Raw genomic sequence first — 1153433 nt, 5'->3', positions numbered from 1 at the left:
GTGGATCTGGCACAAAGTAAAGACTTGATATTAAATGTTAGCATGCAGAAGTGAGGAAGTACTTCAGACTGACTGAAGAAAATTTGTGAGAAGTAGTTCTGGCAAAATTTAATCAAAGCGAAACCAAAAATGGAGTTTGATGGTTATACCATGATGATATTGGTTGGCATTTTTAAAAGCTATAAATGCTGGATTCATAGTTAGTATGTGACTGGGAACCAAGATTCTTGAAATATGAAAATGACATTTTTGGAAGAACATTCAGTATTTGCAAACACGGTTTGCCTAGTAATTGAGAGTTGACTATGTATTAAAAAGACTTACCCAGTTTTACCATGAATTTTAGTAGAAGATACAAGCTGTATGTAAGAAAGTGAAATTGAATTTATTTTCCAAAATGGAATTGTTTGAAATATCGCCTAGTGAATTAATCTCTGAAAAGCATTGTCATGTAATATTTACTTTTTTCCGGACCAGAAAATGTAAATGGTTATGTTTCCTGCCTTTGAGAATCTTTGTGCCTAAAATGGATGACAAAAACAATGAGCATAGAAAAGCAGACAAATGAATCTCCACTATATAGAAATTCTGAGAGACAATTCCTTGAAAGAAGATAAGTTGAAAGAAAATAAATTCAATAAGGAAGGGTTTATATTTTGTAAGTGACCCTATGCAGGAAATTAAATACATATAAGCAGATATGAGACAAGAATTGGAAATGTTCTTTGGGTATTCCTTTCACCATTCCCAGTGTTTGTAATGATATTCATTGTAGAGCACTTTCATATCTATTATCCCTCTTTTTAAATCCTTCAAGTATATTAAAAGTTATTTACATATTATACATATTTACAATCCAACTCCCATGAGCCAGTCCAACAAAGTTTCTACAGAAATTGAATATCAATTACTTAAACCTGGATAACTGTATGCCAAAAGTTTGTTTCCCTTTACCTTTTATATTCTGTTCTGTTTTGTAAGTTAATTAATTTATTTATTTCTGGAACGTTTCTCTCTAGGCATTTTATTGCATGTATATGCTGCTCAGAGTATTTATTCTCAAATTGTAATTAGCATATTCTCATTTTCCTCCTTAAATATTTTTTATTTGTGAGTATAGTTTTTTTTTTCTATTAAAGTAACTAGGTCTAAAGTCTATGTGCTATCACATTCAGAGTTAGAATTGCCTTATCCCCTCTCCCACCCACTCTCTGCAATTTTTCTCTCAAGCTCATGCATTTTTTTTAAACCCAAACTTTAGCAAGATTTTAAGACACCTGGTTTTAGTTTTGATTTCCCTCTTCCTCTTAGATTAGTTTTAAAGATCCACTTCATGACATCCTTCTTTCCTAATTGCCACTAATATACGAATTGTGTCCACTTCTTTCTTCCTTTAACTTCTACTCTGTCGTCTTTACAAAAACCTTTTTACAGTCTGCGCTTCCTTCCATGCTACATTTTCCCTTCAGCAGCGTACTGCCTTCTGCAGTCTCAACATGAGTAGAGAGAATGAGATACTTACCATTTAGCCAATGTTATCTTCCATTTAAATGTTGAAATAGGAAAGGTAATCAACTGTAACAGAAGTCTATTGATAGTGCCTAACCTCATACCTTCAGTGTCAGGCCCACAACTGTACCAGCAGTGTCTAGCACACAATCTTGTCCCTTCAGTGTCAGGCCCACATTCTGTACCTTCGGTGTCAGGCACATAAGCTGCAGCTTGCTTGAATTTCTCCTGCTGTTCCAGAAGGGAGAGTCTGAAAGACTCTGCACGGGGTTGATACTCATCATCTATAACTAATATTCAAGACAATTAATTCTAGTGTGTGTGAACCACAGGCAATGCACCAATTTTAAAAAGCTCAGCATGCTTTTCTTTTCCAATGTACCTGGTAAATCTTTCCTGTCAACATGTAGGACAAGTATTTTTACTGCTCTGTCTTCAACTTTAATAAATCTTATGACTTTAGCGAATTTCTGTATCAAATTTGCATTTTCTTCTGTTGATTCTCATTCAAAATTCTTTGGCATGAGTTTTTTATATATTTTAAATATTTTCTCCTGTCTGTTTTCTTAATTAGACAACTTTAGCACAAAGGCCTATATCATGAACATAACTGGCTTATCATTTCTCTTTTCCATCTTTGCAGTATACTGCTTTCCAATGTGGAATGCATTTCTCTGAGAAGGAGCATTGGATCCATAGTCAGAGGAGAGGCTAAATGGGTGCTTAACCTCACTCCCCTTGTTGCTTTCATTTCTCTCCCTACCCACCCACTCATATGGGGATGCCTGTCACACTGGCAAACAGAGCATTTTAGCATCTGCGACATCATTCAGCAAAACTTTCTATTTTCTGAAGGAGAACATAATTATTTGCTTGCTCAAACATAATAAATAGGGACGCTTGAGTGGCTCAGTCAGTTAAGCATCTGACTCTTGATCTCAGCTCAGGTCTTGATCTGTGTTGTGAGTTCAAGCTTGCCTTGGGCTCCATGCTAAACGTGAAGCCTACTTAAAAAAATAACAATAATAAATAGCCATTCACTGTTCTCCTTTAGAAAACAATTGCATTCTTCATCAGTCGATTGAACAGCTGTATTTTTGTCCTTGAAAGTTGACTACTTCTACTTTAAAAATCCTTTAGTGAAACAGACTAACAGTACCAAGTATAATCAAGGTTTAATGATGCTAAATGAAGCCTTCCAACTCCATGCCTTCCCTTTCTAAACCCTTGAATTTTGGCACAATTTCAAGTATATATCCAATAGGCTTGGGAAAATTGTGCCGGAGCCTTAGATGCCTCCCTAGGGGGCATATGGAGCTGTAATCCCTAGTACCAAGTGTCTGCACCTGCCATCAAGAACTGTGCACCCAGTAAGCCCCAGCTCAAGCAAAGTTTTTATGTTTTCACACCTGAAAGTACTTTCCTCTTCTAATTTCTCTACTTCTGAATTTCTGTACATAAAAATATGAATGTACCATTTCTTAAAAATAGGCAGTGTTCTGCACACTGAAGAAATGATAAAACAATTGTCTTTACATTTGTCAATAGTCAGCCCATTGTTGTTATCCCTGGGAAAAGGAATACCAAAGAGGTGAGTACAATGATAATCTGGGCTATGTTTCTATAGGCACTTTCCGCACTGTAAGGAAGTTTAGGAAGAAAGATCCAATTTTACTTCTATATATTATAAGTAACAATTTGAAAATATAATTTAAAAAACTATTAAATATTAAGGGATGAACTTAACAAAATTTATGTATAAAATAACAAAATATTGCTTGAGGCAATTAAAGACAACAAAGTAAGTGAAGTACTTTGCTAAGTTTCTAAATTAAAACCTTAAACTGTTAGTAAGATTATTGATCCAATTTGTGTATAAATTCAGTGATCTAACACCCAATAGTCACTTTTTATCACCTCCTCAAGAAATTGACAAGATCCTAAAATTTATATAGAAATGTGAAAGACCTGAAATAGTTCAACAATTTAAAATGAAAGAACAAAGTTGAAAGATTTTTGCTACTTAACTTTATTATTATTATAAGGCTATAATAATTAAGACAGTGTGGTATTAGCATAAGGGTGTATATCAATTAAATAGAGATTTCAGAAATAGACCTACATGTAACTGATCAATTTAATTTTGAAAAAGGCAATATTACGGCTTCAGCTAATTCAATGGGAAAAATGATGATAGTCTTTAAAATATTGTGCTCAAAGCTCTGGATATTGCAAAAATAAAAATAAAAACAAATATTGAACCTTAACACTATATGTCAAAAATGATTCAAAAATGATTGTAGATCTACAAGTAAATATATAAAACTATCAAACTCCTACATAGGTAGAAGTTTTCTTAGATTAAACAAAACAAAAAATATAAAAGAAGATTGATAAAATGGATGTTATCAAAACTAAATTTCCTCTGTGAAAGATACCAATACAAAAATGAAAAAACAATAACACCAACAAATAGAAGCAAGCCGCAAACTGAGAGAAAATATTTGCAATATGTATATCTGATGAAAGACTTTTTTCCATGTTTTATAAAGAACTCTTATGTCAGAATAACAAACAAACAAAATAAAGAAGTAGGCAAATGGTTTAGAAAATATTAAGCAAAGAGATGTAGAAATGACCAATTCACATAGCAAAGATTTTCAACACCATTAATCATCAGGGAAATGTAAATTGAAGCCAACATGAAATACTACTATACATCCATTAGAATGGCTGTAATTAAAAAGACTAACCATACAGAATATTAGCAAGGGTCTAGAGGAACTGAAATTCTCATACATTTCTGATGGGACTGGAAAATGGCAGTCACTCTGTAAACTAGCATTTTTTTGTTGTTGGGAAGGCTAGAATATTGTTTTGAAAAGTGAAACCTATACACATAACATAGGACCTAGCCATTCCACTCCTAGGTAATACCTGAGAATAATAAAAACGTCTATCCACACTAAGATTTGTAGACACCAACTTGTATATAGCAAATTCATGCATAATAGCCCCAAACTGCAGACAACCCATACGCTTAACAACAGATTAATGAGTAAGTACTCTGTGGTATATCCACATGGTATACTATATGCCAATAAAAAAAGAATACTACTGCTGCATACTACTGATGTATTCCCAAACATGGGTGAATCTTAAAAAGCATTGTATTGAGTAAAAGCATGTATAAAAAATAATCCTTTGTGATTCCATTTGTATGAAATTTTAGAAAAAGGCAATTTACCCATAGTGAGAGAAAACAGAGAAATAAGGGGGCTTTTGGTGTGATGAAAATATTTTCAATCTTGATTATGATGGTGGTTATACAAGTGAGTCCATTTTATTGTATTTTCCTAATAATGTGAGGAAAAATGTTCCTGCAAATTTCAGGGCAGTCTGTTCACTTTTTGTGGAGCAGGGTGCCTATATTTCAAAGGACTGATACTCAGATTGGATGTATCTTATACAATTTCTCCTTGACTACCTTTCTTCTATCTTCTTTGAAATTTAATAGGTTGCTGATTATTACTACTAGTTTTCAATGGGATTGTAATTTGGCATTTTTTCCTCTCACATACAATTAAAATTTTTTTCTTAAGTTTATTCATTTTTGAGAGAGAGAGAGAGAGAGAGAGAGAGAGAGAGGGATAATGAATAGGGGAGAGGCAAAGGGAAGGAGAGAGAGAATCCCAAGCAGGCTCCATGCTGTCAGTGCACTGCCCAACATGGCCCTCGATCTCACAAATGGTGAGATCATGGCCTGAGCTGAAATCAAGAGTCAGACGCTTAACTAAGCCACCCAGGCACCTCTACAAGTTTTCAAAAATGTTTATTTATTTTGAGAGAGAGACCGACCATAAGCAGAGGAGGGGCAGAGAGAGGCAGAGGGGCAGAGAGACAGAGACAGAGACAGAGAATCCCAAGTAGGATCCACACTGTCAGCACAGAGCCTGATTCAGGGCTCAATCCCATGAACTGCAAGATCATGACCTGAACTGAAATCAAGAGCCAGATGCTAAACTGACTGAGCCACATAGGCACCTCTGCAATATTTAAAAATAACTGAGATTGCTAACTAGTAGCCATACCCACCTGAGTGTAGCCTTCTTCTCTAAAACTCAATGGGATTTCTTTGAATTCACAGGGACAAAGTCTGTCTATTCCATTGCATCATTCTTCTGGAACCTTGATAATAGCCAATTCTACTGCCTTAACAGCATCATTGCTTGCAGTTGGTAAGTTTGCCTTAATATGACTTTTCTACCAAATATTTGCAACAGATTTCTGTTTACCTGAAGCCTTGCTGTGTTCTTGTTTTTCACACATTTTGAATTTTTGAGATGCCTTCACAGCTCTCTATGGATGAATAACTAATTCCAATTGTTATGCTGTATTTTGCCTAAACAGATAGGTCCTTGAGCCTTTTTTAAATCAAACATAAAACTACAAACACCCCAATAGAAAAATTGACAGAACAGGCAAGTTACAATAAACATGAAAGGATTTAACTTCGTAAGTAATCAAAGGAATGCAAATTAAACAGTGAGATTCCATATTTGCCTATTGTCAGAAAAAAATAGAAATACTCATTGTTTTAAAAGCTTCAGAGAAAAGACACTGCTAGTAGGAATATCAATTGCCTTCTTAAAGTGAATTTTGAATAGATACTTTTAAAAACCTTAAAATGTATATTATATCTTGCCTAGAAATTCTACCTAATATCTTTTTCTAAGTAATCAGACAAGGGCACAAGTATGTAGGCACAAGCATATTTATCACAATGCTTTTTTAAATGTTAAAAACTCTACATTTCTAATAGTGGTAGTAACTGATGATATATTACATAAATGATGTCTGTCTATTATTTGGTCGTTCAGAAAACTGTTTAGCATTTCACATTGATGTCATGAATTTTGGTTTAAACTATATATGTATATATAGAAAACAATCTAGAAATTAATATATTGAAATGTCAACCACCAATTTCTATGTTGTGAGATTGACCATATATCTATTTTATTTCTTATGTTTTTCTCTAGTTTTCAAAATGTCTAAAATCCATATGTAATGCTACTCTCATATTCAGATTTTAGACATATGATTAACTCTGTATCCTATAGGTCTATTTCATACCTCTTGGTTTCTTTGCAATCTGTCTGCATTTGGTCTCATTTGCATTCATCCAGACTGTTTAGGATATTCCTTAAGAAGATAAAATATCATGTGACTTTCCCATAGGTTTTTGGTAACTTGTTTGTTCCCAAGTTCAAGCTACTTGCTTAGTGCATAAAATCCATCCTACTCTAGTTGTAATCTGTCTCTTCAACCTCATCTTCAGTCATTGCCTCAATCCTAATTTAGTCTATATTGTAAATTCCCCATCATCACCTTTCTCAGCCTCATGCTTTTGTGCATGTGCTTTCTTATTTCTGAAGCATCATTTCCTTTCAAATTATTATGCCTGGCACACTACCCATCCTATATATCTAGTTAAATTGAAGATTGCTGTGAAAACTTTCCCAGATATTCCAGATCTTTTCCTTCTCTAGCCACCCATAGTATTTTGATTATATTTGAAAATTATCTTTTAGAGTGGTATTTGTCTCAGGGCTAAGATGGGGAGTAGACACCTAGTCTTACAGTTTTGCATCTTCAGAACCCAGCACCTAGAATTTAGTACATCATAAACTTCATTACATGCTTGTGGAAATAAAAGGAGAAGGAGGACTAAAGCTTGTATCAAAATGAAAGTGAAATCCACAGCAACAAAATCATTACTCACAAAGAAGTCTGGTCCAAGATGGTGACAGAGGAGACTTCTGAATTTACTGCTTCCTATGGACACACCAATTCTACAGCTACACATGGAATAGTTCTTTCTGAAAGATACCTAGAAACTATCTCATAAACTACTATGGATTAGGTGAAAGTAGACAGCTTAAAAATAGACTCTTATAGATGCTTTATATAAGCCTTATTGTAACCAAAAAGCAAAAATCTATAATAAATACACAAAAGATAAAAAGAAAAGAATCCAAGCATATCACTACAGAAAATCAAGTCACAAAGGAAGAGAGCCAGATAAGAAGAAAGAAACATAGGAATTATAAAATATATAGAAAATAATTAACAAACTGCAAACAGTACGCATCTATGAAAAATTACTTTAAACGTAAATAGACTAAATTCTTCAATCAAAAGATCCAGAGTGGCTAAATAGATAAGAAGAAGAAGAAGGAGAAGGAGAAGGAGAAGGAGAAGGAGAAGGAGGAGAAAGAGAAGGAGGAGAAAGAGAAGGAGGAGAAGAAGAAGGAGAAGAAGAAGGAGAAGAAGGAGAAGAAGAAGGAGGAGAAGGAGGAGGAGAAGGAGGAGAAGGAGGAGAAGGAGGAGAAGAAGGAGAAGAAGAAGAAGAAAGAAGAAGAAGAAGAAGAAGAAGAAGAAGAAGAAGAAAGAAGAAGAAGAAGAAGAAGAAGAAGAAGAAGAAGAAGAAGAAGAAGAAGACCACCAAACTAACTTCAAGGACATAAACATAGTGAAAGTGAAGGGTTAGAAAAAGATGTTCTCTGCAAATGGAAGCAACAACAACAATAACAACAACAGAAAGGGAAAGCTATACTTATATCAGACAAAATAGAATTAAGCCAAAGAATGTAATAAGAGACAAAGAAGGTTATTGTATAATGATAAAGACATCAAAACAAGAATCTATAACAATTGCTAAATATTTATTCACCTCCACACAGGTGCATCTAAATATATAAAGCAAATATGAACAGATCTGAAGGGAGAAACATACAGCAATACAATACCCCATTTGAACAATGGACAGATTATCCAGATAGAAAATAAATGAAGTGCTTAAATTATACAATAGACCAGGTTAATTTTACAGGTATTTACCGAACATCCCACCCAATAGCAACAGGATACATATTCTTCCCCAGGTGTCCATATAACATTCTCCAAGATAGATCATAGTTGGGCTACAAAACAAGTGTTAATAAATTTAAGAAGATAGGTGCCTGGATGGCTCAGTCAGTTAAGTGTCCAACTTTGGCTCAGTTCATGATCTCATGGTTTGTGAGTCTGAGCTCCATGTCGGGCTCTATGCTGACAGCTCAGAGCCTGGAGCCTGCTTCGGATTCTGTGTCTCCCTCTCTCTCTGCCCCCACCCCCCACTCACTCTCTCTCTCTCAAAAATAAAAACTAAAAACATTTAAAAAATTAAAAAAATAAATACATAAATAAACTTAAGAAGTTTGAAATCATATCAAGCATCTTTTCCAACCAAATTTTATGAAACTAGACATCAATTATATGAAGAAAACTGGACAATTCACAAAATGTAGAGATCAAACAACATGCTACTAAACAATAAAATAAATGAGTGAAATAAAAAATCAAGAGAATTAAAAATAATCTGGAGAAAAATAAAAAATGGAAGCACAACATACCAAAATTGATAGGATGCAGCAAAAGCAGTTTTAATAGGGAAGTTTATATTGATAAATACCTACATTAAGAAAAAAGAAAGAGTTCAAATAACCTAACATTATACCTCAGGGAAATAGAAAAGGAAAAATAAAAAAGCCCAAAATTAGTAGAAGAAAGAAATAATAAAAATTAGAGAAGAAATAAATTAAATTGAAGCTAAAAAGACAATAGAAGAGATCAACGTAACTAGCAACTGGGTTTTTGAAAACACAAAATTGACAAACATTTAGTTAGCCTCACCAGGAAAAAAGAGAGGACTCAAATAAATAAAATTAGAAATGAAAGAGGAGACAGTACAACTGTTACCACACAAATAAAATAATCATAACAGTCTAATATTAACAATTATATGCCAACAATTGGACAACCAAGAATAGATAAATTCCTAAAAACATAAACCCACTAAATCTGAATCATGAAATAGAAAGTCTAAACAGAACAATTACTACTAAGATTGATTCTCTAATAAAAGTCCTCCAACAAAGAAAAGGCCAGAACTAGATGGCTTCCCTGGTGATTTCAAACATTTAAAGAATTAACAACAATTCTTCTCAAACTCTTCCAAAAAATAGAAGAGGAAGGGTGTGCCTGGATGGCTCAGCTGGTTAAGCCTTCGACTGGGTTTCAGCTCAGGTCATGATCCTATGGTTTGTGATACAGAGCCCCACATTAGGCTCTATGCTGATAGCATGGAGCCTGCTAGGAATTCTCTCTCTCCCTCTTTCTGACCCTCTCCTACTAATGCTCTCTCTCTCTCTCTTTCTCTCTCTCTCTCAAAATAAATAAACAAACATTAAAATAATCTTAAAAAATTTTTTTTAAATGGGAGAGAACACTATCAACTGAACAGCCTTATTCTCCTACCAAAACCAGACAAAGACATTAGAAGAAAAAAAAACTTGCATGCCAATATCACTGATGAACATAGATGCAAAAATCCTAAATAAAATATTAACATACTGAATTCAATAATACATTAAAAGGATCAAGTGGTAAGTGGGAATAATTGTAGGGATACAAGCAAGGTTCAAGAAATACGAATCAATGTGATGCACCACATCAACATAATAAAGGTTAAAAATACATGATTATCTTCATAGATGCAAAAAAATTGACAAAAATTAAATATCCACTCACAATATAAACTCTCAATAAACTGGGTATAGAGGGAACTTATGTCAACCTGATAAAGGCTATGTATGACAAGCCCACAGCTAATATATTCAATGGTGAAAAGTTGAAAGTTTTTTCTTTAAGAACAGGAGCAAGATAATGCCCCTCTTGCCACTTTTATTCAACATAGTGTTAGAAATCCCAACCAGAACAATTAGGCAATAAATAGGAATAAAAGATGTCCAAATTGTAAAGGAAGAAGCAAAATTGTCTCTGTTTAAGAATAATTTAATATTATCATATATAAAAAAACCCTAAGAACTTTAAAACTAACAAATTATTTCAGTAAATTGTGGGATACAAAGTCAACACACAAAAAATATGTTTCTATACACTAATAGCAAACTATCAGAAGGAGAAATTAAAGTAATTCCATTTATCATTTCTTAAAAAAATAAATAGGAATAAATTTAACTGAAGAGGTGAAAGATTTCTACACTAAAAAATTATAAGATACCAGTAACAGAAATTGAAGAAGACACCTATAAATGGAAAAATATTTGATGTTCATGTACTGGAAGAATTGAAATGTCTATACTACCCAAGCAATCTCTATCAACATTCCAATAGCATTTTTCACAGAAATGGACAAACAATTCTAAAATTTGTATGGAGCCACAAAAGACCTCAAATAACCAAAGCAATCTTAAGAAAGAACAAACCAGAGGCATCACACTTTCTGGTTTCAAATTGTATCAATAGTAATAAATGCAATAGTAATAAAAACAGTATGGTATTGGCATAAAGGCATACAATGGATTAGTGATATAGGATAGAGAGCACTGTGCTCTCCTGTGAATCAGGAGATCAATGGAACAGAAGAACAGAGGTCAGAAATAAACCTGTGAATATATGGTCAATTAATAGATGACAAAGATCCAAGCATATACAATGAGGAAATGATTGCACCTTAAAAAAATGGTGGTAAGAAAGTTGGACAGCCACATGCCAAGGAATGAAACTGGACCACTATCTTACACCATACACAAAATTAATTCAAAATGGATTAAAGACTTGATGGGGTACCTGGATGGCTCATTTGGTAAGTGGCGACTTTGGTTCAAGTCATGATCTTGCAGTCCATGGGTTCGAGCCCCACATCAGGCTTTGTGCTGAAAGCTCAGAGCCTGGAGCCTGCTTCTGATTCTGTGTCTCCCTCTCTCTCTGCCCCCCCTACACCCACACCCCACTCATGCTCTCGCTCTCAAAAATAAATAAAGATTAAAAAAAATTTTTTTTAAATGACTTGAATGAAAGACCTAAACCATAAGACTCCTAGAAGAAAACAGAGGGGTTAGCTCCTTGACATTGGTGACGTCAATGATTTTTTGGATTTAACACCAAAAGCAAAGACATCAAAAGCCAAAATAAACTGGTGGGTTTGCATCACACTTAAAAGATTCTGTACAACAAGGGAAACCATCAACAAAAAGAAAAGGCAACCTACAGAACGGAAGAAAATATTTGCAAATCATATATATAATAAGGGATTAACACCCAAAATTTATAAAAAGCTTACATAATAACAAAAAAGCATCTGATTAAAAAATAGAAGATCTGAATAGCCATTTTCCCAAAGAGGACATACAAATGGGCAATAAGGGCATAAAAAGATGCTCAACATCACTAATTATGAAGGAAATTCAAATCAAAAGTACAATGAGATGTCACTTAACACCTTTGGAATGGCTATTACCAAAAAGAAGAGATAACAAAAGTGCTGGCAAGGATATGGAGAAAAGTAAACATTTGTGTACCTTTTGTAGGAGTGTTAATTGTTATGGTCATTATGGAAGACACTATGGAAGTTCCTCAAAAATTTAAAAATTTAAAAATAGAACTACCATATGCTCTAGCAATTCTATTTCTGGGTATGTGTGTGTATATATGTGTGTGTGTATATATATATATATATATATATATATATATATATATATATATATTCTTTCATGTATATATGAAAGAAACAAAGTCACTATCTTGAAGAGATATCTATACTACTATGTTACTTACAATAGCCAAGACATGGAAGCAACGTAAATATTCATCAGTGGATGAATGGATAAAGGTGTTGTTGTTGTTATTATTATTATTATTATTATTATTATTATTCAGGCATAAAAAGAAGGAAATCCTGCCATTTTTGACATGGATGAACCTCAAGAGCATCACGTTAAGTGAAATAAGTCAAACAAAGATCAATTCTGTATGATCACACTTATTTGTAGAATCTGAACTCATAAAAACAGAAAACAGATTGGTAGTTGGTAGTTGTCAGAGTTGGAAGGGTGGCCTGTGGGAGACATGGGTGAAGGTCAAAAGGAACAAACTTCCAGTTATAAGATAAGTCTTGGAGATGCCATGTACAGCATGGTAACTATAGTTATTGTGTCGATCATTTCACAGTGTATACATAACTAAATCATTATGTTGTACTCCTTAAATTATTATAATCTTATGTGTCAAGTATATCTCAATACAACTGGAAAGAGTATTAACCACATATTAGAGCTAGTAATTAGAGGAATCAAATATAGTACTTAATGTTCCCTGATCAGTATTGTTTTTCTTTAATCCATCTGTCTTTGTGAAGTGTTTTAATGGCACTACCTGTATTAAAAATCACACAAACTTCTGAATAAGATTTGTAAACTCTAAAGCAATAAATAATCATTTTTAAAAACAAAATTGTACAGAAATCTATTAACTGCCTTTGGGGATAGCTGTTATCCACAACATGGTGTTAGACTATATTTGGTTGATACTTATAAAAGTTCTATAAAAGAGAGTTCTGTTATAATCCTTAAAGCTTGATGACTGAAATTTCTTTCTTTTTTTTTTTTTTTTTTTTTTTTTTTTGTTCTGAGTAAAGACCAGATAAAATATGCTGCTTGGTTTTTATTGAGGAAAATATTCCCTTGTAAGATAATGTAAAATATCCTATGATTTCTAGCAATGTATTCACTAAAGCAAAATGGATCAATTTGCCAAAAATTAAATGAAGCAATATTGAATCTAACCATCTGGGCAGGATGATATTTGTGTACCTAAACTCTTCTTGACATTTTCATTGGTTAAGGAATTACTCTTCACTTCATGACTCAAAGTTGCTTATGCTTCAGTAAAAACATCTGCTTAGTCTCTTTCCTGAAATGACTATTCAAAAATTATAAATAAAGCAGTATTTGAAAGCAATTCATATATTCATTTATAAATTACCTGGAAGTTTTGGATTTAAAAAGTAGGTATTTTATATACATTTTTACAATTCCATATGTTATGTGTACAATTTCTCATCACCACAATGTTAAGAAAATCATCAATGAAAATATTTCCTTTGTAAGAAAAACCACCAATACGTGAACATGCCTTTTGGGGAAAAAAGGATATAATCCCTTTCAATAATCTGAAATCCAATTCTTTTCCCTCAGAAATGAACACAGTTTTTGGTTTGATGACCTCCTCCAAAAACAATTTTGTATACTGATTAAGTGTAAAACATATACCTGTAATTTTAAGTATTAACATAATATGTTTTGTGTCACAATTTGATTTTATTCAATTATTAATCTCTTTCTTTTAAACTGTACATACCAAGAATGTATTGTAGATTTTTTAGTCATTCTTCAATTTGAAAGGGATTTAGGTCATTTATTTACTTATTGTTTTTTATATCTAACACTATTTGAGGCTTTACTCTGTACCCTTACCTTAAGTGGTCTAAATAAATTATGTAATTTATTTTTCACAAAAATTCAATAAATAATTTCTGTTATTGTCCCTACTTTACAGGCAAGGACCAGAGAGAGAAAACAAGGTCACGCTGTTAGTAAGGTGTGGTTTCAGGATTCAACTTCAGTAAATCTAACTCCAAAACTGTGCTCTTTTCTGCTATTTTGTATATTTTGCTACTGCTATTTCAAACATTGGCCTTCAACTCTTAAAAGACCACCAGGAAAATCTGTAACCAGGCAATGGTAGGTTGATTAGATTGACTTTGATAAGAGAGAATATCAAGTTGACATGGTCTTAGGGATGTCTTGGAAAAGGGAATCAGGATTTTAAGATTTGGGCAGGGTGACTTTTTAAGAAAGTCTTACATGGTAAAGAACTGAGTGGGATTGAGCAGAATTTGTAACATAACACTTTCAGATTGGTGGGAACAGAGAGGTAAGGCTCTGGAAGCAAATTTTGACAAGAAATCTGTTACTCTTGATGAGTTAGCCTGTATTATAATTGATTATTAGTCTTATCTTCCTGGAGCGTATATCTAAGTTCTTTTGCCTGTTCTTGATATTATTTAACAATGGGACAGGAAGGTATATTTATCTTCTCACCAATACTGATACAATAAAAAGAGTTTTGCATGACCATTCATGTATGTGCACAATAGTTTTCCACTTCTTTTTTTTTTAAGTTTATTTATTTTGAGAGGGAGAGAAAAAGAGAGGGAGAGCAGGAAAGGGTCAGAGACAGAGGGAGGAAGAGAATTCGAAGCAGGCTCTGCAATATGAATGTGGAACCTGATGTGGAGCTCGATCCCATGAACTGTGAGGTCATGACCTGAGCCAAAATCAAGAGTTGGACACTCAACCAACTGAGTCACCCAGGCACCCCATGCACAATATTTTTCTATGATAGATCTGTAGAAGTTGAAATTCTGAGGCTCTACATTTGTATATTTTTTTAAATTAACAGGTACTGTCAATTGTGTTCAATAATGCTATAATAATTAACATTTCCAACAAAGATATATGATGCTCAAATCCCCATACTCTCACTAACACTATATATGATCAAGCTATTAATTTTACCAAGCTGGTAAGAGGAAAGTGCTGTTTTATTTGATATTTTAATTATAACTCCCTTGATTTTTCCCCTATATTTTCCTAACAAATTTGAGCAACTTTCTTATGGTCCTCATTTGTATTTTGTCTTCTGTGATTGTATTTGGTTGTCTTCTGTGATTGTCTTCTGTGATGTATTTGGTTTTTCCCTTTGTCATTTTTTTTCCTATTGATTTGCAGGACTATTTCATATAATAGAGTTTCTTGCTCATGTGTTTAAGGAATGGCTTGGTCAGCTCTGATAAAAGACTGCCACTGAGTTCAGGTAATTTCACCTGTACCAATTTTGGACTTTGGTTGAAGACAGCTGATACAGGGAACATTTACTTTTCATGGAGGAAATGGAAGTTCCTAGAGAGGTGAGTGGAAATATGTGATTTCTCCTCAGAGTTAATATATCTTCACTTCCATCCATATTTTACTGCTCAAAACAAATCACATGGACCATCTCCAAATCAATAGGGTAGCTGAATTTACTCTTCTAATGGGTGTCACAGGAAGAAGGTAGTAATTATTTGTGAACAAAAATCTAATCTACTCACTTATAGTTAAAGTTCACTCTAGCTTAAGCCCTACCAGAAGATAGTCATGATGCAGACTTTAGTGAATATCATCTCTATATATGTTTTTGTAACTACTCAACAAATATAATACATGTGTGTATGAACTACATTGTATAAATTGTTGTATTCATGATTTATCCATGTTTAAAAAATAATCACTAATAGACATGAACAGATTCTCAATCTGGTAATTAGGGAAACAAATTTAAATAATAGGATATAAAATTTTTGTCTCTTTTATACAAATAAATGTGATAACCCTTAGTGTTGGTGTGTAACTATGAACTGGAGATTTTTATTTATTGGTAATGAAAGTATTTATGGAGAGATAGGGATTTGGTTTTGACTCATCAATCTGAAGTTTCACAAGCCCCTACAATAAAGCAACTTCCCTTGTCTTTCTGGAAAAAATTACATAATGCAGGAACTTTCTATTTTTTCAAATTTTTATAATACTCAGCCACATAAACTTTGGGGACTAATGTATATTTTGTCATAAAACATGGACTACACTTTTTTCCTATGGTTATTATACTATACAGACTTTTTTCTTGATTTGTGAATAAAATTAGATAATTTGTGTTTTTCCATTAGATATTATTATTCAGGGACCCTATTGATATCTATATTTTTTCTGTAGATCTCTCCTTGGTTTCTAGCACTGCTCTGAGGAATTGCCACTTTTTAACGTTTATTTATTTTTGAGACAGAGAGAGAGCATGAATGGGGGAGGGGTAGAGAGAGAGGGAGACACAGAATCGGAAGCAGGCTCCAGGCTCTGAGCCATCAGCCCAGAGCCCGACGCGGGGCTCGAACTCACGGATCGTGAGATCGTGACCTGAGCTGAAGTCGGACGCTCAACTGACTGGGCCACCCAGGCGCCCCGCCACTTTTTAAATCTATAGTTTACATGGCTTGGTTTGGGGATATGAGATAAGCCGGTCTATCTAGGTTATCAGCGTGATTTCCTCTATTCATTAAAGCAGTGAGGCTGGACAGACAACGTGTTAAATGTGTTATCTTTGACATGCCACATCTCCAAATTTTAACACTTAGTATACATACTTCAAATTTCTAATTACTCAAAGGGTAATGCATATAGAAACCCACATGTTTATTTTTTTTAATGTATTTTATTTGAGAGAGAAAGTATGCATATGCACAAGTAGGAAGGGACAGAGAGAGAGGGAGAGAGAGAATCCTAAGCAGGCTCCATGCTGTGAGTGCAGCATCTGACTTGGGGTTCTGTCTCAAGAATCATGAAATCATGACCTGAGCTGAAATCAAGAGTCAGATATTTAACTGACTGAGCCACCCAGGTGGCCCTAGAAATCCAAATGTTTAGGTTTCCAAGAAAATGTAGTAATTTCCAATGAGCCTTGTTATTGCTCTTGACCATGATTATATCAGAGAAAGTCTCATTGATTTGACATCTTTTTTCTCTTTTCTTTCAGCTAGCACTAGGTAAGAAGTCAAAGGTGGTGATGTTATTATTTCTTCCTCAGTTTGCTCTATAGTACATATTCTGTGTTTCACTGTTTTTATGTTCATGAAAATTCTTCATGTTCACATGACTTGGGGAATGTGGCCAATTTTCAAATTGAAATGGGGGATGAAACTTAATGTTATCTGGCCAACTCAGAAAATAATTTTGATTTTGAGATTCATATTTGGACAAATTATAGCTACTTCATTCTGTATAATTAAAGTTTATGTGCACATTTTTATATACATATTTTACACAGGTTTTAGTAAATGTTTATATGGATTACTGCAATGTATTACAGATATTTTAATTAAAAAATTTTTTTTATGTTTATTTCTGAGACAGAGAGAGACAGAGCATGAGTGGGGGAAGGGCAGAGAAAGAGGGAGACACAGAATCAGAAGCAGGCTCCAGGCTCTGAGCTGTCAGCAAGAACCCCACGCGGGGCTTGAACTCACAAACCACGCGATCATGACCTGAGCCGAAGTTGGTTGCTCAACTGACTGAGCCACCCAGGCGCCCCTATAGATATTTTAGAAATTATCTAGTTTTTCTATGCACAAAAAATTATCTGGAGTTTGGAGTCTCACATTTTTTTTGTAAGACAGAGAATTCCAGTTATATTTTATGAACTTAACTGAAGTTGGGAAGACAATAAAGGTAATAATGCAAAAGTTAGAAAGTAGAGTTATTCTAAATTATGAATATAAATAATTGAGTTGTTTGGACAATTTGTAGAGTTGGATCTCTCAGAGTTTGCTCTTGACCACAGAACAAATAAAAATCTGCCTAATTGAAAAAAAAAAAATTTAAGATGGAATTAGTGGCAAAACAATCATCACAACCCACCTGCTCTGCCCAAGCAATCCTCATTGATAACTAATAATTCATCCAAAAACCTTTCCATATTCCTTACATTACAGTTTTACCAAAATATTTCTCCACATAAATATATAATATGGCTGCTACAAATACAACCTTACCTCAAAGTTATTTGGTAAGAGGGTAACTAAATTAAATTTCCTATTATTTATTTTCTCACCAAAGACTTTGGGCTAAGGTTATATTTAGAATATTCATTGAGTAGCCACACCAGTCCCAACCAACTGGCCCATAATGAATTAGCCTGCTGTCTAATATATTTCAAAAATGAGATGAGATACATATTTTAATGTAACCCCAAATGTTCTTTTTATAAATAGACAAAAAAATCTCAGCTTTAAATTCACAGTTTATATATATCAAAATTAAAAGGACATAGTGGGATTTTAACATATTTGAACAAATTTGGAGGTCTCAAGCTGCAATTGTGTTTTAAAACTTCTTTGTATGAACGAAATTGCTATTGGAAATGATAATTGCATTTCTCAAATACCAATATAATTCCAAACATTAAAAAAATTCAACACATTCCCACTCATTATTTGTACTTCAAGCATAGTGCTGTTCATATTCTAATTAATCATTATCATGTAATTTCTAATTACCTCAATTTTAAACCATTAAAAATTAGAAGATCAAAGTTTTAAATGATAGTCGCAATGAATTAGCCACCAAGAGTTGTGAGAGAATTGAATTTAATATAAGAAAAGAAAAATCTATTATTTTCAAATGTCATTTTTTTCATTAAGTGAATTTTACTTTATATTAGCTGAAAATACCATATCCAGTAATTTTAGAAGTAAATTGAAAGACCTAATTATTGAGAGGAAAGATCAACTGATTAACAAGATGGTATTTCAAAAGCTTCTATTTCCTCTAATGATACAAAACTATAACATATTAATATATTTTTGCTGTTGACTCATCCCAGAACAATTTTCAATTTTCCAAATGAGAGAGTACTGCTAAATAATCTATAACATTTTACAGAACAAACTTCACTAAAGTGCATAGTTTCTTTCTATGCCACAGAGGTGATCATAGGAGATCAAAGTGAATTGAAATTTTATGTAAATATCAATTAAAAGAACTTCGGTTCTGACAAAAATAAATCCCATTTCAACAAGCGAATGAGCTCAAGTGACATCACTGTTGGGCTAGTGGAGGAGGGTAACATTCAAAGTGCTGTAGGGGTAAAATAGCAGTTTCTTTTGGAGGTTCAGAGTTCTGATACAGAAAGTAAATATGTCACGTTCACCTAAATAAATACTTTTTAGAATAATAGCTGAAAGTTAATTCCAAATTCAGAGAATGCAAACTCAGAGAAGTTTTATAGTAGAGCAGTGGAAATAAAGAGCTAATTTAGTAGACATAGAAAAATGTAAGACAAGGAAATCCACACAATAATAATATGAGAAGCAATTTAAAATTGGGACAGACCAAAGGGGTCCATGATTCACTGTGAAATTTAAACATGATTAATAGGAAGCGATGAGTTGAAATCATATTTTGCCATTTAAGGCACTGGTGTTAAGGGCAAGTTTAAATGAAGGAGCGGTTCCGAACAAAAGCTAAGAGTTCTGCTAAAGATAATTAGGATCAAGTCTCATTTACATGAACAAACAGTTTTAAATAGTTACAAAGTTTGCTGGTGTCGTTTTGTTGTAGATGGAGTAGAAAATATAAAGGATAAGTTGGAGGGAAAAACAATTCTCTAAGAAAATTGAAAAAAAAAAAAAGAAAGAAACATATCCTGGATTTAAATAGGTGTGTCATAGGAAAAAAAGTAGTATAGCAAAATAATTACACTTTATTTTTCAAAGTACAACCCCGGGCCAGAAAATATAACAGGAATTATGGATTTCCAGATATACAAATATAAAATCTTTTAATACTTATAGGATTAGATCTCAGATCTGAAACATAAAAATATAATTATTTTTAAAAAGCCCTATGTTACCCAAAGAAATATAATCAACTGGAAGTTTGAGGAGGGTGAGAAATTTTAGGCTCTATGGAAATACATAGACCTCATTTGGACAAGACTAAAAGAAGACAAGAGAAGTAATTACATTGTAGTAGTGTACTACTGCCTTCCATGAAGAAAGAGGGTATTGGTATTTCTTTTTTCCAGTAAAGTTTGTTGAGCCATTTCTGTGGGAAATTATAGAGTGGTTATATGTAATACAGAATATATGAAATGTTTCCCTTTTCTAAATTCAAATTTCCATGAAGGCTTAATTTGCCTTGCTGAGCACCAAAAGGATAGAGGAACAATGAGGTGGTGCTTTTTGAGATTTTTTTTCCATATCAACAAGGAAGAGCCAGTTCATAAATTGAAAATGATAAGAATGCAGTGGGAATTGACCCTACATTCCATATGTGTAATGCTGGAGGACATAGTCAACTGCAAACTAAAGATTGAGTTGCTTCCTCCTTTGAGATTCTCCATTGATAAGAACTCAATTACATTGCACTGGCATTAACTATTGATATTCCATTTTCCCAGATAGACTTTGAACCCTTCAAAATCAGCCATAATATTTTATTCATCTTCCTTAATGCATAGCACAATATGTCTTGTTTGGAAATTCAATGCAGTTGATCCTCATTTTTCATAGATTCTGTATTTACAAATTTGCCTACTGACTAAAATTTATTTGTAACCCTCAAATCAATCAATGCTCATGATAGTTTCACAGTAATTTAGAAACATTCATATGTACAGAGAGGTAAGAAATGTGAATCACCCAGCATATGCTTTCCCAGCTAAGATCAAACAAGAAGGTGGTTTGCCTTCTTATTTTGGTTCTCACAGTATAAACAAGTGTACTTTTTGTGGGTTATTTAATTCTATGTTTTTCATATTTCATATTTTAATATTTTATTATTGATGTCACTGTTTAAAAAGGCGACCAAGCAGAGTGTTGGGTGCTATCTACTGTTCCTAATTACAAAAGGCTATGATATGCCTTACTGAGAAACTATGTGTGTTAGACCAGCTGTGTTCAGGCGTGAGTTATAGTGCTGTTGACTGTGGGTTCAATGTTAATGAATTAACAATATGTAAATAAGGTGTCTTTAAGCCAAAGACATGTAAAACAAGGTTATTTATGCAAAAATGTGTGGCCATCTATATGTAAGCATCTAACCCTGCATTTTTTCAAGGAGCAATGATTCAGTATTTGTTAATTCAGTGTTTATAGTAACTTTACAGAACATAACTGCAGTGAATAATGAGAACCAAATGTATATATTTCCTTGAAAAAGTGTTCTTTCAGGTATGTATTTATTATTCATGAAGCTAGTTAGACTTACTTTTTTAAAATAAATGCTACTCATATGTTTTTTTTTTTTAAGTACAGTTAATCTGCAATTAAATAGATTCAGGTTTTTATGTATTGAGTAGCTGAAGTTCTTGGATTTAATTTCTACCTCCACCAGTTGCATTCTGAATGACATGCTATAACTTTACATTGTCTCTAACTTCTTTTCCCTCATGTATATAAATAATTTCCTCAGGCAGTTATCCAGACACAAAGAGCTAGTGTACAACAAAATATTTTCCATACCCTACAATGCTGAAAAAATAATTATCCTGTGATTATATAGATTTGATCTATGGTGAAAATTAAACTTATTTAAATAATTACTACTGGTATAAACATTTTACTCTTTTTTTAATTGACTCAGCAACTACTAGATATTTGGAAGGCATTATATGTGGGGCTGTGAGCATGAGGAATGTAAAACTATAAAGCTCCTATTCTCAAAAGAGCTTATAGTTTAGGTGGAAAAATTTGGCATCCGTTCATTTTTTTAATAACAGAATAAGGTAGTAAATGATAAACACAAAAAAGTCAATTTCCATTAGGGCACTAAGAAGGGTGAGACAATAAACAATACTTCCCTCAAAGAGCCAGTATAAGTGATAGACAGTTCTTTCACATGGAAACAGGAAGAAACAAAGTGAAAAATTTATGTTTGGGGCATTTTATTTTTCTGAATTTTAAAAATTATTTAAAATTTGTGAAGAAAAATATTCCTAAGAAACATTCCTGTGCAATAATTTTTACCTAGATATGAGGTACAATATGTTTGATGTCAAGTTTGTTCCAACAGGCAATTTGGGGATTCATCTAACACACTTTTTTTCTTGCAAAAAATAACACAGGCTTTTCTTGACTTGGTATATGCTTTAATGATGTTTGCTAGTTGTGACATGATCTCTATTTACACTAATTACTAACTGCTGTAATTATATAAATCATACTTATACACGCCAATGTACTTAAGATGTTATTTAAACAAAAACTTATTTTCCCTACCTGCAACAGGGGAGGATGAGGTGCTGAAATGTATTAAATAAGGAGGGTCAAAAACCAGAGATAGCATGAGTTGTGCAAGCAAATTGGTGGGGAGAGGAGACAGGCATTCTTTATTTGTGTTGAGTGGTCCTTGTTTCTAAACCACTTTCTTATCCCTTAGTCATAAGTGCAAAATGCACAAAAGTTGGGATTCATGTAAGAAGGAACAGTCTTATTGGATGATGTAGCAATCCATCCCAAATGCTATTTCTTTGTAACCAGATTCTGTGAATCTATTGCATCCTTTACTTCTATTTTGAGTTTTGCTAAGCATATCAATTAATCAACAGCTAGTGCTATCGGAAGCCACTGATAAGCCTGGTTCTTCTATATATTATTTATTAGAAGAGAAAAGACAAAGAATGTATTAAACACTGATAACATATCTGACATTTGACTTTCAATATTCCACTTGAGTGTCGTGACAATCTGATGAGATTATGATTAGTTCTATTTTGCCTATTGAAAAAAATAAGCTGGTTTTGATGAATAGTTTTCTAAATTTACAGTGAATAAATGGTAAAATTGGTATTAGAACCCTGACTCTAATACCTGCACTGGTACTATATTATATCAATAGCACCTATGGAACCCCTGTTGAAATCCTCTTAAGCCACAGGCATTCACACCCCACCACTCAGACACAGTTTGGCTATAAAATAAGTCTGAAAGAAAAGTTCCTTTTCTCTATGGTAAAAGCTGACAAATGTTTGTTCCATTATTTTTTCCTTTGATTCTGGATCTTGCTTGTCTGAGCCTGCATTTCCCACTAGGATTTGGGTCTCTGGCTCTTTGGGCTCTTGTTGTTCCCTTCCCCATTGCTATTCATATTCCATAAGTACAGGTTAGTGTAGAACAGAGATCAAGGTATCAGTAGTTCTCTGATAAAATCTCAACCTTGGTGTTGGAGTAAATAGTAAAATGTACTTTATCTAGAAGCCGTACAGAGTTCAGTAGGTTTGATTTGGTGGTTGACATCAAAAAGGCAGAAGAGTGTTTTTTTAAGGATTGGAGGTTAGAAATTTAAGAGTAGGAAGAAATGGAGAACTGTGGAATATAGGTTCAGTTTAAAAAAAAAAAAAACAGCTTCTTAATACTATCTCATTTTGTATAGCCCCCAAACTAATTTATTTTTACTTGAGTATAGTTGACATGTAATGTTACATTAGTTGCAGGTGTACAACATAGTGATTTCACCATCTCTATACTTTATGCTGTGCTCATCACAAGTATAGCTACCATCTGTCACATGCAAGTCTATTAAAATATCATTGACTGTATGCCCTGTACCTTCACCCATTTTGCCCATCTCCCCCATCCACCTCCCCTCTTGAAACCACCAGTTTTCTCTCTGTATTTATAGTCTGATTTTACTTTTTGTTTGTTTATTCATTTGTTTTGTTTGTTTTTTATTCATTTGTTTTTAGGTTCCACATATGAGTGAAATTGTTTAGTATTTCTTTTTCTCAGTCTAACTTATTATCACTTAGCATAATACCCTCTAGATGACTCATGTCATCTTACATGGCAAGAGCTCATTCATTTTTATGGCTGCATAGAATTCCAGTGTATATATGAATACCACATCTTCTTTACGCACGCGTCTATCAGCAGACACATTGTTGTCTCCATATCTTTGCTATCGTAAATGATGCTACAGTAAACATAGGGGTGCATATATCTTTTCAAATTAGTATTTTTGCATTCTTCATGTAAATACCTAGAAGTGGGTTTATTGGACATATGGTAGTTCTATTTTTAATTTTTGAGGAACTCCATATTGTTTTGAGTAATGACTGTACCAATTTACATTCCCACCAATAGTTCAGGAGGGCTCCTTTTTCTCCACATCCTTGCGAATACTTTTTACTTCTTGCCTTTTTTATAACAGCCATTCTGACAGGTACAAGCTAATATCTTGTGGTTTTGATTTGCATTTCCCTGAAGATTAGTAATTAGTAATGTTGAGCATCTTTTCATGTCTCTGTTGGCCATCTGTGTATGGAAAAATGTCTATTCAGTTCCTTTGCGTAGTTTTAATCAGTTTTTTTTTTTTTTGATGTTGAGTTGTGTGGATTTCTTATGCATTTTGGATATTAATTCTTTATTGAGTATACAGCTTGCAAATATCTTGACCCATTTAGTAAATTACCTTTTTGTTCTGATGATGGTTTCCTTTGCTGTGTAGAAGCTTTTTTAGATTTGATGTAGTTTCATTTGCTTTCTTTTGTTTCTGTCTCCCTTGACTCTGGAGTCAGATCAACAAATATATCACTAACACTGATGTCAAGGAGTTTCTCACCTATGTTTTTCTCTATGACTTTTATGGTTTCGGGATTCACATTCACATTGATGTTGAACATTCAGGCTTTCATCCATTTTGAGTTAATTTTTGCATATGGTGTAAGATTGTAGTCAAATTTTATTCTTTTGTATGTGGCTGTCCAGTTTTCCCAACATTTATTGAAAAGACTGTCCTTTGTCCATTGTATGTTCTTGGCTTTCTGATGATAGATTAATTGTCCATATATGTGTGAATTTATCTCTGTGTTCTCAATTCTATTCTGTTAATCTGTGTGTCTGTTTTTGTACCCATCCCATACTGTCTTGATTATATAGTTCTGTAGTATAGTTTGAAGTCAGAGAGCATGATATCTCCATCTTTGTTCTTTCTTAGATTACTTTTGCTATTCAGGTTTCATACAAATTTTAGAATTATTTGTTCTAGTTCTGTGAAGTATGCCCCTTGAATTTTGATAGATGTGAGCAATAACTTCATTTGTTTTCTAAGTCAGTCTTCTATTTCATAAATTTGTCTGGTGTGTGTGTGTGTGTGTGTATATACATATATACATAAATGTATACATATTTACATGAGTATATATTGTACACATACCATACACATAGCTTATATTACATTGTTTCAACATACAAAACTAATATTATACGTATTCTTTTGCTTGTGAGATACTTGTTATTAGACTCTTAAATGTTCATGAAAATGGCCTAAAAACTATAAAATCCTATTCTATCAAAGTTATAGATGTAATTATTTTTTTTTTGTTATGGTTTGCTTTAGTTTGCTTTTTTTTTAAATGAATTTTGAACAGCATGATATATACCTGTTACAGTAGATGAGATTTAGGGGAGAATTCCTAATTAAAGTACGTGTGTGTATGTGTGTGTGTGTGTGTGTGTGTATAAAATAGATACAATATATTTATATGTTATATATATATATATGTATATATATAATATATATATAATTAGCCTTTAGAATAAATAGCTTTGTAAGTTGTCACATTTTCTCTGAATGTTGTTAGAAATAAATACTAGTCTTTTAGGCTTAATTTTGCTACATTTGTATTCTGGCTAGGGGGATTGAATGGATAAAATTTTCTGGCATTCTGTTTCTTCAGGCAAGTATTCCAACTCATGAAGAAAGAAATGAAATGTAATTATCTCACATTTCACCTCTATACTGCTGGCATAGAAACCTAAGACATGCATTGTATTTATCAAACACAATTACCACTATTTGTCTGTTTCCTCATTTATGAGCTCTTTGAGAAAAATGACCCCATTTTAATGTCTTTGTTTTTCTAGTACCTGGCATAGTACTTGAACATAGGGGATATTGGAATAGTTTATTTGGAGAACTTTCTATGAGAAGAGGTGGCTAGGCCAAGAACAGGGGACACTTTTTAAAAAGAAGAAAAATGGTCTCTTCACTTCAGCTGTCCCCCTTACCATATCTATCCCTACAAAACACCTGGCCCATGACTCTTAAAATACATTGGTTGCATTTCATCAAACATTAGTTAAGTCTTTATTTCAACAAGTGGGAATATCAGTATCAGTGCCAATATCAACTGTAGGAGTGGGTCAGTTTTTATGTTAATTGCTAACATAGAAACCAAGATGTTAACTTTTTTTTAATGTGTGCCATTGAAAGAATTCTTACCATTTTCTTTATTCCAAATTTGTGAGTGGTTATTTCCTGATATGATGTTGAACCTCATGACAGAGAAATGAGCCTTTTCAACAGCCTTTCAATGAGTCAACAACTGGCCTTTTCCCATATGTGGTAAAATATTAAATATTTTAAGTATTCACATTGATAATTCATTAAGCTGACCTCTAGCAAAATGTGGATTTCTGGAGTTTGGTCTGTTTCCGTGCACAGGCTTCTCCATGATTTATATGTTTTACAATGACTTCTACTTTCCAATCTTCTTGTCACCAATTTTACTCTTTCTGATCAGTCTTTTCTGTTGCTCTCTCTGGAGTCTCATTTCAGTCGGCCTCATAAAAAATATATTAGTTATCATCCTAAAAGACTTGCAGCTTCTGTTTCTGTGCCCGTCTACATGCAGACTGCTCTAACAGGCATCAGTGGGTCTGCTTGCTCGAATATAGTAGGGTCCAGGATTATTATTCAAGGTAGCTTCTCCAGGTCCCAATGATCCCCTGGCCTTGTGCTAATGGGTTTTTCTCCTAAAGATGCAAATAATAGCTGCCTAAAGTCCTGTTTTAATCGTCTCAAAATGAGGCAATCTGGCATCCTTGCAGACCCATAAATAATCCTCTGAAACTACTTGCAGAAATACTGTATCAAGATGTTTTTTTGAAACTTTGTAGTAAAAAATGTGCAATGCCAAATTGCTACCATAAACCAGATCACATCTGTAGGAGGAGGGGGTTTTCTGAAAGAAGCTTCTCTCTGTCTCCCCTTTTACTATAGATATAAAAATCACCTTTATTCATTAATATTGCTGTACCAGTGATGTTAGGATTCAAACACAGTATCCAAAGAGCCAGTGTAAAGTTGGGGCTTTAAGAAAATGAAAAGCGAGGCTTAATTTGTGCTGCAGTCAGATTAATTGTGCTTATTTTTTTAAACCATATTGGTTAAACTACATTCTATCGCTATTTAAATTTATACTTCAAAACTATCCAGAAGTGCATTTTAAGCACTTTGATAATTTGTACCTAGGATTAGGAGAGTAAATAGGTTAAATTAGAGTAGTAAAGAGTTCTTTTTTTTTTTTATTTTTTTTAATGTTTATTTATTTTTGAGACAGAGAGAGACGCAGCATGAGCTGGGAAGGGGCAGAGAGAGAGGGAGACAGAGAATGTGAAGCAGGCTCCAGGCTCTGAGCTGTCAGCACAGAGCCCGACGCGGGGCTCGAACTCACGAACTGTGAGATCATGACCTGAGCTGAAGTCGGACGCTTAACCGACTGAGCCACCCAGGCGCCCCAAGAGTTCTTGATGAAACTTATTAAATAGAATGTAGCCGACCCATATGGAAAATTGAATGCAGAGAGCAAGGGTGTTAATGTTAACCAAGCCTCAATATTTATAATTGGCATTTATATTTACTATTACATACTCAGATGTACAGTCTCTGAAGCATAGTACGTATGCAATAAATATTTATTCAACACATGAATTAATGACTATAACTTTTAATACCATCCTTAGTTTCTGATAAAAACATTGCATATAGTTTCATAGGCATTCACTTCAACAGTAATTAGACATTCATCCAGAAATCTAATTTCCATAATCTTAGCCCTCTGGAAAGGAGTCAAAAGCTCCACACTCTGAATGTGAGAATATTATACAGCTTTTGGTGTTCACAAATGAGTAACTCTGATACCACAGATATCAAGTAGCATTGTGTTTAAGAGTTAAACAGAAAAAAAAAGATGCAAAACACAACTGCTTAACATTTCAGGGTATGGATACAGAGAGATAAGTTTCAGTCATATAGAATATTCATTTTCACTGAAAGTTTATATATTGTTATACCTTGATAAATAAGTGATTTTTTTTTCATTAAGACTTTGATGAAAACGAGATGCCGGAGAAGGAGAGGGTAGGAAGAATATGTGTCATGATTCATCATTATCAGACTGTAGTGGGGACTGGATTATTTAGTGAGCCAGGCACAGTGAAGGCTAATCAGTGAAAATAGAAATTAGCTGATTAAGCAATCTTAAGAGACAATACACGTTACAAAAATAGAGGATTTGGAAAAAAAATTCATTTATCCTGTTCCGCCTTATTATTCTTCCAGAAAAATTTATTTAAAGAATTTATGAAAGAAAAGTTTCTTCCTTAATTTATTTCTAGGAGAAAATAACATTAGAATAACTTTTCTTAGTAGCCTGCATTATCTCTTAGCAATCTCTACTCTCAAAAGGCACTTCATAATATTGAATACAAAATTTTGCCAAGTGACAAACTGATAAATTATCCATGCAAATATTTAAATATTTACCAGCTTATATTTCAACTTTTTATTTCTTTTCATGGTTCTCTATTCAATGTTTAAAATGTTTTGGGGGCACATTTTTTTTCTGCATTCTCTGTATCAATTAGTAAAAATTTCTGGGCCTCTTCAAAATAGTATCTGAATGTATAATCTGTTGAATGTGGAAACAAATCAATCAAAAGATAGTTACTGATTTTAATTTTAGGTCTATATGAAATAAAAAGATTTATGTCCCTGTCTCAAATAACAGGAGGATTGGATAAAATATTAAAAACAACATTTTTTAAGATATTGGGCAACAGGCAGCCAGGATGGTGATTCCTGAGTGAGAGAAAACAGATAAGGTGAACCCTCTGATCACCTCAGCTTCCTGCCTAGAAGCAGGAAGGGGTTGTAGTGCAGGGCGAGAAAACCTGCAGAGAATGTGGTGGTCACTAATATAAGATGATATAGATCAAAGTTCAGGGAGGTCTTAGTGCTTATAATTTGTGGCTCAGTAATGGAGAGGGGTTGTTGCACAGAGGGAAGGGCAAAGAGCTTTGAAGAGGACCCCTCAATTCTTCAGCTGAGTACCCCCTCAATACATGTGTTAAAGGAAGTTACACAGGTTGGGGAAAGGCTTTCCAGAAAAGAGGAAACCTAACAATTTGCAAATCTCACACATGGTTAGGAATAGTTCATATTACCACCAGTCCAAATGGAAAAATCTCAATAAATAAGGCATCATAGTTCTCAGAAAGATACCACCTTAGTAATAGAGCTCAATTGGCCATAGATTAAAGACTGCTCTGCACTGACCTAAAAAAGCTTAAAAGCAAACCTCAGATGTATTAAACAAATCCCAAGTAATGTAAACTACATGCTAAAAAAGTCCAATACTACTTACATGAATGCAATAATATGAGGAACCCAAAAATGTAAAATTCATACTTCAGCATCCAAATTTCCAGACATGCTCAGAAGCAAGGAAATATGACCCATAATGAGGATAAAATTCAAACAATGCAAACAAAATCAAACAATACATGAAGTAAATTTTAAATTGTAAGTTCTAATTATAATTTTATTTAAAGCAGATCCAGAAAAATAAAATGTGCTCCCTATATTCAGAAAAGTGAGGAGAAAACACAAACCTGATAAAGAGAATGAAGTGAATAAAAACAAACAAGAAACACAAATGGAAATTCTAGGGAGATAAATTGTGATACCAAAATTGGAAATAAAATAATGAAATTAGCAATAATTAGGTATTGAAGAAGAAATCAATAGACTTAAAGACCTGGCATTAAAAACTAAAGTGAAGCACATAGAGAAGAAATAGAAGCAAAACAACTAGCAAGTCAGTCACCTGAGGAACGATATTAAATGTACTAAAATATCCATAATTTAGTTCTCAGGAGAGAAAAGAAAGCATACGAAGAAAACTTGAAGAAAGGTAAAAAATAAAAAATAAATTAAAAGAAATTGATGGAAACTATAAAACTAAATACCCTGGAAATTCTAAGAACACAAAGCAGAATAAACAAAGAAAACCATACCAAGGCACACTGAAATTAAACTTTTAAAAACTGATGATAAGGAGGAAATCTAAAAGCAGAAAACAAAAAAGGTAAGAACAGAGAAATCGTGAGTGAAGTGATAAAGTGATATCTTGAGAGTGCTAAAAGAAATAACTGACAAACTCAGATTTGATAGCCAGCAAAAATAATTTTTTAAAACATAAAAGCAAACTAAAGACTTTTCAGACCAAAACAAAACAAACCAACAAACAAAAAACAGACCTGCCTCATAACATATGTTTAAAAGTCTTTTTGGCAGAACAAAAATTTGGAGCACCCCAAACAGTAATTATGCAGTTATCTACAAAAGGCATTGCCTATCTTTAAAATGTTCTTTAAAAAATAGCTGCCCCAGGGCACCTGGGTGACTCAGTTTGTTAAACCTCTGATGACTCAGGTCATAATCTCCTGATTCATGAGTTCGAGCCCTGCACTGGGCTCTGTGCTGACAGCTCAGAGCCTGGAGCCTGCTTCAGATTCTGTGTCTCCCTCTCTCTCTGCCCCTCCCCCACTTGTGCTCTGTCTCTCTCTCTCTCAAAAATAAATAAATATTAAAAGCATTAAAAACATCTTTTCATCAGAAAATACCTAAAAAATAAATAAATAAAATATAACCTCCTCTTTATAGCAAAAATAATAAAATGTATCATAGTGTTTACAACATATGTAAAAGTAAAATACATGACATCTGTAATGCAGAAGCATAGGAGGTGGGAAATAATGGCAAAAACAAATCTCTATAATTTCATTGAATAGTCTTATAACACTCTTCATGAGAACTGTAATGCATGCCACATATGGAATTGAAAATTTTGCAATAGCCACATGAAAAAAGAAACAGGTGAAACTAATTTTAATAATATATTTTATGCAACTCAATATATGCAAAATATCACTTCAACATGTATCCAGTGTAAAAGTTATAGAATATTTTATATGTTCTTGTACTAAATTTTCAAAATCCAGAGTGTATTCTATGCTTACCGCATTTCTTAGTATCAAGTGCTCACTGGCACATGTGGCTGTTGGCTACCATATGGAACAGAATAAATAGATCATGATTGCAGTGCTGGTTATATGAACTATAATACATTTGTCAAAACTTACCTAATTGTATGCTTAAAATTGCTAAGTTTTATTGTATTGCATTATACTCAGCATGTAGATACCACCCAAATCACACTATAGAATATTTCCATCATTCTTGAAAGTTCTCTCATGACCTTTCCAGTCAATCTCAACCTTACCCATAGATGTTAACTCTATTTTGACTTCTATCACTGTGGATTAGTTTTGCCTATTTTTGACCTTCATATATATAAATTAATTTATCATTTATTCTTTTGTGCCTCTCTTATTTTATTTGACATGATCTTTGGAAGACTCATTCATGTTGTATATATAGTTTTTTGTTTTGTTTTGTTTTGCTACTAAGTGGTACTCCATTATATGAATACGATTTTGGTATCCATTGTTCTCTTGGCAGACATTTGGGAAGGTCTCAGTCTCTAACCATTATGAATAAAGACACTATGACAGTGCCTATCACAGCTCTTTGTGTATACATAAAAATATTTTTCTTAATACCTAATAGTGGAATTGCTATGTCATGGACATTGCATAGGTCATTTGTGTTGTTTATTAGGAAATGCCAAATAGTCTTACAAAACAACAGTGTTTTATATTCTCACCAACAATGTATAAGAATTACATTTTCTTCACATCCTTGCCAATATTTAGTATGGCCAATCTTTATAAATTTTAGTGATTTGAAAAGGTATGTAGTCATTTCTCTTTGTGGTTTTAATTTGCATTTCCTTGATAAATGATAATACTGAGAATTTTTCAAATGTGTATTGACCATTATATATCTTATTTGGAAGGTGCCTGTTCATTTATTTTCCCCATTTTGATTTTGGAATGTCTCTGTTTTTATTACTGAGCTCACTTTCCCTCAGTCATATTTCCTTTCAATTATGTCATCTCACCTTTCATCTCTTATTTGATAAAATAGGTAATTCAATACATTGAAAAGGAAAACTTGGTGATTTTAAATTTTATGTGTTTTTGATAACAAACTATTGTTCCAAATGATACTTGTTTTTTTCATCTTGCATCAAAATTATTTAGCAGAATCTTTTTCAAAACCATGTAATTTTCCCCTAATTTTAGGCTGATAAAGCCTCTCAAAGTCTGTGTGACTAATTTTCATTTGATCTTTTCAATCTCCTACATTTCAGACTTTCAGCTGAAGGACACATTGAGGGAAGCAACTGCAGACCAAATTTCTCCTCTCGAATGATGATTCTTTTAGCATGAGGAAAGGGCCTCTATTTCCAAGGACTGATGATCATGGAAAAGAGAATTTATTCTTTAAGGTGTTTTGTTTTGTTTTGTTTTGTTTTGTTTTGTTTTGTTTTGTTTTGTTTGCTAGACACTGTGCTTGAAAAGCTGCCACATAGAGAATACACTACTCCCTTGACTTTTATCTGTATTTGCAGTTTTTCTTGATGACTTCCCAATCTATAATTTTCCTCCATTATTTTGACCCTGATATTTTTTTATTTTATGATATGTGGGCACCAGGTTGATTTTTTAAAAAGCGTAAGATGAGAGGTTATTCACTTGGCTGCCTCAGGAAACAGATCATGGTCAATAGGTAAAGTGGCTCCTGACTGTATACTACATCAAATGGTTTCTATAACACTTATCATATCACATTATAGTTAGCTTTTTTTTTTTTTTAAGTGACTGCTGGCTGAACTCAGAACTCATTCAAAGGCTGCAATAACTATCAGAACACTTTTCGCCAAGCCTTGTATTAAGCATTTCACAAGCAATATTTCTTTTAATTCTCAAGATAATATTTGAGGTAAATACTATTATTACCTCTATTTTAAAGACGAGAAAACTGCTGATGAAAGGTGTTAAGTACATGGGCCAAAGTCACACAGCAAGGTGAAAATAAATGAAAGTAAAAGTCTCAGTAGGTCTTTTAGGGGTATAAAAAGCATATTGATAGAGTCTCTCCCCTTTGTCTTCATCATTTTCTTGCAGACTTGACTCAATATTGATATTGTTCAAGACCAGTTGCCTGAGTAACACTTTCTTATGGTGATTCGTTTTTATCCTATGCTTTCCTGAGCACCGACATTCTGATGGTGACAGTAAGTAATAATGGATAGAGAGGAGCCCACAGATGGTGACACAGATAAAACTCAAATCTCTCCTGTTCTTCCATAGCTCCCAATTTCCATTTTTAACATTTTTTAAATGATTTAATATCATCCCATGTGGTATTTTTCAAAATTCCAAAGTAATAAAGTAGCTTCATATGTAATTAATTACCTCTAAATACTCAAAAGCAAGAGCTAATTGAAAAAAAATCTGCTCTGTGAAATGAATTTTCTTCTACTTTTAAACTTACAATACCTTGATATTCTTGAATAAAATGAACTTCTTTGTTAAAGATATTGTATAGGAAAATAGGGAAAACATAAACCTTTCCATCTTAGAACATTTGTACAAGTAAAATATAATCACTTTTATTAAACTAGACAGACTAACAAAAAAGCAAGTTTAAAAGAACTGTCCTGAAATCTCAGTACCATGCAACTCTTGTCTTACCACATTTTCTTTTGTAAAGACATGACAGGAAGGGCAAAAACAAAATAATTCCAGCAATATTCTGGTTGAGTTGTGTGGGGCGGGAGAGATACAATTCATTCAACCACTCAATAGATCCACCCTCTTTTAATGAATGCTGTAATGTTCTCTAATGCTAGATGTTTTATAGCTTCAAATGCCTTTAACTTTAAGTTCTTATTTATATTCAAGATGTGAATTTTCTGGCAGTTCCTAACACTTTTTCATAAAAAACTTGTGATTTTGTCAGATGACATACTCTGCTAAATGGAAATATTTCAGAGTACATAAAGGGCCTACTAATACCATAGACCAGGGGTTGACAGTTTTTTTCTGTACAGAGCCTGATAGTATATAGTTTAGACCTCGTGGGTCAGACCTTCAAAATTCCTTGCTTTGCAGGGTAGATGGAGAAGGTCCAGAAAAAGATGACTATGGCAAGCTGAAACCATGCAAAGCAATCTCAATAATTAATGGATAAAATTATGATTGTTCCGTAGTTTTAAAACTTTTGTCAAAATATTAAATGGTCACAGCCAATTGTGAGCATACAGGAAAACTTAAAAAATAGTAAAACTAATATTTATATAGTATACTGTGACTTCAAACATTGAAAGTGTGGAGAATTAAAAAAAATTAAACTTATTATTCTGGTTGTGATAGTGTATTATAATTTTGGAAGATGTTTACCATTGGATAAAGGGTCCATGGGAGTTGTCTGGTTGTTTCTTAGCACTGCATGTGAATTTACAATTAAAAGAAAAGATTGATTAAAGAAGTAGTTTGAACAATACTTGCTTTCTTCTTATTGTATAGCTGAATAGATGGAGTGGGCATCTTTTCTGTGCACTGGTGAATTGTCATGCTTCTTTCTAAGGTTGCATCAGCTTCCAATGTTTTATCCTTTGCTCTTTCAATTTCACTAAAATATATTTAAATTTTCCTTTATTGTGAAGATTTTGCAATGTCACTTCCTCTGAGACATCTTCATCTTTTGCATCACAACCACTTTATTACACTTACTATGTTGATAAATTCTCCTTCATCAAATTCCTCAAGCTGTATATCCAGTGTCTCTCTAATGATAGTAGTGTTAACATTCTGATGGTCAGCTATAGCTTCTCTAGCTCCATTTATGTTAGACTCAAATTTCACCTCAATCATTATTACTTTCTATTTCTTCAAAACACTTTTTGAAGTGTTCAAAAGTGGCTAAGTCTCCTTTTGGCTAAGTCTCTTTCTTGATTATTCATTAAAAAAAATACCACTTGGGTTTATCACTAGGAAAGTAGGAGGTAACACAACACCATGCTTTTCCATCTGTGTGTGAACTGAACAGTTGATGCTCAAGGATCATTTGATGATTGGAGACTGAAGAGCTAGCAGCAAAGTTTGTGCTTAATGGAAGTACAGTTAATATAACATGGTGACTGAAACTTGAACCATGTTCTTGGGAGACTAGTGTTATCTAAATAAACTGTGATAACTAAAATTGTAAACATCAGAACCATGCAAAGCAAAGACTGCCTGTGCTCTAACCTGACATTGCAGTATGAAAGCAGCTGTAGTCAATATTTAAATATGTAGTCACTGCTGTGTTCTAACAAAACTTTATTAACAAAAACAGAACCTGGCCAGATTTGTCCCGAAGGTCAAAATTTGAGTCTGCTGTGTTAAGTGACCAAAGTAGCAAGTCTTCTTGCACGGGAGTTTATAATATAGCTTGGACCTGCTACATGCAAGGGTCCTTTCTTGCATTGCCTCTTGTCCAAAGCTGGCATCTGGGTCAGCAGCTTAAATGAGTAAGAGCAGTATTCCCAAGTGTGGAATATGCTGTCTCCATAACCTCAAGATGCCAAATGAGGGCTGTGCTTCCTTCTTAGTGACGGGAGATCCTATTTGCAATACTTTTTTCTTTGTTATAGATGGCATATTTTGGCATATTCCAGTTCACTGGACCCATAAACACCTCACTAATATGGGTAGCTCCTAAGTCTTTATAGGTTTGAAACTCCTATTTCTTGACTACATAGATTTTTTTTACCAAGGTTGCCAGAATGCTACTTCTTACTCATCATGTCCAAGTAACATAATGACCACTGTATTACTATATTCTGCTGAATATCCATAGGATCCTAGTCTCTTTGAACTACAGTATGATAGAGAGAAGGAGACTTAACATAAATATCATAATACATACTCTTTTTCATTCCACATGATTGTTAACTGCCTCTGATTCACCTTCCTAATAAAGATGAAAAAATATTTTCTTCAGATAATGACTATATATCATATACCTACAGTTATGCTAATGTGCTTTAACTACTCCTACCAGGAAAACAGCAATTGGGCCTAGTCCTTGGTTGAATTTTTGATAGTCTATTATTAAACTTCACAATCTGTCTCACTTTTGTAGAGGGTGCCTTAGTAGATTAAATGAGAATATGATAAAGATGATCACTCCTGCATCCTTTAAGACTACAAGGGTGACACTAATCTCTGCCATTCCTAGGATGTAACTTTAGGTTTTAATTTACTACCTTGACCAAGTTGTTGAAGGGAGTGTTCCAGGAACTTGCTTTGGCCTTTCCCATTGTAACTCTTCATAGGAATCGATGGAAGGGCATGGCAATTTGAATCCATTGCTTCAAAAGTCTTTCAAATTCCTCCTATTCTGTCTTTTTAAAATCTTGGTAGTTTGTGACCAATTTGATCACCAAATGCAGTGGAAGTAATAATATATGCCTTTCAGGGCTATGTTGGGAAAGGCCATGCACTCTCTACCTACTACCCATGAAATCTTTGCCTTGGGAAAAAACAGCTATCATGTAAGAACTCCAAATACTCTAGAGACTCAGCATGCACTACTGTAGATGATGTCCTCATCTGAGCTCTTAACCAACAATCAAAGTATCAACTGGTATCCAGGTGAGCAAGTTATCTTGGATATATAATCCAGTTGAGTCTTCAGATGACTGCAACCTCAGCCAACAACTGACAACAGAAACATCAGAAGTCCTAAGTAAGAACTGCTCGACCGAGTTCTTCCTGAATTCTTGATCCACAAAAAATGAGAAAAAATAAAATGTTTATTTTAAGCCATTAAGCTTTGGGATAATTTGTTGTATACAATAGTAACCAGAACAAAGGGTTATACAAACTAACAAGTAAGATGTTCATTTTGATTATATGTTTGAAGACTTGGAAATTTACTAACTTTGTGGAACAAGTGAAACCAGAGTGAAAAGAACCTGGGCCAGATTTATTTATTATCTGCTTATTATCCATTTATTATCTTTCTGCTGTATATTCCCAGGGTATGATTATTGAGTTAATATTCACTGATTCTTTGGGGGAAGAACTGACAGAATCATTACATATTTCCCATGATGTTATAGGGTCTGGAGACCCAGCTTCCCATTCACTCTGTGAGTTCTTGGTTTATAAACTGACTTGAGTCTTGAAACTGGGCTAGGTCTCATGACTTTTACGGGGGCTGCTTCTCTTGACTGCCTTATCAACCAGTATGGATAATGTTTGTTTTATTTTATAAATCAAGCAATGTCATTGTTGGCTGACATATAGCTTTTTCCTAGAAGCATTGTGTTCCACTAACAGTTACCATAGTGATGGTTGACATTGACATATATTTCAATAATTTCATTCATCTTTCTCCTGACAATTAAACCTTACCACCTGGTCTCTATTAATTTGGCATTCTATCACCTTTCTTTGAATCAGATAACATCATCTTTTAAAATCATTCTTAGCCTACACGAGATAGTCATCACAGATATTTACAATACTGTTGTACCCCTCGCTAATACTTTTCTTCCCACTTTGCTAAATAAATTGTACTCAGGGTTCTCATAATGTTTCACAGATATATGTATTATGTGTACTCTAATAGCATATGTTCTTGAACACTTTATCTTTTCTCCACTGTTTACCAGGGTATCTCTGCATTTCTCTTTATTTAGTGAGGGCAATCACTTTTTCCAGCTTTGCACAACCTACCTAGTAGTGATTAGCACCATTTCCCAGGGTCCTTGTCAAAATGTTAACTTTTACGTGACAGGAACATGTTCCCATATGAGGAAACTCTCCCTTATGTAACTGTATAGTTTGTTACCCTAATCCCATATATCCCAAGCTCAGACTTTTTCTGCTGTCTAGCATCAGAAAATAAGAATATTTTTATATATTTCCAAGGAGGCATTGTGACTTTCATATATTGCCTTAAAATAGTCATCAGAGTCTTTCTTTGTCTTTTTCTGATGCATAGTTAGTACCCTGCAAGAGTCACCTAATATCATACATTATAATGACTACTTCTCTTTTACTTCTTAAATGCTTGAGATATTGTATTCTCCAATGCATTTATTTTCACTCATTCACTACTGGTTAAAATTTAATAATTGCATTGCTCTAGTATACCAAGTCTTCTCAGTACTCCCTGTACTATCAAAAATAGGATTCACAATTGCAGCCAGCCAGTGGGTCATCTAGCTCTAATATCCCATTTTATAGTTAACTCTTTAGAATCACTCTTGATACCAATTGGCTTAAGTCACAGTCTTCAGAAATAGTATCTAAGATAGGAATTTGCATGCAAAAACTGTACTGGGGAAGAAATACTGGAACAACAGGTGTAAGAAAGTGAAGGTAGCAGGACTGAACAGAGAAAGAAGTTGAACTGTAATGCAGATGCAACAGAAGGCTCAGGCAGTACCATAGGCATCTTTGGATCACCCGAAGTCAAAGTAACAGAGCCAAGACTTCAGAGATGTGCAAGTACCAGTCACTGAATGTAAGCTGACACCAGCAATGACCATGACCTTGGGAGAGGCAGCTTTCTTAGGCTGAAGGCAATTTCTAAAATGAATCAATCATAGGCCATCTGTAGCCAATAGTCATGACTATTGGAGGAATGAATGTCTCCATCCTGAGGATCTGTGAGATATACAGCAAGATGCACTACAATTGCTAAGTATGTAAATCAGGTCATTCAATTGTTATACGCATATTCTTTGTGGAATCTGTTTTCAGCAAGGAACTCAAAGTTGCAAATGACTGTGTCAAACAACCCTTCACCAGAAGAGATCTTATGGTGATGGTGGCAGGGTGAAAATATGTAGCGATTAGAGTACAGATAGCATGTTTAACTAAATTAGAGGACAGTGACTGCAGGAATAGTAAGTAAAAAAAAAAAAAAAAAAACAACTAAGAGTTTGAAGTTTGTGATACAAAACAAAACTTCTGTAGTTAAAGGTTGTTATTATGAACAAATGCAAATATAAAACCCAAAAGTTGTCTTCAAAAAGGGGCAGGCCTGGAAAAAAGGGAAGTTATCTTTAAGTGGTAATGAGTCTCCTATGTGGCAGCATAAAAGAGTACGGAAACCAGAAAAGAAATAATAGACTTGAGCATTTCAGACAGAAAAGGTAGCCCAACAAAACTTTTATAGAAATGCAACCCTTAGACTTCCTCCCCAATTAGAGGTCTCATCATATATTTTGTGAAAGAGAAATCATAAACAGACCTCACTGAAGGGTATATCCAAAGAGAAACGGTTACAGTCCTCTTCCCCTTGTAGAGTTTGGACAAATATAATTATCAGCCTATACTCCATATTAAACAATCTGCAAGTTAATAAATGACTATAGAATACTTGTGTTTAGCAATCCTGCTAAGCCAACTCTGCCTGGTTGTGGAAACCAGTATTCTATGGTCTCAACAGACAAAATTAGTAGCCTCTACGTATAGCAGTAGCTTTATAAGTAAGTCTTAGACTTAATTCAGCCTAGATTGACTGCCTGTAAAAACCATTGCCCCAGTCACAAGAATTTTGATAGAATTTAACTGTTAACAAGACTAAAAACTCAATTTGGAATGAAATTTTTTAAAATAAAATTTAAAATAAACTACATTGAGAGAATTAGAAATACTTTAATAATATAAAGTTTATAAAACATTTTAATTGGCAAGAAATGGGAGAGAGAAAACGTTAGAGTCCTTCTGCTTCTCTAGATTCTAAGCAGTGTGGGGGCAAGAGATGACTGTATTATGTTCACTCGTGTAGTTGCACTGATTAGCAGGCTTGATACTCATTGATCCATGAGAGGAAAACATGCCTCAGCAATATTTTAATGTAATTGTCTATGGACCTCTAAAGCCTTGTACTTCATGTTTTTTTTGTTTGTTTGTTGTTTTTTTTTTTTTTGAAACTTGTTCTGCTTTGACATTTGGATTTAGGTTTATCATATCCTTCTCTTTCCCTGTTTGTGACCTGTCTTATCCAGATCTGGCCATTTAATGTCATTTCCTACCTCCTAATGCCTGATACAAGTTTTTCTCCAGTGTTCTCCTTCTGTCCTAAATTCAATTAAAGCTTTTCACCATACAATGTTGACCTTCAAATGCATGCAGTAGAGCCCTTTTTCTTCTTACTGACTAAGGTCAGAAGGAAAACATTTCCATCCTGTCAGCTCTTTGCTATCCTTCATGGATTTCCATTGCTTATAACTTTGGCTGTTTAAATTTAAAGTCACACTTTCAACTCTGAAATTCAAAAAGTATAAGTGAATCACCAGAGTCATTTAACTAGTAAGAGGACAGTTTGTTAAGAAAGATCAACTTTTGATGATATAACAAGTAACAATGATGATATAACACGTAACAATTTTATTTATTCAAATATTACTATGTAGTGAGTCTGTTAATATCTTGGAATTTTCAATACATTCATAGTCATTTCTCAGTCATTAAAAGAGTTTCAGTTCAGTATTTAGTATGCCATCTCATTATTTAAGAAACATTCACATTAAATTAGATTCAAACGTTTTTTTCTTCTTTCCAGCATTTCAGACAAAACACTTGTGACTTTAGTGTTTTGAAAAAAGAGCAGGAAAGGGAAATTCTGACAGAATCACTATTTACACACTCCCCTCCTTTCTTTTCTAGGGCTAATTAGAAGGAGGAATAGAGAAGGGGAAAAAGGAGTGTTCCTTGACTTCACTCTGAGAGGTGACTATCTGGCAAGGTTGATTATTGTTGCTTCTCTAGATAACTGAAACTGGCTACTCGTGCTTTTTATGTAGCAGTTACTTAAATGCTGTCTTTCTTAGAAGGACACCTATTGATGTTAAGACTCCCAAAGTGGTGTTCAGTAGCACAATTTCTTAATATCAGAGATAAGGCTCTAGTTAGACCCATACAAATGCCACTTATTTCCGACCAGCATCAATCTACCCAAGAGCTTGTTACTGATGAAGTTCCTTCTGTCTGTTCACAACAGACATTGCCAAATGATGGACAAGGAGCTCCGCTCAGCTCCCTCTTTCTTATCTCTACCATTTCTTTCTAATCCTTTCTTCTACCTGTGTAGTATAGGGGCACAGTTACAAGTGCACTGCCTAAGCACTTAGGGAACACAATTCTTTCTCTTTCTTTGGGCACGCGTTCTTAAGAAGTGATCCCTTGGTTTTGGAAAGGGGAACACTTTTCTCTAATAACTTTTACAGCATTCCCCCAAGACTTGTCTCATTTTAGTTACTTATTATACAGTCTTCTCTGATTGGGTCACACTTCTAGAAAACAAGGAAAATCCTACGTAACTCCATTTGACATTAATAAGAAGTGCAGCCAGCACTATAAGTTTCTTCTACTCCTTCATCCTTCAAGGGAAGCATGGAGGGGAAGACCCACCAGACATGGGTCAGAAGGATTTGAGTTATGATGAAACTGACAGATCTTTTCAAGTCAAGCAAGCCCAAAGTTTTGGCTAAGATCTAGAGAAGTCTGGCCAGATGGTAGTCAAAGCAAGAAAGATAGACGGAGGTAACTTTTGTCAAAGTTTGGATCAGTATATGCTGACTTCTATGAAATGTCAAAAGGAAGTTCATTAGGAAAATTATCTTTGGAGTAAATCTGGGTGTTCATATATAAAAAGCATTTCTTGGGCCACAACAAATTAAGTCTGATATAATTGGAGTACAAGTAACCAGGAACAAATAAACTTAAGATCATGAATAAAGTGTAAACTTTCTGACTTGTCCCCAACTGGAATCTCCATACCTAGGCCTTTCTAAATCTTTCACAGTTGTATATGGTGTGCTGTGGGGATACCTGTATGAGATTTCAACAGCGGGATTGGATTTGTACGACTTGCAGTTATTTGTAGGTGCCATGTTTTGCTACAGCCACTTCTTCTGCAAACCTCATGTACCATATGCGGTAGCATGAATATAGCAGTGGTCTGCCCTGATTTCTAGGAACATTTCCTGCCATTATGGATATGAATATTGTGCATTTCCTTTGTAACCATTACTATAAACATACTTTTCTGTGTTTGGTCATAAAAGCAGTGCTTTGTGCTCTTTGTTTTATTCAGAGATTTTAGCTATATGGTACTTTAAATAAACCAACCTCCTTCCAGATTTCTTTGCCCTGATGTAAAGGTGCTATTGTGTGGGGGGGGACTAATGTGTATGGAGAGGTGATGCTGAGATTGTCTTCATACACATCACACTTTAGACCTTCTTTTCCTTTCTAGAATGCTGCCTGGAGGATGAGGAGTGACCTCTAATGAGGCAGGTTAGGCATCTCAGTCTTGGTGACATAGGAATAGGGATCTACTTAGGTATCATGCATCATCCTAAAACTGATGTTAGGTTATCCAGCCCTATAAACCATATAGACACATCAGACTTTGCAACCCAAAAAGCGTTAGGTCTTCACTCTGAGATCTGTTTCTCACATATATTCATTTTCCTTAAAGTAAGGTACATAGACACACATAAAAAACAATGTATTTCAAAGGCCAAGAGCATACTCAGTAAGGAAAGAGCCTAAAAATAAAAATGAAATAAAGTTCTGAAAAAGAACAACTAGGCTAGCATATTTCAAACGTACTTTTTCTTAGAAAGTGTGCTGTCAAAATAATTCCCTGCTGATATTACAACTTTAAAGCTTTTTTCCTATTGTTTTTCATTATTTTTTTCTGACAGAGCAAAAAACCAATTGGCTTTGTTCATCTATAAAGAGAATTTTGTCCAATTAGCAGAAAAATTTTCTAATTAATTACTATCAATTGGCAATTATCTTATCAAGAGAATTAAGATCATGGAAAATGATTTTTAATCATTTGGTATAATAAAAAAAAAGTATTCTTTCCAAGTCGTCTTTTAAAATATATTTCTTTATATGTGCATATTTTATTGATGTTTTATAGAATATGGCTCCTGTACTTAGTTTATATACATCATTTCCTGATGTGACTTAGTAAGCAACCTGAGACTATGGTGTCTGATGAGGATGGAAGAATATGGAAATCAGTTTTGTGAATAAAAATGCCTATTGAAAAACAAAGAGGGCAATGGTAAGGGAAAATCATTCTATGTTTTGAAACAATGCTTTATTTTTCTCTACCCCTTCCATTTTCTGTTCCCTCTTGAAAAATTGAGTCCACCAATCAAGAAGTGGGGCTGAGAATAATAGATGTCCATGCCAGGGATGGGGGGACAGTGGGGCCAGTGCTCAGTGTGCAGTTTTGGAATCAGTGTGAATGAAAAGGACATTTATAGGGGAGGTGGCCCAATGGAGAGGATCAAAACCCAAGCCTCCTTAGGAATGCCCACTAAGAGGGTAGCTTGATGTGGGATGTCAGAACCAAAACATGGTGAGAAGTGTGTCCACATGATGGTGTGGCTAGTTATAGGATTTCTGATGTAAGTGGGGTAGAAGTGTGTCCATGTGGTGGGTAGAGAGTTGCCCTCTTCAGGATATTGAATCTCAGAAGGGATAAGGTGAATATCCATGGTGGGGGGAGGGGGCGGGGGGAGAGTCTTAGGAGTTCAAGCAAGGTGAGAAAAGCATGTATAAAAGAGAGGATTGCAAGGTGGTCTTGCATAGGGTGTTGGAGCCTGAGGGGACTGTGGAGGAGTTAATTCAGTGCAGTTGTCAATGTTTGAGTGGCCTATGGAGGACATTCCAGTGTGTGTGCAGGGAGGGAAGCTTGACATGGAGAATTAGATTATGAACAGTATGAGGAAGATGTCTCCAGAAGGATTATCTCTTCACTGGGTGTGTGAGCCCAAGTGGGTTGAGAAGGGCATCTGCATAGTATGACTGTCCAATAGAGCTGTCATAACCATAGCCAGGAAAGAGTATGTTCACCTGGGAGACCATATCATCATGAGATATTTAACCCTAGGAAAGAGTATGTTCACCTGGGAGACCATATCATCATGAGATATTTAACCCTAGGTAGGGTAAGGAGTGTAGAGTGATAACATTTTCCATATTATAGGGTAATTCCACCCAGGAAGTTGGAGCAAAAGTAGGGAGAAAAAAGCATTCACATGTTGTGGAGGAGCAGTTCAGCCAGGTGCAAAGTGTTGGAGCCCGACTGGCTCCAGTTTGTACTGGAGAGGTTTGTACATGAAGTTTGTACATGAAGAGGACGGCAACAGTATTGAGAGAGCAGTCACATAGAGGAGCATTGATCACCTAAATAAATATGTCAGGTAGGGATAATGAGAACTGGATTTCTCACCATGAAAGATAGAAATTAAAAATATGGAAAGAGAGGGGCGCCTGGGTGGCTCAGTTGGTTAAACGTCCGACTTCGGTTCAGGTCATGATCTCACGGTCCGTGAGTTCGAGCCCCGCGTCGGGCTCTGTGCTGACAGCTCAGAGCCTGGAGCTTGTTTCAGATTCTGTGTCTCCCTCTCTCTCTGACCCTCCCCCGTTCATACTCTGTCTCTCTCTGTCTCAAAAATAAATAAACATTAAAAAAAATTTTAAAAATATGGAAAGAGAGAAAACTAATTTGAACCCTACAGTATTATATTGAAATTAAAGATTTTAGCGTAAACCTGTGGTTTTCAATATAGAAATAAATATAGAATAGAGACATAAATATATGTGTGTTTACATATATTTTTTGTTGCTTTTCCATTTGGAAAGCCTGGAAACAGGGGCATCCCAAGGATAACATGAGCCTAGAAATCATGTACCAGGAATAATAAAAGTCTCAAACAATGAGGGTGCATGCCAAAAGAACACAGAAGGCAGCAGGAAGGACTTCCGCTGGCCAACTGTGGGACAACTAAGTATCAAAATAAATAATGATGTTAATGGATTACCAGCACACTGAATAAAATAGACAACCATGGTTCATAGTGATACACAAAAATAAATGAATAAACTGAAAGTTTGTATAGTGGAGAAACACAGTAGATACCACCTTCACCAAGTGATCAAAATTAACACTACCAGTAATAGGGCAAAAAGAAAGCTTGGGTAATCTAATAAGATGCAACAGTAACACAATATTACTTCTGTGATCGTCCTAAAATGCACAACCTGAATCTAACTATGAGTAAACATCAGACAAACTCAAATTGAGGTATAGACTATGAAATGTCTAGCCTGTATCTATGAAGGTGCAGTGTGATAAAAGCCAATGAAAGACTGCGAAAAGGTTTAATAATGAAGGGGAAGATTAAATGCCCCATAGAATTCTGAGTTTTATTCTTTTGCAGTTAAGAACATTTCTGGAACACTTGGTAAAACTTAGATGGTAACTTGAATTCAACTTTTTGAGTGGATGGTAGTGATGTGTCAATGTTAATTTCTCTATTTCAATGGTTCTGTTGTGCTCTGTAGAAAAAATGTTCTTGTTTTAAAACTACACAATAAAGTATGTGGGGAGACATCATATAAATATCTCCTTCAAATTATAAAGGGCAAATAATTTATCTGTGCTCTACTTAGAATTTTTTGTAACTGTTTCAAAATAATAAGGAATTAAAAAATAATAAGGAATTAAAGTTTAAAAAAATAAAGCCAAGGCATTTTCAACATATACTAATGTGAGCAAAGGAAAAAGGAATTTGATGTTCTTTCCACTCTGCATATGACAGTGTAATGTAAAGAAGGTATAAAATAAAATAAAAAATCCTGAATTTTGGACCAGATAGCTTTAGGAACTACTCCAATTCTTACTCACTGTGTTGAACTTGAACAAGTCTTCTTCAGGTCTCAGTTTTTTTCATGTAGCATGTGGTATCAATGTGTAAGCATTTACATCAATTCTTATATTTGAGCTGGGCATCTCAAAGGGGGTTGCTCATGATAACATTTTGTAGGCTGTAAAGTGGCATAGAAAGTCAGCTATAGGTAGTAACATGATCAAGCTGGGCTCAATCTGTAGCCTTAGAGTGCACTGCAAAATTCCTGGTGTTTTTGTTCAAAGTCTATCAGTTCAATTCTGATTCCATTGCCCCTTCTGTTGGTCTGACATAGATCACACTCCACATCTGTGCCATCTGGCTCAAGAAGGGGGGCGGCTGTAAGTTTGAATCTATGGTATTCCATCCAGCTCTGTTCAGCCACTGAACTAAAGCCGCCTCACTCTTAACTGTCAGAGGTTTGTGCACCCACTCAGCCAAGCAGAGCTGCATTTCTGTAAGTGTTTGCTTTTGGATCGGTGAGCTAAAGTCAAAACTTTTTCCTGGAAAATTCATCTTAATTTTGAAATTAAGAACATTTATATCTGAAGTCAATAATGGTCAGGGGACATAATTATTTTTAAATTTTTAAACATTATTCATTTTTGAGAGAGAGAGAGAGAGAGAATGGTATGGGACAGAGAGAAATGGAAACACAGAATCCTAAGCAGGCTCCAGGCTCTGAACTGTCAGCATGGAACCCAATGGGGGGCTTGAACCCATGAGCCAGGAGATCATGACCTGAGCCACAGTCAGATGCTTAACCAACTGAGCCACTCAGGCACCCTGATAATTTTGTTTTAATTTCGCAATGCAATAATCCTCTGAAATTGATATAGTGGGAGTTTTTGTTTGTATTTCTTGTTTGTTTGTTTGCATAGTACTATTTCTAACCATGCAAAAGGTTAAGATCCAGAGAGACCATTGGTTGTCTTAAGTAAACTCAGAGTCAGACAAGAATCTGTATCCTCTCTGTTGTTTGTTGTTTATAATCTTACTATAAACACCGATGTGGAATTTATTTCCAACTTGATCCTGCGAAGAGGTAGGGCAGTGAGGGTGTCAAAGGAAGTGGTAACTCTCTCAGCTAAATAGTATACATTAATTTTTTTTTTTTTTACAGAGATCAAGAGAAAGCACAAACTGGGGAGGAGGAGGGGCAGAAGGACAGGGAGAGAGAGAATCTTAAACAGGCTCCAAGTTCAGCATGGAGTCCAAAGACAAGGCTAGATGCTGACTGTGGGATCATAACTGGAGCTATCAAGAGTCAATGCTCAACTGAATCAGTCACCTAGGAGCCCCAACAAGTGTACATTTTAAATGTGCCTTCGACTAAAGGCTGTTAGTACAGCCTTTGTTTGTTTTCTTCTTTCTCCTCCCTTTCCCTCCTTTTCTTCCTTCCTCTTCCTTCCTTCCTTTCTCCTCCTTCCTTCCTTCTCTATGTCCTTCCTTCCTTCTTTTCCTTCCTTTCTTTTTCTTTCTCCCTCCCTCCCTCCTTTTTTTTCTTTTCTTCTTTCTTTTTTTTCTTTCTTTCTTTCTTTCTTTCTTTCTTTCTTTCTTTCTTTCTTTCTTTTTCCTTCCTTCCTTCCTTCCTTCCTTCCTTCCTTCCTTCCTTCCTTCCTTCCTTCTTCCTTTTCTGTTGAATCATAACTCTTAACCAGAACCAATAAAGGCATCATTCTGAGACATATGAGTGACTGAGAAAAAAATCAGTACTAATAATTCTGCTTTTATTTAAAATTTTGATATAATAGTCCATCATGGGTTTTTGCATCAGTTTTTATTTTTTTTAATATTGCCATAAAATATATTTATCTTGATTAATGAGATCTGGGGTGCCTCCTTAAATTTTGTGCTGAGGCAAGTAACCTCATTGCCTCACCCTAGGTCTAGCCTTGGGCCTTAGAATAACCTTGGTTACAAAATAAATAGTGATTGTTACTATTGTTATTATTACATGAAGTCTAATTTTCATAACATCATGGGACCTGGCTACACTCTGACGTTATTGTCTCCATGGTTGCTGAAACCTATGCACATGTTAGCATGTGATTGTGCGTGGAATCCTCCTCTGCAAAAACTGAAGGAACTGTAGGAAAATGTGTCTATTCTCACCCAATCATAAAAGAGATGAAACTCTGAATGGGAGAAGCTTGAGAAAGCATTCTCTATAAGAATTCATCTTTTCCTCTTAAACTAGAATAATCACCCACTAGTCCAGTGGTGCCCATTCTTCAAAGGAATTCCAAGGAAGTTCATTCCAATGTACTGGCTTAGATTTATAATCGAACTTGCTCTCAATTACCATGTCTTTTTTCCTTGCTCTAAGGCTTAAAGAACCCCATTTATCCATCCATCTTCTCATTAATTTAGCAAATATTTTCTGAGAACCTACAGAGTTCATAAAAAAAGCTTGGGAAAGCATTTAAGAAGTGACACTTGACGAGAATGTTTAGAAACAAATAGGTGGTCCTAGATTGCATAAGAGCAGGATATGATGCAGAAGAAATAGACACATGAAACCGTAAAGTTTTCCTGAAAATTTTAGTCATACAGAAAATCTAGACAGTAGAGGTTGCTGTTGTGGCAAATAGGACTCTGGAAAGGAAGTCAGAGGTCACTTTATGAATGGATGTGCAGAAGATGAGAAGGATATAACAACATTCTTGTCACATAGGTCATAGACTGTTTAAGCAATTTGGTTATAATGCATCTTGGAATGGTTTCCTTCATATTTCTTCACTTGGGCTTCAGTGAGCTTTTTGAATATGTAGGTTTGTAGCTTCATCAAATTTAGAAAGATTTTTACCATTATTTCTTCAAATATTTTCTTCCTGCTTCTGCCAGCTCTCCTCTCCTGGGTCTCTAGTTACATAAATATAGGCCACTTGATTCTGTCCCTCAGCTCACTATCCCTCATTCAGTTATTTTAATACAATTTACAGTTTGGAATAGTCTTCAATTTAAAGAAAAGTTGTGAAGATACTACGGAGAATTCTCACATACCCCACAACCAGTTTTTCCTATTATTAATATCTTACGTTATTAGCATGATACATTTGTAAATTATATTTTCTCTCTGTTTTTCATCTTGTACAGTTTCTTTTCATGTGTATTTAACTTCTTGTATCTTTTCTTTGCAGAATACAATCTGCTATAGTCCTATCCAACACATTTTTCATTTTGGGCATTATTTTTTTAAGTCTAGAAGTTCATTTTGGCTATTGTTGTATCATATAAGCCTCTCCTTTTTATACTCATACTCCCTTCTATATTTTCTTGCATTTATGGAGCATATTTGTAATAATAGTTTTAATTTCCTTGTCTATCTTTGTGTTGTCTATCTATCTTATCTATCTATCTATCTATCTGTGTTTCCTTGTCTATCTTGTTATCTTTGTGTCTCCTTTTTTTTTCTTTTGGTTTCTATTGGCTATTTTTTTTTTTTTTATCTCATTATGGGTTGTATTTGCTTGAACTCTTTACATGCCTGACAATTGGTTTGTTTGTTTTTCATGCCACTTGTGAACTTTGTGATTGGAGTGCTATAATTTTTGTATGCCTTTAAATATTTTAAAATCTTATTCTGCATGCAATAGATAGTTGGAAGTAATTTGATTCTTTTGAAGTTTGCTATGCTATGTGGATGTAGAGCAGTAGTGTTTTAATATGACCCGATAACTGAGACAACATCTAAGATTCTATTCAATATTGCATCATTTGAAAATTTCTTTAAAAAAAAGTTTATTTATTTATTTATTCTATCAGAGAGAGGCAGAGAGAGTTGTCACCACAGAGTCTGGCATGGGCTCAAACTCACAAACCTTGAGATCATGACCTGAACTGAAATCAAGAGTTGGATGCTTAACTGACTGAGCCACCCAGGCGCCCCTGAAGATCTGTCTCGTGAGACCAAACTGTCGTCTAATGAGAACAAACTGTTTCTATCCCTGTGTAAACTCTGAGGATGTTCTTTAAGTTCTCTTCCAGTGGTTCTTTTCCTAGCATGTGTTGATTATACTCAGGTGAAGCCTCAAGGGAAAAACCTCTGCATAGTTCCATGTCTCCCTCCCTGTCCCTCTTCCACCATCTTCAGCTCTGTCCTTTATGACGCTCTGTCTTGCAATTCTACCTGACTTGACTGCCTTGAAATCTAAAGGTGTGTCTCTCAACTCACATTTCTAAACATGCAGTCTACATAATATCCTGATGTCATCAAAGAGCTCACTTTTTTTTTCTCTCTCCAAGATTATCATCCTGCTATGCCTGTGGTCTGGTGTCCGTCATTTTATAGATTTTTTTAAATTCTTTAAAGTAGAAGAGTAAATCTTGTTACTATTATTCTATTGTGTCTATTAAGGAAAATATTAAATATAGATTTGAGTTCTTTTCATGCTAACACAAAGAAAACATTTAGATGTGTTTGACCACTGATCCATTTCTTTTACATTTTCTCTCAGTCAATTGATGTCTATTTCTTGTTTAGAAAGGGATCCATTGTGATTTTTTTTCTTAAACTAAAATCCTCAGAGAAAGAAACTGAAGTTGCAGACTGGCCAGGAATGTGCAGGTGTTGTCGATGGGGGAGAAAAGTAGAAAGATAGGACCCTTGTTTGTTTGGGGTAGTTTTAAATCTGCTTTTTCATGCGTCACTATCTGTCTCTATTACTTAAGAATGTTCCACTGAAAGTAACTGATTTTAGAAGCACTTGGGTGCCTCAGTTAGTTAAGCATCTTACTCTTGATTTCAGCTCAGGTCATGATCTCATGGTTCAAGAGGTCTAGCCCCCATCAGGCTCTGTGCTGACAGTGCCAGCCAGGCTTTGGTGGGATTCTCTTTCTCCCTCTCTCTCTGCCCCTCCCCAACTCTATCTCTCTCAAAAATAAATAAATAAACTTAAGAAAAGAAAGTAACTGATTTTGTATCTGTGAACCCTGGTTGTGTTTGGTGAATTAGAAAACAACCACATTCTTTGATTTTAACTCTGGGAACTTCTTTCTTTAATTTGCAATCATTGATCTGAATTATGCTACTAAACTACCACAATTATAATAATTCCTTGACATATGAATCAGTTGATTCATATTGTTTTCTCTCAAATGAGCACTATACATAATCTGAATATATTTTCTGATGCATTTGAAATACAGTCAATAATCAAATGTTTGTATGATGCTGGATAATATAGTAAAGCTGAGATTCTATTTTGGTAAACAATAAAGAACTCACATTTAAAGGTAAATATAGAAAATAACCTCATATTTATAAAGTGATTCTGGAAAGAAAATAATATAATTATTTTGAGAAACTCTATTTTACTATCATACAATATTTTCTGATTTTGTTTGTAAGTTATTATTGAATGATAAATCTGGTGGGCGGTTATGTAATTTTTTCCACAGAAGATAAACCTAATATTGCTTTCTAATTTTTTTGACTAACTTATATGGAAGCCTCAGTTTTGTCAGTGATGATAAGAATGCATTTGTCTTTGTATTAGAAAATGTTTATATCATTCAAAAGGTGAGAAACAAAGGATATTCCAGGAAGCTGACCTTGTAAAGCTAAATGGATTATCAATTAATCTGCCAAGTTTAATTTTTGATCAAGAAAGAAAGGTGACACTTGAGCACATTTTAATTTGCCGATTTTAAATTTTTCCATCATTGCCATTGCAGATCTGCAAGAAGAGATTCGACAAGTGATGCCATTTATTCTCATCTCTCCAAAGACATGATCATTTAGATGATTGTAGTGGATAGCATAATACATCCAGAAGGCATTAGCAAAGCTCTTTCTTTCCCCTGATCTTTGATTTGCTAGAGTCCATATTAAGAACTGCACATTGCATCTTACTTACCCTAAAATCTGTGCTGCCACTTGAAGTATTTCAGAAAGTTTTCTTCTTCTGTTATGCCATCCAGCAAAGTTTTACAAAACAGCATGCTTTCATTCACAGTGTTTTCCAAAATATATCTTACAAATGCCAACAACTGAGCACAACCTGAAACATCTGTGGATTTGACCATTTATGGGGCAAAGTAATCACTTTCCATACTCTTTAAAACCAGCTGTTCACAGGCATTAATTGCCATGTCACTTATACGCCTTAGAACAGCAGCATTTGACAATGGTGCACGTGTTAATTTGTTTACCACATCTGGTTCTTTTTCAGTGAATACCGTCTTTGTGGCAGATGGCAATAGAAGAGTTGTTGCAATTATGTAGTTTAAGAGGGCTCTGAGTTGTGATGGATACAGTATGCATTTAAGTGACTACATTTTTATATTAAAACGCATATGTAAATGCCTTCAAACTTCTGGCTAAAGACTTCCATAACCTAGGTTTTGTTTTATTTTTAGAAATACACATGTTGTCTGTATGATGACAGAATGCAGAATGGTTTTAAAGATTTACTACTTTTATATGTCAGATCTTCAAAATATATACCACGGCTGTCTTAAAGGAGATAACACATGTTGATGTCTTCTTTTCCTCAAATGATCCAAGAACACTAAAGCTTATTTACAGACAGAAAGATTAAACATTGCCAGTTTCAAGCACCAAGGTTCTTTCTCTGTTTCTTCTTCAGTTTGTACACACACACATGCTCGCGCGTGCGCGCGCGCACACACACACACACACACACACACACACACACACACTACCCTGAAGAAGATCCAAGTAGCCTGGAAGAAGAGATTTATGTAAGAATTTTACCAAATATTTAGTTTCATTAAATCCCTCTGGAATAAATATAAATCTCTTATAGCTTCTATCTCTTGGCTCTGCTTTGATTAGGCTTCTTAAAGAATTCTACATTCTTGGGGCACCTGGGTGGCTCAGTCAGTTAGGCATCTGACTTCAGCTTAGGTCATGGTCTCACAGTTCGTGGGTTCTGCGCTGACAGCTCAGAGCCTGGAGTTTGTTTCAGATTCTGTGTCTCCCTCTCTCTATGTCCCTCCCTGCTCGAGCTCTGTCTTTCTCTGTCTCAAAAATAAGTAAACATTAAAAAAAAATAAAAAAAAGAATTCTACATTCTTGATGCTTGATATTGGCAGTCTCCTGTCTTACTCTATGTAGTGGATGATGAATTCTCAGATTTTAATTCTTCATATCCTACCTTTAAATATTAGTGCTCTCAGCAATATCAAAAGACAAACAGAACAATATTTGCAGAATTAATGACAAATGAGGAAGTCTTTAAATATATCTTTTCCATCAACCATGCTGCAACATCTATCATGTCAAAAAAAAATTCTTTCCATGGCCTCACAGCTCCTGTGCTCCTGTGCTATTGTCAGGGCATTTCTCTTCCTGCCTTTAGAGTAAATGTGAGGCCTGTTTTGCAGTGTCCAGTTATTTTCCTGTCATTTCTCTTGACCTTCTCCACTGAGTTCCTCTACCACTGAGCTCTCATTTTGGTGGCCAGTGCCATCTATGTTGCTAAATTTGATGAGGCTTTGAAATCCTCATTGTTCATAATGTATAGACAGCATTTGACATAGTTAATTGTCTTTCTTCAAAGACTTTCCTCACTTTGCTCCTAGGATAAGACTCTGCAGGTTCTCCTCTTCCAACTTAACCTCTCCCACCCCACCCCCAGCATTCTCTTTCTTGGCTTGTCTTCAACTCTAGGATTTCTCGCCTTTGGTGTGTCTCAGAGCTCAGCCCTCAGATGTCTCTGCTTTCCTTTGTACTCCCACTTCCTAGATCATCCCATCATGGCTTAGGTAATAGTGTACTACTTGTATGCTATGTCTGTGGTCTATAGATCTCAATTTCACATTTGCACATATAATTGCCTATTGGAAATCTTCACTTGAAGTGTAATTGGCATCTCAAACTTAAATGGATATTTAAATAAAGAGGTAAATTAAAAAGCCTAAAAACACATATTAAATCACACATAAAATCCCACTCTATCCCCAAATTTGAAGCTACTATAGTGCTCCTCATTTCAGTAACTTTAGGAATTTTGTTTTTCTGTTTGCCTTGATCAAAAGCCTTGCAGATATTCTTGTGTCCTCTCTTTATCTTAATGTTTCACAGACAACCCATCTGCAAATTGGGTCAATTTTGTCTCTAAAAAATACACCCAGAAGCTCACTACTTCTATCCCTTTCACTTTTCGCCTTCACCATCATCTTGGGCATGTGGACGGCAATGACCTCCTAATTGGTTTTCCTGCTTTGCCTCTTTCTATCTACCTTCCAGTGCAGTCTATTCTAAACACAGCAGACAGAGAGATCCTCTGAAAACAAAAGTCAGATCACATCTCTTCTTTCCTCAAAACCCTTCAGTGACTTCCTATCTTTCTGAGAGTAAAAGCTAAAGTCGTTTGAAGGTATACAATACTTTTTATTTTTACCTGTGGATTTCAATTTTGGCTACACACTAAAATATCTTGGCAAGCTTCCAAAATATATGAATTTTGTAGCCCTATTCCAGAGTTTCTGATTTAATTTCTTTTTTTTTTTTTGTCTGATTTAATTTCTATGGGATGAGTTTTAGCTATTGGTATTTTTTAAAGCTTGTGCAGCCCATAGCTACTACTCTGACCGCCTTTTTAGCCACTCTTCCCTTTGCTTGTTCCACTACAGTGTGTCGGCCTTTTGGCTATTCCTCTGACATACCAAGCACATTGCCCCCCTTAGAGCCATTTCATTTGCTATGATGCTCTTCCTGTAATGACTTTCTCCCAGTTACCTCCTAGGTTCCAACTTCTTCACTTCTTTCAAGTCTCTGCTCAAATATTGCTTAATTGATGAAAGTGTATCTCCCTACCCTATGTGAAACAGCAGCTCTACCACCACTACCACTGGCCATTTTTATATTCTTCTTGTATATGAGATATTTATTTATTTACTGCCTGCCCCTTTCCCCCCATTAAATGTAAGCTTAAGTTTGCTAGATTGTTCACACATAGGCTACAGAGCCCAGAACAAAGCCTGACAAGTGCATAATAAATATTTATGTAATAAATCAATGAATACAAGTTATTTTTAAAAATGAAAAAAAGACAAGGTAAATTTTTGAAAATTGAAGGAATATACATGAGCAACTGTCTCAGCCAAGGTAATTAAAACGTTCAAAATGTAACAATACAAAGGCAGTTTCTTTGTGAGGTAGGTAAAACACATGACATAGGTGCAGACCCCAGATTTAGTAAAATTTCAGCTAGTACCAATCCTAGGCTCTAAGGGGGAAAACAGGAATAGTTACCAGAACCTGGAGGGACAGAGAGTTGTGAGAGCCTCATTGCCCTCAAAGACACTTCAGTGACCTTCAGTCCAGGGACAAAGTTGGCTTACAGTGCCTGATGGTGGGGAAAGAGATTAACAGGGAACAAATACTTGGACCTCCTTGGACAGGGAATAAAGAAAGCACCTTCTTGCTTCCTCTTTTTATTCTTTGGGATCCCCATTAGCTGAATCAATTAGAAGCTAGAGACAGTGAGATCCTTGAGGAGCCTAGGTAAAAGCCAAAATCCTTTGTATGATCTTTCAGGCCCAACCATGGGCAATTCTAAAGTCTTTCTCGGGCTCTCATGGGGGGAACGACCCACCTCATACCAGACTTGGTGCATAGCCAGTTGCAATGAAATCTCTGGAGATAATTACATAAAAGGATTTATTCCTCCCTGCTGCCTCCCACTAGCCAGCCAAACATGCTCTTATGTAGATCTGTACTCATACCCCAGGTGCCTGCATTTGGAGACCTCCAAAGCAAGCAAAGACCTTAAGACATTTTCATCTACTCTGACTCAGTACCCAGTACTTTTCCATGTCTAACCTTTCTCCCTTCCCCTCTCTTGGCCCCTAGGTCTATAGAATGACAGGAGCCTTTTGGGCTGGAGGTTCTTTTGGCAATGAGATGATCCCTTTCTTAGCATTGATTCACCTGACCCTCATGCTAGTGCCATTCTGTGGGAAAGAAATGGGAACTCTGGGGGAGCCAGCAATTTCTTTCTAGTCTCCTTCTTCAACTATCTCAGTAAATGAATAAAGACTTGGCTATTACTTTGAGTTTGACTTTTGTCCTAGCTGACTACCTCAACACCTAGCAGTGCTCTCTCTCTCTCTCGCTCTCTCTCTCTCTCTCTCTCTCTCTCTTTCTCTCTCTGACAGTCCCTTTGATGTAGTCTTTATATGTTAACATCTCTGGACAGATAGCAATGTAGAAAAGATGAAACATGGATCTGGAGAATAAATAAAACATCAAGGGGCACCTGGGTGGCTCAGTCAGTTAAGCGTCTGACTCTTGGTTTTGGCTCAGGTCATGATCTCATGGTTCCTGAGCTCAAGCCCCACATGGGCTCTGCACTGACAGCATGGGGCCTGTTTGGGATTCTCTCTCCCCCTCTCTCTCCACATTTCCCTGGCTCATGCTTTTTCTGTCTCTCTCAAAATAAATAAACCTTTAAAAATCTTCAGTAAATTTTGGTACTTTTGCCTCTCAATTACCACTCCTGTCCTGTACATTAGCTTCCATCCTTGTCCTTCATTTAAGTAAACTTTGTGTCCCTAATACGGGGAGTGCATGAAGTTCCATTTTGCAATATTCCTGTAAAGTGTTGCCAAATTAATCCTATTCTAAAACCTAAATTAAACAAAGGATAAAACAGGGAGAATATAAACAATTTAATTCTATAAAACACAGCTGCTACAGCAACTGCTGCTATAGCTGATCACAAGATGTGTATTAAATAACATGGCTGATTTTCTTCAATTCATTCCAGGTCATTTTACCCTCTGCCCCCAGTTTATCTAAATGTGTTTTCTGCCTGGTTGTGTGACCAAATATTTACTCTTATAACATCGGAATCCTTGATGATCTTTATTTCTGTTGAATTGCTGCAGATTTCCATTGATCATAACCATTCATTTATATTTTTTCTTCCAAGTTTTTATTTAAATTTAATTTAGTTAATGTATAGTGTAGTACTTGTTTCAGGAGCAGAATTTAGTTATTTATCATTTACATATAACACTCAGGGCTCATCACAGCAAGTGCCCTCCTTAATGCTCATCACCCAATTAGCACATCCCCTTTACTCCTTCCCCTCCAGCAACCTTCACTTTGTTCTCTATAGTTAAGGGTCTCTTATGGTTTGCCTCCCTCTGTGTTTTCATCTTACTTTATTTTTCCTTCCCTTCCCCTATGTTCATTTATGATTTGTTTCTTAAGTTCCACATTTGAGTAGAATCATATGGTATTTGTCTTTGACTGACTTATTTGGCTTAGCATAATACCATCTACTTCCATCCAGTTTGTCACAAACGGCAAGATTTCATTCTTTTTGATGGCTGAGTATTATTCCATTGTATATGTGTGTATGTATATACACATCTTCTTTATCCATTCATCAGCTGTTGGATATTTGGGCTCTTTCTATGATATGGCTATTGTTGATACTGCTGCTGTAAACATTGGGGTGCATGTGCCCCTTCAAATCACTATTTTTGTATCCTTTGGATAAATACTTAGTAGTGAAATTACTAACTCATAGGGTGGTTCTATTTTTAAATGTTTGAAGAACCTCCATCCTGTTTTCCAGAGTGGCTGCACCGGTTTGCATTCCTACCAGCAGTGCAAAAGAGCTCCCCTTTTTCCACATCGTGGAAACATCGTGTTTCCAATATCGTGTTTGCCAACATCGTGTTTTCTGACTTGTTAATTTAGCATTCTGACAGGTGTGAGGTGGTATCTCATTGTGGGTTTGATTTTGTATTTCCCTGATGATGAGTGATGTTGAGCAGTTTTTCGTGTGTCTGTTAACACTTTGTATGTCTTCTTTGACATGTCTTCTGCCAATTTCTTAACTGGATTGCTTGGTTTTTGGGTGTTGAGTTTGGTAAGTTATTTATAGATTTTGGATACTGGCTTTCTATCTGATATTTAATTTGCATGTATCTTATCCCACTCAGTAAGTTGCCTTTTAGTTTTGATGATTGTTTCCTTCACTGTGCACTTTATCTTGATGAAGTCTCAATAGTTCATGTTTGCCTTTGTTTCCTTTGCCTCCAGAGACATGTCTAGGAAGAAGTTGCTATAGCTGATGTCAAAGAGTTTGCTGCCTGTATTCTCCTCTGATTTTGATGGTTTCCTGTCACACATTTTGGTCTCTTATCCATTTTGAATTTATTTTTGTGTATGGTGAAAGAAAGTGGTCCAATTTCATTCTTCTGCATGCCCCTGTCCAGTTTTCCCAACACAGTTTTCAGAAGAGACTTTTTTCCATTGGATATTCTTTCCTATTTTGTCAAAGATTAGTTGACCACAGAGGTATGAGTCCATTTGGGTTCTCTATTCTGTTCTATTGATCAATGTGCCTGTTTTTGTGCCAATACCATACTGTCTTGATGATTTCTTTGTAATACAGCTTCAAGTCCGGAATTGTTATGCCTCCTGCTTTGCTTTTCCTTTTCAACATTACTTTAGCTATCCGAAGTCTTTTCTGGTTCCATACAAATTTTAGGATTGTTTGCTCTAGTACTGTGAAGATTGCTGATGTAATTTTGATAAGGATTCAATTGAATGTGTAAATTGCTTTGGGTAGTATTGACATTTTAACAATATTTGTTCTTCCAACCCATGAGCATGGAATATTTTTCCATTTCTTTGTAACTTAAATTTCTTTAAATAAGTGTTCTATAGTTTTCAGAGTAGATCTTTTACCTCTTTGGCTAGGTTTATTCCTAGGTATCCTATGGTTTTTGGTGCAATTGTAAATGGTATTGATTCCTTGATTTCTCTTTCTGCTGCTTCATAATTGGTGTGTAGAAATGTAACAGATTTCTGTACTTAGATTTTATATCAGTTCTAGCAATTTGTGTATCAGTTCTAGCAATTTTTTCGTGGAGTCTTTCAGGTTTTCTACATGTCTTTGTCAGATTTTGGAATCAATGTAATGCTGTCATCATAGAATAAGTTTGGAAGTTTCCCTTACATTTCTATTTTGGACACTTTCAGAAGAAGGTCTGTTCAAATTTTCTACTACTTTCTATTTCAGTTTTGGTAGTTTATATGTTTCTAGGAATTTATTCATTTCTTCCAGATTGCTCAATTTGTTGGCATATAATTGCTCATAATATTCCCTATAATTGTTTGTATTTCTGTGGTGTTGGTTGTGATATCTCCTTTTTCATGCCATAATTTTATTTATTTGGGTCTGTTCTCTTTTCTTTTTTATAAGTCTGGCTAGGGGTTTATCAACTTTGTCAATTCTTTCAAAGAACTAGCTCCTAGTTTTGACCTGTTCTATTTTTTTTTTTAATTTTGATATCATTTACTTCTGCTCTAATCTTTATTATTTTCCTTTTTATGCTGGTTTTATGCTTTATTTTCTGTTCTTTCCCCAGCTACTTTAGTGTAAGATTAGGTTGTGTATTTAAGACTTTTCTCCCTTCTTGAGGAAAGCATGTATTGCTATATACTTCCTTTTTAGGACTGCCTTTGCTGCATCTCAAAGGTTTTATTTACACTGTCATGTTTCCATTTTCATTTGCTTGCATGTATTTTTAATTTCTTTTTTAATCTACTGGCTAACTCGATTATTCTTTAGTAGAATATTTCTTTAATCTTCATGTATTTATGGTCTTTCCAAATTTTTTCTCATGGTTGACTTTAGGTTTCATAGCATTGTGTCTGAAAATGTACATGATATGATCAGAATCTTTTTGTCCTGATTGAGGCCTAATCTGTGACCAGTATGTGATCTATTATGGAGAATGGTCCATGTGCATTCGAGAAGAATGTGCATTCTGCTGCTTTAGGGTGCAATGCTGTGAATAATACCTGTTAAGACCATCTGGTCAGTGTGTCGTTCAAAGACAGTGTTTCCTTGTTGATCTTCTTAGATGATCTGTCCATTGCTATAAGTGGGGTGTTAAAGTCCCCTATACTTATGATATTATTATCAATGAATTTCTTCAAGTTGTGATTAATTGATGTATATATTTGAGCACTACCAAGTTAGGGGCATAAATATTTACAATTGTTCTATCTTATTGGATAGACCCTTTATTATGATATACTACCCTTCTTTATTTCTTACTGCAGTCTTTTGTTTAAAATCTAGTTTGTTTGATATAAGAATGGCTACTCCTGCTTTATTTCGACATCTATTAGCATGATAAATGGTTCTCCATCCCCTCACTTTTAATCTGGAGGTGTCTTTGGGTCTAAAATGAGTCTCTTGTAAGCAGTATAAGGATGATATCAATGAGTCTTAGTGTGTGTGTGTGTGTGTGTGTGTGTGTGTGTGTGTGTGTTATCCATTCTGATACCCTATGTCTTTTGATTGGAGCATTTAGTCCATTTACATTCAGAGTAATTATTAATATATATACATTTAGTGTCATTGTATTACCTGTAAAGTCACTGTTCCTGTAGTTTGTCTCCATTCTTTTCTAGTCTTTGTTGCTTTTGGTCTCTCTCCCACTCAAAGGTCCACTTTAATATCTCTTGCAGAACTGATTTAGTGTCCATGAACTCCTTTGTTTTCCTTGTTTTGAAAATTCTATCTCTCCTATTTTGAATGACAGCCTTACTGGATAAAGTATTCTTGGCTGCATATTTTTCCCATTTAGCATGTTGAATATATCATGCCACTCCCTCTGGCCTGCCAAGTTTCTGTGGACAGATCTGCAGCTAACCTGCTGTGTCCATCCTGGTGGGTTAAGGACCTTTAATTTTCTAGTTGCTTTCAGAATTCTCTCTGTACCTTTGTATTTTGCAAGTTTCACTTGTAAAAGTAAAACTTGGTGTTGACCTGTTTTCTTGATTTTGAGGGGAGTTCTCTGTGTCTCTTTGACTTGGATGCCTGTTTCATTTCTCAGATTAGGGATGTTCTCGCTATAATTTGTTCAAATATACCTTCTTCCCCTTTTTCCCATTCATCTTCTTCTGGGATTCCAGAAGACTTAATTATTTTCCATAATTTTATCTTGTATATAACTTATTCATTCCTTTGCTTCTTCCATACTCATTGTGATTACACCAAGTCAGTTTTGCATCTCAGTTACAGCATTTTTTATTTTGGCCTGACTAGTTTTTGGGTCTTTATCTCTGCAGCAAGGGTTTCTCCCCAGCTAGTATTCTTATGACTGTTCTAAATTTTTGTTCAGATATATTACTTATATCTGTTTTTATTAAATCCCTGGCTATGATTTCTTTTCAATCTTTGTTTTGGGGAGAATTCCACTGTTTTTCATTTTGTTTAGGTTTCTGTCTTTTGTGTGTTATGAAAGCTTGTTATGTTTCCTGCTCCTGAGACTAATGCTAGATTAAGAAGGGGTTATACACTGTTCAGGGCCTGGCACTTTAGGAAATGCTTCTAGTGTATTCTGTGTGGATTCTACTATTGTGTTTTAGCTGTTCTTTCCACAGGCCAGTCCTCTGTAGAGTGGGGAGTGTTTGGACCTTTAACTAGGTGTTCTTTGATTTGTTCATTAAAATAAGCCTGGTAAAAACAAACAAATAAACAAAAAACAAAACAAAACAAAAGCCGCCTCGTCCTATTTCTACCAGAACTGAAGCTGATGCTTTGGAGTACTCCATGATCAGTAGGCTTGGTGCATGCAGGCTCACTGTGCTGGTCTTCTGAGAGAGAGGTCCTCTGCACTGGCTCACAGTCAGACCTGCCCTAGTAAGGATGCACTTGTAAGGTGCAGAGGAGTGGGGTTTGGTAGGCAGCTGCAGCCTCCACTCGGGGTGTTGTGTTGCTCACTGAAGTCTGACCATGCTGGTAGGCAGGTGGAAAATGACATTATCCTACTCTCTCATCCCTGGAGAGGGGAGTTCAGGAAGCCCACCTGTCCACTGCTGTTCATGAAGCTGTCACAGAAAAGCCAACAATCTCCCCTATTGTGTCTCAGGCTTCTATTGGATTCCTGCCTCACCCTGTCTGTTCCCAGGCCATTAGCATGCCTGGTGCCACTGTTTTCCTGGGTTTTGTCTCTGGTGCCTAGTTGGGACTCAAAACTCCAGATCTTAAAGGACCCAGCAAGGCATAGACCTACTCCCCTTCTCCAGAGGAGAGCCTCACCATGCTGTGTCTGGTACACTTTCATCCCAGAAAAGCAGTCGCAGGACTGCAAGAGTGCTTGGAGTTTATGGTGAAGCACAGCAAAAATCAACAACCAGGTTATCTGTCTTCTGTGTGTATTTCTGTCCTTTGCTGTTGAATGGCCACTCCTTGGTACCCACTAAGTCTTTTGTCCTTGGAGAGGCAATATACCCTTTTACAAAGGTGCTCTAGAAAGGGTAGCATTCTCTCCCAGTGCAACCCTGGGGATCCCTGCACCCACTCTCTGCTGCGGGTCTCTGCCCTCCTCCCCAGGAGCACAGCTATGCCCGCGTGGCTCCACTCTGGTGAATGGTGTGACTTCCAAAACCTCAGAATTTGAGTTCTGCTGCCTGCAAAAAATTGCAATAATCAGTTGCTCTTGACTCCCCAGTCAATGGTTTTGGTAAATTTTTTTTCTTGTGCAAACCCAATATGCTGCTCTCTCTCCCCGTTTCTCTTTCTTTCTCTCTCTCCTCTCTCCATGGAAAGGGCTCCCTCTCCTATGTGGCATTGTGGCTTTTCTCTCCCCCAAACATCTTCAAACCTCATACCTGCCACATCTCCAAACCTCATACCTGCCATGTTTTCTCCCTCTAATTGGACAGATTGTTCTCTTAACCCTCAGATCAGTTTTCTAGGTGTTCAAAATGATTGGATATTAGTCTAGTTGTGTTTAAGAGACAAGACAAGCCTAGGATCCCCCTACTCTGCCATCTTAACTCCCTACCCCTGACCAGAACTATTTAGCAATGGACTATAAAGATGTACTCCAAATAAATTACTTGAGTTTCAGACATAGTCTTGCAAAAATTTATGTCAGCAACTCATTGCCCAAACTTCTTAGCTAGTAACGTACTTCTCTTCCTAATGGTTCAGAACAAAAATTATCCTTGTTCTATATCATCTAAAGATTGTCCCAAATTCCAATTTATTGAAAGCATCGCCATGTCCCCTTGTAGAAACATTACTTCCTTCAGCATAAGAGCCCCCAAATTCATTGAGCCAGAAGTCATGAAGAAAGGGAAACAAATTCTTCTGGTAGGCCATTTTCACCTGTACCATTTGCTTCCTGGTCCTTACATTTTGGTTAAGGGGAAGAAGGCACAAGATAGTGGTTAGATTATGAGACATATACTCCATTCTGTAGGACTTCACCCAAAATTTGCTGAGATAGATCCTCTACTGGCATGGTAACTAAGCCTTTGATAGTCCATTCAAACTTTCTACCAGACCAGTTGTATATGAATGATGGGACATACCATAAGTGCATACTATAGGACTGAGCCACTGCCACATGCTCTTCACACACACACACACACACACACACACACACACACACGTCCTTTGGTTCATTGTAATGCTGTGTGAAATAGTGTGCTGGAATCCATAATTAGCAGAGGTTTTTTTGAGAAACAGGCAAATCTATATTGAAAATACCTTACCTTATGAAGACAAAATGTGGTATCTGTCATGACAGGTCGGATCCAGTATACTTAACTTCCCTTCAGGGAGCAGACACCACCCACTATCAGGAGATAATGCCATATTGAAGCTCAGCCTCAGCTGAAACCAAATAGAAGCCAGGGTTAATTTATGTAATTCATCCATGCTAGAGTAGGGGAGATAGAATAGAGAAGGGAAGGGAGAAGGTGGATCTGTGAAGCAAACAAGAAAAATACAACACAGCAATAAAATAAAAATAAAAATAAACATATAACAAGATTATCAACTTAATTCATAATTAAAGTACTACTCTTAACAATGGCAAGCTATATTTCATATATATATATATATATATTCATATATATATGTTAGACTGGCAAAAAATTTTTTAACATAATTGAAAATAGACAGTATTGGTGGATAAAGAATGTGGTAGAAGAACTCTCACATGCTATTGGTGAACATGAACATTAACATGCCTTTGGGGAGTAAGTTTTCATTGAAATCCAAATGTACTGAACTAAAATCTACTTCAAGGATTATAGGAGCAACATATGTAGAAAGAGCTCATAAATATTAAGTTATTAATTGCTCCACTATACAATAAACTAAATATAGAAACACTTTCGAAGTCTGTAAACATGGGATAAGAAATAATTTATTGCACAATGAAGTACAATGAAATTTGATTCACGTATTTTAAAAAGGATTAAAAACATCTACCTATACTACCACGGAATGAATTTTGTGACAAAATGACAAAAAGAAGTTACAGAACAATTTGTAGAGTATGCTTCTATGAAAGTAAAAAAAAAGTATATGTATATTACCCAGATATTACTAGGAAATTTTATAAAATTCAGCCATAATCTAATTCTAAATGTCCTCTCCACATTTTCTGTTTCTGATGCTTTCTTCTTATCCCTGTCCAAATATGAAGATAGATTTGGAGCACAAAGTTGCACAGCCTGAAGTTTTGTTTTGTTTTCTTTTGGAACTATTAAAGTTTAAAAGGAAGTCGAAGAGAAACACAAGTAGAAGGTCCCAGAAATTTTGACCATCATCCTTGTTCCCACCTCATTTTTTTTAAACGTATTTCTTATCTCCGGAGAGATAAACACAAATTATTCCTCTTCTTTACTGAAAGTCCTTCTTTATTTTGCTCATACTTCAGTTCTTTCAGTAAGTTCTCTAGTGAAAGATATTTTCCAGACCAAATATCATGCTCTATTTGAAACTCTGGTGAGTGCCATTTTCTCTATTTACTTATTTAAATGATAGGTTTGCATATTCTTAAAATACATATTCAGAGATATTTACACAATTGTTGATAGTGAGGCTATGCAGTACCCCAACTAGTCTTATGGTTGGAACCTTTATTTATTTATTTTTCCAACAAACATGTATTGCTTTTATTTATAAGTTGGAAAAAAAGCTAAAGCTTTTAACAAAAGTATTGGCATGATCCAAGATTAATCTAAGTTCACATTTCCTTCTATTTATTTTCCTCTAGTCATTACATTCTCTCTAAAGGCTTTAATTACTCTCTGTATGGCTATTATTACAAATCCATATTTCCATTTATATATTTTTTCAAGCCACAAATATATGTATTTCCTATTGGATATTCATCCTTTCGTGGAGATATATGTATTGCCTGTGTACTATATGCCAAATGCCACAATAAGTGATGGGCACACAGTAGCTAAAGCCAAGTGGCATAGTCCCTGCATTCATCAAGTTGAAAATCTTTGGAAGTGCTGTATAATAATTAGACAAATAAATAAATGTATTTAACATATTGTAAGCAATGCCCTTCAGAAAAATAAATACAATGCTATAATAAAAAAATTAGATTTCAGGTTAAAAAATTTAGTAGCTGAGGAAATTCTTTCTGAGGAGATGATATTTAAGGTGAGGCCAAATGGAGAATTGTCCAGCTATGTCAAAAGTAGTTTCAAGGAAGATGGACAGCAAGTGGTAAAAGTTGAGCCACAAGTGGGAAAAGAAGGACAGCAAGTTGGGAAAGTGCTTGCTGTGTTTTACAAATGGAAAGAGAGCTATGTGATTTAGGCATAGAAATTGAGGAGGGATGAGGCATAAAATAATCTCAGAGACATAAGCACAGGAACTCAGTCATGGCAATCTTAGACCATATGGAAATTTTGGACTTTATCTTAAAAGCAGTGGGACTCATTGGAGCGATATATGTAGATTAGTGATGTACTTGGTTTGTATTTTTAAAAATTCTCTTTGTTCTATTATTTATGCTATAAAAGTAGGTCAGAGGTAGGGAAGAAGCAGATCATTAAGAACCTATAAGGTATTTAGATTTTTCCCTATTAGCATTTTCCATTTTCCATTTCAAAAATTTGGATATGTTTGACTTCTCTATTCCCTTCACTTGTTCTACCATTCTCAGATCAAGCTTTGTGAATTTTAGATACTTAATAACTCTCATAGGTATAATTTCTTCTTTTTCTCCACATTTACTTCCTTAAATTAGGGCTTCATAATCTTTTATCTGGACCATTAAAATACAATAGTCTTTTTAACACATTTCTTTGGCTACCATCATGCATATTGGCCTTGATTATGCAAACTGATGCCTTAGTCATCTTAATGAAATAAACACTTAAGTATGGCACCCCACTACTTATAACATCATTGGATGTCCAGAATTAAGTGCATATATTTATTTATATAAGAAAATACCATTTATTGAGTGCTTCTGTTGACAAGGGTAGTATATCAAATCTTCATAACAGCCTTATACATTGGGTTTTGTCATTGTCCTTGCTTTACATATGAAGAAGTTGGGACTTGGAGAGATTGCATAATAGTGAAAGTGAGTTATTTATTTGGTCCATTGAAGAGTAAAGGCACTCTTAGAAACTATTTGATAGATTGCAAATCACCTTGACATTATTTTTGGAGGATCTCCTCTGCTCAAATTTATAGGTGAAATGTATCTTCTTTAAGACTTTAAACAGTTTTAGGTTCTTTGGTATGGATCATCTTGCCAGCAATTTGGAATGCTGTCATTGAGAACTTTAAGACCACTTTATAAAATTGTAACAATTTCTGATTAAAACTAGTAAAACATTCTTTCGGGTGATTTATCACAATGTTTTATTTTGTTTTCGTGGGGGGGTTGGCATTAAAATTTATGGCCTACATACTCGTAGGAAATTTCCCAAATTTTGCCTTTTATGATACAATTACTCAATAAATAATTAAGCATAGCAGTTTCAAATGACTGATTTTTAAAATGAGTAGAACTACATCTCATTTTCTTAACACAGGGATAATCTCTATACAATAAGGAGTACAGGTTTCTATCAAGTTGTGAATCATTAGAACTAAAGCTTGTTTTGTCTTCCAGTCAAGGACCTGAGCCTGGTATGCTCAGTATCTGCACTTACTGTTCTCACTCCTCTCTCCCCTATACCATCATCCCTTCAGAATCAGCTTCATCTACTGAAGAAGGTTACCAGCCAGCCCGACCAATATTGGTGCCAGTAGGCCTTAATAAAGCAAGCTTTAATAAAAGAAGATAACATAAAGTGACAACTATAGAATTCCACAGAGAACTAATCTGTTGTCAAAACATACATCAGATTTCTCCTTCTCACCTCAGCCTTTTAATGCTTTCCTTTTCCTCTTATAGTTAAGATGGGAAAGAACTAAAGGCAATTTGTAAGTTTTTGGATCAAGGTTTCTTTTCAACATGAGGATTTGTTTCCATTATGTTGTTGAGGAAACAATTTCATAATCTTTCTGAAGATTCTTGGTTGTTCTGAGATTCCATCCAAACTTGGCTTCTGGGTATGAAGAAAATTGATATTAACAGTAGATGTTAGACACAAATATAGGCAATGAACAAAATATTATAAAATCACATGACTTTCCTACTAGGGTAGAACTTTGCTTTTCCATTGTCAAAAGATAAGACCTAATTTAACAAGCTCCAACCCATCCCTTATTTCTCTCCAAATAAATCAAAATTTTCAAAAAAGGAAAACCTAAATGATATGCAAGTATAAATGAGCCCCTTTCAGAAATTTTCTTCAACTCATTAAGTAATATGGTGTTATGGCCTGAATCGTGTCCCCTCTAAAAATTTATATGTTGGAGTCCAGCAACCTCCAGCACCTCAAATTGTGACTATATTTGAAGACAGCATTTTATAAGTGGTAATTTAAGTTAAAATGAGGTCATTAGGGTGGGCCCTAACCCACTATGACTGGTTTCCTTATAAGAAGGGGAGAGTAGTGCACAGATACACACAGAGGAAAGACCATGTGAAGACATAGGAAGAACATGACCATCTATAAGCCAAGGAGAGATGATTCAGAAGAAACCACCCCTGACAACACTTTAATCTCAGAATTCTAGTCTCCAGAACTTTGAGGAAATAAATTTCTATTTAAGCACTCAGTCTGTAGTTCTTTTTATGACACCTCTAGCAAATGATACATTTACTAATGTACAGGATCCCTAATATGGGCAATGCACATTTGACCACATTTTTCTATAAGTTAACTTCTAGCCCAACAGAGTTGTCCAATAGTCTAGCCATGGAAAGTCAATAAAAAGTGCATACCCCTATAGAATCAGATATTCCTCCACATGTCCAGTAGATAAGATTTAATTTCACTTAAACAATGTGCACTGATCTCTTTTGTCCAATTCTAAGTGTTAGACAATTTTTTATTGACATCTTAAAAACTCATACCCTACACACATCTCCTATCTCATGCATGTAGGCATTGATCACTATATCTCATAATATATAAAAACATTTTCCTTGCATTCAGTAATACTTATAGAAGTAGTTTGCCTAGTAGCATCTACATACATGCCATTCAGGACAGGAGAACATTCTGGGCCCTGGATGAATCTCCTCATCTGTTATTCTGGTCAGGATCTAGTTTTCTACCATTGTCTATCAGCTAATATTCAGAATTTCTCTCATGCCCAGATGAAGCATAAAATCATCATTCTACATATACACAAACATCAGATTCTCATTAAAATAATGAGACTGCTCACACACCTCAATAAAATGGTTGAATCTATCTCCACACATACAAATCTGTTTTGAATTGTATTACTTATTTGAAAGAATTAAATTCAAATGTTTTGTTAATTATTAATTCTTTCAAGTAAACATAAAGATTCTAACAATTGTATAACAGGTGGGAAGTGAGTATTATAGCAGAAAAACAGGATTTAGAAAAGGGAGGGGTGAGACAATTATAAAGTTTTGCCTGCTACACAGGATTTAATAGACCACTCCTGCTCTTAGGCCATATACTCCCTGGCTTCTTTCATTCATATTCTGATTTGTTTTTAACATTACATTGCAATACTTTAAAATTTTTTCAAGACCCCTCTGATAATCAGCTGAAGGTTGAAATATCTTTTAATTGAACATTTGAAGAGATAATTTAACCAAGGTAAACTTTAACACATCTTTATCACAGACATTCTACTTCCTTCTCTCAGCCTATTTTCAGCATTACGGCCTAAAGTCCAATGTTAGGGACACATGGGAAATGCCACATTCTCTAATCCCTCTTTCCCAAAGGTTTGGCTGTCAACTTGGACCTCATTTGCTTTTCCTATTTTAAATCAAATTTTCTCAACAAATTGAAACATTATTTAAGTTACTCCAATGCCCAGTTTAAAAATCAAAGGGAGATGAAAATTTGACTTGGCAATGATTTGTGAATGACAGTAATGAATGTGGGGGAGATGAAGAACATGAACTTTTCAGAGTGCCTTAAAAATGACATTGTTATTTAAAGTGCTGATCACTTAGTGATTTTTTTAAATACAATTTTCTTGCTTCACCAAGAGATTAAGCTGTGCTTTTCATTGCACTCTGCTCCAAAGCACTGGAATTATCCTCTTTGTTCAGTTCATGCCCAGCTGCTGCCCTAGTAAGCCCCATAAACTTGGCTTCACAGCTGTGCTGGCTGTTCCAGATTTTGGAGTCGGAGTTCTCCTCTCAGTAGTCTTGGTGATGTTGTCCCAGATACCAGGTGAATGAATGTTGTCAGAATCCACTTAAAAGTACTTTTTGTGAAAATCACAAAGGGATTTTTTAATTTTATTTTATTTTTTGTTTTGTCTGTTGTTTTGTCTTTTGTTTTGTTTTCTCTATTTTTTTTTTTTTTTGGCTGTACTTTCTTAGTATTGTTGGAGATATTTAAACCAACTTAACCAATTTCTTAAAGAAAATTCAGTGTATTAAAAGGTATTCAATATCACTAATCATCAGGGAAACATGAATCAAAACCACAGTGAGAATACCACTTCACATCTGTTAAGACGACAGTCATTAACAAAGATAACAAATGCCAAGATGTGGAGAAATTAGAAACTCTCTATACTGTTGGTGGGAATGTAAGATGGTACAGCTACTATGGAAAACAGGATGGAAGTAAAAAATTAAAAATAGAATGACCATATGATCCAGCAATCCCATTTCTGGGCATATGCAAAATAATTGAAATCAGGATCTCAGAGAGACATATGCACTCCCATGTTCATTGGAGCATTGTTCACAATAGCCAAGATGTGGAAACAATCGAATTGCCCATTGACAGATGAATGGATAAAGAAAATGTGATGTATACATATAATGTTGAATATTAGCCTCAAAAAAGGAAAATATTGCTGTATGCAACAACATGAATGTATCTGGAGGACCTTATGCTAAATGAAATTTGCCAGTCATAGAAGGACAAATACTGCATGATTCCACTTATAGGAGGTTTCTAAGACTTTCAAACTCATAGGAGCAGAGAGTAGAATGGTGGTTGCCAGGAGCTGAGGGGAGGGGGAAATGGAGAGTTGTTTTCCAACAGGATAAAGTTTCAGTTATGCAATATGAACAGGTTGTAGGCTTCTGCTGTATAACATAGTACCTGTGGTTAACAATACCCTATAACAATACACTTAATTAACATTTTGTTGAGATCTCATGTTCAGTGTTCATACCACACACACACGTACACACAATAAGGCATGAGGAAACTTTTGGAGATGATTGATACATTTATCACCTTACTGAGGTGAGTATATGTCCAAACTCATCAAATTGTATACATTAAATATGTGCAGTTTTCTGTATATCAATTATATTTTGATAAAGCTCTTTAAAAAAGCTTAGGAATGTGAAGATAAATGGCCTAACATTTCCAGTGACCAAGTGAAGCTGAAAATCTGAGTGTTTTCAAATAATTCTATTCCAGCCCTCAACTATCTCCAACTAACTTTGATAGTAGCCAACGGCATGTATATATCAATCTCTATCTTGGGCACATCACCCTGGAATCCAAGGTGTTATCCAGTCTCACTGACATTTCCTTCCTATCCTTTTCCTTCATGAGCTTCTACTCAAACAGAAGAGTCCAATGTACTTTTTCTAATTTCTGTTTTTGTCCTTTCAGAAAACATCTTATGCTTTGAATATTTGCCCAGCCTTTCCTAGAAAGCAAAATATAATTGTCTTTTGTTTTATCCCATTTATGGTCTATTTAGTTCAAGGCCAAGTAATCCTATAAACTTATCTCATAAATTATGAAATTGATGTTTGATAGTTTATGACATTATTCCCTCTATACTAAAGTTATGATTGTGCTCTTTTGTCGTTTACTAGATTGGAATTTCTTGAGGGCAAAATTATGTCTTATTTATTTTTCTGTCACTGAAATTAAGCAACTAGTTACTTGGTAAATGTAAATTCTAACCTGAATTGAACATTTGAACTTCAGGGGGCTTGTGTTGTCTTGAACCAAACTTTAGTATTAAAATAACAGGTAAAAAGAAATTTTAAAAAAGAATTATGAATAATCACAATGGTAGCCCCTTCTCTGCTTTCTAAGAGAGGGAAAAGGTTTTGTTGCTTAGGACCTCAAATTTTATTTTGTTGTGGGTTTGACCAGATTAAGTAGAGCCATGACTGAGAAGACCTGAAATGGGCTATATTCATTCAGTGGCAAGATCTGAGACCTACCAGATAAAGTTAATTATGGGATCTGGAGTAGAGGCTTAATATATAAAAGCAGCAAATTCTGATTTTTAAAGAGATGTTATGTGGAGTCTAAAAGATTAAAAACAATAGTAACAACAACAACAAACCAGAGCAGAAACCTTCTCTGGCATTTATGAGATTTAAGTTAATAATTACATTGCATTTCAAGGTTTCTGTGTGTGTGTGTGTGTGTGTGTGCGTGAGTCTGTGTTCCAATAATTTTTTTTTAATAAAAATAGGAGGTGGACCAGATTTGGCCCAAGGACAATACGTGTGCCAGCCTATGCTCTAGAGGGAATCAAACACTCCTCAGAAAACAGACTAGGTAATCTATCAGCCTACTTCTAATTCAAAGTTTTATGAAGGTATGCTATTGTGACCAAAGACCTACTGGGATAACATGGATAGACCTTGAGAGCATTAGGTAAGTGAGATAAGTCATACAGAGAAAGACAAATACTATATAATATCACTAATATGTGAAATCTAAATTGCTGAACTTGTAGAAACAGAGAATACATGGTTACCAGAATACATGGCTGGCATGAGGGAGGGGTGATTGAGGAGATGTTGTTCAAGGGTAGAAACTTGCACCTAGAAGATGAATAAGTTCTCGAGTTTATTTTCAGTGTTGGTATTCCTTTTGCATACTGTCTCATGCAGTAAACAGACTTTAAGAAAATGCATGTTACGTGGTAACTCAACCTCTGTGGCAAAGCCAATGGAAATGTGGGAATGAGGAAGTGGTGGTTTTGTGACCCTCAAATCATACCACACAATGATGATGTAAACCTGATTTGACTCACCCTAAAGGCCTTCTAAGATATTTTAAACACTTCTCAAGAAATAATTTAGTTCAGAGATATTCATTACATAAATAAAATATTTGTAAACTTTACGTTTACTGTACAGGTATTTCATATGAAAACTGTATTTTGCTAAATAGCAAATTTTATGTTACATTATTTTTCTTTTTATAAAGGTGCCGTATATCTACTGTAACTTAAAAAAAATGATATAGGGTGTGGTATCATAGAAAGATACTCAGTCTTTTCCCTAGTTCCTAGCATAGAGCTCCTAAAACCTTTGGAGTTTCCTGAGTGATAAAGGTGATGGGATCTTTTGTTATGATGAGTTGCACTTGATAGCTCCTATAGCTTCAGGATAGTGGCTGATATCCAGAAAGACCAAATCTTTAATTAGAAATTTGGAACTTTGAGCCTCAACCTCCAGGAATTAGAGAGAAGCTAGAGACTGAGCTAGTCACCATTTGCCAATAATTTAATCAATCACAGCTATATAATGAAACCTTCATAATAATCCCTACTGATGAGGTTCAGAGAGTTTGTCAAATACATTCACATGTCTGGGACATGGCACACCCCAGCTCCATAGCAATAAAAACTCCTATGCTTAGGATCCTTCAAGACTGTGCCCTATATACCTCTGCATTTGACTGCTCATTTGTATGCTTTACAATAAACAAGTAAATGTAAGTAAAGTACTTTTTCTTATAAAACCCGAGGAAGTAGTTGTGAGAATCTCTAAATTATAGCCAGGCAGAAGTATGGTGGCCCATACTTCTGGCATCTGAGGCAGGGGGCAGTTTTGTGGGACTGAGCCCTTGAACATGTGAAGTCTGACTCTAATTGCAGGTAGTTAGTGTAAGAATTGAATTGAATTGTAGGACACTCATTATCAGAATGAATGTTGGTGTCAGGAAGGGAAAAAAACCCTCTCAGAGAGTCAAAATATAAGAAAATAGAAACACAAACTTTCTCACTCCCCAGATAAATAGTTAAGATAGGTAGATAGATATACAAATACATACATATGTACTTACTCTTTCTTCAAACACATTTAAACACAGAGACAAATGGTTTGAGACCATGGCATACAGATTTTTTTCATTGTCAATGCATAGTTATTGAAAATATTTTCTTTAATGGAATAGGAAGTCATTTTATTAATATATATACATATATAATTTATTTAACTAATGTCAATTGTTAAATTTCAAGATAGCATTAGTAGTCATTGTGGTGTCTTAGAAGTGTTAATATCTTGGACAAACTATACTAAGAAAATATCTCACTAAAAGTTGTAGCATAAAGCAGTAGACTATGACTGTCCATAAATCTTTTTGTCTTCTCTCCAACTAAGATGAAACCTGAGATAATGCTAAATTCTATGAAATACATATAATAAGATGAAAACGTATTTATTATCTAAAATCTGAAGTTTCCATGCTCCAAACTAACTTTTAAATATTCTTTTTATTAAACCAAGTTTCATTGGAACAAAACTCTCAATTTATTTGAAATGGAATACACAGGAGGATTTTGGATGACTGAATCTTTGTGTAAGGTGAGATATTAATCAAAAGAGACAAAAGGAGCATAAATCAAATTCCTCATATAAACTAAAATCAATAGGATTCTGTCAGGCTGAATTAAGCAATATTGTATTATTAACTTCAAATATTTTCTAGTGTGGTTAAATGATGTTATTTATTTTTTATATGAGTTCATTTTTCCTTGTACATAGAATCTAGAGTTGTACAATTTTTGAGCATAAGGACACAGTCATACAATACGTGGTTGAAGTGCAAACTCATTTGGGATAAATACTGCATTTTCTTCATCTTCAGTTCAATACAGTGATTGTATTGAAAAATAGGTGTATTGAAAAATAGGTGTACCTATTTTTTTATTTAATTGAATCAAAAATAAGGAAATTATGTCCTAGAATTTAAGTGACTTATCCAGTGAGTAATAGAGACTTAGATATAGCTAGGCTTTAGAGTTTATTTTTTAATCCTAGACAATTAGTAGTAGTATTATACCAGACCTATCTCAACTTAAATTTCTTTAAATATGTGAATGTATTGGATATGGCAGTTTTTGTCTAATGGAATTTTATAGTGGTATGGGTTTATTTATATTTGAGGTTCTATACTGAAATGTCCACAAAGCATAGGATACATAAAGTGAGAAAATATGTCCTGTATTGGGTGTCTGAGTATACATTGAGTAAATGGAAGAGGTTGAGATAAATTGAATAACTCAGGTCTATCTAAATAAGATTTCTCTCTTCCAGCTTCAGGAAATGTTACAAGTTTATTACTGTTGGAGGTGGGTCAAGAAACGGTCTCCTGCTCAATACTCAAAACAGATACAAGGTAGAGTTTTGGCGCCATTAAAGGAAAGACTCAGGGATGCAGATAGACAAAACCCCACCCCAAGGGCCCAGGAACACAAGACACCTAAGATGGAGAATGAGCCAAGAGAGTAGAGAAGCTCTCCCCTGAACACAGATGTTTATAACATCTTAATTCAATATTGCTAAAACATGCAGGCAACCAAGATATCCTTCAGTAGAGAATGAATGAACTGTGGTACATCCAGACAATGGAATATTATTCAGCACTAAAAATAAATGAGCAATCAAGCCATGAAAAGACATGGATAAACCTTAAACGCATATTACAAAATGGAAGAAGCCAATATGAAAAGTCTATATATTGTATGATTCCAATATAAGACTCTGGAAAAGGCAAAACTATGGAGACAGTAAAATGATCAGTAGTTGCCAGGATTGTGGCAGAGGTGGGGGAGGGAGGGATGAATAGGCAGAGTACAGAGGACTTAGGGCAGTAACAGTTCTATGATATCATGACAATGAATATATGTCACTATAAATTTGTCTAAATCCATAATATGGATTCACCAAGAGGAAACAATCATTCAGATTATTGCCTTTGGGTGACTGTGTGTCAAAGTAGGTTCATCATCTATAATGAACACTCTAATATGGGATGTTGATAGTGAGGGACGCTATGCATGTGTGAGGGCAGGGGTACATGCAGAATCTTTGTACCTTTCCCTCAACCTATAACAGCTCTAAAAGTAATAAAAATTTTAAAAACTCAAAAAACTTACTTAATAAGAGAAGTTCCTTAATTAGAAGTATTGTCAAGGAAGCTAATTAGATCTATGCAAAGAAATGAACAGGGCTAGAAAAGACAAAATGCATAAATAATTACAATCAATATATTCTTTAATTGTACTATGAATAATTGATAGAGTACACAAATACTATAAATATGTATTATGGGATTTATACACATGTAAAAATAAAACACATGCCAACAGTACAAGGAATGGATGGCTCTAAAATTTTTATACTGTATGGAAATGATATGGTATTATTCAAAATTGTACTATGATAAACCCAGAACAGTGTTTCTCACATGTATATGATTACTCCTCCACCCCCTCACACACACACACACACACACACACACACACACACGTATATACTCACATACATATACACAGGATACAATCAATAATGTCTGAAGATGTTTTTGGCCATCAAAATTGAAATGTGCTACTGTGTCTACTTATATAGTCCAGGGATGTGTTACACATCTTAGAATGCAGAGGATATACCCTACAACAAAGTGAGAATTGTCTGAGTCAAAAATATTGTTGGTGATTAGGTGACAAATACTGTTTAAGAATTATCCTAATTTTTTTCAAGTGATGTATATAAAGCCAGTAGTGGAGAATAAAATGGAATATGAAATTTTATACCCAATTAGTCCAAAAAGAATCAGGAAAAGAGAACAAAAGGAATAGAGAACGATTGGAAAAATAGGAAACACATTGTAAAATGCTGGATTCAGATACAACTATAATTACATTAAATTACATTAAGATGCAATTTAGTTGACATTAAATGTGAATGATCTAAACACCCTTGATTAAAAGGCAGAGGTTTTCAAACTGCAAAAGACAGCAAGACTCAAATATATGCTATATGAAACTCAATTTAAAGGGTAATGTAGATTGGTTAAAAATATTTTAAATGTGAAAATATGTTCCATATAAGCATTAATTAAAAACAAAGTAGCCTGGTTATAATAATAACAGGCAAAATAGAATTACAACAAAGAATATTACCAGGTATAAAGAGGGGCTTATATAATATAGAATTTAATTAATATAGAAGACCTAGGTTCCTAAATGTGTAACAGACAAAGTTTCAAAATATGGGAAGCAAAACTGATACAGCAAAATAAGAAATAGACAAAACAATTACAGTTGACCAAATCAGTACCATACTCATTAATTGATAGAAAAAGCATACAGAAATTTAGTAAAAACATAGACAACCTGAACAATACTATCAACCAATATCATCTAACTGATATTTATAGACTACTTTCTACCAAGAACTGGATACATATTCTTTTCTTTTTTTTATTACATTGATTTATTTTTGATAGAGAGAGACAGAGCACAAGTGGGGTTGGGGCAGAGAGAGAAGGAGACACAGAATCCGAAGCAGGCTCCAGGCTCTGAGCTGTCAGCACAGAACCCGACGTGGGGCTCGAACTCACGGACCGTGAGATCATGACCTGAGCCTAAGTCAGAGGTTTAACCGACTGAGCCACCCAGGCGCTCCTACATATTCTTTTCAACTGCACATGGAACATTCACTATAATAAGCAGAATTCTAGGGCATTAAAAAAAAAATCAACAAATTAAAAAAGATATAAATCATACAATCAATGAATGGAATTAAAATCAAAATAAATAACTTAAAACCACTTCTAAGTAATGCAAGAATCAAAGAATATATCACAGGGAAAATTAGAAAATAATTCAAATGAAAATAAAATAAAACATTAATACTGGAGGAACTAAGCTAAATTTTGAGGGAAAATTGGTTACACTAAATGCTTATATTAAAAAAGAAAAAGGTCTTAAATCAATAAGCTAAGCTTCTGCATTAGCACAGTAGAATAACAAGGACAGTCTAAGCCCAAGCAAGCAGAGGGACTAAAACAATTAAGATAGGCACAAAAAGCAAGAATATTAACAAGAAACCAATAGAGAAAGTCAGGAAACAAAAGACAGGTTATTTGTAAAAAATCAAGAAAATCGATAAGCCTCTGACTATACTGAGCAGGAAAAAAAGAGAGAGCATACCAATATTACCAATATCGGGGTAAAAGGGAATATCACTACAGATTATACAGACATTTAGCAGACAATAGGGAAATGTTATAAAAAACTATGTTAATAAATGTGATTACTTAGATGAAATACAGACATTTTGGGGAAGTCACAAACTGCCAAAGATTACACAAGGAGAAATAGTGTAATTTGAATTACTTTTGTCTATTAAATAAATTGCATCTATCATGAAACATTTCTGACTTCTCTCTCCTAAAACAATAACAACTCCATACCAACAGCGTTACTGGTGAATTCAACCAAATGTATAAGGAAGAAATCATTTCAATTCAATGGAAACATCTCTCCACTATATATTTAAGGGAAAAAATAACCTGACAGCATTTTAACCAAGTGATTGATTACAAGTTAGCTTTGTCAGTAATAGTATAAATCCACACAATGTGCATCTTGATGTGATGCACCAAGAACAAAGTATCTCTTCTGTAGTATTCCTGAAAAACATACATAACAGAATTAAGTCATATTCTACAAGATGATAGTCCTGTCTTCTACAAAATTATAAATCTCATGAATTACAAAGAAAAACTAAAGAAATCAATACCTCAGTTCAACATGCCTGAAATGAAATTTACTTTTTTCCACCCAAACATATTATTACATCTGATTTTTTAAATTGTAAATAGTGGCAATGCCACACACACCACATTCACAGAGATTAATCAGAGGATGACATTTTATTAACAATCTCATTCATCAACATTCTAAGTTTACAAATTACTAAATTCTGCTAATTTTACCACTGAAATATTATTCAAATCCACTCACTTTTTTTTGTTTATTTTTGAGAGAGAGAGAGGAGAGGGAGAGGCGAGAACACGAGTGCGGGTGAGGCAGAGAGGAGAGAGAGAAACCCAAGCAGGCTGCACCTTGTCAGCACAGAGCCCAACTTGGGGCCCCATCTCAGGAATTGTGAGATCATGACCTGACCCGAAATCAAGATTCGGATGCTTAAATGACTGAGCCACCCAGGTGCTCGTGTTTGCTGCCATTTTTAGGAGTTAAGATTTATGCTAGATACAAAGAGAAGACACAGATAGTTTGTAAGGAAGAAATGGCAATCTGATTTTTGATTTTGGAGGATAGTTCACAGCTACATGATGGATTGATGTGAGAGGGTAGAAACTGAAGACAAGAGTCCATTTGGAAGTCTACAAGACAATTAAGAAATGAGTCCAAAAATAAAAAGGACTTAATTCAAATAGTTACTGTAAGAATAAAAAGAAGTGGGTGGCAAATGGCAAATAATACTATTAAGAAATTAAAAGGTAACCTACAGAACGTAGGTGAATATTTGCAAACCATTAACGTGATAAGGGCCTTGTATTAATAGATAAAGAATAGGGGCACTGGGGTAAACATCCAACTCTTGATTTCAGCTCAGGTCATGATCTCACAGTTCGTGAGTTTGAGCCCTGCATTAGGCTCCATGCTGACAGCACAGAGCCTGCTTGGGATTCTCTCTCCCTTTCTCTCTGCCTCTCCCCTGCTCGCTCTCTCTCTCTCTCTCTCTCTCTCTCAAAATAAATAAATAAACTTTAACAAAATGGCATCAAACACCTTACATATTGGTTCCAACCTTGAATTTTAGCATTATCTCAGATTATCGGTGCCCTTCTATTCTCTAAACATTGAGTTCCCACCACCCTGCCCATTTATTAGGTTATTTACACAATTACTTCCATACCTCTGTAATTTTGCTCATGCCTGAAACATCTCTTCCTCCATCTCCACCACCAAATCTATACTTATTCTTTATGCCATACTTGGAAATCAGCTCCTTCAAAAAGCCTTTTACCAATCACTATGCCCCCAGCATAATCTTAGCATTTCTTTTATTCTCTCTTATGAAAATGGCATGGAAATGATACGAGGGTTAAACATAGGTAATGGTGTGTCTGTTTCACTAGCTGTTAAACTGCTTTCTTACATAGTAGAACTATATATACCATACTCCGTGTCCAAGCATATATTGCATATACCAGGCATGTGTTTGCTTAATTAATATGAAATTCAAAATTTTAAGATCATTTAGAATTTGCTACATTACAAAATAACTATTTACTTTATGAAGAGGTTAACTACAAAGTACTTTTGTTTGTTTACTTATTTGTCTTAAGATTGAAATACCTTGGAGAAAATTTCATCATATTTTAGAACAGACTTTATTTACAATCTACTTTCAGAATATCTGTCAGCCTGATCGGAACATCTATATTACCTGTATACAAATAGGCTTCTGTAATTCATATTACCACCAATGGACCTGATTCCAGAAATAAGGTGGTTTGTTTTATTTCTCTTTTTCCTTAGCAATTTACATCTGTGGGAAAAGCCACATTTTTCATCTTGTGCATTTTTAACCTCAGTTCCCTTATTAGTAAAATAATTTCATTAGATCAGATGATTTCTAATGTTCCATTTAATTTCTAATATGTGTCATGTGCTGGATATTTGCATATGATCTCTGACAGCAGCCACAGATTTGGGGTATTTATTTTCCCCATTTACATTTACCACCAGCATTTAAATTTCTGCTCCTTATTTAGTGGAAATATTGTTAAAATGTTTCAGTTCATCCAAAATGGTGGTGCCTTTCACTTTTCAAGATCTTAACAGGATATGCATGAAATTTCCACAACTGTAAAACTGAGCCAGTGATCCATTCTTAGCCTCTAACTAGTTGTTATAAGAATTTGTGAATATTTTAAATGTGTTCAACTCATATTTTTCCTTCCCCTTGAACTCCCAATGTGATTTTACCTGCTCTGCCTTTACATGGAAAACGAATGCTGATTAGAAAAATTTGATTTGATTCTATAAAATTATACTTATTCTTTGCTTCATCCATTTTAACCAATACCTTTTCTCATTATGTATTCCAATTTTCTCATAACTTTCATCCAGACTAATACAATTAGCTGTAGCTGATTTCTTAGGCTAGATTATTTCCTTTTTATGCCTCGATATTTTTGAAGAGACTTTCTCCTCTTCCTCCTGTTCATCTCTACCATTCTTATCATCATCATCTATCAATAGTAATAATAAAATAATAATAATATATCATTATTAAGTTCCTTTTATGGGTCAGAAATCATTCTAGGTGTTTTGCAATGTTTTTTCTGTCACTATACAATCACTACAATGAATGGCATGATGAGGTGAATATTATTAAATTCAATTTACAGATATGAAAATTGAGAATCAGAAACATAAGGTAATTTATCCAAGGTCTTATTGTTCGTAAATGGAGAAATCTGGATATGTGGAAAGAAAAGTCTGACTTCAAACCACATTTTACAGGTTCATATTTCTACTGAATAGATTTAATTTAAAATAAACAAACAGGGTGACTGTTTGGTGGCTCAGTTGGTTAAGCATCCACTTCTGCTCAGGTCATGATCTCACTGTTCATGAGTTTGAGCCCTACATCCAGTTCTGTCCTGACAGCTCAGAGCCTGGAGCCTGCTTCGAATTCTGTGTCTCCCTCTTTCTCTGCCCCTCCCCCACTTGCACTCTGTCTCTCTCTCTCTCTCAAAAATAAATAAACATTAAAAACTAAAAATAAAATAAACAAGCTCATGCATATTGAGGGTTTCCAAGTGAACATTTTTTTTTTATAAATCTATACAGAATTTTAGAAGGCTGAGACTAAAATCATAAAATTGGAATGTAAAGAAACAGTTTATTAACTATATAGATCTAAATTTGAGTCTCTGTCCATGACAGCACTATCTAGCCTCACACTCCCCTCATTCAGTGGATCTCTCAGGGATTCAGTTTTTCCCTCTTTCAAAAAGGAAAACAGTTTACCTGCATGAGTTTTGTAAAGATGATAGATGTTATTGTTATTTCATATGAACTTAAAAAAAATACTATATGGTTTTGAAACTGGTCAAAATTAAAATTGTTTTTATTTACTTGCCAAAGAAAGTATTTCAACTAGTATTTTACAAGATGATTTTTCTGAATTATTATATATCGATACATACTAAAAGGTCAATTAAGAGACTTCTAATCTGGACAAGATGGTATAGAATTGCTTTTCCCTGCATCTTTCCTCTAAAGACAACTATATACCCTGGAAAGGGTACAAGACACAATCAAAGGACCCTGAAGGGTGGTATGAAGGACACTGGGAATGACACAGCAGCAGCAGGGCATCTTGTGTTTCCCCTTCTGACAGAAGAAGGCCACCCAGACCCAGCATTTCCCAAATCCTAAATTAGCAACAGAAGGAAGGTCATCATTCCTCCCCAAACAGAATTCCCTCTGACAAAAGCAGGGAAGCTGGATACTACTTGAAAAAAGGGTCAGTTGGAAGTCCTACCAGAAATAAACAGCCAGGAGAGGTACTCTTATTTTCCACTAGGCCTGAAAAATTCCACTCCTCTTACCCACTAAGAGATACCCAACTGGTCAGGCAGAGCTGGCAGGAGAGCCAATATACAGTAGGTGGCCTGGTTCAGGAAGCCTCATTGTCCCTGCTGTATCTACACTCACCTCCCCTGCCTAGCAAAGGAGAGTGGGCAGCTGGAACTGGGAAAATGGATGCAGCCACATCAAGCGTCCTGGTCCAAGAGGTCCTTTTGCTTCAGTGAAACCCAGATTCTTCCTGTCTGCCAAGAGTCACTGGGTTGGGCTACTAGGGCAAAGGACCCAGCTACGTAAAGGGGCTTCGTCTGAGAAGCACCTGTATCACTGCAGGCAGCAGACTTTCCTCCCCCATCTGGAAATACAATGCAGAGGAGGAACCCCAGTAGGAGAATCCCCCTATAACCTCCCTGCTGAGAGATACCTGGCAGCCAGGACTAAGGAAACTCCTTCCACACCCCTGATGCAGCACCAGCAGGGAACAGCTGGAGCCACTGTAGCAACAGCTGAATGAGATTGATCAAAATAATACCACAAAGGCTCTGATAATTAAACTGACATTAGTACCATACTCCACAAACATAGGCCAAATGCCGGGTTCTAAATATTTCCACTAAAATAAAAAGAAATGTTAAATAGAACCCAGATTCTCCTAACACAAGAGACAAAAGGTCCAGTACACAATAAAAAATCACCCATCATAGAAAGAACCAAGAAAATACAACTTGAATAAGAAAAGACAATCAACTGATGCCAACACCAAAATAAATCATATGTTGGAATTAGCTGACAAGACTTTTAAGGCAGGTGTCATAAAAATATTTCAACAGATTATAATAAAAACTCGTTAACTTAAAAAATAGGAAATCTCAGCAAAGACATAGAAGTCATAAAAATAAACCAAATTGAAAATATAAAACTGAAAAATACAAAAACAGGGTAAAAAAACTGGGGTGGGCTCAATTGTAGAATGGAGATGACAAATAATAGCATCAGTGAACAATATAATTGATGCAATCTGAACAATAGAAAATAAACAGAAGCAACAGCAACAAAAACATGAGCAGAGATGCAGGGACCTGTGAAACATAAAAATGGTCCAATATTTGTATCATTGGAATGCCAGAAGAAGAAGAGAAAGAAAATGGGACTGAAAGAGTATTTTTAAAAGTGGTGGCTATAAACTTCCCAAATGGGTAAAAGACCAACCTATAGATAAGCTGAGTGAATTTCAAGCAGGCAAATCCAAAGAAATCCATGTCAAGATGCATTATAGTTAAACTTTTGAAAACTAAAGAAAAAAATTAAAAACAGCTAAGATGGATGTCACATTACCCCTAGGGATCACCAGTTTGGACTGGAACGGATTTCTCATCTGAAACTGTGGAAGGCAAAGGGAACTTGGCATAATATTTTCTCAGTGCTGCAAGAAAACAATTGCAGTTCCTAATGCTATAATACCTGGTGAAACTATCCTTTAGGAAGAAAAAGGAAATGTAGACATTCTAAAACAAAACAAAACTAAATTTGTTACTACCAAACTTACCTTACCGATTGGCTAAATGAAGTTCTTCAAACAGAAAGGAAACAATAAAAGAAGGAATCATGGAACATCAGGAAGGAAGAAGGAACAGTGGAAAGAGAGGAAATAGGGATACATACAATAAACAATTCCTTTTTCTTGAGTTTTATAAATCATATATGATGACTGAAACAAAAATTATAATACCATCTCATACTCAAGACAATGATATTTAAATGTGTGACCTAAATGGAAGTTAGATTTCCACACTTCACTTGAACTGGTGAAATGTTGATTCCAGTAGCCTATTGTATCACACACATATATATTTTAATACACAGAGCAACCCCTATGAAAACTCTACCAAAGGATACTCTCAAACACATTTTAAATAAATGAAGATGGAACCTTAAAAAATATGCCTAAAACCCTACAGTAAAGCAGGAAAAGAGTAACCCAGGTATGAGAACCAGAAGAAACAAATAGAAAGCAAATAAAATAGGAGATTGAAACTCTAACATATCAGTATTATCTTAAATGTAAATGCTCTAAGTACAACAATCAAAAGACAGATTGGCAGAATGGATACAAAAAGATAACCTATATGCATGCTTTTTGCAGCAAAGGATTAACAGAGTTGGCTGAGACTATCAGGACTTAAAAGAACCATCTTGTAAGATTGGCCCCTACCTGAAATCTTGGAACTTGGTTTTCTGTGATGAAATTGACTCTTTTTGCCTAAACTATGCAAATAGTATGGTCTATACCAAACACCTGCTTTTTGGGGGAGAATCTGGAATTTTGGTACATGCCCAGCAAAAGATGCCTACATGACCTGTTGCCAATTAAAAAACAAACAAACAAACAAAACAAAAACAAACAAACAACAAAAACAACAAAAAACACCTCTGGGTATTGAGTCTCCAAGGAGCTTTCCTAATGAAAAACATTCCACTCTTGTTATTGCAACACATTGCCTGAAGAATTAAGCACTTACTGTATGACTCCACTGGGAGAGGACTCTTCAAGAGCTGCACCTGGTTTTCTCTGAATTTTACTCCATATGACTTTCCCTTTGCCAGGTAAATCCTTTGCTCTAATACATCGTAGCTCTGAATCTGACTATATGCTAAATCTTGTGAATACTGCTAACAAGTCATCATATAAGGGGATGGTGTTGAGAACCCCCAACACATGCTGCTTATGAAAAATGACTTCAAATTCAGCAATATAATTTGAAAGTAAAAATATATCTCTATATACAAATACATATGTGTATACATATGTGTGCATATGTGTACATATACATATATAATGCAAATATTAAGCAAGAAGAACATAGCAGGAGTGGCTATATTAACATATAATAAAGTAGATTTCAGAGCAAAGAAAAATATTAGAGACAAAGAGGGACATTACTTATTGATAAAAGAATGAATATACCAGGAAGTCATATCATTCTAGGTATAGACACATGTACCATTGAGAGAAACCGGGCAAAGTGTTGAAGGAATCTCTTTGTATCTTTCTTGTACCTGCATGCAAATCTACAATTATCTCCATAAAAGTTTAATTAAAACTAGAAAATAAAAGTCAAGTAATCCATAGGGCTTGTAGTGAAAAATGTTTGAGGTTGAAAATCATTGTTCACTTAGTGACACAAAGAAATAACTTAATTCATTCTTATAAGAACAATGCTACTGGATTCATCTACATAGGTGCTCCTCATTCCTACTCCCACTCAAGAATTTTAGGATTTCCTCAGTGTATCTAAGTTTTGATAATTTTTCATTCACTTGTGTTGGATTCACGCCTCTCTAATGTGAACATATTTAACTCAGAGAAACTTTCTTGTATTAATATAATTGTTATTGATAGCTTTCTCTGACTTTTCCAATAGTTGATACTTTTTATCTCTTATCTTTTCTGTCATATTTTTACTTAAATTTATTTTTATGCCTTATATTCAGGGAGATTTCTTGAAATGTATCTTTTAATCTTTTTTATATTTTGGTTTTAGCTTCCAGGAAACTCTACTTATTTTGTGATTATTTTTTTCATAGTATCTTTTTTAATTAATGCAACACATACATATATATGTATATGTGTATATGTATATGTGTATATAGATCTATATGTTCTCTCTCTCTGAAGATTTTAATTAGAATTTGGGTTTGTGTTATTTAGTTTTACTTATTTTTTTTCTGTTTCCTAACTTCTATCTCCTTCAGAATTGATTTTCTTTTGTTTATCTTGGTCGTTGTCTTTCAATGTTAGGGTCTTTTGTGGGGGCCAACAGTAAATTATTCATATTTAAGTGAACCAAAGAAAGGTTCATTCACAGTTGTGAATATGTGTGAGTTTTATGACCTGGAGGAAGTATCTTCTGGTACAGGGTCATTTTGGTGGGGAACCCTTCAGTGTAAGAAAAGGAATGGAAGCACTAATGCCTACTATTTCTGCCCAAGTAAGTCATCCCTAACATTTTGGTTTTTTAAAGCAATGCAGCCTTATTTTAGATGATCCCATTTGTGGAGTGGAATTGTAGACAGGCAGGGGCAACCACTCCTGTGACCTTGCAATCAACCCTGCTTTACACTCTTCCCTTCTGTAGCCTGGCAGGCAGTTTAGCTAGCTCATCAGTTACAAACCTGTTTGCTTGTCAACTAGACTATGACTTTCTCATGTCATCAGTCGACACTGTGTCTACTGTTTTCTGTATTCTAGAAATTTACTAGCCTTTCTTATTTTTTCATGGCCTCCATTTGATATTCTTTATTGTAGTGGTTTATAGTGCTTACTATTTTACCATTATTTTAATGATGTATCAAGAGAAAGAGGAAATATGCATTTGTGTTGTCTGCAATTTTCAAACATTGGTCACCATTAAAATAGTCTCGACATAAAAATATAACTGTTGTACATTTTACCAATGGTAATTTAAAAATCAATAAAAATTTTTCTTCATCCCCAGAAATATAATCAAAAACTAAAGCCATAATTAGATTTTGCCAAGCTTCCAAGTAATTGAATCATGGATTTCTTTCACTTTACAACTCATGTTTCAAGTGATTTTCAGCTACAAACCTTTCATGATTAAAATAAGTAAATTTGATTTCTTCCAAAGTATTTTAAAATCCTAACTAGAAAGAGTTTTGTTTATCTATAGAAAAATGTTTTCCTATATTATATTTTACTAAGTCAATGCTAGGCACACAGTATTCAATCAATTAATACTTCTTTGTAGAAAACCACAAGTGTAATTTTAATGTGCAGTGATGTGCAGTTTTGTGTTCTGTGAATCTCAGTTGGTTTTCTAACATCATCCCCCCACCCCAAAATCAATCTCCCTTCCAACCTTGTCATAAGTTTCACTGACAGTAAAGTCACTCATCTCAGTGGAGCAGAAAAGTAAAAGCAGAATCATTGTTTGGAACTACTGGCACATTGTACATTTATTTCATTTAGTTCAAGAACCAAAACATCTAAGTCATCTTAACCATGCCAATAATAGCAAAATATGTTCTGAGCCCTTCAATCTCTTAACAGCTACAAAACTTCAATTATATATTTTTTTCCCTTCTTCTTGACATCCTATTTCTCAGTGAGGCCATTTTATGTAACTGTGTTTGTGATTAGAAGACTGGAACAAAGGCAATGATGAAAATAATAACCAAGAAAAACACTTAGAAACACACTCCCAATTTAACCACTTTCTGTGAAGGCTTACGTTAAGGTATAATATTATTTATCATTTGGAGGGCTACTATTAAGATTTAATTAACAGTGAAGAAAGAAGAACAGAAAACTGTGTTAAGGGAGCTTGACTTTGAATAACTAAACATTGACATGGTGGCTTTCTCTTGTTTCTCTTCATAGCTACCAAAAAAAAAAAAAAAAAAAGATGAAGTTTCTCAGGAAGAAAAACAAAAAGCCCAATGCAAAGCAGTAATTCAATATAATCTTGCAGTTATAAAATCATTGTGAAGGTCTAACTCTTTCAAAGTCCAGCTTAAACCAGGGAATGGCTTATTTCCCATGGTGTGAATTATAAAAATATAAAATCCCAATTTAAGTTTTTCTCGCCAGTAGACCTGATAGGTTTGAGGAAGCAGAATTTAGTCTAGGTTGTTCCAGTATTTTTGAAGATTATTCTTATTTATTAACTACAACAACTGAGTAAGCAGTTGTTATTTTTGGCATTACTTCTATTGTCATATCTAGAAATATTATTTCTTGCTCATGTAATAATTAGGCTACACCCTCCAGTTTAGTATAAACTATATTTTATTACGAGGAGCAAACTATTATAATAAACAATCTTACCAGATCAAGGACTTAATATAATGAGAATTTATTTCTAGCTAATATCACAGTCCAAATCAAGGGGCTTTGCTCCACGGTGTCATTCAAAAGATCCATTTTTGGTTTGTTTCTACTTTTTTGTTTTTGTTTTTGTTTTGTTTTTACAAATATATCTTCGAAATTAGTTGAGGGGAAGAAGGGAAGTAGCTATTTTGATCATTAACATCTTTCTTAAAAGGTTTTATTGCTTGTTAAGATCTAATCATCAGGATACCCAGATTCTAGCTCTGTAACTAAATGCCTGTAATTTTAAATATGCTTTTTCTTTTCTTGGCTGTATTTTCAGTATTCCGGAGCCTAAACAAGACATGGTCATGCAGGATTAAGAGTTTTCTCCCTCTACACATTAAGAAAGGAAGGAAAGAGAGAGAGAGAGAGAGAGAGAGAGAGAGAAATAAAATGAAACAAAACGTGTCTAGGCTGCTTTCATAGGCATATGCCCTACATAGATGCAGAAGGCTCCTCAGTCAAAAAGGCACTGTGCTCAGTTCTGCTCTTGACATCTTGAAATTCTTAAACATTTTATCTTTGAACTTGTGTCATGTAAGTTATGTCAAAGGGTCAGTGGAGCAAGTGTCCAAACAGAGGTTTGATGCACAATGTGTGTCTGCATCCTTTCCCTGCAGCACCTTTTCATATGCATGTTGTTCACAGTGCTCAATGAGCACAGAATTCCTGATAGCTCCCCCAGACTAGTGGGCCCAGAAGTTCTTTACACTGGTACATCCTTACTGAATCCTCTAATTCTTGGTGGCAAAGGGAAAAGGAGAACCATGAGAACTGGGATGTTTTAATTTAATTTAATTATTTTGTTTTAGGGTCCTTCCCCAAAGTAGCATAACTCATCTCTGTCAATGTCACTGGACAGACGTCAGTCCTATAGTCTCTATAGTCTACTCTATACTCCTATAGCAGGACCATCTACATAATTTGGGGTCCCAGTAAAAAATGAAAATGAGGGCCCTCTTGGCCAAACATAATTGAGAATTTCGTGATTATAACAACAGAGCATTGAACCAAGCACAGAGCCTTTTTAAGTACAGTTCATAATGTGACTGTGCAGTCCACATGCCCATGTAGATGACCTGAAGTTTCACTTAAATTCCAGGGAATCTGGGAAATGTGGTTCAAATGTGTATCTGGCAGGAAAAGGTAGTGGTGTTTGGTAAGCGTGTTAACAAGCAAAGGCTGCTATAACAAATTGCTACAAACAGTGGTTTCAATAATACAGATTTATTATTTTTTAGTTCTGGAGAACAGAAATATTAAATAAGTCTCCCTGGGCCAAAATCAAGCTGTTGGCAGAGCTTTGCTTTCTGGAAGTTTTAGGGAAAATCTATTTGCTTTTTCCAACTTCTAAAGACCAGCACATTCCTTGGCTCCTAGACCATTCCATTTTCCAACTTTGCATCTTCCTGGTGATCCTTCCCTAGTCATATCTCTGTCTGACTATAGTTGGGAAAGATTGTAAGGACCCACCCATGTTGATTCTATTTGCCCACCTGGATAATCCAGAATAATCTCTTCACTTTAAGATCTTTAATTTAATCACACATGCATGGTCCCCTTTGCCATATAAAGTAACCTATTCACAGGTCCCAGGGATTAGGGTATGGTTATCTTGAGAGCCATTATTCTGCCTTCACAGCAAGCATACAGCCTTGTTTCCACTACAACTTGCTATATCATGAGATTTGGTATAAATGATTTCTTTAATGAATTCTACCCAAAGAAGTTTAGTTTCTAACAGCAATTAGTCCAAAATAAAGTGTTTCATCAGGAAAACTATGGCTCCAGTGATAGCTCTGGTGCTATCCTTTCTTTATATGTTCTCCCTAAAATGTTTTTCTTTTCAAGATCATATGACTGCTATTCTTTGAAGAAAGCCTATTAAATCACTCATTCCTAGATCTCTTTTTCTATCTTTGTTCCTTTGTTGTGCCTAATCTTATTTCTAAAAACAAAACAAACAAAAAAAGCAAAACAAAACAATATAAAGCAAAACCACAGCTATTTGAATTACATGAAGATTGAATTAATAAAGTTGAACCAGGGTGAGAGAAAAAAGAAGGAAAAAAATGTATGTGTATGTACACCTAGTCATAATTAAATCTAGTACCCATAACTATTTTCTTAAAATCATCTCTTTTCTTTATGTTAAATGCAGTTGTTTTGAATTGTGATAAAACATAGACTGCCAACTCAGGCAGAAATTTTTTAAGCAATTCATTGGTACCCCCCAAAAGCAAAAAAAAATCACTAACTTTTCTCTCATTTTTTAATTACTAGCAGCAAAATTGTTTATGAAATGTTTACGGGCATGTTCAGACGATGTAGTGGGGTTCATTGAAAGAAAAATCACATTTTATTCTTCCTTGGGCAACTTTGATTTAGTTCAACTGTTTCCAAAAGAATGAAAATCCCGCTTGAATGCCCTCTGCTTGATTTCCATTATGTTTCATTTCTTGTTTCTTTATTAATAGGAGAATTTAGAGAAAGGATGAGGATTCACATTTGAATAAAGAAAGAGAGTAGATGGGAGGAGCAGTTCTAGACATTTTATTTTCACCTTATCTTACCTTGCCTGTGTCAGAAATAATGATGGGCACTCTGTAAGATGAACTCACCAAATACAGTCTGTGGTAATGGCTAAAATATACCTGTAGGAGAGGAAGAAAGATGACCCTCAGGTGCAAGTGACCTTTTAGATCATGTTTGCTTATCAAGAAATTTTAATAACATCAGATGAAAAAAAGTAAAATTTTCATTGTATACATGGGTACTAGAATAAGTTACTTAAGTATTTTAGTATTAGGCAACTTTCACCAACTTTTGCAATGATGATAAGTAACCATAACATCTTAACAGCACGTAATAACATTTGTTTGGTTCTTGCTTGATATGTCTATGGTTCTCATCTACTTTGCTTCGACTGTATATGCCATCTCCTTAAAGAGCAGAGGCCAAAGGTAGACCCCCATCTGTGATGTGGTATTCTTATGGCAAAGGGAAAAGAACAAGACAGTTTATGGAGACAGACAATAGCACATAAAGCTTCCTCTAAAAATAAGCTTGTACTACTTCTGATTCATTTTATTGGCTGAAGTAAGTCACACTGGCATACCTGACATTGAAGAAAGGAAATACATTTCACCTACAGTAAAGTAATGCAAGATATATTGCAATGTGTCAAGATATGTAAACCTCCAAGACAAAGAGAGAAGCAAATGATTTGGAATCATAATGCAATCAACCACACAAATAGTAGAAGAAAGCTATTTTTTTCTTAAACCACTGAGTTCCTCAAATTATATCTCCTATGTTATAAAAGTTACAGAAATTACCATAGAAAATTAAAGTAGAAACATTGCGATATATTTAGGGTAGTTACAAATTTAAAGAGCCAGTGTAAAATTCAGGGAAAGCGGGAGTATTCATTGGAAAACTACTATTTTTCCCCCTAGGGAGAAAAAGACTTTGTAATCAAAGAATACTAGTTTCCTACTTCAGGTATATTCTGTTTTTCTTAGAAATGAATTACTAGTTTATTGCTCGGCTGTGTGCCCATACTAGCAACTGCGTTTCTCAGGCTCCGTTGCAGCCAAGGTGGTCAATTACATATAAGGGGGAGTTGACAGATGGCACTTCTGAGAAAATTCCTTGAGGGAGGGACAGAGGGCTAATGTGCACCTCTTTGCCATCTCTTTCCTTTCCATTTCCTTCTTCTTGTGTAGAACTAAGACCGAATGGATGAAGATCTGTAGTTATTTTGGACCTTGACAATGAGGATGGAAGCTGAGTGCTAAATTCTTGGGGCTATTAAAGGTGTGTGCCTCTTTGCTGGCAATAGACAGCTTTCCTATCAGTCCTGGAGGGCTGAACTCTGTACTTCTTTTATGACAGGGCAAAATAAACTTCAATTTTATTTTACTTATTTTGATTTTCTTTTTTTTTTTTTTTTAATTTTTTTTCAACATTTTTTATTTATTTTTGGGACAGAGAGAGACAGAGCATGAACGGGGGAGGGGCAGAGAGAGAGGGAGACACAGAATCGGAAACAGGCTCCAGGCTCCGAGCCATCAGCCCAGAGCCTGACACGGGGCTCGAACTCACGGACCGCGAGATCGTGACCTGGCTGAAGTCGGGCGCTTAACCGACTGCGCCACCCAGGCGCCCCACTTATTTTGATTTTCTATTTCTCTTACTGGGCATAATTACTGTATAAGACTTAATTAAGGAATATTGATTTAAAATTGAGGGAAGCTCATTGCAGCTTTTCTCAGAGAGACCTGTATGGGTGTTTAACTGCGAAATAAAATGATGCAGAATAAGATGCCAAAGAGAATAAGGCAAGGTTATAATGTCGAAGGCCAGGAAAAAGATTGAAACAGTGCTAGTATTCAGCCAAATGAGTCAAACAAAAGAAATAGTATTGTATTAAGTAAGATTATGACCACATGAAGCTTAAACATTTAGCTGTAATGATATAGATATATATTTGATCATATATGGATACACACAAATTTACGTACATAAATAAAAATATCACATTTTTTTATAGGTGGGGTCAAATCAAATGGACTCCTCAGATACTTAGGTTGGGACACTATAGAACTATGAGCCCTTCGTTAAGTACATCGATATGAAGTTCTCTCTTTGGGCCACTTGGCACCATTGGCAGTCATTCTGCATACTTCCCAATAATAGCTACCCTCAAACAATGGGAACTCTTCAGATATGGGATTGAGGTTTGTGTACATACAAGTGCCCCTGTTTTTTTAAACCTATTATTCCAACATTTTTTCCTTCTGTTAGTTCCTATTAGATATAAAACCAGGAAAAAAAAATTCATGGAACTTCTCATTCCATTCTGCAGAATCTCTGTTCCAAGTATCCAGGATCCTTACCAGACAGTGGGCTCAGCAGGCACATCTCAGCATTTCTTAACTCCTATGATGTGCTTGTCTTTGTCTATGCCCTGATATTGTCCACTCTCATTTACTCATCATCAGTTGAAGACAGCAAATCTAAGATGCCTCTTAGTTGCTGAAAGTTTTAGTTTTTAAATCTGCCAGAGTAGGTATTTGAATTTTATATGGATTGAGGAAAAGAGCAAGAACAAAATATTCTCAAATGGTATGTCAGGAAATATCATCAATTCACAAGAGTGACTTAATCTAAAGCATGTGTAATCAGTGCATATAAACTGATAGGTCCACAGAGGTTTTCGACAACCAATTATACAAGTAAAAAAAAAGATTTTAAGTAATTATAATTGCAGGAATGGAGGATTCATGGCAAATCCCTGTTTTAGTTTTCATAGAGAAGTGTTTCAGAGTTTTCTTGGAGGAATTAAAAATATTTGATTGGTTAAAGTAAAGAAAGTATTATTAGTATGTGGAGTTGGAACATGAAGAATGAGAAGAAAGAGCAGGAGGAAAAGGAGGTAGAGAAGGAGGAGAAAGAAGAGTGTGTGAAATTGCATTTTAAGCAACTGAGAGGGTAAAATGAACAAATGTTGGAGGTGAGCAAGGGAAAGTTGGCTGAAGACCATAGGGTAATAAAAGAGCTGGACATTCGCAGCTAGCCAGAGTCCTATAAACTAGCATGTTTGGGCTATTTGAATATTTGAAGCAATTTGTACTGACTGAATTGGAAATTCACTTAGATATTTCAGAGAGCATATGAACTGTGCACACTGTTTGAATAATATTTATATCCTGATTATGTGGGGATGTTTAGGTAACGTCTTGATTTTGTAGTGTGCTTTTCTGTTTTTTATTCAAATAACTAAATGCATAATATGTTTGTATAATTGCCAAACAGTGGTAGGTTAAAAATATTAAATAATTCTTGAAATGAATCTCTTGTCAGTCAAGGAAATATTTTAAATCTTTTTAATATAAAGAAGTCAATGTTTTATTTGTACTTACATATTCCTTTTTCTTCTGGGGAAAGAGGAGTAATTATATATATTTTTTCTACTTCAGAATCTGCCTCTTAGAAGTGTATCAATTGCATTCAAGTTCTTACAGTTAAATATGTCCATTTAAAGTTATTTTCTGTATTTACCTTGCTGTTGCTACTTAAGATAGAATAGCAAGCTATCTTGTTGAAATAGAAATGTCCACACTAGACGCTTTTTTCCTTTCAGAAATGATTTCAAGCCTGATAAAGAAAGAAAAAGATAAAGGCAGCAAAGCACTTGTCATTTTTTTTGTAAGTGCTTCACTTGTTTCTTTCAGGCATTTGGGAAAGGGCTGAATATGTATTATTTGATTTGTTTTACTGTCTCTCGAAGTACATTTGGTTTTGTGTATTTTAAACAGAGAGACAGAAATGACTTGATAAACAATATCCATCAAAACAACTTGGAAACCACTTAAGATGTTGGTCTTTGTAAGAAGTCAAGATAGCTTTTCCATCCAAGTAGCTCTGAGTGCTTCTGTTAAAAGTATATAGCAGGAGGGAGATGAGGAGGGCAGTAAAGCAAAGAAGCAGAAAGTTTTAAGTTGGAAATACGACTTTAAATATTGTTAGTGCCTTTCAAAACAGATATCCCAACCGGTAAGCTCCTGTTTGTTAGCAGTTGGTGTCAGTATTTGGTCTGAAGTTAAAGCACTATTGAAAAAGCTCAATTAGGTAAGTATGAAATTCTGTTTACAATAACAGACTTTCAGATGTTCTTATCAATTCAAAGTGTCTAGCTCAAAGAAGATACCCAATGTATGTACATGAGATTGCTTTATTACCTTTCAGAAGACTAACTAGGACTTTCCATTTCAGCTTTAGAATATATCGTGGCAAATATTTAACAGCAAACAACACTGATTAACAAGAGAGGAAAGGAATGGATATTGTTCCAGTAAAATAACAGAGATTCAGGAAGTTGGTAAAGAATTATCCAACTTGAAATTTGGCCAGAAAACAGTGCCTGACATACACCCACACCCTTCTTTGGCAATATGTTCTCTTCTATTTTAAATGGCCATGAACAGCTGTAACATTAGTTTTGTAGCTAAGTGACGAGAAAAGGATTGTTAAACCAGTGCCCTGAATTCTAATCTCAAGCTCCCTATTTATTTTTTTATGAGGATATATCATTTCTTGACATTAGCCTATTTTGTGGAGGTCTAAGGGGCTTAACTGATGCAATATAATTAGTATATTTTCTGCCAAGTCCCAGTACATTAGAATGACTAATCCATATGTAGTAATGATCATGTCTGATAAGAATAATATGGATGATCAGGATTAAATGGGTAAAAAAGTGAAAGGAAATTCCATCTTTTACCTACAATCAGAGTAGAACTTAAAGGCAAACCACCACAGTCTCTGGAACCATCACAAAAAGCCACACAAAAATTCTATTTTCAGTTGCTACAATTCATCTCAGTATGTTCTCTTGCCTAAATCATCTCCCCTCCTGGGCACAGTAATTCTCCAAATTTTCATGTTAAATCCCCACCGAACTTTTGACCATGAGCAGCATGCTAGACAGCAAAGAAGCATGATGGCCACTCAATCACCCACCTGATGGACAGCATGATTTTCTTTGCAAGAGTAAGTGTGGTTCATTTTTGCAAACTGAGAAAATCACATTTTAAATGGCTTGTCTACAGGCTATTTGTAGCTAATTTGAGAATCAGCTCATTTCTCTAAGGCTGAAGATTTAAATAAATGTTAAGAGTATCCAGCTAACTTAGAGCACTGATAGATTCTGCCTTGTTCAAGCCAGTAATCTACACACTTGATCATGTCCTTTTATTCAACCTACCTCTACTTCACCTCTCTTAACAAATACACACAATTCATGGAAAAGAAAAAAAAGAGGAAGAGACAGTGAGAGAGTAGAGGAATAAAAAGTTATTCCAGCAGCTTATCCAAAAAAAGATTACCTGTTATATCTTGGTTGATATTTTCAATGGATATTTTTAACTCTTTCTCTTATTTGAACTCATACTAGTATTAGTATTAATCATTCTCTCTCTCAAAAGTTGCTTTTCCCTTGACTTTCATGAGCAATATACTCATCTGATCTACCATATCTCCTACCTTTCTGACCCATCCGTGTTAATCTGTAGTACTTCTCTTTTTTGTGGGGGAAGGGAGGGTTACATATTTGAAGGCCCCAAGATTTGGTCCTAGACACCTACAAATAGCCCCAGTATAGCCTCTCATGACTCACAATCGCTTCTTCCTATCACAGTTATTACAACTTATAAATATATATGCATCCCAAATTAGATGATGAGTTCCATAAGGTAACATTTATGTCTGATTTTATTCACCTGAATGATAAGACAGTGCATGACATATACATTGTAGACACTCAAGAAATTTTTGTAAATGTCTACAGGAAAGACCTAGTTTCTTCTGTATATCATCAAGGTGAATTGCATCACTTTACTTGCTCCATGTTACCTGTGTTCTCCCAAGTTCATGCATCATAACTTTATTTTAATAGCATCTTTCTCCCAGTGTTGCCTCAATGTCTTCAGTGATCTATAAGGGAGCATAACACAAGGTTAATAATATGTTTTCTAAAGAAGGCTGTATGTTTCCAGTGACTTGTCTCCTTTCCTAGCTTTGAGATACTTGGTAAGCTAATTGCTCTATGTGTTACTTTCGTCATCTGTAGAAATGGGGATTAGCATTGATTTGTAAGGTTATGTGAGGGTTAAATAAAACTATTTAAAGCCCTTAGAATAGCACATAATACATGCTCAGTAAATATCAGCAAATGTTCTCAGTCATATTTTTCATGTATTGGAAAATTTGAAGGGATACACAGGGCAATACTGGGTGCAGATGCTCTGTTTTTGAGTAATTGGTTGGTACAAAGAGTTTTGTAGTAAAAATTTGATATCAATCCAAAAAACTAACTTACAAAGATGTTTGGTTTTTTTCTCAATAATGATGCAGTTTTCACAAATGTTAAGGGGAATACAGGAAAGAGACACTATCCCAGATCTTTAAGCCCTATTAAGGAGAAAAATGACAAAATACTGGTCAGCAATTCATCTTTAATTTTTTTTTTACATTCATTTATTTTTGAGAGACAGAGCACAAGTGGGGGAGGGGCAGAGATAGAAGGAGACACAGAACCCGAAACAGGCTCCAGGCTCTGAGCTGTCACCACAGAGCTCGAAAGAGGGTTCGAACTCAAAAACCATGAGATCATAACCTAAGCAGAAGTCAGACACTTAACCAACTGAAACACCCAGGCACCCCAGCAATTCATCTTTTATATAAATGCTAAAAAGTCTATGCAGATGTTTTAAGTTATAGCCTTGCCTTGGGTATTACTTAATTGGTTTCTATAAAGAACATGTTTATTCTAGACTTGATTTTTAAAAACATATTCATTTTGAGGAGGATTATTACACTTGCAGAATTTTCTAGCTTACATCAATATGTTTCTGAAAAAAAAAAAACTATTACAAAGCTTACATATAACCAGAATAAGAAGCAATTTATATAACAGTTGAACTGTAATAAAAGATGGTGTGTATTTTGCATCTTTTTATCTGATAGTTCTGAAAGTTATTTCTCTTCACAATTATCTTATATTCTTTCTTTTTTGATATATTGTAAATTGGCTTTTATATTTAGTTTGTTCTTGCAAATAATTATGCACTGCAAACCAAAAATAGAGATATATAGGAAAATACTTAATATTTCCCCTGTTCTAAATTTAAATAGCACATAAATCTACTACAGTCATCACTTGGTTGTACAATTTTCCTTCACCTTTTATAGCAGGAATATAGCTGGAAGGCAGCTTCAAGTGTCTTTCCCAGTGGTAGAGACAGTATGAAAAATAAGAGTATATGAACACTCACTGACTCTACTGAGGAGATTTCTGTCTTGTCTTGAAAATACTGCTAGGTACCAAAAAAGTGCAGTTTTAAACCAAGGTATAGGCAAGAACGAAAACAATGTCAACAGTGGAAATATTCTGAATGTTATAATATTCCTGTTAATTCACATACATACATATTAATAATTACAAGTAAATGGATATGAATTGCCAATAAAAAGACAGTCAACCTCATTACTAAAAACATGTTTACAAATTTAAAAAGGAATATAATTTTAATCTAACATGAAAAATTTAATAGGATTATAATATTCTGAGTGGAGACAAAATATGTACTTACAAACTTAGTTCATGTACATAGTACAGTGTAGTAAAGGATAGCTTGAAAATATATTTACAAAGTTTCCAAATGTGAAAATTCTGACCCCAAATTTTTCATTCTTGGAAATTCATACTGAGCATTTTTGAGAGTACAAAATGTTTGTATAAGAAGCCGGTTTTTTTGAAAAGTTACCAAGGTAGAGTTCTCATACATCCCCCCAACATTTTCCCCTACTATTAACATCTTCCTTGGTGTGGTACATTTGTTACAATTAATATTGTATTGTAATTAATATTGGTGCATTGTGATTAACTAAAGTCTGTATTTTATTCAGATGTCCTTGGGTTTTATCAAATGTCTCTTCTTTTCCAAAATCCCTTCCAGGTTATCACATTAGATTTAGTCATCATGTCTCCTTAGGCTGTGTCTCTTGGCTGTGAGTTTATTTTATACAATGGAATAATATGTAGCATATTATATGTCTGTATCACCATATATATGACATGGAAAAATATGTATATCCAAAAAGACAAGATACTTATTCTTAGTACGGTTATATTTTGAAAGAATAAAATAGTGTGAATGAGTATGTGTATATGTGAATGAATTTTTAAAAGTCTGAGATGAAAGAAAAATGTTGAAAGTAATTATATCTAGATGTTGGAATTATGGAAGTCATTTTTAATTTTTTATATTATATAACTTTAAATATTTTTGTTTAGGTATTTTTCATACTGAATGCACATTAGTTTCATCTTTTTTGTCTTTCAATTTTTTCCATGTTGAGTGATGTTTTTATTTATTTATTTAAAAATTTTTTTTTAACGTTTATTTATTTTTGAGACAGGGAGAGACAGCATGAACGGGGGAGGGTCAGAGAGAGAGGGAGACACAGAATCTGAAACAGGCTCCAGGCTCTGAGCTGTCAGCACAGAGCCTGACGGGGCTCGAACTCACGGACTGCGAGATCATGACCTGAGCCAAAGTCGGATGCTTAACCGACTGAGCCACCCAGGCGCCCCTTGAATGATGTTTTTAAATGCACATTATTATTCAACTTTGACTGCAGTTTTACTTTGTTTTTGTGTTATGTATAGTGACAATCAGCTCAGTCCAGTTCTCTTTAACTAAACCTTTCCACCCATGGAATACAAAGACCTGCTATTTGTTACATGTAATGAGTGCTATGTCCTCTGTGTGCACCCTCGGATTTCATGATGCAAACATCTTTCTGTCATTATCATCATCATCATCTTTATCACCACCATTATCATCATCTCCATTACAGAGATGAAATTTCTGAGACAGTTGGTAAAGGGAAGCGCCGAGTTTAAAAAAAGACTTGTTTGTTTGTTTTTAATTTCCTTGTCTTTTTTTTTTAACGTTTATTTATTTTTGAGAGACAGAGCATGAGCAGGGGAGGGGCAGAGAGAGAGAGAGAAAGGAAGACACAGAATCCAAACCAGACTCCAGGCTCTGAGCACAGAGCTTGACACAGGGCTTGAACCCACAAACCCTGAGATCATGACCTGAGCCGAAGTTGAATACTTAACGAACTGAGTCACCCCAGCGCCCCAAACAAAGACATGTTTAAATCCAAAGTTCATGTTCTTAGTCATTATACTACACATAGGAACTCTTGCTTCTGTGTTGTACAAGACTGCCTCCACTCACCTTTTTAATACCACCTGTTTTCTCTTATATCCTCCCTGGCTCTGTTCAATACTTTATCTTTACACCTTAAGTCAAAATTTCTCCTTGAGTTCTCCCTTATTTAATAACTCATCCAAATGAGTCATCATTGTTTTTTCCCTTAAATTTCAAATGTATTAATGGGATGATGCACTATCCTCTGATTCCACATGCCTCTAGTTATGACTTGGATAATATCTCTTACAAATTTGGGAAATATCAGACCCGCATTATTATAAGTTATATTCATAAAAGCAGGATCTGTTGCATTGGTATGCTGTATTTGTGATGCACATAGATTTTTTTCATTAGCTTTTAATATTAATTCCATAGAAAGAGAAAATATAACCCTTGCCCCTTTGAGAAGGACAAACATAATTTTAAAAAATGAGATCCCTTTCAAGAAAGAATTCTGTTTTAATTAAAGGCTAAGTATGAAGTAATCACTCATTCTTTTTCTTTGACCAGGTTTAATAAATCGTCTGTGCACCTGAATATTTTAAATACATTATGATCACAGACCTTGACATCTGGTGCAGTTGTGCCGAGACCAAAAGTCTTAACTGAGGTTACATTCTATAATGACCTGCTATATTTCAGTGAGTTTTTGCATGCTTTTTTTCTGACATCTTAGGCCCTAGGAGGCGTGTATCTTATTAATATTTAAGGATCCTGTGTTCAACTTCTTTGTAAATATAACTTTTAAATTTAAGTTTTAATGTTCTTCAGTTATTGTAACATATGTTTTAGGTTAATCACATGAAGTCATAAAACATGGCTACTGTAGGAGATAGTTAAACTTCAAAAAATGAAAACTGCTGTTAATTATTTAAAATGTGAATGTGTTCTAGGGAAATAGCTAGCTTCTTTTTAAGCTGTCTTCTCTTTTAGCTCCCCCCCACCCCATCACATAACTTGATGTTGCATAGTTCACAAATTACATAATATGAAACTTAATAGATTATATCTAATTTTGAGGTATTTATTCATTTTTCCTAGCTGTAGAGGTTATCAGAATCTTGTATTTTTGAAGATGCTACTTACTATGATGGATTTGCTATCATTTTATAGGAGAGTGGTGGTACTATTAGTTAACCTTTTGTATTATTGATTTACTGTTGATAATAAATATGATTGTTCCTCTCAACCAGTCACCGTCCTTATATTATGTTTTTGGTGTAGACATATGACCAAAGACATCTTCTTTGTGGAGATGGTCTTTGAAAAGTGCTTAATTGCTGTGAACAATAAGGTAACAATTAAGCAAGGTTCAAATTGATCCCACTTAAAAGTTTCTATCAGTTAAGAAAATCTAAATGTGTATTAAATTTGGTAATGGAATACTTATGAATGATGGTCAGTTTAGTAAAGTTTAACAACACAAAAACAAAGCAAAACAATCCCCCCCCCCCCAAGGTATGAAGTCCTTTAGGACAAATGCATAATAACATTGAAATTATAACAATTATCCCTTCAAATTGTGCCTCCAAAATGGCAGAATCCAATCATCCATGTGGAGGCAAGAAGCTGGATAGTTGCATATTTAACATTATACAGAAAGCATGTCAGTAAGTAAGTTACAAACTGGTAAGAGTAGCAGATGGGAAGGTATTCAGCCAACCAGTGTCAAACAATACACTACTGTTGTTCAAAGCTAAGAATTTTGACATTCATCTCATTTAATACTCATGACAATTAAGAGAGGTAACTACTGTTTCCTTCATTTTACAAATGAGAAAACTGAAGCTAAAGGTCATTCTGTGTAAATAAATAGGTCAAAGCATTAAGAAACAGATCTAGGCAGGTGACATTGAGAACAAAGAAAAAGGACCTCTTAGACAAAGATGTCTAAACTTTTGGGGAAAATAGTGTCTTTTGCTTTATTTTTTTTATTTTTATTTTTTGGTAAATGCAAGAGACTTTATCATCAGAAACTTACATAGAAATCAGCAAGTACTAGTGAAAAACAGTTCTTCCAAGGGAGAAAAGTCACAAGCCTCTATAACATCTTATATGATTCTGTCTCCAGTCTTAAGACCATATGTGGCCACAAGATGTTTAAAAACAAATGAGTCACATCACTGAGCAAGAAGTCTCACTGATTACAGTATTTTTAATGCTCCAAAGCATGTCACTTTGGGCCCCTTCCTCTGTACCCACTGTCACATAATTATTCTACTGAAGTTTTTCTATTTGTGCTGTTACTTCAGGGAATGAAAATAAATGAAGTGGAAAGGCATTGATGGCTCTGGTTAGTGAAGAGGTCAGATGAACTCCTGGCTCTGCACTTTGTAGCTACAGAAGGCAATGGTTTCCATGACAAAAAGATCTGCACCATAGGAAGTGAAAAAGTTGGTTCTTTGGGGCTACAATGCCAGAAAGAAATATTACTGTTTTCATCATTTATGTACAAATGATCTTATTGTTAATAATTAATCAGGAGAGATAAGTAGGGAGTGACAGGTCTGGCTAAGACAAACATTTCCTTTAAAAGTGTATGTAGTTTTAAAAGAATTACTATGTTTAGGGATTGCCAGACTTAGCAAATAAAACTACAAGATGCCCAGCTAAATTAGAATTTCAGATAAACAATGAACGATTTTTTAAGTACAAGTATGCCAAAAATATTTCATAGTACATATTATATTTAAAAAAATTATGTATTGTTTCTCTGAAATTCAGGTCATCTAGAGATTCTATATTTTATTTGTCAACACTACTAGAAAATGTATCAACTAGAAGACATTTGGGGAATATGGAAAATAAGATGATGGTTCAATAACACTTCAGGAAGAAGAATGGATATATCAAAATAAAAATCAAATATATTAGCCCATGAGTTAACATATGTCTAGGCCAAAGCACATAAGGCTTAAAAAAAATGACAGTTCCCTGAAATAAGGGCGAGGTGGCTACTCCCTTTCCAGTTCCGTGGAGGTAAATGCAGTGCTTTCCACAAATGATGCTGTTTTACTTGCTAAAGATACAAAGGCTCACATACAACATTCATTGCATCTCCTGGTTTTTCTAATCTTTATTACTAAGATGCATTGGCTGATATTTATTTAGTTTTGACTGCAGACTTAATTTTGATCAGTGTTTTTAGGTATGCATAAGCTTTGTTTTGAAGGACTTCTAGGACTTAGAAACTAAATAGGATTCTTGATTTTCTGTGTATGGCCGTGCCATTTACATTTTGTAATGTTGACAGGTGAGAAAATGAAAAAACAGGGCAAGTTTTCAAAAATCTCAATGAACCTAGTAGCTTTAGACATTTAAGTTTATAAGAATGGGGTTCAAAATATCACCCCAGCTAAAGATGAAATAATAAGGGCTCTCCAGCCTTATCCTTAAGAACATACACTTATTTGTTAAATTTAAGATCAACACACTGCCCTCACCCCCATTTTCTCATTGGTAAACTGGTATGCAGTGTAGAAATAGTGTCAAAGCTTAGTACAGACTGTGACATTCATAGGATTCTCTGAAATATTTGTAAGCACGTGTTTGAGAGAGGCAGGACACAAAGGTGGCTTGTTGTAACAATCCATATAGAAAACTGGGACTTCATGCCTCAGAGATTGGCAAAGCATTCCACAATTGGTCTGGAGAATGAGGTGCTAAGCTGGAACTAAGTTTCCCTGAATCCCTAGCCACATGTATTAATTGTGTGCCCTCTAGCAAGAGTCTCAGAAGATTTCTATCTTTCAGTTTGAGATTTTCACACTTAAATCATCTTCTGCCCTGTTTTTAGGGTACACTTTTATTTATAAATGGTATTAATGCTTGGGTATTGTTTTAAAAGCCACACAAAAACACCATGCCAATTTTCTGTCATTCATCATAAGCAAAGATTGAAAATGTTTTACCTTATAAATATTTTTTCCCTTTGTGGACTTCATATTTATATAGAGATACAGATAAATGGATACACACGCATATATTAAACTCTGAATTTTATATATGTATATTTAACATAATTACATACGCAAATATTTACTTTCAAATGATTTGGTAAATTTCTAAGATGATGTAGGCCATGATTCCATCTTGGAAATATGCTCCCCTTTGGAGGATCCAGAATGCACATTTGTAAATGTGTCACACTTGTGTCACATTTTTGTTTGCCTCATTTGGTCAGTATTTGCCTAGTAAGCTGCAAGTCGCTAGCAAGAGCATGAGGCTTTCCCTGGGCACTGTAGGTGCTCAGTGAATAATTAATCATCAAATGAAGCTGCAGTGGTTACCAGGAGGTTAGCCACCAGGCATCAACTGCTGTTGTGTGCTGGCCTGTGAGGAAAATGGCTGACCTGAAATCAGGTAATTCCTAATGAAATTAGGACCTTCATTTAAGGAAAAAAAGATCTGCTGTTGGAATTATTATTCAATTGTACTATACTATTATTCAATAATAATAACGATAAAGGGAATGAGAAAAAAACAAACAGAATCTCAGCATTGTTTTTCAACTTTCCTACAAGTGAGTTGATAAAAAGCCATCTATTGTGACTCATAAATGCATTTCCAGACTTCATCATTTTTTCAACTTCCCTGACGCTCTTTTGGCAGTTTTCTTCTTTTTCCCCCAATTGTAGCACCTTACTACGCTGCAGCAGTTTTGAGTTACTGTGTCTTCCTGAGACATTAATAATTTCCACCTCATGCATTGTAGTGCTTGCGACTAGGAAAGGAAAATTGTGATGTGTCATCATCTTGTCTTTAAGAGATTTCATTTGCAAAATTCTCTTAGTGCATACCTTGCTATGATATCAAGTTAGACAACTTGAATACCACATTACAACCTGGCAAATCCTAACATATTCTAAATTACTAGCAAGGAGATCAAATAAAGGGTACATAAGTTTGCTAGTCTGTGGGTACCTTGGGGAGAAGGGAGAAGGCAGAAAACATAGAGAACTAATACAGGTTAGAAATTGTGTTCCTTGAATAAAATTGGCATAACTGTTGAAACATTAAAATGCACTGGAGATACAAAAAGGCCAGACAAAGGAAGACAGAAATAAGATAAACTCTTTATCACATAACCAGAAAAAAATGAGGCTGAGATATTGTTAAAAGTATATTGAAGAGTTGTCTGAAACTTTTTATCACCCCAAAACCTATGATTCCTTTGAGTTCTCTGGTCATCAGTTGGTCAATTGTAGGAGTCACATTAAGTCACCTGATTTTCTGTCTTCCAATCAAGTAGATCTTCATTTCTGGTCAGGATAACCAAAACAAAATCTGTATGAATTATTCAAAATTGTCTTCTTTGATACTCTTTTCTTGCTCACCCCCTTCCAATACACTCCCCTGGACATTTTATTTTTTCATGTTTACTGGTCTGAGGTGTCTTTTCCATAGGAAGCCCAAAGGCAAGAGACCCTGGCTTCAGGATCTTTGACCCTCTGAGTGGGCTGGCTTCTCCATTCTCTATAAACTCTGGGTCTCAATCAAAATTGTTTTCATCTGTTATTCTCTTTGTTCACTGTCTAGGCTAATATACATAGAAATGCTTAACTATGAGATTTCACTTTCAGCTTTTAAGTTAAACTCAAAACTTTGTCAGTCATTTGAAAACTGGTTCTTCATTATCCCCTGTTACCCTAAGCATTAACCAAGTGAGAGAGTAGCTAAAGTGATGAGGTATGCAGGAAATTTTCCCTAGAAGTAATTTGTTGTAAGAGCATCAGTCTCTCTCCCTCTCTCTCTTAACAAATATCTGTCTTTAGAGAGACTTAAAAGTCACACATTGTTGTCCTTCAGTAAATGCTAGAAAATATTATAAAATTTAGTGTATATTCATATGTTTAACTATAAAATAAATATCTTACTGAAATGAGGGTTTAGAAGAGATGACTCCAATTTCTCTTTTTTAAGGGCTTTGTTGAGGTACAATTTACCATAAAATTCACATAGTTAAAGTGTATGTATAACTCAAGGATTTTTAATATATTCAGAGTTGTACAACCACCAGCACAATCAATCTAGAACATTTTCATCAACTCAAAAAGAAACTTGATACTCTAGCTGTCATAATTCAATGCTGCCCACCTCAACCCCTACACCTAGGCAACCACCAATCTACTTTCTGACTATGTTGGCCTATTCTAAACATTTCAAACCTTTGTGATTATCCAAGCCATCTTTTTTTTTTTCTTACTGGCCTCCAGTGTTGAGGGTGTGCTAACACCTATTACCGTTCAAGAGTGGAGGATCACAGCACCTGGGGGCAAGCTGATGGTTTTTTGTTTGTTTGTTTGTTTGTTTGTTTTGTCTCCTAACCTCTGTGCTGGGTCTGGGTGCATCTTTAGGGTGGGGGCATGCTCTTGTGTCCATGAATAGTCTTTTTTGTTTGTTGTAGTCCTGTAAGACTTGTGAAAGCAAGTTCCATTGACTGTTAGAGCCAGATGACCTAGAAGCCAGTCCCTTGGGTGGCAGCAACAAAAGCTGGGGTGCTGGTCATGTGTACACATCCCTTCTAGGGAGATATTAGTTATTTGGAGTGGGCTTGAATGAGAAGGCAAAAAAGATGTATGCGGGCTTCCCTGGTTTCCAGGAAGGATCACAATTAGCTCCTAGATGTGTGCTAAATTAGAAGCCTGACCCTCAGGCAGCAGCTTTTAAAATATGTAAATAGTCCTCTTTCAGGGAAAGACTAGGAAATAGGATTGTGCTTGCTCTCTCTGGGCTGAACCCTTGGATGATAGCCACAGTGTCTTTGTGAACCCATTAAGATCTATTTCTTTTGTTTTCTATACTCTGTGGGTCTCTGGATGCAAGTTCTGTTGGCTTTACGAGCTAAATGTTTTAGGGGGGACATTTCTTAGGTGGCAGTCTTAAAAGTTGGAACTTTAGATGTAGTGTTATGCCCAGAATTCATGATCCCCAAAGACCACCAGGGAGCCGAGTCCAATGCAAAAGCAGAAGAGCCTTTATTCGAGCTAGCTCGAGCTCAATCCCCTACCTGCACCGACGCAGCGGTGAGATACCAGGGAGAGAGAGCGAGTTTCAAAAGGACAGAGGTTTTATTGGGGCCTAGGGGCAGTTGGTGAGGTAATGGCTGTGGCCTCAGCCGATTGGCTGGGGAAGGGTCGTGGCCTCGGCCGATTGGCTGGGGAAGGGTCGGAGTCCTGTTATGCAGGTCACTGGGCGTGTTTTGACCAGGAAGTTTGAACGGGTGAGTGGGAGGTTACTCAAGGGGAGGAGGCGTGGTCTAGGTGAAGGACACAGAACAAGATGGAGTCGGCGGCGGAGGCCCGCCCTTTCAGTAAAGTAACCTTCACTCCTTGGAGTGAAGATGGGAGTTGTGAGCTCCCTCCTGATTGAGGAGTGAAGGGATATTGTCTCTAACTATAAACCCTAATTATGAAATACCATGATCATACACACTCCAATTATGAACATCTCATGTATGCTGTTTTCTGGGATTTTTTAAAAAAACGTTATTTGAGGAGCACCTGGCTGGCTCAGTCAGTGGAGCATGAAACTCTTGATCTCAGGGTTGTGAGTTTGAGCCCCATGTAAGGTGTAGAGATTACTTTAAAAAATGAAATCTTTAAAAAAACCACTTTATTTGAACTTCTTATATCAAAGCATTACTGAAAACATAAAACCACAGGCCAAAAAACTGAAGTGTGTGCTTAAAAACAATACAAAAAGAAAAAAAAAGTCAAAGGAGGTTAGTGAAGTATTAAATTGGTAGAAATTAAAATGATAAATAAATGACCAAAGTTATCACTCTTCCAATTAGAATGAGAGCATGGACATTGACTTTTGAGGAGGTGATGAAGATTAATTTACACTAGTGTCAAATGCAGCTATAAGTAGTCTGAGAATACTAAATGAGTGTTTTTGCAATATCAGAAAATTTAAGGGCATTTGTTCTCTTATGCGAAAGAGTTAGAACTAGGGAAAAGCTTCCCTACCAGACATTTGTTTCCCCCGGAAGCTTATTGTACATGTTTCCTGGATTACTTAAAAAGTGTTGCTGCATAGCAGGGACATGATCCTGGTGCCAAATCCATCCTAATGCCTATTTTTGTAAATAAAGTTTTATTCGAACACAAACACACCCATTTTGGCAATTGTCTGCGGAGCTTTTTCCCTATGTTGCAGGGTTGACTAGTTGAGACAGAGACCATATAGCCCACAGAAACCTATTTATTCTCTGGCTTTTTTTAGGTTTATTTTTGAGAGAGAGACAGAGACAGAGACAGAGCAAGAGCAGGGGAGGGGCAGAGAGAGAGGGAGACAGAGAATCCCAAGTAGGCTCAGTGTGTTAGTGCCGAGCCCAATGTGGGGCTGGAATTCATGGACCCTGAGATCATGACCTGAGCTGAAACCAAGAGTCTGACACTCCATGACTGATTTACCCATTCTCTGGCCTCATACAGAAAGTTTGTCAATGTCTGTTGAACAGTAAACTTTTTAAAGTTAGTTCATATCACTATTTTTAAAATTGGATAATTAGGTTTTGTCATCTCAATAAATTTAATTGTATGCATGTTAGCATAGAAATGATGAAGGTAAGGAAGAAAAAGAAATAAAACCTTTATTGCTTTGGGACACCGCTGCTAATGACTAATTTCATGTTTACAATTACAAATCTCTGCAACACTCCACCAGACATGGTCTGCATTGAAATAAGGATACTGCAGTTAGATCAATCCAGAATTATTTTCCCTGAAAGTTTAGGATTTAGCCACAGAAATGAATTTGATGAGACTAAGGGCTCAGCCTAGATAAATTGTTTCTGTTTAATGCCATGTCAGACACCAACGCTGAGTTTTGGCCATTCTCTCTCTCTCTGTTTTGCTCTCTGTTTTTCTCTTTCTTTCAGTCTCTGCTTCAGTCTCTCTTGTTTGTGCGTGTGTGTGTGTGTGTGTGTGTGTGTGTGTGCGTGCGCGCTTGTGTGTGTGTCTTCCTTGAAAGAGCTGCATCTCTTTCATTGCATTGGTTCTCCCAATCTCTTTGCTCCCTCTCTTTTCTTCTCCATTCCTCTATTTCTTGTTGTCCTCTTCTTGATTCCCTAATTCACAAAAGCCACACAAATTCAATAGCTGTGGCTTTGTTTCTACATTGTAACTTTCAATATTTTATTAGAAAACCAAATTGAAAGCTGCCTAATGATCCCAGGAGAAGACTCTCCCAATTTAACATAACCTCTAAACAACATTTGAGAGGCAATTTCAGAGGTCCACAGTGGAGTGGGTATTGCAAAGCCACCGGTGCAGGGGCAGTTTAAAGTAATATGCATTTTGGTTCCTCCTCTTTGCTTTTAGCACAGCCATGGGGTCCTGCAGACATTTGCTCCCGGTACTGCTGGCTTCTCACTTCCATTTTTATTAAAAAACTAACAAGGAGCATTAAGCAGCTCCCTGTTTAATTTCCCATAGAAAAGCAATAGTTTCAAGCAGCCCACTGGTGGAGGGATATTTAAATGCAAAATGCACAGCTGTGCCAAATGTATGCGCCAGAGCAAAAAGGGTTTTTTAATATGACAGGTTAATACCATGGATTTTTATTTCATTTGCCACTGAAACAGCTAATCAGAGAGAATTGGACCAGTGGAAGCAGAGGTGAAATTGGGTAGTTGTTAAGAGACAAAAGATATTGCTTGTCAACCTTCTATGGTTTTAATATTATGCTACTAGATGCTGCAGAATTGACCAAAAGTTACCCCACTGAGGAGATTTGCCCTGACCTACCCTCACTTATCAGAGATTCTAGAAACTTCTTACACAGAGACACTAAGTGAACCTTGTTTTCATCCAGCCACATGCTCGGTCCCTGCCTCTTTCCTACCCACTGGAAAAAATATATATATTAAAGCAAAGGCTAGAAAAGATCACACAGAGGAAATCGTTAAGGCTTCATATCAGTCTGAACACTTGGCTTCCCTTTGGCTCTGGGTAAATAGACACATAGTAATGTGAATGATTGTAGAACACAGAATGCCCTGGGCACAGATTTCATGAAATCTCTGTATAACTCAGGCAACCATGTTAGATGACCAGCTTAGCCCAGCCCAGCTTTATAGGAGAACAATCGTTTAATTACGTTTTTAACAGATGTCACTCTTAAGCCGATCCTGCTTCCTTAGGCCAGGTTTCCACAATGACCCTTCCTTTTCTTTAGTTCATAACATACACATGATAGTGAAAAACCATGTAATGAATAATAATGTTCACTAATAGGAAATTTGGCAAAACTTCTCAATGGCATTTAAGAGTTAGGTCTGTTTTGGGGCGCCTGGGTGACTCAGTTAAGCATCCCACTTCAGCTCAGGTCACAATCTCGCGGTTTGTGGGTTTGAGCCCTGAGTCGGGCTCTGTGCTGACAGCTCAGAGCCTGGAGCCTGCTTTGGATTCTGTGTCTCCCTTTCTTTCTGCCTGTCCCCTTCTCACACTGTCTCTCTCTGTCCCAAAAATAAATAAACATAAAAAAAAAAAAAGAGGTCTGTTTTTCCTCTTAAAGTTCAAGGCTTTGTCAAAAGATAGGTCAAAAAATAACTTTCAATGTCAAAATGAATATTGACAAATATGCTCTGAATTGTCTTTCTTAGAATTTTTCCTTTTGAAATGAATTTTTCTTGGCCCCAGGGCACTTTCTCTAACATCACTATTCAAGTTCTAGCATTCAGCTTCTAAAGTCCAGACCCACTGGCCACCTAGATTCCATTAGAATACATCTATAAAGTTTTGACAAATATGTTCTGGTTTCAAATAGTAGAAAGGTCAAGTGATTAAGGTGTGAAAGAGGCCACAATCCACATACGTGAAAGGAACAAGGTGTTAGAAGGTCCTAAGCAGTAGATAGATTGCCGCAGAGTAAAGTAAGGAAATGTTTTCCATTAATTTGTTTACTGATAGCTCAGGGAACAGTTCCTTTGCTTTCAAATTAAATCATTTCTGCTCTGCTACCCAAGACAAGCATCATGCAGTAACCATCTGAGGATCTGAGTGATGTTTTCAACAATAAATTGAAAACAGCCATTTACAAATGACTGCTTTCATATAGGTCCTTCTTCTGTTAGCTAAGGCAAAAAGAGAAGGGGGGGGTGGGGAGAGGGAGAGAGAAAGAAAGGGAAAAGGAAAATGTATGTGTAGAAATTAATTATTAAAGGATTGAACTGAGGGGAAAGACTATTATATTTCCAGAGGAGGATAGATCACCTGTACTTTTATTAAGTAGGCACCTGTTGTAAGGATAAGTCTGAAATGATGTTTCCATTTATTCTGGTTAAATGGTGGTATGCATGTATGATGTAGCATCTGAACACTGAGGCCAGAATCCACATGGATAACACTATTTGCTGCCATTTGTTAAGTGTCTGTTACATGTCAGGTGTCACATTAAGTGCTTTGTAAAAAAAGAAACTCAAAACCTTGTTAGGTCAACAATGAGAATAGCTGGAGAATGATATTTGGGTGTTAGGCCATATAGCGAAAATCTGATTACCATAAAGCATAATTCTTCCTACTTCCACTCTCTTCTCTCTTAGTTCTTGCTGTTGTCCCATTGGTACCAACTCTCCTTCCATCCCCTCATTCCTAACAGCACACAATCTGCACACTAATGCAATAGCCTTTGGTCTAATTCTAAGTCAGCACAATTGGGTGCCCCCCCAGCTTTATTGGGGTATAACTGACAAATAGAATTGAACGTTTATCTTCTGTTATGCCCAGAATTCGTGATCCCCAAAGACCACCAGGGAGCCGAGTCCGATGCAAAAGCAGAAGAGCCTTTATTCGAGCTAGCTCAAGCTCATTCCCCTACCTGCACCGACGCAGCGGTGAGATACCAGGGAGAGAACGCAAGTTTCAAAAGGACAGAGGTTTTATTGGGGCCTAGGGGCAGTTGGTGAGGTAATGGCTGTGGCCTCAGCTGACTGGCTGGGGAAGGGTCGGACTCCTGTTACCTAGGTCGCTGGGCGTGTTTTGAACAGGAAGTTTGAACGGGTGAGCGAGAGGTTACTCAAGGGGAGGAGGCGTGGTCTAGGTGAAGGACACAGAACAAGATGGAGTCAGCAGGCATAGGCCGGCCCTTTCATTCCCCCCTTGTGATGTAGCTTAGGGACCCAATCATGGGACCGGCTGCATTTACGGTGACAAGGGGAACAGAGTTTGGAGGTTTACGCAAAGTTCTGGGAAGCAAGTGTCCCTGGGGTGGCTCTGGGAGGTCTGATTAAGTATTGTCCCCGAGCTGGTATCTATGATCTGCCAGGTGATGTTTTGGGGGGCGTGGGGACTCCCGGCAGCATGAGCAATGACAAGCAGAGTTAACAGAGTTACCAATATTAGGTGGGTCAAATGCGCTGTAGCTTGAGCTTGAGCGGGTTGTGTTGGTCCCGACTGATGGCCCATCGCGTGACGAAGTCCTTCCGGATCCAGGAGGGGTCCACTGGCCAAACGTGGGTGTGATGGACCCAGGTCTACTTTGAGAGCGGTGGGGGTTGTCAGCACCACGATGTAGGGTCCCTTCCAATGCGGCTCGAGGGTCTCTCGGTGGTGCCTCTTGACATAGACCCAGTCTCCCGGCCTGTACTGATGAGGTATCGGGGTCGGGCCAGCCTCGTAGATGGGATGGAGGCATGGCCAAATGTCCTCGTGCACCCTCTGGAGCCCTCTCAAGGAAAGAAAAAGTTCTTGATCTTTAAACTCAGCAATAAGTTCAGCTCAAAGGCTGGGAATAACAGGGGGTGGCCTGCCAAACATGATCTCGTAGGGAGTAAAACCCAGAGTGTAAGGAGTGCTTCTAACCTGGTAAAGGGCGTATGGTAGGAGAGTCACCCAGTCCCCGCCAGTCTCCATGGTTAATTTGGTAAGGGTCTCTTTTAGGGTTCTATTTATTCTTTCTACCTGTCCTGAGCTCTGGGGCCTATAAGCACAATGTAATTTCCAGTTTTCCCCCACCACCTTGGCTACTGCCTGTGTTACCTACGACATAAAAGCTGGTCCACTGTCTGATCCTACCATGGCAGGAAAACCATACCTGGGTAAGATGTCTTCTAGTATTCTTAGCCACCGTCTGAGCTGTTTCATGCTTGGTTGGGTATGCCTCCACCCAGCCAGAGAAGGTGTCTGTAAATACTGAAAGATATTTATAACCATACTTTCCTCGTTTGACTTCAGTGAAGTCGACTTCCCATTGGGCTCTTGGTCTGGTGCCTCTGAGCCTGGTTCCTTTTTATATTTGATGTGGCTCTCCTCGCGTTGGTGAGTTGGCAGGTCTTGCAGGCAGATACAACTTGCTCTATTTTGGTGTCCTGTTGGTGAATCTTGATTCTGGCATGTCTGTCGGATTAAGTCTTTTAATTTTTGGGCCCCCATGTGAGTAGACTGATGCATGTGCTCTAATATTGAGACTCTGAGCCAGTCTGGCAGCAGGAGCTCCTTGTTAGGTGTATACCACCATCCCTTTATCTCCTGGGCCATGGGGAGTTTCTTGATCTGCTGTAACTCCTCTTGGGAGTATTTGGGCAGGTCTGGTAAAACTGGGTCTCCCAAGTCCGGTAGTTGTTAAGCCATTTTCTAGCTCCCAACGTTAGCACCTTTGTAAGGGCGACGAGCTCTGCTTGCTGGGCTGATGTTCCAGAGGGTAGAGCCTCCACCCATACAGTGTCCGTTTCGGTGACCACCGCTGCACCCGCATACCTGTGTCCATCTCGCACAAAGCTGCTGCCATCAGTGAACCAAGTAGCCTCGGCATCGGGGAGGGGCCGGTCGGTCAGGTCCGTCCAGAATCCATGTACTTCTTCCAGGATTCCCGCACAGTCATGTAGTGGAGCACCCAGGTCAGGGTCGGGCAGCAGGGTTACAGGATTGAGGGCTGCACTGGGGTGGAACCGCACTCATGGAGGGTTGAGTAGGAGGCTCTGGTAATGAGTCACATGTGTGTTGCTCATCCATCTGTCAGGAGGCTGTTTCAGGACCCCTTCAATGGCGTGTGGGGTCGTGATCCAGATCTCCTGTCCTAGGGTCAGTTTGTCTGCATCCTTTACTAGGAGTGCTGTCGCCGCAATAATTCTTAGGCATGGCGGCCAGCCGGCAGCCACTGGGTCTAGTTTCTTAGACAGGTAAGCCACTGGGCGGTTCCAGGGGCCTGAGGCTTGAGTTAGAACCCCTTTTGCTATTCCCTTATGTTCGTCTACAGAGAGGTGGAAGGGCTTTGTAATGTCTGGTAGGCCCAGGGCTGGGGCACTTAGGAGGGCCTTTTTTAACTGATTAAAGGAAATTTCTTCTTTTTCAGTCCATTTAAATGTTTTCCCCTCTTTGGTAGCTTCATATAGGGGCCTGGCGATCTCAGCAAAACCTGGAACCCAGAGGCAGCAGTAGCCGGCTGATCCTAGGAATTCCCTCACTTCTCTTCGGGAGGTGGGAGTAGGGATCTTTAGGACAGTTTCTTTTCTGGCATCTGGTAACCACTGCTTTCCCCCCCAGGATATATCCCAGGTAACTTACTCTCTCACTGCATATCTGAGCCTTCTTCGAGGATGCCCAGTACCCTAAGGCCCCCAGGGTAGCCAGCAGACCCTGGGTCCCTCACTCACAGTCTTTGGCTGTGTCGGCAGCAATCAGGATGTCATCTACGTACTGTAGAAGGGTGAGGCCAGGGTGCTCCCTTCTGTACTCACCCAGGTCCTCATGTAGTGCCTCGTCGAAGATGGCGGGTGAATTTTTGAATCCCTGTGGTAGCCGTGTCCAGGTGAGTTGCCCACTGTAGCCCTCCTCCGGATCATGCCACTCGAAGGCGAATAAGGGTTGGCTCTGGGGTGCCAGCAGCAGACTGAAGAAGGCATCCTTTAAATCTAGTACAGTATACCAGACCCTGGAGGGCGCCAAGGAGCTCAAGAGAGTATATGGGTTGGGAACAGTTGGGTGTATGTCCGCGACCCTCTTATTTACTTCCCGGAGGTCTTGTACCGGTTGGTAGTCATTTGTGTGAGGCTTTTTGACCGGCAGTAGGGAGGTGTTCCAGGCAGACTGGCAAGGAACTAGTACCCCTAGGCTTCGTAGTCTCTCGATGTGTGGCTGGATCCCCTTCCAGGCCTCCTGAGATATGGGGTATTGTTTGATCCTTACCGGACTCTCTCCTCGCTTGAGCTCTACCAGGACTGGGGTCCCGTGAGCGGCTAGTCCCATCCCCCCCATCTCTGCCCAAACCGAGGGGAATTCTTGAAGCCATCTGTCTATATTATCCTCTCTCGGGAGCGCCTCCTAGTGGAGGCGGTATTCATCCTCCAGTTTCATGGTCAGGACCTGGATGGGGTGGCCCTTGCCATCGGAGACCTGAGGCCCCCCTTGTCTGAAAGTTATCTGAGCTCCAATCTTGGTCAGTAAGTCCCGTCCTAACAGCGGGTAGGGGCATTCTGGTATTACCATAAAGGAGTGGGATACCCGGCCTGTTCCCAAATCTACTGTTCTTCAGGTAGTCCATGAATACTGGCTCATACCAGTTGCCCCTTGTACCCAGGACTTCTTGCTGGCTAGTTTTCCTTGTGGGGTGCGGAGGACCGAATGTTATGCTCCGGTGTCGACAAGGAAGTCAACAGGGGTCCCCTCCACTTTAACAGTTACCCTGGGTTCGGGGAGAGGGTCCGAACCCTGACTCCCCTAATCACTTAGTTCATCTAGCTCTAGGACTTTTACTCAATCAGCCTTGCTTCCCTTCCCGCCAGCCCTTTTTGAACAACCTCGGGCCCAATGCCTTATCTCCTTGCAGTATGCGCACTGATCCTTCTGCAGCCTCTGCTTCCCCCCCTTGGTGGTTCCTTTACCTTTTCTTGCGTCGTCTGCCAGCTGCCGGAGACGGCGGTCTCGTTCCTCGGGGAAGTCAGCAGTGGTAGCTAGTAGTATTCTGGCCAGGTCTCGAGTCTGCTTACTGCTGGCAGCTGCCATGGCGCGAGCCTGCTTGTCCTCAGGAGGCTCCCGGTTATTATATACCATTTCAGCTACCACCAGTAAGTCCTGCAGACTTTTTTCTCCTAGTCTATCTATTTTCTGTAATTTTCTCCTAATGTCTATGGCCAATTGGTTTACAAAGGCCATAACAGCTGCCTTGCTTTCCGGAGCCTCTGGATCCGTTGGGGTATAGGTACGGAATGCCTCCATGATCCGTTCTAAAAAGGCAGCCGGAGATTCATCTTTTCCCTGTTGTACATTTCCTACCTTGGCCAAATTGGTTGGCTTTCTAGCAGCCATTCGGAGACCCCCCCATTAGAGTCTGGCGGTAGACCCGTAGCCTCTCCTTACCTTCTGCCATGTTGAAATCCCACTGGGGCCGAGTTAAGGGGAAGGAGGCATCTATCTGAGCCTGGTTGGTGGTGGGATTCCTGTCTGCGCCTGGAACTAGTTTTCGGGCCCCATTGAGGATTCTTTCTCTTTCTTCACTCGTGAACAGGACCTGCAAAAGCTGCTGGCAATCGTCCCACGTGGGCTGATGGGTAAAAAGAACAGAGTCTAATAAATCAATAAGCCCTGCCGGTTTCTCGGAAAACTTAGGATTCTGAGCTTTCCAATTGTAGAGGTCACTAGTGGCGAAAAGCCAATAGTGATGGGGCTGATTCCCCTCCGCATCTGGGGGTCCGGTGGCTCGCAGGGGCAGAATAGTGGAGTTGGCGGCGGAGGCGGATTGCCCCCTCTGAGCCCTTTGTCTGGTAAAGGGCAGGCTTCCCACTGGAGGCTTTCTGCCTCCTGCTCTCGGAACAGCGTCTGCCTCCCCCAGAGGGGGAGGATGGTGTTCTTCCAGCATCCTAGAGGGGTTATACGGGGGAGGAAAAATTAATTCTTCTTCAGTACCCCCCTGTAGGACAGGGTAGAGGGGTGCTGAAGGCTGGGTAAGACTTTTCTTGTTTTCCTTGTCCCCTGCAAAGCAAGAATGGGTTTTGGCTCCAGAGGGAGCGGGGCTAGGAAGGGCTTAATCCAAGAGGGTGGGTAGAGGGGTAGTCTGAGTCTGTCCCATAATGTCCGTCCAGTAAGTCCACAGAACAAAACAGAGAAACACAGAAACAGACAAACAGATGGCCCTTAGAAAGTCTTCCAACTCCACGGAAGCAAAACTGAAAGCTAGCTTAGACCTTTGAGGGGATTCCACGTCCCTCCAAAACTGATGAGGGGATTCCACGTCCCTCCAAAACCGAAAGCTAGATAATGGCCTCACGCCGACCAGCGGAAGCGACCCGCCTCATCTCAGACCTTTGAGGGGATTCCATGTCCCTCCAAAACAGATGAGGGGATTCCACATCCCTCCAGAAGAGAGAATCGGAATGTCTTCCGAAACTCCCGGCCTGTGGTCCTCCAGTGCGTCCACTTAGACCGCATCAGGCACTACCAGAATTCCAGAAATGAGCTCACACAGAAAAGGCAGAACAAACAGACAGACACTAACCATGGCCAGTCAGGCTCTCCGGGTCGGGGGTCCCTCAGGGGTCTTGGGGATCCCGGACGAGCCCCCAAATGTTATGCCCAGAATTCGTGATCCCCAAAGACCACCAGGGAGCCGAGTCCGATGCAAAAGCAGAAGAGCCTTTATTCGAGCTAACTCGAGCTCAATCCCCTACCTGCACCGACGCAGCGGTGAGATACCAGGGAGAGAGAGCGAGTTTCAAAAGGACAAAGGTTTTATTGGGGCCTAGGGGCAGTTAGTGAGGTATTGGCTGGGGAAGGGTCGGAGTCCTGTTACCTAGGTCGCTGGTCGTATTTTGAACAGGAAGTTTGAACAGGTGAGCGGGAGGTTACTCAAGGGGAGGAGACGTGGTCTAGGTGAAGGACACAGAACAAGATGGAGTTGGCAGGCGTAGGCCCGCCCTTTCACTTCATTTCTGAGTATAAAAAGAAAAGTTTACAAATAAACAAACTCCCATGTCTCCTTTCATCTTCTGCTTCCTTCTTTCTCTTTTTGTGTAAATAAATGTAAACAGGCCAATGGTGCCAATTCATATGCCTAAAGTACTCATGTTTTTCTGCTGGTGACCTACTTCAACGAACACTTCAAAAGCTAACCTTGTGCCTTTAATTTATATAATAACTCTAGGAAATAAGTCCTATTCTGATCCCCTTGAGTTAAAAATGGCTCCAGCAGCACAGAGGTCTGTCTGGCCTTTCTCAAAGTTCCTCTCTAGGTCTAAAATAGACTATGAGAATAGCTTTATTCCCTTGAGCACAGTAAAAGGGTGTTCACAATTAAGCCCTACAATTTATTTACTTATAATTATGCTTGTCTCTGCAGATTGCCTTTTCCTTAGCTTTTCAATGCCTGAGTCTAAAGGCATCATGTGCTTTTTATAGGCCAAATATCTTCTAAAACTTTTTAAAAGTGGGTTTAGTTTTTCCACTAACAAGAACTTATTCAGTCAGAGAAAATCAGTAAGACAGAAGTAACCGAACTAGTAGAGTTCTAGGTGATAATGTTAATGAAGTTCTAATTTGGCAAAGTCAAAATGGGGAGTTTCTGTCACTTTATAGTCTGTATTTTTGGTATTTTATTTATTCAATTTTACCCCTTTATACAAAACCCTATAGGGAGAAGGTAACACCTAAGAAGTAAGAGTTGGCATTTAGAAGAATCTAAAGTGATTCATTTATTCTTTAAGAAAAAAAAATCACTGTAATCTGAAATTGGTTGGAATTGATACCAATAATGACAAAGGGAGCATACTGTTTATATTTTGTCTTAACAGAGGAGACAAAAATGAAACTTTGAAAGCTAAACAGAGGCAAAACCTTTATTACCTTTTTGTTCATTGATGAGGGAGCATAAGGCAGGCTAAGATCAAAGTACAGGCTAGCACACCCAGCCCCATCCCCCACGTGGGATAAGCGTGATATTCCTCAGGCACTGCTGGCTGCCCAAGAATGAAGGAAAGGAAAGAAGACAAATGGTTAAGTGGTACAGATCACAGTCATGCAGGACATGAGTCTCCATCAGAGTACAAATGTCTTAGTAAATTATAAGAAAAAAGCAATTCTTATCAATAGCCTAGTCTCTAGAAACCTATAGGTTCAGTTTCCTAGAACCCCAACATCACCCCTCCATAGTGATATGGGGAACAAAGGCAAGAAGGAAATGGCAGATAACATTAAATTTCCTTAAAACCTGCAGCCCATTGACAAATACTTGAGGGTGACAGAGTAGAACATTTCTCCAGGAACTCCCTACTGTTTTAATGTTAATGTTTTGCTAGTGGGAAAAACAACCTTAGCTTGACAATAGCTAGGCCAGGAGCATCTTGTGAATCTTCTTTAGCATATAAAAATCTATTTGGCAACTTCCTATTTGCCTTTATGTCCCCAACTACATGGTATATAACCAGTCACTGCAGCTCTTTATGCCCATGGGTCCTGTCTATGTGCTTTAATAAAATCATCTTTTTGCACCAAAGATGTCTTCAAGAATTCTTTCTTGGCTGTCAGCTCCAAACCCCATGAACCATCACCCCAAAACTTCTTCACTATCCTTTTGATAAATTAACAAAATCATAACCTAAATTCTACTTCAAAAGAGCAGTTTGATTTTAGGTGTACCCATGTTTCATTTTGTCCACCTGACTCTTTTCTTCTACTCCTATTCCTCATTTTCTCCTTCCCCCTCTTTCTGTTGCCCTTCTTTTTATTTCCTTCCAAAGTACACAGTTTGTCAATAAGGATGCACATGTGGATGTTTGTGTATAAGTTAAAGAATATGCCTCTTCAGACATCAGCCTTTGGGAATTTCAGGATTCAGGAGCAGGTCAGAAGCTGGAATTAGTTGAAAAAGACAAAAGAGACTTTATGGCCAGTAAACAACACTTGATCACCCTGGAATGTACAATTCTGCCAAGCATCAAAGTGTGATAGAGGCCCTCCCTAAGGAATGTGGTGGAGGCCTTCTCAGAACAAAGGAAGGCAACATGCAACGTGGCCCAATCAACTCCTATACATGTATGCATAGCTCTGAAACTACTCTGTAACTTGGGCTATGTCCAGTCAGACTATATGTGTCACCATATATGGAGACAAAGAAATAGAAATTGCATGAAAGACTACACCCCACTGCACTCAGGCTCAACCTTTTTGGGGTCTTAGCCTGCTGAGCCTATGCTGGCACAATAAAGCTGCTTCCTGGAAAGAAGAGCCTCAGTGTCCCATATGTCTGTGTGAGAATCCTGCTACAAAAGAACCTATGCTAAACTTGAGGGACAGCTGTTGTTCAGTTCACTATGCCAAAGAATCAGTGTGTGGTTTCGCTGATAAAACTTTTGAAAGATCAGTCTTCTCAACCAAGTGCTATTGAGGGAAAACAGAGCAGAGAGCAAGAAGACAACAGGGTCTGAGTCATACCGTGGATTCATTCCCTTTACATCAGAAAGTGTTCACCTCAAGAACCTAGGAAAGCAGTTAAACCAGCCATCTGAAATAGACATTGTGGACGACCACCACCTACATCAACCTCTTGGTGTTTGTTTTTATTTATGTTTTTATCTCGTTGCTCTTGCCTTCTCTCTTTTAGCAATGTAAGAATTCCATGGATAACTTCTTCATTTCGAATTTTAACATTTTCTCTTTTTTTTCTATAATGAAAGTGCTGTTCATTTCTCATAAAAATGTAGAGAACACCTATAAAAAACAAAAAAAGAAAACAGATTCAAGGTGGGAAATAAAGGCAGAAGGAAATGGCAAATAACACGTTGAGAAATAACTTGAGGCTGGCAGACTAAAACATTTCTCCAGGAACTCCCTACTGTCTTGATGTTAATGCTTTGCTAGAGGGAAAAACAACCTTAACTTGACAATAGCTAGGCCTTTAGTATCCTGTGAATCTTCTTTAGCATATGAAAATCCCTATGGAAACTTGCCCTTAACTTTACCTCCCCCAACTCCCAAGTATATAACCAGTCTCTCCTCATGGTCCCAGGGCAGCTCTTTCTGCCACAGGTCCTGTCCCCAGGCTTTAATAAAATCACCTTTTTGCACCAAACATGTCTCAAGAGTTCTTTCTTGGCCATTGGCTCTGGATGCCCACCACTCCAAAACCTCATCACTATCAAAAGCCACTTTTAAGAAGTGGCCACTTTAAAAAGACAGCCACTTTTAAAAAATATTGATGTTTTGACTTGACCCTTGGTATGACCTGAATATTTCTTTCCCAAAACATTGAGTTCCTTAAGTATTAGTTGACTTCATCTCAGGTAGAAACTTCATCTTATATACATTTCAAAAAATGGAGGGAGAGGCACAGGTCAGGAATTCCTATAACTTATCTATAACTTATCTATAACTTTCTATAACTTACCTATAAACTTTATCAACACCAAATAATACAGGAATAACTAAAGAGAAGCTACAACTAGAAGCAACGAAGGTTTACAGGCTTATTTAGCAGTGAAGAATAAGAGAACTAAAAACAGGGAAGACATATTGATTCAGAAGGGACGTGGTTAGCCATCCAGCTTTCCATGTTGCATACAGCTATGCTTAGCCTAATCACAACGAAGCAGAAGCTAGTCGTAAATTTCCCCTCAAAAGCATAAGTCTTTATAGCTCTGGAGACATAAAATATCTCTATAGCATATGTGAAGAAGATGAGAATAACAACTGCACGTCAGTGTCTACTGAGTATGTGTGCATCCACTTCCTTCCTAGCAAACAAAACAACAATAAGGAAATAGTGGTTCGTCCTAGGTTTGTGGGAGATTGGCAGGGAAGAGGTCATAGGTAAGATGGTGTGACAGCTGCATTAGAATAATATCTCCAATATATCATGATCATATTCATAAAATGTGTTCATGTAAGCTTTCAAATACCTACTCATTTATATTTAGTGTATTCTGTCTTACAGATGTCTAGCACATTTTCCACATTCATAACATCTCTGCTTAAATGTTATCTCCTCAGAGAATTATTTCCTGAATTTTATATATTCAGTAGTCCACCACCACATACTTGTTTACTGTCATGTCACTTGATCTTAATTTCTTCATAGCATTTATCATCTGAAATTATCTTATTTGGTAAATTGTTTATTTGTTTATCTCTCATCTTTCTTCAATAGAATGGAAGCCTAATGTAATCAAGGTAGTTGTCTATGTTCTTGATCATTTTATTACTAAATACAGAGCTGAAAATATTACCTAGAACACAGCAGGTATTTGATAAATATTTATGATAGAAATTTAAGTAAAACAAAAAAACCCAAAACAAACAAATTGAATGCATGTAAGATCCATAGCTTCAGTGATTATTTTGTCTTCTTTTTCTTTTTCATTGTTCTGAAAGCAATTTGTTAAAATTCCCCACTGTTACTGTGGAATTTTCTTTTAGCTCTATACATTTTTTCTAATTAACAATTAAAGACATTTTATTATATGCATACAAATTAAGAATTAGGGAGTGGAGAAAGGTGTCAGAGACTAAACAGGCAACAAGTATTCATAAAACATTTGACCTTAAACCAGTTTACCATTTCCAAGTTCTCTTTCATGTTTCTGTCACCTTTCCTACACTATTGTGTCTTCCTTCTTACACTATATGCAGAGAGTCAGGGCTAAAAATTACTCAAAGAGCACTTGTTTCAGACTTTCATAGCACTCATATATAGCTGGGAGATCAAAACAAAGACATCATACACCGTTCAGCATGAAAAAAAAAAAGCATGAAAAAGTGTCTTTTTTTTGGTTTCCTTCTTTTTTTCACACAAAAAAATAATAATATTTTATTATGCATTCTGCATCTTTTAAATGAGCATTGTACTCTGAGGAGGAAAGCAATGTGTTTTATTTTGACTAACACATGACATAAAATTTCCAGTTGAGTCATGGAAAGAGTGAAAAAAAAAAAAAAAAAAAAAAGAGAAAAATGAGCCAGACAGTGAGACAGTGCTGAATGCACAGATAATAAAGAAATGGTTTCCTTGGCAACAACAGCACTTCGGAAGGTTTCAGACAAGAGTACAACTGGGTACAAAGTATCTGATAAAAATTTATTGCAAGAGAAGGAAATTGTGCAAATTTAACAGTACCAGAATATGCACTGTAAATCTGAATGTGATTGCTGAAAATTTAGATAGATAGATAGATAGATAGATAGATGATAGATAGATAGAGATAGAGATATAATTTTTCTAATTGATTTTATTTTCTCTTTTTTTGGTGTGAAGTATCATTTGGGATGAAGTAGCATTTGGGAGGCCCCATTAAAATAACAAAGAAATTTTAAAGTAATCAAAGGATATTTATGCTTGGAAGAATCAAAATCCATTGACAAAAACATCAAAGTATATCTCCAAAAAAGAAAAAAAAAAAAATCAGACACCTGTTGTGGGACTCCTAATATCTCCTTTAAACTCCATTTCTTCAGAGAAGGGTAATAGTCTTAATTTTCAACCATCAAGAATAAGAATTATTTTGGGTCATTTTCCAGTTCTGTACACTTAAAAATAATTTATGCTTAGCATTTAGTTTTCAAAGGTAAATTGGGAGTACAGGTCATCATGATATTAATCTATTGTATAAACTTTGGATAAACAGAGTCAACTGGTCATTCTGATGGGTATATTCTATTACATATAATAATGACAACTTAGTATTTCATCTTCTTAGGCACTGTCCTGCATCTTGCATCCTTCAGGGATATAAAGAATAAAGGCTATTGGATCTCTAAAATTGCCAATTCTCAGGGATGCCTGGGTAGCTCAGTTGGTTAAGCGTCTGACTTCTGCTCAGGTACATGATCTCACAGTTCATGAGTTTAAGCCCTGTGTCAGGCTCTGTGCTGATAGCTCAGAGCCTGAAGCCTCCTTCGGTTTGTGTCAGCCTCTCTCTCTGCCCTCACCTGCTCACACTCTGTCTCTCTCTCCCTCTTAAAAGTAAAAACAAACATTGAAACAATAATAAATTAATTAATAAAATAAAATATTGCCAATTCTGGGGGGAAAAATTCAAATGTCTTAAGCTAAAATGTGTCAACATTGTAAAAATCCTATTTAATATGCCTACTCGTGCACAAAATAATGTTTTTTATTATAACATAATTTTATAAAGATGATTCTGGGGGCGCCTGGGTGGCTCAGTCGGTTAAGCGTCCGACTTCAGCTCAGGTCACGATCTCGTGGTCCGCGAGTTCGAGCCCCGCGTCGGGCTCTGGGCTGATGGCTCAGAGTCTGGAGCTTGCTTCCGATTCTGTGTCTCCCTCTCTCTCTGCCCCTCCCCCGTTCATGCTGTGTCTCTCTCTGTCTCAAAAATAAATAAACGTTAAAAAAAAAATTAAAAAAAAAAAAAGATGATTCTGTATTCTGAGATGTATTTGATTGGCGTCAATATGTAAGGAAGCTGCACTATTCAATTCTCCTGACTAACTTATATACTAGAGATAATCATAGAAAGTAGTGAGTGAGCTTTAGTTCATTTGTATCTGTGATTACCACTTAAGTTTTTTGAGAACTCAGCATGCCTAAGATGTTAACTCCTAAGGTAGTAAGAAAAGTGGTATTTCTACAAGGAAATTGAAAATAAAGGAACTATTTTAGCTTTTTAATGTTCCAGGTACACTTGGAGTCTTGCTGAAAAAATGTAGAAAGGCAGAGCAATTCTATTTATTAATTTTGTCCTTAATTACAGCTAATATTAAGAAATTTAAATAAAAGAAATATATGCCTATGCTTAATTTTTAATTTTAGTTCTCTAAAAAAATATTCCTGGTCAAAATTTTAGCAAAGGGTCTGTTTTTGACTAATGTAAATGATTCATTTATCTCTAACAATGATGGGCAATTTCTAATAAGTAGAAAGCGGGAAATAAAATTGAAATGTTCTATACAACAGTATATGGATACCCACATTTTTTTTCATTCACTTCTATTTCTGGTAAATTGTATTTAAAATATCATTGTTAAAGGGAGTTTCTAATTCTACCTCTTTTGTAATATATATTGGCAGAGAAAATGTCCTTGCCTTTAGTTCTGAACTTTTAAGATTAATTTTTTAGTTTATTTAAATACTCATGTTAAAGGACTATTATTTTGAGACTGAAAAGTCCTGTACTTGGGTAGAATACAAACTTTTCTTTTCCATTTTATGAGATTGGTACAGTGCACAAATCATTATTACCCATGCTAATTGACTTACCATTGACAATTTGATGATTTTTATGGAGATAATTTCTAATGTGCACATTTCTAGTAATTTTCAGCATGATATCAAATTCATTTTATTGGAGATTTATTTAAAAAAACTTTATAGAGAGCCTACTGTAGCCTTAATATTTGAATGGATACTAAGAATCTGAAAATGAAGACTAGAGCAAGGACTTTGCTCTAAAATAAATTACACACTCCCTAGGGGGAAAGATATGACTGTCAAATTACTTTCACATACTCTATTTGGCCACATCTCTGGGCCTAGATACAAGTTAATAGTGTATCTAGTCATCAAGTTCTATCTGAAATGCCACTAACTTTATACCTGCACTGATTTCACCCTGCTAGATACAGACTCTTGCACTGTAGTTTCTTCCCCCATAGGATTATTCGTGAATTGAATACCATCAGCTCTAAGTTGTGTATTGTTTTCACAGTTATCATAAGATCAGGAAAGGATTCCCATCATGGAGATACACTAAAGTATATATAGGCAGGAGTGAAGCCGGAAAGGTCATCAAAAAGCATTTAAGAATGAAGACTCTCGCAGAGTGGATGGGAGGGGCCTATACCAAGTGGGGATTATAGGATGACTAACATTAGCCATGATTTGAAGGATGGGTAAGTGAGACAGGGAAGTAAAGTCATATGCTGATGAAACCTGTGTGAAGATGGTGACTGTGATGGCACAAGAGAAGTGATGGAATTAAAAAATAAATGAAAACTTAGAGAGCTGTCAGGCCTTGATGAAAGAGTGGATGTTAAGGGAGAAAGACAAATCTAGAGCCAGGATAGAATCAGGAAATAAGAATGCAGTAAAAACCAGTGAGAGATGTTCTGGGTTCAAGTTTTAATCATCCTACTAATTGGTGGATTTTTAGTAATTTTTTTTAACATTTCTTAGCCTCAGTGTTTTAATTGCAAAAGATAAAAATAATACTTCATCCAGTAGTTACCAAGACTAAACAAAGTGATACAATATAAATTCCTTAATCTGGTGTCTGGCAGATAGGGAGAATTGAATAGCTATTACTATATATTTTAATATTAATCTGTTATTACATTAATAATAATAACATATTAACTTATAATTTAATCAAATTGATAAAATTATTATTCTGATTTGAACCTAGGTAACCCCAGCCAAAGATGACAAGTAAAGTGGCATCTAAATGAAAACTGGTTGTAGGAAAGAAAATCTTCTAAATATTTTTATTTAAATAATTATTGAGGATTGTGGAAACTAGGCCAAGGAGTTAGAACAAGGAATGAGAAGAGAGACCTTTCTGTAAATCTTTTTGAGTTGAGCTGAAAGTGGTACCTCATCTACTCCTATGATGTCCTGGGAAGCACAGACTAAAACTAAATAAAATGTTGTAAGCCAAACTGGCCTCTGCCTTTAGTTTGCTACCCCAAATCCAGGTGGTTTCTGCTGAGACTAGTAACCAGCAATGTTATATAATTTGGAAATAGGGTGTATGATCCTAAAAACCAAGGGAATTTCAGAATGTATCAATAAAACATGAGATAAAAATTATAAGAAACATCCACTAGATTGAAAGCCCCATGAGGGCAGAGATTATATCTTGTTCTATTTATAGCTGCACACCCAGTGAGTCTTGTTCTGAACAAGGATATTTTGAGTGAATGAAATATTAAGAGCTAATGCAAATTTTTAAAAAATGTTTATTTATTTTGAGGGACAGAGAGAGAAAGCAGGGGAGGGGCAAAGAAAGAGAAAGAGATGGAGAATCCCAAGCAGGACCCACGCTGTCAGTGCAGAGACTGACTCAGGACTCAATCTCAGAAACCAAACCATATGACATTATGACTTGAGCTGAAATCGAGAGTCCAAGGCTTAACTGACTGAGCCACCCAGGTGCCCGGAGTTAATACGTATATGACTACCATTTATTATGAGCTGTCTCACGACTGCCCATTTTGTGAGAGGTGGCATCAAGAGGTGACTCTACATCTGTTTGATTTCAACATGTATTTTGTCTTTCCACATATGTGTCCGTAACTGAGTTCAATGTTTGGTGACATGCTAGTGCTTTTAGTGATGCACACCAGAGACAATGTGATTGATTAATAAGATTAGTTTTCAGGTTTTTCACTACTAAAGTGTGTTCTTTGCTTTTCAGAAGTAACATTAAAATTTTAAAATAAAAATTTAATTTTTCTACAGACCTTATATTATATAGATGTGCTAATATCATGGGTATCAAGATATAATTTGAAATATGAACCCTCTAACTGAAGGAATTTTACCCTGATTTAACTATACTTTTTCCTAAGCTCTTATTTTTATGTAATTAATTTAAAATATCTTTAGGAGATAGCTGGTGCTTTTTGACCTACATTAAATTCAGAGGTACTTTCTGTTAGTTTTCCAGATAAATAAAACTGTCTGTCTGAAATTCAGTTCTAATGAAACACTCTACTCAAGGGCTTTGTGAAAGTAACTCCATTTATAACATGTCCTTCTGGAAATTGAAAGCAACTTCTGAATGGCACAAAGCTTCAAAAATATTGTTAAGTGCTTCTTTGTCATTGTTAAATAAATATTGGTAGGCATCAGAATTTTCCAAGGAACATTTAGAATTACTATATATAAGTATTAGGAATTCAATCCTAACTACACATTGGATTTAAGGGTGTCTCAAAGTTAATATAGGTAAAATAACTTATTTTATCTTTTATATCTTTGTTTTCTGAAACCAGCATATAAAAGTGGATTGATGTTAATTTTTGGAAGCAACAGAAATGTATGTTTTGGCTTCTCAGTAGGTTCTACAATTTCTTCTAAGTTGATGCTGAAAATAGACCACATATTTTAAATGCATCAATATATAAATCTCACTTTTCTAAAGCAATAGTAGACCTTTTTATTTAGAGTCTTCAATATTAGTTTAATGACCCTTTATTTTCCATAAGTTCACTTTCAGGATCATTTTATACAGTAAAAGCCAAAATAGACATGACATGAAACCACATTTTATACTTTGGATGTTCACTAACTGTTCAGGGTTTTGTTTTGTTTTCTTTTGCTTGTTTTTAAATTTTTCCTCAGTAACTCTATTCTTTAAATTATAGGAACACACAGGGACAACTGAAATTGGAGAGCACAATTCTTTTCCTAAATGTTTTAGTATTCTTACTCATAGTTTTGTTTTACATTATTTTATTGATAAATATACTAAACTTAAGGAATAACTTATCTTTGCAATCTCATCAATTTAAAAGCTACATTTGATTTAATTAATAGGAGGAGTTTATGGGAAAAGCTTTTATCGATGGGCATTGGTTTAAGATATCTTGGCCTTTTGAGAACAATGCACTATAATAATTGGTCTAAGATCATGTTAGAGAGGGCAGGTCACTTTATATTCTCTCCCAACTAATAGAGGAGTCAGGTGAGGTTGCTTCCTGACACGGCTACTATTTCATTATTTTGGCTGATATTACTGACCTGAAGAAGCTATTTCCAGTATTACTTGGACCCAGCAGATAATGGTCACTGACAATCACAGTGTAAACACAGAAAACAAGCCAGTTTCTTTGCATCTGGACCTCAATTTACTGTTAATTTTCCATTCTTGATTACACGATGAATCACACCTATTATGTCCATTGTATTGTGATCTAAAAAAAATGATAGGTAATTGTGGTAGAGTCATCAGAACAAGTAATGTTCTGGATGTAGGGAAGCTGTAGTCTCCCTCAGGTTTTGAAACAGCGAGACTTTGGCCAAATCATTTTATGCAGCGATTCTCAAATTTCTCTGCATGCTGTAGTCATGGGAGCATCTTAAAACAAATCAGAATGCTAACGACTGATTCCCGTTGCTAGAATTTGATTCTTCTATAATTTATTTTTAGAAAATAAAATATCCACCTATAATGTTGGTACATTTGTTTTCTGGTTTTTGTTGATGTTGTTGTTTGTTTTTTGCAAATAGGTAGTAGCACACTTAATCTAAAATTGAAAAGCCAAGAATAAATATTTAACTTACCATATAAGTTTTAATAATGAAATGCACTTCCATTTTTAAGTGATTTTGAAACTGTAGATAGACATTTTCCTTAAAGGCATTTTGTGTCCTCATTTTCTTCTTTAATGCAGTCTGTATAATCTAATCTAAAAATGAATAGAATCAAATCTAATCCTAAATGTGATGTTTTTAGAGGATATAGACTTCTGATTCCTTTACCTTTTCAGTGAAAAATATACTTGGAAGTGAAGATATAAACATGTTTTTTTTTTCAAATCATTACTTATTATTTTAAATTATTTTAAATTATGTGAATAAGGGGCCAAATCTAGAGATTATATTAGATCCAGAAAATGGAAACGAACAGAGGGAAACTGGCATATGAATTTTCCATATCTAACTTAATTTCTCATGCCTTCGAATGTCGGCATGTGAAGCCATATATGTCATTCTTCCCTTGATATTTCTGGCTGTACCATTTTGCCTCCCTGTATCTAGCTATGAGAATTTGCACAGGACATGCATCTCAATCTGTCATTTTGTGGCTCCAAATTCTCTTTAATTCCTACTGAATTTGCAAAAATCATTAAAATTGATCAAAAAAGTTTGGTCAAGAATCATATTTTCACAGTTTATACCAAGAAAATTAAGTTAAAGTTGAAGATAAAGCATATAGGATTGAATTCGCATCATACGCTATTGGACTCCCATCTCCAATGTAGAAGAAAGAGCTGAACATAGACACATTCCATGTTCACCTGATAGAGAAATTAAGACCCTCTGGAGATGAAAATGTTTTTGCGGAAAAGCCTCTTTGCTGTTTGTCTATATCTTTTTGTCCCTTGCTTGTCTAGTAGTTTCATTGTATTGATTACTATCAAGCTATTTCTTAAACTTCTATTTCCATAATTGTAAATTTTTGAGACTCCAGAGTTTCAGTCTTATTTCTTCTTCAGTCCCCAAAATGATTCTCTCTTCAAAATCATAGGCTGCTTTTATGTTTAGAGTATTTCAGTGAAATGCCCCACATATGTCCGTGCCAGGTACTGTCACTCCTTTATCTATAGTCTTTAAGGAAAAATGTCATACTTTTATATCTTCTTGAGAATCTACCTATTTTTGATACAAATTTATTTTGTGCCACATGAACTCACTGATTTATTCCTTGACTTCATTTTGAATCCATTATTTTATTATTTTTTGTTTCATCTTTTTATATATATATTTGCTTCCTACTTCATTTTAATCAGTGTATCCTTAGATTTCCCCTCCTTATGTTGCCCACTAACAACAATATACAAAACTCTTTGTCTATTGCTATTTGAGAATTTAGAGACTACATATTGTCTCAGAATATAAAGGGGCTTAAGGTTAAATTATCTAAATCTACATTATCTATCTTTTCTAAAATTCTATATTTTATACTTTGATTCTAATGTCTTCACTTTTTTTAACTGTTCAATTCAATTAGCACTTATTAATTCTCTGCTAATTGATGACATTGCACTATGGGTTGAAAGCAAAGAACAATTAACCCTCAGGAACTTTACAGTCATGGCCCCAAATGTCAATATGCCACAAGCATCCATCAATTTAATTTGATTTAAAATTGGCTTTTGCTAGTTACTTGAATACACCAACAGTTAATGGTTCCCTTCAGTGAACTAAATGTGAATAGTTATTATCCTGTAAGTATTACTCCTGAGGTGAAAGAAAATGTGAGCTCTTATCATAGATACCCTCACCACCCTTGCCCACAACCTTCTGAAGACCTGACCCTTCACATATTTGAAAGATATTTTACCATCCTTTCTAGTAGATAAGAACTTAAATTTAATTACAGTAAGTCCAAAATTATAGCTTTTGGGAAAGAGTCACATACTAAATCCAGGTTTATAGATAACCATAAAATTGAAAAAGTTGGTACTTAGACCAAAGTTAGAACTGACTTTTAATACCAAGTTATTGAGCAGCCCATTTAGATTAAGGGGAAAAGCAAAACATTTCACTCATGGATTGCTATCTCCTTTTGAAGCTTGGCAGCTTATTATTATTTTTTTTTTGGTCTGTTTTTTTGAAAGCTGTTATAAAATAACTTCATTATAAAATGTGTTAACATATGTAGCTGGCCAAGATAATAAAAATTCTTAAATGCAACTCAGAGTCAGTTTTCAAATGCACTATCCTAATCTAATATATAGGATTTAAATAACATAAGTAACATGTGGTCAGCTAAAATTTCTATTGTTTCCATCATGTGAAATGTGCACATCACAATAATGTCTGTTTTGTTCTTATTTATGTTATTGCAATTTTGTTTTGAATAGGCTTTATTTCTGAGGTGTGAATTCTTTCACTTTCACATGGATATTAATATTCTGTGGGAAACAAACAAGTAGGCAAATCTTAAAACACACTTTACAGTGAACTAAAATTCTGTAGGATAAATCATTTTCCAGAAGAGAAAATAAGGGGGAATATTGAACTTTCCATCAAATAGCTCATTTAAAAATGTTCTATCTTCTGGACCTAGCCTCTTTGAAAACTACATCTTCTTTTCCTTGTTCTTCTACTTTTCTTTCTATTGTCACTTTTTTCGCCTTCATCTAAATCATCATCATAGTCAACACGAATTGTGCTACTTATCATGTGCTGGACACTGTTCTCAATAATTTCATGTATAATCTGATTTACTATTCGTATCTCCACAAGGTGGATACTATTATTACTTTCCTTTGCACAGATTGGAAAAATGAAATATGTAGAGATTTACAGTTTTTCTTCCCATATCTCTATTTCCCGAAAGCCCTTGTCATCTTAGAATAGATGAATTTTGCTCAAGCTTTTCTTGAACACAAAAATTAACTTAGAATTTGAAATGCAAAGTTGTTAATAGGATATGAACACAATTTATGCAACCCTCCCTCCTTACTATTCAAGTATGAATCTGGTCCTCATCTGAGGAAGTTCAAGAACTCAGTATTTCAGAAAATGATCAGACCAGACCCTCTCTGGCATAAAAATTCATTCATGCTAATCAAATATATAAAAAATATCTCTGATACATCGAAGTGTCAATGTATTAATTTTCAATGAGAAATTTAATTTCCTGAGGTACGGTGATATTTGCACAGACTAAAGATGAGGGCTAGGCTAGTCTCATCCTTGAATAGCAAGGAAGGAGGGATGTATAAGTTATATTCATGTCTTATTAACACTAACACCCCTTTTCAGTCTCCCCCAAGACACATTCTAGGCACCCAGCTGCCCTTTTATTAAAGAATTTACTATTTATAATCTCCTCTGGCCCCAGCCTACTTTCCATGTCTATTCACATATTACTTAAAATACATCTATGCCATCATCCCAATTAACTAACACCCTCAAAGTTATATTTCTTTTTCCTTTGTCTCGTTTCTTCCTTACGTCTCTTTTCCCTTCAAGGTAAGACTTACTTTCTATTTTTCTGTAACTGCTGTAACATCCTTTGATTTCCACTCCTAATGTTATCACTTTGGTAAGAAACATCACTGTGTCCTCCCTAGAAAGTTGTAATAGTCCCTGAATTAGAGTATCCAATAAATTGTCTCCTTTACCAGAAGATTCATTTTCTTAAAGTATAGCTCAAATAATATTATTCATTTTCACAGGGTCACCCATTGTCTACTGAATTAATGAATAAATTTTTTTAAAAACCATACTTGAACATTGAAGAACATTCAATACTTCACTAATCTCCTTAATATATCCCTCATGGCTCTCTTAAATAACTCTACACTTTTTTTAAAATTTTCTCATTCCTATCTTTTTCCTAGAATAATTTCCCTTCCAATCTCTTGCCTACTAAAATTTCTATCACTCTACAAGGCTATTTATTTTTACTTATTTATTTTTATTCTATTTTGGAGAGAGAGAGAGAAAGCATGCAAGCAGGGAAGAGGGGCACAAGGAGACAGGCTCCATGCTCAGCAAGGAGCCCAATGCAGGGCTCAATCCCACAACCCGGGAATCATGATCTAAGCCAAAATCAAGAGTCAGTTGCTCAAATGACTGAGCCATCCAGGCATCCATAGAAGGCCATTTAAACATCACCTCCTCAATACAGTCTTCCAGAGCTTCAGTACATAGATATCATTTATCCCTCTGACTTCTCAGAGGACTACATTTTTACTTTCCTCATAACACAATTATTCTTTCTTATGTTAGAAATACTTTATAATCATATGTTTCCAACAGCCCATTAGATCATAACTTCTAAAGATCAAAGACTATGTCTTACTCACTTCTGTTTACCTATAATATCAGCTTGTCCCATTGAAATTTTTTTTAATGTTTTTAATTTATTTTTGACAGAGAGAGAGAGAGAGAGAGAGAGACAGAGACAGAGCATGAGTGGGGGAGGGACAGAGAGAGAGGGAGACACAGAATCCAAAGCAGGCTCCAGGCTCTGAGCTATCAGCACAGAGCCTGATGTGGGGCTCGAACCCACGAACTGCAAGATCATGACCTGAGCCAAAGTCAGATGCTCAACCAACTGAGCCACCCAGATGCCCCCATTTTAAATTATATAGATCAAAATGAAGCCTTTGGAACCCTTGCTTTTAGTTTTATTTCATCCTGAAACTTCTCTGACATTTACCCCCCAAAGATTTCTGTTTCAGCATAATTTCCCATTAAGTGAACAGTTTCAACTTGTATATGAAAAGTTGTAGGCAGCAGTTTGTATCCAGACAGGATTTAATTGTCTTCAATAATATTTGAGTCTAATAGAGTCATCTTTATTAGATGGTTGCTGTAAGAAACGCAGTTTAAATAGAAAATTAATGATTTATTTAATTATATATGGTTGAAGAGTATTATCAGTAATGGTTCTTCTCAGTTTTCCCTTGAAACACCCAATGTATCTCAATGTTCAAATAATTTCAGAATTAAATTTAGTTACCCTTTCATTCAGACACCATGGGCTCTTTGGAGTGATTTTTGTTTATTGATTGTTTTGTTGGGTTTTTGGAGTTTTTTTAAGGTGTTTAGTGTAATGGATGTCCTTTATAGTTCTCCAAGTTAGTATTTGGTAAGGGAACATTGCTGAGAAGACAGCATATGTGAGGAATTGAGATGTGCCAGGTATGGCATTGGGCATTTAATGCTTATGGTTTATGCTCAGATATAGTGTAGTTTCGTCAATGAACTCAGAAAAGCAGACTGGATATTTGGCATATTCCTTTCCAATCTGTTTCAGAGTATTTTATTTATGATATGGACAATCTTTGATTTTTTTTTTTTTTTTTTTTGTTAAAGAGATGAAATCTCACTGTACACAAACAGAGGGAATTATAACATGTTGGCTAATTTAAAAAGATGTCAAACTAATAAGAGCACCCTTTATTACAAGCACATATGGAAAAAATCTTCTTGAAAATGTAATTTCTTCCCGTTCTCTTAAACCAGTGAGACATTTCCTCCTAAAAGAATCTTGATTATATGTGTTGAAACCCTTTAGGACTGCTTCTATATGATATACTTTATTAGGCTAAGTGTTTTCTCTTTATATCTACTAAAATAAAATTGGGGGCTTATATTATACTTTGTTTTCTCCACTTTTTGAAAAGGTAGTTTAAACAGTAAAGCCATGTCCAGTTTTGTTGATATTGTTTTTCAGCTTTCTTTTAACTTAATCAGACATAGAATTCATATGTTTCTCTCTCCCTGTCTCTCTCTCTCTCTCTCTCTCTCTCTCTCTCTTTCTCCTCTCTCTCTCTCTCTCTCTCTTTTTAGGTTTAGGTTTAGGACCTCAAATTAAAATTGTAAGTACTGCTGAAAGTCAAGATAAGTTAGAAAATGACATTAAGTCTCATAGTATCTGGACACTTGCCTCTTTTTCTTGCTTTACTTGACTGTAAGGTAAGCAGTGTACATTAATTTAGATAGATAGATAGATAGATAGATAGATAGATAGATAGATATAGATATAGTTATAGATATAGATAGTACTATAGTCCAGTGAAAAGACATGGGCCAGAAATCAAGAAACTGTCTCCACTTTTATCTCTGGCATAACTAGGTGTATGAGCTAACACACATCATTTCCTCCATGGTCAAATATGTACTCTAATTTACTTGCTTTAAATTTTTATGAGGTTAAACTAAGATATTGGATCCAAAACTATTTTGTTTTAAATAAGCCTGTGTACTGTGCAAATTCAGGTGGAGGTAGCAAGTTGTACTATAAAGTAAAAGAGAAAAAAAAAAGTAAAGTAGTTGAGAAGGAGTAAATAGAACATTCAAGAGCATCTCCAATAAATAATTATCTTCTCACTTAATTAAATTTGCAGTATGATATTTCTAAACAAATCTTACCTATACCTAGTCTCTTTTGGAGGTCAGTGAATGAATACTGATTGCAGCATGTAATTACTGATGATGATACTGATGACGAATGGAGCATATAGTTGACACTCATGTAAGGGCTGGAATATCTAACAGGATGATGGAGACAAAGTAAATATTGTGAATATCTAGGAGGTCCTTCTAGTTCTGAAAACATACCCTAAAACTTTTGAAGTTTATTTTTCTTTAAGCTCTGGCTCTTACAGAGCCTAGAAAAATATTATTAAAAATGTAAAGTCATAATAGCAAATAAAGAGATTATGAAAATTATGTTCAATGGAAAATTCCAAACAGTATATAGCTATATTATAGTATGTATCTCAAGTTAATTTCCCTAATCTTTTAAAATATTTCTAAAACAAGGAGTGACTTCTTTTCATTCTTTTTTAAAAAAAATTTTAATGTTTATTTATTTTGAGAGAGACAGACAGACAGAGCACGAGCCAGGGAGGGGCAGAGAGAGAGGGAGACACAGAATCCGAAGCAGGCTCCAGGCTCTGAGCTGTCAGCACAGAGCTTTACATACATACTTTACATACTTTACATAATATCTAAAAATCGTCTTTAAAAATGAATTGCTGAGTTGTACTTGTTCTGTGGTATTTTACACTTGATCCCTTTGAAGCAGGGATCCCCAAGTCTCCTTTATATCCGCATATTGCTAAAGACTGTTTTTTGGTGCTTTTCCAGATATTGCATGTACCTTTCAGTTTTAAATTTTATTTTGAAAATGTGTGTTTGCTAAATTATAGAATGTCTAAGGAGGCATTTAAATTCAAACTACTGTATTGGGATATTTGGAGCAAAATTATAATTGTATTTTTTATGCTGTCTTTTCCTTTGGCATCTCAGGAAAATCCATGTCTGATGCAGTCTACATACTGCAAGAAAGAATAGTATGTCTTCTCAGTAATTTATCACTTTCTGTATGATGGAAAGCCTCATTTTCTAAAAGAAATATCAGAAAAGTGAAGGAAAGCACTTTGTGCATTATTATATCATTTTATCTAGAACAAAAAGAATGGTTTAATACTTCCTGTAATTCCACTTTTTCCTTCTGCATACAAAGTAAGTAACACAAGTTCAAGATTAACAGATCCTAATTGAAATGCTAAAAGACAAATATACAGTGTAATTATCCAGTTTGAAGTTTAACATTTTTGAAGATATTTCAATGTGAAAAAATCTGTTCAGAGACTTCTTAACACATGTCATATTATAGAAAGAAATGAGCACTGATTTTTCTAGATATTTTCAGTGCCTAACAAAATATGGTATTTTATCTTGACATTGTAACCAAGCACCATATTTTTTAACAGATGCCATTTCTCTTCTGATTACTGTATCCCATTATGAATTACCTCAGTTGGGAAGGTTTTTCATCAAAAAATATATCTATGCACCTGAAATACACTATGTTCTGAAGATAATGTACACATACAATAATCCATCTTTGCCAAATTGAAAAATCATCAAACCTTTAGAGCAGAAATACTGAGGTCTTGGGAGACACCATAAAACCATTAGAGTGGTATATTTGTACTTGGAAAGATAGTATTCTTCTACCCCAATAAAACCTTTTCATATCTCCAAACAATAATGGCAGCAATGTAAATTGAATTATCTATAAAATATTATGTTTTTATTATAGCATTGCTAAAAAGATTTTCCAGGCTACAACGTTGTTAGAAAGTGCTATTATGCCGTACGTACCAAGGCTTCTAATTAGAGTTGTCAATCACTGATTGATTATCACTATAAGATGAAAGAGTAATTGCATCCCAACAATTATATTATCTTAAGGGTACAAAATGCAATGTTCTGCTCTTGGCTGTTAGCAAGATTTCACTGAGTGAAGGTCTGTTCTATCACCACAGGCTGTTCAAAGGCCCTTCTGAGCACCCAAATGGCACATTAAGCTCTAGAAATATTGCCGCTCAAAAGAAAATGCCTACTAGAGTGAAATTGACTAAATTTTAATTGATGAATAAGAAATCACATGGCATTCTAGTTTCACATTCTGTAATTTTAGAAAATATGGTCCATAGAAACATGCAAAATTTCCCTAAGTGTTTCCATACTTCATATGGTTCCCTTCTCATCCCTCCTCACTTCTCTCTCCCTGTTGACTGTTTTTCCACATGTAAATACTTCCACTTCTGTGAGGAGATACATGTGTTTCATATACTGAACTTTGCTTTTTGGCTTTTTAGAATTTTAAAATATGCAGTGGATATTTATATTTCTAAATATATTCTAACAACATAAATATTCTTTTTTCTCCTTTTCCTAAAGATGAAATATTGTCACATCAATCATTATTTAATAATGACTCAAGATGAATTATTAAATATTGTTTTTCATCCCAAAACATACTCTTTGGGGATTATAAACTTTCTAGTAGCATTGTTGTAGGTGTATCTTTCAAATTCCAAAGTCAAGAATATGGTTTAGGAGAAGTATGTGATTTAGGGACTCCTATAAGTGCTGTAGTTGCAAATATTTAGGGGAAAAAACAAATAACTGATTTGGAATATGGAAGAGAGTCTTTAAGTTAGAGACTTATTTTGAACTTAACTTTTTTGTTTTTTATTGTATTATAGATATATTTTTATTATTGTTGTTGTTTTATTATTATTATTTTAGAGAGACAGAGAGTGGGGGAGAGGGGCAGAGGGAGAGAGAATGAGAATCCCAAGCAGGCTCCATGCTCAGCATGAAGCCTCATGTGGAGCTTGATCCCACAACCCTGAGATCATGACCTGAGCTAAAATCAACAGTCAGACACTCAGTTGACTGAGCTACCCAAGCTCCCCTAACCTTTTTTGTTTTCAGCTTTTCCAATAAGGAATATTGGATGACATAGTTACTACTGCTGTGAAACAAACCACTCAAAACTGGGAGTAGAAAATAACACTATTTTATTACACTTCAGGATTCTGTAAGCCAAGAAATAGGACAGAACACTGCTTCACAGTGTCGGGGCTTACCTGGGAATATTTGAACAGCAGGGGACTGGAATCATCTAGAGCTTTCTTCTCAGGCCTTTCTTATACCAGGGATAGGATGACTCAAAGGATAGGCATAACTGGATCTGTCAATTGGAACACCTACAAGAAGCTTTCTATGTGGCTTGATATTCTCATAATATAATGGCTGGGTTCCAAGGAAGAATGTGATATGAATGAGCATGAGAACATGGAAGAAGCCATATGAGTTTTCATAAACTAATCCTAGTCACATAGGACCACTTCTGCTGGACTCTGTTACTTGAAGCAAATGCACACCTCACCCGTAATCATGGCAAGGGGACATAAAATGACCTCTCATGGAAGGAGGCTGAAGTAATTTGCCATGATTTTAAAAAGCCAACAAAATTTCATCTGACCACAAATTATTTATATTTATCACATATGAAAAATAGAATCAGGCTCTGTCAAGACTTTCAAAATGCCTAAACTCTTTATGGGACGAGGTTCAAAATTGAGCCAAGATTCTGTCATCTAAATACAGTCCAGGTATGGATGATGCTCCTCAGTGTGATCCCTCTAGTATAGTCCTTGAGTTTAGTTTTTCCTGGTCTTAAAGCTGGTGAACTAAAGAAATGTGCTATCTTGTTTCACACACCCAAGTACAATAGTAAGGTAGGCATAGGGTAACTGCAAGTGGCACTCCTACTCAGAGATGGACATGAGAAGGACAGGAAGTACACAGCAGTCACTGTCCCATAGCTTTTCTAAGATTCAGCCAGTAGGAGTTGACAATTTCTAGATTACAGCCCAGTCCTATCTCCTGGCCCATGGTTATGGAATTCTCCATGACTATGAGCTCCCTCCAGGTTCTTGTTCTGTCCTCTGTCCTGTGAAAGGCAACCCATACGTGCACCTGTGCAGCTGTTTCAACCTAAGTCCTGCCTGGAAAAATAGGGGAAGAGGGGTTCAGAGCCTTTTTTTTTTTTTTTTGCCCTGTCTCTGTCTCTTTCCATCTAAGCTGCTCTATTTTTTTTTTAATTTTATATGTTTCTTTTCTTGTGTGCTGATTTATCATTTACTGCATTAGACAAAAGCCACACCTACTAATTTTTCTTTCTTGTGCTCCCTGTAAAGGTGCTATGACAAAAATCCCTATGAGTCTTAGAACCCTTGGTGTTCAACAAAACAAGCCTAAGAGAGACTTTTTATACACTGAAAGTGTTTATGCTGCACACCTTAAATCTTTCAGAAGTGTTACAAAGTATGTTATAGTCATCAATTGCTTAATTTTTAGCCTGAAACCATATTTTGCTGATGGTATCCTGGATTTGCCTTGAGGCCTTTCAGTACTTGGAAATACTCAGCTGGCGGTAGTGGGTGTGGTAGCCATAAAAACATGCCACTCAGATGTCTTGCCAGGTGAAGCTCATTGACAGATAATCCCAGCTGTGACACACAGAATCTACTATGTAAGTAATATGGCCATGTTTCCCATGGGCTGTTCTCAGTGACTAAATGTGGCAAGGGTACTAAATTAAGCATATTCCTGTAAGAGGAAATACTCTCCTAATGGGGAACTTTGGCTTGACGACTCCTTATCTGCCCAGCAGAAATTTCTTAGAACTGCACTATAGTTGGGTAATCTGCCTCTCCAATACTTTTTCTCTCTCTCCTTCACAGTGGACAGACCTGCATCACAATCAGATGTTTTTTTTTTTTCCCATCTCCTATGGCTTCCCCACTCTTTCCCCTCACAGTATTTACTTGAGTAAATCTCTTGCATATTTAATCCCTTCTTTCTGTCTGTTTCTTAGAATAACTTACACACATAATACTGAAAGTAAGAATTTCACAGTGGAGGCCAGGTAGAAAACTCTGAAACTACCCCCAACTCCTGACCTTTACGAGAGTAAATCAGAAACAGTATCATATCCTGGAATGAATAGAGTTTAAAACTAAAGACCAAAAGAATGCAAGGGTGATGGTCTTATTATATATAACCTCCATTTAATTCACCAGTATGACCACTCCAAATGACTGTAGACTACTGAAGGCTTAACAAAGGACAGCTGCTGCGCCAGATGTGATATCATTGCATGAACAAATTAGCAAGACTTCAGGTACTCTGCATGTGACCACTAATTTGACAACTGTATTAGTTTCAGATTAGAAAAGGCTATCAAACAGTTTGCATTCATGTCAGTTAGATAACAACATTCATTTACAGTTCGCCTCAGGACTATGTTAATATTCTTACTTTCTGCCATACTATAGTCTGAAGATAATACTTATGCCTAGACATCCCAAAGAATATTACACAGATCATTACATTGATTATGCCATACTGGTGGACAAAATGAGTAAGAGGTGGCTGGCAGCCTACAGGCCAGGTAAAGTCACATGAGCCTCAGAAGCTGAGACATAACAGCTACAGAATTCAGATACCTACCTCTTCAGTGAAATTTTGTCCTCAGAGACATGCCAGGTATTTCCTTCAAAATAAAAGATGCTTTCTTGCATCTTGTGTGCTCTACCACACAGCGTATGGTAATAAGCCCCTTAGAGTTCTGGAGACAACATCTGTTACACTTAAGAATACTTCTTCACCCCATCTACAGAATAACATGGAAGACTAGCTTTTTGTGGGGCCTGCAAGCAAGCATTTTTGTTACTTGTAGTGTGACCAGCTATCTCAGTGTTCCTGGACTGGGACATGAGACTTTCAATGCTAAAACCAAGAAAGCCTTAGAGAAACCAATGTGGCTGGTCACCATAGTTGGAGTATAAAATCTGACAGACACTGTAGTGTTGGAGGCATCAGCAGTGGGAAAAATGTGGGATAAAGCTCATGGTAAGCCTGAGTGAAAGTATAAAATTTCAGACCCCTGGAAGTATGGGAAAAAGTGATGCCATTTCTGGTAGAGAATTATACCCCATGTGAGAAGCAGTTCCTGTTGTATGTGTTACTTATTATGATAGAGATAAAATGCTTGACCTTGGAGCATAAATTGACTGTGAATTTGGAACTTCCTATTATGAGTTGGATTCTATCAGACTCACCAAGTCAGAGGTGGACAGATTCAGAAGCAGAATATCCAGGCTTGGAACAAAACACAAACAGAGGACATGAATAAGCTGCATGAGTGGGAAGTCCACATCCTCATGTCACCCTTCATATTTGCAATAGCACCTTGCTCCAGCTTTCACTATGGCTTCCGTATGGGGGATCTTGTAAGACTAACTGAAAAAGAAAAAAATCCCACTTTAGTTCATGAACAAGTTAGCTCAGTCACAGAATTTGGAGATTTTTATACCACATGTTAATGCTTACCACCATGGAAATGACAATGAAGAAACAAGACACCAAATGAGTTGGCCAGTTGACAACAGCCAACCTTCATCACCATGCACTCTAGAACTACAATGATGTAGTGCTCATGATGTGCTCATGATGGGAATTGTGATGGTAGCAAAGATAAAAACTACATATGGGATCAAAAACACTGATTCCCACTTACCAAGGTAATCTAGCGACTGCTGCCTTCGAACGTCTAATTTATCAGTGATAGAAATCAATGCCTAGTTGCCAATATGGCACTATTCCCTCATGGAGACAAACCATGCACTTGAAAGCAAATGAGCTGCATTAGGCCATTTTGATCCTGAAAAGGCCAATGGTTCATCATCATAGGTATATAGACTTATTATGAATATGGGTTTGCATTTCCTTCTAGAAAAGTGTGAGTTAACAACATTATTCAAATGCTTATGGGATGCCATACAGGGGAACATCTGGCCTGGGGACATACTTCATAGCAATAGAGATGCTAGAGTAGGCTTATGACCATAGGATCCACTGGCTTTGTCACATGTCACACTCTCCAGAATAGATGGATAGGTAGAATGCAGAAGCAGTCTTCTAAAAACACAGTGAAAGCATAGAGTTAGAGCAAACACTTAAAAAGATGGGAGTGTACCATGGGGCATTTGACAACACTTGGGGTATTTTATATCTAGAGACCAGTAGGTAAAAGAGTATTTCTAAGAATAATTGGGTTTTATTCAATAATTACTTTTTATAAGTTTATTTATTTATTTTGAGAGAGAGCGAGAGAGAGCACACACAAGCAGGGGAGGGGCAAAGAGAGAGGGACAGAGAGAACCCCCATAGAGCCCGACTTGGGGCTACAACCCACAAACCATGAGATCATGACCTTAGCCCAAACCAAGAGTCAGATATTTAACCAACTGAGCCACCCAGTCACTGCAATAATTACTTTTTACTCAATGAGGACATGGATATATGCGGAATGCAGGTGATGGACTTGGGTACTTCCTGGCCTTCCCTTGTTCCATCGCAACTGTGAATGGGCATATGTAACCACCTGGATTTGATAAGGATAGGACTACCAAGGGTTCAGCTTCTCAGAAATTAAGGTTTAGTCACTAGTGGGCCACCAAAGCAGCCAAGAAAATTCTGAGAGTGAGAGTTGTTTAGGATGGGTAGTGGAGAAGGGAGAGGACTCCTCTTGATGGCTCCAAGATAGGCTACTATGGTGGGAGCTATAGTTCATCTTCCCTTCTAAGTTTACTCTCAGGAAAAAGAGGTCCCAGGGAACCACAGAGAAGTGCTCCTGGAACATGTAGAGAAGTATACTGTGCAGTGTAAGCAGTGAACTGTGGTTGCTCAGAAAGTGCAAAACCCATATTTCCTGCTGCGGGGATTCTAATTGATAGATGACCGCCATCTGTTGGTACCAGCATTTTTGTACCACAATCTTAATTCGCAGCAACTTTGGCCTGGCTAAAATTTCTTAGAGCTTCACTATAGTCTTAAGATTCTGCTTCTGCATATGCAGTCTTCTTTCCTTTCCTCTCTCCTTTATAGGTGTCATGCCTGCATGACAGTCTACCACCTCTCCCTCCCTCCCTAGGCTCCCTTCTCTTTTTCCCTCACAGCTATTTCCACCACCACCACCCCTCCCCCACCATAAATCTATTGCAGTCTAATCCTATTTTGACATCTGCTTCTTGGAGGATCTGCACTGGGGGTGAGTTCTTATATTTTGAAACCAGAAAAATCCTGATTCTCATATTTTCTCTATGTCCTACCTGAAAAACTAAGTTAAGTTCTCTCTATTTCATCATTCTGTATTCTCGTTTTATGATGCACAGTTTCAGAATATAATTGACTTTGAACATGTTGCCTAAAAATCTCCTTAGCTGGATCTCTCATGTCATTAGTTACTTTGTCTATTTTCCATATTACTGCAGGTGCCAGTTTTGCTTAATTCCTCATCACTATATAACAAGGAATCTGTTTTCCTCCAGGTTCTAATAACAGCTTCCTTACTTAATGTTAAGCCTTCCCAACAGCCTCCTCAAGGCCTATTCAAGCGTCTTCCATGACCCAGTTCCAAGGCTAACAACGTATGTTTTCAATGTTGGCTTTTGTGTTTTTTTTTATTTTATTATTATTTTTATTTATTTTTTGAGAGAGAGAGAGTGCATGCGCGAGTGAACAAAGGACAGAGAGGGAGAAAAAGAGAGAGAGAATCCCACAAGGGACACAGAGAGAGGGAGACAGAGATAATCCCAAAGCAGAGCTGAGCTCACTGGATATGATGAGGGGCTCAAGCTCAACCGGAATGGGGCTGGAGCTCACCCAGTACGGGGCTCAAACTCATGAACCTATGACACCATGACCTGAGCTGAAGTCTCATGCTTAACCGACTGAGCCACCCGGGTGCCCCTTGCTTTATATCCTCGATTTTTGAGTTTGGTTTTTCATTTCTTTTTTGTTTTATGACTTCACCCCTACTTCAAGGTACCACATTCCATTTCAATTAGTATTGCTGTATAAGAACCCATTTCAAACTAAGGATATACAGCAAGTATTGTACTATGTTCATGCATTCACTCTTGCTTTTCCCTCATGTTCACAGTAAATCCAAACCCACTCAATATCAGAGAGAGTGCATAGACCTTACTGCTCAATAGCAAAAGTGACAACAAAAGAGCCCCATTTATTAAAATGTCCATAGATGATATTTATCAACTGATGACCATTTTGAAAATGTGTAACATTAATGAAAGAAAATGCATGATGTTAACAACCTAGGGAAAATTTTCAGACCTACAAAAGTATTCATTAACCCTTCCTACACTTAAGATTCTTCTTTCTATCACTTGCTACTACTTCCCTTTCAGTACTGAAAAGCAAATGTCTTTAAAACTGGTTCTCTACTATCCAGGGACATGTTTTTTTTCTACTAACAATCATACAGTATTTTCTGTTATGTTAACTCAAATCCAAATTTTTCAAACTTCCCTTGTCTCTGCCTTGAAATTTGATTCTTAGCTTCCTCTTAACACCAGTCCTCTGTTTTAGAAAGTTCAGCCTTCCCTATATGCCTTCATAATGCCTAAGTGAAATGGATGTTGTCTTTCTTCTCTATAACTCTAAATCTCATGTTTGCTATGACAAATGGTTAAAAACCTACCTTTTCCCAAAAGATTTTCCTAACTCACTTTCTCACACAGATCTTTCTCTTTGAACTTCTAAGTCTCCATGATACATATGAAAGAGTATGTTTTCTAATCATATATCCTGTTAGTAAATGAGAATAAAACATACATACCTATTAATTTTAATTTATTTAAAATCTATTTCTGGATTAATAAATTAATTTTGTTTTCTTGGGCATTTTTGTACATTTGATTTTTTTTCCTCTAATTCATGGTGTTGATCTTCCTCAGAAGTTTGCTGGTCATTAGTTGTGTGCTTTAGTCTGGGGACAGAATTCTCCCATTTGTCTTCTGGGCTGCCTGATCTCCCTTGTGAGCTATGACATTCTATTTGGGTCCTTAGCTTATTGGTTGTGGTAAATTTCACTTGGATGCCCTTAAAAAATGTTGCACAAATTCAGTGCCTCTGAGCAGTCCTCTTTATTTTGGTCAAGGCTGTATGCTCATTGACCTGTTTTTATGTTTCTTTTAATTTTTTTTAGATTGGAGATGACAAGCAGTGATTTACAATGTTTGAACCATCTGCCATTTTGATAGAGAAATTGTCCACTGTATATACTTTATTTTATCTTCCATATCACTGACAGGGATCATATTGGCATCATCTTGGCTTACACAGTAGCTAAAAGAGTATCTTAAATGTGGCAAATGTTCAATGAATGTTTTTTAGTATATGTGCTGCCGAAGCGAGCATTCAATGAATGTTTTTTGAATGATTTAATTAAACATCTTAGTTCTAATTCATGTTTTAATTCTGACACTATCTTGGGAATATAGTTTTAACCTGAAATGAAACCACAGTATCCCTTTGGATGTAAAATATAAGAAAATATTCATAACCAGAGACAAATTTGGGAATTAGATTTCACTTCAGAGAAAATTACAGTGTTAGATTCAATCTAAATTTCTATAGCATTTCAGCTTAGACTGGTTTTACTACTTTATGCAAAAAAAAAAAAAAAAAAAAGACTTATAAACCAACTAATTTTTTTTAAATATTGTCCTGGATGCTAAATTTATAGAAATAAACAAAATTCAAAAAAAAAATCCCGTCATCAAGGAGTACATTTGCGTTAGAGCACAGAGATGTTTTCAAGGAGGCAAGTGTGGCTGGAACAGGAGTGCCAGCACAATACCAGATGGTGAGGACAGAGAGATCATGAAGGAAAGATTTTGCAGAAACTTTTAGGCCATTGTGAAGATTTTGGATTTTAATCTGAGCTATATGGGGGGACCACAGGAAGGTTTTGATAGGGGAGTGGCATCATTTTATTTAAATTTTAGCAGAATCACGCTAGCTGCTATGTAGATGTCAGCCTGCTGAGTAGATATTATTCTGAAAGATGTAAGAGTGGAAGCCTGAGATACAGTTAGGGTGCCATTGTTGTTAAACAGGTAAGCAATGATGGGTGCTTGGTTTAGGAATAATAGTAATAAAAGAGGACAGAAGTGGGCAGATTCTGGGCTATTAACTGAAACATGAAGGACCAAAGGAGAAATGAGTTGTGGAGAAAGATAAGTACGTATTTTTTTAAATGTCCCAGAAGTAATATGTTTTATTAACTAAAACCATAGGATAAAAAATTCTTCCAACCACAAGAAGATATCTCTCTTCAATTTCAGGAGACATTTCAATTTCCAAGCTTTTCCTAGAATGGAATGATTGTTACAGGGACAAGTGCTTTGAATAATATTGTTCCCTAGTCCTTCTATGCAGTGTTCATCACCTTCATTTACTTTTTTACTGTCCTGTAGCAGTCATTCTCAAACTTTCTGATCTCAGGACACTTTTACCATCTCAGAAATTATTGAGGACTCTGGGTCCAGCAATGAGTCAGAAACCTCTTACAGTAATTTAAATAGTGGAAGTTCAGTGTAAATAATTATTATCAAGCTTTTATACTAGATTAAATATAAAGATAGAGTTAGTTACCTGTCTATCTTTATATGTACTATATAAAGTCTAAGGGTACCTTGGGACTGAGAGAGAGTTCCCCAAAAAGAACAAACTTGAAAAGGGAATCCTGTCCCCAAGGTTGGGACTCAGACCTTGTTGAAGTTCTAAAAAACCAACTAGATAGTAGAATTTTGCTCAGTTGTCTGGAAGAGCTGTTCCAGAGTCACTGGACAAAGTGAAAGATTCCTCTGAGGAGCAGGTGAGCTGAAGCTAGTAGCCAGGCTTGTAGAGGAAGTCAGAGTATCACTGCCAGAACTGCCGAAACCAGGGGCTAGACAGGCCTCCTCTTTACAAACCTAGTAGACTCTGTGCATTCCTGGGCTGTGTGCAATACAGGTAGGGTGATCTGCTCACTAAATAGCAGATTGATGGGACCTCTGGCATGTGTACATGCAGAGCTAAAGCGAGGATGAAAAGAGTAGTGATCTGGGCTGGGCTGCAGATGTTGCGGTGTCTGGGGGTCCTGACTACACCACTGCTGCCTGACATTGAAAGCTACGGAAAGCATGTTCTCCAGAAATCTGGCAATGAAACTCCTCCACCTCTAGTGTCACTCCAGTGTTCTTATAAACCAACCTTAACTTCCCATTGACTGGCAAAGGAGAAATATTTACAAGGAATAACTCTATTATCATAGAGCAGAGTGGATTCAGAGCTGAGAGGCCATAAGTGATAACCGGCACAAAGTCCCAAAGGAACTTTTATTTATGTGGGTTAAATCTAGTATAAATTAAAGCTATAAAATTTTTAAAATATTTTAAGAACTTATTTAAGCTGGTGATGATAAATCCACTGCATGTCTACATGTAAACACTTTTTATGAAAAAAATATTTTAAAAATATTAGAAAAGTGACAGTTTTACATTTTGCAAAGTTCTTTGATGTCTGCTTGAAAAGAAGACAATTGGATTCTTATATCTGCTTCATTCAATCTATTGCAGTATATTGTTTTGGTAGCAGTATTAAAAAAATCAAATTCACTCATAAAAATATATAGTTAGAAAATGGAAGAATATTTTTTGTTTGTTTTTGTTTTGTTTAGAGAGAGAGAGACCATGAGCAGGAAAGAAGGGAAAAGTGAGAGAGAGAAAGAGAGAGAGAGACAGGGAGAGAATCCCACAGAGGCTTCACACTCAGTGCAGAGCCCAATGCAGGGCTTAATTCTACAACCTTGGGATCATGACCTAAACTGAAATCAAGTGTCAGACACTCAACCAACTGAGCCACCCAGGTGCCCCCAAAAATGGAAGAATATTTTAATAGTCTTTTCGTATGATCATCGATAGTCTTCTTTGATATAACACCAAAAACTGATGAGATAGCTTCTTGAATGTTGATTACACTGCAAAGTCTGAAACCATATCGATTAAAATTTATACTGTATTGCACTAATATTCATTGATCAATATTGCAGTCTGAATGAATGTTACCAATGCATGATTTTATAACAATTTGTTGGTCATTTGGAAAATATAGTTCATTGATTTCTAAAAATCTATTAAATATTGACACATTTCATTACATAATATAAAAAAATCACATTCATTAATAGCAACTTTGATCTCATCAAAGCATATTTAAATATTGTGAAGCTGACAAGCTCATAGTGACAGATAAAAGTTTTCCAAAATTTTAATATTCTCTTGAAAACTCAATTTTGTCTCCCTTGTCAGCATATACTATCAGTTACTTTAGTCACTTGTTTATTTTTGAGAAAATCTGACAAATACCCAAGTCAAAATATCCAGAGTTTATCAGTTTGTCATTCTTTTAAGGAAAAATGATGTTTCGTGAAGTTTTTAGTTCAGCTCACAGCCTAATCACACAAGGGCTTTCCTTTAGGTGGCCATCATATTCAGTATGCTGCAGAAGTACTTTATGCATACTTTCCATTTTGTCCCACAGCATATTAGAAATATGTACTCAAAAGCTGAGATTTAATAAAATATGTACTTTTTACAACTTCACTGAGGACATGTATAACTGAAATTATCATTTAATACCTGCCAAGCTGTAGCAGTTACCACTACAATACTACTTGACTGCTAGTATACACCTTGATTCCTGCTAAGGTAACAGCAATTTTGTCCACTGTTGCTTTTAACCATCATTTCTTCTTTTCTTCATCATTTCTTTTCTGTACTCTTGTAGATGTTTTTAGTGCATGTACTTTACTTGTCCTTGAGTTATGACCAGTTATGTTTCTATCTCTGCCATATTTCTAAGCTCCATGACGTCAGGATTTGTATTTCTCAGTGATTTCCATTTAATAGTAATCTAGTAAGTATTGTTTACATGGGTAAATTAACAGATTTTTTTTCTCCTAAACTGGAGATAGTATATTTTATAATCCTGTTGATGATCATTCCCATCAAGTCCTTCTGTACTTAAGCTGTCTACAATGTCATGTTGTAATATATGTGTGCATTGTAATTTATATTTACCAATACATAGGAGTAATCGTTTGCCTCACAGAAATATATACACGTGTGTGATTTTATTTTAATTATTAATTTACTTCTCTGTATATTTTATGATAATGGAGTTCCTATTTTATGATAATGGAGTTCCTTATGGACAAGGAATATGTCTTTTTTCTTTCTTTTTTTTTTTTTTCAACGTTTTTTTTTTATTTATTTTTGGGACAGAGAGAGACAGAGCATGAACGGGGGAGGGGCAGAGAGAGAGGGAGACACAGAATCGGAAACAGGCTCCAGGCTCCGAGCCATCAGCCCAGAGCCTGACGCGGGGCTCGAACTCACGGTCAGCGAGATCGTGACCTGGCTGAAGTCGGACGCTTAACCGACTGCGCCACCCAGGCGCCCCAGTCTTTTTTCTTTCATTTTGAAAGTATAGTGTGTAGTATCTTGTATGTATGAGTGATTCAAAAATTGATTGCTGATGAATAAATAGACATTTTTTGGATAAAAAGCTTATTCACACATAAAAAAGAAAGGCAATAAATGATGCTGGAATAACTAGGATATCACATGAAAAAAAATAAATCTAGACACAAACCTTACACACTTCACTAAAAATTAACTACAAATATTTCACAAGCCTACATGCAAAAGCACAACTATAGAACTCCTAGAAAATCACATAGCAGAAAATATGGATGACCTTGCATTTGGTGATGACTTTTGACATATAACATTAAAGGCAAGATTCATGAAAGAAATGATTGATAAGTTGGACTCCATTAAAATTAAAAAACTTCTCTGTAAAGGACATTTTCAAAAGAATGATAAGACAAAAAACACAGAGAATGAAAAGACAAGCCGCAGATTGGGAGAAAATATTTACAAGACTTGTTTGCTAGAATATTGTTATTCAGAACACACAAAGAATTCTTAAAGCTCAACAGTGAGAAAACAAACAACATGGGCCAAACAAACAACATGTTATTAGAACATGGGCCAAAGGCTTTAACAGACACCTCACCAAAGAAAATGTACAACTGGCAAATAATAGTATGAAAAGATCATTATCATTGGGAAATGCAAAGTAAAACAACAACGAGATACCACTATACACCTATTAAAATGTCCAAACTCTAGAACACTAACAACACCAAATTCTGGTGAGGGTGTGGAGCAAAAGGAACTCTATTCATTGTTGAGGGAAATGCAAACTGGTATAGTCACTTTGGAAAACATTTTTGCAGTTTCTTGTAAAACTAAACATACTCTTTCCATACATTGCACAATTATGTGTGCCTTGGCATATACCCCAAAGTGTTAAAAATTTATGTTCACACAAAAACCTGTTCACATATGTTTATATCAGCCTTATTCATAACTGCCCAAATTTGGATGCAACCAAGATGTAGTTCGGTAGGTGAATGGATAAATAAATTGAGGTGCATCCAGACAATGGGCTGTTATTTAGCACACACATACACACAACGGCTATCAAGCCATGAAAATACATGGAGGATATGTAAGTGTACATAACTAAGTGACAGAAGCCAATTTGAGAAGTTTGTGTACCAAATAATTTCAAGTATATGATATTTATATATGACATTCTGGAAAAGGCAAAGCTGTGGAGATGGTTAAAAAGATCAGTGGCTGCCAGAGGTTAAGGGAGAATGAAGGATGAATAGAGCAGAGAGGATTTTAGGACAGTAAATTACTCTTTATGAAACCATAATGGTGGATACATGTCATTATAAATTTGTCCAATTCCATAGAATGTACAATACCAAGAGTGAATCTTACATTATAACAGTGTGTCAGTGTCAGTGTAAGTTTGTCAATTGGCTTGATTATACCATTCTGGGAAGAATGTTGATAATCAAGGAGGCTGTGCATATATTGGGGCAAGTGGAATATAGAAAATCTCAGTACTTTCTGCACAATTGTTCTTTGAACCTAAAACTACTCTAAAACATAAACTCTATTAAAATAAAAACAAAGAAGAAAGGAACTTTGCTTGTATGCTGGTGTCCACTGAATATAATCCATACTATATAGATAATAAAACATATTCACACAGAAAATTTTATTTTGCCTTATTATAAACCAATTAAGTACAAAATACAGATATTATTAACCATTTCCTTCACTTGTCATAGCTCCACATTCATGCTGTTGTTAACCAGTCCTCCCAATACTGTTAAATGTTATCTTTTGGTAAAGCTTTGGCTGTATAATATATGCAGACAAATGGATGGATTGATAATTAGTTAAACATTTAGATAGCTTAATTGCACTGTTAAAATTATTATAGGAACAATAGTCAACATGTATTGACTATGTACAAAAATTGTGCCAAATGCTCAATATTGTCTCACTTATTTTTCTTAACAACCATGTAAAAAGGTTATATAAGTATATCTATTTTCACATAAGGAAACTGAAGCATAGAAACATCAAGTAAATTTACAGAAAGACTCACAGCCGTTAGAACCAGTGTTTGAGCCCATGTACTCATTCTATTATGCTCTTAAATACTCTAATGTCACCCTTTTAGCAAAAATAGTCATTAAATATTATGTTAAAAACATGTTATTTTGCTAAACATTCTAAATCAGACACTGTCTAACCTTTTAATGGTTTATAGCCCAAGATGCCCATTGTGCAAATGTAAAACTTGTAAGTGGAATTTGCATTGGCCCTAATCATTTGTTTTACATGATAGTATGAAATTAAATAATTGTAATGATTTGAATTCCACTAACCCTGCTATTGTAATAGAATAACAACCTTCAGGGTCCTCTTTTTACTCACCAGTATTTTCAGGAGTCCCCAAGGAATGCTCATTAAACCTATCTTCTCCCATCAGTTGTTGGCAATTGTGATGGTTCACTTTATGTGTCAACTTCGAGAGTGGTTTTGGATGAAATTAACATTTACATTGGTGAACTTTGGGTAAAGTAGAATGCCTTCCATAGTGTAGGTAGGCCTTTTCAGTTGAGGGGCTGAATAGAACAAAAAGACTGATTTCCCCAAGAAGAGAAAGTTCTCCAATAGGCTGCTTTGGATTTCATCTGCACCATCAGATCTCCTAGGTCTTCAGTCTGCTTTCCCATGCTGCAGATTTTGGATTTCAGTCTCCATAATCGTGTGGGCCAATTCCTTACAATAAATTCTTTCCTTTTCTTATGTCTTTTCTTTTCTTCTCTTTTTTCTTTTCTTCTTTTCGTCTTTTCTTTCTTTTCTTTCTTTTCTTTTTTTTCTTTTCTTTTCTTCTCTAGAGAACCCGGACTAATATACCAGGCCCCACAATCAATGACCTAGCCTGTCATGGTGCCCTACTTATATGTGGCAATTTGTGACAAACAGGAAAAAAAAGGCCTCTTGCTCTTTTGCAGTATTCTGCTAGAAAGCTCCCAAATCAGAGCTGTTTATAACCCAGTGTTTTACACAGTTTTTCTGTACACTTTTTCTTTTATAGTCTTTTTTCTCCTTGGTATCTACGAGATTGGGCTGAAAGTACTCATCATGGTGTAATCAGAATCACGATTCCCCTTCTACAATGACTCTAGTTTAAACACTTAACTCTCATGCACAGCTATTCCTTCTCTTGGGATGAATCATCTCCTCCTGTTACTGTCAGGTTGGTCTGTTACACTATTTTTCTATGACATGCTTCAGACATTTCTGTTCCCCAGTAGAGTTCTTTCCTAAGGATGACTTCAGATGTCATGCAAAAGAAATTTTCTTATGGAATGCCTCACCAGGATTCTAAGAATGCCCAAATATGTCTGAATCTCAACAAAGATAACATTACCCAACAAAGTTAACATTTCTGCAGTCTGCTATAATATGCTGCAGAAATATTCCTTACTCTTGTTCTAATTCCAAGGAATTCATATTCTTTGGGAAAATTAACCCTCATGCATCCTACTTCATTTTTTCACTTGACCAAAGGTTCAAAAAGCACCAAACGCTAGAAGTTCCACTAACTTCACATATGGACATGGAAAGCTCTAATTTTACCCAAATCATATTTGTGTAAGAAGAGTTTTATGAATGAAAGATAAGGAAAAATTCTGTTCTTCTATAAGGGAGTGATTTGATATACATGTACAATGTGTCATCTGACCAGTAAGCACATATTTATGAGGGCAGTGGGGTAGAATGTGATATTTGAACTGTCCCCCCAAAAATCTGTCATATATTAATATTAATATTAATTAATAGAATTATAATTCTATTAATTATATAATTAATTTTATAATATGTAATTAATTATATACAAATAATTATAATTAATATTAAATAATATCTGTCATATATTAATCATCACTGCATAAAAAGATGAGATTAGGGAGAAAAAAGCAAGAATACAAGAATATACATTCTAAAAAGAAGTTCTGTTTAATTTTTTGAGACAGTGAACAATGACAGCTAATTAGGGTTTAATGTTTAGGTAAGGTCACAACTGAATTTTTGGTTTTCCTCCTATTATTAAGTCTTCTATAAAAAGGTGGAATTTTAGAACCTATTTGAAGATCAGAGAAGAAAATGAACTTAGAACTCCAGGGGATAAAAAGAAGATTCTCCAGACATTAAGATAACTTCACTACTACCCACTCATTATCTGTCTTATAACAATAGCCACCTAGTCAATGATTCATCCAAACCAAATGTGCAAAGTGTGCAACAAACTCTGAATAAGTCAAAAGACTTATACTCCATTTGCTGGTATTAAGATCAAGGTGTTAAAGTTGAGGAAATAGAAAATAAAAGTTGATGGAGAATTCACTGCAGTTGTTAGCTCTAAGGGGTTTCCAAGTCAGCCAACCTCAGTCATCTGTTGTTCAAACAAATGTACCTCTATTATGCCCCCAGAACTATGTCTACTGGCCAGAAGGATGCCCTCTAGGTGATATCAGGAGGTAGCAATGATGCAGGTCTGATTTGAGCTAAGATACATTTCTACCACATTAATATTGGATGTGTCAGTATTTAACTGATACTATAAAGGGCAAGTTTTCCTGTTACTGAATTCTCTACTTATTTTAAAATCTCAAAGTATTATTGTTATAATTATAAGCACAAATTTTTAGCTAGGGAATCCCTCCTTAAAAAAAAAAAAAGGCTATTAATGATTCTGTATGCTAAAACTTCCACACCTAAAAGTTACAATGTAGTTAATGCCATTATGTTTTCTTAATAACAACTTAGGGATAATATTCTACATTTGAATATCTTCTTAGTGTTAGAGCTAATTTTGAACCAGGATATTTAATACACATTGATAGATTTTTAAGAACAGCATTTGAGTGTAGACTAACAAATAACTTTCTTTTATACTGTAATAGAAACTATTTACTGCCCCAATATGTTAAAACTTTCTTATTCTCTTTAGCTACATCAAGGGTACTCAAGTATGTCCCTTGCTAATACTAGAAAGCATTATTTTTCTTCTCCATATATATTTTCTTTATGTTTATTTATTTTTGAGGCGGGGGGCAGAGGAAGGAGGACAGAGGATCTGAAACAACTAATGACCTGAGCTGAAGTTGGACACTTAACTGACTGAGACACCCAGGCGCCCAATGTATTTTCTAGTCTTTCATGACTATAATGATGTTTCCATTGAAATGCTCAGTCTTAACTATGTATTAATCATACAACAATACTAATCATTGGAAGGATTAGCAAGTTTTAAATAGTGATGATGATTCTGCAAATGGGAAATAGTACCAAAACATCCCATTTTGCCCAACATCACATTCCTCTTAGTGTTTATTTTTAGCTCCTTTGAAATAATGCTTTTGTCCTGTAGAGCAACACTATTGGTTACCTACCTAATATCCACCTAAGACACCAGGTGGCTACCTGCTTTAGAAAAAGGGGCTCCTCCTTAAGACCTACCTAGAGGGTTAATCTTGATTACTGAATATCAGGGCAGTTCACTCCTTTCAAGCCTGATTTAAGAAGAATTTAAGAAGGATTTTTGTTATATAATTTCAGATAAGGACTCCGTTGAGGAAATCTAGGAGCCTCTGAAAAAGATTTCATCCCTCTTAGAGAGGTTCACATCCTCCTTCTTCTTGACATTTAGATGGTTATGTGAGGGTAGGATGCTAAAAGCTCATCAGTAACACCAAAAGGGGTCAAATCTAAGGACATTAGCTGACAGGAAGAGGATGCTTGCGCAGAAAGATTAGAGGAATTGGATGTTTGATGATTTCATTTAGCCGTCAATTTAATGAATTCTGGAACTTCCTCCCTTGGGATCTTGTTACATGAGGTCATGTGTCCCTGTTGTCTAAGCAGTTTTGAGATGGGAGTAGTACTACTTGCAGCTGAAACAATTCTACTTGATTCATTTTAGCATTTAGGACCCACATGTATTTATTATCTGCTTTCACTTTCTTCTAAGATCTTGAATTTTTGAAAGAAAATGTTAAATCCCTGCTCTCAGAAAGACCAAATATTTTCCCAGATAACCACTGGTGAGGTGTTACAGGACACATTCGGAAAGAATATGTAATATTTCTTAGGTTTTAATCTGAAATCAGGAATTCCCATCCAACTTTGGTAACTATATAGTTAAGCAATATATTTTAAAACATAGAAGAGTGAATAATGTTGAAATAATTACATTTTAAATTTGGATATAATTTTAGAAGAGCTAAAATTATCTTTATATATACATATTATTATACATTCTCTATCTTATAAACACTTCAAACTAATCTATAATCTGTGTCAATATTATGCAAATGCTGAGATTTGTAACCTAGATGTCTCACTAAATTTTCAGAGAACAACTAGGAAACTGCAAAATTTCTTGTTAGAACAGATGGTCTTTTGATTAATGCTCTAGTGCATAATTCTACCTCTGTTGAGTCATTTTAACAAGAAAGTGTTTTAAGTGTTCCGCCAGTTGGCTGGTCAAATTAGCAACAGGCACCAGTTAAGGTGTAAACCAGAAGCATAAATCCACCTAGTGATGCATGAGCAAGTGAAAGTATCTCTGCAAGAGTGTTTCTAATAGAGAAGATAGTGAATTAAGATTTTCAGAAAACAGCATGGAAAAAGCTTCTCATCAGTCTAAATTACTAGCCAATGGCAATTATTATATGATACAGGTCTATGTTAAAACTAGTCATTTAAATATTTCAAATAAATCAGAAATAACCAAAGTAATCAAAGTCCTTTGGATTGTGTCTTTAAAATGTTCTGAGGGAAGAAATGAAATGCGTCAATACTGGATTTAAATCAACTCAAATAACTGGAGAAATGGTATTTTCAACTCACATATTGATAGCTCATTAGACTTAAAAATGTGCATTGGCATTATCCACACACAGCCTTCCATTAATAACCAAAAACTTTTGCATTTAAATAATTCTGATAAAAAAAACTTCAAATTTGAAATGTAGTTATGAATCTACTTATTTTTTCTTAGAAAATTTAAAAGTTCTAGGAATTTATCACTCAATTCCAATATAGTTCATTTCAGAGGTCTTTTTGTAAAAATGAAGACTTTTAGATTAAGCTTTTCCCAACTGCTGCTTCCAGTTTTAGCATATTACATAATTTTGCTTAAAAAAAAGGTTTTTGACCTTTTAACTTTGTACTATGGGCTAAGTCATGAGTTATTAGTTATTAGTACTCTTTTATATAAACTGGAAAGAAGTAAAGTCAGTGGATAGGTTTAGACTTCCCTGAGCATGTTGCAGGTTCCTCAGTCTGCTGGTGGATCTGCAGGATTCAAAGTAAAAGGGTATGTGCTCTATACCATTTCCCAGTTTTTATGTTCATCTCCTCATTAGTTTCCTCCAGCATAATTACTTAATGATAATACAATTAATGAGGATTAGTAATGGTCCTCCATTATTGTGGTCTTCCAGAAGCCCTAGTCCCTTTAAGGAACTTATTCATATACACATATATTTTCCTAACTTTTAACTTATCTTAGCCTCCCAGTTGTACTTTGATATATTTACGAGTTGTTTACATGGGCAAAGTAAGTGTCAAGTGATATAGGTTGGAGGCTATAATGTTTATATCTCACATGAGAATTAGTACAGAGCATGTTATATTGTGGTAACAATCACAAGGGTTCTATGGTTTAACAAAACAAAAGTTTATATCTCTCTTGTATGTAACCTGTTAGGGATTAGGGCAACTGTTTAGGACAAGTAGGGCCCCAGCAACTGAGACTGAACTGATCTATGACTTTATCATATCAGCATGAGTCCTTGTCTGCTGTTGCTTTAGGAGAGGAGAGAGCTTGAGAGTTGTTTGTTGGCTTTTCCAAGCTTTGTCTTGAAGTGGCACACATCCCTGCTGCCCAAAGTCTGCAGGCCAGGATGTGTTAGATGGTCAAGGGGAACAGGGATGTGGTGGTGCATATGTAGTATTTGGCAAGTGCAACTGTTGCTGCCATAGTGATAATTTGAAAATATTCATCCTTCTTGATAACAACAGCAACAACAATGAAAATTCTGCTGACATTTCAGAAATGGGGGTGAATGAACAACAGTAGATTAAATTCCACACATGAGTGAAATCATATGGTATTTGTCGTTCCCTAATTGACTTATTTCACTTAGCATTATACCTTCTAACTCCATCCATGTTGTTGCAAAAGGCAAGATTTCATTCTTTTTTATGGGTGAGGAAAATTCCATTCTTTATCCGTTTACCCATTGACAGACACTCAGGCTGCTTCCATTCTTGGCAATTATAAATAATGCTGCAGTAAACATAAGGGTGCATATATCTTTTTGAATTAGTATTTCCATTTTTGGGGGGTAAACATCCATTAATGGAATTGCTGGATCATATGGTAATTCTATTTTTAATTTTTTGAGAACCTCCATACTCTTTTCCAGTGGCTGCACCAGTTTGCATTCCCACCAACAAGTATTCCTTCTTCTCCACACCCTTGCCAACACTTGGTTTCCTGTATTTTTTATTTTAGCCATTCTGAAAGATGTAGGGTGATATCTCATTAGGGTTTTGATTTGTATTTCCCTGATGATTAGTGATGTTGAGCATTTCTTCATGTGTCTTTTGGCCATCTGTATATCTTCTCAATTTCAACAGTTTTTGACAGATATCTGGCATTCATTACTGATGCCACAATTATAAATCCCTAGATATGGTAATTATCCAGGATAAACTACTGATGACAAAAAGACGGGAAACAGAATGGGAGAGACACTGTTCTAGTTCATATAATCTTACATTATATGATGTAATATTCACAACAACTGTACTGACAAATTAGTTAATGGGCTCAGAGAAGTTCAGTAACTTTCCAAAGTCAAGGTTAAAACAGGGATTTGATCTCATGTCTACCTGATTCTAAATGTTGTGTATTACCTCAATCCCATAATGATTTCCCAAAAGAATATTTAGTACTCTAGCAAAGAAAAACATCTTCATGAAAAACTGCATGACCTTCCTTTCCTCTTTCCTTGACATACTGTTTACTTTCATATATGATAGGGATTTCATTCACCCTTGCCAGCAAGAAGCCCACCAGTTGACAGGCTTCGTTAAATATGGTTTCGATGCATAAGAATTACTGTTTAAATATTTCCCCTAGACTTGGTCTCTGCATTTTTCTTCTTTAAGTTGGAAAAAGTTGGACAGGCTAGGTAGACATGTTTTGGGGAAATAATAGGGTTTGTGAGAATGGATATCACTTTTATATGTATATCAAAATATTTTAAAACAATGACTGTTCTAGGATTAAAAAGGGAAGGGTCATCCTGCTGAATCTAGTTACATCATAGTCCCCTTTCCATTCCAGAAGACTATCTATGGAAATTTCTTTGTTTTTATTTTTTTTTAATTTTTTTAAATGTTTATTTATTTTTTTGAGACAGAGAGAGACAGAGCATGAACAGGGGAGGAGCAGAGAGAGAGGGAGACACAGAATCCGAAACAGGCTCCAGGCTCTGAGCTGTCAGCACAGAGCCCGATGCAGGGCTTGAACTCACGGACCGTGAGATCATGACCTGAGCCAAAGTCGGACGCTTAACCGACCAAGCCACCCAGGCGCCCCTCTTTCTTTGTTTTTAAACTGGAGGTCAAGACATTTTTGATGAAAAAGAGATTTCAAATTTTTACTAATTTGTTCAGTAAATATATATTTATTGAATAAATTTTTATTGAATTTTTAAATACTAGGTACCATAAGCATTGTGTACAATTAAACTGTATTTACTGCTTCCTTTCAATTTTCAGTCAAAAAGAGGGGGCAACATGGAAATTGTATGAGGGCAGAGAAAAGAGTAGTCATCCCCTCTCCATCACTGCAAACATAACAAGATGAACAGATTCCAATGTTGTAATAGAATTTTCAATTTAAGGACATGGGGACAAAAGCACTCTCAAAAATTTTAATGTAACAGAGTCTTGGCTTTCATTCAGCTCCTCAAGTCTTGGATCATCCTCTGGGCCAGAGCAATAAGCCAAGTACTTTTCTATTTATTATCCACATTGTTGGTGACAAGTTTGTATGTCAGTCTTTTACATTTGTTGTTTCATTTAAGCAGCATGTTCTTCCAGCCAATAAATTTTGTTACCGATTTTGGAATTTAGGGGTGAAGAAGAGACGAATTTTTAAGTGGATCTTTGTGCTGAAATGGGAAGTGGCTTGTGGCATGTGCTTGACCTACATTGTAGAGATTACTTAAAATTTGATGCAGGTGATCTGATCAGGAAGTCACAGTCTTAATGCAAAGTTCTAACCAACCACTGAGATGTGTTCACACTTACATGTCCACTAATGTCATCAGGTGCAGGTTCAATATTTTGAACCTAGGATAGAGAAGCAGGCAGAAGGTGGTTTAAATTAAGGAAGAAGGAACGACATCACCAAGATGGTGACATAGGTTGTTTCTGACTTCTATCTCATTCAGAATAAGTAACAACTATTCACAAATAAGATACCACTGAGAGATCCTAGAACACAAAAATGAGACTGAAGTAACCCTCTCCCCTGCACCAAAAAGGCCACAAAAAACCCCACAAAAAACCCAAAAAACAAAAACAAACAAAAAACATTAAAAGGGTAAGAGAAGAGGCTACACATTGACCACATTTTCCCTCCCCCAGGCTAGCATGACGTCATGTGGAGAGGTCTCCCCTCTGCCTCCAGTATCCAGTGGGAAAAGAAGACCCAGGGAGTACAACCAGTACCTCAGAATTGGAGTTGCCTTGTGGGCACCCCTAACCTGATCTTGCACTATGGAGATTACAGAGGAATCTGGGGCTCAACCACCCAGAGTCTGACTGTAAAAGAGAAGAGGGAAGGAGCTGGCAACAACCAGCACATGGATATTGGCATACTGAGTTCATACCTGCAGTGCCCAAGTAATTACCCAACCAGGAGATTTGTTCAACTACAGAGCTAAGATGGGGCACACTATGACTAGAGAGCTTGTCAGAGCATAGATCTGCCTCATTTGGATGATGAAGTGAAGAGCTTTAGTGGCTCTAGAGCCCTGCTTGCCCACCTTCAGCCAAGGAGCTGAATCACAACCCAACCCACTGTTGAAAGCATTTTCTAACCCAACTGATCAGAAGGGCTAGTGACAACTCCTGGAAACAGTGCAGCCCAGAAACAATTGAACTGAGAGGAGGACGGGCAGAATTGATTGTCCCCAGAACAAGGCCAATACCAGATATGAAGCATTACCATGCTCTACACAGGCAGGGGACTAATTTATAGCCAAGGCTCAAGGTAGTTCCTGCCCCATCCAGTTGGGAAAATTAAGATATTTTATGTGAGGTTCATGGTAACCAAAAGTGAAATTCCTATAGTAATTAAACAAAAAAAAAAAAAAAAAGAAAAGAAAGAAAGAAAGAAAAAGAAAAAAGAAAAAAAGACATGATAAATAAGTCAAAGCATATTGATGCTATAATACATCAAAACACATGTAAAAGACAAAAGGATAAGAAACAAGGAAGAATGGATCTACAAAATAACTAGAAAACAACAAAATGACAATAGTTAAGTCCTTAACCTATCAATAATTACTTTAAATGTAAATAAATTAAATTCCCCAATTAAAAGACAAAGAATGGCTGAATGGATTAAGCACACACACACACACACACACACACACACACACAAGATCCAAAAACATGTTGCTCATAAAAGAATCACTTTAGCCTGAACGACACACAGATTGACAGTGAAGCAATGTAAAAAGACATTTAAAGCAAATTGTGATGAAATAAAAGGGTGTGTGTGTAACTATACTTATATGAAACAAAATAGATTTCAAACTGAAATTATAAAAAGAGACAAAGAAGGTCATTATATAACAATAAAAGTGTCAATACATAAAGAAGATATAACAACTGTAAATATTTATGCACCCAATATTGTAGCACCTAAATATATAATGCAAAATATAAAAGAGCTAAAGGGAGAAATAGTATTAATACCATAATAATTGGGGACTTTAATACGTTACTCTCAATAATTAATAGATTATATACAGAGAAAGTTTCAGTGGATTTGAACAAAACTATAGACCAGATGGGATTTACATGCATATACAGAACGCTGTATTCAACAATAGCAGAATACACATTCCTCTCAAGTACACATGTAACATTTTATAGGATAAACAATATCTTAGACCATAAAATGAGTCTTAGCAAATTGAAATTGAAATCATGCCAAGTAGATTCTCTAGCCACAATGGCATGAAAATGGAAATCAATAATGAGGAAATCTGGAAAATTTTTGAACACATAAAATATTAAACAAGACTCTTCTGAACAACCAATAGATCAAAGAAGAAATTAAAGTGGAAATAAAAGTTCATTGAGACAACAATAATGTACCAGAACTTGTGGGATGCAACAAAAACAGTTCTAAAAGAGAGTTTTATAACAATAAATACCTACAGTAAGAAGCAAGAAAGATCTCAAGTTAACAACTCAACACTATACCTTAAAGAAAAAGAAAAAAGGAAATAAAATTTAGCACAGAAAATAGATAATAAAGATTACAGTATAAATAAATAAGCAAGGAGAAAAATAATAGAAAAGGTTAGCCAAACTAAAAGTTGGTTCTTTGAAAAAATTAAAAAAAAAAAAAAACTGAAAACCCTTAGCTAGACTAACTAAGGAAAAAAAAAAGAAGGGCCCAAATCAACAAAATTATAAATGAAAAAGACATAACTGATACAACAGAAATTAAAACGGCCATAAGAGGCTACTATGATCAACTATACACCAACAAATTGGACAACCTAGAAGAATGGAAAAACTCTTACAAACATAAACTTACCAACACTAAATCAGGAAGAAATAGAAAATCTGATTAGACCAACTACTAGTAACGATATTTAATCAGTAACCTAAAATCTCCAACGAAGAGAAGCTCAGGACTTAATGGCTTCACTGGTGAATTTTACCAAACTCTAAAGAATTAACACTGATCCTTCTCAAACTCTTCCAAAAGATCAAAGCTTCTGGGAGCACTTCCAGACTCATTGAAAATACTCAATGAAAGATTAAAAGGTTTTCCTTTAAGATCAGGAACAGAGCAAGAGTGCCCATTTTTATCACTCTTACTCAACATAGTAGTAGAAGTCCTAGGCAGAGCAATTGAGCAAGAAAACAAAATAAAAGGTATCAAAACTGGAAAGGAAAAAAATTATGTCTATTTGCAGATGATATGATATTTTTATATATAGAAAATCCTAAAGACTCAACCAAAAACTCTTAGATCTAATTAATAAATTCAGTAAAGTTGAAGGATGCAATAGTAACATACAAAAATCAGTAACGTTTCAATACATTAACAATGAATTTTTTGAAAAGGAAATAAAGAAATCAATCACATTTCCAATAGCACCCAAAACAATAAAATACTTAGGAATAAATTTAACTAAGGAGGTAAAAATCTCTACTCTAAAAACTAAAAGACATTGGTGAATGAAATCAAAGAAGATGCAAATAAATGTAAGGTATCCAATGTTAATGAATTGGAAGGACTAATTTATTAAAATGTCAGTAGTTAAAAAAGATTCAAGCAGTCTCTGTCAAAAGACTCTGATGACTTTTTGTACCAAGTTAAAAGAATAATAATAAAACTCCTAAAATTCATATGGAACCACAAAAGTCCCCAAGTAGTGAAGGAAATCCTGAGAAAAAAGAACAAAGCAGGAAGCAACACCCTTCCTGATTTCAAGGTATACTATAAAGCTATAGTCATCAAAATAGTATGTTACTGTCATAAAAATAGACAAATAGAACAATGGAACAGAATCACAAACCCAGAAATAAATCCATGCATATACAGTTAAGTAATATTGACAAGGGAACCAAAAATATTCAATAAAGAAAAGATAGTCTTCAATATATGGGGCTGGGACTATTGGATATTCACATGTAAAAGAATGAAACTGGACCTTCTATCTTACACCACTAAAAAAAATAACTTAAAATAGAGTAAAGACTTAAATGTAAGATCTGAAACCATGAAACTCCTAGAAGTAAACATAGAAATAAAGCTCCTTGACATTGGCGTTGGTAATGATTTTTGGATATGACACCTAAAGCACAAGCCACAAAACCAGAAATCAACAAGTGGGACCATATCAAACTGAAAAGCTTCTGCACAGCAAAAGAAAGCATCAACAAAGTGAAAAAAATCCCTACAGAACAGGAAAAATATTTTCATGCCATATATCCAATAAGGGATTAATGTCCAAAAAATATAATAAACTTATGCTACTCAACAGAAATGAACAACATCCAATAAAAAAATGGGCAAAGGACCTGAGACGTTTTTTCAAAGAAAATACATGAAAGGCCAACAGGTAAATCAAAAGAGGCTGAACATTAGTAGTCATTTGGGAAATGCAAATTAAAACCACAGGGAGATAATTACCTCACACTTGTTAGAATGGCCTTCATCATAAAGACAACAGAACAAGTGTTGGCATGAAAATGGAGAAAAGGGAACCCTTGTGCATTGTTGGTGGGACTGTAAATTGATAGAGCCACTATGGAAAACAGTATGGAAGATTCTCATATAATTAAAAACAAAACTACCATGTCATCCAGCAATTCTACTTCTGGAAATATATCCAAAGGAAATGAAAACAGTTGAAAAAATGTATTCACTCCCATATTTATAGCAGCATTGTTTAAAATAGTCAAGATAAGGAAACAAATGTTTATCAATAGATAAATGGACAAAAATGTTATATGTAATAATTTACTTGTTTATATATATAATTTATAATATAGAAATACAGGAATATAATATATATTGAAATATATAATATATTAGAATATATAGAAATAATATATATAATGGAATATTATTGAGCCATAAAAAAACAAGGAAATTCTACTATTTGCAATAAGATGGATGGACATGAAAGTCATTATGCTAAGTGAAATAATTCAGAGAAAGACAAACACTACATGATCTCACTTATAAATGAAATCTTAAACTCAGAAAAAGAGATAGACTTGTGGTTATGAGATGGACATTGGTGGGGGAGGGAATTGAAGGTAGATAGTATGAACTTTTAGTTATAAGATAAATAAGTATATAAAACCTTGGTTTGCAAGCATAATTCATTCCAGAAACATGCTTGTAATCCAAAGCACTCCTATATCAAAGTGAATTTCAATAATCACTGGCTTAGTTGTGATCATGTGACACGTGGCCTCACATACTACTTGTATTGCAAGACATTGCTCATTTATCAAGTTAAAATTTATGACAAATGTTTTCTTGTCTAGGGGCACTTGGGTGGCTCAGTTAAGCATCTGACTTTGACTCAGGTTATGATCTCACAGTTTGTGAGTTCAAGTTATGCATCATGCTCCCTGCTAACAGCTCAGAGCCTGGAGCCTGCTTTGGATTCTGTCTTCCTCTCTCTCTGTCCTTCCCCTGCTCATGATCTGTCTCTCAAAATAATAAATATACATTAAAGAAGAAAAAAAAAGGAAAAAAATGTTTGTTCGTCTTGCAGAACACTCACAGAACAAGTTACTTGCAATCCAAGGTTTTACTGTACTGGGGTTATAACATAAGACATGATGAGTAGCTAACTCTGCTATATGATACATAGAAAAGTTAAGAGAGTAAATCATGATTTAACATAACAAGGAGACAATTTTTTTTTCCTTTTTTCTTTCTTTCTTTTTATTGTACCTGTAAGAAAAGGTGAATGTGAGCTGAACTTACTATGGTAATCATTTCTTACTATATGTAAATCTAATCATCATGCTGTACTCATTAAATTTATATAGTGATGTATCTCAATAATTTCTCAGTAAAATTGGAAAAAATTAAGAAATGTTCTATTGTTTCTGGGTAAAATGTGAATGGACTTCCCTGAGTCAGTCAATAATTCCTGTGTGTATTTGGACATTAGCTGATTTTCACCTATCTGGAATGTTGTCAGGGTATTTAGGCTTTATGCAGAGGATTAGACTAGACAACTAAGGAATTCATCCTAATATGTAAAGGAACAGAAAATCAGAGAGTCACAGTACATTACAGATTTAGGAAATATTTTCTCATTCGTATAGAATAAAAAGATTTAATTTTAAATTTGGAAAAAAAAGAAAATCACTATTCATTTGAAGGAAGATATATACTTGTTTGGATTAGGAATCTCAAAGTGTACAAAATGGTAAATTGAATGTATTTATAATTAAAATATGCTGGGTTGATGTTTGTGATTTGGGTAAAGTTGAGGTTTATCTTTGCTTGGAAAATTTGATAAAAGAGCTGTGTTAAAAACGTGATTTTTTTTAACAGTCCTAAATCAGGAGGTAAAATCCATGTCTCCCCTTGAAACTGAATAGACCTTTGTGACAAATAGAACATGATGGAAAGTGATGCTTCATGACTTCCAAGGGTAGTTTAGAAAAGGCCATGCATGTTCTGCTGTCTCTTGGAACACTGGTCTGGAAGCATTAAGCCATCATGTATTAAATTCCAGCTACCCTGAGCTGCCATATGGAGACAGATACCATGTAGTGGGAAAGAGGGAGTTCAATACCAGGTGCTTGAGTAAAACATTCTTCTCTATGCCCCAGCCTGAACCAGTGTCTGCCGCTACCCCATGCGACGAGAAAGAACTGGCCTGAGTCCCATTCCCCAAATTTGTAAACAGATAAACGGCTGCTATTGACTTAAGCCATTGTGCAGTGGCTCGGTACACAAAAATAAACAACCAGAACACACAGATATCTCACTATTATGTTTTCTTTATATAATGCTTAGCCATTGACTTGCAAAGAGGAAAATTCAGTCATCAGTATTTTTGTTTTTCTTAGCTGTAAATATAATTTTCCATTAAGTTCCTAGAGAGAGTACATTTTTGATGTATGAATTTAAATAAATAAGCTTTGCCCTCAATTGTTAGCTTTTAATCAATGATATATTAATATGTATTAATTAATATTAATATGATATATTAATTCCAACCAATAAAACCCCAACTAATAAAAAGAAGATGTAGATAGATGATAGAGATAGAGATATTTGGACAGAGATAAAGATGGATAGAGATTTTTGTCCAAATATTAATCAAATTCCTAGATTAAAGAAATGTTTCATTGTGTAGAACAATAGGGCAAAGCAAGATTTGTAGTGCTGACAAACATAAATGCCTTAGCTGTTAAGACCCTGGAAATGAATAATCATCTTAAGAAGGAATGAATGTCAAAAGAGTGAATAGGGAGCAAGTGCCCAAAACTGTGGGTGGGGATTTAATCAACAAGTCAGGTTAGCGAACAACCTCATTCCCACTGAAGTTCTCCAAACGACAGATCCTTTTCAATATGTCATTGGACTAACAAGAGTTTAAAGAATTAAATTATTAATATTTTCAAACATAACATATTCATATATGCATGAGTTCTATTAGTGTTTACTCATTTCATGCATAGTCAAATATACTATTTTAATCAGTATTATCTATTACCAATTAATTAAAATGTTGATAAAAAGAAAAATTTTAATTGTGTAGCTTGAATGTTATAATAACATCGCTTATAATAAAAACATTAAAATATCCTGTGCAAGAGTAACAGTAAAAAATGTTTACTTCTAATGCATTATTTTGTAGATTCTATCTTCAGATTAAGGTAGAAATGAGGTAAAATTCATATCCTTACTAATGTAACATTCAAGATCTTCCAAATATATTTGAAACCAAGAAAAGTATGAACAATCCATATTCTTCACATGTATAGAAATAATTTTATATAATTTTAAAATAAATTAACTTTATAAAAATGAATAAAAGTAAGAAAATCTCAAATAACATGACTCCATTCCTTATGAACTTTAGTTTTCCTGTGCAAATCAATTTTAAGGTATATTCCTGTACATGCTTCTGTATTCCATTACATATTTTAGTATATGTAATGTAATTTTAATCCTGTTGTCTATATTTTCCATAATTTTTTTCAAATGATTAAAGAGATTGGTTCTCATCAAGAGTGTCTCTGAATTCTCATTGTTGTTCTACTTTGGATAATAGCAAATTGGATAATAGCAAATTTAAATAAACATTAATTTAAAAAAATAGTAAGAATTTCTAATTTGAAAAATAGACATTAATTTGTAAACCAAAATTTATCCTCAAGTAATTCTTTGGTGTTGTCCTAAAATCTTCCATTCCTTACAGGAATGAATGAAATCCGTTTTATTAGATAAAGAGGAGATTATTTACAACAGTAAAAATTACAAGATGATAAATATGAATAATGTGAAAGTTTAAATACCACAACCAGTGTTAATTACCCATCCCCAAGTGATTATTAGAATTAAAAAAGGAAATAAAAACTGAAAGTTTCATTATATGACATCCTGATAGTATAAATCGTACAGTACTACAGTATAAGAGTGCCTCCAAGTGGCATTTGTCAAAACTCCATATAAAAAATTTAAATACAAGAACCAAAAGTTAACCTTTAATAACAGTAGACCCTAAAGGATCACTTTTTTCTTTCTGCTTACTTAGGATCTACTCTTCATATTTACAATTCAGTTTTTAGGAAATTCCTAACTGTCTTTAAATATCCACACTTAAGTCCCATTAATCTTCAGAATTCTAGATTGTTTTCAGTATGTTATTTGTACTGTCTTGATGTAGTGTTTAGTTAGCTGATAATTATTTCATTTCCATTAAATTTGTACAGTAGAATCTTTTGATTAATACATTGCTCCTATTTTCAGTGTTCCTAAAAATGTTGTCTATATTTCCTATATCTTGGATGATAAGAGGGACAAAGGACTTATTTCCTACCTATAGAATACTAGACTTGTTGGATCATCTAATTCTACCTCTACAATTTCACAATTAAATATAAGAGTTTAAGGAATTTATCCAAGATCAATATGGTTGGTGACTTAACTAATATAATTCTGTCTGACCAGACTTGTAATTCAGTACTCTTTCAAATACATTTGCTCTGACACCAAAAATAGAGCTCTTCCACATGCCCTAAACAAATACATGTTTATTTTTCGTACATGATTTTCTTAAAACTCAACCAAACTCTAGAACACCAAATGTAGAAGTTGCCTAAGGCAAAAAGTGCTCAGGAACTGACAAATATACCAATAGGTTCTAAATAGGCCTTAAAAAATTAATGTGTAGTGTTTTGGAATTATTCTAGGTTTATGTCACAAAAATATTTAAATTACCAGAGTAGAAAGGAGTCTGGATAGTAATAAATGGGGCAGTTGAGCTTGTAACATAACTTAGAGACAGATCTGTTTGCTCTAAAAAGATAATCTTTGTAGTGAAAGTTATTTTCAAACTCATTTCATTTGTAAATGCTACTCTTTCCATTATTTTGCCACTCTTCTCCTGATACTTCTTTTAAATTTCATGTTTTACTGTTTATTTCCCTTTTTCTGTTTCATATAAATGATTCCAGGAAGGCATTCTTCTCTGTTTTCCCAAAGGTGTCATTCCAATGCTATTCTTTCCTAATTCTTATTCCTTTTTCCCCCTCTTAATTGCTTTTTATGGGTCTTTTTCTTTCTCTCCTGCCACTTCATCTACAACTTTCTTGGAATGAGTTAGCCAACATCGACAACAAGATTTAAAGTTCAGTCTCTGAGGGGCTATAATGTAGATACATCCAGAGTATTAAGTACAGAAAAATGCCTGTAGGTTTTCAAATAGATATGTGGATATCTGTATGTATAATATAAACTATTAACTTTTTAAACTTTTGAATGCCATGCTATATTATCTATGGAACTATTTTGTGGTGAAATTAGAATAAAATGTTCTAATTTAATATTTCCTGTTATTTAATTCCAAAATACCTTTTAAAGATTGAGCTCACATTGTAGTTTCCATTAATTTCCTCAGTTATCCCATTTAAAAAATTAAATGTGTTTTAACTATCTTGCCAAATTTCTACTTGTTTAAGGTTGTCTCAAACAATGACCATTTTTTAAGTCATGTTTCACTACCTGCCAATCTGAGCTCATCTCAGAATTTCATTAGTACACTATTTACTCTGACTCCCACATCATTAATGAGGTTTCAAATAAAACCAGACTGACATTCATCCCTATGGTACCCGGAAAACATGACATTGTTTACTGTCACTCTGATTCAAGCCCATTGTCCAGATTTTAAACATTACAACAATGCTAAATGCAAAGCCAACTTAAATGAACTCTTCTGAATAAAATTTGTGACTGAAATTTAATGAGACACATCAAAATTGGCTATAATTAATACAAACAATCTTGTACATGTCTGTAGTTGTTAATCCTGCTTATTTCTCCCATGATTAACTATTTATTTGTTTACTTTTCCCTTGGTGAGATCTTCAGATATTTTCTTTGATATCTGCATTCATTTTGTTAGTGATGAAAGATACATGTCAACCTTCATAAATATTTCAATAACTTTTAGTTTGGTAAAGATTACTTAACTTTTCATATAACATGCCAAATAAACCCAGATGGTTATGCATATATCAGAACTAAATACATATAATTACAAAATCCAACTTAATATTTTACCACATTTTTGATGACTTATTCTCAGAATCAGAACAAGGAATAAACTGAAAATGATAAACCACATATTTTCTGGGCTTTATGCTAATTAGATACAGCAATTTAATTCTTTAGAATTCAAAATTCTAAGAATAGAATCATTTTTAAAAGACAAAACAATCTATAGATTAAATCAAGTTATAAGATACTTGATTAAGCCTAATAATAATAATATGTTTATATTTATGGACTATTCACTTTTCAACCAGCTGTCAATATTTTATGCTATGTGTAGGAAAAGATGAAAAATTACCTTTTTGTATATATCCTAAGTGAAAATGGTCAGGGAAAGTAATGTTGAAATAAGGATAATACTCAGCGATGAAAAAGCATGAAATCCTGCTATTTGCAACAACATGGAGAGAACTGATTGTAGGGTATTATGCTAAGTGAAATAAGTCAGTCAGAAAAAGATATATCATATGTTTTTACTCATATGTGGAATTTGAGAAGCTTAACAGAAGACCATTGGGGAAGAGAAGGAAAAATAAGTTACAAGCAGAGAGGGAGGCACACCATAAGAGAAGAGACTCTTAAATACAGAGAACAAACTGAGGGTTGATGGGTGGGTGGGTGGGGGGGATGGGAGGGATTGTAAAAATGGGTGATGGGTATTGAGGAGGGCACTTGTTGGGACAAACACTGGGTAGTCTATGTAAGTAATGAATCATGGGAATCTACTCCTAAAGCCAAGACTACACTGTATGTTAGCTAATTTAAGAATAAATTATTAAAAAAAGAAAGGTAATAATATGTTTTGAAAAATACAGTTGTTAGAAACTACTGAACAAATGCTATTTGATGATTGTTTCACAGATATCCTAAAATTATATGTAATTTTATCTCCCTAAATAAATTGAAGAATACTAAAAGGCAGAAATATATGCTATTGAAACAAATACACTTTTTCACTAAATAAATATTATTTGCTAAGTGACTGATATTAATTAGCTGCATTTCCTATAACAGTGTGGTCCTTGTGTTAATCTGCTTCATAATGACTATATTTGTCAATTATTGAATTAGAATCTCTGAGATGGGGCCAGTTATAAACTTCCCCGATGAGTTGTGAGTCAATAATGTTTGAGAATTATTGTCCTACAAGCAACATACATAATGAGTGAATGAATGAGTGAAAAATATTTAGGTGCTGTCTAAAAGCACATAGTGAATAAACAGCAATGGTATTTCTATTGAGCTAAGACAGAATAACCTCATAGAATGTTTTTGAGTTATTATCAGCACTAATAAAATGTGATGATAGAGAATTATTCAATTTATCTGATTATACTGTCTATGTTGACTGAATATGATATATATTGTAGCTGTTTAAAGACATAATCAAAATGTCAGATTATAAATGATATATCTCAAAATAAAATGACAATGAAAACTAAACAATGATTTAAAACGTATTTATGTTCATTTCCAAAGATTTAAAGATATCTATATTGGTAAAATTAATGTCAACAGTTGACCTGAAAAATAAGTCAAAACATATTCATAAGATATTTCTGAATCCCTTGGCTAACTGTCTCTAGATTACAAGATTAATACTCCAAAATAGAAGTTACCTAATTTCTCCAATTGTCACAATATTATAAGTGAAAAGAATAAGTGCTGTAAGTTAAAAAAGAAAATACCATTATTTCACACTTTATATTTGAGAGGATTTGTGGAGGCAACATGGGTTAGTAAAGAATGTGAGTTTGAAGAACTATGTATTTCTATTTAAATTCTCATTATAAACTTGTTATTGGGGTTACCTAAACCAAGTTATTTAAATTCATCTTCTCTAAAACAGAGTAATAAAACATACCAGTACCAAGAGTGGGGTTGGAGGGTTACTATCCTATAGGATGATTAAATGTAATCATACCACAATGTCTGAAACCTACTAGAAGCTTTGTGAATGTCTGTTATTATTTTAAAACTGTGTGACTTAAAGCAATCACAATGATACAAACCTAAAGATACTACAATTGAGATCCTGGTTCAGAGAACAACAGAGGCTCTTCTCTGTTGTAATTAAGCATACAACTCTTCTTCTGTGGGTAGGATTCAGTGAGTACACAGCTCCTTTATTTGCTTCAATAAAATTTGTACCTCATGATTTTGTTACAGCAGAAATGCTATCCTGAGGAAGAAGCAGAGATCTTCATACATTCTGTGACTTGTAGCTTCTGAAGTGACTACTCAAACAGAAGGAAAGTGGCTTTGGTTAGAGAGTAATGGGGGAAAAGGTCGCTTTTGCACTGATGAAGATAGCCTATCTAATATTTTAATTACTAGATGACAGAAAGTTGGCTGTTTGGCCAATAAGACATCGCTAAGAGGATAGATACTAAAACTTTGTTGTCCATCTTAAACATTATTGTTAACATGTAGGTTGAATCAAAATAACTGATATTATGAGGTTGTAAATTACTTCTGCTTTGGTGCCTCAACCATGGCCGATAGAGGTCAAATTAATGACATATTTTACATAAATTATCTCATTTCATCAATATGCTAAATACTTCAATATACAATCACAAGGTGGTACGCATTTCAAATAATGAAAATACCAAAAACAACCTTAACCATATCTTCAAGGATTGTGTAATTTTATCCAAGGTTATATTAACAATATTAACAATATTAACAATATCTTCAAGGATTGTATAATTTTATCCAAGGTTATAAAACAGTTTGAAGATAATATAGAAAAAATATATGTGGAGAGAAATACTATAGGAATTCAAGGGCAAAGATTCAAGATTTGTAGGGTGTAACTTGGGAAAGTTTTATGAGGAGATGAGACTTTAAATACTTGTAAGTTTTTTTTTGTGAAAGTGAGTGCCGTGTAAAAAAATTCTAAGTCTTAATTTTATTTCCCAACTTTGAACTTATATTCACATTTATAAGGCTTTCACAAATGTACTTGGAGTAGTTTGACTTTGAGGTTCTTAAGTATTACAAAGTGTAAATTGTGAGTCAACAAATTTAATAGAGAAGAAATAATTATTCAAGGTCAGACCAAAAACAGGAGAAAAGAGTAAGTCAACGAATTTAAGTGTAAGAGCATATGGCAGCATAATAGAAGTGAAATTTGTAATTCTAATGCACATCAAATAATATTTAAGAACAAATTCCAATTACAGAAGAAATCAAATACTAAATATGTGAAGAAAGAAGAATGAATAAAATGTAAAAAATGCATTTAAAATATTAATAAAAATATTTTAAAAAGCAAATCTATTTTTTAGACATAATTTTCATTACAAAGAGAAGAAATATGTAGTAAAAGAGTATCTCTGGCAATAAAATATGAAGGGAAGTCTTCACTGTTGTTAGTGAAATTACATAAAATATTCACAGATTGATTATCTAAAGAAGATAAATAAAGCTATTTGTTTCCACAGAAACTTTGATGACTTGATTTTTATTCTATTTTAAAATAACAACCCTGTGTGTATATGAAGAAAAGCCATTTATGCTTGTCAGAATACATTCATGATGAAATAATTCAGATGCAAAAAAAAAATGTTGGGGCACCTGGGTGACTCAGTTGGTTAAGTGCCCGACTTGATTTCGGCTCAGGTCATGATTTCACAGTTTGTGGGTTCGAGCCTGTGTCTTGCTCTGCGCTGACAGCATACAGCCCACTTGGGATCCTTTCTCTCTCTCCCTCTCTTTCTGCCCCTACCCTACTCGTGCGCACACACACACACTCTCTCTCTCTCTCTCTCTCTCTCCCCATCTCTCTCTCTCTCTCTCTCTCTCTCTCAAAATAAATAAATAAATAAACATTAAAAAAACAACATGTTAACATCACTAAATTTGGCAGAATACTGTATATGTTCTACTGAGCCTTCACTTTGTTTTTAGGCTGTTATAAATTCACCCCTGTTCAGTTTAAAAAAAAGAAAGACAGATAACAATAATGGATTCTTCACTGGAAAATTTAATTCATGTTTAAAAAATCTTTAAAATTTAAGGTTAAAATTATTCTGATGAGAAGATATCAAGATAATAAGATCAGAGAAGAAATCTACTTAATATATATAACATAACCAATATTTATAGCACCTAGAATAAAAAGTGAACAATGATGTTTAAAATTATCTGGTTTGGGGGCACCTGGGTGGCTCAGTTGGTTAAGCATCAGACACTTGGTTTCAGCTCAGGTCATGATCCCAGAGTTCGTGAGTTCAAGCCTTGCATCAGGCTCTGCAATGACAGTGCCGAGCCTGCTTGTGATTATCTCTCTCTCCCTCTCTCTCTGCCCCTTTTCCCATGCTCTCTCTCTATGTCTCTCAAAATAACCTTGAAAGAAAATAAAATTATCTGGTTTAATGAGGGAATTAAATAGAAAGATTTTAGCTTGTGTTTATTTAGTCAATAGGAATTTGTGTGTGTGTGTGTGTGTGTGTGTGTGTGTGTGTGTGTGTGTGTAGTAATAAATGTCATGTCTGTGTAATACAAGTTAAAAACTGCCTCAAAATTCTTGTTAAGAAAGATTTATAATCTTCCAGAGCAGATGTAACTTCAATAGGTTTCAGGATTTATGAAAACAGAGTTGTCACAGTTCAATTACCTATAGTCATTTCCAGGACTGAGAATCACAATAATATTTTAAGTTATTCTATAGTGGACAATACATACATGCATTTACATACATGCACTACATATGACTTTAGCAGCAGGCCAGCTAATTGCCTACCTTCTATAAATTAGCAACTAGGAAATTATTTTCACTCCTCATGACATCTATTTCTGTACATTTTAATGAATCATTTCCCAGCTGATCTTATTCTACCTCTTTCTAAATCTATTATTTCCTAAATATAATAATCTTATATTAAGATATATAAATAGTGTGAATATACATTTTAGTGTGAATTCAACAGAAAAAACATTTATTGAAAACATAGCATTGCTTAGAATAGGTGGGATAATGTGGGAACTTGAAAGATTAACCAAGTAAGTTCTTTGCTTTCAAGCACATTAAAAGGGGATAGATACCGATACCTATACCGATACATATATACCACAAATTGTAATTTGTTGTTGACTATCAAAGTGATTTAATTTTGTATAATAAAGAAACAGCTGTGGAACCACAGAGGGAATTGTTTTGAATCCACTGGGTGGGGGGAAATGCTTCAATCATGGCATATGTAGCTTTTGAGAGGATTCTTAATGAATGTGTAGGATTTTAGTTGGTGACACAAAATTCAGTTGGAGAGATGAATAGGAGAGGAAGAACTTTAGAACATATTTTTTAAAGATGTGGAGACAGAGTATGGGATTTATCTTTTGGGGTGGAAAGGAGGAGTCTGAATATAGTTTAGAACAAGAAGCTCTTCCATTGGCCATTGTGTATTGTTCTCCTGTTGGGATTATAGGACTGTTATTCACTCCTCACTTTGAAATACTGCTAACATCTCTACTGTGCCGCTTTCTAATTTGATGAATCTTTCATATATTCGATTCTCATTCAGAAAACTGATTATCAAGTTGGGCAAATTCACTTACATTTCCTTTGATTGTAAGTAATTTTATTTTAGGTAAGGTTCAGAATTTTCTTTGATTGGATTTGACTAGAGAGAAAATTGCAAACCCGGTGTCAACTTCATTTTAGCCGGGCTTCACAATACAGTCGATTGTTCTTCCTTTCCAGTGTAGTCTTTTTGTCTTTTAGCTAATAGCTTTCAGACTTACATAGGCTATCTCAATTAAACACTGTATTTAGCCAGGAAAAGCTGATGAAACTCTTCCTCAAAAATTGGAGAGGCTTTACTTTCTAGAACTTAATATGTACCAAATCTCAAAATGGGTAACAGTGGAATTCTGATGAAATTGCCTAAAAAGCACAAAGTATTTGTGGGGTGTCTGGGTGGCTCAGTCAGTTGCATGTCCTACTCTTGATTTCAGTTCAGGTCGTGATCTCACAATTCATGAGTTAGAGCCCCACATCTGGCTCCATGCTGACAGTGTGGAGCCTGCCAAGTGTCCATCGATAGATGAATGGGTAGAAGGGTGCCTGGGTGGCTCAGTCAGTTAAGCATCTGACTTCAGCTTAGGTCATGATCTCATGGTTCATGAGTTCGAGCCCCACGTCTGTGCTGACAGCTCAGAGCCTGGAACCAGCTTCCCATTCTCTGTCTCCCTCTCTCTCTCTGCCCCTCCCCTGCTCACTCTCTCTCTCTCTCTCAAAATAAATAAATAAACATTAAAAAGAATTAAAGAAATGTGAGTCAAAAAGGGTGATTAATCCATTTTCTGGAGAAAAATATGATGAAAGAAAAGACCAGGAAGATAATTGTTTTGGTCATCTGCATATTATAAAGAATGTCATTTTTTTTTATCTCCAATGTTTCACTTTTTTTTTATTGCTCAGCTATATTTCTTTAAAAATTTTCCTAATATAACTCATTTGGTTCAAATAATCATTTTATTTTCTTTAATTTGTAGTTACTATTCCTTCCTACTATCACCAGGTAAGAACTGTCTATTCAACCCCAAACACTGGACTGGGCAAATTAAAATCTTTAGGCTTCAGTTTTCTCTGCGTAGACTCAAAAGTTCTCATGCTAGTTCAACAGTGACTTAATGATACAGTTAGGAGCAAACTCCAGATTTTAAACTCTCATTTCACTTTTCTCTTCACATTATCACAGTGTTTATTATTTATGGTATTAGAGTGTGATATGAAATCAAAAGACTTGGAACTAGAAGAGCTGGGTTCAAATTCTGGCCTGGGTAACTTTGGGAAATGTAATCTTTCTGAACCTCAGTTACCTCACCTATAAAATAAGAATAACTATAATATCTTATTTCAGAGGGATGGTTTGAAGATGGTATGATAATATTTGGCTATCCATCAATTACTATATAACCCATAAAAGTTATAAATATAAGAGTTGTCATTAAGCAGTTATGATGCTATTATGTAAATAATCCATTGGGGATCACAAATTAATGTTTTTAATGCTATCCTAACATGGTTTTATTACTAATATTTCAAAGCACACCTATCATTAATGAATTTCTAATCCAAATAAAGTTTGTCTATAATTATTTTGTAAAGCATAACAGTATGTATTCCATTCTAGCCATTATAACAACCTCTTTTATGTCAAATATTAATTTTTTGGAAAAGGTTTAACTTACATTTTTAAAACATGTTATCACTCTTTTGTTTCTTTTTGGAAGAGTTCTGCTGGCACATTCATCTAAGGTAGTGCTCTTCCTAATGCTATCCTGCTTCAACCGAAATACTTGTCTCAAAAACCCACAGGTCTAGAGTGACATTAACCATTTTTTTCTGAGGTTTTATAAATAAATATCACCTCTAAAATTTCTTCTCTATAATTAGGCAACAACAGTAATGAGGATGGTTTGATACATAAAGTATTTTAATTTAAAAATAATCAGAAGATTTAAAGTTCCATTTCAAATACATGGTTTCAACAATTATATTGTATTTCTTGAACAGCAATTCAAGTCAACAATCAAATGATTGAATTTTGACATTTTTGAACTATCTCACCAGTATCATATATAGGATTAAGTTTTTACTCGGTAGGAGAAAAAAATCATAAGAGGATCCCAGGATCCTATGCTTGCAAGATTAAATAGAGAAGAGGCAAAGGGAGCTATATAGAGGACAAGTGAATCAGCACTCGCTTTCATTCCTGTTCATGGAAATACAATGGAGAAAAGGAAATTTTTACAAAAAATCTTTCACTCAAAGAAATACACAAGCTGAGATATTTCTAGCTGCGGTTTATTTCTAATGCAGTGAGTTGAAACACAAGCTTCCTCAAATCCTTTCTGCCCCTCTCACCACTCAACCACTGACAACAATGAAATGTTTTAAAGTATTTTAACTCTTTGATTAAAAAGAATAATTTTAACAAAATCTGCTTACCTACAGTCATAAAGGTAATATTTCCAAGAGACCATGGTTAAGGAAAAATTTTCAAGAGCTAATGGTGGATTTCTCTGAAACAATAAAAATAAAAATAAAAGAAGGAAATTTAATGATTACTGTATATCTGCCTTTTTCCCCCCACACAAACCTATGAAGTAGACATTATCAATAAAGAGTAAGTAATGAACTTGAAGCCTGATAGGCTATATAACTTGCCAAATATCACACAGCCAATAAGTGGAAGAACCTTGGATTCTCCAAAAGCAATGTGTTAAAGGTCAGGTCACATTTCTCTTTGTCTCCAGATATGTCATTACCTTTATGATGTCACAAAGTCTTTAATCCTTCTGGACTACAATTTATGCCTCCCTAAAATGAAGCTATTTAAGTAGAATCTTTCATTCTGCTTTGTAACTCTGTGATATCACTAGTCCGGCTAGGGCATACCTTGACAGAATAATTGGCCAATACTACAGGGTCATGGCATCATCTCTGAAGCTTGCCATAAATGACCTGAATAAAGAAAACCCAAATATAATAATGGCCCCATTATAATTCACTCAGTAGTGTTCCTTTGGCCTGAGAGAGTTAACATAGCACCCTGATGCCTAGCCTAATATCAGACAGCAGATGAGGCATCTGGGAGATGGAGATCAATGACATCCCTGCTTGCACATCAATCGTAGAATAATTAACTAAAACCGAAAACCAGGAAGTTCAAAAATTGAAATGTTCCCCATTGCACTTTTCTATCACCAATCATTGTTGTACATTATTATACAGGATGTACTTGTGATTGAGGAGAGAAGCCTTGACAATTTAATGAAGAAAAGATAAAACTCAGTAATCCTATAGAGAAAAGCTAGTCTCCTATTTATCAACAAGTGCATTAGGAATCTTCCATCATTAAAATGTACATCAATAATGGCATGAAATAAATAAGTGCTGAATAAGTTTCCTACTATAATGAAGGTTTTCGAAATTTAAATTTTTATATTCATGTAAAAAGCCTAAAAATCCTACTGATCTGTGACCTAATTGTATAGTGATATTAATAGGAATGGCTCTTTAGTTCTTAATCATGCAATAATTGAAATCTATAAAGAATTTTCCTGATTTACCTGAATAAAAACTACAACCTAATTCCCTACAGACTGCAAATAATATGCAGCATTTTTTAACTTATAAGGGCAAAGTAAAATAACACTGCTGTTGAAATTACTTGGTTCAGCAACAGCAGAAGCAAAATAGCATAACAAACTGAAAAACAATAAAAAACGTATGTATTTTAAATATAGCTTCTTTAACTAAACTTTTGGGAGAAAAACAGAATGGAAAATTTTGAATTTAACTTCAAAGATTATAAGGTAATTGTGTAACAGCTTTCCAAAACATCAGTAGACCAAGAGAGAAGCTGCAGATTTCTTTAACTTCAAATTATCTACATTGTCATCTTTAAATAAAAATAAATGTATTGTAAAATATTTTGCTTTGCTCTGCAAGTATTCAATTTCATCTATGAAGTCATAGCCATGATGATGATCCATATGCAGAACAATGTAATAAAAATATGAAGTTTGACTATAAGTATTTATAGAAAATGTTAAGATTTTTAATTTTTAAGAAAAGCTAGATTTTTGTATTAACATGAATAATACCATTTTATTTTTATAATCTAAAAATTTTCAATGTTTATTTAGTTTTGAGAGAGAGAAAGAGTACGAGTGGGTGAGAAGCAGAGAGAGAGGGAAACAGAGAATCCAAGAAGGCTCCGTACTGTCAGCACAAAAATGGATGTGGGGCTCAAAAGTGTGAACCGTGAGATCATGACCTGAGCCAAAGTTGGACATTCAACCAACTGAGCCACCCAGGCACCCATAAGTAATACCATTTTAAAAGTAATTTTTTCAGTAAATTTTGCACCAATTCTAGAAATAGAACGAATGTTCAAAAGGTTTTGGAACTTTTCTTCACAACTATAACTCAGAACCAAAGGAGAAAAATTATCTGTTTTTATTCATTTTGTTGCTAATAATTGTAATCACCATCCTGATACATTTCATTCATAAATTTGGACCAAACTGGTTGTAGAGTTTTTGAGAGATTATGTTTAATTTCAATGAAGATACAATAGACAGAGCAGCACAGTGTGGAAAAATATCTTCCACTTTCTGGCTAGGTAATATTGGGTAAGACATTTAAATTCTCAGAGACTCTATTTCTTATCTTCTAGATGAAAATAAAATAACTACTGAAATCAAAAATTGTGAGGATTATATAATGGTACAGTTAAGAGAAATGTTATGAGATCTGTAAAGATATATAAATAATTATTAATTTTAAGGAAAAAGTTATTTTTCCCATTTTATGTGTAGATAGTAGGAATACACTTTTTCACTCCAAGAATTTTCTTCTTGCTAAGACTGCTGAATGGACACAACTCCCAGTCTCTTTGTGCTTATATGTCCACTCCTCTCCAGAAATAAACTATCAGTTGAGTTTAGGAGGACTATGTAGATACGGCTGTACCAGTGCTACCTGCTTCTCAGCTGTTGCTGGCACAGAGTGAGTTCTCCCTGTTTCTCCTCTGCTCTGGCCTTTGAGGAGGGGTGTTTAGGAGGGCTAACTGTGTAGGGTAAGTCCTGCCTGGGTCCAGAACAGCTGTATCTAGCTGGAGAGTCTGTATATTTCTGGAATTTTTTGAGAAGATTGAATTGGCACACACACTATGCTCTTTCCTACAAATTAGGCATTATCAGATATAACGTGACAATTTGGCATCCATATTTATATTTTATTTAAAATTTTTTTTAAAGTTTATTTATTTTTGAGAGAGAGAGAGAGAGAGAGAGCATGAGCAGGGGAGGGATAGAAAGGGAAACACAGAATCTGAAGCAGGGTCCAGGCTCTGAGCTGTCAGCACAGAGCCCGATGTGGGGCTCAAACTTGTGAACCACAAGATCGTGACCTGAGCCAAAGTCAGACAATTCACTGACTGAGCCACCCAGGTGCCCCCATATTTACATTTAAAATGTCAATTATACCTCAATGCAAAAAATAAATAGAAAATAATTCTCTTCTTCAGTCTCAGGTGGAAGCTCTCAACATAGATATTGAGTAGAATATGCTCTAAACTTTGAAGGTAATTTGAAATAAAAATCACAAAATGTATAAAGGCAAATTGTTAAAATTTGTTGTAAGCATCTCTTAATGGCTACTGATAAGTTTAAACTTAGATGTCCTAGCGGGAATGTTACAAAATTAATTAAGATTTAAAATGATCTTTTAGGGATGCCTGGGTGGATCACTCAGTGAAGTGTCCAACATCAGCTCAGGAACAGATGCATGTGGACTGATTTACCAGCCATGCAGTCTGAATTCCTATAAACTCAATGTATTTTTTTCCCAAATTTCCAGCAATACAATTAGTCATTTAATGTCAGAGCAGCTGAAAATGTCTCACAGAGATTTGAGTTGGGAATTGAGCACTAAGTTGTTTTTTATCAATATATTGAAGCTTATTGCATTGGTTGCTTCACTAAGATCTGTTCCACAAAATTCTGAGTTTTATTACAAAATGGATATATGCAGAAACTAAAACTACAACTACAACTAGATCAAACTTAGAGACAACATATATCAAACCAAGACTAGGAATCCTTGGGATACAGATGTGTTTGTCATAGTGTTCTTCATTTCCTCACAAGAGTACACAATTTCATGGTCTCTGTGACAGCTTCTACAATCACTTGATCACTTCTATAGTATTTTCTAGGGAAAATGTTCTGGTTTCTCAGAGATACAAAAGTTTTCTCTAACTCAAATCTGAAATCAGACTTCACACTTAATTTGTTTGATATTTTCTTCTAGTTTCATCCACTCATTCCTAAGCAACCCTTCCAAAAGACAGAAAGGGCTGAGGTAAACATTTACTTTTCCTAGGTCAGCCCTGCTCTGAATGTAGCCTTTAAGTCAGAGAAAGGCTCCAGCTGCAGTACTTTCTTAGTGTGAAAAATATTTCTTTCTGAATATTTAAGTGTATGTAAATAATTATATAGCTTTCCAATTCTAACTTCTCTGTAGTTTTCACCACCTTGATGCAAATCTCAAAAACACTTCTAAAACTAAATTTAATTGCTAGATTTTATCTGCTGGAAATAAATCTCAAACTTCAGAAGCTGTGAATAATGGTTTACATATGTTATGATTGCAATTAAGTTAAAAATAAAGGTATGCATATAAAAGTATTAAAAGAAGTCAAATGTTAATAACAGTTGGTGTTTTGTGTTACGGAATATGGTTGTTGTTTCTTGGTTTATTTTGGAATTTGAATTTATTATACAATAAGCATATATTACTTTTTGAATCTTAAACATAAAGTAAAATTAAACACCCATGAATAAGTAGCATCAAATAAGGTATAGTGACTCAGAAATGATAAAAGCATGCACACCTCCAATACAACCTGATGTTAAAACATAAAATTACAGTTTTAACAACTCCCAGAAATTATTTTCCTCCTCAGTGCAGAGCTTTAAAAAATAACACTGTCATTGTGTTGGGTCAAAATACTTAATCCCTATTTCAAATAACCTACCCAGAAGAACTTGTCCGGCTTATCCTCATTCTTTAACTTCCAGGAAAATATTATCTTTCAACTATTATATGTTCTTCTGTTTTCACAGTAATTATGATTAAACTGTAAACCTGAACACAAGAACATAGCTCATGCTAAAAACTAATCATACTAATGTCTAGTCAGTATAGCTACTGAGGGAAATTCTTAATACTTTGCGTGAATTCATTAATTCAGACAGACAGCTAGACAAAGTGTTTATATTTTTGTATTATTAAAGTTATCATTACTATTAAAATGTTTTAAACATACAGACAGAAACAAATAATATTGTGACACATCCATGTTCCCATCATCCAAATTTCACAACTGTTATAATTTTGCCATAGCTGCTTTAAGTCTTTCTATTTATTTAGTTAGTTAGTTTTTATTTAAATTTTAGTTAGTTAACATATAGTGTGATATTAGTTTTAGGAATAGAATTTAGTGATTCATCACTTACATGTAACATCCAGTGCTCATCACAAATGCCCTCCTTAATGCCCACCGCCCAGCTAGCCCATCCCCCCCCACCTGCCCTCCAGCAACCCTGTTTGTTCTCTATATTTAAGAGTCTCCTATGGTTTGTTTCCCTCTCTCCTTTTTTCTTTCCCCCATGTTCATTTGTTTTCTTTCTTAAATTTCACATGGGAGTGAAATCATATGGTATTTGCCTTTTCTGACCTATTTTTTGTTTCGCATAATGAATTTTAGCTCCATCCATGTCATTGCAAATAGCAAGATTTCATTCTGTTTGATAATTGAGTAGTAATATTGCATTATATATAGATAGATATAGATATAGGTGATATAGATGATATAGAGAGATAGAAATGATAGAGATAGAGATAGAGATAGAGATAGAGTTATATCGTATCTTCTTTACCCATTCATTATTCTATGGACATTTAGGTTCTTCCCATAATTTTGCTACTGTGGATAATGCTGCTATAAACATTGTGGTGCAGGTGCTCCTTCAAATGAGCATTTTCATATCCTTTGGATAAACACCTAGTAGTACAATTGCTGTGTCACAAGGTACTTCTATTTTTAACTTTTTTGAGGAACCTCCATACTGTTTTCCAGAGTGGCTGCATCAGTTCATATTCCTACCAAAAGTGTAAGAGTGTTCCCCTTTCTCCACATCCTCGCCAACATCCGTTGTTTTCTGGTTGTTAATTTTTGCCATTCTGACAGGTGTGAGGGGGTATTTCATTGTAGTTTTGATTTGTATTTCCCTGATGATGAGTGATTTTGAACATCTTTTTATGTGTCTGTTAGCTATCAGGATGTCTTCCTTGAAAAAGTGTCTATTCATGTCTTTTGCCCATTTCTTAACTGGAATATTTGTTTTTTGGGTGTTGAGCTGTATACTCTCTTTATAGATTTTGGATACCAACCCTTTCCAAATATCTTCTCCCATTCTGTAGGCTGCCGTTTAGTTCTGTTGAATGTTTCCTTCTCTGTGCAGAATCTTTTTATCTTGATGAAGTCCCAGTAGTTCAAGTTTGCTCTTCTTTCCCTTGCCTCTGGCAACGTGTCTAATAAGAAGTTGCTACAACCAAAGTCAAAGAGGTCGCTGCCTGTGTTCCACATCAAACCCTGTGTTTGATGGTTTCCTGTCTCACGTTTAGGTCTTTCATCCATTTTGAAATATTTTTATATATGTTATAAGAAAGTGGTCCAGTTTCATTCTTCCGCATTTCACTGTCCAGTTTTCCCAACACCATTTGTTGAAGACACTGTCTTTTTCCCATTGGATATTCTTTCCTGCTTTGTCGAAGATTAGTTGACCAAATAGTTGTGGGTCCATTTCTGGGTTTTCTATTCTGTTCATTGATATATGTGTCTGTGTTTGTGCCAGTAACATACTGTCTTGATGGCTCCACCTTTGTAATATAGCTTGAAGCCTGGAATTGTGATGCCTCCAGGCTTGCTTTGCTTTTCCAAGATTGCTTAGGCTATCTGGGGTCTTCTAAGGTTCCATACAAATTTTAGGACTGTTTGTTCTAGCTCTGTGAAAAATGCAGGTGGCATTTTGATAAGAATTGCAATAAATGCATAGATTGCTTTGAGTAGTATAGACATTTTAACGATATTTGTTCTTCCAATCCATGAGCACAGAATGTTTTTCCGTTTCTTTGTGTCCTTTTCAATTTCTTTCATAAGTGTTCTACAGTTTTCAGAGTACAGATCTTTTACCTCTTTGGTTAAGTTTATTCCTTGGTATCTTATGGTTTTTGAAGCAATTGTAAATGGGATCAATTCCTTGATTTCTCTTTCTGCTTCATTATTGATGTATAGACATGCAACAGATTTCTCTATGTTGATTTTGTATCCTGCAACTTTACTGAATTTATACATCAGTGTTAGCAATTTTTCAAGTCTTCATTTTAAAGAAACAAAATGTTTCATAAGGAATTAAAGCTCCTCACTCTTCTATTTTCTCTTTATCCTCTTAATCCAAAGGTAATAACTATTTCAATCTGTGGTATTTTTTTCTTTGCATGTTGTCAAATTTCTAGCATTTTGTGTTTATAAATAATAAATAATATTGTTCTGCATTTTAATTTGCATAAATGGCATGTATCCTTTGGTAATTTATTTTATAGCACATTAGTTTTTTTAGTATTATCCCAGTTAACCTGTTGGATCTAGCTAATTTATTTCAATAACTATTTAATAATTTATTTTCCATTCCCATATTGATAAAATATTTTAGACTTTTTTCAGTTTTTTCCAAAACAAACAATATCATAAGGAATACCACAAACATCCTTACAACGTACATGTGGCAGAGTTTAACTAAGGTAGGCACATTACAAACAGAAATTCTGGGTTATACAAGATGGCCATCATCAGTTATGCTAGATAATGTCAAATAAAAATCCATAATAATTTTATTAATATGCACTCCCTCCAACCATGTATATTATTCCATATCCTCAAATAAATTTGTTGGGATTTTGGCTGGACTGGCAATAAATTCATAAATTAATTGAGGGAAAATTAACATATTTATATGATACAAATGTTCCATTATTATACACATATTTATATATGCCATTTATAGACATGATACATGTTGGGAGGACAGTCCTCCTTGGGCCTCTTGTGTCCCCACTATGCATCTTTTGGGTACGAAAAGAATGCAGGGCCCTGACTGCTCTCCAGTGACTGAAACAGGTCACTTCTCAGTGTTATTTATGTAACCGGCAACTTTGAGAACCTGAAAAACAAAAAGTGTCTTGCTTACTACTTGCGATGAAAGCAATGGATCCTTAAATTCAGTTTTCTTCTCCTATCATTCAGCCTCCTCTGTGTACAGGCATCTACCTGCCATCCCACTCTGTGTCTTGGATGATGAGGGCAAAGGGACCAAAGCAAATATGGCAATATTCATGCTGCCTCCTTAGCTGTAATAGTTTGTCTCTAACTCAAGAGTCTTGTGCCTTCTGCCACAATCTATAAAATAGTATCAAAGTAATTTGGCTGGTTTTAAGTAAGGTAAAGTAAAATCTCAGAGACAACAGCATATATTTTATTTACTGAAGACCCTTGTAATCCTCAATACAGATTTATAATTTTCTGTATAAAGGGCTTACACATCCTCTGTCGGAAGGAAGGAAAGGATGGAGGGAGAGAAGAAGGAGGGAGGGAAAGAGTGAAGAAGGGAAGGAGAGAGGGAAAGAGGGAAGAAAGGAGGGAGGAAAATGGGACAATGTACTGACCAAATAAAACACATCTTTCAATCATATTTGGGATTATGATATGCTAAATTGCCACCACTATGCCAAATGGTCTAATCTATGTGTTACACATGCCTTGTGCAAACCTATATTATTCCCCTTGGCCCATTATATTGCAGTTATTTGATTGGATTTGTTTTTCTTACTGCTATTCAAAAGTAGATATGCTGTATTGAGCTTGACATGATTTATATGCTTGGCATTTGATATGTAGTGTACATATGTTATCTTTCACATATTCATTTAAGATTATCATGTGCTCCCTTTACATTGTTAAGCCTTCAGAAGTCACCTATTACAAGATCTCCTTCATTTCTATCTCACCAGTTGGCATAATACAGAATTCAGTATGTGTATTCATAAAATAAATGCAATTGACTGACTGACAGATTATCCTAGTTGGAAGCATATTTTAAGATGTTCACAGCAGTTACTCTCACTATTTACAATGATTATAATCATAATAATCACATCCATTTGTGTAATGCTTTATATTTTCCAAAACCCTTTTTATATACATTATTTAATCTGATCTCCTAACAAGCATGAGCCTACAATAATCAACATAAATATTATCCATTTGGCAAGATAAATTGATTATATATACTTTTACACATAAGATTAAAATAAGCTAACAGTATGAAAAAGTAAAAAGGCAAAGGACACATTTTCTTGTTATTTTACCTATGGTGAACATTAATCCAAATCATTTATGTTGACTTTGATCAAGCTACATCTGTTCGTAAAAGTGCTTTGATCTGTTTTACAAAGCAAGTTGCCCCTAGGGTAGTCTTAGACTGAGCAGAAGAGGGTAAAATTATCCTTTCTTTTCATTTTGCTTAGCCAAAATGTCTCAGGGCAGAGAATATTACCATTCTCAACTTAATTTATAAATGTGTTCATAAGTGTTTTTTTTTTTCCTTCTTCTCAACCCATTTGTAATATTGCTTACTGCGCTCCAGGTCTGAAATGTTTCTATTCTCAATCATCTTAAAGTGTAAAATTGTCTCTCAATTTGAAGATCACTAAGATGGACTGTGTCTCTGAGAATAATTAATATCTGGAGACCCAATTTAGTTCTTTTTGTTCTAATGTTCAACAAAGATCCTCATTTATCAATGTATGTTTCCCATGTGCCACATTGCTATCTGGAAAGTAGGTCACAGGAAGAACAGTATTGACTTTTAAGGTCTGGTATTCAAAGATGCTGTTCCAGTGAAATTGCATGGTCCCAAAGCAGTGACATCTCAAAGGTCATTGTACGGTCAACCACAACCACCTAATGATGATGACAGAAATCCAAGAAATGTTTCAAAGTGGTAGAAAAACTGTTTTCAACTCAATAATATACTATTAAAAAATATGGAGAATATATATGTATGTATGCATACTAACTTTAAAATAGCTTGATTGGCTTAAAGATAATACTGTAATTCATATAACTATGATGTCTATTAAGATTTTATTTTTTTCATGTTTATTTACTTTTGAGAGAGAGAGAGAGAGAGAGAGAGCAGAGGAGGGGCAGAGAGAGAGGGAGACAGAGGACCTGAAGCATGCTCTGTGCTGTCAGTGTAGAGAGCCAGATGCAGAGCTCGAATTCACAAACCACAAGACCATGACCTAAGCTAGAGTTTGACGCTTAACCAACTGAGCCACCCAAGCACCCCTGATGTCTATTAAGATTTTAGTTTAGAGATTATGTTTTTAGTAATATAGGTAAGGTCATTGAACTACACAGCCAGATCAGCTAATGATAATCTGTCTAAATGTGAAGGCATGGCATAGCAACTTTAAATTACAGGGAAAGAAATACTAGTGAAACACATGAAAGGAACAATGTAAAGAAGCCAAGAAGGAAGGAAGGAAGGAAGGAAGGAAGGAAGGAAGGAAGGAAGGAAGGAAGGAAGGAAGGGGAGAAAGGAAAAGTGGGAGGGAAGGAGGGAAGTGAAAGCCTAATTCATACATACTTTATCAAAATATCAAACAAATGTGTCCTCTAAAGTGGATTTGCTTTGGAATAACCTAAAATTTTATAACATCACAGTAGCTTCCATTTTATAGTTTAAGTAAATGTGTTAATATGATTTAGGGAAATATAAGAAAAATTGATATATAAAATATGGAATCCAATTTGAGACATACTTGCTAAAATTAGCTAAATCAAGATTAAACTAAAAGGTGTCTAAATAATTTATTTAGATGTCTTCATAATAAGTTAAAAAATAAATAAGTCAACATTCTGCTTCCTATAATTTAACTTTTAGTACTACAAGTAATATATGGATAAACATACATACCTTCTGAGATTAAGAATATAATAGGCACTGTGTTTATTGGGTGAAAATGTCACTGCATAACTGTGTTGACTTCTGGGTTCAACTTTTATAATAAGTAAGAGCCATGTTAAAAAAGTAAGAACCAACACAGAAATAACCCCATTAAGACATCACAACCTGTTTATATGTACTTAATGAAAAAGATCTATACAATTTTGTAAAAGATTTACAGTTTAAGACTAACATGTGCTTTTAGTTTTTGTTAATATGAGGTAGAAAATGTTAAGTGTTTTATATGATAAAATAAAATGATAATATGATTGTAATAGAATGAGCATTTCATGATATGATTTGATAAAATAGATTTAAAATATCTGATTATAACACATTCACTGAATCTGGTGGAATCATACAAAATGACGACCTGTGAGTTTTCTCAAACATAACTTGGAATATTTGATGGTCCTTGAAAAATACTCCGATTTTATTTAAAATAATCAATATCATAAGCTCTACTGTTTCTTCTCTTAGAAGATTCTGGCAAATAGCCAGCCCTATGACCAAAGGACTAAAATAACTGATAATAATCTTTTATAATTAAAGACAATGAAAATCACTTTCAAATTCATAATTTTTAAGACCATTGTTGTCTTTGATCTTACCAGATTTTTGCAAGAGTAAGATATATATGGACCATAGACATCATGAAGTCCTTAAATGAAAACTGCCATCAATTTTACCATTCACACAGTGTTAAACATTCAATTTGGAATATCTCTACAAATCTCCCCATTTCTAATATTGCTAATACTTCTGATAGTTCTAATATCTCCCCTTTTCTAAGCAATGCATTATGTAAAAGATATTGAATTTTTAAAACACTAATATAGATTTTTGGACCTTTGATTTGTCATTAAAGGTTTTCTCCAAAATACATTGTTTTAATTGCCGTATGGTTAGGAGCTCTCATTTTTGCTCCAGAACAGGCTATAAAGGACAAAATGTGGGATGAGAAATCCTCTCCTTTTTGTGAAATGGGAGTACTGCTATGAACTCACTAGGGAAAAGAATACATGAAGGTTGAGGATGCAGAAACCATGCCCCTGGGAAGATTTCTGTGTAGCTCCAGGGGTTCACGCATCCCATTTTAAAGACCATTTACTTTAAAATACTCTGAGGGTACTGAGAATAAAAATACAGAGAATACAAAGAATACTGAGTATTCTCAGAGGACTGAGAGTTTTTCTTTGATTGAGGAAGGAAATAGCTGAATGAAATTATTGCACACTCAAAAGTAAATAAAGCAATTACATAAGCCTGTGTTTGGAAATCTCAGTGTCTATCAAAAAAGTTTGCTGGAATGCAAATGGCAACTGGATTGGTTTCAAAAATATATTTCACAGAACAGCTCTCAAGCAGAAGCAATGTGGGGATGATGCGAATATCGGGAAAGAGAAGTTTTGTTTTATTTTTCTTAAAAGAAAGTTTATAATCTTACAGGACAAGCCCCAAGTGAGGTAAGAAATATCAGAGATATGCCTGAGTCTACTGCCACTAACGTGTGATAAGAAAAGGGGGGAGTTATTTTAGGTGTTATTATGTATGAAAAAAATGCATGGGGATCAATATTATAAAACAGAAAAAGAAAGGCAGGCCTCAGTGAGGAGACTCAAGTGAGAGTATAGCCCAGGGTACACATACACAGAACCAACAGGAAAATGGACATGAAGAGATTTTCAGTATGTTAGGTAGAAAGGAGATTATGTCAAGTGATCCTGATAACTATGGTTGCCAAACTACAACTGTTTCAATTTTGTGGAAAGTCAGAAATGTCTCCGCATCTATATGCAGAGAGCAGGTACCATATACAAAGGTGAGCTTTCCCCCAAGGAAACTTTAAATAAGATGAATGTTGTGTCCAATTGTCTCAATTGGAGAGAGAATTAGAATAAAGGACATAGTTTTGGTCTTGGAGTTAATTATATTAATGTCATTTTATGACCTAATTTAAAACTTTCTTGTGATGAGAGGTAAACTGAACACTAGTGTCCCCCACCAGAAAATACAGAACGAAACAAACAAACAAAAGGAACAGCACTGGGTATGGTGGGGAAGCCCACCAAACTGCTGGTCTCTACCCCTGTTCAGACCAGCCATGTTCCCAACTGACTACAAATCTAATTGTTAAGTGTAGTGAGAGACAGGAAACTACTACTACTAGTACAAGTACTATTATAGCACTAATAATTATTTATAATTGGCTTAGACTAGTGGTTTCAAATTGTATTCCCTGAACCAGCAGTATCAGCACCATTTAGGAACTAGTTAAAAATGCAAATTCTTGGGTCCCATCTCAGAACAACTGAATTAGAAAAATTTGAGGGTGGGAGCCAGCAATTTGTATTTTAACAGGTTCCCCGGGTGAATGAATATATGGCATGTTAAAGTTTGAAAAATTTGGATTTAGCTGAATCATGATCCCTAACCGAAAATGCATAGTCATCAAATAAATACTTGAATTAGGTATTTATTAGAGCCAGGTACTATAAAACTAGAACTAATTTTCTAATTGGAAAAAAGAAATGGAGGGAGCAGATATTGGACAGGAAACCAACGATGATTCGGTCATATTCACCCTTTCCTTTGTATCTTTAAAAAATATGCTCCCATCCCCACTTTTAAAATAATATTATCTAAATGGGAGCATGCACTGAGAAATCCAGAAAAGTTGTAAATGGTGGTCACAGAACACATACATTAAAGTGGAAAATTGATACAGCATTGTTGTTAGTTATATCGTATTTGCTTTAAAAAAAAAAACTTGTATTGAAAATAATCATACAAAGACATGGCTCTTTCTCTTGTGATGATTATGTTAAGCTAAAATATGCTAGAGACATTTCAAACAGAAGTGAGTTGATAAATTATCTGATGCTACCAGTAATTATTGAGCACCTGTTATATGCCTGACTCTATGGTATATACTATTTATGTTGCACGTATTGTTAAACCAGTTCAAAAGATCTGTTCAATGTACATGAGTAGGAGAGCAGTTTTATGGTGAGGGAATCTCTTAGGTCCAAAATTATTTGATTCTTTGGGCCCAAGGCTTCTTCTTTGAAGAGAGTTATTGCCTCATCATTGATTTATTATGAAACAAAACAACATTGATAATCTTAGTATGGAATGTTTTAATGTTGAGCACATGTACAGATAACGAATAATATTTTACTAATCTATAATCCCTTCTGTGGTTTCTGTCACCTTTTATGAACTACCAGGAGGGAGTCACTTGTGATAATGTTTCCAGGGTGAGAAACATTTTTAGAAGTTCAGATTTGCACTTCATTGACAATTTCCCTACAGAGATAGGAGGATCACAGTTATTTTCTTTAAAGAGATGTAAGTTAAAGGAAAAAGGCCAATTTTAAAGCTTTCAGGACATCAAACAGAATAATCAAATACTTTATGAAATATATATCTTGATATGTCAGCCAATATGTGTTTTCAACAGAAGAAAAAAGTTGTAAAAATCCTCAAACAACAATGATTTTCATGCATGCAAATTTAAATGTTAACTTTGGGCTTATTTTAATTCTACTGAAATATTTAAACTAGTTTTATCATATTTCTTCTTATTTCCCAAGCTCTTTGACAAATAGTCTTAGCACAAAAAGTGAGACATTTGCAAGTTGATGAATCATTATCAATTCATGAGGTATGAATATGCAGTGAAATTTACAACTAAAGGATATTAATAACTTGCAGTTTTGCAATTATTTGTTATATTTCTTGTACCCAGCAGGTAATAGTGCTTTGAACATTTTGGATTTGACATATATTAATATTAGAATTTACCAGAATTAAACTCAAAATTTCTGGATTAAAAGTTGGGTTAAAAATGTCATATTTACTTACATGTTTCTCCCTCATGTAGTCTTATTCCCATGCTCGATTTTAAGAATTCGATGTTTTGATTCAATTTTTGTGTTTCTGTTAAATTATCTAATTATCTAATATTTTAAAAGTATAAGTCTTTCTAAAGTTTTAGCTAGCACACTTGAATAGCATACAATTATTCTATTTGCAAAAATGTAAGAAATCAGACTTGCAGAGGTATTAAATGGACTCTCTCTAGCCAAACCTCAGAGGCTACACTTGAGTGAAAATTTTGCTCCTGATTGTAGATGCTACATACATCAAAGTTACTCACTGTATATAGCAACTCCACTAAATGGGAGAGAATGTGTTATTTTATATCTTGCCAAAAAAAAGAAATGAAATCTGCAATTAAAGTTGTAAATTGACATTGATTATAAGACTTCCTAATTTTAGAGACATTAAAATGTGTAAATAAGTTGGCTCTAAACTGATGAAATAAACTACATCATATATGCTTCCCTTCCTCTTGGCATTTTTATCAGAAGTAAGAAAGGCTCATGCAATTAAGAGTGCACTACTACTAGAAAGTATATTATGTTGCGTGCAGCACGTGGGTAGCTCAGTTAGTTAAGCGTCAGACTCGATTTCAGCTCAGGTCATGATGTCACGGTTCATCAGTTTGAGCCCCAAATAACTCTGCACCATCAGTGCAGAGCCTGCTTGGGATTCTCTCTCTCCTTCTCTCCCTGCCCCTCCCCAGCTCGTGCACACACTCTCTCTCTCTGGGTCTCTCTCAAAATAAATAAAAAAACAATACAAGAAAGAAAGCATATTATGTGTTTGGAAAATATTTTATTAGAACAATATCAAACTATACATTTCAGATTGTGAATTTATTTTTTTTTATTTTTTTTAACTTTTTTTTATTTATTTTTGAGACAGAGAGAGACAGAGCATGAATGGGGGAGGGGCAGAGAGAGAGGGAGACACAAAATCGGAAGCAGGCTCCAGGCTCCGAGCCACCAGCCCAGAGCCTGACGCAGGGCTCGAACTGACAGACCGTGAGATCGTGACCTGAGCCAAAGTCGGACGCCCAACCGACTGAGCCACCCAGGCGCCCCCAGATTGTGAATTTAATTCATTACTTTATATCGTTAAAACCAATACTAACTATAAAAATGCTTTGTCAAAGAGAGTTATTTTAAGGTTCAGACCTGAAAACACCACAATAGCTCATCAACAACTTAGAATCTGGGACTAAATCAGAGGTCTAAATAAGGAAGGTCTTGATTAATGCTTATCAATGGCTCTCTATTGCCTACAGGAGGAAGTGCAAACCCTCAGCATGACCTACATGCAGGTTAGAGCCAAGTACATACCTCCCCTATGACATCTCTCTGCTGCACTCGATATTGCGAGCATACACAATGACAACTAGTATCCTCAACCTAGCTCATCTGTGGTTTCACGGATGCTCTTCCATTGTAGGCTCCATATAATATTCCTCCTCATTCTTCTCCTGTCCATGTGGCTCTTCCTCTCTAAAGAATTTCCTAACCTATTTATAAAAGAGCATGCCTTTAGCCACTGCTGTTTCTACACTATAAGATTATAGTGTACGTCTGTCTGTCTGCCTGTCAGTCTGTCAGTTCTTAAGGGTAGGATTATATCCTTCATCTCTGTTTCTCCCATAACCATCACAAGGAGATGTATAAAACTGACATTCAATGAAACTATTGAATCAATAATTATTTAATTAAATCAATCTACAGAAGCATTTATACTTCCATCAAACAGATTCACGTTCCTTTTTATCTTCATTGCTTTATTGTAAGAATGATGAAGCATGAGCATTCTTTCTTTTCTACTTGAGAAGGTACTTTAGTGATCCTTTTTTATATGAAGTGAGACCCTTACTTAGGACTTGATTTTGAAAGGAAAGTGAGATGCTTTGTTATTAAATTTTCTTTCTTTTATTTATATAGTATATATGGATGGTAAAGAAATAATTTTTTTAGTGAGATTTTTAAGAGAAGGGACAGAAATTTCTAAGAAATGTCTTAACAAATATAAACAAAAATAACTCCACAAGATTTCTCTTAGGTTGAATTGAAGTTCAGATTTTATTTTCTCCTCCCTTTTAAAAATAGAAATTCAGGGATGCCTGGGTGACTCAGTCAGTTAAGCCTCCGACTCTTGATTTCAGCTAAGGTCATGATCTCACGCTTCATGAGACTGAGCCCAGAGTCAGGCTCGGTGCTGCCAGCACGGACCCTGCTTGGGATTCTCTCCCTCCCTCTCTCTCTCCTCCTCCCCACCCACCTGCCCACCTCTATTTGTTAAAAAAAAAAAAAAAATAGAAATGCAGTTAACCCAGAAAGCCAGGTAGGACTCTCCATTCAATACAGATGTTACCTATTCACAAAACAACAACAACAAAACATGCTTGGCTTGATTGCTTTCCATTGGTGATTGCATTTCTTGTAACTAATGGTCCCAATCAAACATATATCCTCAATCATTGTATAAAAACCACCAACTGTTTATTCACACCAGCTCTCTTTTCTTACATTTTTTTCCCTCCCACAAAGAGAATAAGACTTTGAAAATACTTTTACTTCCTTACATCCCCATTAAGAGATGAAACTTTGGGAAGTACTTTATTTCTCTACTCCATTCCCATTCAGTAAGGTTTGCTGTGATTGTTTAGTACTTTCAGTGTCTTATAGAAGCTTGTTTCTTCTACTTTAGGAAACCACAACTAGAACTGATCATATATTTTTAGTTACCATATCCTAGCCATCACTCACCACCGCATTATTTTATCTTCCTCCCATTGAGATCAGTGATCCGATTCATGTATTATTTGCTAAGAGCTTTGCTTGAATACTAAATATGGGGATAACTATGAAGGCTTATATATTCTCCCAACATTACATTGCCATGTGAAATCTGTCTTACCTAGGTAGAAGATTCTTGGGTGGAAGTCCATTTGTCTCAAGAAACTATATTATCTTGCAATACCTAAGGTCACTGATGAGAAATTATGTTCCTTTGTTTATAACTTCAGTCTTCTTTGTGGCAGACTATAAGATTTTTTTTTTACCTTAGAGTTCAAAAATTTTTCCAAGATATAGCTAGGTCTGTGTTCCACCAATCCTGTCTGGAAGTCAGTGAACTATTTTAATTTGCAGACTCAAATATTTCTTCACACCAGGGAAATTTTCTTCTTTATTGGTTGAATTACTGTCTCTTTTCCATCTGTTTCTTTTTCTCCTTCTGAAACCTCTATTATTCATATCTTATGTCTTTTGTATCTGTTTTCTTTGCCTCTTTTTTTCCACTTCATGATTTTCATCTCTTTATATTTTCGCTCTGTGTTTTGAGGTATTCTTCTATTTGATTTCCCAGACTACTAATTTAAATCTCAACAGTGATAATTTTTCCTGCTTATTCATTCTTTGAAATGTTTGTTTAGAAGCATATTCTCTTACTTCTAGTAAGTTATTATTTTGTGTTGTGTTGATTCTCCAGTGATAGGTAGATAGACAGATATATAGATAGATACACAGATAGATGATAGACCCATAGATACGTAATATATAGATATAAAAATATAAGTATAGATATAAATGTATGATGCCAGAGGTATAATATGCACTTATTTTCTGGATTTCCCCATAGCATTAAATATACTTAAAAATATCTTTTTAATGATTGTTTGTTTTTATTAACTAACTCTTTAGTAAATAGTACTAAAGTTTTGTTACCTATTAGGAATGTCCTGCTGTTTTGCTGTCATAATCTTGCAAGTTGTGCATATTCTAGAAGTCAATATACATGACTTAGTATCTTAGAGTTTAGTAAGATATGGGTGATTTTTTTTTCCTTTGTTTCATCATCTACTTTATGAAAAATTTATTCAATAAATGCATATTACTTTATAATAGAAAAACTTAAAGGTTAATTTAAAAGCTTAAAAAACAAGTCTGTTTATGGAACAAATTTAGCTACTTCAATACTTACTTATTTCTCAACTCACTTCTGACCTGCCACCCTTCTTCTTTGATTACTGTCCTCTATTATTTGTATACACTTATATGATCTCTTTAGAATGGAAATCACTTCCAGGGGAAGGACTATTTTATTCATTTTCACAGATCTCACAGTGTTAAAACATTGCCTTGAAAAATTGCAGATAAACAAAAAAAAGGTGAATTAATAGACAAAAGTTATAAAAGATAAATGAATATCTAAAAAGTATTATTATAAGTTTCATTGTTAATACTGTGTTCAGTTTCCATGCAAATGTTTGTCATTCAACATAGGTGACATTCAATGCTTAGATATTTCTTTTAGCTGAGCATACAAGAAAAGTACATTCATACATGCATTTTTTTTTACATTTCTCACTTGTTCATTCATTCATCAAACATTTATTTAGTGCTAATTATTTACCAGACACTTAGCTTAAGTTCTGTTCTTTTAAAATGAGAAATATTCCAAGGGCATTCTTGGTCTCCCTTCTGCACCTCACTGGCCTGGTCTCCACTAATGATTTCCACATCCCATTCTTCTCATCTAATCCATCTTTCAATTAGCAATTCTCCCACCAATTGTTGAAATACCATTCCATCATCTATTACATGTGCAGATATAACAATTTTGTTGATCTAAAAAGGGGGAGGGTTCTTAACCTGCTACATATTATGCTTGACATTTATTAAGTTGGAAAAAAAAATAAAAAATCTTACCCTTTACCCACTCTTGCCTTCGCCAACCTTTTAAAAAAGATTGATGCTTTTGGGTAATATTAAGTGTTGTGAAATCAGTAGAAAGTTTTGAAAAAAAATCTTTTAGCATCAGAGTTAGAGGCTCTAATCAATTTGGGTGGACTTGATGAGTGTAAAAAGTGGAAAACAGCCTAATTCCTGCCATCAGTTGTGACCTGCAGTGATATTCCGGTGTGCAGACAGACTGAACAAATGCCACAGGGCTGTGAATTGCCTCGAGCATTATAGCAGTGATGCCATCTAATGAGAAGCAATTGTTGCCTTCAGATTATAGGAAAGCAAAAACACACAGATAACTATATTTTAATACTCAATAGTGTTTCACCATTTGCAAGTATATTGCTTTGTATCCTAGTTTTTGGTATTTTCCTGATTAAGAAACAATGAATCAGACCTATGGACAAAATTTCTCTCTAAGGCTATCAAGTCATCAGCTTAAACCTTGGTTTCTTAAAAGTGAAGGCAGGAAAAGTTTACATACGTAGTATTAAGCAATCAATAGGAATAAATTCTAATGATGACTCCTCTCTAAGGGCACTTATTGCTATATCTGCCTTTCTAGGACCAGCAGTCTAAAGGGAAATTCTATGTTGATTTCACCTACACAACTCTCATTTTTCTTGGATGCATTTGAAAAAAAAAAATAAAGAAAAGAAGGAAAACCTCATATATAAAAACATAAAATAATTCTATGACAAAGACTCTCTCCTTGCTATAGATTATCAATCATGTAGTTAACAACTCAAATTATGAAATACTACTAATCCTGTGCAGTGTAATACCAGAAGTGACATGTAATTATGTTTCACTAAAAAGTAAGTAAAATTCTTAACCAGGCTGAAGAAATTTTCTCTGATGGCTCAGTCTGGATTATCTGTTTGATTAGCTCAACATCTCATATTTTTCTAGAGCCAGTGGGTTCTTTTCTTGGAATGGCAGGTGGTGCATTGTATCAGTGCACTATATTATATATATTCGATATATAATTGAAAATAAGTCTTAGACTCTGGGTTGCTCAGAATTTACATTCTAAATGCTGTTATAACCCAATTTAAATATAATAAAGTCCCTTGCTTTCTTTTCACTTTGTAGAATGTTAACTGCCTTTTAGATTTAGGAATTGTGTCCTTGTGTACCACTGTGAGCCTCAGGTATGTCTCTCCTAAGTGTGTGTCTGTGGGCAATTACTTCCATGTTTCATTACCACCTGCTGAAGACGAAAAGTTCTAAAGCCCTTTGCTTTGTTTTTCAGACTGAAAATTTTTCCAAATCAAACAGAAGTTATGATGATATTAATATAAATGTAACTCTATTAAATTATCTCCCTTTAACTCTGCATTTTCCCCCCACCCCCATTTCATATCCATGGCAGCATGTCTGGGCTAAGTTTCTTTGGTCTTCAAGTCACTGGAACCCACTAAAGTTAGCTTTACAAAAAATAGGAAATGTAGGATAAAACTAAAGCTGTAGCTCAGGAACCTCAGGAAAAGTTTGAGTTGTCAGCCTTAGGGGGAGAGAGCTGAAAAGGCATCAGGAATTAAGGCACTTTCTCTGTAGTCCCTCTGGTTGTTTTCGTTCATTTTATTCCCCTCCTTCTCTCCCTCCTCCCTCACTGTTTAGGGCCACAGAGTCTTTCAGATCTGAATCCTTCTGAGTATCTTAAATTCCAGTCTCTCTCTGTGAAGTCTTTCTCTGCTCCTCTTTTATATGGGAAAAATATTTGCACAACTGCTTTGTAGTTTGGGAGTTTCAGTTCAGAAGAGAGCCAAAATTGACTAGTATCTCTGAATTCCCAATTCAAAATTTTTGCTTGATCCAGGTGTCTAAATCAATTGCACATAGCTATGTCCAGGAAAATTAAGTCACTCCCAGCAATCACAGCTGCCAGGACCCCCACTGATAGCTTAGCAGACAATCTAAAAGGTCTGTATTACACCATCCAAAAACAAACCAAAATTTTTTTTTCACAATGTATCAAAAAATAAGCAGTCCTAGGTCGTAATGAAAAAAAAAAAAAAGAAGAAGAAGAAGAAGAAAAAGAAATAGTTTCTAGAACAACTACAGTCAAAAAGAATATTGATGCACATGTTTTCAGACACTGAATTTATAGGACTAGGGCAACTTTGTAGCTTCTTCAGGAAAAGTTCCCAACTAAGCAGCCTAAGGAAATAAAGGGCTAATATGTAAGCTTAGGAATCTTGTAGCTCCTCCCATAGAGAAATAGATGCAGAAGCAGTACCAGGAAAGCGGGCAATAGTGTCTTCTTTTCAAAGATGCTTTCACCATAGTTAGAGTACAACATATTTGATATATCAAGAGAACCTTATTTGCCAGTTTGAAGTCAAATGCTAGGTAGTATGACATGAATTAAGACTACTAGAAACCAGGGACACCGATTATTAAGTTAGGTGGTAAGAATAAGAACAGTGCTGTGTTGAAGACTAGACTTTATCCAGGACTTTCATTTAGGTATAGGATTGGCAATGCCAATTTACCTCAGCTATTACCCCCAGTTTACCTCAGAAAGGGAAAAGAGGTAAAGAAAAACAAGATCAGGATTATAAGGGCAGGAATGAGAATCCTGGGGACAATGACTAAAAGAGATAATTTTCCTTGTCAGGGAAAATGTTGACAGGGCAAGACTCTTGTCAGATATACTGATCACACAATTGTTAATTATTTTTTCCTCTAAAACAGTCAGAAAAAAAAAAAGTAAGTTTTTCTTATCAAGGTTAATGCGACAACTGGTTTTGACATCAAAATGTCATAATCTCATACATAAAATGTTACCAATATTATTTCAGTTATTACCAACAGAAGACTGGGAGTGGCTAAATGTTTTCGTAATTTTCAGAATGGGTCAGTGATATATTAAAGATACGAAAATGGATTCTGTTTTATTATAATCTCCAGAAAAATTATAGGTGTATTTATTTATTAAACAGGGGGTTGGTAAACACTTAGAAAATAGTGATATTCTCATGGAACAAACTAAATTTAACCTTGTGTTTCATAAGATTACTGAAAAAGAAGACAAGTGACATAATGTAATACATCTTGATCACAACGCAAGATTCCATAGCAGCATAACGTTCTTCAGATGAGTATGTCAGTCTTAAGTGTAAATGACAAAATCGAATTCTGGCTGATCAAACAACAAAAACAAAACCATTATAAAGTTTACCCTAAAAATAGCTGATTAGAAAGAAACCACTTTTTCCAAAAGGCTAAGCATAAATCACAATTATTGGGAGAGAGGAACAATCAGGCTTGAAAATCAGGTGTGGGGAAACTTGCCCAAAGCCAAGGCACAGGTGTAGTCTTTGGAAGAAATCACTGTCACCAGCAGCACCTATCTGACCCCACTGATCATGTGATAGGGTCCCCAGCATTTTACTTTAGGAATGCAATTTCGTCTAGTAGCTAAGCACATGAGGTTGAAATGAGCTAGCTCAGCCTTTCTGTCTCCTTGGTAGCTATGGAACCTTGAGCAAACATTGGTTTTCTTGTCTGGATCACATAAATAAAAATAGCTGACTAAGCTGATTGCTATATAAATAAACCAAACTGCTTAACATAGTACCTGACACAAAATAACTGTGCAGGAAGAGGAGGAATGTAGTTGTTAATTTACTCAATTTTGATCAGCAGAGTTGCATGGCTGGGGAACATTGATCTAATATATATTCCTAATCCTTAGAAAATAATAATTCCATTATGTATTACACTTGTTAGGTAATACAGAGTAATGTGTTCAGTTCTGGCTGTTATATTTTAGAAAGAATTTTGAAATATGATATTTACTATTTGACATTTGGAGGAATAGAATAAAATTGTATCTGTATAGTTCCATGCATGAGATAGGAATGAATAAATTGGAATTACAGGGAGATAGACTTCAGATCAATATAGGGAAAAACTCCCTAAAAATTAAGGAAATTTAGGTAATTTTTCATATCCAACAAAGGACAGTGGCTTTCTCGGAAGTAATGAGGACCACAGACATCTTCAAGCAAAAGTTAAATGAGTATTTTTAACAATATTATGGAAGTTCTTACAGTTTATAGGATTTTAAAAGCCCCTAAGATCATTTCCCATGATGAGTGAATTGGTTTAAAAATATTCACCTACCCTTGTGAAACATATTATTCAGGTTCATTTTGAAAAGAATGCGGAGATTGTGCAGCAAATTACCAATAACCCACACACATACTTATACAATATGCAAAAATGTACTTTGTAACACATCAAATACCCTTTCTTTTACTTAGGAATTTCTATTAGTGCTGCAGGAAAAAGAACAACAAAATAAAGTTACCCTAAAAGTCTTTTTACTTTGGTGGCCATCTTTGGAGTTTTTGTGTTAACAGGAGCTAAAGAAATTTTGGTAATATTTTACACGTAGAAAAAGACTGATGAATACTTAGTTGCCTCATAAAAACAGAAAATAATGTCAGAAATTGAATGAAAATACTTGAAGCTTTCAAAAATTAGGAACAATTTATATGTTTCTATTCATACTAAATTTTACTATTCTCAAATAGCAGCATACCTTAAAGAATTTTTGAAAAGTGACTAATAAAGCGGGGGGCAGGGGGTGCACCTGGGTGGCTCAGTCGGTTAAGCATCTGACTTATTTCGGCTCAGGTCATGAACTCGCAGTGGGTGGGATGGAGCCTGCACTGGGCTCTGCATTTACAGTGTAAAGCCTGCTTGGGATTCTCTCCCTCTCTTTCTTCCCCTCCCCTGCTTGTTCCCTCTCTCCCTCTGTCAAAATAAGTGAATTGAAACTTTTTTTTTAATAAAATAAGACAAATCATTCTTCTCATATGGAAAATAATTCTGGTTTCAAAAAAGTGCTGTAAATACTGTTCCCTACTGAAAATATAGGCAAGCTATGGCTAATATGAAATTAGCACTCTAATGATTTTCAAACAATTTTCCTTTCTGTGGAGAAAGCACACATGAAGTTGTTTCAGTGTAAATGATGTCTCATTTTCTTCTAACAGATTTGTAAGGGAATGTGCTGAGATCTAAGAATATTTGGCCTTTTTTTTAAATATAATTTATTGTCAAATTGGCTAAGATACAGTGTATAAAGTGTGCTCTTGGTTTTTGAGGTGGATTCCCATGGTTCATCACTTACATATAACAACACCCAGTGCTCAAATTCTAGAAATAAACATATAAGATTTATTCTACCAACCTACTAATGCAGGAGAAGTTACTTATCTACAAACAGAATTACAGGAGTCCATAAAGAAAGTCATGCAGTAAAGAAAAAAACTAATGAAGTATGGAGTTTGTGTCTTCATTCTCCACTCAAAAACCCTGTGACCATAAATGATTTGTCCTTTCCTCCACCTTTTATCCCCCCAAAAACTATGGATAAGATACCTTCTGATCACATGATATCTCTACAAAGATGTGGGCATATTATGAATCACTATGCAAGAATGAGGGTACTATTTTTTATTGTAGCCCTAAAAATAAAGTCTCCGATGTACATATTGGTTTAGTGGAAAAATTTTCTGAAACTGCTTTCCATGTTAGGACTCAGACACTCAGTTTTTTCTCATTGCCACGTAGTATTCCATTGTGTATATAAACCACAATTTCTTTATCCATTCATCAGTTGATGGACATTTAGGCTCTTTCCATAATTTGGCTATTGTTGAGAGTGCCGCTATAAACATTGGGGTACAGGTGCCCCTATGCATCAGTACTCCTGTATTTTAGGCACACAAATAGTTTAAAGTAAAAAAAAAAAAAAAATCAAACTTGCCAAAGTTAAAGAGGACAGGTTAAATAGGTGATGGGGACTAAGGAACGCACTCGTTGTGATGAATACCTGACTTTGTATGGAAGTGTTGCATCACTGTATTGTACACCTGAAACCAATATTACGCTGTTGTGTTAACTAAACAAATTTTTTTTAAAAGAAGATAAAAAGAAACCTAGCAGTAACTTTTCTGATGTTATTATGTTAGTACATCAAGCATATATTGAGAACATAAAAGAATAAGCATAAACATAAAAATAAGCATCTGACATTCATCAGAGGTATCACACTACTGTCCTTTATCTCGTTTATGTTCTTATCAATAACTATGTATGGTAAATTATGAAAATAAATGAAGGAATTATTTTGATCCTATGATAGATTCCTCATATGCATTTTTTCCTGCTCCTCAACCATCTTAAGGAATTGTACCATTATGTTCATTTTGGGGAGGAGGACACAGGTTTATAGTAGTCAGTAAAGAAAAGCAATGAGCTTTATTTCAAGCCTATGTTACTAGTTTTTTTTTTTTTATTTTTTCCTTACTCCAAGTTTTTTTCAAGATACTATGGTCTCTTCATATCCAGTATATGGATCCTCTTCTCATGACTATATAAAAACCACTGTGGAAAATATTATTTGCTTCTCTGGTCTTTTATGTTCCATGTCTTTCTATTCCTGAAGATACTCTTATTCAGCCTTGGATAAAGCTGCCTGTTTTCCATTCTTTTCCTGATTGCCCAACAGAAAATAGAATGATAAATTTTATTCTAAGACAATATCTACAGTCCCAAATGTTGAGACAGTGAATGTTTTAGTCCCAAAGACAGGTATTAATCGCTAAAAATGTCTATGGATGTGTCTGTCAGGACATTAAGGAAAATAAATTTAAAGAGTAAAGAAAGGGAATATAATCATACAACACAATTATGAGAAGAAAGCCAGAGATATAAAGAGGATATAGACAGTCTGCCTAAGAGAAAAGCAATTTTGGAATGTAGGCCAATAAAAGGGAGAGGAACAGAAAATAAAGAGAGGCATATAGCAAGTAAGTGCCATTAAAGCTTGTTTTAGTGCCATAAATAGCACCACAGATTGCCCTCTCTGTACTGGAATGCACTAAGGATTATATGCAAGGATAGCTGCTTTGTTGTATATTGTATTACATTCCCTAATTGGATTAGGGAGGCTTTTTCTGAACTTAACATGGTTATTATTGCTGTCATGTAACAATTCAAATTGTGTTTGTACATGAGCTATACATCTATCTCCTTTTCTCTATCTATCTATATTTAAAATTGATATATTTATCATGGATTAATTTTTAACAGTTGCTTTGGCTTAAAGGTAAAAAAATTATTACTTACTTATAAAAATAAGATACATGAGCAGGGAAACATTTTTTTGTTTGTTTTTTAGAAATGTGACCTTTGTTCTATAATAAGCAAATATCACTGAGTCCAAGTTAAGTCAGTTTTCCTTCCATCATCACATAAGTTACAAAGACAACCAGAAGCATCTTTCTTTTCTATATTTGGTATCATCAAGATGCTCCAATTGACTGAATATATTATGTCAGCACCAAATCTTACTGGCAAGAGCTTTATCCGACAACCTCCGCATTCCTCATCCAGCCATCTGTTTTTCTTGGTCCTTAGTCATAAGGAAAAACTTCTAATTTTTTGCAACACCCATATCATGCTAACCTAATAACAGATTTCCATTGACTTCAGAGAACACTCAGCACTTGCATTCTTACCCATGGTGTGTGAAGAGAGATGTGAAATGATTCAGAGAGTTATGTAAATGGAATAGTGTTGCCGTTGCGAGCAGACACAGATGCCTTCACTCTTTTATACTCTGGATACCATGAACTAAGGCCAAGCAGCCTCATGTATTGAAACACACTGCAAAATAAGTTATTTTTAAGAAAGGGTTGAAAGTGCAGGCTGGTTCTCAATGATGTACTCCAGTAAATATGTTTTCACATATCATCCACTTGATTTGACAGTAGACACATACTGCAAAATAAGTTTGCCCTTGTAAATCCATCAATCATTAAAATTATTACTGGCCTAGATATCCATGATGTAATTACACAGCATATTGGCCCTCATTCACACCTAATAGCTTCTTTCCGCTAAATCTTTCTAACATTTTCCTTCTCTAAATATATCTTTAATTCTTATATATTCAGTGTTTATGAACCCAGGCTATACAACATGAATAATAAAGTCTCATACAGCTTTTATAATTATTTTAGGTTCATTCAGTCACCAGCCAATTAATGAAGACCTACTATGTCCTCTGGCTATGCTTAGTCTAAGATGTAGCCATGTCACTTAAGCAACTTCTACCCCCTTTAGGGATTATATATAGTGTGTCTATACATTTTTCTCTTCAAATAAGCTAGGATGTCCTCTTCAACAATAGCAGTTGGTGTGTATCAATAAATAGTTTGTTTAGAAACTCAGGCACAATCCCTATGATAATGGTGAAAAGTATAAACTGGCCATGTGAATGGCTGTGTGGAAACGTCTTCTTTTTAGCCAAACCTATGTTATTGTCTTCTTGCTTGTCCACCATGAACTCTCTCCATATTTGAAGTAATTTGAAAATAGCAACCAAATCTATTCATCTTTATTTTCCTCTAGCATCTGATGCAGTGTGTGGCATATAGAACAACATATTCAATAAATGTATTTTCTTGGCTATGAAGGAGAGATATTAACTCAATTAAGCCTCTAAATGGCTGCTCCTTAATCATCCATAGTCTACACTAAATCAGTTTTGTGATTCTGTCATATTTCTATGTCATTACATTGTTCTGCATAGCAACAGCTTTCCTTTTGTTGTTTTTCCTCCTGAGTAGAAGCATTTGATCAAGAGATCTACAATTATAAACAAATATTTATCATCTTGACAAAAGAACATTATTATTCCATTCAGACAGCAACCTTTGTAACTGAGAGTTACAATAGATATCTGCAGAAATAGTCCATGTAAGTTCCAGTCAGGGCATTTGTGGATTTATTGGAAATACTTTCAAAATGGCTCCAGTGGTATATGAGATAGTGATAATTGTTGGACAAAGCATTTATGGTTTTCTGCAGTCTCAACTACTTTAGAGAACTTAGTAATCATCCAAAGTTACTCCTTATGAATGATTACAGCTTTCTTTCAGGCATTCAATGCAAGCCTCATTGATTCTCTTCATGATTTATTAAGCCAGGGCACTTTTGTGGTTAAGCGACAGAATTCAGATTTCACTGTAATATCTTTTGTAATGTTTTTTTTTTAACTTTATGGAAAAATGTGAAGATGTATATTGCCTAAATTAGGTATAGACTTATTCAAACAAATGTGACTTGTTTTCAAACAGTTTCAAAACTGCTCATAGTTAATGCTTACATCAGATATAGAATTATTTAACTTTAAAGTATGATTAAAATATTTATGCAAATGGATTGCCTATAGTATATATTATTTTAACTGTGACTTGGTTGGAAAAAGAATGGTCCCATCAGTAATGACCAAGACCTGGGAAACAAGTGATTAGAATATTCAGGAAGACCATGGAAAATAAGCATTTATCCTCTAAGAGGACACTGTTTAAGGAGTTTGCTAAGAAATTGGCCTCACAGTGAGCTGAAAGCCAGTAGTGAAGACTCTAGCATGGAAAGGAGGAACAAGAAAGAATATATTTCCCTGGAAAAATAAAGGACAAGAGAATGAAGGATTTTGGTTCAATAGAGCTTTAATATTACCTAAAGGACTGATAAACAGTCCCGCTGTATGCTAATACAAAAGTGTTGCACAATTAAAAATGTAGTGTAATGCAAAATCATGGTCATAGTCAATGAAAAGTCCTACTCTTAGTCTTGGTGTGTAACATTCAAGTAAGATCAGAAGCCTGGCTGACTTGATCCTAAGAAAAATAAATAGTAGCCCAGAGATTTTTTTTAACCTACACTAGGGGCTAAGGACAGGCTGCCCCAAGATGGGCCACTTTGGCATGAAGAGAATATTGATTTAAAAAGCAATCAAACCCCAGCAGATTCAGGAAAAGTTCTTTACCCCCATAACTGCTTAAAAGAATTTAGATAGAGGACCTGTTCCAAGAAGAGAGCTCTCACCATAGGTAAATACATTATGACATGAATTAGGTAGGATAGACAAGGAGGAACCTAGCAAGGCCTGTTTGATCAAAATCTTCTATGTCCCAGTTTTTCTCAGTGGCCTAGCAAATATTTGTTTACCAAACATTTATTTCTTTTCATCTTCCTCTGTATTACATTTCTTCTCTTAGAAGTCCTAGAGCACTGCCCTATTTGTTTTAGTTCAGAATGACATATATGCTTCATGTTGCCTGAGAGTTTTTGGAATTTCCATGTCTGTGTGGCTTCCCTATATGTATGAAATTAAATTTGATTTTCTCCTATTAATCTGTCTCATGTCAACTTGATTCTCATTCCACCTAGAAGGACTTTATAAAAGCAAAAAACTCTTGCTCCCCAACACCTACTCAAGAATTTAGATTCTATAGAAGATCTAAATTTACTTAACTAACTTAAATGACACCAACAGCAAGGGTCAGAGGGCTTCAGGAGCTGAAAGCCTGACAGACTCTCCATGCATTTTTTTTACTGCCTCCATGAAGATTATGAAAAGCTAAAGGGATTTAAAACAGAGGAGAAAAAGATTGTAAGACTTTAGTGGCATTCTTGCGTTCCTTGTGTGGAAGTGTGCAAAAAAGAATATACCTTTAGTTTGCAATGTATTTTGTGGGTTTTAGTTTTTTGTTTTTTTAGAAACCATACAAAGGAATCATGAATTTTCTGGCCTTTCCAGCAAGATAGAGTGTTGGATAGAGGAGAGATTTATACTTGAAGTAGAATAATAATGGAAGTGGCATTTTCACTGTCTTGAAATTATCAAGGAAATGAACTCACTATCTGGAGGAAGGACATGAAGGAAAGAGAGAGGGAGAGACAGAGAGTGACAGAGACCCTTGTGGACTCTTTCCTTCCCCTTTAAATACATATCACTATATACCTTGATTACTGTATTATTGTGGGGCACTCCTTCATTTACTGTGATTTTTTTTTTCTTTTAAAGTGTCATTTTTTAGGGGCACCTGGGTAGCTCAGTTGGTTAAGCGTTCAACTTCAGCTCAGGTCATGATCTCACAGTCCGTGGATTCAATCCCCGCTTCTGGCTCTGTGCTGACAGCTTAGAGCCTGGAGCCAGCTTCCCATTCTGTAGCTCCCTCTTTCTCTGCCCCTCCCCCACTCATGCTCTGTCTCTCAAAAATAAACGCTAAAAAACTTTCTTTGAATGTTTTTTAGAATGAAGGGAACAATAAAAAAGATAAAGTAGAAAATAATGCCTTGAAAAGAAGTATCAACAGCTTTATTAATGAGATGACTCCGCTTTTCCTTCTGCATCTTTCCCCACCTCCCTTAACTGTTTAAACCTATAAGATAAATCCATGACTGCACATTGGTTTCCCCCCTCACCCAGGTATGAAGGAATCAGTGTGTGGTATGAACACATAATTTAGAAATAAGATTTCTGAATGAGATCACTGCTTCTATGAAAAGGTTAATGAAACTAGGGCCTGCTGTGAAGAGCACATTACTTTATTCACAATAGATGTAGGGATGCTTCATAATAAATTATAATTAGCCTTTTCATAATGCATTTCACAAATACCATTGATTTTGATAACTGGCTTCTTTGAGATACTCATTATGTTTCACACCTCAAAATATCTAAAACATATAAATAAACAGAATAAATCTGAATTGACCATCAGACCTAGCCTCTGCAAGAAACCATATGTAGAAACAGTAAGAGAAGAACCAGACTGGGAACTCCTGAAATTTTGGGGGAGTTTATAAACATTTTATACTCTGATTAATTTGCTTGTCCTTCTTGCCAGCTGCCATGAGCTTTCTCTCTCCTCTGCAGTCAGAAAGATGCAAATACAGTAGCCTTATTCTGGATGCAAAAAGATGAATCTAGGTCATTAAATAATTTATGCTGTTGGGGCAGATTTACACCCTTCTGAACTCTGTGGGAAGAAACTCAAATCCTTGCTTAGGATTTTGACTTCAGTGTGTGACCCTTTAGCCAGTGTCTTAAACTGCGTAAGTCTATTATATATTCTGTAAAAGAAGAATCAACAAAACCTATTTTGCTACTCTCATGGATGCTGCTGCAAATAACAAGGGTGTATGTAGTATAAGGGTGTATATATGAAATTTTATAAAAATACAAGATAATGGGATTAATCTTGGCATTCCAAATCCCTTACTTCTCAATCATGGAGACCACTTGAGTCTATTCCTGAAATATTATGAGCATTCAGAGGATATGAGTTTCCCCTGCCATCCTAGAAAAGGATCTTAATTATAACAATAAGAATGAAATCTTTATTCATTCAATAATTATTTATTGAGTACCTATTATTAGGTACCAGGCGTTGTATTAGTTGCTAAGTACAATGGTGAGTGAAATAGACATCATCATTACCCTATTAGAGATTATATCTAATGGTGAAGCAAATAATTTTACAAAGATTTCACTTAAATGATCCCCTCATGAGAAATTAGTTTCCCTATGAAAAGCAATTGCATTTTTAATTTAGGCTTATGAACAACTCATAAAACCATAGGAAATCTAGAGTCATTCAATTCTGTTCTTTGGATTAGATCTTTGATGACAATATTTAGAATAGAAATCATAACACTATATATATATATACATACATATATATATATGTATATATATGTATGTATATATGTGTGTGTGTGTGTGTATATATATATATATACAATTTATTTTTTTTGGAATTATTTGAATCTATATTTGGACAACATTTCACAGTTAACTTATTTCTACAGTCTACCAAGACAGATTTAAGGGGAAAAAAGACATCAAGACTGATTTATAGCTCATCAAAATCATCTCACTAGTAGAGATTCATCAAGATCAACTGAGTAATGGTCTGACCGAGTTAGTGAAAGTCAACATAGTGCTGACATGGCACATCTTAAACTCAAGAATGATAACTTTGAATTGGTGGCTAAGAGAATTGATACTACATTTGCCTTAACAAAACCTCAGTTCACTAGACATTAAAGGAAAGAAAGCTATGACAATGTCAGTTCTTCTGATTAGCGAAAAGCTAAGCAGAAAACTTCTAGCAGAAAATTTTCCATTTTCCCTTTTTATGTCAGTATATAAATGATTTAATCTTTCTTGACTCAGGTTCTTGTTTTGCTCCAAGTTCCTCGTTTATCTCTGAAGGGTCATTGAAGAAGCCACTTTATATTAAAGGCAAAAATAATATTTAGGGGTATTTTATACTTTGTGAAAAATATAGTTGATAATTTTGAAACAAAATGTAGATGTAAGAGGTAACATGAATAGTGATTAAGCAAGTGCTATGAGGTTTTTGAGTTCAGTCTAACTCCCTAAATTCTTAAATGTGTAATATTGAGCAATACTTAAGTTTCCTTATTGATAAAATTAGGATTATTATATTACCTGCTTTATGAGGTTGGTATAAGTTCCAAGTAAATGAACATTTTAAAAGGACATTGTCTTAGGACAATGCCTGCATCATTTTAGCATATATAAGTGTTTATTAAATGAATAATACACACAGAGAAACAAATAATTTTCTTAGGTGACTCATAAATGTGTTCTGAGGCTGAATGAAAACAAAACAAAACAAAAAACGGCTTTAAACATATTTTGAATAACAACACTGTCATTAGAATAAGTAACTCACCCCTCCAAAGGTGGCCACTTAGAGTAAAACATCAATTTGAATGTATAAGTAGAAGCATACTTCTTAAAAGCTACTTGATTTCTCTTGAATTCCATCCTACATAATGGCCTAGATCTGTCCGCTAATCATATCAAAAATTTGTCGTTGTTGTTCAACTTCCTCTGGAACAGGAAGGGAGCTTTGAAATCTGATGACAAAAGTGAGATCCAGTACATTAGACACAATAAAGAATTCTCCTTTTTTCAAATTAACAAAATGTCATTTTCTTTGTACCTACAATCAAAAATGATTTATTAGGAATCAGAACTGGAATTCATGAAAAATAAATGGAAATATAAGAAGACTAGAATTACTTAGCTCTTGTAGGGGGGTTTGGTTAATATTCCTCAGAAAGCTGAGTTAGAAAATAGTGGAACTTTTAGTGTCAAGTTAAAGAATTGGAATTTTGGAAGCTTAACTGTAATACTCAGTTCTGAAGAACTGGCAAATTTAGAAATATTTTGCATTTTAATTTCTTACGATATATTTTCCCACTGCCAAGAAGCAACAGGGAAAATAAAAATTTATTCTAATAATTGTCAGGGGGAGCAGAGAAGGGGTGTTAGAGACTTTGTTTTATTATAAAATACAAGATAATCAATTATATTTTACTTTATTTTTATTTTATTTGACATATTAGTCTGTGGTTTTATCATTGTCAGAGCCACATTTAATTGGAGACTCAAAATGTAGAAATGATAGGTATACCTTATCATGTAAAGATATCAACACATGAAGACTATTTAGAATAGTAACAATACAGAGCTAGGAGGATTGAAACTGTTAGTGAATTTAATTATTGTCAGTTTGCTGAATGACCCACCTCCACCCTACAAATAAAAATCTCTGACTGTGAGGCAAAGCTAATAAGGCTGACGTATTCTCCCCTCACTCCCTCTGCCCAAACCACTTGGATTTCATTGTTGTTTTTTGAATTTACCAAATATATATATGTGTGTATATGTATATATATATATTTGTATATATGTGTGTGTGTTTATATATATATATATATATATGTGTGTATATATATATGTGTGTGTGTGTGTGTGTGTGTGTGTGTGTGTGTGTTGTAAGGAATTAGCTCACAGCTGTGGAGGTGCAAGTCAAAAAAATCTCCCAGGTAGATGAGCAGGCTGGAGACCCAGGGAAGAGTTTCAGTTTAAGTTCAAAGGAAATCTGCTGGCAGAATTCCTTCTTTCCGGGGAGGTCAGTCTTTGTTCTATTAAGGCTTTCAACTGATTGGCTGAGGTCAACCACATCATGGGGGACAATATGTTTTACTCAAAGTCCACTGATTTAAATGTTACTCTCATCCAAAAACATCTTCACAGATACATCTAGACTAATGTTTGATCAAATATCGGGGCACCATTACCGGACCAAGTTGACATATACAGTTAACCATTACATCAGTCATAGCCAACTCATGACCTTTGCTATGCTATTCCCCATAACCATAATATTCCTTCCCCAGCCATCTGTGTGACACCCTCCTCTCTCCTCTTCTGGTCTCCTCTATCCTCTACTTGCTCCATGGTGTTTATCAGTACTTCACTAATGATACAGTCACTTTCATTTTGCTTTTTTGTACATTGGTTCTTGTATAGGACCCATATTCTCCTATTAAAATGAAACCAGAGTATTGTCTTTTGTTCACTGTTGTTGACTCCTCACATATTGGCACTCAAGCATTCCTTAAAAAATAATAATAATGAATGAACATATGGACCGTATTGTCTCCACTTAACTCATTTATTACAGGAAAATACCTAATTGCTTCATTAAATAGAACAGCTGTATTTCATACAAATGTTGAGGGATAAATCAGACAACTATCTTCAGTCTACCACAATGTCACCCTGTGCCACTAGGTCCATGGTTTAAGCTATGCAGTGTCTCCCAAGGTGAACCCTATTAGAAGCTCTATATTCCCCTGACAATTCTATGCTTTATCTCAAATACATTATATCAGTTAGAATTAGAGTAATTTGTTGCCAGGGTCACAACTTGAACTGGCTTAAGCAAAAGGAGGATCATACTGGCTCATATAAATGGAAAACAAAAGTTATACTTGATTTAAAAATTACTAGAGCCAGGAACTCAGAAAATGTGGTTAAAATAAGCATTACACTCTGCAAATCTCAGCTCATTTTCTCATTCTGTCCTAAGTCAGTTGCTGCCTTTGTGGTGGCAGGGGGCTCCAGGACCACATGCACACAGCTCATCTGGCAGAAGAGGAAAAAAACAAAAACAAAAACAAAAACAACACCTCTTTTTTTTAGTCCATTCACAAAACACTTCAGGATTTGCTCTGACTGAAGTAATATGGATTATATGTCCATCTTGGAAACTATCTGTGTGTTTTTGTAAGAGGTAATGCTCAACTGAGCCAGTCCTGCTTCACATTCTCTACTGGGGTTCAGCATCAAGCCAGCTGTACTGAAATGGCAATATCTCAGAATGAACAAGTAAATTTTTTAAAATAAACTTTCTATTTTAGAACAATTCCAGATTTAAAGAAAAATTGCAAAAATAATAAAGAGACTTCCCATATATCCTGTACCCAGTTTCCCCTATTATTAACATCTTATATTACTCTGGTACACTTGTTACAATTAATGTGCCAATATTGATATATTATTAACTAGGGTCCAGTTTTATCCAATGTTCTTAAATCCATTCCAGAATCCCATCCAAGATACTACGTTACATTTAGTCATCATGTCTCCTCAGGTTCCTCTTAACTGAGACATTTCCTCAGACTTTGTTTTTAATCACCTTGACAGAATACTGGTAAGATGTTTTGTAAAATATTTCTCAACTGGGATTTATCCCAGTTTATCTGATATTTTCTTGTGATTAGAATGGGGATATGGGTTACTGGGAGGAAGACTACAGAGGTGAATTGCCATTTCAATATATTATATCAAGGGTACATGTTATCAACACGGCTTATCATTATTGATATTAACCTGATCACCCGGCTGAGATAGTGTTTGTTAGGTTTCACCACTATAAAGTTATCATTCCTCCATTTCCATACTGTGCTTTTTGGAAGAAAGTCAACCTGGTCAGCCCAGACTTTAGGAGTAGGAAGTTATGCTCTACCTTTTTGAAGGCAGTGTATCTGTATAAATTATTTGGTATTCTTCTGCATAGGATATTTGTCTATCCCTCCCTCCCCCCCATTCATTTATTTATTCAATTATTTATTCGTATCAGTATAAACTCATGGATATTTATTTTATACTTGGGTTATAGTCCAATGATACATTATTTATTTATTTTTTCAAATTGTTCCAGCTCTCCCCATCTAGAACTCTTTTCAGGGGTGCCTGGGTGGCTCAGTAGGTTAAGCGTCTGACTTCAGCTCAGGTCATGATCTCGCGGTTCATGGATTCGAGCCCCATGTCGGGCTCTGTGCTGACAGCTCAGAGCCTGGAGCCTGTTTCAGATTCTGTGTCTCTTTCTCTCTCTGACCCTTCCCCGTTCATGCTCTGTCTCAAAAATAAATAAACGTTAAAAAAAAAAAAAGACTTTTCATTGGGTCCTATGTCCTTTTGTCGTAATTCCAACATTGTGTGATTTTTTTTTTTTTACTATTAGTATTTTCTTATTTTATGACACTACCTAATGTTGTAGAAGTCGATTGCTAAGGACAGTCTGGGAGTAATGATCAGAGAAATGGTGAATTCATACATGCCCCCTAAAACTGAGTTTGTTGTATCAGATCCTTTATATAATATTAGACTAAGAATTTATATGAAATAAGTTCAGATTCTGTTCTATGATGTACAATATTTTGTTTTCATTCCAGAAAATTCTGAGACTTTCAGCTTATATATGCCAGTGACTAGTACGCAAAAATTGTTTAAGAAATGTCTTTACATAGGGGCGCCTGGGTGGCTCGGTCAGTTAAGCGTCCGACTTCGGCTCAGGTCATGATCTCACGGTCCGTGAGTTTGAGCCCCGCGTCGGGCTCTGTGCTGACAGCTCAGAGCCTGGAGCCTGTTTCAGATTCTGTGTCTCCCTCTCTCTCCACCCCTCCCCTGTTCATGCTCTGTCTCTCTCTGTCTCAAAAATAAATAAACGTTAAAAAAAAAAATTAAAAAAAAAATGTCTTTACATAATTAACATTGAGAGTGACATTCTAGCTCACCTGCTAAAGTCCATATTGATTGGATTTCTTTCAGCTCACATATCCATATTTCAGTATTTCATGTAAATGTTAAAAAAGCTTGATTTTTTAAACCAGTAGACAAAAAATTCTTTCCTATTCATCTTTGCATTTTCCTATGCTTCAAAGTGCTCATTTTTTAGAAAATATTTTATTTCATCACAGATCCACAAATTATGCATTATCACAATTAGATAGCAAAATGCCCATTTTATTGCATCAATGCTGATACTATTGTTTCAGTTCTGGATCTTAGACTGGAACCCAGTCTTCTGTTGTGTTTCTCCATCCAGTCATGCTCTGATTCCTACCAATGATTCAGGCTTTAATATGACTATTTATCCTGCCTTCAGTCCCTCAGTCTGAAGTCACTTTCTCTCATGAGCATATATTTACAGTTTCTGAGCCAAAGACTACTGTCTTTTAGAAAACTTCTAACACCTACAAACAAAGTACTTTCCAGCATAGTGCTATTTGAATGCATTTTTTATGGATTAAAATTGTAATTATTGATTATTATAATTTCCTATTGGTTTCAGAAAGGTCTTAATATTATTTATTACTTTGAAGTCACTTGAAAGAGAAAACAAGGTGCATCTCTGGATTCCTGGCCAACGGAGCTGTTTTCATAGAAATCTGTATGTTCTAAAAGGGGTGTTAAAAGTTCTGTATATAGTATTCCCACAACTACATGATTCTCCAAGGTTGTGTTTTCCCATATCAACAACCTGTGGGCTCATAGGCACATCACAAATTTCATCTCTGTGCCTTTTTTAAAAAATGTTTTAATGTTTATTTTTGAGAGAGAGAGACAGAAAATGAGCAGGGGAGGGGCCGAGAGAGAGGGAGACACAGAATCCAAAGCAAGCTCCAGGTTGCTTTTGTATCAAAAGAATTACAGTCAGCTTGCATAGGAGGCTATAGAAGATTGGTGTGATTTGGCTCTTAAATTCCTTCCTATCTTCACTTCTCACCAAACCTTCCTTGTATTGCTTTGTCTCATAGAACTGCTTGCTGTTCTCAAAACTCACCATGCTATTTCAAAGCTGTCATTTTCTCTCATGCTGTTTCCTCTACTTGGAAAGTATCACTTCTAATATAGCCATTAAAAATCTCCACTTATGATTGCTGCATATTTAGAAACTTCATTATCCCATTATGTTCTGTTTTTTTCATCTATTATGTTTTATTCATTGTTATATCCTAAGTGTCTAGCAAAGTGTATAGCACCTTCCAGACACAAAATAAATGCTTGTTGAATGGGTAATTGAATCCAATCCATAACTGAAAATAAAATAAACTAAGACCAGGCATATGAATATAGGAGATAATTATAATAAAATAATAAAATAAAATAAAATAACAAAAGCAGTACAGCAAATGTAATACTCTGCATACTTAGCTACTGATACAAATATAACACTTGTACCCACAATAGGTTAAATGTTGTCCCTCAAAGCTGTATACCTACTTGAAACCTCAGCATATGACCATATTTGCAGATGTGACTAAACTAAAATGAGATCATACTGGATTAGGTTGGACCCTAGATCCAATGTGCAGTGTCCTTGTAGTAGGACAATGACAGCAAAATAGAGGGAAGAAGCCCAGTTGAAGATGAAGGCAGAGATTGGAATGATGCAGCTGTAAGGCATGGAATGCCTCCAGAAAGTAGAAATAGGAAACTGAAGGATTCTTCCCTACAACTTTCAAAGGGAGTATGGACCAGCTAATATCTTGATTTTGGACTTACAGGCTCCAAGTGTGAGAGAATAAATTTCTGAGTTTTTTTTAAGGTACCCAGTTTGTGGTAAATTTGTGTGGCATCCCTACTAAAACTAATAAAATACCTAATAAGTAATTTAAAGAAATGATTATATCTAATATAGATTTTCATTATTAAACTGAATTTTCTCACAGTTTTGTTCCTACTGGTATAAATAGCATTGTATGATAATTTCCTTGGAAATATGTACAGTTTAGTCCTCAACCCTCATCTGAACCCTGACTTATAAATTCCTTACAAGTGAGATATTTCAGTTCTTCTTCCTAAAAGCCATAATTCCTGAATCCTATGCCTAATCCCACCCATTCCTAATGCCTAGAGAGCCTTATATTTCTCAAATATCTTTATATTTCTTTCCATAGATCCTCAATCCATTCTCTCCTAGGACTCCCCCTCTGGAAAGTCTTTAAAGGTGCTATATGCTTTGTAATTTTTCTCTGAGGTAGCTTACTTTGCAAACTTATTTTTCCTTTCTAAACTTTCTTATTCCCTTTCCTTCCTCCTGCAGCTGACATTGCAGTTAAAACAATTCTATTACCTTTTAACCAATAATACCATGCTGTTCTACACTTGAAAGCTAAAATGCCACCAATGGAAGAAGCAGAGAATAAGAAAAGAAAAAGAAAAAAAGAGAAATGATTAGAAACTGGAAGTTTAATAAAAACTTTGCTGAAAATCACAAGTTTGAAGAGGCCTGCTCTCTTTATTATCAATGTGCTGTGACAAACACAAATGGATAGAATGGAAGTATTGGGGGGTATTGTTACTCTTCAAATATAAAGCTCAGAGAAGGCATGCGAGTGTGAGGAGGCACTCAGTGGATGGCTTGAAAATGGCAGGACCAGACTTCAACTCTGCGAATGGCTGATTAGGCATCCAGACCAATGTTCCTGCTTAGGAGCTCTTAGAAGGTAGGGAAACATAATAAAGATCATCAGACAAACATTAAAGAGTTAATAAGGAAGTGAAGAATTAGAAATCTGAAAACTGAGAGGCAAAAATCACAGAGATGAGCCTAGCATTTGAGGATGCTTAGGGCTGCATTTGGTACTTTGTAAGAAATTGCAGATGTAGGTCTTTATTGTTATTAGTTCAAAGCTTGGAGCTGCCACCTTTTCTTAACCATGTACTTCCAATATGCGGCTAGGCTATGGAAAACAAAAGGCTGAGTGGAGGTCCTTTCTATGCATGGAAATGGCAACATTTTTGCCTTGCAATCTAAAAGTTGTGTATGACCACATAGAATAAAGACACACGCACACACACACACACACACACACACATGAAAGTAGGAATAAACATCTGAAAAATAAAATACAGATTAATAGATTATGTTAAAATTCACTGTCTCATTATTAACTCAAGATACAGAAAGGCCAAATTATGTCTAGTGCTCTTACTTTGATGTAGGTACGAAAATGTGGAATATACTTCTATAAAACCACTCCTACCTAAATGTACTGAATGAATAAAAGAAATACTGTGAATGTATCTGTCGTTTTAGAGCAAACACACCCAAACATAGCACCAGCCTCCACTCATACCAAATAAATATCCATTGAATAGAAAGTAAAATTACATTTTAATGTTTGCAGTTATTTTATAAACCACCAAAAGATGGCATGGATATCATCAAATGCATAGGCCAAGTAGTCTGGGCCCTTTCTCAGAGCCACTTTTGGGGCTCCAGTTGGGGCCCTGTGATGACTTGATGACACTATTTCAAAAATGAACATGGACTCATCAGGAATCCAATTTGTTGAAGGTTAATAACATTTAGCACTAGCCTGCAGAGGCCTGTTAGCATAGGATTGAGAAAATGTGGATAATTTAGACACTGATGAAAGGGAAGCTAAAGAATGCCAAATTCAGGTGTTGCTTCTTCGATGAGCAATTTCTATTCAGAAAAGACTGTAAAGAGGCTCTGAGTATAGTTATTAGGAGAAGGATGAGACCCTGGAACCACCACACCTTCCTATACTGAGAAACTAGACATGGTACATTATTAACATTTTCACATTTTTAAAATGGGGTTTTTATTTATTTCCTGACATTCTATTGAAAATTGAAGTTTAGGTCTTCAATTTTCTCTCCTGTATTATAAACAAAAGGGTACTTTGCACATGCAAAATAGAAGTTGAAACGGGTAAGATTCAGTATTTGTATCTTAACATTGAAGAATTAGCAAGACAGAATACCCCCCGGGGAAAACTGTTGAGAGAATTTATATCATTCTAAGTTGTTCTAAATAAAATACAGGGGAATAGATTTATTTCTATAACTACTCAGATTACTTAATTGCAATTATACAATGATACTGGAAAAAAACATACTAATGCTGTCCTGTATTATTAATGTTTGCAAGCTGACGAAGAAAGAGATACAGAGTTTGACATAGTCACTCTCTTAAATTATTATTCAACACATTGACCAACCACTACCAAAATTTTGCTAAGCAAACGTTATTGAATATCTGTCTTAAAAAATGCTGAAATCAATAAGAAAGACAACGTTTATTTGACTTGTAGTCAGATTCTAATTCTACTTTCACTTTTTCTACAGGCTAAATAATTACAATTAACCACTGATTAATGATGTAGTTAATGAGAAGTTAAAGCATTCTTCAATTTTCTCCCTAAATCGAAAGCAACACTTGGCTCAAATATATCTCATTGTTGACAGAGAAAGCAGAATAGTGAGCAAATATTTGTTTAAAGTTAAATTTTAACTTCAATCACTTTTTTTAGTACAAAAATATATTTTAAGCTCTTAATATGTTTCCAGGAATATGAATATTTTAAAAATGCATTTTAATTTGTGTTATTCTAAAAAAGAAAGTGATTAATTTTTTTTTTAATTATTCGAGATGTTATTTTTTTCCAAATATAAATCCATTTTAATCAAAACAAAATCCTTGGAGAAACTGACACAATCTTTAAAATAACATATTTACCTTCTACTTTATTTTCTTTCTCAAACAACTGATTTAGTTGCATTTTTGCTGAAAAAACATTTTAACTGTTATAAAATTGAAGAAGAAAATGTGGGAGATTTTGAAGATCAAGTTTATCTATAAAAACCATTTTTATTATCACAAGAGGCTTTTGAGTGCTACCTCAATTACTTGGAGAAAGATCATGATCTTGAGAAAGCATCTTCATTGTAACTTTTATTAACTTTGACTGAATTAACTGTTTTCCATGCAAATTAATTACCTAATTTCAGTGACAGGATTAGATGAATGGATAGCTTACAAAACCCATTCTTTAGCACCAAATTCTCTTGTCACTATTAATTCCACTATACCACCTATTTTAACAGAGATCCTATTCATTACGTGGGTTGGGAGAAGAGTTAAAAATAATGTGAGAGGAATAAATTGATCATGTTTTCTTTCCAGTTTCTTTGTTCCCTTTTGAGTTTTCACTACAAGGTGAACAAGGTTGAGGAATGGTAGTATACTTTTAATCTTACGTATTTACATTTATTTTCCAATTTCAGTGGATTATCCAGCCCAATGCTGCCTGGTTTTGATGTGGGAAAGATTCACATTTGACGTCCTTTCATATTCTGATGTCATCTTTATTTCCTATGGTTTATTATCTTATCAAGTGCCTGAGACCTTCATTCTGCTCAGTGACACCCCAGAATTCCCCATTATAACACCCAAGTAGCATTTCCTCTTAAGGTAGAGCTATGCTTTTTAAAAATTGCATACTTCGCCATTATTCTCACAGAAGATAAAATATGGGTCCCAGAGATGTTAAACATCTTGGCAGAGATCACCCTAGATGGAAACTTTTCATGGATTAGTAGATCCCATACTCTGTGTACTTTCTAGTCTTTTACATTCTGTTCTTTGATTAGAAAAAAAGGACAGGTTAGAGAAATGCTTTAAGGAGATGATCCTATTAATAACAACAAAAAAGATTTTATGGATTTCAAACAATAGTAATTAATGACTTAATGCAGAAGACTAGAAAGGAGACATTGAGAATGATTCTAAAACTTTAGTTCTGAAAGACAGTTTTAATTCTAATAACATAAAGGGACATAGGAAAAGTGACAACTGTGGAAAGGACAATTATGCGTTCATTCTTAGATTCTTTGGATTTGAAGTACACAGAATACCTGTAGCTAGAGGTATCCAAAATATAGTTGGAATTACGGTGCTGGGTCTTGAGAGAGAGAATCACTGAAGATTCAGATAATACCCACTGACAGAGAAGTAAAAATTGAAGTCATGATATTGCCTGGAAATATATTAGAGAAAATAGGAGAGGCTCAAGAATGGAACACTGGGAAAAAGATGGTTTGCTGTTCAGAGAAGTGAAAAGGCTGGACTGTAAAGCATTAAAAAATAAGACAAAATGAAAAACTTGGCAACTCAAGGAATGGAACTCAAGGAATGGAAGATCTTTAAAGCAGATGCAAAACCTCTATGAAATGATACCACAAAGAAATAGAGGATAAAATCCAAAAAAATAAATTCTGAAAAAGGAACTCAATTGTGGAAATAATAAAATAAATAAAATAAAATAAAATAAAATAGATTAAAACTACACTGAAATGTGCATACAATCTGCTACACTCACTGATTTAGCTAAGGGATTTCTCTTTGCTATAGTCTCAAAATATACCACCCATTAGCCTGTGCCTCAAACATCATGCAGATTAGATGTATCCATTTAATAAGGATGTTCAAGTTAGTTTGAGTTTGCCAAAATCTAGAAATCAAAAGATCTGTTATATCTAATACTATATAGTTCCAGAGTTGAAAATGACTTGGATTTGACAGGAGGCAGAGAGAAGGAAAGAAAGACACAGTTTCCTTTATTCACCCTCTTGCCCTTTCCTCAGTTATAGGGAAAGCTGAAAAGCAAAGATAATTAAAAAATGCTTTGTTTTTTCTCTTTAACACATCATTATGGAACATACATAAAATTTATTTATCATATTTATTGCCTGTGTCACACGTTAAAATCTAAGCTTCCTGAGGTTAGGAGTTTTTGTTATTTTGTATTTCCAAATCTTGAATTGTACCTGACACCAAGCATAAGTGTTAAATAAGTCTTTGTTCAAAAGTGAGGGTTTTGTTTTGTTTTGTTTTGTTTTGTTTTGTTTTACTTGAACCTTCCAAAGGTCAAAGTCCGAGACATTTAAGGGTGGTTTATTTGATCAAATGTGATTTTTTATCTTATTCACTGTCTATAGAATTTAATCCCTACATAAGCCAGGGCACCATCATTTTGGACAACTGCTTATGTTCAAAATTTGTGTGTATACTCACCTAATATGTCTGTAGCACAACACACAATAGGCATCCATATGATGATGACAGTCATTTGCCATCATATGTGTGGAGTATGAAAGTTGAAACTTTCAACAAACAAAAGCTAAAGGCTAATTAGAAATATCAAAAAAGAAAAAAAAAGGAAAAAAGCTAGTATGAGATTTAACTTCTTTAAATACATGAAAATATGGCCCCAATACTTTTGAGATTTTAGTATTTTTGTGGCTTCACTAAGATTTTTGGTATTTGATGCATTCCATGAAGCCCAGAGTTATTCCATTATGGGCTATCCTCTTAAAACTGCATCTAAAATGTACAGATTTTTCACATAGAAATTGCATATTTTCTGTTTTCCATGAAACAAATCCATAGATTCTTTCAGATTTCAAAAAATAAAGTTAAGACCTCATTGATTAATGAGGATTTTTAAAAATCATGCTTTGTTTTTACTTATACTCAGTCATTTTCATTTATTTAACAAGCACGTATATGCTAGGAATACATATTAGGTGCATGCTATGTGCTCCAAGTAGGCTCTTGAGATAAATATAAACAGCAAATAGATACAAACTATCCATGCCCCTTTAAGTAGAGTCTATTAATTAACTTATGTTAAGTGTTAAAAAGTTTCTCGTTTTGGACCAAATAGTGTTATAAGTGTTTTCATTATTTTTTTCTATTTTACTTTACTAAATTCAAATCAAATCACCTTCCAATGAATTCAAAATTTTTTAGCACAGAGATAAAAGGTATTCAATTTCATGTTTTTGAAAATGTATTTAAAGAACATGAAAACATTCATTTCTTATTATGTGGCATAATATCATAAACTATTGATAGCTCTCTTTTTACTTGTTAAAATATACAGCATTTGATTCTGATGTTTTAAGTGCTCTACACATTTATAAAAATACAATAGTCAGCACTTAAGAGTTGTTATGATCTCCAACCTAATCCTGATTCAAATGTGTAAGTTTCTTTCTTGCAAATTAATAAGAAAAAGGCATAAAAATAAATTAATTTGAAATCTCTCTTACCCTCTTTGCCTATTCACAGGTCTTCTGTATACTTCTATGAGTGTGTTAGGAATGTTAGCTCTCTTCATATACTTAATGTGTTAGGCTTCTTATTCCTCTGTTTACAGAATATTAGTCTTGTGACATAAGACAATATTACTCTTGTAGACAGTTTTAAATTTCATCATTGTTTTTCTGATGTATGAATAATCAGGTCAAAGATCTGTCTAAAGTCCTTATGAGATAATGGCTATGATTTCAGATTTATTTTTTCTCCTTTCCACATTTCTTAATTTCACACAACATGATAGAGATAGGAGTAAATTGTGATTCCATTCCTATTTTTCCTTTTTTTTTTTTTTTTTTCAAAAACTTTTCTACCTAGTTGGGTCCTACATGTCCCATGGTGATAGTGAGCAGTGAAACTCTGTTTTAATGGAAAGAAAGATCTTTATTTGGCTTTTTCAATGGACTCATGTAACTCTTTTTTTTTTTTTTTTCCATGATAATATTGAAGTAAGTGCTGGTCACTTTCATGTAGTTAAAACCAACATCATCTGTTGAAACCTGCATTGCATTTATCACCGAATTTGTATTGTTCCGTTCTCACACCAAATCATTTAACTGGTAGACCTCCAGCTAAATGAGTTTCATTAAATGTATTTGTTATTTCAAACAACATTAAACTAACTGGTGGCTCAGTCAGTTGAGCATCCGACTTCAGCCCAGGTCATAATCCCACGCTTCGTGGGTTTGAGCCCCACATTGGGCTCTGTGCTGACAGCTCAGAGCCTGGAGCCTGCTTCAGTCTCTGTGTCTCCCTCTCTCTCTCTGCCCGCCCCCGCCCCACTCTGTCTCTTTGTCTTGCAAAATAAATAAACATTAAAAGAAATTATTTAAATACTGCTCTTAATCTGCCTTGTAAGCACCAAGACTGCACTTTTCTGCACACATTTATCCTCTTCTTGCACTACGGGTGTACTTTAGCACATTGTAAATCCATTTATTGACTTCTTAACTAACATTTTATAGATCTTAATATTACATACTTTAAATCCCAGAATACTTTTATAATTGCTCTATATCATCAGGGTTCATTTAAATTTATTCCCAAATTCAAATAATTTGCCTTTTTTTTCCTTACTTCATCTCCTACCCAAAGAAGAGTTCTTGTAGTTTCCTTTTGTGTTCGTGTACAGGTAGTGGATTCTTTACTCTTTGTATGCAAATGATTTTATATCTCCTTCATTTTTAAAAATATCCACAGTGGAGAAGTTAAGCTTGTCAGTTGTATCCTTTAGCTACTTGAAGATGTTATACCATCCTCTGGTCACTAATGTTATTCTTTTGAGGTTAATCTCTGGCTACTTTTAATATTTATGCTTTATTTTCTTCATCAGTTATGGGAAGTTCTCAGCCATTACCTCATGAAAAATCTCTCTGTGGCCCATTTTTTTCTCTTCTTTTTTTTTAAAATTTCAGATAAAGGGGATTAGACCTTCTCCTTGTATCCTCTTGCTCCTCTTTACTTCTATATTTTGTCTTTCTTTGCTTCTTTCCAGCTCAGCTGTATTTAACTTGCTATTAAAATCATTCATTGTCTTCTTGGTTTTAGTTATTATATTTTTCAGTGCCATAATTTCCAGTTGATTCCTATTCATATATGCAGTATCACTATTTATAGTTTCCAGTTCCTTTCTCTAAATTTCAAATTCATTTTTATTTCCCTGAACACAGTGGGCATGTGTTACAATTTATATCTAACAATTCCCATAACCAGACTTTGTCTTCACCAACTTCTGTTCAATGTTGTTCTACTAATTCTAGTTTGTGTATTTTCATTCTGCTATTTGCTTTACTGTCTCTGATTGTTCCTTTAAACAATTACATTCAGAAATAATTTGAGTCCTAAGATGTTTCTATATTCATTCGAAGGTGACTTTTTTTTTTTTTTTTTTGCCAAGCAGAAGCATGTGCTAGCCAACCAAACTCAGAGCAAAGGATATTGCACTAGAGTAACTATCTTTAGCAATCACTTAATATTAACTTTCATCTTTCCAACTCAATGACTTTCCTGAGTGATAGATTTTTCTCTCATGTCTCCTCAGGACTGGCAGAATTTTTAAGTACAAAGGTGGTAGTGGTGTTTCAGTTCTTAGAGATGGTCCCTGCTCCTGGTGGTCCCTGACTCTGACCCCTGTTGTCTGCTGCCTCTCACCTGTCTGGTAGGATTGAAAATGTCCCTAAGGAAGAAGTAGCTCATTCTCTCCCTGATTATTATAGGAGGACCTCAGCAGTGTATTAGGATGCTTTCAGGTAAAACTTATTAGGTGAATTTGGCAAGAGGTGCTCTGAATCACCTAGTTCACCCTTTACTGGAAATGGATTTCCTTCAAATGTTAGCTTTTCATAGACTTTATTCATATACACATTACATTTGGAATTTAACAATTTATAAATCTGTCTTGACATATTAAAAATATTAATAACCTCTGTCCTAACAATTCTACCCAGCAGTTTATTTTAAGGAGATACAACCCCTTTTCCCTTGCCCACCACTGATTCCCCCTCCACAATAAATTATGGGGTGGGAACAGTTTATAAAAAAGGATACTGATTATAACACTTTTTAAACTCTAGGAAAAAATGGAAACACATCACATATAAAATAAAAGGAATAGATGTGATAATTATGATTTATCTCTAAAGTGAATTAGTATTTAGCAACTAAAGATAGTATTTGCTATAATCATGCTACCTAATATCAGTATATAAAATTTCATAGATCTTGTGATTAAAATTTTATAAATAGAAGAACCAGGACTATAAATCAAAACACTAAGAGACAAATCACCAGAAACCTGTACAGTTATTCTGAATGCTGATTTATATTTTCATTTATATTTTTATGTATTTTTCTATTTATAAAACCATGTGACTTTTAAAATCAGAAAAATATATTCTAAGTCCCTCTGAAAGGAAATCTAGCAAAATATAATCAGCAATTTTATTTGAGTAATGGGAATTTCAGTAACCCCCCTTCATCAAATTTCTTTGTATGTCATAAATTCTCCTAGAATGGTATGCATAACTCTTTAATGATCAAAATAAGATATAGTCTATTCTTAAACTAAATGTTAAAAAATATCAGAAAAATATCAGCCTTTATTCTTTACTGAAATTAATGTTGTATAAGCTTTTTTTTTTTTACATTACATAAAGCTGTCCCTAAAATAAGTTTAAAATCTATTCGGAAGGATAAGGACAAGTAGTCAAGTTCTGCAAAAGATGTTCTAGGCAAATGGCTGTCTGTTAGTGTTTATAATAGTAGTTCACAAGGGAAATTAACATGAAATGACAGAAATTTATTTTCAAGTTCCTTTTCTTTTTAAAAAACAATTTGGCTATAAAAAAATGCACTTCTGTTTAAGTAAGCAGTTTAAATAGGCCTAAAATAAAGAAAAATTTTACATGGCATTTTTCAGTCATTTCCTCAACATAAAACATAGACAGAAGAAAGGACAGAAGTCTCTGAAGGCTTTACATTAGAAGTAAAATACTACCTGCTATTTTGAAAGCAAACGTTCTAGAGCATATATTTTGTGTAATAAATACCATAATATGAAAGAGTAATATTAATTGATTCCAAAAAGATACGGCCTTGTGGCCCACATCATGTGCTTTTTTCTTTTCCAGAATGGAATTGCTTCTTGCAAAGTATCCTTAAGTACTTTATCCCATTGTGGATGGTGAAAGAAAAAGGATTTCTAATTCTTCTCATTATTGTCCTGGTGTCCAAATCTGATGTCCTAATCAATCAACTCCCATTAATTCTAGCTTTGTTTCCTTAGGCACTCTTGGCAATTACCCATGAAACTGTTTCTGATGCTGCAATTGCTGTTACGTAATATTCATCTTGCATAGTCTTTATAAAACTACAGATGTTAGGTTGTTTGCAATAGTCTTTAGTTACCAAAATAAAACAAACTGTATTACGCCCTTGAATTGTTTCTTGAATGTTCTGCAGGTTAATTGTGACCTCAGTATGAGAAAATAAAGGCTAACTAATAACTAGGTTACTAGTTTGGAAAACAGAATGTGACTTTTTGCAAAATAATCTGGTAAAATTACTTACCACATTTTTACTTACTTCATAAATCAATGACTTTCAAACACGTTTGGTCACCCCTGATATTTATATAAACAAATCAATAAATATTTTTATATTCTGTATTTATCAAGATTTTTAAATCCCGTATTCCTCACAAAGTTTGCTGACCAAATGGACCTATGACAAAACTGAATATGAAAGTTTTAAGCACAAATGCCTTTTTTGATGACTTAATATATTTTATGAAATCAGTCTCTATTTATATCCTTTCATTTATTTGTACCTCATCTTGTCTGAAAGATTTTAAGATACATGTGTATATGTATGTAGCTAGATAAAAATACGAATAAAATTAATGAATAAGAAAAATAAGACAAAAGGAAATAACACAAGGAAAAGTGAGGTCGAATAAACATGGCTGTAATGTATGAAAAACTCACCAACGTGTTCTATGTATTTGTTGGTTGAAGAATACAAATTTGATCCCAAATTAATTAATTCATATGGGTTAAGTCCAGGAACTCAGAAGAAATAAGAAATATGATGAATAACATAATTCAGCAGGAAGAAACAAAGAATTGTTTAAAAGAAGTATCATTCTCCCTGATAATAATATCAGAGAAAAATTACTTCTGTGAATTCTCAAGAAAAGGATGTCATGTTATCCAAACAATATTTTTTTTAGCAATAAAACATCTTGTTCATTGGCACTCTTTCCTATGTAACAGACTTCTGGATGAATGAAAAAAAAGACCACCATTCAATTCGGGACAAACAAGTAGATAAGGGGACTTGAGTGAGACCAAGTATATAGCTCTACTCTGATCTAGTTTACTTCATCTCCTCCAATATTCTTTTCTTTAAATAAAAGTTCTCTTTGCAGAGCCTTTCATTCATATTAAAGAACAGAGATTCCAAGATTTTAATCCTTGACTAGTAGCTATTTTATGTTTCATGTTAAGCAAAAAGCCATAGGCAGCATCAGTCAGTGGAGCTGACATACACATGGCACGTGCTTTTGAGGATAGGGCACCCTAGCAAGGATATACATAAAGAGAAGGCCACCGACCCCTGCCCACTGCACAGAAATGAAGGAATACTAATAGAATGGAAATGATGTCTCTTAGTAAGTAGTTATGAATACAGTCACATCAGGTTCTGTACCTTCCAGCTACATAGGTGGCGCTCTGCTCTTTGCTAGCATATTGCCTGGCAGGATAGCATCTATAGAGATTTGATGGCACCTTCTCTAATTCACGTAAAGTATCCCTAGAACTTAACACTGGTCACGGTAAGATGTTTTAATGGATTACTACAGGCAGTCCTTGCATGGTTCTGAATGCATAAAATTCAGTAACAATGATTTAGTTAAGTAACCCCAGTCTCCCAATAAGACAGTTTAACTTTCAGTTATGGTATTTGACTTGTGGGTAATTACATACAAGTACAAACTTCACTATTAGCTCTTCAGCCCACAGATCACTAGATAAATAATCTATGTGCACCATAATCAGTGACCAACTGTGCCACTTGCTTCAAAGTCTGTTGGTGATTGATTTCTGAGCATCTGTTAACAAGTCTGCATGCAAACAGGAAGGTATGTAATTATATTGATTTCTTGTCTCCCTGTGGTAAATCCAGATGATATTTTACAAAATGGATAATTGGAAGGAAGGACATGGTTAACAAAGATGAAAGTGCAGGAGAAAGGAGGGGAAGGAAGGAAGGAAGGAAGGAAGGAAGGAAGGAAGGAAGGAAGGAAGGAAAGGAAAGGGAAAAGAAAAAGAAAGAAAAGGGATAACATTGGAAGTTAAATTCGAATTAAATGTAAATAGAGTTACAGAAGAAATAGCTGAATGTAGGAATGTTGACACTGGCACCATTCAGAGGGTGAATTTGTTAACGTAAATGAGTAAAGCACTTGTTATAGAAAGGATGAAGACATCTCCGGGGAAGTGATGTCAGCAAGAACTTCACATTAAAGGAACTCTCAGAGATATTTCATAGCATTGAAAGTACAAAGAGTAAAATGTTGAAAACTGATCCAAATTTTGAAAGGAATAAGATAATTCTGAGAGCACAGAAAAGATGTTCACTTCATGTGGTAACATGAAGAGACAAAAGTGCTGCTCAAACTACTCATGATAAACTTTCTTATAAACAAATAAAACGTTATAATTTTCAAGGTCTCTAATGTTCTAGATTACAGTGTTTCATTAATTTTTCATATATCCATACATTTGTAACCAATAGTAAGACAATTTTTAGTGCTTGACAACAAATTTTAAAGCCCCCAACAATCCCATTGATTATTGAAATTGCTTTACACAGTTACAGCTTTCATGGTCATGTACATAGTCACACACTACTATGCAAAGAGAGGATTGCTTGTGTTCAATACTACAAGTATGCCAGTAAGCCAATAGGAAAGCATATAGTATTGGTAAAATACAAATGCATGTTATGTATGGAAAAGCATCTTTAAGTATTATAAGAAAGGCAGAGAAGATAGAAAGTGTATTCATTTTAACAATGTTGATAACTTCTTCAAAAATGACATAAACAAAATTAAAACAACAAACTTCAAACACATATGTATAACAATATATGGAATAAAAGTCTTAATAGCTAAGGATAAGAAATTCAAACCAAAAAAAAAAAAATTGACAAATGCCCAAAGAGATAATAGAATATCAGAGAAGAAAATAAGCTCTAGAAAAGAAGATTTGGTGGCAAGGAACAAAAATGCACTTAAGCTTGCACAAAGCAAAAGGAAGGAAGTAAAGAGCAAGAATTTCATTGAGTCTTCATGAGGATTAAAGCCTGGAGACAGAAAGTCAAGAATGCAGGCTATTTTGTTTTTCTTCTCAAGAATCCTCTAACGTTCTGTGTGTTTTTAAGCCACTCAAAATGTCCACCTCCAGTGAAACCTCATCACCTTTTCACTCAAGGGGCTACTACGTTGATTTTATTTTCTATTATTCAGACATCTATGTTCTCAGTTAGGATTCTTATCAACCATGAATTATTTGACTGGTCTCAGGGCAGGTGTAGTATCAGGAGATAGTTATGCAATTTGTTGGCTATTTACAGGGACTCCGAGCAGGGCAGAAACATTTACTGACATGTGCAATTCAGTTAGTTAACAAAAAAAGGAAATTACAAAAACTGATGAACATTTGAAGATACTTAAAATTGCATTCAAAGACTCAACTGATAAAACAGTGTGACATCAGATTTTAAATGTTTTATCTACTTATTCATATGTAATAAAATATGAGTAGCCGGGAAAAAGCAGACAAGTAAGAGAGAAAAGTGACACACCTATGAGGCACTGCTCGAGAGAGTATAAACTTGTACAGTTGTTTCAGGGAGAAATATCTGGATTTCCAAAGACCTAATTTTGCTTTTAGAAATTTACTTCTAAGAAACAAGTATGGATTTGTGAAAAAGATTATAAGCAGGGATGTTCGCTTTTTTGTATTTATAATAAAGAATGAAATGAAGAATTTCAATACTCTATAAGGAAGAATTACTAAGTAGTAATGTTTCCATATAATGAAATGTCATTGACTCATTACAATTCATAAAAGTCCCCAAATCCACTTTTGTAGACATCAATGTTCATATGCAATAACACGGAGAAAAGTGTAAGTTCTGTATTTACAGAATGTTGTGTAATTTAATTTGTAATGTTGTATGTATTTGGAAGAATCTGATAAAACTTTCATAAGACAAAAGAATAACTACAGATCAGTGCTTCTTAAACTATATGCGGTAAAAGGCCAGTGTTTTCTTTTTAATCCTAAATCACTGTAGACCAATTCTTGAAAATAATAATAATAAAATAAATCAATAGAAAAATGAAATAATATGACATGTAAAATGTGATATTTTTATTAGATTATGTTATATTGCTATACAAGGTTCTAAATGCTTTAAATTTCTGTACTTATCACAGATTGATGACAACCAATTTGCAGACCAACACAACTTGAATAGCACAACTTGAGTGGCAATGCAATTGACCTTTCTGCTATCTCCTAAAAAGGGCGGGATTACTAACTGCAAAGCTTTTGGTTTGTTAAATGAGATGCAAGTTTATTATTGAAATGAGTAATTATTGTAACTAACATATATGGAAGACTTTCTGTGTCAGGCACTATTTTCTATGCAAAAAAACCCCTCAAACCTCAAAATAACAATGTAAGACAAGTAAAATTACTCCATTCATTTTACAGACACACTGAAGTTAAGTAATTTTACCAGGGACACACAACTAGTCAGTAGCAGACCTGAGATTTGAACTGAGGCAATGTGACTGTACTGCACACTTTCTAGAGCACTATCCTGACTACCCCCCTCTGCTGCCCATCTTCGCTGCCTCCCCATTCCCTCTTTACCCCCTCTACCCCCATACCACATTGCCTCTTTGCCAGAAGCTGAACTGCTTGGAACCGTGGAATAGAGGTTGAGCACTAAATCTGGGCTATGGAAAGATGGAGGTCTTCTTTTGGCAGGAAAAAATTCACAGACACAACTGAAGAGGAGAATTAGCAGAGTTTAAGTGAGATGTGTTCTTGGAACTCCTTTATCTATTCTAGCGGTTGCTGATAAATTTGTGTCCCCAGACCCCATAAAATATTGAGTATAATTGCATTTCTGAGAAAAATATAAAAGGGGCTGAGGTGTGTTTCAATGTTGCAGTTGCCACTATTCGCAAAAATTGTGCCATAGATAATGCACCAAAGTTAACTGTGTGAAAGTTTACATTTTTGTTTTAAATTAGGGACTTACTGTTTTACTTATTTATTTTTTTATGTATTTCTCTTTCTGGACCTGAGAAACAGAGAGTTATGTTAATTATATACCTAATTTTTTGACTTGCTTCAATGTGGGTGTCTCCTCTTTTGTTTTATTTTAATTTTGATTCTCTTTTGTCCCAATTCCCTACTCTCGTTTCTCTACCCAGCAAGAAAGGCAACCATTTTAACATGTTATAGACAGGTAGTTGGTAAGGTAAATAGATAGATTAGATAGATAGACTGATAGATATATAGTAAAACAGAGCTATAGTATCACTATTTTTAAAATACATATTTTTATTTATATACATTCTTATAAAATACATATTTTTGTGCATTTTTAATTTTTTTCTCTCAGTACCATGTTTTTAAGGTCTACCTACATCACTACCTGTACATCTCGATCACTGTTTCTGAACGTGCTACCACGTGCATTCAGAATGCATTTTAACTTCAAATACTATTTTCCCCGTGAGGCACTGAACCAAAAAATCCATAATCCACTCACGTAAAATAAGTCAACAAAACAAAAGACCCTTTTGTAAAGTTAAACGAACAAAGCTCTTTTGCGGTCTTCAGCTTCATTATTTAACTGCTAAAATAAGAAATAAAAGTTAAGATTTATTAGTTCTGGCGAATTAAAACAATGTTCAGGTGGTTTTGCACTTCAGTACCTAGGTTTATAAGCCATTATTTTTCTATATGCAAAGTTCTAGGAGGAAAAGACCCTTACATGTGTAATTTTAAGGATGTTTGTGGCATTTCTAGGGAGTTACTTAGAGACTTAAATATGCCGGTTATGACCTGTCTAAACATGCTTAGGATTCTGGGGCAAACAATATAAAAATAGATGTTATGAATTGACTCCATTTGACAATCAGGTCTCAGTGAGAAAAAATTGGATGATTAAATCCACCCTATACATGTTTGATATGGAAATGAAAGAGCCATTAAATTAGTCAAAATTCAAAACTTAAAAGAATTTAATTTCACTTGAGTTTCATGTTCAACATGGTTTTATAATAACTTTTGATAATAATATGACAAATAATGTATGGCTAAGAATACATTCTATGTTTTTGTTTTTGTTTTCTATTACAAAAAGAAAGAAACCTTTAGTGAAATTCACTGTGGATAAATTGAAAATTAGCAGTAATGTCAGGACTAGTTATTGAACCCACTACAGATGGTCCCTGGTTTATGATGCTTTGACTTAGGATTTTTTGATGATGGTGTGAAAGCTATATGATTCAGTAGAGATCGTACTTCGAATTCTGAATTTTGATCTCTTCCCAGATGGTGATACCCATTCCAATGCTTTCTCATGTTGTCGAGCAAGGCAGCGAGCCACAGCTCCCAGTCAGCCACCAGATCATGAGGGTGAACAACTGATACACTTGCAGCCATTCTGTACCCAGAAAATCATTCTGTTTTTTACTTTCATTACAGTACTCGATAAACCATTTGAGAGAATTAACATATTATTATAAAACAGACTTTGTCGTAGATGATTTTTTCCAACTGTAGGCTAATGCAAGTTTTCTGAGCACATTTAAGGTAGGCTGGGCTAAGCTACGGTATTCAGTAAGTTAGGTGTAGTAAGTGCATTTTTGACTTACAATAGCATGAACTTATGAATAATGATGTAATCCCATTATTGGTCAAGAAAAACCTGTAGACCATGAGTTCTTAAGAGGATAAAGATACTTGTCTTTGTCCACTTAGCATCTAGCACCAGGTGAGGCACACTGGGCATACCCAATGAGGTTTGATAATCAAAGAATAATTTAGCCTAGTTAGTAATATTTGTCCATTAGGTGTTTAGGTTTTACAAAGGAAGAAACATGTACAGAACTTGGGGAAAAGAAAGTATGTGATCATTGGGGGTGTAATGTTTAGTGGTAGAGATAACATAAATCAACATACAGAGGTGGCTCACAGGTTTGCAGACCAGGAAATTTGAGGAATTTGGGTGGCAAGGTAATTTGTGCTAATCAATCATCTTAACTGAGGTTTCTCAACTAAGGTTCCACATTTGAGCAACAGAACGTAGGAAATGTTTTGAGTGACTGTTTTCTTGTTTCAGTGCATACCATTTAAATGCAGAAGTGAAAAGATAAAGTCATAACCTTCAGTGGATGCCTTAGGGCAACAGGACCTAAATCTCTCATGATACTCCAGTTGAGAAAGACCTGGAGACTGATATATATGTTTATTTGTGGATATATCTATATTTATCTATATATTTATGTCCATATCTATACAATTCACTATATACATATCTATATCTATCTACATCCTATATATTTGTGTATCTCTAAAGTGTATCCAGCTATCTATCTTTTTCTCTTGAGAGAAAGAGAGAGAAAGAGAAGCTATCTATTTATAATGAGAGATATGACCACTCAGTTTGTCACATACTGATCAGCATTTTCAATCGCTTCAGGCAGACCTTACATATAAAGGCTGATTATTATCAGAAAGATCGTTGTTGCAGTATAAAGTAATAGTACCATTGAGCCATAAGGACCTGATTTATATCTCTTCCAAATAAGACAGACTTGCTGCAAAGACTCTGTGATTACTTGTGGCCCAGAGCACATTCCCTCTTCCCTGAGGCTTAGGCACACTGCCACTGTTTGTTTTTCTAACTGGCTGCCTTTTTACTGCTTTCCTGAAAACCTCTCTTCCAATTGAAGCGTCCTCTTTTTAGATATCTCTTGTATTAGTATGCTGAAAATGTGTTTGATTTAACTTTCTAAGTCATATGGCTTGCATGTTTTAAAGAAAGGGAGCCCTTCCCAGAAGCTTAAAATATAAAATCTCTAATTGCATATCACATTTTAGATGTGATCTTTCCTGCTATATTTCAAGCATTTCATACATTTCTTACTTTGTTCTTGCTCTTCACAACTAAACACACAGTTGACAGGCTTAAGTCTAATGAACATGTATTTGGGTCAAAATATTCTCCACTTTCAATTCTCCTAATGAATTTCAACTTTCACCCCAAGTGTATCTAGGTTATAAGAGCTGTGGTCCTCATCATTAAAACCAATACTTTTATTTGCTGTTTTTAACTCATTCAATAAGATTTAAAAAATGCAAAAAATAGTGTAGTTAAGTTTTTCCTTTTTTCTTTAAAGTTTATTTATTTATTTTGAGAGAGAAAGGGAGAGCAAGCAGTGCAGGAGAGAGAAAGAGGGAACCTCAAGCAGACCAGCGCAGAGCCCGACATGGGGCTTGAACTCATGAACCCATGAGATCATGACCTGAGCAGAAATCAAGAGTCAGGCATTTGACTGACTGAGCCACCTATGCACCCCTAAGTTTTTCCCATTTAAAATTTATTTATTTAAATTCAAGTTAGTTAACATACAATGTAGTATTGGTTTCAGGAGTAGAACCTAGTGATTTATCACTTACCTATAACACCCAGTGCTCATCCCAACAAGTGCCCTCCTTAATGCCCATCACCCATTTACCCATTACCCCCACCCACCACCCCTCCAGCAACCCTCAGTTTGTTCTCTATATTTAAGAGTCTCTTACAGTTTGCCTCCCTCTCTGTTTAGGTATTTATTCAAAGGATACAAAAATGCTGATTCAAAGGGGTACATGTACCCAATGTTTATAGCAGCACTATCAATATTAGCCAAATTATGGAAAGAGCCCAAATATCCATCAACTGCTGAACGGAGAAGGAAGATGTGATATATGGGGCACCTGGGTGGCTTAGTTGGTTGAGCATCTGACTTCGACTCAGGTCATGATCTCACAGCTCGTGAGTCCAAGCCCCACATTGGGCTCTGTGCTGATAGCTCACAGCCTGGAGCCTGCTTTGGATTCTATGTCTCCCTCTCTCTCTGCCTCTCCCCTGCTCGCATTCTGTCTCTGTCTCTGTCTCTGTCTGTCTCAAAAATAAATAAACATTAAAAAGATGTGGCATATATATATATATATATATATATATATATACACACACACACACACACACACACACACACACACACACACACACTGGAAAATTACTTGGCAATCAAAAAGAATGAATCTTGCCATTTGCAACAATGTGGATGGAACTAGAGTGTATCACACTAAGCAAAATAAGTCAGTTAGAGAAAGACAAATTCATATGATTTCATTCGTGTGTGGAATTTAAGAAACAAAATAGATGAACACAGGAGAAGGGAAGGAAAAATAAGTTTTTAGGATTTTCTTGACCAGAATGGTCCATTATTCAAATTATGTAGAAAAGGAGAAGGACTGCTTTTGAAATGCAGTGAGCACCTGAAGGGCCAATTGCTTGCTCCCTCCTTTCTTTCAAAGAATGTCTGAAGCACAAATGTGATGCCATACTGTGAGGTTTCAAAACCACTGCAAGATAGGTGATGGATAGATGATAGATACACATATTTAGATAGAGGGATGAGATAGGTAGATGTCTGGTCTGTAGAGCAGTGTAAGAGTTTCCTTTCACTACTGTATCAAACTGCAACAAAGTGACTTAATGGAACTTTATCGTTTTACAGTTCTGCAGGCTAGAAGTCTACATGGAACTCACAGAACTAAAATCAAGGTGACAGCAGGACTCTGTTTCTTTCTGGAGACATCAGGTTTTGAATCCATTTCTTTGATCATTTGGGTCTTGGCACAATTCAAATTCTTGCAATTGTAATACTGAGATCCCAGTTTGCTTGCTGGCTGTCAACTGACAGCTGTCCCAGCTTCTAGATTCCACCTGGATTCCTTGGCTGGTGGCCCCTTCTTCCATCTTCAAATCCATCAGCCGTGGTCCAGTCCTGTTCATGCTAAAAATCTGTCATTCTTTCCTTTTCATCTTCTAACCCAGCCAGGATAGGTCTCCACTTTTAAAGATTCATGATATGATTGGACCAACTGAATAATACAAAATAATCTCCCCATCTCAGGATAATGTCAAGGTCTGCATTCATAATCAAATCTTAAAACTATGTTTGCCATGGAAAAATAACAGATTCACAGGTGCCAGGGATTAGAGTGTGAACATCTTTGTGAAGCAAGGGTCACTATTCTACTTACCACCTATCGTGTTTGTGTAGTTATTTGCATTTGTTTCTAAAGTGGAGATCATGAGCAATAGGCAAGGCTATTATGAAATGTACTGATAAGTCATTTTGTACCTAAACAGCTTCTTTAGTCAGTTCTTATGTCTTGGATATTATTTTGACTTTGAAGCTTTGCACACCACAGTTTGGTTAATTATGCACTGCTTTTCTGTTAATTCCTACAGGAGAATCTCAGATCTCTATTTCCCATATTTTAACTGAATGTAAGTGTGGGGAACTCACAGTTATGTGATATAGCATCAGCATAACTGATTATAGGCTGTCAAGTTGGTCCATAACAGACTGTTATTCTTTCTGCCAGCAATTCATCCTTAAAACACACACTCACACACACATACATGCATACAGGAATACACACATGCGCACGTATGCACGCACACACACACACACACACACCATGGAGAGTTACTAAAATGATAGAATTGACCCAGAGCCAAGCTGACCACAGTTTTCAATACACTGATGGACCAAATTTTGTCATGCTTATCTGAATGTAATTGGAAATTCAGATCTCTATACAGTCATTTACGCTTAAGTTCTAAGCCATTGCATTTCATCTGTTATTTATGATCTCATTTAGATTTCAGAAAAATTCCAATACTTCATGACACATCTTAATTTATACTTTACCTTTAAGACCTGGTTACTCTTTGAACCAAGAGCACAACATTTATTCATGTGCACAGAAGTTATGAACCACCACCAAAGGTGAATGAATGCACTTCTACAATAAATACAGAGTCATTGGTTCAACCTTGGTTAGAAAGGTGATGAGAATCACACCACTTTTTCTGATAGGTTTCAGGCAGAATCTTGCCATGCGATTATGATTTTTGGCCTGCCACTTCCTAGCATGAGTAGCAGAGGAAGGCAGGATCCTGACAGCCATCTTGGGGTTCCTTTTGTTAGTTCTAGTCGCTGGAGGCAGATGTGTGGATTCAGGAGACAGCTACAAAACCCAGCAGCAGAACACTGAACATACGTAATGTGCTAATAAGAGAGAGAAAATCTTAGTTTCTTTTTCTCTCACTTGGGACACTAAAGGGCAATAGGGCAGCTACCAGCAAAAAGTCCAGTGGCATAAATCTAGCAACACAGAAATCATTCAAAAGGTGCATTTTCACAAATGGTAAACACATGAGATGCTTTTGTTGCATTCTCTAGGGGTAAACTATTTCTTAAAAGCCAATTCCCACTGCGACTGGCACCTTTGGCATTTATGAAATACTAAGTGTTTTGCACTCACCTAAGGAATTTGCGTGTTCAGGAAACAATCACTGAAAGAATGCAAGTGTCCTGGTCAGCTGCTGCCAATCACCGTTTCTCACTCCACAGGGATTTATTCAATGGAGTATACAGCTTCGGGTCTCCCTTTAGGGAAGTTTCCTTGTCATTACCAGAATATGTCCAGGTAGATTCTTGACTGTCCTCTGAAATCCCGACAAACAATGTGGAAGGAAAAGAATAGCACATTTCTGAAAAATGGAAAGTGTGCATAAATAATAGCATTATATGGGGTAAAGATCACAGAACTTATTGAATATAAAATATGAACACTACATGTGTTTGGAAATATCACTGTTGCGATTTTAATGAATCTCACAAATACAATGAGTACATTTACATCACTTGCACCATCGCCTTCAAAGAGTTTGATCCATTTCTGAACAACGAGAATGACAAAACAACTTCCCAGCCCCAAAGAGTCAAGTTCAGGAACATTTTACAAAATCTCTTTCAGATTCATCTCAGACAATTGCATTCTAGGGATGATTAAATCAAAGTGTCATGATGCAAAGAGAAGTAATAACAAGCTCACTGGTAAACCTGTCAGACCTGAGGGAAGAATGAGATGATCTTCTTTGAAACTAAAAAATCTTTTTCACACATTATGGAGGCTACCATCGGCACAGGTTGAGAGTGAGGGAGTAATTATCAAAATTCAACCAGCTCTTCATTTCCATTCACTGGGCAAAAAGTATTTCTCACATTCTTAGGTGGGAAAGCACAATGATTTATTTTTTAAAGATTAGGTGATGAAAGAGGAATTATAAACAGTAGACACCATCAACACTTGGGTCAGTAGATTCTTTTTCTTCCTTTAAGACATGGGACCAAGCACTAGCTATAATACTGTTGAGACAGGCACCTGGAGATGACCATACAAATACTACTCAATTTTATGAGCAGCTGTTAGGCCTGAAATTTCTGTATCCTTGTATTTTTGAATAGACATAACTGCTTACTTTAGTGCACAACCATAGGAAAAAAATGAGACTCTCTTTACTTGTGAAAATGTATCCTGGCTTGTTTGTGAAACCCCAAACTATCCCATACTGAAATAGTTTTAAAAGATCCTTATATCTCTAGAAAATCTATTTGGCTTATAAAATTCAGATGAACCTTGAATACAAATTCTGTATATTTTCATTGCTTCCACAACCTTTTCTCTTCTTCCATTACATTATAGATTAAGAGGACATAGGGGCGCCTGGGTGGCTCAGTCGGTTAAGTGGCCAACTTGGGCTCAAGTCATGATCTCACGATCCGTGAGTTCGAGCCCCGCGTCGGGCTCTGTGCTGACAGCTCAGAGCCTGGAGCCCATCTCAGATTCTGTGTCTCCCTCTCTCTCTGCCCCTCCCCTGTTCATGCTCTGTCTCTCTGTCCCAAAAATAAATAAACGTTAAAAAAAAAAAAAGAGGACATAAGTATGTGTTGGAAGTAAACACTTTCAGCATAATATGTGTTAGCATTCCCTCACAAATAAATATTCCCCTGAAGAGCCAAACGGGGTAGAAAGGACAAGCAGAGTGCATTACACTTATTTAGTTTCATTGCATCATTTTATTTAGAGTCCTAAGATAATCCCCTGAGCATGGCTATAATTTCTTTTGGTCTCACATAGTGTACATTGGGCTACTTAGGTCATCTTGATCTCTATAAGGTATCCTAAACCACTGCCACCTCTTAATTAAACATAACTTTCTGGAGACCAGAGGTAAATAGAGAGTGAATTTATATAAATCAGACTGAAATCTGGGGGCATTCTAGATTTTTCCCTTTTCCTCATGCCCCATATTTAATTTGACAATAAAAATCTCTCTCAGATTGGCTCTCTCTGCTGTGTCTTTTAATGCCCTAGCTTTAGTTCAAGCTATCATTATTTCTCACCAGGATGATGACAATAATCCACCGATCACTCTGCCTCCAGTCTTTCTCTATATTTATTTTGTCGTATACACTGATACTATAGTGATGTTTAAATCTTTTAATTGCGTGGCTAATTCCTTGCTTGTTCACAAAGATAGCAACTCTGTTAGTGGTATTAAATATCCCTTGGGCAAGTAACACCTGAGCACACAAACAGGAGTCAAGTCACATACCCCGAGGTACTGGGACATAGAGCCTTTACAGGAAAGAACTTGAACATGGACACTGGTAGAAATCCATATCTATGCATACATGTCTGATGGAGAAGAAGAACATAGTAACCTGATTTTAGGAAGTACAAACTGAGGGCCTGAGAGAAAATCTCCAAGAAAATGGGGAGCTTACGTGGCTCAGTAGGTTGAGCATCTGACTCTTGGTTTCAGCTCAGGTCATGATCTCACAGTTTGTAGGTTTGAGCCCCACGTCGGGCTCTGCACTGACAGTGCAGAGCCTGTTTTGGATTCTCTCTCTCTCCCTTTCTCTCTACCTTCCCCTACTTGAGCACCCTCTTTTTCTCCCCCTCACAAATAAATAAATAAACTTAAAAAAGGAGGAAAAAAAGAAAAGAAAATATCCAAGAAATGAATGAAGTTATCAATGTAGACTACATCCAACAATAGGGACAAGAGTTGGCTAATAACTCTTAGCTATTTGTTGAGATGCATGCTGAAGCCAAGCCTGAGTCCACTAAATCTAGCTGAGTGCCCCACCCTCAAAGTATCTATGCACTCTGTGAGGATGAGTGCCATGTAGTAAAAACCTATATAATTATGTCAGTATGAATCTCAGAGTCTCTAAACCTAGGCACTTTTTTTTTTATTAGTCAAGCACTTAAAGAAATAAGCCTTTTCAAACTCCCAGTTTTATAATAAATGTTATGGGGATGTAATGTACAGCATGGTGAATGAAGTTAATAATGCTGTATTGTATATTTGAAAGTTGCTAAAGCAGTTGATCTTAAAAGCTCTCATCATAAGACAGAAAATTGTAAGTCTGAATGGTGATTGATATAGCCAGAGATAAATGCACGGGATCACTAGCAGACATATTAATGCCCTGGGATTTATAGGTAAAGAAAGACAAAACCAAAAAGTCACAGTCACTTTGGAAACATGTTTATGTCAGCTTTGGCCATTTTTGAGGATCTCTGAAGACACAACAAAAAGTATGAGGTTCCGGTAGAAATTATTGAGATAGCGACCTGATCTTACATCAGTGAGAATTTTTATTAGTTAGGATGATTTGGCTGAAAGTGGTAAAAAAACATTTTGGTAAGAGACAATATGGCTTAAACAGTGAAGGTATCTGTTATCTCATACCAGGAGTCTAGGAATAGTTTGGCTCTAAGATTGTTAATTCAGTGGCTCAGCAATATCATCAAGGACACAGATTCTGTGAAACTTTCTGCTCCTCCAACTTCAGAATGTCACCTTGATCCTTTGGCTCACACCTTTTATGGGCAAAGCTGTTGCAGACATCACCTTGTCATCTAAAAGTAGAAAAAGTGCTTCTTTAAGATCAGGAAAATTTTTCTCATATATACCCAGTACATCCTTCACATCTCATTGGCTAGACTAGGTTATATGCTTACCTTAAATTACCTAGTAGCAAATGGAATGAGAACATCAGGGTATACACATACAAATTTTGACTTTACCTGAAGGAAACTGGGCTCTCATTAGCCAGAGCGATAGGGCAGAAATTATGGTTAGGTATGCACAAATAGTGTCTGCAAAATCTAGGAGTCACAAATCATTGTGGCACATTTGATGAACACTGGGTGTTATATGTAAGTGATCATCACTAAGTTCTACACCTGAAACCTATTTTACCCTATATGTTAACTAACTAGAATTTAAATAAAAACCTGAAATAAAAAAAGAAAGAAAAGAAGATGAGGATACACCCTTAAAAAACAACAAAATAAACAAACAAAATACCAGATTTTCTCACTACTGATTGAATCTGCGTTGTCTATGAAACATCCAAACGAATTGTTCATTCAGGCAGAGTACAGAAGCATGGATGTATGCAGTAATGGTAAAGTTTCTTGTCAGACAGAGCATGGATTAAATCCCAGTTTTCCCATGTACTAGCTGTGTAATTTGGACCAAATTACTTTAGTGTTTCTAATCTGAGATTCTTTATCTTTATAATGGCCAAGAGTATCACTGTTGAAAGAAGTCATTCAATTAAATAAGATAATGAACATAAAATGTTTAGAACAGTGCCTGAAACACAGTGTGTGATTATTAAAAGAGCTTTATTTACAGTCAAATTGAATTCCCTTTAATGGCCATGATTTTTTTTAAAATCTCATAAATTGCATATTTTTATTCAACTATGGCATAAAATGAAACCACATCTTGAATTTAATGGCCCTTAAAGCAAATCTACTGAAAGATGACCATCTCATGAGGTTTCTGTTGAAGAAATACCATCATGTGGGGAACATTTGTTAACATTTTTAGGACAGTGTTGTCATGGAGTCATACAATTCCTTGCCATCAATACTAGGTTTCTACTCAGAGTTCAGAAACATAATTTTCAGATTTTATAGTAACAGACAAGCCTGGCAGGAGATCAACAATACAATAATTTACTAAAAATTCTTAGATCATTCATTGGAATAAATCATATAGAATATATGAAGCCAGCATACTTCAGTTATACTTATCTTGTATAAGAGGGAGCTGACAACTTGAAGAACTTCAATTTGTATATAGATTCATGTCTTCTCAGTGAAAATATAGCCTGAGCTTAAGTAAGTCATCTAATGTAAGAAAAGGAACCTAATTAAATTTTAAAAAAGGAAAAAGAAAGGGAGTCACTTTAAGACAGTGTATCGTTCTGGCAAGAATACTGGGTAGCCTCTGACATTCAATGTCTATAAGACCATGGATAAATCATGTACTAATTCTAAGCCTATTTTTTTCTCTTTTAAGTAAATGTTTTGAAATAATATCAAACAAGCAATTCCATAAAATATACTCTCTCTTACATAATCACAGTACAATTATAAAATGCAATGTATTTCTTAATCTCAGACACTTTCATTTTCATCCCAAACATTTCTCTAGAAGTTTGATTTGGGTCAATTTTACTTCTACTCATTCTCTATTTAGCTTTTTAAACTTATAAAATATTGTTTTAATACCTTTTATATGACCTTTGCTGCTAATTCAAATATCTTTGTCAGTCTTTGGTCAATTTTGCAAATTAACTCTCCATTTTGAAAGAATTGGACTCACAAGGAGTTGCAAAAAGAGTGCAGAAATTCCCCATGTACTCTTCCTCTAACTTCTTCAGTGATAATAACTTACATAAACACAGTACATTGTCAAAATAAGAGAACTGATGTTGGGACAATACTATTTAATTCAGTTACAAACCTTTATTGAAAGGTCTTCTGTTTTGCATGTACGTGAGTGTGCGTGTGCGTGCAGGCGCTCACTGAGTAGAGATAATGGTTCTATGAAAGTTTGTCACATACATGTATTTGAGTAACAAAACCACATTCAGGATACAGACTGTTCCATTACCATACACAAACAAAACCTCCTTCATATTACCATCTTATGCCTTAAGAATAGAATACCATCTTATTCTAACTCCGATGTCTGGCACACACTATTATGTTTTCCATCACTGTAACTTTGTCGCTTCAAACTTGTCATGGAAATGAAATCGGTTAGTGTAATTCTCTGAGGTTAGATACACACAAATACACATATAATATGTATATATATATATATATATATTTATCTGTCTATATGGGTATATTTCTGTATCTGTCTACCATCTATATCTATACAGAGCCTATTTTTTAAAACATCAAATCTCTCCAAATGACTTAGCTTAAGAATGGCATTGTTCATACTTACAGGTTTGGAGAATATCATGATATTACTGCTTATTTATTTCATATTTATTATTCTAGATGGTTATTTACCCAGTGATATTTTTGTCTTTGTTTTGTTCTAATTGTTGCCTAGTTGGTTGCTTGGTTGGTTAGTTTTGGGAGAAGGCAATTGGAGTTTGACCTAAGGATAGCTTAGTGCAACAGTTTGGAGAAGCTCTCTTAATTATTGTCCAAAAAGATCAATTGTTTAATTGTGTTTGCATAAGATATATCAAATATGAAAGAGGAGACTATTATTTTCATACACTATAGCAATAAAAAAGCCAAAATATTTTCTGTTTAACAGCAAACCCCCTGCTATCTGAATATTATTGAATGATTGACAGAAAGCTGATAAATTCTTTCACAGACATGATTTAGATGAACTAATATATTTCATAATTCACATAGTTTAAATAATTAACTATTAAACTATTATATTTGTAATAGTTTATATTTATAGCAGCCAAACATTTACAAACACCTTTAGGGGACTTAAATAGTTAAATTTTTGCATTTGAAAGAGTGGCAGTCGGCCTGTTAAATTTTTGGAGATTCTTTTTACTTGTAATTAACCATTAATAATTCTCAGAAGATCTGTAGCCAAGGTAACAAAGTATAGAAAATGAATAGTGTAATTATAATAAACCTTGCCCTATCTGGCCCTGTTTACCACAGTATACTGTGTCCGTTGTGCTTCTGTGGGCTCCAGAATATAAACATCCTTTGACCTTCTTTTCTTTATCTTGTTGAGAAATCTAATTTCAATAGAACATTTAAATTCTCTGAGAACAGTTTCACAAATATAGTTGTTAAGTTATGTTTCTACGACTCTGGTCAGTCAAATAATCCATAATCCCTGACTTATTTCTCTGGACAGTCACTTTAAAGCAAAGATAAATGTAGAGTTGATATCAAGAGAGTTGAAACTATAAGAACATTTTTTTTGTGGTATTCCAAAGCTTCTACTGAATCTATTGTGTTGATAAGATTTATGTGATACAGGAATATTTTTGTAATGTTTATTCAGAAGGTGTATGCAGATACTATTATTAATTCATTTTTGAAGGTGCAGTATACAAGTAACATAACAGTGTATTTAAATTGCTTCTATTATTACAGAATTATTTCTTAGAAAATAGACACATAACTGTAAGCACTTTTGCACTGTAAATTTTAACCTGTATGCCGTTCTGCAATTCTAAGGGGAAAACTTGCCAAAGCAAATCTATTTGCTCAACTATATATGACACAACAATATTGGGAAATGATAGCAGATTTGATTTTCTTTCCATGGTTATTTTCTTGCCACCTTGATCTACCCATTAACTTAGTGGCATCCATTGCCTGTTTAAATGGGGATTGGGAGGTGGGGGACACAAGTGAAAGCAAAGTAACCAACTAAGTTTCTTAGGACACTGTTTTAAATACTCATAGTTCATCGTATAGTCTTTTTATTTTGGTTTATCAAACTTTTTGTTTATTTTTTTCTGAAAAAATGAGAACATGTGCAAGTGTGTGAGTGAGAGAGGGATAGAGGAAGAAGGAGAGAGAGAATCTTAAGCAGGTTCCAAGTCCAGTGCAGACCCCCACGTGGAGCTTGATCTCGTAACCGTCAGGTCATGACCTGAGCCAAAATCAGTAGCCATTTGCTTAACCATCAGAGCCACCCAAGAGCCCCAGTTTATCAAACTTTTTAATCTAGGCACTTGGCACAAAATAAAACCACAGCGAATCCTGGCTGACATGAATTAATAATTAGTTGATCATACCACACAACAAATAAAAAGTGGAGGTTAACTCTATAGTAACCAAAGTCATCCTATAGTCTTAAATAAGGCACTTTTGAATTTGAATAGCTGGCCTGTTTGAAAAAAAAGTTTTGATATTTTAACATAATTTTTTACTTTTGTTTTTTCTCCAAAAATCAAAGCACATAGTTAATACCATAAACACACATGAAAAAAATAGATGATACAGTAAGAGTAATTACTTGTTACAAACTAAACAAAGATACATGGTTTGGAATGAAAAGAGAATTGTGAAAGGAAATGAGATAACTTTGAAGTCCACAAAGGAGGGCCTGACCCTTCCCCACTGGTCTTCACTTCCCAAGCTAATGTCAGGAGTAGTTGACCAAAGACCAATAGTTTGTGAGGAACTAATTGCAGAAGGACTGACATCTTACTTTCTTATACTGGAGCCTGTAAGGAGCAAGTTCCAAGAATGAATGTCAGAGGATGACCTGGCAGAAAGAGATCCCTACTGCCCCCCAAACTTTCTTGTACCCAGAGAATCACAAGAATTTTAATGTTCCTCCACCTCCATCCCAAGAAGAGCATAGAGACATCTAAGGGCCATACACCTGAGGTGAGGAATGATCAGGAACCCTAAATGTTCACAATGGTAGAAGGCACAGGACCCAGAACTTGAACAATGGAAGTAAAAGTCCATGATTAAAAATCAGGGATGCCTGGGTGGCTCAGCGGGTTGAGCATCTGACTTCAGCTCAGGTCATGATCTCACGGTTCATAGGTTCGAGCCCCCATCAGGCTCTGTGCTGACAGCTTGGAGCCTGGAGCCTGTTTCCGATTCTGCCCCTCCCCTACTCACACTCTGTCTCTCTGTCTCTCTCAAAAATAAATAAACATTTTAAAAAATCAGTGGGAACTATACACCACAGTAGAAACCAAGAAGACCCTTGTTGATGCAAGGATGAGATATTTTTCCTCAATATGAGAATGATATGTGAGCTTTTGATTGATAGTTCACATTTTTCTCTCCAGATCTATTCATTTCAGTGTTGTTTTGGACCTAGAGGCTTTCTCGCATAGACTCCCTCATTTGGGTAGGCTCTCTTGCCTTTTGGATTATGATTGGATTAGGACAATAAGAAGCACTGGCAAGAGATAAGAGAGAGAGAGGATAAATACATCAAGATATTGACTTATATTCTCCACCCACTCCCTCCATACCTTACCTCACTCCATCTGTTCCTCACAAGACAAATTTTGGCAGTTGACTGCCTCCTTCTCCATGATCTGTGACTGTTCATTTTCACCAGGTTCCAGGTATTTCCTCTCCTGTTGTTCCTTTAGGTATAGGGATAGTGACAACTTCCCCCTCTCTGAATCCCTGAGTGATTCATCATCTCTTATTGATGCCCCTTAACCTTACCCACATCTCTGTAAATATTCCCATATTCTCTTCCTTCACTCCTTTCAGTGTGCCATTTATTACCTGATCTTGAGTTTAGACTACCATCTGGCAAAAATAGGAGGAAAGGTGGAGGTCGAAATTACTGAACTGATTAAATATTTATACAGAAAACAGTAGAAGCCATGAGTTTCTTTTGAATAAGTAGACTATCTTTCTGCCAATGGAGGAAATGCTGTACAAAAGCTAGGCAAAATTCTAATATTTAAAATATTTTAAAAGACTATTTTTAAAAGTCTCAAAATTGAACATTAGTCTCAAATAAAATAGTCACAGGTTAATTTTCTCGACTTCTCTATAACTTATTTGTGAAATCAATATTAGAGCATAACTGTATGTTTAAAGAGTCGTTTGTGATCCAGAAGTAGTACAGAGGCAATTGTTATTTTCACCTTGTACTAGTTTTAAATTTACAGGCCATTAATTTACTGGAGTTTGTTCAACTGTGTAACTTACAAAGATTGAAAATTAAACCCACAGTGTCTTCAAACTCAATATTCTTGAGATACATTCTTCCTTTTCAAGGAGGTATATGAGTACACATACATGTATACATGTGTTTGATCTCTGTGTGTAGTGTGTTGAGCAAATCCTGAATAGGATAAACCCAAAGAAATCCATGACAAGACACACCATAATCTAACTTCTGAAAACTAAAAGACAAGAAAAAAAAATCTTGAAAGCAACAGAAAGAAATGATGCATTGCTTATTTGAGAACACCAATTCGAATGACAGAGGATTTCTCATCTGAAACCTTAAAGGCCAGAAAAAAGCAGCACAACATTTTTCAAATGCTGAACAAAAATAACTGCAAATTCTACATCTGATGAAAATATCCTTCAGGATAAAGTCATTTACAGATGAAGGAAAACTAAGAGGATTTTTCACTGGCAAATCTATCATTAAAAAATAGGTAAAGGAATATCTATAAACAGTATGGAAATCATCATAGAAGAAGGTTTACTATTAAAGAAAAGAAGAAAAAAAAAACCCACTTTGGAATGGGTGAAAATAAGGCTGAATATACCAGACTATCCTTCTCATGAGTCTCACTACATATTTGATGATTAAAAGAAAATTTATATCATCTGATGTGGTGTTTAATATATGTAGAAAAAAATAAGTCTATGTATTGTACAAGTAGGGAATTTAAAGGATTCTAAGGGGAAGTAAAATTTCTACACTTCACTTGCAGTGATAAAGCATCAATACCAGTAGACTCTAAGTCACATAATGTGTTAATATACACTTGAGTGACCACTAAGAAAATATGCAACTACACAACTATGTACTGAAAACACCAGAAATAAATCAAAACAAGCTTTTTTTTTTCTTTTTCAAGTGTTAAAATACACCAAAAGGGTGACATAAAAGGAGGGGTATTTCAATGTTTCCCTGACAAGCAATGAATACAGAGTCTGAGATACCCTAACTAGGGAGCTGCCCATGAGTTTAGGGTTAGATTTGGGACCCACAGGGACAAATTAAAAATGAAAGAAACAGGAAGTTCCCCCCAGGAATCCCATGCGGTGATATACAGTCACTGTAAATTCAATTATGAAAAGTCAGCAAATAAAAAATGGTCACCAAAAAAAGTCAAAATACCAAGGTCAGCAGAAGTACAGAGTCAAACCAAATGAGATCGCAATGAAAGGAGGTCTGCAGAAAGTAGAGAGGTTGGAGGAGGGAAGTCTGGTTCATGACTTGCTGCTTGGGCTGACAATTGTGTGGTGCATTATGGTGAAGGCATCTGACTCATTTGAGGTACAGGGAGCAGGAAGTACAAGGTCCCAGGGGACACATACTAGCAATTAATGGGCTTCTATACCTTTTAGGAGATTTTCCTATAATGTCTTATTCAATCTTCTAAAAAAATTTTTTTTAATGTTTATTCATTATTTTCGAGAGAGAGAGAGGGAGAGAGAGCACGAGCAGGGGAGGGGCAGAGAGAGAGAGAGAGAGAGGAACACATAGAATTTGAAGCAAGCTCCAGGCTGTAAGCTATCAGCACAGAGCCCGACACAGGGCTGGAACTCACAGACTGTGAGATCATGACCTGAGCTAAAGTCGGACGCTTAACCAAACAGCCACCCAGGCACCCCTGTCTTCTTCAATCTTCTGTGTGACAAGAAATTTTAGCCTCATTTAACAAATGACACACCAAAGGCTAAGCAAGTTTAATAACTTGGATAAAATTATTTAGCCACATATGAGTAAACTAAGATACACATCGGGTCTATCTTTTATCTATGTGCTTTGTCTGTGGGCACATACTACAGCTGGTCTGAGCAAATGATCTGGGTTGGTAAGAATGGAATAATCTTTTCACCACATTTTCCCTCCAATATCATGTAGCATGCACTTGTTTAGTTCAAGGCTAAGAAATTGGTTTTTAAAACTTTTTATTTTATTTTAATTTTTAAAATTTTATTTTAGAGAGAGAGAGAGCATGTGCAAGTAGGGGACAGGGGCAGAGAAGGGGTGAGAAGGAGAATCTTAACCGGAGTCAGACATTGGGCTCAATCCCACAACCCTGGGATCATGACCTAAGCTGAGATCAAGAGTTAGACACTCAACTGACACACCCGGGTGCCCCTAAAACTTTTTCTTTTATTATAAAAGAGAAAATTTCTTAAAATAAAACAAAGCAGGGCTTCGGGTGACTAAAATCACAAAGTTTTAAAATAAAAGTCAAAGATGAAAAAAAGAAAAAGAAAGTTATACAATAGAATCTTTTTCTTTTTCTTTTTTGGTTAAAATATTAGTGTGTGTTGTTTGCCTTTATCATTTTTTACATAATGAATCTTATAGAAAAGTGATGCAACTTCACTCTCCATATTTACTCTTCTGAGGAATCAGTGTTGCCCAGCATTTAAAAATACAGGCTCAAAGTCAACTGACACAGATGAATCCAGAATCTGCTACTTCGTAACTATGCAAACTTGGGGTGATATTAACCTCTTTAAGGTTTAGTATGCTCATCTTTAAATTGGTGATAATCAGTGAGGTACTTATAGATTAAATCAATGATATGTATAAAATAATCCAGTATCTTCTTGGCAAAGTATGTTTTGAAAAGCCGTCAACTTTTTAATAAATATCTGCAAACAATGCTTACCTAAAAATATTGATAGAAAATAATGACAAGGTCAAAGTCTTGACCCCTTTGGATATTTACCTCCATTTCTATGTACACATTGAATAAAGAACAGAAGAACCAGTAAATGACTCATCATCATCTCTTGGAACCTTGGTAAAACAGTATAGCAGGAACAAAGAAAATGCAGGCCTGCTTTGAAAGAGTAACTCAAAGTGTATCCCCTACCTAAACTGAGTCAAACCTGCCATTGAACAAAGAGTAGCATATAGGAAATGAGCATATTATATGACCTTAAAAAAAAATGTAGCAAAACATAAAATAGTCTGAAAAATACAGTAGAAATATAATGCTTACTCAGTATTAGGGAGATAAGGAAAAAGGATTACTTAGAAGGAAATGATTGCAAAGAAAAACAAGCAGCAGCTTTTCTCACAGCTGAAGACCATAGAATAAAAGACGAAAGCTAAGCCTCTTAGGTGGAATAGTATGAATTCCAACTGTGTACAGTTAAGGAGTTGACAGAAGACTCATTTCTCAAGAAGAAAGTGTTTTAAAAATTAAGCACCTGAATCAATATGTCATTCTGGTTTAAAAGGAAAAAAAGTGGCATCTGGGGAGTGGATTTTATTTTTTAATCAAATGTAAATATAAAAACAAAGATCCTTTACAACTTTATTTTAAGTGATCGATGTTACCATGAGTGATTACTGTAATTTTATTTTTGTAAGGCACACATCAATGAAAGAATTAACTCTCCGTTTCTGGTAGTTTTATCAACAATATGATATTATTTTAGAATATTCTAAAACCATAGAAACATTTGCCATTGAAGGAAAATCCTATTCATTTCAAGTAACTTACTAAGTATTAACTCTATAATCAGGGCCTAATTTTTATACCTCATTTTATATATATATATATATATATATATATATATATATATATGTATGTATGTATTGTGTGTATATATATGTATGTATGTATATATATATATGTGTACATATATACATATATATGTATAGCTCATTATATATATGTATGTATGTATGTATTTTTTTTGCCTGACATAAAATGATGTCAAACTTTCAAATATAAGTTAAAAAAAAAGAATTTCTATAAGACGTTCTGAAGTCAAATATAAAATGACTCGAATTGGGTCCTAGGTTGTTGCAGGAATTAGAATCCTGCCTTGAAAATTCATGAAGATGAGCTAGCAAAAGGAACATTGATGATCTCATTCTTAATCCCGCCTACTGCAAACCTCTCTCCCCAACAACTAAGTGACCATCTCCCACTATGCTATGTTCTATAACTGGAAAACATGAAAAAAACATGCCTAGTTCTCCAAGGCAGAGCAATAATAAGGCTAACACTAAATTTATAAGTTAATAAAACTTATTTAAGATTTTGGAGATGAGGTGGGAAGTTGGTGACAGCAGCCATAGCATGAAATAGAAAACAACCAAATAGTAGATTCTACCTGAAGAGTAATGCACTATGAACAGATAGAACCACATAGATGAACTCTAAATGCATGATGTCAAGTAAGATAAGCCAGACTCAAAATTTCCTATATTATAGGAAAACTCAATAGAGATAGAAAAGATAGAACTATAGGGACAGGAACAGATCAGTGGTTACCAGGGTGGGGTAAAGGAATAGACCATAAAGGGAAATGAAAATTTATGGAGTGAAGCACCAGGCACGTTGTGGTGATGTTTACTCGACTGTAGACATTCATCACAATCCATACAACTATACTGCTAAGGGGGTAGTTTGCTAAATTATACCTCAATAAACCTCACTTTACAAAACTGAATGTTGTGCTATCTTATTTTTCCTATCCCTTACATACATCTTCAAAGGGCTTCTTAGAAGTCCTCTTTCCACATGGCCCCAGATTACTGATTGACTCTCAAACCAGAAATTCTGGCTCCCCTTACTCTCATTTCCCATTTCCAGGATCCCCAAACTCTTGTCTTCCTAATCCCTCCAAAATATCCAAATGAATCAATTTATTAAAAAAAAAAAAATCACTAGCAGGCATGGACATTTTTGCCACTCATTGATTTGAACCAATTCATAATTTGTTTCTGTTTATAACCAAAGACATTTAAAGTGTTTCTTTTCTCTTTCTTTCTTTTTCTTTCTTTCCTTCTTTCTTTCTCTCTCTCTCTCTCTCTTTTTTTTTTTTTTTTTTTTTTTTACAAATACAAGAACCACCAATCTCAGCAGGGGATTTACTGTCCATCTTTGACATCTCAAAGGACCGTGGAAGCTTTACAGTTAGAGTTTTCCTCACCAGTCTCCTCAGTCCCAGATGTACTTTTTTCAGATGTAAAAAAACAAAAAGTCCTTTTTAACAAGGACTCTGCTGCCAATACCAACGTTTTCCTTCCCTGACCAGCACTTTCCAGAAAAATAAAGGATTAAGTGCTAGAAAACTCATCTCCTACTTGAAATTTCTTTACAAACTCATTTTTGATTGCCCAATCTCTTCAGTTATTAGGCATATTAATTGTTCAAAGGGCAAAAAGAACACACTGTATTAATTTATCCATTTATTTGCTCACTTACCTCCATAGATTACTGTTTAGATTTATTTTATATTTTATGTTCAGAACAGATTCTATGTTAGAGGAAGAAAAATTAGTGTTAATCCAAAGAGATGAAAAATTTAAAAACTGCTTTGCATAGCTGCCTTTATAAGTATTAGATAGTAGTCTTCAGCTTATGGATATAAATGAGAACGTACTAATATCCTCAGCCCTTCCTGACCCTAACTCAGCCAGTCTTGACGTGTCGTGCCTTTTGAGAGACAATTCTCCATGGTGCATGTCTTTGGAGCAAAAGGCCTTGACTTCTATGCTGTCAAATGTCTTATCAAGGATATTTGTATAGCAAAGGGAATTGGAGATAAAGATAGTGTCTCCTTCTAGGGCAGTTACAAATTTGTTTCCTGATCAGGACAATCAAGATAATGTCTCCCTTCAGTTAAAAGGTTGGAAAGGTTGGCTAGGGGCCCCCTTGAAAAGATCAGGGTTGCTAAGCCAGGAGTATTCAGCTGTGACACAAAGCCACCACCTGCACCTCCACACCTGGGCCACTTCAACCTGTGGGATTTAGGGAGCAAAGGGAAACGATGTGACCACAAAGCTCATGATGACCGCTGTGGCAGGAGTAACCAAGCCTTTTGTTTTGGGCCAAGTCCCAGGTCTTCTGCAGCATTCACGAAATTGTAGCCACTTAACTTCTTTTTTTTTTTTTTTTTTTTTTTCAACGTTTTTAATTTATTTTTGGGACAGAGAGAGACAGAGCATGAACGGGGGAGGGGCAGAGAGAGAGGGAGACACAGAATCGGAAACAGGCTCCAGGCTCCGAGCCGTCAGCCCAGAGCCTGACGCGGGCTCGAACTCACGGACTGCGAGATCGTGACCTGGCTGAAGTCGGACGCTTAACCGACTGCGCCACCCAGGCGCCCCTTAACTTCTTAACTGAGAAGCAGTATCAGCTTTCAGACCTTTTAATGGTTCTTGATAATACTATACCCACCAATCAATTCAGTTCACATCTGTGTGACTTTCAGTAGGCTCACATCATCTGCAAACTACTGGGCCAAAAATATTACCCAAGCTATCTGCCTGCTGCTGGGCCAGGACTGCTGTCACAGCTACTTTCATGCAGCTACTCTTTTTGCTATCCTTTCCCAAGACATTCTCACCTTGATTTTTGAAGACTGCTACCCAAAACATTGATCCCATCACCTGTGAGTGCCCAGTTCAAGACTGTCTGAGATGCCCTACACACTGGTAGAGACATAACTTCTCTTTCCCTATGTGGGCTCCTCTGTACATGTTTCACAGTAAGATCAGTTGGCCGTGGAGCTGTTAAAGTTCGTTTGATTTTACAAATACATTGGCTTCTTTCTCCAGGATACATGCCCAGGGCTAGCTGTTAGCTAATCGAGGTGGGTGAATGAAGCCAACATTGTATAACCAGGATGATTCATCCTCTCCAACTCTCCAATCCCGTTGCTGAGTGAAGCCTAATTTGATGCACACTCTCTCCCTTGGCATAGATTCTTTACCAGAGTGCCTACAGTCATTGCTAAGTCACAGTAATTTGGATGCTATTATGGACTGAATTGTGTTCCCCCAATATTCATAAGTTGAAGCCCTAACCACTAATTTGACAGTATTTGGAGTGGAGATGAGGCCTCTAATGAGGTAATTAAGATAAATGAAGTCGTAAGAATGGGGCCCTAATCCAATAGGACTGATGTTTTTAGACAAGAAGCACCAAAGAATCTCTTTCCCCTCCCCTCTCTCTCTCAGTCTCTCTGACTACATGCATGATTTATTTTTCCTCAATGAAGGCAGTCTATAGATACTAGGTAAAATATAGAGGGAACTCCTTATGGCATATATCAAATGTCAGGGACCTTTTTTTCATTGTTATTGGTTTTCTTCTATGTAAGACACCAATGCAAAAAGAATAATTCCTAGAAATATTGAAGGGGTTATTTATCAAATGGTTGAGACAGTTTGTGTATGTACACGCAATACTCTTCCCTCTGGTAAGAGTTCTTCCCCTCCCACTTTGCGTTGAGGAAATACATTTCCCCCATTTCATGTGATTCTAGCGGAACTGCCCTCACATCCATTCCTTGCCCTTCTTGACTTCTGCTATGCTCACAGGTCAAGCCTTGCAGGCTGCATTTCCTAGGATTCACTGGCTTCCATTAATGGAAGATCAGGAGAGGCCAGAGTATATCTCCACTCCCCCTGCCTAAGTACTCCAATAGCTCCCTTCTGCCCCATGGCTCCAGCTCCCACCAGAAAGGCCCAGTGGATTGAAGTCTCTGTCAGACAGTACTGGCCTCTACACTCTAACATTGCCCTCCTCCCTTTGTCTCAACAGCCTACAGGTGGTAACGACTTCCTACTATTGCTGGTATCTGTTACCTCATCATTCTATCTGCATCCCCGCGACCCATACAACCAATTCCTTAGATTAAATCCTCTCTGTTGTAATTTTTTTTTAATTGAAGTCCAGTTGATGCACAGTGTTACATTAGTTTCAGGCATACAAATAGTGATTCAATAACTCTATACCTCATGCTATCCTCACTGCAAATGTAGTGTTTTTCACTATGTAACACTATCACAATACTATTGATTATATTTCTTATGTTGTACTTTTCATCTCATGACATATTCATTCTATAGATGGTAGCCTGTAATTTTAAAGTAGTTTTAAATTTTCTTATTTATATCATAATTGGATTATTTATGTTCTTGTTTATTTATTTGTTTAATTATGCTCTGCTTTATTCCAAAGAAGGCTTAAGACAGTTTTGGGGAAAGTGATGTGAGAAGATATCAAAATTTTGAAGTGGATTTTTTTTATAAATCTGGGAGGGAAGATATTCTAAAATAATTAGATAAAATAATGTCAAAAATAATGCACAAAAGTGACCTATATATTGGCAGTAAATGACCCATAAATTTAGTTCTGTCATTGTAAAACAAAACATAGTTTAAAAATTCAAAGCCTGAGTGGCTCAGTCAGTTGGGCGGCTGACCAGCTCAGGTCTTGATCTTGTGGTTCCTGAGTTTGAACCCCCCATTGGGCTTGCTGCTGTCAAGGTCAAGCCTGCTTCAGATCCTCTGTACCCCGCCCCCACCCTGTCTCTGCCCCTCGCCTACTCTCTTTCTCTCTCTCAAAAAAACAAAAAAACAAAAAAAAAACAAAAAACAAAACAAATAAAAAAAACAAATAAAATATTTTTAAAAAGTTCAAAGGTAGGTGGAGAGGAAAAGTATCTATGGCTTATTTAATTACTAGGATCTGCTGTTATTTGCAACATCTGCTTAAGGTATATAAAAGTGTTTACCTTTTTTTAAATTTTATTTTCAAAAAATGAAAAAATGCAAGCATTACTGTGCCCTGTAGTATTGGTTGGTGTACTCAAACCCAACCATTCTTCAATATTCCTAGAGTTGATTCAGTCCAAGATCCTCCAGGATGCATCTTGGCCACTGCAGAGATTATAACCTTGTTAGTCAAGTTGGATTTTCACTCCTTCAGTGTAAAATTCTGCCAAGGTTGCTTCATGTTTGTACTCCTAGTGGAGCTTCAGATTTTAATTGCACAGGAATGTTTATCCATTTTTTTCAAAGCAAAGAGAGGACTCAATAAAATTAGCCCTTATCCAGTGGTAAAAATATCCAGTGATGAAAAGTAACTCCATATTCATATTCAGTGTCTATCACATTTAAGCACAGCTATACCAGACTACTGGTTCATCTTCACCCCCTTTACTTGTGAGAGTCTTCCTCTTTGGGACTTCATAAGTCTTTCCCTAACAGGGACCTCAGTTAAGGCAACTCTGGCTATCTAAATGTCCTAAAAGCATTGGATATTGTATGCACAACTTTTGTTGTTTTTCACTAATATATAATATTTAGTAGGGCCCATAATAACATCTTATTTATTCATTTTCCCTACATTATTTTCAACAAGGGCACTTCTGTGTACTATACAATAATTTCTTTAGAATATATACTTACAGCTTATTCCAGGGGCATGAGAAAACACATATCTAGGCTCATTAAGTACAGACAGATTACTGTTCAAAATTGTTGCACCAACTTATGTTCCCATCATAATAATTTAAAAGATTTACAAAACTTCTCATTTACTCATACCTTTGTCAATGTTGTTTTTTTTTTTTTTTTTTTTTTTTAGTTTTTCTAGTTTTTACCTATTAAGAATGTAAAGAGATGTTTCATTAATGTTTGGCTTTCTCTGACTAATTGTGAGTTTGAGGGCATTATCATATTCTTTTAAGTCAATGGCAATTCTTTGTGAATCATCTGTTCATCTTCTTTACCAGACCTCCAATCAAGTTTACCTTTTCCCCTTGTTTAGACAATACATATTTTCATTGTGTTCTATTCTAAGTATAAGATGATATCAGTTCCAATTTCTTCTCTTGCCCACGGGTATTCAGTAATTTTTTTCAATTCCAGTGAATGGATTTTTAAACCTTTATAAAGTTAATTATAAGCATACACACACATAAACCCACACACAAATTAAGTGTGTGTGTGTGTGTGTGTGTGTGCATTTAAAATTGACTTATTTGACCTCAGACATCCTACAAGATAAGTATATTGAATATTCCTGCTTTAGAGATGAGGAAACTGAGGCATAGAGAAGTTAAGTAACTTGCTCAGGGTATAAAGCCAGGAGGTGACAAAGTCAAGATTTGAGCCCAATGTTTGAATCTAGAGCTCAAGCTTTTCACTATGATATCCTAACACAAAGTATTGAACAAAATGCATAGAGTTTCTCAAAATAAAACTATGGTAAAACAATAAATAGGTTAACAATAGAGATGAAATGTGATTTCTGAGGGAAATAAAAATATCTTAGACACCTCAAATATAAAACATATAAGCATCCATTTCCAGACTTTTCACAGATACAAAATTAGAAGTTGTGTGAATTATTTAATGAAAATAAGCACCCAGGTGTAATAGACACATTTAATAACCTATAATCAGAAGTCATGTTGACTATTTTTGTGAAGACAAATTTCCAGTAAAATACCCAACAAAGTTGCCATCTAAATGGTAATGCTAATAATTACATTCCGGGTTCACACTTCACTGAATGGCATAATTTATTTATTGCACATTTCCCCTGTGGTTAAAAGAAAATGCTTTTGTTCCTATGAGGGCTATTGATTATCGCTTTCAAAATCTTGCTTAATAACCAGTTTGAATGGAACAACTAACGTCATTTTTTATAGGGGATTTCTGAAGCAAAATATATTTTTTTCTATTATGCAGATATCTATCCTGGGAAGCACTGCATCTTCTAAGTAATACTGTCAGTTAAAAGCGCACAATTCCCAGGGAAGAAGAAATAGAGTGCCATGAGTAACCGTGAAGTATTCTTTCATTGGTGGCTAGACTCCAGTACCTGTGATCCTCACCTAATCTGTCATCTCTGAGGTAAATAAATAAATTTAATGTAAAATTTTATTTGTTGTAGTTTAAAATCCTAAGTATAAAGACCAGAATACACTTGTCCTTGGCAAATGTCAAGAGATTTCAATTTATTTAGGTTAATCACTATGCAAATAAATGAAAAAAACTGCAAAAATATCATATGTAATGGATACAAATTTTATTATAAGAAGTTTATTTTTTTATGTGAATCCAAGATAGCAACATATGAAAATTGAAAGTCAGAAGGTCACAAGCTGCAAGCATTAAACGTAATCAAGAGCTGTCAACACAGAACTTGAAAGACAGCCTTGAAAAGATATCCAATCTCCTAAACAAATAAAAAAGTATTTACTAATTTCTCTAAAAAATGTTTAGCATGGCTTCTCTTTAGCACCCATGATTGTATGCTTGCTGAGGGAAAAAAATATTGGGTAGTTCATTTCACCATGCTTAAAGACCTTTCACTGAGCCAGCACTCCATAAATAAGCCAGACTGAAAGAAAATATTCATAATAAATATATCTGACCAATAGTTTTTACACAGAATATGTGAAGAACTTTTACAAATCTATACCAATAAGAAAACAACCAAATAAAAATGGTGAGATTTATAAAGATACACTGTATAAAAGATTTACAAATGCCAGTAGACTCCACAGACATCTGGAAAATGCACATTTAGCCACATAGATATGACATTTGTTAACCACTAAAATAGTTAGCATATAAAATACTGATAGTACTAAATGCTTGCAACTATATGGAGTAACTGAGCATCCCATACATTGCTCATGGGAGTGTAAAATCATACTACTGCTTTAGAGACCTGTTTGAGAGCTTATTACAAATGTAAACATGTATCTACCCTATGTCTGAACAATTCAACTACCAGATTTTTATCAAAGAAAAAAAATATATATATGCTTACCAAAAGAAGATACAATAGTGTTATAGAGGCCTTCTGCATTATAGTAAGAAACATAAACAGCCCATATGTCCATCAGCAAGAGGAATGGATATATGTACTGAAGTATATTCACACAATGCAGGGTCAGGACTAGGGCGAGGCAAAGCAGGTACACACACACACACACACACACACACACACATATATATATATATATACACACACACACACACACACTTCATAGTGTGTACACACTATGTACCATATAGTAATATATATTACATTAATGTATATTGAATTTTATTTATTATAATTTTAATTAAGTACATTATTTATATATTATAACATATATACAAAAACACACATGACATACATTTATCATTTCCAGGTACATATTTGTAAGCTCTAGTGCAAAATGGAAATGTGGGGATTCATTCAAAAAGCAAGGAAAACAGCGCCATTACTGTTCGTCTTTGTGTTGTAGTTATTTGGTTCAGGTCATGATCCCATGGCTTGTGAGTTCAAGCCCCATGCTGACAGCTCAGAGCCTGGAGCCTGCTTCGGATTCTGTGTCTCCCTCTCTCTTTGCTCCTCCCCCACTCATGCTGTCCAAATAACAGTTTTAAATCCAAATAACAACATTTAATGTATTTGTGGAATCACTGAAATTACATAGTTCATATTTCATGCATTTGTGTTTTGTTCTTACCAGAATGGTGGAAAGGTCACACACTAACTCAATTGGCTTTATTTTACTTCTTGATACAGGTATATTCAACCAATGCCTCTAAATTCAGTTTATTGATTAATAAGGCACTGTTAAAAGGAAAAAAAAAATTATGTATTGCCCAATCTTTTCAATTCTTTCCCATTCAGTGTCATCATTTTCATAAGCGGTTGGCTAATAGAAGGAAGTAACAAGACAAAAGATATGTTAGATTCTTTAGTTGTCTGTGTTTCTTAGAACACTATTACCTTCGTTCTGTAGTAAAAACAAATTCTAGTTTAAATGAAAGCATGGCCTCTCAAGGCTGTTAGCACTCCCACTTGTTATAAGTATAACATGCTTCCCTTACACTTAAAGTCTTCCCTTGTACTTTAAGTCTTAACTGAACTTCCATGCATTGTGATTCCTTCCACCAGAATTCTATGCCCATGGGACATCAAAAAAACTGTTTTAAATGGAGTGACAAGGAATAGCAGCAAACACACATCTAGTGCTTGTCTCCTCTCCTGATACATATGTTTCATTTTCCCACTGGGCTTCATTTACAAAACACAAGTTCAAAGATAAAATTTTGAAGAATTTCAATATCATGGCAGCAGAACATTAAAACAAAAACAGGTCCTTCTGACTTGGGACCATTTGAAATTGTACAGGTCACATATGCAGGAAGCCAACCCTGATTACATAGATAGATGATAGATGATAGTTGATAGGTAGATAGATATATGATAGATAGGTAGGTAGATAGGTAGATAGATCAATTGATCCTAGGAAAGCCCTCTTTAAAAAGGAAAAAAAAATCTCAGAGAAAAAAGTCATGTAGAAGTGTTCAAAATCTGGATACATTTTGAGACAAAGGAGTGTGGATATGTGCTTTACGAAAAAAAGAAATCAAAAGCTACTCAAAGTTTCTGGGCTGAAAAAAGAGAAAGCTGGAGTTACTATTTAATCAAATAGAGACAGACGGAGGTGGTTTGAGAGATGAGAGATATCGGAAGTTCAATTCTGAATATATTAAGTTTAAGTGCCTGTTATACACCCAAGTGTAAATGTCATTTAGGCAGTTGGATACGTGAGTATGGAGCGTAGAGAAGACAGTAGTTAGCACAGTGGTGGCATGATATTTAAATCCAGGAGAAGTGAGAAAGGCTGACGTAAGGAGTAAGTATAAATGGAGAAGAGAGAGGTGGAGGACTCAGCTTTGAAGCATTCCAGTATTTAGAAATCAAAGAAATGGCATGGGACTTACACTGGGAGCTTGAAATTAACTTTGGAAAATGACTTAATCTCTCCAAACTTGTTCACTCATCTGTAAAGTAAGGGTGTTGATACGTACTTCTTGAGATGGCTGGGGAATGAAAGATAAAAATAGTACTACCTAAACTGTCTGTGGAGTACCCAACAAAACTACCTCCTTTTTCCAACTGGTAGGTCTCATTCCTCTGGTTTCCTTCTCTTCTCCATTCCCCATAGAACTAAAAAGAACAGAACAAAAGAAACAAAAACAAGAACCTTAATCCTTTCATTTATTCACTGTTGGCTTTCTTAATACTTTCAATTACTGGTCAATTGCTCAGGATAAGAAACATATCTTACTCATTTTTGTGATTTTACCATTGAACACGCTGTAGAAATAAAAGACAAAAAATAAAAATTATTTGTTTTCAAAGAATGAATATACTCTTTTTTTAAATGTTTATTTATTTTTGAGAGAGGGAGAGACAGAGAGACAGCATGAGTAGGGGAGGAGCAAAGAGAGAGGGAGACACAGAATCCGAAGCAGGCTCCAGGCTCTGAGCTGTCAGCACAGAGCCTGACATGGGGCTCGAACTCACAAGCCATGGGATCATGACCTGAACCAAAGTCGGACACTTAACTGACTGTGTCACCCAAGCACCCCAAGAATGAATATACTCTTAGCAAAGGAGGTCATTTGATTGCCCTAAAGAAGTCTTCACTGTAGGTCCTACTCCTTCTCAGGACAATCAGGAATGTAACCTATAAATAATAATGTTTTACATTTCTCACAGTATGTTCGCTTTAACTTGATGAACTAAAGATGATCTGAGAATAAATTTTTCATATTTTTCCTCCCTCAGTTAAAAGAAATAACCGTAAAATCTTTAAACATGATAACACTTACGGGAAATAAGTAACTCTTCCAACCTACTCTGAGATCTAACTTGAAAACTAAATGTTCTTTGACATTCTGTAGGATTTATGAAATGTCAAGATAGCCTCCACTTTGATTAGTTATTCATGACTTTGAAATGTTTCCATTTATCATTCATGTTCATGAAGTACCTCTCTCGTTTTCAATGGAAAACAGAGCCTTCTACATCAGTGATAACTTATATAATTATGTTAAAGAGCTAGATGCTGAATCTAGAGGAAAAATGTTACATCTACCCCTGTTGAAAGCTGCAAATCTCTGATTTGGGTTGTATACCACCAAGTCAAAAAGCCACATGAATTTTGGCTTTATCTTTTTTCTTTCTTGCATAGCTTTGTTCAGTGGCTAACAATTAAAAACTATACAGAACTTTCTAGAAGCCTAAAGTTAAAAATTGACCCTAATGCTTCTTTTACTCAAGCAAATATCTTTTTGATTAAAAAGAGGTCAGATGCCTGTGACTTCTGGGAACACTGGCCATCCTCCAGGTAGTGTCAAGACACAAACAGGAAAAAATAAAACCATTCTGAATATATAAACCAGAAGGACTGAAATGCAAGCAATTGGCTACACAAATGATGAAATACTCCAAAACAACAACAATAACAACAACCAGGCGACAGGGAGTCCAGATATTCACAGTAAGAAGCCACCACGTTTTCCACCACCAGACTTTAGGGACAAAGTGAGGTGGTGGTTTTACTAGGGTTCAGGGACCAACGTTATTTGATAGAAGCTAGGGTATATTCACACTGACTGGTCAGCACATTCTCTCTACATAAGGCAGTACTTCTCAAATTTCATGTGCATAAAAGTTATATTGCTTAAAATGCAGACTCCTAGAACTCACGTCCAGAGATCATCATGATTCAGTAGAATCTGATTCAGTGGTATTAGGCATAGGAATATGTATTTTTATTAAATAATCTTGGTGATTCTAATATAAGTAGTCCATGAGCCACATTTGTAAATATATCGTTAAGGAGAAATGTTCACATGAGGTCCAACTGTAACAAAACTACTTGTTGAGAAAGAAGTATTGGGTGGGAAGTGATGGAGTTAGAGAATGTTCAGTAGGTATTAATTTCACGCATCCATTAAAGCCTGGATCTTCCATCTCCTTGTCTTAGACCCCTTGCTAACCCCACTCCACCTATCTCAATTTAAACATTTGTATATAAAGGTATATACTAAGGGATTTCTTAGATCACAAGTAATAGAGATAACCTCAGATCACCTCAGAATTAGTATCAAGTGACTGGGGAGGATTAAAGCCAAGAAAAACATTTCAATGGCTGCACAGCTGCTATTGAAAATTGAAATTGCAAATCATTTTTTAGGACGTCATGTCTAACATCAATGTGGTGATCTAATAGAAGATCTGGTGACCTAGTTTTTTAATCCTCTCATATATAGGGGTCTGCACCTCATTTCCTTTGCCATTCTTAGAACTCAGCTTTTCCTATTACCTCCTTTCCATGGGTGTTTGTCTCTTTCCTTCCATGTCTGCATCTTCCTTAAATGATTTATTCACTGCTAACTCTTAATCTAAAGTTATTTACCTAACTTTATATTCAAAGCCTTGCAAAATGCTGTAATCCAGTAAATTAGGTAGCACCCTATATGGAGGCTATATTGAGCAGAGGTCTCAGATTTGTTTAGATTCTTTAGTAAGAATCACATTACATTCCTGCTTTGATTAAGACTGTGTGTCCCCATATTTCTTCATATAATATTAAAGGACAGTTGCTCATGCAATTTTAACAGATAACTACTTTATCATTTTCATTTTCATTTTTTTCAAAATTTCCCTTCAAAATTACAGATACTGTCAAACCCATGTGCTAACCAAACATTCAATACAGACAGTAAGTTAGCTGCTACTCAAAGCCTACAAATGAAGGTGATCTTACTATGCAATCTGTCTGCCTAGTCTATCATTGCAGATCATTCATTGTTCCAAGGATCTTCCTTTGTAAGAAGTTGCAACTGCTTCCCTAAAACTTTAATGAATGGATATCAATGATGTCTGAAAGATAAATAAAATACATAAAATTTATTCTTTCTCCAATAGAATAGCTACTCAAATATTTAAAAGCATTTATTGTGGTTCCCTTAAGGCTTTTTTTTTCTTATCCCTAGACTAAAATCCCCCAGTTCCTTTCATCTTCCTTAATGTGTCAGAGATTTCAGACACTTCAATGTTCTGAACATATGCTAATTCACCAAACTCTGTTTTACATTGTGATGTACACTATTAGAGAAATTATTCCAAGTATGAACTCCATAGTAGATGGGATGAATAACTTTATCTGGAGATGAGATTTTGATTAACACAATTTAATACTATGTTATGATAATATTTTCAGTGACATGATCAGAGTATTGAGTCATGCTGAGCTTGTCATTATCAACAAAAACACAAGAATTTTCTATTCAAAGATGCTATATATCAATTTTTCCTGATCTTTATCCTATCTGGTAAAGACAGATACTAGCATTTTTTCCTTTTAAACTTCACAATATTGATTTGATTCTCTTACTGGTTTTTATAACAATAATTTGAAATATTGAGATCCTTAAATCTTACAACTGAAAAATGGTTTAGTTTTATCTATAGTATCAAAAGAAAACAGAATCGACAAGGTAATCTGTATAGTCCAGAGTTAACAGACCCTCACTATACAACAATTCTGTAATTCCCTAATTCTAAATCCCATCCATGTATGCGCCGTCTGAATATTTGACAACAACAATTAGTGAGGGTTCCCAGTTATCAAGAGATTAAAATAGAAATAATATTGCCTCATCTGATGTTTACAGTATCTCTGATGCTAGTCTAATCCACAGCAGAAAATAGACAGAACTGATGGTTGGACAAAAAGCAGACCTGGAAAGGGATGAAAGGATTACCAAGGGGCATGAGGAGTCTTTTATGATGATGGATATGTGTATTACCTTAACTGTGGTGATGGATTCATATGTGTATTCTCATGTCAGATTCCTCAAATTGTACTTATTTATATGGGCAGATCATTATATACCAGTAATACCTCCATACAGCTGTTAAAATAAGTTAAGAGACTCAAGGCCTTTGTTTGTGTTGATTGTATCTATCAGTATTACTGAATAGGTCATGAACACTGAAAAAAAGTTAAAAATATTTGTTTATTCATTTAAAAACAATGATAATTTCACTATATGCTAACATAACATTTTTTATGAAAACAACTATTTTCCAAGATACAAAAAAAGTTAGTGAAAATAGAGATAGCATTTAACATTTTTTGCAACTCTCTTTTTACATCTGATAATAGAAGACAACTGGACTTGGCCTATGTTTTGACTCTCAATCTATTACTAAATGTTGTATTGATCGAAAATACTGTCTCACACAGATGCATAATCAGAAACGAGAGGAGTATTTTAGTAGCCTTTTCTGATAACTGTGGATATTCTTTGATGGTACACCAAAACTCAACAAGCGGTAATTTCTTAAAGGTGAGTTGCGTTGTCAAATTTCAAATTTTATCAATAAACTTTATATGTTCTGTTACTTTAAAATTTATTGAACTACATTGCACATTGAATAGATTTTACCCATGCATGAATGTGTGTCATATAGTATAAATTTGAAAAATTATTATTTGAGCTCTGCAGTTCTTTCCAAATTATGACCCATTTTGTTTTACAATATCAAAATGACAAATTCCAGTTTCATCTTGAAAACAGAGATTTCTTCTCAGCGTCACTATTGCTTTCTTTCTCTTTTTGGTGATAATTCAGATTCAGTAAGTTAAAAAAACGTAAGGTCATGCCCTTTATGAGTAAATGACTAACTTACGGTATGGTTATCTATCCTTTCGTGGATAGAGATATTTCAGTATAAAATGTACACTCATAACATTCTAGCTGTGGGCCATGAGGCCTTCGAGGTCTGATTCCCTGCATATATTTGCAACCTTTTCAATTCTGTATCTTATACTCAGTTTCCTGAATTCACCTTGCTTGTGCACATTTTATTGACTTCCCACATGTATATGTATTATTCTGGAAAGCTCTTTATCCTTTTGACAAAAGAACTCTGTCTGCAAAGATGAGATTCTTAACCATTACTTGAGGTAAGCCTCCTTGACCATCCCGAACAAGATAGGGGTTACTTTCATGTGCTGATATGCCAAGGATCCTATCACTTTCTTGGTCTTTTTATGAATTAAGGAAAGGCATTTCTTCCAGTAGAATACAGGCAGGCACAATATGGCTTGGCAACATCTTTCTAACAGGCATGTCTTCCTTTGATTAGACACAGCCTCCATGGACAGCTGGGAGGGAAAAATTGGCTTAGATTTTACCTACTGCTCAATGCTCCACCAGGAGCCACTGTAAGAGCACATATATAAAAATTTTTCTAGATGTTCTGACCCTTTCATAGTGCCATTTATTTGAACAGTAAAAAGGCATGTCCCAAGGTAAACTATAAGCACCTTAAGGGAGGAGTCTCTGCTTTACGTGTATCCCTAGGATGCAGCACAACATCTGACACATTACCAGTGCTCACCAAATAGGCATAGCATGAGGGAATATTTGGTAAAACATGTCAAGGTGGAAATCCATATCGTAGAAGAAATGGCACTTGCCAGAGACTTCTCTTTGAGCTTATGTCATGATATGTATTTTCCCTCTACTGCTACATTCATCCCACCATCAATCTTCATAGGATAGATTAGTGTGGGAAGCTAACACACTAAAATATAATTATGTATGGAAAAATGTGGGGTTTTTTCCTTTTCAAAATGAGAGTGTAAAGCATAAAAAACAGACAAGTAAGTATATATTAAAAGAGTATTTTGGCTACTGGCAGAAATAGAGGAAAACAGCAATTTTCAAAACTGTTCAGTTTCAAAACCAAATGAACAAGATTCAGAGGGAGTGGGAATGCCATAGGAGAACAAGGACTATCCTTCACAATCGTGAGTAGAAATCCAGCCTGTCATTTTCTGGCCACATGAATTTAGGTAGATTGCTTAACCACTCTGATCCCAATTTGTCATTTGTAAAATAAATGTATATTTACCTCCATTGTAGAGTTGTTGTGAAGAGGCAAAAAAACAAATAATGCATGTAAAAAACCTAGGACAGTACTTTGTATATTGTAGATAGTAAATATAGTAGTTGTTTATAATTATATATATATATGTATTACTGAAAGTAAAAGACTCCAAGAAAAGAGAAAATAATTTTTATACATGAAGTATAAAAGATGGAGTCTTGCTTTTATTCATGTGTCATTCCTGTTTCAGAGATTTCTTCAAATTTGCAATTTCATATCAGTGACAAATGCATGAAAAAGGATACATTTTAAAATATTTAAATCACTATATATTACTAAAAAATACATAGGAGCACTTACTATTCCATAGGGCATTATATAGGACAAAAACATGACAAAGAACATTTGTAAAATTAGAGATTGTTTCACATAACATGAAATTTTAGGAGGCAGATTAGAGCCGGAGAAGCTTAATATGCCAAGATTGATGTGGATCCTCTCTTCCCCACACTTCTCTGCTTTGTGGCACTCATCTTCATGCTAGTGAATTCAGCACAGGCATAGCTTGTCTATTCCGAGGTAGTGGACAGGAAATTTAATTTTTAGTTTCCCAACATTTACAGTAAATGAGGACAAGTCAAAAGTGGATTAGATAGGTCTCTTAACTGAGACCAATTATGATGTAGGCTATAGCACCTAATCCAACCATATTTACATGTTTTCATATAAATTTTTGTGATTAAATTCAAATGAATTTACCAATATTCTACATTACACCTTCTACTCACATTGCTTTTGTACTTTAACAGTGAAAAATGACAATTGTGAAAAATTCACCCATTATGTCAACAAATAAGCCATTAGAATATTGTGGATTCAACAAATATTTGTCATAAGACTCTCATATATAGTTTGTTGAAATGGATACTAGCTTTATTTTGTTAGACCTAATAATTCAAAGTAGATTTTAGTCTTCTTGAGTTATTTTAGTCATTTCAAAAAATTTATGGCAATTACAAAAGATTTTAGACTTAAACACATTAAATATTTTTTAAAAATCATATAAATGTTTGCTAACCAATTGTTAGCTTATGAGTAATAATACACAGATAATTTCTTTTGGTGTAACCATCATTGTCTGTAACAATATGACCGTTTTTCAAATAGTTGCAGATAAGAGTAGGCAATACATATATTGTGATAAGAAATTAGGTTACAACAGAATTTCATGCCACTAGGAATGGAGTAGATCACTAAATTTCTGAAAGAGTTGTCAGTAGATCAGAGAGCTTTATAAGTGGGTGGTCTTTTGTATTGACATCAAACACTTTGATAACAATTTACAATATTTATGTGTCTTGCATGTGCTTGTGAAAGTGATTTTTGATCACTGTCATATTTGTTGAAACTAATACACCCTGCATGTTGCAATTATAGGAGACAACCAGTTTTGAAATATGACATAACCTTACAAACCTTCAACAGTGTCATATCCTTTATTTAATCAGTTTTTTTTCCTCTCTAATATCCTTAGTATTTGCCTGTTTTCATCACCCATTAATTTAATCCTTATTTTAGTAGAAATCATTATGAAAATATCATAATTACTTTCCCCTTTTTAATTTTAGGGGAAAACTAAACATTTCAAATAGTTTAATTTATCCAACAATTTCTTAAAAACATGTTACATTCACACAATTTCCCTTGTTTCTTTTTTCTTCTTTTTTCTTCTAGGCTACATTTTGAGACTATCTTCTTTTAGTTGTTTATATTAATTTGTAAAATATTTATCCTATTTGTGAGCAATTGTATTCCAAGACAGAAAAAGAAACATAAAATTGTAGTTTTGTGTACATGTCAGGTGGTGACATTGGTGGGGGTCGTGGAATCAAAGGAAGTTGTGCAGAGAAGTGGAAGGGCAAAAAATTGATGGGCTTATTGAGAAAGTATTATAACAGGTAAGTAACATCTAGAGATACAAGACTAACGGATATACTAGTACATACTTTTTGAAAATTTATTGAAGTATAACTGATAAATAAAATTGTAAGATATTTAAAGTATATATCATGGTGATTTGATATACACACACATTGCAAAAGCATTCCTCACTTTTAGTTAATTAACATATCTGTCACCTCACATATTTTACTTATTTTTTTATTTGGGGATACTTAAGCTCTACTTTCTAACAAGATTTCAGTGATGCAATACACAAATGGAAAATTATTCATCCATGAGAAAAAAGTAAATACTGCTGCTTGTAACAGCAGGAATGGAACTTGGGGCAGTTATGCTAAGTGGAATAAACCAGACAAAGACAAATACTTCATGGTATCACTTTTACATGGAAATAAAAAAAAAAACAAAAACAAAAAACCCAAAATCCTGATTATAATTTTGAGAGGAAAAAAAAATCATGGTCAACCCAAATATGTCACCAAATACACTCCCATTAACATGAAACATAAATTTGTGAGACTGATGACCCCACCACAGCCTCGCCCTCACGGTTAGCGTCAGGAGAACTTGTTTCTGGAAAGACTGCTTTTAACGTGAACGTTTCTTTTTGGCCTCTTCCCAAGAAAATGTTAGTACGCTGTTGAACTCCATGTGCCCCTCTCTGATAGGCAAGCAGAGCCTGTTTTCCTCAAGATCTTCGGAAGAACTGGTGTGTTTTCATACCAGTGTGCTGCCACAGAGTCTTTCTTTCCCCTTTAGGATTTTGTTTTTATTGTCTGGTTTTAATTCAGAGTTCACTTTTGCCCCTGAATTCTTGCTGAGCGTGCCTAGGCCGTGGTGCTCCATCTGCACTGTGAAAATAAAACACCTTATTGCCACGTTAAGCGCATGTGCACGCCCTCAGTTTTCATCGTGCTGGGAATGGCGCCTTTGCTGGGAGTGTGAGGCTCCTTCTTGACGCCCCTTACATCTCAGGCATTCACAGGGCCAGTAGACTACAGAGCTTGGTTTTTCAGCTTTAAGCACCCTAGGTTGTATTATGACTTTATTTTCCCTTAAGCGATATTGACCATGTGATTCCATCAAGTTTATACTTTGCTTCTTGTTTTTTTTTGCTGTATGTTGCAGCAAAAAAATTGCGAAGTTCTTTTGTTTTGTTTTGTTTTGTTTTGTTTTGTTTTGTTTTGTTTTCTTGGTGTAAAACTTTACCTCAGGGCTGGTGCAGCTAGAAAACTGTCTGGAAGGTTTGAAATGGTGTATTACTTATGGTGAAATTTGCCCGATTTCTTACAGGGGGTGTTTTTGTACAGTTGTTTTATACTTATACATCCATCATGTAAAGACACGAACTGGAACAAAAGTTGTATTTGTTTCATAAGCATCTTCCTGTAATCTATGATAAAGTTAAAATTAAATGTAAATATTGTTCTAACAATTACAAAAAAACAAAAAAAAATAATATCTAATTATGTTTAAGACTACTTCATGGAGTCAACACATTGCACATCACAAGTATGAGTACTTTACTAATTATCATAGAAAATATATTTCTAAATCGTTCCCAATAAATATGATGTGTTCAATTTATGTGACCTCTCTTGCGTGACTTCTCATATACAAGTCATTAAAATGCTAAATAAAAAATAATACATATTTTTTCAAAGCTTTCTCAAAGTTATAACAAATCACACTATATTTTTCTTCAAGATGTGCAATTTGAATGAGTTTGTTAATCTTTGAAAAATAACAGTTAAGAAGAGGAAAATGCTCTTTCTAGTTATCTGTTTTTTTTTCAATTAACTAAAAATTGGTTACATCAAATGGAGGCTGGTTTCAAACTTATAGACTACAGAAGATATTAGCAAAAGAAGTCAGAAGAGCAATTAATTAATGGAAATATTTTAAGAAAACAAGTGTGTTTAAATTTCTTTAAAATATTAATAAGTGTAATCTTGTCATTATTACCCTTATTTTATTTTTCCTTGTCTTTTAACAACTTTACTGAGATAATTCATATACCAAGAATTTGATGTATTAAAAGTGTATAACAAAGTAGCATTTAGTATATTCAAAGTTGTGTGACATATAGCACAATCTAATTTTAAAACACTTTTTTTTAACCCAAAAAGAAAATCAGTACCCATTAGTGGTAACTCCCTATTCAACAACTCTCCCCTTGGGCTCCAACCCACACACAAGAACATAGCCCTACCTTCTTTTCCATAGACTTGTCTATTCTGCAGTTTTGAAAGATATGGAATCATATAATTTCATTGTTTGTTGCCATATAAACAAAAGCTAATGTTTTCAAGGTTCAACAATACTGTAGCACAAACTAGTGCTTCATTTTTTTAAGATAGATGAGTAATATTCCTTTGTTTGAATATACCATGTTTGTTTTTATTTTTTTAATTTATTTTTTTAAAGTTTATTTATTTGACAGAGAGGTAGCACATGAAAGCAGAGGAGGGGCAGAGATAGAAAGGGAGAGAGAGAATCTCAAACAGGTTCCTTCCATGATGTCAACGCAGAGCCCAGCTCGGGGCTGTATCCCATGAACTGTGAGATGACCTGAATCAAGATCAAGAGTCGGACTCTTAAGCAACTGAGTCCCCTAGGGCTCAATTTGTTTTAAATCAGATTTGTCAGTTGATAGGCATTCAGGTTGCTACTACTTTTAGTTATTATGAATAATTTGGATATGGACATTTGTGTACAGTTTCTTGTTTGAACACCTGTTTTTTAATTCTCTTGGGAATATACCTAGGAGTGGAATTGTTCGAACACCTGTTTTTAATTCTTTTGGGAATATATCCAGGAGTGGAATTGCTGAGTCATACACTAACTTTATGCTTAACATTTCAGCAAATTCCCAAACTGTTTTCCAAAGAGGCTGTAACATTTTAAAATACAGTCAGCAATGTATGAGTTTTCCTATTTCTCCACATTGCTTATCTATCTTATTTTAGCCATCCTAGTGTTGTGAATAGGTATCTCATTGTGGTTTTGATCTTATTCCCCTAGAACTAATGATGTTTGATATCTTTCACTAACTTATTCGCCATTTGTGTATGTTCTTTGGAGGAATATCTATTCAAATCTTTTGCTTATATTTAAAATTGAGACCTAGCACAATATTGCAAATAGTACATACTCAATAAATATACATAGAATAAATAGGAATGACTTTCCCTTTTATAATTATTTTTTGTGAATTAATGGATATTAAATTATAAGTGTTTAATAACACTTAATAACAGGTGGTATGAAAGTTCCATTAAATATTAAAATAAATATTATGGAATGATAGGATGATTATTCATTTTGAAAATCATATAGTGTATAAAAACAAATGAATAAATAATGCTTGATAACATCCCAAATATGATGAGAAACACAAACCCTCAGAATCTTAACAAACCACAAGCAGAAAAAAAAAAAAGAAAAAAATACCACATCTAGGCATATCATAATCAAACTACTGACCAAATACAAAGGTGAAGCCTTAAATCAGCAATGATTACTAATCTAAATAAAAGTAACATGGGGGAAAAACATTTGGGCAAATAGAAAACATAGTATGTTTGTACATTTAAACCTGAATTTATCAGAATCGCATTGCATGTCAACAGTCTAAATACTCAATGAAAAACTGAGTATCAACCTAAATGAAAAAAAAAAAAACACATAAAACTAACTCAGTACTGTTTATAAGAGATAAATTAAAGACACGGGAAAATTGAATATAAAAAGATATAAACATATATTAGAACATTAGCCAAAAGTTGGGGCACCTGGGTGGCTCAGCTGGTTGGGCATCTGACTTTAGCTCAGGTCATGATCTCAGGTCTGTGAGTTTGAGCCCAGCACCGGGATCTCGGAGCCTGGAGCCTGGAGCCTGCTTCAGATTCTGTGTCCCCCTCTCTCTGCCCCTCCCCTGCTCACGGCTCACTCTCTCTCTCTCTCTCTCTCTCTCTCTCTCTCATCTCAAAAAAAAAAAAAAAAAAGTTAGTCAAAAGTAAACTAATAGTTAATATCATACAAAGTACATTTTAAGTCATCATCCAAGTAAATATTAAAGATCAAATTGACTTTATTCAATGATTCATGAATTGATCAGCATCCCATCCAGCAAATAGAAAGCTCAGTTGAACTGCAGGGAAGAAAAAGTTTTGAAAGGCAGGGAGGGAATGGAAAGAAGGAACTTGTTAGCAAAGAATGCACTGTTTTAGGCAAGGTTGCCCTCTTAAGGAGAAAGGATGGGGTCTATCACTAGGTTACCTTCTAGTGCTAACCAGGAAACTCCAGGCTGGTTAAAGGTCACATTCCTAGAGGGGTTAAAACTTCAGTGAGGTTAGGTATTAAGTCTTGGTTTGCTGCTGTGGGGCCTTTACATAAGTGATTACATCTGGGATTTTCTTTTTAACAATTATTAGGAAAAAAGTACATGCTACAATGAAAATAAATCTCAGGAAGATATAACATTCTAAATTATTGCATATATAATCAGAGTCACAAAGTAAGAGACGAAATAACAAAACCACAAACATAGTGCAACAATTTATCAAACTTCAATTCAATGATAGAATAAAACCAAAAATCTCTAAATATATAGAACATTTTAAAACTATGAATAATAGCCAGATCTAACGTGCATATGTATATACACATTTCATATATATATATATATATATATATATATATAATATCTCCAAAATATCCTTAGATTTAACATGTTCCCAAATTCCCAGTAAGTCTTTTTGTTTTTTGTTTGTTTGTGTGTTTAGTATCAACAAGTTGATTTGAAAATTCATACAGAATTAGGAAGGGCCACAAACAGGCAAAATAAAATCTGAAAAAGAAAGAAAAAATATTGGACTTACACTATCACAAATCAAAAATATTGTATAAGAACTAAGAGACTTTAATAGGATTGATAAATAATAGACCAGTGGAATAGAACAGGGTCAAGAAAAACACCCACACATATATAGCTACAAAAATATGACTGCAATCCACTTAGGACAGGTGCACTATCCAAAATATAGTGCTGGGTTGATTGAATCTCCATATATAAAAAATCCCTTCTAGATGTATTATAAATTTTGCCCTGAATTTTTTAAAATAAATAAACTGTGTTATTCATTAGAATAACCACTAGCCAAATGTGGTTATTTAAATTTTAATTAAAAATTCAGTTTAAGACTAGTAATAACTACATTTTAGGAGCTGGATATTCACATGTGGTTAGGAACTACTGTATGAGCACAGATCTAGAACATTTCTATCATCATGGAAAGCTCTGTTTGTTAGCTTGGTTCTAAAAGATAACATAAAATAATATCCTCATAACTTGGGATAACATAGAGCTCTCAAATGCAAATACAAAATGTTAACTATAAAGGCAATTACAAGGATACCTTGAAAAGCCTTAAAATTAAGAACTTCTATTGATCAGAAGATGTCCTTAAGAGAGTGAAAAAGGGAATTCACCAAGCATGAGAAGATATTTTAAATGTATCTGACAATTAAGTTATATTTAAAGAGTATATATGTAAAGAATCCTATAAATCAATATAAAAAAGACAGTCAATCAAATGGAAAAATAAGAAAGACTTGAATGGACACTTCTCAAAAAAATATCAAATGTCCAATCAACATAAAAATATTTCCATCATTAATCATCAGAGAAATTAAAGGATCCACTATTCTCTTTTTCTCTTCCTCTCTCTCTGTACCTCTCTTTCACACACACACACACACACACACACACACACACACACACACACCAGAATGAATACCAATTAAAAGACTGACAGTACCAACTGTTGATGAGAGCAAAGAGTAATAGTAACTCTCATAGTCCGTTAGTAGGACATAAATTCATACTACTACTACAAAAAACTGAAAGTATCTACTAAAGCTGAATATGTTTATTCTATGACCCAGTAGTTTGGGCTATATATATGTGGGGGGGGGGGTATACACACATATACATGCATATGTGTATATATACATATATATGTATTTCATATATATGTATACATATATACATATTTCATATATATTTCACATATATTTCATATATATATCATATATATATTTCATATACATGTTTCATATACATGTTTCATATACATATTTCATATATATATATATATATATATATATATATATATATCCAATTGAAATGCTTACATATATGCACCAAAGGAAATATACTAAAATATTCATAGCAGGACTATTCACTACACCCCCAACCTAAAATGGGTCAAATGTCTGTTAATAGTAAAATAAATAAATGAAGTGTACTATAGTTGTACAATGAAAGGCTAAGCATTAATGAGAATCAATGAACCACTGTTACATGTAACTAAATGGATGAATCTTAACCAACATATGTTGAATGAAATGTGGAAACAAAAAATGTACTATATAATTCTGTTATACAAATTTTTAAAACAGGCAAAGCTAATTTATGGTGTTAGAAGTCAGAGAAGTTAGTTCCCTTTCAACACTGTAATGACTAAGAAGAGTGGCACAAGGCGACCTTCTTTGTTCCAGTTATGTTTGGTCTTTAATTGTGTGTGTATGTGTATGTGGTTAAATGGAATTTATTTAGCTCTGTATTCATGGCTTGGTCAGTTTTCTGTATGTATATTATATTACAACTATTTGTTTTTAAAGCTACATTATGTGTTTGGCTGCTAGTTCCATGTAGAAAATGTTTTGTTTTGTTTTGTTTTCTTCCAAGATTTCACTTAAATTCAAGTTAGTTAATATACAGTGTAGTATTTGTTTCAGGAGTAGAATTTAGTGATTCATCACATACATATAACACCCAGTGCTCATCACAATAAGTGCCCTCCTTAATACCCATCATCCATCCCTGAACCCCATGTAGAAAATGTTTTACTAAAGAAGTTCCACTTGAAGTGAATCTTCAGAATCATACAGAACTAATTTATAACAAAGACCACCAAACTTCCCAACTATGTGACCTGTAGGAAATTAAGAAAGCCCTGTTGGTGGATTTTGGACATATGTTTTTTTTTTTCCAGTGATAACTAGCGACATAAATGTTCCTACACATCACTGTGACCAGATGGATAAATAGATAAACAAAATGTATACATCACAATACCATATTTATATCTATATGATATTTGACATATATAGGACATATCAATATACTATTGTGATATATATATAGGACATTATAGTTACATGTGGTATTATAAATATATATGACATTATATGTAATAATACTAATTTCATTGTATTAGGTACAGCAATATACATAAAAAATACTGGTGATTTTGAAGATTATCCAAGAGATTATTGAAAACCATTGTATACTTTTAAAAAAATCAATTGTTTTAACGAGCATTACAGTACAAAGTTTAATTTCTGAAAAAGCAAAATGTTTATAATGACAAGTAAGTCTTTCTTCTACTTTTTCCTTCTAGACTCCTTCCTGGGAAGTAATTTCTGTGAATACTTTCTTGTTTATTTTTCCATTTTTTGTATTTATTGTTCCCTGTATGGTATTCTACACCTTACTTATTTTCCCCCAAAATGAGTAAATCTAGCAGTCAGTACATTTTGTACATACAGACATGTTTCTTTCATTTTAATGGCTACATAAATTCCATTGCATTAATGTAACAAAATTGATTTAACTAGTCCTTTACTGACAGATATTTAGCTGTTCCCAAATCTTTTCTGCCTCTACTGAATTCAATGTATATTTTTATGCATTCATCATTTTACATGGGTGAATGTAGCTATAAGATGAATTCTTAAAAGTGAAATTGCTTAGTTAAGTGATATGTGGATTTTTAACTTTGATTGATATTGCTTCATAGTTGTCCATTAAGTGCAAGCAATTTACGTTCTCATCAGCCATATATGACTTTAAGCATTTGTGTTTTAGGAAAATAATTCTGTGTTAAGTTGGACCATGGGAAGGAACAGTGATATGTGGGATGCTAATTCAGAAGCTAATAGAGTAATAGTCTATGCAAGTAAGTAGTCAGGGCAAAGGCAATAAGAAGTGAAAGGAAGTAACAATTTCAAAAAGTATTGAAGTAGTTGAGTTAAGAGGATTGAAATAATGACACCGTTGAGTGCTCTATCCATAATGGCCTTAAGTATATCTTTTACTAAATCATCCAAACTGAAGTCCCAATAATTCAAGAGACATCCAGTCCATTACCACCTCAACCTTTGACTTGTCAGCCTTTCAGTTCATTTTGCCAGATTCTCACTTCATTAAAGTGCTACTAAAACGAATTCCTTTTTGTCAGATGTCTCCACTGTTCTCCATTAAGCCATTAATATGGGCTCTTCTCTCTCAAGACCTTTGATCTTAAAGGTTAGCAAACTTGAAGTTCAAGTATTTGGCCTTTATCATTAAAAGCCTGAAAAAAAGCTATTCTTAAACTGTCTCCATGTTTAACCTCCAAATTATATCAGGTCCAGCATTAACAACTCTATATTCCCTAGAGGAATGCTGTCTTCAGAATTTACATGTGGAGAAACATTTGAATTTCCTCTAGAGAAACTGAAGTTTCTCAGTGAGTACAAGCAGCAACTCTTGATTGTCTGTATAAATCCTTCACCATAGACCAACCAGTTTCCAAAATCCTTTTGAGATGCATGAGATACTCTTTCTTCCTGATTATAAGAATGCCATAATCCTTGTCACTCTTTCAAATGTCTTTAACCTATAAATTTGGAAGAAGGTAATGAAAGGTAAAACTATGATGCTGTTTATCCTATTGAAGAAAAGGAAGACTGATTCTGTGATTTTGTAAAACTTTTATTAAACAGTTTTGCTTAGGGGCGCCTGGGTGGCTCAGTCGGTTGAGTGTCTGCCTTTGGCTCAGGTCATGATCTCACAGCTTGTGGGTTTGAGCCCCGCGGCGGGCTCTGTGCTGACAGCTTGGAGCCTGGAGCCTGCTTCAGATTCTGTGTCTCCGTCTCTCTGCCCCTCCTCTGCTAGCACTCTGTCTCTCTCTCTCTCCCTCAAATAAACAAATAAATAAATATTTTAAAAAATTAAACAGTTTTGCTCGGACCTATATTATATTTGAGAATCTCACTTTGGCATGATAGTGCCAAAGATAGTGGTTTTCCCACACTCCCTCTTCAGGTGTCATAACTAGCTGATTACAACATAAGAACAGGTTAGAGGATAGAAAAGGCAGTGTGATCCCTGGAAAGGCTTAACAAGTGCTGAGGTAGATCTTCTCCTGGTAGAGATGTCTGTGGAGATTGGGCGGACCAGCTATTTCACTCCAGCTTAGATGGAAACTTCATGCTAGTATCTTTTGAAATCTGAAGCTGGCATATATAAAGTTGAGAGACCCAAGGAGCAAACAGATAAAAAAAAAAAAAAAAAAAACTAAGCTAAACAAAAATCTGCTTTTGAAGCAGTCAGGATATTTTCTGCTTTCCAATTGTTAGAGACTTATATTCTACTTTCAGAGAGGCTGTTATATTGTCCCAGGAAAATCATGCACTGAAAATGTGCTTTATAATTTTGAAGATGTAAACCAGGGATGTGACTCCAAGGGATTCAATTGCTCTGTAAGAAAATGTAGAGGTTGGCTATGTTGCAAGTAGACTTGCATATCTGCAGATTATGCTTCCCTTAGAGGATTTTTCTTTCCAAGTATGGATTTAGAATGTGCTGTCTCTGACAATTATAGCAAGTCTTTAGGGGAAATCCTTATGAAAACAATGGCCACAAGACATGAGCAATAGAAACCATAGAGGACTTAAAGACAGGAAAGCCCAATTAACTTGGGCTGTATGTTGGAAATGAATTGGGCTAGGCTAAACAATGGACTATTGCACTGAACTGCTGATGCCCCACACTATAATTACTCAAGACAAATAATTTGAGAGGAAAGAGGCTGATGCACAACTGTTGTTTCCAATAAAATATTCTTTTGAAGGCATCCAGCTAGACTACACCTCTGTGGTTGGAGGTAAAATCTTGCTTAAAGAATGTGGAGGGGGTGCCTGGGGGGTTCAGTCGGTTAAGGGTCTGGCTTCAGCTCAGGTTATGATCTCCAGGTTCATGAGTTCAAGCCCTGCTTAAGCTCTGTGCTGACAGCGTGGAGCCTGGAGTTGGCTTTAGATTCTGTGTCTCCTTCTCTCTCTGGCCCTCTCCTACTCACTCTCTGTCTCTGTCTCTCTCTCTCTCTCAAAAATAAATAAACATTAAAAAAATTTGAAGGATGTAGAAATGTTCATGATAACCACTGTGGGAAGAGGTGAAACTGGGAACAGAAATTCAACTTGGTAGATTTTAGATTAGAAAAAAATAAAAGACTTGTTTGTCCTACTCTGGGTAGTAGGATCATCATGCTCAAGAACATTCCTTTAAGTGTATGGGGGGCAGAGGAATTGGGAAGGAAGGAAATTGGCCATCACCACAAAGATTCAGGCTAGAAGGTAAACAGAAGCCATTTTGTTAGGAAGGTCTTAACAGTAAGGATGGCTAGTTTAGGTCATACCTTTGAGCTAACATATCTAATAGTAATTATGAATTACATGTAAGCTTTGTTTCTATTATATTTTAACTTTCAGCATCTTCAGTGGAAGATTAAGGGAAAGTTCATACCCTTGCTTGAGATAAAGGACAAGAAAGAAAACACATTCAGAGACAACATACTTAATTGCTCATTCTGCATGTGTTGGTCATACCTGCTATACACCAGAAACTATTCTGGATGCAGGGAATGAATTGGTGAGCAAAACAGTCTTGATGAATGAGAAAATGTCTCTCATAATACTCAGATTCCAATGTGAAAAGATCAATAAAATATAGACTCATCAGTTTAAAAGTAAACACACAAGTAATATCAACAATTAAATATTAAACAAAACAATAAAATAAAAAAATAAACATTAATGTTCAGATATATATATATATATTCCTATATATATATAGGAATAATCGAATATGTACATATTCTATATTATGTACATTCCATATTCTATATTCTAATATATTCTATATTATGTATATTCTATATATATACATAATAGAATATGTACATATTCTATATAGATATATATATTTTTTTCCACTTCAAAAGTTGAAATCAACCTTCACAACAGGCCCTGATTTCTAATTGGGGATCTATGTTTCCCATGATCTATGACACCATGGTGCTGGGGTAAAACATGTGACCTACTTTAAGACAGTCAGTACATTCTATTCACTAAGATAATAGGTTTGGGGATTGCACTTACTCCAAGATGATTCAATAAAATTGAATCCCTGGAGTTTCCCAAGAATTTTAAGGCTAAGATATGAAGAAGGAAGCATACAGTCCTTTGAGCTGTGAGAAGACTTTATATCAGGAAGAGGAAAAAATCTTAAGATAACTGCCGTAGCATTAAAGGCTTGTATTATCTGAAAACAATGCTACATCAAGTTTTCTAATTGTGCAAGTCAGAAAATTCCTTCTATTGAAGCCAAGTTTTCCATGCTTATTCATTGTTACTTCCAACAGCTGCAAAAAATGATACCCCAAATTTGCCTATAGAATGGAGACTAGCTTATAGTTAACCATCATGCAGTGACTGGCAATGTTTGTTAAATGACCTGGAATCCTTATGGGAAAAAGAGATAGACAAAATCTTTAAATCAGATTAGAAGTATATAGAGTTTAAGATTATAATAATCTAACAATATCACATCTTTTATGCCACAACTGATGCTCAACTATTTTTATATTACCCAAAATATATGTGAAGTTTTTGTTCCAAGAAGCTTGGAACCCCTTGCAAGCAACTCATCAATTTTCCTCATAATATCTTTCTAAAGTATTCAGTTTATAAGGAGCATTATTCATATTTTACATAAGGCAAGAGCAATTTAAAATTCGTACAATCTCATTTATCTAAAAATATGAAACTATTCACCCCGAATAGACTAAATATAGCTTGGCAGGGAGACACCTTGGTCCTGAGCTGCTTTAAAGTTCAAATCAAAGAGCAACTAAATGCTTAAGTCTTTAGGCACTTTTTTTTTAATTCTGCAGTGCTAAATCTGAGAAGGAAAAAACTTATGTGCTAACATATATTTATATTTATGTATTCTTGTTAACCTGTTTTCAAACCATATTATCATCCTGCTAAGATTTAATTAAAGGGGCACCCGGGTGGCTCATTCAGTTGAGCATCCGACATTGATTCAGATCATGGTCTCACAATTTGTGAGTTTGAGCCCTGCATCCAGTTGTCTGCTCTCAGCACAGAGCCCACTTTAGATCCTCTGTCCCCCTCTCTCTGCCTTTCCCTGAGTTCTGCTCTCTCAAAAATAAATAAATATTTAAAAAAAAGAAAATTAATGACATTTTTCCATTAGAAAAAAAAGACAACATAATGTCATCAAATAGAACAAAGTTTTGAGATACTGTTTTAATAATGATATTAATAATAGGGAATTATAGATTTAATATTGATTTATTAAGTTTATCCACCCATTCCAGCTTAGTATTTCTTTGGAGTAATAATGCATACTTTGATATCAGTTTTCTGAGTTGGCAATAGTCTGTGAAAAGAAATTATCTATGTTAACCAGTTGAGACAATTCATTAATTAATGGATTGACAATCACCGCTCTGCTAAAAATGAGCAGATGATTACCAGGACTTCTCATGGTAATTTATGAGTGTTTGTCTCATTTTGTAATATTACACACTGAACACACATTGGGATTACAGCTAGTAAATTTACACTAGGAACAGTATCATCATTGAATTAGTGTATCCTGGCTGTGTAGATTACCACTAAATCAGGTGCTATGGTTTAATGAGCTTAATTTTCAACTATTTCATGACTACTGTCCAAATAGTCAAGTAGTCCTTAAATATCTTTTAAACAAAAAAGAGAAATGGTATATTTTCCATAGACTATTCAAGAAACTAAACACACTTTCAAATTTACTTCTTATAAAATACCATTAAAATGAAGTAGTAATGAATTTTTGTAAAGGTAGATTCTTACACAATTTTACCAGAAAATGAATCAACTTTAACTCTTACATGCATTCTAGATTAATATATATTACTAGGAAATTCATTTTGGTATGCACATATATCACTTTAAGCTCCTAATTGAAATGTCCTGGCCACAAAGAGTCACCTTAGATACTGCAGGGTCATGACGCAGAAAAGCTAAATACTATTTCCAGTAAATTTTTCCCCTGAAATTAATGAAGTCTTAATAATTAGAAGTTTTTGTGATCAGGTAAAAGTCATATTCAATTAAGAGTGGTTTTAATAGAAAGTGAAAGTTAGTATAACTGCTTTTAAAAATTATAAGCTGATTTTAAAATTAAAAATTTTCAAATACACACCAGTTCCTTTCTGAAGTTGCCAAAAATGTTAAGGCAATGATTTATATAGTAGTTTCTTTGGCAAAGATGTAAAATCTAATTTCTAAAGTTAGACAATGTAGAAAATTGACCAAATATTGAAAAGAGCATTATTACCTTAATCTGGATGACACTTAATTAGTGAATTATCTAAAAAATAAAATGTCACTGTCTTTCAATTAATGGCATTAATAGTGTTCATCCTCAAGCTCACTCAGGATTTTTAATTTGAATTTGTGTGTTAACAGCACTAAGTAGTTGAACACACAAAGTGAGTTTGTTAACACATAGTTCAATGGAAACATTCCTAAAGTTGACTTCATAAGGGCATTTCACCATTATCTGCCTAATTTGTGATATGCATAAGTCACACACATTTAACAAAGTAATTTTCATGACAGAGCGCCTTGTTGCATCTTTGACCATGATGTATAGTGCTGAAATGAGAGTCAGGTTTGGGTAGGGATTTGAGGGAATTGTTATTTAGCAGATATAAAGTAAGGCTCAGGTATGGAATATGAATTCAAGGATGAAGTGGGGAATAAGGCAGTTTCAGTAAAATTGTTACAGTAGCCTGTAAAATTTAAGGAAAGTAAATTGATAGAATTTTAGAACAAAATTCATCAACTTTAAGCTCAGCTGAAGTTACATATTTTTAATGCACTCATCTCATTATTGAGAATTGATTCTTATGGAAAATATATAAAAATCATAAGGGATGGGAGATCAACTGTACAGGATGAAGGTGCTCTTTGCAGTGACAATATTTATATAGGCAGATGTTAGAAACCATCTAAAATTCCAGTATTGTGCAATCAGCTTGCTTATTTCAGATGCACCCACTTGATGAAATTTTTGCATTAATTTATGCATTTAGCAAGCATTTATTGGGTGCTTGCTCTATTCAAGAAACTCCTAAGTATTGGAGATAGAGTGGGAAAAAAAATTGCTCATGATTCCTGGCTTGTTGAAATTAACTACTATCAATCATCATAAATTATAATATTCTTCAGTGTTGTACAAGTACATGGAACAATGATTATGAATTATTTAATTATTGACTTTTTAAATAAATTACTTACATAAAATATTTACATAAATTATTTACATAAAATATTTACATAAAAATTTTCAAATATAATGTATAGTATTCTCTTGCATCCTTCGCCCAGCTGCCTTCAAGTATAATATTTTACATAACCAAAGTATAATTGTAAAAACCACAGATTTGAATAAAATACCCAGGAATAAATTTTACCAAAGAGGTGAAAGACCTATACCCTAAAAATTGTAAGACAGTGATGTAAGAAACTGAAATAGACGCAAATAAATGGAAAGATATTTAGTGTTCATGTATTGGAAGAATAAATATTATTAAAATATCCATACTATCCAAGCAATCTATAGATTCAATGAAATCTTTATCAAAATTTCAATGGCATTTTTTGCAGAAATAGAACAAACAATCCTAAAATTTGTATGGAATCACAAAAATATCTGAATACCTAAAGCAATCTTATGAAAGAGAAACAAAGCTGGAGGCATCATGCTCCCTGATTTCAAACTATATTACAAAGCTGTAGTAATCAAAACAGTATGGTATTGGGATAAAAACAGACACATAAATCAGTGGAACAGAATGGACAGCCCAGAAATAAGTCCACACATATATTGTCAATTAATTTATAAAAAAGCAGCCAAAAATATATAATGAGGAAAGGACAGTCTCTTCAACACATAATTGGTTGGGAAAAATGGACAGCCACATGCAAAAGAATGAAACTGGACTGCTATTTTACACTATGCACAAAAATTTATTCAAAATAAAGACTTGAATATACGACTTGAAACCATAAATCTCATAAAAAATAGGTGGAAATCTCTTTGACATCAGTCTTGACACTGATTTTTTTTTATCTGACAACCAAAAACAAAGTCAACAAATGCAAAATTCAACAAATTGGCCTATAACAAACTAAAAAGCTTGTGCAGAGCAAAGGAAACCGTTAACAGAATGAAAAGGCAACCTGCAGAATTGGAGAAAATATTGCAAATCATGTATCTGACAAAGGGTTAACATCCAAAATATATAAAAAGCTCATACAGGGGCGCCTGGGTGGCGCAGTCGGTTAAGCGTCCGACTTCAGCCAGGTCACGATCTCGCGGTCCGTGAGTTCGAGCCCCGCGTCAGGCTCTGGGCTGATGGCTCGGAGCCTGGAGCCTGTTTCCGATTCTGTGTCTCCCTCTCTCTCTGCCCCTCCCCCGTTCATGCTCTGTCTCTCTCTGTCCCAAAAATAAATAAAAAACGTTGAAAAAAAAAAAAAAAAAAAAAAAAAGCTCATACAACTCTACAAAAATTAAACAATATCGTTAAAAATGAGTAGAGATTCTGAATAGACATTTCTCCACAGAAGACATAGAAATGGACAACAGGACATAAAAAAGTGCCCAGCATCACTAATCATCAGGGAAATGCAAATCAAAACCACAATGAGATATGACCTCATACCTGTTGGAATCTCTATTACCAAACACAAGAGATAACAAGTGCCAGCAAGGATGTGGAGAAAAGGGAGCTCTTGTGCAGTGTTGGTGGGAATGTAAATTGGTATAACCACTATGGAAGACAGTATGGGGGATCCGCAAAAAAATTAAAATAGAAATATCATATTATCCAGCAATTGCACTTCTGGGTATTTTTCTGAAGAAAATAAAAACACTAACTTGAAAAGATATATGCACCCTCCCAGCTTATTGCAGCATCGTTTACAATAGCTAAGAAATGAAAACAACCTAAGTGCCCATCAATGGATAAATGGATAAAGAAAATGGATATATGACATATATGATATATATATATGTATATATGTATGTATATATGTATATATATACATATATATGTATGTGCGTATATTCATGTATATATCATAAATATAATATTCCTTTGTGTGTTTACATAAACATACACCTCACAGTGGAATATTATTCAGACATAAGAAAGGATGAAATCTTGTCATTTGCAACAACATGGATGGATCTTGAGATCATTATGTTAAATTAAATAGAGAAAGACAAATACCGTATGATCTCAAAGCCAACAAAACAGCAACTACAAAAAAGCTCATAGATGCAGAGAAGAGAATGGTGGTTCTCAGAGATGAGGGGTAGGGGAGGGGAGCAAAATGAGTAAAGGGTTCAAAAGGTACAAACTTCCAGGTATAAAATAAATAAGTCATGGAGACATAATATGTAGTGCAGCAACTACAGATAATGATATTGCATAGTTGAAGGTTGATAAAAGAATGGGCTTTAAAAATTCTCATCACACACCAAAAATTGTAACTTTGTATGGTGACACATGCTAACTAGATTGTGTTGATCACTTCCCAATACAGTATGTACAAATAGTGAATCATTATTCAATACACCTGAAACTAATACAATGCTATGTATCAATCATACCTCAATAAAAAAAAAAAAACACAGGAAATTGACATTGGCATGACACTATTAACTAAACTACAGACCTTATTTAGATTTCTTTAGGTTTTATACTCATTATGTGTGTGTGTGTGTGTGTGTGTAGCTCTGTACAATTTTATAACGTTTAGATCCATAACCAACACAATCAGAATGCCACAGCATTCTCTCACTCCACACAAAATTCCTCTTGCTGTATTCCTAATGTCACATCTTCCCCACAACTTAACTCTTGACGATCACTGATCTGTTCCTCATCAATATAATTTTATGATTTTCAGAATATTATAGGAGTGGGGTCATGCAACATGTAACCTTTTGAAATTGGCTTTTCTTACTCAGCAACAAGTTGTCGCACATCCCAATACTTTGTTTTTTTTATTGCTGAGTAGTATTCTCTTGTATGGATGCATCACAACTTGTGTATACTTTCCATCATAGAAGAATATTTAATAATTGACATTTGATAATAATAAAGTGACATACAAGTTATGTGTATATGTTTCAAAATTATAAGATTACATGTGCTCCCTTAAAGCATCACTTTTTAGCAGGATGATTAGGCCCATTAGGTTATTAATAAATATGTTCTGGTTGAGTAGATATCCAGAAAAGAAAAATGGAAAAATTATATCAGTTCATTTCAAGAAATGATGTATAATGACTGTCGTCATAATTTTGTTTTTACAAAGCTCTATTTTGAAAGGAGCATGGGCCATGCAACCTAATAATTAAACTTCCAATTCTGTCTCTTTTTGTTTAAAATTTTTTAATGTTTATTTATTTTTGAGGGAGATAAAGAGAGACAGAGTGCAAGCAGGGGAGGGGCAGAGAGAGAGTGAGACAGAATCTGAAGCAGGCTCCAGGCTCTGAGTTGTCAGCACAGAGCCCGACACAGGGCTCGAACTCATAAGTCACAAGATCGTGACCTGAGCTGAAGTCAGAAGCTTAACCAACTCAGCCACCCAGGCGCCCCCCTATCTCTTTTTAACTACAGTACCTTTAAAATTCTACTAATAATTTTATCCACACTGTAGCTTATATTATCTCATTTAATTATCACAATAAAAAATTCTATGAAGTATTATCTTTCCCATATCCCAGATAAGAAAACTGAGGCTTAGGAAACAATGAACTCATGCAAATTAATAAAAAAAAAAAAAGAGAGAGAGAGAGACTAATTCCAACAGAAAAATTAAGAAAAAATTAACAAAATGCCTAATAACTATTTTAAATACTTAACTATCCTAGTAAGCAAATGCATACTTACTGAAAGATCAGTATTATTTTTTAAATATGAATTATCAAAGATTTTCTAAAAAGTGGCAAATATATAATACTTGTGATTTACTATTTATGGGATCAAAAGTTGGCACAAAGTTGCAGAGGACAAACGACTGCAAATGTTTTCACTAAGAGGATGGTAAATTTACTTCAAGTATTTTCTTAAAGAAATAATTATGTGTGTAGTCTGTGTGTATGCACACACATATATGCGCACACACACATACACACATATGTACTTGTTTACAGTTATTCATGCTAATAACAAAAAAGATGTTATTTACATATCTAGAAAAAGAATTATTATATAAAAATGAAATAATATTTAGAGAATTTATAGATGTTTTTCGTAGTAATCCCTATAATTTTTATATGTCTTAGGTTTTATATTATATTGTAATAATAATATATACAGTGATTGTATATTTTACAGTAAGGATATACATGTAAAAATATATAGACTTTACATTGTTAACCCATTTTCTTAAAATTTTTTAATGTTTATTTATTATTGAGAGACAGAGAGACACAGAGGGTGAGCAGGGAGGGGTAAAGAGAAGGGGGAGACACAGAATTCGAAGGAGGCTCCAGGCTCTGAGCTGTCAGCACAGAGCCCAACGCCGGGCTCCAGCTCACGAGCTGCGAGATCATGACCTGAGCCGAAGTCGGTCACCTAACCAACTGAGCCACCCAGGCGCCCCTGTTAAGCCATTTTCTATGCTTAAAAATCACTTCTCACTTATGTCTTATTTGACTTTCACAATAACCATTTAAGAATGTCATTACTGTTCCCATTTTCTTAATAGAATACTGAGACCCAAACTAGTGAAGTGACTTACCAATATCTCACATATAACAAATGTCAAATTTAGTTCTAACAATCATGTTTTCTTTCTCACAGTGTAGTATTCTTTGTATTATATTATGCTGACAGTACATGAAAAATTACTGTTCATAGGTAATAAGTATATCTCACCGTATTTGTGCACTTTAAAACTTACATTTGCATAAGCAGTAGTTTTAAGTACACAGGCTTGAAATGATTATAGCAGGTTTTTAAATTATTCAGTACTTGACAAATGCAAACTGTGACAAACACATTTCTTATCAAAAGAGAGATTGTCAAATAGCTAAACATTGAATGGAATACCACCATCGATATTTCCAATATTTGGTTGTTATGAAGGACATTGAATTTCCCTGTAATACAAGGATAGCCCAGGGGTGCTATATTTAAAACTATATAGGCATTTCTATTAAAATTCCAGCTTTTCAAGGGTTTATGCCAAAGCCATAAAAATTCTATTTGATAGAAAGGCAGAATTGAAAGTCTCTGTGGAGATTGTTTTCTTCCCTTTTCATATAAGATAAGCCTACCTGTTTGTTTTCTTCATGGAATCCAAACACTTTAGCAAAGCACGAATATTGGATAGCTATTAAGCTCTTAATGTATACCAGCACTCTACCAATCTGAGAAAATGTGAGCTGGTTATTCTATCTCAAGATTTGCCTATTCCAAATCTGTTCTTACAAATCTAAAAAAGCTTTTTGTTAATGTTAATAGGCTTCAAACTCAGGACACTGCACCAAAACTTTATATTGAACAGGGAAATGAAATGTTAAGTTTTGCATGTTATTGAGAAAACTCTAAATGATGTATATTTTTATTTTTGGCAGGGTGACACAACTATCACCTGTCAGCTATCAACTAGAAGCATATGAATTTAAAACTTGCTTTTGTAATTCTTCTTCTATTACCCAATTAAATATGCCTTTATTGAGTCCTAGAATTCTTTGCTTTGAATCATGTTATTGCTGTAGGAGATAAAGATAATTATTGGAGATGGTTCTTTCCTCAAAGAGCTAACAACTTCATTAGGGAGATAAGATAAACCCAGGAAGGAGCATGGTTCAAATACATCATTATAATCATTGTGAAACATTTGCTAAGAGCACAGATGAAAAATCTTGTGTGGTTGAATACAATTTAACCAACTATTGCCTCAGTTCTTAAGGACTTTGTGACTGAAAACAATATGATGCAACTATGTGGGTAAGGAGCATTAGGAAATTGGTAGTGTTATCGATCAAACTGAGTCTGAGTTTTCTTAACTAAAAGGTGATAATTAAATATGATCAGTGTCTTTCAAACTTTAAAGGGTCTGTTATACCCCCATTAGTAGTCACGAAATCAGTTAAATGGATCACAGCCAGCACTGTTTGATATATTGAAATAGTATTAAATAGATAAATAGAAAATATCAAAGTGTATTACATAGGGTAAGTGTTGTTTTGTGACACTTTATTTATGTTGTGTGTGTGTATTTGTGTATATATAATCCACCATAAAATATGTTTCCATATGTGGGTCATAATAAATAAAGTTTAGAATAAATGCACTAGTTTCATTCCATTTCTTAAGGTTTGTAGTTTTGTAAATTGTCTCTGATTTCATCAGGCTATAGCAACACTATATACCACATTAAGTATTAATCCCATTGTCTTTAAACTTTCATCAATTTAAGCAAGAAATTCATCCCTTCTAAAATCCCTGTTTTCTCAATCTGTTACCGTAGAGAAGATAAAGTTTGCTGTTATTTTGCTTGGGTCATGACTTTTCTAGTGTAATTTTTTCTGCTCTGGCACTCTTTTCTAGGTGTTGAGCCATATCTATCCTGGGACTCATTGCCAGAGTTTGAAATCTCTGTAAGTGCTGTATTTCATGCACAGTATGATGTGGCCCCTGAAACTCCAAAGCTCATTCCTGGGGTCTCATAGTGCACTGCATGAACTGAATTCTTTCAACTTCTAGCTTAAGGCAGCATTTTTTATTTGTTTTGTGTTTTTAAACAGAAATCATGTCTTGTCCAGCTGACTGGTAGGGCAACAAATGTTGTCCCATCATTTTTCTATTTTTTCACTTCTCCCTCCTCTCCTGAAGTTCCAGAGAAATGTTCCATTTTCCTCCAAACAAAAGGGAACAGTCTCCAAATTCCATCCTTCTTGGATCTGCTATATATTTTAGGGATCCGGAGGTCAGCACATTATGTTTCTCAGGTCCCTTTGACATCTAGCTTTTTGGGGCATCCTTATCACTGGGAGCTCAAACAGGATATCAGAAAGTGGGAGAAAGCTTCTTGCTTCTGGCACTTTTGATTTAGTAGATGTTGAAAATTGCTAGACACATAGAGAAGAGCTGTGATATTGGACTTAAGCAATCTGGCAAAGGCAGCTGCCTCTTCAGTGTCAGTCTTGGTCTAGTTGAAACTTTGGTAGGTAAGACAACAACTACAACAGGTTCTAGCTGAACAGCAGGCATGGACTCCAGCACAAGGACTTTTGTGTTTTTGATCTTTGAGTATCATACCTTTTTTTAAAAAACTTCTCAATATAAAACTACCCTGTGTCTCTTTTATGTTTCATAACCTTCCAATGCTTGTGTAATAAATGCTCCAGATTAAATTCTCTTCTGAATAACTGCAATCGATCTATATCCCTAACTGAATCCTGACTAATATAGTCCTATACATGTTAATTGCGTAATGTAATTGGTAATGGAGACATCACTGAACAACACTTCCCAGAAGAATCTGGGTTCCAGCTCTGGTTTAGTCTGTGAAAGTAACAGAAGAAAATGTTTGCCTTTGGTTTATTAGTAGCAATGCGTTTGTTGCCAAAGATTCTTGAAGTAGATTGGGATGTTTTTCAGCAAAACTTATTCTTCCTGACCTCCCTGCAGAAGGAATATATTTCTCTGCTCCATAGAAGTTGAGTATGGCCATGTGATTTCTTTTGACCTATGAGATGTGACACAAGTAACAGCATTGAAGTAGTGAGCCTAGGCCTTGTGGGGCATCTACACATTTCCGTCGGCCCATTGGGGAGCTTCTGACTACTACCAGAAAAGCATCATGCCCCAGTTGGCTTCTGCTTCTCTGGTCACAGAATGAATATGCATGGAGCAGAACCATGCCAACACATGTGGACCTGTAGCATGAGGTTATGTCTTTGTCAACCCACAGGACTGTGAACATGAGAATAAAAGCTGTCATTTGCCAGTGAGATTTTGCAATTGATTGATATGCAGACAGTGCTGTTAATGCCATAGATTTCCACTATATATATGTGTGTGTGTGTGTGTGTGTGTGTGTGTGTGTGTATTTAATTTTTTTAGTGTTTACTTATTTTTGAGAGAGAGAGAGAGGCAGAGTGTGAGTAGGGGGAGGGCAAAAAGAGTGGGATACATGGAATCCAAAGCAGGCTCCAGGCTCCCAGCTGCCAGCACAGAGCCCAACGTGGGACTCTAACCCACAAGCTCTGAGATCATGACATGAGCCAAAATCAAACACTTAACAGATTGAGCCACCCAAGCACCCCTCTACCATATTTTAGCTTGTCCTACCTTGTTGACTTCTATTTAATTGCTGACATAGATAATCCCTGCAATCAATATCTGTGTAACCCTGACCTGACCATTCTGACCTGTTATGACCTGCTGTATAACATCTGGTGGTTTCACATAAAGCCCTGAGAAAATGAAAATGTGATTAATTTTTCAGGGCTTGAATAACACTAAAAACAACTAATGGGCTTAGCCAACATTTTTAAGGTAACATTTCTTTAAAAAAAGATAATATACTGTGCCTAAACTAAAAATTTGTTATCCTTTATTTATTCACTCATTCATTTATAACTGCTTCAGGTATGGGTAATATGTCAGCAAACCAAATCAAAGTCCTTGTTGTCTTTCTAAAGGTAAAGACAGACTCCAAAATATGAACAAACAAATTTATAATATACTGCCATGAGCTGTTTTAGGTAGGGTGTCCTGTGAAGACATTTGGTCTTCTGACAACTATAAGTAAACACTAGTAGAGATTATGCCTGCTTTACTATTGTGTGTGTGTGTGTGTGTGTGTGTGTGTACATACATATATATATACACACATATATATATACATATATATATATAAATTGTGTACATAATTTTATTTATAAGACTAATCCAGAAAAGTCATAAGTTAGAACACACAAAAAACATACTTTTAATTTTTTTTCTCATATGGATCAGTTTCAAGGACATAGAAAAAGTTTTATTTATATATAGCTTCTCATAAAAAGTGGAGCATTTGAATTTCTTCTATATTGAGTTTTGGATTTTAAAATAATATAAATATTGTTTTTAGGGCAGTTTGATGGCTAAATAACTCCATAGGAATTCTAACACAATATAGTTCATAAATATTGGATAAAGCTATTTGACATTCATAAAGTCTTTTCTCTGACACCCTTACATGCTGTTAGTATTAAATTCATAAAGGAAGCAATGAGATTTAAAAGCATTACTTGTTCAGACTATTTTCCAGTAAAAGTATGAATAGACGCCTTTGTATTTGGGTACCTCACAATAGAAGGAGAGGAGAAAATTCTGGTGACTTAATAACCACTATTTACTCTGAAGTAGTAGGAATCAAAGAAAATTTTCACCACCATAATGTTGTCCCAGGCACTGAACAAAGAAAACTACAAGATCTGCCCTTTGTCCTTCAAGAGATTACCGTCTGAGAACATTTATTTTTCCTTAAAGAAACTGATTTAAGTGACCTAGGGCAAAGCAGAAGTCACACATACAGTTCCCAGGCAGTTACTATGGGGATAGAACAGAAATGGGAGAGACAAGACTCATTTTATGTCAATGGAAATGCAAAGATTCTAAGGGTGGGAACAATTGATCTTTTCACCTGTGTTAAATACTCATAAGGCACAAAATAACTTGATTCCTGTTCAAAATCTTTTCACTGCAGTTTACTTACCTTTGCTTCTCTGTTATTTTTTTTTTCTCAACTATCAACTGCTAAAAGAAATCATAGGAAGCGAGACAAAAATATTTTTTTTTCTGTGAAAAATAGAGGCAAATAAAACACATTACTGCCAGTGTTGCGCAGAAGGCAACAAAGAGATAAGAATGTTCTCATAGTAGAGACAGGAATAAAAATATCAAGAAGACCTTTGACATTATCTTAATGCTGGCGTTAAGGTACATAAAGAAAACAGTGAGAATTAGAAGGCACTTGAAAAACTGAAAACTGAAATGAAGTGCAAGAGTGTCAAGACAGTGAGTTTTTTAAAAAATACTATATAATGTTTAATACACACACACAGAACATGCATTAAGAATCAACTCCTGATGCCATCAAGATAATAACTAGAACATTTAAAAAAATTTTTAATGTTTATTTATTTCTGAGAGACAGAGAGAGACAGAGCATGAGTGGGGAGGGGCAGAGAAAGAGTGAGAGAGACACAGAATCTGAAGCAGGCTCCAGGGTCTGAGCTGTGGGCATAGAGCCCAATGCGGGGATCAAACTCACAAGCCATGAGATCATGACCTGAGCTGAAGTCAGACGCTTAACCAACTGAGCCACCCAGGCACGCCAGAACATTTTATACCCAGATGTTCCCTACTTGATTTTATGCCTATCCTGACTTTTTATCATAATTTATTGCATTATAAACTAGGTTTAACCACATATGCATGCGCCAAAACACTAAAAATATAATATCAGAATTCAAATGTTTTGATTTAAAAATGGTCGAAAAATAATCCTGAAAAATACACTATAGAGGATGAAGCATATTATCTATATATAATTGATAAAACATGAAAATAAAAGTGAAATGCAGAATCAGAAAAGAATATGAATAATCAGTGTGCAGAAGAGGAAACTAAAATGACATATATATAAATATATTAATTCTCAGTTGTAATCTTACCAATTTAAATTTACAGAATAATTATTTTATTACTCATCAGATTAGGAAAAATGAAAAAATACTATTAACATGCTAATAATGCATTGAAAAGTTGTGAGGAAATAGTGTTGTTTTCACTCCTGATGGGAGAGTGAAGCAGTAAAGCAACTTTGGAGAAGAATTTGGCAATATCTGCTAACACTGAAAACATACTTACACTGTGACTCAGCAATTCTAATTTTAAATATCTCAGAAAAAGCAAATTCACATATGCATATGGAGATGAACTAAAGTTCATCTGTTTCCCCAAATTAAAACCTAAAATAACTACAGTTCCCCAAATAGGAAAATAGTTAGGTCTAGTTTGTTCATTTGATGGAATAATATATAGCAGCTGTAAGGACTCAACTAGACCTACATGAGTTAGCACAGACAAGCTGAAAACATATTTGAATGACAAAAACAAATTGCAAAATGTGTACACTGTGGTATTGTTCATGTAAAACTAAAAACCTACACGAAAAATTTTATATGTTTTTTTCTAATGTATTTGAATGTATAAACAGTCTTTTAAGTTTCTGCTGGAAGGATACACCAAATTCCAGTAAGGAGGGGGAGAAAGAAGGATGGTGATCAAAAGAGATTTAAGCTTGGGGCACCTGGGTGGCTTAGTCAGTTAAGCGTCCAACTCTTGATTTTGACTCAGGTCATGATCTCACAGTTTGTGAGTTTGAGCTCTGCACTGACAGTGTGGAGCCTGCTTGAGATTCTCTCTCTCTCTCTCTCTCTCTCTCTCTCTCTGTCTGTCTCTTTCACTCTCCCCTCCCCCCCCTCTCAAAATAAGTAAGTAAACTTAAAAAAAGAGATTAAAGCTTCAAATGGAATATTTATACACTCATATGAAGAGACTAATGCAATAATATGTTACTTGCATAATTAAAATTTTTTAAGCAAAAATGAAATTAAATAAGATAAAAGACGTACTTTCAGGGAAGTGGAAGTCTGAATAACTCACTCAACCTGGACTCTAAATATAATACATATTATATCTCCATGGAAATCGTAACATGAAACATTCAAATAATTGTTCTTCCTTTGAGTCTGTATTCACCTAGTACCTTACAGTTTTGATAATTATCTCAAAGCAAAGAATATACTTCATTTGACAATAAATTCCTTTGTTCACTGAGTTTTGGATGTCTACCATGCACTAGTCATTGTTCTGCATAACGGTCCATAACGGTCAACAAAATAAGCCACAATCCTTGCGCTGTGGAGTTTATTTAGTAGTGTTATATACAAACATGTTAGATGGTAGTAAATTATATGGAGAAAAATAAAGCAAAGAGTAAGCCACAAAATTTGAGGAGGGATTAATTGGGAATGAGAGGTGGGCAATAGGATCATTAGGTTGCTGTAGGTTATCCTCAAGATTTTGAATCTCACTCTGTTAGAAAAAGTTGGTGAGTTTTAACCAAAGGAGACTTTATTAGGATCTGTCTTGGTGCTGTGTTAAGAATACACTAGCACACAGCAAGGGGTGAAATAATAAGACTTTTTAGTAGGTTACTACAATAATCCAGGCAAGAGAAGATGGTGATCTGGACTGGTGTGGTAACAGGGAAATGGAAAGAAATGGCCAAATGGTAGGTGTGTTTTGAATATAAAGTCTACAGGATTTGTTATAGGATGGTTGTAAAGGCTTACAGAATGAGGAAGTCAGAGACGAGTCCAAAGTTTTTGGTTTAAGTTATAAAAATCCAGTGACAATTAAGTTGGTGGGTCTGTAGAAGGAGCAAATTTGGATGGATAAAAAAGGAGCTATGTTGAACATGATAAAACTGAGTTATACATATCTTAATGTATGACTACTTCTCCTCGTAAATTAATAACAAAAAATCTGGTTATTATATCTTTGCTTCTGAGTGTGGTTGGTATCTCTTTTGCTGTAAGATTGCACAACTATCAATGCACAGGTATGATCATGAATGTAAATTATAATGAAGAGAAAAAGACTGGATTCTGAGGAGAATCTCTTGGCAGCCAGAAAGCCAGTCTACCATGTAACGTTTTCTAGGGACACCTATGCTTCAGTATCTACCTGCTTTCAAACATCAAGACAATGATGAGGGAAAAACAAAACAAAATGTGTAACTGTGACTTGACACACCTAATCTACTATTTAGCTTGGAAGAGAAAGGGGGGTGGGCAGGGGAAGGCATGGACTGTACCTTTCAAAGATAATTTATTTAGATGTACTAAGCAGGAAGAGGCAAGTAGCAAAAAAGGAACTGTGTGTTTCAACTTGGATTTGACTGTGGTTAACCACTTTTCACATACATCTCCCTAAGGGTTGAAGCACAAGGGAGTAGTTTAATCAAATTCTGTTGCCTTCATTTTAATTTCCATTCACCCTAGAACACTTCTTTATCTTTCCTGCTTCAAAAGCTTTAAGCAAAAAACAAGCTAGACAAAGTTTTTTTTGCCAAGGAAGCTCATCTCAGATTGAAATGCAGTTAGCTATCACAGTTGCTACTGAGAATTTTGTTTTCTAGAGCTTTCACAGATCTTGAAAAAAAGAAAAAAAAAAGGATAGGGAAGATGCAGATTTCACAAGTTGAGTTTACTCAGGGAATGTGAGTGTATTAGGACAAATCAACAATTTGCTATTTTAGAGATAAGCATTAGGTTAATTTAACTTATGAAACAAGAGGGAAAACGAGCATACTGAAATTTTTACTTTGTTCCTTTTCAACCAGTGATACTTGAATACGCTCACTAGACTACTCTGTTTCATCAGTCATGACACACTGATATCCTCCCCCCATGTTAACATCTTTAATGGATGTGTATTGAAATAAATAATGTCTCAAAGCAACCATCACCCTGGCTGCAGCTTTGCCATCGTTGCCATTAGCTGTGCATGGACAACCATCACAATACCAGAGGAAAAATTGCAGGAAGGTGGCAGTAGCTTGTATGAGAGTCCAGAGGTAATACAGAAAGTGTTTTTCTGAAACTCTTCGACACCATCAGAAAAGACACCGTTTAACAAAAATTCCCGACATGGTTTTCTAAATTAAGCCAGATTTTCATAATGTGAAGTTGGCTCGGAGCCCATTACTAAAGAAGTTTAATTATTCTGTGTAAGATTTTAAGAAATGCTATCTCCTCAGTACCTTTGAAGATATTAACGGCTGAATTGAAAAATTTCTCAGAAAACTTGTAGTCTGTGTAAAGTTTTCAGAAACAATTTACTTTGAATGTTCTTTCCTTATATGAATGCATTAGATTGATAATAGATAAAACTCTATGTCTACTTAAGTCTAAAGGAGCTCTTTCAGGTTAAAGTAAAAATACGAGTCTAAGTGACCATAACCATTCAGTTATAGTTTAATTGACATTTTCTTTTTCAAGATAACAGTGCATCTTATTACACTCAATGATACCTTAAAGTCAAGGAAATACGGTGATGGCTTTTTATGAGAAGTAAGATCAAGTTAGCTTTAGAAACTATGAGATAGCAGGAAATCAAGAGGTCTAGTCATGACACTAACTTGCTGGGAGACATAAGGTGGTAAATATAAAATTTTGCTTTATTTTACCAGTTACTATGGCAAAAATGGAAGCAATTGGTTAGGAAATAAATGATCTCTTAAAAGTAATTGTGCCAATTCACTTAGAACCCCAAAAGTTTATTTATTTATTTATTTATTTATTTTTGGCCTGGCTCCTTGTATACAAAACAGTAATCCACATGTCACATATTTATAGTAATCCTTTTACCAAAAATATGTGAGTGTAGCTCAATAACAACTTCCAACTTATGTATCTATAAAAGCTCAAATATAGCATCAACTGTTAAGTTGGTGAAGTTACCTCTTCAGGGACCAGAAGAACTAAGATGATCCTTTTAGAAAAAAAAAAATGTGTCCATTTGTTTCTTTGATGATAGAAAAATAAAAATTATTACAGTTAAATAGACACTGCATGTCAAGTTGTTTCTCTGACTACCACACGTAAAATAGCATCCTAGTCACTCTCTGTCACCTGCTTCTGCATTATTACATTAGCATTTTATATTATTACTGTATTTTTTATGGTCCTTCTTCTCAAAAGTATAATCTCTAATAAGGGCAAAATACTGGTCAGGCTTCTTTACTGCTATGCCTTTGTCTCCTAGGAAGTGTCTGAAATACAGGAAGTTTTCAATAAATATTTGTGGAATGAAAGGAAATAGTAGATATTTGGAAAGATCTCTGAGCAAAATAACAAGTACTGTGAAAACACAATGTATCATTGAGAATGAGACTAAAGATAGAATGATCCTTACCCTGTATTCTCATAGGTGTTCAACAGTTGTGTTTATTTGGGGGTGAGTCTGTGACACCAGGGAGAGGTGTTTTCAATCTAAAGGATAAGGCAAGGGTTAAGAAAATCAAACTTGATCTTTTCTTTATTCTCTGGTTTCCCTTGTTTCCCATCACATCCTGACATAGTTTAAGAGAAATTTTAATGTCATATGTTCTATGACATGGAACAATTTGGTGATGGCTTTAGAAGAATTTTGAAAGTAATTTTTATATCATACTTACTGAAACTTAAATTACTCTGTTTTCTTTTGAATTGCTATGGTTATATGTTTCTATTATAATCTCTCAGAGTTTTTTACTGCTTTACAGTTTTGCCTTTTGCTTAAATTTGGATTATGTGTTTTAGTTATTAAATTATGAAAATTACTAATCTATTTTCTAAAAAAATTTAATTTGACCAAATTGCTGTTTAACTTTTTTATTTAGATTTAGATCTCTGTATCATCCATTTATGGAATAATTGTTAATAATTTTATATGTTTTTTGTGTTTGTAGTACACATTTGACCTTAAGCTAAATGATTTTGCAAAAATCGGTTAGTGAGTAAATAATATGCACATATGGAGATTTAGAGAAATTTAGTCTTTGAAGTTTGTTTTTCTTGTTTTTTTTTTTTTTTAATACAATAAATACTGGATATATTTCACTTCTGGATATGAACCTAATCACAGTTATAGAAATGATCACATTTTTAAATTGTCAACCAACTATTTCTCATAATTTTGTTCCTGATTGAACAATCTAATGCAGAGGAAACATTAAAGAAGGCCTAAGTTAATCTCTGGAATTTTCAAAATCTAGCATCATCTCAAGATCTAAGATCACTTCTTCTGAGATGAATATTAATAGTCTAAGCATCATCTAAATGATTTAACAAAAGTTAAATGCTCTCTTTCCTGTCTCTGTCTAGATCTAAACTATTCTGGCCATAGTAATAATAATACTAACAACAACTAACATTTTTATGTCCTAACTATTTGTTACTAAGCACTAGTGTGACTATGCATAATTAAAGCACTCAGTAGTCTACACATATTACCTCATTTAATCTCAAAACAAGCCCACAAAGTAGGTAATATTTTAGAGTCTAGGAAAGACAATATGGAGAGGTGAATTGTAAAAACCTGCAGTTCTTATCCTGTGTGTTTCTCCTTTACTTTTACACAGAACACTTTACTACTGACACTTCTTGTCACCAAATGTGTGTAAGTTTTTCCACACACCAAACAATTCTCCATGACACTCACTGGGTCTCCTAAAATTTAATGTAGGTCTGACACTATGGATCTGGAGATAGCATAAGACCCATAAAACTGATCCCCACCCTCTTCAGATGCCAATTGCAAGTAGTAGTTCCCAGTTCTGTCCGATTTGGCTACAAGTTAGATGTTCCTATGACCCCCCTCCTTGGGTTCCAATAATTTGCTAACACTGCTCACAAGAGATACTCCTAGTGTTCATATTATCATTTATTATATATCTTCTATTATCTCACAAGAGATAAAGAGACTCACCTCGTATTAAAGAGCTTTAAACACAGGTCGTTCCAATTCTAGATCCCAGGTCTTGACATGGGAGTATAAAGAACTACTATGTAATAATTAATTGTCTTATATGATAGAGCTTTGTCAGTTATAGAAAACTTTTTATTACAATGGAATGTGGCTGATAAAAACTAATAGTCCCAAGCCTCAAACATCTGACTTGAGAGGATTTAAACTGATCTATAATTGAGAAAATACCAAGATATACTAGCTACTACAATAAACAGATCTCCGAGTTGAATAAGGAGACTGTCAATATATCTTCCTTTGTTATTCTAAGTAACATAGCACATCGTATCTTTAATACAACATATTTTGGCTCAAAACTTTTAGTATAGGTGATTTTTTTGACCCAGATGGGTTGTTTTATAAATTACTATCCATCTGTCTTACAACTTTTCATACTAGCCAAACATATTTGAGTGTAAGTTTATTCAAAGAAGCTGCCGAACATATTCATATCTTTACCTTTAGATTATAACATTTGCCTGTAATAAATACTAAGTAAATATTTTTGATAAATAAACAGCAGTATTAACATAAGTATCAGAAAAATAATTAATCAGAAAAAATAGAAGGCATATGTGCCTATAAAATATTCACTTAATAGCTCTGCAGTTGTCTTAAAACAAATTTGATATGTGTGGTAAACTGAATAATGGCCCCTCAAGGATGCCCTTGTCTTTAATTCCTGCAATCTGTAAATGTGTTTCCTTACAGTGAGACTGACTTAGATCCTATAGAGGGCAGCCTAGAAAGTAATGGAGTGGAGCAGAGGGAAACTAAAGAATAGGTATTGAAGGTCTTCATATTAATCTGCATGGAGACGCAGTCACCCATTTCAAAGGAGATTGCATGATTCTCAGAAAAAAGACACAAACACATTAAGAAGAGTAAGGCAGTGTTAAATATATGCAAGTCTCAGAAAGTGAGATGCCACTTATAAGAGTATTGAGTAGTAAGAACTTCCCTGCTTCCCTTTTCTCCATTCTGTCCACAGTCCACATATGTCTTCCTCCCCTCCGTGCTCCCTCAAGCATCAGAAACCACTTTTAGCCAGCTCAGGGAGGGAGGATGTGAAAGGGCCAGATGGTGAAGCTAGCCACATCCTCTTTCCTATTGTGTCTTTCTGCTGAAATAGATCTCAGCCAGGATGGTGGGAAAAGATCTTAGGTAATTAAAGTCAGTTTCCATTGTTAAATAGAATTGGACTACTTTCTTAGTTGAGATGGTGTTGTTTTCATTCAAAGAAGCCAACAAACTATTTATATTGTATGGAAACATATTGAAACTGGCCAAAATCTCGGATTGATGATCTAGCACCTATGGAATATATATGGAGATGGTGGAAGATGAATTTCTTTATGATTGTACAACATTAATCATCACTTATAAAATATTATGATTCATTTAATAAATAAGAGCTTGCTGATAAATCATTCAAGACACTTAAATTACTTACTTTTTGACATAGAATTTCAGAAATAGCAATATGAATAAGGTCAAGTAGTATACAATTCATCAATTCCATATTTTTATAATCCTTGTAAAAGAGCTTTCAAAATGTTCCCTTGAACACGAAGTCACTGATAATAGAGCTCCTGGTGATAATGGGACTGTGAATGCATTTCTGTGTTTCACCAAGAACCTTGTGTCAGAATGACCTTTGAATATTATGAATATTTATAATAGGAAATGTTATACTTCTTCATAAGTATAATTGAAAAGACTTCAGTTCTTTCCATCTGCAAATAAACACCATGTCTCTGTTGGCAGCTTTATTAGTATTACTCAAGTGATGTTTTTATAAGTGCCCCCCATGAGAACCCTGGACTGGGTACCAGCAACTCTGGATTCTTTCTGCCCCTGTTGCTAGCTTAACACATTACTCCAGAAATACCATCTAACTTCTCCATCCTCTTGTTCCACATGAAGACAACAACAACAACAACAACAGCAACAACGACATATTATAGCTACTTCAGAAAATGATTTTCAAGTACCAGGCATGTATATAAGACATGGTTTTCTCAGTATCTGCAACTGGGCTTTACCTTGTGCACAGTTGAGGCTTATTTGAAGATTTAAAATTGCCTAGAAATAAGCAATCAAAAATGAAGTTTAAAAAATGCCATTTACAATACCTTCAGAGAACAAAAATAAAAAATACATTTAGTGAGAAATGTGCATATTCTCTACATCTATGCAAAAATGCAAAAATTTACAGAGAAAAATTAGAGACGACCTCGGTAAGAGATTTACCCTGTTTATAGATTGGAAGTCTCAGTGCTTTTCAATTATCCTCAAATTGGTCTATAGATTCAATGCCATTTCAGCCAAAAATCCCGACAGGCACCTTTTAGTAAAAATTGGCAAGGTGGAAGGTACTCAAATAACTATTCATATGGGAAAAAAAACAAACCCTGTCTTCTATCTCACATCATACATAAAACATAATTCAATAGGTAAATTCTTAGAGACAGAAAATAGGACAGTGGTTACCAAGGAAAAAGGAATGATGAGTTATTATTTAATGGGTATGGACTTTCCGTTTGGGGTGATGAAAAATTCTGGAGATGGGTAGTAGTGATTGCACAACAATGTGAATGTAGTTAATGCCAATAAACTGTTCCCTTAAAAATGGTCACATTGAATGATCAATTTTATGTTGTGTGTGTGTGTGTGTGTGTGTGTGTGTGTGTGTGTTTTAAAACCACAATTATAAAGAAAAAGTAATAGAATCTTTGAAAAGCAGTGTGGCCCTCATAGCAACCTCTGGTCCTAACTTATTTGTGGCTTAATAAGTAGAATGGGATGAAACCACTTTGCCTCACTCATAGGCTTTGGATAAAAGACCACATAAAATGATGCTTTAAGACTTGAAAGTATACATCATACTGGTGGGATTAAAAAAGGGCATGGCAGGTACATATTGAAAATGTGTGCTTAGAACTCTGAGAAAATGAAATAACATAAATTCCATTAGACTGAAGTGCTAGACTCCCTTGAGATGCCATACCTGGCTTCTTCCATGATATGTGCAGTTAATGTATGCCAATTATGCTTCAATAAAGCTCTGAAGAAAATAGTGCAGGGTGAGTGATGGAAAGAAATGTAAAAGTTACAGATATTAAACTTGTAGCATAAAAGAGAAGAACATCTTTGTAATGTGGGGTAAACAAATATTTCTACAGACCACAGAACACAGAGTTCTAACAATAACAGAAAAGAATCAGTAAGACCAACAGTGACAAAATAATGTCCGCTCATCAAAAGGGATCATTAAGAAAATGAAAAAAGTAAACCACAAACTTGGATATTTGTATTTACAATGCATATATATGACGAACAACTTGTTTCTAGAATATAGATTTTAAAAATTACTAACTCAGTAATATAAAGACAAATACACAAAAAAATGGCAAAAAGAATATCAAATTATAAACACATAAAAGGGATTCAATGTTATTATTCATCATGGAAATGCAAGTAAAGCCACATCAAGAAATCATTTAACTAGGGTCACCTGCATCCCTCAGTGGGTTAAGCGTCTGCCTCTTGATTTCTGCTCAGGTCATGATCTCACGGTTTGTGAGTTTGAGCCAGTGGCACAGGGTTCTGCGCTGGCAGAGTGAGCACACATTCTCTCCCTGTCAAAATACATAAATAAACTTAAATCAAAAAAAAAAAAAATTACTTCACTAGAATGACAAAAACTAAAAAGAATGAGGATACCAAGTATCAGCAGGCATGTGGTACACTAGAACTTCCATATATTGCTGGAAAAAGGGAACTGGTACCATCACTTGAAAATCTGTTTGGCATGGGACACCTTGGTGACTCAGTCAGTTAAGCGTCCAACTTCGGCTCACGTCTGATCTCTCCATCCCTGAGTTCAAGCCCTGCGTCAGGCTCTGTGCTGTGACAGCTCAGAGCCTGGAGCCTGCTTCGGATTCTGTGTGTGTTTCTCTCTCTGACCCTTTCCCACGCACACTCTATCTCTGTCTCTCTCTCAAAAATAAATAAACATCTTTAAAAATTTTTAAAGAAAAGAAAAACTATTTGGCAGTTCACTATAAAGTGTAGTGATCCAGCAAATTCACTCCTAAATATCTTCCCAAGAAAAATCAAAAGCTATGCTCCCCAAAATACTCATACAAGAATGCTTTATACAGTTTAATTTCTAATTCTAAAAATTGGAAACAAAGTAAAATATGAATGAACACTGTGGATATTTTTATAGGGAACGCTGCTCAGAAATTTAAATAAAAGCACGATCAAGGCATGCAAGAGCATGAAGGAGTCTCACAGAAATCATGTTGGGGAAAAAAACAAAAACAAACAAACAAACAAAAAACCACGCAGTTATTTAAAGTTCTATTTACATAGAGCTACAGACCAGGAAAAACTGGTAATAGAACTCAGATCAATATTGCCTGGCCTGGGAAGAGATTGAATGGAGAGTGTGTGAGAAAACATTCCTGTGGTGATGGAAATACTTTCAATGGTGGTGTGATTACCCAGGAGCATATACTTGTCAAAATTCATTGCATTAAACACTTAACATCTTTGCATTTTATTCATATTATACCTTGTGATGGTTAATTTTGTGTCAACACGGAGGGTATTTTGAGATGAGATTAACATTCAACTTGGTGAACTTTGAGTAAAGCTAATTGCTCTCCATAATGTGGGTAGGCCTCATTCAGTCAAGTGAAGGTCTGAATAGAACAAAAAGATTGCCCTCCCCAGCAAGAGAGAATTCTGCAACTGACTATCCTCAGACTTACCTCCTGCACCTTCCTGGGGCTCCAGTCTGCTGGCCTATACAGTAGTTTTGGCCTTGCCAGGTTCCATAACCATGTGAGCCAGATCTTTATAATAAATCTTCTGTACATACACATTCTATTGGTTTTGTTTCTCTGGAAAACACTAATACATACCTCAAATTCAGAAAACAGTACTGAGTAAATTCATTAAGAACAATATACTAGTTCTTCAAGGAAATCCTTCCAAGATTTCATCCCAAGATTCAGAGTACAAACTTCAGAGATAGATAAAAATACTGTGTTTTTGTTTTTGTTTTTGTTTTTGTTTTAATGAAACTTGAATGTTCCTACTATTAGGAAAATCAAATTTGAGATTTGATTCAGTCAATCCCATCAATTTCCTCAATCCAACTTCCTCCTTCTTGAAGGTTCTAAGTCACTATCATCCATGAAGACTATTTCTAAGATGCTATTTAAATTTGTCCCTAATCTTAGACCATAGTCCTATGGCTATACCACTGCCACAGGGTCACAGGGTCTGTTAGGTCTCAGCTGCAGTGCTTACAGTTTAACAAGGCCCCTCCATCTTGGGAGAATCTAAATGTCACCTTGGAATCAATGATCCAAATGAGCACTTATTAGAACCTGAGACCATTCTTTACCAAAGGTTGTTTTGTTTTTCATTAATAGTATATTGCAAGCCAGTTTCCAAAGCAATAAATACACACTAATACAGTGATGTTTAGAGGCTGCATTTAACCATCCCATATGGAGGACATTCCAGGTTGGTTCTAAAATATGACTACTATGACTAAGGGTTCTTGAACACCTGAGAGAGGCATTTTGTACATTCCTCTGATTATTTTTTGAAGACTTGATTCTCAGAAATTGAAATTTCTGATTTAAAGAATATGTACATTTTTGAGGTGCCTGTGTGCCTCAGTCAGTTAAGCATCTGACTTTGGCTCAGGTCATGATCTCACAGTTTGTGTGTTCGAGCCCTGCACTGGGCTCTGTGCTGACAGCTCAAAGCCTGGAACCTGCTTCAGATTCTGGGTCTCCTTCTCTCTCTGCCCCTCCCCTGCTCATGCTCTAGCTCCCTCTCTCAAAAATAAACATTTAAAAAAACATGTTAAAGAATATGTACGTTTTTAAGGTTTAATATTCTTATTGTCAAGATACATGTTTATGCATGTAAGAATATATGAATATTTATTAACTCAGCACATCACACACACCAATACACACGCATGCACACACACACCTGTATCTAGGCATTTTGCACTGCTTCATTGATATATCCATTAACTTTTATAATAGTACTTCTTATTTGTTAAAATACATATTGTATTGGTCATTAAATTTTCACTTGCTATTCGCTTAGTAACCAAATTAAATAATTCACTGTAGTGTATAACATCTCAACTTAACATATCTATTTTAGTATAAGACAAAGCACTATTCATTATTTTTGCTTTCAAAAATTATTTAATGTTTTAGTTTATTTTTTAAATGGTAAAATAATAAATGATTTTCTCTAACCACATTACAAAAATAATCACATTTGATTCAAGAAGAGAGTCATCTAGAGATTGGAATAAATATAGAGAGAAAATGTTTTCTATAGAACTGGGATAAAACTAGATTCCAAGGATTTGCTCAACCCTATTATCATTCATCCAGTGCCTTACTGAGTATACAGAAACCTTTCAGTAAATATTTATTGATTGACTGAAAAACACATTCGAAGGCATTTGAAATGTGAACTATTTGTCCAAGCTGTATAAATAAAATTACACAAATAAAAACTTCCCCTTTACACTTTTATGAGACATGAGTTTGAATCAACAATTAATATGGGTTTATTGGCTAGTTGTAAAAATCTCAATTGTTTTATAGTATATACAACAAAGTAGAAGGTGCAATGAGTCTCAAAGAGTTTGCAGTAAAATCAGATCTAATGTGCATTTAATCATTAGGAGGAAATTAAAGATTCTGATAAGGAAGTTCATAAGGTCTGGAATCTCACAGGTTCCCCTAACAAAGGCTAAAGAATGATGGCCTTTCTCCCGAGGTCCATAACAGTAGGCAGGGAAAAAATGTCAGCACTGCAGAGAATCTCCCCTCCTGTACTCAGGTCTCCTAAGGAGAGAGCTTTGATGACCTATTCCATAGAAGCTACTAGACTCCTAACGTCTATGATAGTTATTGTAGATGGGATCCTTTTTGAAAATATTCACTGGGTTAATATTTTTAATTAATGTGGGTGTGTGCATTTCCTACCTCCCCCACACCGCCTGCCTTTTAAGATTTTTTTTTGCTTTCTCCTCTTTTTAAAATTTCATTTCCAGGTAGGAAACTTAGGTTCATGATAGAGGATATCAACATAAGTATTCATTTCCATAGTCCACAGTTCTTAGCACTGCCCAGCTGTTAAGTTATCTATTTTCTACATATTTATTTTCCTTAAACATAGTAACACTAAAAGCACAGCATATGCTAACAAAAGAAATAAGAATAACCTATTAAACATATTTAAGCTCACTGTGTGTTATGCTTGTAGACGTGATGTCAGGATCTTCATGGGAATATAGAGTTGGAACTTGAATAGGTTTGGCTTTCGGGGCTCAGGACACCTGAGAGAAAAAAACAGAACAGTGAACAACCTGATGAAAAAAGTCTATCAAGATTAAAACCTAAAATTAGATGCAACTTGGTGGTGTTGTTCTCAATGTGCCTGTATCATATATCCTTAAAAATCTCCATAATATTTTATATTTGTTTAGAGAATTGAGTTCAAAATAAAATGCTTCACAACAGATATGTCAACTTGAGCCTTGCATTTCATATTTTATCCTGGGATACTTATGAATTCTCTGCTCCATTAAGTCTTCACTCCAATAACCTTAGAAGGTCCCTTGAGATTCCAATTTTAGTGCCTGCTTGTTGATAGTTGTACCTTTCAGAAACAAATACTTTTATTTTGAAATTACTTATGAAGGGGTTAAAGTAGTTCACCACATGCAGAAAATAAACACATTTTTCCTCATAAAATACCAAGAAAATGAAAATAAATAGATGGATTTATGGATGTATACCAAAACATCACTAAAGCTTAGTGGATTTTGTATACAAAGCCACCTTAATAATCAGTAGAGATCACTGCCAAATCCATCGACAATAACAATTGAAGTCAATAGTAAAGACAGAATCATGCCTCCAACTCCATTGTATCCTAGCTCAGTTATCTAGCCCCAGCAGTCATGGTTCCAGATACTGAACCTTTTGTGTCACTATCATTCTCTTTCATTCTTACTCTTTTATCTACAAATATTCTGTAGAAAATAAATTTATGTGACCCAGTTTTAACTCTAGAGTTTCAGCATAAAAGTGAAATATTCTCTCCCTCCTTCTTTCTTAAACCAATTGAAAAAAGAAAAGGGGATACAGAGGAACACCTGAAGCTCAAGTGTCCTCAGTAACTTCTTTTTGGTTTTGATATGTGGTAGTGACTGAAAATGGCATAACCAGTGAATCTAGCCCCTATTTCCTCTTAGACTCAGGATGAATTGATCAGCAAGGTACATACTTCCCAGGAAGGCCTTGTGCACTAATAGATAATAATTTCCTGGTGCAAATAATTTCACAATAATTTAATTATTGTTATTAGTTGTGCATTGATAATTATTCTTCTGAGCATTTCACAAAGAAGCTCCTGGGAGAATGGGAGGTACAGAGTTATTTTACAACTAATACTGGGTTGTAAAGTCTTAGTTGTAAGACTAAGTTAACCCTTTGGAAAACTGATATTCTAATCCAAGTAGATAATTCACAAGTCTTAGTATTGATAGCAGCTCTTTCCATGATTTTCTTTTCCAGTCTACCCTTGCCTGTAAGCTCTCCTAGAGAATGCTCACCAATAGGAAGTATGATGATCATGATCAACTAATGAGAATTAACTTAATTGTGTTTTATCTATTAATAATGAGTGATGACTCAGCCACAGTTAGACTGCTCTGGTGTTTTTCCCTCTCCAGTCATGATTGGCATGTTAATAACAGTACTAGTTCATAGTACTGGGATCATTAAATGAATTGGTACATTATATTAGAGTAAGCAGTCAATAGACATTAATAGTTTTACTCTTTTGCTTTTTGCTATGGCTGCCATTGCTGTGATTAGCAGTGTTGGACACCAGCCTGCATGACTGCCTCACCCTTCTGCTCCCTCTCCAGGATCCCCTGTACTTCAGCCCATTGCAGCTATGAACTTGAAAGCATGTGGGATGCTTTCCTCAGGAAGGCTCAGACCTCACTTTACCATTTTGGTACCAGAGGTAAATAGGTCCTACCCTAAATTTCCTTCTACAGGAATCACAACTTTTAAAAAGATTTAACTGAAGGTCCATAGTTAACAAGGGAGTTGCAACCAGCAATTATTTACAACTGCTAATCCATATAGTTTATTTCAAAGCTCACTGGCCCAAGATTACCCTCAAGTATTCCCTAACAGTGTAACACTCTAGCTGACAATTTGCTTACAAATGAGCAAAGTCAGTTTACCGCTCATCATCAGAAAACCTGTGGAGCAGTCTCTTCTAGGTTCAATTATTATGAGGCCCACAGAGAAAAACTCTCTCAACCAAGGCTCTTCAATTCTCTTTTTTTTTTTTTTTTGGTCCCATAATCTGCCTTTTCCTCTGAGTCCTTTTCAATAAAAATTCTGATGTCTGCAATATACCAATACAGTTTAATGTAGTCTAATCTGTTCTAAGTATTCTAAAGACAAGAAATATTTCTACCATCTGTCTCTTTCTGCCTTCTCATCCAGTCAAAAAATAACAAAGTCAGCATACATAGAAAGTTCAGCCTCCATCAAATGTACACAATTTTATATTGCAAAGCTGAATATTTAGTTTCTTTATCTAAATCATCTGCATTTAGGTTAATGGACACTTTAGTTCCTCTATAGTACAATATTTAGGTACATTATAATAGCACATTACAACATTTACAGATGCACTCATTAATTTTTTTTTTCCAAAACTGCTTAATTGCCCATGATAATGCTTGGCACTGGTAAATAAAAACAAATAAGCAAATTTAAAAAAAATGAACCTGTTTTCTGAAACTAAAAATATGCTTTTAGAGAAAAAAGTAGTTAAAAACAGAATATTCTGATGGCTTGCTATGTTTTATGACAGACACAGGGAACAGCACAGAATAACAATAGATGACAGTATTGGTGGTGTGGTAGGCATCCTTTTGGTCACTGTGTTGTTTGTCCAGTGATGGTATGTTTTCTGGGTATGATCTTGTTTTTGAGGATATCATTGTCTCCATTATGTTTGAAAAGTGAAGAAGGTAGGTAAGTATTGATAATACTAGCCAAAAAAAATTTCACTACAACAAAACTGAAGTGGTAGTAATAAAAAGAATTAAATATGTAAAGAAAATGGTGAATTTGGCACATGAGTATGGGATGAATCTTTTGAAAACAGTACTGATTTCGAGCAGCATGTAGCAAAGTACACATCATGTGACCAATACTGTGCTTATACAATAGTCAATAATTAGCAAGAGTAGCCTTCTGGCCTCTCTGATCCTCTACCTGCTGTGTTTCTCTAGAGTTTTACCCAACTTCTGCATTTCTGGATATATTTTTTATTTACCACATTTATTTTTCTTTTTTTTTTTAATCCTTATTTATTTTTGAGAGAGAGACCGAGTGTGAGCAGGGGAGGTGCAGGGAGAGAGGAAGACACAGAAGCCAAAGCAGGCTCCAGGCTCTGAGCTGTCAGCACAGAGCCCGATGCAGGGCTTGAACTCACGAACTCTGAGATCATGACCTGAGCCGAAGTCACACGCTCAACTGACTGAGCCACCCAGGCGCCCCTATTTACCACGTTAATTTTTCATTCCCACTAAACCCTAAGTTCTACAGGATCAGGGTTTATTCTTGTCTGAACAATCTTAAGCACTGTAAATAGTACCTTATAATAGCAGGGGCTCACCAAATATTTGTTAAATAAAGGAATATATAAGTAAAAGAGTGAGCAAAAGCACAGAAAAAAAAAGTCTGATCATTTCAACATGAATAATATTAGATGAATTCTAAAAATAACTCACATCTGTGTTTTTTATTTTTTTAATTTTTTTTAATGTTTATTTTTGAGACAGAGAGAGACAGAGCATGAACGGGGGAGGGTCAGAGAGAGAGGGAGACACAGAATCTGCAGCAGGCTCCAGGCTCTGAGCTGTCAGCACAGAGCCCGACACGGGGCTCCTACTCACGGACGGTGAGATCATGACCTGAGCGGAATTGGACCCTTAACCGACTGAGCCACCCAGGCGCCCCACATCTGTGTTTTTTAAAGCACTCTTAAGAAGACCCATTTAATCTTCCCTCTGTTTCCTTCTCATATAGAAGCCTGGTGCGATTTCTACGTATAAGCAGTTTTTATTGATTTTTTTATATTTTTTATTGAGGTATGAGAAAGTAATGTGAAAAAAACCTGAATGAATAATTAATGTGAGCAAATGTAGGTATTTTAAAAATATTCTCATATGATGGTCAACATTCATCCATCAACTCAGCGAATATTTATTGAGCATCTATTATGTGTCAGGCTTTGAAAAAGAAAGACAGTATTACTGACTTCATCACAACACTTGTAAACAAATAAACAAACAGAATCATTTCAGAAAGAGCTAATGTAATGAAAATTTAGGGTCAGGGAGACATTGGGATCTTGCTTTTGGTCAAGGCAAACAGGGAGATAACTGGAATGGAGACGAGAATGGAGAGATTGCACACACTATGAGAAGACTAGAAAGAAAAGTTTTGTGGGCAGAGAGAACAGCAAGTATTAAAGGTGAGCAAAATGAGCAGGTCTGCAGAATGGAATGAAGGTCAAGAGATGGCTTCAGATCACTGAGAAAAGAAGACTATGATATGAGTTGAAGTCAGAAAGGTATCCAGGACTAAACCATGTACTTCTGTGTTTATCATGGGAAGAGTTTCACGTTCGTTTCTTGTGGATCTGTACTTCTCTGGAAGTTTTTCGTGTTTGTAACACAATTTGATTTGCTTTGTACTTTTAAAAATCTCCCAGATGTGAATAGAAAAAGGCCTGCACTAGTGGGAAAAACTATTTTTATCATGAGTAGTTTTCTTTTTCCTATTAAACTTTCAGTGAGAAATTGTAATAAAAAGATAGTATATTGAATTACTATTCTACACGTACATCTTGCCTTTCATGCTTTTAAAAGTTAAAAGTTTATTCATGGACATTGCAAGTACAGTTTTTTAAAAAAAATTTCATTAATTTTTTTTCTAAAATGCATCCATTTCTTCAAAACTAAACTAAGTTCTTCAGGGTGTAGAGGGAAAAAATGACAGTTACTCCAGTCCAAGGATATCACTTTCTGTAGAAATAATCCTAAATATTGGTTTACTTCACTCCTTTTCAGTGAAATTGCACATTAACCCTGGTTGATTGCAATGGATGAAAATCATCAATATTTCACTTCTTACTTCTTCTTAAAAAAACCTAAAATCTGTTGGGCTAGAGTAAACTTAAAATTTAAACCATGATGTTGTATTAAATTCAGTTTTGGCAGTTAGTAGATATTGTTTATCCTACAACAACAAACATAACTAAAAGAATTGATCTTGTTGACATGGTTACCCTTGTATGGATAGAAATCGATATTAACAATATCATCTACCATTGCACATTCTGGCAAGGAAATTTTTACCATTCATAAAGTCAGGTTGAGCTCGTTTTCCATTGTAGTGTCACAGCCTACTTCTGATGGAAAACATTTTTATCTGCTTTTGGCCAAGTCATTTATCTTAGTGAGACAGCATGTGCAGCAGACAGAGCATCAGCAAGTAGGTTATAAGAAAACTGCCATCATTAATTATACTGAGGGCTGAAATTGGGGTCCCTCAGCTTCCAGTAGCCAACTCACAAAGAGGGTAATAAAACTCGTGATTCAAACATAATTAAGTGCAATATATTGTTAATGTCTTTTTAGTCACCCCTTTAAATGCAAGATCGACTCAAACTCTACGTGAAGCTGATTAGAATTCAACCAAATTTTGTGGTGTTTAGTGTGGATTTACTACTGGCATTGCATTTGAGCTTCCTGATAAGTTTCATGACAATCATTCATGTGTTATGGGTAACTGTAGCCAGAATCTACACAAACCAGTAAATTTTCAAGACAAAATTTCAGAGAGAAACCAAGTTTCCATTTAAAAGGATTTTTTCCTGTAAAGGTCATTTAAAATGCAATTATCCATTAGTACCATCATTTTGACAAATAGGACATAATTTCAGAACATCTAATTGAATAAATAAGATCATATGAAAACTTGCTGCACCATTGTCCCTGGTCAAAGATATACAAATCTTGCGGACCCGTGTGACTATTAACATTAATTTAGCATTTGTGCATTTAGTTATTGATCCTTATTTTCTGTTGTAGAATTTTTAATTTCTAAATGCATTTCTGCATATGCTTTTTTGCCTTTAATGCAGTACATTTCTGACTGGACTCTGGTTAGTCTATTTGATGACTTCTACAGCATTTTGCTATGTTATCCTTTGTATTTACACTCATTTATCTCTTTAATATGTTCAGTCTGTTTAGCACTGAACTTTAATTTGGCTGATTATCTATTTTTCTTCTTTTGCACCAGCATTTCTATTAAAATTTACCAGAACGTTCAAAAATCGGTTCATCCATTTTCATCTTTCTTAAATTGGAAAAAAAAATGTCCTTATGCTATGAATTTCTTCCCCATGACCCATTCAGAGAATTTCCTAACTACATAAATCAGTGATCAAAAGGCACATACCTGTTACAAATGCTTCCCACACACATACTCCATTGGATTAAATTTAAAATATTTTGTAATATGTAAGTTTGCTTAAATTTAAGGTTAAAAAAGTGAAATTTATAAACCATTCAGACATGTATATGATTTATAGAAACACTATTTCTGTGTCACCTATCAGTATTCACATTTATAAGTGTATGTGTGTGTGTGTGTGTGTGTGTGTGTGTGTGTTGAGTGGTCAGTGGATCTGGGGGAATTTGTTGGGCTGGCATGATCATGTAAAAGTCATGTTTCACTGAGGAAAATAATGAAAAATGTTCTATGTATCTTTGGTTTCTATTTCTTTCCCTCATTTTGCCATTGACCTAAAAACACAGAGTAGTTTTGAGGTGGTAACATTGTCTACCAATTTTAGCAAAGGTGTTGATGTTTGTTTGCCTTTTTCTGTAAAGTGTACATACCAGTGTGTAGAGATGCAAAGTGACTTGAGCACATTGAACTCTTCTTCTGGCTGTGAGTAGTGTGTGTGTGTGTGTGTGTGTGTGCGCACTATTTAGGTTTCATACATAGTTGAAAAGGCAAGCAGTACAGAAGCACTGGATAAATTGAAGTGCAAGACAGAGAATGAAGGAGGATACCTTTAAAGAGGCTTCTCCATTTTACGAATTCGCCTATATTTGACCTTGCTCATAAATCAAGCGATTATACAAGTTAGAAATAAATAACATCATAAATGTCTTAAAATGTACTAATAACAAGTCCATGCAGGTTTTCAAGGGAGACAGTGGTGGTTTGGGAGCTTTTTTTTTTTTCTTTTTTGACATTTGAGGTCAGCATCAAGTACAACCATGTGTCCCCATAACAATTCTTTGGTGTCCTACTAAGTGACAGGATTCTGATAAGGGCAGCACCCAACTGACTCAGTGTAGCAAATATCATACTTTTGACTCACACACATGGCCTCTACTTTTACAATGCCATCTGCAGACAAATAAATCATCATAAAGTTGACTGAGTGTGTCCTATATTCATCTGCTTGACTGTGTTTGATGTAACTGACTGATGATAATAAAAGAGAATTCGAGAAAAGAGGCATCAGTACTGTCAAGTGGGTGTCATCTGACCCACAACTTCCAAACGATGGTCAAGATATGGATGGCGTGAGAGGAAAGAAGCCATCCAAGGAGAACAGAAACAATACAGAAAGAGCATGACAGTGTGGCATCTGTGTCTATTCTGGGAGGGGGTTGCATGTGGGAAAAAAAAGAGGAGGGGTATTTTACACACTTGAAAGGTTAGCCTGATTGAAATAGATAATTCAGTTGTTAACTAACAGGAAATAATTTTGAAACTGTAGATTCACTGAAGTTACTGGATACCATTATTTGGGTTTATTTTTCTATCACATTTGACATCTCAGCCCAGTAGCACTTACAGCACCCTGAGGAAAAACTAAGTATCTTTAAGAAAGTGTTCTGTGTAGTCTGTGGCTTTCATGTTTTTTCCTCCTCTGTTTACCAGAACACGAACCTAATGGAGAGTCAGTATCTGGTCAGAGCAGGACACTCTATATATAGCAAAAACCTGAGGTGTTTTTAAAACACTGTATAAAGAGAAATAAAGAAAATGTAGAAAATAGCTGAACCCACATCTGCTAAGAGGTTTAAGTACATATTACTCTAAATATTTACACACCATGAGCTATAACATCCACACATTTTTTTATTAGTAAAGAACTAATGGAAATCATTGGCCAGAGTTTTTCTGATGGTCTGATTGGATGTGTTGCCTGCACATCTCGCTCTTGACTCACGATTCTTATTACACCTTGTCATAGACTCTGGGGTCTGGAGTTCTGTCTTGTCCAGCAAGAAAGTGAGATGCAGGATTAAAAATGAGAGAGAGGCTGATGTCGGGGAGAAGACAAGTGCCCCAAGTAAGGTCCTTGTTCCATTTTTTATTAGGATCAGAAGGCTTACAAATGTGGTGATGTGTGTGCACATATAGACAATATAAATCATGAACATTAACTCATGGGCATGAGGGAAAGGGGTTTTGAAGATATGCAGTGTTACGGGTTTGGGTTGATACAAAACAAAATCCTGGTGCCAGGTGGAAGGCTGTTTACAGCAGACATGAGGCCCCACTTCTGTTTACCTAAACTGGCCTAGGGGACAAGAAAGACAGAACATGCTACCTCAGGGTCAACAAGGCACCTTTCTTTGGCTAATTCGTTCCATTTTGGGCAATTTTGCCCCTCAGCAGTCTTTAGCCCTATTTATCTGTTTACTTAATTTGGTCCTTCCTTACTGTGAAAGCAGCTTTCTGCTACAGTACCAAGTTGGGGAGCACTTCCACCCTGAATACCTAATCTTGTTTACTTCATCTTGAGTGTTTTCATCCTGACATTCCCTATTCCTATAGCTTTGTCCTAGACTGGGACCTTTGCCCCACTTTACCTAATCTTGTTTACCCAAACTTGGGTGTGTACAGCCTATGGGTTTCTAATTCTTTATGCCTTGTTAACCAGTCAGTGCTGGCTCAGGGAATTCCTAAGCTTATTCCCCACATACCTCAAATAGTTCCTAATATTTGCTTGCTAATTCCTCCAATTGCTTTTGAAGTTTTAGTCCCGGATGTTCCAACTTGAGTGCTCTGGGTGTGTGATCTTGTCCTTTGGGCAGCAGCCTTCTGAAATGAGAGAAAGGATTTTTTTAAACTTCTTTTGGAGGATTTTATGAGTAGAGTCAATCTAAACTGGGGGGGAAAAGCCTATATGCCACTTATCTATGCTCATGTGTTTATTTCTCACCTTTGAATTATCCCAGTGTTAGAATCTTGGATACTTTGACCTTTGTATTGCAGGTAGGTGCTCCAGGCATAGTATTCAGTCAGTGTAGGCTGGCAGAACATGCCACTGCAAAATACACCACTTTAGCCTGAGGATTATTTTGAGCTGAAGGCAATTGAGAAGGAGCAGAAACGAGAAAAGAACCCCACCCCTCAAATACCCATTTCCCTAAAAGCAGGACATAAATTTACAGAGGCATCCCTCCTCCCCTCTCTACCAGGAAGGACAAAAGTTAATCAGTGGAGACAACTTGAGATGCTATCAGCTTGGAGACAGCACCAGAGGAATCTTCAAAACAAGCTTTACTAACTAGCCTTGATCTACCATTAATTTCCCATATATTTGCCTTTCCACAATTTGCTGCCCCTAGAGACTCAAGGTTATTTTCCTTCATTTTGTCACTTTTCTAAAAATGTGTGATTCCTTTGTTAAGATACCACATAAGCCCAGTTCTAACCAAATCCTTGAGTTACCCATCTCTGGGTACTCCCAAGTGCCACATGGACGTCTATACATATTAATAGACTTCGGTTTCTTTTTCTCTTGTTACTCTGTCTTTGGCCAGTCTAATTTATGAGAAAAGCTAAGATTGGTAGAGCAAGAGATTTTTTTCCTCCCCTACATCACTTAATTCCAAAATCCTGTGGATTTCTCAGCAAATCTTTATGGCTATATCATTTTGTTCCGTGCCTAGACATAATGTCCCATAGAAGAATCTTGAGTGCCAGCTATGTAATGCTGAGAAAATCCTCTGTGCATTCAGCCTCACCATATGGTATAGCTCTGAAGATGGATAGCAGCAACAAACCTAGTGAGCCCCTGTGTAGGGAGTGAAATGGGAATGACAGATAGCATGACAAATAGAAGAAACAGTCAATTAATCAGTCAACTTTGATGCATGGTGCTCCTACAAGAGTCCATGCCAGGCATTAAAGGAGGGATGACGTAGGCCTTGCCTTAGAAGGTCTGATTTGGAGATCAAATATTTATTCCAATATTTCTAAACATTTACCTCTATATTCCAAAATTCCAATACTTATTAAATCATTAATTTTTAAGAGCAAATGGTGACATTAAAAAGAGTTAAGTATTAATATTTTTTGGAATCATTAGTACTGACATGTTTAGGGGAAATTGTTTTTGGTAGGACTTCCATAGCAAGATTTCAGAAACAAACATGAAAGCCATTGTATGAAGTGGGAACCAATGTAGCAGAGAAGCTGAAGCCAGACTAAAGGTCTGAGTTAGTGAGGAGATTTCACTTAAGAGAAGCTATCACCAAGGTAGAGCCTGAAGTAACAGAAAGACCATCTGTTCAGCAATCTGAAATGTAGTGATTACTCAGTATTAGGGCCACAATTCAATGGACAAAGAACAAAATGTGTCAGAAAAAAAGTTCAGCAATTAAAACAGCTTTGAAATCATGTTTCTTACTGATGGTCTGTTGACATTTTGCACATAATAAGTGTCCAAAGAATGCCAGGGAATTATTGTCTGGGCAGAATAAAATATGTCACTTTAAAAGCTAAATTAAGGCTTTTATCTCCTGAATATGTTCTGACTTTGGAGATTTAGAATGATCAATTTCTATCACTGGTAGAGAGCCATACTCTGAATATTGAGTTTAAGATCTATCATTTGCTTGAGCTATATTACAGTAGTTTAATTTTTAAAACAACACTGCTGAAATAGTTTTCATACAGGAGCTAGATAATAGATTGTAGTACAGATTAGAAGAAAATGCGGTACATTTCTTCAGGGTACAAAGCAGGTGCGGTTATGTCTCTGCATGTGCATCTGATGCTTATGTATTTTAAATGTAAATTGTTTTCTTTTAAGAGAAAATACTATATTGAATATTGATGCAAAGGGATTATATATTTGTGTTTTATTTTCCTGAGTTGTAAAACTCATTTTCTACCTCTAATGAGAGTCCATGAGATATTCCACAATGTTTGCAACAAATCTGGCTTTCAGTGAAACAGATTTATATAAACTATAGCTGGGATTTTTCTGTATCTATAGGCAATTTCTTTCTTTGTAATATTTTATGCAGGCTTATTATAATTTTATCTATTTACGTGTTTAAGTATATTTTGAGTAGTATGGAAAAAAATCAAAATTGAAGTTGAACAAAGAATTCAAAATGAGTTATCAAGACAAAGAATTCTCAAATAATGAGTTTGGAAGTAAGATAAAATTCTCCTGAAAAGGCTTCACTATACAAAGCCTATATCTGAACAACTTCGAATTGTGACCTAGTAATCAAGACTTTTCTATAGCACTGCCCACAATTATCATCATTAAGAATAATATGAATGTTATATATAATAAACACTGAAAAGGTCTTATTTGAAACTAATGGCCAATGTAACTAAACTCAGAAACATTTACATGAGCAGTTACGTGAACAACTTTGCAATAAAGAGGAAGCCCGGTAGTATAAGAACATGTTGATTTCAATCTCAATTTGAAGTTAAAGCATAAATTAGGACCACAGTGAGGGTCTGTAATTGCAGAGATGTGCTGTAGAATGGCGTGTGTTCTTTTTCTGAAGCTATTCCTGAAGAAGATAAATGAGGCATGATGGTGTACTTTTTCATTGGTTGGATTTTCAATATATCATTTGTAATGAACCTAAGGTGGCTTGAGAGATGAAAGACTGATACATCTGAAAATGGAGATACCAAAATGGTCTCTCTATGCAATGATAAGCAAAAGTAGTTGAATTCATCAGGATAGCATAACTATGAGAAATAGAAAGACCATATAATAATACTGTTGTAAAAGAGCTAGAACTCCACAAAAATCAAGTAAAAATGTGATAACTCAAAAGAGATTCTGAAAAACATGATACCTGAATGCACATTCCCACCATCCTACCTTCTCAATCCCACTCATATCCTCAACTACTGCTCCTGAATGAAGCATTACTGAGTAGATTGTTAAGGTCTCAGACTGCTGGGTAGGGAGGCAATGAGGGTACAATTAAGTATAGTACTATATCAACTCTAAGTTAGGAACAGTTGCTCTAGTACTCTTACTCTAGTAAGGTTTTTTTTTTTAATGTTTTTATTTATATTTGAGAGGGTGGGAGGCAGAGTGCAACCAGGGGCAGGGCAGAGAGAAAGAGAGACACAGAATCTGAGGTGAGCTCCAGGCTCTAAGATATCAGCACAGAGCTGGACGCTGGGCTTGAATCCACGAACCATGAGATCATGACCTGAGCCAAAGTCCAACGCTTAACCGACTGAGATACCCTGGCACCCCCAAAGCTGTGCCAATTTGCTTCTATCCCTCTGTGATGCATCACACCTTTTCTCCTAATAAAATCATAAGCCTTTGCCCTTTTTGAGGCAGACCCTGTCCTGATAAGCTTACCACACGGGCTAGCCAAACGGAATGCACTGTTTCCACAGATAAGTAGTTCTTAAATAGAAAACACTCAGAAGTAGTTGAAGCAAAACTAACTCAGGCTGAAGTTTTTCCACACGAAAACTTGAGGCCAGAATAACAGAATCCCTTCTCCCCAAGCCCAACTGTAACCTGGAATCTGGGGGAAAAAAAAGAAAGAAAGAAAGAAAGAAAGAAAGAAAGAAAGAAAGAAAGAAAGAAGAGACAGAGGGAGAAAGGAAGGAAGGAAGGAAGGAAGGAAGGAAGGAAGGAAGGAAGGAAGGAAGAGAAAGAAAGAAAGAAAGAAAGAAAGAAAGAAAGAAAGAAAGAAAGAACATGTACGCAGAAAGTTTACCTTCTTTTAGCCAGATGGATGTTTGGGGACTAAGTGTGAAGAGTCCTGGGATGCAAATTAAATACTGAGGTTCCTGGAGAAAGCTCCATCTGCACAAATCCATGAACTGCTGACAAGGGTGGCATCTGTACAAGTGTCTGTTCCTAGGAGTACCCTGGCATTGGGAGAAACGTTGGAACATTGTACCAGTAGACACACCTTAATCTGAGTTTGGGAGAATAACAGATTTTTCAATAAAAGGGACTATGGAGTAAGAAGCATTTTTTCATGGAACTTCAACAGAGGGCAAACATTGCCGGTTCTTACATCACCAACACCCAGCTGTGGATGCCACAGCACATCATGGCACTTGTATCCCTCAAGTTATCACTATAACAGTGATGTAAGTTATAAAGGCTAAAAAAGCCAAGAGTAGGTGTGTGCTTAAGGGAATTTAGCACATAACAACAGTGAAAAAATTCCAAACAGGTAGATTCTTTTAGTGAATTTGAATTTGGATTTGAACTTTGAATCTAGCTTTGAAATTGAATCTCGAGGAAACCATGACAACTATTTTTACAGAAACAAAAAGGGACCCTAAGATTAATTCATATCTTTAACAATAGGCTTTCAGGTACTAAAATATATAATTCTCAAATTTAAGAATTAGAGGAAATAAAGAAGTAGGTGGTGATTGTAAAGAATTAGATTAATATCCCATAATCTTGAAGTGGTAAAAATGCAAAGAAATTGACAAGGGATTTGTAATGCATACCCAGGAAATCTGCCATGTGAAAAATAGAAGTTGAAGAAAATGAAAGTGGTTGGGGAGAGACAATAACTACTGAAATGATAGGTAAGAATTTTCTGCACCTATGAACAGGTGTATGCTATATGTGTGTGCACTTGCTCTGGAAGAACTTCTGTATTCTAATTTTTTTTTTTAACTTAACAAGCTACCTTGTTAACAAAAATAACAAGTTAATTGCAAAAGAAAACCAATTAGACCAGTGTTGAACTTCTCCTTTATAATATCAAAGGAAAGAAATATATGGAGTAACATCTACAGGGGACTAAAAAAATAATAATAAAGGATTGGAATCTACATCTATGCACAACTCAGAATCATTCACCTAATGGAAATGAAGCTTTTGCATTGATATGCAAAAATGCAAAACCTTATTATCCTATACCCATCAGAGGAAGTATTTAAATGGAATTAATACCAAACAACAAACTAATAGAACGGATTTCTTAGGTACCATGATGGAGGACTGTGAGGGAAGAAAGATCCTCCCAGGAAGAAAAGTGAGTTTTGTTATCCTTGTCCTGCAATATTTGTGCATGTTTTACATCAGGAGCATGTTCTCACTTTATGTACATTTGTACTGTCGCTATTGGAATTTTCTTTCACTATTTTAAAATGGGAATGTATGTCTGAGTTAAGTTTTATTATTAGTCATAAATTTTAGAATAGTGAGAAACCATATTCATAATGATAAGAAGGTACATGTACTGAAGTTTCTGCTTTTACATATGGACCTTTAATTTGGGTGGATTTCGAATGATCTCTTTTGGAAATAGGGTGATTGTGTTTCAAATGTACATAAAATAGTTGAATTGAGTCCATCAGGCACAGGTTTTGAATTATGTATTTGTTGGAAAAGATTGTTTTGGGAATGCCAGAAATCAAATTGTGAAATATAGTGAGTACATTGTTTGGTCAGCTCATCTCCTTTCATTAGGGAGCAACCAAAGTCCTGCTCTATATAATTCTCTATTCAATTGTGTTCACCCTGGTGTTATTCTATTTATGGATTTTTTTAGTACCTACTTATTTTATTATCAAGACTTTGAATGATCTTTCTTTTAAATTCATATCATATTGTTTCAATCTGCATATTTTTTTTTAATTTTTTTTAACGTTTTATTTATTTTTGAGACAGGGAGAGACAGAGCATAAACAGGGGAGGTTCAGAGAGAGGGAGACACAGAATCCAAAACAGGCTCCAGGCTCTGAGCTGTCAGCACAGAGCCCGACGCGGGGCTGGAACTCACGGACCGCGAGATCATGACCTGAGCCAAAGTTGGCCGCTTAACCGACTGAGCCACCCAGGCGTCCCTCAATCTGCATATTTTTTAAAAAATTTCTTAAATGATCTAAAACACATTCCTACTATAATTTTATGCGGAGTGAATTTATCATGAGTGGCTAATCAATGTATGTATCTTTCTTAGTGCTATACTAAATATAATTTGGAACTTTAGTTTGTACACATTTTGAGAAAGAAAATCTTGTTATTATTCATATTTGCGTTCTCTCCTTACTTTAATTGCTTATCTAAATCATACCCACCCCTTCACCCCGCCATTTCCCAAAGCAACAACAATCATAGTTCTGCTAGTCCAACTTGTTAGGTACAGTTTTGTCACCTCCAGGACCCAAACATGTTAGTCTTTCTTTTTTTCCACCCAGGTCCAGAACTTTGTAGGTCTATAATGTCAGCCCTACTCACTGTTTCTTTTGTTTTATCTATTTCTTATCCACAGAAATATTTGTCATCTTTTATTTTTGATACCAGCTATGATTATTTTGTTTTCCTCTATTATTATATTATCTATTATTAATTTGGGGGTCTGTATTACATGGAAATCTTCTCTTGTTATGCCCAGAATTCGTGATCCCCAAAGACCACCAGGGAGCTGAGTCCGATGTAAAAGCAAAAGAGCCTTTATTCGAGCTAGCTCGAGCTCAATCCCCTACCTGCACCAACACAGCGGTGAGATACCAGGGAGAGAGAGCGAGTTTCAAAAGCACAAAGTTTTTATTGGGGTCTAGGGGCAGTTGGTGAGGTAATGGCTGTGGCCTCAGCTGATTGGCTAGGGAAGGGTCAGAGTGCTATTACGTAGGCCGCCAGGCGTGTTTTGATCGGGAAGTTTGAAAGGGTAAGCGGGAGGTTACTCAAGGGGAGGAGGCGTGGTCAAGGTGGAGGACGAAACAAGATGGAGTCGCTGGCGCAGGTCCGCCCTTTCACTCTCTCTTTTATACAGATAGACACTTTATTTTATTCCTGTTAACAGATTCCTAATCCCAGTTCCTTCCCCCTGTAAGCACCTATTCTTTTGTTCATAATTTGTATTCTTCTCAAAGGACTATCCATGACTTATTTACATCATATTATATTTATGTATACATATGTATATGTATATTTACATCATACATATTTTGATGTGTTTTATGCTCGTAAATTGCATTATGCAATATATCTTGTTATGTGATCTATCCCAAGAAAATGTTATGATTCTGATTTTTACCGAACATTTTACTTTTGATATCTATCTCTGCTGATATAGGTAAATCTTGTTCTTTCCACCGTTATATAATATTCCTTTGTATGCATATCACATATTTTCCTTAATTTCTTTTCCTTGACAGCATTCTTAAATCTTTGTTCTGCAAAGCATGCTGAAGATGGACATCATCACACATTTATTTCCGTAAGTGTGGGAGCACTTCTGTAAGAGATAATAGGCATGATTTCCAGATGGACAGGGAGAGCTGGATCTTTACCCCTGGGGATGCTTGGATGTCTGGTTTTTTACTTCCCCAAGGTAAGGGCAGTGGAATTTCTAATGTTTGTTTAGAGTTTGAAATCCCCCTGACGACATGCAAGATGAGCTTCTTTACTGATAGTTTGCAACTGAATGAGCCTCACTTAACTACTTAACAAGCCACTGAGAAGTTTTGGAAGGAGCTCTCCCAAAGACAAATTCCTCATGCAGATTTTGGCAGTTCAGGTCTGGGAATCAGACTACTCCCAGGGCACAGAGATTGGGCCCAGAGGGAGTTTCTACTGTGGATATCTCTGAGATCTCTGATGCTTGCTTGTATTCACTAAATAAAAGCCTCAAGTGGGTATATTTTTGGGTCTGGTTAGTTCAAATATCTGAACTGGGAAAAACAATACAGACCTATCCCCAGGAGTAAAATTGCTGAGTCATAGAGTATGTTTCTGTTAAATTTCAATCAATTGCAGAAAATTCTCCTTAATGACTGTACTAGACCAAAATGTCCAGGACTTTCCACTTTTCTTCATTCTCACAAACTCTAGGTGTCACCTGAAATTTTTTAATTTCTATCAACATGATTGATATACAAAGGTATGTTAGCATGCCTTTAATGTACACTTCCCTGATTCCTAAAGTGTTCACATATCTCTTCGAAAATATATTGAACGTTCAGGTTTTCCCTTTGTAAATTGCATATTTTAATCCCTTACCCATTTTTATTGTGTTTTCTGTCATTTTTCTTGAGGAATTCCTTAAATATCCTTGATATTAATCGTTATCTAATTTGCCACTTTTCTGTTAGCTAAATCTATTATAACTGTACTTCAATTCCCTCTTTTATAAAGTAGAAACCGTAATAGTACTTATAACTCTTTTTGTCCTCTAAAGATTAAACAAGATGATACATGTGAAACACTAGGATGACATTTGATACTTAGTGAGAATTCAGTGTATACTAGCTATCTCTTAAGCTTTTTCAAATTGAACTACTACTTTTGTTGGACCTAAATATACACATAAACTTAGATTTAAATTGAATTTTAATCTATATTTAAATTGAATGATTTCTTTTGTACTATATTTAATCCAGGATCAAAGTCTCAGGCTAGACACAGGAAGTTTAGAATATACACAATAGTGACAGATGGAGAAGATATGGCTGGGAAATCTGAAGCCATTATTCTGTACTTGAACTCACATTAGCCTGGCACTCCAGTCTGTGTGGGAAGCTGACTCTGCCCTTAAAGCTGACCTGCCTTTCTTCAGCAAGCACCTGACCTGCTGATGATGGAGGGATTGCATATCTTCATCTGGGCACATTTTTATCCATTGAATCTGTATATTTGTATTTTCAAAACTGCAACACTTTCATCACCATTACTCTTGCCCCTAGTGTGTGATTTATCATCCAACATGTCAAAATATTTTGAAAAAGTTATCATGAAAGACGGAGTCTAAGTTGAATCTGACTTCTTTACTGAAGAAGAACAAACCTAGAAGGGAAAGAATAAAATACACTAGAAAGTCTTGATAGGGAATAGAATCACTCATAAAGTCATGAGGCAAAATGTATTTTCTAAAATGTATAATTGGCAAAGAGAGATAAATTTGAAAAACAATGGGTCAATTGGAATGTGCATGGAGTTTTCTCTTAGTAGAAACTTTTCCTTTTAGTTGCTAAACAAATTCTCTAAACATTGAAAATATTTCAGAAGTTCTCAGGAAATGATCATTAAAGTAAACTGCTAGTGTTTGATAAATTCCCACCCTAGTGTCCTTTCTTGGCTCTTTCAATCAATACCTCTGTTCTTGACCAGATTTTTTACCAGCAAAGAGTTCTGGGAGCATATTATATTCATTTATCTAAATCAGATCAGTCTAAAATGCACACTGTCCTAAATTGTGTATGTTCAATCTAGATTGATAAAGATATTCCATCTCCTAAAAGTAGTTTCTGAAGTACTCTGTTAAGCAGATGAAAGATCACATGTAGGCACAGAGGAAAATAATACGATGTGAGTTCCATTATCAGAGACCTCCACAGGCAAAGGAGAAAGGGAGTAGTTTCATGTGTGTATAGACTCTTCTCTGATGCCTTCTTTGACTTCCCTAAGCAAAATCATAATTACCTCTTCCCAATACCATGGGGATATACTTTCAGAATACCATGAATAATTTAATTATAATTATGTTCTCTGGAGACCTAATAGATTACATGTAAATATGAAATAACTGCTTTCCTTGGAAGCTTTTAGATCACCCATCTATTGGCCTTTATTACATTAATCAATAAATTTCAATTAACTAATCAAGTAGATTACAAAATATTATAGATTTAAGGATTGTGCGTATGCTCAAACTTTCCAAACTGAGCTAACCCTCTTATGTAATTAAATAAGCAATATAGGTGTGCTCTGATGTTTGGATTATTAAGAAGCTCTTACTAGATAACACACTGTTCCATAAACCATATGCAAATACACTCAAGTCTTACAAACATAATGAGGAATGTTCTTTTTATTATATTGTTACAATTGTATCTTAATCAAGATGTAGACCCCAAGAAACAATAGTAATAGACACACTAGTCATATCTCATAAATCATGAATGGGACTCATTAAATAAGCAACGACTTGGGTCAATTCTTAGGCTAAGAGGCAGAGTTGCAAAGAATAAGCTTTTCATAAAATCTTAGCTGAAAATAGAAGAATCATCTTTTGTGAGCTTAAAATGGTAAGGTGTGTGTGTGTGTGTGCGTGTGAGTGTATGTGTGCGTTTCTCCAACCATTCCTACAATTCTTCATAATAGAAGCAATTTCATATTTTAAAGAGTTGACTATGGGTGTATGCGATAATGAAGAAAGTAGATCTGATAAAGCATATTCCTCTTCCTAGTGCTTCCACAGCTAGAGTTTAATACCTGGTGGGTATTTTTTAATCTGATGGTTTCTCAAATGATATGTTTGCCTTATTGGTATTTTTCCTTTATTTTAATTAAAATTGCGTACCTTTGCCATGTTTTCTTATAAACTTTTGCAATGGTATGAAAATATTGACTAAAATAGTCTTTTCAGATCAGTGGCTAAAAACATGGTAGTATTTTAACATACTTTCCTATTTGAAAACCAAAAGTAGATCTTTGAATATTAGAGGAATCTAAATATTAGCTTTTAAAAAATAAACACATGTTATTTATATGGAATAACTTTTTCTTTATTGGTTAGTACCTTCTCATCCTAAAACCCCATGTTCATTTCCAAAAATGCTGAGTCTAAACTGTAAACAGATCCTCAAGCTCAAGTTTTAGAGTTTTGTTTTCTTTTACTTTTCTATTCCATTTCATATTTTTTGTTCTTGATTACAATTGATGATGCTTTAATATATTTAATTTATCAATGTAACTGGTTAATAGATTCTGGTAAAGAGAGACAATGCAGAGGCAATAGAGTTAATTAAATAATCTAACAACCTGAGTTCCAGAAACATTTAATTGCCTATGTAACAGGTAGTAGAGAAAGATAAACCTCATGCTCAAGAAACAAACACTCTAGAAAGGGAGGTAATCATGCCTACAAATAAAGTAAGAATTCAGCCTGTGCTAAGGACTATTAAAGAACAGTACAAAAAGTGCTACAAGCACAAAAATGAGGAGATATATTTTTATGAATAACAAAAGGAAAGGCTGTGAGACCAGAAGAGAAGAGGTAAAGGAGAATGAGAATAAATTAAATCAAGATTTACACTGTAGAAAAAGTGATAGGCACAAGAGTGTGGGGAATAAGTTTAGGAATTCCCTGAGCCTGAACCGATGGTGCACAAGGCATAAAGAATTAGAAAGCCATAGGATCAACACATCCAAGTTTGGGTAAACAAGATTAGATAAATAAGATTAGGTAAACAGGGCAAAGGCCCCCAGTATAGGACAAAGATATATATAGGGGATGAAAGCTTCACAAGTGAGGTAAACAAAACTAGGTATTCAGGGCGGAAAAGCCCCCCAGGGCAAAGTTGCCCAGAGTGGAGCTAACTTACAAAAGAAAGGTGCCTTGTTGATCCTGAGGTAGCATGTTCTGTCCTTCTTGTCCCCTAGGCAAGTTTGGATAAACAGAGGTGGCCCTCATGTCTGCTGTAAACAACCATCTGCCTTGCACCAGGAATTTGGCACCAGAACTTTGTTTTGTATTGACCCAAACCCCTAACACCACATATCTTCACCGCATATCTTCGAACCCTCCTTTCCCTCATGCCAGTGAATTAATGTTCACGCTTTTATTGTCTCTTTGTGCACGCCCATCATCACGCTTGTAAGCCTTCTGGTCCTAATAAAAACGGAGCAAGGGCACTTATTCGGGGTTCTTGACTCCTCCTGGACATTAGCGTTTCTCGCATTTTCAATCCTGCATCTGCTCTCTTGCCAGACAAGAGAGAACTCCAGACCCAGAGTCTACAACAGATGGTGACCCGGACGTGATCGGATGCAAGAGGACTATAGGCTGATGTGGACTGAAATCGATGTGGCCAGTAGGAGGTGCGGCACAAGGGCTGTAGGGTGCTGCAGAAAGACTAGAGCTCCAAGAAAAATGCACTGGGTTACAGTCTCTTCCTGAAGAGGTAAGAGATAAAGCAAAACTATATTAGGATTCACTGCTGCAGAACTTTTGAGAGATTTATTATGGGAGACTCCCTGCCCTCATAACAGTAACAATACATTCGTAATTTACAATCATTGGAAAAGATGGCCTACACTATCCAAAATCAGAAAGCACTCCTTAAATTATTAATGATTACCCAGGAACACTGCCCTTGGTTCCCAAAACAAGGAACTTATGGTCTTGATATTTGGGAACAAGTAGGGGAAATATTTAAAGCTCGGCATTCTAAGGGGGTTAACATCCTCCCTGAGGTAATCCTCACTTGGTCCATTGTCCATACTGCCCTTCTCCCCTTGAGTTCAGACGATGTATATAAAGATTAAAATTACCCAAAGTAGAGGAAAAATCTGAGCTTTTTTATAGTCAGCCTGTGCCTTTGGTGCCTTTATAGCCAAGAGATTCTCCTCCTCCCTGAAAAAGTTGGGATAATATCGAGCCTCTAAAAACCTCACTGACCAGTTCTGATAAAGTCCTCACCCCAGTTCAAAAGTACATTAAGAAAGCCCATAAGGCTGGTAAATTCCAGCTGTTTCCCATTGTCAGACAAAATAGGCAATACATCCATGAAGTCCTGCTCTTTCCAATAGTAAAAGAATTGCAAAACTCAGTTCAACTGTTTGTCCCTCACAGCCCTTTTACAACTGGCATTTTAGAAAATATTTGTGGCACATTTCTATGTGTGCCTGAGACTGAGGTTCTCCTATGAACATCCTTCTGACCTTGTTACAGAACCACGCTGGAACGCTGGTGGAAAAACCAAGCAGCACTCAGAGATCTTGGTGGATTGGAGATTTATTTAACATCGGCGGGCTCAGAGGGAACCATTTCTCCAAAGATCTGAGCGCCGAATGCAAGCGGGAAAGGTAATTTATAGTTGCCCGCCTCCATATTTGTGTGGGAGTTTTCATGCGCGCGCAAACAGGGCAAGAAGAACCCGGAAGAGGGGTTTCTAAGCCAGAGACCAGAGTTTGTTTTAGTCTCGTCGGCCATCTTATGGTGTAAAACTTTATTCATTCTCCCAACATTCCCCCCTTTGATACCATTTTAAAAATTTTTATTAGGCATCACTCTTTAGTTCTAGGGGTTGGTACCCTAGGAGGGTTAAGATACATGCTGCAGTTTGGCAGACAACAGTGTTTTTAGTAAAACGTACCAGGGTATTTAGTATATAGGGGCCAATGGTCACAATTACAATTATGGAAAGGAGGGGCCCTTCCACGGCAGGGAGCCAGGATGCCCAGTCTGTGAGATCCCATTCTCTCCATTGACTGATATTTTCCTGTTGTCTACATTCAGTTCTTTCCTTGAGTCCCTTAATCTTAGTTGTAACTATTTCTGACTGGTTTACAAAATAGCAACATTCCTCCCCCAGAAAGGTACAAGTCCTTCCTTTTTCTGAAGTGAGGAGGTCCAGGGCTCGCCTATTTTGGAGGGACACTGCTGCCAGGGAGTTTATTTGGCTTTGTAAGGTTCCCAGGGAGTCTGCCATCTGTTCCATGTCCTAGTTTGTTGGTGCAGTCTCTATTAGCCCAACAGCAAGGATCAAGATCAGGGCTATGACACCAGTAAGGGACAAGGGCTGGCAGAGTTGCATCCAAACCCCTGGGCTCAGCCCACATGTTGATTCCTCAAGCTTCAGTGATATGCAGGCCAGCCAGCTTCTGGGGTGTGGCTGGAGCAGGGCTGGAGATCTCAGGGGCCAGTGTCTTTTTGAGGGTCAGTTTAAGCAGATTGACTGGATCTGGATCACTTCACCAGCTTGAGGGTTCCTCTGAATTGGTCTTCTTAACTCTGGAGTGATGGACCTGTGGGGTGATACCTGAAACTGAATCCTCTATTTGGTTGTATATCTGTAAAGTCCATCTCCAAGTCTTCGAAAGGGGTGGGTTCCTAGTAATTGTCAGATCAGGTTTAAGGAAGATATGATTTGCATGTTTAGAGATCCATCCTGTTTTCTAGTTGTTTAAATAATCATATGCCCATGGGGTCTTATTATTATACCCATAGAATAACAAGCACAGAAGATTGCCTATACATGAAATACTGTGACAATTTTCTGAAGTTTACCTCAAGTTTAGTTCAGGCAAACAACAAACATTTAAAGGCAATCATAACTAGAATTTAACATCCAAAACGGTGCATTGTTGAAACATAGTTGTTCTCTCTAAACCCCCCCACCCCTTCTCAGAGATAGCCAAATTGAGACCAATGCATTTGTAGAACATATCCAGTCTTAACAAGTCTGGCTTAATTGTTTACATAAGCACAGCAAGAACAGTGATTGATCATGAGGATCTTTTAAAGTTTGCTTTGCTGAAACCTTTTATAAGGAATCTCCAGGTTGAACTTTTAGTAGCATCTCCAGGCCAAAAGCCAAGCCAAATACTTACCATCAGACAGGCCTGCAATACCTGTAGAATTGGGTGGATTCCTCTTCATGAGGTCCCCAAGATATCCTGAGGTTCCCGCACCTGCCAGGAAGTGACCTTCTTTATTCACCTGGTGAGGCTGCTGGGAACTCTGTACGCAAGGCACCAGGCCAACGTTTCCAAGGGGCTTTATGGCTCCATGTTTTATAAAGCCAACCCTAGTTCCTTAAAGCTGTCTGGTCATATCTGAGTCTATGAATGTCATCATCAAATATGACATTCCAGTCAAAGCCTTGGTAAAATAACCAGTATTTCCAATGGTGACCTGTTACAAGATGAACAGATTCTTATTGAACTTAGGCAAACAATGGTAATTTCCATGAAAGAAAGAATACTTATTGAGAGTTTTTGAATTTCAGGGGAATTATGTAGAGAGAAAAGATAAATGCTTCAGTTTACAAATGAATATGAAATTTTTGTATATCATAGATATCTTAAGAGAAAGTTTCCCTTTTTTTTGAAGCTTATGTTGTTTTATTTTTTATTTTTTTTCAATATATGAAATTTATTGTCAAATTGGTTTCCATACAACACCCAGTGCTCATCCCAAAAGGTGCCCTCCTCAATACCCATCACCCACCCTCCCCTCCCTCCCACCCCCCCCATCAACCCTCAGTTTGTTCTCAGTTTTTAAGAGTCTCTTATGCCCTGGCTCTCTCCCACTCTAACCTCTTTTTTTTGTTTGTTTTCCTTCCCCTCCCCCATGGGTTTCTGTTAAGTTTCTCAGGATCCACATAAGAGTGAAAACATATGGTATCTGTCTTAAGAGAAAGTTTCTTTAATCTGGAAGAGGAAACATTAGAGAACCAGCAATATTTTCAACAAGAATCACAAAACTATAATCTTCCTCAGTTCATTTAATCCCATGTTCCTAATTCTTGTTCAATTTGAATGCAGTTTTTTAGTTCTGGAAATTCTTACCCATTTTAGTATTAATCTTAAACATGTAGAATACCAGTATTTGTCCTCAAAGTCCTTTTTATAAATCTCCTTGAAGAAGAAACATGTTTTGTGAGAGAATAAGAATGATTATAAATGACAAAATCTCAGAAATAGACATTGTTAAAGATCTGATGAGAGTTCATTATGATGCAATTGACAAAGAAATTTGGTTATTTCTGTGGCACACAACATTTCAAGTAATCAGAATATTAGATGATGACCTTATATCAAAACATTAAAACTTTAGGAATTGCATATATTTGGGCAGTTACAGCATTTACCTGTGCAATACAACCTAAGGTTTACCCTTGAATGACAATGATTTTCCAAGTAACTTAGCATCCCAAATAAAAGGGCCTAATTGGTCAAGAAGACTTCATTTATCATTTAAATCCTGAGAAATTTGTTAAAACCCCAGGAAGTCATAAGTGCATCCTACATTACAGATCATAACAAATCTTAAAATTTTATTTATTCAACTAAAGTGGCAATAAAAGATCCCACAGGTGAATATATAGCATTGTATAGTTGTTATCAAAACCTAGCTCCTTAAACATTGGGAAGTTTTAACTAAGTAATCAAAGACCTGATAAAGATGAAACTTAAAACTTTGATTTTCCCAGAGGACAGACCTTTGCACTGTCTTATCAAGAGGAGATCAACAGTTCAAGAAAACTTTGTCATTTGAGCAGAGAGAAAAGCAGAATTTCAACCTTACACTAGTGTACTTTTAAAATTCCATTCATCTCAACCTTCTACAACTTTCTTTTTTCTTTCAGATTTTGTCCCAAAGCCATTTCTTTTCAAATAACCAGTCTCATTTAGGACAAAATTATTTTCATCTACCTTCAACAAAATTGTATTTCCACTCCTTATATCTTTCTTATATACCTCCTATTTTCCTACATACAGGGTTTCTTTCCTTATTTTCATCAGTCTTAAGTACACTCAGCAGAATTTTAACTCTTAGGAAACCTTAGTCTCCAATTGAGGACTTAGTAACCAACTGAGAGGTGTTTACACCAGAATTTTTTTAGATGGTAAATTTATGAACCAATTAAGTACAAAACATGTTTTCCAATAGGTCCGAATAGCCTTAATTTCTCAGCAATAAGAAGTTAAAAACACAAACCTATGTTCAATAATCAAGGTTTTAGCCTTCCATCCTATTTGGAAAGTTTCAGGTTACCAAGGATCTTGAAAGTTATCTTAACAATTACCCATGAAAACTTTGAGACAGACAAAATTAACTATCATTAACAAATTGCAACAGAGATAACATGAGCTCATTTGACCTTTGCCGATAATTTAAAGACAGGTCCAATAAACTTAAATTAGTTTAACATCGAATATGTTTCACCTGCATCCACCCAAAAGCCAATCAATTTTTCCCCATTGTCAATTTTCATTTGGGGCACCAGTGGAGATATCTGAAATGGGTGGTCCAAGGGGGTGTGCACTTTGCTTCTTGACTTGGAGGGCGGGAGGAAGAACCAATGGTGCCTGAGACACTGAAGATGGTATATGACCACACCCAAGTTGGTGCAGAAACATGATGGGGACGGGAAGGCAGAAGCAGCAACTGCTTGGGAATATTCCTTAAAGTCCCTGTCCTAAGGTAGACTAACCACAGTTGCCTCCAATTATAGCTGTTAACCTGGGAAATGAGGGATAATCCCTCACATCTGTTGGCAGAGGAACAGGGAGAGAGAGTCAGTGTCCTGAGAGTCAGTGCCCTTTTAGTCTGATTCTATCTTGGCTAGACTATTAAGGTCCCCTTCTTGAGGTTCCTCCTGATATCAGCTGGGTTTTGGGACTTTCCCTGGTTGGAACACTTATTCTTTTTAATGTCCTTTCTCCTTACAGTAGGTTCATTGACCCCTTGCTAAGGAGGTTCTGGGCCTCCCCCATCTTGGTGGCTAGACGTTCCCTGTCCTTTTGTCATGCCTCTGGAGTGTACAGGGTGTAAGCCTCACATAGTCTCTTATAATAATCCCTGAGAGGGGGGGATCCCCTTGCTGCTGGGCATATTTATGGCCTTCTCAGCCCCCTATTCTGGTCCCCAGGAGGAGAGCCTCTTGGTATCGGGACATGTGGACCAGCATCTGGAGAGCACCTGTGCCTGGCCAAGGGTGCCTGTGCCTGGCCAAGGGTGCAATCTGGCCATTGGTCCTTGTGGGGGAGGGTTCTCTGGGCCTGGAAGGGGAGGAGAAATGGGGAGCACACGGGGGAAGAGTTTCAAGCTCAGGGGAGTGGGGAGGGAGCCTAATGAGTCATGAGGAGGTGGAACACTAGGGGAGCACTGGGTTGCTTCTTTGGTCCCCTGGGTGAGTTTCTGGATAAAGTGGCTAAAACCTTTGCCTGGCTCTGCTTACTATGGATGAATTGCACCCAAGGCAGAGGATTTGGGGCAATTTCAAGCCAGGAGTCGATGCATGGGAATTGGTCAGTGTGACCTGGGTCTCTGGAGACAATATGCCAGATGCAGTGGACCACTGGGACATCCAAGGTTCCCCCAGAAGGCCCCCACACACCAAAAGTGGGCCATTCCAACTCACATAGGGTCCCCAACGTGCCAGGGGCTATCCCAATTCCACAGTCTCCCAAAAACCCCCTCCTTGCTCCATCCCGACCCCACAATGCTCCCATGAGGCGAAGTCGCAAAGACTGACAGAGGGACAGGGGCACCCCCTCCAATGAGTAGACCAGCCAGATGCCTGACTGGCCATGTCCTGAAGGAACCCAGGTGACACTCAGCCACAGCGGTCTCAGCCCTGCGAGCCATGATCAGAAACCACTTGATGCCACCACAGACCACACATCATCCATCATGGAATCCCAGATGGGCCCATTCAGACTCTGTGGGCCCCTGGGGACCCCAAGGGCACCCGCCTGTGGAGCCACAGAATCGAACTCAGCAGGCAAGCTAGACAGAGTTGCACATTCACATTCACATACACACCAGAGGTAATTACATTCCCTCCCATAGAATTCCTACCTGTGAGACTTCTGAAGTCTCAGGGAGTGATCAGGTCCCCCTTCTGCTCTTGCAAGTGGGCCTAATTAGATTGGGCCCCAGCCTTACCGGTTCTGACATCAGGTCCAGGTCCTCACCTGCCAAGTCTCCTCGAGTCTGGCAGGAACGGTGGAGCGGGGCCAGCCTGAGGTGACTGAGTAGAAGACTGCCAAAATTCAGGCAGGGCGCACCTTCTCCCTTGTGATCCCTCGTTCCTTCACCGCCTCACCATTCTCCCAAACTGGTGGCAACAATGGGCCAGTGCGGTTGGGTCTCCCAGTCAGGGAACCAAATATGTTACAGAACCAGGCTGGAACGCTGGCAGAAAAACCAAGCGGCACTCGGAGGTCTTGGTGGATCGGAGATTTATTTAACATCGGCAGTCTCAGAGGAGACCATTTCTCCAAAGATCTGAGCGCCGAATGAAAGCGGGAAGGGTAATTTATAGTTGTCCACCTTCATATTTGTGTGTGTGTGTGGGGGGGGGGGGGGGGCGGGGGTTCTGCGTGGCAAACAAGGCAAGAAAAACCCAGAAGAGGGGTTTCTAAGCCAGAGACCAGAGCTTGTTTTAGTCCCGTCAGCCATCTTATGGTGTAAAACTTTATTCATTTTCCCAACAACCTCAGCCCAATATGCTTTCTGTGCCCAAGAGTTTCATAATGCTTGTGCAACTCATCATGTGCAAAACTTGGATGCTGCTATTCCAGTGTCTTTTGAACAACTATCTGGCACAGGGCAATATTCCCAACCAAGGCAGCAAACCCAGCTTCCAATCACTGTCAGTAAAATAATGCACTAAACTGGTGTGATGTATTTTATACAGCGCATCACTAATATAGGGGACTCTTAGCTCTTTCTCTGACTGTTTCTCCCAATACACTCTGGTGACTCTAGCTATATGTGGGGGCTTCTCCCTCACTCATTTTCTGGATTAATAACTATGATGATTACAGCCAATTGTCTCTGGCTAGTCTACCTCGGGATGAAGATTTTAAGGAATATTCCCAAGCAGCTGCTGAAACTCCTTTTGTTTTGGGGAACTTCCCTGTCTTCTCTGGCCCCGACATGGGCTGCCTAATTCCACTAGTGGAAAACAAAACAAAACAAAAGAAAAACAAAAATCTGTATCTGCTCATCTATCTGAGTTGACATGCTTTAGGACTATGAGAACTCTTCCTCTGCCCTCTGCGCCTTTATCTACCTTGAGGCCTCTTGGTGATACCTCACCTTTTCTGCCTTCCCTTCCCCCTCCTCCTGTTTCTGCACCACCTGGGGTGCAGTCTGCACCTCTGGCTCTTCAACGCCTCAGGCAGCATCAGCTCCTCCTCCCCACGCTGTCAAAAGGCAAAAACATCCCCTTAGACTTACACCACCCACTTCAGATTTCCTCACTGGTTCCAGGGGAAAACATTGACTTGTGGTAAACTTTTAAGGGCACACAGAAAAAAATGTAATTAAGATAGACATGTTTTTTAAATTATCAAAATTGAATAATAAAACTATTCTACTCAGGTTTACCTGTTCCAATTTGTTAGCAAAAGGATGACTTAAAGTAATGTTTAACTTTGTCTGTCTCATAGTTTATATGGGTAATTGTCAAAATAGCTTTCAGGGTCTTTGGTAACCTAAAACTTGAACATTTTGCTTAAATGATAAATTAAATTAAGTTCATTGGACATGTAGGCCTCTTCCAAATCAAATGGAATGCTGAAGCATTGTTTACTAAACATAGGTTTATGCTTCTGACTTCTATGGCAAAAAAACCGAGGGATACTTAAATCCATAAAAAAAAAAAAGCTTTATCCTTAATGGATTCATAAGTCTGCCCCCTAGAAACTTTCTGACATAACAGACAGTTCACAATTGGCTACTACTTTTCACTGGAGACTAAGCTTTCTAAGAGTTAAAATTCTGCTAAATGTAGCCAGTAAGGCTAATGGAAATAAGTAACTCTGTATATAAAAAAAAAAAAGAGAGATATGTAAGAAAGATATAAAAAATGAGAATACATTTTTATTAAAGGAAATAAATAAATAAATAAATAAATAAATAAATAAATAAATAAAGTTTTAACAAGAAAGGTAAAACAATAAGACCACACACCTTTTTAAGTTGTTTTGCTCAAGCCTTGGTTGGAATTACCCATTCCTTATAATCCACAAGGCCAAGCAATTGTCAAATGAGCACATAATATGCTCAAAAACATGTTAAAAAAAAAAACAAAAAGGGGGAGATACCCCTGGCTGTCTGCACAACCTCGGCTCCTTCTTGATTGTGCTATGATTACTCTTAACTTTTAAAATATTATTCCTCAAGGACTAACTGCAACTGAGTGACATTCTTCAAAATCAGATAAAAAACCACCGAAGGGGGCCCACATGGACCATGCCCACTGAACTTCTCACCTGGGGTCAAGGATATGCTTGTGTTCTTTCAGATTCTGGACCTCTGTGGATTCCCTCTTGGTTGGTGAAGCCATACCATGGCATGATGGAGACACCCAGGATATCTTCCAATGAACCAGAACTTCCAGAGAATGGCTATGATTGAGCAGCCACCACCCCCCTTTTTCCAGATGGAGAAAGCCTTTTCATTGACTCCTCATCCTGAAGCCACTCTACAAACGCAGGTCTTTTCCCCTGATATAACATGGGGAAGCCTTAAACCACTGTCTAACCAGGCCAGCATCCTCTTACAGCACAATGATATTGCATATACCTCTAATTCGCATCTGATGGCCATGATCTCCATCATTAATTAGAATTTGATATATGTAACCCTGATTCTTCTCCTTGCCCTCATTTGTCCAGGTCAAGCTCAATATTCATATTGGGCTCATATCTTTAACCCACCTATATTTGATAGCTTAACACTCCTAGCCTGGGATATTCCTATTAGCAATAATGACAGAGTTAGGGGGAGGAGCCAATCTTAACCCACCCTTCCAAACTGAACAAAAGAATTGGCTTTATATGCCAAGATCTCAAAGGTGGCTTACTTCAGCACTTCTTATGTGTGTTACCAAACATAACAATTTATCTGCTGGTCTCAAACTAAACATCAGCTGACTTTTTGTGTCTACAGACCAAAGCCTTTACAAGGCCAGACAATTTTACCTTTTTCTCGGCCACAAGCTTTGATACACCTCAAAAAAACAAAACAAAACAAACAAACAAAAAAACCCCCATATATCTCACACTCCTAACGTTACAGTTTACTCTAGTCTCAAATATTCAAACCACCCCTGGAATAATATTCCTTGGACAACCTGTTATGGAGAGACTGTGCATAATATTCACTGGGACAATTGGGCTATTATTGACAAAGGTCCTGGAGGACATCTTGAAACAAAATAACATAGACCATATCCTTTGACCAGTCTAGTAGGGAGAATATTTTTTTTGGAAAGACGGAGACTTGTCTGGCCCTATAATTTCTGTACATAAAGGGAAATTAAAGGACCTTGGCTTGTTAATCCATGGAAGGTAGGCCTTCCCTTCTTCACCGGTACTGTTAGCCATGGTGAAATTTATGTAAATCCTCATATCAACATAACTTGGGGGAACTGTGGGGAATAGTTTAGGAAATCCCTGAGCTTGCACTGATGGGTTAACAATAAAGAATTAGAAAGCAATAGGATGAACACACCCAAGTTTGGGTAAACAAGATTAGGTAAATAAGATTAGGTAAACAGGGCAAAGGCCCCCAGTATAGGACAAAGATATAGGAATAGAAAAGCCTCAGGATGAAAGCATCAAAAATTAGGTAAACAAGGTTAGGTATTCAGGGTGGAAACACCCCCCAACTTAGTAAAATAGCAGAAAACTGCTTTCACAGGAAGGAAACTAAAATAGGTAAACAAGGCAACAGGACTTTAGACCAAAGCAGGGCGAAGTTGCCCAGAGTGGAGCTAATTAGCAAAAGAAAGATGCCTTGTTGACCCTGCGTAACATGCTCTTTCTTTTCCCCGTAGGCAAGTTTAGGTAAACAGAGGTGAGGCCTCATGTCTGCTGTAAACAGTCATCTGCCCTGCACCAGGACTTTGACACCAGGACTTTGTTTTGTATTGACCCAAACCCCTAACCTCATATCTTCAAACCCTGCTTTCTCTCACGCCCGTGAGTTAAAAGTCATGGTTTCATTGTCTGTGCAAGCCCATCAAGCTTGTAAGCCTTGTGATCCTAATAACAACGGAGCAAGGACCCTTATTTGGGGCTCTTGTCTCCTCCCAGACATTAGCCTTTCTTGCATTTTAAATCCTGCATCCAGGGGCGCCTGGATGGCGCAGTCGGTTAAGCGTCCGACTTCAGCCAGGTCACGATCTCGCGGTCCGTGAGTTCAAGCCCCGCGTCAGGCTCTGGGCTGATGGCTCGGAGCCTGGAGCCTGTTTCCGATTCTGTGTCTCCCTCTCTCTCTGCCCCTCCCCCGTTCATGCTCTGTCTCTCTCTGTCCCAAAAATAAATTAAAAAAACGTTGAAAAAAAAAAAAAAAATCCTGCATCCACTCTCTTGCTGGACAAGAGAGAACTCCAGACCCAGAGTCTGTGACATAAGAGTAGTCAATGTAGAGGCTGTCAGCAGAGAAGGAAGTTTGTATTTTCCTAATTGGCAAGTTATTAGAACTTTGCCTCTGAAGAGGTTGATTAATTCAGTAGAAGTAGAAGTAAGTCTTAGGGGTAGCTTGCAGTTAAAGAGGCAAATTAAAGCCACTACTACTCTCCTCTTTTCTTTGAGGTCAAGAGAAAACTTCTTAGTAAATGGAGAAGAAAATTTTCTCTTTAATAAAACAGGTAATAGCTATAATTCCAAACGGGAACTTATGAAGAATAGCTGCTGAATATAGTAATGTTTCAGACCTAAGAAGTCTCAGTGCAGAGAGTACACTCATAGCTCATGTAACCCTGGAAGGAGTTCTTCTGAGGCAGGTGTCCAGTCCTATGGGACACAATAAAGATTATCTTATCCGAGCAATAATTCTGGACAACTGAATAGACTGAGGAGCAACCTCTAAACTCCATTGCATTCTAAATATTGGAAGGAAACATAAGAAGTTATAAGAAGTCACAGCCATTATGGTAGTGTGGAGGAAAGTGCAACAACAATTGGCTTTACACACAATAGAATTAGATAAATCATCTCACAACACAAAAATCTGTCTCCTGGATCTGCACTCTAAGCCACGCTGATTTATTTCTTCAATAGCAACTAGGAGGATTGGACCGCACTGAGCAGATAAATCCCCTACACCTCCTGGCTACCTTAGTCATGCGTCTGAGTTACAGAACATGTTAAACTCTCTTGGAACATAATCAGTCAGTTAAATAAAATATCATGGGAAGCATTTAAGTAGACAATAAAGTCTTACTGGAGTATAAAGGAAGGCCACAGAGTTAAGATGAAAACCTAGGTTGAAATTTGGAAAAGTTCAATCAAAAGAGAAAAGAAGAAAAGTAACTATATAAGGGAAAATACAGAGGTAGATGAGAACTGGGGTGTCAGATTCTCTGAGTCAGTTTAGCATAACTAGCGTAAAACAGCTGTGGAGAAAAAGGGCTAAAATGAAAATCCCAGGTAGACACAGACCAAATTATAAAAAGCCCTTTGTAAATCATGACAGGCAGTGATAGTGGAAGTGGGATGGAAGGAATGAATACACAGTATTTGTTCAAAGTGAGGGCTTCATGCTTTCTGTAAAGCACCAATAGGATGATGATTCTGTGATTTTCATAAAGAGTCACACGGATCAAAGGAAATAATTCTTTCTGCATTTTTCTTCCTGGTGATGATTTTTGTTCTGTATTAGTGTCTTTTTATTTAAATTTTAGGGCCTCTTACTTAACTATCTGTTGGTGTTAGAAAAACACTAACCTGGGGCACCTAGATGACTCAGTTGGTTAAGCATCCAACTTTGGCTCAGGTCATGATCTCGTGGTTAGTGAGTTTGAGCCCCGTATTGGACTATTTGCTGTTAGCACAGAACTTGCTTTGGATCCCTGTCCCCTTCTCTCTCTGCCCCTCCCCCGCTTGTGTGTGCGCTCTCTCTCTCCAAAAATAAATAATTAAATAAACATTTATCAAAGGGAAGAAAGAAAGAAAGAAAGAAAGAAAGAAAGAAAGAAAGAAAGAAAAACATTAACCCAGTATTGTATCCATCCTGTGTCAAGGCAGTGAGTGCAAAAGTCCATTCTTGCAAGCACGATAAATATACAGGGGTCTCATAAGGAGTGAATAATTACAAGAAATTATCTTTGTTCTGGGTCAGATAATTGAAAGAACTCAGACAATATATATACTCTTCTATTGAAAGTAGGTCCTCTGTAAACTGGATAAGAGACATAGCTACTCTACAAACTACTCCCTGGCTGGCTTGGATGCCACAACAAACATCCAGACCATAAAGCCCTCTCATCATGCAAAATAATTTGCAGAGGCTTTGATCAACACAGTGAAGGGTATGGAGATCTGACTTTTCAAAAGCTTCCTACAATGAAGGGTCATGAGGGTGAATATTTTAAACAAATGTTCTGGAGAATACAATATGGAGTCAACAGGTAAGCAGTAAGTAGATTACAGAACAGCATATAAGGGCCAGAGTTGAGAGATGAAGAATTTGTATGGGAGAAAGAATCGGAATTGTATATGTTTATTTGTTTGTTTGTTTGTTTGTTTATCCATTACTAATTAAGCAGGGGGAGGAATTTATAATATATATTAAAATGCAATAGGCCACATATAGATTGAAAAATAAATAAGTAAATTCATTGATGCAGTGGATAAATTATTGTACAGTAAATACAGAAAGAAGTTAGAACCCAATGATGTAAACCAAAGGTACCACAAGGACAACGAAAGGTAGAGCAAAAAGTTGATTTTAACATCTCTTGTACCCAAGGTAAAGAGTAGTACAATTCTGCAGAATTTTCCAAAAGCTAAGGCCTGAATATATTTTCTATGATTTCTCAATGCAGAATCATGTTTTGAGGTAGAATATATATAAAGTAAAATCCATGCTTCTGCTTTTTTTTACCCCTCCCCAATTCACACCAAAGCAGAAAGTCAAGTTGGAGTTCTACAAGAGTGAAATTCATTAACAGCCTGAAGCAGTGGGGTTCAAGTGTGCATCTGATGATCCTGAAAAGTCACCAAGTGCCAGTTGATTTGACCATGTTCCTTTAAATGTCAGTGATATCTGAAGAGATCCATCCTTTCTCCAAGGGTATGTATGTGTGAGTGTGGTGGGGTAAGGAGGATATACGTATCACCTCTATCCTGAGTTCTTCTACAAATTTATTTATTTATTTATTTATTTATTTATTTATAGAAGTGTAATGTGGACAAAAGACTTTCGGTTGGAATTTTAGTTGGAAAATGTTTACAGTGTAGGACAGTACCAGAAACAATCACCAGACTTTGTCTCTCTCACTGTTTTTCCTACTTACCCACCACTTTCCATCTGTAAGAATCTTAACATAGATTCCATTTTAAAATGATAAACAAATTTTGCTTTCTGTCTGTTCCATCTCAACTTAGCTATGTGAACTTTAAAGAATGAACTGTTTAAGAGTAAGTTTGAAGTGTTTGTTTGACCTTTTTCCCTTATGCTCAAAGTATTGAGGGGACAAAAAATTTTGCCTTCTTCTCTTAAAGATGCTAAATTATTTTCCAGTTACTAAATAGTTTTCCTGCCCATCCAGAGGGAAATGATAGGGTCCAGTTGAAAGACTTAGAGTATCTGTCCTTTAAAAAAATGGGTAGAACACTCTATATTTAAGGAATAAGGTATTATCATTCTCTTGTGTTGAATATTTACATGTATATGTATGTACTTAAATACATACATTTATATATATAAACATATACACATGTTTATTATATACACATTTATGCATGTAAATATATTTATCCATATTTAAGGAATAAAGTATTCTCTTGTGTTGAATATTTACATGTATATGTATGTACTTAAATACATATATTTATATATATAAACATATACACGTTTATTTATTATATATGCATTTGTGCATGTAAATATATTTATGTGTATATATTCATATATTTTAAATATTAAAATACTGTTTTAGTTTTAATTGTGAGATTAATATTAAATATTAAAATGTTAAAAATAATATTTTAAGCTTTATTAAAAATTAAAATTAAATCAATAAGAATTGGGAAAATCCTAAAATTAAATATAAACCAAAACAATAAACTGAACTGTATTTTAATAATATAATAAAACCACCCTGAATGGGATAAAGCTGGAACTAATCTAAATAACTTTCAGTACTATGTGACTGGAGGCATTGATACCTGGTAGCAATAGGCTTATCTAGAGACCAGATTTATGTTCTAAATTGTCCCCTCTAAAAAGAACCAAAGCTTTTTGGAGGAATGGCTGATTACAGTGCTGATGCTAGAAAAATCCAGGATTAGCCTGGAACATCTTGTGTTAAAAAGTAAGCAAATGTTCAAAAATAACATGATGGTGACATGTCAAAAAGACATAGGAACCAGGTTGAAAGTGCTCCCACTAGCTAATGTGGGACAATTGGAACACAAAAATTATCATTCCCAACAATGGGAAAAACTGACATCGTGTGCTTCCTAAAGAGATTCACTTAGAAAGTCATAATGTCACTAATGGAGCATTCTTACCAAAAATTCAGAACGTAAGTCAAATCATGTGGAAATATCAGATAATCTTAAAATGAGGAATATTCTATAACATAACTATTTTGTGCACTTCAAAAATATAAGTTTTTTTTAACATTTATTTATTTCTTGTTGAGACAGAGAGAGAGAGCACACAGGGGATAGCAGAGAGAGAGGGAAACAGAGAATTGCAAGCAGGCTCTGCGCTGTCAGTGCAGAACCTGATGCAGGGCTCAGTCTCACGAACAATGATATCATAATCTGAGTCAAAATCAAGAGTCAGACACTTAACCAACTGAGCCACCGAGGTGCTCCAGAAATATTAGTGTTTTAAATTACAAAAACAACCAACATGCATATGGAAAAATGTTTAACATCACTGATCATTAGAGAATGCACATTAAAATGGATGTTTCTTGAGATTTTAGAAACAGAACTACCACATGATCCAGCAAACCCATTCCTGGGTGTATAACCAAAAGAATTAAAAACAGGGTTTGAAGAGATATTTGCACACCATGTTTATAATAACATATTTGCAAAGATCAGAGTCAACATGGTGGAGAAGTAGCAGGACCCGAAGTTCTCTCGTCCCTCAAACACAGCAGTATTGAGGCCAGAAGACTTGGAATCTGGGTTATAGAGTGATAGAAACATCTCCAGAGACCCATGGGGACAACGTGGCGGGCCATGGGTGTGTGACTGTGAATTGGAAGAGATAAAATAGGCAGCACAGGCATGGAGGGGAGGGATTCCCTTCTGTGGACAGAAAAAAAAAAAAGAGAAAGAGAGACTGCTGAAGTGTAGGATTGTATTTGGACAAGAGAAAAACCATGAACTGGAGAATGGAAAAAAATGGAAAAAGAATCAATTTCTAACTCATTCTGGGGTTGTGGGGCTTTCTCCAGACTGGGGCCTGCTATCCTGTTTGCACAACTAAGGAGGAGGGGGAGCCAGGCCGGGGGTCCCTAGTGAGCTCAGGGGCTTAGTGGAGATAGCAGTCCCCTCCCTCGAGTGATATGGGAAGAAAGCATATAGCCACTCCAAGGACAAAAGACCCTGTCGGCACTGGCCAGCCAGAGGCCCTTTGTCAGTGGGTGTGGAGTGACACTACCTGGAACCAGGGCATGTGGAGCAGGATCCATAAGATATCAGGGTTTGGATCCCAACAAAGTGCCTGAGAAGCATGGGAGATTGTGGAGCAGAACAAACCAGCCTGTTTGTGCCTATGTGGCACTGTGAGGATGGCCTAAACAGAATGGTTTGGGTACCTGGTCTGGGGAGGAGAGACTGGGGTGTTGCAATTTTTCTCTCAATCACCAACAAGGTGGGGCTTCAGGGAACAGACAACAGGCCCACAGTGAAGGCAGGACCCGCCTATACCAAAACACACCCCTCCATGCCTGGTACTGCATAGCTAACAGAGCAAGATTGACACTGACTGAACCAGACAGCCTCTCCTCCAGACCAGTGCAGCCACTGGTTCCAAGGCAGCATCAGATATGAGTCCAGCATTTTTGCATTTTCGGACTTGATTTTTGATCAATTCTTATATATATGTATGTATGTATATATATGTGTATATAGAAAGAAAGAAAGAAAGAAAGAAAGAAAGAAAGAAAGAATATATATATATATATATATATATATATATATATATATATACATAGTCCAGCATTTTTGCATTTTCGGACTTGATTTTTGATCAATTCTTATATATATGTATGTATGTATATATATGTGTATATAGAAAGAAAGAAAGAAAGAAAGAAAGAAAGAAAGAATATATATATATATATATATATATATATATACACACACACACACACACACATATATATATGCTGGTTATTCTAGTTATTGGTTTATTTAAGCAGACATTTTTAATCTATTCTTTTTATACCTCTTCTGTATCTCCTTCTTTATTTTCCTCTCTCTCTCACTCTATGGATTAAGCCGTATAGTTTCTCAGATGCTCTGCCTGGTCTGATTTTTTCTTCTTTTCTTTTCCCCTGCCCCTGTCATTTCTCTTTTTGTATGGGATAAGGCTTCTTCCAACACCACCCCCTTTTTAAAAATGTTTCCAAGGTTACGTCAATGAACAAATCAAAGCGCACCTGGCAGAAGGTCCAAACCACCACCATGAGTAGGGACATAAAGCAACTAGGGTCACAACAATAGAAAGCATGCAACAAACTCCAAAAATAGTCTTGAAGACCAGGTCCTGGACAGGGTATGACCCCTTATTAGTATAGTAGTGCTCTCAGGTGCAAGACACATAACAAGTTATTAAAACACGTAAGGGACAGAAAACTAGCCAAAAATATGAAATGGAAGATTTCTCCTCAAAAGAAATTCCAGGAAGAAACAACAGCTAGAGTTTAGTTTTGCTCAAAACAAAAGTAAACAATATATCTGATCAAGAATTTAGAATAATAGTCATAAGATTAATAGCTGGGCTTGAATAAAGCATAGAAGACAGAAGAGAATCTATTGCTAAAAAGATCAAGGAACTAAGTAATAGGATGAATTAAGAAATGTTGTAAATGAGGTGCAAAATAAACTAGATGCAGTGACAGCAAGGATGGAGGAAGCAGAGGGGAGAATAAGTGAAATAGAACATAAAATTATGGAAAATGATGAAGCTGAGAAAAAGAGAAATTAGAAAAGACTAGACCATGAGGGGAGAGTTAGAGAACTAAGTGATTCAATGGAACGTAATAATATCCATGTCATTGGACTTCCAGAAGAGAAAGTGGCAGGTTTACTCAAACAAATTATAGCTGAGAACTTTCCTAATCTGGAGAAGGAAGCATACATCCAAATCCAGGAGGCACAGAGAACTCCCTTCAGATTCAACAAGAATAGGTCTTCACCATGGCATATTATAGTGAAACTGGCAAAATACAAAGATTAAGAGAGAATTCTGAAAGCAGCTAGGGAAAAAAGGGCCTTAACCTACAAGGATAGACACATAAGGGCAGTAGCAGACCTGTCCACTGAAACTTGGCAGGCCAGAAGGGAGTGGCAGGAAATAATCAATGTACTGAATAGGAAAAATATGCAACCAAGAATCTTTATCCAGCAAAGCTGTTATTCAGAGTAGAAGGAGAGATAAAGGCTTTCCCAGACAAACAAAAACTGAAGGAGTTCATGACCACTAAACCAGTCCTGCAAGAGATCTGGAGGGACACTCTGAATGGAATGCTGCAAAGACTACAAAGGACCAGAGACCATCACAACAAACATGAAACCTACAGATAACAGAATAACACTAAATCCATATCTTTCCATAATAACTCTGAATGTAAATGGATTAAGTGCCCCATTCAAAAGACATAGGGATTCAGAATGGATAAAACAAACAAACAAAAAAACACAACCAAGATCCATCTATATGCTGCCTACAAGAGACTTGTTTTAGACCTGAGGACACCTTCAGATTGAAAGTGAGGGGACTGAGAACCATCTATCATGCTACTAGAAGACAAAAAAAAAAAAAAAAAAAAAAGCTGGAGTAGCCATACTTAGATAAGCTAGATTTTAAACTAAAGGCTGTAAAAAGAGATGAAAAAGGACAATATATCATAGTTACGGGGTCTATCCATCAAGAAGAGTTAACAATTGTAAATATTTAGGCCCCCAAATTGGAATGGCCAAATGTATAAATCAATTACTCATAAACATAAGCAATTTTATTTATAAGAACATGGTAATTGCAGGGGACTTTAATACTCCAATTACAGTAATGGACAGATCATCTAGGCAGAAAATCAAAAGAAACAAAGGCCTTGTATGATACACTGGATCAGACGGACTTGACAGATATATTCAGAACTTTTCATCCAAAAGCAGCAGAATACACCTTCTTCTCGAGTGCACATGGAACATTCTCCAAGATAGATCACATGCTGGGTCACAAAACAGCCCTCAATCAATATAAAAGAATTGAGATTATACCATGCATATTTACAGATCACAATGCTATTAAACTTGAAATCAGCCACACACAAAAATTTGGAAAGCCTCCAAATGCATGGAGGTTAAAGAACATACTACTAAAGAATGAATGGGTCAACCAGGCAATTAAAGAAGAAGTTAAAAAATATATGGAAGCAAATGAAATGAAAACAGTCCAAATACTTTGGGATGCAGCAAAGGCAGTCCTAAGAGGAAAATACATTTCAATCCATGCCTATCTCAAGAAACTAGAAAAATCCCAAATACAAAACTAGAAGCAGAACAGCAAAGAAACCCCAAGTCAGCAGAAGAGAAATAATAAAGATTAGAGTATAAATTAACAATATGGAATCAAACAAAAACAAAAACATAAACAGTGGAAATGTCAATGAATCTAAGAGCTGGTTTTTTTTAAATACACCAAATTGATAAACCCCTAGCCAGACTTCTCAAAAAGAAAATAGAGAGAACCCAAATAGATTAAATCATGAACGAAAAAGGAAAAATCACAACCAACACCACAGAAATAAAATTATTAGAGATTACTATGAAAAATTATATGCCAACAAACTGGACAATACCTGGAAGAAATGGGCAAGTTTCTAGACATACACACACTATAAAACTCAAATAGGAAGAAATAGAAAATTTGAACAGACCCATTGCCAGTGAAGAAATTGAATCAGTTATCAAAAATCTCCCAACAATTAAGAGTCTTTGGTCAGATGGCTTCCAGGGGAATTCTACCAGACATTTAAAGCATAGTTAACACCTATCCCTCTCAAGCTTTTCCAAAAGATAGAAATGGAAGGAAGCTTCTGGGCTCATTCTATGAAGCCTGCATTACCTTGATTCCCAAACCAGAAAAAGGCCCCACTAAAAAGGAAGTACAGGCCAATATCCCTGATGAACAGGGATGAAAACATTTTCAACAATATACTAGCAAATTAAATTCAACAGTATATTAAAAGAATTATTCACCGTGATCAAATGGGATTCATTCCTGGGCTGCAGGGTTGGTTCAATATTTGCAAATCAATCAATGTGATACATCACATTAATAAAAGAAAGGATAAGAACCATATGATCCTATCAATAGATGCAGAAAAAGCAATTGACAAAATACAGAATGCTTTCTTAATAAAAACCCTCAAGAAAGTTGGGATAGAAGGAACATGCCTTAACATCATAAAAGCCATATATGAAAAAGCCCATAGCTAATATCATCCTCACTGAAGAAAAACTGACAGCTTTCCCCCTGAGATCAGGAACACGACAGGGATGTCCACTCTCACCACTATTTTTAACATAGTGTCGGAAGTCCTAGCCTTAGCAATCAGACAACAAAAGGAAATCAAAGGCATTCAAATTGGTAAAGAAGTTAAACTTTCACTTTTCACAGATGACATGATACTCTACATGAAAACCCCAAGGACTCCACCAAAAAGCTACTAGAACTGATACATGAATTTAGCAAAGTCACAGGATACGAAATCAATGTACAGAAATTGGTTTGCATTTCTATACATCAATAATGAAACAACAGAAAGAGAAATCAAGAAATCAATCCCATTTACAGTTGCACAAAGAACCATAAAATACCCAGGAATAAACCTAACCAAAGATGTAAAAGATTTGTATGATGAAAACTATTGAAAACTTATGAAAGAAATTGAAGAAGACACGAAGAAATGGAAAAACATTCCATGCTCATGGATTGGAAGAACAAGTATTGTTAAAATGTCAATACTACCCAAAGCAATCTATATTCAATGCAATCCGACTCAAAGTTGCACTGGCATTCTTCCCAAAGCTAGAACAAATAATCCTAAAATTTGTATGGAACCACAGAAGACCCCAAATAGCCAAAGTAATGTTGAAGAAGAAAACCAAAGCAGAAAGAATCACAATCCCGGACTTTAGCCTCTACTACAAAGCTGTAATCATCAAAACAGTATGGTATTGGCACAAATACAGACACATAGACCAATGGAATAGAATAGGGAACCCAGAATTGGACCCACAAATGCATGGCCAATTCATCTTTGACAAAGCATGAAAAAGTATCCAATGGAAAAAAGTCTCTTCAGGAAATGATGGTCGAAGAACTAGACAGTAACATGCAGAAGAATAGAACCAGACCACTTTCTTACACCACACACAAAAATAAACTCAAAATGGATGAAAGACCTAAATTTTGAGACAGTAAATCATCAAAACCCTAGAGGACAAAACAGGCAACCACCTCTTTGACCTCAGCCACAGAAACTTCTTACTTGACATGTCTCCAAAGGCAAGGAAATTAAAAGCAAAAATAAATTATTGGGACCTCATCAAGATAAAAAGCTTCTGCACTGCAAAGGAAAGAACCAACAAAACTAAAAGGCAACCCACAGAATGAGAGAAGATACTTGCAAATGACTTATGAGATAAAGGGTTAGTATCCAAAATCTATAATTACCAAACTCAACACCCAAAAAACAAATAATCCAGTGAAGAAATGGGCAGAAGACATGAATAGACACTTTTCCCAAGAAGACATCCAGATGGCTAACAGATATGACAAGATGCTCAACATCACTCATTATCAGGGAAATATAAAATCAAAACCACACTGAGACCCCACCGCACACCAGTCAGAGTGGCTAAAATTAACAACTCAGGAAACAACAGATGTTGGAGAGAATGTGGAGAAATGGGAACCCTCTTGCACTTCGGTGGGAATTCAAACTGGTACAACCACTCTGGAAAACAGTGTGAAGTTTCCTCACAAAATTAAAAATAGAATTATGCTATGATCCAGTAATAGCAAGCACTATTAGGAATTCATCCATAGGTAAAGGGGTGCTGATCTATAGGGGCACATGTACCCCAATGTTTATAGCAGCACTTTCAACAATAGCCAAATTAGGGAAAGAGCCCAAATATCCATCAACTGATGAATGGATAAAGATGTGGTTTATATATATAATGGAATACTACTTGGCAATGAGTAAGAATTAAATCCTGCAATTTGCAACGACATGGATGGAACTGGAGGGTTTATGCGAAATGAATTAAGTCACTCAGAGAAAGGCAGTTATCATATGTTTTCACTCATATGTGGAACTTGAGAAACTTAACAGAAGACCATGAGGGAAGGAAAGGGGAAAAAATAATTTCAAACAGAGAGGGAGGCAAACCATAAGAGGCTCTTCAATAAAAGAACAAACTGAGGGTTGATGGGGGTGGGCGGGGAAGAGGGGAAATGGGTGATGGGCATTGAGGAGGGCATTTGTTGGGATGAGTGAGCACTATGTGTTGTATGCAAGTGATAAATCCTGAGAGTCTACCCCAGAACACAGAGCACACTGTATACACTGTATGTTAGCTAACTTGACAATAAATTATATTTAAAAAAAAGAGTAATGCACATGACAGTGCTAAAATTCTAGACTTACTGAATCTAAATTCCACTGGGACAGGGGCAATACTTTTTGTATTTCTTGAAAAAAAATGTTTTCAATGAATGGGCAATATATAACATAAAATGGTTAAAATCTGGACATGTATCTTTCAAAACATATTTTGACAAATGAAACTACTTTTGTCATCATTAAAACTACATTCTTCACAAAAAAATAATAATATATTCACAAAGTCAAAAGGTGGATACAACCCCATATCCATCAGTAGATGAATGGATAAACAAAATGTGATGTATACATACAATAGAATATTGTTCAGCCATAGAAAGAAAGGAAATTGTCACATGTTACAACATAGATGAACCTTGTGGACATTATCCTGGGTAAAATAAGCCAGTCAAAAAAAAGGATACTATATGATCCAACTTTTATGAGGTACCTAAAGTAGTCAGATTCATAACAGGAAGTAGAATAGTGGTGGTCAGGTGTTTGGGGGAGATGGAAAAGGGGAGTTGGTCAAGTAGTATGGAGTTTAAAGATTGCAAGATGAAAAAGTTTTGGAGAATTGTTCAACAACAATATGAATATGCTTAACACTGCTGAACTCTACACTTAAAATTAATTAAGACGGTAAATTTTCTGTTATGTGTTTTCACCACACAAACACAAGTAAAAAATGAAAAAGAATAAAAGATACAAAGACAGGCTAAAAAATGTTTCAGATTAAGGTAGACAAGGCAGTTAAATTCAATGCATAATCTTGGATTTGAGGCTGCATTAAAAAGAAGATATCTATAAAGGACATTATTATACCAATTGGAAAAATTTGAATAAAGTTTTTTTTTATTAGCTAATACTATTATATTAATATGGGATATCCTGATATTGATAGCTATAGTGAGGTTATGTAAGTGAATATCCTCATTCTTTGGAAGTCACACTTAGGAAGCTTTAGGAATAAGGGAATATGACATTTCAACTTAGTCTTAAATGGTTCAAGAAAGGACACACAGATGTGTCTTGAGGAGTATATGGCTATGTTTATGAGAGAAAAAAGCAAATATATCAAAATGCTAAAATTGGTAAGTCTTGGTGAAGAATATCCATTTTTTTTTTTTTTTTTTTTTTTTTTTTTTTTTTTTTTTAGTGTTTATTTTTGAGAGAGAGACAGAGCATCATCAGGGGAGGGGCAGAGAGAGAGAGGGAGACACAGAATCCGAAACAGGATCCAGGCTCTGACCTGTCAGAACAGAGCCCAATGCAGAGCTTATACCTTTGAGTAACGAGATCATTACCTGAGCGAAAGTCGGACACTCAAACAAGTGAGCCACCCAGGCACCCTCACATAAAATTCTTTGTAGTATTTTTGCAACTTTTCTACAGGAGTGAAATTATTTCAAAATAAAAATTAAAAATGAAATCAATAAAATGTGATAAAGTGATAAATCTTCAAAGTTTTAAAATTAACATATTTCCAATGTCAACAAAGCAAATAGACCTAATTAATTAGCTACATAGAATATCAAATAACTCAACTAGCAAGACTATATATGGATTGTGTGAAAACCCTTTGTATCTAGCTCAGATTCTTTTATCTGCTCATTACTTAAATACAGAGAAAAATATAATTTGTTAATTCCAGTTCTTAAGGTAAACAATCAGACATTTGGGCAAATTGACATCTGAACACACATAAAAGAGAACTATTAAAATTCCCCTGCCAGAACACCGCATATAGATTGCCTTAAATATCTCTGTGAATTTAATAATGAGGGAGAAATTCTGATTTAGGGAAAAGTGAATGGGTTACAGGAATTTTAGTTTCTAAATGAATTTTAATCATCAACTGGCAAAATGATATTTGCTTATAATGAGCTCTTATATGTTTCTCAGAAAAACTGAAAATACTATGTACAGAGGATAGGAAACTCCCTGTCCATTACTGGAAAATTTTTCTAATAACCAGAATATATACCTCACAGGAAGGAGAGAAGAGCTTATTTAAATACAACCTAGTGATTTACTGGCACATTAATTTGTTTTGCTTTCCTTGCTACAGAAGCACAGGAAGAGGAGAAAGGGGGAGAAAGGAGGGGGAGGAAGAAGAGGTGAGGAGAAGGAGGGAGGCAAGGGGAGAGACACTGGGGAGAGAAGAGGAGAGGAGAAGGGGAGGAGGAATGAGAAAGGGGAGATAGGGGAAATAAAGACAAAGGGAAGGGGGAGAGAAGGAGAGAGTGAAGATAGGAAAAGGAGGAGGAGGGGGAAAAAGAAAGGGGAAGGGAAAGAGCAGAGAAAGAATTTTTTGTGTGTGTACTGTTCTTTATTTATATTTTTCTCTACCCATATAAAGAAGATTCTGCATTTCTTGGCTTCAGGATAGAAATTGCTTAGTGAGAACATCCTGACCTGGCTTTTAAGAAAGCTTATGTTATATTGGTTCACCCTCAGAAGAGAGGGAAAGAGTGTTTGGGAGTGCAGGGTGATGGTATGGGGAAAAGAGAGAGGCAGAAGGGAAGAGAGTCAAGGAAGCTAATAGGCTCATCTCAGAGTATTTTGTTGTGCTTAAAACATGTGGAAAAGGAGAGTCCCAGTAATGACTCAAGACTAATTCTCCCTTTACAGAAGTGACAATTGAGATCCTAAATTGTTTAATTTATATAATTGTTTAATTATATATATATAATAAATATACTGTTTAATTTTATATATATATATATATAATTGTTTAATTTATATAATAGAATAATGAGAGATTTTCTATATACTGTAGGGAAGGAAATTTTAATTCTTCCTCAACCCTTCTGAGTTTTTAGGTGGTAACCCTATAATAAAATATTAACAAGAGGAAAAACAAACAAGTTTATTATCATGAATGTCTCATGTATACATGGGAGATACCCAGGGAAAAATGGGTGACTCCCATTAGATTAGAAGGGGAGGGGAGATGTAGGCCTCTTAAAGGGAGAGTAAATGTTTATTAGGAAAGGGCCCTGAAAAGTATAGGTAAAAGATATGATAGTTAGTGACAAAGTTGGTCAGGGTGTGGACTTCTAGTCCGCTCTCCTGTGATAAGAGTCAATCTTCCCTGGTTGAAGAAACTCCCAGGGAGGGGATTGATAACAACTGACTTCTTTTGGGGGATCCGTTTTCAGGCAGATAAGAGATCAGAGACAGCCTCTCTCCCATTTGCTGTTTTTTAAGTGCCTCCAGCTCAAGATAATCAATATACCACAGAGACATATTTTGTGGTGGCAATTTCTGAACACCTGCAGTCATATTTTTGGGTGACACATTCTGCTATCCTTCAACACGCAAGTTTGAGACTGCAGTTTATCAGTTCTTCCCCAACTGGTCCCTATGGTTGAGGTTTTTCTTCACTTCTACAGAACACTTTTATTAATAGTAGGACCTGAATTAGCTGCTGAGCAGCAGCTCTGTGTTCAATCTCATTACCCATTTCTACTCATGGAACATTTCACACTGGAGTGTCATAGTTGGGTGTGTAGCCTTGGATACTTGCAGACACAATTTGCTGCCCTGAATTTAATTTGGTAAATAATACAGCAAGCACCCAGTGAAGTCTACTATTTCCCTGGCACTGGCTTAGCCATGGTGAATAAGCCCTGAAGAATAGGATAATAATCATCATTATATCCCCTTCATCTATTTTGATAGAAGAAACTGAACCTTTTCTGGAAAAAGTAACTAACATATTTATTTAGCTCCATTTTAAGGGCAAGGTGCTCAGGAAGGTATAATCAAGTCTTTAACATTTTAGAGATTTATCATGTTGTAGGCAAGATGATATATATGGAAATTAATAGACAACTGAATTGGTAACAACAGTTTATCCTGGCAGCATGTTTCTTCTTCCTTTTTCTAAAAAGAAGAAATAGAAGCTCAATCCCTTCCTTGTTTTCCTTCCAGAGCTGATCCTGCAGTGGTCCCTGTTTCCACCACTCCCTCCATGGCTTGATATTTCACAGTTCCTTTATAACTTTAGGGACTTATGTTAATATTATAAAGATTTTCCTCATCATTAATATCCCTGGCATATAATCATGCCTGATGCAAAGAATACGCTTGATACTTCTTTTTTTAAGTGAATGAAGAATTAAAAACAAGATAACAGACCCGTAATGGAGTCACTTATGCTAAGCTCCACATCACCAAACTGAGACTTAATTATAGTTTTGGCTTTCCTAGAAATGACATCTTAAACCAGGAATCAGGAATTACCTGATTAACAGTAATTAGATAATGCACTTGAAAACCCCTGTCATGCCCTAAAGGAAAGTGACTTTGCCATAACCAATCTATCTTTTTTGTCTAATATAACATCTTTGTTCTCTCTTCCTTCTTTCTATGAAAATCTTTCATTTTGTACAGCTCCTAGGAGCGGCTTTCTATCTGCTAAATTGAGCACTTCCCAATTTATGAAGTATTGAATAAAGCCAGTGAGATTAAATTTTGAATTTCTGCATTTTAGTAGAAGGTAACAAACTTTAAAAAAGAGATTTACAAAACATAAGAAATAAGATGTAGCTGGGGCACCTGGGTAGCTCAGTGTATTGAGTATCCAACTTTGGCTCAGGTCATGATCTCAAGGCTGGTGAGTTCTATGCTCACCAGAGTCCTTGAACTCTGTGCTGACAGTGCAGAGCCTGCTTGGGATTCTCTCTCCTTTTGTCTCTGCCCCTCCCCTGCTTCTGCTGTCTCTCTCTCTCCCTTCCTCTTTCTCTCTCTCAAAAAAAAGTAGATAAACATTAAAAAATGGAGATTTTATAGGGAGGCAAGAAAATTACTGGCAAGAGAGAAGATTGTTTCAGACAAGACCACCTTCCTTTATGGGGAAAGAAGGAGATCTTATTATAGGGCAGATTAATATTTTGATGGGATGGTTTCTAACACTACTATGAAAAGACTTTAGAAGAAGCAATGTGAAAGTAAGTCCTGACCTATAAACCTGTAGCTCTATTTCTATTTCAATATCCATAGTCAGTAAAGGATTATGATTCTTTACCAAAAATGACACAGACTCCAGCCCAGGCTCACTTCCTGGATATTAAAACCGGTCAAATCTTCCAAAGTTCTTACATCCCAAGAAATAAACAAAATAGGAAAAAAAATGCAAATTTTGAGATACCCAGACTGGATTCAAAGGTTTACTCTTTCAACTAAATAGTGTAAGGATACAGTACACACATTATAGGATTATTGTAAGGGTAGGAGAGATGAAATGAAATATATTTTATTTTCACTGTTCAATTACTTGTATTAAATTCATTTCATGTGTTTTATCCTCCTCTTTTGGACACTGGAGGGCAATAATTTTTGATTAATTCAGAAAAAAAAAAAGTGTGTCATTTGCTGACTTGTGTGTTTTGGTGTGCTGGCTTTCCACATGCATTGTTTTGTATTTTACTTATCTCGTGAGAAGGTAATTTTGTGTCCATTTGATAGATGGATACTGAGTTTCAGGGCGCATTAGGTAAATTGTCCTGAGTTATATAGTGAACACATGGCAGAGATGATTGAACCAAATAATGTTTTACCTGTTGTGTGTGGGTGCTCAAAAAAGGCATCAACATACATACAAAAGGGATTCAATTATTCAGGCCCAGTCCCTAGCTTTAGTCTTCACTCTAAAACTCTTTACTCTTTGATTTTATGCCTAAAAGTATATTCACCCACTAGACCCAAGCTCAGGGATCAGCATGAAAAGATAACAGAGGTAAATCAATAGACAGACCATAGGCTTAAAGGAAGAATTTGCATTTGTGAAGATTTTGAGGCTAAATTTCCACTTTATCTTCAAACTCTCTTCTTGATTGTCTTGTTAACTAAACTGATAATCTAGAAGTTGTGTGTGTGTGTGTGTGTGTGTGTGTGTGTGTGTGTGTGTGTGTTTTAATGCACCTATTGGGCAATAAAGTATATTCTAGAATTGAGACCTATTTTAAACTTGTGACTAAAAATGTTAATCTGTTAAATGTCAAACTCTACCTTCAGACTAGAAACTCAATGCATTTGATCACCGGGCGTGGCCTCAAAAGCCAAGTTTCCTTTATTTTGAGACTTGGGAAAGAATTTCTCTCCCGTCCTTATTAGTGTATTCCAGAGCCCAAACCAAGAAGAAATGCGAATTTTGGAATTTAGCTCCAGAGCAAACTCATTGGTATGACTTACACACCAACAAGGTTACTCTATTTACTCAGTAGGATCATTATAGGATATAGTTTTTTTGCCCAAAGTTCTAAGGAGTTGGAAGGCAAAGAAGCGTTTAGAGTTTAGTGTTTAGAGCGGCTTAGAGGACAAAGTCCTAAATAAGCCCCTCCTGTTTGAAAGAGAGAGCAAGAGCCGCCTGTTGCTTAGGTGTTTGTCAGTGACTGGAGATTTACTATCAGTTTAGAAAAAGGGGGAGGAACTAAAGTTAGCTCACAAATTCCCCACAGGTTTTTGTCTATGCAGAAGTGCCCGGAGTTTCTCACCCTGAGTTCTGACCTGTAAATCTGCAAGGAAATCTTGAGAGTTTTTCTTTTTCCTTTTCTTTCTTTCTTTCTTTTTTTTTAAAGGAGGCAGGGAGCTGTGGATCCATCCCATCATCGGAATCCTAGCTGGTAAGCACAGAGACACAGATAATACACTCTACACAAATATATAGTCAGTGATTTTTTTCTAAAGGAAAGTTCTTTCTGCTAGAATCCTTGCTACACTGTGTTAGTGGTTTCTTCTGCCAGGCTCTTTCTTCTCTTTTTATTCTCCAAATTATCTTTATAAAAATGACACAGTCCCCTAATGCCCTCCCCTCCTTTAAAATGTTCGCTTAAATAAAGAGATCTTTACCAATGTAGTGAAAAAGAACTGTTGTCAATAGTACTGTGCAATTCATTTACTAAAAGATAATTACATTTGACTAATTAAAGTACTTCTGCAGTTACTTGAGTTGAAGTGGTAAGATCAGATAAAAATTCACATCTTTAAAGAAGCATGAAGTCCTCTGTTTTCTGGTAATTCTAGTTGTCTTGTGGTGCCATTAGTCATATTAAATATTTATTTGGGGAAGTGAAAACGTCTATTTCGTGAGCAAGGTTTCTTCCCCTTTCATTTTATGAAATATTTTCCTAAGAATGGAGAGTTGGTACACTTTTTTTTTTAATAGGTAAGAAAGTTTTGTTTTGTTTCTTTCTTTCCTGCTTTTATTTTGAGAGGGGTGGGGTGTTTTATTAGGTAATAGCATTGGAGCAAATGCATTGATCTTATTAATGTGAAATTCAGCATGTAACTCATATAATCCTTGATATGAAACATGCAGTTGTGACAATGATGTCACTCATTTCTCAAACAATGATATGTTTAAAGAACGTGGCTCTATACACATATGTTAAGTAATACTTTATTTCTTTCTCAATGAAGCGCTATACACTTTCTTTATAATTTGCTTTGTCAGCTTCTAAACTTTGAACTCATGTGTTTAATTGGCTCATTTCAGGCATGAAACATGAAGCTGTATAAAGATTAACCACTGAGTATTCAATAGTCATTTATTTAACTATTTAACCTTAGTCCCATGGGTGACTGGAGGATCCTGAATTCCATGATTCCTTGAAAGCAGTCCATTTTTTTTACTTAAAAAATTTTTAAATGTTTTATTTATTCTTGAAAGCAGAGAGAGACAGAGCATGAGTGGGGAGGGGCAGAGAGAGACCCAGAATCGGAAGCAGGCTCCAGGCTCTGAGCTGTCAGCACAGAGCCCATCGCATGGCTCAAACCCACGGACTTTGAGATCATGACCTGAGCTAAAGTCAGACACCTAACCGACTGAGCCACCGAGAATCCCCAAAACAATCATTTTTTTTTTTTTTTTTTTTTTTTTTTAATTTTTGGGACAGAGAGAGACAGAGCATGAACGGGGGAGGGGCAGAGAGAGAGGGAGACACAGAATCGGAAACAGGCTCCAGGCTCCGAGCCATCAGCCCAGAGCCTGACGCGGGGCTCGAACTCACGGACCGCGAGATCGTGACCTGGCTGAAGTCAGACGCTTAACTGACTGCGCCACCCAGGCGCCCCCCAAAACAATCATTTTTAATAAAAGTTTTAGCCTTAAAGTTGTAGCTGTCCAAATAAAATTGGCAAAATGCAATTTTCAAAATTTCAAAAGCTAAAGTGAGGGTAAAATGGCAATTTTCATCACAGGGTATTAATACTTAAAGATACCATGAGCACATCTTTTATCTCTTTATAAAGAAATTTACCTACTTAATTTCATTCACTCTTAATCATGATCTTCTGAAGAAAGTAGAACTTAAATTAGTTTTATATAGCATTGCAGAACAGAAAAGTTAGGTGACTTGCCCAAGACCAAATGCATATACATCTCCACTTTCTTAATAACATCATTATTTAAAATGTGACATATACAATTTGGGGTTTTTAAGTTGGATTGAATTTTTTTATTTCACAATAAGGGCATGTTAGTTTATTTGAAAATGATAAACCTACACAAGGCATAAAATTATGGCTTGTGAAGCACTAATTGTCTTAGATGGCAGGATGAGTGCAGAATGAAGCAGCAACTGTTATGAGTTAATAAACTGCTTCCTTGGAGTGAGGGCACTGTGGTATTGTGGGCACTGAGGACTGTATTAGCTTCTGGTGGTGGCTGTGCCTGTTGGCAGGGTGAGACCAGGTGTGTTCTCCCAGAAAGATTATTTTGCCAGCAGGTATCTCACTGTCAGTGCAGGTGGGGTTGTGACATTTGGGCTGTGACAGGCCCAGAAGAGGAACCAGCTGCTTTAACCTCTGCCTGGCTGGGACTGGACTGGAAGGACTGATTAAAAAGAGTAGATAGATTCATTGCCTGCAGTATTTTGCAGACTGAGTACAAAGCTGAAAAAAATAATGAAGGGGGGAAAAAAGAATGAGCGAAAGAAACATTTTTTAAAAGTCATAAAACAAGATGAAAGGAAAAATAAATTTAGAGGGTCAGGAATCCTGCTCTGTACATTCTACCTGCATGCCATCCCAAAGATAAGCACGACTGACTAAGTTCCTCAAGTGAAGTACAGTCCCAAACAGTGAACTCTCTTATCCTCATACCTTTTTCTTTCTTCTCTATTGATTCCAGAGTTTGGTCTGGAAATGGGAGAGTTATTCTGATCCCTCAGGATTGTTACAAGGATTAAATAAGAAACAAATATAAACTAGCTAATGAATATGAATATCTTTTTTGTTTTAAACAAAGAAAGTTGGATTTTACTGGGAATATAATGGTAGCAAACTAATCTGTCAGTTTATTTAGGTAACCCAGTTAGAGTTTACAGTCAACTCCAATGAGCCATCAAAGCGTTGACTTACGGAACCTGGGTGGCTCAGTCAGTTAAGCATCCGACTTCGGCTCAGGTCATGGCCTCACAGCTCGTGAGTTTGAACCCTGTGTGGGACTCTGTGCTGACAACTCAGAGCCTGGAGCCTGCTTTAGATTCTGTGTCTCCTTCTCTCTCTGCCCCTCCCCCACTCATGGTCAGTCTCTCTGTCTCTCAAAAAAAAAATCAAAAAAATTTAAAATAAATAAAAATAAAAGAGTGCTGACTCTCCAAAGACATTCTTAAATGTAAGACAAGCTCTCTTGATTCTTAGTCTCATTGAAAATGTTTTTAATTTCCATGTGATTGTAATAAGAATGGTATCCTCTGTGAACAGTCATTAATCATGTGAAATAATTCAAGCTATTTTGTGCATCTTTGTTCAACTGTCGTTTTAGGGGAACACTCTATCTAAAAGCCACTGCTCAGGAATGGAATGGATGCAAAGATGAACAAGATTCAGGCCCCTAGGTAGAATACAGTTCAGTAGTGTAGACTAGCAACTCAATCAAGCCACTGTAAGTAATAGGTTTATAGTAAAGACACCCTTGATAGGCAGAAAATAGCTCGTGGGATTCTCAGAACAGCCAAGTAGGTGGCCTTCCAGGCCTTACACATAATTTGCTGCATGGAAGGATTCAGTGACTCTCCAGACTGGTTTTTCCTGGACCTATCAGGAGACATAGCTATTCCATTACCTGCTGTTGCATAATTAAGTTGATTCTTACTTGCTGCTGAAATCACTTCATGCTTTAGCAACCAGTGGCTCTGTTTAACTTTGAAAAAATGAGTCACTCATGACAAGACTCCTACACCCAACCATTTTATCATTGCTTTCTATGATTTTTTAAAGTTTTTGCTCCTGTTTCTAACCGAATAAATGACTGTATGTCATAGCTATGATTCCTGAAAGAATTTGATTCGATGCTCAGCTAAACACAATCATGAATGACTGTTTGGCTAAGGCATTCACAAGTCTCTTGCAGGTCATTGACACAACAGGTGATTGTCTCAAGTGGGTCGTGTCCATTAGGGGTCTAATCAAGTGTGACCAAGCAGTTGATACTGTCAAGTGGTAGAGGCACAGTCATCTCCATTCAAAAGGCAGGTTATTTCATCAGAAGGTAATAGGTAGGAACCCACGCAAAATCAAGTTGTAGGCACGGCAACTTGTTTAAGCTTTCCCAAACATATATGCATCTAAATAAATATAGTATCTGACAAGATGCATTATTTATCAATTAGGATGTGCTTCTAAGTGTTACAGGTATCCAGAGGAGGAAAACTTACTTTTAGCTGAGGACTTATAGGATAAAAAACGTAACATTTGAGCTAGGGCTTTGAAGGTGACTAGGATGTGAATGTGTATAAAGGGAAATAGGACATTTTAGGCAAAGGGAATGACATGAGAATGACATGAAAAATCACATAGAAAATTTCATGAAAAAGGCAATAATTTAGTGTGGTCACATACTGAAAGAACAATCAACACCAATGTTGAAATCATTGACTTTTGTACAAGCATGGATTGGAGCAATTGGTAATCATTATTGGCATCAAAGCTAAAAACATATTCAGATCAAGATCAGTATCTTTCTTTGAGAATATACAGAACAGCTCATCAAGGAGACCACTGGCAATTGACAAAAGAAGAGCTCAAATAAACAAGCAGAAGAATTTAAGTTTAGAGAATAAGAAGTATGCTTGTTTTACTGGCATTGTACAATATTCAGACATGCAACTGTTTATTGCCTAATACTGGGTGTGTTCGTTGGGGTGGGAGAAGTAAAGGTGATGAATTAAAGACAGATGATTGAATTGAGATTTGAGAGCTTCCTCTCTGTTAGTTTTAGTTAGTTCTTAGGATTTCTAGGCTTTAAGTATAGTCTATGAGTTGAAAAATATCAAGCTTATATCTTGTGATCTAATTTTCTTCTAAGCTATAGAACACAGCATCCAATGGCCAGTTTGATATTTCTACCTCAAACTTTATGTGTCCTACATAGAACTTTGATTTTCCTTCTCAAAATTTTTCTTCCCCGGGTATTTCTTATTTCACCACTTCCAACATATTTGCCCAGATCCCACACCAGAGAAAATCTATTTGCTTTTCCTCCAAAATATATAATGAATTCACACTTTTCTCTATTTTTCTCTTTTTCACATTTAATCCACCATCACTTTTTCTCTGAACTACTAAAATAGCCTTAATTTGCTTCTCTTTTTCAACTCTTCTAATTCATCAGAGAGCAGAAAAAGTGATTTTTATTTCATGCAAAATTACATCATGTCATTTTCCTACTCAAGATTCTCTGACAATTTCCCATTAAACTTAGAAAAATACCCAAACTCCTTTCTAGCTTCAAAGTTCTTCATAATTAACTTCTGCCTCTGCCTCTGTCTCCTTTATCTTATAGTCTCTCCTTCTGACTACCTCCCTTAGTGCATTAGCTGAACAGGCCAAGACCATCTCCACCACAGGATCTGTGTACTTGTTGTCATCTTCTCTGGTTCTTGGTCCTCACATGTTTGACTCCATAAAATGTTCCACATATGCACATATGTCCCTGCCTCAGAGAGATGCACTTACCTGACCCTCTCCCTGAGAAGCCATTCCATACCCCAGTGACTCTCTATCCCATTACTCTGTTCTGTTTACTCGTAGCTGTTGAAACGATCTCAAATTACATTTTTTGAAATTATTTTTTTCATTGTCCACTAATTACTTACTTATACACCATCTTTTACACTGTTATTCTATCAGTGCTTGGAACTACATGGCTGGTATTCAACAAGTACTTGTTGGAAAGTAAATAAATGGAGGAATGTATACGTGAGCCACAAAAGTATAAATTTGTAAATCAAGCTAGCCTGAGAAAATGTTTTTTTCTCTAATACCATAGTTGCTCAATTTCAAAAAAAACTAAAACTTTGTGAAATATGGATAAATAAATATAAAGAAAACTTGGGTAAAGTTTAAGAATACGTAGTTAAATTTCCACTGTTATTTTTTCCCTTCCAGAAAATTGAGCTTTTTTTCCAAAATTGTGCGAAATTTAAATGATGGTTACATAGAGCAGGATATAGTTTCACAAAATACCACAGGGCCCTGTTTCATTCTAAGATGGAACATATAGTTGTGAGAGAAAAGTTTCTCATTATGGCAGCAGAAACAGCTCTTTGGTCTTCCTATGGCAAAAGTCAACATTTCTTAAGGTAAACTTACCTTTTTCATTCACAATAAAGACTTTGTTAAGATTTTATTGTATATATGTCCCTAATTTTAAAATTATGATCCAAGGGGCACCTGGGTGGCTCAGTCAGTTGAGTGTCTGACTTTGGCTCGGGTCATGATCCTACAGTTTGTGAGTTTGAGCCCCATGTCGGGCACTGTGCTGACAACTCGGAGCCTGGAGCCTGCTTTGGGTTCTGTGTCTCCATCTTTCTCTGCCCTTCCCCCTTAATTCATGCTCAGTCTCTCTTTCTCTCACAAATAAGTAAATATTTTAAAAAGGTAAAACAAAATTTTTTTTAATGTCTATTTATTTATTTTGAGAGAGAAGGAGACAGTGTGTGCAGGGGAGGGACAGAGAGAGAGAAGGAGAGAGAGAATCCCAAACAGGCTCTGAGCTGCCAGCACAAAGCCCAATGCAGGGCTTAGTCTTACCAACCATGAGATCATGACCTGACTCCTAATCAAGAGTCCATTGCTTAACTGACTGAGCCACCTTGTTGCCCCACAAAAGCATCTTTACTGTTACCCCAGTAAGACATCTAGAGGAAAAGGTGATAAAATTATGTATGTTTGAAAGCCACTAATTTGGACCATTATCCAGAAAATAAAAATGGAAAGAGCTAACATTTATTGAGAGCATACTCTGTCCTGACCACCATTACCTAATTTATTCCTTTCAACATCCATAAGTTATTATCATTTTCTTTATTTCATACATGAGAAAAACTCAAGCATGAGGTTTAATGCTGTTTGGTTAATAAAGTTATTCTAAGGTTGGAAAAATGAGAATCGTATTTAAGACAAGATTCTTGGGATGCCTGGGTGGCTCAGACGGTTAAGTGACTGACTCTTGATTTCTGCTCAGGTCATGATCTCACAGTTTTGTGGTTTTATGAGTTTGAGCCCAGCATGGGGCTCTGCATGCTGACCGTGCTTGGGACCTGCCTGGGATTCTCTCTCTCCCTCTCTGCCCCACCCCTGCTCACACTCTCTCTGTCTCTCTCAAAAGAAATAAACTTAAAAGAAAAAAAAAGACATGGGGTGCCTGGGTGGCTCAGTTGGTTAAGCATCCGACTTCGGCTCTGGTCATGATCTCATGGTTTGTGGGTTTGAGCCCCACATTGGGCTCTGTGCTGACCGTTCAGAGCCTGGAGCCTCCTTTGGATTCTGTGTCTCCCTCTCTCTATGCCTCTCCCCTGCTCATGCTCTGTCTGTCTGTCTGTCTCTCTCTCTCAAAAATAAATAAACATTAGGGGTGCCTGGGTGGCTCAGTCGGTTGAGCGTCCGACTTGGGCTCAGGTCATGATCTCATAGTTTGTGAGTTTGAGCCCCACGTTGGGCTCTGTGCTGACAGCTCAAAGCCTGGAGCCTGCTTCGGATTCTGTGTCTCCCCCTCTTTCTGCCCCTTCCCTGCTCATGCTCTGTCTCTTTCTCTGTCAAAAATAAACATTAAAAAAATTAAAATAAATAAATATTAAAAATTTTTTTAAAAAGGAAAGACACAACATTCTTTACCTAAAAGGCTCCTTTTCTACAGAAAAAAAATGGTGGTGGCTAAATTATTTTTAATTATTTTTCTTCACTTTTAGAGAAACAACTTGTAATGGAGGCTTCACCTCTTGAGTTACCAGCTGACACACTTCAACGCATCGCATCTGAACTTAGATGTCACCTGACAGATGAGAGGGTTGCCCTCCACCTTGATAAGGAAGATAAGCTGAGGCACTTCAGAGAGAATTTTCATATCCCCAAAATGCAGGATCTACCTGCAGGTAAGAACACTGAAAAGAATTCTATTTTTCTTAATTAATTTATTAATTTATTTTTGCTACTACATGAGTTTATCATAAACCTTTGAAATCGTTGTTCTCTTACATAATAGAGCCATTGTAATTATGTCTGAAAAACAGAAAGTTCCTGGTGCTACTAAATCAGCCTGTCAGCCAACCTTAGCCTCAGATTCTTTATGTTCCTTTTCTTCTTCTGAATAAAATACTTGCAGCATTTTTATACTGTCATCTATTTCTCTGAACAATAGAGTGACTGATTGAAAATTATAGGCAGACGCATTTACTTGTTCTCTAAGCACTTAGAGCTCAAAACAATTTCTTTTCAATACAGTATTAGAATATCTCTTATTTGTGGCACCTAGTTAATGATAGCATGATATTTCTCTTAGAGGAAATATTATTTTGTGATTTGGGCATATTAAGAAGATATTATGTGAATAACCATCTTTGTATGCTGTGAGTAAAGATGGCATGTATAAGAATTACCAAAAATAAGGAAATAATCAGTGACTAAGAAATACATATTGCATTTTTTTTTCTTTTAAATAATATGGTAAGCTGATTCTGTTCTTGGTTTGGGGATGTCCTATTTTAAAAAAATAGGTAGCACAAGTATAAAAATATGAAATTTTTAAAATATTTGACTTTGCTCCATTTTACATCAATGAAAAAAGATTTGTCAAAATAAATATAGGTTTTATTTTCCTTTTCCTAGATGGTTTTTGAGACATTGTTAGAGAAAAGGGTCAAAATTATTTTTACTTAGCTGATGTTGCACTTAATGTTCAATGTTGTTCTAAAGACCATACCCCCAAAATAACACATGCACACATGCATGCACACACACACTCATGCACAAACATATGCACCAAGAAAAAGGAAGAAAGCAAGCAAGGAAGGCATGCAAGACATAAATATTGGAAAGACGTGTCTAAATCTCTCTAAATTATTCCTGTTTGGAACATAATTGTTCCTGAATCTCTGAGAGGATACTGGATAGTTCCATAAGATCCCAACTCTTCTTTTTATTGTATTTTCATATATTGGTTTTTCAGAGATACAAGACAAAGTTTTTATGACCTACCTATCAAAGTACCAAAATGACTTCCACATTTACATTTGTATTTCCTCCAGAAACAAAAGCACTTGTGTCATGGACATCTTTGCTTATTTGATAATCAAAAATTGTTCCTTCCTTGTTTGAATTTGCAAATCTTGGAACAGTGTTTGAAATTTGTATAAACTCCTTGGCCATTTGCTTTTCTTAAAAAGTTGTAATTTTTTCTTCATGTATAAAGTTTATTGCTTCTAGATATTTTATTTTTCAATTGATTTTAATTTTTCAAGTCTTAGTTATATTAACAACTTGTTCTAAGGAGTTTTAAATTAAATTTTTTTTTAATGTTTATTTATTTTTGAGAGAGAGAGAGTGTGAGCGGCGTGGAGGGGGGTAAGACAGAGAGAGAGGGAGACAGCGATCTGAGGCAGGCTCTCAGCTATCCGCACAGAGCCCAATGAGGGGCTCGAACTCACGAACCATGAGATCATGACCTGAGCTGAAGTCAGACGGTTAACCGACTAGGCCACCCAGGCACCCCTGTAAGGAATTTTAAATGAATTTGCCTAGTCCATGTAGTTGGACGATATAACCAGAAATGGATTCCAAATTTTGGGACTCCTTCTCCAGTTGTCTTGACTCAAAGCTATTACTTTTTCGAAGATTACTCTAAGGGAACCTGACTGGCTCAGTCAGTAGAGCATGGGACTTTTGATCTCAGGGTCATGAGCTCAAGCTTCATGTTGGGCATAGAGCTTACTTAAAAAAGAAACTACTCTATTGAGTTGGAATTTATATACCATAGAATCCACTTTGTTTTATGCTCTGCAAGATACCCCCAGGATTTGCTTATCTTATAACTGAGAGTTGGTACCTTTTGAGTGTTTTTACCTATTTTGCCTACCCCACACCTGATGCCTTTGGCAACCACCACCAATCTGTCTCTGTATCTATCAGTTCATTTATATTTATTATTTATTTATTTATTTATTTATTTATTTATTCATTCATTCATTCATTCATTCATTTATTCATTCATTCATTCATTCATTCAATTCTTCATATCAGTGATATCATACAATATTTTCTTTCTTTGTCTGACTTATATCATTTAGTATTTTAAGTGCACAGTTTGGGGCACCTGGGTGGTTCAGTTGGTTAAGTGTCTGCCTTTGGCTCAGGTCATGATCTCATGGTCCATGGGTTCAAGTCCCACATCAGTCTCTATATGCTGACAGCTCAAAGCCTGGAGCCTGCTTCAGATTCTGTGTCTCCCTCTCTCTCTCTGCCCCTCCCTTGCTTCTGTCTCTCTCTCTCATTCTCTCTCTCAAAAAGTAAATAAACATTAAAAAAATGTTTTTAAGTGCATAGTTCAATAGGTGCTTATAGTTTGATGATCATCACCACAACCTGAGTCTTTACTCCCTTTTTACATCCCCAGCTCCAAGTGGCCAGTAATCTACCAAACCTGTTACTATTTTGCTCTGTATAGTTCATTAAATCAGACAATGCCCTTGCAAGTAACTTGTGTTTGAGAGTAGTTTTACACAAAGAGTTGCTTAAAAATGATAACGAAGACAATTTAGATGATATAGACTTTATTTAACACTTCCTGAAACTCACAATTTCCATTCCCTAGGGTCCAGGGAACTGCAAAATGGGGTGGGAGGCAGGAAGCTTTTATAGGACAAAGAATAAAGAACAAGGAAGAGAAAAATAGAAAATGTCTGATTTGGTGGGGCCACATGGTAAAACTTGTTTGGGGCAAGAAGGAATAAGGAAATAAGTATAGAGTCCAGAGTTGGCTTGGCATTAGGATTGGCTGACAGTATGTACTACCTTTCTGGTCAAGCAGAACATTAATAGGGACTAGGAAAGTCACCTAAGTTTCCATGCTGATGTATCATCCTGGGCAGAAGAAGCTCCGTCTTGGACCTAGAAAGTTATTTCAATGGTATTCCTATCACTGTTTCTTTCATCCTCAAATATTCCCCTCTTTCAATTTTATCATATGTTCAGGAAAGATGAGAAAATTGTCATTCAACTTTAATAAGTTAAATTGAATGCTCTCCAAACAAGATCTACCATTACTATGACTTTGTGATATTATCCTGTTAGATACAATTGGCATAGAAAACTGCCATGCTTGAGTTTGTCTCCAGGGGTTCCATGTAATATAATAGAGCCTCTTCAGTTCAACTATTGTTAGGCTCAGAAGTTAGTGACAAGTATGAGGTATCAGTGAATGAAATATGGGAAAGTATGCTTTTTAGCATAAAGTATAATCCTTTATTTAATAGTAGCTAACATGTTAAATAAAGGTTTCATCCAGCTATATTTATGACTATAGGATTCTAATGATTTATATATCTAATTTCTATAAGAAAAAAAGTAAGAATATTTCTTAGTTAAAAATTTGATTTCGTAGACATTTTGAATTTCTCATTGCACTTGCATTATGCAATTTTGTGGACTTGTAATCTTTTTAAAAAATTTTGTAAATGTTTATTTATTTTTACCAGAGAGAGAGAGAGAGAGAATCAGAGCATGAGCAGGGGAGGGGCAGAGAGAGAGGGAGACACAAAATCCTAAGCATGGTCCAGGCTCTGAGCTGTCAGCACAGAGCCTGATGCAGGGCTCGAACTCACCAACCACAAGATCATGACCTGAGGGGAAACCAAGAGTCAGATGCTTTACCGGCTGAGCCACCGGGGCACCCCATGGACCTACTTGTAATTTTGTCTTTCCTTTTGTATTAGACTAATTGTTCCCTGAAAGCAAGGGCTATGTTATTTCTCTTTGTATGAATGGGAGTCCTCTAGGCAGACCCTAAGGTGGAGGTGGCCAGTGAGGTCTTATCCCTCAGAAAGAACAGCATTTGTAAACACACAAGCAAGAGAAAGCATAGTTGCTGAAGAATTAGAAAATTTGCATGCGTGTGTGTGTGTGTGTGTGTGTGTTCGCATGTGGGTCTTTCTTTCTTTCTTTCTTTCTTTCTTTCTTTCTTTCTTTCTTTCTTTCTTTCTTTCTTTTAACTGTCCAGTAATGTTTGAATTTCTGCTGAGTTTATTCATAGCTGTGGAAAATGTTTAAGCTTGGAACCACAAAATTGTATATTAATGTTACTAATGTCATTTCATCAAGACTGCAGACTCATATTGAAGAAGGCAAAAGTAGAATTAAGGAAATGATGTAGAATATTTTTTCAGAAATCCAAAAGGAACTATAGAAATCAAAGTAAATGCATTGGAGGTGAAAAAAGGGAAGAGATTCAAGAAATATTTTAAATACTGATTGAACAAACCTGAGTTAATTATTCAATGAATAAACTGTTAACTGGGAGAAATAACTCTGGTGTTAGATGCATTCACATTTGAGATTGTTATATCTTATTGAATTGATACATTATCATTATGTAATGTTCTACTTTATCCCTGGTAATTTCTTTACTCTGTAGTCTTCCTTGTCTGATATTAATATACTAATCTAGGTTCATTTTGATCAGTGTTTCCTTAGCATATCTTTTTCCACCTACCCATATCATTGCAATTGAAAAATAGACTGTCAACTTATAGATAGAACAGAGTTGGGTCTCTTTTTGAATTCACTCTGGCAATGAATTTTCATTGGCATATTCAGACTCTTTATGTGTAATGTAATTATTGACAGGTGTAGATTTAGATCTACCATTTTATTATTTGTTTTGTGTCAATTTTCCTTTATTTCTTTCCCCCTTTCTTGCCTTTGCTTTGATGATATCTATATTTTTTTGGTATCACATTAAGTTACATATTAAGTTTTGTATTATATCTTTTTGTGTAGTTTTTGTTGGTTTGATTTACTGGTTGCTCTAGAGATTAAAAATATATAATATAAAATATACATTATATATAATATATTAATTAATAGTTATTAATATATATTAAATATCTATTTAAACTCATTACTTGATTTAGAAACAATATTTTATCACTTCAAATAGGATGTAGAAAATTAAAATTATATAATTAGCTCTCTTTCTCATCTTTTTATGTCATAGTTGTTATATATATTACATCTACAAACTCTGAAAACCCAAACAGATACCGTTTTCATTTTTTCTTTTCAATATGTATAACTGTATATCATGTATATTTAAAAATATTAAAGAAGAGTCTTTTACATTTACCTAGATATCTACTACTTATGTTGCTCTTCTTTCATTCCTAACATCCAAACTTCCCTCTAGTATTATTTCTTCTCACCCAAAAGAACTTCCCTTAGTATTTCTTTTAGACAGATCTACAACCAAAGGTTTTTCTTCATTTTCCTTCCCCTGAAAATGTCTTTATTATGCCTCCATTTCTGAAGAATATTTTTGCCAGACATAGAATTCTGTGCTGACAATTATTTTCTTTCAGTCACTTCTTAAAAATTTTGGTCCATTGGTTTCTGTCCTCCATGTTATTTGATGAGAAATTGTCATCATTAGAATTATCGGTACCCAATAGACATAGGACCGATGTCTGTGGTTGCTTTAAAGATTTTTCTTTGTCTTAAATTATCAGCAGTTTGATTATAATGTGTCTGGGCATTTATTTATTTATTATTTTTTTTTAATATATGAAATTTATTGTCAAATTGGTTTCCATACAACACCCAGTGCTCATCCCAAAAGATGCCCTCTTCAATACCCATCACCTACCCTCCCCTCCCTCCCACCCCCCATCAACCCTCAGTTTGTTCTCAGTTTTTAAGAGTCTCTTATTCTAACCTCTAACCTCTTTGGGGCATGCATTTATTTGAGTTTATCCTCCTTGAAGTTCACTGAGATTTTTAAGTATGCAAGTTTAAATTTTTGACCAATTTGAGGAATTTTTAACCATTATTTCTTAAAACATTTTTGCATCCCATTCTTCTTCCTTTTCTTCTGATATTCTAATAATACAAATATTATACCTTTTGGTATTGGCTTACATATTCTTGAGATTGTATTCATTTTCTTACAATTTCTTTTTTTCCCCCCTCTGATGTACAAATTGGATAATTTCTTTGATCTGTCTACAAGTTCAAGGACTCTTTCCTTTGTCATGTTCATTCTGCTCTCGAGTCCATTTTGGAATTTCTCAAAAATTTAGTTTATTGTACTTTGCAGTTCTAAAGTTTCAGTTTGTTTCTTTTTAAAATATTTTACTTCTCTGCTGAAACTTTTTATTTTTTTTATATTCATTTCAAAAGTGCTTTCCCTTACATCTTGGACTATAGTTATAATAGCTACCTTATGGTCTTTGTCTGATAATTCCAATATCTGTGTTGTTTTGGGTTTGATGTCCATTGATTTTCTTTTCCATTAAGGTATGTTGAGACGGTTCTGGTTCATCTTGTGTTGAGTAAATTTATATTGTGTTCTAGACATTTTGGTATTACCCTGTAAGTCTTTGTTATTTTAAATCCTATCAAGAATGTTGATATTGTTCATTTCCTTTGGTTTACTTTAGCAAGCAATCTACTCAGATAAGTTGTTTGCAAGTTCCTACTCACCTTCTGTGGATGGTAGTTCCAATGGTAATTCAGTTTTCAAAGACTTTGCAGTATTATTTGGATCTTTCCTGTATATATGACACTCAAACACCAATTTAGAATCTAGGTTCAATTCTCAAATTTTGTTGAATCACTTAGACTTAGATCCATTCAGGCACAGTACATGGGTGCACTCAAAAGTTCATGTACAAAGGTATATGATCATTTTCTTAAGCTCTCTCTTTTCAATAGGCCTAACAATTTCTTGCTTCCCAGGGTCCATCTTCATTTTCCTCTGGCTAGAAAATGGGCATTTTAATTGATCCTTTTTGTTATGCATATGACTATGCTTGCTTCTGGGCACCAGAAACAAGAGGACAGGGAGAAAACAAAACAACTAGAGTTATCCCACATTCTTAGAACCATCCTTCCTCTAGTTAGAGGGAAGGGTTTCCTTTCTCAGTGATTTGGGTTCCTGTGCAACTACTGTTATTATAACTGCTGCCACTCTCACAGAATTGACTAGTGGTTACTGTGGAAGAGAACAGAAATAAATGAAAGCAAAAAGAGAAAAGCCAATGTTATGCCCAGAATTCGTGATCCCCAAAGACCACCAGGGAACCGAGTCCGATGCAAAAGCAAAAGAGACTTTATTCAAGCTAGCTCGAGCTCAATCCCCTACCTGCACTGACGCAGCGGTGAGATACCAGGGAGAGAGTGAGTTTCAAAAGGACAAAGGTTTTATTGGGGCCTAGGGGCAGTTGGTGAGGTAATGGCTATGGCCTCAGCCGATTGGCTGGGGAAGGGTCCGAGTCCTGTTAGACAGGTGAGGGTGAGGTGGTTACTCAAGGGGAGGAGGTGTGGTCAGGGTGAAGGACACAGAACAAGATGGAGTTGGCCAGGGTGGGCCCGCCCTTTCACCAACAAGATTTCTACCACTCTCACCCTCTCTGTCTCTCTGGCCCTTAGTGATTCTCTTTGTAACTCTTCAGAAATAGGGATAGTGGGCTTCTCTTGGAGTTCTTATAGTTCACACTCACTACAAAACTTGGAGTTTCTGGCTGTCTTTGAAAGCAAACCCTGAGAGATTCCTCAGAAGTAGAAAGAAAATGAGAAACTCAATGCCAATTTGGTGGCATTTCAAATTCTGGTTTTCTTCCCCAGTATACTTACTATCATTTATTTTTCAAACTCCTCAGATTCTAAAATGCTACTCAATGTATTTTACTTACATTCAGTGTGTCAGGATGTACTTTCCCATGTCAAATTGTGTCTTAGATTTTTCTAAAATATAGAAGGCCAGAAGTATTTTTCTGTAGTACAAGAAAAAAAAAAAACATATTAAATCTAAACTATACTTTGAGGAAAAAACATTTATTCTAAAACTTTTTTGAAGATTATGTTAGCAAACTAGTTTTTTTAATGTTTTATTTTATTTTATTTTATTTTATTTTATAAAGGCAGAGAGTGAGTGGGGGAGGGGCAGAGAGAGAGAGGGAGATAACAGAATCTGAAGCAGGTTCCATGCTCCAAGCTGTCAGCACAGAGCCAGATGTGGGACTGGAACCCATGAACCATGAGATCATGACCTGAGCCGAAATCCAAAGCTCAACAAACTGCGCCACCCAGGCACCCTGAGCAAGCTAGTTTTTCATTCTGATGACCAGAACCAGAACTGGTCCTTGGGAATTTTGAGATGCAGTACCCTAGGTGTCATGTAATAAGAAGGATCGGTCTTGGCCCCCCATCGGTTTTCATCTGGAGATTATTTGTTTATTGATAAAATTTTGATCTAGTTCCTCAGAGGACTATCATCTCAGAGACTTATAGACTTAAGCATCAATTTCAGTTCAGCAGTATTCCAAATTGCCAAGATTGGATTCAGTACTGCCAACAACTATAACAACCCGAACCCAGTCATATTACTACCACAAGTATTTAGACTGAGACAATTTTACAATTAGATAGTTCTTATCCAATAAATTCATATCATCTGCTTACAATCTTATCGGTATTACCAGGGTTCGAAATAATCAAAACACGAATGAAACAAACACAGCTTGAATCCCTATGCTTTCCATTAATGATTATAATACAATCAGCAATAATTTCGTGTTCACCAATCTGCAAAAACATTGTATCTCTTTGAGGAGGGTCTTTTTAAAAATTGTTCTTTCTTTCCTTTTTTCTTTTCTTTTTCTTCCTGAATTTGAGAACAGAATTCCTTCTTTAAAATAAATAAAAACTTAGCTCAGATTTGTCAAATAAACACTCATAGTAGGTTAAAGTTTTAGCCTAGGATTTCTAATCAGCACAGCACTGCAGTAATGCCCATAAACCTACCTATCTAATGTCCCTTTGCTGGGTAAAGGGTTTCATTTTTTCATACACATATGGAGGAAACAAACTCTTAAATATAAAGTCTTTCAAAACAAATAAACAAATATATTTCTGGTGGGGGTTAACTTTCACAGAGATGTTTCTTTCTTTTTTTCCCCATTACTGCAGACAAAAAGAAAAATTTATGATGAAAATCTATCAGTCACAGGAGCCAACCCAGGAGTTCAAGAGAAAAGCATCAATTAAAACTAGCTATATTTAAAAAGAGTGAAATTTATTATTTGAAAAAATTAGAGCAGAATATGTTACCAAACTAGTATTTTATTCCAGTCAATAAGTATCTAATAATATTCTGATAATAAACATTAAAATTATACAGAATTAACTAAACAAAATTTGCAATGCTGAAAGGAAATATTTAGATTTACTTCACACACTGACACTCTCAGTTTATGTCGGTTTAAGTGCATATAGTATCCCCTGGCATACATAACAAAGATACACACTGTCACCTTAGAAACAAAACCATTAATGCTTGACTTCCTTTTTATATAAAATTTACTTTAGAAAATATTCTTTACATAAACTAGTCATTTTTTAAATCTTTGGAATTTATTTCTGTTTTTCAGTTACTTCTAGGTTTCCCCTTTATAATAAGGAAAATATTAAAATTACTTTATAATTAACTAACCTTGCTTTAGAATGATTTCACATGTATTTTACTTTAAGTGGACTAATAAAATTGTAAATTATAATAATGACATACTACATTAAGTTAAAAGTTAGGTATCTTCTGTGACCTGAAGAAATCAGTTAAACTTGGGAAATCTCAGTTTTGGTTTTGTTTTGTTTTTAATATGGGGGCTAATGCCAGGACTTTTGAAATGTGGCCATATAATGAATTATTTGGAAAGATTTTAAAATAGTGTCTACCTCCAGGCCCCATACAGACCAATTAAATTGGAGTCTCTGTATCAAGCGTAGGCACTGTATTTTTGTAAAGTTCCTGATGTGATAAATTAGTACATAAATCCAAATAAAATATATAAAGATCATAAATGTCTGGTTTTATATTTGTCTTTTTAAAATTATCATTTCATGAATAGATTATCTTAACTAGTTTAAAAAGTATTATACCTATGTATATATGGTTGTAAGATAATAATACTTCATTTCTTTCAAAGAGAACAGCTAGTACTGTTATCCGACAGTATATTTGCAATTAGATCAATATTTGGCCAACTTTGATAACATTAACTGGATGCTCCAAACATACTGAATATTTGTTGAAAGGCATTGCAATAGGAAATTCATTTATGAATTTCTCCTCTCCAATGCATCCCCCCTCTCTGACCTACCATAGCTACTGTTTCTCATAGTTGGTTACAGGCTAGTGAACAGGGGAGGGCCATGGTTGTACAGTACATATGTATGAAGGTGGGAGGTGGTTCTTCCCAAACTTAGGTCCTAATAGTCCTTCTCACATTGCTAGCTTTATTCTCCCTTTCTCCAAGAATACAAACCATTATGGCAGTGCTGAGAGAGAGAGAGAGAGAGAGAGAGAGAGAGAGAGAAGAAAATGCATCTGTAATACCTACAAGTGTGAGACCTGTAGGAGATATCACACAGGGAGATGAATGCATCTTAAGTAAAACTTTTGAAGGGCAGTGGTGTGAGAAAAATAAAGTGAGTTTATAATTATTCTACAGAATCCAACTAGGAAAATAAGGTAGTTCCGAAGGTTCATTAGACTTAAGAGGAATGAGAGATCACTAGGAGAAGGAGGATCTTTTATTTGGCGCAATTAAAAAGTCATTCTAGGGGGCGCCTGGGTGGCTTAGTCAGTTAAGTGTCCGACTTCAGCTCAGGCCATGATCTCACAGTCCGTGAGTTCAAGCCCCTCATCGGGCTCTGTGCTGACAGCTCCGAGCCTGGAGCCTGCTTCTGATTCTGTATCTCCCTCTCTTTGCCCCTCCCCTGCTCACACTCTGTCTTTGTCTCTCTCTCTCAAAAATAAACAAACATTAAAATTTTTTTTTAAAAAAGTCATTCTTGGAGCACTTAGCTGGTTCAGTCAGTTAAGTGTCCAGCTTGTGATTTTGGCTCATGGTTCATGAGATTGGAATTTGCTCTCTCCCTCTCTCTCTGCCCCTCTTCTGCTTGTACTTTCTCTCTTTCTCTTTGTCTCTCTCTCTCTCTCTGTCTCTCTCTAAATAAGTAAATACATATTTTTTTCCCTAAAAAAAGTCATCCTTATTAATATCCTCCCAATGGTCTGGATTACTGTACTTATTTGAATACTTAGTTGAAATTTGAGCCATGGTACATCAATTAAAATATATAGCAAGGGATATAATTTGCAGTCTCACACTGGAGGTACAAAAATGGTATAGGTTTTCATTTTTGAAAATGGTATAGTTTTTCATTTTTCACTTTTTGAAAATGGAATCAAATTTGACACCTACAAGATTTGATGGAAAATCTTGGTTCCTTTATTTGGGAATTTGCCTTCGCTCTTCCTAGGGGTCCAGAAATTTGTGGAGGCCTCTTGCTATCCCTAGGAACAGGTCTGTGGTGAACTGTCTTCATCCCCCTTGCCCCACATCTGTGGCCATTTGAGAGCAAGTGGCTTCATTGGCAGCAGCCTCTCCTTTCCATCAATCTGGGGACACCTGGGGACTAGACCAGGTTTCTGTCATGCCTGGGATCTTTAGTGGAGCCACTTGCAGGGGATACATTCCTTCCTTCTCTCAGTCTTATGGAAAGCAGTTTCACCAAGTTGGTTCGCCTGCTTTTCCTTCAACCCTTGGAGGCCTTGTGGTTTTCTGTTAGCACCCTATGCTGCTGTAGGGAAGGAAGAATATCTTTTTCCTTTACCCTTTTAAGTTCGAGGCCAAAGCCCTGTAACAAAAGACAAATTAACACAATAAAAGCATACATTTTTTTTTAATTACAAGTTTTACATGACAGAGGAGACTTCAACAGGAAATGCAGATCTGAAGAAGCAGTTAAACCTGAGTTTTTAATGCTAGGTTTGATGAAGACTGAAACATCATGGGGGAATGTGACAAGATAATGAAGTGTATGAGCTAAGAGTAGTAAACTTGGGGAACAGTAAGGCCTATTTCTTTCAATTCCTCTCAGTGTCTTGGAGATAAAGATATATAGGGAGGGCACCTCTCACAGGAGGGTTTTATGACCTCCTTAGGGGAAAGTCAGAAGGTCTTTCCATTTCTCAAATTCTCTCAGCTGAAAATATTTAGTATGCCCAGGTGCCATATTTTGGTGTAAAATGTGCAGTTTTGAATCCCATCACTGCCAAGAACACCAGTGTTTAATAACAAACATATTTAACATTTTTCTGGCACAAGAGAAGCCTAGGCCCCAAGGATTAAAGTTCTGCTTGTCTTTCATGTTGCACAGATTCAATACGACTCAGGTGGAGAGTGGTAGGCAATCTATTGTCGTGGGTTTTTATAAAATATATTTCCTGGATATTCTATTCTGCCATATTACACAATGCCAATTGAATTCTCAAAGCCATTTGATGTGTTTTGAGACTTTTTAAACAACCAACTCAACAAAGATGGGGAAAGGAGATGGGGAAGCCTACTTTTGTCTGGCATGGGACAAGATAATTTCGTTTATAATTCTGTTTTTCTCTCACATTGAGCACACTAAACATGACTGTCTAGATATGAGCAGCCCACTATTTATTTGTGTGTAAAAGCATCAGCAATGAAAGAACAAGACAAGACAATGGGAACAGAGATATGCGTGATTGGCTACTCATGCTGGGTCATTGCTGAGGCTGACCTGCATGGAACACGTTGAGTCTTCAGACATGAATTGGTTTGCTAGTGAAACTGTATTTGTTGCAGTCAAAGGAGAGTTGTAAGATAGACAGATCACTAAAATTCTGTTTTATTTGAATGAGACATAGATACAGAGAACAATCTTTGCATATGTATATATTAATATATGTATATAGATATATAGAGTGACAAAATGTATAAAGCTAATATATCTACTTCAGATATGTAAGTACTCCTTTAATTTTTTTTTTTTTTTATTTGCCTTATCTACAACATCAGTTATTGAAGAGGGTGAGTACTTGCTTAGACTCTGGTAAATTTCTAGTATGTCTAGATGGGCTGATATACTTCCTATAAAAATTCTGCTTCTAACATTTTTCTTTGCCTTTGTCCATTTATGATTGGGTATAGTTGCTAATTTAGACTTCCTTGTGGAGCACAATAAATATGAGAGCTCTCAATAAAAGTCTATACGTTTAAATTATATTTTAAAATATAAATGTAAAAGAATAATTATTTTTCTGAGAATGTGATATTATCTTTGGGAAGAATTATAAGTTATTTATTATCCTTATTGGAGTTAATTACATTAATTATTTGTACTGGATTAACAATGCCAAATGGAAGAAGGTTAATTAATTGAATAAGCATTTTTTTCATTTCTTTCTGTTTCAGTTGATTTATCTTTAGTGAATAAGGATGAAAATGCCATCTATTTCTTGGGCAATTCTCTTGGCCTGCAACCAAAAATGGTTAAAGCATATCTGGAAGAAGAACTAGATAAGTGGGCCAAAATGTAAGTATTATTTCAAAAGCTATCATTTGACATCTCACACAAGGACTTTATTTTTTTTTCTACAAATTTTTATTTAAATTTCAGTTAGTTAACATGAAGTGTAATATGGGTTTCTGGTGTAGAATTTAGTGATTCATCGCTTACATATATGTAACACCCAGTGCTCCTCACAAGTGCCCTCCTTAATCCCCATCACCTATTTAACCCACTCCCCTGTCCCCTTCCCCTCCAGTAACCGGCAGTTTGTTCTCTACAGTCAAGAGTTTGTTTCTTGGCTTGCCTCTTTTTTCTCCCCTACTATGTTTATCAATTTTATTTCTTAAATTCCACATATTAGTGAAATCATATGGAATTTTTCTTTGACTGACTTACTTCGTTTAGCATAATATATTCAAGTTCCATCCACATTGTTGCAAATGACAAAAATTCCTCCTTTTTATAAACGAGTAGATTTCCATTGCATCTATATCCTCTTCATTATAGATGGATAGTTGGGTTGTTTCCATAATTTGGCTATCGTTGATAATGCTGCTATAAACATCAGGGTGCATGTATCTCTTTGAATCAGTAAGAACTTTAAAAATCACACTAGGTTATCTAATATTTAGAAAGGTATACAATAGACTCCAGGAAGTTTAGGATACAGAGGGACCTTAGGAATCATGTCATTCAATACTCTTATTTTATTAATGACATAACTAAGGATCAGTAAATAAGGTCGGATGACAAGTTAGTGGCAGAGTCAAGAATAACACTTTTACAATATTAGAAAAAAGTCCCTCTCCCAAGTTGATATATCTAAATCATATGTAATCATTTTATTTTATTTTGTGACTGATTAAAGGAGTTAATATTTAGAATTCAATTCAGTATTTTCATGAGTCATTCCAGCTAAATTCTATCACACTGATTTTTATAAATAAGAAAGTAAAAATTATCGAGAGGGAGAAAATAGTGGAGCAGAAGGTACTGCTATCCCCAAACTGAGCGTGCTTACTAAAAAGATACTCTGGGCTTAGCTAAGTGGGTTTGCTCCAACCATGTGGGAATCTGAAATCATATCTGGTTTTTTTTTGTTTTTTTTTTTTCCCCTCCATCTCTTCTGTTCTATTTTTACTCTTCTGCCTATGAAACCCTTCACACCTTCTGCTTCCCTGGATGCTTACCTTTCTTAATCTCAACCTTCTCAATCATGCAGATGATCTCTTCTCCCCAACTGTCCATTGCATTAATAATCACTGCTCTGGGATAAGTAGTTTAGAGGTGTCTATTTTCATTGGCCTCATATTCTCAGCCATATTATAAATTCCTTTAGGGAAATAACTTAATCCTATGTGCTTCTTATCCTTCCTCAGTAGTTACTAATAAAGCTGAAACTAAAAATACTTTAAAAATACTTTTAGCTATAGAAAATGTAATATTCTTTTTACAGCTTATTTATTTAGTTTTGAGAGAGAGAGAGCACAAGTGGGGCAGGGACAGAGAAAGGGAGAGAGAGAGAATCCCAAATGGGCTCCACACTGTCAGTGCAGAGCTGATGTGGGGCTCGAACCCATGAACCATATCATGACCTGAGCTAAAGTTGGACACTTAACTGACTGAGCCACCCAGGCGCCCCCCAAAATTTCATATTATTTTTAAATTGTTTAATATTTACACTATTAAAAATAAGACCTGTGAAAAGGTGCTCAATATCACTCAACGTCAGGGAAATGCAAATTAAAACCACAGTGAGATATCACCTCTTAACTGTCAGAACGGCTTGAATAAAAAACATAAGAAATAACAAGTGTTGGCAAGGATGTGAAGAAATACACTGCTAGTGGGAATGCCAACTGTTGCAGCCACTGTGGAAAACAGTGCAAGGGTTCCTCAAAAAATTAAAACTAGAATTACTGTATGATCCAGTAATTCCACTACTGAATATTTGCCCAAACAAAACAAAAACACTAGTTTGAAAAGATGTGTGCATCCCTATGTTTATTGCAACATTGTGTACAATAGCCAAGATACGGAAGCAACTCATGTGTCTATCCATAGATAAATGGATAAAGACAAAGGTGATGTTTTATATATATATATTTAAATATATATATATTTATATATATATATAAATATATATATATAAATATATATATATAAATATATTTATATATATATATTTATATATATAGTCCATTTTTAATATTTTTCTTCATTTTTAAAAAAAATTCAAGTATAAATAACATATGGAGTTCATTAGTTTCAGGTGTACAATATAGTGATTCAACAATTCTATATTTTAGTCAGTGCTCATCACTATAAATGTGCTCTTAATCCTCCTCACCTATTTCAGTCATCCCCCCACCACCTCCCTCTGGTAACCATCAGTTTTTTTCTCTTTAGTTAAGAGTTTGGTTTTTTGGGTCTCTTTTATTTTCCTTTGATCATTGTTTCTTAAACTTCACAACTGATTGAAATTGTATGGTATTTGTCTTTCTCTGACTGACTTATTTCACTCAGCATTGTACTGTCTAGAGCCACCCACATTGTTGTAAAGGACAAGATTTCATTCTTTTTTAGGATGATGAATCATCCTAAGCGATTCAGTGAATCACTTTTTTGTTGAGTACTTCTGCGTGCCCATGAAAGAAACTTTTCCTGTTAATCTATCTCATATCAATCAACCTTCAGGCCCTCAACCAAAAGGATGTAAACTAATAGAGGAAAAGTTTTCCTCCCAACAGAACCTTAGCTGAAAAAGTCCAGAGTAAAATTTTAAGCTAAACATTTAGGACCAAAGAAATAATGAACACTTTTGAGATCAAAGATGGGCAGTGAGATAGGATAGAACGCGATTTTGATCATGGCCCTCAAACACCACTGACATCCACAGGGCAACAGGGACCCTGATGGTGACTGGGCCACCACAATTTAAAGCAAAAAGACTAGGACCACCTGGATGGCTCAGTCGCTTGAGCGTCTGACTCTTGGATTTGGCTCAAGTCATGATCTTGCAGTTTGTGGGTTTGAGCTCCACAACAGGCTCTGCACTGATAGCATGCGGCCTGCTTGGGCTTTTCTCTGCCCCTCCCCTGCTCCTTCTCTCTCTCTCACTCTCTCAAAATAAACAAAATAATTTAAAAAATAATAAAGCAAGAAGGCTAAATAAAACAAAACAAAGACAAAACAAACTAGCTACCTCATCTTTTACTCAGAAGTCTTTTTAAAATTTAGTTGACATTGCTTGAAGCATTAATAATGCACCTCCTTTCTGAATCATCTGTCTAATGAAAAATAGGTAGAAGGGCTTAAGAGTATGTAATTTTCCATTGTCACAAGGTAAAATATAAAATTTAAAATCAACAACAATAGAAGGGTGTTATGACATAAAGACACTTCCCTGGAATACAACTTTAAAGTCTTGAAAACAATCAACCAGTCTCCTAGTAAAGTACGGTAATCATAGCAGATGAACAGGACAACAGGGCAGAATCTTTTTTAAATGCCTAAAGGATAAAAATGCACAGCCTTGCTGAACGAATATCCAGGGGGCAAGGACACTCTAAAGTTCAAATCCAATCTAATTCTCTGCTCCCTTTTATATTAGGGCCAAAAATGAATATTAACCATTTTTATTAACTATGACCCTCATTTTTTAAATACTAAACCCTGCTAGTGCAAAATGGTTCCAAATGTGGTGATATTTACTTTTCAATTTATGCATACAAGTTATGCAGATAAAGTTATACAGGCTTAATAAATTATGTAAGCCTCTATGATTTTTGCATTGAGTTGTGAATTCATATTCTTAACCACTGAAATTAAGAACTTTGCAATGTTACGGGGTGCCTGGGTGGCTCAGTAGGTTAAGCGCCTGAGTCTTGCTTTCAGCTCAGATAGTGATCTCTTGGGTTTGTGAGTTCGAGCCCCACATTGGGCTCTGTGCTGGCAGCACGGAGCCTGTTTGGGATTCTCTCTCTCTACCTGTCTCTCTGCCCTTTATGCACTCACACTGTCTCTGTCTCTATCAAAATAAATAAATAAACTTAAAAAAAAAGAAGAAGAACTTTGCAGTGTTATCTAATGCCTACGGTACTAGCACAGGCAGTGTTAAAATAAACTTGAAACAGAGGCACTGTTACCAATATGAAGGCTCAGTGTCATGAAAACTGAAGAAAGAAGAAGACAGAGTTTCCATGAAAGCCAAATGTCTTGCTCAGAATTCTTATCTGATTTGGTTTCATTTTCCTGCATTTTTTTCCTTTCAGGTTTGGCTTCCCTTCATATCTATTTTGAGATTCTAATAATCAGAATATATTTTTAAAATATTTCTAATCATTTTCAGGATGTTCTCCCTAAGTCTAGTGTTTCTTAGGCTGCTGTTTGTTCACAGGCTTTTAATTTAAGTAATCTTCTTGCCACTATGGTGGGCTGTTGGTCTGTTCACTTGTCTGGCTTCTGCTTGTGTTTTTGTACTAAATACCCCCACATATGTTTGGTTTGCCTCTAGGTCCAGGGCCTCCCATTATTGTGGTGAGTTTTTCTGATTATCTGTTTCTCTTCACCTTCTCCAACCCCACTTCGGCCCTACTTCTTAGCTGATAACCAAATCAGGCCAGTGCCTTCCTCTCTTCTTGACGAGTGGAAGACTTCAAGCAGGACTGAGTCAAAGAGAGCTACACAGTTCCTAAATAATGCAAAGTGAAATTAGTTTCTTAACAGGAAAAAATATATTAAAAAATTATAATCTTAACAGTAACTAAAAATTACAGTACTTTGCCTAAGTGAGATATTGCTCTGGGATATTGATACCAAGTCTGACTGGCCATTTATGACATATAAGGTAGGAAATGCCACTTGGCTTATGGCTATTATTGTCCGTATCTCTATCTTTTACATCCTATCACAGACTTAGTACCTACCTATCTACAAAATAAACCATCACTGGCGATAAGGCAGCCTGATTTTTATAATTCATAGGGCTACCATCTTTGATTAATTATGCTAAAAGAAAGTCAAGAATAGAGGCATACTTAGAAATATTTTTGGACCAGGGTGCCTGGGTGGCTCAGTTACTTAAGTGTTCGACTGTTGGTTTTGGCTCAGGTCATGATCTCACAGTTTGTGAGTTCGAGCCCCACATCAGGCTCCACACTGCCAGTGTGCAGCCTGCTTGGGATTCTCTCTCTCTCTCTCTCTCTCTCTCTCTCTCTCACTCCCTCTCTGCCTCTCCCCTGCTCATGCTCTCTTTCTTTCTCTCTCAAAATCAGTAAATAAAACTTAAAAATCATTATTGAAACTCTTGTTTTCAGAAGTAGAGATGCTGGGGCGCCTGGGTGGCTCAGTCAGTTAAGCGGCCGACTTCGGCTCAGGTCATGATCTTGCGGTCCGTGGGTTCGAGCCCCGCGTCGGGCTCTGTGCTGACAGCTCAGAGCCTGGAGCCTGTTTCAGATTCTGTGTCTCCCTCTTTCTCTGACCCTCCCCTGTTCGTGCTCTCTCTCTGTCTCAAAAATAAATAAATGTTAAAAAAAATAAAAAAAAAATATTTTTGGACCTAACTGATTTCTTCTAAAATTTTAAGTTATTCAAGACAAAACAATGAAAATAATGCACTTACCTCTGTGGATTTTGTTTAACTTCTCATTATGGCTATTTTCTACTGCATGCGATTTTTAAAGTAGATTAATAACACTTTACTTGGGGGAATTATTTTTGCTTTGTGAAATGACAGCATTTAGATATTTTCAATATTCTGAAATAGAAAATTTTTATGATTATTTGACTCATTTCACATATGATAATTTATTATCAGAAATGGGGCTATAACCATAAGAAACAGCATTAATATGCTTGAATACTGTGGATTGGCCAGAATTTTTTTAGAAATTTAAAATTACATATTTATGTATTATGGATTTACTAATGGCCCAGATTAAAGGAGAATAACATGGGTTAATAATCATAGTGGGAAAGTTTGGCTAGATGAGAAAGATATATCCGTCCCAAAGAGCACACTGTAAGTTGAGAAATGTATATTAGGTCTCTAAGATATAATCACAATACTTTAGGTTTTTTTTCATTGTCATATCTACTAGGTATATGGTTTTCTTTCTTTTTCATAGGCGCAAAGACTTGACCCAGTTTGTGTCTTTACGGGGATTCTTCTAAGACCTGTGACATTTTAGGTCGACTTATTTAAGAAAATAGCCCACTGAATTTCACATTAGGAACGAACCGCCTAGTGTTCAGACAATGCCTGACTTGACATGGCAATGTGTGCAGGGAGGGTGCTGGTGACACACGTGGGAGAGGCATGCTCCTGCCGACACTACAGTTTCATTCAATTCAAGTGTTTCTGTAAAAAAAAAAAAAAGTGTATTCTAGGAGAGAAAAATGCTCCCTCTACCCCCTACATTCAACAACTGATCTATAAAATAAACTGACAACACACAGATTAATAAGAAATAATAATTAATATTTATTAATTGTTAATATATGCAGGAGAGCGTGGTGTTATGCCCAGAATTCGTGATCCCCAAAGACCACCAGGGAGCTGAGTCCGATGCAAAAGCAAAAGAGCCTTTATTTGAGCTAGCTCAAGCTCAATCCCCTACCTGCACCAATGCAGCAGTGAGATACCAGGGAGAGAGAGGAGTTTCAAAAGGACAAAGGTTTTATTGGGGCCTAGGGGCAGTTGGTGAGGTAATGGCTGTGGCCTCAGCTGATTGTCTGGGGAAGGGTTGGAGTCCTGTTAACGCAGGTCCCTGGGTGTGTTTTGACCAGGAAGTCTGAACAGGTGAGCGGGAGGTTACTCAAGGGGTGGAGGCGTGGTCTAGGTGAAGGACACAGAACAAGATGGAGTCGGCCGGCGTGGGCCCGCCCTTTCAGTGGCAGGAAAAAAAAGTGAAAACCAAAAAAAATTGGTGACATTTGAGATCTTATATATCATTTTAAGAGGGGAAGAGGAGGAAAATGTAGGCCACATAGAGGAGAATAAATTATTTTTAGGAAGGATGTAAAGCACTTAGAAGAATAAATGGGAGACCTGAGAGTTTGTGACAAAGTCATCTGGGTGTGGTGTTGACTTGTAGGCTCCTCTCTGGAACAAGAGTTAATCTTCCCTGGTTGATGAAATTCCTGGGGAAGGATTGATGATAGTTGAGTTCCCTTGGAGGACCTGTCTTTAGGCAGATGGGGGAATTCAGAGGAATCTAGTCCCTGCACCTGCTGTTCATCAGGTGCCTTCAGCTCAAGGTATTCTTTATGCCAAAGAGGCATATTTTAGTGTGGCATAGTCTGCCAGCCTTCAGCATGAATAAGAAAGTACATGGAATTACATGTTACAAAGAATTTCCTGACATCTGTGTTGGCCAATCATTAATGTCTTATTTATTTACTCATGGGCGGGGCTGGGAGGAGCTTTAAAAAGCTGGGCTAATTTTTATTTTGTAGGATGGTTAAAGCATGGTCCTATTTCAAAGAGGATCCACTATTAACTTCCTAATAGGCTTTTACGTCCTGAGATCTAATTTCGTGAGCAGATAGCACTCCATAGACATCTCAGAGAGCACCTCACTCAGGGGGAATGATTTATGCCTCAATGGGGAGTGAACTGTTTGCCACGCTCTTTTCCTTTCCAGCACTTGTAAAAGAACATTCCAACTGTGCTGCAAGTATTTTAGGCAGTTTTGAATGAGAGCAATATCATCGTTTTCTCTGATACATATGTTTAAACTTTCACTGTAATCTACATCAACTCTTTATAAAGACAGGCCACTTTAGTTGGAGTTTATTGGGGTAACAACTTCCTAAATACATTTCACTACCCCAGGCTAGTAGACTGACAAAATGAAGAAGCAGTCTCTGTGTGTGATATTTTAAAGGGGGGGAGATGGCAAATGCATTGCAGGAAGAAACATACTCTTAAAGATTATTGCCACGGTGTCTACCAGAGTGAGAAGTAGGTGGCATAATATTCTGAGATATAAATTCTCTGAGGCAGAACATAGAATTTTACTACCTAAATGTAATAAGATGTATTGTGCTATCAGCAAGGCCATGGAGCTCTGTGTGATTAAAATAAAAAAGGATCCAAGTATCTGCCTTTAACTACCATTTAATGATAATGATTTTTGTCTTTAGCATTTATATTGGAAGTCAAGAAGAGGCAAGCTGTAGGCTAATAATAATATGAATAATAATAGCTAGCAATTGCCCTTCTCTTCCTCCTCAGTTCTTACAGTCTCTGTTTATCCTCAAAGAAAGTCCTCTTCCCTCGTGTCAGTTTATACGGTAATCAAAATATTAGTTTAAAAACTGCATTGTAACCCACATGCCCAAAAAGGGAGTTGTAGCATTAGATTTACGTTAGGGAATAGTCAGAAAAGGGGTGTTACATGTTATTCCATTGCAATCCTTTAAGGTACATATTGCCACCCATTTACTTTTGCTTTTACCCGCCTTATTAGCTTCTTTTTTTTTTTTTTTAACGTTTATTCATTTTTGAGACAGAGAGAGACAGAGCATGAACGGGGGAGGGTCAGAGAGAGGGAGACACAGAATCCGAAACAGGCTCCAGGCTCTGAGCCGTCAGCACAGAGCCCGACGCAGGGCTCGAACTCACTGACCGCGAGATCATGACCTGAGCTGAAGTCGGCCGCTCAACCCACTGAGCCACCCAGGCGCCCCCTTATTAGCTTCTAATACATATAGTGTCATAACCAGTGGTGACCTGGAATTGGCTGTGACCAGGCAATGAAAACCAGTCATTAAATATTCAGGAATTTTGTGGATGCCAAGAAATGGACCACAGGGAATATTCACACCGTCAAATCAACAAAAGCTAAAAACAGGGGTCCTTTCCTCTTGTTACCTCACTGCTCTTTCAGGGAGGAAAAAAAAATTCCCCATATCCTTCTGAATTCTTAGCTGAGACCCCTATAATAAAAGATCAGCAAGAGAAAAAAACCCCACATTTATTAGCATGTATACCTTACACACATGGGAGACACGTGCGAGGGGAAAAGAACTCCTCGCAATGACTTAGAATTCAGGCTTAAATCCTATCTTAATAGGGAAAGAGGAGGAGGATAAGAGGAGAGGCCACAGAGGAGAGAATAAGTGATTTTCAGGAAAGATGAAAGAGCCCTTAGGAGAATAGATAAAAGATAGAATAGATTGTGACAAAGCCCAACTGGATGTGGTGTTGACTTCTAGTCCCCTTTCCTGTGACAAGAGTCAATCTTTTCTGGTTGATGAAACTCCCAGGGAGGGGATTGATGACAGCTGAATTCCTTTTGGGGATCTGTCTTCAGGCAGATAAGGGAGTTCAGGGACAACCTCTCCCTGTATTAGCAGTTTTTTTTTTTAAGCCTGCAGCTCAAGATAATCAATACACCACAGCGACATGTTTCGGGGGGACATATTCTGCCCCCCTTCACCTCTGAGAGCAGGTTTACCACGTCACCACTGCCAGCTCACTGGATTTCAAGCATAGATCCAGGCACAGACTGCACTACACAAAACATACATGCTTATGCCTTTCCTACAACTTTATGCAGTCTTTAGATTCCTAAAGAATTAAGGACAGTCTAATTCAGAGTTCCCTAAGGCACAAGTTTGAAACAGCACATGAAGTCACTCCCCACCTTGATTCTTTGTTTCAATTCCTTTCTGTGTATTTCAAAAGTATTTGCCTTCCTCATATAATGGAAACTTCTTGAAAGTTAAAGTTCTCTTAGGCATTTTGTGTTTTGTCATTATGCCTAACGGGGATATTTACTTACTAGAAGAATAAAATTGAGCTATAATATGGTAGATGTAATTGCTAGAAAACAGGTCAAGATACAGTGTTTGCTTTGATTATTGCCAAGTTTATTTATCTACTTAAAATGTCATCATGAGTGTAGTCATGTTATATACACTCTTATTTAGTTTACAGATTGTAGCTGTATTTAAAAACTGAATTCGTAATCATTTTAATCTTTAGCCTCAAAAAATAGTAGCTATGTTTTAGTGTAGATACTACTTACTATATGCTTACAGGTATACAAGTAGAATGTTCAAATAGTTTTGAAATTTTCAAAATAAAGAAGAAAAAGGAACATCTTAGATGCTAAAATAGAGAAAAAAAATGGAATAGTACATGGGCAGTCTCAAGTATCCTCCAACAAACTAATAATGTTTATGTCCCTTTCCAATTTCAGGGGAGCCTATGGTCATGAGATAGGGAAACGTCCTTGGATTACAGGAGATGAGACTATTTTAGGCCTTATGAATGACATTGTAGGTAAGTACAAAATGGATTTTTCCCAAAAGAATCATAAAGGCATTACCATTTAGATATAAACCTAGATTATAAAGTAAAAATCTTATTGAAGAACATCCTGATTTTCTATTTTAACCCAGTAAGGTAAAGAGTGAGGATACCTTTGAGACGTGGTGGCTATAGAGAACATAACTGGGTTATTTAGTACAGAAGTAAAATAGTTTATTATTTTTTCTTGTGTATTTTAACAGTAACATTTACTCTCCAATAAAAAACACATGCATTGTATTTATTTGTAATTAAATAAATCTCATAAAAATCAACTTAAATTTTCTAATACTTCATTATACATGATAAAGTAAACACTAAACTTTACATGCTAAAATCCTAAAATGCCAAGCAGGGTTTGGCTTGTTTCAGTTTGATCCATGGTGATAAATTTCAGGTTAATCTGAGAATTATTAGAAATAATACGGTTGATGCTGTTCTTTGGTTTATGTGTTTCCTAAAATGAGTTGTATGTACTCTAGGTAATATTCAAGGAAAGTTTTAGATGGTGAATATGTTAACATTTTGAAAAAAAGTTATTTAATGGGTGGGGGGGCGCCTGGGTGGGTCAGTCAGCCGAGCATCTGACTTTAGCTCAGGTCATCTCCTGATTCACAAGTTTGAGCCCCTCATCAGGCTCTGTGCTGACAGCTCAGAGCCTGGAGCCTGCTTCAGATTCTGTGTCTCCCTCTCTCTCTGCCCTTGCCCTGTTCGTGCTCTGTCTCTTTCTCTCTCAAAAATAAACAAAATTTTAAAAAAATTAAAAAAAATATTTAATTGGGTTAAATATTCAGCATTGCTTGAAATCTTGTATGATATTTACGGCATTGAACAAAAAATTAATGATATTTAAACAATTGGAGTGCTGTTATTTGGAACTATTTGGAGGAAACCTCAAACTTTCATAATGCCTTTTCAAACCTCACTCCTCTACAGACAAGTATAAAAATATCTTTATTGCCTCATTCCAATTGTATCTTGGTCAGGGATCAGAAAACCAAAGCAATGTGAGCTGGGACAAAGTAGAATTAGAGTGAAGAAAGTAAGACTTACACCTGAAAGAATTATGGCAATTGGCACACCATGTAAACCTGAGGAATAGTTTGTTCAAAAAATAATTATTGAGCCTCTGCTGTGTGTCTGTCAGGATTTGTGATAGGCACTGAGGACAAATGGTGAGTAAGTAAAAGAGTGAGTAAGAATACTCAACACCCTTATCCCATGAGGTATCCTCATGGGACTCCCATTAAAGGAAGATACCAAAAAAAAAAAGTAAAATTAATATATATATACATAATCTATACATAACACAAAGAAATACAAAACAAAACAAAACAAACATTGGGACTAGTGCTTCAAAACAGAGGTAATTTCCAGTTAAGGATAGAGGACTGAACATGCATTTAAGTCTTTTTACTGAATTCTCACTAAACAACTTGTAATGAAATTTAAAAAAATAAATAAAAAAGTGTAAACCCTGAAGAACAAATAGAACAGCAAAGGAGATTATAGCAACATTTTGGGAGTTGGATAGCAGGTGGACAAATGGTAACCGCTTTTGCAAAATAACATTAAATTAACCAAATCTTAATCTCTCAATGGCAAAAAATGGAAAGCCACCTGCTTTACACTGCAGAGCCTTCAAAAGTTTGGGAATTACAATAAGCATCTCTAAAAGTGTGAGTAAAATAGGATGAAAACAGAGAGATGTGTTGTAAGTCTGTTTAAAATTCAGTTAGAATGCCAGCTCCCTTTGCCCACTCCATGCTGTCAGGTGAGTCCTCCCCCCGGGGACTGCTGGGTGAGTCTCTGGCGAAGGGAAAAGCAGGTTCCAAAGGGAGGATATGTATACTATATTACTCTGCTCAGGCTGCCATAACAAAATACCATAGACTGGGTGGTTTAAACAACAGACATTTTCTCACAGTTCAAGACAGAGGCCAGAAGTCCAAGATCCAAGCATTGGTTTCTGGTTGGACTCTCTTCCTGGCTTGTGTGTGGCTGCCTTTTGTGTCCTCCTCAGTTGGCCTTTCCTCTGTGCACACTCATTGAGAAAGAGATCTCTGGTGTCTCTCTTCTTGTAGGGACATCAGTCCTGTTGGGTTAAGACCTCACCTTTATGACTTCATTTAAACTTTATTACCTCCTTTAGGCCCTGTCTCCAAATACAGTCACACTGGAGGTTAAGGCCTGAACATAGGAATTTCAGCAGGACACAGTTTAGTCTATAACAAATTCCTTGGTGAAGACAGAAGAGTTAAATAAATGTTTACCTGCCTCTGTTATAACTTAGCATCCAGTATCTATGCAGGAAACTACTAACGTCTTCTCTGTGATATTTGGACAACCTAAAGATTCTGACATGAGTTTTCCCAATAGAGTGGCTCAATAGGGTCACCTTACAGCAAACCCCATCACATGCACAGTGGAAAAGACACTCATGTGTGATGTAGCCCAAATTACCAGACTTCTAAGGAAAATCTATTTTTAGTTTTGTGTTAAATAGTGTTACATATTCATAAAGTTGAAAACAAATAGAAGGGTTGCAAGCAAAAGCAAGTGCTATTTCCTACTAGCCATTGTTGAGTAATCATTATACCATATACATTTCTGTTTTATGTGGTTATATTATAGGATCAGAATATTGACTTCTCATTTAAAATAACAGATTTAAGTACAAACTGAAAGGGATCCCTTCTATTCCTAACACATAGAAATGATAGGAAAAACATTAGATTTACAGACTTATAGCAGCACTAAAAAAAAAAAAAAATCAATAGAAATCTCTATAGACCAGAAATACCTCCGCTGCTCAACAAAGTAGCAGTTGGAAGCCTGGAAACACAGTTTGGAGGCAGCACAAGGAGACAGGCTGAGTGTTCAGGGCTTGAATCCAGACCTTTGCAAGGAGCCCTGGGGTGAATCTGCATAGCTCTCAATGCCTGAGGCTGGGACCCATGGGCAGAATATTGGTCAGCCAGGGCAGGTATGAAAACCTAACATCTCCTACCAGACCAATCAGGTCCTTGAGAACACAGAGCACTTGATCAGGTGTCAGCATTATCCAGAGGAGTGTATATTCTGATGGAGGAAAGTCCTTGATTATATTTAAGGATGTGTTAAATCGTTGTTTAATAATGCTTCCATATGGGTTCATTTTTTTAAGAAGCTAATTATATTCATTCAAATGTCTAACATAGAAAAAAAAAAAAAAAAAAAACCTGAAGAAATCCTGGATTAATTTGACCTGAGCATATATGTTTTCTTTAGCTGTGGATTGTTTTTTTTCTTTACGAGGTTTGCTTTCAGAACATAAACTGCATTCTAATCCTGTTGTTTTGTGCTTAATATTTATCATCCTCTAAAGACAAGTTAGGATATTTATATACAGGCCAGGCAAGTGGGAAGGTAATATTATTTTGTGAGATTTATTTATGAATCCAATAAACCCTGCAAAAAGATTTCCTTTGACCATTTAAAAGTTTATAGCTCTGTTGAAACTTATTAAATATGCGAGTATTTTGTTGCCCAGCAAATGCATCAGAACAATCACTGAAATTTTAAACGAGCCACCTCTCATTACAATTACTAAGGAAAATGAAAAAAAAAAGCCCACTAACTAGTCAGATTTATTTAGACAAGTAAAAGGATTGAATGTATTAAAAAATTAAATATATATATTTATCAACTCTACTTTTATGGATTTTTCTGTGTCTTTGAAATACCATACAAAGTTATCACACATATGGGACAAACTTCTTTGTTTTTTGTGGTTTTGTCCTTAATGTTGTATTAACTGAATTACAGACAGTTGATCCTAATGATATGGGTTGTAAAAGATAACAATTACTTCTTGAAATGAGCACAGTCACGTTTGTAGACATGGAGCTCAAGAAACATTATGTATTTTGTTTATAGATATATGATTGTTAGTATATATCATAAGTATTATATATAATAAGTATATATAATAAATGATTTACATAAGGTAGAGATAGTCTTATTGAAGTCTCAAGCCTCATATGACAAATACGTTGTAAAATTTCTTTTGAAATGTCAGTGAATGAAGGTGATCTTTAGTTTAATTGTGATTTTATTACAAGTCTGTTTTGTTCTCTACAATTTGTGTTTTATCAGGAGAAATATTTCTACTATTTCTTATTGACCAAAGGAATATGAATTGACTGTGTCTACAAATGTGTATTATAAATGATATTTTAAAAACTTGGTACTTTTTTAAAAAAAGTTTTAGTCACTATTATCCTTCAATTTTCTTTACTTTTTTCAGTTGTGTATATTAGAGAAATGGTTCTTAAGACAAGTTGAAAAATGAATAAGTTCACACTGTTTGTTTTATTAGGAATAGATCGTTTTAGAAAATGTTTTTACATATATTTGTATTTATCTTGTTTGTTGCAAATCCCACCCAGGTTCCCTTTTTGCCTGGATTCCTAGGAAATTCTGAGAAAATTTGACTGAATTGGAAGTAACAAAAACATTTAACAGTTTTTGTTTGTTTCTCATCTGCATATATTGTACTCTAATGCTATTTTTTATAATGCTCCCTCACTTTGTAACCAAAGAAACCTCAAATCCTGGTTGGAAGTAGATGTTGTATAAATCATGAAATAATTAAAATAATTATATGGTAAGCACAGTAAAGAGCAGCAGAAGTCAAATTTATTTTTGCTAGTTGCCCAGCTACCTAAATGTGTCATGAGCAAACAGACAAGTTGTATAGTTGGGGCAATGATGGAATCTTCCAGGTTCTTAAAACCACAGCCTTTATTTCACCATAAAATCTCCCTAAAAGAAGTAGCAGGAGGGTAATAAAAATTATTACGTGTACAAATTGATAGAGTAGTTGGAGAGGAGGAGGAGACAATTAGCACCTATATTTTTTCATAGACATAGAAAAGAATTCCAATTTCAGTTGAGCAGAAAAACTATTAATAAAACATTTTATATGGAGCCAACAATTTTGCAAAACATGGAGTAAATTCCCCTTATAATTAATGTCATATTATCAAGATGCTAGAAATAGAATTGCTGAAGAATATTATTAGTATTATTATTAAGCCTTCTCTTCCCTGGGTGCATAAAAATCACAAAGGGCTAGATACATGCATTTCAGCTTATAAAAATGTTGTAATGTGGACATAAATTTGCTTTATGAAACTCATGGTTGACCCTCTGAGAAGCAATAATCCCTGGAAGCTGTCTCCAGTTACAAATCCTTAACCATGCACTAGCTACCTACAGAGGCAGCAGGAATTTACTACTTGAAACACAGAATGGAAAGTTCTGAGAGTTAGCCTAACTACAAACCTTATAAATAAGCAAATCCACAATAACATTTGCATCTGCTTAATAAATTATACAGAACATGGATGGCAGGTAGGAGATCCATCATGAATCCTCTTATTAAACACTAACCAGCTGGGGGCCCTATCATCTTCTCTGGGCAAAATATTTTAAATTAAACTAAAATTAGAAACATGCAGAGAAATGTTGGTAATGAACATCAGCCTCCTATATTTGACTTACAGGGAGTTGATAATGTATGTAGACAATGCTTCCCAATGTAATCTTGAAACTTTCTTTTTTTCTAAGAGAGGGTGATCTTCCAAAGTAAAGATTTTCAAATCTTGATAAGCTTTCAGGAAGTTTAAAAATGTTTTTACCCTGCAATGCGGATAGTTCTTGATGTGTCAACATTAATTCAAAAAAAGCTCTTAGGAAAAAGAAAAAGAACAAGGAAAACCATCTTGAAAGAATTTCAGTTTGTTTAATTTTTTAAAATTTTCTTATGGCATGATGATGATACTGAAATATCTTAGAAGAACAACTGTTGGTTTCAGAAATGCAATTTTAATCAAAAGATAGGTCAAATAGGTAAATTTTCCTTTAAAAATATGCTAAAAAAGTCTGATTTGTGGTCCTTTGATGTTAAGAACCCTTGATTCTTCAGTGCTTTTAGGTTATATTTGAAATAAACATTTCCATTAATGTTCTGAAACTTTAATATTTGCACCGTCCTCACATATACCTGCATACATATGCACACACATTAAATAGACTGTCTCCTTCACAAAGTTCACTAGCAGGTGAGGAGATCTTTTTTGTGGAGTACTTGGTTGAATTTGGAGTGTTCTAAGATGAGATAATTTTTGTGCATCCTGACAGATAAATTATTCAAGACAGTGAGGGATTATTTACAAAGAATTGATCCAACCATTAGTATGCCATTGAAAGTGGGGGCTGGGGTGGGCTGGAAGCAGGGTCAAGTATATGTCTACATTAATTGTGCCTAGCACAAACGGTTCATTACATTCTTTACAAAAAAAAAAAAAAAAATTAGGTTATCCACAATGAACACTGTATTGTTTAGAGGACTAAAATTTTCAAGAAATCTACAGTCATTTTAATCAGAGTGTAATTGTTAAGCAAAAATAGGATGTCTAAACTTCATCAGAAAGTCTCCCTCCCTTCCTGCCTCTTCTATTTCTTTGTTTTCATTTTGTGGTAACTAACTTATTGAATTCTTTTTTCTTCTCATTACATTCTTTCAGATGCTTCTGTATCTATGAAATCTCCTCTCTCTTTATACTACTTTTCCTTCCTTTTCTCCTTTCACTTTTCCTGCCAAAATATTTTTTGAAATAAATGGTTTTCAGAAACGATGCATGTAATTAGCTTCAGAGAATTAAAGATAATATTATGTTAGATATCTTAGATAATGTTTTGTTTTAGAAATAACAGGAAAAAGTCATACCATAATGCAAAGAAACAAATATAGTAAAGCTGGCAGCATTTATCTTACATATTTCCAAGGGATTTTCATATTGTAGGAGAAGACATATGCCACTATATATGCAACATAAGGTTATCATATTCATATCTATCTTGTATGTCTAGGACAAATTTTATTTAGTGCTAGGAATGTAGAATGAGATTGGTCTCACTGACTCTTGACTTCAGACACTGTTCACCTTAACAAATGACCAGTGATATTTCTCTAACCAATTGTTTACCAACCTTGCACATCAAATGATCAAATGGAGAAATCTATCTGCTAAATGCAACATAAAGTTTTTCTTGACTAGATGACTGTGTTGAAATATAAATTTCTAAGTTATAAACTTATTTCTAGTGGCCTCTCCTCAAGTGAATTTATCCTAAAATCTATCTATAAATTAGATTAATTATTGTACTTATTGTCTCTTCTTTTAAAATGGAACTCTAACAGAAATATCTCTTTGGATATGAAATATGGGATTTGTATTGTACATGTTCTCTAACACCTGATACAGCTTTACAAACATTAAGTCACCCATTTTTGTCAGTGGTGGTTAAATAGATTTTTCCTATTCCACAGGTCTAATTGCTTTTAAGAGACATCATAAGAACTAAAAATAAGGAAGTATTATTATTGTTGTTGTATTACTCTGAGTTCTTAAGTATCCAATATATGTTTTGTCTCTGGGTCTATTTCTAGCACTCAAACCCTCCTTACTAAGAATGAGATCAGATTATGATTGTGTAGTGGATATATTAATTTTGTTCTCCACCAGATGATACCTATCTATATTAATTATCTTGTATCTTGGTGTGTATGAATAAATCCCAGAGCTATTTAGGTCTTTGTATTTTGCTTCCTAGCTCTTTTGTCTTATAAACTACTATATGTCTCACTGCAATAACAGTGAATTATGTTTGGCAAACTAGCTGTCTTTATTAAAGTTGCGTTTTAATTGGACATTTGAAACAACCAGCTTTAAACCTGTGATTGGCCTTGATTTCTTTCGAGATACACTTACCACAAAAATGTACTCTGTGGGAATTTGGTAAACTACCTGATAATAGGATAAATCATTTTTAGTTTACAGGAAAAAGCAAATGCTTCATTATTTTGTTGCTATTATTTACTATATCAAAAAGTAAATATAATTTTAGCTAGCTATGTGCATGTGAGTCCAGATATCATTTGGCAAAATGAGTCAAGCGGGAAAACTTCCATTTCTTTGTGATGACACATCAAATATGTCCTTATCTCTAAAAGCATTAAGGATGAAGGAGCAAAGCCTTCCTACTTTGTTTTTCCAAGTAACTTTAGCATGAATAGAAAAATCTAAATTATGATATGTTTACTCTGCAGGAGCCAATGAGAAAGAAATAGCACTAATGAATGGTTTGACTGTTAATTTACATCTTCTACTGGTAAGTTTCCTTTCCCACCAATGTTTAGTATACACTCATTTGTAGAATCTGACATTTTTCTATCTTTAATTCATGAGCATCTGGTGGTTTACTTATTTAAAAATAAGTTGTGAGGTTATTTTCATTTTTACCAGGAAATGCTGGACTGTGATAGAAAGGCTTCTTCATAATCATGGGAGAGTTGACTCTTGCTAAGAGCTTTAAAATGATGAACAGTTCTTATCTCAGAACATAAGGAATAAAAGTCACAGTGGGTTAAAAGCAAAACTGCTTGCAAGCACACAAAACAATGATGTACAAATGCCAGCAAACACTGAGGTTTTCAGAAAGAGTTTTCCAGTATGCTGGACGTTAGCAGGGTGGGATTATGGATCAGTTATGTTTTTGTAGATTAATTTTGGAGGAGTAGGTTAAAAAAGAATTAAAAAATAAAACTAGCTTGGAGAAAAGGGATCTAATACCTTAAATGAGTTACTGTATTTAAAGTGTTTCATACTGCCTAAGTACTTAATGAATATGTATACCTTACGATGTCAAATATATTCTTGATTTGGAATATGGTGCCTATAGTAACTGCTTGATGCTTTGAAAAATATTTTCATTTTTAAGCAAGTTTTTGGAAACATGTCTATGTAACCAAGGTGCACAATGACTGTATTAATATTTTATTTTAATGAAATGAAGAAATGATTATGAAATATCCCCAGAGGGACATGTTCATGAATTATGTTAAACATGATGGTAAATAGCATAGTTTTAAGTCAGACGCCCTGGGGTTTGATTCTTAGCTAAGTAACTTAATGTCTGTTTGACCTTGGACAAGATTTTAGTGATTTCTAAATCTTCATTTTCTCCTTTGTGAAAATGAGAACAAGAGTACCTACTTTGCAGGTATACACAAGGGTGAAATGTGATATGTGAAAATTGCTTTAGCACTTGGCCAGTGATTAACACTGAGTTAACAGCAGCAATCATTCCATTGCTATTGTTGTTATTGTTATCTTCTAGGAACTGTGGGGGGAAAAGAAAGGCCCCCCTGAACAAATAAGCCACTTCTCCCTGGTGCCTCTAAAATGCCAAATGTCTCATGTCAGGCCTGAGGTACTTTTAGTTGGACCTAAAATAAAATCTCATAAAATCATAAAGCAGTGGAAATATTATGTACCAGAAACCAAATCAACAGCCTAAGATAAATCAATATAAATAAGATTTATATAGAACATGATATTTCAGCCTCATGATAGAGAAATCACCATTAAAAGCACTAGGAATACAATTTATCAATTAAAATTTAGGTAAAGTTTGAAAATTTGTTTTTATCTGATTCACATTGTCTCCCAAATTTGCTTTTCCATTGATAAATGTAATGAACCAATACCTTTATCTTTTTTGTAATTCATTGGAAATAAGGCTAATTGGCAAAGGTACCCTTGATAGACATGCAGACGTGTAATTAAGTAATGCTGGAGATGTGTAATTAAGTAATGTGGTATACAATGAACACAGGTATAAATTGTGCATTAATGCTTTTCTCAATAAATCCATTTCATTGCAGCTATCATTTTTTAAGCCTACACCAAAACGGTATAAGATTCTTTTGGAAGCCAAAGCCTTCCCTTCAGATCATGTAAGGATTCTTCAAATTATATTTATATTCTTTCTACTCTTCCTAGAGGTGCACACCATTTGCCTGCTTTGAATGTTTATTCACTAATCTCTTTCAAGTAACCTTACAATAAAAACATCTGTCAAGTGCTTTTGATTAGGCATTTTTAAAATATAGAATGTAGCTTTTTTTTTTTTCCTTCTGTTCAAGTAAAACATGTGTTAGGGGAGGAAAGGATTGAATGGGAACATTGATTTATTAGTCTTTTTAAAAACATTGAGTGAACTGCTGGTTTAAATCAAGTGCAGTTATAAATGTTTTATTAACTCTTGTTGCTGTTTTATTTTATGAAATCAAATCAGTACATACCCCAGTGCTTACCCCTTCAGCTACATAGAATAAGGATATAAACTTGTATTTGTCGATAGCATGCTAGCATAATTATTGCTGCTTTATTATTGAAAAAAATATTTATTAAAGATTAAAAATTTTTTTTGTTGTTCATTAAATCTTGCTACTTTAAGAAATTTGATTGTTCCAGACAGAGACACAACTAAAAGTGTATTGCGTGTTTCAGATTTAGTGCTAGACAAATTTGATTTCTGTCTTTCTGTTATCACTGCTAACTATTCTAACCCACATCTTGTAATTTTAAGTCATTTAATCATATTAATAGCCATTACTTCACTAAAAAGGATGAAAACCCTAATATTGAGAAAAATTCAGGATCCCTGTAATTTCCTGTTCCCATTCATATCCTGTAGGCTCAGGGAAGGGAAATTTCTGATCTTCTTTCCTTTTATTAGTTACTCTTTTTAGGGTAAATCCTTTCTTTTTAGGGTAAGCCCTTTTTATACTCTAGTTCAAACATAGCAAGTCCACAGTACTCACTCTGGTTATTTTGTAAGCTCCATTTTTGACTTAAGTTAGGTGACAAAACATCTTCTAAAAACCACTTGGAACACCCTAAAGTCTAGATGAAAAATGTAGTGCTTCAAGGAATGTTCAGATTCCTGTGTATAAACTATATTAAGCAGTTCTTCTCTGATGTGTTCTGTTTAGTCACTTTTAACCTTGACCTTAAAGTTAATGTAATAGTGTGCTTTTATTGTCATTTTATTATCTCTTTTTGGAGTTATTTTAATGTATTTCTGTGCATTGGACTTGATTTAATAAATCATTCTTCTTTTCCAGTATGCTGTTGAGTCACAGCTTCAACTACATGGACTTAACATTGAGAAGAGTATGCGGATTATAAAGCCAAGAGAGGTATGAGAGAAAGATAAATAAATATTCATTATGCTTCTATTTGGGATTGATTTTTTTCTTCAGTGTCCTCAAAAGTTTATTATCTTCATTACTTTAATAGAACTTTCAAGAAAATATAAAAGACCTATACTTCTGTTACTGTTAGCTAATTTTGCTTACAATGGAGAATTAACTCAGAAGTGTATTTATTTTCATGTTTCAAGGGATAGTCATGTTACAAGCAAACTATTTTCCTTTGAATACCACTAGAGTCTCTCATTTTCTTCAGTGAGATGGAAAGGATGGCAAATTACATATATCATTTTCAGTTTCAAGCTCCATAGCTTATGGATGCCTTTAAAATGATATTTGTTGAAATATCTCTTTTTACTCTAAGTATCAGATGTTGTCCTTTGTGCTTGACTCAAAGCGGGTGTAAAGAGGGATATGGTTTAGTGGAAAGGACTTGGGCTTTTCAGCCTGGCTAATACACTCCACAGAAATCCCAGACCCATCAACTTATCGGGCAAGGGACTTTGAGATAGTTACTTTATCTCTCTGCAATACCTTCATATTTAAACAGGTAACAAAGGAAACACCTAATCAGGTTTGACATATGTTTACGATCTAAAATACTGTGCACTTTACATTAATAGAGATGTATGTAAGGCTAAGTTGCACAGACTTTGACATATGAACCTTGTAGCTTGTGTAATTTGGCATCAAGAGATCTACACAGAATAAATGGTAGGTCTCACAAATGATGCTCCCAGGCTATTAAGCCAATGTTGAACAATTATTTCTTTCAATCCGGAATACTTTGAGAAATTAAAATCTACTCCATTTAGTTCTATTTGCCAACATGCAATAGATTAATGGAATAGAAAGTTCTCATACCTGTGACAGCATATCTATTTCATACCTCATATAAAAATTGCTAATTTCTACTAAATGAATATAGCCACTAATTTACCAGACGTTTTAATGTTAAGAGAGACAAGTGTTGTGGAACCTCATGAGTTAATCATAATCTTGGGAGCATTCTTTAGCATTACGAGATCAGAGAAATTCAACATCAGAGAGAACCACATTCTGCCATTAAAAAATATATTTCTTATTTGCTTTATACTGAATCCTCAAATATATAGATTGTTAATATATAATACTTTTATTAATCTTCTTTTTGAAATTATGGTGGACAAATATATTAGATTCTTCCCAGAAAAAGGTTTTGGATTACCATGCTATTAATTTTACTTAGAATTTTTCTTACAATTACTGAAATCATTCTTTTTACATATAAAGTATACATCAGTTAACAATTTAGAGATTTCAGCATCGATACCATTTTTATAGATTTCAATTTTGTAAGCAAGTTCCAAGCTTCTAGTAGAAATTAAAGTGTGTGCTGTATTTGTGATATATATGTGCCTAACATGGGAATAGTAATGGACAAATAGCAACAGTTACCAAAAATTAAAATAACTGAAGGAAAATTTATGAATACCTTAAGGAGTTTCCCTCAGATATTAATGGAGTTAATTATACTTTGACTTCAAAACTATGTCAGATTTAGCACAGTAGAAAATTCATAAAAACTTTATGAATGATTAAGAATGATTAGGACAAGTAGATACTTTGTATTTATTTAGCTGATTTCTTTTTGCTCAAGTTGTTTGCAAGACCAAATCTAAATTAATTAGCCATTTTCTCTAAGTAAGCAATAATTAGTCTTAGCTGGAGAGAAGTAGGGAAAACTAACCTTGATAATATTGACTTTTATTGATATTTCCCTTCATTTTTGGATCTTGATCCTTAGATTAATGTGGAGGAGAGTTTCTCCTTAAAGTAAGAGAAAATATTGATTAGGTTATATTCAGATGAAAGATCTATAAGGATTTTTTATCCTGGAAAAAATACTGTGATAGGTTGATAAATGAAATAATAATTTTCAAGAAATTTTCACCATTTAATATTTCATGGACTTCTAGTACTTTCTGATATTTTACTGGATGGGAAGGAGGAGAAAACAATTCGTAGGTATGGAGATACTGAAGATTAATTGAAAAACTGAAGAAAAAACTCAAGTGAGTAGGGTTTTGCGAAGACTTTACTTTATAAACATTTTTTTATTATTTTATTATCATTTCTTATAACAAAAACCATACAAAAATTCTGCTCTCTTGTCAGATTTTTGAAGACCATTAATCTGAAAAAAAAAATTGTCTTTGATTGTTCTTAGGTGGGAAAAGTTCAAGGTGAATTTTATTTTTTTTTATGTTTATTTGTTTTGAGAAAGAGCCTGCATACTCACAGATGTAGGAGAGGGGTAGAGAGAGAGAGGGAGAGAGAGAGAGAATTTGAAGAATGCTCCACACTCAGTGCAGAGCCTATCATGGGGCTTGATCCCAGGACCATGAGATCATGACCTGAGCCAAAGTCAAGAGTCTGACGCTTAACTGATTGAGCCACCAGGTGCTCCATCAAAGTGAATTTTAGATTGGAAAATTTGAAGTGATAAATTTATTATTGTGGATTTGGTGTAATTTGTGTCTAACTTGACTTTAGGGGGAAGAAACATTGAGAACAGAGGATATCCTTGAAGTAATTGAAAAGGAAGGAGACTCAATTGCAGTGATCCTGTTCAGTGGGGTACATTTTTACACTGGACAGCTCTTTAATATACCTGCCATCACAAAAGCTGGACAAGCAAAGGTATGCACATCATTTTCTCCTTCCCACATTGCCCAAAAAAATCACTCTACTGAGAAGTATGCTAACTGCACATTGTAGTGAAATCTTTTTGTTTGCACCCATGTAAAATTATTTCAACAGTTAAAAGCAAAACAAAACAACACAGTAAGTCTTACATTAAAAAAAAAAAATCTGTAGTCTTTTGCTTGAGGCATCTCTTTTTAAACCTCTTTTTGTCACTTCTATGACCTCACTTCCTTACTACCTTCTGCTCTCCCTCTAATCAGTAAGACAGGTGAGGTTTCTGCATGCAGGTGATGTCATTTGTACTGAGTTACGCCATCACCAGGCACCAGACAGAATACTTCAGAAAATAACTGCATATGCCAAGATTGTTCGAAACACAACCCTACTACTTTGTCATGCTATAACTCATTCTAAATATAACTCAGTTCTCACTTAACCCTAGGTGCTCAAAGAAAGGGAGATGCAGAATAAAAATTAACAGTCGATTTTTACACAGTGTACTTTTTAAAAAGCCACTTTGTTCTTAAGAATGTTGAGAAATTATTATCCTGCCAATAACGAGAATTTTTCCATACATATTACTAAATCACACTTAAATTGCTTACTATTTTGAAACTGCATCTTTTTATATAAGTGTTTGTAAAAAAGTGTTTTTAGTGTTTGTTTGCCTGAAAAAGGAAATCAGAGGATCAATGTTCAACAGTTACAATTTGTATTTAAAATCCTTACATAACAGTTCTATGTGATTCAGCAATGAAATTATGCATTTAAAAAGGTGACAATCGAATTTCCTTCTGAACATTAACAAGTTATGGGATTAATATATGTGTGAGGTCTAGTTAATATATTCAGTTATTGAAGCTAATGAATAGAACTAATGAAAAGAAATTTAGCACCGTTATCCGCCATCTCTAGGAATTTCCAACCACGGCTTCCAACTGGTTTGATGGATAACTGTGAAGGTGGTGCATTACGAAAGATATAAAGATAATGTCTTCTTAATTTAGGCTTTAAATGTTAAACACCAAAATAAAGAGAGGTCAATAAAAAATTATATTTTTCAGTGCTATGCGAGTAACCAGCAGTCCCTGATCCCCTTAGTGTACATGCATGTCTCATTAACCTTCATTGAAATGAGGCAGGAAGATAGAGAAGAAAGACCACGGGCTTTGGAATCACAGTCTGAGCTTTAAACCTTAACTAGGTCATTTAATTGTTATATGATCTCAGGCAAATCACTTGACTTTTCTGAGCCTCTTTCACAAGTGTTAATTTGGGACAACAGGACCCACTTCATAAATCCAGTGTTGAGAAGGAAGAATGTAAAGTATCCACTGTATTGCACACATTCCACTGTTTAGTTAGGGAACCCTCGCACCTTCTACTGACCTCAACAAATACAAACCTATGGAAGGTGGCTCAGATATATATTTTCTTTTATTTCCCATTTAAAAGCAAAATAAATTTGTTTGCTTAGGTGCCACAGGTAATTCTCATTCTTAACTACTTTGGTTGCTAAAACCGTTCTCTTGGTATTTTTCAGGCTTTCTTTTACTTAAAAAGTATAATAAATGCCTGCCACATGAAATTCTCATTGAGCTTTCAGTCAAATGAAGGTAGGAATGAGCAGTTCCATCTAAATGTAACTGCACAGAAGTGACAGAGACTATGCGAGTGAAATGGTGACAGAGTAGACTTCAATTTATCCATTATCAAAATTATTCTAACACTCATTTATACTCTTTCTTGCTAGACAATTTCCCACATTCCCAATGGATGTTGAGAAAAGTTATTTGAAATGTACACTTACATAGCTCTCTTGGGTGGTCTATGAAGATAAAGCTGAAGACAAAGGCAGAGAGAAAATTAAAGGTGTCAGTCAAAAACGAGTTAGGAAATCCTGGGGAAAAAAATGGCATAAAAGAGTCACTGTGAGAAATGGCTAAATAAGATTTAAAAAAGAAGAAAGTTTCCAGAAATGAAGTATGGCAGGAACCAAAATGATCTTGGGATGGAACAATGAAAGTCAACAAGAATAGTTTTTATTTCAAAACCATGTGAAAGGAAAGTGGGGACAGGAATTGCACATATATCAAAATGAGCACACATCATAAATAAGTGGCTTGTTGAGTTATTCTGAACCCTTATAATCATCATCCACTTTAAGAAACTTCTAGAACATTTATGCCACTCAGAATTCTTGTGCCTTTTTCCAAAGGTCCCACCAAAGGTATCACTCCTGACTTGTAGCCATTCATATTAACTTTGTCCATCTATAAACATGTTAATATGTCCTCTTTTGTATCTGTCTTATTTGTTCACTATTATGTTTCTGAAATTCACTCGTGTTGTATGTAACAGTAATTTTGTGGAGATTTTTGGTAGCAGTAGTTTTGTTTTTCTTTTCATTTCAGTATATTGTTATAGTGTATGAAATAGATCACAATATTTTTGTTTTCCATTCTTTTTTTAAAAAAAATTTTTTTTAATGTTTATTCATTTTTGAAAGACCGAGAGAGACAGAGCACAAACAGGGTTGGGATGGAGAGAGAGGGGGACACAGAATCTGAAGCAGGCTCCAGGCTCCCAGCTGTCAGCACAGAGCCCAACACAGGGCTCTAACTCACGAACTGTGAGATCATGACCTGAGCCAAAGTCGGACACAACCAACTGAGCCACCCAGGTGCCCCTGTTTTCCATTCTAATCAGGACAGATATTTGCAGTTTATTTCTACTTGAGGGCTATTGCAATAAATGCTATTCTGAACATTCTCGTATATTTTTTTAGGTAATCATTCACACCGATTTCTGTTAAGTATAGATACTTAGAATTGAAAATCTTGGAAATAAGGTATACATATGTTCCATCCTAATCAATAAAACCAACTTTCCAAAGGGTTGTATCAATTTGGTATATATGCCTATCAGTAGGTATGAGAGTGTCTGCTGCTCTACATCCTCACCAATAGCCAATCTGATTAGTTTGCAATGGTAATGCATTGTAGTGTTAATTTGCACTTCCCTGACTATTGATGAGGTTGGGATTTTCAAATGTGTTTTTGCATGAGTACTGTCTTTTATGAAATACTTGTTCAAGTGTCTTGCCCAATTTTATATTTGGTTATGTCTTTTTTATTTGGTTGTAGGTGGTATAGAAATTGATTTTGAAGCATAGAAAAAATACAAGATTTCTAGTGATCATCTAAAAATTAAAAATAATTAATGAATCAAAAGAACAGTTGATACTATAGTTTTGATTCATGTAACAAATTTCAGGTGCTGAGGCTTTTCTTAAATGAGAAGGCCTGAGGTGGTGACAAGTGGGGCAAGCCAAGGAAAATTAAATATAACATCAGGTTAGAGAATCACATTATAAGGGAAGGTCAGCATACAAAAATAGATCTTAATTTGAAGATACATTTTTATTTTTTCTTTGAAGCCATCTACTTTATTTCATATTATTGGCCAACCCGCTATTTTGGAGCTCTGTCTTACGTCTCTATTTCTAAATTTTCATATTCTATTACTTGTTTCTACTAATCATTTCTTCTTTTCTACACCCACTGAACGTAATTGTTCCCCATTGTCCTTTGAATTACTATCCCTAGAGATTTTAACCACTGCCGAGGTTCCACTCTCACTGCCAAGTGAAACTACAGGGTACTCCCACACTCAAAAATGTTTATTTATGCTCATCTGTGTCTTAAACCTGGAAATCCTACATGCACTTTGAAGTCAGCATGCTCTAGTTTGTATCCCCCTAAAATGTTCCTACTATTTCATGCCACCACCCTTCTGGACCTTTACAGGCAACTCTAATATGCTCTTCTTCTGTGCCTTTTCAACCAATCACTTCTTAATTACATCCTCTCAGCTTTGGTCTTTTCTTTTTTTTTTCAGTTTTTTTTTTTTTTTTAATGTTTATTTATTTCTGAGACAGAGAGAGACAGAGCATGAGTGGGGGAGGTGCAGAGAGAGAGGGAGACACAGAATCAGAAGCAGGCTCCAGGCTCTGAGCTGTCAGCACAGAGCCCAACACGGGGCTTGAACTCACACACTGTGAGATCATGACCTGAGCCGAAGTCGGTCGCTCAACCGACAGCCACCCAGATGCCCCTGGTCTTTTCTTTAATATTCCTAAATCAATTATGAAGTTTTTATACTTTAAGAAACAAAATCCCTGTGGGAAATTAGCCAAAAATTAGGAACTTCTTTTTCCCATGGTTAAAGATTTGAATTAGAAGCCTTCTGGGATGCAGTAAGCAGTTGAGTAACATCTAAATGGCATCTCCAGGGCTCTCTTGTTTTTCTTCTTGGGCTTCTCACATCACGGTCACAAGACAGTTGTCCCAAATCCAGATATCACAATTCTATTTAAGGCAGAGAGAAGGAAGGAAGGAGAAGTAGCAATGCAGCTTAATCTATCCCTTTCATCCAAAGTGCAAAATTATTCCCAGAAAAAGCTAGCAGATTTCTGCTTATGATTCATTGCCTTCTGAAGTGGTAGCTTCAAAAGAGCATGAGTAAAGAAATTTTTAACCTTTATGGTCTTATAGTAGAAAGAAGTTAAGGAAAAGGGATTGGGAAAGAGTTTGAGTTACCAACCCACAGTATTTCCCATTTTCACCCTCATGGGGCATTTTTATTTACTCTTTCCTCTTCCATCCCTTCCTAATTTTTCATTTTTTGCTTCCTTTCTTTTATTTCTTTCTTACTTTATTTTCTACCTCATTTCACAAAGCATTTGAAAATGATTCACAGGAAACTGATTAGGCAACATAATGAAATATAAAGAAAGAGAATAAAGGGAGAATCTCTGGATCATCTGGAGAAATGAATGGACTCCCCATAAATTGTAATTTCTTAATTTGGATTAGGATAAAAAAAGGTAACAAATAGAGGTTATTTTCAATGGAAATTCTTGGTATATTAGGTAGACTGGGTCTTGATAACAAATAAATAAAGCCATAAATGCTTTCACTGTGATAGATGTCCTTTTATTGTCATGCAGCGGCCAGGAATTCACTTTCTCTCATGAAGTGATCCAGGTTTCCAATGACTCAAGTTTGTGTCTGAAGTGGTAGCTTGAAAAGAGCATGAGTAAAGAAATTTTTAACTTTTATGGTCTTATAGTAGAGACTTGTATACCCTGGAGCCTCCGTCTGGATTCAGCCAAAGGAATGGTATAAAAGGATGTGAATGGAGCATACGAACTTCTTAAAAGCACTAACCATGACAAAATTTATTTCCACTTATATTACATTGGCTAGCACATGGACATTTCTGGGAAATGAGCTATATTTGTGCACTCAAGAATAAGAGCTATTAGTTTTGCCACACCTGGAACTCGGGTGTTTTGTCTTGCTGATGGAGTAGGATACTTATTCTGAGGTGCAGGGTAGCATTTGCATTAATAAAAAGTTTAGATAGTGGAGACAGAGTCAGACCTGGTCTTGCGTTTATGTCTCTCCCTTACTTTCTATCATAGTTTGGCTGTCTAAATGAACTTATCAATGTCACTTCACTTCTCCATTAATAACTGGGGAAGGTAAGAATGCCCGTTTCCCAAGAGAATTAAACAAATTACTATTCTCACAACACTTAGTATTTAGTGCTTAGTAAGTACTCAAGTAAATGTTAGCAATTACCAATATATGAGAAAAGTCATATTGGAATATCCAATCTACCAGAAAAAGAAATAATGGATCCTTAGACAGAAAGTGAAATATTCAGAATTTTAAACTAAAGACTCTCACTGGACACTTCCATACTGGAATACAAAACAGTAATCTAAACAACATGGCTAAGACTCAAGAGATTAGATTGAAATTTTATAAGGTTAGGTAATGAATAATAGAAATTGTAATAATTGTATCCCTAAAAAAACTCAATGCTAACTGGTTATACTCCACCTTCTCTCTTCTATGCCATATAAAATGGCCTACAACATACTGGAACTCATGGTGCTGGGCAGACAGTGGGTGCCAATAAATATTTGTTTAATCAATGAATGGTTGATCCCCTTATTTATCACATTTTTACACTATATTTCACTATACTTCTATGCATTCTAGCATGTTAGTTTTCTTTTAGCCTACTGAAAATTGAAATGCAAATGATGGCTAAAAAAAACTAAATCTTGCAAACCTGCACTTTAATTTATTAGCTTCTACCTTGTCCTGTGTCACTTTCCACTGAGGATGAGTACAAACATCTCTTAGACCTAATCATAAGCTGCTTAAATTATTAATAAATAATAATCACTAGTAGAGCCCAAACAATTTGAATAAAAAGGAATTAATTTTGGATCTAGAATAATGTAAGACATAAGCCAGAATATAAGTGAAAACACCATTCCTAAGAAGAAAGACATAGTTTAGCTTTAACATCACTTAGTAAAATCTGAAACATCTAAACAACACACATATAAATGATCACCTCTTCAAACTATCCATTTATCTTTAAGGAAGGGCTAAATTCTTTTTTTTTTTTTAATTTTTTTTTTAACGTTTATTTATTTTTGAGACAGAGAGAGACAGAGCATGAACGGGGGAGGGTCAGAGAGAGAGGGAGACACAGAATCTGAAACAGGCTCCAGGCTCTGAGCGGTCAGCACAGAGCCCGACGTGGGGCTTGAACTCATGGACTGCGAGATCATGACCTGAGCCGAAGTCGGCCGCCCAACCGACTGAGCCACCCAGGTGCCCCAGGAAGGGCTAAATTCTTATTAAAAACAATTATCAGGAGACATATGATTGACCAAGCCTCAAAATTCTACAGAAAGCTTGGCTTAGATGCTTCTATTATTAGAGATCGGGCATCAACTCTGTAAAGGACAATTATGATAGAATAATATCAACAATACTTGCATGGGATTTGAGCAATGGATCAGCTAGGAAAAATTAGTACAAAATATGTTTGTATATATAACTATAATATAAATTGGCATGTTGTATGAATTTTTATGCATAAAAATTAACCTTTTCCAAAACAGTTTAATATTAGAATGTTAAATATTAATTAATCTTTACTAGAAATGGTAATGAATACACCTATTCTATTAAAGTCACTGTGAGCTCACCTAATATGATCTTCTCATTAGTGCATAAGGAGAATCATGTCTCTACACTCTCTACAGTAGAATGACATGCATTTGGTTCTTGTATTCATTCTTTTTATCAGTAAATATTTAAGTAGTAACTTATAGTAATGGAGGTCCAAATAGAAACACCTAATTTAGTCTGGAGTGTCAAAGTGATGACCTTCTGGGAGAAGATAAGACCCAAGACAATTCTAGAATTATGGGTAGGAATTAACCAGGTAAAATCCCCTCCAGGTACCTAGTTTTGTGGCAGGGCCATTCCAGACAACTAAAAAAAAAAAAAAAAAAAAAAAGAAAAAAGAAAAAAAATTGATTGGATTGCCAGAAAGCAAATACTTTAGTATAATTTGATTGTACAAAAGATTGGACAGTTAGAAAGGGTATGATAAGAAAGGAATCTATAAGACAGACAAAGGTAAAGAAGGGCTTATTGAGCTTTATTATACATCTTGAGCTTCTCCCTGAAGACCCACAGAGAGGCACTGAAAGCTTCTAGACAGTAAAGAAACTAGAATTTGTTTTAATTTTAAAAAGAAATTTCCTGCCTACAGGAATCAGTAGGAATGCGATAAGCATGGACAGAAGTTAAGAGGCAATTGCAGTTGCTTATACAAGAATTTGAAAAATCTCTATCATGATACAGTTCAACACGGGGGTACCAGATACCAGACTTATTTCGTGCTACATGAAATATTTTTCAGATATCTCATAGAAATCATTTTTATTTAACTTTATTCTCTCAGTCATGTTAAAAACAGGTTTTATATAAATATCAGAAATCAAGCATCTGTACTGAGCTCCTGCTGTTTCACCCAGATTTGGTTCTATTCACAGAATCCAAGGATAAAAGAAAGACGATAGTGTAGATATACACATAGATATAGAGAAAAGGGGAAAAAGGCCAGAGATGAGATGAAATGTACCATTAACTAAACATCCATTACTTTGGGAATAATGAAGGATTATTCTACTCAGAAATACATAGTGAACTGTATCTGTAGTCTTAAATTCATCCAGGTTGGATCCTGCAAACAATAAGTCAAAATATATTGATGAGGATCAGGACCCAAGAATCTAAAAATTTTGAGTTCTTTCTAAGAAGTTTTCATCAGAGGTTTTAAGTTTTTCATTAGATGGATTGTGTGAGAAAGACAGATTAATTCTCAAAAAAAAGGGAGTATTTTGGGTTCAAGACATTATTTTAGAATTACAGATCTGAGAAAAAGCAAGCCTCCTCATTGCCAATCAGGATTGTTGCCTCTGTGGCCACTCCCATCAAAGCCATGGTAGATAACTATTTCTCTGGATCTAGCTTTATTCAAACATTTTGCTCCCCCCCCCCCCACCGAACTCCAAATGAGATATTACACTTAGGGTTTTGTTTTTTATTTTTTGTAGATGATATGCATTTTATAAAATACTTCAGTTGTCTAAAACCTAAGCTATTTTCTCCAATATCCCATTGTTCATACCACTTGATAAATCAAAGGAAGAGTAATGTAAGTCTTTGTTAAACTGGAAAATGAAAGTGTTTCAACATGAAATATATACACTAGTTCTAATTTATTCACTGACCACTGTAAGAATGGAAAGGCAATTTTGTGCCTCACAGCAAGGAAAGTGCAATTTCAAAATACCTCTAAGCAGAAAAAGAAAAAAAAGTCCCCAACAAAATATGAGAGATTTCCCTTAATGTCCTCTTCACTGTTCCCTCCTTTAATCACTTAAATTATTTATGCAAACAAGATTAAAAATATCTAGCCTCAGGGCCCCTGGGTGGCTCAGTCGGTTGAGTGTCGGACTTCGGCTCAGGTCATGATCTCGCAGTTTGTGGGTTTGAACCCTGAGTCCGGCCCTGTGCTGGCAGCTCAGAGCCTGGAGCCTGCTTTGGATTATGTGTCTCCCTCTTTCTCTGCCCCACTCCTGCTCACACTCTGTCTCTGTCTCTCTCAAGAGTAAATAAACATTAAAAAATAAAATAAAATAAAAAAAAGAATATCAAACCTCAGTTGAGTGAAGACAAAATATTCATTTTCTTATCAAATAATCTATCTTAAGTAAGGTGGTGAACAAAGAATATTACTATCATATTGTCCGTAAAAATAAGCTTCAAGGGAAGAAATTAAGGATGATATCTTCAAGAATTATCCTATTGACTCCTCTGAAATATTATCAAGTTCAGTATGTAAGTAAATTTACATATATAAGTAAATCTAGTTGAGAAATTTGCCATGTAAATTGACATAGCAATCACTGGAAAACACCTTATGAAAAATCGTATTTTCATTTCACATCTAAATGGGGCTCTAATATAGGTATTATTACCTTGTGATGGATAAATTAAAGAGTTGCTTCAAATCCACTTTGTAACAGGATGGGTAGATAAAGAGAAAAGTAAATGTTAAAAGTCACCATGCCTTTGAAAAGACAACTGCCAGTGTTTGGGAATGCTGTGATAAGATCCATGTGTCTGATAGATCTATATATCTATTAGATGCCCTGCCTCATGTTTGTCCCACATGATGACCACCACACTTCTGCCATTTGTGGAAAAAAATCCAAATCACTTGAGCCTTTTATGATTTTGCATATACCTAAATTATCAATATCACATTTGCCTCTGTTCTCCTTCATGTAACTTTTTTCAGCTAAACCAAATGTTTCATAGGTTTCTTGCCCAGTTGTCATACTTTCTGTTTCCATTCCTTTATTCTTAGCTTTTCCTCCTGTTAGAATTCCCACATGTGAATTCTGTTCTTCCAGCTTAACCACTACTTTCTTTACAGGTTACAACCTGTCCTAAAGATTTGTGTTGTTTAGCCTTTATACATGCATTCATGGTATATCTATTTTTTCAATGTTTATTTATTTTTGAGAGAGAGAGAGAGACAGACTGTGAGTAGGGAAGGGGCAGAGAGAGAGGGAGACACAGAATCCGAAGCAAGCTCCAACTTCTGAGCTGTCAGCACAGAGCCCTATGTGGGTCTTGAACCCATGAACCGTGAAGTCATGACCTGGGCTGAAGTCAGACACTTACCTGACTGAGCCACCCAGGTGCCCCACAAACATGGTATATTTAAAAAAAAAAAAATCATCACATGTTAACAATAAAAAGTCAAGAGGTTTTATATAAAAATTCCTAGTTTCAAATATCTCCTGAGAAATAAGAAGGTTGGCAATACTGGATCATCATTTGTGTAGAATAAGTGGCAAGGCTGGGTAATAGCTCTGCCCATTAAATGGGATTTGAGCTCTTCAGCACAACTCTTATCTGTAGCTATTGACCCTGGCACTGAAGCCGTGACAGCTGGCATATGTATTTATGCTTATATTACAAGAAAGGGTAAAGTGAAATATTTCTTATAGGCCCAACTCATATACTTCTTGACTACCTCCTATAGAAAAATGAGTGTGGAATCCTTTACCTCCATCATCAAAATTTTCTTGCTTCCCTGTGTCAGGCTAAATCTGTCTTTATATTGTATTTTCATAGCATGATGGAAAATGTATTATTGACCACCTTTTGCACTATCTTGTAATTATTTCTATGCTTATCTTAAGTCTCAAATTTAGGAAGCTTATGTCAGCAGAGTGTTCAATGACTGATTGAAAGTGGACCCTATAAACTTCACAGACACATGCTAGTGCTTTGCACATAATCTCTTATCTTTCTTTAAATACATACCTGTTTGGCCAGTGGATGAATAAGTGTGTACACATCAGCAAGGATGGATCAAGCTAATTTTATGGATCACATGCTGTTTAAAGCACAACTGTGCCCCCATTTAAGTAGAATCAGAAAATTTGGAAGAATTATTTATAATGGGTAACTATTCTAAAAATCAAAACATGTTTTGTAAATTTTGAGCTCTTTTTCAAATTCCATTTCTATTCTTTGACACACTTAGGACATGCAGACTGCTCCATTAACTCATTAAATATTAAATGAACTAAATTAAGCTTGAAAAATTACCTTGAGCTATTTTTCTCATCTTGGGTATCTGAAATAAATCAAACAAACTATTTTGTGTGAGGTCCTTGCCAGCTGGAGAAAGACTCTAAAAGAGAACACTGCCACTCAATTTGTTTTATTTTTTTCCCTTCAGTTTTATACTTACTTCCAACAATATATAGAGACAACAATCACTGCTTTTTTTCTGGTAAAAGAAATAGCAGAAATTTACTCTTGAAAGCACACTCTTTGTTAGAGTAAGACATTTTTACCTGCAAATTACACAACACTTAGGAGTCTCAAGATTTTTTTTTTTTGCCTTTTCTGTCTCCTAAATCCCTTTTTCTCTCCATAAGCTGTTGGCTCTGTCTCATACCTTCTTAACTGACACATTTCTTTTAAATTTCAGTAGCAAATTGACTCCATGCTCCCCACCTCTGACTACTCATCTATGGATTTGTCAGTGTCATCAATATGTACTTTAAGCAAGTCCAACTAAAAGGATTAATTTAAGTTTCTACAATAGCAATTTATACAAATGTGAATAATAGGCACTGTTGAGGAGGAAAATTTTCCTCTACCCTCAAAGATTGTTCTGGCTGGTCTAACAAGTTGACATGAGACAGGTTAGCAGGAGAAAATAAAATTTGATTTTGTACATATGAGAACCCTATATACATAAGCGATTCAAAGATAGAAAAGTAAACTGAGGTATATATCCCATCCACAGCTAAGGAATTGGATAGAGGCCTGGAGTTCAATGGGGAGGTGGGCAATTCACCCGGCAACAGGAAGAACAGATGTTTGGTATTTAAATGTCTGAACTGCCACAGAGTTGGGCCATTCAGATAAAATTTATCTCTGTTAATAACTCTTATTCTGAGAAAAACTAATTTAGATTCTCTTAGGTAGTAACTAGGGTAAATATTTCTCTTAAGTTTGCAGAGTCTTGATTGCCTTCAGCTCAAAATATTCCACATGCCAAAGTGGCACATTTTGGGAACACTTGCTCTAAACTCTTTCATAGTAGAATAAATGAAAAGAAATTGGAGAACATAATAAACTCAGGCTGGATGAAAGACTTTCAGAATAAAAATTGACTCTGAAATGAGATACTAACAGAGATGATAGAGGCACCTTTTACAGAGATCTTTATTGAGTATTATAATTATTATTATTATTTAGCATCTGTGTATGCTTTTGAATCATAGGACTTGAATCCATTTTGGAAAATTAAGTGCTTCAAGACTATGGCAGACGGGCACTTGAGCGGCTTAGTTGGTTAAACATCCAACTCTTGATTTAGGCTCAGGTCATGATCTCACAGCTCATGAGTTTGAGTCCCATGTCAAGCTCTGCGCTGACACTGTGGAACCTGCCTGCAGTTCTCTCTGTCTCTCTCTGTCTCTTTCTGTCTCTCTCTGTCTCTCTCAAAATAAATAAATAAACTTAAAAAAAATAAAAGACTATGGCAAGAAGACTTACTAGCTTTCATCTTCTTCCCCTTCATTCCTACCTTCCTCCAATACTATCCAATTACTCCCTAATTATGAACTTCTTTGGAGAATCCCAAGATCAGAGATAACTGGTTAACCTATTACTGTTAATCCACCATTTGTTTTTACCATCTATATAGAGTTGACCAACATGCACGCGCGCGCGCGCACATACACGAACTCACTCACATATACTATAACTTTTTCTTTTTTTGTTGTTCACTTTCCTCAAAGTTTGCCATCAGTTTTTCTTTTTAAGGTAATGTTGTCCAAATTTATAACACTGCAGTTCTTTGATTGTTTCCTATGATTTTTATACCAAACCAGGAATGATATTCACAATATTTAAAGACCTGATTGATATGGTGCGAAAGCTGTAGTTCCCCCCAACAGCCATGGAAATGTCACATTTTCGTTACTAGTACTCTTTACTAGCCTTGAAGGGACTTATAGGCATCTGTAATTTACCCACCATGATGTTAGTGCCACTGCCTTGGGCATCCACTGGTGTTTGGACATGCACTAGAGAGGGAACATGAAGAGACTGGTATGTATGAATGGCCACAAGCTAGCTGGAAAGCATCCCTGCAGTTATCTCCTAGGGATCATGGGACCTACCACCATGGGTGATTACTCAAATGGATCAGGACAAACATTTCAAGTATTTTATTACTTTAGCAATTATATGAGCATCCCAATGCATACCAGCTGACTCTCAGCTCTGTGTGTACCCAGTAATATCTTGTATAATTACCTTTTCACACTAAAATCTGTTGCTTATTGATGGTCTTAATAATTTATGGGTTTTTTTTTTTTTGATGAAGAAGAAACAAAATAGTTTCAGTCTAAAGTCAATTTGTCTGAATGAATCAATAAACTTATCAGGAAAAAAATTAAGTTGTACAATCCCATATTTTACTTTAATAAATAGACAAATAATGAATCAAACTTGAGAGACAGTGAGCTACCCCTTCACCTGGAAATCTCAGAACAGCCCTTGTGCGTATTAGTCCACTGGTTAGAAAAATGTTCGTATTGAGCTAGTGAAGATGGCAAGGAAAAAAAAACACATAATATTCCTTGTTTTATCGGAGGGATTTTGAATGTATTTTTAACTACTATTAATTGTCCAAGAAATTTCATTTGAAAAGATGTAGGTCTGAATAAATTGCTATGACATAAAATTGCCACAAGAACAAAGGGCGTCAAATAATATTGTTTTAAAATTTAGTATCAGTTTAGAGAACATCTACTGACAATTGTATGACTTTTTATTCATTTACTTATTCAACAATTATTTAAGTTCATGCACATTGTGTAAAAGTAGAAGACAATATGATTGGAAATTTACTGCAAGAGAGCTATGCAAACAGGGCTGTCAGATGGGATAGAAGAGAGAGTGTGGCAAAATAATCTTTCACAGAGGTTACCTTGCCATCAAAACCTGAGCTACCCATGCAAAGTGAGACAGAAAAAGGTTTTTGCAAATAGAGGGAGGTAGGTAAAGGGCACAGGAGACATGAAGACTGAACCAGATGACAAAGGTCTTTAAAAGCCATACCGAGCAAAGTGAGTTATATTCTGAAATATAACTTTGAAGCGTCACAGGGAATCTTGCACTCAAAACTGTGATTTAGCAAGCTTAATGCATGTGGCTGTGTCAATATCAGTGTGAGCTCTTTGGATAATTTTATAGAAATCTGTTGAAAAATATTTTATTTTTATTTAAAAAATTGCATTAAGTAGGCACTCAAATGAGCAGTTTCTGTTTTCACCTATTCATATTGTTTTTCTACCTACTCTTAAGAGGTAAAATAACGAAAATATTAACTGGATGAGTATGGTGAGGGTTTGGAGAACTATGTGTTTTTTCTTTATTTTTAAGATGCTGCCATCTAGTGAAACTTTTGAAAGATCACTTTTTGGTGGTCTCATTAAAGTTTGTATCTTCTGGTCCTTTCCTCAAAACAGTTACATGTTAATAATTTATGTTTCTGCCATCCATGGGGAAAGAATTGTACATACATTAAAACATATTGTAAGAGCCTCAAGTGATTTTTTAATGTGGTACCACAGGTGTGACTACAGGGCTTTTAATAATGGGATATGGTAGGTGAAGTTTCATTGTTTCTTCATTGTGACATTCTTTATAAATAATTGATAATAAAATAAAAATGCTGCCTTTCCTGTTTCTTAAGTTTTCGAAGAAAAGTTGAGTTTTAAAAAAATATATATAAAAAACTGAGTTGTAAATACTGTTTCACAAAAAAAGAAAAAAAAAACCTGGTTTTAATTAGAAATGTTGGCAAGAAAAAAGAGGATGTCAAGTTCAGACCTTTTTTTTTTTTTCTAAATTTAATTTCAATATTAAAATGTATCTTAAAATACAAACAAAAAAATCTGTGTGTGTGTGTGTGTGTGTGTGTGTGTGTGTGTGTGTGCTGAATTTAAACATTAGTCTGCAAACCCAGATTTTGACCTTCTTTAAATCTTGATAGAGATTAATTGTGTTTCTTTTCTATCATTCTCTACATTTATGACATGAATTGCCTGTTTTTTTTTTCTGAGAGAAACAAAGTACAAATCCATCCCCTCCCCCACAACAAAACAAAACAAAACAAAATCAGATATATAATACTGGTAAAAAACTTTTTCTTCTATGAGATACCAGTTCTGGCCACTTTATAGTGAGTAAAGTTTCTAATTGACTCTTCAATATATTGAGTTTTCTTTATGAAACTAATTCTATATGTTAGGGGTCAGCAAATCTTTTCTTTAATGGGCAAGATAGTAAATATTTGAGATTTGTGACCCATATGGTCTCTGTTGAAACCACTCAATTCTGCTTGCAAAAGTAGTCATAGAAAAATTTAAACACTGAGGGGCGCCTGGGTGGCTCAGTTGATTAAGTATCTGACTTTGGCTTAAGTCACCATCTCATTGTTTGTGAGTTTGAGCCTCGTGTCAGGCTCTGTGCTCACAGGTCAGAACCTGGAGCCTACTTTGAATTTTGTGTCTCCTTCTCTCTCTGCTCCTCCCCAACTCATGCTGTCTCTCTCAAAAATAAATAAACATTTAAAATAATAAAAAAATAAATGAATAAACAAATGAAACTAATTGTGTTCAAATACAAGGTTACCTTCAAAAACAGGTCATAGTTTGCATCCCTCTGTTCAGGGAAAGTACCTGTAATAGCAGTTTGAGGTTATTCTTTTTTTAAAAAAAAAAAATAATTTATTTTGAGAAAGAGAGAGACCAGAAGAGGGGCAGAAAGAAAGGGACAGAGAGAGTCCCAAGCAGGTTCTGCACTGTCAACAGGGAGCCAGACGCAGGACTCAATCTCATGAACTGTGGTATCATGACCTCAGCTGAAACCAAGAGTCAGACGCTTAACTGACTGAGCCACCCAGGCTCCTGAACATTAGTTATTTTTAAAAGGTGTTAGAAAAATCTAAAATTGGCCCCTCTGAAATTATTTACTGCAATAATTTCTATAGATAGATGTGTTTCTTCAAAGTTGCAGGAAATCTAAAGTTTTGAAAACATAATTATTATATGCACTTAGTAAGCTAAAAATAGAAAAACTCACAGTTAAAACATTTTTGCAAAGTGAACTATTACCCCCATTTAATGATCAGGGATTTTTTTTTAAATTCATGTTTATGTACAAAATTGTCTTAATGTGGAAAGAATCACTATATTCTCAAAGTAAAACTTTTAACATTTTGATTTATAGGAAGTTAAAGGTTTTGATGTTAAGCCATTAAAATGAACTTATTGTTTGGGTACAATCTGGGTAATATAATTCATTGCTTCAGATTTTCCATCTGGGAACTCAGTAGAAATGGAGGGTTAGTTTCTAAAACAGTGAATTCTGCTAGGCAGACATACAGAACACTTGGACCATGTAAACAAGTAAACAAGGCAAAGTCAAATAGTAAGAGGCTATTAGGGTCTCAAGTAAATGTATATGGAGACACAGTGTTGAGTCATAAAAACAGCATCATTTTTATTGGTCATCTTTGTGTCAACTGATCTAGGCATTACTTAGTCATAGAGATCCTGCTAAGTCTCAACTGAACTCACTCATGCATCTCTTGGCCTACTAAGGAGAGGTGGGGAGAGCAGCTGATCCAAGCTGAGCTCAGGTGAGGAAGACTCTGAGCCAGCAGGTTGGCTAAGCAGGTCCTTGTTACAGAGATGGCAGAGAACAAGAGAAAACAAGCCTAATCTAATCATTCTAGTGCTTTGGACTCTCCTTGTATTACATGTGCTAACATTCCATTGGTCAAAATATGTAACTTGTCTAATCCCAGTGCAGAGAATCACATTCTGCCCACAGTGAGAAGAACTGAAAAATTACATGGCAAAGAAGATGGATACAAGGATGGACAAAGAATGAAAGCCATTAAGGCAATTTATCATATCATATATATACTTGAATTAATTAAATTAAATGTGGGCATGATGTGGGATTCAGTGACAAACTGAAAACTACTATTAACTCCATCAGGTTAGAGGATATACCAAAGCAGAGGTTCTCAAACTTTAAAAAAATTTTAAATGTTTATTTTTGAGAGAGAGAGAGAGAGAGAGAGAGAGAGCAAGCATGCAAGCAGAGGTGGAGGGGCAGAGAAAGAGGGAGACACAGAATCTGAAGCAGGCTCCAAGCTCCAAGCTGTTAACACAGAGCCTGATGCAGAGCTTGAACTCACAAACCAGGAGATCATGACCTGAGCCGAAATCAAGAGTCAGACACTCAACAGACTGAGCCACCCAGGTGCCTCTCAAACTTTTTAGTAATGCACACATTTTACACTCTTAAAAACCATTGAAGACCTCAAAGAGGTTTTGATATTGTGTTTATATCTATATTTACTATATTTTAATTAAATACATTTATTCATTCATTTGTTTTAGAGTAATAATAACAAATAGATTACATATATTTTTTTAATTTTTTTATTTTAGAGAGAGGGAGAGAGAAAACATGAGAGGGGGAGAGGGGCAGAGGCAGAGAGAGAGAGAGAGAGAGTGAATTCTAAGCATCTCTCCATGCTGAGCATGTATCCTGTCATGGGACCTGATCTCACGACCCTGGGATCATGACGTGAGCCAAGTCAAGAGTCAGTTGCTTGATGGACTAGAGCCACCCTGGTATCCCAAACACATTACATATTAACATAAATAATATGCCATTAGGGAAACAAAACTATGTTTTCTAAAACAAAATAAGAATGTTGTACACTTGGCAAATCTCTTTAATTTGGCTTAATAGAAGACAGCTAGTTTTTTATATCTGCTTCTGCATTCAATCTCTTGCTTTTTTTCCTTCATGAAGCATATTAAGAAAATCAGTCCTCATGCAGATAGATAGTTGGAAAAAGCAAAAGTATTTTAATAGTCTTTTCTCAGTTAGTTATGACTATTCTTTGATACTGTACCAGAATTTGACAAGTCGTGGTATGCAATGTGAAACCAAATTACTAACTTTCTCTGCTTTGTTACATTAAAATCCATTGTATGGTTTTGTACTTTGAAGAGGTCTTTATCCATGCTTGATATGTAATATCAAACATTGGTTGTTTGAAAAATATTGGTTCATATTTTCCAAACACCTACGTATTTCATTATATATTATTTTAAAAAGCACATGTTACTACTAAACTCGTTAGAAATATCTTAAATATTGGGAAGTGGTCATATTCACAGAAGTGGATACAAGTTTTCAAAATCCTAATTTCTCTTAGAAACTTTTTTCATTGGCAGCAAATACTATGACTTGTTTTCCTTGATTTGACACTCATTTCATTCATTTCCAAAAGAATGTCTATCAAATGCCCAAGTATGAATTACTGTTGTTTGTCTCTCAGTTGCTTTTTCATTAAAAAAAATTGTTCTCTGTGGAGTAAAGGTGGCTAGTTCAGCTTGCAACTCAAATAATTGCATAAGTGCATTACTTTGAGGTAACCCTCTTACTTCAGAATGTGGTCAAATGTTTTATGCATACTTCTCATGTTAAACCCTAAAAATATGAGAACTAAGGCATTGAGATTTAAAATAACTTTATCATTTTTACAGATGTCTCAAGGAGTTTTTTTAATGTTTATTTATTTATTTTGAGAGAGAGAGCATGAGCAAGGGAGGGGCGGAGAGAGAGAGGGAGAGCCTGACACGGGGCTCGATCTCAAGATTGAAAAATCACAACCTGAGCCTCAAGAGTCAGACACTTTACCAACTAAGCCATCTAGGCATCCCTTTCAAGGAGATTTTTAAGCAAAATTATCTTCTTATTTCCCCCTGCAACTAAATGGTTTCAACATGCAGTGACTGCTAATATAATCTGGTGCCACTGCCTTGATTGTGCTAACATGCCAGCAATTTTCCCATAACTGTTTTTAAAGTATCATTGCAAATGTCAACACAGTGAAGAAGGCAAAAATGTCTTCATATTTTGAAAACAATTTTGACCTAGAAGGATCTTGGGAATGCCCAGTGTTTTGTGGTTTACATGTTGTGAACCACTGTACCAAAGGATAAACCATATTTATAGTACAGCAGTTTGTCAAAGATTTTTTTAGAGATATTTGTACTTATTATTTCTAATCATTAAGCAAATTCAAAACTTGTTATTATGTTCTTCCCCAGGGTTGTTTTGTTGGCTTTGATTTAGCACATGCAGTTGGAAATGTTGAACTCCGCTTACATGACTGGGGGGTTGATTTTGCCTGCTGGTGCTCCTACAAGGTACAAATTAGTTAATATGTTCATATCCTTTTATTACACATTGATTGTTATCTAAATGAACAACTGGATTGGTGGCCAGTTTTAACTATTTGATTTACTTTACTCCATTTCTTTTGTTACTGTTTTTTTCTGACTTTAGTTAATTATAAAGTCATATGATAGAATAGTATAATAATTAAAATTGGGTATTTCCATCCACTATAGAGTACTAATTCCTTTAATTGCCTGGCTACTATGGAAAAATCATGAGATTTTAGGAAAAAAGCTCCACCCTTAGAACTTAATTCAAATTGATTAGGTTCTTAGGTTTTGGTGATATGCTGTGTCATTTCTACATACATAAAGATAATTCTTATGGAATCAACTTGATATTGATATTTGAAGACAATTTCATTGACAGGGACTATGGAAATGAAACTAATTTTATTTTAATGTAGGTGTTTTAAAAATAGATGCTTTATTATTATGGAAATATTTTTGTAACAAAATAATTGAAATGAATAGGGTTTAAAATTAGATAGACTTCATTGGAACTGTTACCTATTTAGTTGATGCAAAATTTGGCCAAAAATGTAATAGGTATTTAGTCTCAATTAATAATGCTTATGTTTATTATTTTTTTTCTTTGAGTTAGGTAATGTAAAATTATGTTTTATTATAAAAGCTCAAATAATCACACATTTTGAGCTGGTCAAAAGTTGGTTTCATAACAAAAAAGTCAAGTGATTTTATTGTTCATTTTTATCATATGCTCATACATTTTAATTTCTTTTCTATCCAGTATTTAAACTCAGGAGCGGGAGGTCTTGCTGGTGCCTTTGTCCATGAAAAACATGCTCATACAATTAAACCTGCGTGAGTACCATCTTCAGACTCTTCTCTGGTGATGAATAAATTAATTTGCATTAATGATATGCTAAATTTACATGAGCTCTTTAAGGTGCTATCCAATAAGAATCTGGATTGATTATGATTATATTACCACTCTATTAACAATGATGCACTTTATTAGAAATAAATGCTTTTTGAAGAGTTCAGTTGGTTGAACATGAATCACAAAAGGGGAAGCTCAATGCTAAAAATGAGTCACTGTAATCATGTAGAGCAGATGGTTTAATGCAAAGAGATGACTTATTTTTTTTCAAAATTAGACTTCAGAAATTTCAGATTCCTCACATTGATGAATAAATCAAAGGCAACCAGAGCTGTGCCTAATAGAGCCTTAAATGTGGTATGTTATTATTAAAATTACATCTACCTTTAAAGCTAGAAACATTATATGATGGTTTTGTAAGGATTATCTTCTGTCCTAAAAGATTTTATAATCCATGAAAACTGAAGAAGCTGAACACTGAACAACACAGACTGCATAAAAAGCAATACTTTTCTACTTTATATAACTTTCTCATTTTTTAGAGCAAGTATAAATGCAAATGTGATACATTAACAAATTTATACATTTTTATTTGACTAGGGAACTTGTAAGTTTGTTTTTATCTGTATGGAGATAAAGAAATAATACTCTGAAAAAACTCCTTTCAGAGTTTTGTATCAAAGTATGTGTGATGAGGAGACTGTCTAGACTCATAATAGGTAATATAATAATGTTTGATTAGTTTTCTGAATCCTCTCAGCCACTAGCTGAGTGGTGTAATCTTTACAAGAATTGAAGCTGAATTAGTAATAAAACTTGGAGCACCTCACATTTCTGAGGTTCCATGCATATAAATCCAAGAAATTTAAGATGATTTTCTACAGTTCATTTAATCGTGTCTAAAATTTCTTCAAGATTTTAAAGTTTTAAAATTAAATAGAGCGTTTTCTTTAGACTGGTATTTTGTCAGGCAGATGTCTTCCCCAAATATATTGTCAGTATATTAGATTTCTCCCCATGTCCCAAATTCTCTGAAAAGAATATAAAGCATTATTATGTTACAGGAATACTATGCATATTTTAAATGGTCTCTTTTTCATTTTTAGCAAAACCCATTGATAGTGTTTTACCTAACGTAATTGGTTTCCCTGTAGACAGTGTATAAGATACTGCTTGCTTTTGTGTGGAGACTCACTACTCTGATCATTTCCCACTCTCCACTTATTTAAATTGTAATAGAGGATCTGGTGTATCATACCAATCCAAAGACAAGCTGGTGGGATGGTGAGGGATATGTTAAGTAATCTACACAAATTTTCAAGAATTTAAGCTTTAGCAGCTAAGCTCTGATCTTATAGCATATGTCTGTTGCACTTGAAATTTCTTTTGTCACTATTTGTCCTTCATGGATGAGAAACAGGAGGGGGTGAAGCTGCCATAGTGTGCTCACATGCACTTCGTCTTATAGAATCCCATCATCCTCTAGACCACTCTAATTGTTACATCTTTGGTCCCAGGAGAAAGACTGTATAGACAGGCCACATTCACATTCCAGCACGATCACTCTCTGGTCCATAACCTAAAGAGTGTTCCTTGACCTCTCAGTGTTCTAGTCTCTACATAAAGATAATATCAGCATCTACCTCATAAGCAATGATTCTGAGAATAAAATGGGACGGTGCATGTAAAGCACTAGGCACAATTGTGAAAGAATTACATGCTGTCCATACATCTAGGCTAAATACTTTGTCGCTTCACTGTGAAGTTGTATGTCACCTCTTAGACTTCTAACTAGCAGAGATCATTTCTCTCAAATAGAAAACATAACCTCAGAGGCTGTGGCTTGTAATTTGTAGAACATGACACAGTTTTGTGTCTGTTACCAAGTTCGTTTCAGCAGGCCTTTGGAAAGCTGTGTAAGTAAGTTTCCATTCCTTGAATGCTCTTTTACAGGCCTTACATTCCTTACCATCTGACTGGTTCCTCGCTAATTAATGAGTTGAATGAGATCTTTACTGATCTTCACTTCATACTTATAGGAGAGACATGCTTTTAACATTTTGAAAATTATATGTTATTATCTCTTGTGGCATTTTAACCATCCGGCTTTGGTCTCCAAAGACTCAAATCAGGCTTGACTCATGAAGCCCTCTTTACAGGAAACCCTGTTTGTTGTTGTTTGTTTGTTTGTTGTTAAAGCTTCTTTTTACATCATGTCAGAATGACTAATTCCAACGGTGCCAACTTCCACCCAATAGTGGAATGTAACAGCTATTGATGTAGCAAACGTTGGGAAGTAAACTCTGTTGCTTTTTTAAAGGGTGACATCTAGTGGCTAAGCGTGTTATTTCAAACAAGTAGTATACAAGTGATATTTTCTTTTATGTCATTTATTCTTTCTTAAGAATTTTTAAAGTATATATATTTAAATTGGTTTTTCTTGTACTATTTGACTGTATTTATAGTGTTATACTTGTGTAGTCAAAACCTTCAAAAAAAAAAAGTAAAACAGGATGAAGGTCAGAGTTAAATTAGGGGCATTCTAAGTGTGTGGTTAAACAGAATGCATAAATGTTCATCAAGGGTGGGAAAAAGGGCATTATGGGAGTGACTGACCCACCTGGTGTAGACAGTGGATACCAGAATGTGTAACCCTGAATTCTAAAGTTTAATATTCAGTATATAACTTTGAAATATATTTTATATGTTTCCATTAGCAACTGGTAAATTACATCTGTACCAAGAAGTTGCACTTCTTTTTTTTTTTTTTTTTTTTTGTTTAAATAGGCATTTTGGCCATTTTTCAGAACATATAACCTAAGACTTTTTCCAAAAACCTTTTGCCAATAAAGAGAAAGAGTACAGACTATCGTCAATCCACTGCATTAAGCATCATAACTCAAGCCGTTATTCTCAAGTAAAACTTGACCTTGTCCTAGTTTATCATCACCTTTTCTCATTCCAGTGTCATATTCTAAACTTCGTCTATAGCTAAGAATTATTCTAAATTAGAACTGGTTTTGAGTAAATGCCATCTTGTTTTTTTTTTCCTTCAAGGATGACTTCAACTCATTCTATAAAATTAATAATTATTGCTCTGAGATATAAAGGGAAATACTTTTAGCTATAAGAATTTGAAGATCAGAAATGCATCACTAAAAAAGGACTTAAATACATTGAATTTTTTTAACTTTATAAATGTTGACTTTTTGGTACACTTTAGATCAGTAATTAACCTTTTGATTTTATGGGATTCAAAAATATCTGAAGCTCATAAAATGATTCTTCTGTAGGAGGCCATAGACTGCAATTCAACACCCCCAGCCACACATACATACACATATATATGTGCATGTGTATATATGCTTTTTTTTTTTTTGAGAAAGAGAGTCTAGCATGAAAACAGAACAAGCCTGGATCATATGAGCTCTTTTTCTTTTAAATGTGTTTTTATTTATTTTGAGAGAGAGAGGAAGGAGAGAGAACGATATGGGGAAGGCAGAGACAGAGGGAAAGAGAGAATCCTAAGCAGGCTCTGCACAGATGCTTAACTGACTAAGCCACCCAGGAGCCCCATATTAAGATTCCTTCTGTCACTTGCTTTTTTACCCCATCCAGTAAGACCATTCATACTAGAAAATTGCTGTTCCTCACTTTCCATAATAAAGCTTTATTATTTGCATAATAAAGGACATAATAAAGCTCCAAATGCTCCAATGTATTAGATTTATTGAAATGTTCATTTCCCTTAGGTTTGTTAAGTTTTTTGAGTGACCAAGAATGAGACCTACTGATAATTTTGATGAAAATGCTAGAATTTCAAATCGTGTTAGCACATTCCCATAATCAGCTAGAAGTGTGTGATTGAAGCCTAGAAATAGAGATGACATTTTTAAGGCTTTTTAAAGGGATTGAGTCATCTTCTTTATTATAATAAGTAATTTCCAGGTTAAGAAGAACCAGCTGAAGAGACTGGCCAACTTCAGTGCATGGTTAGGGCAAATTTTAGAACTCAGCAATGTAGGTTATTATTATTTTTATTTGGGAAAATAAAAAAAAAAAAAGACAAGCCAAACAATATTCAGGAAAGTCTAAAAAAGGATAAAAAGAGGCATAAAGAAAATTTAGCAAAACGACTTAAGAAAAGCTCATGCCATGCTTGGCCCAACTGTACAATTAATGTTAAATGGGAAGACCATCTAATACACATTTGTTCCAGGGAATGCTGACTTGACACATTGATTCTATATACTTCTCCAGGCAATGCTGGAGAATGCCATCATCTAAAACTTATCTATAATTTAAACCTGGTTTTAGTTTCTTAGTGATCCTTTTGGACTTAGGTATCGTATTCTTGTCTACTACCTGCATAAGTTCTCCTGGTTAAAGTCTAGAGAACGAGGAAGTGTAGGGGACACCAGCAAGGTGTGTAAATTCATAAAACTCCAGGTCCTTTGAAATGCAGTAGGCCAATATCAATAGATTTCTCCGTTTTCAGAGAATCTTAAGTTGAAATGTGACCTCCACTTCCTAGGTCATCTGTTAGCCTGTTTCTCAAGTTCGGTGTTTACTATTAACTTGGATGACTTCTCAGCCACAACTTTTTGACTTCTCAGTTATATTAGATATCCTTCACCATCCCCTTTGTCATTGATGTTTCTCTCCCACAGCCCTAGGCTTCAGGGCGCCATTTTCTCTTGCTTCAGCTCCAATTTATGTGATGACTCTTCTAAATTTTACAAAGTTTACTCTTTCACCTTTTCACTCTCAGTGCCTCAACTTTGGTCCCTGGGTCCAGAAACATCCACGGTCTTGGTTTCAATAATAGACATTTGTAGAGGACACCAATTTGCATTTCCAGCTTTATCACTTGCTTAATTTTTACCCCTTCTTTTAATCTGATTGCAAATTACAAGAGTTTCTGATTACCAAGGCATTATCCCACTTCCCAAAGACACATAGTAATGTTAGAAAGCAAAGATTGCCATAACAGAAAATATTCCCTAATGAACTACTCACAAAATTAGCTTTTACTGAACATCCTTTCCCAATTAGTATTAGCATCTATCTCTACGACTTATAAAATGTCTTGGTCTCTTGCTGGTTATAAAATTTATAACTATCAGGTAACACAATAAAAACATAATGAAAATGGATTGTAAAGTAAAATTTTTCAAGAGATTCAAGATTTCCTGATGCAAGTGATACTGAAGAATTGCTGAATCACAAAATTATGGGCAGTGAGAATCTGTCAGAGTTAGAACCAATAACAGATGAAGTAGAAGAAATTAGACACGGTACTTCAAAAGCAAATGACTTGAATATCAAGGATTGAAAGGAAATGATGAATGCTTCAAAAATTTTTATAGAAATGATCATTTCTATGGTCATGCTAAAAAAGTTAAATGTAATATGAAAGAGATTGTATTTTTCTATCCCAACATTTTTTCAAATACACCAAAAAAATCAACACTCGATTTATTATTTACTCCTTTTAATAATTAGCACATTATACTTCTAACTTGTTTTATCAAATTTTGTGTACATTTTTATACAATTTTAAACTTTACCTTTTAAAAGCATCTCAATCAAATTTTAAAAACTTCCATTAATTACTATAAAAATATGGTTATTTGTTTAAAATGGATTTTATTTTAAATGACCTTTTCCCAGTATTCCGTTGGTCATCAAATAATGAAGACTTCCATTATGTCCATATTTCTTTCTAATCTCAGGGTGTAAACAGAGTGAAACTTCCATTTTATCTTACTTCAGCAGAAGTATCCTTTTTAAGGTAATCATCTTTGTCATGTAAAGAAAATGATCCTGGGACGCCTGGGTGTCTCAGTCGGTTAAGCATCCGACTTCGGCCCAGGTCATGATCTCATGGCTCCTGAGTTTAAGCCCCAGGTCAGGATCTGTGCTGACAGCTCAGAGCCTGGAGCCTGCTTCGGTTTCTGTGTCTCCCTATCTTCCTGCCCCTCCCCCATTTATGCTCTGTCTCTGTCTCTCTCTCTCAAAAATAAGTAAACATTAAAAAATTTTATTAAAAAAAAAGAACGATCCTGAGTCAATTAAGAAGACATGAACAAATATAACCAATACATATTTTTGTACAAGTAACTTTCACAGATGAAAATAAATATAAGATACTGCCTATGATTTTAACTTATAATCCACTATAGAGATAATATTTTAATAACTGATGGTTGATTTAGATGACAGGTAACGCAAGGTTAGAATATGTGTTTTATATGTTTTATATGTTTATATGTTTTTATGTTTTATAGTTGCTAAGTGAATTCTCAGACCTTGCCATAGGAGCAGTGGATAGATACCTTTAACTCAGGTGCTTTGGAAAAGCTTGGTGGGGAAATTTACAGTTACAAATCCTCTGCTGAATGGAATGCTACATTAACTAAGTGAATAAATTTACTCTTTGTTACTTTGAGAGCTGAAATTGTTGCCTATGAGAAAGATTTCACTTGGTTAGTTTCACACATTTGAGAAAGTATAAAGAAGTAGAAAGAATTACTTAAATGACATTTCTTAAAGGGATATGTCAAGTGATCATTTTCTTTTAATACTTTTCACTCAAACTTTTATGGAACCTGAGTTATTGACTTAACATTTAAAATTCTGCCTATTATCATGAAATTGCTCGTTATGCCTATTCTACAATATTTTAGAAATTATAAACACTGGTGAAATCAAGTTTGCTTCATGCTCACACTTAATTTCAGAGCCAAGCTCATGGAGGACATTAAACTTGTTCTAAGTTTTAGTCCCTAAATCCTCACTGTAAGGAGCCCAAAAGATGGCACATTGATTGAAGAAAACTCATCGATGGAATCATGACATATAACCTATACCTATCTTCATTCGGAAACCATGTTAGATCAGTAACTCTAAAAGGATCCCTTATCTTCTTGGCTTGAAATAATTTTAACTATGCATAATCATCTAGATGATTTTTGTGTGTTGTGAATTTAAGCTGTAACCATAAAAATAACATTTATACTCTGGGGTGTGATCACAATTAGAAATAAGTTCAGTAAATAATCTGATTTTTTCAACTCAGGAGATAAAGTAATCCTGGCTCTTAAAGGGAAGCCAAAATAGTAATTATCAGTATAAAAAGATATATTAAAGCCATTGTTACTTGCAAATCACTACTCTCAGATAATGGTGACAAAATCATTAATTTGGGAAAATTGTGGAGTCCTTTGAAATCTCAAAATTTATTTTTTCTTCTAAAGTTGCAGTTAAGTGTCTCTGAAGATATATGAGGTCAGTGAACCTTTCAGACACCAAAAGTAAAACTTGTCAAGGAGCTTCAGCTCTTGTTTTAATTACTTCAAGTTTTGCCCCTAAAGTGACCTTTGGAGTCTGCAGGGTAGTTTTATATATATGTATATGAAGAACTAGTGCTAAAACTTTTACTTGTTAGTATTGAGAAAAATCCATGTATCTATTTGGCTCCTTATGATGGCCAAAACAGCCATGGTGCAGGGATACCTGTGTGTGGGCCACACACAGACCCACTGGATCCTGGTGCTTTCAAAAGACTGGTCTGGGCTAACTTCACCAACCACAAGAACATTTGTAATAAAATACATTGTTCAGAACAAAGTTCTGAACTCATGTGATCTGCTTTGTTGTTGTTTTTTTTTTTTTTTTCTTTGCATACTTGTTTTTACTCAACTACAAAGGAGAAGATTTGATTGGGTGGAAATGATCTTTTTCTCTAGTGTTGAGGTCTGCCTTGGTCATGACTAGTTCATGTATAGATATTTTGCTTTGGTTCCCATATCAATCTCTGCTCTAATCAGCTTTGGACAAGATTTTAGAAGATTTGGTAGAAGTCATAGAAACTTAGGCTGAAAATGGTCTTTTTTTTTTTAAGGGGCCTGTGATACTTGTGAGAAATCATCTTTACATGTTCAATATGATTGTTTGAATATTGATTATAAATTAATTCTACCTTTCTTGAGTACAAGGACATTGTCTTGTGATATTTCTTTCTTTCATAATCTGCAGTGTCCCAAAAAAATACTTTTTAAAAAATTTTGTTGTTGAATATATGGTTTTCTTTACTCTCAGCATAATAGACAAACCATCCTCTAGCATATGAAAGCATTTCTACTTTGCAAGTTATTCTGAAGGGGGCATGATTTGCAAAATACTGTCAAATTAAATATGCATTTCCATATGCTTCTACAAAGACCAAATATATCCAGGAAAACTAGCTATAGACAACTTAAAAAAATCCTTCATGAGTATTTTAATCAACATTGCAGCAAGTCCTTTAGAAAGTCCTAAATTCAGACATCTCTGTTTTTGTGCTTTTAACATCAATACTACCTCAAAGGATTATAAATCAATATTTCAAAATAATAATATAATTCAAGAAAGCATATATAGAAAATTTTCAAAGGGTTTATTTGTTAACAAAGCTTTCATACCAGGAAAATATTGACTTAGTTCTTTTAAAGACACCATATTATTCTGAAACTTCAGGAAATAATTGTCATTAATCAAAACTCATCATATTAGGAAGTGCTTTTTTATAACTACACTTGTCACACTGTTAGACTCCTGGACATACTCTAACAAACCACCCCTTGAATAAGATTTGAAGATGTAATTGGGGTGCCTGGGTGGCTCAGTTGGTTAAATGTCAGACTTCAGCTCAGGTCATGAACTCTTCCGTTTATGGGTTCGTGCCCTGCGTCGGTCTCTGTGCTGACAGCTCAGCACATGGAGCCTGCATGGGATTCTGTGTCTCCCTCTCTGCTTCTGTCCCTCCCCCACTCACACTCGGTCTCTCTGTCTCTCTCAAAAATAAATAAGCATTAAAATTTTTTTTTAAAAAAGAAGATTTGAAGATGTAATGAATATGTAACAGAACCAGGTGGAGTACTCTAAACAATATTTATAGGTGAGTAAGCAAATGAGAGGAGGAAAAGGAGTTGAGTTTCGTGATACCTTCTCACACTGTTTTCCAGAGCAGTGTTAAATTGGTAGACTTAGAATAGAGCAGAGCAATTGGGAAGAGATGATATATATATATATATATATATATATATATATATATATATATATATGATGTATATATATATATACACATATATATATATATATTTTTTTTTTTAGAAAATAAGATTTGATAGAGATTTTCTTTACTAACTAGGAGTGAGTTGGTAATATCTTACTTGTCCAGGGTCATGGAGATGTCAAGCCTTATCATAGTCCTGCTTGGGGACTATTTGTTGGCATCACGGGATGAATGTACAATGTATAAGCTAATGCAACCTGTTTTGTCAGTTTTCGAGATTTTTTTTGTCATTGACACTTTTGAATCTTCTGCTGTCACTTGGCCATGATTTTACTTTTCCTGCAAATGTGCTGGTCTCCAACTGCCTAGAATTAGACTCTCCTTGCTTTTTCTCTTTTATTTTTTTTAACTTCTTATTATAGTTTATATCTACTGCTTTCCTTATTCCTATACACTAACTAGTTCCACCTTCTTTATACACTGATATACTGTTATTTCTGGATTCCAATGTCTCCTTAAATGATAGCAATAGTGTTTCTGTTTCCAAGTCTCTCTTCTTACTTTGCAAAGTGGTTTAGCAGAGTTAGTGGGACGCTGTGAGGAATGGCCTAAGAACGGGACTAGGAGTCTTAGGTACCCATGAGACCATGCCCAAATCCTACCAAACATATCTTCCCTGAGGGCAGAGTTTTAGTATGCTCAAACCCTTCCTTGTTTGCATTTGGTCTTTCAAACTGGATTGATTGGCTAGAAGAGACAGTCAGTGGAGGCTGGAAGAAACACTTTGGCTAATGATAGATGAATAGAGCTCGGAACAACTAAAAATGAAGAGCCCAAAAAGTCTATAATTGTTCTTGAAAAGAAGTTTAATATATTCACTGAACACTGTGGAAAAAATTTGACTTCTAGTTGTATAATGTCCTTGTAATACATTTGTAGTCATTGAATAAATATTTAGTGAGCATCATATACATATATATATATATGTATATATATATATATATATATATATATATATATACATATATATATATATATATGTATATATATATTCCAGGCAGTTTTTAAAGTGTTTGGATGTATGTACAAACAAAGCAAAAATCCCTGTCCTCAAAGAGTTTGCATTCCAGCCAGAGAAGACAAACTATACATATAATAAGTAGCAAATTATATAATGCATTTGAAGTTGATCAGTCCTATGGACAATTGAAAAAGTAGGACAGGAAAAGGAGATATAAAAATACTGTATGTGGGATCCTTGGCAATGTGCAGTATTTAAAAAGCATTCAGAAAAGCCCACATTGAGAAAATAAGATGTGGATGAAGAAGTGAAGGAGACAGAGGGTGGGCCAAGCAGTTATCTGGTCAAGAAAGTTCCAGGCAGAGGGAGTATCTAAACGTAAGACAGGAACGTGTCTTGAATATTTGAGGAATAGTTAGGAGGCTAGCCTGGCTGGAATAGAATGAGCAAACAGGAGATGAGTAGATGAAATTTAGAGAGCTAGAAAGGTCCATAACATGTAGACCCTTAGAAAACTATATAAAGACATGGCATCCATTCCCATTTTGCCAGAAATGCAACATGGCATAGCAATTTTCAAAATGATCCCTCCGGTGGCTTTGTTGGGAATAGACTATAGGAAGGTAAGGATGGTCTTCAGAAGACCTGCTGGGGAACCGTTAGAGAAAGCAGGCAAGAGGTGGTCACAATTGAAAGCAGAGGAGTAGCAGAGGAGGTGATGAGAAATTGTAGGATTAGGGATCTATTATAAAAAATAGGTGGCAGCATTCTGAAAGAGGTCAAGAATAGAAACGTGGATTCCAGTTAAGGAATGTTTGCAATCATACAGAAGTGAGCTGCTCACTATCTAAAATATGGTCACAGATAATAGGATGACAAAAACAGGATAGGGTTAAAAGTTATTAGAAAATTGAATCAATAGGATAGGGAAAAGTTTGGATAGACAGGAAAGATTAATTTGATGTTTGGGCAAAAGAATGCTAAATCATTAATCGAATGTCATGTGGTTATTTCATTTATCAACTGAAAAATATTTCTTGATATCTATTATAGGCAAAGCAGTATGCAGGGCATAGGGGATATAGACATGAATGAGCCCCATTGTCCCAATGTGAGCCGAGAAAGGAAAGAGGGAGGTTGGAGAAACCTTTGTTGAGGAGGTGATATTTGAGCTGACTGGAGAAATTCTCCTAACTGGTACTGAGGCTGGAGGGGAACAGGCAGTGGAGGGGTGTTCCAGGCAGGGTGGTTTTACACGCATCCCAGTCAGGGACCAGAATATTGAGGTCCTTGAATTCCAAGTAAGTAATTTTCATCTTTAGCTTAGAAACAGTGGGGAGCCATCGACTGTTTGATTACAAATTCAGGTCTCTTCACCTCTCCAGGTATTGGTTTGCTCAGGGGAAAAATAAATAGTTGGGCCTGGGGGATTGCTAAGATTTCTTCCAGCTTTTAAACTCTGCTTGTAAGCAATAAAAATGAACCATCAGAATAAGGTGAACCACCTTTATGGGTAGTTGAGAAACTAAAACCAGCTTGATGGAAATCTGTGTGTCATCAACTGTATTGATGGCTTTGGTGACCCTCTTCCCCTCTACTTTTTTGTAGTAGGTGAATGCAATCAAGCAGACTTAGGTTCAGACAAATTTGTAACAAACTTTACCATAACCTTCCCATCTTTTTCCTTTTCTCAAGTATAAAAGAGTACTATATGCATATTTCTGAAAGTTCATCTGCCAGAATTTTATTATGAAAATTAAGAATATATAAAAGCTATTTGAATGAATAAATTTCTCATTACTTTCTGAATAAAACAACCTTTGTGGAACTTTTTGATTCTGTGAAACATAATTATTTCATGAGGAATTTAAGTAATATGCTTTTACTTGAGGTTAGGTTATAGAGGATACTAGGATATAAGATGGCAGGCATTCAAACTTATCCCCAGTTGCTATTACAGATTTTTAAGAATAAATAATTATGCTGTACCCCAAATGTTCCACATTTTTCTGCAACGTTGTAACAATTTTTCTGACTCAACACATTTTTTGAAGCCATGAAAGAAGTAAGACAATTGTATTTAGTTCTCAGTTGTGATCTTAAGTAAGACAGAGAGAGAGAGAGGTCGGGAGGAGAGGGTGTGGTGTGGGGGGAAGAAAATGGGGGAGAGGATGAGGAAAAGGAAAAGAAACAAAAAACTTATTCTGGTGAGGTTCGTATTTCTAAACACAGATGAAAATTATTAAATGTATGGTAATAAATTGTCAAATTAAAGGACATTATGTAAACAATCTTTTATACAAATATACTTTCTTAGAGCAGATTGTGATCTGATCTCTTTATTTGTTGAATTTTGCCCCAGCGATGAACTGCATTTTTAACACAGACTAATAAAACTGGGAAAAGTTGTTTTGTTTTGTCTTGTTTTGGTGTGATATGGGATAGGAGAGATAAGGGGTTTGCAGAACAAGTTAAATTAATTCAGTGCATGAAATATTCAGGGATTCATAGTGGAGATTCTGCCATTAAAGGCTTGCTAAGGGGATCAAGGAGAGTTTGGGTTTTTCATTTCATAGCTCTTAGCATCCAAAATCATATTCAGGGGATCCCTGGTGGCTTTCTCTTACTGAATCTGAATATCATGCCTCAAAGATGTCTTTATAATAAGTGATACTTTCCATTTGATAATACTTACTTGAAACTCCTTTCAGGAAATTTATAATGTTCAAAGAACACAAAGCATATTAAAATCTTTACTTTTTATTATTTATCAGATCTCTTCCAACAACTTCTCTCAAAATTCTATTAATATCTTCATTCTAAGTGAATGAACTCCCTGCTTGAGTTTTAATTTTTGGTGGGAAAAGATTCAAATTTCTGGCCCAAGTGAGATGAAATTGCATCTTAATTGTTATTGTTCATATTCAGTTTGTAAAAATGATTTATGAGCTTGTTGTGATAGTAGCTACTTATAAACTAATTTAATGGTTTTTAACTTTTCTTCATTAGCTTTAGAATATTTGCTTTTTAGAATTCATGCCAAGATTCCATTTAGATTACATTTCTTTTGTATTTTATTTTGTCTTTCCTATGCTCCAAGTGGTAGAGCCTTAAAATGAATTTACCTTTCCCTTAGGTTTTTTTGTGATGTATTTTGTGTTTGAATGAAAATTTTTTTTAAATGATCATTCTTTATTTGACTTTAAACAACCCCCATTCCATCTGTAAAGGCTTCAAGGTGTGATGTATGAGCAATATGAACAATATGTTTATCCAAGTTTACTAAATTAGATGCTTCAGTCAGTGCCCTTGAAGAAGAGGAATTGATTACAGAGATTATAAAAGAACAGAGAAAGTAAAAAAAAAGTTTTTCAAGGAAAAAATTGTATATTTCTGCCAGCTCAGAACTCTAAGTGCATTTTTTAAGTAATCTGGGGAATATTATTTTTACAGAATCTTTGATTCATTTTTTTAAAAAATCTGCCTCAGGTGATTGTGCATTATGCTAGAGAAAGAGAGAGGGAGAGAGACACAGAGAGAGAGAGAGACAGAGAGAGAGACAGAGAGAGACAGAGAGAGAGAGAGAGAGAGACCGGAGAGGTGAATGAGGGGGTTGGGGCAGAGGATATGGGAAAGAAAGAGAATCACAAGCTGACTCCATGCTCAGTATGGAACCCAGTGCAGGGCTTGACTTGGGGCTCGATCTCAGGAATAAGATCAAGACTTGAGCCTAAATCAAGAGTTGGATGGTTAGCTGACTGTGCCACCCAGGCACCCTGTTTGTGAATATTCTTGATCATAATGGTCTATATCTACATTTAGGCTTCAACAAATAACACTTGTGTTATTGTAGACTATTGAGAGTCTCGGAACCTCAATTTTTTTCATCCGTATAGTGAGCATAATAATAGCATCTAGGTTATAAGATTATTTTAAAGATATTGCTTAGAACTGTGGCTCATAGGGGCATCTGGGTGGCTCAGTTGATTGAGTGTCCAACTTCAGCTGGGGTCATGATCTCGCGGTTTGAGTTCAAACCCCACACTGGGCTCGCTGCTGTCACCCTGTCAGCGCAGAGCCTGCTTCGGGTCTTCTGTCCCCCTCTCTCGGCCCTGCCCCTGCTTGCTTTGCCCTCCCCAAAATAAATAAATATGTAAAAAAAAAAAAAAAAAAAAGAACCGTGGCTCATAATGAAAGCTCAATTAACATTTGTTCCTGTTGCTTCCAAAACTATTAAACAATTACATGAACCTAAATCAGGATAAACACATGGATCCCTAAATTAAACTTGTTGGACAGTTTTTACAAGACCTTTGCTAAATGGTTGAGGCATCAATCACCTGAGTTCATGTTGTTCAACTGGAAGATTATATGGGGAAAAGACTTTGTCTCTCTTGCATATTATTTTACTAAATAGAATTCTTTTTTTCTTTATTATCTTATTTAAATTAACAATGTTTTATTCAAAACTTTAATCTGGTTAGTAGGGTAGAGTTATAGTAGCATAGGCTCTTATATTAAAAACATATTTATGTTGTTTTTCCTGAAAATATCCAGAATAACCTGAAAAATGTCAAACATTATAGAAGAGATCTTAGTACTTTTTTACTTCACAAAGAGTTACGGGTAAAAATAAATTTTAATAAGATAAAAATGTCATTTTCCTGTTACACAATCCCATTTAAATGATTAAATTTCTTTTTATCAAGTGAAAGTGTAGAGCAATTAATTTTAGACATTTGAATCGTTTCCCTAAGAAGTAACATTTAGAATGTCATTAAGATTGAAGATAGATACCCTCCCCCCACCCAGCAATTAAAAGAACATGGTAATTACTAATACTTTATATCAGAATGAAGATGCAAAGGGAAAAAAAACATCATATGAACAATCAGTGACAGTGTGAAACAATTCACAACTACTGGACCCAGAACTTAGAAGCACATACAACATGGAACGTCTCCTCCTGCCTTTTTTTTATGGCTATGTGGCATAAAACTAAGAGAGTTTGTGTTTATGTTTGTTGAGTTGTTTTGATGAATATTTTCATCAAGTAATCACTTTGATAACTGAAATTGATCATGTTATCAATGTGATTACTGTCACATCCAGATATCAGTCATTTTATGTAGATAATATTTATATTATCTTCCTGCTCTGGTGTACTCTTACCCCATTTACTACTACTTGTTGGGGAATGATGGTGTAAATAGCCTTTATGAAGAGCCCTATCCTTCTTCTGTTTCTCTTGTTCTACTTTCCTTCTTTTAATAACTTCAATATTCATGTTGATGAAACTGAACTTAATCTTCATTTCTTTAGGTTTCAATATACTTGATATCTCACTTCTAATGGGATATGTCAACGGCTCTATCTTCCATAGGCGCTGTTTGTTTATTTTTAATGTTTATTTATTTTTTTTTTTTAATTTAAAAAAAATTTTTTTTAAGTTTATTTATTTTTGAGACATAGAGAGACAGAGCATGAACGGGGGAGGGTCAGAGAGAGAGGGAGACACAGAATCGGAAGCAGGCTCCAGGCTCTGAGCCATCAGCCCAGAGCCCGACGCGGGGCTCGAACTCACGGACCGCGAGATCGTGACCTGAGCCGAAGTCGGACGCTTAACCGACTGAGCCACCCAGGCGCCCCTTTTAATGTTTATTTTTGAGAGAAAGAGAGCAGGTGTACGTGTGCGCACAAGCAGAGGAGGGGTGGAGAGAGAGGGGGACAGAGGATCTGAAGTGGGCTCTGTGCTGACAGCAGAGAGATACAGAGCTCAAACTCACACTGACCAAGCCACCCAGGCACCCCACTTAGCAGTTGTTTAATATCAAACATTTAGGCTCCAGTCCATTTGCCTTCTCTCAATTCTTCCCACCTCACTACATCCCCTGGATTCTTGCTTCTTGATGAAGACTCACAGGCCCACCCATAGTTATAAGGGAAGGTGTGACCCAAATGCATGAATACCCAGAGGCAGGGATGGAGGGGTCACCTACCCACCCCTTTGTTGAATTAATATCTATTTAATTAGTTCCTGGCCCCATCTACCCAAGAGACTTTAAACCTGTGTGCAGGGACCATTTCTGTTCTAGCTCACTGTACTGTTTCTATCCATAGCTTCCAGCAAAGTGTCTCATTAACTACTTCTGAGGAATTGAAGAATAAAATATGGAAAAAGTCTGATAAGTCTCAAAAAGAAAGGTAATTTAATTAGGAGCATAAGTGATAGAAATGAACTCACTAATAACAAGTGTCAACTTCAACTTTTATTAAACTATTTTACTTTACCCATGTCTATTTTAGCTAGTACTCTTCCACTCAGCTTCTAGGGATTGTGCATCTCAGCTTCTACTTGCTTATTGGTTTGTTAAGACAGTTGCTCTGAACCCTGATCTTCAATTTCCTTCTGATGATGCCATCTCAACCACAGCTTCTTACTTTGGGTCAGTGTTCCTGCTTATAAGTAGGATATGGGCTTACTCAGTTAGGTTCCTTTGGGTAATCACTCAGTCTCTGTAAGCCTTACTTTTCTTTTTTTTTTTTTTTTTAACATTTATTTATTTTTGAGACAGAGAGAGAGCATGAACAGGGGAGGGTCAGAGGAAGAGGGAGACATAGAATCTGAGACAGGCTCCAGGCTCTGAGCTGTCAGCACAGAGCCCGACGCGGGGCTCGAACCCACGGACCGTGAGATCATGACCTGAGCCGAAGTCGGACACTTAACCGACTGAGCCACCCAGGCGCCCCAGCCTTACTTTTCTCAAATCTAAAATGGTGGAAACAATACCTCCTGAGAGTGTTATTGTAAAGATTAAGTAAAGTGACATGAAACTGTCTTGTCCATTTCCTAGCAAACGTGTTTTGGTTTTGCTCCTTTTCTCCTTAGCACTTTGCTTCTGAAAGATTTGCTCAGCCATGCCTTTTGAATAAGATTTCCTATTGGCATAAGAAGCAATAATTTGATTAGCTAGACCACTCTTAAATGTACTATGGGATTATATAACTTCCACCCCGGCACAATGTGGGTGTAGTGTCAGAAGATGATGACTGGCAAACAATTAGAATCTCCAATGGGGTCTGGGGTTGGTTCCCTTCGTACTAAGCCCTTGGATAACAAAATACGATTTCTTCAGTAAACTAATGCAAAAGAGGCATGTTATCAAATGATGAGGTAGACCATTCAGAAACAATCAGAATACCATATTTGTACTTTCTCAGATATAAAGTTAAAGTACTTTTTATAGATTCAGTAAATAAAGCATAAAAAATGATGCCTTGACCTCAGTTATGGAATCAGTTCTCAATTTTTGTTTCTCTAGGAAGAACACATTTTTCCCTTCATGTAGTCACTTGTTTCTTTCACATTTAGGTTATGAACATGTCAGTACTTTCAAGCACACACTATTATTCGTCCTCTGATACCATGTTCGCACACTTGGTCTTTGATGTTTCTGTCAGATATTCCCAGCAACCATCATAACTCATGCTCTTGAATTTTTAATATCACTCCACCAACAGAAATGACAAATACCTAGTCTTTTAGCAAATACACAAGAATGAAAGAAAAGTTCCTAAGTAAGAAAAACATATTGAAATACTCTCCCAATTTTTATTTTGATCCTATTGAAAAGTAATGGAAAAAAAATGTTGCCATTATTTTCATGACCTCTCTCACAGACACTATATTTTCTTTAGATATTTTAAAATGAAAATGCCAAGAGGTAAATTTGGAATGTTTCTGTAGAAAGCATTATGTGCAATATATTATTTTTCAATATGTAACTACAGAAGAAATAATTCTCTTTAACAAACTGTAGTATTTTTCTTCTCTTTCATAAAATAAAAAATAAAATAATAGTCAATGCCTTTGTTCTAATGGCTGATAAATAGAGCTAATTCATTAGACTAGAACTCCTTTCCTAATCCCTCCTTTTTATGCAAATCTAATCGAAGCTTCAATGACAGTGAGTCCCCTCAGTATTTACCTCTGTTCCATGCTGTGGAAAGGATGGACTTTCAATAAATATACATCAAAATAAACATAAGGAAGGACTTCAAATAAACAACTACTTGGTATAGTGGTTTTGCTTTCCCACTCACTTTAACTCATTGATACAACCCAGTTATATGTCCCAATTAACTTAAGTTAGGTTCTGATTCTGATATTTAGTGTAAAAACATTTCAGAGCTTTGATAAATATACTTTTAATTTATTATTAATTATAGTTATCAGATATTTGATAATTTTTAAAGTTATATATGTAAATATCATCAGGTGATAAACTGTGGTGGGTAAATAATTTTATTCTTTAAATCTTTATCAACTGAGTTGATGCAGGAAATTCAGTTTTGTTTCTTCTAGTAAACTTAGTGCCCTTTGTGATATTTTTCAATAACTCTGGAGATGAAGTTCTGTCAGTTCAGACTTTTTTTCTTGTTCTCTTCTTAAGATGGCACCTGAGATTGTCGGGGTGGGTGATGTACAGAACACTCAGCTATAGTTAAGGGAGAAGCATCTGGCCCACCGCCATCTCTAGGAATCCACTAAAATGCACCTGACACCCCCTTGGTCAACTGTTCCTCTTACTGCTGCATCCTCCAAGCTCTCTGTGGAACCACCATGGCCCCATGCCCTTTATTCCAACCCTTTATTATTTTTTTTAATGTTTATTTATTTATTTTGAGAGATGGGGGCAGAGACAGAGGGAGTGAGATAATCCCAAACAGGTTCCACACTGTCAGCACGATGCAGGGCTCAATCCCACGAACCATGAGATCATGCTCTGAGCCAAAATCAAGAGTCAGACACTCAACCGACTGAGCCACCCAGGCACCCCTCTCCCGACCCTTTAGATCCACTGGGGATGCTGAACCTCTCAGTCATTTCTATTCTCTTCTCTGGAGGCTCAGGAATTTCAGGGTTCTCTCTTGGGTCTCTCGGGTTAGAATAATCTTTGTTGGATGTGTTATTATTGTTTGATTCTGATAATATTTTTACATGAAGACTATGGCACCAAGCTGCCTTGGAGGGATTCAATACAAACCCTCTGGATTGCCTTCAAGGGCTAAGGGAAGATGGTTTAGGCATTTTTTATCATCAGTTCTTCCCAAACATATCTGGAGTTCCCAGTGACCTCATAACCATATCAACACCCATTTCCTTGAACTTAACGAAGGGTAGGGAGTCCAGCAGGGCTCAGTATTAGGAATCTGAATCCAATCTTTCTCTTCCCTTTCTGAAGTTTCTCCTTTCTTAGCATGATAAAACTTTGTGAGTTAAGTTCATTTTGTCCTCTATTCTCTTTTTCAATTTTCTGTTTATGGTGTTAACTTTACATTAGGCTGTGTGAGACACATGATGATTAGAATTCTAAAATGTGTATCTATTGCAAACCAGAAGCCGTGACTTTTAAAGACTACTGTCTTTGTTATAAATTTCAAAAAGCTCATTATGGAACTCAAAATCAAAAGAGTTTTGATACTATATACATCCTTTAGTGCTTTCCACTTAACAAGTGAACCCTGAAACAATAAAATTTACTGATTCACCGTGGAGAAGAAAGTTGTAGGTAACTGTTTGAAAATTATGGGACAAATTCTTAATTAATTTCTTCAGAGTTTTACCACTTCAAACATTTTTTTCCAAACAACAATGTATTGGTAGCTGTTCCTTAATCTATAAATTTTCCATGTTGGGAAAATTGGCAATTAATCTGTGATTGAAAATAACACTGGTAGTGGGAATAGAACCCAAACTGGACCATCAGTTTTTTAATCAGATTTAGTATTTTATTCTGGAAAAATCATCTGACAATACTGAAGTTGAATTAGTGTACACCTAGAATTTAGTAAACTTAATTTAAAAAAATCAGAATTCTTTTAAGATTAAATAGCATTGAAAAGACTGGACAAGGGAGGTGGAGGGAAATGGGCCTACATAGTCTATGTGTGTTTTAGAGGTGGAGGACACATCAGGGACATCATGCAAAATGCTCAGTGAGCCAAACAGAATGAATTGGTGTGCGATGATTATTCACAGTGTCAATGTATGCAACTGAAAATCTCACCAGTTTTCAAATCCTAGAGATTTCATGACCAGTGACTGGATAAAGAACAAACAGTAACCTCCTAACATTCAAACTCTCTCATGTTCCCCAGAGGCAAAATGACATGCTAAATGTAAACTTAGATATTTGTTCATTTACTTATGTGTGGAATATTCCTTCCTCTTAGCTTTTTTCCCCACTATGTTTTTTTTTATTTTGTTTTGTTTGTGGAGATGAAAACTGGCAATATGTAAGATTACTGAAGTATAATGATAGATTTTTGAGCACAGAAATGAGACCATTTAAAATATTTCCCTGCATATTTTTTGTATTTTGGGATGGACAAGAATACGTCATATAAAATTGGAAACTCAGATTTTACTAGCAGTGAATAGTGTCGTTTAGATGGAATGTCAACTTCAAACAATGAGAAATTCATGTATGGGCTCTTTGAATTAAACTCAGTGGCTTGAGCTGAATTTAGAGTAATGCCAAATAAATGGTCTTGTGAAAACTGAGGAATTGCCTTTCCTATTTTCTACATTAAAATATCCTGTACCTTTTGCTTTTTCCCTTCAGACTATGCCAAATTTATCATTTAGCTATCTGTATGATATCAACTTATTCTGGAATATACTTTTCTCCCAAAGTTTACTCTGTTGAAATTTTTTGGCAAGTTAACTTTCAAAATAAAGCTTGCCCTAAGACCTTTAAAAGCAAAAGTGGGCATCTATGTGGATAAAGTATTAAGTACATTACCATCATGTAAAATTTCACAGTTAATGATTATTTCATTTGAAATGAGATGACATGGTCTTCACATCTGAGGCAAGACCTCAGATGCAACCATAATTAAAATTCTATTTTTTCATAGATACATCTTTCAATATGTGAGTATGTCATTTAGAAAAATATCTGCTTATATTTACTAGGATTATTAAATTCTTCCTTTTATACAATATAAGTTGAAAATTCTTCCTTTTATAACAATATAGGTTGAAAATTTTCTCAAATATTTCTGTTCCAAATTTTCTGGATTTTATAAATCGTTTCCAGAAAAGTCTCAGGTATTTTGTTGTAGCTGTCTTTTGAATCATTTCTTAATGCTTTTTGAATTTTTTTTAAACGTTTATTCATTTGTTGATAAAAACAGACTAAGCGTGAGCGGGGGGGGGGGGGGGGGGGAGGAGGGGGGGGAGGGGCAGAGAGAGAAGGAGACAAAATCCGAAGCAAGCTCCAGGCTCTGAACTGACAGCACAGAGCCCCATGCGGGACTCGAACTCACGGACGTGAGATCATGACTTGAGCTGAAGTCGGACGCTTAACCAACTGACCCACCCAGGCACCCCTAATGTTTTTTGAAGTAAATATCCATTATGATAAGGTTCAGAATCTCATGTGACCAGTTGTGTCATAAAATTTATTTTCTCTCAGTTTATCCCACAGATGGAGTTAAAATTTTTATATGAACTCATATTTACATTAGATTTGAGAAACTTCTGCCTTGTATTCTAACCATTAAAAAATAACTTCTGATAATTATATATTTTTTCAGTTTGGTTCTAGTTTAAATGAGCGATTTTAAAAGTTGAAAGAAAAGTAGGTTTTTAAAATGTTGGATAAGTTTCAGATAATACCTCTTCATTACATATTGGCTACATCTCAAATAGTTGAGATAATTGTCATTTGGACAACATAGAGTTGTCTGCCTTGGGAAAGTCACTCAACTCCCCAAAAAATCTTGCCCTCTCTTAGCTCTGGTCTTTGCACGTGCAGCTCTGACCATGTGGAACAGTCTTTCCTTCCTCTTTTGCCAGAATATACTAATTCTGCTCAGCTTCCTCTTCAGAGCCTCCCCTGACCATCCCCATACTGGTTCAGCTGCCTTAGGCAATGCTTCACTGATTAACTGCTTATCACACATCACATCCCCCACATTACAAACACTCCTCTACAAACTGTAAGAGGCAAGGCCCTCATTTTATCAGCTTATGTGCCAGTTGGGGGCAAAAACAAAACTAAGCAAGTAATTATTTAGTACGTACAAAATATACTCAACATTCTATTCTTCATCTTTTGTTTGTTTCATGTCTCTTATAATCTTCCCCTTTGCAGGACACGGAAGTCTTCCTCAACTACTTTTAATTTGACAATTATATGGCATTTTATTGTACAGGTTTCCCATGGTTTTAAAACCAACTTCCTATTGAAGGGATTTTAGGTTCTTTTCAATCTTAAACTGTTACCAAAGAGGATGCGATGACTGTTACATAATTCACTCCATAGTTGTACAGGTTCTGGTGGGTAAATTCCCAGAAGTGAATTTGTTAGGTCTAAGCGTATATGTATTTAAAACTTTGTAGCTGTTATTCAATTGTTTTCCAGAGGGGTGCATCAATTTACACTCCCACAATAATACATGAGTTACTCATCACCCATGTTAATACCAAGAGAATGTATAATCTAAGTTTTGAATTTTTGCCAATCTAAGAGGTGAACAGTGGTATCTCAGTGTAGTTTTTATTTACATTTTTCTTTAGTGAGTGGTGGAGAGGTGTTCTTCTTAACATTGAAGAGGCATTTTCCTTTTCTATATGATCAATTCACATCTTTTGGTCATTTTGGGGGGGTCATTTTTATATTATTGATCTCTAGATATTTTTATACTAGGAGGATTAACTAATCTCTTGTGACATGAGTTACAAATAAATATTTTTAAATAGATTGTTGTTTGATAGAACTTTCTCTTTGATTCATTAGTCTGTGGAGATGATGTTATGACTTTTTCTTTAGCATTATAAATATAGCAAATTTATATTAATTGACTTGTTAACACAGTACATTTTTTTCATTCTGAAGTTTTGTGATATAGTAATATTTTATAGAAATATTCTATATTTCTAGAAATACAGAATATTCTATATTTCAATGAAGTAGAAATACTTCATTGCTCTTTTTTTGAGTATGATTTATTTTTCTATATAGCATTAGAATCATCTTGGCATATACCCAATTAAAAAAAAAATCTTCAGGGTGCCTGAGTCACCCCTGACTCTTGATTTTGGCTTAGGTCATGACCCCAAGGTCATGGCATTGAGCCCTGCATGGAGCTCTGTATTGAGCTTGGAGCCTGTTTAAGATTCTCTCTCTCTCTGCCCTGCTCGCACTCTCTTTCTCTAAAACAAAAAAATAAAAATGAAAATAAATCCTTCATATTTTTTGCTGGGATCATACTAAATTTGAACATTAATTTGAGGAGAATTAATTTTTTCTTCATGTTGAATATTATTCAAATATTTTTATTGTTGTTCAGGTTCAGGAGAGTTTTAAATTTTTCTTTATGTAGGTCTAGAACATTTCTTGGTAATAGATTTATTTGTTGTAATTTCATTTTTTAGATATTAATTTTTCATATTAACTTTTTGCCAGACTTCCATATTAAATAAGGTTTTTTGTCCATACCAGATACAAAATCGTAGAGTTTGAAAGTGTGATAATTTACTTTCTCTTTTCCAATTTTTATAACTGAAAAATCTTAGTGTTAGTTGAAAGCATGTTTAGTGTTCTTCATCAAATGCAAGTTTGACTTTTAGTATTACAAAGATATTCTAATACGTATTGTAATCATTGTAATACGTATCTTCTTGTTACTATTTTGTTTCTTTAGATTTGCTTTCAATTAACTATAGTTGCAGAAGGTTGCAAATATCTCTACAGGGTCTATAGAGATGGTCCAATGGTTGTCTTTTTAGCTTTATTACTATAATAAATTGCATATTATTAAATTTGCTAATATGCAGCCATTTTTGCATTCCTTAAATAAACTCTACTGTTCATAACACACTATTATTTTAATGTGCTATTTGAATCTCTATGATTTTAGTATTAAATATTCTTAAGTCAGATTGGCTTCCGCTTTTATGTGTGCAGTTCTAATCTGGTTTGATATTAATGTTATATTTGTTCCCCCCCAAAAGTGGAAATCTCTTTCATACTCCCTTCCTTCCTTCCTTCCTTCCTTCCTTCCTTCCTTCCTTCCTTCCTTCTTCTTCTTCTTTCTTTCTTTTCTTTCTTTCTTTCTTTCTTCCTTTCTTTCTTTCTTTCTTTCTTTCTTTCTTTCTTTCTTTCTTTCCTTCTTGGTATTAATTTTGGTTTTTATGCTTTTGAATAGTTTAAATAATCTTAGAATTATCTACTCTGAGTAGTGTGGCAGAATTTCCTCATGAGATCACTTTCTCTTAGGAATTTTAGGTGTTTGAGATGTTTCTTTATTTCTTCTATTAAAATCTGTAGATTTAGATGTTTTTTCTTTTCTGGAATTACTTTGGATAAATAAATTGTCTTGGAAAATTATCCATTTTAATATAGGTTTTAAAACTAATTTTAGCAATCTGTCTCTTATGATGCACTTACTTTTCCCACTTTGTGATTATTCCTTCCCATAATGTTTTTATACCTACACTTGTCTTGTGTTTACTCAGTTCATTGATGTCTCGCACCCTCACCAAAATTGATTTTTTATTTATGTATCATTGTAACTCATGTTTTCTAACCATTAATTCCATATTTTATCTTTATTAATTTTACATTACAGCTTTATTTCAGTTTATTTTCTTGTTCTCTATGATTTTTTTAGTATTATTATTGACTTATTTGCTTCATTTAAAAAATGTTTCTATTGATCTGAATTTGAAGCTATGAATTTTTCTCTATGCGTTATTCTATCAATATCCAAAAGATATTGATCTATAGTGTTTTCATTATTTTTTAAAGAAATTCTACCATTTCAATTTGATCATAAAAATAACTTGAGATAAATTTTATTTTAATTTCCCAAGTAATTGAGTCTTCTGTTTTTTTTAATTTCTTATTAATTGCTATTTTTATTGGATTGTAACCAGAAGATATAGTCAGCAATATAACCACTTTGGAAATATTACATTTTTTGTAGTTAATTTTAGTCAATATTTTATAAGCACTTCTTAGAAAGCTATAATCTTTATTTCAGAGCAAAGCATTAAACATTTATTGATAAGATTTACCTCTTCATTGATATTTTGTTTACTTGGTCTGTCATAGACTCAAAAAGGTCAATAAAACATTACTGAAACCACAAGATATTTCTATTTCTGTAATGTTGCTGTCCTGTTGTGTGATGTCTAGAAATTCATAACTGTTTTGTCTTTATTGTGAATATTTTAATTCATAAGCATTATAAAATGTCCTTTTCCAAAACATTTAACTCTTTTGGTCTGAATTTCATCTTGTCTAATATAAAGATTGCATCCACCCTTGCTTCATTTGTGCATTTTCTATTTATACCTGTGCTCATCCTTTTAGTCTATTTTTTTTTCTGACTCATTTTAATTGATTCTCTTTGATTTATGGTACAATCTTTGTATGATACAATCTGATAACGTTGTCTTTCAGTACTTAAATCAAACCCATTGACTTTCATTGCCTTGATGGCTATGTCTAGACTTAATTCAATGCCACTTAATGTCATATTTTCTGTTTCTAGATTTTTTTAATGTTTATTTATTTAAAGAGAGAGAGAGCGGGGGTGAAGAGGGGTGAAGAGAGAGGGAGAGAGAGAATCCCAAGCAGGCACCATGCTGTTAGCACAGAGCCCCATGCTGGGCATGAACTCATAAACCATGAAATTGACCTAAGCTGAAATCAAGAGTCAGATGCTTAACCAACTGAGCCATCCAAGCACCCTTGTTTCTAGATCTTTTTAGTCTTTCAACATGATATATGTTTTCCTTTTTGGTTCATTATTTTTCAGCTAATACTTCTGATATTTCAGATTTTAATTTAAAATTCTAATCTTTCTTGTTTTCTTCTATTAGTTCTCTTCCATGAACAATGAAAGATTTAGCAGATGTCCTTTTCCTTCTGCCCAAACACTCATCACCCCATGACTTAGTCAATTTTGACTTTCTTGGTGTTTAATGTGTGTTCTTAGATCTAATTATACTTCTATTACTTCATTTATCAAGTTTAAATATGGATGATCAGTGAAATTACTTTATTTTCCCTCAATTTGCCATTTGTCCATTTTCACATTGTCATATAGCATTCTCTTTCATTATGTTCTGTCACCTTCATCCCCACATTTGTTTAATCTTAGTCCTATAATTAAATACACTCAATAACCACCACATATCTTTTTGTCATAATGCCCTCAGGCATCTCTTGGCTAAATTCACCGTCAGGTAGATTTTCATGAAGAATTCACGGGGAAAATATCAGCTAATCTCTTGCTTAATCAACATCAGTAATCTTTATACAGTTTGGCTTATCCACACATAATATTCATGCATTACATTTTCTTTCTATTTGGAGGATATTATATAGATATTTCTACGTTATTTTCTTCATTGAAGTGTGGCATTTGATGAATTTGAAACAAATCTAATATTTTTTCCTTTATTCTGTCTTACCACTTTTGCCTGAAATCTCAGTATTTTTCTTCACCCCCAAAATTAAGTAACTAATAAAGTTTAAATAAAATTGACCAATCTTGAATAATTCTCCCCAATTCAATGTTGCATTTTTTCAGTATGGTTGATTCAATGCATTTTTTAATTTAATATAGTTGTCTTGAATTATAACTTTTTAAAAAGTTTTTTCTTTTTTTTATTGCTTTTTGTCTTCAGAAATTTACTTTGGTTATGATAGAGATCATTTGCTAATTACATTTATTACTTTCTTTCTTGACTATTTCAAATTTTTCTTATTTTCTTTTTTGTTTTGTTCATTTTCTCTCACAGCTTTCCTCTGACGCTTGCTGTCTTTTCCTTAGTTTCCTAACTTCCTTGCATTCTTTCCTTTTTTTTTTCAAAATTTCTTTTACATGTTTTATTTTTTTTTTTAATTTTTCTTGATTTCTGCAAGCTATCCCTCCTATTGTCAAGCTATATCAATCCTATTCCTGCATTTCTACTTGGTAGTTTTCCATCATATGGAAAATTTCCTCATTCAGTTTCTATTGTTTTATTAATTTACTCACTTGCTTTACATTTTCATCAGCTTTCTGGCAACCTTTTCCTGGTGCATGTTTTATATCTGTGGGTAGATTTTTCTCTTTTTACATTTTTCATGTAAAATCTTTGTGACAGTGCAATATCCAGTTCCTTTTCACACTGCCCATCAGTGAATGAGTTGAATTTTCCTGGGTCAGCAATCTGGGGAGATGACTAAACCAGAGGTTAGGTCAGGCGACAGGGTAGCCTTTCAGGTATCTTCTTCTCTGACTACTTTCAACTATTAGAGCTCCTCTTGTTTCTTTATATATAAATGCTTTCTCTTCTTTTCTTTTTTAGTATAGCAGCTATTCTGAAAATAATCCTGCTCACCCCTCTACTTTACCTATGGTTTTACGAAGGGTGTAGCTTTTGAAATTAAAGTAAGAAAACCTTGCCTCCACTTCAGAAAATAGGTTTTTACTGGAGTTTCCTCAGGTACTATATCACTTCGGCTTTCACTGCTCTGCCCTGATTCTTTTCTTTCATTGCTCCTACACAGCTTCTACCCTTGTAAGCATTTCAGGAAGAAAACCTGTGGTGTTCGGGTGAGGTGGGGAGAGGTGTTTGATAGTTTTGAGAATGAATTATTTGAAATGAGAAAAGAAATATTATATATAAGGTTTGAAAGTTATGCTTGGGCTAATAGACTGTGAATTTTTCCCTTCAAGTAAAGGGAAGCCATATGATATTTTTAAGTGGTAGGATAAAAGCATTAGTTATCTTACATAATTAATCTTTGTTGACTAATTCTACATAAGTATATGTTATATATACATAGAAAAATATATGTATGTGTATACAAAATTATGTATATACATAATTTTTAAAATTAAAAATTTTGAACTAATGAATATGGATTAAAATTATAATTATAGTTTTTCTCTGATGCAATAACAATACATGCTCTTTAGAAAATTCTGGAAAACAGAGGTATAAATAAATCAGAAATTAAAAAATTTTAAATTTTGACCAGAATTACAAATGAATGCATACGTTATATTTTTTATTGTTGTTGTTTTTAATATATGATTATTCTAAAATTGGAGTAATATTCTAAATATTGTGATCACTTTATTCTTTTTGCATACATATTCTTTTAAATAAGATTTTTATAATGGATTCAATAGTATTCCATTGTATGAAAGTAGAATAATTCATGTTATTAACTCTCTATTCTGAGATAGGTGTTTTGACCCTGTAAATAGTATTGTACTCATTTGACGAGCGCATAAATTTTAGCATACTTCAAGTAGTATGATCCAAATAGTACTTTTAATGGATTGGAAAGAACAAAAGCCCTGGGACAGGAAATTCTACATATTTGTCACATATATTCTCAAACTGTACTCTATAAAGGTTTTATTACTTACTATTCTCATGATTAGACAAACTACTAATTTCTTTTTCTTTGAATCCTTGGTGAAAATAGGATTCATACTTTTTGACTGACTTGCCAGTTTGGTATATGGAGTTTGTAGAATATATGTAGAATTAAAAAAAAATTATCAATGTTTATTTACTTTTGAGAGAGAGGGACAGAGACAGAGAGAGAGCATGAGCATGAGCAGGGGAGGGGGCAGAGAGAAAGGGAGACAGAATCTGAAGCAGGCTTCAGGCTCCAGGCTCCAAGCTGTCAGTCAGCACAGAGCCCGATGTAGGGCTTGAACTCATGAACAGGGAGATCATGACCTGAGCCTAAGTCAGATGCTTAACCAACTGAACCACCCAAGCATCCCTCCTATGGTCTCATCTTAATGTTATTTCACATTTTAAAAATTATTACAGAGATTAAGGGTTTTTCCCCCTGAATTTGTGGTACATTTGCATTTCTGCTTTTACAATGCCCTGTTCATGCTCTATGGTTGGGTAACTTTGGGTGCATTGCCCTTTTCTGCCAAAAAAACAAAAACAAAAACAAAAAACTTGATGAAAACTCATACATGGCAAGTAGCAGCCTTCTCCACATCATTGGTTTGCCTTTTAATTTTATTTGTCATTTCAGTATAGAATTTTAAGTGTTTATAAACGTATTGATATTTCCTTCTATATTTTCTTTTGTTTTTAAAGTCAAAAAGAAATTTTTCTTTTGAAAACTATAAAAATGTGGATATCTTTTATTCATCCTTGCATTTTTTTGAAATGTGACAATTATCACTTCTTTTATTTTATATTTATTTACTTATTTATTTATTTTTAAATATAATTTATTATTAAGTTAGCTAACATACAGTATATACAGTGTGCTCTTGGCTTAGGGAGTAAATTCCCATGATTCATTGCTTACATACGACTCCCAGTGCTCATGCCAAGAAGTGCCCTACTCAATGCCCATCATCCATTTTCTCCTCTCTCCCTGCCGCCAATCAACCCTTAGTTTTTTCTCTTATTTAAGAGTCTTTGATGGTTTGCCTTCCTCTCTGTTTGAACTTATTCTTTCCCCTTCCTTCCCCCATGGTCTTCTGTTAAGTTTCTCAAATTCCACATATGAGTGACAACATATGACATCTGTCTTTGACTGACTTATTTCACTTAGCATAATGCCCTCCAGTTCCATCCACATTGTTGCAAATGGCCAGACTTCATTTTTTTCTCATTGCCAGGTAACATTCCATTGTATATATAAACCACATCTTCTTTACCTATTCATCAGTTGATGGACATTTGGGCTCTTTCTATAATTTGGCTATTGTTGAAAGTGCTGCTATAAACATTGGGTCTTTTGTGGTTCCATTCAAATTTTAGGATTGTTTGTTCTAGTTCTGAGAAGAATGCCGGTGCAATTTTGATTGGGATTGCATTGAATGTGCAGATTGCTTTGGGTAGTATTGACATTTTAACAATGTTAGTTCTTCCAATCCATGAACATGGAATATTTTTCTATTTCTTTGTGCCTTCTTCAATTTCTTTCATGAGTTTTCTATAGTTTTCAGCATACAGATCTTTTACATCTTCGGTTAGGTTTATTCCTAGGTATTTTATGGTTCTTGGTGCGATTGTAAATGGGATCAATTTCTTGATTTCTCTTTCTGTTGCTTCATTATTGGTGTATAGAACTACAAACAATTTCCGTACATTGATTTTTTTTTTATCCAGCAACTTTGCTGAATTCATGTATCAGTTCTAGCAGGTTTTTGGTGGAGTCTTTCAGGTTTTCCATTTAGAGCATCATGTCATCTGCGAAAAGTAAAGTTTGACTTCTTTGCCAATTTGGATGCTTTTATTTCATTTGTTATCTGATTGCTGAGGCTAGGACTTCCAGCACTATGTTAAACAACAGTGGTGAGAGTGGACATCCCTGTCGTGTTCCTGATCTCAGGGGGCAAGCTCTCAGTTTTTCCCCATTGAGGATGATATTAGTTGTGGGCTTTTCATATATGGCTCTTACGATGTTTAAGCATGTTCCTTCTATCCTGACTTTCTTGAGGGTTTAATTAAGAAGGGATGCTGTATTTTGCCCAATGCTTTTTTTGCATCTATTAACAGGATCATATGGCTCTTATCCTTTCTTCTAGTAATATGATGCATTACACTGATTGATTCACAAATATTGACCAGCCCTGCAGCCCAGGAATGAATCCCACTTGATCATGGTGAATAATTCTTTTAATATACAGTGGAATGCCTTATGCTAGTATCCTGTTGAGAATTTTTGCATCCATGTTCATCGGGGATATTGGCCTATAATTCTTTTTTTTAGTGGGATCTCTGTCTGGTTTGGGAATCAAAGTAATGCTGGCTTCATAGAATGAGTCTGGAAGCTGTCCTTCCATTTCTATTTTTTGAAACCGCTTGAGAAGGATAGGTATTAACTCTACTTTAAATGTCTGGTAGAATTCCCCTGGGAAGCCATCTGGTCCAGGACTCTTATTTGTTGAGAAATTTTTGATAATTGATTCAATTTCTTCACTGGTTATGGGTCTGTTTAAAATTTCTATGTCTTTCCGTTTGAGATTTGGTAGTGTGTGGGTGTCTAGGAATTTGTCTATTTCTTCCAGATTGTCCAGTTTGTTGGCATATAATTTTTCATAGTATTTTTAAATTTTTTTGTATTTCTGTGGTGTTGGTTGTGATCTCTCCTCTTTCATTGATGATTTTATCTATTTGGGCTCTCTCTCTTTTCTTTTTGAGAAATCTGGCTAGGCGTTTATCAATTTTGTTTATTTTTCAAAAAAAACAGCTCTTAGATTCATTGATCTGTCCTATTTTTTTAGATTCTATATTATTTATTTCTGCTCTAATCTTTATTATATCTCTTCTTCTGCTGACTTTGGGCTTTCTTTGCTGTTCTGCTTCTAGTTCCTTTAGGTGTGTGGTTAGGTTTTGTTTTTGGGATTTTTCTTGTTTCTTGAGATGGGCCTGGATTACAATGTATTTTCCTATTCGGACTGCCTTTGCTGCATCCCAAAGGGTTTGGACTGTCATGTTTTCATTTTCAGTTGCTTCCATATATTCTTCAATTTCTTCTTTAATTTCCTGGTTGACCCATTCATTCTTTAGTAGTATGTTCTTTAACCTCCATGCATTTGGAGGCTTTCCAAATTTTTTTGTAGTTGATTTCAAGTTTCATAGTGTTGTGATCTGAAAATATGCATGGTATGATCTCAATTCTTTTATATTTATTGAGGGCTTTTTTTTGACTCAATATGTGATCTATCTTGGAGAATGTTCCATGTGCACTTGAGAAGAATGGGTATTCTGCTGCTTTGGAATGAAAAGTTCTGAATATATCTGTCAAGTATTTCTGGTCCAGTGTATCATTCAGGGCCATTGTTTCTTCATTGATTTTCTGCCTAGATGATCTGTCCATTGTTGTAAGTGAAGTATTAAAATCCCTGAAATTACTGTATTCTTTTTTTTTTCAATATATGAAATTTATTGTCAAATTGGTTTCCATACAACACCCAGTACTCATCCCAAAAGGTGCCCTCCTCAATACCCATCACCCACCCTCCCCTCCCTCCCACCCCCCATCAACCCTCAGTTTGTTCTCAGTTTTTAAGAGTCTCTTATGCTTTGGCTCTCTCCCATTCTAACATCTTTTTGAAATTACTGTATTCTTATCAATAAGATTTGCTTATGTTTGTGATTACTTGATTTATATATTTGGGTGTTTCAAGTTGGGGGGCCTAAACATTTATAATTGTTAGCTTTTCTTGATGGATAGACCCTGTAATTATGATATAATGCCCTTCTTCATCTCTTGTTATAGACTTTAGTTTAAAATCTAGTTTGTCTGATATAAGTATGGCTACTCCAGCTTTCTTTTGATTTCCAGTAGCATGATAGATTGTTCTCCATCCCCTCACTTTCAATCTGAAGGTGTCCTCAGGTCTAAAATGAGTCTCTTGTAAACAGCATGTAGATGGATCTTGTTTTTTTTACCCATTCTGATACTGAATGTCTTTTGATTGGAGCAATTAGTCCATTTACATTCAGAGCTATTATTGAAAGATATGGATTTAGTGTTATTGTGTTATCTCTAGGTTTCATGATTGTGGTGATGTCTCTGGTCCTTTGTAGTCCTTGCAGCATTCTACTCACAGAGTCCCCCTTAGGATCTCTTGTAGGGCTGGTTTAGTGCCCATGAACGCCTTCAGTTTTCATTTGTCTGGGAAAACTTATATCTTTTACTATTCTGAATGACACCCTTGCTGGTTAAAGGAATCTTGGTTGTATATCTTTCGTATTCAGCACATTGATTATTTCTTGCCACTCCCTTCTGGCCTACCAAGTTTCAGTAGACAGGTCTGCTACTACCCTTATGCATCTATCCTTGTAGGTTAAGGCTTGTTTGTCCCTAGCTGCTTTCAGAATTCTCTCTTAATCTTTGTATTTTGTCAGTTTCACTATGCTATGCCATGGTGAAGACCTATTCTTACTGAATATGAAGGCAGTTCTCTGTGCCTCCTGGATCTGGATGTCTGCTTCCTTCTCCAGATTAGGAATGTTCTCAGCTATAATTTATTCAAGGAAACCTTCTGCTCTTTTCTCTCTCTCTTATTCTTCTGGAACTCCTATGATACAGATATTATTACATTTAACTGAATCACTTAGTTCTCTAATTCTCCCCTTGTGGTCCAGTATTTTCTTATCTCTCTTTCTCAGCTTCATCATTTTCCATAATTTTATCTTCTATTTCACCTATTCTCCTCTCTGCTTCCTCTATGCTTGCTGTAACTGAATCTAGTTTATTTTGCACCTCACTTACAACATTTCTTCATTCATCGTGACTTATTTATTTGTTCCTTGATAGGAACAATTAACCATTGTAGTCTTATATTTCAAAATTTACTATATTCACTCACATATTGTCTGTAACCTTAAAAATATTTTGCCCAGTTCTAACAAAATGCCATGGAATTTTTTATTTTGGCAGCATTAAAACTAAATATTTATTGGGGCACCTGGGTGGTTCAGTCAGTTAAGTGTCTGACTCAATCTAGGCTCAGGTCATGATCTCACCATTAATGAGACTGATCTCTACATCCGGCTCTGCATTGACCGTGAGGAGCCTGCTTGGGATTATCTCCCTCCCTCGCTCTCTACCCCTCCCCTGCTCACTTGCATGTGCTTGCAGCTTGCTCTTTTTCTCTCTCTGTCTCAAAATAAATAAACTTAAAAAAAAAACTAAAAATGTATTTAGGTAGAACAGAGTATCAGAAATATTGAATTCATATTTCCCAAATTGTATATTTTTCTTTAAATTATTTTATAATTCTTTTCCTCTACTATGCACACACAAATGCATGTATATGATTTTTCTAATTTCTTTCTCTCACTAAAAAAAAAGCAGTCAATTTCCTTAGGAAATTCTTCAAAAATTTTCAACAATTATATCAGTTATTTTTACACCATTTTTCTTTAGGGAGCTTGTTGTGAAAAATATTTTATTGTATTAATTGTTTTTTTCTTTTTGAGCTTTTACTTTTGTTTCAAAATCTAAAAAAATTTTAAAAACTCAACATTTTTTGTTCATTTTATTTTAAGCAATAAAATATCATTAAATATAGATTTTCAGATGGTTTAACTTTACAAAAATTATACAGTTATATGATAAATTGATTTTATCCTTTTCTTGATAAGGTTATAAATATTAATTGCCTTATGATATCATATAACATATATATGCCTGTATATTTGATGAATCACAACACAAATGACATTCATATATAGGGTCCAGATTCCTATATTAATTGCAGTTATTTTTGTAGACCAAAATATCTAATGTTGTTATTTATGTTTTAGGTTAGTGGGATGGTTTGGCCATGAACTCAGCACCAGATTTAAGATGGATAACAGTAAGTGTATTCAGTTTCACTTCACAAGTCATTTTATTTTACCTTTATTTCAATTTTCATCTGTCTTTGTATGGCATGTAATATACATGCCTCATGGAGAGTGCACTTTGAAAATGCCACTGAGAATTCTTAAAATAAGAAATGACATTTCCAGAGTGTAAGACTAAGTGTTTGTAGATTTTAGCATCATTTCGAGTCTATCCCTCTGTAGGGAAGTAAATGGAAATGAGTTGTAATGTATAGGATTCATATCTCATCAATATTGAGTACCCAGAACATCAGGAAGTGAGGACAGGAAAGAATTTTTGGCTTGTAGTCAGGCCCAGAGAGACTTGGATGTCAATTCTACTTTGCTGCTTAATAATTTTGTGATGCTGCACAAATTATAACTTCTCGGGATTTTTTTGTTTTTTGTTTTATTTTCCTTCTTGCATATCTAATGTGAATAATAATATCCAATTCAGGGGTTGGTTTGGGGGTAAGACAAGTTCAAAGCTGTAAACCAAGCAGCACATAGCAATGCTGTTTAATAAATGTTCACTTTATGTCTCTCTTTTTCCAATTTTTCTTCCTTCTGTGGCTTTTGCCACACACGAAACAATGGCAGTTGAACCCCAGCAGGTAGAAATGAAATTTCAACACGTGCAGGGTTCTCCCAAACTGCCCTGCTTCTTTTTCCTGAGTGACTCCCATCTTCAATCATGTGGGATACAGAAAGCTTCATAAGTGTTTTGAGAGTCTTCAGTTCAACTTGACCCTTCAGACTACTACTAACCTGAGTTACTATTTTAAATATATTCATATTTGCAAAAACCAAGATGCAAAAGATCAAGATGGGCTCTTCCAGTCAAATCAAGAAACCTGCATTTTATCTTGGCTGCTGGAATAGTTAGCTCTGTTATGCCTGTTGCCTACGCTCTTTGTGTTGGCTTTTCTTATCTGTAAATGGGAGAATTGGACTAGATCGAGAGTGGGGAAAGTTTCTCTGTGAAGGGCCAGAGAGGAGACATTTTAAGTTTTGGGGGCTGTACTGTCTCTGTGGTAAATGTTCAGTTCTGCCATTGTAGTGCTAAAGCAGTCATAGACATACATAAATGAATGAATGTGGCTATATGTTCCAATGAAACTTTATTTACAAAAACAAGTCAAGGGCCACATTTGGTCCTCAGTAAATAGCTTGTTGAGCCCTGGATTAGATGCATCTCTAAAGACCTAGAATGTTCTGATGCTCTTTTAGTCAGTTTTAGCTTTAATTTGATCTCCAGCGAGCAGTCTTAACGCTATTGGACTTAACTTGCTACTATTCAATCTAATTGATTCTAATTAGGATAATACCTGCTATTAAATTACCTTTTAAATATATCATACTTAGGCAGATCATTTTTTTAAAAGCCTTTTTATTGTTATTATTTTTTTCCCTAGGAGAAGCCACTTGACCTAATAATACTAGTGCTAGAAGTCACCTTCATAGGTCATTTAATTTATATTCCTGCCTTTGGATGACATTACAATTACAAACTATTAAAATTTTGATTTTTTTTTCTCTCACTGGTATGGTTTCATAGTGGAAAAGCAAAGCATGGGGCAGGTTAAGGAATGCTGGCTTGGGAGTGTGGAAGGACAGAGAATGAGGTATAGAAAATCTTCTTTAAGAGGTCATTTTTTTATCTCTAAGGGCTCTAGTATTTGGTAGGCTGCTAAGAAAGTGGGGCAGGGGAGAGAGACATTGGAAGTGAAGGGGAAATATGCCAGTATTCTAGGTCCACAGAGATTCTCTTAAATAGCTCAGAAATCTTAGAAATAAAAGTTTTTAAATCTTATTCTTCTACTACAGTGTCATAAAAAATCCATGAAGGACACTTTTTAAGGTACATTCTATAAAAATGACATGATGTTAATTTTTCAGAACTGCAATTAATCCCTGGGGTTAGTGGATTTCGAATTTCAAATCCTCCCATTTTGTTGGTCTGTTCCTTACATGCTAGTTTAGAGGTAAGTGAACTATGCTTTACCCTTCTCATATCTTTACCTTTTTCTTTACCTGACTGTGACATGTTGTAGGACCATCTCTGCTAAAGAGCAAGATTAATGTTCATTATGTATAAACAATGGTCAAAAGCTGGTATTCTCCTTTAGGACAGTGACTCTGTGCTAATTGACATCTCTTATCTATGTGTCCAGCCCCAGCACTGTGCTTGGCACATAATAAATGTTGTTGGCACTTAATAAATGTTAATTGGAACTGATTTGGAGATACATATTTTTAGTTCCTCTTAGAATTTGTGTGACCTTAAATAAGTTGCTTAATCTTCTCTTGGCGTCTCTGTGACAAAACAAGCATGCAATATTTAGTTCTTGATTATTTCACTCATTCAACATTTACTTATTAGGAAAGTATTATGTGCCAGATATTGTTGTGATTACTGGAGACTCTGTTTCTTCTGGTTCTGTGAGTCAACGAACTCACCAAGTGCCATATGATAGAACTATAGGAAGACATACTTTAAGGAAAAAAATACAAATAATCAGAGTAAACCAAAGAATAAGAAAGGTTGTCTCATAAGGTAAATGGATTTCTTTTTTTTTACTGGAGTGTCTATTCCATCATATTCTTGTATAATCTCTCTACTGTTACTGGCTCAATATATATTTTTTAGTAAATGAATGTTTTTAGTTAAAATAACATTAGTTTCACCCTAAATAATAATATCCAAAGAATCAATTTGGTTTCCAATATTTATATCTACCTTTCCATCTATTTATATAGATATATAGATACCTACCTTGTCCTTTTATATCTATATTATATTCATATCCATATCAATATAGCTTAATTATTTGATATTAATTAATTTCAGAATGAGACTAACTTGGGACATCTCTGTGGTTCAGTTGATTAAGCATCTGACTTCGGCTCATCTGATCTCATAGCTGGTTCTTTTGAACCCCATGTCGGCCTCTGGCTGACAGCTCAGTGCCTGGAGCCTGCTACGGATTCTGTGTCTCCCTCTCTCTGCTTCTCCCCTGCTTATGCTCTGTCTCTGTCTCTCTCTCTAAAAAATAAATAAAACATTTTAAAAAATTAAATAAAAAGAGAATGAGACTAAATTTATTTAAGGAAATATATATTGTAAATAATTGTATCCTTATATAATTAATAATAACATCAATACACATATTAAGTAAATATACTTATATACATACATTAAAGTAAAATATATTTTAGCTAAATGTGTTTTTTTTTTCTAACAGAGATTTTAAATATATAGGTATTCAAAAAAGAATTTGACTTTTTTAATTTAAAGTCTTAAAATCATCTGGTTTTTGATATTTTATGAAATTCTATTGTGGAGTGTTCCAGGATGAATGACTAGATAAAGACTTCCAAAATCTCTAAACCTAAATTTTAGGATTCTGCAAACACATATAGCAGTTTCTCACTTTGGCCACTGGATGGCAATATAAAGTACTTTTTTTTTAATAGAACTTCACCACTGATAGTGGTAATCAACTCATTTCACTTCATCTCAATTTAAAGACCATCTACTCAATGTGGCCACTAGATGGAGCTTGTGTTGTTTTCACTTTTTGGCAGATTTTTTTTTTTTTTTTTTAACTGAAAATAGACCCAGTAACAAGATTTTTCAGCCAGTGGGAAAAAAAGTTTTTAAAAATTTTTGAGGGGTGAGGAGGGATAGAATCTGCTTAGCAAGTCAGATAATGGTATTTGAATTATTTTTATAATATCTATTCAGAGAAAACTTCTGTTAAACGTTTTAAAATGATACACAGTTTTTCTCATTTTGCAAGTTTGTCTCAGGGAGAAGGTGAGTTACCATAGGAAAAGCACCCAGGTGTGCCTTAGGAAGAACTGGTACTTGACGTTTTGTCCTCTGATTTTCCTTACCTTTGCAAATGAGTTCTCAGCCAGATCTGGAAATTTTCTTTTAGACACTCTAACTTTGGTATGTTTTCACAGTGGGTGGTGTCAGGTACTTACCCCTTCTGCCATGAAAAAGAAGTCACATTCTCAATTTTCCTGCCACTAGTTCCCTAGGCTAGCCTTGAATGATAAAAAGCTTGGAAGTATTTATCACCGTATTACGCTGTATTGTAGTCACCTAGACAAGGTTTTTATTTTCAGCTGGAATCTGAAGATTGATTGATTTTTTTTTTCTTTAACATCTAAACAAATAACAAAAGGATCCCAAAGGCCACAAGAGTGGATATGTACTTCTCTTACCGCTTAAGTATTTTTCTGGAGCCTCTTAGAAATATCTTAAGTAAATGGTGCTTGGTGGCTCAGTTGGTTAAAGCGTCTGACTCTTGATTTCAGCTCAGGTCATGATCTCAGGTTGGTGGGATGGAGCCCAGTGCCAGGCTCTGCACTGTCAGCCTGGAGCCTGCTTGGGATTTTTTCTCTCCCTCTCTCTATCTCTGCCCCTCCCCTGCTCATGCTCTCTCTGTTGCTCAAAATAAATAAATAAAAACTAAAAAAGAAAAAAGAAAGAAATACTGTACTTAAGCTATTCACTGCTAAGCCTACATTCTAACCAAAATTATCATTAGGTAAGCAAAAGTTGTGTTGAAGAAAGTGTTGAAATTCTTCCTCCCCATCATAAATTGCAAAATTCTGAAATTACAAAACAATGCATGTCATTCTTCTTATTCTTTACCTAACTGTTAAAATGTTCTACTCCCTCGATGCCAAGTGGGTAAGCATCGTTGTGGCAATCATATTGCTACTGTGCTTAAGTTATTGCATTGAAAGAATAGGTGATTGAAAAAGTTTGAATCAATGAGAGAAATATGCACGAATCATAGTGCCTGTCTTTGTTGTAGCTACTTCTCTTTCAAAAAATATTCCGCATAGTCAAATACCAATTGGAGGAGAGATTCTAAACTTAAGAATCAGTGTACATGGATGGATATGATCTCAGTTTTGCAATACAGTGATTTTTTACAAGTATTAATATGGTTTTGTTTACAATGACATGTGCCTCCAGTTGATTGATAACATGAAAAATAGCACCTTGTAATCAATTTCAAACTGTCCTTTGTTTATATTAGTGGCTCTTAATCATTTGTATTATATATTTATATGGTACAAATTTATATGGTAAAATATGGTACAAATTTTACATATAAAAATATGTGGATCAATAGAAATTAAGGTAGGAACAAGGAGGCATATACTCTATCCCTCACTGAGGCACCAAGTATGACCTTAGACAGGTGACAACTTTCTCTTTACTATATATATACTCTTGAGTTCATTTGTCTCATTTTTAAGATGAAGATGTTTAGACCAGAGTATTTCAGAAGTCTCCTCAATCTTTTCAATTGCTAGCTTGAAATTAAAAACACATCTATTTTATTTTGTAGGGTCATACTTGCATGCAATGATAAGTAGACAATTTTTAGAACATTTCAGTATATGAATTTATAATGAAGTAAATAGCTCCAAAATACAAAATTAGAGTGTTCAATTAAAATACACGTCAAGTAGGGCACGTGGGTGGCTCAATCACTTAAGCGTTCAACTTTGGCTCAGGTCATGATCTCACATTTCATGAGTTTGAGCCCCACGTTGGGCTCTGTGCTGGTAGCTCAGAGCCTGGAGCCTGTTTCAGATTCTGTGTCTCCCTATCTCTCCGCCCCTCCCTCCCTCATGTGCATACAGGTTCTCTCTCTCCCTCTCTCTCTCCCTCTCAAAAAATGAATAAACATTAAAAAAATTTTAAATACAAATCAAATAAGGAGAAATGTACTATGTGTTTCCTCAGAAAGTTATTAGGCAGCCAATTTTAAGAACTGAAGAGAAAAAAATGCAACAATTGAAAATGTCATGCTATACTTCTTTTTCCTGTTTAAACTTATCTAACTTATCTAGCTTTGTATTCTTTTTGCTCAGTAAGAAAAATAACCCGAGTAGTTGAAACTCTGCCAAGAATTGTTATAAGCTGAATATTTTTAACCTACAGTTTTCATTTTTTTATTTAAAAAAATCGTCGTTTCTCAATACTGAAAGCATAGAAATAATGAGAAGCTAAAAAGAAAAGAAGATATTTATTCTATTCTCCAGTTAACTCCTATTATCCCCTCTTAATATTTTTATGTGACGCCTCAAAAGAGACCTTTACACCCTCTGACAGGATTTTAAGAGTGCCTCACCATGCAGCTGCCCTTACTGTGGTTTAATGATGGGAAATGGTTTCATATTTTAAAGTTATTTCATTATCAAAGAGTAACAGTATGTCAAAATTGAGACCGTCATAAAAAAATTTAACTTTGGTTTCTAGTTATCAGAGAAATCTGCAAGAACAAAATCTCCTTAAAAAAAAAACAACAACAATAAAGTTAAATAATATTCCCCCAAGTCTTACTAACCTATAAACACAAATGAAATATCATTAAAGGTAGTACTTCGCACATTGCTCTTACCTGTCTCTTATGGGGCTTATAGTAGAAGCAGAAAGTTTTTCAGAATTATTTATAAATGAAATTTACCTTGAATTACTATTAATGTCCAAAGAGAAGATTGGAAAAATTCCTCTCCTATTCTTTTATTCCTATCCTGGCAACCAAACCACATGTGCGTGGTGCCTTGCCTGTCCCTGCTCCTGCCCTTTACGAGATTTGGTTCTAGACCCAGGCCCTCTTGATCCAAACAGGCTTCTGTCTTCTGAAGAATGTCTTCTGAAACAGACATCAAACCCTACTTGTAGCAAACTGTTTCTCTTCCATAGTCTGCAACATCTGGCTGCAGAGAGACAGATACCATTCTATCCTGTTTCTCTTCTTTTCCTTGGGTACTGTTACCATCAGTACAACTCCCTTGGTCTCCTTCAGCCAAATCCATACCTTTCATGCAATATAGGTCATTTGCCCAAATGGTTTGAGTTCTATTAGAATGCCTGCTCACACATGCCACATGTATATACCAAAATAACTATTTTCACAAGCTTCATAAAGTCTAGATGTCACTGAGTGACCCTATCTTAGCTCTGTGGCATAACATGATACAGAAAAGGGATATTAAGTGACATGCCAGTGCATCACGCTCTGTTTGCAGTTCATTCAGTTCTTATATGTAGGATATATTTTTAAACTCTACTTGACCTTAAGAGATAAGCTAGAAAAGCATGTCTGTTCTGACCTCTAATGTTCCAATACCAGTTATTGTGTGCACTTGTCACTCATCTTAATATAAGAAACTTCAGGCAGCAAATGGCAGTATTTTCACACCAGTGCTAGAGTTTAGCAGGGGAAAAAATGATGAAAGAAGGAAAGATAAAAAGGAAGAGAGAGGGAGGAAAAGAGAGACAGAAAGACACAGAGAGAGAGAAGCAAACCCAACTGCCTCAGTACTAACATATGTATTATCTAACAGAAAAAAAATTGATCATAATCAATTGGGACATGTTTTCACTAGTTTTTAGTGGTGAAAGCCCAAATATATATGTTCATTGAATAACTATGGTTTCATGGTTTGTTTCCCTGACTGACAAAACTTAGCTTTATTATTTAACTGTTTGTTTGCTTACTGTTATGCTGGGGAGATTTAGGAATTAGTAAAAACAATTATAAATAATGTTGATAACACTTCCTTCCATATATACACGGGTGTTTAACTCTTATTATACTTTGGTGTGGACCAAAATACTTTGTATCAGAATCAAAAAAAAAGTCTTCTTGATTATGATTGTGTAAAATGGCTTTGGGGAAAAGGTTTGACTTTCATGATCTTTAAATGCATTTATTAAGGTATGTTTTACTTGTACTAATTATACTGAGCTAATGTAAAGTAACTGTATAGGAACACTATAGTACCTTACTTTTCCTTCTTCTTTAGCAAGTATTGTTTAAATGACATTTATACAGTTTTTCTGTCACGGAAACCTTTCCATTTGGCTTTTAACGGCCAAGCATTTAATAGAGGATATGTTTTTACAAAGGATAGTCTAAAACGGGATGTTTTTGGAAAGGTCAAAAGGGCGCATTTCCTTTTTTCAGTTAATTTTTGCTTCTTTGCAGATGTAAACAAGACACTATTAATCTGATTGTTTCTCATTCTGTAGATCTTTAAGCAAGCGACTATGAAAGCATTGAGGAGAAAATCTGTTTTGCTAACTGGTTATCTGGAATACATGATCAAGCATTACTGTAACAAAGATAAAGCAGATACCAAGAGACCATTTGTGAACATAATTACTCCATCCTGCATAGAGGACCGTGGCTGCCAGCTAACACTAACCTTTTCTATTCCAATAAAATATGTATTCCAAGAACTAGAAAAACGAGGAGTGGTTGTAAGTATATCTCTTGCTTTGCTACCAGGTTTTCTCTCTGGGTGGCACGTTGGGGTTCTTTGGTTAATTCACTGTTGCATGTTATTTCATGAGTCAGTTTGATAGGATAGATTATGTGTCAGCTAAGCATGTGTCACTGTGTTAATTGAAGGGCATAGAGATCTGTCATTTCTGATAAAAGGGATAAAAGGGAAGAAACCACAAATTTTGGATAAGGAACTAGCCTTCCATAATTTATTCATTCTTTTTATTACAGTTTGAGCAGGAAAAAAAAATGGTTTCATCATAATCAATTAGGAGATGTTTTCCCTAGTTTTTAGTAGTGAAAGCCCAAATAATATATGTTGGTTGAATAACTAGAATTACAGAACATAATATGGTGGAAGAGGAGGAAAAAAATCAGTCTTATTTAGTTGTTTGATTGAGCCAAGTCATTTTCAAACCTGTCATTTTAGTCAGAAGAGAGCTGTAAACACATCTCAGGGATGTTAACATTGTATGAAATAATTTTTTTTTAAACGCTTGGACCTAAGTGGTCATTCTATTCTCTTGAAGAAAATAAATGTTAATAGGGTGATTGCAGGAAAAATGGTGGTCGTGTATCTATTTCCAGTAACCATGTAATTTAGGAATTGCTCCACTCATGTCGTCCTCTCTCTCTCTCTCTCTCTCTCTCTCTCTCTCTTTTTTTAAAAAAAGAGCATGAGTTGGGGCAGAGGGAGAGAGAGAATCTTAAGCAAGCTCCATGCTCAACATGGAGCCTAGCCTGATGCAGGGTTTGATACCATGACCCTGGGATCATGACCTGAGCTGAAATCAAGAGTCAGACACTCAACTGACTGAGAAACCCAGGTGTCCTGGTCCACAAACTCTTGAGGAGAGGTTATCTCAGATTCCAGAGGCACAAATCCATATGTTAGTGTTCCAAGTCAATTTCTACCATTTGTAAGCTGTGTGTTCCTGGAAAGTTTGCTCACATCTATTGGCTTGAGTTTTCTCATCTGGATTTTGGGTGCAAATTACTTGTCTCCAAAATTTGTTATGGGAATTAAATAGCCCAGCACAAATAAACAATTTATTGTATTGTCTAACCCATAGTGAGGGTTTCTTAAAGATTAATAATAGTGATCTTCAGGCTAGACCAAATTATCTGGGTCCATTTCATGACATTTCAGGGATACAGCCAATTCTTTACCTGTGAGATTAGGGATTAGAGGATTATGCAAAAATAATTGACTAAAACTCTCTAGGTGTCAAAGAGGTTATCATTCATTTCTTTTTTTCATTTTTATTTATGTATTTTTGATTTTAAAGAAAAAGTGAGAGAGAGCACAAGTGGGGGAGGGAGGCAGAGGGAGAGAGAGGGGGGCGGTGGGAATTGAATGTTAAGCAGGGTCCATGCTCAGCAGGGAGCACAATGAAGGGCTCAATCCCAAAACCTAGGATCGTGACCTGAGCCAAAATCAAGAGTCAGATGCTCAACCGACTGAGCCGCCTAGCACCCCATTTTATTTGTTTGTTTATCGACTTTTATTTTTAAGGTTCTCATTTATTCTTTTATTTTTTTTTTATTTTTTAAGTTTTTTATTTATTTTGAGAGAGAGTGAGAGCTCAAGGGGAAAGGGCAGAGAGGAGAAACAGAATCCTAAGAGCCTGCACAGAGCCCAATGTGGGGCTGGAACTCACAAACCGTGAGATCATAACCCAAGCCAAGATCAAGAGTAGGACACTTAGCCGACTGTGCCACCCAGGTGCCCCTAAAGTTCTCATTCATTTAAATGTGCTCAAGGGTTCCAGGCTCTTAGAGTCTCCCCACAGATAAATTGCATACATGACTTACTGGATGCTTCAAGAGGATGAATGCTGAAGGAATGCACTTTGGTGGATCCTCATGATTTTCACTCATATTTTAACTATTATTAAGAGAAGAGTTCAAATAACACAGAAACATTGTATTTTACTAAAATTAACAAAAGCCTTATATATTAAGTTTTAGGGAAATCGGCATGATTGCTTTATGCAGTTTTATCTTGAATGTAGATTTTCATTATGTGAAAAGTGCTAACATTCCTGTGGCTTTATTTTCTCCACCACAGTGTGACAAGCGGGATCCAGATGGCATCCGAGTGGCTCCAGTTCCTCTCTACAACTCTTTTCATGATGTTTATAAGTTTATCAATCTACTTGCTTCTGCACTTGACTCTGCAGAAACAAAAAATACCAGTGTTCTCTAGAACAATTTAAGTAGTACTAAGAGCTACTATATTTTATTATTGTTGTTCTTATTTTAATCATTGGAAATTTTTTCAAAACCAATTGCACATAACTGGCAATGAATCATTTAGTTTACAGAAAGATCTGATATATTTTCTCTAAATGTCTGGGGTTCTGAGGTATCCACATGTCTGTTCAATTTCTCCATGCGTGGTGGATCAAAGTTTTCATTGGTCCAAGTATTATGTATACAGTCTTAGCTAGCTGTCACATTTCATGGTCAGTGAATGTTTTATGTTGATTTAATTTATAATTTGACTGACAACTTCATAATATATGTGCAATTTTTTGTGTCAATTTTAGAAATGTCGCTTTAGTTTTAATTTACCAAAGAGGTTCTTATAGTCACTGTAATTTCGCAGTCTGATATATGTATGATTTTGCAGTATTCCATCCAACTCTAATCTAAAGAACAGAAAATACATTTTCTAGGGTAGTAGCTTTCAAATATTTTGACCGCAGTCCACACTAAGAAATATGTTTAATATCAGATACCAGTATTTATATGTGTTTATGTCTTATTTTATTGATTCTAATATACAAACTTCTATCATATTTCAACATCTGTGAAAGAAGAATTTTTTCAATTTTCAATCAATGATTCTTACATTGCTACTGACCATTCTTTCATGTTACCATCCTTGACATTAGCACGCTTCTCACAATGAATAGATAGCATCTTAGATATGATATTTTTTAATGGTATATGTACCAAAAGCAAAAGTTTCATAAATCATTAGTGCTCTGCTAGTTATTATTCATTTTATCTCATCACATCAAATTCTGGTTGAAACTCATTGAACCTGTTTGCCCACCGACTCTTGGATCCTAATTCATTTTTCAAGGTTGTCCCTTTTTTTAATGTTATCACTATTGCTTTTTTGTTTGTTTGTTTGTTTGTTTGTTTGTTTGTTTTAATGGGAACCTCTCTTAATAGAAGGCTATTTTTTAAAGAGTTTATTTATTTTGAGAGAAAGAGATAGAGAGTGTGAGTGGAGGAGGGGCAGAGAGAGAGCAAGGGAGAGAATCCCAAGCAGGCTCCACACTGTCAGCTCAGCTCCTGATGTGGGGATCGATCTCCCAAACAAGGAGATTATGACCTGAGCCAAAATCAAGAGTCAGGACACTTAATGGACTAAGCCACCCAGGTCAACCCTCCACCCCCCCATAGAAAATGTTACTCTGTCTCTGAAACCGTGAAATAAATCACCCCAAGATATTGGCAATTGAGAATTAGAATTAGCAAATCAGAGCTTCATCTCTCAACCTCTAACCCAAATCTATGGCCCTTTCTTTCCTCTAGGAAAACTACAGTTACACGCAGCCCTGTTGGACTTCCCTGGTTTTCAGTTGTTGATACTGCAACCACTACTCATGAATTGGCAAAACAGTCTACATTTATATACACGGGCAGCAAGAAAGAGTGACTGCAATGTAATCATTGTCCCTGATGAACAAATTTGAATGGAAATAACTTACACAACCGCTAGAGTTAAATAAAAAGATGCAGGACTGACACCAATGCCAGCAACTATTGATATTTATTGAATAGTCACCACGTACCATGTATTGTGCTAATCTAGTTATACATTATCTTACTTATTTGAGTGGTTGCATAACTGCTTTAGCAAAGCTGCCGCCTCCAACTTTTGGCAAAACTCATCTTTGTGGATGGAAAAGTTCTCAAAACCCTAAAATTCGACTATATACAACTTCATGTAGGAGAAATCGTTTTGAAGCTCACAGATGTAAGCAAAACAGACATGGTTTCAGCTCTCAGGGAGCATGTAGCTTAGTGGGAGAAATGGGTAGTAAATATATAAACACCCAAGTAAACATATGATTACAAACTGTAAGTTTTATGAAAGAAAAACAGATGATACTGTAAGAAAAATCTCAAGGGTATTAATTAGATGGTCAAGTAAGGGGAGGTATATGGTAGTGCTTATAACTTTAAATTCTAAAATATCAGGCTAATCACATTAAAATTGCATCAAGTTATACATACAAACCATTTAAAGCATACTCAGCACTATGTCATGCGGGTTAAGAAACAAAGCATTAGAAATTCCCTTTCTCCCTGCTTGCATTCCCATTTCTCCCCAAATCCAGACATAACCATCAAATCATATTTTGTGTTAACCATTTCCTTACTTCCATTGAAGTATTACACCTATGTATGCACCATAAAATATATATTAGCTGATTTTGCTCGTGTGTGAACTTCATGTAAATTTAATTGTGTTGTTTATATTCTGCCTCCTTTGCTCAGTGTCAGGTTTTTGAGATTTATCCATTTTCATCCATTTTCATTGCTGCTCAGTGTTCTCGTATATATTTGGGGTTATTAATTTATTCTACTACTAGTGAACATTGGAATTCTTCCCAATATCTTTAATATTGCAACAATGCCGCTACTAACATTCTTGGTACACAGATTCAAAAGTTTGCCCAGGACATAATAACTGTGAAAATGTCAGGTCAAAGGACCCACACATGTTCAACTTCACTAAGAAGTAGCAAACTCTTTTCCAAACTAGTTGTACCAGTTTCCATTGCAACCAATAGGAAATAGGAGATCTCTTCTCTCAATCCTTGCCGATAGTAGCTGTTGATTGATTGCCTTTGTTACGTATGCAGACTTACATAGCCAGGGTGATTACTAAAATAACAGAAAGAATGTTATTCAGTAGAACAGAATGAATGTTCTACTTCAACACAAGTAGAAGGAGAAACAGAATGAGGAGATACACACACACTGCTGTTTATGCTTCAGAAACCATCCTTAATCTATGGATTGAGACAAGACTAGAGTATTACCTGACTTTTACCCTTGCTCAGCCCTTTCCCTCCCAATATTCCCTCTTTCATAGTTTTTTCTGATGAGCATTCTTTCAAAAAAAAAATATATTCAAACATTGCTCTTTATTTCTAGGAAACCCAATTTAACAAAGCATTGCCTTCATCTACTGCTAATAACCATAAGCCTTTTATAGTCCTATATTCAATGTCTGATAAATTTCAGTTCTGTTTCTGTTGTTTTTCACAAATAATACTTGTTTCCTTGTGTATATTGTGCTTGTTAACTTTAAACTACTCATTTATATTGACTCCTTTGGAATTCTTTGAGAACTGTGTTAAAAGTCTTTCCAAAGATATTCATTTTTGGTTCTGCCAATTTCTCAGGGTCATTTCTGACACCAAAACACTTAAAATTTTTGTTTTCAGGTTTTTCAGATCACATGGATAGTATGAAATTGGATGTATTAATCCTCTTGAGGGCCGATTTATAGTTACAAACTCTCTGAAGATACTAATTTTTCTTGCTGACCTTTTACATGTTGTTTGGTTGCCAGCATTTTAGAGGGCTCTTCCATCAGTTTATTTATGTGGTCGGTTCTAAACTTGTTCAATGTCCCATTTAGTTATCAGCACTGAAGCGCAATCACTCTAGGATGTGGCAGACACTTTTAGGATGCAACACATACTTTTACTTTCTAGGTTTCTGCTTTTATTTTATTTTGAGGTTTTTAAATTTTCTTACTTTCATGCCATCTCATTTTAAAAGGCTTTTTTTTTGCCATTGATTTTTATTTGTGTTTTCAATAATTTAATCCCCCACGATATGCTCTAAACTGTCATGAAATGTTTTATGACCAAAAAGGAAAAATATTATGCACTTTCTGTTTTCTCCATAGAAAGTGAATTGTGCTTCTTAATAACTCATGCACATTTATATAAATACAATTCTTTTACAGTGATGCCCTTGGGAGTTATTGTACTACATAGAGCTGTTTGTGTAGCACTAAATTATACTTATTATACAAAACTGACTGTGGAAAAGGCTGGGTGTGAGGTCAATAACTAAATTTCAAATTAAACAAGTAAACTTTTTCTACAGTTATTTTCTTCTCAGTAACTTTCTACTTACTGTTGAGTTCAAAATTATGTGAGTTTATATTCAAATTGTGCTATGCGTTTGTTCCATAAATTGAAATTGCTAGAGCATTGATTTTGAAGTAAATGGGTTTTTGCATCATCTAAAGAAGGAAACCTGCAAACACCCTGAAAGCATCATATTATAAAGCACAACATTGGAAATCACTGGATTAAGGCATCCTGTAATTAAACTGATGGGTTTGATGCTTATGTGGGTCATTAGCATCTGTATTCCGTGTTTTCAAAATGTCAAATTTGTTTCCTGCCCTCCAGTAGCATTGTATTTTAATCTCAGCAAGATGTATTTTCTTATTTTTTTTTTTTAACATTTTAATTCATTTTTGAGAGACAGAGAGAGAACACTAGTGGAGTAAGGGCACAGACAGAGGGAGACACAGAATCTGATTCAGGCTCCAGGCTCTGAGCTGTCAGCACAGAGCCTGACATGGGGGCTAGAACTCATGAACCGCAAGATTATGACCTGAGCTGAAGTTGGACGCTTAACCCACTGGGTCACCCAGGTGTACCAAGATGTATTTTCAAAGGGCAAAATAATAAAGAGGATTATTATGAACAAATTAATTTAAACATTTATGATGTGTTTTGATTTATTGCAATAATTTTCTTATTAATGCTCTTGTTTTCCAATTTTTGACTAATCAATATGACTCCTGAGTTCTTTTGATATTACCTTTTTTGATTTTTTTTTTTTTTTGATATTTTTATTGCTTTTGGTGTGCAAAGATGCAGGCTCACCTTGTATATATCCTACCTCAACCTTGACATCACTTATTTCTCTAAGAATATCCAGTTCCTTTGGAGGAAATGGTATTTAGTAGCCATAATCTTAACAGTTAGAGTGCTCATTATAGTCTAGTTAATCATAGTTTCCAGGATTTTCAGTTGACAGAGTTACATAGCTTTAAGAGAAACTATATCTTTATTTCATATTCATATTTTACATTCAATATAAGAAAAATATTTTTTATTTAACTTAAATTTATATTTTTATCTCTTAATGTAGAAAATTTTGGTGCTATAATATTAATTACTAGTGTTATCATATGTAATATATACTATAATTATCATATGTATATGTACATAGTCTTAGAATTAATAATAACAAATTATGAACAACATTATTAAAGCATTTTAAGTACTTTGAAGCTTTTTTTTTTAAATATCTTAGCCTACATCTCACCATGAATAGTAATTCAAATTCCTGTGTTTTAAATGTGTATTATTTTTTGAGACAGAGAGCATGAGCATGGGAGGGGCAGAGAGAAAGGAGGACAGAGAATCTGAAACGGGTTCCGTGCTGACCGCAGCAAGCCTGATGTTGGGCTCAAACTCACAAACCGTGAGGTCATGACCTGAGCTGAAGTCAGACATTCAATCAACTGAGCCACCCAGGTGCCCAACAAATTACTGTGTTTTAGAAGCAATGTAATAACTTCTCTGTATGGTTATAGCACCAATTGCGTTATATAGTTAGGTTCAGTACTTGGGAATTTTTTTTCAGTTTTCTTACATTTTCTTTAAATTTTAAAGTTTAGTTCGAAATTGTGTAAAATACTTAGATAATTTAAACTTTAACTATTCAAAGCAAGATATACTCAGAAAGGCCTGGATTCTGTCCCTAGTCCTCTCACTGTACTCCCTCCCACTATCCATAGTATTTTTTCATGTTTTGATTTATCCTTCTATTACTTTGCATATACAATAGAAGTCATACTTATATGTAGAATCTAGGTAAATATATGTGTGTATTGCCTATACATAATATATGCCTATAATATGTACATATATTATGTATATGTGTATATAACTATATATGATAAATAAGTATAATAACCAAGTATAATATATAAATAATACCTATATATAATCTCTAGGTATATATACTATAATATTATAATTATGACACACATTTCTTTCTTAGATAAAATAAATATAGTAGCATATTATAAATATGATCTAGTTTTGAAAAACATTTCTTTATAGAAAATTATAGTTAATACTTAAGAGGAATAATATAATCAGAAAATAATTATTTTCAACTCTTAATATAATAACTGATTCAGTCAAAGATCAAACATTAAAGGAAAATTTAATGAAAAAATACGTAGTGGGCATCAGATTGTCACCATTTGAATTCACTGATTAAAATTGGTACCACTGTACTAGACTGTCACTGTATCCCAGGTGTGGTACAATGTGAAGCAGACAGCATCACTTACGAGTTTTCTCAGGGGTTTATAAGCCTGAATCCAATCAAACTTTTAGGGCTATTTTCAAGTCTATAAAAATTGTAGAGCATAGAGAAACAAGTTAGTGATCCCACAAAGGAGCAAATATGGGGCTTTCCACCTGACAGCAAATTGGGTTTCCTCAATAAGTCAGTGGCATGAACTGGGGACAGGTGAAGGCAGAGGGCCCGGTCTCTTAATTGTGAGACTAAAGTGACATAAGCAAATGTAATTTGTGGACTTTCTTTGGATCTTGACTCAAAGACCAACTACAAAAACACATTGCTGGGTGAATTGACAACATTTTAATTGGGAAGGAATTTTTATTCAACTTGTTAGCTGTGATAACTGTACTTTGGGTGTAAGAAGATATTAATATTTCTAAATATATATACCCAGTACATGAGAATAAAATGATAATACAAAGTCTGGAGTTTGCCTTGAAATTCCTCTGCCTCTCCTCCCCTACCCTTCCCCCCCCAAAAAAAAGAACACTGACAAATAAGTTACCACAAACTTAGTGGCTTAAATCAATAACACATTCATTATCTTACAGTTCTGTAGGTTACAGAACTGTTTGGTTCACTGGACCAAAGTTGAGGTTTTGGCAGGTTTCCTTCCTGGATGCTCTTGGGGAATTTCCTTGCCTTTTTCAGCTCCTAGAAATTTCCCATATTCCTTGGCTCTGGTTTCCTTCCTCCATCTTCAAAGCCAGCAGCGTTGCATCTTTCTGATACATTTTTTCATAGTCACACAGGTGCTGACTCTACTTTTCTGTCTCCCTCTTCTGTTTTCAAGGGCTTTACTCTTCTGTATCTTCCACTTTCAAAGTTTTTTGTTATCACAGTGGGCCCAACTGGATAATCCAGGATTATCCCTCTCTTACAGTCAATAGGTTAATAATCTTAATTTCACCTGCAATCATAATTCTCCTCTGCCATATAATGTGAAATATTCATATGTTCTGGGTATTAAGACCTGAACATTTTTGGGGATCATTATTCTTTGCACCACAGGAAGAAAGGATGGATGGAAAGAAGGAAGGAAGGAAAGAAGGAAGAGAAAAATGTATGACAAAATCTTGATAATTCTAAAGAATTGTAAGATTGTATCTATTTTTGTTAATATTTGAATAATAAGAAGAAACAGTAAATTGTGATGACTTAGATGAGAATCCAGGACACCTGCCTCAAAATTCATGATTTTAATAGTCATGTATATAATCTTTTCGACCCTTATTCTTATGATGGAAACAATCTCTGTGCCTCCATATGTCAAAAAATTTTATCCTTAATTTCCTCATGATGGATTTTGAAAAGAACTTTATATCTTACATCGTATTTGTATATGTCTTTTCTCTCTTCCTTAATATAACTTCGTTAATTTTTTTGTATGCCCCTCAGTACTTACCACTATAGGCTGAACACATAATTAGACTTTTTTTTAAGGTGTCATTTAAAAATTTTATTTATTTATTTATTTTTAATTTTGAGGGAGAGAGCAGGAGTGAGGGAGCAGCAGAGAGATGGGGACAGAGGATCCAAAGTGGGCTCTGCACTGACAGCACTGAGCCATATGCAGGGCTCTAACTCAGAAACCCTGAGATCATGACCTGAGCTCAAGTCTGACCCTCAACTGACTGAGTTGCCCTGCTGCCCCAAGTTATTATTTATTTATTTTGAGATAGAGTGAGGGCGAGCATGTGCATGAGCTGGGGAGGGGCAGAGAGAGAAGGAGAGAGAATCCCAAGCAGGCTCCACACTCATCACGGGAGCTCCATGCGGGACTCCATCTCACAACTACAAGATCACGACATGAGCCGATATCAAGAGTTGGTCTCTTAATCAACAGAGCCACCCAAGCACCCCGACTTAGGATCTTGTAAGCAGATAATTAATGAGAAATGTGCAATTGTAACAAGTCAAATATGCTATTCCATCTTTACCTTGAGGCCGCCACTGGTTATGTCCAGTTTACTATCACATTGCATATCCTCCTTTGTCTTCAAAGGGCCTCAAAAGCCGTCCTCCATTGCCCCACCCAGAACCAAAGTTGAGAACGATTTCATTGTCATAAATCATATGAGAATAATACGTTAAAGCGTGACTTCTCTCAGAAGACAAACTAACAATGAATTCCTGGGTCTCAGTTGAAATTTCAATGGCATGTATTCACAATATTATTTTAGGTGAAAAGAACTGCATTTTTGTGCCAATATTTACTAAACAGAGGTCTTAATTTTCTCTTTCCCAGTATGTGGGAGCTTCACTTTATGCAGCTCTCCTTGCATTCTATTGTGTTAAAACAGCAAACTTGTCAAGAATGGAGACATTGCAGTGATATATGCAGAGTCTATGGGAGACATTTTCTCTATGGGTTAAAGTAAGTAGTTGGATCAAAGTCAGGACATAGATGCTACAGCTGGTCTAGGAAAAAATGGCAATTAAGAGGAAAAAAAAGAACAGAAAGAGAGAATCACAGACAGTCTTTTTTTAGGAGGCAACAACAGAACCAGACTGTTTGAAACTGGTAACTGACTCCAAATGTCACATTTTTCACTGAATTCTAAATAATATTGCTATTTTATAACTGTTACTTGGTTGTATTGATGGCCATATTAACTTATTTCATAACAAACTTGCTACATATATTTTTATACACTATATATATTTGTTATCTTTTTCTCATATCCTCTTCTCTCAACAATACTTAGATTAAAAAAAAAGTATGTTAAAGGTTAGAGAATATTTCTTTTGAATGGCTTTCAGTTCACCCAAAGCTGACGCATGCATTGTGATCAGCTATGCACTTCTGCTAGTACTTGTGTGATTACTTACATTAGAAAATCTCGTTCTTTAAAGGTAAAATGTAAAAATATAAAAATAAGACAACAAGAAAACTGAATGTTTTCAAATACTTCCTCTGGGAAAGTTGAGTAAGTTACAATCATTTTATTCTTTTTTAATGTTTATCTATTTATTTTTGAGAGGGAGACATAGAGAGCAGGGGAAGGGCAGAGAGAGGAGATAGGGCAGAGTCCAATGGGGGGCTTGAACTCACAAACTGTAAGATCATGACCTGAGCCAAAACCAAGTCAGATGCTTAACCGACTGAGCCACCCAGGTGCCCTTACAATCATTTTATAAGGGAACAAGATTACTGTACATGAATCTGTATTTCTGGGTAATATTACACATCTATCTCACTAAAAATAATAGTAAATAAATAAAAGTGGCATAAACATAGACCCCCTAAATGATGAGGGACAAGAGTGCATGAAAGTGTCAACACACTTTTGAAGCTGGAAAGCAGAGGAAACTGGCAGCAGAAACCTCAAATATGATTCCTTGTGTGACAGAGAGGGATATTAAAGAGTGGCAATCTGACTCAGGTCAAAGAACCATTGAAATGGTTAGGAACTGGAGGTACCAGTTATTTTGGAAGGCCAGGTGCATGTGGGATGGGAAACGGTCGTTGAAAGTCTGTAAAATTCTCAGTTGGACCCCGGATTCCTTCCTCCAGCTTGTGCAGTCAGAATATTGGATCTTTCCCGCACCCACAAAGGCAAAGTTTACTTCTAGAGAGGACAAGCTACTGTATTTCTGGGCTTTGGGACATGAGGACAGCTGAGGAGATGGATGAACCATTTAACTGAATATGGAGTGATTCAGTGAAATTTTGTATCCTAAATAGTAAAAGTCCCAATTCACTCCCCCTACTGGCTCCCAAGAAATCACACATGCACCCCAGATCATATCCTCCATCCCTCCAGCCCGCCTGAGGAATATGATTATAGATATCTCTCTGGGAAAACTGTCCAGTCCACTTGGTACAAAGAGCTACAAATCCTTATATTGGGTCTCATTGTGGTACAATGCTGCCCACCAATCAAAAAGTTCTGCCCCTACACAAAATGCTTGCACCTGGTTTTTAGAGTTCCAGTTTTAAAAATGAATGAACACAAAGTAGCACCACACGTTCGACAATAACATTTAAAATGCAGGATAGAATCCAAAAGAACAAACAGAAAACAAATAATACAATGGAAAACAAAAAGAAAGGGGAAAAAGTGGGGAAAGTTATCGTTAATATCTTCCAAGAGAAAAGAAAAGCCATGGAACAAGAAACCTATGTACTTAATGAAGACAGAATGCAAGGAAAAGCTCTTGGATCAGAAATTAAATATTCAAGGGAAATTTTGGAATAAAATTTTGAGGCATTATCTCAAAAGTAGAACAAACAAATTATACAATTGTAAGATTACAAAAGGTCAACACCTAAGGATAGTTAAAAATGAGAGAACAGATAAAATAGAAAGGAGAAAATTAAAAAAAAAAAAGAAAGAAACTCTTCAAGAACTCATCCTAAAATAAAGATATACTTTCAGAATAAAGAGGCTCATTGAGTAATAAACATAATAAATTAATTTTTTTAGTGTAAATCACAGGGAGCCTGGGTGGCTCAGAGCATCCAACTCTTGGTTTCAGCTTAGGTCATGATCTCACAGCTCATGAGATGGAGTGTCGTCAGCATAGAGCCTGCTTGGGATTCTCTCTCTCTCTCTCTCTCTCTCTCTCTCTGTCCCTTCCCCCATTTGCACTCCCTCTCTCTCTCAAAATACATTAATAAACTTTTCGGAAATGTAAATCACATCACAGGAAAAAAGTAAGGCATTGGGTATAATAAGATTCTAAAACTTTACAGAGAAAATTAAATTACACTAAAATATCAATAATCATAATGATATAGGGATTCTCATCACCAAATCTGGAAGGTAGAGAACCATGAAGGATGCTTTTGAAATTCGGATGAAAAAGTATTTGCACTTTCTGAGCCAAACCATCAATTAATGTAAAGGCAGAATAAAGATATTTTCAGGTGGGCAAGGTCTTAGGATGTTTTCTTTCCATTTATTATTTCTAAGTATTTACTGAAAAAGATTGAGCCACAAAAAGGAGAAAAGAAAAAAAAATGGAAGATTCCCAAAATGAGCATGAAGAGAAGTCCCAGGACACAGCTGTCCATCGGCCATAAAGAGGAACCACATCGGACTAGAGCAAATGCTCAGAAGGTTCCACTCTGTGGGATGGATGCCTTCTCTCTCTCTCTCTCTTTCACTTTCCCTCACTCATTCCCCACCCCACACAGTGATGAAATACCTAATGCTTGTTATAGTTCACTATTCTGAGAAGAGTTTTAAATTCTTTCAGAACTAATTTAAAGATCCAAATTAGTATACAGACCCTACTGAGCAAATTTTTAAAAAGGCAATTATTAATAAAAAATAAGGTGTACACTAAAAGAAACATCATCAGAGTAAACAGTGTAGACAATATCCCTCTATGTCTCAATGTGATATTACGAAAAAATGCTATGTTCTCAATATGTTTGAACATATGTTCCTATTCTTTTATATATACACAATACTAGCTGTAAATAATATTTATGCAATTGTAAACATGCAAACAATGAGTATTGCTGTAATCTAAATCATGACTGTACCATATTTGGAAGATGAGTGAAGAGAAAGTAAGTTTGTGTATATATGTTTGTGGGCATGGGGAGAAAGAGATCTATAATAACTAAATCCTCAATGTCTGCAGTAGAAAAAAATAATGTTGCAAATATGAAGATACAGAAAATTAATCAATTCCTATTATTTAAAAATATGGAGCTAAAAATAAGTAGAAACAGCTAAAATCATTGAGAGCCATCAGGTCTTGGTTCACAGAAATTAAAGGTAGGTGTGGATGGGTCAGAAGACTACTGTTTTGGGCCTAAAATTCGGAACATGCAAAGAATATGCTGCAAGAGTGAGGTTCAGAGACTCTGAAATCAAGCTACAGGGTTCAAATATTGGCTGTATCCCTACCATTCACGTGATCCTGTGACTTAAATGCTCAGTGCTTTCATTTCTGTTCATAAAATCCGATAATAATAGTTAGTACTACCTCATAGGGTTGTCCTACAGATTAACGGATTAAACACGTGAAATCACTTAAACAGTATGTGGCACACATTGCTAGTATTGGCAGTACTCTGAAACTGTCAACTATTGACACGAATTACTTTAATAAAATTACTTTAAAAAATGAATTGCTTAAAAAAATAAAATAAAGCATAATACATTGTGTGATACATAGAAAGCAGTCAAGAAAGAAGCATCATTATATTTAAAAGCTAAAGATTGATGAATAGCCATCAATGAAATAAAGTTGTCTTTACAACAGTATGTTTCTTGTTATCTAATATCTAAACAAGAGCATTCCATTAATTATACTTAATCATGAAAGATTAATTTGTGTCCATTGTAACCACCATGATATAAACATAATGCTTAAGATATGAATTAAAATAGACTCCTAGAAAATCAGAATCTCATTCACTGAAAGGAATGAACACAGTAAAATTGATTTCAAACTGATAATTGATTGTCTGAAGACTAATTAATACTTAGACTAATATTCTTCTGTTCTGCTGAACATTAGCCCTCTATCTGCTTTTGATATGTTCACACGGCAGTAGGTACACTCTCTGTTTGAACTTAATATTAAGAAAATCCTAAATTCTGAACATATTTTAACATGTCTCTACTGTTTAATATGCAGTGAATCCAAAGTTTTAGCAAAAACTGAGACTGAATTTCTTCCTCCCTAGAAGAGTATAAGGATACAGATTTTTTAAAAAAAAAATCAACTGTGTTTAAAGAGATGCCGTCACGTGGGGGGAAAAACAGGTAATGTTTGGATTGTGGTGGTTTATTAATTGTAACATGCCGTAAACCATGCTTGTGTTTTTATTTATATTTTCAACATACAATATAAATAAGAGCACCTCCAGATATTCCTTTGGCAAGCACAAAAGCTGTTTATTTGACAGATGATATAGACAATAATGTATGGCTCATAATTAGGGAGAAAGCTGTAACTTAAGAAGTTCTGATGGCATTCAAACAGTTTGTGTGTAACTAAACTAAGGCTGTTAGTGAATGGCAGCTTTAAAACATTTTTAACATGTGGACAAAAAATTGAATTTTTATTATTGTAAATGAAAAAGGAAGATTTCTGGAGAAGCTAGACAACATACTGTAATCCAGGCTTGAGCAAGTCGAGGAAGAATGGTGTCATATAAATAGAAACCTGCTCTTCTCTCGATGTATTTAACATACATAATCTGAAAAAGAAGAGAGTTTCAGATGACAATGTACAACACCATACATCTAGTGCAGACATAGAAGTGTTTTTATTCTCAATATCAGAAACTCAAGAAAGAATCACAATGGGATATATTTATCTTTGCAAATCTAGGTATATCCTGGAAAATTTGAATTTTATGAGAAAAATTAAAGCCAGTGAGTTTGTGTAGATGTATGTGTTATGACTGAAAGAGAGAATAAGTTATCCAAAGGACAAAGCTTAACCCAGTCATTGCCACCAGACATATGACAATAGTTTAAGACATTTCTAGTAAGGGCAGAGTTTGGATATAGGGAAACTATATAATAAAGAGACAATTATCTTCATAGACCTCTTTCATCCAACTCATTGTAGTTAGCTATTTGCTATGTACAGCTTAGAAAATATTTTAAAATCATATACATAGTTTCTTTACAAGAGAGAAAGTGAATAAAGACAAATAATCCAAGAAACAAGGAAGGAAGAATGGATTAGTTGGACTAAGAAGGTAAATTGCTGCTTTTCCTTTGAAACATTTGCCATAAAGAAAATTCAATTCATTTTATTTACATTTTTTAGGACTTTAGAAAAGAATCATTTCTTTGTTTTTTTCATGTTTATTTTGAGAGAAAGAGATCACGTGCAAATGAGTGGGCGGGGTTGGGGTGGGGCAGAGAGAGAGGGAGACAGAATCCCAAGCAGGCTCCACAGCTGTCAGCACAGAACCCAACATGGAACTTGAACCCAAAAACCATAAGATCGTGACCTGAGCTGAAACCAAGGGTCAGCCGCTTAACTGACCGAGCCACCCAGGCACCCTGAAGAAGCATTTCTTAATATAGAATCCTCAGGGTTGGCTCAGTTGGTTAAGCTTCTGACTCTTGATCTCAGCTCAAGTCTTGATCTCAGGGTCATGAGTTCAAGCCCTGTGTTGGGCTCCATGCTGGGTGTGAAGCTTAGTTAAAAAAAAAAAAAGAATCCTGCATACAGTAGATACTTTAAAAATTTTACTAAATATTTAGTGACTAGGCTGAGTCACCTATATTAATGCAAAAATATGTATAGAATGACACAAATAAAAAAATAGAGATAATACCAAATTCTGGTAAGAATGCAGAGAAACTGGATCACCTATACATTTCTGGTTATGATGTAAAATGGTATATCGACTCTGCAAAATAGCTTAGCAGTTTCTTCTAAAACCAAAAATATGCTTATAATACAACCCAATAAAGGTACTTTGGGAATTTATACCAGAGAAATGAAAATCTACTTTAATGCAAAAACATGTATACAAATATTCATAATATCTTTACTAAGATAAAAACTGTAAACACTCAAATGTCTTTAAATGGATGAGTGGTTAAGCAAATTGTGGTACATTCATACCGTGCAATATTACTCTTAAATATATATATAAAAAAAAAAACTAGTGATATTTGCAGCAACTTGGGTGGACCTCAAAGGAATGAATTAGATTGAGTGAAAAAAAGTCTATCTTAAAAAGTTACATACTATAAGTTTCAATTTATATAACATTCTTAACATTTTTGAAATAACAAATGTATAGATACAGAGAACAGATTAGTGGCTGTCAGAGTTTAAAGACTGAAAATCAAGAGAGAGGTCTATAAAGGGTTGATATGAGATAGCTTTGTGGTGATAGATGAGTTCTGTCTGGATTGTTGTGAGAGTCACGTGATGTCACATGTGATAAACTTGGATAGAACTGCACACACACACACACACACACACACACACACAGGAGTATGTATATGACTAACTGGTGAAATGTGAATAAGCTCTGTGGATTGTATCACTGTCAGTTTTCTAGTTTATTATTGTACTGCAATTATGCAAAATTTCAGCATTGGAGGTAGGTGTATGAAACTTGCACCAGACCTTGCTTTTGCCTCTTGGCAATTTCCTGTATTTATTCCAAAATAAAAAGTTTTAGAAATATGGTAACAAACATTCAAAACTTATTACTTTCTATTCATTTTATTATTATCTATCTTTTTGAGTTTATTTATGCCTATTATATGTGAATAGTAGAAATATTATGTAATAGATAGGTGTGTTTCTTTCCAATTCTTCATGCATAAATATTACATTAGTAGGTTGAAATCAGCCATGGTGGCAGTATTGATACCATGGGAATTGGCAAACACTGCAAATCAGGCTTTGGTTTTATTGTATTTTTTTCTGGACTTGAGAAAATAATAATAATACAAATATAAGTGTATCATATCTGTAGTTTCTACACTGTGAATATCAAAAAATTGAGGAATGTTCTTTCAAATATTCAAAAACTTTGATGTTTTAGCAAAACAACACACATCAGTGAGGAATAGGTTCATTATATCTTTGTTTTTCCCACTTTCAGTTTACACATTATTGTAAATAAATAATCAACTACATTCATACTTGAAGCATACTCAGATTGCTGGCTGTTGAACATTTGTCAGCACATCATTGCTTAGAATGATCTCATCCCCTTCTATCCATACTTCACACTTACATTTCTATGTGAGCTGGATTCCACAGATGTCCACTGATGAACCATGCCACCTGGCATTTGGGATCTTGTGAAGTCTCTTCCCACACAGAAAAATGGCTTTGTCTTGAACTTGCTTTGGTCAGTATGTAGCAAAAGTATCATGTAACCTCCAAAGTTTCATTTTAAGAGATCTTCAGCTTCCACTTTTGCCACTTTGAATGTTTCTCTTTGAAGCCAGCTACCATGCTGTATAAAAACTCAAGCAACCCTATGAAGAGTTCTACATGGAGGTGAACTGAGACCCAACCAATAGCTTAAACTGAGTTCTAGCATATAGCCAGCAGCAATTACCAGCCATAGAAGTAAGACCATTTTGGACATTTACCCTGTCGCAGTACGTCAACTCATACCATATTAGGCAGAAGAATCATCCAGCCAACTCACAGAGTTGTGAGAAATAATAAATTGTTGCTGTTTTAAACCACTAACTCTGAGGTACGTCATTACACAGTTATAGATAATTGAAACAATAATCGTTACCTAGAATTGAGGTGCTAATGTAACAAAAACTTAAAACATCTGGCATTGGCTTTAAGGCCAGAAGTAAGCAAAGCCAGAAGGATTTTAAAAGACGCTTTTTAAAAACTTGTTTTTTTAATGTTTACTTTTAGAGAGAGAGAGAGAGAGAGAGAGAGAGAGAGAGAACAGGGGAGGGGCAGAGAGAGAGAGGGGGACACAGAATCCAAAGCAGTCTCCAGGCTCCAAGCTGTAAAAGACTCTTAATGGAAGCAGGAAAGAGAGTTGAGTACATTGACACCAGAGGCTTGAAAAAAGTTAACCCATGTTAGTTACAGGTAGAACATTTGGCAAAGTGGTTGCCATGAGGTAACATGAAAAGTAGAAAAAAATTAATTAATCAATATATTTAGCTGAGGTGTCTTGACAGAATGTTAGAAGTGTTAACAGTTTTGTTTTAATTTTTTGTTTTTTTATGTGCTAAGAGCAGATATAGAGACATGAATTAAAGAAAGAATACTGTTCAATTTTCAGTCAGAATATAGGATATAGAACATTTTTAACCCAGGACTTCCAAGGTGGGGAAATGAAATTGTTTCTCAGTTACAGACTTCTCCATTTTGAAAAAAGATTCTCAAATTAAAATAAAACCTGGTGGTAAATATCAAATTTTTCCATTAAACATGATCTCAGGCTCAAGATCAGATGACAGCTATAGCTGTAAAACCTTTTGTTGAGATTTTGCAAACCTCTCAGCTAGACAAAATTGCTTCTAAGATCTTAGTGTTTTTCACAGCATTATAACTCTTAGCCCGTTATGGAATGCAATCTCTCTGGGTGCTTTAAATAATGGAGTGGTTTATATGATTCCATTTACTGCAGTGGATTATAACTTGATACAAAAAAGAATCTACAATTTCTAAAAAAACATATCAATCAGACTTAAAAACCAAAACAAAGACAATTGAACGTGAAAATAGGTTCACTGTGTCCCCAAATGTTGTGTATAGTGTGCAGGTGGCTCATAAGACATCTCCCAATGATCCCTTTATACAATTTCCTCCTCTTGGGTATTGAATAAACTTAGTGACTTGCTTTTAATGAGTAGATTGTGGCAAAAGTGATGAGATGTCACTAGAAGACAAGATTGCAGAAAAACTCTGCTTCTGTTTTGCTTACCCCCTCTTGCTCTCTCTCTTGCTCAGTTCGGTGGAAGTTAGATGCTATGTCATTACGTGCCCTAAGGAGAACCATGTGTCAGGGAACAGAAAGATCTCTGTCCAAAAGCCAACAAAGAATGAAGACTTTCAGCCCAATGGCTCATGAGGAATTGAAACGTGCCAACAACCCTTGAGTGTGGTTGGAAGAGAATCCGCCCCTGTTTGAAACTTGAGGTAACTGCGGCCTCGGCATACACATTGATCACCATTGTGTAAGCGCCTTTGGTTCAGAGGATCCAGCTAAGCTGTTACTGAATTTCTAAGCCACAAATATTATAAGACGATAAACATTTAGTTTCAAGCCACTAATTTTTTAGGTAATTTAGAACACAGCCATAGATATGCAAGCAGGAAGCAGGTTGAGAAAGCTATTCAGCTTCAAACAGGGTGTATTTCTCATGGAAAAGAAGTGAAGACTCAGAATGCGGAATCAAGAGAACAGAAAGTAAAGCCAAGAACTATAGATGACCACTTCATGGGAATAGAGCTGCACCTTAATATAGGACTGGTGGTTTATTGGTATGGACCAGTGATTGCCTCCATCATTTTCTCTCTCCCTTTTTGAATGAGCATATCTGCTGTGACTTTCCTGGACCTGGCTCACCATATTGTGTTGGGTATGTGGGATTGAATATGTGTCTCTTTTTTATTCCCAGGTTTTTAAATGAAGAAGAGCCATATTTGAGGAGCCTCAACCAAACAAGGACATGATTTGGATAATGACACCCTGAATTTTAGCCTAAGGCCATGATGTAGTGAGTTAGAAGTCTTATAAGTGAGTATATTTTGCATTTGGAAGAGAATTGTCTGTAATACCTAGTCTCAAGATGATATATCCTGGGTCGCCCGGGTGGCTCAGTCGGTTGAGTGTCTGACTGCAGCTCAGGTTGTGATCTCAAGGTTCATGAGTTCAAGCCCCACATCAGGTTCTGTGCTGACAGCTCAGAGATGTTTGGAACCTGCTTTGGATTCTGTGTCTCCCTTCTTCTCTGCTCCTCCTCAGCTTGTGCTCTGCTTCTCTCTCTCAAAAATAAATAAACATTAAAAAAGATTTTTTTAAAGATGATATATCCTGATGTGGACGCCCTTGTGTGATCCATCTCCATATTAAATCTGGGCTTGGCCTAGACTTTCTTTAAATTTTTTTTTTTTAACGTTTATTTATTTTTGAGACAGAGAGAGACAGAGCATGAACGAGGGAGGGTCACAGAGAGAGGGAGACACAGAATCTGAAACAGGCTCCAGGCTCTGAGCTGTCAGCACAGAGCCCGATGCGGGGCTCGAACCCACCGACCGCGAGATCGTGACCTGAGCCGAAGTCGGACGCTTAACCGACCAAGCCACCCAGGCGCCCCTAGACTTTCTTTAATCTATAAAATGCAGCAGAGATATCATTCTGCAACTCTCAAGGCGGAGCCTTAAAAGTTTAGCAGCTCTACTTTTGCCATTTGGAATCCTTTTTGAATTAGACCAGCATAGTCTAAGGAGGCCTAATCATGCATGTGGAACTGCCCAAGGCAACTAAGAATATAGCAATACCCACGGTTGAGCTCCTAGACAAAAGTCAGCATAAACCTGGCAAACATATGGGTGAGGCCATATTGAATCTTGTAATCAGTCTAGCGACTTAGTCACCCCCCATGTGAAGTGGAAGAACCATTCAGTCAACCTACAGAATCATGGAAGTCATAAATTATTGTTTGAAGCCACTAAGCTTGGGATAGGGTATTATGTAGAAATAGACAACTGAAATACTTTTTTTTTTAATGTTTATTTTTTTGAGAGAGAGAGAGAGACAGAGTGTGAGCGGGGGAGGAGCAGAGAGGGAGACACAGAATCTGAAGCAGGCTCCAGGAACCAAGCTGTAAAAGATTCTTAATGGAAGTAGGAAGGATAATGAGTGCATTGACATCAGAGGCTTGAAAAACGTTAACTCATGTTAGTTAGAGGTAGAACATTTGGCAAAGTGGTTGCCATGAGGTAACATGAAAAGTAGAAAAAAATTAATTAATCTATATATTTAGCTAAGGTGTCTTGACAGAATGTTAGAAGTGTTAACAGTTTTGTTTTAACTTTTTTGTTTTTTCATGTAATAAGAATCAGATACAGAGACATGAAGAAAAGAAAGAATACTGTTCAATTTTCAGTCAGAATATAGGCAAAACATTTTTAATCCAGGACTTCTGGCGAGACACAGAATCTGAAGTAGGCTCTAGGCTCTGAGCTGTCAGTACAGAGCCCAATGTGGGGCTCGAACCCATGAGACATAAGATCATGACCTGAGCCGAAGTTGGATGCTTAACCAAGTGAGCCACCCAGGCACCCCTGCAAGTGAAATACTTCTAAAATACAAGCCTATAAATTAATTTTTACTTTAAAACTTCCTTCAGTAAATCTGTATTCAGAAAAATATCCAATTCCTTGACATAAAATTCAAAGCTCTTCTAGATATGGTTTTCTGCACATGAGCATTAACCCAACCCCAAACCCCTCTTTGCACTACATGTATCTAACACTATTCTTGTTTCCATGAAATGCTCTTTACCTTTGTCTCTTTTAGTTCATTTCAGTTAACATTCACAAATCAATAGAGACTTGACTTTGCCTGCAAGTTCCTATGACCTGCTAGTCAAGCTGAGTATCTTCCACAATGTATTTATACACTTGGGAATACCTTTATTGATGCTTTTATTACACTCTATTGTAATTTGATTCCTGTAACTACTGAATCATGGTTGATTCATCTTCATATCCTTAAAGTTTAACATGCTGCTTAATATATTACATGAATGAATTAATGATTTTAGGACTGATGACCAAACTATGAGATATAGAGAACATTTGAAACACTTGAAATATTAAAATTCCACGAGTGAAAAAAAAGTCTTGTGTAACCAAGAATTACTTTTGGTGCTTTTTAATTATTTCAACTGAGTTCTTAGAGGTTAAAAATTTCAAATATTTCTCTCACAGGTATAATGATAAATACTAGCTCAATAATGATTATAGTTAATTGTTTGCTTAATGTGTGCCAGACATTGTCTAAACATTTTGTATTTAATCCCTATTATAACCCTATGAGATAAATACTTTACTGTGGTCATATTATAAATAAAGCCGGGGAAGGACACCTGGGTGGCTCAGTTGGTTAAGAGCCCAGCTCTTGGGGTTAAGCATCTGACTTTGGCTCAGGTCATGATCTCACAGTCTGTGAGTTCAAGCCCCGCATTGGGCTCTATGCTCACAGTTCAGAGCCTGGAGACTGCTTCAGATCCTGGGTCTCTCTCTCTCCCCGTCTCCCTCTCATAAATAAAATAAACATTAAAAAATAAATAAGTAAATAAAAGAGTCCGACTCTTGGTTTTGGATCAGGTCATTATCTCACAGATTTGTGAATTCAAGCCCCACATCAGGCTCTGTGCTGAGTGTCCTGCTTGGGATTCTCTGTCTCTCTCTGCCCCTCCCCTACTCATGCTGTCTCTGTCTCGCTCAAAATAAATAAATAAACCTAAAAAAATTAAAAATAGTTTAAAATGTTTATTTATTTTTGAGAGAGAGAGAGAGAGAGAGAGACAAAGCACAAGTGGGAGAGGGGCAGAAAGAGGGAGACACAGAATTGAAGCAGGCTCCACGCTCTGAGCTGTTAGCACAGAACCCAATGCGGGACTTGAACTCAGGAACCAAGAGATCATGATCTGAGCTGAAGTCAGACACTTAACTGACTGGTCCACTGAGGCACCCCCTGCCCCACAAAAAACAAAAACAAAAACAAACAAACAAACAAAACTTTAAATAAAGCAAAGGAGATTAAGTAATATGTCCAAGATCAAAAAGCTAGAAAATGGGAGAGTTGGGATCCAAAACTGTCAGTCTGGCTCTGGAGGTCACATATTTAACAAATGTATCATCTCCTCTCTTGGAGCACACAGATAATTTAGTTTATTTTAATTATTTACCTTTCACAATGTGCATTGTAAACTCATAAAATACTAACTTTGTACATGCATCTTCTCAAATGTAAAATAAGATAAAATGCATCTTCTCAAATGTAACATAAGATAAAAGGATAACTGAGCTCATTCACTTCTCAGAAAAATAAACAAAGAAGTGTTTTGTAAACTCCAGAGTTCTGTCATGAGGTCTTCTGTCACAGGTCAGGATATCCGGTAGTTTATTTTCTGTCTTAAAGTCATCTTGCTACTTTCCTGTCTTCTATCTTTCAACTGTCATTTTCATACTATTTATTACAGTCTGAATTATACTAAGTTTTCCAGACAGTACCTCCCTAAAAGGAAAAGCAAACCTATTATTTAAGGGTATTTAACTACCTGAATACTGGATTTTGAATTATTGCACTTTAGTCTCTCATCTTTTTATTTTACTTTAAAAAAATTGTTTAAAATTTATTTATTTATTTTGAGGGGAGGAGGAGGGACAGAGAGAGAGAGAGAGAGAGAGAGAGAGAATCCCAAGTAGGCTCTGCCTTGCCACTGAGGAGACCAGACGGACGCGGGGCTCAAACTCACAAACCCTGTGAGCCAACACCAAGAGTGGGACACTTAAGCGACTGAGCCACCCAGGCACCCCTAGCTAGTCTTCTCATCTTAAAATTAGTTCTGCAGTTTCCTTAAAAGCATTAAAGGATAGCAACCAGAGCAGATGAAGGTGCAGGAGCCTCGTCACTGCACTTCAACCAGATTATCTGATTTCATCTGATTTGCATACTCAACCTTCAGGAATATTCACAGTCTCAGGGGAGATAGGCATAATGTAAACACAATGCAGATATTAAATGCATTGGTAAGGGCTGGAAAGTGAAAGAACAGAGTGATAGAGGGAGACTGACCAGGGGAAAAGAAAGACCCATTGAGGTGATGACAGTTAAATGAGACCTGGAGGGTGAGAAAATAGGCAGCAGAGGGTCTGGGAAACAGTATTCTAAACAAAGGGAAGAGTCTGTGTGGTATAAAAGGGTTTCATGTGGAAATGAGCTTTAGTCTTTAGAGAAAAGTATTAACAGACAAGATTTCCTATTTAAAAGTTCAAAAACGTTTTCTAAGTGTTCTAAGGTCCTTTCCAGTTTGAAAATGATAGAGTTTGATGAAACAAAAGAAGACATTAATGGGCAAGTGTTGTTTTAAAACTTAGTTTTAGTGTTTCTCTAGATAGTTCAGTTAATATAAAACAGCCTATTGGCCAACATAGGTCTGAGGTGAGTTGTAATCAAATGATCAGAAACGTCTCTTTGATCTTTGAATGTTCCTTTTATTTAATCTGTTCTCATCCCAAAGGGAGACAACTGTTTCTCCTTTTTGCCTTACATTGACCCTTCAACTAAAAGTCATGACAGCAGGGGCAGCGGATGATGGCCTGTGGGCTGAATCGAGGCCAGCATCTCTTGTTGTTCATTCTGCAAACTAACAACGGTATTTATACTTCCAAATGGTTAAAGATAATATTTCATGACATTTGATAAATATATGAAAATCAAATTTCATCGTCAACTTGTTTTTGGGAACTCAGCCATGCTCACTTTTTCACATAGTATCTATGACTTCTTTCACACTGTAAGGTCAGAGCTGTATGGTTGTGACAGAGGCCTTATCATCTTCAAAGTCTAAAATATTTACTCTCTAGTCCTTTATGGGAAAAGTTTCACTGACCCCTGCATGAAAGCATTTGTTTACTGAGGTACCATCATTAACATACTCTTGCCACTAATCTGATTCTGTTGTATGCCCATGGCTTTGTTGTAAGTCCTGCCTGTAAACGAGCTGCTCTTTCTACCTTTAATTTTCAGGAATAATATCCCATTAACACACCAGACTATCAAATAACTTTATTTCATAAAACAGTATGATTTTTTTGTTGTTGTTTAACTTTAATTCATTAGTAACCTCCTAAATTTTATTTTGGGATATTGAAAAAAATTTTCTGAAATTATAATACAAAAAGTTAACATTAGGTGTCAGTATTTTACATATCATTTAGTAAGTGTGTGACAATGAAAAAAATGTATTGGATTATTACACAGAGGATTTTCACTAGAAAATTTTACCTCTTGTTCAAATGCTTTCTTTCTTTCTTTCTTTCTTTCTTTCTTTCTTTCTTTCTTTCTTTCTTCCATTTTTGTTTCTGTATTAATGAAATTGTCTTTTATGATGCCTGCAAACCAAAATTTTGAAACTCCTCATTTTTAGGTATCTGCTGCTACATTTTTGTCATATGTCTGTGTGTGGGAATAGATATTAGCATGGTCCTAACAAGTATCTTTTAAATGTCCTGTATGATAATCTGAATGAGATTTCAAAATAGAGACCATTTGGAGGCAGCATGGTTTTGCAGGGAAAATACCAGGGAAGCATTATAGGGAAGTGGAAAGGATACTGAGTTTGAATTCCTACCTTAACTTTATCATTGATAACATTGTGACTCTTATTCCTTAACCCTCTAATTTATAATATTGTAGGTAAGAAGAGTAAATCATCTAGTTTCCACTCTGCAGTGTTGCAGTGAAGATCAAACGCCTTAATACTTATCCAGAGGCCAATTGTCAAAGTGGCTGGCTCCATGGACAACCCACAAATGTTAATACTTCCCTGTCACCATCTCCTATGTTTCTCTTACCTTTAAATTATTTTGAGTAAATAGATTAATATATGAAAGAGACCTAGCACATGGCATTCAAGAAATAGAAATTTTCTCATCTCTAAATCATTTAATCATGCAGTCTTATCACACTGTGTGTGTCTTGTGTGTGTTTCACATGCCTTTTATTTGTGTTCAGATCACTAAGCTTCAAATAATTTCCCAAAGAATCAGAGATTAAATAAGATCAAATCTATTCCATAACTTCAAATATCTCTGAAAATGATTTAGTCTGAGTTCCTTTTAGTGCATCCATATCTCTATGCAACATATAAGCATAAAAGATTCCTAAAGATATCAAAACTATATTGAACCCTTATAAATCAGTAAGGGAAAAATCAATACTCAATAAATGGCAAAGAATGCCTAAACAATACACACCTACACACACACACACACACACACACACACACACACACACTATTACAATGATCAATAAATATTTCATGTAATATTCAGCCCCAGTAATAAAGAATAAAGTAAAAATAAAAACATTAAATTTGATAACTAACTGCTAAAAAATGACCATATGTTTTTCCTTTACTTAAACAACTATAATAGATTAAAGATGGCTAAGAGTTCTTGGTTGCTATTCCAATTGATAAGTGGAATTCTTTTCTTCTTGAATCTGAGCTGACTTTAGTTATTTGCTTTATGAATAATGTGTGTGCCTTTTGTGACTGTCACAGAAGTCTTGTTATTTATACTCATCCCTTGGAACACTCAACTCAGGTCATGATCTCATGGCTTATGGGTTCAAGCCCTGCATTGGGCTCTGTGTGGACAGCTCAGAGCCTGGAGCCTGCTTCGGAATCTGTGTCTTCCTCTGTCTCTGCTCCTCCCCTGCTCACGCTCTGTCTCTCTCTCTCTCAAAAATAAATAAACATTAAAAAAATTTTCTTTAAGATGAAAAATAAAGAATAGCGTAAATTGTGTGGGTAAGCAATGTAGCTTTCCATGCCACCAAATGAGTAGAGGGCCCCAGTGAGTATGACAAGGTTGACAAAAATTCCTACGCTTTTCTCAGATGCCTCTCAGGACACAAGCATGTCTCACATTGCATAAAATTCTAGTGTTCAAAGATGAGATCTATTTTTTAATAATATTGTTTCCAAAGTACAAACTAGATGCTTTATCCAGAAATCAACCAAAACATCCTGTTTTCCAATAATAGAGGAAAACTCACACTGGACTTATTTCAAGAGGATAGGTCTTCAGTGTCCTTTGTAGTTTTGATTTGCTTGGGGTCACTGGAACCCTTAAATCGTATATCCCCACAACTGACAGAGGTAGAAACTCAGAACCAACACAGTCGAGCTCTAGATCCCTTATGTTCTCACTCTCTGCCTGTCACTTTTCCCTCCCTGTTTTCCACTGTGATAGTGTGAGGATCCCACAATTCTCAACTGCTATGCTATCCCTCTCGGTGGGGATTGCTGATGATTGTTAGCTGCTTCAGCAGCCTCGTAAACCTGCTTCTCTCCTGTCAGAAAACAGAATAGTACCTCAGAAGATTCTCTGGCTTCAGTCAACACACACTTATTTTAAATATGGGAGATGTAGCATTGAAAGCAGGATCTAGTCATTGATTGCAAGAAGTTCGTGAGCATCCTTTTCCATAGACTAACCTTCATCTCAGCAGGGTGGTCCCACCTGTGGAGCACTCACTTTGTTCTCTTCCCAGATGTGTTTCCACTGTTCTCACGCTAACTTTGAAAAGGAACAATAACTGAAGATTTCTGCCATCCAAGATACTTGATATTAACCCAGTCCCAACCTCCTGCATCCTGTGGCGACAGGGAGATGCTGAGTACCAGGACCCCCTGACCCTTAGTTCTCTGAGTCAAAGCCCCTCAATCAGATAGCTTTGTTTTGTTTTGTGTTGTTTTGTGTTTCTGCTACCCCAGCAAGTTTTGAAGCAAACATATGGCAGGAAATTAGGGGAAAGAGAGCAATCTCACCCTACCCACAAACTTTCATCCAATCTATAATGATAGATTATTAATTAATGTAATTCATTCTTTGTATTAAACAAATACAATGCCTTATCCCTTACCACTCCTACCTGGCATTCTCACAGGACCAGTTTGTCTTCTTTAACTGCAAGATCACTTCCTCCTTAATATCTATATACTTTTTATATTTTGTGAGTAATAATATTGAAAATAAATTTTTTAAAAGCCATCTATTTCCTGGCCCTGAAATACCTATTCCTCCTTCAAGAGCAAGGCTAGACTAGAGTCACTGGGTTCTAAGGCCTCATTTTGCCTGTGCACATTACCTAGCCTCTTTGGGGGACATGCTTGCCTATTATATCCCAGACATAACTCTTTCTACTAACTGTAGAATCAGTAGAATCAGGTACCCACCACATATTTTAATAATCTGTCAGCACCAGAAATGTGTCTTCTCAGATCTTTTGTAACCAGCCAGCCAAGGGGAAAAAAATGATTACCTGATGTCAGCCACTATTCTCCAGTCTCTGCTCTGGCACTTACATGAAAACTGACATGAGTTCCTTCCCCAAACTGTCCTTCCTTCCTCCAAGCTGCTATCAGTTTCTGTAAGTGTTATTCACCACCTTCTCAATAAGCTTTTGTGTTCTTCAAGTTGGTCCTTAGGCTGATGGTTTTGTTTTCTATTGCTGCTGTAACAAATCACTACAAATGTAGCAGTTTGAAACAACACTCACTTATTATCTTACAGTTCTGAAAGTTAGAAGTCCAATACAAGTCTCACTGGGCTCATACCAAGATGTTGGTAAGGTTGTATTCATTTTTGGAGAATTTATTTATTTGCTTCTTCCACTTTCTAGAGGCTGGTTACATTCCTTGGCTCATGGACCCTTCTTCCATTGTCAAAGCCAAAAACTTTGCATCTCTTCCAATCAATGCTCCAGATCTCTGACCATAGCCAGCCAAGGCTCACAGCTTTTAAAAAGCCATGTGATTGGGTGCACCTGGATATCTAGGATATCTAGGATATGTAGGATAATTTCTCCATCTTCAGGTTTTTGACCTTAGTCACACCTGCAAAGTCCCTTTTTGCCATGGAAGGTAACATTTATAGGGATTAGGGCATGGACATTTTAGGGGGTCATTATGAACTGGAAGCAAAAGGTCAAGAAAGAAACCTTTAGACATTTTTGATGCAAAAAGTGTTTTTATTAAAGCAGGGTGACAGGACCAGTGGGCAGAAAGAACTGCATTAGGATTGTGAGGAGCAACTGATGATATACTTTTAGGTTGGTGGAATAGAAATAAAGGAAGTTTCCAGAAGGATTTTCATATGTAAAGGATTTACAGGATCCTGGAGGTCTGGCTATTGCCAAGCTAACGTTGCTTTTTGCCTCTAGCAAAGCATCAACATTAAGGCAGTTGTAAGTTCCTTGAGGAATATCATACTCTGCCTGTCGCAGGTATTTATCAATGGGCTACAAATTGAAGGAAATTTAATTTTATCTACATTTCTTCTGCCTTTTTGTCTCCTCACCAAATAAATTGTCTATCCTATTTGGTTTCTGACCATTCCCTTTTCTCTCCTCCTACTTTTACTTTGCTGCCTTGTTGAATTATTGGTCCCTTTAACCCTGAAACACTTTGCCTCCATCTTCTACTACCTGTCAGTAATCAAAGACAGATTTTTCTTTGGAAGGTAGGCTTCCAGATCATTCTTCCACACTCTCTTTGAAGTTCATAGTTGCAGGAAGCAGACTCAAATGGGGATTTGTATAAAGGAGGTTTATTGGAAAATGCACTGGAGATAATATGTATCTGTGTGGAGGGGATGGTGAAGGAAGCAGGACTGCACTGATGGAAGGTGATGAACATTAATGAAGTCTCAACAAAGTTCTCAACCAATTCTGAGAACTTTGTTCTCAGGATACATGGTGTATCCTGGCTGAGAAAGTCCTTCCGAATTGCCCTCCAATTGAAATCTGTTATATGGGGCTCCAACAAGCTCTCCATGGATGCAAGAGGCTGGGGTGATGGCAGGGGCGTGGGGGGTAGCAGGCATGACCTCATGGTAGGCAGTCCTCAACACTCCTGGCAATGTGTTTTGAGGAATAGGTTATTTTAGGGCTGGAGAGTAAGAAATGGGCATTGAAGTCAGTGAACAAAGGCAAAAGACTCGGTTGAAGAAAAGAAGATCAAAGTTTAGGGAACAAATGGAGGTAGGATAGCCTAGTATTTCTTTTACCAATCACTTCTACTTGCTGTTGTTTGTATATACAGGTCTATATGAGATGTCAGGCTTAACTATCAGAAGGAAATGGGTAATGGTCTTATTCCTGCTACTTGCCACCTTAATCCCCCTTTTGCTGAATGGTTTCTTATCTTTTATCGTTAATCTAATGAGCCTGGGTACATATATATGCCTATATTTTATGGCAAGCCATCACAAGTCCACATTTAATGAAGAAATGTTATAAAATATAAATGAATCATGATATATATGTGCGAGTATACTTATATACAAATATATATTATATATACACACACATATTCAGAAATACGTATAAATAACTAATCTTGCTTGATAAATGTGTGTCGTTTTGGGGATGGGTGGTCCTTGCAGGTGGTTTTAGGGCTAACTAGAAGTCTGATCTGAATTTGTTTTTGTTGAAAAACAAAAGGAAAAGAAAAAAATCTCAGTTCTTTTGTAACTACTAGATCAGCTCACAGAATTTATTTTTGTATATGTAAGTCCACAAAATTTAATAAGCTTAATAATTTTAAAGATTTATTAAGAAAAAGGTTGTTCCTAACCTGGTCTGGGACAGACCTTTTAATTCACAACAGCCTTCTGGGAAGAAATTAGCATTCCTGATAAACTGCTTAAGCGATTTTCAGATAAACTTTTAATGGTATTAAGACCTCTTCTGGGAAACCAGTTGTCATCCCACTCAGCTGAATGATAGCTAAGAGTTCAATGATCTTTCACTAGACATCTTTTTTTTGTTGTTGTTCCTGTTTGCTTTTAGTCTAAAAAAAAATTCTTACCAGTCTTTTGTGTATGTGAGAGAGAGAGAGAGAGAGAGAGAGAGAGAGAGAGGGAGAAAGCTTAAAATTGTCCAATTTAGGATAATACAGCAATTTGGAAATAAAATTTGATCAGTGCATATAACTAAATTTTCTAGACAAAAACCTCTTTCAGATATAAGGTATTTTATTGGTATTTCATCAGATTTAGAAACAAGATTCTCTAAACATTTTTAAACTACAATTATGAATTTAACACTTAATTTTATTTATTAATATATTGTCTGAAAATGTTTCCAACTACTTACATAACTATTGTAAAATTTAGTAAGCTAAACTTAAAAATAGAATGAACCTAAGCCTATTAATATTCTAATACAATATATAACCTAGTTGAGTTTGCAAGTTAAGATTTCTAGTTGGAATTGATTTCATAATGACATGTTTTACACTGGAGTTACAAACCTCATCTATTATTCTAATATGCTAAATTATTCTAATATTCTATTATTATCATTATATTATACTATTATTATTATTATTCTAATATGCTAAATTCTGCAAAAAATTTCAGATATTTAAAATACCAAGTATGCATATTTGGTTTAACAACAATAACATACTAATATGATAGATGTGATTCTATAAAATATTATAATATGTAATTCTAAATCTTTGCTGTTTTTTTTTAATGCTATACATAGAGAAGCAATTATGACAGTCAACAAAATTTGGGGGATTATCTTCCCATGAAATTTTGGAATTTTTTTCACTTTTCTGGTTCTTAGAGACCAGAATATATTGACAAAGTAGCAATGGGTCTTTATCTGGGATTCTGATGGTCTTCCCAGGTGTATAAGTAGTATCCAAAGAACCCTCTTAAAATGGTGGACATTTGAACCATTTTCTTAGAATTGAGTCATATAATTAATTTTGAAATGAAACAAGAGTCTATAGTCCTCAATGAGGAATTAATTTAGATTAGATTTTGTATTTCTTTCAATAGAAATGGTGTCTCCATTCCAGGTCTGAAGACCCGTGAGCTTGAAAGATTTTCACATTATCTTAGTATTATATAACGTTAGCAGATATGAAAATGATATCAATCATGTATTATTATTCAGTCATAAATTCCAAGGTCATCTATGAACACTGTCCTTTCTCCTAAGGTCTTGAGCCTCTCAGCTCTGAAAACAATGCCATCAGGTCTTATTTTCCTCATTACAAAATAATGATGCAGGCTGGCTGAGTCTGAGGGTCCAGAGCATGGTCCCACTGGATCATCCAAGAGGGTCTTGGCTTTGTGCAGGATAGAAATCAAACTTGAGCCTAGAGGAAGTGAGAGCAGAGTTAACTGAAGACAGAGAGCTAGTACAGATATAGACAGAGCTCTATGAGACTTGAAAGGAAAGAAGAGTGAGTCTTGTCTTAGTTTGGGGTCCAGGGTTTTCATGGAGGATTGTGGTCTGTGCATGTGTCTGTCTTCTCAGGCATCCAGGAACACAGATGAGAGTTTAAGCATTCTCCATGAATCACATGCCCTGGAGTTGGGGTCTTGATAAGTCAGTGGTCTTGGAAACTGTTCACATCCACCTGGTCCTGTCCCTCCTTAGATGTTATCTGTGGTGCTGGAAGACTCCAAAGAAATCATTGACTCCTTGACCTTTACAAGAAGGACATGTATCAGTTGTTCTATAAGGTGTGTATAAGGTGAGAGTGTAGGTCCTAGCAAGAATAGAAGCAGGAAAAGGAGCAAAAAGAGTAGTTTTTCATGGGGTCTCTGTAGTTTCTCTGTATCAATAATTATAATATTATCCAACTCACAGGTTTGTTGTGAATACTAAATTAGGTATTTGGAAATTTCTTTGTAACAATTAGTGTTCCTGTCTTTTTACCACAACTACTAACTATCCTTTAATGAGTTTTCACTATTGGTCAGATACAATAGGACAATAGGAGCTTTGAATTATCCATTTAAACCTCTAAACAATGCTAGGTTATAACCTATGGTTTTGGCTATAGTTATGTTGCTCATATTGGTGAAACCAGAATTAAAGCCATATCTGACAGCCTACAAGGGCAGCTCTTTTAAGTTTTTTTAATGTTTATTTATTTTTGAGAGAGAGAGCACACACAAGCAGGGAGGGGCAGAGAGAGAGAGAGAGAGAGAGAGAGAGAGAGAGAGAATCTGATGCAGGCCCCAGGCTCTGAGCTGTCAGCACAGAGCTGGATGCGGGGCTCAAAATCATGGACCTTGAGATCATGACCAGAGATGAAATTGGACACAACCGACTAAGCCACCCAGGCGCCCTCAAAGGGCAGCTCTTGCAGCTTTTTCAACCTCTATTCTCTATGAGCACTGGCGTCTGAGGGTGGTAAGTGCTCTAGGAAACCAGGAAAGGATAATCAGTGTAAACCGGACCATCCAGACCTTGCTACACAGGTGGTCCACTATTTCTTACACCATTCTTTTTTTCTTTTACCTCCACCAATGACCTTTCATTGCTGTTTTTCTCTTTCAACTTTGCTGGAATTCTATTACTGAATATATATTAAGCTGTGCCAAGACAAGGAATATGTTTTCCATTGTTTGGAATTCCTTGGTGTCGTGCAGCATTACTCCATACATGTGGTAGGTACTATAAAATCAATTGTAGAATGCATGAAGCAAATAGTTAAAACAACAACAAAAAAGGAACACAGATGTATGTTATTTAGTATTGAACCCAGAAGAGATACTTAACTGGGCAGGGGGAGGGGAAATGAACCCCCTAAAAATGTATATATTTTTAAAATTTTTTAAAGTTTTTTTTTAATGTTTATTTTTGAGAGAGACAGAGTGCAAGTGGGGGAAGGTCAGAGACAGAAGGAGACATAGAATCCGAAGAAGGCTCCAGGTGCTGAGCTGTCAGAGCAGAGCTCAAGGCGGGTCTTGAACCCACGGGCTGTGAGACCATGACTTGAGCTGAAATCAGATACTTAACCAACTGTGCTACACAGTCACCCCAAAAATGTATACACTTTTTAGTTTTTCTCTACACTAGGCATTTACAAATACTTTATTTCTTTTAAGCCTTTCAACAACCCCCCAAGATAGATTGTATTACTGCTATTACCATTGCTGTAGAGACACTAAAGAAATTAAGACACTTGTCGAAGGATAAAAATCAAGTAAGCATCAGGGCCAGACTTTGGGGCCTACTGTGTCTGATTACAGCAACAAAAGGCGAGAACTTTTCTTTTGATCATAAAGTGAGTACTGAAGCTGCTTATTGTTGGAAGTATTTCCTACTACAATGCTGGACATTCTTAGTAGAACACTTTTAACAAAGTTCCTGTGTTCTTCAACAAAAATTGATTTAAATGTAATACCCTTCAGACTGGGGTAGTTATTTGAGAAAATGAAAAAATATGCCAAATTGATCTCAGTACCTCCACCCACACCCCATTTTTTATGTACTCTTTACCCTCTAAGCTCCTAAAGCCTTTTTGTCACTGAGGGGGTCTTCAGAGCTGTCCTGTGACACTTTCCCTATCCTTCTTTAAAAAGTTTAATGTGGAACTTGGCAGACATCTCATTCTCATGGTTGAAATTAAACTCCCTGTTTAACTGCCCCATATAAACCTTGTTCCTGCTCTTCCTCCTACATCCTGTATGTCATTTAATAACCTTTCATCTATTCGTGTGCCCATGCCAGATGGTCATTTATTGACTTTCCCCTTTCCCTCAAGCTCCCATGTATAATCAATCACCAAATTTTATTGACACTACTTCCTACCACCCCTATATTTTGTTCTTTTTTTTTTTCCCACTGTCAGGATCATAATTCAGTCATATCTTTTTTTTTTTTTTTTTTTTTTTTTTGTCTTGGATTAATGAAAATGGACCATTACATATTTCTCTGTTTTGGATCATAACATACCCTTTGAGTTCTCTAGTCTACAGACAAAAATATCTTTTAACAAGAAAATATGTTCTGGTTGGATCCCTTTTTTAAGCTGTCACTATTTCCAGGAATCTGGGGACAGAATACATATATGGCTCTGATAACCTTTCAAGCATCATATTTCTCCAAACTGCTCTTCAGTCAGAGGTAGCCAAGTTTTCTCTTGCTTTGTGATATTTGCAGTTCTCTGCTTAGAAGACATTTCTCATGCCTGATCCCCTGTCACATTCCATTCCTTCTTCAAGTCTCCGCTAAGGCTTAACTTTAAATCGGTAATCCTAAGGGTCACGTGAGCTATCTAAATATTCTCATGGCAAGGAGTGGCTTGGTGGCTTAGTCAGTTGAGTGGCTCTTGGTTTTGCCTTTGGTCATGATCTCATGGTTCGTGGGATTGAGCCTAGTGTCAGGCTCCATGCTGACAGCACAGAGCCTGCCTGGCATTCTCTCTCTCTCTCTCTCTCTCTCTCTCTGCCCCTCCCCTGCTTGTGTGTGCCTGTGCACACACATGCTCTTTCTCTCAAAATAAATGAATAAAAACTTTAAAAAAAAGAACTTTATAAATATTCTCTACTATTCCGTACTAGTGGCAAAAGTAGTACTCTTTTTTTCCATGTGTTTCCATGGATGTTTGGTACATCTCTGTTTTTATCCCCATTGTATTGGTCCTCATGTACTAAGTATTGGACAGAGATCTAGGATAGCATAGGCATTCATGGAAAGCCAGTTTACCTGAAATACTAAACTTATTCACCATATTTATTATTAATTTAATGTAAGAAACTTCAGGTAACTGACATACAAATTTTATTAGGTCTTTTATATTTTAGAAATTATATATGTAAGGCAAAAATATAAGGCAAAAATAAATCATGCCAACTAAAAGTAGAATATAATGCTTGTATGAGTTTGAATAGCATAAGAACTTCATATTAATGGGGAAATGTTTTTAGTAAATGTGTACTAAATTAATGGAAGGAAAGTTAATGAGAAACATATTGATATAATACTTATCTGACATAATGCTGAATATTTTACTTCTAAGTCTTTTTACCATGCAGCTCAGTATTCAGTTGGATGGATTAATGTAATTAATTTAAACAAATGGGACACTCAAATTTAGATTTCAAAAACCAAAATCTTAAAGATAAGATGACAGAAAAAGAGTCATAAAACAGTGAAGTTGGTACAAGGGAAGAAATGTAAAATGTAAAAACTAAAAAGTTCATTTGTTTGATATTGTGGCATGTGTCTTTCACTGCATTTAACATCTTTTCTTAAAAATCACAGTTACATAAAGTCATTGAATTTTATATTGACTGGGTTGGATAAAATTATTAAAAACATAAGTATTCTACGAGAATTCTGGTGGGTAGCATAGGTTTAGACACTGTTTGGACCAGTTAAGTATTAGGTGGTTTTTTTTGTTTTGTTTTGTTTGCTTTTTGCTTTTGTTTGCTTTTGTTTTTATCATGCCTCAAACTTTCACTCCGTATTAGTGACACTTTTTTTTTTTTTTTTAATTTTTTTTTTTTCAACTTTTTTATTTATTTTTGGGACAGAGAGAGACAGAGCATGAACGGGGGAGGGGCAGAGAGAGAGGGAGACACAGAATCGGAAACAGGCTCCAGGCTCCGAGCCATCAGCCCAGAGCCTGACGCGGGGCTCGAACTCACGGACCGCGAGATCGTGACCTGGCTGAAGTCGGACGCTTAACCGACTGCGCCACCCAGGCGCCCCAATGACACTTTTTATTTACATGCCCTGGAAACTCCACAAATGACTCAGTTATAGATCAGTAATTCATGCTTTTTTATTCTTCAATTTTATTACCAAAACTTACTCTTCTAAGCATCATTTTATGTTTCTAGTTAAATATAAGTGAAAATTGATTGGAGTATTTCTCAATGGAATTTTATCTTTATTTCATCATAATTGCTTCATATTTGAATAATGACAGATGAACTGCCTCATTCAATTGCAGTTTTAAGGCTTTGAAGTCACAATAACAGCACAGGATTTAAATCCTCAAGCCATTATTATAGCAGAAAAGACATTGGAGAAAATGAAAACTTATGGTGCTATAATTTGCTGGGGGGAAAAAAAGACTCCAGTGGTTAAAACATATTATTTCTTGGCCATTTCTAACCTAAGACATGATGACATAGGAGTGAACTGGACAGTTACATTGTGGTCCCACCTTCCTAAATTACTTCTGGAGCAATATTTTATAACTATTGAGCCAAAATTCACACATCAAGTACATGACACTACAATTATTTTGCTTCAGGATGAAGCATTATCTCAGTGGCATTTATAATTCTATTCAGCAACAATTCAGTATTTCACCAATAGAGATTTCATCAGATCTTTTTCTTTTTTCTCTGACATTTACATCAAGAGCTGAGTACTTGTTAATACTCCGAGGTATGCATTTCAAAGTTCTTTTTTTTTTTCTTTTGTATTCAGCTTTAAGTAATGAATCAAACAATAGGCAAAGCCTAAAAGTACAAAACAGATCTTGCATTTAAAATTTCATTAACATGGCTAATATATTTTGCAGTGGCTGATGTATACATACAACACTTTCATTTCTTGACTAAGAGACTATATTTCTACCAATGTGGCATCAAAAGTTTTTCAAGACCTCAATATACAGCGGCATGAGACACAAAGTAAACGGAATAAATGAAAACACGAAACACTAGCATAATTCAGAGCATATAAAATAACACATAAAAGGAAAATTTATAAAGGATTATAATGGGTAACATGAATGAGAAGACAGCTCCCATTTGAAATTATAGAAAGACACATTTTTACCAGGGATTTTCTGTAGCCATTCACCAAAGCATGTTGATAACCCTGATAAGTCAATAACTTTCTTTAAGAATGAAATTATATGGCATACAATTAATTACATATTATAAAAATTGTATTTTGTATGAACACTAAGTTTGGTGAAGTTGGAAAACCCAGTGATAACAGTTTCTAGTTTCATAGAAAGAACATCATTAGATATTTCTTCTTGAAAGGATCATTGAACACTATGAATGAAGCGCTGAGTCAAGCAAAACACCTGATATTTGCATGCTAGTGGAATCTGTTTAAATTCTAAAACCTTATTTGTTTACATCCTGATGCTGTTCAATTATTCAGATGTCCTGTGCCATTTGGGCTGTAGGGGGAAAGTGAGACGGAGTGAGTGCTCAATTTATGTGCTCAGTCAATGTCTCCTTATGTTGTGTGGTATAGCAGAAATCACCAATGTCTTTTGGATCTTGAAGATGAATTTACAATTAAGAAAAAAGATTTCTATAACATACCATGACAAAACTTATATGCATATAAACTTAATTGATTAGTAGTTATTTTTACAAAAATTTTTTTTTTGTTTTGTTTCATCTGGTCCTGTCTGATTCTCTTTAATAGTTTTAGATTTCTGTCTGAGTTAAGGAGAGCTTTGTTTGGTGTATTTTATCTCTGAATTGAATTTGGTCAACTTCATCAAATTGACTGATTAATTGTAATTGTGTGTCTCAATTTATTGTGATTCAAATCTCCATTTCCAACTTCTTTTTCTTGAGGTTCTTTCTCTAAAAAAGAAGGTCAAGCACTTAGAGAAGCTGGCAGCAATGGGTATGGGTCTAGGATGACGTTAAGAAGGAAGGCAAGAAGGCAAGAAGGAAGATGAAGAACTGTATGAAAATGTATGAAAGCATTTGCTTTTCTTTGCCCAAATGCACAAGGTGATATCTGGTACCTCAGATCTAGGAAAATGTTAAAAAGATACCTGTCCCTGTGATATGTTCACATCTTACTTTCTGAACCAAACTGGTAGGTTCTGGATACTCTCCCCTGTCTTACAATTGTAGTACTTGATGAGGGAGCATAAGGCCCACTGACACCCTGCAAACAACCTCCCCATCCCCCCCCCCTGAGGTGGGGTATGTGTCATATTCTTAGGCACTCCTGGCTGACCAAGAATAAAGGAAAGGAGAAAACAAATGGTTAACTGATAGAGATCACAGTCATGCAGGACATGAGTCTCAAAAAGTTTACAAATATCTTAGTAAATTGCAAGAAAAAAGTCAATCTTATCAATAGCCTAATCTCCAGAACCTATAGATTCAGTTTCCTGGAGCCCCAATATCACCCTCCCCTTCATAGTGATGTGAGGAACAAAGGCAAGAAAGACATGGCAGGTAAAATTAAATATCCTTATAACCTGAAGCCCATTGACAAATACTTGAGGCAAATACAGATTGTAACATTTCTCCAGGAACCCCCAACTGTCCTAATGTTAATGCTTTACTAGAGGGAAAACAACCTTAGCAAGGCCTCTGGAACCTTATGAATCCTCCTAAGCACATGAAACTCCTCCTGGAGGCCCCCCTTTTGCCTTTACCTCCCCCAACTCCATAGTATATAACCAGTCACTCTTCACAATCCTAGTGCAGCTCTTTCTACCCACGGGTCCTATTTCTGTGCTTTAATGGAATCACCTTTTTTGCACTCAAAGACATCTCAAGAATTCTTTCTTGGTCATCGGCTCCAGAATCACACCACTCCAAAACCCCATCAGTGCACAGGCCTTTATATTTCTAATCCTTCCACTGAAATACCTCCCAGACCTCGGTGTTCCAGCACCAAAATAATACTTCTTTTCCTTATTGTCTCCTAGATCCACTCATAATGTTTGCAGAGCCCAGAGCAGGAGTATAAATAGAGATCTCCATATGTGTATCTATCTATATATTACTAAATACTTAAAAGTTATAAAACAAATTATTAATAAACTATTAAATAATACCAAGTTCTATCATCTTACATTGATACATATTCCTTTATAATGACCCGGAAAACCAGAATCAATGTTTGAATTTTTGTGCTCCTTGGAGACCATTCTGAAATGAGGGTACAGGGGTGCCAACCCCTGCCCTTGGTCTTCAATTTGAGCCAAGCTCTCTCTTCCTACTCTAGGCTCCACCCCTCAGCTTAAAGGGACCTCACTGGCATGCGTATCTAGCTTCATCCAACTTTTCTCCCCAAATGGCCCTTCCTTAGGCCTGCCCAAGAGCTGGTGGTGCACACACCTGGCAGTGTGGCCCAACCTTGGAAAGATAGAACCAGGGGAGACATTTTAATAAGACCTAGAAGAAGGGGCACCTGGGTGGCTCATTTGGTTAAGCATTAAACCCTTGATCTCAGCTCAGGTCATGATCTCACTGTTCATGAGTTCAAGCCCCAGTTTGGGCTCTGACAGCGTGGAGCCTACTTGGGATTCTGCCCCTCCCTCCCTCTCTAAGTAAATAAATACATAAATAAACAAACAAACTTAAAGTGAGAGAGACAGAGAGAGAGAGCGAGAGAGGAGGCTAAGGACTATTTGACAGGAAATTTCCAAATCTTCAGTATCTGTAGATGTCTAGATGTCCAGAGAAAGGATTCCAGTTGGGTACATGTAACTGGTCTGTGTATTCCTCACTCATGGAGAAGAGCATTCTGGAAGGGAGCCTGAGCACAGATCTTTAAAATGTAGGTCTCATCAAGTGGGACTCTTCTAGTCTCAATCGTATTTAGAGAAGAAGCAACCTAGGGTCATTCATATTAATATGTGAATGATGAATGACACTAATTCTTCAGTAGGATTGAAATGATCCCCTAACTTCTAAAATAAATGAGGTCGCCAATTTTTCATATTAAAGATCTACTTGTAATGTGGTTGTTTGAATTTTGTCAGATGGGTCAGCAAAAGCACACTTAGTTTACAATATAGTTGAAATTCTATTGAAAAGAAAATGAGAGACCACACTGGTTTTGCAACAGTAGTTAATTAAATTACATATAAAAACATAAAACAAAGGAAAATAAACCCAGAAATCTTTAATTTCCTGTAATTCTTTATAAAATTTGAAATTTCCTAGTAATAATTTTTGATTATGACTATAGCTGCTAATACTCTGGGACCATTCAGATCAGACTCTCCTTAACTCAAGGGGCATTGAAATTCAAGAAGAGGGTTTGAAGAGCAAGGTGTTGACCCTATGTTGATCTGCAAGTTTGAATCTGGGGCATTGCCTTTGAGCATGGCTGATACCCAGTGAGTGTAACAAGGCTATATCTGCTATTTATGGGCAGTATCTACTACTGCCAGTAGTCACCTGGTCAATATGTATGCCTTACCACTATCTAAATATTTTTAATATCCTTGTTTGTTGGATCTCTTCATTGTCTCTGGGGCAATTTAAGAAGTAAATTACCTGAAACATAATCTCAAACAAGCTGTGTACCAGAAAATGAGACATATATTTTAAATATGGTAAACTATTGCAATAAATCAGAATCAGACAGAAAAAGAATGACATTGGTCCTCCACTAGTCAACTTTTCAGTAGGAAGTGAGCTTGCGTTCATCTTTTGGGGAGAGTGGGCTGAGGGCAAGCAGAGGCAACCCTGATTCAGGAGACAGGATGTGTTCTACATTTCCAGTAATTTTCTGCCCAAATCTCATCAGAGTTGGCTGATGAAACGAACCCAGCGTAACTAGCTATAAAACTATGTAACTATGAGATTTCTGAACTTACTATCTCGGTTGAGGAAACCGCAGGCAGCCACAAAACCCAGAATAGTCCCCATCTATGTTTAAGTTAAAGGACACAAGTTCCATGAGGTGGCACCACATCACTGATGAACCTGACACTAATTTGGGTCTTGTGGGTAAATGGGTCTCTCAGGACTTTTAGCTGGCTGGATTGAGAGGATAGCCATTTTGTTAACCTCACAATAACACAGTTCTAGATTTTGTGTGATTTATTATTTTTTGGATCCCATTTATCTTGATTTAGAGGGAGAAGAGATGGAGACACCAGTCAATCAGTAAAGCCAAGTAAGAAAGTTCTGCATGATAAGCGTTGGAAGTTACTCAGCAACTTTGACTTTGGAAAGCAAGATGTTTACTAATGGTGAAGGATGCCTGTGTGTAATTCTACAGACTGGAGGACTCAGTTATGTCTTCTCATATTGGAAGCATTTCCTGACATTTCCCTGCATAAACCAATGTCTCAAGGAGTATTTTCCTGAATTAAATGGAATAATAGAAGTAGCTGCAATCCATTCACCAGAATGATATTTGTTAACAAAAATAGTACAATAAACCTTTGATAGCTCCCCTTTGATTTCAGAATAAAGGAAGAACATCTAGAATAACATGCTCTCAAACTAACCCCTGGCCTAATTGCAGGACTTACCTGTAGACCACTCATATTAATATGCTACTTCCTTTGATTCCTTGATATGTGCAGGTATCCTTGTGTGTCTATACACACACACACACACAAGCTCTAGACACATACTACTATTTTTCATTAATTATGTGGGATTAACTTCACTATGTATAGGTAAATATAGAGTATCTTGCTAGATTTTTGTCTTACTAGATTTTGTGATCTGTACAGTAAAAAATAAAAACAATCATATTAGTTATTTTAAATTATCTTTGGCTCAATTCTGATTTTAGAGACAAGAAACAATGATTTATCCAATCACCATTTCCCTCTTCTTCCTAAGAAGCAGAACACAAATTTTCTTTTTGGCTAACAATGTGCCCAGCTAAAAGCTTGCATTTATAAACCTTTTTTCTTCCCAGTAGTGGCCAATAAGATACAAAAAAATTGTTCATTTGTAACTTATGATTTGCTGACAATACTCTCCCTACTATGAACTAAAATGTAATAACAAGGTAACATTAGAAGAACTCGTTTATACTACTGATAGTTTCTTAAGTTTGTAATCTTTTTCAACTCAACTTTTGAGTACTCTTAACATTAACTTATTAGAATGTTCACGAAACTTATAAGAATCTACCAGTGAGATTAAAAGGAATTGGAGTAAAAGAAGTAATCAAGTTATTTTTCAATATTTCCTTTATTTTGCTCTATGCATGGTCATGTCTTGTTAGATACTAAAAGGGTTTTAAGTAAAGTTTGTTGAAGAGGGTAGGGGAACTTCCTGAGAAGCCAAGGAGTCAACCTTCATTTTGAAATTATCTACTTATATTTTATCAGGATATATACAGGGCAAATTTTTCTAAATATTTGTATAATCCAATATTTGAGGTTGAAAATGAATACAATCTTTCATCTAAAATAAAGTTACTCCTAATTTTTGGGAAATTGTTTTACTTGTAGGTTTTTAATTATTCTAATACTTTTAGTTTACCCAAGATTTATATGAACTTGAGGAGAAAAAATAATCTAATTTGAGTGAGGCACTTATTAATTCATCTTTTGTATATTATTGATATATAGTTTATTTCATAATATCTGCAGAATGTTTTTGAATATGTAAGACAATTAATATATTATATCTCAAGCATTATAATGTGCATTACTACATTCAATGGATAAGAATGTGCTGAGATAAAATCTCTTTTAAAAATGAAGATTTTCTATGTCCATGCCCAGAAACACTCTAATTCAGTAGGTCATTGGATGGACATTGACATTTTTACAAACACACACACAAACTCCTAATCATTATGGTATAAAAGTTTTGACTAGATTGCGGAAAATAAGCAAACAAACAAGCACTTCCTTCAATTTTCTAGTTATCCAGTAAAGGTTTTCCAAAGAGTTAATCATAGGAAGTAGACAGTACTTTTTCCCAAGAGCAACAGAATACATTTTGTTCATTGTGTGTAAGGATAAATATATGTTTTCAATTTTAATAACTGAGCATATCTTGAGAGTGAAAAAGTAACCTAGCTGAAGAGTCATTATAGGATTTTTTTCTTAACTGGAAACTTTTCCCCCCAGCTGTCTGCAGAAATAGATTATTTCTCCTAATTTCCTGATTTAGTTATAGTCATAGTGTACATAAAAACAGATTTGATTTTCTTGGAATCAAACATAAAATGAAAGCCAAGGCCTTATCACTGAAACAAGACAGCAGTTTTGCAGAGCTGTGTACATCCTTTGAACTCAGATGACATTGTCTCAGAGGAAAAGATGTTTGATGAGTTTTTTACACTTTAAAGCTCTTGCTAAGGAAAATGAGCTGGGGAATCTCTTTTGGTAGAATTGAAGGGAGGGGGGTGGATCATTTCGTCTTCAAAAGATGAGGGAAAAAGTGTCATTTTCTATTTCCCTTAAGTATCATTCTTTCAAATACTTGTGTGACAAGAGGTTCAACAGGCTTAGATTTGGGGTTTTAGTTTTCCAGAAATGCATGGAGGACTTAAATGGCCCTGCACATCAAAAGGAAGAGAAAGAGAGAAAAAATCCCCTAGAAAGTAGGAAATGGTGCAGCAAACTCTTAAAAAAGTAAAATATATTTCTTAAAATTGCTATGATGATTCAATATCCCACAATTTAAAAGGAAATTAACAATTGAAACTCAAAACTAAATTAACTAACATTATGCACATCTAATTCAAGTTGTCAATGATAAGCCAAGGGGAAAAAATGCTCTTTAGAGATGGAAACTTTTAAATGCATGGGTTCACTCAACACATCTATATTATGTGCTACGTTCTGTACTAGATGTGTTTATTTAGAGAGGATAACTATATAGAGGATAAATAAAGAACAATGAAAAATAAGGTGATATAAAATAGAAATAGGGAGGGAAGAACAAAGTAATGAGAGAGTGAAGTAATAAACAGTGCAAGGAAGAAAAGTCAAAATTAGAAGGGTTGGATGTGTCTAGAACTGTGGAGTCTGAGATTCTATACTACTTACAACTTACTGTGCTGCCGTTTTGTAAATGGTAGCAGAAGACAGGAGATTCCTGGGTCAGAGACAAAGGACTTCTACTCACAGCACAGCAGATATTGTGAGTTTCATGTCTACATCAGTTTCCCTTGCTCCACAGGTCCCATGGAGGCAATGTGGAGATGGGCTCAGGTGTACATGGTGGGTTTATATTAAAGAGACCTTGAAATTAGAAAACCCCAATTATGTATAAGGGCAACCTACCCAACCAAACTTTGCTCCAAAGGGAGACAAATCTTCATTATTCTTTGCAATGAAAAAAACTCCTCTCTGCTCCAGAAGATGACACTATATGTTCTAAGACTGTTTGCTATACAAAATCCTTGAAAAGCTACTCCAGAACAAAGCCATTGATGCCTCTGGCTCAAAAAAGGCCAGAAACCAAAGACACCATAGAGGATATAGAAAGTATAGCAGTTTCCACTAGCATTCCTGCAACATTTTGCCACCTTGTGTCTTAATAGGCATTTTCTTTTTTTCTCTTTTTTTTTGAAAAAAAAGATTTATTTTTAAGAGAGAGAGAGGGAGAGAGAGCATCCCAAGGAGGTTCCACACTGTCAGCACAGAGCCTGATGCAGGGCTTGATCTCACGAATGACCTGAGCCAAAACCAAGAGTCAGATGCTTAACTGATTGAGCCAACCAGGAACCCCTCTTTTTTTTTTTTTGAGTTTACATATTTATTTTGAGAGAGAGAACAAGCGCACCCGTACAAGTGGGGGAGGGACAGGGAGAGGGAGAGAGAGAATCCCAAGCAGGCTCTGCACTTCAGCACAGAGCCCAATGCCGGGCTTGATCTCATGAACTATCAGATCATGACCTGAGACAAGATCAAGAGTCAGATGCTTAATGGACTGAGCCACCGAGGTGCTCCAGCAGGCCTTTTCTTTAGAACAAAATATTATTGGCACAAATCATTCTTCCACATGATCTTTTTAAACTCTGCTCGGCTGAGTCATTCTTAAGCAAAGCAGGCAGACATATCTTGGCCACTTTATAAGACACAGGTTAATAAGATCCATGAAAACTTGTAAAGACATAGCTTTTGGGGGGAAATTTTTAGGTATTTTCATCATACATGTTTCAAAAGTGATTTTAAATTATTCTAATTAATTATTTTTGTTTCTTCTTCTTGTTATTGTTTTAGAGGAAAATGTATCATTGTGGTGTTTTCCAAGTCTAGCAGGTTTAAGCTACTATGTATAGTTTTCTCCATGTCCTAATCATTCTCATTTCTTGTGGTGAACAAAAGCAAGGCTCTTTAGCCTCATTATTATGTTCTTTCCAGAGTCTGTAACAATGCAGAATCTAACAGGATAGAAATGCTTCCATTATGTTTCAGCATGAATTGTAGTGGTGATTAATTACAATCTAAAATCTTGAAATAATAATCCATACTCTATTTCTGATAAGTTATGTAACTTTTTTTTGTTTTCTTTAATTTCATTTCTAGTTAGGGAAATAATATTTTAAGTACAAACTTTGTATTGTTGCTTTGAGGTATGTTGCTTCATTCCACCAGTAGAGAGTCGCTTCAGTGACATATGATAGATTATTTAATAACCAATTCTCTGGAAACTAAAGCCCCAAGTTGTAGCATTTGCCAGTTTTCATGGTGTAAGTAATTCTGTCACAGACAAATGTTACTGAACATAGGGTTGAGAAGATAATGTGCACATGTGGCTTTTGCAAGTTGGTTTGAACCTGCTCCAGCTCATCACTTATTGGACCATTTCATCAATTGTTTATATTTTCTATCTATAATATGGCTCATTGGACAATAGGAGGCCATACTTTAATTTATAGTTGGCCAAATCAAAGGTATACACTGGTATGATGACAGCCATGTAGTCACAGAGAGAATAATTATCGTCCTTTGCTATTGGTGAATGTGGGATTCTTTAGTTACCTTATTTACCAGAATAAAGGGCACACCTCCATCAGCCAATACCTTCCTGCATGTACACACAGGTTCACACTGATAACTCACCAGCTGGTTTCTATAAAACTCAGCTCAGAAAAGTCTCAGTTTGTGAAAGTCATTCCTGAATCTGCCTTTCATCCCGGTCCACCATCTTCTATTCTATGTGTTCTTCAAATCTTTTTATCAAGTTAAGGAAATTCTCAGGTTTTATCCCTTTATATTTTGCTCTCCCCCATCTTCTCTATTCCCTTCCCCTGGAACTCCTTAAAGATGTATTCTAATCTTTGTGTCTCTTATTCATTCTTTCATCTTTTGCATCTTTTCAGCACTCTTGCCACCTTCTAGTTTTCTTGAATTCTATCTTCAAGTTTACTAATTCTTTCTTCACCTGTCATTGATTTTAATATTTCTTTTGAATTTTTAATATTATTATTTTTTTGTCTCAGTACCAAATTTTACTTGAGAAGAAGTAAGTGGAAAACCCCATTTTTTGACTAAGATAAGAGTTCAGAATAATTGGTATTTATTAGAACACAGTTGGCATAAAATGATGATGTGTACTTGTTAGACATTTTACATGTGCATTATTTTTAGAAGTTAAAAGAAAAAATTTTCATCTAGATACACATTTTCAGGTTATTTCAGTTTTAATGATATGAAATATAAGTGGCTGATATATTCTATAAGACATAATTTTTTCATAAGTATAAAGAAGTAATCTTTGGGTTTTCGTTCATATCCACAGAAAGGAAATAATGCAAAGAAGAACAATAAAAATTACAACCCCACTAATTCACAGTATTGGTTATTGTTTAACTAGAAAAATAAAGCGCCTTCTATCTGTGATGATGCAAGTGATCCTTCTAAAATGTTTCAAGAGTAACAAATTTATTTGAAGTAAATAATTTCTTAGGTTATGTTTTTCATTAAGACCTCCGAATATCCAATGCTTGGTAAAACATAATATCTAATAGTTATATACAGAAAAGAATTATGTGAATGACACAACCTTTGATTTATAATGGTATGCTCAGATATTATCAAGAAAAAACATATAATGGTAAAATATTTCAGTTAGAAGGCATTATGGTACAGGAATTGTATTCTAATTCATGGCCCAATATAGGTATATTCATTATGGTGCAATTAGAATAGGGTCATCTACCTACTGCCAGAAAAATCTCTGGTAATCAAGAACGTAAGTCCTTAATATGTATTTTTAAACTTTTGTATTTTATTTTTATAAAAATCTGACATTTTTTATGGACCTCTGGTGTTTTTTATGGACTCTACTTCTAATCTTTGTATACAGCTTCAATATGCTCATTTTGTAGATTATTTTCTCATCTCTGTAATTTCAAATTATGAAGACTCTATCCTGTTTTTTTTTTTTTAATGCTGACTTCTGCCTAAAAATTGATCATTTCTTCATATGCAGTGTCAGTTTCATTGTGAAAGCACCTTAGACAGTGAGTGAAAATGTTTAGATGCAGTTAGACTTCTGGATTGAGGAAGTATTTGCTACATGGCAGTTTTGCATTTGCTTTTTCCAAGGCCACCTGGTTTCACTGGTCTAAAAGTAGTTTTACGTGGATTTATGGACTTAGAATTCTCAGTACTGGAGAAGATATTATGCATCTGGATCCTCAACATGAATCAATTTTCAATTTCTCACAAAAGACTTGCTTTCCCCACATAGAACCCTAGTGTTGACAAGTTTTCTTGTTTTGTTTTGTTTTGTTTTTTAATCTATTTTAGTGCCTCTTTTGTGGCAGTCATAACCATTCTACAGTGTTCTCTTTAGCAAGAATCAGTTCTAACTCTTGGCTTTGGAGTACCAAAGCCCAGTACCGTCTCTTCATTTCCTCAATGGGCATGAAAATCTCTGACTCAAAGGATTACATGCCTCCTCAATTTGCCATAGGAGCAGTCTTCAGTTTTACTCCTTTAGCTTTGGGCCCCGATGCAGCAAAACCAGCTCTTCTAAAGTTTTTTTTTTTTTCACCTCATTTAATAGCAACTACATTTTTCAGTAGTTCGGACTATAATCTCGATTTATCTGTGGTTGCTCAAGAGGAAACCCTGTTGGACCCACTTTCAAAGCACATCCAGAATTTGATGGTGAAATCTCCTTTATACCTGCCTCCACCACCTTGGTCTAATTCCCAATCATCTCTGCCTTGAATTATTGCAATAGCTTGATAATTGGTGTCCCTGGTTCTATTCCTACCTCCTTCAGTAAATTCTTCATATGATAGACAGTGATCTTGTACACCTGTGAGACAAATTATCTTAATGTTTCGCTTTCTCCCTCGGATTTTCCAAAAGGGCAGGGGGACCCAAATAGTCTAGGCCGTTATTACTTCTCTGACATTATCCTCATACTCCTTCCTTTCTTGGTCCTCTGCAGTCACACTGATCTCCACACATTTTTTTTAAACATTCTAGACATGATCCTCATCTAGAGTTTTTGTACTTCTTATTCCCTCTGTCTGGAATACGCACCTCCCACCCCTCAACCCACATGGCTCACTCCCTCAATTTCTTTAGGTCTTTCTTTACTTTCCTTCATATGATCCCTCTGCTTATAGACTTAAAATTTTACCTCCTCAACATTTCATGTGCCATTTCACCTCTTTTATATTTTTCTCCTTATCAGTGATTACTGTCTAATATATTCTATATTTCAATTATTTATCTTTTTTCCCTAATAGTATGCCCAAAGCCTACTGTAGTGTGCTGTGCCTGACACGTAGTAAGTACTCATTAAGTGAATAGATGTTACCTCCAGATTAAATCACTCACTAGTGCTGGGCAGCTGCCTGAGGGTAGAGCACGACTCTCCTCAGTGAGGGAAGCTCACCCCTCTCTCATCCTAGTCTCAGGGAATCTAACTCATTCTCAGTCTAAGTCAAGCCTTTCCTCCCTTTGCTACTCCCGTTTCATGTCCAGCTCACATCTGTTCAGAGGGTCTAGAAACTTTTGGTTTTCCCCGTGATCATACACAAACACACAAACACAATACAAGTAAGTGTTACCTGAACCACAAGAACTGAGGCCAAAATCAGTTAACTCGGTGTGATAAAGGAAGGAAGCGACTCTGTCGTGTCAGGAATTTATCTGTACCATAGATTTACACCAGAATTGGGTTGCTGGAACATAATGCATACATATTCTATTTTCCTAACTTTTGCTAGATTCTTTGTCAGGATAGCTTCAGTGTACAATTCAACTAGCAATATATGAGAGTTCTTCTTTCCATAAATTCTCATCCAGATTTTTGCCATTTCAACAGAAGCTAACTTAACCTGTTTTTAGAGTGATCACTAGAGAGTTTGTATATCTCTTGACATATTGGTCAGGTATTTTCATGAGTTATTTATTTAAATTATGTTCTTATTTCCAGTCAGTTTGCCTATTGTTTTCTTATTGATTTGCACAAATCTTTTGTCAATCTAGGTATTTTCCACTAGTTTGTTATTTTTCTGTTACTCTGTCAATAGTGTTTAATAATTAACAGAAATTCTTAATTATTGTACGGTCAAATCCATATACTTTTGCTCTTTTATTTTTAATTTAGGGATGCTGCTTAAGAAATTTCCTTGGGACGCCTGGGTGGCTCAGTCGGTTAAGCGCTGACTTCGGCTCAGGGCATATCTCACAGTTCGTGGGTTTGAGCCCTGCATCAGACACTGTGCTGACAGCCCAGAGCCTGGAGCCTGCTTCGGATTCTGTGTCTCCCTCTGTCTGCTTCTTCCCCACTCGTGCTCTCTGTCTCTCAAAAATAAATAAACATTAAAAAAATTAAAAAAAAAAAAAGAAATTTCCTTTAGGGGCGCCTGGCTGGCTCAGTCAGGAAAGAATGCGACTCTTGGTCTCGGGGTCATGAGTTTGAGCCCCACATTGGGTGTGGAGATTACTTAAATAAGTAAATAAATTAATTAAAAAAAAAAAAAAAGAAAGGAAAGTTCCTTTATTCCAAAAATATTTTCTGTCATTTTACTGTATCAGCATTGTGGTTTTACCTTTCAAATGTAGATTTTAACGCATCTAGGGTCCTCCTTTGCATGTGGTCTAAGGTAGGGGCCTAACTCTATTTTTCTTGATTTAGAGATTATGTCTTGCCAACACCATCTACTAACCAATCTGTTCTTCATGTTTACCTTATGATGCTATCTTTGTTATATATCAAGTTCTCAAATAAATTCAGTCTTTTTCTGAACTGTTTCTGGGCTAGCACTGAAATGTTTTTTAATCCTATGGCTTGGGACTATGTCAATATCTGACAGGGGTCATCTTCCGTTTCAAAATGGACTTAGGTATTTTTAAACACTTATTTTTCTATGAAAATTTGGGGGAAAAAACCTGTTGTGTTCTTTAAAACATTAGCTGCAATAATAATTGGTATTTTACTGAATCTACTTGTTGATTGAATTAGGCAGATTGATGCATTTACATGGTTAGGATTCTTATCTATGAACATAATACATTTCCATTTATCCAGCCATTCTTTCAGTCTCTTCAACAATGATTTAAAATGCAGAGAGCTTTTTAGAGAAATCTGATTTTAGTGTGATTCGCAAGAATGATTTTTACCTGTTAAGTCTATTAATCCTGTCAGTGAAGAAGCGAAAAGAAATACCAGGCGTGAAACTTTTCCTCAGTATTATTCACTTTCAGTTGTGCTGCATAGCAAGTAGTTAGCAGATAACCTAGTAATTTAGAAGAAGGGCTATGGAGTCAGAGCTTCTAAATTTGAATCCTGGCTCTACTCCTTACTAATTGGGGCAGCAATTTAACCTTAGTTTCTTCATTAAAAAAAAAGAAAAAAAGAGTATAATAACATTGCTCAGTTCATAAAGTTGTTGTGAGGAGTAAATGACAGAAAAAATGTAAAAGTGCTTGATACCATTCTTGATCTATCGCAAGCAGTCAATAAATATTAGATTAGAAAGAGTGAACATGGTAAGCCACAAATGTCGAAGCCCTAAATAGAACCTTAATCACAATCATAGTAAGTACGTCTCCTTCTAGAGATCAAACCCAAGTAGATCACTGCCTAAGTTGTCGGCCTCCCATTTTATACCAAAAAAAAAAAGATATTTTTGTCTCCATTTCATGTCTACTTGTTCTTAATCAAAACTACTACTGAGAATTGAACAGGTGAACCACGTAATGTTTCCCCTCACCACCTCCATTCTGCTGTGCTCACCATGGCCACCACCTTAAATACCTTGGACATGGTTCTGGAATTATTCCACGTTGTGCTGGACTTAGCACACTCTTTTTCAGTACATTCCTGGATGCTGAGTCACAAGATTAATTTGCTTTCACATGGGAGGGGCGAAAAGAGACCTTTCACGTCCTTCCCCAAGGCTACCTACACAGCTCATATTATGTCATCTGATGATAAGAGACCTGTTACTGTTCTTCCCCATCTCAGTAAAATGGGCCCATTACATTAATAATATAACATTAACTTGTGAAGACTTACCCCTCTTACAGGACACTTTGCAGATTTTGTTGGAACATCTATGAGGGACAGTGTAGGTAGCGAACCAACAGAAAATTCAAGGCATGGGCACCACCATAACATTTTTGGAAATCATTTGGGAATTATTCCTCCTTGGGATCAGAACTACAAGTTGCCTTTGCTGAGACAAAAATACTAGAGAAGTGGATTAAAACTTTGGGCAGGGCTACCCATGCTGAGCATGGAGCCTGTTTAAGACTTTCTGTCTCTGTGCCCCTCTCCCCTGCTCTCACACACACTCTCTCTCTAAAAATAATAAAATAAAATAAAATAAAATAAAATAAAATAAAATAAAATAAAATATAATAAAATATAAAAAGATTAACCCCATGACTTGAACAATGGGAAGCCAAGGAATGGGTGATCATGAATAAACCCTTGTGGAGTCAATATATATGGAAAGGCATTTGAGTTCACCTGCAAGAGCCTAAAGGAGATGTGGGATCATAAGGTACTAATAACCCCTGACAATCAAGAAGCTGATGTCCTAGTTTGAGCACAAGACCTAGCAATGAATCCTTCAGTAGATAAAATAGATTGGACATGTGGGAAGGCAACTGCTGAAGGAGTCTGGGACCACTTGACAGAGTTCCCAACTGGCTAAGGAGGCAAATCAATAATAATATTGGTCTCTGCCCTTAGAGTGAGGGTTCTAAATATGTCTTGGTTTATATGGACACTGAATCTGAACTAACCCAAGCTTTCCCCTGTTGTGCAAACTGGGCTGGCACCATTGGGGGACTCAGAGAAGCTGAGTACTACGTATGGATATCCTCATCAAATAAACAGTGATCAAGGTCATATTTTAATGGTCATGATATGCAATACTGGTCAAAACACCATGACATTCAATGGAAGTTTTATCCCCTATAACCAGCAAGCATCAGGGTTGATAGGAAAAATGAAATTTTAAAGCAATAGATTAAATTACTAACAAATAAAACTGCCTTGGCCAAGTGGACTAACATACTGTCCCAGATTTAATATATTTAAGTGATTAACCAGTAAGACCTGTTGCCCCATATACCAGACTAGGGACCCCTACTGAGACACTCAATCCTATAGGTATGGAAGTCACAGGAGACAGCTATTGCCCTGACCCTCATCATATATTAATGTGTTATGTTGCTGAGAACGCTAAGCCCCATCACACCTGGAAAAGGCATTTTCTCTTGGAATTTACAATGGGACATCCTATTGGGATAGGTGAGTTACATCAAATCCCTGGGTGAAGGGTAACTACTTAATCTCCACCAAGATCCCATCATCCTGCTATAAGCCAGACCTAGAAAAATGCATTATACTTGAGTTGGAATATGCACCATTAAAGGAGGGGAGAAGATGGGGGTTGTGGTCTTGCATATCCAGCCTCCAGTCCATCTCATGTCTGACAGTGCTACATGCCCATGCTAACATGTATGTTCTGTACAACCAGCTCAAATTCCTAAAGCTGCAGCCACATTAACAGCTAAGGATCAGGCCACAAGTATACTTTGTATAGAAGGGGAAGACCTTCCCATACACATTCTTAGGAAATTTGTCTTTTCAACCTTGGACTTCTCCTGCTCCTATGGAGTCTAGTTATGATATAGGCACCTGACAGAAATACCTTTGTACAGTGGTCCCACTCATATGTCTGACAAAGGAATCAATCTAGCTGTTGGGTATGTGGGCAGCTGTCCCTCTCTGGTTTGTCAGGATTGACATGGTGGGTATCACCATTCCAGGGAGAGGATTGAAAAGCCCTAAAGTGGAGCACCAGAGTGGCTCAGTGGGTTAAGCATCTGACTCTTGGTTTCAGCCCAGGTCATGATCTCATGGTTTGTAGATTCAAGCCCCATATTGGGCTCTGTGCTGACAGTGTGGAGCCTGCTTAGGATTCTCTCCTCCCCCTCTCTATGCCCCTCCCCCAATGACTCTCTCTACCTTTCTCTCTCTCAAAACAAGTAAACTTAAAAAGAAAAGAAAAGCCCTAATTAATACATGAAGAAAGAACAAACTAGAACTAGAACTGATCTTACCAATACTGATCCAAAAACCTTGCCTGTGGCACACACTATCGATAATGTTGGGCGTGGGTATTCCTTTTTTGTTAATCCAACTGCAGGCAGCCCATCAAACGGCTGACCAAAAGGGCCCTGAAAATGCCACTATCAGAGCCGTGGGTAGCTGTGTTCTGATTGGGACAGGTTGGTGTAGCTCACCCTGGGTTATGGGCATTTGAACGCCAAGGAACTCTTATGCTGGGAACAGAAAAATTGCTCTAAATAACACCAACCCAGACACACTAGAGATATGGGATAAAGATCATGAGAACAATATAGTCATTCTGTCATATCAGAGGATAGTGGCTGGCTTGGCACTGACTGATATGGCGTCTCAGGTGTTCATTGGGTATCCCCAAATGAAACCCAGTGGTTATATGGCACAAACCTTTGGCCATGGCTTTCACCTGGGTGTTTGGGTCACTACACTCTGGGTTTTCCCTGGACATAGGGGAGAATCCCCCCACAGTAACAAAAACTGCCAACTTTCCTCTCAAGACACTTTTAGTTTTCCGTTGGTACAATTACTTGGCCACCATCTTTGTCCCCTGCATGGGCCTATAGGATGCTGTAACACACATAGAAGCCCCTACTAAATTCACCCAACAAGCCTTAAATGATAGCCATCAAAACCTGTCTTTACTGAACCCTAAAATGTCTCCAATGAGAAAAGCTGTCCTCCCAAATGAGATGACCTGGAACATCATTATTGCCTCACAAGGAGGCATTTCTCCATTCTCCAAACAAAATGAGTCTGCTGATGTTTATTAATTCACATGAAAATACAAACAACACTCTGAACCGCAGCCTAGGGGACTTAAATCAAGGGTTTAAAGCATGCAGCTCTCATTAAAAAAAAAAATTGCTACTTATTTTTAAAATCATCATCTTAATCTATGTTTTTTCTCTTGTATGTTTCTATATTGTTGCTGTGGTATCTGCCCCCTATGCAGCCACACAACCATGAGACTAGCCACCTCCCAGCTAATAAAACCTCTTGTTAACTCTCAGCACACATTATAAGCGGGGGCGGGCATGAAAGATGTTAAGAGCCAGTCAGGAGAGAGATGTCAGAGGAGGTCATCAAGAGGACTTGACCCCAGGTTGACCCAGGAACCACACCTGGGCAATCAGGCTCCTCAGCCCCTCCTCTGTCCTTGAAATGTACATTCTGCCCACAGTTCCCACAGTGGGAGTCTTTTTAAGGATGCAGCTTTGAAAGAGCATGCGTGGCTAAGGCTGCCTGGAGGGAATATGAGATGAACTCAGTTAAGGCCTCTAAATAAACTTTTAAGATTCTGGTGCGGAGATCTACTTGTCATGTGGCCTCCTAAGACCAGCTTCGCACGTGAGTTCCCTTGCTTATTAAACCTGCAACCTACCCATCTGGAGGGGCTCCCTCTCTCTTCCGTCTCTCCTTGGCCTCTGAATGGAAGCCAGTTTCAGATTTCACCGGGAAGCCGCCAGGTTTGTGAACCAGAACTTCACTTTTACCCTGGCAGAGAGACGGTTTTTATTTGTGTGTTCGGTATATCAAAAATAACCCGAATCTCAGAGAACTGAAGTGACTTGGCCAAGGTTAAATAAATAGCTGTGTCAGAATTGAGGCCTGAATTCTGATTTCCTCCCTTTCAATATCATGTTCTTTCCAATTTTTCCTCAGTCTTAAGGAGAATATTGAGTACAAACTTCACGGCTTTAAACACTTAAAAAGGTGCATCCCAGAATGACAATTGATAGTAAGATCTAGAGTCAGTCTGAAATATAATTTTGAAAAGGAGGTGTTGGAGAAATTAGATCAGTTTGTAGGGACATGCCATCCTTCACTTGGGCCACAGGTAACAAATATGTGTGTGTGTATATATATATATATATGATTGTCTTTATGTGTGCCAAACATTCCACACCACTGAGAGCTATTACACAGATTTCCAGGCTAATTGGTTTGTATGACAAGAGGTTGTGATTTAACTTTCTCATATATTTGGAAGGGGAGCTTTTCCCTTTGTGAGTATCCTGCAAATCTCACAAAACCAGCCAAGCCTGGACATCCAGGAACTTATTTCTTGAACTCCATGGTTCAATAAAGATGCCCATCCTACAGTTATTGTTGAGAGCCGCCCCCCCCAAAAAAATATGTCTGAGATTGGTTGAAGTTTGACACAAATGAGCACATAGCAGCTTGCCAAAAATGACACCCTTTTTATCCTTTATTTTATTTTTCTTCTTAAATCAGGCCACACAAAAAATCATTCGGCTAGAGCAAAATCTCATCAGCAGATTTCAGAACTGCTTAGGAAACTGCCAGAGAGGACACACCAGTGTGGGAGCCACCACCAAAGCGAGTGTCACAGCACGTGCTAGATAAGCACGCTTCTTTCCTCCAGGTGGCACTGGGGCCCTGGGCTGTGTTCTCTGAAGTTCGTCAGCAACCTGTCTGAGACATTGTATTTAGTAACGGGAGCACCTCTTTGTTGGTCCGTCCACGAGACGGAATTATCAGCTCGTGAATTGGAAGTGGCTTCTCGGCTTCCCCGTCAATAAGCGGGGCCTCTTGGTGCTATGTGAATATACTCACGCCAACAGAGGATAGCAGAGACTTAGGTTTGAAGCTCTTGCTAGAAGGAGAGAAAGAGGAAGTTCCCTCCTTGCTTACCCTCCTGCTCCTCCCCCTGCTACATTTTTAACCACACATTTTCCCCATTAAACCAGAATTGATGAAACCTGTAGAAATGTAGTAGTGTTTGAAAATTGAAAAGCACATTGAAAAATAAAAATATTGTTGACTATACAAGGCAATTTCTTCAAATCGAGTAATGATGTGTATGTGGTTAACCGTCTCTACGCAGGAAGTGGTTTTATTTTAAAGTTTTTTGTGCTCGCCCCAACCCCCCCGCCTTTTTTTTTTTTTTTTTTTCTCCAGTACTGAAATTAAGCAGCATCCAACATAGGCCTACTCTTATGACATGTGACTTTACTGTTTTCCGTTTTTGTTGAAAGAGTCATTAACAGTTGGAAGTTGATGGCAGTTTCAATAACAAGTGATCACCGAGAAAAGGTAAGCAAAATTTAACTTTACAGTGAACATGAAATTTAAACATGAAAATGTTTGGCGGTGTCCTACGCTCTGGTGTGAATATACAAATATTTCTATGAAAATGTGTTTTCACCTGTGATTAAAACATCTGTTTGTTTCCTTGGTGTAGAAAAGAATATTCTTTTTATATTTGCAACTGCCAAGTTCAAAAGCCCCTTAAAAGATATTACAATAGAATCATTTGCTAAGATTTTGTACTAAACTGTTAAAGACAGAGTAAGGTATAGTTTTAGTTTGAAAGTGCTTTTAAAATTAACTACTAGAGAAAATAAGGGACTTTGCATCTTCAACTGATCGTTTTACAAAATATGTACTATTCAGGATCCAGATAAGGAAAGAGAAAAAGGCACTTTGTAACAATAAGAAATAACCTCTGAGTTGCAGCACGGAAGTTATCCAGTATAAAGTGTTGGGTTAAAGTTAACATTAGAAGCCTTTGCAAAGTTGTAGTTTATCAAATGTGTAGTTTTTTAAATAACTATTAAAAAACAGGAAAGTTTTAAAATGCAAAACAAAGCTCTTTGTTATGACACTTGAATATTTTATATTATTTTCCTAAATTTTATTTAAGATATAGGGTGAAATGAGGGCAAGTTTCTATTTCACTAGCAAAATTCTCTGTTTAAAAAAGAACCTTTATTGAAGGTTACTTTTGGGAAAAGGGGCAAATTAGGATGTATTTTTGTTATTCATATAATTATGTAATTTTCTTTCTTTGAAGTTTTCCAAAATAATAACCTTAGAAATGAAAAGGATTTGTTAATCTTAAAGTGAAAAGAACTTATCTTTTATACTAACTTCTTCCTTTTACAAAATGTCTTTGTGTTCTGTAACATATGTACAAAAATATAAAGTGCTGCTAATCTCAGAGACAAATACCTAAAATAAATCCGAGTGTCAATTTTTGAAAGAATTTTAATAAAAGCATGAGATATGATATACTCTTCCCTAATATTATTTTTATTGTGCTGTTGAATGGGGGAAGTGATGGCCCCACAACACCTATTTTTTTGTGTGTTATTAAAAAATGGTTACGCAGTTGATAAGTGGCAACAATTCTTTTCCTTTATTATCTTTTATTGAAAGACACATATAAATGTTTTTGATATGGTCAATTTAGTAGGAAATTATTAGGCATATTAGTACACTCTATTTTAAGACCTCTTCAGTTGTCAATACTGAGGCTTGTTACTTGTTGACTATTAAAAGGATCACAGAAAAATGGAGATTAGGACTTGGTGTTCAATACATCTTTTATTGTTATTGTGAAAGGAAAAAGGGAGACCCTGGTAATATATATTTGCTTTGATATTCTGATTAGCTTTTCAATTTGTTACATTTCCACACAATGGAAAGCATTATTTAAATCTGTCTTCAATATTGTGGTTCTGAACCTCTGCATCTACAAAAGCTGTGTAATTCAGATAGTTTTGGTTGATATGTTATTACTTTATTTCATTTTATTATAAAAGAACATCACATGAATAAATATATGTAGTACTTACATATTAGCAAGAGTGAATCCACAGAAGTGTTTGGCACTGAAAAAATGTCCACTGCAGTTTTTTAAACCATTTCATATTTATGAAAGCCAAATTCTTTGTAAGATGATTGTTTCTTGCAGAAACGGTCAAATTAAAATATAAGTATCTTATGAAGAATTTATAAAACTAAGAATGAAATAAACGTAGCTTAGTATGGAGTTATAAAGAGCAACAATTAGAGATGATAGACATAAACTAAGATACTCTCAGAATTATTTGCAAAAACAAGTAACGCATTATCTCTTGAATATACAAAATCTTAAATAGAGTCACTTAAAAATGAGGTACTATAGGTTACTATACCTTTATACATTTTAAGTGAATAAATAAACACATTTTGGTGAAATGAAACAACGCAGAGAATCTCATTTGGAGAGTAATTTCAAAACTGATTTATTAAAAGTATATCATGCTTTTCCACTTGGGGCCAGTATTCTGCAAAATTCAGAAAAGAGACTTTTTTTCTATGGTATTTCCTCCTTTTATTCCCTTTTTATGCTTTGTTTTGGAGTGTCCTGATCTGTCCCTAATTTAGGGTCTCCCAGCCTTGGTACCTAGAAGGACAGACCACACTTGGCTCCTTCCATCCCATTCCCATTGTCCTTAAAACCTACTCATCCTCTTTCTCAGCACCTAGGGCATATGATAAAGATATCATGCTCCCAGGAGAGCTTTGTTTCTTTTTACTTCTTAGGCCTCCCCTACCCTGTCTGGTATAATTTTATTTACTTTTTCTTTAATATTTTTTAATGTTTGCTTATTTTTGAAAGGGATAGAGACACAGAGGGTGAACAGAGGAGGGGCAGAGGGAGAGGGAGACACCGAATCTGAAACAGGCTCCAGGCTCTGAGCTGTCAGCACAGAGCCTGATGCAGGGCTTAAACTCATGAACGATGAGATCATGACCTGATCTGAAGCCGAACGCTTAACCGACTGAGCCACTCAGGTGCCCCTGGTATAATTTTAATAAGGTCTCTCAACAGATAGGATCCAAAGAACGGCTACATGTTGAGGACTTCAGTCAAGTGAAAAGAATTATACCATGGCAAATAGTTGGGGGGGTAAATATTTGGCAGAAATGTGTCCATTTCTATAATGTATTCCTATGCAAATATATACCATCTTGTAGTGGCTGAAAATTAATTGTACTATGTCTTAAGATTATTTTGATATCCCCATACACTTAGAAAATATTTAACATAATCAGTTATGTGTATTTTTTTAAACCATTTAATACTCTGAATTTAAAGCTTTGGGTACCAGAAACATATTTTTTTTTTTTTGCACTGCACAATGAATATTATATAGCTAGACTTGAAAATATACTTATAAGTATTCTACATTTCAGGTTAGAGTTGGCAAAATGCCTTTGTTTTCAAATGATAGATTTGAATTAATATTAGCTTAGGCACCAGAGATAGGCATTGATTTGTAGAACTGAAAAATCCAAGGAAAGAGAAGTCAGGCATGGTGGGATCCAGGAGCTCACACAGCATAATTAAGATTGGGTTTTATTTTCTTTATTTCTTAGTTTTTTTGTTTGCTTGTTTTTTGTTTTTCAATTTTTCCGCACTGTGCTATAAGCCCTCTCTGACAGAATCTTACAGAGTTGACAAGAAAGCTTTAGGTTTACATTTGACCTTTCAGACCCTGTTGCAGAAGATTGGCTTTCCCCTATCACCACAGTAAAAGTCTCAGATTGGGATCTGACTTGACTGAATTTTGCCACATGACCATAGTGGAGCTAATCATGGACTCTAAGACACAAACACCATAAGTGACTGGACTAGGTCACCGGCCTTCTTTTGCATCGAGGAGCTGCCTGACCCGGCAACATGTGTACTCTTAGCTGAATGGAGGGGTCTTCACACATAGAAACGAAAATGCTTTCCTCAGAAGAAAGGGTGACTCTACTACACAGCCACTTATGGTCACACTTAAAAATGCTGCTTATTCGAATTCTCCACACTTCATAATCAGACAGATATAGAGTATCAGTTTAAAGATAGATCTGAATGAAGTGTTTCAATTAAACTGAATTTTAAAGTATTTTTCAAGAGGTACCTCATATATGAACACCTGTCTTGAACAGGTGAACACAATGTTTTTCTTCTAAAAGTCTATAATCTAGTGGGATCATTATGTTAACAGTTATAATACAAGTGAAATGTGTCAAGTACCATAAAAAAGATGTAAAGAATGTTCTATTAGGATTCAGCAATCCAGGAAACATTTTGTATTTCTGTAATGTGCCAGGAAATTAAGTAGAGAATTTCCAGTTGTGACATCATTTGATTATGTCCTATCAGAGAAATCAGGACAGTTTGGGAGGAAAGATTTGTAGTAGTTTTCAGACAGAGGTAGGATTCAGAGTTTGAGGACAGGAAGGGAATGTGCCCGGGCACAAAATGTCAGAGGAAGAATCTAGTTTTGTTTTTGTTTTTGACTAGTTTTGTTAGCTACAACTACAGTAGTAGGAGGTAAGGCCAGAAAGACAGTTTGAGATCCTGATAGGGTTGGCCTGCTGAGCAGATTATGACTAAGGGTTATAAAGAACAACAGTATCGTTAAGCAGGGAAATACATAAATTGAATGTCCACATTTTGCATGTAGATGGGCTGTCCAGCATCACGGTTTATTTATTTACTTTTCCCATGTATCTCCCTGTTGGTGACATACTCTTCAGGGTAGTTTACAGAAATGGTTACAGTCTGTGAAGGTAGATATTCTTGTAACATCGGGTGCTAGCACCCCTCCCCAAGTGCCTTGAGGTTCTTATATGGGCTGTGGTTATAAAGATTGTTTTTTTTCTTTTTCAGTTTATGACAGTATTTTTGATTTTTGTTTTGTTTGTTTTGAATTTAAGAAAAGATGATGGAGCAAGATGGTTCAAAACCAGAATAAAACCTAAATATAAAAATTTTAGAAAAAAAATCTTTATCATGTTCCCATTTCTATATACTGCTCTTCACCTCTACTATAACCCAATAGGCAACCACTTTTCATAGTTATTTTTTTAAAATTTTCACAGTTTTTTAATGCAAAAAGCCTATATGCACATATGACTATATATAATGTATGTGCATATACTCTCCTTTATTACATTAAGGGAAACATTATACATACCCTTCCACTTTGCTTTTCTTTTAGTAATATCTTAGACGTGTTTCCATAGTAAAAATAAGAAACTGTTTAAGTCTCTTTCTCTCTCTCAATATTCTCTCAGTATTTCACTCTGTGGATGTGCCATACTTAATTTATTAAGAGTCATGGGTGTCTTCAATTAGCTAAAAAAGGGATGACACATGAATGTTGAAGCGAAGGGGAAGAGAAAAGGAATGGAAATAAAGGAAACAAAGGAAATATGTATATCCAGAAACCCAACAAGTTCTCAGAGGCTAAGACAGATGGGTGTAATCAGTAGCTCAAGTAGATAAATTAACCTGAAAAAGAAGGAAGAGCATTTTAATGAGTGTATATGCGGATGATGGGACATAAAAATGCAGTGATTAGAGGAAGTTGAGGAAATACATGCTTCATGGTTTCCATTTCCTCTGAAATTGTAGGAAAGCTCATCTGATGAGAGGGAATGTATACAGAATGCTAAAGAATAAGCAGAATATCTTATTTTTAAAATTAGCCTTGTGATTACACACAATATTATGGTAGGTTTTAAAATTGATTTTCTCTTTTGGTGGCCATCAGCCCACTTAGATTCAATTCCGTAAATAATTTTTAACTCTAAGTATGTTGTGTCGGGCAAGGAATTATTGGGGACACAAAGAATCAATATGTTATCTAGCCAATGAAAACTTTTTAGGTAGTTTAGTGTACAAACACAAGAATTTAAGTATAGGTCTATGTGTATAAATGCAATACTATAGAAATATCAAAAGAACATTTTATTATCAGAGTCCCAGATGAAATTTGCCAAATCCAGTGGTCATTTACATGTCCTCATATTATTTATTTTCTGAGATACCTGAGATGCAATTGAACATTCCTTCCCTCTTGAACCTCTCTCTTCATTTGACTTCTGGTATGTTTCATTCTTTCAGGTTTTCTACACCCTCACTGGATGCTCTTTTTCTGTCTCCTTTGATAAATCTTCCTCATCATTCAGCTCTCTAAATATTGGAATGCCTTGCACTCAGTCTTCAGATTTCTACCTTTTTAGTCTTAGCTCTTGTCTTCTAAGTTTTTTTTTTTTTTTAATTTTTTTTTTTCAACGTTTTTTATTTATTTTTGGGACAGAGAGAGACAGAGCATGAACGGGGGAGGGGCAGAGAGAGAGGGAGACACAGAATCGGAAACAGGCTCCAGGCTCCGAGCCATCAGCCCAGAGCCTGACGCGGGGCTCGAACTAACGGACCGCGAGATCGTGACCTGGCTGAAGTCGGACGCTTAACCGACTGCGCCACCCAGGCGCCCCTTGTCTTCTAAGTTTATTCCTCCTGGGTGAATTTCTTTTGAGTTTAAATATTATCTATATTCTAATTAGGTCTCAAAATCAAAATGTTTTTCTTAGCACTAAAACTACTAATGCAACTGGCTACTCATCATCTTAGCTTGAATGTCTCATAGAGGTTTCAAAATGAGGATGTTCAGAATTAACCTTTTAATTACTCCCTGCTTGCCCCCAACTCAACTTGCTTCTTCCCTATTTTCATCCATCTCAGTCAATGGCACCACCATTCATCTACCTGTTTGAGACAATAAACTAGAATTATTGTCAGTTATACTCTTTCCCACACATTTCCTACCCCAAACCACATTCAATTCAGCAATCAGCAGAGGCTATAAAATATTGATTTAGCTCCCATTATCTTGTTTACTTAACTTTTCTCAATAGTGGCTCTTGAAAAGTTACATATATATATTTTCACACTAATTGTTCTTTATTTTTTGTGTTTTGGTTGGTATAATGACTTTTTCCCCCAAAAAGAAAAAAAAAAAACTTCTAAAGGTGTACACTACAATGTGTGACATGTAGTAACATCACAATTTTAGATAAAACCACACTCATCAATTCACTTTCTGATTTCAAGTGAGAGAAAAACCATGCAAAACATATGGAGCAATTTTGATTTGCACATTGTGAATGAACTCAAGAAGGTTGAAGAGGTAGCAACTTCTAGAATGTTCCAGTCAGGTTTTTTTCCAGCCCAAAATATGTTTTTCTGTGCTGTAATTGATTGATTAAGTATCCTCTGTGGGCAAGAAAACCGTTTTTTTTTTTTTACATTTTATGTACAATTCATTTTTTATCAAATTGTTGCTATTACTTACATAAACCATTTTTAAAATCTATTAGTATATTTTTGTGTTTATAAATGTTGATCGTGTATCTTGGGCTTTTATTTAACAGCTCTTGTTTTAGCAGGAATTAATTAGACATTAAGCAAGGGATTAATATATGTTGAAATATCCCAAGTTCGGTCACCTCTTACCACTTCTACCACTGTTACTACAGAATCTTCTTGACTTATCTCCCTGCTTCTACTTTTCATACCATAGTCATTTTCCAAGAAATAGCCAAAGTGGCCTTCTTAAGACTTAAATCCTACAATTTTTCCCAGTAAAAGAATTCCAAATGACTTTCTATTATATTTCAAATTAATTCAAGCTCCTTTCATCACTTGCAAGGCCCTCTCTTTCTCATTACTTTGCTTTCATTTCTCTAAATAGCATTTTGGATATGGGGAATTATTCTTTTTTCGACTTGTTTAGTGGCTGGACTCCACCTAAATAATCAATTAAGCATATGGACCTTGTCTGTTAATTTGCTACTTGATATACAGAACCTAGAACAGCTGTCAGCATATAATAACCACTCAGTGAGTATTTGATTAGTAAAAGAATAAATGATACAAAAATTGACCCTGAACTGTAGAATCAGGAAAGGCTTTCTGTTTCTTGTGAACTTCTCCTGGGTCTGAAAGAATAGGATCAATTTAGGGGAAAAGAAGCTGAAACATATTTCAGACAAATGACACTTGATGGGTATGTTTTGAGTAACTTTGCAGTGGTGAAAGTTTGTATTGAAATCCTGGATTCATTATATACTGTAGTACCTTTTTGAAACTTAGAAGAAATAACTCACCATTTGAGAACATACTTCTGTAAACAGATGGAAAGCACCAATCACTTCTAAGCATTTAAATTTTAAGCTATTTTAATAAAACTATGGTATTACAATTGAATAATTTTATGACGATTTAAACTTATTTCTTAAAAACTTAGAGAACTTTTTGTTCTTGTCTTTACTGATGTATGACCAAACTTAGGGTCAAGTGAGGTATCTGTTGAAAAGAGCTCTGAAAGGTAGAATGCTCAGGAAATAATAGGATGCTGAGTCAAGGGGAAATTTTGTTTCTGCTAACTTATTTTCTGCATTAGTTAATTTTGTACTAGAATTTAAAAGGCTAGAATCTGAGCTATGGAACACTTATTCATCTTTCTTCTAAAGGCACTAGGAAACCAAATAACCTGAGTCTCCAGATAATATCTATTCATACCAGGATGCTTGTCTTAAGAGAAGTGGGAGATAGGAGGGAAAATGAGTGTTGATTACGCCAGTAGTGTCTCCAACACTGCAGTAGGTACTCTGCTATTACAAAATACAGACAATATTCTCTCATTCTTAAGATGCTTTCAGTAACGTGACATTCATCAATGTAAAAATTAGAGTGGGATTGTTAATAGGAATCGTGACTATGATTACAATATTATGTATAATGCATATTATGTATCAGGTGTTGTACATATCTAAAAGCATTTGATATTCACAAAAATCATGTAAAGTTGGCATTCCCATTTTAAAGATAAGAAAGTTAAGGGTAAGTGCCCGAATTTATAGAGCTATTTGGTAGAGTGTGTCATGATTTATAGGCACATCTGGGTTAAATCCATGACTAGGCAAAATCCCTGTTATTTTTACTATGCCATGCTGTGATTTCTAAGCCTAGTAAGTGTCAATAGTTAAACAATGCTGGGCTTCATTCAGGAGGCCCTAAAGTCTAAAAGGGTCTGAAAGGACCCCGCTTTGTTTGCTGTCTAGAACAATGCCATCTGTGGAAAACCTGTTTCTTGTTGGCTGCATACATCGCCTTCTGTAGAGATGTTATACAACATGTAAGGAAGAAAACATTTTCTGCCTTAGTTTCTGTCATACTACAGGTGCCTTTTTTAGTTCTCTTTTTCCTTCTCCTGTAGACCCTATGTTTCCCCTCAGCCTGTAAATCCCCCAAATTCTTTCCTAGACCATGGTGGCAGTTATGATAGCAACTAGCCACAAATGGTTATTCAGTATTTGAAATGTACCTTGTCTAAATTGAATGAAAAATAACCAGATTTTGAAGACTTAGTACAAATAAAAAGATGTAAGTTATCTTGTTAATATTTTTACATTGATTACTATGCTGAAATTATAAAATTTTAACATGTCGAGTTAAATAAAATATATTATTAAAATTAATTTCACCCACTTCAGGGGTACCTGGGTGGCTCAGTCGGTTAAGCAGCCGACTTTGACTCAGGTCATGATCTTGCAGTCCGTGAGTTCTAGCTCCGCTTCGGGCTCTGTGCTGACAGCTCAGAGCCTGGAGCCTGTTTCAGATTCTGCGTCTCCCTCTCTGTCATCCTCCCCCGTTCATGCTCTGTGTCTCTCTGTCTCAAAAATAAATAAACGTTAAAAAAATTTAAAAAAATAACATTAATTTCACCCACTTCATTTGTTTCATCTAATGTGGTTGCCAGAACATTTAAATTTTTTCTAGTTACCTGGCTTGAAAACAAACAAATAAATGAATAAATAAAATCCCTCAGATATGGTCCTTAAATTTCTATCTTTGCCCTTAGCCTTTCTCCCAATACTACTTCTCATTTTCTTTTTTTCTTTTTTTCTTTTTTTTAAAGAGGCTCCACACCCAGCGTGGAGTCCAATGTGGAACTTGAACTCACAACCCTGAGATCAAGATGTCAGCTGAGATCAAGAGTCGGATGCTTAACTGACTGAACCACTCAGGAACTCCCCATTTTTTTTATGTTCCTCATTTTTGATTATTACTTGATACTACCCCACGAAGCCCCAACAGTAGTTGAAACTGAGCATGTCCCAAGTTAAGCCTATAATATGCCCACAGAATCCTTCTCTTTCTCCTGCTAACTTCAGTCGAGATGTCTTTAGTCCTGAAACCATCTGAACAAATCAGCTTGGAATCTCTATGAACTCCTGTATACTGCTTATTCCATACATCTAATCAGTTGCTATGTTTTAGGGGCAACCATTTCCTTCTCTCCATTTCATTTATTGTCATAGTTACTAATTTGGCCATCCACTAAATCTTGTCTGGACTATGGCCAAAGGGGTCTTACTTGCTTTTCATACTACTGTTTTTCTTACTCCTTTACTTTGCCTATTTCAGATTCACTTTGTGTCTTCAGGGTGATGGTTGAGTTCCAGTTAAGTAACACAAGTAAAAGTATCTATTCATTTATATTCTATTTAAAGTTTTAAAAGTGGTTTTACATACATTATTTTATGTGATCATTCAGTAAGCATTCTATGAAAAGCTCCTGCTTTTGAAGTTTTTCAGGACATGTTAAGAACATAGTTTTCCTAAGTGTCTTCTGATTTCTTAGCCTGTTCTCTTAATATTTTATACTGTAAGGAATTAAAAAAAAAAGTTCTGGAACAACATTTGGTTAACTGATTGGATGTAGAGAAGGGAACGAATACCCCTAAAATGTGGAAGTTGGTGCCTGTCTGAAATCTCTGGGCTCCACCACTTGCTAGATATTATATATGGTATTTGTGCAAGTTACTTAATCTCTTGAATCCTGAGTTCTCTCACCTACAAAGTGGGGAGTTTCCTCACAAGATGAAAAAGAAAATGATGTACATAAAGAACTTTGCCTAGTTTGTGGCACATAGTAATTGCGTTAAAAAGGTTAAATGTAGTGTGAATTGTAGCAGTAGTAGTAACTTTTATCAGGTTGTCTAGGCTCAAATGATGACCATATTTTTTCCTTCATTATGATATAAAAATCATGATGGGATAATTTTGGTTTATTTCAATTCTAAGTATTATAATAAGATTATGAAACTCATCAAGAGAAATTTCTTGCTATTAATTTCATTTCCTCAATACAGTTGTGTGGGGGAATATAGTATAGCCATGTGGGGCAGAAGAAAGGAGGCTCTTTTCTTATTTATTTACCAATTTTGGTTAATATGAACATTTTCCTTCAAGCAGCTCAAGATGTGTCCTTACCAAAAATAACCTTCACTTTTTTGAAGAATTAATGTCCATCACAGAAAGCAATTTAAAAAGTAGTAGGCAACCATTGACTCTTGGACTTCAAGTTAAAATGAAGCAAAGAAAAGCTATGGAGACAAGGAGAGAGAAAAAAAGTACAATTCTCCTCACCAACTCTTATATCTAATTCTTTCCTGGGGTGATTAGGTGGTGACATAAATGGTTCATAAAACAGGTATGCTGGGGTCCTAGCAAAATGATTCCAGAAAGAAAAAATAAGAAAGAAATTCGGTAGGTCCCGAGTGTAGGGTGCTGATCCAGTTAGAGAGACATTTAGAGTTTTATTTTGTTTTTTCCCTGGGAAAATCTGCTCAGAATTCTGTGTATGGAGGTTGAGTGAATATATCGTTTTCAATCCTAATTTTGAGAGCAGTCAGTGTTAGGGCATCAGATTAATGAGACCAGGTGTGGCGGTAGGAGGTGACTGACCCAAGTTTCAGCGGTGGTGGTGCTGTCCTTGAAGAACTGGCTGTATGCTACAGGACAGAGGACTTTACGTTAGAAGTCTGTCTCTAAGAAAGGGGATTAGCAAGTGGGCCATAGTTTCAGGGTGAGAAATCAGCTCGGAAGGAAGACTAGAGGATGGTCAGCATGGCAGATCGGTATAGGGAGTATGATTTGAGGCTGAGAAGGTGAGGAAGGCGAGACAACAGTGATTGCTCTGACTTCCTCTGACTGTGATGCATTGTATCCCAGGTACTCATGGCATCTTTTGATGTGGAGAACTGGGAAAGAAAAATAAGAATTCAATGACATGGGGCACCTGGGTGGCTCAGTAAATTAAGTATTCTACTTGAGCTCAGATCATGATCTGGAAGTTTGTGAGTTTGAGCTCCACATCGGGGTGTGTGCTGTCAGCACAGAAGTGGTCAGAAGAGATATACAACTCAAATAGAGAACAGAAAACGATAGAAGTCAGGATATAATTATCTGCCAAAATATAATACGAACAATAAAGGAGGTCAGAGCAGAGAGAGGGGGAAAGGGGAACTCGCTTAGCAATAGCAATGAGCGCAACACAGTATCTGACTTTTGGTAATTTGAGATCATGCAGAGAAAGTTACACAAATAAAGAAAATAATCTTAATCTCTGATGAATCTCTTTCTAAACCAGTGGTACAGACTCAATCTCTTGGTTTTGTTCTCCGTTTTCTAATCCTACCAGCTTGGGTTTAAAAATCATAAAATATAGGAAATGATGTTGATTTCACATGCAGCAGAAACTGCTCTATCCATACATCAGAGGAGCAATCCTAATAGAGGTGACTGGCACTATGGGTCATAGTCACAAATGCCATCAGGCCGGTCAGTATTTTGATGCAAATAAAGTGGAAAGGGAGAGAGCCTCTGGATTAGAAAGAATTTGCCCTGTTTCCAGGATGTGGAAGCTGCACGCCCCCAGCTGACGGTTACCATCCATCCTTAACCACTTGTCCATATCTTCTGATTTTTCAAGGGAAGACACACAGATGTGCACCTTTTTTTTTTTTGAATAAAAATCCTCATTTTTCAATCGCAAACTGATTCAAAACATTCTAAAACAATGTTCAGGCCCAACAACATATGTCTGTGGGTTGAATTTGGTTGGCAGTCTGCCGATTTTCCACCTCTTCTTGAATTTATAGCTGCTCCTAAGAAAGCAGGAGCAGAATGTCATGATTAGAAACAACTGGAGTCCTCCATATACAAAATAAACCCTAATAGGGGTACCTGGGTGGCTCAGTCAGTTGAGCGTCCGACTTCAGCTCGGGTCATGATCTCGCGGTCTGTGAGTTCCAACCTCACGTCGAGCTCTAGGCTGACAGCTCAGAGCCTGGAGCCTGCTTCAGATTCTGTGTCTCCTCTCTCTCTGCCCCTCCCCCGCTCATGCTCTGTCTCTCTCTCTCTCTCTCTCTCTCTCTCTCTCTCTCTCTCTGTCAAAAATAAATAACATTAAAAAAATTCAAAATAAATCCTAATAAAGGCTTAGAGACTCAGTAGCACATTCAATTATTCTATGAAAAAGCATCCATTTTTGTATAGATTTTTTCACTGACGTCTTTGTTTTGTTTGTCTAACTTTCCAGGAGTGGGTCCGTTTTCCTAACCTGAAAAACTGACCTTGTTCTGTTGCTCATGTTCCTCAAAACATTTTTTAACCATTAAAAGATGTCCCCAAAAGGTTAACTTTTCTTAGTAATAGCAAATATAGTCATCCTTAATTTGCCTGGTATTTTCAAAGTCATGTGAACAGCACATGCCCAGCACACGTACACTTGTATGGATGCATTGTTGTAGGGGAGATAAAAGATTTGTATACCTTGGGTAGTGATAATAGTAACAAAAATTTAAACACATGCACGTACACGCATGTGAAATCCACGTTGTACTAGAGGGGAAATGTAGCATGGGTGTGGTTGTATAACCCATTTCATCATACATACTATTAATAGATCAGCATCACTAAGTCTCAGAAATAGTTATGACAAAAATTAGTGTTCAATGTGTTTTAAGTAAAATAGATAATCCTGATAGCCATTTTCAAACTTTAGATGTTTTATGCAGTCCCTTTTGACTTCAATGCAGCCAAGCCAAAATTCTATACGTTTCTTTGTGAGGTGCCCAAATTAAGATAGAAATTTGACTCTACTACTTGGAATTATAGTAGCACTTAGTTAACTGGAGCCTAATCACATAGACAGTGTATCTAACCATCTCCCCTACCTCCCACCTCCTAGAGTGAGGCCCCTGAATTCTACTTTGAGGAAAGAAAAGCAAAGCACAAGTTTTGCTTAAATGTGGGATCTATCCCTCAAAAAACTCCTAGATGGAGGTCCTGCTAATGCAGCTGAAGCTTTTCAAGACATTAAGGCATCAAAACCGCCTTTTAGTTAATCAGCCTAGAAAAGAAAAAGATATACCACATACTTGGCATATTGAAGGATATTCAAAGGCAAGAATTGAAAAACTTGGTCAAAAACTTTCAATTTAAAATAATGTGAACTAGTAAATATTTTTTTGCCATTTTGATATTCTTGGCTTCATGAAAGGAAGCCTCACTGCTCCCAAATTTCAGATTAAATTTGAGTGAAAACAGCAATATTTTGTGGAATTTGGTTGTTCTCACACCAAACATCCTTTGATGTCTAAGAAGCAAGAGAATTGTTTTCCAAGTGTTTACATTGATGTTGTTTTACTCCCACTTACCAAGTTCATGATATAAACATTAAAAAAAAGTGTTCATGCTGAAACACTCACAATAGACCCAGATTGGTTGGAGTAGGATCCTGTTGAGTTTTTCCTTTATGTAAAAGAATTCATTTCACAGTACCTACCTACTTAGCTACTTAGTCACTTCTCTTCTCATTTTTCCCAACTATGATTGATACCACTTCCCCGACGACTAACATATTTCAAAGTGAAATGTAATCCCAGAAAGTGTTTAGAACAACAATGTTAACAAATACGAACTGAGCAGCAATGGGATTTAAAGATAGAAGGATACTATAGCAATTAATAATCATTTTAGAACAATGCAGATTTAAAATAAAGAAGAACTTTATGTAAGACTTGTTTCTCATCAATGTTCAGTGTGCATCTTAATCAGCAGGGGCGAAGCCTCAATGTGTAATTTCCCAGGCTCCTCTTCAGTCTTGCTGAATGGGACTCTTCAGAATGTGCAGTGAAATATGTGTGTTTATGACACTTCCTATACTGATTGGAGAATCATTGCTCTATAGCTTTTCTACCCCTCACTACTAAAGCCATTTGTTCCTTTTCAACTGAGGTTATTTCTGACCTTAACTCCTAGAAGCAATCGTAGCTTAATGCACGTAATCTTTAGCTAATTCCAGTGGAATGGAGTTCTGTGAGTTCAATATTAAATTATAACAAGTGATTATGGCTTTGGTTTGTACTTGTGATGCATACATCAGGTGCGTTTCCCCTTATTTACAAGCCCCGGTCCTTCAGCAAGTCATACCTTCCTCATTAGGCGTTTGCTTTGTCTTCAACCACAAGTTCTGCTGGTAACATGGTCATTCATTGCCTCATTCCTTTGCTAAGATTGAGGTCTCTCTACTGCCAGTGTCCCTTCTGGATAATTGAGTTGGGTGTGAAAAAATACCCAGTAATTGGAACTCTGACACTTAGTAAGAAACCTCCTAATCCATAATGGTCTACAAATGTGAACTTCTGTGTATTGCCCTGCTCAGATTATGAATGGTTGTTTTTTCCCACCTGTTGGGTAAATCTTTCTAGTCAACTTAGATCCCCAGGTGCCAATGTTTCCTGATGTATGTAAAAATTGGACACAGCTGCATCTCTCGTGAACATTTGTGGTTTGGAGAGCTCTCCAATACCTGTTTACTTCAGATGAAGAGCCAGATCCTGGTCTTTTCTAACCTCAATAAATCATGAGAGATGACTGGTCCTTCTAATTAAAAGATTTATATATATACGTATGTAATATGTTATTATATCTTACAACCTTAATATATATCTTATAATCTTAATATATATAATCTTATATAGATCTTAATATATCATTATATATATATAATCTTTACAGAAAGATACCCCTATCTCACATTAAACACAGAAATTATTTCCAGAAGGATCACAGTTCTAAAAATAAAAGTTGGAACAATATATATTTAAAAAAATTTTTTTAATGTTTGTTTTTGAGAGACAGAGACCTGGCACGAGTGGGGGAGGGGCAGAGAGAGAGGGAGACACAGAATCCAAAGCAGGATCCAGTCTCTGAGCTGTCAGCGCAGAGCCCGACGCGGGGCTCAAACTCATGAGCCGTGAGATCATGACCTGAGCTGAAGTCAGGATGCTCAGCTGACTGAGCCACCCGGGGGGCCCTGGAACAATATATATTTTTAGAAGATAATACAGTAATAGTCTTTGTGGCCTTGGTCAAGCAAGGATTTCTGAAGAGAACAAAAAAATCACTAATCATAAAAGGAAATAAATGATAAATTGGATAATACTAAAATTAAGAATATCTATTAATGAAAAAATTATACTAAAAGAATAAAAAGTAACCCACAGGTGGAAAAGATCATTATTGCAACATATGTATTGAAAAATGGCTTGTGTCCAGAATACACAAATAACTCCTCCAAATCAGTAATAAAAGGACAAAGAACCTAACGGAAGTTTTTCATAAGCACTTTACTGAAGAATATTATGTAGCAATCAGCCACATAAATAGACATTTGAGTGAAATAATCTCAGCAACAAAAAGTGCATACTCCAGGTTTTCCATTTATATTAATTTAAAAAATAGGCAAACCTAAGACAGAATAATGATTATTTTTGGTGGAGTAGACAGATAGTGACTGCTTCAGGGGTTTCTGGAGTGCTGATACTGTCAAGCGTGTGGTGTGGTTACATGAATGTGTTCAGTTTGTGGCAATTCCTTGTACTTTATATACAAACATGGGCATACACACACACAGACGACATAGAACGCATTTTATGCACATACAATTGAGTGGAAAACTAATGTTTAAGTGCATTAAAGGAAATATACTGAAATATTTTAATAGTGTTGTCATTGTCACAACAATGTCCCGTTTTCAGACATGTCCCCTTGGCACTGAAATCCAATCCAATCAGTTCAGAGTTTGAAGACATGAGCATTAGGGAAAGACTAATCGGATACAATAACAAATTTGCTAAATAAAACAAATGTCAGACATATTTGACTACTGTCAATTACTGACTCCTGCTAATTACTGTCAAACACTAATTATGCAATATGCAGCTTCCCCATATTTTAACCTGGGCAGGCCAAGATAGAGATAGAGCGATCCTGGTGTACTGCAATCGACATGTGATTAGATTTATTCGGCTTGATAAAAGGGCTTTGCAACTAAGTCACATCCATTAGGAAGAAAATGCTACGGAACATGAAATCCCAGGAAACAAGCAACCACAGGTTGAAATGTATTTTTTGCACTTGATACTCTTCCAACAAATATCAGAGAACCGGTCCTGTCCCAGAGAGAGTGTGCTTGTTTTGTCAGTGTTTCCTAATACTGTGGCTGCTGATGCTTTCTCCTTAAGTGACATTTCATCATCCAGTGCCCTAAGATAGTCACCCTGTTTTCCCTTAATTGATACTTGTATGCAAGAGACGGAAAATGGCTCAGCATTTCTTGCTAGATTAGGTCAAAGCTGACAGAGGAAACAGAGGGAAGATTGCATTACTTATGCCCCTTATGGTTCTCCTGTGTATCTAAGGAGATTGTCATTTCATAAAATTTCTTATGCTGGCTAAACATAATTACAATAGCACAGGCATTTTGTTCCTATTAGCTTGTCAATTTTTTTTACTACTTACCTGATCACCAGAGGAAAATCCAAAAGCAGTTCTTCTGATCTTAACTTTATTTTTCTTCTATGTCCTTAGTAAGATATAATTGTACCTTTTGATCTCTCTTCCTTAAGTGCTTCATTTTGCCCTTCCGGTGAAGTCTTTAACTCTTTACTCTTCATTCGTTTAGTGAACCAAAGCATTACAATACACCTGGAAGCTCAAAGTAAGTTTCCTAAAGTTCTGGAGTATTTTTTTCCCAGATCACTTATCAGGTGCTCTTATCATAAGATCAGTCTTTACAAATAGATGCTATGATATTATTCTGATTTGAAGTTAATTAAGAAGCATCTTGAGAGAATGTTACCGTTCTTCTGTGGCTGGAGATCTATTCTTCTGGGAGCCTTTTTACCAAATCTTTGGGGAGGGGATTATGCCTTAAACAGATCATCAAAGTTTCCCAGGATCTGTAAGACAAAACCCCAATGCTTTACTGGAAATGGCAAGATTCTCCCCATTCAGTCCTAATCATTTAACTTTCCCACCTCCCATACTTTACTGTTTTTGTGGATGTTCACTCCTGTTTTCCTTAAATCTTGTGATCTCAGCCTGTGCTGCCCTTGACATTCCTTCTCTGCCTGTTGGGTCTTATTTTTATACAACATCAAGGTCAAATGTCACCTTCGCCTTGAGATTGTCCTCAGTCCCATCCTCCATTGCACTCTTACCAGACTCCATGGTAGGCAAGCATGCTTATGTCTGCCCCCAGGTTCTCAACAATTTTTGTAGAAACTGTGGGACCTAGTAAGTTTATTTTTCAGGGCAAAAGCTCAAGGAATACTTGAAATGTAAAATGAGATGCTTTGCTCCCAATAAGATGGGGACTAAAAGGCTAAGGTCCCCAGGGGATGAGAGATGGCAACCAAGATACCACAATCTAAAAAAAGATTGAGGTTGCCTGTCACACAATTTTGTCTTGGACTTATTCTACTTAAAAACTATATTTTACTTGTCATTTTCACCATTTAGAATGCCCACAGGTAATGACAATAACTGTATTACAATTTATCCATGCAGTTGACTTGCCAGACTTTGTCAGTAAATGCAGCATATCACCCTGATTCCCTGATTAGGTTAAGTTAAGTAAATGCAAAGCCTTATTATCACATTTCCTATATATAACACCTGCCCAGTCAAAGACAATGTTACCCGATGGGGTGGCTATGGTCAAATTCCTTTACTATGATGTTCTTTTCTCATTATATTTGACATTTTTGAAACTGAGTTTTATTGCACTCTCTCCACTTATGGAAGTGGTCTGGGGAAATTAGACTTAATAGAGATGTAGAAGCCACAGGGAAAAAAGAAAAGGAAAGTGAACTGGAAGGAAACTGAAATTAAAATGTTATTTTAGTAAATGGCTGCAGTGGTGGAGACGACAAACAATTGCAATGCAAGTTAATTACTGACCTGTCAGGAAAGTGTAGCACGAAGGTTGTGCCACACATTACTGGGGCTGCCATAGCCACAAGTCACTTCCACAGGGGAACAAACAGACCGTGCGCTACCACAGATCAACATAAGATCTTTCCAGGGGATAGAAATGAATTTCTCAGAGCAGTAACATTTGTCTGTGGAGTTTCTTTGAGCTCCTTAGCCCACACATTCTGGGAAAGGAATGGAGTCATATTGCCATAGAGGATTCCTGTTTGGGGGACCGTAGCTCTTGGTGGCTGGGGTGCCCAGACAGCTCACTTGCCACGCACTGAAAAACCTAGGCTGACACCCATGGAATGGGGATTCCCTGGGCACTCTCAGGGCTTGCCTCTGAGACAGGTCTCCTCACAATATCTTCTGTGGTATCTCTGCCAGGGAAGAGAGTCCTTCTCTGTGGAGAATGACTTTAAGAACCTAAAGAAATTTGGAACTCGATGGAGACTTCCTCTATTGTCAAAACAAATAACCTGCTAAGTTCTAAGACATCATTAAACATGGTCATTTAATTATAAGAAAGAAAAAAAAGGGTTATTCTGAAATGAAAATATGGTATTCTTCTTATTTTTAAAAATTCATATTATTCTCCAAGTATTGGCCTCAGAAGGTATGAAAAGCATTGCTTTTTTCCTGCCCCAACTTGTCATGCAATAGTCATAGTTCAGTGGACCTTAGAAACATTGGCCAGAGGGAGTTATACATTTTTTTTAAAATAAGGGATAGACTTTATCAAAGGCATTTTCCAACTGGTAATGTTTTGCTAGGCTATGTACGCAGGCATTGACTAGTTTCTACATGTGTTTTCCACTTATATATTTAGTAAACATTTATTAAGTCTCTATTGTTTTGTAAGGAAGCACAGGAACATTTATAAACATTTAAATTGAAAGATGTATATGATATATACCTAACATGGCTGTACTATGATCATATTACCTCTCTGATCTCAGCCTTCCTTTGGAAATCTTGTTACCTTATTTTTCCACACATGGTTTCCAGTTGACTTGGGGGTCTGTGACTAAAGCAACGATGTTTGGAGATGCAGGACATGAGTTCTGTCCTGGGTCTACTTTGAAACGAGCTGTGGCACCGTGGGGAAGACACTCAGTACACCTGAACTTCAATTTTCTCTGCTCTGCAGCACAGAGATGATATCATAGTGCCTACTCATTTTCTTCTAGCTCAAAATAAGTCTTAATACACTTTTATTTTTAATGCTGCTGATGGGAAAGAGATGTCAAAAACACACTTTCTAACTCAAAAGGGCAAGCTGCTGAGCCTTAGTGTAATTAACAGAGTGCAACAAATAATTGACAGAGCAGCTATGAAATTTATGATTAGATGAATTATCACATTCACTCCTATCTGGGTATTTGCAGTGTGAGTTGGAGAATCTGGCCCAGAATACCACTGAACCTAGTCTGTTGAGAAGAGCCAGTTTGTGTGGCTCTTACAAAGTGCATTCTCATCACAGTTTCCTGTTTTTAAAGCAATATTGAAAGTGGAACTAATGCAATATCACAAACTTTTCTTGCTCTTCACTTGGTACATACAAAATCAGGAAGTCTAGAGAAATTGTGAAGCCAGTCTTAAGTGATTCACATTTCAATTTCTAACTCAGGGATAGGATATTTATTTGGAGAGTTTTATGAAATCAATGGATATTTTAGACACATGCAAAATGAACTAATTCTTCAATATTTTCATTAGTCATCTGCAGCCTCATGTAAGAATATAAATGCATAAGCCAAGAGTGTTCTAACAAATTTTGATAATAATGATGATTATAATAATCATAATGAGTAGATGATATGTTATAAGAAGAACAAGTGGAATACTGAATAAGCCTCTAGATCACATGAATCTTAATATACCTTATAGTTAACAAAATTTTTGATGCCACTAAGTTGAATGTAAGTCAGCATGGACAAATATTATTGATTTTACAATCTACTCTATGAAATATAGAAAGTTGGGGGTCAATGAGGGAAGAAAACGAGGGTGGAACAAAAGAATAATTTAAACTCCTTGTGAGTGTTCCTGGAATAATACAGGAAGACTCACAAATTGGAGGTCTTCCTTGCCTTTCTGAGTAGTACATCATGAAATTGATATGTATGTTCCTGGAAACATACATATCATACACTCTCTGATTCTGGGAGCCATGTCATACTAGACCCTGGGGTACGAGGGTCTCATTTGACATTAGGTTGGGCCGGTTTCAGGATGGAGTTTGTTCACTAGGAACTTGTTTCATAAACACTCAAAAATAAGAACACCATGGCAGGGCCATCACATCACATAACTCCAGCAGACCCTATTTGCCAGAATGCAATGCTAGTATCTTGTCCCAAGCCACAAATACTACCTCCCCCTAAATTCACTTAAGATCTTACGTGGAGTAGACTGGTCAAGGCTATTCTACTGCAAGATATTTCTCCCACATAGCTAGAAGAGTTTCCAGTTTGAGATTCAGACAGATGCTTCCCTGAGGTTAAGGGGAAGTCTGATCATCCATTTATAGCATTATGTTAATTGGTTTAATTCTTTCCCTCCCATCTATGTCTTAGTGATTGACTGAAAGGACGAATGTTCACAGGAGATAGGTAAGGAAAAATAGATGGTGCAATTCCAGAACTGTTGACTCTGTGGTTGAGATGTGCCTAAGTAGGTGCCTCAGTGGGGGGCTTGGCGCCTAAACTACGAAAAGGATAATAGGATGTCTGGTAAGGGAACAGAAGAGTATTCAGATGTAGGCAAGGAGAAGATGAGAAGTTGGAAGGGGGTAAAGAAAAAGGGCTATGAAGTGAAATTCAAATACAACTTGAAAAATTTGGCTTAGAACAGCCTTATCCTCTTGTTAGGAGGGTCCTAACAGGATCAATGAAAATAAGTCATCTCTGACTTATTTTGTGCAACAGTGACAAGTGTCACAGCCATTAGCACAGCTGTCATTTCAGTCTATCAGATTTCCTTCCTCCTCTGTCCTCTCTCCTTCCTCTTGCACACCCCTGGGCCCTATGGGGGGTGGGGGTGGCGGTCCTGCTTACCTCTGCCTTGCACTCAATTAATCTATACAACACATTTATGTATTATGCCAAGGAAAGCCCTCTTCCTTCATCACTCCCTCAGAGTGTCTTGAATACCAGCCCCTCGCTGCACCTGCTGGGTTAGAAGGGAGGGACTCTCAATCCTTCAGCCCCATGAGAGGCTAGCAAGATGACAGACTTAAGCACACTGAAGTTAACTGCCATTTTCATCATGAAATCTATCATTTCCCTTTTCTTGAACTTCTTTGGTAACTATGATTTTGCTTCATGGAATATTTCAATATTTACCTTATAACCTCACAGCTGTTTGCATACTTTTGCAGTTCTGAGTCCTTTGCCTGCAAGGCCTAACCTGCCCTGACTTAGCACCAGCACCAACTAGTCTCCTTTTGCAGACTTCCTCTCTCTCCACCTCCAAGTTCCACCCTGAGTTTGATGCCATTGCTCCTCTCCCAAACTGGGCACCACTCAATTCTTGTCATTTAATTATTGATTTGTTTCTCTATCACCTTCACCAATCTGTAAGGCCCTCGATGTTTAGTGCATACATACATGCATACATACAGAGAATCTCCAGACTCTGATATAGTGCATGCCACTTTGGGAGACTTTCCATAAATGTAAATGGATCATTTATTTTCTTCTGGTGGAAATCTTTAAGAGGAGGTTTTTGTGTCATTTTGTGTATTCTTCTCAGAGTGATGTAGTGTTCTGCAAAGTTAGAAACTATCAAATATTTGCAAATATGAGAACAGATATGAAATAGTATCAAATGAATGCCATTGTAGAACACAAAATACTAGGGAAGCTGAATAAAGAGAAAAACTAGGGTGCCTTTGGTATCAACAAATTTTGTTGATGTGAGGCTGGGGTCAGATGGGAAAGGAGGTGTTAGCTAGAGGAGAGAAAGTGTGAGGAGAGAGAAATCACCTTAATACTATGGTAGAAAAGTTGTCAGCCCAATAGAAATGCCTGAAGAAGGAAGATTCTGAAAATGTTTTCTGCAGCCTGTCCCCAAGAAAATAGGTGGGGAAGCCAGATAAGAGGCCTTTTAAGTAATCCAGCCTTTTGACAGTAACACATCAGTAGGCAAATAATGAGTTGACTGTGCAATCAATACAAGAATGCAAATGTTGATTTGACATTGAAATTTGTGCAGACTCTGAGGAAGCAACATGTTCTATAAATGGCACACGGCAAAGCTATGTAAATACAGTGGCTTCATGCTCTTGGTCATAAGATAGTGGCTTTAGCCTAAGTGAATTCCCTCACCATTATTACAAACATGCCATCCTTTGAGTTTGAATCTGAGTAACATCAAAGATCAAGGCTCAAATGCACTCAGAAGAGAACCCAGATTTTTTCTAGAAGACTTATATGTTTAATCATGGATCCCCCTCAACCCATACCCAAATTCCTTAGGGATCAAGTCATAGTAAAGCATTTACATGGTTGGTTATCTGCCTAAAATTATTGAGTTCTGTAAAGATGTAGGGTCTTCCAGACTTTGAGTGCATCAGTATCAGAAGTAGGAAGGATCCTACAGAGCACAGCAATCCTCGTGGCTGACCCTGTCCCCTCACTACCATTTTTTTTTCCAGCGATGAAAAATATCTATAGATCTTTTTCCAGAGGTCTATAGATTTGTACAAGATCACAAAGGTGACCAGTAGAGACAGTGCTGCCACTAGAAGTCATCATGGCCCCTTTTGATAAAACCAGTCCAATTACTGTTTATCCAAAGCCACCCTTATAAACTCAATCCTTACATTTTCATTCCTTCATTCTACTTTATTCACTAAAACATACCCTGTAAAATCCTATGCTTTACTTTTTAATTTTGTTTAAATTTGAGTATAGTTGACACATAATGTTGCATTAGTTTCAGGAGTACAGTATAGTGATTTGACAAGTTTGTGTGTTATGCTATGATGACCACTATACCAACTGTCACGTACAATGCTATTACAATATTATTGGCTCTATTCCTTATGTTGTGCCTCTTATTCCTGTGACTTATTCATTCCATAACTGGACTGGATCTCCCACTTTCCTTTATCCATTTTTCCCAGGCCAACGCTATCATTCCCTCTGGCAACCATCAATTTGTTCTCTATATTTATAGCCCTGATTCCACCTTTTGTTGTTTAGCCATTTATTTGTGCTTTGTTTTTGTTTTTGTTTTTTAGATTCTATGTATGAGTAAAAACATGATATTTGTCTTTCTCAGTTTGACTTGTTTCACTTAGCATGATACCCTCAAGGTCCATCCATGTTGTTGCAAATGCCATGATCTCAGCCTTTTCATGTCTGCATAATATTCCATTGCATATGTATACCACATCTTTCTTATCTATTCATCTATCAATGGACACTTAGGTTGGCTCCATATCTTGGCTATTATAAATAATGATACAGTAAATATTTGAATTAGTGTTTTTGGTTTTTTTGGGGTAAATACCCAGTAGTGGAATTTTTGGATCATATGGTATTTCTATTTTTAAATTTTTGAGGAAATTCTGTACTGTTTATTACAGTGTCTGTACGAATGTACCTTCCTACCAACACTGAGTGGGGCCAAGGGTTCCTTTTTCTCTACATCCTCACCAAGACTTACTACTTCTTATGTTTTTGACTTTAGCCATTCTAACAGATGTGAAGTGATATCTCATTGTGGCTTTGATTTCCATTTCCCTGATGATTAGTGATGTTGAGCATCTTTTCATGTGTCTGTTGGCCACCTATATGTCTTTTTTGGAAACAATGTTTATTTGGGTTCCATGCCCAGTTTTTAATTGGATTGTTTGTGGGGTTTTTTGATGTTAAGTTAAATATGTTCTTTATACATTTTGGATGCTAACCCTTTATCAACTATGTCATTTGCAAATATCTTCTCCCATTCAATGAGTTGTATTTTTGTTGTGTTGATGGTTTCTTTTTCTATGCAAAACCTTTTTATTTTGATGTAGTTCCACTAGTTTGTTTTTGCTTTTGTTTCCCTTGCTTGAAGAGACATATCTAGGAAAATGTTGCTACAGTCGATGTCAAAGAAATTACTGCCTGTGTACTCTTCTAGGGTTCTATGGTTTCAGGTCTCACATATAGGTCTTTAATCTATTTTGAGTTTATTTTTGTCTATGATGTTAGAAAGTGGTACAATTTTATTCTTTCACATGGAGCTGTCCAATTTTCCCAGCACCATTTACTGAAGAAACTGTCCTTTCCCCATAGTATATTCTCACCTCCTTTGTCATAGATTAACCGACCGTATAATTGTGGGTCTGTTCCTAAGCTTTGTATCCTATTCTATTGATCTATGTGTCTATTTTTGTGCCAGTATCATACTGTTTTGATTACTACAGCTTTGTAGTATATCTTAAAATCTGGAATTGTAATACCTCCAGATTTGATTGGTTTGCCTAGTCAGGGTCTTTTGTAGTTCCATACAAATTTTAGTATTATTTATTCTAGAAAAACTCATGCTTCTCATAGTAGCATCCTCATAAATATCAAAGATTCATAGATTTGCTTTGTTATTTTGAAATAATTTCTGATTGGCTGTGAAAAAATAATAGCTTCAGTAATAAATAATACACAAAATAAAACCCAAACCCCATAATCTTGTACTGGGGTATATGGAGAATGCATTTACTTTTTAAAAAAAGTTACATATAGGGGCGCCTGGGTGGCTCAGTTGGTTAAGCATCTGACTTCCACTCAGGTAATGATCTCACAGTTTGTGGGTTCAAGCCCCATGTTGGGCTCTGTGCTGAGAGCCCAGAGCCTGGAGCCTGCTTCAAATTCTGTGTCCCCCTCTCTCTCTGCTCCTCCCCTGCTCTCACTCTGTCACTGTGTCTCTCAAAAATAAATAAACATTAAAAAAAAGTTTTATATAATACTCTATATCTTATTCTAGTTAGATGTAGAAGATTCCCCATGTCTACATTAATGGCCAGATTTGATACATTTTAAAACCCTTCTCATCAAAGCATTTGTTATTATATTTCTATGAAATAGTGGAGATAAGGGTTTTTTAATTCAAATTTTTATTTCAAATCTTATTGAAATAGCTTTTATTCTCAGCTAGATACATTTTTTATCACTCACATAGAAACATAAAAATGAAAGTATGAACAAAATAATTAAGACATTTAATTTAATTAATTTAGAGATTTTTTTTTAAGTTTATTTACTTTGAGCGGGGGAGGGGTAGAGAGACAGAGAGAGAGACAGAGAGAGAGAGAGAGAGAGAGAGGAAGAGAGAATCCCAAGCAGGCTCTCTGCTGTCAGCACAGAGGCCGACATGGGACTCAATCCCACGAACTGTGGGGTCATGACCTGAGCCCAAATCAAAAGTCAGATGCTTAACTGACTGAGCCACCCAGGTGCCCTTTAAGGATTTTTTTTTAATAAAAAAATTTTTTTAATGTTTTATTTTATTTTTGAGAGAGAAAGAGAGAGAGAGAGAGAGAGAGAGAGATGGATTACAAGCAGGGGAGGGGCAGAGAGAGAGAGAGAGAGGGAGACACAGAATCTGAAGCAGGCTCCAGGCTCTGAGCTGTCAGCACAGAACCTGATGCAGGGCTCGAACTCACAAACCATGAGGTCATGACCCGGGCTGAAGTCAGACGCTTAACCAACTGAAGTCGGAGCCACCCAGGCACACCTAGTTAAGGAATTTTTAAACCGACTTTCATGTAAACATCTTTATGAGGTATAACTGAAATACAGTAGTGAAAGTACTTAATACATACAATTTGATCATTTTTAATGTATGCATACAATTGTTAAACCATCTCCACAATCAAGCTAGCAAACATATCTATCATCCCCAAAAGTTTCTTTGTATTCACTATAGTCCATTTTTCCCTTCATCTCATCTTTAGGCAATCACTGATGAGCTTTCTTATTTAAATATTAGCTTGCATTTTCTAGAATATTATGTAAATTAAATAATAAGTACTCCATATATATATATATATATATATATATATATTTTTTTTTTTTTTTTTTTTTTTTAATGTCCTGGCTTCTTTCACTTAGCTCAAAGAATTTGCAATTCATCCATGTGGTCCCATGCATCAACAGTCCATTCTTTTTATTGTTGAATAATATTTCATAGTGTAGATTAACTAGAATTTGTCAATTCACCTGTATGAATCTTTTTTTTTTCTTTTGGAATAAAATAGAGGCCTTTTACTTTTTCTGTCCATTGTTTTTGGGGAAAATTATTAGTTTCTCTGATCTTTATTTTTCTCTTCCAGAAAAATATGAGTTTAATGTTTATCTCATGGGAGTTTTGTGAGAATTGAATCACTGAGTGCATTGCCTGGCACATAGTAAATACTCTACAAATATTAACTTCCTTTCTTAGTTATCACTCAATTGCCTTATTGGTATCAATTGTAAGGTAACACTTTGCTCCTATTAAAATGTTTTCATCCTTTTCTAATCATTTTAGTGTTGACTTAGCTTGAACACTACCATGATGCTAGCTAGCCCCTTTGTCTCTGTCCAATACAGTTAGCTCCCTAAAATATAATCATTCTTTCGGATTATACTGGCTTTGGTAACTGATGACAGTTGATTCTAATACTAGACACATGTGCCAGACTAGCTATGGGATGTCTATAGGTGAGACACAGAGACAATAATCAGGCTAGAAGGAGGTCCATTTCTACAAGCTTGGAAGCTGTGTTTGCATTGCAAATATTCTCTTTTAAATGAGATGATATGTTCATTTGAGGGGCTTGTGGAGAGGGGAGATTGAAAAGGATTATGGATTTGAGGAAGCATCTAAAGCCCTCCTAGTCCACCCACTGATGTTGCCACAGTTCAGTTCTCTTCATTTTCTTTTCCAAATTATTGTTTCCTCACTGCCACTCCTTTACAATTTTCCTCCCTAATCAGACTTCTTCCATTAAAGTAAATATAAATAAATAAATGGTTTTGATTTTCTCTTTCTTCATATTCTTCATAAATACTATGTCCAACAGAGCTACTGAACAGCAGACATTGGCAGATGGCAGAGGACAAAGGAACTTTAATTTCCTTTCTTAGGTATTGTGAGTAGGGGTAGTGGCTAGGACTGAACACCATGCAAATAAGTCGAGGCCAACATATTAGTCAATGGGACCAGCTTAGTTTGCCCAAAGCTAATTCTAGTCACTTAAATATGACCTTATCCACATAGGTTTTTGTTCACCAAAAAAGGCTGCTGATATTAGCGTGTAGTGGTGGGATGGGGTGGGGTGGGTAAGAGATCAGTGATGTTGTGAATGACAACAGCATATACATTAAAGATGTTCTGTTGGCAACATCATTTCTACATAAGGAAGACTGTATCATATTGCCATTAAGAGTTCCTTAATGGACTTAGGAACTACAGAAGTATGAGTGTGCTGCCCATGAACTTTTAAGTCCTCTGACATGCATAGTACTGTCCACATGCAGAGGCCCCAGTTGATAAAAGCAATTAGAAACTATCTTCTTCTTCACTATGCAGAGAGGTGGAAATTATTTGTTCCATTTCTGGACCTTAGTGATTAATAGGAATGTGCACTCCATCAAATTTTTCTTGGAAAAGATATATTTGGAATAATACAACACTTTTATATTTTATCAGGATAACGCTATAATATGCAGAAATCTACAAATTCTGATACCTCTGTGGATACCCTGAATTCCACCCGTCAAGGCACCGGAGCTGTGCAAATGAGGATCAAAAATGCCAACAGCCACCATGACAGGCTGAGCCAAAGTAAATCCATGATCCTCACCGATGTTGGGAAGGTCATTGAACCCGTAAGTCAAATACCCCAAAACCCCCATGTTTCCTGATACAGAATTCTGTTAAAAAAGCTAATTAGCTTTGTTTTATTTGTTTTCCTAATGTCTATGAGAAAACTGTTTTTGTAATGCATTTTATCTTGCCTACTTATAGTCATAATAATATCCCCAGTTGTGAGAGAAGAGCTGGGCTTAATCCAGAGTGATAAAGTGGATTTGGAGTAGACTGAAGAGCACCTTTGACTCATTTTAAGGGCCTCCACTATCATGCTTCAGTGTTATAAAAATAATGAGGTTATGCTAGCATGTGGTGTTTGTACTTCCAAATACAGTACATCACTTTGAAAAGCCAGAGGCTAAAATTAGCTAAGAATGAACTGGGGGTGGGGGGGGGGGGCGGGGAAATCTTAAAAAAAAAAAAAAGGGAAAATCTCTTCTTTAAAATCTCCCAACAATATATAATATTGGAATTATGATTTGATTTGGAATGAGCCTAAATGATTGAAATGGTGTGGCGACTGAAGGTTTGGAGAGGAAGCCATTTTGTCTAGATAATGTGTCATTAGGAAGATTTGAAATAAAATAGTTAGAGATGAACTCTACTGCCAATTGTGTCCCTGCCCCTGCACGCATCCTGAGCCACTAAACACACTGATTGCGATGAGTCTCCTCTGGTTAATTTTCTTCCATAATGGTGGTAACTTGCAGCTGAGGCCATAGGATGTTACAAAATTATTTATGCAATGTTAGCCACTCTTTTGGACCCCAGATCTATTTTGTTTCTCACAGTGAGAGCAAGAGCGGGAAATAGGTTAGCTGGGGAAGGGCTGTGAGTCCCAGTCACTTTGCAGAAACATGTGAGCTATTAATTGAGTGTTCTGTTAATATCGTAGGGGCCTATGAAATATTCAGCGCCCTAACTGAGTTATTAAATGGGATAAACTTGCTAAGTGGCATGTTACTGATTATATTTATTCTCTGTTTTCACTCGAATTTCAAGTGCGAAATTAACCCACAACCATCTCAGGAGCCAGGATTTTAATCATTCTTTCTTCAGGTATTATAGGCAAATTTAGTGTGAGGGAAGCCAGTGATTCTATTTTGGGAGTGGGAGATACATCCTGAGATAAGGTACTGAGAGATGCGGAGAGATGCGTTTCTCTTTATTGACTTTCTCATTTAAAAGGATTGTCTGCTGGGAGGCACAACGCTGCTGGTGTTTAAACCAGCTAAAATGTTCCTCAACTATGAACTTGAGACATGGTTAGAGTAAATTATTGGAATCTCTACAATGTATTGTCAGTAAGAACTGTACCTTTGAAAAAGTTTAAAAGTTAAGTATATTTAATGATGCCTAACATATTTTATTGGCTGTGTTTAACAAAAGGCACTATGCCACAGTTGTTTTTGACAAGCATGAAAACATCACAGCATGAGACTGCAAAAGGAATTATGGAGAGAAATTACAAGTGATCCATCTCTCAATGAATTATCCACCTCAATAGCCCGCAGAACTCAGCTACCAATTAACACCTACTTTATTACATGTTGGGATGTACTTAATAACTTTCATGTGTTTATGCACTATTACCTTGACTGATGCCTCTTGTACAATTAGGCATAATTGGCATATCAATATGCAAAAGTTAAAAGGATTAACCCTCTTAAAACTAATGAGCATTTCTGTATCCAGCTGCTAAATGAGACAAAATTAGCATTTTTCACTTTTGGGCAGGATTTTATCATGCAGTTTCTCATTGTTGATATTACCTTGTTACATAACTTTAGTTTGGGGGGTTATATGCTGGACTGCTAGAGAAGAGTTTTCCAAAGTTAAATTAGCTATAATTATCCCAGCTTTTGTTTCCGCATTCTTAGCCTGGGCAATATGTATTCCTCGATAAGGAACAAAAATAAAAGTTACTTTTGGTTATGTGTGCTCAGTGCATAATTATATAAAAGGGGTATTTTAGTGAGGATATGTCATTTCACCGAGAAAACTTGGCGCAGAGATACTGTATTGAAAGCTTGCCATGGCACTAATTTTCTTTCTGTCTCGGTTCTTTTCATCTCTTTTTTCCATGCACAATTTTCTGACTAGATACTGACAGAATGTAAAGTATTTTGGCATATTTATTCAAACAAGCCTGTTAAAGATATCTGCTGAAGCTAAACTAAGAACTTGATTTTTCAGAAGTTGGAGGTTGGGGTGAGGTCAAGGGGGGCAGATCTTGAACTTCGGAGAGGTGGGAGGAGATATATTCTAAAAATGTGTGCACATGTCACATGCAGCATGGTTTGTTGTAACAGAGACACATACGTTTAATCTGCACAGAAAAAAATTAGGACTACTTTAGAGTAGTCCTATGTGTGTTATGCTCCCTGTTTCATATATATGGCACATCTATACTACATGTTCCCTGGCATAACAATTATGCAAATCTAATATGGACTTATTGGAGTATATAATACGAGAATCTGATGTTACATTCATAACGATTTAACTTATTACAGAAAGTGATGAAAAGATTCTAGGGTCAAATCAATTATATAATTTTGTCATTAATTCGTAAAATCCTCTTTTTTCATTGTGTTCAATTAAAATTTGTTATATATGACTGTGAACTCAGAACACCACATAAAATTCTCCCATATACGTCATAAGAGCCTAGCTTCTTGGTATCCTAAGCAGAAGAACAGTTTGAAATGCCAATATAAACATTTATTTGACCCCGTGCTATGCAAACACAGGTGATTTACTTATTAAGTTAAAGTTGTCATTACCTAAGTGCTGCAGGGAAGCATTTCCATAAAACAGGCATTAATCCTCCATTAGTACTTCATTGGCGGTGTGCATCATTTTCTTTAAAGACCGAAGAATCATTTTTATGTAGTTGGTAAGATCAGTGCCTTTTCAAGGTTTAAAGAGGCCACTCTGCTACCTGGGAAATGTTGGAGAGGTGGGAAGTTTGGACACGGGAGGACGTGGTTAGCAGAAAATTGCCTCTCTGTAAGAGAGATCTGGAGACCTCCACTTGGTGGGGAAGGAACGCTCCTTGGTCTCAGTGATTTGTTGTCTCATTCTGATCACCGGAGTGAGACCTCTTAAAGGTGGACTGCTTATTTACTCGAATGTGCTAAACACAGAAGCAGACGGCTTAGTGAGCGTAAATGGGGGGCAAGTGAAGTGTGCCTCTTTAAGGGCTGAAAGGCTAATGTGCAATCCAGCAAATAGCTAATGCAAAAGGTTTAATGTGGCTTTGCTGTTATTTATAAGAGGGAAGCTCCAGCGTACTAGACAGTTTAGAATAGATATTAATGAAGAGTTTAAATAGCCCAAATCAAGAAAATTGCAGACATAGGATTTGCAGACAGGAGCAGTTTCGGCATTTAATGCTGGTGTCTTAAGCAGCAACATATATGAATATTCACCATTTCCATCCTGTAAACTCCACAGAAATGCAATACTTTATTCATGGCCATCATGGACAGGGAGATATCTTTTTATTAGTGCTAGGATGAGGACTTAAGTCGAGCCTTCCTAAACGCTAACTCACAAGACTCCTTTTGCTTCCATTAACAGACTGTGCTTGTTCATTTTTCTTTTTTAATATATTATAAAGAAAAAGAGGAAACAATTTTCTTTTGTTTCTTACTTCTGTGATTATAGGATACTTGCCAAAGTTGTGGCTAGCCAAAAAGGCAGACATAAAAATTGCTACTAAAAATATAAGCCTTCTGTTTCGCAGAGTTTTTGAGAAATATTATGAGACTGTAGGACTTGTCCGTGTTTACTTCGAATCAAGCTTATAGTTAGGTTTGAGGCTTTGTTTGTATAAATTGTCCTGAAGTGGATCCTGATATTTAATTAAAATGACACTAAATCACATTGAATTGATAAGACTTGGCATCTCAAACAAAGGTAATTGCCCGTATTGGTTTTCTGCAAAAATAGCGCTGCTTGGAAAATGTGCAGCCAACACAGACTGTCAACTCCATTTATAGATCAATATGTGAAAACCATTGATCAGGCAGGCATGTATAACAGTAACACTTTGCATTTATTTGTTGTTTTTATACCACATTAAGGCTTACAGGATTATAGGCTTCCTAAATATTTTGACTTCCTCATAAATATATGATCTGTTGCATGTTAATTAAATGAGAGTCTGCAGCCATTTCTAAAATTGTTTTTAGTTTGATGATTTCCTTTTATTGCTGTGGATCGTATGATCTGAAAATGGATTAGTTTCCTTCTGCATAAAGATTATTAAAGCTTATTTTAATGTGTCCTATTTAGTGTAAGATGTGGCTGCCTTTTTGCTTTGAAAAATATAGATACAGACAATTATTTTCTCTTAGCGAGTGGCTGATCTTTTTTTATTAACTGAACATTCTCAGTGCTCAGGGTAGAATTATTTCCTGACATATTTTGCACACTCTGTAGATAACGGGTCTTCTTGATTTCTCCTGATAGAATTTTTTTTTTCTTTTCTTTTTATCTAGGCCTATAGTACAGGCATCTGATCAAACGTTACGTGGAAAATAAACTGATCATCTCAATTAAATTCTAGACACACACAAATATAATTTGAATTCTATTTTTCTCATTCGAGAACAAGCCTTATGAACTGTTCTTGTACACTGCATTCTGCAGTTAAATCTTTCTTATCTCATCAATGTAAGGACAGTGTTTTGTTCCTAATCTTTATTGGACTATTGTGGATGACATTTGTAAGCCATTTTGGTTTATAAGGGAAAGCTAGAGGACAGTGGAGTGAGACTCTCCATAGATCCAAGCCTCAGATATGACTACGCAATAATGTGTCTTCCACTGCAATTTTCTTTGCCACAGAGAGGTCAATTTTGTTGAGAAATCTTTTTATATCCTCTATATACATTAGGAGTGCTGCTTTCGAGACAATACTTGGCTTTGTATACAATATTAAAGCAGCAATAAAAGAAACAAGATTTCAGAAATAGAAAAAAAAAAATCATGAGATCCGAGGGTTACCTAAGGTAACTACTGTGCTGTACAACAGACTCAAAAGTTTATTAGCCAGAATTTTGACTTTTACATAATATGCCCTGGGGTGGGATGGTGGAGAATCCAAAACCACCAGAGATTTCTTTCCTTGTCCTTGCTATCCCATGTCATCTCCTGAAGTGAGCATTTTTAACTCTCGTTTCCAGGCACAGACTGGACATGCCAAAGGTTCAGAAAGTTTACAATGACAGCGTAGAGTCCGTGCTTCAAAGAATGAGCAGAGGCTCTTGAATTCACGTCCATGGCTGCCTCGTTTTCATTTTAACTTGAGCATAGCTAAATTTGTTTATAATCTCCTACTGATTGAACATGGCGCTGAATGTACATGAGATACATTTTTTTAAAAGTTAGTCCTCTGATTACTAATTTGAATCCAAAACTCTAACCTTGTTAGCATCTGGACTTATTTCCATAATAACAACCCCTTCAGAACCTACAAAGTAATGAATAATTGACAACAAATGAAATGTTTTGATAGTTGTCGGCACAAAGCATGTTTAATGTTTTGTGTTGCTTCCTAGCTAATTATGTAGATGACACATTTGTCAGACCTTGACTGCCATTAGAAACGTGTTTCCAGAGGGGAGAAAAACAGGCTATTCATAGAGTAATTAACTAGAATGCTCAATGACCTGTGAGAGATTCAAATCGCTGCCAGTTCAGACATTGTTTTGTTACAGAAGCAGAGGGGTAATTAAAATTCCAAATTACAGTCCTATGATGGAGCATTTGTTTGTTGACAGTATACTCTTACTCTAGTTTGTTAATTCTTTTTTAAATTGCTTCTAATCCATTTTATAGCTTTAGGAGTTCCGTCTTTGAATTTACTGACAACTAATATTATGGTAAATTGTACTTCAATGGAGTACTGCGGTGCCTCACAGTTTCAAGGGAGCACAAGGTGGGTGGGATAAAACAGCTCCTTCCCTAAACTGACATATCAGGTGCTGTCAGTAGGAATGCCACTAACGTGGAACATCTCGTTAAATACTGCATTTCCATTTCTGCATTAGGGGTAATGTCCTAGCAGAAAATGCAGAGATAAACAGGAAGCAATGAGGAACACCTAAAAGAGAGAAAGAAACCTAATCTCTCAACACGAAATGATTGATTAAGGGGTTCTGTTACCGAGGAAGAGAGAGGAGCTGGGGCTGAGGATGATTTGGGGAAAGGTGTTGAGTTTAATGCAGGAGACGCAACAGTCTGAGGAAAGCTCTCATAGATCACTCGAAAAGGAGGGCGTATTTTACAAAAGTACCCTTCCATCTCAGCTCAATAACAAAGCTCAGGATAAGAGGTATTACCGTGAAATTTTTTCAAGGAATTATTGGCATAGTTTACAAATCCAGAAGGCTAACATAGTCTAAAAGATTCAGCTCAAGTGAAATATTTATTTAGGTTGCTGAAAGTGAGAATATAGTTTTATTAAAAAGATCTGACAGAAGTCACATGGTGTTTGATGCAGGCGAGCTGACAGAGGCATCCAGTGAGCGTTGATTATCCCGAAGTCACTGTCAGCTAGGATTGATTTTCACTTTCTCCGTTTATGTAACGGTTCCTGTAATACAGCTGACCCCGAATCACGTTACCTTGTCATTTCTCTGCATGGATCAAGAAGAGATGAGCTGAAAATAGCTAGACACTGACCTTGAACTTGCCAGAAAAGTGAGAAGTGACAGTGGGGTTTTTCTGTAGTTCATGTACAAAGATTAAGGCAAACTGTTCCTCTGTTGAGTTCACTGTAGCAGCACAAGGGGGCAGAGCAGTACTAGAGATTACAGGTAAAACAGCTTCTGCACCAGCATGGAAAGGCTCTGAAATACTAAGTTAGAGCCAGAGGTCTCATTTTTACATCTTAGTGTAGACATAAAGGAGAATTACTGATGAATCAAAATCTCGGGTCCCCTGATGTTCATAATCAGTAATCTGAAAGTGTACATTCTAATTAAAAAAAGGTTACCTAATACTCTGTGTGGCGGCAACTATGCTTTTCACTAAATTATTTGCAGCACCTCTTATTTAATTCATATTATACTCTTCACTCTTAAAATAACTTTAGTTATTATTGGAACTATAGTCAATATTATCAGGAGAGTTTTATGGCAAATTCCTAAAGTGATATGTGTTGTTTTAGGTATAAAGGAATCAGAAGATGGGAAACAGTCTTTTTATACTTATTAAGTATCAAAACCCCAAGATTAATATTGGACAGTGTTATATAGGAATGTGCAGCCACAAAGAGGTAACATGCAAACTGGAAAATGATGTTTGTCATGTGATTTACACTCATCTCTACTTTGTAAAATTTCCCATTTTATCATCTGCCTTGGTTTTCAAAAATGCTCTTTAATAGATCATCATTATAACCTTGGCTAATCTAAAACACCGTATGTTGGACATTGTCCTTTGCTTGCTAGCACTTAGTCAAGCTAAATCGTTGTTGCACTGATGCTGAATGTTTCTCATAAATGACACCCAGAGAAACAGAGAACTGAAGCATGTTGAGAAACAGAAGAAGAACAAACACTGACTTGATTATCTCCTAGGTTGTAAATGCCGTATGTAATGGCAAAATAGCATCTTTGCATGTGTGATGATGCCACAATAACATTGTAAACCTCCACAGCAATAAGATCCATTCTTGCATATAATGGATACTTTCTCTGGGTGTGTGTGTGTGTGTGTGTATATATATATACACACACACACACACCCACACACACACACATATATATACACACACACACATATACATCTATTATGCATATACATGTATATATACATCTATCTCTAAAGGTATAGATATACAGAGAGATGTATAAAATATTTATATATTTAAGATTATTTTTGTATTCTGGGAAAAATAACTGCATGCATACATTTGCAAGTTGAAATATCAAATTGCTTCAATACTCCTGTAAATTTAACTCAGGACACACTGACAATATGAAAATCTGAAATAAGTAGAATTCCAATATATTTCAAGGATGGAATAAAGAGAACATTCTGTTGCCAAGAATGAGTTTGAAAATATTCAGAATACCTGTGTCATCACAGAAGTCTATAAAACCTCATTTTTTGCCTCGCAGAGAAGAAAATGGCCTTGTGTTTCAAGCATAAATGATCCAACTTGGAAAGTTTTGGGGTGTGTGTGTGCGTGTGTATGTAGGAGCAGAGATGGGAGAGAGGTATATGGTGGATTAACAGTTATGATTTGGGTATGTCTAAAACCGACATCTTTGAAGGCAATCCTGAAGCCCACTGCATTCCTTTGGAATCCCTTGCATTCCTGCCTCCCGGAGTATGCAGAAGACCCCTTGTGTGCCTTCTCTCAGGTGGTGGGACACCCATCCCTAAATGGTTCATTAGCTTCTGCTTCTGAGGTCAAGGCAGATATAAAGGTGTTGGCTGCTAAAATACTTCCCCCAGAGTTGCTTCCCCCACCCCACTCAGTGTGTAAGGCTTCTAATAAGGGACTCCAGTCCCCGATGTGTTCAGATTAGGTTTATTGTTACCATCTGGTTAATTACCCTCTCAGGTTTGTGTTGAGAGGCATGAAAGTATTTTATCCAGCCTTTGAATCCCTGTGTTCCTAAAGAGATGTGGGTAAAGTACGTGTCAGTTTTCAAAGAGCATATTAAAAACTGATAAGCAGAACCATCTCTAAACAATACCATATAAGGAAAATGCATTACTTTTTACATGAATGCGTGTTACAAGCAATTAGCAAATGTATGGTGATGTGGCACCCTCTCCCAGCAATGATGCCTTCTTCTTTACATGTAATCTCATATGCTTCTCCTTTGAAGTGATAGATTTTTATGATTCCCATTCACTTCCAATGGACTGGCAATAGGTTTATTGGGGAAGAGATAGGGTTTGAGCTGTAACAGGATGTATGGTTGTCATTTGTCAAACCAGTTTAAGGATATACAAAAGTGAAAGAGAAATCATATACTAAAAAAGTGAGAATACATTCCTCGGGGAAAGGTGGGGAAAAAAACCCCAGGAAATTCAGAGTTATTTTATTCTTTTTCCTCTTCCTGTTATTATTATTATTACTACTACTACTACTACTACATTCTACATTTTTTCCCTAGAGAAGCATCAGCATGTTATTTCTAGTGGCCACTGTAGTTACTATGATATGGTACATTTTCCACATTCAAGTGCCTTTGATAACTAGAATTACACCGGCTAACCCTCTCAACCCAATTGTGTTCCAGTTATTTTAGATACCAGCATTTGGGTGAAAACAAAACAATAGCAGAAAATGAAACATAACCACATTCAAGTGTTTAAATATCAAATGGTCTGATTCTGAAAACCAAAGGGAAATAGATCAGATGGTTTTACTTCCTAAGTCAAACCAGAAACCAAATGATTTATCCCTTAGGAAATGATTTCAATAACTGAACATTTCCCCCAAGATTCCAAGGTGATATTAGATTAAGAATGGGTTTGAAAGTGTTCACAAATAGTAGTCTTGTTTTTGTGTGAGTGCCCTTCCACAATACCAAAGACATAAACAACCAGCAGACTGTGTTCTTTCTATTCCTTCATGAAGAAATCAGTGCTATTCTGGCCTCATGATTTCATCTTATTTCTGTGGAGGAAGAGGAATAGTGATGACACTAACTTTCCTCCATGACTTTCAGTCACCTGACTTGCTTTCTTTCCCACAGGGTAAAAGGAAGCTGTAGTTTTAGTATTTCCAATGAGAAGGGACATGTGTCTCCTTGCATTGAATTGTCTTAGATCATATCATGTAGCACAAAGTGACCCAATATAGGAAGACAGGAAAACAAAGTGACAGTTTTGTTTGCTCAAATATAAACAACACCATCGTCAAAACATAGGGGCAAATTCTGGGGGCCCACAGCCAGATTGAAGGAATTAAATAGCAAGAATGATATTCTGTGCTTAAATAAAATGTATTCAAGGCATAGTCTATAATCAGCAGTGAAAAGATAACGAACAAATGAGCTTAGCTCAGGTTAGCCAAACTGACTGCAACTACTACTCTTTTTAAAATCCATGATAAAGTGAATTGGCTGATGCTTGATAATACATCACCCACTGTGGTCTTACCTATTGATCATAGCCTGACAATGGGTAACCTTTCATGGCAACTTCCTCTTTTACCATGAATTATTGACAGTGTTAATGCCAATAACACATGATCAAATAGACAGGAAAGAAGTTTACATTCCTGGATGTGCTATCCTTAACCTCCATGCTTTTAATATCATAGTTTAAAAAAAAAAAGGAAAAAGGAAAAGAAAGAAGACATTTTCTTTCTTGTCTTGAAAATACCGATGAATTAGCTTTTACTTTCACACAGAGTATTAGTGTGACATCCTTATAATTCTCATCTATAACACATTTTGGAGAATAAAGCCCAAATTTTAAGGGAATATTATAATTGTCATTTTTACACCAGTGTCCTCTACCTTGTATAACAAAAATCCTAGGGATAATGTTGTGTCCTAAGGTCCCTGAATTAATAATTTCCTGCTCACTGAGTCGCCATCCTCCCAACCCTGCCTTTAAAAGTCCCTCAAGTAGGAAGTGAGCAAGCAGGTCAACTACTTTCATTCATTCATTCATTCATTCATTAGTCCTTTCCTTTATTCATCTGACAGCAATTTATTGTTACCTCCTATATGTCAGAGACTGCTTTGCATGCCGGGGATACAAAACAGAAAGAGTCTCCGTGTCTTGGAGGTCATATTCAAGTGAGATAAGGTCTTTTCCTGGGTAACCTCGGCTCAGCCCACTGGCCTCCTCATTTTGTCCCCGCAGCACCACCTCACCCTTAACACTAGTGTCAGCATCATGCACCTTACATTTTGTCGCAAAGATTGTACACAGGATTTAAAACACGGCCTGTGACATTAGAGACCTTCATTATCACTTCCAGGGGATGTATTCCTGTGGATTGTAAATCTCAAATAAGATGTCTTTTAAAATTTTGATTTAATTTAAATTTCCAGCTGATTCCCACTCCCACCTGATTCTAACCTACTTTACACTCTATTTTTGCACATGTTGACCGATTTGCTGTGTCTCATCTCCTTTGACATATACGAGTCATTAAGGTACTTTCTTTGGTAACAAGTCAAGGTGCAAGTATTTTTATCTGGTTAAATTGATAATACCTCTTTTATTTATTCTATGTTCTTACTCCCCCTTCCATGTCTTAATGAATTTTAATGATAAACTTTTTATTGGAGTCAAAGTAATAATTCTTATGAATAAAAATTAAAATGTTAGTATGTTTACTTGACATCTATGACTGTTTATGCTTTCAACATGAAAATTGAACACATACCCAATTTAGGCTTTTATAGAACTTTCAAAATGTTCACCATGTTTTTGACTTTTAAAAAGATTTTATTGTGATCTTTGCTGTTGGGTTCTGGCTGAACATTTTCCTCCAAGTAGCCATGATGTGTGGAATTTTGTGGGGTTACTCATGGAAGGAATGATCTAATTTACAAACCGACTTAAGCAGTCCATCATTAGTTCTGTTCTTGTCTATGAGGAGTTTGCCATTATAGCTCTTAAAATTCATTGCCAGACATGACACGACTGTGTACTTGTACTAAAACAAAGGTTGATAATGCTAACCATGAAACAAAGATTGGAGAACATAGGCTCTGTTGAAATATGAATTATTTTGAGGCTTACTTCATTTGGAAGAAAGAAAGAAAGAAAGAAAGAAAGAAAGAAAGAAAGAAAGAAAGAAAGAAAGAAAGAGAAAGGAGGGAGGGAAGGAAGGAAGGAAGGAAGGAAGGAAAGAAGGAAAGTAGGAAGAAACGCTTTGAAGAGTAATTTCTTCAAACTAGGGACAAATACAGTGACATCCATGTAGTGAAATGAACTCATCAGTTAACCAGCTTAAAGATTTAGCTTCCCTAAAACAAGGTGATTCTTAGATATTTCTGATTATTTGCTCATTCACAAAATAGGCTCTATTAGACCTCACAATTCCTTATTTCTCATATGTAGTTTAAGTAGATAGCGGTCTTGCTATGAGAATGAGAGAGGAAACCCAGATTAAATTCTGGATGCCTTGAAGAGAACAGTTTTGCACCTTTTGACTATGACCCTGAGCTTTTCTCCACTCATACTGCCCTTTCTATATCTGAGTTCCTCATCTCCTGCCTGACTGCTTAGCTAAAACCAGTCTCAGAAGATCCATGCTTTCCAAGGTCACCCACATGTCCCTAGAACTCTGATAGCTTCCTTTCACCTATGCTTCAAGGACCTGCTTAAGGACAATATTGACTTCATATATATTATTTACATTCTGTAGTAAGGCTATCGGGTTGAATGCAGGTGTTAACAAACAAGCAGCTGACCGAATTTTGCCCACAGGCAGTTTATTTTGTTTGTGAAAGGGCGGGCCTACACCGGCCGGCTCCATCTTGTTCTGTGTCCTTCGCCTAGACCACACCTCCTCCCCTTGGGTAACCTCCGGCTCACCCGTTCAAACTTCCTGATCAAAACAGGCCCAGCGACCTGGAGTGCTTAACAGGACTCCGACCCTTCCCCAGCCAATCGGCTGAGGCCACAGCCATTACCTCACCAACTGCCCCTAGGCCCCAATAAAACCTTTGTCCTTTTGAAACTCCTCTCTCTCCCTGGTATCTCACCGCTGCATCCGTGCAGGTAGGGGATTGAGCTCGAGCTAGCTCGAATAAAGGCTCTTTTGCTTTTGCATCGGACTCGGCTCCCTGGTGGTCTTTGGGGATCATGAATTCTGGGCATAACATTTGGCTAGGATGATTTAAAAATTTTTGAATTTAAAAGCCTTTTGTTAGAGTTGTGTCTTCACTAATTTATGTTACCTGCTTGGGCCTGAATGCTTGCTTGGCATTTCAATTTGCCATCTTAAAGTTATTTCATTGAGTGGCCTATTCAGGAGTGAGAGCATACTGAGGCAAGTCAGAAGATGACAATTGCTAGTTATAAATTTGGAAATTCAGAAGATGACAATTGTTAGTCATACATTTGGAAATGTAGTCCCTACCACATTTCACTGACAGTGTAAAAACATTCTGTTATATAGCTAAATATGAATTTTCTTATTCAGATTTTCTCATTTGGGTTTAATTTCAATTTTAGACACTTACATTATTATAAATTAACAAACATCTTGCTGCCTTTTATACAACACTAAAAAATAACTGTGATTATCTATGGAAATGGCGTTCTCTTGTCACCAAGTTATAAATATTCTGTTTATTCTGGGTTATCTATGATTTAACTTTTGTGGGTTTTGTTAAATAGTTCTGAAAACTTGATGAAAAGCTACTTTGTATTTAAGTGAAGCAGTGCACTTCTAAATCTTATAAAAAAAAAAAAGAATCATACCAGGACTTTAAAAATGAGAAATGATGCTATTTAACAGTTCACAATATTATGCAAAATTTAAATCAACTTAGATTTGACTAGTCATCTTATTACTTACCATTTACTTTACATTCCTACTAATTAAACTTAATTTGAAGACTTTTAAACTTTGTTAGAATTTGTATTTCTTTTTCAGTGGACATGTGACATCCCATAAGAAATGAAACAGACATAAAAATGAGTTCCACAGTCTCAACTCTGCTCCCTATAGCCAAACATTCTTTTTTCTGAAGCCTCCACTTTACCAACTCAGAAGCTGTGTGCGTTTATGGAGAGAGATTAGGTTCACATGAGGAAGGAAAAATACCTTTGAAAGAAAGATCAAAGAGCTCTCAGAGATCTCTCGATTTGCATGTTGCATCCTTAATTCGACCTAAAGACCTGTTTTATTTGTCCCACATAGTGTTTTTACCTTCTTTCTTTTTAATTGAGCTGAAATGTGAACATTGTGAACTTTTGCATGAAAATTTGTATATGTGACATCTCTCAAAAAATCAGAAATTCTGGCGTTACTAGGCTGGTTTCCCAAAGGGCAGGCAATAACAGCAGAAAGTGAGTAGCTGTTGATGCATCTAGATGGGACAGGTGCCCCCTAGTTCACAGTAGTTGAACTAGAATCCTCTCACTGGGCCATGTCACATAGCTGACATCTGAAGGGGTGATGCCAACTGCAGCATATGCACTCCAGCCTTCTCTACTTGCCCTCGAAGGACAAAAGGAAGCTGAGTTGTCATTCAGATAACTGTAAACTCATGTCTCCTTTGAGTGTAACTTTCCAAGTTGCCTCTTCGAGACGGGAATAAGGTTCTGAAATAGGAAGAAATGGGCTCTTTCATATATTCAGATGGTTATTTACAGAAACAAAACTTTGGAAAACTTTATCCTTTGCTGATTTCCAGAGACACTAATTAGTGCCCCTGTGGCACACATATCTCCCATGACAAATCAAAGACTCTGTCATGGGGAAATGTGGCAAGTTTCTGTTCCTGAAGTGGCCCCTCCAGGTTCAATCAGAGCTGTCAGTGGCAAGCGTCATAAAGAGGTTGTAATGCCCCCGTTGGTTAGTTATGAGTTTGGTCCATGTTCAGTATTTTGACCAGTAACATTTGACTCTAGCCAGGATTAGAATTATTTTTTTAGGTAATGTAAGCCAGGCATGAATCATACTCTCGAGTAAATCTCCACGATGATTACCTTTGAAGTGCTTTGCCACCCTGTGGCAGCAAATAGGAGTCTGATTGTGAACATGAAGTAATGCTGGGCAGACCTCGAAGACTATCCTGACTCTGCCTCTTCCTGACTATGTTACTTTGGGAAAATTTCTTTTTGGACATTCTTATACATATGTTCAAATGAATAAAACAACACCAGTTACCTATAGAGTAACAAAGATGAAAGGAAATAACATATATAAAGTGCTAGGAATGATCCCTGGGCACAAAGGAAGTATTCAAAAATTGTAGAAAATTGCTGTTATATTTATGTTCCTCATTTGTATGAAGTCATTTTAGCAGGTCTGGTATTGTAGCTTTGGGCTACTCTGTGCCTCTGCCACTGGATCATCATCTTTCAGTAAACAAGCTCTCAGTACTCACCTGTATTCTGAACCATTTTGATTCAAGCTAGGGCTCTTCTTACTCAACCTATTCTTGATTTATTGCAGCTTCTGATTCTTAGGCAAATCTTCTCTGGTATCTGATACTGTTTGCATAATAATCCCTGCTGGGGTCCATCCTCAGCTATGACTCTAGTTAGCTCTTACATTACAATAATACCAATAGTACAAGTTACATTGCAATAATACCAATGTTTATCATTTGGGGGCATCTATTATGTACTTGACACAGTGCTACATGCTGTAACAATGAAGATTGGATTAAACCTCATACCAACAAATAAATGATGAAACTGAGATGTGATTCCAAAAACACCAGATACCAAAGCACAACCTTTGGTCATTCTGAGGCACAGTCTGTATAGATCCTAAGCCCTGAAATCCTCCCCTGTTGTAGACCCCATATTGAGATTCTGGTATATTCAGCCTGGCCCAGAGAACAAGTGGGAATCAGATGTATATTCTCTTTTATGCCAATTAAAGTTCTACTCAGCTTTAAAAAGCCAATTAAGTCTCAATCTCCTACCCTATGTTTTATCCGGCTGGCCTTTCCCTCATCCAAAATCATATAGCAATTATTCATTTGATTAATTATGTAATTATTTGTTATGCACAGCTTAGTGTATTTCTTTGTAATTTACTTTGAAAACTTACTAACCTTTATTACTATTGTTCAACTTTTTATATTTTTATATTGTATGTCCCCAATAAAGTGAAAAGTCCTTAAAATCAGACATTGCATCTAACCTCAAAAGAACCTGGTGGAAAATAAGCCATATAAGCCATATATGTATATATAGTTTAAAATATTATGTGATTAATAGCATCTAATGATATATTTTCTAATTTCTGAGCAGAACATCTTTGAAGACACAGAAGGGGCAAAAACATAAGAGTAAGAAAAAAGTAAAATCCAGGGATATCAAAATTATAAGAATAAAGGGATGGAATTGAGGGGAGGGGAGAAAACCGTATTAGTCCATCTATGCTTTGTCTTGGGATCAATGAAGTCACCACTGCATCCATTAAGGATCAAAAAGATGGCTCATGTCTTCAACTGCCTGTCTTATAATGCAGAGATTATGGCGTGTGTGCCAACCAAAAATTAAGCAAGAATTCCTCTCCTGCACAGCTGTTGTTTTCTGAAACGGCCAAAATTCTATTGCTCTTTATCCTTCTCCATCATATTAGAACCACACAGAAACTAAAACTCCCAGAAAACTACACAGTAGGGATAGTAGGGGACTGGCTATAGGATAAGGCCTCCTGGGAATTCTAGTAACCACAAGTACACTGCTAAAGATGGAGCTGGAGTTACCACCAGGAGCACCAGTAGAAGAGCATTCTGGGCACTTAGTTTTATATACATAAATATAATTAGTCCATTGCACCAGAGAATAAGACAAGGAAAGCTGGAGATGATCCCACCTGTATTTAGCAAAACCGATTAAGTAGTTGGTTGACTGAAAAACTGATGGAGAATGGTGGCTATCAAACTGCTCTCAAGCTGAATCTAACTCCAAGAAGAGAATTCAGCCACCCCTCTGGATAATGAATTCAGTTGAGAAATTGTCACATGAACTTTTGTAACCAATGGAGATTGTATTTGGCCCCATGTAACAAAAAAGTGGACATATAAGTAAGTAAATGGGTACATAAATAATGGGCTTACTTTTTTGTGTAACAATAATCCAGGATGAGTAACTCCCCAACAGCTATAGTGCTTGGCTAAACAAAGTATCAAAGACATGGGCTTCTTTTCCGTTTTCCTCACCATCTTTAGAATGTGGTTTATTTCCTATTGCTAATCTTCTCATGGCCAGCAGATGGCTGCTTTACCTTTAGCAATTCAACTGCATTCCAGGCAGGAAAGAAGACAAGCAAAGGGCAAAGTCCTGTGCAAGCTGAACCTACACTCTTTTAAATAGCTTTCATGGAAGGCCGATTCAGTGATTTCTACTTACATCTCATTTTTCAAAACTATATCACATTTGCTTCAAGGAAGACTGGGAAATGTAATTTTTAATCAGGATAGTTCACTGCTGCAAACACAGTAATATCAGATAGAGATAGGACTAGCTAGTAAGAGATCAGAGTTAAATGATAGAGTGGATTAAGAGTGAGGCCGGAGCGAGGACATTCCTTAGATCATATAGGGTTTTGCAGTCTATGATAAGGAGTTTAGATTTTATTACTTGATGCACAACTATAGGCCACTGAAGGATTCTAAGCAGATGAGTCTGGTAGAGAATAAGTTAGGAGAGGAAGGTGGAATAAGAAGGGAACGCTATTAAGGAGTCCAAACTATTCTTGGCCCAATAAATCGTGGTAGCTTGTGCTAGATAGATTGAGTAAAGATATATGGAAGGAAACAAATTAAAGAATATTTTGAGTATAAGACTGAAAAGGCTTACAGATGGATTGAACGTAGGTGGCAAAGAAGTGGAAAGGCATCTGGGTGGAAGAAGACTTTCTTCCTGGATGGAGAGACTGGATTGATGATAGTGCCAGTCACTGAGATGGGAAGAACCAAGAATGGTGTGGATTTTAAAAAGTGATCAGTTTTGGTCAAGTAGATTTGGTTGTGGAAAGTTTGAGATTTCAATGATGTATCAAAGTCAAAGTGTCAATGGGACAATCAATTATGTGAGTTTGGAGCTCAGGAAATAGGTATGCCCCAGAGATATAGAATTTTGATGCCAACTACCAGCAGGTGATATTTAATGCCACAGATATAGTCAAGATCCCATTAGGACAAAGTGTAGACATAAAAGAAGGCTCACTGCAGGGTAAGTCTGCAAAGAAGTTGAAGGAATGACTAGAAAGGTGGGGATGAACCAAGGGATATCCATGAGTTTCAAGAAAAAAGTGGTGCCTGAGAACATTTAAATAAATATATATGTCACTTACGTGCCTATAGATTCAGTCTCTTCAAAAACAAACATATTTCATAGGAATGGAAATTAGGCAAAACTGGTGGATCCAAATGTTGGTATTATGACCTAAAGATATAATAAAAACAAGCGTGCTGTTTGTTTCATGTATAGGTATTTTAGACATAATTTCTAGTCATATATGAATATGCATGAATTTATAAGTAATGTTTATCCACATGCATTTGAACAAAATCTAAGAAATAGTAGTTATCTTCATACGTTTTAAATGTTATCTTTCTGCTCCTGGTAAAGGAAAACTCAAAATTTATTTTGCACTTTTAACTTTCCCATAAAAGGTATCAGATTCTGGTTCAAGAGAAGCAAACTCTCATTACAACATCACAAGGAATAAGAAAAAGTCAAAATGTCTGGAAAATGATAACTGGCTTCAACATGCAAAATAAATGTTCAAAGATAGAATCAAAGGGCAAACATCAAGGTAAAGATAAAGAAATAAACTACATACAGATAACAAAGATAATCCACAAAACTAAGAAAAAAAAAGCTTTAATTTTATCTTGAGCAAATTGCGTAGATATATTTTTGAACTTTATTTTTCATTTACAGTTTGCCCCAGGATAAAATGATAAGCTCTATTAATCAGAAAAGGTTAATGGCATATTATTTCTGTGGTAGATTGGTAACAGTCTCAGAACCAAGTTGTTTGTAACTTCTATCCAAGTGTACTATTGTACCTCAGCAGCAAATCACATGAAAATGTCAACCGTATGTTTGATTTTACCCACTTAAAGAAAAAAAAAAATCCCACAAGGAACATTATAAGATAATGGAATGTGTAAAATTAATCGTTTTTCAAGGGGTCTTTTGCAGTTTTATTTTCCTTGGTTGAATTCCTTTCTCAATTTGGCCCTCAAGATATGCATTCTGTTATTGGAAGATGTGTTTGTGGTGACTGTACTGGAGCCCACTTTGAGTCAACTCACATTTATCAAACAATTCCCTCTCACCCAGATATTCCCAGTGTAGCCACTACCAGCGAGTCTTCTTTATTTGTACTCTCCATTTGTACCTGGTGGATTCTGTATTATATTAATTCATAAAACCAACTCTGCCAGACTCCCTACGGTTACAATATTAAGGCTGTAACTGAAGCGCTATCTCTCATATTGATCTTCAACCAGAAGTTCTTTGTCCCGAAGCTTTTGTTTCACATTAAGACACTAATGATCATCTCCACCAAATGAGAAGCTTTAATAGTCACAAAAAGCTGAATGAAAAGACTTTGATCATCACCTTTGAAAGTGCTGTATTCCAACATCTTCCCTGTCCATAACTAGCAAACAGTAACAGAGCTTGTTTTCTTTTTAAAGAAATAAAAAAAATGCTTTAAAGAGACTTAATTTTTTTGTAAAAATTATCTCCTTTTTTGTTTGTTTTTGTCAAGTAGTTTTAGCCTTACACACTCTATTTGTTTTCTAGGTCATACAAAGACTGTTTGCCTGTGGGTTATTTTTAGTATTCTGATTTTTAACAATTTAAAAGTCTTTCTATAAGAACTGAAGTGTTATAAATTCAGCTGAAATTATAGAAAGTAGGAAGCATTTTAGAGTGCCTATTTGATTTATCTGTTAAAAGAATTGGTACAGATTAATCAGTGTAGGCTCCCCCATGTCTGGAGGGACAGAGAAACTACTTGACGGTTCTTTCATATTCACATCTCCTCCTGGAGAAAGTAGAATAATGATTCTATAATGAATCCCCTATATAAACACAATGTATCCTAAATATTAACGATATTTTTGTAATTGATCAAATGGGAAAAAAATCTCTTTAGGTATTAATTAGACATATTAACGTTATTCACTCCACTGCTAAAAAAGTAACAACACTATGGAGACTTTTCATATCCAAGTTTTAAATCAACTTCATATTGTAGACTATTCATTTTCCCTGGGAACCTGCAGATGCACAATTTGAAAATGGACACTCTATAGTGGTAGACTTATGCATATACAGAAAGAAAACCAGAGAGGGTTAAAAAACATTGAGACTGAATTTTTATGGGTCATTAGCTCTTTAATGCATCTCAAGGGCTCCTAAACCAATGAACTGAGAGCCTTGGGAAACCTCTAGTCTGACCTGAGTGGAAGAAATAAGGAAGAGCGCAAGTATTACCAGTGCTCAACGCTATTAAAATATTCACAGAAGACTAATTTGAAAACATATTAACCACATAGTAAGTTAAGGCCTATCACAGATCAAAAGCTAAGTTTTGGGACAGGAAACAATTGGCGGAAGTAATTGGCAGATACTCAGGGAGGAAAGACTGGAAGAAAGAAGGCTGGTACGGAAAATGACCTGATAGCCATTTAAGGCCTGTGGTTGGCAAAGATCCTTATGATAATGATCTGCTTGCATTGGTGTTTCTTCCCTGAGGAGACAGATGCCTGAAAAACAGAAACTCTGATGTCTCCATGGATGTGGAGCAAGCTTCTGCATAGGCAGGCAGAATAAAAACTTTCCCCAGCACAGTTTCTTACAACTACAGATCTTGGGGGTGAATAATGCTCTTTAAAGTCATCTTCGCAAGCCCCTACAACTATCTTACTCTTAAGGCTTCTTCCTTGAACTTAGAAATTAGTGTAATATTTTCAGCGAACTTTTCTAACTACCGTAAAACCTTGGTTTACGAGCATAATTCATTATGGAAGCATGCTTGTAATTCAAACACTCGTGTACCAAGGCAAATTTCAAGAACCGTTGGCTCCGTTGTGATCATGTGATAGTCATCCTCACATACTACTCATATTAAGACATCACTCGTTTATTAAGTTAAAATGTATTAGAAGTGTTTGCTCATCTTGAGGAACAAAGAACAAGTTACTTACAATCCAAGGTTTTACTGTACTATAAACCTCCAGTATTCCCAGGGCTATAAGTGCTGATCGTCTTGAAAACCCAACCAAATGCTAGATATAGTTTCAAAGGAAAAAGAAAGAGTCAAATTCCAGTCATAGAATCAGAAAAGATAACAATTGGAACAATAATAATAACAATAATAACATTGAATAATATATATACTTTAAAGAAATTGATACTTTTTGATGCATTAAAAATAAAATATATATTACTGTATAAAGAAAACTTTTTAAATGTTGAGAAATTTCAAGGCAATCACTGCACTGTCAAACTTGCACAGTTAGGTTTCTACACTCTTTAAAAAATTTTTTTTAATGTTTACTTTTGAGACAGAGAGAGACAGAGCATGAACGGCAGAGGGTCAGAGAGAGAGGGAGACACAGAATCTGAAGCAGGCTCTAGGCTCTGAGCTGTCAGCACAGAGCCCGACGTGGGGCTTGAACTCACTGACCGTGAGATCATGACCTGAGCCAAAGTCGGACGCTTAACCGACTGAGCCACCCAGGCGCCCCAGGTTTCTATACTCTTGAAAGGTTCTCCCACATCACCAACTGACCATGTGAGAAAGAGAGATAACTTTATTCCCTTAAGCAAAATACTTCAGGATGACTTTGTCACACAGTTACAAGGATCCACAAAGATTATATTGATGGAAAATGTTATGTAGGTAATGATATGGGAAAATTTTCTGTTATTCACCTATACAATAATACATTTTCTCCTCAAAGTTTTGGTTGTAATTTTCACAAACAATTAAGAAAATTACTCAATAAGAAAACAGATCGAATGCTTTGTTAATTTAGGAAATCCATTCACATTATTAAAAATGAGGTGGAATTAATGTTTACATGCAGGATGCAAGCTATTAATAAATTAATCATTATATATCCAAACCAAGTCTGGGCTTTGGTCAGCTGGTTAAAATTATTAGATGATAGCAGAGAAATCTCCTTTCTCCTGTCTTCTCTATCACTTAATATTAGATAGTGAAAAGCAGCTAACAAATAGGAAAATCTATATAAAAATCATCTTGTGCTCGTCAGGTCTCTGTTAGTTCCAATCTGAACTAATTTAACTACAAAAGAAAAAGGGGGTTGGCTCCCACAGCATGTATAAGTTATGTGTGGTTGGATAATAGACCCTCCCCAAATGTTTATTTAATTCACAACTCTTTACTTTGGGCAGAACTCAACAGGGAAAGCTCATCTCATTGGCTGGGGCAGCTCCACTCAGACCTGGAGGATTTACCTCCAAGATGGCTTACACATAACTGGAAAGCCAATGCTATATCTCTTGGAAGCCCAACTGGAGCTGAGGGTTAAGAGTGGGAGACTCTATTTTATGTCCTTCTACATGGGCCTTCTATGACTTCATTCAGTGTCTTCGTGGCATAGTGCTGGATTCAAAGACCTAGTATCTCAAGAAGACTAGATAGAGGTTGTATGACCTTTTATGTACAGGTTTTAGAAGTCACATGCTGTCACTTTTGTGGTAGTTATAGGCTTGCTAAATTTAACAGAAGGGGATATAGATTCTTAATGGGAAGGATGTCAATGTCCTGTTGTAAGAAGAACATGTGGAATAGTAGATCTCGTGGACACCCGAGAGAACAAAATTTGCCACATAATTGACATTTAGAAATGTTCTGTCTTCTGCCTCTGCCAAATTACTGGTTTCTTTTCCTGCGCTACACATAGTCTTTCTCAATAAAGTGGGTAAGATGAGAGTTGGCAGTTCATATGCTTAGAGTGGTCTACTGTAGAAGAAAAAGTTCTTCCCCATGAGTTTGAGACAGAAAAATTCTAGGTAAAGAATAATTGACTTTGTTTGGTAATGAAGCTGTTCTTAGATGAATGATCAAGTTGGGTGACAGATAAGGACTTAAAAGACAAGGTTTTGATTTGGACAGTACCCATCAAGATCATTTCATTGAATTAGGAATGGCTGTCCTCTCTCTGATCAAAGAGGGATTATATTCAGGACACACAACATAACGAATATCTGCTATAAAATTTGATAACATAAAGGGGCTTTTGCATTTTCTACCTTTTATTTTCTACTGTACGGTCATTTGTTCATTTATGCATTTGTGCATGTAGATCTGATAGGCAAAGTTCTCCATCAGTGGTTCTCAAAGGGTCATCTAGGGATCCTTGGGGGTTCCTTGTCTTTCAGGGGGTACCAGAAGTCAAAACCATTTCCATAATATTTCTAAAATATTATTTGTTTTTTTAATTCTTATTCTTACATGAATATATAGTGAAGTCTTCTAGAGGCTACATGACATGTGATATCACAATAGGTTAAACAAAGAAGCAGATGTGATATTCATGCTCTCTTCTATTAAACCAGACATTAAAGACATTTGCAAAAATATAAAGTAATACCTCTCATCTCACTACATTTTTCTCTGTTTTAGAAACTAGTTATTTTAATAAATACATATTATTTATGTTACTAAGCAATGGATTTATTATTGTTGTGTTCTTAGCCAGTACCCTACACTATCCTTAGGACTTCTTAAACTATCTTCACTTTCTCCCATGGGCATGAATCTGTTGATGGTGGATGCTAGGCATGGTTTCTGTGACTGTCTCTATTGCTGTAGAAATGATTTCCTTTGAGGAGTAGGGAAGAAGAGACAAAGATAACATCAACTGAGCTAGGCATCAGTGCTTTATGTACATAGTCTCATTTAATCTGTGTGCCTGTACTGTGGATTTTAGTAACATGGTAACTAACTTAAGGTTACAGAGCAATGATGTGGCCCTGAATAAGGATGCACATGTGTGAATGATGCTGTCATTCAGAAGTGTTTCCTGCCTTTTAAACTATTTGAGGTTTATCTTTATTTATAGTCAACTAGGTGTGTGCAATGGATTCATCAGCTTTAGTTTAATCTCACCAGTATATCCCTTTTATTAGATTTGGCATTACCAATTGCCTTTCCTGATATTCCCCATATTATCTTCACATGCTTTTATCTTAATCATTTTTTAAGGACAAGACAAGCCCAGACAGTTATTCAGGACTGAAAACAAGGATAGCTCCTTTCTCCTGGCCTTTTTTCCTTTCAGTCTGAAAAATATGTTGTAGCCATGGTATTATTCAGCATTATTTTTCATTCCTAATCTGAGACCGCTGGTTTATAATTTATTTATTTTGACAATGACTTTAGAGTGTCCAGAGGCTGATACCAAAATCCTAGAAGTAGGGTCTTGGGCTTACTTGAAATGGGAAATATCTTCTGATACCATGTGAGGGTGCATGTAGTTATGTAGGATACCCAGCGAAATTATCACCATTCCCTAGTGCAGTGGTTACAAAATTTGGCTGATCACAAGAATCACTTGGGGAACTTTTTAAAAATACAGATTCTTTAACTTTTTTTGTTTGTTTGTTTGTTTATTTTTGAGAGAGATAGAGACAGAGTGTGAGTTGGGAAGGGGCAAAGAGAGAGGGAGACACAAAATCTGAAACAGGATCCAGGCTTCGAGCTGTCAGGGCAGAGCCCAATGTGGAGCTTGAACTCATGAACCATGAGCTTATGACCCAAGCTGAAGTCAGACACTTAACTGACTGAGCCACCCAGACACCCCAGATTCTTGATTGAACCCAATGATGATCTTCTGAATAAAAATCTGGCTTCTACTGTTCATTGGGTACCAAATATAAGCTAAAGTAACAACAACAACTACAAACATAACAATAATTAAAACTAAGAGTGACCTTTTTTGCCCAGCCTCTGTTTTGAAACTCAGCCTATGAAACCAATAGCCCAACACCATGCAATGTAAGCTTGTATTAAGAAGATTGAGATGTCCACCCTCTATTCTGTCTGTAAAGCTCCAGATCCCTCTATATCTTAGAAAATCTAGACATAGTTCATCTAGGTCTTGGAAAATGTGTACTTTTTAAATAGTTTCTCTAATAAACATTTCCCTATGCAGGGTGTGTGTGTGTGTGTGTGTGTGTGTGTGTGTGTGTGTGTCTGTCTGTCTGTGTGTGTCTGTCTGTGTGTGTGTGAGGGAGAGAGAGAGAGAGAGAGAGAAAGATATTGAGAGAAGAGAATTTCAAGTTATTGCAGAACCAACCTGATGTCTTCCACATGGCTTCATAAACTTTGTAGGGGTTTCCTTTCTGTCTTGCTGCCATTCACTAGAAAAATCAATTTCTACTGGGGTGAAAATTAATACATTTTCAGGTACTGGTTCTGATAAGACAAGTGTTTAAGAGTAAAAGAAACTCAAAGACATTTTTTTTCTAATTTTTAATTGAATTTTTTATTTTAGAGAGAGAGCATGAGCAAGGGAGAGGGCAGAGGTAGAGAGAGAGAGAGAGAGAGAGAGAGAGAGAGAGAGAGAGAGAGAGAATTTTAAGCAGGCTCCACACTCAGGGTGGGGCCTGGTGTGGAGCTTGATCCCACCACCCTGGGATCATGATCTGAGCCAAAATAAAGAGTCACATGCTCAATTGACTGAGCCACCCAGGCGCCTCCAAAGACATTTTAAGCAACCGTGTTTACCAGCTGGTTCAAACACTTGACAAGAACAAGGTCACAAAGGATTTGGGTGAGATGGTATTCTGTGCTAAGAGATCTGTCCATAGATAGAAGGGCCTCCACTAGGTTCTAGGGATCCTAGGAATATAATCTAGTCCCAGGAAAGAGAATGAGCAAGATCTCAGGGGAGGCAGCCATACAGTAACCAAGTGTGGTTCTGAGATGGCACTCTCCTTTATAGGGGAGGATCAGGGTACCAAAGACTACCTGTCATGGATGGGTAATCAATCATAGATTAAGTCAACATTAGAGGCACGTATGGAACACAGGGAAGGGTCACAAGAGGTCTCAGGTTTAGATCCAACACTTAGGTCTAAGAGCAGAGATTTAGGGTGGTTGCTCCCCAACTCTGAGTCTCAAGACAGTGGGACTGACATATACTTGCTCCTGTGTGGCTGGCTCTAGAGGTGAATAAGTCTGTTAGAAGAGCTGGTCTTCAGAATCTAGGATCAACAAATATAAGATAAAGTCAGTAGACCTATTGGGTATTGTCAGATACTATAATTCATTCATAAGGAATGAATTATTTATTCATAACCAATGATTAATTACTATCAGCTTAAAGGGGTCCATATTACTGGAATTACAAAGATTTAAGTTCTTTTTCCGGGTTAAACCATGTTTCCTCTGTGTAAAGGGAACAATGATCAGTGAGGAAATGGAAATGACTTCAGTGGGCAACATCAAGGACTACTATTTTTGTTTGTACTGATAATAAACATACTTTGAAAAAAAAATCAAGTATATTAAGTATCTAAAAAGGACCAGATAAGAAATAGGAGCACATGAATGGGAAATAAGTGTAAAGCAACTGAAAGGGTCACTCATTTCCAGTGTGACTGTGAGAATAGGACTCTCTAAAACATTTTGTAGATTTCTCTGTTTTAGATTGTATCCCCCCCTTTTCAAAGCTAAAGATAAAATGCTGTCATGTTACAAGTTTGTTTACTTGAAGCAAAATTTACCAAAAGAAAAACACACTGTCCTTAAATTGAAGTGTAAAGTTGGAGTCACATAAAAAGGAGGTCTTTTATAAATCCTCAAGTTGGCACGGCAGGGTAAGAGACAGGAATGTAAGATGAGGCAAACCAGAAGTTTCTCCGCTGTGACTGTCCTTGTTCTTCAGTGCTCTTTCTTTTCTTTAACTAGTAGCCCATGGCAGTGGACTGAACTATGGAGGTCAGCGTTCCAGCAGTGCAGTGTCATAAAGAAAGGACAGAAACATGTAACCCAAAATGACATGGCCGCTGATGCAGCTTGTTGCTCTCCTTGCTTGTATTTTGAAGTATATCATGTGAGCTGAGTTGCAAAGAATAGCATTCGACATGGTGAAGGGTTGTATACACTCAAGAGAAGGCAAGATGTTTGGTGAGGAAAACATCTGAAGGACAAGTGCCTTTAGCATCAACTGAAAGTCTATCTGTATAAATATGACCTCAAAATATTGGACAGCACCACGTGGCCAATAAAGGGATAGCAAACTGGACAGACTTACTTAGTTATGTAGCTTACTTGGATATTCTCTCTGGTGACTTTGGCTTGAATAAAGCAGGACTGTTTTCTTGATCTAAAGACCCATCCATTCATCACCCTGACATTCTGGGATTCAATAGTCCAATGGAAAAAGCAGCAGATCCTGCTGTCTGTGGCCTCGAGGAAACATTGTGCATTGGTGTAGGATCAGATGACTAGCTAGCTAGTATGTAGTTACTTAAAATCTTTGTGCCTCAGTTTAGTAATCAATGATACCTGTTCAAGAGGTTGATTTTGTAGATCAAATGATATTTTGGATGTAAGTAAAAAAGAAATGTATTTATTATAATAGTAATTCTACCTGGTCTACGTAGGACTCAACACAATGGTTTGCTTATGGAAATCACCCCAGAGAGGGGTGCCTGGGTGGCTCAATTGGTTGGGTGCCTGACTTCAGCTCAGGTCATGTTCTCATGGTTTGTGGGTTCGAGCCCCGCATAGGGCTCTGTGCTGACAGCTCAGAGCCTGGAGCCTGCTTCAGATTCTGTGCCTCCTCTCTCTGCCCCTCACCTGCTCGCTCTCTCTCTCTCTCAAAAATGAATAAACATTAAAAAAATCACTCCAGAGATACTCGTTTAAACTGTAGCTTGATTTCCTTATCTTTCAAATGGATATAACCGTTTCCTTCATATTGCTTAATTCTACTGCTTTTTAAAAATGTTTCTTTCTTTATTTTGAGAGAGAGAGAGAGAGAGAGAGAGAGAGAGAGAGAGAACAGGAGAGGGGCAGAAAGAGAGGGAGACAGAGAATTCTAAGAAGGATCTGCATTGTCGAGTACAGAGCCTGAGGCGGGACTTGATCTCACAAACCATGAGATCTTGACCTGAGCCGAAGTTAAGAGTCACACGCTTAACCAACCAAGCCACTGAGGCACCCCCATGAAATGGGATGATATATATGAAACTGTTTTGAGACATAAAGTGAAATGTTTTTATTGATACTTTAATACTTAACATCTCTCTCATGCCTACTAGATACCAAGCATTGTGCTGTTTTGTGGGGTTACTAACCTGAGCTCCATATAGTCTCTATCTTAAAATAAAAACCTTTCTTCTCTTTTTAATACTTTATCCTTATTGGAACTTTCTTTGCTCCATTGTTTTTTAACTACTAAGGCAGATTGAAGCTTAAAAAGCTTCAATGTACTCATTGTACTTTGTGTACAATGCTCAAAGTATTGTACTTTGAGCTCATGTACTTTGAACTTTTTTGGGTATTTTTCATTGCTTTAAACTTTTGGTTCTTTCTTTAATCAAGGAACAGGATGGGAGCAGGTCATAATTACATGGAAGGCGTTTTTTCAAAATACACTCTCCTTTAGATTATGTAATATCTTCTAGGAGTGCTGCCAGAGCCTGTAATCACTGCAAATTAGCAGTTGTCACTTATAGGTGTGTTTCTTCAGCTATGGTTAGAGTTAAAGAAAGAATTGAGATTCTTTCTTGAAAATACCCTTGTTTTATGATTTGGATGAATTTTGCCTTCTTCCCCATGCACTGCAGCCCTCCATTACCAATCGCTATAGTAGGAAATCTATTTAGCCTTTATTAGTATCATAAGGGCTTTATAAATCATGAAGCAGAAATTTTAAGTGATGTTTCATAATGTTAGAAGAAAATGTATTCTCTCCCCAAATTAGAAGAAATGTATGAAATCTATATTTAAAAAAATTTCCAACTCCAAATTCACTCGCTTCACCAACACTTTCCAATCCCCACCTTATTCCTTTTCTTCTTTCAACAGACTCCTAAATTAATGTCCCATAGGTCCCTGCAATGTGTCTAATAGCTCACAACCAAACTCCTATAAAGGATATTTAATTTTTTTAATGTTTATTTATTTTTGAGATAGAGAGGGAGAGGAAAGGACAGAGAGAGAGGAGACATAGAATCTCAAGCAGGCTCTGGGCCCTGAGCTGTCAGCACAGAGCCCGATGGGGCTTGAACTCAGGAACTGCGAGATCATGACCTGCGAGATCATGACCTGAGCTGAAGTTGTACACTCAACCGACTGAGCCACCCAGGCGCTCCATAGGATATTTAATAAATACTTTTTACATTCCTTCAGGAAATTTGCCATTAAGTTTCTATAGAGCTTGAGGCCAAAATTTCAAAAATAACTCTCAACTTTTCTTTTTCTTGCTTCTTGATTTGGGTGTGTCTTTCACTGTGGCTAGATGAGGAAAATCAAATCAGCAGTAATGCCACAAATTACCAGAGAAACTTGAGAATATGAAATACGAACAAAAACGTATTTTCTTTGTTTAATGATTAAAACTTAGCAATTCCTATTTAAATCGTCTCTATTTCTAAGGAGCAAGAATTTGCCTTTTGCTCTATGAAAAATCTTATTTGAACAATTATTAAGTTAAGGGTCCTGTTTTAAAGTTTATCTATATATAGTTTTCATTTTAAGAGTTATATTACAAAATTTGTGTGTATTGTAAAATTTTCATTTTACCATATGACCTAAATCATCAATTCCTAGGTTTATTTTGCACCTGTTTTATTCATGATGATTTACATTTCTTCTTTATCATTTTTGAACTGCCACTGATTTCAGATCCCTGTCCCCAAATCAATATAATGACCATTCTATGTCCCTTTATCTTCAAACCATTCCCACTTGGTCCTATATTTTATTAGCCTTCACATTTCCCTTAAAATATCTCCTAAATGAACCACAGAGGACTCTCCTCTAAATGCTCAGGATCACAGTTTGGGAACTATTACTCTATGTGACTGATTTCTCCCCAAACAAACACTTTGATCATTTAAAAATGATGGCCCTTGCCGAGAGCACTAATGAGCTAACTTGTACATTGTGGTGTGTACACAATGGAGGATAAAAAATGGGCTCGGAATTAGACTCTCTCTTTATTCATCCAAGGGGAGCATTACTGAGAGAGTTATTTTTTAAAAATTAATACAATTTTGGCAGCTTCCCTTGATTTGAAAATGAAAAGGTTTTGAGTAGGTGACTAGTGAAAGGGGCTTTCTCTTTTTCTTTGCAGATTTCTATAAAAGGCACAAACATGAAAAGCTTTCTGTGGACGTCACAGAATCAGGGAGATGATTTCCCAATTCCTTCCACTTAATGTCCAGAAAGATAAACATCTGGTTAAATGATAGCACAAATGTTTCTTTCTAACATGGTACTAAGTGCACACCTAAGCATTTTATTCCTTGGTTATTGGTTTGGGAAGACTCATTTGTCTGCATAAAATGTTTTCACAGGACAAGAGGAAGCCAAGCTAGAGGGAATAGGAGAGGGGCTAGGGTCCCCATTTCCTTTTGCCTTCTCCTTTGACCCTGATTGTTTCACTGCCCTTAGTGAGTGCATAAGAGGGTAAATTGTCAGCTGGAAACCTTAGAAAGCTCAAAGGGTGATGCCTTCACTTTCAAAGGACTTATGTTAGCATGCAAAATTCAGGAGTTCTTTTGATAATAACACCTAACTTTTACTGAGCATTTACTATGTACCAGGTGCTCTTATAAGCATGTTAGCAGCATTAGCCCATTGAATCATCCCCTGACTCCATGAGGTACAAGATATAGTCTGCATTTTGTAGATGAAGAAACTTAGATGCAGAAAGGTTAAATGACTTGCCCTAATTCACACAGTTCAATGGTGAACACAGGGCTTGAATCCACCGGTTATTACCATTGTGATTCTGTAACAATTATTCCTTGCTGAATCAGACTTATAACTGCTTTTGTATTTAACTTGTATTTAGGATCTGATAGGCAAGTGGGACTTTTTTGTGGTGTAGATTGATTGCTGAGGGTCCTGGTTGAGCATTTATCCAATTAGGTGTAATTGCCTGCTCCCTTTCTCTCTCTCTCTCTCTCTCTCTCTCTCTCTCTCTCTCTCTCTCTCTCTCTCAAGACTATTTGAAGAAAATTTTACTTATTTTTTATTAATATTTTTATGTTTGTTTATTTTTGAGAGTGAGAGAAACAGAATGCGAACAGGGAAGGGGCAGAGAGAGAGGGAGACAGAATCCGAAGCAGGCTTCAGCCTCCAAGCTGTCAACGCAGAGCCCTACATGGGCTCAAACCCACAGACCACGATATCAAGACCTGAGCCAAAGTCAAACGCTCAACCAACTGAGCCACCCAGCACCCCTAAGAAAATTTTAATTTAAGACATTAGTCTACAAAACTTGTCACTAAACATAGCATTCTTCTGGCTTCTCTTTTACTCATTAATCTCACTTCGTAGAGGCAACCACCTTCAACAGTTTTGGTTTTTTTGTTATGGCTATTGATTCTTTTTTATATTAACTTTCATATTTTTCAACACTATATATATACTGATTTTTCCTGATTTATCTATTTTAGGTATTATGCATTGACTTTCTGTTATGATAGTTTAATATTAGCTCTCTTACACTCTATAACTTCCCTTCCTTCAATTTTTTCCATTATAGCTCTATCACATTTTTTTCAATTGCTAGTTTCCATTATTGTGTTTTTCTAAATATGTGCAGTTGAACCAAGAATTATTATATAACCATCATTCCTTTGGATTCAACTTGCCTTCATTTAATTTACTTATAGTTTGTCACATCTATAGCTAATTTTCCCAAAGATGCCAGCAATATGTCAAACTCCTATCAATCTTTTTCTCAAACACCGAAACATGAAATAATATTGCCCCGTTTTACTTTTCTTTTCTTTTCTTTTCTTTTCTTAAATCTTCTTTCCATTTATTTCCATCTTCTTGCTTCAATTTGGGCGGAAGTCTCTGCTGGCCCGACACACATCTGTGAACACACAACTTCTCATTGTGTCTCTTTGTTCCTGTGTATATACATCTTACTTTTGAAGGCTTGTTTTCCTTGGTCAAATCCTTCACTTTGCTAAAGTATTTTCCTCAGTAGTTTCCCAAAAAGAATGTGGTGGAAACAAATGTTCTGAGTCTTTCTATATCTGGAGATGTTCTTGCTCAATTCTGTTGATTGATAGTTTAACAGGCTACCTGATTCTGGGTTGATAATATTTTCTCCTTAAGTTTTGAAAGCATACCTCTAGACTCCAGTCAGTTTTAGAAAATTCCATCACCATTCTGATTCCCATCCTTTTCCATGGGATCTGCGATCTTTCTCTCATTCTTTCTACTTCTATAAAGTTGCATGAGCTACTTCTTAATTTATTATACTAGATACTTAGTAGGCTCTTTCAATCAAAAAGCTCATATCATAAAATTCTGGGACATTCTCTTGTACTTTATTTTAAAAGTTCTTACCATGCATTTATTTTTTTTCCTTTTTGGATTTTTCCATATGGCAGATGTTGGACATCCTAGATTATTTTCTTATTTCTTCTTTTTCATAATTCATCTCTGTTTTTAACACTATTTCCTGACACATTTATCATTTGTATCCTCCAAAAATTATGTTAATTATACTCATTTATATTTTTAAATTTTTCAGTGCCTTTATTATTATTACTGTTTTTATAAATCCTATATATTTTCTTATCTCTTGAGGATATTACAATAATATTAAAAAAATTTTTTTGGTATTATTTCTGTTTATTTTGAGTTCCTTTTTATGTGTGCTTATTTTGATATTTCTCTTCCATTTTGGGACTTTAATCAAAAACTTTAAATCAGAGGTTATTTTATTCACCACTTAGAAAATGCTGCTTACATAAATGGTGCTCAATAAATAAGTATATAATATAGTAATTATAACTTATTATATATAATTGTATAGTATTATATAATATACTCTATATGATACAATTATTATTTGTAAATACAGTATATAAATATTGTGTTTTATATCAGATAGTAATTAATTTCTTGTGACCCATGACTGCATATACATATTTTAAACAGAGGCACCAAAATGCTCTGTGTATGCTTGGAGTTGAGGTGCTGGGCTTATTGACTGCCAAGCTTCTCTGTAGAATATGTAGAACGCACACAAAGAGGCTTTTCACTGAAGATATTCAAGTTTCAGGATCTGAAGGACTTTGAAGCCATTTGCTCTTCCAGAGAAGATTCCTCAAGTCTTCTAGATGAAGGGATACATTTTTTTCCTCTGGCATTTCTGGGACAATGGTTGAGCATGGGAGCTGAGGGTCCCATTGCTTAGTAGGTAAACTTTAATCCCCTCGTTCACAGTCACTCAGTCCTGTCTGCTCTCTGTAATGGCAGGTGACCCTGACTCAAGACTCTGGAAGATTCTTGGTTCAAAGTCTGTCTGATGCAGCTCTGGAACAGCCATCTGGCTGTATGCAATGAACAAGTGAGCCTTAGAGTCCAACTTTCCTGGGTGGGGGCTGTTGTAGGCAATCTTTACTTTGTCTTTCAGGTTACCTGGTGCTTCTGAGTGATGAGCCTCTTGGAGGTTCTGTGGGGAGAGAGAGGGCTATGAAAATTTTGTCATTAACACCCATCTTCCAAGCTGCAAACACTGAGGTTGCAGCCTCTTTCGTTTTACAAAGTAATTACCTTTTCATAAACATTTTATCTTCAAAACTTTTTGAGATCTGTCATCCACTTTTGCTCACACTCTCATGTTCCATACATAAATTTTTATTCTTTTACTCTGATTTTAGTAAATAGGGGAGATTAGGTATGTGACCAATCTACCACTTGCAACTAGAAATGCATTCTAAAATCTTTATGGTGTGGTATGGTATGGTATCTAGAACAGATAGGCATTTTCCAGTTCCAGGATTCACCAAATACAAATCTGTAGCACTATTTTTGAGTGGATATTGTGGTAAATTTTATATGTCTTTAGTCTATTCATCTTCCTCATTTCTAAAACATTGCTATTATTATTTCATCTCAGCTAATGTTTAAGATGACTATAAAGATTCCTTCTATGAAATATGATGAAAATAGAAAATAGGAACTTAGGTGTAAAATAATTGAGGGAAAGTATGATAAACATTATTACATACTTTAATCTGCAAGCAGTGCAGTGTGATGGTCAGGCAACCAGCATTTGTTGAGTATCCACTTTGAGGGCCAGTAGCTTCAGCATTTAAAAGATTTGGAGTCAGAATGTATGAGGTTTTGAGTCGCATGACTCTGGTTTAACCAAGAGCCTCTGATTCTTACTAACTTATAGTCTTTTCTCACTGTTCTTGGATTTATTGTCTATGCAATGAGGGCAATGATCATAACTACTTCATAGCATGGATAGCACACCACTAGCTATAGAAACAAACTATTTGATTCCCATCTTTGCTACTAAATGGCTGATCTCAGTGAAGCTCAACCTCTTTCAAAACTGGATTTAGGTACGTATGTTTTGGTCTTTGAGCCAATGAGAGAGTGGGATTTTGATTAGATAATGAGACTTTAGACTTAGAGGAGATGCTGTAATAGGATGATACTCTTTAGAATCATGGGAAGATATGATATGTTTTGCTTGTGGGAGGGACATGATTTATTGAAGGCCAGAGGTGGGATTGTGGGAGGCAAATTCTAAAATTACACCAAGTCTTTCACCTCCTGGAGGGCATGCCCAATGAAACCCCTTCTCCTTGAGTGTTTAAAGGTTTTTCTAACAAAATATTTTCAAAATATCCTAGCTGGAAATGATTGGGATTTCTTAAAGTAAAGAAACAAATCATTTTAAAAGAGTTCTAGAATCATTGAAGATTTTATTTTTTATTTTAGATATATAAATAGAGAGCATAAGTGTGTGTGTGTGTGTGTGAGAGAGAGAGAGAGAGAGAGAGAGAGAGAGAGAGAGAGAATCTTAAGCAGGCTCCACACTCCACACTCAACCAACTGAGCCACTCAGGTACCCTAGAATCGTTGAAGATTTATGAATATATTGGCTTAATATTAATTGCCTACTTACTAGAATATATTTGTTAGAAGGACTACTGGAAAAGGAATGGTACAATTGATACAGGGGAATTTATAACGATGAAGACTTACCATATGGCCGAATCTGTATATGTATTAATGTTTTCATTCCTAATGTAATCCTATAAGGAATAAGTACTATGCTATGCCATATTTTACATTTGAGGGAATATGGGTGTCAAGAGATAAAGTGATAGCAGAACACAGAACTGTTCAGAATAATAATCTACGTGATTATGTAATGCTATTTAAAAGCAGAAATATATCTATCTACCTATATCCACACTTATCTATATCTATATATAACTTATCAGTTTTTCCCTCTAGAAGAGGAACCTGAGCCCCAAGTATCATCTATACTACAAAGATCAATGAGCTATCATCCACCAGTATTGGTTATTTCAACTGTAGACTAATGAAGGGATCATTTTGAAAATTTGACCTTATTTCAGTAAGAAAAGATGGCAAATCTCCTATGAGAAATTATAAGAGTTTATCTGGAAAAGATCACTGACTTTTGAAGAGAATGATGAATATGTTTCCAATGAGATACTTTAAAGAAGACATTATAGGCTATTGAAAGTTTTGGTTAATGGAATGAAATAATAGGTCACATGTATAAAGAGGTTCAATATAGAGTTTGGAATGACCAATCCTGTAATATATATTCCTAACTATGCTAAATTCGGTGGATTTAAAGATGAGTAAAACATAATTCTTACCCTCAAGATTCCTTAGAGAGGACATCTGCTTTTCTTCATTTTCAATAAATTAGTAGTATGTAATTTTTACTGTTTTACCCTCAAGGCATGATAAATCATGAGGAAAATGATTTGCTCTGGGAACACTGATAATCACAGCCTAGTAATATGATTGAGGAGTTTTAGGTGATTATACCTATTGTCTATTTTTACCAGAAACTCTCCCACATAATTCCAAGCTGAGTTTCACATAAATATTATTTTTCCAAGTATTCCATCTTACTCTTCTTTGATTAGTTCTTTTTAAAGTATATACATCTAAGCAAGTGGTGCTAACTTGAAGGTCAATGAGGAAAACAGGATGAGGGATTTGTCTTTTATGAAAATGTGCTGCCTTTGAGAATTTTTTGATGCAAAAAAATGGCAGATTTTCTCTTATAAACCGTATGTTCTTGCATTTCTGATATCTGGAATCAGTAGCTTGCCAGAAACATTCTCGCTCAAAAGCCAGACTAACCCATGAAGGTGTCCAAAGAAGTCTGTTCTGATTACTGAAGATGTTGAACTAGTCTTGACTTCAAACGCTAGATATTTCCACACTTTAGTGGTATATGACAGCTCTATTCATTCCACAATGTCAAATTCTTTGGTTTTGGCCATTGGGTATTTATGCATTTCTGGCTAGGGAAGCAGAGAAGCCTAATTTGATTCTGGAGCCAAAAGTTTTTAGGCCCTGTTCCTTTGGAACTTGGACTGGAGGATTTTGGCACTGTATAAAGACTAGGACAGAGCAAGTAGTCACACATAACTAACTCACTCAACAGAGCACATTCAGGGAGAAAGATCATGCCTACACATTGGATAACCATTCTCCAAGGCAGACTGACAACACCCTGAATTCAATCACCCTTAAATAAACACACAAGGAAAGCGTGGCTTGAACATACCTTCGGGCACTGCTCTCCAATGCCGCCTGATTGGTTTGAGTGCCGTAGGCCAGGATGCAGATGTAGCCATTACTGTTGTTCTTACTTATGTCTGTCTGCTGTCTGCTAACAAGCATTCATATGCTTTGGATCATTAAAGTCACAACCTCCTATGCCAATCTATTCCTCTCTATGGGTTTGCTGTAGATTGGAAAGAGAGATGCTATTTTTGTTTCTTTTTCTTTCCATTAGGACCTCCGGTCAGGGTTATTTCTGAGGTCTGAGTATCATAGCTTGCACCCTTGCCCCTCCCCCTCCCCCCCCCCCCCCCCCCCCCCCACAGCATATAAACCGCGTTCCCGTTAGGCTTGTTCTTTTTGGGTGATTTATTACATTTACTGTTGTATGTGCCTTTTCAGTACAAGGCAAGTAATTTGTGCTGGGGCTGTGACAGGCAAAAAGTCCTCTAACTTAAACTATTTACTGGTGCCATTGCTATCTGTGAGAGGTCTGCTGCACTTACACCCATGCTAAATTTCTTCTGACAGACTCCAGGTGGTCGGGATTTTCACAATCCAACCCATTTCAGTGTTAGAACTTGTCATCTGGGGCTCTGTGGATCCTTTCCTCTCTTTCATCTTACTCGTGGTGGCAGGTTGGGTACGTTTGCACATCTACCTGAGGACGGCTATGAGTGTTCACAGGTACAATCAAAGGTGGAAAAACACGAGTTTCCCTTTCAGAGAAGGCACAGAGGACAGATATTGTAGAGACAGAAAGAAAAAAATTGTCACTTGTAGTATTATGCAGGCTGCCCATCTAAACCCATCATTGCCTGGCATCTACACACTAAGGGCAAGGATCCAGCCAACTTGTGAGTGGGCACCATGCCATTTGAGCAGATGGGCACGGAAGTCGGCAGCCAGTAGACCATGTATGTGCATCAACGGTGGGTGTTGAGGGCACGATTCCCAGAGGAGAATGTCCTAACAGCTGTCTGGCCTGAGCCAACATACTTACGACCAAGGAAAAGTGCCATCCTTCAATCCTGCTGAGTTGGATTAACCTTCAGAACTAAATCTGCTTTTTCGGCAGCAGAAGGTGAGTTTGGGGTCTCTGAAAACCTCAAAGAATACATAAAGAAAGGAAACTGGAAAGATACAATTAATAGATATTGCCTGAAGCTGCCGAGAGTCTTCATGTGCATATTTTAGATATTTGACCAAAAACCTGTTAAATCTTGAAAGAATGGTACAGCTATGAAAAGCTTTGCCTCCTGCAATGCTTGTAGAAGTGACCTTTACACACAGGCAGAGCATTTTCAGTGAGTTAGTACATGTCCAAGCTTTGCATTAAGAAATAATGATGTATGAGGAAAGGTGTCAGCAGACTATAGAAATCTCAGTATGAGTAAATATCTTTGTCACACTTTACTTTTCATGGATCAAACGACATATTATGGATTACTTTCCAAATGATAGAACCTCTTCTTTAGTGATTGAACATATACCTGAAAAAGTATGGCGTAAACTCAATATTTCAACTTAAGCACTTTAGGTCAATGAAAGACACTTTATATTTGAGACTGAAAATAAAACTTGATTCTAATTTGTTCAGAGTTTTTGGACCATTAAACATTATAAAATTAGCTATATGTTGTTTCTGTCCAACATAGTCAAATGGTGACTTGTTTATAATTTGGCTAAACTAGATAGACCATTTTAACAATCTGGGGCCTCAATAATTGTTTGTGTAATATTTTCCTTTGTTTTGAGGTGTTTATGAGATAGTTTTCTTGGTATTGTGTTCTGCTGTCTTGAATCTTTTTATTTAAAAGATAACATGACTTGCAGTTGTGGAGAGAATCTTTTTATTTAAAAGATAACATGACTTGCAGTTGTGGAGAGAATGTCAGTTTGGCCCAGGTGTTCTATTATTTTTGTTTTTTATCAATGGAGTAATAGCTCTGTATGAAGAATAAGGGAGGTTTTAAGTAAGCTATATTATGTGCTAACAATAGTAATTTTATAGCTGTGGCTCTAACGAAGTATGCAATGCCTTAGATTTAATACCAATGATAGTATTATGAGTAGAATAAAATGTTTATGTGTCTATTTTAGCACGTAGTTTGCCCTATCAATTTGGAATTCATGTCTAAATACGAATGAACCTACAGAGAAAAAAGTAAACTAAAAACTAAAAAGACAACACATAAATGTACTCTGCAGGAAAAAAATGTAGGAAATTGTATTATTCAGGTATAGCAGTGTTTCTGGCTCTGGCACTTTTTATCTCAAGAGCATGTTTTAAAAGGCTAAAATACTAGTGTGTCCAAGGTCCGTGTGAATGACATTTCTCAATCTGAAAAAAATTCTTGGAGAGAAACATTCTATTGAAAGCATGAAAAAAGAAATGAGAGGACTAAAGGAAACAGTATTTAGCAACAAGTAAGTCTGTGTGCACTTTATATAACTACTTTTTATTTCAACAGGAAGGCGTAAGGTAGTTTGATTTTCTTCTTGGAGGAACATGTGTTTGGGATAAATAAAGCAAGGGAGAAATATTAGGAAGTTAAATCATTCCAGCAGGTGCTTCTCTTTGGCTGTCTGGGAGATAATAAAGTGTGGTTGAAGCTGAACTTAACTCACCTAGACCTGGCCCAGGATTGAAAGGCTGGTGAACACCACAGATGGCCCAGATGCTGACCAAAGAATATTCAACAAACTGAAAAAACAAAAAACAAACAACAAACCTGAAAAACTTTAATATGTCCTCCAGAGTGTTTTTGAATCTTTCCCTTTTATTTCCTGCAGGGAAATAGAGTGTCAGATTTCTGACAAGATAGAGCAAAAGAGGCTTATGGAAGAGGCAAACAAACAAAAAGGGGAGCATTTGCTTATGAGTGCCCACTATGAGAATTGAATGATATCACAGGCAGAGGGAGGAGGTGATGTTAAATGTGAAGTAATATACCTGTGGTACATTAAAAAGGAACAAGACAGAAGAAATTGGTTTCTCTATGGTTAATGTCATTACTTCCTATTAAGAATATGAAAAATACATATAGTTAGTGGATGAGTAATTATGATTTTACATGTGTGAACTGGCATGTCTCCACCAACGGGCAAAATTAGAAGATTAAATGCATGATAGGATAATATCTTCATATATTATCTTTTTTTTCCATCCAAAGCAGTTATCTCCCACATACACATGATTTAAAAAATGCAGCCATCATTTAGGGTGATGTTTATTATATTGTAACAACTAAATGAGCTTTTCTTAATTTCTGATTGTGATAGCTTAAAAAAAAAAGAATTTGGCCAAACAAATGAAGATTTGAACATAAGAATTGGGATATATTGAAGGAGTTGGGGGGAGCTTTTGAGAAACTGTGAAGATAACAACTACACTTGACCACAAATTTATTTCTGTTTTTAAATCCAAGTATCCAGGGAGGTTGCTAATGGGAGGTACGCCTCAGAAAATGTACGTGTCTGGGAAAATGCTGCAGCAAACTAATGCTTTTATTCAAGCGATTTTTATTTCAACTCTAAGCCACAAGATCTAAACGTTCATCAAAAATGGTAATCTATTTAAAATCAGAGCTATGTGGAATGTTTCATGTTTATGTATAACTTTCATAGGAGACCTTCCTATACCAGGAAAATAATATGCCCAAATTCTGTTATTTTTACTTCATACCAAGTACTAGTCCCACCCATCAGTTTCATATTCTTTAAATAGATTAGAATGAAGAAGAAATGGAAGGAAAAAAAAGAAGACACTTCCAAAAAATGACTTTTTAATTTTTCTTTTTGGTGGAAAACATATCTAGAAAACTTAATTATGATGTATATAGTAAGAACAAAAAGGAATTTAAAGAAAACTATGCATTGCACACCCTCAGTACTGCATTCTTCCACTTTGTTTTGCACAATTATGAAGCTAGCGTACCTGAGAAGGGGCCAAGAAGGAGTGGGGAGACTAGTAGGTGGAAACAAAGAAGGAGAAACTCATAGATCTGATCTAAAAGTAGTTCAGTGATATATTCATCTGATATGGGGTCCCAAAAATCCAGGTCAGAAGTCATTTGTATTTCAAGATTTTTTTTCCCAATGGTAGCTACAAATCATCCCTATTTATTGAACATTATAAATCAATAGGAAGATGGCATCATTGCAGAAAGATAAGGCCTCACTTTTTCTTCTCTTCAGAGGAGGGACTGCCAACAACTCAGGTATTTATTGGTAAAGCTCAGTTGTTTAAGATGCAGAATACCGTGACAGAAAATAGTTAAGACATAATGGAGTCCACTCTGAAAGAAACTGTGAAGTAACATTCTTTTAAAGTTTATTTGTTTACTTTTGAGAGACACAGAGACAGAGACAGAGAGAGAGAGAGAGAGAGAGAGAGAGAGAAAACACAAGTGGGGGAGGGGCAGAGATAGACACAGAATCTGAAACAGGCTCCAGCCTCTGAGCTGTCAGCACAGAGCCTGACATGGGGCTCAAATTCAACTGAGCTGAAGTTGGATATTTAACCCACGGAGCCTCCCAGGAGCCCCTGAAGTAACATTCTTAGTACATAGGCCAGATATACTTTAAATGGTTAAGGTTTCTTTTTACAAAATACTGGAAATAAATTGAAAAGTAGCAATTCATAAAATTCTCAAATGGGAATTGGAAAATAATATTGAAACCAACATTTCATAATGTAAGAGTGTAAAAACTAGTAAAAAAAATCAGGCTGTGGGAGTTGGAAAATAGTATTGAAACCAACATTTCATAATGCAAGAGTGTAAAAACTAGGAAAAAAAATCAGGCTGTGGACACTTAGATAAATATGTGGTAGATATACATACATGTCCACTTATGTTTAGAGGAAGGATCTATATACTATTTCAGAACATTTGGAAACAAGAAAGAACAAACATACATAAAAGCCATATTTTAAGCCTTCCTCAGAAGAAATGCTTCTGTAACTCACAGAGAAAATAATGTATTAAAATAAAGTATCAAGCTATTGATATTATTATTGCTTTTCAAGTTTTCCAAATTTAATGGTTACTTAGGAATTCCCACAGGGATGCCCACAGGGTGGCTCAGGTGGTTAAGTGTCTGACTTCAGCTCAGGTCATGATCTCATGGTCCTGTGAGTTTGAGCCCCACATCGGGCTCTGTGCTGACAGCTCAGATTCTGATTCTGTCTCTCTCAATCTCTCTCTCTCTCTCTCTCTCTCTCTCTGCCCCTTTCCCCCTCATGCTCTCTCTCTGTCTCTGAAAAATGAATAAACCCTAAAAAAAAGAAAAATTAAAATAATTCCTGCAAAAGTAAGAAGGATCTAAGATTGAAAAATGGAGCCCACCATTGCTAATACTCTGAAATGTTTCCAGAAGTAATTCGCAGAGCAAAACATAGGTTTTTGGTATCAGATACATTTAAAAAGTCCTGAAGTTCATGAGAAAAAATTAGGACTGTCCGAAATGAAGTACTCTTTTTTGCAATACTAGCATTAGCTGTATTTCATAACATCAACAAACAAGTATGTTTTGAGCATCTACTATTAGAAACTACTAGGTACTAAACAAGAAATGTTTACTGGCTAAATGAATGGTTAATAAGAACATCTGATGTCCTAGGCAGAAATGTTTTTCAAGAAAGTGTCCTGTAAAAATTAGCAAAATTTTCAGATACTAATAATAAGCTATTGATAGATAAACATGTACAAATCTATAAGATTTTCTGTTATTTTATACTACGTATGGCTTAGGAGAGCCTTTGTTTCCTTCAAACTTACCTCACAAAGTTTTGATTGACCTCAAGTGTTCTTTAAATTATTATTTCAATTAAGTAAATTACATAACGACAGCTGTCTTAGAATATCTTAACTTTTTGTCATATCTGTGTATAACAACTAGGCAGGTTTGGATCCAGATTTCCTAAATCATAAGTCTCAGTCAGAGTAATCTGATTTGGGATGATAACACATTTCTGTGCCTAATGCTTAACCGAGAAGAGCATTAAAGCAAAAGACAGGTGATGAAAGTTCTCTTTTTCCTCTGCATCTCCATAACTTGGTTGAACATGATAGATTGGCTAGCTTATTGACTTAGGAATGATAAGCAATATTACTTTCCCTAAAGGAAAATTAAGATGATTCATACCAGATTTGAAACTTGATTCTAGCTTCCTGTGTAAACATGTACAAATTTGTAAGTTTGACTCAAATTTGTACCTTGGAAATATCCCCTTATGCATGCAGGAAATCTCAACTTTGTAGTTCCCCAAGAATGTGATGACTGCCTTTATGCGTATACATTATATCCCTGGCAAAGCAATAAAGTACAATATTTAAAGGCTTAGGTACTGGTTAAACAACACCCTTGCCTTTGACTAGCTCTGGATTTTTAAAGTTACTGAAACTGTCTGTGTCTGCGTTTCTACATTAGGAGTGACAATTAAGTATGTTAATTTATGTAAAATACTTAGAACAGTGCCTGACAAATAATAAACACTGAATACATGTTTACAGACAATAATACTGTGCCATTTTTCAATTCGAGTTCTTGTCTATACCATGGACCCAACAGTTCCCTTCAAGGGTGAACTAAGGATGTGCTGAGTAACTGGTCATTTCTGTTCTGAATTCTCATTAAAACTTCTTTCCCAAATTTCAGTCATTCACTTACTACATTTGTAGGTTTTTTTTTTTCCATGTTCATGTTGCATACTACATATTATTTATTTAACTGTATCATTTATACTCTATTTTAATGTAAAATATATTCATACCAGTTAAATGTCTTTATGTGATAGGTTTTTCTGCTAAACCTTAAGACTGTGTAAATGATAATTAAAATTAAAACATTCATCAGCTAAAATCATCTCTTGTGCCTCTCGCAATACATACACAACACATCTTTAAGCATTGTCTTATAGGAAAACTTTCTATAGCCACTGGAAGAGAATATGGAGAGGATGATGGGCCAATACACCCATCAAAATCTAGTAGTGGTAGGACAAAGGAAGGCATGGGTTAGCCATAGAAGAAATGGTAAGGCTGATATAAGAGAATGCCCAGTGCTTATTCATCAGTATTGTTGAGACATTTGCTTGATACTACTTTCTCTAACATTTAAAGCTTGAGATGTTTATATGCAAAGAGAATGATTTTTAGCTGAAGACAGGACTAAAGACTGGAAATCCAACAGGTTTCGAAGAAATGGAACAACAACAACAAAAATCCCAGAACTCTTCCACCATTGTAAATTGAATGTAAGACATATAAAATTTTCAGTGAAGATAATAAATCTGAATATAATGACTAACAGTTAAGAGAAGTAAGTTCCAAATGTATAGCAGTATAAAATAAGTGCCTGGTTCCTTAAAAAAGCTTAAATACCAAATATATATGAATATCATATATCATATATAATAATATGTAATATAATGTATAACATATACTATATAATATATACTAAATAATGTGTATAATTATACTATATACTATATAATATATATTCATTTCAAAATGAATTAAGATCAACTATCGTGGTTTTATTTAGGGTAATGCTAGCAGCTGTAAAATTCTCTGAAATACACAATGGCTCTAAGAAATAGAAGTTTATTTCTCACTACATTGCAGTTAGAATTCTACAGGAGCTCTCTTGCTACAGCTTTTCTCTAAGTATAAAATTATCCCAAAATAACAAGTTTATTAACTAATACAAAATGAGTTTTCCTGGCCTATGTTTGGCTTTTCTCCACATGGTGATTCAGTCTTCGTCCATCTTGCACCTTCATCGTCCTGCAGGGCCTCTCTCTATGTTTACTCCCAGCCAGCATATGAGGAAAGAAGGAACACAGAGGGAAAGCACTCACTGCTTAGTAGCCTTCAACTGAGAGAGCTTCGCATTGTTTCTGCTCACATCCCATTGGTCCGAAATTAGTTTTGTGGCCACTCCTAACTGCAAGGCAGGCTGAGAAATGCAGTCTAGGTATGTGCCCTAGAAAAAGGACACAATTTTGGTGCGGAAGCATCAGGGTTTGTCACAGTCCTCCCTCCCCTTCACCGTATATCAGTTGGCATCTGCCTTCCAATATCTTTCCGACTCCCCAAAGAAGACAACCAAAACTCTAATGCAGTTACCACATCAAACTCCAATATCAGCATAGCTGGTGATAAACATAACTCTCTCCATCAGGTTAATTTCTCTCCAGGGGGTTAAGGGTTTAGAACTTGAAAAATAAGTTCTCTGTTCTGTTTTTCCCATCACATCCAACAGGCAATGGTGGAGCAAGAACTCCATAACAGGAAACAAGCAAACAAAAGACTCTCATTTGTAAAGGAAATAAATGGTAAACAGCCACAGTCACTTGATGGAATGATCATTAAAGCCTGCTGGGCAGGCCCTGTGAGACCCTTGCCCTGGCCGCAGAGTCAGTTCCTGGCTCTCCTTTCTGGGATAATTCCCAATGTCCATTGTTCTCCAAGGTTTCTGGCGCTGTTCTCCACAGGCTCTTCCTTCTCTGCTATCCCCCACTGGCAGCATCTAAAGTGAGCTTTGAAGAGAATGGTTTCCTTGGAGGTTGTACTGCCTTCATAATGCAGTTTTGTGGGGCAAACGTGGGGATCAAGGGTGTATGGAGTCACAGGTTTTTTTTAGGTCAGGCTTCTGTTTTCTTTGGTAATACAATTCTCTCAAAATCTTAACAGACATTGATTTAATTCCTTCAGTCAGTTACATGTGCCAGTAACCAGATTCAAAGACATCCAAAGTTCTTTTCTAGGCACTTGGCAGACCCACTTTATTTCTTTAATACCTCACACTCATCCCCCAGTCTCTCTCTTTCTCTTTCTCTCTCATTCTTTCTTTTCCTACTTCCCTGTCCTGTCCCCCTTTCCCTACCCACCTCTCTCTTGTTCATGTAAAATACTGGAAAATTCCTATCTAGTAAAATAGTATTATTAATTATAGCTTCTGTTGAAGTTATGAAACAATACAGGATTTCATTATAAATTCCTTCTTTTTCTCTTTTTGTTTTATTATAGAATCTGCCTTTGATGCTTTGGTAGAAACAATAAGGCATTTTTAAAATGCTGTTCCTAAAACACTTAGCTATTTATTATTGTGTGTTTAAATACATCTGTAGAAGAATACATCTTCTTCTTCTACAGATGTAGAAGGTATAAAAGGTATACAAATATAGAGGTATAAAACACTGATTTTTTGGGGCGCCTGGGTGGCGCAGTCGGTTAAGCGTCCGACTTCAGCCAGGTCACGATCTCACGGTCCGTGAGTTCGAGCCCCGCGTCAGGCTCTGGGCTGATGGCTCGGAGCCTGGAGCCTGTTTCCGATTCTGTGTCTCCCTCTCTCTGCCCCTCCCCCGTTCATGCTCTGTCTCTCTCTGTCCCAAAAATAAATAAAAAAAAAACAAAAAAAAAAAACGTTGAAAAAAAAAATTAAAAAAAAAACACTGATTTTTTTTATGCTGACAGAACTTGGTCAAAAATTCAGATAAGACATATTGGGAACAGCCTATTTTACTACACAGTGTTTGAGGCTTCTACTAGGTCTTGAAACATGGGGGGGGGGGGTGTGACTCAATAGCTGGCAGAGGGAAACATCAGAAGATACTATACTCCTATGACTGGCGGTTGGTAGCTCAAACCTCAGCTAGCCTCTTAGCCAGAAAACCTAAGGCCTCTCCTTGTGCTCTCTCTGTGTGAGATGATTTGCGCTTCATCACAACATGGTGAATATTTTCCAAATGAGAGGGTTCTAAAAGAACATGACATTATTATGCTCTAATATTTTAAATCATGTAGTGTCACTTACTTCTGCCATACTTTTTTTATTGAAACAGCCATAAAGCTCTTCCCAGGTTCAAAATGAAAGAACATAGACCCACCACTTGTGAGGAAGGGTATCAAGGTTACATGGTAAAAGGAGTATGTGGAACAGGAGATATTGTTGCAGCCAGCCGTCTTTGAGTACACATTTAATTCAAATTAGTTAACGTCCAAAACATTTACTTTTCATTTTATATCTACTTTGACTTCTTGAATGAATCTGAATATGGTTATGTATCTGTGTACTTTTACTAAAATATGCTCTTTTAAATCATTTAAAGCTTGTTTTGAGAAAAATAATATAATAGTATCTAATGTCAATATTTTTGCAGATATCCCGACACAGGAGGAATCATTCACAACATGTCTTGAAAGATGTCATTCCTCCATTGGAACAATTGGTAAGTGATGATTTCCCTGCAGTACTGTATTATTTATCTACTGCTACAGAATAAATGATTCCCAACTCACCAACTTGAAACCGTACACATTATTGTCTCCTGTTTATGTGGGTGAGGAATCTGGGTGTGGCTTAGCAGAGTCCTTTAGTTCAGAGTCTTTCAAAAGATTGCAATCACACGTTAAGTCAGAATTGGGGGTCACATCTGAAGGTTTGACTGGGGAAGCCATTGGCTTTCCTGTTCATGCACATGGCTGTTGGCAGGGTTCAGCTCCTTCAGGGATGTGGTCCAGGGGCTGCTCTTAGTTTCTCGCCACATAGACTTTGCCAGTATGGCAGCTTCCTTCTTCAAAGCATGCAAACTGAGAAGGCAAGGGATTCTGTTAGCAAGATAGAAGGCAAAATCTCTTGTAACCTAGTCATGGTAGTGATATCCTGTCAACTTTTCCATATTCTCTTGGTCAGAATTAAGTCACTAAATCCAGTCCACACTCAAGGAGAAAGGACTACACCGGGCTGTGAATAACAGGAAGCAGAGATTATTTGGGGCTTACTGCAAATTTTGGCAAATTTTTTAAGAAAAAAATTACCAGCAGATTATAAATCCCTTACCAGCAGATTATAAATCTGTGAAAGCAGGAATTTTTTGTTTCCATTTTTTTTTTTTATTGTTGTATCCTAATGACTAAAAGAATGCCTGAAACATTGTAAGTAAAATGAATGAAGTTCATTTTTTGGGCTTTCTCATCCTCAGCACCAAAAATGTTTATTTATCTAGCTCAGTTCTCTTACGTTCTTTAATTTTGCATGTTCTAGATCTCCCATCTCCACTGTATTACTTTCTTTGCCTTAGAATAAAAATTCCTTACAAGAATTGCCTACCTCTATTGTTGTCAATTTCTCTCCTCCTTTATCTATTGAACCAACTCAATTTAGGCTTCTTAAATTTTTTTTTTAATGTTTATTTATTGATTGATTTTTGAGAGACAGGAGACAGACAGACAGAGTGCAAGCAGGGGGAGGGGCATAGAGAGAGGGAAGCACAGAATCTGAAGCAGGCTCCAGGCTCTGAGCTGTCAGCATGGAGCCTGATGCAGGGCTTGTACCCACGAGGAGCAAGATCATGATGTGAGCCCAAGTCGGATGCTCTACTGACTGAGCCACCCAGGCGCCCCTTTTTAGGCTTTTATCCCAACCACCAATCTCCTATCAAGGTCATCAATTTTGTCCATAGTACTAAATCCATTGGTAAAGTCTCATTTCTTTCATTAGATCTGAGAATTTAACCCATCTGATGTCTCTTTGAAGTATTTTCCTTATATAAGTACCAGTAAACTACTTTCTCACGGGTCTCCAATTAATTAAATAGACATCCATTTTCCATTTCCTTTGCTGGTTCATCTTCGTCTTAGAGCTCAACTTAACTTCTTTTTCTTTATATTTCTTCCCTACAGTGTATCATTCAGTGCTATGGTTTTATGTACTGTGTTACACTAACCACTTCTCCAGCATGGACCACTGCTCTAAACTCTAGTACTATATATTGTGGCATATTCATTTATATATCGGACATACATCTCAAACTTAACATGTCCTAAACTGATCCTAATGTTCTCCCAAACTTGCTACTTTCAATCTGCTCCATTTTACTAGATGGAGTAAACTAACTCCATTCTTCCAGGTTCTTCAGTCAAAACTTTTAAAGTCATCTTTGTCTCCTTTGTTTTTCTCATGAAATAAACTTAAACGTCTGTTAGGCTGTTTGCTCTACCTTCAGAATATATCCAGAATCAGCTCTCTTCTCACTATGTCATCTCTCACCTGATTGAACGCAATCGGCTCCAACTAACGTGCCACTTCTACCCCTGCTTTCTACGTTTTATTTTCAACACAACAGCCAGAGTGATCTTGTTAAAATGTAAGTTAGGTGATGCCACTGCTTACTTCAAATTCCTTCTGGCCTCCAGCATCTTCCAGGGAAAACACTGAAAATCATCCTGGATTCACCAGATTCTACAGGTGTCAGCTATGGCTCTGGCCTCACCTTTCTCCTTCTTCTCCTCGTTCATTCTGCTCCAGCCAAGCTGACCTCCTTACTTCTCTCACAGGACGCTTATACCAGCTCTTTCCTCTGCCTGGCACAAAATCATTTATTTTGGGCCCAGAAACTTGCAAGGCTTATTCTTCATTTGCTTGGAATCTCTATTCAAATATCATCTTTTAAGATGGGTCTTTCCAGGGAATGTGGGTGGCTCAGTTGGTTAAGCCTCTGACTCTAGATTTCAGCTCAAGTAATGATCTGACAGGTTTGTGAGTTTCAGCCCCTCATCAGGCTCTGCACCGGCAGCATGGAGCCCACTTGAGATCCTTTCTGTCTCTTTCTCTGCTCCTCCCTGGTGCTCTCTCACACACTCTCTCTCTCAAAATAGATAAGTAAACTTAAAAAAAAGATGGATCTTTCATAATATTCCTTAAAAACAAATAAACAAACAAGAAAATCCACTATTTCCATCACACTTTTTTCTCTTACCCTAAATTATTTTCTCCATAGAACTTGCTACCATGTGGCATATTATACAATTTCTTTTTATTTGTTTGTTACCTCATTAAAATGTTCTGTGAGAGCAGAGGTATTGTCTCCTATGTCCATAACTCCATTTCCATGATTGTAGCACTTGCTAGAACATGCTAAGAACTCAGTAAATGTGTGTTAAATTAATGCACCAATGAAGCTGTTAATGGCTTTTGTTTTTACTTTCAAGTTTATAATACACAGATCTATACTTTTTTCTTTTCATTATCTCATTCTATATATTTTTTTGTTTATTTGTTTTATTTTAAGAGAGAAAGAGTGAGTGGGGAAGGGGAAGAGAGCGAGGGGAACAGAAGATGCAAAGTGGGCTCCACACTGAAAGCAGCAAGCCTGATTCGAGGCTTGAACTCATGAGCCATGAGATCATCACCTGAGCTGAAGTTGGATGCTCAACCAACTGAGCCATCCAGGCGTGCCTCTTATCCTCTATCTTAAAGTGTTAACTAGTCATTTATTCTACTGTGTCTCCTTGTCATCTCAGAAGTGAAATCTCCCAGATTGAACCCATCAGGACCTTCTTCCAAAACTGTTTTCCCTTTCTATCAAGCCTATCGTTATGAGTAGCAAACATGCATCCAGGCTTAGAAGAAATTTTCTTGGATCCTCTTTTTTTGTCTATGGCCCATCAAATAAGTCACCATTTTCCAAAGCAGTTTCTCTGCAATGTGTGTGGTACCCACATTTTTCTTTATGGTTACACACACACATCCTTGCCCAGGCCTTCAATTCTTCTGATCTCACCGCCCCTCCCCCAACCCTCCCATGTACTCTACTGTGCCCCTTCCAATGATCCTGTGTAGCAATTCTACACAAATCTTCTTTAAACAGTACCTTCATTACTTCATTTTCCTTGTCCAGGCATTTAAGAGCTTCCTATTTTCTATAACATCAAGTCTATAGACTTCTTTCATGATCCCTGATTTATCTTATTTATTATCTGTTCTCAAATAACATACCCTCAGGCTAGGAGTGGTAACATGATTAAGACAGGGCTCTTACCCTGAAGGAGCTTGGATTTTCTGTAACAATTATTTCCTTAATCTCAGCACTCTTTTGTGTTGTTCACCCCTAGTTCATGGGTAATAGACTTGCTCCACAGCTAGATTTTAAGTGCTTTGAAGTTAGGGGTCATGACTTGTATTTTCTTTATTATATCATACATACCTTTACATTGCTTTTGAGACTAGGGTTTGTTCAGAAAAGACGTGTCTGTCAATTGATTTAATACTAAGATATTAAAGTTGTGTTAAAATTATATTGTTGAGGGGCGCCTGGGTGGTGCAGTCGGTTGGGCGTCCGACTTCAGCCAGGTCACGATCTCGCGGTCCGTGAGTTCGAGCCCCGCGACGGGCTCTGGGCTGATGGCTCAGAGCCTGGAGCCTGTTTCCGATTCTGTGTCTCCCTCTCTCTCTGCCCCTCCCCCATTCATGCTCTGTCTCTCTCTGTCCCAAAAATAAATAAATGTTGAAAAAAAAAAAAATTAAAAAAAAAATTATATTGTTGATTCAGATGTTAACAAATATATGTATGTTTGCTGTTTATAGAGAAAGATGATTTTTTCAATTTAATTAGATGTAACAATACCTTGTTTTCAAAATTAATTACTTGGGTCTCAACTTAGCATTTTCTCTGTGAAGTATTTCTCTGATTCCTCAAATTTGAATCAGGTTAATCCTTTATTGTGTGTCCCTAGTAGCTTGACCTTGCTTCTATCTCTAAATTGCTTCTTTCAATAATCATACTAAAGTTGCCTGTTTCCTTTTCTCTCTCTTTTATTGAACTGTAAGCTATTTGAAGGGAAGGCTATGTCTCACTCACTTTTTTATTAGGATTTCATATAAGGCCTGGCAAAGTGTAGTTGTCTAGTGAATAGGAAAGCAATTGTATTTATTTTCCATAAATTTGTATTATGGAACAAACAAAGTACATATAAATAATTAAAAGAGATGAATATTTGGGGTGCCTGGGTGGCTCAGGGGGTTAAGTGCCTGACTCTTGACTTTAGCTCAGGTCATGATCTCACGGTTTATGAGTTTGAACCCTGCATTGGGCTCTATGCTGACAGAGTGGATCCTGCTTGGGATTCTCTTTCCCTCTCTCTCTGTCCCTCCCCTGCTCATGCATGCTCTCTCCTCTTTCTTTCAAAATCAATCAATTAATTAATTAATTAAAAAAAGAGCTGTGTATTTGCGATATAGCAAATGCAAATGTTTTCTCTGAAGTATTTGATGAAACATGGCAGAAGTTGGGCTGAAAATGGAGCTATGTGAGTGTGTGTTTAATATCAATATAGACATGCAATTAGATATGTGATCATATATGTGCAAATATATACATAATTATATTTGATCAATGCCTTAAGGTGTCTTAAAATTTTTACATAAAATATATATTAATTGTGAATTTTAAAAAGTTGAATTATGATTATTCAAATTGAATCAATAACTAATAACATATTTGTGCTATGCCTATATTTCAAACACATTAGACTATTCAGAATTAGTTTTGTCAACTTACTTTCCTAGCATTAAGATTAGTTGGTTGGTTCACTGGTCTATATTTGGCTGTCTTGACTCTGAAATAGTTTTGTCAATTTAGTTTCCTAACATTAAGATTATTTGTTGGTTTGCTGGTGTATAGTTGGCTGTCTTGACTCTGAATCTTCAGTTGTTCAAGAATAAATGAAACAGATTTTGAATATCCCAAATGATGGATAGTATATTAATAGATAGTACATATATGTGCTTAATATTCTCTTCTAGGTCAGACAACTTTGGAAAGGTGGCATTGGGAAGCATGGCTAAATAGAAAGAAACCACAATTTTTTAAGCTCTTTAGTTTTCAATCTCTCTCAATCTGTCTCTCTCTGTCTGTGTTACACACACACACACACACACACACACACACACACACACACCCCACTAACTCTATAAACACTTTTGGAACTGTCAGCCAATTTACTACCTATTCCTGACATCAGTTTCCCTAGATTCTATCTGAGTACTGCTCATCTTACTCTGTCTTGTGAACACAGGTTATATTCAACTTTTATCAATCAATCTCCATTTAAATTAAATTACTTATTTAATGTTATTTTAAAGGCAGAAATGCTTCTTTTCCCCACATCTCTTGCTTATGAATAACCCCATTATGATGGGCAATGACAAAATAATCACCAGTTTCCTCAAACAACACATTCGGACCAACTTTTAACTATCCATTAGGATTCATGCCAAGACTTCAATTATCTTCCAGAACCTCTAAAGTTCTCTTTCTATCTGACTAACTTAACTTTATATTATTTTTACCTGGACACACTTATTTTTCCCCACAAACCTTGTATGTTCCTCATTTCCATCTCCACTACACTCCTTCCTTCCCACTATTGCTTCTGGAGTCAGCTAGAGGCTCTCTCAGTACTTTCTCTTAACAGTACCAACCAGGATGAACTACTATATAATAATATACATTACTATGCAATAATATACATTAAAACATTTTAGAAAATAATACAGTTCTTTAAGTTGGTGCTGTTATTATTTTTACCAAATGGATTTTTTCAGCTTATTTATGTCCAACATTTTTTGCTGTACAAATCTCATCGTTTTTATTTCTTATATTCAGAACTCCCCTGAACATTTTCTAGAAATCATGAGAAGCCTTGGCTTTAAGTATAACTGGCAAAGGTATCTCATTAGATCCACACTCTTGGAGAAAAATGATTCACATTACAAAAGTGGAATCTGCCATGGTGGGTCCACCAATAGACACTATCACCCTCTGGTAGCCATGCCTCACCTCTCAGTGTTCCCTTTAATGAAGTAGATTATGATCAACAGGGTTAAACAGAAGCATAATGCATTTGTTTTGAATATTGGCAAAAATACATTTCTGCTTGGAGTCTAAAATCTCTAAAACTACCCAGTTCACTGACAGGTGACGTCATTCATGCCACATGGTATACAAATCCATATGCTGTCAATGCAAGAAACCTAAATTATTTTCTGAGAATCCGTATGGTGGCTTAACAAGTGCTGTAATGCAGCAAAGATTTTAAACATGAAATGTCAAATATACTAATAGGCATTTGTTTCTTGATCTTGTATATTCCCTGTTTTAACTGTTCATGATATCTAATTATTTTCAGGGCATTTTTCCTTTTTCCCTTAAAAAATTGCTTGACAAAAATAACCATGTTTATAACATGCTAAATTTTTATCATCTTTATTTTTATCAAAAGAGTATGAGACAGTGTATGGATAACCCTGCAGGAGTCAAAAGCCTGTGGCAGGTTTTAGAGAATCATCTGCTGCCTCCTGAGCTGGGAGGATTTGTAGGATGGAACTCAGGAAGTTGCCATGGCTTGGGGGCAAAGCAGGCTTTTGCAGATAAACCTTAAGTCTCAGATTCTACCTTTTGGAGCCAGATATCATTTTGTGGATTAATTAATACTTGTGAGGGCTTTGAGGATGAAAAACATTGTAAGCATACAGTGTTTTCTTATTTTAAAACAAAAGACAGCCACTTTGGGGGAATAATTCTATTGATCAGACTGTGCTTTCTTTAAATTGCAAAAAATTTCCAAAAGCTCTCTAGGCTTTCAAAATATTACTTCAGTAAGATAAAATTAGCTTTTCTGAAATAACATCCTCCCATATCTTCAAGTTAGTAGTGTGTTGATAATATGTGATATAATTTAATAACTCTAATAGAAACCATCCCCTGGTTGTCATTGTTTTACGTGCCCTTCCTTTTCTCCGATGGAAATGTCTGTTAATTCCTGGATTTGTTGAGGCCGTCCCTGTGCTAGGTGTTAAGTTTGGGGTAAATAATCATATGCTAAGTATTCATGTCCTTTACTCAAGGAGCCTGAAATCCAGGAATGGAGAGAAGTATTAAACAAGTAAAGGAAGGCATCATTCTTTAAATACAAATTACAAAACATACCATGGAGGAAGAAAAATAAGCTTCTATGAGAGGGGGCTAACCTACCCTGGATTAAGTAGTCATAAAAGCACTCTTTGAAAGGGGGCATTTAAATTGAGATTGCAGGATACATAGAGTTTGTCAAGCAAAGAACTTGAAGAAGGTTGTGAATAGGAGGAACAGCAGTGTGAAGGTCTGGAGGTCAGAACAAAGTTAAGCCCCTTTGAAAAACTACAAGAACACCACACTCACTAGAATATGGTGAACAAGGGAAATGGGTCAGGGGGTGTAGGGAAAGGGAGGCAGTGCTCAGATGAAGAAGGGCCTTCAGGTGACGTTAAGGGGATTAGAAGCCATGAAAACACAGAAACAGGTTACAGTAACACCTCCTATCCACATTTGAATTTCATTTAACTCTAGCGTAGAGAAAAGAACACACACAACAACAACAATAGCAAAGGCTATTAACATTGAGCAATGCTTTTTTCCTTACTGCCTAGACCAAATTAGGTTATAACAAAACAATTGAATTATGCTAATAAATTGCCCAGACAGGAACCTGGAAGACCATTCCTTTCTGAATTCCAATGACAGGGAAAGAAAGAACAACATATTTAAATCAAGGACACGAAGAAGTCGAATTTATGGAAGAAGAAACAAACTGAGGATGAGGAAAGAGAGGTGGGATACAGGAAAAGCCTCCAGAAGACTGAAGAAAATTCTTGAGACACAAAGAACTACCCTCATCAGTCTGATTTCCCAACAGAACCTGGGCCTTTTTGGTGGAGGCAAAATGAAACACACTGGTTAAAAGATGAAAGGCTCAGGAAGAAGCCACGGAGTTCTTAAACATCCAATAGCAGTTTTTTCAAGATGACATTTTGATGAGTTAGGGGTAAATAAATCAGAGACATGTGGGTAAAATTTCCCTTGAAATACACAGGGGTTTAAAATGATGGGGAAAAGCATTTGGCAAAACAGAATATGTGCTTTGCCAAACCCAGCATTTGAAAACCAGTTCAAGACATTCAGCAGAACCCCAAAGCCTAACCCCGAGAAAGTGAGATGGGCAGGATGTCCATGAAAGCATTGCACAACATGTATACTAATGGGTGTAAATAAGGGCAATGAGCAACCATGCCTAACTCAGAGACCTGAAATCAAGACAGCCTCTCTGAGAGTGCTTACTTGGTCTTTGCAGACACCTCTTGTGTATGACAGAGAATAATTTTTCTTTGCTTTTCTTCTGTTCCCCTTTTCATGTCATCACTGTGTCCAACTTGAATTTTGGTTTACCACTCTTTACAAGTATGCACACAGTCAATTATGTATTTACATGAGGCCAAAACACCATATTTCTTTCTTGATCTATATGTAAAGTAGTTCTAAAATTAAGCATTTATTTTTTTTAATTAGTGCTTTATATGATATACAGATAAGCTGGATTTTTAAGGTGATTTTTTTCTCTGCTTTTGTTTCCATTCTTTTTTTTTAATTTTTCTTTCTTTTTTTTTTTTTTTTTGAGAGTAAGCATAAGAGTGGAGTAGAGGGGCAGAAAGAGAGAGAGAAAGAATCTTAAGAAGGGTCCATGGTCAGTGCGGAGCCCAACATGGGGTTCTATCCCACCACCCTGGGATCATGACGTTAGCCAAAATTCAAGAGTTGGACACTTAACCATTGAGCTGCCCAGGCATCCCTCGTTTCCATTCTTAATGGATTGTGTCACCTGCAAGTCCATAAACATGGTCAGCTGATCTGATATTGCAATAAATCCAGAGCCAGTATAGAAATAATTGGAGACTGAGAAGAAAAATGTAAGCAATGAGTCCCATAGAAGAAAATGGTCACAAGATGTGACCTGAAGACCATGTCACAAGAAGGAAAGCCAATGGAGATATATAGGATACGTATATATAGCATGGTTATTATAGTTAATAATATTGTAGTATATAGTAGAAATTTGCTAACAGTAGATCTCAGGTGCTCTCACCACAAAAAAAGTTTAAAGAAGGTAACTATGTGAGGAGATGGGTATGTTAATTAGCTTGACTATAGTAATAATCATTTTGCTATACATATCATCATGTTGTACACCTTAAGTAAATACAATTTTTACTTTAAAAATAAAAAAAATTAGTTAAAAAATAAAACCAATGGAAAGAACAACGAAGTACATTTATGTGGGTAGTGGACAAGTAAAGAAGAGATTTCATAAAGAAAGAGAAGCAGTATTGGGGGGTAAAATGATATAACCGGATGTGTGCTTTTTAATACAAATCATCTAAACAAACAAAATTATCAGCAAAGTACTGTGATCTCTAAAAAGTTCAGGGAAAAATATAGCAGTTTCCTTACTACTAAATAGGAAAATACTTAAGTGCTAAATCTGTTTGAAAGCTACGGTGGCCCAGGGTTGTGGTTATAAAGAGATATGCTGAGTTATCATAGAGGAAGATTGGTCAGTCATACAGAAAGTTCCACAGGGTGGCACTACTTTAGAAGGCTCAGTCCAGTTCAGAGCAGGGGGCCCGCCTCAGCTTTGTGGATCTAGAAAAACTTTATTTATCAATGATCATGATGCCTTGTGACTAGCTCACAGTAACCAAATTTGTAAGAAGCTCATGTATAAACAATAACTCTGATTTGTAAATTTATAATGGGAGACACACTAATATTGACTGTTTAAGTCACCAATGTTGTACCTCAGAGGATCTCAGAAGCTGAATTAGGAGTCAGAGGTTGCCAGTGAACACAGAATCATAGCAAAGAGTAAAAGAACAATAACTTAAAAACATCAACAGAGCAAATTATTGTAAGGCATAAGGGCTGTGTGATTCTGGTGTTAAAAGTCACAATCCTTTCTCATCAAAATCTGGAGAAAGTCTTTAGATTCAGTTCATTTCTATTCATAAAGATGCATTTTCACAGAATTCTTGTGGTGGACTGTTGTAGACGAAAACCTATTCTTTTCAAGTCTACTTCTTTTATCTGAGAACAACATGAAGTCTTCACATAATAAATTGCGATGTCTGTACTTATGGTTACAGGCTGGTCTTTCTTCCACGATTGTTACCATTAATCAAAGGTTGTCTTCTGCTCTCCTGCCTTGTCTATAGCCTCCAACTTAGGTTGATAAACAGGTGCTATCTGGGTATCCCACAGCCATTCATTCTTCTCATCTGTATCTCAGCACAGTTGTGTCTGCTGAGTACTTCTTCAATGCTAGCAGACTGGCTGGCATCCAATCCGGACAAATTGCTGATCTTCCCTGCCATTTAACATTAAAAAATAGGGTGTCGAAGGGACATTGGACAAATTGCTTAAGAAGCCAGATTCAGCATCTAAAGATTGGTTGACATTTCTTAAGTATACAGAGTTTAGGGAGTACTTTTACTTCAAGGGAATTTCAGGTTGGCCTGCAACTTGCCATATAATATCCTAAACTTAGATATAAAACTGTAAAGAATTTTGTAAATTACTAGAGATAAGACCATCCGAGCCTAAGATGACCAGCATACTTAACTGTAATTGAAAGATTAACATCCCTTCAATCCATGAGGTTAACACAGAGTAGGAATAAATACTTAAAATAATGAATATGATACTATATGTACATCCACAGACAAAATACATAGCGATCTTCTGCTTGTCTTAATACTTCTTTCAGCTCCTATGATCCTTCCAGAATAACTGATTTCTAGTGCCTGAAATACGGTGGGGTATTTCAAAGTATCATGACAAGAAATAATGAAGAGTGAAGTGCTGCTTGCAGCATTGGACTTACAAAAATGCAGTGTTTTCAGTGTAGGAAGACTGGTTGGAATGTTCTGTTCCAGGGCAGAAGCTGGCTTGAGTTGCTGAGATGACTAGATGGGGTGTGGTATCCATTCTGCAAAAGAAAGGAACATGAGTGTTTTTGAATGTGAGCTCACAAGCATATAAGCTTTGATAAGATTAAGAGTGTCCTATTAATCTTTGCAGTCCCATTGTGAGCAGAGCAGATGATATTAAAGGGGAAGAGGATGTTACTAATTGAAAATATATTGAAGGGATGAATGAGTGTACATGAAGTATCGAAGAGGTAATTGAGAAGAATGGGCACCTGATCCCAGAAATGGGAATGTGTGCATGATGATTGTACATGTATATAACCACGTGTAAATACATGTAGATATGTAAACATACATATGGCAGTAGTAAGTGTAGTAAGAGTATGTAGTAGGATGATTATTAGCTACCTCTAATGACCTGAAAGGCAGCCTGGACTTTGGGAGATGATATAGGAGAAGAAAACTAACTTGCTCTTCACCCCTCTTCTTTCCTTTTTCCTGGGCCTCTGTGTGGTCATGCCTGGAAACTCTATTGCTTTGACTCAAGATCATGGGAACTGGCTCAGCCTGTTTGATGGCAATGATGTTACACTGATAGAGCCCTGACATGAGAAATCCAGTCCCTAGTCTTAATCTCAGTATTCTGAAAAAGTCCAGCAGTGTCTGGAGAAACATTTCTTATGTGTTCAGGGAGAGAGAATTTTAAAGTCTGTGTCTCAAGCTGGCTTGTGTTTGCTTCTTTCTGAAAGAGTTATTAGTTTCTTTTTTTTTCATTTTGAATTTCCCTTCCCTTTTTAAAGAAATGATCATCAACAATACATTCTGGGCACTAAACCTCCACCCACTGGTCTTTTGGTGAATTTTTTGGCAGGGAAAAGGCAATATTCTTAGTTGAGAATGCATGCATCAATTTTTATGATGGTTTGAGAGGTTTTGTAGCTTTTTGACAGATAAATTCAGGCTTTTGCAACTACTTTATTTTCATCAGAAGAAAGCTTTAATAAAACAGTAAATTTTGTCTGTGCTTACACAACAAAATTTCTCAATATACATTACTAAAGAAAGGGACTGTCTCGGTGATGCTAATTGCTACTGAGAACATCCTTCTTCCAAACACTTGTAAAAATCAGTAATGCCCAGAGTTAAACACTGAACTTATTACATGGGCTTTAGGGGGTAGACAAACAAAATTTTCTGGCACCGCAAAAAAAAAGGACAGTATACGTGAAATAAAAGGTGGGAAAAACAAACAAATAGTTGCATCCAAGTACCAAAAAGACACCACTGAGCATCACGATTCTGAAAATTATCCAAGAGACCTCCACAGACTCTTTTAGACTGTAGAGAACATGCTGAAGTAGAAGAAATTTTCTGGAAATGTAGATATGTGGAAAAAACTTTGCTGTGAATCCTTATTAGTATCTCCATCATTGTTATTAAAGTGCATTCATCAAATATATCTTTAAAGGCAAGTACTGTGCTATGTATTAGGAATATCATAATGAACAATTAGAAGAAGAGATCTCACCTACATCAGAGTGAGTCTTGTAAATAGCCAATTCATGAACTGGTGAGATTTTAGTGGTTTGGGACAATTCATTTATCCCCAAGTATCCCTTCCTTTCACCTGACGTATGCAGATGGATGTTTTGGCTTTTTCACTATTCTATAAAGATTAACAAAAACATTAGAATAGTCACTCATGCATCCACTAATTTGTTTAAACAACATTTATAATTGTGATTATTGGTGTCAGCAAGTACTGTAGGTGCTGGGAATCCAGGAGTGAAAGGCAGAGTCACAGCACAGGTGCAGGTACCACCACATACAGTAGTCCCCATAGTTCACAGTTTCGTTTTCCACGGTTCTGGTTCCCCATGGTCCATAGAATCCAGAAGTAGGTTATCCTCCTTCAGATGTACATACCATTAGAAGGTCAATAGTAGCCCAACGCTATGTCACAGTGCCCACATCATTCATCTCATTTCATCTCATCATGTAGGCATTTTGTCATCTCACCTCATCACAAGAAGGATGAGTACAGCTCAATAGGATGTTTTGAGAGATAGACTACGTTCGTATAACTTTTATTATGGTATATTAGTATAATAATTATTTTATTTTATTATTAGCTGTTGTTAATTTTATTATGCCTAATTTATAAGTTCAACCTTATCTCAGATATGGATGTATAGGAAAGAACATAGTATATATACAGTTCGGTGTGATCCATGATTTCAGGCATCTACTGGGGGTCTTGGTGTATATTCCCTGCAGCTCAGGGGGGACCTCTGTAAATGGACAACTACACTATGACCCAATAAGTGCTGTTATAGTGATAATGGCAGAATGAAAATGGGGATTCAGGGCAGGGACACCTAAGAGAGATTACAGAGGAATCTTGGAAGGATCTTATAACAATACACAGATAAATTGAATTTTAAAGTAGATTTAATGCATTTAGGAGTTTATGAGATGGAGACATGGTGGGGTGGAGTACTACAGTCAGGGGGAAAGGGTGGAACTGAGGGAGTGTGGTCCTTTGATGTTAGGCAGGTGCCTTCTAGAAGCTTCTAGCATATAGTGTGGGGGAGAAGGTTGTTGTCAATTCATCTAGTGTGAAAAGATGGAACACAGGATAAGGACTTGAGATGAGGGTGTGTGGGACTGACAGAGGAACAAGGCAATGAGGTGCTCAGAAATTAAAATGGCTACTATAGACTTTGCTGGGAGTTAACACATCACAATTAGCATTGTACATTTATTTACCCTAGAACTCCACAAAAACCTCTATGAAGTTATAACAAATTGTTGAAACTTCTTTAAGAAACTTGCAGCTGTATTAACAATGAAAGCCAATAAGTACAAACGGGAAAGGAAGCAAACCCACATTATGGAAGAAGATAATGAAATAGTGCTACTACAGTGTTTCTTAGTGACCGAAGGAAATGCATGAAATATCACTGTTTTAAATGCCCTTTCATAGTTCAACTGGCTCAGTTACTTGGTTCCACTGAATTCTTTTCACTTCCTGGCCTCAGCAGATACATGAGGTAGTGAGGATTAGGTGTGGAAAGGACCTTTTCTAAGGATGATCATTAAATTAAGAAAAGCATTAAATTTGTTTTTGTTTTACCATTTTTAATCAACTTTGTAGCAAGGGACTTCAATGCCCTGAAAGAAAAGTGAGTAAAGGTGTAGTGCCATCTATTAAATCATTCACATTATTCTTTGTAATCTTTCTTTTGGATATTTAACGGCTTGTAATGACTATGATCTTGCAGGCACTTCCCATAAGCTATATATGCATTATTAATGAAGTTCTATGACTGGAAACTTCCATCACTGCAATGACCGTTGGAGAGCATAGGTTCACTCAAAATAATAATGCATAGGAGTTTGACACAGTTTTAATATATGCTTTCTTTTTGCAGATGGTTGAAAAAGAAGGTTATCTTCAAAAAGCTAAAATTGCAGATGGAGGAAAGAAACTAAGGTAATAAAGGTTACTTAATTCACTTTTACATAACTGTGATAGTTCCCCATCTCCTCAACTTGTGTCACTGCTGTTGTTTAGAAAGGAAGGCCCTATGGTACAATACCAGGATATTCCCCTCTGCTATCACTATGATAAACACTATTATTTTAATGTAATTACAGTTTTCTAATAAAGCACTACCTTCAATATCATTGCACATAATATTAAATGAAGTGCTCTTGTCCTTCTGGAACTTGAAAATTTTTTTTCTTTTAAGTTTATTTATTTATTTTGAGAGCAGGGCAGGGGCAGGGAGAGAGAGATGCGGGGCTTGATCTCATGAATTGAAAGCTCATGACCTGAGCCAAAATCAAGAGTTGGACACTTAACCGACTGAGCCACCCAGGCACCCCTGGATCTTGAATCTTAAAAAAAATGCAAAAAATAAGATAATGAGTCTTGATTTTGGGTTTAACAGATGAAGGTATGAGTGTACTCTTTTTGCAGTATATAAAAATCTCCCTACAATATGTCGGGAGCATAATTTTTGAAGAATGGAGGATTTGAAGTACATTTACTACTCAGATAAAATTCATTTGAGAAAGATAAAAAGGAAAATAAAGTCAGCTGCCAAATAAAAAGTTGAATGTTGCCACATTTGGAGGTGAAATGAACACAGAGTAAGGTGAGAGAAATTAGAAAAAGGAAATAAGAATTTCCCATGCAACAACAACAAAAGCCTTGAAGGAAAAAAATAAGGTTGATAGAAAGGTAGAGAAAGATGCTAGACATTCTCTGTGTGTGGGATACTTAGAAATAATCATTTCCATTTTAGAATTTTTCCTATTTCTCATATAGGTGCTGTTACATACTGAGCTTTGTGCTAGGTGATATGCAAGCTACAAAGATATGTAGAAGGCGCTCAAATTGGGAGACAAAGCATTTACTTATGACTATATTATTAAACCATAAAGGATGAATGTACTAATTAGCTACACAATGGGACATTTGTTAATTGTATCATGCAATTCATTATTAGGACAGCATTCTGGCCAACATTAGACCATGCGGTATGCTTTTTTTGCTGCCTGTAATGGAGTATGTATATGTTTATTTAAAAGGAGTAAAACTGGAGAAAATAATCATCCATAATTCTACTACTGCTTAAAATAGCTATTTCAATTTTAAAGAACAGGCTTTTTTTTTTTTTTTTCTTATATTGTGTTTTATTCTCAGACAGTAAAGAGGGCCTTGAACCCTCTTTTACACTGTTTCTCTGCAGTAACCCTGCAGCCACATCCCCTTGAAGAGTCCAGGAGAAACATGAATAGGAGACAGAGTCAAATGCAAGGCTCAAGGCTGCTTTAAGACACTGGTCTTGTCCCCACCTCAGTGGATAATCTGGCTTAGGGAGTTGTATTGTCAAAGGGTGACAGGAGGAGTTTTTGGCTTTGACTGATTAATCCTTGTGTCCTCCTTTTCCTTGGACCTCACTCCCGGTGACACCAGCTCATGGGAGTAGTGCTGAGGGCAGCAATGGCTCTTTCCAAGGTGAATAATCAAGACCCTTTCTTACCTTACCAGTTATGTGCGCACAAAGCCCAAAGGAAGGACAGAAAAGGACCCAAGGCCTCGTCTAAGTTATCACTTTAGCTTTCACTGGGGCTTGGTGGGGGAGAGGAGGTGAGAACTTTCCCTCAAGCCTCATGCATGGAAAAGGAGGAGACACCAATGAAAGGAATTCCAGAAAATAAAGATGATGTCCCACCAGAATGGTTTCATAGTGTTTTTGCCCATAAACTGTCCTGATAAAATTTTTTTCTTATAAGATGGTGTCAAGAAAATGCAGAGGGGCAGAATAAGGCCCTTTCCCTAACCAATTCCTGTGAATACATTTTTTTAGTCAGTTTCAATCAGTGTACATATCATTTTATATTCGTTTCATTTGTTGTTACTTTAATCAGTTTGCAAATCATTTTTGTGTTCTAGTTTAAATTCATATAAACATTAGCTTGTGCTCTGTTTTATTGTTGTTTCAACCAGTTTGCATACAATTATGCATTCTTTCAGCTTTTTTTCATTTAAAGTTATATACATTTCAGTTTCTTTCTTTTTTTTTTTAGCATCAGGTGCACCGAACTGAGTTGATTTTACTCTTCAGTGTGTGGCCTTTTAGCATCATCATTCTGGGCAAGACCCCTAACTTTTTTTTTTTCTTGAACAATTGTTTCTCACAAGAGTCTTTAGAACATGATGCTAAAGTACCCTGCTAATGTGAACTTATTTGTTCTTTACCACTTTCTGCTCAGGATCCCCATAAATTCTTCCAGGCTGAATTGTCTTTTTAAGTTCAGTAGTGAGGACTGGAGGGAAGATTTGGATAGTACAGAATACAGAAGTTAATTTGTAAAAGTTTGCTTTAGTTTTAAAATTTCCACTCTATGCTGTAATTTCTAACATCTGATAACTCTTCGAATATATCAAGATTTCACATTTCTTGTAATACTGACAAAGATGTGCGTGTTTATACATCTGTGTTTCTTTGGCCTACTTTTACCAGTGGCGATGTACAAGAACTTAGACTATGAGAAAGAAGAAATAATTTCCTAACCTACCAGTTTGAGAATGAATAAGAACATTTAACAGCGACCAAGGGATTTTACGGACGGTCAGGGATACTGGCATAAATCACTTTCATTCCTGCCACTGTGGGGAATCATGTCAAATCCAGTGGGACCAAGTCAGATAAAAAGGCATGTGGCCCACAGAGAGTCTGAAATTTATGAAGCTATCTCATGTATATTTTCCTCTGACTTTTGGTTGGCCATCTGTCATTACCTAAAGGAGGCATAAGAGAAGTGAGTGTAAGATATAAAACAAATGAATGTGTTAAACCTGAGCTCAGGCTAACAAAGTCTTGCAATGGTAATAAATATTTTAAGCACTATCCAGCCTTCTTCAGATAAGCAGTTACAAAGTTGCTGTTATTATGTGCTGCCACCCGGTGTCCATTTTGTAGAATGCAAAGAGTTTTCCGCCACGCTGATGCCTGTGCTGTTTTTGGGTTTTGGGGGATTTCACCGCCAGCTCTGCCCTGCCTCTGCCTCGCGTCCTTCACAACTGAGGATTTGTTCTAGGAAAATTTTGTAAAGTGTCTCATTTGTATAAAATGTCACACCAATTACATACATGTAAATAATTGTCATTCAAATTTAGTTCTTCCTCCTTGTAATTGTGGTAAGCACCTCTCCCCACCTTTGGCATGATTTGTGCTTTTGTCAAAAGAAAATAAACATAAATACTTGCATTTCTTGAGTCACAATCTGTCTCCTGCACTGAATCACTAGTATCCATATCAGTCCCTCCCCTGATTGTTCTCCGTACATTTGTGGGGAGACTGTCCACCTATTCCTAGGACCTTTGACTTACTGAGGTTGAGTATTTCCTGAGCTATGTGTCTTCCTTAACCTGAAGTCCATATCTAATAGGTTGGGTTTTTGTTTTTCTGTTTTTTGTTTTGTACCTCTGTGTGGAGACATAGAAAAGAATGCCCTTCCAGTTAAGATGGTGAATCATGAGGCACTAATTGGCTCCCAACAATGGATAAATTTACCTGCTAGCCATCATGGGAAGGTAGGGAATAAAGGACCCGCAACATCCCAGGTCAGGCTAAGAAGTGGCCTCACTCCAGAGAGAAATACATTTAAGTACTTGTTTGACAAAAGTTCTTTTCCTTCCTTTCTCAGAGCCTATTATGAGGCTCTCCACAGACATGCTCAGAATGACTAATGGAGAGCTTCATGACACCTGCTCTAGAGACCACTGAGACAGCACAGTGAATGGGGCCTTCAAGGTCTGAGACACTTGGCTCGAATCCCATATTTATAACTTCTATACCTTTGGGTTGGATGCAGACTCACTAATCTTCAGTGTCCTCATCTGTAATATGGGGGTATCACCCACCTCCCAGTGCCACGTGGAGGCTTTGTTTCCATGTTTATTGCCTGTCTCCCCCTGAGACCTCCCCTTGAGGTGTCTCTTATTTGCTTTTATGTATTCAAAGTTTATTTATTTATTTTGAAAGAGAGAGAGAGCGCACGCAAGCAGGGGAGGGCAGAGAGAGAGGGAGAGAGAACATTTCATAACAGCTCACGGCTGTCAGTGCAGAGCCCGATGTGGGGCTTAAACCCACGAGCTGTGAGATCATGATCTGAGCTGCAATCAAGAGTCAGACGGTCAATCAACAGAGCCAACACAGGCACCCCTGTGGCCTTTATATATTCAGTTCTTGGAATTGTGACAGTTGTGTGGTGGATGTTCAATGGATACTAGTGACTGACCTTGTGATTTAATTACTCAACACATACAACAAAATACCAGGTGTGATACCTAGCACAGAGTGGGGACAATGCATGCATAATAATAGCTCATCTTATCGACACACCTCTGCAAGTCAGAAAGACCTCTAGGGAAAGTTCAAGTATTTCCAGTAGAATTATAAATTAGAAAAAAATATATAGTAAACCAGAATCTTTAAATAGTTGTTATTGTTGTTTCTTTAATGCTAGGAAAGACATCAAAACACTAGGAAACTAAGGAACAGAGAAGAGAAATACAGGAGGGTGGTGCTTTTGTAGACCTTGTTAGTGAATAACAGCACACATTGAGCAGGAAAAATCTAGATGTGTGACCTTCCTGAAATTTGAGAGTCCATATATATTCTTTTGCTCAAAAACCTTTAATAAACACCTACCAAATGTCGGATAATGTGCGCAGAAGTGGAAAAGCTGTAAAAGGTTAGGGATGATGTCTTGTCTCTCTGGAGGAGATGGGGGAGTAGAAGGACTTTCTCTCCATTTTGAAAACTGTTTCATCCTTAAAGGGTCTATTTTAAAAGTCTCATCAGACACTGCAAGACTCACCTGTTCTGGCTAAGCCCTCAAAGTTTGCAGGAGTAACTTGCTTCCTGAGTTGTCTGTCAATACACTGAACAATAGAACCTATAAGCATTTGATTGCATAGAGAAAGCATTAAAAGTTCAAGCCAGGGCAAAAGTTTGCCACTTGACTCTTTTCACGACTCTCTCCAGAGCTGACAATGCCGTCCAAGTGGCTCCTGTGTTACAGTCATGAGGTGAGAAAGCTCTTCAACTGATATCCTGAGAATTACGGGCAGCAGAGACCAAAGCTACCAGATGGGGTATGGACCAGATATTGTAAGGAAAATGGTCAAGTCCCCAGAGTACCTCATTCATAGAGTCAGGTTCCAACTTAAGTCAGAGGTTAAAAGGTGTGCCCCTTATGTGAATTGTCAGCCACTCCTAGACTGGAGGCTTTGACTCACTTCCTGTTTTTTGGTCTTCACAGAGTACAGATGAGTCTGCTCATCACAGACCAGAATAATTCCCCAGCAGAAAAGACACAGATGCCACTGTTAGGTGCCCTGCTTCCAGCTTCTTTTGAGGAGTTGAATAGTCCATCCTTTAAACCAATGCAACTTCTAAGGGAAGGAGAGAGTTTGGAAGTGGCAGGTCTGTGCTCTGTCCTTCCAATTAGGGTCAGGTAAAGTAGTTCATGAGGGAGACTACATGGCTCCTATTTTGTCACAGGCTATGCACACTAGGTGTCACAATGTGAGCATTTCAAACAAAACCGTGGTGAAATCTGACATTGACAATCTTCTTAACCAAGTTAGTAATGCTTAATCCTTAAAAAAAAAGACAGCATAAATTAGTGAATAGATTACAGGCTTCAAATCAGAGAAACTGGGTTTGACTCTAAATCTAAGTGGCCTTAAGTGAGTTACCTAAACTCTCTGATCCTCATTCTCTGTATTAATAAATGGACATATTAGTATCTTCATTATCTTTTTTGTGAAACTCAACCTCTACTAGGCAATCAAACTTTAGTAGGTACTCAAAATAATTTATGCTAATTTTTATTTTAAAGAGATACTGGAAAAAAACTGAAATGATATGGGGGCATCTAAAAGGTTGACAACAGCATTTCTTCTTCCTTTTGAAATAAAATTAAGCAAATTGAAACAATCTTCACTTTTCTTCTAATACCATAGACACATTGTAATTTATAAATTCAAAACGAAAGTGTCAGGGCAACTCATAGCACCAAGGTTCCAAGACCTGCAGTTCTTACCCTTCCAGACTTGTTCATCAGATTCACCGACCAGGGAACATTTCATAACAGTTCAAAGTTCTAACAGAGAACCGTGAGATAATTGAATTTCATGCAACTTCATTTCTAACCAGTTCCAGTTCTGAGTTTAAGGAAGGGAAGAGTAATGCCAACACATTCTGTAAACGATCAACATCTGAAACAGATTCAAATCAGAACCATTTATCCAGGGCTTGCTATAGACTGGAAACAAATAAGGTATAGTATCTCCCTGCCATGAGATGAAAAATATAGTGGGAAATATAACAGGCAGGTTAAATATGGGTTCCATCAGTCTGAGGGTGTTCCATATTCCCTGATCACATACTGTCAAAATAAGGGGTAGAGATAAAAGATGCCTGGTGTAGGCCAGCAGTCCTTCCAATGTTTTTCTTTTCTCTTTATGGGGTCATCTAATATTATGACCTGCATAGAGACAAGGCTATGGCTGCCCCACTCCATTTTGCTGCTACTGGAACCCAAAAGGAGAATTGGGTTTTAGGGGAAAAAAGGGGAAAAGTCTTTGTGGCTTTCTGTGTGTTTGTGTGTGTGCGTGTGTCCCCTTTTTCATTGTTTGGTTGAAATGGTAGACCCATTTGAAGACAAGTGGATCCAAGAACATAAATGTTCATATTTTCATGTTAGAAAATACATATTGTTTGTTTTGTTTCTGTTTATCATTTCTTTCTTTTTTTTTTTTTTTTTTAACACAATGGTGTATGGTTAAGAAAGTTCAGGCATGTAAGAGCAATCTAACCTTGGTGTAAATATTAACTTTACTGAATTCAAAGCTGTCCTTTCAATCAAACCCCTAAATTCTAAGAAGCAAGTGGAAATAAATTACACAAAGATCGTGAATGGTCATTTTAAACATATTTTTGTGTAGGTTTCTATTGACTTGAATAAAGTCTCTCTATAAACTTATTTTCTACCACTTTCATAAAACGAATTCAGTTCTTTTGAAATGAGTGTTAAAACAAAGCAAACTGCAGCAAGTGATAGAACAGATAGAAACTTAAGTATATTAACTTCCTTCATATTTTACTATCTAAAAAAGGGCATTCTTCATGACTCTTCATGACACAAATGCACACATATAATTACTGAAGTAATACATGTTCAGTGCAGGATGTTTGATGAACACCAAGAAATACAAAGGAAAATCAAAAGCAGTGATTTTACCACCTGATTTAGCTATTGTTATTTCCAGCTTTTCCTCCCTGTGCATAAGTTCAGCAAATATGTAGGTGGTGACTCCTCTGTTCAAGTCACTGTGCTGGCCACTTGGGGATACTTCCATAAGCATGAAATACTTTCTATCATTTTGAGGCTTTTTTTAGAATGGTGGGAATGGAGGTGAAATATACAAAAATTATTTTTTATCATAAGTGCTGTGTGAGGAAGTAATGGAATGCATTTTAGGATGTAATATTTTAACTTCTGATGAATGAGAATTAATCATCAGAAGAGGCTCAGAGGAGGGAATACAGTCTTAGGCAAATACACAGTATGGTGTTATAAACTATATATTGTATCATGATCTTTGTTAAAACCTTCCCATATCAGTATTCTTTTACAGCATAGGATTCATTTTCCATTATAGGAATCTATTATATGCAATTTATGCAACTAATCTTTTTAAATATATTTTAGGTGCAGAATTAAGAAATAATGGGGCACACTTTATTCTTGTGCACACAGCCTTACCCACTTATGAGATGACTTCTTTAGTATAAACTTAAATTCATAGGAATGGACTTGTTTAGTCAAAAGACAAACACATTTCAAAAGATTTAAAAAAAAACAAACATATTGCCGGGGTGCCTGGGTGGCTCAGTCAGTTAAGCCTCCCACTAGATTTCAGCTCAGGTCATGATCTCACAGTTCTTGGGTTTGAGCTCTGCCTTGGGCTTGGTGCTGACAGTGTGGAGCCTGCTTGGGCTCCCTCTCTCTCTGTCCCTTGCCCCACTCTCTCTCTCTCTCTTTCTCAAAATAAATAAACTTAAATAAAACATATTGCCAAATTCACTCCAGAAAAATATGCTTGTGTGCCCTCCTATCAGAATTGTATGGGAGAATCCATTTCTCCACACTCTCAGTAACCCTTGGTATTATTTCTTCTAATTCTTGCCAAATTGATTGTCAAGGAAGGAAAAGGCATTTCACTCTTTTTATTTGCATTTCTTTGATTTCCAGTGAGATTCAACATTAAAAGAATATTTTGAAGTAGGTAGTGACACATTAGCTGGTTAGTTTTTCAGATTCTGAAATATACTGAAGCAATGAGGAGAAGTAACAATAAAGGCAGGGGTTCTGATTTCTGTTTTTACCCTGCTATTTTTAGCTTGCTGTGGAAACAAAGACTGTGAAGGGGGACATGGATACACAAATATTGGAGTTTTAGTACTTGAAAAAGAATTTGGGAGGAAATTCAAATTGAAAAATGTTTACTATAAATGCCATGATTTTTAAAAATTACAGAAGGTCCTTATTATTACCCAAATTCCGTACCACCTATAGATTTTAATAAAGAAAAGACTTTTATGAAGACTAATTAAAAATGCAGTCTCTACGCATTCCAAATGTTGCTTATATAATATCTGTGAAGGATTTCTTCAAATGATAATGCTTTTTTATCCTTTTTTATTTTCCTAAGGAAAAACTGGTCTACTTCCTGGATCGTTCTTTCTAGTCGAAAAATTGAATTTTACAAAGAATCGAAGCAGCAGGCTCTGGCTAACATGGTAGGTAGCTCTCTGTTTCTGCTATTATCATCATCACAGAAATGTTATTGAATTAAAAGTTTGGTTTCATCAGAAATCACACTAGAGCCTCCAAGCTCCCAACAACTGAAAGCAGATGGAGGAAATGACTCAATAAACTTTTAATCAGATGAAGGGAAAATAGAACTTAGTGTCTGTTTTATTAAGTGGTGCATTTGGAGAATAATCACAAAATGAGATGGATGGTGAACAGCTATCTAGTAATGTGAAGGTAACACTTTAAATTAAGGTGCCATTTATAAATGCTGTATTCTTATTTATGAAATGATCACTAAATGCAGCTACTTGCTCAAATAATGTATTATAAAGTATGTTATAAAATGCATTAGTAATAAATGCTTAACGGATGAGACTATGGGAAGCTGTTTTAAAGAATATTATAAGACGTAAATCCTATTAAACCATGTATGTGCATCTTTAATACATGAATTTAAGTTGTTATCTAGCATGCTGTAAAGTGCTTCATACATTAATAAATAATAGTAAACTGTTTATAAATGGCACCTTAATATAGGGTGTTACCAATGAGGAAACACTCTAAGTTAACAAAGTGATTTTTTATCTTAGTCTAACTGCGACATTCACTATATCCAGCTAACCTTTCTGAATATTTCTGACTCCATCTAATGGAGCTAATACAATTTCTGTAACCCGTAGTTATTACAAAGTGAAATTTGTAGGGTTTCTTTATTGTACCTGGAGGAGGGCCTCCCATATGCCCACGGCAATTCGATAGTGACAGTGAGTAGGAGCAATTCTGAGTGAGTCACTGGGGCAATTCAAGCTCACAACCTTGCTGTCCACACACCAGAGCTGCCATGTGATACGGGAGACGGTGGGCAAGCAGCATGTCTCACAGCCTCCCGATTAGGAAGGACGCCGGGCAGGAACAAACCTGCCATACCCCATCGGCCTGATGGGTGGCAGAGAGAGGGGTCGCCTGGCAGGAGTCAACTGCAATGAACTAATTTGTATTTGGCAGGTAATAAAACGCTGGAAAGTTCTTTGCTTTCCAGCCACTAGTCTTGTTTGCTATGTAATCCTCTTTAAATAGGAAATAGAAAATCATTTGCTAGGAGATGTTTGTTTGTTTTTAAATAGAAGAGCAAAAGGTAGCATTTGGCTTGTCCCTGATAATGGCAATAGTCTTTATCCCCAAGTGGCCTGCTGGTTTTGGAGTCTTGGTGCGGTCCAATCTGTAAACTAATTATAAATAAATTAAAAATGTATCTCGGTCGTTTGTGTTTTTAATTTAAACTGTCTCAGAAATTTGTTCTAGGCTTTTGTTTTGTTTTTATTTGGGACCTACAGTAAGGTTGAGATAATCTTTTTAAGAAAAATAAAGTACCCCTAAAGGTCAGGCACAAAACACCTCCTATCCACTCACAGGGACTTTGTCTTCCCTTTGAATGAGTTCTAAGGGGTGAGTCAGGAAGGGAGGAAAGTCGCTTGTCTGGCAGGTTGAGCTGCCGAGATTATCTTCGTCCTGCTGGGTGAGAAGAATTCCACCTGAGCCGGAGTTTATGTGAATGTTCTGGGATGATGGGAGAGATTAGATTAGATTCCACATTAAAGCTTTGGTTTATTTTATTTTATTTTATTTTTTTTTAAATTTTTTTTTCAACATTTTTTATTTATTTTTGGGACAGAGAGAGACAGAGCATGAATGGGGGAGGGGCAGAGAGAGAGGGAGACACAGAATCGGAAACAGGCTCCAGGCTCCGAGCCATCAGCCCGGAGCCTGACGCGGGGCTCGAACTCACGGACCGCGAGATCGTGACCTGGCTGAAGTCAGACGCTTAACCGACTGCGCCACCCAGGCGCCCCTAGTTTATTTTTATCTTATATTTTAATCTCCTTGTACTAGTACCAGGAAATATAATTATCAGCTACTTAGTTTTATACAGGTGAAAGAAAACTTTTCAAGTCAGCTCGCTAATCGCTAATCGATTGCATGCCTCCAGTTCAACCTTCAGAGTTGTAATCTGACAATAGATTTTACTTTTAGAAGACGTTCGTTAACATTTTTTGGCAGCCCCTATTTATTACTTCTGGCCCCATTTTCAATGCTCTTATGGTTTCTCCCAGGCACTCGTCTTCAAAGTGAATTCAGGGCAGGAACTAACTGTGTTTTGTGGTAACGGGGAAGAGAATTACAGATTCATGTTTGTACTGCATGAATTGTCGTGCTAGTCAACTTCTTGGATACATTTCTAACCAAGTATTAAAGGCCTAGTGGGATAGCCCACATTTACCAATTCCAGTCTCAGAGAAACGATATGATGATTGCCAGGCCTTGATTAAAGATGCTGTGGTTTCATTTTGAAAGAGATTTACGCTCAAATTTCTGAATTTTCCTTGCACCCCCTTACACATGTCCTGGTATTGTTCATTGTGCTTCTGGGAAAAAGTCTGTCCTTTCCTCCAAGGGGTCAGTAGAAACAGACTGAGTGAGTGCAGAATGTGGTTTAAGAGAGTAAATGGCATTTTAATCTTTATAGGAATGATCTTTGAATGTTAATGCAGTGGTAAGACAAAGCAGCAAAGTAGCTAGGAGCAGGGCTTTGAAGTTCAACCACAGCGGACTTCATTCCAGTGCTGCTTAGGAGCTGACAAAGTCAGTCGACTTCTTTGCACTTCAGAGTCCTCATCTGTAAAATGGGGATAGTGATATCTGCCAACAGAATTAAAAGGGAATGGAATTACTTAACCAAAGAAAAGATTAATAGTAGCTATCAATTAATTGTTATTGTCTAATATAGTATACTCTATTAAAATATATATATTCTATAGTACATAATACAGGACATAATATAATTTTACCATATTTTTACATCGTATGGATTTTGTGCTTGAACTGATACGGACATGTATAGAAGAGAAAATAATGACATTAACTCAAGGACCATCAGCATGTACAGTCTCCAAAAAAGGAACTATGTATCCCTAGGTGGTGTAAATGGTGTGTCTGATCACCGATAATTCTGAAAGAGAAGCCATTCCTCCATTTGGGGCTCTAGGTGTTACCTCTTGCATGACCATATGTATTTTCCTGGGGCCCTCACCTTCCTCCAGTGGCTCTTTCCCTGTGACTTTCACATTTAATACAGCGTGTCATAAAGCATGCCTGATCCCACAGTCCATGTTTGACTCTCTTTCTTGCTGAGGTTCTTTCAGTCTATAACCAGCTCAGATTTGTATCAAAAGCAGCCTTTTCCTGGAAATAGACACAGAATCATTTCTCTGGTGTGTGTAAATTAGAGATTCATAGGTTCTGGGTCCTCAGTGACCTGTTCAAGGAAAAAGAGGACTGACTTATTCTGTTTTGTTTGTTTGTTTTTAATAAGGACATTAAAGAGTAATCTAGCGCTTAACTACCACTGTCACTTTCTAGTAGAAAGGGCATCAAAAAATATCCTAATCCCAAATCGAGGGAGGAAAAAAAACCCTCAGAATGAAATACAGTCTTTACCAAAATGGGAAACTACCCTTCTTCTATGTCTATATACACTGTCTGTGTTTTGTTCACTTCATCTCTGACCAGAGAAAGTTTGGTCAAGACTGGCCAGCCCTCCTGTGAGCCAGAGCATTTGAAAACCACTGGTGTCCCTACATCCGGATTTCCTGGATTATGAAGAAGAGGATGATGCTCATATTCTCATAGATTTTTTTATATATATATTCTGCTTTGTAACTTACCTTAAATTTGTTAACTATTGTCATTGGAAAATACTACAGAAACCACTTTTAGTGGAATGTATAACATACATACATATATATATATATATATATATATATATATATATATATATATATATATACATATTTTAAAAGTTAATCAAACTCCTACATAACCTTCACTCAAATGAAGACATGGACTCTTTCCGCCCTCCAGAAGCCCCACCCCCTGCCATTTATCTCTATGTCACCCAACCTCTTCCCTTCCTACAGAGTTAAACTGCATTTTAGCTATTATTAAATAATTTTTCATTATTTCCCCACCTGTACCAGCTGTATATATAGCCCTTAAGAAATGTGGTTTACTTTGTCTGGTTTTGAATTTACATAAATGGAATCACAGTATATGCCTTTTTTGTTTCTTGCCTTTTTCTCTAAATATGTCATGCTTTTTCTTTCTTTTTTTTATTTTTATTTTTTGTTTTTTTGCACTGATCAGAGTGATGTACTTTGCACTTTGTTTCTGTTTTGCTAGTGGCTTGCCTAGGATTGCATCATTGATACCTAGCAAAGACTAAAGCTAATTAAATCCTTTATCGTCTTCCAAAATATTACCTTAGTATATTTTTATTTATTTTTTAACGTTTATTTATTTTTGAGAGAGAGAGACAGAGGGAGAGAAAGACAGATCATGAACATGGGAGGGACAGAGAGAGGGAGACAAAGAATTGCAGGTAGGCTCCATGCAGTCAGAGCAGAGCCCCATAGGAGGCTTGAACCATGAACTGTTGAGATCCTGACTTGAGCTCAAGGTGGGGCTCAAACTCATGAATGGTGAGATCATGACCTGAGCCAAAATCAAGAGTTGGATGATTCATGGACTGAGCCAACCAGGTGCCCCTAGCTTAGAATATTTTAACACACCTATCCTCTTCTCAACACATATGCTATTGTTGTCTGGTATTTTAATTCTTTATTTTGTTTTGTTTTGTTTTTTTAACACCACCAGATATTATTATTTTTATAGAGTCAATGTTGGTTTATATTTGCCCAATATTTGCCATGTTCCTTGCCATTTACTTCTTCCTTCATCTTCCACCTTCCTTCTAGGATAACCCTATATTCTGAGAAATCCCTGTAGAAAGGGTCTTGTAATAACAACCTGTCGCAGTGTTTGCTTGTTTCAAATGTTCCTATTTCTCCCTCATTCTGGTAATATATATATTCTCTCTGGATATAGAGTTTTGATTTGGTAGTTATTTTCTTTTAGCACATAAAGTTGTTATTCCAACCTTTTCTGTCATCTATTATTGTGATCAAGAAGTTACCTTAGTCTAACTGCAGCTATCTGGCTATTCATGATATTTTTATTATTACCTTTGTTTTTCCACAGTTTTATTCTTCCTGTATGGATTGTTGAGCCTCTTGAAGTTGTTTTTAAGTATCATTAATATATTTTAGAAAATTATCAGCTATTATTTTCAAGTGAAGCTTTCTAAAAATATTTTCTCTTATATTTTTCTATGCCTCTAGTTAAACCTACATTTAGAGGCTTCCTACTCTATTTTCTACATTTTACATTCTATTTTTAATCTTTTTGTCTTTCTGAACTGCATTTCAAACCACTTCGTTTGATTTATTTTCTGATTCTTTAATCCAATCACCTTTTTTTGATAAACATCTTTATTTCAATTATTATAATTTTTATTTCTAGAGAAAGCTTTTTTGTTTACTATGTCATTTGTTACAGTTGTCATCTGCAGATATTTTTCAGGCTCCCTTTTATTTTGTTAAAATTAAAAGGCATGGTTGTTTTATATGTCTTGTGATTTAACATCTGAAGTCTGCATCAGTCTGTTTCTGCTGCTTCTCATTCCATTGCTGTTTCCTTGTGTGTCTGGTTATTTTTGACTGTGTGCTAATCATTTAGTCCTGGGATAAATGTGTCCTGCTCCAGAATATTTTGCATTTTTCTCAAAGGGTCTGGGACCTCCCAGTGATTGATTAGCTCAATCTAAGTTAACAGTTTAAAACTCAAAATTTGTACACATAATAGGAGAGTTACAACTATGCTACTTCTCAGGGACAGAATTATTTTTCATTCTTCCTTTTTTTTTTTAATTCTGTCACATTGCTCATCTACAAAGACAGTTTTCTTTATAATCCCTTAAATTGGAGAAAGGGAACAAATTTAATATTGTTTCTCCTTTATTCTTTCATAAGACCACAGGCAGCACCTTTTCCATTATTCTGTGGAGTCAATTGACCAAAGGTCAAATGTACAGTATAAGCAAATGCCCTCAGGCAAAGAGCAGTTATGTTGATCTGATGTTCAGCTTGCCTCTCTGTGTTCAGATTCCCATTTTCCAAAAATAATTACCCTAGCAGTTTACCACTATCTTATCAACCTTTCAATTTTTTAAAGGTGATTTTAAACAGAAATATTTTATCCAGCATTTTTCATTGTTTTCAGTGGAAAGTTGATCTAAATAGCTTAGTTTCTCATTTACAATCTACCTCACTTTCACTTAAATATGCATTTGGTTAATCAAGTTTGTGCTATTTATATAAGCCTGGTAGGAAAAGACTTCATAAGAATATGTATTGAAATCCTACAATGAACAGCTTGCTCATTAGGGCTACATATAAGGCATAGAGATATAATCAAGATATAGTCTTTGCTTTATAGCATCTCTGCCAAAAAATAGGGTGAGATGAAATAAGAAACATAAAAGAGTTTTTCTGAGATTTAAAGGAGGGAGAGCTCACATCTGTGAAAGATTTGAATTGGGCCTTGAAGGATGGTTATAATTTCAATATGTGGAAATTTGTGGGCAGGGAATTCCAGGGAATTAAAAAATATGAACGATGACATGAAACTGAGAATCGTCAAGGTCTGTGTGCTAAAAAGAGAAATGAGATTTTGGTTTTCTTGTTTGTTTGTTTGTTTTGTTTTGTTGTTTTTATTTTTGTTGGAAAAAAAGGATTAAGAACCATACCAAGGGCTGGGGATTTGCTACAGGGGCACATCTCTAAGAAGGTGTGTCAGTGTTTTCCAGATACCTTCACCCTAGAATAACAGATCTTTTAATAAACACATACTGAACAGAAGTATGATCCAAGTGTTATGTGTCTTAAAAGGACAAGGTCTATCACGGAAAAAGGCAAGAGAAGAAGTTCATTCTTCTAGGATCATAGCTTCATCCCATTTAGTCCAAGAGAAAAAAAAATTGCCTCAAAAGACATCTTTATTATTTGCTTTATCTGTTTAAAGAAGTCCCAAAGAAACAAGAACTGTCAGTTTGATTTATCCTCTGAGGACTGGACTCACACCCCTTGCATGTTTCGGTACACTTATCTATTTTAGAGTCACTGAAGTATTTCAGTCAGTTCCAGCACTTCAAGTACAATTTGCCACCTAGGTACCTGCTGTGCTTTGTGATTTAAGAGTTTCTGCTTGATATGGACTGGAACCTGACTCTAGCCATGGAATGTGACAAATACATATTCCTGGCTAAATATACATATATATATGATAGACTGCCTCATGAGGAAAAAAAAGCTTTCTAATATAGAGCACAAATTCATTTATTTATTCTACAAAGAATTAACAACTCCTAACAGGTATCACACAACGTGTTTTTAAACCCTAGAGATATCAGATGAGTAATACATGATTGCTGCACTTAAGGTGCTTATAGTCTGATAGAGGAGACAGAAATTGTATGTAGGTTTATTACAATAAAACATAACTAAAATGGTAAAAATATTTAAAAACCATGGTGGAGAACCATAGGTCTAGCTATAGATAATCCTTGCTCAGGGAAATGCTTCTTCCAAGTAATGCTCAGCCTATATATCTCTCCACTGTTCATTCTACAAAATCACTGAGAATCCTTGATGTTTAAGCCACTATGCTAGGTGTTATGAAACATACAAAAATGAATCAGAATCAGATCTTTCCCTTGAGGATCTAGAAACAAATAGAAAGTATGCCCATAAATCGAGTAATTGTAGTAAAAAAATGGACATGGATAGTTGCTCAAAAATAGCATGAATAGAGGCATGAGTTAATTTTATAGTAACTCAGAAAAGAGAGATTGCTTCCAACTGGAAAATATTCTAAATATATCTGTCAAGGAAGTGAGAGTTGGGCATGTTTTTGAAGGATGAATAGGATTTTGAGGCAAAATGGGGTGAAAAGGACACTTTCTGTGGAAATAAGGGAGTAACCAATGATAAAATATAGGAAATTAATTCCTGTACTGATTATACAGATATGTGTTGATCTTTCGCCTTGCCCCATGCACTGCGTGCTAGTCATTGTTCTTGAAAATGATTACGGGAGGTTCCCTGAGGCCTAGGGTGAATGTGCCTTAGACGAGACTATTTTGTGTTTCTTCTATGAGTTTCCAGGATGCACTACCAGTGGAAGAATTGCCTCAAAATAAGTTGAGGAACAGCACTGTGGAACAGCAGCACTCAGTTTCATTAGAAAGTCCATGTAGAACCAGCTCATGAAAGATCTTGAACAGGATTGTGAAAAGAGATAATTTCATTCTGTAAGCACTCTGGAGCCCTTTGTAACCAATACTAACTGTCCTTATATTAAGACAGATTCAGAGTTTTCACAGATAGGCTTAAGGAATTAAGATATATTTTTTCCTGCTTTAAATTTTTTTTAATGTTTATTTATTTATTTATTTTGGGGGTGGGCGGGTAGTGGTAGAGACAGAGGGAGAGAGAGAATCCCAAGTAGGTTCCACTCTCAGCATGGAGCCGGGCACAGGGCTTGATCCCAGGACCATGAGATCATGACCTGAGCTGAAATCAAGAGCTGAATGCTTAACCAACTGAGCCACGCAGGTGCCCCTATTATTTTTCTACTTTTAACACAAAGAAGATAGGACTTATTAAATTATCTGAGAGACACGTTCTAAAACTCTGGTGCAATAGATGAGAGCCATAAGGCCTGTGCTTTTACTGACAAAGAAAATGGCAAAATGGCTAAGTTGTCATCGGTGGGGCCCAATGCATTTATTTAGTGAATCACAGGACATCTTCTCACTCAGAAAACACTTTAAAACCTCATATGTCTTGAACTTTTAATAGATGATAATCTCTAAAGAAGTCCTAGTGTAAAGAAAGCAAGTAGGGCAATTCACCTAAGGAAAACTACGTATATCCTTCCCAAGAACATGGGTGTATCAGCACAGCAGTGAGCACCAGTAGAAAACCTGGACTTATTTTCCTGTGACTCCAGAATATATGTTGGTGTCATACCTACTAAAATAAACACACCGTGGAAAGTTTGTTTCTGATTTAAGAAATTTCTCCTGTCTCCACATCCATCAAAATTTGGACCAAGTGGACCTTACTCTCATCAGTCAGCTGTTTCTGTTATATTTATCACACAATGCTCACAAATCCTAGTTAACATAAACCTGGTCTGACATAAATTCAGAAGCATTATGAACATCTTAGGCCATAGTTCTCCCCTAAAACTGTATGGTTTCGAAGCCAGTATGTTCAATATGGCGCCTACATGTTCATTGCATAGGTAACTTTAAAAAATTTTTTTTCTCTATACACTGTACTGATAACTTTTATTTAGAGGCAAACATTGGCATATTTCACTTTTAATGACAGAAAACTTTTCCAAGGCACTTAATAAACTATTAACTTTTTAAAACCACCCATTCAGCCATAACCTTGAAAGCAAAAAAAGAGCATTATAAAAGGCCTCATTAAAATAATTTGTTTACTTTTTTTAATATTGTTTACTTCCAATGCAAATAATGAACACAAGCATTAATTAAATAATGCAATACATCTAATGCTCATTCACTGTAGTATGGCTTTAATAACAAAATGGACTTATTTATTGGAGTAAAATGGTGTGATTTAGCAAAAAGATGAAAATAGTTCCAATCAGAAAGCTATTCATGAATTATTGAGTATTCTGTGCAAAATGAATATGGAATTATTTTATCTTTGTGAAGTGAGCGTTGAGCCCTTATTCAGTCCCCTGCTCAAAAAGATCATAAACATTGGAGGGACAAACAGTAGATCTACCAAACTTGGCCTAACGAATGCATTTTAAGTTTCTGTTTAATATTTTAATTCTCAGAATTACAGTGCTCTGGCAAAGATAGCATGGTTATTATTGGGGCAATTTGTAGTACAGCCACAGACTGCACTATCAAATGGCCTCATCATACCTTTAAAAATTAGAACAAAAATAATAGTCTGAAATCTGGAGGATGATGGGTGGAGATGGAGAGAAAGAAAGAAAAAGAAAGAAATTGAATTCTAGTGTTTTATTAGCATAAACATTATAAGGAAAAAAATGAAATCAAGTGATCGATATTACTATAAATGAAGCCATGTTCTCTGGTTATAATTCTCTCAAGATTTAGCCATTAACCACAATAAATTCTGTATCTTACATAATTTTTAATAACCACAAAAATCTATGAAATTGATAGGATGCTTTATAAATGGATAATAGCTTACTATCCAATAAACCTCACCTTAGGCTCTCTCAGAAAACTATTTTAATTATGAAGTTTGACTCTCTGTGGTTTATCATTTTGGTCAATGCAATACATCTGATTTAGAGTTTGCATTCCTCCAACATAAAATGGACTTGTAGTCCACAGTGCACTTTGAAATAAACTGAATATATGTATTTAGTCTTTCTTAACAGTTCACTACTGAGTTGAAATGCTCTGGGAAGCAGTATACTATATCAGGTAGAATAAGTCAGACCACCTGGACTGGGAATCCCAGGTTCACATTTTATTTGTTACTATAATCCTTGGATATTTCAACTGTAGTATGAGGTTAACAAGAGTCCTTATCTCATACAGTTATTGTGAGATTATGTGAGAAAAGTGATACAACTTACTGGGCACATAGCAATGATAAATATTAATTATATTTATTATTATTGTTGTTATTATTACTATGTGGAGGAATCGAGTATAGCAGTTAAGAGAAGAGTCTCCAGAACCTGATAGAATAGGATTCAGATGCCCTAATTGTCACTTAAAGGCAGTGTATTTACAATCCTCATCTTAATTTTTCTTAATATCAAGACTTCAGTTAGGGAAACACTTCCTGCTATCCAAATCCAATCTAAAATCTCTGCAGAACCTCATTTCTTACTCCTACCAAACAGGAAACAGTCTGAAACAGGTATTCTGGTCAGCTTTCTGCTACATGGTGCCTCCCTCATTTTCTGTTTTTGCCAACTCTTAGTGGCAGATGAGGGAAAGGTAGAGAGAATATGAGAAGGTCCCCATGCTTCTTAAAGCCGTAAGCCCAGAAGTGCCTCACATCAGTCTTGCTCACATCCCAGTGATGAGAGTGGGTAATGTGGCCACATGTTGGTGCAAAGGGGGCTGGAAATAAAACGGTGTTTTCTGGCTGGTAAGCTGCTTCTCTGTGACAACTCAAGACTCCAGCACACATTCTGGTGTAGCACTCTCCCTCTCTGCCACAAGGATCAATGATCTTAGCCCTTATTCTATAGGGAAGAAAGTCCAAATTAAGTGTCCAACCTTTATTTGGGAGGCGTGAATCCAGGGCATAGGCGGTGTGGCAAAAAAGGAAGTGAGGCAGGAAATGACGGGGAAGAGTAGAGGAGCTGTGTCACCCAATGGCTGCTACTCTCCCGTGAACCTCAAACAGACTCAAGAGAATCACTGGGCAGCTGTACCACTTGACTTAGAAAGAAGCTGCTGTTAGGTAGGCTCTCTGGAGAAAGCACGACACAGTCCGTGGGAGGAAAGATGGGAGCTAGGAGAAGGAATTTATCTGCTATGTTTCATTCCATTTCCTGCTTCCCCAAGTTCACCACCCAGAGTCTTCAATATCTGCATCATATGAACCCTGGCTGTACCCTTGGATGGCTTCTCAGAATGCCAGGTCCTATTCTGTATAAAGTGGCATTTTATCTAAATTTGGAAGTGGATGAGGAGCCAAAAGCCTGTCGCACTCTGGAAGCCAGGAGGGAGGGCCTCACATTCCAAGATGACTGGTCATCCTCAGGAAGTGGGACCAAATGGGTTCAAACATGGCTAGTCATACGTAGAGACAGCTAAGGTAGACTGACTGGATGAGGGTCTGGATAAGGACTCTGAGGGAGCATCTGAGGCACCACAAATGTGCCCCAGCTAGTCACCTTGCAGAAGCAAATAGTTTTTTATATAATGTAAATGTAACACAGTATCAGCATACAACAAAGGTAGACTAAACAGAGACTATTGTATTTACTCTGGCAAGATTTTGATTTAGAACTAAATGCAATATCTGTTCATTTCTTGAAAAAGAGAGAATACTCTCTCCTCAAAAAACAAACAAAACAAACACATAGCATTCTAGCGCCCAAAGTCACCAACAAAGGTTGCTTTTCTGAAAATCTGGTTTGATTTGGTCTTGTATATACTGAGAAATTTCACTGTAGAAACAATTTCAGTTATTATTAACATCATTTATATTCATATACATAAAACTCACATCTTACAATCAAAGTATTGTCTTCTATGTTGACAGCAGCCATACTTTAGACATTAATAAGATCAGGTATCCATTCAGCACTCTTTCCTAAATCATTTTGTCCAAATGAGAATTTATAAGTGAGTTTTATCCTCCTCCATGAATGATTTTCCAGAATCAAAACCAGTTATGTGATAAAACTTAATTCCTCTAAACAGATTTTGTGTTTCATGTTTCAAACTGATAAGGACAATCTGAGTCTATATTCTAGAATAGCAATTAATCCAAAATAAAAAATGGTAGCTAATAACCTATTTCATAAACTCTGAGCTTTGCCTTTTTTTTTTTTTTTTTTGTAACCTCATCTAGTAATAAGGATGGGATAATCAGAGGTCCAGTGATTTGTTGCTTACACACATGCCCAATCTTCCTCACGGAAAGTGCCATCAAGCAAAAGAGCATCTGGCCTTTGATATTTTCTTAATGTGCATTAAAAGGCCCCAAATTTCCCATAAAAAGTGGAAAATTTAATCCCAAAGGTTTAATCTAAGAGAGAAAGACAGGGAGAATAACCTGTCAGCTCTTACTAGGGAATAGTAAAGTTGGGCTAAAAGAATAATAAAAATCAGAAGTGGACGAGACCCAGGATCAATTTTTAATGATTTCACATTGCCCCAACAAAGAGGCTTTTATATTTTATTGTCCAGAAGCAGTAACTTTTAAATAATTCTCTTTAAATATTTTAAAATCAGTCATTTATATTTTAAGTTTACCCCAGAAGAGATATGATAAGTACACTCTTAAATTTAAATCTAAATTTAGTTAATTTTTAAAAAGTATATTTTTATAATGATGTACAATATGATCCATTGGCATCATGTAGTTCATTAACAGACTTTTTCTTGTGTTTTATAGCTGTAGAATCAGAAATATGTTTTCTATTAAAGGATTCTTTAATTTCAGCCTTCTTGAATAAAATCTTGATTGTCTTCCAAGTAAATTCGACAACTTTTCTGAAAAACTTATTCTGATGTTTAACAATGTTTAAATACTGAAAATGTTTCCTGCTAATAAAGCTTAGGCCCTAGCATTGTTCTTCAAGCCTAGGTCTTTCTGCTTTAGCTTTGTAAAAATGGACTACTGGGCACGATCATTTTTATATAGTCCTCTATCAACCGATCTTAGTTTTGTCTTCTTGAAGCTGATATATTTATTTACTTAAATTTTACTCGAGTCACTTTAACTTCTGAATTGACCCCTAATTCTATCATTTGCTTTGATTGTGCCATAATGTCTTTTTCTATTAAAGACATGATATGAATGGGAATGCTGTGCTTTGATTTTGTAAACTATTAGCTTATACTTTGTAAACTACCTCATTTTGTAATGCAGTATCCTGAGATATATTATTTATTTTTATTTATTAATGCTTTGAAATGTTCACCATAATTCTCAATTGGATAACAAAGAATGGTAACAAAGTATGTTTTAGAATAGGAGAAATAATGGGAGTGACAGACTGGGCTTACAGAGCTGAAGGGGGACCTCATGGAGATTATTTTGGAGTTACATCATCAAAATGAGCAGGAGTGGAACAAATGGCAGACAAGGAGAGTGGATTGAAGGGAGAGAAATGTGTTCCAGATGAAAGGGTGCAATACAATGTATAGAGTTGTGAAAGCAGGGTGCATATTGGAACTGCCATGGATTTAGCATAGCTGGTTATAGAAGAATGGGGGAATGCATAGAACTCAGAAGGATGGTTGGGAAATGATGAAAAGGAGCCTGTATATCCTACTGAGGGATTTGTACATTATCCTACAGATAATACGTTTCCCAGAAAAAAAAAACCATAGTGAAATTTGTGTTTTAGAAAAGAAAAAAAATTAGTCAAAATGTAGAAAATGAAATGAAATGGTTTTGTCTGGTCCCAGAGGAAACACTGAGAGAATTCACATGAAAGAAAATATGAGCTCAAATGAGGCTGTGGTCATGAGATGGCAGAAGAGGGAGCTAGTTCTGGAATTCAGGCTCTCTACTGTTTGGTTGTAAGTGGTAAAGGAAAGGGGAGAATTAAGAAAGTAGGGAAGGTGTAGTGGATAAAAGGATGATTAACCAAGACAAGCAGTAAAGAGAGCAAATCTGAGAAGACAATGATTTCACTGTCTGTGCTACATTCTAGTGGTAAGTCAGTTAGAAAATGCAGTTCTGGTACATAAGAGGGAGCTGGAGGCCAGAGGAAAAACTGAGGAGTCAACATGTCATAAGTGGTGGATCAGACCAGAGGCAAGACCAAAACCCACTGGAAGCATGTGAAGTATAGGCAATAATGAAGGCCTAGAACAGTAAACCAGATATTAGTGACACTTAAGAGGTGGGAAGAGGAAGAGAAGTCAGTGAAAGAAACAGAAGGAAGAATATAAAACGTGAAATAAAGATTTAGAGTGAAAATGTCTCCATAGCCAAGGGACAGAGGTTTTTAAGGAAAAGGAGCTGAATCTAACAGTACAGAGTTCAAATAGAATGTTGATGAGAGAGAAGGCATCAGATTGTTTTTGTTGACCTGCATGGTTAAAATGTTTTAGATTAGTTAAGGAAAGGAGTAGAAGACTTCAGTGGGTTGAGAAGAGAATGGAACGTGAGCAAGCAGAGAATGTGACTGTAGAAAGCTCAAGAATCCTGGCAACAATGGAAAGGAAATAGGTGGGATTGAGAATTAGCAAGGTTGTGGGCTTGATGCTTATATATGTTTATATGTATTTTTAGACAGAAGTGATTTGTGTGTGGCTATGGGTAAAGATAAATATACTTGAGAGAGGGAGATAAATGTAGAAGGGAGACGACTCAGAAAATGAGGAACAGCATTGGATGAAATTAGGAACCAGAGAGGAAAAGCCCTGGGCTGAAGAATGAGCATCTCTTCCTCTAAGGCAGAAAGGGACATGCTTTGTGAGTGGATCATGCACTGTCTGGAAATGACAGGCCAAGCGATTTTGATGCTCATAGATACCACTGTCATGACAGGCATGGGAGTTCATGAGACAGGTGGACCAGAATCACAGGCTCAGATCCAGATTTCCAGGAGCCAGAACAGAATATGGGAACTGATAACACTGACAAGGAAGAGATAGGAAATGTTACTTCTTATTTTTGGATCTAGAAACAGTGTCATGTGACCTAGTAGGGGGAAAGGCTAGGTATGGAAGGGAGGTAATGTACTGTGTTGTGATCAAGAACTTGGGACTTGGAGGACAGAGGACAGTGAATTCCTATCTCCTCTCAGGCACTTATTAAGTGTGTGAACTTATGTAAGGCACTTAACCACTTCCTGCTTGAGTTTTTTCACATGTAAATAGAAGGCAATGGTAATAACTGCACAAGACTATTATAAGGAATAAATGAGAAACTGATACAAAGCTTTCAGAGGGTACAATATACAGGAATTAAAGTTTATGTTTGTGTGTTTGTTCATTTTGATTACACAGACTAAGAAAGTGGGAAGAATTGTGAATGTTCTAGCTCAAGGGCTGTACGATCTCTGAGAATTAGGAGAATGCCACTTGATGGACCACTGGAAAGGGGTGAAGCTTTGGGAGAGTGGTGTGAGGTAGAATAGAAAGTGACCAGGAGCACATAAAAAGTTCGCTAAGTGTTGATGACATTGGTCTTGGCAATGATTTCATGGTTATGTTAAGTGTCCTTATATGTATATGTATAATTGTACATATATATGTGCGTGTGCGTGTGTGTGTGTGAATATATATATATATATATATATATATATATATATATATATATATATATTTGCTAAGTGGAGTTAAAAGCCCAGCTGTAGAAAGTGGCCATTATTTGTAATATTAGTACATTGAGTAGTCAAAAGTTATTTCTCCAGAATTAGATTAGAGGATATGAGGAAATTGCTAGAAGGAAAAGTGGATGAGAGAGTGGAGTGTGGGAGTGGATCATTGCATGGGGGAGAGCAAGACAGCAAGAGATGGGGGGGTGGACACAAAAGTGACTGCTGAGTTGGGAACATAGGCCTGTTTGTGAGAGGAAGGGAAACCAGGAAGAGCTGGAAGGATGCACAAAATGTCTGCTGATTCCAGTCATGTCAAAAACAGACATAACAGGGTGGGAGTAATGAAAACCCAGAACGTGGGGTTTGTTAGATGAAAAGCAGAATGAAGACTGCTGAAATGGAGAGGAGTTAAAGCAGTGGGCTCGTGAAGAATGCAAGAGATGGGGTGGGTAAGGGCAAGGTGAAGGCCAGGGTCCTGGGAGGTGACTAAATGATCGGGAGAGTTTGGATTGAGATAAAGCCAAGCCAGTGTCCAAGCCGTGGGATTTAGTGTATGATGCTGATGAGGACAGGTAGAGGTGGCAGACCTGCCTGGCGAGAACTCTGGGAAAGCTTAGAATGCTTTTTCCCCATAGAGAGAAAGTCTACAGAAAATTATGTAGAGTCTAAGGCTGGCATGGGATTCTTAAAGGAGGATTCAATATCTTCTTTATCTCTGGAGTCCCAGAGTCCAACACAGTGGCTATCACATTGACATACAATAAGCATGCAGTTATTGTCTATCGTAGGATTCTGTGAAATACTGGGTTCAATCTACATGAGTCCATTAAGCTGTTTTCACTTTTCCAGATCCAAGCAAAGACTCCTTAACTATTAAACCAAATATAAATCTTAATTGTTATAACATGGGGAATTTTTAGATGCCCAAACCTTCCTTCCAAAGCACAAAAGCTAGTTGCATTCTTGTGTTTTCCTTTCATTTATGAATTCAGCAAATATTCATTGAACAACAATTCTGTGCCAGGCACTGTTCCATACATCGGGAAAAATAGTGGAAGAAAAGGCAAACCAGGCCCCAGCTCAAGGAGCTTAATTTTAGTGGAAGAAAAACAGACAGCATATAAAAATATAAATGTTAATTTCAGTTAGGAAGAAGGCTGTGTTGAAAATTAAAACAAGTAGTGAGATAGAGAATAAGCTAGAACACAGCTCTCTTTTATGTAAGACAGTCAGAGAAGGCCTCTGACAAGGTGACATTTATCTGGGACCTGATGGATAAGAAGGAGTCAGCCATGTGAAGATTGGGAGGTATTCCAGGTAAACAGGTGGTGTAAAGGCCCAATGGGAAGATCAAGTTTAACAGAGAAGGACAGAAACAAGATCAATTATGTCCACACTAGAATCTAATAAGAATGTCATATCTTTTCCCAAAAAGTTACATGTTTTAACATGAATGTGATCACAGTGTAATTTCAATTTTCAAGGACTACATAGTGGTTAGGAGCAGACTCTGGAGTGACGCTGTCCTCATTTAATCCTGCTCTTCCTTTTCTACCTGTGTTACCTTGGAAAAGTATACCTCAATATTCTAGTATATTATTACCTGTAACATGGTGATAATAATGGTACCTACCTCATACAGTTGTTATAAGAATTAAGTGAATTGATAGTTGTAAAACATTGGGACCTAAAAAATGCTTTTTCCTTAAAATAATTCCATCTTTTTTCTGTGACTATATTATATGAGAAAGATAATCTCTTTTGTTACATATTCTTAAAGGCTATTTCTGTTGATTCTGAGTATCCCATAATCATTCTAAGTATCTCATACTCAACTGAGTATCTGATACTCAATTCTGAGTATCCTTGTAGAAGAAGCCGGTTGTTTTAATTTTTCTACATCATAAATCACATGACAATGAACATTGTTATCATGCCACGATAGTGATCACCTGGGTGGCAGATTATGGGTGAACCTGTAAAATTCTTTCACTGACTGAAGCATCTATCTGTAAGAGGCATCCACATCTGGATTGGCTTCTCATGAGATTACTACCAAGTAACAGAGAAAAGTTATGCTATCAATTGCTGCCTTGCAGCTGAATTTATCCTGAAAATCATGCTTGGCTTGTACAGTATTTCCCCTTCAAAAGTTTTATAGAGTTGCCAAGAAAAAAAATCTCACGATTTACTATGAAACACCCCTGCTCCCATATTACTGGCTCTTCTGAAAAATAGTCTATTTCTATTAAACTGATAGAAGTGGACGCACTGGCTATGAGGCAACAATTGTGAACAGATTTCTTGTAGCATCTTTGCCATTCTTCCATAATTTCATGTTTTAAAGTAAAGTTCGTACTGTTAAAATATTCTCTAAAAATATTATAAGCCTTCTATACTAAACTTTTAAACTATTCTATGGAAAATTGTTTGAGAAAAGTACTGAGTTTATAGAGAAAACTAGAGTAACTCAGAGCATCTGAATATAGTTGGGGTCTTTGAAATGTGGCATTACTTTCTTTAAAAATAATAAAGAAATTTTCCAAACAAGTAAGCTTTTGTTTAATATATTGAATTCTGCAAATTTAAAGTTAATAATAAATATGATACACTTAATTCAAATTAAAATATGCAGAGACAAATGTAGACGATATCCCTGTTAATTGATTGTTATCAATTACTGAAGCTTTTAGGTAACCTCCACATTGTATTATGCAAAAGGAAGCATATGCTATGATCTATTTGGTCTAAATTAAGTTTATTAAATACAAATATCCATCTACTAACATGTATAGTCTTAAAAGTCTGAAGAATGAGCCTCTAAAAGGCACACAGTTGGCACCTACTAAATATTTATTAATTTGGGTTTTTTTCATCTTTATGGAGATATATAAATGACAACATTATGTAAGTTTAAGGTGTACTTACTGAGTGATGGCTTGATATATGTATATATTATGAAATGATTACCACATTGAGGTTAGTTTACACATCTGTTATGTCACATAGTTAGCTCTGTGTGTGTGTGTGTGCATGGAGAACATTTAAAATCTACTCTCTTAACAACTGTCAATTATACAGTACAGTGTTAACTTATCATAGTATGCAATTGAGAACTTACTCATCTTATAATTAAAAGTTTGTACCTTTAACCAACCATTTCCCCATTTCCTCAGCCCCTGGTAACCACTCTCTGTTTCTAGGAGTTTTACTTTTTTAGATTCTACATATAAGTGAGATCATGTAGTATCTGTCTTCTTCTCTCTGACTTACTTCACTTAGCTTAACACCCTTATGGTTCATCCATGTTGTCACATAGAGCAATATTTCCTTCCTTATTATGGCTGAATAGTTTTTCTATTGTGGATCGATATTTATATCTGTATCTATATCTGCGTCCACATGTCATTTTCTTCATCCATTCATCTGTCAACAGACTCTTAGGTTGTTGCCATGTCTTGGCTGTTGCAAATAATGCGGCAATGATCATGACTGGGTAGATGTCTCTTTGAAACTTAAAAAAAAAGAAAGGCTTTATATTGTAAATATGTATAGCTGCTAACTCAATAAACTTTTATTTTTCCTGACATGCATCACCAATGATGTATGCTTTTTATTCTTATGTCAATTTTGTTTATAGAAAACTGGGCACAAACCAGAAAGTGTGGATTTGTGTGGAGCACATATTGAATGGGCCAAGGAAAAATCAAGCAGAAAGAATGTCTTTCAGGTAAGAATGTTGCATTTATTAAATTTATTCCTATTCCTTCTAAATCTGAGCTCTCGACATGATACTTCCTTGTTGTGATGTTTTTATGTGCATGAACTAGTTGTTTGAAGGTCATTATGAAAAACTGATTTCTCTTCCTTCTTGAATTTTAGTTTTGTTGCTTTTCCCTGGTTACTGGTTGCTCTCTAAACAGAAAATATATAGTATGTGTTGATTAATTCTACACCCAAAGTCATTGACTATTGCATTGTATTTGATAGTTGTTTGGGGTTCGAGCCTAGAGTGTTTGACTTAAATAGATATAGAACTTTCAGACATACACAAAATAACATTCACTAATTATGATAAACTTTTTGCATTCATTTCCATTCCTGCTTATAGTTATAAATTACATTTACCAGTGTAATTTAGAGGGATGGAAAGAGTTGAATAACTATAGAAATTGGATATTTTTGTATTGCATAATTTAATTTTTTGGGAAAAAATAACTATGATTAATAATTTCAATCATGTTCCTTTGAATGAAAAGAACCTGATGAGATTCTTGAAAGAAAGGAAATGAGAAAACTTAATATTTCATATATGATGTTACTAAAATCCCTTTGGCAATTAATAACTTTAAATTATGGAGGTTGATCTTTTTCTATATTTATATGAGATTTAACTTTTATATTTCCAAAGTAACCAATAATTTTCTAGGTATATTTAGAATTTATATCATTTAGTAGCCAAGGAACTTGATTATTATAATTACTATATTAAATGTCTTCTAAGGCCATTTTGGCTCTTGAAGAAAGGTCGGTTCTGTTTTTAAATGTATCACTGAAGTTAATATAGTGGGTCATATACAAGTGTAGATAGGTGACATATGCTAGCTGAACTCTCAGGGGAGAGAGAAACTGATCTCTGATTCTGCATTTCCTGGATGCTAATCCGGGTCTATCGAATAAACTGGACCCATGTTAACATTTCTAGAATAAATTATTTTGCATTCTACTTTTAGTCTATTCAGGCATTCATTTTTCATATGCTAGAGATTATTTCTTTTTACCAAAAGAGAGAAAGAAGAAACACAGAAAGAAAACTAAACCTACTTGCCTAGAAATCAAAGGACTAAAGCCAAAAGTGATTAAAGTGTGTATTTACAGAATCAAGGAAGAAAAATAAATTTTGGTTTGAAGTGAGGAATTGTAAATCAGTGATATAGTCTGTCTCCCAAATTTCTTACTCTTTTTGTTATTATGCGATAAATAAAAAATTAGAGGTTATATTTCTAGCTTCTATGATAACCTAAATGATCAGTATGAGTAGTTCTGAACCAGGTTGGGTGAGTTAAGTGGTGTAGTTTTATTATGTATTATGAGCTTAGCATCCTAGTCTCCATGTCATATACTAAAGACATTAAAATTTGACATTGGCATAATTCTTGGACAATAAAAATTCTTGGAGTTGGTCTAAGGTAGCCTTTTAACTTCCTTCTGTTAATCTTCTGAGAAGTTAAGTAAGATCACAAGAGAGGAGAGTCAGGCATGTACAATGTATATAAGACTGCCAATATAGAAGAAAAATATTTATGCATAATTTTACATAGCTTTGCACATAATATACATAGATATATATTTAAACCACTGTATTGATGATATGTATGATGATGTGTATTAATGACATCATATCAACCTTTCCTGAATATGACTGACTGCCTGCTGATAGAATTTGTCCTTGTTTTTCATATTTCTGAATGTAGGTACTTCCAGAGATATTTAAAAAAATTCTCACTTTTGGTAGCTTTTTGGTGAAAATATTGCCAGCTACTTTTGTTTGTAAGGTACCTGAGCAGTTTATGGGGCTCCAGGGCTCCTTTTTCCAGCTTACCTCTTTTTGTCTTGTATCCTTGTAGTTTAGAGAAACAAGAAAGAGTTGATTATAAAGATGCTGTGAATAACAAAGCTAAAGAAAGATTCCAGTTTCATTTCTTGCTTCATTCTTTTTCGGGTGAATCATGTGGTTTTCTTATCATGCTGATATCTTTTCATCACCCAAACACATGAGTTTAGGAAAATTTACTAATACATATCCATAGATACAGACTATGAGGGCAAACCCTTTGAGAGGAACAATATAAATAGGTTTTATAGTTCTGTTGATGAAAAAGCATAGGGAAGGATTTGCCAGAGAGCTAAATCTAGATGACTAGCATCAATATTTGATTAGATACATTAGCTGGTCTAACTCTCAAATGATCAGAATAAACATGATTATATCTCAAAAACATGGTATTAAGGCATTGTTGGGTGTTTGAGTGTGTGTGTACAAGGGTTTCATTACCTACAGAATAATGAAGTGTTTCTTCCTGACTAAAGCAGACCATCACAGCTTCGGCTGATGTGCTACATCAGAAATAGCTTTAGAATTCCAAGTTTGAATTAAGCTTGGTGTTCAATCTCAGTGTATGAATTATAGATTACAGATAGCAAATGACTATTGAGATTTTTGGTTCAAGAAAAATCAAAGAAGAGCAAAATTAGAAATAATTTAAAATTTGAAAACTGTCTTTAAAAAGTTGATGGATTAGCAATTATATGCCACATAATTACACCGTCTGTAGAGAAGTTGAACTTAACATGAATAGGAAAACAAATAAAAAAAATTATGTGCCTGAAAGACTCAAAAGCACACATGTGTGATGCAAAAAAAAAAAAAAAAAGGATTTAATTCGTCTCCTTCGTTTGTATATGCCCTTTGGACATTTAAGTTGTTCATTTTCTTTTTGTATTATAAACCAAATTTCCTTCATAGCCAAAGTCTTATTAAACTAGATTCAGTCTTATGTGATTGGTACATGGTGATATAACAATGACAATATTAATTATGTACGAAGGTTTGGTGTCCAAGAACTCTCAGTAAATCTGAATGATGCTCACTGACTGAGTTCAAGAACATCTGCCTATTTTATGATAGAATAGTCTTTGGCCTAATTGGTACTTCTTAGTGGTAATGACATATTTAAAAAAATCATTAGCAGCTTCTATATTGAAGTACATATAGATAAGTCATTGTGTGTGTTTCAAATGTATAAATGTGATATCATGTATGTGTGTCTCTGTATGTACCCGCGTCCTCTAGCTCAGCCTTAGGAAATAGAATGACCATTTCTGTACATGTGCACACAAACACACAAAGTCACGTTGTACTTATAAAAGGTCATACAAATTCTAAGTCATATTAGTAAATGTTCATTGCTGCTAACTTTTGTTTAATTCTGCATTTAACATAATTTTCAAGGACCATCACAAGTTTGGTAGAGCTTGAGAAAACATTTAGCAACTGAGTGATTTGTAATGAACTGTGGTCCAAGTTTTCTTAGTTAACTAAAGAGCAGCACTGGGTCTTATCAGGGAAAGAGTGAATAAAAAGATTTATGTTCAAATCGCATGTTTTAAACATTCCTGCTAAGTGCTAGTTTGCTCTTTGGTGTTTAGCCTGAAATTTAAAGCACTAAGGATTAAAAGGATTACAACATAATCTTAAATAATCCTAAATGTCATTTACAGAGAGATAGTTGTAATAACTAAATAAAACCATGTTAAAAGATGGCAATGTTGTCAGGCAGCATCCCTAACACACGCAGTGCTCTGTCACCTTCTTCTCTCTCCTCACCGATAATACCCTGCGTGTACAAAGCATTTCAATGAAAGTTCAACTGAGTAAATGGCTGCAAGGTAACTTAAAACAATAAGTAATTTTTTAAGCCATTAATATCTTCTTGCTTCAAAGTTCAAGGTGAAGAAAATTTTTCACTTAGATTTCCTTCCTTCCTTTGACTATCTGGCTGTCTCTGACTTGAATATTTTTGAAAGTCAAGGGAAGGAATTCATGGCACGGCTATCAAATAGGTAGATGTGCTATCTCTAAAACTTTGACCACTTCCAAGAGCTACCCCCTTATTAAATATATGATGGTCCCAAGCACTGTAATTAATTCCAGGCCATTTAGATTAACACATACATATTCTTTGCTCTTATCATGTAAATTAGGTTTGTCTCCTCATAGAAAATACAAAGAAAGAGCACACTGCTTTATATTTATTAAACCAGAGGACTGGACTCCTTTTCACCCTTTCAATGGTTATTGCTAAGGCTAGATTCACATTCTTTTAGTTATTAAAAAAGAATTCATTGTCAAAAAAAATTTAAGAAATAGTGTCCACAATACAGGCTCTGTACTCCAAGATGATTTCCAGAGTGTAGACTCTTTTTTCTTCTGTAAATAGGGGCAAAGAATAAGAAAGATACTCTCTGTTTCCTTGGTCCTTTTCATGACAACATACATGACAGTAGATGATTATTTATTTAAAATAATGAAATCATTTATCCTCTAAACGTTTACTGTTTTTCACAGCCAGACAGTGACTAGGCCTTAGTTTTTCTGAGTTTCTTTTAAAATAAAATCTCTGAGTTTCTTTTAAAATAAAATCTCTTTTATAGATTACATGCTTTAAATAAGATAATTCTACTATTAATGAATTATGCCTGATTAGAACTATATCAATTGCCTGCTTGAAGGGCAGAAAAAAAAATTCAGTGACTCAACAAGATGAAAGTCTGTTTTCTTTCTCCAGCACCAATTTAGAACCTCAACAAAAATCATGGCTGAATTTCCTGGATTTGAGATTCTTTTTTAAATATGTAAATATATCTCAGGGGAACAGGTTCTGTCCCTAAAAAGTAAAGTAAATCTCAGAATAGATTTATCATTACTCGTATTACCTTTTCTGACTTTGGTCGGGGTCTTCTGGCTATAATGTATATTAAACATATTCATGTAATATTTTCCATGGATATGCTTTACATTTAAACGTAATTTGATTGCTCTTCCTGATCTGAATATGTCTTAGCTTAAAATGTTTAAGTACTACTTAAGTTTATTAATGCGAAGATAATTTAATAACATCTTGGAAAATGTCATTTTAAGCCAAAAGAAAAACTACTGGTATTTTGCTTTTATCCATTTCCTTCTGTTAAAAGTGGTGGTTTAAAATAAATCTGAGCTTTTACCAGTTTTCTCTTTCATTTTTCAATGCTTGTAGTTAGACTAAATGCAAAAGGATGATTCTTCTACATTCATATATGCATTAGATTTCGAGTAAAGCTGGTTTCACTTTAGAGAATTACTCACAGTATCTTAAAAGGCATGGCATTAAAAATAAACCAGAGTAAGAGCAGCATTAATGTCTAATACAGTTGTTTTTTTTGCTTTCTAGCTTGTCCCAATCATTTTATCTACCTATTAGATATTCATCCATCATTCAGAAGGTGCAGCAGAGAGAGCACGAGAGTCTGGGGACATGTGTTCCAGTTTGGGCTATGTCAGTTGTAACTTTATGTAAAACCCAGGGCAGGATCCCTCCTCCAACTTATAGTTTTTTACACCAAGGCAATAAGAGATAACAGTCCTTTCCTCACCTGCCTCCCATCTGTGTAGATGTTAAAATGAGGCAGTCTGGCGAGTGCCTGGGTGGCCCAGTCAGTTAAGCATCTGACTTCAGCTCAGGTCATGATCTTGTGGTTTTTGTGGGTTCAAGCCCCGTGTTGGGCTCTGTGCTGACAGCTCAGAGCCTGGAACCTGCTTCAGATTCTGTGTCTCCCTCTCTCTTTGCCCCTACCCTTTTCTTTCTCTCTCTCTCTCTTTCTCAAAAGTAAACATTAAAAAAATGAAACAATCTGTATTTGAAGGTGATTACAAAAGACCAATTTTAATGTAAATACAGCCAGGTATTATTCATCTGTTAACCATGTCGTCTCACAAAGCTTTGAGGGAAATTCCAGATGTGGATTTTGGAAGAATCTGGGTAGGAGAGACCAATATCTGTAAAATACAATTCAAGATTTGTGTTCCTCTTCTATTCTCTGTACTGCCTTGTGAACTTAACCAAAAGACTAAGATTTAATTCCTTGGGTAAAAATCTTTTTATTTATTTTGTAGCTAAGGATATGTGTCCTCAAACCTTATGGAAATAATTTTGAATATTCTATTCTTATAAATAGTGTAATTAATGTAATATCCAACCAACATTAGTTAATTAATTAATGTCTTATCCCAGTAAATACTTTAAGAAAAGCATTTTGCCTTGAAAGGCTCTACCAAGCCATTGGCAGCAACTTGGAAAGGGGACCTGGGGTCCAGTAACTGTGCCTAAAAATGAAAGAGAGGCAATGGTAACTCCCTTTATTCCCCTATTGAGATATCAGGACCATACTTATTTTCTTATTCAAGGGAAAGAGATGTGATTATTTTACTGATTTTGCCTTTATTTTTGCCAGTGGGATTGCACAGAAGAATTTTGATGAATGGAGTGATATAATTTTATAATTGAGGCTTTGATTTAGGAATATTAATGTCAGGGGTGTATGAGATTTACAACAAAGGAAAGAGCCTGGGGGCAGGAAATAAAATTGAATCTTAAGAATATAAGGTGAGACTTAAGAATGTTTTGTGAGCCTGACTAATAAAAGGAGAAACAGAAACTGGTTGATGTGTGGAAAATACACCCATCAGTAAAGAACATGCCTCTTAGTTCAGGCCATGACTTGGGGACCGCTGTCCTTTTGAAGGTTCAATTCTTGAGGACTAAAGCTCTTGTAAAATAAAGTCTCAAGTATAGAATTAAGATACTGATAAACTGAATGTATTATTAGAGGAAACTATACCAAGTGTATGTTGTCTGATGACTCCATGAAGCTTAGTGGCCTATGGGGGAATGTGCTCCTTTTCACAGCTTCTTTTTTCTACTCACTACTAAAGGACATAATGTGATCTTGTTGTAGTCATTTTTTTTTGAACTACAATCAGAGCAGAATGCAACAGGATGACAGTAAAGATTCACAACAACCATATCAGTAGACGTTAGTACCAAATTAGCCAAGGGAACCAAGATTTTAAGATTCCAAAATAAAATAAATCAAAATTTAAAGAAAAAAATGAAAATGTCAACTTGGTTTCCTGTGCTTCTGACATTTTAGTGGAAGGATGGATGCATGTGGCCTAATGAGCTTAGATCACTGGTTAGCTCCCTTCACATTGTCTTCTGGAGCTTCTGGCTCTGTTTGCTCAAAGATAAGAGCTGTGCATTTGGAATAAATTCTGGATTTTAATTGGACACCAGTCTAACTTCAACATGCTATTCTTCATTTAGTGATATGATGTAAGTCCCCTCTTTTCATGGAACATACTCTGCTCCTTGAAGTTTTGATAGGATCAGTGTGATGGTCACTATGCCATGCATAGGTTGACAGTGCAGTTCCCTATGTTCACAGAACCAAAGTGAGGCTAACTGAGCTACATAGGATTGAACCTCGGACTTCAAACCATACGTATGAGCCTCAGCAAAAGCAGGCACAGCCAGGGACTTCATGAGATCGAAATAGATTGACCAAGTGTTATGGTTTTTCTATTTGTGACTTTCATCTTGTAGAGTCCAGTCAAGATATTACATGGATACTGTCAAGATAGCATTCAAACCACTGGATCTCTTTTTCATGTATGTTTCAAAACTCTGATATTTTTAAGAGGAAGCAGCCATGTTTATTTCATGCTGAGTATGATTTTTTTTTAATAGCAAACAGGCTTCTTCCAGAAAAAGGAACGATTTAATCCCTAAAGCTGGTACATAATAGATGGGGCCAGTAAATGGTATCACATTTTACAGCTTGTCCATAAGGATGACACAGGGTAAAATAAAATTGAGTGCTTTTGGATAGCGTAGGATCACTGGCAGATAAATAGCCAATGCCATTCAGTTTTTAGAAACATAAGGTAATGAGGCTGGATCTGAAGGCGAGAGAAAAAATGTATATATTCACAGTGTTTATATGCACAAGCCACTGAGCAGGAGAAAAATCTGGGCAGTGGTGAGCAGACCTCTCAAACCTCAGAGCAGTGTTTAAGGGAGTATAAGAAAATAACAAAGCAAGCATCCATAAACAAAGGTTTGAAATGAACACAAGGGGGAAAAAAAGCAAAAAAACTAAGTCTAAGATGAAAGGAAAATGCCAGCACTCACACAGAATTGGAGAGGCCACTTGTAGAATCTATGCATAGAATCTCTCAATATATGAGTTAAATGTGTTACTAAAAATTTGGTGGAAAATAAATATTCAAAAGCAAAAACATAAAGCACTGCAGAAGAGTGAAAGATTCTTGGTATTTGAAGGAGAGAGGAGGCTGCTCTAAATTTTATCTTAACAAAACAGGATGTTGAGAGATGACCTAAGTGAAAGAATGAAATAAGATGCCTGATGTTGGGGAGAAATCAGGAAGGGAGCTGTTTGAACTGTTTGCAGATAACAGATCAGATAATGACCAAGAAAGGAACATTCACATTGAGGGTTTAGATGATTTCTGTTTTAGAAGAGCACTATTAGATTCTTGGCTTTAGTCCCACCAATTTGCCTAACATTTTATTTCCAGCACTGGGGAAATTCTACCAGTCTGACTTCCTTGGTGAACATGTGCAAACCCAAAACTTAAGTGGCAAAATTAACAAATTGCTGCCAACTGCTGCAAAAGGGAAAGAAATGTTGATATGCTTGTGGAGGGGTGTGTGGGGGGGGTTGTTGCCCTGGACCTTGATAGTTTTTGTGTTTCTTTTTTTCACTTGAATTTAAGCAATGCTTCATTTTTAAAAATTCAAACACCCATGATCAAGTAGAAGACAAGCTTCTCATATTTGAGATCTGTGGTAGATTTGAAATCAGTTCGTAGAAAGGGAGGTTATGAACACACTCCTTTGATGAGTAGGATGTACCAATGAGGGTGGCAGGAAATTATGTGAAACCCTTCTCTTTTGACAGCTACACTGGAACATTTACAACCACAGATGTTATTTGTCCATCAGAAAGGAAAATATTTGTTTCAAGCCACAGGCATTTTCTACCACAATATCAAAATGAAATTCAACAGCGCTTTAATGTTTCATGAGTAAGAAAATAAATATTTTGGGGGGCCCAAATACTAGAAAGCAAATAGTCCCCAGAAAATATAACCAGTGACATAAAAAAATGGCTGACTTCATTATGAACAAATCTGTCCTTTCACTAAAGTAAGGATTGTTCTATTATTAACATAGGAAATCTTAGATGGACTGTGCATAATGCTGCATTATTCATAAAAGCATTGCTGCCATCTGGTGGCTAGTTGGCGTTTCAGCACTGACTTCGCTGGTTTGATTTTGGCTGGGTGCTTTGGCAAGGTATTCAAAGGAGGGCTTTCTTTATGTGGTAAAATATAAACATGAAATCCCCTGGCCCTAAATATCATTCATCTGACGGCAGTCCTTGTTCTCTGTCCTGTCATAGAATGAAGGATTCAGGGGGAGGTAATCTTTTGTCCTGAACAAGCATATTAGTATATGGCTTATTTAAGGAATTTACTCTTGGCTATTACTGACTGATTAATTTCGTAGATACTCATTTCTGTTAGCAAATAAATATATAGTCAAATATTAGAAAGATTTATTAAATCTAAAGATACACTGTATTTATGAAATAAGAATATACCTGAGATACTATAAATCCCTTATCAGGATCCCAGCATGAATTTTTTTTGTTACCATTCACTGAGTTTGATTTTGGAAATAACACAATTTACAATTTCAAAAGAGAAAAATGTATAAGACTTCATAAAACTCAAGCTTTCTTCCCAGTCATTCAATTGTTATATTAAAGAAGTCTGCATAATTGTTAATGACTTAAGAAACTTATGAATTCCTCTTTCTTCATTGATTTACAAATTAAATGACAAATATTATTCAGCTAAAGTGCATATTTTATTTAAAATAAAAGAGTTAAAATGTAATTTAAGAAATTTTGATGGTTCTCAAGCATCAGTGCATTAACACATTTTTAATCAGAAGCAATAAGTTTATCTTTGCAATTTTAGTATATATTTTAAGTTTTTAATAACTGTAGAATATCTCTTTTTACATAGTGAAAATCCTGATCCTTAAGGTGGATATTCATACAGATCACAGGTCTTTGAAGAGTATAGGAGATAATGAGTTAAAATTGCCCTAAGAGAAAAGTTGAAGTTTAATCCTGGATATACTCAGGGATGATATTTAATAGTTAATATTCAGTTTCTAGTGAATATTTGCCTATATTATTAAGCCCTTTATGATTTAGTAAAAGTCAGATAACAAAGAGGCATTGCACTAAATTTAGAGAGAATTATAATAATGAATGAATATTACTCTGTGCAGGATAACTTGTAAATGCCTATTTTTAACATTAGACTGTGGATTTTATTTTTTCTCAGTTAAGATTTTCACTGGGAATGCATACTTGGTATTACCCTTGTTACTAGCTTCTTTTGCCACTTCAAACGTTTCATTCCTCACAACATTTCATTTGACTCATGGAAGAACATTGCTCATCTTTCCTGGGAAGATTGCTCAATTCCTCACCCTTACTCTGTCTACTCAGGAAGAGGATGTAAAAAAGACAACAGCAACAACAACAGTAACACCTTAAATCAATAATGATTGTGCCCCTGTCTCTTTCTTCTATCAGTATAAAATCTCAAATGGATTATCCTTCTAACGGACTTGGATACAGCCCTGTGGTGGTTTCTGATGGCTCCATACCAGAGATAGTAGCTTTGGTCAGGATGCCCCAGGTTGTATTCATAAATTGCTAATGTTTCTTTCAATAACATTTCTTTTTGGCAGCTTTTACAGCTACTTAACACTAAATTCCCATCTAATTAGGAGGATCATTCATATACTGCAATGAATGATGTCACCTTAAATCCTTTAGTATGTAATTGCTAAATGTTATATTTTATAGCTGGGCATTTGATGGTGTATTTGTTTATGCTAAATTTTATGACAGTGACAGCTGTATCTCAATGGAGGAATGATCCTTTCCTTTCAGAGGAAGCTAGTTTTGAATTCTCTTCAAGCGAATAGTATTGCCATATATGCCCTCAGGCTAGACTGGGTTCCCCATCAAAGCAAAGTTTGAGACTAGGAATTGTGCAACTAGTTTATTTAGAAGGTAATCCCAGAAAGCAAGAATTTAGTTTAGTAAGAGTAAAACGAAGAAGGAAGAAAAGACGATACAGGACCATTATGGAGTTGGTCACAGAGTGGCCAGGATGCTTGTCAGTAGTTTTCACCCAAGGATTGATAGGACAAAGCATTTGTCCATCAGCTTTTCTCCTCTTTGGTTATGATTGCCTCTAGGATAGGATACTGTCTTTAAATCTTCTGGACTTTTAGGCTGCACATGTATGGGTGTTCCCAGAAAGCTCCTTCAGGTGTCCCACTGCATAGACTCAGAATATCCATGGCAGAAAGTGCAAGATAAGTAGTGATACTTGAGGGACGATGCAGTCAGTACATAGGGATTTGGGCCCACACAGAATTGTTTACACCAGTTGCAGCTGGAGTCACAGTAAAGGCAAAAAGATGTAAAGCAGGACACAAGAAGTATCTGATACAATCCTCCTTGCAATACTCAAAATGACTTGTACCTCACATTAAGTCTAATCCATTGTTGAGTTTTTAAGATGGTGGCTGAGATCCATCACTACAAGAAAGCTGATAAAAAAAAAAGTTTTAGTGGCTAACGTTACATTCTTCCACTGTAGCAGTGTCTGAGGCCGTATTTGATATTCATCTTCCACCTTCTCTGCCACTCATTCTAGACTTTTCTCACTATCAGTCAGGCCTGTAACTAGTCTGTTGTGTTTGCCTCATGCAGTAAATAAGACCTTCATACCGGACAGACCCGAATCCTTAATTTTTTGACATGGCTAGGCTCTGTTCACTGAACTTGAAAGTTCACTGCTCTCATGAGGCATGGAAACACCTAGAGACAAATCAGTGAATCTCCTGAGTTCCTGAATCATTTCTCCTGACCCCATTGTGCAGAAACTTCCTGACCTTCTCATTTTAATTAGGGCCAATTATCCCTGAATGTAGTAGCTATTTGTTTGCCTGCTGGTCAACATCTTTAGTATCCATAGCTACCAAGCAGTGGCCATAGCTTTAAGTTGAGTGATACCATTACTAGTCCCTGTTAGAAGCAAATCTATTTCCCATTCCCAAAACAACAATTTTTAATTCAGCCAAAGTTGAAAAACTTAGAAGCATAGATACTACAAGTGGGTTATCAACAGAAGCAACTCCTCCTTCTACCTCTTGGTCCTTAGATCCATATATTCTAGTTTTGGGGACACTGTAACATGTTTCAGATATTAATTCAGTGTATACACTATAGTTGGAATATAACACCCCAATCAAACGGGGTCTTTTCCCCAAGCTGCTATCATAACTGAAGTCATTTCATTATTCTATTAGGTTGATTACTTCTATTAATGTGTTATTTACTAAGAACAGTCGATCCCAGGATTGTGTGTCCAGCATTGTACTTCCTTCACTTCCTTGGTTTGAGAAAATGTTGTGAATGATCTTCTGTTGCAGAATTGGGCTTTCTTATGGGGTGCGGGCAGACAGAGGCATCAAAGGCAAAGAAGGCAAACCCATATCCAGAGCTGATATCAATTCCAGTGAGAATGAAACACTGCTCCCCTGAGGATGGAAAGGGTCTGTTATAGTCAGTTTGCCATTAGGCACCTGGCTGGTCTCCTCGAAGGGCTCAGTGCCTGCCTCTGTTGTGAGAAGACTAAGCAATCAGCAGCAGCAGCAGCGAGTTACATCAGTCTTGGTGAGAGGGAGACATTCTGTTGGGTGCGTGCATGGTCTCCATCCTTGCCACCATGGCCACTCCATTCATGAGCCTACTTTGCGAGTTCTGAGTGGCTAAAGCAGAGGCTAGAGGACTTTGACTGATTAAACCATCTGGTATACTGCCTTACTCTCTGGTAAACATTAAAACGTTAAGATGAAACACAAACATTTGCATGCTCTTTGCTCACTCCCATGAGTCTGATGACATTTGCCAGACTTAGTTGTCTCCAGTCTTCCAGGCTGTCTCCTTCTAGACCTCTAACTTACCAGCAAAACCATTCTCCACTTTCTTTTTCTAGAAATCAGTCTATATCCTTATCTCAGGCTACCCTACTCTCTACAACCAAAGTTTATTGCTTCTATCTCTTCCTGAGGATTTATCCTCCTGTTCTATAGGGTGACTGACCCGAGGGTAGGCCTACGGTATAACTACAGTCCATTTTTTGGTGCTCATCAGTGTATTAAATTTAGCCATTCATGAATCGGGCTTCAGTTTTTAATTTTTCATCAGCTGGCTTTCAAGGAACCTCCATGAGGCTATAGGTGAAAGCTTCAGGAGAGGCCCTGGCAAAACAGTGATAGATGAAATGGGAGTTTCAGCCACATATTCATGTAACTTGCTTAGGCACTCTGGACCTGGTTGGACCAAATTCTGAAAATACAGCATGTCTATCCATGGGTTTGTGCCCCAAAGTACATTTATGTGGATTTGGCAATACCCAGCTCATCATAGTCACTTGATGTACTGTCATAAGTCACTCAGTCTCTATTCTATTCTGACCCAATAATAGGCCAGGAGCTACTTCTCAATGGTGATGATTTGTTTACTACAGGAGGTAAAGTCTTCAGAACCCAGGAGTCTTTGCTATGAGGCTTACATTTTACTCTACCACAAACTCCACGACAAATTATACCCTAATTCATCATTAGATTTTCTGTCATAAGGACCTGAGTCAAGGAGCTTGCATCATAGCCTGGACTTGCTGAAGGCACTGATAAGTTATGGATAACTACCCTGCTGTATGAAAGCTTTCCAGAAATATGCCTACTGCCCAACATATTGACTTACCTTGGTAATGTGGATCCAGGACTTGTGGTTGTATTTCTATATGAGAATATCTAAGTGCAACCCAGATTCCTGATTATAAGCAAATAAATACTTGTTTTAAGCCACTACATTTTGGGCTAGTTTGTTACAGAACAACAGCTAATTGATACAAGTAATATATCTACAAATAGAATTCAATAGCTTGATTTTTATGAAAAATGATGATGTAGTTGAAAGTAAATTTCAACCTGTATACAAGGCCTTTTAAAAGGTTATGGAACCACAGTTCATGATGTCAGTTTCTAGTAATCAATTACCAAGCAATGGTTCCTTACAAGGTTGTAGAGCAAATCTAGGTAGTGGCATTTCATCTGGTCATGTGCCTTTTCTGTTACACAGTTTGTTTATAGAAATAGATGCCTAACAAAGTTAACTTCCAGGAAAGATGCCAGGTTACACAGAACCATACCAGAGTCTTAGAATCACTTTGGGCTTTCACCCAAAGTTTTTGCAACATTAGGTGGAGGCAACATAATTTGGCTTGAAAAGTTACAAGGGAAAAAATGACAGCAAATGCTCATGGAACAGCATGTTCAGAGTCTTCAAGATAGTATCTTTCTTGGCTTCTTAAAAATCAGAGAGTTTGTATGCCCATGCTATTTTTTTAACATAGTCTGGACCACCAGGATCCAGGGCTGTCACAGGTCATTGTTAGATCAGCAACTCTAGAGGTTCTAACCCAAAAATTGAGATGTAAGACATAAGAGCAGATAAAGCTACAGTTGGGAAATCTAAATATAGCCAAAAAGTTTTGGCACTTCAAGACTTTCTGTGAGAAAGAAAAGAAATTTGATTTCTGTGCTGCTGATGGAAAAGCTCACAAATGACCTAAGAAAACTATACATGACTATTTTCACTGCAAATAATGTTTTTTTTTATTTGTTCCTAAAAGTTGAAAACGGCCCTCCATGTTAAAAACCATTAGTTCAGAAAAACGTGAAGACCACATTGCTTTGGGTTTTGGAATAAAATTTTCTAGCAATTTCTTTAATCTTGAAAAATTTCCACATAAAAAGTGCCATTATTATTTCTGAGAACTTTCAGAAGATGTTTGTGTAAGGTAAATGTGCAATTTCCATACCTGCCTCCATCAATATAATTTTTAGTTTTTCTCTTCCCAAAATATGCTAATAAGAGAGTTTAATTCATTGATTTCTTCCTGGAGTTTTTTTTTTCTTAACATAATTAAACCCAAAGATAAACATAGTGTATTCATATTAAAGCTGCATGATACTGTGACTATTCTGTCTTGGATTAAAATTTTATTTGAATTATCTAATTAAATTAAAATTTAAAATTTTAACAAAGTTTATTATTTCCAAATCTGTGTTAAGTTAACTTCAGGAACAGAAACTGATGAAAAACAGGAGATAAAATTATTCAGTTACATCAAAGCCGAGGTTTTAAATCGTACTTTTTTCATAGATATTTTAAAAGTTGTGTGTGCAGTTATTATTTTTTCACAGTATTGAGTAGAACTCCAGAATCTTGGAGAAAGTCAGTTTTCAAAAATGTCTAATTTATGTTTAAGAAATTGAATAACATTCAACTATTTCCCATTTATTCCTGTTATGGCCCTTGTTTCACAGTTTGTTTTATTTTATTTTGGGTTTTTTTTTCACAGTTTATTTTAAATCAATTTTCCCACCCCATATAAAATGCCATTTTGATAGCACATGTTACTTTATCTTCTAAAGCCAAGCGAAATTATTTTTTCCAGTGTAATACAAATCAAATCCTGAAAATGTCTTTGATTGGAGAAAGTAGCGGAGATATTTTTCAAGTTCAAAATCTAAGAAAGGAAGTAATATTTGGATTATGCAGAGTACTTACTTGCTATTGGTGAATCCTAACTTTTCTGAAACACAAAACAGGGCAAACTAAAAGTAGTCAGTAGTTGCCACTGTAAGGAAGCAGATTGCTTTTACAAAAGACATGGTTTGGAAATGACATACATCTATGATTCCTAATTCATGTTGATTACTTATTTTGTTCACTTAGTGTATGAATGTGTTAAGCTTACTTATTAAAGGGGAGATATTTCTGAGACAGTAATAATTTTCTACTTCAATGAATCCAATCTGAAACAGAAGCAGAGAAACATTAGAGGGACCATTTACATTATTTTATGTAGGGTTTCCACTGTATGGACAAAATCCTTATACTTAATGTTTTTCATGGACTTTGCTCAGTATTCACTCATATTTCCAAACAAATAAAAGAGATATAATAATGTAATGAAGAAAATTTTAACAAAATAATACAAAGGACCAAATGTCATCAGGGTTTTGCTTTACTATAATTCAACTGATGTTTCCTCTATCAGCAAAGATAGGGTAAGGTCACTCTTTAGGAACAAACCTCTGTTGTTCAGCCCTATGCTGTCTTTACTCTGAGTACCATGTTGATGGAACAGCCTCTCTCTGAAATAGATAGGACAGACTGCATGCTAGCCTTTAAATCTCCTGCCTCGCATATATCATGTCTGTCTTCATTTCATGAGACTAAGGGAGTCAGAGAGTCAACATAGCACAGGTGTAGAACCTTCCCATACACAGGGCCGCTGCAGGAAGAGGCCTGGGCAGACAGGGTAACTAGTAATAGCTCCTACCACAATCCCTGCCCAACTAGACACTCGAGTCACCCAACTAGACACCCGCTTAATCTAAACAAAAGCTGGTTGTTGTTATTTAAATGGAGTAAAATTGCATCAAGCCATTCCAGAGATAAAAGCACATGTACCATACTTCATTGTGTACTTGTAATTGATGGTAACATAATGACTCATGTAAAAAAAAAAACCAAAAAACAAACATTCAGCTCCTTTAATAAACACTGTTGAGTGTGAAACTAGAGTTCAAGCGATTCTATAACATTTGTCAAACTGCATACCAATTCATACCTATTTTAAAATTAGTTCTAAAGTGTTGAGAATTTAGAAAATTTCCATCAATAATTATTTAAGCCCGTTAGATGCCTGAGTTATGAGAGCTAGAGATCAAAGTTCAGGGTGAAATGCTTTCTGAGGATGACAAAAACAAAGCGAGGGTTAGAAAATATTTGCATTTAGTAACTGAACTATTAATAGGTTTATTCCATTTTACAATGGTAAGTGAATATGCCTGACATCATCAAATAAGTGTGTGTTCTAGTCGTAGAAATTTATATACCATCTTTTAAGATACAAACTACTTACATATTGTGCCTGATATAGTTGCACTGTCAGGAAACAGTCTGTTGAGAGAATATACTGTAGAGTGCTTTTGTTGAAATAACAGTTATTTTCTGGAATACACATATTTGGCATAGGAAGTTATGATTGTTTTTCTATCAAGTTTTATGAATGATATCCTTTTGGGGTATATACTAGAGATAATATTGGATGGGATGGAAGAAGAAATGAGGGCTGTTAATACAAATTGTTCAATAGCAAAAAGAACACATTTTGCTGGGGAAAAAAGCCATCTATATTTTCAGAATGAGGCATAAACCTCATTTTTAATGCTCTAGATTTGTTACAACAAGTAAAAACTACTTTAATTTTAGCAAAAGTACCAACTAATGTCAGTGAAAAATGATTGCAATTCAACTCTATGTATGTAGCCATCATGGCAAAGTAATTTTACAGGGTGTAGTTTTTTTTTTTTTTTCTTTGAAAGCATCAGTTTTAAGTCCCATTTTTCTAATGTAGAGCATATTGGTATAAAGCAAACAAACAAAAAGGCCCTCAAACAAAAGTCCCAGTAAACCAAGTTGCAATTAGCTGCCACTCCTGGGAAATATTCTAGTATATGTTGCTGGCACTTGAAAAATTTACACCTTCAGAGGAAAGGCAGGAAAATTCTGTCAAACAATTAAACTGATTGGAATTCCCAAGAATGTAAAGAAAAACAAAATGAGTCCTGTGTTAGCAAAGAATGGCAAATAGTTGTGTACACGGCTGTGAATTGGAACAGAAAAAGTAAAAGAGTTTTTGCATCTTGTACAAAGCAGTATTTTTTTTTCTTTAAAACAAATGCAATGCAAGTCAGTTAAAACTTTAGTGCTGATATATATGTGTGTATATACGTGTGTGTGTATACACACATATATATGTATATATGTATATCCCAATCTAGATTTGAAAATGTGATTAATTAAGTGACCTCTACATAAACAATAGAATGGCACACTTGGTTTTAATATTTTTGGATGAGTGAGACGGTTGTTAAATCCATGTAAATGCACATTTGACTACCAAGATGGTTAGGTAAAATGTGGGTAGGTTATCATCAAGTAATGTAGGAGGTACCAAGAAAAGAACAAATATTTGGATTAAGAGTGAAGTAGAGGGTTGGCTGGATGGCTCAGTGGTTAAGTGTCAGACTCTTGGTTTTGGCTGAGGTCATGATCCCCTCTTTCTGAGTCCCAGCTCCCCATCGGGCTCTATGCTGACAATGTGGTGCCTGCTTGGGATTCTCTGTCTCTTTCTCTGCCCCTCCCCTGCTCTTGCTCTCCCTCTCTCTCTCTCAAAAATAAAATAAATAAACATTTAAAATAAAAAAAAAACAGTGAAATAGAAAAAATTAGCATTTAAAGACTAAATTAGGACCAACTCTGGTATTGATAGAAAGAAAATTTCTCCGGTGCAATGAAAAGGGTTGACCCTGCTGCATGCTGTCTTTCCCAAGTAAATACATTTCAAAGTGTTGTGAAAGTTTTTAGAACATCTTAGATTCTCAAGGAAATAAAATGAACTTTTTTGTTTAGAAGGCTATGTGTTTTGTTGATTTCTTTAGAGAAGAGAAATTAGTATGCTTGATATGTTTCCTATGCCAAATATTCCTGTGCTAACATTAACATTTTCTTTTTTTTTTTTTAAAGTTTATTTATTTATTTTGAGAGAGAGAGATAGAGTGCAAGTGGGACAGGGGCAGAGAGAGAGGGAGACAAAGAATCCCAAGCAAGCTTAGCACTGTCAGTGCAGAGCCCGACTTGGGCTGGAACTCACGAAGCATGAGATCATGACCTGAGCTGAAATCAAGAGTCTGAAGCTTAAATGACTAAGTCACCCAGGTGCCCCCCATGCTAACATTTTCAAATATGTGTTTATTATGTTGACATGCTCTAATTTATATAGAAATTATAGGAGGTGATGGATACATTTACGATGTTGATTGTGATAATGGTTTTAACAGTTGTATACTTATCTCCAAACACATGAAGTTGTGCATATTAAGTACCTACATCTTTTTGTATGTCAAAAAGAAAAGAATGAATGAATCATGACTGCTTTGGAAGTATCAGGACTTAGTAGATGTATAACATCCCATACAGTTAACAACCACACGGTTATTATTTTTTAAAGACATTATAAACACATTAAAGTACTGCTTCTCAAACTTTTCCATTAATAGATCTATAAAGAGAGAAAATCAGACAGCAGAGATAAAGGTACAGATTTAGGGATCTTCAGGATTTAGATGGTATTTAGCACAGGAGGTTGAACTTTTGCCATCAAAGCTGTCATCATCATCACACACAAAAGAAGTGAGTCTAACCACAAGTCATGATCTTACAATCAACCTGTTCATCCAGTTCTTAAATTTCACCGTCACTGTGATTTTGTTCCAATTTGTTAGAGCTCCTTCACTGCTGATGGTTGACATTCTTGAGCTTTGAATTAATATCTGCGCCTTCCTTACTAATAAGGTAAAGCATGAATTCCCATTCACTCAAGAGTGTGACCATTTTTCTATGAAGATAAATAATGAAATAACCCAGGATTCAGAAACTCTGATTTGGTTCAGTATACACCTTCCAGTTGAAATAAGTGTTCCAAGTCATTTCCTATAAATTATAAATTTGGTTTAAAGATTGTTTTTTACGTCAAGAAATTTAGAAAATATTTATCATTATTACTATTTCATTGATCACATTGAGAAAACCAAAAAGAAAAGAATTGAAACCAAATTATTCTCCGTGAATGACATAGTGATTGGACGTATGTTTGGAGTACAGGCTAGCCATCCTACCGATCTGCCTGTTATATTCATATATGTACAAAAGTCCCATTATATGCAAATGTCAATAATTAAAAAAAATTTTCATAACGAAGTGCAAACATTTTGTTAATAAATTATGAGCACTTCTCTAAGGAAATATCAATCTTTGTTACATATTCTTTACCACCTACAAAACTTTGTTTGACTTTCACATTGATCTAGATGTTACTACTCGGAAGTTTTCAACCTTGTGTGGACATTTCTGTTTTGCTTTGGATATGATTTCTTTTACACTCAGGCTTTAAAGTAAAATCTTTACCTACCCTGAGATTACTTTTCATCTGTATTGCCTATTTTTTAAAGGATTTCAATATTTTTAAACATTTAGCTATTTGATCCATTGGTACTATTTAATTCAGTTATAGTTTATGTTGGTGCATAGTGTGAAGTGACCCAAGTAGTGAAACATGCAATAATACCCTTTTGTGACTAATGCAACATTCTCTATTGTTTTATGATGCTTATCTTTAATCATATATTAATTTCTTTTGTTAATAAGTGTATTTAATATATCAATTCATCTTCTTTGACATTGCACCCAATATTATTTTTTTCGCTATTACAAACACGTAATATATTATAGTTACTGGAAGATGAAATCTCTTGGTTAACTTTTCTTTACCAAAATTATCTTAATATTGCTCTATTGTCTAGGTTGTTAGTATAGTGTGAAAACAATCTGAATTTGTTCTTTGTTAGTAACCTGTTTTACCTTCCTGTTTACATCTTTATTCTAGAAGTTTTTAATAATCTTACTTATTTTTCCACTACTTTGGTAGTCACATTCAAAATACTTTCATGCATGTTCATAAGAGTTTGAGTTCAAAAAGGTTAGTTTTTTGTTAATTTCATGTGACTGACGCTCACATCAAGTTGTATTTTTCGATCTTCAGTACATCTACCTTTCTATGAAATTGCCCCTCCCTATCTCTTTGTCATATGTATCATTTTTATCTCAAACTTTCCCCTTTATGTAATTCCTCTGTATTAAAACTTGTAGTTTTTCTCTCCATTGTTGATACAACTTTTTGAATGTAAGGTCTGATCTTTTCTGCCTCTAATAAAGATTTTTATTCTGGTACCATGCTCAGAGTCTCCCTGCCTCGTTTTCTTCCTGTAGGCAGCCATCTGAACATCTCACTCTATGCAAACAGTCTTTAAAATATTTACCTTCTTTGCCTGACCATATACATTTCAACTTTTCTCTGAGAGGGTAACACAGGTACATTTCTATGGGTTATAGTTTCTCTACCGATTTTTCCCACAGATATTAAGCATTTTTCCCTGTTTCCAGTTTGTGGACTCTCTTTATAGCACCCATGTTTTTATATCTTATTCTTACAGTGTTTTTACACTTTCAATTCCATTCGTGTTTTATTACAGTGTATTCTTACAGTGTATTCTTACACTGTGTTCTTACAGTGTTTTTACACTTTCAATCCCACCTTAAAGTGGAGGGAAAAATCAATGTCGGTTGTCCTTGTCTATGTCCTAGCTAATCATAAGGAGATGGGTTTGTTTGTGAGAATTTCAAAAATAGTTTTTGGTTCTTCTTTTCCCTGAAAGTGGGCATTAATCTCTAATTCTCTAGAAGAACAGACCATTTCATGGGTTCTTTTTACTCTGTAGTCATTGTTGATTTTACTCATCAAATAAAATCTCTCCTCTTCCTTGTGCTACATCTATTGCCTCCCTAGCAACTGATGATGGCAGGAGGAGGAGAGGGGGTGGGAGAAGGGTGTGAAAAGTCCTCGTGGCCCCAGGAAACAGGTCCCTTGCAGTAGGCACAAGTCTGACGATCACAAGATTTTGTGATGAACATTGTGGGCCAAACCGTATTAGGGAAGAAGAGTTGAGAGGGATTTTCTTAATATCTACCCTTTTTCTTTCTGTATTATTCTGCTTAAAAGATGCAGCCATGTGCGGCACTTGGGTGGCTCAGTCGGCTGAGCATCTGACTCCTGATTCAGCTCCGGTCATGATCTCATGGTTCGTGAGACTGAGCCCCTCATGGGGCTCTGCACTGGCAGCGTAGAGCTTGCTTGGGATTCTCCCTCTCCTTCTCTCTCTAACCCCCTCTCTGGCTCATGTGAGCATGCACTCTTTCTCTCTCTCTCTCTCTCGAAATAAATAAATAAACTAAAAAAAGAAAGGTGCAGCCATTCATTCACTGCTAATCTCAATCCAGATGAACTGTAAAGTATTTAAAGATAATTACTCCCAATTACTGAGAGATCACTGATTGGTATCTTCAATTTCCAATGTTACTAAGATTTGATCTCTTCTGTATTTTCATGAGTGTTTCAGTGGCAAAGTATTAATTGAATATATGCTAAGCTACCTGATCAATCCAGATTCTTGCTTTTAATAGGCTGCTTTTTAAAAAATTTAATTTAGCCATATCAAATGGAATTTCTTTTTGTTTTGGGCATTGTGATTTTAAAGTTTGACAATGGAAAGATAATGTCATTTGTTTTTATGTCGTTTGTTCAAGTATTTAGTCCTAATTTTGAGTTGTGTATCATTTCATTGTTCTTGTGAGTTATAATGAATTTTTCAACTTGAAGATTTGTTTAAAGAAATTATTTATACTGCTTTGTCTACGCAATTACTCTCTTTCTCTTTGTAGAGTTATTTAAAAATATTTCCACTTAAAATATTGGTCTGATATCTTTGTCTTTAAGTTACTGACTTCCAGAAATGAAAGTAATTGGGTTGGGATACACTGAAGTAAAATAAATGATAAAATAGATGAAAATAAGGCAACAAATTCTAAATAGAATATAATACATGTTTCTGAATAATCTGATGATGACATTTTGTAGTAATTGCTACTAACTAGTGCAAGAGTTTTTGCCATAACTTCGATTCTTAATAAAAAATATATAAAAGAGACACTTAGTAGATGAGATATATTACAAATAAAAATCATGATGCATATCCTTAAGCAGTAAATTATATGACATTTTTAAAAAATATTAAATATTTCAAAATACAGGTTAATAATTTTTTAGTTTTATAAATTTTCTCTTCTCATCTTAGTTATTTTTAAAATTAATTTTTGATTCATTTTAAATTCTATTCATCCCCAAACATTTCATTTCCATATTTTTATTCCTATAAAATTTTATCCAGTTAATAATTTCCTCTTTTATTTATTGCTCATTTAGTTCCTGGTAATTCCAAGGAACCCCCCAAAAAGTCTGGCTCATTGTAGGAGTTTGAATTTTTCAATGAGTAAATATATTTTGTACTTTTTTTCTGGAATTCTAACAACTCTTACATTGTTATTGAGAAAGAACCTTTAATATAAACAACCTTTCCAGAAAAGTAGTTTTTTTCAGCTTAGTCACTATACATTTCTATCATGGTTTCTGTTTAACTTTTCATCTCAGACTGGTGTAAAGTGTTCTGTGCATCCTTTGTTACCTATGTCAGTTAGATGAACACTTTATCTCATTAAGTACTCGGCGGTTCAAAAATAGATAAATTCTATAACATGCAACTTTGCAGCCTCCATGAGCTGTGGCAAACACACCTCTGCCCTCCTTCTTATCTGTAACTAAGGGAGCTATCTAAGCTCTGGCTGTCTTCAAAGTCCAGAATTTTAGGCATACAAAGCTGTCTTTAATAACTAGTTTGTTTTCACAGAGAAAAAAAAATCCAAAGTACTACATTAATTTTCATTGTTGCATTAGAGCTAGCTTTTCTCTGGTCTTCTCATCTGTACTTCATTAAGTCACATTCTGTGGTATAATGTTGCAAGTTTGGAAATGCAGACACAGTTCAAGAAATTGATTCTATTTGTTCTTTCTGTTCAATAGACCTTTGATCTGAAATGTTCAATGGTGCCTGGCTGTTCCACGCAAGCCACTTTCAAACCATTGTTCGCATTGTAATAGCCTTGTTATCAGGTTGTATGAATTAATTCCATCACATTAGGAGGAGGAAGTTATCCTCGCACAGCACAGTCTAATAACTGTCTCGTGTTACTGGCCAATTGATTGGGTAACAAGACGACATACCACATTTATAATTCAGTTGTTTTGCAAGGTGGTCTTAATTTCAGAATTTCATAATGGCAATAATAAATTTTGATTTCCCCAGGATACCTTGCCTAACTGGCTTTGGGAACCTAACAATGTATAACTGAAAAATGTCACAATGAAACAGGCCACCACTCTTGGTAATTCCTGAATCAAGAAGAAAACACTGAGGGAACTCTTTTGCACAATGAAATAACCACCCACAAACAAAAGCAGAAACCACCCACACACTAAAAGCCTGAATCTCTGGTGCAGGGAGTGGGAGAGGAATACTTAGAAGAAATATCAGACTTCTTTAGGCAGCTACTATCAAACCTCAGGCAAAGAAGAGTTACTGACTTGAACTGCTGAGGCAGGGAGGAGATCCCAGGGCCCCCCAGGCTCACCAAACCATCACTGAACTACTGACACAAAGGGCAAGGGAATGCAATAGCATGTTATGTTGACGTCTATGTCATGGATTGTTGGCCTTGGCAATGGTGAGATACAGTTAGACAATTAATTTGAAAACAGTAATTTAGAAACTGTTCAAATCGACGTATTAACAAAATAATTGTTTGATATGCAGAATTCATTTCTCTGCTTGATTAGGTTTGTATATGTGAAAACAGGCCCATTTATTAATTTACTTACTTCAGAAAATCCAGTGAGCAAATTTTCCCTAAGTGTCTAGCTCTTCAGGTTATCAACTTGAGAGGTGACCTGTCGGTTCCCTGTTTCACTGCATAAGGCATCTCCAGGTCTACTCCTTGGACTCAGCAGCCCTCTTATTTACCAACATGCTGTGTCCATACTCTTGGTGGTAATGTGTGACTTCCTTAAAATGATGGATAAAGCCCTCTCACACCACTGTTGGTTTGTTTATTTGTCTGATTGCTCAGTGCTGAACCATGCCCCTTCCTGTCATGCCACCACATTGCCTTTCTTCCGGTTCAACTCCTAGGCATCCTTTACAGTAACTTCTCACAGCTAGCCTGGACTTTGCCCACCTCTAAACTTCTGTGCTGCATATGACCTTATGAGGGTGGTGTGGAAATTAAATGAGATAACGTACGCAGAAGGGCTCCCACAGCATAAGCATTCGATGAGCATTAGCTCTACTTACGAAGACCATTTATTCAGCCCGCCATTACTAATCACATCATTACCCTTTACTGAACGTTACCTTGAGGGCTCAGCATTCTAAGTACCTGCTGGATACTTCACATGTATCATTTCTACTCCTCACAGTCAACCCACCAAGTCTGTAGGTTGGTCTGTTTTCTAGTTAACGATGAGAAAAGGAATTTACCAGAGGGTGAGTTAACTTGTCCGATTTTATGCAGCTCTTAGGGCAAAGCGAGGTTGAAACGCACAGGTTGCCTCTTGCACCCACACCACTAAACTTGTTTAATCCTGCCTCTGCAGTGATGGCTTTGCCATCTTTCCACATTATTAGTATTATTAATCCTGTTTGTTAGACACTTTTTGCTTACCACCTGGCATTTTTATGCATATTTTCTTTTTTATTATTATTTATTTTTGAGGCAGAGAGAGACAGAACATGAGCATGGGAGGGGCAGAGAGAGGGAGACACAGAATCTGAAGCAGGCTCCCGGCTCCAAGCTGTCAGCACAGAGCCCGAAGTGGGGCTAAAACTCATGAAAAGTGAGATCATGACCTGAGCTGAAGTTGGACACCCAACTGACTGAGCCACCCAGGTGCCCCGATGCATATTTTCATAGGCTTATGCATCCTCTCTCTGACGACACTTTATACCTTTGGAAAGCAGGGTCCACAGCTACTACTATTCTTTCCTTCCTTCTTTCTTTCCAATTTCTTTCAGTGCCTGACATGATGTGGTGCATAGTGATGCTCTCTGATCATTTTTATTCTTTGCTTAGTATAATTTTGTATCTTATTGAAACATTGGCTCTGCATTAGGCATACGTTAGAAATGAGCAAAAACTGGGAGAGTGGTTAGAAATTCCATCACTGGAGGCTAAGCCACACCACCTTATCATTCTCCTACTCACTTGGATACCACATATTTCTTAGACTTCTTTGTAGTTTGTTTGTTTGTGTTGGTTTTGTTGTTATTGTGGCTTGTGTTTTGATCCTGGGCTTTATTGAAATACTGTCTTATAGCCTTCTGAACTTTCTTTGCTTTTTCCCCTCTAGTACTCCCAGGGAACATAAAGGGAGAAATGAATTCATTCTTACCATTCGCTTTTCAAATAACAAGAAATGAAGTAGTTTATTTTTCATTTGTTGCACACTCTTCAGTAAGAAAAAATGAGCAGTTTCATTATGTATCATTTGTTGTGTATTTGTTTAGTGTAACTGGCAGACAAGGCTTGTTTACTTTTTGAAAAATGAGTATAGGTGGATAGATTCAGGAATTCACACCAGGACTCGGAATGTACCTTTCTTGTCTTAGAATTATGTATGTTCTTGCCACATGGATGGACTGTCTTCCTGAGTATATGGACAGGTAGAATTTTTGAATCTTAAGCTATTAGCCACCTTTGTGCACCTATCTCAGAGAACTTTCAAGGAGCAAAACAGTAAGACAGCTCCATAGACAATACTGTCCTGCTTTGTTCTTAAATTGATCTGTTCATAGGCACACTTTGAAATTGGTCATACATACCTGCATGGTGTATTGTGGACACAGCATTCATTTTCATCAGCTGGGTAATTGTTGGATTATTCTCCAGATCTGGGGTAAAATGGGCCATGGTTTCCTCAAGCTCTCTGCCTCTGCATCCCAGCTTTTTCCTTCCATTCTCACCAGCTTCTGTAGGGGCTTTTCCCGCCCAGTATGTTGCACGTGGTTTATTTAGGGAAAAGTACACAGAACATTTTTCTACCCTGTGAGGAAACTTGTGTGGATACTCCATGCATTTCTGGCCTCTCTCAAACCTTGTGCTCACCATCTTAATATTTTCACACTAGGGATAGCAGCTAGTCTGAGACTTCATCTGAAATAATGACATAAAAATAACTCTGGAAACGATGTGTTCCAGTTTGTATTAGTGGCAACTCATCTAGGTAGAAACCCTCACATTCCTAAACTAAATGATGTAGAAATTGTAACTCATGTAGAAAGTAAGTACCAAAATAAAAAAAAAAAAAAATCCAGGGGTGGCAAATTCAATCACTCACTGAGGGCACAGTCCTTGAGAACACAGTCATTCCTTCTTCATGTCCTGACATCCACTTTGTGTACTTTTCTGACTCATGCCCTTGAAGACCTGGCAAAGTTCAGCAGAGTATGAGACTTCTTGCATCTCTTGAAGGTCAAAGAAAACTCTCCCAGATGGTCTGCAGCAGCCTCTGGGTGTGTCACTGGACAGAAGAAGCTAAATGGCCGCCCTTGCACAGTGACATGAAAGAGAGATGGGTGTATTATGTCTGCTAGGGAGACTGACAGGGACTGACAGCCCCCACGACTGGGGTTCCACAGGCAAAAAAAGAAGAAAGTGACTTTTGACTACGTAACAGAGTGCCTGTTAAATTAGTCCCCTCTTTTGGACTCTGTCCCTGGACATTATCTGTTCTCCTATGTGTTTCATACCCGAATGTCTAATTACCTGGTCCAAAGGCAGATGTCCTTCCATTCACTAATGTAAAGTTCCATAGTCCCTCAAATATTTCTATTCTGATACTCACAACATACATTCAACTGTTTAAAAATGCTAAATTGACTACTACAGCAATTTGAAAATATAAGAAATCTTCTTATTTATAGTTTAATAAAAATTACCTCTAGCCTCTTGGCTCAGAAGCCACTGCTAAGTTCACAATCACATTTTGAGATATTTTGTTCTTTGTACCTAGCACTGCAAAGAGTTTTTGGCCAGACTACATGTAAGATGGATTAAAAGAAGGCAGATTTAATATACATTGTAGGTGCTCTTTTTACTCAAATAGCAGAGAATTTAGAGCCCACTTATTTAAGTGCAAATGCAGCCTCCTACCTCAGTCACTTAATCAGGGCACTTTAATTTATACAACTGCTAAATTCAGATAATAATACCTGCCCCCTATCTACCTCTCTGGGAAGCTGGGAGGATTAATTAGATAAAGTATTTAAAGCTCCTCAGAGAGAAGTGGCATATGTAAAAGATGTTATTATTTCTAGGGAAGAATGAAGCAGTGTCTCTTTTATGGACAGTCCATACTTTGAGAATTTTTTCCTCTTATTCATTCAGCTGAAGTGCCAATTTGGTGGATTTTAATTCATCATATGAGACCCTTCTCGTTCTCAAGTAGTTGCACTTAAAGAAAAGATTTTCAAGTATTGCCTTCGATGACAGGAACTGCCTGTGATTGTTGAGTTTCTCTGAATATTTTAGAGCATTGCCTTGCAAGTTAATACATATGCTGGAATCTGGTGACACATGCAAAAAACAAGCCATGACTGCAGTGAAGACTGTGACCTGGGCCAGTCTTTGAGGTCACCCTCAGTCCTGATTTCTTCCACGAAGCGCTTGCTCGCCACGACAGCTCTCACTGATTTTCCTTCCCTGGGAGCTTATATGGCCATAAGTGCCTTCACTCCTCAGTGTAGAACTGGTTCTCAAACCCAGGGCATCTGAGTTCCTACTGAGTCCTGTTTCTAATACATCAGATTGTGCACAGGTTATTTCGCTTTGTACAGGAAGAGAGAAATCCCTCCCACCCATTTACAATAGAAATGGGCCAAGTCAGATCAGAAAGAAGACAAATTGAGAGCATAATCTTTATTCATTCTCATATAAACCTTGTGAAATAGTTTACATTTAAATATCTTTTTTAAGCAATAAGTTTTCCTATTTAGGTCGCAGAACCCTGTCTCTCATTTTCTTCTAGAACTCTCGCTTTTAGATTTACACTTAGAAGTTTTCGACTTTTTTTTCACCTCTCCTCCTTTTTACAGAAGTGTAGCTATGCTGGTCTTTGCATTGTTGTAGTGGGCATTGAACACCTGTGTTAGCTCCTACAAAATTCAGTTAGCAAGTCCTTGTGTGTCTTAACGACTGCAGCTGTGGCTTACTGTTGACCAATCTGCATCCTGTCCGGGGCACGGAAGAGATGGAGCTGGCCTACTTCCCCACAGAAGGTTGTGAAGCAAGAGCTTCACTGAGTCTACTACAGAGCTTGGGAAGTGTCTGCTGCTTGGGACTTCAATGTGGGCTTTCCCAAAACACTTTAGACCAACGTTTGATAACCTTGAATCATCGCTCTGCCTAGAAATAAATTCAACCTACAATCCTTCACAAATCAAAAGATTCCCTTCAAAGCAAAGGGGTACCTCCAGAATCTTATCTGAAGCTTTTTTTTTCATATTTATAGGCTCTTTTGGAAAAAAAAAAACTTTACATTTTTTAATTTTCCTCATATTTATAGTTCTAAACAAAAGAAGAGAAGAATTGGGTGTCAGGTTTTACTCAGCAACTAACAACAAACTTGCTTCAGCAGCCGGCCTTCATGAACTGGGCAGCTCAGTAGGAGAAGAAGCGAGAGAGGATTTGGGGGGCATGCTGCCGGTAGGGGAAAGCCTATGTTCTTTCACGTTGCCAGAAGCGCGGACTGGAAAAGAAAATCAAGGGTCAAGTCGGGTCTAGGGCCACTTATCACATGGAGAAACAATAGAGGGAATGAGTGACAAAGAAACAAGAGAGGATGAAAAGAATAAAGAATGCTTTTAAGAACTGGTGACCCCACCCATTAACCTAAGTTCCGTTTTGGACCCTCACCCTTCTGATCAGAGACTCCTCCATCCTTGGTAAAGCTAGTAATGAAAGTGCCTGAAGATGAAGCTGGTGCAGGAGAAAGCAAAAATGTGTCTTTCCCTGTGGTGTTAAAATGACCGGCCCTGGTGATGCCAGTTTCATTTACCCCCAAACACTGTGGGTCCGTAATATCTTCTTGGGAAGCATTGACAGCCAAGAGGGATGCCAAAACTAACCTCAAAAGCTAAGTTTTAAGCATCTGACCAAAGATTTACTGAGTGGTTTTGACAAGGTTTTGAAATTCAAATATAGCCTTTGTATCTACCTCCTTTATCAGAATTGGACAATCTGTAAGAAGGTATCCACATTTTAGTTTTTGATATAAGGAGATGGCAAGGGTAAAAAGAGCACACTGTTGTTGGAAGAAAGAACATTAGATATATTTGCGATAAAATGGTAGTAGAGTTAATTTATATTGTACTACTATACATGAGATTCTACGGACTTTAATTATGTCTATTGATTTAACCTTTGGAACATCCCTGAGTCAATAGTATGCCCATTTTATAGATGAAGAAAAGTAAGTCTCAGAGAGTTCAGGTCACTTGCCAAGGTCATGTAATTATTAAGTAGTAAAAGCCAAGCTTAAAACTAGGGCACTCCCTCTATGGAGTTCTTCTTGTTGACCACTCAGCTACACATATAATGAAGAGAATTTTAAATGTAGAAAATATTAAGTTCTCATTTGAGATCTTTAAAATACATAAAATATATACATAGGAAGAATAATAATCACAAGGTATCATTAAGCTATGTTAATATGAAAAGATCTAGAACTGAAATAACATCTTTTCTATGGAAAGTCCTAACAGCAAGTCAAGATAAAGACTATTAAATATAATATATACAACAGGACAATATTTCATCTGAATATTAGATGTAATATATACCAGGACAATATTTCATCTGCTGTTAGGATTTCTTGACAATTAAGAGTATTTGCTTAAAAATAGAGACCTGTTTTGGTGAGGCTTTGAGACCATTTATGTAGAAGCCACAGCTGAATGGAAGTGAACTTAAACAAGTGAGGGCACTCCCAGTCATGGCGCCTCCATAGGAAATGTGGACCCACAGGAAAACAGGCCTGGAAACCCATTTTTTTGAACACTCTAATGAAGCTGCAGATTCAGAGAGACCAACTATTAAGGACAGTGCTTCATTAGATGATGAAATGGCCTGCAGTCACCCCCTGGACAAATGTACTTTATTAAATGTACTTTTGCTTCAAGCACCACAATTTTCCCTAACACTTAGTGATGGACTCCAAATTTTCTAGTTTCTATTTTTAAAACTCCTCATATTGAGATAAAGAAAAGAGAAAAGCTTCCTACTTTATTCTTTTTTTAATGCTTTTTGATAGATGAACTACGTGCAAGTGTTACCTAGCCAAAAATATTTTTAAAGTTGTCTGTGGATCCAGTATTCATAAGCGTATGTAACTCCTTCACTCTCAGACTAAATGGAATTGTGAGAGACGCAGTCTCGTAAGGTTACCATCGACTGCATGAAAGACTTCTTTCTTTTAGTAGTTCTTAGTTTGAACAACTTCTCTTAGAGTTTTCTCTTAAAAACTGTGTTCCTAGTCCTCTCGTATTTGTAAATAAATTTTTGAATTCATGAATCATATTATTGTATATGTAAATTTTGATTTCCCAAAGAAAAGTTGATAGACTTTCAATCTGTGTTTATATAGAAGAACCTCTGTATTATTCTTTAATAATATTTATTTTAATAATTATTTTAATAATAATAAGATAACAATAGAAATCCCATTTACAAGGCATGTATCTGTCTGTCATTATTCCCCATCGTTATCAGGTAAATATTAATCCCCTGTCTTATGAGAAAACTAGGATTCAGAGAGGTTAAATAACCTGCCAGATTTCACATTGCTAATAAATAGCAGAACCAAAATTCAGACCCAGATCTGTCTTTAAAGCCCGGGGCTCTCTTTACCCTGCAAACCAGTTAGAAGTTTGGCCTTTTCCTGGTTCCAGGGACTCCTTGGCTTGACACGTGATTCAGTGCTGCCTCCTGCTGATCTCCCCTGGTATTACACTGTAGCTAAACCTTCAATACAATCCAGTGAAAACAATCAGTTCTTGTTGGGAGCAAATCATTTTGGAGTATTGATTCTAAATTTGTCATTGTTTTCCATGAAAGCTAAGCATGGAGTATAAATTGCCACTCACCACATAAAGTTGATGACTTTCTATGCCCAAATGATTTGACAGTTTGTGATTTCACCCCCCAGGAGATACTTTGCTAACATTTTTCAAGGCAAAATATTCAATCCCTGTCCAAAATGATCAAATTTTGCCCTGAAGCAAACTTGTAAATTTTTGCAAGGACTTGTGAAACTTCACAAGGCAAGAGATCAATAATTTCACACTGTTCTGTTCTCACCGCTTTCCTCAACGTACATTATTTGTCTGGAACTGCCAAAGAGACAAAGTAAAAAATTTAAGGGATGAGCAAGGAACTCCCTCACCATCGTTTGTAAAGTGCTACATTTAAGATAAAGGTGATCAATCTGTAGTCAAAAATTTAGCGAAAGGCTGTTTAGATATTAAAAAGATAGTTTTACCACAAAAATGCAAAATATGTATCTTTATTCTTGTAATACCTAATTGTATATAGTCACATACTCAAAAATATTTTTGGTTTTCTGCCCATTGAGTTCGACGCTCATTTATCTTCGTTGCGAATAAGGGTTTCGGCAAAGCACCTGATTGGACTTTTGCACTGTTGTTATACCCAGACATTTTGTTCCTACCTGTAGTAATATTAAGCTTTTAATTATTCACCATTCACTTTATGCATACCTCTCTCTTTTTCCCACAATAAAAAACACCACAAATTTGAGCCAATAATAAGATAGATTTTATCACTCTTTCCTTTCAAACTTTCTGTCTCCTTGTCTAGGTTCTTTTTCTCTGCCTGCATCATAATTGTGAATATTTCCCCATGTTTAGCTATTGCTCTTTCATTCTTCTTGTCATCTAATTTCACCTTCTTTAGCTCTGCCTTTCCTTGAATGATTCCAAAATCTCTATCACCAATCCTTTCCTCTCACGGAAGCGCTAGTCGTTTATTTCCAAGTGTTCACTGAACATTTCTGCTTTGAAGATTCACCCCTTCTTCCAAAAAAACATGCTGAATCCCCCACCTCACTCCCAACCACCTCCTTCTCCTGACTTTCTTTTTATTGTCAAGAATAGAGATATGTTTCCAATCATTCGTACTTGGAACCTCAGACCAGGGCACAAGGATGGCAACGACTAGATATGTTGAGCCAGAGCCAGGAATTAATTTATAGGGTTAGAGTAGGCCAGGCTCAGCATCTTCCACTGGGAGCCTTTGCCCTTTGTAACTCAGTGCCACCTAATGGTCACCATATAGAAAAGCAGGCCTGTTTTTCCAGATCCTCTTTTTTTTTCCTCCCAAGGGAAAACATGAGTCCTGATTTAGTAGTGAAACCTATCAAGTATGTTTAGATGTTGCTAGCTGTTGAACTAAATGTAACCCTGTAGAACTGTAGAAGCTACAGGAAGATTGTAGGTGAGTGCTGCCAACTTTTGGCCATTATGCAGACACTGAGCTAAAAGACAATTGGAAAAAAAATAGAAATAAATGAAAGGCAACTGGGAGATGATCTTGGGCTGTGTGGTAGAGTGCTCTAGAAAAATGGGTGAAACTAACTTAATCAGTAGATAACAGACATTGAACCCAAACCCATAAACCTAAAATTTAAAAAAATCACACCTTCTGAAGCATTGAGCATATGATACAAGTTGCCAGGAATTATGAAAGATGATCCTGATTCTTCAAAAATAAGATTCAGGTTATATTTTTTCCTTCAGGTTTCTTCTAGGCAAGACAAATTTTCAGCCTAGGACTTACAGATTTCAGCAACTATGCAGTCCACATGTCTCTAATTCTTACTTTGTTCTTTTAATTTTTTAGAAATAATGTACATTGGAGCTCAACAGAATCACTGGTAATAAACTTTTGGAAATAAATCTTATAGGCTTCTCATGTTATGCTTTTGGAGACTGATTCAAAATATATAGTATACTGATGACATAAAGCAATCTGTGATAAGATCTCTTAAGACATCAAGAGGACATGTGCAGATGAAACTAAACACGTATAAATTCATCCAGGGCTTACTTACAAAAAAATTAAACATCTGATTCAATACTTCTACACTTGGGGGTTTTACTTGTAAACCCAATACTGATTGAGAAAATTAAATAACTGTGGAAACTTAATTAATTCAATATATTTTTCAGTATACCATAGGGTATTTTTTAAACATAAAGGAAATGAAAAGTATAAGCACACAAAAACCTGGTGAAGATTACATAGTTAAACACTCAAACTACCAGTGCAAAATCCACATTAACTATAAATTAGCTGAGTGGCTGAATAAATAATACCAACTTACATTTTGTTGTGAGTCCTTTAGAAATAGCATTTTATCTTCAAATAACTTCTTTACCTACATCAGGTGGCAAGTTGGATTGATTAGGAATATCTTAAGGATGAAAATGGAAAATACATTGAGTGAAATACTATGGCATAGGGGCTTTTTTCAGAGTTGTCACTGATCTGTACGCATCAACTTTTAAAATTAGAAAACATCTATTATCTTGTGAGATGATGCACATTTTTTTAAATCGAGAAACTAAATTTCCAAGTTAATGTAGTATCAGTTTATTGTACTTCAGATTTCCAAAGCACAAGCGTTTCAGAACACTGAAAGACTATATTTAGAGTGAGATCTACATATTCCATACAGATGGAATAAGTCCATGAATATATGTTGGTATCATCCTCGCCAGTCCTAATAAAACTCTATCTTTAGTGTGTTTGAACAAGACTTAAGTTATACATGAAAACTGAAACATCAAACCATTATATATACCCTTTAAGTGTAGATAAAATAATTTTACATCCATACAATATTTTTAAATGTTGACTTTAGCAAAAACTTAAAAATCCCCTGAAATTTGAAATGAAAATTCATGATGCACAAAATTATGAAAGAAAAAAATGTCTTCTCCAAATATCCCATAACTTTTTTGAACAAAATCTCAGTGTTGTGATTTAATCTTCCTCATTTACATTTGCCAAGTGTATATGAGTTTTCAAAGTGTTTTCACATGCAATACAACATTTAACCTGCACGGTGGCCTTCAAGAAAAGTGGTGTTATTATACTTTTAATGATCAGTTAAGAGTCTAATAGATATGAATAAACATCTTCTTCATCACACATCTAGAAAAAAAATGGAAGAATTAAAGCCTTAAGCCCCTGGTTTTCTGAATCCCCACCCAGAGGTTTTTTGTTTTTTGTTCTTTGTTTTTTCCCATTAGATCATCATCAGCTGTACCAACTTCTGTTCAGATCTCTATTTCTGCCATTTATTTTATATACATATACAGGAGAGGGTAATGTAAATGTGATAATGTAGAGTTTTTGTGCTTCTCTCTTTAATTTGACCCTTGCTGTATTCCCAGCTTTGTCTGAGCGTAGCAGCTAGAATGTGAGATTCTATTGATATCAGCGTATGTATGCATGTTAGTATGCACATATATATGTGTACATGTTATGAATTCCTATAGAAGTAAATTCATTGCTTCCTTTTATTTCCTCTGAAAGAAAGATTGCAAGTTGTTAGGGAGTCTGCTTTTGACTTCAATGGAAAATGTGCCCCAGAAGACATTGGAAGAGATCAGTCTCAATCTAATTATCTGGCTTGTAGTTACTTATGACAAGTTCTTTCTTCTTTTCTCAGAATCCATCTTGTCTGCTTGATTTCATTGTGTATTTGAAATCATACTTTAGGACGTCAGCTTGGTATCCTGAAAAGCTCTGATATCACAGATGTGTCTTTGAATGCTCACTTCCAAAACAAAGAGGAAAATGGGATGGGCTTTTATGGCCTCTGATCAAGTTTAAAGAATTGTCTGAGACTCCTGTCTTCATGTCTCTCCAGGGGAGACTAAACCTTAGATTTGGAGACTGACTCTTGTGCCAAGAGAAGAATGCTTAGCGTCCATTTCTGCAAGTTGACTTTCTAATCTTTCAAACTTTGGAAGACCATATCAAGGTCATTGTTCGAGAGATTATCTCCTCAGGTCCCTGGCATTCCCTGGAAATTCTAGAACCCGTAGATCCTTATACACACTGTGTGAATGCTTTTTGCACTGATGAGAAGCACAAAGATCCAAGCTCAGTGTAAGCACATGTGGGGAAAAGCTCCACACGATTCAATAGTCCATGAATGTGACTTGGATGGTGATGGATGGTGTCATAGGTCACAGAAGAGTACCACTCATTGGTGTGCACATTCAGTTAAGTTTCCTGTGCATCCCACACCTCCTACTGCAGACCAACCATTTTCTCTTTGGAGTCACGTATACAATATGCAGAATGGTTCTGCAAGAAAAATCCATGGCAACAGCACATACAGAGCTTGTTAGTTTTATTTGAAAAAATAAGCTTACCTATTTTTCAGTTTTAACTTTTTAAAAAGATATGTTTCTTTAGATTTACGTGATTCAAACTTGAAAAAAAGAATGCTGTACATTAAAAAAAAAACAAAACAATAGCTTATCTTGGGCTTTATGAATAACCTAAAGGCTATTTACTCTTCTCTTTAGAAACCTTAGAGGCCCTACAAGAAATGTTAAGAGGCGCTCTGTGAGTGGAAAACAGAGCCATAAGTAAGAGTAAGAAAAATAGGAAGCACAAAGTAAAAGGATATAAAAGATGACACCAAATATGTGAAACGTGGAGGGGAGAGGAGTAAAGAATGAGTTCAAAAATAAGCGACCGTCAGCTTAATATAGAATGCTATATGCAGGAAGAAGATGTTATATATGAACTGAATGGCAACCACAAATCAAAAAAATGATAATAGATATGCAAAAAACAAAAAGTAAGGAACTTAAGTATATCACAAACGAAAACCAAACCATGAAAAAGAAGAAATGATAAGAGAAAAACTACAAAAACAACCACAAAACAAGTAACAAAATGGTGATAAATACATACCTATCAGTAACTTGAATGTAAATGGACTAAATGCTACAGTCAAGGGACACCTGGCTGGCTCACTCAATGGAACGTGCCTCGGGGATGTGGGTTTGAGCCCCACACTGGGTGTGGAGATTACTTAAAAAAAATAAATGCCCCAATCAAAAGGCATAGGGGGACAGAGTGTATTAAAATAACACACAAAACACACACACACACAAACCAAACCCATCTCTACTCTGCCTACAAGAGACTCATTTCAGACCGAAAGCCACCTGCAGATTGAAAATGAGGGATGGAGAGGTATTTAGCATGCAAGTAGCTGTCAAAGGAAAGCTGGAGTAGCAACACTTGTATCAGACAAAATAGACTTTAAAGCAGCCTGTAAAAAATTAGAAACCTTGGAGGTATTTTTCTATACCATGTACGTTTTTGTCCACAAGAATATTTTCTTCTCATTCTCTTACATACCTGGGACATTTTTTTTTCCCTCCACAGATACCTTAGAGGACTGTTTAAGACCCTAACCATTTCATCTACTCTTAGCCTCACCTGAAGGGCAAAACCCCTAAGATCTTGACACGAATGCTGATAAATACATGGGATTATTAAAGGTGCCATCTCAGCAGAAGAGGTTGGCTTCTGCCTTTGTTCTCAAGGGAATACATATTTCACCCAGTGGCAAGACACCCAACTGCTGCTACAATCAGAAATCTTTGAAATGTCTTTAAGCTAATCATCTTTGAACATAAGCCTTTGTTGTTGAATCAGGGACCTTGTAGATGCAAGGCACAGAAACCTTTTTTTTTTTTTTTATCTTGGGTTTTTTCTTTACCTTGCACAAAACAGCATCAAGCCTGTCACTACTACCAGCAAGGTTCACTGATCTGTCAACATTCACCCCTGATGAAGACAGTGAGAGAAATCCGTAGCTCCGGAGAGTTCCGGAGAGAACCAAACAGAGTGTTTGCAAAAGAGCATTTTTATATGTTTTCTTGTGACAGCACTAGTTTAACAGAAAATAGTTGGAGTGTGCCAAAAAAGGGGGAAAAAATGAAAGACAGTAGTAGTAAGTTAGGCTAGCATGACATGATGGATCTGGGCTATGACAAACCGAATTGGAAAAAAGCTTCCCTGGGGACCAACTATACCAGGTTTGCTGAATTGTATTTCTTGATTTCTTACTGTGCAACAGTGCTTTTTACTGTTAGATTGACTAGGCTTCAGAATATTTTTAAAATTGTACAAATCAAAATCCATGTAGCTTAAAAATGAAGGATGTAAAAGGTTTAGGAGTTTGATGTATTGAAAGGCATTCTGTATTCCCTCATGTGAGTATTAAATATACACTTTGTCTGTTTGATGAATTTTAAATCTTTGTGGAAGGCAGTACACACGATAGCAGTTTACAGGGCTGAAAACCCTGGTTGGAAAGAAGGTCCTGGTTTGCAGAGATTCAAAGCTTATTTCCTGTTCTCCCACCCAGATGTGCCCAGAAATTACAACATGCAGCCTCTGTAGGTTTTCATTTGTTCAAGACGTTTATATAAAGGGCAAGTAAAAAAACCTGAAATCTGAGCCCCTGTTAAACAAAAGTGTGATGCCTTATTCCTATTCCTATTCCTTTTAATTCTTACGTGGTAGCTTTCATATACCCTAGACAAGGTGATTTCTTAAAATTGCCCCCTATCATAAGCTTTGAACAAATACTTAAATGAGCGGGCTGTATTAGATGTCCACACGATTCTCAGTATTTTACCTATGAATAATCAATTATAATACACAATTTGGGTCAGATTTTCAAGAAGTTTTACAACCAATTTGGATGATTCATGTAATTGTCAGAGTGCAAAGTCATCAATGTTAAGTAGCAGTCAAGCTCAAAGCAGATAGCAAACTATTCAACCGCTAGGGCAATACAATTCCATGATGCTTCTCTGCAACTCTTCATGTCAGGAAGAAGGCATAGAGTGGGTGGTTGGTGAAAGTGAGTTTTGGTTGAGATTGAGTAAAATAATAAAAGATGAAAGCATTGAGAAATGAAAGCTACATGGTAAGATGTAAGTTCAGAAAATATTCAAGTAATGGGGCATCTGGGTGGCCTGACCTTCGGCTCAGGTCATGATCTTGCAGTTTGTGAGTTCGAGCCCTGCATCGGGCTCTGGGTTGACAGCTCAGAACCTGGAGCCTGCTTTGGATTCTGTGTCTCCCTCTCTCTCTGCCCCTCTCCTGCTCATGCTCTCTCTCTCTCAAAAATAAATAAACGTTAAAAGAATTTTGGAAAAAAGAAAATATTCAAGTAGGAACCAGACTAAAATGCTATGGCTGGCAAAATAAAGAAATAAAATGATGTGGTTTAAATATTGAAGGAAAACAGGGTAATTTCAAAACTAGAGTTTGCTCATCCCATCTGAAAAAAAAAGGAGCTGCTTTTCAAATCATTGCTATGCAGGAATATGGAGCAAAATTGCCAAATCTTTTTTTTCCAGAGGAAATCAGAAATCTAGATTTTTACACGAACTCTCTTGAGTTTTCAATATTAGCAAATAATTTTTAAACTTTTACACAATAATATGTGGATCAAATAAAATACACATGAGATTTCTGTTGTAACCCATATAATTTCAGTATGTGACCTCTTTACTAATATAAAGAGGCAGCTTCAATCATGGGTAGACATGTAGAAAGTCTTTAAGTTTGATAATGTGGCACTATTCTGATAAAATTCAGAGTTTTAGCTGTAGCTAGCTCTAGTGGGTAAGACTGAAGAAATAAAAGTGGTTTGGAAATCAAGGAAACAAGAGGTTATTGGAGAGGTAGTTAACAATAACTGGAATGGTGACAGGTAACAAGGCAGAGAAGAGTAGCATCAGTTAGGTGTTGATATCATCAAGGAATATGAAAGATTGGTCTGAGAGGCTTTGAATGACAGAGAGAAGAAATCAAACAGGGTGTTATGAACTTACAAATGAGATTATCAGTCTGGGGAAAAGCACTACTATTCTGTGACCTCAAAGTAGCACTGAGCAGATCACAAGTGAACGCCCAAAGTGTAGGCAAAAAAAGTAGAGAGTTATTAACAACAGCAACACAGAAAGCCTAAGTGATTTTGACTGGGTTTGATAGTTTCTATCAAAAATGTACCAATTTGGGGAGCCTGGGTGGCTCAGTCGGTTCAGCTGACTTTGGCTCAGGTCATGATCTCCTGGTTGTGGGTTTGAGTCCCCGGTTGGGCTGTGTGCTGAAAACTCAGAGCCTGGAGCCTGCTTTGGATTCTGTGTCTCCCTCTCTCTCTGCCCCTCCCCTGCTTGTGCTCTCTCTCTCTCTCTCAAATAAATAAATGCTAAAAAATTTTTTTAAATGTATCAATTCAATTGGTTAACTGAATTCAATTCTTTCCCAAAAGTATACTAAAGACTTAAAATTTGTAAAGTATCAGATTAAATATTTTGGGGAGGTACAGGTGACAATAGTGAATATGAAGAAGTGTAAGACACTCTGTCCTTAAGATGTTTAAATCTGTATAGAAAGCAATACACACACGCACACACACACACACACACACACACACAAACGCAGTCACAGACCCCTATGTGTTTTGTTTTATTATGTTAAGTACTATGACAGAAAAGCAAATCAGTTTTGCATGGTAGTTCAAAATCAAGTGGTTGTTTTTAAAGAATACACACACACACACACACACACACACATATATATAGGACCCATTTTATCATATATATATTGGAGTTAACCGTTAACCAATAGGAAAAATATATACATGTTATATATACATATATATATACATATATATGTATATATACACATATGTATATATATTTCATAGAGATTTATTATGAGGAATTGGCTTATGTGATTGTGGAGGCTGAGAAGTCCCAAGATCTACTACCTGAAAGCGTTGAGACTCAGAAAAGCCAATGGTAAAATTCGGCCCTAGTCCAAAAGCCTGAGAATCCAGGAGCTGATGGTGTAATTCCAGTCCCAGGTCAGAAGAGGAACTGAGACGTCCCAACTCAATCGATGAGACAGGAAAAAGGGGGTGAATTCCTCCTTCTTCCATCTTTTGTTCTATAAATACCCTTAAGAGATTAGATGATACCCATTCACATTGAGGAGGACAATCTACTTTACAGAGTCTACCAATTCAAATGCTAATCTCATCAGGAAACACCTTCACAGATACACCCAGAAATAATGTTTAATCTGAGCACCCCAAAGCCAATCAAACGGACACATAAAATTAACCATCACACTATGTAATGATGTTTTCCCCTAATTCTGAAAGACTCCAGTGCATTTTTACCTGGTGGGGGTCCCTTCATTGTGACCCGGTAGGGTCACAACAGCAAGCCACAGGGAGCGCGCTGGAAGATGTCCCGCAATCTGATTAAGATTCTCTGTTCTTCCCTTCTCACCTCTTTTGTGAAGATCTGGTTCCGGTTAGCACTCAGGAAATGGGCAGTGAATTAAAAGTTTTAATTAGGATGGATTGATCTGATTCAAATTGACTCAGTTTGAACCTTTGCCCTGTGTATCTACCCATTTTATCATCGCCCTTCTTGGATAGGTACCAAAGCCCTCTTCCCTGTCCGTGTCAAGACTGGGGCAGAGACTATCACTAACTAAAGAGTAAATTCTTGGTAAAAGACTCCAATATCTTTAGGAGATGTACCTGGATACTGGACAAGTTTCTGGTTAGCTAGAAATTAGCTTAGATAAATAGAGCATGTTTTAAAATTTTAGAATAAAAATATTTTTGAGACTGGGAAGTTTCAGACCACTTTTGGAAAGCTGCAACTACTTCTCAAAGGAATGTCCATTTCTCAGTGGCGTTAATGGACAGCTGTAGCCAAAAGTCCCCAAATTAATAACAGTAAGTGTAAATAATATTTGGCTTTTCTGTCCTGTAAGCACATCTGTTGTTATTTTGGAACACAATTGCTTGGATTTTGCAATGACTTACCAATTTCATCAGACATTTGAGGTAACATTAGTTTCCAATCCATAACTTAGAATATTATAAAAGGAGAAAGTTAAGAAATTCTAATGGTCTCTATATAAGTATAGTTGCTGGTTTTTTTTTAAGTTAAATTACTCATGAATGCATTTTTTCAATATGTAATGTAAGAAGATGCCAATACTACTCAATTATTTTGATCCATTTATACCTCAAACTGAGGAAATAATAGGGATGCCATACCTACTATTCATAGATTGGTATCCTCTTTGGTTTGGTTTTATTTATGTGTAATATGCATAGTTCAAAACTTGTTAGTAGCAACGCTAATAATGTCATTTATATACTTCACCTTGTCCATTTAAAATGGATAGTTCTATTTATAGAGTAACAGCCTGTAAAATTGAATTAAAAAAATTTAATAGAAAAAGCAGTCCTTTTAAAAATTATTACAATAGAAAGAACTGTAATTTTTTTTCATAAATTACTCCCAAAGCAAGTTTTTAAAAAAATCTTTTTTTAGTTCCAAAACTTTAAAATAGTCTTATTGATTTTTTAAAATAATTATTTATGTAAAATAATTTATGGCAGAGTTTTCAGTATTTGAATATATATTCTTATAATAGGAATTTTACAAGACCATTAATTTTAGCAGCGCTAAGAAACACAGCTATAATTTAGGAGCCGTTGTTGATTGTTTCTAGAAATAGATATTGACCCCATTAGTTTTAAGTGATAACATTACTAAGCCAAGTATTAATCCAATTGTACTAGAATTAGTGATTTTAATCGGTGTTTTTATTCAAACCCTTCCTTTAGCCTTTAGATTTCATTTAGCTTATCATACATAAATATAAACGTAAAATTTAAATAAATTATCTTAGAATTCTCATTTTTAAAGTCATTACAAAATTAATGCCTGTGGAAGCTCCAGTGCCTGAAGTGTTTTGTTTTTTATAGTCACTTTGGTATGCATTTGGGTCTGGTGGTATTGATGCCATCCTCTCGGACATCGTTTCATTAATCAAGAGGGCACCCAAGGTCCAGAGAAGGCTTGTGGCCCAATAATCAATCACAGAGTCATTTATTCATCAAGTAACATTCTCAAGGAGAGGAAATAATCATCATCAACAGCAATAAAACAACAAAAGCAACTAACATTTATTGGATCCTCAATATGTGCCAAGTATGGTTCCAAACTCAACCTGTATTAAGATATTTAGTTCTCACAACAAATGAAATGGTTTGGAGAATTCTTTTATGAAGTTTCTTAGCTGGATATACTACTGTAAGATGTTTACATATACGGCATGTGTATCTCCATTTATATTCTTCTCTTGAGACCCAGAGATGTTGTGGGGGAGGAGGATGCTTGATGAAGGCTACCCTCAAACAAATCTATTCTGTACCAACAAGAGTGTGATTTGTATTCATTTTGGCAGAGGTTAGATTAACACTGATTTCAGAGTTTTACACCATCTCAGAGCATCAAAGATGTCAGGCTTTGTTAATGATGCATAATCCCACAAGTACTTGATGAAAGGCAGGGACTGAAAGTGCCTCAGATATGGGTCTTAAGGCTGGGTGTTCTGGGAGGAAACTAAAAGTGATATATGTGTTGTAAATGTTAAGTGTTAAAATGATAATGTGTGATGGACTGTCCATATTCGAACTCAGTTTTAGGTATTATTTGATGACAGACACTTAACACACACACAGGAAAAATCTTTCTTTGCTTATTCAGTTGTAAAAATTGTGTACTTAAAAGCAGAGACAACAGCAAAATCAAGGATATTTATTTGGATCACAGTAGTATAAAACCATTTAAGTGCATTTGACAAAAATTCATTAAAGCTCTGGGAATTTAACTCAATGGTAAACTGGCCTTGCTCAACTCTTTACTTAAAACTCCTTTGGTGTTTGTCATGATGACAAATGATCATTTCCCCCTAAACCTTCCTTTCCTTCAAACCTGAATCTTAATAAGCACCTTTCAAGAGCCTAAGACAGACTCTGCTGCAGCTCACTTACTTTGGAACCCAGAGCATTTCAGTTTATGGGTATGTCAAGAAGCACTGGTGAGCTATTATGCACATTTAACACAATTTTATCAGAATGTAAGTACCAAGTAAGCAGGAAAATATTACCACATGTATTTACTTGGTGCTCTCTGAAACTTTGATATTTTACGAGTTAACAATTAATTTTTGGTAAGATGGGTAGGCTTCTCTCCAATTTACTGATGGGCAACATATTAGTTAGGATAACACTAGCTACTGGAAAAAATAAACCCAAAACCAGATAATGGAGCAAACAGAATAGAATTGCACTGCCCACTCTTGTAAAGCCCAGCATGGGCATTGGTGATTGCAGGCTGCTTTCCTGCAGGCAGTACATCGAGACTCCTAGGAAATTCCCAACAGATGGACCCAGTGTCTTTAACACATGGCTTCTGAGGTCACTGCATGCATCTGCATCAAGTCAGTGAAAGGAGAATGAAGTAGAGGAAGGGCATACTTGGACTGGAAGTGACACATGTCACCTCTGCTTATATGTCATTGGCCAGATTGGGGCTCACCATTTGAAAACAAGGGGGGAGGGCTGGCAAGTATAGTCTCTGGGAGAAGCCACTTCCCAGCCATAAATGTCTACCATGGAAGGGAGACCACATATTTGGTGTGGTCATCATCGTCTACCAAAGGCAGTCCAGAAATAACAGTGATTATCCCAAAGACTCCTGGGCTAGTGCACTGATCAGTGACTGAGGAATCAGCTCCCCCAGCATCCAGCCTAAGGCTCTGGGCTATAGGTCACTGGTCTGTAGTCAGGTGGACTTGTGCTACAAACAAGTGACCTCTACTTAGAGAGAAACCAGAGAGGAATGTAATTGAATACGAAGCTAATAAGAAGCAATTTAATCATAACAAAATAATAGCCCTCATGTATTTAGCACTCACTGTATTTCCGGTATTATTGTAAGCAGTTTATATATGTTAGTTTAATTAGTACTCCGAGTGATGCTAAAGGCAACTATTTTTATTAAGTCCATTTTACAGTTGGGGAAACTGAGGCATGGGGGAGTCAGTAAATTCCCCAGAGCCATATGGTTAACATCAATTAGAATCGGATTTAAATCTAGACGGTCTAATTCCATTAGACTATCCTATCTCCCATGAAAGAAAGAGAAATGTCATGTGAAAAGAAAGAAGAAAATTGGGAGGAACAGTTTTCTTCCTGAAAGAAACTTCCTCTAATTAGACTTGGCTTAGGCTACACAGTTTATAATTGTGTGCAATCCGTCCCAGCCTGCAGACTCCTGTTCTTCTTCCTACCTTGTCCATATCGTGAGGGCTCAGCAGAGGGCAGAATTTTTTAAATTGCCTGTAATCTCAAGGAATTTAGATTCTTTTGAGAAGAAAAGAGATTTCTAAAACTGATAAGAAAGGACAGTCATGATGAAAGGGCAAATAAAAGGCAAGCAGTAAGATTTCCAGGAAGGGAGGGATCACTACATATGAATTGTCAAGAAAGTGTTCATGAAGGATGTGAGACTTTAGCTGGTCCTTTTATGAATAGAGAAGAAGTACAGAGGGTTTCAAAGGAGGACGATGCCGGGAACAAAGATTCGGGTGGATAAAGACAGTATTTGTAGCAGCATTGCTGTAATGGAAGGCAATTTTGGGAATTAGTGAGAGTTATATCTTTATCCATTTTCACTTTAGAACTTATTTCTGCATATATTTTTAATTCAATGTAACCATCTGGTGAGGCCTGGCACTCTACGATTTGTTGCAGTAGTAATGTTTATCTGAGGAGCTACGTATGTAGGCACAGGAAAATGAATACTGGGTTCTGGGAACAAAGACTGGGGAGGGATTTCCAAACAAATGCCACCTTCTACTCATTTCAACAAGTGTGAGAGTTAAGGAATGTGCTTTACTGTCGTTACATTTCTGGGGCCCCCCCGAAGCTTGTTACAGAGAAATTAACCAAGTTCTCCGTATTCAGTCTGTCCTGCTTCTAAGTACCTCTAGAGTAACTGACCGTTCTCCTGTATCTACATCACTTCTCATCTATGCTTTTTCATGCAGAGAACACTTCATCCCTCTTTCCAATCAGGGGATGAGCCCCTGGGTGACATCAAGTGAGTTCTGAATTCTCTGAGGAGCCACCTCTGACTATTACCGTTCTTCTTTGTCAATCACAAAGCACTTCCAGTGACATCATTGCTGTTTTTAGTATTATGTTGTTGCTGTAGGCAGCATGAAATTGACAAGGAATGGCACGAAGAAGAGCTGAAAGGGCACTTCTGCTTTTTTGATGCATCTGACACCTGTAGTTACAAGAAAGAAAACAGCTTTCATAAGCATATTGCTGGGTGATGTGGAAGGTGAATGATTATTTAGAAGTAGCTTTTCAATGCAAGAGCACAATAGCATCCAAACTGCTTCTGTGCACTTTTACCCTCACAGTATCTCCCTAAGCAGAAGCAATCTGGTCAGATAGTTTCCTAGAAGTCTCTGGATCAGGAGTTAGGCTTCAGTGAAAACCCATTCTAAACCTCAGAACCTCTTGGCCTGTGAGACAGGGATCTCACTTGTTCTGATTGTCATACAACATGCCTTCTGTTTTAGCTTATATGCTTGTTTGCATTTCTTCTATTTGAGTAATTATATTACAGCCAGAAAAAGTAGCATCCAAAGTGAAAATGAAAGAAACACTTACCCTTGTTTCTTTGGGGGACTCTCTCCTAAGAGTGAGCACATACATCTGCCTAAATTCAAACTGTTATTATTATTGTAGTAATGACAGCAGTTCTAATCAGGAAGTCATAGCAAATGAGGGGACTTAAACCCACATAAGGTCAGTTATATTGGTAACCGAGGCAGTTGTAACACTAAGTGGGCAGATTACAAAATTGAGAAGTGATTGATTGTACTTGCTAATGATCACAAATTTGGACATCATCGATAGTGCCTTGAACCTGAGCAGTCATACTGAGTCTACAGCATTACAGCATTCACTGGTTGACTCTAAATCTTTACCTTTTCTTAACAGCCTACAGTGCAGATGTTGTCCTGATAACTCTGCTTGGTGGCTTTCATGACACTGTCATCCTGATCTTTCTTCAGTTGCCTGATCATGATTTCTATCTTGTTCTTTTTTACCCTCTCTGTGTGGAAGAGCATTTATGTCTTTAGCAGCAACTCAGAACATTTTCAGGCAACACCGTTGACTTGTCTCTCTTACCAGTACATCCTCCTATTTCAGGCTCATTATGATGAATGCATGAAACATGATGAGAAAAACCATCAGCCATCTTACTTACAAGGACTGTAGGAAAGAAAAAGAAAATTCTCTGTGTAACTGTTTGCATGTCTCCTAAACCATGGGAACTAAGAAAAAATATTATTATTGAAATAGATTTCTACATCCCAGTCTAGGCCAAATAGCACAGAACCTCAGTATTTCATATATATACAGTTAAGTAAAAATAACAAGCAAACAATGTTTTGTGTCAATTACTAGGCTATATGCTTTGCGTATAGTATCTCATTTACTTCTAGTGACGAACTTACTGCACAATTGTGATCTCCCCTTTACAAATGAGAAAATTGAGGCATAGAAAAGTTAATTAAACATCCTAAGTCACAACTAGTAATGGCACAGGAATTTTTATTCTTTCCCACAGGAGACCTGGATTTTGGATCGATTTCACTTTGCGTTGTCTGACATACAGTACACCTTGTTTGTACCTTTTACTTTTTCCATTCTTCTACATTCTTCTATCAGTTTGTAGATTTACCCTTTTTAAAAAATCTTTATTTATTTATTTGTGAGAGAGGAGAGCACAAGCAGGTAGGGGCAGAGAGAGAGAGAGGGAGATATAGAATCCAAAGCAGGCTTCAGGCTCTAAGCTGTCAGCCCAGAGCCTGTCACAGGGCTCGATCCCACAAATCGTGAGATTGTGACCTGAGCTGAAGTCGGACGCTTAACCAACTAAGCCACCAAGGCACCCCATAGATTTACCATTTTAATTCTTAAATTATATTTCACTGGGTTATTAAGTGGAATTCTCTTTAGTGGGAATCTCTAATATTCCCTGGCACATATTTAGTTATCAATTGATTATATATATAATCAATTTTATATATATATAAAAAATATATATATAATAATCAATATTTTATATATATATATATATATATATATATATATTCTCTATCACTTCTTTATCGCTCTGTTTCTCTGTCACTTCTGGCTCTAGATCACATCCTGTCATCAGATATCTCATCCACATATGTATTACTATACTCATATGTATTTCCATAGGGAAGAATTAGTAAAAAGGCACTGTTAGGATTCTACTTCAAATGGATGTAATCCCTAGTTAGCATCTTCACATACTGAAACTCTTTATTATCCTTTTAGCACACTATGGTATTGACAGTACTTTGGTTTACCTTATCATTATAACATCATGTCTGAGAATTTCCACTTGTGTCATTGCAAAGCGATTATGGCAGCTTCACTAAGCCTTATTCACGTGAACAGAAAATTAGTGCCATAAAGAAAATGTCTAATAATTATTTTCCAAAACATATTGGTACTTTCAAACTTAAACTCATTACACTGATTGGAATCTCACATCAGAAAATACACGAGTGTTCTTATTAATAAGTCAGTCTCATACAACTTTTAGGTAATATTTAGTCAGAAAATGTATTAGTAAAATCCATATACATGACCTTAATCTCATCACATGTATGGCAGTAGTGTGTATGAATCTCAGTTCTTGGAATTATCAAAATAATTATATAGTAAATTAAGTTATCAAAATAATGCAAAAAGTAAATGGGATACCAGATTCTGTGCTAGTTGTTTTACATTCATTATCTTATTTAAACATGCACAACCTCCTCATAAAAACTTGGTCCCCATTTTACAGATGTGGTAATTGAATGTCAAGGATGTTAAGGAGCTTTCTCAGAGTCACACAATTAGTGTGTGGCAAGAAACTTCTTGCAATACACTTCTTATAGATTCTGAAATTTTTATTCTCTTAACTCTGCCACACTGCTATGTTAATTCACATTTCTAGCCTGCGTCCTCCTTCCATTGTTTTTTAAATCACAAAAACAAGAAAGAGGAAAGCTGAGGATGAGTCTGATATAATAAGTAAGTACTAAGTTTTCTGAAGTTCTATATCAAGATCTAAAAATTAATATAGAAATTATTAAATTTTATGTCCTAAATATATCCATTATAAGAAATATTTGAGCAAATACATATTGCAATAATTAAAATCAGCATGCAGAATACTTTATGCAAGTCTATAGTGAGAAAGACAGAGAGATAGAGTAAAATCTCACCACTCTGAAAATTTTGTTAGGGTAGCTATGTTTCACAGTGACTGAGATTTTCCTCTTTAAGCATCAAAAGGTAGTAGCCAACATTTTGAATAGAAATCCTCTAAGTATTTATCACATTTTCCCATGGCTTATATGTATACAATTTGGCATAATGCTTCCTTGATGACCTTTTATTATACACATATATTATTAGTTGTATGTTACTACAAAATGACTGTTGATACTTACTAAAATGTAGGAGATTATTGAATCCTGCATTGAATTTTTCTTAGATTTTTATAGAGTTTCACCTCTTAGTCTCGTCTTACCCTGGTGTTTTTAATAAGGTCATTCTGTGACATTTCCTATCCTCTTTCTATTTTGCTAGAAGTTGAGAAACTTAATTTCTTAGAATGGTGTTTAAAATCAGCATTAAGAGGTCTTGAATGAGGATGTGAAGATTTCTGTGTACAAAATATAGGTGTTTTCCATGAACAGGTAACTCAGATGGTGAGGTTAAAAAAAAAAAGCTATTTTATATTGACTTAAGACAATGTTACAGTGAATTTGTAGATTATGTAACATATATATACATATATATACATATATATACATATATATACATGTATATATACATATATATACATATATATACATATATATACATATATATACACATATATATATACATATATATATGTATATATATATATATACACAAATGGAGATAGGATCAATATATTAGATAGATAGACAGTTGGAAAGACAGATGGATACACAGACAGATGAGAGAGTGCTCTTAAAAGGTTTTAAATGGTAAATATGATCCCTCTTGGTTAATCCAATCAAGTATTGACCAAAGTGATTACATATGAAAAGTCAAGAACTTCAGTTTCTGAAGTATTATTGTGCTTAATTCTAGACTTGGTTATTTACCATAGACATGACCTTGAATGGATTCTACTCTTGCTGTCCTCAGTTTCTTCACCTGCCAAATAGACCTAATAACCTCTTCTACACAGGCATGTTGAAACCATCACCAGAGATAACCAGCTTCAAGTTCTTGTTGAGTACATTCCTGGTGTTCCATATCCATTAATCTCTTTCTCAGTTCTTCTGTGTGATTCTACACTTAAAATGTCACCACCACCATGATCAGTACTACTGACCTTGCCCTACAAGACATTGCTAAAGAGGACCTTTAATGAAACTGACTTTCAGATTTTACTTTTTCCCCCCAAGTTAAATTTTTTTGTTAAGTTTTCACATTAAAAAAACTATAGCAAGGTATAAATAATACTTCTTGCTCTGACTAAAAATAATTCTGACACTTTATATTCTTTTTGAAAATTTCAGTCCAATGTGGTGTGAAATTCTGGGCTGAAAATCTGCATTTCTGGTGAAAATACTTATTTAACTTAGTGGCACAGATAATATGGAAGGTGGGAAAGAATTCTATTTTATGATTTTATGACAAAAATTGCTTGGAAGAAGGAGATCAGGCATTCTATAGTTTGCAGATGACTAAATTCTCCCAGGTAGTGAAATACCAACCCTTTCCCTATTGATAGCTGAACTAACATATTATATATGCATATCTATTCCTTTCATTTGAACTCAAGAATAATCGTCCTGCCCTTTCACAAAAATGACCCTTTTGTCAAAGAGAAAATACTCATCTGAATAAATCATGAGCTTGGCCACATATAAACTCTTATGATTTTATAACCTAACCCTTACTTCATAATCGGTAAGGATAAACGTAATGGCTTATATCCTTGAGGATAAATATAATAAAACTGCTCCTTTGTAAATAAGTACAAAATTATAAGTTAAATATGCACATTCAGGATTCTGGGATCACTTTCTTATTTCTAGCTTGTCCATTTAACTTTTAAAAGCAATTTGGGCTAAAGTTATGGTTGGTCTTAAAGCAATGCTCATTGAGATTTATGGATACGTCAGAATCATTATTTAAGTCTTATTTGAACGATATGAAATTGCTATTTTTGTGGGTCAAAGATATTGAAATGTTGGCCCTTCCACACCCTTAGAGACATAGTATCTTAAAAATAAAATTGAGTATAATAATGAAGAGATTTTAAAATCCATATTGTTTAGATATATCAAACGTAAGACACAACCAGCCTTCTTTTTACAATGTTTTAATTGTCAGTGGACTCTTAGAAGAAAACAAATCTTTAATGTGAAGCAAGTAGTAGAATATCAGTGTTTTAGGGAAAAATGGTCCTTCTATACAAATGGAATTTGAGCAACTGTTATAAACAAATTAAGGGTAATTTAAAATATATAAATATCATTTAGTGCCAAAAGTATGCCAGTCAAATAAATCTAGTTGATACTATATGCTTTAAGATATTTTCTACATAAGTGCATTGTGTATCTTATAAATAATTTATTTCATTATAAAAACAGTTTGTGGAATACATCTAGATTGAATTTTTAACCAAGTTTCTTTTTTTTGAAAAAAAAATACTTTTGCAAACACCTGTTCCCCATCTCTACATTAAAAACTATTGGAACAATCTCAGTGATGTTACTGGGCATACTGTGAATTTCTTATATAGGGACATGTCACTTTTATTCAAACAAAAATCCTACATTAAGGTAAGAAAATACCTTAAGATACTGACAAAAATGCAAGAAAGACATGGAAAATATTTCTAAGATTGAAAGGCATAGTCATTACCACAGAGCTCAAATAGTAGCAATAGAGAGGAGCAAGTACATGTATAGAGAAAAGAAATACAGTAAAATGTTCAGATCATGAGGTTTAGAATGAGGTAGATCTGTGTTAGAATCCGGAGTCTGCCAAGATTGGCTATTTGATGATGGGAACATATGATATATGTTAACCCATATAGATCCGTATAGATGGATCATATAGATCCCATATAGATCATCAATTACATATTTTATGATCCCATAAGTCAATCAATTGTATGATCCCATATATACATACAATCAATTGTATGATCCCATATAGATCATACAATTACATATTTAACCCATATAGATCATCAATTACATCATCTGATAAATAGGGCTGATAATAATACATAACCATACATCTCGTGATTATGGGGATCAAAATTCAAAATATGTGTAAATTACCTTGCACAGTGCCTAGCACCTACAAAACACTCAAAAATATTAGTCCTTATTAGTATTATTTAGGGGAGAGCATTTAGGACAAATGGGACCGATCTGGAGATAATCATGCGTGCTGGAGTAAGATGGACTCCAGGTCCTGACCTCAGGCTTCTATCGAATTCAGACACCACTTCAGGAGGAGCAAGGATTTATTTTCCTGAATGCCAGTAACCTCAGATGGTCTCTTTCCTCTCGCTCTCCCCACCCCTTTTGGCAATATACCACCAACTTGCTGATCCTTCTTAATAGTTGTTTGCTGCTGTGTAGCAAATTACCACACACTTTGCCACTTAAAACAGCATGCATTGGGTGCCTGGGTGGCTCAGTCACGTAAGCGTTGGACTCTTGATTTTGGCTCAGGCCATCATCTCATAGTTCATGGGATCGAGCCCTGCATCAGGCTCCATGCTGACAGTGTGGAGGCTGCTTGGGATTCTCTCTCCCCTTCTCTCTCTACCCTCCCCCTGTTTGCATGTGCACGTATGCTCTCTCTCTCTCTTTCTCAAAGTAAATAAAATAAACTTTGAACAACAGCGACACACATTTATTATCTCACGGTTTCCACGTGGCAGGACTCTGGGCACAGACTAGCTGAGTTTTCTGCTCAGGGTCTCACATGGCTGCTGTTGAGGTGTTCTAGTGTGGTGTCTACAGGGCTGAGATCTTATCTGAGGCTCACTGGCAGGTGGCAGAATTCAATCACTTGTGATTGTACACTGAGGCCCTGAGTTCCTAGATAATTCATAACATGGATGTTTGCTTCTTCAAGATCAGCAGGAGAATATCTTTCTTTCTTCCAGTCATTTCTTTCAGAACCAATCATCTTTTCAAGGTTATACTTGATTAGGTCAGGCCCACCCAGGATAATTAACCTTTTGATGAACTCAAAGTCAATGGATTTGTGACCTTAATTACATCTGCCAAATCCCTTCCACTTTGTCCTATAAAAAAACCTAACCAGAAAGTGAAATCCCATTGTGGTCATAGATCTTGCCTACTACTTAAGAGAAGAATTATACTGGGCCTTCATACCAGGGGGCTGGGATCTTGGGACCATATTAGAATTCTGACCATTCTACCTATAAGATATCTCAACTAAATAAAGGACCTTAAATTTGGCACATTATGGGTAATATTTAAATGGTAAGGCTCAGTGAGGGTAGCAATATATGATCAAGATGCAATTAAAGTATAGTTGGTTAATACATTTCAATCAGGACCTCCTGTTTCATATCACAAACTAAGTGAAGAGGGGAGGAAGCCAGCCTGGAAGTAGCTGGGGGATATTTTCAGGGTAAAAGGAGAAAGAGAAAGAAAAACATTTCCTCTCAGCCAAAAGCAAATTTCTAATACTTAATGCAAATTTGTTTTGAGTCTGTCCAGTTTACCTTCTCATGACTTGGGGCAGAGAGAGAGTGAGCACAGTGGGGTCTTGAACAGGCAGAACTATATCACATAATTGTGAATTTCCTCATTTTTCATGATATAATTCTTGTGGTATAATTAGTCCCAATTCAATGAGACATCACTGCATTTATTTATGGATTCTAATATTTATTGAAAAGCCTGAATCAGGTTTAGTTTTTCACGAGCATGGGACTAGATGTACAGTCTTACACCTTTCTTGGTAAAAACAGTGTAAGTCACAACCTCTTTCCTCAAACTCGTACACTTAAGTAACAATTGAGGAAAGGCAATATGTAAACTTAAAACCGTGATGAGGATTTTTTTTAAATATATTTTCAAGACTTCAGATGATACTATGTTGTTAGGTCTATGATATATCTGTAGGAAGGGGAAAAGTTGAGAAAGAACCAGAATGGGGATGGAATGAATTATTATTCAATAGATTCAATAAAAATAGCCATACCAGAAATTGAATTAAATCATACTTAAAATTCTATCTTAGAATTCGATTTCATGCTCTATTAAAATTTTTCTATTTTTTTTTTTAAGCATTAAGTGGACTGACAGCACAAGTGAAAACAGGCAAGGGTTTTACAGTCATGCGGTTCTAGAATGGGATTCTAGGTCTGCCACTAGCTCACTGGATAACAGGCAAGCTACTGACTCTCCAGGCCTCCAGCTGTTCCCCAGTGAAAAGAGAATTATATCCAGTTTGCAGAATTGGCTTAATGATAAGAAAGAGAACATATGCACACACAAAATACACAACATGGTGCCCAGTGCATAGAAGAGCTCTGGTAAGTATTAGAATCGCAAGTCTTTGTACTGCCACTGACATGCTAGGTGGTTTTAAGTAAGAATATGATAGAAAGGCATCACTGATAACCTGTCATGAAATTCAAGAGAATGCAATAGCTGCAAAATCATTGAGCAAATCATGGGAGAAGAAGGTACATGTTAATTATTCAGTTTTAAAACCATTTGTAATATTATTATCCCAAGACGATATTAAGTAAGCTTTCTAGGAAATTGGAGACGGTATCTATTTACCTAAATTATTCATTCATACATTCTAACATTAAAAAAAATGATAGTAAATCAGGGCAATGGAAAGGATAAAGAAACAGACATGTTAACATAAAAACTAGTATTTTTGCTGCTAGTGAAATGCATATTTGATTCTGACTTTCCTGGTAGCCAGGACAAATCAGGAGGAAAATAATAACTTTTAAGAAGAGAAAACTTTTTCTTGACTAAAATTCTGAAAATATTTTTCATGCTATTCTTTATATATGTTAGAGCATTGCCATGGGAATTTTCACTTTTGTAGTTTTTTATTGTTTCCTTAGTAAAAAAAATGAGAAAAAAATGAAAGTATAATATTAAGATATGACCCAGGGAAGATTTGTTCAGGTAGCTATATCTAATACAAATATTCCTGTTAAATCACCTTTTTTTCTTTCATGCCTAACATCTGTTTCTTAAAATTTAAGAGTAAATATTCTATTCAAAACAGTCAAAGCAACCTGGAATTTTAGCTAGTATATGGGAAAACACATACATAATGCAAATCAATGGATTTATTTAATACAAATATATGGCTACCATTCCCAGTTGTTGACTCTGCGAGAGCAGAGGATTCAATGTACAAAAGATTTGCCCGGGATCTCAGAGTCAAGAAAACTCAGTTCAAACCTAGCCTTGCCAAGGTGAATATAGGCAAATCATTTTACCTACCAGGACAATTATTCACCAATCTTTAAGCAAAGAAATTGGACTAGACAAGCTCCAATTTGTTCTAGAACTATGACCACCAAAAGATGTGGCCCAGAGTATGCACTCCATAAATAAGTGGGAAAAAGGAATCCTATGCCTCTATGACAATAGTGGCCTGATTTAACCAGTCTGGTGGCTAAAGAGAGTTGATGTAAATACTTTGTATTTCTCAATGAAAAGAAGGCAGGTAGTAATAATAAAAACTCTAGGTATATGTCAGGGTTTCTCAACCTAGTCTGATGCTGCTATAGAAAGGATTATTCTTTGTTATGAGAGGTGGTCTGTGCACTGTAGGATATTTGGCAACATCCTGGTTTCTACCAGTAGTGCTGCTCCCTGAGTTGTGACAACTAAAAATCTCTGGAAATATTTAGACCCCATTTGAGAAAAACTGGTATATATAAACTGTTTGTGTGTGCGTGTGTGTGTGTGTGTGTGTGTGTGTAGATAGATAGCTTTTTCTATTGCATATTTACTTTTATTGTACCTTAAATACATGAGATCAATGATTTCCAATTATTAATTTTATGTTCTCCCATGGCATACTAGATAATTAACACAATTAGCCCAATGGTCACTTCTTATTTTGAATATAGCTTGACTGGAGTCTAAAAGATTCAAGTGTTTTCCAATACAGCTAATGTACCTCATTGCATTGCTTATGGTTTTTGATAAAATCATGCAAACACAAGCAGTCTGATGTTATTTTTTTGTTTACAGTATTACTGTGTTGTTTTGGTTAACAGAATGAAAAACAGCACTGTAATACTACAAGTAAAAATGTTTTATTCTTAGTTTGTTTCATCAATAAAAGCTGACATTTTTGCAAGAAAGATGTTATACTATTGAAATTAACTCTTAGTCAATTGTAAATAATTGTATTATATCGGTATGTTATCATGAAGATTAGAAATCATTTCCTACAGAATCATGTTTTTGCTTCCTCAGCACTGTTTCAATTGAAAGGAATTTGAATGAAGTGCATCTCATTACTAACATAAAGTAGATGGAGCTTGAATAATTTTTATATTTATTTTCCATGGATGGCTATTACATTTCTTATCCTATCTATCCAAATTTTATAAAATAAATTGTTTTAATCCATTCTTTGGAGAGGAGCAATGAATTTATTTTTGCAAAAGCTATGCATCTGAATATATTGTAATATGCATAAAGCTCCGTTAACACAGTTATTTATATAAAAAGTATAGCTGCCTTACCTTTTATTTAATTTACATACTTTATTTACTTTCTGACAGGTTCTTCTCCTTGCATTTTTATTTACATACCAAAAATGTCTTCAGATAAGTCAACTAAAACTTTAATGTACTGTATAATTTAAAACTCCATAAAATGTTTTATGTATTGCATAGTTTTATACGAATTTTTAGGCTGATGATATAGAATTTTGGAAATATCTCATCAACTATTCCTATACAAAACATCATATTTCTTACATATGATGGGAAATAGAGTATTGTCTTTTGTCTGAGATCATGTTTAGCAAGAATTGTAAAATTTGTGCTCAGTCTATTTGTTTCATACAGGGAAAAATCTCTGGCTGTATTCAAGGATTGTTATTTTTTTCCTTAAATTATTATCATGGATTTCATGTAGTAAGGGCATCTCATCTCACATCCTTAGAGAATTTGGTACCTTTGCTCTAAGCTATACAAAAGATCATTATTCTTTCATTCAAATATTGGAAACAATGTTTCCATTATGTGTTTCATAAACTGTAACAGAGATCACTCACCAGTGAGGTAATAAGGCCATGGTGTGGCAACATAAAGAAGTCCAGTTTTAGAAATATAAACTTAACCTTCATCCCTCCCTTTTTTGTATTTAGCTTTTGTAAGCATGGTTTGTATTTGCATAACCCACCATTCATATTCTTGTGAGTTCATGATATAAATAATTTGAAAAATTTCATTCAGTTCCCCCAAATTATTCTAGTCATTATGGATGATTCATGAGAGGATTAATCTCTTGGATGTGACATAAAACTAGAGAGGAAAGACACTACCTATCATATCATTTGCAGTTAAGAACATGCTGCATATCTTTAAGCCTTAGTTAAAGTGCTTATAGTAATTGGGTGTGCATGCCTTAGCTCCGTTAAAACCCAAACAGCAATATGGGAGAGTGTGGTTTGTTTTTTAAATGTGCAAGGAAGGAAAATTAGTGAAATCTGTTTAAGTCACAAAACTGCCTCATTCAGGACCCAATTCAGCAGCATGGAAAAAGTAACTCAAGTTAACTGTACTCTTAGCATATGTCTAAGCTCACAAATTTCAATTCACTTCAAATTCCTTTCTTTTCCCGTGGATCTGCCTACAAAGAAAAGAAATACAAAGATGGCAAACTGGTTCAATAGTTCATTAGCTCTAGATTCTCTCAAGGTTTTCAGGATGAAAATATGTCCAGTTACAGACCCAAGTTCTTTATGTGTTGCAATGGTGGTACCCATAAAGAACTGCTTTCATTTTACTATGGGTCTTTCCTCTTTTCCTCCACTCCACCCTCTACTACCACCACAGGCATACTCCATACATGCACATGGAATTAAGGGTATGATGTATTTAGATTTTATCCATGCAAAGAGAATTTGGCGGAAGAAATAAAACTAAGCTAATGAACAATCGATCTAGGTATTATACAGAGACTGTGGTTTAGTGACCTAAATTGCACCATAATCTTTAAAAGATTACAGTATTTGGGTAGAAAAAATGATCTCTGTTTCTATAATGGCATCTCTGTATAAGAGGATATTATTGGATATAAGCTGCATGGTTTCAGCACATACTTTTCTCTATCTTTCAGCAATTCAGAGTAGTTCTCAGATACATCTGAGAAGTAGCACTGAGGATTTAGTCTTCATTTATAACCAAACAGTCTCGAATAACATTTTCTTCCAATTTTTGTTTTAAAGGTCTAACATTTGATCGTATGTTTTCTTTAGTTAACTTTCTATATTATATGGCAATCTCTGCAGTTATTTTTTTCAAAGATAAAAAAGAAAAAAAAAGCATGCTCAAAATGTAGAAGTTATTTTTGCAGTAACGTATGTCATGATTTTTAAACATTCAGGCCTTTAAACTTTTTTTATAGTGTATGTTCTTGCCAATCCCAGCACAGTTCTACAAAGTAAAATATTTGGCAGTGAATTCATATTAACAGATGGAACAAGAAATTAACACGTTTTTGCTTCGCTAATTCACAGTTCTTTTAATACGCTAATTCTAAATCACCTGTTCTGACTTTGACAGGCTACAGACACCTGTTTGGGGTAATATTCCACAGCTAATTATTACACGAGAAATTCAGTTTCCAACAAAAGGGTTTCTGTGTGAAATTGTCATAGTTAAAAAATTAAGTAATACTAAACACATAGAAATGTATTTCAGATGTCGTGATTTAAATACCGTTAATCTGCAACTTCTCTTTCACTAAAGAATGATCTATGAAAACCAAAGACTGTCCTCTTAGTGTTTGAATTCTGTCTGTCACACTTTACACCATGGTTGCACTGATCAAGTCAGAATTTCTTCCCAGTTGCAGTGATTTACTGTATTACTGTATTTTAAATGGCAGGAAAAGAGTATAGAATTTTCAAGTGGCTGGAAAAATTCCTAACTGTATGTTAAAAATGACTCAGGAGAGTTAAAAAAAATACTGTCAAGATGAAAGAGAAAAAAAAAAAAAAAGAAAAGAAAAACTTAGCCTGGGTGGCATCGTATGGAAGGCAGACAATAAATAAATAGGAAGTTCACTGAACTGTGGAGTTTGAAGTATGACCGACTCACATGAGGCACCAAGAGGACCACTGACTTGTTTGCTAAAAGAAAAGCAAGGTCATGATGCCAGGAAGTTTATGGATATAAAAACCAAATGCCCCACCCCCACCCCACTCCTTATATTTCAGCCTCTTAACAAACTACCAATTTCCACTAAGTCCTGATTTTCTTTATCTCCCCATACCGTTCTCTGTTATTCCAACAAGGTTATTTCCCCTCTGTCACCTTTGCGATTTCCTTTCGCAGTGACTTTTTCACTTCAGTTTCCCTACAAAACCTGCTACGGGGGAATGTGGAGGCAAAGACTGTTATGTGTGGGAGGGTAGGTTGGTGGAATAAGAAGCAAAAATCAGAAACGTAAGGTTTTTCGATGTTTGTAACATAACGACAGATGCTGAGGTAGAGTCTATCTTTAGGTTTGCCAAAGGTTCCATTTTGTGTGTCTGTTTTTCGATTCTCTCTAATTGCTGTTCAGCTTTGTATGTGGCTTTGCTAATGTGTCTTCCTTAGCCACGTTAGGGATGCAGAGAACTTGTCGTTTCTTTAATTAACCTTTATGTCTTAGAACCCAGATAGTAGAGTTCATCAAGCAGGCGCTCTTGGAAGTTTTAAGATTCATGCTGGTGTATTCTGCTTTTGAAAAGTTATTGTATGAAGGGTATTTTTAAAATGCTTTTTATTTTGTAAGACTTCAGGTGGATGAGGAGAAAGCTTGTTTTTCACATTCAGCCTCCCTGTAATTTTGTTGTTTTTCTCCCAATTGCTGCTCCAGAAAGCACATGGTCTTTCTCTAAAACCATGCTTTATGACATTGCTATTTGCAGAAATTTAACTGGCAGCCCACCCCAGGAAGATAAAATCCCGTTTCATCCAAGTTTGATTCCCCTCCTACACCCACACCTGAAACCATATTTCTGCCAGAGCCTACATTCTGCTAAGGAGGAAACCAATCTTTTATAATACTTTAACATACGTGAATTTTATTTTATTTTTAATTAAAAAATTGCATTTCTCATCCAAAAATGCTAGATGACATTTAAAGCTAGGAAAGAGTTTCCAAATAACTCACCTTTACAATTAACTCTTATCAGAACTACACAGTTATTTCACTGCACCGGGTATAAGCAAATGGCTATGACGTAGTTGTGAAGCTGAAAGGCCTCCGTCACCACTCAAGTTCTTGGCTAAGTTCAGAAGCACATTATCCTATGGGGATTTGCTCAGGGCTCAAAGTTTGAAAAAGAGTGACTGGTACGCAATTGGAATGAAATCAACTTTTATTTTCAGTTAATAAGATGGCTCAGGAATACACTAAATATCCTGGTCTTTAAGAGAGTAAAAAAAAAAAAAGACTCTAGGAAGCTTGTTCAGAAATCTCTGGTTTCCCTGAAAATAGTTTTAGATATACTCTTGCTACCTCTAAAACCACTATGAATTAGGTCTAGATTATAATACAAAATATTCAAGATGTAACGGTTAAAGGAAAATGACCTTGAGCAGGTATATTTGAGATTTATATTTAATGTGAAAGTTTTTTAAGTTTATTTATTTATTTTGAGAAAGAGATAGCACAAATGGGGGAGGGGCAGAGAGAGAGAGAGAGAGAGAGAGAGAGAGAGAGAATCCCTAGCAGGCTCCACTCTGCCAGGCAGAGCCCTACGAGGAGCTTCAACTCATTAAACAGGGAGGTCATGACCTGAGCCAAAACCAAAAGTCCAACGCTTAACTGACTGAGCCACCCAAGCACTCCTTCACTGTGAAATTCTTCAACAAATTGTTCAAGATGATGAATGACATTACAATGCAGTTCCAATCATCTGTCTTCAGTTAAAACACTTTGATAAATCGGTTAATTAATAAGAAAAACTAATATCACTGATCTTCCTACTTTAATATATTCCTTACAGATAGTGTCTGAAAAAGTTATGTCATTTTTCCAGGGACAAATGCATATGTATATATTTTTATTTGTATGTAAGTATATATGTACACATACATGTACATATATACATGTATATACACATACATGTTAGAAAGCCTGTTCAGTCCTTCAAAGAGGATTGCAGATTACAACTGATTAAAGAGTTACCATGGCAACAATTATATTTCACTTAGTCACTTTTCTAAGCAAGTAAATGTTCAACATATCAGACTTATTTAACAGGGAAGGATTTGTTTTACGTAACTAGCAGGTACCATTAATTAATAATCACCATTTATACCCTTTTACATATTTTAAATGGTTACCTCCATATATAACTCAAAGTGTGGTATTTACTATGTTATTTATATAATATATTTTAAAAAGAATTAAATAACTTTCATTTAGAAAATTTAATTCTCTTAATACAATTCACCCTAAGCCAATTTTATTAATTTGTCATCTATTGTAGAAGCATGATATTATTATAATAATGATAGGTTACCATTTATTGAGCACCTAATAAACACCAAACACTCAATAAATTATTGCTAATCCTAGGTTTATTGTTCCTTTTCACAGGATGGGTAGTGGGATCCAAGGAGACTAATAACTTCTCCTTTAGTCTCAGTGCAGTGGACAAGATAAAATCCCAACCTGGGACTCAGTAATTGCAAACCCCATTCTTTTTTCCTTGTGAGTTGTTGATGATCCGTGTTTGAGTAGCTGGATATGCAGAATTCAGGTTTAGGAGTAGACATTACCAAAAACCAAAAAAAAGCACTTAGATCGTGATACAGTCAAATGAACTATCTGTATAAGAAGTCAAGGGGTGCCTGGGTGGCTCAGTCCATTAAGTGACCGACTTCAGCTCAGATCATGATGTCTCAGTTCGTGAGTTCAAGCCCGCGTCGGGCTCTGTGCTGACAGCTCAGAGCCTGGAGCCTGCTTCAGATTCTGTGTCTCCCTCTCTCTGCACCTCCCCTGCTCATTCTCTGTCTCTCTCTGTCTCTCAAAAAATAAACGTTAAAAAAAAAAAGAACTCAAAACTAATATGCACAAAGTACCCAGTGAACAAATTGCTTCACTTTAGTGATTGACAGGAATGTTTGTTTATCATTAGAAGTATTTTTTTAAATTTTTTAAATGTTTATTTGTTTTTTGAAAGAGAGAGACAGAGACAGAGAGTGAGGCGGGGAGGGGCAGAGATAGAGGGAGACACAGAATCCGAAGTAGGTTCCAGGCTCTGAGCTGTCATGACAGCACAGACCCCCATGTGGGGCTTGAACCTAAGGGCTGCTAGATCATGACCAGAGCTGAAGTCAGATGCTTAACCAACTGAGCCACCCAGACATCCCTATTGTTAGAAATATTAATGTCTAGCAGGATGTGAGTCAAATATCTTATATTTTAAAAATTCAACTTTCATGTTGTTTACAAATTATTCATTAACATTGCCTCAAGCTTCAAGGAGTTTACAATTTAGTAAATAATAAAGTTTACGACTTGAATTTTTTAACTTTAAAATGCTTCTTTGTGTTTCTATGAAGTAGTATATTTTTATCAGCAAATTTTCCTTAGATATGTTGTTACTTTAAAGACTATTCTTTTAATTTTTATCCTAAAATATCTTTGGCATCTATATTAAAATGCTCTGCCTAATTATAACCCATGACCGGATTGTAATATTCCCAGGCCAAAGACCATGTCTGACTTATTTATCAACAGTTTTCTAGTCTTTTCACAGTCATAGATAGACAGTGAAAGTTTAATAACTCAGTGTTAAATGATTGCAGGAGTGCATGGATGGATGGATGGATGTGAATTCTGGCAGATAACTATGTGGCAATGAAAGTGAGTGTATATGAGTGTATATGAGTGTTCTTGAGGAGAAAAATAATACTCATATACAAACACAAACACTGATAATCCAAAGAGGAAAACTGAAGATTTCAATGACTTCATTTAGGAAACCATTATTGAATATCAGGCACTGAGTTAAACATGAGGCTATGATGATGAGGAACAATTAAATAGTGGCTGGTCACATGGGGTTTACTTTCCAAGAGGGGAGGTACAAATAATAAATAAATGAACATAGTAAATAAGATAATTACTTTATTTGATTATTGTCATAAAGCTAAACAAAAAATCTGCAAGATGGCACCAAACTCACTCGGGTGATCACTTTAGACAGCATAGACAGGGAAAGCTCAGGAAGAGATCTCTGATTGGGACTCAGCAACAGTGTGAAGAAGGAAGAAAAGAGCATTCTCCTGAGCATGGAGAATTCCTGATTGCCAGCAGCGAGGGTGAAGAAAAAGGAGTTATGCATCCTTTAAGGAAGTCAGTAGCTGCCCATCATGACACATTCTTTGCCTTCCTTGCTTAAATATACACGTGGCTCTTAAACACAGCCAAATGTAAGAATTTCTGGGGTAATACCAGAAAAGCTTTCCAAGTGCTTCTGTACAGGACAAAAAAACAACAGCAACAATACTATTATCTTGTGGTTTCTACTGGCTAAAAACGACAGTGACAGGAAAACACCAACAACCATTGTAGAAAAAATAACACCAGTGAGAACACCACTAAATCTACTCTTTTCAACAATCTTAACAAAGAAAATAACCAGAATCATGTTATATATACCCAAATCACTTTAATCCCCCTCAGAAATAAATATATATTAAATATTCATTTGTATGCATCAAAAATTCTTCAACTCAAATTGATCCAAATAGGGTATCATTTAAGGAAAATTATAACCATAAGTCTCCCCTCCACCCCCGCCAACAGTTCAATCAACCAGTTAAGTAGTCATCTACTAAATGTGGTCCTCAGACAGGTAGCATCGTCAACATCTCCCAGGGTTTTTCAGAAATGCAGAATTCCCAGCCACTCCAGACCTACTGAATCAGATTCTGCATTCTGACAACTTCTCGGGTGATTTGACTACACAATAAAGTTTGAGAACTTCTTGAGCACTAATTTATGTGCCCAATCCCATGCTAGGTACTAGAGTACATAGAAGCAATACAAAATTACCAGGGTTTAACTTTTTTCAGCAAGATCTAAATGGTTATAACTGGAAAAAAGCAAAAAAAAAAAAAAAAAAAAAAAAAAAAAAGAAAAAGAAAAAAGAAATCTAATAGTTTTTAGTTTTTGGAGACTTTAATTTGAATTTGCATGTGAGTCACAGTTCTAAGTCTGGCTACTAACTCTGATCCATAACATGAGATTCTCTGATCAGTTTGTTTCCAAATATGCAAACTCACGTAAGGGTAACATAATACAACCCATCAGCCCTCAATATATAGCCAGATTCCCACCATTATTTTGAGCCTAGAGCCTAGATTATAGTAAATAGCTTCCTAATTGATTTCTTGCTTCCGTATTTGCCCCTATTATAGTTTATGTTCCAATAAGTTGTTAAACTCAGTGACTTTTCACTTTTTTTTAAACAAATATTTTTATTTTTTTAAGTAAACTCTGCCCCCGATGTGGGGCTCAAGCTCACAACCCTGAGATCAAGAGTTACATGTTCTACCAACTGAACCAGCCAGGCATCACAAAAACTCAGTGACTTTTTAAAGACCTTAGGCTTGGGGGACCTGGGTGGCTCAGTTGGTTGAGCATCTGACTTCGGCTCAGGTCATGAGCTTGCCATTTGTGAGTTCAAGCCCCGTACCGGGCTCTGTGCTGACAGCTTGGAGCCTGGACCCTGCTTCAGATTCTGTGTCCCCCTCTCTCTCCACCCCACCCCTGCTTGTGCTCTGTCTCTCTCTGTCTTTCAAAAATGAAACATAAAAAGGTTTTTTAAAGACCTCTCCCCTCTCAAATTGATCTTACATAATTACAGTATATGTACTCTATATGTACTTATGATCTTACAGTGTATGTGCTTATGGTGTCTGCTCAAATGGTAATGCTTTGAATACCTTTTTCTTGGACACTTCATTTAAACTAGATGTTTCATCCACCTCTCTCTCTTTTTCTCTCATTCTCTCTCCAGCTGTATATTGCACTTTTCTTTATGGTTGTCATCACTTTCTCTAAGCACGTTGTAACATTTTATTAACTACTTTGTTGTTCATGTTCACACTGTAATATAAAATTCAGAAGTCAGGGATTTTGTTTTTCATGTCCACCAGTGTTCAGATGAATGCCATATAAATAATAGAGGCAGAATAAAGAGTTCTTGAGTGAATGTTGAATGAAATCAGTATTCTAGGATGTTGATAGTTGTGGTTATATCATTATCAGAAATATTGAGCACCTAACATATGTCACTGTGGTAGATTATAAAGAATGACATATCAAACATGATATGCCTACTGGAGACATACAATACAGTCGACTTATAAATAAATGAATAAAAATGAGGCATATAGTACACAAAAGAAATTCTTCAGGGAGTTAAATCCTGAAATTCTTCAGGAATTAAAAGGTGAGTCCAGTGGCAGGAAATTGAAGAAAGAAGACCATTTTGGTAAGTAAATAATCTGGTAATGGCATTTTCAGAAGCGTAAGTGGCAAGCTTTAGGGTTGAAATAGATGAAGCATTATTCATGAACCTATAAAAGTACCTCTGAAACCCATAGTTAGAAAGATAATCAGTGACCAGTTTATGGTAGCTTCACCACCTAAACTAAGGTATTTGTATTTTATTCTGTGGACTTATTTTATTTTTTGAGAAAACAGTCATGTATTCAGAAGGATGATTTAGGAGGATTCATGCAAAGCTATTTTGGAGGATGAACTGGGTTGGGAAGAGGCTGCACAGAGAGACAGCTGGCTAGGGGATTCCAAATCATACATGGAAAGTAGCAGAGGTTAAGGAGTGACATTAGGAATGATAAGGTATTAAAGCTAGTCAAGGATCTATTAATTGTTAGAAGAGCACACAACAAGGAAAGATACTATATAAGTTATTACTATCATCATCATCTTCATCACTGTTACCACACATAAAACCATCACAAACCTTTCCCCCAATCAGAACGACAAGGACACTAACATAAGCTGTGTAGAAAACAATTCCTCCAGAGATAAGGATATCATTTTCTGGTGATATAAAACGCAAATCAGTGGGCTGACTTTTAAAGTGACAGTTCTGGCAATTAGAAATATGAAAATGGGAGTTCATTTTCATCTTCTCAGAAAAAGCCATAACCTCACTTCCAGATAAAGGGCTTTTTTTTCCCACCCCCAAAGAGTCAACACAAAAGATGAGTTTTTCTTCTATTGCAAAGTGCCTTTTGTTTGTTTGCTAGATGGGAAACCCTTTATACATTCTTCATTGTTTCCTCTTTATAAACAACAATTTTCTTTACCAAAACTGAGCATATTAAAATTGACCTGAAAGAATGATGAGTGTTAAATGAAAAAATATAAGCTAAGACTCTATCTTCATGCTGGGGTAGGACCTTAATAAATATTTGTTGTCCTCTCTTCCCCGCCAGCACCTTGTATGGTATCTTGACAATGTTAATTCTCAATAATTGCTTATCAAATAAATGAACATTACTAAATTTGCATTAAGCATTGAACTTTTAAGCCATTGACCAATACACATGCAAATGCCCAGATGCAATGTCTTCATAAGAATATCTTCTAGTGTTGAACCTCAGTGGTGAACTTGACATTTTTTCTTAGTCTCTCTAATCCACAAATTTCCTGTGTACTTGGGAAAAAGTTATTTTCTTTTCCCCACAATATTCAAGTTAATACAATGTCCTCAATGCTTTATCTCTGGCCCACAATTTATTTACTATGATATGTCTTTTGATGCTTTTGTATTGATTGCTCTATTTCCTTTTTTGTTGTTGTTGTTGTCCCTCTTATGCCCTTCTTAGGCAACATGACAGTTTTTCTTTACTGGGTCCCACTTTTATTTTATCAAATGCTGTTCATTTGTATTTTAAAAATTTATTTATAAAAGTATAAATTCTTGGTCCCATATTCTATTACCTTAAACCATTTACTCTCTGCTATATATACATCTTTCCTAGTTTTTCTACAAAACTCGTTTCCGACCTACTCCATAAAAATATTCCTACCTCTGCAGTTTGTTGTCCAAGTTATTATATTCCTAACTGGATTAGAAAACTCATCTTTATGGGGCCTTTTATGTGTTCTGTGCACTTATGGTTTTCTGTAAACAAAAATAATAAATAACAGGTGGGTAGCTAAATATATAACTCACTGGGAATCAAGCATTTCAAGAGGAGGAAAGGGCTATGTCAGAAACAGTCTACATAGATTACACTGAGTCCAGTAGAAACATAAATGATGCTCAGCCGTCACTTTTAATAGACTAAAACCTGTTATTTTATAGTCATTAAAAAGTAAACATTTTTACTTATCTTCCAAATTTTTTCAGAAATGTATCGTAATAAGTATTATAACTATGCTTTTTGTAGCACCAAACGTGAAATCTCTCTTCTGTCTCATCATTACTCCCCTTCTTGGTAGACAGATGAAACCAATGAAGGATGATTAAAACTGTGTAGGTCATCACCAAAACGTAGAAGTTTCTAATGTAAAATAAATAATCTGCTTAGAGTTTCTAACTGTAGCGATCCCCTCTTCCCATATCCTCCCTCCTATCAGACAAAGGAAGGACCGAGTGGCGGTGGGCTGGAGCTGACTGCAGAACTGATCATGTCCATCTCAGTTCCACATCTCCTAGTGTCACGTTGTTAGCTTGCAGTGGCCTGTGGTGGGAGTATGCATACTATGGAAATCGGACTTTTCCCGAGATCCTATGGTAGACATTCATTAACACAGTCCTGGGGCAAGGCCTGGAAATCTGTGGCAAAAATATGTTGGAAATGGGGCACCTGGGTGGCTCAGTCAGTTAAGAGTCTGACTTTGGCTCAGGTCATGATCTCGCGGTCCATGGGTTTAAGCCCCACATTGGACTCTGTTCTGACAGCTCAGAGCCTGGAGCCTGCTTCAGATTCTCTCTCTCTCTCTCTCTCTCTCTCTCTCTCTGTTCCTCCCGTGCTCTCTCTCTCTCTCTCAAAAATAAAATAAAACATTAAAATTTTTTTAAAAAATATGCTGGAAGTTACTTCATTTTAAGCTTAGAGGGTAATCCCTGAGAAGGAGCAGTAATAGGGAAGGCAGACCCTGGAATCTGACCAGGCGGAGCAGAATTCAGGGATTAATCAAGAAGATGCTATTCTGGGAGAAAAAATCAGAACAGAGTTAAAGGTGAGACTAGGCAGGGAAATCTGGGGAAGTTCTCTGAGCAGAAAAATGGGGAGGTGCACATTCTTTTGTATCTGACAGTTGCAGTCTCTTAAGGGAATGAAGGGGGTGGGGATGGTGGGGTTGGGCTTAAAGGCTCTAAGGTGAATGGGCTACAGCTTTAAACAAAAAGGGATTTTTTTTTTTTAGGGTTATAATAAGAGGAAGCAAGGCTCTGGACAAGTAACAGATGTACCTGGTGAGACTGGCTTGCTGTACCTCAGTGCAGCCCTATCTTCTGGCACAAAGCCTTTGCATGGGGCCCAACAGCCTTGGCTCCCTTCAGGACAAAGCCACAGCCACAGCCCTAGGTAGGAAGGTACAGCCCTGGGTTCCCGGAATGCCTCGTTCCGGCTCTAGAGGCCCACTAACTTTTTCCTGGAGAAGGACGAGGTCTCAGAAGGAAGGTTTTGTGTACTCAGAGAAGAGGCAAAAGGCCTCAGAGCACCCAAACCAGAATGCTCAAGTTTATACAAAATGTATAAACACATGCTCATGTCAAGTGCCTCAGTCCAACATTAATTCATGGGAAGGATAGAGCTCTTTAGGTTGTGAGTGACACAAGCTCAACTCAAACTTGTGTGAGCAGAAAAAGGAATGGGCTGATTTGCCTCTCCCCTCTTTTGTTGCCCATTGGAATTGTTTCTAAAAAGATTTTTCTCTCACAGAGTGTTCACAGTGATGTGCGCATCTGCATTCAGGTAATCAGCCCAGGAAAGATTGCCTATTGCCCAAGACTTCAGGCAAAAAGTCCTCAGGCGGGTTCTCATTGGCTTGGCTGTGGTCATGTGCCCTTCCCTGAACCAACAACCATGGGCAGAGAAATGAAATTTTCTCCTGACCAGGAGTTGGTGCCCACGTATGGATAAAGGGTAAGACCCCATGAGCTGAGGGGGAAAGTTGTTTTCCCCAAATGAAGAGGTACAGACTAGATGTAGAGGCACATCCATTACAGTTGTCTTCTTATTAGAGTTGCAGGGAACTTAGTGATAGCTTCTGAGAGTAGATAAAAGCTTAATTATAATCACTCTATCTAGGACATTGCTTCCTCTCTTGCTACTGTTTTATGAGCTCATTTTCATTTTTCCCAAACTCTATACCTTCTAAAATTTCTCTCTCCTGCATGTATGCCCTACTCCTTATTTCTCCGTTCTTGGTGTAGTTCCAGACAGGCTGCTCAACCCCTCTGTGCCATGCGCACCCTCCTCTCGGCTTCCAGATCTGTACCGGGGTTGGGCTTTTTTGGTAGCTGGTCCCCTATGCAATTTGTTTCCATCAGACTGGCTGAAGTGCTTAGGAGAGGCCGTGTTGCTTCTGCCAAGAAAATCCATTGTTTAAGTGAGAAGGGGCTGCTTTAAGCAGACAGAATTATTATTCATTTTTATTCATAACTTTGAAATTTTAATCAAAGACTAGGTTATATACTCTAACTTTCTATAGCCCACATTAGATAACTTGTAAAACAAATAGTCCAGATATGATAGAATAGTGATTATTTAATCTGAAAATGCAATTATGGACTTTGCGCTAAATATAGGAATACAGCATAATAATACCATAATATAATAGGAATGTTATTCTTAGTAAATAATAGTAAATAATTACAAAATTAAACAGTTTCATTTAGTTAGAATTTTGAGGACCAAATAAGTTTTGCAACTTCCCCATTTAAAACTATAAAGTTGCCTGATGAAAAAAGGGCAGCACTACCATGGACAGAATGACCCCAAACCTGGACTGATTATTGCTGTCACTGAAGGGTGTGTTTCCTTTCTGCTGGAGCTTCCTGATACTTGTGTGTGGCACTGGCATAGAGGAGGAGGAGGAATTCATTTGTGAAATGTTTGTTCTGATAACTGGAAGAATGACCACGGTGCAGGTTTCATGTTATTATAAGTATGAAACATGTTTCTGTATGCAACAATATAAAAATAATTCCTTATCTTTTAATGTTCATACCTCTAGTCATTAGCCAACTTATTGTCTATCTTAGATTAATGAATATCAGCTAACTTTGGAAATAGTATTTGCTGCTATAAAGGTAAAAGACTTTGCTCATTGCCCCTCCCCTGGCTGTACTTCCCGGTTTGCCGGGGATTCTCTTTGGTCGATGCCTGTTTTCCCAGTGTAAGTTTAAATGTACCTCCTTGCACTCCATAAAGTGCTTCAGTTCAGAGAATGTAAATAAGCTAAGTTTATGGTACATATGAGGATTATTTTTGTTTTGAAATGATGGAATGCTTGCCAAAAACAGTGGATTGGGTAATGAATGGGGTTATAAAAATAGCTTTCTTCAGAAATCTTTAACATTTGATGAAGCTAGAGATGTACATCGCCCTGAGATGGCTGAGAGAGGGTTTATGAATATACGAATCGACTGATACTTGATGATCACTTTTACTCAGCATGCAAAACTGCAAACATCTTAGACAGGAATGAAATGTCCACCAGTGTAAGGAAATTTATCTTAAGATTGGAAATCAGTCTTATCTCAGAAATGATTTTCTGTTTTATTTTCTAATTAGAAAAATTCTAGACACACAGACAATGGGCCATATATCAATAAATTGCAGATCTTTAAGGCTTCCTGAAAATGCTTTATCATTTCCATTGGAAAAGGTATATGAAGAAACAGAAGCACAGAGGAGAAGCCAAAGCCATGTGCTATGTCATCGGAGCTATCGGGGGTTCAAATCTCAGCTCTACCAGTTATTAGTTCAGACTATGTCTCTTTGATTTTAAATTGCGTTATTAACGTACTGTGTCTGCATAGAAACACACACACACATAACATTACAGGGAAAACACAGATTAGCATGTGGTCATTTCTTTCCTTAGTTATAACATTCACTCAGGTTAATGTTTGTCTGTCTTGTAGTTTGTTTTCCTAGCATATTTTCTTCTTGGTTGGAATTACAACGCAATCTGTGTGGATTGGGGAAATGCTCTATGGCTTTCTTTCAGTGTTTACATACTTAATTCCTGAGGTGAAATACCTGCTAAAATGATTCATGTTTGCCTTTGATGGACAGCCACCAATGTAGGAAGTCTAAGATATTCTCCATGGCAGAAATACTTATTACTTTGCAACCTAATACTTATTTGTGTTGCCTTTTAGTGAGGAAGTGCAGGGAGGGTAAAACTGAATCTGTTAGTGCAGGTTTAAACATTCACTGATACTTTTTTTTTTCTGTATTGTATAAGCTTAGCTGGGCAAAATCTATACATTGGTTTTGAAGCCATATTCTTATGTTCAGTGTGAATGCTGGTCCATTGTGTAAATATGAATTTTTAAGCAATGTAGCATTTCATCAAACTAACAGGGCACTTGATTTTCTTTCATCCATATAAAAACAATTAGGAAAAAATGCCACTTATCTTAAATAGTATTTGTCAGATTTTCTTCATCAAACTTGGTAAATATAGATCTCTTGACATTTTGATGAATTTTCATCGCTCTGTGGTAAACCTAAGTGACTAGGCTGTGGCCCGTGAACAGCTTTTGTTTCTATGTGACATTAAAATGTATTTTTTTTTAAACATGATTATAATGAATATTCAAAATTAGATTCATTCTCCAGCATATGCACAATAGGTCAGAAGTCGTGGCTGGAGAAGAACACTTACTAGTCACTCTCGAGGTCTTATTATTTCTTATGAATCTCATCTTTTTACATGGTTCAGAGATATAACTATCAAAGAGGAAAGACAGCTAAATATATGCCAGTTTCAGATTACCTAGACACTTTGAAAATTCATTTCACATGTGGTTAAGTTAAAAGTTGGTGTATCTCCCTCGCTGTATATTGTCTTGACTCAAAATTTCTTGGACCGTATGTTCAAAACAGCTTGAAAAAGACATTATAAATGAAGAATAATCAGTTACCATAGTTCAGAGCATTTTCTTCAAATGCTCTTCAATTTCTGGTTCCAGCAGAATTTTATTTACTCAAATATAAATCTTTTTTTTTTTAATACTCCAGAGCCTCATCCTCAACAGAACACCTCATTTTAGTACAATTGTTTTTATATTCTGTCACAGGGTGATGATGATAAATGGAAAATGATTAAGTATATTGTTTGTCAGTTTTCTTCTTTCACAATTCAATAAATATTCCCAGAGTCCTCCCTTGTCACCTTACTTGTAATGATTACCAAGTGGAAGATATGCTTTAAAGTCAAGGACGAAATCTAGTTTTTATTTTCGTTGTTCTTCTTTGCCAAAAATATAAAATATGAATTCAAACTTTGGATGCCTACAAACCAAGTTAATTACTGAGGTATATTAAATCTTTTATTTGGGGACCTTGAGCTATCGAATACTTACATGAGTAAAAAAAACACTTTGAGCTTTTAATTCAGTGGGAGGTGTATCTGTAATTCATTGAGGGGCATATTCATAATGTAATTCTTTTATGTTGGCTGTACTTTTAAGGTTTAAATCACTGGTTTCCACATGTGGTGCACTTATTCAATGAAAATTTATTACATTTACTAGTTATTAAACACCAACAACAATAACTAACAAGAATGATGACAAACCAAAAAAAGGAAAATAAAAGCAAATTCTTTTCCTAAATATTACCCACACTGGCTTTTGTGTTCCCTGAAATCCTCCCCCCACCCCCTGTTTTTTTTACTTTTGTGGTATTATATTATAAAATTTCTCAGTTGAAAAACTAATTTTATTGTCTGTTTACTTCTAAACTTCCTTGTTCAGAATAGTCTTAAAGTCACACATTTATTGTATCAAATACAATAAGGCAATAAATTACAGATATTTAACCAAGAAGAGAATATCACTGTGGAACTTATGATTTGCATGACCTACATTTTTATGGCATTTTATGGCTTTCAGAGTCCTTTTCTCATTTACTATTTTTCTTACTATATTCTTTCTATGATCGTGCAATTCAAAAACAATCCAAAAATGTGATTTCTTACTTGTTGATTAACACTAATGAAGTAAGTATTTTTGTTGTTTCTACAAGAGAGAAAGTGGTGTTTCAGAGACTTCAGATAACTTACCCAAAGACAAAGCTACTCAACGACACATCTGGAACCCCATCTTGTCTGCCTGCCTCTACTGTGTGCTACAAAGAATGGTGAATAGCTTTATAAGCTGAAGCTCTGATTCCTGTGCACTCAGCCAAACCTTTGTATCTTTCAGGCTGCAGCCTACTTCTCTTCTTTAATGGGACCCCTCCAACAATTAAACCTATTTCAAATGATCAGTTTTCTGAGTTATTGTATTTGCCCTCATTTGACATGTAATCATAGATTATTTTCCAATATTATTTATTTATGAATGTATACATTCCTGACTTCTCTCTCGTATGATATTTAAGTAAAAGCAACTTATTCATGTATGGCACACACTTGTTAGCTCTAAAATTGCCCTTGATTTCTGCATGATACAACCTTTCCCTCACCAGTGTTTAAGCAATAACTTTAGTATGATTGGTAAGTTATGGTAGATGAATTCTAAGAGGGCTCCCAAGATCTCCACCCTCTGGTCTTACACCCATGGCTAGGTTACATTATATGGTAAAGATAATGGTGTTTTACTCCCTTGATTTGGTTATGTTTTATGGAAATGGTGAACAGATTTTTCAGGAGTACTTAAGATCTCAGACCAGTTGACTTTAATACAAAAGGAGATAATCACGGGTGGGTCTTATTTAATTAGGTGAGCCCTTTAAAAGAGGTTCTAGAGGTGGGTGAGAATCTACTGGCCTTGTAGAAGCAAACAGCTGTGTTTTGAATTGTGTATGGGAGAGGAATGGTCTCTAGGAAGTAGGGGCCTTAGCTCTATAACTGTCAGGAAGTGAATTCTGCTAACAACCACATGAGCTTGAAAGAGAACCCCTGAGCCTCAGAAGGGATAGTAATCTTACCTGACACCTTGATTACAACCTGTGCTATCCTGAATAGAGGGCTCAACTAAGCTGTGCCTGAACTCCTGACCCATGGAAACTGTGAATTAAGAAATGTATTTTGTTTTGAGCTGCTAAGTTGAGACAATTTGTCACATTGTCATAGAAAACCAATACATAATGCTATGTCTAATATTAAATAAAACTTGTTAATTTATACAGAAATTATATAGATGCATATATATCCATATATATCTATATATATCTCATACATATCATGTATGTACACATACACACACACACACACAACACATGCCTAGCTCAGCAGCAACATCTTTACCTTAGAGTTTTAATTGCAAAACTTTCACCAAAGTTGTGGAACGACTCTAAAAAAGTTATGAGAAAACGTATTTTAAAGGAAATTGCCTGGTGATTAAGAATAATTTCAGGGAAAAAAAACAAAGGTGACATTAAACTTAAAAGATTAGTGTCTGTCGAAAGTAAAAGAGAAGAATTTAAGTAAAAACTGGCCTAGAAGACCTATAGAGTATAAATAATGTAGTGTAATGTTAATATTTCAATGCCCCTGCTTGAGGATGTTTATGAATATATCTTTCTACCATGCTACCATTTTTTCATCAAATTTTAATGTATAAAATAAATTTGCATAATAGAAATAAAATTCTCAAGTATAACTGTATAAGACAAATATATGACATATCCATAGTCAGAAATGTGTTAAATTTAGAAGTATTTCATAAGTAGCTATGTGTGATTCCTAAGTTCCTGTCACTTTACAGTTGAATAAAGTGTATTTGGTAGGTTTTCGGGGACATTGTGTAAGGGCAAAGAAACCTAGTGAATGAATCATGCCTTCAGAGTTTTGTAGTAGCATATGCACAATATTACTACGTGCTTTATGCAATTTCTACATATTACCCAAATGGAATTATGATTTTTTTCTAATTCAATTTGTCTTCAAGGTTTTATTTCTCCATCAATGATATATTGGAAAACTCCTCTAGGCAATAAATACACCCAGGATGAGTTGTAATTTTCCATTTCTAAAGTAATATGTTTGGTAACTGTCAATGTCCCCAGATCAATGTGGGTGTGTCCACAGGGAAAGTATTTATTTGCACATTAAACATAAGAAGCCTACATTATATACATACTCTTTATTTTTCCTTATGAGGATGTTCAAGTAGCTACTGCTAAACTAATGTCACTTTCTCCCTAGAGAATATCATTTCTTTGGTTTGAGTTGTAAGTTGATATCCTCATTCTGCCCTTAATTAGAGATGGGTCTTTGAGTTGCGCATACATTCATTTCCTTCAGCTCCACAGGAGAGAAATTATGATTGCAGGAGAGGTCGCTAGGAGGAGCAGATCCATATGAAAGAGCTTTGCCAACTACAAACCCATTCACAAACCAGAGCTGTCTGTCTGTGACATGATTTAGTACATCGCAACGAACATATATTCTCCCCATGGGATCTATAGTTTAGCAATATATTTTTCATTATGTTCTATTACTGGTCATTGTACACTGATTGACTTGAAGATCCCTTGGTGAAGCCTCCTTGCTTCTCCTCTTCCCAACCTTTTGGTTTTGTAAAATACCATACCTTCCTCAGACCACTAGGGGACCAAGGACCTATTTATTTCTATGCCGGTACTTAACTATATTTGTCTCTGCGGCTAGCTTGTTGACTCTTTGGAGCAGAAACAGTGGCTTGTGTGTTATTTATTTTGTCAAAATCCAGCAGAGCACATGATGCGTAGTAATCACTCAATAAAAAGGTTTTGATTTCCCTTTGATAATGCTATTATGAACAAATGAATAAATAATAAAATTTTTAACAGTCATATCTAAGCAGGGCCTATGTAGAGATGTCTCCTCTCACAGTCATTGAGCTAAACTTTCTGAGAGGCCTGTTGTTGATACTAAAACAATAACAACACAAATACCTTCAAGAACTCCATGAGCAAAGAGTGTGAAATGAGTAGCCAGTACAGAAAGGCTAAGATTGTCTCTTGTTGTAAAAAGAGAGACACCTGGATATTTTTGCAGTAGGGGAAGAGTTAATACCATTTCTTAAATCTGACCTTAGGTTTTAATTGTGATTCTAATGTTAATCATTATTAGGCATAAGCCTCACACCTCATAAATTTATTCAGTCTGTTTCCACTATCCAGAGCCGTGTTAAATAAAGAACAGTTTCACAAAGCATACATTTCTAGAGTCCTTTCTGCACTTTTCTCCAATTATGTTTCTTGTCATACAAGCTACCTTTCATGAGCTGTCTGTCATGAAGCTCGAAATATAATAATGCAGATGTTTAAGTCAATAAATGACCCATCTCTCTTTTCAGTCAACCTGATGTACAAATAAAATTGTACCCCCCCCCTCCGATTTATATCATGTTTAGATCACAATATCAATTGAAACAAAGAAATGGATGTTCTAGGAACTAGGAGTACAAATACATTATTTCTTCTTGCTTAAATAAGGGAACTAATAATAATGTGACTTTGTTGCCTACCCACTAACAGCAGCCTGTAATAAATAGAAAAAAAAGTCTTCATCTGGTTGTCTTGATGGTGAGATATAACTGGCTTTCATAAGGCTAGAGGTACAAATGTCCTCATATTTTAAAAATGTGTGATAAGATTTGTATCTCTTGTGTATTTCAGCTGAGGTATTTTGTGTTTTATATTGTATCCAATAGGCCTATTCAGAAATGAAGAGTATAGGAGGAAAAGGTGAACATCACTTCATAACAAGGCATTGAGATAAACTCTCCAAAATTATGAACTCTTCCAAATGCATATGACCTTTTTATTCGTTGCTTTTTCTATTCAAATACCAAAGTGCTTCAAGTGGCTTTGATGACATACTTAGGAATTCAGGCAAGCACTCACCTTTGGCTTTCAGAGGTTGTGCAGATTGCTTTTATTAGTTTGGCTGGAAACGAAGGGCCAGGAGTGTGTTGCAGATATATCATAACACCTTAAAACAATTTCCTACATTGTCCTTAGCTACTTTGCCCAAACTTGCTGGAATTCTCCACCCAAACTTCAGGCAATGATAAGAATAAGTGTCAAATATTATTAGTTCTGGAGTATAACTACTAATTTTGGTTTCGAATGCACAGTACATATAAAAACCTTGGAACATTTCCAGTTATCTTCACTATCATTTAGTCCTTTAAACCCAGAACAGACATTTAAAAATGAAAAAAAAAGAAAAAAAAAGAAAAAAGTATACCATTATATTGAGGCGGCAGACGCAAGTTAGCATTATCAGAAGATGAATACTTGTAGCCTTCACTGGCAACCTGAGCAGATATAGTCTGTGTAATTAGATAAGGGAGCAGTTTAAAAAATAAAATTACAACATCTTGGGCAATCCTTTGTGAATAATGAAGTAAGCAGGAGAGAGATGAGAAAAAGTCCAAACGTGATTAGCGGTTGCTCTTCATGAGAAATTTTCTCCACCTCTAATTTGACTCTTCTGAAAAGCTTTAATGAATACTTTCCTCGGTGATACTGTTTGTTGTTTTAAATATCATCATGGACTCTGCAACGTTATTACCAGATGAAGACGACACATTGGCGAACTTTATAAAATACCAAGCGGCTCTTGGCATGATATGTCTATGTTAACTTATTTAAACCAGTCTTGGTCTCTTTTGCATGAACGTTAAGGTTATCACAATTCCAAAAAGAAACTGAAATTTTCAGAGACTTGCTTTGTGAAGAAAAAGACTTTGAAGGCAGAGGAAATATTAGGACATGGAGCAAAGTGACAGACAAGGTAGTTTAACTTGTTGGTGTGTTTGCTGAAACTCAAAAGTAAATATACTGGAGCTGAAAGTGTTCCATTTTTATCCGCCTGCCGCAGTAATGGCTGTGTTACTTCAGGGCTCCTACTTCAATAATTGATCAGGGTTTGTATAGCACCGGCTAAGAGCAAAAATAAGAGTGTTGCTTTGAACAAACTGCTGCAATGTTATAGCATTAGGCACAGAAACAAGATTCGGGAAATATAGATATAGAAGAAACAGGAAAAAGATGGATACATTGGGTGGTAAAGACTGCTTCAGGCTAGAAAGTAATGAGAATTTTTCCGTGGAGAGTTTTGACCTGCGATTCAAAAATTGTTTCTTGTCTTAATAAATCCTAAAAGTGTAATCTACTTGCAAAAGGGAAAGAACAAAGGCACCAAAATTTTTTTGATAACACTTGTTAAGGTTGATAAGTTGGGTTTCAAATGTGTGAAGAAAAATGTGTGACAGTTCGTTTTAAGGTGATAATCTAAGTGTTTAGATACTTCTGTCTTTTGCTACTTATCAGGCAGTAGCCCAGTTGTGACTTCCACTGGTATGTTTGCAGTAGAGACTATACCAAAGTGGGATGAGCCTGATTCATCTCGAAAATGTATTTCTATTTATTGGTAAATTGACAGCCACAGATCTCTATCATCTTAAGCTTGTAAAAACAAGATTTTTTTTTTTGGTCTGGCTCTAATTTGTTTTGCATTGAAAATAAGAAACACCAATTCTTTCAGAAAAAAAAAAATCAACAGTTTTCCAAAGGTGATAGTTATTATACATTTTCTTCTTTTTTTCTAATTTGAATCTCATCTGTCTCACGGAGGTATCAAGTTAGATGCCAACGGCTGCATATATGTGTGTCCATTCGGCCAAAATTGGCATTTGTCTTATAAGCTAATTATGACTTTTCATTTTGGCCTTCTTGATTGTGTGTGCACACGCACACGAACAAATCAACTTTAAGACTGGAAAGCATTAGGTGGTGAGCTCTAAATTTAAGTGAACATTTACAACATTAACTACCGTAACTGCTGCTGTGGTGCAGCAACAGTGAAAAGCAACGCTAGCAAGATTGCTAAAGTTTAATCATTGTGTAGAAGAGAAACTATGATGTGAAGAATAACGTGATTTTTTCCATTAACATATATTACAAAGAAGTTATTTATTTGTTTTATGCCTAATTAATTACCATGGAGAAAAAGAAAATTGAGCAGTTATGTATTTCATACCAAAATTTTTTTTTAATTTTTTTTAATGTTTATTTATTTTTGAGACAGAGAGAGACAGAGCATGAATGGGGGAGGCTCAGAGAGAGGGAGACACAGAATCTGAAACAGGCTCCAGGCTCTGAGCTGTCAGCACAGAGCCCGACGCGGGGCTCGAACTCACGGACCGCGAGATCATGGCCTGAGCCGAAGTCGGCCGCTTAACCGACTGAGCCACCCAGGCGCCCCATATTTCATACCAAAATTAAGCAAAAAAAAAAAAAAAGCATATAAAATAATGTGTTCTCAATTACGTAGACCCTTCAAGGTAAAAATGATGTCCCAAATAATGGCTTCAGACTTCTATTTTGTATGTACACATACCACTGTAATTAAAAGGCAAGCACTGGGTTCAGAATTTTATGATCAAGATTAGCTTTTTCCACATTAAGTTCATAAAGCTTCACAAACAAATGAGTTTGAGATGTTGAGCTAAATAAAGATAAAAAGATGTCTTTACTAAAGGATTTCTCAGGGTCTTTAAAATGCTAGTGCACCCTACAAACCTCCATGCAGGGCCAGGAATGCAGTGTTCCCAAACATATCTCATCATGAACATTTTTGTTCAGAATCTCCAGGGACTAGTGAGTCTTGGAACATACTTTGAGAAATACTGATCTTGACCTATACCAGCACCAACTCTGATTAGCTGTGCAATGAGAAAATCACTTTCCTTAGTTCTTTGGCTTTATAAATTAAAAAAAAAGTTTCTAGAATTTCCAGTATATTTCACAAGAATTGAAAATATTCTTAAAAATTGTTGTAATAAAATACTATTTAAAAAGAAAATGAGAAAAAACTGTTGGATGCTGAGTCAGAGTGGTTGACTAAACTCGCTAACTAGCTAAAACCCTTTATTTGGGCAATGGTCTTCCTGTATGCATGATTTTGTTCAGAATTCAGCAAATTCCTATATAGCATACACTTTAGGGAATCTCACAATGAGTTGAAATCGTAAATATTAAATGTTTAAATGCCAAGGAGCTGTTCACAAAGTGATTTGAACTTTTCTTCTATTCATTCAGTGTACATTTATTATGCCAAACAGTTACCTAGGATGTGGGAACACAAAACTGAAAAATGCAGAATCTGTATTTAAGGAAATACATAAGCAGGGAAGACGGACAAAAAAATAAATAAGATTGCTTCAGTATGTTAAGGCCTATGGTGTGAGGGAAACCACAGTGTCCTATAGGGTGCATGTTGTAGGGGTTTGGGTAAATATTCAGACTGGGAAAAACAGATAGTACCATTTGAGCTGGTTCAAGAAGGAATTGAAGGAATTATTCAGGCAGAGAAAATACATTCCAAGAAGACAGGATGGCAAGTACACAGGCATGGGAAAAACTGTGGTATGGTTCATGATCCAAATATAAAGCTCAAGGGGAGGGGAAGGAAGCTGTAATGGCAAGTGAAAATGTTATGGCAAGAGCCAATGTAATGGCAAGAGCTTTTAAATGTTCTGCCATGGGCTTGGATGTTTTCCTCTGGGCATTGGAGGAACCACTGAAAGACCTACATCCATGAGAGGTGAGATAGATGATAGACAGCCAGAAACAGAGGATACTTGTTTTTGTCTCATACGTATTAATGTGTAAGATCATGACTGTACATTGGGAATAGAGTTTAGGGGCTTGACGAATTATATCAGCTAACAAAGTTTACCAAGGACAAGTTGTCCTTGCTATGACATCTAAAAACAAATACAGTAAAACCTTGGGTTGTGAGCATAATTTGTTGCAGAAACACACTTGTGATCTAAAGCACTTGTATATCAAAGCGAATTTCAAGAACCATTGGCTTAGTTGTGATCATGTGACATTCGGCATCACATACTACTTGTATTGCAAGACATCGCTCATTTATCAAGTTAAAGTTTATGAGAAATGTTTGCTTGCCTTGCAAAACACTGGCAGAACAAGTTACTTGTAATCCAAGGTTTTACTGTACTTTATTATTACGTAGTTGTAGTCTATATCACTGATTTTCAAATGATTTTTATCCTTTGCTCATGGTTTCTGCAATAAAGAGAACCCAATGAAGAGGAATGGTTTGGGGTGCCTGGGTGGCTCAGTGGGTTAAGCATCTGGCTCTTGATATTGGCTCAGGTTGTGATCTCATGGTCATGAGATCCTGCCCCATGTCAGGTTCTATGCTAAGGGTGGGAGCCTGCTTGAGATTCTGTCTCTGCCTCTCTCTCTTTCTGCTCCTCCCCCTCCCCCACTCATATGCGTGCTCATTCTCTCTCTCTCAAAATAAATAAATATACTTAAAATAAAAAAGAGGGAATGGTTCTGCATGATTCCTGGGGATATTGGTATGAGAAGCACCAGGGAACAACCCAACTGAGCCTCTGGAAAAATCCATGGAACATAGTGCGACAGAGATTGAAAACCACTCTGCTAAGTATTGAATAATCTCATATGGACCAAACATGCTGACTTATTTTATATTCATTTATTTTTATTAAAAAATTTTTAATGTTTATTTTTGAAAGAGAGAGACAGAGCACAAGCGGGGTAGAGAGAGAGGGAGACACAGAATTTGAAGCATGCTTCAGGTCCCCAGCTGTCATCACAGAGCCCGATGTGGAGCTTGAACTCACGAGCCATGAGATCATGACCTGAGTCTAACTCCAGTGATCGACCGACTGAGCCACCCAGGCACCCCTGACTTATTTTATACTTAACAAAGGCTCTTTGATTTTTAAAATTCTTTCAACTTTTGGTTTTCTTTCTTCATTTGATAATTATTGAACACATAGTACTTGCCAGGCCGTGGGCTAGACACGGGGAGAACAATGGTGAACATAGATAACATGCCTATGTCCAAGGAGTTTATAGATTGCAAATCATTCCTTAAATGGGTATGAAGGTACCACTCAGCAAAGTGTAATGAGAGAGACTTCCAGGGCACCATGCATGACTATGCAAGTGGTCGATCTGGTGAGCAAGGTCAAAGGACGCTTCCCTTGAAAGTCTTCATTCATGTGAGATGGACAGAAGGTAGAACTAGGTGGTGAAGGAGAGGAACACCAGGCTGAGTGAAGAATGTGAGCAGGAGTGCTATGAGGACAGTGAGCATGATATACATCTGAGGAGCTGTCTACTGGCTGGTCTAGCTGGTAGGGGTCAGGGGACAGGGATACTTGTGGTAGGATGGGAAGTTAGGGAGGTAAGAGGAAGTGGTCAGATTTTGGAGAGTTTCATAGGCTGAGTTAAAGATGTAATATTCATCCAAAGAGCAATGGGAAGCCACAGAATGATTGAAGGCACTGTAGCACAACTTGTTTTTTGAGGCAACATGTGGTGTTGTTACTCTAGGCTATATGTGGTGACTATATCAAATTTTGCATTACATGAAGGATTCAGAGATTTTGCCTACACAGGTTTCTGATTGCCATCGATCTGAGATTTGGGGATTTTTAGGAATTTAACCTAATGGAAGCAACCCCTTCTGGAGTTCTCTTTTAGATTTTCATATTTTCTGTATCACAAGATTTATTTTCAAAATAACTCCAGGTCAGTGAAATGACTGGCAAAATATCAAACACTTTTTAAAAAGAATGGAAGGTGTGTTGCTTATATGATAGCAAAATTCTACCCAAATCCTGGAAGGTTGAAAGCCATTGACCTATGATAATTAACTTGAAGAGAAAAACACAGTGTTAAATTAATTGCTCAGCTGGAAATTATTTAGTAATTCTCTGACTTTTAAATCCCATGGGCTTTCTTCCTGCTATAATATTGTTAGACATCTTAAAATCATCTTAAGATGCAAGTTGTGAAAGGTATTATTTTCCTTCTCTTCTAGTTTGCAGTGCTCCTTTATGTGTCTAATAATAGTAATAATAATGATAATAATAATAAATATTGCTTGAGTGCTCAATATATGGTGAACATTAAATCTTAGCATTTTATATGATCACAATTACTTCCATAAAATAAGGATATTTTTAGCAGAGGCTTTAGAAGAGGTGACTTACCCACGCCTGTACCAGGTAGTGAGTGGCTGAGCGGAGTTTAACCCAAAAACCCGTAGAGCCCATTGATTAATTACAACAAGGTTATGCCTTGAAAGTCACTAAAAATAAAGGTAGAGTTTTACACTTAAGGGTACTCAATAAATTTCTAATATGTGGGGAGAAGAAAAGGACTAGTAACATCAATTCATGGTTAATGTGGGTGGCATTCAGTGGCCTTTGGTATTCTTAGGAAGATTATTGACAAAGAGAAAAATAATAGATCACAGCGATTAAAATTTGTTAATGCCAGCCTATTTGACATTGAAATACTGTGAGTAGAAGCATCCAGAATCTTCCCAACCGATCAAATTTGTACCCTAAAATGTGGTTACTTGGCAGGGAGTAGGGGATAAGAGAAGTCTTTGTAAAAAGAATCTATTGACAAATTGTTAACTAATAGAAGTAGAGTTTTAGAGTAATGATTTTATGTATTCCATTAAGGGCCTTCTTGCTAACCCAGTTGACCCCTTTGAGACAAACAAACAAAATGCAAACCTCACACTAGGGTATGACTTTTGACTCAGGCTTCTCCCAAGGAAAAGAAAGTACACAAATTTGTGCACGAATGCCAGTGAGTAAAGCTGCCTGGTTCAAATTCTGCTTTAGTTACTCACTTACAAGCTAGTCAAACTTTCTTAATCTAAATTTACCTATAAAACTAGAATAATAATACTTCCCCCACTGTGTTGTTGATGAAAACACTGGGTTTCCTGGGCTTCGAAGTCTGTGTTATTTCACTATGTCATGCTCGATAATAGAATACAAAAAATGAGGTGATAAGAAAGCAATGGATATGAGGTAATGTGCCCTCGATTAGGGATAACCATTTTTTCATACATGTTAATTGAATGCTCATTATAGTCAGACTAGGGTCTATTGGATATGCTCCTTAAATGTCACACTAACTTGTAATATTTAAATGAAGACTAGGAAAGGGATCATTGCTATTGCTGATGTTGCTGTTGCGTGGGAATATGAAGTGCTGAAAAAGATCATGGAACTAGGAATATTAGTGACCTCAGGTACAGGCCTACCCTTCCCAGGTGGGTGCCTTTGATCACGTCCCTTTATTTCTGGCCCTTTATCTCTAAAGGGAAGGACTAAATGACATGCTAGGCCAGATATTATTCGTAAATCTGTGGTTGGGCTTACAAAATTTTGATAGATACAGGAGCTAAGCAAAGGGATGTAATGAGATACCAAGATGAACTACAGAAAGAGTAAGTGACACTGCTTATCAGTGACATGAAGCAAACCTACAAGAGATCAGAAGCACTCTGGCTGTGCACAGATTGGGTTCCCTTCCAGATAATCCTGAATGCCTATAAAGGAGTCTAGAATTACTCCATTAGGCAACAGGGTCACCAAACCAAGGAAGGTCCAAAATATCTCTGTCATGTCATAAGACATGAGACCCAGACCTAGAATCTTTCTGTTTAAATTAGATTCCATCTTGCTTTTCTTTGGTGTCTATGGACTTACCTACTGAGGATCTGTTGCTAAGATTCTCAAGTTACACTGTTATATGTGTTCACATAAAATACCATAATATACTGTAAAATGTAGCCAGCAATTGTCTTCAGCATCATGACTCTAATTTGCATTTGGATTATTTAAGCTATCTTGTGTCTCAACATGTGAAACTCCCTCTGTAAAGTATTTTGGGCATTCTTACACAGAGCTTTCACGTGGTCCATGAATCAACAGGGATCTTCGTTCAGTTGAACCATTTTTCCTTTCTTGATTTCTAAATGCCTCAGAATGACATACCCCCAAGTTAGCATTCCATCCTTCTTTTTGAAAACCACAATCAGTATGTTTAAGACGCACTCTTCTTAAATGTGTAAACAATATACATATAACAGAGACAAGAAATATGTGTCTTTAGTTTCTTGTCTTTGAAGAGGAAAGAGCATTTTGTTGCTGGGGCAGATACCTGCCAGACTGGGCTTTCCACACTTTTCTGATTGAAATAAGGGTAAAGTTGCAGAACCACAGAGAAACCAAGACAGATTGGAAACCACTCATGAGAGTGACCAAGAATAAACCAGCAAAGCAAGAGGAGAAAAGCTAAAGGAAAGGAGGCATGCAAGTGCCGAGTATTAAGAGAGAGTTTTGAGCAGTTCTGATGGAGAGAGTAGGGTGATTTTGAGGTATGCTCCACTCTGTGAGATATTGGAAGAGAGTTTGGAAAGAGATTTTTAAGGTGTGTGTGTGTGTGTGTGTGTGTGTGTGTGTGTGTGTGTTCTTAGTATAAATTGTCCTCTATTGCAGATTACATTATCCACCACCACCACCACCCCAATTTTTACCAGTGGCCTTTTTTCTTTTTTTAAATTAAAAAAAAAATTACTTAAATTTTTTTAAATGTTTATTTATTTTTGAGAGAGAGAGAGAGAGAGAGAGAGCGCGCACATGATCAGGAGAGGAGCAGAGAGAGAGAGGGAGACACAGAATCAGAAGCAGGCCCCAGGCTCTGAGCTGTCAGCAAACAGCCCAAAGCGGGGCTCGAACTCATGAACCATGAGATTATCACCTGAGGCAAAGCCAGATGCCCAATTGACTGAGCCACCCAGGCGCCCCAGAAATCAGTACTTTTTATGGAGGCAGGAGAATGCTGAGGTCGAGCAGCATGCAACAGCATTGTTCAAGCTGACCATAAACCATGTATCTGACAACCTGTAAGTTGGAGAACTCACTTCATGGCGGCATGAAGATCAGAGGTGCATGGCATGTGGACACTTATTCTTCTAAAGGAAGGCAATGCTGGTGGGAATGATCGGCTACTCTACTCATACCATAAGCATCTAGTTCTACTGGCCAGTGTGGAGGATGAGGGAGCATCATGAAGAAGAGAACTATTGAAAAAAATATTTTTCTTTGTCTATTTTTCTGACACTTGACGGTGCTAAAAAGAAAAGTTAAAATAAAAACTATAAATATAAAAAAACATTGAAACTGATCTCTAGTAAGAAATCAGAATATTGTGGCGTGCCTGGGTGGCTCAGTCGGTTAAGGGTCCGACTTCGGTTTGGGTCATGATCTCCAAGTCTGTGAGTTCAAGCCCCACATCGGGCTCTGTGCTGACAGCTTAGAGCCTGGAGCTGCTTCAGATTTTGTGTCTCCCTCTCTCTCTGCCCCTCCCCAACTCATACTCTGTCTGTCTGTCTGTCTGTCTCTCTCTCAAAAATAAACGTTAAGAAAATTAAAAAAAAAGAAATCAGAATACTGAAAATTTCAAACTGTCAATTTACTAATGTAAAATAGCTTTATGTTGTCATGCTTTGGGCTGCATCTATTCTTGCATTAAATTTAATTCTGTCCATTGACAAATTGTTCTCCATAAAAATAGGGAAGTTCTCTCTTGTTTGTGGGCACAGGAGTCTACTGGTCCTGCCTTTGTGATTCTGTAATATTGTCCTTTGTTGTGTTTACTTACCTTTCTAACTTCCCTTCTTGGGGGAATTTACTGAGAGGAGGAGCTAAGTCATATTTTTATTTCATCTTTGTTATCTTAGAAAAAGCCCTACATAGTAGTCACCCATTAAAAGTCTCAAGAATCACTTTTAAAAGACACTATTGAATTTACATTATTTCCTACAGTCTATATATATATTTTTTCTACAGTCTCTCTCTCTCTCTCTCTCTCTCTCTCTATATATATATATATATATATATATATATATATATATTTAATGTTTATTCATTTTTGAGAGAGAGAGAGACCGAGCATGAGCAGGGGAGGGGCAGAGAGAGAGGGAGACACAGAATCAGAAGCAGGTTCCAGGCTCTGAGCTGTCAGTGCAGAGCCCCATGTGGGGTTTGAACCCACGAACTGCCAGATCATGACCTGAGTCACCCAGATGCCTCCAAAATTATTTTTAAAAATTCCATCTATGTGATAATTTTACAGATGAACCTAATAAACTCTTTTTTTTTTAAATTTTTTTTAACGTTTATTTATTTTTGAGACAGAGAGACAGAGCATGAACAGGGGAGGGGCAGAGAGAGAGGGAGACACAGAATCTGAAACAGGCTCCAGGCTCTTAGCAGTCAGCACAGCCTGACGCGGGGCTCGAACTCACGGACCGCGAGATCATGACCTGAGCCGAAGTCGGACGCGTAACCGACTGAGCCACCCAGGCGCCCCACCTAATAAACTCTTAATAAGTCTCTGGCACGGGCAACCAATTGATGAGGCTCTCCCCAGGATAAATGATTCCCTCAAACATACTAAAACATTTTTTGGAAACTAGTTTGAAATTCCATATGATCAATTTGTTTAGCTTCACCCTCAGGTCCCTAATGGCCTCTTCTTTTACTTCTCAGTCATGACCCTGCTTAGTCTGAAGCAACAAGTGCATATGTAAGGACTAGAAAAAGGAATCCCTCTGCGTTAAATGCTATCTTACCAAAATAATCCTATTTTTCCCTTGTACGTAAGCTTCCAAAACTTCCAACTTATATTTTGCACTATTGCTAAATAACAATGCAAGAATATCTCACCCCAATTTCCAATCAAAACCATATAAATCATTGTTTCTCCCTTTTGCTTGTTTAATAAATTCAGTGGATCCAAATTGCCATGATCACAGTAACAAGAAGCGTTATTAAAATTATGGAAAATTTAGAATTTAACAAATTCCTGGTTATCCTTCATTCTCGCCAATCCTACTTCATAAGTGTCTTAAAGTGTAAATTGCTTCCAATCTGGTGTCTTGAAAAACATTATTTTGAACTTAAAAAATAGTTTCATCATTAAAAGTAAATATAAATCCAATTTTATATTCGGCCTATCCCAAATTCTTCACAATGCACATACATGTGTTATGGCAGAATTGGAGACAGCTCTGAATTTATGTTTCCCAGTTCCACAAGACTCATTGTGACATATATGTTAATTTAAGAGCAGAATCTTACCCATTGTACATAACAATAGTATAGACATTTGTGATGATTTGGAGATTTGTGAAAATTACAAGCTGTATCCCAAGTATCAACAGATACTCTCTGGACTTTTCATGGAAATCATGGGTATTGCAGGTGTTTTGTGGGGAAAAAAAAACTGCCCATGAGGAAAGTTTGTATGTCAAGAAATACAGGACAGGATAGTCTTTGGAAGGAAATAGTACTCATTTAGCAGTATAATATTTCATCAGAAAAAGAAGTGCCTGGAACTGGAAAGATGATTTATTTTTTATGCTATTAATAAAGCCTTAATAAAGGGATTTTTAATGTGAATATGCCATGATCATTCTCCCTTGTATGGCGATAGAGTAATTTGCCTACTTAGAGGGTATTCTTCCAGACACATGATGATTCTTCAGTGTTATTGTATAAGTAATTGCATTTTAAAGGCTATAAGCCTCACAGGGTCTATGTCTAGTACTAAAGTTCCAAGAGGCAGAAATAAATCATAGCATTCCACCCATTGCTCTGACAACCTTCAAGTTTGCCTAGAATTATTTCTGCCTAAGTCTCAGACTCCATCTATTCACTTAGTCCTATGTGCCACAAACTATGTTGGGTTCTGGATGAGGCAAAAAGGTGAGAAAGCCTTTGAAGAATAAACGTGAAAACTATTGGGTAGCACACTGTGAAAATATGATTAGTACATATGCTGACTCAAAATCTCTCCTTTGGTGAACCATCCCTTTGCCACAATACCAAAATTAGTAATTGCCTCCCTCCAATACCACACATCTACTTTGCTTTAATCTTTATTAGAATAAGTTAGAACTTAGCACTGTTGAAACAAAAAATAATATGGAATATAGTGCTGTAAAATATATAATATAGTTTTATACTATATAAATTATTTCTTATTTATTTTCTATGTTTATAACTTGAAGGTAAGTTCCACGAGATTAGAACATTTTATCTATTTTGTTCAGTGATATATATATCCCCAATGTGTAGCACATTATGGAAGCTTGATAAGTAGTTCATGAGTGAATAAAGATAGAATGATTGGTAGTATGATAGACTTTATAGTGATATGGAAGCACAAGTGGAAGCTAGCTTTGGTTAAAATTTATACAGGTTAAATTATATGTGATCTGGGTTTTGATGGATGAGTAAGAGTTCACCTTGCAGACAGGGAAGTGGAGAGAAGCTAATTCAGGAAGAGAGAATAGTACCTATGCAGTGTGAAGATGTGTGTTGACAAAGAACTATCAGTTCTGGGATAGAGGATAAAGTTAAAGTTCACAGACATTGAAGGGGAATTTAGCACAGAGTGGAGTGGTCAGGAAGGGTCAGAGAAGAAGGCTGATGAAAGAAGATCAGAAAACAGGTAGAAATTGGGCTATTAAGAATCATTTATATTATAGTCGGAAATCGAATTTCATTAAAAAAATTTTTTTTACATGTATTTATTTTTGAGAAACAGAGTGAGACAAAGCAGGGGAGAGGCAGAGAGAGAAGGAGACACAGAATCCGAAGCAGGCTCCAGGCTCTTAGCTGTCAGCACAGAGCCTGACATGGGGCTCGAACCCACAAACAAATCATGACCTGAGCCGAAGTCGGACACGCAACCCACTGAGCCACCCAGGCGCCCCTGGAATTTCATTTTTAAGGCAATGAATAATCTTTGCAGGATTTTCTGCAGGAAAAGATCAGATTTGCCCTTGAAAGATCACCCTGTTGGCAGCATGGAGGGAGGATAGGTACTCAATATTTGTTGAGTTAGTGAATGATTTCTCAACATTACTTTAGACCTTTCAATTTTGTGATTCCTCAAGCTCTACTATAAATATCGACAGATTGAGAAAATAAATAACTCTGAATGATGGAGCAGTTCTAATGAGGAAGACAAGATTGCACCTAATTTTTCAGAACATTAAAAAGGGGGAAGGTTCCCTAAGCCTTTCACTGGTTCCTCAACTTTACCTATCTTTACTCCAATCTTGGTTATTCCTGTTAATAATCTCTTTTCTCTGAAAATCATTAACTGTTTTAAACAGAAGCTTTCTCCTTAAAAACAAAAACAACTTTTTGACTTTTTGCTGTCTGCCAAAATTGATTTGCTACAAATCAAGTTTAGCTATGTACTTCTTATTCATTATAGAAAGTAGTTAATGAAAATTTAAATATCAATGCTCCCAACCACAGATAAAAACAAACTTATGTAGAAAACAGATTGCCAGGCAGGCTTTGAGGAGTTTCTGATGTGCACACATTCAGAATGATTACTCATTTGAAAAATACCTTCCAATAATATACCTCTCATTCTCTCACCTGTCCTGGTACTATGGGAATGGGATCTTAAATGAAAAATAATTTTCTCAGATGGTTCTTGGAAAACACTTTTCATCTTTAGCCCTGAGTAAAGAAGTAATATAGATAATTTGCTATTTCTTCTTTCAACGCCTAATATGGTTATAATATCTTTATCAAGAATAAAAAGCATATATAGGTAGTCTCACAATTGCTGTTTGTATCCAAACGCTAACATATTTTTTTAGGTTATATGGACTGATTTATTTTTTAAAAGTTCTTTTGAGCTAAGCCTTTAATTATGAAATTGGTTATTCAAGAAAAAAATTAGGTAGCAAAGTACTACAGCAAATATTAAGGAAGTGCTAAACTAATTTTCCTTAATTAAATAAAATTTCTCTGGCTAGATTATATAAGCCAGCAGTAATACCATGTGAAACTTTTCATTTGTTATGAACAAAATAGCATTTCATGGAAAACTTGACATAAAATGTTTAGAAACTTATCCTAGGTTAGTGGATCCTGACCATTCCAAGGAGAAGTTGAGAATGCCACCCAGGCCATGGCCTGTAAAGGACTTTGTATATGTCACATTTATTCATCTTACACATTTTTTACTGAGTGTCTCATAGGTATCAAGCAGATGGGAATAGGGGCGCCTGGGTGGCTCAGTAGGTAAAGTGTCCGACTTTGGCTCAGGTCATGATATCACGGTTCATGAGTTGGAGGCCCGCGTCGAGCTCTGTGCTGACAGCTCGGAACCTGGAGCCTGCTTCAGATTCTGTGTCTCCCTGTGTCTCTCTGCCCCTTCCCTGCTCATGCTCTGTCTCTATCTCTCAAAAACAAATAAACAATAAAAAAAAAAGTTTAAAAAGCAGATAGGAATGAAGAAGATCAGTAAGATCCCTCTGTGACAGAGCTCACACTTCAGTGGAAAGGGGAGAAAGACAATGAACAAATAAACAAGTGAACGACAAGAAATATCAGGTGGTCATAGGGCTTTGATGAAAATAAAACTAAGGAGGAAGGATGCAGAGGTCCTCTGCAGAGCTATTACGTGGTCAGGAAAGCCTTGCTGAGAAGATAAGACTCCTCCCTCATTTTCTTAGAAGGCTTCTCTCACTTCAACGGTAATTCAACAGCAACAAACCACACCAGCGGCTCAGTGGTTTGGGTTGATCATTTACCAATTTTTTTTTTCTACCTTATGCTGTTAGCAGTTGAAAGTTACCTGGCTTTAGAAGCAAGTACGTTTGCTTTCAATCTGATTTCCTGTTGATGGGATTTAAAACTACCTCAAAAAATGGAAATTGTACTTTCAATAGTTAAAATTAGCTTACGGGTGTAGAGCATGTGAAATTAGAGAAGAGCTACAATTAGCCTAAGCCAGTTCAAGCTTCCCCCACATGGTTTTGCTAATACCCTTCAAATTCTGACTTCTGCCATTCTAGCCATATGTCTCTTTAAGCAGATACACTCTGTAGTGCCAACGTGTGTCAAGGACATCGCTAGGTTACCAAAATCATTTTTATGTGCAACTTTTTGCAATATTCCAAAGTACTCTTCCACCTGAACCCCACCCCAACCCCTAAAATATAATTTTAATAACACACATTAAAATGTCACGCTGATAATAAACCCAGAGATATATTACAGGGAATCTGTCTGCATTTTTTTAACGCCTTTTGGCACTAACATAATGGCGTAAGCACATGGACTCACACACATTGCCTGGAATCTTTTTTTTTTTTTTTTTTTTTTTTTTTGCAGGTTTTGGGTACAAAGTAGTGTAAAAATTCATAATGATGTTATTCAGTGCATAAATGTCAATTTAAGATAGAGCTAGGAGGGTAGGAATATAAATTTGTATTTGAGAGATGTACTAACAGAGTAGAAGTGTACATATATGTGATGTGGCTTTTTGGTTTCTGATCACAGCTTTATCATCATATTATCCTGTGTTGCTGCTGGGGAAAGCAACAAACAGTGGCTTCTGCCATCTCAGTGAACAGAGATCTCTGGAAATTGCACCTGTTCATTATATGAGAAAGCCTTCTGTGGGCAGAGAGGAGGAATTCAGTTTTATTCTCAAACTGTTGCCTAATTCTTATAACTTGTGCATATTTTTTTTGAGTCATGATTGTACAATCTGCTACCCATTTGGGGATAAAAACATTATTGAAATTGAGCATACTAACTTTAACCAAGCTGCATTTTTTTTGTGAATCGGGTTGTAAAGTTGATTGCCACAGAAGAGCCATGTCCTGTAAAAATTAGCATGCACGCGCACACACTCACACACACACACGTATTCTCTCACAGACACACCAGGGAGGGCATCATTTAACACTTGGAAGCTCATTACTCTTCTAAAATAAAGAGTTAAATTTTTTTCCCTACTGCTCTTCCCATCTTTGAAACACCATGAGTCACGGTGTTTCCCATTTAACAAACACCACGGATTCTTTATTGTCTGTGAGGCTTCCATGTACTGCAATAAATTTGAATTAGATACGTTATGTCCCAATTGACAGTAGTGATTAAGCCAAAAATAAGTGCATTCTCCTTTAAATGTTAGCTGCAGCATCAAGTAACGTTCCCTACATTATGCTATACTGAAACAAGTCAGTCTGCACCGACCAAAATGTTGATGGATATACAGCAGATCAAAAAGAGGAGAGTCATTTTGAAGTGCTTGCTATCTGTCTGAGACGATAGGTTTCTGAATTTGTACCTCTTTGCAAAAGAGACTTCACATTATTTTGTCAGTTTGTTTCAATTTGAGAGGTGTTGAAAATTGGTATTCATTTTTTTGATATAACCCTTAAATTGTACAATTTAAGAAAACTGACTGAAAGAGATAAATTAAATGGGTAGAAATATTTTCAAATCAAAGACCAACTGACATATATAAAAATGATGTATGTTTCTTACATGGTCCACAGGGAGAATTCTGCAGGCTTGCTATGATCTCTACAATTTGCTTCAGGGCAAACTAGATTCTGGGATATTCTATTATCCCTTTGGTCTGTTTATCATGGAAACTGATGTACAAATCGAGAGTTCTTTTTGGTCTCTTTCTTTATATATGGTTGGAACTGGTAAGAATTCACTTATCTCATGTCCTCACCTTCGGTAAAGTGCTACAGGAGAGTTCAGTGACCAGTAATCAATTATTATTGAGAAGCAATCAATTGCTAATTTCCATAATTATGCACATCTAAACACTATGAACAAGAAAGAGAAACAAAGCTGCACTCCAAGCATTGCCTTGTTAGCAGTATTTTGTTAACACAGGCTCTAAAAAAAGCTGCCGCAGCTGGTACCACAAATGTGTTTCCAGTATTCAGGCCATCAACGTGATTCGTCGCTAAATGTATAGAATCAGCTTCTTGCTAAAAACTACAATTACAGGTGATATACAGATTGAAATCACAGGGCTGGTTTGTCGAAGAAAATTGTCCTAATGATGGGTTTTCGGATGGGGAATGCAGCTCTTTTCTTTCTCTGTGATGGGTTGTGAAGGCAGCTGCACCTGCCTCTATGCTGTATTCTGCCGCACTTAATGATATCTGATGATATCATTAGGCAAAGTGTTCATAAACAGATGTTGAGCCTGTGCCTAAATGCTGTCAGATGAGCGGTTGCTGGCCTGAAACAGTATTATTTATATAGAACATTTACGTTTGTTATGTTAATAACCCCACTATTAGCTCTCTGGATGTTACGTTAGGAATGTAAATGTAGTTAATATGAATAACAACCTCTTTACTCTTTGTGCTGCAGTTGAGTATAACTTTTAGGCTTTGGGAGAGAAACAAAGATACCCCCACGAGTCCTTTGACTTCATTTTGTGGGGGGGGCACCATTCGAAATCTTGATCAGAAGATAGATGGTAAATTTCACAGGACAGATGTTCAATATTAGGATTTGGTTTTCCTAATAGTTAATAATGTCAAGAGATTCTGATATCTGTGGGTTTTCTTGTGTGAGCCCAATCTGTGACCCTAATACTTTAGACTGGTTATTTTGGACACCAAATTGACAAGTATCCATTTCAATGAGAAAGACCTACACAAACTGTTGGATATGGACCCATTTTGTTTCAGCTCCTTTTCTGACACTACCACTTTTCTTTCCCACACAACATGTTGGGACGCTAAAGTTATGTGCCATAGTCATTTTGTTCATATTTGTGTTGATGATTTAGGCATTACCTTGATGTCATAGTTGCAGTGCCTAAAAATGTCACAATTACTCTGTGTATGTGTGTTTAAGCCAAAGTTGAATTTTATATCTCATAGTTAATTCATGCAGAGTAACTTATGTAAATTCTGACAGTCATCAAATGTGCACTACTTCTACAAAATTCTGTTCTACTGTGATAGCCATATTATTTTGTGAAAGTGCCTTTGTCATTTTTTTATGACATTTTAACTCTTTCAGGAATTTTCAATACTGAAAAATTGCACTCACCTATTTTCAACACCAGAAAAATTGTTACTTTGAATTTTTAATGGAGAAAATAATAGTGTTAATCTGGTGCTTCATTATAACCATAATTAGAGGTTAGAGTGATTTTTGAAGTGTCATTCTCATCTCAATTAATGCTTATGAAATCATTCATATTGCTACAACTGGTAAAGATGTCCCTGTGTGTTTGTTTGGTCTGTATGTGTGTACCATGTACTAGAGGTATGTGTTTACATATGTAACTTCCTTCATTTCATCTTATACCTGAAGATAATCTGAATTATGTGTGATTTTAAATAATAATAATGCAATCTGAGAGATGGTAGTGTTTCCTATGCCTTTTACTGTCATTAGAGTTGTGGTATTCTGGAAAAAGCCAGAAATTCCCAATTTATTTTATTTTATTTTATTTTATTTTTATTTTAGAGACAGAGTGTGCAAGTGGGGGAGAGGGGCCTAGGGGAGAGACAGCAGGTGCTACACTAGGCAGGGGCAGGGGGGTGGTGAGGGTGTGTGTGAGGGGGGTAGTGATATGACCTGAGCCTAAATCAAGAGTCAGTCATTCAACCCACTGAGCCACCCAGGCGCCCCTCCAAATTCTTTTTAAATGGAGATTTAATATCATCTTCCAAATACTGAAACGGGAAAAGTAAATTAAATCAGAGGATATTCTGTTCCATATAATGTGCTTCTTAACTATGATGTTTACATGGATATTTAAAAAAATCTATATAACTTCTAAACTTAGAATGCTTAGAAGATAACTTTTCTTAAAATGTGGCTTCAGGTAGTAAAACTCTAAAGAACTTTGCCTATAAGAAAAATTTGGGTTCGGAAAGGAATGAAATAACTCTGAACATATTCCGTACAACACGTGCAAAATATCTTTTATAGGGAGAAATTAAAGCAGGGAGTAGGAAGCTTCAACCACTATGGCATTGTACTTTGATTTGCTTCACACGGCTGGAAGTTGTTCAGAAGAAACTTGAGGATTGCCTTTTCATTTGTTCATCTGGTCAACATTTAGGAAAGCTGGCCAATGAAAATGTTCATTCTGAACTCCTCAGAAATTTAGATCGATCTGAGTGAGAGGATAAAAGGAACTGCTGAAAGCATCAACTATTGTTGAAACAAGATCAATTCATCAAAGTCTATTTAAGAGGCATGGAAGCCTACTGCTGTCTCCAAGAAGTCTTCATTTCCTGTCTTCTCTTCAGTAGCAGTAATTCTGCCCAGTTTCTTAGGATGAATGCATGTCCCTTAACGATATATATTAATAGTATACATTAATTTCTCTTCGTTCTTAAAGATGGTAAATGATGTAGTCATCTAGCTTGTAATTTTCCAAAATATTTCAGTTTCTTATGTTGAAATTGGGTGATGGCCACTTTCTAAAAGTATCTCTTCTGCTGCCAATTGGTGCATTCTACCTTTTTTTAAAAAAAGTGTTTTCATTTATTTAGAGAACTAGACTTTTATGAAAACCTCTTGAGGCATAATAAATATCATTTGTCCTGGTCTGATGACATGATTTCCCTATATGGGAGGATTATTGTTTTTCCTGTGTCCCACAGTAAACTCCAAAGTTCAGGTAGAAGGCAATGAATGAATCTGGATCAAGCAATGCGAATTCTCACCTTGGCTTAACAAATCACTGTGTATGTTTGAGCACATGCATTACCTTTCTAGGGCTCAGTTTTTCTGTTGTAATATATTCATGCCATCTTATTCTCTGCTTCTTGGAAGGATATCCATATAGATTATAAAATATTAAGATTGGTAGAAAAAGAGTATGAGTCCTATTTCAACTGAAACTCAGGGGCAGTTAATATTGTTCTATTAAAATGTATAAGCCATTTTGAACAAACACATTAAAATAAACACTTATTACAGAGTGTCTCCTTGTGATGATAGCAATAATAATTTGTCATTAGTTATATTAGTTTTTTATTAGTTTTCAAATTATTGTTTATGTCCCCACAAAATGGAGAGAGGGCATACAAAAATCTATTTTGCCAACACAAATAATGCAGATTTGTTTATTGTCAGAATATCTACCTCCCTCCTCCATAAATGAAAGTCACTTAAAAGAAACCTGCCTGTTCGTGTTCATAATTAGCTTAATTTTTAGCATGTTTTTATACAACATATCTTTGATTTACTGATATGGCATCTTGTGTCTCCTAATAGGTATTCTCACTTGAACAACCAAAGACTTTTGTCACTTGCCTGAGCTTTAAAGTCTGTGATAGTTAGGACATTTCACGTAGAACTTCACACTTTAATGAATGTAAGAAAAATGTTTGCCTTTTAAAAGTAAAGCTAGTACCCTCAAAAATAGGTCATAACTGGTTTTACATTAAAGAGGAGTTAGAATCACTTAGGAGATGGTAATTCATTCAATATTTTATTATATATCATTTATTTTTCTAATTTATGAAACTACTTTGTAATTAGATGGGCCTCAAGGAGCAAATAGAAAATATAAAACATTTAGTCAACTGTCACTGCTCTCTTTATGTATTTTCCTGGGCTTTATTAAAATGTCCGTTATGTGATAGTATGTATTTAAGGCCTATCTGAAAGTATGTGGTTTATATTGTGCCCAGAATGTCATCAGGGGCCTGTGAGAGGAAATTTGGAGACATCAGGTCAGTAGACACACCGCAGTCATTAAAGTTAACAGTTTGAGAATGGATAAAGTATGCAGAGGCTACTTTTGCCAGTAAAAAATGTAAAAAGTATGTGCATTAGTATGAATTCCTACTTGCTGTTTAGCATACGAGAAGCCTATTGGTCTGTTTTCCAGTTTTGTGTTGGTGCCTTCATCTAAAATGGCCATAAGCAATCAACTAATAAGAAAACTATTTTGAAGGACCATTATTATACAGGTTTCTGATAGGGCACATCCTTCTGTTGGGTCCTTTAGTATCATCAGGGAATTGTCCAGCAAAGAACTGCTACTTCAGAGCTGATTTTCACCTAGAAAGAGGGAGAGTGAAGAGGAGGAAAGGTGGAGAAGGACAAAGCAAAACTAGTGAACTTCTGACTATAACATTATTAACCAAATTTTGCCTTCATTAAGCAAAATTCTTTACTGGACAAAGTATGTTTACCCATACATGAACTTTACCCAGGTGGGCAGAATCACCAGTTATTGGGGTCCATTTCTTCTAAAAGGAAAGGCTTTTTAACTTGTGGTGGGGGTACGTGATGACTGTGACAGTGGCCTGAATTTGGGCATTTATAATTACTGTCACTTGCAATTAAGCAGCCAACTTGTGGTGGGAGGATTAATGTCAGAAGATTCCCCATTTTTCAGTCCTGTGTCTACATCGATAAGATTGAACTTATTGCTAATTGGCATTTAGAAGATGAACTACTCTTGGTGCCCTGGAACTTTGCTGTAACATGGCATGGAATTAGGAATATGATATCTCTATCATAGATAAAAGAGAATGGCATTTATTCCTGAAAGTATCATAGAGTCTAATTATGATATTGCTATGTATAAAATAGCCAAATATATGAATCATCAGAGGAGTGTTTATAGGACCGATTCATCACTTATAGTATATGTTTATTCACAAGACATGGATCTCTTAGAATGTATTACCTTCGATAAAATTGTTAGAAACTTACATCATTCATCAAGCATTAAGACAAAGCTTCACCCAGAATGTCCCTACCTTCCAACCATCATTATAACAATACTTTGTGGCTTTGATTCATATTTAATGGACAGTTTTAAAAGTTTTACCCCCATTGCCTTTGGCATAGAATATCTTAACATATTTAATGACTTTCAGGTTTTTATGGTACATTTTCCAAAGAGATTTATAGTTTGGGAAAATTTATACAAATAGCTTTCTTTTTTGTTTTTTTATTTTTTTTTATTGTTTGTTTCTTTTTGAGAGAGAGACAGAACATGAGCAGGGGAGGGGCAGAGAGAGGGAGACACAGAATCCGAAGCAGGCTCCAGGCTCTGAGCTGTCAGCACAGAGCCTGACATGGGGTTCAAATCCACAAACCGCAAGATCATGACCTTAGCTGAAGTCCAATGCCCAACCGACTGAGCCACCCAGGCGCCCCATACAAAGAACTTTCTTTATGTACTATCACCATAAAGAAATCAATAGATATCCTCAAGAAATTACTACTAGAAAATTATATTTTTAGGTTTTAATAGACCTTTACTAGATTTGCCTTATCCTACCTTCTACAGTCATTGAAATAAAACAATAATCTTTAAAATGTGGTTCTCTTCAAAACACCTAAATATTTGAGGTTTAATTTCAACCATTCATTATTAGCATTATTTTTTAGAGTAGTATTTTCTAAAATGTGGCTTGTGGTCTCCTTGATGCTTTATGGAAGAATTATCCATGGCCAAATAAGTTAGAGAAAGTTTGTGTACATTACTACCCTCACAGAGAGTCACAATACAAATTAATATTAAAAAAAGAATGTAAGATGTTCAGCATAAAAACATTTTCTTGCCTAACTCACTTTTTAAAAAAAATTATATAAGTATAGAATAATCCCTTTTCTCTTTGGATTATATACTGCAGAACCCAATTCACTCTGCAAAACATTTTTTCAAGACTTGCTTTTCTTCTTTATGAAAGGGATAGGCAGATTACTTACACATATATAATCTGAGTCATGTCAAAATTTCTAATTTCTTCCACAGTCTATGAATCTGCTAATTGAATACTAAAATATGCTACCCAGTAACATATCTTCCTTAAAGAGTGGACAGACGGTCTTTGAAATTTCCATGACATCATAATTAATATCAACACCATTATGTTCAAATTTTACTTCTAAGTACTCTCAATTTTCAAATTTAGGGTTTCTCATACTGTTGAAATGACACAAAATATTGAATCAGAACTAAACTTCATAAAATAATTTAAAGAAATATTCTTTTTCAGAAAAGAACTAGCTCTGCTAATGCCTTTTAGAAAATTAGAAGGTTCCAGAGCAAGAAATGATTGGCATTAAGGTAAGGCCGAGATGAAGCCAGGCCTTTAAGAGAAACTTGTTGAGATACAGTTTCCCTGCTTTTGCAGCAAACTGGGAGAGTGCACCAGTGTATCGATACCCTGTTGATTAATAGGTTAGTCTCTACACCCTATAGTTAGGCTGCACAGTGTATGGTGTAAAGGTGATTTTGCATTTCTCGGACTTTTCTAGTTTTTGAGAATCTCAAATCCAGTTACATAAATGAAGAACCTGAGTATGAATCATGACATGACAGAGATATCTAGAAATACTGCCTATGAGTCTTCAACTCGAAACCAATAAGCAAAAGCTTCTTTGCATTCCAGGGATCTAAAATTATGAAATGGGTGCAGCCCAATGTCAATATACTTGTTGATTGGTTGAAAACTAAGGAAATATAGCTGAAAAACTGTTCCAGAACACACTGAACTTATTCTGAGGTGTCTTAGTAATTGCTTCGTATTGCTAAACATTTCCTTAGAATGTCAATAATTGTTTTTCAGTTCAGGGATGTCAATAACCAACTCACTGAAATCTGGTGTCCCAAAGTTGTAGTGATGGAACAAGCATTTAAGGCTCTAAATGGTGCTCTCCACAGTGTGACTCTATGGGCTTTGGGATCATTTTTCTGAAAACAAAAGCCCTTTGTTTGCATTGACTTCAGCAAAACCTAAATGGCCCCCTGAACTACTTCCCCCTACATGTATTCCTAACAGGAACGACAATTATCCCACAGTTGTAGATTAAAACAAATGCCTATCATGTCCAAGTGTCTTCTCACTTTCAGAGGAAACTGGTGAGCTCTGAGGTACCGTAAAGGAGGTAGGGTTTTGAGACTGCAGCTCGTCCTTCCAAAGAGCTGCGCTTACCTCGGTCGGAGTGAACATGTAGAAATCTGTGACACAATGATAGTGGCGCTATTTGTGCAAACAAGTGTCTCGTTGAAAGCAAAGAAGCACGTTGCTTGAAAGGATCTCTTAGAACCTTGAAATAAAAGTATGGCTGCCTAAGGACACACTCATACCCACAGTAGTATTTCAGCACTGCTGGCTTAGCTAACAAACAAAATATGGTTCAAATGGCTTAACAATCCTAGAAACGGAAGGCATCCGTTTAATGAGGTCTCCTCTGCTTGAAATTAAAGTAGAAGGAGTTTTACGGAGAACAGTATTCAATAACAAAATATTAAATGATAAACACAGATTGCTTAAAATCAGACGGGCCATTTTAAGAAAAGCATTTTAGCTCATCATGATATGTAGCACCTTATTTAAATTAGGAGGTGTTAATTCGTAGCTTGAATAATATATTAATATAATATGTAAAGTGAATGGCATTGTTAATCACAGTCGCGCCTGGAACGACTTTGCTTCTGTGCACTGAATGTTAATTTTGCAAAACATTAATTTCAAAGATTTTGCAGCAGTGCTTTTGTAATTAAATATTAATGTCACATGTTATTGCAGTAGCATGTTTATGAAAGCCGGCAACACTTCAAGTCAACTCATTTGTTTTTATATTTATTCTTGTACATCTGCAATCCCTTCCATTTCACAATTTCAAAGTGAAGGCCATTTTGAATAGTCAATATGTGAACATTTTTCATTGTAAGCGTTTTTTAACATCCAACAGGGTAAATATTTAATGTTGTGTTTTTAGCTGGTATAATTTTTCAGAAAATTGGCTATAACTTTTAACAACTCAAAGGTACCTAAACTGTCTCCAGTTTTGGCTTAAGTGATCTGAAAATAAAGTAGCAATAAATGTGATGAAGCTGTGTAAAAATATTTAAGAATTAGAAGGCATTATATGAAAGTTTTGAAATTAGAACTGCAATTCTGTGCACGGGATATCTCAGTGGTTACTTATGTTCATTGTGGCACGTATTATCTCAAGAAAATTTAAAGGTTAGAATTCACCTTTGGTTAACTGTGTTCAAGTTCCATAGCTAGATATAGATGAGAAAAATCTCACTTTGCAATGATGTACTTCACCCTATTACATGGATTTGAAGTTATATATTTGCTTTAAAAGGCAATCCATTTTATGCTTCAGCATACTCCAAGAATACATAATACATGTGTCATTATATTGGTTTGCCCATGACTATTTTGACCAAAGCGCTGCATCTGGGATCTTGCTCATGATACTCCCAATCTGCTAATTGCATTAAGCCTAAAAATGAAGTCTTTTCCATTTTTGAACCTTGACAACAAGAATGACATTCAAGGAATTATACTTTGAAGCTATTATTTTTTCCGCTTAGTAAAGACATCTTTTAGACTCAGATCCCTTAGATACATTTTTTTTTGAATTATGGAATGAGTTACCCAAGTACAAAAAAAAAAAAAAAAAAGGAAAAATCAAGATGCATAATGTTTGGTCATGGGCACATTTAACAGTTAAAAATTATATCTGCACCTGATGTTGCATGTTAACAGCTAATGCCATTTGACAGTGATGAAATTAAAGGATGAAGAAGAGATACAAACTACATTTTACAAGCATGATGGGTCTCCAACAATGCCATTTAAATATTATTTGTCACTATTTAAGATGAACCTTTCCCCTTTAAGCTATGCCATTACGCTCATTTGTCCTGTCACCGCTGACAGGCTATATGACTCACACACAAAAACGGTCATTAGGTACCGCATCTTCATCTAATTTAAAAAAAAAAAAAAGAAGGAAAGAAAGAAAGAAAGAAAGCATTCTGATGCCTCTAAAAGCCTGTAATTATTTTCATCCGAAGAGATAGTGTTGCTTGGAAGGTAATTTAATAACCTTTTGCATGTACCTGGGGAATGCCTCTCCAGGGGACCAAGGTGCCGACATGCCATTCAGTCGTCAAAACATGACCTTTAATGGTTGCTTGGAGAGAAGTTAGCATGGAATGTTGTACACAGTGCAATGCTAATTCTGCTTTCTAATATATGCAAAATTTAGTTCTTGAGCAATGATCTTTGTAAGATGAATTAATATAGGTACTGCTCCAGGAAACAAAAGAAATTGCAATGTGAAAGCCTCCCTCCACCCATGATCTTTTGTACTTCAGTTTGAAGTAGCTAACAACTTGCACAATTTGTATAAAAAATGGTGCGAAACACTCCAGAAGTTGTTTGCTTCTTTTCCCCCTTTAGGTTGGTTGATGAATTCCATTCTATATACTATGGAAATGTAAAATAGGATTAAAGGGATTTCTTTGTTAAGTTTATTTCCCAAAATAAGGCATTGGCCCCAACTCCCTGAAAAGGGAAAAGAAAAGCTTACCTCTAATACACCCTCTCTGTTTTACAACACAATCTATGTGGCTTGCTGAAATTACTAATGCAGCTACTGAGTTAATTAAAATAAAGAAATCCTTCATGGATTTTCCTGTTAAAATATGATATTTTGAACACTTGCGTATACAAAAAGATGTGCGGGCTGTTTCCTGTGGCAACCAGGTTCAGAAACTCCTTATTTTGGTAGTCTGATATTAGATCCCTCCTTAGTTAGAAATGCTGGAATTTCAACTCCTACCCCTGACATGCCATCCGTCAATTTATTAGCACGCTGCTGCAGTAAGCCACTGAACAGGCTATATCAATTCGTTTAGTTTTTTTCTTTAAAATGTCTGTAATCCTCAGCTCTGCTCTCTCAACCGGTCAGCATTAAAGATTTATGTTGCACTTTTTTTCATTGCCACACCTGAATATGGATTACTTAAATGGGCTGTAAATAATTCATATCTGGGAATAAGTTTCCATTACTGACCAATGTTGTAATTTAATATACTGTATTATGGGTTATACAATTTTAGATTGTTTTCTGTGTGCATTCAGCAGTCAGGCAGACAACAGTTTAAGTAAAAAGGGTGAGATGTTTGTTCAGCTTATTTTCATGTTCACTCTGTGTGCTCAAATCAGCAACAGGGCTAAAGGAAGCAGAAAGCTACTTTCAACTGCGTGTTTTTCTGCTATTTATGGAAATCTTTTTTTTTAAAGCACTTGACCTGAAACAAATACAAAAATGTGTAATAGCATATCATTGATAAATTCCAGAAAGAAATAAAATGTGTTAATGTAGGTGCCTAGAAATACTTAGTTCTTGAGAACTGAAAAATCATCTTGATTCTTGAACCCAAAGGTTAACTTTCCTGTTCAATGCTTGATTATTCTACGCATAAAATGCCCATAATAAAATTATAATTTATTTGACAGTTAAGTTTGAGTGAGGCTATTGGATCAAATGTGCAAAATGTTCAAGTACAAGCTGTCTTTAAAACATAGGCCAGTGTTTATTCTTAAAAGAGCTTTAAACAATTTAAGATTAAGTTGAGTATAGTAAAAATTAATAATAGATTAATACACGAAAATCTATGAAGACACACAAGATAATGATTTAAAAAGGAATAATTTAAAAAGATGAATTAAAAAGTCGAATCAGAAAAGAAGGCCAGCATAAACTAGGGAAAAACATGCTGTGAATAAAGTCTGTTAGATCTTGAAATAGGAGAACTGCTAAATAATGCATAGTTTTATTTTTCTATAATTTGCATAAACCTTAAGAGAGTATTTATTTGTGTAAAACTTGATGTATCGAGTAAGGAGAAGGAAAAAATGGCATTCATTTTGTTTTCATTTTGGTATTTAGGAAAAATATTCTGTTGCATATGGACTACTTAGACCTAATCATCTGACTGAATGTGATGTGTGTCTTGAGCCAGGGTGGAAAGGGGCTGGCTGGAGAACAGTGCCCTGGTCTTGCTGCAGGCGATGCAGGTTGGCCCATGCTCTGCTGGGGAGCAGATGGTGAGCCAATGCTTGTAGTCACACTTACCTTCCTTGCTAAATCCATAATCCCTCACTGGACACGGAGCCAAGGCAGGCTTTGGAGGCAGAAAGGAGGTTACAATCTGGACTTGGGTAGTGACTGCCAGAACTGAGAAAACAGCTCAGAAATTTCAAATGCTTAACAAGTTATCTGTCTTGTCCCTCAGCCAGTGCAGCATTTTTAAAAGTAATTAAGACATGATTGAAAATGTGTATGCCATCTAAATACAAAAATCTTCAAAAATCATCAAAACCAATAATGAAAAGCCACATTTAATATGACATGATGCAAAAATACATTGAAAGGGAATTATATTTTTGTGATTGAAAGGAAGTATATAAAGTAAAAAACAGGAAAGAGGAAGCGTTTGTTTTATAGAAAAAGGCTTCCCCCCACCCCTTAAAAACCTGGACCTTATAGAAGGAAAATATTTCATGCATGAGGCATATTTATAGGATATATGAAATATTTTCCTTCTATAAGAAAATACATAGCTATGCAACATCTATATCTATATTAACATATGCTCCTCTGTAAGTTATTCTATCAGAATATTAAATGATTAGAGCTAATTTTTTCTAAATATAATGTAATACTTATGCATGTATATGTATGTTTTTGTATGTGTGAGTGGGGTTCATCATCAACACAGACATTATGACTCAGAAAGACAAAATAAAAATATTGAGTGGGTAGCCAAATTCTAATCATTTATAATAAAAGGGATAGTAAGTACCATCTGTTTAATGTAAAAAAAAAAACCTGATAAAATGTATACATATCTAGTAAATTGATAGCATGGAGTAATTCATATAAAACAAAACATATATAAGATATCAACTTATTCCACTCGTGTGAGATTGACTTACACATGTACTATCTACATAATAATCTGATGTAAGAATAAGCAAAATCTTTTGATTATGGCTGGTGCTATACCACAAATATTTTTTTAGAAACGTTTTTCAGTCTACTTAGTGCGTATAATAAAATCCCTTAGTTGTCTCCACTGAATTTTCATGGTCCTCATTCTCTTAAGCTACACTCTTCCCTTGTAGATCATTCTTATGTACACTTGCATTGAAGTCCATTAACTTGAGCAAATGTCCTATAGCCTTTCATTAGTCCATTGTACCACCAACATTCCCCAAGTTGACAGAATGGTACCAACACTCTGCTCATATGTCTGAATAACTTGAACACTCCACTTTGGGATGAATCTTTTCATTATTCTCTTTTGCTCCCCCTCTTTTGAAAAGTATTTACTTTTTAATTTACACTTAGGAAACATCTTAATTTCTTCTCTTTATGAGTCTCCTTGGAATTCATTTCTTACCAGTGCCCTTGATCCCTCAACATGTCCTTTCCCGGTAATACTGTTCTTCAAAAATTGATGTGAAGAAATGCATTTTATTTTATTTTTTAAATTTATTTATTTTGAGAGAGAGAATGAGAGTGAGGGAGTGTGGAGGAGGAGAAGAGGGAATGGGAGAGAGAAAATCCTAAGCAAACTCTGCACTGCCAGTGCAGAGCTCGACCCAAGGCTCGAACCCCAGGACCCGGGGCTCCAACCCCAGAACCATGCTGACGTGAGCTAAAATCGAGTCGGATGCTCAACTGACTGAGCCACCCAGGTGCCCCAAGAAACACATTTTAAGAAATGTAGAAACATCTTTTTCTACCTCACCCTAGAAATTAAGAAATGTGTCTCGATATGCAATACGTGCAGGTCAGTATTTATAAAAGTATACGCAAGGGCAAAAATCTTCAATGTTAATACATTGCTAAATATTATATAAAGTTTTTTCCATATAAATTTTCATCTTAGTCTACATTGGAAAAGTAAGCTCCCAAATATATACTTGATATTTGTAGTAAACAAATCTTTCATGGTTTTAATAGGAAAATTTTACTGTAAAATGGCATCATAAAATAGTTTACTCCTAAACCTGAAATGAAGACAGATCTTATGATATTTACATCCATCTATTTTTTTCTTTTTTTTTTTTTGAGGGAGGGATAATTTCATAGGCTTTCAAACAGACCTGGAGGAGACTGAGTTAATGTGATTTCTGTTTTCAGATGAGAAGGAAAAAATCTCAAAACAAAACAAAACTTTAAAGGTCCCTTTTAACAATGCAAGTTTCGTATGAAATCAAATTTCTGTTAATATCAAAAGATTAATCTAGACCATGTGGGCCTCGACAATTTAAAAATCAAATCAACAAAAAAAGATGGAAGACATTTTACTAAGAACTGAAGACAACACAAAGAAGTTTTACATCTCTGGACCCCAATTTCTTCATCCATACAACTATAGTATTTGCCTGGAGATTTCTAGTGTATTGATCACCTACGCAACATTCTGTGACTGTGTGAAACCGGAGAGACAAACTGAAGAGGTAAATAACGAGTTAAGTGCCAATGAGTAGCACAATACAGGTGATGTCTCTGGGCAATACTTAATTAATTAATTACCAAGTAAGTGGTTCAGGCAATATGTGACACCAGTTAACAGGATGAACATTTATATGGGTTCTTAATGTTTTATGTTTTAAACCTTCCATTGCATAATTTTGATACCTAATTTGAAACATATTTTGGCCAAATTAAATTGAGACCTTAACAATGGGAAATGTTTCAAATATAAGCCTCCAAGCAAAATTTTGTAACATTCACCATGTCTCAGGACAAAGCCATGAGAAATACCCATTGCTATGTATCATGCATGGGTCCCATGTTTGGCGGGGGAACTAAGGTCCCAGAATTGAGCAAAAAGAAGGACTGTATCTGTAGACACTAGGGAGTAAGTAAAAAGCAGAAGTGAGCTACACAACCAAAAACTGTGCTGCAAATTGAATTAAAAATCCATTTTATCAATGTCCTTCAAGGTGGCTTCTGATCTCTAGTTAAGTCTTCAGCATTTTGATATGTTACCTATTAAGCTGCAGAGAGGCATATGCAAATTCTTATGTGGTATATAAAGCCTCCAAATAATTATTATAGTTTCCATCAACATTATCACAAACATTATTAATTAAGAGAGACCTCTGTATTTCCTTAAAAGGAAATAGTGCTTTTATGGCAAATGACCTATTATAGAATTGGAAATGACTACATTGTCAGAAGTTGTGTCTCTTGGACGAAGCATAAAGCAGAGATCTTGATGTTAATGGTCATGGAAGATTCTGTGTTACCATCTGTCAGGAATTACTTACCAGTTTTTTGCTGACCAAGTTCCAAGTTAAGGGGCTCCATTTATTGGCTCAAACTTATCCTTTATCTTAATTATAAATAGTGCCTATCTTTACTATTTAAGATCTGTTATAAACTATAGGGACTTTGATGGATTTAAGTAAGATTTTTAGAAATTTCTACTTCCTTTTCCTTAGTTCAGGTAGGTCATCATTTCTTGATTGAATTTCTAACAGTTTCCTAAATAATCATATCAGCCTTCTTGACTCACATTAAGGCATACTTTTGGGGCCGTCTGCCAGAGAGATTATCCTAAAATGCAAATTGTGTTCCTCTTGTCCACTTTTCATAATTCCTCCATGATTCTCCATAGCCATCAGAAAAAAAGTTCAAACTTGTCATAACTTTTAAAGCTCTCCATGATTTGGCCCCTGATTGTCTTTTTAGCTATATATATCTATCTCTATCTCTGTCTCTATCTCTAATCTCTACCTATACCTATACTTATCTCTATCTGTATGTATGTATGTATGTATGTATGTATGTGTGTATGTATGTATGTATGTATGTATATCCTATCCTGCATCTAAGTTCTATCCATCCCAGAAGCATACCTATATTTATAGTCACCAAACTTTGCACCATATCCTTTTGTTGGTTTTTCACAAACTATGCTCTTCTACAATGCCATATCTTCTCATTTTTCTCTCATCAAACTCCTTCTTATATTCCACTTAGACGACACACCCTGCAAAGAGCCATTCCTAATTATTCCCCTCAAGTTCTTGGTGGATATGTTCTTCTAAAGTGCTTCCATAACAACGTAAACTATCACAATTATGCATCAGAGTGAAATTGCCTGTTTCTCTGTCTCCCCAGTCTGAATATGAACTTTAAGTTCATGAATTAGATTTATTCCTCTTTGCATCTCCAAGGCCTTGGCAACTATGTGGCAAAAAGCAGTTTTTGGCACAGCTGACCTCTCTGTTCCTGAAATTTCTTCTGCTGGCTTCTTTGACATCATGCTGTCAGGGATGTTTCTTCTATCTCTTTGGTTTCTGCCTCCTCCTCTCCACCTCTTACTTGTAGTTACCCAAAGCTCAGTATTCAACCCCTTTATCTCCTTAATATCTACGATTGCATAATTGATCTTATTCATTGCTATGGCTTGAAATTATTATCTACATGCTACCTACACTCAAATCTCTACAACCAGTCTTGACCATAGATTTCCAGACTTATACATCCAACTGCCTCTCTGTTGTCTCCATTTGGATGTTTTATACGTATCCTAAACAAGATTAAACAAGAATACATGTTTTCCTCTCCATGCAAATCTGTTTATCTCTTGGTATTTACCATCATGATAAACACACCCTCAAACCACTTGGTGGTTCGAGGTAAAAATCTAGGATTCATTCTTGACTCCTATCTAAACCCAACCCAATCAAATCATCAGTCCGACCGCTTGGACCTACATCAAAGCATCCTAGATGCATCTGCCTTTTTCTATCTTCATTGAAACATTCTGGGTCCAGGTCACTATCATCACTGTCTGCAATACTATAATAATCTTCTAGTTTGTCCCATACTTCTGTTCTAAGCCTTTTATCATCCATTCTTCAATAGCACCCAGAGTGATCTTTTAAATGTGTAAATGAAGTCATGCTATTTACCTGGTCAAAGCTTTCCAATAATTTTTATTGTACTTAGAATAAAATGTCAATATCTAATTCCTGTTTTAGTACACCCCACATGATTCCTTCTAAATATTCTGTCCCATCTCAACCTATCCCCTCTCTTCTCACTTTGTTCCAGCCACACTGTTCTTTCATTTTCTCGGACATGTTAACTTCCTTTTCTCCTACCAGGTACGCCCCTACTGTTTCCTCTGATTAGAACATTCTTGTTCTTGATCTTTCTTTAGTTTTCTCCTTTCTGTCACTCAAATTTCATCTATGTGCCAAGGGTTGCCATTTCTAAAAGTAGCCACTTAGTCCTTTGCTATCACATTGTACTATTTTAATACTCTGAATAACACCTACCATCATATATTTCCATTTGTTTGTTTGTTAATCAGTCTCATTTGTCTATCTTCTTCAAACTCACCAAAATGCCAACTTTGTCACAAAATGGAACTTGCCTGTCTTGTTCATTGCAGTGCCTTCAGCATATAGAACTAGGTCCCAAACAGTAGAAACTCAGGATATTCTGGCTAGGTGAATGAAATAGCAATCACAAAGGAAATACATGTGAATGAGTAAAATCTAAACCATTATGAATTTAAGGATTGCTAGTAATTAATGAACAGTGGAAGAATAACTATGAATTTTGTCTTAAATTTTAGAGCAATTAGTGATATACATAAGCAAGCATTAACAAAATATATGGGTTGCTAGAGTAGAGAAGGACCTTACAAAGTATCTGATATTGTCCTATGGAGTGCTGATGAAGTAAAATCTCCTCTTGCAGTTTTTTCTTCCAAGAAGAAAAAGCCAGAGAAGTAGAAGTCAAAAGGAAATAATAGCAGAAGTGAGAAAATGTACAGTAGCCCATTATATACACTAACAGACTTCTGAATAATGCTCTCTCTAATCTTAGAAATTTCAATGAATAGGTCTTCGTTAACATTAGCTTATGGTAAGATTACTTGGTTTATTTTACACATAGATCTACCTTAATCTTATGCTATTAAGGAAAGTTCTTTTTTTTCCTTCCTTGAACATTTACTTGGAAATTATTTTGTCTTCTCACAGAAATGGTTTAGGGATCATTTGAGAAGGGGAAATCCTCCAACATTTCACCATTTATTTATTCATTCATTCAAGAAATACTAAGTACTTTTGAAAAACCTGAAGTCTAATAAAAGATATAAAACATGAGCATAATGTTTGAAATATGTCCAAGGCAATTACATGTTACATATTATAGGTACCAAGTAAATGCTGAAACTTTAGATGAGGAGGAAATTATGCCTCAATGAAGACTCAGTAAAGGGTCATGAATTACAATATCAAGAAGTATACATAGAAATTTGCCATGTTCAAACAGTGAAGAAGAAAGAAGAAGATGAAGAAGGAGGAGGAAGAGGAAGGAGAAGAGAGGGAAGGGGTAAAAAGAAGAAGGGGAAAAGGGAGAAAGGAAAGAAGGAAAGGAGGGAGAGAAAAAAGAAGAAAGAAAGAAAGAAAGAAAGAAAGAAAGAAAGAAAGAAAGAGAAAGAAAGGAAAAGAGAAGAGAAGAAAAGAAAAGAAAAAATACAGGGAGAGAGAGACAAAAGATAGAAATGAAAGAGAGAGAAAGAGAGAGGGAGGGAGGGTGGAAGGGAGGGAGGAAAGAAGGAAGGAAGGAAGGAAGGAAGGAAGGAAGGAAGGAAGGAAGGAAGGAAGTCAGAGAGAGAGAAAGAAAGAGCAAAGGCATTTCAAGCAGAAATAACAATGTAAGCAAGCTATTAAAAAGGAGATCATGAGATATGGGACCTAGTTTAAAAAACGAGTTTCATTCCAATGAGGCACTGGGAGCAGACAGGGGAGTTGGAAGTATGATGGCATTGTGGTCTTTGGCTCTTCTATCACAGAGGATGTGGCATGTCAGAATAAGGAGATGAAATACGGTTCTAAAATTCTCTGTAGTGTGAAAGACAACTGATCATCTAATTTTTATTTATTAATTTTATAAATTTTCTTTTAAAGTTTATTTATTTATTTTGAGAGAGAAAGGGAGAAAACATGAGAAGGGGAGGGGGCAGAAAGAGAAGGAGAGAGAGAATTCCAAGCAGGCTCCACACTGAGTGTGGAGTGGGGCTCCATCCCACAACCCCAGGGCCATGACCTAAGCCGAAATCAAGAGCCAGATGCTCAACTGACCAAGCCACCCAGGCATCCCTGCTGATCATCTAATTTTTGTTAAAACCCTATGATACCTAACTCTCGTCTTTTGTCTTATCTTATGACTATTTCTGTCTCCATCTTTAGCTTCTGTTCCACCCCATCCCCCAGGGGTAATGTCAATAAGATGCCAGCCAGAGCACCTGTTGGGACAGAGTGAGTGCTCAGCCAAAGCTTTCCCAAAGGAATTCCAAATATTTGTCCCACGATTCTGTTAGTTTAGGTCTTGGAGAAGTTTGACAGATTAAAAAATTTCAGGTTGAAATCTCTAGATTCTTGATTCAACTTCCTTCTGCTTTCGTTCTGGTTGGTAGTTTCTGCATGGAAAATGCTGATACCCCGGTCTGGAGATTGCCACAACTGTCAGACATGATGTGCATTTTAAGCGCTCCAGGATTATGTGTCATGATCTGCACCCAACCTTCCTATTATTCCTGATCTCTAATCCTTACTTTTTGTCTAATTGTTAGCCAACTAGCCAAGACAATCTAGCTTGTCTTAAAGATGAGAAAAATCCTACCTACCTTGTAAAAAACTTACTCTGTGGAGTCACAATCACAACAGTGTTTCGGCTTTAATGGACAAATGTGCTAAGGATCAATGGTGGAAGGTGTATAAAACACCAGGCACATACTAGAAATTTAATAGATTTAGCTCCCTTACTACCTCCTGTTTTGATTTCTTGACGTCTCTTCTGGAAAGTTCCTTATTCCACATTTCCATCTGTCTAACTTTGACCTACCTTTGACCTATACAGACTCACTTTATTCTAAAACTTTAAAAAAGGCTAATTGAAAAGGTTTATTGTCCAAACCTCTGTTTTCCAGATTTCCTAGGCATTTTATCTGAACCTCTTTCATGGTGGTTTTACTCTCTATCTTTGCTTAGATATATCAGCACAGATATATGTTCTCTCCCTTATGTGTTAAATTCCAGTTCAAATTTCATATCCTCATGGCATCTAACATGGTATTTTTTCAAGAAATAGATCCTGTGTACATATATGTTGAATCAGCTTTTTTAATAATTCTTTTTTTTGTGAAACTACTGAAAAATAATTTACATTGTGGAAAATCTGTAAAATTATGTATAGAACTTGGCTTAATAAAGTAAATACTTTGCTACGTCAAATAGATAGAACATTAACAAGATAAAGCTTTCTTAGTTTCTGGTTAACATGTTTATATCATTCAAACTACCTAAAAATCTGTTATCATTTTATAACTATTTAAGAATATATATGAGATGAGGGGTGCCTGGGAGCGCCTGACTTTGGCTCAGGTCATGGTCTCACGGTTTGTGAGTTTGAGCCCCGCATTGGGGGCATATCGGGCTCTGTGCTGACAGCTCAGAGCCTGGAGCCTGCTTCGGATTCTGTGTCTCCCTCTCTCCCTGCCCCTCCCTGATTTGTGCTCTGTCTCTCTGTCTCTAAAACATAAATAAACATTTTTTAAAAATTAAAAAAAAAGAATATATATGAGATGAAATTTGGATATCAGTTCCTTTTCTATGTAATAGAAATCAAGACCACAAATCCATGCTTGTTTGATAGAGGTCTCACAAAGAAAATAACCTTTTACCTTAAGGTCAAAGTTGTCGTGTTGATAATAAATTTAAAATACCCCCAAATTAAGCAGTTCAGGATCATGTTGTCATTTTTTGTGTGAATTTTCTTTGAAGAATTTATTTATATAATCCTTACCTTTTAGTTGTTACTTAAGTATTCTTCAAACAGTCATATGGAAATTGAATTCAAATAAACTTAAAAGCAGCATTTAAAATTTGAAGAAAAAACCTCTAGTGGAAAAAATACAAGTTATTTATTCCTCCTAATTTTAAAATAAAATATATGAAGCATGGCCTAGATACTTCTCTGCCTTCGGCAACTTCTTTTAACCCTACCCTTCTGGCCTTGTGTTTATGGCAATTTTTCTTAAAGATATTTTTTAAAGTGTCATTTATGTTTGTCACATACTGGCAGGTCCGTGGCACTCACCATCAGCTCTGAAATGCTTCTTGTAGGCAATGTGCAACAGTAATATTGTTGCGTTTTACCTATTGTTTTTAAATAGGATGAAATGTGGAAGAAAAATAACCACACTTCCATTGATTAGACATTCCGTAGCAATCTTAATTTCCTTCACCATCTCTTTCCCATCTCTTGGGAAATGTGAGCTTCTCCACTGTTTGTGGACACTGAGGCAGAAAAAGAATTAATTTTGTTTTATCAACTCCTCTACCTTTGCTGTCAATAAATTATCTTTTCCATCTCTTCAAGGGTCTGACCTCTTGCCTTTCCTACAGTTGAAAAATGCCATTTTATTTATCTTTATCATGGTTACAATTTTCCTTTTATTTGCCACCTTTCCTTTCTTATCATTTTGTTCCCCTTTCACTTCATTTTATAATCTTCCACATCCTGTTTTGAATCTCATACAACTTACTCAGTATATTGCTATTCCTTATTCTTGATTATTTTTGTATTTCTTGTTCATACTAATTGGCTCCATTTTTATATCCAGTATATTTATTACTAAGTGGCATTCATTGCCTTTGGGCATACGTTAATTTATCTTTCAGGACTTTCCATTTTCTCTCCGGGTCTTTTCTTTATATATTTCTTTTTGCAACCTCCATTTCACTTCACTTTTCTCATACATGTTGGTGTATTATTTTTGTTGCCTTTTTAATATGCCTTTGTATCTGTAATTCATGCTTCATGTATTATTAGGAGGGTATATAAAATAAACCACTGTATGTTTGTCACAAACAACATTACTTCAGATTGTCTAAAAATAGATTTAGATTCACTGTGCTGCAATTTGTCAGCCACCTTCTTTACAGCCATATTATAGGGTTTATGTAAATGAATGATTGGAAGCTAATTTGGGAAATTAAAAGGACTATAGGTATTCTAATTTATGTACCTTAGAAGTCAGAAAAGGGAGTTTATTGTAAAGTGAATAAACAAAATTTATCTCAGGAGAGATATGTTTAGTCCTTTTGAGATATTTAACTGAGAAAAGAGTGATAACCTTTTGAAGTATTTAACTGGTAAGAAATATATATATATGTATATCTTCTACACATATATATCTTTTATACATCTTTTATATATCATATATATACAATCTGCACATTTTTATGCCTTTATTCACAAAATAAGGTAATACTTAAAACCAGATATACTTTCTTTAGGAAAATATTTGAAAATCATGAAATTTAATGAGACAAATAAAAATGTACTAAATTGCAGTGCAGTGCCATAAGTAGAAATATGCTTAGCATGTATTGGAAGAAGAGAGATAGTGTCTCAGAAAACTTCCTAGAATCTTCCACATCTTGTGGAATAAATGACATTTCAGCTGAGTATCAAAGAGTCATACACACATTGCCACTGGGAGATGAAGGGAAGGGAGTGTTTGGAGACATTCCATACTATAATTGAAAGATAGGCTTCAACAGGAAGAGTGGCAGGAAATGAAATAAAAAAAAATATGTGTGTGTTTTATTAAGAACTTTAGATTGTCCTCTGATTCAGTGGGACTCATTAGAGATTTTAAGCAGAGAAGTGGCATAATCAGATTTGATTTTGGAAGGAGAACTCTAGTGTGGGTAAAGAAACTATAGGCTTGGAGGTACCATAACCACTTTGGGTGATAAAATAATAATACTGATGAGAGACAATGAAGGCTCAAACTAAGGCGGAAACTAAAGGAATAGTCAGAAAATATATGACCCAGTTAAGGGTTCAATTAAGAGCTTGGCAATGCTTAGGATAGGTGCAGGAGAAAGTAAGGGAGACAGCATTTTTCAGTAGATTTCAGGACCACCCACTCGAATTTAAATTAGGAAAATAAAAGCTTTGAAATGGTTGTCCATTAATTCCAGTTTCATCCACATAGATGTCCAAGGTCCACTGACTATTTCCTTCACAGCTACCTTATAACAGTAGTTAATTATGGTTAACAATTGACTGACTTAAATGTATAGTCAGTGGGAAAAATAAAAATAGCTAAATATTGGATTAATACTTTATTGAATAAATGAATAGTGACACATCCAGACTTCCTGACATGCAGCAAGGGAGTCCAAAAAAACAATAAAAAATATTGCACAGACATTCATGCAAAATGAACACTGATGGTAGTAAATTCTAAAAATGGCAGAATTTGGTTCTAAATCAAATGCAATTTCCACATTTGCATACTATGTTAGAAAGCATCTTATAACTATGTTCATAGTATATTGTTCAGCTCATTTCCATAATCTAATTCAGTGATACTTATGTTCTTCAAATAGTATTCACTGATCATATTTTATCTCTTCTTTATTTTAAATTGTGGTTCTGTGAACTATAGACCACATCAGGGAAAGATTGTAAATATCATAAATATTATGCCAATTTCCTTAAAATGGCAAATTATGTAAAATTTATTTTCTACTTTTTCTTAGAAGAACCTAAAGCAGAGAAACCTTGGATCTTAAAGGTGGATTTTAATGCCTTTTAATTATAAGCATAAATTTTTAAAAATCCTTACATTTATTAAAAAATAATTATTTTGAGAAAGTAATCATGTAACTTACAGCTTTTGATTTTAAACAGATTTAAGTTTGGTCAAGTTTCTCATCCAAACTTGCTGAAATTCTAATATAATTGCTGGCTGAATTTGCAGTAAGTAATGCAGGTATTTGTTCCATAGATAAAACGCATTATTTATTCATGCTGTAAATTTATTTACATTACATTTATTACCAGTAAAATGATGATTGTGAGACTATACTGAGACCATAATGGGGGCAAAATCCTCTACCAGGCATTTTACAAAGATTATTTTTTGTAATTCAACAACCTTTTAGAGAAAGAAGGCTTTTAGTATTATTGTTATTATTACTGTTGTTGTTGTAAACTTTTATTCCTTTATTTCCCAGAAATGTAATGTCAGAGAGGTTATGTGATTTGCCCAATATTTCTCTGCTTGCAAATGTAAATCCTGGATTGGAATCCATATCAGTCTTCTAAAGCTCACGCTCATTTCCACTGGGCAATGCTGTCATAATGTGATAGGAGCACTCTCATTTTAGAAGGAGTTATAGGAAAATAGGGAGAAGGTGTTAAACAAAAGAGTCCTCATTTGGTGCAGAAGAACTACATTATTTTATGCACCAAAAATGTGAACCGTATGAACATTAAGGAATAGTAACATGAACCTTGAACAACAAACAGAACTTGTGCAAAGATATCAATTTCCTCAGAAATGTTTAGCTCATGTTTTTCTCTTTAATACCAAAGCTAAAAAGATTAAATTTCATTAACTAATTATGATTCTTATATATTTATACATTACGTTTTCATTTTTGCAGCTCACTTCAATTAGCCTGTTGTGTCATAAACCATACTTCTTATACTGCACACACCTATAGCTTTTTAAGTTATTTGATTTTGGGATACCTAGATGGCTCAGTATGTTGAGCATCCAACTCTTGATTTCAGCTCAGGTCATGGTCCTGGGGTCATGGGATTGAGTCCTGCGTCGGCTGCTTAGGATTCTCTCTCTCTCTCTTAAAAAAAGTAAATACAATTAGTTGATTTAGTTGTGATGTCTTATGAAATGCTCTAAGAAATTTAGTGTGGCATATAGGTATTTATGAAAAAAATTACATAATTAAAACAAAAATCTTCTTTTTTGTTTATAAAATTAACTGATTATATTTCTTTAACAATTATGTAGTTGGAATTCTTAATTCTTAAGCAGCATCTATCAGATGGAGGTGGGTCTGTTCTACTCATGTCCATGCTTCTTAGGTACCCACAGCAACTTCACATTCCTCTCCCCAGTGACATTGTGTAATATTTGAAGCAAGTGCTGTATTTTCTTTCATTTATTATTCTCTCTTTCATGGCATCCTATCAACCTATGAGAAAAGTGTAATATTAAGCTTTTCCATGTTTCAAATGATTATGCAAGACAAGAGGCCGTATTTCCTTAATGATTACTTTTTTCTCCTTTGAATATCTTAGCTCAAAGTGACTATCAGAGGGGTGCCTGTGTGGCTCAATCAGTTAAATGTCAGACTTTGGCTCAGGTCATGATCTCGCGGTTCATGGCTTCGAGCCCCACATCAGGCCCTGTACTGACAGCTCAGAGCCGGGAGCCTACTTCAGATTCTGTCTCCCTCTCTCTCTGCCCCTCCCCCACTCATACTGTGTGTGTGTGTGTGTGTGTGTGTGTGTGTGTGTGTGTGTGTGTGTGAAAAATAAACATTAAAAAATTTTTAAAAATTGACTCTCAGAATATTTGCATAATATCTCTGCTTAACTCGTGAGAGTAGGTTGTTGGTGGGGGGAGGAAATTGTTTTCATTTATTTGCTGTTGGTTGGTGGTGGTGTTTTGGCACTATAGAAACCTATTTTGGTCTGCTTTTGATGAAGACTGTGATTAGATGTAGAAAGTAATTTAAAAAAATCACTGATCATATAATTTTATGAAAAACATAACAAATAAAGATTACTCGGTGAGAACCTTTTCTCCAACAACGAAGAAAGAGTTTTGTATATTTATTTAGTGATCTCTAGAGTGTCTATATAAGATTCCAAGCTGGCATAATCACCCCCCACCCCACACACCCAACACCAACACACACAGTCACATGGATACAATAGAAATTAATACATTCAGCATAGACACATATAGATTTCATTTGGTTTGGTAGCTGTTTAGGCACTGAGCCAAACATTCCATTTTTCTGTTCTGTTTTTGTTTTTTCAAAGCTAGCTTAAAACCAGCATAAAGACCAGTGAAGGCTCAACCTGAATGTTAGAATTTTGACTAGTAGGTCTATGAGAGATAGGGCTTCAAATTCCTGTTCTGAGAAATTTCTACTTGATTGGAACATGGTATTTTAACAAATGTCCACTCTGTCAACCATTCTATTGTATTTCTGATGATCTACTCTTTTTTTTTTTTTTTTTTTTTTTGAGGGAGAATCTCAAGCAGGCTCTATGTTGTCAGGCTCTATGTTGACGGGCTATGGAGCCCGTCATGGGGCTCTAGCTCATGAACTGTGAGATCATGACCTGAGCTGAAATCAAGAAGTTGGATGCTTAACCAACTGAGCTACCTGGGTGGCCCAGTCTGGTGATCTAATCTTAAGCAATCATTTATCTGTGTACTGCGCGTGCTAAAGGCTTCAATGAAAGCTTCCAATTTGTGCACCCCATTACCATGAATGTATTCAAAAGTGACCTGATGGTTTATCTCTTAACCCCAATGATTAATTTTATTCCTTTGATTTTCACAAAAATATCATCAGTTGTTCAAGAAAAGTATTCTGTTTCACCAATACAACTCCAGGTTTTAGTTGACTAATGTATATGCATGTGTATGTGTGTATAGATTTGAATTTCAAAAATGTATAGACAAATGAACAGAGGAAATAGGGAAGACACCACATTACTTTGGGTTTTCTGGTAAATTTTTATATAAACTTCAAATCACATATTGTAAATGGACCTGGAAGTTTTTAGTGCTTGTCAATGTTTAGAAAAATCTTTCCTTACTACTTTTGTTGCACAGTTTTATTAAGAATTTGATTAATGATATGAATATTTGCTTCAGAAAAAAATGCATGTAAATGATTTCACGTTGTAGGATTCCTGAAGCTCATTTGTGGCCTCCTTAGAGTCTTTGATTCCAACATCATATCAGTCAGCATTTATTAAACTCCTACCATTTTTAAGAGAGTTTGAAAGGTTTAGTGTACAGAAATAAATGATATGGCGTCAGTATTAAGTAAGGAATACTCTACTGAGGCAGGGGCACCTGAGTGGCTCAGTCAGTGAGGATTCTTGATTTCTGCTCAGATTGTGATCTCATGGTAGGTCTTGAGATCGATCCTGAGTTGGGCTCAGCTCGAGCCCTGAGTAGGGCTCAGTGCTGAGCAAGGATTGTGCTTAAGATTCTCTTTTCCTCTCTCTCTGCCCCTCCCTGTTGCCGTGCACTCTTTATCTATAAATAAATACATACATACATACTCTACTGAGGGAGATACACACTTGAGCAAATAATCGTACTAAAAAATGTAGATAGATAGAAAAATAATACACACTTATGCAGTACCTACTTATATGCCAGATAATTTTATAAGTTCTTTTATATACTTACTAATTTAATCCTCAAGACTTATTAATAAGGTACTGCTATTATCTCATTTTATAGGTGAGGAAATTGAGACAGAATGGTAATAAAATTTCCTTAAGACAACACAAATCCTAAGTGGCAGAACAAGGATTCAAAACCAAGTACTGTGTTTCAAGAATCCATGAACTTAACTATTATATGTGCTGCCTCTCATAAAAATATAACAGAAATGTATACAGTGACATAAGATGGCAATCAATTTTGTTGGTAGTCGAGGAAAAGTCTCAGGAAAGCACAATGAATTTGAGTTTGGCATTGAAGAAGGAAGAAAGGAGATATAGAGTACCTAGGTTCGGATGTTTTCTTCTTAAAGAAAAATATGATTTACCATGCTACTTTAATGTTAATAAAGTTCTATGTCTCCTGATGAAAGAGTAAAACATAATAATAATTGAGTTACTCATGAGCGAGAAATGCCAAATAGATGAAATGTTCTTTAGTTGTAGCAAAACTGAAAAACCATTTTACTGAGGTTAAACTGTTATTAGAATCATGGTTAGCTCTTAAAAATAGGCCCATAACAATAAATCCCAAATGTTGTATATCTATGAGGTAAAATTATCCTGTTAATCACATATAGCTGGGTTTGTAATTGTGTTACTTCTCAAACAGTTGGCAAAGGGCACTGCAAATTAAGTTGTTGAAATCCATCATAATGGGTGAAATAAAAGCCAGTGGGTAAGAAAGAACATATTTCCTAAAAGGGAACATACTGCTCATTTCTTACTTTTAAAAAATGGGTTATAAAAATATTGTAGGTGGATTATGGGATGTTGTTATTGGAATGCGACATGTTACGTCGTAGTGCCACGATTTGCCATCAATAGTAGATGCCTACTTTCGCCACCTCCCACCCCCCCTCCTTCCCCTCTGTGCCCCACCCTGCCTGATCCACTGCTGAGTTGATCCATTCTCTGATTCTGTTTCCGGCTGCAACAGTGACTCTTACACACCGCTACTAGAGAATCCATCTTGTGGCCATAGCAGCTACCTATTGAAAGTATTGTTCTCCCCTACCAGACTAATGACCTCTCTAGGACAAGTATAATGCCTTCTCCATTTGCATAATCTCAGAATTTAATACTGTTAATAAGTGTTTGCCAAAAGATTTGATCAATAAAAGGGAGAAAAAAATGAACAGATGAAGGCCATCACAACTTCGCTATGAAAAGCCATCACTCAGGGATCCAAATTTGTAAAATAAAGCAATGAACAAAGAACAGCTTAGACAGAAAGGAAATTTGGCTGGATGTGTGGATCATAGATGTAGACCTTACAGTGTATTCTAAATAATTTTCTGTCAAGTATTGATATATGCCATAATTTATATTTTCTAAAAGCCAAATGCTTATTTAACTTTAGGACTACTGTTCAGCATGGTTACACTAAAATGTGTATATTACTACTAATTGTACACTAGCATCATGCGAGAATGAAAACTCTCTACCTATTGGTGTTTGCAAATGTCACTGGCCTCTCTTCCCCTCTTCACCTCCCATCCTGCCCTGCCTCCCTAGAGTCCTATTAAATATAAGTTTCCCAAGTACTTTCTTGTGACTTTTTATGGTCTGAAAGTAAGTAATTTGATTGGTGATGAAAATTCAGAACAACATAGCCCAAATACCCTGGGAATAAGAATTCTGCCAAGCACTTAGGAACTAAGAAAAATATACTCTTTTGCACATGTGGAATGTTGAGGGGAAAATGTGCAGCTCACTCAGTGTTAGAACAACGGTGCAAGAGTATCCGGTGGTGACATGCATAAAGACATGACCTCGCTGGAGCTCTAGTGACTTAGACATGAAACTTTAGACTGCCCTGTGAAAGTTGAAGATGCTGTTTCTTTAGGAAAGAATGGAAATTGTATAGGTTTTAGGTAAAGACAGCAAACCCACTGATAACACTGCCATGGTTAAGTGTTCCCACTGAAAACTTCTATCAACACTCTGACTCTAAGGAGTTCGTTCTGGAAGCCAAGAACAGTGAAATGCCAACTAAGAACCCAACTTCTCCAAACATTCATTAAATGGATTTTATTTTTCTTGTTGATGAGTGCTTGGAGCTAGGAGTGCTTCGGTAAAGAGCAGACCCTGCTTTAAAGAAAATCTGTTGGCAAATAACAACAACAAGTTCACAGTTTTAAATTTATCATGCAAAGGGAAAAACAAACACATATCCAGTATGGCCTATAGTGCATATGCACACCCTCTCCTCTCTGACATATTCAACCTCCACATTTTCCATTGGGAACAATCAGGGTGGATGTTTAAAATTGTGACTGTTAGGTACTACAAGACTCTTAACATTACAGATGTATTCCATTATGCAACCCTTCAGAATGCTAAAATTTGAGAGATGGACTAAAGCATTTTGAAGATGAATTTAAGTTTGGGGACAGAAAAGTGAACTGCGTCCCATTCACTCTGAGCTAATCAGGAACATCAATTAACCAAAATTCCTCATTACCAGAGCAGTCTATATAAATCTGTAAATTTGAGTTTTACTTCATTTGGATTGTTTGTAACCTGTCAATGATGTTGATTCCTGAACAGTGTTCAAGTCTATCAGTCATCAGTGATAGAATTCACTCATTGAGACTTATCCCATCTGGCATGTCTGAGGTTTGTGTGGAAAACAAAACTTTTAAAATCATGATCCTGCATGAAAAGGGCTTTCTAGTCCATGGGCTAAGGGCATTCATTTTCATTAATTTCAAGTATATATGTAGTAAGACTTAGAACACATAGAATAAAATTTAGGAAATAACAGGTACCATGGAGGCTAATACTCAGCATTAGAAAAATCTGATCTTTACTATATTACAAATACAATGTTAAAGAGGTTTGAGTTGGGTTTTTACATTAATTTTAAAGCAAAAAATTAGTGCGGCGTTAATGGTTAAAAAAATATATAGAACATGTGACTTTGTAACAGAGCTTTTCCAATCATGGTTTTAGTACATTTATACCTCAGCCTTCTCAGTGCATTTCTCAAAGGCTAATTCCTTGAATAATGCTTACAAGTAAGCTTTTAAATATATAGTTTAAATCTCTCTGGTAAATTCTCCCTTCACGACAAACATACCAAAATATTATCTCCAGTTAAACATTAATGATTAATTTAATATATTCAATATATCATAATACTTAATGAAATAGCTTTGGAAATAGCCTTTGGAGATAAATGCAGAAAGGAAAACAAACAAACAAACAAACAAATGCTGCGTACTAAGATTTATTAGAATATTGAAGGTTCCCTGAACCATGGGTTTGGATGTGTGTCTTTGGGAGATACATTTCAATTCAGCAAATCAGGTGATCTGATAATATTGACTAATATGATTAACACGTGTGAAAATGAAATCATAAATCCCAATTTCTGAGATCTTTTAGAAATAATTTGTGGGTGATTAGAAGTTCAAAGCCACTCTTGAGTCTGGAGGTATTAAACAGTTTATTCAACAGATATTAAAGTATTTCTAAAACTTTAAGAAATAAAGATACTTTCTATAAATCTGGTTTGGTATTAAGGCTAATGTTATGTATCCATGTTACCTCTTGACATATTGAGGTCAATTCCCAGTTATCTATCCCAAATGGTAATACAGTGTATCAAACTCATTACCCTTCCTGTTCTGAATTCTCTTTCTGATAACAGGGGTGATATATAAAAGAACCATAGTCACCCGTAGTGCCTTCGAGAAAAGGATATATTCAAAATCAATAAAAACCTCAAATCCCTCAGAAGTATTGTTTTAGCTCCTTTTTTCAACATCATCCTATACACCATCGTTTACCAGTTCTGCTAAAAGTAGAAACATTGATTAATGTGTTTTATCTTCTTCTCCCTCCACTGCCACCCTCCAGCAGAGATTCTAGAGAGAGAAGAAATACCCTAGTGTCAGTTTGTTTGAGGGAAATGGAGAAGTCAAGGGCTTGAATTATCTTCACAAACTGGATTATCAATCTCTGAAGTACTGGAAGTTGACTGTACAGGAGAAATAGAGCAGATAAATGATAAATGTTACAGTTTGTAAGTTGAATAATTCAAAACAGTGCAGAGAATAGGCACACTATATTTGATAATACACATAATGAATCTTGGAACTGCGGCATTGTTGACTTTTGTTTGTTTGTTTGTTTTTTAATAAGATGGAGATTTCAAAAATTCCCAAGTTAGAGCAACCACAATGACTTGTTTTTGGAAATTTTAATTTCTCAATAGATGTAGATTAGAAGCAGAGAAGACTGGGGTGCCTGGTGGCTCAGTCGATTAAGCGTCTGGCTTCGGCTCAGGTCATGAGTTTGGGGTTCTTGAGTTCGATGTTCTTGAGTTCGAGCCCCATGTCAGGCTCTGTGCTGACAGCTCAGAGCCTGGAGCCTGCTTCAGAATCTGTGTCTCCCTCTTGTTCTGCCCCTCCCCAGCTCTCTCTCTCTCTCATAAGTAAACAAATATTTTTTTAAAAATTAAAAAAAACGCAGTGTAGTGTCATGTGCATACAGGTCTCTGATGCACATAACTAAAGTACACATAGGACTGAGGGTTGAGAACTCGGTCTGTGCACCATGCCATTAGTAAAACCCCCTCTAAGCACACATTTTGCTTGTTGGTATTGATCACCGCTATAGTTGAAGTCATAGTGAAATGGTTCACACTGATCATTAACAAGGCCATTGCCAGACACTGTATAAATAGGTGGCTCCAGTGTGGCCTTGCTTACAAAATTCTCTTTTTAGTTTCCTGGAAAACTTTCTAAATTTCTAATTTTTCTCATTGTTTTTGTCTCTACAAAGATATACTTTAAAGAGGAGTAAGCAATGAAAAACTGTTATAAAAATTAAATTCAAAATCAAGAAGTCCAAATGACAAGATGTGCCTCTTAGAGTAGATACATGCACTTCAAAACACAAGTAGGAAGAGAATGATTACGTTTTCATTCAAAGAACGGAGCGAGGGGCGCCTGGGTGGCTCAGTCGGTTGAGCGTCCGACTTCAGCTCAGGTCACGATCTCGCGGTCCATGAGTTCGAGCCCCGCGTCAGGCTCTGGGCTGATGGCTCGGAGCCTGGAGCCTGCTTCCGATTCTGTGTCTCCCTCTCTCTCTGCCCCTCCCCAGTTCATGCTCTGTCTCTCTCTGTCCCAAAAATAAATAAAAACGTTAAAAAAAAAAAAAAAAAAAGAACGGAGCGAAGCCAATACAGATAGGTACATTTTAAAGAGGTTCTTATTCCACATCTATTAAACAGATATTTATGGTGCCAAGAACTGGATGCTCATTTGCAATGCTCACAAATAAGCAGTGGAATAGAGCAAAAAGAACGAAATTGCCCGTTTTTCTAAGTACCTACTCTATGCACGATGTTATACTAGGTACTTTACAAAGAAAACAGTGAAAGAAGGAATGAAGATAAATACAGCAGACCTCTGATTATATCTTTAGAGCAGATCTAATCTAATTGGAGAATTGAATATGCATGTGATAGTGTAAGCAAAACAGATTAAGTAGATTAATAAGGAGTACTAATATATTATAATGATATGTTAGTACTCTGCTTCTTATTAGTCTCCTGCTTAATCTGCTCTGTTTAAAGTAACAACGTGGTATAGTGGAAAGAATGTTACTTTGTGTTTTCCATTTCTGGCTCTGTTACAAACATGTAGACTGACCATGGGCCAATAGCTTAATAGCTACCATTGATGTGATTGCCTGGGTGCTTCGCATGCAGTATTTGGTTCAGTCCTCACATCTACCCTGCGATGTGCATATCTTTCTGCCAGTGCACATGACTATAAGTCTAGTTTTCAGAGATGGCCTTGTTTGATCCCCTACTTATTGTGTCCCCTTTTTACCCTCAAGAGTGTCCTTGTTTGGATGATATGAATTGTCTCTATGTGATGAGAAAGGTGATTGTCACAATTGAGCAAGTAGTGAAGACAGATTTGATCCAAGGCTGTTGATGGCCCATACACACAACTATGTGTTTTCCCTAGTGAAAGCACTAGTGAAGAAGCATTTCTTTTACTGCTTCTTTGTGTATAAATAAAATTAAGTCGTTAAAGTTAATGATCTTCAGGATTCCTTCCATCTCCACATTCTAAGACTCTAACTTACAAAGAGACAAATATGTGGGCTCAAGACCCTGGGATGAAAACTTTACACCAGGGCTAGCAAACAGAACTGGAAAATAATGAAGGAAAGAAGAGGAGATAGAATGGAAATTTTAACACATTACTTAATTCATAATAGAAGGATAGCTCTGAATGCTTAAAAAGCCAGCCTCTCCTAGAAATTTTCATGGCTAACAGATATCCCTTGGCATAAATTAAGGGGAGCTGTATCTTTCCATACCTCCTGTGTTAAGAGCATGAAATGATGTGTCCTTGTTTGGTCTATATTTTGAAAGAAAAGCACTTTGAATATTGTTGCAGGTAGTTTGCATTTACTTAAATCCTAGTTCACAATATAGTGAGATCTTCATTCAAGTTCTTTATTTTACAGAGCATGATATTGCCTACAGAGAATTGTTTGGCTCTCCTGTGATTTTAAGGTGCACTTCAGATTTATATTCTCCCAGATGATTATATTTTCCTGCTGATGCATTCCTGCCAGCTTTGACTTCTCATGTTCCTTTCTTTACCCTCATCTTATTGGATGCTCGCCATCAATATTAAATTGTCTTAATCCCAATTTTTCCACCTATTGCTGCTCTTGCAGTTGGCGCTGGCTCTTACACCCCTTGAAAGGTACTTGTGTGGCAAAAGATTGAAAAACAAATTGGCAGTTGCTGTCAGGGTTAATGTAGAAAAATAAATCTCTTATATTGCCAGTTTGGATTTACTTTTCATTTTTAATGGCCCCAACAGATGTTGGAGGAAACCTCCACTTCCTGCACACTTCCATTTTTCCAGCTGGTGCTGCTTGACTGGTTCTTGACTTTGGGGGAGCAGTTCCTGGGTGTTTACACAGTGATTTACAGACACCCTCGCACGGTAGACTCTGACCATCCTCGAGCTTCCTTTCATACTTTTTCCTGAAACTGACTGACGTCACTATCACCCCACTCCTCACCAGGTTTCTCCATGCCAGTGTTTCCTAGCAATTGATTCTTTTCTCATTGTGCATGCAGCATTTTGAAATGTTTGGACTATTAGGTAACAAACAAAACAAAATAAAACAAAACAAAACAAAAACATAAAAAGGAAGAGAAAGAGGAGATTTTCTACTTGGTAAATTTGGCAGTGTGTCCTTTTTGGTACCTTTCTTGGTACATTTTCCTTACTTTTTTAAAAGTACTTACTACGACAAGTTGCATTTGGATGCTTCACTTCTTTAAGACTGACTTTTCTCTTCTCTTCTCTTCCCTTCCCTTCCCTTCCCTTCCCTTCCCTTCCCTTCCCTTCCCTTCCCTTCCCTTCCCTCCTCTCCTCTCCTCTCCTCTCCTCTCCTCTCCTCTCCTCTCCTCTCCTCTCCTCTCCTCTCCTCTCCCCTCCCCTCCCCTCCCCTCCCCTCCCCTCCCCTCCCCTCTTCCCTCCCCTCCCCTCCCCTCCCCTCCTCTCCCCTCCCCTCCCCTCCTCTCCCCTCCCCTCCCCTTCTCTCCCCTCCTTTCCCCTCACCTTACCTCACCTCACCTCCTCTCTTCTCTTTTTCTTTTACTTTTCTCTTTTCTCTTCTTTTTCTTTTTTTTCTTTTTTCTTTTTTTTTTTTTTTTTTTTTTTTTTTTTTTGAGAGACTAGCTTCAGTAGCACTGGTTTCACGATCCGTATTAGTTTTCCAGGGCTACTGAAACAAAGCACCACTAACTGGTGGCTTAACAACAGCAACTTCAAACAAACAAACAAACAAATAAATAAGCGAACAGCAACTTAATGACTCACGGTTCTGGAGGCTAGACATTTGAAACAAGGTGTCAGTAGGGCCGTGATGCCTTTGAAACCTGAAGGAATCCTTTGCCTCTTCTAGTTTCTGGTGGATTGCTAACAGTCTCTGACATTCTTTGACTCACAGCTCCATAACTCAAAGCTCTGCCTTCATTGTCATGTGACAATCTCCCTGTGTGTCTTCACATAGTGTTTTCTCTTGGTAGCTGTCTCAGCGTCCAAATTTCCACTTTTGATAAGGATATCGGTCATATTGGATCAGGACCCACCTTAATGACCTCATTTTAACTCAGTTGCATTTATAAAGGCTCTTTTCCCAAATGAGGTCACATTCTGAGGTACTAGGATTACAATTTCAACATACCTTATTTGAGGGGGACCTAATTCAATTCAACACCAACCAAGAGCAGAATTCTCCTCACACTTGATTACAAAGGAAACATTGACATCTTTCAGTAATTGAAAGGAGCCTGGGAGGCTGCAAGTCCCATTCACGGCTGCTGTCTTATCTGTGACTTCTGTGTGCTGCACACTTGCTCTCTAGGTTTGAGAGTTTCCATAGAAAAGACAGAGTCAGATGCAGGTCACTGACCAAAAAACATTCGCTTAAGTCTCCAGGTCTGATAATAATGTTTATCAGTAGCTTTCTAATATACTATATAAAATTTGTTTGGTAAACATCCTAAATTGAGAAAAGAAAAACTAAGCTTTTTGGCATTGTGAGAAGGAATATTATCAAGTATCAGTAACACCAGCTATGGTTTTGTTTTCCTTCCCAAATAGTATTACTTAGACTGATACCAAGGTTGCAGATGATACCAAAGAAACTTATCAACCTACAATTTACTGCCTTGTTCCAGTAATCGATGAAATTATTTTAAACATTTTTAATGATGTGAAGGAGAGAAAAAAGAACACATTTAAAATAGATACAGCCATTTTGAGCCAGAACTATCAGAATATTTGCCTAACCAGGCCTCAAAGTTTTCTTCTGATGATAATTTATGATTATCATTGTCACCTCTATTAAGTTTTAAAATTTATTCTTATGGGAAGATTGAAGAAAATACAAGATTTTACTCAAGTAGATATCGTGTCTCATTTAAATAACAGTAATATGGCAATGTTTTTATGTGAATGCATCTTTAATAAAAATTATGGATAGCTATCAATAAAGTCTCCTTGAGGTTAGTAGTAAAATGAAAATGTTTTAATGCCAAAAAAGAATTATATTTGGAAATCCTTTATTGCTAATAACGTAGCTGTAACCTTATGGCAGACCCAAACCATCTCTTGTAGAAGTGCTCTTTAAAAATTAATTATGCCAAATTTGAAAAGTATACAAAATAATTTGTCATGTATTCTATATTGAGCCAAATCCTTGCAGTTCTAAAGCAATTCCCCAGTGTGTTGATTTGATTTAAAGAATAACAACAAAAAAAAGTTGATTCAGGAAACTGTAGGGAAAAAAAATGGTTAAGCCAGTTGTTCAGATAAAACCAGCAATTATGTGTCTAAATTATTTTGCCTCCCAATTCATTTGCTTTGACATCACACAGGCCTAGTCTTATTCACATATGGTAGCTGGTTCCAGACCACAAGGGTATTGCACGCTGAGTTACTAAACAAGTTACAGTGGGCAAATCTGATGAAATCGGGAATCTAGGGGCAGGATTTACAAGACTGTGTCTTAGAGTGAATGATGACGTCTTTATAGCAGCTTTAAAGAAAGGAAAAGGTATGGAGTGGAAACTAAAGCTCACGGCCCCCTGCCTGCTCTTCTGAGGCTACCCTGGAAAGTTCTTGCTGTCCCCGTAAAACAAGAGAAAGGTCATCATTAGGCTTCCTGAGGTAATTCAACCTCGCAGATGACTATGCTTCCACTTGGAAATAGTTTCACAGTATGTAAGTGAAAAATACTCTACGGATTTTATTTTAGAATTTTATTTTAAAAATTTCAGGACATTTAAACACACAGGTTTTGATTTTTTTTCTCTTCGTTGATTTTTTTTCATGGAGTTGATGGAGATAAAAAGATCAGCCTGGCAGCTTGCTGGCATGGATCTGGAGTGTTTAGGGTTTGTTTTGCCTTTTTGCAAGATTGGTCCACAAGAACTTTAAAAGGAGAAAAAGACGATGCAAATTAAATACGTTAGAAACGTATGTCCCATCTGTTTTTATTTCATTTTTAGAATAAGGTTTTCATACCTTCTTTTATTTTTATATTCTATGATACCACACTATAATGTTGGCCACCTCAGAGACAAACTAAATTAGCTATCCTGACCATATGGAAAGGAAAAGCTTTACCAGCTAAGGAAACAAATTTAACTCAGGCAAAAAGGCCTATGTGTTTTAGAGTTAAAAAAAAATGCTGCTAACTACATAGTAGGGGAATATAACCCACCTGCATAAGTAAAATTTGAAAAAGAGTTTGGGTATTCCAAAATAGCTGCCTCTTTTCCTGGCGTCATTCAGGAATCACCCGTATTTGAAGCATATTTCTGTTGTATGCTATCATCTGGATTTATTTGTAAGTAAACATAATGAAAGGCATGAAGGCCCCTTGAAAGGTCGCCTACTCTTTCACTCTGCCTCCCCACAGACTTAAACTTTACCTGTCTGGCTATATACCTTATGCCATTATTTTAAAATAGCTCCAAAACACTTCAAAGAAGAAAACTTCCCCCCTAATGTCCATTCCACAGAAAATTGAATATGAAAACATGGTTTTATAGAAAAAGAGATTTTATTTCATTCTACAAATGCCAATAGTGTAAAGCATTTGATAGAAACACTAGGCTACCATTTTATTTTACCTGGAGAGGAGCTTCTCATACTTCTCTATGTAAAATCAATGGTTGCTTCAGAAATCTCCCAGTCTTAGGTTTTATATAAACCACAGTGAGGGAACAGAGATCACAGAGGTCAGGCATGTGTTTCCTAACTACACAGAGTAGAGGAGTTCTGCCCAGTCCAGGCCACTTCAGACTGACGCGGGCAGTTATTTCCAATGATTGAGGACATCAGGTTTTATGCACAACCTATGAAGACAAGATAAACACATTGGTAGAGAAGATTCAGCTAAAAAGGGGGTCAACCAAAGTGTGTGTCACCTGACTGTAACTCCGCACGGCCGAGCTCAAGCCACTCAACTTTTAGAGTACTGAAGTTACAATTCACTTTATTTCATCCAAATAATAGCTAAACTTGTAAGTGAAGGCATATGTTTTGAGAGTTTTTCTGTGGACATTGAAATGCCTTTTTTCTGTACACTCCTACTGGCAGGCATTTCACCAAAATGCACACTGATTACTAAAATTACCTGAATGTATTCAAGATGTGTCTTGGCATTTTTTTCTGTACTAAAGGAGGTGGAATTACAGTAATAGTTCCCTTTCTCAAATCATGGGACACTCAGTGTAACCATTATCTAGGCTGCAAGATAACTTTCTGACTCTCAGACACCAAACTCATAGTTTTGAAGTGCCCTTATATTTCTCCTCAAAAGAAGTCACTAATTTGCACCAGATCAATAGACTGATTAATCAAGTAAAGTAATTTTGGTGTAGAAGATGTCTTTAGGTACACACTGATTTAGCTTTTTTAGGTTTTCTCCAATTAATGCTTGTATTAAGGGTAGGTTTCCCGAGGAGACAGAACTGTAAGCACCAGACTGAGACCATCTTAGACTCAGCGGCCATCTTTGACAGTGGAACATAGTGTTAATGCTCTGGACTCCATAAATAAATACTTCCTTTCTATTGTTTCTTGGGACTTCTTAATGTTCATATTCAACTCTAATCATTGTCATGGTGTAGTTTATGGCCAAACATAAAAAATGAATGGTTTCCTTACAACATACATGATGCAATTCGCATTATCGATGAAGGGAGGAAATGCAGATGAATTCCTCTCGAGGTGTATTACAAGCTGAAACCACTCAGCCACTAACACAGAGTTGATAGATCATCTGAGTATTGTCAGATGGGATATTATTAAGTAGACAAAAAATGGCCATGGGTTTTTCCAAGGAAGAATTGTTAGAAAGCTAAACAGATATGGCTGACTGTGCTATGTGTATTTACTCCAATTGAGGAAAACAAGCTGTACCTCAAAAAGTTTTAACTTAGAGTGTCTTCTGCAGTTGAAGAATGAACTTTTTAAAAAACCTGTTGAAAGAAAGAGAAGAAAGTGCAATTGTCTTGTATTAGAAGAAAGAGAAAATCGGGGCACCTAGGTGGCTCAGTTGGCTAGGCATCCGACTTCAGCTCAGGTCATGATCTCACAGTTTATGAGTTCAAGCCCCATGTCGGGCTCTGGGCTGACAGCTTGAAGCCTGGAGCCTGCTTCGGATTCTGTGTGTGTCTCTCTCTGTCTCTCCCCCGCTCGTGCTTCGTCTCTCTCAAAAGTAAATAAATTTAAAAAAAAAAAAAAAAGGAAGAAAAGAAATCGATGTCTACTAAAGAGCCATGTTCAAGAAATTCTCTTATAAATAAGTAGTTAGACTTTTCTCCGGATTACACAAAAATAAAGCATGTAGAAGGAATATACTGGGTTTGGTCCTTTGTAATATTTTTTTCCACGTGTCTAAAAAGGGCAATCAGCAAACAAACAAAAATATTCTGGAAAGACATCTCATGTAAGCGTTGTCTTTGCTCAAAATGGCCACGTCAGCTTATAATTTTACACAGAGTGTATCTGGTCCAGAGCACAAGTTCATACATAACAACCTCACAACTCTGCCATATAATATTTAATCAGAAATAATGGCAAAACATTAATCAATAGGAAAAACAATATGAAAAATACATAAAAATTACACATTTTTGTAATAGCAGAGTTTCACTGATTTAACTAAAGGAATTTAGGAACATCTATGGATTTTGAATGAACATAATGTTTTTAATGTTTTTATTTATTTTTGAGAGAGAGAGAGAGAGAGAGAGAGAGAGATACCACAAGTGGGAGAGGGACAGGGAGAGAGGAGACACAGAATCTGAAGCAGGGTCCATGTTCTGAGCTGTCAGCCCAGAGTCCAACACGGGGCTAGAACCCACCAACTATGAGATCGTAACATGAGCTAAAATTGGACACTTAACTGACTGAGCCACCAAGGAGCTCCTATATAGTTATTTAGAGGATTAAACATGAGATGGGTGTGTACATGCATGGAAGTGTCAAGCACTGTGCACGACACATCATGACTACTCAAAGCTAATGGGAGTCAGGTCCAGAATCCTGGGTTGTTCTAACCACACCTCTGCAAAGAAAGGCAAAAAAAAAAAAAAAAAAAAAAGGGTTTAAAACTCTTAATTAGAAGCTTTTTATCTTGATGAGGTACCAATAGTTCATTTTTGCTTTTATTTCCCTTACCTCTGGAAACATGTTAAGTAAGAATTTGGATAAAGGAGATGTGGTATACATATATAATAGAATAGTACTTGGCAATGAAAAAGAATGAAATCTTGCCATTTACAGCAACATAGATGGGACTAGAGTGTGTTATGCTAAGTGAAATAAATCAGTCAGAGAAAGAAAGATAACATATGAGATCATGACCTGAGCCAAAGAAGTCGCTTAACTGACTGAGCCACCCAGGCACCCCGAATGAACATAATTTTTACCTCAATGTTCTTAACAACCATTAACAGGTACCAGGAGGTTTTGAACAATTAAACAGGATATGAGAGTCTCAGTTAGGAATCTCCTTCACATTTGTCAGAAGATCTTATCTTTGATGAGTTTATACTTAAAAAGAATAGTGATTAGATTGCAATAATATTGATAATGTAAATATCAATTACTGAGCACCGATTATGGGCCAGATCCTATTCAATGCTCTTCATATTTATTAATTCACAGAATTTATAAGATAAGTTTATGTTTTATCATTGACGTTTTACAAATGAAACTAACACACAGAACTCGCCTAAGCTCATGTAGCTCATGTATGCTACTAATTACTACGTGTGAAGCAGGCACTGTGCTAGGCCATGGGGATGTAAAAAAGAATAGAGTGCAGTATAAAATGTTTCCCAAATAGGAAAAATAAAACACCCTATTCATACTTACCGTGAAAGTGAGGGGGCAATGTTGAATCCCTAACTGCCACCCAATTTCTTTGCCTTATCATGGGGTGTGAGAATATACACATCATCAAGTGGGATGTTATTAAGTAGACAAAAAAAAAATGGCCATGGATTTTTCTAAGAATGAGAAAATATACATGCACATATGCACACAGTAATAAATAGATATTCAGAAGATGTCTTAGGAGAGCCTAGGTGGCTCAGTCTGTTGAGTGACTCTCTCTTGATTTCAGCTCAGGCTGTGACCTCACAGTTGTGAGATGGAGTCACGAGTTGGGCTCAGTGCTGGGTGTGGAGCCTGCTTAGGAATTGCTCTCTCCCTCTCTCTCTGCCTCTTGTCTGGCTCATGCTCTCTCTCTCAAGATAAATAAATAAACAAAAAAAAGGGTCTCTTAAACAGCCTCACTTAAATGCCTCAAAGATTAGCTTCCTCCCCCCCCCTTTTTTTTCTAAAATGTACTGATATCAACACTAAACTAAAGTCTTGCGGCTAATATTCCACTTTCTGGTGGAATGTCTAAACTATTTTGTGCCTCACAGTTGAGTGGGGTGCTTAGAAAAGAAATCTTTTACATATATCTTTCTCTGACTTATTTCACTTAGCATAATACCCAAGGGAGGGGGGGAAGAAAAGAAATCTTTGCATTTTTCCTCAGAACTATTTACATCGTTCTCATGTATAGAAACACATGACTTAATTCAATAGTAATACATGGTTTAATTCAATATTACATGAGCTGATGACGTAAGAATGTTCAAAGAGAGGAAGCTATTGTTGGTATGAAAACCAAAGGTAAATGCCTTGGAAAGAGTTGCTAAATGAGTTGCTAAAAGAAATTGCTCTACATTAGGTATGTGCAAGACAACTGTAAAAAGTTGAAAAAAAAAAGTTAAGAAAACAGAAGGATTCTGCATTTCGTTTATTTTGTGCGTATCACACAATTTGCACTTTACTTCAAAGAGACGAAAGATAGAAATTCTACGTGTATTATAGATGGAATTATGGAAGAGATCTAACAAACTTTGGCCCTCATATGAAGAAAAGCTTTGGCCCTATATAAAATATGTATTTGTTTTTAATTTAATTAATAGATTTAGGTAGGTAATATGTGTGTATAATTCTGTAATAATTCCTCACTTAACTTTTCAAATTACTCATTTAAGTATTGGTCTAAATTGCTTCAGAGAAGAGTATTTTTATGATGATTAGATCTAAATTTGATACTTATTTTGCTAATTTGTAATTTAGTTCTATGTTGAATGCAGATTAAGAACAATCAGATTTTTCATAAAGGCCTTTTGGATTTTTTAAGGTGTAATTTGATTATGTTATAATGAAATAAAGACATCTGTGTGAATACTTTTAAACCTCTATTTTATTGCATGTCAAATGAAGAATTCACTTTTTTTTTTGGTAAGATTTGGTAAACTAGTAGTTTAGAGTTCTTTCACCTAAGTAGTCCTGTAAAAGTACCTAAGTAAGTCCTGTAAAAGTACCTGAGCCTGGTGGCTCAGTCGGTTGAGCAGCAGACTCTTGATTGTGGCTCAGGTCATGATCTCATGTTTGTGAGTTCGAGCCCCATGTCAGGCTCCACGCTGACAGTGCAGATCCTGCTTAGGATTCTCTCTCTCTCTCTCTCTGTCTCTCTCTTTCTCTCTGCCCCTCCCCTGCTCATGCACATTCTCCTTCTCTCTCTCTCTCAAGAATAAACAAATAAAAATTTTAAAAAGTATCTAAGTAGATTGAGGTATTTTCCCATATGCCTCACTCATTTCAGTTTTTAAAAGGAACATCTTGAAATTTGTATTTTCTTGCTTTTATTTTTAAAGGCATTACTTGTTTTTACAAATTGTGTTTAGTATGTGTTTTTGAAACACAAAAATGGCATGATTCTGTATCTGGTGCATTTACTAATAAGCCCAGTTCTGCACCAGATGGGCAGGTGAAAATGTGATTATGAGGTGTGTGGAGATAGTCCCATATCTGTAATACATGCCTCTCCAGGTTACTTGTACGTCTGTTATGTTCATGAATTCACTTTATGGTTATCCTTAGAGGTACTTAAAGAGGCAATCTTATACCACAAAAGGTCTAGAAGAGGAAAAGTTCTCTCCTTTAACATAATTACTATATATGGTTCTTCTTGTTTCATAACAATCAAATAGAAAGAAGTCAGCATTTTTCCCTGGCAGATTTAGAAGTTTGATGCTGAAATACTGGGTTGTTATGTGTAGACCAAAATTGGTTAAGTTTGCTATTTAGTAAGTAGATGCAAATTGAGTCATAGGCTGTACCTTGCTGCATCATTTTGGGGGGAATAACACATGGGGCAGACAAAGCGAAACCCCATCCAGGTGGTTGAATTCCCTACATATTCATTTGGGTTGAAACTTTCAAATGTCAGGTGCCTGGAGAGCTCATTTAATGAAAGGGTTATCTCTGCCAACCAGTTAGTAGTTGATATTTTTTTTTTCACCAGAAGTTGTGAAATATTATTTATGTATGTAGAAGACAGGGGCTTCCTGCCGTTGTTGTTTACTTGTGGGTTTGGGCAAGTTTCCTCCTTTCCAGAAAGCAAGTTTTCTATAAAAGCAACTTTGCAACAGCCTTACTCCTTTTGTTTGGTACCCCAGGCAAAGAGCCTTTCGTGGCATTGAAATCATTTTCATTTAAAAACAGGGAGCTCAGATGAACCAGTTCTTTATTGAAAATACAAAAAAAAAAAAAGAGGCAGTAAGGTATCCTTGGTTAACTTTTTAGTTATTTAAAAGTAGCTTGTTGAAGATTGAATATTTCTATGTTTCACTAGAGCCTTTAAATATAAAAGAGATATGAGACTATATCTGACACCATCAGGCATATTATATTAAAATTTATGAACAACTTCATCAAAAACCACTTTCCCTCTCCTGCATAGAGACAGATTTGTTCTGACATAAACGTTACATGGCTGGTTGCAGCCTCAGATTAATGCGAAGACCCTGGCGATTCCTTTTAGACGTTATTTTATGAAATAATACCTGTCAGCTGCTGCCTGATCCTAGAAAAGGGGGCAGGTTTTCCAGGTCATCTTGCCATCTGTCAGCTAAAGCTCATCTGTCCCTCCACATTACCACCTGATCTGTGCTAACAGGCCTCACAGGGAGGCCTGCTTCATTGGCCCAGTGGGAACCCGGGAAAGAGACTGTGTGAGGACATCACCTGTGATGCTGAGATTTAATTATCGCTGAAGTGATGAAGATGTGCACGCAGATTGAAATGCTTTTGAATAAATTCATGGAGCAGGATACGCTGTGCCCCTCTCTCTGCTTCCCCCTCCCTTCACTTCTCCCTCTTTACCCCCAGCCCTCAGCCTAGTGTGCTCAGTAGTTCCAACAAAAGCTTTCCAATTCACCCTTAAATAGATATTTGCAAGTACAGCCTTGTAAATACACACACACACGCACCCGCACACACACACAAATGCACACACCTACTCATGCACAGGCACAGGGGCACACGTATGCAAACACACTACATATGCCCCCTGAAGTATCACCCTACAATGAAAGAACAAACCACGTAGCCGGGAGAAAATTTGCCTCAGCCTTTTTACAGCAAAACTTGATTATATTCTGCCAAAGTTCCTTGTTATCAAATTTTAAAGCCGTATTGATTGTTGCTGGCTTGAAAATCAGATTTCATTGTGGGGCCAGCCTTTTACCTACGGTTTTACTCAGTCTGTGGTAACACCAGTGCAGAGTTACCTGGGGTCTCCTGCAGAGAGTTAATGCGAGGGTTCACAGTGGAGGTGGAAGTGTGGTAGAACACAAAAGGTAGAGAAGGGCATAGAAAGCCCCAGAAGCCCCTGGGACTGTGGGCTCCCTCATGCTCTCTGAATCAATACCCTGCACAAAAGTTATTACAGGTCCAAGCCTTTTTGCCTTCAAAGCTGCTTAGGCAGTATGTGGCATTAATTCCCTCCTGTACAAAAATGTAGTTGATAATCACCTGGCTGAGGAAAGGATTTAGGGCTAGAACAGCAGATTTTCTCACAGATTACAGAATAAAACCTAGTTTCTTGGGATAAATCAAGATAATTAACTGTAGTGAAATATGTTACTCTTGTTGATTCATGCCCATGTGATACCTTTGTTAGACGCCACCACAGAGAAACAGTTATGCCATTATGTGAGGCAAGATCTGATTTCTACCCTGTTCTAAAACATGCTCTGCTGCACAATACAAGTTTTTATTTTCTTGGTTTTGGGGAACCTGCCTTCAGTCTGGAGGCCAATCATTAAGCAAGCACTTAACTCAATTGACTCCTAATTATAAAATTACAAAAGAAAATGATCCACTACAACCAGTCCCCTTTCTTGCCACCTTGTGAGCACACTCGAATGGCCCTGATCCACTCTTGACCACATGGTTGTCAGAGGTTACAGAATTTCCTTCCCACCATTACTGCAAGGAGGATACCCCTCTCTCTGAGAAGGAAGATTGTGAACAGCCCAAGAAGACCCAAGGGTTTTCCAGCACAACAGTAACCTGAAATTGTATATTTTCTTTTTCTTTTTTAAGGGAAATCATGAGCAAACATTGCTTTAATTCACATTTCAAAAATAATTACTACAGATTCAAGACATTTATCATGTTGTCATTGGAACCTGGGAAAGGTTATTCTTGTGGTACTTCAGGTCACAAACAAGAATGTATTATTACAAACTAACACACAGGCTATCCAAGAGATTCCTGGGGGGGAAATAAAGGTCCATTGGCTTCAAAAAAAAAAAAGGTGACAGGAATGAATTAGGTAACAAGGGCCCACAGGAACTTATCAGGCTCTGAGTGGTCAGTTTCCAAAGTGACTCCTATCCATTACATTATGTAGCTCTTGTGAGAACATATGAGGAAAGTACCGACGGTCACTGTTATATTTTTCCAAATACTAACTATTTTTATTCTCTGGGATGGTATGGATTTTTACGTAGTTTTCCTTTTCCAGTAATTCCAAAGACAAGTTAAAGATGAACAAATGCAGAATATAAATATGAAAATTTTAGAGCGGAAATATTATCTTGCCAAGTCTTTTGCCCTTTGGTCCACATCTTCAACATTCTTCATTTTCAAAATATATATTGAAATTATATTTTCTGAAAGAATTATCTTAAACCTTGTCAACCAGTGTATTACTGATAGGTTTAAAACATTAAAATCCTATTGAGCGTTACATCCCACCAGTATTATGTGAACATAGTGCAATTTAAGTCATGAGTGTATCCCCACAATATATATCCTTTAGCTCACAGTAACCCTTGCACATGCACTCTACTTATAGAAGACGAATGGGATTTATTTTGGATAGTTTGGGATGAATGTGGTTGTTTCAGCAGCTTGAGGTAATGCTATGAAATCAGCAAGTAGAGTAGAGATGGATGAGGTTTTAGAGAAACATAAATAGAAAACTAATGAACATGCTGAGAGTTTCTTGTTGTTTTGGCTTTCGGGGGTATAGGAAAAATTCTATACAGCATGTGTAGCTCCTTGACATGATTTCGACCTCTGAGTGACCGGTCTAGTTTTCAACAAAAGTCATCATTTGAGAATTGTCAGTATTCAGTGAGAAAATGTCATATTCTTAAGCTAACTCATTGAAGATGCATGTCCCAAGATAGAAATCTTGACAGATAAATGTGCTTAAAATCTCATAGTCATACTTAAAAATATAGGGAATGTGTTAAATATATATATATTTGAGAGGAATATGAAAAAAAGGATTTTTTTCAGATACATCTTAGCTTTTTTCTCCCTTTTATACCAAATAAATTATAACATTTATATAATTACTTCCAAAATTATTCAATATATGTTTCATTCTAAAGGTCTCTCTTCCTGTTTTCAGTTTTGGAGTTCTGAAATTAAAAAAAAAAAAAAGTTAAGCCTAAAGAGGCCAAAAGATATAGACAGCCAAAGTTAGCCTCTGTTCTGCTTTATCTAGATTATAAGATTTAGATTATTGTAAATCTTATAGTCCAGGTACTGACATTTTCAATATTGCATGATATGTACTAAGAGCTAGGAACTATATCACTAATAGTGATTCATCCACTAGGCAGACATCATTATTAATATTACTGAGAAGAATGCAATCTATCCATAATTTATCTTTTGAGAAAACTCTCCAGATAATTTACAAGAAATCTTATGTTATTACTTAATTGTTACTTAAGAAATGCAAAGTGAAGTTTGGGGGAAGGCCATTAATAAGGGAAGTATCTTTCCCAGGACTGTCTTTCTAGTTGGAATGTAATTGAAACAAAGAAACACTTCAAATTGCTGTTACCGTAAAGCCAGTGTGACTATAGGAAGAACAATCCACTGAATTTGTCCATGGAGCAAACGTTATTTTTCAGTAATCTTTGTCAGCATTGGCATTCTTATGTGTCAGAAGGTGAGACTCACCAGGGTCACGTCAAACCTGCTTCTGTGGTTTAGGACACAGCAAAAATGAACAAATGTTTCTCTAAAAATTCCACCTTTTCTGAAACGAGGCTATTAATTGTTGATGCATATATGCAGTGATCACTAAATAAGCATACAGTACATACTATGACAACTTAATTAGTGCTTTTCAAATGGACTTCTTTGCTCATCCAATGTGACAAACACTTAACAACTTCCCTACAACTTTAAGCTACAACCTCATTAACATTCTGTATAAACTTGTAGACTCTTCAAGATGAAAGTAGCCATAAATATACTAGTCTGTAAAGCTTGGAGAGATGTCCAAGGTGACAGCCAAGAGTGGAACACAAGTGACTGTCTTCCTTGTTGGCAACTTGGAGAAAACATTAAGACTCTAAAACACAAATCCTACACTGCAGTTGAGAGTTCTGGAAAACTAATGAAGACCATGGCCAGAATACCTGTGAAATACACAGTGTAACATGGCTCCTGAGGGACATCTACAAAATATTATAGCTGCCTTATATACTCCACAAGTCACCAACTTCAGATGCACTGTCTTCTATCTACTGAAGATAGTAGGAAAGAAAATGTGAAAGGGATTCCCAGGTAATGGCAGCCATGTCTCGGGAGCAGACATCTTTTTTTTTTTTTTTTATGCTAGTTAAGGACTTCTGAATACAAAGAATCGTCTCCTATGCTTTAATATGAATTTTGTGTCACATTTTGAAATGCTTGTTATTTTGAAATGGGGCTCATGAAATCTCAGATCCTGTGGTGAAATGTATTTTTAAGCAAGAAGGAAATGAGACAGCTTATTGGTCAGAAGGTTTTTCTTGCCACAAATTGTGATGAGAAGATAAAAGATTCTGAGACTCCATCCCAGATCATATCTTCAAGAAAAGATAGAGTGTGAAAGTGGTCAAAAATACCATTTAGGTAAGATAGAGGGAATAAGTCAGGGAAGGATTGAGAGAAAAGAGAGAAAGATTGCTATGCCTTGCCTGAAAGACACTGTCTGGGTCCCCTACTAACTACCACAGTTTAATAACAAAATCAAACATGAATCAGATGAACTCAAAGCACCTAGAGTAAAAAACTCCAGGAGACACAAGCACTTATTTCATATTGCATTAATTGATATTGTAGAACTATTGGTGTTTATCACTTCACCATAGACGTTGTCAGCCTGAGTGAATTTTACTCCTCTAAAATTTCATCATAAATCAAAGATGCTTCACCAAGGGTCTTATCAAAAGGGAGGTGAAATAATGCATATATAGTTTCCAATTTGCTGAGTCTTTTTTACTCAGCTATTTTTGAGGACAACAGAAACAAAAACCCTAAACATTTATATTATCGTTACTTTCTGAACGTACAGTTCAGAAAATTCTTCCTTTTTTAACAAACTAAAAACATTATAAATAATGTCATCAGAGTATCATACACCAAATCATAGGATGTTCTCTGGGCCATGACTTCATTTTCAATAACATACCGAGGAATGTTACTGATGGTCCGCTTGAATCAGGAATACAGAATCAAGAATATAAAATCACCTGTTATTGGTTTACATAAGCAGGAAGTCCCCCACTGACATGTTTCCTAGTGACTAGAGTAACATATAATTTAATGATGTTATGACAAACCAAGTAAAGCATCTGATCCAGTCAAAAGGAGCCAATTGTTTTTGGAGTACCCTCCATGTAGAGATTCTAAATAAAATGTGACTCAGGTCTTTTTTTTTTTTTTTTTTAAATCAAAGCTGGCATTGCTAGCTTCCTGAATGATTTCATGAGCTTTTTCTAAGAAAATAAAATTGTCCAAGAGCACAACCCTTCTATTGGGGTATTTGCTGCTCCGCCAAATGTGCATCAAAAGCCAAGTGGTTATTGCATATTTGGGGAGAAGATGAACCATCCCCACATCTCATATCCCATGAGTAGCCTGAACTGCTTTACCAATTATGATTATACTAGTTTCTCTCATGGATAGAACTTATTTGAAATTTGTAAAGAATATTTATTTGAATTATATCATAATTTTACATATTTAATGGCAAAGATGATGGGACATAGTAAGACTTCACAACACACCCAAAGTTAGAGATGGCAGGGGAGATGGGAGACTCATGGAAATGTCTTTGACATTCCCTTGAAGATGGAGTTCTGGCCCTCCATGACACTTTCTAACATTCCAGAGCTGCAAAGAGTAGCCACAGACTACCTTTTTTCTAACTTAAGTACAACCCATAGATAGAAGAAGGTAGATAATAGACTTTTGGCAACAGAGTATAGCTGGGGGTCATATACAACAAAACTCTAAACATAGTATGGGCAATTATTCTATCTCAGTGAATGTGATGTGAACATTGCTGACATGTGGACAATAATGTTGAATAAGAGTGATGGCAAAGACAAATATGGACAATACTAATAAGCAAGAATGATAAATGTATGTTTTCAACTGTAGTATGTATGATGAATGTGTGAACAGTACTTAGGTTTCTGGTCATTTTTCTTGGGTGAGACATTTTTAATATATTTTTTAATTGCTATTAAAACTTGCTAAACTCCACACGTACTCAACAGAAGATAAAATTGACATATTAGGGATACCGCTATGAAAGTAAGTAACATCTTAAAGATACAAGGATCTTATAAGTTTATTGACTATTGGCTAAAAATAAAGAAAAAATACAATATGACCCTCAAACTTTTTACTCGCACTCTTTCCACCTTTTTTTTTCTTATTTTTCATGGATAGTGAGTTATGGCAAAATTTACAACACTACAAATCCTTACACTTCAAGCAAAACTGGCCTCTACAATGTATTAGATGTGGTATGGTGCTGGGTGCCACAAACTTCCACTAATTTGAAATTTCCCTAACATATATCTACCTCACAATGCTTTATGTTCATTTAGAATAATTATTCCTTTGTAATTATTTAGAATGTGTAAAGATGGATTCATATCTTCAATGAATTGGTTATAAACATTCTCAAAAAGAGGATAGTGATAAATTATTTTTTCTGATTAGTTAGATGAAAGCTGAGTGTAAACCATCATCATTAATTCTTTTCCGCCTTCAAATGTCTGCTTTCCACCTTGAATGGCGATTTCTTAAATAACCTGCCTTTAAAAAGTTTCAAGTTGTATGGAAAGTCCCATATGTATGAGTCATCTTTACTTTATCCTTCCCCGCTGTAGAGATTAGAGCAAGAATCAGATTTCATATTTCTTAGCTTAAGCTGTTAGACGCCACTGTGGACTCCAGAGGTGCTTGTTATGGTGACACTGTTTTACAGTTTATGCAAAGTTAATGTACCTCTCACGTATAGGTTAAATGTCCTTCACCAAAACACTGTAAGAGAATGAGCTTTCCTAGGATTTTATTGTCTCTACCATTGCTTAAAGTAAGCTGCCTAGCTGGGGTTTGGGAAGCTTTTAGTTCTGAGCTTTTGTAGTTGCTAACTCGGCTGGTCGTAAATGCATCCAACCTGTATTTCCATCTGCAGCGTTGTTGATTTTCTCCAGAAAACACTGAGGCACACTCAGTTCATAGGCACAGATGATTGGGTTAAGAGCTTCCTCCAAGCATAATGCTGTATATGATTGAATGTAAACGGCCAATTCTGATCATCACCCACACAGTGGAATGGAAATAAGAGTTGCCGAATGATCCTGAATTTTCTGGTTCATAAACAAATAGAAAATAGCTAACCTAATATATTGAGTTTTATGTGCAGTTTGGCCATGAGACAAACTTTTTTCCCTTGTGATGTTTAATGAGAAGCATCCCTCTCATTGCACTTCCATTTTCAATTTAAACTTCCCTATCTCAGATAATCGATTGCTTACAATAAATAGAAAAATCCTTAAATTTTTTGAAATGGTTTCTGGCATCTCATTACACAGGATTTTTGACCTGGCTAGACAGATAATGTTAACACAGCTTCAATAGTAAACAAGTCTGAACATGTGTGCGCTTGACTTTTATTAAACTCCTACTGAAGAAACAGATTAATTGGAGGCTGATTCACTGGTGAACAGGCGTTAAAGACAGAAGGACCTTCTCACATTTTGTTCTGTTATCCAGGCTTATGCCACATCTCAGGTTGGCAAGGAGATCCCAACTGCAGTGTTTTGAAATATAACTGAAAGAAATGGTAGAATAACAGGTGCAAAAAAAAAAAAAAATGCAAACCACTTATAAAATGTTGATCTGATTCCTTCCTTTTTTTCTTGCCAAATGGCCACCTGACACTTTATGGACTCAGGTACTGCCCAGATAGCATTTCACATAATAATGTTATGTGGAGACTGACTATGGAGGCTCGCAGTGGTAGTAATTATTCCTTATTCCACTACTACATTTTTCTTCCTTTTAGAAAAATTGGTTGGAAGGCATGGGTACAAGCTGTGGGGAAACCATTTCGGATAGTCTCAAAGAACATTGAGGCTCAAGAAAATGCCCTTCTTGGAAGCTTTGCTTCTGTCTATAAAAGCTGGAATTTGATCCTCTGATGTTTCCTTTGCTATTTAATGGTTGATATCCTATAAGATAAACAAGGCAGAAAAATAGATGGATGGATAGATGGATGGATAGATAGATAGATGGACAGATATATAACAATAAAGGAACTAGAAATTAAGTTGCTGGTGGGTGAGGAACAAGGTCTCATATAATGTATTTGTGGAATATTATAGTTTACAGGGTTTTCCCATGTATTATCTCATTTATAATATCTCTGTGAAATAGGTGTCATCAGATTTTTATAGCTGGGAAAATTGCTTCTTAAAAAAGTTAAGAAGTAACACAGAGTAAGTTGGGCAACCAGAACTCCAACCCAGACCATATGACTCCGGGTCTGCCTGAGGCTTTTCTAGGAATGTGCCTCCTGGAAAGCCCCTTCATCTTTCTGTGTCTAAATCTTTTCTTCTGTCAAACAAGGACCTTGTTGAAAAGATGCTCCGTAAGTTCCCTTCCAGTTTCAAGATGGGATTTCGAGATTTGATTATAAGCCATTAGAATGATAGAAATAAGGGAAAGATTAGTCAACATCTAGCTGTTGCAGCTTGACTCTAGGTAAGTGTGACCTGTTCAGATGACCCTCAAGGTCACCTGAGGCACACATTCCGGTCTAGTTCATACCCCTTGGGGATTCTGTTAGCTGGTTTCTTCTTGACAAGGCTCCATTAGCATCATTTTCCTCTGTGTAAATACTTCTGCACAAGCCATTAACATAAATGTTGTGTAAGGATTTCAGTGCTACGTGTTTAAAGTCCCAAGTGTTAGAAATTAAACATTACTATGGAAATTTGGATAGGTTACCTATTTCATCACATTTTAAGGAGTTTAAGGGTCAGTAAGAGGGAAGAAAACCGTCAATTGGTTTGAAATGAAGGATGGGAAATTAAGGTGGTGGTTTTCTAGGTGTTTGTACCTCAATTTATTCTATTTGTAAATAGGACAAAATCTATTTATTTTAGAAAGGCGGAGAGGAATGATTAGTTATTTACTTGTTTATCTAGACCCTGTATCTTTCCAACAAAGTTTTGAGACAGACCATATCATTATATTCTCAATGTCAGTTAAGTGCCCTGAGACCACCTGGTGGATATTAGCTATCACATATTCAAGTGCCATGTACATCATTATATCAATTCACTTTAAACTAAGATACGCATTCATGCAGCTGGAATGGACTCAGTATAAAAATATAAATACTAAGTGAATCTTTTATTCTTAGTATATACCTTTAAAAATGTTATGATTGAGTATACATTCTGTCTGTCTATTTTTTATGGTTGCTCAGCCCTTCTTATCTTGGTTCTATCCTGGATAATAAATGGTTAATGTGAAATTCAATAGAGAGACATGTGGGAAAGTCTCCATTACTAACTTCCAGGGGAGTCAGGTAGAGTTTTCTCTGAGTGTTTTGCAACAGCTGATTGGAGACTTTCTGATTTTTGACTACATTTCAATTCCAATGTAAAATGAAAGTCCAAGAACTGAGTGAACTTTTTCATTTCTCAACATTCCAAGCCTGGTAAAACTGTTCCGCTTGCTAAATGATGTTATAAATATCGAGATTAGTTTCTTCTAAAATTACCAGTGCCAGGTGCATCCCATTTCTCATGTCATATAATATTCTGTAACCAGTGTTCACAGTTTAAAGGAAGGTTTAACGAATGTGTAGACAAAAAAAAAAAAAAAAAAAAGAAAGAAGAAGAAGAAGAAGCAAATAGTAAAGGCATTTAAATGTGACAACTATGTCTGTACAACCTCAATGGGAGATGATGAAAAGAAAGATGGATTTTTCTTTGGTTTGCTTAGATGGAGTAAAGTAGGTGGGGGTAGGGATTATGGCTCCAAAATAGCTATTGTCTCCATCACAAATAGATATAAAAGTTTAAATATATAAATCAATTACAAAACCAATGTTATTGTACTTTGTTAGTTGCACTTCCCATGCATAAAATCTCAGCACTCAAGATGTCCCCATAAAATCTTTCACTAAACCTTTGTTTTAAAGTATTCGAAAGGACATCATTCCATGTGGGAATATTACATACAGCCACTGATTCAACAGTAACTGAGAACTTATGTACAAAACATTCTTTACATATTGACAAATATTTCTAAAAAATGAATTGGTATTTTTTGTTGTTGAGTGTTTCATGAATGACCTTTACCTCTGTAGACATATGCAGTTTTCAGTTTTTTGGGTGAGACTTTCAAAATATTTTTTTAGAGTGTTCAATGTTAGCAGTGACATTTTTACAGTGATTTCAGAGCCGTGTAGTTTAGAATATTCTATTTGCTTTATTTCTAATTACTTATACCACCCTCATTTTAAATACTGTGCAGATGTAATTGACAGTGATGATATACAATATGTATGAAATAAGCTTTTCTCTATCGGTGGTGTGTGTCATGCAAGACTCCATTGCAATATTTACAGTTAAACTAAACTTTTTAGAAGGAGCAAAATTGCATTTGTTTTGCAGATTTGCTCATCATTAAATGTGAAACATTTCACATTTGTCTTTTTGAGTAATTGGCTTTTTAAAATGATAAGGTGCTCTGAACACTTGTTATGTGGATAGGTCTGACGTTGTATCCCAGAAATCCATATGCCATACAGACAGAACAGAAGAAAGATATTCACAAGCATGTCACAGATTGGACTAAAGCAAGCCAAAAACCCAAGTGCCATGGCATTAACAATAGCACCAGATTTACTGTCACGATCACAATCTGTGCTGCATCACAGACAGAAGGAGAACTTTTGATAGGTAACACCTCAGTGTTTTTTTAATCTTTTTGGCAAATTATCATTTATCATTATATTTTTGCCTGCCATATAATATTATTACAATGACATAAAAAAAACCCACACAGGATAAGTTTAATAGGCCCCAACAAAAGGACTGACTTATTAGCCAGGCCATGTAGGATTAAAGAGAGAGAGAGAGAGAGAGAGAGAGAGAGAGAGAGAGAGAGAGAGAGAGAGATTTTGTGGTTTTATTACAGATCAAACTAAAGTTGGAAAAATAGAAAACAGCTAAGGTACTAGTGAGGATTTTAGCTTTTTGAGTTCACAAAAGGAAATGGCTTATTAATGACAGGGAAAACAAAAGATTTACCCCTCTTGAGAACTTGAAAATTCTGGTGTTTCCAAAATATGTGGTTTCCCAGGATAAAAACTCAGAGCTAATTTTATTTTCCAAATTGGAAGGGGGGTGGGTGGTGATATTTTGAGATGTAAAGTTGTCCGATCCTTTCTGGTCTGTGTGCATTTCCCCATGATGCAGACACGAAGGGATCACAATTCACAGGATGCCCCAATAGGCACTAAAAAAAGATTTACAAAATCACAGCTTGCAGCACAACCTCATGTTGGGCTGATTGAAGGAAAAAGTCTAGAAACACTGCACAAAGCTTCCTGGCATCAAGTAGAGAAACATCAGTCGATTGTTTTTCTCAGTCGAAGGCCTCTCTGGGACCTCACTGAAAAGAATGTTCCCACCTATCTTTTAGCTGTCTGTCTACCTGGCTAAGAGACACTTTTGGAGAATAGCCTCACTGGGTATTACTTTCCTATAGCAGAATATATCCAAAAGTTCTCCAGTGTTGTTAGCATAATTAAAAATATTAAATCTAGCTTGTCAAGAATATAAAAAGAGTCTTAAGCAAAACCTAAACAAAATTAATTAGTAAGATACTAAGCTATTTAGCTATACCTATGTGGAAATGAAAGGATATCAAACCATAAATTAATTGAAATTGTGTCGGCTGAAATAAAGTTTGATAACTGAAGTAAATGTGGTATATTCTAAAAGAAGTAAATAAATAAGTTTTTATCCTTTTCAAATCATGTTCTCATCAAAATTATGATAATTTTTTAGCCTTGAAGCTCAAGAAAGTGTTTGATTTCTAGTCTTATGTTGATTTGGAGACCTGGGCACACTATTTTCTCTTAGCATTCCACCTGCCAATGTCAGTCTTCCTTAGAGTCTTAAAGATTATTTATTCCTGTTCACATGCCTCACTTTCTTGGGACTTAATATATTTCTTTTAATTTTCCAACTCTGTCAACTCAATTTTAACTTATTGATCATTACCCCAGAGACAGTCAAAGTATGGTGAGGGTTGCAAAGAAGTACATAATAGTTACTGATTTAAAAAATATATATATATATTATATATTATATATATTATATATTATATATTATATATTATATATTATATATTATATAGATATTATATATATCTTATTATATATAATATATATTATATATAATATGATATATATATTATATATATTATATATATTATATATATTATATATATTATATATATTATATATATTATATATATTATATCTATCTATCTATCTATCTATCTATATATATATATATATATATGTTGCTCCTAGGAAGCAAACAAGAAAGAAGAAAACCACCTAACATAAAATACAACAAATTGCTTAAATTGTTTTTAAAATTTTGTACTCCATAATAATGGTGAAGTTATGCTCTGAAGTGAAAGAAATGTATGAGTGAAATACCAAAACAGACCAGAGAAGGAAAAGTCTTCCTCAGAGGAAGAGGCAGGGAGATAGGGAGAGAGACAGTGAGAGGGAGAGAGGGAGAGAGCAAGGAAGGTAGAGAAAGAGAGGCAGAGGGAAAGGGAGGAAATTCAGATACCATTTTTATCAAGTTTTAGACAATACGTTATTTTGTAAAAACTCTCATTTCTTTTTATTGTTGCATTTTTTTCTACAAGTATATAAAGCTGGTATGAATGAGACTTAAAATTTTCACCAGAGATCTAAAACAACAATATATACAAGATACTCATTTGGGAGCAGCACAGTGAGGCTTATATGTATGATAGTGGAAAGGTTTTTTTTCAAAAAAGAAAAAGACAGAGGAGCCTTATTACTCAAAGTTTATCTAAGTGAAAGTATATTGAAATTTCTCCAATTTAAGTAGAGAATTCTTAAAGGTTATTTCTTAAAGGTTTTGTTATTTTCTTAAAGGTTTTGGACTTGATAAGATATTAAAGAGGTAATGAAAGAAAGTAGGGTCTAGAGTCAATGTGATGGCAAGCCTTGACATAAGTAACTAGCATAGAATAGACTGATGATTCTGAACATTCAAGAATGAAGGAAATATTGTAAATGATCATATATTGGGAACTAATGAAATGGAGAAAATAAAGTGATAAAAACACAAATTGATAAAGTAGCACTGGTAGAATTATGAAAATTCAGAAGATAAAACATTTTAAAGAAGTTTTCATTGAAGAAATAAAATTTGATAGAGGCCCTGAGATATGTATAGACTATGGATGAATCCATTGACAAAAAGATATAGAAATCAAATTACAAAGTAAAAATTTGATGGGTGTCACTTAAGGTAATATAATAGAAAAACTCTATTATGTTTAGGAATATGTTTATCTCCTAAAGCATGGTGTACTTGTAATTTTTAAAATGTCTAATATTTCATACGTAGCTTCCACTAGATTTGTATTAGTTTATTAATGTTTCATTTAAACTGTCTTTGTTTAGCTAAAATACAACATAAAGAATGGAGTGATGATTGATTGATTTATTAGTGAGCAAACACTTAGGAGTTTCTACCATGTAGGCACAAGTGAGGGCTAGTTCTTAGCAAAGTTCTAGCACAAAGCAACAAAGCAGGCAAAGCCTCACTGGGCAACAGCATTAATGGAAATTGGTGAATTGAATTGAGTTTACAAAATGAGAAAAAGTAAACAAGGAGACCCTTGGTTTGCTCTTAAAATTAATGACGATTATTACTTAGTGGTAAGAAATTAACACCTGGTGCTCTTACATCTTAAGTTTTTGGTTCTTAAGTTCTCTTCAGTTCTCAAGAGACAGATCTGTTGGGATACACTGTGTAAAGTTTCTCAGTTTCTCAAAGTTCACCTGAGGTGAAACTCATGCTATCAAAACATATTTCTATTTCAACACAATTTGTATATAGATTTTTATCTCTTTGTAATGACTCATAAGTATGAAGATAATTTCTAGGAAGTTAAGGTAAATTTTAGAAAAATATCTCTAATAAAATAATAAAAACAAATCATTTAAATGAATTTTATACTAATTTGTGATGGGAGAATTAATTTTAGGCATTTAATAAATTTGATGACAAAAGGTAGACTTCCCTAGAGCAAAACAAACAGGTGCCTATAAGCAAGGAATTTTTGGTCTCTGTTTGTTTTGCATTGTGGTCTTTATCAAGTTTTGTTTATTATTTTGTGTTTTTTATTTCCACTTGTATGAGAATACCTTATTCTTGCAACTATCCCTATAAAATTAACACTTGCTTTATTAACTTAAGCAGAATTGACTTCTTTTATGTAAAATGAGAAATGTGTATACTTCCTCCCACTTTGTCATAAACTATCTATAGATTTGACATTTTTATATTGCCAGGTTTACAATATTTATATTTTGTTCTGTCAGTCTAATTTTCAGAGTGTTTTAGCCTAATTAAGCTGTGTCCCATTTTATACACCTTTCTCATTTGAAGATATATTTTGGGGGGACGCATAGATGGCTCAGTCAGTTAAGCGTCCAACTCCTGATTGCGGCTCATGTCTTGATCTCAAAGTTTGTGAGTTCAAGCCCCCCCTCCTCACCCCCCCCCCCCGTAAGGGCTTGGAATTCTCTCTCTTCTTCTTTCCCCCTCCATCTCCTCCCCCCATGCGTGCTTTCTCTCAAAAATAAATGCACAAACATATTAAAAAAGGAAAATATTTTTTTGAACTCTTTTTTTTCACGTTTGTTTTTGAGAGAGAGAGAGTGGGGGAGGGGCAGAGCGAGAAGGAGAGACGGAATTTGAAGCAGTGTCCAGGCTCTGATCTTTCAGCACAGAGCCCGATGCAGGGCTTGGGCCCGCAAACTGTGAGATCATGACCTGAGCTGAAGTCAGATGCTTAACCAAGTGAGCCACCCAGGTGCCCCTGAACTCTTTAGATTGGTTGCTCTGGGTTGTTTGGAACTCTATGTTATTTATTCCACTTAGCATAATCCTCTCAAGTTTCATACATGTTATCACAAATGGCAGGATTTCCTTCTTTTTAATGGCTGAACAATATTCCATTGTATATGTATACCATATTTTCTTTCTCCATTCATCCACTGATAGACACTTGTTCCATGTTTCATCTGTTGTGAACAATGCTGCAATAACATGGGAGTGAAGATAGTGATTTTATTTCCTTCATAAATATACCTAGAAGTAGGATTGCTGAACCATATGGTAGCTCTACTTTTAAAATGTAAAAACCATGCCTTTAAACCATGGTGTCTTATAATTAGAAATTAAAAGAAAACAAAATAGCTGAAAAGAATATCTCCCTTTGAAAGTAATAACATCTAAACAAACAAAACACTCTTCTGAAAATATTTGGGTTAAAAGAGACATTAAAACTAGAATTACAAACCTTAGAAATGAACATTAGATTACAAAACCTCTAAAAGTGTGATCAAAATGCTAAATGATAATCACATTGATTAACTGAGGCACATTTATTTATATTTATAGAAGACAATACATATGAGAAAACAACAGGAGATGTTGTATACTCATCATTGGTGCACCTGAAAAAGGGAAATTTAAATAAAATGGAATAGAAATAGTGAAAGATGTGACAGACGAAAATTTTATTGAGATGGAAACCTGAATTTATGAGTGGATAACATGAAAGTGTTCCAAGAAATGTTGTTATAGAATTTAAATACTAAGAGACATCTTTGCTGAATTACCACACTTTATGGATAAAAATTACTGTCGACCTTCAGAAATATGAGTTTGCTAGTTAGAGAAAACAGCAGGCTAGCTTCAGACTTTTCCATATTGACATTCATATTCTGAAAATAGTGGACAAAGCCTAAGAGTTTTTGTAAAAATGAAAGTGTTACACATATACCTGATCAAGTTTATGTTTGCATACAAAAGCACTAAAATACTTAGCATGCTTTCCCTACTGCAAGAAAAGAAAGGAGAAGGAGAAGGAGAAGGAGGAGGAGGAGGAGGAGGAGGAGGAGGAGGAGGAGGAGGAGAAGGAAAAGAAAGGAAAAAGAAAAGAAAAGAAAAGAAAAGAGAAGAGAAGAGAAGAGAAGAGAAGAGAAGAGAAGAAAAGAAAAAAGAAAACTTGGGATAGTCTTCATGTAGATATAGGATTTTGTTGCTTTGATGGGAATATGGCAGGAAAGTTGAATTAATGGTTGTATTTTACTATCTTTATTAAATCTCCTCAATAGTACATCCAATAACTTTGATCTCATTATTTGTTTGCAGTTCATGTGTTTTCTTCAGCATATCATTATACCTGTTCTACTCTTTGCTACTTTATTATGGTTTAATTTCTCCAATGATTTTCATTTTAATACTCAATTCTTCTATTCAACTTTGAAAACTATCATTTGATATTTTTGCTAAATCAACTTTTCTTTGATCATCTATGCTTATTTTTATGTCCTTGTTTCAGTAGGTCTAAGTTCCCATATTTTTTCCCTGATAGGGTAGAGTATTATTTATGACATTTTCTTCTGTTCCCTGAAATAATTTTTCTTCTGATGTGAACTTTTCAAATCTGACTTCTATTTATTTTTAATCTCTTGATCCCCACTCTTTCTTTGAGGGAATGAGAACAACAGTGCCATGGCTGTGCACTAGTCCCACATGGCAAGCTCTCTGCTTATTCATCTTCTTAGTATAGAATTGGCTGTATTCAAACCCAAAGTATATAATCTGAAGAAAGCTTCAGAATTCTTCTTTGACAGTCTTAATCTCTCTCTCTCTCTCTGACTGTTTCTCCCTCCTCCCTTATTTTCAGTCTACATATGGAATTTGTGTACTTTCGTGTTTCTAGAGTTTTCTGCTATTCCTTCCTTATTCAGAACTCTGGAAAGACTGGAAAACTGTTTTTAGCTTTAGGCTACAGGTATCTAAGTCTGCAGCTATTTTGAGACCATATTATCTCTTAGAAATTATTTAATCCTATCTAAAATCTGAGATTGGATTAAGGATTGTCCAGCACTTAATTTCTCAAAACTCCTTTTTCCTTTAATTATGCTAATTAATCCTCAAATCATTTCTGCCAAAAATAAGTTCAAATGAATTAAAAATTCCACAGACATTGCATATGCTTTTTAAATACATCAACATTATGTATTTGTTTGAGTCTTTATTTTATAGATTACAAAAAGGACAAGAAGTGATCTGTTTAAATACAGATGGTATTTGCAGCATTTGATTAGAATTTATATATAAGTATAAAACAGTCATGTTAATTTTTACGAGTTGAAAACAGAAGACTTGATCATTATAATAATGACATAATATTTTAGTTCTGAAAAAGAAAAAAGGTTCATGCCATTTGGGAAGGTATTGTGCTGGCTTAAATTAATTCCCTTCATTATTTTGAGATTTTTGTTTAGTTAGGACTATGGAAAAAAGAGGAAGATATATTCCTTTCCTTTGAATCTTGTTTTGAAGTATGTATCTTACATGTATTACATATAATATAATATATTCTGATAATAACAGTTTAATTATGCGGGTCTAATATAAAAGTCTCTGACACTTTCATTTTTTTCAGAATAAAGCGAAAGATGTATTACCTGGTTACCAAACCCATTAAGGTGCTACCACCTTCTAAAAATTGCTTACTGTAAAGCAACTTAAGCTCAGAGAATAGCTTGCCTATGTAAAGCATGTTCTTCAAAGATACAAGTCTAACACATTGACACATATATCACACACCCACACCTACCAATGGAAAAACAACAACAACAACAACAACCTCATTAAATTTAATGAGGCAAATGGTGCTATTTTTGATGGGACACTAATGAGAGAATCTTTTTTTGTTAGCCAAATAGAATCTTATTAATTTATGTCAGAAACAGAAGTGGAGACACAGTCATATTAGAAGCGTTAATTTCACAAGGGAATATCTCCAATGGTCCTTTAACTGGGCTTACCCACTCATTTAATCAAACTTGTTGAGCTTCACGTTAATGTTACATGCTTTAAGAACATTCTTATATCACGGTATAAGCTCCTTGAAGACAAGAATTATGGTTATTCATCTAGATATCCCTTATTTTATATATCCCCTGTGGACATTATAGGAGCACTGTTTCTTATCCTAGTCTAGATCAAGAAATTCACTTGATTTCACTTCTATAGTTTTTACATTTAAAAAACAAGTGAAGTTGAGATAATAGTTTTTTAAAACCCAACTAAAAGTCATTCCGAAACTAGTATTGGCATGCAATATTTTAGAAAGTAATGTATAAAACCTGGAAATTGGTAATATTTTAATGTATTATAAAAATTTGCCACTTAAAGTCATGGTAAATTCTCTTACAAAATGAAATATTCTTGGGAAACCAGTTGGTTAAGAGTTCAACTCTTTTATTTTTTATTTTTTTTTTAAGTTTATTTATTTTTGAGAGAGGGATAGAGCATGAGCAGGGGAGGGGCAGAGAGAGAGAGGGAGCCACAGAATCCAAAGTAGGCTCCAGGCTCTGAGCTGTCAGCACAGAGCCTGATGTAGGGCTCCAACTCATAGACTGTGAGATCATGACCTGAGCTGAAGTTGGACACTTAACTGACTGAGCCACCCAGGTGCTCCTAGAGTTCAACTCTTGAAATGGGCTTGGGTCATGATCTCATAGTCATGAGGTAGAGTCCCATGTGAGATTGAGCTCCACGCTGAGCGTGGAGCCTGCTTGGATTCTGTTTCTCCCTCTCACTCTGCCCCTTCACCCTTGTGTGTGTGCTCTCTCTCTCTCTCTGAAAATAAACAAATAAACGTTAAAAATAAAATGGAATATTCTTGGTAACACGAAAAATCTTCTACTTTATAATTTATTTTGGTAAGTCTGAAGATACATCTGATATTTCATCAGCTACTGATGTGGAAACATGCAGATAGTAAAAAGTTCATCTTTGGGACTAATGTAAAAATGTATTCATGGATCGACAGAAGTCTGTATGATTGTCTATTACATTACATCCTCTTCTATGTCAACGTTTTCTAATATTCTGGATAGAATACTAAGACTCTAATCTGGAGGAAGAAACAAGAGAAATGTGTGATTATTCATTCAACAGATATTTGAGCATCTTCTTTGTGCCAAGAAGCGGTATGCAAGTATGTGACCAGTATTTGGATAGCCACTGGGATATAACAATTAACAAACAGAAAAGAAGTTCGCTCTCATGGAGTTTATACTGTAGTTTGGTGTGGCTGAAAATAGGCAAAACAATAAGATAAAGCAAAATATATAGTATAATGATGTCTCTATGACAATTAGAAGATTAAAGCAAAGAGCAAAAATTAGAAATTTAAATAAGATGGCTAGAGAAGGCCTTAGAAAGGTGACATTTGAATACAATCTGAAGGAAGTAAGGGTTAATTAAGGTTAGGGTTAGGTTTTGTTGATGACAATGATTTATATGATCATGCTACCTTTAATCACAGTGATAATGAAAATGTGAATACAGTAGGAAAGGCTGTATTATTTAGAGAACTTTAAAAATTACATATTTTAAAGGCCGCGGCCTGATTTATATTTTAAGGACCATAGCCTTTAGTTCTGTGTTTATTAAACTTAACAGACAATGCTTATCTAAATACAAGTATTTAATCATTAACTAGCTGTGTGAGGATGATAAATTAGTTCATTTCTTTTTTGTGAAAACAAAAAACCCAGATTTCACATCACTATATATGAACATTGTCTCTCTATTAGTTATCACATATGTTATAACTTATATATGTGTTTCTCTTCTACTATTCTACAGATTTATTGAATATAAGGAACTTGTGTATTCATCCTTTGATTTTTTGCATAAAGGCAGAGTCATGCATGGTGCTTGTATGTTATAACTGCTGAATAAATTGATTAATTCATTCAATAGATATTTATCGAGGTACCATTTTAAGAACTGGAGATACACTGGTAACTAAGACAGAAAAAAAAAATCCTCACTCCTGGAGCAGTAGAGAATAGTCAATATCCAAATACCAAAAGTAAAAATGTCAGGGGATCCTGGGTGGCTCAGTCGGTTAAGCTTCTGATTTGATTTCAGCTCAGGTCATGATCTCCTAGTTTGTGAGTTTGAGTCCCATATCAGGCTCTGCACTGACTGTGTGGAGCCTGCTTGGGATTCTCTCTCTCTGTCTCTCTCTCTGTCTCTCTCTCTCTCTCTCAAAATCAATCAATCAATCAATCAATAAATAAAAACAAACTTTTTTAAAAAGTGAAATTGTCAACTAAAATATATTACGAGAAACGATAGTAAGAGGAGCTAGAAAATGAAAGACAGTAGTAAGAGGGTGTACTCCTTCGGAAAGGGTGATCAAAGAAGACCTCTCTGAGGCAGTGATATCGAAGCAGAACTGTGAATGAAGGGACCCATCTGAGTAAAGAGCAATCCTGGAATATGGAACCAAAGGTCTAAGGCTCCATGGCAACAACCAGAAGGTCAATGCAGTGGAATCAGAGCAACAGGGTAAAGTGTGAAAGGAGAGGTGTCAACACGATAAGCGATATTCACAACATACAAATTTTGGAGATAGAGAGTTTTAATTTTAACCATTAGGGTGTTTTGAGCCGAGAAATGACTTGGCTCTTCTAACATGTTTTTGATGATTGTCCTGTCAGCTGTGTAACAAAATTGTAGAGGGGGCCATTTAGGAGGCTCTTGTCATGTAGAGGAGAGGTAGTTCCTGTCTTGGTCTAGAACAGTGGAAACAGATCTATAGAGATGAAATAGAAATGGATTAAATATGATTGCACAAAAGGAAATTCTTTGAAAAGATTTTGTTGGACTTTTCAAGCATATTATTTCAAGCAACTACATTGATATAAAAATGATGATATTTGAGGGGCCCCAGGGTGGCTCGGTTGGTTAAGCGTCCGACTTCTGCTCAGGTCATGATCTCATGGCTTGTGAGTTCTCATGCTCTGTCTCTCTCTCTCTCTCAAGAATAAATAAACATTAAGAAATTTTTTTTAAAAATTGATGATATTTGAATTTTATTGCCGAGATGTTTGGCAGATTCTAGTAAAAATTCCAGATGTTGAAGCAAAATATTAATTAGAATTAATTTCAAGTAATGGCTAATGAGGATGTGTACTATCTTTTCATATGTTTCTTTTGGGAACTAATTTTTCTACTAATATTAACTGGTGATTCATTATTTCTCCTTTAAATTAATACCACTTTTTTCTGGTTGTTTCTAAATATTTTTTTTTCTTGCTCTTTAGATTTCAACTGTTTCATTATTATATAATATGGATGGTTTTCTTTGTATTTATCCGGCTCTGGATTTGCAGTAATTCTTGACTCTGTGGATTGTTGTGTTTAAGCAGTTTGGGAAAATTCTGTCATTAGCTTTAAATGTAGTTTTTCCCATTCTCTCTCTCCTTTCTTTCTGGGACTCCAATTACATATCTCATAGACCTTTTCTTGTATCTTATGGTCTCCTCGGTATTTTCCATTCTTCTGTTTTCTGTGCTTCAGTCTGCCTATTCTGACCTAATTTCAGTTTCTTTTTCTCTTTATATTGAATCTGCTGGAAATCTATCTTAATTTAAGTTATTATATTTTAGTTTTCAAATTCATTTCATTCTATCGATCATATACAGTTCTCTGCCAAAACTTTCAATCTCATTATTTTTTGATTATGATATATGATGTTTGACAACTGGAATATCTAGATTGATTATAAATCTATTTTATCATTTTTTCTATTTGTTATCAATCATTTATCTATTGCAAACCTATCTTTTAATTTTTTTTTTAATGTTTACTTATTTTTGAGAGGGAGAGACAGTACGCCAGCAGGGGAGGGGCAGAGAGAGAGGGAGAAACAGAATCTGAAGCAGGCTCCAGGCTCTGAGCTGTCAGCACAGAGCTCCACGCGGAACTCAAACTCAGGAGCAGTGAGATCATGACCTGAGCCGAAGTCAGACCCTTAACTGACTGAGCCACCCAGGTGCTCCGCAAACCTATCTTTTCAAATCAAGGGCAGAACATTGTGTATGAACAATTATAGAGAATACTTAAAAATCTAGATGATGATATTTTTTTCCAGAGGGAGTTTGTTTTTTAAATTTATGGCAGGTGCTTTAGACTAGAAGCAGATCAACTTTATCCAAGCAGAGATGAAGCTAGTTCAGTACTAGGTTTCTGCTTTTGTAAGGGCTGGGGAATTTCTGGCTCATTTAATGTGCTTGGGACACAGTGCTTCAGGGTTCCAACTGAAATGCACAGGGCTTCTCCACCTTGGTACAATCTAAACTTCAGCTCTGTTCCTCAAGCTCTGTGAGACCACCACCAACTCTGAGGAACTTCTCAGCTTATCATCCATTGCTTTTACCTGAGGGACATCTGAAGGGAAGCGAGAGCAAAGTCTGCACTCACTTCTCTGTGGGCTTCCATTCTCTTATAAACCAAAAGTCTTGGTTTATAAGTTTTCTGTGCCTTATTGGTTGTGCACTTTCTTCAAAGAGTATTATGTGTGTGTGGTAACTGTGAGTGTATGTGTGTGTTTCTTTGGCATAGATTGATCTGAAACCAATCAGCCATTGCCTGAAACTTTTTGTTTAATGACAAAAATAATGGTAGAATACAAAGTAGTTTTTAAAGAAATATTTATCATCTTCATGCATTTATTTAGAAATTTAAAAAATATAAACAATTTAACGATTTAAAAGATTAAAGTTATAAAAATCAAAATAACCCCAAATAAAATATAAATAAGGACCTTATTAAAGATAGTAGCAGAAAATGATGATGAAGTAAACCACAAATTAAGCAGATTTTTGTCAATAAAATTAAGAGCTGCAATCCTAAAAAGAAACAACAATAAATTTGTAAAAATGGCAATTATCACTAAGAAGAGAGAGAAGACATTATGCTAGAAATAAGAAAATGACTACAAAAAAGAAATGACTTTTAGATAAATTTACATAAAACTTGGGTTAATAACTCAGAAATCTAGATGAAATGGATTAGTTTTTAGGAAAATTTAAATCTACAAAGTTCATTCAAGGAATAGAAACACTGAATAGAAATTTATCATAGAAGAATTTTTTTTAAATAATAAAATATCTATACCTGGAAAAGCATCAGTAACAAACACTTTTTATGGGCATATTTCACCAAACTCAAAAACAAGCAATCACCATATCACATAAACTGTTTCTCATAGAAAGATGGAAAGCTTCCCAATTTATTTTCTGAGGCTGGCATAACCTAAAGACAAAATCAAACAGGGATAGCTCCAAAAAGAAAACTAACTGTAAGCCAGTCATAATGATGAATAAGATGATAAAATTTCTAAATATAATATTAGCAATCAAATATTATTAACCAAATGAAATATCCCAAGAGTAAATATCTCCAACACGAGAAAATCTGTTGGTTTTTTTTTTTTTTTTTTTACATTTTTACTATAATTCGCTAAAGGAGAAAAACCCATAAGGTCATCTTACTCAATGTTTAAAAAAAGACTCTTGATAAAATTCAGTACCTGCTGAAAACAAAAGTATGCCAGCAATAGATATAAAAATTTTTAGAAGTAAAAAAAACCCTCTGACAAATATGAACATATAAAATTAAAAACCTTGGGCTGCTTGGGTGGTTCAGTCAGTTAAGCATCTGACTCTTGATTTCGGCTCAGATCATGATCTCATGGTTGTGAGATCAAGCCTTGCGTTGGGCTGCTGGGCATGGAGCCTGCTTAAGATTCTCTCTCTCCTTCTTCTCTCTCCCTCTGCCTTGTCCCGCTCCCACTCATCCTCTCTCTCTTTCTCCCCCTGCCTCTTAAAAACTTGTATATGACCAAAGACACTATGAATAAAGTTTTAAAAAATGGCAGATGAAAACAATATATTTGCAAGAAAGACAGATAAAGAGAGAACACCTTCAAATGATTAAGAAAAGGAGAAACATGACAAGAAACATGCCAATCTGAGAAAAAAAAATGTAAAATAGAAATTAATTAAAAATGGCTAATAAGCTTATGGGGAAAAAATGTTTGCTAACCCTAAGAGTCATAGAATTGCAGCTTTTGGTGGAACACTATTTTCACTCATCAGATTGATAAATATTTAAAAGGTCAATAATGTCCAGTTTTGAAAGGATGTTGGGGGAAACATTCGCATTCATTATTACTATAATTGCAGTTTTGGAGTAAAATCTGGCAGAATTGATTAAAATTAATTGTCTATAATCTTTGATCCCTGCTTTTCCACTTTTAAGAATCTATCCTACACTTGTACTTGTGTAAATAGATGTGTGTCCAAATTATTGGTTGTAGCATTGGTTTTTTAATGGAGAACAAATGTATTAAGTATCTATAGGTAGGAAGCAAACAAATTAAGGTATATTGGGAATGGTATGCTGAGAAAACTGGGCAGGGGATAGAAAGAGTGGTATGGTAATGTGGGAATCAGTATTTATCTATTGGGACCATGTAAAGAAATGTCAATGATTGAGGGCACCTAGGAAGTGGTTAGGGTGGAAGAAGAATTTGGTTCAAAAAGGAAGCATTTTCCTTTCAGCTCCTGGGTCTGAGTACCACGGTGAAAGAAGAAGCAGCGAGGAAGTCTGTAGCACATGACTGCTCTGAGGACATGCAGTTATTTTTGCACAAGTGGCACTTACACTACTCATGAAGAGCCCCTACCCCAAGGTCTTTCCGATGGCAGTAATAATTTAGGAAAAAATATGTTCGGGAATAGCATAACTTAGTTTTCAGAAATCAGCTCAGTGTTCTTCCCCGCCACGATTGACATTTGACGGGTTTTTAAAAATCAAACTGATTTTGAAAATCTCTTATGGCCCAGGGAATAAGAAAAGCCAGTTCATTGTGTAACTACATTTAGATCTTCTGTAGACTCCAGTGGAAGACCTTTGGGTGGGACACGCCAGCTGTGGCTACATTGCAAGGAACACTTCACCTTTCCCTTTTGGGTGGACTGGATTTAAGTGAACAATTTCAACAAATATCAATACTTAACACTGTAATAAAACAAAAATTTAAGTTAAGAAAATGTTGTTCAGGAGGATAGCAAAGAAGACTGAGAAGGAGTTACAAAATTAGGAAAAAGCCAGGAAAGGAGACTGTTCCTGATAAAGGGTTAATGTGTCTATAACTGCTGAGGTAGCAGATATAAGGGAGATCATTCTAATGGGGTCAGAATAATTTCCTGTAAGGCAAATATTTTTAAGAAGAACATCATTACACTCAATAACTTAATTCATTTTGCTCTGGATCCCCCATTTCTTTGGGGTGGGGGTTTGAAAGGAAACAACAAAAACAAAAACACACTTGTCTGTTTCATTTAGCTCACTCTCGATAGATGTGACCTCTTCAGGAGTCTAGACTGCCCAGCTCTCTTTTCCAAGATGGTATCTAAGGGAAATGAGATGCTTACTTAGCCTCATAGTGAATAAGAGAAGCGTTTCTAGTTTCCTTGTCTTTCATATATGCATTTAATAAATACTTATTAAGTGCTTTATTCAAGGTCCTGGGGACACAGTAGTGAACCCAGCAGCAAAAATGCCTGCCCACACGGAATTTACATTCTAGGGGGAGTTATTACTGGTCTGTGTTGTGGTTGGTCTGATCTGGACTGTGCCTTTCTCTTCTTTGTCCTCTGTTGTTGTGTTAAACCTGCATGTTTTTGTTACTGTTCTTGTCCATTTATTTGCTTCACTTTGTTTTCTGTGGCATCATGTTGCCACCACTACCAAAATTTGTGATTTCTACCATTTGCTTGAGCTCTGAGGTCGTTTTTCTTCAGCCTCCTTGTTGTGAGCTCAGATTGGAGTTTTCATGATATCTGTGTCTGCCCTCAGGGGCATCTGTAACCCCCTGGGATACAGGGAGTCCTCTCCAAGCTACACACAGACTATGGGAATGAAGAGACATTTTCAGGCCTAGTCACAAGCACTGTCCCTCCCCTTGCTGCTGTACCTACCACTTCTCCCTCCAACCTCCAACTGCCATGCACTGGAAGCCTAGCACCAGACTAGGCGTTTTCTTCCACATATTCTCTCACCTCTAACCCCTTTTGGGAGTCCAGACCATCATTTCCTTTTCAGGAACCTTGAGAGGCATCATCACTCCAGCTGTGATTTTGCAAGATCTCCATGGTTTCATTGTCGTTTGCTTGTTTAAAGTTTCTGCTGTAGTGGTACTTTTCTTTTGAAAAGTTAGGGTAAGCAGTACCCTAAGTGTAAGAGTGTCAGAGTGTGGTGCTTGTGTGAGCAGAAGGAACAGAGCCTCGGGCTTCAGAGTCTTAAGTCAGATTTCCCTATACTGTCCTGCACAGGAGTTAATTCCTGCAGCCCAGAGGATGATGATCATTAATTCTGTCATAGCCCCCAACAGTATTTTATAATCTGTTATAAACTCCATCATCATGATGATCATAGATGTAGACTGTGGAGGTGTGTCACACATTTTTGTGCATATGGATACACAAAATTTCCCCTTTCTCCTCCCATTTATTTGAAATGCATTTATCTTCTTTTGCAAAATAAGCTTGGGACATTTAGGGGAGGGAGGAGACAATGATGGTTCTAGAGATCCTTCGTTCTTTACTATTTATACTACAATAATTGTTAATACCCATTGCCAGGCACTTCATCATGGGATTTTCATGGATTACATTTAATTATCACCATAATCCTCTGAAGTAGTTACTCTTTTTATCCCCATTTAACAGGAGACACTGAAGCTCAGTGTGGTGAAGTGGCTTGGATAGGACATGAGTTTGTGAAAAGCAGACTCAAATCCAACCACAAAATGTTGCCTGGGGAGCCCACATATCTGAATTTGAGCTATACTGACTCAAGTTATACAGTCTCTTTTACATTCTGCATTTGTGCTTGAAGTCATAGGCTCTTATTTTGTTAGATATTATCAAGATACAAGGAAATTAAAACAATCATACTCCTCATTTTTGAAAATGGGATAGGATATAACCAAATGATGAAATATTGCATGGCTATTAAAAAGGTTGTGTAAGAGTTTATAGTAACTTGGGAAATAGATTTTTGGAGAGAGGTAAAGACTTGGTCCAAAATTAGATGAACATTTTTGCAGCTGCTGATGGGGAGGGGTTTTATCTACCCTGATTAAGAATAGGAAACTCAGATCAATAGACGTGGTACATGTTGGGTGTTAATAATTCTATTATTTCTTATCAGAAAATGAGCATGGCCCTGGATTATTCTGCTAGTTAGCTTAGAGTTATTTACAGGCGCTATGTCCTGTAGGAAATGTTTGCCATGGGCCAGACAATGAGTAGAACAAGGGAATGAATGGCCTGGGGCTGGAGGTCATCAGCAGAGATTGTTGGCTTTATGCTAAATGCTGCAACACAAAAATATTCCCCATCTGCTTATTCCGAGCATTGCCTCTCTTTGGAAACACAGTTCTCTTTTGCTTTAAAATACATGTTACCTCAAGTTTCTCTCCATTCTTCTATCAAAATTCTGTTTCTAATACCTAGGACTGTGTGTATCTATATGAGTAAAGCTTTCAAAATATACTAAGAGATATAAGCAAAACTTTAAAATAGGGAGACATACTTTGTTTCTGAAGAGGAAGTCTTACTAGTTGCAAATCTTTAATCTTTTCCAAATTAATATACAATACTATCAAAATCCTAGTGGGATATTTTAAGGAAGAGAAAAAAAAACATTTAAAGTTTATTTAAAAGATTTAGAGTTCAGAATAGTTTAACAAAATCATAAAAGGAATGACAGGGGAAATATGCCCCATGAGATACAGGAAAAACCTAAAATAAGAATAATTAAAGGTTCAAATAGTGTAAGTCAAGAGAAAAATCGCAGAGAGAGAGCCCACAACAAGACTGTGGCATCTCTATGATAACAGGAGAATCACGAAATGGTAGGGAGAGAAAAGATTAATTAATAAATGGTGCTAGAGAATACATTATTTGAAAAGAATTTAAAAATAGAAGATTCTTATATACCCATTAAACTAAACACATTTAAGAAGTATATGAATATTTTAAAGAATCAAAACAAATCATGAAAAGAATGAGTCAAAATTTGTTATCTGGATAGGTAGAAATTTCTAAGAATTAAAATATTAATTGGAAAAAATCACAAAAGAACAATTCTAAATTTTACCACGTAAAAATTAAAAATAACACTTTTATGTATAAATAATTTCATTAGAAGTACCTATCAAAATAAATTTAGAAAAATACATGTACCAGTTATGATCAAGTTTAAACTTTATACTCTTTAAATAAATTTTTAAAATCCTATAATTGAAAAATGTAAAAGAATACCAGCAACAAATTCTAAGAAAAAAATTACTAGATATACGTAAAATATTACGTCACTTAGGATAAAATATGATTTGAAATGACCTCATTCCTAAATTTTAGTGAGGTAAGAAAGGTTAGAAGCTTTTTTTTTTTTAATATTTATTTTTGAGAGGGAGACAGAGAGACAGAGAGACAGAGAGATAGGGAGGGGCAGAGAGAGAGGGAGACAGAATCCGAAGCAGCTCCTGGCTCCGAGCTGTCAGAAAAGAGCCCAACACAGAGCTGAAACCCACAAACCATGAGATCATGACCTGAGCCTAAGTTGGATGCTTAACCGACTGAGCCACCCAGGACCCCCTAGAACAATCTTTCTAAAAAGTAATTAGAAATGCATTTTAGTCGTCTTCTAAAATTGTATTTGTGATATAATAATTTTCTGTAAGAATCTCTTCTAAGAAAGACAAATAATAAATTTTAACAAAAATGTTTAAAAATACAAACAAGATACAATATTGCATATTTAATTTGACCTATATATGGCTAATATAATAAAATACAAGCACAATATAAGATGTATATATCATATGCATTCAAAAATCTAGAAGGAAGTACAGTCTGAGTAGTGTGAGTACAGATAGGTTTTAATTTTAATTTTGCATATTTCTGATTTTGCTTATTTTTAAAGTGTTCATAAACTGTATTAATATTAGAAATAATTTGTTTTAATACATGTTTCAATATACATATTTTACCAATATTGGAACAAATAACTATACGAAAAGATGATCCCTCCACTTAATTGTTTAAAAGGCTTCATCTAAAGGAACAACCTGATCATTGAATTTCCAATCTGATACAGCAAGTTTAGGGAATTAGTCTGTCATCCAAAGAGGCTTCTTAATGCTCCTAGAATCACACTACATGACAACTGACAATATTGCCAATATAAGTTTTAAGGTCGGGTCAGCATGTGGATACTGAAGTCTCACCTATGGGTAATGCAGTTCATCAGTATGTAAAAAAATTACCCAAGTTTTTCAAATGCAGTGGCAGTTTTAGAATATAGTCATGATAATGAGTTTTATCACAGAGACTGAATTTATTCAGTTTTTGAGTCTGAGAATTTTGGGAAAGAATGTCATAAGAGAGAGGCTGGAAAAGAGAAAAAAAGGGAAGAGTGTGATCTCAGAACAGCAGTAACTCTGAACTGTAGTCATCTCAAGATGGCATAGAAGATTCAGGATAGCTGGGGGAAATTTTATTGAAAATCTGAGGTATACCAGCTTCATTTTGTCAGCCTTCTGCCATCATATTGTCTGGGTTACATTATAAGAACACTGTATTCCACACAGAGCATACATCTCTGGTAATTTTGATGCATAAATGATGAGTAAATTTTGCTATATTTAGTTATCACAGCAGTGAGTGTTCTCTGAAAGCAGACCTTGATGCAGTCCAAGCCTTTGCCATAAGTTACCAATAAGTCTTTGGAGTCTACTTTCAAACCACACTGTCAATAGCCCTTTGAGAACTTTGACTTTCCATGATTTTCTTCAAGATAGCATATCAGGTATCTGTCTGACATCATGGGAGCATAAGGGCATCTGTTGATGGCAAGGAGAAGACCATGGAGTCATAGTCCCTGATAATGTTTATTCCACATCTGTGATTTGTGTCCTACAAGGCTCTTGGGAATTAAACCACATGTGCTGTATTTGCATTAATGGTAACTTGAGAAGGAGAGGCCATAACACTATTAAAATGTTTAGCTTTCCCTCTCCCATCACACAGACACATGCTAATAACTACTCCCAGACTTTGTATCATGGTGCTGCAGGATGCAACACGGAGCGCACTCATTGTTTCAATACATGGGACTTAAAAACAAATAGCTGCCATCTCTGCCTCTGATAGTTTGCCAGGCTTTTAACTTCTTTGGTTTACCCTGTTTGGATCATGGTGAGGTATCTCAAATGTATTCCAAACTTCACATTACCCCAAAGTCTTTGTTTCTTCTTTTCTAAAGAAACTCTTGCTTTAAGGTATATTTAGAAAAGCCAGGGTCTAAGCCAAATTCCAAAGAACCACATCCTAATTCTACTTTCATGGCAGGAAATGACTTATCAGAGAAGAATTCCCGACACAGGGTTACTGATCATTCAGGCCTAATTGCTAAAATTGTGGCAAATATTCTGGACTCTTTCCATAGGTTTAAGTATTCAACTGTTAATTATATGGAGACATTTTGAAGCATCTTATAAACCAGGAGAGAGAGAGAGAGAGAGAGAGAGAGAGAGAGAGAGAGAGAGAGAGAGAGAGAGAAGCCAAAGAGCAGAGCTTTTGGAGATGAAGATTATTTCATCTTTTATTACTCCCTAGGCCAGTGTTTTTCAATTGCATTCAAGACCCTTTAGTGGGTCAAGAAATCAATTTAGTGAGCTGGGACCAGTATTTTTTTTTAAGAAATCAGTTAAAATACGTTTAGACAAGAATAGAAATACATACAGTAGTACATATACCTATAGTAAGGGGAAGTATTATTTCATAACTTTTGTTTCACCTTATGATATATACATATATATACACACAAACATACACACATATACACACACTCATAGTATATGCATTGAATATTTTACATAGTATAGTAAATGAATGGATACATAGACGATAGATGATAGATAGATAGATAGATAGATAGATAGATAGAATTGTGTGTGTCTGAGAAAGAGAGGCAGAGAGAGAGAATTAGATAAGAAGTATGAGTTGGCAATGTAAAATATATTTCTTACCATGGATCTTGGCCAAAAAAGTTTGAAAGTCATCATCAGACTATACCTCATGGGAAGTGTCTTCTTTAACTTTGAAATAAATTCTTCTCTTAATGTCTCCCTTATCTGCTTCCAGGTAAATTCACAAGCTACATATAAACTTAACCAAATTAAAACTCAAGCATTTTTAGAAAACTTTATGGATGAAACTCAGGAAGATGTGACTCCAATACCATGAACCATTCGTCATCCGTAGCAAATTATAAGCCAGATACTGGTTGTAAAGATGGGAAAATGTTATCCTAATGTCCTGCTCCTCAGGATCCTAGAGGTTGATAAACCACACAATAGTTCTTAGTGAGCCTCAAAAATTAGGGGAGCAACTCACTGAATTGATGATCTTTAGATATCAATTATTCAGGGATTAGGATTAGTTCCTGGGATCAGGAAAATCCAGTTAATGGTAATAGAACCGTCTTTATGAAGCAGGCAGAAAACTATAGATGAGACAGGTGCTAGGGAAAAGCCAAACTGATAATGTCGGAAAGAAATGTGTCTGCTGGACAGAATACAGAAGCAAAAGCTAAGATGGCAGAATACAGTCCAGTCTGTTAGAGTTAGAGTGTGAGTTCCAACCTGAAATAACAAGAATATTTCACAGGCCAATTTGATAATCAATGAATACACTGAAATGGCTCATTTTCAGATACTCATATGACCATCTGCCTTGCACGCAAGTATGGATTACTGTTTGGTTACGTGTCTAGTAATTTAGGTAGATGAGGCAGATGGAAGGTGGAGTTAAAGAAGGGGGGCAGGCAGAAAGAATCAGAAAGATGCTCAGCAGAGCCCCAGTCCCTGAAAGGGATACTGGCAAAAGGACTCCTGCCAGCTGAGAGGGTCTGGTGCACCATATAAACCACCCGACTAGGGAATCAGAAGCCAAGAAACAGGATAAGGATACACTTACATAACTGAGCTTCAGTGAAGACTGGCTATTGAGAACTGGGTGTATTCTTAATTATCAGCGCTTGAGATCATGTCAAGTTATCATGAGGGGAGACAAAGACCTGAATCCAAATACAAGCATCTCAAAAGCTAGTATCTAAAATCAAAGGTAGAGAAGAAAGCAGTTTGCATTGTGTAGAAAGGAGAGCAAAAAGGCTGAGAACCAGAAAGAGCCTAGAAAACCCAGGAGACCATGGAAGAGGCACTCTACATCAGACAGAAGTGGTGTATCATCTTTTTAGAAGAGTTGCATTGGCACAGCCTTGGAAGACAGAGCCATGCTGACAGTTAGGGAAGTTGTAATACACATACAGCTTTAAGAAAATGCCTCTGCTTGTCTGACACTATGCTTGGCTCTACTGATAGATCTGCTCAGGGACCTAGCACGGATTTCCTCTTGCCTAACATACCAAATCAAACATGTTTCTAAATTTTAAGGTCTGTTATCCGAATACCACAACTCTACAGTATTAACCTATGTCAACTGAGCTTTCATTCATTCCACGACCCTCTATTAAGGGCCTGTGGTAATCCAGATGCTCCGCTAAGCTAAACTCGGGGAGTTTAAAGTGTAGCAAACATCAGACAAGACATTTGGTAAGTTCAAAAATGAGATAAACACCAGGATGGAGTAGGTACGGACTACCAGAAGGACACTCCTTTTGTTGACCTACCGAGGTTAGAAAAGCCTTTCCTGAATAGGTGATGTTTGGATAGTTTCCTGAAGGATGAGAATAAGTTTGTAAAAATCCAGAGAACTCAATGAATCAAATAATAATAACCACAATATTTAAAAAAAGCTATGTACCAAATACTATGCTAATTTCTGTTCCTGATTTATATTTCATATGGACTATACAATGGTCCTATGTAGTATTATTATTTTTATTATGTTATAGGTGAGGATATTGAAATACATTGCTTACAAATAGCTTGCTCCAGGTTATGAGGTTAGTAAGTAGAGGACTTGAAGAGAAAAGGTTGGAGACAGAGAAGTCACTAAGTGCTTGGTGATCCATATTAAAGAATTTAGGTTTTATCTTGAGGGCATTAGGAATCCAGTCAGTGACTTTTAAATGACATGTGATAGGTGTGGGTTTGGATAGATCATCTACCTGTAGTCAGAACAGCAAGTAACTTTCAAATTGCACTTGGAGCTCTGTAAACAGATTCTGGGGCCCTATTCCTAGGGTCTGATTCTTTAGGTCCCAGTGAGCAGGAGAATCTATATTTACAAAGATCTCCAAGGACAAAATCAAGAATTCACAAAGTGGATATAGAGAATGGCTTGTAAAAAACACAAACTAGCAGTAGAGAGATCAAACCAGGGATAATGGTGGCTTAAGTTAAAATAGATACCAAGAAAGATGTCTAAACTAGAAATATAAATTAAGGATTTATCAATTTGTAACTCTGGTTAAAACAAAATGGAGTTGGTAATGTCACTCAGGAGTGTGTCCGCAGGTGAGGAAGCTTAGGAGAGAATGCTGACAGACACATCTATTTAAGGATGAGTGAATGGAGGGACATTCACTGGGTGGCTCAGTTGTTAAGTGTCTGACTTCAGCTCAGGTCATGATCTCACGGTTTGTGGGTTCGAGCCCCACATGAGGTTCTGTGCTGACAGCACAGAGCCTGAAGCCTCCTTTGGGTTCTGTGTCTCACTCTCTCTCTCTGCCTTTCCTCCACTTGTGCTCTGTCTCTCAAAAATAAATCAATATTAAAAAAATTAAAAAGGGGCGCCTGGATGGCTCAGTCAGTTAAGCGTCCCACTTTGTCTCAGGTCATGATCTCTCAGTCTGTGGGTTCAAGTCCCAAGTTGGGCTCTATGTGGACAGCTCAGAGCCTGGAGCCTGCTTCGAATTCTGTGTCTCCTCCTCTCTCTGCCCCTCCCATGCTCGTGCTGTGTCTCTCTCTGTCTCTCAATAATAAATAAATGTTTAAAAAATTTTAAAAAAAGGATGAATGAAGGGAAAAGCACCCAGAGGACTTAAAAACAGACTGAATGTCCTCTAGAGATTCTATATTCTTTCCTGGCTCTGAGTAATTATACAACCTTCTCCTATCACCTGTGTTATTCTCTTCCCCTTCCTTTTCTTCTACTAAGTCTCATTTGTTCTTGTAAGAACCTTCTCCAACCTTCTTCCCTGAGGGCTCCAGTTTACTTTGAGAGAATCTGGTTTGTTCCATTAAACCGAGTCCATATGCCCCATCTTGAACCATGATTAATTATTGTCTCTCATTGTTTTCCCATATTAGTCTTATATGTCACACTAGATTATAAGCTTCTTATAAGAACAAGGGTTACTGCTAGCTTATTTTGGAATACCTCACAGTTTCTAGAATTTGACACTAGTAGTTCACTAGGCTCCTGAAGATCAATGGCTGTTGAATTGCTCCTCACTGTTGTGTATGATAAATAGTGATCCCTATGTCCCAATGTACATTAAGTAGACCTATTGTCCTGGCATAATTATTAATAATACCTCTTTTGCTTTCAGACTTATCACATTTTAGGCAATAAATTATATAATCACCCTATACAGTCCTTAATAATGCAACCAACATTTTCTTAAAGTTCAACATTTTTAAATGGTACTATTTTTAACACAAATATCCTTTTTGGGGGGAGAGTAAGGAGTGTTAAGTGTTTTTGCACACATTTGGCATGGAGTAATGTGTATGTCATTCCAAATGTCAAATGTCTCCATTATTAAATATGTGTCCTGTTGCTCAACTGACAGATGTCATTGTCTACCATATAATCACAAGTGGTTTATTTTTTTTTTAATGTTTATTTATTTTTTGAGAGAGAGACAGCATGAGCCAGGGAGGGGCAGAGAGAGAAGGAGACACAGAATACAAAGCAGGCTCCAGGCTTTGAGCTGTCAGCACAGAGCCCGACGCAGGGCTTGAACTCACGAAGCGTGAGATCATGACCTGAGCTGAAGTCGGACACTTAACCGACTGAGCCACCCAGGCACCTCTTTCGTGTTTGTTTAAAGATAATATTTTTGAATGAATAGTTAGGGATTTTCTCCAGTAGGGAGAATCATCATTTCTGCACATTTTCAGAAATTTTTTTTTCAAAATTTACTTAAGCCTAGAATTCATGGGAAATGAGAAATTTCTCCTCATTTGTGAACTTCCTAATTACACATATGCTTAGTGTATCATCCTTAATGAAGGATGATGCTCTTTTATGGAGGGCAAAGTCTAGATTGTCAAGTACTTGGTTAAATACAATTTGAAAATTTTCATAAACTAGAAGTAAGGCTTTATTATAGTATTAACTTCTTGAATTAGGAGATTTGGATTCCAGACAAAAATTTACTAGTTGATCCCCAAATCTTCATCTAATATTTGTTATTCTTCCCAAACTATGTGGTGAGAAGGAAATAGATACCATTCTTTCTTGTGATCTATACATTATCCAAGGGCAATACTTAGTTCTCTCATTTCCCAGGTCAAAGTGGTGTTAATCCTGTGAAAATAATTCATCTGTGCCCTGGCTAATCTGCATTTACTAGAACAGCACAGAGGCACTCTGTTTATGTCTGACAAGGTAGTTATAAATCACACTTCTTCAGATCATAAATACACATTTATCTTTAGAATATATCACCAACTGAGTCATTTTGATGTAAATATTGCACCTCTTAAATATAATGATGATAATAGAGGCTGTGAATCCACAGATTTGCATGAGTGCTCCCTTTTCAATAACTGAAAATATTTAAATCGCGGAAGCTTTAACATCCTATAGGGAGTGGCAGACAGATGTGTCAATAGAGTGAGACCTACAGAAGTTACGACTGTTTTCTCAGAGTAACGAGTAAGGCAGACTCCCTGGCTTCTGCCAGGGAATTATGGTGCTTTTTCTAGTGGGTACATTTGGGTTATGCTGTGACTGGAAGCTCGGAAGTGACAGACTCCAGGACAGTCTTCGGCTCCTTCACTCCTTCAGTGCTGTCATCATGTAGAAAGGGCCCCATGGCCAATGGTTGTAAACAATACCAAGTGATCAGTAGTCTGTACATTTTCACCTGTGGAAATCATCTTGCTTTCTGGTTCTGGTAAAGAGATGACCGTTGGATAGGAGCCCCCACCAAATTATGAGGAACCCGCCTTGTGGTGGTATTGTCATCCCCTGGTGTCTGGAAATGGTCTCAGTTGGTTGTACTTTTACTTGAGGATTAAAGCACAGATTTCAATATGTACGTTCTGTTCTCTGAATGTAAAAATTACAAAATACACCTACATTCACTTCTAACTGTCAGTATTGTAATTCAGCAGATTTCTGTTTTTCACTGAAACCTGGAGTTGAATTGTCTTAAGCCGGAAGGCATTCAAGCTGCTGTTTTTCACTCGGCTATATTTCTCTATAAGCATCTAATTGTTTCAAAAAGTGATGTACAGTATGCAAAAACCTGAATCTAATGCAAATAAGTCTGTACAGCACTAAAGTTAACAGGTGTTCTCATTAATGTAAGTAGACATGGAACAATTCTTGAATGTTTTATAAACACTCATAATCATGGCCAAATATGTTACAATAGCATAGAGATACATCCTGCAACATCTTTTATTCTTGTTGTGCAATCTCAGCACTTATTAATGGAAAACGTGTGAGTAATAAACTAGTGGTGACATTATCCATTTTTGCATAAGTCACTGTATCTTTAATTAGCTAATATTTCTAAAAAAAAATGGCCACCTGTCCTCCCACAGTTTGCTTGTTTATTGATGTTAATAGTGTTTTAGTAAACTTAGTGTCTGCAATGTTGATTGACAAGCATGAGCCCCTGTGCATCACTGAGATTCTCTAAAGACTTGACCCATAAACCTAAGAATTACTTCTTGAAAATCTTAAACCTGTGTCCAGTTTCTCACATTGTCAACTCTCAGAAAGGTTCATACACAGGGTGAGATTCTTAGTTCATTTAGTAGATTATCCCTGCAAGTCACATGGTGGCTTTGGAATATAATCAAGAACATTCTATTCTAGTGATACACATGGGAATATAGACCCAGTCATGGTGCTTCCTGACTCCTCCAAATTTAATCCTATTGTTTGAAGTCTAGGACTTATTGACTGATGGGAAAATAGAGTCTCAGATTGCTGTTTTCAATCTCCAAAATGGATTTCCTACCCTACTCTGATAAAAGTGGCATTAATCAATGCCACAATAAACTACTTACATTGCCTAAAAGAATGCAATGGTCTTGCAACCTCCAAAATTTTATTGCAATGGAGGCCTTCCACGAAGATGGTGCTGAAGATGAAGAAGGAAGCCCCTGCTCCTCCCAAAGCTGAAGCCAAAGCAAAAGCTTTGTAGGTCAGAAAAACAGTTTGTTGTCCACAGAGATGTCCACAGTCACAAAAGAAAGAAGATGCACATATCACCTACCTTGCAATGGCCCAAGACACTGCATCTCTGAAGGCAGCCTAAATATCCTTGAAAGAGCATCTCCATGAGAAACAAACTTGACCACTGTGCTATCATCAAGTTCCCCTCGACTACTGAGTCAACCATGAAGAAAATAGAAGACAACAGCATGCTTGGATTCAGTGTGGATGTCAAGGTCAATAAGCCTCAGATCAAACAGGGTATGAAGAAGACCATTGACATGGACAAGGTTAACAACTTAATGAGGCCTGATGGAGAGAAGAAGTCCTATGTTCAATTGACTACTGACTATGACGTTTTGGATGTTGCCAAAAAAATTAGGATTATCTAAACTGAGTCCAGCTGGCTAAATTTAAATATAAATTTTTTCACTGTAAAATTTTTTATTAAAAAATATACTGTGGCATATAAAATATTAGCATATAATGGATTCACTGAAATGTATATGGTAGATAATGTTCATTTATTTATTATTTATTTAATGCCCCTTAGGTGTGAGTTGTGCAGCCACCCACTGGGTAGACCATTGCCCTTGGCTTCAGAGTAAATATAGTGTAGTACAGGGTAATCACAGGGAAATCAACAGAGAATTGCAATGCAGACAAATATGTCTTATAATAAAGTTGGATCAGGACATCATAGGAACATTTAGGAGGGGTATCTATTTCAGAAAACACTTTTCTGTAAAGGTGACATCTAAATTGATCTGAATGAGATGATGGAGGAAGCCAGAGAGAGGTCTGGGCAATGGAAACAACCTGCTCTAAGGGAAGAAATGAAAATTAGTATAGGACAGCTTGGGAACAACAAAAAAAATTCAACATGGCTGGATCATAGAGATGCAGAGGGAAATATAGAGCTGGGGCCTGCAGTGTAGGTACGTAGAAGAGCACACAGGATCTGGCAGGCTGAACTAAAGGTTGTATTGCAGTGTAGCAGCTGTGGGGAATCTCAGAACAATGTCAGGCAGAGGAATAGGATGATCAGATTCGAATTTCAGAAAGATCACTATGGCTGCAATATGGAATATGGACTGGAAAGGAAAATGTGGATGAGATGATGGGGAAACCAAAAGATATTATTATTAAATCCATGTGGGAGATTATAGTAGTATAGATATTTATATGTATAAAAAATTTTCATAACATGATATTTTCATTATAATATAAACACATATATAATGTTAATCCATGGGTCAAAAAATATAGAAGGATAGAGAGTAATTCAGTATACCTCAGGGAAAGGGAGATTTAATGTTTATACTTCTGTGTTTATTAATTTTTTTTTTAATTTGGCATTATATAAATAACATAAATAATAAAAATCATTCCAACTTGAAAATAGTGGGAGCTGCAGATTTCCAAATGTCATGTGACTAAATGAGTAATTTTGCACAGTGAACATAGCTCAGATTAAAGGCCAGTCTGTAGTTGGCAGTGACTGAGTGAGTGGTGAGGACCAGAAAACATGAGTCCTAGGATGATTAGTCTATCTACAGGCAACTACTCCCCCCAAATTTAGAAATTAGCGTTAACAGCAGAAAAACCCTAAGCTGATATCTTTATACACCAACTGCTTCGATTAGTCACTTTTTTAGTCGTTTTTCATATGAGCACCACAGGCAAAAGTTTGGGTGTAGCTGACTGCAAAACTGTGGAAACTGCTAAACTATCTACTAATTACTTGGATAGTATTCTTTCATGAATATTGAGAAGACTTTTTCTCAGTACTTAAAATATTTTCCGACAGATAAAAGAATGCACATGAGTTTTTGTTAAACATTTGATTGAAATAGACTTGGGGTTTGGGTATTTCGTTAACAAATAGAAAGGTAGAGTGGACAAGTGATATGTATGTGAATGTTCACTATAGGGCCAATTTTATTTTGTAGAACAAATCTGTGTTGTAAGAATGCATGAACCAAATTATTTGGGTGTCAAAGGTACAACTCAATTTCAATTAAAAAGCACTGTTTCTTGAAAGGTTGGCCTTAAACCTTAGATTTTGGAATGCACTTGAGATCTGTTGTGTATGTAGCCCAACATTTGTTTACTTTCCATTAAACAAGAAATTGCTTACATGGGCAGGTTATTTTGATATGATGACACCACTGAGGGTTTCAATAAATGTACATGCAAATCAATCAGCCCCAAACACATTGAAAACATATCCAATAAACATCTGGAAACTAATGAACGCACATTTGTTAGCACAGGGGGGTGTTGTGGAAATTCAGGATCCATTGGTGGCTAGCCTTATTTAGTAGCATGTGGATTTAAGAATATTTCACAGAGTCAGAAGAAAGAGGGTAATTATAACATAAGGTTCAACATCTTTAGATATGTAGAACATTTTCCGTTGCTTAAAACAAATATTCCCTAAGAAAGTATAAAACATTTTTCTGACTTGCAAAGTTTTTGCAGTCTATCATTTAAATTACTTAAATAAAGGGAGCTTTACTGCTCCCCAAAGCTAAGAATATAACACCCTCCATGCATATTAGCTTGATCTTCTTGACAGACCAGAAAAGTGTTTGTGTGTGCCAATTAAAACAAAAATGGATCCCTAGTGGCTTGTTCTTCACACAACTTCTGAAGACTGCTATCATTGTTTGCTAGGGTAACCCTGGATAAGGCTGCCATCCAAAGTAAACAAACTTTTCAAAACTTTCATGACAGATGGGGGTTACAAATGCATTTTAATAAGAGAGTTGCCAAAGCAACTTTTTTTTTCCTTATAATCAGCATATATTTACTTAACATCTAGCAACATTGGGAACACAAAGCAGATACTTTCTCACAAAATGTTTTAACAAGTAATATTTTGGGAAAGACAAATTGAAGACCTTTTACTTCTAACTGATATTTTACCCATAGTTTTATGTTAACTTTGCTCAACATGTTAAGAAAAATGTTAGGAGTTACTCACATCAGACTGTAATTTGAGATAGACATGCAGCTTGATAATGTAATTTCATCGTTGGCCATAAACACCTTTGAGACTAAGTAATTTGACTATTAGTACAACCATGACAACCTTTAATTGATCAGCTATATGAAATGGATATGTGTGAAGTGTGATGTAAGATGAAAAAATTGTGAGTCTCAGGGATCTTTTTAAGCATTATTTCCTCAACTTTAGGTCTTGAGCTCTTGCTATAATGTTGCCAAAATGTATACCTATATTTTATGCACTTAGAATTCAATGAAGATAGAGCCAAAATTAATTTCAAAAAATAATTGTGTTCACTTCAAATGAATTTAGTATATTTTGACATAAATTTTTGTATATACTTCATTTAATTCAAATCTAATGACTTCATCATGATCCCAAAGTGTCTCCAAATACAATAGCAATTAAATCCCATTCCTTCTAAATGGGTTATCCAGTTATTTGTAGAATCACTGTAGCCATATCATTCAACAATTTTTAGGGCCCTTCGGATATTTGGAATATGCTATTATATGTTTCTTACATACAGTTTCAGCTTCATTAAGATGGAATAAATTCTTCTTTGGCTGATAGTTAAAGACTGATCCTAAGCAAAATATGAATGATACTTCATGCATATGTAGGCTTGTTTCAGTCCTTTCTAGAATTTGAAGGCATTTTTTTGGGGAGGATGCCCTAATCTTGTTTTAGATATATATTTTTTCATAGCAAGATTGTGGTTGTTTGTGGTGGGGGGGGGGGGAAGAAGAAAACATCTGAATAAGGATACTGGGTGATCTTTTTATTTTATTATTATTTATTTATTTATTTATTTTTACATTTAAACAAAGACTTTTATTAAGACCCAGGGTTTGTTGAACATATCCATTTTACACCACATAATATCATTAGTATCTTTTTTTATGAATACAATTTATTGTCAAATTAGCTTACATACAACACCCTGTGCTCATCCCAGCAAGTGTCCTCCTCAATGCTCATCACCCGTTTCCCTCTCCCCCACCCCATTACCCACCCTTAGTTTGTTCTTTGTATTTAATAGTCTCTTGTGATTTACCTCCCTCCCTCTCTGTTTGTATTTATTTTTTTCCCCCTACCCTTCTCCCATGGTCTGATCTTTTTAAAATTAGGCTATCTTTAACATAACAAGGAAGACACAAGCAACTTTTTTGTAAGGTGTACATTCCAGATTTTACAACTTAAACCAAACCATCATAGTCCTTTTCCCATATGCACAGAGTCCTTGACTGTGTAAGACTGTTTGCTGAGGACTAGTGAACTAGAAGTCAAGATCTTTGTAATCTCTTAATTCTATCATTTAAAATGATGCCAATTTGATAGAATGGCATTCTCATTTTCCTCATTTGCTTCATTTTCTTCATTTGCAAAATTACTTTATGATAGCAGAGGGAAACTGCATTTGAAGAATGTTTATTATGTGCTTTGAGATCATTAAAGCTGATATTACTTTGCATACCAAGTGGTAGTATTCGTATCCTTAATGTACTAAAGTTCTGATACAATCAACCTTTAAAGAATAACATATCATGACCAACAGTTTATGTATAATTCCATGATGTAAATGTGTTTGCAGTAATTACTCCCTCCTCTGAAATCTTGACATGATCATTGTCTGTGCCACTCACATTGGGGCTTAGTATAAGCTATTTTCTATTGTTATTTATCTTTATATGCATATGTCCTATTTATGCAAACAGATTGTGAGCTCTTGAGGATGGTGGGGGTGGGGGGTGTGTGTGTCCCTAGCCTCTAGCAATGTGCCTTGCACTTAATGGATACTCAATCAGTCCTTGATGACTAGCGGGATATTCAGTCAGAAACACCTCATCTCAGTCTCCTGAACAAAGAATTATTTGCGGAATTAATTCTACAAGAGGATAGGTGCTACGATCAAAGAAGGGAACAGATATCACTCATTATCTCTTGCACTTTTGATAGTCTCTCAACATGTATTTGAGGTCAACTGGAATGAAAGTATCCAACAAGAGTTAGCCATCAAATATGTTTTACCGATAAGGTATCTATCCATAGCATAAAGTTGTACATTGATCACTATCATAAATACTTGATTATTATTTTAAAAAGGCTGGCGATAACTAAATTAAAATGTCCACAGTGTTTACTCTGTGGAGTCATGAATAGTTTTAATTTGCTCTTTTGTTATCTTTATTTTTTCCAAATTCTTCACAATATATTCAATTATTCTTAGAATTAGGAAAAATATGAAATTCTAAAAAGTTTTTGTTTCTATTCTGGTATACCAAATTATGGAAATTTTTAATAGCAAAAATGCCATTCCACATATTATTTTTCACTTTCGTTAAAATCTAACACGGGCAAGACTACATGCCGGACTGTATATTGACAAGGGTGATACTTAAATAAACACAAACACTACTCATTAAAACTCCTCAAGGATGTTTAAATTAGCATAACAATACTCCATGCATTAATTAAAGCCTGAACAACACATTTCTTCTCTCCACCTTGCTTATTGGTGGAGTTGGGGAGCCAGGAGTTACCTGCTTCCATCTTCAGAGGAACCACAAGGTCACAGACTTAGGTTCTTAAAGAATGTGTCTGTTCTTCGCGTTGCCTGGTGGATACACTCCTACGATTTCCTAGGCATCCATGTGTCACCAGCAAGAATTCAGACAGATCCTTATCCAATGTGAAAACTTTGAGGCAAATTTCCCCAGACAGGTAATGAAAGGTATCTGTTATTGACAACGATAGCACATTTCATTAAGACTGCTTTGGTGGCAGGATATATCCCTTTAAAATACAACTTGGTGGCAAGGAAGCGGTTCAAGAGACATTTGTCCAAAGTAGGCTTCAACGCACAATGGAGACCAGCCACTCTTGCCTTAACCCATTGTGTTTTCTGTAGGTTCTTTCTTCATCCACCTCACACCAACATCTGTCACTTGGGCGAAACTTGATATAGAAAAACACATTAGCATGGCTTCATCTAAAATCTTTTATGTCTGCTATTAGTTTTACATCACTTTACATTGCCATCAGGAATTGCTCAATCAAAAGGTTTAGTCGAAGCTCACAGTCTTTACTGATGTGTTTTTCCCCCCAAGAGCGTTGAAAATTCAATTGTTCAAACTGAAAATATGATTCAGCAAACCATTTATCAGAAAACCTTAAAGAGGTCATGGAAAAATGTGGATTGAGAAACCTGAATTAAATGGGCATGAGCAGTCAAAGACTTTGAAAATGCTTTCCTGTGAATGGCTGGGATGGAGCAGAACAAAGTCAATTACTGACTGTAATTAAGAAGTGGATGCATTTAAACTGTAGAGAGCAGTAGCAGACTTCTCCAGACTGCCTAGTAACTGGAAAGATTAGTGGGAAGACAGAGGAAAGAATGTGAACTGTATCTTTCTGATAGTAGATTTTGAATGAATTGCATTCGTGTAGTTCTCTGATCCAGCTTCCTCAAATGAATTCATAAATCACTGAGTATGTACGATTAATGCAGTAATATATTTGGATAAAGAAACTTTTAAAATACATTTTGTTTTTGGTTGTGTTGGCAGTAAAAGATCCCCTTTGCATTGCATAGCATGCACCAAAAATGCAAATGTACTGGCGAAGTACTTACATTTTATCACTGTTTGAATTTACTAGACTGAAAACTGAACTGTGTTAGCTCTTTCCTAAACCCTCAGAATATAGTAAATCTAATTATGTTTGTTTCTTGTACTTTGAAATGTTTCTTTTTACAATTTTAATAATGGTTTATTTATAATGGCAGAAAAAATATATTAGATTGCATGTTGTGTTTGGGCTAATTCATATTTCTTTGTGTATGTTACCAAATTGTGATGTTATATACTACATTCATAATCAAAATATTTAAAGTTAGATTAGGATGAAATTAGAGGTCAAGGACATTACTAGTTTTCTTGGGTTAGTCACAAGTGACCTTATATTTTTAGATTAGTATTTCTGTGGCAACACTGTATAAAGTAAATATTTGGAGCTTTATGTAAGTGAAGAACATTGCTTGGGTTCTTAGGCAAATTAGGCAAATATCAGCTTAGCTGTCTTGTAATAGATACATAAAACAGAGGACTATTTAGGGGATATTTTGAGCCTTTTGAAATCTTACATGCATTTCACTTAAAAAAAAAAAAGAGTGATTGGCCCTGGTAGTCTGTCAAAATCTAGAAAATAAAATTCCTCTTATTTTCTAATCTTTCACTTCTCATAATCGCATATACTTGGATAGTCCTCTCCTTACAGTTGTGAAACGTCGCAATCAAGAATGGTTGCACTGCAACACTGAGTGATGTTGCGTCTCTATATAGTTTTTCTAAAAATAAATGACAAGTGAATATATATGTATGTGTGTAATCAAAGATTTTTTTTAAAACTCTAGGACCATTGTCATTAAATGTTGTCATAAGAATCTTGAGACCTTCAGAGTGAGCTATTTTGGGTAATAATTGTCACTTTCATGATGGAATTATAGTGACATCCTGAAGCATGATTTGAGATTTTCTGAACCTGTGCCACATTTCAATGTTCACCTCCTATTCAGAGCAAGTGAGGCTGAGAAGAGGTGACTAGCTCCTGATTGAGTATTTTGAAGTGTCAGTCCTCTTAAACCTCTGAAGCCTTGCTTGATGTGTGACAGTAGTCAGGAAGTGTTCATCTTCCTGTTGAAACAAAAAGTCAATACAAAGGGAAAATCTTCACAGTTCAGATTGATGGCCTAATACAAAAAGCGTGTCCACACCCACTCTAATCAAATTCGTCTCTAAGTAGCCTTTTATGTGTGAAATCAAGAGCATTGCTCTGTTTCTATAGGGTCACATTCTTCTCTCACAATTCTGGGGAGGAAAAAATTCACTGTAATGAAAAACGTATAGTTACATGTTAAATATTGCCAACTGCTTAATCGCCCTGAGAGTCTGGAATGGGGATGTTCATTTGATAAATACGCTCCATGAGAGGTTCAAATATGTAAATAAAGTTTTATTCTAATATACTCCTTTTGTGGAGAAATTGGTGCTTTATTACTTTCCTATAGATCTTTATGATAGGAAAATAGAAATAGCCAAATGTTATTCATTTGCATGACCTTTTGGAAAAGTCTGCATTAGTTTCTTTGGTAAATAATCTGTTTTACAGCCCTCCATAAAAGGAAATCAAATATAGAGATACTATTAGATTTGAAAAAGACAAACAGGAAAGAGCCAAAAGTGCAGAATGAATTCTGACACACCCGGGTGCATTTTTCTGAGGTTCTGACTTAAGTGGATACTGTCTGCATTATTCTGAACTTCCTGGCTTGCTTCTCCTTAAGTTGGAGTAATTCAGCTTTAGTCCTACTCTGAGTTAATCGTTCTATTATTAAAACAATAATGTATTTGTTATGACATGAAAAAACAGTTTATAGAGAGCAGTTCAAAATGATCCTAGTCTCCCAGTTCCCAGAAAGACAATTACTGGAATACAAGAAAATATTTTGGTGTATTGAAGTGTGTTTTTTAAACAGCATGTGTGTGCGTGTGTGTGTGTGTGTGTGTGTGTGTGTGTGTGTATCCATTTTTTAATGTAAAAGATCTATTTTATATGATTTGCTTACCTGTCGATTTTTTTTTCCAGATCACAACAGTATCAGGAAATGAGTTCCTTCTACAGTCAGATATTGACTTCATCATATTGGATTGGTTCCACGCTATCAAAAATGCAATTGACAGATTGGTATGTATTTGTTTTGGCTGTTACCTTTATTAATTAAAATGTTGTCACTTAAATTGTGCTGCTTAGGCATATAACACACACACATTTCAATGGATCCTACAGATCAAGAGATATTAAGTTATTTTAAGTTTAAATAGAGTCCACTAAAAACCGTTTCCACAGACATGATTTGTGGAGCTAAATGTCATTTGATTTCTCTTTCAAAAACACAGTGCATTCATTTTTTTCCCCCCAAATAACAGGGATATTCATTTATTAGAGGCTGTAAAAAGCACACAAGCACTTAATGACTACTGAATTTTCATATTTTCAGTTCATGCAGTCTGTAATACATATTCTTGAAAATAAATACCAACGTATTTAAGCTCATACTCACTGTTCAAACACCAGTAAATAATAATCCTTTGTACTGATTTTCACTGTTCTCCAAGCTAAGCCAGATTGTTCTTCTCATGAAAATTATGAATCTAAAACTTCATGAAATTACCCTAAATCATACATTCAGAGAATCAGATTATTGAAAACTACCATTTTATACTGATTCTAGACCAAACATCTAATTTTAGGACACTAATATTTGCAAAATCTTAGAAAGAAATATTCTTGAGAGCTTTTAATAAGGTATACAATAGGAAAATATAGCATTTTCTGTGTGGTTTTATTGCTATTTAATTGCAGTCGTCCTTTATTTCATTCTGGGGTTAAAACTTAAAAAAATAACAAATTGACTTTTCTCCATCATCAATATGTTAATATTATCATCATCCCCTTATCCAGGCATGCTTGAGTGCCCACACCCACATTCACCCACCCACAGACAGAGGGTGTTGTCATTAAGAGTGGACTCTGGAGTCAAACTGCCTGAGTTTGAATCCTGGTTCTATCCTTTGCTAGCTGTGTGGCCTTAGGCAAATAAATTACTTATCTCTTTTGGCTTCAGTTTCCTTGTCTGGAAAGTAAGGGTAATAATAATACCTACCTCATAGGATTACTGTGATGATTAATTGAGTTAATACATGTGGAATACTTGGGGTGATGCACAGCACTTAGTAAGTTTTATATATATATACACACACACACACACATATATATATATAGCTATGATTAAATTTGAATATTGAGCTTAGCATAAAGGCCTTATCCCAACATAATTATCTTAGTTCAATCTTCCCTTTAAATCTAACATCAAAACAGATCTGTAAATTATTTGGTGAATCCTTTCTTCCTTGTGAAATTATTCAAGTCTAATTGTTTGTTATTTCCAGCCAAAGGATCCAAGTGGTTCATCAAGAAACCTGGAATTATTCAAAATCCAGAGATCCTCCAGTACTGAATTACTAAGTCACTACGATAATGATATAAAAGAACAGAAACCAGAGCACAGAAAATCTTTAAGTAAGTATTTTTTTTTACTTGTTGATTTTAACTTTGTCTAAATGCAATGCTTATGAAATATAAATGCATTGAAATAAGATTTGAGCCAAACTCATACTACTCATGGAAGATTCGCAGCCATTTCCTGGCCAGGGAATCATGCACTGGAGGGCAGTCTGGGTGCTTTGCTAGCGTCATTGTTGGTAATGCCTTTTGAGAAAATAATTGTTCCAAGGTCATGGTCTCTGCTTACAGCAAACCTCTGAATCTCTGAGTAATAGCCAGGGCATTCGGATTGGTGATTGATTTTGAAAGTGGGAAATGTCAAGCATCTCTAAACCTTGGTATGCTATTTGATTTCCATACATTAAAAAATGTGTGAGTGACCACCACAGTTGGCTCAAGTTAAACCAACAGGCTATGCAACTTTCCACACCTTCAGGCCACCAAAAAGTTTTAGAAATGTGGGTTGTGAATTATATGTTCTGCAGGGTCATATCTAGTTCTAATATTCTGAAACAAATGAATTTGGAGTAAAAAGGTCCAATCTCACCATATAGCAAACTTGAGTAGATCTCTCAAACTTGTCCAACCTGTTTCCTCCTCAATAAAAGGGGATTATGAGAAGGTGTCACACATATCTCACAGTTGGTTTGAGTTTTCGGCCTCCTGAAAGGTATCTCTGAAATCAAAGCAGGTGTCTCCGAAATCAAAGAAAACCAATTTCCCCAATTCTCAAAAATTATAGTATTTTTCCTGGATCAGCTACCTAGGTACCCTCGATCTTCTGAATCGCTATTTTTTCTGCCATCTCCCTCTGATCTAAGATCAGTATAGTTACATACTACCTCTTTGAATTAAAGAGAATTCCATAGATAGAGAAGGGCTTTTAACAGAATATCTACACATGAACATGAGTACATATGCTAAATGACTCTATGTGTATATGCATATATTTGTGTGCATCAGGAAGACTATATATATATATATATATATATATATATATATATATATACATACATATATATATACACACACACACATATATATACACATATATATGTATGTATATATAAACATAGATGCACTCACACGCATATGACAAGGAAGAGAGAAGCCATTTGTATATAGCATATCTTCCAGAGCTAAGTTATTCTAGATCTTAAGACTCTAGAAATAGCATGACAACTTTGAGTAGAAGCACCGTTTCAAAATTAAGTCATTATTCAAAAACTCATACCACAATACAACAACTGCTAGAAACATATTTAGCTAGCCAGTTGTGTTAAGTAGGAGTTTAAAATGATCAGTGTTCATGTCTTAAACTGTATGGTGCTTGCAAATTAAGTTATTTGCCATTTAAAAATATTTTTCCATAACGTGGGGCAGTTTGGGGTTATCTCATTTTGAATGTTTCCCTTTAGTTCCTGGTCATTGTTCCCCTTTACTTAATATGGGATCAAATTTAAGGTAAGATTTTAGAATTAGAATTCAACTGTGAGAATGTTAATGTTATGTGAATATGTGAGCATGTTACTGTTAATTATATGAACATTTTGTTGTATATATAATAGGATGTATGAGGCAATGATTAGTAGAGATTTGGAGGATACCCTTACATGCTTCTAAAGCCTAAAGCTTGAGAGAAAATAAAGTTTGTAAAGGTGTTTCAAAAACATTGAGGCAAATAGATTCTGTGTTCAGCACAATGTTTGAAATGTTTTAGGGGAAAAACAAAGTTCCTACAGATAAAATCCCAGCTACTCCTCTTTAGTATTTATTTTTGATTGAGAAAGACAATTATTTGTCTATTTGGGGCTTAAATTCAATCCTGCCTAGAGAATATGATTTATTCTACTCATTTAAAAATGTACCTAATTCTCTAGTGACCTCTTATTCACTCTTCCCTTTGCAGTTAAAAAATAATGACAGGTAGAAAATATTGAACCCTTACTTTTCACCAGGAATTGTTCTAAGTTCTTATCTATGTTACTCACTTAGTCCTCCCACTAACCTAGCAAATCAGGTACTACTACTAACACGATTTTATAGATGAGGAAACAGGTGCAGAGAATTAAGGCAGTTTGTACAAAGACAAGTTACAGAGACAAGTTTCAAATCCATTCAGGTTAATACTAGAGCCTCTGCTTTTAACCATTATACTATGGTGAAGTGAACAAATAAAAGGTAAATTTAGTTTGTATCAACTTTGGACTTGGATTTGGATGGATATATTACATTAAAAATGAGATCCATAGAAATCATTAAACTTAATAGGGACCCAAAAACATATTAGCAAAAGAATTAAACCCAGATGTCTTTGGGGTTTGATCTAACTATTAAAATAAAAGGGTCATTTAATATTTAATGCTAGCCCTAATTTTAGAAAATGCTTCACTTCTATATTTTGATGGATATTTATAGTTGTAAGCCCTTTTTAAGGCTAGTATATATTTTTGCAACGTAGAATACAGTTAATATCCATCTATTATTTTAAATCAAGTTCATTCACTATTTATGTATTGATTTTCATTTGAAAGGCAAAATGATTGACTTACCCACACAATATCAAATTAGACTATGCACTTGAAATAGTGATTGGCATATTTTATAGTTGCTGTTTTTTTAAATATTTTTTCAAGTAAGAAATATACTGTGTGAAACCCCTCTGATCTAAGTCCTAGATTTGAACACCCAAACTCAGTTTTTTAAAACATGCATTCAGTTTTATGTTACCCTCTTGAGATTAAATAATTATGTGGAATTAGAGATTCACAGTATCTCCTTCCTTATTAGTAGTCTAAGCACAAACTTTATTGTCAGTTTGCTGCCTTTGGCTTCCTGTGCCCTTGACGTTCCCATGAGTTTTGTCGCCAAGATTGTAGACAGATAAAGCCAGAATTACTTTTTTAAAGGCATGTGAACATCATTAGCAGCTAACAGGTGGTCATTTCATTGTCCAGTTTCTCTGTGTAACATGGGAAAAATTATGTACTCTCAATAAGCAAATTGTGAAAGTTAAGTGCTTAAATATACTTTCCTTTTAAAAATATGATTCTAACCTGCCAACACTATTAAGGACTAATCAGATATTTTAAGATATCAGTTGAGTTGAGCAGACAAGAAGCCAGAAAATTCAATGTAAGGGCCAAATCACTGTGGGAAATTCAGGACACCAGCATTGGATGAGAGTGGGAGAGCAGCTCTCCAGGGAGTGCTGTTAATGGAAGTGGAGAGTCAATCAAAGAAAATGCTAGCACATTTTTCCAAGGAAAGAGAAGCATCTTCCACTGATGGCAGAGGAAAGGCTCAAATATAAATCCTGCATCAGATAACCTTGGAGAGGTTTCTTAATTTTCTGAGCTTTACTTTGCAGGTCTGTAAAAATGGGTCTAATACCCATTGTATACCTTTGCAGGATAGTGTGATTATCTGAAAGTAGATATGTAAATACTTAGCCCACAGCAGGTATTCAGTGAGTAGAAACTCTTATTATCATCCTGTGTCCCCAAAGCAGATGGTACCAAAATAGGGCATGAACCGGAGGTAGTGTCTAATGGAAGACTGGAGCAGGACATATATACTCTTCCTCCTCTCCTCAAGTATAGAGAAAATAGGGGGAAGAAAACAGAATTGGATATGGGACTCATAGCTGCAAAAATCTAAATATGAGCAGCTGGTCTTTCTCCTGGCGACTCCCCCGGTGAAAATGGCAGCCAGCGTGTCCTTGGGAGCAGCTCACCAGGAAATAGTAGAAGGGAGCCAAGAGATGCTCTTCATTCTTTTATGCCCAGAACTTCATGAAGAAGTTCCAGGTGATGGAAAGGATTCAACATCAAACCATTTCACTATTCCTTTAGACACAGCTTTAGTTTATTCATTCACTCATATATTCATTCTTTGTCGTTAACAGATATACCTAAAGGTATACAACTAAAATTCTTGACTTCACTCATCTGCACTTTCAATTTTTTTAATATAAGTTTTGTATTTGGGTTTTGCCTTAGAAGTAATATACCTCATGCTAATCAAGTGCTAAACTATAAAATTCATGTGTGGAGAACTTGGATAATTTTTATATAATATTTGACACTTTTAGCATTATAAATATGCACCCCAAAATGAACATGAGTTAGAAGAATAAAATCAAAAAGTAAAAGAACTGAGAAAAGACTGGGTGGCTCAGTCAGTTAAGCATCAGTTAAAACTCTTAATTTCAGCTTAGGTCATGATCTCACAGTTTATGGGTTCAAGCTCCACATCAGGATTTGTGCTGACAGTGCAGAGCCTGTTTGGGTTTCTCTCTCCCACTGCACCCCCCCCGCTGTCCCTCTCCAGCTCACGTGCTCTCTCTCTCTCTCTCTTTCTCTTTCTGTCTCCCAAAATAAATAAACATTTTAAAAAGTAAGAGAACTGAAAAAAATGAGTCTTTTATTATTATTATTATTATTAATTATTGCTATTTTGCAGATGAATTTTCTTTTAGCTGTCTTTTGATTAAATTTTCATAAGAAACAAATGTATAAATTTCTGGGTGAAATCCTAAAAGTATTTAGATATCGATTTCCCAATTCGATTGCCCCTTAGTAATGTGCGTAGTAGGGGTGTGTGTACAAGGCTACAGGAATAAAATTAGGAGTGGAAAATTTGGAATGAAATATTCATACAATGTAGAAAATGAAAATACTTGTGAACCTTTAATAATATCTTTGTTTAAAATTTTGTCTGCAAAGTAATCATGATCATGCCAAGTGAAAACAAGTCTGATAGAGAAGACAGTTATTTTTTGTGCTAATCTAAATAATTATAACACTGGCCATCCACAACAGTAAGTAGACTATGTTCTCAAAATCCAATTGTAAACTGGTTGCTTAGATCTCAACACATTTTCATAAGGAAACCACGTACTAGCCACAAAAGCACACTTAAACCTTATGTAATCATTTAGAATGTTGTTTTTAGGGAACAGCTTGTTCTGAGTTTGCTGTACCTCTGGCCCTAGGAGCTAAGACTTTCCAGTAGCATTGCTTTCCATCTGGTTTCTCTTTTTTCTCCTCCTCTACTCCTGTACCAACTCCACCAAAGCAATTAGAATTATCAAAATGGTTTTGGCTGAGAGGCTCCTGGACCCTGAAAATCCTCAGTGGTGTCAAGGAGGGAGGGAATGTAGAACTTCCAAGCCAGAAAAAATAGTGGGAAAGAGAGAGAATGAAGGATTGGGAAGGTTTTGCAACATGGGAAGGGAAGTGAGTCCTCAGCAAGTGTACATGTTCTTTCTAAGAAATATGTGTAATGACAGATTAAGTCTGTCATTGTCCCAAATGTTAATAGTTGATGAATCTAGGTGATATGTATTAGAGTGTTCATGGTGCTCTTGTTTCTTTATGTTTGAAAAGTTTCACAAACTAAAAATGATTCACACACACATATACACACACATACAGCATTACCCATGTTCATAAGTCAATAAAAGAATATACATATTTTCTAATTCTGGCTTGAAAATTTCCAAAGGTCAAATTTTCTGAATATGAGTTACATTATGACCTCTTAAAAAATAAATAAATAAAAACATTGATAGCTCATTGTTTTCCTGTTTTTTCCCCAAAAGCCATATATATTTTTTGTTGTGACCATTGTGGCCTTTCTGGTAACTGTGTAATTAAAGAAATTTGTAAGATGTTTGTTATCCCAAATGGAAAAGTCATCCCAGTTTCTTGGATAAATATGTAATTAACAATTGTTTAAAACACATATTGTGAAGTCTGTTCTGGAGACCCATATAAATACATATTTTAAAGTTTCTTCTTAAGTATTTTTTTATAAAACAGCCTAATCTTGCCAATGCGTGAAAGTAATAAGATGAATAAGCCATCTGCTAAGAAAATGAAAACAATATTAAAATTACACAAATAAATATCTCGCTCTGAAGAAACAAAAAAATCTCTTACCTGGAAACAACAACAAAGTTATATTTATGTAGAATATTATGGGTTATTGTGTTGTCAGAGGGACAAAGGTTTTTGATTTGTGCAGGATGGTCAATCATCTGATTCTTAGTTTTTCTCCCTAAAATCAATATTGCCACCCTGGCCCCAGTTTCAGTCAATATCCACCTGAGGTTGAACTAAAGTGTGAAAGTAAAAATTATTTTGTTTTACTATAGCCGTAAGACAGACAATATCAGAGGAACAGTGAGTGTCAATTCTTTTCTTAATTGTTTTCCACAGGCTAAGGGAGGTCTTTATTTCAAAATATTTCTGTTACTAAAGCAAAAATGAAAAATTTTAAATGAACATTTATGTTGCCAAAGCTGGAGGATTTAAACATTATGAGGGAAAGAAAACAGTAAAGATTAGACACACACTTGATTATCAGGCGTCCAAATTACTTTGTCACAATGGTATTATTCACAAAGGTTACAGGGCTTTGCTGAGGCACTGTGTGACTACAACAGTTGTTCTGACACGTGTTCTCAAGATGGCTAGCAGCAATCCCAGCTTTCCTGGGACCCATAGATTACAGTTTCTTCAAAACATTCAGTTCTCCATGAATCATTTGATAAGAGAGGACCTAGTTATAAACTGAGCAAAGAATATTCTGATTAATCTCTTCTTTCCCATGGAAGGGGTTGATCTTGCCCTCTGACCTGTGGGTATCCATTGTCATGCATCTCGTAACATCAACTACTCTGAGAGTCTATCTAACCCTATCAGCACTCAGGCACTAGATCACCCCATCTCTTCCCGACCCTGGCAGTAACTCTGTGACCATTTTTCCCCTTAGATGAACTGCATTTAATCAATTTCTGATTTCATTAGGTCAAATGGCATCTTTCTTTCAATAATAGGCCAAATCCAAAGGGCTCTTTGGTCTAACTCTTCAGCAATATTTCCTTAGCATTAATACACTACTGTGATTGTAAACAATATAAAAAGTGCTCTTTGATCTCCTCTGAAAGTTTCTCTCTGTTTATTCTATGACTCCAGAATGAGTATATATTAACATTTCCTTGTAAAGTTAAACATATATTTGTTCACTATTGTTATATCAAGTTTAAAGTATCCTAGCTAAACATGATATTCAGTGCATTCTTACAGTGAATCCCCGTGCAGACAAAAACATTCTTTTGAAGGCACACGGTCGCCTCTTTTTGTATACAGAATTTATTTGGTCTACTCCTTTTTGTTTCTGGAGTATAGGAGCAATGATAATTTTCTTCAAAATCCTAAAAGAAAGTAATTCCCTTTTAATGCATTTATTTGGATGTCCCAAACATGCCTAATTGTATGCTCAGGGGGAAAAAAAGCTATATAACCTGAAATTTTCCTGAAAAACAAGTTTATCTCTTATTACTCATCATAAAACCCATATCCATGCAAGAAAAATCAGGTATTGCTTTCACCCAAAAGTATGAGATGTATCCAAAAATACCAGCCATTTTTATCCAAATTAAATAAAGTGTTATCTATAACATTAGCTTCCTTCAAGAACTGTCTCATAGATGGCTTGGGAAAGGGAAATCAATCTGCTAATTCATCTTTCTTTGATCATTTTCATAGAACCTGAAGCCAAGTACTCTTGCTACTTAATTTCCCTAATATAAATAAATATTTTTTGTATACAAAATTAATTCACCTAAAAAGGGAGAGCCAGATAGGTGATGCAATGGCCAAATAGAAAATGTCAGGACTGGGATTGTGCCATTAGAGATGATGTTCTCCAAAATCGAAGTCAAAGGTTAAGAACATTTTCTAATCAAATTACTGCATTGAAATGATTCAAGTCAAAGTGTCCCAATAGAAAGCTCTTCACGACCTGAGAGCACTTCTTCATTTTTTTCCCACTACCTACTGACCCATGATTTATGCTCCAGAGAAACAGTGCTTAGACTCCCTGATGCACACTACTCCAGGTGACTCTCACCTTTGAGTCAAGGTCTTCCTTTGCTAAATTAACATCCTTTAACTTTCTCCAGAAAACTTTCCAGATCTCTGTGATAAACTAGGTGATCTTCCTTGGTTTTCTTATAATATTCAGTCCATATCTCTATCATTGCGATTACCAAAGTGTGTTACAATAGTAAGCTAATTACGAATGTCTGTTTGTCTACCCATTAGACTGCCTCACTCTGAAAAGAACTCTAATTTACCTTTATATATGCAACTAGCAGAGTGGCTTGATGACATTTGAGAGTATTCAAAATCGACAGTGTTAAATTAGTTAATCGATGACTGAGGCTATTTAAATAACCATTATCAACATACTTCTCTTTTTGTTTTAAAAATGATCGTGAAATTTCTGAAACTTGTTTAGGAACAATAATAGATTATTCCTCTACCCTGACTACTTTCACTGGTTTCATATTTTAAGGTCACTATTTAATGTCCCTCTCAGTTTTCTCTTAGAATTTCAAATCTCAAAGCAATGGTATGTTTTATGCAGGTCACATGTACTGGGCCTAACAAAATCATGTACAAATAAGTGCATTATTCTGTAGTAAAGATAATAATGACTAAGACCTTGCAAGAGGGGAAAGGAGAAATTTTAATCCCTTTGCTTAAAGTTACTGTCCTCTCAATATCTTTCTATCATGCATTTCTAGCCTCCTATTTGATTTGAGAGAACAACTCTCATTCACACTTACTCTTTAGGCTCTTCTATGGGGTCTGACCTAGAATTCGCAAGGCTGTATTGAAAGCAAGAAGAAAGGAGGAACTTTTTAGTGTACCAGAAGAAGAGTAATAATAGTTTGGGGTGGCTCAGTTGGTTGAGCATCTGACTCTTGGTTTGGGCTCAGGTCATGATTCCAGGGTCGTGGGATGGAGCCCCGCACTGGACATGAAATCTGCTTAAGATTGTCTTTCTCCCAGGGTGCCTGGGTGGCTCAGTCAGTTAAGCATCCGACTCTTGATTTCAGCTCAGGTCATGATCTGACAGTTCATGAGTCAGAGCCCCGCACTGGGTTCTGTGCTGACAGTGTGGAGCCTGCTTGGGATTCTCTCTCTCCCGTCTCTCTCTGCCCCTACCCCACTTGCTCTATCTCTCAAAATAATTTAAAAAACTTAAAGAAAAAAGTTAAAAATAAAAATAAAATTCTCTTTCTCCCTCTCCCTCGTCCCCTTCCCTGCTTCCCATCCCCTTCCCTCTCTCTAAAAAAAAAAAAAAAAAAAAGAAAAGAGTAATAGTAGTTTGTATAATTTTTGGTTATTGATAATTTTAGAAGTCTCTGAGAAAAATTTTCTTTAAGGTCAGCTTATTTGTAAAAATATGGCTAAATACAAAAGTTTATGAAAGTGTTACATGCACCTTTTTCAAAAGGTCATATGGCTGTTGTGTCAGAAATTTGGGTTTAATAGTTACAAAATTTGAAAACAATTCTTACCTCTGGGGTATACTACCTATAAGATTTGGACAAGTTTCTTAAATTTCCTGAAAACGACTTTCCAGATAAATATATGGGTGCTTTTTACATAAATATAGACGAGTACAGATATATAAATGTGTATATGATTTGTATATGATCTAATACATATATTAGATCTAACAATAATATACTGAATCTAAAATACATCCAAGAATTTTGTAGATCTATATTGTAATAAAAAATATTAGTACAATGATTTCCAAATGAGTATACCCTGAGTAAAATTTATGTACTATCCATCCATCAGTTCCTCTCTTTAGAAATATAGCAAGAAAGCTGGGGCGCCTGGGTGGCTCAGTCAGTAAGTGACTGACTTCGGCTCAGGTCATGATCTCGTGGTTTGTGTGTTCGAGCCCCACATCGGGCTCTGTGCTGACATCTCAGAGCCTGGAGCCTGCTTCAGATTCTGTGTCTCCCTCTCTCTCTATTCCTCTCCCACTCACATTCTGTCTCTCTCTCAAAAATAAACAAACATTAAAGAAAATTTAAAAAAAAAAAAAGGAATACAGCAAGAATGCACTTTGCCATTGACTTAGTTGGCAAACTCAGATTAAACAAATGCATAATTTACCAAATGCTTAATCTTGTAATATCTTCATCATTCTGTTGATTCGTGGTATCATATACACTTTTACCGTAGTTTCCTTAAGGGGTTTTGAGTATTATGTGTAATAAACGCTCAGTTTTGCCATTCCCGAATGTGTAAGCCTGTTATGGTATTCTGTAGAGATTAAACTTCACCAAGTGTCTGTTGCCTTTTCCATTCTTATATAAAATGGTAAGATGGTGCAATACAAGGATTTTGACAGAGAGTTACGTAATTTCACTTCAAAGCAAGGAAATATTTTGCTTACTGTATACACACACGCACACATACACACATATTAGAATTGAGCCAAATATGATAACATATCTGCTGATAAAGAGATGACTTTTTTTGACCAGAGTAAAAATATCAAAAGCACATGAGCATAGGGCTACTTATAAGGAGTAAACTGAAAGATGCTACAAGTCTGGTCTCACCAAAACACACTCCATCAACAGGCTGGGCAAGCATGCCTAGATGACTACCATGTCTGCTCTATCTGAATTAAGGGATTTTGATATCTAAGACAGGCAGTTCTATCTGAGCAAGGCTTCAGCCATTTGCTGAAGCCAGGAACTTTCCATTCCATTAGACTGCAAGTGCCTGAGGATATAGCCATGACCTTCTATACTCCTCCTTCATTACTCCTCCTCACCCCATTACCTAGAACAGAATCTCAAACATAGTGATGTTCCGTATTAAATGTCTCAGTGAGTGAGTGAATAAATGACTGAGTAAATAAGATGAAGAGAAGAAACCAATTGCAAACTTTATGTATAAGAAGGAGGGGAAAGTTTGAGATGTGAGGCACTGACCACTGTTTTTTAAATTAATTTATTTTTGAGAAAGAGAGAGAGAGACAGAGACAGAGGGAGACAGAATATCTGAAGTGGGCTCTACACTGACAGCTGAGAGCTGGATGTGGGGCTCAAAACCATGAACCATGAGATCATGACCTAAGCCCATCAGGCGCTTTACCGACTGAGCCAGTCAGACACCCCAGCACTGACCTCTTGATAGGTGTTTTAGTTTTGGTTTTTCAAGAAGCAGTTCTTGAGACAAGGACATTATTGTAGGTAATAGTTTGGGAAATTGATCCCTGGAGGAGATGGGGGGAAGAGAGCTAGGGAAGGGAAGGCAGCCAATAAAGGGAAATAAAGGGTACATGGAGTTTAATACTGCAGTGAAACTTTTTAGATTGAGAAGGGAGGAATGGCAGAGAACACATAAAATTGATACATATTAGATAGGAAAGAAAGAACTATAGAGTACAACATGTTGGAGAACCGCAATGGATTAGTGAGTCTAGAGAGCACAAAACGTTAGAGCAATGAGTGGAGACTAGGTTGGAAATGAACAGGGAACACTGGCAGAGGGTCTTGCATGAACTTCTAGGAAATTTAGATTTTATACTGTAAGCAATGGGAGCTTAGTGACAGACTTTTCTGAAGGCAGGAGACATGAACAGATCGGATATGCAAAGTAGTAATTTTTGGTGGAAATGTGGGGAAAGGCAAAGAGAAAGATAACACAAAAAAGAGTGAAAGATAAGAGATAAAGAGATAAATTAGGAAACTGTTACAGTGGGTCAAGCCACAATGAAGGCTGAAACTAACAAATGGGAATGGAGAAGGGAAAAGCTTCCAGAATTTTCTGAGGGGATATTGATAGATTTTCTTGACATGTATTGGAAGGATTCTTGGCAGTTTCCAAATACCCACTGCTTCTGTGGTTTTTGAAAAACATCAGGATGCCTAGAAGTTCAACAGAATTTGCTTCCAATATCTCATTCTTTCAGAATCCTACTAGATGTTTGCTACTTAAAATATGGTCTGTGGACCAGCAGCAACAACACCGTCTGGGAGCTTATTAGGGAGATGCAGAATCATAAGCCCCACCTGAAACCTACTGAACAGAATCTGCATTTAAACAGTTGATTCATATGCACATTAAAGTTTAAGAAGCACACTACCCATATGACCAAAAAAAAAAAATTTCTCTAAGTACATTTTTGAGGGTCCAGAACCAGAGACTGGTCTTTGAAACTTTGATAAGAATTATTCATATATAGAAGAGCTATCTAGTCTATCTTTGTGTAAAATAACCCTGCTTATGATTGTCATAGTGGCCATGATGATCTTAGATGGCGAATATTTATTTAATCTCATCAACCCCTTTCAAATGGTGACTACAGACTGAGACAGAACCAATACTTACACTTTCCTTGTGACTTCTGTCCATGCCACACCTAAGTCATGAACTAAATCAACAGCTCTAGCCAAGCAAAACAACAATAACAAAAATGAAGCCAAGAAGAAACTACCCTCACTAAAACAAACAGCCAAGAAAGCAAAGCTCCAAACAATTCCCTGGATGTAATCCATGAATTCCCTGGATATGCTGATGTACAAAGTCCATCCACAATGCTATTTACTCTTTATTTTTCCATTTGACTCTTTTCCTGGGAACATATAGTCTCATCTATAGCCATCTTTTTGTTACTTCTCTTCTCCAAATGCAAGAACAATAGTATTTTACTGTTTGAATGTCTTTTATTTTTATGTTGTTCTTGGGTACTTAAATGAACTTCCCATCGGTCTTTCAAGTTAGATGTCATAATTCTGAATGAGCTGGGGCTCAGCTGTTTCACTCCTACAGTAAACCTACCTATTGTGTCTGCCAAAATAATCAAGGCCTGCCAACTGCACCTTAGTGAAATTGGTAGGAAACGTTGCAAAGAAAACAAAAGTAGGCTGGCTATTTGGTTATCGAAAACTAAAGGACAGATTCAAAATAAAGTCTGATTCATCATTCTAGGAGTATGAGATTTTACTCTCTGGGAAGAGCTCACAATGACTGTCTCTGCAACAAAAGCATCTTTACCTCATGCCCATCTCTATCTGTTCTAAGAAATGAAAACTGAGGTGGGCAAATGATAATCCTTTTCTACGTAAGAATCTGCCTCAGATATTTGCCACTAAATGTTCAGTCTTAAAAAATTATTGGAGAGTAATGAAACAGATTGAAAGAGTTTCCTCAAAATTTTAGTACTGCCTGGATCCACTTCACCTATTTAGCTTTATTACTCTAGGGCATCTTAAATAAGAATAATTAATCTTCTTTTTTTTCCTAGTCAGTACCTGGGTTTGTTATTGAGGTTCTACGCTTTCTTTTTAAACTGGGTATAACTGATTCCACAGAAGGGGTTGGCTGAGAATCCACAGAATTTTTGCTTAACTCATTTTTATTGAACAAAATCCAGAATTTTAGTCAAGAAGTGTTAGCCATTAATCACATGTGAGTGGGATCATTAAAATTTCCTTTACCTTCCAGAACAGCGGGTCATTATAGAATCATAAGGAGTGAGCTCACTTAATAATCTTTACAATTACATGAAAGCAATCATTTTCATAAGTCTTAGAAGAAGCTTTTAACTATTACTTGAGGAGCATATTGGAATACTAGAATGTATTATGTTGTGTTATTATAGATGTGACTTGTGAATTGAAAAAAAATGTTCTCTGACTCAAGGTTCTTAGGAGCTATCCTTTCCAGCTTGAATAGTTATGTTTAACACAGTTTGTGATTATGTTTAATACACAGCAAGGAGAGACCTTATTGCTGAAATATAAATTCTAGTATCATTTCTTAATTATTACATGCTTAAGTTTATAGAAAATTGAGGAGAAATGCAATATTTTCTACTGCAGTTAAGAACAACAATGGGTGACAATTTAAGGTGAGTCAGTTAAGGAGAAAAACTAAAATGAATCCCTCCTCTAAATTATGATCGCCTTTCTCTTTCCTTTTCTTGTAACCACTTCTCATCTTTGACTTTGAAACCCAACAGTTTAAACTTGGTTCTTATTTCAGTGGGCTAATCCCCTTTCATAAATCATGCTCAAGAGCTGAAATAATTTGCACATCATTTAAAGAGTATTTGCTTTGAAATATTCACCTCAAGCCCTTTTGTATATCCTTTCTCTCTAAAGATTTGTAGTATTTGTTTTGTTCTCTGAGGTATAAAAGACCTGGATAAACTTTATTCCTGTTGTTTCAAGATTAGTTAACGAAAATGCATATTAATTCAGCAGGGATGGGAACAAACCTCAGTAAAGATGATCATACATATGCCTCTCGGGAATAGCAAAGTACAAAATGTCAGTCTTCAAATCTCCTTGGACTGGCTCAAAAGAGCATTGAGGGATTTAAATTTCCAGAATATGTCTACAAATGTATTTTCTTTGTTGTAGAGAACAGGAGCTATCCTGATTATTTTTCCCCAGAAAATTGATTTAATTTGTATTTGAACAAAAATTAAGCTGTCTACAAAGTGGCTCTTCAAGAATGTAGAGAAAAGCTGCCACAGAAAAGGTAAATTTAACATTAAAAAATTATATACCCGATATGCCACTAGATTTTTAACTTATTTAGTTTCAGACCTCCAATCCCTAAATAAAATTTAACAGGAGCCAATTTTTTCCCGTAAAATCAAGTAGAATTGAAAGGACCCCATAAAATCAGAAATAAACATATTTAGGTGAAGTTCAATGACACCTTTACATGTATGCACTCCAGTTTGACAGTTTGTTGGTAAACTCAGAAAAAAATGCTGATTTCTCCAAATGGTATATCGGTTTTATATGTTAAAATGCGCCCTGTTCTTTTCTTCAACAGAAAATGACCATAAACTTTGGCACTTAAGTGCTTATCCGGAAATGACTAAGTAGATTTGGGAGTAATAAATCACTCATATGGATCCAGCCACCCACAGTCTTGTTCCACTTCTCTTCTTTACAAGTGTAGCAATAGACATTTCCACAGTCCTCAGGGTGCCAAACTTTGCACCATTAGGAAAATCTGCAAGTGGCTTGATTTATCTTCCTCACTCAGTTAGCTAAGACCCAACTAAGTAAAAATCAGCAGGAATAAACTTGACTTGTTAAACTTTTTTAATAGGGAGATGCAACAATTAGAACTTTCCTCCTTTGCCACCTCAATTTACTTTGGATGTGAAGCCCCTTGTGAAAAATATTCAGATGAGATCTCAAATTCTAGGTGCATGGCTGGATGATGCTGACTCTGAGTTTTCATTATACACAGAGGATTGTCTGCTGTTTGCAATTAATCCAGACACAATCCTCCTGGTACTTTGGGAGGAATGTGGAAGAAATAGCCATTTTATAAGTTGTAAACTCCTAAATTACCCTAAATTAGAGGCACTATTAATCGGACACTTAGATATAGATAGGATCTGCTTATTGTGTAGGCTCATCTTCCCCTGATGGAGAAATCAATTAAATATTTAGGATGTGGAATACCTTCCAGGTTGGATAATGCATTTCATTTAGATTATGGCCTTCCAATCCGAAACATTAAAGGGGATCTTAACGGATGGAAGCACATTACTGTCTCTTGGATTGGGCGCATTAACACTTTAAAAATGAATGTGCTTCCTAGGATTTCCTATTTGTTCCACCAGCTGCCTGTCGATGCGCCAGATAAACAGTTTAAGGATAAGTATGTAAAAGATGCATGTGCAACGTTCTGTGTGCTGAGGTGCACCCTTGTAGGAAAAATCCCCAACTGTGGCCCCTTTCGATGGCTTTTCTCAATGCCCTAGCAAACTCAGATGATAGGGCTCATTTGATCACGGGAGAGTGGGAGGGAGAGCCAAAAAGGAGATGCGCGTACTCCTCTCACAAAGGTTCTGTGGATTTCTAATCTTGTATCATTCCTTCCTATAACTTAATTAATGACTAGTGTTCATTATAAGAAAATATTTGGACGATGTGGTAAAATTTGAAATAAACATAAGCTTTCCCATTATACAAATATTTGGCATGAAGATAATCATTTGATTCTCATTCAAGGGCCATTACTTGGGGGCCAGATTTATGAACAGTATTGTAAGAACAAAGCTCTCGTGTCTCCTATGCCACAGAAGCATGGCATAGAAAGAGCTGGTGTTTTGTTGGAGTGCTTACCAGGCTGCAGGCTGTGTTCTAAGCAGCGTGCATGTTCTCTTACTTAACCCTGTCAATAACCCTATGAGGTACAGAGGTATTATTATCAGCCTCTTTGTGTCTATTGGGTAAATGAGGCACTGACAGGTTAATCATTGTGCTCAAGGTTTCACAGCTAAGAATTGGCAGAATTGGGAGTTCAAAACCGAGCATTTTGACACCACAGCTTGGAGTCATAACCATTGTTCTGTGAGACCCTATGTTCTAGAGTGAGGGTGAAGGTTTCAGCTACTTGCTAGCTCAAAAAACTTTGAGCCTGTCACTTAACCTCACTTATATTCTGTTTTATAATCTTGAAAATGTCAATAATAATAGTACCTACCTCACAGAGTTGTTTGGAAGCATAAATTAGATCACGTATATGATGTTTATAGCACATGTGAGCACAATGTGAGCACTCAGTAAGTGTTAATAATAACATTAGTACAAGTATTTTATTTTCTGCCATATTATTTTGAAGAGTCCTCCTAATTTGGAAAAGGATACTTTAGAGATAAATGATTGAAATCTTTAAAGATGAACATATTTATAAAAATTCCTTGGGATTTAGGGAGAGCAAATAGTATATTGAATGACTTATAGAAGACAGTAATCTTCCTCAACTGAGTCAGATGGTTGTCCTCTTTTGTTTCCATTTATAAAAGTCTTGATTACAATTGACCTAAATATATCAGATTAGGTTACTTAGTGAAAACAAATTTATCCAATCATAAAAGAGATAATGAGGATAGGGTCCATTTCTTTGTTTCTAGAGACAGACTCCTCATGCCAAATCTGATTCAACACATGCTTTAGTGTGTTTGCCTTGCTTCAGAAGAGAGCAGAAAACTCAGCTAACTGGTATAATTACATAACTTGGATAGTCATATTGAGAGGGTTCAATGTTGGCACTAGAATATGGAATTATAAAGTTCAATGAAGTTGCAGGAATTTAACTGAAAAGAAATTACTTATTAGCATTTTGACATGGAATAAACTAAAAAAGGAATAAATTGATCCTTTCAAAGTTGGGTGGAAAGAATGTTCCAGAAGCCTTCCTTTGTAATCACTGTCATTGAGAAGCCCTGAGGCCTCTTATTTGTTAGTAATTGATACCTAGACTTCAGGCTCAAATACTAAATAAAACTGCTATTTTAAGGGCTTGTCAAGAAAGTTGGGAATTAGTTGAAGTTCTTTTTTCCACTCAGTCTTCTACTAGTTTTTCACTACCGGGTCAAGTTTATTATAAATCAGGAGTGAATCAATCATATGAAGATACTTTTACCTTTTAAATATGTTTGGAAGAGTAATGGGGTAAAATCAGAATCTAATACTCAAACAACCAGAGATGTGCTTTTTTTGACTAGGAAAACAGCTTGATCAGCCACCACTCTATATCGGTTTGTTTGTTTATTTAGTTGGAGATCCTAACAGTGGAGCTAAGCTCCTCATCTACTCTTAAGCTTTGCTCGTCTTCCGCTGAACACATAGAAAGAAAAGGACTTACATAGCTTGAGAATAAAAGAAAGGGATGTAGGTCCAAACAGATTGGCCTGTCAACTCGGAAGACCAACAAAGAGACAAGTTATTTAGAACAAGACTCCTCCAAGTGTTTGTGTTACGTTCTTAATGTAGAGGGATTAATAATTTGTCTGTATTATATGTTCATAATATAGCTGGAATAACTCAGTTCAGAATAATCTATATCTGGGACCGAGGGAAGACAAAACGGGCTCTAAAAAGCTAGGATCTATATTTGAGGTCCAAGCAAAGATGACCTAAAATCTAAAAAGCTAGAGAAGTGGGAGAAAGCAGTCAGTTCACACATTCACATCACAGGTGTTTATTGAGAAGTTGCCTTGTGTATGCACTGTTTGAAGCACTGAAGTTAAAGAGGTTCCAAATGTTATCAATTCTACATTGATGAAGAGTGTTTATGGTCATATTTTAAGTATGTATTTCCTATTCTCTACCAAGAAGATTTAATTTAAAGATGAATTTACACATGGAATATTAATAAAATATACCTGCTTGATTTGATCAACAAAATGAATACAGTGGTGACTAGTAAGATATGCTTTTGACAAAATATTTTTCTCACACTTATATTTATATCTCACATTGTATTTATCAGAAATTTTTCATTCATATTAAAGACAATCTTCCATCTATAGAGTAGGTTAAATAGTGCCATGGGCCATGGTCCACCAAGAGTTAAGGGGATTTAATAAGTGAAAATGCCCAAGCTTGAGGTCCTGGTGTATTTTTTATCCTCTATGTTCTAGAAGATGAAATAATTTCTCAGTTGGCCCTAAGAATGAAGATCTGTTACTTTTCAGTAATAAAAACAGTGTTAAATTACCTAGAGCCCTGCACGGGCCACCTGTAGATCCAGATGGGGGTAGCTCACCTGGTTACTCAGCTACAGTTTCGTAAGGAAAAGTGTTGATGCTGGAGCCAAATGGCCTTGGTGTAACTCATGGCCTGGCCAGTACCATCTGTGTGACTCGGGTAACGTTTTCTCATAGATTTGCAGTGAGGACTAAATCACCTCTTCCCTGAAAGTGCTTAGAATAGTGTCTAGATTATAGTATGTGATCTTGAAATGTTAGTTATTCAGAGTAAAGATGTCTATTAGACCAAATAAACCTAACAGTCCATATGACTTACTTAATTTTAAAAACAAAATGGTAAAAATATAAACCACAGAGTGACAAATCAATTGGGGGTTGGAGAAAAATTTAGAATAATTATAAATGCAATAATAATTTTGAATTTTCCGTTGTTTTATGTATTAAAATGAAATATTTTAGGTAATGATATGAAGTAAACAAAGATATAAAGTAATATGGCTAAATTCATTTCCAAAAACCTAAAGCATCTTCTTCCTACAGGGGAAATTTTTTTTAATCAATCTTTGCATGTTAACATCAATGTTAATTTAAAAAGTATAAATTTCAGAAGTGTCATGTGCTGTTCTAAGCGCATAGCATGTATTTTCTTATTTCTCATCTTTCAAACACCCTATATATTAAGAATAATTTTATATTCGTTCACAGAGGAAGAAAAACAAATACTTTAGTTTAGCATCCCAGAATATAACTGAAGCAGCCTGAAACAAAACACATGTTGCATCTTTTAAGCTTTGTACGATTTTTTTTAGTTTCTCTTGCCTTTCTTTAAGTTTTACTTGTTAATATGTATAAATAATTGTATTGGTAAGTGATTGTTGTACATGTGTTTTGAAAGGTAAAAAGATCTTTATACAGATATAAATACATGTGTATATGTATATAGTATATAAAAATAAATTTTAAGGGCCATATTGACAGATGGAAAAAGCACAGATGTCAAGGAAAGTTGATTTAGAAAGTAATATATGATAATAAAAATTAAACTCTAGCATTTATTGAATTAACAGATGGTGAGTTGAAAAGTAAAAACAAAATCTTAGAACGTAATATAATTTTTAAAATTAGTGAGATTATTTTATGAACTTATTATGAAGTTTGTTATCTTCTAATTATATTTTTTAAACACTAATTTTTAAGTTCCCAAATAAGTTACTACTTTCATGTAACAATTCCTGCTTAGAAATAGGCATATGTACAAATATTTAGTATTAAAATATGAAATTAACCTTAAATAAATATTCATAAGTTATAGTTGAGGTAAAAACATATTTTACATATTATGTATTGTTGATTAATAACTATGTATCAAATTTTGTACCTCAAGTACAGACACTACATATTTTTAATTATCCCACATGATATTTATTATAATCAACAACATAAAGCCACAAAGAGATTTCTTCTAAATCCCAAATGCAGAAATGATAAAGAAATGTGATCTGAATGTATAAATGTATAATAATTGTAATAAAATGTATAACAATTGAAATTCATAACAAGATACTAAACAAAATGCCCCAAGTCACTTGTTAATTAAAATAACATTTCCTTCAATTGCTTTGGTCTTGAGGAAGAGTCCAATAAATATCAAATTTAATAGTATGCAACCAAAGATATATTAAGAGGCAAATGCATAGCATTAAGCATTTTTAATATTAAAAAGGAAGTAAAATGAGTTTGTATTTAACTCAAGACAAATTTTAAAAATGACTAAATATAACAAGAGAAACCTTAAGTTAGAAGTGATAAAATTAAGAAAAAGAATTGATTAGAAAACAAGAAAAAAAATCATTATTGAACTGAAGGGCAGTTCTTTGGAAAATAATCTTATTAAAAATGAAATAAAAATAACTTAAAAATCTAATTAAAAAGAACATGAAGCACAACTAACTAAAATTTAAAATGTGAAGCTATTACAAAAGAAGTTAAATTTCAAGACAGTATACAAAATTTTATTATGATAGATGGGAAACCAATGAAATAGGTTATTTTGGAAAAATTAACTAAAATAACTAAGGAAAAGGTAGAATAGCTAAGTATTCTCCCTCAAAATCTGCTTCAAAAATGTTGCAAGTCTAAAAGTTTACTGATGAGTGATATCAATTTCCTAAAGAATAATTTTCATGCCATTCCAAAGGACACAAATAATTAATGAGAAAAATCTTAAAATACACATATAATCAAGGAACTAAAAAATTAAAGCAATAGAGAGCATGCCACCACCACTATAGCCATAACAGCCAAGAACAGCAAGAGTCTACATGGAAATGACTAAATATGACCAGAGCTTCAACCTTGATTTTCCAGTAAGTTTCTCAAAGGACTCTGTCTGCTCTGGAGACCTGCACACAAACTCTTGAAGCACTACCAGCAATGTGTTCAGAAAGCAATATTCCTATTGAAAGAGTGGTGATCATAGGCCATGGGAAAGAATACTCTGAAAGTTCTTTAGGCCCTTAACAGTGGAAAATGGACTTCTTATATCTGTTAAGAACTCTGAATTTTGTCAACTAAAATCATTAAGATAGATATCAGTTTAACAAGTAGCTAAAGAGAGCCTTAAAAATTTGTGCTCTCCAAACTAAATTTCAGTTCTAGAAATCTGTTCAAAGGAAATAATAACAACAATCTAGAAGTCTGAGTTAAAGTGCTGTTGAGCTCAGTGAAAAAAATTAAATAATCCAACTCCCAACAGTGGGCACTTGTTAAATAAGTCCTAGTGCATTCATATGATGGTATGATGTAGTCATGAACATTTTTGTTTTCAAAGAATAATCACAGAATTATTGTGCATAGTGTAATATGAAGTGCAGGGAAAAAAAACAGGCTACATAACTTGTTTGGTAGGAAGTATGAAAGCAGCGGGACACCTAGGTGGCTCAGTCAGTTAAGCCTCCAACTCTTGATTTCAGCTCAGGTCATGATCTCACAGTTGTGGGATCCAGCCCTGAATGAGCTCCGCACTGGGTGTGGAGCCTGCTTGAGATTCTCTTTCTCCCTCTCCCTCTGCCCGTCCCTTGCTTGCAGGCACACTTGCTTGCTCATGCACGCATGGGTGCACACACTCTCTCTCTCTCTGTTTGTCTCTCTCTCTCTCCTCTCTTAAAAAAAAGAGAGGAGAGAGAGAGAAAAGAAAAGTATGAAAGCAGGAGCCTCGTCTGTTTGTTCACAGATATATTCCTGCACAAAGTAAGGGCTCGGTAACTATCTGTTCAACATGTGAATGAATATAGGATATAAAAGAAAAATAGACCAAAGTAGCAATAGCAACAGTGGTTACCTCTAAGTAATAACATTACCTTTGGTTTATTTTATTGTTGTATTCTATGTTCTTTCTGTATCTTCTAAATTTTTCACAATAAATCCATGCCTGTTTCTAAATTCAGAAAAATGTAAAAATAAGGCATTATTACAAAGGATGGACTTATTTAAAGGGAATATACCTTAAAAGTGCCTGCTATGCTGTGCTTATGAGTATTTGGCTCTTCTCTGCTCAGATTTGAAACTCTTAGGTCTGTTCACCTCAGTTTTCTCCCTCAAATTTTACCTGCTTGGTCATGTGACTACTATGACAGTACATGTAACAGTAAAAACACTGGCTTGCAAGTAACTTATTCTGCAAGTGTTCCACAAGACAAACAAACATTTCTAACAAATTTTAGCTTGATAAATGAGCGACATCTTGCGATATGGGTGGTACGTGATGCCAAATGTCACATGATCACAACTGAGCCAGTGGTTCTTGAAATTCACTTTGATATACAAGTGAATATATATACATATATACATATACATATATATATACATATATATGTACATATATACATATATATCTAGATACATAATGATTAAAATACATACTCCTAGTTTTATTAATTTTACTTTATCCTCTCCATACATGAAGGCATGAATGACATATGTCTCAAAGCAATGTAAATCTAGACACCGAAAATATAGTTTTTCATCAAAAAGCTACAATGTAAATGGGTAGAACACAAAGTACTTGAATACTGTTAAATAATAATCCTTATTGTATACTAACCAGACCTTAGAAATGAAACAAAAATTGTGATCTGTTGTTTGATATGGCAATTGCATTAGGGTCATTATTCTCTTTACTCTCATTTATTTTCTCTCAGTTGTATTTCATCCAAGAAGTGATGCAGTTTTCTGGGAAGATCTTACCTAAATTTTGATCCTTTCTAAGTAACATATATGTGTAATTTCTCCTCTAATTGACAAAAATGAAATGAGAGAATGAGGAGAAAGATGAAATATTGCCATTTTGGAGGACATTTATGAAAGGAACCCAGAGCACAGATGGCCTCAGGTGATTATCTGATTTGTGCCATGATTCAGGGAAAGGGGACTATACTGCAGGGGCAGAAGGGTTGGCAACTCCTGGAGTATGTCCACCATCTTTGACAGAGGGGAACAGACACACAAAGCATAGTTAAAACACTTAACATCAGCCCTGTGATAGAAGCCCCTTCTTCCATGAAAGTTTCCCTTTAATCTGAAGAAAGACATTAGCTCTTTCTTCTGATTTCAAAATACCTTAGTGAGTCTAGAAGACTCAAGCCCACCTTTACATTAAAATCCTTGAGCATTTAGTTCTAAGTTGTCTTGTAAGAGTACTCTTTCACTTTGGCACACCTGTAGGTCAATGAATTGTGGTGTAAGATCTTCATTTCCCTGAATTTAGAGGAAGCCCGAGGGAATACAGATATGTAGCATTCCCTCATTTGGGCTAAATGATATAAGGGCTAACATGAATTTATTTTTGCTGCCATTAGAGAAATGTGTTCTTTCTACCATTATTAAAAAGAAGCAAACTAAAGTAATGGACTGTATCTACAAATGTAAGAAATTCACTGGGAAAAATTTTAAATTGACAAAAAATTATTTTTAATGTCACCTTTCTTCAGCATGGCCTAGAGTAACTTTATCTGTAAAGAAAATTACAATATATGTAAAAAAAAAAGATGTTAATTAATTCTTCTTCTGAAATTGCCTGTAAATATAATTCTCCTTTGGGGTGCCAACATAGTACATCGAACAAATGGGCATTTATACTGGCTCCGATAGGACTAGAAGTTCACCACTAAAAACGGACTGTGTGCAGGTAGGTGCACATGAAATGTAAATATGGTTGTGGTAAAGCGCATAATATAAATTGCGTTGAGGAGTTGACTCATCATCTCCATTCTGCCAAGGATTTTTGTTGCTTGCTTGCGTGTTTTTTGTTTGGTTGGTTTATTATTTTATTTTATTTTATTTTATTTTATTTTATTTTATTTTATTTCATTTCATTTTATTTTATTTTATTTATTTTGGTTTTCTGTTTTGCTTGGTAGTGGAAGTTTTCCTTTATAAAAATGACAGCTTAAAGTTTTTAACTTTGGAAAAACACTTGGAAAGCTTAAAAGCCTGCAAAGAAGAAATAGCTCCTGTTAAATCTCCTGCATAGACAATGATACAAAAACCCAAATCTTCACTGAAAGTTAGATATACTTCACATTCCCACAGTCTAGTCCAGTCCATCCATCCAGCCATTTATGCAATATGTTAGACACTGTATGCACTGGAGATATAGTTGTGAACAAAAGAGAGTAGCTTACTTTCTTTAAAAATGTCCACATGTAAGAGAAAGTGGACCCTAAAATCACAGTCATGTGCACTGAAGGTTGCAAGGTAACTGAGATTATACCTAACCAACTTTTTACTTTTACAAAAGGCAAAAGTTAGACCAAAAAGGTACTGTATAAGTTAGAGTTCAATCAGAGAAGCAGAACAGAACCACTACTAGTAGGAAGGATGGGCAGAGTGGCGGACAGATGCACAGACAGCCAGCTAGAGAGAGATAACAAGGAATGATTGTGGGGCTGGCTCAGCAAGTCTGCAATCCATAGGGCAGGCAGTCAGGGGAAATCAGGTCCAGACTGGAGTTCCTCAAGCAGGAGCTATTTGGAATCTCTGACCTCAAAGAAGGCATCAACCCTCTTTTAAAGAGCTCACTTCTGATTAACTTAAAGTCTACTGATTAGAGACTTTAATTTCCTCTGCAAAATCCCTTCATGGCAGCACCTAGATTAGGGTGTGATTGAATAACTAGGGCCTGTAGTTCAGCCTAGTGAGGTTGACACATTAAAAAGCCATCACAGGCACATTCATTTCCACAGTGTCACATAGCTGTCAAGTGTCTGGGAAAAATTAGAATGAGCTCCCTTGCTCTGCATTTCATTCCGTGATGGGTAGACCTGGCAGAAACTCACACACTTCCCTGTCCTGTTCATGAAGACATCTCCCTTCCACAGCGCAATTCTACTTTCACCTACATGTCTCACGCTTTTTCCAGAAAACAAGATTTTAAAGTGACTTATGGTTCTTGGAATGCCTATAAACGTAATTATATTTTAATCAAAACCACTGATTTAGCTTTGATTTGGTGAGACTGATGACAGTCAAGGCCAGCCTAGCTGGAACTTCTAGTCTTGGAAGTGAAGGCTATTTTCCTATCAGAAAAGGTTGAATAACCTCTTTAAATTTATTAAATTGATGTGAGAGGAATCAAGGTCAGTGATAATTTCTTTAATTATATTTACTTTAATGGTGGACTAGTAAGTTAGATATAATTTGATAGAAATAAAGAATAGACTGAAATTATAATAATTTTTGTAGAAAATGGAGTTTAAAATTTTTGTAAACAGAACAAATTGCGTTAGTTATGGAGGACATACAACAACATAACCTAAAATGAATGTTTATTAATATAGCAAACATAAAAAGCAAAAATAAATAACTTAATAATTCTCTATATATTTGTATAAGTTTAGAAAGCTATGCTAAGTCTTTCCAGACAAGGTATTTATATTTCTAAATGTAAATAACAGAAATTTATATGACAATTTCTAGGCAAGACAACTTCTGTTACGGTGGAAATGACATAATCAAGGCTAGTTTTGCTTCCTTACTGGCTAATTATCAAAACATCTCAAGAAGTGTGTTTTGGAGGACTGTGGCATTTCTAGAGATTTCTATCATAGGCTGCACCCTCATAGTGTTTCATAATTTCTTTTCCCCTTTACAATAGGTAGTCAACATGTCAAAATCCTATTGATTGTCTTTAGATTTCCACATCAACTTAAAACCTTTTATTGGATAATTTTCTTTCTCTTATAAGGAAATCCTTTTCATTTCCTATAAAGCATTGATGTCCTTTTCACAATCAAGTATTTATTATAACAAGTTTTACTTTTTCAAACATTTTAAAAACCATTCTTTTCAGATAGGTCTTTAGGTTAATGAACACGTTTTACCTTCAAAATGTTGAGATGGACAGCCTTTCTCCCACCATTAACTCAAAATGGTTCTCCTGGACCCCTCTTTAACCCACTGCTATATTCTTTCCTTTTCCCCAATTTCTTTCCTCCTTGACAATTTTCTATTTTTGTTCTTCAGCAGCTTTCCATTGGCATTCTTAAGTATACCTTCATGAGCACTAGCCAAAAGATCCAAGATGAAACAGGAGAGAGAGAGGAAGGAGGAAAGAAGGAATAGCGGGTTGTTACTGTCAGTCTTGAGCTGGTTTTTGCAACTGCCTCTCATTTCCAGGGCTGGATCAAAATCCCACAGTATTTTTACCAAGGTGACTAAATCAGAGAAAAGCAAGGGTCTTGGTAATAAGAAGTCTACAGTCCTAGAATCATAAGTAATTGTTAGAGTCTTTACTCTGAGATATTATGAATAATAATAGTCACTGATGTCTTTCCTCTTCATTGTGTTGATATCTGCATTTTTAGGGTGTGACTGACACAGTATTTTAAAAATCCTCATTTACACTTTTTTTTTAGCAGAAAGCTATGCTGATATGTTACGTATAAAAACGCATAAAATGTTTGAAAATGTAATTACCTTTTTAGACGCTAAGCAAGTGAGAAAAAGTATAAATATGTTTTTCTTCCCATCACTACTTTTTGACATCTCAGCACAAAAAAATTAAGTAATGGCCACCTTTTGTTATATTAGCAATAGTGACATTTTTCATTAGCTTCACTATCTCCATTTGTGCTTAGGTATGACAACTTTCAGAAGCCCAAACTCACATCAACTCTCCAGTTCCTTCTGCGAAGAAGATAGAAAATCCTTCACATGCCTTGAATGCTTGGTGTCTCTCTTTAGGGCTCTATTTAACAGACACCCATGTTTGCCAGTCAACAGTCCAGTTCCTTGAACGGCATTGACAACATAGAAACTGAATTCTCTCTTTATTTCTCCTCATTCCAAAAATGGGTTTTGTTGTGTTGCTACCTTTGTAGTTTGTATTTGTCACACCGGCTGGGGCTGGGCAGGCGGGGAGTTGCTTGGGATCTTAGCAAATATCCCCAGGATGATAAAGTTATTTCAGAGAGGAAATTTTATTTTGATTGGCTATGGTTATTTTCAGTCTGTCATGGTTCCCTACTTCCATATAGGAGGACAAATTATTTGGGCCAAACAATACAGTGCAGTTTGGAAACAATTGGCTTTTATGGGCACAATCTTATTCTTTACATATCCATTTTTTTAAAATTGTGAAAATCAAGCCAACTTTTTTTTTCAAAACAATGCAGTTTCTCAAGACTCATGGAAAAGACAGATTGAATTGAATTTTTTTTTCAATTTCAGCTTTTGAGGGAAAAGAGTTAGTTGTATAAATCCAGCATATATATTTGTCCAAGTATTCCTACATTGTGTTTTGAGTATTAGTGGAAGAGAGTATTTTACGTGATGGGTTTTGTCTTCTGGTGTAGTTCTTCAAGTTCCTGACTCTTAGTCCTATACTCATAAATCAAGCATATTCAGGCACAAAGCAGGTAATTGAGGGGAGCCATTTGCTGGGTAATTCCATCCTGTCTTTCTTGCACACATTTGCAAATGTAAGTGATTTGCATCTGTGCAGACACCCTTGAGGGGCTTGTCTACCCTCACGTCATTTTTAGACATCCAAGAAGTTTCTTTGTAAAGCTCTCATTCTGTGCTGCCAGATGGTTGATGCCACCCCACAACACCATATTTTGAGCAAGGAGAACCAGTTTAGCAGGTAGATGAAACAACACCCATTACAATTATTGTCACATCTCCCGATTCGGTAATGGCAAAATGTACTTCTCATCACATGTTCATTCCAAACGCAAAAATGAGTAAAATTGATACGGTTTTCCTTTTACACTAAGAATTGGGCACAGCTGCTCCCTTACAAACGTTAAAAGAAGAAAATACAAGATAATAACATCTTTAATTTGTCATGTTTCTCAGCATCTCTTAGAAAAATAGCTTCGTGATACATGTCTTCGTGGCCTGAAAACACCTACGTTTGCTACACTTTAAGCACCGCTTTCCTTCGTATTACAATATGAGAGGAGAGATTTCTAACACACATAAAGACTTGGGGATCCAAGGAAGAGAGGATCTGAAAACTTGAAATAATGCCTCATCATACTGTTCAATTCCATGATTTCTTTTGCAGTCTTTTGTTTGATCATTATTCTATACCATTCATTTACCCTGCCTGGAAAAAAAAAAGGTTAAAAATAGCTACATGGATGGAAAATACCAAGTAAAGATAAACATTTTAAATACTTGCTAGACTTTCAACTATTTGTTCTTTCCCGTGAGATTAAGATGAGTTGATCAGATAGGTAACAGTAGTTAGCTTTGGACTATACATTGTTCAGAGATTTATATACACCATAAATTAATATATAACAAAATAGGCATTTCTTACTAGATCAAAAAAAACTTTAAAATAAACCCAAATGTCCAAAACTATTGTTTTTCTCCATCAAAAAGACTGGTTAGAAACTTCCTGGAGAAAACCTTCACGTCACATCATAGACATAATACATAATTCAAGTTATTAACTTTTTCCATTTAGGCTTACAGATCTTATAGATGCAACTATTTTAAAAGAAGAACAAGATTTTCGTAGAAAAATATGAATTATATAGTAGTTATATTGAGTCTTTATGGCTAATGCACAAGGGGTTCAGAACCATAATGACGATATTGGGCACTTAAGTCATTAGGCTGTCATATTACAGCAAAATTATTTGTACTATATAATCAGTTTCCTTTTTTATATTACACAGATCTAAGCTTAGTTCATCTATCTTTGCCATTACAGTACTACTTTGTTGTTGTAAATACCTATTTTTGAAAGATGATTTGAGTATGTTCATTGTAGTTCAAGTTCATGTTTATTAGACCTTTGCTTCCTTAAAGCTGGGAAATATGATCGAGGGAAGTTTGCAATCTGCTTCACAGTGTCTTGTTTGATTATGTATTGCTTCACAGTGTCAATTGCTATATAGTTTATATCTTAAGTACATATATGCACACTAAAAATTTCAAGGGAAATAGGAGCCAGTTTTCTTTTTTTTTTTTCTTTTTTTTTCCTAGCAATATTTCTATCCCACGCATTATATTTAGGACATGATCCTGTTTTTAAAATTAAAGTGGAATTCTGTTGGTATTTAACTTTTTAAAGGACTTTTAAAGGTGAACATTTTTAAATGATACCTGATGATTATTTTCAATAAGAACAAAATCATTTGGGGGAAAAATAAAGTTGAACCTAAAAGCTTCAGCTGAAAATTAAGGTGAATATGGCTTTGGTTTTGATAACTGCTTGGGGTTTCATAAACTTATTAGAAATGGATGTTTTTTTATTATTCAACTAGCCAAACTGCTTTCTCAGAATTGCTTTGTTTGTATTCAATGTCATGATGGATTGGTTTATTATTAAATTCTAGGGTTTATGGCACAATATAGCTCACTTGGCCCATAGAATGATATGGGTTCCGGTGTGTGTGTGTGTGTGTGTGTGTGTGTGTGTGTGTGTGTGTGTGTTTGATGTAAAAGTTGGGAGACATATGCACTTCTGAGTTTGAATAATTTTTGGCTGAGACTATGTGAATTGATTCCCATACTGGGAAATGGCATACAAGTAAAATCAGTAGTCTATTCAAATCATTGTGCAGTCAAGTCAGCTAAATATATGGCAATTAAGAGCAAAACCAAACCTCAAACTGAACAAAACCAATTTCTTCTGTAGTTAAGTATATACTACGTCTGAATGTGTGTGTCTCCAACTTTTCTCCCCAGACCAAAAGCATGATTTGGGGAATATGCTGTAAACCAGACAGTGCCTACACAGTATTTCCTATATTAAAACAGGTCATCTGAAACTGACCCTTTGTGAGGATTTAAATTTTATATTTTTCCATGAGTTTTCAAAAATAAAATTATGTTTACTAGGACGTTTAAGTAAATATTTCCACTTTGAAACTATTATAACCGTCCTGAGCACAGATTATAAACTTCAAACACCTAGCCCCTGAGGACCTATAGCTAAATCATTCACACCTTCCAGATATATTTGGGGGTTTGGCTGTAAAACTGGTTGGGGAGAAAACTAGCATGTTTCACAGGCAGCCTACTACAAAATAGGCCTCCTAAAATTCAGAAGTCTAATTATTGCAGATAAAAGAAGAGGACTTAACTCATTTGACCTATTCTATCAACTTGAGATACAGTGAGTCGTCTTGATTTTTTCCTAATTGTCATCTGTAATGAATCGCTCTGCACCCCCATACAAATTGTCCTACTGAGACGCTGACATGCATCCAGGTGAAGAAAGAACTGAAAATACAACTCACATCAGAAAAAGTCTCTTGTTTTGGTGGCTCTGATTTCTGTCCCGGGCACATGGCTTTGCAGGTGAAAGCTACCTCTTCTGACACATCCCTGCCTGCTATTGTGGTGAGGTCATCTCTCAGTCAGGCCACCATACAACCGCAGCAACGCCCCACGCATGCACTTCAGGGAGTTCTCTCTGTACTGATACATGTCCGTGTTCAGACATGACACCCAGAGGCTTGCTCAAGAACTGCACTGTCCAGTGTGGCCATCACTGGCCACGTGTGGTGACTGAGCGTTCGAAATATTACAGTCTGAATTGAGATGCACTGCCTCTAGGTGTGACAGACACACCAGATTTCAAAGACTTGGCACAAGAAAAAGAATTTAAAATATCTCGTTAATAATTTTTAGATTGATTGCAGGGAGAAATGATAATACTTTAGACTGAATTAAATAAAATATATTATTAAAATTAATGTCTGCTCTTTCTTTTTTGATGTGATTACTAGAATATTTATAATTACCTATGTGGATGGTGCTGGTTTAGGGGTCTGTGATCTCAGCCATATGCTAGGCCAGAATCAGCTTCTCCAGGAACTTCAGCACCTGCCCCTCAACCAATCTCTCTCTTTCTCCCTCTCTCTCTGTTTTAAAATGTTCATCTATTTGGGGCACCTGGGTGGGTCAGTCGGTTGAGCATCCAACTCTTGGTTTTGGCTCAGGTCATGTTCTTGCAGTTTATGAGTTTGAGACCCTCATCAAGCTCCACGCTGACAGTGCAGATCCTGCTTGGGATTCTCCCTCTCCCTCTCTCTCTCTCTGCCCCTTCCTAGCTTGTTCTCTCTCTCTTTCTCTTGACCTGGGGAGGGGCAGAGAGAGAGGGAGAGAGAGAAAATCCCAAGCAGGCTCCACACTGTCATCATGGAGCCCGACTTGGGGTTGTATCTGATACCACAAATCCTGAAATAATGACCTGAGTCGAAATCAAGAGTCAGATGCTTAACTGACTGAGCCACCCAGGCATCCCTCTCCCTCTCTCTCTTAAACTGCTACAGAGGGTTGAGTTTATCATCCTCATCATTCTTGTGATTCTTATTATTGTTAGCTAAGCAAGTTTTCCAGTTTTACATTTTTTTTCCTTCATCTCTCATTCACCTTCCTCCAAATAAGTACCCTCTAGAATAATATTACTATAACTTTGGGTGTATAAGTATGCTTAGAAGGTATTTAATGTATTTTGCATATGGGTTCTCTTTTTCGTATTTAAATAAGATAGGAGGGATAACAACATTATTTCACATTCATATCTATGAATAAATGAATAAGAAAAGAATATCACAACTTTTTCTAGATGTCCAAGGTTTAAAGAAAAGGGCCTGGAACCAGGGTCTGTTTCTCTTATCAAATCTGTTGTGGATGTAAACTCAGACTGTTGTTTAATGATAGTGACAATTACAATTTTCCTTCTTAATAGAATTTCATGTGAAAATTTACTTTCCTGGAACATAGGGTTTTATCCACATAGGTTAAAAATGTTGAAAATAAAGGAATCAGGGATTTTATTTTTCTATGAAAAGACTTCAGAGTAGTCTTGTATTCAACAAATGTATACTGAGTCCTTATCATTTGCCCAGCAAGGTTTTAGGTACTGAGAATAGAGTCTCTGAAAAATAAATACAGTATGACAAAATACAGGCAAAAATTCTGTTTTTATGGTGCTGATATTCTAGTGGGGGAAATAGAGATGCCAAAAAAGGAAGTAAAATATATATTTAAAAACTTTAAAAAAATGGAAAGGAAATTGGGAACACCTAAGCGGGGGAAAGCTTGTGATTTTGAACAGAGAGGGGGAACCTGTGAGTGATGATACTTGGGGGAAGACCTGGGGAAGTGAGGAAGGTGGCTATGTAAATATCTAAAGAAAGAATGCTTAGGTCAGAGGAAGCAGCATGTGCAAAGGCCTTGAGCTAGGATGTGCTCAAGAAAGAGTAAGGAGGCCAATGTCTCTAAAGTAGAATTTGTGAGTGACAATGAGTACAACCAATCATTTCCATCTGGTGGTATGGTGTGGAAGCTTACATTCATACATTCCAAGTTTTCTTTTATTCTATTGGTCAGAGCTAATCTTGCTTGAAAGTAGTGGATATGACCCTATGATCTGCATCAACAAAGCAAAGGGTCTTCTTCCTACTAACCTAATCCCTCACCCCTGTCCCCACCATACACACTCCTAATTCAGCTCCTCATATATTTAGATTTTCTCCAGGACTGACATTCCATCTGTAATTAATCAAGTGTTAAGGGTCTTTAAATTTTTCTTAATATATAAAAGATGTTTTAGTTGTGATTATTAACAGACACATTTGTGTGCCCTGAGTCTGCATGGCCTGGGATGCACTTCTGACACAATTCTGATAACAATTTTTATATAAGGTAATGTTGCTGCCATATTTATCAAAGCAAACTTTCTGCCGATTCTATTAGGTTAGACACAAGATTTCAATCTTAAGGTAATGTATAAAATTAAAGATTTTTATTATTGTTATTTATAAAATTGTTATTATTAGCAAAAATGGTAGTGGCACATACATTCACCTAGAAGGATTTATATTGCCGGCACATTTATTTCCATCAAAGCTGTAATTAATAAACACTCATGCAGTTAGAAAATTTGGTATACAATGTGTGAAAGTGTAAGAAAATGTACTCTGTCTCAACAAACAATTTCTAAGCCTCTTCCTATACCATATGGACTTAGCTCTTTACTGATAGCTAATATAAGCTTAACATAATTTTTATATACATAGTCCAAATTTCATCAAGTGTCCATATCTACATTCTATTAAGACATACCATTGTGTCTTGTGATTTTTATTTTATTTTATTTTATTTTTAAAGTTTATTTTGAGAGAGAGTGAGTGCATAAACAGGGGAGGGGCAGAGAGAGAGAATGAGACAGAATCCCAAGCAGGCTCTCAACTGTCAGCACAGAGCCTGACACGGGGCTCCATCTCACAAACCTTGAGATCATGACCTGAGCCAAAATCAAGAGTCGGATGCTTAACTGACTGAGCCACCCAGGTGCCCTGATATTATGATTTTTAACTGTTGGTTCCCAAAGCCCACAGATCATCTCCATTTGACTCACTTTTATAGAGTCCAGTGTAACCAGTAACTTATGTTAATGATGTTAAGGATGATGAAGATGAGGAAGAAAGGGAGGAAAATATAAAGATACTAATCTACTTGTGTACATACAAAGCACTGTGATCTTTTACATCATGATATTTAATCCTTCTAACATGGCAGTTGAGATATTTGTATTCCTATTACACAGATGAGGAAACTGAGATTCAGGGCCATGAAGTCACACACTTTCTTAATGGTGGATCTGTGAATTTGAGATCAGATCTCTTAACAGAAAATTCTGTATGCTTTCTACCATGCATTTTGCTCAGACACTACCCAATTTTTAAACATCTTTTTGCTGACGGCCGACTATGTATCAGGTTTGAGGAGAGTATAGGGAGCACCATTAAATTCCAAACTGAACTATGAAGATCTGCCTTGCCCTACCCTCATTCTTGACTTCATCTAGTGTCTCAATGGCAGTTTATTTCATGTGGCCACAAAATTGGCAAAATAAATATTTTTGCCAAAATGTTATGTGACCCAGAGCACATAATTCTCAGTTGGCCATTCCCTCACAATGGAAAAATTAAGTTCAATTTTCCTTAGCAAGGGCTCTGTCCCCCTCTGATTTCTTAGCTATTACATAAGCCAGCACCTGTTTGTGTTGTCAGGAATGTTTTCAGACTAAAATCCACAGGTGGTTTTTTTTTTTCATTTTTTTTTCTCTTGTGCTATTAAGTGAAAATAGCTAAACTTGCTTTCTGATGACTAATTTAAGGGAATACTTCCTGGTGGAAATTTCCTAAATGAACTGCTTGACAAAACAGGGAGGGAGTCAGATCCTGCTAGAATATTCCTCTTTTACTCTTGGTTCTGCTTTGACAGTTTGAAGGATTAAGGGATAACAATGACAGTAGTTCTTATTATTACTCAAGTCTTACCATGTCTTTCTCACCATTCACAGTGTCCCTGTTGGAATAGATTCTGATGACTACATCTGTTGTGTTATTTAAAGTAGATCTTTAAGTCAAAATGAGGATGTGTGCGCGTCGCCTCATTTTGAGTTTGCTTAATGTTTCCAACCGTATTTTAGAAATAAATCCCAAATGCTTTTTTGCTAAGTGCACTTTCCTTTCAATTTTAAACCTATGTGTATTTTAAAGGTCATTTAATCCACTCATTTCCAGTTCCTCTGGCCTTAAATCATCACTGTGTTATTTTATGTAAGAGGTACTTAATGTCTCAAGAAGCTTTCGGAGACCTTTAAAACCCAAAGACATTTTTTTCCAAGACCAGAAGTTCTACTTTGTCTAGAGTAAACATGTTTGAAGAAAACCAAGATCTTAGCCTGTTCAATAGTCCAAAAGTTTGAATTTCAGAGGAGTTGGAACTCAGTGAAATACATTTTCCCATCTGTAGCTCAATCTTCTTTCTCCCCTCCTAATTTAGGCCGAAACACATGGAGAGGATATCCAGCAAAGCACTCTCCTCAGTGACATCTGTGTCAGGAGGAGCGTCCTGGCAATTGGCAACAGGATCCTCTCCCCCCCAGGGAAAGGCAAGGCTCAAGACCCCAAATCATAATAATCTATTACAGATTTCAGGTTACCAAAAGTTAAAGGAAAGGATAATAGCAAAACGCTTAGCATTGCTACATGTCAAGGGAAAGGCTACTGTAATTTCCCTTTGGGGGGGCATGTATTTTTCATATTATTATGCATGAGTATGCATACAAATTTAAATATATTTCCATATCCTATTAAAAATTCTCTAATTCTAAATATGTAGAATGAAACAGTTAAATGACTTCATTGAGATTCGGATATAAAATTCCTGGCCACTGGAAGAATCAGGCCAGTAGTGGGCGCCTAGAGCAACAAATGGCCTCCTCTGGAGCAATCTTCTGGATTTATGGATAGTTTTTCTAATAAAATTAAATCTGGGATTAGAGAGACATAAGGATGTGCTGACAAAAAACCACAAATGGTGGTTGAGAAATTAGAATTGAATCTTTACCTTTCTGCTTCTTACTGTGTAGCCTTAAGCAAGTGGCTTAAACAATTTGGGTGTCTTTTTCTTCATCTCAGGAGTTAGGACCATTTACCCTGTGTTCCCTCAAATTCACTCCAGAGTTAATATTTCAAGTTTTTGTGACTCTAGCGTGAACTGTGCCCAAGAAGGGGGTCATCTGATGGTCAAAAACAAGAAAAAGCTTGGCAATTGGATTACAATGAACTCATTAAAAAAATACATATTTGAGATAATAACTGGTTTTTGACAGAAGGTAAATCTCCCATTCCTATTTTTTTTTTTTAGTGGAAAAAAGGGTTAATCTGAAGATGAGGCTGAAAAGCATAAAGCAGTGTCATTTGACAAACACACAGTGACCACCGTGTCAGTACAGGACCCCAGATAGGTTCAAAACGGACAACAAATAAAGCAGCCTGTATCCTGACCACATCAAGTGTCACAATGATATCTGCCTTTATGGGCCTTTTCCTATTTTTTCCCCTCCTTTAGAAATGTATGTTATGAATTATGATTATTGCAATGGAGCCAAGTATTCACCGGGCTCCAGCTAGATCTTTGTTTAGTGAGCTTAAGCTCACTGCCAGCTGCAAACTGCAGCTGTCTGTCAGCATTTGTGAGGACAAACTGCTCCACTATCCCTGAACACTTAGCCATAGACTACATACTGTGTCCCCAGATCTGCTCAGCATACCCTGTGCATTTTCAATACGCTCTTGTGGGGGAGGGTTTCGGTGGTTCGCACGCACATTTTAGAGAAATAGCTAGAAGCTTATGTCAAAATGATTCCTCTAATAGAGGGTTCTGTCCCACTAAAACTATGTTGTGAGGGACTAACTGACTGGCCTGACATTTCCTGGTCTTTCTCTGACAAAAGCATGGGAGGCTGCCACTCTGACAAGCAATCGTTCTTCAGGACATTGTGACCCCTGCAAAGAATGCCAAGGGAATGGACCCAAGACCGGAGCTTGTCTCAGAGAGAGGGAATGTGGGAGTGAGAAGGCCACGGGCAAGGGGCAAAGCCAGAGGAAGGGCATGACCGAGGGTGCTGAGTGCAGCCATTCTCCTGGGCCATAGCATGGAGCAGGAGGCAAGACTCAAAGGGATCTTTATCTTGGGATAAACCCTAATCTAGAACTTTCAAGTAAACTTGGAACTCTGTTCCTTAATAAGGGGCTTTAAAGAATGACATATTTTGCTCATGTAGCATTTACCACCCTTCTAAGCAAAAAAAAAAAAAAAAAAAAAAAAAGTTTATTTACTTATTTTGAGAGAGACAGAGACAGAGACAGCATGAGTGGGGGAGGGGCAGAAAGAGGGAGGGAGAGAATCCTAAGCAGGCTCCGAACTGCCAGTGCAGAGCCCAACAGAGGGCTTGAACTCACAGAACCAAGATCACGACCTGAACCAAAACCAAGACTGGAGAGTTAACTGACTGAACCACCCAGGTGCCCCCCACCATTTTCTTTTTTTTTTTTTAGTTTCCAGCTACACGTAGGCAGCACCATACTACACTTAATTCAGCATTTGTAGAGTTAACCAAAATCTCGCCTGTTTTTTCATCAGAGGGACTCATGTGAGTTGTAAGGATCATTTTTTACAGGGGTGGCAATTTTAGGAATAACCTGAGAATTATGCTAAGAATTTAGGATTACCCTGATTTCCCCAGGCATTTACATACAGTAAACTGTGAGCTTCTTAAGAAGTAAAAACTAGAACTAAAGTTCCTTTGGGCCCAGCAACGCTCTTGGGACATTGCAAGAAGCATGAGATATGATCAGTCAGTCCGTGTGGAAGGTATGTTTTTAGTTTTTTTTTAATAAAAATAATTTCAAATAAAAAAATAAATCTGGAACTCTTCCCACTCATGGGGTATTATGAGAACTGCTCTTTGTTATGTAAAAGCATTATGTTAGTAAGAAATATGCCCTCTTGGGAAGAAAGGAACAATGCAAATTCAAATTAATAATAAAACTGTACAATACATAGCATATGGCCAAAGTCGGCCTGAATCACTCACTGGAGAAAACATTCTAAAGTTTGGGAAAAGTCACAACCCTGGGTGTGTGTGTGTGTGTGTGTGTGTGTGTGTGTGTGTGTGTAGTGCTGTGTGTGTTTGTGGGCAGGGTAGCAGTGACCCAACATAAACACTTTCTTTCCCACATTTAAACATACACGCAATACTTAAAATAGTTTCATTCAGGGGTAGAAACCATGAGAGTCACAGGATCATTAAACAATAGCAAAGCTCTGTTAGTCCGTGATCTTTCCATATTCAGGAAGGTTGTAAAATAAAAACAAGACTCTACAAGGGATCGATATTTTCCAGAGAAATAGCATCTTACAGTACAAGACTATTTGGATTGCTAAGTGCCTTCACTTCTGTCTGTGTTATAGTTTGCTGCTTCCTTCATTGAGAAACCTTTTTGCTAGATGTGTTACATATGATGAGCTTGGGTGTTATAATAAACAGAGAGGAAGGCTCAATAATGTATTTCAGTTAGGAAGAAGCACTTGAAAGAAATTGGTTTTGCTATACACATGATGTGAGCCAATCAATAGTGGTTTAGTCTGACAAGCACTGTCAATATCCATTGTCACAGTTCAGAAAGTCTTTAATGGATAGTTCTTCAAAACCCAATGATTTCAACACATGTTCCAAGTCTTGAAATACACTCTACCTGGCAGAAATTAATCACAGATAAACTCTTGGGGTTGTATACAAGTACTTTTTTTTAACTGAGAGCCAAGTAGCAGTCAAAAATTGTATCTATATTATTTTTCATTTTATGTAAATTAACATATATATTGAATTTATGCAACAGCTAAGGTTATAATCTAATAATACATGATACATAGTAAATGCTCAGTAAATATTGAAAAACGTGAGAAGCACTGGGGTGGAGGATGAGGAGAGTATTGTTCTGTTCACTTACTGATTATTACAATCATGATTGCAATATAAGACATTGATAATAATCTCATAATTCACAATAGTTAGTGTTTATTAGATGCTTATGATACACTAGATATTGCACTGGGTGTTTTGCATATATTGGGGCATTTAATTTACACAACAGTCCTTGGTGTGGATATTATCAGCCCCATTTAACAGATAGGAAAAAAGAGACACAAAGAACTTACACTTCTTGAATAAGATTTTACTTCTGTTAAGGGATAGAGTTGAGATTCAAATTAAAAATCCAACACCTGCAATCTTCAAAGTAAGAGAAGGAATGCGCATTTTTTTTTGAAAGAAGCAGCATTAGCTGTTGGAAGGAGGCCATAGATTAGTGGTTCTTATCTGCTTTCCCTCCTAAATGCTGATCCTGAAGCTTTACTCCTATGTAGCAACCCAGAATTAAACAGGCAGACTCTGGTTGGGCACAGAGAAGAATGAAACTTCCTGACTTGGATGAGGGAAGTGCTAAGGAGTTTATAGATGAGAGTGCATGTGCCCATTCTATTGTGGGCTAGATGTATGTCTGTCTGTCTTTGAAAAAAGATTAAGTGATGACACGAGTCAAGGACTAAAAAACTGAGAGATCTGGCTGGGTTGCTAGCCCTTTTACTTAACAGGGGTCCCGATCCCCACCCTGCATCTCTACTTCCATATTCATTCTTGTCTGGCTACATACAGCCACCTGGAGCATGGTGAGTGACTCACGGTGGTTATGGCTCTGTGCAACCCAGATGCCATCATCAGCTGTTCCGATGGGCAATCCAGAGAGTATTCAGCCATCAGCTCTGTTGCTGTCCTGTGATTCACTAATCTCACCTAAGGTAACTCATTTTCCCTCTTAGGTCTACAGTGATGTGCACCACCTAGAATCATCTCAGCCAGCAGTTTCAGCACATCAGATAAGGCCTTAGGTTGGAAGTATTGGAAGTACTTGACTATCGTGGGAGGCTATTGCCATCTCTCTAAGTCCTTAGAACTTTGACAGTATTACCAAGCAGATGGAGAGGCAGGCAGCGGGGCAGGGTAGAAGTTCCCATGGGCTTGAAATCAGGCAGCCCTGCACTTGACTTTGGCTCTGGCACTTATTTGCTATATGACTTAACCTCTCCGAACCTCAGATTCCTAACCTGTAGAATGGGCAACAATAAGAGAACCCACTACATTGAATGGTTATAAGGACGAAACGAGATGTAACATACCTACTGCAGTTTCTTGTCACATTGTAAGTACTCTAAGAAAATGAGTCATTATTAATAATATAAGTGGTATTAGGATGATCAAATTGCCCAGTTAAAGTGGAAACTGAGAATGCTTTAAGAAAATCAATACTATATATATTACAATATTTAGGGGCTGCTGGGTGGCTCAGTCGGTTGAGCGTCTGACTTCAGCTCAGGTCATGATCTCGCAGTTTGTGAGTTCAACGCCCGTGTCGGGCTCTGTGCTGACAGCTCAGAGCCTGGAGCCTGCTTCAGATTCTGTGTCTCCTCCTCTCTCTGCCCCTCCCATGCTCATGCTCTGTCTCCCTCTGTCTCTCAATAATAAATACACGTTAAAAAATTACATATTACAATATTTAGATTGAAGAAAAGTTAAATATGTATTTATTTATATATCTTATAAAAGTATAAATTACATATATCTTATACATATATATGAATTTAACTTTTTTTTACAATCTAAATAAATCACCCCACCACTTCCTCTTGAATATTGATTATTTAGCTTAAGACTCTCTTAAACTGCCTATGTCTATAATATATATTTTTATACCCTCCTTCAAATTTTTATGTTTGAAAAATTCAGGATACATTGTAGCATATTCTTGATCACCCGTAAGGCCCGGAGTTTAGAGATTTAAAAAAAAAAAAAAGCTTCGAAGTTGTCATTTATTACTCCCCTCTGTACCCTCTGAGAATACATTTTCACAAGGGTAAAAACAAATATGCACACACAATATGTAGTGGTAGCTCTCTCTATTTATGTCTATCTGGAGGGCAGATTTAAATACCACCCACCCAGTTAAAATACTGCTAAGCACGGTCTAGTATCTGAGTCAGTATATAAAATCAGCATTGAAATTGTCCAGTATTCAGGGTGCCTGGGTGGCTCAATAGGTTGAGCATCAGACTCTTGATTTTGGCTCAGGTCATTATCCCAGGGTGGTATTAGTCAAGCCCCCTGTTGGGCTCCATACTGAGAATGGAGCCTGCTTAAGATTCTCTCTCTCTCTCTTCCTTCCCTTGTGTCTCTTCCTTTCTCTCCCTTGTGCATGCTCTCTCTCTTTCAACTTAAAAAAAAAAAAAAAGAAAGAAAAGAAATTGTCCTGTACACTTAAATATGAATATCATTTCATTCTCCAGCTAGGCTTCCCCCCCCCCCCACCCCTACATAAATCCCAAGCATTAATTTCTTAGAATCTTGCCATGCTGTTACCTCTGTGGTGGAATTGTCATGCCTGAAAACTCATTGTGTTGTTTTTTTTTTATTTTTGTTCTCTGATGTTCATATTCATCTATAAGGCTCTTCTCATTTGATTTGGCTGTGGCCTGTTTTCTGTCACCAGGAGAGAACCCATTCCTATATTTAATATGTAATATTTTCTCATGGAAAGCATATTTTTACTTCATAGCGCCCTTTGTCTGGATTATTGCCCTATGCCATTTTTTCTTTTTTTAGTAATTTCGCTTTCAAAATCAGCTACTGCCTTAGCTCAGTAACCACTTACTTTATATACAAATTTATCAAAGTTTTGAACAGCTCTCAAGTGACAAAGTTTTACTGACACTGTATCAAGTCATAAAAGATGTCTGGATGAACTGAATCTTTACACCTTAAACTGCATCTGATTCCATTTAAAGAAAAAATGTATCATTTGTCTTTATACACACGATAGGTTTTTGCTATTTACATATATTTTCTCTTTCTTCTTTCCTTTTTTTTTCTGAATATGTAGTATTTCCATAACCTGTGAAACAAATATCTTTTTCAACTCTGGTTCACAAAAAGAAACCAGATAGGCTTACAACTGAAAGCAAATTACATCTGTGATAATATTACGCAATATTGGCACAACAGAACTGAAGTTAGCATCATCATCATTTTCATCATCATCATCATCACCAACAAAGTTATTCATTAAGTAATTCAAAGCTCTACTAAATGCTATAGAGTTTAAACAAAACATCCAGACTCAAACTATAGGAATACATTATCGACCTAGACACATCAGATATATTACCAGCAAAATAAAAATATTAGGCCTATACATGAAAGGCAATGAAGATTTACATCATAGACAGATGAATGCATTAGAAGTAGAACACATGGATACATCTATTACTGAGAAAAGCAGTCGTGGAATTTCCATATGGCTGAATGACAGGGATATGACAGTTAACTGCCAGTTCTTTATCAACACTGAAAATGTAAAAATATGGTTAGATTTGACCATTTAAACTAGACAATTTAGTCTAAAAGTAAACGATTTTCACTGTATGAATTTTTACTTCTCTTTAAAAGGGTAGATAGCATAAATACGAATCATTGGTAGATATTGTCCACATACCCTTCTTTTTTGAACTGATCATTTATTTTGTATTTCTACAATATCTACATGGGAATTAGGTGGTTAAAACAAAGCACTGCTGTTAAAATGTTCTGCATTCCCTCTTCCAGTTATTTCCAGATTTAATCGTGATTTGTGTTTCAAGCAAGTCACCTAAAGTTTCATAATTTAGCTTCTCAGGCTACAAGTTGGGAATTGAAAATATGACTTCTATTTACACTGAGCATGTGAAAAAAAGAGAGATATTAAATGACCAACAGTATATATATTAAGCCCAAACTTACCCCTTCTTCCCACTCTGACACAGGGAGTTACGTGCAAAGTTTTGCAAGCTCTAAAAGCGTGTGCTGGAGAGAGCAAAGCAGTATATACTACAGCCTCATGAAAGGAATCAGGCAAGAGGCTGAAAGAAATTTTAAAAACTTGATTTTTCTTTTCAATCAACTTTGGGTAAGGCATTCTTATTTCAGTAATTTAATAAGTGGTACAACAGGGCAATTCCTAATACAAGAAGTCGGATTGGAAAATATGAGTGGAGACAATTCAGTACTTTGTTATGTAATCCATGTGATGGTTGGAGAAGTGTTTTGGAATCTCTTGGGGTTAAGAGCCTGATATAACCTTATTTTGCCATTTCTTTCTTGATCTCCTTCCCTGGACACTTCAGAGTGGTAAGATGATCTTAACTGCCACCAGCTTTGCCCTGAACATCCTCCCAGACTCAAAGTGTCAGGAGGTCTCAGATGCTAACACAACTATCTACACCTGATGTCGATCTCTATGTAAAAGCTAACCAAAAAAGTGACAAGAAGCCTAGAAAGTTGTTTGTAATAGCATTTCCTTTAGCAACATTTCTGAAATGTTAGCTCTCCAGTATTTCCAAATAAAAAAAATAATAACAGCATGTGAGTGTAACATGGGAATACCATGAAAACAGCAGTTTGGCAGGAAAGGGGGATATTTCAAAATAAGATCCCCAGAAAGAAAAGTTCTGGCAGATGCACAATTCTGGATCATATTATCTAAAACACTGGATTCCGGAAAAATTTGAGGGTTTTCTTTTGTGGTTCTTATCCCTTAATAGAATGGTAGTGAATGTTCATCATCCAAACCGGGTTGATTCCTCCTCCCATTACTGAAGTTGAAAAAATAAATATACAAAGGGCACCCATTACAATCAGCTTTTTCATCTCTAGGGTGGTTTTAACACCATTAATGCTATGTTGGGTATAAAACTTAAAAAGCCTTCAGTCCTTGGGGGGAGCGTCACATACATATACAGAAGTTGAATCACTATGTTGTACACCTTAACGTAATGTAAGATTGTATGTCAACTGCACTCAAATAAATAATAATAATAATAATAATAAAATCCCTCGATTCTAACTATTCTTTGGTGTGAGCAGCTTTAACAGCAATTAAATCTCTCAGTGGGTTAAGAGTGGTGCTCAAAGCTAATGCCTTTGGCTTGCGTGTTGAGACTTAAATTGTATATTGTTATTGAAAATTCTTAGGCTTTCAAAAATATTCCTTTTGGGCTTGAAAGAAAAGATCACCCATCAATGGAGAAAAGAGGAACGTATAAGGAAATAAAAGTAAATTCTAAAATACCTGGAAAGCGAATCCCATTCAGGTTAACTTTTTGTGGAGATGAAAATATGTAGAATTAAGAGCAATTCCACTGTAAATGAGATTAAATGCTTTAGAATTTAAACTCATATCTCTTTAGTCTCTTTTCATTTTTGAATAAAAAGTTTAAATGGGAATGGAAAAAAAATGCTCATTGGCTTAACATAAATCTTTAAATTGCAGTAAAGTTCACCCTCAAAAAGTAGTTGAGTCTCTGAGGAAAAAGAAAAGGCTGAATTCTATTTTTCATAAATGATGGATTATTGTACCACACTGTGTATTTTCCAGTAAAGTGTCCTTTTATTTGCACTGTGTGATTACAAGTTTCTAAAAGTATGTGTGGGGTCACTTGGGTGCTGTGGGAAAATGGAAGGAACACTGTTCTGTTAAAATCAGTAGTGAAATCAGAAGCAAACTATGTCCTGATTATCATAGGCATGTGTTTAAATTTTGCCTTCCTTAATTGGTGATGTTGTATTTACTTAAAATGAACAATTTGGCAAGTTTTTCTCCCTTGACAACAGAAAAGCGTAAACTGTTTTATAAGTTTGGCTGTTGAAATCAGATTTGTAAACCACAATATTCAAAGACTTTTACTGCTGTTTACAGGGACCCCATGATGGACTTGGCTTTATAACCATGTGCTTTTTACATTTTTAGTTCGTATTTATAGCGCTTTCAAGTTATTTGCTTAATAAAAAGTATGCTGTATATTATAGTCATCTATTGACTTTAACTTCTGCATTACTCTTCCTAGAACAAAATGAGTGGAATGAATGATAGCAAAGGCCTTGTAATTTGACTTGTCATCTGAGGATGATTATTTATGGCATCAGGAAATGGAAGTGGACGCTGTAGTCTGTCTCTAGGAAAGTCATTAGAGGCAACTTTGGAGAGTTTGGCTGTGTTAAAACCAGTGTGATCACACCCAAGACTGCTACTTTCTCAGTGTTTGTGCGAAGGAAACAAGACAAAGCATTTAAAAATATTATTTCATGTTCTTTGAAAAAACAATACACCTTACATACACATGTATGAGCCAGATGTACATGGCTTTTCACATGTAGAGCCAGATGGTGGTATTAAAAACAAAACAAAACAAACAAAAAAAAGAAAACAATATACATGTTTTACAGTTTATATGTGAAATATTTTGCATATATTTCATAGACATTTAATATATATCTTATATCTAATATTATGAATGTAAATATATTAAATATATAAATATATATTCACATAATTATTTAAATGTTTGCATTATATGTTTCTATATAGTAGAATATGCATTTATTCATATATATCTGTTTAATATATATTTATATATATCATATATAAATATATAAAACATACAAAATATAAAATATATAAATACATTTTATGTTTTTATATAATATATATTATATTTTAAATATTTTTATACTTTGTATATTTAAAACTACATATAACATAAACATATTATATATGTAAAATTAAGAATAGTATCACCAGAGTACCTAAGGGATTCTGAAAGATATAACTCACTATATAAACATTTTCATAATCTTGCATTTATACTCTATATACTTTCTAATCACATCATTTTAACTAGTTCTAAAAAGACAGATAAAAATGCCTCCTTTGATTCTGTATTTCTTGGCATTCTGTCATGGAAGGTGACAAGATTTTGAGGAGAGACTAGAAATAGAAAATATTACCTTTGATAACCTGTGAAAATTTGGATTGATTATGCCCCATTACTTCAAAGGCAGACTTGAGACCAAAACTACCTTAAGAAAGATTTTTTTCTGAAGGACGTTAAGTGTTTCTTCAGCCTCTGATACTAGAACCCAGACCATGGGGTTTTGAGACAGTTGTCAGTTGAAGCAGCGTGTCTGACTGGTGGTCACTGCAGTGACTTGACCCAGATAAAAACTGAGAAGATATCATGTAAAGATAGTATATTAAGATGCCCAGAATGACTTCCAATCATGCAATTTTGAGTTGGCTAATGCCTGATACTTATGGCCCTACGAAAACAATTATTGCTTATGTGGGTTCTAATGGCAATTGCTGTTTTTCCAAAATCATCTGAGGTCAATTCCACCTCTAAGATCCCTTAGTCTCTTGTACTTCACACCATGCCATATGAGAATTACATAGGCCATATGCATTTTCATTCACAGCAGTTAATTCCAGCCCTGCCATGTATGTACTAGGTGGTCAGTTTGTATTTGTTTATTTTTTCATCACCTAGCAGAATACCAGATAAAAATCTTATGAGACTTGTCCCATATCCAAACTTGACCTTGGACAAGTTACTTAACCTTTTTGCCTTAGCTTCCTTGTCTCTAAATGGGTAGAATTATTTTACATACTTCAAAAGTTCATTGTGAGAGTTGAGTCAACAAATATTCAGTGAACATTTACATTTACATGCTGAACAATGTTTGAGGTATTGGAGACCCATTAGTGAACATTTACAAAAGTAGATGAAAATCTCTGCCCACGTGGACCTTACATTGCAGTAACATTAAGTTAAATCATGTTATATGCTTAGCAAAGTATCAAGCATGTAGTAAGGTCTCAATACATTTTAGATATATTATTATTAACCCAATTGAATGATTGATTTATTCTAAAATATGATATGAAAGGACAAGAGCCTCTATGTACCTAATAAAGTATCCCAAGTCCTCCCATTACGTCAACAATTGGGTTAAGACAATGAAGGGCCCAGTTAAGTTCTATTATCTTAAAGAGAAAATGGATCAGTCATTAATAATAAGATACCTTGAATGTACTTAGACTCTATGCTTAATGAAGGTCCAGAACTTAAGTGTTATGTTCATCATGAAGTTCACAGCCTTTTAGCACAGAGCCTGATGATCAGTAAACATTCAGCTAATATTTGTCTAGGAATGAATTTGATGCACACCTAACTTTGAAGATAGAGCTTAGAATAGGAAGCTGAGGATAGGGGATCAATGAAGACACCGAAGAAGGCTGAGACAAATTTGTTTCAGAATTTTACCTAGAACTGGTGGTAATTTCACATTAATAACAAAAATAAGAAATATTTACTTCAGAAAAAGAAATCACTTTGAGTCAACATAAAAAAGAAGATTGACAAAATTATTTGGGCAGGCAGGACCATTTAAAACACCTGAATTACCTACAAGCAGTATATAATCATAATCGATTGAAATGAACAATTCGAAGAGTTTTCCCTTTAATGTAGATGAATTTTTCTTTGACTATAATTCTGTGTATAGATACAAATAGGTGGCACTATGCAGATAAAGGTCATCATATTAAATATAAGGAAATGAAAGTGAAAATAAATTGTGAATGTATAGAACTAACCACATTCTCATTGCACATTCAGGTGGCAACACAGCTAATATTTTCATACAGCCAAATTTTTACTCGTATGCAGTGTCTAAACAGAAGGGCTTGAGCTATTAATTCCAGTAGTTCCGTAACTACTGCTTTCTATTCATATTTGAATAAAGTAATAATCATAAAGGAGAAATTTACTGCAAGCTTTTTTTTTTTTATTTCTAGTGTTCAGACTGCATCATAGTGCTTCCGATACAAGCGACAAAAACCGAGTTAAAAGCAGATTAAAGAAGTTTATCACCCGAAGACCTTCTCTGAAAACTCTGCAAGAAAAGGGACTTATTAAAGGTATAGGCCTTTTTATGCTTTTACTATAACAGTGATAAATGAATATGCCTCTGTGTCCATAGCTATTCAGCTCTAAAGAAATATTAGGATATTTTATTCTTTTTAGGTTGTTTATTGAATGCTCTGCTCTAACAGAGGGAAAAAAACAGTTGCCCACAAAACTAGTCCTGAGAAAATAAAGGTTGCAGCACAGAACCATTGAAAACAATACTTAGTTTTGCCCTCAGCAGAGCTGGGCTCTGCGCCAGGGGACAGAAGAAAATCCTAGCAGCTCATCAGAATGAACCCATGTCATCATGGGCCTGGACAATCCAGGTGCACACCTACAGTCCCAGCATGCTTAATACCAGCAGCTCTTTTCACCCTTAGATGTGTCCTGATTTGGATAATAAGTTATCTGATCACCCTAATTATAGTCTGAAGTGAGCGCTAGGAAGAAAAGTCCAAGACAAACCAATGTCATGAAAATCTGGATTTGGAGGCTGGAGAACTAAAAGCTCAGTCTAAACTGAGATAAGTAGGTACTTTTGCAAATATATCTAAAGTAAAGAACAAAATATTCTAGACCATCCTAGCCACCACAATAGAAAAATGTAGAGTCTGGCATTTGACTAATTAGAATTCAAACCTGGGTTCTACCACTCACTGATATTGACATTGAACAAGTCATGACCTCTCTGATCATCAGATACCTCATCTGTTAAATGGGGATACTTGTACCCATCACTGAGCAGGCATGGAGAAATAAATGAGATAATCCATGTAAAGCATTTAATAGAGTTTCTGGAATTAAGTGTTCATAAATGTTCCTGTTATTAATGCCATTATTATTCACTACTGTTGTTATTATTGTCACAGTGCGAAGAGAGATGAAAAAGGATGGGTGGATACATAGAACCAGTGATGTAATAGATAGGGTATCCTAGCGGCCCATCAGAATAAACCCATGTCACCATGTGCTTGGACGGTCTAGGTGCACACCTATAGTCCTATAACTGGATATCACTTACAAATTACACAGTAAAATGTATTATTTTCCTAGCGAGACAACATATGCATTAAGGCCATTATTTTCCCTGCTTTTCCAATTTCCTAGCTGATGGATGGATAGATTTTAAAAATTGACTGTAAGGAGAAATTTGAAAATGAACTAAAATAAACTCTGAGAACAAAATTAAAAGATGGATCTTCATGGGAGCCAAAAGGTGATTTAATTACACAATCATTTCTTAAGAACAGGGCAAAACAGATCTCAATATTTTCAGCAATAGTTAACATGAGAATTACTGAAATGGGTTGTAATAACTGTCCTATCAATTTCAGTCCATTTTTAAACAGGGGAACTTATCACAAGACGCATATGGCATTTTGAACCAATTGTAGACGGTAAAATTTTATGAAGCAAGAGTGGAAAATTCTTTGAATGTACCCATTTGGGGGTTGAACTAGCACCTACTCTAAACCAGGCTTACCTCAGACTTATACTCTGAAGATATCCTTTTCAGGGCCACTTACAGTATTGGGTCCTCTACAGATTCAACTTCATATAATAATATATCAGTACCTTCACTTGTATCTTAGAATGCACCCCACAGATTATAATTTTCTTTGAGAGGATTCAGTTGGAGATTGCCTACCACTTTGAAGAAAATAGAAAACCAAATCAGTAGACCAAACAATCCCAATTTGGACATAAAGTGCAAATTTTCCTGACTGTGGCAAAACAAAAAGGGTTTTAATTCAGGGGCACGGTCTGGCCTCAATCAAAATGCTAAAGAATTAACAACTACCGTGCTCTAGCATTGGTCTCAGAAAGCGGCAGAACTGGATGCCTAATGCGGTTTTCATACTGATGTAATGGAACCACTGAACACACTCCGATGGGTACATTTCCTATCCTAGAGCTCCATTAAATTTCCACCATAGCTGACCAATGAGTCAGTATTCATTAGTAGGGCTATGGAAAATCTATGTGAAATTCTGATTTGATAAGCTTCCATTGTTGTCTTCAGTGGAATTTTCTTCCAAATACAGATCAAGTTATGCAAATATAATCACTTCTTGGGCTTGTTTCAGTTTTAACTGTGAATTTTTTAAAGCGCTTACTGAGATTTTTTTTTTCTTTTCACTAAGTGAAAAGCATTAAACCAATTTTTAAAAATACGGGCCCAGTCAAATTTAGTACTTTAAGTCTATTTTCTTAGCATATTTAAGACAAAGACTTAGAGAAAGCAATGAAATCAGTGTTTTTGATCAGTTATGAAAAATTACATAAAATAAATGAATGATTAATGGTTAAATGACTCCACGTAACTCTTTCAAAGAGAAGTAGTATTCAGAAAGAGAGATTATGGCCTTTAAAATTGTTCTCTGTGTATCTGCCCACAAGAATATGCATCAAATTCTTTCAACAGTCTAATCTTTTAGGTCTGGAATAAAGTCCTTCACAACAAGGTTCAGGAAAACTGTGATGATAGTTTGGATCTTAAAAGTGAGCTTCCTGACACTTAGGAGGGAATTTGCAGGGCCACAGCCACTTTTCAAAGTGTTTTTACTCCTTTATGTAATGTTTCCAACAGGCTGAAAGGCCTGAGCTTTGAATGCAGCCAGCCTTTATTGAGCACCCAGGGTGGAGCAGGAAAGGCTATGCCTTCTTAACTGTCTAACGCCTAGCAGATCAACATCCCCAAAGCACTTTCTGTGAAAAGAGAATTGTCTCAATATCACACAGTCTGAACTCAGTCACAAACTCTTCCTTCAATACCTATTTTTTGGGACTCATGGAGACCTGGCCAAAATGTGCTTTCGTTGGCTAGAAGCTAGATCTGGAAACAGTCCCTTGATGGGGCAGCATTTTCTAATTTCTTTAGTATCACTAATGAGAAGGGTACATTAGAATGTCAAAAAGAGCTGGCAGATAATTATGGATGATGACTCAATGGAAAGAAATCTTAATAGCTCAGATGCGTATAACAGTCACTATACCACTGCTGTGGCAGCTTCTGAAAAGCCTTCAATTTCTCCAAGTGCTTTCACATTTGCCAAGAAAATGGCAAGTACCTTTTAAATGTGTGAGTTTATTGCATTGAATGTCTTATCAGAAATAAAACTCAAATAAGTTTAATATGTAAATTATAGGCAAGAGGGTACATTTTAGGGTGACATGTATGTTTGTAACATATTTTCTACTTGGTTTTGAAACTGAAGTAAGAGCTCTTCAGTGTCAGCCAAACTACCTTATATAATCTTTCAAATAACAACACTGACATCCAAGAACAGAAAACACTTGCCAGTGCAATATCTAGAAAGGATAACAATTGTTTGTTTTGGGGGAAGCAACTAGTATTTCCTTATATCAAAATGATAGAATTAGAGAGGATTGTATGTTTAGAAAGTAGTTTCTTTCATCTTCATGCGGATAAAACCATAATGGATGGTATTAGGAGAAACTGAAAGTAATGTTGTACTACCTTATTTTGTAATCACTACATTATAAAGGAAACAACCTGTTTAAAGATGAAATAGTATGCCTCCAGGATTTATGATGAAAAGCAGTGCTCCCCTGCCTCATCTCGGTTTTGCTCCTTACGAGGCACTACTTGGCACTGTTTCTATCCGTTGTTTTCTTGGTGGTTGACTCCATAGCTTATGTTATTGCTATCTGGAATACAGGTTAGTTAGATTTTGTCAATATCTTCCTTATCTTTCATGACATAATGTCTTGATTTATCAAGCTTAGATGTCATCTCAGGTATCTTTTACAAATAGACATGAATTCAACTCAATTAAACCAGACCTCATCCACCTGGCCCTTCCCCCCCCCCCCCAAATACTCATGGTCAAATACAACAGGTCTGTGTCTCTCCAGTAGCTTTCTCTATAACATCCAATATACTTAAATCTCTACTTAGTGTTCCAGTAACCACAGAAAGCTGAGACTTAGTGCTACTGTTGACAAGACAAGAAGTTTAGTGCCTTTTCCCCACTCTCATCTCCTCTGTCTTTGCTACTGTGATTCTTACTTCTATATCATAAAAACTCATTATTGCACTGCTTTCTATAATTATGACTCATTTGTAGATTGATTCTGAAAGTTAAGAACCAAAAACATCATTCATACTATTACGATTATGTAAGGTTGTTTCCTGTAACTCCAAGGACTAGACTTCATTCTCTGTTCTTACAATATCATGACCTCTGTGATTCTCAAATAATCCTCCTTGATCATAGTGAAAAAGATTATCTTTTCTTTTACATTTGGAGGTTGCATTAGTACATTTACACTGTTTCACAATCACAACCAAGTCCTCCATGTTTTTCCTCATATTTTGATCTAAATGTGAAGAAAATCAGGTACCTGCATTTACTTTATATTGATCATGTAAATATTATGGAATTGCTGACCAAGTCATGTGCCAGATAGGATTAACATGTCCTTGAGTTCAATGTGATCACTTAATGGACCACACAAATTATAATGTGCTTATTTTTTTAAGTTTTTATTTTTATTTCAGTCAACATACAGTGTTATATTAGTTTCAGGTGTACAATATGGTAATTCAGCCCTTCCGTACATCACCCTATCCTCATCATAAGTGCACTCCTTAATCCCCATCACCCATTTAACCCATTCCCCCATCCACCTCTCCTCTGGTAACTACTAGTCTGTCCTCTATGGTTAAGAGTCTATCTCTTGGTTTGTCTCTCTTTCTCTGTTTTTTATAATGTTCTTATTTTTTAAGTTCATGCTTCATCATTTGCTTACAATCATGCTATATTTTAGTCTGATACATTTTTTAAATGTTTATTTATTTTTGAGAGAGAGAGAGATTGAGAGAGAGTCAGCAAGTGGAGAAAGAAGCAGAGAGAGAGAGAGAAAGGGAGACACAGAATCCAAAGCAGGCTCCAGACTCTGAGCTGTCAGCACAGAGCCGGATGTGGGGCTCAAACTCATGAACCACAAGATGATCAGGACCTGAGCTGAAGTCGGATGCTAAATCGACTGAACCACCCAGGCACCCCTAGTTTGATACATTAAAAAAATGTTTATTTATTTTGGGAAAGAGAAAGAGAGCATAACTGGTGGAGGTGGAGAGAGAAAGAATCTCAAGCAGACTTCACACTGTCATCGCAGAGCTCCATGCATAGCTCCATCTCACCAACAGTGAGATCATGACCTGAGCCGAAATCAAGAGTTGGATCCTTAACAGACTGAGCCACCCAGGCCCCCTTAGTTTGATACCTTTCCGATTGTGCATTTCTTGTGCAGATTCCCCACCCCCCTCCTCCACCACAGAGCTTTTTTCTTGCCTCTGGGCCTTTATATCATCAAGGACTTTAATCTTCTCAGTTAAACAGTCGGTGTTCAACTCCCTAGACTCCCTAGAGTCCCTAGAATGTAACTCCCTGTTTTTGTTTTTGTTTTTGTTTTTCCCAGAATATGTTCTCAACTCCTTCTATCACCTCACCACACTTGGATTGATTGTTTTCCAGGCTTTACCTGGAATCAGCCCGTGATTCTCTTTTGCTGAACTTCTGAATTGTATTCACTGCCTTCTGAATCCATACCTTCTCTTTCTTGCTTTAATTCCTTCTATTACTATGTAACAGCCTCCAGTAACTCATTTAGAAAACATGAGACCTTGATTGTCTAAAAATATCTTCAGTATGCCCACACTTGATCAATAGTGTAGTTGGGCATAAAATTCCATTGCTTCTAGAATACAGAGTTGTAGTTTCCATTCTTACTCCTGTTACTTTGAATATTTTTTTCTTTCAGAATCATTGGTTTTTTGTCTTTATTTTGAGATTCTGTAATCAAGATAATGTATATGGTTGGCAGAATTTAAAAACATTTACTCTGCTTAGCACTCAAAGAATTAAGATTCTCTTCAGCTCTGAATTTTTTTCTATTACTATGTTGATAAGTCAGTCCCTCCCATCAGTTTTCTCTGGTTCTTCTTCTAGGATCCTTATGATGTGAGCATTTAGATCACCAGGATTTATTTTTCCCATATTCTGAAAGAATTCTCAATTTTATCCCTTTGTCTTTATTGATTTAACTTTAGCAATTATATTTTCAATTTGTTAGAGTCTTTCTTATTCTCCATTCTTTTTCTTTTCTTTTCTTTTCTTTTTTTGAATATCCCACCTTTACTCTCATACCTAATAATGAGGATGGCCTGTGGCAGTTAGCACTCAATAAATATTAATTAATTGAATAAGTGAGAAAATAGAAAATAGAGGATACTTTTCTAACTTATCCAAGGATATAAATTAAAATGTGTTGTTGTCATTTGGACTTTTTAAAATTTTTTTTATTTTAAAATGTTGTCTCATGTTCTTTAAATTATCAGTTTTACATGGATATATTTCACTCATTCTACTTCTATCACATTAGTGACTTAGCTCAAATGTCTGGTGGGCAAAGGATGTTCATTCTTATTACTAAATGAGGCTCCATAGACTAGCTAAAATTCTATGTACATGGTTAGAGCTTGTTAATGATATAGTTTTGCTATAGGGTAATGTGTAGGGACTGTCACATTTGTGTCAAACATGAAATATTTCCAAAAGTTCCAGAATGCCTTATATACTCTTGATAAGCTTAATCAATCAAGATTTTTTATTATGATAGAAAAATTTCCACTCCATTTTACAATTCAGAAAATTGAGTTTATTCGAAAGTACAGCAGCTTTAGGTTTGTAGCTGGATTCTGCTTTTTGCCAGCTAGATAACTTAATATTTGGTTACTGACTCTTTCACCTATGAAATTTACATCATAAAATTTAAATGAAATATGGAAGAACTTCACACCATACCCAGCTTATCTTAATTACTTAGCAACTTTCTTCCTTCCATCTTTCTGTCCTTCTTTTCATCTTTCTTTTCTTCCCTTTTGGCCCTCTTCTTTTTCTTTATTACTTAGGTTGATGGAGCAAATTATGGTCAAGATGGCCTTGGGAAACCATTTTCTCAGGTATTCCTTTAAAATTTGGGAAATCAATCCTGGCAATTGACAAGGAAAGGCAGTAGTAGCTTGCTTACTTCAAGGGAAGAGTGTAGATAATTTATGGTTGGCTCATATTTATCTTTTTTGTAATTTTCATCATGATACTCTTTATACATAAATGGCCATGAGCTCATTTTCTTTTCTAGCTACACCAACTTATACAGTGTCATCTAATTGCTGGAACATTTAAGTAATTACCCACACAGGCACAACTAATTGTTTAAGGTTTCTGTCACATGAGAAAATAATGTCTTTGAAATTATAGTACTTTAATAAAATATGTCAATTATATTGAGAAGTAAAGAAAGATTTGCCATTCACATTTCAGATTCAAGCTATAAGCGCTAAAATTTCAACAGTAATCTTTATGAATAGCAAAATCATTGAGTTAAAAGGAAACTATTTTAAAAGTAATTTGTTAGAACTGATGTATGACAGAGTAACCTACCTGTCACATTGTTAATTTAAGCAAAACATTTATGAGCAACACCACAATATACCTTTGGGTAGAGACATGCTCCAATTCTGCCACTTTATCAGTGTTAGTCTGAGAATAATTGTATTTGAATTTATATACCAGGGCACAGGTCTATCATTTTGGCCTGAAATACTCTCACAACTTCCACAATATGCACTAATGTGCTTAAAAATATCTTGTAAATCTTCTTTTCTTTAAACTTCTTTATGGTTCATAATTGAACTATGATCCTTACGTGTGAGCTATGTCATGATTTAATATTAACCAAAATTAATAGCCAACCTTAAGCTTCTTTATCTTGGCCTACAAGCTTCCTGGTTGCTTTGCATTTATAGTTCCCAGGCAGTTTCTGTTATTTAAAGGCTCTTGGGAGCAAATGTGTTGGTAATAGAGTAGCACATAGCTAGCTTTTGTTCAATAATAAAATGCAGGTCACCATGAGAGATGGCAAATGTTGAGAAAAAAGTGCACCTGGGTAACAGGTTAAGCCCATGTCTTTTAAAAGCCTGTTATTCAGAGAGGAAATGATCCCAGTCTAGGAGATATTAAAAGCAGAATAACTTGGGAGCAACAAGAGAAAAATGAGGTCCAGAAATGGGAGTGAATTAGGTAAGGGGAAAAAGAATGAGCCAGAATAATAACTTGGTTAGTCTGTGGTTCAAGAACTTCCTTTCTCATGGAGAGAGACCTTTTACACAGGCAATAGAGTATAATATTTGAGATGATGACTTATATATACCTGATTTTTAATATCCACAAAATGGTTTTACCAAAAATGTCCTGGTATAACCTACTATATTTTATGTATTTGTATATAATAATAATTACAATAATTCTCTTTTTCCCTTTCTTTAAATTACATTTCTTTCCCTTTGAGTCAAGCCTTCAAAATCTTTCCCATTTTTTAAGTAAAAGAAAATGCCAGATAGTATCAGGCTTCAGCCCTAAAACGGACTGGATGTCTAATAATAGCCATGCTAAGTGCTGGGAATATAAGATGAATTTGACCCATTTGATTCAAAACCAGCAATTTGTTTTTAGCCAATGGTCTCTAAACCCATATTAATTCTTGCCATGGCAGTAGATGCTGGTTTTATTTATTCTAGCGACTATCGATCCTTAAAAGATGGCCCAGAGTTTTGGCATACCCTATGGGTTCAATCTAATCCTGGGGCCAGGATGAAATATTGTCTTTAAGCCTTCCATTTTGAAGACTGACAAGTTTCCATAAAATAAGAAGAAATAGAGCATGAGCACCAATAATGGTACAGTAACAAATACACACAGGTTTTCTTTCATGAGGTGGATCTATACCATGCTTTACACATACTCTGTGCTCTAACTCGTGTGTGTGTGTGTGTGTGTGTGTGTGTGTGTGTATGTGTGTGTAGATTATAAAAAAAGATACAAAATCTCCCCTTCCGCCCCTGACATTGCACCAGCCAAAATTTCTATGCTCTTGGAAGCATAGCCTCAACTAGTTGCACACGGCCAAAGTCAATCTGATGTGATATTTCCTTCTTGTGCCAGGAGGCTGCTGCCCTCTGGAGAGGTGGTGCATGACCATTCGGTCCTCTGATCACATCCTAAATCTTCCGTCCATGAAACCACCTAAAGAGAAGAAAAAGATGCAGTGCATCTGTGTTCATAAGAATTCCCCTTTCTTAAAGGTTAGCATTTATTATTGATACCCTGCTGTTCTCCAGCAGGTGTTCTCATACCACAAAGTTCCCTCATGACTCCTAAACCCAGCTTCCCAGGCAGGGGAAGATTCTTCAGCTTAGTTCTTGTTAGCTTTACAGGGCCTCCATAGACCCTACAAACTGTATCCAAAGCCAATGCTGGCTAGTCACTTTCCCCTTTGTAGTTTTTATAATTCTCCTGCTCACACAAAGTACTAGCTGGTGATTTCATTTTGTGGTGAGGTTGATAATTGAGGGAGAAGAAAACAGAATTTCTTTCTGACCTAAAGATTGATAATTTGAACAAACGTGTGAATAAATGCTTCCCAGGCAGGGAGATGAATTGAATTTTCCATGGTGCTTGAGAAAGGAGGTCCCACTCTTCACTCATGGTACAATGGGGATTTGAGTCCACATTATGTGTGCATTGAATGTGTCTCTAAGGATAGAATCTATCAGAGCTCTCACAACCAGTATCTCCTTATCAGGGTCCACATTCGGCAGATGTGTGGACTGTTACAAGCACAGGAAATATTCATATCAACAACTCACTTTGACATATCCTAAGATTAAGATAGTGCCCTTTTATTTCCTTTAGTATCACTGACAGTTGGGCCTGCAAATCTTTCCTCTCAAATTCGTGTCTATTATAAATCAACAATATTCTACAAATTCCCAAGAGAAAGAAAAAAATGTATCATGTTATTGGGGGATGGTAAATTTTGTTCAATATAGAACTTTCACTCTTGACTTGTTACCCTACCTGATTAGCAACATTAAAATGTAACCATCCTCTATAAAATTCAGTCATCAGAAAAATAACCCAGTGTTGCAAAAGTGCTATTCCAGCATTTTCTATTTTTCGTTATGGGAAGGAGACAAGAGACCATATCAGAATTTGGATAATTGTAATTGGTGGTCTGTCAGTGTTAGTCAAATTGCAATATGGAGAGGTATGTCTCCCAACTTTTCTTTGAAATTGACTGTATTGCTGTAAGTGTGTTTTATCAAAGCATTTTCTGGGGCAACAGATCTGAAAACATAAACTTTATGTAGCATTGTTCCTCCTTAGATATTTCCCTTTAATATGTCCTTTCTTTTTGAAGATAAAATAAAAGTACATAAAAGAGTTCTGGGAATAGGCAGCTATATGTCATAAACACCCTCCACTCCCCCTCGCCCAAGGCCCCCAGCCCCAGAAATTTGGAAATGATTTGATCGAAGTGATGACTGCCTTGATCTTGTTTGAATACTCCTTCTTCATTGTCTTCTTCTCTCTATGGGAGGCAACAATCCTGTCATGGAGTCACTCGTGGGAGAGAAAGAGGTATTTCAAGCAACCATATTTTCCAAACACAAAATTGAGACACATGGCCTGACAATGACATAATATTTGAAGTAGGGACTGTGTGCAAAGATCCAGAACATATGGTTGAAAGGGTTTTCTTATAAAAAGCAACTATTAAGACACTCTCTAGATTCTTATTCACAAAAGCCACATTCTTCAGCCCTCTTTATTCTCATTTAGAAATATTACCCACAAATCAGAAGACCGACCCGTTTTCCTTCAAACATGTTGCTTTGCCAGTACGAGGAACTCCCTGTTGACTGGAAAGTTAAATGCACAGCCATCAAGGAAGCAATGCAAACCAGACTGCCAAACATATTATGAATATGTTGCTTTTCTTTAAAATGCTGGTTGGTTTTTCATACTGGAGTATTGACTAACTGTCTGTGTTTGATGTATGGTTTACCAGCCTGATGTCGACTTATGGTTAGAGCTTAACTTGTTAGTTCTGCTTTTGCAGCCAATTCAGAATAACTACAGATGCCTCGAGATATGAAAATTGACTGCTCAAATGGACTCAGTGTGGGAGTTTCATTGGTTTTAAATTGATAACAGCTGAAAGAGTGAATGATTATAGTGTACATGGGCATAGGACACAGCTCTTTCATAGGAGCTCTTGTGAACACACTCCCTTAGTGTGGGAATTTTTTCTTTCTTTTTATATCACAGTTATTTCTGAGCAACCTTGGGTTAAATTTTAAAATTGCACAGGCATATGCAGAAGCCTTCCGAAGAAATAATTCCTGAGAAACAGATAAATTTTGATGACGTGGGTTTCTATTCTGGAGGGAACATTTAAAGTTAAGTAGCATTCCATAAGGTGGTAATTGTGTCTATTTCCCAGGCATCTGAGTTAAATAAGCTGTAGAGGAAGCATAAACTGTCATAATAGAAGGGTTGGAGTGTTGTGTACATCTCATTCTTCAACTCACACAAACCGAAGCTCCAAAGTGCCTTATCACAGATAAGTCAAACAAAGCCTCTTCTTTGCTTTCTTATTCTCCTGGGAGCAGTTATTATTGTTTTCATTATTCAAAAAGATGATCTGAACACTTTCTTCTCACACAGGAGAAAAAAAAAAAAAGAAAAAGAACACAAAAGAGAAATGAGGAAACTTTTCTCCCCTCCTCCAATCAGCAACACTTATATAAAAAGGTTTTATGAAAATGCACTTTCACGATTTAATAGTAGCTTAGGGGAAAAGCCCAGTAAAGAAAAGAATTCAGAGAAACTTTAAGAAGTTTGTAAGAAAGAAATATCTGTTTATACATGCCTTCTTCAACTCATATTTTTCCAAGAGTTCAGTGTCCTTACTATTTAACACTAGGACCTAACTCCATTTCATTTTCAATTGTTTTGAGCATTTTACCTTTGATATCCCATTAAAAATGTTAGAGCCATTTCATATAGCTAACTGATAGAAAATATCAATCTATAATAATAAGATTAAGTTGGGGCTTGTTGAAGATACATAAAACCACATATTATGTACCTATTTCACATATTTATTTATTTATTTTTTTTTAACATTTATTTATTTTTGAGGCAGAGAGCAACAAAGCATGAACAGGGGAGGGGCAGAGAGAGAGGGAGACACAGAATCTGAAACAGGCTCCAGGCTCTGAGCTGTCAGCACAGAGCCCGACGCGGGGCTCGAACTCACGGACTGTGAGATCATGACCTGAGCCGAAGTCGGACGCTTAACCGACCAAGCCACCCAGGCACCCCTCACATATTTATTTTTAAAAGGAAAAAAAAACCTGAAACATTGTGCCCAGTTAGCCCATCCCAAACGTGTGACAAATACCTAATTGCTAATGAATTGACATAAATAGTGACATAAAGTGTCACATAAAGTGACAAAATTGCTAATAACAATTTGTGGAATAAGAATTTTATTTCACAATAACACTGACGATGCATACATTCGGCCGTGCAAGACAATCAAAATACAAAAGATGCCCTGATAGATAGTAAAATAAAATGCAAAGGATGCCCTCATAGATAGTAAAACAAAATAAATCACACATATATATGGGGAATTTTTATAAGAAAGTGTGTTATATGTTTATTGCTCAAATTTTGCCCCAGATTATAAGCTGTGTACTTAATCTAAATTACTAAATCTTAAAATTACCCAATTTGGTGCCTTTCTGAGTTACATATGGCCATTGAATCATGCTTCGTGTTGTGACGGAGAACTTGTGTGGCTAGCCATCTAAGAGGCTGCTATAAGGACTGACATTTTCATAATCCAGTTCTGTTAGAAATGTAAGAGCAAAAGAGAGAAATTTTCATGCTCTTTCAACACTTGTTGAGCTCCAATTTTTTAATGATTTTCTTATCTACCCATATTAGACAGGAGGGAGATTTTAGAGGAGATGTCATCCAAGTTAAACACATGTGAGGGTCATTAACTTGAATATATCACTCCTAACTTGTCCCTTTGAACTTGGAACTCAGACTCATAGGAGGAAAGGCAAAGATGGAGGCGGAAAAGGGCTGGCCTCAGTTAACCTCGCAGTGAAGGAATCTATCATGCAACGAGAGGCTGAGAACTAAGAAAGCAGATGGGCTGAAAATGATATCTTGAGGATATCTTTGTATCTTGAGATTCCAAAAATCTAGATTTCAGAAAGGCTGTCCCTCCCCCGGACTTTATCATCATTTGTACTGCCTCATACATTTCATCTCCTGAACAGTAAAATACTGTGTTTACCTCTTTTGTGATTTCACATTTCAAATTCAGTGGGGCCTTGAGCATGTGACAATTTCAATCTTAAAAAAATTAATTAGCATAGGAGAACATTCAATATTATGTAAAGAATTTGACAGGACCTCACTTAATGTTTTTAGAAGCAATTAATATGTCAAAAAAGGAAGTGAGAGCCTGTTTTGTCTATAAATATGTTTACATAATTACCGGTTGGAGAAGTCAAACATTTTAGGGAGAAAAAAAGCAAGGTTAGGCCCTCTTTTCATCAAAACCAGAATTCCCGATGATGTCAGATATCTCAAATCCCCTATCATAAGTTTCCTTTATTCATGTACACACTTGCGTGCATGACCTTTAACCAGAAAGATCACATATTTATAGTATGAATGAATCATCTTGAAGAAAAGTAATATTGATTAGAAATACACTGTTACACACAAGGAGAGGCAATCACATCTGTGTCTGAAGTTATGTTCAACTCAAGAGGCCTCAGGAATATGGAGAAGGTATTTCAGTAGTGGCTATGCAGTAGAGGAATATAAGTATTCCAAATGTGACAGTTCAGCGCCACATAGTAGGCACTACGTTAGTAGACATGCCTGTCTCATACTATAGCATGGAGGACGGAATAGGAAGCAGAAGCCCTGGCCAGGGATCTGTGGCTTCAGAAAGGACTGATGAGTAGGAGGTGGATAGTAGGGAAAACAGGGACCACAATCCTTGTCCAGTACCAAAAGTGGGGGCATAAATATCCTATCCAAAGAAAGTTGGGGATATGGGACACTCATTGTATCTGAGGAATTTTGGAGATGGTGTTAAGTACTTTCGAGGAAAGTTTTAGTGGGAAGCACTTCCCTGTGATAACCCAAAGCCATCTGTTCCTACAATTAGTTAGTATAGTATGAACACTACCAAAAGCCCAAAGGAAACTTTTGTCTCCCAGATGCAATTCTCTCAGTCAAGAGTCTGAGAGGCTGGCACGGATACGTGTATTGAGCATCACTCTCACGTACTGAGCTGGATCATAGACACTCATCTGAGATCTGCTAGAAGGAGTCTGTGCTAATCGATTTGGCATACCATCTGGAGACTAGAAGTGGTCGAAGCAACCTCTGCTAGAGAAGGTTCCCAGCCTGTTGCCCCCATTATCACCAGCCTAGAATCCTAGACTCCAGGAATATCTAATAAGAAATGCAGCTCATTCTTGGGAAAAAGAGATACTTGAGCACAAAACTGTACTTAGTTTTATATATGTCTAAATATATAAAGAATGCTTGAAATAATGAAGTATATGAAAGAGCATTTTCTTCATTGGGTGTGGATACATATGGTGTGAAGTGATAAGGTGGTGGTGACAAGCTCTTCGCCACTATTTGAAAGAGCTATATGTATTCTGTTTTACTCAGGGAAACAATGTATTGCAGTCATTAAACCATAAAGATCACTGAATTTTGAAGTAGATTTGAAGTCTAGTCTTGGCTCTGCTATTACTTGCTTTGAGGGTTTGGACAAGGTAATGAAATTTTCTGTCCGAATACTCTCCGGATAATATCTCCTATGACTATTGATACTACACAAAGAGCAATTAGCATAGCGTATTGCTCCTCTACTCCTAATTCTACTCTTTCTATGGTATGGCATATTGTGAGCACTTCCTCTCCTGATTGTAGAGCAGGTATTCTGAAAATTGCGAAACAGACAAATTAGGGTGAGAGTTTTGTGGCATTACATTAATAAAGCTAACTTTTTGAGCATTCTCTGTGCCTCACATTGTGCTTGTAGCTTGACATGCACTATCCAGTAACAAGGATGAAGAACAACTATGCTGATTTTTAAAAAATTTTTTAATGTTTATTTTTGAGAGAGAGAGACAGAGAGAGAGAGAAAGAGAGAACGTGAGCAGATGAGGGGCAGAGAGACGAGAGACACAGAATCTGAAGCAGGCTCCAGGCTCTGAACTGTCAGCACAGAGCCTGACGTGGGGCTCAAACCCACAAACTGTGAGATCATGACCTGAACGAAGTTGTACGCTTAACCAACTGAGGCACCCAGGTGAACCTACGCTGATATTTCTTCATGCTTTGATTATTATTTATATCACCTACTCGTATATTCTTTAAATCACAATGTCCTAAGAGGATACAAAGATATGTAAAGAAGAGTTTCCCAAGAAATGAGTAAGGGAGATAAAGGCACAACAAATATGGCATAATATATCAAGTGTCGAATGCTTTAGGGACAGTCAGGTCATGGATTTGGGGAAATTACAAATGGGAAAAGCGTGAGGAAGATTAATGTTTCCTTTATTCTGTGGTCTTTAAACTGAGTCTTAGAGTATTTGGACATGTGGAGAGCTGGGTGAGACATTCAAGTGCACAATTGTAGGAAAGCATTGGAATGGTGGCTTGTATGAAATGCAGCGGGTTGGATGAGAAGCATCTGTGGCAGGTATTTTGTGCATTGCCAGAGTAAGGAATCTGTATTTTATAGGAAACTTTATTATTTACTTAGTAGCCATGATTCATTTTTATTTATTTGGCATACATTTATTGAGGACCTATCATGTGGAAAACAATGGGCTGATACTGGGCCCAGAAAGATGTGTAAGATGCGATTCCTTCCTTCAAAGTTAAACACTCTAGAAGCACCTGGATGTCTCAGTCAGTTAAGCGACCGACTCTTGATTTTGGCTCACATCATGATCTCGAGATTTGTGAGATCAAGCCCTGTGTCAAGTGCAGAGCCTGCTTGGGATTCTCTCTCTCCCTCTCTCCCTGCCCCTCTCCCACTTATGCTCTCTCTCTCTCAAAATAAATAACATTTAAAAAAAACACCAAAGTTAGACACTCTAGCACTGCTAAGAAAGAAATATTCTACATCAAAAAAAGTATTTCCATACGCTGCAAATTTGTCCCCACTTTAGAAGATCAATGAATGGATATATTATGACATTAATGGTTTTCATCTAATTTTACTTAATTCCTATATAACCACATTGGGTCATGCCCCAGCAGCCTGTGGATATGAATGAAATAACACAGATATTAAAGCACAAATATCATAATTTGTGACTCCCACCTGTATAACCATAGCAACTTGGGCTTTATCTCTCTCCAAGGTCTCCTTGGCTATTTCTGGAAGCACCTAGAGTATATTGCATTTGATACCCCATTACCTTACAAACTATCCAAGGAAGGCACCTCACCACAGCCATGCAGCCAGTATCTTCTGAGAGATGGAAGCCTCACTGCTTCAGTATCGTCCAAGAGCTGGGAAATCTACAAAACCTTCTACATGTCAAACAGTAGTCCTAACCTTCTGGTTCCCATGCATTTTTAGATTCACTCTGTCTCCAGAGCAAATGAGGAGACTGCTCTTCTCAGCCACCCGTGCGTTTTCCCTGATGTTTTAGGACCTGAAGCAACAGCTCTTAGGCTAAAATCTTATAAAGTGAGAAAATGCCTTCTTTCCATTCCGTGTGAGGTCCTTTCCTCAATAGAAGTCACATCTACTCCCCAGGACTTAGCTGGGATGCATGCAAAATTGTGTCATCTCTCAGAACTCCCAATGACCCCCACAAAGTCAAAATTTCTCTTAAGTCACTGTCTTTTGGTACCTACAATATCGATACTTTAATTTGGTCATCTGGGTTTTGCCGATTCTGTAGGCAGACTGAGATACTCCATTCCACCTTTATGGACACTCCTTCCCTGCAGAGGAAGGTCCAGCTAGCCGGAAAAGTAATATAAATAAAGAGTATGCAACAAAAAGAAAATGTGCAGTCTACAAAGTGCATCACAATGAGATACCTATTTTTTCAAATCTGTGGGCAGCTTCAGGACAGGATAAGGTGTTTTAGAACTGTTATTGCATAGTCACTTTCTAAAGTAAGGGCTGAAAAAAAAAACAATAAAGTAAGGGCTAAAAAAGAGAAACACACTGTATTTGACTGGAAGCCCAAAAGAGACAAAATGTTTTGGAAACATGTGCATCATGGCCTACTAATTTAGGCTCATAACCCCTTCTCTCCAATTACATTCCTGGAAATGTTTTTCAATTTCTTTGCATAGAATAACCAGAGGACCACAGTGTTCAGAGCAGTCCACGGGGAACAGGCAGACTTGCACAGAACTTACACCACACCTCCACGGAGCTAGCCAACATTGCCACAGAACCACATGATTCCCTGGCTCTTAATATGGTTTATTATAAAATCCTTTACCTGCCTCAAAGCACTTTTCATCAAAGCTGCTTTTAAGCTGAGGCTGAGGACCAAAGAATGCCTTTAACAGAATCCTGAAATAGCTTTTAACCCGAGGCTGAGAAGAGAAAGTGCTTTTAACCTAAAGTGCTTTCCTCTTAGGTACTTGAGCGTGTACCTAGCACTCAGCATTAGTAGCTGTGAGAACACCCTTAAGACCCAAATGAAAGAGACTCCATTATAGATATTCAAACCTGTTATATTAATATATTACAAGTAATATTTGAAATCATTAAGCAGTTTTACTCCAACTAAATTTGAATCTTTTCTTATTGAACTATGCATTCATGCAAATAAATTGAAGTCTTACCACCTGGGATTCTAACAAATCTACGCTGATATTAGGAAAAGTACAGTGTTCTTCCTACATTTGACTTTAATTCACAGTGAGTCAAAATTGCCACACCTTCTCTACCATAAAAGAATCTTTCAACTTGTATCAGTCACTGAATGATATTTCCAGCTTCAGTCCATATTTGTTGGGCTGAAAGGTAAATTAAATCCTTTAAAATAAATTCAATCAATTATCTGACTAAATTTTAAGTATCAAATTTTCTCCCCAGACTTGTCACTCAAACAGAAATAAATGTACTGATTTCAGAATACACATGATCCCTGACTTACAATGGTTCAATTTAAGGGGGGTCTGGATGGCTCAGCCGGTTGAGCATCCGACTTTAGCTCAGGTCATGATCTCACTGTCTGTGAGTTCGAGCCCCGCATGAGGCTCTGTGCTGGCAGCTCAGAGCCTGGAGCCTGTTTCAGATTCTGTCTCCCTCTCTCTCTGCCTCTCCCCCGCTCATGTTGTCTCTCTCTCTCTCTCTCTCTGTCAAAAATAAATAAACATTAAAAAAAAATTTAAAAACCCACAATGGTTCAACTTAAGATTTTCAACTTTCTGACGGTGCAGAAGTGATATGCATTCAGTAGAGCTTGTGCTTCAAATTTTGAATTGTGATTTTTTTTTCCCTTGGGCTAGTGATAATGGACTACAAGATCCTCATGATACTGGGCAGTGGCAGAGAGCCACAGCTCACAGGGAGCCACGGGATTATGAAGGCCAAGAGCCCATACACTTACAACCATTCTGCACCCATACAACCATTCTGTTTTTTCACTTTCATTACCATATATGATCAAACACATGAGACATTCAACACTTTATTATAAAATAGGCTTGGTGTTGAGTGATTTTGCCCAACTCGAAGCTAATGTAAGCGTTCTGAGCATGGTTAAGGTAGTCTGAGCTAAGCAATGATGCTCAGTAGGTTAGAAGTGTAAATGCATTTTCATTTTATGATATTTTCAGCTTATAATGGGTTTATCATGACATAGTCCCATGGTAAGTTGAGGAAGATATGAATAAAGTCCCTACTATATGAAGTAAGTAGACAATCTAACTGATAAAAGTTTTAAGTTCAGAATAATTACAATAAGTTATGTGATTGAGCAATTGAATTTCATGGACAGTTTCTTATTTTAAGAATATAAACTGTGCATAAATATGGGAAAAGGTGGCAAAACTTGATGTCTTTGAATTTTACCCCCTTCTTCTTTTGCTAGTCCCCTCTGTAATTCCAATGAAATGAAGATAGGCAAATGAAAATCAGAAAATACCATCAATTCAAAATGTAAATAATCAGTCATTGCTGTACAAAATTTAGTCATGTTAATCATCCAAATTGCACTAAAGCAGACTAAACCGAAATATATTTCCCTCCAACTCAACTGATCATGGCACAGTTTTTAGATGGAAAACATATTCTTTTGCATACATTGTTTTTTCTTATTCATTCATTCTTTCATTTATGTACTCATTTGGCAACCAGAAGAGAATGTAATAGAATGCAATAAAAATACAAAGGGAAGAAATTATATTTATCTTGTTCTGTGTATATAGTTTCCTTCACCTTGAATATTTTTTCCAGCTTCCTTTACCTAGTAAACATATTCATTTTTACTCTTCCAGCTCAAAGTTACCAACTCCATGAAGCCATTCCTGTCTTCCTCATTCTGAATTAATCCTTTCCTCTCTTTATCCTCAAACTGTAATTTCATTATTTGATTATTTTAGTGTCTTTCAGCTGGACTGTGAGTTACAGCTGGTTGACTAACGACCATCTTACTCAATTTTACTTCCAGGGTAGTTGTGGCCTGGAAAAAAAAAGTAGAAATGAAAGAAACAGGACACAAAATCTTTCGGTGACTTTATAATTACTGTTTGTTTACAATTTCATGCTCCTTCTGGTGGAAACTCTTCTGTCCATGGGTGCTTCTTTGATAAGTCTGCTCCTCTCACCAGCCTCTCACAACATTGGGCTATCCTATGTTAGGTTCTTAGACTTCTCTTCTTTCTGCATTCTTCTCAGACTACAGGGTGTTATTCAAATATTCCAGGGCTGGAATATTCCAGTCCTGTGGCTTTAAGATCTCTCTATAAGTTTTCTAAACTTAAACTTCAGTCTGATGCTCCAGACTCTCAAGATTCTATCCTTGCATGTTCAGATGTCTATTTGTCATGTCCTGGGATGTCTGGTTAACATCTCACATTTATCTAGAACAACCCTTGATTCCTTGGTTCTGGCATGTTGTCCATCTCAGAAAATACCACTACCATTTGCCAGCTGGAGTCACCCTCACTTCTAGTCTCCTGCTTTGATCAGCAAATCTCAACTTAAAATATGTTCTAAAGTCAACTGCATTTAGTCACTCCCATTGTTACCAGCCTTCTCTAAGCACCATTGTCTCTCCCTGGAATATATCACCAACCCCCTAAGTATCCTCTGCTTCTTTTCTTGACCCTTTTTAATATAGTATCCATACAGCAAATGAAGGATCATTTAAAAACATAAGTCACTTCATGTCACCCCTATGCTCAATAATTGCCAACTACTTAGAATAAAACCATACTTAAAATATCTGATGACCTTCCTGTGACCTACTGGGTTCTACCTGCTTTGGCCCCCAGGCTACCTTTTCAGTTTCATCTGCAACCATACTTCCTGTTTGTAACCTCACTCTAGGCACATAGGCTTTCATGCTGCTCACCTACTGCACCCTGCTTACTCCATAGCCTTATACATTTGCTGCTCTTCTGAAGGCTCTCCTCACGTATTGGCATGTGCGCTCCTTCACTTCTTTTGACCTTTGCTCAATGCCACTGCCTCAGAAATGTCTTTGCTGACAGTGCCTCCTTGTAGCTATCTCCCTGCCTTACTTTATTTTCTCATAGCACCTATCACCATTCAATACTATCATACATGTATTATATATTAATGTATTTATATATACATTAATAATATATATTCAGGTGCTTAGACTGGACAAATATTGAAAACTCACTGCTCATTGTTCCATTTGAGTTAATAAACTCCTTGTTGAAGATACAAAGTTCTTCCTGGCTGGTGAACTCACCAAAATGCCCACTGCATTACTTGGACCAAAACTGAGTTGAGACTTATTTCCATGAGAGTTTAGGAGCTTATAAGAAGAGGCAAAAGGCTACTTCTTAGAAGCATTGTTTGGGGCTGAATATGAAGTCATGCAAGATGGGGACTACTGGAAGGCTGAAAATGGAAGAAAGAGAAAAAAAAAAATAGAAGCAGCTGGAGAAGAGCTCCACCATGCTATTTGGATGACAGTGGGCCTGTCCGTGAACTTCACCTTTGAGCTGCTTTTGTCAAAGGATGCTATTCCTGCATCCAACTGTCCAACTTTGATTGGAGGCTGCAGACAAGCCTACCCTTGTTTGGGGATATCTTCTCTATAGTCTGGGCAAATCTCTTGAGGCCAGTCTTTTCAGAGTAGACATTGTCATTATTATGTTAGCTTAATGAGCTGCACAAGGATGAATAAACATGTGGGGTAAAACTATACACAAAAGTGTATATATTTAGAATTTCTATTTATTTAGAATTCCAAACTACTTAAAAGTTAAAAAAGTATGCTTTTTTCCCTGTATTTGTCTCTTATGAGAAAAAAAATCACAAGTAAACAAGGCAATGAGAGAAATTTACTTCCCTTCCAGTGTATAAGAGAGATTCAACAGAGAATCTGCCTAATTTTTGTTATCTGTGTATCAAAAAACAGGAGCTTATATTTTTAATCAAAGCCCCGAGGCATTGGAAAATAACACAGTACCTTCTAAAGCATTTAATATAGATGAAATTTGGTAGTGTTTTAGCAGTAAACATATTTTTCAACATCTTAGTTCAAAGAGATAAGCCATCTGTAAATTATAGTACTTACTCAAATCACCCATTTCTCCAAAAATTATCAGTAAAGTTGTGGTAGAGTTATATGATGGGGCTCATATGGCAAGTATTTTAAAGGAGAAGAAGGAAAAGTAATAAGGTTGAAAGTGGAGAAAATATAAAAAGATAAAAGTAGAAACAGGATTCTTTGATAAGTAATCTGAAAGTTTTGGTTTAGAAACCTACTCTCAAAAAGAAAACCAAATGTTACTTGTAGTTTAAAATCAAAGGATGAATTCAGTTAAATTGCTGAAACTACCCATGTTGAGAATATTACTTTTGCCCTTCAGTATCCACTGCCCCTCCAGTATAGCAGCCTAGCAGCCAATTGGGAAATGAGGTTCCCATGTGTGTAGCATTCATGGGGTGGGGTGAGGAATATTTCAAGTGCATCCTACCTACTATGGAAGCCACTAGGACTATGTTTTTTTTTCCTATCCTAACCCCATTTTTTAACATAATCTCAACAAATTGGGTATCCTCTCTAAGAACTTCCCACCTTGAGCAATTGATGAATATAGGTCATTATGACCATGTTGGGGGAGGGGGGAGGATGGTCATGTAAACAGCATCCTGACCCAGCCCTCAAGATTGCTGTATTTTCTGTTTCTTATTTCATGAATCTCCTGTGGACCTTGGGTTTGAAACCTCTCCAAGACTCATTCTCCAACCTCCAGTAATTTCTTTGAGTAATTAATAAGTTACTTTGAGTTCCTAGTAAATTTTTTTAGTTTCCTCCCACTCTCATTCCTCAATATCATTTGAATAAATTCTTTGCTTAAGAAAGCCTCGGTGGGTTTCTTAAATTGCAGCCAAAACCCTTAACAAATATACCTCACAACCAAAATAGTTGTCTGATTTGAGGTGGGGGGGGGGGGGGTCTAAGCCGTTCAGTCTGTTACTGTTTTCTGTTCCCTTCTATGTTCTTCATGTATGTGTAGTTTTAGGTGCTTTGTTTTTCCTTTTTAAAATTTACTAGACTAGCTGCAACAGCCCTGTGTCCTGAAAGCAGAATAATCATTTTGAAAAGCATGTGGAGACTGTCTCCCTGGGTAAATGATGATAACACCGTCACATTATTTGAACATTTAACTGCCTCTATTGAGTAGTTTTCCTCATAGTTTTGATTCATTTGGAATCTAACTGACAGAGATCCCATTACTGGGTGTTCTTTCCATAATTTGTCAAAAAATATATAGCAGAGATGAGGCAGAATGAAGCTAATTTGTAATCTGGAAGACTTAACCTGGTTATGCTGACGAACTAACTGAATCGGTCAAAAGTTTGAGAGCTTAAAGATTGAAAACCACCATTCCCTAGTTAAACTCTAATTCATTATGTAAACAACATGATTTATAAGTGCAGTCATGTGGAAGGTCTATTTGTTTTTCTCACCAAAAGATGCTTTCAAGGAAAAATTGCTGAAAATGGATTTTCTCCAACCAATGTGTTGCCTGCCACCCCAGGTATAAGTGCTGAAGCAGTAGAAGGAAGACATAATGATCACACCAGCCAAGGCCATAGGCATTTGTGGAGCATTCCAAAAATATTGGCATCCCTTAGCAAGAGGTGTTTCCTAAATACAAAAAGTTGTTAAGAGAGGAAGAAAGGATTGCTAGTGAGCCCACAGATGGGAATGTAGGTAGGGAGTCGGGACCTCGGGGTTCTGTACTGTACCCTTTTTGGGAATACCATAAAGAAGGGGAAAACAGAAAGAAGCCTTAATGTTATGCCAGGACAACAGGCATGGAAGTTTAGGGGACAAAGCTAATTCATTAATGTTTACCGAGAAAACAGAATACTCTCTCTCTCTCTCCCTTCCCCTTTCCTTTCACCATTTTAAGATGTGGTTCAAACACATTCCTGTAATTCAATGGTCCTCCTTGGTGTATCAAACTCTGGACTGTATCAAATTTACAGAGGGATGGAGAGCCTACAACAGCCCTTAAATTTGGCATTGACATTTTAGCTAAATCTCTATGATTTATTTTCTTTAGGTAACACTTTTTACTTTGCAATGTCATTTTATGTGTATCATCATCTCCTCTAAGTTATATGATCTATCATTTCATGTTGAAGGCTAATGTTGCAGTCAAGATTCTTTTTACTCCAATTGGTAGAAACTTGTCCAAACTACAAAAGTAAGAATGGAATTTATTGAACTACTTAATTGAAAAGTCCAAGGGATAGCTTCAGGCATGATTGGATCTAGGAGCGCAAATGCTATCAAATCTTTACTTTCTCCCTTATTCAGCTTCTTTCCACTCTGTTGGCTTAATTCTCTAGTATGTCTTCCCAGAAGGTGGCAACACAACTTCTGGAAGCTCAGACTCATGTCCCAGTAGTTTATCAACTCCTGTAGAAATAAGGCTTCTTTCTCCCAGTAGCAATAGAAAAAGCCTTAGGATTTGCTCCACCAGATCCATTTGGGCCATGTGTTCATGTCTGAACCAATTGCTATGGTCAGGGAGATGAAATGCATGTTCATCCCTGGAGCTAGAGGTGGTGGAGTCAGTACCACTTAAGCCAAATGGTAACTAATATGAGAAAGGGATCATACCCAAAGGAAACCAGAGTGATCTTACCAGAGAATAAGAGAATAGTTCCAGCACCTATAAAACCAATAGACATCCACGATACTGTTCCTAACCAGTGCCATCTGTAACAGTGGATCTCATTGATCTATTTAGCCGAGACTGACCCTTTGTATTGTGAGTGTAAGCCCTCTCCTGAAACCTTCTGGCCAATGCTATGTTCATGTTCTAGTTAAGTTTATTTGGTTTCAGTAAGCAGAAGTTTACTCAAAAGTATTCAAATAAAATGGGAGTTATTGTCAAAACCAAGGTTACGTCATGGCACCCCATGGAAAGGATATATGATCTCTGGAGTTAGGCAACAGAAAGTGAGAAGCTAAGGTGTGTCTGCTTCATTTGCCTCTCTCTGCGAATTAGTTCCTGGACCCACTAACCCATTGCACATGTCCATCTCCCCAAATAGCTGCCCCTGGCACCCCGTGTCTAAATCTAGGCAGTCTTACTATTCAAATCCCTGGAACTCTCTACCTCAGTCTGTAGTATTCCACTTCTAATTCCACTCCTTCTTTTGAAGGAGAATCTCACTGGCATGGCTTGGGTTCTATGACAACCTTTCATTTAAGCAGCTTTACCATGGATGCTAAGTTCTTCTATTCCAAAGACATATCTTCTTGGATGAGTATAGCCAGTTGAAAGAGAGGCTAGAGTTAAGAAGACAATTTTTGGCTTTTCTGGTAACTAGTAAAAGCAAACATCTCCCTTCTGTCTAATTCAGTTCATCATATCTAGGCTCTTTTCTCACCAGGACACTATCAGCAATCAGGAGGGACAGTTTTTCAGTCAGGGGTTGCCTGCACTTGCTGGGACCACCCAGCAAGTGGCCGTGATGCACCTCCCCCACCTCCCACTTTCGAACAATCCAAAGTAGCCAGTAGCGCACCTCATCCCCTCCAGCACACCATGGCAATCAAAAACACCCTGGAGTTGAAATTTTCTCTTATCCACCCTAGCTCAAAATCCTTCCCAGGTCCCATCTTCCCTAATAATTAATGAATTGCCAACACTACGCTGACAGCAGAAGTCCATTTGTTGTTTTCACTTCCTCGCCTTCTCTTCAAACCTTGTCTGCAACCATCTGCTTTTCAACTCCCTTCTTCTACTAAAGCCATTTCTCTCATGGTCACCAGTAGCCTCTGAGTTACCAAAATCCAATGAGAACTTTTCACTTTTGTCTCCCGTCATTATTCTTCTGCATCTGAAATGCTTATCCCAACTCCTGAATACCCTCGGGGTTCTGCAGGTCAGTCTCCTTTAATCAAGCAAGAAACTTGGAAATCCTCTCTCTCTCTCTGGTGAGATGGCTCACCTTCTGCATCCAGTTAACAAATCCTACAAAAATCACCCCTTGGCTTCATTTTCTTCGGTCAGTTCTTACCTTTCGTCTTTCCTTAGAGCCTGATGTGTTGTTACTATGGACATAAGACACAATATTTAGGGGCCTCTGTTTCCTCTCCCATAAAATAAGGTTAATAGTATCTACCACCAAAGGGTTGACGACTAGTGTAAAGATTTAATAAGGTTAGAATATATAAAGTGCTTTGAACCATGCCTGGCTTAGTGTAAGTGTTCGACAAAGCCTCACTGTTATTACTACACACCCTTGCAATAGCACCAATCACATGATATTGAAAATGTTTGTGAGCACTGTCCACCACCACCACCCCAGACTGTAGGAGATTGTGCTTCAGGCATCACTGCACAGTGATGGAGCTGGAGCACAGTGCCCGGCCTATAGTGGGCATGTGATAAACAGTCACCAAGTGGATGAATCAGATTTTGTATTCTTCACAATATCCAGCAAATGACAGGTGCTCATGAAATAGTCGCTGATTTGAATTTGATAGAATGGAATTGATCTGGAGAGAATACAGAGTAAACAGTGCCATAACATTAGGTAAAGTATAATGAGTTAATTTAAGGGGAGGGGCGTCTGGGTGGCTCAGTCGGTTAAGCATTAGACTTTGGATCAGGTCATGATCTCACGGTCCGTGAGTTCGAGCCCCGCGTCGGGCTCTGTGCTGACAGCTGGGAGTCTGGAGCCTGCTTCAGATTCTGTGGGTCTGTCTCTCTGCCCTTCCCCTGCGCTCCTCTCTCTCAAAAATAAAAAAACCTTTTTTTTTTTAAAATTAAGGTGAGAGAAATGAGAAATTTCCTTTGAGACTCCTCCTTAAGGTGCAATCTAAACTGATGCATAATTCCACATTCCTAACAAATTCAGAATTTTTCCCCTATTTATTTGCTCCTCCATTTCAATTTCCATGTCCTGTCAATTCTCTTTGCTTTCATTCTCATAGCATAGCTTAAGTTACCAACAACCTGGACTCCTGGTATCATCTTTATCAGTAAGCTATTGCTGCATAACAAAGAAACACAAAATCTCAGTGACAAACAACCAGAAGCATTTATTTTTGATATGTCTGTGGGTCAAGTAGCCTGGGGCAAACTTGACTGGACAGCTCTACCCTAAGCTGCAGGTCTGACTAGACTTATCTCCCAACTGAGCATTGGCCACAGATCTGTGCCTTATGTATTAATTCTGGAGGCCAGACTGAAAGGGCAACAGCTACCCAGGGAAGCTTTTGTCTTGGCAATAGCAGAAAAACAGGCAGGTGAGTAGAAATGTGTAATGCCTCTTAAGGCCTCCATCTGGAACTGACACACAGTCATTTTTACTCACCCTGCATTGTCCAAAGCAAGTCTATAGCCAAGCCCAACATCAGTGAAACGGCACAAGTCAGTATTCTCCACTCTAGTGAGTTTTACCACACAGTCACATGGCAAAAGAGGTGAACGTATAAATCTAATTCAGAGAAGAGAAGAATTGTGAACAATGATTAAATTCACCACACTTCTATCCTCATTCTGGTCTTCATAACACCTTCCTAGGCAATCACATTAGCCTCTTAGCTGATCTCCTTGTGTTCAGTCTTCTTCACAACAAGTGCCTCCATTTGGTCATGAATGTTTTGGCTGTAGGAGATAGAATCCCCAGTTTAAAATGACTTATATTACATCACATAATAAGAAGTCTAGAAAAAATGTTCTAGGTTTAGAACATCAACAATGTCATTGAAGTCTCAGGTTTTTTGTAACCTTTTTAAAAATCCTGTTAGCCTTTGTCTACAGCTTGTTGCCTCGTGGTGATAAGATTGCTTCAGTGGCTCCAAGCATCACATGATTGCACAGTGATGTTCAAAGCAGGAAGGAAAAAGAAAAAGTGCCTTAATACACCCCTCTCCTTTTATCTGACAAAAAAAAAAATCTCTTGTAGTTTCCCAAGTCATTTCCTCTTACATTTTGCTGATCAGAGCTCTCTAACCACCAAGAGTTGCAAGGAAGGCAGAAGCCAATAGGGAACATTTTCAGGCTCTGTCTTATGAATGGATCTAAAAACAAGAAAGAAGTTGGTGAAAGAATAGTGTATGTATAAGAAATCATTGGTATCTGCACAAGTCAAATAATTTAACCTACCTGACTTAATATTTAAGACTTCATAACACCATATTCATCTTCTTTTAAAGCTTAATACATCAAAATTTCTCTAAGAAAGAGTGAATATTTCCCTCAGCACATCTCATTCTTCCTGTCATTGTTCCCATCACTGATGTGTTTGTATACCTTTCTTCCATCTTCCCTCAATGGCCTTTTATCCCCACTCTTACCTCTTCAAGTAAGTCTTCCTTTTACTTAAGGATTAAGTTCTTCTCTGGTAAGTCTTTCATGGGCACTGAGGTTGCCCTGATGTCCCGCCACATGCTCAATAAATATTTGTGAAATAGATTTGAATCATAATTTCCATTAGAGGGTTTTGGATTTTGTAGCAATTCTTCTTGACTATAATCTCTAGCCAACTTAAATTATTCCATTGGAAGTTTTGGTTTATTTTTCTTAAATAGTATTTTATGTCATTTTGTCTTATGGCAGTAGCTTACTGTTTTTGAACAAACCTTTGTTATTGACCGAGTATTCAAAGCAAATACCCATGATTATTTCCAACTTGTCTACACTATGTTGATATTTTTGGGCGTATCATGTTTCTGTCTCTTGGGTGAAAATTGTGCATTTTCATATTGAAATATATTGTCACTTTAGACGTAGTTACTTCCCTCCTTGCTGGGTTGTTCTTAATTTAAGCCATCACCTTTTCTAAGTAATGGGTGAAAATCATGCCTTCCATGAAGTCTCACCACATTTCATTCTGACTACCCCTTTGTAATATTTCACTTACCATTCTGTTATGCTGTGTTTTATTTTCCTCCCCACTTCTACTACAAAGATTTTTTTGAAATGTATCAACGACCTCCACTGCTGATTAAGACAATGTCTTGCAGTCCATCATTTAATAAATGTTTGTTGAACTTCTAGTATATGCCAAACGTTGTCTAGTCACTAGAGACCCAGTAAGAAAGGAAATAGATGTAATCTAGGCATGTCTGGGTGGCTCAGTTGGTAAAATGTCCAACTCTTGATTTCATGATTTCACAGTTGTGAGATAGAGCCCTCTTGGGGCTCCATGCTGGGTGAGATTTTCTCTCTCCCTATCCCTTTGCCCCTCCCCCACTTATGCATGTGCCAAAAAAAAAAAAAAAAAAAAGAAAGAAAGAAAGAAAGAAAAGAAAAGAAATAAATAAATAGGTATAGTCTTTACTTTTCTGGGTTTTGCATTCTAAGTAGGAGAAACAACTAACCCATAAACACATCAATCTAATATGCCAGGTGGAGGTAAGTGCTCTAAGGAAAGTAAAACAGGGAAGTATCATGGCAAGATCCTATTGCAGTGAGGCAGTGAAAAAAAAAAAGTGGGTAGGAAAGGCTACAAAAAACCCCTAATGCAATGGAGTTTCATGCAGGGGTCATAATAAGTACAAAGTCCCTGAGGCAGAACTTTGCTTGGCATGGACAAACATCAGCAATGTGGACAGAGTGGCTGCAGGCAAGTGATGAGGGAGAGAGAGGAGAAAGGACACAAATGAAATCAATTAATGGGTGGGAGGGCAGGTCACGTATTGGCTTGGAAGCTGCAGTAGGGAATTGGAGTTCATTTTGAGCAAGGTAGGAAGCCCTTGAACCTACTAAATATTTGTTTCGTTATGAGTAATAATCATCTATACTGTTTAAAAAAAAACCTGGAAATGGATGGTGGTGATGATTACACAAGAATGTACGTGTGCTTAATGCCACTGAACTGTACATGTAAAAATGGTTACGGGGGGAATTTTACATTATGTATATTTTACTACAATGAAAAATATCTATGAGCGAATTCTGTGGCCAGAATCTGAGCTGAGCACTGGTGACTATATGAACTCATAGGTGATGTAAACACTCAGAATCTGCTTTGAGAAAATACATCCCGTATATTATAAATGTAAATACACGATGCAAGGTAGTATAAATCATGCTCCAAATGAGAAGACTAGGCTAGGGTTTCAGAGTGTGTTCTCAGAAGCATCAGTCTGGAGAGATGCCCTTTGAAACAAAAGGAGCTTACTCAAATAAATTGGGGAAATAGCGCATCCTCCAGCCCCCTGTGGAGATTCCCAGGGCACGTTGGCATATCACAGGCTGCAAATACACATGAAAGAAACTTGTTTAACTTTGTTTAATCCAACATTGCTAAACCATTTTGATCACAGGCTTCTCCCCCCTCCCGCCCCTAAATTGCCTATTAACATCCGGAAGAAATGGTATTCCAAAGAACCTATGTCAAAGGAAACACAAAGCTGAGATAGGAAGAAAAGAATTTGTGGAGAAAGTGTGGTCGGAGTTGAGCTAGAAAGGAAAGGGATACTTAGATTAGAGAAGAGGAAGGGCATTCAAGGCAGGAGAGATGTTAAGAAATTCGCTTCAAAGTAAATCTCCTGGAACTTGCGTCTTCAAATATCATTGACCCACAGAACGAATCTTTCAAAATACTGATAAAATTATAATTTTGGTGATCATTGATAAATTTCTTCTAAAACAGTCAAGACACCAAATCATTAAGATTAATTATTTTGTAGAAGTTTTCTTAATTCCTTGTCATTATTTTATAAACAACAAAGTTATGCCCAGAGAGACTATAACTTACTCTGTCATCCCTGCCTAATCGATGGCAGAGTGTTAATTTTCTTTCTCTGGGGCCAGTCTTGTTCCATGAAGGAGGGAGTTATGGTCTTTGTATCTCTGCAATAGACCCTTTGGAATTAAAGCAAAAAATCGATTCCTATGCAAGACACAGATTTCAGCATGCAGTGGGTATGGAAACAGAATCAAATTAAAGAACAACGCAATCTTGGATTTTAATGAAGCTCATCTTTGTTTCTTTTGCAGATCAAATTTTTGGCTCTCATCTGCACACAGTGTGTGAACGTGAAAATTCCACAGTTCCACGGTTTGTAAAGCAATGCATTGAAGCTGTCGAAAAAAGAGGTGGGTAACTGAATATGTAGTAATTTCCCCCATTAGCGTACCCTCTAAACAACCAATGCTCAAGTTAACAGCGCCACTTGATTTGTCTGGGAAGCCATGCAATTAAAACTTGACTTTTGTTAATCGGTTAAGAGGATCAAGTTTCTTATTAACTTCAGTTTGTTTTTACAATAGGGACATCAGTAATTCCCACTAATGTTCTCTTTTTTTAATATTTTGTCTGTCTGACATGTTGTTGATTCAATTGCTAACTTCTTGTTTTCCAGCCAGTGATAAAACATTCATAAAATATCAGCACTCACAGTGTTAGAACCCTCCTAACATTCATGCTGGTAGATGTTGTGCCAGAACAATTTTTGGTAAGCCCCCAACATTACCCAAGTGAAGCAAATAGCATTCCTACTTGCAAACAGTGATATCCCATCTTCTGTGTGTTTCTGTTCAATATAGAATATGGCTAACTGGTTTTCCTGGAACAATTAACAGATGCACCTCCAGTGTTAAGATGACCTTTGGTTCCTATATTTCAACATTCTGTTTTTCATCTGAAATTATTTCATCTTACCAAAGGGAACAAAACAAAACCCAATTGACTCATCATTTCTATGCTGGTCTATCTGTGGGGTGTTTTTCCTTCAGACTATGACTTCATTCATTCAAGGTCATTTTCCCTGGAAGATACATACAGTAGATGCAGAATCTCAAAAAAATATATTGTATAAAAATGTGAAGCTTCATCACCATCTGTTACAAGTTTACAACATATTCCCAGGATCTAGGGGGATATATATCATGTAAAAGATAGAGGTGTTTTCAGAAAAAGAAATGGTGAACCTATTCCCATTTTCAGCTCCCAGTCTCTTAAAACAATAGAACCAAGGGGAAAAAATCTTTACCAAGTTATCTACTAGGAAAAAGCCATTTTAATTCTCTCAGTGTTACCTGGCTTTATTATAGAGGCATAATAAAAATGGTCTGCAATTTCCAACTCCTGGAAATTCATACTTTAATTATACTGTAAGGACAGCCTTGGGATCCTATTATTCCCATATCAGTAGGGAATGAGAGAATAACAAGAAGGGGACGAGTGGGTAGGGAAGGTAGATAAAGAGAGTGGCTTTGGGGGAAAGCGTATCAACACATCAGAGAGAAGAGCTGAGAGCTCACAGAGAGTAGAAAACAGTAAAAGCAGAATGAACACAAGGAGAGGTATCTGTGAGGAATGGAGTCAATTGGAGTTTAGAGAGAAATGTGTTTTTATTGCATGTTGCAATCTCATTTAATTTTATAAGTTCATAATTTAGGAATAAATATTATTTAATAAGTACTTAAAGCCAAAATGGATCACTGAGAAAGTTATAATGTTATTATTGCCAATAGCTAAATTATCATTATTTTCAGGAGATCTTCATCCACTTATAAATACTCAAGCCTGACGGTGTGAGCACTATTATATTAGAGCAAATATCCAAATAGGACTTTGGGGGGAGCTATACTTAAAAAGACATGTGCACATATAAAAAAAGGGGGGGCTCTGTACCTCTTTGTGTATGTACATACCCTAGGCAAAATGAAAACTCTGCTAGATATAGTCCTGTGGTATGCAGATACCATAATATTGTAGTGTTGAAAATATCTATAAATAGAAACTGTATCTTTTGTTCATAGCATTTGTTGGTGATTTTTAATAAAATAAGAATGTTTTTGCTGACAGCAGCAATCATATCTAGCATTATATTTCATTGTCCCAATGTTTACTCTTAAAATGAATTTGTCGATCCAGCACTAAACAGGCACTAATCACACATATGATTATTAAAATAAATCCTAAGCATTTTAATGAAACTCAACGACTTTACAATTCCACAAAGCAACTGATAATTCAAAGCACTTTGGCAGCATCAGCTTAAAGGAACTCTATGGAAATGTTCAATAAAAACTCAGAGGCACAAGATAAACCTCTCACATCATTGCAAGATTTACAAATGTGTACTTTTGATTATATTTTTCTATGATCATTTTGTTGGATTAATATTCTTACATTTATACGCCAATTCTATTTACTCAAAGTGTTGTTTTTACTAAATTCTGGCAGAGAGCACCTTAGGACAGAAATAATTTATGTGAATCTAAGTCCAATGTTTATGCAGGCTTCTGATGACATTTTATGCTGGGGTTGGTATTAGGAAGTAGCATATAAAGGTGCCAAGTCTCTCGGCACGGCTGGGACTCAGCATATCTAGAGCCCTCCTTCTAATGGCCAGATCCTCTTCCAGCCAAGATACTCAACTGCAGAGTCATGGGAAATGCTCATGGACCAGTTATGGGAAAGGCACATTTAATGAGAATTGTGTGTCTACTTTCACACTCTGGGGGAAATGTCCTCAAAAAAACCCATCATAGCATACATGGGCTATAATAAAATGATGTGTTTCCTTTCTCTCTTTTTCTCTTAAGATTTTTGCCCCTGCTTTTACAAAAAAACCTCATCCTTAAATTGTAGCTATATTTTTAAATGTTTATTTATTTTGAGAGAAACAGAGAGAGAGAGAGAGAGAGAGAGAGAGCAAGGAGGTGAGGAGAGAGAGAGAGAGAGAGAGAGAGAGAGAGAATTCCAAGCAGGCTCCATGCTCAGCACAGAGCCAGACGTGGGGCTTGATCCCGTGACCATGAGATCATGACCTGAGCTAAAACAAAGAGTTAGATGCTTAACTGACTGAGCCACCCAGGCACCTCAATAGCTCTCCTTTTCTAAATGCTCTTACATGCTTGATTTTGAATAAAACAGTATCAGGGAGGCAGATCTCACCATTGATTGACTGACTGACTGACTGATTCATTCATTCATTCATTCATTCAGTTATTTGTCTCACTTGCTTGCAATTGACAGAACCGAATTGCTCATGCTCCCGTTGTCTCCACAGGGAAATTCTGTGCAGTGCTTGGCACAGATGCATTCTTTAATCAACCCTGGTAAAGTGATATTAGTCACATTTTAAATTTTGCATGCCTAGAAGAAAATCTATTAGTGAGCCAAATGTAAACCAATTTAGCGAATAACTTATTTAGTGTGCTTCCTTATCTTGATTTGGTTTCCTTTATTCCCCTAAACCACCAGGCCATTCTCCCCCTCACCAACTATTATAACCAGATTAAAGTTATTTCTGTGGTTTCTGACATTGTCTGCTCAGCCTAGAGAACATGCACAAAACTTGGAGGGAACTTGTAAAGGAGCATGTTAGCCTTTAAAGCTCCTCCAAGTCGTTCATTCACACTTGTGTCGCCTTTACCGTTGTAGACCATGTACTAGGAAACCTTGGTTTGCGAGCATAATTCATTCCAGAAACAGGCTTGTAATCCAAAGCACTCGTATATCAAAGCAAATTTCAAGAACCATTGGCTCAGTTGTGATCATGTGACATTCGGAGTCACATACTACTTGTATTGCAAGACATCGCTCATTTATCCAGTGAAAATGTATTAGAAATGTTTGCTCGTCTTGCGGAACACTTGCAGAATAAGTTACTCACAATCCAAGGTTTTACTGTATATGAGTATCATAAGTATCCAAAGACAAACTCAGTTTATATCTCTTCTTCCAAAGCAGTTTCTGTGAAAATATTGAATCATTGTTCAGCTAACGCTCAACACATATGATAAGGTGACCCAAAGCATGAGATCCTCTGATACTTTTCTTTGATGTCTGGGGGAACAAGCATGCAGAGGGAGGCATTGGACATACAGGTTGTATGTAGATCTAAGCAGCGAGAAGTCTATTTTTGCACTGCTTTATAGAAATTTTGTGTTGTTTAGGATGACCCCAAAATGTACAGAGATTGCTTACTTACAAGTAGGGTTATACCTGTATTTCTCGGAAGACAAGTGCTTAGGAGATGTGACTTAAACAATGTAGTCTAAACTGGTGTAATTAGTATTAAGACCATGACCTATCATTCTTTTTACGTAAAGTATGTAGCTAGCAGACTGCTAAGTGCATTACAGGGAAAGAACCCCACACAGTACCTGACACATTGTAGGCATTCAGTAAATGTTGTTTGAATGATGTAACAAATGTCAAGTGTTTATTGTATTCCGGCAACAAGTAGCTATTTACTGCCTACCCCTGTGTCATCTTCCATGCTACCAGTTGAGCATATAGAGGAGATATACTTTAAGCAAAAAGACCTGAGTACCAAACTGTGGTGAGTGTTATGAAAGAATAGAACAGATACTAGAAGAGAAAAATAAGCATTACAATATTCTTTTAAGGTAAGGGGAGTTTGTCTGCTTAAAAATCACATAATAGGGAGTGGGGATAAAGGGGAGATATTGGTGAAAGGGCACAAAATTGCAGTTATCTGGGATGAATGAATCTAGATATCTAATGGATAGGCATGATGACTACAGTTAACAACGGATTAGATACTGGAAATATGCTAAGACAGAAGATTGCAGGCATTCTCACCACACACACACAAATTAGTAGATATGGGAGGAGAGGATATGTTAACTTAGTTTGTAGTAATCGTGTCAAATCATCAGGTACACCTTAAATATATACAATGTATTAAATGTATTATTAAATACTAATTAATATTAAATATGTTTAAATGACACAATAAACCCTGAATAATAAACACACATTTGTCTGGCTTTAGCCTTCCGCTAAGAGCAGAAGTTTAATTTCTTATTTCCCAGGTTATTTTCTTGATGTGTCATGGCAATGCAATATAAGGAGTCACTTCATGTGACCAACCCAAAAGACATGCCTCAATGCTAAGCTGGTACTTTTTGCACCTGACAATACCAAACTTTACCAAAGACTTCTTTGTATATAATAATGGATAATGGAAAGGCGTATTTCTCTTGTAAATATATTTTTATATGTCCAACGTATTTTTGTTTGTAAGGGAATAGGACTGTTGGATTAATTATCCAAATTAATTCTGTTTGGATAGGCATTCATCCTTTGGAATATGGTTTAACAACACATTCTTCCTCCATAAGTCTTACTTCTAATCACTATGCCCTCAAACTATTTAACAGCATTGAAATGACACTTACAGATCTGTTGCAAACAATGTGAATGCCCTTAACACAACTGAACTATACATTTAAAAATGGCTCAGATGGTAAACTTTATATTATATGTGGTATTTTAACCACTATTAAAAATAAACGATACCAGGTCTTTCAAATTGGACAATTCCAGCTATATGCTACTTTGCAGAATGTCTCAGCAGAAGCTAATCAACAAGTTTGTCCTCTTTTTGCTGGAACACAAAATACTATGACAAGAATGATACACAAAGTTACATTTTTGACTTGGTGCCTAAAAGCCACCCTGGGATCCATAACCTTGCTTTAAAGATTTAAGAAAGACCTTTAGTCTACTTCTGAGAAGGTCCTTAGCCTCAAAAACTTTATCTCTCAACTTGACTTCTTAGCAGCTGTTATATTTTTTTTGCTGTCGTTTGTTTGACAGGATCCAGTTATAGGTTCCGATGTCTGTTTAAAGAAACAAGGAGGCTGTTGGCTTTAAAATTCCCTCATTGCTTGTGTGATCAGCATTTTCCCAGGCTTTTCTACATAGTTTGCCAAGCAAAGGGACTGACCTTTTGTAGCAAACACTTTTTCATTTCAAAATGCTCACTTTGATTTTTGTCCCATTTTATGCTCATTCCAAACTGTTTACAACCCACTAAAAATGACTGTGAATTATATGTTTGTGTAATGGATTCCTTTTGTGGTCGGAGTGGAATGTTTACTTTGAACAATTAGTTATCTTTGGGTAGATTATAGCAACTTGGAAAAAGAATAGCTAAAATTATTATTATACCTTAACTATTTCTTTTTGGTAATTCCTGTGCTATTACATGAAGTTTGAGAGAAGGTCACATTAACAAGCCATTGGCATTATAAATGAAATATATTTTTCCAATGTGGGAATATTTGGACATATTTGCTAATATTATAAGAAGACATAGCTAGATACCTACTCAGGGATATCCTTTTCTGAGTCATAAAAATTCAGAACATGGAATATATATAGATACATGGATATTTACTATATATATGTTGCATTTGCATATTAGGTAAGCCATGCACCTATTGTATTTATCTACAGATAACAGACATGATTGTGGTATCACGATTATGCTAAGACATACCAAGCATTATAATTGTTACTATAGTTTTTCTGATACTCGAGTCACTGCACCAGTCTGCCTCTTGAGATCCTAGCAAGTGTTCGCTTGCAAAATAAAACTTAACATAGTCTTTTCCCAATGCCTGAGAATCCAGGCCGCTAAAGTACAGATCAAATTGCCTTCACTAGACAAGCTCTGCTCCCAGTTCTGCTAATTTTGTACTGTTCATTCTTTCCCACTTTGGGATAATCTATTATAGTTGGATCCAGGCACGCACGAAAGGCTGATACTTCCATGAGGAATGTGCAATTTGTACTGTTTAGTTTGTGACGAGATTCTTGAAAACTTTTATGATTCTATCTTGTTCCAGAGAGACTTCTGCTTGCTCGTTTTATAAGCAGTGAGTGAAAAAAAGAATAACAAAAACAAAACAAACTGATAAAAATTACATGCTCAAAAAAAAAAAAAAAATCAAGAGTTTAAGATAAGCACTTTTCTTTTTCCCCAGAGAATATTTGTGGACTGAAGAAAAATGTTTCTGAGGGCACTGACCTATGTGTTGGTCGGTTGTTGTTTTTTTTTTTTTTTGTAAGTGCTTGCTTTTTATGCCTAAAGTTAGGCATCCACATGCAATTACAAAAGAGCTGATCCCCCAAAAAAGCTCCATGAAAGTTTGCAGCAAATTTTCCTTAGGTTTCACTTCTAAGTTGAAATTAAGTCCAGTTTCGTGTTTTTGTGTTTTGTGTTTTGCTTTGTTTTGTTTTGTTTTAGTGCAACCCAAAGACAGCCACCTTCCTGACAGCTATAGTGTTGTGCTAGGTCCAAGTTGGAATTGGCTCTTTAGGGTAGTCATGCTGGGGCCTCTGTGTCTGTAAGAAAGCCACATTCAGGGCTAGAGGGGAAGACAAAATCAAAAGAGAGTAAACAGGAAACAGGCAGCAAGAGTACAAAAGAGAAACTGGAAAAGACAACCGAAAGAAATCAGAGATGACAAGGTGGAAAGAAAAAAGCTGCATTTTGCAATTAAGAAAACAAATGTGGATAAAAGGGCAATCTTGTGAGGTCTAGTAATGAAGAGAAGACAGTTATTGAAGCAATTACCAAGTCTACCATAGTTACCTGATACCTGCTTTTTTGTTCCAGAGAAATTTATTCCCACTCAAGAAAATGCTTGTTAAGTTAAATCTTGCTGTGAATGGCAAGCTTACATGGAATGTTCACAAATTCTGTGTGTACACATGGTTAGGAATTAATTCACCGTACTGATTAGTGATATTTAGTGGAGTTTATCCACATCTAGCAATATATCTGTAGACTTGCTATAGACTTATAGCAAGACTATAGACTTATAATAAGTCTAAGCAATAGTCTTATTATCAAAAAGAGAGCCTAAACGTAACAGAAGTTAATGGAGGAACAAGTGTGCAGTTCAATACCCAGAAAGGGTATCTAATGTATCCAGCAATGTGGCTCTGGTCAGATCAGTCAGTGGATATTCCCACACTTTTGCATCCAGAATGCATGAGAATAAATAATGTCTCTTCCCAGATAAAGCCTGAGTCTAATTTCCAACCTCCACTCCCACATCCACCCCCATGCTAAAGTTTGGGTTCTTACCATACTTTTCCCTTCGAGTCAGTTGGAAGGAAATAGAGCCAAACGTAATACCCTAGGAAATTAGTCTCTTATTGTGTGAATGGAGGATTTAAATAATGCAACACCTCCTCATGTCAAGATGTAATACTCTAAAATATCCTATAATGGTGTCATTTGTAGGATGAGAGTTCTGGGTCTGGGAGTTTTTCTATTATAAGCCCCCATATTCAGAAGTTAATAGTTCAACCATAAAAATAATCTTGGCTGAAAGTTGGCAGGATGTTTTAGCCTGGAAGCAAATGTTTACAAAATTTGAAAAAAAAATCACATGCATTTGGAAAGCTTTCAGGTTTTCAATAAAAAGGCGCAAAAAAAAAAAAAAAATAAGGCAGACAGAGATTTTCAAATATTTGTTGCCCTGGGATTCAAACATGGATTTGTAGTTTTTAAATAGAATTTTTAAAAATTCTTGTTGCATAATGTGAAACAACTGATTAAAAAAATAAATTATCAAAACTCTCACGGCGTGTGCCACTTCATTTTGTGAGACGATCTGTTGTTTATTGGTTGAACAAGAATCTATACATTCTATTTTTTACAAACATTTCCCTACAGCTTAAAAAATTATGATAATTAAGAAATCTTAAATTAATTCCGGAAGCTATGAATGAGACCAAAATGCTATATTATACTCTTTTATGGATTTCCTAATAAATAATGTTCCTTTTAAAATGTCTAGAAAAGAATTTCCTTTTCCAAGGAATTTTCACACTTTCAAATGAAGTGTGTCCAACTTAAGCATTAATCATTGATCTACATATTTAGTGAAAAAGGCATGTGGATTTCAGAAGTAGTTGCATGGGTCTATATAATCGAACTGGCATATTTTCCTCTTTGAGTATTTTGGAGTAATTTACCCATCCCCTGAAAAGATTCATGTCTTAGAGATTCTTCTAAATTCTGTGAAAAGTTATCTAAAAGTCTAATAGGCTGTGGAATTAGAAGTGTTTTTCTTGGGTTCAAGTAATCTTTGCCTTACCAGTTTTATACCTTTTTGCAGAATTTTATACTTTTCAAGTAACCTCCTACTTTCAGTTCAGAAAAAAGTTGGGGGGGGGGGGCAAGACACTTTGAGAGGAAAACTGTGCAAAACCAAAATAACTCTAAAATGATACTGCTGGAAGAGTTCTTGAGCTTATAGTAGACTGTAGACAAGATGTAAAATCACAGCGTTTTTAAGGAAATAAGAATGTCCTGAGATTTAGAGTGAAAGCGTAACCTATAGAAGAAAAAAATATTTAAAATATTACCTTCAGTGCATTGTCTGCTACTTGAGATAGAGAGTGTGGATTTATTTTTAACTCTTCACAGTGCCTGACACATAATTGGTTCTCAATAAATGATGAATGAATGGATTAATTATCTTCAACATTGCTTAAATCTTTATGGAACGTTGCACAGCATTGCTTCACCTGCCTGTGGTTGAAACTTAGATGATCAATGAACAACAATGGTTGATTGAAGGCAGCTGTATGATTTGCATGGCTTCCAAATCTGCTTCTTAAACATGTAAACCATTCTGATAGTAGTATATTATGTTGTTCTAAATGATATTCTTCTCCATATGTACCCACCTATGCGAAACATTTGAAGGTATGTTTCCTTAAAGATTTTATGCTCATCAGTTTTGGGATACTCCATTTAAGTGCACCATGCAGGAGCTAATGGAATACCCATTCTCTACTCATTTTCATCAGAGGAAGTCATATACCACTAGGGATTGTTTAAACACCAATAACCTGCTATTTTTAATCAAGTACTTGAATGGCAACTATGACTTATAAGTGACATGCTTAAGTATAGTTAGGAGTAGGCGTGGGTCTCATAACCCACACAGAGAGTGGAGCATCACATCACCACGTCTTTTCCTTTATTTTGTTTTCTTTTCCTTTAATTCAGACTTTGAATAACCTGCTGGTGCTGTTCTGTGTTAGTTTACTTCCCTGTGAACATCTCGTATTCTTGATTCAGTATTTATTTTCTATGTAAATCTCAAGAAATTTTTATTCTGATGATATTTTTTTTGAGTTGAAAGAGTCTGTTAAAGAATTTGAAATAAGATATATATGGTGAACTACAAACAATTATCAATTTCAGGCTAATGAAGACAGGATACAAATACTCTAAATTCTGACATTATTTTGCTATTGGATATTGATTTTATTTTCTACAAATTTACTTCACAGCAGAAAAGTTAAACTCTGCTGACACTATTGAAAGCTCTCCAAAGACATTAAATATACCAGCGCCATTAAAATAGGACTATTATCGTTCTTGTTTTAAAAATAATGCTCTTCTTGTTATGTTTTGTATCTTTTGACCAGTTGGGCTAACTTTACTCTTTAGTTCTCCTACAGGGCAGCAGAACATCTAGCAGACAGTATTGTAATCACTGTAGTAAGGTTCCTTTCCTTTTGCCTTAAAGGTAGGCAGTTGGCATGTAGTTGAAATTACATGGCATAATTTTAGAGTCCATGTACGTAGCCTAGAGCTTGACAGTTTAAGAAATGTGCATTTTCCTCTGGGTTTAATTCTTGACTCTGTTATTTCTATATCCATTCTTTCTGTGTGATCTCAATGATACCAAAGCCTTCAATGGTTTCTTCAATGACTTCAAAATCCTTATTTGAGAATGACTTCTCAAGCTACGTTTTACTCTCAGATCTGAGGTCAAAGAGCAACCCTTCTTGAATTTTCCTCTGGTATCGCAAATTCAACTTTTCCAAACAGCATTTATCACTTTACCTAACAAGCCTATTCTTCCCTTATTCCTTAAGTCAGTCAATAACATCATGGCCTATTTCCCTAAAAAGAAACATGTTGGACATTTTAGATCATTCTCTCTACTTTCATAGAGCATCATTCACCAAGTCTAATAGTCCCTCATTTCTTACTATCTCTTGAATCTGATTCTTCCTTTTACCTGTCATGGCCTTGATTAGAACTCATAATTTCCTTTGAAATATCCTAATTAATATCACTGCCTTTGTTCTATTTTCTTCCCAGGCCACCCTTCTCAATGATGACAACATTATTCCTCTTAAACACAAACAGAATTGTATTATGCCTTCTTAGGACATCCCTTTAATGGTTTCTTTGCCTCATCTGGATAAACAAAATTTCATACTAATTATTCCAAAAGCATATTCCCTCTGTCCACTGTCCAGCTTCATATCCTTACAAGCTGCTTCCTATGCTCCAGGAATATCAACTACAACAAGTTTTCCAAAGGTGGGTACTTTGTCCATGTGCTGTTCCTTCTCTCTAAGGTCTCTCCCCGTACCTATCCACCTGCCACATTCACATTCATCCTCTTGTGCATAGGCACGAGTGTCCCCTTCAAGGAATAGTCTCTGATTTATATCCTCAGCCACCCCTCCATGGTCTCTTGAACATTATTAGGATTTCACTCCACAGTGTTCCAATGACAGCTTTGCTCTCCCTAACATAGCCTTTATTGCATGGGGATGTAATGGCTGGTTTCATTCCCTGTATCTCCATCTAGAATATAAGTCCTTGAGTCTAGGGATTGTGGCTGGCTCATCTCTGTCTCCTCAGTGCTTAACATACCAAAGCTGGCTTATAGTAGGGGCTCAATTCATGCTGTATGATTAAATGGATGAATAGATAGATATTATCCAAAATTCTTTTTCATCCATCAATGCATCCTTAGTGAATCCCATATACTGAAGATGCACTGAACTGATAGAAGAGATTGTGATTAAATGTCTCTTGAAACATAATATGAAGTCATATTATCTAGAAAGTAGAGAAAATACCTTAAAACTGAAAGTTCTTTGTTTTCACGATGGGTCTTATGTATCTATACCCATAGCAATGTCTATATCCATATCTATGTGATATACCATATTAGTAATAGTCTATAATAGGATAAGACAGAAATAGTGCCAATAACTGGTGTTCAGGAAAGCTTTCAGACAAAACAGACTTTTTCTTCTTTCATAGGGAGAAACCAGTCTCTCAACAAATAGTGTTAAATTATTTCATGAACCTGAGGGATTCAACTAACTACAGCCAAACTTGATGCTTTTGAGATCTATCAGTATCATAAGAATAGGACTATTAACTTTCTGGTTCTTTTATATATAACCCTCTGGGCATTGTGCCTACTTCCCTATAAGTTTGTGTATAATTTTCCCCATTATCACCCCCTAGGTCTCTTTCACGATTACCACTTTCCAGACGTCTACCATTCACTGAATAGCCATGTTTCTGACAATCTTTTCCCAAATATATTAGCTTGCATTATTTAAGGCAAAGTCTTTTTTATTATTTCCTGCTCATATTTCTAAACTCCTTAAGTCCATTTGTATGATTCTTTTGTCTTCACAGATGTCCACAGTTCCTCCCAATTTAGTATCATCAGCAAATTTAATTAATGCTCTGTTTACCTCTCTTTCTAATGAAACCAGTCCCTTGTTTCATTTCATCATACAAAGTAAAAATATATTGGCAATAAAACAGTCCGAAGAAATGTTCCCTCACGGTAGGAGGGGAAGTTAAGGATACAGCAAAGAGCCGTGTGGTGAGGAATGGGCAGGGCAGCGGGGTGGTGAGCTAGTTTGCTATTGCCCTAAAGCAAAACCTTTTTCACAGCAACCACATTTGGCAGATTGCCTGGGTTGGTGCTGGTGTGTGTGTGTGTGTGTGTGTGTGTGTGTGTGTGTATTCTGGAAGGTAACTATATTACCCTAACCCAGGACCTTTTACTAAAGAAATATTGGCACATGAAAAGCATATTTAAAATTGTAACTACAAACACATATGCAAGCTAGTAACATTTAATCCATAGGGTAGCTACAAATCTAGCTATGGATACCTACATCTGGATATATACAGGCTCACAACCATTTTCACTGGACTTTGTCTAAGGTTCAATACTGTCTAAATTTTTATCTCAGTTTTTAACTTGATAAATGGTTTAAATCCAAATTATCCACTGGGATTAAATCAAATTCCTTATAAATGCTAGATTTCTAGAGTAAAGTAAGATAATTTTGGTTTAGCTGTAGCCAATAGACAAATGTCAGAAAAAGAAATATTTTAACCTCTAGAATTTATACGCTAAAAAGGTGTGCTTAATCAGAGAAATAGGCTTTACTTGTTACCTTTAAGGTAAGCAAGTTCACATTCAAAGGATTATACCATAGTCTTTGAAGATGTGGTCATACAGAAGTCAGCTGATTTATGTAAGGAAAAAAAGGTGACATTTGTTAAGCATGCACTATGTGCCACACATAATGCTAATACTTTCCAACATGAGTCAATACTATAGATTTAAAACCTATATTAATTACTACCTGATGTTCTATAGACTACTCCAAACTCCAGTAAAATCTCATAAATATTTGCCATGTTGCATATGAAGAGTCAATCCTTGAAATATGGATCAATTAGTATAAATCTATTGACTCTAAGGGAAAAAAATTCAGGCTTATGCTCTGATTAGGACAGACAGATGGCCAACCAACATCTCTGTTGGTATATATAGAAGACAATGCATGCTCTCAGTGTTGAAATGAAGCCTCATATATACTCTACATACACCGCAAGGTCACCAAGATGTCATCACCAAGGGATGATGTTAGCGAAATAGTGACTGGGAATGTTGAGTAGTCACAGCCTTGTATTGTTTTTCTAGTGAGAAAAATCTGATGCATAATGCATTCTTATGCGAGAATTTTCTCAGATGCCAGGACTTTACAGGCATAACTTCCATAAGCTTTAATGGGAGTTTCCTGCCAGCACCTGTTACAGTTATAGAGTTCTTACTTTTCACACATAATCCAAGACTGGCTTTGGAACACTGACTTGGAAAAACTAATATAGTGAAATCTTCTTACAATGTTTCCTCACATATAATGTTCATCTTTTAATTCTTGGTCTGATATATGTACGTCCATGTTTTCCTTTCAAATTCTTTTCCCACCAGAAAGGCTTTTTTTCACAAGCTTGTCATGGATAGAAGCAGATAATTATTTTTTTCTGGGCAACCTTCTGGAAAAGATACGTAAGGGGGATAACTATTAGGATAGAAATTAAACTAATGTTAGAAATCAACTTTTTAACTGAAATTAGTTCTAGAGACACTGTAGATTCCTGAGGAGCCAGCAGAAACAATTAGACTGCCATGTGCAAAAAGCAATCGCCAGGGATCCAAAACAAGGGTCACAAGTCACAATAATATAGTTTGGCCATATTTTTCCATGTCTTTACAGAATAAAATATAGGAGCCTTTAATATTTAAAAAAATATTGCATCTAGGAGTGCCTGTATGGCTTAGTCAGTAAAGTGTCTGGCTCTTGACTTCAGCTCAGGTCATGATCTCACAGTTCGTGAGTTCAAGCCCGACATTGGGCTCTGTGCTGACAGCATGGAGCCTACTTGCTATTCTCTCTCTCTCTCTCTCTCTCTCTCTCTCTCTCTCTCTCTCTCTCTCTCCTTCTCTCTTTGCCTCTCCCCTGCTTGTCTGCTCCGATTCTCACTCTCTCTTAAAATAAATAAATAAACTTAAAATGATTTAAAATAATACTGCCGCTAACCCTGTGGCTATATCAGCTCGGTAACATTTTATATAAAAGAGAAAGAGTTAAAAAGAATTCTTAAGTTATATGTAGGGGATGAATCACTGGATTCTACTCCTGAAGTCATTATTGCACTATATGCTAATTAACTTGGATGTAAATTTTTAAAAAAATGTAAATGCTTAAAATTTCCTATTTTAAAAATTAACTCCCACAAATTGCATTACCAAAACAAAGGAAAACAATTAGTGTATCTGTTTAACTAAAATTGTTGGAGATTGCACAGAAATACTATTTTATGAACAATAACCTCCCTTGTTTGAAGTCCCCTCTTATCTGCTATTTGTAACACATACGGCATATAAGAATGAAAACAAAACTTTATACTCAAGGCCCTGAATCATTTATTGTCATCATCCTGTTTGACAGCATGGTGGGCAGGGGAAACAGTTTTTATTTGTTAAACATTGTCAAATGCTGAATTTGTGTTCCATATTTATACCAGTATATTATAACTAATGTTGGTAGTTTGGGTTAAAGTTGGAAGTAGTCTGAAATCCTGAAACCATAAAAAGACAATTACAAACGTGTTAGTGAAAGTTCTCACAGGGACAAAACATGGGTCTGAACAAAGACAACTCCAGGACAGAGTAAGATGTATTTGGGGTCGTCATTTGCTCCCTTCCTTCTTTTTTCTTTGCTAAATGGTTACATTACTGCACAATGTCCCCTTGAACACTGGGTCTGACCTGCAACACCTTCCTGCTGGCAAACCTGGCTCAGGGATATCATTTATACCCTATCTTGAAGTTTTAGACGCCCTTAAAACACCTTTGAGTGTTACCTTGAGTTACAGTTGTTTTAAAAGGTAACAACAATTTAACACTAAATGTCTTTGTCTCCTATTAGAGGTTTTCCAAGCACCAGTGAAGAAAGGGTTTTATTCTGTCTTGTTGTGCTTGATAAGGGAAAGAAGACAGTCGTCCTGACACCTCTAAAAGCATGCTCTGTTCCCAAGCTTACTTTCCTCCTCTTTTCTAAGGGTTTTGCTTGCAGCGTACTTGGCTCTAGTTTTGGGCAAAATAAGGTCATCATTTTCTTTTGATATTCCAGTCAATGAATTCATAGAAATGCATACATTTCTGGGTGTAATAGTCTTTATTAAGGCTTGTTTGAACACTTGAAAGTAGATTGGGAATCTAGGACCTCATGAGGCTGCCATTGTTCAGGGCTATTTGTCTCTTACTGATGAGCTTTAGTCTGAGTTACTTGGGGAGACTTAAGGCCACTACAGGGATGAAAGGTTTCAGATGGAGCCAGTGGTCGATAACACAGCTCCATACACAGTGCAGGTGCAGAAGAATGACGCAGCAGGAGAAGTCTCCAAGACTGTGTTCTATGCAGGTGCTTTGCAAACAGGAGAAAGGGGTGGTGTTAGAGAGCTCATGACTTCAAGGATGAACAATGTGTCTCTTCATAGAATTTCAATCTGTAGGGCAAAGCCCTATATGGCTTTATATAATCTTGTCTTGGAACTTCAGTTTAAAGTATTAGACTCATCTAAATGAAAAAAAAAAAAAACATTGTAGAAGTTGTCTCTAAGGAGGACAATTTATTACACTTTTCACGTGATGGAAAATTATTATGATGATAAGAATAAATTATGTTTAAGGATAAAATATGTTTAGACAAGCTGAAAAATACACCTTTCCTCACCCAAGTCTTTAAGCACAGCGAGAATACTTCCATTTCCTCAAATCCTTGTGTATCTGAAAATAGAAAATCCAGGAAGGGTAAGCATTTAGATAATGGCAACTACCCGTTTGGATTAGCTTGAAACCAGTATAGGACACTCGCTTCCTCCCTCCGTTTCTTTCCCATTATGTATTACACGTGCCCTCTCCTCCTGTCCCACACATTACACAAGCGAAGTCTTATTGGACTTCCTGTTCTTTCAGCTGAATTCTGCTTTCAGGACAAGGTCTAATAGATTGATCTACACTAAAGTGCACATGCTTAGTGAGCTCTGATGTGAAATCCTTCCATGGGAGTTAAAGACAAAGGAATAAAATTCCAATTGCACAATTTTACACATAAGCAAGATTGTGTACAAGGAATACTTTAAGACAGAGTTATTATCCCCAGACTTCTGAAAAGATGCCTTAAATACAGCCTCTGTAATTCATGTTAAGACTAAACTTGGGGACCGATGACATAAAGTCCAGGTCTTCAAATTGATAATCTTACACTTCTAACTTCTGCAGCACCTCAAGAGTCAGCTATAATGAATGTCATGGATTTTCTAAAATTCTTAAAATTCAAAACTTGCCAGCCATTAGGGGAAATGGGGAAATTGAGACACTATTTAAATTTTATACAATGGAAGACATGAGATGTATTTGTAACTCGGTTTCTTAACCACTTAGAAAATTATCTACATGAGACGGACACTCAACTAATGAACATCAACATGTGTAACACATCTTAGTGTAGTATGCCTTCTTTCTGTGACAATGGACCAGAAAGAAATGGTAGACGCTAAATATGTATGTGCACTGACAAATATTTCAATAAGACTTTTTATGTAGACCTATGTGACAAAATTCTCCAGAAGCAGGAAGCCTGGTTTGTATTATACTAGTGCTAGATGAGTTTAAATAAAAAACAATTTGTATTGGAATGTCTTTTTTTTAAGTCAACAAGTAATGTTTTGAGTAGCTGGAGTGTGTGCAATTCTTTACTAGATAGTTAACAGCCTTCCAGTGGTAAAGAATGAAGCTGAGGATAGGTCTCTCCTCCAGCACTAAAAGAGAGCTTGCCTTACCTTTCTTCTTATGGTGTGATAATAGAAATTTAAAAAGCCAACCTCAATACTAAATTTGGGCCCTTATCTATGTATTTCTTTCTGTACAAGTCCTACAGTCATGAATGACAATGATATAAATTGTCCAGGGACAGTTAGAGCTTACAATTTTGTTTATGTCTTTTCAGCTGTATTCCAGAAACCTTCTATTTGTATTTCCAAACCTGGTGTGATTTGTCCAGTAATAGAATAGTTTGTAAAATAATTACATTTTGAGATTTCTATTGTGTCTCATAAAAATTTGGAATCTGATATCATGGGTCTTAAAACATGTCATAGATAAATTAGAGATACACAATAGAGCATTCAAAGATACTCGGTAGTTTTGTCTTTCAATCTTTTTCAAATGAGCCTGTAAGAACATAAACCCATATCACATAATTGATGGCATGATATTATGGTAATTAAATAAATATCATTATTGTTTTTATTATAATAATATACATATTCCTATATATGTATATGTGTATACATATGCATACATATAAAATAGTAGGAAATAGATAAAATAATAAACAAAACCAGAATCATTTCTATAATCCTACTGCACACAGATTAATTACTTAATACTGTATACATAAAACATATATTGCTTAACTGTTTCAGGATATAATGTGAAACTGAATATATATATCAGAATGATATTTCCTTCTAAAGGTAGCTATAGAGCAAATACCAACTGAGTGTATTGTTCAGATATGCAACAGCATATGTGAAAATATTAGGGACTTCAGGTGCTATTGGTACTAACTCATCAGTCTGTGTGTAGCATTCACTGTGAGTGCCTCAGAACAATGTTAGTGCTATAGCTCCATAATATCTGGACCATGTACCCTCTGTTCTTTGTTGTAACCCCTTGCCTAACACACTTTTGCAATATAATAAGTGCTTAATCAATATGTGTTAGCTTTGGGGAAGCTGGAGTTCACCAAGTCAAGGCCTCTCCATCCAGAATGTATTGGAATGTTTCTGTCCTTCTATGTAATCCCAATTTAGCACAGGTCTATTTGCCAAATAGGGAGGATTATGCACCGGCCCCATCTTTCTATTTAGCAGAAGTATTAACGATACCCACATGATAGTCTCTCCTGTATTATCAAAAAGAAAATAATAATCTTCTTTATATTTCCTGAAAAAAGGAACTTTAATCTTATCAGTCTCATCCACTGTCATGGCCAGGAGCATCTTCTTTAATTAGGAAAGAGTCGGGTGATCCCGACCTTGTCACCAGAACTTCTCAAAAGTTTGCCTGTGATCGAAATAAGACTTGACTGATGGTAGATATACCCAAACAGGTTTATAGTATATTTTGCCTTTGTGTCTGGAATTCTGCTTCCCTAACCCACTTTAGAAGCAGCAGCCAGAGGGGCTCTCCCTCACCTGAATGCTTAGCAGAAGCTAGCCATCAAAACCTTCCAGGAAGTGGCTGGCTAAAGGGTCCGAATTAGAGGCACCCTCCACAAAGAAGATCAAAAGTAACGCTCCACCAACACAGAGACACTGAGAAATGGTTGAATGTGTTCTAAATTAAACTGCCCTGGTGGTGAGCACAGATCTGCCAAAATCTTTCAATTAATCACTTTTACCTTCAGGGCAGAGTTAGGCTGAGAGTATTTCAATAGGTTTTTATTGAAACAGGGTTATTTCAGATATTAAACTATGTTGCACAAAGTAAAAATAATGTTATTTTTAAGTTGCTACCCTTGTTAAATAAAAGTTGGCAAGCATTCTTGGGGTCTGTATTGTGTCTGTGTATTTGTGTATGTGTGTGGCTTTTTTCTGTGCCGTAAGCCTCATTGATTTAAAAAAGTGAACAGCAGTGAATTAGGTGGTAAACATATTCATACAATCATTTTCATTAATAATATGTTATAAATAAGAGAAGAAAGGTTTTAAGAGTATAATTCTGTGCAACACAATTGAGATATTTTTTTTTCCTACATCTTCAGCAGTAAGTTAATTAGAATCACCTGCATTTCCTTGGGTGGACACCAAATGGATTGCAAACAAAAACAGATTAAAATAGCTGCTGGAGCTCATGGCATACAGATGACAAGATTCACAAAAAGGACAACGAGGCACTGAAAATGTTCGCTTTTCAAACAATTTTAGAGGAAATTTAGCTCTTGCAACTTCTCGGTAAAAGCTGCTTGTAAGTGTTTTGCTGAAAGACTAGAACAGCTTTGTTTCTGATCCCTTGATGAGTGAGAGAAATGTTTAAGAAAGATCACTTTACAGAGAGATTCAGGCTGAAATGCGATGACTGTGATTCAAGCCAAGCCAAAAATTACAGTTCAGAATGAAAGGGGAGGGACGCGGTTTGGGAATCCATTTTCCCACATTCCTGAATCTCAATCATCCCAGCCAATGTTTGAAAAAAAGTCCAATGGAAAACAATGAGGTCACTTTGTTTAGATGTTTTAAAAAATAGGGGTGGGGGATTGAAAAGAATGACAGCAAATATATGAATTTTAAATCAATATCTATTTCAAGTATAATGGGATTAAAGGCCAGACTTTATGTAACTACCATGACTTCATCACAAAAGGAGTCACTTTTCAGTGTTTTCTTCTTGTTTGTGTTGGTGAGCCTTTTATTGCATGCCTTTCACTTATGAAAGAGTTTGTTGCTAAAGTGTACATGTGCATAGTCTACAGATTATTCTTTTCTAAGCGCCAAACTTTCCTTAGGAGTGGCAGCTTCAGGAAGCTGGGTTTCTTTCATTAAACCTGCTACTCCTCTCCTGCTATGGTGGTCCCCCACTGCTATTTGGAACTCAGGTTATGCTATGTGAATTTGCTTGCAAACTACCAGATGATAATGGTTGACCGAATTAGACTGTTCATTCTTATGACTCCTGTTTATTTTAATTTTTTTTAATGTTGATTTATTTTTGAGAGAGACAGAGACAGAGTGTGAGCGAGGCAGAGGCAGAGAGAGAAGGAGACACAGAATCTGAAGCAGGTTCCAGGCTCCGAGCTGTCAGCACAGAGCCCAATGTGGGGCTCAAACCCACCAACTGCAAAATCATGACCTGAGCCAAAATCAGATGCTCAACCCAGCCACCCAGGCACCCCATTCCTACTTATTTTAAAGAAACACTCTGAGCAAGTCACAATACCGATATAGATATAGATATAGATATAGATATAGATATAGATATAGATATAGATATATTTTTTTTTACATCGGCATGATCACAGCATAACATAATAAACATAAAAGAAACTCAGAGAATGAGATGAGATGAACCAAATACAACCTTCAACCTCAGTATCTTCTAGACACATGTAATTTTCCTTCAAGACAAGAAATCTCACTTAATGATAATCAGAATCATTGGCCAATATTTGTCTTCAAGACTAAGAAAAAAGAGAGAGAAAGAAAAAAAAGAAAAAAAGAAAAGAAAAAGAAAAGAAAAAAAATAGAAACATGTAAAAGAATTTATCAAAGACTGTTTCTAGGTACCTTGCTTCCCACGTTGCAGAAATCATTTCAGTTCATTATCTTTTGTTTTGTCAAATCAAGATTTTAGGTTTCCTACTGAAGTTTCACAGGCAAATTCAAGGTCTCTCTGAGATCCTTCTTACCTAAGATGCTTTCAGAGTGATTCTAAGATTATATAATTCTATAACTCATATTTGTGTCTACCATCCTTCAGGTTTCATATTATTAAATCTCAAGTTCTTAGCTGAGTTTAGGCAGATATGTAAGAGTCAATATGTAAGAAGTGTAAGAAATGAGGAACCACACAGGGGATGCCGTCCTTAGACTATCATTTCATTTTACTCAGGTATTAAGCAGGGCATACAAATCACTTCCACCTGTATCACACTGGCCATGTTGTAACTTTTTTCCCTTTGGTTTTTATCCTTATTGGCCTATCAATTAGTAACCTGTACGTTTAAAAAACATGATTTTAGGGGCGCCTGGGTGGTTCGGTCAGTTGAGCATCTGACTTCGGCTCAGGTCATGATCTCACAGCTCTGTGAGTTCAAGACCCACATCAGGCTCTGTGCTGACGGCTCGGAGCCTGGAGCCTGCTTTGGATTTTGTGTCTCCCTCTCTCTCTGCCTCTAACCCACTCACATTCTGTCTCTGTCTCTCTCAAAAATAAATAGACATTAAAAAAATCTTTTATTAAAAAATAAAATAAATAATAAAATAAAATAAAATAAAATAAAATAAAAAGCATGATTTTAAAGGCAATTGGCCCAGTAGTAAGTCTAAATGGAATACGAGTTGAGTGAAATGTGTAGAGATTATATACAAAAATAAGCCTAATGCATTAAAAAAAATGATAGGAATTGGTAACAAGGATCTAGCCCTCAGTACTGATGTGAGTTTTCACAGGACTTTTTATATACTACTATCTACTTTTTTGGACTATAATGGCATAGGTAAGCACCTCTAATTATGAGACATTTAGTAAAATATTATGATCAGAACTAAGTATAAATGTAAGGGGAAAATTCTTATAGTGAAAAAAGACAGTGCACATTGAGGAGGGACAGCTTTTGTGTTTCTGGCAACTCAGTGTGCTTCTCCTGTGTCCAGTGTCCAACTTAAAAAGAACTGGAGAGATGGGAGGCTCATTCAATAAGCACCTTTGTTAGTGACCTTTTTTTACTCTAACATTTCTTTAAAAATTCTTGCAACAAATACTTACTTTTTTCATAGACTAAAAGCAGAAAAATTCTCTTTTCCATATGAATCTAATATGAAATATCTTATAGATGAAAACTCATTTCATTCAGACATACATAAGTCATTGAAAAAGGACTATTACCCAAATCAAGCAAACAAACATAGTGAAGGAAAATTGAAGATGATGTATAGAATTGTCAAATCACTATGTGGTACCCAGAAACTAATATAACATTTTATGTCAACTCTACTTCAATAATCAAAACTAAAACTAATTGAAGGTGTATATTTTGTTATGATATTAAAAAGAAAAACTTACTGTGACAATTGTCTTATAAGATTTTATAGCATAGATACAAGGAAGGTAGGATAAAATATCCAAATTGGATGAAAATGGAAAAGAAAGGGCTCATGAAACAAATGGAAGAAAAAAAAATGAAACAATCTCACTAATAAAAGGAACATTTGAGAAATCATAACTGATACCAGAACTTTTGTAAATACAAAAAACGGACAAGACTGAGAAAAAAGGAAATGAGGGGTATACTTATCCTGAACACTGTATTAACATATTTTCCCAATGTTAGAATTGGAGGCACATGAGTATTTTAAATATGCATAATGTAATCCCATGCCATTTATATGCCATTTGCCCATAGACAAAATTATTATATAGCAGTATCTTCACAGTCTAATGAAACTTTTGTTTTTAGCATTAAAATGTCTATCTTTATGAAAAACAATAGAGGGCCCCATTCAAGGTGGCATACTGAAAAAACATGTCTGATTCTCCCTCCTCAAAAACCCCCAATGAAATAATAGAAAAGATATTTTAAAAAGAAAAAAATATATATAATAATGGTGCTGAAAACAGAAAAGGTGCCATAAGCCAACCAGAAATAGAAATTCCAGGAAGACAGAAAGCAGATGGGATCAAATAAGTGGAGAAATTGGAGCAGAAGAAACACCATTCCCAGACATAATAATTAGGCACAGTTCTTTCCAGGGATGTCCTAGAGAATATCCAAACTTGGAGTTGACAAACAAAAAGAGGATAATAAAGAAAGTAACTTGCTAAATGTCAGATCTAATATCTGGGAGACCTGGGCCCCTCCCTTGGACCAAGGAATCACCTGCAGCAGCTGCTTCAGCCTGAGAACAAATTCTAGAAGGACAGAGGAGAAGAGGCTGGCATCTGAGAAAGAAGGCAGTGGATAATAAGGTAACTCAGATCTTCTCTATATAAGAGAGTTAGAGAGCTTTGGCCAGGAGCAAAACAGTTAAAGTATTCCATATCCAAAATCAAATCCTCCCTCTTTTGGTAATTAAAGAGCTGCTAGTCTATTATCTGCTCACCATGGCCACCATATATTCCGATTAATTTGCTCTTTCAGTCATGAGGATAATCTGATATTTGAACATCCATCTTAAAGTAGCTCTAGATAGAAAAGAGACAGTAGAGGGAAGGACATATCAAGAAAAAATAAAAGAAGCTTTTCTGATTGAAAGGGCCTAGATGTAGACACATCTGAGTATTTTACTTCCACAAGTTTAAAGCATAAGTCTTTAAAAACAAATCCTTAAAGAAAAAGCAACTGATCTATAAGGCATTAATGATCAATTTAATAAAGGACTTAACAGCAGAGATGCTACAAGATAATGAAATATTATTTTTTAAAGTTAGAAAAGTAAAAGATTATGACGCCCAAATATTTAAATCAACAATTAATTATGAAACAGTCATTGAAATGGAAGAAATATGAAAATTTACTAATCACATACTTTTATGAAAAGAGAACTCTTAAAAATAAACCCAAAAGAGAATAACAGTGGAACACAAGAGAGGACCAGTAGTTGACTATGATCTTGAGCTGCACTGTCCAATATGGTAGTTACAAAGTTACATTATTTAAAATTAAGTACAAGCTAAGATAAAAGCAGAGAAGGAGGCAAAACATAAGAGGCTTAAATGCAGAGAACAAACAGAGTTGCTAGAGGGGAGAGGGTGGGGCAGTGGGTTAAATGGGTGACATGCATTAAGGAGGACACTTGTTGGGATGAGCACTGGGATATATATGTAAGTGATGAATTACTGTGTTCTACTCCTAAAGCCTACACTGTATGTTAACTAATTTGAATTTAAATTAAAAATAAATAAATAAATAACAATAAATAAGTAAATAAATAAATAAATAAATAAATAAATTTTAAAAAATTAAATTAAATTAAGTACAATAGATATTTGGTTGCATTGACCACATTTCAAGCTCTCAGTAGTCAGCCAAATGTGGCCAGTGGCAACTGGCTTGAACAGGTAATATATAGAATATTTCCATCATCACTGAAACTCCTTTTGGGCAGTGCTTAATTTGAGGAAATGAAGGAACCTACAAAAGAAGAGAACACATCAGACTTTGACTTTTGGAAGAACTCCTTTATGAAGCAAAATTTTAATGTTGAACCCAATCACCCTCCTTTTTTTAGTAGTAGTAGCGGTTAATATTAAACATAAACAAGTCACAAAGTATTTATAAAGAATAAACTAAACTTAGAGAAAGTCAGCAGTAACACAAAGGATAAAACCAGAACTATGAGGGAGGTAAGGGAAAGAAAGAGGAAACACACGAAGTTTCTTATTTTTCTGTAGCTCAGAGGTAATTTGATTTAAGAATCAACTATTTCCCAAGGTAATCATTCTTGAAGGATGAGCATCTCACAAGAAGTTATTAATAGTTAAATAAAGCCAGCACAAAGCTGTGGCATTAATATCAGCCATTGAGACAGAGCAAAAATCAAACTTAGAGTTTGAGATTATAACCTATAACCTCAGTCTTTGAAATTAAAGTATGAGAACAGATAAGCTGGTGATAGAAGGTTGGAGACACTCAATTTAGAGGAGGAGGAATAGGTCTGAATGGCACATACACTTCCCCTCATATTCAGCTCTGAAATCAAGCAGGACCTTCAGAAGGATCAAGAAAGAAATGGGCAGCTCTCTTCGGGGGGCAGTCTGGGTGTTCCTGTGCTCATTGCTTTTTGCCAGAGGGAAAAGCCAGAAGACCAAAGAATTGTGAGAATGATTCTTCTTGTGGTAGCTCTGGCCTCCTAGGAATTAGGAAGTGCCATAAATCTCGGGAGAGGGGCTGTTTGTGCAAAATTCCCAGCCCACATTTCAGACTCCAGGGGTTCAGATGCATTTTGTTATGTTCCAGAAAAACAAGCAAGCTTTTGGGCCACACCTCTCAACCAGGCTCAAATTCTACATCTTCGTGGTTTGTCCATCATTCAAGCTACCAAGAATGCTACCTAATCCACAGTTTGCAACTATTTTTAACAGGCTCATCTGCATTGTTAAAAACTGCCTGTATTTTGGCAGATAAACCAGTCAACTCTGGAAACAGTGCTGGTCTCTTAGATTTCTTTTTGGAAAGTGTCTAAGATTTATAGTGGGAATTACTCATGACAGCTGCATTCTTTCCACTGGGTTTAGACCACCATTTGGTCTAATAACTCCTAATTGTGTGTCTATCCTAGTCTAAGCTTCCTAAGAGAAGGTGGGAGGCGGAGGAGAGAGACTTCTTAAAATTTCCTACAGCAATACCCAGTCATCTCTGTCAACGGTAAACACTGTTTTGAAACCTAAGAAGGTCAGTTGAAAATGAACAAATAAATGATATTTCAGCGAACATGGATTTCTTCAGAGAGTTTTTCATAACTGCCATTAATGCCAGTCTGATAAAAAATAAATAAAATAAAATGACTCAGCTTCACCATGTTTCCACAGTATTTTTATCATAACAAGCAAAGTTCTTGTCAGCATTCAGTCATGGCATTTTCTTGAAAGAAGTACCTTTGAAAGTGATTTTTCTCCAAACTTCACCAAAGCGCAGCATGGGTACCTTGAAGACATTGCTCATTGCAAAATCATACGAGGTCTAATTATATTTCCAAAATAAGTAGTTTCCAATCCAGCAAGGATAATGTGGTCATGAAAAGGATGTCCAAATCCACCAATTTACATTGGTTTGGTTTGGCATAACTTTCAAAGTTCTTGGAGCAAAAAGAGGATGGCACGTGAATCACTGCAATTTGGGTAATATTCCCAGGACTTTGGGTTTGCCACTCTGTGAGGCATTCAGAGGGAAACTAATCAACTTCAAGACTGTACCTATGTAATTTATAACTGCTAAAATTCACTGATATGTTCCAGATTATTTTGCAAAATGTAATACCCTCCTTTTTAATATGTACTTTGTCATTTTCACTCTATTTATGTAATTTAAAAAGTATGATAGCAGGGGAGCATGAGCCATTTGAAGCAGGAGCCACTAATGTCAGAGACTGTTATCCTTCACAAGATATATGGTGTTGATATCTCTGACTCTAAAGGGCTTGGAAGTTGTGTCAAGTTAGATTCAAATTGCATCTAATATGTTTTGCTTTACTCCCTCTTACTTTCTGGTTTCTATCTTAAGCCACAAAGCAGTTTCTCTGCTATGACTTAGTTCTCCAACCACAGTGGTGGCACTGGTCTGAGTTATACTCCCTGTCTCCATCCTCAGCCCTCCCTCCTTTTATCCCAAAAGAAAATTGGGTTATTAATTTAGGATGAGGCTGCTTTGTTTAAACAGTATAGTGTTTTCCAATTGCCCAAGCGTAATGTATCCAACCCATACTGCTCTTTCAAATGTTTTTGATTACTGAACTCAAAAAAAAAAAAAAGTATAAGAAAAAAACTTCTACTAAAATATGAACACCAAGGGAAGGTACTTCTTATGTTGTAACTTTAAATTTCTAGAAAAGGAAAAGAACATTTTGGATATTGGGGAACTTCAGTAATTGAAATTCAGTTATAACCCTAGACAACACGTGCATTTACAATAGCGTATAAAATAATTAGAAAAGAAGTAGAAATGTGCTTCATTTTATACCTTGAATAAAGACATATGCATATTAAAGTAAGACTTACGTAAGGTTCTTATTTGAATTAAAAGTTTGTGCATTCAAGCAATACCGACCTCTGATTCAGGTCCAAAACAAAAATTAATTTAAAAAAGAAATATATAGTAAATTTTCTCGTTTTTCTTGTAATAGATGTTAAGTGACATTTCACCATGAATCATCATTTTAAGTAGAGCTAATAGGACTGATTCTTTAAAAAGCATGTGAAGTTTTCTCTCTTGGGGAATGTACATCTGCATGTTGCCTCAATGTTTCTATTTTCCAAAATATTCTTTTTCTCAAATTCTTTCAGAGAAACTGATCACTCAAGGGCAAATACTAGACCGCTTTCATTTGGTGAAATTTTGTCTGCTTGTGGTGGCCAGCAAGACGGCATTATTCACCATTCATGGTTTTGAATGACCTTTATCTAGTTCCCAAATCCAAAACTACTACCAAAGGCCCTTAACTTGCCCCCAGCGACATTTTCCTACAGACAATATGGAACCACCGAAGGTGATTTTAAAGAAGAATTCCAAAATATTTTCCCCAATGGCTACATGTTCAGAAAAAATTAAATATACCCCGAGAGGGAATACTTTAAAGGACACATTGCTTGAATGTGTAAGTTGTAATATTTTTTAAATCTATCATATTCTTTAAGATTTTATAGGTTAAATTTAAATACTAAACACCATCTAATGACAAAGCAAGAAAAGTAATGGTTAATAAATTATGAAGTTCTGAGTATATACGTATAAACCGAAGACCAATATGGTCAAATACTAACACTAGGAATTAAATATTAGAAAATTTTTAATTAACATTATTGTCACATTTCAGTTGTCAAATGCACATTGTACTTAAAAGCAAACAAACTAGAGTAACTTTTGATTAATGGAGCTATTTTGTGCACCAGAAAGAAATAATATATGTGATTTTGATCAGTGGAGGGGTCTTAAACATTCATACATACTAATAGATGTCCAACTTCATCGTAATTCCTCATAAATTCATAATTCTCAGGAAGGGACACAGATTCAAGAGTTTATTATTAGATTATTCTAGAATTACAACACTTAAACCAATTAATACATTTGCTAACAGCTATTTCATTTTATTGATATTACTCCAAATTGCTCTATAGTTGATTACATGCAAGGGCAAACATCGTGAAGATGAATAGGTGGGCAGAGAGGATTTGTAGGGGAGTGAAAATACTCTGTACGATACTATAATGATGGATATATGTCATTATCCATATTCCAACCCACAGAATATACAAGACCAGAATGAATCATAGTGCAATGATAAACATTGATTATGATGTATCAGTGAAGGCTCCTCAGTGGTAACAAATGTACCATTCTAGTGGAGGTTGCTGATAATTGGGGAAGCTATGGGTCTATGAAGAACTGGAACCATATGGGAAATCTCTGTACCTTACCTTCAATTTTGCTATAAACTTGAAACTGCTCTAGAAAAATAAAGCCTTCAGAGGTACTGGGGTGGCTCAGTTGGTTAAGCGTATGACTCTTGGTTTTGGCTCAGGTCATGATCTCACAGTTCGTGAGTTTAAAGCCTACATCGGGCTCTGCACTGATAGTGAGGAACCCACTTGGAATTCTCTCTCTGCCCCTCCTGCGCGCTGCCTTTCTCTCAAAATAAATAAATAAAATAAAACTTAAAAAAATAAAATCTTAAAAGTAGTGAATAATGGTTTTGAATTATACCATCAGTACCAGCATTGCAGGGCTCATGGGTGGTTCAGTGGGTTAGGCGTCCAACTTCAGCTCAGGTCATGATCTCCCAGTTTGTAAGTTCAAGCCCCACGTCAGGCTCTGGGCTGACAGCTCGGAGCCTGGAGCCTGCTACAGATTCTAGGTCTCCCTCTCTCTCTGACCCTCTCCCACTCTTGCTCTGTCTCTCTCTCTTACTCTCAAAAATAAATTTTAAAATGTTAAAAAAAATTTTTAAATACCAGTGTTGCAAGTTATGTTATTCTATCTTAAACTACTGATGAAATATGCACAATGGCAGAAATGCTCCTACTGTAAAAGAGATTATTTCATGTCAGTAAAGAGCTTTACAAAGCCCTTATTTATGTTATGACAATAATTTCTACCAATTTATTTAATACTTATGATTGTGAATTACAGTATTTAATCATGGTGCTATGCCATTTCCCTAGAGAAATAGGGAGATGGGTGGTAACCTCATCCCTGGCCTCTCTGAGAGCCTGGACACATCAATAAATATACATTCTTGACATTAAAGTTATGTTATCAATATCCCTTAAGGCGTGTAATAGTGTTTTGGTAAGTGTTTCTCTTTCTATTTTCCTGTTTCCTCATTTTTCGATAACTTGGTCATGGAAATAACTAGATGCCATAAATAGATGTGTGGAAAACAAGTGGTTGATTATCCAAATCCACGGCCAGGATAAGTTATTTTGAATTATAGACGACCAGTTTTAAAACAATCTGAAACTAATTTCACCATTTTGTCGAAAATTTTTTCTTTATTTTCCTTACATAACAGAACACTCCCTTTACCTATAATACACTAGAGATGATCAGGCTAATGATACATCTGGAATCGGATTTTCATTCTGTAGTTTCAAATAATCAGACCAATGCACCTTACATTATAGCGATTATAAGAAAAAGAGAATGGAATGGGATAGGATAGGATAGGATGAATAGAATAGAATAGAATAGAATAGAATAGAATAGAATAGAATAGAATAGACTAGACTGGAGGGAGGGAAGGAGAAAGAGGAAGGGAGACTTCACAAATGCCTTGGGTTATTTTCTGTTCAAAAAAGAGCAACAATGTATATGTAAAGGTTCTTCTCCTGTCCACCACTAGTTTAATTCGTGCCTTTTCCTGGGGAATGAACCTTAACTACAGTGTAAAATCCAATGCTACCTATTGGTCTTCTATGATTCAACTAGACTTAAATTTGTTGATGATTAACTATGACTGAATTTTATGATTAGTTTGTTGAAATTAAACTATTAAGATTTCTTGGTGTAGAACAGAAATTTGTTTTCTCTCTGAGGAAGGGATATTTCGTGTTGATTTACTATTTCCTTCCTTCTCACATTTATTAATTTTTTTTTCTTTTATCCTTTCAGTTCTTTTATGGACAAATATAAAACATGCCCTTTTATTTTCAGGTCTAGATGTTGATGGAATATACCGAGTTAGTGGCAATCTGGCGACAATACAGAAGTTAAGATTTATTGTCAACCAAGGTAAGTGATTTCTTCACTTCATTTTTCTCAGTAGTTTCATCTCTAACGATATTTCAGACTCTGTGCTGTATGTATTATGAATCTATAATGATAAACACTTTGAAGAGAACAAGAGAAAGTTGAGTAAGCAATTGTCACCAGAGAAATAAAAGATAGCCAGCTTACTTGGAGATTAATAGACAGAAAAACCAACTAACAGTTTACGTGAAATGAATAATTAGTGGAAAATGGCAAACTAAAAATTTTAAAAAAAGAATAATAAAAGGGCAAAATAAAGAAAAATAACCTAGCTTTGAAAAATGCTACTGGCATATAATAAACACTTAATCCATGTGGATAAGTACTTGAATAAATGAATGATGGGAACATCAAAGTCAAAATCATAGACGTTAGAAAAATATGTAATAGGTAAGTAAAAGAATTAAAAATTAGGAAATAGATGTATCATCAAAGAATTACAAATAGAAACAATAATGAGATACTACTAAACACCTATCAGGATGGCCAAAGGCTAAAACACTGGTAACACCAAGTGCTGACAAGGGTGTGGAATCCCCATTCATTGCTAATTGAAATGCAAAATGATACAGATACTTGGAAAGACAGTTTGGTAGGCTCTTAGGAAAATGTATTTATACCATACTATCCAGCAATCGTGCTCCTTGGTATTGACCCAAAAGAGTTCATAACTTGTGTTCACACAAAAGCCTGTGCACAAATATTTCCAACAGCTTTAGTCATAATTGATAAAACTTGAAAGCAGCCAAGATGTCCATCAATAGGTGAATGGGTAAACAAACTATGGTACATTCATATAATGGAATACTTTTTGGTGATAAGATGAAATGAGCTATCAAGTCATGAAAAGACTTGGAGGACCTTTAAATGCATATTGCTAAGTGAAACAAGCCATTTTGCAAAGGCAGTCTACTGTACTACCCCAACTATATGACATTCTGGAAAAGGCGAAACTGTGGAGACCATAAAAGATCAGTGGTAGCAAAGGATGTAGACAGAGGGAGGGACGACTCATTGAACACAAGGGAGTTTTCGGGCCATGAAACAATTGTGTCTGATATTATAATGGCAGATACATGTCAGTATATATTTGTCAAATCTACATACTATACAACACTAAGAGTGAACCTTAATCTATAGAGTGTACTTAATAATAATGTATCAATATTGGTTCATCAATTGTAACAGATGTACCACACTAATGCAAATGTTAATAATAAGGGAATTGTGTGTTGGGGTGGAGGGTAGAGGGGTATATGGGAATTCTATATATCCCACTCAGATTTTCTGTAAACCTGAAACTTCTTTTAGAAAAAGCTATGAATTCTAAAAAATAAAAATAAAAATAAAAATAGGAAATGTTACAGGAAAGAAGCAGACCCAAACATCGTAAGTTGGTTGAGAACAGAAAAACGGGTCAAAAAATCTCTATACATCTTAAAAGCTAGGATTTGAATCATCTTTGTCTCTTCCCCCATTAACCAATAGTAGCCCTAGGGTGTGCATAAAGGGAGGTCTTAATTAATACATGTTGAATAATGTTTGTGTATATGTGTGTGTTGCAAATAGGAGAAGTATTAATACAGAGAAGCATTAAATCCTCCAACAGTGTAATTTGGGTTGAACCGCCCTTTTAAGAGTTGAATGCAATAGTTCTGGCCAGTGGACACATGATTCTTATTTCTGAGAATCTTTGTAACTGAGAATCTCGTCAGCTCTGTTTGCTCACTAATGTGAACCTTTGTGTTTCACAATTACTCTCCTTCTGGGGGGGGGGGGGTAAAAAACCCCAAAAACAGAACTAAACTTTACCTCATTTATTCATAGTGGGCCCATTGGACTGAACCAGAATGCCCCCTCTGTGAGTAAAAATTGGATAAAAAAGCCCTAGCCTCATTTTCGTTCCTGCTTATAACCAGCTAAAATCATTCTTTTAATATATTTCATACTGAAGCCATATCCTGATTGGGATTCTAGACAGCTGGGCAACACATTTCTTCTACAAAGAAGAAATCTCAAAACAGAAGCCATGCTAGAAACAAACACTAGTTGCATTTCCTGCCTTTTAAAAAAATTATGCTCAGCAGTTTGAAAAGGCAAAAAAAAAATCTGCAATGAAAATATGAAATCTGTCCATCTCATCTTTTGCAATCCAGACTTCAGCGTCCTCTGAGGCTGTGTAGCTGCTCATGTTTCCATGAGAGTTGACAATGTAAAGCTGGACAGAGGCCTGAGTTGGTATCTGGTAGCACAGAATTGTCAGTAAACTGTCTCCCTGGTTTATAGCACTGTCACAATGCAGCATGCTCAACACAAATTATGCTACATTAGGACCTTTGATACTGGCGATTTCATCCAAGTTGTGTTGTGGAGGTTTTTGAATTAGATGATAAAAGAATGCATATACCGGTCTGCCTCAAAATTTTGTTAATCAGATTATCCTTTGAATGAAATCTCTGGAGTGACCCCATAACTTTGGTGCTAACGTCAGACCTTCCCATCTATATGCACACTGATCTCTGACAGCAGAGCTGACTTAGAAGAGAATCAGTGCTGGGTACAAAGAGGCTGACTATGTACATTGTAGCCTCCTTTCTGTGTGTGTGTGTGTGTGTGTGTGTGTGTGTGTGTGTGTGTGTGTGTGTTGTGTGTGTGTGTGTGTGTGTGTGTGAGAGAGAGAGAGAGAGAGAGAGAGAGCAAGGAAATAAAGTGGCAATGAGTGATAGATAATTCCATGCAAAGCATAAAGCGGTATGTGAAAGCAATGCATTGTTTTGTATTCAAAGATGGAACATACATGATTTTGACATAGTCTCATTGTATTAACACCTTTTATTTCCTCCATGTTCACATTCCACAATGTTTCTTATTTATATGGTTCTAAATATACATTTTAAAAAATGAACAAGTCCTACCCACCATTAGGCTAGACAAATGAAAACTGATTTGGGGGATTTTCAAGAACAGTTCAATTGCAATTTATGTATTTCACTAACTTTCGTGAATGCTATAATCATCAGCAATTCTAAATACACCAGTTGAATGATTCAATTTGTTTTGGTTTTCTGTTTGACTCACTAAATCAGTAGGAATTGGATACCCTCATTATACTTCCAGATCAGATGGCATACAAGTTAAATTCAAAGTGATCGCTTTTGAAAAGCATGTTCTAATTATAACTAGTAATGTTGATAATAATAATTATTATTATTATAAAAGTAGCTAACATATTTTCATAATTTATTATATGCCAGGCACTGTAGTAAAGTGCTTTACTTATACCATTTAACTTAGTCCTTTCTACCATCCCACAGAATAGGAATTATTATTGTTCCCATTTTAAAGGTGAGGAAACTGAGGTTCAGAGATGTCAAATAATATCCTAAGGTCATAGTTCAAGTAAGTGAAGGAGGTGGGACTAGATCCCTGGTCTCTATGACTCAGAGCCTATGCTGAAAACCACTACTGCCATTGAGCATTTCACATTCATTAATTGTTGATTATCGTCTTATAAAAGCAGATATCAGTCTTCATGCTACACGTCCTTGTTACTGACTTTCTGTTTACACCTGCTTTCCAGTATTTGTAAGTGACAAGTACTGCCATAGGACTTTGACTAAAATAGTTCAAGAAAGAAGGGTGCCTGGGTGACTCACTCGGTTGAGACTCTGACTCTTAATTCCGGCTTAGGTCACAATCTTGTAGTTCGTGGGATCAAGCCCCGTCCAGGGCTCTGCACTGAAAACGAGGGGCCTGCTTGAGATTCTCTCTCTCTCAATCTCTCTCTCTCTCTCTCTTTCTCTCTCTGCGCCTCCCCCGCTTGTGCCCTCTGTCTCTCTCTGTCTCTCAAAATAAACAAATAAACATTAAAAAAAAATAAATAGTTCAAGAAAGAAAAATGTCTAGGAAATTGCTGAACATCACAGTTATGAAGAAGCCTGGCATTGCCATTCTCTGTAGGGCTTTACATATCTGTGTTTGGACCAAGAAGCTACTTTAATCCAATATTCTGATGTTGCCTTCAGCAGTCATTGAGAACTCTCAATTTACTGGGCCATCGGTGCATGAATAAGCAGTGCTCTGCCTCGTTTGTTGTCTTTGGTGACAGCTTTCAATGACATTTTGCTGATGCAACTCTTACCCTCTATGAGAGCATCCCCCAAAGAAAACTGGTCCATGACCTGAGATGTCAGCCTGTCACCAGCCTGTGACACTGTGTTGATTCTTCAGCATGATCTATAACCTGATGGTTTTCTTACATGGGGGTACTTTTGCAAAGGACCGACTTCAGCATTAAGAATGCTGCATAACCGACTTGAGAACTTTTGAAAGTGGGTCTTGGAAATCTCACTCGGTTGCATCCCCTCCTCCTGACATCAACATTCTGGTTTAAGCCGCCCATCTAGGCTGATTTCCCAAACTCCAAATTCAGCTCAGACGCTCTTTGGTACTACTTAGATATTCTCTTTCACTCTCTAAAAAAAGGGACAAGAAAGACTGGCATCCTTTTTGGAAAATATTGACTATGAAGCTTCTGAAGCCCATGAGCCAATGGGAGAACCACGAAGCACTGGGGGGAGAACTGAGTGGGAATTTTCCAGACTGGTGTTTCTTAGTACCCAGTAACAAATATTCTCTCTAACCATTTCTTTGAACTGGAGGAAGTTGCTTCCCACCAGGATTTTAGACATGTTTTCCATATATAGGAAAAAAATTTAAAGGAAGAATCTTAGGGACACCCTCCTTCACTTTTTCACACCCAGAGGAACAAAATATATAAATGCCATAAATCTACATGGCCAAGAATCTTAATTGGGTGTGTGGGTGTGTGTATGTGTGTGTGTGTGCATATGATTGTGCGTGTGTGTTGTTTCAAATGGGAGACAGGTTTTTTTTTTCCCATTAATTTACAGTCTTGCACTTTGCATATCTTTATTCACCCAGATCTTATTGGCATAATAATCCAAATTAAACATTGGCTTAAAGAGATGAATTTGCTTATTTTGAACATGCTAAGAATAAGCTCCATTGAAAATAAACTATTAGAGAAACAATTTCATGTTACCAACTATATCTAAACTACTTTTATATAGATGTGTACCACAATGCCAAGCAAAGCATTAAGTTTAGAGCTACCCCGTGCTTTTCATATTATTTGCAGCATCAAAAATTGAATAAAAGAGGAAACAGAGAAAGGAAGTGAACAATTGGCAGTTCTGTTCTTATAAAATAGCCCTTGTATCAAGTCCATTCACTTTTCTAGTAAGTACGTTTAGATTGCCCTCTTATTATTTTTAAAACGAGGTATTTCCTTAAGCCTGCTTCACTCTGACTGCCAACCACAGCAGCAACAAAACAAACTGTTACTTGCTTTATCCCATTCTGTAGGGTGGTTTTTCGGTAAGTCAAATCATTGATATTGCACCTTTCTGGCCTCCATGTGACAAGATTATCTTTTAACAATGATTTATTTTTCCCATTAAAGCTGAAAAGATCACTTGATCATAAAAGGGCTAGTCCCTAACATCGTTCAGGGCTTTGGAAACTTTCTTAGACCTCATTTTTCAGCTACATTGAAGTCTGGGAGCTCAAAGACCGTTGATGGCAAAGCTTGTATTGCTTTCTAGCTGCTTAAAAAATGTACTGTCATTAGTAAATAATGCTGAACAGAAGTAAAAACAGTAAGCTCTTCCCATTCATGTATATTTATATAGTCTTTAGTCTTTACACAATATTATGTTTTAAAAGATGTTATTTTTAAGTAATCTCTACACCCAGTGGGAGGCTTGAACTTACAATTGCAAATCAAGAGTCACATGCTCTCCCAACTGAGTTAGGCACCCTAGTTTTTACACAATATTCTAATAACAACTTTATGAATACTTCTAGTATCTAAAATACACAAATTCTGGCTACTTATTTTAAAGCAAAATTATATCATCCATTTATAATGAGTTATATTTTATTATTTATTACCTGCCAAGCAATAACAAGCTGACCTAATGCTGCGGTGAGATAGAGGCAGAGACCAGCCAGTGGACAGAGAGCACCCGGTGAACATCAGTGGAACTGCTGCCTCTTGCTTCTGAGCTATTTGTTAGTCTAATGGAAACAGTTTTAACCCCTTTGAATCTCAAACTCTTCACTTCCAAAATGGGAATAATAAGGAAAACGCAAGGGCTTTAAAAGCTCTGAATCAGCCAAGTGATATTCAGTGCTAACTTTAAGATGTTAGATGAAATCAGATCACTGCAACTTAGTTTTCTTAGGACAGTCATGATACTAAATATTAATAATCAAGTATGGTTTGGGACTTCCACCTGATTGGATTTTCTTTGATGGCATTAAGATTCTTTTTCTAGGAAGAAATACCAAGTAGGGAACAGCTTTGGAGACTGCTTGCCATCCAATGATTTGTCTCACTAGCCAAATTCATAGGACTTTTGGGTTCCTTGACACAAAAGAGAAATTTAGTTTTATTTTATCAATAGGCTCTGGGAATCACCAGATTCCAAAAGCGTAGCTTCAGATTCATGGGAGAGGTGAGTGAAGTCTACCAAAATTTTAGTTCTTAATTCTAATTATGGTTTTGCCATGTAGGTTTGGCAATTGACACCAGAAATTAAATCAGTCAGAGGTATGTAACTACCAATATCCGAGGATATTTATAAAAATCTGTCATCATAAATCATCATCATCACCAACAGAATTAAGTAGTAAAAATTAAAAACTAGTGGGGAAACACACCAAGCTTACTTTTGCTCTTAACTATACTTGATATCACTGGTTGCTGACACTGTATTTCAGAATTATATTAGTTTTCTACTGCTGCATAACAATATTAATACCAACTTAGCTGCTTCTAGCAGCACACATTTATTATCTCTCAGTTTGTGTGGGTCAGAAGTCTGGGCATGGATTAGCTGAATCCCCATAAAGTTACTCTCAAGACGTTGGCCAGGGATGGGTCCTCACCCTGGAGGCTCAACTGGGGACAGGTGGACTTTCCAATCTCACATGATTATTAGGATTTAGTTCCTTGTGGTTTGTTGGAATTAAGATCTCAACATTACTGGCTGTTGACCAAAGGCCTTGTGGACCTCTCCATAGGCCATCACACAGCATGGCAGCTTGTTTCATTGAAGCAGCAAAGGAGAGGCTAGTAGCTTAAGCAAAAGTTATAATCCTATGTAACATAATCATGAAGGTTATATATATCCCATCACCTTTGGTGCCTTTTGATAGTTAGAATCAAGTCACAGTTCCTATCCATACCCTAGGGGAGGGGATTACACAAGACATAAACACAAGGATCAGGGGATAATTGAGGGTCATATAAAGTTTTTCTACCCCAAGAATCAAGTAGGGAGCTTTGAAAAATAAAGATTTGGGAACCCAGTCATAAAAACTCTGGTATAAAAAGTCTGGGGTTGAAGCTATAGGTATTTTCTTTTAAAAGAAAACCTCCCTAGGTAAGTCAAGTGCATAGCCGTGTTTGGGAACCCCTGCACAACATCCAGCTCATTTTATTCTGGTTATCTAGTGGAGACGAGACCCACAAGCCATAAAACGTACAAGGTTTATATTTGAGTAAGGCAGAAATAGACTGTGAACTCTTTTTGTTAACATAATTTCTAATGATGAGAGGTTTTCTTTTTGATTACTGATTGATTTAATGATGTTCACTAGCTTTTATGAACTCTGAGTTACAATTTAGAGTATAACTAAAAAATGCCACAGATGTCACATGTATGTTAGTAGTATGATTTAAATTACTGATCTATTTTTTACAACTACAACTGTTTTCCAATGTTGTAGATTCTAGAATAAATCAAAAAGGAAAGATGTTTTCCCTAAGGATATGCTTTAAAAATGAAGGAGTAAATAATATTTAAAAATGTAACTAAATGATGCCAATGCTAGCATTTAATTGAGAATCTGCTGTATGGTGGGTATGGAAAATTAGACTTAGCTGTCATCCTCATAAAAGTTTGCAAGGTAGATAAACTTTATTTTCCACATGATTTACACAAGAAAATTGTAATTCAGAAAGATTAAGTAACTTTTCTAAGACCACAATATTAATATGTTTTGAAGCCAGACAGTGAATCCATTTTAAACTTACTCCAAAGAATGTATTGCTGAGTCCTGGATTCAATTTACCATGGGGGGGGGGGGGGGGGGCGAGAAACATGTTCTTCTTTTTAACATCAAAGAATCCAAACCACTTGTTCTCATTATAATACTATACTTTCTTGGTGTCCTGTCTGTGGAACTCTTTTATAAGAGAAGACTTCATTTAAAGGATCCTTTTAATAAATAACTCCTACCTGCCTCTGACTTCATCAGGAGTAGGAAGTTCGATTCATCACTGTCTCCCCAATATAGCAAAGTGCCTAATACTGTATGGGGGCTAAATAGAGACCTGTTCCTATAAAGTAAAATAAGAGAATGATGAACTTCTAATACAAACCCACTCTATGTCAATATATGTTGATACATTGTGTTACGTATTCTTGGGTGTTCCATTCATTGTGTTCCATTTCTTGGGTGTCGCAGTAAAGAAAACTCAAGCTATGTTAGATTTTCTCCCAGACTGTTATAAACGAGCATTTAATTTTAGACTGGATAAAAGCATCATGGAACAGAAATGAAGAGTTTAGAACCCTGTGTCCCCTTCTCCTACCTTCATATAACAAAGTTTGAGGAGATATGACTTACTCTTCCTTCACAAAGTATGTTGTTAGCAATTGGGCAAGTCAGGAATGATATTGGCAGCTGTGGTATAACTTGGCTTGCCAGCTTAGCTCTCCAAAATGTTGGGAATGAGCAGGTAGACAGAAAATCCGTATTGGATAATAGCAATGAAATGATCGCTCTTGTTAACGCCACGCTCTGAATTTTGAATTTTGAAAAAAACGCTTTTGTTTTTGTTTTCACACAGGAAGTCCCTGTTGCTGGTAATTTCAGCTTCTGTGACTCACATATATTTATCTAGCACCTCTTTTCCAAGTTCTCTGTGTAGTTTAGAAGCATTTTCTAACAAAAGTGTGCTTTAGGAAAAAAAAGTATTCTTATCACCTCAAAGCTGCTTCTCAAAAAGGAAAAGTAACAGGTGCACGGCCAACAAGGAACTTTTTCAGGTTTCCATGCAAATCCTGAAGATAAGTGTCCAAAATGTACAAATGTGGGGTTTTGAAGCAATGCTCAAATGAAAATCAGAATGACTTAGAGACACGTAGATTTCAAAACACATTGTCTTTTATGCTCTCACATTCGTGGGCCCACTGGAGGGAGTGGCAGGTATCCCGTCAGCTTTCCTCTTTTCTGAGGGTCCCAAGCACATCAGGATCAATATGAAACTGAGAGGTCAACTCCGTAAAATATGATTTTAGTTTTTACATCATCCTTCCATTGACAGACACTTACAGAGCTCTTATTATGTGCCAGGCAGGCAACATGCAGGATTCTGGGACTTCAGCAGCAAACACAACACATGGACACAGAGCCTGTATTTCCATGGCTATTCTAATCCAATAGCCAAAAAGTCTGGTGATTTATTCAGTGTAAATTGGCAAGAAATACTAGGATCTGCAGGCTTCACAGATTCTTTTCTTCCCAGCTCTCTGATATCACCATGTACCTCTCTTTTGCCTCATTATCTTCTAACCACCCTGGTTTCCTTCCTCAGATACATCAAGCTCATATCCTTACTAAGACCTTGGCTTTTGCTCCTACCTACCTGATATGTGCTTCCTTCAGACCCTGACAAGGCTTTCTTTTTGACACTCAAGTCACCTCGTCAGTGAGACTGACACATCTGAAACACATGCCTCTACCCTACCCACCCAGTCACTTGCCACTTCAGTGTCTTGTTTTATTTTCTTCAGAACATGTACTATCTGGAACTGCCTTGCTTCTTTGTCTGTTGCTTCAGTGCCTCCCTCCCTCCTCTCTACTGCACCTCTATGTGAGCAAGACCTTGCTTGTTTTTGGTCACCTAAGTATCCTCAGCTCTCATTGTACCTGGAACATAATGGTCTTTAGATAAATATTTATCGAATCTGAATGGATTCAATAAGAGAATGATTAATGAATAATGGTGGATGATCAGTGATGGTTAGAAGAAAATCTTTAGAATTTGAGAGTTTCGATGAACAGTCCAATGAACCATCTACTTGTCCTCACCTCCCACCTCTACTTGAAGTCACGATCTGACTGTCCAACACGGACCACACAGGAGAGGCTTGGCGAAAGGAGGAGGCAGCTGTGAAGCTGGAAGACCTGAGCCAGCCTGACAACCTGGTTCATTAGGCCAAGAAAGATGGTCTGAGGGAACAATGGATGACTCCCAAACCCCAGTGGTGCTAAGACCGTGTTAACAGGACTGTCACCTGCTTATGTGAATTTCCAGTCTGATCCCTCTCAGTGCCACTGCTTGTTGCCAAAGCTCTTCCAGCTCCATATCAGTCTGCCTAAGGGCACCTCGGGCTCAGATTGTGAGTGACTGCCCTGCTCTTGCTGTGACTCAAATAAAGTAACACAAACTGCAAAGTATATGAGAAGAATTAAGAAAGGAGCAAAATTCGTTTAAAGAATAAAATACAGCTTTAGGTTGCCGAAGGAAAACTTCAAGTAGGGATTTAGTAATTCAGCATTATTTGCTGAAAACTTACCATGAGCCAGGCTCCCTTCTAGGTACTGAGGAGAATTTGAGGGGATCAGGCTGTGGTGGAGTGTAATTTTAGTGCAATGAGATTGCTAATAAGCAAACACATGCGATGCTTATAAGTCATGTCAAGAATCAAGATAGTGAGGGGCGCCTGGGTGGCTCAGTCGATTAAGCATCCGACTTCAGCTTAGGTCATGATCCTCTGGTTTGTGGGTACGAGCCCTGTGTTGGGCTCTGTGCTGACAGATCAGAGCCTGGACCGGCTTCAGATTCTGTGTCTCCCCCTCTCTCTGCCCCTTTCCTGCTCACACTCTGTGTCTCTCTGTCTCTCAATAATAAATAAACGTTTTAAAAAAAAGAATCAAGATAGTGATGTAATAGAGAATAACTGGTGAAGATAAGAGGGAAGGTCGTTAGATTGGATGGTCTGGAAAGATCTCTTTGAAAAGGAGCCATCTGAGTGGAAACCTGATCTGATCGGAAGGAGAGAAGCATGCAAAGATGTGAGGGAAAGCAGAGCAGGCAGAGGGAAACTAGTGCCAAGGAACTAGGGCTTGTGTGAAATCAGGGCACAGAGGTCAAAGAGATGGGCAAAGCCAGTCCGGTGAGGCCCTTGTAAATGAAGATGAGAAGTTTTGCCTTTCATTCTAAGTCACTGTGGTGTCGGAGGGATAGTAATCAGGAAATGATCTGATATTATTTATGTGTTTGTCTTTAATCATTCTGGCTGCTATGAGAAGAATAAATTTCAGAGGGCAAGAGTAGAAGCAGGAAAACAGTTAGGAGGTTGTTACAATAGTTCAGTGAAGATATAATGGTAAATGATTTCTGTGAGGTAAACTGCATATCCCAATCTGTCTCATTTTCCGTGCGCCTCTTTGAACCATTCTTTTTTAGGCAGTAAGGGGCAATGAGAACACTGGCTCAGGAGTTAGAAACCCAAGGTCAGTTTCCGTATGACCTCTTACTAGCTGTGATGTCCTGCCCAAGTCATTACTCTCCCCAGGGCAATTTTCTTATCTTTAAAGGAAGATAGTCCATTCTCTTGAAATGAGGCGATCAACATGAGACAATGACTACATTACACTGGAAAATGCTACACCACATAGAAATGGAAGTTCTATTGAACTATGTCCCTGAGACCCATCCTAATGGAGACAACCATCGTAATCAAATGATATGTACAGGTTTTTTTAAGTAAAGAATATTTGATAAAGGACTAATCTTATATGTTCCTTGGATTATTTAAATATCACTCACATTTTCCCTGGATTACCCCAATTTAGAGGAATTCCTTTCAAATACTATGCTTGTACTTTCGACTGCTCAATGCACAATAATCACATTATTATTACTATACAATTGATATATATTATTATTACGTAATTATCATGAATATTATTATATATGTGTGTCATATAACATTAAATTAGGTACATAGCATATCTTCTCAACACACTGGACACTGCTAAAGAGCAGAGCTCATATTTTTTAAGACCTTCTGTCCTATATTACCTCAAAGAATATCATACACCCAATAGTCTCTACACGTTTTAATTAATTTATTGATTAGGTCCAAGGTTGAGCCATTTCCTTCAAAAAGGTGAGGCATTTTCTACATGCTAGACATGAGTCTCAAAAGGACTAGTTTACTAGGCATTGCTGAACTCTGTTTCCAAAACATTGGCAAGAATGCATAAATGCATAATATGTTAAGACTAGGTACTGGTCATTTTTATTATCTTTTTTTCTCAATTGTTTCCTCATTTCCTACAATTAGCACATAATTACTTTTGAAAAGACATTTGTTTTAGGGAACTAGGTGAATCTTCTTTAAGAGAAGGACATGCCAAGAGAAGGTTCAGTTCTCCAAAGCACTTTTAAGTGCTGACTCCCTAGATCTTTATAAGAAAGCTATCCACTTCATAGAAGAACACAAGTCCCTATGAGTTTAAATGAATAGCTGAATGTTGCATTTGTTCATTCAGCGTATCTTTCAAGAAGGCACTATGTGTCTCGTGGTAATCTAGAAACAAGCTGGAACCAAAGCCTAGCTATACTCTTTCAACAATTGGTCTCCATCTTGGGGACACTCAGGGTGAGCAGGGTATCCAATAGTCTGCTCAACATAATGTCTGTAAGATTCTAAAGGGCCCACTGGAATCATTTTGCCTAAATAACAGTCTTTCTTACTGTTTCACCATCTCATGTTTGACGTTTCTCCAGACTGTTTGTCTTTTTGTGGCCTCCTCTCTCCCTGCTACATTTTTCCTTAGTGAGTGCGCTGCTGTCCCTTCTTATTAATCTGTTCCTTCCATGTTCTGACAGCCATCAAGTATTCCCTTACCTGTCTTTGCTCTTTCTTTGAACTCTGTTGGGATTCACTGTCCCATCAACCAGCGGGACTGGAGTAAGTATGTACATAATTATTTCATTGGTTTCAATGGAAGGAACAGCATATTTGTCTTTCTGAGTGAGAGGTACACCATTGCTGGTTTTGCTGATTGGGAAACAACACAAATCACACGATTCCTGGAATAAATCTCAATAGGAATTAGCTTCTTTCCTACTCTCTTCACATAGCATGTTATACCTGTGGTTTAATACTGATTTTCATCTATTTTGCACTGTATCTCATTCCCTTTCCCAACCATTAAGTGCTGGAAGGTGAAATGTACTTCACAGTTGCTTCTGGATTCGCCATCACATCCACTGTGTGCAAGCGCCTTATAGGCCCTGTTATTTCAGCCAGGAGAAATGTGTGCCTCGGCGGCAGCATTATAAGTTTTGTCCTCAGAGATCTAGGTGACTTGAAACTGGGTTCAGTTATCAATTAAAGAGTGCTTCTGGAGCTTCTCAGGTCACTCTGTCCTTACACCTGACACCTTCAAGATGTTGAGTCTTAATGAACCTACTTTCTCCACACTCAGACCTATAGCACCCATGTTCTCCATTCCCCCTCTCCCTCTCCCTTTTCCCTTGCCTTCCACTGGACTTTATCGCCCCCATCTACCAAGGGTCTTCTCTCAAGATGACACTCTGTTAATCTGAGTATATGAGATCATGCTCTCTTCTCATCCTGGGAAGTATAATGTAAGGGGCCTTCTATAATCAGAACAGTAGTGAGGATATCAAGTTTTTATATAAGACATTTCAAAAAGTAATGTTGACCCAGCTCAAATCACACCATTTGTCTAACTATAAAACTAGCCTTTGCCTGAAATTTTCTTTTTATGACTCAAGAAACTGTTGTATCTTTCATATGTTTATTCTCACTTCTGAATTAATGTAGTCTTCATGAATGCTAAAGCCAGGTATCTGCCCTCATTACTAATCTGATTTCCTAGGAATTCCTCCTAGTTAAAAATTTTTGGAAGGTACAAAACACAAGAGGCCATATAAAGAACCGCTAAAAGACTTGAAAAGTGAAGTATACTAGCTAGATAAATTCAAATCTCCAAATTACAAAAATGGAAATCCAAAAATGGAAAACATACTTCTAGATATCTTTATCTGTTTCTCAATTTATACCATCTTGTGTGTTTATAGAAGAATAATATTCAGGTACTATTCACTTCACTAGGATATGAAAAGAAAACGTTAACTACAGTGCAGCTTCCTGACTCAAAAGTCTGTAACTGGTATTAATGAACTTCTAAAATGCTAATTTTCTTGCTTACCCCAACAGAAAGACGCCTTAAAGCAAAATCTCTCATTTCTTATCTGCTAAAAGCAATGTGTTTGCATCCCTTACAAAATAAAATGGTTGAAATAGGGTTTTTGAATGGTTTAAAGTTTCAAGGACTTGTTCACAGTTATTCTTATAAAGAAAAGAAATTTGTAAAATCACATGCCTTAATGGTCCCTTTGCTAGAAAATGGAAAAATTCCCAAATATGTTCCTCTGTAGGAAAATCAAAAATAACATGCAAACTACAAATATGTTGGCCAATTGAGAATATTTATTAACTAAATAATTTAATAATAAAGAAAATGCCTACTTGATTAATTGTTGCCGAGTAAAAATTACAATAAAACTGTCTTGATCAGTGCTTTGCAGAAGCGCCATTACTGTCTGTGCAGTTGTTTAACAAGGATTTAATTGGAAAGATAAGTGAATGCACATTTAAAAGTATTGTTAATTTGCTTTATAATCACCCCATCCTTCACAGTATTGACAGCACAAGGCACAAACCCCTTTCTGTTTTACAAGTATTATTTTCCATATGTGCACAATAAATTCTGAAGCAGTAATTGGAAATTTTATGGGTTCCAACATACCTAGTATAGTGGGTTTAGAGGTGCACTCTCCTTTATCAGAGGTAACCCAGTTCTAGTTGTTGGAAACAAGTGACAGATCTGATTTGTATATTTCCCCTACTCACTGCAGATCATAATCATATTTCGTCCACTTCTAGAAAAAGTTGCATCTTTTGTATTTTGTGTCTTATAAAAGGAGGATTGAAAGGAGAAAAAAAAAAGAAGTCTGGCTTGCTGTCAATCTGTGACTGTATTATTTTCTTTGAAAATGCACATGAACAGTGGAGGTTCTAGTGAAGGATGGTGTCTAGACTATACAGCTATACCAAAACACCTTTTTCTGAACATTTGTTAAACCTGAACCCATAAAAGGGTACAAGAAAAGAGGCAAAGAACATCTTTGATGCACCATCTCTCCTTCTGTAGCCACACATGCACACAGACACTCCCCTCACCTCATACACCCCTCAGAGTTTGGAATCATCTGGTCAAAGATTCAATCAGTATTGTTTTCAGAACAGAGTGAGTGTAATGCCCCAGATCCCTGAGAAACGGGAGGCTTGATGACCAGGATTCCAATGCCTAAACCCAGAGAGCTTCTTTAATACAGAGAGTCTAAAACTGCTCTTGAAGCAAGGCATTTGCTTAGTCTTGCACATGAGGAGAGACTGGAAAGACAGTGTTCAAGTGCATCATTTATTTGCTGATTCAGAAGGAGCCATCATGCCCAGGTTTCATTTCAAAAAGGAAAAAAAGAGTGAAAATGTGAGGCTCATCTTGAAAATGGCTGTGAACTATAATTGAACCTATTTCAAAGGCAAGAACTGTTCCAATTGTCTGTTATCTCTCTGCTGTTAAAGGCTGCCCACCTGATTGTGAGGAGAGGAGAGAGTCCCCAGAGTGGCTCACATGAGTTACATCAAAACCCTGAAAAGATACAGGGAGCATGCTTAATGTCCCCCTCGTCCATCCATGCCCCTATCTTTCTCGAATTGGAAGAAATATCTTTAATTTCGGTTAACTGCAGATTTTTTGTTTGTTTCTGTAGACGGCAAACACTTCAATTATGAAAGCTTAGAAATTCTTCGGAAGAAAATTTTCATTAGAATCTTTTTTCATCATAAACCCCTTTGCCCTCTTGATAAAACATGTTGCCTCATATATTAACATGGGAAAATTAGTTTTGTCTTTAATTTGGTTATGCCTCTCAGTCTATCTTTAATTTGGTTCTACCTCTAAGTGTCTAAACCTTTCACATTTACATTGGCTTTTTATGCGTATAGAGTAAAATAGATACATACTGAGTTTCATATGTCTAGAGATTTTTCCAATAAATGCTAATATTCAACCATTAATAACAACTCACTAGTCATGTGGCAACGTTTTTATTCTTTCCTGTACCTATCTAATATATATAATATATATGAAAAAAATAAAAAATAATCTTTAAAATCTTTAAAGTGTGTACCTGTGTGCCCGTGTTCTGTGTGTGTGTGTGTGTGTGTGTGTGTGTGTGTGTTTATTCTTCCGTTGAGTTTCACTTTCCCTATATATATATATATATATATGTACCTGTGTGTTGTGAAAATCATACCCAGCACACATACAGACACACTGTAAGGATTATTTTTACTTCTTTTTCAAGTTTCTCCATCAGAGGCATGAATTTTAAAACCATTTGTTTCGGGTGAAAGTGTCTTTGGGACCAAGACCTTTACATGCCCCACTTCAACTAGACAGAGCTGAGACTGGCGCAGTAACGAAATGTCCAGCTGTCCTTTAATTAACTGAAATGAGGAAAATGCGATGTTTTGATGAGAGAACCAGGATTCTGTGCGGGATAATGGGAAGACTATATGTTTCTGTGCCTTCCTGCATATGACGGAGCCATGGGGTGCAGGAAAGAGAGGAGGCTTTTTTATGCTCCAGTAGGGGGAGCTTTGTTTTCCCCACTGTACAAACAGCATGGTGCATGTGTTTAAATACGCCATCCTAAAATGCAGACTTTTCATTTTCATTTTGCAAGTGGGAAATTTCACTATGTGATGGGCACATTACTCTTCTTAGCGACACATTTTGTGCAAACTCATTTGGGAAAGAATAGGAAATTTAGAATACTGCCTTCATATTTCTTCTGGAAATGTTAGCCTGAATCCATTATTTCCAAACCTGATGAGGATTACAGTTCATTTGTATTTCACAGCAACCCATATTGTATTCTGTTTTGTGAAGTAAATAAGAGATGATACTGTTCTAATAGTGCCTGTGTTTTGTTTTCCATATGAATAGTCTTATTCTGGGGGCAAGGGGGAAGGAAAAGGAAGCAGGGACTAGAGTACTTGATTTAGCCTTCTCTAGATGGAATGTGTTATTTTGACAAAGAAGTGCCCTGAATTATTTTATAAATAATCTAAACTGGAGGAGGTGGAACAAACTCACTTAGGTCACTGAGTACATCCATATTCAAATGACAGTATAAAAAGCACTGCTCAGTAACACCCAAATCTATATCTCTTATTTAACTATGTTTAAAATACTCACGGACAAACCTGATTTGATGGCAGTGTAGGTGGATGCTTATGTGCTGATGAAGGAAATTCTTTACATATAAAATAATTTCCCACCATCACTTCAGTATGTCCGAAATGCCACAATTAGAAAATCAATTTATCTGGCAGGAAAACTTATCTGGAAATTTATCAGGAAATTTATCTGGCAGGAAAGGCAAATCATTTCACCTCTTATACTAAATATGGTTGATTGTTAGTAGCTGGTTAGATAGTTAGGTCAAGATGGACACTGAAACATTGTTTTCAATAAGGGAGAGCGAGTTCTGTCATCCATTAGTGATGTATGGCATAGGCATTGTTGGGGGGAAAAGAAAAAGCTTCAATAGGCACATGCCACGTACTTTCTGTTTCTGGATTATGGTACGAAATAAATAAAATCTGACTATTAGAATGTAAGTATCATAGGAGGCTTACACATTAAGGAAATATGAGCACAAATCTGTTTGTCAGGAAGACTAGCATACAACCTAGCTTACCTCCAAGGGATACAGCAAAGAACAGGAAGTTTTGAAAGAGTCAGACAGAAGAGGAGAAGCATATATTCTAACGAATGAGGAACTCAGAAGGACTCTTAGGAAGTTCAAGAGAAAAAGCTTTGACTCTGACAATGAGTTAGATTTTAAAAAGCCACATTTTGCTTAACCCTTTTACCAAGACTAGCTCTGTTTTATCCACAAGTTGAATTCTTCCCTCGGTGTAAGGAATGACTAGACTATTTTAGTTGACTCTTGTTAATTATGTGAACCATATATAATTGAGTTGATTCCCATTGGAATGACAAGAAGCCTAAAATAATCTTCTCCAAAAGAGATGTTAATGACTTCAGCTGATGACCATGAACACCACCTTTCTGTCCATCAAGGTATTGTCTCACTGTGCATAGAACTACATTGAGAGAAAAGCAAATCACCTTAAATAGAGAAAAACTAAAATGATACATCTAACCACAGTCTTGCCACTTTACTTTCACTTAGTTTGGGCTCAGATTGAGGAGATTTATTTTCATTAAGACAAATTTTGAAAAAAATAGATGAAACCCACCATCTGCACCAAATCTCAATATTCAAGTTAGTTGTCTCTTGTCTTTTAATATGCTCTCAGCCCATTCCTTATATCGGCCAAAATATAATCCCCTTCATCACAGATTATAATGAGAGGTTTGCTTTATTTGGTCTTTTGGTATATGAGAAAGCAGAGGCTGAAAAAGTCAGCACCATTAAGGAAACAACATAGTAAATAAAAAGTACAGGTGAATCAGATAGAACTCTTGATTTCAAAGGACAGAAAGCCTATCTAAATTGTCCTTGATTTTTTTTTTCATGTAAATCTGGAAAATTCAAGAAGCAGCCAATATTTAAGCTTCTCTAAATTCTGGGACATAAACAACCTCAGCTTCTCTTGAGCTGTCAGTTCTGTTCTGCTGCATGTTAGCTTCATTCTTAGTCTCCACATGGTGTAAAATGACTGCAGTATCTCTGGGTCAACATGGTCCCTGCTTCTAGTTCATCAGGAATCTCTTTTCCAACAGGCTTGGCTCCTAATGACCAAAATTCAGTCATTACCAATATCCCTGAATCAACCACTATGGCGAAGACAGTATGATGAGCCGGTTGGCTGAGATGAAGGTCACATGCTCCATATTGGAGATGTAGGTAGAGTCCCATCCAGGGCACACAAATGGAGAGAGGAAGGAGAACGCTCCCCTAAGAAAACTTGGCACGCTGTGTCCAGAAATAAGATGCTCTCTACAATGATTAAATGAACTTTTACAGTTAAGACAACGAATGCCATGTCATGAAGATTGGTGTGTGGGAGAGATGCCAGGCATCACTCAAGCAGTGTTCTTACTTTCAAGCAGTCCTCAAACATGCTCACAACTCTCTAGGTGAATTCATTGCATAGGGTTTGGGGGCTTTTTTTAAACAAGCAATAATTGGTTTGGGAGATGATGTACGTAAACTTTGCTGTAATTGATAGGTTCAGGAAAGGGGTAATTGCTTCCCAATTAAGTTGGTTAGCTTGCTCAGACACAAGCATGGGCCCTCACATGTGCTCAGCATTCTATTAATATATAATCTTTGAAATGTTTTAGAAGCAAAACCCACATGCTTTCAAGGTATTTTAAGCTACCAACACTGAAAAGAAAAGAAAAGAAAAGAAAAACTATCCTTTAAGCCAAGCACATGATGGTCTACAAGCATCCACGGACCAAGATATATAAAATTACAACATAGATGATGAAATATAAGATATTTAACCTTGGACAAGCAGGGTAAAAACTGGAAAGGTCAGAACAATGATGCAGAACTATGTACCTGGGAACCAGTTTAAGACATGATAACAAATGCGGTTTAGCAAAGGGTCTGACGCAGTGGTGTTGAGATCTTTGTTGTCTCTTCAGTGATTCTCCAGACATAGAGGAAGGTGCTTTTTGGCTGATTTTTTTTTTTTTTTTTGGATATTGTTAGTGGCAGCTGTGCAGGAGAAAATGCCTCGATACAAAAAGAGAAAACTGTTTTTGTTGTATCAGAAACACATGACAAAGCATTCAAATATAATGCAAATAACTGCAAACTGACGCATCCAGCAGTTTAAAAATTGAATAAATAATTTAGCTTTTACACATGGGCAACCCTTGCTAAAAAAAACATGATTCAGAACCCTCCTGTTCAAATCTGTTTTATTTTGTTAATAGATGAGCTAATATGATAGGCATTTAATTGTATAATGTATTATTAGCCATATTCTTTGGCATACCATTAACTTTAAATAGTATTAATATTTAACATTTCATAATACACACTACAAAGTTCTTATTTTTTCCAGCCGAACAGAAAATGTGCATTGATAGTAAATCTCTTTAAAGTCGGTTTTAAGATGCTCAGTATGCAAAACCTGTTCCATTTATACTGTTTGATCAAAAATACTCAAAATGCCACAGCATAATAAGGCAAATGCTGTAATATGACAATGATGCCAAAAGTGTATTATGATTTTGTATTCAAATACAATGTATTGCATAATTAGGCATAATTATATAATTTGAATATTTAAGAGAGCATTTAAAATGTGATAGGAGGCATCTAAGTACATGGACTTCTCAGGGATGGTTAAATCAGAGTGTAAAGTTGCAATTAATATTTGCCATTGAATGGGAAACTAATTCAAACACAAGTTTGCTAGAAGAGGACCTGTAGCTGGCTCAAATCATAAACACTAACTGTCTTGGTAAATCTGAATCTGTTTGAATCTGACCTATGATGTTTTTTCCTTGAGAAAATACTGACGGTATTTAGCTATTTGAGTTTGGATCCATTACTTCTAGTCTCTGTGTGGATCAGTTTGATGTGTATTCCATGGATGTAGATTACGCCCTTAATTCAGATCAGCATTCTCAGAAAAGTATGCTTGTGATCATGAGGGAAACTGAACCAGAAAGAATAAATGAAGTAACGCAGAACCACCCCCATTTCCAGAAGGAATGTTCAAAGGATATGCTACCATAAGAAGTGTATCAGCCAGATTGCCTAGAGCAGCCAGTGTCAAAGGCAACTTTTTAAATAGAGGATGAAGCTTGATTTCTTGTTAATAAATATTTTGGAGGGTGTAATTTTAAGTGAGCAAAGACTGGGGTGCCAGGATATGGCTCCGTCGATTAAGCATCCTGCTTTGGCTCAGGTCATGATCTCACCATTCATGAATTTGAGTCCCACGTTGGGCTCTGTGCTGACAGCTCAGACCCTGGATCCTGCTTCGGATTCTGTGTCTCCCTCTCTCTCTGCCCCTCCCCAGCTCGTGCTCTCTCCCTCTCAAAAATAAATACACATTAAAAATATAAATTAAGTGAGCAAAAATTAAGATTTTGAGCTTTTCCCTGACATGCCCACCCAGAATTTCTCCCTCCATTTATTTGTTTTATTAAGAAAGAACATTGGGAGTTCACAAAAAACTTTTTATTTTCAACCTTGCTTAAATTTTTAATGATCTGAAAATAGGACCAACAAACTAAGTTTATAGCATATTCTAAAATTAGAGGAGAAACTCACAATTTTTTTTCTATTTCATTTTCATTTAGTAGTGACTTAATTGGGGGGGGGCAAAGATAGATCAATAAAAGAAATTGTCTCAATTCAAAATATTCAATATGTCAATTCTTTCGAGATTTGTGCCATTGCAATTAAATAGAAAATGAAAAGACAAAATTTAACTAAAGATTTCCCGTTATCTGTTAGTACCAAAGCCAGATAAATTTCTCCAGAGTTCGTCACTTTCTCCAGAAGCTGACCACATCCAATTATTTTCAACCCATGCCCAAAATGAATCTTATGCTCTTGGGAGTGAATATTATTGCTACAATCAGAAAATGGTATGTTTACCTTCACCTCTATGACATGCAGGTGCCAACAGCTTCCATGTTCTGGGTCTTTTGTTTTCATGCAATTTCCTGGCTTAGCCCTTTTTTCAAAACTCAAGTTCCAAATTCCTTTGATGAATTCAGTTTATTTCCTTACTCTTCCTATTACATTGTTATGTGTATGTGACAATATTAATGCCTTAAAATACATTGCTCTAGCTTTGAATTTCTCATATCACTACATATATATTGGTACATAATCCTAAATACAATATTTATTTTTCTTTTTACACTAATTCATGTGCTTATGCCACATCTCCCCGACCAAAAGCATCTAGATCCTTATCGATAGGATTTTATTTTATTCCATACTTTCTACCCTCAACGTGCCCAGAAAAGAGCTTGTGACATAATGGATGCTTTATAATGATGAGATAATGATAACTAATGTTTATTGACTATTTACTATGTGCTAGGTACTTACCCAGATATGTTTTAAAAGAGCCTGTGTTTTCAAGCACAGTTGATGAACGAATTGGCCCCACGAAAAGCCAAAAGATGCAGGAGCCAAGCCACATGTATCGCCATGTACCATAAAGGCTGGACAACCTGGAAATCTTCCGTAGCTTCAGCTTACAAAGAACTGCGCTCATGGTGTCAAACCAGCAACTTGCTGTGGTTGCTAGAGCATAGCTGTGCACCACTGCGCACCTCCTCGCCCCATCCTGGAATTCACTTCCAGCTCACAGCCGCACAAACACCTGCGAATCTCTGCTCATCCTCAAAATGTCATCAAGCTAAATGTCAAAATCAAGTTAAAACATCATCATCTCTCTGAAACTGTCCTTAAATCCCTCAGACAGAGGTAACCTCTCCCTTCCTCCTTTGGTATCCCTCCATTTCATCCATGCTTTAATCATAGCCCTTGTACCGTGCAGTCATTTACTCATTTATCTGCCTGTCTCTACCTTCTCGCTCGAAAAGCCCGAATTCCATAGGGCAAGTACCCCGTCTCGCCTTTGCCTCTGCCCCCTGACACAAGGCCCAGTGCAGAAGTGGTGTGAGAAATTGGGTCTTGCAGGAGTTACTGCAAAGAGAAAAGATGCAGTTTGTACATGAAATGAGCTGCTCCAACCTCGGAAATAGCACATTTTGGCCCCCAGGCATCTTCCCCAAGTTCACATTCTCAGAATCTTTGGAAAAGCACAACTTTCATCTTCAAAGACAATTCCTTAAAACTTTCTTTGGATTGAAGTTACTTTCCCAGTCCCTTCATTGATGGGGAGGGGATTGGAAGATATAAGAGCCAGGCCATTTCTTTCTGGAAAGACAGTAGTTAGGTGGTTAGGTTAGATTATGTATCTAAAGACTCTGGAAAGCGCTAACTGCCGTTTAGCATTCCTTCATGTTAAGTGTTTATGATGCAGGGGAGTTCTTGTTCCTACATGCTGAGCAGTCCCATTTGAGTCTAATAGTGGACTTGACATAAGACGTGCATGTCTCTTACATCATAAGGCTTTCTATTTCAAACTCCTGTACCTTACATCTCTGTGTTTGACAGCTGGTGTCCTGCAAGGCGATGGCCAGTAAGAGGCATGATTGCGCTAAATTGGAAGCATGAGGCAAAGGGGTGTGTTTTTATTAGGGGGGCTGGGAAGGAAATTTGAGGGTAGTGGGTTAGAAGAAATCATCCACAGATGCTGATCTTGGTCCGTTAGTGGATGGGATTTTTGAATTGTGGTAATTCCTGTTTCTGTGACAGTTCATCAAAAATTGAGGGCACCACGTTTGAAAATTACCCATGGTTTCATTTCCAAACTAGATGCAGACTTTGTGCCTTTGATTATTAGAATTATTCAACTCACTCAGTGGGGCAATGAGGAGGGGCACTGGTAAATACTCCCCCAACGGATAGTCTGCAAGAGATTCATTACAGAAGCACAAGGCGGCAGAGCAAACTGCATCACTTTTTAACAAGTGCTATCTAAACACACAGCAGCAACTGATGAGTGAGCCAAAGTGACAATTTGGAAATTCATTTCTCTCCTTCAGAAACGACTATGTCGGCGAGGGGGGCAGTCAAACTGAAAGATGTGGAGACACACTTCTTTCTGCTTTTATGAATCATCTGTAGATGAATTGTGGAAGGCAACAAATGTCCACGGGTCTCTCTGTTCTCCCCCAAAGTTCTTTCTTAAAAATAATATAAAATGTGTCTTGTACCTACTTGCCAATGACTAAGGTAAGGATAATAAATACTTCAAAAACTTTCCACAGGTAACACCAATTTGATAACTCCTTTCACAAAGGTGGCTTCCCTTTTATTCCACCAAACGCAGGAAGTCCCAGCTTTCTCTTCAGAGTTAGAAGAGGACTCAGGTGGAAGATGTACGGAAAGGGAGAGGAGATGAGTACATTTTGGCCATATCTCCTACAAGAACCCTTTCTTTGCTGGTGTCCTGTAGACCTCTGCCACACTCCTGATGTTGCTGAAGGGCACATGAGTGCCATTGTAAAGAGACAGGACTTAAACTGTAAGAGGGATTTCAAGAGAAGCAGGCTAGTGATCCACATAGGGGCATGTCAAAGATTATTTAAGTAACCAGTAATGTAAACATCATGCTACTAACACTGAACAGTTTATCACATAAATATAATTGTCTTCTTTTAGAAGAATAATAAAAGCTGAATCCATATGTTACTTATTATTTAAAATTGTTTCTGCAAGATGTATTAGTCCCATAGAAGAAGCAAATTCTTCCACCAGAGGAGGACAACAGCAGTTTTATTATATTACATTGTCATTTGTTTAATTTGTTTGTTCCCAGTAGTAGTTTCACAGATTTTTATGAACTGTTACTTTTATAGAAAGTCAAGTTACTCATGATGGATGGTACTTGCATTCATTTGAAAAAAAAAAGGGGGGGGGTCAGAAAGGTAGATGGCATGGATTTACTTAACCGAATCTGTTTAAATCAATGTTTCTGAATTCTTAGATAAATTGAAAATTAATGTAGGGAGTTAAGTTCTGTTAGGGATATTTCTAAGATTTTGCTGAGTTTACTTAAACATGGAGACCAAATGAAAACTTAGACTGAAAGACCTCCTTGAGCAAAGATAAACTAGGAATTTTTATATTTAGAAATATTCTGAATAAAAGAGTTGTCCAAGGTTTTTTTTTTTTTTCTTTTTTTGAACTGGTAACCACAAAATACTAATTTTATTTACTTATAGTTAAATGTCTATCACTAATTTTAGGAATTTTATTGGTTAAGGAAACTAGTTCCTCCTATCATTCCTCACAATTTCAACTAAATTTATTTTTTACTTATATTACGTGAGACTTTTCTAGGTACAACTGAAATTTTAAAAACTAAAATATAATTGCTATTCTCCATTCATGGATAGATTAAATAAATGCAGTCTGAAAAAATATCACCCAAGAGTCACCGTTACCATTTTTTGAACTGCTAAATGTGTATTCTATTGAAGTCAGATATTTGGAAAAGAGTGTCACGAGAGCAAATGTCCAAAAGCATTTGAATAAAGCAGTCCCGAGAGGGTTGATGCAATAGATTACAAGTCCTCTAGATATCAAGTATGTGAACATTCACAATCAAATTCATTTGCCTCAAAGTGGTAGACTTAAAACTCTCAAAGAGAATAGCAACACTATGTAAACATAATCTGGATCATTAGAGTTAAAATTCTGACAACATAAATATGTAGCATATATCTACCAAAGCCGAATGAAGTCAAGCCATAATTCAGCAAAATAATTTTTATGCATGTAAATAATTTAAGTCATGCATCTTTTCTTCTTATTTGCAAGATTCTAAATCTAAATACCTGGATCATTCTGAAAATGAGACATGATGAGATCAGTAACTACTGGCAGATGAAATCTGTCATTTTATATAGTCCCAAATAGTATATATTTGGCTTCAGAATATCTTGCAAATATATTTGCATTTACATTTTACTTTTTGCTTTGAAAACAATTTTACATGTCCTAAGCATATTGATAAAGGCACAGAAAGATGGATCAGGAATGTACTGTTAAGAAGTCATCCTGAGATTTAAAATGTTCTAAGTGTAGACAATTGCAAGATAAATCCTATAGAATGTTCATAGTTCCATAAATGACTAAAACTCAAAGAAGGCAGAGATCTCCTTAGCTCCATGACTTTTCTCTATCACTGTACATTGACTAAATGGATGATGATAAAAGCACCTCAGCCTTGATCTTAAGTAAGTGTGTTGCTGTGAAAAGAATATTAAATATAAAATACCTGGGGTACCTGGTGGCTCAGTTGGTTAAATGTCTGACTCTTGCTTTTTGCTCAGGTTATGATCTCACAGTTGGTGAGATCCAGCCCTACATCAGGCTCTGCGCTGACAGCCTGGAGCCTGCTTGGGATTTCTCTCTCCATCTTTCTCTATCCCTCCCCTATTTGCACTCTCTCTCTCTCTCTCTCTCTCTCTCTCTCTCTCTCTGTCTATCAAAGTAAAAAAATAAACATTTAAAAATAATAAATAAAATAAAATAAAATATTAAGTAACTGTTACAAAAACAAAAAATAGACGAAGAAAAAATTGTCACTTGGTCATTCCATAAATACATATTGAAATACACACATGAGTAATATGTTAAAATTTAATAACTAGCAATCTAGATGGCCCCTTCTATATATATATTGATGTAACAGACAGATAAAAATACGATTCTGCCACAGTGGTTATTCCTTAGTAAAAATTTTATGTTTAGTTTTATATGAATTTTAGGAAGGAAAAGAAATTGAAATGAGCTGGAAAGAATGGTTAAACTTCAAATCAATGTTAATTTGCCTCAAGAAATACCAGTTCTTAAAAAATAACCTTAAGAAAAATGTTAAGAATCTGAAGTCAATAAAGTTATTTCTACTTTTGACCAAATATTTTGTTCTTTACTTATGAGGAAATTAATGCAAGCATTCTTCCTTCAAGATGATCTTCCAATTTATTTCAGATTTTATTATCCTTGAGGTTAGCATTTATATTTGTAATCATTATCCCCAATGTTGAGAGTTTGTTCTGTGCAAAGGAGAAAGTGCTCACACCTAGTCATTTTACCAAGTTGTCTCCATGTTCGAGTGCTCTATTTTAGTTTTCTGTTCATTATATTTCATCTTCCAGTTCCATTTCCAAGAAAGGGTCATGAGTAGGCTACCCTTACGTTTCTGACTGAATATCTCTGATTTTTGCATACCTTTTCATCTGGCACTGAGTGCTACCAAGTGTCCTGACAGCAAACTCCTTTCGCCTTCTTTCAGTATGATTCCTGTGCTGCCTTAAAAACCATACGGCTTTTTCTTTATCCTTAAATTTCAGTAGCTCCACCAGGATATGTTAGATCAATTATTCTACACCAATTTTTACTGGGAGTAAGGATATCTTTTCAGCAAGCAAATTTAAATCGTTCTCTATTTCCAAAATTTTTTTTCTATTACATCTTTGTTTTTTCCTTCTGTTCCACTTGCTCTTTAATCTTCTTTAAGAGCCTTGTTTTCTGTACTATAATCAGCTTTATTATTCATAGGTACATTTATGTCTCTAATCTTTTCATTTTGTATAATTTCTTCTAGTTTGTGTATCACTCTGTGTTTTCAATTATATATATAATATATATATTTCCTGAACTCTGTCAACTTGCTTTGAATATTTATAGCTCTTTTTAAAAACTCTCTGATGTACGATGTGTAAATAATTTTTTGAAACTATAGATAACTGTCTGAACTCTCCTGAATTCTTGAGTAATTCCTCTTGTGATTTATATCCTTCTTCCCTTTTACTCTTATCTAAGCAATGATCCCTAGTACTTCTGGAATCCCTACTTATCTTTTCCTGACTACTACCAATCCTTGAATAGGGCCATTCTATGTATCTATCACCTCTATCTATCATCTATCTATCTATCTATCTATCTATCAATCATCTACCTACCTACCTACCTACCTACCCATCTCTGTCTCTATCTCTATCAGCAACACAGCTCTATGTGTTGGAATCTAGCAATTTCTGTCTCCTCTCTCTCCTTCATTCAGTTTCCTCTTTGAAACTCTTGCTACGCTGGATGACTGGGGAATAAACAATAAAATGGTTTTGCCTTTAATGTCACCTTCCATGACTTTCTGTGCAGTGAAATTTCTGGTATATTTTCCTACTCACAGGATGCAACCATTCTCATGGCCTGATACTCTAATCAAATAATCAGACATCACTGTCAAGACTAAGACCCTTTTAAGGAAATCTCTTTCCTCTTCTATGTCTGAAGTTTGTGTTGGCTCAGATTCTCTCCTCATATTGGTGCAGACTCCACTGTATTTCACAGTACACATGACTGTTTTTGGTTTGAGGCTATGGCTATTTTTGTTTTATTGACCACTGAGGGTTTTTGCTTCTTGTATTGTTGTGGCTCCCTGTTTTTCAGTCTTTATTGGTTTTGGTGTCTTTTCAAGATACTCAATTCAGATGTTTTTCAAAGGAAATAATCTAGGACCTGAGCTCCTCTAGACTTCTGAAATTTGTGTCATTTTGTTTTGATCTTACTTCAAATATTCCTGAAAAAAACTCCTACTTTCTTTTTTTTTTTAATGTTTACTTATTTATTTTGAGAGAGAGCATGAGCATGAATGGGGAAGGGACAGAGAGAGAGGGAGAGAGAGAATCCCAAACAAGCTCCATGCTGTCAGCTCAAAGCCTGACTTGGGGCTTGAACTCACAAACCATGAGATCATGACCTGAGCCAAAATCAAGAGTTGGATGCTTAACCAGTTGAGCCACCCAGGTGCTCCCAAACTCTTCCTTTCTAATGAATCAATTGAAGCACCTCAAATATACTACATACAGCCCCTCACTTACAATTTTTTGACTGTACAATGGTCCGAAAGCAATATGCACTTAGTAGAAATCTTTGAATTTTGTTCTTTTCCCAGGCTAGCAATCTGCTGTACGATGTTCTCTCTTGATGTAGAGCAGGAGCAAGCCACCACCCCCAGTCAGCTATGTGATCACGAGGGTAAACAAGCAATACATGTACAATCATTCTGCGTCCACACAATAATGTTGTTTTTTTCACTTTCAGTACAGTATTCGATAAGTTACATGAGATATTGAGCACATTACTATAAAATAGGCTGTGTGTTTAATGATTTTGCCTGACTGTAGACTGATGAAACTATTCTGAACATGTTTAAGTTAGGCTAGGCTAAGCTGTGATGTTTGGTAAGTTAGGTGTATTAAATGGGTTAACCCATCATAAGGTGAAGAAGGTTTTTACTCTTTCTCAATTTCTGCTTGCTTTGGTTGACGTTATCCTTCCCAAAATGAAAGATAAAAACCTCCCTTTCTTTTATCTTCCCTTTTATAACAGTCTCTGGAATAACAGCCCCTCCACCAGTACTGAATGGAGACATATGAACACCCCTAATGGGCTAATAATCTTATTAAAGTCAAACTTATTATTTGACCTCTAGAGCAAGCCAACAATTTGTCACTTCATTAAACTGACATAAATATTTATTAAACATGTTTTTAGAGACACACTCAACTGTGGGGTAAGAAAAGAGCAAAATAGAAGCCTCCTGTTGTCAGCACTTCCACTTGCAAACCCCATTCAACAAATCAAAAGCCTTTCTCTCAACTGTACTCAGCCTCCTTGGAAGACCACTGAACAATATCTTGTTTTTCCTCAAGCATTACCACATATGATTTTAGCTCCTCTCCTCCCTACCAAACAGCTTGTGAAAGAACCATATGAAATTCTCCTCCTAAGACAAGTTCTAGTAATATAAATTCGCCCTGTTCATTATATTGTAAGTGATGTTTTGGAGTCCCTTTTACACAGATGTTCTGAAGTACCAATAATACCCACGGGCCAGTCTCTTGCATTTGGCCTTCTGCACTTTATCACATTCTAGAGCAGCCATCTCAATTGCTCTAAGTACTTGTGTTTTCAAATAATTTACCTTTTCCTAAATATTTGGAGAAAAATCAAGATTTCCGTAAAAAAGTCACACTCCATTGCACTCCAGTTTGTTTTATGAGAAGAAGAGAAAGATAGAGATTTCTAGCTGGTTAGATTAGGCACCCCATCAGAAACTTTCTCACAAAGAAACATCACCTATACTGTGTTGAGCAATAAATGATTCTGGAACCTGTTCTTTTCTGCCCAGTTTAATTCATCTGCTTCCTGGCTTAGACAAGTTCTCTATGTTTTTAAATTTACATTCATGTTTGTCCTCCTAACCATCTGTCATCTTCTATGGCCTTTTCTACCTACTTTCTGATTCAAGACACTGAAGTCAAGACTTTAAAAAGGCCTTAAATTATGGGGTGCCTGGGTGACTCATTTGAGCATCTGACTTCGGCTCTGGTCACGATCTTACAGTTCATGAGTTTGAGCCCCACATCGAGCTCTGTGCTGACAGGTCAGAGCCTGGAGCCTGCTTTGGATTCTGTGTCCCCTTCTCTCTCTGCCCCTCCCCTGCTCATGCTGTGTCTCTCTCTCTCAAAAATAAATAGACATTAAAGAATCTTTTAAAAAGAAAAAGGCCTTAATGGGGGTGCCTGGGGGCTCAGTCAGTTAAGCATCCAATTCGATTTCGACTGAGGTCATGAACTCATGGTTCATGAGCACATGCATACTCTCTCTCTCTCAAAATAAATAAAAAAACATTTTTTAGAAAATAAACAATAATAATTAATTAATTAATAGCCCTTAATTGTCCCTCCTGCTGAGTCCTCTTTATTTCACCTATGGAACTAGACAAGTTCACCTTTGGGCCCTTTCCTCTACCCACTCCTTCCTCAGAGAGCTTTCAGTTCAACTGTCACTTGCAATCAAATTATTCTCAAACCTGCATTTCCATCGTTCAACATATCATTAGAAGTGTGATTTTCATTGCCTGCAAATATATCTCCACTTAAGTGGTCACTAGTCATTGGAATAATAGAGAAGCTTAATCTCTGTTGCAAGACAATCCCTTCTGTGCACACTCCACTGGCTATAAAAGTGGACTGCTTTGGGGACACCTGGGTGGCTCAGTTGGTTAAGCATCTGACTTCGGCTCAGGTCATGATCTCCCAGTATGTGAGTTTGAGCCCCACATTGGGCTCTGTGCTGCTGACAGCTCAGAGCCTGGAGCCTGCTTTGGATTCTGTGTCTCCCTCTCTCTCTGACCCATCCTCCACTCATGCTCTGTCTCTCTCTCTCTCTCTCTCTCAAAAATAAGTAAACATTTAAAAAAAATTTTAAGTATACTGCTTTTACTGTCCTAAGATGACAAGTTTGAGTCATTTCCAATATTTGCTTTGTGACTCTCAACCACTATAGTTTTAACAACATTTCTTGATAATTTATTATATACCAGGAATGCCATGTATTATATACCAGGAAGGAATGCCATGATATGTTTTACAAATATTACTTTATTTAATAATCACAGAACACAAATTGTTAGACATTATTACTTCAGTTGTGCTGATAAGGAAACTAAAGTTTAGTGAGGATAATTTGTGCTAAGGCCACAGCTTGTGTGTGTCAGAGTCAAGATTGAGACCTGGGACTGATTGAATCTAAAGCCAATGTGCTCTTGGACACTATGTGCATCATTGTCTTAAATTCTCTCTTTAGGTCTAGGGTGCGTTTCTTAAATCTTCAGTCTGTGTCTTTTCATCCTTTCAACAAACATAAATTGAATGTTTATTGTGTCCCAGGCATAAGGCAACGGAATATAAAGATGAGTGAGATGTGGTTGGTCCTTGTCCAGAGGACTTTGGGAGCCAGTGAAAAACAGAGGTACTAAAGTTCTGGGAGAGGGTTTTGTTTTTGTTTTTGTTTTTGTTTTTTTTCTGACTTGGTGAGTATTGTTGCTGCTATTTCAAATGTAAATTCTTGGTAGTTAGTACATATATCTTTTCTCTCCCTTGATTTAGTACCTATTGGAGATGATAATCTCATTTGAAGAATACAAGTTTTCATTTTGTAATTATGTTGTACTCGGGAGCTATTTGTTCATAAAAAATCGGCATCCAATCCAGGGCTTTGTTCTCCTAATGATGACTTATCTGAGGTTGGGATATTATGTATATTCAGGAGCTGGAAAAAAACTTTTTTGTTTAAGTTTTATTTATTTTGAGAGACAGAGTGCGAGTAGGGAGGGACAGAGAGAGAGAATCCGAAGCAGGCTCCACTCTGTCAGCACAGAGCCCAATGTGGGGCTTGAACCCACAAACCGTGAGATCATGACCTGAGCTGAAATCAAGAGTCACAGGCTTAACTGACAGAGCCACCCAGGCTCCCACGGAAAAAAAAAAAAAAAACAAAAAAAAACTCTTATAAACTTCCAAAAGTAACTATTGGGCGTACCACATTCACTTCATAATTACTTTATTAATTGTATTTGCTATAAATCTTTCCTACCAACTTCTATTCCATCCAGAGGATCCTCCCTGCCTGCCCCCCAGCCCCACTGTCAATCCAGTTGACTTTGCTTTCCAGTTTTCAATAAAGTTTCCAAAATACATTAATTAACCCCCAAAATTAGACTGTGACAATCAGCACATTTAATTTCTAGGCACAAAATAATACGTGCTTTAAAATGTAAGTTCTGGAATCCCAGTGCTTTGGATAAATTTGAGCCTTGCTGTGTAAAAGTGGCACAGCTTTGAATAGATTAAAACATCTCAGGACTCTGCTTCTTCCAAACTGTAAAATGAAGTTAATAATACTTCCTACTTCAAGAAGTTCAGACATAAAAGGCAAATAAGTATTATTATTATTTTTTTATTATTCTGCAATTGTTGCCGGTATAAAATTTCTTATAACCGTTTTGGAAAGGATTTGTGTTTGAAGAAACTTTCTTTTACCACTTTACTTTGCCCCAATTAAATCAGCACAGTCCTTTTGTCCGTTTCAAATGTTTTTATTATAGTCAATATTTCCTGGGTGATATGCTTGTTCTGAATGATAGTCAAATACCATTCAATAATTTCCTCTTCTAATTTTTTTTTCTAAAATGAACCCTAGTATGTCCTAGTATAGTATATTAAAGGGTTTTTTTAAATAAATAATTCATTTTTTAAAAATATACTCTGATATAACCAGGTGAATGCTCTTATTTTTCCAGATATTTGTTACTCAGTGTGTGTTTAACTTCACAACTTAGTAAGAAATTACAGTATCATTTTGGAAAATCTCCAGTCAAACTCTGATCTTTGCCTATGATGTATCTGGTTTTATTTAACTGAAATGGGGGAATTGAATACTTTTAGATTTTTCTGCTATTCTTAGTTGACTATTTGACTTTCGTTGTGTCATTCTGTAAGAAACCTTGACAAGTTAAATTTATCCACACAGAAACCTGTAGTTAGGAGACCTGTGAGACGGCTGTAATTTCCTTCCCATTAGTTTCAATGAATTCCATGCACGTGAGAGCGAACCCGGAGCGTGGGGTCTGGAGCCCTGCGCTTCCCGTTGTGCAGGTATACTGAGGAGAGATATAGTCCAGGTCTCCATACATTGTTCCTCTGCTGCACATTACCCTTAATCCTCCTTTGAGCAAATACAGACCAGAGCAGCTATGCCAAGAATTGGAGACTTAACTCTTTGAATACAATAGGCATATAGACACGTAGCTTACTCTTTGCACAAAATCTGTGAAATGGTTAATGTATAAATGTGAGTGTCTATTGTAGCCAATGTGAACCAGAAGAATTGAGCCATAGCCAGTATTTATTTAAGCATCATTTTTGCCATCTGGATTCTTTTGTGGGGAAAGAAGTATTTGAGGGGAATTGCCTTTGGTTACAAAGGTGATCTGACTTTCCTCCCTGCTTAAATGTTAATCATCCTTAAGGCGCCATTGTTCAAAGTTCCATGAAGAGGCTTTTTTTTTTTTTCCACCGTTGCTCAAGACTTTAGGTAGCATGGAGATCTCAAAGAGGATGTGGGAAATAGATCAAACATTTCTGAGGAAAAAGTACATTGCCCTCTATATGTACAAATCAAGGATACAATTCAACCCAGGTAAAAAAGTCATGCAACCAGTCACTCAGGGAGGGCCAATTCGCCTCTACTCATGGGACACTTTTTTAAATCACAAGCCATAGGACACAACAAATTATTTGGAGTTTAGTGACCAAATTCAAAATCTTATTGGCCACATATGATCAGTTGTTTTAGGTCCTGTGTCAATCCATTCCTCAGCATTGAAGCAGAAAACAAAATTATGACCACAGCCTAGAAATCATACTTTCTAGTCTCCTTTGACCTATAACAAATAGAACAATTCAAAGGCAATGGTGAGCTTCTATCACACAAATGTTTGGAAGATTAAAACTTGAGAATATTGGCATTCACGTCTCGGAATTACAAATTCCATTCTGATGTGAGAAGAAAAAGCTCTTACATTAGTATGGCTTAATTTATTTTATTGCTGTGTTAAAGAATTCAGAGCCAGTAGTTATTTTATGATTATTGTAAGATCAGGTAATTTTTATCTCATGTGAGAGCTTTTTAATAATACTGTATTAATTAAATCTCTTATCTGAATAAAGAGCTTAAAAGGTGTAATGGGCAATGAGGCAAAGTTTGTAGGATCCCCAGCCACAGAAAATATTATTTTCAGGTATACTGAGATAAAATTATTTATTTGAGTACTTACTCCTGGAACATTTTCAAAAAATACCCACAACTAAAGCTCTTTAATACCAACAATAAAGTAATAGATCAACAGATGCAAAATCATGTAATTCATACACAATATTTTTGAGCTATTTACATACACATGAAAGAATGATTAGAATGGAAATGAAAATTACTGGTATATAATTCCAAATATTCACCCCTAATAGTCTTAATTAGAAATTGATATCTTATTTAACTCTTGAGCAGGAATGTGTGGTGTTTAAAAATTAATAGGAAATTATGAAGTCAGAAGGTAAATGTTAAGAGATATATGTGTGTGTGTGTGTGTGTGTGTATGTGTGCGCGTGTGTGTGTGCGTGTGTGGATATATTAATCTCATCATTAAAAGGAGGAAAAAAGAGCCTTTAAAGTTTCCATTATCCATTATGTCAGGTAGCAAATATCTTCTCAATGTAACTCCAGACATTAAATCTGTCGAGAGGAATGCTGTAAAATAAATGTCTGGGATACCTTCATAAACAAAAATCTTATTTCCATAATTCATACAGCTGGCTGGCATTTATTGGCACGTCAGGTGCAATGGGGACATTTCAGGAACATTAACATGTACAGCATCATTTGTCAACAAAGCAACAATGTAAGCAAATCGTTCAGAACTCATACAGATTTACAGCTTTCTCTGCCAGCTGCTAATTACGGTGTGCTCGGCCTATTTGGTATGGTCTTTTTATTGGAAAATGACAAAGGGGTTATAGTATCCCAGTTTGGAATATAGATGTGGCTTTTAGTAATAATATGAGTGTAATATGACCATGTAGCTTGGAGTTGTGATCCAGTTTTGCTGGTCTTATAATTGATCAGCTTTGATTGATGAAGGACAAAGAGAAATTCACAGCCTATTTCATTTCTGATGTAACCTCTAAAACAAAGGAAAAATAGGAAAAAAAAATCAAAAACCATATCATAGCAGTTCTGAATGTTTTCCCCTATGGAACATGACATATAATATTTACCTCTCGAAGGAAAGGTGTTATGTTGATTGCTGATGGAACAAATGTTATAGGAACCTATACATTTCACTTTCTACGTTGTACTTTGAGCAATCAGGAATCCCTTCCATAAATATGCTTAAATAATGTTAAGGTTATGACATAAGGTGACAAATGTCAGCAGCGTCAAAGTTAACATCTATAATCACCCCCTGTGCAAGTTGTTCAGTTTTAGGAAAAGACACAACTGTGCAAGCAAATGATGGAGTGTCAAGACTACCTTCCAATTCCCTGGATTGTGTCAAGATATATTATAATCCATAAAATGAATAGTGGTGTGCCTTCATGCCCGTGATGTAAATCTGTATTTAGAAATATAAATGCCTTCTATTCAACCAAAATATAAAAAGTTAAATTGGTAAATACTTGTTCAAACATTATTTAGATTTATCCCATCCCCAACCTTATTAAAACCCATTAAATTCCAGAGTGAACAGATTTGACATTCAGCAAATCAATTGCTGTCAGAGCAGCTGACTTGACCAGATATTAAAATATTTTAAGGTTTGCTGGCACCAGGTCTTCAGAGAAGAAATGTACTGAAGCATTCCTAAAGCTGGTAATGTCAGGCCAGCGATGGTTGACTGGATTCACTGTGTGTTATTACTAAAGAAGTGTCTTCTCATATTATGAATAAAGATTCTAACTCCAAACAATAGTTTATAGGTAAATGGAGTCCCTCCATTTTACATAATCCTCCAGTGGAATCCCTTACAGTCTTCCCTTACACATTTGTCACTCTACGTATTAATGGTTGGTTTCTACCTCCTCCACTAGACCAGGGCTCCTGAAGCCAGAAAATACGCTGTGTTCATTTTTGCAGCCTTCATGCCTACCACTGCCTAAAACATAGTAGATCCCAAATGAAAGCTAGTAGCACGGGGCACCTGGGTAGCTCAGTCGGTTGAGGTCTCCGGCTCAGGTCATGATCTCACGGTTTGTGAATTCAAGCCCCACATCAGGCTCTGTGCTGAGAGCCTGGACTGCTTCGGATTCTGTGTCTCCCTCTCTCTCTGCCCCTCCCCTGTCTCTCTGTCTCTCTCTGTCTCTCAGAAATAAACAAATGTTAAAAAAAAAACATTTAAAGCTAGTAGCATGAATGAGTGTGTGCACTAATATTGGAGCAGCCCTTGATAAGACTGTGATGAAGATGAAATTTGCTTCAACATCCTGACCACCAGTCCTTCCTTGGTAATACCTTCTCCTAAATCCTCTAGGATGTATTTTTCCCATACATTCTTGTCTCTTTTTCTAAAACCCACTCTCAGGAAAGTATCTGCCACTCACAAGGGACACCAGGGTGGCTCTAGCAGTTAAGCATCTGACTCTTGGTCTCAGCTCAGGTCAGGATCTCATGGTTTGTGGGATGGAGCCTTGTGCTGGGCTCTGCCAGGACAGCACAGAGCCTGCTTGGGATTCTCTCCCTTCATCTCTCTCTGCTCCTCCCTCTGCTCAGGCTCTCTCTCTCAAAATAAATAAATAAACTTAAAGAAAAAGTATCTGACACTCACAAATATTAAGATATGAAGAATCATTGAAAATATTGTCTTTTCTAGGGGAATTCATATTTTTTTATTTTTTATTTTTAAAATATTTTATTCATTTTTGAAAGAGTGAGACAGACCACAACAGAGGAGGGGCAGAGAGAGAGAGAGAGAGACAGAATCTGAAGCCGGCCGCAGGCTCTGAGCTGTCAGCACAGAGCATGATGTGGGGCTCGAACCCATGAACTGTGTGATCATGACCTGGGCTGAAGTCAGATGCTTAACCGACTGAACAACCCAGGCACCCTGAGGAATTCATATTTTAACCAAGATGCATCTCTTCAACAAAGATTGAGCCTTAATTTGAAGATTTTAGGCATTACTTTTTATGTACAGAAAGATATTTAAGGTGAGGGTAACATTTTGGTTTTCTATAATAGAGAGACATCTCAGTTTTTGCCTAAGGCTGCTTTGTGCCAAAGTAGGAGGTGGTATTGACTTTACTCTCCAGGATTATGTGACACCCAGATTGTACCAGGACTTAAAGTGCAGTCCGTACAATGGAAATGTGGGCTTGCCAAAGAAAAATAGTATAGTCTAATTCCCAATTCACATTAAAATGAAATGTTCAAGTTGAGTCAATGTGAATAGAAACATCCAGGTTGCTACATCTGAGCAGAGACTTTTCCACCTATATTGTCATTTCCTGTGTGAAGCAAAACTTTCTACTGAAAGTAGAAACAAACAAGAGGGTTTTTTTTTATCTTTTACAGTTAAAATAATGCTAAAACTTTCAAATCACATCATAACAGCCCTAGAGAAATGGGGTTGAGGGAATCAGATCATTTGGAAGAGAAGCACAACAATTATTTGAATAAAACCCACTATTTCTAAAATACCCAGATGCCTAAAGTGATTAGTTTTGAAAATAAATTACTTGCACATAAACTAGCATTTGTGTTAACACTTACTCAAAACTGTTATTTTCATTTAGAATCATTAAACCAGAGCTTTAGAATATTCTGTATCATCCTTCCAAATAATTTAGGTTGCACTAATTATGGTTCATATATACCTGAGATAATATGGGTCGTTTACCTGTTATGTAAAAGTCTTCGGAGAAAATATATCCAAATATCTAGGAACATTTTTAAGCATTCTTAATAAATTTTAGAGATATCTGTTTGTCCTCACAAAAGTGGTATTCTAACTATAAAACCTTCATAACTAATCATTAACTCAGATCCTCTAAGGAATTTGACTAACAACCATTTATTATCCTTAATAATACTTAAGGATGCTATTTGAAATAATCTCAAAGTTGACTATAATTTTATTTCTCACTAATTTAAACAGACTTCTCCTTTTTTTATCCTCTCCCCCAACTCCTCCCTCCAACCACCACCTTCTCCCCACAGTGATACACATCTTTTAAACATATTGAAACATAAATGTATGATATGGAGAAGAATTTCTGAGAATTAATTTACGATTCAGAAAACATGGCAGAATCCATAGCTTCTCTTGCTATATTATCACTGTTAATTTGCTTAAATACAAAACATAATAACAAAGAGATAAAAATATAAAATTAATATTCTTTTCTAAGATTTATGTTAAAATTATAATTTGTGGTATATTTTGTATATAACACATATAAGCCTCAAAATTTGTTTAATATTTATTTTTTGAGAAAGAGAGAGACAGAGTGCGAGCGGGGGAGGGGCAGAGAGAGAGGGAGACACAGAATCCAAAGCAGACTCCAGGCTCTGAGCTGTCAGCACAGAGCCTAACATGGGGCTTGAACTCACAAACTGTGAGATTATGACCTAAACTGAAGTCAAATGCTTAACTGACCGAGCCACCCAGGCGCCCTAAGCCTATATATCGATCTTAATACAGACACAGATGCAGGTAGAAGGTATACCTTTAATCCAGTCTATGAGGAAATGCCCTGGTGTGGCGTTTCTAGAAGACAGCAGGAAGAAACCACCAAGTCTAGTGTTCCCTCAAAATACTAGTCACCAGGTTGATTGGAGGGAGCATTTAATCAGCCCAATAAATAATGGCCTCCTCTCATTCCCTTCTCAAATCTAATTTAACAGAGAGAGACCTTGTAATCAAAAAGTAAATATTTAACTTAAAAAATGGCAGAGAGGGGCGCCTGGGTGGCGCAGTCGGTTAAGCGTCCGACTTCAGCCAGGTCACGATCTCGCGGTCCGTGAGTTCGAGCCCCGCGTCGGGCTCTGGGCTGATGGCTCGGAGCCTGGAGCCTGTTTCCGATTCTGTGTCTCCCTCTCTCTCTGCCCCTCCCCCGTTCATGCTCTGTCTCTCTCTGTCCCAAAAATTAAAAAAAAAAAAAAAAAAAAAAAAATGGCAGAGAAAGGTGAAGCATTTGATAAGTAGCAATTTCTTACATGAGAATATAACATTCAAACTAACGATGTGCTTTCAGTTTTTAAAGATCTGTAGCAAAAATAAAACAAAACAAAAACCTCCCACTCTCAAGCAAACAAATCAATAGAATCTGAAGAAAAGATATTGTAAGGATGTATTTGAGAAAAAAAAAATGTTGAATTATCCCAGAAAGAATGCCTGAAATGCAAGAAAACGTTAGCAAACAATATCTAAACTTGTGGGCAAATTAGAAGAAACTATACGAAACAGAAAGAAATTTGTGGAGTGTAAAATAAAAATCTAGATGCAGAGAAAATCTTGCTCAAAAACAGTACATAAAGTGAGTAGCAGAGCACACAAAGTCAAAGACTTTCAAGGTCTTCATTAATTCTGGAAGGATGTAAATACTTTGGATTGCATTAAGTGAAATACACGCATTAAAATTTCTAGGACACTGTGTTCTGTTACATGGCCACCATTAGCTGCAAAGCGGCTACGGGGAAAGAGAGTAGGAGATAGGTTGGATCAGCCGTTCAATCTTCCCTGTCTCCTTTATCACTCTCTGCTTCTTCTCCACAGCAATGAGCACTCCACCTTTTTAAAAAGTTTTATTTTGGTTTTGTTGAGGATAGAAAAAATACACCCAGCCTGTGGAAGATAGAAATCCTAAGAAATATAAGGCAGGTAGAGGTGTATTTCTCAATGTTAAAAAGTGAACTTGAGAGTCTTAAAGAGAAAGAGATCTATGCACTTCCTTTAAAACAAAACAGCAACAGCAAACAGAAACAAGCAATGTATTCTGGAAGAAATGTTAGCTATTAAGAAAAATATGTGTTTGTCTATTCACAGAATGCCAAACATCTAGATGCTTCCACTTGGAAGAACAGCAACAAATCATTTTAATTAACATGGATATTTGAATAGTGGTGTTGCTACCCATAGATGATAGTCTATGTAATTTTTCTACCAGCAGAGAACAGTGCACTTTGAGAAACAGGTGCATACCTGTAAGTTCCTATTAATGCACATTTCTTTCAAAAATAAATTTGAGCATGAGTCATTTGAATGTTTCATAGTAAGGAGGAAAAAAATGATTTGTCATAACAAAAATACAACTTAAAAATTGTCAATCAGAAATAAATAAGAAACGATAAAGAAATGAAGACATCACTACCTAAAGCAGAAACATATACATTAGAGACCAGAAGATATTTTCCACCTCAAATCAAATATCTGATAATTTCAGACAGAATTCATTACAGAGTTTCAACCTAACCTATGTTAGGCCCTTTCCATTGCTACTGGTGGACATGGATCATTTTTTCTCTGACTTTTTTTTTCAATTTTGCTATTTTTTATCATGGGTATCTGCCTCAATGAGTTTTAAATGGCTAAACTGTTTGCTTGGAATTCAGGTGTTTTTCTTAGCAGATTATTTCAAGCTGAAGCTGGTCCTCTCACATACTGTTGAATTCCAAATGTCCCCCTAAAACATAACCATGAAAGTAATTTCTTTCCTATCCTCATCAACACTTCAGATAGTTAATAGCTGCAGGCACATGTTATAAAAGAAGTTGCTGAAGAAGGGAACTTGAAGTGAATTTGGCATAGAGTCATGGATGGTACTAAACACATGGATGAAGTTATTTACTTAAGATTTTTCTTGTCGGCCTGATTTGGCTATATTTTCAAAATTGACACATACTATGCTGTAGACTTCTATTTTCACTAGCTGAGAAACAGAATGATTGCAGACTTTTGCATGTTATGCATTTTTAAATATCACCAAGTTAAACTTAGATTTTGATTCCGTGCCCAGGACCAAGTGGAAAAATCTCCATCTTCAATAGTTCCTATTATCTTTTAGTCACAGGGCCACGTACTGTATTTCTTCCATGAGTAAAACTCCCACTTGGAATTCCAAGCATTGCATAACCAGAGGAGTATTCATATTATATGTTACTCAGTAGACTTTCGTATCCGTAATAGTCATTTTATCGGCATGATATTCTTTTTAGCAGTTAAAACTCTTAAAACCGTATTTCAGAATGGAGCCAACATTTAATTCATCCAAAAAATATTTATTAAACACCAACTTCTACCACTAGTATCGCAATCATGACTACCGTTTTACATAGTTCTTCACTACTTCAAATTGCTTTTAGAAACCTCATTTAACTACTGTGTGAAATTGCCCACTGTCTTGAAGGAGCTTAGAGTCCTATAAAGTAGATCGAACCAATTGCTAGAAAAACTACCTTTAAAGTCCTTTGTACGGTTAGTTAAATGGTACCAACTCAGTATTTTAGATGCTTCTGGTGAATTGACAAGTGATCTTGGGTAAAAGATTCACCTGCACAAATGTACATTTCATTTTTCATTGTATTATGTGTTTTCTTTATTACAAAATGTTAGCTTTTCGAGAGTTAAGGAAATATGGCTAAAATATTATTTTTAAAAATGTCACCTATATGAATAACACATCTTGAAACATGTAATAGTAAAAAGATGACCTATTTCAGAAGCAAGTTACCTATGCCATAAGGTGAATTTGGCCCATGGGCCGTGGTTTACCCACCCCTATACTAACACAGTAGTTCTGAAAGTTTGGCTGGAGAATGTTAATGGTTGTAGAAGTTCCTAGATTACTCTTCACAGCTTTGAATAATAGAATTACTGAGCTTAAAGGAACCTCAGCAACTTATTTGACTTGTTCTCCAAACTCAATTCAGTTTCTCTTCGTACCTTTGATATTTATTTTACAATGTGGTGGTCTCTATATTTGGTTTGATTTCATGAGTTATAATGTTTTGTTGACCGCCTGTATGAGTGTCACCTCAAGAGTTTTACTTTTCTTAATTTAAGAGAGCTTCTTGCCAGAGGAAGTTAGGAGAAGACATGATAAGAAGTAAAAGGCAGTAGAATAAATTTTAGAACTGAATGCTGTTTTCTCCGATAGTTAGTATTCATGAACTTTAAAAATTCACATCAGTCAGAAATCAAGCAAGTGTCACTAGTTTCAAGCACGAGAGGGAGGAGGCTGCCTGACCACAGGCTTGACCACTTAAAACCTGAGCTCTGTGATTATTCTGTTAAAGAAAGTTGGAGACTCAATTTCCCTCAGTAACCATTTGTCTTTCATATCTCAATCATGAGAATATAATTGAAAATTTTTACTTCATCTGATGTTGAAATTTTTTTTATGATGCAGGCTGTAAAGTTTTCCATCCTAATTCTTAAAAACCTTATCTCAAACAGCATTCTATTAAGTGTGTCTCACTTAAAATATGAAAACTATTATATAGTTTAACTTGGATTTTTTAATTTTCTATATCCACTTAATTGCTTGTGATTTTGGGGGGGAATGACTTGTTAATCTTACCCCGGTCCCATTTGTGTGCCTTCACTTAACAATGAACATTGACTACTGGACATTCACCTTACCCCTCTATAAGTTATATTTTTCAGGGTTTTTTTTTTTCATATAATGTAAAACAGTAAGGCATTCATTAATCATTATTAAATCCATTCTTCTCTTCTTTTTTATTGAATTCAAAAGGCAAATCAGCTAGTCTTTTTTTTTTGGCATGCATCAGCAAAAGTATGTTATTATGAGGTATTCTAAAATAATATATCTTCATAAAACAATATAGGTGGAGGTTTAAAGAAAAATAAGGAAAGAAATTGGAACCATCTGGATATCCAAAGTAGAGAAAAGTTCTTGCTAATGGTTGTCAAGTACACATTACAAAAGTAACATTGCATGGTTTGCTAACAGGACGGGAAAAAAATGCTATCAAAAATTTTAAAAGAATACAGTTTTGGAGTGTTCCAATTGAACAAATAAAAATATTCATTAAATCTATATTTAGAAGGAGAGTGGAGATTCATACTTCTTAGGCCAGTAAGGATTAAACATATCTCAGGGAAGCTCTGCCTGGCTCGGAGAATGGAAATATAACTGTGTTCCGGAGACGATGGGGAGGGGCAGATTTTTTATTTTTTATTTTTTGGCAGAGATGAGTGGGGAAAGCACCCTTTATTGATTTGCTTCTCGATCAGTCTGATGAATGGGGAAACGTAGAGATTCCATGAAAGGAAAAATATGAATACTTCTTTAGATAAGAGGAGAAATAGGAGGATGGAAAGAAGCAAGGAAGAAAGGAAAGGAGGGAGGGAGGAAGGAAGGAAGGAAGGAAGGAAGGAAGGAAGGAAGGAAGGTCACCAGATAGAAGCTGAACTCCCTCACAATGCAAATGTTAATTACAAGAACCAATGTTATTGGAAAGTCATTTCAAGATATATTACTTAAATATTAATACACAAATTATAAATCAAATTTAGGAAGGTTGTCCATCCAATGTAAGCATTTTTCCAACATTCCTTCTACTTGTTTTTACTACCAAGCAATCACCTGGGCAGGGTGTATGTGTCTTCTGAAATGAGATTAGTAAAGGTGGTCTAATCAATTATTTTTAAGCCAAACCAAATACGCATTCCCTAATTTTGCCTATTTAGCATTATGTTGGCCAGCTTGATAGAATACATATTTTAAAAGGTATATCAATCTCAAATTATATATATATATATATATATATATGTGTGTGTGTGTGTGTGTGTGTATGTGTGTGTATGTGTGTGTGTATATATATATATATATATATATATATACACATATACATATATATATAAAATATTTTTACCTTGAAGTCAATTGAAAACAGAATATTCCTTATTGATTTTGCCTCCCCGGCTGCCGTATGTAGTCAATGGCACTCACACGGATGTAAATAGAATGAATCAACTCCTTGCTGGCCCTGGGCCTCCTTGAGTCATGTGAAGTAGGTTTCTGATTCCTTTATGTTCAGGCACAGCCAGGGAGACAAGAGTGCTACTGTCTTCTGCTGGTACACAGAGTTACCTCAGGCTATGCAGGAAAAATGCTTTTTTCTTATTTTTAGACCTGAATCAGTCTCTGCCACTAAATGTATTCTTGTGAATACAGATAGCACTTTGTTGTCGTGCTCATGGGAAGGCGATGGGGTAACCTGTTTGCACGCAGCTGCAGGCCACCTGTAGAGAAAGTCAAATTAGGGAGAGACCCCACTGTTTTTTGCATTAATGCTTTTTGTATTGTTGTTTGACTTTTCCCCCTCTGTCTATGTATCTTTTTCAACTAGGGAGATCGGGAGCACATTTTAAGGCCTTCTGTCCCTTTAAGGCATCTAATGATTGAAAGGACTCTAGGATTTGAAAGGCTGTAAAAACTCCCCAGTTACCAATGAATGATGGCAATACAAAGAATCTTAAAGCTGTTGAAGTTGAAGTAGTCTTCTTACAGATTTAGTTTGGTAAACTTCCAGCAGCAACTCTTGCAAGGTACTGTTCCAATATTCCCACCTATCTGTGCTGCTTCTCCTTGTAAAGATTTATCATGTTCTCCATGGAAAAGTAGTCATCCATATTAGCAGTCAAGTTTACTGCAGATAAGAAAGAAAAACAAATTCTGAAAGAAAAAGAATAAATTCCTCTTCGTTTCTTCATTTACCCATTTGAAGTTTTGAAAAAGAAGCCCATAAATGAAATATCTACATTAGCCGTAAATATTAAAGGAGGGAAATGCACAAATAAAACTTGTTTCTGGAAAGCTTGATTTTGGCTGAATATCAAAACCCATTTCCTGACAGTGAGATCCATTAGACTACAAATAATCTCTCAAAGTAGTGGTTACACTGCTTATAAGATTTGACATTCAAGGTTAGACAGAAGACAGCCACAGATAGACTCATATGCACCATTGTATTCCAGCAGTTAGAAGGACCAACTCTTCTAAGCTTCATTGTTTCTCATTTTTGTTCCTTTAGCTGAACATTCAGATTGGGATGCAGGATTGGAATTTTCCAAGATCCTCCATCATAGATCCTCCCAAGAAAACTGGGTGGGATTGTGTGGGCAGGGGCAGTTACAACCGTGCACCTACACTGTTCTTCAGACATCTGAAGCGGAAGAGTTGTCACAGTCATCATTTAGAGCCTTCTCTGCTCAGCTTTCCAATGTTTATCAGGCTCCTTACACTATCGCAGTTAAACATCATGCAGTTACAAAATTCAAAATTTTAATCATTAGCATTTTGGCAATATGAATGTATTTATGCAAAATGCCCTGTCAGAGAAAGTATTGCATCTAGGTAGCAACTTAGATGTTCCCTAACCAATTCGTCTAGATGAGGCTCCAGAACGTGACCCCGATGACCATGATTTGATTCATTAGGTTATATGCTCCTACTAAAATTAAGTGATATGTAATCGAATTTGTTGCAACTACACAGTGACATTCAGACAACTTTAATTCTGAAATATGTGGCATGCATCCTGAAAGCTTTTTCTCTGTGCTTTCTTCTAAATGTTTTACTCTCTTGAGCATCTCCATTCTGGTGAGGAAAATTTGGAGTAATGATAATGCCTATAGAGTGCCATATTTTTGCACTTTTGTAGATTGTTTCTAGGTCTATTTTCCTTAATAAATGCTCATAACAACCCAGCAAGTAAAACTAAGAGATTAAGGAACAGAGCCACAATTTGAAGTAAGAGTTCTGACCTGGCCCCTTCCTGTTCTTTCCATCTTTGTTCCATAGCTGAACTCTCACATGAAAAACATTTTTTTTTCCATTTGGCCTTCTCTTCCACTGGGACTGGCATATAATTTGCATTTTCAGCTATACACCCAGGTAAAAAGTATTTCTGAGGGAAGAATATAAAACTTACCTGACTACACAGAAACAAGGCACTTTAAGAAATGTTGAGGTCCTTGGAACTCAGGGTTGGAAATAGAACAGTTCTCAGGGGAAAAAAAAACATAAATGATCCCGAAATAACAGCTATGCCATCATATATGGCTATGAAGCAGATTCAGGGCATTTAATGTAAAGACACTTTTGTCTTCCAGGATAAGGAGATAAAACTGATGGACCTCAGGGAGATAACTGACACATACCTTAAAACCAGTCATCAGTATCTTTCAAACTACTTGTGTTTGAATTTGAAATGATGTTACTATGTTTATCCTGGGATGCTTTCTTTATAGTTCAACCCAAATATGGTTTAACAATTAAAATAGAAAGAAAACAGCAGCAATGATGCTATAATGGTGCAATAAAAAAAGTGTTAGACTCAGACTTGGGTCAAATCCTGGCTCTCCTATTTACAATGTTTGTGTAGGTATTTCACTGAACTTCCATTTGCTGTCTTCTAAAATGCAAGGAATGCCAACTAATAACTTTTTTCCCAGATTGTTGTGATTACTAAATGAGATACTGAATGTGAGTGTTTTATCTGTGATGCACAATATAAACATAATTTTTATTATATTTTGCTTCAGTTGGCTTAGTAAAAATCATTTCTAAATTATCAATATAATTACCTCTTTAAACCCTAAGTTGATCTTTGTGTGCTGCTGAGATTAGCCCATATCAGAGTAATTAACAGTAGAATAGAAAGGTATTTAGAATTTGCAACAGTCCTTGAACCACTGTGTACAGACAGCCTCTACTTTTTGTGAGCTTGTACATAAGACATCCACATGCAAAACTAAAGTCTACTTTGTAAAAACATTTTCAATGCCTGAAATCCCATATGGTTTTGATGTAAGTAAAAGGTGTACATTTCCCTCAGGGTCAAGTCTAAAAATTGGACCACTGCCGGCTCTGACCATATGTGTAAAGATTCGAAGGACCTATGATCTCACCTGCCTCATTCATATGCCATTAGTTACTCCACTTGCTTCTTTTGAACAGGTGTGATCCTGGCCAAACATAGTGGATAAGAAGGTTAAATAATAGTAAAAAAGTTATTACAGATGAGAATACTCAGTTATACGAGTTTTGACATAATGCAGCAGAATTATCACTATATACGTAATGCAAATATAAGCCATCAATGTGGAGGAGTCCCAGAAATTACTTTCTTCTCCCCATTGAAATGTGAGTCATTTTTAGTTTTAATTTTTGCAACATTTGTAAAATGGTTTTCTTACACATCATAAGCAATTACTACAGACAACTTTCAATCACACTGCTCTAACTGGGGATGAGAGCACCAAAATTCTACAATGTTTTTAAAAATTCCACTGTTTTCAAAATTCTACTATGAAGGTCAGAGTCTGAGAAGACAATTCAAAGAAACACTGGAGGGTCTTAGCAGAAACCTCCAGATTTTACTTCTTTCACTGGTATTTTTCCTAATACTTGTCTTTGATCTTGGACTATCTGCCAGAGAAACTTTGCTTCCTAGACAGATATTCTGGTACTTTAGAACCCAGAGGTGTCTCATAATTTTTGCAAACATCTATGCATTATCAGGAGCCCTGTGAATTACGCCATTTGAAAAGCAGTTATCTATTTTTTTCTGATTGCTTTTTCATTTTAATTACTCTCATTTCCTGTCTTGACCTTAATGTTTCAGAGAAAGGAAGGCATCCCACAAAAGAAAGAAAGAGTGATCTTTCATTCGTGAACTACAAAGCTTCATAGGTCCTAATTTGGCCAGCGCTTTTGCTGCAAAGCCTTGGAATGCTGTTTTGCAATTTCAAAAGTGATCACATTCGGCTTCCCAGAATTTTTTATGCATGGAGGATGCCACAGGAACAAGGACAGCCTTGTTAACAAGTTGCAATCTCTCAAAAACAAGATAGGATTCGGATATAAATCATCATTTCAACTCACAAAGCTATGTTCTCCACCCCACTAAAGGACTTCATTTACATCTAAAATGGTTAATACTGATCTCCACTAGAACTCCTAAGTGGAGGAATGCAGCTGCCATGTGCTTAGTGACTCTGGGGTTAGGGAAGAATGACATCACCAAATTTAAGCATATTATCATGCTGACATAGAGGCACCTTGTTTTCTCTTCTGTGGATAGAGCAAGGATTGTGTTCTGTGCCTTGTTTTTTTCCTCCCAAAGAATACCTTTTCCCCCCAACTTAGCAGCTGCAATATGAAGGGTTGAAAATGTCACTTCAGCTAATGATGAATGATGCTTGACCTCTGGACGGGTTACTGTGAATTTTATGCAATGCTAAATTAATATGAAAGATCCCAACTCAAAGGACTTTGGCTGTTATGAATTGCTTCGAGGATAGATTTGTGTAAAGCAGTCTGTAGCTTTAGGGTTTTTTGTTGTTGTGTCCTTGGTCATAGTGGGTGGGTTGTGGGGGGCGGGGAGGCTCCTGCTCTATAAGCAAGGTAAAAGAGTGTGCCAACACTTTAATGTTTTCTCCTGTGAGATTAATATCTTTTCATACTGGAAATATTGTCAGTAAGCAGAACCAGTTTGTGAAAAAAAAAAAAACATTCTCAAAAGGGCAACTGGCCCACATGTCTTTGTTGTTTTTATTTGAATATAATTAATTATGTAAAGCAATAGTTAGTGGAAGATTAACAATTAGTAGATTCTGTCAAGTAGTCACACAGAAATTACTAACTAATTGAACGACTGGTCCTCTATTGTGTCAGAAAGCAATGCTGAGTGTCATCCTTTTTATCTTTTTACTTTGTTGTTTTCACAGATCCCCTTTTTCTAAGATGTATGTTTCACAGCAGACTAATAAATAAATAACCCTGGTTGTAATTTCATAACATGCAAAAGGGTTTGAAATAAAAACACCTGTTTTAATTAGCATTATGGTTTGTTCACTTAAAAAAAAGTGATAATCCTGATGCAGTTAGCTGACATTTTTAAAGCTTTGAATTTCCATCTGTATCTTATATTATGATGTTTCAGGATTGTCATGAGTTAATTATGTTAACTTGGGAAGCATTGCTTGCATTTAGAATGAAAAAACTTCAGCTTGAATAGACAGAAAAGCAGATGCTATCTTTCTTGTCAATTGCTTTGTTGTGGGCTGCCTTGCAACTTTCATGTATTTCTGGATCTAAAGGGAAGTGTAAATCTCTATTTATTTTAAGTTTAACATAAACTACACAATTTCAGTATTCTTCTGTTTTGGCTGTACGTGTCTTGTGTATCTTTACATGTGTAGCTTTCCTGCCCCCAAATCCCCAAATCCACAAATCATCTCTTCTTTAATTCTTAATTTGTTTTGTGGTGCCTGGGCATTATGGAGATTAGTGCATAATAAAATGTAAGAATAGGACAATTCTACATGGCTTGATCCTCTCTCCAGTTAATTTTTCTACCACCTTTTGCTTTTGTACATCAACCTTTTAAATGGTACAAAAACACATGTAGCATCTGGGCACAACAAGGCATGTTAAGGATGGAGTAGGCACTCTAAGTAGGAATTTCCATGCTTTTGTGAGCTTAATGTTCCTTTAACATAGAGAGCAGCTGTGTTTATGTCAATAATTATACATTGAAATAAATGCATGTACATGTGTTTCTTTATGGGATTAAGGATGTTAGGGATGTCCTTACACAAAAGATTTTTGTCCCCACCCATAAAGTTTCTACAAAATTCACAACCAAGTTACACTATTTTGAGATTCTGAAATATTTCTCTGGGCAATTGGACTTCTAGGTTTCAGCTGACAGACGATTAGATTGAATTGATATGCTTGTTATTTCCTCCTGTCACCCTTGCCCCCCCACCACACACGCGCGCGCGCGCACACACACACACACACACACACACACACACACACACACATCTGTTCTCCACTCTTCACTGGGTACCCTGTTCAGTACCCAGGATCTGACCTGTATACCTTATGTCTCCAAGGTCCCCTTGCCGAAAGCTTCCAACTGGATTGGGCCAATAGGAGGTATCTGCAAGAGAGCAGAAGGCGGAGAGACACAATGCAAGAATGCCATGATTGTTAATGCTTAATCCCCAAATTAGTGTCATAGGCAATAAACACTCAGCTTTCAAAGCAGAGTGAGATCAAGGAAAAGTGGATAGCTCTAGGCAGGATTTCTGGAGATGTGAAGGCTTCCTTTGGGCTTTAAAGAATTGGTAGGATGGGGTAGGAGGAAAGAGCCGGCATTATAGTTGGTCAAGAATGAGCAAGAACCAAAGTAGAGAGGCTATAGTGTACAATTCTTTCTTGAGAATAACAAGTACACCAGTTTAACAGAAGCAGATGATCTGGGTCTTAGTGAAGTGGAAAGTTAAGATTAAATGGCAGGTTGTGCCATTTAGAGTCCTTGAATGAATGGGAATAAGAAATTTTAGTCTTTAAAATACATGACAAAGGTGTGTTCAGTATATAAATACAATCTGCATGTGGTACATATTGTGGAGGTTTATTCAAATGCCTTATCACACATTCAAATTAAGGTATGGCTGTTCTGTCACTAAAAATAACTCTGTTCATTAGAGGAAATGTAACCTAGATTTTCAGAAAATAATGTTCCTAAAACCATTTTATATCTTTAACCAATACTTATCATTTAATATTGTCTTCCTAAATATTTTACACTAAGATGGAAAGTTATAAATCTGACAGTTTATACTTGACTAACCAAGTTTCTAATTTGATTGCCTGCTATCAACTTGTCATTTACATAGATACAACTACTGAACCTGGAAAACATCTATCACTGTATGTATTTCATTCCTCTTGACTTTAGATGTGTTTTACCCTATAGAGCTTATGCCACCACCATTGTTATTAATCAGTAACACATCAAAGAGCATTGGGTTTGCGTTGATAGGTGTTCTTCAGCAGAAATGACCTGAATCACAAATTGTGACTTGTTCGGTGTACTTAAAACTACCGCAACTCTCAGGGCACCTGGGTGGCTCAGTAGGTTTTAAGTGTCCGACTTCGGCTCAGGTCATGATCTCACAGTTCCTGAGTTTGAGCCCCGCATAAGGCTCTGTGCTGTCAGCCCAAAGCCTGGAGCCTGCTCTTGATTCTGTGTCTCCCTCTCTTTCTGCCCTTCCCCTGGTTCGTTCTGTCTCCATGTGTCAAAAATAAATAAACATTAAAAAAACAAAAAAACTAGTGCAACTCTCTACAGATGAAACTGCAGTGGAATTTGCCTTGCCAAACACGCTGATTTGTGTAGATGCTGATCATTAGAGATAAACTATTAACACAGGAATCCATGTTGGTTGGATATTTCTTTTATGTCATGGTCTGGAGCTGTTTATTTATAAACCTTATGTAAAAATAATTATATTCTCACTTCCAGGACATAAATTTGAATGGCACTCTTCTCTTATTGCTCTTTCTATTTCTACATGATCATTTTCCTCCCTTATTATTTTAGGGTAGTCTTACAAAATAGTTTGTGAGTAAAGCAACCGTTAGAAGCAGCTGTGGCACTAACTTCCTGTATGAACTTGAGCAAGTTGCATACATTCTCTGGTCCTTACATCTTTACATGTTAGGTGTGGATAGACTACTTTGCTTGGTTCCTATGGAAGCTAAATAAGATCACATGTTTAAATTGCCTGTCACAGTAACTGGTACCTGATAGGTGTTAGGTTCATGGCTTTTGGCATCACTGTTGTTATTATTCAACTTTTATTTCTACCTGTTAATCCTCAAATCAACCTATCCAATCTTCATCCCCCTTTACTAAGCTACATATCCAAATATTCAAATGTCCAATGGAAATTGCCATATGAAAATGTCAATAGCATACCCAAACCTGGCATCTTCTTTCTAAGAACAAATGGAATGAATAACAAAATCCTAGCTACTCTTTCTCATGTGTTCAATATAAGACAACTACATTGACACATCAACATCCTTTTAGCCAAAAACAAGAGTTGTACTTGATTCTTTTTTCCTTTTGCCACCACCACTTTTATTAAATTTTAAGGTCTCACATAGCCTCTTTGCATTTCTACAAACGCTACTTTGTTCTGGCCTTTGTGATGCCTTGGACTATTACAGTAGTTTTGTAACCATTTCGCATCTTCTCACCTTCTCACCTCTCAAATGCGTCATTATATTCCCAACTGACTTATTTCCATAAACTACAGTCTGAATGATATTATTTCTGCATTCAGACTTTTAGTGGCTGTCTCTTGTCTAAAGGAGAACATTTAAACTTTGAATTTCTTAGCATGGCAGTCAAGGCATTCCACCAACTTCCAAGCCAGGTTCTCACATTTCATAACCCACCTTTGCACTACCTGTAAAGACGCCATTTGCCAATAATCCAACCTTTATCCATAGCATCTCTCTTTGCTAAAGTAGTGGCTCTCAGATGTTACCATGCCTCAGAATCACCTGGAAGATTTGTTAAATTGCAGATGGCCATCTGTACCCCAGAGATTCTGATGCAGTAGGTTTGGGGTATAATGTAATAATTTGCATTTCTAATAATGTCCTATGTGATACCGAAATGGCTGGTCCTGGGAACACATTTATAGAACGTTCACCTACAACATGCTTTTTCGCTCACCTCGGTCATCAAAATTCTTTGATCCCTTTACTGTCATAGTTAGAGAATTTTCCCCTGTCACCCCAGTCAGAACGAAGCAGTCCATACTCTGTGCTGGCAGTGACTAAGGTTTCAGGCTTAGAGCCTAATGGACTGGACTCTAGCTAAATACCTGAGTGAACTTGGACAAATTGCTTGATCCCCGGACCTCCATTTCCCTGTCAGTAAAATTGAACTAATAACAATACCTATAGCATATGTTGTTGTGACGATCAAATGAGTTAATACATGCAAAGCACTTATAATACTCCCAGAGAAGTGCTCAACTATATTATCTAGTAACTTATATCTTTAATCTAACATTCCACTTAGCCATGTAATAATGTTTGAGGTTTGCAGACCTGAGTCTTTTTTCAGACTTTTTCAAGTTCCCTGAAAAAGAGACCACATCTTTATGAATCCAAGAACCTAGCCTTGGTCTTAGCACTTTACAGAAATTCAGTATAAAATAATTTTTAATTAAATCGAAATTGAGAAAAGTTTGCAAAGGGATCTTAAGTAAGTAAAACTCATCTAAACAATAAACAAGCCATCCATTTCTTTTTCCCTCATCATAAAGATGAATAAAAATGAGGTCAATTATTAATAATACATTGAAAGTAGGTTTGCTTTCTCCTTTGAATTTTCTAAACTCTATAATTAAAATGACTTCAAATTGAAAGATTGTAAAGAAGAAATTAATCTTATTGGTAAGTAAAAAAGAAAATCCCATGGTTGATGATAGATATGACCTGTTAGCATTGGTTACACTTTTATACTTTCTTTTCTTACAATCAGCGTGTGGAGACCAGCATAATCCAATTAATTGTAATTCCCTTTTGTAGAGTCCGTAAAGTAGTGCATGATATTGAAACACCATTGAAGTCTTATCTCTGGTCAGATAATCCAAACGGATTCTCATTTCCAACTACCAGCAGGTTTTTATAAACTTCAGGAAAATAGAATATTTTGACTTCCTTGAACCTATGAGAAATAATTGGTTTCTGAACTTTAATCCTTTGTACATGCCTAACCATCGTTTTTCTAGACTTCCTTTTTTACTATGTAATGGTTTCATCAGTACACCTGAGTGTCTCTCTCTTATTTCCTGACTTCCTTGAAATGTTTTTTTCCATGGTGAATATGCAATATTTTAGCACAGCAGAGCCCCTCAACTGAGCTCCTTGCTCATGGTGCCTCTTGGACATGCCACCTCTCATCCATATACTCACTCTGATCCATCCTACTCACTCCTGCTGGAGGACCTTTCTAGAATGTCACTGTCTTGTTTGTGATCCAGCCAATTTCAGCCATAAGGTCCTCATGCTGTGGCCTGTACCTTCCTTTCCATTCTCAGCACTCTGAGATGTGGAACCTATACATCTGTGCTCCCCAGCAACTTAAAGATCCACAAATGCATTGTGTTCCTCAGTCCTCGGCATGACTGTTACTTCTCATGTTCTTTGTATACATCTTCCCATCCTCTTCCACATCCTCCTGTACCTCACCACTGTCCACATGGCTGCTCAGAAACTAATTGTTATGTGAAACCTCAGCTGGGAAATCTCTCTTGATCACATTCCAAAGGAAGCTAGATACTCATCTTCTATGTTCCCATAGCTGTCTACACTAAGCTGTGTAGTAACATTTTCTACATTCTATTATGTTTTTTTTTTTCCCTATATACTGCAAGAGCTTCAAGCTTAGAGACCAGGTCTTCAGTATGTATTGTTTCACCCCGGCAATTACAACATGCCTGGCACAAAGTTGGAGTTCAATAAATATTTGATAAATGAATAAACGAGTGACTGAACGACCTATTTATAATTTCTGTGTTGGCTAAGTGTCTTAAGAGATTAAAATGAACAAAGAGAACACAAAAGTATGCTGTACCTGTGTGTGTATGCACACAGGCTGACTGTTATCAACATTATTATTGTAATATGAAATAACCTCTACTATCAGAGGAGGTTAAAATTGGACAGGCAACACCAGTATGTCCATAAATAGTAAAAGGGAGCACACCGCATGAGGCACTAGGCTAAACACTGGGGATAAAAAAGATTAATAAGAATGAACTTGTTTGGAGGAGGGACACCCGAGAAACATTTTGGTTAGTCAGTAGAGTTGAATTATGTAGGGTGTGCCCAGGAGTGACAGGATGATCAGGGAGGATTAGAAACATAGTAAGCAGGATCTGAAATGAAGCTGAATGTAGGCCAGAGTAAAGATTAGCAACATAGATATCTGGGTAACATCAGGAAACATAGGCAGAGACCCAGGAGTTAGTGCCACAGATCGGTTTAGTGTTAGACTGAAAGAGAAACAAGGAGAAGAGTAGCTGGTTACAGAAGCCAGGATCTTCTCATATACATCAGTCCACCTTCCTCCACTGACTTTGGCGTGCACTTTCACGAGAGAAGTGCATGGTGAGGTTATCCCAAGTACATCTCTGCTCTGCTTGCTGAGAGAGAAGAGGTTCCGAGGGACCAGAACCTCCTGGGCTGCTTGGAAATGTGTCTCAGTACTAACAGTTCACCTGAGACTATAGCAAATGATGTCTTCCTATGTTTCTACAACAGGAACTGTAGAAAACCCTCAGACCTGGGAGGGTTACATGGCTATCGTCATTATCATCATGATCTTTATTAAAGAGGTACTTACTAGACAACTAATTGAGCATTTCTTTGTACTGATGGAGCAAATATAAAATTAAAAAGGGTAGCTTCTTCCCTAAAGACAGCACAATCCTAGCAGTGATGTTAAGGAGAACTTATGAATTGCCAGGACTTCAAAAGTTTTTACACCATTTCTCAAACATCTTGCAATTCTCATTCTGTCCTTAGAATTGTCTTTCCTCTCATACTTCTTGCATTTGTCACATTGGCATCTAGTAGGTGTCTCATAAATTATTTTAATGAATTAATATGTTAAATAATTTGATCAATATTTCCTTTGTACTACTAATTGCTGAAATTTACATGAGTGGTAGAATTCCATTCGTTCCGTTATTTTTAGAACGCTCGTTTTTTTCTTGTTGTTTTGTTTTGTTTTGGTTTGGTTTGGTTGTTTCTATTAATGTCTTATTTCATCAGAAAACAGTTATTGTTATTGGGGCTTATTTTACTATTTGTAGTTATTAATGTTATATGTTTATTAAAATCAATTGCTTACCAGTTATTGTCATTTAAATTTTCAAGCTTTTCACTTCATTAACCAAGATTTTTGTGTGTATTTTTAGTCTTAGTCTCTATACCTCTACTCATTTTATTCTTCATTTAGTATTTTTTTCCACTATTCAGTTAAAGGCACAATTTATCTATGGACATCTGAGAAGAGTGACACGCAGTAATGAATATATGCTCTTAGTGAACCACAGTCTCTAAAATTTTGTGATGGTAACATAAATTGGTGCACGAGCTATGAGGGCAATTTGGCGAGGCCTATGAATATTTTAAATATACAAACAATCTTTGATCTAGAAACTCCAGGTCTACGAATTTGTTCTGTTCACCCAGGTACATACTTAAAGTTAGATATAAATGATCTAAGAACAAGATTCCTTACACTAGCACTATGCAAAATCTCTGACAATTGAAAACTCATTAAATAAATTACTGTACATCCATAAAAGTAAATATGTAGCTTTCAAAAGTAGAAGAAGGAAGCTCTTTATGTCCTGATTTTGAATAACCTCTATGATATATTGTCAAGTGAAAAGAATCAAGATGTCGAATGGTGCATAGATTGTATTGCTGTGTGTATTTTAAGTGGTGGTGGAGGGTAATATTGCTTGAGTATAGAAAATGGCTTTGAAAGGATACATAGGAAATTGATAATATGGGTTTTCTCTGGGGATGTAAACTGACTAGCTAGGGACAAACTAGGAAGAGACTTTTGCAGTATATATTTTTAACTTTAAATTGTATGAATACATTATCCATTTCAAAATAAAATAAATAAATTTTAAATAACAATAAGCACCGCACTCTTCATATTAAACAATGTAGGTTTTCAAGTAGCATGTTATTAAGTGTTTTGACAATTTTTATCAGCTAGTTTTTATAGCTTCTTTGTAATAAAAACAGCCCACATCGTGAATTATTTATATGAATGATGATTCTCAAAAGTTATGTTAGAAAGTGACACAATGGTGATTTTCTGTTCCATATCTTTGAAAGCTGGAGACCCCTGGAGTCAGACAGGCAGACTCTCTTTTGAGGTGGGAAAAAAAAAATCTCTAAAACTTCTCATTCACAAAAAAACCCCAAATAACCAGTTATCGATAATAGATTCCTGAAAGACTCCATCTCATTATTCTGGACTTAAAATATTACACAAATACAGAATTAAGAAGAGAGTGTTACTTGGTGGTTTCAGAAAGAAATGGATGCATGGAGATCTAGCTATTCTGTCTAACATTATGCAAGGAGTCATAAAACTTACACGTCTCCCAACTCTGATTTCATGTACCTTTGGAGAACTCTGGCAGTTCTTATGCTACGAAATAGAAAATTTACTTAACTACTTCCATGAATCAATTAAGCAAGATAATTTAGTGGAAAAATTTATCCTCAATAATTGCCAAAAAAATCTCTTTCTTTTGGTTATCTTTATTGATATCTTATCTAGGAATAAAATGATTTCAATGAATGAGAGTAGCACTGTCTTAATCTACCAATTTTGTTTACCTTTTATTTCTATTTTCCTGACGGAATCTTTCCAGATGGAAGACTTCTAACCTAGCAACAAACCGGGTCCTTCCTGCTAAATGATTCCATCTCTAATCCCACAAACACCAACAATGCAGTAAAGGGAATAATAAAAGCTAGAAATTATATTAGATTCCGGAATCATTTGCCAAAGTCTGGCTGACAAAGAAGATGATGTCCAAATAAATTTTCTAATAATGCTATAACAAGCCTGTACTAAATCTTTTACATGTATCACTTCACTTAATTCTCACACAAAATGAGGAGGGAGAGATTACAGTTCTCATTAGACAAGTGAGGAAGGCAGCACTTTAAATAATGTCTAGGTATGTGCATATACCTACAATGGAAATGTTATCTGTATATGGGCAGTAATAGGATTTAGTTATATTTATTTCCTAGATATCATTATGAGATATGTTTTGATCTGACCTTCTGCTTGATATTTACAAATGTAATATAACTTAGAGGGAACAAATAGCAATGGTGCTGAAATTTAGAGCCGATAACGAAGGAAACTCAAAAATGACTTTGCTGAAATTTAATCCTACGGATTCTCTCCCCTTTGGAGGATGTAATGTATGAAATCATCCATGGAATTCAAACAAATTCAGAATCTGTTTGGAGAAGACGGTCAAATAAAATGAACCATTGTGTATGGTGTCTGCAGAGCACAAAAAGCCTTTGACTGAATGGAAATAAGAGCAGTGTTGGAAGCTCTGAGAATGAAAGGAATTAAAGAAATATATATTGGTTGCCATGAAATATATTCTCTTTTTAAATGTATGATCCTAACAAATAAAGTCAATTCAGTTTTGCTGGTGGTAGTGTTGTTGTTAGACTCTGAAGAGGGTCATCTCTCCTCAGGTGCCCAGACAAAAACCATCTAAAAGCCCGGAGAGAAGCATAATGTCAATAACATCATTTTATAAGGTGGCGTTATACATGGGAGTTATGATGATGGGGAGAAGTTTTATGTTATGCCATTATAAATTAAAAATGCACAAGGCAATGACACATTTGTTATACTTTCCATCTGTGGTGCCTGCTTCACAAGTTTCAGTTGTACCTATTTATTATGTTATTATTTACATTCAAATGAAATCTGAGGAAAAATAAAAATAAGGCATTCTCATTCCTGACCCAGTTCCTGTGCTGGATATAGTAGAAGGTGGCTCTGCTTCCTTCAAAGAGAGTAATGAAGGATATTTCATATTAGCCTATGACATTATTTGCATGCCTTGGGCTTCCTAAGTGTTTTGCAAAGAAATATACACAACATGAAATACACAGAGAGTAAGCCAACATGGAATGCCAAAACATTCCATTAGATGTTATGAAATAAAAGTTTTTGTTTGTTTGTTTGGGGGTTTTGTTTTTGTTTTTGTTTTTTGTTTTCTTTTTAGTTTCAGTATCTTAGAGAGTTTCTGGTTATTTCCTTGGTTCTTCTCTCTTTCCTACTAAGGAGACCGCACAAAACTATATTTTGTACACCATGTGGCAAAACCACACATTCTGCACACAGATCCAACCATCTTCTCTTACAGTAAAGTCACCATTTTCCAATGTAGGCCTCCTCATAGCTTCCAGGAAGTTACTGTGATAAATTTTAAGGAATAAATGTCTTGAGATGTGGAATATAAAATTTCATATTTAAAACCACTTTCCTCCTTCTTTGATAGGTACCATAGCCATAGAAAGTTGATTTAGCTTGCATTGAGAGCATTTTAAATGTTCCCTAGTATTTTGTATCTGAGGCTATAACAGCAATGAAATATTTGTACTTTAGAAGTAGCTAGAAAAAAGAATAAGTAAGAAAATGGCAATAGTAATTTTATTCTTTGTCTAGGGGCGCCAAGATAGAGAGTATCCTGCATGTGTTTATAAAGCAAATCATTTGAAATAGTTGGGTGGAATCTAAGTAGGCAAGCTATTCTCCAATTGGTTCCAGCTTCAAACCTTTTCTCTGAATCTAGATAATTATTTTTATTCAGCTGGAATAACCTAAACAGCTATCTATATTGTCTACCATATTTCATAAGTGTGGTATAGTCTGCGTGTTAAGAAGATGTTTAGATGTGATCCAGGAACATAACATCTTTCTCTATGCAAACCTTTGGCCATGATATTCATTTCTTTAGGATTGCAATGACAACGTACCACAGACTGGGAATTGGGTGAGACTAAACAACAGAAATCTATTTTCTCATAGTTAGGAAGGCAAGAAGTCCAGGATCAAGGTGTTGACAGAGTTGCTTTCCTTTGAAGCCTCTCTCCCTGGTTTGTAGACAGCCGTCTTATTCCTATTTCTTCACATGGTCTTCCCTTAGTACATGTCTGTGTCCTAATCTCTTTGTAGGAGGACAGCACTCATATTGGGTTAAGGCCCACCCATATGACCTCAGTTTACCTTAATTACCTCTTTAAAGGCCCATCTTCAAATACAGTCACATTCTACGATACTGGGGGTTAAGACTTCCATGTATGAATTGGAGATGACACAATTCAGCCCATTACAGACATACTGCACATTTCCTGGGTGATATATTTATTCTTTGAGTTTGTTCTTGCTTGTCTGCAAGGTCAATAGAGTCTGATGCTAGGGAACAGGCATCAGATGTGAAATGTCTAGAACTTAGTCTATATCCACTTAAATAATATTTCAGAGCACCTGGTAAAATACTCTCCTTTGAGGAATATAAAACAACCTCAACAGCCGTTGATTTGAAAAACACATAATATGGCTCTAGTATGTAGTGCCTATTCCATCTATGTTTATTTAATAAAAATCAAGTAAACATACAAATTAACTGGCCAACTGGTCAAGTTTTCTAAAATAATGTCATCACCAAAGTCTCATGTTATACCCAAGATGCTGTAGGAAGGAGCTGTAGTGAGTACAGCATGGAAGGATGCTACTTTTGACACAGGGTTTACATCGTTGTGTTTGAGAATTTGGAAACTCTCTAATCTACTGGAAATCAAACTGAACTGTTACTTTAAGGGGCTAACACAACAGGAAAGGTTGAGCTATTCGAATGATTCCACCAACTTCCTTTTGATCCACTGCTTTAAGTGCTAAACTAAAAATCAGCTATATCCTTATAGATAAACAGTGTGTCTTATCCACTTTAATAACTAATCTTCCAGTTTGATTTTATGGCCAAACATATTATTATTTTCAGATCGGTAGTCCCTCTGGCATCTTTTTCATTCGTGCTGTGACTTTCATGTACCCAGCAGGCCTTTCAGATAAGGTTTCCAAATGGTCATCTGCTCTGGAAGCAGATACCACATGCTTTATGAGAGTTTCACAATGTAATAGGTTCTTGTCATTATATTAATGAAATCAGAGCTCTTCTCACCATATCCTGGGAAAGTTGGGGTGTCTTTCCTCTTTTTTGTTGCAACAGTAAAGTAAAGTTGGAAAGAAGCTTTAAAAGTGCCATGGAAAAAAATAACAAGATAAAAATGCACTTGTTCTTCAATATACAAAGAAGTACGTCTTTACTTTTATGTCACTAGTCACTTCTGGATCATTCAAGTTATCTGCGGTCACGTTTTAATCAACACTGGGTTAACATGGTAAGCTTAGTTGAAATCAGACCAGGCAATGAAAATTCCGGTTATACCAGTCTATACAGCAATATATAAGAGGGAAGAGGTAATTAAACTATTAAACATGCCTTTTTTCCTGGGAAATCACCAGGACCTGCTATAACTATCAAAGGCCCATCTTTTAATTCTCCATTTTAAGACAGATTATTCCTAATAGTTACTATCTATTTTTTTCTTTCAAATATAAATAGCTTAATATAGATGTATTTACTTAAAATAAATAAAATACACAAAAGACCCTTCAAGAAAGGACATTTCAAGATGGCCTCATTTAGTTACAATGTTAAGATATATTTTTTGTGTTCTAGTAAAAGTCACATAGTATTTGGACTCCAGAGCTTGACCTATCTTCAATTCTATTTAAATGCTTTAAGACAAAAGAATGAATTTAAGAAAGCCTAATTAGAGAAATCAGGAGAAATCAGCACAATTATCAGAGGAAGGATTGTGAGATATCGTGACGAAGCCAGACTTCTTTCCAGTACTGGACTCCAGGAGGTTAAATTTCTGTTGATCTCATGTGACAAACTGCATCATGCTGAGGTACATCGCCTAAAACGACAGGATGGTTATGCTCTTTGCTCAGTATTTCCATTGCCTTAGGCCCTTATATATTTTGCCCTTTTGGCCTTTATTCCACCTTTTGTGTCATAGTAGCATCTTGAATGTCTTTGTTTCCTTGTGCTTTCCAAATGTTTTTCAGATATGTTTTCTCATCTGATAACAACTACTACCCTTCTATCTTCATTTCGCAATCAAGTAAACAGATATACGGCGCATCAGTGGTAAACCCAAGCCTGGCGTTTCGTATAATCTCTTTCCCACTCTGTCATATTTCCTCTTCATCACATCATCACGTGACCGTTTGCTCCATCCCCTGCCCCTTTCCTAATGCAGTTTCTTTTTATTGCCAATTTGCTTTATATCTGTTTATAGAAGAATCTGTTCCTCCTCTAAATGAGTAATTACTAAAGATCAGAATCAGTTTACAGGTAAAAGCATAGCCTCAAGTAAGACATTTAGGGATAAAATGTAAAAGTCGCTATCTTGAAGTAATAGTCAATCCACTACCACTTGCAATTACCATTTATTTGCCTTTTCCCTTTTAACTTCTGCCAGCCAAGATTAAGTCTGAACATAGTGGTTTTGAGGGGTGGGGGAGGGTGCTGGCTCCTTATTCTGGATTCATCATTTGTGAGCAATGGAAAAGTTGCTTAATCTCCCCATGTATCATTTTCCCTGTCTGTAAAATGGAGGAGGTGATAACAATAACATGGACTTCACTGTCTTACTGAGACAGTTACGTTAGATAATGAGTCTAAAGTGCATAGCATAGTCCCTCATAGAGTGGGAGCACTACGTAATTGTTGGTTATTGTTTGTGTTGTAAAACACCCGGGAATGTGGTCATGTGAACTTTGTTCCGGAAGAGGTTTTGATTTCATCCATAATAATTACCAGTTCTTAAGTTCTTATTAAAGAAATCTCGGTATGTATCTAGTTTTCTAGCTCTCTGCTCACCTAAGGGAACCTTCATAAATCTATATTTATTGAGTAATTCTATAGATTCTTACAGCTCCATTATACTGGAGTGTATCTCAACAGAGCATGACTTTGCCATATCTGGAGACAGTTGGCCATATCTGGGGGTGTTTCATCACCACCACTGGGAAGCACTACCAGTCTCCACTGGGTTAGGGCCCGAGATGCTCCTAAACATCCTAGCACGCACAGCAGAGCCCCCACGAAAAATTATCTAGTGCCAAATGTTAATAATGCTTTACTGTTGGTAAGCCTTGCTCTATTGAAGAAAGGGAGAAGCGTAAGCACTTCTAACACTTCTGTGCACTTCTGTGGCACTGCTAACAGATTAGTTAGAAAATGTGTATCAAATAATACAACTGTGTTTATAATGACACCTGTTAACACCAAGATATGGTTATGATTGGTTTATCTTGAGAACTGGTTGGATTCATGAGAAGACATAGAAATATGAACATAACTGCTTGTTTAGATAAATCTCACTGGCCTTGAAAAATATACCTTAAAGTCCTCTGGTTTACAAGTAATCTTAAACTTGGTTGGTTATGAAAATTTGATATAAAAAATAGAGATTATATCTCAAAAGATTTGTCCAGCTCCTTGTCATATTGTTTATTTAAGCTACTTATGGAGGGCTACAAATTGTTTTGTTTTGCTTTGTTTTAATGAAGACTACATACTAAAAATGCTGGTTTAAGTAATACAAGGCGATATCGATATTATACGTTATTTCAAGTGGATATAATCAAATGGTATTTATTGATTGGCAAAGTTTCTTTTTTGTGTATATTGAAATATTCCATTTTTGCAGTGACTTCAATTAACCGATGTTTATTTGGAGGTCATAAATACTAATGGTCAAGTAATTATTTGTTATTGTTGTTTTCTTGCTCAAGATAAAATCATTCTCTTTTTCACCTGCTGAGTACTTTCCTTTGGCAATCTCGAACCTGTGTACCAGGCTGGCATTTTGTCTTGGACTTTTCCGATAAATTTTTGGTAAAGATAGTTGTGTGTGAGAGAGCATTTGTGTGTGTGTGTGTGTGTGTGTGTGTGTGTGTGTGTGTGTGGTGTGTTTGGGTTTCCACTTAAAGTTCAGTGCCAAAGCTACAGTACTTATACATTTTCTAAATGTGTTTTAAGCAATAAGTTGTACAACATTTTTAGAACATGTGTTAAGCTATTTCTCTAAGAATGAAGCTCTTAACAAAACATAAGCACTCTGCATGAGATCTTAGCAGCAAAGTGCTTAAAAGATAAAGTAAGAATTGGTACCATGGGAAGAACACCAGCTGTAGAGCGCACAGGTCCATTATGAGAAGTATGGTAGTGGGTAGGGAGAAAATGATTTAATCAGGAGTAAAACCAATTTTATTATAAGGGCACGCAGGGGGTGTGGCACCATAGTGAGAGGGACATTTCAAAATATCTGACAGATTTCAACAATGTGAAAACCCCGTTCTTTAAAGTGACAGTAAACCCCATCAGGTCTCCCTTTTTGATGCTATTGTTAACAGTTGACTGTTTAAAGCTGGCCTGCTAAGATGCTGTCGGCCTATTTCAATAGTATGTAGCCAAATAAAAGACTAATTGTTGAAATACAATCAATCAAAAATGATTGCAGGGCAGAAAGAAGGTCTCCTCTGCTGATTTTGTTGTGGATCATATTATTGTGTTATGATTGAGGTAAGCATGAAGACTGAAAGAGAAGAAGAAAATAGCCCATCTGAAATAAACAGATCCACCTTCTCTCCTTCTCTTTGCAAACATCCTATTGAACAGGAACGCCACTTACCAGCCCTGGAAATAATAGTCCATTTAGAAAAAGAGATCTGATAAAGATTACAGCTAAGATTTTAAAAGGACGTGAACACTATTGGCAAAACAGCCCATGCGGAGATTCCCTATGGTGACAATTCTCAGCTTTTCTCACATTTTTGGTGCAAATTCTCCTCTGCTTCATAAAACTGACACAGAGGGGGCATGTGAACCTGAGCCCAAGACATTGGTAAAGAAACAAAAATCCAGTTGACCAAATGCCTGTTAAGTTCTGGCCAGGAGACTAGGCTGCTCAGTTAACCTCAGGCTGTTAAAAATGATTAGCTTTAGTTTTTGTTCCACCTAGAATTCAAAAGCGCTTTGATGTCGCATGTTTACAAAGACAAATACTACCGATCAGCAGCAATGCATGCGTGCCTTGCTTCCTTTCAGTTGTATGTAAAGATGTTGCTTTCAGATCCTGCTACCTTCACTTCTTGGGTGAGAGTGATTCCAGACTTTCATTCTGAGGGCGAACAAGAAGAAAATAGTTGTCCAGCGTCTCTTTATTTCTTCTAAAAACTTCATTTTGGCAGTCACATCCTTTAATATTTAAATCTCTCAACTCACTCCAGCTTCCCAAGCAAACATTTCTGTTGTTTGTAGGCGGAGTGGGTAAGCACTTGTGGTTTGTCTTTAGTGCGTTATCATTTTTGACAGCTTTGCATAGCCTCCGTAGGCCAACAGGGGTCTGTCTAATATTGTTGCTGGGCACATTTTCCTCGCTGAGATGAAAACTAAAAAAAAAAAAAAAAAAAAAGATATTTTTGAAGCAGTAAGAAGGAATTAATATCCTTTCTCACTCAGTATTCTATTCCTTGCTGACTTTATATTCAGCAAAAAAGGGAAAAAAGTGTTACCCATTATTCCCTTGTACATAGCAAGGCTAACACATGTAAAGCAATAACTCATTTTCTATTGCCGTGTTTAGCATATGTCTCCTGTTGGCTCAGCAAGGCCTTTAGGCCGGTCCCTTGAGCCGGCCATCATTGGCAACTCTTAGCCCCTCGGCCTCAAAACCAAATAGCTTTGAATCATGTTGAGCTGTGATGCTAATTTTCATACTGATGCATTATGGGAATAAATGTATCTGACATACTGTGTCAATGGCACTGTCTCTTTGTGTCTCTTGTTTTTTTGTTAGCTGCATTCCTACAGATGGTATTCCATTGAAAATGTTCCCTTCCTACGGAAAAAGGGAAAAAAAAAACACGCACAGCACCAAACCTCTAGGTGCAGAAGGCTGTTAACGGTTGCTGATGATAGTAGGCAAACATTAACATAATAATTAGTGTCTTGTAATTGTTTCATTAAAACCAGTTGTTCCATTTCTCCTCGTGTTTTCCCAGAAGAGAAGCTGAATTTGGACGACAGCCAGTGGGAGGACATCCACGTTGTCACCGGAGCACTGAAGATGTTTTTCCGGGAGCTGCCTGAGCCGCTCTTCCCTTACAGCTTCTTTGAGCGGTTTGTGGAAGCGATCAGTAAGTAACCTCACAGACAGGAGCGCTTGGTGGAGTAACCTGGCAGCATGGAATTATTAAGTAAACAAGTAAGAATGACAATAATAGCAATCATGGAGATGGTAATATCCCTGGTGCTCCACATGGTTCATTTTAGTTTTGTGTTTTTGATGCCTGGCCCTGCAATATTCTCTGAGGTGTTTTCGTTTGAGTTCTGGTTTTGCTTTGTTGTTAGTGAATAGGGTAACCTATTTAGAGTGGCCAGTTTTCAACTAAACAACCTCAAATGAAAATAGCTTCTCACGGAATCTGTTTTAGAGGGATCACCTTTGGCATTCCCAGTCCCTACCTTGAGAGTTTCAGAATTGGCAATGAGTTTGCATACAAAAGCGTCTTGAAAAAGAATTTAAGTGACTCTCATTACATTTCGTTGAAGAGGTGTTAGTTAAATCATCAACTGAGGCATCACCTTCTCAAGGCTCCCTCACCCTTCACCCAGCAATACTAGTAAATACTCAGCTACAATTTGCTTATGAACAGTGTAAGAAGATTAAATTAAGTAATGGCAGGTTTCTTCTGTTAAACTGGTGACTTTGTAGGAGGTTGAATTATGTCACATACGAACCAATAGTCATTGTACACGCCTCGAAGCTTCCTTTTCTATTGTTTTTGCATTTGTAACACACACACTTAAGTATAAGAGAGTGAATGAATGAATGAATGAATGAATGAAAATCTTTCCAAATGCAAGGAAACTTTTGCTATTGATGCTTGGAGAAGCAACTACCGGTACATCTAATTTAATATCTTAGGGTACACTTACTATAATTGTGACAGCTTGGAAAAAGTTTCCTGGCTAGCAAGCTGATTCAAGGAGGAAAAAGAAAGAAAGAAGAAAGAAAGGTAAAATTAAAAAGCTTGCAAGCCTGGCAGGAGCTTAATTAAAGTCCAAGAGAAAAATCTCCAAGAAAAAAAAAATGTTCTGCTTAGGAGGTCTGATATTGGATGATTGTGTGTACAGTATTTCCATTAGTGGGAGTGGGGGATTGGGGGCCCCATGTTGGAGAACAGCCCCTCAAAATGCCCTTTTATTCTGTTTCCCTCTCCACAAGTCTTCATACTTGTTTAAAGCTCCAGAACAATGATATCAAGAGGAATGCAACAGAATTTATTTTCCCAAGATCTTTCTCTTGCTGTCTGCTCACAATTTTGTTGTTGTGATTGTTGCTGTTGTTGAATACAGTAGCAGTGCCTTAACTATGGGTTTTGAGGGGAGGCTGCAGCTCTTATCCCTTGTCATGGTTCTTTCTGCTTCTCAAGAAGAACAATATTTTATGGTTCCCAGGTTCAACTTCTTTTTAAAAGGAGGAATAAAGAAAATAACTAAAATAAGCATGCATTTCCATAACAGCTTATTCTGATATACTGGCTTGGAACATGGCGAGCATGAACGATTAGTATTAACACAATATTAGCACAGTGTTCTTATAGGAAATTGGGGAACTTGCATTGGGGTACCTCTTTCTGATTATGTATATTTAAAGAAGTCATACAAATTTCACGTCATGGTCTCCAGACTTTTAGGTGAGGGTTATGTTATTTGTAAGCATACCTGCACCTATGCTGATATGAGGGTTGTGATATAGATACCCATCATTTAAGCTTCCTTTAGTTCACCTGATTCTAAAGATACAAGGCAAGCCATTCTCCTACCTAAGAGATAGGGGAAGCAGGCCCTTAGAACCCATGTGACAGCATGTCTTTTGGATTTACACAAAGAATAAGACCATCTCTGCACTATCCTGGACTCAATGCCCACTCAACAGAATTTCAGAAACACTGGCATAGTCAGAATGGAACAAGGCAGAGTTGAAGTGGTATCATGCTGTTGTGACTGATGGCTATTGCAAGGATTTTTGCCAACACCTATAAAATGGATTATGCCAAGAACCAACGAGATGGTGCTTAAGAAAGTCCTTAAAAAATGTAAGGTCCTATACAAATGCTAACAGTGTTTCTTCAGTCGAACTTTGTCTGAGAATGCAATATGGAAACAAGGAAGTAGTTTTGCTTTCACTTGATCTTACGACGGAGGTAGTTTTTCTATAATTGTTTAAGGCAAGAAGAATCAACCTCAGCGACCTTGTTTTGCCTAACTCAAAATAGTACTTATTATTTCTTACTGCGTAAAATGGAAGGACTAACCAACCGGATAGCACGGTGCAGAAATATGTAACAATGCTGGAAGAAACATGCTTACTAAGCTGTGTGTTTCTGTCAGAATCTTGAAGTCAGTTTTGGTGTTATAAACTCAACTAAACTCCTTGGTAGTTCATATTTAAATATCCTTAAGCAATGGGAGAATGGCCACATACTTTTTGACAGTGGTAAAACTACACCAGAGTAGGTATTTTTACCCCACTGCATGCCAGTTGAGTTTAAAAAAAAATCTTTCAAAACTATAAAGACTCATATCCAGTCCCAGAGAGGTGATGGGTTTTATCATAGGTCTCACTGCCTCCCGTAAAATCTTTACAGTGAGAAGCTCAGGAGACCTGCCTCTGAGTTCTTGGCCTTTTCATGAAAAGAAACCAACCAGGTAAAGGAAATTCATGGGAAAGATGTCCGTAGATGCTGGCTCTGGGGCTCTTGGCCATCAGATCTTTGCCCCTCCCTTTGTGCTCTATAATGTAGGAGGGTTGACCCCAGCCAGCTACATTGCCCAGGTGCTCTTGAGGGCTGGCCTCCTACTGCTGTAGCCAGTGTAAGCCCTGGCATTACATAGCAGAGGGGCAGGGAAGGAAAAGGCCAGCTAGTGTGTCAGTTTATCCTCCACCCCTTCTCCCTTGCCCACCCACCTGCCTCAGATAGTTCTTTACCTGAAGGTCCATCTTTTCCGTGGCTTCAGCTTTGACTGGAGAGGCCCACTCTGGTTCCAGCTTCCATCTTGCGGTGGGAATCCTCCTGTCTTTTTCCGATCCAGCCTGGTAGTAGCTTCCTGCAGCAGCTAGTTTCCTGGTTACTTTTCTTTCCTTATTTGGCTCTCAACTTCCTCATCATATGGGTAACCAGTTCCCTGCATCGAACTAATTCCCTCTGTGTAAATACTTGAAGTGGTTCCTACTCTTTGGTTAGACACTAGCAAAACACCATGCCAGTCAATGTTACGGTTCATGTACCTATAACATTATTTCCCTTTTCTTTTTCACTAACCCCAACGCTAGTTTGTGAAGGCTTAACATTTTTATTTGGGAGAAATTGGGAGATCTGTTTCCCTTTCATGACAGAGTTAAAAAGTGAATAGACCAAAAGAATTCCACTTTCAGCTGGAATGCTTCGCCCTCTGAGGAGGAAATGTTATTTCATGTACGGGCAATTAATGACCACTTGTGCTATTGGAATTACTGTTAATTCTCATTATGTGTTTGAAAGTCACCATTACATATTCTGAGAAAAAAGAACAGAAGGCATTTACTTTTTTAAATAGTTTCTTTTTGGACCAGACACAAACATTAATATGATAAGAACCTGTAATTGCCATAGTGATCCCCTGTCTGATAACACTCATTGAGGTAACAAAAACACCAGAGATTGTTTGATATTTCAGAATCCAAGTACTGCAGTCATTGATCTGAAATTCTATATTTGAGGTCAGTGCAACTGGGTCACCTGCAGGTTATTTCGTGGGGATTTAACCCACTGACTGCAAGGACTTAATTCCCTGGAAGTGACTTGTGCTGAAAGCGGTATTAGTACTGTGAAAGTGAACTCAAGACAAAAACACAGCTATCGAGTTTTATGATCGGTGATGCAATCTTGTAGCTAAAGTCCTACGGGGGTCTGGACATCTCTAGTACATCTAAATCCTAGGAAATGTCCGAAGCTTACCTCTATTTCTATCTTTTTCATTCTGATAACTCCACACAACCAAAGAACAGAAACAAATAGTCGTTTCTGATTTAATGTCTGCATTTTTCCAAAGTCCCTGGGATAGGGAAAGAGAAGAGAAAAACTTGTTGGCATTTTTTACAGTTATCTCATTTAATCCTCAAAATAACAAAGCAGGAGATATTGGAGAAGTAGAAAGATCATGTGGAAAATAATTTCTAGTTCATAAAGTTACTGTGAGAATTAACTAGGATAACATTTTCCTTACTCTGTATTAGGTACTCAGTAAGTGATTTCAAAGAAATAAATTCTTCAGAAGAGTAAAGCAAGTCATAAAATATTTTTCCAGTTCACATGGCTCAAAAGATTAGATTTAGCATTCAACTCCAGACTCTAAAACATAAATACTTTCCACCATCATACATTGCCTTTGGGGGACTATTTAGAAGAAATCTTACTTGAAGGATAACTAACTAGCCTTTGCCAAAAATCCGTCTATTACATCTTCCTATATAAGACCTATATATTCTACGTAAGACCACAACCAATTTTTTCTTTCTTTTTTAAAACCAAAGTTAGAATTAAGTTTAATGATCAGAAATTTTGATAGTGGAGTTTTAGGTTAGAAGTAAGGTAGAACTTTCCAAGGATGAGCAATGTTTCAGTATTTACTACTCAACATTAAAAGCATCCATGCTTTAATGCTATCCTCTCTGAATACATTTTTAACCCTTTATTATTTTTATGACCACTTGCTCACCCATTCCCTTTTGACTTTTATTTAGCTCTACGCAGTGTCTATTTTCCTCTTTCATGTGAGTAACTATTTCAAGCTTGAGTTTTATTAGTATTCCTTTTTGCAGTTTTTCCCTTGTATCAAATTATAACATGCAACAAGCCAAGACCACTTCAGGGTGCTTCGCCAGGGATTTCTCTCTGCTTTCTGAGTTAAGACCACTGTTTTCCAGAGAACATGGGTATTAGTTTCCTACTACCATAACATATTATCTCAAACTCAGTGGCCTAAAGTAACAGTGACTTATTATCTTATAGTTCTGTAGGACAGAAGTCTGACACTGCTCTCACTAGGCCAAAAGCAAAGTGTCAACAGGTCTGCATTCTTTTCTGGAAGCTTTAGCGGAGAATCCATCTACTTGCCTCTTCCAACACCTAAAGGCTGCCCACATGCCTTGGCTAGTGGTGTCGGCCTCCACCTTCACAGGCACCAATCGCATTACATCATATCACTCTGACCTCTTCCGTAGCCACATCCCCCTCTGACTCTCTTCTGCCTCCCTCTTTGACCTTTGAGGACCCTCGTGATTACATTGGGCCCACCTGAATAATCCAGACTAACTCCTCCATCTCACGGCCCCTATCTTAATCACATCTGCAAGATCTCTTTTACTGTGTCTGGTAACATATTCACAGGCTCTGGGAATTGAGGTCTGGACATTTTTATGGAGCCATATCTTCACTTACTATATACTTTCCACCCCTCTTAGCTTACGTGAAGATAGCACCAAGCTTTCCTTCCATGCAGCAAAGGCTCTTAGTCTATCCATTTCCATCTGCCTTCTCTCAAATCCAAATGATCGCCAGAGTTAAGATGACAGTGAAACTATTGATTGATTAGTAGATGAGAGGGAAGTAAAGAGAAATTGCCTCATGAATTTACTTACAAGCTGTATTATTTCCTATTTGTGAGGGATACGCTTAGGGATTTGCCTTCAGCCTGGGTCAAAGATCTTTTATTCAAGGACTATCTGATAATTTCATTTGGGGCACCTTCACCTCAGCTCTTAGGTGCTCTCATTAGAACATGTGAGTTTGCATTTGTTGGTTTGCTGTATTCTGAGTTTCCAAAGTTCCCTTTGTGTACAAAAATAATTACTTTTCCTTCCACCCCTAAGCAAAGCAATGCTCTGTATATTTACATGGAATTCAATCGATACTAATTACGTAATCAAAATGACCTTATGGTTCTAATATCAATGCCTTTGTCATCTTTTCCAGTTTTCCGAAGCAAATATTTTGTGTGTGTATACATGTATACTACTTATTTTTAATATGTAGTATTTATATATTATTATATATAAAATGTTTATTATATATCATGTTTTTTATGTATATGCATATGCATACATAGGTATATATGTGTATCACCCTTAGAGATTAGGCAAGTCAGTGATAAACTGAAACAGTAATGATGTTCCATATAAGTCTTCAGTTTAAAAGCTGTTGTCACACATGCACTTAAAGGCAATATATTTTTTAATGCTCATCTTTTGTAAACACTGATTAAGCAGTAGAACAAATTGTGAGAAATAGTATTCATAAGACTGACTGAACACCATTAAAATGCAAAGTTTTAGTCACCAAAGGTAGAGTATATCCCATGCAAGTCCTAAAATACAACTCATAGTCTTGTGTTTCTGTCAGTCACATTATCCTCATATAAAAATGATTTAAATTAAAGGCATTGCCCTGTGGCAGAAAGTATCTATTGCATGTTCGAATGTTATTTTTCCCCCTGTGGCCATCATGCCATTTTACCTTCAAGTATGCCTTCAATAAGTAATTGGGAGGGTGGGTGGGGGAAGCCAGTCAAGTATATTTGCAAATATTTTCTTTACTCTTGACTTTATCTTGCCCTTTGGTCAAACTATTTCTGATGCATCATCAACTCCGTGATGACACTCTTTGGGAGAAAAGAAACAAAGCTTCCAAGGCACTTGACTACAAACAGTTGCTAAACATTGAATGCATGATAGTGACAAATTGCCTTAAAACTGTAGGAAGTAAAAAGCAGGCTTTAAAGGGTCACCCTAAAGAAACCAGAGCTATAAAATAATGGAGTATAAAAATAACCTCTACAGCACCATTTCAAGGAAATTTGAAATTAAAATAAAGGTAGATTTTACAAGTACTTCCATTCCACTAACATTTCCACTGCAAGCTAACATTCTCACAGACTTGGTGGGGGCTTTTGTTGCGGTTGCTTTTTAATCCTTGTGTGTGTGTGTGTGTGTGTGTGTGTGTGTGTCTATGTGTGTGTTCTAGCAAACTGGAAGTTTTATGGCTGATGCCTAGCCTGTCTCTTAACTCATTCTAATTATATTCATAATTAAATTGTAAAAAAATAGTTGACTAGAGCCAAATGGCTTGCACAGGTGTCTTTTTGTAGGAATGGTTTAGTGCTAGATAATAAACAACTGGACCTCCATCTACTTAATTTGGCTTAATGAAAAGTCTTTATAAGTAAAACTAGAAGGTGATTCAGAACTCAGATTGGGCCCTGACTCTGAAATTAATTGAGTGGTAAGATATCAGCTCCATTAGGAAATGTGGTGCTTGCCTTTTTGCTTTGCCTTAAAACTTTCCTTTTACTTGCACTCCTTTCTTCCATATCCTTAAGAGGTCACTTGCAAAGCAATAAACTTTTCAAACTGAGCAATCAGCCAGTCGGCCTTCATGAGTCAGCTTCCTGAGCATCCCTGCTCCAACTGGATAGACGTGCTTTTAAAAAATATATAGCAAAAGGCAGAATTTCTCCTCGATATCTTAGTGGGAAACCGTTACCTTGGGCCATTCCTCTAATGGTAGACAGAAGTGACTGGTTTTCATTGCCTGTTATCAGGTTCACTGCATCAATAGATGTTAATGAAATTGAGAGTTTGTGGCCTTTTATTCTACACTGAGGCTCCTGCCTCATTTCACATTCTTGGGTTGACACCACATTGTGATCACCACTGAGACGTCTTCTGAAAATTTGCCTGCCCACCCACCGCCAACTCTGATTCCGGCCACATCTCCAGGAGGAGAATGTCTGCTCCTAATTGCCCAGCAAGTTTTCTTTTTTTTCTCTCACCCAATACAGCATCGTTCTAGTAATGGAAGCTAAATAATGTGACTGGCTCACCATTTCATTTTGAAGAAAAGCCAGGTTCTTTGCAAGATCTTCAAATCCCTACATGATCTAGTCGCCCACAAGTTCTTAAGACTTCATTATTCACTCTTCTTGCCTTGCCAGTCTCATTCAAGCCCACTGGTGTCCTGGCTCATCTTTGAACAGCCCCAGTGCTTTGCGGGTCTTTGCCCAATTCCTTTACCGCTGGCACATCTGCAGATTGCCACTCATATTGACTTCTCAGTGAGGTCTACTCTCATCAACTAAGCTCAAATTTTTACCTGCATGACATACCACCACCTTTATTCCAATGCTGACTCCACTATTTACTACCTGTTAAGATTTTGAGCAAGTTCTTGACCTCCACACCTCAATTTCCACATCTATAAAATGGATATAAAAATAGTACCTCTCTTGTGGGGATTGTAAGAATTTAATGGAATGCTAACCATAGCAAAGCACTTACTTACAGATTTCCTGGCGTGTGGTATTCAGTGAATATTAGCTAGTATTATTAAATTAGAGTACAATCAGTCTAGACCGCACTCTCAAATGACCTTTCTGTCCATGCCCACATCTTTCCACGCCTCCAGGAAAGCTGTCTTAAGTGACACATATGACCATCTTGATTGTGCTTTAGTATTTGTTTCCAGACTTCCTGACCGTACCAAACATGTTGAAGATAATATTACAAGATATTCTCTTGCTTCACAATCCAGGGACTTCTACTTTCTTTATCTCATGGCACTTGTCATTTGTTCCACCAACCATTTCTAGGCCCAACCTCACTTGATTCATCCAAAGTCTGTCACTTGGTTATGGGACATACAGCCTAATCATAACCCAGAGACCAGCCTGCTTCTCCAACTTGACAGTGCCTTGTTTCTATTAAATATTAGTGTTAGTAATCTGTGACACTCATAGTGGCACCAGAAGAGACAGCTACAAAGTAAAGTCATCTCCCAGGTGGAAAATTAGCTGTCTGGTAGTGTACCCTATGTTTCAGCCTATGAAAATGATACACCCATTGGTAGGTGAGGAGTTTAGGGTGTGGCAGGGGAATCTATACACCAGCTTGTGCAAATATTTCTAACATTATAGATCTTTTTCACAATCAAAAACATTTAAAAAGTTATCAACTAAATTATATCAAGCAAGAAGTCATCCCTCCCCATACGCATGGGCACACACATGTCGTCCAGACCTGAAATATTTTATTTTTATTTTTCAGCTCTCACGCTTTATGATATTCTAGATTTTAAAATGAAAAACTTTTATAACTATTGTTATTATTATCATTTTGTTGTTACAACTCTCTTTTTTTTTTATTTTATTTTATTTTTTTTTTTTAATTTTTTTTTTTTTTTAACGTTTATTTATTTTTGAGACAGAGAGAGACAGAGAATGAACGGGGGAGGGGCAGAGAGAGAGGGAGACACAGAATCGGAAGCAGGCTCCAGGCTCTGAGCCATCAGCCCAGAGCCTGATGCGGGGCTCGAACCCACAGACAGCGAGATCGTGACCTGAGCTGAAGTCGGACGCTTAACCGACTGAGCCACCCAGGCGCCCCATGTTACAACTCTCTTAAGAGGAGTTCCATATTGACCTCCTGTGAGGTATTTTCAAAACCTGCTATGGAATGAGACCTGATGCCTACCCTGTTTTCTCTTAATGAATCGCACACATGTTAGATGCTCTTATTTTTCAACCCCCTGAACTTTAGTCCTCTACCTCTCTATCCATAAAACAATTGTTTGCAAATAACACTCAGGACGATCGTGGGCTCCCTGAGATGTGGCCTTTTTTCACCTGGTTCGCTCCATATTGTTGTGGAGCGTTCAACTGTAGACATGATGGCTGCTGGAGTACTCTAACTGCCTGGCGAAGTTCTGCTCAGGTTGGAACTGCAGAATCACCACACTGAGAACTGCCGCATGGTTTGGAGAATGGAATTTTCCCCTAGTGAATGACTTCTGTATTTTCTACCTACACTTTGGGAAACAGACACATGGAGAGTGGGTACGCTTTTGTAGAAAACAAATAGCTGTGCTGGGTTTAAAAGCAAAAGTAATATGCTTGGAAGAAAAGGCAAAAATATGTTTTTAAAAGTCTCCATGAACTATAGAGGCATCTGGGTGGCTCAGTCCTTTAAGCGGCCGACTTTGGCTCAGGTCATGATCTCACAGCTCGTGGGTTCGAGCCCTGCACTGAGCTCTGTGATGACTCCTCAGAGCCTGGAGCCTGTTTCAGATTCTGTGTCTCCCTCTCTTTCTGTCCCTCCCCTGCTGGCTTGCTCTCTCTCTCTCTCTCTCTCTCTCTCTCTCAAAAATAAGTAAAAACATTAATTTTTTTTAAATCCATGAACTATAAAAAAAAATTCTATCAGATAATCATGAGAGTTTCTTCCTCTTGTTGACTTTTAGTTTTCCATTTAAATGTGCAGCCCCCCCGTCGCCATTTTATTTCATGCAACATCTTTATTTTTCATAAAATTGGAAATTCTAAAAGGTCAAATGCCTAACACCCTGAGTCCATGATTATTGTTTAACCAGTCAGCTCTTGGCCCCTTTCTCTTTTCTTCTCACTTTGAGTGTTCAGCTGGTGAAAAGTGGACTCTCTGGGATCTCAAATCCATTCCTCTGCCAAGTAAGGGGTGAGCAGACCTAATTATTGCCATCTGTCCTGCTGGTGGAGGGTTGATACTGTCTTACCAACAGACAAAATCAATGGTTCGGGGAACTCTTCCTGCAAGTCCATATCTAAGCACAATGTAAGACAGTTCTTTGACACCATTTTGTGTATTAATCCTCTGAATATCTACTTGGCACCTAAGAAGGAACTATTACCTCATTCAGACTTTTTTTTGGAAATTTCTATTTCTTTGTGCTCCGTTTTAAAAATGTTTTAGGGGAAAAAATGGAATGATCCTGAGCAAATACTGGACACAGAAACACCTCAAAACCCTATCTGTTATGCTTGAATTTGTAATGTTCAGTGCTTCTGAGAGCTGGATTGCTGAACGAATATGGAGCTGTGTTAGCTGAGCAGAAGATTCAAAGTCCTCCACAAAGGGGAAAGACAGAACAGCTAGAGCTTAACTAGAAAACACATCGGTCAATGTCAGAATCCAAATAGCGTCTGAGAAAGATGCTGATAGTCCCTTAGTATTTGAGAAAACTAAAACATAAGCTGCAACCTCTATTCAGTGTTCACCTCCCTTTCTCTGTTCTTTCAATAATTCTCACAAAGTAATGTTTCCAGATCCTTCATCACTAAGATTATTTTCCTCCAAGCATGCCCCTGTAAAGTTTGAAAATTTTCTTAGTCAGCTTAGGCTGCCATAACAAAATACCACAGACCAAGTAGCTTAAACAACAGAAACGTATTTCTCGCAGTAACGGAGGCTGGAAGTCTAAGCTCAGGGAGCCAGCATCCCGTTCTGTGAAAGCCCTCTTTGTGGCTTGCAGAGAGCTGTCTTCTCACTGTGTCCTCACATGGTGGACAGAGAGAGCAAGCTCTGGTCTCTTCTGTCTCTTCCTCTTCTTATAAAGATACTAATTCCATCATAGGGCCCCACCTTCGTGACCTCATCTAAACCTAATTACCTCCCAAAGGCCCTACCTCCAAATACCATCACATTGGGAGTTAGGGCTTCCCTATATGAATTTCGGGGGGACAAACACATTCAGCACATCACATAAATCAGACTTCAGTGGAATATTTTAAGCATACAACTTTATCAGTACAGGACCAACTTTCCTCCCTTATTCTGGCAATACTTTTCTATTACTGCAACACAAAATTTAATTAGCTCTTTATTCATGTTATTTAATTATATTATTGGAATCTGAAATTAAATTTGAAGTCCCAGGTGTCGCTTTTACCCATTTCTCTGTCATATTAAGTGTGGGCATTTTTAAACTTGCATGCAGAAACCTGCATGCAGCCCTGTACCACTGTTCTCTTCTCCTCGTGAATGTGGCAGGAGTGTTTAGCCTTAAGTTTTAGCTTTTGAATCTTCACTTATCTCACCTGAGCCACCTAACAACGGGAACTGGAACCCACCCAAGTGTTTAGCTACAAATGCTTCAGTCTTACCATTATGACATTTGCAGATCTGACCAGTCTGTGCACATCGAAGTTCACGAATACATGTCAGGACTTTGTAGCACAGTCTGGAAGGCCATTTGGAACAATGGGGCAATTAGAGAAAATTCACACCATTTTGGGAAGGACTGCAAACACCGTGAGGATGGGAAAAATTGTAGAGAGGGGCATTCCAAATTTACAAAGTGGAATTCTTTAGACTTTTGGACAATTTTTAGAATTAATTTGAATCACAAAAATGGTAAACTCCTAAAGTCATTTTGATATATAGATAAACCGTCATTGTTTATTGGAAGAAGGATTTTTCTCCCAACCATATGGTTTAAAACAAAAACAACAAAAATTTTTATGGTTTTCTGTATCCATGGCAACATTACAGGTACTCAATTCTTGTGCCTGGGTCACTGGGAAAATTTTAAAAAAAATTTAATGTTTATTTATATTTGAGACATAGAAACAGACAGAGTGTGAACAAAAGAGGGGCAGAGAGAGAGAGGGAGACACAGAAACTGAAGCAAGCTCCAGGCTCTGAGCTGTCAGTGCAGAGCCCAACGCAGGGCTTGAACCCACAAACCGTGAGATCGTGACCTGAGCCGAAGTCAGGCACTTAACCGATTGAGCCACCCAGGAGCCCCAAAAGACTTTAAATATAAAATTAAACACCATTTCAATTCAAACACACCTAACAAATGGAGGGAAAAAAAATGCTTAACGTGTGTGAAGGAACAAGACACTATGTCCTTACTACCTTTTCTAGCAAGTGAATTAAGAAATAACATCATAAAATTTTTCATAACTTTCTTTTTTTTTCATTTTTGATGGTTACCCTGATTTTTTTTAATGTTTTTATTTATTTTTGAGACAGAGAGAGACAGAGCATGAGCAGGAAAGGGGCAGAGAGAGAGAGGGAGACACAGAATCGGAAGCAGGCTCCAGGCTCTGAGACATCAGCACAGAGCCCGATGCGGGGCTCGAACTCACAGACTGTGAGATCATGACCTGAGCTGAAGTCGGACGCTTAACCTACTGAGCCACCCAGGCGCCCCAAAATTTTTCATAACTTTCATCCTAGGTGTTATTTAATTGAAAGGTAGGACCACAAGAAAACATTGCTCTGCCTCTCATGTCATGTGCTGGAAATGTGTTTTCATGGACTCTATAAACTAAATTCATTATTTCAACCCATTGTGTTCATAATGGAAAAAGCCCAACTATAGTTAAAAATTGATACTGTGTCTATTCACACTCAATGATATTCTTCTTCTTAAAAAATGTTTAAGGGGAGCCTAGGTGGCTGAGTGTCCAGCTTCGACTCAGGTCATGATCTCACAGTTCCTGAGTTCGGGTTCTTGAGTTTGAGCCCCACGTTGGGCTCTGTGCTGACAACACGGAGCCTGGAGCCTGCTTTGGATTCTGTGTCTCCCTCTCTCTCTGCCTGTCCCTTTCTCGCGTGTTCTCTCTCTCTCAAAAAATAAGTAAACATTAAAAAACTGTTTAACATCTTTGTTGAAACAGAGAAAACATACAAAAAGGTACACAGATCATGGCAGTATCATTAATTGGGAAATTCTTTTTATAAAAGTGATTTTCCAGGTTTGCATGTTTGTAAGTCTTTTCTCTGATGCTTAATTGTGAATTAGCTCCGTTGAATTTTTAAATATGAAACTGAATAAAGCTGTCTCATATCTAGGTACAGAAGAATACAGTATTGTTTTCCATCCTTTAGTCTGACCTAAGTATCTCTGAGGTAGGAGCTATGTCTTACTCATCTCTGTAGCACCAGCACCACGTGAATATAAAAACATAAGGTGCTTCGTGTGGTTGTTTCGTACAATTCTGCCTTTAACAACCCATAGTAATTAGTAGCAGTTTACTGCTAAAGGGGGCTGGAAGGATTGTTGGTGAGTAGGTGAATAAGACAGGTGGAAACTGCTTAATTTCACCCATTTTGCTGGTGGTAAATTTAAGAATTAACTGCTTACAATTCTTGAAATATTCTTATCTGTCTTTTAAGCTGTTGTGCAGCTCCCTTCAGAAAAATATGCCGACTCTAGTCTGCATATTTTCTATATGTCAAAGTACTATTACTATATAATTTACAGAGAATTCATCTGGTGGTTAAAAAGTTTGTGAGACAAGAAGGGGAAAATTAGATGAGCAATAAAGTATCTTGATGAGGCTAGTGAACTTTTGCAGTCTTCAAAGGGTTACCTGAACTCCTGCTCATACAACTTGCCAGACTTAAATGCAGAGCAATGGTGGAGAGAACAGTGAAACTGTACTATAAAAATAAATTACTGTCATGAATATTAAGCAACAAGAATATAATAAACATGACTGTTTGCATGATTCTGATTTATTGGTACTGATATGCGTATAAATTATGACACTAAGTGTTTATTCTAGTTGTTTTAGAATATGGGCCAAACAAAGCTGGGTGGACACTTCCCGCAGACCTTTCCATCTGCCACCAAATTCCTAATTCTCTGCTCCTGTTGCTGTGTTTCTTATGTCGGTGGCATCAGGACCATGTGTGAGCAGCCATTCCCTTTAGTTTACTTTGCAGACTGAAGTAAATTGCCTTTCCAGGATCTGGTATTACAACTGCCATCATGAAGTTTCCGTTCTCTCGCAGTGGAACAACTCCAGCTGCAAAGCGTCCTGAAGACCGTTCCTACTTGCTCTGTTAAACAGTGCTCACATTTGACACGAGAGGGTTCATTACTATATTTATAAATCTTTTGGCACCAGATTTGGGATTTCCCAATGCTAAGCAGCACTGCATTTTGCATACTTGCTTAGCAGTGGGTGTTCTGGATCACCAGTGCAGAGACAGTGGGGCAGGGGGAGGGAGGGAGAGAGAGAGAGAAAGTGAGAGAGACTGCATATCCCTGTAAAATCTGGAGGTACCTCAACTGCCATCAGATAACTACACAAGAAGCACAATGTTGGTCTTGCTGCTATTCACAAGTAGAAGTTATTAAGATTTGCCATCAGTTTTAACTGACACCATTTGGAACCAGATATTTGTTAAACAGATGGCCAGAATAAGGTATCGCACAAGAAAATAGCATTCTCTTGCCTCAGGTTTTTAGCTTTTATGCTACACCTTATCAAAGTGTACTTCCAAGATTAATTATTTTAGAGTCTTCTTTTCTCTAACATTGGGACAACCTACAAGGAAGATAGACATTTAATAACCTTAACAAAAGACTCAATGTCCACGCAGTGAACTATGCTGTATGGGTATAAGTTGACGATCCCAATAAGGAACTACTAATACAAAAACACCTGGCTATAGATGAAAGGCCTGTTAAAGTTTATGGTGAGGCAAGAATTGTTCGCTACTTAGAATGGGAACCCCCACAACATTCTTGGGGGACATTTTAGCTCATTATATATCAAAAGGCTTAAAAATGTACACACCTTTGTATTGGCTATCACACATCTAGAAATTTACCTTAGGGAATTTCCACAGATATGCACAAGAATGTGTACCAACTTGCTTTCCAAAATCTTATTTATAATAGTTAAAGATGTAAAACTAACATATGTCTAAACTTAGGGAAGGTTAAATTATAGCACATTTATGTAATGAAATATTATACAGTTTTAAATTGTGTTGTAAGAAACATTACTTCTCCAAGTAAAATGCCAATGAATATTAAAATAGAACATAAGTGTGTATATTGTGGACCTATTTTTAAATATGTATGTAAATATTTATAAGGAGACAAAAGACTAAAAGTATTTCAAAATATTAACAGACATTATCTCTGAATGCTTATACAGCCTTTGGGTTTTGTACTCTTTTGCTTTACTTGTCTTTAAGTTTCTGTACCAAGGGTAAGTGCATTTGTAATGATAAAAAAGAAAAACAGAAGAAAACAAAAGTGTAAGAAAAGGGTGAGCTGACAGTATTATAAGAGATCTCAGAATCAGTTACCCTAGGGGATCTCAAATGTGGTTTCAACCCAAATCACCTTCATGGAAATAGATTCCCAGACCCGCTCATAGATTTTTAATTCGGTGTGCTTGGGATGGAGTTCAGAAATCTTTATGAAAACACAATCCTCGGGTGATTCTGATGTGTGGCAGTTTTGAGAACCACCGAATTCAGTCCTTTCTCCTCCACAAAAGCCAAGTAAGGGGAGAGCAAGCACTTCCTTCTCATAGGATGCTGACATTAGAGTATTTTACCCCAAGCCAAGAAGTGCATTCCTTGAGGCGGATATTGAAGAGGTAAGAGGTAAACTGCCTGGAGAGGAGTATGCAACCGTGAGTGAGCTAGTGGCACAGTAAGTGGTGAAGACAGTCAGTGCCCTACGGAAGGGAAAGCTATAAGCGTGGTGGTCAGAATGACTTCTCTAAAGAGTCGTTCAGTGTATGTGGAGTTTGAAGAGCCAGACTGTTATAGAAAATTAGCAACAGCTCTAACACTTAGATCAGGGTGCTGTTTTGAGGCGAGTGAGGAATCTGAGTGGAATACAGAAAGCATTTTGAGATCACAGTAGAAAATATAGGAGGGACATCCAGTTAAGCCAGCATTGTAAATCCCACGAAGGCTGCAGCCTGCCACTGTCCTACTTCATCCTGCATCCTGCTTCACACAGTACCTTTGTCAGAGACACTACTCAGTAAATAGTTGGCCAATAAATTAACTAATTGCAGAGAACTGAATACTACAGAGGTTTTAAATTTTAATCTACAGCAATAAAAACCCCTTTAAGCATTTTTTAGGAAAGCAGTGAAAAAACAGAAAATTATGTTTTAGAGACATTTTTTTTGGTGATTATTGGCAGGACGCATTGAAGAGAAAGGATTGGCGGCAGAAAACCCTGTTGTCGTATCCTGGTATTACACTCAGCTACCAATCAAGTATGACCTTAGGCAAGTGTCCTAACCACTTGGGGAACCAGTTTTATCTCTCTGTAAGGTGATTAAATGATACTGTATCAAAATTCTGAAATTAACATCTATGGGTATGCACAAGGCTTATGACCCACTGCCCAAAGGTTGGTCAAATTTGTGTGTATTTTTATCTGTGTATTTTCTGGAGCAAGATTCTCAGAAGATTTTCAGAAAATCCCCTAAAAAGTCATAGAATAAGTGCTGCTCCAAGTACGGTCTGCAGGCTAGTGGCAGCAGACTCACCTGGGATCTTATTAAACATAAACATTCTGAAGCCCCATTCCTGACTTTCAGAATAACAGCCTCTAGGGATGGAGCCCAGGAATGTGTTTTTATAAGCCCTCCAATTTATTCATTTGTATGCACAAGTCTAAGAAGCATCTAGTAGCTGGATGAGTTCTAAGTTGCTCACTGACTTAAGAATCTTTGACAATTTGTTTTAAAAGAGGTGGGGCGAGGAGAAGAAAGCATATATAAGAAAGATTACCAAAAGTAAAGAAATAAGTCACAAAGATTTAATGACAACTTCGATAAACAGTCATGGTCAGGTTTTGACCTAAATAACCAACAGGATAGAAATGTATTTGACAGAAATAGAGACGTTGTGATGATGAGCTGCTTTGTGTACAGTAGAAGGCTATGCCAAACACAACTCATCAATGAACTGATTTTTCATCCTGTTATTGTTCTTGTAGACATAGGATAAAGGCGGTTCAAGATACCTTTGTGCTTCAAGAAATTATTCCAGAATCACTCAAATGAATATGGCTACTGAAACACTGAATAGCTGATCAGAAGTTAAGAGTGATCAGAATGGAAATGTTGGCAAAATCGAAGATACCATGATATATATCGATTGTGTGTGTGTGTGTGTGTGTGTGTGTGTGTAGGAAAAAAAAAAGTAAAGCCTAAAATTGAGATTCCTGCATGTGAAAAGAGTAATAAAATTTGATGAATATGTATAACACCAAATTCCTATTCATAGATGAGATTGTTTTAAATTTTCAACAGAGCATTGAGAAATGACCTAAAATGGTTAATTGGACCAGCAAAATTGAACCTTGGCTAACTTTGACATAAGCTTTCTAGTTCTACACGCCAAAAGGTATCTTTAAAGTAAATGAAACCAACTCTTGATTCAAGAAAGAGAAAAGATATGCAGATTGAAAAGAACTTGTAACTCTGAGTCTACACTATCATTAAGTGTACTTAGATTTGTACCATATAATTATTATGATTGTAGCAATTAATCAATCAACTGATTAACATGTAGGGTCAGCAGGATCCAGTGATCTTATCTTGAAGCTTGAATTAATTAATTATACTTTCTTCAACATTATGATTTTCTATTTGTGTACCCAGTTTGTGTAACTTCCTCCTATTGACAAAATGTGGTTTAGTCTGTCTACTTATCACAGCAGGTATGGGCACTCACTGAGGTACTTTTGATGATATAAAGTCAGAATTATAAGAAAACTGAAATATTTTCAGTACGTCCTCAAGTAATCGCTTTGTTGTTTTTCCTCGTCAAATGTTTTATATAAATTATACAAATTAGTAAGATTATTTTGGATGATTTTTAACATAAGACCAAAGGGCTTTTGTCTGTCAGAGCAAGTCAAATTCAACTCTACTACTGAATATCAGATAATAATTATATTATTCAGACAATTCAGCTTACCTTGCCAGAAATACCCAAGCCCTGACCTTGCAAACGCATTTTGTAAAAATATTTTTAGACATATTTTCAAATATATTATCTATTTTGCCAATTTTTTTTGTGAAATGCTTAAAGCTGTTACTATTCCCATTTGTTAGATTGGGAAACAAACTAAAACACGTTTGAAGTGGCTTGTCCGGCTTGCTAAGAAAAGTACTGGAATAGAACGACGTTTTCACCAAATATGTATGAAATGACTTCTTGAGCAGGCGCCATACTGAAAGTTAGAGATAGTAGGATGAACAGGACATGGTGCCATTTTCCTGGCAGTCACGTCCAGCAGGTGAAACAGGCATGTGGGGAGGCATTTGCAAATGTAACACCATAACCCAGATACAAAAGGCTGTGAGAGCTTGGAGATATTCTCTGATATTCTCTACCGCTACTTATGGGGTTACAAGGTAACAACCCTGATGGAGTTGCTCCAAATGAAAGGAGGTGGAACGCTGAAGCAATCAATATATTGTGATATGAGACCTGTTGCATATGCTAAAGCTGGCTTCTTTTTTTTTTTTTTTTTTTTTTTTTTTTTACTAGAAGCCACTTATTAGCAGGGCCTATCTCAGTTGGAGGCTCTGCCTTTTTGCTTACAGACTGTCTGACGCCTTTATAAAGTGGGCCACTGCATTGTTGATTACTGTTCACCAGGGTGGTCCGTGAGCCGCCGTTTTCTGCCATCCCACAGTGAGACAGCATCTTCTGAAGTTCTGGTCTCATATGTCCTTAGAGAGTGGTTTGTGTTTCCTAGGAAGCTTAAGTCTGGATGATTTACATGTAACATTTTAAACTCCTGTTGTGTAATGCCTGGACGAAGATTTATATGTGCTGAAAAGAGTTTTTCAGGTCTGTGTATGGCATTAAGTTAGGTATTATATCGTCTACTGTCACTTATCCACATGGCTGGAGAAGCAGTGTTCATGTGATACACAGTAACGAGGATCTGAAAATCCCCCATTCTACCGCAGCATAACGCCGCTGTGCACAAAGGTTCTCTGGCTACTTGGCTACATTCTCATAATCAAATGATTAAGTGCGTTGTCAACCCAAATTATGTGTTTAACTTTGATTCGCAAAGAAAAAAGAGAGAGGCGATTGAGATAAGATGTGAAATGGTCATTTTCCTTTTGCCCGATTTGAGTTCGTTTCCTCCCTTTTACTCTTTTGCCTTTTTCCAAGTGAAACAGCACATTTCCCGGATGTGAGATTTTGTCAAGTGATCACACAAAAACATTCCAAAAACAATCTCAATGTGCTGATGAAAAATGAACATTAAAACCTACTTTTATAAGTATTAAAAGAAAAATGAGATGCAAAAATCCATAGAAATGTGACTGTCAAGCTACACTGATTCACAGCAGAAGAGTCCGAATATGATATTGCTAATATACTACATGTGGTGGATGTGTGGGTGAGGCTATGAGTGTGTGTGAGATGTATCATTGCCATAGTGTAAAAGAGTTGAATTGGCTTCCACTTGACTAGATGAGAGCTCTTAGTTCTTATTTTGAAAGCAATCAATTGAGCATGGTTAATTAGGATATCACCAAGTAGTTAAGAAAAAAAAAAAAAAAGCAAAGCACTTATTAGAAAGTATATTTTGAATCAGCTCACATTAAAGTACTGATCAAATGATTATGGAAAGGATTCACTAAAACTGTGGTTGTGAGGTGCTTTCTGCACAAACACATTTTTCTTCAATTACAACAAATTATTATAGTTATTTTATGTGGTGCTACAGTGCTGCCTTTATGGGAATCATTGAGTTATAAACAAAGAATACATTCCAGTACTCCAAGCAATAATTGTAAGAGGATGAGCCAAAAAGATCTCATTTGGGGAAAAAAATTATCTTTAATTCTGCTCTTATTCTGTCCATCAGAGCTCTTTCCACTCAATTTAAAAATATACAGCATTTTTCATGTGATGTTCAATTACAGTAAAAATTCAAAATAACTAGCAATATTAACTAGCCATCTCAGGTTTATATTGTACCATTTTATTCAAGGTATGCCTTTCACTTGAGTGTCTCAGTGTCCCAAATAAATTAACTTTTCTCATTAATAGGGAAAATGAGAATGGATTCCATATTTTCACACACATGCCCTTTTCATTATATTCTGATGGTGTATTACACTCTTTTCAAAATAGTTCCAGAAATCTAGCAGCCCAAGAGGGCTGAGTATTAATCCTCAGAATATCAATCCACTCTGAGGACTGATACTCCACCACCCAGACTGTTCCCCACATATACTAATAGGCTCAGTGGGAGTCCTCTTAACCTTGGGCAAGGTTGAACATTTACATGATTTGAGGCTTACAAACAAAATACAAAGGCAAAATCCATATTCTACCCTAATGTTTTGGGTATTGTTACTTGAGTAACAATGACTTCTTGTTACTCAGTTTCTATCTCTGAGCTGCAGCCCTCTCTCATGCATTATTTGTGAGCAGAGCATCCTATTGTGTGCTTGAATACAGGAAAACACAACTGTTAATATTTTACAGTATTGTCCTCCTTGTTCAAGTGCAGTGTTGGGCAAGTTCTAAGTGTTAGTAGCCCACTGAGGGTAACTCAGACTTCAACATATTTTTATCTGCCTGCAAAAGACTAAGAGTTTGAAGAGAAATCTCCTGGGTGCGTTTATGTCAAGGGTAAGAACCATTTGTTCTTCTTCTCATGTCTGAATCTAAGAGAGTAGGACTGGATTTGTTCACATCCACATGGTGACATGGCATGAGGAGTCTGCTTACTCACATCAACCAGTCGTTGGGATATTTTTTCCCTTTCCCCCTTTGTTATAAAAATACTTCAAACCCCCTGCAAATAAGTGAGAATCTAGGTAAGAATCTAGATAGTCAAAAATAGTAGCTTTACATTTTCACGTGAAAATAATTGCCTTGTATCCAACGTTATAGCAGAGGTTCCCACCGTGAACTGTAATCAAATACAACATTTTCTACAATTTCCACCCCAATCATGGTTTTCCAAAGAAAAACCTTTGCATGTAAAATGTGTTGTTAGCACGTTTCTCTACCTTTATTTCTAATCTGTATTTTTACTCTTTTTTGCCATTATGTGAGTGAATAGTAGGGCAATCTTTGCAATTCAATTATGTAAGAGAAGGCCATGTCTGTACGAACATAAGGAGACACAGAAAAGACACCAACCCGGCTCACTGGAGTCACTGAATATCAACCCCACAGTGCAAATCACACGTTTGGTCCCACACCAGGTGACTTATAAGCAAGTCAAGGGATTTCTCTGACCTTACCTTACACCTCTAGTCAGTGTACTCACTGTGTTTTGGTGTAGTCAAGGCAAGAAAGTGCAAAGTGTTTCCTGATAAATGCTGCAATTTCTTTTTCAAATATTATATAAAAGCAAAACCTTTCTTGAATAACAAGCTTAGTTCTCTTCTGTTTCATTCATTCTCCTCCTCCTCCTCCTCCTCCTCCTCCTCCTCCTCCTCCTCCTCCTTCTTCTCCCCTTCCTCCTCCTCCCCCCTCCATCTCCTCCTTCTTCTTCCTCTTCTTCTTCATCATCATCTGTGTAACCAGTTAAGTAACCAGCATGTGGTTCTGTACTCTAATTGGTATTTGTTGAAGAAGCAAGAGGCTAAAATTCAGATATCTTGTTCATTTCAAAACAGTTGTCAAATTCTCCTTTGGACTGGAAAAGAAAACTTTGAAGAAATTGACATCTCAGTCACTGGTTAGGAAGTAAATACGGAAGTGCAAAATGGCATTTTTAAACAAAACTGCTTTCCTGACCATGACTGAATTTTCACATTGTCAGCACTTCCATTATAAACATTTTTTTTTTAGTTGAGAGTTTATAACGCAAATGTAAAGATTTGCTATGGGCTAAATCTCAACCCAAGAGCAAATGTTTATACCAATTTTGAAAACAATCAGCTTGCCCATTTGTAGTTATGCATGTGTTCATCATCTGTTATTGCTTGTCCAATGCTCTCCAACTTCTGGGAGAAAAAGCAGACATCTGGAGAGAAGAAACAATGTTTGCTCTCCAGCAGATGTAGTCTGTTTTCCACAGTCATTGAATAAGGAAGGTATCGAATAAACATGTGCCCTTTAATATAAGGAAATGAAAATGACAAAATTCTGCATGCATACCAATACTGTTGAAATACAAAATTGGGCAGCCTAAGAATTGGTCACTTTGGGTCACTAGAACTCAGGGTTATACCCATTTTACAGATGGAAGGAACAGGGAAACTACCATGAATCATAGCAGTGAAATGCCCTCTCCTATAAAGCACATCATACTTCAGGGATTGTCAGAATAAATCAACAATAATCACTTTGGTCAAAACTATTTTTTTTACTAAGATTAATAAATATTTTCCAAAATAGTAAATTATTGCTTAACTTCCAGTTTCACAATTTGGGCTTTTTTCCTCTCTTTTTAAATTCATTCAGTAACCTAAATATTCAATTAGTACCTTGTGGGGGGGGGGGAAGATCAGAAACTAATTTATAGCTGGAGGAACACTGAAAATGATATGATAAAATTTTAGTGGGTCCTTTTTGTCACCTACATTGGATGGCACTATGGTTAACAGAGGGCAGGTATGGTTTACCAAGAACAGAGCAGGTTCATAGGTGATTTAAGTTCTAGTTTAGACACACATTAGCTTCAGCACATCAAATAAATCATTTGTCCTCTCAGATTTCATATGTGAGGTTATTGAACAAAGTAATCTCTAACCACCTCTTCCTGCTTTCAAGTTCTATAGTTTTGTGGTGCTGTAGTTTACAGTACCCTCCTCCGATGTGTGCAGTTCCATGGTGAATTAATTCAAGGTTTTTGTCTGACTTTCCCATAGTCTTGTATGCTGTACTTAATAAGCATTATCTAGGTCAAAAGCATAGCCAAAAGAAGGAAACGGGAAAGCGCCTTTACCTTGTTTCAAAGAAGGTTAAAATTTTAGGTACCTTGGTGGCTCAGTCGGTTAAGCGTTCAACTTCAGTTCACGTCATGCTCTCATGATTCTTGAGTTTGAGGCCTGCATCATACTCTGTGCTGACATCTCAGAGCCTGGAGCCTGCTTTAGATTCTGTGCCTCTCTCTCTCTGTTCCTCCCCCCTACTCATGCTCTCTCTCTCTCTCTCAAAAATAAATAAAAAAAATTTTTTAATTAAAAAAAAGGTTAAAATTAAAGATCTTTTTATGTAGCAAATCCTGATTGCCAATACAATTAATTTGGTGTTGTGAGGATTTCTATAGTACTGGGAACAAAATTAAATTCTTGCCTTAATTTGTCGTATCTATATGCTAGAGTTGATGTACCCTCCTATAACGTAAGTTTTGAAATCTAATTAGTTATTATTTTATGACAAAAACCCTTAAAATTATTATCTTCAGGAGAGCCTGGGAGGCTGGCTCAGTCTGTTAAGCATCTGACTTCAGCTCGGGTCATGATCTCACAGTTTGTGAGTTTGAGCCCCGTGTCAGGCCCTATGCTGGCAGCTCAGAGCCTAGACCCTGCTTCGGACTCTGTGTCTCCCCCTCTCTCTGCCCCTCCACCACTCATGCTGTCTCTCTCTCTCTCTCAAAAATAAATAAACATTTAAAAAGTTAAAACAAATATTATCTTCAAAATTAACTCCGGAAGTATGACTACATAGTACTTATCTCAGGGCTCATTTTCATCTAAATCAGCACATTCCCATATGTTGTCCATATGAAATGTAGAGATACATTTCCATGGTGGCCTGGAGGAGTCTTGGAGGAAAACCCTATATCTCAATGCTCTAAGTAGATTTTTAATACACAAAACCATCAATTACTTATGCCTTGTCATCAACAGAAAACGTCAAATGCAATGGATTCACTGCAATATAGGTTTCCTGGTTTTACTGAGAGGAAGACAAGGGGATGTTTATAGCTGGTGGCTGCTGTATGTTCTTTATTAAAGCTATAGTAGTTAAAAGTAAAAGCGCTCAGTATTAGAGCAATTCATATGGATTTTTCCAGCTGTAGTAAAGGTATAATTTGGTGTATGAATTTAGTATACAATTTGGTAAGTTGGACAAAATTTGACATACTTATACAGTGTCATATCACTGTATCATTACCACAATCAGAATCATGTGATTTTATTTACATTTTATTCCCAAATGTTTCCTCGTGCCCTTTTATAATTCCCTCCCTCCACCCATGGTGCTCCACCCCCAGAACAAATCATTTGCATTCCATCATTATAGATTAATTTGCATTTCCTGGAGCACCATCTAAGTAGAATTATACAATAGGTACTCTTCTTGTCTGCTTCATTTCACGCAATTACTTTAAAATTTATCAAGGTTGTGTGGTGCCTGGGTGGCTCAGTCAGTTAAGCGTCCGACTTCGGCTCAGGTCATGATCTCGTGGTCCGTGAGCTCAAACCCCACACTGGGCTCTGTGCTGACAGCTCAGAGCCTGGAGCCTATTTCGGATTCTGTGTCTCCCTCTCTCTCTGACCCTCCCCCGTTCATGCTCTGTCTCTCTCTGTCTCAAAAATAAATAAATATTTTTAAAAAAATTATTTTTAAATTATCAAAGTTGTGTGTATTGAGGATTTATTCCTTCTTATTGCTGAGTAGTATTCTACTATATGGTTATGTCACAGTTGGCTTATTAATTTACCATTGATGATATTTGGATTGTCCATTTTTTGGTTATCACAAAGAAAGCTGCTATGAATATCTGTGTATAAGCCTTCGTATGGACATATTGCTTTCATTTCTCTTGTATAAATACTGAGGACTAGAATGGCTAGTTCAGATGGTAGATGTATATCTATTTAACTTTATATGTAATTGCCAAACTGAATTTCAGAATAGCAATACCATTTTTTATTCTCACCAGCAGTATATGAGAGTTGCAATTTCTCCACATTCTTATCAACAGTTGAGGAGGTCAGTCTTTTAACCATCCTAATAGGTTTGGAGACGTTTCTTACTCTGGTTTTTATTTCCTTCTCCCTTAATTGCATGCCAGCAAAGTTGGGCATCTTTACATGTACTTATTGGCCATTGTTTTGTCTTCTTTGGTGAATTGTATGTTCAAATGTTTTGCTCATTTTTTATTATTTGTTTATTTTATCAGAAGAGTTTTGAGGCTCGTTCATATATTCTGGATATGAGCCTTGTCTCAGATATATGCTTTGGAAATATTTAATCTTGACGAAATTCAATCTATAATTTTGTTTCATTTATGGATGTTTTTAGTGTCATATCTAAGAAATCTTTGCCTTACCTCAATTCACAAAGATTTTTTCCAGTGATTCTTTCAGAAGCTCTATGGTTTTAGATTCTGCATTAGATCTATGATCCATTTTGAATTCGTATTTGTATAAAGTTGAGAAGTATAAATCTAAATCCACTCCTTTTCACATGCAGATATCCATTCTTTCAGAAATCTTTGTTGAAAACTATTCTTTTCCTCTCAGTTTCCTTTTCACCTTTGCCAAAAGTTTGTTGTTCACGTAACTGTAGGTTTATTTGGGGACTATTCACTTTGATTCATTAATCTACTTATCTAACTCATTGCCAGTACTACACTTCCTTTAGCACTGTAAATTTATATTAAGGTCAAGTAATGTTAGTCTTCTAACTTTGTTCCTTTCAAACTTGTTTTTGCTATTCTAATTAAAGGGCCAGCACTTTTTTGTTGTTGTTGTCGTTCTTTAAAGTGACAGAGTAACAGTTTCTTTTGTAAGAATTCTGAATACGGTCTCTTTTGTAAGTGTTCAACTCTGCCATTGCAGTGAAAAAATAGTCATAGGCAATATTTAAATAAACAGAAATGACTGTGTTTCAAAAAAACCTTTCTTTACAAAAGCAGGCAGTGGGCTGGAAGTGCACTGCAGATCAAAGTTTCCTGGCCCTTGATATGGGTTCTTTGCATTTCCACATGAATTTTAGAATCATCTTGTCAACTTATACCCATCACCCATCAAAAAAAAAAAGGCCTGCTGAGATTTTGATTGGCTTTGAATTGAACCTGTAGATAAATTTGGGAAGAACTGACATTTTAACAATATGGAGTCTTCTAACCAACATGCAGATTATATCTCATTATTTATTCAAATCTTCTGTAATTTCTCTCAGCAATGTTTTACAATTTTCATTTTACATATTGTATACATCATTTGTCATATTTATCCTTGAGAATTTAATACTTGTCATTGTTATTATAAATTGTATTTTTTATTTCAATTTCTGATTATTCATTGCTTCTGTACAGGAATATGACTGATATTGTGTTTTGTTTTTATATTCTGGAACACTGTGATACTAATTTATTGGTTCCGAGAGTTTTTTGGCACTTCGCTGACATTTCTACACACATGATTATCTCATCTTTGAATTAAAACAATACAACTCCTATTTCTTACTGGATGCATTTTATTTCTTCTTCTTGCCTTATTGTGCTGGCTAAAACAATATTAAATAGAGATAATGAGCAGAGACATCTTTGTCTTTTTGCTTTCTTCGGGTGGAAATCATTTACTCTTTCACCATCAAGTGTGATGCCAGCTATATGTTTTTGCTTCTGTTGTATCCATAGTTTCCTAAGAGTATTTGTCAGAGTAGATGTTGAATTTTGTCAAAAGTTTGTCTGAATCTACTGAGATGGTCATATAGTTTTCTTTTTTAGTTTATTAATATAATTAATTACATTGATATATTTTTCAAAAGTCCAGCCAAACCTGCATTCCTGGGCCAAATCCTACTTCTTGATGATCTATTACCTTTTTATATAGTATTGTCTTCTATTTCCTAAACTTTTGTTTGAATTGACTTTGCATCTACGTTCATAAAAGATATAATTCTTTAAGTTTTTCCCCCTTTGTAATATATTTGCATGGTTTTGTTTTTTGCTATCAAGACAATGCTCACCCTAATAGAAGGAACTGAAACCTGTTCCCTTAGCTTCAATTTTGTGAGAAAGTTTTGACTCAAAATTCAACTTCTTTCCTAGATACAGGACTATTCGGGTTATCTTAATTTTTCTTGAGTGACTGTTGGTAGATGTGATCTATTAAGGAATTTCTCTATTTCATCTAATTTGTTGAGTATATTGGAATACATTTTCCATGGTTTATTATTGTTCTTTGATTGTCTATAGAATCTATAGTCCTATCACCTCTTTCATTCCTGTTTAGCAATAAGTGTTTTCCATGATGTTTTCAAGATCATTCTAAGGGACAAAGGAAGGATGCCTCAAAGGGAATACAAATATTTAGGAAACTGATTAGAATTTGAGAAACGTGAAATAAAAGGGGTAAGACATAGGACATCCTCAGGGAGTAATAATTTTCCCCCAGACTGGGTTAGCATCCCCTAACCCTAATCCTTTCCTTCATTCATGATATTTACATTAATTTTGCTTATATAGTTAGAGGCAAGTGGTTGTTTAACATCTGTTTTTTTCACTTCCATAGCAGTAGAACAGAGCACAGTACCTGGCACATGGTAGGTGCTCAAAAATTACGTTTTGAACGTGTTATGAATGAATTAACATAGTCACTTACCATATTCAGAAAGGTTTTCTATCATTTACCATGGAATCCGGCTTTTGTCCTTAGGGCACTCCAAAAACCCCTGAAGATTTTAAACAAGTGCATCACACACTGAGATTTGCAGGGTGACATGTATATTTATGGCATGGAAAATAGTGGACAAAGGAATACTGGGAATGGGGAGACAGTTAAGGAACCATTGGTTATTTAAGGAGTATTTAGGGAGTAGAAACTTCAGAATTTGTTTGAATACTTACAGCATAGAATGAAGGGAAATTATATGTAAAGAATGAGAGAAAAAAGGAAGCAGAACATATTCTCAGAATTATAGTTTGGGTAATTTGTTAGATATGTGCCATTAAGTAACATTGAAAATAATGGAGTAAGAGAAGCCTTTACACATTTCAAAAAGGTGCCCATTTGTTACCTATGTAAATCATCACTTTGATTCCTTTTCCTTGAAGTCATTCTCAATGAGGTTGCCATAGCTTACTTTAAAAAGAAGTGAGAAAAGCATAATATGCATACACATTTTGTTATCCATATACCACTGATTCAGCCAAAATAGGTACAATAGATTCACATAAGCAACTTCCCAATAAGTGAAACACCCCTTACGTATAAAATATTTTTATGTTAGTCCTTTTGATAAAAATTATTCTAAAATGTATCACATACTTCCCCCAAAGTATTTTAAAATCTCTCTCTCTCTCTCTCTCTCTCTCTCTCTGTCACTACTGTCACTATTTTTTGACTGTCCACTCTAGAAATAAGTATTGTAAGCACATTCATTTTTTTTTCCATAAATACATGAAGACTCAAGAAGTTAAGATGACAAGTTAAAACTGTCAACCTCAAGATCCGAACCCAGGTGTTTTTATTATAAATCTCTTTTCTTCCCACCTTACTTGTTACCTCCATCTATATTTTGATTTTATCCAATGATGCTCTCATTAATTAACTGTTCTGAAAAACTCATGGTTAAGGTAGTAACATATTTCCCCATGACAGCATTTTGAGGAAAAAGTAAAATACGATGTTATGAAAAGAGGATGAACCTTGGAATCAGGCCAACTGGGTTCAAATGTGGGCCTTGCTACATGCTGTGAAACATTGTCAATGTTCTCAGCTTTAAAATGGGTATGCTACTCAGATAATAAGGTTATTGTAAATGTTATTGTAAGCATTGATAGCATACCGTGTACTTTCTGTCCTGAAGCCTCACATTGTGAAATGTTCATTTCCCTTTCATCAAATGTTGATTTCAGGAGTAAGGTTTTAGCTTTTACATATCACTGCCTTACCATGCTATGTAACTGCCTGGTAGTGTGAAAGGCTTTCCAAACTTTTAAGAAAAACATCATAGCTTACTATCCAGCTTGGAAGAAGTAAGTACATAGACTGAAAATATGAACTCATTTCTTCCTGCTTATATAAATCAGCAGTTTCATTCTCTTTCCCTGCAGTCATTCTCATTGAGGATGCCCAGCTTGACAGGGGAAGCAGGAAAAACTTTGAGAAGGAAAAAGTAAAGCAACTCAGCATTCAGTGTGGCTATTTTCTGAATTTATTGTAACAACTGGCGAGTATCATTTGGTTTTCTTCTAGGACCAAAGACCATTAACTTCTATGCAATATGTGGTTTTTCACTCACTGCAGGTCTGCTTTAAGCATGTTCTAATTCTGAACTGATTAAGTGCAGCTTGATTTCTGGTTGGCAGTTGTTTATAAGTTATAATAGTTTTCTTAGTTATTGTGTGGAATCCACAATGATGCTTACCTTGCATATACAAGATGATGTCTTTGTCTGCAGAAGTCATCTTTGACCACAATACCCACAGGTCTAGGGTAGAAAGACACCACAAATGGCTGTAAGTGTCAACATAAATAACTATCAATAAATATTATGGAATATAGCAAAAGCATTTGGCTTTTATCTTGCTAACCTACCAGAGATAACTGTATGACTTACTGTCACAAGGAATGCTCCCAGTTTGGCTATATACAGCATTTATAAAGTGCCCATCACCATGCTATCTAAACACTTGGACAATCTAATTAGGCTAGTCCAATTACTTGTGTAGAAGTAGAAAAGGTGCCCTTCCTTATATTCCACTCCACTGGAACCAATTTGATTGTGTTTGTAAAAGCAAGAAAAGCCTTCTGTGAGAATAGCTTTTCTAGGCCTCTTGTTCCAAGATTAAAAGCCTGTGTGGGTAAAGAAATGACTGTTTCCTATTCCTGAAGGTGATAATGTTCAGAATCAACCTACTCTCCAGTGGTAGAAAACACCACAGCCCAGAGATCTTGATTGAGAACATTCTACTCCCTTTTCTTTTGAACTTCACTCTGGGGGCAGGTAACTGAAAAGTACTTTCTAAAAGCAGTTCACCTGAAGGTGAATTATTTCCAAAGACCTCCTAGGTGGGAAAGTAGTGTTCTCTCCTGGCCTATGGAGTCAGAGTCCTTCTACTTCTCTCGAGGAGATTTAACTGGGTCAGACCTGAGTTCAGCCTTGATAACGAAAGCCTCCTCTCAGACTTTTATTTCTGACAGACAAGGAGAACTTAGGGCGTATTCACCAGTGTGTGTGTATGTGTGTGTGTGTGTGTCAAGGGGGGATATTATCTATGAGCATAATCACTGGTAAACATTTTTAGAATTTGAAGTCAATCAAAGATTGTTAAAAGTAGTGTCTGTGCCCTGAAGTAAACTGTGAATAGCATGCTTGTATAGAAACATAGCATGTTCCTAATACATACCTCAGGATAAAGAGCAGTTATCCATTTATACTGCCATGACTTCTCTCTGAAATTTATCACTAATTCAGGTTGAAGGGAATCAAATTTATCTGATATTTTATTTTATTATATTTCTTATAATTAGGTAACAATCAAGTCAACATGGCCTGTGAAGTTTCAAAGTATAATTTAAAATTTCCTAGAATTAACATTTACCTTGAAAAATGGGTAGACTATGATTTTGCTCTTTGGTCATCCCATTCATATTGTGCATATTATGTGGCTTGTTGCTTCGTTCAGTTTTTTAACGGTCTTACTTTCTCTTTGTCATCTTTAAATATGATCATAGAGTCTCTACATGTGTCTCATTGATTTCTTCTCGTTATTGTGGCATGGGATATAATCATGAGTCTTAAGCTGATTTTCTTCAGTGCCTCAACTCTTCTGATTTCGTTCTTTTCAGTTTGGCACTTCTCTTTTATATCCATTCTTAGTTGTAAGACTTTTCTTCTCTCTTTAAATATACATTTTTGGGGCACCTGGGCGGCTCAGTTGGTTAAGTGTCCGATTCCGGTTCAGGTCATAATCTCACAGTTCTTGAGTTCGAGCCCTGTGTCCGTCTCTGTGCTGACAGCATAGTGTCTGGAGCCTGCTTCAGATTCTGTGTCTCCCTCTCTGTCTGCCCCTCCCCTGGTCTCTCTCTCTCTCTCTCTCTCTCTCTCTCTCTCTCTCTCTCAAAAATAAATAAGCATTAAAAAATTTAAATATACATTTTGAGGAAATATCTGAGTTCATGGAACATATCCCTGTGCAGTCACATCAGTGCCTTTAGCTAACTGCTCCTTTTCTTTCTCACCAGAATCATTTGCAATTGTCTTCTCATAATTTCCTTTTTTAGATTGTCCTATTCCTCTTGTGCTACCTTCTTATGTAGAAATTCTCACCAGAGGGTCTTTTTTAAAACATATTTATTTATTTTGAGAGAGAGATAGAATAGGCATGCATGTTAGTGAGAGAGTGGCAGAGGGAGCAGGAGAGAGAGAGAATCTTAAGTAGATTCCACACTCAATGTGGAGCCCGACTCGGGGCTTGATCCCACGACTGTGAGATCATGACCTGAGCAGAAATCAAGAGTCAGACACTTAACTGACTTAGCCACCCAGGCACCCCTGAGGGATCTCAAACAATTTTCCCCTCTGGCCACTAAAACAATGCATATAATTATTGAACACCTACTTCATGACAGGAATTCTATGTGTGTTATCTCATTTACTCTCTACAACTATCTTTTAAGGTAGGTTAATTGTCTTCATTGTACCAGTTTAAGACTAGAGTTCCGAGAAGACAAGAATAGGCAGTAATGGACAAAGCAGGGTGGAATTTCAGGTCTATTTGGCTCAAAAGTCTGTACTCTCTACTATTCTAATTATTCTCTACTATAAATTACTGAGTAACTTAAATATTCCTATGTCACTATCAAATATTCTGTCAGCTGGATTGTATTTGGCTGGATCAACAGAAAATCATCTCAAAACAATGAGGAAATCTACTGGCTCAAGTAACTAGAAAGGGTTACTTGAGATAGAGTGAATTAAAGGATTTGTTGATACAGGGATTCAAGGATGGAATCACGGACCCAGGCCCATTCTAAAGCTTTTCTGCCATGCACAGAGCTGGCTTCATCCTAATGCTCCTTGCTCTCATTGTGCAGGATGACCACCAGTAACCACACAAACCATCTCCTTCCTCTGTTATGTCTGGTGAGAAGTAGAGGAGCACATTTGCCAGAAATCTGAGCAACAATTTCCTTTCACCTAATTTATTTGATTTTTTAATCACATACCTATTTCTTAATATAGCCAGGAAATTGCATCGACTTGGATTAAGCAAGGTTGAATGCCAGATCAAGCCTGGGATCTGCAAATGATGAGTCATATAATAGATCCCTGAACAATAGAATTCTGTTTCAAAGAAGGAGCATTGGATGGACTTCAGATAGGCAGTCAGTGGTATCTTCAGTCCAACTCACTGACTCAACACTCACATGACAGCCTCTGTTACCTTCGAAACTCTCATACCTGTTTGAAACCACTCACTCCTCTCTGAAGTCACATAGAGCAACCGTAGCTGGTTCCAGGAATCTGAGATTTGTGCTAAATTCTCTTTTGCAGGTATAATGTGACTTCGCTAACTAACGTATAGCTATCTGCCACCAAAGCATTTACTATTCAAGAGTAAGGAAAGAAGGGCTAACTCCAACCAATGTTTCTATTTATAAAAGTAAACAATGGAAAGCACATGGTGGTTCTTGGTCCAGAGGATGTGTGGTATTCTGTGGAGCAGGAAGAGTGTGAGTTCCATGCCCTGGCTGTGGGGTGACTGGGAGTCAACCAGCCTGGCATCTCCTGATTCTACTTTCTGGAAAACATCTCACTTAACTTTGTCTTCCGTGGTCACAACTGAGAAAGGTATGGTGAAAGACAGCCTTTATCAGCATCTTCACCCCCAGAGACCCAGGGAAATCTTAAGGAGTTGCTGTCCTTCCAGTCAGGTGTAGGTTTATTTGGTAATAAATCTCTCAAAAGTTAAGAACACTTCTGGTTTGTTCGTTGTTGTTGTTTTGTCATTTGTATCAGCTTTCAGTAATTCTAGAGATCTTTTATGATCATATGCTGGAAATTTCAGTCTCTCAGCAATAAGCTTCTGTATTGTGCCCATTCCTCTGGTGCTCGGTGCTCTATTTAATTGATGCTATCTTCCTCTTAGAACAGTCCTCAAGAGAAAGTGAAGGAGTAAATGGGCATTCTTCTTTTTTTTTTATTTTATTTTATTTTATTTTATTTATTTTTAATATAATTTATTATCAAGTTGGCTAACATACAATGTGTACAGTGTGCTCTTGGTTTTGGGGGTAGATTCCCATGATTCATTGCATGCATATAACACCCAGTGATCATCCCAACAAGTGCCCTCCTCAATGCCCATCACCTTAAATGGGTATTCTTCTTATGGAAGGACATTAGAAATAGTCAACACAAACCAACATGGTCTGTGCCTGTGGTTCCCAAAATATAACAGATTGGAGTCTAACCAAAATTTTTGCCGCCATGTGACAAGAATAATTGCAAACTTCACAACCTGGAATGGTGGGGCCCTCAGTGCCTCCTTGCTGACTACTATATTCAAACTTTCTTCTGTGTAAAACCTGTTACTTAACAGTCACTTGATCCTGTTTTCAAAATTATACCTAGTACTTTCACCCTCCTTCCTGTACATTGTATAATTCTCTAACTCTTAAATGTCTCTTCCAACCTGTAATTCAATCTACAGAATTCTAGGAGAGCCAATGGGGATATCAATTGTGTTTACGAAAATAGATGATTTTCCTATTATTACTTTCAACCAAGTTTCAAAGTTACATATTTCTGGACAGCATCTTAGGAACCAGGAAAGAGATCTTTACCCTGAGAAGTTAAAGCATGGTTTGTGGTTTCACAGAGACAAGAACTGACATCTGAAAAAAGGGAGGACTTTATAAAAAATTATAAGAATAAGAATAAGAATCGGCCTTAAAACATACAGCTTACGAATTACAAGGGGAAGATCTCAGGAAATCAATCGTTTACAGATAGATCTGCATGAATTCCAGTGAACTGTACGTGTGATGCACCCCCACTGGAGTTATTTGTATTTTAGTACAAGAATGTTAAATTACAAAAGTCAGCACTACATGGTCACAGATAGAAAATGATAGAAGTCTACTGTATGTTTCCTTGAAAGAAATCTCCTAGTCCCTGACCTCTTATCTAGGAGTACTTGTGATGAACAGCCAATAGCATAGGGATGTGTCCAAATTTTATTTCATCCCACATTGTATTCATTTTGTATTGCTGCCACAAAAAGTTATCATAAACTTAATCACTTGTTTTCTTACAGTTCTATACCTTGCTTAGAAGTCTAACAAGGTCTCAATGGGTTAAAACCAAGGTCCTGGAGGGTCTCTGTTCCCTTCTGAATACTCCAGGGAAGAATTCATTTTCTGGCCTTTCCCAGCTTCTAAAAGCCTACATTCCTTGGCTCATGGCTCCCTACCTCTATCTTCAGAACCAGCAAAACATAACAATGTTATGTCTCTCAGAATATTTCTCCATACTCACCATTTCCCTCTGACCACACACAACCAGGAAATCTCTGCTTTTAAGAAACAGTGTGATTAGATAGGCCCCGCCCAGGTAATCCGGGATAATCTCCTCATCACAAGGTCGTTAATTGAATCCTGTCTGCGAAGTCTTTTTTGCTGTGAAGATAACATACCCATAGGTTCCTCGGGTTAGAACATAGGCATCTTTCAAGGTCCCTTATTCTGCCTACCCCACATGTCAAATAGGATATCACATTGCTTAAATGATAAATACTTGAAATCCTGCATTGTCCTTGCAGAAATTAATGAAATAACAAATGTGTCATCAATGTCAGCTATGAATAGAGAAGTAGGAGGAGATAAGGAGAGGTACAAGCATGCAAAAGAAAGACACTACCCCACTTAAGGACTGTGTATTTTATCATGAAAATACAATTATCAATAATAACTACTTTGAAAGTATGTGCACAACAGAGGCATGTTGATTAAATCTTCAAGACAATGCAATTTATCATAATTTGGAATAAATCATAATAAAGGTTCAGAAAAGAAAAAAAGCAGTGACGAGAAGCAAAAACGGTTTTGGGCATGCTTTGTAGATTGAGTGATATTGGAATGGAGAATAGTTAACACTGTTAAACCTATATGCAGGCTAACTTTCAAATCTCATAGGATGGAAAATACTGTGGAAATATTCATCTGAATCTTGACAGTATGTTGATGTGACATTCCCATCGCCTCCTAAAAGGTTTCCTCACTGTCTTGATTCTATTTTCTTTTTATTTTCAATCATTGTATTGTGTTTAGCATACAGAGCAAAATTTGGCGACAGCTTTGCGTTCTGAATGACTAATGAATTGTTCATCTGTGTGTACGATCTCCCTGGTGCAAACTCTGTGTGAGTCTCTATTCCTCCCTATTCAAAGATGACATCGTTGATTGTGGTGATATTACCCATGTATGCAGATCCAGCTGAAAAGACAAATGAGAGACTAGCATTCCTTTCTAAAACCCCATGCCCTTAAACTAGGTCCTTTGTTTGCAGGCGCAATCTGCTGTTTGACAAGTCTGTATTCTGACTCTTCCTGTTTGTGCAGCCTACATGGCCATCTAACTCTGAATAAGTCACCCTGTTCCTTTTTCTGCTGTTGATCTGTCAGTTATTTTTGTCTTAGAGAAGCCCAGAGATCTGATGCACTTGTGGTTCAAGTCACCGTTATTCCAATTCTTTGAAGAACAATTCCAACTTTCAATTTGAAGCCGAATACATAGACAATTCCTTAAATTCTAGGATACAGGCCACAGAGGGCCACAGAATCATTCCAGTTTACAACACAAAATTTGGTTCCAGTAGCACTTCCTAAAGAGGAAGGAGAAGAGAATAATTCAATTCATACAGGAATAAAATATAATTTCCCATATAGTCTTCTCTCCTCTATGAAACAATCAGAATTTTAATTGTTTTTGGATATTGGAATCAACAGCTAAGTTGAAAACTTAAATTTCTAATAAGCCTCAGATCCCTGAGTTTAGACCTTAAAATTTAAATTATAACTAACATTTATTGAGCATTTATTATGTGCCAAGTACTAATCTAAGCATACTGTCAATTTAAGTGTTGCAGCAATCCTAGGAAATAGGTACCATCATCATCTCTAGTTTACAGAATAGAAAAAAATTTGAAGTATAGGAAAAGTTTTCTTAGTTTACTCAGTGGAGGGACCGGCATTCAAACCTAGACAATGTGGTGCCACAGCCAGCTTCTTTAGCCATTAAACTGCACTGCCTCTCCCATGTCTCCTGTCTTAGAGCATAGTTGGATATAACTCTGTTACCTATACCAGGGTGGAGCCCCGTGAGAGAAACCCAGACTTAGAACTAATGCCCAGAACAGTGTCTGGAATACACGAGGTTGAATGACTGATCAAACTAAACTTAATATGTAATGGGTCAAAATTTGAAGATAGACACAGTATAGGTACCATTTGGAAATCCAAATATTAGTGAGAAGAGCAACCATGACTTGTTGAACACCAGCCAGATACCAAAACTGTGTTAAAGGCTTTGTATAAAGTCAATGTAACTTACACAACGTAATGAGGCACCTGTCGTTCTCCCTATTTAAAAAATAAGGAAACTAACACTTAGGAAATGTATGTAATTTGTTCAAGGTCTTGTCCGAGGTCAGACCACTAGTACTTTCCAGACCTGAGATTGAAATCCAGGTCTCTCTGGTTTCATGATCCGAAGACTTAACTTCTTCTGCACTAACAGGCTTTAGTCCAGCCGGCCTTTATGTCTCCATCAGGAGACATATATCACATGAAGCCATAAGGGTAAATCTAAGATCAAGTTATATTTTATAATTCACACAAACAACTGACAGCAAGAGGACGACAGGGCTCCAGTCACTAGAAGGACCCAGGATATATCTGATCTCATGACCAGCATGAAGATTCAGGCAAAAAAGGACCAAGTGGAAGTCCAATGTATCACACTGAAATTAAACTTCGGTCGGGACAAGAGGCAAAGGTGACATGCCATTTAGGTTGCACATACGGATGTAGGCTAGCGTGTCTTAAATGCTCACTTTAAGGTCAGGGCGGACCTTGGACACCAGGGAGGAACTGAGCCGACTGGTGGCAGTTAAGCATTCCATGATCAACAGAAGAGACTTGAGAACTCGGAATAAGGCTCTGCCTAAAAAGGCCCTTCTTGTTTCTTAAGGTTCTTAGAGCAAACGCTGCCTCTGCCTTCCACCTCATTACAGCTTTCTTTATTTACATCGCCTACTTTTTTTCCCTCTCATCGTGCAAAGACCTCACCTCTTTGTGTTTCTAGCGCTACTGTATTTCTTCTTGGTATCAACATGTTTTCTGTGTAATATGTTTAATACCTTCTATTGGAAGATGACAAAACCTGGGTTTGAAAATTACTGAGACTGATGGCTCCCATCAGTTTGAGTTTGCTTTCTCTGTCACACTACCTACCAGACCAGCAGAAAGGCAGTGCGAAGGACACAAAATCAAGGATACACATGAGGGTGGCTTCTGCCTGCCCCTGCCTATTCATTAGAGCAGCACACTCCAGATTTCATAGTTTTAACAGTCTGCACACAGCAAGGGTTCCAACAGGTCAATGGAGACCAGAACCCTTTGTGGGCCTCCTGCTATTGGCACTGTTTGGTTGTTGGTGGTGATCACATCACCTTTCAAGTCCATCTTACAACCATATTTCTTTCTGGGCCACAATTACATCTCCCATCTTACATCTTCAGACATATTCCCTGTCCTATCAATGAAATCTAAATAAATTGATTTATGTATTTCAAACTATTTGTATTATTTTAAAATAATTATTTTGCACATTGTAGGTGTCTAAAGATGAGCATATTATCTCCATTTAACCGGCAGATAAATTGGCCTGACTCACTAAAAAGAATGGGTTAACTGGAGTAAAACATCAGGTCTAGGCCAAAGGAAACCATTGGCAGAAATAACTGGAAAAGAACTCTCAGGAATACTCATTAGTTCTGGCTTTAACTACACTGCCTCCTTTCTACAACTAAATTTTCTTTGAGAATGGTGTGTTAATGGCATGCCTACTGAGAGAACGATGTGTCAGAAAGCTAAATAAAATAGTTTATGTTACCAGTTGAACAATATTTGAACGTTTCTATGAACAATGTTCATACAATATAACGCAATGAAGACGCAGCTTTAGGTTTTGCTGTGAAGGGTCTTTTTGTGAAACTATTATTTTGGTTCAGTCATTCAAAAGTTAAGGCTTTATGAACTAGTTTCCTCATAGCAGTGGGGGATTTGCTTCCAGATATACACATGTGGTACTCCGAATATTTCTACTTGAGTGGCTACTGGAAGGAGTAGCTCCTTGGAATGTGTCATTTTGAACACATTGGCTACTCTAAGGAGTAACTCCTTGGAATGTGGATCTTTTTGACATATCAGAGCAGTTGGCTGCAATGCATCATTCCTGATTTAGAAGATAATTTTGCCTTTAATGACAAAAGTAAAGGATTATTGATTTGACCAAGAACTTCATATTTATGGATATTTTTAAAAATTTTTTAATGTTTACTTATTTCTGAGAGAGAGACAGCACAAGCAGGGGAGGGGCAGAGGGAGAAGGAAACACAAAATCTGAAGCAGGGTCCAGGCTCTGAGCTGTCAGCACAGGGCCCAACGCGGGGCTTGAACCCACATAGTGTGAGATCATGACCTGAGCTGAAGTCAGACGCTTAACTGACTGAGCCACCCAGGTGCCCCCATTTTATGGATATCTTAAATAAGATTACACTAGAGGGGGTCCTAGCAAAATTTGGGGGTATTTAAACAAATGACAAATTTATAGGTGTCCCATTAAAATAGTGATGACAAAAAAATAATAATAAAGTCAAGTAGTTTGCTTCAGTATGATCTATGGTCAGCCATTATTATTATATAGCCATGCCTTCGGTTTGTTTAGCTGGGGGTAGATCTGTGAAATCAGGTTGTCTGTCATTTATTCACATTTCTATATAATCTTTAGAGATTTAATGATGCAGTATATTCAATTGCCTTCTAAGACTTTATTTGGAATGCTTTGATTTTCTTTAGGTATTTGCTTAAATATAGATAGAATATTAATATAGGTAAATTCAGACTAGTTGTTTAGTGTGAATTCAGGCTGACATTCTGCTCTTATACCACCAACTGAAGAAGAGAATTATCATTACTGACCTATTCAGGTCCCCATGATAGAGACTTTCTAAAAAGTTTTAAATATACCACAGACAAGTAGTGTGTACTTCATGATATGAAAAGCCCGTCAATAATTTTTATTAATATAACAGTAGTTAAAACCTAGGCCATGCCATGTCTGCTCTAATAAAGATAGTATTTTACATAAATAAAGGGAGATGAAGAGCATATTTGGAACAGATTAGTAGATTTTCATTTCAGAAGAGGTATAAGAAATGATAGAGTAATTTGGGCCAAGAAGAACTGAAAAGTTCAGATATAGTATTCAATAGACTTGCTTGACATTGACTTTAGTGCGAACTGGTATTTTTGGGTCAAAAATCAAAGTGAAGCTAAAAAACACTTTATTTAATAAAAAGGGTGCGAACCTCAACTTAGCCCCACTGATTCAGGAAATGAAGGAAATGCTGAACCAATAAGGCAGAATACTTTTTTTATGAGATTGGGTGTTCTTCTACTTGCCACAGTACCCTTTAATGTTCCAGTGTGAGAATAAGTTCAATTAATATCTACATTCATTTGCTTTGCCTACAGTAGAAATATCCAAGGGCAGTGGTAAAACACATAATTTAGAGTTGGTTTAAGCTCTAAGTTGAACACACACATATCAAGAAGTTATTTTGCCTTCCTACTTTTTCTTTGATTCCTGAAACTTTGAGCTATTCCATAATGGAATAACTGCTAATGAATTTTCCCTCCCATTCTAGACAACTGTACAATTTGACAAAATATAAGAGGCCTTAAGATATTGAAAAATAAAAGAAGGGAATTGCACGAAATGAACCTCATGATTGCTCTGGCTTTGTATTTGGATACACTTTGATGTTGCTGCATAGGGAAATGGAGACCAAAAAGAATAGTAGTGTTGTTCCGCTGAAGAGGCAGAAGCCGAAATTCAGGACTGCTAAATTGGCTGGAATTTATGGAGGCTGGTTTGAGAAAAGGAGCCTTGAAAAGGGGGCTGCCAGAAGTTTATCTGTCGATTCACTGTATGTGTGTGCCTAAGAGCCGTGCTACATGTGCAAAAAATCCCCATGAGGTCTGACAGAGATACCCTGGTTCAGGGTTGAAACTGAAGCAAGATAACAGAGGTCTTACGATACTGAAAAACACTGGAGTTTCAGTTTCCAGAGTACAGAAATCTCTCTGAGCAATTTTAAATTTTAAGTGACACCTCAGAAAGCCTGCAACTATCTAATAAGACCTAGAATTGTGTTCAAAAGTGAAACAGGCTTACCCTAACATATGAATAACAAAGCCTCACAAGACCAAAAGTATCTGACAAAAATTTAGTTACTTTCCATAAAAACTTAAACTCATTAAAGAAAAACAACATAATCCAGATTGCCTACAACATATCATCATCCATAGTGATACAATGGAGATTGCTAGAGATGTAAAGAAGCAAAAGATATGGCCCACAATCAAGAAAAAAGCAGACAACAGAAACAGAACTTAAGATGACCATGACAGTAAAATTAGCAAACAAGGATTTTAAACTAGCTATTATAAATATATTCAAAGACTTAAGGAAAACATATCCTTACTGAGTCAACAGATTGAAAACCTCAGCATAGAAATGTAGAAAACAAAAAAAAAAAAAAAAGAGAAGGAAAGGAAAGGAAAAGAAAAGAAAGGACCTAATAGAAGTTCTAGAACTGAAAAGTACAGCATCTGAAGTAAAAACATTTTTACTGGATGCACTTATCAATAGAAAGATATTTACAATATAAAGCATTAGTGAACTTGAAGACAGATAATAGATATTATCTATTATAGATATTCTATCTATTTTACATATATATTTGGGGGAAATGACCTAAATATCCCAAATTTGATGAAAAACTTCAACTCATAAATCTAGAAACTTCAACAAATATTAAGCAGAAAATATATGAAAGAAAAGCAAAAACCCTACACAACAAATTTAAACTTACAACCAGGGGCACCTCGGTGGTTCAGTTGGGTTAAGCCTTTGACTTCGGCTCAGGTCATGATCTCACAATTTGTGAATTTGAGCCCCGCATCGGGTTCTGTGCTGACAGCTCAGGGCCTGGAGCCTGCTTCGGATTCTCTGTCTCTTTCTCTCTCTCTTTGCTCTCCCCAGTTTGCACTCTCTCTCTCTCTCTCAAAAATAAACATTTTTTTAAAAATAATAATAAATAAACAAACTTAAAACCAAAGATGGAAATAAAAAAAATTTAAGTTTACATAGAAATTAAAATATAATTTATGCATATATGGAAACTATGTGAATTGTGACTAATTTCTCACTAAAAACTAAGGTAAAGCATCTTTAAACTGCTTTTAAAAAATCAGTTCAGTGTCTTGCGATTTTTATTCAAAATTGATCAAAATTTCCTAGCCAGTATTATAGTAAAAAAAAAAAAAAAGAAGCTTGGAAAAATAACTCACAAATGACATTATTATTTGCATAGAAAATGCTAAGGAATCTATTTAAAAAACTATTATTACTGGAAATAATAAGCAAATTTATAAAAAAAAAATCGTATGATCAAGATCAGTAGGGGCGCCTAGGTGGCTCAGGCAGTTAAGCATCCGACTTCTTCTCAGGTCATGATCTCATGGTTCGTGAGTTCAAGCCCCACATCAGGCTCTGTGCGGACAGCTCAGAACCTGGAGCATCCTTTGGAGCATCCCTCTCTCTGCTCCTCCCCCACTTGCACTCTTGTCTCTCTCTCTCTCTCTCTCTCGAAAATAAATGAGAATTAAAAAAAAAAGATAAGTAAAGAAAAAACAATTAAATATGTGTATGCAAGCAAGCAGCAAACAGTTATAAATTGAAATTTTAAGGATTTAAATTAAAAAATATATCAAAAATTCCAAAACATTGTTGAGAGAAATTTGAAAGACCTAAATGAATAGTCGAATATATACCATGCTCACGGATTAGAATATTCAATATAGGTAAGAAGTCAGTTCCACTCAGAGTGCCTGGGTGGCTCAGTCAGTTAAGCTTCCAACTTCAGCTCAGGGCATGATCTCATGGTACGTGAGTTCGAGCCCCATGTTGGACTCATGCTGAGAGCTCAGAGCCTGGAAACTGCTTCAGATTCTGTGTCTTCCTATTTCTGTCCACCTCCCCTGCTCACTCTCTCTCTCTCTCTCAAAAATAAATAAACATTAAAAAATAAAATAAAGCCTATTAAAAAAAAGAAGTCAAATCTACTCAAATTGATCTACATATTCAACACAATCAAATTTTCAACATTTTTGTAGGCATTGATATGGTGATTCTAAAATTAATATGGAAATGAAAACAGCATAGAACAGTCAACATAATCTTGTAAAGAAGAAAAAAATCCACAGGAAAGAAGGAAAGAAAAGTCTTTTCAACAAATAGAACTAGAGCGGTTGATTAGGAAATGAAAAATAAACAAAACCTTTGGTTCCTACCTCACGTCCACAAAATTAATTTGAGATTGATCATAGACTTAAAGGTAACATCCAAGTCTACTTAGCTACATATTGTAGAATACTTTCAAGACCTGGGAAGTAGGCAAAGATGTTTTTATTTTATTTTTTTAAGTAATCTCTATGCCAAACGTGGGCTTGAACCCATAACCTTGTGATCAAGAGTTGGCATTCATCCCATCGTCCCAGGCAGGTGCTCCTTGGCAAAGAGTTTTTTAGACAAGACAGAAATTAATAACCTTAAAAGAAAAATTTGTACTGAACTTTATAAAAGTCACTATTAAGAAAACAAAAAGCAAGCCACAAATTGGGGGGGTGGGAAATGCTCATAACACATATATCTGACACAGGCCTTATGTATATAAATGCAGGATATACAAATATCTTACAAATCAAGAAGAAGACAACAAACAACCCTATAAAAAAATGGACAGAATATTTGAACATATCTTCACAAAAGAAGATATACAAATGGTCGATAAACATCCAAAAACATGAAAGGTATATTGACATTAAAAGTCAGGTCATTGAAGAATGCAAATTAAAACCACAATGGAATACAACTTTAACCAATCAGAATGGCTAAGATTTGAAAGGCTAATAATCCTAAATATTGGTAAATATAGCAACTCGAATTCTTGCACATTACTGAGGAGAACATAAAATGATATAATAATTTTTGAAAAATGTTAGGCATTCTTAAAAATTGAACATACTCCTACCTATGACTCAAAAATTGTACTACTTATGTACCCAAGAGCAATAATCAACAAAAAAACTTGTACAAGAATCCAAAAATTTTTTTATTATAGCCAAAACTTTAAAATGACTCACACGTTCATCAGAAGGAGACTCTGTCAATAGATCACATAATGAAATACTATTAAGCATGTAAAAAGAACTACACACACAAGAAAATGAATCTTAAAATTTCCTTGAGAAAAAGAATTCAGACACAAAAGCGTATATACCTACATGATTCCATTTACATGAAGTTCAAGAACAAGCCAAATTAATCTATTATGACTGAATCTATTATAATCAGAATAATGGTTGCATATGAGGGAGTAGATAGAAAGATAGAAGTTTCGATGGTGAGAAAATGTGCTATACATTGTTCTAATTCAATTAAGTTGTTGGTTACATGAGTGCATACATTTGTCAGTTAATCAGATTGTACATTTAAGATTTGCGCATTTAACTGTATGAATTTTACCTCAATTTTACTTCCACTAAAAAACATGGTTCCAGGAGTTATCTGTTTCATTGTCTCATTAATCCTCATGGTTCCAGTGATTTTAAAGTTAACTCAGGGCGCCTGGGTGGCTCAGTCGGTTAAACATCCGACTTCAGTTCAGGTCATGATTTCTCGGTTCGTGGGTTTGAGCCCTGTGTCAGCTTCTGTGCTGACAGCTTGGAGCCTAGAGCTTGTTTCAGATTCTGTGTCTCCCTCTCTCACTGCCCCTCTCCTTCTCAAGATCTGTCTGTCTTTCAAAAATAAATAAACATTAAATTTTTTTTAAAAAGATGTTTAAAAAATATAATACAATAAAAATAAAGTTAACTCAGAGCCTCTGAAAGCGGTGGAGACCCAGTCTACCAGCTAGACAAAACTCTTCTCTTTTAAGACTTTTTAAATTTTTATTTAAAGTTTATTATTTTGAGAGACAGCACAGGTAGGGGAGGGACAGAGAGAGAGAGAGGGAGAGAGAGAGAATCCCAAGCAGGCTCTGTGCTGCTGAGTAATTAGCAGCTGACTGAGTAATTAGGCAAAACTCTTAAAGCAATAAAATGAAATAGGAAATTTAACCTGATGAGCCTGTCTAGAGATTTCTGTATTGTAAACATGAAATTTTGAAACACATGGTTGGTGTACTTGGTAACTAAATCATAAGTTTGGACTCCAGAATCAGTGGGTAAATCAGGGAATGCATATTGCTGTATTTATCTTTAGACGCTGCAGTAGGGAATGAAGCAAAACTCCTTGATTATTGGAACCCTTAGCTCCACTTCCATGCAGCCTTTCTGGATTCTCTCAGCTACATTTTTCTTCTTCAAATCCCCATAGAAATTTATACTTCTTTACTGTGCTTTGCATTTTAATTTTGTCCATGTTATATCACTCCTCCTAGTTGATATGCCCTTAAGACTAAAAATCATTATCTCTGTCATTCATAGCACTTAGAACATTATTTAATTTAAACCAGGTGCTTGGTAAAGTTTTTAAGTATTTGATGGGTTGAATTTTATTGGACAAGATGAAATAATGTTTGCAGATAATAGAGTCACAGATCAGGCAATATTAATAGGGATTCAAAGAATTGAATTCATTTGTGCATAACAAAGTTATTGAGGACTTACCCTGTGAAGAAACAGAGATGAGAAACTTAAAAACCAAAGATAAACAAGGTGTAGTTTCTGCATGCAAAGTTCTACTACGCCATCAGAGAAAAGACAATATGTATGACTCATGTGCAATGAAAAGGGAAAAGTCGTGTGAAAAAAGAGAGGACGATATTAATTCTTTTGAAAATTCAAAAGGAGAAGAATATGGTTGCCTCTATTTTGACTCTCCTTTAAGAGAGCCTTGCTATCCACTACATCAAATTTAACTCATGTTCAGTGTATGCATGCTGGTAAAACCATAATAAATATTAGTAAGAAGTCCTAGGGATTCTCTAGTCAATAAAGAGTCAAGAAAAAAAATACCTTTTATAGAGGAGAACATTCAGTGTTCCTTCTAGAAATCAAGTGTGAATGAATGTGATGCCAAAATTCGCTTGTTCCTTTCTTCCTAATGACAAAGACCACTAGCCTATGACAAGTCCTGATTTTTAATTGCATTTTTGTCCATACTAGATAGATGGCTTGGTCATTCACTTTACTCCTCTGAAAAACATAGCCTTTACATCCATGAAAATGGGAGGATAGGACAGAATGGATTCCAGGGTCTATCCCAACTCTAAAAATGTCACAATTCTTCTATGTTCTGTGGCCTTATGATTCTAATTATATTTGATAAGATCTTTTATGTGATTTTGGTGATTGAAATGAGGTTGTCAGGTTTCCCAAACTTCATTGATCTATATGCTAATTTCATTGATGATATTTTCAGTAATATTTTTCTGAAAGCCAAATGACTTTTATACTTAAATATATTTAGCTTTATCCTAAGTAATACTGTCCATAAAAGCATACATTTTAAGTGTTACACTTTCTTAATACTCTTTAAAATAAATACATAACGATTAAATTTGTCTCTTATACCCCCAATAATATGTGTATTCTACTTTAAGAAATACTACTTTACTGTATTAAGACTTATCCAATGTCTTTGCCAGTTGACAGTCAGTTATAAATGTTATCAGAATAGGTCAACCTATATGCAGCAGTATCTATAAAGACTAAAAAAATATATGGTGCACTCAATCAGAATCTTCTAAATCCTGAGATTCAACTCTTAAGTGGGTATGTGCATTACCTGGAAAACAATTTGCAAAATAGATTTTTAAAGTTCAGAATAAATTGGAGAAAAGGCTACATTACATTTGAACCTTAATAAATACTTAATAACCCATAAGACAAATAGCCATGAATTACTAGAATGATTTCAAGCACAGTGCTTCTGCATAGAGCCAACCTGCTCTCTTCTTTTTGCTCATTAGAAAACAGGAGTTATAATATTGCAAAGTTTATTAGCTCTGTTGATTTGTGTATTTTATAAAATAAGACATTTGAATAATATGGAACCAGAACCATTAGGAAAATCTATTTCCTTCCTCTTCTTTCTCTTCTCTATCTAGTCTCCCCTGCCCAAGATAGCTGTAAAATGTCTTTCGCATAGAGAGGGAAAAACGTGAAGATTCCTTTAACTCTGTCCTCTTTTATGGAGGTTGTTTATTTCTTGAATGAGGGATGTGTGTGTGTGTGTGTGTGTGTGTGTGTGTGTGTGTGTGTGCAAGCTTAGGTCCTCAGGTGGAACCGTGGTTCCTGTGCTTTCGTCCTCGAAGCTGTTTTTCTGGAAGGGAATGGAGGCAGCTGTGTTTACAGCTCAAGTCTTGGCATACATTTACCAGAATCTATTATTCATATCATTCAGTATCAGGGAGAGATCTCAGGCCACCTGTCTATCTGACAAATTCACCCTTTTGTGAGCTTTCTGTTCATAGCAAATTATGTTCACATTGATGAATTGAGTTTTTATGAGCATTGCTAACTAACATTCTCACAGAAGGCCAGGGGCAAGAGCCTGCAAGTGTTGCTGGTCCACAAGTAAATGATAAAAAAAAGAAAAAAGAAAAAAAAATGGTAGTGTTTAAGGACAATTTGCCATGGAGGGATAGTTAAATCATTTGGCAATGCCTTAATATTTATAATTCCAAGACTTTCCATAAATTATTGTAAATACTTTGCTTATAACAAACAAAAACAGAGAAGAAAATCCACACATTATTTTTCTCCGTAACATACAATATTTTTAAAAAATGATACCACATTTTGACAGGTAACCATTGACCAGGGCAAACCATGGGGTTGTTGAAGTATGCCCAGCATTAATAAATCCAGCAATTTTATACTATAATGTGGAAAACTTGCAGCAATTATGGCTTAAATTCCAGATTCGTATTTCCATAGATACAAAATGGATTTTTTTTAATCTCTAGAAATCCTATACTGGTTATAAAGCTAAGCCATGTGGCATGAGTTAAATAAATGAGAGCAATCTTTCACAAAAGGCTAACAGAAATCCTTCTAAATGGTGGGTGGGGATATACCCCATGTTCATGATAGAAATGAAGATTTCCTTCAGTTTACATACAGAATTGGTTCTTCTCTCAGGCTTCTGAGAAAAGTCGCCTGCATTTATTCTGACTCTTGTTCTGCATTTCATTTAAAGCTGCTGAAAAAGAGGAGAGAATTTCACAAGAAAGACACATTCTAGTTTTACTGTACCCACATTTCAAAGCTCTAATTCAGAATCTACTTAAAATGATAAACCTGCTTAGGTGGGCGATCTACTAGTCCGTATGTATTTAAATAAAAAAGCAGCAAAACAAATTTTACGGGATAGTGAGTGAAGAATATCGTCAATAAAAATCCATGTTCTCAGTTCACTCCAGAACTATGACCCTGTCATCCCCAAAGCCAGATTATTACCTTTGATAAAGTACAAGCTTATTCTCTTAAGTCTTAGTAAAAGTCAGTGGAAAAATTTTAAGCTCTTCACGGTAGCCTGCCAAAATGTGTCAGACACATCACCTTTCAATGCAAAGACACCATAGCACAAAGAACACTTGGCATTATCCCTCGAAAATGCACACCTTTCGGAGGAGCAAATGGGAAGTGTAGTCTGTTAAACACCATATGTGAGGGAGCCGCACCAGTCTTATTTTTCCTTCCAAATGCTACAAGCTGCTATCTGGATGTGGTGTGTGTGACTCTGGGACAAAATTGTTGACAGCCAAGTGTCTACCTGGTCCCAATGTCAGTAAGCCTGTTGGCCACTTGAGTATACGGCTCAGTATGATACTATGTTTTTGTACCTCTGAGAAATAGATTGCCTAGGCCTTTATGTTAATTCAGTAGCATATGTGAAAGTTACAAACTTACCAGTGGCTGCCATTGACCTCAGAATTATGGGTAAAATAGGGGACTGGGTTTGCCATCCTGATAGTATGAAGAGATTCAGAGGCAGGCAATTGAAAAAACACGTCCTTTTCCTTCTGGTCTAAATATATTACAGATAGATGTTTACATCTTATTAAAAATAAATTTTGAGAGAGTCGTGGCAACAAACTGCTGCAATCACAGGTTTGATTGGAATTCTCTGTGGTAAGCATGGTGCCCATTCATCCCGGATTCTCTGTAACAGTTCAGTTTTCACACAGCCCATCCTTTCATCAAACTATGTTTCTATTTCATTTCAGAAGATATGATAAATGCAGCTTTAAGGCAACAGAGCAAATTTACCTGCAATAATTTCTCACTGTAAGATAATGGAAATTAACACAGGAGATAGAGACTGAGGGTTTTCGCCCATAAGTAACCAGTTTGAGATAAAGTGTGCATTCTTTGGTGGCAAAGGCACGGCAGGCAGCATTCTGCAGCTCGGTGCCATATTCATAGTGTCAAGCTAAAGGACCACCATTTTGCTCCCTGGAACTGCTACTGCATTTCAAGCATTGCTAGAAGGCTGAAAGTTGGCTGCAGCTGGGAGAGCATTGTTCTTTTTTTAACCCATGCGATAGGTATCTTCAACAGTGTCAAACAAATTTGTAGAGCTGGTGATTAGTTGCCCAAAGAGCATAATGTATGCATTATTAATTAAAGAAGGTAAGTTTGGCTAATTGTCATTTCTATACAGTAGCAGTGCACTAAGATACATTTTAACAATCTATAAATAATTGATAATTTTTTTTCTTTCATCTTCCTTCCTAGTTTGCATAAAACTAATGACTTGGTAAATGTTACTCACTTCAAAATATTCCACCGCTTCTATGAAAATTAAACTAACACTGTAACCTTAGCAAATAAGAAGATTTTTTTTCTTTTATTGCAGGTTAAAAAAAGATAGGAAATATAACACTTGTAACAAAAATGCGATTCTGTGAAATCCAAATGAGAATCATAAATAATATAAAATCGGCATTAAGAGTGAGACTTTAATAAACAGGATTGACTTTTAAAATATGAAGATGCATAGATGTATGATCACATATATATTCCTGTAACCCCAAAGTCTCGCTTGTTCAGCTTTCAAGAGCCTAAAACTACTGCCCAAAGATTTGCTCCAGGATATTGCCCATGCCCGGTGGTGGTGTTTGTAATACCTACTAATAGCTACGTGAATGATCTTTTAAATCTGGTTGGCAGAGGACACAACATTTTTCTCAAATGAGATGTTTGCGTGTAGTTTCTGTATGCTCTGTTGATTTGACTATAACACCTAGCTGGTTCCTTGTAGCAAGAGATTTACTGCAGCAAAAGTACCTACTCCTCCTTCTTTTAAGGAGCTCTCTGTTATTTTTACAAATCCGCAATCTGTCAGTCTTGTGTAATAGCATAAGAGCTTACTCTCTAATTTTCAATGCAACTGAATACATTCTCGGAGTTATTGATGGCACTATAATTTTACGTTTATTTTGTTTGGAATACATTGTGGTTAAAGAAAAGATTTTTTAAGAAGACCCACAAACTAAAGTATTGCCTAAGTGACATATTGTTATTTAAGCCTTCGTTGAGTCTTACATATGCTTCATTATGATAAAAAACAGGTTGTAAGGACTGATTCTGTGACCTTTTTTTCTCATTTTAACCCTACTGATATGTCACCCATGGCAACCTTAAACTGATTTTAATAGAGTCGATCCTATTATTCATTTAAATTGAGGTGCAAGAGCACTTAGACCAGGAAAATTTGCATTCAGCAAATGGGGATTTGATGAGCAAAAATGATAAGATATATGTTGTATAACATGGCCTATTTTGCTAGCAAATAAACAGCTCTTGAAATTGATAAACTTCAGAATATTTTATCCTCAAATGTTTATACATAAATGATTAAAATGCATTAGCAATTCTGCTTTTGAAAAAAAAACATATTGGGAAAACAACACAGTTGTGTTGCTTAAATTTGTAATTAACAAATTTATTACTAATTCTGTTCAGTTCTTTAATATGCTGCATTCCTGAAGAAGAACATTAATACACAATGGCAGAAAGAAGCTAATTTTAAGACTTTGGAGAAATGAATGTCTTTTAATGCTGTGTGTTTCTCTTATCTACATGCCACATTATTGTAATAAGTACATTCAGGAATAATTTCTTTTCAAATATTTTTACAAATCTTGCTCTTATTTGCATGCAAGTAAGTTGTCAGCTTAAATCTTTGAAATGCAAAATATATCTCATTTCTATATTTCATCAAGGAGCCTTTCATGTTTAATAAATTACAACTTAGATCCTCCAAGACTTTGTTTTTCATTAACTAAAAGCAAAAGGATACATTTAAAATCTTAATCACAACCTGCAAGGGTATTTGCATGTTGCTGATATTTGTCTTGATGGGACTTTTAATATTTGCAAACTAATCAGGATAGCAAGGTTATACCAATAATTTCTGAAGACAAAAAACTTTCTGCATTATTTTCCTTATTATAGTCAGAGAACTTAAAAAAAAAAAACTTTCAGTGCCTCAGCCCCAATAGTCTTTTTTTTTTTTTTTTTTTTTTTTTTTTTTTTTTTTTTTTTTTTTTTTTTTGCACATACTCTTCTCCTAAAGATTTTAATTGGAGAAATGGCCACATCTCAGAAGCACTATCGAAAAACATGTAGAAGAACGTCACATCTGAGTTCGGGCTAGTCTTGTATTAGTGCTCGATCAGCATGTATTGGACAGAATTGTTAGCAACACAAAACAAGCAAGGTAAACCACCCAGCACTGCCACCCAAATAACATAACCACCTCATGATTCTACATAGATGTGTGGGGACAGGAGAAACCAGAGATCTTCACTCTTTTAACTCTAAGTTACACGGGAGGTAAGGGTGTTTCTGATTTTTCGGTTTTAGTTGTTATTTTTATTTTGTCCAAACATCCTAGCTGATCTTGCAGAAAGTCTTGTGGACTCTGGAATAAGATGGATCATCTCATCTCCGCAAAGGCAAAAAAAATCTTGACAGCACTATATCCTTGGTGGGGGTGTGGGGGGCGGGGGGACTCCCATGGGCCACAGCAATACAATGTCACAGAAGAGGCAAACTTCTGCTGAACTTGCTACCCTGAGACCTTCGGTTAATCTTTTGCTCTAGAATGGAAGATCAAAAATCCCGAGCAGTTTAAAAAATATGCAGCTAATGTCATGCAGTTAAACTGATGTAGCATGCATGTTGTTTTGCAAGCTAACAGGTTAAATATGGCTTTGCTTTAAGATTCCCATCAAATTTCGTTTTTATAGAGAAATCTCTGAAAGCAGAAGGGGTTGAGGGAGGGTGAGGTAAAAAGAAATAAATCATTGTAGTCTCAGGAACAGTAATCCTTGTTGAGGATTTTGGCTGATTGATATAAATAACATCGTCCCCGCCATCTGTCCGAAGAGGGACCTTTCCAGTCAGTGTTAAGCTGCAACGGCAGAATAATTAATGAATGGTGTCCTTTGTGCTGGTAATAAAGACAAGACAAATTATGTTATAATCCAACTGCTGCTCATTTGTCACAGCCAAATAAAATGTCAAATAAAAGTGAGGGGGGCACTGTGTTTGTTTAATGGACTGCAAGCTACCTGTTTCTATTGTTGACAGACAACCAGAGTGTAAGTTCTCTATGTTGCAGGAGAGAAAAACCTACAAACGGAATTCGCATTTCCTGGAGGGTGGGGGTGGGAATGTAGGGAGACCATGGGGGAGGACTGACAGATAAACATTGAAGTAAGTTTTAATTAGAGAGCTATAATACTACCCGCTCCTCTGAGTAAGTTGGTGGCGATTAGAGTGCAAAGCGTTGCCTGGAAAGTCCAAGTTCAAAACACAGACAAGCTATTTGCAAATCTGTAAGAATTTGGTAGGGCTCTCATCTTGCATTTTCAGGACAGACACATTCATCCAGTTGCTAGGAAAGCCAAATAATGAAAACATAGCTGGGATTTAGCAAGTTCCACTGGGAATTACCTATGATAGAGGGCAGGGCTGCACTTCCTCAGAACATGCTCCTGCTGTAAAAATTCACAAACCTGGCATTCATACAGGCATCTGTCGCTTGCTCTAATGCCAGTTCATAGTATACATACAAACATCTGCTTCCGTGCACAAAGGGATACAGAGCGCTTGACAGGTCTGTGTTAGCAGGGTTCGCAATGCCAGTTCTTTATGCAAAAACCCTAATGCTTCCCGTCAAGCCATTAGAAGTGATACAATCAGCCCAGGCCCCATTAAGCCATCAGTGTCCACCTGTGATAAAGATGGCCATTTGTTTTCTTAAAGCCCACTTAATGTCTGCTTAACTCAATTTGTCAGGAAATGTAGAACAATTTCCTCACAGCCTGAAATTTGGTAGTGGTTCAAAGTCAAAAGGCCAGGTCTAGTCCTATTCAAATGATATAATAAACAGTCTTCAAATCGAAATCTCCCTTGAGGAGCTGATGTTTACTTTTTTTGAAAAAAAAAAATACGTTAGCTGGGGAAGAATATCATTTGCATCCTTTATTATTATTTTCTTTTTTATTTCTAAAATCCTAGAATATGTCTGCCAGTGAAAAGGCCCACTGCTTGCTTATATGAGAAAATAACTTTATTCTTTTTTAAAATTCAGCCAAAAACTTGTTTTAAAAGAACAGAACGGCCTTTGCAAAACACTAGTCCCTTACTAGAGCAATCACTTCCAACCTCTTTAAGGAATGTCATTGTAATGTGTGTACATTTACTTTTTAGTCTAATTTTGTTTAAAACATTCTCCATATTCTTACATTTCTAGCTATTTGTTGGAGATTGCCTTTTTATTTCCCTTAAACGAAATGATTGCTTTTGAAAATACTTCATTTTGAAGTGACACGAATCAAATATGGGCGGACATTGCACCCATCTCAACTCACTTCAAGTCACATGGCCAATTACACCTGCATAAATATGTCTGGTCAGCTGGAGGACAGAAAGGAGTCAGAAGACATTTCTAAGATTAACCATCAGGGGGCCCTCTTAAATATTACAGATACACTGGCTTCCTACCCATTGCAGATTAGTGGTCCTGACAAACTGAACACTAATTCTGAATAAAATTTAAACCAAAAAAAATTAATTTTTATTTGCCCAGCAACTTACACATTCTGAATATTTAACTTTTGGTTGTGTTTCTACTTGTAAGAATTAGGCCCTGACTATTGAGGCTAACTATGAACAATAATTTGTCACTATGCATGTAAAGTGACCTAAAGAAGTGAGTCAATTCAATCAACCAGATATTAACTGGGAATCTAATATGTACAGAAAAATTGGGACAGGAGTAAAGTTTAAGGATATAAATTAGCTGGAGACTTCCTCATTCTTTGATTTTATAAGCAGAGAAAGTCTTTGAATATAGTTTCCAAAAGAGAAGAGAAATGGGTGTGGCTTAAAGGGATAGGTGTATTTCAGCACAAAATGAATATCAGCTTATTTTTTAACTTCAAAATACTACCATGAAATCTCATCCTTGAACTAGTGCTATAAGTTTTAGTTTCCACTCTTCAGAAGTTCAGTCCAATAAGCAATATAATACTCTAAGAAAAGATTTGTTTGAGGAAGAAACAGAAATTAGAACATGGAACTAAAATATATTTACATACAAGGCCCTGCGGGATCAGCTGCCTTTCTTCAGGTTGCAAATATATAGTACTGTGCACTGTGGCACTTTCTATCTTCTGTGTTCTCCCTGCAGTCACCCTTAGCCCAATATTTTCAGCCATGAGAAGAAAGTGTCAAATTTTGACTTTGCTTTCTTGATTCTGGAATATACTCACGAAACAAGAAAGTAACTGCAACAGAAATACCTAAAAGAAAGTCTAGTACGTTATTTTCCTAGAAATGGTTTCATCTGTGAAAATAGCATGTTTTCCTGTGTCATAGAGCAACTGAAGGTTATCACGTGTACCAAACGTGAATTATCTTTATTATCAAGATAGCACATACTCATTACAGGAAATTTGGAAAACGAATTTTAAAAATGAAAGAAAATCATCCATACTGCTCTTCAAAGAGAACTTCTGGTTAATATTTTGGTATGTTTTCTACTAGGCTTTTCAATAAACTATTTAGTAAAGACACATAATTATGTGGTATCTAAGCAATTATACAAGCTTATTTTAAGTTGTCCCTTGTAACAGATTATAAAAGTAATAAATATTTATTGAGGCTAACTTGAACAGAAAAGTAAAAAGAAGAAAATTAAAAACACTCTAAATTTCATCACCATATTCTGGGGATATTTCTTTTTGACCTGTTTGCTTGACATTTTTTCCCTAGCCTACTTAGATTCTTTAAAAAAAAGTATGTCACATAGGAAAATTCATATACAATCCCTATTACTACTTGATTTGTCAGTCTTTATCACTTCAACTGTCCCCAGACTCAGTTTTTTCAACACAATTATTATAGATACAAAGCATGTTTACCAAAGAGTCTTAGCAATGGGAGTAAACATTCTGCTGTTCTCTGAGGCTTTGATTATTAAAAGGGGAAGAGAGGTCTTGTTTAGTAACTCTCCAGTGCGATGTTCCAATAAGGGTGTTTGCCAGCAAATGCCAGGACTGACTAGCACCAGTCACCATTTTAAATGGTCATCATATGTCCCCAGAGCTTTCACCTGAACTGTGAAGAGAAGACCACTCTTGGTCTGAGAATGAAACAGGAGCCAAAGAGAAATAATCCAATAGTGCCTTCTGAGTTTTGGGTCCAAACTAAATAGATACTTAGTTTTGTTTATAATGTCTCTATTTTTGAGTTACAAATTTTGATTCATCACTTGGTAGGCTTACATAAACCTTCCAGTAAACTTTTCAAGAAAACAGTGCTATTATAAATCTCTGCATGAATGAGAATGTCTTTCTGTTGTTTTAACATGCAAAAGATAACACGAGAGTTTTGGGGCCACAATTTTCACCCTATAAACAGTAGATACTGCTTTGTTTTACTTTAGAATTTAGGGAAATCAGTCTTAGGAAAGTCTGAGGGAGCTTACTTTGTCTTCTTTTTGTTTGAATACTTGTAGGATTATCCTTGATCTTTATCACTTCAAAGCTTTGCCAAAATACGTCTAGGTAGCGTCTTTACTCAGTCGAGTTTTCTTAGAATCCGGCCATCATTTTAAATATTCAGATAGTGTTGTTGTTGTTGTTGTTGTTGTTGTTGTTGTTTATTCTCAGAATTTTGCTTTAATTTTGCCTTGATTATTGTATAGCTTTCAATACAGGTTTCTCCCTAAAGGATACTTACAAATCATAGTCTCTCAATTCTCTGACTTCCAACATGTCTTTTTCCTATCATTTTTTTCATTTCCAAATTCTGGGGAAGCTTCTCTAGTTTGGCATCCATATCACTGAATGGAATTTTTGGCGGTTGAAAAAAAAGTATTTTGCATTCTTAGTTTTCCCACTGTCTTTCTCCTCACTATCTCCTTGCCCTCTTATCCTATCCACCCTATTCATCTTTCCATCTTACCCTACTCTCTCCTTATGGAGGCCTGCTGCTCCTTTTTATTCGAATCTTTGATGTTTCAAATTCTATTGAAGGTGCTGAATAGTTTCCTATTTGTCTCATGGTCATTGTGAAAGTTCTGCGCTTCTGAGCATTGTTCTCTTATCTGAAATGAGTGTTTTTAAAAGTCATGCACTGTGGTAAATTTTGTTGTGTTTAGTCATCTCAAAAGGTGAAAATGTAACCAAATACACATATTGCCTTTTACCCGCTGCCTCATTTTGAGTCAAATCCTTGTCTTGGAGCTATTCCCAAATGACAAATTGATAACCATAGCTCTTATATGAATTCTTACCTAGCATATTTAGTATCTTATGGCCCACCACCTTGATATCGAATATCCTCTCCCACTATATTCCTTAACTCACTCAACTCTCAAAGATGAAATACATAAATAAAACATTAGAATTCAAAGAATTTATTCCTAACAGAATTTTTACCAGTCTCCATCCCTCCTACATTTTACATATGGGATGACAGTGTCTATTGTAATCTGTGCCATGATCAGAGCATCCTTCCTGCCTTCCACTCTCAGACTCCTCAGTTATTTTATGAAAACCACTATCTCCAAATTATTACAGGTGAAAAAGGAGTCCTGGTCTATAGTTAGAATGGGAGAGGACTGGTGAGAAAGGAAATAGAGAAAACAGTCACACTACTCAACGGGATTAGCTCTGTAGAATGGAGAGTGCTGCCCAGTGTTTCAGGTTGGCGTAGACCTCGAAACTGATTTTGAGACCAGATAGTTGAAGAAAGAGAAGGACGTATCTGTTTCCAGAAAGTCAAGCTCTCTGGTTCAATAGCTCCATAGCTCAGGTGGTCCCACCACCTGGCATTTTCCAATTAAATTCAATCTGTCTTCAAGGAAATTATCCTTAGTTCCTTGACACCATGTTGATTGGCAGCTCCTGTTTATTTTAGGAACTCTAGTCTGTTTTCTTTGTGTTCAAGCAGAGTTAGTGACAGGTTCCAAGAGGTGGTTAGGTGTTGCCAACCAGATGCCACTTTAAACCAAAAGTCAAGATTTGCATCACCTCTTTTTACAGGATATCACATTGAAAGTTTGCATTCAAATTCTCCTTTGGAGTGTGACCTCTGCCTATGACTTCTCCTTTACATTTGCGTCTTTACCTGGAAATGGAAACAGGCCTCAGAGGAGGATATTTATTTTTAGTCCTGCCATTTGCAAGACCCTTTGAACTTCTAAGAAGATGCTTAGAATGACAAAATGTAAATCAATCATGTATCGTCATGATAGATTTCAAAGTATTATTTTTCCATCTGGGGAATTTTTCTTTTCATTATCTAAATTACACCTTCGTTCTCCATAAAGAGAATTTTGGACTTTACACTATAGGAAAAAAAAAAGTTGCTATTGGCTTGAATTGCTGGTAAGGTGGTGTGCGAATGGCCTCAAGTTATACATTTGCAGAGGAAATATCATCCAGATGCTCAAGTCAGCCTTTTCTTGGCAGACAACTAAGAACCACACCGAAACGGAGTTTAAAATCTTTAACAAAGGAATTCCACAATCTCTTACCTTTGGAATGGACATTAATTAAAAGAAACAGTCATATCCCCTGTGATCAGAGTTTAACTACTATTAATCAGAGTTCACCACACAATTAACACTTTGAACTGATTAGCAAATGGAAATCATAGCAAGAAATTTTGAGGTTAGGTTAGTGACTGGATGTATTCTCTTACCCAAATCGCTGTACCTCATCTTTTCAAAGGCAAAAAATTAAGCACTCACTCCAGTCATAACGAACTGGGCAGATTTTGTTTTTGGTGAGGTGTTTGCCGTTACATATTGCACATAATGTATGGCACTGTTAGGAGGAAAAAATTGGAGTCAAAGTGGCTGGAAAGTTAGGTCTGCTCTGTAGCACTGTGAGATTGTTGACATCTGCCGAGGTTGGAGCGCTCAGTAAGCAGGAAATGGGGTGTCACTCTGAGTGGTAGTTTACCATTATCCTGGCATCCTAATGAAGTGTCTGCAGTGCACAGAGCTTCTGGATGGCATCTTAACGCACGGCTAAGCAAAAGCACTTCTCTCCCTGTCACTGTCATCCATCTGCCTGCACCCTACTGTAGCCAATGGGATGGAACCATGCTACAATGTGCTATAAGCCATTTAGAGTTGCACATTGCATAATCAGTCCCATCAAATATGTAAAAAATGGCTATTATTGGTTATTTTCCTCAAACTCTGGCACCTGGAGTTTGATACATTAAAGTTAAACTTTCCGAGGGCTGTTTATGCTATTAATTCCACTTTCCCTCTACTGTCTAAATGGGAATGAGTCTTAAGTCCTCATTGTCTTAAGTCCTGTTAATGGATTGAAAGAGTTGTATGAATATTCATTAAAAACTTCACTGTGCATCACACTTGGTGAATTCATCAATTTACAATATAATGGAATGGTCATTTTCTTTGAGATAACCATTTTTAAGAAAAGGACAAAGAATAAATCAAGTCAAATCACAGATTGGTTGTTTTCGTCTTAGAGCACATTATTTAGTTTGCAGTGATTGTCTGAGGTCTTTCAATAGATTTCTTTAAAGGCACAGTGTATTTCACCAAGCACGTTTATGTTTTTAAGCTAGTTTTGTCAATACCGATGATTAATTTTGTTGCTCTAACATTACCTCCGATGAAATTCAAATGCAGTGGAAGGGAGGATGTCTGTTATTAGGTGTCATAAGTAGAGTGGTGTGTGTGTAATCCTCCGGAAACTTCTAGATTGACCGTGTCTGGTCCTCCAGAGCAGCTGGGCTCTCATGGCAAGAATTGGAGTGGTAAGATGGCCACAAAGTTGAGAAGGAGCTTTCTGCAATAGGCAGGGGCAAAAGGAATCTGCCAAATTGGGGGTGGAGGGCGTGGGGGTGGGGTTAGACAAACAAGAGGGCACCACATAATTCGGTTGCATCAGGAATTTTTCGCAGACATTAAAACTATGGTAAACATACCAGCGGGGAGGCTTGCACTGCGGCACAGTGGGAAGCTGAAAGCGTCTGCCCGCGCTGTGCCTGGCTCGAACCACTGCTAGAAGTCTCCGACATTCATTAGCACTCAACGATTCACCCAGTTCCCCAGAAAAGGAGAAAAATCCAAGCAGCAAAGCCCCTGGCTAATTATTGGAAGCACTCCCAGGTTGCAGTGTTTTGGGGGGGGGGGAGGCAATAATGGCAGGAAAATGTTAAACTAGAACAAAAGAGTCATTCTGAAATAGAAGAATAAAAAAGCTTGTTTGTTGTTTGTTTGTTTGTTTGTTTGTTTGTTTGTTTGAAATCAGTGTAGCCTTTTTCTGATTGGTAAGGCAGTGTGTTGGTATACTGGACCACTGCTTTCCAATGAAATCTTAGAACACTGAACCAAAGTGTGAGCAACTCATCTTAAGCAGTAAAAGGACAGGTTAATTTCACAAATGACCTCCTCCAACCACCCCCTCCTGCGCCACACCCAAATTTATGCGAGCATGTCTGGCAGGTTCCTGAAACAGAAACTGTTTCCTTTGGAAGAAATGCAGAATAATATAAAAATTAATGTGTAACCAAATGTAACAAGGGCAGCAAACGAATGCGCTTCACTGCAAAATATTGCACATCAGGTTAAAGTTTCTATCACACCCCTTAAGGAATGGAGTTATTTGAGGGGGGGGAAATATATATATATATACATATATATTGGTTTTATCAAAGGGAGAGTGGTCTGCTATTGATGCCCATAAACATTTAAAATGGTAATTTTTTTAATGGAATGATAGGTGTTTATTTTTTGCTAAATTCAGCCTTGGGAATCTGGTTTCTTCATTCATATCCCCCCAGCTGCTGTCAGCATTACAGCACATCGGCTTTCCTTCATGTGCGAATATTTCTCCAGAACTCATTTGCAAAAGAGCCGAAGCAATATTAAAACACCACATCCAAGCCTCTTTTAAACACACAAAGAAATGGGAAAACACATCAGAACTAGACCATTGAGAAAATCCTCCTTTCAAATTTACTGTTTGCTTCACATGCTAGTATAAAATATCCCACAAAGTCCCGTTTGTGATCCATTTGAAACAATCTTGATTTGCTTAAATTGTCACATTCTTCTTGCACATTTCTTCCTAAATGCAAAAATGGCAAGGAGTTCTCCTCCCTCTTCATTATAAAAGTGCAGAATTTCTGGCTTGTTTATTCCTAATGGAACACTTGAGAAAGAAGGAAATATATAAATATCTCTTTCAGAAGATTAGTTGTCTCAATCTTTTTAAAAGAGAGGATTTGTTCATTTCTTCCCCATGGTAAACAACTTGGGCTCTTCACTGCAATTTTCCATTGTCAAATTAATGCATTTCACTTTACTGACTTGGTCTCGTGGTTCTAAAACATGGTACCTTTTAATATCCTCATTTCTTCTATATAATATGTTAATTTATATGATTAGGACATAGATAAGGATAGAACCTAAGCATCTTTTTAAACAAATTTGTTGGCGGAAACTTCTACCCCATTGTAACGTGCTAAAACAAAATCTGAACAGACTCACAATCTGGCAAAATAAAAGTATTATTTTCTCCCCCTGAGAACACATTTCCAAGCTAAGGATTTCAAGCAAGAGATGGCATTAGTGTTTTGAGGATTTCAAATCAAGCATCGGAAATTTTGTTTGATCTACTGGTAAATACTCTATTGGCAAGGTCAGGAACAGAAAAAGTCTGCCCACCAAGACAGAAAGGAGAATAAGCATTTAAAACAACAACAACAACAACAACAATAACAACAACAACAACAGCAAAAGTAGACCGTTTATCAACTTCAATTTCTAAAAGTACTGGCCAGTCCCTTCCCAGAATGTGAAGGAAAGTCCCCTAACTATAATAAAAGTATCTCCATATGTTCACCTACTGTCTACATAGTTCTTCAAAAATTATATTAAAGGTATTAATGAAAAAAATGGCTAATATTTTCAAGAAACTATAAAGAGAGAGAGAGAGATGGAGAGGAAAGCAAGCTGTGGCAAAAAACCTGGGCTCAGCAGCTTTCTGGGGGAAATGGTGAAATGTGACTATGTGATTTATAATGAGAAAAGGTATCTACAACATACAATTTTCTACCTAGCTGCAAATAATAATTCATAGTGATGTCCCTTCCAGATAAAAGACCTTTGCTATGTAGGACCCATGTGGTAAAATGATCATGATAAATGTCAGACCAGTGCAGGTAACGGCTTTACAAACCATTAAGATTAGCTGGCTCTTTTTTCCGATGATAACAGTAACCATGCTGTGACTCTATGTGGTAATAATATCTCAGTCCTGATAAATGCCAGAGCCAGGCAGAGGTGTTTATCATTCCCAGTTCAGAAATGCTGACTAAAGTTACCACATGTTGCCTGTTTTTCTTCTTTTACAATAAGTCTCACAATTAAAAAATAAAGCTGAATCATAAAATTATTTTATTCCCCCTTTCTTAAAGGATTGTGATGCTTGTGCTATTAACTCTCCTCTGTTCTCAGTGTCACTGTGTGGCCATGTCAAATGGATTGGCTGGAAAAACAGTTCACCTACCAAGCACTAACTCCTCTTCAGAGGTCTTTTGCTCAAAATGAATAGTTATGGATAAGTTTAATATGCTTTTTTAAAAGAAATTTATGTTTAACCTAAAAGACGGGGAAGATATTTTTTTAGTTCACATTTTTCTTAATTGTGTGACAAGTCCTAGTTGTTTTTAAGTGAGATTTTTAAATCCCCTAGAAATAGTTTAATTCACCTACCAGTGGAAAGAGGTAGACACATATTAAAAACTTCAAATCTAGAAAAGTATTTGTAAGATTTCTACTCTCATGAAAATGTACAAAGATAATGCTTAATATAAATAGCCACTTGAATAACTTGAAAAGAATTACTGGTTTATGATTAGATGTCAAATGACTCAAAACGGTAACTCGTGTGTGTGTGTGTGTGTGTGTGTGTGTGTGTGTGTGTGTGTGTGTGTGTGTTTTAAGCTTGTAAAAGCAGATATGCTTGAATAAGTATAGTTTAAAGAAAATTCTCACAGGAGAACTGAATTTCAAAGAAATAAACTAGTGAGCTTTATTTTCTCAGCACAGACTATTGCCTGAGGATGAATTAGTATCATTTGTAAGTTACAGAAATATACTTGGCCACCATGACACCTCCAAAATTACTTTGAAAACAAGAAATTCTAGGGAGGACAATACATTCACACTTTTTCCTGTAAAGTTCGCTACTGGGGTGTCAGCCATTGCTTTCCTCTTCAATTCACACAAAGAGGGGTGTTGCTGCAAAATTCAGGAAGTGGTGTTTGAGAGACAGGTTTAGGTTGGTGAATTTTAGGAAACGCTTCATCCTACAACTAGTTGCACCAAAGCAATAATACCCATTATTAAAAGTTACTACTGGGGTGCCTGGGTGGCTCAGTTGGTTAAGCCTCTAACTTCAGCTCAGGTCATGATCTCCCGGTTCATGGGTTTGAGCCCCCCATCAGGCTCTGTGCTGACAGCTCAGAGCCTGGAGCCTGCTTTGGATACTGTGTCTCCCTCTCTCTCTGCCCCTTCCCGGCTTGCGCTCTCTCTCTCTCTCTCTCTCTCTCTTTCCCTCAAAAAATAAATGAACATTAAAAATTTTTAAGGTACTATTAAAACTTGAATACTTTTTCCAAATTTGCCCTCAATGTAAGGTCAATGCACCTGATGGGCCTAGAATAACATGGGTATAGTCCCATGAAAAAGTAAAGGTGATTTAATTACTTGCCTGAATGTATTTGGGGGAATGTATAAAGAAGTTAAGAATAATAATTCTAAGTCCTTCCGAAAATAATTAAATAAAATTTTACATTTGTTGATTTAGTGTCAGGTACATATCTCAATTATTTTGAATTTTTTGGTATAAGGAACTAACACTTCAGAAACAATATGAGTTTAACAATCAATTTAGAGGGCCCCTTCAGTCAGAAGAAACATGTAAACTTCACTGATCCTGACATTATGATATGTCTTAAATTTAAATATCTCTAATGTCATATTGTGTATTACATCTGCCCCCCAGGGTTGTCAAATGACAGAAGACAAGAATCGACTTTGTAGCTGCCACAGGTTTGCACGTAGCACTTAATATTTTTTTCTTCAACCATGTACACATGTCTATGTTTAACACTCTAAAAAAATTATTTAAGAACTAGGTTTTTTTTCTTTCAACTTTCTAATTAACTTCTTTAATTTTCTGATTCTTCATTGCCAGAGAATAAGAATAGAGACGGAGAGAGATCAAGGTTGCACTTGACAAGGTTAGGTTTGCTCCTAAAGGCCAGCCTCCTCCTGCACAATAACCAGAAATGGCCTCTGGAAATGATACTAAAGTAGCCACCATGCTGAAGCTTTCCTCGCAGGTTAAGGAATCCATGGACTTCTGGCAATCAGTTAGCCATAGTATTTTCACTACTGACATTTATTAGCTATGAAGAGTTATTTCATCTTTAAAATTATTCCTTAAAGCCTTCTTTATTCAAAAATCAGACAAAATATTAACATCTCTTGGAAGGAGAAACTAGGCATACAAGTGTGCCAGGGCGGTGATTCATTCTAATTCTCAGGCAATTCGCACGAGAGAGAGACAGAGGTCTTACCTGAGGCCAGTATTCAGTTCCTGGTGCATCTTTCGTGCCCTGCAAGTTACATACGTCCGTTCTCAAGTTGAACTGTTCTGACATAGATTATCATCACCCAGAGTCAAACTTACCTGGTATCTGCAGGCATTGAGAATGTGCCTTCCTTTTAATTAAATACAAAACAAGGCTTTTCTGGTTCGGAGGGAGATGGCTAGTGGGGTGGTTAGAATCTTAAAAAATTGCAATTGCCAACCACAGGTTAGCCTGAAGCCATGGTTATTCCTAGTTTATGATATAATGACACTTCTATTTGTGATACAATGTATCTACTTATGAATTATGACCAAACACTCTTTGATAATGGACATGATTCTGAGGACTTACAAAGATATCACATATTATAGGCTGTTCCTATTTTTAGGAAAAGGTACTAAAGATTAATATTTATGGCTTTGTATGATTTTGGAAACAGCCTTGAACTATGAACAGTCATGTGCCAACCCTGAGAGAGAGGATGATTCAAAAGAAAGATTTTCATTGGAAGAGGACATACATTTAATAAGCACTCATTATCTGTGCATTGATGTGCACCGAAATGTTTAATTCTACAAACAGTCCTATGGGGTATGGGCTTTTTGGGGTTTTGAAGAATGGGAAGCATCAAAAATTCAAACAACGTATCATATGTTTCCCCAAATCATATAGCAGAATAAAATTCTCACCGAGTTCTTTCAGACTTCTTCATGATATATGGCTTCTGTTATTTTATAACATGAATTTGAAGTATATGTTTATTTGAATCCATCTGTGAGTCCTGGATTTGCCCTCACATGCTTCTCCCTAAAGTAAATGTAAGTTACTTAAAGAAATTTATCAGGCAGTTATCATGACTTGGATGATTCCTCAGCATCTACCTCAAGTTTTATAATTAAAAGGCATGTCCTCAGAGATTTGTATTCAGTTGTAGGGTACAGTAATACATAAAATGTTATCTGATGATACTTATTCTTCCTATAAGCCAGGACAGTCTCTAAACTCTGAAATGGTCATGATACAAAAAATTATGAATTGAATAGAAACTCAATTGCTTTCTTCCAAATATGGCCCTAATGTATAAGAGACTACCATCTTTTTCTTATAGGATGCATTATACATTCCAGAATAACTTTAAGGAGCAGAACAGCTGTGATAATTGCTGACCTTCTTAAAACAAAGGGGTACAGTTGTCCTTTAAGAGTTACAGATAAATAGAATGAGTAGTACTACCAATATATTGGCTGCTGAGAGAATCTGGTCTTTTCTTCCTCTGGGTGAACCCACATAACAAAGAAGACTTAATTTTGGAAAATGATTTAACATGTGGCTATAAATAACTTAAGAATAATAAATGCATGGATGATAAGGCCAGAAAAGTGTCCAGAGGTCACCAGGTCCAGGGTTCTGCACTGCACAGAACTCTTTCAATCATTGTATAACTTTATCTTATCTCTTTGCAGAAAAGGCATTTGGTTTTAAATGTCCTTGTTTTAGTAGCAACATTTCATGCAGATAAATGTAAATGTAACTCTCATAAACTATATTTTTAAAAAATGTGTCCTCAAAACCATGAATCAGGGCAAAACTATAAAGCCACATCCTTATCATAACATTAAAGTCTATTTCACATCACGTAGAAGCTGTTACTTCTCTAAGTAGCCTGGAGTTGTTTTTCAAGAAGTTCATTTACAACAGAGTTCCATGTAGTTTGAGAATATGGGGCCAGGTGGGTGAGGGATAGGCATTAGGAAGAAATCGTTTCCTATTTTACTATTTTAACACGGACATGTAAGTTATACGTATTTTTACATAGACATTTCTTGCCACCCAACAGTGGCAACAATGAAGCACTACAGAAAGGTTTTGTGTGCAGTTAGAGAGGAGGTTACGTTCACAGCTTAGAGACTGGTGAGGCAGTTGGGATATGGTTAGAAAACTAAAACAGAGGTAGTATAAAGCATAGAGTAAATACAAAAATAAGTCATACGGGAATGAGGTTAGGGGCAAATGTGAGGGAAAGGGTGGAGAATTATGGAGTTGCTTGTTACTGGAAAGATTTTGCAGAAGTCTCACAATTTACCTAAGAGATTCTCTAATTCTCCATAAAGAAGAAGTTCTCCCCTTTCCCTTAGGTCATAATGTAAAAAAAAGTCAGAGGTATCTCAAAGTCTTCTCAAAACTCTCAATACTTCACAATAACGAGAAACCATATGCTGAAGGAGGAATATCAATAGAAAATGCTGTGTTTCAGTGCTCACTGAATCAAATGAAGACGAGTGACACATCTTTAGTAAGCTGTATATGAATCTTAGCTCGTTAACCAGTCCTGTATTATGTATGTGGATTCCAATTCCTTATATGACACGTCAATAAACCAGATCCGAAAAGGTGTCACTTCAATTTTAATGTATCCAATTATATTTTTAGATGTTCCTCCACTTAGAAGTATTTGCGTTATTTCCTGATTCTACAAGCTATGAAAGAGTGGGTGTGGTATTGATTTGAAGGGGAAACCACTGCTTTCCTATAACCTTTTCAAAGATTTTGTTCTGCTTATGTTGTAAGGAAAGCAAATTTCTCTTCCTTAGTAATACTCCAGTTCTCTCTGAACCATTGTTCACTTCCCCCTCCAGTACTTAAATATAACATAGCCACACAATGCATGAACCACTATGCAATTGTGTGATTTCTCAAGTATGTGTGAACGTAGAGAAAGAGAGAGAAAATATTCCTATGAAGTAGCCTTCGTGTAGAATGCTTCTTATAAGCAGATATGGGAACCACCATATACTTTTATAAGGATTCTTAAGTGTAACTGAATTGCTCACCGATCCGATCATCAGTCCCTGTTGATCACAAAGTATCTAGTGTGCTGTGAAATGTCAGGCTACCATGGCAATTGTATTGTCACCAACGGGCAGCAACTCAGTTCGAGTACTGGCAACTGCACTTTGGATGACCACTACAACCAGGTAGAATGCTTACTGCTGAAAATAAGACATGAGCCAGACACAGCATGGGCCTCAAAAAAGGGGCGAATATTTGTGGGTGAATAAAGGGGTGAGAAAGGGGTGAATATTTGTGGAGTGTGTACTTTTTACTAGTCATTATGCTAGGTACATTGCATACTATCTTGTTTAATCCATAAAACTAGCCTTTTAGATATTATTCAAAGAAAGTGAGAAACTTGTCCAAGACCACACAGATAATAAAAAGCTGTTGCAGAATTCAAACCAAGGTCAGTGTATTCTAATCCATGTTCAGGTTTTTCATTTGTTCGATAATTCTGTCTTCATTCATTTAACCCTCTATGTGCCAGTATAAAATCTGTCCAGCTTTATAGGAAAATTCCCAGCTTAATGGGAGAACTTAAAAGGCATATCAAGCCATGGAAACATCATGTGGAATGTTGTATAAATAGAATGTCCTAAGTGCAAAGGAACACACAAGAGAGAGAACTGACTCTGTCTCGGGCAGTTCATAGTTCTTCTACCTGATGGTTAAACAAGCTTATTAAAGTTTTAATTCCGGCTCAAGCACCATGGCAGTGGCCTTGAAAATGTAAATATTTCTGATTAAGCAACCCCCAACGTTTCTTAAACCTGAGTCATATGTTCCCTGTAAAGCTGAGGTTTGCTGTTAGATGTAGCCATTTTAGACCACCTTCCACCTAATCGTCTGTCAAACTTATGACTGCTCCTTCTGTCCCCAATGTCAACTGGTCGCTTTTTTGGAGACTCTGATGCTGACCTGATTATTATGATGGCGAGAGATTTCAGTGAAATTGGAAATTTCCTCTCCTCTTCCTTCCTCTCCTCTCCCAATATCATCATTATTGCTTGAACCAAGTAGTTCACCAGGTCCTCAGGTAAATGATACCTACTAGCATCATACCAACTATGCAGAATGTGTCCACCTCGTGAATATGTAAATGTGCGTATAAGTAGATGTATGTATGTATATATATATATATATATATATATATATATATATATATATATATGTATGTATTTAGATGTGAATTATATATCATTGGTGTGTGGTATCAGCTTCAGATGACTAAATACAAAGTATCCAAGTATCCCTAAGAGCTCTGTCCTGGACATACTACACAAATTTCACTCTCCTCTTTATTGAGCTGTTTTACTTATTTTTTCTGAGTTAGTTATATCCCACAGCCTCCAGCTGGTCCTATGTAGCATCACATTGTCTTACCATCATTGAGCAACAAGGGGGCTTTCTACCCTTTCGGCAGAAAGATTATATCTGCTGTATTCCATGATGTTGAAACTGGCTTTTCTTTTTCTTTCTCTCTCCTTTTTTATTTTTTTTAATTTCTCTCTCTCTCTCTTCCCCTTTGTCTCTTTCATTTGCAGTTGTTTAATCCATATTATGTTGGAACTCTTCTAAGAATAACTGCAATTTTGAAAGCTCTAACTGTGGGAGGCATTATTTATAGGCCTTTGTGGTTTTGGGAGGAAGAAGAAAAGTTTCCAAGCAGAGTTCTACTAGGAAGATTGCCCCCCACTCCACTGTTGCCAAATACCATCTTTTGCAGGATATTTTCCTATAATTCCTTATTAAAAGTTTCTTTTGCAACAGTGTATTTAAAAAAAAAGAAAAACCTGCCAGCTTCTGAACTAACTCTTTCTTACCCTACTCTGTAAAGTTTATATACCTCATAACAGGTGATAATGAATTGGGCTTTTAGAAGCACTTTGTATTAGGAATTGTGTTTGGCTTTAGTATCAGAGACTCATCTTCAAAGCCTTTGGTCCAATCTGGCTGATTTTCTTACGTTAAAGAAACCCAGAGACTGTACAGGACTGATTTGACTCCTTCACAGATTCAGAGAAACTTCTACCAGCTGAGTGGAGTCAATTCTCAAGGTCATTTGATGGTACAACCATTCCATTTACATTTTGAGGAGCAGAAAGGTAAAAAGGCTAACAAGCTAAGTCAGCTCCTGGCACATGGCCTCTCCAGAAGTTCTATCTATCACTTTGACTGAAGTCTCATTGGCCTGATGTGGTCACATGTTCACTCCAGCTGCCAAGGAGGTTGGGAAAGGAACTCTTTTAGTAGAGTATACAGCCATCCCCTCAACAATGGATTGTCTTGCCAAGAAGAAGAGAATAAATATTGGGTGGATGTGTGCCTTACATATTATTCTTCTATATCGTCTTTTCCAACAGTGACCTCTTAAGGATCACCAGGAGCTCTGTAAGTTAGACAGAATATAGAAAGTAAAGGTACCTAAGTCAATTTGCATAAAGTATTTAAGTTGAATAAGTAATCACAGTTCAAAGTCCTGGTTAAAATTATGGTAAGATGAATTCCCTAGATGCTAAGTAAGTCAATTCTTATTATGCCATCCATGCCCTTGAAGGAAAAGAGAAACAAAATGAAAGAAAGCAATCTAGGCGGTATGTAGTTTTAAACAACCTACTATATTTTTGAAAATATATGTGACTAGGTATTATGCCTTCAATTTTTAATGTTTGCATTTTTTAATTTTATAGCAAAAAAAAAATCTCTTAGAGAGAAAAGATAACATAGAAGAAATTTTTAAAAATTATTTACCCTTCCACAAAATCAAGTGAACAATAAAATATTGGTAATTTAATCACATTTTGTGTCCTCATCTGTTCATTTCCTATTGCTGCTATAACAAGTTATCACAACTCAGTGGCTTCAGACAACACAAACATATTATCTTACACTCATGAAGGTCAGAAGTCTGAAATCTGTCTCGCTGGGAAAAATCGAGGTGTTGGCACACCTGTGCTTCTTCTGGGGACTCTCTTTCCTTGACTTTTACAGTTATTAGAGGCTATCTTCGCTCCTTAGCCCATGGCTTTTCATCAAATAGCCACTTATTTTTCTGTTTCCATTGATACATCATCTTTTTTCTCTGACTCTGATCCTCCTGCTTTTCTCTTAACCACCTTTGTGATTTTACTGGACCTACCCAGATAATTCCGAAATAACCTCCCCATCTCAGAGTCCCTAATTGAATCACATTGGCAAAGTCCCTTTTGTCATAGAAGGCAACATATTCACAGGTTTCAGAGATGAGGGCATGAACATCTTTGGAGAGCCGTTATTCACCCCACAGTGTCTTATAAAACAATAAAGAATTTATAAAACTGATTCAATAACTGATCTTAACAAGAAGATTATGTCAAAGCTATGCTGTTGCTGCTTGGTATTACTATGATCTACATCACAGTCAAACTAAAAAAAAAAACTTCATGATAAGGACATTGAATACACCTATTCTCTTTGGTTGCTGATTAAGACTTTATGTTGCTACATCTTACTCCAAAGTTCTCCTAAGAAAATTCCCTCATGCACCTATAAAATCTCTTTTTTTTTCTAACCTTCCTTTTATTTATTTATTTTTCAGAAAAGCAAGACTACAACGCAAGAATTGAAACTATAAAGTCTCTTGTGCAAAAACTCCCTCCACCAAATCGTGACACCATGAAAATTCTCTTTGGACATCTAACTAAGTAAGTTGTAAGGGGTTCTGATTGGGTCATCATATTCTCATTTCTTATATAGCAGTATTGAATTTCACATCTCTCAGACAAGATTTTCCAAATGTATCTATCTCAAATTTTCCCCTTAGCCAGTGTAAGTCTTCCTGAAGAAGTTGGAGAATGTGCTAAAGGTAGGAAGGAGAACCTATAAAAGGAACTTTTAAAATAATTTATTTTTCCTGGTCTTTTCAGCAAGTAGATACTTGCTCATCTATTGTCATAACCTTAACCACAGCCATAGGATGGACTGTCTTCATTATCTAGTGTAATGGGAAGAGCATGAAATAATTCAGAACTGAGTACAAAACAAAGCTTCATCATGTAGCAAGTGCTATGACCACGAATAAGTTACTTACACTGTCTGAAATTCAGTTTCCTCATTTGTAAAACATTGATTCATATTGGCAAGGTGCCATCCATGTAAAAAGTTAAGAGAAGAGTATTGAAGGCAAAAAAAAAAAAAAAAAAGCAAGTGTAAATACCCAGCGACCCACAGAGCTTGATGTATTTGAAAAGCAGAAAGCAAGCCAGAATAGTTAGAGCTTAATGAACTAGAAGGATGGTGGTAGGAGTTAAGGTCCTAGCCATTAGATCAACTGGTATCAGATCACATAGGTTCTTGTGGGCCTCAGTGAGAGATTTGGATTGTATTCTAAATGCAATGAAAAACTGGGGCATCTGTGTGGCTCGGCCTGTTGAGCATCCAACTCTTGATTTCAGATCAGATCATGATTCCAGGGTCATGTGATCAAGCCCCATGTTGGGCTTCGTGCTGAGCGTGGAGTCTGCTTAGGATTCTCTCTCTCCCTCTGCCCCTCCCCCCAGCTCATGCTCTCTCTCTCTCTCTCTCTGTCTTTCACCTCTCTCTCTAAAAAATTAATAATAATAAAATAAATAAATACAATAAAAATACATAAGGAGTGCTAAATTGAGGGAATATAAAAGATCACTCTGGCTGCCATGTGGAGAATGGATTTGTAAAATGGAAGCAAGGAGACCTGTACGGAGGCAACCATGGAGTCCAGGCAAGAGGTAATGATGGCTTATGTGGAGTCCTTAAAGAGATATATTGGTGATAGGTCAGGTTGGATCTGCTGCTGGTCAGAATACAGCTGGAAAAAGAAAGGAGAAAGCAAGTGTGCCTCCTAGGATTTGGGCTTAGGCACATGAAGAAATGGTAATACTACACAGATGGGTTGAATAAGAAGAGCAAACTAGAAAGCTCCATTTTGGACATGTTAAGTTTGATATGACTGGTACTTATTTGCTCTCTTTTAACACCTTCTTCAGATAAGACAGAGTGCAATACAAGTGATGAGGTTTTACCTTTTGCCATATACGTATAGTAATGTTGAAGCCTGATAGAGTGTCAAATAGATTGGACTGTTTTGCTTTTGTGAGATTAAATCTCCTTAATCATCCATTCCTTGGGTTGAGTCATTCCTACAGATTATTCAACCAATCCATTACATGCTTTTTACTTGTAAATTTAATACATATAATTGCACACACACAAAATTTAAGCAACAGTGGTGCATAGAGATTAAGAGGTAAAATTTGCCTACTGGTTACTCTTAGCCTGCTGAGCAGAAGTAACCAACATTTTTGTATATATGCTTCCAGACCTGTGTTTAAGCACGTGCAAACATATGTGTATATGGTTGTTATTGTGTTAAAGTTAATCATTTTGCACATATTGTTATGCAATATTTTGCAACTCATGGACAGTCTTCCATTTCATTAAACAGACTTATGTGATTCTCTCTAATGATGACATTGACATAGTATTCCATAGTGTGGATAGTCCATAACTTGCTTAATCAGTTACTGCATTAGGGAACATGCTTTAATCTAACTCATCATATTAGTTTCTTTTCTATTTTACCCCAGAGGAGAACTTGTGTCAAAGTTCAGACTTTCCCTTATTGCCAGAATGTCCTCTCTTATCACCTCCACATAATGGCTCCAATGGGAAACCCATGCGGTTTAGTGAAAGGATCTTGGATTTTAAGGAAATAGAAAAAGCGAGAGAGTCAAATCCTCATTTTATACCTTACTCCTCTTATGATCTCACGCACATAAAATCAGATTAAATAATATTGGCCATACCTTGTGGTTATGAGAATTAAATAAGATAATGCATATAAAATGCCTGGCACAAGGTAAGCATTCCTCAAATGTAAATTCTTTTCCCGTAGGATCCAGGCACACCATGAAAAGGGTTTCAGGTTACAAGTAAATACTGGAGTGCTTATCCCAGTAACTTTAACTGGACAAAGTCATAAATCATACCCATACTGCTATGTAATACCTAGTCTTGGAGATCTTGAGAAATATCCATTACTCAGTCTCAATTATTCCTTTTTTCCCCAACTGAACGAACAGCTATAAAATGAAGAAATGTAGAGTTAGCTAAATCCTCCTTTGAAAAAAACAAAACAGATGAAAATCCTTCCAATTAAAAATCTCAGAAGGATGAGAATCCTCCACCTTTATGCCACACTATCCCAGGAATAACAATTAATGCCTGATCATGTTTCTTATACCTAAATTAATTTCCCAATTCTGTTAGAACTTTCACTCAGTTCAGCAGAGATAGAAATAGATGTTTTAAACTAAGATTTAAGATCATATTATTGTATCACCTTCGCAGCATTCACATATGATTTTTTTATTATAAACAGAAAGAAAAGCGTTATTTGCTAGGTTGCCAACCTTTCTTGAATGGTGTGACCATATTCCACCCTGCACTGATTTTAAAACTGGGTTTAATTATGCACAAGTGTGTGCACATGATTATATCTTATTAATCATTTTTTGCTAAGTTTTTGATAAACAGCCAATTGTGGCATGTCATCAAAGACGGAGAAGACTAAATAGGAAGATTGTTTAACAGGAATTTAAAAATATTCATGTTTGAAAGAATCATTAGAATGTTTTCCTTAGCCTTGATGCATTTGGTAGTTCTTCAGAAAATCTACCATCAACACTTGTGTGTAGTGTTTATTTCAAATTGTTGCAAATATATATATTTTGAAGTTTGTTTAGTGAGGGTCAGGGAATGTAATGAAGTGCCAAAAATTCCACTTGACCTACGTACTCTATAGCCAACAGAATAGAACTCCAATTTTGCACCGCACTGAATTAAACATTCCCTTGAAAGAGAAACTACAAACTGAGAAAGCTTAATACGGCACAACTGGACTACAGGGTTGGTCCCAGTCCTGTCCTCAAAAGCCAGAAGTTTTAAAGGGTTGTGAATGCATTAGGCAGAAGATTACACAACAGCTGTGTAGGCTGAATAGTCTCAGAGTCCAGAGTCCTCATTCTTGATCAAACTCAAGGTCAAGTTCTATGCTTCTGCTGTGATAACATAAGACCAGAAATTCAGAATAAGCTATCATCTCAAAATGCCATCAACCAGAAACCTTTATTAATAGCCACTTTCACAAATTGACATTACAGTAATAAGTACCGTAAGGTCCTGTAGTACCTTCTGAATCATCACATAAATGGCAAGTTCTATCTCTATAAAATATGTGTCAAATGCATTTTCCTTTAGCCTGCTTCTTTGGAAAGGCAGGGAGGCAAAGTGAAGATGAAGTTAATGAGGAAGGAGGACCTACAAAAATAAGGTTTGGTTGCTGATGGGTAGTAGAACCAGGCAAAGGAGCTATATAAGCCATAGAGAACCACTGAAACTTTATCTATGGGACAATTGCATGATGTGCTCAATATTTGTGAAAGTAGTCAGACAACAGAGTGTAAGGCAAACAAGATCGAAGGAGAAAAGACCCAGGAGGCCACCTGAGAGTTGTGTTTGGATTAGAGTGATGAACATCAAATGGAAAGAAATGGCTTAAACCTTGAGACTTTTCAAAGCAAAATCCCACACAATTTTTATTTCTGTCATTTCTTTATCCCCATATCCAGTCAGCCATGGAGATAAGTCTGAGGTTTCAACGCCGGGTGATTGTGACAGTAATAATAATAATAATAAAAGGCAAAAGGAGACACTGGTTAGAAGGAAACAAACTTTTCTCTATTTTGCAAAGGTAGGGAAAGAGGAAGATGAGATCATTGGAAACTAATTAAACAGGATGAATCCCATTTTGTTGGGTGTATATTAGATCAAGCCCTTTGTATGCTGCCAGTTAGGATGTACCAACCAGCATGATTGGAAAGTCGTATATGTAATATATTTCCAGAATGCAAATCTTTCAATTCTTCATGTCTTTTCAGCCAGTCATATTAAGTAATGGGGGAGGCAGTTTATGCAGGCAAAATTGTTTATAGTCGTATTTGCGCTGGTAGAAACTTGGAAGCACCCTAAGTGTTCAGTGATAGGGGAAGGTATATAGAACATGACACATCATATCAGCTTAGTAAAATGTAGTTCATGACTGATTGATTTTTTTTTATTTGGAGATCTGTTATGTTAAATCAGGGATACAATATCTTATATACTCAAAGAGGGTGTAACCATAAATATATGGAAAATGTGTGCATCTGGAAAAGACTGCAAAAATTTTTGTTGAAATGTTAATATTTCATTCTTAGAGTCATTAAATTACGGGAGTTTTTTTTTTGGCCATGTGTTGCTTTTTCTCTCCTAACAATGGTATAGAAGGCGACACTGAGGTTAAGAAAACAGGTGAAGTAGGGAACCAGGGTGGCTCAGTCAGTTAAGTGTCCGACTTTGGCTCAGGTCATGATCTCACGATTTGTGAGTTTGAACCCCACATCGGGCTCTGTGCTGACAGCTCAGAGCCTGGAGCCTGCTTCGGATTCTGTGTCTGCCCCGCCTTTCTCTGTCCCTCGCCTGCTCGGATTCTGTCTCTCTCTCTCTCTCAAAAATAAATAAATAAAAAACAAAAAAGAGTTTCATGCAGTAGCTATCACTTATTATGTACCTATCATTTTTAACTTATTATTCTAGACAAATATTATACATAAATATACATATTATCTTTATAGTGAGAGAAATAGAAGATAATTTTTAATGAAATAAATATAGGAAGAACTGCAGAAGCTGGGTTGCCAAATTTCCTGGCTTTCAGAAAATTCTTTATCTCAACACAAAATCTTTTTCCAGAACCTACATGCCTCCCTGGTCTGACTCAGCCACTTTCCCCTAGTCCCACTGAGGCTGATTTTACCTGTTTGACAAACCATATGATACCCGACCCGCCAGTCCCTTGTGAACTGTTCGGCCAAACTCTACTCTGTCCGTGACTTTCCATCAACCTCATCTGCGTCTTGCTCCGTGTTCTTAGGAACACGTCAAAGTGGGCACTTGCTAAGATCATCTACTCTACCTTGACTCTGAGGCAGGTATGATGAGGCTGGAGATAGACAGTTTTTCCCATGCTTCTTGTCCAGAGCCGCCCCTGTTACAGCAGTTTCCTCAAGATGGATCTCTTGCCTTGTAATCTTACTTAACAGAATGATTCCCACAGTGAGAATTTTCTGCCAGACAGAACACCACACTGGCTTTATGGGTGCTGGTAAGCGAGATATTTTGAAGCTGGTAGGGCCTTATCCTGTGCCTCAAACACCCTGTGTAAGTAAACATTCCTAGAATCCTACCAACTACATATCTACCTGATATGTAGCACTGATCTTTTGAAGTTCTGGAATTCCTGTTGCCATTACTACGAGTAAGGTGTTCTAGCTATTACTGAAGTCTTTTCCCACCTTGTTTTTATTTCCAGGATAAAAATAATACATGACGCTTAGAGAAAATAAATACATAAGTATGTCTACCTACCAAGCTAAATTGAACTAGCCAGCCAGATTAGCTTTGTGGCATGAATTTTGGAAGCCAAAACAATCTCAAATTTTTAAGTGGGGGAACATATGATAAAACACTTAATTCCCCTGTAGTATACATTGTTCAGAGAAACTCTAAATATCTTAGAAATGGGTGGCTTTTAGAGATGACTAATGAAATCATGTCATTCACTGAGTTTCAAAAATAGCTTTGGAAGAGTATATTTGCTGCAGGCTTTAGATGCAAGTAAACATTTTTATAGGAGACTTGCACTTTGTAAAATAGGTTGAAAAGAAAACTAAAAAATCTTCCCTTTTGCATTGACTCTAAGAAAATCGCCCAGCTGTTCATAGAATTCCAAGGTGAAGGAATGATATGGCTGAATAGACAAATCTCATGGAAGCATGCCAGTTGAATGCCTCATTGAAAGGCGAAACTGTTGAGCTGTGGCTATTTTCTGAGAGTAAACTGATATTTAAAGCTTCTCTGTGGTCTTCATGGGTGTTAAATAAAATATTCTACAAAAGCATGTCAGAGGCAACTCAAATGATGATGGCCTAGAAATACAAGAGTTGTATGAGGATACAATGGTAAGGAAATAATTCATCCACCGTGACTTTAAAATGGCATTGTGAGCATTTCTGATATTTTGGGAGAAACAATGAGACTTGCCTAAAGAATGAACTTGAAAGCCCATGATCTCTTGCCCTTCTCTCTGGTCTTTAAGAGCAATGGCTGGTGAAGCTCTCTGCCTCCCGTCAGGCCTCTGAGTGCTCAGCTCTGGTGTGCTTTGGATCAGGCTATGTTTTTCTGTGCTGTCTCTGGCACTCCCCCCTTTTTCTGTACACTTTGGTTGCTCACCCAACCATAATACCTGATAGCCAATGACTTGCAGGCCATGGGTATTTTTACTGGAAAATGAGGAACCTGTACAAATTGTTATTTTCTTTTTTCTCTCTTTTTTCTTTCCCCCCCCCTTTTTTTTTTTTTTTTTTCGTTTTCCTGAGGGACAAGGGCTGCAAGTCGTTTGAAATAAGCCAGAAGCCTAATAGCTCCTTTGCTTGTGTATTTGAAATGGCACCCTAATCACTTTGAAGAGCTAATGTACTTCCTATGGGCCCGAAATTTCTCAACTGGACTCCTGTGGCAGAATTTGGCCTGGTAGTTAAGAAAATTAATTACTCTGATCGTGAGGATGAAGCAATAGTTCCCAACTCCCTGTAGTAATCATTAAAATGTCATCTACTTAGGAGACATCTTGGCACAGGATTTATAAGGTTTGTGTGCTGGGGACTAAGGTTCAGTGATCCTTCCAGTGGTGGATCCTTGTTTTGGAGGAAGGCTTTGGGAGATAAGGTTTTTAAGACAGGAGGGAAATTATTACTTTAGATCTTTTATTTTAACATTTGAATGGTGACATTACCCATTGAATAATAGGAAACAAAACAAAACGTAAAATGACTACTGTCCATCTACCACTGTCTTCCCTGTTGTCAGTGGTGGTCCACCCCATGGGGGTATTTTCTCATAAGAGGTAAATTTTGTAAGTTGCCCCATCCTTCTCCACTATGAATCTTGGCCTTTTAACTAATGGAAAGAACCAGGGATTTGGAATCAGAAGACATAGGCTCAAGTCCCAACCTCACCCCTTAGAAGCTGTACAACATTAAAGAAAATCTTTTAATATCTCTAACCCTCCCTTTTGGTCATATGTGAAATAGGTCAAATAAGTTCACACTTATTAAAATGTTTATCAACTGTGAAATCCTGTATATTCCTTTATGTCTTAAATGAGTGCCCTCTGTATTCTGGGCACTGGACTGGATCACAGGTTGGCAAAGTATGGCCCACCCCCAAGCTACATACAGCCTGTTGCCTGTTTTTGTCAAAAAGTTTTATTGGAACATACACACACCTATATGTTTGTGTATTGTCAAAGGCTGCTTTCGTGCTACAGTGGCAAGAGTTAATAGTTGTGACAAGTTGCACAAAGCCAAAAACATTTACACTTTGACCCTTCACAGAGAAAGTTTGCTGACCCCCTAAACTCAATACTAGGGGAATACATAGGACTCCTACCCTCACTTGTCCTGTAGTCTCCTGGGGTAGATAAATTGGTAAACAATTGCAATAAATATGGTGCAATACTGCAAGACACTGTGAGAGCACCAACCAGAAGCTGGAACTTAGCCTAGAGACACCAAAGAATGCCTCCCACAGGAGATAGCACAGGCTATCTTAAAGATGTCAGTTTGGCAGCCAGCAGGCCTACCACAAGCACAGAGAACTGTGGACAAAGACGTGTGGTGTTGGAGACCTATGATATGGCGAAGAAATAGTGAATCCTCTGACGTGATTGGAGGATTAGGAAGCATAAAAGAAGTAGCAGAACATAAGCCCAAGATGTAGTGAACTAGAGCTAAGTTGCGAAGAACATTTCACAGGCTTTCTTACGAAATTCGAAATTCATTTTGTAGACATGAGGTAAATCGTGGAAGGGTCAGAAGCAGGGAGATAAGGTCATGCAATTTCTATTTATAAAGATCACAGTCTTTAAGATAGCCTGTAGGAGGGCAAACTGGAGATAGTGAAACCAGTTAAGAGCCTGGGGCGAGGGTCAAAGATAGAGACCCCAAACTAAAGAGATGCTGGGGGAGGGGACAGGTAACAGGGGTGGATACAAGAGGCACAGAGAGGGTCGATTCAATAGGACATACTCACCAAATGTATGCAAGAGGTAAGGAAGAAGGATTTCAGGATGGCACCCAGGTTTTGAACTAGCTGAGGGGTGATACCCTCAACTCACTAAAGGAAAAGACTAAAATTAGAGGCATGAAAGAAGTTGAAAATTGGGGGCTGTGATATGATTGGTCATTCTTTATACTTCATTAGTGAATTCCATTCAAGGATAAGCAACATCTGCTGGGAATGCAGGAAAGGTGATTGGGATCTAGATACGAATTTGGGAGTCATCATTTTAAAGGCGGCAATGGGGGTATGGTCACGAATACTGGCAAAGGACAGTCTGGAGCCAAAAGGGAGCTGAGGACAGATTCCCAGCGGTGTCTAACATTGAAAGAGTGGTCAGAGGCAGACACTGGGAAAAGGATCTGAGAATGGCATGCCTGGTGATAGAAAACTTGGCAAGCACAGAGGTATTATATTTTGTGTCTCCAATTGTTACTCCTCCATAGGAAGCCTAGTAAATTCCCGTGGTAACAGAACATTAGGCAGAATTTCTGGTAATGACTAGCTATTGTTCTAATCCTTATTTTCTGGTTCCTGAGAAATCATCGGAGTACATGTAATAACCTAGCAGGAAAAAACTATGTTATTCTATAGCATAATCAGGTCCTGAAAATATCGATGAAGATGGAAATTGTAAAGAACTGAACTCTGCCGTTGGCTCATAGTTTCCAGGAATTTGTGTCACTTTGATTCCTGTTATATCCCCAAAGCTTAGTACAGAGTCCCACATATCATAGATACTCAGTCATTTTCGTTGAACAGATGGAATCACATGACTTCATTGAGTGAGAAAATAATAATCGAATAGCTAGTAATGGTTCCAGTTAGGATCAAGTGGAATCTTGGAACTTTGATATGTAGTTCAGACTACAACCAGAGAATATTCCATTTTGAGGGGATTGGTTAGCAAGCGGTTCCTCTCAAGTTTCTGTCTCCTCACCTGATATTTATCTTTTCATCATCATGAAGAGAAAAGCAGCTCTAATTGCAAAAGAAGCAATATTAATATTAAGGTTTCATGTTAAGAGGCCCTGAGTACAATGAATGAGTAGTAAAAGAGGCTTCCCCTACTGAGGGAGCCTTGGTCAGGGACTCTGTGACCACCCGTCAGTACTGGAGCCTGTTAGATCAATCACTGCACTCCAGGGTGAGATGCCAGGGTTTCTCATTTCTTAATTGTCTGGTATTTGTAACAGATCTTGGAATAGAAAAACTTCGTTTCACATCTTCTGTCATTATTCCCACTGCTAAACTAAAGGCTATCATTCCTATTGCCTATCAACACAATCATCCGGTCCATCGTTGGTTCTAGATTCAGTACTTACTTCCTAACCACTTTGAATTATTTAGCATTAGGTGAAACAAACAAAAATTATCTTGATTACAAAAGCTTGTCTTCTGTTATTAAGTATGTAAAAATTTGATTCCCCTGTTTAATGGAGCAGAGACATAGCAAACTTCAAAGTAGAAGGGGGAAAAAATCAACCAGACCTCAAGTCACCTGATTTCCAGTCCACTAGACCACACTCTGCCTTCTTGCCAATACCAATACTCGATTATGTTTCCAGGGAAGAAGGAACGGTAAAACAAAAAGTGAGAAAGACCAGCCAACTATGATAGAGCCACAGGCCTATCACTTGAATCCCCCCCCCCTTTTTAATTGAACACCAGCTATAATCCCAGCTCTTTAAATAAAATTACCTAACTAATTAGTAAATTGACATATTTATATAGGGGGTTTTCTAGGTATCTGTTTCTCTCTCTCTCTCTCTCTCTCTCTCTCTCTCTCCCCCTCAATCTCTCTCCCTTCCTCCCTCCCTCCTCCTTTTCTCCCTCCTCCCTCCCTCTAACACATTGCTTTCCACCCAAAAAGCACCAGGGAAAGTTTTATTTCTGGGATTCTTTCTAAAAACAAGCTTCAATTCCACATTCATTAATGCTGTGTGTGTGTGTGCGCGTGTGTGTGTATATGCACACTTAGAGAAAAGCACGTTTTTTTAAAAGGCAGTGATGGTTCTGCCTTTTACCACCTTCTTTCTCCTCTTTAAATGGAAAGCACTGAACCCAGATGCCCAACCACGGAAGATATTCTTCCAGAAGCAGCATCTGGCTTCCTGGCAAGCCCTTCAGGCGAGTTGTTTGGGGAGCTTTGCAGTTGTCTCTCGGTCTGTCACGTGTAGCAGATACCATGGCCTCTCTGGCTGGCATGTCCAGGCAGCTGCCAATTCCTTTCAGTTCACCTTTAATTCTGAGAACTAGTTTCCTCATTTTCATTTCTGACTGGACTTATTTTTCTCCCCACTGCCCGTAAGAATTCTAGGACAAGAGGAGCCCCTGGGTGGCTCAGTCGGTTAAGCATCCGACTTCAGCTCAGGTCATGATCTCATGTCTCGTGGGTTCGAGACCCGCATTGGGCTCTGTGCTGACACTCAGAGCCTGGAGGCTGCTTTGGATTCTGTGTCTTCCTTTTTCTCTGCCCCTCCCCTGCTTGCACTCTGTCTCTTTCTGTCTCTCGAAAATAATGAATAAACGTTAAAAAAAATTAAAAAAAAAAAAGAATTCTCGGACAAGATTGTTTTCTCGTTGCTGTCTGCCTGTCAACTTCCTTTGCTGGCCTCTGTCTTTTGAACCAGAATGAAATCCTCAGACACTTAGTCCTACATTAAAATAGGTTACTTTAAATAATATTTCTTAGCCATTTCTTGTCAGCATAGCTCCTTGTAAACTGTGGGGTTGTTCCCTGAAAAGAAAAGCAAACATTCCATCGGAGTAATTTATTCTGGTCTGTACACAAGACATGAAAGTGTTCTTGACATTTGTGTATTATTTAGTTAAATCATATTGGCTCCCACATCCTTGCCACACCACGAACAAAAGAGCAACACAGGACTGGAAAAGATGAGGCAACACAGCAGCATTTACAAACAGCACCTGCTTCCGGATACTAAATTTTTTAAAGTAGGTTCGTTTTTTTTTACCTGTTAATATGTATATATATATTTTTTACTTGTGAAGAATTCTGTAGGGTTTTTTATGGATAATTGTTGAGAACACAGAGTCCGATGGTAGCCCACGCACAAGGAAGCCGTGACAAGGTGCTGACAAGTCCGGCAGCAGTACCCAGAATGCAGAGGAGAAAGCAGAAATTAGAGCTGCAGGGTGACATCCAGGAATAGTTAACACGGGATAGCTGTACGTTCCCATGTTCTTAGGGTTTTTTTTTTCCTCATGCAAGAAAAAGTGCAGATTATATATGAGATTTCTGATCTCGAGACTGTATTGTCTGGGCTGAGAGAAGAGTGGACTTAACTGTGGACAGGAAGAAATCTCAGCCATTAATAACAATTGGTCTGTGGCCAGTGACAGACCCGACACACACTTGACTTTGAAGAGATTCACAACGGAAATCATGGGCTTAACTGAAATGAGAGCGTATGGGGAACAAGGACATGAATTGAGGGGCTGTTTGGATCAAGACATTGGGAAAATCTCCTTTGAGATCACCTACATGACAGTATAGCTCAAAGATTAGAATTCTTAAGTCTGTTTTATCTCTGCCTCAATGACATTTTTCGGTCTGTAATTTTTCCTCAGGTTAACTTGCTAAGGTGTACAAAGGAAGTTGAATATACATGTGGAATTCAGAAACTTTATACCAAATGTTGCCCTTTGTGTAGAGATTACTGTGTCTCACTTCCAGTAATTTCTTCTCTTCTGTATCATATTCACATTCTTCTTAACCAGGCTATTTTCTCTTCCATTGTCCCCTTTCTTTTTTCTGCCTTTTCTCCCTACATCATCATCCTCCTCACTCTGAGAACTCTCTTCATCCTCGAGCACTGGCTGCCTACCATCAACCTCTCATTTATGCAGAACACAAATACACATCGAGTGACTATCATGATAGACGCTGAGCTGGAAATGAACACAATTTTACCAGGATAACAATCAGCCCCTAAGAGCAGGGGAACCTTATTCAGTTGTGATGTTTCACTTCTGCTCCACAAAGTCCACTCCCCTCAGCTGACTCTCACTCCCAACTTTCTGACGCCAGCCCCTCCTCTTCTTAGGAGATTTGCAAACCAACCTTTCTTTACAGGGATACTGTGAGTGTATTGATTGAGGAGACCTCTGTCCTTTTCTGTCTTATTTTCAAAGAGATAAGTAGAATACTTTGGGACAGAGCCATAGCAAGCAGTAGGCAAGTCATAGGTGCTGGCACTTTGGCACTAAAAACGCTTACTTTTCCCTGCTGTCCATGAACTGACAATCAACATACACCTCTTAATAAATATTTTCCTTTCATCCATTTTGTTCACTCATTCATTCATTTCACTCATTAATTAATTCTTTTATTTCCCATAGTGTTTGGGATGAGAAAAGATAAAAGAAATTACCTCTGCTCTACAGGAATTTTTATCTAATTAATTTGTGTCTCTGTGCTTGGACATCAAAACAAATTTTCTCACATAGTGAAAAGATATGCAAAGTAATGTTTTACCTAATCTGATTTTTTTCCCCATTTGAACACTTTTTTTTTTGCCATCGTTTCACATCCCAGAAAATTTCTTCTCTTAAAAACAACTCTTCTCCAATTAAAGCACAACTCTGTCCTCTTGGCTTTCTGCTCCCTCATCTTTTCCCACTTCTTTTTCACTTCCAGCTACCATTCCAGGGTCATAAGTGCCTCCCTAGTACTGACCTTCGAGTCATCAGAAGGGGATTCCATTCATGCTCCCAGAGCCATATTTAGAGATGGAGATCCCCCAGAGAGATAGTGAGGTATTTTATGGGTGGTTTACATGTCCCACTATATTTTTCTAACCATCAAGAAAGGAGAAATAAAATGCATGCCCTGTTCTCTCTGGCCTCACTCTCTAGTCATATCGCACTGAAAATAACCAATTCCTAGAGTGCCAAGCTCTTAAAGTCATTCATACTTCCCTGGAAATGACAGGAATTTACCCTTCATCTTGGCAGAGGAAGGCCTATTTTATTCACCTCTCATCACATTCTTGCTATTCTCTGCCTGAGTTTCCCCTCCAACACCCTACAATAGGCTAGGTAGGCCTAGAAGCAAGTGGCTACATAGGGAAATGAAAGAAATGTTCCTTGCCACATCCTAGTTATTTCTAATCCCAAAGTACCTCAATCCAAGAAATGGTAATATAGTAGAAAACAGGCATGCAGTTGTGTGTGAGACCCTGGGAGGAGGAGATAGCAGGGGCGGGGAGGAGATGGCCAGAGAGACGTTTTGTTCATCACGAACGCAGCCACCTGAAAAACACCAGCTAATTAGCAGTCTGTAGCCACACAACACAGCAGTTTAGTACAAGAAGTGAACAATACTTTACCTAATTGAAACTACAGTGCAGACTTAGGTAGGCTGCATGCAATTACACAGATTGGAAGTCAGCCAGGACACTGAGGTTAACAATCCCTTCTCTCACAAAAAGCACCACGGGAACTCTAATGACCACAAGTGGTAAGGGCCGTTATCCTGCATCCCATCCAAAAGGCCTCACCTCTCACAGCCCAGACTCCATCAGAAGTGCTTTATGGTGTCAACTAATTGGCTGGGGAAAAGGGTGCCCTCTGTGGGCGCAGGTGCACCTTTCCCAGGAGACACGCTTACGAGTACTAGTGTGGAGGGGGCTTCAAATGAGAAGGGACATTTGGGTGGGTCACGTGGTGGGCAGTGGGTGTTGTGAAGACTTCTCAGCCTGCTAGTTCAGCGGCCAGCACTACTACGGCCTAAGCATTCCAGAAAGTTCTAGGCCAGGATTTCTTAAACTTGAATGTGCTTACACATCAGGTCACCTGGAGATCTTGTTAAAAACGTAGATTCTGATTCAGGGGTTCTCAGACAGGACCTGAGATTCTGCATAGAGAACAAGCTCCCAGATGCTGCTGGTCTCTAGGGACCACAATTTCTGAAGGCAGTTCTTACAGGGAAGAGGGAAGAGTTCTTCCTGAACCAAGAGAGCAGAGGCTGGACAAAGAGAAAGAGGACTTTAAAACGAGTTTAACATGCTGAATAATCAAGTTGGCTTTCATTTGTCCTAGGAACTAAAGAACAGAAACATAGGGAGTCCAAAATGGTAAAGAATCCAATCCACTCCTAAAATCTACTCATAAAATGTCTTTTGCTCTTGGGAGACGGCAGGAGGGACGGCGTCCGGTTCCTGAACATGTTTCATGAGTGAGACACCTACTCTGAACAGTAATGGGATTTTACCCTCACTGGTTAGTGCTGTAGCAGTGACACACTGGCCAGCAGCAGCCTGTGATGACCTCCCAAGAAACAAAACTGTCTTTCAAGATGAATTAAGAGAAGACAAGATAGCAGAATGCAGACCTTCAAAGCTTGACCAATGGACGGTGAAGGGAGTGATAATCTTCCTTCAAAGCTTTGTAAAATAGAATCAGAGTTGCTGCAGAACATCAAAGAATGGGCCATTTTTAAGCTTATATTATGCAAACTTAATTTATTGCTGCGTGCTACAGAGGCTTTCATGCTAAAACCCGCATGTACCATTAAAGATTTAATTGTTAGTTGGATTAATGATTATATTCTTTATCTAGTTATTTCCTAAGTGCTTCTTATACTGATATCTACGTATTTTGTGACTTCTTGATGATAGAATTCACTTTAGATGTATGGGAAGGAACACACACACACACGCTCGCATACACACACTTAAAAAGCAAGACCCAATTAATCCCTGGTGAAAGGAGCATGAGTTCCTACATTTAGACATGCTGTAAACATGCTGTAAACTAGATAAGGCTGGGGTTTAAATATACATTTATCCTAATATATAGCTCATCAGTATAGCTGCAAAATGCTATTACTTGCCAAAGATATATAAATTTAGGGTATCATTCAAAATATATCATTTGAAATGCTCCACTGTCTAAAGCCAGCAGGGTAAAGTACATATACAAAAAGGAGAAGAATGTAAGTATCCATCAAAGAATCATCAGGATGTATGGAGTGTCTACTGTGTGCTCCACACCACACTGGGGAGATCTGGGTAGATAAAAGAAGTATAATGTAAGAAATGTAAAGTTCTAATAGGGGACAAAGCACTTAAGAGAGAGTAAAGAAGAATTAACTGTTAAGGAGTAGGTATGGACAGAAATAGACTACAAGAGTTGAGAAGTCTCCAGTGAAAAGTGGACATTGAGTTAGGCTTTAATGCACAGGTGGAATTTTGGAAATACCAGAATGTTCCATGGGCCGGCTTGAGAAAGGCCAAAGGAAGCCAGGATGTGGCCGTGAGCAGCCTGTGCCAACCGTGACAGGGAGCAAAGGAGGCGGAGACCCAAGTGCGGGGAGGAGCCAGGTTATGAGTGGTGCCTGCAGAAAAGCTGGAATTTCATGTCTCAGATTCTACCGGGAACCAAGGCAGGTTATTGAGCAGGTAAAGAACTTTTGTTTCAAGTGTCTCAATTTATCAAGCAGTCATATGAAAATGATTTAGGGATGGAAGGGCTGAAGAAGGGGGCTGGAGCAAAGCGGGTTAAACTGAGCCGTTATCTTGCCATGACCAGAAAGCAATTATTCCCCATGTTGGCTATGGAGCTCTGTGGGAAGAGGGTTATTCCTAGACAGACTTTCAAGGAAGTCAAGAGTTCTTGCTGATTGGTTTGATATGATGGATGGATGACTGGGAAGAATTGAAGTCAATACCAAGGTGTCCAATTAGTAGACTAAAGAGAACGGAGATGAGTCAACTGGGTCAACTTTGGTGGAGCACCACCTAGGTGCTAGGCACTCTTCTAGGAACTGACAATCCATCAGTAAGCTTATGCATTTAAGTTTAAATCACCTTTGCTCACGTGGAGTTTATGCAATACATATAATATAAACAAATAAATAAAACAAATAAGCATAATAAATAAGGAAATACTACATATATTAGACAGTGGTGCCTGCTAAGGAACTCAAGAAAATGGGGCAGAGGAGGAGTATCAAGAGCGGTGAGGGGGGTTTGCAGTAATAATTAAGGTCCCTTGGAGAGAAGGTGATGTTTGAGAAAAGGTGGGGAGTTAGTGAAGTAGATACTTGGAGTCAAAGCTTTCCAGGCAGAGAGGACACCTAACATTTGGTGTCTTCAGGAACCGAGGGAGGGAGGGGAAAGGAGGAGAAGGGAGCCACATCACTGACAAGGCCCTTATGAGGCACTGGTCTTTTGCTCCAAGTGAAAAGAAAGGGAGAGCCAGTTGTAGACTTGGGAACAGGAATGGCATGAACTGACTTCTGTTTTAAAAGAATCAGGAGGTGCCTGGCTGACTGAGTCAATAGAACACGCAACTCTTGATGCCAGGGTTGTAAGTTGAAGCCCCAGGTAGGGTGTACAGATTACTTAAAACAAACATCAACAAAAAAAACCCAGTAAAATCTTTAAAAGAATCAGTATGCTGGGGTGCCTGGGTGGCTCAGTCAGTTAAGCATCTGACTTCAGCTCAGGTCCTGATTCGCAGCCCCGCAGCCTGATTTTGGGCCCCGCATCCAGCTCTGTAATAACAGCTCAAAGCCTGGAGCCTGTTTCAGATTCTGTCTCCCTCTCTCTCTCTGCCCCTCCCCTACTCATGCTCTGTCTCTCTCTGTCCTCAAAAACAATGAATAAATGTTAAAAAATTAAAAAAATAATAATTGGTATGCTGAGAATATATCCTAAGAAAATTGGAAAACTATTTAAATTATCCAGTTATCTGTCTAATTGGAAAGAGTTATTTGTGGGGGGAAGTGTTTCAGGCATTTGCCTCTGATGGGTTGAGAGAATATGAAGAACTGAGTTCCAGCCCCGGCTTGGGTGTGAGCTTCTTGAATAACTTTAGGCCTGTCACTTCACTACTTTGCCATTGTTTTGTCATCTTCATCATGGGAATAATGCTTAACTTTATCTACTTTGTGTGTGTGTGTGTGTGTGTGTGTGTGTGTGTGTGTGTGTAATTGAATGAGATAATACAAAGTGAAAGCCAAGCCTATAACTATTTCAGAGTTTAACAGGTTTGGAAATCCAAGCAGAGTGTCCAGCCCAGACACTTGATCTATCTTGCACTAAATCCAAGAGAGAGAGTGGAAAGAGCACTGGATTCAGAACCAGAAAACCTAAGTCTTGGTCTTGAGTTGATGATGCTTCCCTTAATAGTGTCACTTGGATAACACAGCTTCTCAGAGCATCTGTTTCCTCTTCTGTGTTGAAGGAGGTAATGATACCTATACCTCAAAGGACTTCATTCAGAGCTACCTGTAAATAAACCAGCTATAAACTATACAGCACCAAAGACGTGAAGTCACCCTTCCCCCAAGCATAGACAGCTCTATGTAGTCAATCCTTTCCTCATCCTTGGGTAACTTTAATTCTTTGAAGGCAGGAATCATTTCTTCTTGGACTTGGTAGTGCCCTGAGTAACTAGCAGAGGCTAGTGCAACAGGAGGTATTTAACAGATCATTTTAGCAGGTGGGTAAGTGAAGTTATGATATTAAAGGAGATGCAGATTTGGGAATCAACTTTTTAGGGTTAAGATTCCAAATCATGGAAGTGGGTGCACTCCCCAAAAGAGTTTAGAGCCTAAAGAGAGAATATGGTAGGAAACATACCACTTTAGGCTCAAACGCAACAAGAATCACTAACCATGAAAGGGAAGCAAAGTAGAAAGTAAGCAGATAATTCAGAATAATCTACCTCACACCTGTCAGAGTGGCTAAAATGAACAGATCAGGAAAGTACAGATGCTGGCAAGGATGTGGAGAAACGGGAACCCTCTTGCACTATAGGTGGGAATGCAAACTGGTGCAGCCTCTCTGGAAAACAGTGTGGAGGTTCCTCAAAAAATTAAAAATAGATCTACCCTATGACCCAGCAATAGCACTGCTAGGAATTGACCCAAGGGATACAGGAGTGCTGATGCATAGGGGCACTTGTACCCCAATGTTTATAGCAGCACTTTCAACAATATGGAAAGAGCCTAAATGTCCATCAACTGATGAACGGATAAAGAAGATGTAGTTTATATATACAATGAAACACTACTTGGCAATGAGAAAGAATGAAATCATGCCATTTGCAGCAATGTGGATGGAACTGGAGGGTATTATGCTGAGTGAAATAAGTCAGTCAGAGAAGGACAGATACCATATGTTTTCACTCATATGTGGATCTTGAGAAACTTAATAGAAGACCATGGGGAAAGGAAGGGGAAAAAATAGTTACAGAGAGGGAGGGAGGCAAACCATAAGAGACCCTTAGATACAGAGAACAAACTGAGGGTGGACGAGGGGTGGTGGGGGAGAGGGGAAAATGGGTGATGGGCATTGAGGAGGGCACCTGTTGGGATGAGCACTGGGTGTTGTATGTAAGCCAATTTGACAATAAATTATAATTTTAAAAAAGAATAATCAGCTTATGACACTTTGGAATTCACCTGGGAACACCACCGTGCCAAGACAAAACTTGGCCTGTGGAGGAGACACCATATTCAAAACCAATCTGGAGGAAATTGACACAGTACTTTTTTATTCATTGTGATCTTAATATTTATTTTAGTCATTATCACAATTTGAGGATTATAACTCAGTCCTAGGAAAAGTGGCCTCTAGGCAATAAAGAGTTAAGACCAGAAAGTTCACTCCCTGTGCCCTTATTTTAATCCCTCCTTCCCTGCGGTACCACAAAATGAATAATGCCTTAGACATTGTTTTTGCAATGCTAATATTTGAACAGTAAAAGATACCTTAAGACCTTCATCAAGATTTTTTAAGGCCTCATTTAATGTCAGTGTCAAGGTTCTGTGAGGAATAATTAATATAACAAAACAAGGTCTATGTGCCCATCGATTGCCAGGGGATTTATGCAGGTAACTCATTAATGCTGCAGGGGGTTCTGCATGTAAATCCCAAAGCCTCGATAGGGAAATGGGACCCAATGATTTTTCCCCCTATAAAAAACACAAACAATGACAAGTATAAAAGCAGATAACCTGAATATCTATACAAATGGCTCTATGGCTTGTAAAAGTTTTCCATTTACATCCTGTCACCTCTTCTTTTCACATGTATAAAAGATGGGACAATTATTTCAACAAACCTACCCATATAAATCAACGCAGTTTTGCTGTGGGAAGACTGGGTGTTTAAGGCATTTAATATTTCAGCATTGCCAGATTATCACCCGGATCCATTTCGTTTTGTGGTCAAGTGCATGATTAGCACTGTGACAGGATATTGGCCATTTTCATATGAAGATCTGCAAATCCTAGTAAACAAATACCAGTTGGAAAAATTAAGAACAAGTCTGTGGACTGGAATGCACCCTACTTGTAATGGGAACAAAAAGCTGGCAATCAAATCTAAAGAAAAAGCTAAATCACAGCAGAATGACCTACTTTAAGGCATTTGCCAAAGAGGCAGTGTTTTTAGACAGCTCTTCTGAAGTAGCGTCTTTCTGTCTATGCCATCTGCAGATTTATTATTGCCTGAAAAAAACAACCAAAAAAAAAAAAAAAGCTCTATTTGAATGATACTGAGAGCCTGTCTATAGGAAAGATTCCAGTATTGTGGGCACCACACCCACACCTACTGATGTGGTCCAAGGTTTTGCTTTAGAGGCACCTAATTAAGAAACCCTGACTCATTTACATGGAGACGTTTGATCTAAATTACACTCCAAACCGCACCAAATTGGGAGCATCTGTGAATGTGAAATGTTTGTTCCCTGTGACGGCTAGAACAGGGCCAGCTCTGGACGGCACATGTTCAAGTGACGAAAAATATTTCACATGTAACGTACTTCTGAGACCCACTTTTCCACTAATAATTCATAGTGATCCTAACCAGTATCTGTACTTCCACAATTATTTCAGGCTGTGAAAAATTATGTCACTTTTTTTTTTTTTTTTTTTTTTTTTGCTGCAGCTAGGAAGAGGTAAAAGACCACCTACTTTGTTTGTTGTCATTGATAAAAGGCCTTCCGTGCAGCCAATAGCAAAGAGGCAAAGCTGCATGGTGCCAGGGCTGGTCATTATATATATCTCTTAACTGGGGACCCAGAAATGTAGAGCGACAATCTAAAGGGATAAGTCACAAGAATGGCCACTCTCATCACCACCTTGACTCTGCAGGTCTCCCACTTGCCTTGCTGGTTCTTAGCATAGGTTTGCTTTCCAACTCCTTCAAAGCTGTATTTGTGTCCAGAATGCACCGCCCATGAGCATGAGGAGATTGACAAATTAAAAGTCACGTTATCTTCAATTAGAAGGCATTCTACCTCATTTCCATCAGGTAAAATGTCTAAGAAAGTATAATTTAAAAAAAATGTCTGCCATTGGATGCTGTGAACAGGACTCAGCCCATAATCCTCACAAAAGACTGCTGTATTTCCAGGACAAATAAACAGTGTTTTATAGGTACAGTCAACCCTGCATGCTGTCACCTGATGGCCACTTTACCTCATTAGGCCATATATCACCTTTGTTTCAGAGGAGTCCAAGGAACAAGAAAGAAACTTTAGAAAACAATTCCAGATTTTTTTGTCTAAGAAGGATATTAACGCATTGATCTGATGTAGTGTTTTTTTGCAGTAGCTAGAATGAGATTTGAATATATTAATATTTTCAGCAGCAGATCCCAGGGAGCCCAGTTAATAACTTATGCATGGATACATAGATATACTTCAGACAGAGGTAAGGTTTTCAGCTCTCGTGTTGGTAATACTTAGAGAGATCGAATGAAAGGGGCTGTTCTCCCTGAGTCTTTGTTGTGGGCATGCATTGTGACAGTATGGAGCCAGAGTTCTTCTGGTTGTCTACGCAGCCTGGATTCAATAAACTGTTATATATGCATATTATGACAATGTGGTCAAGGAAACCAGATTTTTTTACTTCTACCTTCAAGTGCCTATGTAGCCTAAATCTGGTGCTTATTTTTCTTGTCCCCCATTCAATATGTTAACATATTCATAATTTAATGCAGGTTATGCTCCTTTTATAATTAAAGTTATGGACTTGGTTGGAAAAGCATTCCGACTATACTGTATGAAAAATTTTTTTTTTCTATATTGTGCTGTATGGCTCAGGGTGAACCCTAAATCTGGATGATCCCAGACTATATTAGCTTGCTAGGGTTGCTATAACAAAATCCCACAGACTGGGTGACTTAAACAACAGAAATTTATTTTCTCACACTTCTGGAGTCTAAAAGTCCAAGAGCACAGTGTCAGCAGATTGGTTTCTCCTGAGACCTCTCTCCTTGGTTTGCAGATGGCTGTCTTCTCACTGTGTCCTCACACGGTCTTTCCTCTGTGAGCACACAGTCCTGGTGTTTTTTGTCCCAATTTCTTCTTCTTATAAAGACCTCAGTCATACTGGATAAGGGCCCATCCTAACGGTCTCATTTTAACTTAATCACCAAAGACCTTACCTCCAAATGGAGTCAGTCACATTCTGAGGTCCTGGGGGTTAAGATTTCAACAGATGATTTTGAGGGTCAAGGGCACATAATACAGCGCCTAACAGAGACCAAAGCTATTTTCATATCCATGTGGCTGACATGTCCCATGCCAAATGTGTTTTTATTTGAGACCAAAACTGAAAGTTAGTATTTTTAAATCTGTGGTATTTTTCCAGTATGATTATCAGTTACTTTCTCCATCAATACGAAGCCAAGACGACTTTCTAAGCTTTAGGGGAACAAGCAGCAACATCACTCTTCTCATACCTTCTTGCTAGATTAGAAGGAAGCAGTTACTGAGTACAGTAAGTGTTACCACAGTGCCGGCTGGAGCTCCACCCCGCCTTCAGGGACCCTGGTCTAGAGGCATAAGTGCCTCACTCTCCATTACTGCCGCCCTCCATTAGGAGCAGATAATGCGAGAGATATCACTTTCACAATAAAACAGTGCACTTACACCACACCTTTCAACTCAGCATTTCCAAATGCTTTAAAAATCATTATTATTTTTATTATTTATTTGTGGAATCCCAGCAGTCTACTCAGCACTGCGAAGTAGAGTCAAAGCCACAGAGCTATGGTCTCAACTTTGCAGGCTTAAATGACGCTCAAGTCCCCCCTCGATGTGCCAGTAAAAAGAATCTGAAGGTGGATGTCTGTATGTGCATGCTTACTTTGAAAAAAAGGGGAAAAGAAACCTGTCTGAGTTATCCTGCTACTTGACTAGCAGAAGAAATTTAGAAAAGAACCATTCTATGGTGTTGTTCTGATAAACCAACAGCAAAACCAAGAACAAAACAAGAAAACAAATACATAGTTTTGGACCTAAATTCAGAAAATGGAAATGAATTGCCCTAATCAAGGACAACTACAATAACACTTTAAAGGGGTTATTAAGCAATGCAGGAAGTGGAGATCAATCATGCCCTGCATATTGTTCAATGGTCATTATTTCCTGGGTCAAATCTGCTTGACATTCAATTTAACACAGACTTTCATCAAGTCGAAAAGCCCTGGAGAAACTTTCACTGGCCACCTACATCTTCCAATAGGGTTGTTGCCTGATCCCCCTCGTTTTTGGTTTCTGACGTTTTATCGTCATTGCATATTCTGCCTTCTACTGAAAGAACGCCACTGCTTTCCACGACTTTCAACTTGGTGAATATGAGTTGTCCATTTCTATAATGCTAGAACCCAGTCCGGTGTCTGACACATAGTGGGTGCTCGATAAATATTTGTGAGATGAGCCATAAGTTTTCACGGTATGCTTCATAGCAGTCTAAAAGTGCCTTTGACACATCCTGCTCTCTCCATGAAGTTATAAACTCAGACAGATGGCAACGAAGCAAAGATGGTCCAGATGCAGATTAAAAATGTAATGAAATAATGATTTCGATTGCTTTAAATCAAAGTGACCAAATGCATTTGTAGAAAGTCTATGTTGAAAGTTATCTTGACTAGTCTTGAATTTAGCCAGTTAAGGTTTTCTGGAATAAGTATGAGTTCAGGAGCTTTTGTGATGATGGGAGGGAGAAATCACAAACTGAGAGGGGTTGTAAAGCATGGGAGCGGGACCATGGAGGATCACGGAAGGGAAAATTAGAGATCAGTAATTGAACTTAATAGATCAGAGGCGGCAGGAGAGCCAGGGAGGTAGATTACTTGGGGTGTTCTAATGAAAAGTAAGAAAGCTTCTTTATACAAAGCTACTTTAAGGATATTGTTATAAACATAGGAACATCATTAACAGTATGTCAGAGGAGGAAATAACAAAGTAGAAAACCAGGAAATAAGAGCTGTCGTAATGCAGCCAAAGTGAGTAGGATGTTTCTTGGGTCTCCTGTGCTTCAAGCTGCTCACCACCCTGGGCAGTTCTGTGTTATCCCTAGAACTGGGAGCTTAGGTAGGGTCTAGACACACAATATAATCATAGGTTCTTCTGGGGGCACCTGGGTGGCTCAGTGTGTTAAGCTTCCGACTTCGGCTTAGGTCATGATCTCATGGTTTGTGAGTTCGAGCCCTGCACTGGGCTCTGAACTGACAGCTCAGAGCCTGGAGCCTGCTTCAGATTCTGTGTCTCCCTCTCTCTGCCCCTCTGCCCCTCTGCAGCTTGCACTCTGTCTCTCAAATACAAATAAACGGTTCTTCTCAGTCCACACAGAGAGTAAGTCACAAAAGGGCGTTTCCTGTGTGAGAGAAAAATAGGCAATATTTCTTTGTCTTTCACCATCTCAAATTGGTAATGCAGAAAGACTATATATATCCTTGCATGTTGGGCTCTTCTGAGGCTTCAATATCCTGAGCCCCTCAGAGGAAGGATGCTGCAAAGCAGAGAAGAATACGGGTGTCTTCTGAAAATGAATGAAGTATGCCACTGAGAAGGCTGCTGGTCTCATCTCGAAACCCACCAAGGAACAGCAGCACAGCTAGAGACAGAGTTCAAAAGTCAAAAGTGCCTCAATACCTGAAATTAAAGGAACAAAAAACAAAAAATTCACATTGCAAGGCCTTGCTCAAGCTGCTTTATTGTATTTCATATTTAGATTTCACATGTTTATATTCCAAAGTGTGATGTCTCTTTAAAAATGTAACTGTTGAGTTTAAAATCAGGAAGTAGTAAAGTGGCTTCACGGGGAGACGCATATGGGAGGTTTTTGTTTTTAGGGGTGGGGGAAGGAGTTGGTTTTGTTTTCAGTTCTGTGGAATTTCAGTCCAATCAACACCTAGGCCACTCCTTTAAAAAAAAAAGAAAGGAAGAAGAAGAAGAAAGATTTTTTTTTCTTTTTCTTTTTTCTTTTCTTTCTTCTTTTGTTTTTCTTTTCTTTCTTTCTTTTTTTTTTTTTTTTTTAAATATGACTCACTGTGTAGAGACTTCCTTGCAGACATCTGGGAGTTTAACCAAAGACGTCCAAAAACCAAGTGGAGGTGCAGCAGCAATAGTGAGCATCTAACCTTTTTTCTCATTTTCAATAGGGAAATGCTTTATAGGTTTTCAAGAAATCAGTGCCAGAAGGGAAACTGTCCAATCCCCTCAAAAGATGAGCAAACCTGGGACTTTCCCAGGTCATCTGGCCAGTTTGCAGGTCCTATAACAGAGTTTTACTATAGTGATGGGGGAAAAAAATGGAAATAAGCTACTGCGAAGGCACTTGAGCTCCAACTGGCTAGTTATTCTGGGTAGTTAAATGCAGTTAGGATTCTTGGATTTGCAGTTTCCAATGGAGGTAATGTCTTTCAATAAAATTGTCAGTACTTCCTCCCTGTCTTAGCTTTACCTGGAATTCTAGCCACGCTTCCATGCTGAACATGTCACTCCACCAGACAAATAAGTTTCCTCATCAACTCCACTGTCCTGCCCACATCTGCTGTACTGCTTGGCTCATACTCTTGTGCTCCTATCCAGGTTCCTCTCTATGCTGACTGCCCATCCCAGGTTCTATCACTTCTTCAAAGAATCGGATTCAATGCCCAGGTCTTTTAAGATTTGCTTGATTAGATCTGGCCCTATCTGAAGAGGTCTTTCCCTGCTCAAACTCCTAGCCCTTCTTATTAACAGCCATACGGGTGACTGGGACACTTACATACAGTAGAGTGAATGCAGTAGGCCAAAGGCTATCCTTGTGCTTTTTTAATTCTTCCAGAATGCCTAGCATGAATAGATACAATTGAACACTAACCATGTGTCCCATACTTTGCTGGATATTTAAAATACATAATCTCAATTTAAGAACCATGTAAAATAGGCATTACTCTCAGTTGATGTAGCCAAAATCTAGCATCCAGAGGAACCACGTTCTTTTTTTCCTAGGTCACCCAGCTAAAAAGTAGTGGGGTCAGTATTAGAATGCAGGTCTGTCTGAACCCAAAGATCTTATGCCTAACTTCTATGCAAAACTGCCTCCCTCCTGATTAACTGGCACATAAAAGTCACTATATTTTGTGACTTTCATGAGTAGATGAATGAATGAGTAAATTAATATGGGACCTGTTCTCTACACCAGTCTCCCTTGCAAAAGTGAAAATAATAAGAAATTCTGAATCGTAGTGCCTCTGAACAGATGTGGTCACATAAAAAGTACAAGGAAAGCAGAAATGTTTTCAGAGGTTAGCAGTAAATTTGATCACTGGTAGCCTACCTGGAAGTGATATGACTCACAGGGAATGAAGCAAGGCTCCAGTCAAACTTGACAAGCATTTGGAACTTGAGAGCATACACCTTAGATACTTTTCTAACCTTACCCCTTATTTTCCCTCTGCTCTTGTTTTCTTACTCATTTTAAATGTATTTTCACTTTTTTATATTGAATGCATGTTTCATATACAGTAAATGCTTTTATTTGATACAGTGGGAACATAAATCAGTTTAATACATAATAAAATTAATTAAGAAAATAAAATCGGTGCTCAAATTTACAGAACAAGTTCAGAAATGTTTACTGAGAGGATAGAAGTGGGTGGCTCATGGCCTCACGTATCATTTCAGCCATGCATAAGACTATAATTATGGGGGCGCCTGGGTGGCTCAGTCGGTTGAGTGGCCGACTTCAGCTCAGGTCATGATCTCGCGGTCCGTGAGTTCGAGCCCCGCGTCGGGCTCTGGGCTGATGGCTTGGAGCCTGGAGCCTGCTTCCGATTCTGTGTCTCCCTCTCTCTCTGCCCCTCCCCCGTTCATGCTCTGTCTCTCTCTGTCTCAAAAATAAATAAAACGTTAAAAAAAAAAAAAGACTATAATTATGAAGTTGTACTTCAGGGAAGATCTGAAATGTGTGGAGTTCCAGGAGGTGTAAAGATGCAACCTGTCAGGATTAAAATCAGGAGTTTAGAGGCCAATGAAAGAGATATGGGATTTTCATAGAATAAAAAAAAAAAATCCCAGTAAGCAGTACAAATATCTGAGTTTTAAAATGAGTTTATCTTCAAATACCATAAGATGTGCAAACTAATATTTTAAAACACAGAGATGGGGGTTGACTAAGACTGAAAGATATGGTTTTCTTGAAGTTTCTTCACGAACTAATATCAAGACAATAAAGAGAAGCTTATTTTATCACTTATTCTGAGGCCACCAGGTGGCATTTCTATTGCCATCAATAACCTTCAGTTGGGTTCTTTGATGGTAACAGAGGCTAGGAACCACTAGTCTACTCCAGTCACATCATGTGAATACCTCAGTTAATTAAGAAAGCCCTTGTTCAGATTTCTCCAGTCGTGGTAAGCAGCAGTGACATCAAGGCGACTCTCGGTTCATGAGAACCAACTTGATTCAGTGAATGAGCCATGGAAAGGGAACCAGTTAGGAAAAGGGAGAGAGTACTTCTCACCAAATTGTCATTGCCCTCTGCTTTGTCAGTGGGTATTATTGTCTATGACAAATTCTCAAGGGCCTCCAAAGAATCAGAGTCAAGCCCTCTCTAAGAGTGTTGAAAGGATGGGTATCTGATTGGTTTTAACTGCAGGCATGTGTGTGACCAAATAAAGCAGATCCCTGAAGAGTCTTTTTCCAGATGTGTATATGACTTTTATACTTTATCTGAGCCCATTTTGGAGAGTGAAGGCCCTTCAAAAGTAATATAATCCGCATGGATTGAGGGTCTGTTACTCAAGAACCTAGATTTCAATTTCTAGTCACATCAATGAACTGTACCTTCAGTTAGTTACTGATTTCAGTTCTAAGAGAAAAATTAAAACTGCCCAAACTTTATTTTTCAGAAAACACTGGCAAGTTTAACAAACTGTATCTCCAACTTGTCTGTTATAAGACAAGCTACCATAAATTTTCAGTCAGAAACTATCTTTAGATTTATTCAGAGACTAGAAGAATTCATTTCCATTTTTTCATTTGCTCAGTCTATGGAGTTATGAAGCAAGAATTTTCATTCCTCTTTGTTGAAGTGTCCTATCTATGAAGACACAGGTTCTATATCCTGGGGAGTCTTTAAACTTTTTAAGTCATCATAGAAGTCCAAACTATAATTATAATATCTATATTTTTCTTTAAAAAACAGCCTGATCTAAATGTATTCTTACAAAAAAATTAAATACAACCTAACAAAGCCTACAAATTCAAATATATCTTTATTCCAAATTTAAGTTGTTTTATGTTGGCCTGCCCTCATTCCCATTGTTAACATTTGATTCATAGGCTTCATCTTTTCATGAAGTGTCCAGCCTAACTGGTCTAGGATGTGAGGGCAACACTCACCTGGCACATCTAAAGATGTGTGTGAACCCTAACTTCCCCTTCAAACAATCAAGGTCCTTGTCTCATCACAGATAGCCGGGGGCAACAGCAAAGGGTAAAGGAGACCCATCAACAATGTCCAATTTCAATGTGTTCTCCTAATTTACTTTGTGACCTTCTGGGTGCAGCCACACCCCTGGCTCTCAGAAGACGGAGCCTAAGGGGGAAATGGCAGTGGGTACCAATTCCTATGTCCTGTTGTTCTGTGGTCTCAATGAAGGGCTAATTAATTACCACTGGCACCTTTGGCATTGCTTGTCAAATTGCATTTAGAAGTATCTTTTCAGCATTTAAATATCAGTAGTCCAAAATCCACAGCTAAAAATCCCATGTGTTACTATAGCCTTTGTCTTCTTTTTCAAAACTATGTTTTAAAATTCAGCAAATATATCTATAACCACTGCAGGTAGCTTTCAAATACAACAAACAGAATTGGTATTGTCAATTTTGATTAATAGTACTTCATTAATAAGCATCCTGTTATTCAGTCTCCACCTGCACTTGCTGATGTTGCCTGGAATCAATTAACTCATATAATTTGATTTATTTTACAAAGACATTTTGGGATGTGCTGTGCTGATGATAAAGGTCCTATTTTAGCAGTTCTTGATCACAAGCTAGATTGTACCTGAAAGGATTTCTGTTTCTGCATGGATATGTATACGTGAGTGTGTGTTTTCCAAGTGAGTAGGAAGAAAATACTGCTTGAAGAAGTCTTTAATTAAATAAATCATTTTATTTTTTTAATGTGTATTTGAGAGAGAGTGACACAGAACATGAGCGGGGGGTGGGGGGGAGGAGGCGTGCAGGGGGGGGGGCACAGAATCTGAAGCAGGCTCCAGGCTCTGAGCTGTCAGCACAGAGCCCGATACAGGACTCAAACTCACAAGCAGAGAGATCATGACCTGAGCCAAAGTCAGACCCCTGACCAACTGAACCACCCAGGAGTCCTAAGAATTCATTTTAAAACATTGTGGGGGGTATTCCTCCTCAACATTCTGACTTTATCTATACAGCCCTAAAAAATACAGATTCTGAAATGCTAGGTTTTCTATTCTTCAAGCCATCTTACTTACAGGTTAGTGAGTCTTCTTTTAAATTGAAGAGCAAAATGTGTTACTAAGCACCAAAGTTAAAACACCAGCTAGGGCTAAGATATTAGAGCCAGATATTAGAAAGGTATTAGATTCAGCTTTATGTGTAATTATGTTTTGTTTTGCTTTCTTTTAGATGTCATTTCTTTTTCTCCCCTAAATATTTATAAGCCATGGTTTCTGGATTGATCCATTTGATCCCAATCATATGCATCATGAAAACATTTCTTAGATTTCTATAGATACTTGAGAAATGCTAAGTTTGGTGCAAAGACAAAAGTCCAACTCAAACTGTCCAGGCAGAAAAGAGAATTCATTGGGTTACTTAATGGAAACTTATGATTAGAGGTGACTTTGGGGATGACTAGATCCAAGTGCCCAAAAGGTATTGCCAGGAATTTGCCTCTTGCCATCTCTCAACTGCTCATCTCTTGGTTCACGTCATTTTCACTTAAAATGCTTCCTGCTGGCAGCAAGATGGTAGAAGCAGGATTGTATCGTACCAGTTTAGCATCCTCAGGGACAAGTAAGCTTCTCGTTTGTTGTGGGAATAGAAAATTCCCAGGAATAGCTCTCCTTGGCCTGGCTCAGATCCCTTGTTTATTCCATATTTGTTCCTAATCCATTCACTGTGGCAGAGGAATGCAGGGATCTCATGAGTCAGACATGGGCTACAAGCCCATCCCTCGAGCCAGGGACTAGGTCAACTCCACTCAAAACATAGAGGCTGGGACTGCCATAGAGACGGTTTCCCCCAAAGATGGTATTACCAAAAAGAAAACAAAAATGATGAGTAGAAGGTGGGGGGGAGGGTGGGAATCTACTGTCCACAACAGTAAATTATAGCTACCATCTCTTATTTTCCCAACATCATTATTCTATATCTTATCTTAATGTGTCAATCAATAGGAGAAGTAAATGAAGACTAAGTTATATTAAGGGATACTGTGTCTATAAATAAGGAATCTCTCATTCTCATTTTCTAGAAAACTGACACCAAACTCTATCAAGCAGAACTTCAGTAATATCCATCCATGCATGCCCTCCTTCATCCATGTAACACTAATGAGTCCCTAACGTCAGATAAGCACTGAACTAGGCACTGGGGCTACAAAAACAAATAAGCCTTAAAGCCTCTATAGGTGGAGGTAATACAGTATAGTAAGAAGAGAGAAGGCTTTTGAGTTAAATAGAGCTAGGTTCCAGTCCCAGCTTTTTTACTTTTTAGTCGTGTGAATGTGGACAAAGTTCTCATTCATTCTGTGTTTCAATTTGCATATCTAAAAATTGGTGTACTATAAGAATTAAATGGACAATGTATACGATCTGCTCAGCATAAGACCAAGCACATAAGGTAATTGTTCAATAATTAATAGTTATCACTATGCATATCAAATTAGATAATGCAAACAAATCTCTTTACACAGTGCTTGGCACATACTGAGTGCTCAGGAAATGGTAGTTAGAAACTATGATCATATGAAATAGAATGAGGGACTAAACCTAAGAGAAAGCAAAATTTAAAAATCCAAGATAGGGTCGCCTGGCTGGCTCAGAGAGTGCAGCATGCAACTCTTGATCTCCAGGTTGTAAGTTCGAGCCTCACATTGCGTGTAGAGATTACTTCAAAATAAAAAAAAATCTTCAAAAAAAAAGACCCAAGAAAAATTTATGCTGGTAAATTTGGGAAATACCTTGCGAGTTCTCTCAGACCTACCCCCATCTTCAGAGAAAACCCTTCATAATTTTGTATAGAGTCAAATTTATCTTCTCTTCAAAGAAAGTGCTCCCCAAAGCAACTCTCTTCTTTCTTTCTCTAGTTCATCAGTTTACATATTATTTAATTAAATTGCACAATTACAAAAATAAATACGAGTGGCATAAACTTGTTCGAGACTCTCTCCTGGGACTTCCCTCTAGTGGGAACAGATGTGCACAGTGGAGAGTCATTAACTAGCCACAAAGATTCAGTGTATTGTGGCCTTGGGTCAGGGTATTTTGCAGAGGAAACAGAGAGGTGGCTAAGTACAAGTCAGCCAAGAAAGCTTCTGTGGTATTTCACCCATCTTCTTCATCCTCTTTATCTTCTTGTGTGCCCCTAGTTCTTGAAAATTTATCTCATATTTGGCATATTTACTTGCATTTTTTAAACATTCTTCCATAGCTGATATACTTAAAACTTTACAACCAGAATGTTAAACATGCCTCCTATAGTCACAACTATGTATTGGGCAAAATAAGACAATGTGAATAGAAAATGGTGGGACATGAAAGATGAATACATGGTGCTGCCCTAAATCCATTTCTAACTGTAGTCTTAAATAATAGACTATATGTTCATTTCTAACCATGAAAACATAGAAACCGATCTCACACACTGAATTGACACTATCAGTTGGGTAGAACCTAAAAGAAGATCAGAATATGCTTTCCACATGCACCGTCCAAATGCAAAAAATTAAGGAATTATTCTTCCCATTCTTCATGTTGATCTCATGCAGATTTCTGGAACTTATTTGTTACTGTCTTGCAAGACTCAAAATCAGAGTGCCACAAAAATGGAAAGTATTGGCAGCATATATATTTTAAAATTTGGGATTTGGGGGGATTAATGAGTCTGTTAAGTTTTAGGTAGTAGCCATTAAAGGCTGAAATCTAATGAAGTTCTTATGTGTAATCAGGTACTTGTTCTGAGTAGAGTATGAGTAGTAGCTCAGTCTGTGCCTCAGAAAGTTTAAATTTTATGATCAAAGAGAAAATAAATTATCATGTATTAGTATTTTTTTTTAATTTAAATTCAAGTTAGTTAACACAGTGTAGTCTTGGCTTCAGAAGTAAAACCTAGTGATTCATCTCTTACATATGACACCCAGTGCTCATCCCCAAAAATGCCCTCCTTAATGTCCATCACCCATTCTACCCATCCTCCCCACCCACCTCCCCTACAGCAATCCTGTTTATTCTCTGTATTTGAGAGTCTCTTATAGGTTGCCTCCCTCCCTGTTTTCACCTTATTTTTTCTTCCCTTCCCCTATGTTCATCTGTTGTGTTTCTCAAATTCCACAGATGAGTGAAATCCTATGATATCTGTCTTTCTCTGACTGACTTGTTTCGCTTAGCATAATCCCTCTAATTCCATCCATGTAGTTGCAAATAGCAAGATTTCATTCTTTTTCATCGCCAAGTACTATTCCATTGTGTGTGTGTGTGTATGTGTGTGTGTGTGTGTGTGTATGTGTGTGTGTATATATATATATATATATATATATATATATATATATATGCGACATCTTCTTTATCCATTCACCAGTCGATGGACATTTGGGCTCTTTCCATAATTTGGCTACTGTTGATGGTGCTGCTATAAACATTGGGGTACATGTGCCCCTTTAAGTCAGCATTTATTATGTTATTGTATATTCTGGATATTTATCGTATTTGGATAAATACCTAGTGGTGCAATTGCTGGGTTGTAGGGTAGTTCTATTTTTAATTTGTTGAAGAACCTGCATACTGTTTTCCAGCATGACAGCACCAGTTCACATTCCCACCAACAGTGCAAAAGGGTTCCCCTTTCTCTATATCCTCACCAACATCTGTTGTTTCCAGAGTTGTTAATTTTAGACATTCTGACAGGTGTGCAGTGGTATCTCATTGTGGTTTTGGTTCATATTTCCCTGATGATTGTCTGTGAAGTATTAAAGAGTCCTAAGCAATAAAAACATATTCCATCCCCACTGCATGTTCAAAGATTTGGATTTTTCTCAAGAAATCACTGGCCACCCAGCAGACACCAGTACTATATAGGATGGCTTGCTGGTTAAAGGTGACTTGAACCAGTTCAGTTACTTAGATTTGTACAACCTCCAGGCCTCTATCAGAACATCATGGAGATTGACTGATTTCACCATTTATGTGAGATATATCTTCTGTAGTCATTATAATTTCAAATATTTTGGTGTAAATAGCAATTTGAAGTTTAGGGTAACCTGGGTGGCTCAGTTGGCTAAGCATCTAATTCTTGGTTTTGGCTCAGGTCATGATCTCATTGTTGACGAGTTCGAGTCCTGACTGGGACTCTGTGCTGACAGCACTGAGCCTGGTTGGGATTCTCTCTCCCTCTCTCTCTCTCTCTGCCCCTCCCCGGCTTTCTCTCTCTCTCTCTCTCTCTCTCTCTCTCTCTCTGTCTCTGTCTCTCTCTCTCAAAATAAGTAAACAAACACCAAACATTAAAAAAAAAACCAATTTAAAGTTTAATAATTACTTTTGGTGAGAAAAAGATTTATGAGCCAAGGCAGCGTGTTTAGTTTGTTTTTCTTAATCCATGAATTGAAATAGTTATACAATCCAAATTGTATCCTCTGCTCTGTAAAGAACTTGTATTAACAGCCATTTGCACAGACTGGAGCATCCTTCTTAACACTGAGTTTAGGTGCCAAGAAAGGCACTATGTTTGGTCCCATTCTTTGGTTCAAGCCTCCACCCCTGGTCCAAACAGCCATAATGAAATATGGCCAGGTGTACCCACTGGGAGGAAAAAGAATATTCTTGTGAGTGCTCATGGAGAGCATTAAATGGGGGGAACTGGAAAGAGAGGCTGGAACCAAGTTATGAAAAAACTAGTATGTCTTAGAAAGGAACTGCGATTTTGCCTAACAGGCAGCAGAAAGTCACTAATAGTTTTCAAGCTGAGAAGACGGACCCACATAATGAGATTAAAAGAACCCAGCTGCAGGCCAACTCTGTCTTGGAAGCCTCTGTGACCTGTATTTGGGGACAGACAAAGATAGCCATTCAAGAGAGCAGAAAAAGACAGCCTTAACAAAAGGAGCTGGCAAAAACTAGGTGACATAGTTGAGCTCCCCAGCAATCCACCTGGGGTTCAGAGCTGGATCCTGGTTCCTCAAGGGGAAATGAAAGGCAGAACCAAGGGTCAAAACCACAGGCAGAAGTGTCATTTGGGAAAACTGGACACATACAGCTCAGTCTTGCTGCTTGCTAGAATCAGTCACTCCTGGCAAGATCCATAGGCTCTTCCGAAGAAACTTGGGTATAGCTGAGGCAGACAAGAAATGGCACTGAGAATCCTTAGGAATATCCTTTGTCAGCTTCCATCATCATTCCCATCAAATTTAAAATAAAATGTGCTCAAACCTCCAATCCTTATAAAACGAGAAACCCAGTGTCTCTCAGCTTATCAGAGAGGACTTACCTTTCATCTAGTTTTTGTCTGGCCTGACTTCCTGCTTCAGCTGAACTCACAACTCATGCATGTCTTACCACTTGCCAGTGGTCCCTGTTCTTGACAATTCCTTTGCTTTTCTTTCCAAATCTCAGTCCAGGAAGTAGCACTTGGTAGACGTTTACTTAAGATTCATGGCGGATGGAAAGATTACATCACACCCAGCCTAGCAGATTATTTAAAATGTAAACTTAAATGATAAGCATCCCCATTACTAAAATGCACCTTGATCGTCCTCTCCACACCCTCCACTAAAAAATGTTCATGGGTTGCCTTTCCCATTTGGCCTCCAACTTCTTACCGTGTCATCTGCCCCAACACTCTTCTTTCCCATGCCTTTTTGCATACAACCTTCATAAATGCATTTCGTGTTTTATACAGAGAATTTGGTTATCTTCTTCTGACTGTGTTCTCCTCTAAGGATTTTCTTCCCACAAACAACATTGTCCACCAAAATGTCTTGTTAAGTAAGAAAGAAAAAAAGATGTTTTTCCTCCCTTAGTAGGAATTCTGCTGCCAGCGATTAAAATATTTTTTCCTAGTACACGTGAGTCCACAAATTGAGCATAATTATATCTTTTTAACTTAGGTATGGATTCATATAACCAATCTGACCTGCAAACAGTCTTCTGGGCTACCCTTGTATTGTACTGACCCTTCTGGCCATCACTGTCTGACTGCCTGTTAGGAACAACAGTTACGTCAGAATCTACCTCTTGACAATTTATAGATTCAGTGCTATTTAGACAGGTAGAGAGGTAATCTCACCAGCGAGGCAATTCCCTTGGGCCATTATACATGCAAGGTATTTCCTCAATTGAAAAATGCTATTGGAGGATTACACCAAGAACTCCAGTAAAGAAATTCCTGAAATTGCAGTGTTGAAACTAGTAAAAGGGCTCTACGAAAGGTAATATTCTCACCAGGCTGTTGAAACCATTTGCAAAATTTACATCTTGAGACAGTGTCGGATGGTGGTGATAACAAGTGCAGTGTCAATGGCTCTCCAGGTCTGTCAATTTATCTCTGTTCCAGGTAAAGCAGGGCCAGTTTACTGTCTTATTGCAAAATAAATGTGGGCCCCAAACTGTCAGTAGCACAGCATGAGCTATTTACTGCCTAAAAGAGAATGAAATCCTCTTGGGGAAAAAACAAGCACCAGGTCTATTCAGTTTCCAGTTTGAGGACCATATTTATGTGCTTGAGAGTTGATTTAAACTGCCTCTTGTTTGTCAAAGACTAAAGCTGTCCTACCCATTTTGGGGGAAATATCGAAGTTGCTGATAATTGACAGTAAAAAAAACAAAATAGGCGACGATCCAGCAGCTATATTCGATGTACTGAATTGCGTGGAACTACATCCACACCCAGTCACTCATCCCCCTCCCCCAATCATTCATCCCCCTCCCCCATATCTGTATCACCCGAAGTCACTGGAGCAAACAATGACTTCTGTGTAAGAGAGCAAAACAACACACCTACCCTGAGCAGTAGTGGTCCCTTGGCACACAAGGTGAAAATGTCACCTTGGCAGGTGACAGACACTTGGGCCTTGGCTAGGGCATTGGTGAACAGTATTAATAAAGACTAATTAGATAGCTTTTGTTGAAATGTTTCCAAAGTGACGAACAAAATAAAGCCGACCTAAAGAAAATATTTAAAAATCTCCCACTGAGCATGCTCAGAGAGAGCATTTTAACTTCTCTTATTTTTAAAATGCTCAACCATTTTCTTCAAAAACTTGGCTTGATCTTCCTGATTCAGTGATAACTGAAGTCATGCCAACTTTGATGTTTTTAGCTTCAGCTGTTTTAGAGCTATATGTGATCCCCCCAAAAGGTTGGAATGATTTTTTTTTTCTGAGTGAAGAAGAAAGCATATGTTTTAACCCTCATGTGCCTTTTTTGAAAAGGATGAATTAACATCTTATAATATTTTACCTTTGGGCTTAAAATAAAAAGTTGAGTTTGAAAGTCAAGGAGACATTTTTCAGAAATTAAAATAGAGACACAGGCCTTCAGGATTGTCTATGGATTTTGTCTGTTTTACCAAGTACCTTCGGTGACTCACATGTCTGCTGGGATTGTTTGTAACCCGGCAGCAGAGACAAGGCAGTTTGGAGTCTTGAGCAAGATGGACCACACACAAGCCTAATTTCGAGACATCAAAAAAACATAACACTAATATGCAGAAACACTGGAGCATCTTGAATACATTTTTTTCCTAACTAGATAAATGACAAAAAGAATAGGGAGTAAAAACGAATTTAAAAAGCTTTCATCCACCTGACAGTCTAATTTTCCCTTCTAATTTATTGAAACAGGAAGGGAGGAATAAACAATGAAAGGTTGGAGACTGAGTGGTACCAAATATAACTACTCCATTGACTGAGAAAGTACTTAGAGGGGAAGGTTGTCAGGGTGGACCCTTGTGAGGACCATGTCTACATTTTTTTCTACTATCGACCATGCCGAAGCTTCATAACATCTCCTTCAGGATTGGTTGGCCATTGGCTCTTCTTAGGACACACAGAGATGGTAAGAAAGGAAATCTGGGTAATTATGGCTGGTAAAATCCTTAGCTAGAAAGGCAGACAACAATCCCAGTAATGCAGGAGGCAGGGGTGTGTCAAATGGCTCCCAGCAAACCCTGTGTTTAGTGCAAAACTTACACAAGAAATAGCTTCTAACCTCGGGTGGAAGAACATCCCCAGGTTACTTCAAAGGAAAACACTGGATGTTATCGGTGCCTCCAGATCAGACCCAGGTCATTTCTGCAGGTGACTTTGCAATGCCAGGTCTAGCAGCATGAAGTTAAATTTCACTAAATCGTAGCTCCCACTATATTCTGGTTATGCACCCGAAACTCTGGAAGAACAACAAAAGGAAAGAATTGGTAAAGAAATGACAAATGTCTCACTCTCTTATAATGTCAGAAGAACTATGGGCAGAAAAATTGAAACCAGAATGAAAAAAAAAGGTTTGAAAGGAAATTGACTCTGTGTTTACAAAAGGATTCCAATTCTGGGTGAACTGTCCAACTCAACCAGTTGCTTCGGAGAAACATGATTAAAGTGATGACTGAGGTGTTTTGTGTCCTAGCCTCAGTTTCCTTTATTCCCCTCTGAGTCCAGTAACAGCCAATCAGAAGAGAACCTGGCCTGGAGGCTTGTCAGTGATAATAATTGAAAACATCTGTCCATGTAGCAAGTGTGGGAAGCCAACGCAGTTCCCTGACAGAGGGAGTTCTCAGACAGCAAAGCCATAACCACGACTGTGCTCATATTCTCCTTCACAGACTTTTCTCACTGCCAGCTGTCTTTATTCTCCTGCCAGGAAAGCAAGGGGCCTGGGGCTCTTACCCAGGCTGGGGTTAAGTGAGCTGGGACTAGGGAAAGGAGGGGGACAGTCTGGCTCAGAGCTCTGGGTACGGAGACAAGGGCTATCTGATTGGGAAGTAAAGAGACCCAGGACTGAGGGAAGAGAATAGCAAACAGAAAAACCAATGAGGTGTGAGGACAGAGAGACAAGATTAGAACAGGTTACATTCTGCAATCCAAATGACCTGGGTTTAAATCTTGGCACAACCATTTCTTTGTGACACTGGACAACCTGCCTAAGCCTCAAGCTTCCCATCTTTAAATGGAGGTAATAATGGCACCTATCTCAAAAAACTCTCGTCAGAAAAATAAGTAAGGGTGTTCCTTCCGATGGTGGCATATCGGCTTAGAGAGTCATCGTGTTGTTCCTGTAAATATTGCTCATCTCCTGGCCACGGGCTTTTAAAAACTACTTTACCAACCTATACTGCCTAGCTGCTTATGATCTCTGTACGGACTCTTTTCTTGTAGCCCCTGAAGCCATGTTGTGGGCTGCACTGGCTTCTGTCTGATCTAGGTACCTTCACCTCTCTCCTAATGTCCAATGCCTCCCTCCCCTCTCCCAGTAGTCTGTCAGATCCTGCAGCTTGGTGCTGAACCTATCAAACGAATATCTGGTCCAACGAATGCCAATAAAACATTATTTCAGCCAACTGAAGAGAAAATTCCAGATTGTAGGTTAGAGAAAATTTAAAACAAGGGGAAGTTGGAGCAAGAAGAAGAAAGAAAATAAAGTTCTTAGTAGGAAGATGTAGATGTTTTCCTTGCCTACAGGAGAAAAAGAAAACAACTTCATTGAGAATGTAATAAATCAATAGGTTTATAAAGAAAAAAATACAGAAAAGATTATAAAGGATAACATTTAAAAATACCAAATTATCCAGATCATTTCTTTGTTTAAGATACTCTGTACATAAATTAACCATCTCTGGAAACTACATTAACAGTCACATCACCACAATTGTATTTATAACTAACTCGCAGCTATTTGATGCATGATATTCACTTGGAAGCTAGAAAGAATAAATCCAGCTTGCAAAAAAGCAGAACTTACTTTAAGTGTGGGGCTTAGGTCCTGAGAAAATCTTGCTCAACACATGGGTGGCAAGAAATAATACAAAGGGAGAAACTTGGGGAGGCCGACTTTGTATCATTAGCTAAGAACAGTTATGTATTGTATATGTATCCAACATAAACACTTGGCTAAGGATGTTATTCTACTGACAGTGTTTGCCTTTCCTTATGGTCATCAGCTGGTGACTACTGCTACTTGGCTGGGAAGCGCTTCATCCATAAAGAAAAGCACCATAAGTAATAATGAATGTGAGTTTGTGTTCATTGCAAAGCAAGAATTCAGATTCAACAAGAGACTTTTTTATCCAATTGAAATGAATCAAAGTGTTTAACCTAATTGGGCTTCTATAAATCAGGAGTGTTGTCATATCAGTAATCCTTCCAGATAAGGCATTTCAGTGAGGCGCCATGCAAGAGTACAATGTATAAACACGAAATAAATAGAATCCATTGACCCTTCTATTCAGCAGCCTTGTATATCTTCCCTCTTTCTATTAGCGCTATTTAATAAAATTACCACTTAACAACTGACATTAGTGGATTTTTTTAACCATTGAGGGACTATATTTTTTTCCTTTCTATGACTCTCTTCAATTTATGCATACAACCACAGAAAGGCTTGATCTTTTGATGATTATAAGGTCAAGAGGATACGGCAGGGGAAAGGGGTAATGTGCATCCATTGGGATCTCGGTTTTAAAAATCCATATTATGAATATTTGTACAATTGGTTTTTTTAATGAAGTAAGTATGTATGTGTTAATCTGAAAGGATCACACAAGTATCTCTCTTTTATGTGTATTTCTTTAAGTCCATTTCAAATGATTACTTTTGAAAATTAATTCCAATACATTTCTAAATTCACTATTTGTCTACTTCAACACCTCTGTACAGCTCTAATACCCCCCCCTTTTTTTTTTACTCACTTAAGGGTAACTGGGTTCAAATCCCCTCAGCTTGCCTCTCAAGCGCCCAGATCTTTTCTCATCCAGAAATACCTTGCATTACTTCGATAGATGCATCTGATTTCCTTTTGAAATTACTTTTCCTCTGAATGGCGCATTCCTGGCACGTATGCTACCATTCTCCATCCAAATCCCATGTAGACATTATTGGTTGGTCATATCCCCCTTTTTCACTGCAGCTTTAACTTCAGGGTCCTTTCCTGCAGAACAGACAGCTAGCATCAGCCAGGTAAAGCAAACCTGTGTATCATCCTCTGCCAGAGTGGGTCTCTTGGTCCACTGCCACCATTCTTTCATAGGTGTTATGAAAACAAAAATGCAGACTACAGACACACCCTTATGCTTCCAAGAGAACAGGAGGCTTGTGTCTGTTTCCTTAAAAATCCCCAGTGTCTGCCTTTTTGTTTCATTCTTTAATAAATAAATGTGTAGTTTATGAGGATATACACACACACCTTTTATATAAGATAAAAAGTTAGCATAAATATATACATTAAAATACACACACACACACACACACACACACACACACACACACATATATATGTAAGATATTACTACAAACCCCTAACATTTCAGGGTCCCTTTATTTTGCAACTGATGACTATACTTGTCATGTGTTTCCAAGCTTGTCAACTTTCCTTACAAATTATTTTAAAAAACTTTTTTTCCCGTTTATTCATTTTTGAGAGACATAGAGAGACAGAGCATGAGCCGGGAAGGGGCAGAGAGAGGGAGACACAGAATCTTCAGCAGGCTCCAGACTCTGTGCTGTCAGCACAGAGCCTGACGGGGGGCTGGAACTCACAAACTGCGAGATCATGACCTGAGCTGAAGTCGGATGCCCAACTGACTGAGCCACCCAGGCGCCCCTCTTACAAATTATTTCAAACTTGAGGAAGAAAACAGGGTTTCGACTTTTTTTTAAGTATTAAATTGCTCAACAATAGCATTTAGAGCAGAAAGCAATTAGAAATCATCCAGCCCAACCAGGTACATTTCCAAATGAGGAAGCTGAGACTGAGGAAAGCTACGTGAATCCCTGAACTCCTACGTGAATCCCTGAACTCCTGCACGCAGTGAAACGTAGAGCCAGGGGAGAGAGCCAGCTTTTCCGTTTCTTGGTACGAGTTGATCTTCCATCCAGGCAGTAAAACTTATGTGCACTAGTGAGACTAAAGCTGCCTCATGGAATCACCTTTTTCTCCAGGTTTCTGTGGTAATCTGGGTGTGTAAGCCTCCCAGATCACTACACAAGTGTATAGGTCAGTGAAACGGATTCTTTCTCACTTGGGTGATGTAGACATTATTATCTGTCAGGAAGCAAGACTTTCCAACACAAACCTCATAACTCCTGCATTCTATTTTTGACACCTTAACCCAAAGTAATTTCACACTACCTCATAAAACCTTTGAAAATGGCGCATCGGAGGATGATGTTTTGCACTTACTGAATTCCCTTTTCCGAAAAAATACATTGATGTGCTATATTAGATTGTTGAATTTACAAATTATCTTCTCTGGTCATTCTCTGTAACTTTTTCCCAAAGAAAGGAAAAAGGGAAGACAGGAGAAAGGGAAGGAGGAATGACGTGGAAAGAGACCCAATATCTTTGCAGATGAAGTTGGCTTTCCTTCTTGGACCTCAGAGACAACAGCTAAGGAGAGTTCTGTGGGCAGGCAGCTTTGTTCTGACTGTAAGAAAACTATGGGGAAGTTCCTGATTTCTGGTTAGTTTTGCTCACATTCTTTTGGAGCAGAAAGGCATCCAGATGAGGAAAAATTTAACCTTTCAGTCCCCTGTAAAGTAAAAACAATTGTAATGGCAAGAAGGTATTTTCTACTTCCTACTGCAAACAAAAACAGAAGTAAAGCTGAAGGTGACACACCATCTAAAGTCAAAGATTTTGCAATCTAATTGAGGGAAATAAAGCATATGTGCATGAAATAACTTAGAGATAAAAATAAAACATGTCAACAACAATGTAATACAATCTGAATGTTTAAATGCCAAGAAAGCAAATAACGAAGTGATAGGAATATAATTCTTAAGTCTCCCTAGTAGAAACAGGCTTAAATATGGTTTGGATATGGTGAATGACACAGAACGCAAAGAAATTCAAATGTGTGTGGCCATAAGGATAGATGAGAGGGGAAATTGACCTCCGAACCCTAAGTGTGTGCAATCTGCTGTCATTATCTTTTTTCTTTTTTTTTCACTTTTTAAAAATTAATATATTTTATTTTTCAGAACAGATTTAGGTTTATAGAAAACCGAGCAGCAACCAGAGACTTCCCATGTAGTTCTCCCCACACACAGACACAGAGTCTCCCCTGTTGTTAACATCTTGCATTAGTGTGGTACATTTGTTGAAACTGATGAGCCAATATGAATATATTATTATTAACTAAAGTCTGTAGTTTACATTAAGTTTCACTCTTAATGTTGTATATTATGTAGGTTTGACTAATGTATAATGACATGTAGCTACCACTGTAATATCACATCGAATGGCTTCACCGCCCCCAAAATCCTCTGTGCTCTGCCTATGCATCCCTCCCCCATTGCTAACTCCTGACAACTACTGATCTTTTACTATCTCGAGAGTTTTGCCTTTTCCAGAATGTCAGATACCCGGAATAATACAGTATGCAGCCTTTTCACACTGGCCTCTTTCACTTAGTCATAGGATTCCTTCACATCTTTTCATGGTTTGATAGCTCTTTCCTTTTTACTGCTGAGTCATATTGCAGTGTGTGAATGTCCCGTCATTGGCTTATCCAGTCACCCGCTGAAGGACATTTATGATCTTCTTACATTTAAAAACCAAACTTTTTTAAACTGAAGTTTTAACTTAAGGACATTTATGATCTTCTTACATTTAAAAACCAAACTTTTTTAAACTTAAGTTTTAACTTAAGTTTAACTTAGCTTTTTTAACCAGTGACCTGCTCAGATAGGAAACATGGTTCTCAGAACACATATTCTTTTCACCTTGGAGACTTCTTTGTTTAGGGGAGGAGGTTATATAATTTGGGGAAACATAAAACGAGACCATTATTTCTGTCCTTAAACTTGAGTCATGGGCCACTTCATCTTCTTGCTTCCATTCTTTGGTGAGGTGACAGCAATAAATTTTAGAATATACAACCAAAAAATGAGAATTAGAAAATAAAGTTCTGAATTTTTAAACAAACCTGGTCATTGTCAAACATTTATTGGGGGTTGTGTCTTTCCCTTTGCTCTAAAACTACACTGATATGTTGTTTTTATAATGAATCAGAATATAAGTCCAGATTTGAAAGTATGACTTTTTCTCTCCTCTTTAGTTACAGTGTTAACTAGGCCCCAAAAGCAATTCTATGACTTTTGCAAAAGTGACATCCTAAGCTGTTTTTGATTCTCTAAGTTGAAGCAGATGTCACCTGACACACCAGTGTCTTTCTTTTTAACATCAAATAACATTGATAACCTAATTACTCATAATAATAATAATAATAATAATAATAATAATAATAAAGGCTGCCCTGCCATTTGAAGGGAGTTTACAGTGAAAACCATTTACTTGGCTCCATGACTATGGATACACATTGATTTTAAGACAGCATAGGAGGCTTTGCCAGAAAAATTTAAAAGTTCAAGTAGAAAAAATAATCACAATATCTTTCAGTCATTCGCTGCTTATATTTGTGTTCTTAAAATGCACAACTAAATGCTCTCTGCATACAGATATCACTAGGTAGGTGGGGTGTATCTTATTACTGGATTATTTTCCAGTACATTGGGCATAGTTAAGGTAAAGTGTATTAACTTTCTCTCAAAATAAAGATGAAAACACAGTTGTAGCGGCTGTGAATGCTTCAGCCATTGTCAGGAAGTTAAGAACTGACAGGAGGTCCAAATAATCAACTCTGCCTGGTGCATATACTGTAGCTTTCCCCTGGGATATCTGGTCTAATCCTACAATGTATCTGACTGGCATGAATGTAGAATTACTTTCAATAAAGATTTTATTTCAAGCTTGGATGATTTCCCCAAAAACATCTTGTCACTAAGGCAAAGTATATCATAGAATATCTGATTTTTTTCCCCCTACAAGTCAGCTTTTGAGGGGGAAAAATACACATTTCAACTCAAGTACTCAACTCAGGTCAATTCACTGTAAAAAATCACATTTTAACATATCTAGACTGATTAAAGATTTGCCATGTTAAAGAAATCAGGGAACTGTCGACGGAAGCTTACCCTAAGTCTGCAAATGAAAAGAATAAGTAACACATTTGCTCATCTACAATTTGCACTCTCCCTGCAGTAGCCTCCAATCGAAGAGAAGGCAGGACAGATGATTCCGCAAGCTAACACCCGGCTTCTAGAATATTTGTCTTTTTGCAAGTAAGGAACATTTAAAGGTCACATCTTCCAATAAGTATGAGGTTGTTTCCAGGCTATATGAGAAATATGAATGGCTCGGTCATGATCACACTAAAATGATCTGCATTTCTCTATTTATCTTTTCTGTGTCTTAATGCTATTCTCTTCCTTCGTGATGCCAAATTAAGTCAGTGTGTTCAAGATAGGGGAACAGGACAGTCGCAGTACGTTACTCTGCTTTGACTTCACCGAAATGTTTCATTTTACGTGTGCTTACATTATTTCAGCCTTGGTGTCACTTTTGTTGATTTATGCTCAGTTCATATAATCTTAAAAATATCTTTTGTTACCTATAGAGTTTCACCTTTTAGTCACTAAAAGCACACAAATCACATGGTTTAGTTCTAATGGCATAGGAGTAATTATTTTAATATTTAATAACCATAGTATATTTATACAATGCTTTAAGTTCAAAATCCCTCTTATCTCTATTATTATATTTTATGACTAGCACATAATATTGTGATAAGATATATGTACAAGAATGAAAACTAAGTATGAATGATAGCAGATAAAACTCAAGAGAGGCATAGAAAGGTCTAGGTTTGAGTCTCAACTTTTTGACTTAATTGGCTGTATGAGCTTTAGACAGGTCGTTTAGCCAAAAGTCTTTAAACCTTGATGCACACCCGATTTGCCTGTGACACTTTTTAGAATCTCAGAGACCTAGGTCTCAACCCTGGAAACTAAATCAGGATCACTGCAATTGCTTTGCTTTTTCAAAACTCTAGCCAGAGTGGAAAACCAGTGAGTCCTAATCTTCTCCTTGTTTATAAACTAACAACTGACAGAAGTAAATGTAATCACATGTAATAAAAATTAACATTTCCATAATCTACAAAATAGAAGGTACTATTCACAAGGCATGATGGCTTTATCCCAAGTCTGTCTGTTTGTTCCCCTACAACATTACTACAATATTATTGACTATCAACACTATGCTGTACTTTTTTCTTATTTATAACTAGAATTTTGTAGGTTTTATCCCAGTTTTATTGATGATAAAACATAAATTTGGAGTGGAAGGGAATGATTCATGAACACAGAGCTAGTCAGAACTTGACTCTGAACTAGATTTTAGGTCTCCTTTTTCAGAAGCAGTTCTCTTTCTTTCTAGAATTTCTCTGATTCCCCAGAGCTCATGACTAAAATCACAGATTGGATTTGACATGGTTATGGTTATCTATGAACACCAATGGAAAGAGTGGAACAAGATGGGGAGGAAAGAAAAGTCAAGCTATGATGTGGCCCAACAAAGCCTGGCCAACCCACAGGAGTTCTGGAGCATCTATGGCCCCTCAGAGTTGTCAACAGATGGACCAAAACATCTTGGCCTTTTTGCCCTCACTGTGATCAGTCATTGGGCCAAGGGATGTCTCTAAGGGTCTCCTGGGGTGAGGCTGTCTTCAGTTGAGGCAAATTATGGAGGAGCTGACCACTGAAGCTCACTGCTGACTAACTCCTGCAGCTGGAACAATAGTCCCTCCTTGAAGAGACACCTGGGCAGCACATCCTATGTTTACCACAGTCCACCCTTTGAACTGTTTAAATCTATTCCTAATGTATGCTTGGGAGGCAGTTCCCCAGGACTCCAGCAGGCCTTGCTTCCTGAGGGAACCTTTGAAGAGGCAGCTTTAGTGGGATGACCCAAGACCTTCAGCGGAAGCTGGGTCCAAGCCCATGACTGACACTCATTGTCTCCCTTCTCCACTGTCCCTTCTAGTTCCCCTCCCCTTCAGTTATCACCTCTGCCAGTCATGGTGGCTGCTCACTGCAGCAACTCAGGCCTTCATCTTTGAGGGGCCGAAGCTCTGATCACCATGTATTCTCAAGCATTGTTGCCCTATCCCTTAACCATCTCTGTCACAACTGAGTGACAAAGAACTTGAAGATTTTATGTGGATCATCTGGATGTGACACATATCCCCATTGTGTAACAGCAACTCATTCTCCTCCACTTGATCGGGGTTACTGACTCCTGCCTAGAAGGTCACTCTTCTGGCCTGCTGGCCCCTGGTCAGGAAGCCCCAAGTGCTCAGGAGCAGCGGTAGCCTGTAGAACAATGATTACATACATCATTCTAACACAATGACATAAGCTGAATAGCGTCCTTCTTGGTCCCCATTGACTTTGTTCTTGGGGATCCCATATTCTATTAACTGTCTCCATAGTTTACTGTGAGTCAGGTCCCCTTGGCTGCCTCTGGGCCCTGCTGCTTATTATTGTAACTGTATCTACCTGGCTTTTAGCAATTAAGTCCTACCACCTGGCCTCTATTATTTCAACATTTTATCATCCCCATTGTTATCCAAAAGCCTAGTTCTGTAATGGACACTCCTACAGCCAACCCTGATTTACAAGGTAAAGCCTTATAATTGCAAACAATGTTCTTGTAGAGTATCCATGGTGCTTAGGAATAGCCCTTCAATCTCATTGATCTTGCATTTACTATGCACAAACTCTCGCCATTATTTTTTAATGTCTAACATGTTATATCAACTACTAGTGTCTCCTTCATGGATGTAACATCCCAATTCACCACCAGGGAGAGTTTATAACTGGATGGCTACCCTGTGCCAAGACGCAACTGCACTTGGCTGCTATCACAACAGATTCTTCATTGCCAGCCAGGCAGCAAGTGACCCAGCTCCAAATCCTATCTTTGCCGGCTTTCTTGGACCACTTTTAGAACCAGTAATCACAGTATGTTCTCTACAGGGAGGCCCTGAAACAGAGTTCAACATGCAGGGTGTTTACTAGGGATTGACCTCTGGAAGAGAGAGGGTGAGAATAGGATTGGGCAGAAGGAGTTCAATCAAGATGTGGACCCAACCAAATTTCAGTCAACCCCACAGGGAGCCCATTGATGCTATCCCACAGTGAAAGGAAATGGCCACATTTATATCTGTAGTGGGTCAGTCAATGCCCTTGGGCAAGGTGGCTCACTGCAGTTGAAGTAAACCTTGAAGAAGACAAGTAAGGTCATCATTTCCTACAGCTAGTCAGGGAATCTGAGTGGCGTATTTCTGCATCCAAAGCAGCCACCATCATTGTCAAATTGGTAAATTTAGGAATGGTCCATAAGCAGCTTAGAAACTAGAAGACTCTTTTATAAAGCCCAGTATAGGGCTTCTTCGTGGTCCCTAAAAAAATGATACATTTCATCCAGCTCATAGAACTTATTATTAACAGGTGATTACAAATGGGTGAGCTGAACAATAGAATCATGAGTTAGTCCGACATCCATATGTACAAGGACATATGCAGAAACTGGCACATTTTATTTCTCTACCACAGTACAGATTATAAATTTATATATGTAAAAGCAAAATAAATAGTTTCTGTCCTTGAGCCAAACATTATACACATTTTGAAAGGGTTTGCATTTTTGCAGATACATCAAGCATTTTACCTAAAATGGAATTTGGTGGTCAGATTTTAGATGGTGTCATTATCTTTAACTTCAACCATCCATAATATAAACCAGATAAAAATTACATTCTATTCTAAGTCCCTTTCTCCAATTTTGTTCAAACTGGGTACATGTTGGAAATTCATTGTCAATAGTACATACGAAGGAAAGGCATGCTGTACAATTATAGGCCCCTAACAAGCTTTCCAGAAATAATCACTCCTTTGTCTCTGCTGCCTTTATGTTCTCATCATCACCGAGTAAGAATGAAACTCCGGTGTGCAGGAAATGTAAATATTGTGCCATAATCAAAACTAATTTCCCTTTCAAGGTCCATTGTTCTAAATTATTTAGTCGACTCGGAGTGTCTTCTAGACATTTTCCTGGTTCATTTCTAGTTCTGGAGGGCTATGTACAGCCTAAGCATTTGTTGGGGCCAGGGAGAGCATCCATTTATACAATATTTCAATAAATATTTATTGAGCATCTAGTACTATGAGTCAAATACTAATCTTGGTCTAGAGATACAGCACTAAACAAAAACAGATGAAATCCTCGTGCTTAAGATGTTTACATTCTACTGGAAAAAGATAATAAAACAGATCAGCAGGGTAGAAACTTGTCTGGCTCTTACCACCTGTCCTAGCTTGTCTTCATTCTTTTCTGATTTTCTATCATCATCTCCAACTGCCAGTCCCAGATCTGGGTTTTAGACACTATTCAGGTAGAACTCTGTGTGGCTATTTTATGTCACCTTTACCTGGATATACCCTGAAATATTTACTATCTATTTCCGATATACTGAACATGAGGAACTCTGGAATCCTGCTTTATACTTGGGTTTTCCCTAAGAAGAATCTGGGTCTGTCTGATCTCAGAATCCTCAAGCTTTCTAACAGTGTGTATTTTCCAGGAAGGGGACGGGGGTGCCCAGGACTGGCCCACTTCTGTAGGACTTCACCAAAGTCTCAGCTCTCTTCCCCCGCAACTCTCCTTCTCTCAGTCCAGAGAATCTCTCTCTCATCTGGTAGCAGGGTAGCCTGGTTCTTCATCTCCTTTCCAACCTGCTGGTTCGGCCATTGTGGCAACTCTGGGTCCTTAGGCACTTAGGCTTTTATAACTGAAAGCTACAGTCCTCGGAATTCACATGCCCTCTCTTGCAAACCTCCAAGGCATGTTCTCTGCTTTTCTGCTGTATCACCCCCTCACTGAGCTCAAAATGCTGCTGACTGAATCTTGGGGAAATGTAAGGAATACAAGGGAGGGTGGGAAAGAAACCTTAGTTATTATATATTATCCCACCTCATCTCAAATGAGGACTGTCCATTCTTTCGTTTTAATCTGGGAGCCCAAACCACATTTTAAATGTCATTCAACTTGCCGTCTAATAGAAGAATCTTGACTATCCCTGAACACCTCCTGATGGGGAACTCATGGCCTTTTTATGTCCAGAATATTTAATAACCTTGACAAATGCTCACAGTATTCTTCCAGTACACATATGGAAACACCAAAACCAAACGTTAATAGCAGTGATGTCTACGTCATAGAAATATGACAGATTTTAATTTTCTATTTCGACTTGTCTGCATTTTCCTAAATTTTCTGTAATAAGTATGAATCTTTTGAAGCAGCCTAGGCTGTTTCCACAGCTCGAATTCTGCATGTGGAGGTGAAGTCAGTCTCTGAGCTAATTCCAGGAACTGGATTTATAAGAGGAAAGAAGACTTTTTCTCCCATATCATGGCTTTCTGCACTCAGTCATCAGGACTTCTCTAACTGTTCTCTTTTCCAAATCCCACACCTTCCACCCCCGCACCCCATTGCTGAGAAGCGTATCCCTGTGCGGGGCACGTTCACTTCATGTTCTCTGGTCGTGCAGTGTCTCTCCTAAAGTCAAGTCACCGTAAAGGAAAAAGTGCCTGAAACTTATTTTTTCCCTCAGAAAGTAAAATTAAGCATGGATGATTGAATGATGATATCTGAATTGCAACTCATTCTCTTTCAGCTATTCTGGGATCTTTTAAACAAGGAAACAATTTTCAAAAAAAAACTACTGAAGATTTGATATCGATGCCCTTAGTGGGAAGTAAAATAGCTATTCTCACCGATGTGAAAAGAAAAGCTAGAAGGTTGATGAATTCTGACTTTGCATATTGATAGCATTCCTTTTAGTTTTATCTAACATCACAAGGCAAATATTTAAGTTCTGTGTTTTCCACTACTATTTTATAATTAAGTTCTTTGGTTGGCCTAATTAATGCTGATCCATGCACAATCCCCAATATTCTGTATAAAAATTTTTCTATGATATACTAGCCTTTTTAACTGCTTTATTGAACAAATTCAGGTAGAGAATAATGATGGGCTTACTATGTTTTCCTTTCTAAAGATAATCCTAATGTATAATATATTTCCTAACCTTTCATCCTAAATCAATGTCTTCTGAGGATGGGGATATGATCAGTAGCTACAGGTATATCCGCAGTGCTCAGGGGCATAAAAATTAAGACTTCCTTTACTGTTGTGGATGGCTAAAACCATTTTAAAACTTGAGAGAAACACCTAAGGGAAACCATACCTGAAATTCTCCATCTACTTTGCCAATAGTGTATTTCCATTCACAATGAGAAATGAATGCTTTCAAGAGTTGAAAACACTGTGTGAATCTGGAGAAAAAAATAATGCAGATTAATTAGTTTTTCTTCTACCTAAAAACATCCTTCTCAATTCTGTAAATATATCCTTGGATGTGAATTAGCTGATTTAAAATATCAAAATTTATCACCCAAGACTTCTTGTTGACTCTAACTCTCCCCCGGGCCTCAGGCCTCACCGTTAAGAAACCCCTTGATTTCAAACTTAAAATTGTTGAATCTCAATTATTTGAGGAAAGACTATCCATATCCCAGAGTAATAAAAATCTGCATCTTAATCTAGGATCTTCTACCTCCTACATGGCTTTGGCCAAATTATTCAATCTTTATCAGGCTCATTCTTTTCATCTGAAAATTTTATTTTATATCTGAAAAAAAAATATGGAGGATATCCCTAAAATATAATAGTTTAGAATATATACAGAGATCATCAGCAAAGTAAAATATGCCAGCTATGTGTGTCTGTGACTATAGAAAGCTGCCATCAAAATATAACATCACAAATCAATGGAGAATGGGCAATTCATGCAACCAAATGTTATTGGGGGGAATTAGCTAGCTTTTACAAAAAATAAATTTAGATTACCATCATATTTCACACACTAAAATATATTTAAGATGAATTAGAGGGTATGTTGAAAAATAAAATTATTTAAAAACTAGAAGAAAACATTTATGATATTTATCTGATGTCTTTAAGTTGGTGAATTTTGTAATAAAAAATGGTAAATATAAATAAAGAAAAGAACAGAATAATTGGGAGAATATAAATACAACAAAAATAATGAAATACTATGCTTCTTACTACATAAAAAACTTACAAATCTATAAATTCAAGAATGTTCATTGTGACATTGTCTGTAATAGCAAAGAATTAGAAGCAACCTAAAAGCCAAGCAGCAGGGGAATGGCTAAGTAAATTAAGGTATTTCCATACTATGAAATGTAACCACTTTTAAAAAGGATGAGGCATTTTTATATATACTGACTTGGAAAGATGCCCACGATATATAGTCAAGGGGAGGGGGAAGAAATTGTAGCATATTATATATTTTTTATTTTATTCTTTTTTAACAAGAAATAGATAGATGATAGATAGATAGATACATAGATAGATACATAGATAGATAGATAGATAGAGCACCCATCTGTTAAATTATAGTTATCATTAAGGAGTTTGACGAGGAAACAGGAGGTATTTACTTTTTTATTCTAGATACTCCTGATTAGGACATTTTTTTCCAAAGTCTATGCATTAGTTTTGTCATACAAGGTAAATAAAATGGATTAAACTAGCAAGCAAACAAAATTACATGCTCTCAATAAGAAAGGGAGGAGTAGATATGAATAGCTAGTCACAGAAGAAGATATCCACCTCAGGGTTGGGTTTTGTTTTTTTTTTCTTTAACTTTGCACACATTCCTACATTCAAAGAATGACGACCATTGAAAAATGCCTATCAATTGGCAACTATTTTAAAAAGAATAACACCAGATGATAATGATGTTAATAGGACTAGCAGGCTCTCCCACATGTTTTCGTATTTTAAGAAAAGAGCCGTAACTGAACGATCTAGTGTGAGTTCTCAAACTGCAACCCAGGAGGAGCAGTATCATCGTCTGCAAACTTGGAGGGAATGCAGATTCTCAAGTTTGCCCACGTGGTGAATCAGAAATCTGCAGGTGGAGCTCAGCCATCTGTGTTTTCACATGGCTTCCAATTAATCTCACGAATGGTCAAGTTTGAGAACCATTGATCTAGTCGCTACAATTCTGGTATTTTACTGTAAGGCAGAGTTTCTCAACAGCAGCACTATTGACATTGGGGCTGGATAATTTTTGTGACAAAAGGCTGTCCTGTGCATTGTGGGACGTTTAGCAGCATCCTTTGCCTGTACCCACAAACTGCCAGTAGCAACTCCCCTCCCAGTGACGACAATCAAAAATGTCTCCAATATTGCCAAATGTCTCCTGGGGTAGGGGTGGGGTCCAAAATTGCCCCTGGTTGGAAACAACTGCCTAAAGAAATACCCCAAAGTGTGGAGGAGGAATACATGGAAAGATGTTTTTATATATCAATTTCACTTACACTAAGAAGTCATAAGGTATAGGGTACAAGCCATTCTGTCCCATATAAGGTAATGAGGAAACAATATGTATTACATATGTAAGACATGAGAATTGCTCATGATCAAAGTGAAAAATGCTGTATACAAATTATATAGAAAGTATTTTCTCAAATACAAATGAAGATAATTTATTTACACTTCATATCACCTAAATATTGGCAGTGTCATTCTCCTGCTCAAAACCCAAGAATGGATTCCCACATTCTTGGAATTAGATCCTGAACTTTTATCAAGGCCTGCAAGACCCCCCACAGCATCTCCTACCTCCTTTGCCTCACTCTCGAGTCTTTAGCCATACTATCCCCTTCTCTATTTCTAGAACCACCAAGCACAACCTCACCACTGGGGCTTTGTACCTACTCTTCCCTTCCTGGGATTCTCCCTTTCCTGGTATGTGCAACTAACCGAGTCTCTGCTCAAATGTCCCTTCCCTCAAGAGGGCTCCCTGAGTACCTGGTCTGTTACAGGTAGCATTTCCCACTACACTCTGCTCAGTAGAATTATCTGAGGGCTACATTATCTGCAGGCAGGCAGACCCCACCCATACTAAGTAAACAAGAATGTCTAGAGATGGACTCTGGATGACTAGGATTTTTTAAAAGGTTCCCAGGATCAATGGAAGAACTACTACTTTTCAGTTTTTCTTGTACTTCAGTGCCTAAAATCACATTGTATATTGATTGGTATATTATGTTGTCTGGTTCTCCCATTAGATTATAGGCTTCATGTGGACTGTGGGCAGGGTCTGTTTTACTCATTGTACTATCTCTGATATCCGAAACAGTATCCAACACCTAATAGGCACTCAATAGATTTTTATGAATCAATAATAGTTACATTGAGTTACTCTTCATGGTTACTGGTGGGCTTTTTTCTTTATTATACTTCTTTAAAATTTTCAAATTCTAACCTAAAGTTACTTTAAATTAGAAAAAAAAAAACAAATTACAGAGGATTTTTAAATCTACCTTCAGAAATTGTGATATATTTGAAGCCCAGGGATTAGCACATAATAGATATTCAACAAATAGTAATTACTGTTAGTGTTCCTTTTTGATATCTATTATATAAGGGCTTTGGCTATAATATCCATTTTATCTATGGTGGTGTTACCTTATAGAATATATATTCCTGTAGAGATAAGTCATTTTGAAGTCCATGGGGTATTCTTTTTTTTTACTTTATCAGGTCTTCCTATCTTATTAGATATTCTGAATATTTCTTTAAAGATGCTTTATACTCTCCCTATAATGTCCAATCAATAAGGGTATGAAACAAGTAAATAATTGAAAATGTTTCAATCTTCTGCATTGAAGTCAGTATAAAAAAGTTATTTAATAAATGCAAAGAACAAAAGTAAAAGTGTCAAAAAATAGCCATGATTGAATAGTTATTAACTTGCTTTGGAAAATAATAATAATACAATACTTAAATACAAATTGAACACTTTATAATTAGTTTAAACAAATTGATTTATAACTTATATTAAAAACAGCTGAATTACTGGGGGCGCCTAGGTGGCTCAGTTGGTTGTGTCCGACTTCGGCTCATGTCATGATCTTGCAGTTCGCCAGTTTGAGCCCCACATTGGGCTCTGTGCTGACAGCTCAGAGCCTGGAGCCTGCTTTGGATTCTGTGTCTCCCTCTCTCTCTGCTACTCCCCCACTCACCCTCTGTCTCTGTCTCTGTCTCTGTCTCTCTCTCTCTCAAAAATAAACATTAAAAAAAAATTGTTAATAACTGAATTACCAGTGAATGACCACCTCAACACACATTGGTGTTAAATGCAAAAACATTTGTGAAATTTGTTCTGCTTTTGCAATATTTGAAAATTTTTCTAACATACTGCCATAACTGTAGGGGAGAAAGTTGAAATCCTGCTTAGTCCTGAATCTTATTAGAAGGAAGGGAGGAAGGAAGGAAGGAAGGAAGGGAGAGAGAGGGGGCGGAGAGAGAGAAAGAAAGAAAGAAAGAAAGAAAGAAAGAAAGAAAGAAAGAAAGAAAGAAAGAAAGAAAAAGAGATAGAGGGAGGGAGAGAAAGAGAGACAAAAAGAATGAAAGCAAGAGAGCAAGAAAGAAAAATAAAAGAAAAAAGGAAAGAAAGAAAGAAAGAGAAAAAGAGAGAAAGAAAGAAAGAGAAAAGAAAAGAAAAGAAAAGAAGAAAAGAAAGGAAAAGAAAAGAAAAGAAAAGAAAAGAAGGAAGGAAGAAAGGAAGGAAGGAAGCCAACGTAAGCAGCAGCATAGTTTGTGCAAATTGAGGGTAGCAAGCTATGGTTAGCAAGGATCCCCCGAAAATAGTTGTAGCACATAGGAAACAGAAGTCAAACATTGAAAATGTATTCTATTTTAAACAGCTTCTCTTTCCTTAAGTGGTCAAAGTCAGAGGTAACACTTCACATACAGTGGATAAGCTACATTTTGTGAGGTAGGTCTGATGGCAAGAGAACATTTACCACCGCAATTTCCCCATTCAAGTTAAGCCATCCTAAAGTTGTGTGTGTTGGAAAATAACAGCATTCCGGAGATAGGGAAGGGAAGACTTGTAGTCCACCTCCAATAACTTGAGAGTTGTCCTGCAGGCAATTATGTGCCTTTCAACTTCCTTTGCAAGTCACTATGGTAACAGTAAAGCACAGAGTTAAAAGAAAGGTTGCATCTGTATATTTGTTTGCAACTGGACTATTATTAAAAGCGTTGGTCTTAATTCAGCATTAATTTTGAGTTTTATAGTAAAGCTCTCCTTCAGTTTGAGTCATTTGGTAGTGATTTAAAGCAACTAAGAAATTTCTTTGGGTTAGCAATTCAGCTCACTTTTGGAAAAAAGTTACCCAGCATAAGGCTGCAAGGATTTTTTTGTCTGGGGTCCAACATCTGTAGCACTGGATCATAGATTATTTCTAAAATAATCTTAAATTGATGGATCATTGCTCCTTCCATTTGGACCCGACAAAAAGCAGCTCTGGCATTTCCTCTCCTTTTTATGCCATAAACTGCATATCATTTTTTCAGCTCTTGCCAGAAAAATGAATTCTTACCCATTTCAAGATTTTATAAACTTGAATTTTATTTAACAGTATTAGAATTGCTTTTACAGTGAATGTATATCAAGTGATATTTCATGAACAAATTTTTAAAAATCATAATTATTTTTGTCAGGCTATTTTAAACTAAGCAGTATTAATAAATAGTCATTTTCAAAAGAGTGCAGTTTCGGGTCTTTTTAGTCAAGCATTCACAGTCACTAAACTTTGAGCTTTTCACGTCGCTTAGAATCGTTGCTGTACGCATTTCTGGGAATAAATTAATGGTGAGTAAACAACCATGCAGAGGAATTCCCAAATATTGTTATAAGATCTGAATGTTTTTGTGCCTCCTTACCCATCCATCAGTTCACTGTACATTAATCTTTCAACCATGTCTTTGCTCTCACCTTTCTCATTCCGATGTGTTCTTTTGCCTTTTAGTCTTTGTTTTGCCACAGAAGGGAGGTTTCTTTCATTTCTTCGCTGAAAACAGGTTAAATTGTAGCTCAAAATTTACAACACTGTCATGGCGTTTAAGGCCTAATGAAATCTAAGCCCTGCCAGCAGGGTGGAACTTTCCAGAAATGACCACAATCTGACCTCTTTGACTTAGCTGCTACAGAGATCCAAAGCCAGGTGGCACAGGAGGGTAAAATCCATTACACTTTCAAACCTACACAGTAGGCCTTTAGCAAAACCAGCTAGAGCAGCATTTCCTAATCCATGCTCCTCGGGAAAGCCAATCTATGACATCTAAGTCAGTTAAGGAAGACACGAGTCAAAGAGAAGCAGCGGTATTTTTTTCTGCAGGACTTTTCAGAGCCTTTATTATGCTATTGTGTATCATGAATCTGCAAGAAGAAAAAGTGGCATACAATTTTCTCCAAAACTTATCTTACTTTGGCATGCTATTTTTGCAAATCATATCACAGAAAGGGGGTTTTTCAGAACTCACGTTGTGAAAGGTATCATCAGACTCATAGTAAAAACCTACATGGTTTCTGAGTCAGATCTTCCCTTCCAAATCTATGACTCAACTGCATTTTAAGCTACTGGAAGTATAACTTAACTGTTTTTGAGAGTTTTCTGCCTTTGGTACTAGAGTTTTTTTTCTGTGGATGGCTTTTCTTTCTTTCAGTAGCCTATGTTTCTCCTGTGCGTGTGTTTACTACTTGAAGTCTTTAGATTTAATGGCACTTGCAGTATGCAGCTGGTCCCCACAGTGGGAGTGGAAATTTGAAATTCATTGATTTGAGGTAAAAAACAGAACAAAACAAACAAACAAAAAAACCCTGAGATTTAAATAATTTTCAAGCTATACTTTGAAAGTCTGGTCGATTCCCTATGTGGTCCTAAATCAACCCCTTAACTATTTAACAGTTTATTGAGGTAGAGAATAGGTAAGTTCACATTTGAATAAGGAAGTTTATAATGACCTTAATACATTTTCCAACACATCCCCAGTTTTGGGGACTTCTTTGCTGGAAATGTCTACTCGCTATTAGAAAGGAATCTAATCCAATTTAAACATTGATGTGAGAATGTATTTGCCTAGCTACATGAATCATATAATGTGGTAGATGGTGACTTCTACCCCAAACTGGTCTTCATTATCAGTATCTTTTCTCACTGAAAGCTTGTTTGATTTCTCAACACACCAGCTACTGGTTGGTTGACATTCAGAAAAACAATTGCCAATGAAATACACATAAACACACACACACACACACACACACACACACACACACACACACAAGCACACATTCAGTAACACTGCATAAGAAAAATGGCATGTATTCTATTTAATACACATCCACATTATCTTATTAACTTTCTTCCTTAACTACATTCGATTTTTCTAAAAGTTACTCCAAGTAACTTAATTTTCCAAAATTAGGAGAGAACTCCAAGCTGTTAAGGAAATTTAACCTGCAATAACGCAGCTGTAACAAGAAAACAAAACTATGCGTCGTTTAGTAAAATCTACTGATAAAAAGATTATTTTAAAGCTAAAGCACTCATACGTTAAAGCTGGTTCTATTAATATCAAGTAGAAAGTGTGCAGAGAAATGGACAGAAAGGATACAAGTTTGAGATGGAATGAATGCTCCACATTTACACATGCATAAAACCACAAAATGAACATTTGTCCCCAAAAATTTATGAAACTGATGCATTGGCAGAAATCCCTTAGAGGAGTCCTCTTGCATAATCCACTGGCTAAGATAGAGAAATCTTTCCTTGAGGTGGGTTCTGACATGCAGTGCTAGCCTCCTACTCTCCACCCTATTTAAACTCAGTTTGGTTTCCTCCTCTAGATTTGGCCCTACTCTAGATTCAAAGACCAGGCCTTTGGCTGAGCAGGAAAAATAGGAAGAACTCTGGAAAAATTGATAACTAGTCTAGCCCCATTTCATCCTTCTTTCTCTCCCCTCATGGCCCATGTCCTACATGCTATAACTTTCTGGTATGCCCTGGAAAGCTGAGTCACACACACCCCCCACACACCCAAGTTCCTCCAGATACTACAGGCCTCTTCCAGGGTACTCTTGCACCCTCCTGAGAGCCCTGACTGCCCTCTCCAATAGTGGGCTCTTGGACTCCCTTGATTTCTAGCCTCACCTTTTGGAAGTCTGATGCAGTTCTGTCTCCCAACTATCCCAAATTTCACTTTGCCTCTACCTATTAAAATTATAGCTATTATTGAATAGGAAAATATACCTTCAATCCTTAATCAATCTTCACATCATCCCTTTCCCCTCCCAGTCTCCCTGGACTCCAGTCCTAATTTTCTTCTACCATGTTGGTCAAGATGCCTTATATCAGTGGTTTGCCTTCACACTTTCAATACTTCCTTGCTTCTTTTCTACCTTCTCTGTGCCCTGTTACCTCTGAGCCCTGTTCTCTGCTAGAAAAATCTTATCAACTTAGATCTGTGCCAGCTATGGATAAAGTTGTTAAGGCAACTTTTGCCTAATAGGTACTCACTGGATTAGATATGTTTCTATATTTGCTTTTAATGAGTTTTTTTTTTTAATTGTGAGAGAGTCAATGAAGGAGTATCACAAAAAAGGTGTTACTTTAAAATCAAAAGAGAAAAGTCTGTTTTTCCCTTACGGTAAATATTATAATGACTTTTATAATAAGAGGCTCTGGGAAAGGCTCAAGAGAGATCTTAAACTGAAGTTTAATAATAGGTGTATTAAAATGAAGCAAAGACTCATTCACTCCATTTGTCCCCACTCCAGATTAGAAGAATGTTTAAATCATTTCACAGACTTTGGTAAATGCAGTTAGAAAGTGGTAGAGTTTCTTATATTCCAAAGGAAACTTTAAACTTGAAGTCTCTGATAACTCAGTGACACTCTAAAATATGAGAACACTTTCCAGAATGTAGCCAAGTCAACGCTGCTCACAGGTATAAATGCTCTCCATTGAAAGCAGGAAAAAAAAGTGAAAATGGGAGGCAGGATATCTTTAATATTCAGTCGAAATTTGAGAGTTATTTTGCCCACAATAAATCTACTAGAATCAGGCTGTCAATCACAATTCCGCAGTGGGGAATACAAATCCAGGCCCTTTATGGAAGGATCTTATAATGTTATGGAAGATGGCAGAATGAAAAACTGGCCCAGTATTTAAGGAGTCATAACACATACCATGATGATGCTTCCAAAGGCATTGGAACCAAACTGCCTAGGTTTGAACCTCAGCTTTGTATGCCATCAGGCACTTCACCTCTCTCAGCCTCAGTCTTTACATGTGTAAAATGGGCTTAATAATAGAGGTGCCTCATGGAATTATTATGAGTATTGAATGAGATGATAATATAATTATTTAGAACAACACTTCATTTTTTCATGTTGAGCAAGTCAAGGGCATTTTCTTGGCCATGCAGTTGTGCTGTGGGGACTCATAAAGTAATGGTGTGGGTCCTTCTCAGTTTCATTCAGGAGAGAGAAGGCATGGTTTCTTGGTCACAGAACTGGTACTTCAGCAATCTGAGTTTATGAAGAGATAAATAAATCAAATCTGCCTGCCTCCTCTTATATACGACCAAACAAAAGATCCTCTCCAGTCCAGCATTCCAGTGTTCTACAGTGAGCCCTGAGATGGAGACCCGACTGCCTTGCGATAAAGACCCTTTGCCTCACTTTCTTCTCAACACTCATATTTCCCTTGGGTCGGGAGGTCTGGTAGAGTTCAGAGTTTAGTATTTCTCAGCACCCTATCCTTCCATATGCTATCCCTATTTCCTTAACATCACTAAAACCTCACCCTTTCTAACTTTAATATAAAATGAAGTAGGCTCCAATGGTAAGAATAAGCATCATTGTTTAAAAGTCTCAATATATCAGATGGGGCTTTATTTTCCTTTTAAGAGTCCTGTGTTGAAGCAGGCAAGGCATAACCATTAATAAAAACCACATCCTAATGTTTCATAGGTATTCCAGCTCCCCATACAGTCCTCACACAAGCAAACATTTCTTTGATTCCAGTGGGACTCTTTTCTTGTGCAAATGCTACAGGACTCTGTATTTTATTGAAGTGTGAGCTAAATTGGATGGCCAAAAAGATAGACACTTAGAATTGTGCCATACACCTAAATGTCTCAGAACCTACCTTCTCTACAAAACATATTCCAGTTAGCATTTGTCAGGAACGCTGTTCTTACTCCAATCACTAAAAACTTATTATTATTTTTTGGTTTATGTCTACTTTCCATCATCAACTATGCGTATATTGTTCTTATTTATTGTGCTCGGATTCTTACATAGGCACATCTCACCTGTTTCCTCCATTGACTATAAACTTTTCAAAAAAAAATTTAATATTTATTTAGTTTTGAGAGAGAGACAGACAGACAGACAGGGACAGGCAGACAGAGAGACAGAATGTGAACAGGGAACAGGGGAGGAGCAGAGAGAGAGGGAGACACAGAATCTGAAGTAGGCTCCAGCCTCTGAGCTGTCAGCACAGAGCCGACATGGGGCTCGAATTCACAAACCACCAGATCATGACTTGAGCTGAAGTCGGATGCTTAACCATCTGAGCTACCCAGTTACCCCTGACTATAAACATTTTGAAGGCTGAATCTTGTTAACTTCCCACCGTAATTTTTGCTGTTTATTTATCCATTCATTCCACATTTATTGAACACTCACAATGTCCAGGTACTATGGGGATAAAAAGTTATGGGGTGCCTCGGTGGCTCAGTCGGTTGAGCGTCCGACTTCGGCTCAGGTCATGATCTCATGGCTCGTGAGTTCGAGACCCGCGTCGGGCTCTGTGCTCACAGCTCAGAGCCTAGAGCCTGCTTCATATTCTGGGTCTCCCTCTCTCTCTCTGCCCTTCCCCTTCTCATGCTGTCTCTGTCTCTCAAAAATAAATAAATGTTAAAAAAAAAATTTAAAAAAAGTTGTACCAGGCAATGAATCCTTTTCCCAAAGTCATAGGTCCTATCTTCATAATAAAGCATAAAGAGTAAAAGACTAAAGAATGTTACGGCAGTTGCCATTTTTGTAGAACTAGAAAAATGTTTTGTCTGTGTTTCATTCTCCACCAAAGCCAGTCACTGCCATTTCTTTCTTTAAATTGAAATTTTAAAAAGAAAAAGGATTCAAGAACACAGAATTTTAGAAATGAAAAGTAGCCACAATTTCACTTCGAACTCAGGGAATCTTCTCTCTTTCCCTTCCCCCTCCAGGATAGTGGCCAAAGCCTCCAAGAACCTCATGTCCACACAAAGCCTGGGGATTGTATTTGGACCCACCCTTCTGCGAGCTGAAGGTGAAATGGGTAACATGGCGGTACATATGGTGTACCAAAACCAGATAGCTGAGCTCATGCTGAGTGAGTACAATAAGATCTTCGGCTCAGAGGAAGACTGACAGACAAGACAACTTACTGAATACGTTCACATCTGTCTCAATGCCTAATATTTTTACATTTCTGTAAACATATTTCTGAAATATTTTTTGCCTTTCAAGCGACAGATGCCTCATTTTGTGAAAACTTAGTGATAATTTTGTGTTTAAGTTCCAAACATTTGAATAAAATAGTTGACAATATTTGCCTATATGTGTTCTACATTAACCCCTTCAGTCCTGTTCCTTCTAGCACTTCGAGGCCTTCATTATACATGCTCCACACTGTTAAATAATGTGCTGAGCACAACACATATCCAAACAGCAGTTTTAAAGCTGCTCCCGGGCATTGGGTGTGTACGTGGGTTGAGTGAATGTTGTCAATATGGGTATATGTGCACACAGGTGAGACTTCTCACTACCCTGGCTGCCTCAAGCATGTTCCCATACTCCTACTTGTACATGAGTAATACCAACAGAGAAAAGAAGTCAGAAATTAATCATTTTTAAATGAACAAAGGAGATCAGGTTCTCCACTAAGACAGATATATTTCATCTTTCAGAAACATTTCTGCATGTGCAAATATAAAATACAGCCCAGTTGTCCTCAATGTTAGATGGTGAAATGTACAAATACAACAAGCTGAATGGCATGTTTTTGAGGAAAAATGACATTTCAAAACATTTGCCATTGGAGATTATACACACACACACACTATTTGCAGTCCCATAAACATATTGTCTTATAAATGAGAAGCAAAACTAGGGCCCTGGAATTTTGATCTTTATATTATACAGGAATTTCATGACCACTCATTTTTAATGTTATCATCCATTTTGAATCTTCATCAAACTGTATATCTTCCTTTGCCCTGGCTATGTCATTTTATGTAGAATTTTTATTACGCTTCTGAGGATGCTTTATTGGTGAATTACATTAAATCCATCTAGAAACAACTTTTTAAAAAGGCTTTTTTTTCATATGCCTGAAGGATTACTTGACTAGACTTGGATTGCTTTATCCATTTGATGGTTAGTTTCAGTTGTCATGGATAAACAAAAGAATAACTGTCTAGAATATATCAAACATTGTTTTATTTTGAAAAGTATGTTCTAGCTGAACACATCTCATATCCAGTTTTGTGAAAGTATTCTGCCAATAAAAATGTAGACTTTTGCTTGACAGCTTTTTAATCAAATTCAAAAGGAATAAATAAAACTAATCCAGTGTAATAAAGAGTAAGCCTAGTTATCGATTTGTTCATAAAATGAAAAATAAAGCATGTAAATAAAACGTGTGAAGTATGGATTCAAAAACAAACACACTTAGAATAATGAGCTCAGAAGCATAGGCTGTCGGCATAGATGGGGTATATGGCACAGGGGGAGAGTCTGGTCAAGAGAAAGCCAGATGTGCACACAGCTCCAGCATCCACAGAGCTGCCTGAGAAAGAAGTTACCTTGCTCCTCTTTGAATGTCTTCATCTTGGCCATGGCGCCACTAAGTCAGCTCATGGCCAAGAACAGAGAAGCAACCACAATAAAGGCTGAAGAGTGGTTTCATCAAGTGGGATGTATACACATACCACAAAGCCAAGGCAAGTCACATGAGGCAGAATCCCATGACCTAAAGTCACTGGTAACAGTAAGATGATAAACTCGCCAGCCTTAAGCTCTTATATGTAAAGTTGTACTTAAGCCTTTCAGAAAAACATGGAAACATGAAACAAGAGTTTCTGGCATTCTATTTCAAGTCTTCCTCATTTCCATGACATTCCATATTCTGAATTACATCTTCTCCAAGATTTTAATTACTTCTCTTTTTGAATGGGGAAGAGTGGGTTGAGTAGTTCCAGCATTGAAATCGTATCCTCCCTGTGTCCATCTTTAAAGTTACTCTGGGAGCATCAGCCAGAAAGAAGCAGCACTAACAGCCAAAGAGAAGTGGCATTACCTGCTTTGAGCAAGGACTCATAGCCCCTCGTCTCTGCTACTTTCCAGATTTATAATCTTCGAAAGCACCAGCTTCTTGATTTTCAATCGGATGGGATTTAGCCTGATTCAAACCCCAGCTGTGTCCTGTCCCTGCCTGCTAAGGGCATTTAATCAAAGACTGTATTTCCTCTCTGGAATAAGACCATTCCACGGTACTGAGCCAAAGCACCCATGAGAGGATCTGATTTGTACACACTAACGGCATGCAAAGGGTTATACCAAAAGGTCATTAGATCCCAGAACATCCCAAAGACAGTAATGATGATCATATCAACTATTCCAAGTTAAAATTTTTTTTCTTAATGTTAATTTATTTTTGAGAGAGAGAGACAGAGCGTTAGTGGGGAAGGGGCAGAGAGAGGTGGAGACACAGAATCCGAAGCAGACTCCAGGCTCTGAGCTGTCAGCACAAAGCCCGATACAGGGCTCGAACTCACAAACTGTGAGATCATGACCTGAGCTGAAGTCTGACACTCAACTGACTGAGCCACCCAGGCGCTTCATCAACTATTCCAAATTTATTCCAAAGCCAAGACGGTAGTTATACTAGGTTGACCCACTAAAGAGTTGATTTTATAAAACTGATCCATATTCTTCGTCAAGAAAACATAAAAAAAAAATGAACACTCTTAATGACATAAGCATTCTGAGCCAGGTGCAAGTCTAGGCAGTTGCGATGCAAATATAAAATAAGGCAAATTCCTACCCTCTGTAAATTCCAGAGTCCAGTAAGAGAGAAAACTCATCTAAAGGTTAATCTAAGATCAGGGACCTCAGCCATCTTAATAACCATGTAGCCCCAGGGGTCATCACCTATACTTAGAGATGCTAAATAAGTATTTTTGAATGAATGGACAAGCAGAAGCCAGTAACAGAGATATTAACAAAGTTCAGTGGTTGACAGAGATCTAAATAACAAATTGCACCTGGGAAGAGTCAAGTAAACCTTCACTGGGAAGGTAACTTAATCTAATCTTGACCGGTGAATGAGATTAACCCAAGAAAAATGTAGAAAACATACTAGGAAGCAGAAATGGCATGAACAGGGTTCTAAAAGACTCACTATCTCCAAGGAAATGAGAGAAGCTCAGTGAACAGAGGATGAAGTGCATGCCTAGGAAATTTGCAAGATGGAGCTGGAGAAAGATGCTGGGGTCAGATATAGAACATAGTAAAATACGTATACTGTAGGCAGAAGAGATCCAGTGGGAGCTGTAAAATAAGGAAGCCATAGAAAACTTTCTTTCAAAAAAAAAAAGAAAGAAAAGAATCTCTAGGGGGACCTGGGTGGCCCAGTCGGTTGAGTATCTGACTTTGGCTCAGATCATGATCTCACAGTTCCTGAGTTCGAGCCCCGCATCAGGCTCTCTATGGTCAGCACAGAGCCTGCTTGGGACCCTCTCTGTCTCTGCACACCCACCCCACTCATGCTCTCTCAAATAAATAAATATTAAAAAATGAAACGATGCCTAAATTCACCCGTGGACAGAAGAAACAAACTACCTTGAGGACACTGGCATTTTCTCCTGTGTGTATGTATGTGTGTGTACACTTTGTAGCATTTTCTATCAGGCAATGATAATCTTGTATCTTTAGGAGCATTTCTCTATTATGATGACTAAATATTTTAACAAATTATAATCTATAACTTAGCCTATAGAGTGGAAACCCAAGTCCAAACCAGTCTCCGTGGAAAAGCAGGCCAGTTGGTACATCCCATTGCCACGTGGATTTACCCACCCAGGACAAGGATGATGCCCCTCTTCCATACTCACACAAAAAACTTTGTGGAGACGGTATTTATTTCATCCTATACGTTGAGAATGTGACTTTACATAGCGTGTGCCACAGGACAGGATCACCATGCCACAGCTAGTAATTGAAAGCCATATGATAGTTCTCCCTATCTAATTAGAAAACAAAGGATCCAATTAAGAAAAATTAGAAAAGCTGTTAAAAAGGAACAATCACTTGCCAATGCTGCTGTCCTTACAGTTTAACACAGCTAGAGATTGACCTGTACTTCTCTTTTCCACATTTATTTTTGTGAATTATAAGTTAATCACCCTGTCAATTCCTAATTAAAAGGCCCTGCAAAGATTTTCACCCAAAAGGACTGTCACTAAGAGTTCGGGGTCACATTGCTCTGTTGTCAAAAATAAGAAAGAAAACCAAAACAATATCAACACTCTCCTTGGGAAACTAAAATCTTAATACCAAAAAACAAAGACTTTCTTCAGACATAATAATCGCATACTATTTCTTCAATTAAAGTGTTTCATCTTATCTGTAGAAAATAGATGGATATTTTTTTTTTCTTTACGCCAAGAGTTGCAAACTCAGATGTTACTAGGGCCAGGCGGGTAATATAAGTGTGTAAAGAGCACGCTTAAGGCATTATGAAGTGATAGCAGCTGGGGAAAAGTCAAGACAACCCCTGGCCAGAAGGGTCGGCTTCTCAAGCCGACATTGCTTACGTGGGAATGTGGGCACAATGTTGCCAGACCTTCAGATCTTTCATGACAAGCCAGAAATTCAGGAACTTCTGTGAAACCTGATTTTTAAGGGCACCTCATAAAACACATCTGAGCAGACTTAGCCTGAGGTTCTCCATTTTTGCGAACTCAGTGTTAAGCCTTCCGATGTTGCAAAGCCTGCTCCCCAGAAAAATGGTAGTGCATGAAGCAAATGGTGGAGATATGTGAATGAGCCAAAGCAATGGGTAAGAGAAGAAAATGAAAAGCGAGAGAGAGGAGAATAAACACTTAGGAGAACTCGCTTTTTAGGTCCTGGCCAAATTATTTACTCTGTCTGGGTCTCACTTTTCCCATCTATAAAATGGAACACTTGCCATATCTTGCCTCTTTGGACAAACTAATGGAATCATGAGATGGAGATGAAAACAGGTAATATAGCATGAAACTCTAAGTTGTTCCTAATGGATATGCATGATAGATCTCCAGCTTATTGACAGTGTTATGAACTACAAAAGACAATGAGAAGATTGGGATCAGACTCTAAAAAAAGCCTTGAATGCCATACCAAGAGGCAGTATACTAAGTCTATAGTTGCTTTTTGAGACCTCAAGATTGGTTAGCAGGGAAGTGACTACCAGTCCTGTAAAGATTCTCCTGGCCCTTGATGGGGACAGTTTGAAGCAGGGAGAAATTATAGACACCATTGCCAGACGGAAAATTATTGCAGTAGTACTACTAAGGCAGGTCTGAGTTCAGACAGTGGCAGCAGATATGGACATCAATATTATGGAGCATCCGACTGAACTTCTGAGTTTCCCTACCATCTCTTAATTATGGCAGGTAAGTGCAAATCATTTGTTATTATGCAGCACCATTTCCAGCTGAATTATAGGGTAGGGGCTGATCCTGGTGTTCTGACAATGATTTGTCATTTGACAGTAACTACCCGAAGACATTTTGACCAAGTCGTACCCAAGTCACATAAGTATATGTGCTACCAACTTCTGCTTCCGGTATAACTCCTGATGATCAAAGGGTCATTTCTATCTCACCTGGCTCTGATTTCTCCCTCCTTTCTTTTGGAGCAATATTGTTCCTCGGGCCACCCCAAGGACCACAAAGAGAAATTCTGCGGAAACTAATTTTGATTAACTAACATTTATTGAATGCTTGCTATGTGCAAGGAACTGCACTTTACATATATATTGTTTTATTTAATCTTCACAGCTCTATGGAGGGAGGTACTATTATTATCCCTGATTTATACTTGAGGAAAGTGAGGGGAAAAATAATGGAGTTACCCAACTTCATGCAGTTAGTTAGTGTCAGGTTAGTATTTGAATCTAAATAATATGGCTCCAGAGGCCCCTGCCTTCACTGTTCTACCATATGCTGACTCCGTTAAGAAAAGGAACTGAAGAAAAGAAGCACATAAACACCCCAAATATTTATACTCTTTATGCAGGTACCTGGTCACTCTCTTGTTACAACACACAAGGAGGCTGTCGTTCTCATACTAATTTTCGTAGAAGAACAAGAGGGATATTATGAATTTCCCCAAAGAAATGCAGAGTACCTTTGTTGTTACGGTGAAATCTCATTCATGTTATTTCTATTATACCTTTAATATTTACATATCATTTCATCTTCCTACGTGCCTTATGGACATTGTACTGACCATTTTACTGCATGGTACAGGGGACAGCATGGACACCTCTTTGCCCACATCTCTAAAAGTACTGGTGTAGGTGCCTCTACTCTATGTTACATCATCTTGTCCTGCCTTGGGTCATATTTGTCAATGTCCTTTTATCCTTGATCACCTCATACTGCCTAATATTGTATTGAAATTAAATCTGGCCCTTTAGAGGTCCTGTGCAATATGAAAAAAATAAGTCCCCAACAATCTTTTTCTTAGCTATAATTAAAAAACAGTCAGGCATTAAGACACACTGTGCCTCTTGCTGCCGGAGAGTGATCCTGAATCATCCAAATGATGAGAATACAGTGAACATCTTGTACAAAAAGATGACACTTTTCTTTAGTGGTGTTGTCAAAATGAAAATGTCTAGCTGCCTTGGTGAGAGATCTGGCAGAAGGATACACACACACATACACACACACACACACACCTTATAGATTTATCCAGCTGAGTTTTGCTCTCTTATACATGAAGCGTGTAGGGTCCATGAAATTCTTAAGCAATCATCTGGATTCTATAGAACATGCCTCATTCAATCAGGAAAGCAGTGAGGGAGAGGGGTGACACTAGCCTATAGTTGCTGCTCAGTCTACACTTGTTGGATGAGTGAACCAAGACAAACACCCGGAACATAAGCCACGTTAAATACAAATATGATCCACCATCAAATTTCCTATCAACTTAGCCAAAGCAAATTAAATGTAGTCTCAGATCACTGGGATTTGTACCGATTCCTAGTCCCACCTATAAAAGGTCATCAAACAGATACCCCTTCAACAACCTCTCTTGAGGTCTAAGTCCCCAAGAAATACTATCCTACAGCTCAGCAGCAGGGAGGCAGTGAAATTCACTAACCTAGCTCATGCAAGCCCAACAGCAAATTCTGACGACCTGGCTTCAGATCTGGAAAGTCCAAGCATCTGTAACACCCAGCAGCATCTCCCACTCACCTTCCGTGCACAGTCGAATGTAAGGTTTATGTGTTAGATAAATGCTATAGAGCATAGGCTTTCTGACCAGTATATGAAAATCTCAAAAGCCAAGAAATCTGGCAAATACAAAGCATTGGCCTGAAAAATCCTCACTTTCCTCTGGCACCATTTAAGCTGACAGGTTTACTTGAGACACACACACACACACACTCACATTTTAAGAGCAGGACTTGTGCTAACCATTCTCACATCACTAGCAAAATGTGTTCTAAGTCCATATTGTGAAGCATACTTGAGGACGTGTGGATTTTTCCACATCATTTGGTGACATTTTACACAGTTTAATTTCTGCTCTTTATTGCTAGACCCTACCTTTTTTTCCCTTGCAAACATTCCACCAATGGGATTTCCTTCAGCATTTTAACCCTGGGCTCAGATTCTTTCCTCTCCTTCAGCATCTATCTGCATTGCCGCTACACAATTTTGCCATGATGTATCAAATTGGAGCCTCCCTGATTGAAAGGAAGGGGACAGAGGTGTTCAGCTGCTGCAGAGAGAAACAGGGTCAGTGGAGTAGGGGCCAGCCTATGGCTACGAAGGGAAGGCTCAGAACTCCCGCAAGAGGTCAGCATGGAAGGCTCTAGGGAAACATGGTCCCGCTCAGGATGTCCCCTTCCTCGGTCTCCTCAGAAGTCCAGGTGAAAAGCAGCTTTTAAGTTGGAAGGGGTGAAGGATACAATTGAAGCCAAAATTGGTTCGGGCTCACCATTTTTCTAGCTATCAGTTCTGAGGTCACAGTCACTAAAACTGGAAACTTAAAAATGACTTCAAAAAGGCAAACGCTAACTAGATTTCACACTGGATTTCATTTTACTTGGCATTACAGAAAGAATGCAGGTATTAAATAGACTGTTTCCTGTATACAATAAGGTTAATTAGTAGTGAGGGATGGAAAATCGGTGTAGACATAACTCTTTTCGACAGGTATCAAAAATAATCCCCAGATCCCTACAGACCCCAGCTGCATTGAAAGAGAAGCAATATAAAAGATTCTTTAAGCACAAAATTTTCAAACATTCTCCAGGTGTCCCCAGCACCAGTGACACGGGCTCCGAGCCCCCTGCCCCGTGCACAGGCTGGCTCCACTCGCCCTCCCTGTGCTCTAACTTAAGGCTCAGCCACTCACGCTGAATTTCGAGGTGCCCTATAAAGGCTATCCAGACAGAGAGGCTGGGATTGCAAACGTAGAGACAGGAGAACAAAAAGAATATATTGCGGCCTGAATGGGACTTCCCTAAGCTCCTTATCAATAAGGTTAATAAGGGTCTATGCAATTTACTGATCACTAAGATGGAACAGCCCTCCTCACACTCCTCATCTCCACGTCGGCACTGGCTTTTAACGCTTTTCACAGCCAATCACATAAAAGCCCCTTTGCCCGCACCCCAGAGAATAAACTCCAGCTCCCCATCCTGGCCTCTATAAAATCTGTGGTCTGTTATTACACTTCTACCTGCCCTAGTTAAGCAGATTAACAGTTATTTCCTAGAATTTGATCTATGAGGCTCCTTGTAATTGAAGCTGGATTACTCAGATATTTCTAAAAAGAAAAAAAAGTATTTCTGAAAAACACTTTCCTTTTTTCTCTTGGTTTAATTTTGTTATCCTCAATCGTATGCATAATATAAAAAAAAAAATTCCAAACTTCTATCTCCTCTATAAAATACATGTCATATCAAAAAGGTGACAAGAGGGGGGAAAAGTAATTAGTGAGTTCACAGAGTTCAGTAGAAAAGTTAAAATGGAGTAACACATTACTTTTTATGTTAAGATTTCACAAGACAAATCTTGCCTGTGTTTTAATTGCATGTGACCCTGGCAGTGCTACTCTGAAATGAAGTGCCGTAAAATTAAAGATGACAGGCGCTCAAAACAAGTCTTGTGATCTTGATTAGACTACAAAGACCACACTCTCTCTCTGCTGCAACTCAGATATCATGGACTGTTTTATTTGGGGAATTGCTTCATTAATGCCTTCTTTGACTAGACATGTTTATTATTAAAAAAAATACTGAATATGGTGATATCTTGCATAACTAAATAATTCCAAAAAAGTAAGTTATTAATGAGAAGTGTTTAAATAACCTGAAGACCTAATATATATATATACATATATATATATATATATATATATATATATGCACACATGCATGTGTGTATATGAATGTGGGTATATGTAGATGTATATATGCATATTATATATCCATCTTTGATATGTATATTACCTATTCTAGCGTAGGATTCTCTGTTATAGCTTGAGAAGCAAAGCAATCTGTCATATTTCCTTATAGCCATATTAAGTTTCTCAGGCCACCAGAATGTATGGAACTATACATTACCCTATAAAAACTATTTCTGAGAAACACTCCTTGAAATGTTAAACTTTCCAAGCATAGTCCAAGAAGAGAACTGGATATGACTTAATTTTTCAAATTTGTTGCCAAATCATTCTCCCCTGCACATCCCAAGGCCAGCTTGTATTAAGCTCTGTCTCCCCTGCACATCCTGGCAAGGCCAGCTAAAGGGCCTGCTTGAGTCCCTTCAGCACTCTGGGTCAGGTCTCCCTTTTCACCCTGGGTAGATCAGATTATCATTCATCTATAAAGTCACCTGCATTTGAAATTTTTTTAATGTTTGTTTATTGTGAGAGAGAGAGAGAGATTGTGAGCAGGAGAGGAGCAGAGAGAGAGAGAGAGAGGGGGGAGAGAGAGAGAGAGAGAGAGAGAGAGAGAGAGAATCCTAAGCAGGCTCCATGCTCAGCACAGAGCCCAGCATGGGGCTTTATCTCACAACCACAAGATCACAACGTGGGCTGATACCAAGAGTCAGATGCTTAACAGACTGAGCCACCCAGGTGCCCCTACATTCCAAATTTCTATGATTCTGTTATTTTGTCCCATTTTAAGAGCATTATTTTCAATTCATATATTTCTCTTTTGGAAGCAAAAGTATTTGTACTGGTTATATGGATGTTACTATCAGCAGGGATGTATGGATTCAAACTCGAATCAAAGCTGGGGATCTGGTTTCTAGAGTTCACTTTTTTTATTGAGTAACTGTGATTCCAGGAAAGTCTCTATACACATCTGTTTCCATTTCCTTAAATTTAAAATACGTATAGCAATTTCTCCCCTACCTAACATGGCTATTGAGAAAATAAAATATGATCACAGATATAAAACCTCTTTGAAAAGTATAAGACATAAAGCTTCCTAATCAGCAGTATTTTTAGTACAATTATCCTATCAATGGTCTTCAGTATATACAAGAGGCTTTTTCACTTACAAGCCAAATGGTCCTTTAACCTAAAATACTGTATCTTCAAAGAGCCTACATATCTGCCTTTAAAATGAAATCTGTTTCTCTGCAGAGTTTCTCAACACTGTTGAAAATCCTCAGGTGTGGAATGTGTTGCATCTCTCACAGGAGAGACTTTATTGGGCAGAAGAACCCAGGAGCATGAACATTAGAAAGTGTTTATTAGAATCTAATTGAGCACAGGATTGAAAAATTGTTACGCTAAGAGTTATATCTACTTGCCATCTCTTAATCTCTCTCTACCTGTGTTTATCTGTGTGCCTCTCTCTCCTTGTCTTTTTCTATCTCTGTGCTTCTTCTCTGTCTCTCTTTATTTCTGGGCCGCACACTCATACCTAGTGCCAGAATTTTAACCTAGGATTTATGATTTCGTGGACCCCTGGGCTTTGGCAGATATGTGAACTCTTGGAGTTGGTGAATTTTTCTGGAATTGAAGTCTAGAGTGCTCATCACATTCTCAAGGAGGTCTGCAATTGGGAATTACTGCTCTAGATTCACTTCCCAGCTTATTAGCACTACTGTCCTATGTCTGAATTAAACCTCAGATGGGCCACGTTCAACTGAATCCCAAGCTCTACCAGCCCCTGAGGAGTCTTCATGGCTTTCTGTCTGAATGCCTGACAGGGCAAGCTGGTCCAAGGAGTGAAATATAGATCCAACAAAATCAATTAGTACACATCAAAAAATGATGATTCCATCCTTCAAGGACCTCCCATTTAAAATTGATGCAAATCGTAATTAGGGGCACCCATGAAATTAAGATAACTTTGCTTGTTATTCAATGGAGGATGCTTAGTCTTTTAAGAATAAATCCAAGAGTCATATAAACAGTCTATTCTCACAATGCTCACATTTAAACTGTGCCAGACACATGCCCTGTGCCTGCATGGTACTTCTACACCATTAGCTGCCACAAATCAAAGGGAATGTCATTGCTTTTAATAGGATTACATAGAACCCAGTAACACGCAGGAAGACTAGCTTTAGACTGAGTAACTGGCCAGTAATTTGGATGTTTAACTAAATGATTGGCTGCCAAATTGACAGGTCATCCACACTGAACTAGCCACTATTCCATGAATTTTCATGACCAGGATCACAATGGTTCATTTGCATGTGTGAAATTCTGCTGTGAAGCTGGCTTTTGAACTGGCTAGCTCAGCCAAAGATGTGTTTCACACCGCCATGCATTAGTGCCCTAGAAATACCATCACATGAGGGTAGGATAGATCTCCCCAAACCCTTCCATTTAAATGCAATCTGTAACTAAGCAGGCCAATCAATGAAAATGATAATGACTGGAATGTAAAGAATACAGAGGGAAGCTGGGATGTTACAAAACTAACATTAGCAACAAAAATAAACATTTGGATGAGCAGAGAGAAGCTTAAAGTCTTTAGATCTCAAAAAAAAAAAAAAAAAAAGTTTTGGATTTGCATGGGACTATTGCTAACAGTAACTTCTCACACAGTGGACATTCGGGGAATACCAAGGCCTCATTGACAGGATTTTTAGCAAACAGCTATAAACCACCGATTACGTATAATGCAATGCGACAGACATGAGGACAACAAACACAAGCCCCATGAGGCAAAGCCTTTCACTTAAGGGATTTAAGATCTAGTCATAGATGCAAAGACATGAGGCAAAAAAAAAAATAGATAAATCATAATAAACATGTGCCAATTATCCTGCAACAGGACTGTGATATAGAAGTGATGTAATGATTATTTCAAAGATGAGGAAATGTAAGCTTTAAAGAGGTTTTATCATTGCCCAAGGGAATACAGCTAGGAGGTAGTTTTGAACCAGGTATGTCCATGTTTAGACAAATACTCTTAGTTCCTTCATATTAAAAAGATAAGAATGCTAAAATATAGTTACTTCATCAAGTAATAGAAAATAATACAATATAAATATATATAGATATAAGAGATATATATAGATAATATATATATAATAGAAAGTAATACAATATAAATATATAGTAATATCAAATTGAATAATTAAACAAGGGAAATTTATATGATGAAATATTATGGAGACTTTTGAAATCTATTGTATATGAGTACTATTGACAAGAGAAATTTTGCTAAGAGAAAAACTAGGCAATGAAATCACAGGTACAGAATAATGCCATTATTGTTATATATACTGTAATATGCATACACACAACAGAATATCCATGATGGTTCTCCTTGGGTGTGAGATTATCGGTAATTAATTTTCTTGCATTATGCCTGGCATATCCCCAAGTTTTTTCTTTGAGCATTTGTCACTTTCATAATTAGAAAAGCCTCAAATATAATTTTAAATATATTTCTTGTGGTAATATAAGACTTTACATGGTCACTGACACAAAAAATAAGATCCAAGGAACTTCAAATGGCCCATGTTAAACAAGGGCCTGAAGAAATCAGAAGAGACTCCAAAATACCCATGGCTCATGAGGGAAAGTCAGGTCAAGAAGAAAGGGGTCAGGTCAAGGGTGTAACATGAGTAAAATCCAATCTTTCCCATAGAAAGATGCACTGGGGGGATCAGACCTGTTTGGCTACAATGGAGAATTACAGCGAATGAGGGGTCAGAGGGATAGTTGACTTTACATCCTTTATGGATTATCTTTTTAAACGTGGAACTAAGTAAAACTTAGATGCCCTTATGTGACAACATTTCTAGGACACAAAACCATAGACACCAGACGTGTCCTTTGGCTTAGACACCTGGTTCACTAGCCAACTTCACAGTGGAATTTCACACATGAGAAAATAGGTAAGGGCCAAATTTTGGAAGCCCTGAAATGCCAAGCAAGCAAGTTGGACTTTATCCTGTGGGCAGTGGGGAACCTCTGAAGTTTTAAGCGGGGGGGGGGGGGGGGGGGGGGGGGGAATGGAGCAAAAACATTTTAGTAAAATTAATCTGACAGCACTGGGGAGTGAGTTGGATGGGAAACAATTACATGTGTCTTTTCATATGCTTCTTTATGTTTTTCTGTAACTATACTATCTTCTTCAATTAGGATTATCAACTCCTTGAGAAGAAAAACCATGTCATATTTCTTTGCAGATCTGCCGTTTCTGTGCAGTAGAGGAAGTATTAGACAGTTAAAAGCACCAGCTTTGGATTCGGAGTCCTCCGTGGGGCCCTCAGCTCCTTGAAGGAGTCATATGATCTTCCTAAGCCTCAGTGTGCTCACCTGTAAAATGGGGGCAGTAATACCCACTCAGAGGACTGAGAATGAGGATTGAGTGAGATTATGAGATTGTGTGTGCAAAGCCCCTAGAATGGAAGTGTGCACTAATTGGTAACCATTGTTTCAGCAATCACTATCACTCCAGAAAAGCTAACAAGACGAGTTTGTTGGTGAAGGCAATGATGCTGATGTTTGATTTTGACTCTCTAAATTAGACACTGACTGGAAGAGTGTGTCTTTACTAATACTAACTTCAAAACCAATCATTCTAAGGACAAGTTTGGGCACTGGAAAGATTCCAAGGGCAACAACTGGGGCCCACTGAACCTAATACATATGGAGCCCAGCAGGATACGTGTTTGTGAGCCAAAATAAGTCTTGAGCAAGTGAAAAAGAGATAGCTGGACGGTATGGACTTCCTAGAACAATAAGTGGTATCTGTGAAAAGAATGGCCACATCCCCATCCACAAGAATGAAAAATGATGTCTGGCAGCATTGATATCATCCAAAGAAACCTTCCCGCTGAATTTCTGCTAACCGATACTATCACAAGGTACCTTACTTCACAGTGTCCCTTACAGGTAGAGCTGGCAGATACCTTCTGGGCTTAGATAAAATGCCCTGAACTCGGAGAGATAACAGACTCTAGGTCTTGGACAGAAAATGCACCGGATAAGTCTGTAGCAGCCTGTTGTTCCAAAAGACAAGAAAGCCACGAAAGACTAATGTGATCATATCAAAAAGACGCGACAGCCAATTTGAAGAGACTCCCACTGACCTGAGACAGTAATATAAGGCCCCAAATTTATGATAATTGCAATGGATTGAAAGGTATCAAATATACTTTTTAAAATCTAGGCAATAATACTAGCAAAAACAAAACAAAACAAAACTTCCTTGCTTACCAAAAAAACCCAAAAAACAAAAAACAAAAAACCACACTCATAAAACAAAGCAAGATTCTGAAAATTCATGTATAAAGAAAATAAGAGTATTTATATGAATATATATGTGTAATACATACTCATCTGACACTCTACATGAATAGTATTTTGGCAGAAGCAAATAGTTGATGAAGAAAAATTTTTATAGAAGAATTCCCACTAAAAAATGCAGAAAGAAAATTTTATACATACTCAAAAGTAAATGAAGCAGTATAATAAAGCTCCAAGTATTCATTTCCTAGTTGTAACAAGTACCAATATTTTTCTAAGCTTATTTCATCTATCTGCCACTTACTTTCCTTGAATATTTTAAAATGAATCCCAGACATCATCTCATTTCAACTGCAAGTAAAAAATCAAAAAAGGGGGGGGGGGGGCGCCTGGGTGGCTCAGTCGGTTAAGCGGCCGACTTCGGCTCAGGTCATGATCTCGCGGTCTGTGGGTTCGAGCCCCGCATCGGGCTCTGTGCTGACAGCTCAGAGCCTGGAGCCTGTTTCAGATTCTGTGTCTCCCTCTCTCTGACCCTCCCCCATTCATGCTCTGTCTCTCTCTGTCTCAAAAATAAATAAACGTTAAAAAAATTTAAAAAAAAAAATCAAAAAAAGAAAGATACCTGAAACCTACTGTTAACGCTGTTCATAACATCTAGAAATTACACTAAAGGTAAAATAAAACTCTATCAGATAAAAGTAGCTTTTCACTATTTATCCCACCCAACCATGCAGTCAACTCATAGAATATGTAAAAGTATAAAAGATATATCTGTTTTTGTGAGCCAGGCTACTCATGACCCCTGCTGTCAAAATGGATTTGGTGCCTAAAGAAGCAATAGAGGCAACCAGAAATTATTCGAATGGACCAAAGTTAACAGGACCAAGTACATTCTAACTTAATAGAGAGGAGCCTTACTTACCTTTATAAGTAAATCTGGGGTCTGAGGATATATCTGTAACCCCACCATGAGGTAACCCTCAGATATATCAATGAAGAAATAAAAAAGAAGGGTCACAAAGGAGAAATATTTAATGTCAGAAATTTCCCTTCATGTGACCTAATCTCTCCTTTTCCCCTTAGATGAGTTATTTAAAACTTCTACAAGTAAATCCACTTTCCCAGGTGAGCACAAAGTGACTTCTAGAACTGCCCTCTATATCCATGAAATTGACTTTCTGTTATCTTTTAATTTCCTCAAAATCCCAAGGAAGTTTTTGAAAAAGCCTGTGGTGTTATGGTTGCTCTGATTACCACTGTTATTCTGGCCAATACATGTATGTTTCAAAGCCTGCCCATTGATATTCCAATGAATTGAACAAAATGATGTCTCAGCAGTAAATGAGAGAAAACATGCATCTAAATATGTTAATATAAATTCTTATTTTTCCATTGATCCAAGTTCATAATTTTTTCAACTTAAAAAATGTTTCTCTTATAATTTCAATATCATGACTAAAACTTAAAAGAATCCTTTCTTGTCTATTTTTATTTATCTCTAAATTATGTTCTTTATCTGCCTTCATTACAGAAACATCTATTCCCAATCAGCACTGAAAGACAAAATACTATCTACATACTTCCAGAAAAAGCAATTTGACACATTTCTCAGTAGCCGGACAGTATCCAACCTGATGGTCTGAATACCAGAATTAGAACACAGAGAGAAAAGGCAGCAATATATCTGCTTTGAGACACATAGAAAGATCATTTCCCCTAAAACATTTTCCTTATTTTTATGGCACTATGCCTGAAATTCACACACAGTCACCATGTGGGGGTAAATGAAGAAGACTTTTTGAAATACAAATGGATTACTTATTACAGTTAGTGTATTGGGCATTTTACATCAATTAACACAGTGGCCCAGATTTGCTTTTCTGACCAAGAAGCAACAAAGCTGATTCATCTTTAACAGAATGTCAGTTCGGTGAGAGATACTGGTGGTGGTAGCTAGGAGGATACTGGAGGCTAGGTTCTGGTACTCCAGACCAACATAGGAAACCCAGTGTTGTGGCAGATGAGTGAGTTAAGGGGCAGGGCTCCGCGTGGGTGAAGGGTATCAAAACGTATACCACTCACTCAGCAAATTTATGGCAGAAACACTGCTCTAAACATTTGCGGGGAGAAAAAATGAAATAGATGGTGAGAAACATAAATCTTGACTACTTCACAAAGCTGATCCTTGATAAGTTCTTAATTATTCGAACGTCATATTTTCTCTACTTTCACTGGATATCTTTTGCCAAACTCTCTTAAGACTCTCTCTCTCTCTCTCTCTCTCTCTCACACACACACACACACACACAACTACACCTACATGTGTGTGTGTAAATAAAATAAAAGTTTGATTCTGTTTTTACCCTATTTTTCATCCATGAAATTCCAGTTTGTAGCAGGGATGCTTGGTACTAAATAACATGACTACAGGTCTCAGCTGAAACTCGGTTAAGTTTGAATATATCTCTCATGAAAGGTATAGATCAGTGTCCAAATATATTAGTAAAAGGAAGGCAGCTTTTAAATTCAAAGCAAAGTCTGCACTGAAAAATCTAGAAGTTAGAGACATTTTGTGGTCAAAGAGCCATAGGCAAAGTTGTAGAATAGAAAATCCACTAGCTTTGGGTCAAATAAACTTGGCTTTGACTTGCACCTCTGTCATCTACTGGCTGTGAGGCGTGGCATGAGTCACCCCAAAGTCATAGTCTTCTCACCTGTAAAGCAGGGGTGATAACATCCACTTTGAAGAGTTGCTATGAATCTTGATGAGATAGTGCACAGAGTTCCTAGTATGTAGTAAGTCCTCAGTAAATGATATTTGTTGGTTTTGCCCCTCTTGTGTCAAGAGGGAGAAAAAAACCCAACCCTGGAAGAACAGAGGAGAAATATTTGCGTTAGTGCACAGATGTTTTCTCTCCTGTTTTCACATTCTGTACCACTTCAGTCTGACCCAAAAACACAAACGCCAGGCAGAAGGGAGCCCACCCACGAATCATAAAGATAGATGCCAAATTGGATTAGTTAACCCCTGATTTAAATATAAGGACATTATATTTTATGAATCAAATCCTTAAGTTTCCCTCAGACCACAGGTATATAAAGCCCTTAACTAAGTTTTTTTAATGTTTAAAGTACAGCAATTATAAAGAAAAATATAATAAACATGCATCAACCCACCCAACTGCAGAATGTTAGCACTTTGTCAAATTTGCTTCAGACTTTTTAAATCAAAGAAATGAAACTTTGCAGATAAAACCGAAGTCTCCTTTGTTCCCTGCTTGAATCCCATTTTCTTCCCATCTCCGAAGTAACCATTATAATGACATGGTTCCTTCTAGAAAGTCCATGTCTTCTACTTTTACCACATAAGTTCCATACATAAACAATATATGCATTAGGTAGTTTTGCATTTTATGCATAGATACTCTATGTATCACTCTGAAACTTACTTTTTCACTTTCATTTTGTTTTTAAGATCTGGGCATGCTGGTACATATAGATGTAGTTCACTCATATTAAATGCTGTAAAGTAATTAATTTTTAAAAACAAGAGAATTCTGCTTAAAGAAGGAAAAATTAAACCCAATACTTTTCACCAGGCTCCTCAGGCCATGCAATAACCATTTCAGAATTATTCTTGTTCTCTGACTTTTGGTAGGCATGTCTCATCTTACCTGTGAGTGCCTCAGGGGCATTACTAATTATGATTCATTAGTTCATTCAACCTATATTTATTGCAAGTCTTGCATGGGAAAGGCACTATTATAAGTAATGAGGATACAGAATAAATTAACTCAGATTTTAAAGAGACCCCCCCCCCCACACACACACACCACCAAGTCAAGTAGCTTATAGTCTACTGGAAGAGATGGACAACATACAGTCAAATAGATAAACAAAATAATCTCGGCTTGTGATGACTTCTCTCAGAAGTGAAGACAATATGTGAGGGTAAGAGGAATGGTGAGGAGATATCTACTTACAGATTGGGTGGTCAAAGAAGGCTCTTCTGAGGAATGGTTCCAGTTGAATGGAAATCTTAGGAACAAATGAGAAGGAGGCAAAATGTGATGAGACCAAGGATGAGCATTCCATGCAAAGGCAACAGAAAGTGCATAAACCAGCCCACTCACCTGTTTATGACACAGAAAAGGCAGCAATACTGTGGGAATGTAGTGAAAAAAGGAAAAAAAAAAAAACCCTTAATGATGCCAAAGAGAAAGGATACAGTTTTTTGGGGAATTATAAGGCAGGTTTTAGTCTAAGTGATACTCCAGCCTAGGATCATTGTAATCAAGGCAGCTACATGATCGATATGGAGGTTTAACTGATCATTGCAGCTTCTGGACAGAGAATGGACTAGAAGAATGTAAGACTGGAAACCCTGAGACCGATCAGAGCACTCTCCCAATAGAGCAAACAAGAAATAATGAGGGTGTGGACAAAGACAGTTGTAGTGGGGCTGAAAAAAAAAAAAAGAGAGATTTGAAATACCTCCTGGAGATATCATCAGAAAGACACATTGGTGAATTGACTCTAGAGGATGAAGAAGAGGGAGGAGTCGAAGAGGATTCCTAGATCTAAGATGCCGGATGCCAGTGCCATTTATTGAAATGAGGGAGAAAGAAAATAGCTTAGTCAAGGGAAACAGTCGATGACTAGATGCCAGTACCCATCCAAGGGGACATCTTGAGTAGTCAATAAACATTTGGACCTCGTGGGTGAGGTTAATATCTGGGTTATAAATATTAGTTTGTAGGTATTATTTAAAGCCATGGAACTAGATGAGGTCACTTAGCTAGAGCAGAATGATGAAGATAAAATGGCCCAGAGTAATCCTGGGAGGTTCCAACATTCAGAAAAGGAATAAGAGAGAAGGAGGCATTGGAAAAATAAAAAGGGGGGGGGGGCTGAAAAAGAATAACCAAAAAGATAAGCAGAAACTCTGGGAAATCTTTTATCAAGGAAATTAAAGAAGGATGTGGTTCATGAAAAGATATGTTTTTTAAATGTTTATTTATTTGGAGGGGGGTGGGGCAGAGAGCGAGGGAGACAGACAGAGAGTCCCAAGCAGCCTCTACACTATCAGAGCAGACCCTGTCATGGGGCTCGAACCCACGAACTGTGAGATCATGACCTGAGCTGAAATCAAGAGTCAGACACTCAACCAACTGAGCCACCCAGGTGCACTTTATGACAAAGATATTTTTAATGGAGTAGAGAGGATGAGATCCAACAAAGAGCTCAAAGAGTGAACAAGAGGTGAAGACCTTGACAAATAGAATGTCAAGTAGATGATTTTTAGAGAAATTTTCCTTTAAAGGTAGAAGATGCATGAAGGACAAGGGACTGTGTGCTTATTAGAGGTTTTTATTAATGTGAAAAGGGAAATTGGTGATGCAGGGGGAGAACAACTGCAGAAATTAAGTCCTTAGGAAGGCAGCAGGAGAGAGTATATGTCTATATATATATATATATA

The 1153433-nt window shown here is 36.2% G+C and overlaps 2 protein-coding genes and 3 long non-coding RNA genes across 8 annotated transcripts; 3 read left to right on the top strand and 2 right to left on the bottom strand.

The window, feature by feature from the left end:
* The first annotated feature begins 15211 nt into the window (after positions 1 to 15211).
* On the top strand, positions 15212 to 91626 carry LOC109270490 (uncharacterized). The gene is made up of 2 exons (XR_002081558.2): positions 15212 to 15385; positions 91431 to 91626. It is a non-coding gene; the product is annotated as an uncharacterized LOC109270490 (long non-coding RNA).
* Positions 91627 to 119958: 28332 nt separating this feature from the next.
* On the bottom strand, positions 119959 to 178000 carry LOC109270496 (uncharacterized). The gene is made up of 4 exons (XR_002081559.2): positions 177916 to 178000; positions 141059 to 141239; positions 134997 to 135115; positions 119959 to 120130 (listed from the first exon to the last, which is right to left on the bottom strand). It is a non-coding gene; the product is annotated as an uncharacterized LOC109270496 (long non-coding RNA).
* Positions 178001 to 357456: 179456 nt separating this feature from the next.
* Positions 357457 to 472813, top strand: KYNU (kynureninase). 3 transcript variants are annotated; one of them, XM_019455085.2, is made up of 15 exons: positions 357462 to 357709; positions 365279 to 365461; positions 378866 to 378986; positions 389174 to 389256; positions 397442 to 397503; positions 399059 to 399130; positions 400304 to 400378; positions 402926 to 403072; positions 422277 to 422375; positions 423157 to 423230; positions 439449 to 439532; positions 457654 to 457706; positions 459613 to 459698; positions 465788 to 466018; positions 468115 to 472813. In XM_019455085.2, the coding sequence occupies exons 2-15, from the start codon at positions 365293 to 365295 to the stop codon at positions 468250 to 468252; spliced, it is 1494 nt and encodes a 497-aa protein (XP_019310630.2). In that variant the 5' UTR covers positions 357462 to 357709; positions 365279 to 365292; the 3' UTR covers positions 468253 to 472813. The 3 variants fall into 3 exon arrangements, with proteins under 3 accessions (XP_019310638.2, XP_019310630.2, XP_019310636.2); XM_019455093.2 differs by lacking the exons at positions 465788 to 466018; positions 468115 to 472813 and adding an exon at positions 460565 to 460763 and having other exon boundaries at positions 357457 to 357709; XM_019455091.2 differs by lacking the exon at positions 439449 to 439532 and having other exon boundaries at positions 357466 to 357709.
* A 50644-nt stretch (positions 472814 to 523457) lies between these two features.
* ARHGAP15 (Rho GTPase activating protein 15) lies at positions 523458 to 1133545 on the top strand. Of its 2 annotated transcripts, XM_053909137.1 has the most exons (15): positions 523458 to 523796; positions 545070 to 545105; positions 552175 to 552353; positions 598989 to 599057; positions 613840 to 613901; positions 622710 to 622797; positions 642456 to 642545; positions 825850 to 825948; positions 827214 to 827343; positions 874302 to 874424; positions 905082 to 905180; positions 935164 to 935241; positions 1001168 to 1001302; positions 1071711 to 1071816; positions 1133182 to 1133545. In XM_053909137.1, exons 3-15 carry the CDS (start codon positions 552189 to 552191, stop codon positions 1133363 to 1133365), a joined length of 1428 nt encoding a protein of 475 aa, XP_053765112.1. In that variant the 5' UTR covers positions 523458 to 523796; positions 545070 to 545105; positions 552175 to 552188; the 3' UTR covers positions 1133366 to 1133545. The 2 variants fall into 2 exon arrangements, with proteins under 2 accessions (XP_053765112.1, XP_019310650.1); XM_019455105.2 differs by lacking the exon at positions 545070 to 545105.
* On the bottom strand, positions 596412 to 597046 carry LOC128778842 (uncharacterized). Its single transcript, XR_008424627.1, has 2 exons — positions 596953 to 597046; positions 596412 to 596796 (listed from the first exon to the last, which is right to left on the bottom strand). It is a non-coding gene; the product is annotated as an uncharacterized LOC128778842 (long non-coding RNA).
* Positions 1133546 to 1153433: the final 19888 nt, after the last annotated feature.

Source organism: Panthera pardus, unplaced genomic scaffold, assembly GCF_024362965.1.
Source record: "Panthera pardus isolate Hobbes unplaced genomic scaffold, ASM2436296v1 HiC_scaffold_10, whole genome shotgun sequence".
In the NCBI taxonomy this organism is placed as follows: domain Eukaryota; kingdom Metazoa; phylum Chordata; class Mammalia; order Carnivora; family Felidae; genus Panthera; species Panthera pardus.
This window is presented reverse-complemented; position numbering and strand designations above follow the sequence as displayed.

Bases quoted from the DNA above. Each gene is read 5' to 3' on its own strand.
- KYNU (XM_019455085.2), top strand. From the start codon at position 365,293: ATGGAGGCTTCACCTCTTGAGTTACCAGCTGACACACTTCAACGCATC. The intron at 397,504-399,058 runs GTAAGTTTCCTT...ATTTCATTGCAG, and splicing joins TTAATTTACATCTTCTACTG to CTATCATTTTTTAAGCCTAC. The intron at 459,699-465,787 runs GTAAGTGAACTA...CTCATTCTGTAG, and splicing joins CCTTACATGCTAGTTTAGAG to ATCTTTAAGCAAGCGACTAT.
- ARHGAP15 (XM_019455105.2), top strand. From the start codon at position 552,189: ATGCAGAAATCTACAAATTCTGATACCTCTGTGGATACCCTGAATTCC. The intron at 599,058-613,839 runs GTAAGTGATGAT...TTCTTTTTGCAG, and splicing joins TTCCTCCATTGGAACAATTG to ATGGTTGAAAAAGAAGGTTA. The intron at 642,546-825,849 runs GTAAGAATGTTG...TTTTTTTTCCAG, and splicing joins GCAGAAAGAATGTCTTTCAG to ATCACAACAGTATCAGGAAA.